A 1,153,433-nucleotide genomic window follows, 5' to 3' on the forward strand; every position below is an offset into this window, starting at 1 on the left:
ATGGTGAGAGGTGATATGGTTTGATAATTCTGTTTTCTGTGTGCTTCCCTTAATCTTGTGCTGTTGACTGGTGTGGAAGGCAGGTAACTGGAAAGAATGAGACATGGGGTCTGATGGAGGATATACATTCTTATAATAAGAGACAGAACTTCACTGTGTGTAAGCAAAGGAACAAAATTTAAAGCTGTTAAAACAAGAGTTAATTCCAGTATCAGTAAAGTGGCAGTGAGGGGATGTTTTCTTACTGAGTATGACCTGGAAGAAATTAAGATTCACAAACAAAGTAGCCTATAACAAGAGCAGTAAGTCTAATAGAGGTGGTCTTGCATATTCTGGTAATGTTTAAGATGGACCACAGCTCAATCTGGATGTGCTGAATAGCTAGACTGAGTAAAGGATTCAACAGGTTGGATAGGAGGTGCTGTAGAAGATATAAAATTGTATTTTATTGGCTGGGTTTTATGATGAAAATAAAAGGAGTCTCCTTCTCTGGAGATATTCAAGACCCACTTGGATGCCTACCTGTGCGACCTGGTGTAGGGAACCTGCTTTGGCAGGGGGTTTGGACTTGATTATCTCTGGAGGTCCCTTCCAACCCCTATGATTTTGTGATTCACCTGGGTACCTGAAATAAGCTTTAGTGCTTTACCTGTGGAATGCTTATGGTACACACTTGTGTCTACTTTGCAGTACCTAGATTTTAGGGTGCCAGTTAGTTAATATGTGCCTGGTCTTCTTACATTAGCACCAGGCTGGCACATCTCCCTTTTGTACCAGAGTACAATAACTGCCAGTGCAGAAAGGGAAAGAATAATCATGTGCTGAATGGGAGGACTCACATGGTCCATAAGATAGTCCTATAGCCCAGTTCCTTGGCAGTATTTATATATGCATAAACTAACACACACACCTGTCTCCATGCCCTTATATGCTACTCATATGTGTATTTTTTAAACCATGTAAGAAGTCTTTTAAATAACTGACACTCTATCTGTCCTGCTTTGTATTTAATTCCCTTCCTAATGCTCACATCAGGCATTCTGTTCCTCCGTTTAAAAGACTGTATTTGAAAACAACTATCAACTTCCTTGCCTTTAAACCAGCAGCTGCATTTGGGATCCTACTTGGTCTCATATGAGACTGTGATACTGTGAGCACGCACCCTGTAGCACTAATTGCTCTTTTAGCACTCTTTGTCTTTTAGTGCAGCAAGAGCAGAATACAGAAGGTGGGCCATGGTGAGTAAAGGAAGAGGGAGCTGATGTTGAATGTTTTTGTGTATGGAATTGTGTTTTATGAAGGCAAGGCTAGAGACTACAAAGCTGAGGTCTTTGGTAGTTGCTATGATTAAATGAATTGCATTGAAATGGAGATTTCTACCATTTGGAAATAATTAACATTTACTAAATAATATGGGAATTAAGAGTATGACTTCAGGAGGGCACTAGTTCATCAACATTATGCGGTCTGGCTTCTCCGTGGAGTTTGTAATAGCAATTACTACAGTAGTTCACTGCCCTTTGTAATATAATCTTTCTGTTGCTCTGTGGGGATTACAGCAGCTAGGAGTGCAGAAGTATCCCAGTCACAGATGCTGTGAACTCTTTTGGTTGCTTTTACGAGCTTACAATAGCAAAGTTTATAGGAATAGCTTCTTCCTGACCACTACCAACTAGTTTCATCACTTTTCTGATCACGTGTGTCTGATTACATACCTTTTCATTGGAGTTCTGGGAATTGCAAGATTGCCAAACAAGATAACTGTCCAGGTACCTGAGTGAGGTCTTCAGAATTAAGCTGGGATGGTCTAAGAAGAGAGAGAGTTAAAATCCTCTGTGACAGGAAAGTTGTGAGGTTTCAGTTTGCTGCATGTCAGATTAAGCCCCTCTCCCTCACCAGTAGCCTTCCATTCTATTTGCATACTCATTAGTTACGTGTGGAAGCCATTGCTTAGCAGCACAAGCAGTCAGCCCAGGCATTTGAAGTATGTTCCATGGAGTCACTTGCTCTCTCTAAATTATAATTTCAAAGCTTCATCCTATTACTTGTTGTCGGAGCTTGTTAAATTTAAGAACTAGGGTTGACTAATATTTCATCTGACAAAATTTCTGTAGTTTGTCTTTTTTGGTATAAAATGCAGATTTTGATCTAAGGACCAGCCTGCTATGGTTCTACCTGTTATTTATTGAACAAGGACTACTGGGAACCATCTGCTGTGCAGAGGCGGGTTTCTGGGTCACAGATGGTATTTAAAATGTTTTCAAAGAGTCTCCAAATATTGCTTTGGCACCTTTCAGAAATACATGTGTAACTTTTGCCAGTACTTGGGGATTGATTTTTCTTTTTCTTTTTCCTCCCCAAGAGAGGGTCACTTATTCTTGGACGGGATTCCATCTCCCAGACGTGTATGGAAGGCATATTTAAACATTTGGGTTTGGGCTGTGGATCATGTCTTTGTTGTTCCCCGTTGTGCTAGGATAACGCTCCATGCAGCTAGAATGGTGGAAACTTTATATGTGAATTTTGCCCTTGTTGGTGAGAGTCAGATTATCAAGTTCCAAAGGATGAAAGTTATTTTCCTTGGCCCTACACCAAGTTAGTTAGTTTGCTGATTTTCTTGAGACTGTGACCTATCACAGAACTACACTGACCAATTGTTAAATCACCAGCCTGGTAAAAAAATCCCTCCACTTTCATTTTCCATCTCGTTTTCATTAATAATATGATATATGAACTTTTTTTCATGGTAGGAAAAGGAAGAAGTAGTAAGTCTTTTCCCAATCACTGGAGCCTTTTAGTTGTAACATCTAAAATAAATTTAGTGTAGACAAGGAATGTACTTTGAATTAAACTTTCTGATGAAGAAACATGACTTTTTGGTAATCAGGTACCTGTACCTGATATCATGCATGACTATTTAAATAAGAGAGCTTTAAGTCCTGTTTTGAACCCGTGTTGACTCTCTCTTGCTCCCTGAGAGCTTTGTTGTAATAAATGGCAATCCAGTACTGTTGCAGTTCATTGAGAAGTGGGTAAATTTACGTAACTTTGACTGTTCCACTAGGACCCTTGGGCCCAGAGCTTAATAGTTAATAAAATAATAACTGTTAATAGCTTAAGAGTTAATAGTGGCATTGAAACTTAATGAACAGTATTCAGTGAAATTGGTTTCACATTTTCTCCTGTTTTTACCTATATTTGCTGATAGGATAAAAACAAAACAAAAAATCTGTGCAAGAGCAGATAATCTGTGTTTTGAAGACCATTCCATCCCCTGATAACTCTCATAAACAATACTTTATGTGGATGGCACTGTCTCTTGTGCTCAGTGATCTGTTCTACATACTACTGTGAAGCATAATAGAAAACGTTATTAACCAACTGCTGGAGATAATGCTTGCTAAAAGAAGGCACGTTTCTTCATTCACTGGACTTTCTTTTCACTGATTTGCATTGGCATCAAAAACTAAACCAGAACCATGCTACGCTCATAAGCGTATGCTATTTAGCCACTTTTAAGTGGATTGCTGCTTAAAGAAAGTATAACATGGCTGGTAAGTGGTCTCTATATTATACTTCCTTCGGATGATCTTAATGGTATTTATATAGAGTAACTTAGAAATTTGAAGTGCTGCCTACTGGAATGGCAAACAGCTGAATAACAGAAGGCACCGCAGTTCAAGCTGCAGGAGATAATTGTTCTCATGTTTCCTTTGAAGGTTATCAATATTTTCAGCAATGTGCAAAATGCTTACTCTGCTGGAATAATATTTTAAAGTTAAAATTAAGGCTCAAATACTGTCTGGCTTTAGTGGAGGTGAAGAGCAATGTGATACCTCATACTAAACACTGAAGCAATCTGATCTTTCTTTTATTGATATATTAAGTCAAGTGATACTGTTACTCTGGTGTAAGGGGGAACATAAGCCCTAAATCTGAGTTCATCTCAAAAATTTCCAGTGAAAATAAATTACTTTAACCTTTCATTTATGAGAGAAGGTTCAAAATCTGATTCAATTACTTTTTGCTGGAAAAAAAACAAACAGCAATATAACAAAAGAACTGTTAAGAATCTAAGCATGACTGCAATGCTTTTTTAAATGTACTATTTATCCTTATGTGAATCATGGGAAATATTTCAAATTATTTTCCTAGCTATAGTTCAGAAATAAATTTCTAGATTTCTACTGTTGAGCATTTAAGATACATGAAGTCTATGCCTTCTCACTTTCTCACTGAGTAACTCTTGTTAAACGTGAGTGAATCTTTTGAACATTTGCTGGTTTGCTTCACCAAGCACTCTGACAGGTTGCTTGACTTCATGGTAGACACTTGGCTGATGCTGGTGTCAGCACATAATCAAATTAGTTTTTCACATTGCAGTTATCTGAGTGGTCTTTTTCAATAGAGAAAAATCCATGCAATATTTCACTTGTATTAAATTTCCTCCCGGCGGTATCCATCAGCTGACTCGTCCCACTTTGCTGAAGCAAGGCATGTGCTATCAGATCCAGAACACTTGACAAGTGATGAGATAAAAGAATGGATTGGCGCATTCAGAATGCAAGGTCTTGGTGAAATGAGGCTGTGACACAGGGCTAGAAACTGCCCAGCTTTCCTCCTCAGCAGAGTCTGGAACTGATGCAGGGAAGCATTTGATTTAAATAATAGGGTTTTGATGCAGCTATTTAGACAGACTCTCTTTTCCAGAGATGGATGTTTTTACAGATAGCAGATTGAATACCTGTGTGAGTAAATGTGTATTTTCTTTTTCAAGTTTACTTTTGTGGGTGAGATATTTGAGATGACTTTCTTGTTCAGTGACATCCTGAATAGAAAATGACATAGGACTGGAAGAAAATATGGGGATTGTACTTGACAGAGAAAACAGGTTTTTGGGTGCTTTTTTATTTTCTTTGTGATCAACACAGACTAGATGCTTAAACTTTAGTAATAGCATTTAGCAAGAAGCCTGAGCAGCAGGTCTTTCCTCCTCTAGAAATGTCTGTCCAAACAATATCAGAGCTGCTAGTTTTACCTGCCAAGTGCTGTGCTGCACAGTTGCCAGGCATTTGCCACTTCTGTTCCAGCTCATGCAAAGATGGCCCAGAATGAAATGACAGTGAAGTTCTCTTTCTCTATTCCCCGTGGAATGAGGCTCTAACAAGAAATAAGGTCTTTTATCAGCAGTGGTAACAATGGTAATGTGTCAGTGTGCTCTATAATATAGAAGAACGTACACAGAAAATGAGAGGCCTTTGTCATCGATTGATCACGTGAAAATATTTACTAAAGATGATGAGGTTACCCAGGGGAAGCTGACAAAATTTTGGTCATGAAATGCATTGCTCAGGAGATCCCAGTCTGTCACATGCTGGCAACCTGAAAGCTTCAGTCACATTGCTTGAGAGAATTCTTTTTGTTTTCAGTTTCACTCAGTCTTCAGAAGGCTCCCTCTGACCTTGACTGCTTCTAACCAGGCTCAGCTGCTGGCTGACATTTGTAATTTAATTGCCAGTGGATGCACAAATACTGAGCAGTACATCTTAATTTATTAAAATTATTGTGAGTGTGGGATTCTGCCGCCAAACTTGATCTCTCTTCACACTTTGAGGGATGGTTTATTTCTCCTTTTTAGTTTCTGTCAGGAGAGCTAATGTGTAATTGATTTTGAACATGGATTAGGAAACTTCTGACTGTGTGTCTTCACATCTATATGCTGGATTGTTATGTTCATTTTTCTTGTGATAACCTCAAGTTCAGCAGGTGATGTAGAACTTTGGTTAGGCAGATAACTCTCAGTAATCAAATCATACGTTTTTTTCTGTGAAGTAAGAGCTTGTTTTCTCCTGGGGCTAATGAATATATAAATGCTCAGAGGGTTATGTTCCAGAATTTGCTTAGCATGATTTATTTCCATTGATACATAGACTAGACCTGTCTGCAATGGACAGACATAAATAAATAAATAAATAAATAAGCAATCACTTTAATTTGACCCTTCTCCAAAAAACTCTTTTAGAAGACATATTCAGCTGTGAAGCTCTCCAGTATTTACAGCATGTAAGACGATATATAAAAGTTACATAGCACTTCAGACCTTTGATTTGCATCTCAAGCCTCTCAAAATTAGAAGTTAGCATAAACCTGAGGCCTTGATTAGGACCCACTGCTTTAGCACACGCATACATTGGGAAGCTTATTTATGTCATAAGTTTAATCAAATGGAGTTGGACAAGCACCTGTTGGAGGATAAAAACATCACCATCTAGCAGTTCATATGACTGCCCTTAGAGGGATATCCCTTTGTCTTATGCAGCTTCCACACCACTGCTGTTATTCTGCTGTCACTACTGCTGTTTCCCTGCCTTCCCCTTTATGCACACTGCAAATTGGCGAATGGGCATCAGCATGACAAAAACATCCTCCCCTTCCCGCTAGATAAAGTTACATGAAGAGCTCTAAGTAATGTTTTCAACTCCAGTTTTGCCACCCAACCCCACCAAAAAAAAAAAAACAAAAAAACAAAAAACACTATGTGGGTAGATATTTCATGGCTGTTTTGTCATTGAAAAGGGAAAATAATTACCAGAAAAATAATATTTTCAGTGACAGTACAGGGTAATTAGTTTCCCAGGGAGAAGATGTTGGTAGCAAGGGGCTTTACACAGGGAGCCTTTGTCATTTTATGGATGCTCATCCATCAGCTGTCAAGTTGTTTCAAAGGGATGCTGGTCGTAATGTTTTCCTCCTGCATGTTTCCCATCATGGTGGCCCAAATTTGCCTGAATAACCATTAGTCTTCCTGTTTGCCTAGTCTGGGCATTGACAATGGGTTGGGAGTAGCAGTACTGCTGTTGGTGCAAACTCTGGGGGTTTCTGGGGAGAGTATCCAGTGTGTGATCACTGCTCAGATGCAGAGGATGGACGAGATGGACAATGTCACTGTTTCAGGCAAGGTAGGCTTAACAAATGGCATAGGGCTTCCCTAGATGGAACAAATAGGGGGAGGCTTGAACTTTATTCTCATAGTGGCAGAATTTCTTCCTTGTTTGGAATCCGATCATAAAAGAGGTACCATGCTCATGCCAGTCTTTCCCACATTATGTGTTGGGGCAATTTCCTTGGGAGGCAGATATTCCTTACCTCCAGGTTGGGATTGGATGTCAAGAAACGTTGAACTTCCAGTTAAGGATGCCTGAAAAGACTGAGGATACTGACATGCAGAAATGTTTCTTGTGTTTTGTAGGCATTATCTTCAATATGTGCAGTGACCCTACTAAGAGAGAAATACATACATTTTTGCTCACATATGTCAAAGTTTGAATACGTGGCAGTGACTTTGCGTTACTTTCCTGCTTTCAGTCCTGCTGTAAGCTCCTCTGCTTACTCTGCTGTGGCTACCCTGGTCCCAGGGCAGCTGTTGTGATTCAGGAAAGCAACGTGTGATGACATGCAATGAGACATGATGACAGACAGCACCCATTGACATGTGATGTCATGCAACGCATTGACATGTGACAACCGAGACTGATGCATGATGACATGCAAAACATGACATGTTGGTATGCAGTAATGCAATATGCATCAATCCCTTGAGATGTAACAAGTCAACATGCATCAGTGTGACAATATGCAATATATAAGCATGCAACATGTGACAACATGACCATACATGACCACAGTCATGTCCCAGCACACATGAATGCACCACACACATTAGCATAGTTCAACCTGCTCAACCTGTTCAATCATGAACACACCACACACACTGGCACACCATATGCATCAATATACCACATGCAAGCATGTGACATACCTCAACACGTGCGTGCATGTCATGTGAAGTCTTCAGCTGTGTCAACACGCATGTGAACATGAATGAAAACTTGTAAGCACACAACACATGTGAACATACACAAACGGGTGTTAAGACCTCATGTGTGAACACACTCTGCTTCAACTCTCCAAACACACACATGCTTGAGCATACCTGAACACTAGTGAACAGACATTACACACGGTTATGTGAGTTTCTCTTTAGCCCTTCCTGTGCCTTTATGTGGATCAGTGCATAGGTGCTCCTCTCACAGGCTGAGCTGCAGACAGCAGCAGGTGAACTTTTTCTGGGATATATTAAGTGCTAACTCTTGGTCTTAAGTGAATTGTGATCTCATATCTTGCTCCTACATACCCAACAGTGTAACACTGTCTGTCAAAAGCTTATGCTTGCTCTTCTTTGGATTTTCCCTTTTGTTTTTGATACTTAGAAATCAGGAAAGTTTGACAGTTTAGGAGAAAAAAGATCAATTTATGGCAAATAAATAACTAAATCAATTGAAAGCATATTTCAGGATGCTGTAGAATATTCTTTCTATTGCAGTAAAATGCTATAGAATTTCAATCTGTTTTGTTGCAGAGGGTTTTGTTTGGTAGTTGGCTTCATACTGAAGCAGCGTAAAGGGACTGGAGGTATACTCACTGTGCAGAATATGTTTTTGCACAGTGTTCATTTGTAGCTAAAAGCAGTGCTGGGCTTCAGAGTCTCTCTGCTTTGGGTTTTATTTTAGCAACTTGTAGAAAGCAAAATTACAATAATCTTAACTGTTGTAAAGCTTTCTTAATTTCTCCTATTTTTGAGTTAAGTGAACTGCTGTGGTTCACATTTAGACCACTTCAGTGATTATTTATTTATTTATTTTCCTAGTATAAGATGTTTTGAGGCTCAGTAGCGCTTACACTACAAGAAGAAAAGTACTGGCACTGGGTGACTGTTGAACTTGTGTAATATTAAGAGATATCTGAGGAGGTGCATTTTGGACGTACGTTTTAGAAAAGCTGAGAAGTAGTGCCCACAAGTGAAGTTACTCTTCTGAGCATCTCCAAAGTGAAGATCTACAGAGTGTTTTGCTAAATCTGCAAGGAATACCTGTGCACGGTCAGCTTTTATTGAAGCTCACAGATGCTAAGGTGTTAGTCTCAGTAAAGGAACACAGTGGTCTTTATTTTAATTACTTTTTTTAAAAGAGGGACTGATAGGATGGGTTCAGTTCAGTTGATAGCTGTCACACCATGTCTTAAAATATTTGGATTATTTTAAGGTTTCATTAGTGAAGCAATAATGCAAAATATCCATTGTAAATGTCTGACGGTGTGGATAATTGAGGGTTTGAAAGCAATTAAAAGCACACTTATAAACAGGAAAGCTGCTTCCCTCAGCAAAGTTTGGAGAACCACCAGTATCCTCAATCAGACTGTGTTCACTGTGCAGGTTTATCTTCTAACATAATCCAAGAATTAAATAACAACAAAAGACCCACAACTGACAGTGACCTCTTGACAGTTATGTAAGAAGAAAGTAAGAACGGGACACAACTGTGGTGACAAAGTGATAGCTCCTTCAGAATGACCAACCAGCTGTCAGCATTTCTGCATTTTCAGGGCAGCTGAGGTGTAGATGGTACCTTGCTCTGTGATGGTGGATTTAGGGTCTGTTGTTCAGAGGGATATTTCTTATTTCAACTAAGTAGCAAGGTTAGTGCAGCCCCACAGGAAATCTTATTAGTATTTTGTGTGGCAGGCATTTAATTTCTTCTGTTTTGATCAAATGAATGTCTCCCAAAAATACTGTGCTCACATGTATAATAGAACTTTTCCAGCCAATTTTAGTCAGTACTGCAAAGCATTCAAAATACAGCTCACTTCTCATCCATTTCAGGGAGTCATTTTTGATATTTGCGTTCTCACTGAAGATCAAGGTTAGCAATATAAATATAGCAAAGGATGTATATGTAAAACACCTTTCTACTCTGATTTCTGCCTTTTTTGAATGTAAAATTAATCTTATTTTTCTGTGGGAAGTTTCATATTTATATTTGCATTTTGTCACAACAGACTTGGAATTTAAATGTATTTTTATTCTAGAAAATGATGTTATTTCTTGGTGTTCTTGAGCTGTTTTCTTCATGATTCTGAACTCAGTAAGTGACATAATTATAATAGCATATTGCCCACTACAGCATAGTGAAACGTATTTTTTTCTCTTGTTTAATTTCCTGTTCAGTTATCATGGCAATAGTTTTAAGTGAAAATAAAAAAAAAACAAAACAAAAAAAAAACCCAAAACAACTGATGTGACTGAATATTCACACCCACAAACTCTGTAGGCTTTTCACTGCTAAGTAAAAAGAAGGAATACTTATCATTCTTTCCATCTTTATAGTTTACATGTATGCTATCTATTAAGTTTGGGTAATATCAATATCATATTATGGGATAGATGTTTCCCAATGTTCTGAAGAATGTGTTTCTGATCATAATGCTTGATAAAAGACTTGATTCCTTTTCCTAAACAACAGTCCAGCATTGCACTTACTTTCTTCCAAGTTGCTATCCATTTATAATCAACCACATTGTGTGTTCTCTGCTGTTGACATCAGTGTTGTTGGAGGTTGGACACAATAGTTGGGATTTTTTTGGCAGTGCTTCCAGTGAAGATGCTCTGAAATGCTTTAAAAGCAGTGAGTGTCAAGATGTGTGTTAGCTCATAAGACTAGAGGGCTATGTTCTGGAAAAATAGAGCAGATTAAGGAGTATTTGAGTATTATGTCTTTCACTAATTAATATTAGTTTGGTAAAAACCTAGCCTGGAGCTAAAAAATTTCAGAAGATGGCATGAATGTCTGTTCCCCACTTTCTAGTTTTCTTGCTGGTCTGATGCGCCTCTTCCAACTCTTTGGACTTTAAGTCTCATCTTGTGTTTCCTGGGGCTGAGACCCTGAAGGATTCATGGTTATATCATGAAAGAAATGTATTTCTATCCACTCTTAAGGAACAATAGCTATCTTTTATCCTACTGATGCACGTCTTGGCTCTTGGAGACTCAGAAAGGAGCATTCACCTTCAAGGTGGCTCTTGATGAACTTACTCACTTTAGACCAGACTTCATCTTGAGGAGCACAAGAAGGGGTCTGTGGCCTTCTTACTTCTGAAAGCCTTTTAAAGATAACATGTTTAGAAGCAGCCTTTGCCTGTGCTGGTCAGTCAGATGGGCCCTACTGTTGGCTCTGTAGGAGCCTCTGATATTTTCCCTCCTGCATATCTCATCCGGAAGGACAGAGACTGCTGTAATTGATGACACAACTGCTTCCTGCCCTTTTTTTCTGACACTGGCAGCCATTTGGTACTTTTGCCTGAATAGGCCAAGGTTTCCGAGAAAACTAAAATATATTGCTGCCTAAGTTTGATCTTTCTTTTCTGCCCCCAAGGCCTTTTCCTTTAGCATCTGAAGCAAGAAGTTGGACTTTTCAGTAGGAGAATTTTTGCTAGCACTGATGTTGTTTCCCTGGTAAAGACTCTTTTCCTCTTTTTTCTTTGTAAGTCTTTGTGGCTGTAATTTCAGCAGCACTGATGAGCACTGTGTAAAGCTGCTTCATAGCAATGGGCAGGCATGACAGTGTGTGTGTGTAAAAGGGGTACTTACAAAGAGCAGTGGTCAACACTGGAATAGAGGGGGGCTGGGAGCAATAATGCAAACTGAAAAACTCGATATTTATATTGTAACAGAAGGAATGATTGTTAAAATTTAACAAATGAAGATTGTTTGTGCTACCTGTGGCATTCGTTGCTGCAGGGGGTCATACAGTTAAGCTGCTCAGAATCTTTTTAAATAAACTGGCTGCCATTCTAGGCACTGACTTCTATGATTTACCTGTTTGTCTTCTGCCCTTGTAGAGGAAATAAATATTTAAGCTCTCAAGGCTGTGCTCTGACTCTCCAGGCTGGTTTTGACCCTAAATCTTGCATATACTTTCCAAATAGAAGTGATAAAATCATTATGTGAATTTGTATAAATGAAGATTTATTTAGGTTTACCAAGCCAAGAAAAGGAAGAAAAACAGTGGGAAAGAAAACTGTGCATAACAAGCTCTGTTAAAGATTTAATACTAGGATGACTACTTATACAGTTAGAAAGGAAAACATATAAATATCAGCTTGGATGTAGATAGCAGGTCAGCTGGAGGTAGATCAGGTAGAGTTAATGTATACAATAGAATATGTTTGCTAATACCTTTAAGTTTACTTCAGACTGCTAATGTTAGAACAGTAGGCAGTGTAATGCAAGGCAACTTGCTTATAGGCATGTGTATGAACAAGATGATAAAGGAAACGTTGATATGCATTTAGTACTTGAGGTCATACTTGATGTTAAAAGGCATATCATGTACTTGCAAGGCTTAACAGACACAGAGCTTGTTATATACCACCACTTATACACACCCTTTCTTGGTTTCTTTTTAGGGCAACTCAGCTGGGCTCACCCTATTTTAATAGGGAACCTGCATTCCAAATTTCAAGCATGGTTTCTTTGAGAATTCACAGACAGCTGCAACACAAAGGTGAAAACGTGACTTGAAAATCTATATGGAGATAAAAACTCAACCAGAATAATTTGTCTTAAACAGCAATAAGGTTATTGGCATTCCGTAGTGAGGCAAGTGGTTTTATAGTTTGGATTGCTTGTGTGCGCAGCTTCTAAATAACTTTCAGTTCAGTAAACGAATTGGCTGTTCAGAGATCTCAAAATGACAAATGTGAAATCCTGTGGCTTCTACTGAATATCACTAAATAAATGTAAAAAATGAAGGCCAGAAACCTCCAGGTCTTTTGAATTTCCACTTGTGTCGCTCAGAGACACTTAAGAGTAGCTGCAAATGCTCCCTTGATGGAGTCGGATTGCTTCTTTATTAATTCCATTCATAAATACACAATGGGTGTCCAGTGGAGCACTTAAGACCCCGATAATCAAAAGCTTATTGTGTGTTTGAGAAACTTGAAAAGGAAACTCAAGTAAATACCAAGGGAGAATAGAGTAAAGTTAGAGTTTTTCTTTCTAAACCAGCAGGAGTTCATCTAAAGTATAACGTTATGCGCAAGTTTGACCACTGAGGTTGTGCTGGGTGGTGCGGCTGTGCACAATTACAGTAGTAAAATCAGTGTGTTTTACAAATTGATCCAGCACTCCACAGATGGCAGAATTGCATATGGACTTCTACCTGAGTGGGGGGTATGCCAAAAGCCTCGGGATGAGTGCTATGTTTTGCTGATATCCTCCTGTGTCCTCTTGTATCTGAGACCTGGCAAAAAAAGAGGCAGCTAGGCTAAGCGCTGAGGTGGTATGCACTGGGGTAAAGCCTAACTGATGAATTTGTGGTAATGGGTGCATCTGGTGAAGAAGATCAATAGGGCATTGAGCCCCTCCTGTTATTTTATGGAACCTTTTCCATGACGGCATGGCAGCAGAAGATCTCACATGAGGAGCTATGAGAAGTACAGAGAACTGGAAATAAATACTCCTCTGAGATAAACAATAACATTGATCTTGGCTGAGCATAACACAGAATTTCTCCCAAGACCCCCCTGTCAGGTCCTTTGAAACTTCAACTCCTATCAGGTCCCACACTGGACACAATTGCCTAGCTGCTCTTGTTTGGAGAAATGCAAAACTACTTAGCATTTCTCCTGTCATTTACTGATGGGTGTGAATGATGGCAACATGAGTGCTCTTTGTAGTCTACTGTCATTTTTTTTTGAAACACGGAAACAGAAACAATGGAAGCTCCCAGACTGCTGAAAAAGTAATGGTAAAACTGAATTTTCAGCAGGATTGCATGGAGGAATAAAGTAAGGAGGGTGCTGCTGCAACCCTATCTGAAAATACCACAGACATAACAGAAGTGAACTTGTTTTTTTTTAGTAGAGAGGAGATGATAGGATAACAAATTCAGTGGTTCAACTGCAACATCTTACTCCAAGTAATGCTGGAGTGATGGTGTGGGACCCTTCTGGTTTTTGGATTGCACAGCTTGCGAAAGAGAGGTGATCTCACCCCATGGCACACAGAAAAATGGCACTTGGTGCTTCCTCATGGTCAAGAGGAAGAAAAGCGATCACAACTGCTGTGTCCACATGCACAAAAAAAGTGTTTCCATCAGTGTTTACTGCAGTGCAGAGTTGGAACATTTATCACTTTGAAAATTGCACTGTTTCCCATATCTTCTCCCAGATAAATTTTGCCACCAAGTACGAAAAAAGCTTTTAGACTTCTGCTGGTAGAATGGAAACAAAGCTTGTTCTCTAAATGTGAGGAGGGGCCAGCAAAATAGAAGGTAGGAGCAACCAATAGGAGTTCAGAGCAAGAGACCAAGCTAAAGAGAGGCCTCAATAGTCTGTTTCTACCTAGTGCTTCTGTTCCCAAGGTGAACACTTGCTGCTATAAGTTCTGCCTTGCTGTGAACCTCAGCTTCTGCCACTGGTCCCAACAAGGGCTGCCTGGACTGCAGAGCGACCTCTCTTCACAGCAGAGATGAGAGATGATACTGGGCCATGGCTGAGGCAGCACAGTGGGAAGATGCCCCCAGGCAGACTGATAGCTTGTGCTGCAGGCTTCCCTCCTGCTAGTTGTCCTCTTTCAGTGTCCAGTGTAGTGTTGTTGTTGCTGTTTTGTACATTTATATAGTTTTTCAACAATCTTCCACATTTTACATCATTTACAAGCAAGTGCATAGCAGTTGAATTGTTTGTCAGTCTAGGATTCCTCTTCTCATTGCACGGTGTTTTCATGAGATATGAGTTTTTAAATAGAAAGCAAGGAGAGCCAGCAAATCATTTGTGTTGAGACAATGAAAGGAAAAAAATCCCACCTAAACAATAGATACTTAAGTAGAAAGTGTTCCAGCTCCTTCTGACAAAGAGCCTCCAGAGGATTACAATGCAGTCAATGTTGCTTTAATTAAATTTAATGCTGTGTGAAATGCACTCTGAGAAACTTTGATGAATGACTGGGGCAATTCATGCGGCTCACTAAAGGGCATCCAGCCCTTGCAGGGGTGTCAAGCCACGATGAATTGGTTAGTACAGGCATGTTTATAGACTGCCTAAGGAACCTTGTATCTGTGTGGTAATGTCAGAGATAATGTTATGATTCTCTGGACCTTGGGGGGCTTTGGTGACATGGTTAATGAGATAGCCCAGGGAGTGTCCCAGTAGGTTACTTGCAGACCTCCCACATCAAAAGGAGCAGCTTTGCCCCTTCTGAGCCTGCCGTCCTCTAGATCTCTCTGCTGGCCCTCGCTTTCCATAGGGCCACTTCTTGCCTTACTCCTCCCCCTTCTTTTGGGTTCTTAGTCAACATTAACTTCGGCTGCCAAAATTCAAAAGTTGTTAGTTTTTAATTTGGTTTCTCTTTGACCTACCTACACAATGGCTTTCGAGGATTTTATAGAAACACAAGGCAACACCATTACCCTCCTCCCAGAGCCTCAAAACAAAGAGAAAGAACAAGGAAAAAAAAAGAAGCTTAGGCAGAGGAGGGAGAAACGAGGAAACAAAACTTAACTCTCCCTCTTTCTCTGTTCCCTCTCTCTGCACCACAAAAAAGAGAGGAATGTTTCTCTCATGCAGAGTTTGGTTACAAAGCAGTGGGCTCTGCTGGTACAACTGGGTCTTTTATCTGCTGCACCCAAAGAAGTGGAGGGGGGGGGGGAAACAGTGGATCAATTGATAAATGAAAGTCTGTTATTCAAGTGTGATTTAAAGGGTTGATTATAGGTCTGTGGAAAAGGTTGTTTAACAGTTTCTCTTTGTAGGGGGGAAAAACTCACTGTAGGTTTGGTTTAAAATGAGGTTAGGTGGCAAGTAAACATTCTTGTAATAATACAGCTATCTTTGCAAAACGGTCAGGAAATGGATATTTGGGATTACATCATTAAAGTGAGGCATACATCAAAGTAAATGCAAGACCATCTCAAATGATCCTTTCAAAATAGAAAAATCCTGAAGTTGTTTAATTGTACTTTTGAAATTCTGTAGCAAAGAGAAGGGGAGAGCTGGTAAGGAATTGCTTTTGATACATTTCAGATCTCTCAGATGTAGTGATGGAGGTAAGTGTGCCCTCACTTCTGTCTGGTTTAAGGCTTGTGGTCTTGGACAGGGAAATAAATACTGACATGAAATCAAGATGAGACGTTCTGAAAAGGCAAAAATTGCATGCTAACTGATCTTACCTGGGACCTTTATGAACCCCCTCCTCTCAGAAACCTTTAAGATGGGGTTCATGCATTTCAAGCATTCCTCTCATTCAGTTCTAATATAGCAAATTTCAATTATCTGTCAATTTCAAACAGTACTGAAGCAATAGTGTGTGCATGTATATAAACAGTCTAGTTTATACGTGTCTATTTACATTGGGTCAGATATTTTTGGTCCCATTACTGTTTCTTTCAAATCCTTTCATAAAGTTTGTCTGCTCCTCAATGCTCCAAAACCCCAACCCAAAGCCACAGTCCAGGCTAGTTCAGTCATCACAGTGGAATGACCAAAAAGTCACCACCATTCTGCAAATGGTATTTGGATTAAGTAGTTCAACCTGGGGCAGATTCCCCTGGCTGGGAGTGGTGGGGAGGTGGTGGTAGGTATCTGCCTAGCAAATGATCACCTGAGCAGGTGCTGGGTTTACAGTGTCCTTGGGATCAATGAAGGTCCTTCTGCTTGTTGACGAAATCTTGAGTTATTCTGTGTGTGGTATTGGAAGCACGTCAACTGCCCTTCCCCAAAAGCCCACAGTATTGTGGTTTTGGTCAGTCTTGCTCTCAAGTGCCTGAGGTGGAACATCTACTTGAAAATTATTTTTCTTTCTATTGGTTGGCAGCAATACCTATTCTCCTCCCTGGAGGGAAGAGCAGCACAGCCGGCCTTTGCCAGTTCAACAGGTGCACAGCGAATTGCTTCCTGGGACAAGTCACCAGCCTTTCTGGTGACACACTGTAAATGTTGAACTGTCTATACTGAGCCTTGGGGACTGCTTCCAACTTTGTGAAAGAAATTCTGAGATAATTGGAGGGTTTGGAGGTGTTTGTCTTTAGAGAATAGAATAAGCCTACCAAGATGCAACTTGCAGGAGTGTTGGCTACAGCTGTTGAAATGCACAGGACCAAAATTGTGAAATTAAAATGAACATTTTTACCGGTCTTGTAAATTGCTGAGGAGGCCTTGCAGGGGCTGTCTCAGTTCTTATTGCACGCTGAGAGCTGATGTTCACCCTTTCCTGGTGAGCTGTCATGGGCTGCTCAGCAAGGAAAGGCAGAAAGTGGGCAGAGTCAGGCAGCCCCCCCCCCTTTACCCTGTTCTCTGTTATCTGAAACAGCTATCCAGGTAGAAGCACTTAAATGTCATTTATTTAATAAGTTACTTTCTGCTGGCCAATATTGCTGTAATGAGGTTGTAACTAGATCAGGGAGGAAACAAATGCCAGATTTTGTTTGGTAACTTGTCTTGCAGGGAAGAGGGAAAAAGGCAGAATAAGCTGAGTGGTTTCCAAGACCCGAATCTATTTTTAAATAGGTCTCTCTCAAACTGTAGTCACAACAACAATCTTTGCTGTAGTTAATGGGCTGTCAGTGTATCCTTCATTTGAATGACTGTTTTCTGAATCAGAAGTTAAAGACACGGTGGTGTTGTCACTGGGTCAGTGGCAGTGAGTTTAACAAAGGACCATGAAACCACAGTGAGGAGCAGTCTCTGATGACTTGAAAGTAATTGCAAGGTCAAGAGAACAACAAACAGTGTCACTGGTGCGGCTAAAGAGCATGTTTATGGCAGCCAAGTCTTGAACTTCCCTTTCCCAGTGCATCATACTCAATCTACAGCATTTTTTTCCAATTGTTTATTGCCTTTAAATTATAAAGCAACAGAAAAAAAATCTGTTTATGCTTTCTAATGAAATAGGTTCATGATATGATGTTCAGGAAAGCTGTTGTGCTGAGCCATAAAGCTGGCATGGAGCTTGGAATCCACTCTTGGATTCTATATGTTGTGGCCTTTTGCAGTGTTCCTTGCAAAGAGGTGAAGTTTTTACTTCTTGGGATGTGAAGCTTAGGTGAGAGCTAACTGGGTGAAATGAGTTTTAACTGGGTGATGCTCAGCTGGTAAGTGTATGTGCAGCAACAGAGATATGTAGCTAGAAAGAGAAATTAAAGTATAGGAAGTGATGAATGCGTAGTAGGCAAAACGTATGCTTCAAATTACAAGCATTATAAGTTACAAGAACAGAGTGTCTGTTTTTCTAGAGTCAATACTGCCTCAGCTGTAGCAACTAACTTGTTTGTGCTGAGTCTGCAGATCATCCCCTACCAAGAGATGGCTTAGCTTAACCATGTGGGTTGCAGTGGGTGGGCCCAACAAGGTGAACTGGAACTGAAGCACTGTCCTTCAGTTGGAGCCTCCATTCTTTGGCATATTATAATCTTACATTTAACATGATCTTAACACAGGTTTTTTGTACTCGGTCTTTTTGCATGGTTTCAAATTCATTTCCAGGCTGTGATCTAATGGCAGTAATTACCTCAGAAGTGTGTATGGTATGGGGTATGTTTATTTTTGTTACAGCCAAGGCAAATGATTACAGGCCTTGGCTTCACTTCAGGGCTCGGCTCTGTTGAGAGAGCCAAAAACAACATCTACCTTTGCAATCTGGCAAGCAGGTCCTAAATACCTTGTGTGAATGTTTGATTTAATGATTCAAAAGGTGGTGAGAGCATGAGAGCAAAGCCCTCTGATGTTGTAGTAGGTGACTGGAGTGCAAATTGTTTACTAACTGATGTGGAGTAACCCAACTTTGTCAATATACAATATAATAACTACCATGCTCTACTTCCAAATGGCAGTTTGCTTTCTAATTCTCCTGAGTTTATGCAGTGCTTTGTGGGCAATTTTGCTAACTTTGGCAGTATCAGGAAAGTTTTGAGTAGCAGTGTACCTGTAAGGTTTGTCTGCATGTAGATTTCAGAAACTGCAGGAATAACAGCCCGGTACTACACAAAAATGCATAACTGCATGTTGGAGCTCAGGTCATGTTTGCAAACTTAGCTATTCCTGCTTGAAGCATTTCTTGGCAGAAGTCTCTGATTAGAGAGTAGCAGATGAACTGGGAAGCAATCTACTTTATTCCCCTGTGTACTCTTCACACATGATAAATTCAGAATCAAAGAGTCATAGAATGGCTTGGGTTGAAAAGGGCCACAATGATTGTCCAGTTTCAACCCCCTGCAGGGTCACCAACCACCAGACCAGGCTGCCCAGAGCCACATCCAGCCTGGCCTTGAATGCCTCCAGGGATGGGGCATCCACAACCTCATTGAGAAACCTGTTCCAGTGCGTCACCACTGTGAACAGGGTGAAAAACTTCCTCCTCATATCTAGCCTCAACCTCCCCTGTCTCAGTTTAAAACCATTCCCCCTTGTCCTATCACTGTCCACCCTCATAAGCAGCCATTCCCCTCCTGTTTATATGCTCCCTTCAAGTATTGAAAGGCCACAATGAGGTCTCCCTAGAGCCTTCTCTGCTCCAAGCTAAACAAGCCCACTTCCCTCAGCCTTTCACGGGAGAGGTGCTCCAGCCCTCTAATCATCTTAGTGGCCCTCCTGTACCCGCTCTAATTGCTCCATGTCCTTCCTATACTGGGGGCCCCAGGCCTGGATGCAGTACTCCAGATGGCGCCTCACAAGAGCTGAGAAGGGGGGGACAATCACCTCCCTCTCCCTGCTGGCCACCCTTTTTTTTTTATGCAGCCCAGAACACATTTGGTCTTCTGGGCTGCAAGCACACACTGCTGGTTCATGTCCAGCTTCTTGTCCACCAGGACAGCCAAGAGCAGAGCTGCTCTCAAGGAGATCTTTCCTCAGTTTGTATAAATACTTGGGATTGCCCTGACCCAAGTGCAGCACCTTGCACTTGGCCTTGTTGAACCTCACTAGCTTTTCATAGGCCCACTTCTCTAGCCTGTCCAGGTCCCTCTGGATGGCTTCCCTTCCTTCCATTGTATCCACTGCACCACTCAGCTTGGTGTCATCCGTGAACTTGCTGAGGGTGCACTCAATGCCATCATCTATGTCACTGATGATGTTGAAGAGCACTGGTCCCAAGACCAGCCCCTGAGGGACACAGCTAGTGACCAACCTTCACCCTGACACAGAACCACTGATCACATAAGTTTAGGCTTCACAAAGACCATGTTCCTTTGCTGCTTTTTCAAGGTCAGAAAGACTCTAAATAAGGAAATGAAATTGCAAGTTCTTAACCATATCTGAAAAGAACTCCCCAACAAGTGCCTGAATGCAGAAGCTAAGTCATGATTACCCTGCAGCTACCAAAAGTTACTGTAGGAACTGGGAGTGCTTAGTACATCTTAAGTATATGAAAGGAATTTTTAGCCTACTTTAAACATCATTTTCATGTTATTCGTGACTTGTGATATTCTGTCTGGATGCAAGAGACTTTCCAATCCACACAACCACAGAAAAAGAGATACTGGTGCTTAAATATTTTGCCTTCTCTTGCTTTCTAGCAAGAATAATCATGTTACCCTCATTTTTACATATTTAAACCTCTGCAGCTTAGGTAGAAGTTGATCTGAGATTTTACTGGGAAAGGGATCAAACTCTGTCTCCTTGAATAGAAAATGCTACTTTAATATTTTTATGTTTTCTGGCTTTCTCACTCGACTTCACAATCTAATTGCTCTGCTGCCAGAGATCCTCTTAGTCACATCTGCTTTAAAAATTTAGAGGCAATATCTATTTACGTGTAAAACAATATGTTTCAGTGTGTGTTCATATGTGTATGTTTGAGGAGGGCATATACATAGTCTTACCAATGAGGGGTAAGATAAATGGTGGTGATAAATGAGAAGATAAATTATTTTTTCAGCAATTGTGAATCTTTACACAAAGGATGAAATTTTAAGCAACTGTCTTAGCATATACAGAATTACTGACAATGATGTGAAGAGCATATTTTTATTATTTGAAATACAGTTTGTGTAGCCCTTTGGGAGTCTCCTACTCTTTATTGTTCTTCATGTCAGATGAAAGTTACTATGGCTGAGAACGTCTAGCTTTACTTTCACAGTGAGGAGTGTCATAACTGTTTATTTAGACCCCTGGAAAAGACTGATGTGCTAAGGGACAGCACATAGCCTGTGTAAAGCAGTAAAATAGAAGCATGAAACTAAATTTCATCATGATAGAAATACTGTTATCCTTTGGACTGAGAATTTATAGGGATGGAATAATGGAAATGTGGTTGGTTCATGTCCCAAACCTTGAGATATTTGGTATTTCTGTGGTGATGCTCATATTGCTTCGACTCCATCAAACAATTGAGCACTTCCTAAGAATATAAAAGTTGCAATAATTTTCACTGCCTTCATTTTTCTCCTCCTAGCCAACCTGAGTAGTAGATATTTACTAAAGTCTTTGTATTTCTGTGTAATTTATTAAAGCTTTTCACAGTCTAGGAAGAGTTTTGCATTTATTATTGAAGGTGGTGCAGACTGGCAGTATTTTGAAGGCAACAAGAAAGAAATTCGATTCTCACAAAAATGAGATCTTTCTGTTCACATCCAAGGTGCTGACAACACTCATGTTTCTGCATCACAGTGTCTGCTTGGTGAGACAGGGTCATGTGTACTGTGGAGTGGGAGAACAAACTTTACAACAGAGTCTGTATTTAGTTGGGAAGCCACTGCAAAGAATAGAGCTTCTGGCTGTTGCATTTGTCCCAGTTTCAATTACTGTTATGTAAATTCTATGTCTTCCAGGCTTTCCAGATTGTGTTGTTGGAGTCCTAGGTATAATTCATTTCAGTTTGTGCTAGTTGTAGTTATATTTATTCTGGATGCTTGTGGGAAGTGGTCAGAAACCAAATGAAGTTCTTCTTGTAGACATGAATGACAACTTGGACATTATAAAAAATAAAACTCAGCTTCACTCATGAGATCAAAAGCAATATCTTCAAAGTTGTAATTTAGCCTGTTAAACTGTGGGCTGCTTGTAAAGCCTTCAGCTGTATTGTAGGCTTGTGCATCTGGGGAGCAGTGGAAGACCCGACATATTCTGAAAGACAGAGCCTGGTGGGACGGAGCTGGAGCTTGTTACCATCCATTGACACTGTGAGGTTCACAGCTTGCACCTGTTTCTCCCAAATATTTTGAAGCTGCTGTGGTGAGATATAAGTAATTATTTTATCCCTATATTATATGTGATGCAAAAATGAAAAGCAAGGTTTTTAAGCATGATTTTTTTCTGCAAAATCATAATGAACTGAAAAAATAAGACATATGATCATGTAGGCAAGAAGCATTTTTCTTCCTTAGTTCAACTGACTTCCATGTGATATAGAGACCCTCTCAGTGCTGCTCTCAATCAAACCCTGATCCCAAAGTTTAGTCTATTGCAGCTTCTGGTAGTAGTAATAAACCCTCAAATTTAGCTAGGTCTTGCATTTTACTAGTGGCCTACTCATTTAAAAAATGACTCGTTTGAAGTCTCAAAACCAATACTTAACAGAAGTTAACTTGGAAAAGTTTTCTGCAAGGCAAAATTTTCTGAGGCATCCTGAGAGTGATAGTAGTCTGTCTTGAAATGAATACAGAGAGGAGACAGCTAAGTGGGGGAAAATAGAACAAGACAAACCAAAGCTGGTTAGCATTGATGCAGAAGTGGTTACCTTTCTTAGATGCAAGTTTTCCTTCTTTTCATTTAATCCAGACAAGCTTTTGAAGGTTAACACGCTCCTTCTGCATGAAACTGAAATAGCACATTTAAATGGGAGCAGAATAGATGCTTGCAACATAACGGAATTACATTGATAAATGGGATGATTTAAAGTGAGAGGAGATGTGTGCAGAAAAGGTCAGAATCTGGGAAGAACTCAGGCCAGCTTAATGTGCTCATTTCCCAACTATCGTTTCCCAACAGATTCCACAGAGATCATTAAAGTTGGTGAGTGCTGAGTTATTCAAAACATTATGGACATCTGTAAACTTATTTATCCGGAAAAAAATTATATCTTTTTCCTTAACGTTCACCAGTAGCTGAGCCAAGCTTGTTTCAAGTGAGGAGGACTTGTGATATCAAAGATTTACTTAATTTTCATTGCTGCACATAAAACATCTGACAGTATTTGCCAAGAAAACTAAAATGCCTCTCTTTGTTTGCACAAGCCAAAGGAAAAGTACAGTGTATCCGTCTGCAAACGAACATCAAAGCGCTTTTGCAAAATCAAGGATGGTGACATATATTTGGAGAAACAGTATGAGAGCTGCTTGTCAGAGAGTGATGGGGGTCTCTGCACTTACCAAGCATAATCCCGATTGGAGCCACATCTTTTCTTTCTTCTCTTTATTATCACTTCGTGGTTAACATTTGTTGACGAGTAGGATTAACAGCACATTTTCAATGACATTTAGCTCTTTTAACAAGCTCTCTGCTGTCAAAGGTGGCTGGCCTGAAAAAAAAGAGAAAAGTCATTAAGCAAACAAATCTTTGCCAGGAGTTGATGCTAAACATACCATCACCCTGTGTGAGTTATTCACTGTATATGAAATTTATTCCACAAGACTGTGACCTTGGTGTTGATTAACCAGAGATCCCTTCTTTTTCTGTCATTACTAACAGCTTTTGGTGCCATGTGGCCCATCTTTCTTGCTTTCAGTTGTTCCTTTTTAAGCATCCATTAAGGATGACTTAGTTTCGTATCAGTTATTTTGTAGTTCTGATCCTGGTGTAACCTTATGAGGCACAGTGGCTAGTTTTCATGGGGCTGCCAGGAGAACAGTGGGCAGGTAATGGCCAGTTACAGAATCTAGAAGCATTAAGGTTGGAAAAGACCACTAAGACCATCCAGTCCAACCCCCAACCCCCTCCCACCATGCCCCCTGACCATGTCCCTCAGTACTACATCTTCACTTGTTCACTTCTTGAACACCCACAGGGACGGTGACTCCAGCACCTCTCTGGGCAGACTATACCAGTGCACCACTGCTTTTTCTGATAAGTTTTTCCTAATACCCAACCTGAGCCTCCCCTGGTGCAACCTAAGACTGTTACATCTCATGCCAACAGGAGCAGAAATACTGCTTCTAGACAAGAGAAGAGCCCCTGCTTGCGGCAGTTTCTTCACTGCTTGTAAGGGGAAACGGAATGCATGGTGGCTCTTCTCCATTTGCTTAAATTCAGACGGGCCTCTCTGTAGTTGTAGGAGATGGAGTATCAGTGTGTTGCCCTTAGGTCACTTGGTTTTGTGTGGATCCCAAATATGGAAAACGGTTTAAATCCACCTCCAGCTCCTTGTAAACATAGGATCAGAGAGAGAACTGAACCTTTCTGGTGCCTGCTGCTAAGCGTGAAAGCATTTATGGAACAGGAACACTGCAAGTATTCACTTAGGCCCACAATTTCTGAAAGAAAGTGAAGAGAAATCCACCAAAATAAAAGCTGGGTGTGTTTCATCAGATTCTTTTTGGGTGAAGTCACTCAGTGATAAATGGAATAGACTGGGGGAATTATAAAATGAACTTTCTGTAAAGCCTAACATGATTAGGTTGCGTTACAGAGCATAGCTGGCACCTCATCCTATGAAGAAAGCCTGGCTGCCCAAGTCTTTGTAGTGACTGGCAAAGATTCTTTCAACACTTTGCAGTTTCAGTGTTAAACTTCCATTTTTGGCAGCCTGTTGGCATTCTCCCTTAGAGTGGGACATCAATTTCATAGCTGCTAATCAGAAGGTCTTTCAGGATCAGTGCCCCGGGGCATGGCTGTAAGGCAATGTAGGTGCAGTAATTAGGTGTTTCTCATGCAGTCACCAAGCTTATGTGTTTTGTAGTAAGGCAAGGTGTGGGTACCATGGAGTGGTGGTTAACCTTGAGCCCTAGGACCCAGCTCCCTGCTAAATATACTGGAAAGACCAACATGGAGCTACTAATTCCTTGTGGGCATTACTGGGATGCTGTTGGCAGAGTTATCTCCATGATACATGTAACACTTTTAGAGATGGGAAGTTAGTCTCAGCATACGAATGCATTGCTAGAGGGTTAATGCTTGGATCAGGGTGGTGAGGAGGAAGACGTGAATGGATGCAGGGGAAAATCAGTTTCTCATTTACATAGCAAAAGTAAACATCTAATATTTCAGCAAGAGTACATAGAACAGCATACCTTGCAGGGAATGCTAACAGCCTTTTACAGTTGTAATCACAGTAGAACTCAGCAAGTCAAATGCAAAATTGTGAGATCACATGAAAAGTGTGCAGAAAAACTCCGTAACTGGAATGACATTGTAGACCTAGAAAATTAATGCTCTAAAAGCATTTTCCTTTTGTCACAGTAGATCTGTCTATCAGACGCTTTGATTTTGACCAAGGTACAATCTTTTTTCCTACAAATGCCTTAGTGACAAATTCCTGAGTGGGTTTGACCCAGATCTAGTTAGTTAGTTTGAATAAATAGCATGTATTCTAATTTCTTATGTTTTCAGGTTACTTCACTAGCAGAATTTTTTTACTTTGAACACTGACTGGTTTGGGGCTTTATTCTCCATTGATTTATGCAAAAGCTAGTTATATACAGTCTGTTACTATATATATATTTGTATGTATATATTAGCTTTGAGCAGCTCAATTTATTTGATTTTCCTATTATATTCTCTGTTGCATGTGATGTCCTTCTGTTAATTGTGGTGTCATAGCCTACAGTTATCATCCTCATGAAACAGGAATTATTGGAAGTTGGAAAAGATGTTGTTTCACTGGAAAATATACTGCAGCATCTTCAGCTAAGACCAAACTGGCCACCTCTATTGTCTCTTGCTTTCCATTGGCAAAGGGGGCTGGGACTTTGCTGCTAGTGCTTTTGCCTGCAGGTCAGACCTAAAAACAACTGTTGTTTTTCTCTGTAGTGTTCTGGGAATCACAGATAACCACCTGCTACTCCATTAAGAAACCTGCAAAACCCAGCAACATGTTCAGGAAGTGGTTATTTGGAATCCCAGAATGGTTGAGGTGGGAAGGGACCTCTGGGTCCATCTGACCCAACCCCTGCTCAAGCAAAGACACCCAGAGGAGAGTGGCCAGGACTGTGCCCAGGTGGTTCTTGAGTAAACTCTTTATAGATGTTAACTGAATAGGGAGGATGTCAATCTTTTTTCTTACATATCTTTTTCACCATCTGCTTTCCCCAGCCACTTGGAGTAGCTAGTTGTTAATTGCATGGTACCACACTAATGCTGAGGTTCCCTTTGGGACACTGCTGTACGGCAGATGCAGCCATTAACATCTCTTCCTGGTGACCTGGACCCTGTCACTTCACTTCTTATAACACTTGTGACTCTGCTGGCAATGGGACATCACAGTGTACTAAGTGGTTGATTTGGTTTGGGTACTGTCTGTTGTCCTGACAAGAGGCATTCCCTCTCAACCTTTCTTTTTCAGTAGATGAGTGGTGGTAAGGATGGAAGAAACAGAATCATTAAGGTTGAAAAAGACCTGTAAGTTCATCCAGTCCAACCATCAAATCCATCCCCACCATGCCCAATAAACCATGTTCATGAGTGCCACATCTATCCTTTTCTACACCTCCAGGGATGGTGGATTCATCACCTCTCTGGATACAAAGGCAGATTTCAGATCTCAAATGCATTTAGTGTTAGAGCTTTTAGACATACATTACTATTGATGGAAATTCTCTGTTGGGACTCCTTCAGTGCTTTCATAAAGCAGGAGGAAATCAAGGAATTATAGTTGGAATTCCAGAGTTGGAAAAGACCTTTAAGATCATCCATTCCAAGTGTCCACCTACTACCTTGCCTTGATTTAACAAGCAAGAGTCTCCACACTGGAAAAAAAATTAAAAAAATAAAATAAAATAAAATAAAATAAAATAAAATAAAATAAAATAAAATAAAATAAAATAGAAAAGGAAAAATAGAGAAACTACTGTATTTAAGCCATTCTTAGCTTCCAACATGCATTAAACTGGGCACACTTGGTAGAAATACATATGGGCTGCAAACTTATGTGACAGTACTGGAGGATGTACTAATCTATTCAGTGATTAGAGAACTAGATCTCACTTTAAGTCTGTGAATGATCTCATTGGACAAATGGCTTGGGCTGTGTCTGTACTGTTGGGCCAAGGTGGAGTTTCATGTGGGAAGGGACCTTAGGTACCTGGTTTCTGCAGAAGGAAAACTTGATGTGTGACCTAGAAGAGACCTGGGCCATGATCTTGTGTGTCTCTCAGTCAGTCTCTTTTGGGAGATGAGGTGAACGCATAGCACCTGAATATTTCCCTAGCATGTTTTTTTGTTTGTTTGTTTGTTTAGTAGAAAATATCTTTAAAATCTTCCTTGGAAGTTTTGGAGGAAATAATTTTGCTGTTTAGTTCTGGCTCAAACAGCAGTAATGAGTTATTATCCTTCTGAGAGAAGGATAACAGCAGTCCAGAGTTCAGTCCTGAATTCCTGCTGGCAGCATTGGGTTTGCATAAATGCATCTAAGGCAAGTATTGATGAGAATATTACTAGGAAAGATGTGGTGATTTTTTAGGCTTTCTTTCCACAAGATAGAAGAGAATAAGCTGAACTGTATCTGTATTAGCTATATCTGCTATATCAGAATTAGCGTTACTGTTAATACACTTAATGTTTTTAACACCTGTTACAGCCTGGTGTAATTGGCTTCCTTCTGGTGTGTGTGAGTGAGGAAACTTGTAACCTACATAGAACACAGCCTGTGTGACATCGGCTCCCCTGTTGATTTAGTTTCATTTCCTGTTTATCTGGCTTGCTCAACTGCCTGTAACAGCACTGAAGTGTTCTTCTGATCTTTGTCTCCATGTGTTCACAAAAAGCACTTTTTGAAAGCCTTCATTGCCAAAGGGACATTCTGACTGAGAGGCAGCTCTTTGATTTGTTTCAGAAGCCACTGGCGAGTTACAAACTTCAGTGAGCCTTCTTTATACTAACCCTCTAGTGACAGAGCTATAGCATTTGGATTGGATTAGATTAGATCAGATTAAGCAGAAAAACAAATTAAAGTTCCCAGAAATTATTTACTTGTGGTATTGAAATTCTATCTTGAAGCAGGAGGTAATGGAAGTTTCATGAGAAATTCTGCCATCCTGGGAAGTCTGGTTAGATATACCTCCTTTCCAACATCTGCGCTACATTAAAAAATCTTTAATCTGGTGGTTGGAAGCATGGTGTATGATAAATTCATAACTTGGTGTAAAGAACAGTCCACAGAATCTGTTAACACTCCTAATACCTTCACTCAACCTTAGGGATCCTGGACAGCTTTCCCCTGTTCATCCATACTGCACCGCCTAATATGCTAGCAGCATGCTGCATGTGTTGAGTGTTGCTTTATCAGATACCCGGGGAACTGTGAATCCACTTACATGCTGCTGCTCAGCAATTTCATTGTCACATCGTCCCCTGCCATTTGCCAAAACTTTTTTGCCAAAATTGACTTCCTTTCCAATAGCTCAAGATAGCTTTTTTCTGTTTGAATCCATCTCTTTGGTTAGTGAGTCTTAACAAAGCCATATTAACTTGCCATATTCTTCCAAGAATCATCTTAGTGCTTCAACTGCTTTCACTTAGTTCTTCATCTTATTTCCTTGCCATTATTGCTTCTACCTGTTTCCAGTCTCTATGCCTGTTCATGTGGATCTAGCTGAATAGTGATTGGTGCTACTGCTGTCCAGCTACATCATAAGCATACAAGTTTCAGTTTTTAAAAGATAGGAAGACTTGCAGTGGAGTTTGGAGGAGAGATGTCAAGACCATTTGCTAAGACCACTGCTTCTGAAAAGCTCATGTAGCCTGCTGTTTTATCTAATAGCTCAAACTATTTTTTTGGCTCCTGTGTACATCTTGCCTGGTTTTGTCCCAAGTAGTTAAGATTATGTGCATCCAGTTCACTGGCTTTATCTTTTTCTCCTAATCTTGAACAGGATAATTTTAAGATATCTTGTCTGTAGAGTGTTGATGGTAAGAGTTCTGCATGTGAAGAAGAGTGGAATGTTACTGTCTGATGATGGAGGTGGTGGTTGCAAACTCTTGAGAGTGAGTGATGATTCTTTCAAACCTGCAAATGAGTGGAGAAGTAGATAGGCTGATCTGGAATAAGATGCCAAGACCTGAAGAACTTTATTGTTCTACTGGTGTGCACCTGAAGAAGACAGAACTCACCCAAATAAGAGGATGGTACTTTGTTGCTAAGAAACATCAGTGCTAATGAAAAACAGCAGAAGCCTATATTTGCTCTGCAGGAGAGCCAACAAATTGCAATGGTGAAGTCTGCTGAGAGATGACTTTGGGAGCAAGCGATCTTGGGGGAGAATAAATCCACTGAATTGTGGTTGCACATATTAACTCTGTCCTCTGCAGTCCTCTGGATGTGGCAACTATTACTTAATTCAAGCTACAAGTTTAACTGTGGGCTTTTCAAGCTTCTGGGCACTTAGGTTTGAATGCCATTTTCTGAATGACATTGTCTTTGACTCTCAAAGCTTATCTGGTGACCAGCTTTCTGGGGGCTTATTTGAGATGATCTTTTCCTTCTGAAAAAGTTTGTGAAGGTTTTAAGGACATAAATTTCTATTGAGCCATTCATTTATCTACAGAAAAGACATGATGTATGCCAACCACTGATGACAAGGTGGAGATACAAAGGGTTGACCTTTTCTGTGTCAATAAAAACAAATTGTGTTTAAGAGAAGCACTTTAAGCAAGAAATGCATTTGGCAGTATCATATACAGAGCACTGTTGGAAAAAATAAAACAACAAAAAAACAACACCTGAAGATGAACTGCATCTTTTGCAGGCAGAATTTAATCACAGGATTGACAAGCATGATGTACCGTCATGCAAAATTATGAGGTTAAGGCTTCAGGCTTTCCATATTTTGCTGTCATCATCTTCTCTGTAAGGAAGAAGCATTGTATAGACTAAAACTCCAGACTCTTTTGCAGGAGTTGGAGGGACTACATGAACTTTTGCTCTAATCCAGACAGCAATTTGGTCATTTGAGCTCCTTGAACTTGGTTTAAGGCTTTGCTAGAAAGCTGTTACTTAGCATGCTGAGAGTGATTGGTTTGTGTTGGAGAAGAACTGGCAGATAACAGGTTTTCCAGAGGATTTCTCAATCCCTTTTCCATTTTTTCTTGTCTCCTTTCCCTGTATTATAGATTTCTTTGAATACAAATATGGCGTAACATGCACTGAACAGTGTGTATGGTAGATACTGACACTTCTAGTCAGCCTGAAAGTGGATGGAGCTTTGTGTATCAAGGAAATTCATTTTATGCTGTTAACAACATATAGGAATCCTTTCAAATCGCCTCAGGTTTCCAGAGGAAGAGAACCGGGAAGGGCAATTCCACATCTGTCATCACCGTTTGCCTCACAGTTCCTCTGGTTTGACAGCATTGTGGGGAAAAAATGGTCTGAATTTGCAATGCAAGTTGTGAAATGTTTGCAAAAGTCATCTTGCTTTATCCTGTGTCCACTGAATATTCACATTGGAAATGTTTTTACTTTTTATTCAGGGAAATTTTCTAAGAAGGAATCTGTCTAATTGTAATGTACTGACTACTGGGGAGCTGTTAATCTCCTGGAAGTTCAGTACCATGCTGAATTACTGGACTTTGTTTTTCACATCAACTCTATCAAGGCTGTGTCTTTTCTGTTATTTGTGTATTGTTGATAGATAGTGCTGTGCCTCTGAAAACACCTCATGTCTTTCAGAGCCAGTAGTATACTCCCTGCCTGTTTAGCAGTTTTTGCAGTGCTTGGACCAAATTCTTTTAAATCAATTGTGTTGTGCCATGGTGCAGAATTTCAGCCACTCCATTTAGCAGGCATATAGTTACTTGATCTTAGTTCTTTTAGTGGCAGTGAATCTCCCACTTTCTTCATAAATTGAATTCAATTATCACTTCCTTACCCTGCCTTCACAAGCATGTTTAGACAGCTCGCTTTACATCCGGAATTTTAAAAAGAAGAAACAATAGTAGTGATCACTTCTGCAATTTATGGTCTAGGAGATGGCCTAATGAATTAATAACATTTGCAGCTGCAAAGGAATTCCAGATAGGTTTTTCCAGTGCCCTTTTGCAAAGTACTCTTAAGCTCCATGAGATTCCCTAAATTCAGCCTAGTGGTTTTTGACGTAAATACTGACAAATGGAGTACGTGATGTCTTGTAGACCTGTTGAAAGTTACACAACTGAATGTTAGGAAAAGGATATCAATATACTTGATTCAGACACCCTCATGCAACTGCCAAAGCACATTGCTCCTGCACTGTGTGTTTCAGCCATGAATGGTTAAGCAAAGAAAAAGGTTAATTCAAGGGGAGATTCTACAAGATTCTACAGCTAATAAAAAAATATTTAAGTGTGTGCTCTTTTTACTGTGACTTAAATGAAAACTTCCTTCCTTCCATCCAAGAAATTGGAATAGTCTGAGCCTATAAATTATTCTACCTTCATGGAAGCATAGCTGTCTGAAGATTGCACAAACTGCTGTTACAATGGCAACATAAACTGCTGCATTCACTTCATCAAGCCAAGGTGTTAACTACTTCCCATTAATTCAGGTGTTTCCAGGATCAGGATTAAGAGATCCTGCTTAAGCAAAGCATCTGCTTCACCTTTTCAAAAGTTAATATTTTGTACAGCGTGCTTCTGAGAGGCTGAAAAGGGAGATCATTGGTGGTTCTCCATTTCTTCCACTGTTTAGGGTTAAAAAAACTATAACTCCCATAAGGATTGTTGTCATCATAGGGTTATTGTATCATTAAGGTTGGAAAAGAGCACTGAGATTGTCTAATCCAGCCATCAACCCATCACAACCATGTCCACTAGTTATGAACTCGAATTCTTTAAAAACTGGGAGAAAGGGAGACTTGCAGTCTACTCGGTGTTAAGATGGGAATTTGGAAGCCTTAGGTCCTTGACCCTAGCATCTGAGTCCAACAGGTGCAAAACAGAGATGAACCAGATGTTGACCTTATCCTGAGGAGCAATGCTAATTCAGCGTAGGTGATACAGCATTTCTAAAGTCTGTCTCACAGGATATATGAGAGGAAAAAAGTAAATCTGATAACCTGAGTCTGAGAGAAGGGTTAAATGGAAGTACACACAGAGACGGCTTTAGTTAAAAATGCAAATTACCTGTGTGTAGTGAGTTCCTATTTGACTGACCTCAGGATGCTTAAATCAGGGGAATGATTGAGTTGCTGCAAGCCTATTGCGTTCAACTCATAAGAACTGTCTTCTGATCTAGAAACTGAATGATCTATGGCTTTCTTTGTGTGACTCTGCTACAAGATTGCCCTCCATTTCTGCATGTTATCTCATATGTCATGTGCCAGAGAGAAGCTCAACCTGGAAAGCCATATGCTATAAGCAGCAGTTACGCAGGAGGAGTTAAGGTAAATGAAAGGGTCATGAATAAATGTATTAGCTTCCTGTAATTGTCCCACTTATTGCTCAGTTCAGGGATTCCTTGCCTTGTTTGTCTACATACTTTTAAATAGGTCTTAACTGCCTACCTGGTATCATATGTAGAATTTTGCATTCATGTTGTCCTTTGTCTAGGACAACACAATGGAGTGGGATTTGATCCTCTCATACAGTGTAATCTGGCTGCACTGTGCAGTTCTGTCCTTCCACAAAACCAAAGCTGCAGTGCGATGGAGTTGCTTTTTCCTTCTTTTTGAGCATTCCTAGCACTGCAGTTCCCTTCTTATGTCAGCTGGTGGCTTCTGAGCCCTTCTCCAGCCCAAAACACTGCCGCCTTCTTGGTGCCTTAGGGTGCTCAGCAGCATCCCTCATTCCTGGGGATGTGTACTAAGGATGGGATGCTCCATTTTTCAATATATAGATCACTATTTTTTGTTTGGTTGGTTGTTTCTAGTTATGTAAGCTGATAAAATATTTCTATGGGTAGAACACCCAGTGACTTCTATGGCAAAGGAGAAAGAACAAATATAAAAACTGAATTTTGAGTTATCTCCTGCTGTTTGTATATGGTTTGTCTTTATAATTTCAAGTGCAGGTCAGGTCGATGTGAAAACTTTGCTTGCTATTAACATCCTCCTCTTTGCAGTGGCATCTATAAGCAAGCTGACTGTGCTCATGACCAACAAGGTAACTACTTCTAGCATTGTTCATCATGATCTTCATCCCAAAGCAGGGAGATTTCAAATTAAAATCTAAAACGGGGCAAAAAAAGAGTGTCAGCAATTGCTTAGATTTCTTTCAAGATGCCAAGTGGAATCGTTCTCCCATATCCATAAGTGATGGAGCCGTTTTCTCTGTGTGACAAAGACAGATTTTTGTTTGGATGTGTAGGTCAAATATCCTGGAAAAGTGAGTAGTTTTTTCCATTAATCGTGGATGTTTCAGGATAGTTTGTGATTTGTTGCATATATGTTTTTTTGGTTGGTTGTTTTTTTCTCATTCCAGTAAATAATTCTGTGGGCTCCTTATTTCCTATGTAATCAGCTGGTTTATTAAATGAGGGTTCTGCAGTGATACATCTTGTTGAATGAGAACAGGTGGTTTTCACCTTCATCTGTCGTCAGCTGGCTTACTGCTTGGTTTATAATGAGAAGTGTGAAAGAGGCACACTTTTCCCACAGGGCAAACACATGTTTGGGTGAATGCTTGGGTTTAAAGGGCAGATAACTAATTAGCTGTAAAGAGCTCATTTCTCTAAACACAGCAAGGTGGTGATTTTTACTTGAACAAGTGTTAACAGGAGAACTTTTCTTTCAAAGAAAAAAAAAAAACCACTGCTTAGGAATTTAAGGCCTTCAGTCCATTTCAGAGCTGGTGGGATTCTGGAGAGGTATTGGAACAGGCTACCCAGGGAGCTGGTAGAGCTGTTGTTACTGTTCAAGAGCTGTGAAGGTGTAACACTGAGGGATATGGTTAGTGGGCATAGTGGGGATGGGTCTGTGGTTAGACTGGATGATCTTAGTGGTGGTTCTTTTGTAGGTACTTTCACTGTGTATCTTTGGAGGGATGTCTGAGCTGTGTGAGCCAGGAGGAGGAGTACAGGGGTAGCGAGAAGACATTGCCTGTGTGATCACTCAGTTGCTTCTCAAGAAGCCCAGCAAAGCTGTGGCTGGCTTAAGAACCTGAGACCAAAGAACCTAGGAGCTAGGACGGAGAACATGATCTTGTCGCCTGTGACTTTTGGCCTCCAGCTGCAGAAACTCCCCAGAACAAGAGGATATTGAGGATGGATGGGCTGCTTCTTTTGAAGAACCTCTCCTTTCTGTGTGCTGTTCAAAAGCCTGCTAGATATTTGCCTGAGGTTTTGCAGTACTGGGAAGAGGGGAGGAAAAAGAGTGAAGCCTGATTGGAGATGTGCATTTGGGAGGGAGGCAGAACTGGGGCAGTGAGTGCTCCTGGAGCCCTGCATTGAGCAGCAGCAGCCTGTGTGGCACTAAAACATTTTAAACTCATGACAGGGGAGCTCTCTGTGGATTGAACACTTCAAAAGGAGAGCCTGCCAGCTCTTTAAATAACATGGTGCAACAAGAAAAAGCCTGAGTCGCACGCCCACAGGAAAGAAAGCAGGCCTCTCTCGGCCTGGGTGTAAAGCAGTATAATCCCATTGGCTTCAGGGAGCTTGCAATAGCTGACGCCATGGAAGAATTTAGTCTAGTGTGTCTAACAGTCTTATGTAGCCTGAATAATTCTTTTGTTATATCTATGCATCGTGATTGTAGCAATAAGTATTAGAATATGTGTTGGTTTTGGTTCCAGTGAGGCAAGTTTTACTGTGCTGGTCTGAGGGACCCTTGTTAAAATTGCACTTCTGAACTGGAGGGAAAGTTTCTTCAGCTGTCCAAAACGTTCTGTCTTTGGGTAGACCACAAGGTTGGAGAATGTCAGTCTGAGGGGTAAATCTTATGGAAAATTACAAGCAGAGGGTAAGGAGCTATAATAGAAATCCTTTACCAGGGTTGAAAGTAACCACTAGTAGACTGATAGCTGTATTAAAAAGTTTAAAGGAAATACTTTTTAGAAAAACTGTAAAATATGCTTTGCAATTCATCAAAGAATCTCAGTGCTCCAGAATACCAGGAAAAAGCTCTGCCTGGTGAAATATACTTTAGTTAAATCTGCACTATCTATAGAACCTGGGAAGAATACAGGGATGCTGTCTGGACTTGCAGACATGGGATCAGGAAAGCCAAGGTGCAGGCAGAACTGAACTTGGCGAGGGATGTGAAAAACAATTCAGAGACATTCTACAGGTACATTGGCCAGAAGAGACAGGCCAAAGCAAGTGTACCTCCTTTGGTAAATGTAAAAGGAGAACTGGCTTCAACAGATGAAGAGAAGGCTGAGGTACTGAATGAGTTCTTTGCCTCAGTCTTCACTGGCAGCCAGGATTCTAATATTTCTCATGTCCCTGAACATCCCTCAAAGGTGGGGACTGGGGCAGTAAATTCCCCCCCACTGTAAGGGCAGAGCAAGTCTGAGACCACCTCATGAGACTGAATGTGTACAAGTCTATGGGGCTGGATGACATGCATCCCAGGATCCTGAAGGAACTGGCTGATGTGGTTGCCAAGCCACTCTTCATCATATTTGAAAAGTTGTGGCTGTCAGATGAAGTCCCAAATGACTGGAGGAAGGGTCATGTCACTCCTATTTACAAGAAAGAGAGCAAGGAGGACCCAGGGAACTACAGACCAGTGAATCTCATCTCTGTACCTGGAACGATCACGGAACAGATCCTCCTGGATGACATGCTTGATTACATGAGGAATGAGCGTGTGATCTGAGACAGCCAGCACAGCTTCACCAGGGGAAGGTCATACCTAACCAATCTGGTGGATTTCTATAATGGCCATTATGGCATCAGTGGACAAAGGGAAGGCAACCATTGCCATTTACCTGGATTTGCACAAGGCGTTTGGCATGGTCCTTCACCACACCCTTATCTCCAAATTGGAGGGATGTGGATTTGATAGGTGAACCACCCAATGGATAAGGAATTGGTTGAAAGTCCACAGATAGAGGGTGGTGACTATTGGTTCTGTGGTTGGAGCTTCATGATCCTTGAGGTCCCTTCCAATCCTGGCCGTTCTGTGAACCTCTGTTTGTATGGCTATGAATGTCTGCTGGTTTTAGAAGGAATTTTTAACATTCAGGTTTGTTGCTAGTGGAGACCTGGCCATGTGCAACAGAATTTGACGTGTGAGGGGAAAGTGGTGGAGATGTGAACTACAGTGCTTTGGAGGGGCCAGATGCCTCACAAGGAGCAATCTACTTCTTTGGAGCACTTTGGGCCCTACTCATCTTCACAACACATTTACAGTTTGTTACTTGGACTCCATATTGGTACCTTTGCTGTTGTTCCTCTGGTCTGTGCTCCTGTGGAGTCTATGGTGTGAATCTGCTTTTCCAAAAAAGCAAACAAGCCACTTTCCACCATCTATCAGCAATCCTTGTAAGCCAGAGGGGTCCTGGAGAATTGGAGGCTTGCACACCATCTGTAAGAATAGTTGTTAGGAGGATCCAGGGTTCTACAGGTCCTTCAACTTGAGTTCAGTGCCAGGGAAGGTTATGGAACAGATCGTGTTGAGTGCAATCGCATAACATGTGCAGGACAACTGGGGAATCAGGCCCAGCCAGCATGAAGGCAGGTCCTGCTTGACCAACCTGATTTTCTTCTGTGACCAGATGACATGACTGGTAGATGAAGGAAAGGCTGTGGATGTAGTCTACCTAGACCTTAGGATAGCCTTCAACACTGTCTCCCATAATGCTTCCTGGAGCATGTCCAGAGAAGGGCAGAGAAGCTGATAAGAAGACTGAAGCAGAAGTCTTATGGGAAGCAGCTGAGAGAACTGGGATTGTTCAGTCCAGAAAAAGAGGAGGCTCGGGGCAGAACTTATTGCTCTCTACAACTGCTTGAAAGGAGGTTGTAGCAAGATAGGGCTAGGCATCTTCTCCCAGGTAGCAGTGATAGGACAAGAGGTAATGGTCTCAAGCTGAGCCAAGGGAGGTTCAGGTTGGATACTGGAACAGCTTCTTCTCAGGAAGAGTGGTGAGACTGACACACGTCTGACCAGGGAGGTGGTGGTCATCATCCTTCGAGGTGTTCAAGAACCATGGAGATGTGACACTGAGAGACATGGATAGTGAGCATGATGGGGGTGGGTTGAGTTTGTATTTGGTGACTTTAGAGATCTTTTCCAGCCTTACTGATTCTATGATTCCATGAAAATATGTTCCATTAACCTATGATGTGAGATGGATATTGTGAAAAATACACAAGCAGCTCATGCGTTGTTTGAATTTTCACCTTTAATTTATGTTTATAACCTGAAAAATCTCCATCATACTACAATGCTTAGTTCTTGACAAGTGTGATAGGCAGGTAGGCAGAAGAAGAAATCTGAATATACTTGAAAAGGAAGACAAAATAGATCTTAATGGCAAAGCTGTCCAGCATATTTTTGGTTTCTTTCTGTAGTTTAGGTGGAAAGGATTGTTCTTTTGCCAGTGTAAATATATAAATTTTAAAAGAGATGTCAAGGGCTGCTTAACATAGAGACCAAAAAAAAAATCACACATATTCCCTTATAATGGCCCTGTTTTTGCATTCTACTTATTTATGCATTCACATTTGGTTTATTTATGAGATCTTTGCCCAGAAACATTCCCCGATTAGCTTTATATGGCTCTATATGGTAATTAATATATCACTGTGATATTCCATCTGTTATTATTTCTCCAGCATTTGTACCTATGAGCCCTAGCTAAGATCAGAGGCTCATTTGGATCAGAAGATCAAAGTCTCTTTTGTAGTAGGGGCTTCATATATGCATAGAGAGTAACTGAGGCTTTCAGTCTAAACACAAAAAACAGGCAAGTATAAGTAAATGGAAGGGTGCTGTCCTCGTGTTGCGCTGACCAACCCACAAGCATCAGAGAGGAAATGTCACAGTCAGGAGTCCGGCTTGGACCACCTGCAGTCTCCTTTTCTCTCCTGCTTGTCCTCAGGGCAGGGGTACCTCTGTGGTATTTCCTTTCCATATGAAAAACGCACAGGACAGTTATGAGTTGGGCAGTACAAATCATCCGCCTGTGGCCATGGAAATAGTGCATGTTATGGATGCAAGAATCACCCGAACCCATCCCCACCATGCTCACTGGCCATGTCCCTCAGTGCCACATCTCCGCATTTCCTAAGCATCACCAGGGACAGTGACTCCACCATCTTCCTGGGCAGCCTGCGCCAATTCCTCACTGCTTTCTGAGAAGCTGTTTTTCCTAATATCCAGCACTGGCAAGTGCCTGCTGGGAGCAATGAGAGTTCCCAACTCCCTTTTGCAGGCTGGTGGACTTGGGAGGTGGTTATTCCCCTGCCCTAGGGCTGTGGTAGCACAGAAAATGCTTGAAGGCCAGTAGCAACTTGGGTGGAAAGCCAGCAGTGTGAGGTTGGTGAATATGTAATGAGAAGGGAGGAATGGTAGAGATAGTCCTGGGTATCACTGTAGCTTCTGAACCCAAAGCTCAATTAAAAATAAATAACCTGCAAAGCGTATGGGAATAGGAAGAATGTTTTAATTTAGCATTGCAGATTGTGAGCAAGTGATTCTGGCAGGCTAAGGTAATGGTTTAACTATTATGATGGGTGTTATTGCTGTGTACTGTGAGAGTACGGCATAGACTACCTTTTATTGGAATGTTAATGTGTTAATTATTATAAATTATGTTGCTCCAAACTGCTACCAAACGAATGCAGGCCTCATAAGCAGTGTGGTGTTCATGCTGACAGGCACTCATTATTTCTGTTCAGTGGCAGGAAGTCACCAGCTCAACTGTAAATACTGAAGTGAGCTGAAAGATATTCTACTTAAAGAAACAAACCCATAAGCACAAATGCTTGAGAACTCACCTTTACAGTTTAGTGACTGTAGAAATGGAGATGGTTTTATTTATGACATTTCGAAAACACAACAGGAAGTATTTAAAATAACACATCTACCCTTCATAGCAGTGCATTTAAGTGTTCTACCTTAAATTGTAAAATATTTTCCTTCCCATCTTCCTCTGTGGTGAAGGAGACTTCCATAGTAGGGAAAAAAGAAACCACTGTCTGCAATTAAAAAACAAAACAAAACCAAAATAACCATGTTTATTATTCTGAAATGTCACAGTGGTGACTGTACCAGGGAGTTCCTCATGTCTGCACTCTGCCATCCTTCTGCAGGAGGGAGTGATGGGAAGATGTGCATTGCAGCATTGTTTGAATGATGCACTGGTTGCAAAGGACCTGTTAAGGAGGTGCATTTATCTGGGGGATGCTGTGATGACAAAGCTCCCTGAAAACAGGAGAAGAGAGCCTCTGAGAAAATCAAAAACCAAAATCCACAGCTGGCTTCAAACAGTTTCTATAGAAGCCATTAATCTGTGCAGTTTAGCCCCAAAGAGCTGAAACATACTTTAGTTCCAGAAACAAAATTCATACTTACCTTCTGTAGACATGGGAAAGGAGGATGTAGTCTAGTGCCCAGACATCCTACTGGCATGGCAGTCTGAAGGCCTGACACAGGCGTAATGTGTCAGTTCTGGGAGCAATTTTGGTTTGAAGTTACTACAGCTATATTCAGTGTGCAGCTCTTAATTTAGAGGTCTTTTGTACAAACAACAATTTCATGAACCGTCAGACATAATTTTGATTTTCTGGTGCAATAAAGAGTTTTAAAAGGATCATTATCAAAATAGTAAAAAGGCACTTTTATCGACGGAAATATCTTGTTTTATTTTTAAGTTTACTGGTATCTATAAACGCTTGGAGTAATTCCTCAGATTCCTAGCTGTGTGTTTTTTTATGCTCATATGTAAACAAACCGCAAAGCCACAAATAAGCATTTGCTACTTTGAATGGTTTTTTGAAAGCTCACTGCGAGAGTACAGTGAAAGTTCAGATAGATGTTTATAGGCAGTGTCCTACAAGCCAGAATTTGCAGCCCTCTGAGGTACAGAGAGTTAACCTCCAAAGGACTGGGTAAAGCACGACTGTGACTTTAGTCAGTGTTACTATAATGGACTCTTATTCTGATGTTTTAAACACTTCGCTTTATTACTGCCTGCATCTTGCAGTTTGAGGATTAAAATTTTCAAAGATCGCAGAACTTAAGTATACGACAAATAACAAGAAATCTTCTACTTCACAATTCATTCAGCCTTCACTATTCACTCAGAGTCATCTCTGGTGCTTGTCATTACTCAGTCAAGTGCTAGATGAAAGAGACCATTTTCAATGGTCATTTTACCCTCAGCATCTCCATATTTATTGGGGTAATGGATGCAAGTAGTACGAATGTGATTCTGTTATAGAAATGTGGAAAGCTGAGGTTAATAAAGGATCAACAGAGCTTTGTTGTTTCTACAATTAGAGTAATCATAAAACTGCCAAAGCTGCATGAGGTCAGCTTGATATCATGCTGTTCATCCTCATATTTCATCTTTCAGCCAGCCAGCTGATTTAAATAACATCATTTCATTGCTTACTGAGGTTAGCTACCTGACAGAATATCTGTGCTTACTGCTTTCCAGAAAAGCTTCGTGTCTATGCAGTGATGAATCCAATTCCAATCCTGCTGGAAACGTGGAGTAAATCCAGAGTGCTGTCACTGACTCTGGTGTGGTTACAGTGATGTAAAACCATCAGCCAGAGTTGAAGGTTCCTAGAGGTTTACACTGTGCTCAGTGATGGGCATTAGGACCGTACTGTTCCAATCCTGGTCCCCTTTCTTACCACTCCAAGGAGATAAATGCTTTTACCAGTCAGGCAGGCTTCACGCTGCAGGATATGAAAATGTGATCATGTGCTTGGGGGGAAGATCTATCCTGGCTGTCTGTGTCCGGTGGAGGGAGAGAGAAGATGGCAGGATCTTTATGAGAGACAGTAGTTTGTTTTATGTGAAGTTGAAGATATAATATCCAGTAATGGTCTAGGATGTATGTTTCAATCAGCCAAAGCCTTATGGGCATTGCTCCAAAAAGGCTATACAGCTATGAGTGCACTTGCATTTTTCTTTATGGTAAAGGGCACATGAGAGAGAAAGCAAATTTACTTGCACCAAAATGGTTTATCTCATGCAAGAGGAATCTGGAACTAAGTCTTAAATGCTCTGTGAGTACTTGGGGTAAATATTCTGCTTAAACCTCTCTGGCTGTTCCACCAGTCAAGATAATGACTGCATTACTACTTAAAATCATCTTTCCATCTAGATGTAACTCCATTTTCATCCCTGCAATGAAGTATGTTTTGCAAAACTTTATTTTATTGCAGCTTCCCAGAAATGCATGTTTCAGTGTACCAGACAAGCATAAGCAATTAATTCATACGGAGAAAAGTGCCTTTAGTGCATATGCCAATGTGTGCTTGGCATGAGTTTAGTATGTAGGCAGCACATTCTACCAAGAAATTAAAGCATACAGAAAAAAAAAAAATGGGTAGCAATGGAAAGAATCTAACATCTTTCAGTGTAGACAGGCTTGACAGAGGAGGCAAGTGGGAAATAAGAGCTTTCATTATGCTCTTTATCGTTGTTTGATATGACAAACTTGCCAACAACTCTAATTACAAAAAGGCATTTTGAAGCTCACTGATCATTAGTTAGCTGCTCCACCTAACACAAGAAATGAAAGCATAAAAGCTATAGATTTCTGTAACTCAGCAAACAGAAAAAGCAAAGCCTGTGTATTTGCTAGTGTAGGTCTAACTGACCAACTGTGCAGATAATACGATGGCCTTCTGTGGCCCTCTTCTCCAGCAGCTTGATGTCAGAGGTGCTTAGGTACAGGCAGCCTGATGGTTTTCCAAACTGTCAGCAGTCAGTAGGCAGTCTCCCTTGAAGCTGAAAGCCAAACTGTCTTACTTTTGAAATCAGCAGCAATGAAGTTGGGACTGTTAGAAGCTCTGGTGTGTCTGTTATGCTGTCTACAGACACCAAAACGTAGGGCTTCAGACCTCTCGTATTTAAGGACGTGGACTACTGGCTCAGTTGCTTTTGTTAATATTGTTTAAGTATTTCATTTTTGGACTTGTTGGCATCCTTTTGAGCTTGGATACATCAAGCCCTTTTCTCCAGGGCAACCAATGGCAGATGAAACTGAACTTTGTTTCTGCCCTCTTCAGGGAACAAAGCTTGGCCCCAGCCAAAGAAATTCAGATCAGGAAAGCTGAATGCCACTAGCACCGAAACCCAACAAGCAGCAGGAGGTTCTTATAACTGCATAACTCCCTTCTCAGGGTCATCTTGAATACCTTGTTTAATCCAACCTGAAACATCCAAGAATCATTCAGCCCCTCGGCTGGGCCACCTCTCTGAGCAGCTGCAGAAAAACTCTGCTGCAGGGTGGTGAGCTGGCAGAGTTCAGCTGCCTGCACCTCACCCTCTCAATTAAAGGCAAGCATTTGCTCACATTCTCTAAATTACCTGGGATCATCTACAGTTGTGAAAATACGCTGCTACTAAAGCACTGTTGTTCACCTTTAGGGATGAAAATGTTCTGCTCTGACAATGTTATCTGGAGAGAACAGCAGCTCCAATCATCTCAAACATGCTTGCAATATAACATGGCTTCAGGCGAAGCCTGCTGACACCAGTGCTGCAAAAGAAAGGGTTGAAAATGAAGTGACCATTACAATGAGAAATGCGAAGCAGATGACAGACAATTTTGCTTGAACAATTGCATTTAAATAACAGAAAAGCATACTGCTTGCCCTTTTCCTTTTCTAGCTCTCTGGAGGGTGGCCTTTCCATAGCAGTGAATTATTCCTGGCCTTCAGCATAAAGCAGCCTGTATCCCCAAAATCTGTAGAGCCGCCCGTTCAGGGGAAAAATCTTCAGAAACACTGCCGTCTGGTGGCAGCCTCTCTGCAGCACTGCAGCCACTGCAGCATCTCCAGCCTCGCAGAGGGCACAGGCAGATGTCAGTGGTATTTACTTAGCAGGAGGCCCGCTGCCCAGCAGAAACTTCTTCACAGATGAAGATAGAGACTTAGTTTAGTGCAAAAAATAAATAAATACAAAGGAATCGGATGAGACAGGTGCCCAGTCAGATGACGACAAAGTAAGTGAACTGCTGCCAAGTGAAAGGCAGCCCTGGATTCCCTTGATGGGTTTCTGCGCTTTCATGAGCCTCATAGCAGCCCTGAATTCAGTCACCTTGCTGGAGCAGTTCAGCATCTACATCGACAGACAGTCAGGAAGGTTTACAGCTCAGGAAGGCAGATGACCTGGGATGGCTTTCTCAGAAAGGGAGCTCTCGTTTCCCAAGCCAGATTTGCTGTACAGCCTGCAGCACATCCTGTTACATAGACTCAGTACACAGTGTGACAGTAATTTTGCAGTAAATACCAGATGAAGGTATCAGAAATAATGTGAATAATTTTTCCTTTTCTGACTCCAACCAGCATTAAATCAGGAGAGTTCTGCCATGACTCGCTTTAGTACTCATCGCTTAATTATAAAGCATAAATTCTAAGTTTTGTTCAGAGTATTTCAGCATTTATTCTACGGTGCACTCTTAAAGGCTGATCAGCATCAGTCTTAATTTTTGATGTATGAATTATTTGCTAGGCTTGCCATTAGATGAATGGGAATGAGCCTTCCCAGTCTGTGGTTGTTAAACACAATGGGTTTCTTTTTTTGGAATTATTATCTTGTGCAGGGTGAGAGACCTGCTCAGAAACAAGTGTTGCCTGCGTGCATCTGGCAGTCTGTACAGAGCCTTAGCCAGAGCCAATTAAAATCACTAGGTGGATTTCCTCTTACCTGTGATGAAGAATGTTTTTATCCTATGCCAAATGTGTTGATGTCCTGCTCTACAGTATGTGTTTAGTTTGTATGAATTTTTACATTGTGGCCTGGAATGATATTAGAAAAAGTCTTGTCAGATTGCAGTGTTTAACACCTCAAATATTGTCTGTTTTTTAACAAAGTTTAAGGAGTTCTTCTTCTGCCTGACCCAACTCTTTGCAGCTCCCTGAAAGGAGTTTGTAGCGAGGTGGGATTTGGCCTCTTCTCCCAGGTAGCAGTGATAGGATGAGAGGGAATGGCCTCAGGTTGCACCAGAGGAGGTTCAGATTGGATAATAGGAAACATTTCTTCTCAGAAAGAGCAGTGCTGCAGTGGCACAGACTGCCCAGGGAGGTGGTGGAGTTACTGTCCCTGGAGGTGTTCAAGAACCATTGGGGATGTGACACTGAGAGATGTGGTCAGTGGGCAGGGTGGGGACATGTTGGGGTTTGACTGGATGATCTTAGTGGTCTTTTCAAGCCTTAATCCTTCATGATTCTATTTTTCCACACAACATAAGTTTTAATGAGTAAACCTGTTTGCTTTAAATCCCATAATTTTTAATTGAAACAGGGTCAGATCGGGGGGATTTGCCAGCTGGATTTCAGGATACATCAATAGGTAGATTTCCTGAAGACCTCACACATCTTTCACCAGTGGGTGCCTGAGCATAGGCATCACTCCTTTTAAAAGGAAAGCTTCTCAGCAGCCAAAAGCAGTTACCACTGAAGCAGCAGTTGAGGCGTTTTTGGAGCCCTGCTTCCTCATTTACAGCTCTTTTAATTTGCAGGTGCCCTGGTCTGGCCTATGTCTCAAACGTGCATTTAATGTGGTGCATGTAGGTAGTGTCTGCACCTGTTGTGCCTGTGGTGGTTGTATAGGAGATAGAAAATGATATGTGTGCAGTAGGTGTGCTCATTGATTATACAGGCATGGAGAAGAATCCAGGCTGGACAGAGCCTGGATTGCCTTGCAAACACTGCTCATATAAGAGGGAGACATTCATGTGCCTCATTAAAGGCCGACTTCTCTGCTTCAGTCCTAATGAGACTGGAATTTTGGTGCCTGGTGAGGCCAAGCTTCATGGTGCAAAAGACCACTTGTGTGTATTTAGTTTTAGTCCCCTTAGCAGTAACACTGATAGCATTTGGGCAGTCCCACCAACCTACAGGAAAAATCCTGAAGAGACAAAAAGCACTGAATGCAAACACAGCTGTGATAATACCACTTTTGGAACAGAGTGGTACAGCTACTGGCACCAGGACAGATTTGCAAGGCTAGATGGTGTTGTAATTTGATGCCTTTCTTGCCTTATTCACTCACATGTATATAATTTTATTTTATGTACCCACACCTTATAACCCTTGGCTTCATGTGTCTGCTGCTGTAAAACATAAGTCTGTCACTTTCTCGGAGCTTTTCAACCTTCTCCTGATCTGTTCATAATTGATGTTTTTTCCCTCTCTTAAATGCACAGATTGCCTTACAGACATAGAAGAGTTACAAGGATGTTTCACAGAATCATAGAATGGTTGGGTTGGGAAGGAACCCTAAAGCACACCCAGCCCCAACCCCTTGCTGTGGGGGCACCAGCTCAGGCTGCTCAGGGCCCCATCCAACCTGGCCTTGAGTGCCTCCAGGGTTGGGTCATCCAGCACCTCTCCGGCAAACTGTGTCAGGGTTTCTCCCCGAGTAACGAATTTCCACCTAACATCTAACCTAATTTTTCCCCTTTTTAGTTTAAAGCCATTCCCCTTTGTCCTAACACTATCAGATAGTGCAAAAAGTCAGTTCCCCTCCTGTTTGTAAGCTCCCTTCAAATACTGGAAGGCTGCAATGAGGTCTCCCTGGAGCCTTCTCTTCTCCAGGCTGAACAAGCCCGGTTACCTCAACCTTTCTTCATAGGGGAGGTGTTCCAGCCCTCTGAGCATCTTTGCAGCCCTCTTCTGGGCCCACTCCAACAGCTCTGTATCCTTTTTGTGCTGGGGGTCCAAGGCCTGGACACAGAACGCATTATTGTACAGGGTGCTGTCATGTCTCTGCCGTGGACTATAGAGCATACATCCCCAGCTGCACTGTGTGAAGCTGCAGCTCTATCAGTGAGGTGCTCTGAACCTCCACCAATAAATTAGCTTGTGTTACAGCACGGTGATATGAAGCGCTTTCAAGACTGATTATAACAAGACCCAGATCTTGTCCATTTATGGCTGCTCAAGATTGTCTAATATTTTTACAAGTGGAGATACTAACTCTGGCTCAGTATCCTGATCAGATTAAAAAAACTTAATTTATTCAGAGGGCTGAAATAGCAGAAGCAGTTTCTTCTGGTTACACCATTTTGTCTCTGAGTGATCTTCCAGGACACTTAAAATACTATCAGAAGTCACCCTTGTAACTGCCTACATATGAACTGCTTGGAAGGAAAAGAGTGTCAGTGTTGTTTCAGTACTGAAGGGTGCTGTAATTCCTAAGGGTTCTGACCTCTATTCATATTCACTTGGGTGTACACATATATGCCTTGCAGAGCCATCCCTCTCCCTCACAGAGCACACAGTCTTGAGTAGGATTCTACTGATTTTTCCTTTTATCAATTAAGCACGTCATAGAGGGAGAAATGGAAAACCAAAGTAATGCAGTGCTGACAGCCCTACCTTACAGTTGGCTTTTAATATCTTGAATACAATAAGAAGCCACCTGTGTTTCTGCCTAATTTTAAGCCTACCTTTGACCCCTCTTACGAAAACAAAAGCTTTGCCCTGGTCTCAGTGGCAGCTGATATAGTTCATATAGTGCAGCCCACATGGCACCACGATCCCCAGTTTAAGAACTTCATCAAGAGAATCAAGCACTGTATGTCACAGAGCCAGCAGCAGGTGAAGGAGTCCCTGAGGGATGTGCAAGGCCCTTCCTTGCTCCTCAGCTCTCCAGGCAGCAGAGCTTGGAAGAACAGAGGCCTCTGGGGAGGCTGCTGGGAGGGGAACACACGGCTGCTGTGGTATGCAGCAGAGCTTAGGATCAATGAGCCTCTAAAGAGATCCTGAGGCTGATGGGGAAGTGCATTGTTAATGCTATTAAATGTTACTTAGGCCAACAGCAAGCTGCATGTTCAACAGTTTAAACGGTAATTGCTAACTGAAGCAGAAATTCAACTGAATATATGTAAATCCTGTTGAAAACTAATATAATTTTAGCATCTCAGCTGGATTAGCAGCCTCTGCAATTAGCAGTATGTGGAGCTGGTGATCTTAGAGGAGAATCTGCCAGACAGGGCTGTAGGGTGCATGCAAATTTGTGTTCAATAGAAGTGCCTCTTTTCCCAGTTGAGGGGATATTGCCAGATAATGCAGAGCCAGTGTTGTGTCCCAGTGGAGGGAGGAGGCCAGGAGCTGCAGGAATGGGACCTACCTCCTGTCACCTTGAGGCTTTCTTCCTTTTCTCATTAGGTCCATGGCCTATGGTTCCATGGTTTCATCAGCTTGGTCTTTTCCACAGCTTGGCACACCCTGCTTCTAGCACCTAAGAATATGTGGCAGTCACATCACCCTTATCTGTACATCTCATACTACAGCAGTGGAGGCCTCCTGTTCCCAAAATTTCTCCTCCAAAGTTTTGAGAGAAATGCATTGATAATGACTTTCCCATAAAACATGAAAACTTCTAAGAAACCAATTCCTGGTGGGACTCAATATGGGTAAATTTTCTACAAATCTGTGAGTATCTCAGACTTTGTGTTTACATGCAAAAGGGTCAGTTATAACATGGCTGTTTTTAGGCTAAGCTGTCCCTGCAAGAGAGTGATGGGTGGAGAGATGACTTGATTCAGGATGCCTGAGGTATCATGGGGAGCACAGTGCTGCTCTGTACCCTTTTCTTCAGATAACTCCTTTATTGCAGTAAACACTTTTTTGTTGGTGCTCTGTTGTATTCGTTCTCTGTCATTTAAATAATTTACATAAGAGAAGGGTGAGCCTCTAATAGCTGTAGTGTTTGTATGTTTTCTGAGGCCGCACCACAACACCTTATGCTCTGCTTCTTACCGCTTGACTTCTTTTCAAAATTCAAGCAACACGTTGGTGTAAACACACTGGTAAATATCTACTGCTTCGGAAATCCCAGAGAATGTTCAAATCTGCTTGCATCACTGCCTGCACAGTTTGCAGAATTAACTCTGAGAACAGGACTGTGCTATCAGCTCCATAAGGGAAAACAGCAGCTTGGCTGTGTGTGGCCCCCTCCACAAACCGGGCAAACAGTGGGATGAACAATCAGACTCTGAAGATGCATCTGAGGAAAGGAGAGTTTCTATTCTTCCCTGGAGGAAAGAAAATGTTAGACTTTCTGTGGGAGGATATTGCTTCCCCATCGTTTTAACAGTCTTTAAAGGACTTCTTTCATTTACACGCTCCCTTCAGAAATGTTAATCTCACCATTGTTCCCCCTTATTTGGGGAAAGTGGGAAGGCTCTGCTCACTGCGTGTATAAAGCCTGCCGCTATGGGGCGCAGCGCTGTGTGAGGTGTGAGCAGGTGGGTGATCTGCTCCGTGTTGTGGAGCTAAAGGAGGAGGGGGAGAGATTAATTACAAGTGAGTGTGAGTAGGAGACAGACTGGTGGAGTAACTGTGCTGAATGTGTGAGAAAGGCAAAGGGGTGATACACCCCAAACAGTGGTGGACTCCTTACCCTGCCATCACTGTGCAGAGGGAGGCAATTTAAGGGAGGAGAAGGTGTGGAAACAGGTCCCAGCTCAGCATCACAGGCAACCCCCATCCCAACCTACCTCAGTTCCCCAGGTGCCCCTATGTAATAGGTTTGAGGCTCTGGAACTTGAAGGAGAGGTGAGTGAGGATGTGGTGGGAGGTCCACCCATGAGGTTGTCTAGCGTGAGGTGTTAAAGGCCTAGGAGTGGCCTGTTCCCCCCTGTGCTGCAAGATGAGCCAGTGGGGAAGAAGACCAGTGTGGATGAACAGAGAGCTTTTCTGAGGCTCCAGGAGAAAAAGAGAATCTACCTCCTGTGGAAGAAGGGATGGGCAACTCAAGGAGAGTACAAAGAAGTTGTTAGGATGTGCAGGGAGAAAATTAGAAAGGCAAAAGCCCAGCTTGAACTCAACTTGGCCACTGGGGTAAAAGAGAACAAAAAGCTTTTTTACAAATATATTAACAGTAAGAGGAGGACTAAGGAGAATCTCCATCCTTTACTGGATGTGAAGGGGAACGTGGCCACTGAAGGTAAGGAAGAGTCTGAGGTTCTCAAGCTTTCTTTATGTCTGTTTTTAAAAGTCAGACCAGTAATCCTTGGGGTTCTCTACTCTATGGCCTGAAGTCTTGGGTGGGGAGCAGAATAAACCCCCCATGATTCAGGTGGAAACAGAGACCTACTATTCCACCTGGAATGCAACAAATCCACGGGGCCAGATGGGATCCACCTGGGGGTGGAGAGTCAGATTGGATGTTAGGAAATAATTCATGTCAAGCACTGAAATGGGCTTCCCAGGGAGGTGGTGGAGTCATCATCCCTGCAGGTGTTCAGGAAATGTTTAGATGTTGTACTGAGGGATGTGGTTTAGTGGGGAATATTGGTGTAGGGTGGTTGGTTGGACTGGGTGATCTTAGAGGCCTCTTCCAACCTTGGTCATTTTATGATTCTGTATGTGTGAAATCCTGGGGTGTTTTCTTCAGGTTTCTTGTTCAAGCAGCATTAGGAGGAAAAAAAGGAAACATATTCCAGTGCATCTCAGAGAGACATAAATTAATTTCCCCAAACTGTGATGAGAGACAGAGGATCAGATTCACAGTGGAAAGCTAAGACACAAACTCATTATGTGTACAAACCCAGCCTGTTTCCAGGTTGGATGGGGTCCCAGGCAGCCTGTTCTAGTGGGTTGTAACCCTGCCCACAGCAGAGGTTGGGACTGGGTTGGTTTTAAGATCCCTTCCAACCTAAGCCTTTCTGTGACTCTGTGGTTCTGTCCAGGAGCTCACAGCAGGTCCTGGGTCCTGCTGTATGCAAGCTCTGTGCTGTATGTATCTAAGTGAACAGAGATAGGAAAGCATCTGTTTCAGTAAACAGTATACCAGGGTATGCAGAGAAAGAAGAGCAGGATCAACAAAACATATTGGAAATTTTCTTTTTACCTTAGCCTGCCAAAATACAGGCAGCTCACTGGATGGCAACTACCATGTATTAGGAGGGTGTATGCATTCAACACAGAGGCAGCTGAGGAGCAGAAATCGGCAGTGATGCGATGGTGTCTCTTAAGCTTTTTGATTAATTCCTTTGCAGTTGACATGGATGGTGAAGTGTCCTGGTTGTTTTAGGTGTTGTAGGTGATGATGATGGTGATCTTTTAATGAGCTGATTGGTTCATTACTCACTGATCTGGCCTGTGATCTGTTGCTTTTGTTCATTCAGAAGCTAGAAGTTTTTCAGGAGAGCCTGGCAAACATACCTTAGCCAGGGATCCAAGGGCATCATTGTGTCTCAGCTGCACAGCTTCTCATTAATATTTGAAAAGATTTAGTGTAAAATTTAGGGTTGGAGTGTAGTATTTTATATGGTTATTTCTAAATTCATAGATTCCTAGATTCTTCAGGCCAGAAGGGACTATTATGTGCATCTTCTCTGACCCCTGCATAATGTAGGCCACATTTGTTTAAAGTTTCAATTTGCTTTCCTGAGCAAACTTGTATATGTTATCTATAGTTTGGTACAGAGTAGTAGCTAGCAAAAAGGTTGAAACCCATAAATATTATATTAGACCACCTGGTGCTCTGAAGCATGCTTCTGAATGATGGCTGCTCAACATGAAAAGCAGCTTAGAAGACAGGGAGATGCAATGATGTGGCTGTTGCAAAGAGCAAATGAATGGGTCCATGTTAGGGAGAAGTTGTTTCCAGAAGCATTGTTTCTGTTCAAGTTTTATCTTTTTCTTTTGACAAATGCTCATTCACACGCAACCTTTATTTTAGAAGCAGGGAAGCAAGAAACAGAGATAAAGGTTTCAGTAGGAGAGCACAATAGATGTGAATAACTCATTAATGATGAGCCTTCTCAAACTGACAAGAGAATGCCACTCACCAAAGGGCTACATTTACAGTTAGAGGTACAGCACACAAAAAAAACAGGCCAATAGCTACATAACTATATTTGCTATAGTACAGAATAATGATTAATTTGAATAGTAAGAAAATCCCTTTGGTATTTAATGACATCCCATTGTGTGATTGAAGATGTGTTGAATGGCCCAAGAGATGTTTCTGTCTTTGCATCTCTGTTTTAAACAAAGATAAAAAAGGAATAGGCTGAGCAGCCACCTCTGTGACAGCAGCCCAGGCTTTGGTGGTCTTGCTTTCACTCAGCCTATTGCTCACACAAGAGCCTGCAGAAGTGTTTTACAGCTGAGCGCAGACCCACCACATAACAACCACAGGTTCTGTCCTGATGATTAACGTTGGCTGTTTGAAATAATCCAAATGCTGCTCTCTGATCTGATAAAAGAATAAATACATTGGGTGTGAGTGATGGGAGCTAGGGGGAAGAACAGGGAGGGGACAAGGACAGGTTTTTGTCAGGCTCAGTTTTCTGAAAATGGAACAGCTTTTGAGGAAAAAAAACAACTTTTTTTTTTTTTTTTTTTTTTTTTTTCCCTACAGATGTTATGTGCCAGAAGATTGCCTCAATCTGCCAGTCATGTTTTACCAGCGTGCTCCACAGTCTATCTGGTATGGGAGAGCAGGAGGGATCTTCCCAGCAAACAGCAAACTCGGATTGCCCTGGAGTTCTACTGACAGTGCTTCCAAATGTGAGTCAGCAAGGGGAAGTACTTGGGTCCCCACAGACACCAAATTCAGCAGTAGATCTGTACAAATCACTGTGTATTAATGCCAGCTTTTTGCAGTTGTTGCCCTGCTCATGTAGCCGTCTGCGTGTCTTGCTAGGCATGACCCATTTTCCACCTATCTGATATCTGAAGGTGTGTCAGTAGTGTAAATACATACCTTCTTACATGCTTCTATAGAAGAAAATTGGCCCCCAGAAAATGAACCATTCTGCATCAGAAATGTGTTGAATAAATACAGCAAGGTATAAAAAGGCATGGTGTGTACTAAAAAAAGTGAAACAAATTCTTCTGAGTAATGTGTAAAGGCATTCTCATTTACATAGCTAGAAATTCTAAATTGATTCATCATTTTACTGTTTCATTTTATGGTGTTGTAGCTTGGTTTTCATCAGCACATGTCTTTTGCTTTAAACACTCATCATTAGGAGAAGTTATAATCATTTTGTAATCATACATAATCAGGTTCTGATTGTTATCTCTTACTGCACCAACAACTTCCTTCTGGCTCTAAGGTCACAGTGTTTCTCTTCAGGCCTTTGTTTATATCATTACCTCAGTATGATGCAATAACAATATATAGATCTTTTACAGTATTTGTTGTTTTTAATTAAGTGTTTGCCCTGGAGTTTCAGATCAGATGTGTTGGCTGCAGGTGGGACAAAGTACTGTGCTCCTTTTTGTCATTATAGGGATGTGTGTGCAAAAGATAAGCTCTTTGGAGGGAACGGTACTGTGTGACTATATGAACTGACAGATTTCTGATACTTGCTGCACAGATACTTGCACCTGAAGTGCTGGTTGAGCCACATTAGTTTGTGTATGGAAGGTATTTGCTCTCTACTGATCTGAAAGGAAGTTGTAGCAAGGTGAGGGTCAGCCTCTTCTCCCAGACAGCAGTGAAATAATGAGAGGGAATGGCTTCAAGTTGTACTAGGGGAGGGTCAGGTTGAATATTAGGAAAAAATTCTCCTCAGAAAGAGTGGTGAGACACTGACACAGTCTTCCCAGGGAGGTGGTAGAGTCACTGTCCCTGGAGGTGTTCAAGAACCATGGGGATGTGGCACTGAGAGACAAGGGTTAGCAGGCATGGTGAAGATGGGTTGATGCTGTACTGGATGATCTCCGTGGTCCAACCTTTTCCAACCTTTATGATTCTAGGCTTTCTTGAGGTAAATCTCATTGGACTTATTTCAGATAACCTATTTTGTGATGAAATAAACATGCTTCTTTTAAATTTTTTGTGCTAAAAAGAAAGGCAACCTACAGTGATGTGCTCTCATTAGAACACCTACCAGTAATAATTTTAAATTTGAACAAGAGAATCCTACTTCTGTCACTGTAGGACTCCAGTTTCTTACAGAACTGCTAGGTGCTGAACAGATACGTATGATACTAATTAAATCTCTGAATTTGAAGTAACAAATTCATACTTGTGTTGTTTATCATGAAGGATCTTACTTTGTATCCAGCATACAAAAAATTTGTATGTTGAGTTCTGACATACCAATATTAGTTTGTAGCAGTAATGCAACTCAGAGTAGTAAGTGAAGGAGAAGGAAGCACTAAGAATGAACAAAGTGGTTGGGTGTCAACCATGAGCAAGGAACTGCATCTGCTGTTTCCTCTTAAAACAGCACCTTGTCCTCCAAGCACCCATGACCAAGGAGGATCTTTGCTTTGTCAGGTACAAGGTGTGACCCAAGTCTCCGGTCTCTGGACCATCTCAGTCCTTTTTGGACTTTATAATATAGTATTCTATTATTTTTTGTGGATTTTCAATTTTATTTTATTCTTCCCACCTTGACAGTTAGAACTGATATAAGCACTCAGCAAATCCAAGCTGTCCCCTTACTGATTTAGGGGGTGAGTAGAGTCCACCCCTGCATCTCAGCCAGCAATGAAAATAACTTCCGGGTGTAAACTTTCAGATTGGTGATGTGAGACTGAGTAACAGACTGTTGTCAGCCATCTAGTAGCTCATAGTTCCTCTCTCCAACATTTCTGCTTATGCACTGAAGAGTAACTTACAGAGAGTGAAAACATCCTGTGGTCACATTTAGGAACCTGACAGGGAAACGTAGCCTGTTTGACTCATATTATGAAACTATTGGGAAATTCAATGATAATTCTCATTATTGTTCATTATATTACATCAAATATTTGGGCATATGACTTATCTCTCTATATTGACATGCTTCCCAACCTGGAAATAACAACGCAGGAGAGAACAGCGCCTAGCTAAATTGTATTTCTATAAATTTATCAAGCTGTTACTAATGTATCCAGAACTACATCCCCAGATGTTGGGACAAATCTCTCAGTGCTTCACCCTAGCCACAGCTGTGCGGTGCTTTCTGTAAAGCACATAAAGACACTGAAGAGCACGTGCACAAACACCAGTGAAGGAGTTTGAGATTCTCTCCCAGGCCTATTCAGTTCTGTGGTGTGGATGCTTCCAAAGCAGAACTGTTGGAGAAGTCTTCCACGACTGTGGACCAAGCACTTTCATAGAGGTAAACATGGACAGGTAGATAAGGCAGAAGCTTTTGGTAGACACAGTTTCACCATTGGTGAAATAAATAGGGAAATATGCAATAAGAGCAGCTTCTCCAAGCACTCCTGTTAAACTCTGGGTTGACCTTAACAGAAAAGCACTGCATGTTGGATTCACTTGCCTCCTTGGCCTGCAGTCATCTTGTCTGCACTGAGTGCACAAGTGATGCCCAGGGAGCCCTTCTCAGGGATCTGGGTTTATTCTTTGCCTTCTGTTTCAAGTCATTGTAGCTCAGAGTCTGTCTTTATTTCCTGGTCTTTTCTCCCTCCTGACTTAAGCCACTGGTCTATCTATTAATTTGTTTTCCTGATGGAGTAGCATACAATGATAATTTGTTACTGTGGAGCCCATAATGACTTTTAATTGTGGCTCCTAATGTCACACACTGTCATTTAAATCTCAATGGCTGTCACTTTCTCGTTCTCTCCCAGAGAAAATACGGCTTTTTCCCCCTTCAAACATCTGCATTAGTGCACAGTTTATGCCTGCCTCGCTTGGGCTAAGTGAGTCGCAGAATGCCAGCTCCTCGAATTATTAGCTTCTCTGACTTAGCCATAGTGGAAAAATAAGCATCATCTATTTGTTACTTTCAGTGGACTCTCAGGATATAAAAGAAATATGGCAGATTTAAACAAACATCTTGCAGATGCACTTGTGGTTTTGTTTGTCTGAAGATCCCAGCCTTGTGGCTCTTGCTGTCTTCCTTAAAATGAGGCAGAATAATCTGAGCAATTACTTTTATGTCTCTTTTCCTGAGCAGACTGCTGAACTAAAGTCACTGATGTTGTTCCTTTTCATTGTAGTGGCACTGAGTTTCATTCCCAGAAATTCCAGCTAAGCAGTGTTTTCCCCTTGGTATACTTAGTAGTAGTAGGATGAAGTTGCTGGGTAAATACCAGCAACAGTGTAATATATAATTGCAGCAAAGTTCTCACCCAAGTAATATGTTGTGTTGGAAACTGCTCAGTCAGATAGTTGATATCTTGCATTTAGTGTGGGAAGCCTGAACGTGAAAGAACATCCAGTCCTTATGTCCTCAGCGTCTGGCTCAGTTCTCCCAGCTATGGGACCCCAGTGCACCTATTGCTTATTACTGTTCCACCATTTAACCAGGAGGTAGTTCCTGACCCTGCCATAGCTGCTATTAATAGTGCCAATTTGGCTCACCATTGAACACTGTAAGGTTGGTTGTGCCTGGGGAATAACTCTGGGACTTTTGGATTTGGGAACTTCAATCTCCAGGCTGGAGCTGCCCTATGGCTTCTCTTAGCTTGTCAGCAATGCCCCTGAAGGAACACAATGAGGAAACTATACATTTATACGGTATCCTGTGCTGAAAAGAGACGATATCACTCTCTGTTTGGTCTAGTATATTTTTCTAAAATTTAAACCAGATTAACTGTGGTCAAACAGAACAAGAATCCAGCACATGCCCAGATGGAAGCTGAGATTTTCTGAGGAGCATAATGAAGCTGAGCACGCAGCTTTCAGCAGAAGAGAACTGTAGTCAGGTCCACTTATTTTCCAGGTCTGACTCCATGTGGTTTCTTTAATGAGCCCATTCTCACTGTGCAGTGGAGATAACGTCTACTTGAAAGTTAAGATCTGCGGGAATCTCTACTGATATTTTTTGTTGTTGTTTTCATTTGTTTCTGCATTCTGGTTCATTTCATCCTTCTTGCTCAAGTTGTATAATCATATATTATCATTAGCTGGTGTTGTCAGCCAAAGAGCAGTGTTAAGCCTGCGCTTTGTAGAAGCTGCTGTCAGCTGTCAGATTTCTCTTATTTCTTCAGTGCAAAAGAATGAATCTTTTTTGTTCACTAGGCTATAAAAATACAGTTTCAAATGGAGCAAAGTGACAGGCATGCTTACAATCACAGAATCATTAAAGTAGGGAAAGATCTCTGAGATCACCAAGTTGAATCTCAGCCCATCCCACCATACCCACTGACCACGTCCCTCAGTGCCACATCTCCAAGTTTCCTGAGTACCTCTGGGGACAGTAGCTCTACCACCTCCCTGGGCAGCCCGTGCCAATGCACCACCACTGTATCAGAGAAGAAATGTTTCCTAATACCCAACGTGAGCCTTTCCTGGCGCAACTTAAAGCCGTTCTTTTTATATCATAGTTTAAAAAGGTGTTTAATGTGGGAGGACCTCATCAGGCTGTATCCTCATTGCATTCCCTGCACAAGCGCACTGTTTCTTCCTGATGGGAAGTGTTGGCACTCACTTTCAATAGGCTTCTGTACTTGCGCTTTGGTTTGATTGAAAATGTATTTGCTTTTATTAATAGGAATGCACATAGGGCATGGCTGCCCTATATTTTTTGATGTTCTTTTTTTTTTTTTTTTTTGAGGGGAGGAGGAGACACTTAAATTGGCAGCTGGAAAGGATGCCATAAGTTAGTTTCTGTGATCTGAGAAGCCCCAGCAGAGATCAGTGCAACATCTGCTTTGCTTGCCTCGTGCATACCTACATATTCATGTACAGCCTTCTGAGCTCTCAGGAGACATTTGCATGTTTAGGAAGAAGAGTTCCAGTGAGCTGTAAACCTCCTGCTAGAGCTGATGGGAGTTGAAACATTTTTTGTCTGCTATACTTTCATCTGCAAAGAATTTTTCAGGCTAATAGGAAAAGGCAGGTCTTTTGGTAAGTGCTTGTTGTCTCACCTGGCTCCTGATGAATGCAAAGAGCAAATGAGAAATGACCAAAAAAAATAAGTGCGTGCTAAGAAATGGTCTATTTGAGGAATCGTGTGTTTTTGTGAAGGTCTCTTGAGCCAGAGTTGTGTGAGCGAACCAAGCATGAGGGTGTGATGTTCCACCCTGGCAGGAGGCAGGCGACCCCACACTGAAGAAAGGTTCCCAACACATCCAGCCAAGAGTGTGGAATGTGCCTCTCACTGCAGCCAGGCCACACTCCTCAAAGCAAACTGAATGCAGGGAGATGGATGAACCGCATGTGAGAACTGTTGCAGAAGCACCTGAGAAAGGGGAATTTTTTTCCTTTCTTTTCATTTTCTCCCTTCCTTCTTTCCAACAGGCAGCTTAAAGTCATTATGTGTATTTGTCATCTCATTCATTATTTGGTCACTGATTTCTGTCCCACCAGCACTGTTGATACGATGAGCACACGCTGTTCCTAGCTGATCCTTGACTCTCTTACTTCTAATGTTAACTGTGGATGAAGCAGTATAGAGCCAGAGCACATCAGGAAGATGCTTGGACATATGACAATACCAGCTGGAAATGTCATATGATTGTAGAACCATTAAGGTTGAAGAAGACCTCTAAGATAACCAAATTCAACCACTAACCCATCCTACTATGCCCACTGACCACAGTGCCACATCTTTTGGAACACCTCCAGGGGCTGTAACTCCACAACCTCCCTGGGCAGCCCATGCCAATGCCTCACCACTCTTTCTGAGAAGAAACATTTCCTAATATCCAACCTGAACCTCTCAAGGCAAATTTGATCCCTTCTCTCTGCCTCCCTGCTCCTCTAAAGAAGAGCCGGTATGTGTTTTCAAACCAATACAGAGCTCACTGCTCTCTCAGCTCTGAAATGTCCTGGGCACAGCAGTCACACTAAGTTTTGGCATTTGTATCCTAATAAATGCATATCAAGTGCAGGGAGGATAAAACTGCCAGAAAAGGCTGCACTTGGAGTAGTCTAAAAATTGTAAACAGGTAGAAACAGATAAAAGAGTGTATTTGCTAACTGATTTATTTATTTATTTTAATTCCTTTGTTTGGATCAAAATTTCTTTTTAATTTGTTCAGAGCAACTGAAAAAGTCATTTTGTTTTGTTTTGTTTTTTGGACGCTTCAATGGGTCTGATACCAGTGGAGCATTTTCATGGAAGTTAGAATGTGTTGACTGGAGATTTCAGGCTAGATCTTTCCACTGCATTGCCATCTGTGCTTAGTAAGGTCAACTTTACTTAAGCTTGTTTGCGTTTTAGTGCTTTGTGTAATGTGTTCAATGCTGGAGCAGCACAGAAAATTGACTTTTTTTTCCCAACAGTCTCTTCTGAGTTCAGCAATCATAACTTCTTAAATGAACAGATTCACAGTAGCATTTTAACATGAATTTTCACCCATTGCTTCTCAGGGAAAAGCACATCCCAGTCAGGTCAGCAGGAAAACTCTTGGTTGCAGGAACACTGGAGACACTGAGCAGGGAGCATCTAAGCCTGTAGTAGAAATCTTGGTAACACACAGGACTCTGGGTCAGTTTTGTTGACCTGTTTGTAATCCAATGTGTTGTTTTTTTTATTGTTTCCATTAACTTGTCTATTTGTGGTCATCTCAGTCTCCATCTAATCTCTTCTCAGTTTCTGCCTGTTCTTCACTGCCTAAGAAATGGGGACTTTAATACTAACAAGGAGGTAGATGTGTGCTGTGTAGAGAGTGCTATGGGGGAAAATAGGGATTTGCTTGTCTGCACTGAGAACAGCTCAATTTCATAAGGAGGAAGGGGTGCTATTGGGAACCTGCTCAGCCAGGACAGCAGGACCCACTGTGTCCTGGGTGATGCCAGACCTGCATCTCTGCCTTCTTTTACCCTTCACCCTGTGTAAATTCTACTCCAAGGGAGAGCTTTTCAAAAACACGGTGCTTGTTTTATCACTAAATTAAGGCCTTGATCCATTTCCAGTTGAAATCAAAGGCACAGCTCAGATTGGTTTTGGGAGTGCTGGATAGGAGCCTGAAGAAGTCAACACTTCTGGGGTCTGCCCCACTTTCAAACTCTGGTAACAAATATATGGGCACTGCAGAGATGCAAACATGGAGGGCTGTGTTTGCATGGACTAATATGTAACACTAGGAAAATAAATACTTTTAAAAATGTCTTATACAAATGATTGTAGCCATAAAGCTGGAATGGCGCAGGGCTTCATGCATCTTAGAAATGTTTTGACATAAGAGCCTGGAGTAGGATTTAGTAAGATTCTTGTGCTCTAAAAAGTACTCATAATTTTTGCTTAATTTCTTCATGTTTTCTCGCACTTTAATAGTAGTGCAACAAAGTAGAGAGACTAATCTCAGTTAAAAGTAGAAATGCCAAGATTAAAGTGCACTTCTGTTTATTTTTAAGGGCAGTAGGTTAATATGAGAGCTCTATTGTTGATGTCAGCATCACAAGCCAAAGATAAACACCACTTTTCTGCACTTAGATCACATTTTCAGGACATTATTCTTCATTAATGAGTATTTTTTTCTGCTAGAAAAAAGAATGACTTAGTCATATGCTTATTGGCTACCAATATTAGTCATTTCACAGCTGTTCTGTAAAATATTTACTCTACTCTGTGATGATCTTTTATTTTACCATCTTTTTTAAAATTTTCATTTTCATAAGTAGTATCTCTTTTACAATGGGATTATTTCCTTCTTAACTAAACAATTTGATTCTTTCAACTCTAAAATTCTTTAAATGCTTTTATCTTCTGTTATTGTACCTTTATTATTATTTCCTCCAGTAAGATAATAGAAATGTGATGCTATTGCTATCAGAAAAGCTCATAATTCCTTGTAGGGAAGAGATGAGAATGTCTGTTTACAGGACTGTTCTGTTTTCTGTCTCTGTTTTAATTTATTGTTGGACAACCAAGTTGTTATAAGAAAGGAGTCCGTGTAGTGGTGTGTTTTAGAAAGAAAGGGTACTATTATCTACCTAGCTAGTTAGAAGGCAACCAACCATTAGGGTTTTTCTTGTCCTTCTTTTAAAACACCTCTTCAATAAATCTGTCACCTGTATCCAGGTACTCGGGGTCTTCATTTCACTATGTGATCAGTGAATAGCTTGATTATCTAAAACAGTGACAGAGACCTTTCAAAGTCATTGGGAGACATCTTTTGTTCTTTATTTGAAAGGCATTCCTGTGGACCACCAACAAGCACATCTCACAGCTGCCAGCAGTTGCACGCTTCTGTTGCTGGTGTCTAGAAACATAAAGCTCTGTGATGTGAAGTAAAATGCAAAACTTGTAACTTAAAATAATTTCTTGCTAGCAAATTATTTTGACACTTAATTATTTCAGGATGGTCTCTGAAATTTAATTTTATCTATTTGTCTATCTAATATTTATTGCATTATAAATTAGTATTTAATATGTCTGCACCATGCAATCATTGCTAATTCAGTTATTGTGATAGATACTTCATGAGCTGTAAAAATGACTGAGATAAAGCATTATTTTTATTATTAGTGACCACAAAATGTTGGTGTTCAAGATCCTTAGGGTGTCAAAGAGTGCATGCAACAAGCTTGCTCTTCTGGACTTCAGGAGAGCAGACTTTGAAATCTTCAGGGAACTGCTTGGCAGGGTGATGTGGGATAAAGTCCTGGAGGGAAGAGGGGCCCAAGAAAGCTGGTCAGTATTCAAGGACCATCTCCTCCATGCCCAGAAGTAGTGCATCCTGGGAAAATGGAAGGCAGGAAAGAATGCCAAGAGGCCTCCAAAGATCAAAAAGGAGCTCCTGGACTTACTTAAGAGCAAAAAGAAAGTCTGTAGGGAGTGGAAGCAGGAATGGGTGACTTGGAAGAAATAGCAAGAAGTTGTCCGAGCAGCCAAAGATCAGGTTAGGAAAGCTAAAACCCAGGCAGAACTAAATCTAGCTGGGGACAGAAAGGGGAACAAGAAGAAATTCTACAGGTATGTCAGTGATAAAAGGAAGGTTAGGGAAGATGTGGACCCTCTCTGGAAGGAAACTGGAGATCTGATCATGTGGGATACAGAGGAAGCTGAGGTAGTCAATGACTTCTTTGCCTCAGTCTTCACCAGCAAGTGCTCTAGCCACACTGCCCAAGCTGCAGAAAGCAAAGGTAAGAACTTGGAGAAGGAAGATCTACCTGCTGTAAGTGAAGATCACATTCAAGACCATCTAAAGAACCTGAAGGTGTACAAGTCCATAGGACGTAACAAAGCTCATCCACAGGTTCTGAGGGAACTGGCAGATGAAGCTGCCAAGCTGCTATCCATCATATTTGAAAGGTCATGGCAGTCTGGTGAAGTTCCCACTGACTGGAAAAGGGGAAACATAACACCCCATTTTCAAAAAGAAAAAAAAAGAAGATCTGAGGAATTATAAGCCGGTCAGTCTCACCTCTGTGCCTGGCAGGATCATGGAGCAGATACTCCTGAAGGCACTCTACTAAGGCACATAGAAAATAAAGAAGAGGTGATTGGCGGTAACCAACATGGCTTCACCAAGGGCAAGTCATGCCTGACAGACTTGGTGGCCTTGGAGTTTCAGCCTCAGTGGATAAAGGAAGAGCAACTTACGTCATTTACCTGGATTTGTGTAAGGCATCTGACACTATCCTTCATGACATCCTGGTTGACAAGTTGGAGAAAAATAGATTTGATGGATGGATCACTTGTTGGATAAGGAATTGGCTGGGTGGTCGCACTCAGAGAATTACGGTCAACAGCTCAGTGTACAAGTGGAGACCTGAGATGAGTGGCATTCCTCAGCAACTAGCACTGGGACTGGCATTACTTAACATCTGTGTAGGTGACAGGCAGTGGGATTGAGTTCACCCTCAGCAGATTTGCAGATGACACCAAGGACAGGCTCAAAAGCCAACTTCATGAGGTTCAACAATGCCAAGTGCAAGGTCCTGTACCTGTGTTGGGGCAATTGCAAACAGAGATGCAAGTTTTGCAGAGAATGGCTTGAGAGCAGGTGTGGGAAGAAGGATTTGGGAGTGTCAATTGATGAGAGCATCAGTGTGAACCAGTAATGTGCTCTTGCAGCCCAGAAAGCCAACCGTATCCTGGGTTGCATCAAGAGAAGCATGACCAGCAGATCGAGAAGGTGATTCTGTAGCCATTCTCTGCTCTTGTGAGACCCCACCTGGAGTACTGCGTCCAGTTCTGGGTTTCCCAACACAAGAACAACATGAAGCTGTTGCAGCAGGTCCAGAGGAGGGCTACAAAGGTGTTTAGAGGGCTGGAGCACCTTCCCTGTGAGGACAGGCTGAGAGAGCTTTTCAGACTAGAGAACGGAAGGCTCTGAGGGGACCTTGTAGCAGCCTTCTACTACCTGAAGGAGGCCTACAGGAAAGCTGGATAAGGGCTATTTATCAGGGCAGGTAGGGACAGGATGAGGGGAAATGATTTTAAGCTGGAAGAGGATGGACTTAGACTAGATGTTAGGAAGAAATTTACTGTACAGGTGGTGAGACACTGGAACAGTTTGCTCAGTGTGGTTGTGAATGCCCCCTCCCTGGAAACATACAAGACCAGGCTGTGTGGGGCTCTGAGCAAACCTGGTCTGGAGAGAGGTGTCCCTGCCTGTAGCTGTGGGTTGGAAATAGATTGTAAAGGTCCCTTCCAACCCAAACTATTCTATGATTCTAAGATTGAAATTGAAGTAAATGCAGGGGAAGAAAAGTTGACTCCATAGCAGGGCATTCCTGCATGACTGGAGGGAATTTGGACTCACCAACTAGACTATGCAATGCAGCAGGTGACAGTGTGCACTGCTGGGACCACTGGCTCCTGCTAATGGAGTGAAAGGACTGCCAAAGCACTTCGCATTAGCTTCAGGCATTCCAGTTTTTCAGAGTGAGATACAGGAGCTGGTTGTGCAAATCTGGCTGTACTTCCAGCATGGCATTTATTAAGCACTGGTGTTAATGTGGAAGCTGAAGCACTCTGTGTCTTTGCCCATGTCTGTGAAGAAGGTGCGTCAGTCCTCCTTCATCAGGCCAGAGTGGTTTGAGTATAGATAATTGTTAAGAAATATAAGCAATTTTGATCTGTCATACATAAATTGTAATTAAAATTACCCTATGTGGAAATTGAGAAATGCTTTAATATTTTCTCCAATTTTTTCAAATTCTTGAAATCCTCTTAAAGCATCTTCCTTCCTATAATAAGTGGCTTTGACTCTCAAAGTAACTTGGCTGAAAGAGCTACAGTGGTTCAGAAGGATGAGAAACAAGATAAAGTGGTTCAAAGGGCCAACTACATTTAACCAATGCTGCTCACATTCCACATTGTGGTCAGGGATGTTCAGTAAATAATTTCATGAATTCATTTTGAACAATTAGAAACACTCATCATACACTCAAATAAAAGAAAAATAAAAAATAATAATAATAAAAAAAGACATGGTTAGAACAGATTATTTTGAAAGAGGAGTTGACATTTTGGTACCATCTAATGTATTCCTCCTGACACAATTGTGGTCATTGTGGAAGAAGCTGAAGACAGCTGACTGCTGTTCTGAGACTGTTAAATGATAGGGTAGCCCACTGAAGCAAGCACTAAGTTGTTCCTGACTGGTGGGATAACAGATATTAAAATAATAATATACAGTCCTAAGGAATTTTTCTCTGACTGCATTTTAAATGATTACCCATTTATGCTGCATTTCTGTAGATACTATATGGGAAATAAAAACATTAGAATGAGCTTACTAGAATTAGGTGTGCTACCTAGAACCTCCCCTTTGGTTACCAGGGTGTCACCTTCTTTGCAGCCATCCCAGTCAACAGAGGAATCCAAAGCCTGAAGTTACTTTATTTTGGCATCAACAACAATGGATGTTAGGAAAAAACATTTACAACTTTGTCAAGATAAGAGAAAGATGTGTCAGCTGAAAACAGGCCATGTCACTGGGCATCTGAACAAATTAAAGGGAGTTTTCATTTGTTTCATTTATCTTAAGTCAGAAAGCTGATGCAGTAGATAGATGTTCTAGACTAATCAGATTACAGTATAATTCAACTGAGTAGCTCATCTTCAGTATCAGTCTCACATCTGTAAAGAGCAAAGCTTTAATTTGAGTCATACTGCTTTTCTCTGGAATAATTTGCAATTATTCAAATAGCTATACTGCATATAATGAATTCAGAGTTAATCAAATTGTTGTACCAATGAGCCTGGTAGTTCATCTTCAGTATCAAGTTCATAAGATCATTTATGACCAGCTGCTTAAAAAAGAAAACCACTTCATCAAAGCTGTAGTCTAGTTAGTTTTTGTGATTTCTGTCAAGATTAAATTTAGGAAAAAAGCACCACAGAAATTTACTTGTGAATGCTGGAATTCCTGCTCTGTGAAGACACGAACCCTTCTGAATGACTCTGTGAGCTTTCTGGTGGCTTTAGGAAACACTTAATGCATTTGTGCAATAGGATTTTACTGTTGTTCTTTCCAGACTTGATGTATGTCTATTATTTGTTTCACCAGCAGATCATAGAGATAATGTGAGCAGTTGGATTTTTTGGGTGTGAATGTGTAGCGTATGGTATGAAATCATGTGGCCAACTGGCAGAGAAAAGAAAAAAAACTCATATCTTTGAGTGTAATTGCAAAATTGCAATCTTTGCTTAAGCTTGGAAGGTTTTCTTTTTGTATGCATGAAAGAAGCTTGCTAATTACCACTAAGATCTTTGTTCCCAATTCCTTCCTGCAGATATTTTAAGTATTTACTTCCCATCAAGGTGACTATGTGCTGTGAAAGATTTGCCCTGAAGCCCCCACAGTGAAATTCTAGCCAGTAAAAAGTTTATGCAGAGTTGTGTAGGACATGAAAAGCAGGTTGGTTGACAGACTCAATCCAATTAGCTTGCGATCTGATAGGCCCCAGCACTTGGTCTCCTCCCCAGTGCAACACCAGAGGCAGGATCCTTTCTCCAGCTTCTGTTGGTGTTAAGATTTTCTTCTGCCTTGATGGTCACAGGATCAGCCTCAGCTGTGAAGTCCATGAGAAATAGCAGCATTTGTAGTGTGCACAGACAGTCAGTGAAAGTACTGGGTGCTATGCCAGGGGTACAGATGTAGAGGCTGAAACAGAAAATGTTTTTTTGTAATCGGCTTGTCTAGGGCCTGAGTAAGAGCTTGTGCCCACTTCATCAGATCCTTTGCTGGAGTGGGAAAGGAGGTTAGAAAATTGACCTAGGTGATGGATCTACAGACTGCTGGTGTGTGTGCTCATGTGCTGTAAGCATCTGAGTGTTAACACATGGTCTCCCTACCAAAGGTCTGTATATGAAACTCAGCTGCTGGAATGACAGAAGATTTTGTGTTGTTAGCGCACACTTCATTAAAATACCAGCTGAAATCCAAGTCTGAAATCCCACAGTTTGTGTTAGTTGATAAAACTCGATTGCCTCTAATTACTGTTAGTATGGCTTTAAAATAATATTTTGTTGTAGAAAAGGTCCCTTTGTGATGAGGAATAGCTGGTATTCAGAAGTGGAAACTTGGGAAAGAGTGAAAATATGTGGTGGGGCGGGGAATATCATCAAGACTGCTTTTACCACTGTACTCTAAATCTTCCAGCAGCAGCACAGTGAAAAACAAATCAGGGATGCAATACTGAACATGGGAAAGATTTAATGTTTCTGCATCTAATAATTAAATGAACCTGCCATTAAATAAACCAAACAACTGCAAGTCCTCTTTGAATCCAAGAGGCACTTTCACAATCTGGAGAGGACAACCTGTCACTGCTTTATATCATCTGAATGGACCTTAATCCTGCAATGCTGAAGCTATGATCACTCTAATCCCTAGGTCTCACTCATGTGCCTAATGTTCAGATTATGCTTGAGAGTTTTGCAGGAGCAAGACCTTGCTAGCTGTACTGAAGCATCTGCTCTTTGATCCTACTGTTGATGCTTCTCTAGCATGTGATCCCATAGTGATGCAGATAGAATGAGATCACTGCCTCAAAACACAGTCCTGATGGAGGCAAGGGCACAACTGCTATTTTCATGGAAACAGAACTGTCAAAAGACAGCTTTGTGCCTGGGGTAAAAACGACACTTATTGCCCTTCAGTTTTTATGGCAGGATACATCAGGATGCTGGCTTCGTATGCAGAAAATGCAGTCTTGGTTTTATATGACAGAAAGATGAAATGTGAACACGTTCTCCAAACTTTGTATTTCTGAGCTGCATAGTAGTATTGTTAAAAGTATTCCTATAAGGTGTTCACAAAAATTCACATCAATGCATTTGTCTATTGGTTTAGTTACAGGCTTCCATTCATGACAAACCATTTTAAAAACATCATTGGATACCCTATGAAAGTTTAATAAGACTTTTTATTGACACAGTAGGAAATCCTTTTAGAAGATTTTGTTTAAAATCAAAACTCTTTGGACTTCTTGCTGAGAAGCTCAATTGACCCATGGTCCTAGCTGATCCCCACTAGTTGTGAAGGCAATTGCAGGGGGAAAAAATAAATAAATAAATAAAAATCACTGATGGACAAAAATCTATTTGAATCAAAGAAGGCAAAGAAACAATTGATGAGTACTTAGGTATTCGTCTTTTTATTATTATTATTCTCTTGATTCTGATCGGAGCTTTTATCTTCAACAGAGCCAAGACTTCATGCTGGAGCCTGAAAGTGCCAGCAACCACCACTAATATTCCTTCCTAAATAATGGTTCGATTAATGAGTAGGCTTTGTTCAGGAAGGGCTTGGAACCATCCTGTGCCTTTTGGTACCCACAGTCCTCCTCAAGGCACCTTCTTTTTGGCCATGATGCCTAGGCAGGGGGATGAACCTGAGAATGGATTCCATAAAGAACAGTAGACTGAGCTGTCCAGGTGGAGGTGCTGAGGAGTGTGCTGCCTTTGTGCCCTCCAGGTTTCTGGGGGTGGCTCTGAGCTGGAAAAGAAGCCTTCTTGGGTTTCCTTTTTTTGCTACACACTTAATTCAAATGACAGAAGAAATGGAGTTCTGGCTTGCTCCATATTCTCTCCACCTCATACTAGTAGAAACCTTTTTGGTGTTTGCAGTGAGCTAGTAGCAAGAATGCTTAGGTCAGCTGTGAGAATCTGGAGCTGATTTATATTTTCATATGACTTAATACAGAGACCTGAACCACGGGAACTGATGAGAATAGTAAATGCTCTCTGTGTCGGATACACCACACTTTCTAAATAATTCCAGGTGTTGACGAGTGCATTAGAAATGCATCCCAGCATTTTGTGATTTTCTTGTGGAGCTAGAAACACTATGAGTGTAGTCTTTATTCAGTGTTTGTACGTTTCCCCCTATTGAATCCAGACATACACAGCAACAAAAAAAAAAACAAACAGAAGGAACTTTTCACACCTCAAGATAGATTTAGTTTGGGTTCAGGGTTTGGGGCAAAGGTTTGTGATCTTTCTCATTTTAATCAAAGAAGTTGGCTCATGCCATCAAAACTTTCATTGTCAGAAAGATCAGCAGAATTCATTTGCAGGTCCATTTAGCAAACAAAACCACATTCCCTGTTGCTGCCCAGTTCATGCTTTGGCAATTTTTAGAAGCTCTTTTTGAAAATAACTTCCTCAGAGTTCTAGACCAACTATTATTTCTACCTGAGTGGTTATATGTGTTGGTATAAACATACATTGGAACAGAGTGAAGTCCATACATCCATATTTTATCACCACAGTCATTTTTCTTAAAACAAAAAGAGATAGAAGTGCATTTTGATATCCTTTAAATCAGTATTGAAACCCTTCCAGAACATGAAAGTTATTCTGGCACCTTGCTGAAGGTTAACTTTAGCATTCTGGAAGGATTTCAATAGTAATGAAAAGAACAGTAAAGTGAGTAAAGCTATTTCAGAAACACTTCTGAAGGATAATGCTAGCCTGCTAGGGAGACCTCAACAGTAGGCTAGAGGGCAGCAAAATTATTTCTGAGGTATTCCTGAAGGAGAACTTTAATAATCTAGTAGTATTTAAAATAGTTCTGCTGTGGTGGTAAAACTATATGGCAAACATCCCTGACAGGTAATTTCATTCTTTGAAATAACAAGGCAAAACATCAGAAGCTTGAAGCCCACTGCTAAAAAAACATGTCTGTACGAAAGGTAGAGGAGAAGCAATTGCTCCAGAGGACGCTATGCCATTCCTGACTGAGTTCTCGGGATGAAGGTGACATTCATGGAATCATAGAATCATTAATGCTGGAAAAGACTTCAAAGATCATTGTCCATCAGCCCATCCCTTCCATGCCCACTAACCATATCCCTCAGTGCCACATCTCCAGGTTTCCTGAACACCTCCAGGGACAGTGACTCCAACCTGAACCTCCCCTGGCACAGCTTAAGGCCGTTCCCTCTTGTCCTATTGCTGTTACCTGGGAGAAAAGGCTGACCCCCACTTTGTTACAACCTCCTGTAAGGGAGCTGCAGAGAGTGATAAGGTCTTCCCTGAGCCTTCTCTTCTTCAGACTGAACTATCCCAGTTCCCACCATTGCTCTCCATAAGACTTGTGCTCCAGACTTCACCAGCTTCTCTGCCTTTCTTTGGGCATGCTAGCAGCCCCTGGCAGGATCCTCTCTGCACCTTTCTCCTGCAAAAGTGAACATGAAACATGGGCTCACCACTGCTGTCTCCCTTTGGCACAGACTTCAGGCTCAGGATTTGAAGTGTCAGCTTTTTTCACCAACGGGTTTGCAAATGTGAACCTTCTCAGTCTGGAAAGCAAGTGGGAAGTCTCACCCAGTGGATTTTCCTGAAGGTCTGGATGCTACCTACTTTTGACTCAGCTAAGAATACCACAAGAGTGAGTTTTCTTAAAATGTCTCACGTCTTAGTCCAGCTGACTCAGAGAAATACACAGCCATGTGCAAATTAAATACAGACATAATTTAGCTGACCAAATATGCAAACCAGTGTTAAATTTGTTTGGTTTGGAACCGTTCTTGCCTGGTAGTTCTAGCTCCTTCTTAGATATCACATGCTGACTGGAATGCTGCTTTAAGCTGCATTACACATTAGAGGGAACCATGACCGAGTCAACTAGGAGCAATTAGGTTGTTCCTTCATCTCTTCCAGCACTCCCCTTGTTTTTGTTGGGAGAAAGGGATTTTGTTTTCTGTCTGTGTAAGGGTAATTCCCATCTGCAGGCAAGGTGTGATTTGCAGTGGGAGGAGGATTTTTTTGTCCCTCATCTGTCTAACATGAAGTAATCTTCTTGTCCTTGCAATAACAGATATCAAATACAGAGAGACTACCTGCATAAAACCTTGGTGTTTGCTGGTGTCACCAGAAACATTTCCCACTTCTTCATCTTGAAGATGACACCCTGAAAATTCCAGCCATATGGCTATGTGCTAATGCTGCATCAGCCAATCTGAATTGTGCCGCAATTCATTCTCCAAAGGAGTTTTGTACTGTTGTTCAGTATAGAAGCTTTTTTAAACTTATTTTTTATTTTTTAAATACAGATTATTGACACATCCAGTGAAGTTTCTAAGTCTCTTCCAGCAGATTTTCACATTTATGAAGTAGGTGTTTTCAGGTTCTAACAGTCATCATTTGCATAGCCTGATGGAGAGATGAGATTTATTAGCATTTTCCTTAAGCTGATGTCCTTCAAGGACAGCCCCCAGAAAGCAGAGGTCACTGCAGTAAAGGGAGCTGCATTAATCATCTTAACCATTTGAAATAAGGGAGACTAAATAAATAAATGACCGTGCTTCAGAGGGTTACCCTAGGAAGGACTGATGTTACAAATGTTTCTGTTAATCTGGTTTCACCAATGGAGCAGTAGAGCCATGGATTAAGTTATATAAAAATGTTATCAATAATAACAGCATTTGTGTTGTGCCAGTGCAGTGAGCTGCTCCTGTATGCAAACCTTCCTGCACCAATAAGCTTTGGTTTTGAGAGAGTAACGGAGCACGTTGAGCGGTGACATCCATGGGTCATCCCTCTCATCTTTGGGCTGTTGACATTGGGTGAAAGAAGTACTGATGTGAATACAAGAGGTGTATATCAGCAAGGGAAATATTCTGAATGGGAAGTATCAGTTCTCCAAATACTTGAGACAAGAAAGCTGCCTCATACTAAGGAATAGAAGATGGTGGAGTGTTGGGCTGGGGAAGAGAGAGAACGGTGCATGAAGAGGTGCTGGAGCATGGTGTGAATGAACTGGCATCCCAAGAGGCAACTGAGTTCTGAGGGCCATGCTCACCACACAATCCAGCCATTTTTAAATCATAGCCTTGGATTAGCTGAGGTGCTTTGGTTTTGTGTGTGCATGTATGTTACTCTGGCTAAGATCCTTTTGTACACTCAAATTTAGCAGTTTCAGTACTTTGGATTTGTTCGGTACTATTCCTTGTGGAAAAAAATATAGACAACAATTTTTCATAAATCTGTTCAAGTGTATAACTGTGCACACCAGAGTAGCTTCAATTTAATAGGACTGAAAGTGTGGATACACATATATTGCCTGAGTAGAAGCATACGGTGATTTGTTATAGTGACTGAAAATTATTATGCCTTAAATATTCAGGAGAGTGTCAATATCTTTCAAATGAAATAGTACTTGGTAATTATTGAGAAAAGGCTTTTTAATCATATTAATCAAAATCCTTATCAAGATAATTCAGTTCACTGAAATTCTGTAGTGGGAAATCAGCCTCTAATGAACAAAAACATTCAGAAAAAGATGAAAAATATCACAGAAATTATCTGAATTCAAAATAGGAGTCAGTTTCTGTCCGTACATAGAATAACTTTGCACAACAACGCTGTCCTGGAGATGATTCCCAATTTTGTCTTTATTCTGATACCTACTGATAAGAAATAGTAAGCGCTTCTCAAATCTTATCATACAGACATTTTAAATATTTCTCACTATCAAAATATACTGAAGGGTTTCTGCTACCAACATCTCTTTGTTCTTTTCAATATCTTTTTAAATCATCAGAATTTTAAAAAGCAATTTAACTTCATAAAAAGCTAATTTGATTTATTGGGGTTACTTTTATTTATTAACCAATTTGCTTCTGGGTTGATTTTCTTAAGTGCTAAGTTTCATAATGGAAATGCTGACACAACCTTAAGTATAGAAGCAAATGCTATTCTAATAATTCAGCTGAATAAATACCAGCCAGCATTTAGTTATTTTCCCAGGAACTGGATAAACAGCCACTTCCTTTATAGTGTCTCTTTGTGAAGGAAAAATTCCCTAGCCTGCTAATCATCACTAGGAAATTTTCTACTAAAGAAAAACCCCCTAACATTTCTTTTGTTTATTCTGCAAGATCTTTGTGGTTCCATATTAGTCATGTTAAAACACAAACAGACAAACAACAACAACAACAACAAAAACAAAAAACAACCCACAACAGAAACACACAAATGATCAAGAAAACCCAGAACCCTCAAAACAAATACCCTGACTTGGCAACGAACCACATTTTGACCTCTTTCAAGAGGTAACTCTTCTGAGGTACTGGCTTCTGTAGTGAAGACAAAAGAATGAGCTCAGCCAAATAATTTAGATGATGATCTGCATTTCAAAAGCTTAGAATTATTCTGCTATGGAGATTTACTTTTGGTTGCTGTTTTGGATCAGCTGCTTGGAATTTGCAGTTAAGTTTACAATTTACATTGAAGCAGCCACTACCCTTGGTATGTATGAAGGCAGAACTTTGCTATTCTCCAGAATATTAGCTGATACTTACACGTTGGTATGTTATCACAAGCTTGTCATAGTCCCAGATCTGGTTTGTGTTTGATTTTTATACCAGACAGTCCGGTGGAGTAAATGAGTGCGACACTCAGACTACATTAATATAACACCGTCTAGTTAATGAGCTGAAATTCTCCACAGCTATTAGATAACCTATTGTGGCACAACAATCATAGAATCATTAAGGTTGGAAGAGACCTCTAGGATCACCAAGTGCCACCCCAGTCCGTCCTCATCGTGCTCACTAACCAGGTCCCTCAATGCCACATCACCACCATCATTCTGAGAAGAATTTTTTCCTAATACCCAATCAGAGGAAAAAAGTTCTTCCATGCAATTTAATCTGCCACTTTCAGCTGTCCCCATGGTGTAGTTAACACACTAGATCACAACAGGGCAGGGTCACAGAAAGGGTTTTATTCCATGAGTCCCCATTAGACTAGTGAAAAGCGAAAAGTAATTTTGCACTGAAAAGAAACAGGAACAATTTGAACGTGGGGATTTTTTTTTTGCAAGCTAAAAGGGAGTTGCTTTCCCCAGCAGTTTTACCAATGAAAATGCAGTTTCTTACTGAAATCTCCTAGACAGGCAATGGCTGTTTCTCAGATAAGCACCAGCACTCCTGGCTAGGTGTATACCAGCAGATTATTGGTAGATGCTTTCATCTTAATTTTTGTCTGCAAAGTGAGCACTGATACAAGCCTTAACACTCCAAATACATCACTTATCCACCTAGTGTTTGGGCCAGCCACTCTGTGTTGCCTGGCTGGTAGCTGCTAAAGGTGTGCTGTGGTGCAGCACTTCTGGAGTGGTGGGCACAGGAGAGAGGAGCAGGCTCCCTTACCAATTGGATATCTATCAGGCTGCTTACAAAAGTGAAATTATTCAGCTCACACAGCCTCTGATTTGCATTCTAGGCCTTCCCTCTTTCATTTCGTTAATAGCCACCCCACTGGGTGCACGGCCTGACAGCTTTGGAGTTTATACATGCTTAAACCATACTAATTACTGACTTTTAAGTAACTAGGATTTTTTTATTGCATCTTCATTGAGGTAACTAGGAGTTTTTACGGTATCTTCATTAAGGTAACAGTAGGTGGGTGGAGATACATGTCAATCATGTGGACTGGTAGATGAATCACACCTGGTGTTTTGGTTAATTTGTCTTGTTAATTTGCTTGCAATGTTTGCAGCTGTTGGAAATGACAGCTTCTTTTGCAGTGGTGAAACAAGCTCAGCAACGCTCCGTTTCCTCCTGTCAACAGAGAAATGAACCCTGAGTGTGTGCATGAGAAGGAGAAATGCTGTGGAGAAGAATCAGCTGATGAGAGGTAGAAATTTAGTAGAATGCCCTTGTTCTCACTATTTTCATAGCCAAGACACCAGTATTTTAAAATCAAAGATCATGTAGAGCTTGCAGGTGTGTGTAACAGCATCTTAATATGTGCTGAGGAGATAATGTTGTGAGAAGGACATGCTGCAAAGGGGCAGCAGCTGATTGACTTTGTCAGAGGTGTCTGATCTGATCCTGTTGTGGATGCTAGCAATTTAAGCAGCAATTACAGCCTCCTTCTAAAGAGTTGTGATGTTCATTGGTAGTCTCTGAGTTGGGATAAAGGGAGATCGTGTGAAGGAGTCCAGTCATGTTTTGGTGTGCAAACTTGAAAACTTCATTAAAGAAATAGAAATAAAAATTCAAAAATGGGGGAGAAGACATGCATCCATAGCAGCTGGATGTATTTTCCTGCCTTTCTCTCTTTCTGAGAAGTAGGAAAGCAGGGCAGTCCCTGGGAAACGCTGGGACAGGATGTTCAGAGCTCCCTCTGCCCTGCTGTAGGGAGAAGCTGGGAAAGCACTGCAGCGAGATGGGAAGAAGTGATCTCTGGGTGTGGATATGTGGATACGAACCCAAGATAAAAATAGTGAACTGAAACAACTTATTTGTTCAGCTGAGCCATGGCCAAGTTAGTTAAGGAAGGAAAGCTGTGTTCTGAGGAGCTGCACATGTAAAGCAATGAGTGTCAGCCAGGTGATGGAGCAAAGGCATTGGGAAGCATCTAGTTGGGTTAGAGGTTTTGCTGGATGCAATGTGTATTTCTGTGGATATTCCTGCCCACTGGCATGCTGTGTTGCCTCTGAGAGATTCTGTGTTACTGAGATTCAGTGTCATAGCTATGTCAGTTGTGAGCGTGAGTTCTATTTCTAACAGACCTGTGAGATCAGCAAGATACGTACACAGAGCACACAGCTACTTATGACCCTTTTCAGCTTTCCAGTGTGAAGATCATGTTGATAACAGTGGAAAAAAATTAAAAGGAATACTCATTCCTGTTGGTATTTTATCCCAGTATCAGCGATGTTACATAATCAATGAAAACTTTCAGTTTACATGGCTTTGTTTTTTGCCTTTTTAACAGTGAATGCAATGAGATGGAGAAAGGCTTTTCTGTTAAACAGCTTTACCCATACCATGTTTAATGTTCAAAACCACTTCAGCTTCCAAAACGGGATCATAGAAAAATTGATGTTTGTTTTCTTTGTCCTAACAACAACAAAAAAGCGCCCACAAACAAAAAGAAATTGTGGTAGGATCCTTTAATGCTTGCTCCAAGTGGTCATTACCTCCCACCAAATTTATTGTAAAAGCTGAGGTTCTGTATTTTGAGAAGCCAGAAGCAAGAACCATCTGTTTCTGCACAGAAAGACTGTGTCCATTCCTAAATGTAGAGGTCAGGGAGCCCAAGGAACAAAATCCTGTCACTGACTTGGAGCACGGACACTGTCTGACCTCCAGTGCTTAGTAGACCACGGCTGCTCTGGTGCACAGCATCTGTTTGCCAGTGCAGGGGGATGCTTTGTGAAACAAAGGGAAACAACGTCTTCCCGTTCTGTATAGGAGCCAGGGAAATGTAGGTAGGTTAGAGGCAATTTTCCAAATCGCTTTTGAGGTGAAAAGCAACCATCTTCATTTTTAATTTAAAAACTAATCTCTTTAAAGCAGAAGGGAGAAAACCCACAGTGTAAGCACAATTCCACTTCAGCTTTGTATTGCAGTCTGCTCTGTGCTCTGGTTACTGCTTTGATATTATAATGGTGTTATTTCTTGTAACATGGGGCTACTATGGGACTCATTAGTCATAAACCTTACCCCTGGAAAATGTAAAAGTCAACATCAACAGTCACTAATAATGTATTTCACCTACTGTTATTCTAAGTATGTGAACACAGTCAGAATCTGCTTGTGTTGTCCTTTGGAAATATCCTTTTGCAAAGTCTTTTTTCTGTAAAGATCAGAGTCCGTTGAATGTATTTATTTCACATTTTAAAGTATTTTCCTACTTTAAAAGTGAAGCAATTGATCTAGGGCTTTGCTGCAAGGCTTTTCCTTAGGAGGAAGTAAAGCTCGGGTGTGGACCTTAGTGGAAATAACTGCTCCATATTTCATCTCAGCCAACCCTGCCAATCCTTTTTGTGAACTTTTAAAAAAATCAAAGAACCAAATTGTTAAGGTTGGAAGGACCTCCAAGGTCATCAGCTGCTACCGTCAACCCACTGACCGCATCCCTCAGTGCCATATCTACCCTTCTTAGAAAACCTCTGGGGATGGGGACTCCACCACCTCCCTGTGCAGCCTGTTCCAATAATCGTTGTATTTTGTTGCATAGGATCTGTTCAACAGAGCGCATCAGAGTTTTGTATTTTTATGGGATTAGTTTTTTATGGGAAGTGCCCTGGTGAGGACATATCTGGAATACTGTGTGCAGTTCTGGGGCTCCACAGTTAAAAAAATACAAGGATCTCCTTGAGAGAGTCCAGCAGAGGGCGACAAGCATGATGGGGGCCTGGAGCATCTCCCGCGTGGGGAAAGGCTGAGAGCACTGGGGCTGTTCAGCCTGGAGAACAGAAGGCTGAGAGCGGATCTGATCAGTGCTTATCAGTACCTAAAGGGTGAGAATCAAGTGTGTGTGGCCAGGCTCTTTTCTATGGTGTGCAGCAATGGGGGCAGCGGGCTGCAATACAGGAATTCCATATGAACAGGAGGAAGAACTTTCCTGCTGCCCAGTGTGGTCATGGAGTCTCCTTCTCTGGAGGTACTCAGGACCCACCTGGACACTTCTGTGTGACCTGCAGTAGGAAGCTGCTCTAGGAGGAGGTTGGGCTGGGGGATCTCCTGAGGTGCCTTTCAACCCCTATTACTCTGCGGCTTCAACCCCACTCAAGTGCTGTTGATCACGTGTAGCATGCCAGCTATTCAGAAACACACAGCTTTCTCTGTCACCAGTGGTCTCATTGATCTGTAGCTGATGCCTTCTCTTCCCTTTCTCCCACCTGTGAGCCAGCTCTTTAAAACCAGTTAAGGTGTGACACTGAATGACAAGGCAAAGCACTGAGAGCCCATTGCTTCTGCACAGGTGACTTCTTGACTTTCAAGAGTTGTAAGGGAAGAATAAAAGAATATTTTGTTACACCTGTAATCAGGCCCAGTCACCGCTGTGGCTAGGGTTGGCCTAACATTTTCACCATGTTGGTTTAATTAGGTAATACAAAACCCATCAGCCAGCAAGTTGCTGTGTTAAATCCAATGAGTATGAAAATATTCTACAGCTCCTTTGTGCAGCATCACATTACGAGAGAAATCATTTTCCAATCGCATGTCCCTACGTTACTAATCATTCAACTTCAGGTATTTATGTATAGATACATATTTTTAAATCTTCTAGATTGAAATAGTTGTGGATAGATTGATTGTGAACTGATTTATGATCCGTATTGCACCAGAGAAGTAATTTTATGCATATAACTTCTTTTACAATTACCTCCACAATGATTTCAAAGGATTTCACTGCTTGTGGGAGGCCGTCAATAAGTGGCACTTGCATATTCATCCATTTCAATCTGAGATTTTTAAAGACCTGAGGGAATAGAACAGAACCACTGGAAATTAATTTTTTTCAGCAAGTTTTCTTTTTCTTTTTTTTTTTCTTTTCCTTTTTTTTTTTTTTTAGGGGATAGCCATTCCTCACTGAAAGCTCTTTGAAAATTGAAGTGTTCCTAAATTCAGAGATACTGAAAGCTGAACATTTCCACTGAAATGTAGCAATTCTTTTCAGTATTCCTTTTCATTCAGTCGAATGTAAATCTTGCATGTGGGCTTTGGTAGGTATTTCTTTCCTATTAAATATGCACTATTCCCAAGTGAATGAAACTACTCAGAAATGAGTTTGTTCTTTGACTAGAAAATCAGCTTTCCCAATTTCTTGGATTATTTATTTAACAGAGCTATGCTTTTAAAATTGCCAGTTTAAAGCTCTTGCTCCTGCAGCAACAGAGTGTAGGAGGGTCATTCTCCCACCATCTTATTTCTCTCCTTTATACTTAAAAGGCCTAATTCTGCTCTTACAACACACAAGCAAAGAAACAAACCTGCTGTCGTTGTTGAACTGAGTGATAACTCCCAGTGCCTGCTGCCAGACTGGCAGGTCATATGGAATAAACAGATTTCTGACAAACAGGTATAGGAAAGAAATGTCCTGGGAGCATCCCATGAGCTATAGCTGTGTCACACGGTGATGTGTGCTGCTGAACTCTCCAAGTAGTTTGGTACATCACCATATGGAGTTACTTGCTCAGGTCTCATTAGCAGTGCAATTGCATTAATGTTCATGATGCTCAGGCTAATTCCTGCCTTTTCAACAACTGTATTATCTTGAGTGTTGCACGTGTTTTGTATGCAGCTTCCAGGTCTGCAGTTGCTTTGGACAGTGGTAAATGAGGTCTGTTCTCCACAATGCATTGCCTGATGGTGCAAGGGGACCCAGCTAGGATGAAAACCCATTTTTTTGAGTTGTGCAAGTGGGTCCTGCTGACTTCTTTCTTGCCTGCACCTACTCTTCCCTGAAACATGGCAAATGCTTTCCAGACATCAATTATTTGTAATGCTTCGTTCAACGTGAGAACAAGTCTGTCATTGAGAAGCCATGATATCTGCTGCTACAGGCAGACACCAATAGCCCAGCCCTTAGGGTTAATCATTAGAAGTGGAGAAAGATTTTTGGGGGGAACCTTTGTTCGAATATTGACTGCATGTCGCCACACTTCTGCAGTCTCAAGCTGTATGTAGACACTAGAATGATCTGAAAAATATGTACTTCCAAAATTCCTTTTTAATTTGTAATAAATCCATTTTGGAATTTACTAAGGGCAGCGCCAGATGGCCTGGAGCATGTTCTCATTCATATTTCAAAACAGAAAAACCCTTCCCAGAATCTGCAAGCTATGTCTTTTTCATGGGGATGATTTCTGTTGAGCAAGGAAAACTCAGGTTAATTAGGCCAAATAAGCTGATGCAGTCAGAGGCAGAGACGCAGAGGTTGCAAGATTGAAATCCATCAAGACACTGTCGACAGATGCCCTCTTGTTTGTTATTTGCTAGGGAGGGTGGCCACTTAAATGTATAGAAATATATTTAATTTTTTGTTACAATGAGTGCACCAGTGTAAGAGGTCTTAATTCAGTAGAGATGCAAGGCACAGTCAAGTGAAATTGTGCCTTGTTAAGACTGTAGGAAATTTAATGTAAGGTGATAGGGATGTTGAAAAGCTCCATCTCAATATTCTGGAAGCATATTAATATGTATTCATGGATACAAAAATGAACATTGCAAGTGGAGTGACCTTGAATCACCACGAGGGGCAGGGACCAAAGAGGCACCTTGGATGGACTGAAAATGGATGTCAGTCTGGTAGTCATCTCTTTCAAGGTAGTATAAGGATGTTTTCAAAATAGTTTCCCAGAACTGCAGGTATATGTGATTTGGTCTTTTCTTAAAGGATCAAATCCTTCCTTTCTTGTCTCTTTCTTCTCTTCCTGGCACCCTTTTGAGCTTTTAACTTCATTGACCCAAAGAAGAGACAAATTCTGGTAGCTGCAGAGGAGAAGATCGAGTCCTAAGCTCTCCAGGTTAGTGGGATCCAGATGCCTGGGGCGTCTGGTGCTTCTTCTTACTGCATTCATGTCACAGAATCACAGAATCGTAGGTGTTGGAAGGGACCTCCAGAGATCATCAAGTCCAACCCCTGAGTCCAGGAGCCTTCAGCTCCACAGACGTCTTCCTCAATCCCTGGGTGTTTTATAACTTCTGAAAGTAAATGGAGAGGTAGACAGCTGGAAAGATTTACAGCTGCTTAAAATCAGACCAGCAATTCATCTATTATCTATTCCAGCTTTTGGGGTGTCCAGTACTGGATATTTTTAAGAATGCAGCAAGACTTGCAGCAAGCCATAGGGTTTTTGCCCTGCTGTTTACAACTTCTGGGAAGGGCCACTCACACAATCCGGTCTATCAGCAAGGCCAACTGCAAACACTCAGCTTCCAGGAAACAGCACTGCACCAGTGCTATACAACAAGAACTGAGATTACATGTTTGTATGAACTAGCAGTCATGTCCTCCAGCAAGCAGTGATGCTGCTTTGCTAGGAAGCAGGTTTATACCTGTTTCATTTTTAGACTATCCTAGTGTGTTTGAATAGTAAGTATTTTGGAGTTGTAGTAGAAATGCCTTTGAATCCTTCAGTGTTTCAGAGGGATTATGGCCAGGAGACAAATGAAGTATGCTCCTCTACAGCAGACTTGGAGTTTCTTTTGAGGACGTGCTTCCTGTAATGAGGCAGAAAGAATAGATTGGGGAGGAACTGATTTTTGTTTGCTTTTCTTTGGCAATTTTGTGGTGAGCCTTGCGGTTGGTGTAGACTGAGATGTTACAGGGTGTGAGAAGTTCAAGTATGTCACTGTGCTCAGCAGTCAGCTCTGTTGTTCATGCAGGAGACAGAGCAAGCATTTTTCCCATGGTGCTGGGGAGGGCAGAAGATGTTCCAATTGTCTGTATGGATCTAGGAGGCAGGGAATTGTTTTTGGGAATGGGGAATGGTCTTTGGGGAGCAGAAAGAGAAAAGAAAACCAGAGAGAGCTCCTCATTACATTGATATAACTAAGGTAACAGTGAAGTGTTAATCTGCAAGAAAGAGGTAAAACATTTATTTGTAATTAAGGTTCAGGATGCAGTAAGAAGGAAGGCATAGAATAAAGCAAGGACTCATAAATGATGGTATTTAAAAGAAAATGCCTGTGAGTTTGGTGTTGGTTTGCTCATGTTGGCCTGCTTGGAGAGTATGGTCCTCCAGGCATGGGATCCTCTTTCCAGGAAGTCTGTTATATTTTGGAAAAAGCACACAAACTTTCAGGCACAAAAGTTGTTCTTCCATTTATCTTTAGATCATTTGTGAGTAAAGGCCTCTTTCTGTGGTGTTTGTTTTGTTTCCCACAACTACATCTGGCTGGAATCATACAAGCTTTGCCTTATGTATATTCAAGCAAGACAGAAACGTTTGCCTTAGCGAGTCTTAGAACTCCACAAGAATTTACTGAGTGATCTTACATAGGGGAAGACATTGTCTCTCCACAGATGATTTTGTGTTTAAAGAATTTGGTACAGACAACATGTTTTAAATTTTGGCTATGAAAAATGTGGTTGTGAAGCGTGGAGTTTCCAGTAGCGAGTATCACCTCAGTTACATTCATGGTTTTGAAAATGACCGCAAAATCACATCTAGTTTCTAAATATGAAGCTGGCTTTCAAGTGGGCTGAATCCTTGAAATGCCAACAAACTGTTATTTAGATGGAGGTAAAGTAAATGGGGATGCTTATCTTTAAAGGCCTGAACCTGCTTGGTGTCTAGCTTTAGTTATTTGTGTTAGAAAAGGCTGGCTCAAGGTTTCATTTATGCTCAGGCTTCTCTGTTTCACAGGGGAGAAATGAAAATAAATTGGATGGGGTCAAAACTCTCTTCTCATGTGTGCCTGTGTAAATGTGATATAATTTCACAGTGTTTCAGTTCAGCTGAGGTGAATCCAGGATCACACTGGTGAAGTTAGCAGGCTGTGTTCATCCTGCTGGGACAGGGTGCTGAGAGACCCTGGTGCTCAGGGCTACAGAAAAAGCTTCGGGTTGATTTATTTTTTAAAATTTTTTTTTTTTTTTTAATTATTATTTTTTAATTTTGCAAAACTAAAAGCAGTCAGCATCTCTCATCAGTTTCAGTGTGCATCTCTAGAAACAGAGGGAGAGAGGAGAAGCAACACTTCCAGATGGGAAGATGTATTGGAAATGTGGAGTGTTTATCTGAAAAGAGACACCTGGGTAAGTGAAGATACCAATAAATAAGCATCCTGGGCTTTGAGCCTTGTGAGTGCTTGTACAGGAACAGTTGGAAAGCCTTAAGTGAGGGTGTCTTTCTTGTGCACAGCTGACCAAGTGTGTTGCTTACAGTTACCATGTGTCAAGATGTTTCTTGCTCATTAGTTTTACACTGATGGAAAGCAACTTTAAATCACTCTTTAGAGGAATCCACCGTGAGGCATGCCAGCTGTGTGCCAGATGAAGGAGCTGTAAAGTCATGTCGGACAGGCAAGAATATACCAGAGAGAGAGATTTAAAGTCATGAGAAAGATAATTACTTTGCACTCAGAGATTAGCCATAGGAAAGGAAAGGGAAGAATCATACTCTGCATTTGTTAGAAGCTTTCCTGCTGTGCCTCTGTCCCACTCACACATGCACACACATGCACATTGCTGAATTTACTATCGCAGTGTCAGGTTGGCCAGGACTGCCCACATGGGAGAAGTCCTTACGGGAAGATTTCTCTGTAAGCTTGGACTTGCTCCTTTCTTTCTCGCTGTATTTGCTTTTACACTACACATTGTGGAACAATTGCCCCAGACAGAAAGCGTTTAGGTGTTTTACTGGACATAGGGATTTGGGAGCATTCCTCCTCTCCCATGGCTCTTTGTGAAATGAAAGGCGGGTGCTGAGGCTGGCAGTAGACAGCGTGTCTCTGGAGGCAGTGAGGAAAGTAGTGGTGCAGGGACCTGCTTGGGCCAGAAACCTGAGGCCAGCAGGGTGAGCAACTAAGGATGGGCTGGTCTCCAGTGGAGGTTCCAGTTAGGTATTAGGAAAAACTTCTCAGGAAGAGTGATGAGGTACTGGCACAGACTGCCCAGGGAGGTGGTGGAGGTGGGCCCCTGGGGGAGTTCAAGAGCTATGTGGATGCAGCACTGAGAGATGTGGTTTATGGGCATGGTGGGTTTGCGCTGGTGACTGGACTTGGCGATCTTAGAGGTCTTTTCTAACCCTAGTGATTCTGTGATTCTATAATCACAGCAAGGGCAAGTTCAGTGCATACATGACCTTCTGCATTGCTACCCCAGCCCGTCTGACTTCGCTATCTGTGTCTTCCTATTTTTCAGAGACTTCTTGACATGTCTTATGGATAATGTCCCAAATCCCATGGCTTCTTCAAACCAGAACTGGTTTTCTCTTCCTTTGTGGTCCTTCCAGATTCTCTGGGTTCTTGTTACTGCCTCATCTCAGTGCAGTTGTCTTTTCTTTCAGACCAAACAGTTAGTCCTGTTAGGCATGGTGCCTGTAGACATTTTTTTATTTCTAACAAAGGCCTTGGAAAACCCTTCTAAAAGGCCACTGGCACATGGCCTGACATTGACACCCTGCCATTAGAGAGGCAGCAGATGAGATTTAGGGCTTGTGCTGCACATAATCACTGCTGATGTGATGAAACTCTTCTTTTTGTCATTTATTTGGGTTCAGTTTTTGTTAAAACAAAAATGTTCCATCCAACAGAAAATTCCTCCAATTTGTCAGAGCTTTAAACCCTGCAGCTGCAAATGCTGCTGCTGCTGCCTTCAGATAGGAATTACAGCCCTATGGAGTCTCTAAGATGACCCTATTACCTGCCCCTTGCCTCCTCCCCTTTATCTGGCTTTGTGCATGGATGGACCTTTTGGAAAGTTATAATTTGGATGTGAAATGATTATCCTAAAACAGTTAGCTAGAGCAGAGCAGACGCACAGATTTATCTTCCCTCTCTCTTTTTGGTGAGCAACATCTATCTTCCATGACCTCTTGATTACTGAAGCCTTCAAAATATATTCTTTGGTCTGTGACACTGCGCTTGGTACAGGGCTGAGCATTAAATATCACCCTCTGTGATTAATTGGAAGTTAATTAAATCTATCACTGAAACAATGAGAAGGCAATGATCTATGTAATCATTGAAATAGTAAATGAAATGATGTAAGGGTCCTCCGTTTCACTTAGTGACAGTGATGGAGGGGTGCCTGAGCCCTGCTGCTCAGCTGTGTTTTCTGCCTGACCACCCAGGCCTGCTCAGGCAGGCACGAATGTTGCAGTGAGCTAAGTGCAGAGAAGAGCTGATGGTGACCTGCTAGATGCTGCCTTTCCTGAGTCTCTAACTCTTCAGGTGCTGCTCAAACAACCTCTGGGGAATCTCTGGTGTTTTGAGTGTGCAGTGCAAGCAATGCTCCCGATGCAGCATTGCAAGGGACAAAGCCTCTCAGTGCTGCTTGAGGTGACGTTGTTATTCTGAGCTGAAATGAGTATGTTGTTGCTCTGATCCTTGGGTAAGTGGTAAGGTAACACTTATTTAAATTCTAAAGGTAGTCCTTTCATGGATCTGTGGTTTTTTGATAGTTCTGAAACTGGTGCTATTTGTTCCATCCTCATGAGGAATGTTGAGTTTACAGTGATTTTCTTCTCACTGACTACTAAAACAATCTCAGCAGAAAGGAAAAAAAAACAAACAAACCCCTAGAATACAAGAAAATAAAAGTGAAAACTACAATGCTGTAGACAGTATGCAGACAGTTTCTATAGGTGTATTTTATATGTTATATATGTATGTATGTATATGTATATATAATACTTTATATATATATAATATATATATATATATATAATATATATATATATATATATATATATATATATATATATATATATATATATATATATATATATATATATATATTATATATATTATATATATATATATATAAGTTAATCACATCCCTCGAAATGGCATTGTGATAGATTTTCCTTTTGGAAACTATTCCAGATTGTGATAATAGGACTTAGTTGAGAAATGCTTTGTGGTGTACATTTTTCATTTCAGATGCCTGATGATAACACTAGATAAAGCTAGAGCTCACTTGGGAAACAAAAGAACAGCATCCCTGAGGCAAAAGGTCAGGAACTTGTGTTCCCTGGCTTGTTTATCCCTGAAGTGATCCCTTGGCACATGTGCCCTGCTAGGACACAGGTCTGTGCTTTCCCCTCGGACGGGATTGGCTCAGCTCTTTCCTTGGCTGGAAACTCAAAAGGCTTGTAGAGGAGGGCAATGGAGCTGTGGAGGGCCTGGAGCACAAGTCTTACAGGGAATGACTGAGGGAACTGGGATAGTTTAGTCTGTACAAAAGGAGGCTCAAGGGAGACCTTGTTGCTCTCTGCAACTGCCTGAAAGGAGGTTGTGGTGAGGTGGGGTTTGGCTTCTGCTTCTGTGTAACTAGCGATAGAATGTGAAGAAGTAGCCTTAAGTTGCACCAGGGGAAGTTCAGGTTGGATATTAGGAAACATCTCCTCTCAGAAAGGGTGTTCAGGCAGTGAACAGGCTGTCCAGGGAGATGATGGAGTCACCATCCATTCAAGGAAAGGCCAGATGTAGTACTTAGGGACATGATTTAGGGGCAATATTGGTGGTAGGTAGATGGTTGAATGTAATGAACTTAGTGGTCTTTTCCAACTTGAATGATTCTGTGATTCAAGGGATTTTCTTCTTGTCCCTGTTGATACAATTGCAATGCCCTTTTTAATCGGGAGACAGACTTGATGTAATACATACCTGTGCACCTATGCTTTCTTCTCTATTCTGGATCTCTAATTCCACACCTGCAGTAGTGGACACAGTTCTCTCATCTGGCCAGTTCTGTTGTCAGTGCAGTAAGACATAGCAGCCTATGTGATGAGGGATGAAAAGACTTTTCCAAAGACCCATGACTCCTTTGGGAAGGAAAATATATCATAATTTACCTCCTCTCCCTCATGACTCTGCATCTGCCAGTTTCTGTGGTCTTTCCTTACCAGAAACCAGAGACTGTGTCCGATTTGTTTAATTAAATGAAAACTAAACCTGCCACTAAGCACTAGTTCCTGACTAAGCAGGGAAGGAACTGCTATTTATCATGAGAGCTGCAAGGAAGCCCTTTCAATGTGGCCTCTTCACTGCCAGCAATAAATTAGTAACCTTGTGATATCCTGTTCTCCAAATGAGGTTCCAGGTACTGACTGTAACCACTGTGGCCAGCAGACGGTTCTTGTGTGTTTTATCACTGTCTTCCTTCAACTAATGCAGGAATTAGTTCTGAGATGATCAAGGGGAAATAGTATTCTCAAGATGATTTGAAATACATGGTTTCCTGCCTGAGTGAGCTCACACAAGACTTCTGCCACATAGATAGGAGAGAGGAGCTCTGTGGATGAGGTTGGCAGCAGTGAGCTGCCTGTGTTGGCATCCCCTGCCAGCCACTAGAGTGGGCAGTGCCATCCCTCTTCTTTTGTCAGCATGGGAAACAGCTGTGACTCAGAATCAGACCCAGCCCTTAAAGAACATAAGGGTAGCTTCTCTGTTCCATCACAGCTGCCCACACTAGAGCTGATGGGGGGAAAAGGATCCTGAAATCCCAGGCAAGGAATCGTTCAGAACACGTTTAATATTCAAGGTCAAGTTCCTACCATTTATTATTTATTGAGCTCTGTGAGCTTGCTCAGCAGTGCACAATACATAAAGACACAGACTCTATCATAATGGATTTGCAATCTAAATTTCACAGGGTAAGATAGATACTGGTATGTATTATACCTGGTGGCTGGGTCACAGTCCGGGCTCAGAACAATGCAGAGGTTTTTTAAAAAGCTTCTTCCATTAGTAGTCCATTAGAGTGGCATAAACTTTTTAGATTTGAACAATTAATCCCCCTAAAAATATTCAAATGGATACAGTGAATATTTTAAATACATTTAATACATGTGGAAAGTGCTGACCTGACATAACCGTGTATCTATGTCCCCCCAACCCTGCAGATCTGGTTATCTCCATGGAAAATCACAGGAGTACAGCAAGAGGATCTGTATGGTACTCAGTGCCCAAACAGCGTGTCAAATCACAGTTGACAACCTTGATGTCTTCTCACTCTCTGCACTTTTTTGGGTAGCACATCACTTTGTAATTTACCCCCAGATCTTCTGCTTGCCTAGTTCCGTCAGTGCTGTTTCAGGAAGTCAGTGAATTAGTGCCATTGCTCTTAGGCTGCCTGAATGGACACATGTGGAAAAATAAGAGCTGAAGGTGTCACTGCTACTCTGCAAGGAGTTTGGACATAATTTCTTAGTGCTGGACTTTTTCCAAGAGCTTCGTTTCCTAATAGCTTTATAGTGGAACATTGAGTACGTACCCTTCGTGCTTACTTTGAATTGAAGAATGGGTTTGGTAATGAGTTTGCACAGAGCCCTCTCCTCCACCCTGAGCACTGCACAGCTACCCTCCTGATGCCTGGCAAAGGCTGAGAGGAAGGTTTCAGTGGGTCATAGTTTCATGATTTACAAACCATAAGTCCTAGAGGCTTCCATGGGGATGAGATTTAATAAATCCTCAGAACATCCCTTGAGATACTACTGCCATATCCCATGGAAGATTGGACTCTTCTAGGTAGACCTGGGGGAGAGCTGGTCCTTCAGCATAGAAATAGACAAAGGCAGTTATAATGCATGCAATAAATAGGCTACAAGATGGAAATCTCTCTCCACATTTGGGACCCTGGGCAGCCTGGTTGGCAGTGGTTACATGCTGGCAAGCCTGCCCATGGCAAGGTGGTTGGATCTAGATGGTTAAGAGATGGTTAAGGTGGATGGTCTAGATGGTTAAGATTTCCTCCAGCCTAAGCAATTCTGTGACTTGGTGGTACTTCTGTTTGAAGACATGAATCTTCAGCTCATCTTCTCAGTTATTGACAACATAAGGAAAAGACATCTTATTCTGTAGGATCTTCTATCTGTTTGAAGGGCTTTTTGTGTAGAGAGCCACACAGCGGGGATGTTACTCACTCATAGTGGGAGGCAGGACAACTGGTAAGGAACAGCTCAGTAGCAGCACTGTTCCCTTGACAACAAAACACGACGGTGGGAGTTTACTGTAATTAAGCTGCTTTGGTAAAAGAAACATGAAACGTTTATGGAAGAGATGAGAAAGGAGGGCATCATTTTCCCTTTTGTGCCTTCCCTGCTGCCTGGCAATGTGTCGCCAATATTTTGGAAGACAGATCCATCACCAGCCTACGGATCTGCTGAATGCTTTTGCGGGCTTAAAAAAAAAGAGATCTCACGATTCCCATAGGCCCTCCAACCCTTTCTTGTTTCTAATTTCAAAGGCCCTTTTGAGTGGGAAACAAAAGGTTAATTTTCTCCAGCTTGCCCAGGCTGACTTAATGTAACAGAAGGCAGCAAATTGTATTGATTTAGTGACATGCAACTGTCCAGAAAGAGCTATTTATACATTATTCAGGACAAACACTGTCATAATGGACAAACAGCAGCAGCATCTGGGATGTTAATGTCTACAAATAAGATTATTCTTTGAAAGGATTAGGACGAAGCATTTTGTGTAATTAGATTTCTCGGTTTCAGGAATGAATTGCCTTTTAGCAGTGAAAGCTGTCACTGAGGGAGCCATTAGCTCCTCATAACTGAATTAAATGCATAATTAGTGACATGATCGCATTAGGATTTGTTTCATTTTTAACTAATCCGGGGTGCGGGAGGTGCTCTTTCCAGGTCGCCGCAGCCCACCTCGGCAGGCCCAGCCTCAGCTGGCGGGCCGAAGCTGGTGAAAGTCAGGCGCGTGTGAACGGGAGCTGGGCCCGCCACGGCGCTTGCGGGGCTATTCATCACCGGGTGCCGCCTGACAGTGACTGATGGGCTCGGCCCGAGCCTGGCACTTCACCAGTGCAAGAATCATACGAGCCAGGGAGCAGAATGACAGCTGGAGCGCAGTGTCAAGTGGTGTAGAGACCAGAGCTATTAATAATCTCTGCCACATGATCTGCGCCGCCAGAAAACAATGATTTAGACATTGGTTGGAATAAAGATTTCACATTTAGTATGGAGGGACCAGCTTTGCACTGGAGGAATAAATCGCTATTCAATCAGCATGTATGAAAATAAGGCAATGAATACATTAGGGGTTAGCAAAAAGGAGGTGTGCGTACACCCGGCCTGAGGTGAATGCTGGTATTCGAGCTTTATTGAGGTCTGCGAGTGATGGCATTAAGTAGTATTGGAGGAGCTGCTGTGAAAGCTCTGCATCCTGTTCAAGGTGGAGACTGCAAGGAAACCAGGTCTCAACACTTGGCACTCTATCCTGCCAGTCCTTATAAGTTCTCACAGTTGCACCTGCCTTATCTCACCAAGTAGAGCAGCCAGGTTCTGCCAAAGCCCTTCTTGCAGCCAAATTACCTTCCTGCTGCAACTGCAGCTTCTCCAACCCCTACTGTGCCAAAGGACAAAAAAAAAAAACCAGAAACATAGAATCACAGAACCGTTAAGGTTAGAGAAGACCACTAGGATCCCCAAATCCAACCACCAACCCATCTCCACCATGCCCACTGACCGCATCCCTCAGTGCCACATCTCTGTAGTTCATGAATACCTCCAGGGATGGTGATTCCACCGCCTCCCTGGGCAGGCGTTCCAATGCCTCACCACTCTTCCTGTGAATAGATGTTTCCTAATAACCAACCTGAACCTTCTCTCATGCAACTTAAATTACCTGTCATCCTATTGCTGTTACGTGGGATAAGAGGCCAACACTCGCCTTGCCACAGTCTCCTCTCAGGGAGTCATAGAGAGCCATACGGTCTCCCTGAGCCTCCTCTTCTTCAGAGTGAACAATTGCAGTTCCTTCAGACACTCCCCATAAGACCCTTATGTGCTTGGGGCCCTGCACAGCTTTGTTTCCTTCTCTGGACTTACTCCAGGGCCTTGATGTCTTTCTTGTACACAGCACTTGAGATATGACCACACCAGAGCTGTGTCCAGAGGGGCAATCACCTCCCTGCTTCTGCTGGTTGCAGTATTTCTGACTCAAGCCAGGATGCCATTGGCCTTTTTTGCCACCTGGGCACACTGCTGGCTCACGTTCAGTCAGATGTCAACTAACACCAGATCCTTTTCCAGGCACTCTGCCCCCAGATAATAACACACTGTACCAGCACAAGCCAGCTCCAGTGACCACGGGTAGCTGGGAAGGGTTGTGGTTTGCTTTCCTGAAAAGATGCAGAAGACATGGACATGGGGAGGCTTAGCAGATGTGCTGCCCCCAGAATCTGGGTTCTTTAGTTCAGTCTCAGTGGTCGCTGTTGATCTCTGTAATTTCTTTAACTGTGGTATATGGCAGAATTTTGGAAGGCTGTTTCTGGTGGTTTTGTCCTCAGGTCTGGTTCTCATGTGTCTCTCAAATACTGGCAGTGAGGACTCTACATTTGAAGGAAGAAAGAACAGGATTATAATGTGCTTTTCAATATTTACACACTTTTTCCAAAGCCAAGGTTTTGCAAGGGTAATTTAGATATTCCCCATTACCGATGGTTCCATTAGACATGGCTTGACAAAGCAGGGATTAGAGCTCTACCTTCTTGAGTCCTGGTACAGCTGGTAGCTGCAGTACTACCCTACCTTCAGAAGCATGTGTTTTCATCATTAACCTTTACTTTTTATGTGTAGTCCTTTTCGATTTGGCTCAGATAATCATCACCTGAATCCCCTTTCACATTGTGATTGTGAGTTTTGTCAGCAGTGGTGTATACAGAGGACCAGATCTCTGCTGTTTCAGGTGCTGGGCACTGAAGAATGATCTTCCCTGTTACTGAGAAAAAAGTCTTGCTCTCTTATATATTTCTTCAGGTGCTAGAGAATGTAATTTTAAGGGCAGAATGCACAAACTGAAGTCCAAGTTGCCCATTGATTCTTGGTGTGAGATGAGGAACGGCTGCAAGCCTGATCACCCTGCACTACAGTCAGAACTAGGAGCTTTCAGTGTCTTAATTACTAGTGACAATATGAAAGGTAAGAAGCAGTTAAGGAGAATGCTGGCATCCTATAGTTTGCGCAGTGGCAGGGCCCTGGGCTGTGCAGCTGGCAGTGCTGTCCAGAAGGACCTTTTGGTGTCCTACATTGGCTCCTCCTGCTGTTCTTTCTTTCTCTTTTCTTTTTTTCTCCTCTTGTGGCTGCTTTCACCAGCCGTGAATCAAATGCTTAAGTGAGAGACAATAACTCATCCTCTGTGGTGTAGTTTTTTGCTGGGTTTTTGCTTGTTTGTTTTTTGTTTTTAACAATTATAAATTGTATAATCTGAGCTCTCACAGCCAGAGCTTAATATATTTGACTTTATTGCTTTTCATTTTATGGAAATAAATTACTGCTTACATTCTGACATTTAAATTAAAGGATCTGCACTAAATCTCATGCACAACAATAAGAAATTAAGAGAGCATTCCTTGCTAAACAAGCAGCATTGGATGCCCCAATCTATCAAGCACTCTGCCCTCCCAAACCTGTTTACAAAATGGCCAACATGCATTCAGGACATTCTGAGTCCTGCAAGGCAGAGGCCAAAGCAATGCAAAGCCTGCAGGAAACTCACAGCTGTTGGAGAGGACTCCTGGAAACAGCAGAGCAGTGGCATGCACTCAGAACATGCTTTCCTTCTACAACCCAGCTATTCACATCTGCCCCAGGGCTGCTCTTCTGGGTCAGATGCCCGAATACTGTGTGAAGTACCAACACAAGCAGATTGGAAATTTCAAATTGGAAAGATACTGAAGCCCTGGAGGGTGTACAGAGAAAGGCAACAGAACCATGCAGAGTCCACAGCACATAAGGTTCTTATGATGTGTGACTGAAGGAACTGCAATTCACTCTGAAGAAGACGAGGCTCAGGGGAGACCTTATCACCCCCTACAACTGCCTGAGAGTAGACTGTGGCAAGGTGGGTGTCAGCCTCTTCTCCCAAGTAGCAGCAAATAGGATGACAGGTAGTAGCTTTAAGTTGTGCCAGGAAAGGTTCTGGATATTAGGAAAAACTTCTTCCCAGGAAGAGTGGTGGTGAATTGGAACAGGCTCCACAGGGAAGGTGTCAGGTGTTCAAGAACCATGGAGATGGACACTGAGGGACGTGGTTAGTGGGCAAGGTGGGGATGGGTTGGTGGTTGGCTGTGGTGATTCTGGTGGTCTTTTCCAACCTTTATGATTCTAATGGAAAGATGAATTACAAGTATCTTTCAGAAGAAATGCTTCAGGTAGCACTGCCATACAGTGATTTCAACAGCTGAAGTCAATAGGGAGCTACTCTCAATGTACACAGGGCTAAAGATGAACTATTTCAATACTTGGAAAAAGCAAGCAGAGGTATTTCAAACTGATGCAAACGAAAAGAGAAAGTGTTCTTCATTGTCCTTTCTCAGGAATATCGGATTTTGCATCCCCCACTTGTGTGTGCATGATGTAATGAACTGTGCTGCAGCTTGCTGCAAGACATTTACATTCCAGTAGGGCAGTGTTCTCCAAGTTTGGTGCCAAACAACAGCTGTAATTTTAGACTCCCAAGGGAGAGTGAGTCTCTGGGTTGTACAGGAGGACACAATTAAGCATGCCCAAGAGTGCAGGAGCCAGTGGTGTAGAACAGCTTGCGGCTTTGCTTGCAAATCCCCTTCATTTGCAGGGCAGGGCACTGTACACGCATCGCTTGTTGGGGGTGAGTCCTCGCCCTCTGGAAATGGGCTTTTTTCAGGGAGGTGCCAGTCTGCGTGGGCTGCTCCCTGCTCCTGCTGCAGCACAGCAAAGCTGGCTATAGGGCTGCCTTGGCCGCTGGAGGGCATCCAAAGAAGCTCGGCACTAGTGCCGGTGGCTGTATGGCTGTGGCCCAGAGGCACGCAGGGCTTGTGGGGTGGAGATGAGAGGGCCAGGCTCCGAGCCCCGGCAGTCCGAGGGAGCAGCAAAGGGTTTACTCGTACCCTGCTTAACTCTATTACTATGACTTGGAGGATTACATATTCCAAATCAAATTCACAACATAACTGGATTTGGAGAAGGTAGTTCTCTTGTTTCCGAACAGAAAATACAGGAAAAAGTGATGAACATTTGAGCTGACTTTCAGATGTTAATATACTTAACAGCAATAGCATTCCAAATCTGAGTTACAAAGCGGAAAACGGAGTCAAAGATGCAGCATGGCTCCTCTCGAACCGTGCACTGAATATGCTGCAGGACAGCCAGAAAATGCTTCTGCACAAGTTTCTCTCAGCCACATGTGTGGGTCTGAGCACATTTCTGTGCCCATGGAACGCAGGCGAGGAGCACACTGCTCCCCGGTGAGCGCAGCCGGGCAAAGCCGCATCGCTGCCTGCCCTCAGCTGCAGCCGCTGTGCTGAGAACCCTGCGGAGGGAGGAGGGGGGGAAGCCAGGGTACGTTATTTTTCCTTTTTGCAGGACTGAAGCAGATTAATGCTGATGTTTTTTGGGGGTGGAATACAAACTTTTGTCATAGTAATTGATTCTGTGTTGAAAAGAAAAGAAAGTTGAGGCTCGTTACAACTTTTCTTCAGAGCAAGTGATCTAGATCTAATCCTCTCTGTTTCATTTGAAAAAACCCACTTACGTGTCTGAGTATACGAGTAAATTAGCATGTGCCTATGAATACTAATGCCGCATAAACTCCACTCTAAGCCTCTAAAATGAATAGTACAAAGATAACTAAATGGGAAGAGGGAAATTCAGAAAGAGCATTAGCAATGTTCTTAGATGCTTTGAAGAAAAATGCTTCACTTTGTATCAAAAATATTCAAATCAGAGTTTTTACAGGTTGGAAATTATTTAGGAAGACCTTTGTGTCTAAACTGCTAGTTGAAGATGCTGGTTTTGTTGCCAGAAAATAGGCAGCAAAAATCGAATTGCATATGTAACAATGTTAGTATTTTATAACGTTTAAGCCAATTCAGCCAGAGAGAGGATTGTTTTTGTTTTTTAAGTAGAAAGGAGGAAATGAAGCTTTTGATACACTGAGCGTTGCTTTAAAATGGTTTTGCAGGTTTCTTACAAGTGGGCTTGGTAGCCATTCAGCAACACAATCCATATACGAACTAAGCTTTCCTTTCCCTCTTTCAAAACAGACCTGGAGGTGTACAAGAAAGGGCCCTGGGGCCAAAAGGCACTGGTTGAATAATGCAACCACAGTGCTACCTCCAGCCCCTAAAATTAATGATAATGTTTATTCTCCAGAGGGCTGCTCTAATAAAGTAAGAGCAACATTCTTATTCCCACTGTGAACCACGATAATGGAGAAGCTTTAGGGCAAGTAAGGCAGCAAGACAACACAGGAATTGGTAAAAGAGGAACTAGAAATGTCTGTACTAGGATGACAGTCTTACTGGGCATGTGGAATCCATGCTATTACCAAGACCATCCCCATGTGGATTGGACTTAGCTTCATTTGGTGGTGTCCCTTCGCCCTCTCCTTTGGTTGTTTGGAATGATGGAGCTCCCAGGGAAGCAAGGGAATCACCATCCCTGGAAATGTGCAAGAACCCTGGAGATGTGGCACTGAGGGATATAGTGGGTTGATGGTTGGACTAGATGGTCTTTGTGGTCTTTTCCAACCTTACAAATTCTATAATTTTATGAAATTGAGATTTACAGGGATTGTTGTGGTTCAGTGCAAGCGGAGGTGACATCCTCATTGGCACTCAGGCATAATGCTGACTATTTTTCTTTCCTACCTTAGTCCCCTTGCTTCATATTCCTGGCACAGGCTATTCTGTTATTACTTGGTCATTCTGGGTAGGATCTTGCAAGAAAACTCTCACACCGTGGGTGCTAGGGAGTGTATCAGCAAACACTTGGAGGCTGGACAAAGAGCAGAGGGCCAGACTGTGCTACCAGTTCCATCTCTCACCATGCAAAGGAAATGTTGGTGGGACCCTCTGCTCTTTTAGTGAGATGTCAGCCATAATCAACCAGAATGGCAACATCTCTCTTACTGCAGAGGATAATTCCCCATTGCTGAGGTCGGGAGCTGTGTGAGAGGAATTTCAAGGACCTCTGGTAAACACAGAAATAGATAGAGTAGCCCATTCAGAAAGCAGCACTGTTAACAGCTGGATTTTCAAATGTATTGTAGGAGAAGGGGGAAAGGATCGAACACCCGCAGGAGCAGAGTTGTGACATTGCAAGCTGTGATGTTTTGTGCCCTGTCAGTATCTGTGAAATGAAACAGCCTCACCAGCAGGGTTTATTGCTAGGGCCTGATTGCCACAGCACAAGAAAATCTGTCCTTAAAAGAAAAGGAAAAAAGAGGTTGCTTTTTTCCTCTCCATCCCCAGGGCTTCACACACAAGTCTAACAAGATCAGTGCCCTGCCAGTGAAACCAGTCCTCCTCCATACGCCGGCGTTCCTGTGTTAAACGCCTCTGAGGCACTTAACCTGCTGGATCGCCTTTCTGCAGACACCTGCCCGAGCTGCAGACTAAACAAACAGGGATTCTCAACCGCACACAACTTGGCCCCTTTCAGCAGGGCTCCCATCTGTTAAAAAGCCATTGTCTGAGAAAGTGTTCAGCTAGCTGGGGAGGTAGAGCTATTGCGCATTGAGCTGCCCCTCTCCCCATAAAAGTCCTCTTTAGCATTTTCTTTTCTCCCCTGTTTCCATCGCCTGATTTATTCATTGGTTTCACCTCCTCTCCCCTCCCCCTGTGGTTCATAAGGAGGGCCTCGTTGTCTTCTGTACCTCGGGGGTCATGTCTTTTCAGTCACCAGGACAATACCCGCTGCTGGCATCTGCTTCCAGATCCAATCAGCCATACTGTGATCACATCCTGCCAGAGAATTGTTCCTTCTTTTGCTCGGCATTGTTGCCAATTTCATGCCATGTATTGCTCCATGTTTTGTGCTTCATGAAGCTGTCACTGGCATAAAAGTGGCCTGACCAGGGTCGTAGTAAAAGGGGTGGGAATGAAACATCCACCAAAATGTTGAGCGGGCCACCCACCGGCCTCATGCACCCCCATGCACAAGGGAGGGCATGCCGACCATTGGAGTCACATTGAGCTCCGTGGCTCACTCAGAGGGGTGGGATTGCATTCACCTTGCTGCAGGCTGGGCACCATGCACAAACCCAAACCTCTAAGCAGAGTAAGCTGGGCTATTAGGGCCCAGAATCCCTTGTAGCGTTGCTTTTGCTTCCTTTGCAAAATTACATGAAGTCAGCAGAAGGTATTTGTTTCAACAGAAGGAAATGGGGACCCTATCCTTCTCTGTTTTGTACCTTAGTTGGATTTTCTTTCTGCATGTTCCATTTGTTGCAGGTGATTTCTGTGGTGGGACAGATCCACCCCATCCTATGTGCCTCAGTTGGCTGTGTGTATGCAGGGTTCACAGGATTTGTTCCCTGCCCATCAGGGCAGCCAGCAAACCTTGGGGCCAGGGCTCGTCCATCCCAGAACACAAAGCAAGTCCAGTCAGGGTCAGGGGGCTTCTCCCCTCTCTTTCCGGGGGGAGCCAATTCACTATTCTCTTTCTTTTGCCTCGCTGCTGTCACTTCCATTCACATTCGGTACCACCTTCCCATGCTAATAACCCAATTGCAATCAATAGAGCTGTTCATGGAAGGCAAAGAAAGGAGAGGGATATGCTACCCCCCCTCCCCCCCCCGCCCACTTGGTGCCATGGGGCTTGACAAGCAGGTCGGAGAAAACCAGGCTTCCCACGAGGTGACACCAGCACCAGCAGCTTCCCACGCATGGCCAGTGGACAAACATGCTGCTTCTGGCATTTTCCTGGGCCCCTCTGGCAGGATGTCACCGTGAAGTTGGCTGGGGTTGTCCTCAGGGCAGGAGCACACGTGGAAGTTAGGAGACCCTGTGGACCTCTCTGCCACAGAGATCAATGTAGAGTGAGGTGTAAAGTTAGTTAGGCCCTATGGATCTCTCCCATGGAGGTGGTGCTCCCCGAGTACAACTTTGCAGGTTCTGAGAAGTCCAGGAGAACTTTACAACCCTGGGCCCTCAGCCCTGAGTTTCCTGACCAGAGGGAGAGCTTAGGGAGCTGCTGCTTGTGGCCACTTTGGGAGCACACAGGGATTGCAGGGGGGTGCTCACAATTTCTTCTGCAGTAACTGGGTTTTATTTCTATTTAGTTGCGACATTGACCTCGCAGTGAGAGAGAGGGGCTGGAGACAGAGCTGTGTGTGTGGGGTATGCATGCGTGCGTGTGTTAAACAATTTCATGGACATCTGTCATGCACAGTTAACTTTGCATTGCTGCATTTTAAGTTGCAGGCCCAGGCTTGGCCGTCAGTGATAAAGTAGCTGGCAGTTTTCAAAAAGCCACTGGATAACAGAGCATGAATCATAAAACACACTACTGTGTAGCAATATCCAAGTTCATTCAGAGCAATGAAACCATGCAGAGGACCTTTATTCCCGGCTAATTATGTGGAAACGCCTAAGACAATAAAGCATCTGGTGGTCTTTCTTCCCCATTTCAATTTTTCTCAATATTGTGACAGGGGAAGGCATTGTGCCTTTCCCAGGGTAGTTGCTGTGAAGAGGAGTAAAAGCAAGGGTCAGGGAAGAGCAAATAGATGAATTTATAACTTTCTTTTTATTTATTCCTTTCCCATTGTTTCTCTGGAGACTCTTCCTTTAGGGTTGTATTTCCAAACCACTATTCTCACTACGCTCTGCCTGAATACTCTTTTTTTTTTTAATACCACCCAAACTGCCAACTGTGTTGGCCTTTTTTTTTTCTCTTTCCTTCTCTAGACGCTTCCAAGATTTGAAACCCAAGGCTGTGATCTCCACTGAAGTCTAGGTATTAAAAGAAAAATAAGAGAGATTTTGGAAGCACAAAAGTAAGCTGTGTTTGGCTGAGCAAGGACAGAAAGCGTTTGGTTTGGGGTGTTTCTGGTTAGTTTGGGATGCATATGCCTTGGAGCACCTCCACAACTACATCGGGCTCATTTCTGTGTACAGGATGTGGATAAATTTGCCAGTTTGATAGGGAAGACTTAGCAAACTTAAAATAATCTCATAGCAAGTTGTTTCTAGGCTGTGGACTGACCCATTAAACTATTCCTACCTCACTCTCAGGCTACGTAAGGTTCTCATAGGTGGGCACTCAGAATACTTCTCCTCCTTTTTTATTTCAGAATGAAGCACTCTAGCTTGATTCTCAGCCTCCTCCATCAGACTACAGAGCAATTTTTCCTTTCTAGACTTATGGCCGTGAGGACAAAAGGAACAAATGTGCTGTGTTCAGATTATTCTAAGCAGCAGAAGCAGAGGGCATGTTGATTTTGGGAGCATAAGGATTTCCCATGTTGCTAATGAGGTGTCTGTTTAAATATAACACCTTATAAGCATTAAAATAGGTTTTGCTTGATTTGAATGCTGCTAATTACTGTCCTCCTGTGATGAAAGCTGCAGAAAGGGTCTGATTGGGCTCTTTGCTAAAATTTCACCTGCTTTGGTGAGATGTGGCAGAGCAGAGTGCTCATGGCACATCTCATCTGAAATGGCTGGTAAATGGGAACAAGCAGGTGCTCTGGAGGCTGCTCATCTTGGGCCAGCACCAGCCTTGCACATAGGCAGGGAGGTGATGAAGCCTGAAAATTCAGCTTATGCTCACCTGTTTATTTTATTTTATTTTATTTTATTTTATTTTATTTTATTTTATTTTATTTTATTTTATTTTATTTTATTTTATTTTATTTTATTTTCCCAGTTCTACAGCACTGGTGAAGAAACTGCATCCAGGTGTTAGACAGTCCTAAAGGACAGAAGAAAGAAAACCAGAAAGAGAGAAAGGTAAATCACTTAGAGTGTGGAATTATCCCTCATATAGGTTTAGGCTGTATCCTCTCTTTGGGGGCTCTCAGCTGATGCAGTGATATTGGAGGACTTTGCAGCAATTTAGCCTCAAAGCACTCACAAAAGTGTTTTTCATCCTTTAAGTAATTGCAGTTTGCACAGCACGGTTCAGCTTGACTGTGACAAAATCAGCCCTAGGGAAGGGGTTGTGTAGCAGAGACCAAATGTACTGGGAGAAGCAGACATGGAAACATTAGGATAAGCGAGAGTTATGTGTAGTATGGATCCAGAGAATGTAGAGATGGAAGTTTTGGGATGAACTCTGGAAAGAGTACGTGTAAAGTGATATGTAAGCTGGAGGAAGCAGGGTGACTAAGAGAGAGTGCATCTGACTGGTGCATCTCAAGACTGAATTTTACCCACCACGACAGCGAAGAAAAGTTCCCATAGTGGGAGTTCATTCTTAACACCTGAAAAGAACCTACTACATCAAAACTGACATCTCTGGGACACATGTTAAGCAGTATTTAAATTTTAAATAGGAGCCTTAGTTCAGATGGCAGCTGCAGCATAGCTACAATTACTAATTCACTGAGCATCACACTCCAATTTCTACCCCTGCATTAAGTGTAGGTCAAATCACTCTGTCCTTTACTACTTTTTAGGTTTCTAGTCAACAAAACAATAATTACAGACTCAGCTTTGAGATCTAATAGTGAATGTTATCATTAATTTGCTTCTAATATTTCAGTTGTTTTGCTCAACGAACAAGCGTGTGCACGACACGTATGCAGTCCTGTTACTGGGCTGGCTTTACATCACACATAGCACCCACGTGATACAAGACCTGAAACATGAAGTAGAGAGAAGCAAAAAACAAAAGTAGGGAGTAGGAGGAAATAAGCAGAAATAATCGTTTGAACTGCAGCTTTGCAGCCAAATGAGGTTTCTTGTCTTCAGCTCAGGAATCCAGGTGAATATCAGCCATTTCATTTGCTCCACTCTGCTCTTCTGAGTTCCATCAATGGACGTTCAGTAAGGTTAATTGGCACCTGAAGGTATGGTGAATGTTTGATGGCTTTGGATGCATGGAAAACTATACAAACCATGGGCTAGAAATGTCTGGGAGCGGACAGATAGAAAAAGCAAGAAGAATTTATTGAAAGTAGAGCATATGCTGGCTATCGTGAACAAGAAGGCAGTGGAAATAGCTACGTACCCAAATATTCAGTTTCACATTGCTATGGTGCTACTGTGGGATAGCCAGAATTTCTCAGTGGGGTGCAGCACATGGCGGAGTGCCTATATCTGAAAAGGTCACGTTTTCCATTCATGCTTTGGAAAAGCTTCAGAAATGCTCACTTTAGAGGAATACAAACATTTTGGGAGTGTGCAACAGATGCCTGCTCAGAAATGCACAGTATTTGCAGAAATGTTGCCCCAATGTGCTAGAACTGGGAACAGCGTAGCAGGAGGCTGTGATTGCACAAGGCAACTGTGCACTGAAAAGCACCATGGCACCTGGTTTTGTGTGTTGAGTGGGAGTGTGTCTCTGCTAACAAACCCTCCCTGGAGAACTGAATCCTAAATGTGTTTCTGTGCTTATCCTCCCACTGCCTCTCTGAACAGTTACAGGTTTCAATTCGTTCATCCTCTCCTTTTGTCTCCTGATCCACATCCATCCCAGTGAGCTGTTGCCATTCGTTACTACATAATTCTGTGTCACAGAGGCTGATAGTAATTACAGTCCCTGCCTGGGAGATTCGGGTGTAAGAGCCGGTTTGTTTGCTGGGGTGATCCTCAGGTGATTGTTTTGGTGTGATGAATTTATCAGCTCCAAAAAGCTGCACTGAAGGGAAATGAAAACTCCACAAACCCAAGCCAAATGGCATTACCTTCCTTCAGTGGGCCGAGGAAAGCAGGTTTATCTTAATTATTTATGATGGAGTGTATGGAATACTTCTCTGGTGATGATACATGTCTCATTTGCACAGGCAGCATCACGTGTGGTCTCATTAACAGCCACACAGTGCTGTGTTTGCTTACATCATGTCAGCTTTAAATGCTCACTGGTTTTCAGGTAGCTTTCTGTGAGGGTGATTTCAGATAACCTGAATATTTACTGCTTTTACATGTTTGTCAAAAGGAAGCTAAGCCATATGGAATGCCTTATATGTGGCCCTTTGGTAAATAAATATGCTGTGTTTATTAAAAAAAAAAATTTAAAAATGGTAAAACAAAAACAAAATGGATAAAACATTTGAGACAGTGCACTTAAAACTATAAGAGGGTGCCCAGAGGGGCTGTTGATGCCCCATCCCTGGAGGCATTCAAGACCAGGCTGGATGGGGCCCTGGGCAGCCTGAGCTGGTGGGGGCAACCAGCCCACAGCAGAGGGTTGGGGCTGGGTGGGCTTTAGGGTCCTCTCCAACCCAACCATTCTGTGCGTCTGTGATTCTTAAACTATTAGAACCTTCCCTGATGTGCTGGAAAGGTGCTGCCATGTCAGCATAATGTCCAAAAACTGTATAAACACACAAAGGAAAATATCCCCATGAAATTATTAGGTGTTGGAAGTTACTTGATAGAGGTTTCTGTTGACTTTTTTTTAGGACCACAAAACCGTGGTAATTCTTCTCCCTTTGGGGAGACTTGTGCTGAGGTTCCTGTGCAAAACCAGCACAGCTGTAGGAATTTTGAAAGCCTCTTGCTATCATCTCAGCAGACAGACTCCTGGCATGGATGAATTAGCACAGCTGCCATCTAAGATGTGATCTAGTTCACACAGGCGTCAAAAAAGAACAGCTTCAGTTTGTTAACACTTTCTATGAACAAGTGACTAAAAAGAAATAGTGTTGTTTAAACAGTTTAGTTTTGACATTTATAAACCAATTCACTATTTTTATTATTGTTCTCCTATTCTTGCTCCGTGTTAATTTGATTCCACCTTAATGATTTGTTTGTTTTATCTAGTCTTCAACAACTCTGCTGGATGCTTCTTTTCTGTTTAGAAATGGGATTCCATACTGCATCAACCCTGTGATCCTGCTGCTTGTGTGCTACTTGTGAGCAGGGATATAAACATGCTTTCAGTCCAACATTTTATTTACAAGGAAACTGGGCCAAATTCCTCCTTTGTGAACTGAAAAAAATCTCTTTAGATCATATTTGTCCAACCCATCAGTTTTATGTTTTTTGTTGCCCTCTTTTTTATACTTTAATAAAAAGTATATTTAAAAACAAGTACATACATTATATACATTAGCAACATTATGTATTTTATATGTGGCCCAAGATGATTTTTCTTCACACAGTGTGACCCTGGCAAGCTAAAAGGTTGGACACTCAGGCTGTGAACTATTTAGGAGGGTGGAAGCATGAAAAGAGGTTCCACATTTTTTAACATTACTGTGGGGTTTTTTTCCACAGTTTTGGAAAAAATTATCCAGGTGCCATGAAACCAAACCAAGGGGAAAAAAGCAACTTTCAACATCCAGTAGTGAGAAATCCCTGTCCTCAACTGGGCTTATAATAAACTCTTGGAAAGGAGAACTCATTCTTCCTTTCTAATTTCAAAGCAATACTAGATGTCTGTGAACCAAATCCAGATCTACTGGCCAAGCTGTAGATCATAAGGTGTTGCAGTGGTATAGACCTGTGCTGCCCAAGCAGGCTTGAGTCTGGCTTGTTCTCTTGGGCACTTTGCCATCCCCACCTTGAGCTCACTCTTCTAAAAAAAGCTCCAGTGTGAGTTGCAGGTGACATCTGGAAAACTAAAAGTGGGCCAGATACCCACCAGCTCAGGGCTGTGGTCTCTCTTTGGCACTGATCCATGAGGTGAACCACAGGTGTGCCCTAGTGGGGTGGGGGGCTGGCCCTGTTCTACCCTTGCTACAGCTGTGGGCTATTGCTGCCTAACCAGCTCCTGGTGAGAACCTGTCTGCTCTTGGTGGTTGTTTCACTAGTGCTCCAAGCAAGAACAGAGTTTTGGTCTTAAGGTGTAAATCTTTGGATACGAGGGCTCGTATATCCCTATGACCCCTCCCCCCTGAAGAAGACTGCTGAGGGGCAAGGGGCTGTTTTGTGCCTGTCAGAGAATGTCATGGCTCCAGGTGATGTGAGGCTTCCTAGAGAGAGCTGGCAGTGCCCAGGTTTCTTTCTTCTCCCAGCAAGACAACTAACTGTAAGTCAGCAAACTGGGGATGTGGGTTTCTGCGTAACAAGGGAGGAGAAGTTGCTGTGTGCTGCTGCATTGGTATTGCTCTTAACATTTAGTTCCCTGAAGTACCTCAGCTGACATAACAGGCTTTGTGTAATCGCAGCGCATTGCTCTCGCATTTCTCTCATGTCTTCATTCTCTGCTGCTTAACCTCTTCACCCTCGCCCCCATCTTTGCCTTCTTAAGGTTCGTCGCCTGCTGCGCTGCTGCTAGAAATCACTCTGCTCTCACTGTCAGCTACTTACTTACTTCTAAATCACTTCTTTTATTTCCCTTCTCAAATTCCTTGTAAAGGAACATAGCTGCCTGTGTGTGTTCTTGTACATTTTCCTTCCTGCTGTTTGCCTGACAATATTTCTGTCAGAAGCTGGAGGATTATTTTATGGTACGCTCTGCATTATCTCCTATGACAGATTGTGGATGTTGCTTTTGTGTTGTGTGAGCGCTTCTGTTGCTCCTTTTCTCCATAGTCGCATTTTGTGCTTTTGATAAATGGTACAAGTAAGACCCCTTGGCTTGAAGGAAGCCTTCACAAGAGCCCTCTCTATGGAAGTTACAGGCATAAGGTACACCTGCATCAAGCTTGCTCTGCGTTTCTTCCTTTTTATTAAGGTTTCAGTGGAGAGCTCCCAGAAGGATGCACGGGTTCAAAGAGTAATAGCACTGTTTGAGTTGAGAGGGACCCTTAAAGACCACATAGTCTAACACCCCTGCAATGACCAGGGACACCATCAGGTGCTCAGAGCCCTGTCCAGCCTGACCTTGAGTGTGTCTAGGGACAGGGCTTCCACCACCTCTCTGGGCAATCTGTGCCAGTGCCTCATGGACCTTAGTGTAAAATGCTTCTTCCTTATGTACAGTCTACATCTTCCCTGCTTTAGTTTGGAACCACTTCTATCAGAACAGGCTCTGTTATGGTCCCCTTCTTTCTGTTGCCCCCCCTTTAGATACTGAAAGGCCGCTATCTGGTCTCCCCAGGGCTGAAGAGACCCAGCTTTCAGCCTGTCCTTGCAGTGAGGTGTTCCATCTCCACTGCTCAATGCTATAGTATGACCAGAGTCTCAGAGCACAAAATTGCAAAGCTGTGTGTGCTGAGTTGGTCCGTGTGATACCACAACCTGCCTTCTGCTGTCTTTTATGAACGCAGCCCCGTGCAGAGGTACGAGGTTTTCTGGGTACAGATCTCGTGTCCTTCCGCGTGTGTGCAGGGTCAGGTCCGAGAGTTCACATCCCCCCGTGCTCCCCGCTGTCCCCATCCTGGAAGGGGTTCTGAGGATGGGCGATGCAGCCGGGCAGGACGGCTTCAGGAGAGTCTTTTATCAGGTGCATCTCCGTTTTTCGAGTGCCTATCGTATCGCGCAAACTGCTCTTGAAGAGCCCTCCATTTACCCTCTCCCCTAATTAAATGTGCACTTCATTAATGTAAATTGGGGGTTTAATGCTCTTGTTGAAATTCTGAAGAAAGTGCTATGGCCTCGCGAAATGCTTAAGCATCATTGCAAATTAGATTAGGGACCAAGAAAGGCAGTAAAATTAGAATGATAATGGTTGATGTGGCTTCCTGACAGGCGTGACTATTCAGGGATCAATGGGATGGAGAACAGTTTTCCCCCAGCCGAAAGCGAAAGGCAGGGACAGACGTCAGCCTACAGATGTGGCTTTTGGAAGCTCTTTCAATTAGTTTAATTTGGTAAATGGTGGGGATTTAGAGGCTCTTAGCCAGTCACACAAGACAAGAATACATTGAAATGTTTCTCGGCTTTTTAACATAAAATAGGATCGGCTGCATTTGCATTTCTTAACGTCGCTGGAGGTGGGGGAGGAGGGCTGTGCGTGGAGGTGGCGAACAGCCTCGGGGCCGGGGCGGGGCCGGCGGGAGGAGAGGGAGCTCCGCGGAGCCCGAGCCGTGCGACTGCTCTTTCAATTTCATTAGCACTAAATTCACCTTTAGAGAAATGTAATTTTTAAAAACTGCTCGACTTGGCAAGGGCACCGGCTGAAAGATCAAGTTACTGTTTGTAAATGCCAGACGGGAATTAGTTTTGCAGCGTGCTTGTCCTGACTTTATGAAAAACCGTCCCAAATATTGACGTTTTTCCCCCCTATCTCTTTATTTTATTTCCATAAAACCTCTTTTCCTTTTTGCGGCCTCTACCCGATGCCCGTAGCTGCTATTTTGAGCCTGTCTGAGGTTGTCCGAGTGCACTGCTGGGATGTGCTGGTGCTGTTAGGGCTTTGCTGCCTCCTGTAGAGCTTGGTGAGCTCATTGAGCAGCTGTTCTGGGGAGCTTTGATAGAAAGGTAAGAACAGGGTTTGGCTTCCGTTTACCCCATAACTTTTTGCTGTGGAAGAGAGGAATGGGCAGTTGTGCAGTGCTATATTCGAATGGAGAGAAAAAAGAAGTTTAAGTATTACGTCTTGTTTAAAAGAGGAAAGGCAGAGGGGCTGCCTGTTGGTGCAAGCTGGGTGACTTGTCCTGGGCATCCCCTGCACAGTCAGCAAATGGTGTGCTGCAGTCCCGTCTCCCCATGCCCGATGGAAGCGGCAGCATTCAGTCTGCACAGGGACAGTGAGGTGTGGCCCTGTGCATCCTTCTCACTTATTCAGCTGTTAAAGCAGCTTAAACCCTTATAAGAACATTAACATTTGGGTGCCAATACCAGCTTGACCTTTATTCATAAAGTGCAAAGAGTTGGAAGTAGAACAGATTGGTTGCCAGCGATTGCCTTTTATGTGCAGTTTAGAGGCTTTGATTTCTCTCCCCTTTCTTCCTTTAATCTGACATCACTGCCTTGAATATGTTTGTGCTCTAAGTAAACAGGGCCAGCACAGGCCTCCCTTTTTAGAAGAGCTCAGTGTGTGTGAGAGAGAGAGGGAGGTGGGGGCTGAGGTGCCTCATAAAACAGTTTGCCTTTCGAATCAAGCAGCTTAAGAATAGACAGGGGATACGAAGCCTGAATGGAGCTGTGCACATATCTCCAAACTGGGTTTCACGTGAGCTTTGGCCGGCCCCACTATTAATGCCCAGTGCCCTGTGTACGTAGAGAATGAGAATGCAAGGATTTGCATCAGCTCTACTGAACTTTTTGCCCTATGTCATCCTCAGAAGAGAAACTGAGAGCACTACAAAAACTAGGTATCTGAAATAGCTTCACAATCCCTTGTCCCTGGCTGCTTGGGAACTCTAGCACTCAGGTAAAAGAGATTCCTGTGGCTAGGCATAGTTTTGCTACTTTTGGTGGCATTTTTACGCTTGTGATTGAAGAGTTTTCCTTTTTTTACCCATCCTGTGTAAGCAGTAGTCAAGTTGTGGCCAACCCCTTTTTGGGAAACCAGCCCATTTGCAGGCACACAGGGAGGAGCCTGAGAGGAGGTGGGTAATTGCGGAACAGATGGAACATGTCATCTGGTGTCTCACCACAAACAACTGATGGCATTGTTGCCTGACCTTGTCAAAGCCATCATGAAATTGAGGCTCCCTGTCCTTCGTTCTCAGAGCTGTCAGCCTCCCCATAGCTTGTGCAAAGTTAGACCACAGCACCCTCAAGTTTCAGTGTTATTTGGGTTTTTGACTCTGTCCTTGAAGCTCCTTACAACTTTTACTAAATAGCTTTTTCATGGTTTTGTTCGTAGGGTGCCTCTCTTCCACAAGTCCTTCAAACTCCTGTCCAAGTATACTTGGTTAAGATAGCAGATTTCCATCCATTCTGTGTATGTGTAACAAATGGTAGAGCCTGCTTAGCTGCATCAAAAGTACTTCAAATGAAACTGTCCATTACGTGTCATCCAACACCTTCCATGATGAGCCTGATAACTTGCCTTTGATGGGAGCATCTTCTAAATCCAGCTTGTCTTTCATTCTGTCTTGGTCTGAAATGACTGAGAGCTGGAGACTTCCTTGGCTTGTTGCTTGGGTTGTCACAGCAGTTCTTCCCCCTGCAGTGGGATTTGTCTTTGTTCTTGTCATAGACTGGGAGTTCTGCCTCATCTCATACATCAGCCTGCCCCATGTCTTCTGGCCCTGTGCAGAATCTCAACCAAGCCTTGACACAAAACATTCATTTCACTAAAAGCGTGTTTTTGTGCTGACAAAATATAGCTCTATAGCAGAGGGAAGGCTTGAATGAACATTTCGAGTCTTACCCGTCACAAGCCATTAGCTGAATTGCTTAAAGAAATCCCCTGACAAGTGTAATTGCTGGTTTTGTGTTACTGAGCTTCATGATATTGCCCACAAGAAGAAATTCTTCTACAAAAGCCCCTTCTGTTTAATAAAGTAATTTGTTCCAGTAACAGTGATAATAAAATTGCTGAAATGAGACAGGATTGTTCAATGAGGACCTGAATCCAATTTGCTGTGCTAGTACGATTACACTTTTATCTGTGTGTTTACTCATTTGTAGAATTGCTACCAGACTTTTTATATGTAATTAATAGGATTAATGGTTCCTCTGACGGGGAAGGCAGCACCCAGGAGTACAGCACCTTATTTTGCATGCCAGTGACATGTCACCCTGAAGTAAAGGGTCGCCTTATGGTGCATTGCACCCTAACAGGCTGATTTCCTAACAACTTCTGGTTTTTTTTGGGGGGGGCAACAGGTTGGTATCTCTTGTGAAATTTGGCTTCTTAGCCTAAAGCACGGTTAAACTGTACTTCTATACTGTTGTAAGGTCTGAAGGGTTGCTCCTGATTTGCAGCTAAGAACAAATTTATTTCTTGTAGGGGAAAACATAAATAAAATCTGTCCTAGTAGTTGAAAAGAGCTATGGTGATTAACACCATTTTCTGCTCTTTGCACATTTGGAAATCACACCAAACTTAGAAGCCATAGGAAAGTGTTATCACAGCCTTGTGGAGACTTCAGCATCTGGGTGACAGTAGAGACACACCTATGCCAGGCTTCTTCTGTTAAGGAGATCTGTGGAGGGAGAGGTTCAGGAGAAGCACCCAGTGTGCTGATCTGACCCAGGTCTCACTGCAGAACTGAGGTTAAAGGCAGCATGCATCATCTTCAATCCCAGCTAAGCAACATTGTTCAGTTTGACACGTGTAAGCTAGTTTCACTGCTCACAAGGCAACTTGCCAGCTTCTGTTCCTCAGTTTCCTGACACTCTTAACTGCTTCAAAAACTACAAGACTTATGGTTGGGCCTCTAAAAGTGACAATATTTTGGGGCTTTGGTAGCAAAAGTGACCAATTGTATGGAAAATGAGCAGAGAAACTAGTTGATCTTGCCTCAAGATTATGTTAAATGTGGGGCTTGAATGCTACATCCATCGTGTCACTTGTAGCACAAACAACTTGAGCTCCTTCTGAGGCAATGCAGACCTGCTCTGCAGTTATTAATACTTACTTGCATCCCATTGGCACCAGTGCTGCTTTCACCACTGCCCACACACATAGGCAGAACAAGAGCTGGCTGGCAGTGCAGACATGCAGTCAGGGGATTTTCGATCTGGAGACAAACTAAAAGTCCCTCTGACATACTATTAACCCAAGGATATAAGCATGTTTCGCTTAAAGCTTGACAGATTAACCTGTTAGGTGTGATTAAATGCCTAGATTTGCTGAACTTAGTCTCTATTTAGGCTCTCACATGGGACCAGACCTTTTGAGAGCTGTGTTCAGTGCTCCCTGCTGACAGCAGTGAGCGTGCAGGCCGTGCACATCGGGCTACTCAGCCAACCTAAATCTCTCCTCTTAACTTCTTTGTAGGTACTGCCTTCTCTGATGTTGCCTTCTTGCTTGCTGGCTACAAGTTGTTTGGTTAGCCCTGTTGATAGAAACAGGCTTTTACCATTTGATCAAACAGTGAAATGTAAATATTCTAGCTAAGAAGGAAAAAAGATGCCCTGGGGTGGTCAACATGGTATGCTGCAAAAGCCAAAAAGCAATGTGTGCCTGTAAGCAAAGCAATGTGTGTAAGATGTGATCTCATTATTAGTAAGAAAAATAATTTCGTCCATACACTTTGCCTTTTGAGTATAAGTGGTGGAAACACAAAGGCTTGTGAAGAGGTGTATATCCCAGTTGCTAACTGTGATTCTGTGTGGGATCAGATCAGATCACTTTTCAGTGAGTGCATCACGTGTGTTTGCTGGGATGAAATGAGGCATCTCAGTATGGAGTTTTGGGTGGCAGGAGAATTTGATGTGTTGCTGCTTAGAGCAGGGTCTTTTACCTGGAGCAAAGACCCTGTCCTTGTTCATATTATTGCTTTGGGTCTTGGGTGTTACTGGGGGCTGTGGCCAGTGGTGGGCTGCTCCTCTCCCATTGGCCCCTGGGGCTTTCCAGCTTCCCAAGAGTTATCCTTTCTGATCTGTACCTGAGAGCTCTTTGTCTCACCAGAAGTCCTTATCATCTTGCAAAGAGCTTCAGGAAGTGATTAAGCAAGCAGATTGTAGGATAAATAATGAATGCTTGGCCAGTGCTCAGCTGTGAGCTGTCTTGACAGACTTTGTTGGACTGCAGTCAACCTAAAAAACCCTTGAGAAATAGATTATTCACCATAAACTGTAACGTCTCTGCACCATGACACTTGGTAAGGAGTCTTACAGAGCCCATCTCAATCACTGTCAGCATCCTGATCGGAGAAGATTTCTGACTTATTGGAGCTAACTGCCAATATTTTTTCCTTCAGTAGTATAGCACTGTCAGCCTTGAGAGTTGATACAATACTGCTCCGCTTGCCACTGTGTTCATACATCATGCGGCTTGCTAAAATTGAAATAAGGTGGACTTAGTGGGAAGAAAACAGATTAATTTTACGTAGGGCCTAATGCAGATCTCACCAGGGCTGTGAAGGGAAGGAGGGAGCACTGTCCCTTAGCACTGTTTAGGCCTCCTGGCACAGCAGCCAAACTTAGGGCAGGGCATCACAGGACAAACCCTGCTTCTTGCCCTCCATGGGAGGATCCCAGCCCTCTGCCCACACCGGCAGGAATGGATGAGCCGCACGCAGGGGGATCAATTGTAAAAAGTGGAATTAGTCATTCTAAATCATGCAGCTGTGGTCGAAGGGAGCTCTCCTAAAAATCATTAAACAATCATGTATTCCTATTGATTTATTCAAAATACCTTGAGGGAAAGCAGATTAAACACAAGGTAAAAGTAAACTAATGCAGATTAAATGGATGAAGGATGGGCCGATAGTTCCCTAGGTAGTTTTTGTACTAATGAGAGGAAAATTATATGTACACTATTACCAGGATAAAAGGGTCTATTAGAGGTCTTTTGCCTGACATATTTATGTATTTCAAATACTAAGTAGCACAGTGAATTAGGTTTACCCTGGACATTTGTTATTTTTATTGCATCTCCAAGTGATAAACAGGGTTTTCTGTTGAGGGCAGCACGCTGCTTTGCTCAGAAGACACAACCCTATCTGCATTGCAAAATGCTGAGATGACTGTCGCGTTTCAGATGCCATTTATTATCAATATGACCACAGCTTTGCACCCACCTTTGAGAACTGTGGATAGTATTCAAAAAACAGGAGTGCAGGTCTATGCCAGTATTTAGAACCCCCATCACCCCACCTTTCTTACACTTTGTCTTCCCATACTGCTCATCCCAAGTGACATTTATCCAAAAGCCACGTGACAGACAGGGTGATGTGCTCCCCCTGTCACTTCTCTCCTGTCATGCGCTTGTGGCACCGTGCTAAGCAGTGACATTGTTAAAACGCAATGGGACTGTCATCTCCTATGTGCTTCTGTGCAAGAGAGGCAAGTTCAGACCTCGGGGACAGCCGTATCAAACACAATTGGAAACGGAGCTTGAAGCAATCATATTTGATGCAATCCAATTCCAGCTTTCATTTGGCCAACTATCTTCACTTTGGTTTATAGAAGTGCCTGAACACAATGGAGTCAACCGCATTGCTCGTTGCCAAGGACATTAAATGTTGAGAGTCACTTTATAGTTTTGCAGGAGCTGTGGGTTAGCAGCAATAAAGCTGCTTCCTTCCTTGGGGAAGGGCAGCCTTGCTTGACTGGCAGGCTGTTTCTTGTTCTTCTGCATAGGCTCTGATGAGTACTGCTGCAACAGTTTTAAGAAGAGGTATCTCAAAGGAAATGAATACTGCGTAGGAAATAATGTCAGCGTTGGAAGATTGATCTGCAAAGCTAAATCAACATAACAAAAAACTGAAGTATCATTCTAACTTATGTACATATTCCTTAAATGATGGGTGGTGGTATGATCTTTTCAGCCAGCCCAACACAGGTTCAGAAGGAAAAGGACAATAGAAGAAGCCCTAAAGACAGGGCAGACAAGTCAACCAAGGGAAAGAAAATTTTTTAAGTAAGGGTTTCCTTGGCTGATAATAGTTTGTCAGTTTCTACAGGTGTACAAGAGCTTAGCACTGACATGCAGCCACGTGGGCAAGCAGGCCTCCCATCTGCCAGTGTTTGAGAGAGAGGTGTTGCTCTGTGCTCCAGCCCTATGGAGTGGGTGTGGGGGACTTGGGACAGGCGAGCTGATTACAGCTGGAGCTGCACCAGGACTACCGAAAAACAGGAAAATTCTTGTGGTTTGAATATAAATTTGCAACATTGCCTCCAGGATTCCCTTCTGTTTTTAAAAGAGATTATATTGTGCAAATTAGACTTCAAGGCAAATATTTATTGGTTTCCATGTAAAAAGTCTTCTTTATAGTGAAAGTCTGCACTGTAACGGGAAGAGTAATAAAATCCAGAACAGCTTTGGCAGAAAGACACGATTATTTGCTGCCAAGACTTATAGTGTGCATGTTACTTTCTGAAGAGATACAATGGATATTCTTTGCCTAGATCAGATACAGATAGAAGAGAAGAGCCTTGCCCAGGGGCTGGTGAGTTGGTGCTTTCCTGCAAAGAATCAATTTCTCTGAGCATTCAGGAGCTGGTGTTGTACAGGGTGAGGCTTCCCATCAGAGGGATGGCACAACACCCGTGTCAGTCAGCAGTAGGGCAGGTGGAAGGGTGCATCTATTTTTCTTGTCATTTATTTGTAACGTTGAAAATATATTGTTAAAGTCATGTATTGGCCATAAAGATATCTTTTCTTTACCTTGGTACCAGCAGGGAGGTTTATTTCAATTAGTTTTTATGTACAGATTGTAGCTAGTAGCAGTACTTAGAAGCACACTAAAAAATAGTATTTGTGTATGCAGATGTTTAGGATTTCTGAACACTTAATGGACTGCAGAATACAACAGGTCTCTCTTTCCTTGTGCTGTGAGTCCCTGCAGCAGAACTTGGTACAGGATGGAAGCAGTGGCGACTGCATGGATGCAATGCCAAATACCTCATGGTCTAAAGTGAGCGTTCAGATAGCTACAGGTACTGCCAGCAGACAGAAACAGGAGGGTAGCAGCGGCACTACACAAACTGCAAGCAGGAAGCTGGCCAAGAGCCTCTGGGTCCACCCTGTCTTGGGAAAAACACTCGGCTCCGTGCCGCTGCGTAGGTCCGTCCAGGCTTCAGCCGTTAGAGAATCAGCTCCATTCACCACTGTTCCCCTTCAGAGCCCTACTGTTCAACTTCTCCTGGAAGATCGCAGGGTTGCAGAATAAAGTCTTTCAAAATTGTTTTCCTCAAGAGTTAGTCCAACACTACCCTGTCTTTCTAGGACACTGTGTTCAGAACTTCAGAACTAATCTTGAAACATCTTCAGTTTTTGCCAGCAGTCCCTTTCTACCAGTACCTCTCAGCTAGATCTTGGTGTCTTAGACTCCACAGATACCACTTGTTGCATTAATTTATATTTTTGAAGAACTTTGCACAGGGGAATTAAGATATTGGAGTGCAGAAATGTGCTCAGCCAGGGTGAAAGAGTGGCTGCAAGGAGATGTAATTGTGTGAGTCAGGACAGGCACTGGTAAGAACAGGCATCACAGCCATCTCTAATGGAGCTTCTGAGCCTGGAAAACAGCTTTCCCAGAGAGCTAGGCACTCCGTGCCTTGTTGTGTCTCCAGAAAAGCAGCTCTTCCCTGGCTGCTTGGGAATACCTATTTAAGGGTGGGAGCCAAGTCTCAAAACCTGGCTTCAAAACTAACTTTGGATGGTATAAGCTAAGTGAGGAATCCAGGAGTAGATGCCTGTGAGAGCTTGCCAAGTAAGCTCTCACAGAAAAGCTCTCAAGAAAAAATTGAAAACAAATACAGTTTGAGGGAGAGAAGGCAAAAAAGCTTTTACAGTCAGAGCTTTATATCTTGTACAGTGATCAGCCTCGGATTGTTTCTGCGTGGGTAGTGTATAGATAGGATGGAATATAATCTGCCACCACCTCTGACCCACCAGCTACCTTGCATTCTCCCATCCATTTGGGGGTGAAGAAGACTCCCATTTTTCTCTTACCCTATGTACATGGTGCAGTGTTTCTGTTCTTTGTTGGCATTGTGTTAATACACTCTGTAAACGAGGCCATCCATCAGTCTGTGACGAGATGGAAATCCCATCAGCGAGCAAGGCTGTTACACAGAGGTTGCCAACGTGCCTGTATAGGGGGCAGAGAGAAGCTTGGAGAACTGAAACCAGAACAAATGTTTCCATAGCTAACTTCACCACTGAGGAAGACACAGAGTAGGAGGATAAGTGTGTATATATATATGTGTGTGTGTATGTATGTATAAATGATTTTGTAGTAAGATGCATGAGTTCATGTGATCTGCATGCTTTCACAGTAAACCAACAAAAAGCTGAATCCAGCAAATACCACCAGTATGGTGGGCAGCTGTCACTAACTTTCCGCTTGCAACCTGTTTACTGAGTGTCTTCAGCATCAGAGTTGCTCAGAGCCCTGAGGTATATCTCCTGCATTATAACAACACGCCATGCCATGCAGAGCTGTACTGAAGATCTCAGATGCTGGCCTATGAGTAGAAAAATAGTAGGTAGAGTTTGTCAGAGATCAGCTGTCCAAACACCATTTCAAACTGTTCTCTGCTTGCTTGCAAGGACTGCTGCAAGTCATGTTCTCTGCAACTGCTATCTGCCTAAGAGAGAAAATAAACATTTAATATGATTGCTATCAGATGTGTTGTTATGCCAAGCACTTTCCAGCGCTGGTGCTGGCTTCTCTAGCTCAGTGTACAGTCATTGGAAGAGACGTTGCTACATGGTGAGTTATTAGGGTACCTGAAAAGTGAGACTTGATTTGTGAGGGCTTATGTTATTCAACATTAGGCAAGCAATAATTCTGCATGCCCATAAGCTGTCAGCCCCAGTCCTTTGCTGGAGAAGTGTCAGGCAAAGCTCAGATTCATGTTTTGATGACACAAAGTGTTTTGTGCCTTCTTGCTTGAGGCTCGATGTTTGTCACAGCCTAGACAGCAGTGACAACAAACATGAGCCATGAGCTTTTTGTAAAGAGTAACAGTATTTGTCATTCCCTTGGATCCAGGAGATTTTTAATGGGCTTATCCTTGCCCAGTTGTTGTGCCAGAGCAGGTTCTTTAGATGCTTTTAAATTATTAAACATAGATGAATAATTGCAAATATATTACTGCAAAATATGTTAGGTTTGTGTGACCAAGTCAGGAAACTTGATACTAACCTAAGAAGCTTAAGTCATGGTTTTCGCCCATTGGCAAAAAGCTAGAATTATTGCCTCTTTAAATTTAATTATGACAAAGCCATTATTTTTTTCCTTATTTTTCCTTTATTACTATGGCAAACAATCAACCATTCATAAAATAACTGCTGTCAATTGGCAATATCATCTGGTAATAGTAAACATGCTCAATGGATTAAAACTGAAAGGCTGTCACCATCCATGTGACTGTGACAAGGTCTCCCATCCTTGTCTTAGTTGCTCTTGATATGCAAGAAGCTCCAGTCCTACTGCCGGGTCTCTTCCTCCAGCTGTCCAAAACAGCAATCCTGAAGTGCTTGGTTTGGCAGATGCTGTTTGGCACACAAAAGAAAGGAGCAGGGAGGAAAGAGAAGGGGGGGGGGGATGAAACATTATGTAAGATCTGTTTAACCACAGAGTTTATAAAAATAAGTCATTTGCACAAGTCAGGATCCCAAACCCTTGAATGTACAGGGACGTTTTCAACTGATTCCAGCGAGTTACGAAGAATGCCATCATTGGCTGATTTTATGGACAGTGTTGCCAACAAACACGATTATGGTGTTGATGTAAGTTTTTTCCCTCCCACACAACCTCTTACCAATCTGCTCTATGATGCTTTACTGTTTCAGTATTGACTTCTGAGGTTCCCGTTCGTTTTATAGTTAGTGATGCCAGATGCATGCATTTAAGTCTCACTTAACTTGTAAGTCACAAAATAACAACTGGTCTGTGTGAGAAACAAAACTCGTATTCAATCACAAGCACCTTCAACAATGACAAAAGGAAATACTGAAAAATTACTGATGAGGCAAATTGCTTCTTGGATGAAGTACTCTTATTGAGAATTTTTCCTGGTTCACGAGTCCTCCAAATTCATCTTGTGCCTGATGTCTGATGCAAGGATGAGCATAGAAGGGGTCTTTCTGCATGACCGAGACAATTCTTGATGCTCACCTTTGGTTTTTATCATTTAATTTCCTGCCTTTCATGTTTCTCCAGCTGTCAGAATTTATCCTATTATTACAACATAAACCACTGACGTGAAAAGGCAGCTTGTTGCTACCACTGAGGGCTCTGTGACAGTGAGTGGGCAGAGTGAGGGACACTAGGGAAGGGCAGAGGGCACTGTGGTGTTGGCTGGGGGAAGCAGGTGGTATGGGATGAATTCACCACATAGATACAGAAAGCTGCAGGAGGTTTCGTACATGATAAAGGATATTTTGGTGGTCTTATAACACCTTTTTGTAGTAGGACTTCTGGAAGTAATAAGAGCTTCTGTCCACCTGACCTGCATCAAAATTTCCAGTGGCCAGTAATAGTGCGTTAGTGCAGCTGCTGGGTCTCCAACCTAAGTGCATGAGCTGAAAGTCGCTTAGGCCTGGTCTTTTTGTCAACGTGGACAGAGAAATCTCATGTGCCGGCCCAGTTCTAGCAGGCAGCATGTTTGGTCAACAGATTGTTCAAAGAAATGCTGGTGGTCGTGGCATTTTCTGCTGAAAGCCCAAATATATGCTTTGCCTGATGCTTTGAAGGGTAGCACCTGGGCAGAGATGCTTTGAGAATTTGTGCTTTACCTGATTTCTGTCATCTTTGACTGGAAAATAACATGGTAGGCTTGCTAGAGATCAAGGTCTGCTTGCCATGTCTTCTCTGCCCACCTGCAGGTTGTTTGAGCGCAAAGACAACGGGTATCTGTCAGTCATTCAAAGAAACTGAGGGGCACCTCAGATCCCTTTAGTCTGTTTGTGGGGTTTTTTTGCTGGCCAAATCTTCCCTGTAAGTCAAGACAAGTAATTGCTCATCACCTGCACTGTATTCAAACTGGGGTACAGCTTTCATCATTTTTCCAGCAAAGGATGTTTCCAAATGATTAAAAAATGAGATAAGAGGGAATGCTGAGGCTGATAGCCAACTCAAGAAATCTCAGCTCTGTGTGAGCCAGGCTATATATTTTTATATTCATTAAGTTTTAACACCTCTCAGTCTCACCTCAGCAGATTTCATTTTCTCAGAATAAATTGTTAGCATTTATACAACTTTGACACGATTATTTTGGAGGCTTTTTAAAGGAGGTTTTGCTTCACAGCTCAAACAACAGTCTTTGAGTGAATTTTTGGCTCCAAACATGGATGTTGTTTTCATTGAATGTGCCTGTCGAGACCTCTGGCTTCCTATACAAAAACAAAATGATGAGACAGCCTACCTCTCCAAAATTGCGGTACCCTCATAGCCATCCAAACCAGTGCTCCTAAAATGTAGCATCTGATCATCACACTTTTACAGGGAAGAAAATAATCTGAAGAAGAATAGTAAGTAGACAAAGCTCAGATGGTTCTTCAGTAGCAAAAATGCATTGGTAGTATTTTTCCTGGTTCCTGCCCTTACCAACCCTGTTGTGTTGGTTGGTCTGGATGTTAGGCTGAGTGCTTGAGTCCTTTCACAAGTTCCATAGAGAAACTGTTTGGCTTTGGGAAGTACCATACTCTGCATCAGTCAGCACTTTTCAAAGCAAGATCCATTGTTGTTTGGCCAGTGAAACAATTTGGAAGACAGAGGATGCAGAACAGGTATAATTATTTTGCTTTGCAAGAGAAAGCGAAGCCATGACCTTTGCTTCCTGGAAGTTCTGTTGCTTGATTCACTGGGGCGTAAAAAAATGTCTCTTGCTTTGAATCTGTGCAGTAGTTCATAAAAATGTATGGCTCTGTGAAACAATACTTTTTTAATTGGAAAGAGGCCAACACAAACAGGGGTTCTCCTGGGTGATGATAGTACAGGATTCCAGGATAAGAAGAAGGCAGTGAAACTCACTCCGTGTTGATACCTATGTCTTGTTCACCCAAGAAAGAGCCAAGAGGCAAGGTGGTATAAACAAACTATCGCATCTGTGGTACGTGGTGATTAAATCAAAATAGTGAAAAGGATTTAATCAAAGGAAAAATGCAGCAGTACCACTAATACCCTGCAAGTGCCTCTGGAATTAAACTGTTCTGAAACTGCTCATTGAGCAGCACTGCTTGGAGCCAGTGTGATATGGAATGCTTTAGATACTCTGCACCTTTGAGGGCTTTGTGGCTGTGTTCATTTCCCGTTTCTTTGCTCTCTGATTTCTCAGTTGTGCTTTTCCTTATTCCAGTAACAGTGCATCCAGCCTCCCTCCTCTAAGAAATGCTATCAGGCCTCTCATGTGGCCACCAGTTAGGAATAGCATGCTCTCTCCATCCAACACATAAGCTGTTGCATAATCTTCTCAGCAAGCAATAACTGCTGGAAAGCAAGGACAATAGGCTATTTCTGCAAGCAAGAACCATCCAAGTTAAAAGCTTGGTGAATTTCAAACAGTGCATCTGCCATGATCATGCCTTTCCTTGCCTTTCATTTCTCCCTGTGTTGTATGTGCAAGTGAAAAGGTAGTTAGCTCTTTGTTGTGAGGCTTGTGAACAATACCTAATAATTATGTAATAGTTGTACTGAGGAACAGAATACAGTGCTGGCATCCCTCAGCTACACAGCAGGAATGTTGATGGATAGCAGTTACTTCAGTGGTTTCACTTGGGTTTGTGGTTCCTGATGCTAGCAGATGAAAAATCATTGAAGGACATGATGGTGTTTTTTTCCTAGTGTTATTATTTTCATTATACAGCACTGGACCAGTCCCTTGGAGTTACAGATACGTAGCCAAAATAGAGCCATGCTCTCGGTTCAATCAAGAGTTGTCCAGCACTTACAGCAAAGTCACGTTTCAGTGAGTCACTTGCAGGAGGGATGTGAGACATTTAAAGTGGGAAAGCCTCAGTGGTAGGTCAAAGCTGGACTTCCCCTGGTAAACTGGTGTCCTGAACCTGGTGTGTGTGTGTGTGTGTTTGTTGCTGTTTAATCACCGCAAGTTTAATTGCAGCGAGTACTTTGTGTTGCCTCCCTTTCTTAAAAGAATTTTCTTATGGATAAGTTGTAAATATTGTGTAACTCTGTGGTACTTGCAAATGTGACTGCATTTTGGGGTGCAAGGAGCTTTGACATGCTACAAAACTCCTGCTCATGCATTCAGTGCAGTTCTGGTCAGAGCGCACACACATCTGCGGGCAGAAAAGATGTGATACGTCAGAGAAGCTCTCGCTGTTTGCCAGAGGTCTTAAGGGGATCTTCTATTTCATTCGGTAGTAATGCCCTTTTTGTTGACAAAAGTAAATTGATGACAGGCAGGAGGGAAGCATTTGGTGGAAAAATTCTGTTGACCCTTCTCAGATTGAATTTGACCACAGAACAGGATACCAGCAGTTGCAGAAATGATAGATTATTGTAATGACCGGCAGAATGGCCTTTTGGCATGTTTAAATGGCAATAAATTTCACTAGGAAGAGGGCAATTTAACTACTTTAGGGCAGTGAGGATACTCTTTGTTTGAGGTGTAAATAAATTGCGGTTCATTAACAGTGCACATATTACATTCACTGTGCAACTCTAAAGCACGGGATGTTAATATTTAATTTAATTTAAGCAGATACGTTTTGCCTGTTTGGGTTTTGGGTTTTTTTTTTTCTCACTCCAGGCTTCCTTAACTTCCAGTGGCAGTTTTGAGGGCAGTTTTAACCTCCTCAGGCCTCTCCTATCCCAAATAAACTGGTGTGCAAACAAAAAGTAATGCTTAGGCTCATGTTTCCAGCCAGCATTAGCAGCTGGAACTGTTGGTACTGCTTTGTGCCAGCAAAGCCTGTAGCGTTCAGTGTGTGGTTTTATGTACAATGGTGTAGTCAGGAAAACTACATGAAGCCAAAGCCTTGTCGGCTGCACCCAAGCAAAACCAAAGGGAAGGCTCTGAGTGAAGCAGATGGCAGCAGACCCGCAGCAGTATCGCTGCTGTGAGAATGTATTTCTCATCTTTTACCTTGACTCCAAAATTCCCTCTGTCCCTTGCTCATTATTTTGGCACGATTCCTTGCTGAACTCTGCCGTTACAGAGGAGAAGGAGGGCGGGGAGGAGATGTACCCAATGAAGTTTGACATTTCCTCAAAAAGATTGTATTAAAATCCACTTACATTTAGAGCATGCACTCATTTTGGAATGCTAATAAGGCATCGTTTCATCAAGGTAAAGGGAGCAAAATCTAATCAAGCCCAAGACCAGCTCGCCTTGCTGTTGACTGTGTTCCTGAAACATCACTTTAAAAGGTTGCTTTTAGATGTAGCTGAAAGTGACAGACTTAACAAAAGCTTATAAATAGCTGTATCACTTGGCTACTTACCTCTGCCTGTGATACAAGGTCCTTATTTCTTTATTAAGGATTTTGGGGCAGGCTGTGAGCTCATATCCATGCGCTGTTTCCATCAGTGGGACAACGTTCCCCCAGCATCCCATTCAAGTGCCAGGAAGGGTGAAATGCTTCTCCACTTCTTGGCTGTTATGTTCAGTAGTGAGAACTTGGTCAGGGCTGCTCCTCTAGCTTGGAAAAAACAAAGATCCACAGAGGAGTCATTTACATGTGACATGTTTTGTTCTAAAGCCAAACAAATCAACAGAAAGCGGGCCCTAAAAAACATAATCTCAGTGTAAGGTTGTAAAGAAATGACTAAGAATTTGTTTATGGGAAAAAAGTTAAAAGGAAAAAAAAAATTGCAGATGCTGAGAGCAATCCTTTTAACAACATGTCTAATAACTGCGTTTCTAAAGGTGACTAATAACGATCATACTGCACTTGGTTTGAGGCAGCTGGTTGAAGTGCTGGTTCCCAGGCAGGGTGGTTCTCATGGAGGGTCACTTGTGCCCTGATGGATTGCCTTTGATCGTCTGCTTCAGGCCAGGCATCTCCCTGAGAAAGTCTCCACCTGCACCACAGCCTCTCAGCAACCCTGTACAGTCAGCGAATGTGTGTGGGAGCAGGATGGGGGCAGAAGAATGACCAAGATAGCAAATGGCTCAAAGGCTCAGATGTCACGATGTAAGGTATGCCACTGGGTGTGACACAGAAGGTCACCTAGATAAGATAAATCCAGAGGGCATCATGGAAACAGCAAGCGAAAGTGACATCCTTGATGTACTCTGTGTTTTCCTAGCTGTGTGCACCTGCACAGGGTTTCACATCAATCACTTCAGCTTTCCCACTTTCCAGGATATCCTTTGGGTAGCTTTTTAGTGCATCCAGCCAGTAGTGGGCATTGGCTTAAAAAGGGGGCACCTCCAAAAAGTTTTGAAGGATTGCATTTGTTTCTGAGCCATATTACTGAGAAGGTCGTTAAATCAGTCTCATAAAGATGCAGCTGTGAAGCTCAATTTCAGCACTGTGGTCCAGTATTTCTGCTATACATAACACCTCTGCTGGGTTTGGCTGTCTTCTGCAATGCTAAATCGTTTCTCATTAGCACCTGCAAAGAGAAAAGAAGGCATCGGGAATTTTTTTCTACTGTTCTACTGCTTGTAAAAGAAACATGAGAATTTCAGTAACTTGTTCCTTCTCTCATATAAGATGAGTAGCAGACCCAGAGGGGCATCAGCGCCTCTCATCTCCCCATCCAGTGCAGGCTCTTGGCTTTTATCTTTTCGTTTTATTAATTCGTTTCCTTTTTTGAAGATCTCTCACCTCTCTTGGCATTTGCTGTTTTATCTCTAAAACCAGTAAAATTAGCCTTTTTTTTTCTTCCAACGATTAAAGTCTGAGATTGAAGATTGCATTGAAGCAAACTGCAATTACAGATGGCTCACTGAGATGCCTTCATTTTATTTCCAGTGAAGAAAATAACATTATTGGCAATACAGCCTTCTGATTTCTTCTCTTTGTGCCCATTGCCCATTTAAGTTTTTGTACCCTCTAAAAGGTCAAGATAGTTATTTTTTATTACAATAGCATATTGTGCAAATGCTATTAATGCATGTTGAAAGAGAAAGAAGCACAGTGCATTGCATTGTTCTGCTTTAGAGAGGAGAATAATTCTGTCAGCTCTGAATGCTTTCTGAGACTGGGGAGTAGAGGGGAAGGCCATTCAGTAGTTGATGCTTGCCCTGATTCGATCACTTCTCCCTCTCAAGCCTATTTTTATTATTTATTATTTGTAGTGATTATTTATATTCACTATCATTTATACTTCTTGTTTATTTATGGTTATAACACACTCATCATACAATATTAACCAACCTATAACGCTGTCATTGATGGCTGTTTTTCATTATCCTTCATGAATATTTCAGTGCAGTCCGCCCGATTCTTCTATTTTAGAAAAGCATTCAGAAGTGCAGTGTTGTGAAGTCCTATGAATACTAAGCTACCCATCCAAATGCCATTCATTACCTCTCCTCAGGCTTATTTAGGGGTGTTACAGCAAACACATTACGTGTAGATGTCTGCTGACGGAAAGAATCAGCTGTACACATATAGCCTCCTCGTTATTGGGTAGCCTATGATTTAATTAACTCCTACTTGAGACATTAGCATCTGAGGGTCTAAGTTTGCCCAATTTTTGGTTGGCTTGTTTGTTTATTTGTTAGTAGGAAGGAGGCTTTGATTTAGAGAAGTGCTTCAGAAATCCCGTCCTTTTCTCAAATAATCTGGTGTTCACTACTGCTTCTGTTCCTGAAGATGAAGAACGCTTTGTTGGACCGAATTTGCTGGGTGTAGTATCTTGATGATTCAAGAGGACAGAAGAAAAACGATGCTGTGATCAGCTTAGAGGCTTGCTTAGAAGCAAGGTATTGCCTGAGATAGGTTTTCTCACTTCCAGAATTACACAACCATTGCCCAGCATTGGTGTAGGGTAACTCCTGTTGTTGTATGCTAGAACTATGAGACAGCTGTAGTGGGTTGCAGTTTAAGTAGGCATTCAGCTGCAGTGGGGTTTTATCAAGTTGTATGTTATCAAAATGGCTCACTTATTAGCCTAGTCAATAATTGACACGCAATTTTCTTTTGTGTCAAGGAAAGTTGTTAAAGGATCTCTTTTCTCACTCTGAAAGTGTTCCCTTGTATGCTGAAACGTCAGGTATCCTGACCAGAAATCCTCTGCTGCTCTCATACAGAGCCATCACCCCAAGCTGGCTTTGTGGGAGGAGCACGGCCCCGCTTTGCAGGCCCTTTGAAATCCTGCCACGGTCAAAGCGTGCCAGCCGGACCGGCACTATAGACCAGATGTGTGCTTTGCAAATTAATGAAATGCCTTTTGAAATGCTTTTAAGTAAATGAGAGTTAAATTCACCCTAATTGCATTAGCCTCCACGGAGAGCGGTGTCTGTTCAGGGTCACTTCAGCCTGGTTTTCGGCCACGTTTGGCGCATGTAAACTGGGCCCCTTTGGCCCGAGTGGAGGCTGCCTCCCGAACCCCATCTGGGTCTAGATGTGGCATGGGGCTGGTCATCCTCCAGACCCTGTGAGGAGTGAGGGGGAGAAGGGAAGAGACTGAACGCAGTGCGAGACAGTCTCTCCTTCACCGGGGCTGCCTTCTTCATCTTTGTCGTGGTGTACTTTCTTTTTTCAGATGGCACTTTGACAGAAGATTAATTCAAGTCAGCTGCTGAAAATAATTATTGCATTATGGGAGCAGTAATCATTATTTAGAACATGATTAAATATGTCTGCGTCTATTGACTCTGCCTATGATTTATGTATTTGTTTAGTCAATAGTCTAATGTAAATGATGTAATTAATTATAGATGGTGGTGTCAGGTCATTGGTAAAAACAATCTGATGAGAACAAGGCCCCTGTTTTTTCCTGACAGATGCGGAGGGAGGGCGGGAGGGACGGGCAGAGTTGAGGGAATTCCAGGGGAACTTTTTCATGTGTGAATGGCGGCTGGGATCTCAATTTGCATGTTGTCTTTCTCTTGTTCAGCATTCGTTTAGAAATTGAAATAACTTGTTAAGCAAAGGGGAAGGGAACACATGATTGCAAAGAGGACACCTGGGAGTAGTGACGGCGAGCAGCTAAAGAGCCAGCTGCTCCCTAACACGAGAGAGCGTGCCACTATCATTTACCGCTTCATAAAATTAAATGTTTTCCAAATTAAATCAGTAGGCAGCATGCAGGAAGACCTACTATCTCTAATAACAATTTTTCAATCAATATCGCAGGCCCTGCCGATCTGAAATCAGAGCGGAGGAGCCTGGGATTGGCTGGGGGGGAGCAGAGGGGGAAGGAGGAGGTGGGGGAGCTTTGAGCGGCACAGCTTTCAATCAGAGCAAAAGTTAAAAAATATATATATGCATGGTGGATTCTCCATCACTGTGAGTCTATTCCCCATAGATTTTTCTCTTAACTGATAATTCGGTCAGTCACATTCCTCAGAGGGAGGTCACGGGTCATCCCAGCCCCTGTCAGGCCTCAGAGAAACCATTTCCATTTTAATGCCACAGCTATAATCTATCAAAGATGTGATGTACAAGATACAATGAATTTAAGTGGTCTTCATATATCACTGAGCTTTCATGCCTTCACCTGGGTAATAGTCTGAATTACTCTCCCTACCTCACAATCTGTCACCCCCAGTAAAATAACTGCCACGCGGGTGTTAATGGCAGGTTTGTCCAAATTGGGGCCGTGGTAGCCGGAGGCATTATACATCATAAACTTTAGCATTCAGTGCTTACCCCGCCGGTGTCAACAATTGAAAATTATTCCGTAAATACTTCTGCAGGGCTGTTCTGCTCATGTTTTTATTTATGGGAGTGGAAATGAGCGTAGCTGGACCAGCGCAGGAGCCATCTGCTTGTGCAATTGCACAGCTAATGCCTATATTTAGATGGGATGCATCCACTTCCCTATCCTTACGGAAATGCGTGGTATGTAATTTGTGACCCACAAGTGCAGGAGGGTGTGCAGAGCTGGTATAGCTGTGCCTATAGGAATGTGTATCTCCTGCCTTGCCTTCAACCAGCTCCTGCGCTGGCATGTGTCGCCACTAGCCTTCAGCTCCAGCAGCTAGGTTGTTTATTTAGAATGTGGTTAAATAAAGTCCCATGCCCTGGAGGTGGCAGGTATAGGGCTTTGTTCTTGATGTTCTTGATTTCGGTTTCTATTTTTTTTTTTTTTTTTTTATTCAAGAGTTCAAAGTTAATTTGGAGGTGTTTTAAATTTTCAAAGGAAGAATGGAGTTGGAATTCAGTAGCAAAGGCTGGATATTAGGAAAAACTTCTTCTCAGAAGGAGCAGTACTGCAGTGGCTCAGGCTGTCTGGGGATGTGGTGCAGTCACCATCCCTGAAGGTGCTCAAGAACCATGGGGATGTGGCACTGAGGGACATGGTCAGTGGGCAGTATTGGCAGTAGGTGGATGGTTGGACTAGATGATCTCAGAGGTCTTTTCCAACCTTAATGATTCTATGAAGGCTCCTTGGGAGTGCAGAGTCTGCTCTGCTCTCACACCAACAAATGCATGGGTGGACAGAGATACAATGCACAGTGTGAAACTTCCTGGCAATTTTTTCCTGTGTGAAAACCACCCTTACCTTGTAAGACATAGCACAGTAGCTGCAGTTCTTCTGTTACGCTGGTGTTTGCTCACTTCAGAAGTCACAAACTTCTTCTCAGTCTCTCAGGGCCACTTCAGCCAGCAAAAATCAAACTGCATGTTGTGCTTTCAGCCCTGTATCTTTTGTGTATTGCGGGCCTACTGACCTGTTTGTTACTTTCCTGATGTTAATGCATCACAGGGAATGTTTGCTAAGTTGCTTTTTTTCCTAGTTATTCCTAGGAGATTTCCATAGATATTTCCCAGTTATTTCCATATTTACAATGGGGAGAACCTCCCACACTGTCTCTGTTCACATTGTGTGCATAGCAGTCATTGCAACACCAAAGAAGCAGCTAACTAAAATACGTTTTTTGTAATCTTTTTAATGGAAGAAAGCGATTAAATCCTTTCGCTCCACCAGCACTTAAGTGTGTGCTTAGTTTCAAGCACATCATTGAGTACTTTCCTAAATCAGGATCTCAATTTCCAACATAGTGTTTTTTTAAGCTGGATATCGTTTACAATATGTTGAACTGTTTTCTCCTCTGACATATTATGTTGATCTATGAGTTGGCCTTCATTTTGTCCTGTTAAGTAGAAACCCACTTCATCGTGAAATATGTTCTTCATACTTTCTCTTACCCAGGGAGAGAAAAACATTGATAAACATCATATGGCAGCCATTTCTCAAAAGCTTCCAACAGATCTCAGGAAAGGAAAAGGAAAATAAATATGAAACAACCGCTGCTTGTTGAGGTAGATGCTGACTCTGTGAAGGAGTGAGTGGGACTCGAGGTTAGAGGAGCGGGCTGCAGCAAATCCTGCCTCTGCCCTTCTTCTATCCAGCATGTAGAAGGCTGCAAGGAAAGCCATTTGACCCCCAGTTCAGGTGGAGATGGAGCAAAGTGACACATCTAAATATGCTGTGCTGTTTAAAGTGTGGGGCCTCCAGTGGAATGCTACAAGTGGTGGTGACCTTTCCCAAGGACTCCTACTGAGCATAAGCAGTGGACTTTTTAGAGCAGTTTATTATTCTGCTAACATTGGATTTAAAAAATTCCCTCAGAATTTCAGGTTTGCTTGGAGGATTTTTTTTAAGGCAGCATCTGCTAACATGTGCCAGCGGTCAGAATAGTGCTGTGCACCAGGTCTGTGTTTGTGTAACCTCTGGGTCTGTTGCAGGTCACCCCTAATTCTTATGTGTCCAAAATATTGCTGGTTTCAGAGAAACTGAAATCTTCTGCCCATCGCACAACAGAAGAGAGCTGTTTTATCTAAAGGACAATATTGGCACAGAAACAAATGGCTTTGAACTGACTGTGAATAAATTTGAGCAATTACATTATTTCTAAACAGCAGAGGAATGAGAGACTGGAAGAGCCTTCTAATATGAAAAGAAGGAACTGGAGCCCTGGGCAGCTTTAAGATGAAGCTTGATCGGTTTATGAAGGCATTATATGGCACAGTCCTCTGTAGCACTCTCAAAAGCCACAAGCTGGATTCACAGGCCCCCTGGCCTCTCCCAGCCCCAAGCCTGCAGACAGCAAAGGTCCATTTCTTCAGGTCTTCACCCCAGCCTTTTTGTCGAGCAAGCAGAGAGTACGTGAGCTTTCAGAAAGAGCAGAGCCACAATGGAAGCACTGTGCAGGTGCTACCATTCCTTAGGGCCCATTGCCCATAGAAAAATTCCCCTCTTCCTTTCTACTAGTCAGCTCTGCCGAGTTGCACGTGAGCACCACGGGGGAAACTGGGAGAGGTCATACATGATGAGCCAGCAAAAAGTCTGGAAAAATCACCTCGAGCTACTGATAAACAAGTTCTGTTTTCCCCAAGTCAAAGACATTTTTATTAGGAGTTTAATACTTCACTATGGTGCAGATACGCAGCATATTTGCTATTTCCCAGAATTTCACCCTTATTTCAGATTAAAGTTTGCCCGTAAAGCTCCAGCGATGTTTTTCTTTTAGTAGTGACACTTAACAAAATAATTAGGCAATTAATTGCCTAACTCCACAAGGAGCAGCAATTATTTTTTTACTTTAAAACATGTAAAAAGCTGTGTCATTTATTGATAGAGAGTCGCATAATATTCCACGGCAGTACAGCCCTCTGGAGACATTACTCTATATGCTGTGAATGCATTTTGAGAATAATAAACAAAACTCAGCTAAATCTTAAACGAGCTAATTCCTGTATTTAAAAAATACTGCCATTCATTACAGTTATTTATTGTTTATCAGTGTGCAGATGACCACGGCTCAATGAGAACTGCCCAGCCTGTACCCCCAGGAATTTACTGTCTCGGCTCCATTCTGGTACAATATCTTAGCAGCTGTGCTCATGCAAGCTCCCATTCAGCAGGGGATGTAAGCATGTGCCTGGCTTTCAGAAGGCTGTGGAACCAAGGCTTGTAGCAGGCATGCATTTTAAAAGTTTGTTCATCAAAGCATGGGGTACTGCTTCAGGTCCACTGGAGGCTGGAACTCCTGCCCAGTTCAGATAGTCAAAGGTGCATACCTACTGTAACATGCTCAGAGCTTTGGTTCAAGTACTACTGTTCTTTTTGAGATTAAGATACGATAACGGCTATTGAGGTCCCTGTACCATTGCTATGCTGTGTTCAGGTAATACACCTGGCTGCTGGGCAGTTTCACTGAACCACTGTTTAGTGGAAAAAGACCTTTATGATCATCAAGTCCGCCAGCCCACTCCCAACGTTGTCCTCTCACCGCGTCCCTCAGTGCCGCATCTCCACAGCTCTTCAGCACCTCCAAGGATGGTGACTCCACCACCTCCCTGGGCAGCCTGTGCCACTGCATCAACACTCTTTCTGAGAAGAAATGTTTCCTAATACCCAACCTGAACTTCCCCTGGCACAGCTTGAGGCCATTCCTTTTCATCCCATTGCTTTTACCTGAGAGAAGAGGCTGACCTTGTCCTCACTACCCCCTCATTTTAGCCTGTTGTAGAGCATGTGGGGCTTCCTCTGTACCACTGATACAGAGTGGTATCAACAACAAAACTCAGTTTTGTTGTTGCAACTATGTGGGCATAAATTCTTTGGATGCGACTTATGCCATTTATATGACTTGATCTTATGTTTCAGTGGTACATTCTCTGATTTTTGCTGCTTAATTGATCCTGTAAAATCTTTTTCCTAGCAGTCACTGACCACTGAATTTATTGGGTTAGGATAGTTCTGCCATCACTACATGCAGGGTGCTGTATTGTTTGTGCACAGAGTTGTCTGGGATGAAACACAGCCTATGCTGTGGGAGAGACCAGAGCTTCCCCCAGCTGGTGGCAGTCTGAGAACTGGTGTCAGGTGAAGCTCCTGAGCTGAGTGGTGAGGACTCCGGTACCTCATTTAATTGCCAACTGACTTTTGTAAGAACACCACCCCAAAAGTCCAGCATCACCGTAATGTTCCACAGTGGTGCTCTTGGTGTGATGCATTTTCCTATTACGTTTTGAAATGGAACTATGCACGTTTCTTCTTTGAACCTCCCTTTGTAACAGGGCACCAAGTGTTTAAAGCGTAACGTTACTCAGCATGCAGGGCTGAACGTCAGTTTGTCAGAGACGAAACATTTTTATTAGATCATCCTTAAATTATTTCTGAGCTTTATTTTGCAGAGAGTTTGGCATTGCTTCTTCCTACGTGAAGCAAAACTAGATATTGAAACCTAGAGCCTCTGCAAACCGTACATCTGTCACCAGGCAGCTCCTATGGATATTCTTTTTTCTATTCTCCCCAGATAAAGAGGAATTTTATTTTAAATCTGGGCTTTTAAATGCCTGAGAAAATAGGGCGGTCACAGAGCCATGGCTTTAAACAAACTTTATTTGGGCGCTTGACTGACTGGCAATTGCGGGCAATCATTTTAGCTGTCACAAGGCCCGGAGAAATGTGTGAGAGCTCTTCCATGAAATGTTTATATTTCATAAACAAAATGATGTGCTTAACAGTCAGAGTGATGGGAGGGTTCCGGCTAATGCATTTTCCAATGTGTGAGGCAGATTATTAATGCGCTCCAGTAGCTGTTAATTTCAGTTTGCCGGAATGATTTATGGGGAGGTAAAGGAGAGAGACATAATCTAATTGAGATCAGAATCGCTGTTCTAGGAGAGGAGCACCACCACGGGCCCCAGCCGCGGCGGAATGATTAATATCTAATAAGCAAATAATCCGTTAAATTATTATAAACATTACTTCTGACAACTCTTTTGTTGCCGGTGGGGAGAGCAAAACAAGCAAACAATATTAACAAAACCCTGTGTAAATTTCCTGGGCATTTCTATTCTGTTACGTGGAGATAAACGTCGGACGGTGAAGAGAAGGAGAGCATCCTGTTAGGGATCGCGTGGGCCCTGATCGATCGGACATAAGTGTGGAAACATTGTGCTGGAATAGGAACAGCCATTGAGAGGGAATTGATCTTGAAAAGGAGGAGAGCGTCAGGAAAAAGCATGACAAAATATAACAGAAAGCTTTGGGCAAAACCTTTCTCATCTCAGTTTCCCTCCCAGCAGGAAGTGTAGGTAAACCACATGTGCCTCCACCTTGCCCCATAGAGTATTAAAATTACATTTGGGGTTACGCAGAAACAGCTTTGAAAAGTCAGGTACTCAGTTGAGTGCCTTCTGTGGAATCATCTAAAGTCCTTGTGCGGCTCTGTTGGCTGCATCCAGATGAAATCATGTAGGGCTTTCCGTGAGGGCTGGCAAGCCCAAAATAGAAGCAAGTGCTGCTTGTGCCTAATGCAGTCAGGAAAGCTATTTAAGAACAGTTTGTCTGCTGGAAGTATGATCCTTGCAGAGCTGCCAGGATCAGGGAGTGCTAGGAGGGGATCAGACATCTGCCTGAGCGACAGCCATAGAAATTGTAATTCAGTTTATGTGGGTGCAGTTTATCTATTGGGAATGAGTAACCTGAGGGAGCAGGGTGTACGAGTTCTCCTTGGTACAGGTGAGGGGCGAGTAGAGCTCTCCTGCCTTATACCTTGATGTTGCACACCAGGTAGGCTTCCAGTGGTGAGCACACCATCATCAAAATTGTCATTGCTTCTCCACAGAACAGTGATGTTGAAACCATGTCAGTACGTACCCATTGTGGGCACACAGTTTACCCAAGGGTGGAATCTGAGAAGAAGCAGTCTTAAGTCACATGTTGTTTGTTTTTCTTAATCATTCAGAAGCCCCAAGGCCTCTAATTTAGGCCTGGAATAAGACCAGTGAAGAACCTAGAACACTCAGCAAAAGAGAAAGTAGCGTGGTTCCAGCTAAAAAAAAAAATTAAAAAATGAACGGATAGATACCTAATCCCCAAATACAGGATAACAAGATAAGCAGCAAAACTTCGGCTTTGGGCTCATACTTTTCTAAACAAATGACCATTAACAGGACGAATACACCCAAAGAACCAGCCACAAGTTGTAACATGGGATCCCCTGTTCTGAGTTGATGCTATTAATCTCAGTGGCAAGGAACTTCATCACCTTTGCTAATCCCCCCATTCTTGTTTTTAATTCTAAAATCATCATTATGGTAATAAAACCCATGATAAAGGGTCTCAGCCCACTTGGAAAGAGGAAAAATGCAGCATCTCATTTTCTTGCTCAAAGGGATGCTTCTCTGGGATTGTTCAGTCTGAGAAGGGGAGGCTCAGGTGAGACCTTATGGCTCTCTACAGCTGCCTGAGAGGAGGCTCTAGCAAGGTGGGGGTTAGCCTCCTCTCCCAGTAACACAGGTAATGGCCTTATGTTGTTCTAGTGGAGGTTTAGGTTGGATATTGGGAAATGTTTCTTCTCAGAAAGAGTGGTGAGGCACTGTCATGGGCTGCCCAGGGAGGTGATGGAGTCACCATCCCTGGGGATGTTCAGGAAACCTGGAGATGTTTCACTGAGGGACGTGGTTTGTAGGTATGGTGGGGGTGGGTTGACTTTGAACTGAATGGTCTTTTCCAGCCTTAATGATTTCGTGATTCTCTGAGATGAACCTGCAAATAGAGCTCAGTTCAGCTTTTGAAGATGCAGTAGGAGCATCTCCTGATGGTGCAGCACCTCTGCTGTCTCTTCCCTGTGCCCCAAATCAAGCTTCTCTACCTTCTGAGGCACAGAAAGCTTAAAAAGTGTGTCATTCTATGCTTGTTTTTCCTTTGCCCAGCTTCCTCTTCTGCTATCCTTTTCTTAAGTTGTCTGTAATGAAATACAATGTAAGCATCTTACCAGAACCCTTTTATGGAGGTGGAATATTGAGTTCTGACAGTGTGATGAGCGGAGCCCTCCTTATAGGGGTACCTACCTGCAGCCTTTGTTTGTGACCTTCAGTTCCTCACCTTGGAAGTACCCACTGAGACTTTATTCCCTTGTCTGCTGAATTCAAATTCCTTGCATCCCCACTGCCCAAGGAAGGGAGACCAATCACTTCTTTAAGGTCAGTGAGGAAAATAATTGATGCTTAAACTCTTAAATGAGCAACACTGTAAAGCATGCAAAAATAACGATGTGTACAGCAAGAATGTACATACTTTCCCCTGGATTATAGGAGCACTCAGCAGTAGTCAGGCACTGGAAAAGTTATTTAAAATCATACCCCATTCTTTCTGGGTTAATTCAGCCTGTGACCCAGTGTGCTGCTCATCCTAATATTAACTCTGAGAAACTTTTCTTGTAATCGTGTGGAATTTCTGTTTATTATTCTGGCTGTTGTGCTTGGCCCTGTTCCCTGCAGCGCGCCATGGCAGGATACTAGCAGTAAGCTATGGAGAGCACCCGTGCAAACATGCAGGCGCCCGCTCTCCAGCTCCAGGCAGGCTTTGCAGGGTTTGTTCTGTTTTAGTCCAAGATGTACTGCAGGCTAATCCTGATGTGCAAACCAATGGCGCTGATGAATGCCCTCATCATGTCACTGCAATCTGGACAGAGCCAAATGAACTGCTTAGGAATGCCTTGCTTGGTGAGCCATCAAGTGCAGATGCTTCTTCGGAGCTCCTACAAGATGTCCCATGCCTTTGAATCTACCTCATAAGGCCAGAAATGTTCAGCTCTCAGGTGCTCTGCAATGTTCCCTGGCAGGACTTCATCTTCCTTCCCATCCACATCCAGAAATAGCCACGCAACAGCAGAACTTGTTTAAATAACTGACGGCTTCAGAAGGCCCTGGAGCTCGGTCTGGATAAGGGCATTTTGTCTTCCACATTAAGCTCCTGGAATGAGAAACTAGGCAGGCACAGGCTCATGTTTTATGGAACTCGATGTTTAGATTTTCTTTGCCACGTTCCTGTAGCCACCAAAACCATGCCAGGTCTCTTTTCCCAGGTGTGGTTGCCAGAGTGGGGAACTGGCCTTCAATCCCATGAAAGGTGCATTCCTCTCTTATCTCCTAAATATTTCCTGCAGCGCTGGTGACAGCAGAGCAAAGACTATGAGAAGTAATGGCCACCTTTAGGTTATCAGACCATCTTTATTTACTGCGCATAGCATTTAACTTCCTAGTCCTATTTACAGAAGTTGAGAATGGTGTGTTGAAAACACACAGAGTCCTCATGTGTGAGCCTCTAGTATTAGTTCCCAATAGGGTGACACAGGAAAATCATATCTTAGCTTCAAGGGCATCAACAAATGAAATGCTGTTTAAAATTTGACCTGGTGTATCGAGGAAGGCTCTGTCAATAAATTCATCTGTCAGCTGCAGTGCTAGGCTGTGTTGCAGGGATTTATTTCGTCACATACACAAAGACAATATATAACCAGGATCAATACAAAGTGTGCATTGTCTTAGTAGTCCAGAAAGGGACAACTCAGCACAGCTTGGTTTAATAACTGGAAAATGAGAGCTTGTTTGCCTTGTGCAGGCAGCAGAGGAATAGCCAGTGCTTCCAGCAAGGCCTCAGAGCTGCCATCTCCTCAAAACTGGATTTGAGGACGGGTGCTGCAGATCAAATGTCCACATACGCATATCAGGAAGTGCTATTTTCCCTCTCCTTTCATCTAAAGTGTCTCTCTATAGCAAAACATAATGGCATCATCTCCACTGGCATTTTGGCAGTTCAGAGTTGACATTTGCAAAGCACCTCAGAGCCTGAGTTGGACCTCATATTGCTGAAATCAGGCACACAGAGCTGCCTTGGGGTCAGCACAGGGCGTTTCTGCCTGGTGCTTCTTCTGCTCTTGCTCATCTTTCCCAGGTTTTGTTTGGGGAAACTCCCTGTTTTTATGCAAAGTCCCATGCAAGTTACTCTTGCCATAAAAGGTGAAACTCACAGCTGCATATCGGGATGCAGCATTGTTTTCAGTCAATCAGAATCCAACCAACCCTAATGGAAGTTGAGTTTGACCTTTAAAATACAGAAATATAGTTTCTACTAGTATAATTCTTCTTATTCTTAAATTGTTACCATTGTAAATTATGGGGCTAACAGCTGGCTTGCAATGAAGTCAGCTATTAATTGTACGTTCACTACCCTGCCTTGTGTAAATCAATATGAGAAACGAGCAGTCTCCTACTATCCAGCGCAGATACAGATACTCTGCACTGGGAGGTAATTTAAGGGTGGATGTCAGATCACTCGGGAAGTCTTCTTTCCTTTACAGAAAACAAGGGAGTGAAAAAAAGCCTCAGCCCATAGAAGCCCTCCTTAGTCCCTCTGGGATTCAGTAGGAAAATCGTACAGCTCCTGCAGCAACACAGAACTGGTGCAGTTGTTCTTGCACAAGATAAGTTGTTTTCCAAATCTGCCCACTCTGCTACTGGGGATGACATTAGAGGTGATGTGCTATATGTCTACGATATAGATGGATGGATGGATAGATAGATAGATAGATAGATAGATAGATAGATAGATAGATAGATAGATAGATAGACAGACAGATAGATAGAGTGTATATATATATATATATATATATATATATATATATATACACACACAATATCACGGTTGTGAATTCTTGAGGATTTTCCCTTCTGGGTTTTGTTCTTCATTTGGACTTTACTGTGTACATCACCCAAGTGAAGGTAGTTTTCAATCAGCGTGCCTCAAATTGAGATAAAAACACACTTCGTTCATGTTCAAGTATGTGTTAGGAAACAGACATTTGTGTCGGTTGTCTGGTAGGGCTTCTGAGTCCAACTGGTGCTCCCCGGTCATTTCTCACCTGCCTTGCAGGTAATTGAATAGCAAAACGAATGTTTCAGGGTTTTTATTTCCAGGATGAGTGAAATGCAGATAATCCCATTCTGGTTTTGTTCTTCGGTGGGAGTTTAGCCTGGGGCAAGGCGCTGGTCCTGCCCTGCTCCCGGGCACAGCACTGCTCCGTGCTGCTCTGTCCTGGGGCATCCTCGGGGGTTTTCTGAAGTTTCATTCAGGACCCCGACATAACACCTTAGAGAAGTATCTCGGTTCAAGGAGAAAGAAAATACAAGAAAGCTATTGAATTTAAAGGAACCGTTGTGAAGTAGTGCAACTTTACAAACCTTGTTTTGGGGAGCAGATTGGATTGTCTGTATATTGTACCGTAAATGGGTTAAGCACACAAGCAGGAGATGCACGGTTCTTTTTTTGTTGGTTTTTGTTTTTGTTTTTTCTTTATCTTTCTTTCTTTGCCTTTTTATTTTGTGGGATTCATGTGTCAGGTACTCTGTGACAAACATTATTTCCATCCTTAAATTGAGCAATGAATTGAAACTGGCAAAGGGAAAGGAGAAGAGAATATATTCCGTGGCTGTGTCTTTTAAATTGCTTTATCTATTGATAGGTTTGTCTCATGCTAAACACAATTTCAACAATATAGAAAGCGCAGGCTGAAAAACTGAGCTCTAATTAAATCAGTAACGTTTCATTATTTCACGGGAACAATGCAAGTCTAAAGCGATCTTTCTGCAGAAAAATTAAATCAGGCTCCACATGAAAGCCTGCCGTGCGGGTTGCGCTTCACATCCAGCCTTCGGAACGGGTCTGCAGCCCCGATCCCTGCTTCTCTTTTAAGCGGTGCCGGCCGAGGGGAGAAAGCATGATGGAAGGCAGAGAGGTACATAAACAAACTTCGGTGCTCGGGTCCCAAAGTCACCCCGGCACGCTCGCCTTGCTAATCCTCAATTTGCCATTCCGAAGAAAAAGACGACGAGGAAGAAGGGGGAGTTCACAATTCACAAACCAATTTGTGTTGTTTCTGCAACACTGCAAAAGTGCGACTCATGAATATGCTGATGAAATTGCAGTGCGAGTTTTGGCACCATTTCATCACCTCGGCTAGATTAGGGAGCAATAACACTATAGGTTTACATGTCTTCGGGAACTGCTGCGGCAGGGAAGGGGAAGGGGAGGGGTGGGGGGGAAGGAATAGGGCTGCAATATTTATAATTGGACAAAAATTGCATTGCTTCTCCCATAAAATAGGACTATTGCCCACTCTGCTTGGAAGCAGTTGGTGAATCAGGCAAAGGGCTCATCACTCGGGCTGGGAGAGAAGCAGCAGCAGGGCAGGTGGGCAGGGTGAGTGTAAGGAAGACAACCACCTCTGTCAGCAGTATGTGTGGAAGAGCACAACTGGGTGATGCGTTCGTACAAAAACCGTGAGAGAAATAGGGCTCCAACACTTGGGTATTGTGCGCTGGGGAAGTTGGGTTGTGATTTTAGATCCTCGTTCATCTGTCACCGTGATATGAACATGTGCCTATATTTATTCCAAATGAGGAGTTTGTCCCCAAAACCTCCGCAGTGACATTCAGAAGCGAGTGCGGATTTAAAAGAAACTTCAGAGCAGTGCATTTAGTGCTGGCAGTTACCTATAGCACCTATAGCACAGCCTATAGCACCATAAAAGCAAACGCTGCTGAACTGAGTGAGTTTATGTCATATGGGAGAAAAGAAGTGCCCGGCACTGGGATAGAGGACAATGCAGAAGGGTGCAAAGGAGCGGAGTTCACTCTGAGAGTTATTTACTGGTGTGGCACCATGTGGGTATCTGGGACATCGAACGGCATCCCCCTTGCTGGTTTATTTACTAACCATCGTAGTTATTCTTTTCATTACCTCCACGGCGTAATGGTTATTTTATGAAAGCTCATTAAATTTAATGAGACACCACCAGATTTTATTGCCTTCTAATAAAATGGGTAGGGGGAGCTGTTTTCCTTCTGATTCACGCAGCTCCAGAGCACCTTAACCAGCCCAGGTATTCCGTTGGGTCCCAGTGGGGCCCTGGCAGTCTTTCTGGTGGCCTCCTTGGGGACCTCAGGCAATTAACAGCTGTTCTAATAAAGACGTGTGCAGGGATGCGCTCAGACATGTAAGGGTTGGTTTTAGATATGTTTTAGGTATACGTTTATCCTATGTAAGCGTGTCTTAGACCGGAGGATTTTTCTAACCATGGAAGACACAACTGGCAGAATGAGGAAGATGTGATGTGGTCATGGAAAGGAGACGCTGCCCAGATGCTCAGGGGGTGACACCGTGGGGCAAGGAGGGGTTCTGCAAACAGGGCTTTGTGTTATTGGCTATTGCACACAGCCCGTCCCGTGTTTCAGACATATGGGATTCAGTGAGATTCTGCGTTCCAGAAGTACTTCTGTGTGGCCTGGGCAGGAGGGTCCTGTGAGCTCTTCTTCCCCGTTGCCCATGAACCGAATCCTGCTAAAAATAGGGTCGAGGCAGCTTCTCTGGCTTCCTAACGAATGAAGCCCTCCACACAAAGCTGGCGGAATTAAAGAAGTAAATCGTGCAACAAACGCAGCATTTCCCAGTTGTAAAAGGCTGACAAACCTGATCCTGCTTCCATAGAACCACAGAACAGCCCGAGTTGGAAGGGACTCGTGGGGATCACCGGGTCCAACTCACAGCAACAGCGCTGGGTATCGGGACGGACCCAAGGAAGGGGCTGCTCTCAGAGAGTTCCCGCTGTCGTTGTCTCGCTGTGTACCACGGTGCTGTTGTTGCTTCCTGCTGTTACTACAGAAATCTCGTTAGTGACCGGGGAGGTTTCTGCAGTTCTGCCCCGCACATGGGCTGCAGAGCTCCTGTTCTGTGTTTTCTGCCCGCCGATCCCTGGCTGTGCCGGTGCATCGCCCCGCTTCCTAAGAGATCCGCTCGTTCTCTTGTGGAAAAGCAGAGGGGGGGAACGGCTAGATTTAAAACTCTTTGGCAATCGTTGTGGAGGGCTGGCGTTGTTGGAAATGTAACTCAGAGCGTTATTCCTGCTTGTGGGTGATGCACCCAGCGCCCTCAATGTGACAATCGATACGAGCCCCGATTCCCAGCCCGGCTGTAGGGCACGCTGTGAAGTGCAGATGTGAAACCGATTAGGAATTTTCCTTTCAAAAGAAACGTTTGCCGGGACCGTGTCTCTGTCAGAGAGAAGCTTTGCCCCATAGGCAAAAGAGGCTGAAGGTCTCGCCTAGGGAGGTTGCTCGGGAGGGATTACACGCACGATGCGGGCTAAGAGCCTGCGGCCGGGTTCACGTTTCCCGGAGCTGAAGGCACTGAGGCTGCCGCCTCCCCGACGCGCAGCGGAACAGCTCCATCCAGAGAGAAGTCGGCCCCAGAGCAGGGGAAGGCGGCTCCGGGCTTCAGCGCTCCGAGCCGGCGGCTCTGCTCCTTTTTCCTCTCCCCTCGTTTTGCTCACTAAAGCTGCCCCTCTGTGAGCAGAGCTCGGTGATATTTACCGGCCCGGGAGCTCCTTTCCCGGCCGGGATAATTCGTAATTGTGGGCTCCGAGGGCTCGCACCCGTTGAACTGCGGAACTCCGCACCCGTGGGGACGCGGTGGCCGCCGCTCCCCGGCCTGGGAAACGGCGGCCGTGAGCGTGGGGCGGGGATGGAGCGGGGGAACGTGGGGTGCGCGGCCCCAAAAGTGGAGAGGAGGAGACACGGCCCGAAGGCCGCGTTGGGCCGGAGCAGCGCTCTGCCGTGATTTGAGGAACTGACGGCAGGATTTCGTTGCTGATACGCATCCTATGTCCTTCTCATAAAGGGAGCAACGAGGAAGTATATCTGTATACGTATATAGAAAAAAAACCTGCCTGTCGTCGTTAGGGGATAGTAGGGGATAGTCTATTTTTGCTTTAATGCAGTGATCTAATTAACCCCCGGGCGGAATTAAAACGACCTTAGACTGGCCTGGTGACCCCTCCGCGTACCGCCGTTAACTTTCCGCGAGCGTTTCGGGGCGGGAGGGAGCGGCAGCATCAGCTCGGCTTTCCCGTCCCATTCCCCGCTCCCTTCCGTTCCCGTCCCCGCAGCCGCGGAGCTCCAGGCGGTTCCGCCGCCCCGTCCCGCACCGGTGCCGGGTCCGCCGCAATCCGAGCGCCGCCGCCGAGCGTCGGTTTCTGTTTACGGCGTGATGCATTTGAGCCCGAACGCATTAGGTGCATTATTCATTGGGTACATTTGTCAGAACATGCGTGTGTATAAAGAACTAATGATCCATATTAAATTAATGACGCTATAAAAAAGAAAAATACCCCGTCCGTGCGGCTTATGACGGCGGCCCCGGACTTTGACAAACCGAAGGGAAGAGCGAATCGGGGGAAGCGCCTCCGAAATGGCATTTCTCGAAACGCGCCCGTACACAATGTTGGTTTTATTAAAACAAATTAATTCAGTCATTAAGGAATCATACGGCGAGTGTCTCATAAGTCAGGACCTCCAGTGGAACAAATTGATTAAATGACTGTGTAATAGTCTCTTTAAACAAATCTAGTGTAACAAGTTAATAGATCTGCTCAATTACCGGGCGGCGGTGGAGTGTGGGGGGGGGTGGGGTGGGTATGGGGGAGGTTGGGATGGCCCTCATTACGTGCGGGATTTGGGGTGTGGGGTGCGGGATGGCCGATGAGCGCCCATTTGGCCGAGCCTTTGCTCCCCGCCGTGACCCCGCCGCTTTCTTCCTAAGTTTTTATTCGGTGAGAGCGCGGCGCCCATGCGTTACTCTAACAGCCGCTGTATTTCTTGAGCAACGGGGCTCGAGTTTTACCGCGGCGAATTAAAAAGAATGCACTTTCATCATGATTTAAATAAATAAAGAAATGAATCCCCGAGCAAATACCCAAATAGGGCGGATTACAGCCCGACGCGATGGGCCGGCGGGACGCTGCCCCGGGGCCGTGGCCGCTCTCCATCCCGTTTCACTCCCACAGCGCTGGCTGGGCGGCTTTTCCTCCCCGGCAGCTCTCCGCGCTCGGCCCCGCATTTGTGCTTTTGTGCTCCCCTTCGCCCCCTCCCTCCCCCCTCCCCGCCCCGTTCCTATTTGCTCCGTACCCCCGATGAAGGCAGCAGACGGCGGGAGAAGGGTTTAATTGGTTTTATCGTTGTTTTGTTTGCGAACAGAAAGTGCATTACATCGAACGGGGCTTGCAAAGGGCTTTTCCTTCTCTTTACAAACCGAATTGGTTTTAATATAAATTAATAAAGGTTAAGACGCTATGTCACGATAGATCATCGTTATTAGCTTAAAAAAAAATAAAAGAAGAAGAAGAAGAAGAAAACAATTTACATTCTATAGTATTCTGTATGATACAAAAGGAAAACACACCTTAAATTCAATGACAGCAACTAAATGGATTTTTATATTCCGCCCGAAAGTGGCTGCGCCAATTCCCACCAGCGTGAGTTCGGCTCCGTTGGGGTTTCTTTCCGTCTCCTCCTTTTATCGGCACGGCCTCGGGCACCTCCGCCCCACCGCCATAAGAGCGGTCTCCCCCCCCAGTCCGCGGGGCCCGGCGGCCGTACAAAAAAACAACGAAGGTATCGTACACGGGCGCTATTCACAGCCGGGGACCCGCGGGGTATTTACAAAGAGCCTTCAACAGGTGGCCCCGCCGCCGGCGACCCCACCATAAGGACGCCGCGGTCCGGCCCGGCTCGGCCGCGTCCGGCGACCTTAGGAGAACGCGAGCCCGCAGTCCGGCTCCGGCCGCTCGGAGCGTAGAAAAATACATCTGTACATGTGCGCGGGGCTACGCGGAGGCCTCGCCCTCGGCGGGGTGCGGCAGCAGCCCCCCGGCGCCCGGTTTGTGTTTCTTGAGCAGCTGCGCGATCTTCTCGTCGTCCGAGTTGGGGTCGAGGGGTTTGTTGTAGTCGTCGTCGTCGTCCTCGTTGTCCGAGGCGCCCTTCAGCCGCTCCGTCTCCGAGTCCTGCTTCTTCTTGGCCGTCGCCATCTCGGCCGCGTGTTTCTTCCGCCACTTGGTCCGCCGGTTCTGGAACCACACCTGCGGCCCCGAGCCGTCACCGCGCGGCCCCGCCGCCGCCCCCGGGCCGCCCCCCCCGGGCCGCCCAGCTCACCTTCACCTGGCTCTCAGTCATGCCCAGCGAATAGGCGAGCCGTGCCCGCTCTGGCCCTGCCAGGTACTTGGTCTGCTCAAATGTCTTCTCCAGAGCGAAAATCTGCTGCCCCGAGAAGGTCGGACGCGTGTGCTTCTTCTTGCCGTCCTTGTCCAGCAGGATCGAGCCTTGATCTGCCGGAGGGGGAAACACACGCGCGCGTTACGCTCCGCTCCGCTCAGCTCCGCTCGGGACGCGCGGCCCCGGGGATGCCCGGCCGGTTACTCACGCGGCGCGCAGCCGATGCGGGCGTCCCTCCAGGGCGGCCCCTGCACCACGCCGGGCCAGAAGATGGGCGCCCGGCCCGGCAGCTCGGCCAGCGGCTTCGCGTAGCGCCCGGCGGCGGCCACGGCGGCGGCGGCTCCGAAGTAGAGCGCGGGCGGCGGCGGCGGAGGCGGCGGGGGGCTGAGGCTGCCGAAGCGCGGCAGCGCGGCCAGCAGCGCGGCGGGGCCGGCGGGAGGCGGCGGAGCGGCGGCGGGCGGCGGAGCGGAGGGCCGCCCCAGGATGTCGTTGATGCCGTGCGGGGTGGCGGCCGAGAGCGGCGCCGAGAGCCCGGAGGCGGCCTTGGGGCCGGGGGAGCCGAGCGGCGGCGAGGGCGAGGCGGAGGCGGGCGAAGAGGAGGCGGAGGAGGGCCCGGCGGGGTACGCGGGGTACGGCGGCGCCTTCATCTCGGCCATGCTGTGCAGCGCGGCCAGCGGCGTGCTGCCCAGCACGAACGCGCTCTGCCGGGGCGCGCCGTCCGTCTGCCCCAGCGCCAGCATCGCCCCGCCGCCCGCCGGCCGACGACGCCGCCGCCGAGCCGCCCCGGGCGGGCCCTATTGCCGCGGGGCCCCGCCGCCCGACCCCCGCATCCAGCGCGGCTCTCAGCGGGGAGCTGCGCGCCCGAGCGGCGGCCCCGCCGCCCCGCCGGGCATCGGGGCTGCGCCGCGGCGGCCGCCCCGCGAGCGCTGTGCGGCGGCCGAAGGGGGAGGGAGGGCTGCGACGCGCGGACGGCCCCGCGGGAGGAACGCTCGGGCCGCTCTCCGGGATCACAGCGGCGCGGGGGCCCCGCGAGCCGCCCCTTCGTCCTCCTCGGGGCTCCGCATCCCGGCCGCGGCCCGACGCCTCCGCCGCCTTCGCCGCCTTCGCCGCCTCCGCCTCCCGCTCCGCCTCCCGTCGCCGGCTGCGGGCTCGGGGCTCAGCTCGGGGCGCAGCTCCGGGCGCACTGCCGCGCCGCCCCGCTCCTGCCTCCTTTAGCGGGGGGCGCCCGTCGGCGGGCGCGGCGGCGGCGGCGGCGGGCGGGGGCGGAGCGGCGGGCGGGGCCGAGCGCACGGGCCGGGCCGGGCCGGGCCCAGATGAGATGAGATGAGATGGGGCGGGGGGGCCGCGCTCCGCCCCGGCAGCCAACTTCTGTCTTCGGCCCGTCGCCGCTGGCTTTTCTTTTTTTCTTTTCTTTTCTTTTCTTTTCTTTTTTTTCTTTTCTTTTCTTTTCTTTTCTTTTCTTTTCTTTTCTTTTCTTTTCTTTTCTTCCTCTTCTCTCTTCTCTCTTCTCTCTTCTCTCTTCTCTCTTCTCTCTTCTCTCTTCTCTTCTCTCTATTCTTTTACTTCTCTCCCCCCTCTCCTTTCCTCTCTTTTCTCCTCTCCCATTTTTGGCTCTGTTCTCTCCCTTTCTCTCAGGCTTCTTCTATCTTGTCTTTTTTTTCTCTTTCTCTTTTCCCCCTTTTCCTTCTCACCCATTTCCCTTTCTTTGTTCTTTACGTTCTTTTTCTTCTTTTTCTTCCCTTTCCCCTTTTCCTCCTCCTTTTATTTCTTTCTCTTTTTTTTCTATTTCTCTTTCCCACTTTCTCTTTCCCCCGTTTTTCCTATTTTCATTTATCTTTTTCTTTCCTTCCCCCCCCCCCTTTTTTTTTCTTTAAATTTCTTTCTATTTTTGTTTTTGTTTTTAATTTTACGATTTTGCTTTTTCCGATTTTTCTTTTTCTGTCTTTTTTTATTTGTTGCCTTTTTTTTTCTCTCTTTCTCCCTTTTACAATCCCTGTTCCCCGTCCATCCCCGCTCTCGTTTCTCCTCCTGCCGTCCCAACCTCTCCCCACTCCGACCTTCAGAGCGGAGCCGCTGCTGTGCCCCGGGCCCGGCCCTTCCCGCTGCCGCCGTCCCCGGTCAGCCCCGGCCCGAAGGGAAAAGCCTCGGCCCGGCCCGACCCGTTCGGGTCTGCGGGGCCGAGAGTCGAAGGGAAAGGCGGGCGAGAGCGGCGCGGCCGGGAGCGACCCGCGGGGCTTTGCTGCTGCGTTTGACACTCAGCACGGGGACATGGGAAGAAAAGGAACAGAGCGGCACCCCCGTGCCACGGGCCGTTGGAACGGGGCTCCCGGGCGCCGCCCGCGGTTCGGTTCGTTTTGTGGTCGGTTTATGAGCGCACACCGAGCGCAGCTCTTCGGGAACCGCCTCGACTGCCGGGAGCGGAGAGCGCGGGGCCCGGGGGACCTCGGCGGCGCGGCCGCTTTGTTCGGCGCATACAGCGCTCCGCCGGCACCTTGTGCTCCTCGCCAGCCGCCCCCTGAGAGTGCCGGGCGGCATTCGGGCACTGTGCGGGCACCCAATGCTTCGTGGTCCTCCCTGTGCTGGGAAAAGGACCGAGCCGGGAACTGCCGGCGCTCTGTTGTGTGCTGATTCCAACTCGTCTTCAAGGTCTGATTACCGAAAAGGAACACAGAGCATACAAATGCCGTCAAGATTTTAATTTTTTTGTCACTCTCGCCCATAATTCATGTTGCAAATGTGCCCTTTGCGACTAAATGGTGATGATGCTGCAGGGCTGCCTGCAGCGGGGCCAGCGCTGAGGGATCGTGCGTGGCACCGCGGCCCTCTCCCGCTCCTTCTGCTTCCTCCCAAACGCGGAGCGGCCGAGGAGCAGAGCGAGCTCATTAAAAATAGTTAATAGGTTAATCGCACCCGGTCTTATATTTCTCTAATGCAGAACGCCGCCGCTTCAGTGATGTGGCTGTGAGGCGTTACAGGGAGCCAAGAGAATGAATCAGACATTTAATGGAGATGTGGAAGCGGAAATCTCTGCTAGGGCTACAAAAATGAGAGCCAACAATACACTAAAATATAATAAAGTTAGCATTAACATTCCGCACACGAAGTACCAACGTGTCCCTACTCTCGCTAGGCACAAATCGAGGCAAAGCACCAACGAATGCCCGGAGCCGGGATTTCGGCTGCGGTCCCCCCGCTCTGTGTCCCCATCCCCGGGCTCTGGGGGCTCCTCTGGTACAGTGCCCTACGCGGGGCTTTGGGGAGCCCCTTCCTTAGAGTCTCTCTTCCCCCCCCCCCGGCCCGGCCGGCGCTCGGGTGCTGCAGCAGAAATCCTTTCCCTTCTGTTGGTCCGGACTGACCCCTACTGGGGGAGAGCCGCGGAGCAGAGCGGGGCGGCCCCACATTGCGAGGGGAGCAAAGACTTTCTATAGGTTTTGTACGTTTATTGTGAGAAACTGTTACGGACTAACAGCAACAACAACAGCAGTAAAAGCATAAAATCGGAAACAAGCAAACAAATAAATAGACAAAGCAGCGTGGCTCCACGTGAACAGTAAAAATGGGTGGGAATGGGACTGGCAGTGCTGGAGCTCTTCTAGACTCCCTTTGGTTTGATGGAAAAAATGTACTCACAGTGGGGGCACCATAAAAATGGGGCCACAGAGCTTTGCTTAGAAGCCGATGGCACCCGGTGGTCCCATGTCGGGGAATCGGAGATCGTTATATGCGTGTTTTTACGGCTTTTAGAAAACCACATTTCAGCATTTTCTATCACATCCGAGGCTGACAGGGCTGCATTGATCAGGACGTGCGATTCAGGTCATAAAGACAATTCACTCGGAGCGGCACAGTCCGTAAGGCCACGCTTTTTAAAGACATCTCGCTCCCGTCGCTGCGGCGCGGAACGCAGTACGGAGCCCTCCGCTCCCTGCTCGTCCCCGACGCCGAGCGCGCCCGGTGCCGCCAGGGGCTGCTGTGCCGCCGGGCAGAGCGCAGCGCTCCGCGGGTACCGGTCCCCCCGCGGCACTGGGAGGCAGCCACGGCTCTTGTCCCCGCACCGGGGACACCGCCCGGTCCCAGGAGCCCAGCGCCTCACGGGGCGGCCCTCCGGAGCGCGGCTGTAGCTTTTGCTTTCTGTCCTTCCTGCCGGCTGTTCGCCACTTACAGCGCGTTACCCGAGGGAAGCTCTATCTTTACTTCTCGGAAAGGGTAGTCAGGCATTGGAATGCACTGCCCAGGGATGTGGTGGAGTCACTGACCATGGGAGTGTTCAAGAAACGTCTGGATGTTGTGTTGATGAATATGATTTAGCCGGGAAGTATTGGGAATGGTTGGACTAGATGATCTTCTAGGTCTTTTCCAACCCTGATAATTCTGTGATTCTGTGATTCTGTGATTCTGTCCATCCCGTGAGATGATTGCGGGATGACAGAACTGAGTGATATTTCAGAAACGGCCAAAAAGCAGGCTGCGCATAGCCTGGATGGAAAGGCATAGCCTGTCACCCAGTGTTCTGTGCAGATGTTTGCAGTAAAACACTGGCTCTGCTTGGTTATACAGCCCGCAGTGCCTGGGAGTGTACGCAGGAAGGGTGTGTTGCAGATGAGTGGCGTGTTCAGGCAGCTGCAACAAGTTCCAGAATGAATTTTGGAGGCAAACAGCATTGGTTTGCCAAGCAGCCACCGCGTCTCAAGCATCTTTGGGGAGAAAGAAATGGCATCCTGGGAATGATGGCACAGAAGGAAGATGTGTGTGCTGTTCCACCACCTGGACCAAGGGGCAGCAGGTGGGACACGGCTTCCTGCAGCCACATCTTACTAGTGGTCACCTGGAGATGTTCCTCATTGGTTGGTGCTTTGTTTGGAGGCGGCACGACCACTTTGCTTCCCCGGATTTCTGACTGTTGTTTTCTGTGTGGTTTGGCATACAGCTGTTCCTACTTCATAAAGTTTGAGCGTGCAGGCTCCAAGCACATCATTCTCAGGCACAAATAGCATGGCCTGTGACGTTTCCCTGCCAGACTAGCGCATGCAAACTGCTTACTTGGCACGTTAGCTCAGCACAGGACAATTCAGTGCTGTCAGTGGATTTAAATTAGTAAAATATGGATGCTTATATTCCATTCAGGATGCCTTGGCAAAGCACCGTTGTCTGTCAGCACATGTTAACACTAACAAGACAAGTGTTAGAGTTCATATTCTATTCATTCAGAAGGAGAAAAGAGACTCCGTTCTGTTTTGTTTTGTGTTGTTTCAGAGGAGGACCCACCTGGGAGCACTCAGGTTGTGCAACAGTGAGCTCCTGGCCTGGAATCCGACTGTATGCCCTCCCCAGTCCCAGTGCTGTGTGGTGCAGTCCCTGTGGTGTGGGAGCACCTGTGCTAAGGGCTCGCCATACACTATGCAGCTCAAACTCTGGGGCTGTTGTGTGGCTGTTCTCTGCTTTCCTCTCTATAATGCTCCGGAAATAGGAAAAGATTGCAAATTGATTACATGCGACATCTTACAGTGCTGTTCATAATGACTATAACCTGTGGGACAGCGTGCTGTTGCTGACGTTGTGTGACATTACCATCAATGCTGAGCAGTGGGTATTGATATTTTCCACATCTCCACTGTTCTATGCACAAGTAGGAATCAAATTCAACAAGACAAAAGCTACAAACACTTTCCGGTTCCAAGAGTGCCGGCATTTGGTCTCCCCTCTGTGAAGGAGGTGTAAATCTTAAAGCAGCGTTCTGGGCCATTAAAGCAGCGTTCTGTTCCTTGGCCTTACAGCTGCCAGAGGCTGGTTCCTTCAGTCTGCTCTGCTGAAGTGGGCTGATCTGCTCTAGTGTGGTTTGCGGAAGGGTCTCGGTGATGGCAGAGGCTGCAGCAGCTCCCCTCGGACTGCCTTCCCAGCAGGGCTCTGCGCGCAGCTCACGCACGGATTTTCACACAGGGATTATGTAACTCTCGCAGTGTAGGGACTTCATTGCGCATCTGCCTGCAAGGCGCTCCCCCTTCTGTGCGCACAGCGTAGTGACAGCGCGGAGCCGCTGGCTGCTCGAGGCAGCTTGGCCGCGGTGTGCTCTGCACCTTACCCGATACAAAGGCTGAGAGTGCGGACACTCACCGAGTGCCACTGTTGCAGAAAGCACTGGGCCCAAGCACCCAGCTTTGGTTTGCTCTCCAGCTGCTTTTGGCCGCTGAATGGATGTGGGAGGCAGAGGTGCAGCAGCAGGAACCTGAGGCCTCTCGTTTGAGGATACTTCCCTTGTACGTGAGATCCACGATAACAGTGGCCTAATCGAAGGCGCTAGCTTTGCAGGCATGCCCGATGCTCTCCATGCGTGGAGAATGTGGAGGTTCCTACCACACGCTGTGAAAACACAAAAACACTCCAGAGAAGTAATGTTACATTCCAAGCAAAGCAGCTCATTGCCCCACAAGATCCTGAGCAGCAGGGAGGAGGATTCCTACCCGACCAGTTCAACCAGCTGTGACTCAGGCACTGCAAGCTGTGGGTGCATACTGGGCTTCCAGGAGCAGCCAGATGGTTCTGCTGCATCACAGAATCACAAAATCACAGAGATCACAGAAATTGTAGGGTTGGAAGGGACCTTAGAGATCATCGAGTCCAACCCCCCTGCCAAAGCAGGCTCCCTACACCATGTCACACAGAAAGGCATCCAGGCGGGTCTTGAATATCTCCAGAGAAGGAGACTCCACCACCTCCCTGGGCAGCCTGTTCCAGTGCTCCGTCACCCTCACTGTAAAGAAGTTCTTCCACACATTCATGCAGAACTTCCAATGCTGTACTTACAGTCCCGACCATACTACCACCAGCCCCACTGCTCTGCCTGCAGCCCTGGCCCTTGCTCATCTGGTGTCATCTCTGTGCCTTGCTATCACAGCTCAGAGAGAAGGAAAAAGGGAGACCAGGCTCGTGTGCCCATCCTGTCCTTTTGGCACCTGGCTCTTGTTTTTAATTCTCTCTCCTCATGGCCCTGCCCATAGGATTGCTCACTCTGTCACCCCACTGTCACCAGTTGCTCAGGTGCTTCCTCTCTTCCTTATCCCCAAATGCAGTGACTCATGCTCTTGCACTCATTTGCTCTCCATTCATTAATAACTTTGCCTTTCTGTCTCTGCTGGTTAGCCTTTGCTGTTATCATTACATTAGTCCATTTGCTGAAGAAATATTTTCTTCTCTGAGTTTTTCTGGGTGAATCTTTTCCCTTTCACATTTTAAGAGGTGGCTGTTCATCCCTGGATGGGATGTAAGCATTTGCTTTATGGGTCTGGTTTTGTTGAACATCTCTTCATCAGTGACCTGGATGGAGGGATAAAGTGCACCCTCAGCAAGTCTGCTAATGATGCAAAGCTGGAAGGAGTGGCTGAAACACCAGAAGGATGTGTTGCCATTCAGAGACCTGGACAGGCTGGAGAGTTGGGCAGAGAGGAACCTGATGAGGTTCAACAAGAGCAAGTCCTGCACCTGGGGAGGAATAACTGCACACATCAGTACTGGCTGGGGGCTGAGCTGCTGCAGAAGAGCTGTGTGGAGAAGGACCTGGGCGTTCTGGGGGACAGCAGGGTGGCCACGAGCCAGCAGTGTGCCCTTGTGGCCTAGAGGGGCAGAGGGATCCCGGGGTGTGCTGTAGAGAGCGCGGCCAGCTGCGTGAGGGAGGTGATCATTCGCCTCTACTCTGCCCTGGGGAGGCCACATCTGCAGCACCGTGCCCAGCTCTGGGCTCCACAGCTCAAGGACGGGGAACTTCTAGTGTCCAGCAGAGGGCAACAAAAATGATGGGGGCCTGGAGCACCTGCATGGGGAAAGGCTGAGAGCGGATCTGATCAGTGCTTATCACTACCTAAAGGGTGGGAATCAAGTGTGTGGGGCCAGGCTCTTTTCTGTGGTGTGCAGCGATGGGGGCAGCGGGCACAGACTGCAACACAGGAATTGCATAGGAACAGGAGGAAGAACTTTCCTGTGAGGGTGACAAGGCACAGAACAGCTGCCCACTGTGCTCATGGAGTCTCCTATGGAGGAGCTCAGGACCCGCATGGACACTTTCCCGTGTGAGCTGCTGCAGGGAGCTGCTCTAGCAGAGGGCTGGGGATCTCCCGAGGTCCCTTCCAACCCCTGTGATGCTGTGTCTGCCTAACGTGGGAAGATCCTTTTTCGTGGCTTTACTGCTAGGCCGGCGTTGCCGATGCTGTGTGCAGCAGGGCTGTGCCGGCAGGGCAGCGGGCAGAGGCTGCTCCGTGCTTCCGTGTGCGCCTCGAGACGGCGAGTCCCAGCACGGCGGGGTCCACACGCTGGAGACAGGAGCACTGATGGAGAAACACTTTTACAGCCGTGTTTATGAGGCGTCGGCAACCAGGCAACCTTTGTCCGAGGGCGGGAGCCACACCTCAGCGCGCTGCCTGCCCTGTGCTCGGGGCTGGCCTCCCGCAGGAGCGGCCCTTCTCTGAGGCAACAGAGCCATTACCGAGCGACGCCCTCGCGTCGGCCCGACCCCAAGGCCGGGAGCGCGGCTCTACGGGCAGCGCAGGTGCCGCGGGGGCGGGCAGCGCCGGCCCCGCTCCGCCCAGCGACAGAGGGGAGGGGAGGGAGGGCCGGCCCGGCGGCGGGCGCACCTGGACACCGCGGCGGCGGGGACGCGGCCGGCTCCGCGCCCCCTGACGGGGCTGCCAGCGCCGCGACCGGCCACAGCGCGCTCCCGCCGCCATGTCGGCCCGGCGGCGGCGACGAGCGGACGCTGATGATGAGGAGGAGGAGGAGGAGGGAAAGAAGAAGGAGGAGGAGGAAGAGGAGGAGGAGGACGGCAGCGACAGAGTGAGGAGCGGAGGGGCCGTGGGGCTGGGCAGGCCGCGGGCGGGCGGGAGACTGGAGGCAGCGGGGGGCGGTGAGTCGGCTCCGGTCACCGCGGGGAAAGGAGAACGGCCGCGGAGGGCTGTGGGCGGAGGGCCGCCGGGAGCTGCCGAGCTGTGCCCAATGGGAAAGTGAAAGTCGGCCGGCAGCCCTCGTCCTGCACTTTGGTTGGGAGGGCACGGAGCCACCGGGCTCGGGAGTGAGCCGGAGCGGGCTGCGGTCAGGGCCCCGCTCGGTACGGCAGCGTTTAGGCCACGGCTGCGTGTTTCTCCCTACACGAGAACTTGTTTTAACTGTGACTTCTCATAGCAGTCAGCTCAAAGTACTGCGTTCCTACAGAAGTGTTGGGTTTTGCTCAGTTCTGGAGGTGGCGACCTGCCCCCCAGTCCCCCTGTCCCACCTCAGCTCCCCCCGCCACAAAAGGGCTTGTCAGGCTGCCGGCAAGGCAAGCTAAGGGTCTAGTGAACTTTAGATCAGCCACAGTTGGGCCCTGGTTTAGTGATGGGCGCAGTGGTTATGTGAGTCATAGGGAGGATTTGATGGCGAGTATCAGGCCATTGGGATTCACAGATGCCACCCTAGATGGGGACGTGTGTTCTCTGCCTCTTGACTCGCCTTTGCAATACGTGAATGGCATGTTCTCCTTCAGATGTTTGCACATTGCCTGCCCTGCGTGGGGGCTGAACGTTTGGAAACTTGTTCCCTCCTCCATGACTGCTCTGGTTGGCTGTGAAGCAATGGGTTTCTGCTGCTCCCCGCTGCACAGCTGGGAAACATCACCCTCTAACACACTTAAAATGATAATGTGGATGTCTCCTTCTGTATGGAAACTGCTGGGTGCTGATGCAACTGCTGCTGACCCAATTCTTTCAGTTTCCAGATGGGTAAAAGGGACACGCTTTAAAGCACCATGCTTGTCAATGTAGAGGAATGCTCTGTTTGCTCAAGAACTCTTGAGTTTGTGAAGGATTTTATCTGTTAGACATCCAGTAGCATTTGCAGTATGTTTGCTGATACTCTTCTTAACTGCTTGCTAAGTCCAGATATACTCGTTTCGAAATGAATTTAAGTAAAGCTGGTTGGTTGGTTGGTTGGTTTGGGATTTTTCCCTCCTTTTCTTCTCCTCTTCTTAGTAATATGCAGAAACAATCAGTATCTGCTTCTACTTCCTTGTGTTCAGATAGAAGGTAACTCTGGTTTAGTACAAACGCAGTGTGCCCTTTGTGTAGCTCATTCACTGCATGGCTTAGTGTCCCCAGCTGCCTGCAACCTCATTGAGCTGATGACTGCAGAATTCCTGTCAGCCTGCCTTTGCCCCATGGGCCCCTCTGTGACTTCATGAGCTTTTTCTTTCCTTGTGTTGTCCTGTGATGCACAGGAGTTACCTTAGGGAACCTACTCACAGGAGGGGAGTAAACTCTTTGAAAGGGCTGACAATAGCAGGACACGGGGAAATGGATCCAAGTTGAAGGAGGAAGATTTAGGTTGGATGTTAGGGGGAAGTTCTTCACTAGGAGAGTGGTTAGGCCCTGGAACAGGCTGCTCAGGGAGGTTGTGGATGCCCCGTCCTTGGAGGTGCTCAAGGCCAGGTTGGACGGGGCCCTGGGCAACCTGATCTAGTAAATGTGTATGTTTGGTGGCCCTGCCAGGCAGGGGGGTTGGAACTACATGATCCTTGAGGTCCCTTCCAACCCGGGTCATTCTGTGATACCTTCAGGTCCTGTCTATTGCTTTGCGCCTTGTGTGCTTTTCCTATAAACGTCTTGTATGTTTCCACGAATACTCTACTGCCCTCCAGAGCAAAGGGAATGATTTAGTGTTAAAATACTCCGGATGAAAAAGTCAGTTACAGTTTTGCAGGTTGCTGTTGAGTGCGTTCACACTACCCTTGACATTCCAATTGCTGCATTCATTACCATGAAGGTTGTGATGCTGCTTTCGAATGCTTGGAAGACATCGGTGTGTCCTGAAGGTAATGAGACGGTTACTCCTCATGGTGTCACACAGAGTTCAGGAAGTGGTGTTGTGTTGCCGTGCTAGCCACCAAACGAGTGACTGTGTGCCCAGGCTAAGTGTTAATTATTTGTAAGTAAAACAAACCTGGAATCACTGACCGCTGTTTCTTCAGTAACAGCACAAAAGGTGTTTCTGTTCAATGAAACAGCCCTCTTGGGAGTCAGCTGCTGGAGAAATGACTTGGACGCAGGCTCTCACTTGTGAGGCTGGCTCCAAATTTTGCCCATTCGTGGTGTGTGCCCTGTGCCCAGAGACATTGGAGGTCAGGCTGGATGGGGCTCAGAGCAACTTGGTGTAGCTGTAGGTGTCCTTGTTCATTGCAGGGAACTTGGAGTAGATGACCTTGAAAAAAAAGAAAGGTTTTACTATTCAAGATCTTCTGATGCTTTGATAGCTTGGCTTCAGAGGAAGGTATCAAAGTACATGAATTTAAATATGCCACAAGGCGTTCTCACTGAACTATTAACTTCAGCGTAACACCTGTGGGAGAGGCTGCAGAAAGATCAATGCTGGAGAAGGAAACTGAACGCTTAGACTGGTAAAATGGCAATAGATTGCTTTGTATGTGTGTATATATATGTGAAAATAGAAGTGCATATATATACATGTAAGTTGGAAATTGTCTGTCTTCGTTTTCTCTTAACACAGGTGATGCTGCGTTCTCTGAGGAAAACATGTTTACTGTCTACCTGAGAGTCTGTTACCATGTTCTGGAAATAGTCCAGTACTAACAGAACATTGCAGGTGCCTTAGTAACAACAGTAATTCCTGTGCATAGTTCGCTCGGCATGTGTTAATTGTAACACAGAACATATTATATGGGATGGCAATTAAGATGCATATGGCCTTTTAGAGGATGCGGGGTTGACAGGTGTGTTTTTATTTTTATGCATGACACATGGATGTCATTTGGAGGCTACTGGAAAGCAGAAACAAGCAGAATTCCACATGGAGGCTTGGTTTTTGTTCAGATGTTGCAATACCTCCTGCTAGGCAGGCACTGTGCCCTTCCTTGAGTTCCTCCTATGGAGCAGTGGTTGTAATAATGCTCAGACAATTCAGCTAAAGGATGGAAGTCTTGTCACATTTTAGGAAAGCCAACGTTAGAACAAGCCAAACCCCCACAACTACATCCACCTTTCTCTTGGGTTAGCTGACAAACACAGAAAACTGATGAGCGTTGTCGTTTCAGATAGAGACATCTGATGGGTGCTGAGCTCGTAGTCGCAACTGAGTAACTACATTTAACTTAGAGCTGGGGTTAAAAGACGTCTTAGTCATTTTAGACACTACAACTTCTGGTGTTTTCACTTTACCTTAGAAAAACTTGTCAATCAGTGCCAACAACTTCAGATCCCAAACCAGGAGAATGGGAGAAGGAAGAGCTGCTGGGTTTTATGTTCACTCCAAAACTGATCTGCGAAGTCAAACTGAAAAAGCAAGATTAGATCTTTTTTTGAGGGCTTCTGTAGTGATCGCATCATTGGTTACTGCAGCGATGACTGTTTTTCCTAGCTATTAACTGGAATGATTATAGTCAATTGTATAACTAAGAAAAAGAATTAACAAGAAAAGCTTGTCCCCAAGTGATTATGTTCTTAAAGCATTTCATGCTGTAGATGACAATTAACTGGCTGTTAGCAAACAACTTCCTCTTTGGCTTCGGACTTGGCAAGTTAAATACTTTACTCAGAAAATGTTTCGTGGCCACTATAGCATGAAATGGAAGATGAAGTAAGTGCTCACGGTCATTGTTGAGGGAAGGTTCAAAGGGAAATAGAAGATAGTTCATGGTTTATTCCCCACGAGTTGTTCTGGCAGTTTAAAGCTAGAAAATGGCAGCTTGAAGTTTGCACCAGCCCAGCAAACATCAACTGAGTGTGGAACCACTTTGGGCAGCACTGAAAGCCCAGAACTGCAACAAAAATCTTGGAGATATTTTTAGTTCTCAGTACATAAAGGAGAGAACATCTCTACTGTGCACAAATAAGGATTAATATTAAATACTCTAAGTCATGGTCTTAGGGCCAGGATTACTGCCTTTCGTCTGCAGTGCAGTGGTATCTTCTAGGACTGTACAAACAGCTTTTTGTACGTGGATGCAGGCTGTAATAGGTGGAACATGAGTTTGGAGAAAGGCTTGTGATTATTTTTTATTAATTTTTATCTTTTTTCTTGTGCATTATAATGCCTATAGTTGATTTCCTAACCTGTAGTTAGGAGTATCTCTGAATAACAGGACCGCGTGCCCATTTATTTCTGTTTGCTTGCTTGCTTTTCAGACCTTCAACAAATTTCCTGAGATCTAGATCACACTTCAAATATTTACTCTTCTAATGCCTATTAATTGTAGTCCATGTCTGCCTGATAATTACTCAGCCATGGGCTCAGAGGGGAGGGCCCAGCCTCCCTGCCCACCTCCTGCAGGCCAGCACTGTGACCCTAAACGGCCCCAAACCAGACCCCCAAGCTCCCCCATTTCAGCCCAGTCTGGCTTCTGAATGTGGGCTCCATCGGCAGCGTCAGGCAGTGAGTTTTGGCACGCCTTACCTTTTCCACTTGTGTTGTTGACACAGGTTGTTGATTATTGAGGCTGAGATTACGATTGTTGAGGCTTTGATTATGTTCAAGCACAGCTTCCCATAGGCCAGCAGGTTGCAAGGAAAAGGCTATGGACTGTCAAGGAAGCGTGCAATGGCTGGGATTGTTGACCTTTCGAGCTCTGCAGTGTTTTTTTGGAGGCAAGGGATATGGGTAAGACGAAAGATTGGTCTAACTAGTATCTTCTGTGTGGTTGATGGTGAATGATGAAGATCCAGGTGCGTTGCTGGGGTTGTACCAAGAGATTATTCTAAACAATACTGTCACTGGTCCCTTCATAATTTGTTCTTAGGTCATTTGTTTTCAAGCAAGAGGGTTCAAGTCCCCTCATTGCTGTGTGTGAGACTGTGAAGCAACCTCTCACTGTGGAGCTGGACTGGTTGCTCAAGTGTTCCATTCCTTTCTCCTTTGTGCAGAAGACCCTTTGCTGCCTTAGATTAGCTTGAAGTTAAGGTGAGGAAGTGTGCTTATGTGGGTGGGTAGAGAGGGCACCTTGTGTGTAGCAGGTCATGTCACAACACCGGAGTGCTGCCCTTCTCATAAACATTTATTGATGCACACTTGCTTTCCTCAGCATCTACTACTTGACTAGCACATCATTGCTGTCTTGATGTAAGGAACTGATAATTCCTACATCACTTTCTGAGACATGTATGTGACTGAATACTGTGTTGTGGCATAATTAATATTCTTGAGGTGATTGAGCTATATATATTTTTTTTACCTCTGGTCATAGGAAGTGGATTTGGATGAAGGACTCGTTGATTTGGATCTCAGAAATGATTCAGATACTCCTGATGTTCCACCGCCAACAGACAGCACTCCAGAAATCCTCAAAAGGGCTTTGTCCGGCTTGTCTGCCAGGTATTGTAAACCAAACGAGCTCTCTAACTGGAGAGCTGCCGACAAAAATTATTGCAGGCGATACTGTAGTTTTAATTTTCATTTGATACAATACAAAAATTCAATGATTTTTTTTTGGTTGTCACAATTGATGTATTTATGCCTTAGAAGCCCACTTGGTGTAGTGTTTTTTTCACAGGACCTGGAGATTGCCCACAGTTCACTGAAACTTTTGCAGTTGTTCTGTCTTAGCTTTGCAGTAAAATGTGAGAGAACAGTATTTCGGTTTCATCTCTGGAGTCAGAATTTCTAGGGGTTATAAACACTCGTTTCCTGCATCCAAGCTTAGTGAGGGGGCAGTTTGTGTTTAAGTGAAAGTGTTGATTCTCTGGGTGAACTTTTGTAAGTTTTTTGGGCAGCATTTCCACTTGAGATAAGTAAGCCATTAGGGACAAGCTGCTTCTGTGTAGCTCATACTGAAGGGGAACTTAAAGCCTTATTGTAATGAAGTCCACTCCAACTTTGTTCTGACAATTATGGCACTTCCACTTAGTGGCTTTAGCTGGCAGAGGAATACTAAATGAATGTAGTTCAGCTCTCCATCAAATGCAAAACATGAAACAAAACTGTCTCTTGAAGCAAGTGTATCTACTGGGGCAGCAGTGACACATAAAACTGGCATTAAAGGAAAATGCTGTGAAGACCTTTATTTTAAGATCTGGTAGCCTTTCTTTTGTGCTTAGCCGTAAATTGAGGTTTCTTGGTTGACTGTACATTTTATAGGCCAGAGTTTTGAAGGGAGCAAGGCAGAGGAAAAGAACTAGCTGAAAAGAAAGTGCAGTACACACTATTAATAATTGAAAACATTTTCATGGCAGAGAGGAGCATGCAGAAGTCTATTCCCATATTTATTTATTTACTTATTTCTGTGTCAGTCTTCAGAGACCTGTATGCTGCTTTCCTGGCAGCCTTTCTTTTACATATAAGCCTGTGTAAGGCTGATTTCCCTATGCCTCCTTCTGTGAAATGCTTCGGGAGGGTCCTGATGTATTTTCACAGCCCCTTCAATGAGGGGCTGATCCATAATGTCTGAAATAAGAGGGAGGGGAGGCTATGGGGGAAGAGGGAAGATGAGTACCTTTGCTTTCTTTTAACATATGTTCTGTTGATCTGGCTAGTAAACTAGATTCCATTTCTTGCTGTATATTCCATTAAACAAGATGTATCTGGGCTTTGCGTAGTGAAAGGGTTGCCTTTATTTTCATTAATAGCTGGTTGCTTTCTATGCTGTTTTCCTTTACAGATGGAAAAACTGGTGGATTCGTGGAATTCTATCACTAGCTATGATTTCCATGTTTTTTCTGATCATCTACATGGGATCTTTCATGCTGATGCTTCTGGTGAGTTTGTTTAAATATTCTGTATTGTGCAAGAGTTTCTTAATCTCTTCGTCATGCATAAGAAATAGCTGGAAGCAAAGTGCAGACATTACAGAAAGCAGTTTGTCTCTTCTGTAAATGTAGATATTGTTGAACTACTGGAAAGATTCTCAATTGGGTACTTTTGGATGAAGATGTACTCAATATCTTTATTTGGGAAGGAATTAAACAAGTCAAACAGATTTTTGCCTTGAAGCTCATGAAATTACTGTAATCTATTTGCTTGTCTGATTCCCATTACCTTCTCATACCCTCCTTTGGTTTTGTTTGAAATATATGAAGGGAGAGTTTCATTTTTCAGGCTGAGAAAAGCAGGCAGTTCTTGTCAGCTGGCAATGCCTGGCACTGGAGGACTTTCCTCAGTCACGCTCCATTAATTCCCTGCTTCTCTTCAGGGCTGCATTGGCACCCTGGGTTCATCCACTGAGTGGAGCTTGGTGCCTGTCCATGATACAGAAACAAAATGCATTTCTAGGTCACCAAGCGAACAATCATGGTGGATTAGTATATACTGCATGCTGACGATTTTATTGAGTGTATGTAGAAACAACAAAAAGCTCTGTGAAGTTGTAGCTTGTTGGAGAATCATTTCTTACTATGTCAGTAGTCTATAACGCTTTCAGAATAACTGGAGCAAAAAGAAACTGCTCAGTTTGCAGTGTTATTTGCCATATTCATGATATGCTACAAGGTTTCAGTCATGGCAAAGCTAACAGGATATGAACTAAAAAGCAGTTGAAGTTAGTACAGAATTAATAGAGAATTCTTCCTCTGTACTATAAAGCAAAAAGACAGTTGCCTAATACAGTCAACTGTGTCTGCATATGATATTTATTACAATGTACAAGAAGTGAAGCAATAGAACGTTTTGTTTGTGGATGATTTAGTTTCACTGGAGTCACATAGCTTCAATTTTCTCAAGACTTGTCATGATGAACCAAATCTTTGTAGTGGGATGGAGGATGCCTGGAGGGCTGAAGGGTAACCCAGATAAGTTTGGAGGACAGGTCTGCAAACTGCTCCCAAAAACTGGGGGACGTATTTTACATTTGTTGGCTATTGAGACAGAAACTTCCACACTTTCACCCCCAAACGTCCTTTTCCTCTGTAAGGAACAGCCCTGAAATACTATGGGTAGCATCGACATTAGAGTTTATAATGAAGGCAAAGCAGAACTGAGAGCATGAGGTAGGCAGATGTCAGAATTAACTCGCTGAGTAAATATTGTTCAAAGTGGGTTGAACGAGGTGAAATGTATTCATGAGTGCAGGTGCTGGGAGAAATCCTGCAAAGCCTGCTGTGAGGACATGCACTGTCAGTGTGGGTAGGTTCCTCCTCCAGCCTCTGCACAAGATTACTTCTTAGCAGTGTTTGGAAGCACTGGATATTGGGGCAAGATATCCTAGCTTAGCAGCTAGAAGTTAAGCAAAACTGTCTGAGTAGCTCAGGGCCTGTGGCCCACAGGGTGCACTGCCAGACATGCATGGGCAAGCACAGCCATGGTGAGATGTGAAACAGCACCAAGGCTATGCGGGGTGTGATACTTATACCTGCACTAGGTAACCTGTGCTTCTAATCAGCACTGATAACTATCAGTGTAGACTTACCTGTAATGAAGTACTTGCAAATGGAAGACTTGGTTCAGTTGTGTTGCATGACTCTTCTTTTTTTTTTTTCTTTGTCTTTTTTTTCCCTTTGGACCTTGAGTGTATCTCTTAAATTTGAATAAAACGTAACCAAAAGAGCTTTCTCTTTATGGAAATGATTTTGACTTGCTGCCATCCAAGTATTTGAATGGGGAATAGTCAGGAATTCTCTCTTATTTCTTGAGGGGATTCTTGCAGCTAGCCCAGAGTGCCTTTTTTTGACAAGCTCAGTGTGTCATTTTTTGACAAACCCAATGGCTGTGAGTTAAGGGGGCAGGGATGGTGAAGCAGAGCTGGACTTTCTCCCTGTTCTTGTTTGGAGGCTGTCTCCTTTCTGCATGGAATTTGAGAGTAATTTTTTTTTCCCCCTTAATGCAGGCTGCAGTACTCCACACAACCTGTAAGAAACAAACTGCTGTCTATGTACATTGTTCCTTCTTTTTTCTTAATTTTAGGTCTTGGGCATCCAAGTGAAATGTTTCCACGAAATCATTACTATTGGTTACAGAGTGTATCACTCGTATGATTTACCATGGTTCAGATCCCTCAGCTGGTAAGTAGCAAGCAAGATGGTCAATAAGTAGAGATGGGAAACTTAAGTCTTAGCGTTGTTTGTATCCTGTCATGATGGAAGCGTAGCTTTGTAACTCATGTGCAGATGTAAAAGCTGACATCCATCTCTACTAAACGAGACTGTAATTGCCTTCCTTTTATGAACTTGAACAAATAAGTTGGCTTTTTACTACTTCTCTTTTTCCTGTTATAAATATGTATACATGTGCACATTTGTGTGCAAGCATATATGCTTGAAGTCAGAATTAAACATCTGAAAGCTATCTGAAAATGTGCACAGCCAAATAATCGCCTGACCTGTATTATCTGAACGGCTTCAACTTTTGCAGGTAATTCTGTGTTGTTTTAATGTTCTTTTCACAAACAAGTAGCTGAAATCGTAATGTACAAGTTCTAAATCCTTTCACATTTTGAGTTTAGTCACAGGACTGTGTAGATAGAAGTGATGGGAGATATTTTGAAAGCCACAAGACAGGTATTCTTTGTGTCATTGTCCAGCCTTTGTAGGGCTAGATAGAGGTGGGAAAATGAATCCTCCTTCTGAGTTTTGGGAGAAGAGGCAAAGGATTTTGATTAGAGGGAGTATTATGGGAAAGTATTCCCTTTGCCCAGTCCTGAATTATCAATAGGACTGGTCACTTATCTGTACTGTTCTATGGCTTCTGGATCTACAGCTGGACCAGAATCAGACACACCAGGACTCTGGTCCTGCTCGACTTCTTAGAGGATGTACAATGTACCACTTGGTCTACTTTGGCAGTTAACTACGTTAACTATTCATGCTAAGCTTAAAATCAACATTTCAGCTCCACCCAAAGTCTTGTTGCTGAGACTACATATTGAGATATTTCAGCTGGGTGGGAGGGTGCTGCTATTGATTGGAATGTGAGCTGTGAGGCATAGTTTGAGAGGCAAAGCCTTGCAAAGTGAGCATTAAGATTGGCTTGGAGGAGAAGACAAGTGCTGATCTCCATAAACATCCAGAGATCCAGCCCATCTTGAATTATGAGTTTTCTAGCTTTTCTGACTTCAGTAATAGACGGTAGAACATGCTGCTCGAGAGAGGTGCATCTCTTACTGGTTTTATGTTTGGTATTTTTTCCTTCTTTCTTTCTTTTCTTTTTATTTATTTGCACATTAGCTGCTTTCCTGACATTAAGCTTTTTTTTTTTTTTCCTTTCTTTTGAAAAATCTTTCAAACAGAGATATGTGGAGGTGACATCATGCTTCATTCAGACTTTATGTTTGGATGTACTTCCAATTTATTTTGGAAGCAGTTGTGGTAGGAGCTGTGTCACTGATTTGTTGATTGACTTTAACCCTGTAAGATTATTGTTTGGTGAAGGAAGCTAAAAGTGAAGGGCACAGAGAAGATGCAGCTGTAACTTTTTCATGCAAGAATCTTCAGTCCAGATGGCAAAAATAAAGTTCTGATCAGATCCTCAAACACATTCACAGATGGAAACTGTCACTTAAACTCAGAGGTTTTGTTCTGCAGATATCATGAATTGTTCTTATTAGAATTCAGGACAAGAATGTACCCAATTGCATTACTGAGTAGAGAAGGTGTCTGATACTTATTCTGTACTCTGAGAATATCTAAAAAGGGCTTTCATAGGTATGAAGCATTCAGTATGGTACGTGGAATGGTTTTTGTGACGTTTATTTTTCCAGTCTACTTTCATTATAAGAAATAAATTACAAAATGTGCTTGTTGGAGAAGGCTTCAAACCAGAGGTGTAGTGAAAAGCTGGATTTATTCTTGCATTTGTATTCCATCACAAGCTCTTCCCACTTATTTGGTTTTCCTTTTGTGTATGTTTGTGAGTGATGTTAACCGAATGACACAACTCTGTATTGCCTTGTTAAAATAATAGCAACCTTTTATATGTTTCAGGTATTTCTTGCTGTGTGTCAATTACTTTTTTTATGGGGAGACTGTGGCTGACTACTTCGGTACTTTTGTTCAGAGAAGAGAACAGCTTCAGTTCTTAATTCGTTACCACAGGTTCATCTCTTTTGCACTCTACTTGGCAGGTAAGTGTGGGGAATGATAGAAATTAAAGTGGTGGTTGTTATTGTTCTTTTTTGTTCTCATTCCTTTTTTATTAAAAAAAAAAAGAAAAAAAAAAAAAGAAAGCTTCCTGCTGTTATTCACTCTATTAATTTTTCTGGTGCTGTTTGAGGAAATTCCCAGTTCTGTTCTCATTGTGAAAGTGAGTGTAATTTTTTCCATTCACTGAGAAACACAGAGTAACCGAAGAAAAAGCCTTGGGAAAGCTGAGCTAATGGTGCTCATTACGGATCAACAGTGGACTGATTTTTTGATGATTGATGAACCTTAAAGTATGCAGTCTGTGAAATAGCTTATATTCGCCATTACTGTGGTGGGTTAATGCTTTATTGTACAAGTGTTCTGCCAGGTCAGCAGCCAGGAGCTTGGTATTATGTTTTCAAGCTATTCTTCCAAAGACCTGAGAGTTTTTTTTGTCTGCAAGATACATTTTTGCTTGCCTCACGGATAAATTTTCCTCCTGGTCCAGCCTTGTAGGTTATAACTTTGTAAACAGCTAATACCTCTCTGCTTTCAGGAACACAACATTGATATTACTTCAGCTTAGAAAGTAATGAATTGAAGACTCAGCTTGTTCTAAGGAGCAGGAGACTGCCATGCTGAAGTATTCATAATACAGATGAAGAAACCTGATGATAAGAAAGAGCTTTGTCTACTGTTACTGTTTTTTAAGCCAGATGAAAGTTCTGCTCCATGCTTAGGTGTCCATGATGGGACCTTGGAAGAAACAAAACAGTTGCTTCTTACTAAGGTTAACTAAATCTTCTGCTCTAATGAGGATAATTCTGTGTCTGTAGTTACTGAGCAGAACCAAATATTCTGACCAGAAGAACTGGGAGGTGCTTCAAGGAAAGAGAATTACTGGCATATCATGGTTCAGTGTCATTGCATATACAGTGGTACAAACTACACTTACTTTGTTTTTTCTTACAGGCTTCTGCATGTTTGTTCTGAGTTTAGTGAAGAAACATTATCGCCTGCAGTTTTACATGGTGTGTATTACCCACTTTGCTGTGGTCAGTCATGGTACGAATGCCACAAGAAAGAGTCATGTCATTATGTTCATAAAATAGCTTGGGAGTGCTTCAGCTGGCAGCTGTGTGATACAGAGTAATGGCAGTCTGTTGACTATGCTGTGGAGCTGCTTCTGTCAGGAAGCAGAGTGTCTCAGTGAATCCAAGCTGTGATTAATAAGGCCCCGTGCATACCCAGTGTGATGTGTCTCATAGTGATAGATGGGTAAAGGAGAGGCTCCTGGTGAGTGGCACCTGCCTTTCGTGCAGGCTGAAAACCAGACACATACAGCACGAGGCTGGACATGGCTCTGGTGACCAGAGGCCCCACTGCAATGCTAGGAGGGAGCCTGACCTGAACACATATGTGGGGAATTGGTTTTGCACCCACTTAGCAGCACTTCTTCTGTTGTATGAACCTTGTGTTCGTATCTCTTGTATTTGGTCTTCTGGTAAAGAGTGTGGTGGATAGTCAAGAGCATTAACATACAGTTTTCTCATGTAATTTTTTTAATGTGCCTTTTTTATCACTAAACTGAAGGTGTAATGTCACATGTATTAAAAAAGAAAGTAGGAATGGCCAGAAAGCAGTAAAGCAGTAAGGCAGCGCAGCCTTTTTATTAAAGAAACAAAACAGTTTTTGAGTGTACTGTGCAACCTGAAGATTTCTTAAGGCCTTTCTGCCGTTAACTCCTGTTCCTGCAGGTGCCTTAGGTGGCACTTCAGTATTGTAGACCTCTCATTTTGGATTAAGACTTGACTGAGTGCTGTAAGGTATTTGAAATAGATAAATAAAGGGTTTACCCTGTTTGTGGGATAAGTTGCTTGATTAAGGGGGAAATGCGGCTTTTCTGGGAGAGGCGGTAATTAGCAAAGCGTGAGTCTTTGATTTGGCACAAGGTAAATATATTGCTTTTCCTTCTGGAAAAAGGAAGGGCAAAGGAATGTGGTCAGTCATTAGACGTTGTGATTATCCAGAAAGTACTAAGGTGTGGTAGAACAGAAGGAGCAGTTTGTCCTCTGTATGGGGGAACACTTTGGATAGACAAGAGCAGCTGTTTGTTTTGAGTTGGTGTTACGACACCTCTGTATGAATAACTGAAGGTTTGCTGCAGAGGTGCTTTCATTAATCAGAAAATAATATTTTCAGAAAGTTTGGGTCAGTTCTTCCATCCCCTTTTAACCTTCTTCAGTTTTCTTAACTATAAGTAGGTGTGGACTGCTGTAGGAGAATACATGTGTTAAGGAAATGTAAGGAAGCACCACACTGTAAATGTCAGATAGTCCAGATGTGGAGTGCTTAAGTCCAGAGTACCATAGAAAAATGGCCACATCTTGATCTAAGAGTTTTTGGAAAGTGAGATGTAGAATCATGACTTGTAGACTGCTTGGCAGCCACTTGATAGGTAGAGTAGTATTGGTCAACTTGACAATTTAAATGTCCACGCCCATAAAAATTAACACGTTGTTTTCTCTCATCCTGAGAAATCTCATGTTTCCGAAGGGGATTAGTGTTTTGTCATGATATCTACGTCTGTGTGACATGACTCTTTCATGAGTTCTTCATTGCCATTTTATTGTTACAGTTCTAACTTGTCTGTTATGTGTATATACACAGAATATCACATTGCTTACCTTTCTTTGCTGCTTTCGTGCTGAAAGTTATACGTACGTCTCACTAAATTGGATGTTTGGCTGCACATTAAAAATTCCAGGTGATGGAAGAGGATGAGGAGAGCTTTTAAAGTTTTAGTCCTTCAGAAAGCCAGCTAACTTGTGATATACTGTATGCATGCACCTCTGCATTATCGCTACAGCTGGTGTACGTGAGAGCCCCTAAGGGCTATTCTAGCTGACATGCCAGTATTGATGGATATGTACTGATCCGTGTTCTCACTAACTGTTGTGTTGTTGCATTGTTAACAGTTCGCATGGACTCATGTCACTTTGCTGATCACTGTAACTCAATCTCATCTAGTCATCCAAAATCTCTTTGAAGGCATGATCTGGTAAGGGGACAGTAATAAACTAATTTGTAACTCTATTGCATTGAAAGGTTGACTCTGATATGTAGCGGATGTGGTTAGGGAATAACTACAGAACAGTGGAAGCAGCACAAAATAAGAGCACCCGTGCTTAGTTGGACAGGGAGTTGGAGGAAGAGGGAACAATGAGATGAAAGTACAGGACAGTTACCTCTCCAACCAGGTGGTAGCCACAGGGATGCTGGTTTCAAGTAACTGCTTCATTTGCCTGCCAGGTTTGGGATTAATTGCAAATGTTGTGAATATGGCATTTTGCTGAGTGCAGGAGCACACAGCAGATCTGTTTCAGCTGCTCGGGAGCTTTAGGTACCTCAGTGCTACTGAAGTTGGGCCACTTAATTTGGAAGACCAAACCTGGCCTTAGAGTCCCACATGGGAGCTTTCCAAAAGGTTTCAAGGACATAAAATCCTCAGAGATCAGAAACAACACTGTGAGGATTTTTACAAGGTAACTAAAAATGTTCCCACCTATTTTAAGCAAGCAAAACCTAATAGTTCTGGCAAGTGATGTAGCATGGATCAGTAGTCTTAAACCACATCTTACCTGTGTGGATGTTCAGGTGAAGCAACAGCAAAGATTCCCTTTACTTGCTGATGGTAGTCTCCAAGAGCAAGGTGTCTGTTAGAAGAAAAACGCTTCTCCCTTTCTGTGTTCAGTTTGTATGTTAAGGTTCAAACCAATTAATTTGAAATTCTCTAAGAGTTTAAATCTTGGCTGTTGTCTGGTCGTGGCAAGCCTCACATGTTCAATTCTGATGATGCAGTTAAACATGATGACTTCAAAACTTGTCCCTCAAAGAGAAGTAACACTTTCCCACCCCACACCTCTGCAGGGTGAGTGTAAATTACAAGTTGAGAAAGAAAGAAGCAGCACGTGGAAAACAGTGTGTTCTTCCAACAACTTAATACTGCGTGTTCTCCTTTTCTTTTCCTCATAGAGGGACAACAGGAGACTATTACAGAGAGGGCGTGTTCACAGAAAGAAAAAACAAAACTTTGACAGAGTTTGTTTAATTGAATTCTTTTCATAGTGATTTAGTTCGTGTGAAAAGCTGAACCAAGTTTCCTTGCCAGCTGCCTACTATTTAATTCCTTTGGTGCACTGAAGAATTTGGCAAATAATGGCAACCTCCAGCTTCTAGTTTATTAATGCATCCCTGCCTTGAAATGGGGGGAAATGCAGGTTAACAGGATTGAGTAGCAAATTCAGATGCTGTCTGCATGCAGAGAACACTTCAAAAAGAGAACACAGGCTGCTGCAAACTGATGAGTGGAAGGAAAAGAAAGGGTGGCATTCTTTTTTAAAAATTAAAGTATCATTGAACTTCTAAGGAATTTGCTTGCTTTGATGTTAACAGTAATATTAACATGTTTCCTTCTGTTGATTTCTTAACAGTGGTACCAGTCAGCAGGTCTGACAGACAGTCCCAGCCTGTTGTCATTTTAAGCTCACACGTGCTAAAATTAAGTTTTAACTTGAATTAGCATGGATCTCTAACAGTCTTGATTAGCTGAGCATTAACATCAGTATGGCTAACTGTGTTGCTTAGGGGGGAACAAGATGAAGATGTTTTGAAGCATAACGGTTTCTAACTATTACAGAACATTTCCCAGCCAAAATGCTGCAGTGTGAATCATAAATTACTTGTACTGAAGTTCAGGCAATTTTCCCCTTTCCCTGCCTGAATCTTTCGGTCCATCTTTCTGTAGGTTTCTGGTGCCAATTTCGAGTGTTATCTGCAATGACATTGCTGCTTACATTTTTGGATTCTTTTTTGGCAGAACTCCATTAATTAAGGTACGTATGTAAGTATTCCTTGAGTTTTTACAGTTTACAGCATTTTTGTTGGTACTTGCTCCAAAATAATGTTTGTAGAATAAGCACTTTCACCTGTACTGCAGGTTCCCTAGTTGCTGAAAGCCACATTGTTTATCTGATTTCTGGAGATCTGTAAGTGGAAACTGAGTTATGGTGAACATGGTATTAACATCACAGTATAATAAAGTAGCAGCCTATTTCATCATTAGGCTATTTCTTCCTCTTTTCTTGAATTTCCCATGCAGGTTAAACTGCATGCTTTGTTCACAGTGTTTAGTGACCGACTTACCTGGTGGCATTCAGTATTTCATGTGTACATATGTTCACAAGTAGGAGCTCTTATTTGCAAATGAGGTACAGAAATAGAGGTGGGAGCAAAAAAGAAGTTCAGCAATGCAATGTTGCAGCTAACTTTGTCTTGTACTCAGCTGTCACCCAAGAAGACCTGGGAAGGGTTCATTGGAGGTGGCGTCTCCACAGTTCTATTTGGATTTGTTGTAAGTAACCACAGGACTTTCCTTCTATAGAAATGTCTTTAATGTCGGTCTTTAATGTTCTGTTTTCAATGGAAATAAAATGGCAGACAAATTAGGTCATCTCAAACTGCAGGAAGTCTAAGAGTTGGGGATTGTTGGTTCATTGCTTAATCATAACTGCTTTTAAAAGTTAAGCACAAGGTTTTTACTTCATCTGAAATACTTAGTTGACTGTTTTGCCATTACTGTTAGAGACTATATCTGGGGTTCTTTTATCTCTAATAAGTTGCATCTCTATTTTAACATTTGAGTTTATTGAAAGCATTGCTTTTGCTTTGCGTTGTTTACTTCATGTTGTCTTTTTTCCTGACTGAGATGCCTCTGGGTTTAGATGGATACTTCATTCTGATGGTACGTCCAGGATAAAGAGCAACATACTATAATTGATTTTACACGTGATTTATCACCAAGTTTAGAACTTGTAGGTGCCAGACTTTGTAGTAGTTCAAGTTTTAATAGAGAAGTAAACTGAAAATAAATAATGAGTTGTTAATGTTTGGGGGATATTATGATGCAGAAATATGCTACAGATATAAACCTGAGAGACAGAAAATCTGATTGGGGAATTATCATGAAGGGCATTGAAATTCCACATCTGCCTGCCTTGATGAGACATTCTCCACACTAAAACGAGGGCTCCATTGTGGTCTCTTTATTATCAAAAATGTTCATATCCTGAGCTTGGGGTAACAAAACCATTTATTAGAGTATGGTTTTTGACTGTAACAACTAATGCATATTTCAAGAATTCTTGTTCTGCTTTCCAGTTTTCCTATTTCTTGGCTCAATATCAATACTTTGTCTGCCCAGTGGAATATAACAGTGAAACCAACAGATTTGTGACAGAGTGTGAACCTTCAGAGCTCTTCCAGCTGAAGAAATACTCTGTGCCACTGTTGCTTCAGGCAGTGTTGGGATGGGTAAGGAAAAAACAAGACTTTAATTAAAATAGGAATCATAAACCTCAGCTTTAAAAATTTTTGATACCTTTTAGAAAGGTGTGTGTGTGTGTGTATATATGTGTGTATATATATATATATATATTAAAAAAAAATAAAAATTCTGTGTAAATACATGAATAAACTGCATGTGCACACACACCCCTATGGCCACCCCTGCATGGACAGAGATGTGTATGCACATGTGTATACAGATCAGATGCATACCCACATGCATGTGTGTGTGCACGTGAGTACATCTGCATCCCCCAACATCTCTACTCACCCACATCACATACGTATGCAGATCCACATCGCACATGTATATACACATACACCCATGCATATGCTTATGTGTCCCCTTGCTTATATACATTTGTAGACATGCATTACTTGTGCACAAAATATATGCTGAGAGAGACCTAACCCCAACACATCTCTACTTCTTCATATGTACACATACAATTGCACATATACATAACACAGCCACTCCTCACACAGGGATATATGTATACACATACATACACTGTACATGTCCATGCACATACATGTGTACATGCATACATTTATATGTGCTTGTGTGCACTCTTTGATGTGTACATAAGTTCACTTATACATACATGTACAATCATGCAGACACACTTATCTGCATGTAGACACATACTATGTATACATGCTCACAGACATAAATATGTGTATGTGCATGAATATGTATACACATGGGTACCAACATCCATATGCATACATACTCATGTGCGGATGTGCATTCTTACATGCATTCGTGCACACACGTATGTATATGTGTGCATGCACATACATACAGGCACATATACACACACAGACTTATGTGTATATGCACTTAGGCACATATAGATATACACACACCCCACACGCACACGCACACACCCTAATTTTCCCTCTAAGACACAGAGGAGGTGCCTGTGACAAACACAGGACACGAGTTGGTTCTGTATCACCTTCTGCCCTATTCATTGCCTCAACATTGAGAACAAGCAGACAGTGCGAAGAAAAATGGTGTGTTTTAAGTGCTTTCACATGACTGTAGAATTTAATGAGGAAAGGCTCATGATTGTAACAAGTAGGCTAAGCTGGAAATCGTTGCTGATGCTCGCAAAAACTGAGGAGATTGCTAATAATAGCTGCAGCTGGTACTTAAAAATGAAACAAAAAGAAGACTGCATCTAGGAGCAGCTCCAGTATTTTCATCCTGAATGAACACACCATTGCTTCAGAGGCTGTGGAGTTGACAGCTGATGTAAAATGTATTTTGATGTTGCCAAAGGTGGTGTTATATGGTCAAATGTAAATAAAATATTAATGGAGTAAACCTTCCATATCCCATTACTGCACTGTGTATGTATAGGGGACAATATGGCAGACTTGTGCAGAAATTCCTGTTCTTTTCATGAGAGCACTTCAGAGGAGCAACCATGACAGTGAACTGCATGACAGCAGGCAGTTGCTGGGGACGCTGAGTCACCTAATAACCTTCAGAAATCCCTTTGGCTCTGTGGAAAGCTCCATTCTCTACAGGATACAGAGCTGGAAAAGCAGGGCTAGGGAGCCTTTATTTCCGCTGTTTGGCTGAAAAGTTTTGCCTTCTATTGGGAAAATTGAAGCTTTGTGGAAATTTACCCGATTTAAAACTATTTAAGCTGAAACATGCCTAGAATCAAAGGTACTGAAATATCCTGATAATTATTTTTCTTGTAGGAAACAGTAAATATGTACCCGTTCCAGATGCACAGCATTGCACTGTCAACATTTGCCTCGCTAATTGGGCCATTTGGAGGATTCTTTGCCAGTGGATTTAAACGAGCTTTCAAAATCAAGGTGTGTCATCGTTCCCACATGCCGTCTTTGTTCTGATTGTCTCTTTGTATGAGATTGGTTGCCTCGAGGTTTTTCTTTTCTATGTGTGGATTCAGTTCCCTAATTTTTCTCAGACGATGCTTAAGTTGTGCTTTAGGTAGCAGTGCTTTGTTTTATTGGATATACGTGCATATTGTTCCTAAATTATGACTACTATCTTTTCACGTTTTGGTTGATGCTATTCCTAGCCATGCTCCTAAGCTGAGCTAGATGCAAGATAATTATATTCCACACCACTCAGTAGATACCTACCAATCTGCAGATACCTAACCACTGTGGCTTTTAGTTATTCTACTCGCAAGCCAGTGATAGAACTGGTAGGTGAATGAGCCATATGACTTGTTAAGTCACTGGGAGACAGTGGAAAGGGATTTCAGTTCTCACTGCATAAGTGCATCAGTGGCAGCTAGCAGTAGATGCTAAGGCAAGAAAAGCGCTGAAGAGGAGGTTGAGATCCTGCGGGGGCAAGAAACTGCAGCCATTGGTTCAAGAAGCTTTCTACGGAATGCAATGAAGTACATGCATACACAAAGATGTACTCGGTTGTGGCAGGTATGCGCTCAACCTGCAGCTGTCTTCTAATATGTGATTGTGGGGAAGTTGCTATGTCTTTCTTTTTTTTTTCCCCTTACCTCTTGCTTCATCTTTGTGGTTAGAAATTCCTGTAGCAAATAGGCTGTTGGTAACTTTTGTCTCAGTGCATTGAAGCCATAGCTTAATAGCATAAAACATTGCTGTTGGGTAACCCTTGATTGGTGTGTTTCATCTGAATCACTTACTGTGATGCTTTTTCCTCCTGTCCTTTGCACCATGAAGGATTTTGCAGACACGATCCCTGGGCACGGTGGCATAATGGATCGCTTTGATTGTCAGTACTTGATGGCTACTTTTGTTCATGTCTACATCACCAGTTTCATAAGGTACGGGTTTTTTGAAATTCAAGCTACACACAAGTAGGAGCTGTACCACAGTGTTTTGGTCTGAGCTGTGCTCTGTGCCATTAGCACAGTGGAGGATGTTTGTTGTATATTTGTTGTATTCAGTGACTTCAAATGCAGAGTCATTGAGTGCATAGACTGCATAGGGTTTGTGCAACACTGAAGCTATGCCCAGGGTATCAGCAGTAACCCTTGTAACCTCAAATACAAGTTCTTCTGTTGGAGCCTCATAGAAGGCTTCACAAAGAGCCTTCTTGTTGAGACTGCAGTTCTTCCCATGAGTTTAAGTATTCCCAATGGCAGGACCTGAGGCTTTCTGTTGGAGAGTAGAACACCACCATTAAAGGGAGTAGAGGACTTCTTAAAAATACAGCTTGTCATCCCACACCAACTTTCAAGGTGAAATCCTGGGAATGACGGTGCTATTACAGTCAATCATTTTAGTTCCCAGGGTGGGGGGAATTGAGGTAAAGGACTGGAGGTGGCCAAATGGATACATGCTCTTTGTTTTGTAAATGAGTGCTTGCCCAGTGGTGCTTGCCCATGCACCCCATGGCAGCGGTGAGACTGGGAGAAGCCCATACTTCGGTGTTGCCAGAAAAAGGGAAGGCTCTGTTTGTGCAGCAGAGCAGGGTGGGAATGGAAGGCTGTCTGAAAGCTCCTTTAGAGCTGCTGTTCATCAAAAAACCTTATTTCATTGGCAGGGGCCCAAATCCCAGCAAAGTACTGAAGCAGCTGTTGGTCCTTCAGCCCGAACAACAACTCAATGTGTACAGAACCCTCAAATCTCATCTTGTTGAAAAAGGGATCCTGCAGCCATCTCTGCGAGGATAGTTTGTCCAAACAGAGGGATGGTGAGAAAAAGACATTCAGACGTCGTCTGTGGAAAAGCACTGTAAGTGTGCACAGAGGTAATGGCTGAAGGAAGAATACGTCATGATCTGGAGGAGGTGAATGTTTCTTTCCTTAAAGGAATGCAAATGCTGTGACTTTCCAGTAGGATACAGGAGAACAGTTATTCTTAAAATAATTAAAATGCTTACAGAGTAACAGTACATGTGCTATGTATTTTATTTCCCGCACTGAATGGTAGCAGGCCTTCTTCAGCACCTGGCCTGACAATATTTGTGTTTTAACAAGTCCTTTGTAAGATGTCCTGGATTAGAACAGCAGGACTGAACTTACCATGAGCTGTACATCCAGCCAACGTCAATGAAATTTCTCACCTTGCTGGTGGCTTTTAATGAGTTCTCCATTACTGTACGTCATAGCAATACTTTTTTGGTGTAAATTGGTTACTGAAGTAAAACTACAGCAGAGGCAGATGGTTGCTCATATAACCAGCTGGGTGTTGAAGACTAAGTTTGCCTGGTCAAAGCAGTGCCGATAGACTGCTCTGTCAGACCTCCCGTATTTACTGAGTCACTGTGAAGGTGAAACTTGCCCTGCTTTTAAGTAATCAGCTTTCTTATGAAACTACTTCATCCTTTCAAGAGGGAGATATCCGTACTGGAGCACACTGAGCTGATCAGACTGTGGAGCTGCTGGTTTTTAAGATCAATGTTATGGACTGTAAAGAAGCGCATACGTCCAGGAGCAGTAATTACCAGAAGGTGGGATTCTCCAACCCTATAACTGGATGGAAAAGAATTTGGAGCTGAATATGTTGGTTTCCACAGGATGATCGGTGTCTGAAGACATTATTACTAGCCTTATTCCTTGTGCCTATTTACTACTGTGTAGAAGGGGATTTTTTCTCCCTTTTAAATGCACTTTGAGGTGATGTTTTATTCGTGTCTTACTGAGTAAAGGCAGAAACTTTTATCTCATGAATGTGCACCGTGCAAGACGATGCATGGCTCTGCTGTTGCATGGTACTATTGACTAAGAGGATCTTCAAGGAAGCCTGGGCAACAACATAGGGATTCAAATGAATTTCTGAAGGAGGCAGCTACTGAGTAGGATTAGTGGGAGACACAAGAAAAGCTGATGCTCTGTGTTTCTCAGTCCTGGCCATTTTCTAACAGCTTAATGCAAATGCCAGTTCTAACTTGATTCGATGTAGTTTTTCCAACCAATTGTGAATAAGTTTCTCCTGCAGTGAACACATCAATGCATGTGTGTGTGTAAGGTAAAAGTTTTTAAAAGGTGCTACTTGAGAAACCAAACATGGCAAAGACCCTAGCATGGATGATGGGCTACGTCCATAGCATTGAGGCAGGTTCTTTTGGATACGGTGCAGCTGTTTTTGCTTTGTTTTACACTCAGGCCCACAACACCTTGTGTGCTGTGAGACTGGGGAAGTGTCATTATGTGTGGCTGTGAGATGAAAATCCGGCCCTAAAGTAATCCCTGTTGATGCCAGGTAGCTGGCAGAACTAAATTCTTTATGGCACTCCCTACAGGTGGAGGCTGCAGGGCTTTGTGGCGTAGCTGGAGGTTGAAAGGTGTCATGGCCTGGGAATGTATGACTTAGGGAAAGGAGCTTGAGTGAGAAGGAAAGTGAAATAGGGGTGTGTGCATCAGAGAGGATGACCCCAGTAGCATACCTCGAAAATGAACTTGTCAGTGAGGCTTGGGTTGTGTTCAGGACTTTTGGATTTGCTTATGGAAAAATGCAGCTTTCCTGGAGCTGGCGTATCTTCATCCTGTGTTTAAAAATTAAAAATATATATATATATGGAATACATATGGAAAGGTAATTGTTGCTTCTGAAACTTGAACTTTCTAGTGTAATTTTACAGTATGTATAATAAGGAAGTTGAGCTTATTTTAGCACTTAGTACAACAGAGCATTTGAAATCTGTTGTAATCTGTTTGCACAGTAGAAGCTCTGACGCTGCAGTTCTGCTGTTCAAAGTTAAAATGAAGAAGGGATCGCTTCTGAACTCATTATTCGCTCTTTCTAGAAAGAATAAAGGCATTCTGCTGGCTTAGGCTTTGTAAATACAGCTTGGCAGGGCCTGTCACTGTCAAGTGACAATGACGTTTGCTCACTATGAAACGCGTTTATCCCAGTTGTTACTTCAGCTCGTTCAAGCACTACAATGTGATCAACAGGACAGGGTAACTTTTGCACCAGTGATTCTTTTCACTCACACTTTTGTTAAAAGTTGCTGTAATTACTTATTGAGCAAAAAAAAGTTATCTGTAAATACTGTAAATGTTTTGAGCATATAATGTCTGTTATAGTTTGTTCAATCTTTCATTGGAGCAGGCATTGTAAAAATAAAAATGGGATGTAAATCCTCTCGTGTTTTATGTTTAACTTCATTTTATTATGACCAATGTATGAACATTGCTTAATGAAAACAGATTCTTCTTCCTTAAAGTTGCATTCTCAAGAGAGACAACAGCAATTAACTTCCAGTCTTTCTGCCTTCAAGACTCCGGACTGTTCAAGATGGTAACCACAGGCTCCTGGTGATGGCTGAGCTGCTCAGTACAGGATTTGGAATACCCTGTGTATACCTTGAGGATCACTTGTCCAGCTGCTGGAACAGAGGGACTGAATTCTCATCTCCTGCCTGAGGCGCTGTGTACGTTCTACCAAAGCACTTGTGGTGTGTTCTGCATCTCTGGTACAAAGGCCACGTTGCTGGGTGGGCACTCAAGGTTGTGCTTTGCTAAGGCAAAGAGAAGTGCTTGCAGGGATTGTGACATAGCAGTAAAGCAGCCAGACAGCACAAACTGTCCTTTTTTTGTGTGTGAACAGAAGAATTTAGGACTTTGACAAGCACCAACACACCCCTCACGAGGATGCATGACAAGGCAACGTATTCTCCCAGGGAGGTAAAGCTATAAAACTACTGTTAGGACTCTGCTCTTTGATCACAGGAAGTTAAACACTTGGGATATCTGGCAAGAGTTGTGCACACCTTCAAAGAAAACACAGTGAGAGGTTCAACTGTTCAATCATGGCTGTTATAGACTCCCTGCCTGCCAGTCTTTAGGTTATGTGCACTTGAAGGGTGTGTGTGACCCGTGCACTTCTACCTTGTTTCTGCTGTAACAAACTCTCTTACCCAGCAGATATTGAACAGCCTGAGTCAGAAGGGAACCATAAGGATCTCTAAGTCTAAAATGGATGAGAGCACGGCATCCTGAGAAGCAATGGCTGTCATATACTGTGCTGTCCGGCCTCACAGAAACATGTTTCAGGGCCATATCATAAAGTCAGAAGTAAACTCTCTAAACAACCCACTTCATTGTGCTTCCCAATGTGTATTCAATATCCTCCCTTCAGAAGCAGTGTGTTATCTATCACCTTGCTGCTGGTTTCAGCTGATGCTGTTACTTTCTTTCCCAGAACTGATACAGAACATTTGCAGCATAGCAAAGTGAGCCCAAGGCAGATTTCTTTTTTTAACATTCCAAGTCTTGAACCCAGATGCCTGAGCATCAGTAGATGGAAAAGGAGTCCAAATCTGGAGTGGGGTATGTGCTTTTTTGTCACTGAGTCTTCTCTCCTGTAAACAGTGTGTGCAGTTTTCCCCTAACCTCTTTTTTTTCCCTTCCCCTCACCCAGGAGCACCTGGCAGATGCTCAGCAATCACACTCAGGAAATCAGAGCAGATAAGAAGGGTCTGCTCAGGGTTACCTGCCTCGGCAGCTCTGCAGGCAGCGGGGCCTGCTCTCAGCATGGATGTAGTGATAGGCAGAGAGAAGCTTCTGCATGGTCGAAGTGCCCCTCCTCAGTGGGCTTTAAGTTTCATCAAGGAAAGTCCCTTCCTTGCAAAAGTGCTGAATATTCAGGTGTCTTCAGGGACCTCGAGATCACCTCGCTATCAGGTATTCTTGGAAATATAGGGGAGAATTGGGTGCCTGGAGAAGCAGGCTTTCCTTCAGCCTGCATCCATCCTGACCTCTTCTAAAGCCAAGTGTACCCTAAAAGACAGGTAGTAAGTCTGACCTCTCCCTGCTCTGCTGTAAACTAAGAAATGACAGTCATTATGCAGCTGATGCAACTTGAAGTTACGAAAACACCTCCTTCTGAACACTTTCTATCCCAATACAAACAGAACTCTTTAAGAGAAGCTGGGAATCTGAAGTGTGAGCTCTCGAGCCCCAGGATGGAGCTGTCTGGAATGTGTGCCTCTGCTTCTCTCATACCATTTCTGGTCTCATAGGTCATGGCAGATACCTCCTCTTCTGCTGGAGTGGCACAGGCAGTGTTGTGCTGTTTGTGCATATTTAACTCCACTTTATGCTGGGGACAGTGCCCTCCTTTGGCTAGGAATGAACGTGTTATTGGGCTTTTATGTTCTTTTAAATAACTGGTGTGTGTCCAATCACCTGATTAGAATGGATGTAATGGCACTTTCAAGCAGAGATAGACAAAAAAAGCGTGTATAGTGCTGTGCTGCCTGTGGGTGTTGTTCTGCTGAGAGTAAGTACAGCTGCCCTGCAGAGCTGATGCTGATAGAATTGCCTCCAGCAGCTGGACTGAAAACAGTAAATCTCCAGGATAAAGCTGCAAACGCTTTTGTATTAACAATCTGTACAAACTCTCGTGATGCAGAAGTTCAGAGCAGAGCATTTGTGTACCTCACGGTTGCCTTTGGATTAGTATAGAGAAGTGGCACGTCTTTAACACAGGTGTGATGTACTCACAATGTCACAATGATGCTGGCTGGAGATGAATGCTCGTGGTCCATACTGGCTTGGTTTTGGAGCTGGAGCGCCCGTATATTCCTGGTGTGTGGAAAAAGTCCCAGCTGCTGCTAATTTGAATGCTCCTTGGCTGCAAACTTCGAAAACTTGCATGTAACAGAGATTTAACTGAGAATGATTTTGCTTGTTCTTAACCACCTCTGTCCTCTCCAGATCTGAAAGGCTCACTTACAAGCTAACAATAACAGCTTAGAAATGCAAGGGTTTTCCCTACTTGCCTTGCTAAAGGCAAGTATCTGTCTGGAATGATGCTGTAGCCAGAAGTTACTTCACATCTGTACACTTACTCCTGCGTCTGAAAACTTCCCCAGGTGGGAGATGATGCTCTGCTGTGGTTTAATGCCCTGCTATGATTTAATGCTCTGCTATGGCTGCTTGCTGCAGACCTACTCTGCACTGGTTTCTATTGAGACTGAAGAAAGCAGGCTGCCCCCTCTTGCTGATGTTGCACCATGTTGGAAGACTTGTGGTCACTGAGGATGAGAGTGTAAGAAACCACAGACAGCTGAAGTGATTTGGTTTTCCTTCCTTTGCCAGGAAAAGGTGTGTCTGGAGTGTGAGAACACCTGAGGCCTTCCTGGAGAAAGCTCTAAGGAGCAGAAGCACTGTGACTGAGTGATATTTCTTCAACCATCTGCTCCTTCCGCACTAACACAAGTGCAGGCCGGCTCCATGTGAGTGCAGTGATAGTTGAGCCTTGCAGGAAGCTGCGGAAAGTTCTTAATTTTCTCTTCTTTGGTGTCAGACAATGATCTTCACATCAGTACACCAAAGGAAAGAACTTAAACATAATTAACCTGAGCTAACGCTGAAACTCCTGGGAGCAGCGTGGTGGTAACTGTTCAGAGATTTTTAACTTGCTTTTCATCAGGAATAAGATAATACTGTGTTTGAATTAAGACTTCTTAATTAAATGTGACCTGGGTGGCACTGTGTTCTTAATTAAACGTGACCTAGGTGACTGTACGGTTATTAACACCGTGTTCACTTACACTGTGGCTCTGATACACTCTTAGAGAGGGGACTCCTCAACCACTGTTTCACTGGGGACTGACACAGCAGCTTATATTTATAAATGCTGTGCAGCTTTTCTATTGCTTGTTTCTTTCTTTTTTCCCTAATGCCTAATCAAACTTAGCAACAGTGACGTTTGTTCTGGATCTAACAACTAGCAGCGGTTTTTATTCTTTAGTACTTTTTTAAGATAGATTTTCTTAGAGTTGTTTTCACATTTCTAGACACTCACTGGATGCTGTCCATACTTTAACTTCTATTTTTCCACTTTCCTTGATATGCAAACTCCTTAAGAGCGTTCCAGGAGGGATGTGGATGCTGTACATTTGATTTAGGCCTTCTGACAAGCCTTGGATGCTCCCCCCTTGCCTCTCACATGGATTCCTCACAGGCTGCACGTAGTCACCCAGCAATCTACAGTATAAAATGATCACCGTCTACTTCTCTAATAGCCAGAGGCCCAGGTAATATGGATACTTCGGCCTACTCACCCAAAGTGCTGTCTTTTTTTATCCTACTTGGAAACCGAGGGTGTGTAGAAAACGATGTTCTGTTTGAAAGGGAGTGCTCCTTCAATACTGCAACTTGAAGGGAGATTGACAACATGGCTTGCGGTTAACAAGGCTGCCACAGGCACTGACAAGATTTGTCACTGTTTCTGAATGCTACCCTTATCTGACATGGCTAATAATATTAGAAAAGCTTCAAGTTATGTCATTTGTTCATGGGCGGGGGACTGTCAAAGAAATTACATCTTCTCCATGGGAAGCTGTGCATGCATCTAAAAGCCATAGACTTTCACTTTGTATCCACAAGCAGTTCTGGTGAAGAGAAAGCAACTCCAAGTTCTTGCAGCGCAACACCAGTAATAGAAGGATTGAGTTCCACAAGAACTTAGTTTTGTAAGATCAAATGTATGTAGCGTGGCAGTAAATAAACTAAGGCTAGGAATTAAGTGGAGGTAGGGTCTTAGTGTGTAAAGCATGTGCTTTTAGAACAGTTTTTAGTAGTGACATAACCTTCTCAGAACTCCTGAAGTTATTATTATTATTTTTTAATATTTATGAAGAATTTAGATAATTAATCTGCCCCAAATGATAGATAGGAGTGTGTACATGCCTGGCCAGTGGGTTTCAGTGGTGGTCTGCAGTTATGCATAACAAAATCTGTGATGGCAAAATATCTGTTTGCTTGTATCAATAGCTCCCGTGAGGAGAAGGTGAGTTCTGAGGTTGTGCCCTGATCGATCACGTGCTGTAGATGAAGTGGGAGAGTTCATATTATGGCAGGCATGGTAAGAAAGGCCCTTTAGTTACCGCTTCAGAAATCCCTTTTCTTAGATCATAAACGTGTTCCTTTGCCTGGATTCTGTGCAGAAGTGCACAAGAAATGTTTTGGAAGAGTTTGGTGTGCTGTAGGTGACTTGGTGAACTTGAAGGCATTCTATGAGTAGAGTATCTTCCTGGGAAATAGAGGGTGGTGTGGGAGCTTGTTTTTTGGGAGGAGCGGGTGGCAGCCCTGTGGTTTTGTAACTGCTGTGTTCCCAAAATGCTGCTTCTATAAATAAATAACTGAACCTGTTTCACATGGTTTTCTTCCAGCGGGAAGCTGCCCTGCGGACCTTGAGATTCTCCTGTTCCTAGTGAAGAGGGAAACAAATGTAAGTTCACAGAAAGAACATCTTTATTTCTGCCGTGTCTAGAATTTGTGTGTATATATATATGTGTATATATATTTTATTTGATCAGTCACTTCATCCTCCCTAAGCTGCCATCATGGCTTTCTGTGAAAGCCTGTGAAAATAAAAATATCACAGACAAAAATAACGCTCCCTCGTTCTAAGTCTGGAGTGTCTCAGAGCGTATTTGGCACATCCTCTGAGGCTGAATCAACAACAAGCAGAAACAAGCCGCTGTAAAGAGCGAATCAGAGAGAGAAATAGCCCTTGGTTTCTTCTGACATGAATCATAGAATCGCTAAGGTTGGAAGAGACCACTAAGATCATTTAGTCCAACCACCAGCCAGCCCATCCCCACCAGGACCATAAACTGTCCCTCAGCCGCAAACCTGCTCTTTTCTGAGATATATTCCAGGGGCTCAGAAGTTACAACAGTTTCTCTACTGAGCAGACCAGCACACGGCACACCTTTCAGGCTGTGTATTTGGTATGTGGTGTGTGCCCTCACAAGAGCCTTCCATAAGCTGTGTGGAGGAACGACGCCTTTAACCAACACAAAGACATCCCGAGCTCTGTGGGGTGGAACCAGCAGCGTTGAGATGGCTGTAAGTGATGCACACCACGACAAACGTTTCTTTCCCTGAGGCACCAGATGGCAGCATTTTTCCTCTCTCCAAGTGTGATCTCTTCCTCTCAGATTCACTTTCTGGGACCACCGCACAGGGCCGTGTGGCTGTGGAGGCCACAAAGGCCTCAGCTGAACTGGACCTTCTCAGTCGTCACCTGCTTTGTGGGAACCCTTTGGTCACACAGCCCTAAGCCCTACTTTTCCCCCTCACCCTCGTGTCCTTGCTCATAAACACAGTGCTGCTTTACCATTGCTTTTTGCCACAGAAACAAAAATAAGAAGTCATCCACGTCAGCTGCAGCAAGCTCTGTTCCTAAGTCACTCACCTTTGGCCTGCAGCACTGTGGGACAAATGTGTTTTTGTTGTATGACTTACAGCTTCGGTGGATAGCAGAAGAAAGGCTGTTTATCCACAAAAGGGATGGGTTGGTCCCAGGGGCTGAGGGAGGAGCAGCTCTGGCTGCTCTTCTTTCTTTCTTTTTATTCCTGTCTGTGTTACTGTCTGGGGCTGTGGCTGTATCTGCTGTGGTTACTTGCTCTGTCACTGCTTTACAGATGCTATGAGCTCACCGGTGGACAATCTGTGGGCTCTTTAACTTCTGACCAGCAGCCAGTTGTTTTGCTAAAGAACTCGTGACAAGGGATTTTCTAATTGTTCAGCTTCCAGCCCAATCCAGTGGGAGTGCCCCAGGATGGGGAAGCGGTGGTGGACCCTTCTCAACCCCACCCTTCTTACTGAATACCATAAATTCATCTATAAACAGGCGAGAGGGAGGGCAGAGTGTTCCTCAAAGTGAGCCTTAAGAATCCTGTACAATGAAAGCACTGCCCATTGGTTTCAGCTAATTCATGCAAACAGGACGGACTCAGCTTTACTGCCCAGGACAGGCAAAATAGAAATATACTGGAAATTCACCTGAAAGCTGAGTAGAATTTCATCACTTCATGTCAGTCATACAGGTATTATCTTCCTTTTAAATGAAGAAGAAAAATGCTTTTCAATGTATCTCCACGGCTTAGCGCGATCAGCGCTAAGATCAGCGCGATTCCTTATGTGCGCTTGCTTTACAAAGTAGGAAACAAACACCATTTTGTTGGTCTAATTATAGCTCTGTAGTGACTAACCAACACCTTCTCTGAGAAACGGTTGCCTGTGATGAGCTTTGCAAAGAGAGAGATGTTGAGATGGTTTAATTAGAAAAGCACCTGATATCTATCGGTATGGATTATTACAGCTTGGCACTGTTTGTTTTGGAGCTGTGATAACTGACCAAAACATAGGGACTATGAGTAGGAATGCAAGGAGTGATGAAGCGCACAAGAGAGAGGGGGAAAAGAAAGAATTAAAGCGTTATAATTTGTCATGCAGCAAATGTTAGATGTGGTGTACAGCTGTCTGTGCAATTCCCACTGCTCTCACAGAGGATTTCTGTGATTTCCCACTAAGGTATCTCTGCTGGTAGAGACTTGGGAACAGCTCCATCTCTGTAAGCCTTGATTCTTAGTACAGCTGGTAAGATAGATGTGTTAATCCTTTACATATGAAAGATGCAAGTTTCCTCCTACACATACATTACAGAGAGAAGATTTGTTTGTTTTATGATGGGTAACTGCTGTGTGCTGTTCGCTGTCTCTATCTTGCATAGTAAGTGAAATTACTGTTGAAACAAGCTGATTAAATCTGAGATTCCCCTTGCTGCAGTCCAGAATGAAAATATACCCAAAGGGGATAAATTCTGCCTGGTAGTACATGGAGCTTTTTGGCTTCTAGATTGCCATGACATACTGATAATGGAGAAGGTACTCTCAAAAACACCTGGCTTGCAGGGAAACACGCATATACACTTCCTATGGAATGAGATGTAGTTCTTGGTGGTTTCGTAGCACCAACAGCTGCTCTACCAACTTTCATCTTGGCCTTCCCTCAAGGGGGGAGAATTGGTTCAGCGTGGTACAGACACAAGGATGCTTGGGATGAGACACTTGGGGTGAGGAGGCTGAGAGAAATGGTTGTGCAGAGAGAAACTGGTTGAGGAAGAGGTTAAAAAGCCCCAAAAGTGGGTGAAAGTAGGCAAAAAATAGACAGGATGTTCTACATGCGACATAAAGTCCCCTTTTTTTGCAGGTACAGAGTGCTGAGTGTTTAAGAGCTGGTACTGATTGTACTACAGTTGTTGTACGAGGGCTGTAACTGGTATTCCAGGCATAATTTCTCTCATGGTGCTTATTGTTCATTGGTTATCCTGCACAGAAACAATGCAGGCACTGTAACAGACCCGCAGGCTGTATTCCAACACGAGTCATTAGCTCAGGCAGGTCTCCTGAATTGGTCTAAATTTTGCTCCTGTTGATGCAGTGAGTGTAGGGATATACTTCTAGTGAGTAAAGGTGGGATTACGTTGTGTAGATAAGAATGTTATTAGCTTGTCCTTCCTTTTACTTTTTAGTCACATGGAGTAGTTTTCTTTTTATTTCTTTGTTTGGGTCATATTTTCACCTTCGGTGAGCACATACTTTGTCTCCTTAGGAATCACAGAGTAGGATCGTAAAACCATAGAATGGCTTAGGTTGGAGGAGACCTTAAAGCCCACCTGCCCCAACCCCCTGCCGTGGTCTGGCTGCCCCCCACATCAGGCTGCCCAGGGCCCCATCCAACCTGACCTCCACCTCCAGGGATGGATGGGGTATCCACAGCTTCTCTGGGCAGCCTGTGCCAGGACCTCACTGTCCTCAGGAGCCGAGGGCTCATCTCACACATCCATAAGTCTTAAACAGAGATCTCTTCTACATAAATAAGAATGAGGTGAAAAGTTGTATAGCAGTGAGTACGAATCGTAGATTCATAGCATCAGTAAAGTTGGAGCAGAGCTCTGAGGTCATCTTGTCCAGCCGTTGACCCACGGCATTGTTAAAATACTAGATAGAATGGCATTTTTGATATTAATGTCCAGCTTTGGAAGATGGGGTAAATGGCATAGACTCCCTTTGTCCTCAGGTGCCCAGCTTCACTTAATAAGATGTGATACCATAGGCAAGAGGCAAGTTTATTGTGCTCATTTACCCGTGAAACACACAGGCCCTTCATGCTCTGCATGTTAGTTCTCGTTGCATTTACCCCTGCAGCCATTCTCCAAACTGCTCAGTCCCTTCAGTGAGGGCTTTGGAAAGAGATTTTGTAAATGAAAAAGCAAAGTGCTGGAAGGCGAACTGTTGTTAATAGCTGATGTCTTGAAGGAAACGAGTTTGCAGTTGATGGAAGAAGGCAGAAGGGCTAATGGACACAGGCGTGGGTGTACCTTTGTACCCTTCCCATGAGGTGTGGGTGGGTGAACATTACTCCATGGTGGAATCTGTAAGGAATATATTAGGAAAAAAGTAACTATCTCTGCATTCCAGCATCAGAACTGTAGGGATGACAGCATAAATCATGGGATCATTAAGGCTGGAAAAGACCTCTGAGATCATCAAATCCAACCACAGCCCACAGTGCCACATCTCCGAGTTTCCTGAACACCCCCAGGGATGGTGACCTCACCACCTCCCTGGGCAGCCTGTGCCAATGTATCACCAGTGTATCAGAGAAGAAATGTTTCCTAATACCCGACCCGAACCTTCCCTGCTGCAACTTGATGCCATTCCGTGATGTACCGTCCTTTTGTGCCCCGCAGCAGGGACACCCGGTGGGCTTCCTTCCCCTCAGTGACCAAAGGCCTCACGAAGGGTCCCATCCTCCTGTCCCGTGTCGGCAGCGCTCCGTTCTCCTCAGGGCACGGCGCGGTGGGTGCCTGCCGGGGGGATCTTTGTCTGAGGAAATGGAAGGCAAAGAGCCTTCCGCGGGACTCCAAGGGAAACCCAAACTACTAAAACCCAGCATAATTGTTAATAATAATAATAATTTTTTAATAAACCACCACGGACGGAGCAGAGGTGAGCTCGCAGTGCCTGCGCTCCCTGAGGGGTCGCTCCCTCCTCCCGCCATTCCCCACCCGGTCTCCTCAGGTGGCCGGGCCGGGCCGCCAGAGCCAGCCGGGAGGAGGAGGAGGAGCGGAGGGAGGAGGCAGCAGCCTGGCGGGGAGGGGGCACTCTGCGCCGCGGAGGAGGAGGAGGACTAAGATGGCCACCAGCCGCCGCGGGGAGCGGCCCCGCTCCCCCCGCCCCGCCTCGCGCGGCCCTCCCGGTTCTGCCCGGCCTTGATGGGGCCGGAACGACCCCGCGGTCAGGACGCTGCAGCGGCGGCGGCGCCTCCCGCCGGAGCCCTCCCGGGCCTCAGCGGGGGAGCCGCCCTCCCGGCCCGGCCCGCACCGCCCCGCCGCGGCCACCCGCTCGCCTGACCCCCGCGCCGCGCCCGCGGAGCGAAAGAAGCGAAGAGCAAAGAGGGGCCGCCCGCCCGCCGCCTTCTCCCCCGCCCCGGCGGGCCGGGCCGGCAGCAGCGGCCCCGCCAGAGCTCATCGCCTCCCGGTGAGTGAGTGCCCACCGCCCTACACCGGGCCCCGCCGCTTTGTCGCTCCGCCGCAGGCCCCGCCGTGCTGCGGGGGTGCCGTGCGGGCTTGGGGGGGATGGCCCGGCAGGTGCCTTTGGCCGTCGCGTTCTGTATTTTGTACGGATTTCTTTCCAGCGGCCCTTCTCACCGCGCGGGCCCCGCCGGAGCCCGGCCTGGAGGAGCCCTGAGGGAGCCCGGCGGCCTTTGTTGTTCCCGGGGAGGCGAGGGCCGGGCCGGGCGGCCTTCCCGCAGGCACCTGCTGGGGGGGGCGGCCGGGTTTCGTCGTTGTCTTCGTCACAACGTAGTTTGTTTATTTCGCCCGTGGTCTCCGACCGAACGGCGGTACTCACCTTGAGGGATGAGGGCCGTGGCTCCCAGCTGGGGCTGGGGATGTCGGCGTGAAGAGAGAGATGGAGGCGGGCGGCAGTGCAGGAGGATAAATGTGCTTATTTTCAGCTGTGGTTTCGTGAGTGGCCTACCTGCTTTTTTGTGTGTTTAACAAGAGTAACTCCCAGAAGGATTCCTCTGTGGACCAGTGAGACCTGGGCTTATTTTTCTGGCTGGGTTTTGGTTAGTTGGCAGTTGTAGTTGTGTGTATACTGGGGCATTATATTTCACCATGGAATATGCTAGGTTTCCTGTTAGGAAAGGTAGATGTTACATGTTGCGTTAGTAGGCACAATTGGCTAGTGCATGAGCTCAGCCTGTGAGCCATGTGGCTGCTCTGTGCCTATGTGTGCCTTGGGTACAGTTGTGTGACACCTCCCCAGGGACCATCCACTCAGAGGTGGCCTCAGAGGGCTCCAGTCGTGTTGGGTTTCAGCATCTCATCCCCCCAAGCTGGGCTGGTTGTGCAGGGAGCTGTCCTGATGGCATCGGGACACGTTTTGTGCATCTGTGACGTGTTTTGGTGCCAAGGCAGGTGTATCTCAAGCAGCAGCACTGTGGGGGTGGCTGTGTGCACAGTGTGCATGGACTGGCGTTTGTGTGGTATCTCATGTGTCCTACAGTGTGTGGATACACTTGTAGCATTCACAAACATGGAGTGTGTTCATCGCGTCATGAGTTGGTCAGTCTCAATGAGACAATCGCCTCCTTCCCTTTGCTGTTAGGCTACAGACAGGCGTGTTGATAAAGCAGGATACTTTGTAGAGATCCCAGCCTTGGTGCTAGAAACATGAAGCCCCGTTAATGTTGCATCTGCACAGTGATACTGGTAACGAAGTGTTGGCAATCCAGCTCCAGGTACAAGTTTGGATCACAAAGCGTATTTCTGTGCTGTTTGCTGTGGATCTGTGTAGTTCAGCTGGAGGCAGCTCTGCAAAACTGAATGCTGGGGACAGCAGAATATTTGGAGTAGAAGAATGCCTGGAATATCTGTGGTGCTAGAACAGACTCTCAGCGAGTGTTGTTCTTCACTTTGGTATGTATTTGCTGGGCAGTGGACCTGTTTGTTTCTCCAATTTGCCCAACAGTTTTAGGCTGCCGAGCTGAGAGTAACACTGTAGTGTGGCTGGGGTTGTATGGCAGTTCTTAGCCAGCTGATCATCTGTTCAGTTGAGTGAAGCTAGTTAGTCACAGTGCTGCTGTGATACTTAATAGCTTCAGCACTCTTATAGAAATGCATTGCAGCGTTTCCATCTCAAGGCTTCTATGCTTTAGCCCTTCTGGTAAATTGGTTCCTCATTTGCACTTCTGTGCCCTGAGATCAGCTGCCTCATGGCGATGCGTTGCATCACTGCAAGGGCAAATTTGCCTTCAGAACAGTAATGGGAAGATGTTAAGTAAAAGAGAAAACTATGCTCAGTTGTATTTCTTAGCATGTGGAAGACTGCTGGGCTGAGCACTGTGTGGAGGTGATGGTGAGTGTGGATGGATGTTGGTTTCCTGTTGGAAGATACTCAAGGCTGTCATGAGGTTGTTTAGAAACAGCAGAGTTGGAGCCCAGCGTTGTGCCTCCCAATTGCTGCTGGCAGATGTTTTGTGCTGTCGGGTCGTGGGGGTTCGCCTCAGTTTCTGTAAGTCTGCTGAGCAGAACTGTGTGAAGGAAAGCAAATGGTTGGTCCCTCATTGCTGAAGTGCTGCAGGTTAATTGTGCGGATGCCGACTGGCTGTTCTGTTCATGTTTATGAGGGATTTAAAGTTCCTATTGCAAAATACTGGAAATATTGGCTCAGCAGTGGCCTCTGACTTGCAGGACTTCCTGCTCTAAGGAAGTCTTATATCATCCGCCCAAAATAAACAGATTTTGGGGGGGAGGAGCTGGACTGCGATACAATTTAATGTGAGAAACCACATATCTCGCTTGTAATTCACCCCCCAGTGCTCACCTTTCTGATAGATTTTGCAAATGTTGCTGTAATAAAACCTGCATTTGAAATGGTAAACTCAATGCCATCGGGCCATAATACATGCATGCACATGGGGAAATAAAACAGTTGATTTTTGCATGGTTTTGTCTTAAAGCTTTTAGTTCACCGTGGTTTTTTGTCGTCGTTGTTAGTAGGTGGTAGTTGAAACGTCCAGCTCATGACAAATGCTTGCGTTGTTTCTTGCTTTGAATTGTTGGCAATGCTGTTTTACTTTCAGAAAATACTCGCTTTGTTACATAGGCACCCTGAAGAAACTGCTGCAGGATGTCTCGTTAACTCAGTGCTCATCTTGGGATAAGCAAGTCTCACTCATGGATCTGCTGTTGACTTCTGCTGGAAGCTCCACCTCCTGATGCCGGACCTCTTGCACCTGGGCTGTGTAGCAGAGGCAGGGGGTTGTTATGAGGCTCCTGTGCACCCTGGGGTTGGTTGGCTGTCCCACGGGCAGTGCTGCTGCTTCCTCTATTCCTGTCTCCCTCTCATGTTTTCTCATTTCTCTTCTGAGCAGGAACACGTGATTGATGTGACTCTTAAAGCGATGCTGGTGTTTTGGGAGTCTTGAATAATGGCAGGGGACTCTCTTGTATGTGGGTATATGCTTTTTTCACCCTTCTCACTGAGCAAAATTGAGGCCGCGGCAGTAGGACTGACCATGTTGGAACTGGGAGAAATAGTGTTTGCCACTTAGGTGGAATTAGATAGCTCCAGTGAGAACCAGACACCACCCCTTGGATCCTTTTCTTTTAAGGGAAAATGGTGTTGGTTGCTTTGTTCTTTCTGGTGCTTCATCCACGTCCCATACAGGATTCAGCCTCTCTTAAGCATGTAAGAGGAGGCTGAGGGGAGACCTTATCGCCCTCTTCCAGTACCTGAAAGGTTCTACAGTGAGAGCGGGGCAGGTCTCTTCTCACTAGTGACAAGTGACAGGATAAGGGGAAGTGGCCTCAAGTTGCTCCAGGGTAAGTTTAGGTTGGATATTAGGAAGAACTTCTTTACAGAAAGGGTAGTTGGGTACTGGAATAGGCTCCCCAGGGAGGTGGTTGAATCGCCATCCCTGGTTGTGTTTAAGAGCCGTTTGGATGTGGTGCTCAGGGATATGATTTAGTGGAGGGTTTTTAGAGTTAGGTACTGGTTAGGCTGCGGTTGGACTTGATGATCTTCAAGGTCTTTTCCAATTTGAGTAATTCTATGATTCTATGTAACTGCTGATGCCCTTGTTGTATCACTGAATAGTAACAGATTTGCAGCATTGGCTGTACCACATCTAATAAATATCTTCCAAACTTGCAAAAGCAATAGAGCAGTATTGTGCTGGGGAAGAGCGAGCTACATGAAGTGAACAGCAAGGTCACACTGAGCGCTGTGAAAGCACATGGCTTTACGTTTTTGGGTGGCCATTAAGGAATAAAAGAGGTGATGTGGATGCATCTTAATTATAACAATGAAACGTGCATTAAGAGAATGCTTCATCTCTGACTTGTGCAAACTCTGTTGTTATTTGCATGTGATGCATTGTGTTACAATGTGTTTATTACAAGGAAGGAGCATTGAGCAGGTTGGCCAAGTCGCTGTGTAGGCCATAATAAATCTGAAAAGAATTCAAAGAAGTGGATTTTCTTATTCCTGAGTAGCTCAACCTGCATTGTCTCGCTGTTACTTTCCTTCTGTGTCACTGTGCCAGGCAGAGTGTGCTTTATGTTCTTACATTTCCAGGTGTGTTTGCTACTTTTAAATGAAGATATATTAAAATCTCACAGTGGCTGGAAGCAGTGCCATGTTCTTTGTGAAGCAGCAGCTGACGGTGTGTTTCTTCAGCAAGCAGACTGAGCTTCAGTGCTGTTTGGAGCAGGTGTCACCTGCTGCCCCCAGCTCTGTCTGAGAACCAGAACTTAAACTGAACTACAATAGGAAGGGAGGCAGTGCGTGCACTGTGAGCTTTCTGAAGTTTGATTTTGGCTACGTGGCACTGTGAGTATATCCCTTACTTGTAGAATTTGATACTGTGGGAATAGAGAGAGAGAAATTGCAGGGCTAAGAAACCCCTTCGGGTGCCCAGAAAGCACATAGTATTTAAAAGGGAAAAAATGCTTACCAGGAGACTGCTTGTGCTTTTCAGTGAAAAAGATGACAAAATATCACCTTTGCTTGCAAAGAGAACTTCTAAACATGTGATTTCTAGTGCTCAGATGATGGAAAATCCCCAAAGGAAGAGGAACGGGTACCTGAGGGAGAATAAAGGTAGTCAAGAAGGTGAATCAGATGGAAGTGCGCTTGTCATGGTCAGTGCCAGCCCCTGTCTGAGATGCATCATGCTGTGTGCTGTTGTGTGGTTTGCAGTGGGCCTGTTGCTGGTGGGCGCTCCATTGACCTTAGACTTCACGTCACAGAGGCTTCTGAGGCAATGGGAGTGTTTGCTGCTCCCGGACCCACTGTGCAGGGAGCTGGGAAGGGCAGATGTTGTGTGGAATTACTGTGTCGTGCTCAGAAATTATCTGCCTTCCCCCACCATGTCGGTTTGTTTTAATGCCAGAAGCTTTTGGAGCTTTGTGGGGTGGCAGAGGGCGAGCTTTAGTGGTCTGATCCGGGAACAGGAAAGAACGCTTTCATCGCAGGCTGACAATAATATAACAGCTGTCTGCTGCTCTTGTGCCAAGCCTCACCTCCATACCATTCCGAATGCCATTTGTGGTCCTCGGCCTCCTCTCTGCAATTGCTCTCTTGCCCAGATAGTCTAACTACTAATGGCATTTTATGGAGGTCCTATATCTTCACTTGAGAGCCAGGGCTGAGATGGAGGCCTAGCTTTCTATTTGCATGAGTGCTCGCAGAACAGAATGTACCGCATGGAAGAATGACAAACAAAGCGAATGGAGTGTGTTTCTTAATGTAAAATCTGGGTGTTCTTGGGGTTGCTAGCCTAAGAGTTCTAATGTCAGCATGCCGACCTGCAGTTGTGGTGGTTTGAAAGCTATTGCATAAATATATTTTACAGATGTGGAATAAATTAGTTTGCTTTTAGGCTTCTGAGCCTTGAGCATGCAGCGCGTGCTTGGTAATACATGCAAACTGTGTGTTTTCAACTGAGACCTGAAACAGGTTTGAAATATTCATGTGGCAGAATGCTGGGAGTTGGGTGTCACAACTGTTAGGAGATTGAGAAGGATATGATCAGAGCTGGCAATAGCCTTGTTGTTGATTTCCTCTCTGACAAAGTAAGTTCATTGTATTTGTGAGTTTTGTTAGGTTTGCAGAAGTAAGGAAGCATCTCTGACCAGCCAGAAGTAAGCAGTCCTTATAAACAGGATATGAAATGGTAGGTACCATACCACCATTGAGATGCTGATGCTCGAGTCTGGGGCCACATGGCAGTGAGGTACAACAGAATAAAAACAAAATCTCCATGGATACAATTGAAAAGGATGCCCATTTCCTTGTTAATTAGGTTTGCAAAAGTTTCACTGTTCTGAACATTTAGGATGAGCTGTTAGGACAGTGAGGGAAGTTGAATTCAGATTTTGAGTGGGTCCTGAGATGATGAGGGAGTTCCTCCTTCAACTTCACAGAATCACAGAATTATCAAGGTTGGAAAAGACCTAGAAGATCATCTAGTCCAACTATTACCAATACTTCCAGGCTAAATCATATTCCTCAACACAACATCCAGACGTTTCTTGAACACTCCCATGGTTGGTGACGCCACCACCTCCGTGGGCAGTGCATTCCAATGTCTCACTACCCTTTCCGAGAAGTAATACTTCCTAAGTAAAACTTCTCAGTGTGCTGGAGTTGGAAGGTGCAGCAGCAACACCTCTGGCTGATCACAGCAGTTTTTGGAGCCAGAAGTGCTTCACTTTGATTCTTATGGGAACATGACCATAGATCCAGGGGAAAAAAGTGGATTCCTTGCTGCCTGCTAGAAGTTCTTTGCCATTCCTCTGGTTGGCATAGCCCAGTGACCTGTTACATATGTAAGGCTGTTGTTACATATATAAAGCTATGGTCTGGTTTTATTTCAGTAAAACACGTACATATGTGCTTCAGATGCGCACACAGATCTGAACAATCGATGCTTATTTAAATAAAGGAAGTGTCTATTTACAAATAGTGTCCTTGGAAGAATGTTTTCCACCAAACTATGTGTGTCTTTAAATATATATTTATATATAGAGATATATACCTATATATATGTTTTTAATGAGATATGGAATGCATTCCTTCCATATAGTTGCTGTTTCTCTGAAACACAGAATGTAGCAAGGTGAGGCCTGAGCTTCCTCTGGCACAGGCAGAATCCATTTGGAAGACAGACTTCCCCCGTCCTTCCTGCTCGTGCTCTTTGACATCATTGTTTAGAAAAGAGGAGGAGCGGGGCTGTTCTCACAGCCTGTTTGTAGAGGCTGCCTGCAGAAACTTTAACTGGAAAGATAATAGGAGCACAATGTGCAAGACTGAGCTTATCTCAATTGCTTTTAAGAATGAAGTGATAATATTGTTAGTAGCTGCTCCCCTTGTGCAGAGTTGGGTTCAGGCCTGTGCTGTAGCATTATACTGAGGGTTGTGGTGAAGCAGCAGAGACCCTGCTGAGCTGTGCTTGTGTTCTGGTGGTTGTCCTTCTCTGAACTCTGCTTTGGAGTGGGAAGGTGGGGAGGTTTTTGTGCCACTGGAATACACCTTTTGGTTTTGGTTCACTTCCCAGTAGCTCCACAGTAACGATAATGAAGACAGTAAGATCCTTTGTTATGTGCTGGATGATGGAAATAGTGGGTATTATAACGTTGCTGTGTGTCACAGTGGGATCTGTACCTGATCTGAAGCTCTCTTTTGTGTGTTGGCAATGAGCGGCTTTGGGCTGCCTCTGTTCCTTCCCAGCAGACGCACATAGAAGCTCCCTGAAAGTCAGCACATTTGAAGGGCTCCTCCTTTGTCCAGGGGATGGTCTGTTGCTTTTGTGAACTTAAGCAAATTGGCTATAAACAGTATATGTCCTTTGACCCTTCTACTTTGCTTGTGGTATATGTTCAAGGGGACGAGCTCATAGTTAATCAGTAAGGAGCGATGGGGAAAGGAGCTCTGTTGGAAATACTCCAACCTGACTGGAAGTTGGGTATTAACTTGAAAAATAGAACCAAGAACATTGGCTTTGCAAGGCATTCCTTAGTGTCTGCATTTTAAGAAGTCTCTGAGTAATCTGGGCTTGTAGCAGAACTGACTTGCTCGGGATTTATGGATGGTTTTGGTGGTTCAGAAGGGAAAATAAAAAGCATGGTGTGCTCACATGTTAACATTCATGTTAATGTATGGAAATACTTCAGCAAGACAAATAGCTTTGTGCACATGAATGAAAAACAGAGGCTCGATTAAAAACCTTAATTCTTTCTGTTATCTTCTCAGTACTACACGTATTGCTGCCGTTTACATACATTGGACAGAAGGGATTTGTCTGCAGATACCCTGAAGAATCTTGTAACAGCGTTTTGCCAAGAGTCTTGTCCTTTTTCCTTTCGCTCTTGTGTCAGTGGTTGTTTACTTGGCCGTGGCCAGTTAACGAGCAAAATCCAGCAATAAGAAGTAAAACAAGCAGAATAAATCTCTCCCCTCCTCCCAGTTTCTTTGCTAATGACCATTAGGTATTTCTGTAGGAGCCGAGCAGAAAAAGCAGTCTGGCAAACATGTTCTAGGACTTTATTCTTTTGAAGTCCATCAGTTGACTGTAACACGGAGTGCTGGGTTAAAAAGTAAGTGGACTGTTCCCCTCCAGCTCTGTCATCAGCTGCTGTTAGAATAAAGCTTACACACACTGAACTGTGTCCAGGAGAAAGAAGAGTGGTGTTTGCTTTCTTCAGTGCTCACAAATACTCGTTTCCAGGCTTTGTGCACTGAGGAAAAATACAGCATTGGCTACCAATGGTCTGACTGCGGCCACCAGTGAGAGGTTTGAAGGGTGGAGGAAGAAGAGCTTTTGTGGCTGCTGTGTGCAATTGCTTGTCCATAGGGAAGGCTGCTGCCTAAGCAACCCGTCTCCCCAGTGCATGAGGATTTATAGCCGTGCTTTTAAAGCTGTTGTTTGGAGGTATGGCAGCATTCATTGCATCCAGTGGAAGAATAACTCTTTCCCTTAATTACGGCAAACTCTGTGAGAGCGGTAGTGAGTTTTGTTATGTGTTTCTTCTAATTTATCTTTCCCGCTTTCCATTTTCACTGTCTCCTTCTGCTATTTATAAACTGAAGGTCAGAAGCATGATAGATCTGTGCGTGATTTTGGTGTACCGTCTTTATGCCATTTCTTTCTTCTTCAGAGATATCCTGGTTGTCTCCTCTTCCCTTCCTTCTTTTTATTTTTATGCTTAAGTATTTTGCCATCAGTGAGCTTTTCACTCTCTTCTATCCTGCTTTATAATGAGTGTTGTTGTGATGGGATTCCAAGAACGTAAGCGTGTTTTGAACAGGGTTGGGAAGAACTGCTACAGCCACACAGTGGGCTGGATGCTTGTGCTGGAAATGCAATGCCATCTCCAGTCGTGTTCCTCTTGGTAATTTACTCTTTCTGCTATTTGTTGTGCAGAGTCTCAGTCTGTATCTTGAAGTGTTTGGTGTATATCTTGATGAGTAATTAACCTGGTGTTAGTTACAGCCTTTTCAATAAAAGGTGTGGAAAAGGGGCGAAACAAAGGACCAAGAGCATCTAAGATTCAGGAATGGATCTGCAAATATGTGACACCTTGTCACTCTCTGCAGTGTCCCTTCCTAGCTGAAAGCAACTGCCTTATGAAGGATCTGGCACTTGGATGATCGTAATAGATCCTACAGAAACAGAAGCGGCTGTTTTTCCACATAAACGCTACATTATCACTGCGCTGCTCCTGGCAGCTTTTAGTGGAGTGGAAATGTTTTCTGCTGTGTGAGTGCCTCTGTGCTGGGAGAGCCCCCCATGGTTGGTTATCTGTCCCATTGGCTCATTGTCGCTCTCCAGAGTCTAATTGCCAGAGTGAAAGAGAGTTTGTTTCCCTTCCTGGGCACGGTGCGATACTGTTGTGTGCTCATTTCCAGAGCCCTGTGCTGTACAGATAACCATTTGCATACAGAGAAGGTAACCTAACCCACTTACTTTTGAACTTTCTGTTGCCCTTCAGTAATAATCTTACCTCTCAGTGTTAAAAACAAAAGAAAAAAACAATGAAAAGAAACCAAGACCACTCATTAAAGTGACTGATAGTCATCACTTGTATTCAAAGTGCCTTCTTCAGCTTTACATCCTGCAAGAACGTCAGTGCTGTATGCGGAGTAACATTTCTTGTCTGCTTTGGCCCTCCCCCTTTGGCTGCTAGGGTCTGTGCTCTTTGCAGCCTGGCTGCCTTCTTCCCACTCATGCAGCTGTACATTTGGCTGGACTGCAGTGGATGATGTTAGAAGGTGCCTTGTTCCTGAAGAGATCCATAGAGCTTGCTCCATTAGCAGCCAGGTGTTGTTATCTATCTGGTATATTCAACCAGGTAGGCTAGTGAGGCTCGTGAATGGCTGGCTTCTGTTGGTTATTGTTTGTATTGGCTCACTGACCTGGTGTGCTTTTAATATGATTAAAGGAAAGTTGCTGAGCTGATGATATCAGTGTAATGATGCTGAGCAGGATGCGCTTGCTTGGGTAGGCAATGGCTGTACCTGTGTTCGGAGGCTGTGTTCATCTCAAGCCAAACAATTTAATGAAGTGGATGAGATACTAAATAGAAATGTCTTTTAGAAAGGAGTCTGTAAAATCCGAACTACAGTTGCTTGTCTTAGCAGTAATGTCGCAGAGCTTGGTCTTGAATTTCTCTTTGATTTCCACTCTGCTGGCTGTATTATCAATGGGGCAGAGTGTGCTGGAGGGAAGCACTGTGTGCTCAAGCAGCTTTCGGAAGCCTGATTCCCTTCTGATCCTCTGACAGAACCTGTGCTGGCAGACTTGCAAGCTGAGGAAAATGGTCACAGAATCACAGAATTGTAGGGGTTGGAAGGGATCTCTAGAGATCATCGAGTCCAACCTCCCTGCCAAAGCAGGTTCCCTACAGTAGGTCACACAGGTAGGCGTCCAGGCGGGTCTTAAATATCTCCAGAGAAGGAGCTGCGGTTCTGTGAGATTCAGTTTCTCTCACCATCTTTCAGTCAGACAAATAGCCGTAGCTGGCCTGTTTGGGCTTGCACTGAGCTTTTGGCCCCTCCTCTCTCATCAGAGGAAAATGTTTTGGAATTTGGGAAAGGAATATTTGCTTTCTGCCTTTGATGCTATTTGGTCTTCCGCCATCTGGAGCTGTTATTCCTACTCCCATTTCCTTCATCTCAGAGGTCACTGATGTCCTGCCCCTTGTTTGCAGCCCCTCTTGGGCACATCTGGCCACACTGTTGAGTAATTGCACTCGACAGAGGAGGAGGTTCTGTTTGAACATACACCCTACTTATAGCAACATGATTAGAAGCTTTTCAGCTGCTTCCACGTGGTATGTGGATGTGTCTGGACAGGCAGGGTGAAGGGTTCTGCCAGCTTGCTACTAGTAAGGGAATCCCATCTCTGCTCCACAGTTGGTGTTTCTCTTGTAGCGCCAGCTCCTTACATCTGCTGTGTGCTCCTGGGAGCATTTTAAATGGAACAAATGTATTATTTTGCCTTGCTTTTGTTTTGTTTTAGTCTGCTGTTCTGCTCTTGCAAACAGCTTTGCTTGTGACAAAGCAAGCAAGCTAAGGAGAGAGTTTGTGTGCTGGGATGCTGTTCTACCAGAGTGTTCGTTTGTCCTTTATGCTGTTGTTTTGGTCATAACCTCATTTCTCTTCCCTTCAAAGAAAACTCCTTTAAAAACTTCAGTGGGTTTTCAAGAGATCCGTTTGTGATACAGTCTATTGGTCTTCAGTTTTAAAACATACACTCTGGACCGAGGCCAAAATACCTCTTTGAGAAAGGTTGCTACAGAGAATTCCTTCAGTGCCTTCCTAGAAATGCTGTGGGACAGGCAAGGAGCTCTGGAGAGCAGCACAGGGATGGTGGGCTGAGGCCCTGCCCAACACTCTTCTTCCCCTCCTGCCCTTCACCCTTTATTTTAATGTTTAAATACAGAAATCTTATTCATTATCCCTAAACGTCAAAGGGAAAATACAGCAAGCAATTAGATGTTGGTTGGTTGTTTTCTGAATTGCTTCAGATGATTTGAGCTTATTTAACTCTGGGATTGTATTGACATCTCACATTGCTTGAGTTTATCTGTTTTCTCAGTTCCTTTTCTTCTCTTCTGGTCTGCTCCTTTCTTTCCCATCTTCCTTTGCAGAAGGAGAGACTTTTAATTTACCTGGGAAGATTTCTTGGGACACAGACTCTTCTGGCTTGGAGCACTTGGCTGGCTGTATTTGGAAGAGACATTTAGGATACCCACACAGCCTTGAAAAGAAGTGATTGCCTTCCAAACATCCTTGATTCCCATTTCCTTAGACTCTGGTTTCATGGTCATACTTGTAGAAAGCTGTTTAATCGGAAAATATCAGCTATGGAGCAACCCTTGGCACCTAACTAGTGATCCATTAAGACTGATGATCTTTCAGATGTGTAAGCTTATCAGCGCGTTGCATCTTATGCAAACCACTTTCCTGTGGGTTAGGAAGTGGGTATCGTGGCAGCATAGTAAACTTAGTGGTGAGATTTCTGACTTGCTTGTGCTTTAATGTTTGGGTATCTGTCCTTTAACTAAATTTACATACAGTGCCAGCTTTGGAATGCTGGAGTCCTGGAGCACGGCAGCTCCTGGCTTACTAGGGATAGCATTGCACTGTTATAGGTGTGGGCTGGAGTTGCTTTTCTCTTTGAATGAGTGAAGCAGGAGTCCTTGAAAGTGTGAAATGTTATCGTTGTTTGCCAAAGAGCTGTGAAGGGAGTGAGGGGACTGCTAATCAGTTGGTGCAGGGTCTTTATCCAAAAGGCTGAGTTGCTGTGGAAGCATTAGAAAAGGTAAGTGGCTTATTTAATTCTGAGCTGAGACATTAGTTACAAAGCTGTGCTGCTTTGTAGTGTGTTTGCAATAAGGGATTTTAAGGGTTGGGTTACTGCTCTCTGCAGCAATCCATTATACCAGGGAAAGCAAAGTTTTAAATGAGCTGCAGCTGGTTGTGGAGGTTGCTGATGAATTACCACTGACGTGGTCACTGCCTCTGGAGTTGTAGCTGGCTAAGACATGGCTGTAGTGACCGCAATAGACTGTTGTGGCATAGAGGTGGTATGTTTTGCTGTGATGTCCATTGTATGCAGGTGGGAGATGTTCTGGGATCAGAGTTTGAAGAAATAGAATGATTTAGGTAGTCACACTTGTCTTTGACTTGCAAGCTGTTGGGTTTCCGAAGGAGCTGCTGAGCTACCTCCTGGAAGGGGCAGAGACTGTATTTTCCAGTTCGTGTTTTGGGGTGCTGCAGAAAGTCAGTTGTGGGGTGTGAGAGCATCGCAGAGAACTCGTGTGGCTGGGAAGGAGCCCCTTCTGCTGTGAGCTGTGCGTGGGCTGCAGGGAGAGGGAAGGGAGCCCTTCCCTGAGCACTGAGCTGAAGCAAAATGAGGGCAGTTGAGCCAAACATACTGTCATAGTAGAGAACTGTGACTCACCTCAAGTGAACAATTTGAAGTTGACACGTGTTTGGAACTGCAGGAGAGGAAGATTTACAGGCATGACTTGTAGGAGGCAGCTGAAATGATGAGGTGGAAGTAGTGGGGAGGTGGAGAAAGTGTGGCTGGAAGTGGGCTGTTCTCAGTGTGGTCTCAGTGCAGTGGGTATTTCAGCAGCCCTTTTTTCTTTCATGTCAGTTGTACTGCGTTCATGATTCCCCTTGTAAGATGAACTCGAGTAGCATCTGTGTCATTTGCCTGAGGCCCCTTTGGAATTCAGGAGCTGAGTGGAGAAAAGCAGGTCTTCATGTATTTTCCCATCTCTGAATATCTTGCGTGTACAAAGGCATTGGGGTTAGAAACTTCTCTGTCTCCCTTTGCTAGAGATGGGTCTGTTCTCACCAGTTTACTTATTCAGAAACTGACAGTCCAAAGTGGCTTGTGGGCGATGTGTTGAGCATCTCACTTTATTGTGAAGTTCATCTCTGCTGCCACTGGAACTCAGATGGTGGTATTCCCACCCCAAGGGGAACCACCAGTTTCTGTCTCTGCTGCTGGTAGTCGTCCTTGCTGAGCAAAGGCTGCTTCTTGAGGTTGAGGCAATGAGCAGGCAAGCAAATGATTGTGCTGTATTTGCACCGTCAGAGAGGTCTGCAATATTCAGAGCACTAACAGGACTTAAAATAGCCAGGACAACCATCTTGGCGTCACTGCTGTGGGTTTTCATTTTTTTTCTGAAGTGCCTTGGGGTCTCTGGATGGCTTTCAGCGTTTGGCAGCAATGACATCTATTTTCATATCCAAAGAGATCCAAGAGTATTGCTGCATCATGTCTTTGCTGACTCTGCAATGCAGCAGCGTTGGGCCATGAGCCCAAATCACAGTGGGAAGATTTAAACCTCCTGACCTAGAGGTAGGAAGAACCAAAGGGATGAGGGTGAGAGCAGAGGAGTATAACTGGAGAAATGCAGGTTTTTGGAAGAGGAGGTAAAGCTTCTGTTCTTGTGGTCCAAGACCTGAATGAGAGGACTGTAATTAGGTTAGAGTTATCTGTATTGATTCAGTGCCAACAAGCTGCAAATCAGCTGCCCTTTAATCAGCATGCAGTGTGATTGAGGTCTGTCACACCTGAGTCAAAGCTCCCTTTCCTTCTATGTGCCATGGCACAGCACACAGGTCCGTGCAAGGCACAGCCACTCGGGGAAAACCTCCTTTGCCCATCTTAAGCAATGTGAACTTCCATGGTTCTTTCATCTCCATTTCTGTTAGAAATATGTTGCCACTCCTGCAGTAGGTGTCTGCAAAATATCCAACTGCAGGTCTTAGTACTTGGGGTCTCTTGGTCTCCAGGGTTCCAAAAGCCACAGAACTTGTAAAGTTCCACGGTGACAGCAGAGCTCTTGATTCCTGCAGCTTGGCCTTAATTGCAGCTTCCAACAGCACGGATGTGTCTTGCAAGAGCAGGGCTGGAAAGGCCAGGTGGTGGATTCTTGTGGCTTGGCAGTGGTAAGAGGACATGTTTTTAGGGAAAATAAGATGGTTTTTAGTGAGGAGTAACGTAGGAATGAATGTTTTATGTTGAAGTAAGCTAAAAAGTAGCATTTGAAACTAGAAGCTCTTGCCTGTAGTAACATTTAACATGTGGCAGTTCGCTTACTTTCCCTGTGGGCTGAGAGGATGTTTTTTTGTTGCTGATTTGTTTCCCTGATGAGGATAGGGGCGGACATTGTATAAGCTGTCAGGCAGCAGTGATTATGCAACTGACGCTGTTGTTGTGGAGCCCGAGTCCTTCCCAGTCCCTGGGCACCAGCTGCTGCTGTGCTGTTTGCTACTTGGTTTTATTTTAAATCATCATCATCTCTCCCTTTCTCCCAACCCCTGCAGCCTGGTTCTTTTTGCAAACTTCTTTTCTTTCCCGTGCCGTTGTTTCCTACTCCCCCCAATGTCTGTCAGGCAGCATCTCGTTTGTTTTGCTTTTACTCTTCAGTTCAGTGTGCTGCAAAATAAAGCTGCCCTTGTGTAACGTTCAAAGTGAGAAATGGAGAAAGGTTAGTTTTTAATGAGAATTGCTTAATGCTTTATGGATGTCATTAGAAAGAAAACAAAACCCAAACATTTGCTTAGATACAAGTGAAATTTTGCTATAAATGGTCTTTGCCTGCTAAGGTCAAAAGTTATGATTTCCTGTTCTCACAATATTAGAATAAAGGAAATATCTGGTGGTTTTTTCATCCTTCAGAGGATGGGCCTGGGATACATTTCTTTCCATTCACCTCCATGCACACATACGCTTTGGATCCCCAAATAACATACAGTTCTCCCATGTAGAAGGCAAGTCAGTTGTAAGTCTTCTCTAGACGAGTGATCCCACTGCAGTAATAAAAGCAACAGAATAATTACATGTAATTATACAATGGGTGCTTTGTAAGACTACTGTAAATCTTGCTTTATTTGCATTTCATTTCCAGGTGGCACTTTGTCATGCTCTCTCTGTCTGAGGTTGTGTGTAGTTTCAGTGGCCCCAGGTAAGTCATTGTGATCTGTTTAAGCCTTCAGATATCTGTGTGTGCTGCTCAGGACTACGGGGTGGGAACCCTTGGAAACCTGTCCTGCAGGATTTTGCTTACAGATAAACCGAGTATACTCTGTGTGGTCCCAATACATGAGAAAAGATGGTTGGTCTGTGATAGTGTGTTGGTTGCTGAATTTCTTGGGTTTCCATAGCGAATGTGGTGTATGCCAGTCATAAATGCCACGAAGCAATTTGGGCATTAAGCATTTAAAATCTGTATTGAGTCGGTAAGTGTTATGCTAAAGAAGTAGTGCAAAAGATGCATTTTCTTGCTTAGTGTCTTCACTGGGGACTGAATGTTTGGGTAGAGATCTGTACAAGTACAGTACAGCAAACTGTCCTCTTAGTGTGAGCTGGTTTTGTTGGAGTTGCTTTTGTGGAAGCATGCTTCAGTCTGCTTTACAGATACTGTACATACAGGTGTTCTTTTTTGCAGTTGAAAGAGTGATGTGTCACATATATTCAAGGCTCTTCTGTTCGTACCTCTACTCCCCAGACTTTTCATGGGAGGAACATTTCTTTCTGGTTTCTATATTATATTTCTCAAGTACAGCTTCACTCTGCTGCATATTCAATCCATTTCTGGTGGTCACAGTTGTCACTGGGTTATTGCATTGATGCTGTAGCTGGGGAGGGCCATTGGAGCTCAGACCTCAGCCCTACAGTTCTGGCAGCACAAGTGCAGTTGCATTATTTATTTCATTAATGCAGCAATGGAAGGGATTTGGAAATCAATCTCTAACTGGCTGTTTTGAGATGTGTGTCAGATCCACCTTTATCTCTAAATTTGCTTAGTTCAGGAACTTGCCTCAGAGCTTTGCCAAAATCCAAACTGATGGCTATTCTTTAAGAACATGAAGTTGAGTGTCTTGCTAGGAGTCTCTCTTTGCCTTCTTCACTGCAAGAGAGAAGATAATTGTTTGAATCAGGATGTTCCTAAGGGGTTTTTGTTTCGCCTCCTGATGCCTGCCTTGACATGTGGTCCTTGGGGTTGGTTTGTTTGATAGTGGGAGGTAGTATTCTCCCCCCCCCCCCCAAAGGGTTTTAATCACTTTCTAGCAGTTTTGATAATTAAAGCAAAGTATACATAGTGTATATCTATTTATCTATATACGAAGTGCCCACTCCTCCTGGAGTGCAACTCTTTGGTTGTGATAGCACATTAATTGGGATCTAATAAAGAATAATAACTTTGAAGGCCTTTTTTCATTAGTAGGTTCTGAAGTAGTCAGCAGCTGAGCTAGAAATCTCAGAAATTGAGCAATTTAGGAGGAAGTGGTTTCTTGGCTGCTTTAGAGAGTGGTTGGTTTTTTTTTCTTTCTTTAAATCTGGTGGTTTCTTTTCCAAGCTGCTGCTGTCTACATTTCAGTTTCCCTTCTTGACTCAGTGCACCATTGAGTTGGTTACTGGAGGTTTTATTTTCTGTCATAGACAATGGGAAGGGGCATTTCTATGTGAGTTTCAAGTTGCAGTTAGATGTCAGCACCAGTGTGTGGTGGTGTGAGGGTGATGCTGGATATGAGGAGCAGGTGACTTTACAGTCAGTACAGCTCTTGGAGGCATCACAGACTGAGATGTGAATTCTCCTCTGTGGATTGCTGCTGGAATTTCATATACAACCAGCTACAAAGAACGTATCCATAAAATGCCCATTTTCTTAAAACTATTTCAGTCTCCTGCCCATTGCAACTTCACTCTGCAGGAATAAATCTAACCTGCATCGCCAGTTAAGTAGACATGAAACATTTCTATCAGAGTGGTATTTGTTCACACTGTTTAAAACTGCTTTCCATTTCATATTTGATCAGGAACAAAACCCAAGTGGCCACATTTCATTGCAAAAACAGCAACATCTTATTGTTGAAATTGATATCTTCAGAGGAAGCAATTTCACCTTAACTGACGCTTGTGTTGCAAGATGAGTGTCTGAAAGCTCTTGAAAATTACACAGGCCCAGTGTCAGTCAGGCTTAAAAGCAGTACAAGATCTAGTGATAGTCTAATACCAGGGCAAACTGGGAAGGTGCTGACATCAATAATCATGGAATCATAGAATGGCCTGGATTGAAAAGGACCACAATGCCCATCTAGTTTCAACCCCCTGCTATGTGCAGTGTTGCCATCCACCAGAGCAGGCTGCCCAGAGCCACATCCAGCCTGGCCTTGAATGTCTGCAGGGATGGGGCATCCACAACCTCTTTGGGCAACCTGTTCACTCTGGGAGGAAAACTTCCTTATATATAAGAGCTCAATTACTTCTGTGGTATTTCTTGAGTTCTGATGAAATCCATCTCATTTTGCAAATGTGGTTCTTCTGTTAATTTGTGGTGTTCAGCTGTTTGTCTCCATATCGTGAGCTGAAAGAGTTATGACGGTGCTCTGAAAAACCCAATTCCTTCAAAATAACACCACCCAGGGTTGGCTTTATGAACACTGATTTTAATGGTGCGGGCAGCGGGCCAAGTGTGCCATTTCTGTGTAGCATCTGTTGGAGGCTGCAGTCATCACACTGTGATTAGCCCGTGTCTGAATGACAGTCAAACCCAGTGCTCCTGCTGCTGGCGTTTGCGCAGTGACATTCTGTTTCTGTTTTAGTTGTTTTTCCCCTTAAAAACAAATCAGACCACAAATAAGCAAGAGTTTAAATAGCTTTAACAGACAGGATTTATGTCTTGACAGTTTTCATCTTTTTTTTTTCCATGTTCAGTTATTTTTTAGGCAGTACGGCTGTCTGATGAAATGTTCAGATATTAGGTCCCGCTTTTCCCTTTATGGATATTTTTTGGTATTGATTTGTTTTTGCCAAAAATCACTTCAGACAGAAATAGGAATTTTATTTTATTTTTTTATTAATTTTAATTTTAATTAATTAAATAATTTATTTTTATTTTTATTTTTGAGCTTTAACTTTACGATAGGTGAAATGACTGTGAGCAACTTGGATCCCATTTAGTGGACTTGTAGGGCTGTTTTATCGTTATGTATCAGAGGAGCGGCAGAGAATGAAACTGTAGAAGAGCAGCGCTGAGGTTCTTGTAAAGGAGGAACAGATCCTTCAAAATACATTTTGAGGAAGTTGAGCAAGAGCTGAGGGGAAGGAGGGTTCATGCTGTACCGTGGGTCAGCTGCTGCATCCCCCTCCCTGTGAGTCACCCCCCCACCTTCCATCAGCAAATGGAATAAATAAATAAATAAGTCAAAAAGGCAGAGGGGATTCCCCTGTGCCTCCCCACAGCAACCACAGCACAGCTGCAGATCCACGCTTGGAATCTGCACATTTGCAAAGCCATTAACTCCCGACTCTTGGAAATGATTAGTGAGTGAGGTGTGATCATGTGCCTGTGGTGATACGGAGAACTGGATGACTGTGGAAAGTAAGTTAAACTTTTCATCTGTTGGTGTTTCTCTCTCAACATTTCTCTTTGTGACTGAGCGTGTGGACCACTCTAGGAGTAAGGTTGCTGCATGTATGTTTGAACCAGGGCAAGTTTAGGTTGGGTATTAGGAAGAACTTCTTTGCAGAAAAGGTAGCTAGGTACTGGAATAGGCTCCTCAGGGAAGTGGTTGAATCGCCATCCCTGGTTGTGCTTAAGAGCCGTTTGGATGTGGTACTCAGGGATATGATTTAGTGGAGGGTTGTTAGAGTTAGGGTACTGGTTAGGCTGTGGTTGGACTTGATGATCTTCAAGGTCTTTTCCAACCTGGGTAATTCTATGATTCTATGTGTGAAGAGACATCACAGTTCCACATTGGAAAATGATGTTTCCTTGCTTTAGATCATTCCATCTCTTTTTTTCCCCCCATGTCTGTGTCCATTCTGCAATGATTTGGGTCTGGAGCTTAACTTCCTGCTGAATCTTTGTCACAGCCTTGCGCTTTGAGGCCAAAGTTCTCATTCACCCATGTTCTTTACGCAGTGCGTGTCTGAGCTCTTGGCAGAATAGGTTTCCTTGGTGTGGGATACGTGCTTTGACAGAAATGGAACTTTGGGAACTAAATGTTAACTGCAACCTTCTCATTTGTGCTTTTTAGGACTTCAAGGCAATGTAGGCAGCTACACAGTGAAGTAGGCAGGAAAAACGGGTGTTATTTTCTGAACTGAATGTGATCCACGCTAATTATGGTCAGAAATGTGCATAGTGAGATGACTTTGGCCAGGATCCTCTCTCATCTGCTATCTCAGAGGAGAGGAGGAAGCAGTGAATGAAATAACGAACAGAGGAGTTGTCAGGGGAGACATGGAGGAAAGTTGGGTTGAATTTTGAATATGAATTTAACAGCATGAGGTCTGCTGTGTGGAGGCTCTTTTAGAGAAGCACGAAGTTAACGTTTAGTTACAGTGCGTGAGCAAATGGAAGCCCATCATGTGAGCATTCCTTTGAGCCGATCTTGTTGTAAAGTGAAGCCTTTCTCAGAAGCTCGGGCTGCTGAGTTAAAACTGCTGAGAGCTACTTTGAGACAAATGAGGAAGGAGCAGACCAACAGAAATGCTGTGCATAACTTTTGGAGTGACTGTGTGCAAACCCTTCTTTTAGTTGTTTTTAGAGCTGGATCAGTGCTCCTTCATGTTCTCTTTGATTAAAAGAGAAATAAATTTCCTCAGTCTGAGTGCCGGTGCTGAGCAGTGTAGGCTGTGGGATTCCTCTTTTCAAGTTTGAGGTCTCTGAATGGGACAATGGTCTTTGACTTTAAATGCTCCTCTCTGATTTTGCACTGCAGGCCCACATGGTTATTATTGGGATATTTAGTTCATAGGTGGTTGTTGGAAAACTGAAACATCTAGTAGCTGCACCGTTGAAGATTTCTGATGAAGCCTATGATGAAACAAAGAAGCGAGGCTTTATTTTTAGGATTTATATATCACCCTCAACTTGCTCGGTTGCTACCATTTCCACACTGAGTTGTGAAGCAGTGTTGACTGGTATGCAGCAAAAAAGAGTTACAGCCTTCCCTGAACAGTGACATTTTATTTAGAGGGGAAGCCATTTCTTGCAATACATGCCCTTAAAGCCTAGCCCTGCTGACCAGGAAGGCTGTTGTTCAGACCAGCTGGCAGCCCGGAAATCAAAGCTGTCCTGCAAGCAATTCCTTCCCAGCCCGAGAACATGTGGATGAGAGCTGCTGAGCCCAGAGCAGGAGCACTGCTGGGAACAGTGTATGGACTGGCTGGCTCCTCATCCACACTGCTGTTTCCTCAGCACTAATTCCTTGGATGACTGTCCTCAGGAAGAACGTTATTCCTTTACAAGAGGTTTTAGCCTCTGTTGTTTCATGTTTTACCTGTTTTGCCATTTTCCCACTGTGCATTGGTCATTGTGAAGAGCCTGGCTTCAACTTTGCTCTGCCGATAGCCTGTGGCTTTTTAATACAGGTCAACCTTCAGTCCCTGTTAGGAGACTGTAATTTTGTGATTAATTAAAGAGTAAATAACAACTAGTATGAGCTTCAAATTAGCACAGTGATGTATTGATTCTGTTATGTAATATAGCGCCACTGAGTTGGGCCGCATTGAGCAAACTGGCACGTTGACACTAATTAAGAGAGAAAAATCTTTACTTACTTTGGTGTGTATTATTTGGAACAATTTAACCACTTACTGAAACAAAGAAATAGCATCCTGCTGTGCACCCAAGACGTTGTAAAATAGCACCTAAAATTGTGCTGCAGCTCTTCAAAATACAGTCATAGCTGCCAGAGCTTCTGAAATTTAGGTAATCAGGATTTGTCTCTGTATCCAAAGGGTTTAGATATGTATTTATTCCCGTGGAGAGCTAAAGGATTAGCAAGGCATTAACTTTCTGAAATGAATAGAATCCCTCTCTATTGTACTGGATTATGATTTGATGAAGCAGAATGTTATGTTCATTCAGGAAGATTTTTTATTATTATTATTTTTCTTTCATACACAAAATTGAAGGTTGTTTAAGTAGTATAGAGTTGTTTGAATGTATATTTGGTTGATCTAATTTGTCTTCTCTGTGGGTATTTGATCAACTTCAAGTATGTACATCAGTGCTAACCCTGATTTCAGAAGGGTTGACCACTGTAGAAAGCTTGTCTGTCTGACCTCTTGGCTGTACCTCTTGCACAGGGATGAGAGGCACTTGACAAGCTAAATAACACCTACAACAAAAATTTCCACCTACACTGTGATAAGCAGCCAAGCACCAGAGCCCATCTCTTGGAGAGGAAGTGCAATTCCCATCCTTGGGGATGCTTGGAGTTCAATGTGGCTCCAAGCAACCTGATCTAAGCTGACCCTGCGCCAAGCCAAGGCTGAAGCATGTCACCTTCATGGATGTCTTCCAACCCGTGTTGGTCTGTACTTAAATGCAAAGAATAGCCAGCATTTCCATGATAGGAGTCAGTGCTGTAATAAGACCTAATGACTGAATTTGAAAACCGCTGCTTAAAAGCATAATGCTCCGTTTCAAGCAGTGTGATTAATTTCAGTTTAATGCTGCAAGTGATGCGAGAGTCAGTTTAATGTATCTATATAGAGAGCATCTTGAGGTGAATTTCTTAATCCTGACAGATTCTGATTTCTCTCTTCAAGAAGCACATGTTTTGCTCTTAAGAGCAGAAGACGGTCTGAGTGATAGTGGATTCATGTCTCCTTGGCAGGGAGTTTTGTAAATTAGGGATTGAATGCAGTACATGAGAATACTCTGAAGACAACTTGAAATGAGTTCTCCTAATTTATTTATACGTACAAGTTTTTGATGGTTCATTTTGAGAAGGAATTAGCATTTATTTCCATTTGGAACTTCAGCTTATAGAAGTGTAGATATTATCAAAGCTTGCAAATTTAATTAGGAAGTAATTAAAGAGCAAAATAATCGAGCGTATGCTAGAATTTTCTTATTCCTCTTCTCAGTGTAATTTTGGCCTTGGCTTAATGTAAATGCTCAACTGATGGAGCATTTCTTCTTCCTTCCAGTGGAAGGACAGAGATCAGGGGTTGCATTACATCTTTGTGACTCTTTAAGTGACGGCATCAACACTGAGGCAAGACCATGCCAGTCCCATGGAACCTGCCTAAACTGAATGAGACCTGCTTCGTTTCCTTGACTTTCGTGTTCCTTACTAAAAGTCTGAGTTGATAGTGTTTAACTTTAATTGTGAACTCAAAGCGTGTAAGTTTTGTGTTGTTCTGCCTGTGCATATGGGCTGCTTCTGGAGGAGATGTTAATGCAGCTCTATAAGGTTATGGCTTCTTCTGTTTTACCTCGTAAACACCTTGCGTTTATCTTCTCTGTGCTTTGCGGTGCTGACATGAATCTGGCTGAAGTAAAGCCAATACAGGATTGGGGTTTTTTTGGAATATGTGAGAATTGCTTGAAAGGCATGGGAGGACACAGGGCCTATCTGGTGATTGAGGTATCGTTTGTGGAGAGTTTGGCTGTTTTGTGGGGGCTTTTTTTCATCACTCATGTGAGTTCAGTGGCAGGGAGCAATGCTTAGCAGTTGTATCTGGGAAGCTGGCTATAATCCTTGGTCATTATGACCCCTTTTGTTGTCATCCTTCTGGAGTCGAATTTGGAAGTACCTGTTTTGAGGGTTGCTGCTGGGTTTGGAATAGCTTGTTTCCCACCTCCATACCCCCCTTTCCCAAATACTGTTAGTTGTAGGGAATACCGGCTGAGGCATTTTCATTATCTTTAGTCCAGTTGTAACTGGCATCAAGCAGTATATCTGCCACTGTGTGTGAAAAGCAGAGGCTTGACATGGTTACAGTGCTTATCAATGCTTATGTATAAATTTGGAGCTTGGAGAGAGCACAGAATTGTGCATTAGAGCAGAATGTTGTGCCCTGATCATGCTTTGTCACACAGTCATATGGCAAAGAAATCTGTGATTGAGACCACAGCATGCAAGATCCCCTCCTCTGTGCTGGTAATGTATTTCAGGTGGTGGTGGTGGTGGTTGGCTGTGGGGTGTGTGGGATGTTCCCTGCTTCAGCTGGTACAATCCTCCTTGTATTCCCTGCTTTCTGCTCTGTGTTACTCCTGCTCTTGGGAAGAGAGACAACACTGAGTTACGGACTGCAGAGTCCTGTGCTAAGCTGGAGATGGATGAAGTAACACCCAGAGCCGCGTTTTCATACCTGCTTACACAAAGAAATCAATGAATGCTCAGCCAAAGTCTACATCACCCCACACCTCCTGCATCACCCCACACTGTCATGGTGCTGATACCCACAGGCCACCAAGTGGAAGCATTTGGAAGCCAAATCCAACCGTGCACTGGGGCACTGTAAGCAGTGCTCCATGGAGCTTTGATCAGGAGAACAAACTGAGCCCATCCAGTGCATACTTTCCTGTGCAGCTCCATTCACAGATGCTGCACAGAGCAGCAGAGATGATTGATGCTGCACGTCCACAAAACACTTGAACTCAATTTGCAGAGGTGAAGGTAACCTGAAGGGGTGCAAGATTTGCAGTGGGCACAGGTCAGCAAACGTTGCATTCTGGCCACCAACCCTGGGAATTCACTGTGTGAGGATGTAAGGACAGGGAGATCACTCCAGCACTTCCCGTCAGCTCCTTCCAATTAGTTACATGTATGTAACAACGTGAAAAGGCTCCTGAGGTCCGAATAGGTTTCTCTTGGTGCCTGTGGTATGTAACAAAACATTTTTTATAATATTTTTTAGGGCTCTCATTTTTTATATGGTGATGGCAACATCACGTCGTAACTTGATAAATCTCCCTTGTCTGCTGAGTGATGAAGTCAGGGGAATATAGTTGAACTGGATAGTGCTTGTGTTTCTTTTATGGATTTCAGAAGCGAGAGGGGGAAAATGAGTGGATTTTATGGTGGTTCTAGCTCTGTTTCTTTCCAAGAATAGAGTGATTTGAGATCCAGTGCTTTTTGTGGGATGTCTGCTGAGGGAAGCAGCAAGTTGTGTTGAGTTTTGGAGTTTCATAAATGAGTGTCTAGAAAGTACAGAGATATTTATCCTCTGTGAAATTAGGGATAGAACTGAAACCGGTGCCTGGGAGGTCACTGCAGTGCTGCCAGTGTTCTGTGTCAGAGCCAGCAAAGTACTGAAATGGACAGGGAGAAAGAAGCTGTGACAGCTCATAGGCATTATCCAAGCCAGAAATCACTTCTGCATCACTGGAAGTGAATTTATACTCATCACTACCAGTTCTGAAGAAAAAATGTTTGGAAATGCTGCAGTCAAGGTTCAATTGGCCTCTGTTATTTTTAATTTGTTTTTAAAGTAACCAAAGGTGCTTTGAGTTTAATACATGCTGACCAATGCACTGCATGGCTCAAATAACACCAGAAGAAGAAAATTATTCATCTGCTGGAAGAACATTTTTGATAGGAGAAGGAATAACTGTGAATAATAATTCCAACTATGTGAGTGAGCTCTTCAAGGAGTGCCTGTCAACCCGAACTCTTCTGAAAATCACTGCAAAGCGTCAGTTAGGGTTTTATCAGTCCAGTTCAAGCTGAACACCCCAGTACTACTGTGGGGTGTCTGAGGTTGCCAAGAAGAGAGCTATCAGCAGCGAGTGAGGTGCCGTGTCTCTGCCTGGTACACTGTGGCTGAGGCAGCCACAGAAGGTCCATGTGTAGAATGGCTGCAGAGTCCCATGGGTGCCCTCTGTGAGACCAGGGAAGCTCTATTGTGCTCACAAGGGGCAGGAGTAGATGGATAGGGCTGTTTGCTGTGTGCCCAAGTGGTTCTTTAAGATAGATGAATATGAGTCTGGATTGTTGGGAGAGCACAGGTCCTTGCCTCAACAGTGAAGCGGAAGGGTTTTGTTTTCTGCACCACTGCATTTCCCAGAGGTGTTGATTTTTTGGGTGGAACCAAGGAAGCAGGCCAGGCCAGGCCATGCTGTGGAGACTGGCCAGAAATGGTTCTGCTCTTGGAATGTGTGGAAATGTTTTTGTCCATGTCTGCCATGGTGGGAAGACAGTGCTGCTGTCTGTCCCTGCTCTCTGTGTGCTTGGATATGTGTGGGCCTGCCACCTCACTTCCCTGGAGGGGGGACATGAAGAGGCCGATAGAACCTGTGCTGTGCCGGCTGCTCACAGGGCATTGCTGTTGTGACCAGGATGCTGAAAACTGAGCTGTAGTGTTGCTTGATTTAGTTACACTTCTGATGATGTCAGACTTCTGGCATACTCAAAATTCACATTTTTCTGAGCCACCGTCTTCCTTTTCTTTGCTTGTTGTTGTGGAATAAATAGGGCGTGTCATTGGCTTTGCAGTCACTGTTGGTGATTCTGCTGATGACAACAGAGAGAATTTGAGTTTGGCTGGTCCTAAAGATTAGTTGACATAATTAAAGTGGGAGTGGTTTATTTTTGGCACTGAGGGAGCTTTTCAGCTCCTGTGAGCTATGTTTACACAGCCCCTCCTGTACCCTGTGCCTTTTGGTTCTGGGACTGTGGATCAGAGCTGTCCCATTCTGTGACCAGGTATTTCTTAAGTCAGTGTGGCCCTGATGTACTTCTAATATTGAAGCAGGGCAATGTAGGGGATCAAGACTTAAGGAGACAAGGTGCACCATGCTGTGAAAAGTGTTCGTAGAACGGGTGGCTTGATGCATGCTGACCCTGATCAGTGCTCCCACAGGATTTCTCCCTATTTCTTATTTCACACTGAGTAAGCAGTGTCTGTGGAAGGGGTGTCAGAAGCAGTCTCTGTGGTTTCACTTCCTAATAGTGATGATTTGTTGTTTTTTTTCCTTCTGATGGAAGCCACAGGAACTGCTGATGCTGCACTCTGATTTCTGCTCAAGCAAGCTGACAGTGTTGGGGTACTTGCAGCACAACAACTGGTCAGTTGAGCTTTTGCAATATAGGCAGTGCTAATTAAGTCTGGCCTAAATGCAGTTTGATCTGATTTGCGGCTCATACGTGAGATTTCCATTGTCTGTATTAAAAAAACCCAAACAAATAGTTCCTAACCAAAGAACTTGTTCATGATATACAAAGGTGAGGCTGTTACTGCTGAGTTCACGGACCTGCCAACATGTTGATTTCTATTTTCAGTGCTTGAAGTGAGGTTGGATCAAAACACTGTATAGTCATTAAGCACCACATCCCTCTAAGCCAGGAGTTGTGTGAATGCCACCTCTCTGGCAAAGCCTTCTGAAGGCACACTGATCATATGCTGCTGCTTTTCACTCCTGTTTTTTTTGTTGTTATTTTTACTGTAGAAAATAAGATTCACAAAATGTATATTTGTGTTGCTACAAGGTGTTCCTTGTTGATGTGGAGTATGTCTCTACTATAGCAAAGGTATCCACACTGATGGTGCTGAAGATAGTGGGTTAAGAATCAGAGCTGAATTCAGTGCTTTTACACATATCCTAGGAGAAATTGCTCTTTGCAGCATAGCAAAGCTCTGCTTTTATTGGCATGTTTGTATTCTAACCTCTGTTCTTTTCTTACCTTCTCCAGTGAATGGACAGCATTGCTCTTGAAGAGGAACCTCAGATAGGAATGGGCTCTGTTTTCCTGAGGCTGTTGGCCCCGATCCCAGGAATGCTATAGAGGTCAGTGCTGCGAGTACCAGAGAACATCTGTAGAAACAACCTTTTGGCTTTTAACTACCATGTTCCTCCCCAGGTCCTGTGTGAGGCATTTTGTGTGCTGTCTTAGAAACAGGGTTAGCATGGGCACCACTTGAACGCTGTCAATTTAAAACTGCTCTACTCAAACTAAATTTAGGTTTTTGTGTATTGATGTAAAGGCAAATGGAAATGCATCTGCAAAATACATGCGTGCACTAATTTCTGACAGAAATACAGTGGGACTCATTTAAGGCATAATTCCAAGAGTGGTATGTACAGCACACACCTTTAAGTTGGACTTCTTGGGCAATGTTAGAATGGCCAATTCTTGAAGTACAGCTGTGTGGCTGAAGCACTGCGAACTGCCATTCTCAGAGTGTGCTCAGGCTAAATGAAGTCACGGGATATTGCTGATTTAATAGAAGAACTGGCAGAACTAGCAAAAGTCAACAGCAGCAGTGGGTGGGATGACAGAGTGTTTTGTATATTATAAATGGAGTTGCCAGCATTCTGTGAGTCACTAAAAGAAATTTCAAGTATCATCTATGAAAGAGTTTAATAACAGTAAAATACAGCTTCCCCCTTCCCCCACTGCTCACGCAGCAAGGTTTTGGCTCAGGTGCAGCATTCCATATTTTATTTAGATCAATTATCCTGCTGTCATAGCGGGAGAACTACTCACAGTCTGAACAGTTTGGGTAAAGGTTTGGGATTCCTCAAAGAACTGCTTTTACATAGAATCATGCACATTGGAAAAGATCATTAAGATGGTTAAATCCAACCCCAACCCATCCCCACTATGCCCTCTGACCATGTCCCTCAGTGCCACATCTCCATGACTTTGTCTCCGGGTTTAATGATTCCTCAGTAACTGCTATTTCCTTCTATTATTCCAGTTGCAGTACCTTTAGTATAATCGCTTCTCCTTTTCATAATTGACCCTTCACAGTAACCTTTTTTTTGGTAATTTAAATAGATCAACTTCTTGACATTTCTTGCTGTAAGGCATTTTCTATCCTTGAATAATTTTTACCACTCTTACTGACCTTCTTCAGCTTTTCAACAGTCTTTAAGCAGTGAGAAGTGGACACTGTGTAAATTCATGCATAGAAATAATGTTCTGTTCCCCTTCACTCCTTCCCAAACCTGAAGGTAAGCATGACAATGGTCCCTTTTGCAGTAGTGTCCAGCAGGCTACTTCTGAATGATTGATCTACTCTGAGCCACTCTGTTCTCTTCTGAGATCCTTGTTTGCAGACTTCAGTCTCAGGTACAGAGGAGTAGCTCACGTTGCAGGATGGTGTTGTGATGGGATGGCACCTGACTTTCTTGCACTCAGCGGTTTGTGTTTGTTTCGGCACAGGACGCAGGGGAGCTCCGGAAGCCAGTCAGGATGAATATGGTGAAGAGGATCATGGGCCGGCCCCGGCAGGAGGAGTGCAGCCCCCAGGACAATGCGCTGGGGCTGATGCACCTGCGGCGCCTCTTCACAGAGCTCTGCCACCCGCCCCGGCACATGACCCAGAAAGAACAGGAGGAAAAACTATACATGATGCTGCCGGTATTTAACAGGGTAAGGCAGAGAGTCTGTGAGAGCCTTTTCCTTTTTGAAACCAACTGCTCTTATTGCGTTTCCCCAGGATCTCTGGTTCTAGCAGAATTGAACTTGCTCTTTTGTTGGCATCCTGTATTTTTTTCCATCTTTTCCTTGTGTGTTGTGTATGTGGATGAACCCATCACTGGAGATTTTCTTCTGTCAGGATTGTTTCTGAGATGCAGCCCATGGCGGGATGTAGCTTCAGACAGCTTTCCTGCACAGCTTACTGTTTTTATAGGCACTTTTATCTTCTGAGAGACAGAGTACCCTATGACATGTTTTCCAGGGTGAAGATGCCAGCTGCTGCAGTCTCTATTCTCCTCTTTTAGAGGTGATTTCTAGCTTAAGCTCAGTTGTGTGCAAGTTTGTACCCATTTGTTTCTGTGCCATCACTTTTCTTGAGCCTAAATCACACTTCTCCCTTCTTGACATTTACTGTAGTGATGCATTTTTAGAGATAACCATCATACTCTCTCTTGTCAGATTTGGTTTTGCAAGGCTGTGCAAGCTGAACATTTTTTATCTTCTCTTGTGTGATAAATTCTCTATTCCTATTGCCCTCACAGCCTTTTCCCTGTGTGAATCTGTTTTACTCTTGGGCAAGGGGAGATTTCAGCAAGGATCCAGTAGCTGCATGTGCAGTGACATTCCTATTTTACTGCCCCCTGTGCTCAGGCACGGAGATAGCTTGGAGCAGGGCTGTGACTGCTGCCACTGGCATTGAAAGGAGCTAAATCCTCTCCATGCCTTGTATCACTTTTGCTTCCTTTGCCGCTTCATTGAGCCTAATAACTTCAGTGGTGGCTTTAGGCTTTGGGATTGTGCAGTATATACAGAGATCTGCATTTATCTTTTTCCTGCTGTGACCCAAGCTCTTATTACTGAATCTCCTTTTGAATGATGGATTTCTGGTTGTGTGTGCTACTGTGGAGAAGCGGAATCATTGATTAAGCTACAAAAGGGAAAAACATGATTAGAAATCCAGTTCTTTTTCTAGATTGATGTTTTGTTGGGCATACAACTTTTGATGGTGTTGTTTGACTGCTTGCATGTTGTGTAGAAAAAGATATAGTGCCAATAGGATTTTCAGGCTACTCTAGAGCATGCTTCAGTAGATAACCCCCCCCCCCAAATGTAATTCTGTTGCCTTCGGGTCTTATTCCTATTGCTGCAGGTAACCTGTTGTGTGAGTCCAGGAGAAAAAAAACTCAGCTCACCCACTTCCTCCTTAATTTATCTGCCTGGATTTTATGGCCTCAAGCCGTGAACTTTCTTAATTTTTTTTTTTTTTTTTTTTTTTTCCTTTTAACAAACATGCACAGTGGAGTCTTAATCTTGGCTTGAGCCTGTGAATAGTATTTTCTTGCAATTACACCTGGAATTCTCCCTCTGGTGGTTTCAGGTGGCTGATGCTTCTGAGGGGGGAGGATGCTCACTGTACTCACTTCAGCTCTGCATTGTAATCTGTGGGCAGAGAAACTGTTCCTGGGCTGTGGTAATGTTTACTTATAGCACTGTAGGTATGGAACCCCAGTTGGTGATACAGCTGAGTTTGCAGGAGTATGGTGCAGCAGTCGGTGTCCTACTTGTATAGGGCGCTGTTTCCTTAGACCTTGATTATATTTAAGATAAAAAGGAAGTTTTAACTTTCTTTATTACTCCTCTGTCTTCCACCTCCTCTGTCTTTACCCCTCATAATTCTTTGTCCCTTCTTAATCCTGTTAAATCGTAATTTTAATTGTTCCATGTCTTTACATCATTTATTCTCACTCACTGTTTCTTGTTCAGCTTATGTTCTTAAAAAGAAACAAACCCAAACCCACTAACTGTTTCTTTCTACTCACAATCAGCTCTTGCCTACCTGTTCTCAGACACCAAATCGAAAGATTTCGAAATGGTCTGCATGTCTTCTGCTGTTTCTGTTTATAGGGAGGGCATTTTGGCTAATCTTTTCTCTTAGATGCACTTTTTCCCTGTTTTTTTCAGGTTTTCCTTCCCTAAGTTATGCGTCTCTCTCCTCCACTACGTGTCACCAGACTTTGTTGTTAGGCTCTTAGTTCTCTAAACCCCGAAGAGCCTTTTGGTTCCTTTCCTTGGTGAGCTTTGAACTGAAGTTGTCCTTCTTTCCTCAAATGGAGGACTTTGACAGTTGAGATCCTTTTGTTTTCCAATCTCTGTAAATTCAGAGCCTTTGTCTGGTGCAATGGTGAAAGCACATATTATTTGTGCTCTTTTACTTCCTTATTGCTCGGTCACTGATAACCATTATGAGTTGTCAACAGACTGTAAGTGTAGCACAAACAAAACTGATTTCACTCTAACCTATTGCAGGTTTTTTTCCCCTTGCCTTTTGCACAAATTCGTTCTTGCTTTCTTGTGTGCAAGAAGTTGAAGAGTTGCAATGTCATCTATTTATTTTGACTTCTGTAGTTTCTCTTTTTGGGGTTGCTGCTTAATGCTTCCACCTTCTTTTGAGTATTATGCCTAAGGTCTGCAGGTGGCTTTCTTGGCTTATCTAGCCTTGTGGTTTTTGGAGTGTCAGTTATGTTGGGAAAATCCCACTAGCTTAGCAAGACAGAATAAGGCCAAGTCAGAAATTGATTGGAGTAAAAGAACATAGAAGGGGTGAAATGTTTCTTTTCATTCCAAGTCTTACATTGCATGTTCAGTGGAAGAACTGGTGGATGTTGTTTCTGAGATGGCTTGATGCACACTAGATTTGGAGGTGGTTTTCCTGTGGGACCTATTTCTGTTGAAAGGAAACATCAAAACATTGCCAGACATTCCTTTTTTTTTTAAAAAAAAAAATCTTGTTTCTCAAAGATAATAGGTGCAAACATTTCATGGTATCAGTGAATAACTTGGTTTGAATTGGATCCTGAATCATTCGGTTACTTTGTGTAAGGTAGACTGTGTACTTCTGGTGCTGCTGCCTTAAGCTGAGCACACAATGGTGGTTTTTATTGGATGCAGAGACCTGGGGTGAGGCATTAACTTGTTTCCCATGGACGTCCACGTGGCCAGCATCAAGCAGCTCATGAATCAGGTGCTTTTTTGCTTAACCACCTAAGACTGATTGATTTGGCAGATAGCTGAAGTGTTGTGTGGAATGAGGTTCTGTCTGATTATTTTGAGGATTATTAATCAGTAGATCCAGAGGAGCTAGAGCAGCCTTCTGTTTATAAATGTGGGATGTCTGAAGCTTGCTGCAGCCTGAACTTTTTTACTATTTTGCTAATAAATGGGTGTTTGGAACATTTGTTTCCTGATTGTTCAGGGAGACTTGTGAAATATTGAATCATGAAGTAATAAAAAGCTATGTTGGTACATGTCTGTCCTCTGGAAAAGTTTTCAAAAGCCTCCTTTCAGAGATATGCGTCCATATGAGCTCTGTTCTCAGAAGCACTGTCACAATGCCCTGCCTAGTGCGACTGGTGCTGTACCAAGGCCCCTGAGGTAGATGAAAGAAGTGAATGGATGGATGGATGGAGAGGCTATTTTGAATAAGCAATGTTTGAATATGGTAAATTGCTTATATTTTCTTGGAAGAACCACGCCTTTTGCTATTAAAAAAAGACAACTCGCTGTTAAAATGCCTCATATCCTATTCCATTTATATTACTGCCTTTAGTCAAGGAGTATGCCAGCATACTTATTTTAGTGCAATCTCGGTTATGGGGCAGAACGTTCAAAACCAGATTTCCTCATTCAGCCTTTCATTGCAGCTGTGCACGCTCTGCCTTTCCTATCATGTGCTGACAATTAGCCATCTTAAAACAGACAGAATGCCAATCCATTTTCCTCTTTCCTTGGTCTGAGCTTTAGGCAGTAAGCAATAGTGAGGTACTCTGCCAATGTGTGTTCTAGTCTGACTGGTCTTGAGTAGATCATAGCAGGGAACATGAATGCAATGGGGCTCTCCTCACCTTTTGTAGCCTATCAGTTTTGTGAATGATTCAGGAATGCTCCCTTCTTTGCAGTCCCAGTTTGCAGGTGTTAGTTGACCTCAGTCATCTGCCTCCAGCGTCTGGGCTTCTGGCTGCTTTTTTCATTGGTAATGGCAGCTGAAATTTCCAATGCGAGGAACAGCTAAGTTTCTGGTGAAAACTATTTTTATAGTGCAGAAATAGAGTGTTTAATTTTGTATTTCTGGCTCTGTTTCAGCATGTCTTTGAAATGCAAGTAGGCAGGAGAAATATTTTTGGCTGTTCTCTAACATGCCAGAGTTATTGACACTGAGTGAAGGAGTAAGAAGTAAAACCTTACACACAATTGAACCACAGAATTTCAGGAGTAGAAAGAGAGAGATCATGGAGTCCAGCCCCCTGCTAAAAGGTTTGGTTGTTTTTTCAGTAAATTGTCATTTGCAAAGCTACTCAGTGCCACAATTGCCTTGCATCCCTGTTCACTGTGATGTTGTGGATGTCACTGGAGGTGCCCAGACTTCTGAGTGACCTCAGAAGGTATGTCAACAGCTCACCTGCAACAGTAGCACTGATAAAGGCAAAAAGGAGAAGAGGCTAAAGTAGCGTTTGAGTCCAAATCTGCTGTTGAAGATTTCATTCCTTTGCTGAGAAGTGAATATGACGTGTTGATCTAAAATGTTACTTAAAAAATATAAAAACAACAAATAATAATAAAAAGAAAATGTTATCCAAGTACCCTGGCTTGTTGGCAATGCTCTTACAGGATATGCTATTACCCATGAGAGGGGGAAAAAAAAAGTCGAGTCAGAGAAGTATTGAGATACTCAGATATTCGGGAGGCTATTGTATTTTTTCAGCGCTGACACAAGCAATGGTACCAGAATGTGGATGGCATACTTCTTTCAGTAATTAATATCTGACCTCTTGCCTTTCCTGGGACCTTTTTTGAGAGAGGAAAGAGGAGTACCTCAGATAAGCAGACAGGGACTCCTTGTGTGTAGTCTTTTATGACAAGTGAATTACCTAAGCAACTTTGAATCTTTTCCAAGATAATTTAATGTTCTATAACTGTGCAGTTCTATAGAGTTAAATATCTCCCTGTTAACTGTGATTCAGAGGATGATTTTATCATCAAATCAGTACTTAATCATGAAGGGTAAGTTAGTGGAATTAAGCAAAAATTAATTAAAAAAAATGTTAATGACTACTGCTGTCATGTTAAGGAGGATCTCAAGAAAGGAGAATGAAGCCTTGGGATGTGTGGGACCTATGGGGCTTCCTGGGATAGTCGCTTTTGGGTAGTGTCTTCTGGAATATTTCATGCTTATCATTCTGTACTTGGAGTTCACCCCATGGGATATGTTGGTCCAGTAAACAGTTGCTTTTAAAACAGAAGTCCTGTGGGATCGCTTACTGTGTGGTGTGGTCTTTCCCACACTGTGAGTTCTTCATTGGCAAGAGAATTCATGGTTCTCTTTTCCCCTTGTATTTGTCGGGTCTTTCCTCTCCATATGATGGCATAATTTCATGTATATCTTATAATGCGCACAGTGGAAAAAACAGTGCAAGGAGGAATAATGCAGTAGAAAACAAATGATCTCAATGGTGATACCCTCTGTTTGCAAGGAGGAAGTGGTACCATGTAAATAGGGCAATTTTTAAAATTTATCTATTTTTCTCTTGTTTTAGGTGTTTGGAAATGCTCCTCCAAGTACAATGACAGAAAAATTTTCTGATCTCCTGCAATTCACTACTCAAGTGTCACGATTGATGGTGACTGAGATTCGGCGGAGAGCATCGAATAAATCCACAGGTACTGCATGGAGGACAAAAGTTGACCATGATGAAGTGTGGACACTAAAGTCTTAACAGAGAAAATGTGTTCTGTTCCTTTGGGTGCAGAGAATGAGGCAGGTTGGGTCCTCCTGCATAGGGTATAAGACAAGTTCCACAGACTTGGTGATGTGTTGAAGATCGGAGTACACTGAATTGCCTCAACTGGTAGGACACAAAAGATCATGGAGATGGCTGCTGCAGCTTGCTCTATGTGTCTGTTGGTGTTGTGCTGTCCCTCAGATATGTCTGTGATTAAATCATACCTTTAAATTAGCTGTTGGTCTAGTAGCTAATAGGAAGATGTGGAATTATGGTGAGCAGCACATTAGCACCAGCATCCCCAGCACTGAAAAGATGCATCTTGGCCCCTCTTAAAGGTCTGTTTATTGAATGCCAGAGGGAGACTTAGTTCTATACTGAACCATTGGTGCATCAAACCCTGACTGCTTCACTGGAAGCTGCATATTGGAGGATGATGTGCTGGGAAGGTGTGTTGCCGTAACCTTCCTCTTTGACTTCCTTATCTGAGCATTGTTTCCTGGCAAGGGTTTTTCTGAGCAATATGAACCTTCCAGATAATTTTAAGTTCTCTTCTGGCTTTTCAGTTCGGATTTGGTGGCAAATGAGGAAATAGCAAGTTAGAAAAGGCTCTGCAGAGTATTACACATGATGTCAGGAGTTACAAATTGTGCTAATTGTAATTTGATTCCATTTTAAGTAGAGTGAATAACAGGAAAGTATTCTGGATGGCCAAACAGCTACAGCAGATAGAACCTGTGGGAAATGGGGAAAACAGGAGCACAGTGTCCATGTGTATGTAAGAGACATGAATGTCCAGCCAGCAGAAGGGTGGTGTTGGCTTGAATGTTCTTTTTCTTGAGGAGCACCTGTCACACGTCTCTACTGGAACTTGCTAAGGATAGCCATTTATTTCTTTAGTTCTTCATCTGTTATCTCTGCCCAGCTGCTGGCCCACTGTTCATCCTTGCAGCCCCCAGAAGTTAGACTAGATTTTTTTGTTGAGATTTGGGCCTTTTTGTTCTTTTCTTTGCTAGGGAACTTGACCACCGTGACTCAAAAATACAAGTTAGTACTCTTGTAAGCTTTAATATGATGAGTTTTATTAGGAGGGAAACAATAATGTATTTTTTTATATAGTTAAGACTGCCATCACTACTGTTGATACAACTTTTTTAGATTGAGTGTGGGAAGCCCTTGTATGTAGCTCCATGCAGTTGCTTTGTGACTCTTGGCCAGGCCACAGTGTTGCATTTTGCTTTGTCAATGCCCAGTTAACAAACTGTTAAAATTCACGGATTTTGTGCTGCTGTGCTGAACTGTTTAGAGCTGGGTGAATGTTCCCTGCAACACTGAAAAGACAAACTTCCAGGCTTTCTGAAAGTACTTTTTCTTTCAGAGACAAAATAATTACACTTAAATATTGTAAATGTCCTTTGAACAAAACAATACAGTGTATCCTAATAGCTATTAGTAGGTAATTGTATCTTCCTGGATGCTTTTAGAGTAACAGTTCTATGTGGGAAATATCTCTGAGAGTATCCAAATGTAAGTTTTCATGGCACGAAGTGCTCAGTTTTAAATGAGCAAAATTGCTGAGCTTGTTTTTAGATACAAGATTTCCCCACAAATGTTATTAAAAGTGAACTTCCCTTTTAGTTAACAGTAGGGAAGGAATTCTCAAAGAACTTGCTTTTTCTCTTTAAAGATGTAAATGTAGTTGGCAGTGTTTTCTAGTTGGGAACTTGGTATGATAAATGTTACCTGTTTTTCTTCTTCCTTATGATGGAGCACAGCGCAGTTTTTCCACAGGATCTTTAAATATTAAAGTAGCAGCTATGTGAATAATGCCTGCCATCACAGACACATCTCACTTACTCTTGGCAAATTGCAATTGTTTTCTCGGAACAGCATTTCATGATGCAGTAGTAACTGTGCCAGCATTCTATCTTACGTAGTCTCTTAGCACTGCCATTGGAGTGCTGAACTACAGTTTCAGCTGTGCTGCTTCCCCAGTATGAATATAACCAAGGAGCAATGAAGATGGGGACATCAGAACTGTTAGATTGTCTTCCACACTGAACTCTGTCCTGTGGAGAAGTGGTTTGCAGGTGACTGCAGTCACCATCTCTATGAGGACTGATGCATGGTTTTTGTCACCTCAACTTACTTTGTTTGGGAAGGTGGTGGGGTTACAGCTAAGATAGCTATCTCTGTATTCTTGAGGGTTTTAGCTGTCACATTTTCAACAAATGCATCCCATTTCATGCCTGAATTAACTGAAAGATCACGGTGATGCTATGCTAAGATGGATGTCTAATCTCCGTTTCTTGCATAGTCTGTTCTGAAATAAACCTTTTGGCTCTGAGTTGGAAAAGATGGATCACTGAGACAGGGTGCAGAGACTGCTGGAATGTTGGTAGAATGAATGTGGTTGCTAACGGCCACTTTGGCTACAGATGACAGGGAGCAAGCAGCACTTCATCTTCTGCATTTTGCAAAACACATACCTTGGAGGCAAGCTCTTCCTGTTTTATCACCGCTGCTGCAAGATAAAATGAATATATAGCCTGGGTATTTCAACAACGTGCTCTCGTAGCTTTGGCCTATTGTTGTAATTTGTGCCTGGGGCAAAAATGGCAGCAAAAATGAGTTCAGGCATCAGAAGTTGTATGTATGTTGAAGGCGTGCAGCTGTGTTGGTGCAGGGTGGGGTGGTCCCCCCAGGCCCTCTCTGCAGAGCTGGCTGCTGTGCAGTCTCTCTCTGTTAATATGTCACAGCGTTTACAAGTTTATACTAAATTCACTTAATTTACCATGACTCAAGACTGTTAAACTAATCCCTTCTTCCCTTCAGAAATGGCTTCTTTATTATTTACACTTTATTTTTTTTTCCTCCTTTTCCCTTTTTTAATCGAACCGTTTGACCAGTAAAAAAAATATATATATTTATATATTTTCACTTATGCATTTCTCTAATGTACAAGGTTAAAGGCAACCATTATCTTATGTCAAAACCATGTCAGGAGTCCAAATTGGTAACATTCCTTGTCACAATGCTTAGATATAGCAGAAAACCACATCAGTGGTTTTTATTCAGCCTCTGACAGGGTCTGCCTTTATTTTTCCCTTTTGAATTCTATTGATCTGCAAACCCTGCCTGTATTTTGCTTTTTTTTTGCTGCAGTTGGTGTCTGTCACTATCAGCAGAACTGAGTGTTTATTTTAAATCAGTAAGAGTTAAATGATTTTTTGTTTTGTCCAAGTGCATCTTGTTTTTGTTAGATGTTGTAGATGGCAGTTTACAAATACATATCTTCTACAAGTGGCCTTTCAGGCTCCTTCCGTGTTGAGGTCTGAAGTTTTTTGATAGCGTTATTTGTAGCGTCTCCTTCTCTTGGAAGCACTGGGGCTGTTTCTTGCTAACAGACGAGCCAGGGGGCTTCATAGAGATACGCAAGTTGGCTGTTTGTCTGCTGAGCAGAGAGTAGTAGGCTGAAGGTGATCTGACCTGCTGTGACTACATCATCATGTTTTCTTCCTTTCACTTTTCCCCTTGACTCGTAGGTGACTTAGCTTTACATGGTGATTGCATTTTGAATTTACAGAAGTGGCTCCAAAGGGGAAGCAGAGCCCTATCTATTAGCCACGAGGAATCAGTCCTGGACAATGACTGCTGCATCTTATTTCTTTCTGTTAACCTTTTAACTAATCTTAGATGCTATTTATCTAATCTTACATGAAGTGAAGTGTGATAGAGTGCCTTTCTAGGACAGCCTGGAAAGCTCATTCTTTTATCAGTTGGGTTAGTGAAGCTAAATGCTGGCACCGTTGTTTATCTTTTGCTGAGCAGCCCTCCTGTTCTTTTACACAGCAAAAGGATCAGCCCCTTTATATCTCCTGTTTGTGATAGCACTGCGCTGTTCCTGATGGAACAAAGGTTTCTTGCCTCTTTAGTTTAAGTTGATGCTTCTCTTACTTATTGGTCCACAGAAACTATATGCTTCCTTGGGCATCTGAGTGTATTTCCAGGTATTCTCCTTGTAGAGAAGTGCAGTGGAGTCCATGAAAAGCCCCATTGCCAACACACGTTCTTGTGTGCATATGAATGTTTTCCTTACTTACCCACCTAGGCTTTTGCCACTAATACTATACTAAAGATAACAATACAGTACAAAATAGTACAGTGATACTGTTCTGCTTGCTAGAATATCTATGTAAATGTTGAAATAATCCTTACTGCTGTTGCTACAGGCAGGAATGATTTTCTGCTTTTGTTAGCGATCTGAATAGAGCTTATCCTGTATCTGCTGCTTTTCTGAAGTTCAAGACACAAAGCATCCCTGCTGCCTCTTCTGTATGAAATTTCTTTGATCACTGTATCCTACCAAGCCTCTTTCCTGTATTTACCAGCTCAGTGTTGAAAAATCTGACTACCATACTCACTGTGGTCATAACTGTGGTCACAGTTATCCACCATGCCTGTAGAATTGTCAAGATATTTATGTGTAGGTGTTACCTTCTAGTTGTTTATCTCTTTGCTCCCTTGCTGTTGTTCTTAGCTATCACATCCAAATCCTTGCTTCTGCGGTTTCTTATGCAGAAGTTAAAGGACTAAGGACATTGGGTCAGGCACAGAATGCTGTACCAGAAGGATTTCTGAACACTGCAAAACAAGGAAAAATTACAAAATAAAGTAAGGTTAGTGCTGACGACAGAAGCGAATCCTGAATAGTAGTGCTGTCACATTTACTCAGAGCAGATGACAAAAGAATGTATTCCTGCACTTAAAATGCTGTCTGTGTTTTAGGTACTGCTCAATTAAGACTGACAGTTTTGAAGTGACTATTTATAGTGCTTGACTGCTCTGCTGTTTAGAATGCCAGCAGCGTGGCAGATTTTCAGAAGCACATACCTAACCTCTCAGTCTCTCCCTTTCAAAGATACCAAGAGAGCCTGTGTTCACAGGTGGCTTTTGAAAGCTGTGTCCGAGGAGGCTATTGGTACCATGTTTGTTCTTACCAGTCTTTCCTGTTTATGGCCAATTTTTAGGACCATTTGAGAAAACAAACTACCTGCCTGGCGTGGTAGGTTGGATTGGTGGCTGTTTGCTGCATGTATACAGTTTAGAACCTGTAATACCAAAGTGAAGGCAAGTCCTGTCTGATTTAATTTGGTCAGTCCCATCTGGGGATTTGGTGAATGCCTCCCTTTACTTTAGTCCCAGACTTGGAAAACTGGTGGTTTGTATAGACAAAATAAGGCTGCTAAAACAAAATCTTTCAAACACAGCCTTTACATAACCGAAACAAGTATTAATTTTTACCTACAATCTGTCTGTGTATTTTTCTCTCGGATTATGACTTTAAAAGTTTTGTTTTGATTTTCCTGGACGTAAGTGAAAACCACATTTTCTTTGCAAGGCCTCTTAGGCCTTGAAAACCTCCAAGGCTGGAGCCAGCACAATCTCACGGGGCCCGTCACAGTGTCTGGCCGCCCACAGCGGGGGGAAGGTCTCCTGTCATGGGTCTCTGTGAAAAGCCGAGCTCCAGCTCTTCGTAGCATCCCTGCTGTCAGCACTGGGGCTGCTCTCTGTGGGCATGAGAGCCTTCTCTCCTTGTGCTGAGTGGATTGTGGTTCTTCAACCTCTTCTCACAGGACAGTGCTCTGGTGTCTTGGTGGTCTTCTGTTGAGTTCCTTTTCATCATCATCTTTCCTGTACTGGGGTGGGACCAAAACTGGACATAATGCTCAAGATGTTCTCCAACAAGTTTCAAGTAGGGGGATGCATTTACTTTAGAAGATGCTCATGCGCAGGTATATTGTGGGGAATCTGACAGAAGACAGAACAGACAAAACAAGATTAAAGTTGGATTCAGCTTCAGACTTTTCTTGTTTTGTAATTTCATTGTAATTCCTCTTTTCAGCAATATTACTTCTTTTTCTGTTTTGGCTGACACTGAAAGTGTTGAAGATGATTGATGTGCAGTATTAATGTAAAACGGTTCTAGATTTTCCTTAAGTATTATGGGCTCTCCCCATTCCTGGCATTATAGATGTCTTAACACACATGTATGTAGACAGCTATGAATTAGAACTTCATTTTCAGTTCATTTATATTCTTGTTCATATTGTATTTTTCACATGTTTATTGAGGATGATAACTTATTTCCCAGGCTGAATATTTAACTTATGCTCTCATTGGTATAGAATCACTTCTCATTCCAAAAGTGGTCCCTTATTCATGCTGAGTAACCATAAGTTCTTAGCATTTTCATCTTGCAGAAATCCAGTAGGATGGTGCTGAGGAAGTTGTTCTTTTTTACCTTTATTTTCCTCTTCTTATTCCTTTTGTCTTTTTGCATCTCTCTTTCCCTTCAGTCCTGTCCAGTTATTCTCCATACTGTTGTTTCAGTGCAGTTCTTCCCCACCCCAGACCACAAATATCAGCTTTTCCCACTGAAACTCCTAAGTGATAGTGAATTAATACACCTGAAAAAGAGTAAGTTGTATTTGGTAAAGCCAAAATACTTAATGAAAAGTTGCTGCATGCAACTGCACAACCTGACTACTGGTTGAAAACATGATACTTAAAATGTACTTTTTACAGCCTTGATTAGCATCAAAGCCAAGTGCACGTGGAAGACAAGATGGTGTGTTGGGAGAGAATAGGCCTGAACCTTGTCCTTTTCTTTCCTTTTTTTTGGATTATTATTATGTTTTTTTCCAGCAAGCGTTGCTGCTGAGCTGAATTCATGCTTAGTTTACAGACTGTTGAAAGTTTTCCATGCTGCAGACTATCATACTGAATTTTTGTTTCTTTTCCTTTCTTTTAACCTTGTCCCCGTTACAGAGGCTGCAAGTCGTGCCATCGTCCAGTTTCTGGAGATCAATCAAAGTGAAGAAGCAAGTAGAGGTTGGATGCTGCTCACTACAATTAATTTACTAGCTTCATCAGGACAGGTTAGTCTTAAGCAGCAGTGCTTAATGGAAGTTGTGGTCTTGGAGACACACAAGAAACACAATAATGAACTGTGAGAACACACACTAAATGATGTTCTAGACTGCTTTCTGTGTTAAGGTCTTTTTTCTGCTTTGGTGCCACAGAGTTTCCACTTCAGTTCTTTGTGGTTTCAATTGCCTAAAAATCATTCTTTTGGAACGTGAAGTTGGAATTATTGCAAGCAATTGTTATTGTTCCCCAATGGCTTCTTGAATGTGCTCTTGCTTAGCTTCCAAAGAGATCTGTGTCACGTGCACTACCTAAATCACTCAGTCTCAATACGTGCCTGCCCCATAATTTATGTAGCATGAATTACTAGAAGGGGAAGCCAAAGCCATGACGAGCAAATGGTATCACAAACATTACTAATTCTGCCTTTGGTTCCACTCCTTGCCCACATTAGAGAACCAATCTGTGGCAACATACAAGCTGCTGTGTGGTTTGTCCTTTCTGCTCTAATTTGCCATTATAACTCAGCATGTCATCTGCCATACATTTAGTATGTCATCAGCCTCTGCCCAATTTGGCTTTCCTTATTGGTGATGCTTTCTAATTTTCTTCTGCTTTGCTCCATATTCCTCCTTCTACCTTCTTGCCATCCAGATGCATGAATTGACTAATTGTGTGCCCAGCACCATTTCTACTGTTAAATAGCCAGTTTGTGAGGGCTTGGCTGAACCTGTTGTAATCAACTTGCAAGCTCCTATTGGCAGAGGCTGTTGGTTTTAGTATCTGTAGTGCAGGGACTGCTTTTGACTGTGGCTGTTAGGTGCTGTTGTTGTGTAAAAAAAAAATAAATAAAATTAGGGTCTTATTTTTAAGGTTACTATTTAGGTAGGCATTTGCAAATAGTTGGTCAATCTGTACTGCCACCTGGACAGCTCAGATGTTTTAGAAGGAAAAAACAGTGTTTGAGTCAACTGTATTACAGGAGTATAACATTTGGGATATAATAATCTGCTCAGCTGTGGTTTTGCTCTGTTTTCTTTCTCTCCAGAAAACCGTGGACTGCATGACTACAATGTCAGTGCCTTCCACACTCGTTAAATGTCTGTATCTGTTTTTTGACCTTCCACATGTGCCTGAGGTAGTTGGAGGAGCACAGAATGAGCTACCTCTCGCAGAGCGCCGAGCGCTGCTACAGAAAGTCTTTGTGCAGGTAAGAAAGGTAAAATAGGTCATAGATCTTGCAAAAAAGAGGGGAAATGCTTCATGAGAAATCTCCAGAAACTGCTCTCACTTGATGCTTTGCAAACTGCTTAGAGTTTCTGGAAGCACAGATGAGGTTAAAGTCCTGTCCTGTTTGTCCTGTGATTTCTGTCCTCAGCAAGTGTTTCTTCAAAAGAAATTATTGTTTCTCTTCCACACAGCTGCCTAAAGGGAGCAAAGCATTTGCTATTGCTCTGCTTTAATCTGATGTTTGTCATCTTTGGCCATTGTTGATTGAAATAGACATAGTAAGAAGTATTAGTATTGTTAATAATCTGTGAGTTAATTTAACATATCCTGATTTCCTTTTGCTTAAATAAGTAAACCATGCGTTAGGAAGTAAGTAATTTAAATATGAGGGTAAACGTCATTGCATTGTTGTGTTTCAGTCAGCAGAGTTAAAAACATGGTAGAAGTTACCTAAATGCTGTTCCCCTAATACGCTACTTCTCTGCTTATTTCTGTCCCTCATCAAGGGCCATCAAGTAGTACTCTGCAATGAGTTAGCTGAAGTGGGTGAGGCTTCAGATAGCCCCCATGCTCTCCTTTTGTTTTAACTTCTGTGCCTCCTCGGGTTGCTGGTAGCTTTACAAAATCTTATGTTTTCTGAGGGAGAACCTCAGCTTCCTGCGGAAGACAGAAAGTGGACAACAGATGTCCTTAGAAAATATCCTTAGAAAAGAAGAGAGCACGCAGTGTACTGACAGGCTGCACTGCTGCATGCTGTCTTGTTTAAGGTAATCTGACAATTCAGATCCAGGCTGCGGGTTTTCAGGAAAGGCTACTGCAACACTGTAGCCCTATTAAATTTTCTGGGCAGAGAAGGTACAGATGCTGCTTTGCCAGTAGCTTTTCAGTGAACTTCCTTGCATTATGAAGGAATGTTATGGTTTGCCTCTCAGAGCCTTTGGCCCACAGAAGGACTTAAAACCTGTGGATCAGTGAATGACTGTATTATAGAAGGAAGGAAGAAAGTGGTTCCCAAAACAAACATGCTGTTTCACCTGAGAGATTTATTTAGGTTCTGCTGCTAATGTTTTGCTAGTAATCTTCAACTGAATTGAGACCTGAAGTAGCCATGTGTTGAATAACCTTGTCTTTGTTTTCCTATTTTAAATTAATAAGCAAAGGGAGAGCAGCACATTGCTTCTTTAACATACACGCTATGTGGAAGGAAGTTTTAACTTTTCCTAAGTCTAGAAAGAAATGGCAATACCAGTAGCAAGATAATAATGCTGACTTATTTACTGACTTACTGTTTCAGATCTTAGTAAAACTGTGCAGTTTTGTGTCCCCTGCGGAAGAACTGGCTCAAAAGGATGATCTGCAGCTTTTATTCAGTGCAATAACGTCATGGTGCCCTCCCTATAATCTGCCTTGGAGGAAGAGTGCAGGGGAAGTACTGATGACCATATCGCGTCACGGCCTTAGTGTCAATGTAGTGAAATACATTCATGGTATGTGTCTTTCTCCAATATTAGTTATTTATTTATCTTTGATTGCTTTGCTAATAGTGAAATAGGCATGAAAACTGTTGATCAAGGGAAACTCACAGGACTTTTTTTTTCTTTTTCTTTTTTTTTTTTTTTTTTTTTTGATATAAGGCTTGAAGTACGTGTAACATTTAAGAGCGTTTTTATTTTCAGTTTGTTTTTCTTCATACGTGTCAATCTAAAGATAAACAGCAGTGTTTTCCTATTGCTCTGCTGCAAAGTTTCCGATAACCAGGAAGACAGATTCTGTCTCCTTGTTGCTACTGTTTGAGCAACTTCAGTAACTGCTTCTACTGAAAAATGCTCATTGTGCAGATGAATAGATTTGTTGTTTTGCTGCTTGCATTAATTCTTAAGGGAATTTTGTTCCTTTCTGCCTGATGTTTGCATTAACAGCAGCAGTCCCTTGCAGAGGCAAGGCAAGCTAGCAATGCCTCATGTACAGCCGCTTTGCCTAGGTGCTGCTCTAGCTGGCAACCTAAGTGTAGTAATACCTGTGGAAGCTGCAGGAAAATGAACCAGCTCAGAGTGTTCTGCTGATGCATTTTGAGCTATTAGAAACCCAGAAAAGCATCTGCCCTGTAGTAAATACTGGCACATTTGAAAATCAGGGAGAGCTAATTTGGATATGCTGAGAGTATGTTCTTTGTCTGACTTTTCACTTCTGCAGGAAGTACTGGGTCAGACTGATATAGCCACCAGTAATTTGCTGTTTACACTGTTATCCAGGACATGAAGAGGCTGTTATTCCCTGTACTCAGTGAAACCTGGATAATAAAGAGACATTAGGAAATGCTTGAGGGAGCTTGGTGTGAGTGTGGAACCCCCAAGTGCTTACTGATGGTGTGTTGGAACAGCTAACTTGCATCTAGCCGGACCTGCCTGTTTCCCAAGCCCATAAACATTGTCCCTAGCACCTACCCCAGGGCTCTCCCACCTTTGCTTGGCTGTCACCCACAGGTGACACAGGTGACAACAGGGCACTGTTTTCAGTTCCTGTGCCACTGGTGTGACAGCCACCGATAGAATGAAGCAGCCAGAATCATTCAGTTCTATCTCTTGGTCTTATTTGAGGGAAATAGTGTCCTGTTTTTGTTAGGGAAACTAGCATACGGGGAGAGATGGTGAGAAATTTTGAAATCTAACCTACCAAATACTTTACCTCTGATGGATCTTTACAAGGAATTGCTCAGTGTTTGCCTCAGAAGGGCTGCTGTCACATTGGTTAGTGGCAAAGGACTTGTGAGAGCAAAGTGAAATGACAGCTGGTGTCAAGAGAGGACAGTATACATGGGAAGAGCTTTGAGAAGAAATACCTGAATGAAAATAATTGTGTTGCATTACTTTGAAATTGGATGAGTGTTGAGATATTTAGGTTTTGGGATATGAAATTTAGTAAAACATGTTTCTTGCATTGTATTTAGGGCTTTCAAACAGTAGCACCATCTAAATGCATATAAATATTTTTCAATTGGAACACTTGTTTCAATGAGCCAACATTCTTACCACAAATTATAGTAGTCTGTGATTACTGGGGAAAAAGTCACTGTTTCCCCACACCCTGACAAGCAAATGTTTACAAGGTGCTGCAAAACCTTTTTGGCAGTTTATGAAAGATGTCACCCTGTCTTTGCATACTTCACAGTAAATGTTAATCTCTGTTTTTTCTTGCACTAGCAGCAGTTTTTCAATTCCAGTGAGAAAGAAGTGAATGTACAGCATCTCTTAGAAGCACAAATTAGACATCGGTTAAGTGTTTTCAAATTGGATTTTAAAGCTGATAATTATTTTACATAAAACTGTAGCAAACTTCTTCTGGATTTATGATGGGACATTAAACTAAACCTGACTTAAAAGATAATAACGTGTCAGGACACTCATGTTAAAGTTAAGGCTTTTCTTCACACGCAAAGAAACATCTGCTCACTGCACATTGTATTTTGATATGAACTTCTGGGAAGTTTTCTAATCAACCTAGCTAGAAATACTTGCACTTCTCTATGTTCTGAAAAGTTTGAATAGGAAGTCACTGAAGAGGAATATATTTTGAAACCTGAAGGCCAAGTAAAGATTTGGGAAAGGTTTTTAGAATGTACCAATGGAACACGAGAGATATGGAGAATGCGACAGTCTGCTTTGCCTCAGGATTCTTTCAGCCTGTATGTAATGCCAGCCACGTTATTACTGAACAGGCGAACCATGCAGTGAATGTTCTGTGTAGAACTGTACTTAACACCAGCCTTAACACCAGCAGTATAGTAGAGTTCAGGAGCTTTCTATAGCTGTTTTTAAATGCAGAAAAGGATCTTTTAGAATTGTTAAAACATTGTTTTCTCATTTGACTGATTTTCTCAGGTGAACTTTTCAAATAAAAGTTGATATTTGTCTTCTCAGTCATTTCTTGAGGTGGTAAAGATTATCCAAGGGAGGACAGGGCTGGCAGAAAAAGGATAGGAATCGGATCTGAAGCAACTGGAGAATCTTACTTATGTCTAGGCATTCTGTCATGTTACATGTTGCATGCTAAGAGATAATTAAGTAACTATTACATTTTTGCTACATTTAATTTAGAAACTGTTCTCATTTAATTGATAAACACCATTAAAATAATAAATTTCTTACAATTCTTTCCAGAAAAAGAATGTTTGTCCACGTGTGTTCAGAACATGCAGCAGTCTGATGACCTTTCTCCCCTTGAAATAGTTGAGATGTTTGCTGGGCTTTCTTGTTTTCTCAAAGATTCCAGTGATGTATCACAAACACTACTGGATGATTTTAGGATATGGCAAGGATACAACTTCCTCTGCGATCTCCTCCTCAGGTATGTAAAAAGAATGCAGAAAGATGCCTGTGCGCTCTTTTAAAAAAGATTTCCTATTCAAGAATAGTTCAGTGGATGTCAATGGAAAATAATGGTTGTGGGTTGCTATGAAATGATGACATTAGGACCAAAACATCAAGTTACATGCTTCTCTCCTGCTATGAATCGACACTGTTTAGGTTATTATTTCTTGGTGCTGTTTTTTCACTAAATCATCTTGCATGATAGAAGAAAGCACGTACTCTACCATTGGTGTTGGCATTTGTTAGCATTAAACACAAGATACTAATGCAGAAATGGAATCTGAATGTACACCTTATCACGTACATGGGAGTCAAAGATGGTTAGAAACAGTGCTGTAATAGCCATTAATGAGAAGTGTTAATGGTAAGAGATAACTCTGTTTTTTGTTTTGGATTCGAAGTTGTTAGTTTTTTGTACCCAAATATTAGAACTTAATTTTCTGTTATGTGCTGTGTTTTATGTTTGTTTGTTAGTTTGTGAAGAATACCAGGCTTTATCGTGGCATATGAAATCCTCAGTGACAGTTAGAATCATGCATAAATTACCATCTGTGCTGAAATCACTACAATACATGTTATGTTATTGTTCTTTTAGTATAAATTGTGGTTCTGAGTATGAGTTAAATTATTTGAATGGATGCTTTGTTATGTATCAAAAACTGGTTGTTTTCTCAAGACTGTCAGCCGGAGGTTAAGCAGAATTTTAGGAATGTGCTGTCATTTGCAGTTTCATTTTCAAGCACAAAAGTGATCCTCTGTGCATCAAGTGTTTTAAACTGATTTTCTTCTGAGCTTGCTCATTTTTTCAGCCAAAAGAGTGGAGTTTCCCTGGCAGGTGTAGAAGATGTAGAGGAGTGTGTCTGTATGTCTGAAAAAGGAGAGCACAGTCACACAGCACACCAGTTGGTCATTTGACATGACAGAGTTAAAGCACAGAAATGTGTTATCCTTACTTCTTATGTGAGCTGTCTCCAGAAAAATTGCTAAAAGCTTTGCAAAAAATGCTTGGAAGAAGGTCTTCTAGTTTGCTAGGAGGATGACTATCATGTAGGAGTATGAAATGTGGGCAATGGGGGTCCAGTCTCAAAGAAGGGGAAGGCTTTGGAGCTGGCATATGAAGACAGTGACTTAAGAAGACATTGCCAGAGACCGGTGAAGAACAAGGTAGAGAGTGTATACTTTCACCTCAATGATATGAAAGGGCAGGGTGTTTGGAGGATTCCATATGATAGTAATGGATGGGCTGAGTCCTTCTGTAATGGTGGTGTGAGGTGCAACCATGGGTCTCAATGCGAAGAAGATGCAGGATGCAGAAAGAACTCATCAGTATGAAGAAAAATATTGCTTACACTGCATAAGCAAGTAAGAGATTGTGGTCCCTGGCTTTCTTCCCAGGTCTGTAGACACTCAGTATGCAATGAAACTTTTGGTGACTTTCAAGTGCCTTCCCAGGCAGGAGACGATTGGATAACAATTGAGTATTTGGTTCAGTTGGTTTCCTGCTGAGCTGTGCAGACAGATGTGCTGCTTGTTCCAACTACCCCTTTGCTGCCTTTCTCTGCCCTGTTACCACAGCCCCAGGATGTAACCTATGGTCCCTGGCTGGGCAATTTGCATGGGACTAAGAGAAAGCTGTTTGCTCATGCTGTCTTCCTTAGCCTTGTCCTCCTGAAGCAGTAATACACAGATAAAAAGATATGAATGTGTAAGCAGTTGATTGGAACTGAGGAGAATAATCTGGGTTTAGATGTGAGCAGTTTCTACCCTCTAGGAGTTCTATATAAGAGTCTGTAGTTCTAAAAAAGATAATTGGCTGTGCACTTCTAGGTTTTCTGTTACTAGTAAGACTATTTCATTAACTCAAATTATCAGCTATGAATGTGCCACAGTGGATTACGTGCGGTTTTATCTACTGACAGACTAGGTATTTGCCTATCAGCTTCCTATTTGTAAGAGGATTTGTCACAGAATGGTTTTGGTTAGAGTGGACCTTAAACCCTCTCTTGATCCAGTGTACCTGCTGTAGACTGCTTGCAATCCACCAGCTCCCTTCAAGTACTGGAAGGCCACAATGAGGTGTCTCCCCAGAGCATTTTCTTCTCCATGCTGAACAAGCCCAGCTCCCTCAACCTGTCTCTGTAGGAGAGGAGCTCCAGACCTCTGATCATTTTTGTGACCCTCCTCTGGACCCTTTCTAACAGCTCTGCATCCTTCCCGTGCTGGGGTCTCTAGGCTTGAATATGATTTTCCAGATGGAGCCTTACTAGAGCAGAGCAGGGAGAGAAAATCACCTCCTGTGCCCTCCTGCCACTCCTCTTTTGATGCAGGATACAACTGGCCTTCTGGGTGATTTAAAATTAATTTTTAATATCTGTGAAGCTTTCTAGTAGGCTGTTGAGTTCATGGTGAGATTTATGAAGTGAATTTCTATAGGAAATAAATGTATTCTGTCATAAATCCATTAATATTTTGACAGACTGAATGGTTAGAAATGTGAATGGAGAATGTGTGAAATAGCGTACAGAGTACTTGAGGTGTATTCTCTAAGTTAACAGAGAAAAATGAAAGAAATCATTGATGACAGTGACTTGAGTTGTAATGGACTTGTGCTAACATGGTCTTCTGTTGGTTTTTACATTCTTTAGATTAGAACAGGCAAAGGAGGCTGAATCAAAGGATGCTTTGAAGGACCTGGTTAATTTGATTACTTCCTTAACAACATATGGTGTAAATGAATTGAAACCAGCTGGTGTTACCACCGGGGTACCTTTCCTATTACCTGGATTTGCAGTGCCGCAGCCTGCAGGCAAAGGTGAGTGGATTTTTCCCTCCTTCACTGCATGTTTTAAAATACTGTCGGTGGTTCATCACCGATGAGCATTCAGAGTGGTGAAACCTGTGATGTGCATGCAGCCACAGTGAATTATGATACAGATCTAAGGTTGAAAAAGTTTGCAGGGGAAAGATACTGATAAGAACAGAATTTTGATTCAACACACTTAAAAATGCAGTTTTATTTGGTATGTGAGGAAAGGACTGTGGAGCTTAGCAGGTGACTGTGGAACTATCTTGCTTCTTGGGCTTCTCTCTAGTTTTAGTAACACTGGAGATATTTGCAGAAGTTCTGTGATAGGGTTATCTTTGTAGATTGGCATTCTGATGGATTTACTTTGACCATCTCTCTTGTATGTCTAAGCACTTTGGACAACCACTTTTCTAGTGCTGAGAAAGTTCATTATTTATGGAATCTGTTTTCCCTTTGCACTAAACAGGGAAAGATAAGTAGAGTTTAGTTTGCTCATGTTCTGGTAATAACACTGATTTTTGCCTAAGCTAATCAGCATTGATATGATAGTAACGTAAGAACCACTGTCTCTTACATTCTCAAAACCTCATATTTCATATTAACATGTTTGTCATGACATCTCTCTGTTCCTTTTATTTCTCAGTTCTGATGATGAGTTGTCTGTGGAGAACGTATTAACACATTTCCTTAATTGCTTTTATTTAAATCTTTTTAGGTTTTGAACTCTGTAGAGCTGGTGAAGATTTGGTTTCTTCAGGGGTCCTTGTAACAATCAAAGATAATGCGTTAATCTGCTTGATTGCCTGAAACAACTGTTTATACTTAATTAGACCATAACCAGTTGTGTCTGTCACTGCCTATGTTCCTTTCATGTTTATTGAACTCCATTCACTTTTCAGCATTTTTCATTTCAAAGAAAGCATGCAAAGCACCTTCTTTTAGAAATGAATGAATATAACTTGCAATTTACTGTGAATATTCTTCCAGTCAGCGAAACTGTTGCATGTAACTTTTCAAGGAAGTTTCTGCTTCCTTTCTGGAGGAATCCAGCAGGGCAAGTAGCGAGGCTAGACACTGAGATAATTTAATTTTCTTTTAAATCGGACAGCTGAGTTTGTAAAAGATGGAGACAGTAGTATTCCACAGAGCATACACAACAAGTCAAGATTCTTCTTTTACAAAAGGTTTGGAAATTATGTTAATGGTTTACTTTTAGCTTGTTTGAAGGTAAGGTTTTATTGTTAGAACACCCTGATATTCTTTTATACATATATATTTTTTTCCAAAGGAAATTTGTCATGAGGTGATTCTTTCACAGTGGGATTGGGCTGCTATGAGTTGTACTAGCCTTGTAAAAGTTACAATATTCAGCTTTGAGGTGACTTTCTAGTAGGGTAATATCTGCACTGCCCACTGAAAATTGTGGGGGCCACAGGAACACACATAAGCAAGGCAGTGTTTGTCTAAATGAATGAGATCTGATTGAAATGTATGGTAATTAAAAGAAGTTTGACCTAGCTTTTAGAGATGGGAAGTCTTTGTGTAAAGCATGCTGTAGCAGTAATATTAGCACAAATTCTTCCATTTGTTTTAATTTCCTAATTATTGATAGTACTGGACCTTGCCAAAGCTTTCTTATTCCCAGGCTGATTCCCAAAAGCCACCCCAGTACCATCATCTGATTTGTATGGTATGATTATTCGTGTAAAATTCTAAAGCAGAACTGAGCAAGAGCATTCTCTCTGTTGAAGGCAGGCCTTCTGCAGCCCTTTAGAGTTTCTCTGCACTTATCTCTCTTTTATCGCACAGAACTTCCAAAGACTGAATAGAACAATATAACTCAGAGGCCATGCATGCTGTTTAGCTTTGAACTCAACTGATAAAGCTTTTTCATTGCTTATTACTCTATTAAGTGAAGGTGGTCAGATGCATGTTCTTCTGAACTTAGCCTGCCTAAAACCTGTGAAGGATGCAGTGGTCTTCTGTACTATGGAATGCAGAACATTTTACTGTTTTTGCAGTGTGTTTTCTCACACACCAGATAGGTGACATGCAGGCTTTATTTATTTCTCCTGAGCTGTATCCCCTTGCAAATTTTAAATACAGTCACCTTACTTCCTTATTTGAAAGAAGCTATCATTCATTTAGCTGCATGTGTGAACACTTGTTTTCAAAGACAAAGACGTCACCTTAAACAATAGTAAGTCATAGGATTTGCAATATAATTGGTTATGCAAAGGCTTCTTTGAAGAGCCCATTTTAATTAAAAAAAAACACAAAACGTTACTGTTATTTTAACCACTCTTACTAGGATGCATGGAATGTTATTAGTAAGTGTACTCATTGAGACAATCAAGAACTTTCACTTTTTTTCTTCCCATCCCACTTTGTTTCCTAATTTAGGTCACAGCGTGAGGAATATTCAAGCGTTTTCCGTCCTTCAGAATGCATTTTTGAAAGCAAAAACTAGCTATCTAGCACAAATTATCCTTGATGCCATCACGAATATTTATATGGCGGACAATGCCAATTACTTCATTTTGGAATCACAGCACACATTGTCTCAGTTTGCAGAGAAAATTTCTAAACTTCCAGAAGTGCAGACCAAATACTTTGAGATGCTGGAATTTGTTGTCTTCAGCTTGAATTACATACCCTGTAAAGAACTGATCAGTGTGAGCATCCTTTTAAAATCCAGCACTTCTTATCACTGTAGCATCATTGCCATGAAGACGCTCCTGAAATTCACCCGTCACGACTACATCTTTAAGGATGTCTTCAGGGAGGTGGGGCTTTTGGAGGTGATGGTAAATCTTCTTCATAAATATGCAGCCCTTCTGAAAGATCCCACTCAGGCTTTGAATGAACAAGGTAGCGTGTGGTCTTCCATTTTACTAATGCATGTATTTTTGGCTGGGAATGTTGGAGGATAATGGATGTGAGGAAAATGAAGACAGTTGGGATGTGTATCTTAAGGGCGGAGTTCTGGCAGGTACTCCTGTGCCATCATGTAAACACACTGGGGTTCCCTCTTCCTTTCTGTCCTTCACAAGGCAATTTCAGAAAATCAAAGTAAGAGTCCATAATTTACTTGTTTTCAAAGGCTTTCAATATATTGTTTTCAATGTTAAAGTTCTTGTACATCAAAAGAAAGAGTGAAGAAGTAGTAGTACATAGCCTGCCCATTTCTCGCCTGCTTCACCCTAGTTGTCTTGCCTGGCCCCCTGGGGGTGCTATAAAGCTCTTCATGGGGTTATGTATTTAAGTTTACTACCGTTTTTTGTTTTTTAAAGACATTAGGTCTATATTCTATTAAGAACATTCCAAATATATATATGTCTGTCTCAGTGTTTTTGTGTTCAAAATTGGAAATCTCAGAGTTAAGCCGCCAGTTGCTTGGCAAGTGCAAACCATATTTGCATGCTTTTTAATGTATTTTTTACTCAAACGTAAATAGATGTTAGCATGTGTTGGTGACGCTTCTATATATTATAGTTGGCTGCTTTACCTGGATTTATAGTATGAAGCTTTGCTGCTGAGTCAGTTGATTATATGTAAAAACCAACATTGCCAGTAACTGTTCTCGGAAATTATGTAATTTCTCAAGTGCTTCTCACTAAATGGATGAAGGTGACATCTGGTTAGAGTGCTGCCTGGTTGGATGTTGCTCTCATTTGCCACATTGCAGTTTATTAATCATTCTCTTTTCTGGGTTGTTATGCTGTGCTTAAAATGCCATATGCAGTGTAGTTTCATCTGTTACACCTGTCAAATCATCAACACATTGAAATTACTTAGGTGTAGATGTAGTTTTATGCTTCTGTGGGAAATTTCTCTTAGCAAGTACTTAGAGAACAAAGCAGTTCCTGTTGGTCTTCATCGATGATTGTGTGGCATTGTGACTTGAAGAAGCAATATTTGGAGATATGAAACAACACATACAGCTGCACTGTCAGCCACTGAGCTCACAGAACTCTAAAGCTTCTGTTTTTTGGTTTTATAAATGGTGTTTGCAAGCATTTCATAATTAAGCTTTCCTGTGGATGCTCATGCAGACTAAATTGTACTTGCTTTGATATTTGATTAGTTTGTTTTCTCTGGGGGAATAAAAGAATTGAAAGCATTGGTGCAAAAAATCAAGAAGTATCTTAGCAGAGTGAGGGTTTTTTTTTTTATTATTATTATTATTTTTAAAACTATGTCTCTACTTCTGCAATTATTTTAGGGGATTCAAGAAACAGTTCATTTGAGGACCAAAAGCAGTTGGCTTTGTTGGTTATGGAGACCCTGACGGTTCTACTACAAGGCTCAAACACAAATGCAGGTAAGTAGAAAGCCCATCGGCAAAGCACTTATAAAAATGTAATTGAGAAATTTGCCTAAAGACAAAGCAGTCCTGATTTTTCTATCTTCAGACAATTAATCACAGTGAAATGTCCTTTTTCTTTCTTGCCAAGTTTTCTGCTGTAAGAAAAATCAGCATAACCTGGAGTACATAAAACAAAGGAATTCAAGATAGTTTTTCTTCTTCTTCTTCTTCTTTAGCTTTTTTTTTTTTTAAATTTGATATTCTTGGCCATTTTCTTCTTAAAAAGAACCACACACATCCATTTCTCCTTAAACATTACTGCAGTCATCTGTAGGAGGGCTTGTATCACTGGTTTTCTTACAACAAATTTAAGTGCATAATTAGACATTTAATTTTCTGTTGACGATGTTATGTCTACTGAAATTTGATTTAGAAATGTGTGCCATATGTAGTGTAAGATGGGTTTCCTTTCTTTAAAGGTTCATTCCTAGTCAGTACCTGCAAGTAGGTCTCAGTTACGAGCCTCTTTTTCTGAATGATGCAGATTATGCTGTGCATTATTTCATTACCTGACGCAGAGCAACATCAAAAAGAAAATATTCGTTTCATGTTAGTACAGATTGTCTCTGAGAACTTAAAATAAAGGAATGGAAAAAGCGATAGTTGTTCTTCAAACCTTCTGCTTTGCTTTATGGGTGGAAGAAGATGAGGGGAGGAAAAGGACACCACCTTGGAGAAACAGTTTCTAGCCACATAGGCCTTTTTCTCCCATTTCTTCTTGATTTTTCTCTATTCTGAGTGCTGCTTGCTCCCTTCAGGTTTTGTTCCTGTTTTCAGTTCAATATGAGAGTTTAGAATCCATGATAAGTGTCTAAGAATGGAATCCTACAACTGTCTGGTTCAACTGACTGCTCACTGTTTAAACATAGCTCTTGGCTGAATGGCAGAAAGCTTCTAACTTTCTATTTTCTGTTGCTGATTAAGCAAAATGTTTTCTCCATATACAGATTCAGTGTTCAGTAACTTTTGGACAAATTGGAGTACTATGCTGAACAAACTTCTGTTAAAATAATAATAATAATAATAATAATAGTTTTTCTGTTTTTAAACACTTCTCCTGCAGTGGTCTTCATTATATAGATGAGCTCATTCATACTTCTGTGTAGTCTTTCTGGATATAAGCAAATTGGAAAGCAGTACAGTAGGACCTAAAAGAGAATTGATGTGTGTGTATCTGTTCCAGGGGTAAAGTGACTTGCTTCTAAACGAAATATAAATGAAAAAAGGAAGAGGGAATCAACAGGGAGTGAGTCTGACTGTGGAGTACATCTTCAAGTTTATTCCTTTCGCATTTTATGAGCTTGTACTACCTCAAGCTTTCTAAAATAATTCTGTCCTTCTGCCTTTGGCAATTAATGTGCTTTCAGTCTGCCCCTCTGCTTTATTTCTTAGATTCAACAAGATGGGCATGGAATGCTGAGTGGCTTGCTGAAAAAATTTCCATTGATTTGTTAGCTGTATCTTTATTAACTGAAGGGAATATTGGATCAGAAGGTGCTCTTAAGTGCATCAGAGCTGGTGTAAAATGATAGCTTTCTGCCTGTAATCCACAGATGGGTGTAATTTTAAGGGAGATTAACAAGAGATGTCAGAGAGATGAGGCTATTGCCACTAGGTATGAAGTCGCTAAAGGATTCTGCAGCTCTAGTTAGGAGTTCAGAGTTTTCCTCCAGGTTAAGAAGGTATATACTGGGGAGATGTGTTCTCTTTCAAGAAAAAAAAATAAGGGAAAATTGACTCTTATTTCTTCTCCTTTCCTATAAAAATCTGGAGAAGGTACTTGATCTTATTTGAAACCCATGCTCTTTTCCGGCAATAGAACAAAAAAGCAAGTTCACGTGCTTATAGCATGCAAAAACAAATCACAGCTTTACTTGGAAAACAGATTTCTTTGCATCGCTTGCAAGCTATGCTGGAGGCTGAATCAGAACATAGAGGCCGTTATTTGTGACTTACAGGAAAAAAGAAGTTTCACCACTTACTTATTTTTTCCCCTCCGTTCTTTTATGTTTTCCTGTTTTGTGGGAGTGTACATGTTCATTGAAAAGCTCTTTCCTTGAGCTTTTGACTAATGCGATTCTGGTAAATAATGGTAGGTTTTTTTTTTGTTTGTTTGTTTTTTTTTTTTTTTTTTTTCCTCATGTATAAAAATGCTTTAACACATTAATTCTGTGTTGTCATTCAAATCCTTTAAAGGAAGATTTGTAAATCTTGCTTGAGTAGAGCAAGAATGTCTGTTATCAGTGAAAGCAAGTGGAAGACAACTCCTCTTTCTGCTGGAGGCCAAGAACTGGGCACCGACATGTCTCATTTCACTAGCAGCAAGGAATTGCACTGCTGGTTCTGAAGGACTCTACCAAAAGTTGTAGTTGGGAGTAACAGCTGAGATTCAGGGTAGGGAAGTAACTGCATCTTAGTGAACTCTAGAGGAAAGAAAGATACTACCTAGGTATTTTCTGAATAAGTCAAAGCTGAACAAACGTAGTGATACTTCTTTAGAATGAGGTATGAGGTTATATAGTCTGCCTACGTGTGCTGAACCTATATGTAGGTCATTCAGAGTAGATGTTTTGCGTAGCTACTGAAAAACCTGCCAGGTTTCTGTGTAGCTTTCCTCTCTCTATGGTCTTAATGTCTTACTTCTGTAGTACCTCATATACATTGTGTTCTCTGTTGCAAGTTAAGCTGAAGTCATTTTGCCATTTGTCCCATTGCCAGCACTCTTGGAAGTTCAGCAGCAGATTGCTATTGTGTTTAAAACAACTGTATGTGTGCTGGATGACTTCTATCTTTGTCTTGTGTCTCAGGTGCTATATGCATCCTTGTTCATGTCCATTTCCCATATTAATTTGTCGTTTTTTTTTCCCTTGTGTGCTATTTCTAATCCTCTGAAACCTCCACTGTTGTCTAACACACTTTATCACTCTGCTTTTTTCCTTTGTTTTTTTTTTTTTTTTTAAAAAGCTGATTCTTTTTTGTCCATAACACTAGATTTTTACATCTGCCAACTCAACTTTATCCACATACTTGCTAAATATGCTCATTCTTATATCAGTAAAGGCATTATTCACAGCACTCAAGCTGAGTGGCGTGTCCTTTTTCAAATCAGAAGGGCAAAGTCAAGAAGCAGACATTACTGAAAATTGGAGCTTCAGTTAATTCTGTAGTTAGTCTGTCATGATTGCATTTAGACTGTTGTGTCAGGCTGCTTGTGATCATGCTGTGGGTAACACTGCCAGAAACTTTACTGAAACTAAGGATACATAACATGTGCTGTTGCCCTTGTACCCATCCAGCTAGTTATTCTGTCAAGGGAGAGTCAAAAAAACCATTGTTGGACTCTTCTGAATAGTGATTGAAAAATGGACCAAGTAGGCTGAAATAAGAAGGTGTCAGAGAGAAATTAGTGTAGGTTACAGGTAAATCATATTAATCCATTATACACTTGAACAATTAACATTTATTGCTCAGCTTGGGTTTTCTCGTTAGACAGAATTAAGACAGGTCAGAGCTGTGGCGTGGAACCACAGAGGTTTTTTGTAAGGACTGCAGTTGAAGGCTGTGTTTTGGTCAGTAGCTCCAAGCTAAAATGTGTGACAGCTGTCCAGGAGGAGGGAAGAAACCAACTCCCAGAGAAGTTGTAGTCCCTTTTTGTGCAGCAGGACGGGGATGTGAGCACAGTGGCCTTGTTTCCAGAGATCAAAGGTTTTAGGACAATTTTCAATTAATACTGTGCATGTTCTGTATATACAATAAGCTTGAGAACAGTTTTTTAAGCTCTGTTGCTGCAGAGATGAATCTTGGTGAAAGAAAGCTTGTATATTACATTGTGGACAGAGCAGATCAGTGCTCATAGCTGGCTGCTCTTGTCCAGCAGCTCAGTTATTTGGTTTGTTGCCAAAAACATTGCTCCAGAGTAATAAATGCAATCCTTAATGAAAATAGCTGATGCAAATGCTAGTAAAAGTCATTATACATCCAGCTAAAACTCTGTCGTTCAACCTTTAGAAGTGAATTGAAATGTCTTTTGTGTTTTCTTTATTGTTTTCTACTGATTTATACGTATATTTTTTTTTATTATTTGCTACCCTTGAAACCCTTCCATCTCTCCCTCCAACTTGCATAGGTATTTTCAGGGAGTTTGGTGGCGCAAGATGTGTGCACAACATTGTGAAGTATCCACAGTGCCGACAGCACGCGCTGATGATCATCCAGCAGTTGGTGTTGTCGCCTAGCGGGGAAGATGACATGGGCACTTTGCTGGGACTAATGCACTCCGCTCCACCTACAGAACTACAGCTGAAAACGGACATCTTAAGGGTAAATGAAATACTGCTTAGGACTCCCTCCTAAGACATTCATCTATAGTTTTTTAAGGAATACTCCGAGAAAGAGATTTCATATATATTGTCTATGGAGTTGAAATTCGTGTATTTGATGCTTTCTTTTTTTCTTCTGTCCATCCATGACAGCTTTCAGAATCACAGAGGTGAAAACTAGTGACCTAATTTGTTTTTAGAACCATCAACCTTAGGGAATGAGATTATACAGCTATGATAATCTTCCCTGCAGAGTATTATTCAGTTAAATGTTTTGAGAATACACAGGGAAAAAATCAAGCGTGTAACACACAAGTTTATTTTTAGCACTGGCTTGTGTTGACTTGGGACATGCTTGCTTTAATATAACACAGTGTGTTAGTTCTAAAAGTTGAATGTGTCACTGTAAATGTAAATGTTAGTATCCACAGAATAGAAGTCTATGTGAGGGTAAAAGGGAAACAAACAAACCCAAACAAACAAACAAACTCTACAAAATAAAATTGGCTTTCTTAAGCAAAACTGGAAATACTGCAAAGGAAGCCTGGCAGTGGAAGAAGAAGACTGTCAACTTTTATTTCTTACAAGCTTTTTGGCTGCTAATCTAAACCCACAATTTCTTTTTGGAATAGCTAATGTTATTTTGAAAATAGACAAAATGCTGTTATGTTAGGCTAGAAAAGCTAGGCAAGTAGTATTGGGTAAACATGAGTATTGCTCGAGAGAATTGGCAGACATTTAGGTTCATCCTTGTTAGAAGGAGCTGTAGCGTTCCTCTGGCAGATGAGCAGCCATATGTTATTCTAAAAGAGAAAGAGGAAAGCTAATAACAAAATGATAATTTTAATGTATTTTGTCTGTCAGCATCTTCTAATTTTTAAGCATATCTAATTCATGACATTCAGAGGCAGAGAAAAGTTAGAACAGTTCACAATGGATTTAAGGCAGTAAGTCAAGGTTCCTGTCCTCTTTATCTGACCTGTTATATTTGCCTCCATTTGTGCTGTTTTGGTGGTTGAATTGAAAATGGAGACTGTTGCAGTGATACATCCCATGAGTTTGATCCAGGTTTGGCAGGAGATGAGATATTGCCCTTGAAAGAGTAAAACAGCTTGTTTCACTGTCCATCCTCTGAGTGCATCAAAACGGTGTGATTCCAAAGAAAAGAGCACTCAGTGATGGAAGGTTTACTTAATCTTTGCGCTCTATTTTTTTCTGGAACAGTGACAGTTTTCTGCTTCCTATGACATTAGATACAGAGATATTTTTTTCCCCTCTATTTTGTTTATTCACAAGTGGGTCAAACTTCCTGTGACAGCTGCTTTTTTTAGGTAGTGTAGGAGTGTTTTCCCCCACCATCTTCACTGAGTCGCCCATTTCACAGAAGTTTGGATGTTATTCTGTGATACTGATATCCACGTTGTTTTGTTGTTTATTTCCTTCGACCGGTAGTGTTTTCTGCATAATTGTTTCTCACTTAGGTTTGTTTTTGGGCAACTCTTTCAGTCAGCTCAAATATTTATGGGTTTCTATAAAGAGAAAGATTAAACCTAATATGTATGTGGACTTTTAAAATACAGAAGTCTTTGGAGACTTGATGCGCTACCCAGTTCAGACAAAAGACAATAGTTTTGCTTGAATATCAAACAGAAATGCTCCTATCTTTTGTTTCCCCAAGGAATTAGTAATGCTGTTCTATTTTCTTCTTCATTTGGATTATTTGTTTTGTCGGTAGGCCCTCCTGTCAGTGCTAAGAGAAAGCCATCGCACCAGAACTGTTTTTAGAAAAGTTGGTGGATTTGTGTATGTCACATCTTTGCTCGTTGCTATGGAAAGATCTTTGTGCTCACCGCCGAAGAATGGCTGGGAGAAAGTAAACCAGAATCAAGTGTTTGAACTGCTTCACACGGTGTTCTGCACACTGACTGCAGCAATGCGCTATGAGCCAGCCAACTCTCATTTCTTCAAAACAGAGATCCAGTATGAAAAACTGGCAGATGCTGTTCGATTGCTTGGCTGCTTCTCAGACTCAAGAAAAATAAGTCCATTGAATGTCTTTCCTTCAAATACACAATTGTTTCAAAGACTGTTGGAGGATGACCTAATCGCTCTGGATTCTGTGTCACCTACGCTAAGACATTGCAGCAAACTTTTTATTTACCTCTACAAGGTAGCGACAGATTCTTTTGACAGGTATGAACTCCATTCTTTTTTCCCTGGTGCTCCTCAAAGTGATTTCCTTCAAGCATATTCATGGCAAGCTTTTGTATATCCATTGAAATCAATTTCTTTGTTCCTTTATTCCAGTGAGAGAAGATGTCTCTTTCTCACCAAATATTGACTTAGCTCGCTGGTGCTCTCAAGAGTATGGGACACTCCCTCTGATGTTGAATGTTCTTGTCACAGTACTAATTAAAACTGAGATATTGCTTGTGATTATATTTGATGAGTTTAAACAGCCTGTTGGTTGATGGACAGACCACCTGATTGCTTTATCATACAGAATGACCAGAACTTTGTGTTTATTAAGTTAAATGAGAAATTAGCTTTTCAACAGTATACCTTCTTTCCTTTGAAACATGGGGTTTTAAAATAAGTCAGTGGAGAATATGACAAATTTACTTTGTTTTAGACAGATAGAATTTGAAGAACGTGCCTAGCCTGTCAGTGATAATAATTAACTGGAAGACATTCTCAGAGTTAAACAGGTAGAATTTAAGTGACACCTGCTATGAGGGATGAACAGTAACGTGTGTGTTTTGAGATTGTTCACAATGACAGTAAAACATTTTGAGGTGTGTCTTTAGGATTTGCTTTACGAGAATGTACTTCTCATGTAAGGTCCAAGAAAATAAGGTACAGACTTTGCTTGGCAGATGGGGTCTTGAAGCTTCTGTACCCCAGGTGTTTAATGCATATATTCCTGTTATTCAAAGATGGGCCATCTGATTTACAGTCAGAGTAAGGGTCTGATTTTTCCAAGTCTTGCAGGTGTGATCGTATATGTCGAGATATTAATAGGGTTGGAGGTTGGTCAGGTTTTTGAAGTAGGTGACTGATGAGGGACCAGGCTTCATGGTTTGTGAAAGATTTTCCTCCAAAGTGGCTAATAATTTCTTCTGGGTTTTTAAAACAGCAAACAGACAAAAACCTTACAAACCAAGTACAGATATTAAATTCTTAATCTTTTAAAATAAGATTAACTTGTGTTGAGAAAGTGCTGTGAGTGGTTTAGAAAGTTACGACAGTAACTAGCAGTAGAGCATGAGGAATCAGTGGGGTAAGTAAATTCCTTAATGCTGCAGCATAAGCTACCTCACGTTTCTTTTTTTTTGTTGTCATTTTCAGCGACTGCTTTTTCCTTTCTTGAATTTTCTTATCATCAGTCCTTGTGAAGTTTATGTTGAGTTTGTCTTAACTAATTTGATCACATTTAATTTGCTCAGACTTTACTTTCCCTTCTCGATTTCTGCTAATATTGAAAGATGCTCTGTTTTGCCAGTGTGATCATATTGATAAACTCTACCAGGTAATGAATGAGCACTGTAGAGCTGTGCCATAAGACAGGGACATGCTGTGCTTGTTCATGCATCTACCTCATGAGTGCCGCTCAGCAACGTTCTTTGTCATCTGTCGATTCTGAAGAATGAGTCCAAGTAAAGACTTCATTGGTGGTGGCTGTGTAAAACTAACAAGCTTTTTGACCTCTGGTTTCTTCTCTAACCTTTCTATCCTACCCCTGTCTGTTTTGTCTGTAGTCGTGCAGAACAGATCCCTCCTTGCCTGACAAATGAGACCTCTCTCCCCTCTCCCTGGGGTACGCCAGCTTTGTCGAGGAAAAGGTACCGATCCTTTTAAGAGAAGTTCATCTTGCTTCTGGTTTCTCACTGTTGTTTCTTCAATCTCATTTTTCTCTCAAGCTGCTATTATTTGTGAGGTGTCTGTTTTTGTTTGTATGCTTACTGGATGAAATAAATATCAGGGTGTATTTCATAATGAGTTGCATGCGGTTCTGCTAATATATGAGAGTAAAATTTATCCAGGGTCTCAAATTACTTTGAGTTACGTTAATGGTTAAAAATCAAAAAGTCTAGAGTAGAATGTGATCTAAGAAATGCAAAAAAAATCAGGAGCAGTTCAGAGCAATTCAGACTCTGCTAACCTGTGATGTAATGTAGCAAGAATTGTTTTTCCCCAATTGTTTTACCGAATTAATTTTTCAAGAAGAGGTACTTTTAGTCAGAAGGTCAATGACTTGTTAGAGTGCTCATTCGTAATAGTTAGACTTGGTCAGAGTGGCTTATTACATTGCCTGCTTCTTCCTTTCCCTCCTTAGGGGAATAATGTGAATTATGTATAAGCATGAGTAAATTAATTTTTTGCAGAGTGTGCACTCACTTGCTGATGGATAATATTTGATCGATAGTTTGGCAGGATTTTGTAAGACTTATGGTCTTTTCCCTGCCCAAGGAAAGTGTTTTTTGAACTGACTCTTTGTTGCTTTTATGGAAGTACTTCCGTATGGGAAACTGCATAGGGAAGTTAGGGTGTTTTCAAGTGGAGTGCGGAGCACCACTTACTAATGTTTGCTTTTAGGTTATAACTTTTTGCTATGTTGTTTTCAGAAAAGCCAACTGCCTGCTCTCCACTGTTTGCCCTGATCAGTTTGTTGCATGCAATGTCAAAGGGCAGACAGATTGAGGCAAGGGCCATCTGCTTTGTTCAACATTCTGAGTATTGACTGGGAGTTTAATTAGGCTTTTCCTGTACTACTGTGTTACAGCTTCAAAGTTGACTTAATAAGGTGGACGTGATAGTGCTGATTAGATCACTTAGAAATAAAATTTATGCTTAAAATTGGATAGAAATTTTCTCCTAGAGTGCTTTGAAGAGAGGAATTTCATTAGACTGAACAGCGTTGCTAAATACGATCAGATTTCTAACTTGTGTCCTCTAAAACTTATGTGGAGGTTATCAGGGTTATCTTGCAAAGAGGTGGCAGTCTTCCTCTTCAGGTGTTGGAGGAAGACTTTTGCAAGAAAAAAATGCATATATTTAAATTTCTGCCTTAAGAAAGAGAAAAGGTTAAGAAAAGGTTAAGAGACTTTCTCTATATGACATATTTCAAGTTGTTCTGCTATCCTTAATTATATTTAATTTTCAGAGAAACAAACAAGATTGTTTCTTTCTACCAAGCATTTCAAGCATTAAGTCTGCTGGAGGAGTGTGTTTGGAAATTTGGTGGTTTAAAGAGTTGGTGAAAATCTTTGGGAAAATAGATTTGGGCAGATTATTTTTTTTCTTAGTTTCATGGCACTATTCTGTTTGTAATCGATGTATTTAGCTACTGGAGTTAAGCATCAGGAATCACAGAATCACAGAATTGTAGGGGTTGGAAGGGACCTCTAGAGATCATCGAGTCCAACCCCCCTGCCAAAGCAGGTTCCCTACACCACGTCACACAGGTAGGCGTCCAGGCGGGTCTTGAATATCTCCAGAGAAGGAGACTCCACCACCTCCCTGGGCAGCCTGTTCCAGTGCTCCGTCACCCTCACTGTAAAGAAGTTCTTCCACACATTCATGCAGAACTTCCTATGCTGTAATTTCATCCCATTACCCCTAGTCCTACCCCCACGCATGAATTTCATCTTTTTGAAAAAAAATGTTGTTTGTAAAAAGTGCTCCGGGGTTCTTTCAGATACCAAATTTCCACTGAGCTGTCTCTCATCTTTGTGATGGGCATACTTTTGTTGAAACTCACTTTATACAGCCTATTTTCTGTCCTGTACAGGAAGATAGTGCTGTATTTTATAACGTCCTGTCTTTGACTAAAATAAGTAGTGCCTCCAGCTTTCACCACAAATAATCTTGCCTTTTGTTGCCGGTTTGTGTGTTCAAGATGCAACCGCTGAAATATTTAGGACAGAACTGTACTCGCAGCCATTGTCACCTCCCTGTGTGTCCTGTTTCAGCAGGGAAAAAAGGTTTCCTGATGAAAAGTGTCGAATGGCTGAGACTGCGAGAGTCTGTGAGCGTTATTTCTGTTGAAGGCAAATCTTCCTCACTGGGGGCAGGAGGGACAAAATGATTGTCTTGACTGATGGGGCAGAAGGGGAGACCCTTTTTTTAGCTGTCACTTTTAGTAAAATGGCAAGCAGTACTTGATTCTCAATAAAACTCTTAGATAAGAGAATGTTTTCTTCTTTTCGCGAGTAGGCGTATACCTTAAATACTTTGTATGTATGTACATATGTACACTAAAGAAGATTCGTGTAAAACGAGATTGCTTCAACAGTCACTGTAAGATTGAGAACATATGGGCTGCTGGCAGGGGTGTGCACCAAGACAAACATTGTTCCTGCTGGCTGGTTAGAAATTGCCCACAGTTGTTTGATAGCAAATTGCATAAGTATTTGTTAAAGAAATAGGGGAAAAATGGGTTTGCTGGAACTAATACAGCTTTCAACAGGAATATCAGCTGCCTGTGCATGCTGCTGCTGCAACTAGGATGAGAACAGGGATGAGAAAGGCAACTTTTGTCATCTTTAAGTTGTGCATCTGGGGAACAGATTCCTACAATGTTAAAATGCCCTCAAGAAATTTAGACTCTTCTGGGTTGTCGGAAATGCATCGACTGGTTTGAGAAGATAAAAGTGCTTGGTTTGTTGACCTGAGGGGAGAGAAAGGAGTACTGCTAACATCCATGTACTGGTTAGACAACACAACAGCTGTTAAAAAAAAAACAACTACACCAAAACAAAAACAAACAAACAAAAACCCAAATAAACAAGAAACCCCTCCAAAACTTAACAAAGATTGTAACAGCTGGGGGTTGTAATGGTGTGCTGTTTATTTTTTTCCCTGCAGGCATGCATATCATTCTGTTTCAACACCTCCTGTTTGCCCTCAGAAAAACATACCTGATGTGAAACTGCAAATGGGATCTACATCCATGCAAAGTTCTGACGCGGTTGTTATTCACCCTGGTGCTATGCTTGCGATGCTGGATCTTCTGGCCTCTGTTGGATCATCTACACACCCAGAGGTGGGCAGAACATCCCTGCTGTCTACTGCTTTGGGAGTGACTGGATAGAAGAATGGCTACAGGATATAAGTAGGAGACGGTGTACTCTTACTTCCTGCCAGGAAACTCATTAACTTCACAGAACTATCAAATAGTTATGTAGGAAAGGTCTGGCAGAAATCATTTTGTGTTAGCTTGACTTCATTTGTTTCTCTCGAACTCCCATCTTCTATTTTCAAAAAAGAAGGTGGTGCAGGTGTTCATTGTCCCTTCCAAGAGGCACACACAACTTAGTGCAGGACATTTTAGGTACTGATTGCAAGTGTGGTTTACCTTTGATTATTATGCGTAAGGATTTTCTGAGTTTGTCTCTTCTGAAGTTGTACATTGTTTTTCTTTCACTTCAGCATGCGCTGGACCTTCAGCTGGCAGTGGCCAACATCCTGCAGTCCCTTGTGCATACGGAGAGGAACCAGCAAGTCATGTGTGAAGCTGGGCTCCATGCACGCCTTCTCCAGAGATGCAGCTCTGCTCTGGCTGATGAGGACCATTCGCTGCATCCCCCACTCCAGAGGATGTTTGAAAGGCTGGCCTCCCAGGCACTACAGCCCATGGTGCTCAGGTCAGAACGACACCATTGAGTCTTGCAGAGCCAGGCCCTTCTGTCTGGGCTGAGGCTGGCTGACTGTAAATAGCCTGGATTGTTAGAGAGCATAAACAGCCTTGTTTGACAGTGGATGGCACAGAATCCTGCTTTATTTCTCCTTAAATAGCCTGTCTTGCTTCTGCTAATCAGCATGTAGCCCTGGAGATGTGGGGAATCAGGGGGAAGGAGTATGATGGAAGGAAATGTGTTTTTGTTTCCACAGAGATTGCGCTGAAGTTGCATACTTCCTCTCTTCCTGTAAATACTGAGAGGTTATCCATAGTGCAGTCCCTGGCTAGGCTGACAGCAAGAGGAAACTCAAAGATTGTGAAAACGATGGTGCTACTGAAGGGAGTCAATTGCTAGATGTTTCTGTGTAGCTTTAAATACCCCAGACTGGAAAAGTTTCAGGGCAGCTGTTTGATTTGTCCCTTCAGTGCATGTGAAGGAAACACTGGGATGTGTTGGAAGAAATGTCTGGAGAAATCAAGCCTCTATAGCAAGAGTGGGGCTGATTACCCTCTTCAACTTTTATAGCACTGCCTGGCAATGTTCTGGACCTGTTCTGCTGCAACACATTCTGAGAGCAGATAGAAAGGATAAATAAAGGAAGTGGCTTTATGTTGAGAATTTACTTAAATTGTTGTGATACCTAACTTCAAAAAGTTGAGCTTCCTGTATGTTAGTGCATGAATGTCTCCACATATTTCTGTGCTGATGCTAGAAAAGGAGGTTGAAAAGTTTATTGTGTGCATATTTAGAACTGTTTGTTGATACCCACATGGCTATGTAATGCTTTTGAGTTTCTTGCTGGCTCTCACCTAGCGTGAGGAAGTTGATATTATAATCCTCTGTGGTTAGATCAGTAGCTGAGATACAATCAGGACAGTTGCTCCCCTTTGGTAGCATCTGGAATTACTGGTAATCACTGCAGTGTGTACACTTATCATCACAAGGACTTGAGCATCCCCAAGCCATAGATGTTGATAGCATAGCTGTAGCTACAGATACAAAAGGTATCTATAAGCACAGATGCTGGTAACTCTGAAGCTGTCCTCCTACTGTAACTGAACAGATGGATGAAACAATGCAGAGATGACTTTCTCATGCGAGCTTGTGGTTTCTAGGTGAGTTCAGCTTTCTGAGTATGCAGCAGGGATACCAATTCTCTCCCTGAAGAATGTAGTAGCCTTATTGCCAAGAAGTTGTCTGCTTTATTAAAGCCTCTTTGATAAGTTGAAATAACATCAACTTTGGATAGCATGTCTTCAAAGCTTGAAGCTTCAAATCAATCATGTGGGTTTCTTGCAATTATTCTGTATTTTGTTTAGTTTCTTAGTTAAAAATGTGCTTATTATTGTTGCCCTTCTCTGGAGCTGCTCCAGTACCTCCATGTCTTTTTTGTACTGAGGTGCCCAAAACTGAACACAGTACTCGAGGTGAGACCTCACCAATGCTGAGTACAGGGGCAGGATGACTTCCCTAGTCCTGCTCACCACACCGTTCTTAATGTAAGCCAGGATGCCATTGGCCTTCTTGGCCACCTGGGCACATTGCTGGCTCATATTCAGCCGACTGTCCATCAGCACACCAAGGTCCCTTTCCATCAGGCAGCTTTCCAGCCACACCTCCCCAAGCCTGTAGGGTTGTTGTGACCAAAATGCAGGACCTGACACTTGGCCCTGCTGAAACTCGTGCCATTAACCTTGGCCCATCAATCCAATTGAAACAGATTATCATTGTGGTCCTTTTCAACCCAAGCTGTTCTACGATTACATGAAGTAGTTAACTTTTTAAAAAATGGTATTGTATTTTGTGTCATTCTGGGATAGAAACCTGTGAATATGTTCCTCAAATCCTTTTTTATCCTCTTTCCTAGGGAATTTTTACGCTTAGGAAATCCTCTGAATTGTGGAGCATGGGACAAAAAGCTGTTGAAGCAGTACCGTGTGCACAAACCCAGCTCACTTAGTTTTGAACCAGAAATGAGAAGTAAGTGCTGAGGTACCAGAAGTTTGTGTAAAAATCATATACTGATATCCTTCAACTGCATATTTATGTAAATATTTGTACATAAGCATGCAGAAAGACATAATGTTGCCCCAACATTGTATGAATGTGGAATCATCAGGACAAAATAATTGGAAAAAAGAGGGAACATTGTAGTCAATTACATTACTAGATGTGTATGAAATAAACATTTCTAAAATGACATATAGTAGCAACTGAATTCAAAACGTCTTTATTGTGTAAGTGATGGAGCACTGGCAGGGGCTGCTCAGAGTGGTTGTGGAGTCTCTTAAAAGTTTTGAAAATCCACATGGACATCAGCCTGTGTACCCTGCTATGAGTGTCCCTTGTTAGAGCAGGTGACATTCAAAGGACTATTTCAACCTTAACCATTCTGTAATTCTTTGAGACTAGTTCACTTTCATGTTTTTAATGGATACTAAGGTTGTAGCTGATTAAAAGTAAAAGGAAAAATATTTTCAGATATGAGGGCTGCTCTGAAAGTAATATCTTTTATTTTATGATGTTAGCCCATAATGCCAGAGGCAGACGCCGGTGGAATGGCAGTAAAGGTTGAACCTTCCTGCCAATATTATTACATTTTATTGCCATGGTATAGATGGCAGCAGCAGAGGGGTAGTCTGATCAAATGGCATCTGGCATGGAAGGACATATAAAGCAAAGGAGTGGAACTGAATTCCTCCGTACAGAAGAAATTGTATCTACTGACATTCATCTATGCTTGTGGAACATTTGTGGATATTAACACAGTGGAATTTGGACTGTGTGGGCATTGTTTTTCTAGCAACAATGCCGCCATAGCAGCTGTGAAATGGTTACATCTGTGTAGTCACTCCCGTAGATTCAGGAAGGTGGCAAATTAAATTGCTATACTTACTTGATATTAGATATGTATTCTGTGAAAACATTCATTATTTCTTTGTGTTCTGTCTGCCTGATAGAATACTTCATAGAGCAATGGCTCATCAGCTGTAATTCTCACACTAAAACACTTGCATGTGTTTTCCAGCTATTTAATAAATCAGCCCGGTGAACTGTGCTGAATGTCTGTAGCAGGTTGTTTGAATTTAATATCAGCGGATTTCTCTAGCTGAACTGAACCACTCTTTCATATGTGCCCCTCCTATTATTCATCAGTTGTAGAGCCTGGGAACAGCCATTCACGTAGTATAGGGAAGTCTCAGTGGGTGGTAGTATAAACATGTTGTTGGTGAGTTTCCAAAGCATGTGATTTTTATTTCTGGATGTTGATTGGGTCATCAAACAGTGCGTTGTAAAGCATTGTTCATGTATTAATGCTTGAGTTATTTGAAAAGAACCTAAAAGTATCCTGGATGGTGTTAAGTTACAAGCATTAAATACCTTCTCTCCAATGTCTACAAAACTCTTGGGTTTCTTTTTAATTTTAGAGACACAAGATTAAGTAATTGCATTTTATTCTACTTGTGTTATGTCATTAGGTCATGTGCACTGGAAAAGAGAGAAGGGAAAGAGTAAACTTTTCTCTTGGCTGGCACTGAATTCTTTTATTTATTTATGTTTAATAGGGTGTTACTAAAGGATGGGGGAAAAATAAACAGTGAAAATTGAAAATATGAATTTGAAAAATTACTAAATAAGAAAGAGAAGCAGAACTATGTTCATAGGTATGCTGCAGGTTACTACGTTCAGTCACAAAGCAAATCTGAGCTTCTCTGCTTATTTTGAGCTCTGAAGCTTTTAGGTTAGAGCTACTGCATCTGTATAAGATGAAGCAGTTTCTTTCCTTTCTACTAATCTGTATTATAGGAATGTGTCTGAGTTATGCGAAAGGAGCATTTTCTCTGGTGTGAGGTAATGAGCTGGGTTGTTCACTCAGTTTCTGATACCACAGCCAAATCTGTGTGCCATCTTGCAAAGATATTAATCGATTTGCCTCAGCTGAACACTTATGTAATTTGGTTGGATGTTAGGAAACAGCAGTGAGGCACTGGAACAGTCAGCCCAGGGATGTGCTGGAGTCACTGTTTCTGGAGGTGTTCAAGCACCATGGAGATATGTCACTGAGGGACATGGTTAGTGGGGATGGGTTTGGAATTGGGCTGGATGATCTTAGGGGTCTTTTCCAACCCTAATGATTCTATGATTCTATTGAGAGCAGTGCTTTCCAACTCTTCATCTTCTAGTGGAGAGGCTGAATTTGTGGGCAGTCCTTGATCATTCAGCTGTTGCTCTGGAAAGACCCAATAAAAAGCCTGAAAATGCTTTCTTTTTGCAATACTGTATTGTGCATTGATGTCTTACTGCAGATAGCATGGTTACCTCAATGGAAGGTCTGGGTTCAGACAGCGTCTTCAGTTTGCATGAAGATAGCCACTACCGGATCAGTAGGAGCCTGCTCAAACCAGCTGAAGGAAGCACAGTCCCCCTGACGCGAGTGAAGTGCTTGGTGTCCATGACAACACCCCATGATATCAGGCTTCATGGCTCATCAGTCACTCCTGCCTTCATTGAATTTGACACATCTCTTGAAGGGTTCGGGTAAGGTACCATAGTGCTCTCAAAAAGCACAGAGCACAATGCAGTGTTACTTTCTTCTTTCAAAGGAATGACTGAAATTTTTAATGGACTATTTGCAGTCTGGCAACAAATGAATCCTTTGAAGGAAAGAAAGTAATGCTTCATGCCACAGACATCCATTCTATTGTTGTTGAAGCTAATGCTTGCTGGGTAAAAAAGTGCAAGTCCACATGTATCACAGTGTTTATAGTACACTGTTGGATTTGTATTTCATGGGCCTTCTATAACAAAGGGATACTGTCATACCCCTGCAGAAAAACAGCTGTTTCTAGAATTTCCATGTGTCTTTCGCACCGCCCAAATGCTCTGAAACCTTCTTAAAGTTGCTGAAGAACTTAAAAATGAGGAAATAGGCAAAGAAGAAACATAAGTAAAGCAGAAAACTATGTGGAGTCCAAGTAACTGGAAAAAAGATGATAATTAATAGGAGATGGAGCAATTAACTCCTTCAGTGTTTTAGAACATAATGCCATTATCTCTCGCTTTTTTTCTTAATTGATTTTAACACCTGCTAAGTAAAGATCATCTACTGTGATAGTGTGGCTGTTTACAGGACTAAAACGTGACACCCTTCTCAGCATGTATTTAATACCAATGTTTGACACAATGGAATAGAAAAAAAATGAAAATACTTATTTTGTCCTGTATTAAGGGTTAAATATCTAAAATTGCTGTTGTAATTCAGGCCAGGAGTGTAAGAAAGGTGTTCCTTAACTGCATGTAGACCATTCTTTAGGCAGACTGAAAATGGGCTGAGATGTTCAAAGACCACAGTGTTGGGAGGTACACTTAAATCAATTGATTGTAAGGGAAGCCTTAACTGATAAGTGGTACATGCATTAATAGAGAGCGATGATGTACTCTTGGTGTATTTTTCTAGGTTATAAGTACTGTGTATTGAGCTTTGATTATCCTGGCTTTTGTATACTCTAGTGTAATGCTGATTTTCTGTTTAACAGCTGTCTGTTCTTGCCAAGTTTGGCTCCCCACAATGCACCCACCAATAATGCTGTCACAACAGGACTTATTGATGGCGCGGTTGTCAGTGGAATTGGAACTGGTAAGTACCTGGCTATTACGGTTTACAGTGTTTTTTACCTGATGATGTTCAGGTATGAAGTGATGTTATGGTGTTAGATATTGCACACTCACAATTGAGAGCTTTGCATTTCTTGATTTTTATGTTGCTGTTACTTTTGCTCCTAAGACAATAAAAAGCTGCACAAAATGCAAATGTGCGATTGCTTCAAAGTACAAGACTCTCAGGAGAACATAAAGTTGAGAACAAATGTAGGTACCAGTGTTAACTGGACAGAGCATAGGAACTGTGGGGTGGATTTTAAGGCCATTCTTGTTGCTTACCTCTGCTGAATTGTTCCCTGGATGTATTACTGATGTAGTTACAAACATAATCATAAAAGTCCCATCTAAATTGCTTCCCATCCCGTACATGTAGGCTTCCCATCCCTTACTGCAGGCTATTCAGCTTACAGTGACCTGGTATGTTGTGGGGCTAACTGAAACTGAACGTGATCAAAATAAATCTTAAGTATTATTATTAAAAAAAAAAAAAAAAAAAAAAAAAAAAAAAAAAAAAAAAAAAAAAAAGCACAAGTTTTTTTGCAGTAAGATGGGTTAGACAGCAATTGAACTCTGTGAACTCCTTGTTGTTCTGTGGGAGAACCTGTAGAAACTAAAAAGGGTTGAGTGTATCTGGCAGAGATCTTTGGCAAGGAAGACTGGATGGATCTGACTCAGTCACACCTATGGAAAATGTATACTATAGTGATATTAACCCTCTGTTGGATCCCCTCTTTTGTTTAGGGAACTGAAGCTTGGCTGTTCTAAACAAGCACATCTTTGAAGTTAATTTTTTTCTTTAGGGTAAGAATAGTGTGCAGCTGTTGCTTTGCCTGGTTTTGAAAGAAGTCCCTCTGAGCTCGCTTGGTGAGACTTTTCTGCAGGCTTCTGTCAGAAGTGAAAACAGCACCAAAGTTCACAAAGGAAAAACATGAGAAGGCATAAACTAATTTCAGCTGAGGAACTGAGCAGTTGGGAAAGAAATGGGATAGGAACATGTAGGTGTACTAAGTTGTGGATATTCCAACTATATAATGAGTTTTTCTTTTTGTTCTTAGGTGAACGATTTTTCCCACCACCATCCGGTTTAAGCTACTCAACTTGGTTTTGCATTGAACATTTTAGTACTCCTCCTAATAATCATCCTGTCAGACTTCTTACTGTAGTGCGGCGTGCAAACTCCTCAGAGCAGCACTATGTGTGCCTTGCCATTGTCCTCTCAGCAAAAGACCGGTCACTAATTGTTTCAACTAAAGAAGAATTACTTCAAAATTATGGTAAGAGTTGTTATGTTGTCTGATAATCCTGGCAAAGTTATGGTTGTCTAGATCTAGTCTAGATAAATGTTTTGTACTTAGGAATTGTGCGTGACTAAACTTGGTGCTTCATCAGCTTTGCTGGCTGGCTAGTTGAAGGCAGCCCATCATTTCCTTTGTGTTTTAATAACGCGATCAGTTTGCAGAAAGAGTTTGTAAGTGCATTTGGCATCTGAGATCAAGAAAGGAATTACATTAAGTATTATAAAAAGCAAAGTGAAGCTGATGAGGTTGCTGAATTTGCTTGTGAGAGCTGTCACTGTGGCCAGAGGCCTCAGGTTCAGCCATTTCCTGTCTCCTGCTTTATCCTTCTTTAGAGCTTCCAAGCCAAACGTTCAGTTCAGGCACACCAATGACTGAAGATGAGCAGAGGGTAGAGGAGCAGCTTTCTGTGCATTTCAGTCTTAGTACTTTACCAAACCAGCACAGTCTTAGTCTTCTAATCTTTCATTTTGAATAATAAGCACTAATAAGTTTTTTTCTTCACAATTGTAATTATTTCCAAAAACCAAAGCAGGCTGTTATAGAACATTCTTTACCTTCATGGTAAATAGACATTCACATAATTTCATATTATTTTCTCTAAGTAGAAACTCAAAGAAAAAGTTTTTCAGAACCTGAAACTTGAGAGCTGGAGACTCACTGTACAAGGGTAGAACTAAAACTCTGGAATTAGAAAGATAGTGACAGCCTTTTCTTTCTTGTAAAGCTGAATTCTTATAGTCAAAGAATGGCTCTGGTTGGAAGGGACCTTAAAGCCCATCTGTTTCCAACCCCCTACTGCTGGCAGAGCTGCAGCCCACCAGATCAGGCTGCTCAGGACCCATCCATTCTGGCCTTGTACACTTCCAGGGTTAAGGCATCCACAGCTTCTGTGAGCAGCCTCTTTTGGCACCTCTAAGTAAAGAACTGCCTACTAGTATTTGATCTAAATCTCCCTTCTTTGAGCTTAAAACAGTTCCCGGTTATCCTGTCACTATCTGTCCATGTAAAAAGTCTATCTCGCTCTTGTTTTTAATCTCCCTTTTAATTACTGGAAGGCCTGGAGCCTCCCTGGAGCCTTCTCTAGACTGAATATGCCCAATTTTATGTTCCTAGTAGTTGCTTTAGCCTGCATTGGAGCAGTAAAGTATGTATTTTTAGTTTGTAAGTTCATATCTAACTCTTCAAAACATACTGGGGTTTGAAAAGACTTTGGCAGAGAGGATTTGAACTGCCTGCAAAGATTCCTTTTTAAGTGAATGGAATACTTTGCTTTGGTGGACTGCTGCCTTATGATGGCTTATAGTAGTTGATGGTGTGCAGTCAAGTCCTGAGCAGGTTGTTACCTGAAGAACAGAGATAGCTGGCTTGCCAGTGTGTGGGACTGATAGTGCTGACAATCTATTGTGAGAATAAACTTAGTGCTTTAGTAGGGATTCTTTTTGTGACTGAGAGCTGCACTTGGAGGTGTTTGGCTGGAGTGAAAGAAGTTGAGGAAAGATAAAGATTATTTGTATATTTGGAAGTTAGTTCTAAGAACTCTTCTTTTCTCCTTTTCATTGTGCTATTTCTAAAGATGGTAGGGTTCTCTCTGTTTACATTGTTATTGAAGTAAGAGGATTAGTTTCTTTTCCTGCAACATGAAAGACTGAAGAGGGATCTGAAGAACTGCTGCTTTCTGTTAAAATGTTCTCCAGTGTAGAATTTTGTCTTTTTTTCCTTTCTGGGCTTTCAAGTAGAGAGTGGGAGATTTTGGTGATTCTGATGGAGAAAATATTGGACCTGAGTGCTGCAAATTGATCATACTTTCTGGTGTGAAATCAAAGGATGTATTTTAGGAGAAAGTAATAATAATAATAAACTATTTATTGAGAATTGAAGGCAGAAATATACAGATACATAAGAAGGGGAAAAAGCTTGCATGGAGTGAAGAGGAAGGAAAAATGGTTGTGAGAAACAGCCCCTTGGGCCCTAAGATTGGAGCAGGAGGAGAGAGGTGCTCCAGGCATCAGAGTATAGGTTCCCCTATGTCCTCTTTGAAGGACCATGCTGCAGCACAGTCACACTGGAGCCCATAGAGAAGAGAAATGTGTCAGGAGGACATATGAGAGGTATGGATATCTTCTCAAGGTGTATGTTAGATTAAAAAGTTCTAGAGAGAAACCTGAGGAAGTTAGTAATAAGAAGGGAAAATCAGAGAAGTAAAATGTAATTTTCAAGTTTAAAATTATCCTGAGAATTTTCTTAAGGAATTTTTAGGGCCAGAAGAACAGATAGACATTATTGAAAGCAACAAAACGATGCAGGTACTCATAGAAGTTCAGTCCTTTCAATTGTGATAACATATTTTGAGTAATTCTTCACAAATTAAATCTTTCAGTTCTTGTGCTTGGGTTTTTAAAGGAAATATTAAAAACATTCTGATCTGGTTAGCTGTATTACTTTATTTGTATAATGTTAGTTGTTTTTTTGGTTATTTTATCTGTGTTTTCTGACATTCTGGCTTTAATGTATCACTGTAGATTTTTGCATCTTCTGATGGCCGAAAAGCCAAACTAATAACATTTTTCTTGTTGCCCTCTAACTTTCCTTTTAGTTGATGATTTCAGTGAAGAGTCATCATTTTATGAAATTCTTCCTTGTTGTGCTCGTTTTCGCTGTGGCGAGCTCATTGCAGAAGGCCAGTGGCATCACCTGGTTCTGGTCATGAGTAAAGGCATGCTGAAGAATAGTACAGCAGCACTGTACCTTGATGGACAGCTTGTTAACACTGTTAAGGTAAAATAAATCTTGAAATAATCACGTTTATTGGTTGGAGTGATCTCTTTCTCTCTGTGCTTGCAAAATAAGAGGAACCTAACAAAAAGAGATCTTTGCTCAGCTTCCAGCCTCAAATCTGTTAAGTAGTAGATAATGAGTTTTCTTATGGATAAGCAATAGCAGTTCTGCAAGGAGGCAGGCATGGTGCATGTTTTCTTAACAGTTGGAACAAACTAGAAGGCCAACTCCTAGAGACCATGGAATAACATTTGGAACCCTGTCCTTACCTGTAACTGATATTGAAAGAGTGTTTGGTGCCCGGCAGGCATGGGTGTTAAAGAGGGAGTAAGCTAATAGTACTGTGGGGTGTAAATCAGTACTGCTATAAGTAGAAGGATATTTTAGCTTTTAAATTTTGTGTTTATTACTGCTTCTGCAAAGAGCATTACATTAACTTTTCTTATTACGTTGGTTGCCTTGATGTGCTAATTATATTTGACCATACATGACTACATTCAATAGCTGGTCATAGAATTTTTACACTGCAGGAGGAAAATGCCTGCAAGATCGTTACTACTGTTATATATGTATCAGCATGTTATCCATGCACTTGTTTACTGCTGTCTGACAAACTTACCAATTTGAGTTGATTATGCATCCACTTCAGCATAAAATGGTGTAATAAATTAAAGAAGGAGAGGGAAAGGACACAAGGTTATGAGGTAGTTGTACTGATTCTGAAAAAAAAAACCAAAAAACAAGCAAAACAATGACAGTCATGATGCACCATGTTTTTAGAAGCAAGATACAATTTCTCTCCTGCATTTTAACTACAGAACTCAATGTGTTTTCACTGTTTCTCTGCACACCCTGGTCATTTGAAAAATGCTAGACTTTGATCTTTGCATTTATGTTGTGGATAATGCTTTTCATTTTTACCATATAGTGTTAGAATACCGTATGTTACATATCAATCTATTGCTATGTCCCTTGGTTTGCAGAATGCTTCCCTAAATTTGTAAGCTATCTACTTTCTTTTCATGGTACCTGGATGTTCTCAGTAACTTTGCTATAATTTTTTCCCTTACAGCTTCACTATATTCATAGCAGTCCCAGTGGCTCTGGTTCTGCCAATCCTCCTGTAGTCAGCACTGTCTATGCCTATATTGGCACACCACCTGCGCAGCGCCAGCTCTCATCCTTGGTGTGGCGCTTGGGCCCTACGCATTTCCTGGAGGAAGTTCTGCCTGCCCCAGGGGTTAGCACCATTTATGAGCTGGGACCAAATTACGTTGGAAGCTTTCAAGCAGTATATGTACCATGTAAGTAATTCAAATAGTAGTCAATAGAATGGTCTGAGTTATTTGAATCTAGTGGCAGAAAAGGTGTGAAAAACAGAATAGGCAGTAGCAGAGAAGGAAAAGCTGTTCGTAGGAACATCCTTCTTGAAAGGCACTGTAAACACAACAGGTGGCAGCTGTTTACAGTGCTTTAAACATAGCTATTTTGAAATGGAATTGTTATAAACATTAATAGATCAACCAAGGGGGCAGCAGGGGGAAGTCAGATGGGAGGGACTGTGATGCAGCAGATAGTCTGAAAGCATGTATTGGGAAAAAAATCTGAGAAATTTTACTACAATTTTTAAGTATTCTTGTTTGAGACTGGAAGGAGATAGACTGTAAAAAAGGTAAAAATAACCTTTTTAGAAATGTGTTTCTGTAGCCCTGTCTTTACTAATTTGGGCAGTGGATTTGACAGTAGCTCTGGTAAGATGAGCTGTCACCAGTGAGATCTTTCTATTCTATAAAGCTCCCTGTCTTTCTGTGCAGTTAAGTTCCCTATTCACTCATGTTAGTATGCTGTTGGAAGATGATAATTCCTTTATGTGGCTATCATAGGGCTTTAAAATGGTTTAACTAAAATCAGGAAACATCAAATTATCTTATCCTTGTGTTGGGTTTCTCCACGGGCACCACAATACTTTCCAGCTCTTCCAATGAGAAACCATCACCATCTTCAAGGAAAGGAGTAGCATGAAGAGAGTGATATGGAATTAAAGGATATACAGAAAATGCATGGTTTTGGCTTTCATGGTAAATGTTTTCAGTGGAGTGGCAAGAGGGAAAAAAAAAGAAAAACCACAACAAAACAAGGGTGGAAAACCAATGCTTTTTTCTTTTTTCATTGTGTTTTTAGGCAAAGATTCCAAGTGCGAAGGGAACAACCCATGTCCAGTATCATTAGTACCAGAAGAGAAGGTCTCCTTCGGTCTCTATGCACTCTCAGTTTCTTCTTTTACAGTGGCTAAAATAAGGAAGGTTTACAACAAATTGGATAGTAAAGCAATTGCCAAGCAGGTACATTGGAAGATGAGTTTATTTGTATGACTTTTCAAGACAGTTTGCTCACAAGAACTAGGAACAGTAATAGACATCAGAAGAGTAGCCTGTACTTACTTCAACATTTAAAAAAAATATAGGAGGGGGGAAGGGAAGACTGAAGATTTTATTCCTGTTCTTGAAATTACCAATAGCTATGTAGCTTGGCTTCTTTATGGGGGTATTTTTGCTTTTTAATGTGGATAGTAGTTGTAATCCTGTAGAAAAACAGTTAAGCTGATATAGTTGAGAAATACTTATGCCATTTCAGATGAAGAAATCTGATAACATAGTTATCTGACTGTGCATTTGGACATCTGAATATTGGTTTACATTTTTACATTAAGTAAATTATTTATACAGAGGACCATATATTGGGATTTTGCTTTTAACTTAGATTAATCCTCCCTGAGCTCTGGATACTACAGTAAAGAATATCCTAATGACAATGGTGTAGTTTAATTTTGTTCTGTATTACTCTATCACAGGAGAAAAATACACAGGTTATGTTCAGACTCTTGTAGAAAAGTTTAAACCCTTCTGATCCTCTTTATTTCTTTTTCTTCATTTTCTAAAGCTTGCAATTTCTTCTCATGAAAATGCCACACCTGTGAAGCTGCTACATAACTCAGCAGGGCACTTGAATGGGCCCGCACGCTCCATTGGTGCAGCTTTGATAGGATACTTGGGTGAGTTGAGTAATTAAGAATTAAGAAGTTTAAACATTGTTAATGGATTGTTGATAAGAACTTAGTGCCAGAAGATCCGAAGATGAATCACGTGTCGATCAATGTGGTGTTTATGGTGCATCATTAAATTTATTTTACGCTTTTATATTGTAATGGCATCTTTTTTTTTTTTGTTTTAGTGGCATGGAATGTTTTTTCCCCCCACTTCATATGAGTATGTTCACATGGAAATACTTGCTTTTAGTTCATTAACTATTTTCCAGTGCAAAATTTCTATCACCTCCTCTTGTGAGGTGTCAAAAATTCACCTAGTGATATTCTTTTATTAAATCAAGCAGTGCTAAAGTGCAAATTACTTACATGATTTCCCAGTGATTTCCTCTAAGACTTGATTTTAATTATTTTTACCACCTTTGCTCAGGAGTAAGAACATTTGTCCCCAAGCCTGTTGCCACTACTCTGCAGTACATTGGTGGAGCTGCTGCTATTCTGGGACTTGTGGCCATGGCATCAGATGTAGAGGGACTATATGCAGCTGTGAAGGCTTTAGTCTGTGTGGTAAAGAGCAATCCACTAGCCAGCAAGGAAATGGAAAGAATCAGAGGTTATCAGGTATGTAAGAATTACATTAAAACAGACTGGATTTGTTGAATTTCAGTGTCTCTGCTGGCAGTTCCCATGGGGATTCCTTGTTAGGTTGCAGTGACCTTAATTTGTGCCCTTGGGTTTACCAAGCTCTTGGCTGTAACAGAGACTAGTTAGTTGGATAGCTTCTGAAGAGCGAGGTGGAAAATTTTTCTAAGCGGATTTGCCAGTTTAATTGTTCTGCTGAAACACTCTTCCTTAATACAGCAAGGAAGACCACAACTTACGTCACTTAACTCTGTCATAATGTGAGCCTGTTGCTACGAACATAAATGGTACTTAGTACTGTTAACATGAGCCTGTTGCTACAAGGATAGAAGCTGCTTTATCAGTGGTCTGCCAGCAAGAGAGGACTTGCACACATGAGGGGAACCAAACAAGCAGGCTCCTAGAATTATTATTTTGAGATGATTGCGTAGACCACAATATTATTAGTGATACTGGTCATTTTCAAGCTTCTTAATTCTCCGCTGAGCATAATCACTTATGCAAAAGAATCATATGACTTTAAATACACACACTCACACACACACACACATACACACACACACACACACACACATATATGCATCTTCAGGTGACCAATGAATTTTCCGATTCTGATGATTTTATTGAAACTGAAAATGAGCCTGCAATTTGGGCTGCAAATTTACAACCCTTTTAATGCTAGAGATCAGTAGTTATGTTGAAACATTTGATTCCATTTAGCCTGATGTAGACTGTGTCGTACTACCTTCTACCATGGAGAACAGAAGCTGTTTCACAAGCTGGACGGTGTGCTGGGTACATTCTCGGGTTTTTTTGTTTGTTTTTTTCTTTCTGTTTTTGTTTTTAACCAGCATTAATGCCATTTTCAAGCTTTTTCATCAAAACTATCAAGTACTAGAGGTACTTTATGCACCTTCTTAAAAGGGATACAGCCATTTCACCCATGCTTTGTTATTCTTAGAAAATATGCCTGCGTTGTCATAGGGTTCCTTATCTGTTTGCTCATTTTAGTTGCTGGCGATGCTGTTAAAGAAGAAACGATCTCTTCTGAACAGTCACATACTCCATCTGACTTTTTCCTTGGTGGGAACTGTTGACAGCGGGCATGAGACCTCCATTATTCCAAATTCCACTGCCTTCCAGGATCTGCTCTGTGATTTTGAGGTATGTGAAGCTACATAAAAAGTGACGATGCTGCTGGTTAATGAGTAGCTCAGCAAACCAATAGTGCACTTTTAATACTGAACAACAGCAGATTAGGTTAGTCTCCTCCAGAAATACTGTTTAACACATTGTGTGGTATAATAGCTCAGGTGTAGAATTATTGGTAACTTTTTGTGCTTAAACTGCTCTTGAAACAATTCGTAGGTACTGAGGGTGTTTATGCTTTTTGTTGTTCTAGAAGATCACAATTATAGAATCACAGAATATCCCAAGCTTGGAAGGGACCCATAAGGATCATTGAGTCCAACTCCTGGATGTTTTGTATTTTTCTCTTCCACAGTAATTTTATTTTAATCTGTGTTCTACTTCAGTAAATATATTCAGGCATGAAAGATGCAGTGAAAGTAACAGTAGGAGGTAAATTTTCAACACAGTGCATTGGAATCACTTCATCATGTGTCTTCTACAAAGTTAATAGTAAAGTATTTAAAATTCTGCTTGCACAACGTATGAAGTATTCAAGTTTTCTTGTTTTAAAGTGAGGATGGTAGACAAGCTCAGAATGAAATGCTAATGCAATAGATGTGATTTGTGATAGAGGCTGATTGACAGTGTTAGACATTGCATAGAACTCTTTGTTTGTCATTTGTTCCTTTTGTATTATCTGCATCCGATGCAGACTAAGAGAAGCTGTTGTGATTCTCATCCACTTCAAAAAAATAAAATAAAAACCATGGAATTACTCATTTGACTGGTTTAGATATGCATTTCAGCATTTAAGTGCAGTCCTGGAATCTTTATTTAAGGGTCCTGTCTAGGAAAAATCTCCTGTTGCCTTCATGTTAACAGAACTGGACTTCAGTGCAAGTAAAAAATACTCTTGCCAAGATCAGTAATACGCTGTAATTACCAAATGGAAACAAGAAGTGAAGATCCCTGAAAGTTTTTTGCTTTGTTTTTGGGTTTTTTTGGACAAGGATATTAGCACTAGAAATAGGTTTATGCTGTATAAACAATAATTCTTTTTGTATTTTTTTTTTAACAAACCATTTGAATTACAACAATGTTCCCTTTGTGCTCACAAAATTAAATATAAGCCTAATAGAGTTTACTGTATCTACCTCTGATAATATTTGTGGTAGTCTCTTAAGCTGGATGGACTGGTTATATGCTTATTATTTCATGAAAATCTGATCAGTTTAGTGTTCTTATAGTTGCACTAAGCAGAGTAAGGAAAAGACTGTTCTGATCATTTTAGATAAGATATGAAGACAGTTTTTCATTGCAGCTTGATTTGCACACATTGTGTTATTTTCAGTAGGAGATCAGAAGCTGTAATGTTGAACTTTCTGGTTCTATGTATATTTACTTAGTTTTGATAGATAAGAGGTCAATTTTTCTAACAGGAAATCTTTACTTTAGTCAAATAAACACAGCAGTACCATCCAGCATTTCACATCAGCATTGTAAACCACAAATAACTTTTGGGTCAGTTTACTGTCTGTTTAAGGAGAAAATTGCAGGTAACATTTAATTCTTTTTTGTCTGTTACTCTGAATTTCAAGCATGGTACATTTACAGAGACCATCTTTAGTGCCAATGTGCTTTTTTTTTTGTTTAGTTGGCACTAGAATATTTAACAGTCGACTGAATTTTGAGGAAAAATAATAATTGAGAGCCTTGCAGTCAGCTTATGAGTGCAGTAGCCAGGTAAAAGTTTTAATCTCTTCAAGACTTTCATAACCTTTAGTAAATTAAGCTTGATTGCCAGCTTAGAGTCTTCAACTTGATGCGAGTACAAACCTTAACCATTGTTTATTCTGTATTTCAGGTCTGGCTTCATGCACCCTATGAACTTCATCTGTCATTATTTGAGCACTTCATTGAACTTCTCACAGAGTCCAGGTATGAGCTGGTGCTAGCCTACTAATGAGGCTCGCAAGATTAGATAATATGTAGAGGATGCTCCAGTTTTAAATTGACGCCTCCTTTCCTTCCTTTTCAGTGAAGCTGCAAAGAATGCGAAGTTAATGAGGGAGTTCCAACTTATCCCAAGGCTGCTCTTGACTCTTCGAGATATGTCTCTCTCCCAGCCTACTATTGCTGCAATTAGCAATGTGCTGAGCTTCTTGCTTCAAGGCTTCCCCAGCAGTTATGACTTACTCAGGTAGCTCATGCCCATGTTCAGTCTGGCTTAGGTGTTTCATTATGCTGCTGACATTGATCAAAATACAGTTAAACCATTGTGGAGTAAGAAATGTAGAAAGTTCCTGCACTGAATTTTGTCCTACAAGAAGTGACTGAGGACATAAGCATAACCATTTTTTTAAACTTGATTTAAATATTAAGTTCAGTTTATACCTAAAGAGGGGAGACTGAATGATAGAACCTGCTCAGTGTTTTGCAGGGAAATAACAGTGGTGCCCTATTCTTGCTTCATTTTTCATGTGAAATGCTGAGCGCTTTTAAATTCAATTGACTGTTTCTCAAGGTTGAGCATGAGGATGCTTCTGGTTAAAATCCAGCTTTGATGACTCTCTCACGAAAGGTTAATTTCAAGATTTTTTTCTAATTCATCACTACAGAAAAATATTTAAGGTTGTTAGATATAATGATAGTAATTATGTATAATTGTATTATTTTGCATAATTAAGATTGGTGAAAGTTGCATTAATGGCTGCAACCCATCCATTCAAGACTACGTGAAATGTTTTGAAATATGTTGAAATCCTTAACTGTTTTTTTTTCGTCTCCTGTTTGGTTCTTATGGAAATGGATAGAATATTACCAGACTTGGATGGTTTTTTTCTTCTGAGTAGTTTTTTTTTCAGCTTCTTATGTTGAGTACAGTCAAAGCTATCAGAAACATCAGAAAGCAATTCAAGAACAGACAGCATAGGTGTAATTCTTAAATTCCTGTGGAATTCCAATGCAAATTTGAGCATTCTAACATGATCTTTTCTGTTTCCTGGAAATAAAGATAAATGTATTGGACAGCTTAGAATAAGTACCTATGGATCTTTTCAGGTTAATTCCAGGCGAAAGAGGAATGTGTTCTATCTCCTTTGTAGAGCAGCTAGTTGTCATCTTGTTCTTGAAAACTATGAGCTTGTGTTGTATCATCTCACGCTGTAGACATAAATGTTATACCATGTGAACAGTTTTGTTAATGTAATTCTAGCTCAGCTGTAATAGTTGGTGAATGTTTTGTTCTCTTTCCTTTAACTTGCAAAATTCCTTTTACCAGGACTTAAAAAACTCAAGAAAAAGTATGAAGATACCTCTAAGGCCCATAACTGCAAACTTGTCTGCCAAGATTTCAGATAATAATGTACATTATTTTGTTTTTTGGCTAGCAACTTTAGATTTAGGCTGTTTTTATCAACCTCTAAATATAAGAAAGTTTTTCTATGTTGCCCTTTTACTGGTGTTCTGATATTACAGTAGGTGTAAATTATTGATAGGTGAAGATTCATCTGTCATATCGATGCGTCATGTTCTTTGTGTGTTTATCAAGGTTTGGACAGTTCATCTCTTCCACTTTACCTACATTTGCGGTCTGTGAGAAGTTTGTAGTCATGGAAATAAATAATGAAGAAAAGCTTGAGAGTGGTAAGTTATTGCATGACTTTGGAAACATTAGAAGAGTAAAAGTTTCTCTTTTCCACTTACATGCTTAAAATGTACAGCAGTATCATTTTGTTGTAGTATGGCTGACAGCTGTGAAACTTCATTTCTTAGTATTGCATGTGAAGCACTGCAAAAACCACAAACTCTTGTTTTGTTTTTCTTAACACTGCACTTTGTCCTTCTGTTTCTCCAAAATGCTAAAGGTGTGTATCTCTGCTTTATTATGTGAATGAGATAGGGAAGTGCAATGTGCATCTGGGAGCCCAAAGATGCTGTTTCTGTATCCCTTGGGAATATAGTGGTAGGCAGGAACAAGTAACAGAGATGGATTTCTACTTCCCAGTGAGCTTTATTTGTTTTTCCTAAAGATCAAGGTTAGGCAGTCTGCACATTTGTCACTGCATGTCATGTCTCTCCTTTCTGAATGTTTTCTCTCTTTGCAGTCTCAAAGATGAAGATGTTTCAGCTTTAATCAGTAAAAAACAATGACTTGGGTATAGGAGAGAGATCCCTATTTGTATTTCCCCTGTGGGCCGGCCCAGGTTATCCAGAGCTTTTACTGCTTTTTCCTTGTCTAGGGCAGTGAAGAGCCCTAGGGTAGAATGGCTCTGGGACAGCAGTGGAGAAGGAAGTGTGAGGTGGAGGGCATTGGATTTCATATTTTTAGGTTACTGATCTTCAACATTCATTAATTTTTGCCTGTCAGATACGAATTGGCTTAGCTAATGCACAACACCACAGTTCAGATAATTGTCAGAGTAGATGCAGTATCCTTCTATCTATCCTTTAATGCTCAGGAAATGCTTTGTGAAAAGATAATGGAAGCACCAAGCGTTTCTCAGCAGTGTGTACCAGATCAAGTGTAGCAGGCTGTCTGTGCTTTAGAACAGCTTTCTCTTGATCTCAGTAGGAACAGATTGAGTTTACTTGTGTACGGAGATTATGAGTATTCTTTAAAATATCCGTGTTCCAGAAGTCTAATTTTGCTTAATTCTGTTTGTACTTACTGTCTAGGAACTGAGGATGATTTTGGAGGACTTGTTTCAGCTAATCTTATCCTACTGCGGAACAGGCTTTTAGATATCCTTCTGAAACTTCTATATACTTCCAAAGAAAAGACAGCTGTTAATTTGCAGTAAGTACCAAGAACTTGAGAGAGAGAGCAAGGATAATATTTTCTGATTTAAGAAAGAGAATTATGCAGACCTCCACTCCATTCATTGCTTAAATTGTATAATTTTATAGGGACTGTTGAATGATTTACGCAGCTGTTGCTGAATAAGCAGTGGGTGTGCTGGAAGAAATAGAGTTCATGATTCTTGAGTTTTATGTTCTGTTGTGCTGTAATAATAATAGTAGTGAGCAGATAGAACTTACATGACAGTATTTTCTTAAAATATTCCCAAACAATTCTTTTCTTAGTAAAACAAGTAGATAAAATATTATTTTTTAAAACCAAAACAGTTTATTAAAAGATATACCTGTGAAAATTTCATATCTATGTATGGCACAGCTAGTTGTAATTAGAAAGAACAGTTGGTTGACAAATATTTTCAGGTCAGCATTCTATGTTTCATGCCAGAAACATCAACTGGAGAGATGTTATCCAAGTCGGAATAGTCTGAGTTAGCTATATTCAGTCTTGCCCTTTACTTAAACAAAAACTGACATTGCTCTCTGGGTGAGAGTAGCAGACTAACATTCCTTGTTCAGAGATAGGCTAATTTAAGCATGCAGAAAATGCTTGGGTAGATCTGAATTTTCTTCAGTCTTGAAGTTTGCTCTGTAGTGGAGGGCACTGACTTATGCTGTCTAGTAGAACAATAAATGTTTGATTTGTGACCTTTTTCTCTTTTGTTAGGGCTTGTGAAGAACTGGTCAAGACTCTGGGGTTTGATTGGATTATGATGTTCATGGAAGAACATCTGCATTCTACCACGGTCACAGCTGCCATGCGAATTCTTGTGGTCCTGCTGAGTAATCAGTCCATCCTTATTAAATTCAAGGAAGGTCTCAGTGGTGGAGGCTGGCTTGATCAAACGGATTCCGTCTTGACCAATAAGATTGGTACTGTGCTAGGTATGGTATGAAAACTCTCTTATGGGTGCATCCTTCCTGTTACTGTTGTCTCTGCTCTGGTCAGATGCTGTTGCCCTTCACTGTTCTGAGGTATAATAGGTTTCCTAAGGGAAAGGGAGCAGTTCTACACAGTTGACATTACACAGATGTTGTTATAGTTCAGTGTTGCATTTTCTTCTGCATGAAGCCTGTACCACAATCAGTTTTTTGTTGCTGTGGAGGTATGGTTAATTAGGTCCCATGGGCAAGCATATCTGAGCTAAATGCAAAGATGCTACAGTCAAGCAAATGAAGATTCAAAAAAAAAAACAACAAACTAGTTGCATTAGTTTATGACATCATGCAGTGTTAAACCTGTGCTGCTTTGTTTAGTGAGTTCTATGCAAATTAGAGTTATCAGTTTGGATTTGTGCTACCTGGGAAATTTCTGTGTGCACAGCTTCATTTCAGCCCTTCTTTTCTTCTGCTTAGCTTGCTGTCATACCTTCTTTGGGCACATGTCTGCCCCCTGGCTGCTACTAAAGGTTATTCTGAGGGTTCTTAAAGCCTTTTTTTTTTTACCCAGACTTAACAGAGTTTTCCGTTACCCGGCGGGACCTAGAATGGATGGTATAAGGTGTTAGTGCTATATTCTGAGCTATCTCTAAGCTGTTTGAAATGAGGGTGTTACTTTTTGGTAAACGGGCAGTGGAGGTATCATTCTTTTGCCCTTCTGATTCCCTGAAATTTATTACAGTGTTTGTAGTTGGTAGCCCCAGCTCTACTGGCAGAAGTCTGTACGGACTGTTCTAACGGGGTGCAACATGAGACAGGAGGGCTCCCAGAGCTTATGTCTGTGAGGACGTGATTTTTTTTTTTTCTTCATTTGACACCAGCAAAGAGGGAAAAATACAAGCATAGGATGCGTCCCTGCTTGCTGAAGGCATTTAGTTATTTGCCATGAAGTTTAATTATTATAGAGATTCTAGTTTGAATCTTTACAGAAAGTGCAACCTGTCATAAATGCCCACTTGCCACAGCAGTACAGGATCACCAAGAAAGCAGTATTTCCATGTTGGTGTTTTGGGGTGGTTTTTTGTTTGTTTGTTTCTTTTTTTGCTTGTTTATTTGTTTTTCAAAGTTCCTTTTCTTCTTCATCCCTTAACTACTGGATCTTAAGTAGCTACGCATTCACTATGGAGTTTCTCAAGAAAAAAAGACATGGTAAATGATATTAAAGTCAGTATTATTTTAGGGGCTTGGTAACTTGTCACAAAGAACAACTTTGCCCCTCTTCTGTTACCACCATGACAAAGGCTGTCTTTGGAGAGAAGTAATGTATTTGTTATGCAAGTTTGTGCAAGCTTTTAACTTTATTCCCTCTGTTATGTTATCTCCAGGCATTTTATTTGGTAAACTTGATCAGGATATTGCCTATTTTCAGTGCAGGGCAGTTGTAATTACTGCTAATACGGCTTACTTGTCACTTCTAAGGTGACTGTGCAAGTAACGACTACTCTGTGTTAAAGCAAAAAGTGATCTGTTTCTTCACTAAAGACTTTTCCAAACTGGTTTATTATATGAAAATAAATGTTAAAATTTGAACTGTTCTTAATTTTGAAGGAGGATTTTCCTAAAATGTGTACTTTACTGCACTTCAGTGAAATATGAAGTCTAGATTGTTGTGCTTTTTCTCTTCGAATTCTGAGTACCTTGTGCAGCCTTATTCTTCACATAGAATCATCTGTCTGGGAATTCAGTCTCTTCACGGTGGCTTCCCATAACGCATCTCTCATGGTATTAAGATCATTCTTTGCATCAGCAATGAACTAGGAAAGCTTTGGCAAATGGTCTTTAAAAAACCATATCACATATGCAAAGATTTGTTGTAAACATGCTGTAGCATCTGTTGTTTGGCTGACTCAGATCTGCACTTTGTGTAATAATTTCTTCACATTTGTGTGTACCAGCATTAAAATTTGAAACCTGTTGACAGTTTAGGCCGTGGACTGTTTCTTACTCAGGGTTTTCTTTAAATGTCCAGTAATTTCTGCAGTCACATAATCTTTCTAAAATAGATGTGCATTTACAGTCATATTGGAAGAGCATATGTGGAGTTGTCCTTTTTTCTTCATAATTTGGCATGTGTCATTTGAACTGATGCCAAGCTACACTGTAGCCAAAAAGGTATTTTAAAAATTGCTTCTCCTCAAACAACAATGACCGATACAACTGTCTTAATTTTTCATACTCTCCATTTTTTTAAATACATCTCAGAATATTGACTCCAAGATTTCTGCTGCAACCAGCTGAGATTGATTTTTTGTTTAATCTTGCTGACAGAATTTATGCAGGTCTGTGGCAAGGGTTTAATTAGTTGGATTCCTCATTTGTATATTTATGGATCTGAGTGCGTATGTATGTGTTCAGGCATTTGTTTTTATAGCGTGAATTTCCTGAGTTCAACACTTCAGTATGGGTGAGCTTCACAGGCATTTTCCTATTATCACTGATGACTTTTGTGTTTTCCTCTCTTTCAGGGTTCAATGTTGGCAGGAGTGCTGGTGGAAGATCGACAGTCCGGGAGATTAACCGTGATGCATGTCACTTCCCAGGCTTCCCTGTCCTTCAGTCCCTTCTCCCCAAGCACACAAATGTACCCGCGCTCTATTTCCTCCTCATGGCCCTTTTCCTGCAGCAGCCTGTCACTGAGCTGCCTGAAAACCTTCAGGTCAGTGCGCCCATCGCCAGCAGCCGATGTAAGCAGGGCTCACAGGTAGGGATTACCTAGTACGATGTAAGTGTTATTCTGTCTGTCGTCAAAGAAAATAATGAATTAACACCCCCAGTCCCCTGCAGCTGACACGAAAGTCAGTGTATCCTGTTTTGTGCTGTGTTGGGAGTGGGAGGATGAGATGCAGTGGGAGTGTGTGGAAGGCAGCTTGCTGTGGTAGAGCAGCAGCTGGTTTCTGTCTTGGATGTTCTGGGGTTGAGTTGACATGGAATGCAGTATGACTTTTTTGGAAGAGTGAGAGTTATTGTGGTAAGGAGAGATCATGAGGTTACAGACAAAGCAAGGCAGTTAGTTTAAAAAACCCCTGTATTTTCAGGGAAACATCGTAGTTCTTAAAGGAAAAATATATTATCATTCTCAGCAGGTTGATTTTTAACCTGTTTTAATTGCATGTAAATAAATAGGAAGCCTTAGTGTAGTCTTTTATGGAGAAAAGCCTGCTCCAGGTTGACCCACTTAGAACAGATACCAGGGCTGCCAACATCCACTTCTCAATGGGAAATTGAAGGTAAAAATTACAGATCAGAAGGTATTCTCTCACGTTTTCTCAAGAGGAATACTCGACGGCACATGTAGCACAGTGCTGTTGTGGAGTTGTGAAGCTCATCTTCTGCTTACAGTGTTGAGATACAGTGATGTTAAACTGAAATGAAATGCATCTATCTGAAATGTCTGGTGGTAGAGCTCTTAATGCTAGAGTTTGGTCAGTTTGTCTCTCTTCTATTTATTTTTAAATGCTTTTTTAAAATTTATTACTGGAAAATACAGCTTGGTGTATTTGTTTTGTTCTTTTCTTTTTTCTTTTTTCTTTTTTTTTTTTTTTTTTCCTGTGGGACACTTAGTGAGTTTGGTTGCTAGATATACTGAAGTAAAATGAGTTGATTGTGCAGCACTTGTACTGGCACATCTCACTTCAGAAGATGTAAATGCCTGGAGGAGGAAGCTGCAGTTATGTTGCTCTGTGGCTGGAAGGAATTTTCTTCAGTGCCTTGTGACACATGATCTGCCTATGAATTTCTGGGAGATTTATCTTTTTACATTCTGTAAACTTTATTATTTAGATACTGTCAAGTGAATGTCGTAGATACAAGGAAAAAGTAGTATCAAATTGCACCTCAGAAAGGGTTTATTTTGTGTCTTTCTCTTCTTTTACCTCTTATAGTTTGATTTAGATTCTATTTGGACGTTCATATTTGGAGTTCCTGCCTCTTGTGGCACTGTTACCTCTTCAGTACATAGTGTTTGCACAGAAGCTGCCTTCTTGCTGTTGGGAATGCTGAGGAGCATGCTGAATTCAGTAAGCATAAGTATTCTGTGTTTGTTTGAACATATGAAATTGTTCAAGTCCACCATATGGTCAAAAGCCAAATTGAAAAGGTTAAGTTTTAGTGTCATGACAAACCCAGATGGCCTTTAGTTTCATAATACCTGCTTAAAAGCCATTGTTGTCATTGGGTTATTCTCTTTGTTTCTTGTTACCTGTAGCAATATTAGTGGCCATAAAATTAGCATTGCTTTTTCACAAAAAGGCTGCGAGTAAAGCAAAACCAGCAAGCAGAAGGATAAAATGCCCTTGGCAGAGAGAACAGATTTTTTTTTTTTTTTTTTCCTGCTTAACATCATGGCAGTATGTTTCAGACTCTCCAGTCCATCTGCTCAGGGCTCTGATAGTTACTGATTTTGTGCATGAAGCTTCCATATGCAGAGAAGTCGCGTGACTATTAATAGCCACATACTAGATGAAATGAACTTACTGCCAGAAAAATTTATGTTCTTTTCATTTTTGAATCTAATGTCAATAGTAGTGAAAGTTGGTTTCTTAGTGGGAAACTTTTGTATTAACTGGGACCGAAAGCGTTTGCTTGCTGAAAAGGATCTTGTAAAGTATTTGTAAAGCAGCACCTGTTCAGATGTAATGACCAAGCAGGTAACATGTTTGTAATATGCACTGGGAATTGTTGGCTGCATGTTTTACGTGTGTTGACTTATCCAGGTGTGACCAGAACACACATATCCAGAAAATATGGCTTGGTGACCTGCTGGGGTACACGTTCGTTATGAGTTGGTTCATCAGACTGGTGTGTTCATATGCTTGGTCACATGTTGGGGTCAGGTGTTCATCATCATGTGTCCTGCTAAGCAGCCAAGCATTTTGTCACATGTGGTGCCCCATTCCTCACAAGCTAGTGAGGTTCTCAGACACGTGTTTTGTCTCATGTTTGATCAGACATTAGTTCGTGTGTCTGGGCACCGTGTATTTAGTCACATCCTTCTGATGCCTGTTTGATCATCTGTTCTGACATGTGCTCCAACACATTGACTGACGTGGTCTAGATCTGTTTTCTGACACTGTGTCGTGTTTGGTCACACGGTTCTGCTCTATTTGAAAAAGTCCTTGATTAGTTTTGATGCTTTTAACCCCATCTCTGGCCATACTATTCCTCCTTCCACAGCTCTTCTCTGATAGGGGTGTTCTTCAAATAGCTCCATCAACGCTAACATGCTGTTTGTTTTCCAATCCAGCCCTGGCAGTCTGAGGAGGAAGGCTCTTGGCTTCGAGAATATCCCGTCACCTTGATGCAATTCTTTCGCTATTTGTATCACAATGTGCCAGACCTTGTTTCCTTGTGGATGAGCCCAGAGTTCCTGTGTGCGCTGGCAGCAACCGTATTTCCTTTCAACATACGACCTTACTCTGAGATGGTAGGAAATTCAGTGAGTTGGATTTTCTGTTCTTTTTCCCACAAATGCATTTTTTGAGGTTTTATCAGTTATGAGTCTTAACGAAGATGAAGCTCTACTTGCCATGCAGAAATTGATGGTGTTAAAGACTGGACTGGAAAATTTGTATCTACATTTTGAAACTGAGAGGGGTGTATGCTCAACCAAAAGGCAGGTACTGCACAGTGACATCTGAAACTTCATTTCTGGGGTAATGTACGCTAATTATTCATTTTCTAGTCGGCTAATTCTCTCACATACAAGAATTGAGTTAACTCAGATTTACAATAGGAAAAAGACTGACTCAGCGTCTCTTTCTCCTTTGCATTCTGGAGGATGTGATAGAATCTTAAACTGCTTCTTCCCCCCACTTTTTCTGTGGCTTAACCACAAAACAGTATTCTTGCCTTACCTGGAGCTTCTGGACTCTGGCTAGGATAGTATGTGAATCCAGCTTTCATTGCATAGCTGCCTGAAGCAGAGAATATTACAAGGTGTTAATTTATGTATTCGTTGACCTAATTGTTATTTATAAATTGTGTTGTTTCTAGAGCTTGAAAAGAAACAAACAGTTACTGTTAGCTGGTATGTAAAAGTAATTACACTAAAAGCGTGGAAGGATAATTAGGTTACAGGTTGGCAAATGCTATAACTAGGATAAGATATGATAAAATACTTACAGCTATATGTTGCTGAGTCTAATAAATACATACAGATTATTAATTTTTCTTCTAACTTGAAGAAGATACTAGGAATTCTGGTAATGCTGACTTGGCATTCACCTGTATATAAGAGCCTTATATCTCCACGTCATTTCTTAGTACTTTTGGGTTTTCGTTTTTCGGTGTTTTTTTTTTGTTTGTTTGTTTTTTGGTGTGTTTTTCAATGAGAATATGCATTTTTTTTCAAAATCAAAGCTACCCAAGGAATTCTTGTTCATAGATATCTTTCATATGAAATGTGGCCTCTAACTGGGGTAATTGATGGCAGCCTTTGCTGGATTTTTTTCCATGGCAACCAGAAACTAGAATTTGGATGGAAGATTAGTTAGGAAATTAGATATGAAGTGTGTAGTCTTGAAATGACAAGTGAAGGATAGAGGAGCAGAATGACTTCTATTAATTTGGTCAGCACTGGAGCTTTGACATGCTGTTTTTCATAGGTCACTGATCTTGATGATGAGGTCGGATCCCCAGCTGAAGAGTTCAAAGCCTTTGCTGCAGATTCTGGCATGAACAGGAGCCAGTCAGAATACTGCAATGTCGGCACCAAGACATACCTAACGAATCATCCTGCCAAGAAGTTTGTGTTTGACTTCATGCGTGTGCTCATAATTGATAACTTGTGTCTCACACCAGCCAGCAAACAGACTCCGCTGGTGGATCTTCTGCTAGAGGTAAAGTTAATTTTGACTTGAGCTTACTGTGATGTTTTTTTCTCCTCAGTTTTTCTCCTTTACCTTTGTATGGCATTCGGTAGAATCTTGGAAATTGTCATTAAAGAAGAGATGCAGGAAAAGAATATTGTTGTCTCAGAAATTGCTTAATGCTTTGGAAAACCCGAGAAAGCAAAAATTAGAGAATTTTTTTCAGCCTCTCTTTTTGAATGCCTTCTGGGTTTTATTTCCTTGCCCTAGTATTTGCATATGTCAGCAACACCCTTAAATTCCTGAGCAAAAAATCCTCATGCTATTTATGGGATTTTTTTTTTGCTATATTAACTTCTCCACTACTATCAGTTTTGTCTGTGGGCTCCTTAGCTTTAATTTGGTCGGTCAAATGACACTGTTAGCTTCCACGTGTGTAACTGAGCGCACTGTGTCAAGATTTGGTTCCGATTTTGTACTCTCCTTTGACATCATTTTGGCATCTGAGCCAGTAACTCCTTTTATCTGGTGATGCAGGAAGTGACTTGCAGCAGTAGATACTTTGCCAGTGTAGCATGAATTGCACAGCTTTCCATAAATTCTATTCTTGCAGAGTATGATTAATTTGTTACACATTCATTACCCTATGACAACTGTATTGGTATTGCTCAAGATATAAAATCCTTACAAATCCCTCAAGAAACATTAAGTATTATGTTTTATTCATATTAGATAAAGGAAAAAAAAAAAAAAGTGGCAGGACATCTGGTGCCATATGCTGTAAGAATTCAGAGTAAGTGTATTATCTTGTTGTAAAATTCTCCATTCAGGTTTGTGACAGCTGTGCAAAGCAGCCTTCTATTAATGGTTAGGCAGGCAATGAGGAGTTTAACTGCTCTGATGTATCCACATCATCTTCACACAGTGTATTTTGAAACATTTAGTTCGCATTGATTAACGTTTCAGTCCCTAACTACTTGTTACATCATCCCTGTTCAGCTGTGTCCCTGATTGCTTCAGCAGTTGCTGGAATTTTGGATTGTGCTTATACGATCCCCTACACGTTTCCTGAAGTAGATGGACATCTCTTTGCTGTTGCAAAGCAAAAAATAAGTTGTCAAGTGGTGCAGCTTTACATAAATATCAGGAAGAGTGTTTGAGGCCATGTCAATCTGTTCTGATTACTTTACTGCTGTTTTAATCTGTTACGACTTGTCGGTGTTTGTTACTGGTCCCTCATAAAGAGAGTGCTGGATATGCGCACACTGCCAAGCTTCTAGAGTGCAAAATGAAGCAGGCTCAATTAAATAGCCCTAAAAAACACTGGAATTCTGAGTGGAGCGTTTAGTAGATATGAGAATATGTTTTGGAACACCAAGATGTGGTGGTATTTTTTCCATAGAATCATAGAATGGCCTAGGTTGAAAAGAATCACAGAATTACAGAATCACAGAATTATCAAGGTTCGAAAAGACCTAGAAGATCATCTAGTCCAATCATTACCAATACTTCCCAGCTAAATCATATTCCTCAACACAACATCCAAACGTTTCTTGAACACTCCCATGGTCGGTGACTCCACCACCTCCCTGGGCAGTGCATTCCAATGCCTGACTACCCTTTCCGAGAAGTAAAGGAGCACAGTGATCATCTGTTTCAACCCCCCTGCTGTGTGCAGGGTCTCCAACTGCTCGACCAGGCTGCCCAGAGCCACATCCAGCCTGGCCTTGAATGCCTCCAGGGATGAGGCATCCACACCCTCCTTGGGCAACCTGCTCCAGTGTGTCACCACCTTCTGTGTAAAAAACTTCCTTCTAATATCGAACCTAAACCTCCCCGTCTCAGTTTAAAACCATTCTCCCCTGTCCTATCACTACCCACCCTTGTGAACACCTGTTCCCGCTCCTGTTTATATGCTTCCTTCAAGTATTGGAAGGCCACAGTGAGGTCTCCCCAAAACCTTCTCTTTTCCAAGCTAAACAATCCCAGTTCTGTCAGCCTTTCCTCATAGGAGAGGTGCTCTGGCCCTCTGATCATCTTGGTGACCCTCCTCTGGACCTGCTCCAAGAGTTCCATGAAGTGCAAAGGAAATAAAGATTTGGTGCATCCATTTATTATGTGACTATATCAAGGCTGATGTTGTGGTACACAAAAGCCCTCATAGAAGTGATGGTGAATTTAGATGTTTGATCTGTGTTTTCAGAATGGAGTCATTATGTGAACTGAGGAGATCACAGCTGAACCATATGTTCAGTTAAAAATTGGTACATGTTTTAGGAGTGTGTTCCTTTCCATTTCCTATTATGGAAGAAATAGAAGATGCATTGGCATATTGGCGGAAGATGCACTTAATGCATTTAAATCGGAGTACTGCTCACTCCATAAAACTGCATACAGCTGTTGTGTATTTGATGTCCATTCCTAAGTTTTTAGATAACACTTGTGAGATAGGGAAAACAAAAATTCACCTAGAACTCCCTTTCTCCTTTTCAATTCTCTCCGAGATATTCATTGTGTTTTCATTGCATTTCTTGAATCAGGCTTCCCCTGAAAGATCGACACGAACGCAGCAGAAAGAGTTTCAGACCTATGTTTTGGATAGCGTGATGGACCACTTACTCGCAGCTGATGTTTTATTGGGTAATATAACTATGTTTAATTCTCAAGCTGTCTCAGTTAAGGGAAAGTGTATGATTTTTTAAAAATTGCTGTAAAACCTGTATTCTCTGAAAGGTTTTTTGGTTTTTGTTTTTAATAAGTGTGATGGTCTTGATGTTTACGTAAAGTATACAACTTGCCAGAAGGATTCACATCTTGTTAGTTGTTCAGATACAGTTCGTTATGTCTTTCTTTTTTTTTGCGCCAGTGTGGTATGTGAGCTTAATTTATTTGCTGGAATGTATCAGGTAGCTCAGGGTCATTGCACCATTTGTCCTGTGGAACTGGAATGCACTGGAGTAGAGTTTAAATGGCATCCATTTGTGTAAGCAGCAATCCAAGTGATGATTCTCACATTGGAAATGGAGCGTACCCACATATGAAGTGCAGTTGCTCTGGTTTTATTGGTATTCCATGTCATGACTTCATGCAGCATCTGTTGCTGGCGATAGAACTAAACTGATGCAGGCTATCTTGAACAGAGTCTCAGGTGATGCTTTAGTCTACTGTCAGACATTTAATACAGGAAGGAAACAGGGAGTGGAGTGTTACTGGTTAGTATCTCACTCCCACCTGTAAGAATGGACCACCAGCATCATCCATAGTGATTTTTGTTTGTTTTTTTGTTTGTTTGTTTTTTGTTTCATTTTGTTTTTCACAGTCTGGTCCATTCCAGTAAGCATTCTGGGTTGTAATTCCACATCAGTTCTTTTCATTTTAGATAGCTGTGGTAGGCTAGGAAAGAGTAATGCTGGACGATAGATTTTCCAGGATTGCTTTGGGAGTTTATTGTGTGCCCTGCCCCTCTCATTTTGGCCACGTCAGTGTTGATTTCAAACAATCACTTGCACATTCCATGTAGGTTAACCACTAGCTTTTGGCTTTTGTTTGAATATCTTAGTCTTTGCTTCTCTTTTACAGAAGCTCAGTAAGCACAAACACAAACTTAATATCGATGTATCTATTCATATTTATTCTTTTTTAATGAAGAAAGCTTTATTGTGCTGTTACCTAGGCGAAGATGCATCTCTGCCCATAACAAGTGGAGGAAGCTACCAAGTTCTGGTGAACAACGTGTTCTATTTTACACAGCGTGTGGTAGATAAGCTTTGGCAGGGCATGTTCAACAAAGAATCCAAACTTCTTGTGGAATTCATAATCCAGCTAATTGCACAGGTAATAGTGTTCTCTTATTAGCCTACTTGAAAAGCCATTTTCACAGTTGAAATTAAAATCTGCAGAGTGACTATTCTGCACAGCTTGCATACTATTTGGATGAGGTCTCTTGCAGGGTAATTGTGCAGCCTAGATAGATAAGACTCAAAGAAGGTTTTAATTGTTTCAATGCTACTGGCCTGTCTCCGGTCAGTGCAGAAGTGTGTTCTTTTCTTTCATTTTTTACTGAGCTTTTCTAGCACATTTTGTTAGTGTGCAGTACTTTATTATGAGGCAATAGAGTTAAAACTGCTTTCAGATGAAATTGTGTTTTTGAAATCCCCAGAAAGCTTCCTAAATTTACCTTGGGAGATATTTTGAAAACCTCCTCCTGTTCTGTTCTTGGAAACTGTTGACGACTTCTGCTTTTGGAAATCAGAGAAAATAACAGTAGACTGATATTTGTAGGTGTTGAAATCTTAAATGTATTATCTTGTATTGATATCATTTTGGCTCTAGAGATCACTGGAACTGATGCTACTGATACTGAAGAAGCAGCATGAGTCAGCATGTGGGAAGATTACCTACCTGTAAATTGACTTAAGCGCTGCCATCTGATGATGTGTTTTTTGTTTTATTTCTTACTTTACCATCAGTCAAAAAGAAGATCTCAGGGACTATCGCTGGATGCTATTTATCACTGCCTGAACAGAACTATCTTATATCAGTTCTCAAGAGCACACAAAACTGTTCCTCAGCAAGTGGCTCTTCTTGATTCCTTGAGGGTCCTCACTGTGAACAGAAACTTAATTTTGGGACCTGGAAATCATGATCAAGAGTTCATCAGCTGTCTTGCTCACTGCTTGATTAATCTGCATGTGGGGAGGTAAGCATCTCAGATAGAAGTTTATTTGCCCTGTGACAAGTAGGCAAAATGTTGATGACAATTTGAAACCTTAAAGCCATTGAAATGCAGAGAAAATGAAGTGATTCATTTAAATGAAATTATATTTGAAGAGCTCAGGTTTAAGGAACAGTCTTACTTTTTCTCACAGATCTATTTTAAAATAATAGATATCTAACCATTTTGTTATTACACTTTGACACTGTTATGTCTTTTCAAGGTAGAAAGAAATGCAGGTGCTAAGTAATTGTCAGAGGGATCTGTCACTAGATTTGCTGTCTGTAGAGTCATTTAGTATGTATTTTTATTCTTACTAATTTGGATGTTTAAATAAGTCTAGTCAGGATTAAAACTAGGTAATAACACCCATTTACTCCAAATGCCTGACTAGCGTTTCCATTTTTCTTTCCAAGAAGTTGTGTGACTTGAGTTTTTATCCAAAGTCATTTGGGAAGTATCATCAGCATAAACCCTAATGTTCTCTGTTGATGGCCACAGTGTTTCTTCAAGAATTACTGCTTCCTCTAGTAACATACATCTGTGTTCATATCGTATCCTCTTTCAAAAGCATTCAGTTCACCTTGTGACTGTATGTCATCAGAACTCAGGTGGACTCAATGTGTTCCTGTAGCAGCACACGTCTTTGTGCTTCAATCATTGGGAATCAAAGGTTTTAGTTGGTATTTATTTCTGGATGTTAATTCTTTGTGTATTTGTAGCAATGTTGATGGGTTTGGATTGGAAGCAGAAGCCAGGATGACAACTTGGCACATTATGATCCCTTCTGATATAGAACCAGATGGAGTCTACAATCAAGATGTCAGTGAAGGTAATCTTAAGTGATCAAGTCACAGATGTCTGCTAATGCTGCTTCTTTATTGACATCAGTAGTCTTTTACTCCCATTATATTTTGAACAGGAGTGTATGTGCAAGAACGGCAAACAAAGAAAAACCTTCAAAATACCCTATACACCAAGACAAACATAATCAGAGTGAGAACTGTTTGGTAAAAATAGCAGGCAGTCCTCGTTTTTTACTGGATGTGCACTAGAATCAGAGATACCACTTTATATGCACTGAATGAATGCAGTGTAAATGGCTCATCTTAAGTGTGCACTGTGCTTCTCTATCAGCTGAATCTTATAAGAGCATAGTTAAGGCTTAACTGATATAAGATGTAAAACATCATTAGGATCTTTCTCTCATAAGGTATTTATGAATTGTCTGTGGGGAAAAAGATTGTGTTTTTGATCTTTTTATATCTTAGCATTTATGCATGTGTGTATTAATACACTCAGAGAGGAAAAAAAAGTAATTTGTATATATATATATGAAATGTTGTGTAATCTGTAAGCTTGTTTTTAATCTCATTTAGTTAATCTATGCATGAGTGTGGGAGAGGAATCACAAATAATTGGAGCTGATGTTTCAGATTCACAGAGGAAAGATGTCAAAATGGATCTCCAGAGTCTGTCTAACAGTATATGATTGACAAAAAAAGTCTAGTTAAAGGCATTTCAGAAATTAAGAAAAAAGGGGAAAGCCTTGAGTGTAATTGTTTATTTTATTTGATCTGCTGTAAAAGTACCAGTTCAGTAAGCATTGTAGAGAACTTGCTGTTTGTGGTCTTGTACCTCTGCAGGTCGCCAGCTTCTTTTAAAAGCCATAAACAGAGTGTGGACAGAGCTGATTCACAGTAAAAAACAGGTTTTAGAAGAAGTTTTTAAAGTGACGCTCCCTGTCAATGACCGTGGCCAAGTGGATATAACTGTTGCAAGACCTTTAATTGAAGAAGCAAGTTTAAAGTGTTGGCAAAATCATTTGGGTAAGTGCAGCTCAAGATCTGTTCTGAGTGGTTTCTTTCCCCAAAGTGAGCCACATGCATTGGATGTTTTGATATGGGCATACCTTTTGTATGTTGGTAAATACTTATTATTATTATTAAAGTTTAATATCTCTGATTCAGAAACAGCTCTGGGTATAGGAAAAACATATACAAGGTCCATATCTGGGACCTTTATTCAGTGCTTTTGCAGATCCTAGTGGCTTCTTGTGTTTCTGTACAAGCATACACCAAAGAGTGCCTTATGGATTGCAGTGGTGATTGGCTGGTTCACTTATTTGCCTTTCCATAGACATTCCTTGTGATGACTTGTTGGGCCTTCCTCAGAACTGGATTTCTACAGATACTGTCTCCCTGCTTTGGAATACCCACTTTTTCTTTAGGAGGCGAAGTTCAGAAAAACTGAAAGTAGTTGTAGTTTGGAGGGGAGTAGGTGACAACTTCGAGCTCATTGACTTTGATTTTGATAATTGATGAAAGGAGTCACAGATCTGTTATTCAAGTTAATCTGTTAATCCTTTTAAAGTTCAAAAAGTACCAAGATTTCCCTTGGGAATTTCTCCTTTTAAAAACAGCAGCAATGGAACAACAACAACATTAAAAAAAACCAAAAAACACAACAACTCCTTCCTTAAAAAAAACCCAACACACAACTCAGAAAAGCACAGGAAGTTTTTGAGAGCAATAGAAATTGTTACTCTATTTAGTGAAACGCCAGTGACAACAACAAAAAAGCCCCAACATGTAAAATCTTTGTTTTTCAGCCCATGAGAAGAAGTGCATCAGTAGAGGAGAGGCCTTGGTTCCAAGCACACAGTCCAAGCTCTCACGAGTGAGCAGTGGGTTTGGCCTCTCTAAACTAACAGGTTCCAGGAGAAACCGGAAGGAGAGTGGACTCAACAAACACAATCTCTCGACGCAGGTAATTTTGCTTCATAAAATACAGTCTCAAATCCAGCATTATATGTTTGGAGTATATGGTAAATACTGCAATATAAAGTGTCTCTCAAGGTATAAGGTGATAATTTGTGCTCAATTTTCCCCTTGCTGAATATTGAATATCTTGCTGAAGATAGAACTTTATTGCTTTTGTGTGGCCTAATCCAACAGGTGTATCTGCCTTTCTGGAATAGTAAGTCAAGAGTGTAAACTCTCTGGGTTTGGAAAGACTGCTTGACTTCTCTCGTTAACTGGGTCGTAAATTCAGTTTACCACAGGAGTTTGTAATAGATGTCAAGGTAGTTGTTTGTCTAAGAAGTGAAGACTGGTGGAGAAAAACTGGACGTGACCTGATGGGGCATTGTAAAAAAAAAACCAAACAACTTCATATAAAGTATTTGGGACATAGAAAACAAACGAAAGAGGGATCTGGAAGTTTTTGAGGATTGAATTCTTATTATAATAAGTATATGAAATAGTGAGGAGACTCATGGAAGGCAGATATGTTCCTGCCATAAGGAAATATGTAGCTTCTATTGATTCCATCCGGAGTTGTGCTTTGTGTAAGTGGAAAAGAAGCTCACCAGTTCACTTGCTCATCTGGGAGTTATGCACTGGCTTTGATTTAATAAAGAATTCTCGGTGTTCTCAGTCCTTTTCCTGGTGAACAGGCACACACACTAAAGTGAAAAGGAAGGAATCCCCAAGCTCTGCAGAGAGCATCTGTTACCAGACATGCCATTACAGGGAGCAAAGTATGAAAGCAGGTGTTTTTCCATACAGTATGATGGATGCTATTATGGTTTCTATCAAATTTGGTCAGCATCTACCAAGTATTACTAGAAAATGGAGAGCAGTAGTAATATTTCTCAGCTATTGCTTCTTTTAGCTATTTGGGATTGTTTTGTACCATCATTCTTAACAAATGTTTGCCCATTTCTCTTGCATGGTATCCCCTGTACATGAATTTGCTGCTGTAAAACAAAACCATGAAAACACCCATATAAAGCAAAACTATAAAACAACCTTGAAAATACAGTTGCATGCTGTATTTTGAAATTAGTCCAAATCGTTTTTTAAGAAGATAGTTTTTGTGACCAAGTAATTGTTAATCATTTGTAGGTTTTCCATAACTTGTTTCTATGAAGTCTGATTCTGTCTGTCTCCTTATCTTTCTATTAGGAAATTTCCCAGTGGATGTTTACTCACATCGCAGTGGTTCGAGATCTTGTTGATATGCAGTATAAAGAATATCAGGAGGTATGGTTCAGAGAATCACTTGAAACTGGTATTTTTGATGTTAGGTTGTACAGATCCTGTTTCTCAGTATGTGGCTTATGAAGTATTAGAAAGTTGATAGTGGCGCGCTTCATTGTACAGATACAGCTATTTTAAGGATGTTTTCTTAATTCAGTCAAATAAATGAGGAAAATTAATCTTGATTTTGTTGTAACAGAGCTGCCTAAGTTAAATCTTAAAGGTTTTGTACACTGTTTTAGAAAGCCAACATGTTTCTATCCCATTCCTTTACTCAAAATACTACTTAAGATTCTTGGGAAAAAAAAGAAGACAGAGGAACACTGTATGCCAAGATAACTTTTATAGTAGCACTAAAACAATTTTGTAGTTCCTTTTTCTACTCATGTGGTCATAGATAGTAGCTGTTCTGTGCCTCCTAGGAGCAAATCATTGTACCCTGCATTTTGTTCCAAGCATCCCCAAAGTCCTTTGGTTCAGTGTAGCTGCTGAGTGTTTCTGCAGGAATAAGTTACTGAAAGCTACCAGTAAAAATCCATCAAACAGGCTTTGCTTTAATTTCTCTGTTCTATTTAAGTGTTAGCAAGAAAATCATCAAAAATTCCTAAAATCCCTTTTCAAAATCAGTGTATTAATCTCGCATATGCTCATATTTGCCATTTACAAATACATTCAGTTACAGATTAAAACCAAAAGCAGTTTGTTTATCCTCTTTTTCCTCTTCTGCTTAGTGGATTACAGTATGAACCTTGATTCGGCAGTAGCTGAGACTGGAAATCTCATTAGTGTGTATTACTATAATGAGTATTTCTTTAATGCTATTAGAAATTTTAATTACAAGACATTTTGTAGTGTGAGGAAAATGTCTGCTCGTATTGGATACGGGCTTAAAGACATAGCTTTTAATGCTTTATGTAAACACATTTATATCCAGCGCCAGCAGAATGCATTAAAATATGTGACAGAAGAGTGGTCTCAAATTGAATATGAGTTACTACGAGAGCGAGGTTTGTGGGGTCCTCCCATTGGTTCCCATCTTGACAAGTGGATGTTGGAGATGACTGAGGGGCCCTGCCGAATGAGGAAGAAGATGGTGCGCAATGACATGTTTTACACTCAGTATCCCTACATGCCTGAAGCTGAGCAGGAAACAAACTTGCTGGTAAGTAATTCCAGATTTTGTTGTGAGAAATTTTATGACCTGTTGTAAAATAAACTTTTTTTTTTCCTTATTTTTTCCCCCAAAGTGGCTCTTAAGATGCATATTTTATTCTGTTGGCTTACCAGCATAGCTGTAAGCCCTAGATGATTGGTAAGGTCTGGTTGTACTTCACAGTATGTTTAGGGAATGGACTAGACCTCTCACAACTCAGTATGGAGGGAGATTGAGGCATCTGCCTGTTGCAAGATATGATGTAGCGTGCTTCTTTTGCTGGTGAGCAGCAGTGGCATCATCACTAGCAAAAAGAAGCCACAAAATGTCGTACTTACGGATGGGAGATTTGTTTCAATTTCTAGTTCTAAAGAGCATTTAAAACATATCTGAAGAAAAATGCAAAAACCAAGCAGGCCTCTGGGCATTGGTTTGGGTGTGCTTTCACTGAAAATCTGTGACTATGAACATGGGCCACTTAGGCAGAAATGCACATAATCTTTGACAGCCTGGCAATTAGTTTCTGTTTGCTTTTAAGGAAGGGAACATGCAAGATATTTTTTTTTTTCTCTAATCAAGAATGAGTGCTAAGGTACTTAAGATGTGTGAACAAAAAACATTATATAGCCAACATTACACTATTAGGTATATTTGTCTACTTGCAATGTGACTCAGAATAGCTTTAGTGACTGACAGTGCACACAATGGAGAACATCATGCCTTCTTATCGAAAGTGTTCTTTTTCTGATGCATATACTTAATGCCCTGTTTTCAGTCTGACCTCTCAAGTAAACTTCCTGAGACAGCTGATGATACCATTCCTCAAAAGGTAAAGAAACAAATACACTGACTGAAAGAATGTCAAATAAATACAACTTTTTTTTTGTTTCTCCTGCATGTTGGGCAATCTTAACAAGGCTTCTACATTTGGCTTTCAACTTGCTCTTTCAGTGTGTATTTCCAGGCCTAAAGATGTTGTTTTCAGTATTCACATTAGAGGATTTCACTGTGCTCTCCTCAGCCTTCACCTAAATACAACTTTCTGTAGCTCTTCCCTTCTTTGCTGCTCACTAACAGGCTGTGTTGGGCTGTGCTGTCACTGTTCTCACTGTGTACAGAGTTGTGGCTTGGGGTCTAAACTAATCGTCGATGGAAAATGTTTAGTAATGGGCAACATGATTTGTGGGAGAACTGCTAGGAAAATGAATGTTTAAAAGGGTCTGCTGAGCAGGTTTTTCTTTCTCCTTTTTGACCGTGGGCTGAAAGATCTATTTTTGTTAGCACTAAGGTCAGTCTTCTTACCTTCAAGTCTTAGTTTTTATTAATGATATTTATCCTTTGTTTCAAAATATGAATTCTAGCTTAAAAATAACAGAATTGTTTAAAATCGGCTGCTCTGCGGACGTTTCCATGTTACACTGCTTCTCTTTTAAATAACATTCACAGTCTTGCCCATCACTAAGTATAGCGCGTGATATACGTACTCACTCCTTTTTAAATACATTCAACAATAAGCTAATACAAATAAATGAAAGCAATTATTATGTAGAATATGAAATATAAATTGTATCTGTTTCCCTTTCCTTATATTAATAGGGACAGTCTGGATTTTTCATTCTGGAGTACACGTCAGTTGTTACCACTGAAGTGTTAAAGGAGCAAAGGCTCAGTTGAGCATAAGTCTGCAGATTAAATCACAGTACCTTACATCTTTGAGTTCTGAGGCAGCCAATTTGACCCGAAGTAATGAATCTCCATGTTGCCCATCTTAATCACTTAGTCATTCCAAGTATCTACTTGTAATAGAGCTAACTTTAAGGGTCCTTTAGTTTCCCACTGCATAGTTGTACAGATAAACAACAAGAAAAAAAATAATCCAAAAATTGCAGTTTATGTATTTCCAGTTATTACTACAGAAGTGAACAAGTTACATACATAATTGAAATGGCAGTTGATATTCTGCCATAGCTCATAATTTCAAGCACTGGACTGTGATTATCCCAATATAATTTCAAAAATAATGGGAAATTATGCTACAAAATAAAAACTTTTATTTATGAAGAGCTGAATGTATTCACAGACTGAGCTTTCTAGAGGTGTTGGGTTAAGCAGTTCTTGTAGAAGAAAACTTTTGACCGAAGTATAAATTCAGTGTGTTTTCTTCCACTCAGGTGCAGCAGTTTGTTTTAATTTGAGAGCAGGCTCTGTAATAGCTCTTATCCCTGCTTACCTCCACAATGATGTTTCTGGCAATGTCCTCATTTAGCTGCTACTTTGATTTCTAGTATTACCTTTGTAATTAAATGAAGAACCTAAGAATTAACATGCTAAACAAAAAATCAGCACTGTGCCACCATTGTAGTGAAATGCAGTGTTATCCATTGTGGTTACAGATGATTCTTGATGAATTCTAAATTGATCCTTTTATGCGTTTCATGACGACCTTCAAAATATGTATTAATGAAAGAAAAAACTGAAGTTGTTAATTTTTGAGCCTTAAATTCAGGTCCCCATCTCTTTCACTTTCATCAGTTTTACTTATTTCTTTTGTTGAGTTTATTCACACCACTGTCTAGTTTTGCAGCTGGCTGTCTTAGTGAATGAGCTGCACATGCTGCAGGGAGTACTGAGAGGGTAGAAAATATCCATTTGATTCATCAAGCTTCAGCAAAAGTATCCCACCTGTCTTTTGTGACGGCTGTTGTTTGTTACCTAATAGCCATGCTCAGTACTCCCCGTGTGTAGATTTAGCAGCAGGCATTTCCACAAACCTGCTGTTAATTCAGTGGCTGAATAGCTCCCCTGTAAATCAGGTTGGATCCAGGGTGGAGTCCCTGTTTTCATATGTTTTGGTGTACCACTGCACATGCACAGAGCACATAGTAGGCATGCTCTATGCTACACACTGTGTCCCTGAAATGTGTGAGAAGAGTTGAATGACTAAGTGACTGTGTTCAATTATTTCTAAGAAACCTGCTCGCTACCGAAGGGCTATAAGTTATGACAGTAAGGAGTACTACATGCGCCTGGCATCTGGAAACCCAACCATCTTCCAGGACACCATAGAGGAAAACACAGTGGGTGAAACCACTCAGCAGGAGCCAGAACATGGGGAGGACACAATTGCGAGAGTCAAAGGTTAGATCGCTTCTTCTGTCCTGACCCATTTTCTTTAAATTTGTTTGCCTTTATACTTGCCATTGCATTTGCACTGAGATAAACATGTTGGACTCTGTTTTCTGCCTTAGCATTGGATCAGCAATTTTAAACTTGGTTTTTCATGGTGATCTTTTAATTCTCATTTTTTAAATTTTATCTTAATTCTTCTTTTCTAGGCCTAGTGAAGCCTCCCCTGAAACGGTCTCGCTCTGCTCCTGATGGAGGAGATGATGAGAACCAGGAACAGTCACAAGATCAAATTGTTGAGGGCAGTTCGATTGATGAAGAGGAGAAAACTGACAATACAACTTTGCTTCGACTTCTTGAAGAAGGAGAGAAGGTATTGTGTACTGCAAACAAACAGTGTTTACTATATTGGAATTTCTGCATTGAATGTTTCAAGCAGAAATAAACATCCTAAATGCCTTTCCTGATCTACAGCTACATCTGTTTCATATTCCATCAGCTTCTTCTTGTAGCACCTTTGATAAGAAATGTGTGCTTCAATTCAAATGCTGTACTGGAAACTTTTTTTTTTTTTTAACTACCTGCCTGCTAAGGAAAATCAAACCTGTCTAGAATTGAGTCATAGAATCATAGAATCACCAAGGTTTGAAAAGATCTCCAACATCATCCAGTCCAACTGTCCACTGACACCTCCCCACTTAACCATGTCCTTCAGTATAATATCCAAACATTTCTTGAACACCTCCCTGGGTAGCTCATTTCAGCACCTGATTACCCTTTCAGAGAGAAATTTTTCCTGACCTCCAACCTGAATCTCCCCTGTTGCAACTTGAGGCCATTCCCTCTATTCTTATTGCTAGTAATGTGGGGAGAAGAGGCTGACTCCCACCTCACCACAGCCTCTTTTCGGGAAGTAGTAGAGGGCTGTAATGTCTCGACTGCTCGACTGAGCTTCCTCTTCTCCAGATGAAACAGTCCCTGTTACCTTAGCTGCTCATCATAAGACTTCTCTTACAGCTATCTTCTGCTTACCTGATTGGCACAGTGAGCTGAGAGAGGAAGTGAAAATATAAATACTCTACAAACTGATCAGTTGTCCTCATCAATAGAATGAAAATTCTGGACATTGAATATTTTATCCCCAAGAATAGCGTTAAAAGGCTGCTCTGGTTATTTCATAGTTCCATCATGTCTGAAGTATGTCAGTAAATCTGCCATCAGTCAAGTTGATTACAGCTTGTAGAAGATGCCCGTTATACAATATGTGTATAAGTTAGTAAACTTACCGATCTATATCATACAGTGGAAACTTCCTTTAAACTACCTTCCCAATTGTGGATTGCTAAGGTTATGTTTTTCTCAAATGAGCAGGCAAAATAGCAAATTTTTTACTTTATCTGTGCATAACAAAGCAGTGTCTAGGACTGGTTCTAACAGTGCAATGATCTGCATCTCAGCTTGATGACCTACTTTTGCTAAATGCCTGTTTTTCATTCCAGATTCAGCATATGTACCGCTGTGCTCGGGTTCAGGGCCTTGACACTAGTGAAGGGCTGCTCCTCTTTGGCAAAGAGCATTTCTATGTAATTGATGGATTTACCATGACAGCCACCAGAGAAATACGGGACATTGAGACGTTGCCTCCAAAGTGAGTGAATGAATAAAGAGTTTCATCAGTCTTTAGTAGGCAAACAGCAGATATTTAATGAGATTTTTTGAGAGGTTGACTACAAAATAATGTCAAAATTGCTGAAGATCTCAGGAGCAGTTGCTTCTGTGTTCTCAAAATACTGAGTGTGATGTGGTTTATTGTGAAACAAGTTCTTCCTATGCCTGAACTCTCATATGAATGAAAAGAATGATTCTTAAAACACGTCTCTTTTAATCACTTTCCTGTTTATGTTCATTTACAGGATGCATGAGCCAATCATACCAAGGGGGGCAAGGCAGGGGCCAAGTCAACTCAAAAGAACGTGCAGCATTTTTGCATATGAAGATATTAAGGAAGTACATAAAAGGAGATACCTTTTGCAGGTAACTTGGGCACAGATCCTTATTTGGCAAGTGAGAGCTATTCATTGTGTTGAAATAGAAATCTAATTACTTGATCTGTTTGGTCTGCTGTGACTTAGTTAATTGGGTGAATTAATGGATTTTGGTGTTCTGAAAATACATCAGCTGTCCACACTAAGCAAAGTGTGCGCTGCAATGATTTTGTGTCATGTATAGCTCAACACAGCCAAACTGGCTTGCTTCAAACCTTTGTAGGTGACAAGCAGATTTGCTAGCAGTGACCTGTTTGTCTCATTTGCTTTCAGCCAATTGCAATTGAAGTTTTCTCAGGAGATGGACGAAACTATCTTCTAGCTTTCCAAAAAGGAGTCCGAAATAAAGTTTATCAGAGGTATTGTAAAGTAACTTAAGTTGGAATATTTAATGCGACTATTTGCAAGTATCTGTCTTGAGTCATATTTGAGCCTGCAACGTTCTGCTAACAAGATTGCAAGTGATTGGTGTGAGACAGTTCATAATTCTGTGGCAAACAAAGTGTGTCATCAAAGAGCCACTAGGAAGCGCTAATGCCTGTATGCTAAACTTGCAGCATGTGGTCAGTATGAGAGCTGTGGCAGCAAGTGTGGGCGTAGGGAAAGAAGGGATGTTCTGGTTTTGTTGAAGATGTTACGCAGCTGCTCAGAACAAAATAATTGTACCAGATATGTTCATTTCTAAGAAGAGATGCCTTCATCAGGCACATTAATGGTAATCTCTTTTTAACTGCTGGTGCAGGTTTTTGGCTGTGGTGCCATCTCTAACTGACAGTTCGGAGTCAGTGTCTGGACAGAGGCCAAACACCAGTGTAGAACAAGGGTAAGCATTGCCATTCCTCATAAGCTCTTTATCTCCTTGGTTTCAAATCAGTGATGCTTACCTTAAGGTCCAGATGGACCTAGGTGTACCTGCATAAACTTCTGTTTGTAACTGGGCAACGCCAAATAAATACTGATTTTATACTTCACTTCCTTTAAATGTTCTTTTATCACTGACACCTTTGGTATGTATTCCTACAAATAAATACATATTTTCAAAATTAATGTTATTGATACATTCAGAAAGAACTGAAGTTCCAAAACTGTTTGGCTTCTCTGGGTTGTTAGATATTTTCCTCAGTAGTGGGCTGTCAGGTACGTTTGAATGTGCGCTGAATTGCATGCATGATGTGCATTGTTTTAACAATCTGTGCTCAGAAATAAAATGTGCACTGCTAAAGCAAAAAGGAATGAAATCCATTCTGCCTAATTGTAGAAATTTGTAAGTTTTGGTCTCGACATTTTGAGTCATCTTGTGAAGATGCAACTCAAATTCTATTGGTAAATCAAAAAATGTACTTTCTTTTTCTAACTAGGTCTGGCTTGCTTAGCACTTTAGTGGGAGAAAAATCTGTTACTCAAAGATGGGAAGTAAGTGTCATATTTTTTTATATTACATATTTTGTAGTGATATATACTTAGTACACCTGCATCTTATGAACAGGTGGAATATACTGCTTCAGAAAAAGTATCTCGGTACTTTAACTGTTTATATTTCATGCTCAAATTATATTTCATTTTGGGTATATTTCATCATCGAGTACTAAATGATTCTCTCATTAAAAATAATATAAATAGAGTTTGGACACTGTAATACTGAATTAAGTTTCCTATGTTTGGAGAGATATAATGTAAGCACCTGAGAAGTCTGACAGCTCAGTAAATTGTGAGCTGAGGTCTTTAAAGCTCTGTTATGTCTTCCTTCAGAGAGGAGAAATCAGTAACTTCCAGTACCTGATGCACTTAAACACCCTGGCGGGCCGATCCTACAATGATCTCATGCAGTACCCTGTCTTTCCCTGGGTCCTTGCAGACTACGATTCAGAGGTAAATAAAATTTCCTATCAGTCTAATAGTAATTCGATTCAGAAGTAAATAAAATATCCTATCAGTCTAATAGTAATTTTTTTTATGTGTTTGAGTCTTGTGAGTATTACAGTTGGGTTGCCCTACCTTCTTAAATCCAAGGTGTATCCTTATTGCCTTTTTTCATTTTCATTTGTATTGTAATGTTTAGCCTGTGTAGCCAGTGGGTAGGATACTAGAGGGGCTCAGCAGCCCCATGCAGGAAGGCCCTTACCTGTGCTGATTATGGGTGCTAATTGTCAGGTGAATAGCTGCATGTTCAGTTTGTTCTAAGGCAGTTGCATCTCCTTTGTGTATCAGCATGCAAGCGTGCAGCAGTAAGTTTTTGCATTAGCTTTCTGAAGTATTTCTTGAAGGATGTTGTGTCCAAAATGAAAGCATGTGTTTTTAAAATTGATTTGATGTTTGTTTTATTTTTAAAGGAGTTGGATCTTACAAATCCCAAGACATTCAGAAACCTGGCAAAGCCCATGGGAGCTCAAACAGAGGACAGGTTGGCCCAGTACAAGAAACGATACAAAGACTGGGAAGATCCCAATGGTAAGAAATGATACATGCTGCAGGAAGAGGAGAGAGGCTCGAGCCTGCCACAGTTCAGTACAATGTTGTGGATTTTAATTACATGACCCAAGACTTCCAGTGGTGCATGTGCTGAGCCCTACCACGGGTCTTTTAGGGACCTATGAAGCAATATTAAATTAGAAGCAAAGGAATATTGTTATATTTGTTGATTTTTAAATCTGACCAGCATGTGTCTATATATAAAAATAATAAAACACTTCAACCATGTCTGAAGGCTAGAAATGGGCAAGTACAGAGGAAACACACATCCAGTTGTCTCTTGTTAACTAGTATAGTTTGAGTGCTACTGAAAGGCAGTAAGTTGTACAGAGGAATGGGCATACCTCTGCAGTAGCAGCAGTTCAGCTTTTTCATTTCTGAGTTTAATGTATGTTTTCCTGCTCAGGAAGTAGCAGTTTTCTTTCTACTATCCAAAAAAAATACCAAGTGTTATTTTATCTGTACAAAATCTGTAGCCAGAAATTCTGAGAACTGTTTCTCCCCAAGCCTTATTTCCAGAGTAATCAAAAAGAATGGAAGTAAACAAATGTTCCATCAGCAGAAATCACCATAGCTGTGTTGGAATGCTTCAAGCATTTTAAACTTAAATAAATAAATAAACCATGTGGTTTGCTGGGCTCAAGAGTGAAAGTTACAAGTGCCAATTTTAAATCTGTCCACAATCACAGAGTAAATACAAGGCAGCAGTAGTTAGTACACTCACCAGTAATTGCTTTACCTAACTGCCTTATTTCTTCTGTGTGCATGATGTTTAATTTTCTGCAGGTGAAACTCCAGCGTATCATTACGGGACCCACTATTCATCTGCCATGATAGTGGCTTCCTATCTTGTCCGGATGGAGCCTTTTACACAGATTTTCTTACGACTACAGGTAAAAAGTATAAGGTCTCACTTCCTATATTGCTTTCCTGCTGTACATTTGAGATCTACATGAGAAAATGAGATCGGTCTGCTTTGTTCTCATAAAACATGTTAAAAAAAAAAATTATCAGTGGAGGGATTGCAGATTGGATTGGTCCAAAAATCTTTGAGGTTACTTAATAGAAGATGCAATGGAACTCTCATTTCTTCATGGAGTGCTTTGAAAAAATGTATGAACAAAATAGTACCAGGTAGAAACCAAAGATGAGTTTGCTGTGAACAAAATTACATTCTTCATCAAGCTTTGTTAGTCCGCTGTTGAAAGAGTTGTATGCCAGTTCCTTTACACCTTCACACAAAATTAATGCTTCTATTGCAGGAGTTTGTTACTGGGTGTTAAAATAACCAAACTTTGCAGAGCCTGGATTTTTTGGCAGATTGAGAGAGAGCTGGGGTCATAATAGTACGTTTCCATTATTGTCCTAGATGGAAGTGATCAAGCAAAGAAAAATGTGTTTCCTTTGGGTTGATGTTTCCTCAGACTAAAATATGAAGTAGGATTGAGTGTGTTTCTTAACATTCTAAAGATTTCTATTTTGATGCCTCATGTATGTGTGCTGTGTGTTCTGGTTCTCCTTCTCTCAGCCAAGGTACTCTGGTGGTCTGATCTGATGGTTCTCCCTTTGTCCTTCAGGGCGGTCACTTTGACCTGGCAGACCGAATGTTTCACAGCGTGCGAGAGGCCTGGTACTCAGCATCAAAGCACAACATGGCAGATGTGAAGGAGCTCATCCCAGAATTTTTCTACCTCCCTGAGTTTTTGCTCAATTCCAACAATTTTGATCTCGGTAAGCAAAAACAGCTGATAGCATTGCTACCACTGTGAGCATGCTGCCAGGTAGTCTGACATAAGACAAGCTCATCAGGTAGGAAGAATATGATGCACTTGACTGCATAAGGAAAGGATAAATGGCTCCATGTTTGTATAATATTTTTTAAAGTTTGAATGATACAGAGCTCGCTGGTCATCAGTAAGAATATAGCAGGAGTTACTATTTATTTTGGGATGCCTTGTTCATCTTATGAAGCTGATGAAGAATCATTGCTAAGGAAGACATCTAACTACCCAAAAAGTTCTTTGCTTGCATTAGGATGGGTTGGTTGGTTTGATGATTTTTAAGTTTTAATGATTTTTAGTTAAACCATTTTGAAACACTCAAATAATCAAGTTTTACCTGGAGTTCTCTGGTTTCCTTTGTTCTCTATGTGATACGTTACTCCATTGTGTTATATATCATCTTCCTTAGTGTTTTCAGGCTTTGCACATCTTTTTGACAGTTTTCACTTTTAGGACTTCATCTTTAACTGTTTCTACAGGTTTTGTTGAAATGTGGCTCTTAGTTTGTGCAACAGTAATTACTTAACAAGAGTCTAATTTCATATACATCGACCATAGGAGATGACTATTCTCTGTAATGTATGTTGCGTTTAACTGTGTTTTGGAGTTATTTCATACTTTTTGTTTTCCCTTTCTATTTCCTTGCTATGTAAGAAATGTAGGACACTACTTGTACTGCTTGTACACTTCTGTAAACTTGGAAGCTTGCTGGTGTTACTCTGAGCTAGTAGAAAGTGTGGATTGTCTCTCAGCAACAGATGACAACACAGGAATGTAACTGAGAAGTCTCAACAAATAGGTTTTTAGTAGTCTAAACACACCAGCATTAAATATTCAGAATGAGAAGTGAGCTCTGAAACCCAGATGACTGTGTGTGACCAGACTGTGCCCAGGACATTGAACACTGTCCTTGGGTGTGAAGCTTTTGGCACACAGCTGTTAGTTCATTAGTGTCAGTACTTGAATAGTTAGCTTGTACTTTTGTGTAGCTATTCTCATGCATAAAACAACATTACAGTTGTTTCACACAGACTGTTTCTGTTTTAAAGAAAACAGATCTGTAGCCCAAAAGCTGTTTCACCAAGGCTTGTCAGTGCAGTTTGCTGATAAGCCATCAAGTACCGGGATTTATTTTCCTTCAAAATACACCCAGCTGACATGTCTGCTGCTATATACACGCTAAACAGAAATTTTTTCCTCTCTAAAATTCAAGCTGTTGCATTTACTCGGTTTTATGTCAAGAGTAAGTACTAGCACAGAAGTTGAGAAAGGATGAGAAACGTGCCTCAGTGCAACGATGGCTCTAGCTGCCAGCTCCACATCTTCTTGGGTATCAGCTGTTTCAGTGCAAGCTGTGTCAGCAGAACTCTGAAAACAGTATTGTCATCTTCAAAAACCTTAGTGAGGAATGTTTGAGTGATTCCTATTTTTCTGTTCCTGCAAGATATCATATATGAACAGCTAAGCTGGAAATCTTAAGGTTTTATTGCTTGACCTTTAAAGATCAGGCAATATTTAAATGAAAAGTCTGAAAGATGTTTCCTTGTAAGAGAAAGATGTTGGATTTTGTTGTTGTTGATTTTAAAAAGCAGTGCTGTTGCTATGTGATTTCAATGCTTATCTCCAAATTCTTTAATTTGTTTTATAGGTTGCAAACAAAATGGCACTAAACTTGGAGATGTAATACTCCCTCCGTGGGCAAAAGGAGACCCTCGTGAGTTTATCAGAGTTCACCGGGAGGTAATCTGAGTTTTAATGGCAATAGAAAATGTCAGTTGTGCCTTTATGCTGCAAATTAAACGTGACTTGATTCATGCAGTCACTGCTGCTATCTGGTCCATGAGTTCTGAGCTGATGGCTATTTGTTACGAATAGCTGCAGACTTGGCATTTCCTTCTCTTCCTTTTTGGCTGGAGAGTAAATTGAGGCAGGAGACAATGAGAAAGCTTTAAATGAGAAAGCTTTATCAAAACATATTAAGAATATGTCAATGTATCCTGCTTTTTTCTTTATGGCACATGTAGTAGACTCTACTGGTGACTGACAAGGCTGATTTCAATGCATGTTCTTTGGATTTCAGGCTCTGGAATGTGACTTTGTGAGTGCACATCTGCATGAGTGGATTGACTTGATCTTTGGCTATAAACAACAAGGTCCTGCTGCAGTAGAAGCTGTAAATGTCTTTCACCATCTCTTCTATGAGGGGCAAGTGGATATATATAACATCAACGATCCATTGAAAGAGACAGCTACTATAGGATTCATTAATAACTTTGGACAGATACCAAAGCAGGTACACTATTTACAGGATTTCTATTTGCCAGATGACATGAGGGCTGAAACATATTGAAACGGAAGGGGAAAATGTTTGAGGAGTTAAACTTCTTGAGAATGTTTATATTTGTCCAGTGATGTGCAATAATCCATTTCTGCAACCAAAAAAGAATTTGGGCTTTGCTCACAAGAAGGGAAATGTCTTTTTTTTTCTTCTGTTTTGCACTCATAAAATAAAGGTTAAAAGAATTATGACATCACTGCTCAACTTAAAAAAGAAAAACAGTATTGAAAAAAATGCGTATGTTGCTGCTGAAAATGTAACACTTGATGTGTTAGAGGGGATCAGTGAAAGTGCCATTTTCCTGTGATAAGATGATTTCTATAATAACTCTTAAAAAAAAAAAGTAAAATAAAATGATGTGCTCTCTCTCACACTATTAGACCAGCCGTGTGGGGGTGTGGTGTGGTGCAGGAAGGGCTGAGGCAAGCAGTCCTGCTGTTACCCTTCATACCCATTGCTGTGGTGTGGGCAATAGAAACATTTGTGCATCCTCACAGCCCAACTACCACAGATTTATGTATGTATGTTCCCTGTACTTTGAATACGCTAGTAGGTAAAGAAAATAACTATCAGCCTTGGAATTGCAGCCCTTCTTTTAGTATTTCTATAACTTCATTGTCAAAGAAGGTGAAATTTTACAAGATATGGGCAAAGATTTATATTTGTAAGTTAGGTAGTGTAAATACGTAGCACTTGCCATCAAAATGTTCATAATGAATTTACCATCTGACAAACCTCTGTGTAGAAGCTGTGAAAAATTGTTTGCTTACGTATCACTGCTGGATTCTGTATTATTTGCTGAAGTCTTACCAAAATGTTTGCAGCAAACTGTTAGCGGATGCCAAGCAGCGAATCTGTGAATGCAGTTGACAGTTAAGTAGTGTTCGCTGACTGCTGATCTATAGAATTTTTAGAATGTGAATGAAACACTGCTGATTTTTTTCAGCTTGTGCTCCTGTAAACATGTAATTTCTTGATGAATTTCAGCTCTTCAAAAAGCCACACCCTCCGAAGCGCGTTCGAAGTCGATTGAATGGGGAGGCTGCAGGAACCTCAGTGCCCCCTGGTTCCAATAGTGACAAGATTTTTTTCCATCATTTGGACAACCTGCGGCCATCTCTTGCACCAGTGAAAGGTAAAACCACAATATTTGGAGCATTTTTTCCATCTTTTATTTAGCTTTTTTGCCTGATATTCATAATGTTTGTACTTTGGAGAGAGACAAATTAAGGATAGTCTGGTGCTGTAAGGTTGTTTTTACTTTCCTTAAGGTATATTTTGGAAAGTGGCAAATCTGTGCCAATTTAGATTTTTTTAAATTTTTTTTTAAAGAGAGGGATGGAATTGAGTTCAAGCATTTCTTGAAATTTGGACAAGAAGTGTTTGAAGGAAATTCCAGAAATATTGAAAGATACTCAGAAGTCTGTTTCCAAGCCCACAAAGAACTTCCTTTTTGCCATTTGCTGTCAAAGAGGGATTATTACAATTTACTTTTTTTCTCAATGCAAAAAATGCTGCGAATGTTGGCAGGAAGGGATATTGGTAGCTGTGCTGAGGCCAGAGGAGTAAGTTAGGAGTTAATCTCTGACACTGGGGTGAATAAAAGTTAACTGTCAGCAAAGCAGGTAAATGCTATACAGTATTTTCTTTCTTAATAGATTAAATGAATTGGTGCGTATCATGGAGAGAAAAGGATGTACCGTTCCACAGAACATAGCAGGGCTATACTCTAGGATAGGAAACAAAAAGGCGTTGATCAGTATTTGCAAAAGTTGATTAAAAAACAACAAATAAATCACTGGTCAGGAATGCAACCTGTGGAAACGTGGCCAAGACGTTGGCATTAATACAAAAAATATACTTCCAATTGTGCTGAAAATTGCACAATGACTTTTAATGCCCAGAAGCATCAAAGGGATTGCATCTGTGCCTTGTTTGGCTTGAAAGACCTCTCCTGCAGCACTGCAAGTGGGACCAGAGCAATAGTTTAAGCAATGCAAATTTTTTTTTTTTTTTTGTGGAGCACCAGGTATTTAATTGGATTGCACAGTATCAGTCTTTTTTCATCAGTAAAAGATAACTGTATCTTCCTTTTTAGAACTCAAGGAGCCTGTGGGGCAGATTGTGTGTACCGATAAAGGCATTCTGGCAGTTGAGCAGAATAAGGTTCTCATCCCACCTACATGGAATAAAACTTTTGCCTGGGGCTATGCAGACCTCAGCTGTAGACTGGGTACCTACGAGTCAGACAAGGTTTGTTACCTGAAATTCATTTCAGTGCTCAATGTGCCAAAAGAAATAACTATTTAATACTGGAAGTAATCTAAAGATGGAAACATAGTTTGCATATGAATTGGTAATATTTTTTGTGCTGTAAGTCTTATTTCTCCCTTTTCAGTTTTCTTCACCAGAATGTGAGCAGAATAACATAAGCCAATTCATAGTAACTTTGAACAAGACTGCATAAAAGAAAACCCAACATAAATGAATTAAATCATGTAATTAAATTTCATCTCTTGTGTGAACACATCTTATGGCAGAGGCATCTTATGGCAGAGGGTGGGATTATTTATATTTGAGAAAAACACATTAAAAAACAGGGCAGCAGCAAAATCTGCTGATTGGTTCTGTTTGAAGGATGACACTTGAGCTTTGATATTTTTTCATACCTAACTCTAATCCTGAAACTAATCCATTTCTGTTTTCTTTATTTCCAGGCAGTAATTGTTTATGAATGTTTGTCAGAGTGGGGTCAGATACTGTGTGCCATTTGTCCCAACCCCAAGCTGGTTATCACTGGGGGAACAAGCACAGCGGTGTGTGTGTGGGAAATGGGCATCTCCAAAGAAAAAGCTAAAGCCCTCACATTGAAACAGGTAAAATACAACAAAGATGTCAATTAGGGAAATGATGTTCCAAGATCAAAGAAAGTTTGTAAGCTTTGAAACTGAGTTAAGTAGACCTGGAAATCTGAATAGTCCCAGTAATGATCTATGCTGAAAACAGGCAAAATGTATCATAAAAATTAAATCATTTTGAGGATTGTTGACCATGTGGAGCTTGTTGTGGAGATGGGAAATAGTATAGCATGTGCTCTCTCTCTCTCAACTGCAGCATGTTTCTTCTGTCTTTTGTTTTGCAGGCATTACTGGGTCATACTGACACCGTCACATGCTTAACAGCATCACTAGCTTATCACATAATTGTGAGTGGCTCACGGGATCGCACCTGCATCATCTGGGATTTGAATAAGCTCTCATTTCTTACACAGCTTCGAGGTCACAGGGCTCCAGTTTCTGCACTCTGTATAAATGAATTAACGGTAAGAAGCAAACATCCAAGTGTAGTTGGAGTGTTAGCAAGAATCTGGAATTGTTAAACTGAAGAAAAACAAATTAGGCTCTTGCATTGGTTTGGGGAAACTCGTGTAATTCACACTGAAACTTATTACCTGGTTTAGGGAATAAGATGTAATGAGAAGAGGAGGGTAGTAAGAGACACAGTTTGTTAGCTGCTCATCCAGTTGTTGTAATGTTGCTGGTGTTTTAAACCATAGCTACTGCTGCCCCTCTGCACTAGATGAAAGGACTGTCTCTTACCCTTTTCCCAATAAGAAAGGAATCATATGAACATTAATGTAGCATGTGTCAGTGAAAAAGATTGGAGGTTTGAGCTGAGTAATAAATCTGGGAATGGAAGGTACTTAAAATATGCTGTAGGATTGGTGAAAAATGAAGGAATTGAGCTACTTATTAAAGGCTATAAATTCAGCAGACAGGTTGTTACTAAGTCTGCTTTTCTGTGTACAGTCTTAAAAAAAAGTATATCATCCTACAGTTTTATTTAGATCTCAAACTCAACCTGAACAGGAGTTACTGCAAAATCCCTGCTGCACTCATAAGAATGGTTCGGGTTGGAAGGGACCTTTAAGATCATCTAGTTCCAGCCCTCCTGCTGTAGGCAGGGACACCTCCCTCTAGACCAGGTTGCTTGGAGCCCCATCTAGCCTGGTCTTGAATGCTTCTATTGAGGGGGGGCCCTCACAGCCTTGGTGGGCAACCTGTTCCAGTGTCTCACAACTCTCACATAAATAATTTCTTCCTAATATCTAGTCTAAATTTACCATCTTCCAGTTTAAAAACATTTCACCTCATCCTCTTGCTACTGCCTTTATAAACAGTACCTCCCCAGCTTTCCTGTAGGCCTTCTTCAGATAGTAGAGGGCTACTGCAACGTCCCCTCAGGGCTTTCTGTTCTCTAGGCTGAAGAAGCCCCAGCTCTCTCAGCCTGTCCTCATAGGGAGGGTGCTTCAGCCCTCTGATCACCTTCATCAGCCTCCTCGGGACCTGCTCCAATAGCTCCATGTCCTCCTTGTGTGTGGGAGCCTAAAACTGGATGCAGTAATCCGGGTGCAATCTCATGAGAGTAGAGAGGCAGAATCACCTCTGTCAACCTGCTGGTCATGCTTCTCTTTTAGCAGCCCAGGAAATGGTTGGCCTTCTGGTCTGCCAAGTACACATAGCCAGCTCATGTTGAATCCTTCATTAATTGATGCTCCCAAATCCTTCTTCTCAGGGCTGCTCTCAAATCTGTATCTGTGCTTGGGATAACAGACCTATGCAAATAAACCTGTCTTATGTTTTTGCTGAAACAGAACATGAAATTTGTTTTCACATATGGAGTTGTTACTTGTATTTTCAGGGGGATATTGTATCGTGTGCTGGCACTTACATTCATGTATGGAGTATCAATGGCAGCCCCACTGCAAGCGTGAACACTTTCACTGGTCGAAGCCAGCAAATCATGTGTTGTTTTGTGTCTGAGATGAATGAGTGGGATACCCAGAATGTCATTGTGACAGGACATTCAGATGGAGTTGTACGGGTACGTACTTAAAACCACTGCTTAGAAAAATAAGTTTATGCCTTTGTAATAGATAAGTAAATTCTGTCTAACGCAGCATCCTAGCTGGTACTGAAAGCAGTACTGCTGTTCTGGGGTGCTTCATTATATATAGTACTTCAACCATTTCTTGCTCACTGGCTTCTATGCCTGGAATTTGTACCTTTTGTTCTCTGCATTTGTTCTGCGCACTTCCAGGCAAATCATTTTGCTGCCTGGAAAGAAAAAGAGAAAAAAGAAGGAAAAAGAAAAAAGAGCATCTCTGTTCACTGCCAGTCCAACCTGGCTTTCATTATTTTGCCATGTGCGTGCCTGCATCTGTCTTAACCAGAGTCTGCTGGTCAGATTGCAGTATGGAGTGGATTTTTTATTTGAACAGCTGAAGCGTTCAATAATAACAAACAAGGCTTGTTCAGCTGTCATTCAGGCATGTATGTAGTTGACCTCCTATGCCCCTTGGAAGAAAAAAAGAAAAGTGACCTACCTGTTGTGCTGCTGGTGTGATTGTACAGTTCTAATAATGCTTCTTAACTCTAGCAGTAGCTAGGAAGAAAGCTAAGAGTTCCATATATGCCAATTTGCTTGTCCCCTGTCCCTCCAGTTCTGGCGGATGGAGTTTTTGCAAGTACCAGAAACACCGGCTCCAGAGCCTGCAGAGGTGCTGGAAATGCAAGAGGATTGCCAGGAAGCACAAATAGGTACATATCCTACCCACAGTTTGGTATTTGCCTTTTATCTGATTTCCTGTTTACATAGGTAAAGTTCTGTGGTTCTGCAGTGCAGAAAATGATATTAGCGTTTTCTCTCAGTGGAGAGTAGTCATCGGTTGGACATAATGAAGTGCCTGAGTTCTCATTTACCACTTACTTCACTTAGCGTTATTTCATACTGCTGTGAGTGAGGAAAACCATGGCCATCCTTGCTTTTGTTCTGTGAGGAGTAGATTCCTTCCTGTGGTTGCTTCTGCTGTCAGTGAACCTAATGGATACTAGCATTGTCCAAAAGCTATGTGTTTCTCTATTTTGAAATAAAATGATAGCCTAACAGCAGAGTTAACAACCTGATGTTCTACCAGTGGAATTTTACTCAAGCAGTGCTGGCCAGACCATAGTGTTTTCTGTGGTCTGAGGAATTTGGTCTGTGGTTGATGGGCATTTGCTTTACTCATCTCATTTTCCTTTTTTCATCTTCATGTTGAAGATATGATCTAAATTTAGATGTGGATACTATGATAGTCATAAGATGCTTTTAATTGCACAGCTCGGCTTTTCTCTAAGAAATTATAAATGTATTGAACTGTAGTGTTTTCCCATCATGTTAAGCCTGTTGATAACATCTGCCGCATGTGTTTTAGTTGTCCCAAGACTCAGCATTGCTGACTGTTCACCGCTTCCCTGAGTGACAGGAGGAATTCTTAAGTTTTTTTATTTCTCATTAACTTGAACATTTTTGAAAGCTGTACTCACTGTGCCTTTCCCATCCTACCTCAGAACAACTATTATAGGAACTACCTCCATTGCAGAAGTGATGAAAAATGTGATGATTCCTGCTGGTGTTTACTGTGGTGAGAGTTGGATCTCTGCAAAGGTTCTGAGATTCCCACATATAATTTCCCTTTAGACTTGCCATGGTGGCACCTGTTGGGTTGTAGGCAGTGTAGCAGCAGGAAAGGTAGAAAGCTCTGCCCATAAGCCGTCCTGCTTAGGATGTTCTCTTTTCTGTTGCGTGAATCCAGGACGGGAAGCCCATGAAGAAGACAGCAGTGACTCTGATGCAGATGATCCATGCATTGGCCAAGATACAAAACTGCAGGAGAGCCAAAGTCAACCAGGCAGCACCAGCCACAGACCGAGGTCAGCCTCAAACAGAGTGGCAGCGGCATGGTCAGCAGACAGTGGCTCAGATGACTCCAGGCGTTGGTCAGACCAGCTCAGCTTGGATGAGAAAGATGGCTTTATCTTTGTGAATTATTCTGAAGGACAAGCAAAAATACACCCCCATGCTCAGGTTAACCACCTGCACCCCAGCTATGCTGAAGCACGGCACTACAGCAAGCTTAAACCAGGTAAAAGAAGTTGAGTACGCTTCCTTGGCTGGATAAATTTGCTGTTAGCACTGACCCAGAAGGCATTATCTCTGCAGCTTTGAGGAGTGATGGCTGATAAATTCAAAAGCCATTGGTGAGAAGCTTCTGTGTTGAGGTGTTGCACATTGTTTGAGTTTTTCCTGAGAAATGATGATGGGTTTACCCTGCTGGCAGCTAATCTGCTCGCTCACTGTTGCTGCAATGGGATGGGAGGAGAGAATAGGAAGAGCAAAAGGACAAAAGCACAAAAACTCAAAGGTCGAGCTAAGGGTAGTCTACTAAGCAAACTAAAGAGGAAGATAAAAGCTAAAAACAAGTGATGCAAAGGCTCTCACCACCTCCTGCCAGCAGACTGTTGTGCAGCCAGTTTTGGAGTGAACAGCTTCCTTAATCAGAAAGTGCCCTTCCTTCAGTTTGGTTGCTGAGTATGATGCTGTATATGACATGGAATGTACTTTGGTCAGTTGAGGTCAGCTGTCCAGATTGTGTTACTTCTGAGTTTCTTGCACACCTTCAGCCTACTTACTGGTGGGTGAGGAAGAGAATACCTGCTGATATTCAGTGCCAACTCCACTCTGTTTGTCAGTGTTCTCTGCATGTCAGATGCATTTGGTGAAATGCAGGACTCTCTGCTTTGCATTGCATTTTTTCCTTCATTGGATGCGTTGGAGAGCAGTTGAGAGTGTATTTTCCCTGAATGGGAAGTGAGTCTCTGAGAGTTATCAGCATCTGGAGAGATTAAGATGTTTCCTTTCAACAAATGGATGCACATGGGTATTTTGGGGAGGGAGGAGGATTTAGAAATGAGAATGAGCAGATTTGTTTTTTCCCTTCTCTCCTTCCTGTGCTCTTCTAGGATACCGATGGGAGCGTCAGTTGGTGTTTAGGAGCAAACTAACTATGCACACAGCATTTGATCGCAAAGATAACGCACATCCAGCAGAAATCACCGCACTCGGCATCTCCAAGTGAGTAGCTCACAGGTGATCACACAGTGCATTTTTTCAGTGTTGTCAAAGGATGCAGACACAGTTCTTCGCATAATGCTGTTTTGTGTTCGCTTTTTTTGTTTAGAGAACAGGCTGGTATCTTGGTCATAAAAACATTATTAAATATTCTGACATCTAAAATCAGCCATTGCTGTCTCTGCCTTACTGGGCCAGAATTGTCAGGAGAATGCTTTTACTTTTTTCCTACAGGGATCACAGCAGAATTCTCATTGGGGATGGCCGTGGCCGAGTGTTCAGCTGGTCTGTGAGTGATCAGCCGGGCCGGTCAGCAGCCGACCACTGGGTGAAGGACGAGGGAGGAGACAGCTGCTCAGGTTGTGCAGTCCGATTCTCGCTCACAGAGAGGCGTCACCACTGCAGGAACTGTGGGCAGCTCTTCTGTCAGAAGTAAGCTAGCACCAGCCTCCTTTACGTTCTTTCCCATAGAGAAATTCAGGCTATTGCATACCACTGATCCCTACAAACAGACTGAGATTTCCTCTCCCTTATCAAAACAGAACTGATTAAAAAAACAAAAAAAACCAACCAAACAAAAAGAAACCAAACCATCAGTGCTGTAAAAATTTCCAGGGGAGAGTTGGAAAAAGCAGACACGCTCCTTTATATAAACAGTGAAGCTGTCAGCTTAACATAGGTGTCAACTGAGGTTGAAATCAAGAAATGAATTATAGACAAATTAACATAGCAAAGGAGAATATATTTATTTTTCAGCAAGTAGTTTATCTTATCAGTCTACAAACATAACACGGTCTGTCAAAATTTGTTTGGATGGTGTTGAAGTGTTTGAAGTCACAATGATAATTTCCACATCTGGGAAGAAAATAGTGAGGCTGTGGGAGGACAAGTGTTCACGGTGGTGTTTTCCTCTTTAGGTGCAGTCGGTTTCAGTCTGAAATCAAACGTCTGAAGATTTCGTCACCGGTCAGAGTCTGCCAGAACTGTTTCTACAACTTGCAGCATGAGCGGGGCTTAGAGGAAGGGCCCAGGAATTGACAAGATGGTGGTAAATGGAGACCCTGTACAGTCCTGCTGTCACCCTGAGAACTAATGTGAGCATTGTGCTGCGATCAGAAGGGAGTAGAATACTGTCTGTTTACACTTAAGTTTATACTGCATTTTAAGCACTGAAAGAATAAGGGATCATTGAATTGATTTGTGTTGATGGAAGGTGTGTGATGAGATGAGCGGCACATTGAAGTGAAGAGCAAGGCCCAGGAAGACATGGTTAATAACTACAGATACAGTAGAACTGTCAACCCCTATCTCGCTGTTGACATGGCTATGAAGAAAACCCTCACTTATCCTAAACACCAGTTCTTGTCTTGTTTTTGTAGAGCTAGTCATCTGTACTGGGGTGGGGGGGTGGGAGGGAAGGGAAGGCTTTTTAGAAGATAGTTGTAAATCTGCCTTCTTCGCAAGCAACTGTGTATATTGTAAATAGGTATAATGGCCTTTTTATCTAAATATGAACCTAACTGCCTGTTACATGGGACTTCAGATTAACGACTATACTTTGTGTGGCATCTTTCTCATCTATCAACTTAAATATGAATGTTTAAATAACAACAACAACAAAAACCAACAGAAAACTCAAAGGCATTATGTGTATTTCTGTTAAAAATCCAGTCTGTGCACGTTCATTCTTTCAGTTGCCCACAGTATCTTAATTTAAATAAGGCTATTCATGGAATTACATGGATTTTTTTCAAAAGAAAACTTTTTTTGAGAATAGGACTTGGAGTATTTTATTCTAGCTGTAAGATAACCAGGAACTAAATTGTAAACTTTGGTTGCATTTTATACCAAAACTATTTACCGCCTCAGTGTTGTTCATATTTAACAAGGCCTGTTTTATACATATGTCAGAGCTGCAGTTTTGTTAATTACTTAGTGTTCATTAGCAGCTGATTCATGCAGTGCAAGAACCAGCTTTTACCTTCTTTAAGTCAATAGCAATTGGCTTGCATACAGGTACAGAATGAATTTCCTGTGCATAGAATTTTACCACTGTTGTCCTGTAGCTTGTTTGCAAAAAAGAAAAAAAGAAAAAAGAAAAAAAAAAAGAAAAAAAAAAAAAAAAAGGAAACAAACCCCAAACATTTGGAACAATGTAGTTGCTCTGGAACGGGTTAGTGCTTGTTCTGCCAGAGATGCTTGTAAGAGCTGTCTCCTTGTGTCAGCAAACAGCATGACCCTGGGGACAGTGCTAGGTTTTCATTACAGTTTTTATGTTTTAAAATGAATTGCAGTATTTTTTTACTACTCTGTCACTTCTTTTGCACTACATGTGGGATGAAGTAGAGACATGGACATCCATCCGCTGGGATTGGAACACACACACCACACAGGCCCGTGGACTACTTTCCGAAGGAGGTTTTGACAGTGGGTTTGTTTGTTTGTTTTAAATATGTGTGTATATATTTTGTAAATGTGTGACAAACTGGTCTAGATCTAGGTATGTTCACATTGGGTTCTTCAAAACAACAGAAGATAGGCAGCCCCACCTTTGCTCTGCAGAACATCAGTGTGTGTGTTTGGCTGCAGATGGGGAGGTTGCCTTGCACTAGCTTTGGCTTTGGGCAGACTCTGTCCCCAGGAAGAAGATGGTTGAAGCTGTTGTTGGAATTGCAGTGTGGGAAATGCTGGCCCCTCTGTGGCAGTGGGTCCCTGTACCTTGGAGGCACACTCGTCTTCTCTTGGTTGGACCTTCTAGATCCATTTGTTAATCCTAACCACTTACTCTCTACCCTGGTATCACATGTTTATGCACTGAAGGTTAAATATGTATTTTGACACGTTTGTTTATTAAGTATGTGCTGGTCTGTAAAATGAGAAATTCCTGTTCTGGTATGTATACTAGATCCCCAAATGAGCAGAAAGGCTTTTCTAGAGCCCTTGCACACTGTTGAGTAAATGCAGGTTTGTTTAGGTTAGCTGACCCAAATAGATCCCTTTGGATCCAAACTGTGATAAGTAGCTGCGTTGCATGGCTCCCTTGGCAGATTTATTATTGAAAATAGAAGGGGGGGGGAAGCCCTCAGTAAATGTGCATGGAGTGCTGGAATATCTATATTCAGATGTTCTCTAAGGTTGCCTTGACCCTTCCCAAAATGATGCGAAGCCAGCATAGTTCAGGTGATATGCTGGTGGCCTACATGTTTCCCGTTTGAAGAGAAGGCTCTTTTAACAACCATTAAATGCTTTTAAGTCCTCAGAGATTCTCCCCTCTTGCCTCCAGCTTTCAAAACGAAACCGGATTTAGGGAATAGTTCTGTTCCATGAATGGATTCCAATTAAACCCTAATCAAAACAGGGCTTCTGTCAGTAACTTTGGTATAACCTGAACATTAAAAGTGAGATCTGGCATGTATTACTAACGTGGGCTCATGAAGACTGTGCGCCGTCAGTGATGATGTAGTTGGCCATTGTTTGGCTATGCAGGCACATGGCACCAGTGTCCATCTGTGCTTTTTACCTTTGGCAGCCTACTAAAATCAGGATCGCTATTCCTTACCAAGTCTAGTGTAGAGGCCCACATTTGCATTTTGCAAACCAATAACCACAGCCTTCTGACTTAATCCCTCAGTTGCACTATTCCAAAACCACATTTGTGCTGGTAGGAGGTGGAGGGGAAAGAACCCCGCCTGCTCGTATTTCCTCTGGCAGCTGGTGCTGTGGGCAACTGCTTCGTTCACTTGGGAGTGGTTTTTTCATTCAAGCTTCTAATGCAAAGACTTGCTTTGTTTTCCATGTAAAAATGGGTTGCGCAAAAATATGCTCATGTACACTAACATCGGTAGACTGTATTCTCTGCAAGTACCTCACATGTCTTCTCCTGCCTTGTTCTTTGTAGTATACTTACTCATGTACTCTTAACATTCGTATGTAGTGTGCAACTGTAATGTCATGCTTATGAGAGGGGGCTGGCTGCCTCCAGCCCACAGTCATCAGTTCAATAGCAGAACACTTTAGATAAGTTATTTTGCACTTTCTTATGTATAAAATTGGTAGATACTTATATTTGCTTTGTATCATTTAAAGATTCCTTTTGTTTCGGTAAATGAACTGTGTATAAAATATTTATGCAGTCGAAACTGTTTTTAGACAGTATTTTTAATTTCAGCAAGTTTGGTTACTTGTTGCATGACTATTAACACAGCTGACTTTTTGTGTCAGTGCAATGTATATTTTTTTTGTCCTGTTATTAACTTGTAAGCCCTAGTTAAATGGCCATTTATTTGTACAGCATCGGGAGTAAATTGAAGATAACTGGCTAAGACTGGAGTGTGGAATTTTGTACTATATTGCAGAATCCAATATCTGTTTTTTGGTGGTTACGTAAAAGGCCTGACGATTTACTATCTAGTGTGCAATCTGTGATATCTGAATGTTCATTGTATATTTGTCTCCAATGCAAAAAGTTAGAGTAACACAGTTACAATACATGATTAAATGCAATAGTTCAGGTACTTAAGTATTTTTTTCATTTCAAATAAATACCTGCTATTTACCACCAAAAAGCTGTTTTGCATTTGTTGGAGATAAGCAACATTTGCAGCGGAATAAACGTTTTTAAAATGGGAGTGGTAGCTGATGAGTACCATGTTTCTTTATCCTTCAGACAAGTAAACTTATTGCTTGATATCATTTTGCTTTCTGAACCCAGGTACAGTCATCTGCAGCGATGCAATGTGAAATTGTCCATCTTTAATTATTACTTTTTTTTTTTTCTTTCTGTTTTGCTTTAAGAGTGTCACTGTAGAGAGTGGGAAGCCAGCAGTGTTGACAGTGTTTAGAAGAATAAGCTGTACTGATGCAGAGAAGGCAGACAGTAAAGAATAACCTAAGTCACGTTCCGTAAGGACATTTCAAGAGGAGGAAGTATTGAAAACTTAAATCACCTTTTCCAAGGAGAGAGGACAGCTGCTAGAGCAGGATTTGACCTTATCTGGTGAGACACAGCTTAAGATCCCCAAACGATGAAATATTTCACTAATGCTTGGAATCATGAAATTATTACAGTTGGAGAATACCTCTAAGAGATAATCATGTCCAACCTCCAACCCCTCACCACCATGCCTGCTTCAGCAACTTTGTATAATTTTTTCTAACTTGGTTTTGCTGAAGAAGGTGGGATTTCATTGTGATGGTTACTTGCATGGCAATGCTGGTTTCTAACAGTTTTTCTCCAGTTAAAAAACAGGCTTTGTTGCAGCTGGACCTGCCATGTTCCTTGGCTGATTAACACCAGAACTCACACTGCATTCTTAATGCTTGTCAGTAAGTGATTTCTTTAGCTGTAAGATAAAAGTACCTTCAAGCGATGTTATTAACCATCTGTACTTACTGCATTCAGAACAAACTGATTTCACAAAAACTTTGTGGGGTGGGAAAGGGATGTTTAGAGTGTATTTAAGTGTGCTTTGGGGTTGTAGTTAGCCCAGCTACTCTGGTGCCACAAAGCAGGTCACAAAAGAGCTTCAACAGAGAGCACCTTGAGCCAGTAGAGCACTCTGGAGTCAGGGTGCTGGGTCTGGGGTTGTCAAGCAAAAATGCCCTCTTACCTGCAGCTCCAGGCTGGTCTGTGCAGCAGAACCATTTGCTGTATGGGTAATTCAGCATTTTCTTCTCACTGGCAAAAATGCACTAGCCTTCTTCATAGATCCTTACCACGTTAAGTTAGCAAACTTGTGCTCAGTTTCATGTAGTGTACTGGATGATATGAAGAACCTCTAGTTTTAGTGCCATTAGTAATTTTCATAACTTTTTTTCCATCTCTCCGATACATGTTCCCACTGATTCAGTTTTTATAGCCAGTGACCATGCCTTGTTTCAGGAGCAGCCTCCATTTTGTTTCTTGTTGTAGGAGATTCATTCTTTTGAAACTTTGCCAATGGCAGTGTGATAACTTGGTCAAACCTGCTCATAGGTAAAGCTTTGCAGCTGAAAGACTTTGGCTTGGAGACGTCTGCCTACGTGTTTCTTCCCGCTTCTCTCAGTAATGCAACAGAACAAACAGTGATGGAGTGGACAGGTAACACACTGAAGAGTGTGTATGTATTTCCTACATAGCCACAAAGCTATCTGAGTTGTAGTCTCCTTTGTGTGAATATCACCATTTGCATTAACTCTACAGAAGGTGAAAGCAGATGGGCTAACACCTGCTCTGGGAGGTCCTTGGTGTTGCAGTAAGGCTTTATGGCTGGTGTGGTCAGCACTCCCTTGTGATATGCCTGCAGTCAGCTGGAAGCAGTTTCTCTAAGTGTTGCTAGTTCAGTTCCACACTGAATTTGTTTCATTTCCTTTGGAGCTGCAGCTCTTTGTGGCGAACAGGCTGCTGACTTGTAGGGGACTAGCCCAGGTTGTGCCATACCAGAGGGATGCAGATGGGTGTTACTGCTAGGGGCAGAGGCATATTAGTGTGTGGCTGTGCATTGCTGGGCAGCCTGTAGAACTCTCAAGAGGATGACTGTTGGTCTGGTCCATCAGCAGGGACTCTTCATTGCTGCCCAGCTTCACATAGGATGTGGCATTAATGGCAGGAAAGCATGTGGTTCTGCATGACAGGCTTCTCAGCTTTTTCAAGGAAGAAGGAAGTGAAAGATGTTCAAAGGGACAGAGGCTCGCCATGGACAACGTTTGCTGTTCTGAGAGCTGAAAACTCTTTGCTTTCCTGTGGTAAAACACCAAGGATCCCAGTCTGAAGTGAGGGAAAGCAGATTGCATGTAAATTCACCTCCCCCTCAGCTTTGGTAGAGCTGCTGTGGGGTCCCTCTGTTCTGATTGCAGCATCTCCTTTCTTTTACCCAGCGGGTGCCAGGCCCTGTGCAGCACCTCAGAAATGTGTAGCTGGAAGGCAGGACCTTGAAGCGTTTGGCTCCTGTAGCATGAAGTTCACCAGCAGGTTAGTCTGCAAATGCAATAGGCTTTCCATATATTGTTTGCTGAATACATATTGGGGTTGCTCTTTTTAGCTAACGGGCACAGAAAAGGCTGCACGTGGAAAAAGCAAACCTGGTTTCAGCATGAGCCAGGTTGTGGCCACGCAGCTGCTCCTTAAACCAGCTTTCTGGGGCTACGCAGACCTGTCAGAAACCGCGTGCAGTCAGCTTTTAATAAATTCTGGATCAGCTGCTGCCTTACAGATTCTGGGAACCGGAGACTTTGACAGATTTTATTTCCTGAAGAAAAGCCCAAAGGCTTAGTGCAGATTCTCTGCATGATGCAGTCATGGGGTCTGCCGAGTTAAAGTGATTTACTCTTAATGTTCAAGGCGGAGAGATGTCTTTGATCTTCCCTAACTGGAGCTGGCTGACATCTGCAAGCAACACAGGTCTGCATCTTTACTAGTAGCTCATACTGGCATTTGTTTGTACAAATAAGCAGGAAAGGGCTAGAGTCATAGAAATATTAGGAGCAGGAGCAGAGAGCAATTCTGTAGAGGAAGTGGTCTTAGTAGAGATTTGTATTGGTGCTGAATTGCAAAGAGCTATTAAATATATTTACGGATAACATGTGGGGTGTATGAGTTTAAAAAAAGAAACAACATCCAGCACTGGGGAGTCTCTGTTGGATGCTCAGTTTAGGGGAGGGCTGCAGATGGCTTACAGCTTCTCCAAGTGCCCCATGCCAGAGCAAGCATTGCTTTCTATAATGCCTGGCTGCTCTCCTCTGCTTATAAGGCAGGGAACAGCCACGCTGCTGCCCGCATGCAGCCTCTCCCCTCCTGTCGGTGTGAATTAACCAGCAGGTCACAGGGACACTCATTACGGGACAAATGTTCTGATTACAGAGTAACCCAGTAGCTACTTCCCAGCTGCTGCTAAATGGGGAGGAAAGGGCAGCTTAAAGCTGTCCAGCAGGTTTCTTCATATGCTGGCTGAGCTCCAGAAATTCACCTAAAGAAGCAGCAGTTGCAGGACCCTTAGTGCTGTGTGGTTGATATGTGCAGGTATCTTAAAGTGGATAAGGTCCTAAATGAGATGAGAAATGAAATGGCAACAAAGGATAACAAAAAAGGACTTGCATTAGTCCTGAGTGGAAGGAAGGGAGTTCAGCCACAGTGAAGTGTAAGGACTTTCTTCAAGTCTTCTTCAAAAAAGTGAAGGTAGATTTGAGTTCAGCTCAAGAATGGTAAATATTAAGTTGTCATGTTTGCCACAATGTTGCTTCTGCAGCACAACTAAAACTCTTGGCCAGTCTTTGCTTCCCACACCCCTTCCTTTTTCTTTAGAGTAACTGAACAGTCGTGAATTAATAGAATCAATGAGGCTGGAAAAGATTACTAAGATCAAGTCCAACCATCAACCCATCCCCACCATGACTGAATTGATATAGAAGTGAAAACATCTTGTGTTGAGGAGGGTCCAACTTGTTTCCTTTCACTGTGTCACAGAGTGAAATCGCTCTCCTTGTCAGCTACTTCAGGCGCTTTCCTGGTTCACAAAATATTTTAAGGCAAAGTTGTATTTAGAGAGATGGCGTTTTGATTTCCTGGTATTGTAATATATCAAAATATATGAGACTGAAATATCAAGTTAGAACATATGGCCCTGATAAAGCAGAGCTGTAGTGAAGGTTGGCAGAGCACAGAGATGGCTACCTTGCACCACTTGTTGCTGGTAAATGCCTTTGTATCGTATCATATCATAGAACTATAGAATGGTTGTATTGGAAGGGATCTTAAAACCCACTCAGCCCCAACCCCCTGCCATGTGTTGGTTGCCCCATCAACTTAGGCTGCCCAGCCCCCATCCAATCTGGCCTTGAGAGCCTCCAGGGATGGGGCATCCACAGCTGCTCTGGGCAGCCTGTGCCTCAGCACCCTCTCACTGAAAGGCAGAGCCTTGGTGAATGTGTTTATAGCAGGGGCGAGGGCCTGGGGCTCACAGGACAGCCATGGCAGAGCCTGAGAAACAAAGTTCTGGTGGTTGGCAGCATGGTTGGCAAAGAAAAAATACATTCATAGTGAGAAGCCAATACTTTATTTAGAGGTCTTTATTTAAGCATTCCAGTATAGCCTTATCTGTCCCACTGTAGATTTAAGTCACAAATTTGAAGACAAACAAATGTTTAAAAAGAAAAACAAAGACACTTCAGTAAAATGAAGTAGTAGATTAATTATGGTCACTGATTACATCAAAAATAAACATTAAACGTCAGGATTTATGGACTCTCCTAAGGCAAAGTATGCAACGAATGTACACAATTGCACTTCAGCCTGTAAAAGTTATGACACACACCGCTGCCCAAGCACTTAACATGCCAGGCAAAGGGGAATCCCCATTGATACCTCTGCATTAAGAGCAGGAGAACGGCAGCTTCAGAACCAGGAAACTGCAGGGGAGTGCTATACCATATGCTCAGCTTGTTGGGTAAGTGACTAATGGACCTAGAAGTGCCCACATGATTCTATTCCACAGAAATTAATGTTAAACCAATGAAACTTGTGTCTGTTTTGTGCTACTGCTTTAGGCAGAAACCTCTGTGCCTTTGCAAACAGCACATTGCGTGTTGAGAGAGAAATGCTGATCCAGGACCTGATTCCTCCACCAGCAGAAATCCTGCAGTGAGCCCTACAGCTTCAGAATTTGCATTTCCCCAAGTTGATAATAGGTGGTAACACTGCTAATTTCTCACCCCATCCTTATTCTCAACCACAAACTGCGCTCCACAATTCTTCACCATCCCTGCGCTTTTCAAACCAGAAAGGATTGACTGTTCAGAGGATGCTGTATTAAAGCTGTTCCAGCTCCTTCCTCCTGCAGCAGCTTTACCATGAGGAAAAAGTACTGGTCCAGGAGGAGTGTCCAGGCAAGGAAATACTTTTTGTTAAGCTGTTTCCATTTCCATTGGCATGGCTTTATTCCTTCAACTAGATACTTCACACAAGGGAATCCCAGTGCCATATGCCCACGCTCATGGCTCACTCTGCCAATATCAGTGCCAAAACAGCCCTGTGACTAACATGCAGTTCCTGTGACTTGTCCTAGTGCTTCTTCATTAAGTATCAAATGACAGAAAACCCAGCACCGTGCAGGTCCTTCCTGATGACTCGAAAAAAGCAAGGCTTGGTGCAGATAAATCTAAAGGGAGATGACTGTCTTTGCAAGAAAATGCAGGGCTGTTGTTTGGGAAGAGAAAGATCCTGGTAATGGAGGGTCTGCATCAAATGGTGTTTCTGACATACTCGAAGTCTGGCAGTGCGCAGCATGAAGGCAGAAATTCACACAAACCAGTGTGAAAGCAACTTTGTTAGCAATGGAAAGAGGAATGGGCAGATTACTGGGCCGCTTGGCAAAGCAATCTGCCTTCAGTAGCTTGTTGACTTCAGAGTGAGATGCAGAAAACTGCAGGGAACAGTCAGGGAATAAGAAATGTATCTTTGTGATCTCCTGTCTTATTGCTTTTTAGATGAACCAGCTCGTGTCTTTTAGATGAATGTTCTAATTTATTTGTGACATTCATTAGTAGCCAAAGTACCTGCAGGTTTGCACATACTGTTAAGCTTTCAGCTTCAGTGTGTTCTGGTGGTTCCACAGGCAGACTGCTGTCATGCCAAACTCTTCCCACCCCATTTCAGTCTCTATAGAGCAGTGTCAGTAGATGTGCACCCCTTTGCTGCATCACTTAATTCTGAATTGAGCCCTGCTTTGAGCAGTGGGCTGGATGGGATGACGTATCTTTACCTAACTGCCTTCTAGTTTGTAAAGCTTTGTCTTATACCTTTATTTCTAAAATGTATGTGCAGCTATGGATGGATCCTTCCTCTGAGAGAACAATCAGTCTGCGGGAGGAAACAGAAGGACCCAACCGCTTCCATTCTGAAATGAGGCTCTACTTAATGAAGGTAGAATCATAGAATGGCTCAGGTTGGAAGGGACCTTGAGGATTAGCAAGTTCTAACCTCCCTGCCACAGTCAGAGTTGCCAAGTGTGAGATCAAGTTGCCCAGGGCCCCATCCAACTTAGCCTTGAACCAGATAGGGATCAAACAAAAAATGCTCCTGTACTCCCTCAAGTATAAAAATTACTTCTTACATACTGGTCAGTGCTCAGAAGCTACTCCATCAGCCCAGGCCATTCCTCAAAACACCTGCAGTGCTATTCATTACCACCCTACATTTGATTCTGTGTATTCAGGTTGGCAAGTACCCAGCACAGCTAAAAAAAAATCAATGTGTATTTGTTACAAGCACCCGGGGGGGGCTGATATCTTCTGGCTAGCTGGAAGGATGGCCAAACAGGAATGAGCAGCATTTGGCACCAAGCAGCGCTGATGATGCATGTCCAAATCCTGACTCTGCTGCTCATGCCTGTCTGACACTTGAAACCAAAGCTGACTATAGCCCAGAGTAAGACTGCGGAGTGGTTAACCCTTAGCTAGGACCACGTGCTATTTCAGCAGGAGTCAGCTGTGCAGTGCAAACGGGTCATAACTGCATTGCTGGAGCAGCTCACTGAACATCTGTCAGGTGCTGCCTCTCTGCAAGTGCTCAGGAGAGGATGTGTGCTGCTGCTTTTGCTACAAACAGGTTGTGCAGGGTGAGAATTGCAGGTTCTCAATTAAAAGTGCCCTTTTGCCTCAAGTAAGCAAGGCAGAGACCAGGACTGAACATTTTGATCTCATGTGAAGACAGAATTGGGTAAGTCTGGGGAAGGGAGAAGGTATTGTAAGTGTAAACCAATGATGTGCTCATTAAACACTCCTGCCTGGGCAACAGTGCCAGACATGATAGAGACTTACAAATATTGAGTCACAAGCTGTTTATACTCATAAACCGAATATACGCATTATGTACACCACATAAACACACCAAATGATGGGACACAACCAATGTACTGTCTGTATGTAGAGTATTAATGCTGTCAGTACAATGTTGTGTCCTGCAGGGTGTTCCCAAGCCTGCTGCCAGAAGAACACATGGAATGACTGCGCTGTAACCATGGGCCTGGAAGGGGCTAAAAAAAGATGCAGATACCTATTTCATACTGGAAAATGAGAATCAGACCAGGCATCGCAGAAATATTTTTCCATGCTGTAAGGAGATCTCGTATCAGACCATTTCTTTCATGTTTTGTTCTTGTCAGTTGGTTTGCTTGCTTTTTTTACAGCTGTGCTGTCAGAAACAAGGAACAAAATCGAACGTTGTATACATGGGAAAAGCCCCACTTTTCTCTGCCCGTATTTTCTCACAATAAGGCAATTTGGAGGCTACAGGAGATGCACGACTGATTTTGGGTGAGGGAGAACTGGGGCTGAAGGAGGCATGTGGAACAGCTTGATCTGCTGTTGACCAGTTACCAGAAACTTGTATCACAGCAACACCGAACTGGCTCAGTTCTGGCCTTTTGTGCCTCACTGGACAAAGACTCTCACCAGAAAGAGAAATGAAATCTTTTCTTTAAGGTATAAAGCTACGTTTTGGTGACCAAATATCTGATGCCTGGTAGAAACAACTCCCAAAACTTAACAAAAATTGCCATATATTGTTAAAATATTCTCTTTCTCCAGCTTTCTTGCTTTGGGCATTTTACAGCTGTCTTTGTGCTACCAGGAGACTACAATTAACTGAAAAAAAAATCTCTGGCAATGGGCAGGAATATCTTCACATATGAAGAAATGAGCTCTCCTGTTTCACACCTCCAAAGAATCCTGAACTGAAAGCTCTTTGAAACAATTCCCTTTTCTTAGGAATAAGAAGAAAAAAAGACATTCATATAGTCTCTGAAATTCAAAAATGGGCTGCTTTTTGTACCCCTTTTACATGCTCTTGTTGGGCACCAATACATTGAAAGCAACGTGGTGCCAGAGGCTGCTGCGTGGTCCACCGAGACTGTAGGGGCTTTGGGCCCAATGGGTTCTCATCTGTCCAACAGCACGTGGCTCCTGTTTGCAATCTGGAGCTGAAGGATCACAAATAATAGCAGAGAGAGCCTGAAGCCCAGCAAAGCAGTGCTGTATTGGGATGCCATTCAGCTACATGGAATGCCCCTGGCATCAGAACATAACCACAGGCTAATTGCTTCTGGCATTTCCCCCTTTTATTTCACCTGTTTCTCCTGAAACATGGGGGAGCTTTGGGTGGCTGCACGGTACAGGAAAACAACAAACTCCCTTTTTGTCTTGCTAAGAACACTGCATTTGTTCCCCTGTGTTCAGTCTCGGACTTTCACAGCTGCCGGGTAACTAAGTACTGGGTAACAAGAGTTGGGATGAAACCAATATGTCATAGCTCAAGCCCAGAGACTTGTCTGTGCAAATGAAATGGTGTGCGGAGCTGCTGGAACTAGAAACCCAGTGCTGATCTGAATAAATAAACACAGTAAAATGTGATCAGCTCTAAGCAGCAATTACGCACCACAGGAGCAGTTGCATCTTCCATAGCTGGCAACAGAAGAGATGGATAAGACACCAAGTCAACCTATGAACAGATGGATGTGTTCTCTTACAGCACGTTGTATCCAGGTTATTGCAGGAAATGATAGCGGTGTCAGGTCTTCACGCCCACCTCCCACTGGAGGCAAAGCTGCGGCTGAAGGAGAAGTTGATCTCGCCATTTTTATACTTTCCCCACGCTCCAAATGGCACTATGACAACCGTGCTGTTATCTTCAGTGCCGTACTGTATTGCCTGGAGGAAGAAATAAATTGTCAGCATCAAAATCCTGCTCAGAAAGGGGAACAACTGTCTGACTCCACATAGGACAGCATGCTCTGAGACTTCCTTGCTTCTTCCCAGCTCCAGCACTGCAGGTTCATGCATGCTTCAGAGCTTTTCATGGGATATATCACTGTCCAAAACCTCCAATAAGAAACTGCTGTTTTTTGCCTATGTTGATGACATTCTCAGCAGTTCTGTGGACAAAGAACTAAGCACATTAATTAAAATGATGGCCCTGTGTCCCTGCAAGGATGTGGCACTTTGATGCTTCAAGAAACCCTAGCATTACCTGCTCAGTAACAACATGGGCAGCTTCAGCAGGATCGTGGCATTGGTTGATGAAGTCACAGATCTCCTGACTGTTCACCATGAAGTTAATACCATCTGTAGTAAGGACCAGGAAGCCGTCATCTGCATGATGCAACTGCAATAAAGGTACGAAGTGTGCACAACAGTGAGGAGAGTGCTGCGAGGTAAAACTGCTGCTTTGATTTCTATTCTTTACCTTTTGTTGCAAAGTACTCTTTTCTGTGAGTGCTGCCTGTTCCCCTGCCTTCTGTATGAGGACTAATAGTTCTAGGAAACAGCCCTCTGGATACAGTGAGGCCAAAAGACCAGAGCCATTCATTACCCGTGAGGATTTCAATGAAGACATGTTAGCACTGCAGTCACCTCCTGAGCCCTTCAGGCCTTGTGGACAGTGATTTCTGTTCAACTGAGAAATCCACTGGGGGAAAATGTCAAACAGTATGAGCTGAGAGGAGGGACTTTGTTTCCTCTTTACAAAAACATGAACGTGGTTGTGCTGAGTACCTTATGGGTGGTTGATCTGTTTCCTGGACAACTGCAAAGCTATGGTAAGATGCATGCAACTGTCCTTTCCTTCTCCCTTCCTCCCAGATATGTAACCCATTACAAACTCTACTGTCCTCAGTGACGTAGCTCTTACAAATCCCACCTACTTCTCAGTGGCGGCTTTGTACCAATATTAACCTTGAAAGTAGGTGTCTTACCACAAGCCCCAAACAGAATGACACCTTTGTATTTCAGTAATGGATATCACATGCAGTCTTTCTTCTGTTATCCTATGTTATACTGTGATAACAGGGATTCAGAAGTTGACTGTCTTGACTTTACTGTCAGGACCAGATTCTCTTCTACCTTGTTAGTGTTAATCTGAGATAACTTACGTAGAGCTGATTGTGGGTTATTTCACTACAAATGAAAACCAAAGCCTGGTCAGGTTCCACCTGACCAAACTGTGGCTACCACCACCTGCTTCAGATAGCTTTGTTGCCCCTTAGTCCAATTGCTGTCCCCATGAACCAGGCTTTCTTTTACCTGAACCCTTTTTGTTTCTGGCTGGGCTATCACACCACTGTTTTTAAGATCCAAATCTCCTATGCTCCGCGTCATTGCAAGTCTACCATTCACATGAGGTTGTCCCAAACTGTTCCAGGCAACGAAGCCACCGCACTTCCTAATCCTGTCCAGAGGCACAAGAGAGAAAGCAAAGATGAGTTACAGATTCAGACCATTCCCCCTGTCTGTAGCTGCAGTTTCTGCCACTATGCCGATGTGAGATGGGGTACCAAAAACCTGAGCTGAGAGGCCCTGTTTGAAGGGTTCCATAGAAGGGATAGGATTTAGAGGGCTGAGTACTGCCCTGGGAACTACAGTATATTTCTTCACATCTTGGATATCTCTTGGAACTCTTGGATGTGTCTTTGAATCACATGGACACAGCTTAGTACCCAGTCCTAGCTCTGTTCATGTAGGGCTTCATAAACCCCCAATTCTTGAAATGGAAATGGATGACTTGACTGGGGCTGTGCCACTTTTTCCATCTTGGACTGCTATGTTCAGCTCTAACCTTTTTCCTAGAACCAATCTGATGGCAGCACAGCCCATCAGAGGCCATTCCCCAGAAAGCCACAACACATACCTTTCCTTCTCCTCCTTCCTTTCTAGTGTATGGTCAATGGTGAGTTTCATGGCCTTTCCTTTTCGACACAACAGGGCACGGCTGTCACCCACGCTTGCCACTACCAGCTCAATACCATCCCGCAGCAGGGCCACCGTTGCAGTGGTCCCAGAGTTCATCAGTGTTGCTACAAATGTCATATCAGAGAGAGAGGTTTTATCACTGCCTCAAAGCACAGGAACATTTATAACAGAGCAACAGTGTCAAACAGTTAAAACAAGGACGACTTGTGCTCTGCATTACCAGAAACTGTAAGTTTAAACTAAAGCTATAGATATGTAAAAAAATAGCAAACAAACATGCAAATAGGGCTTGGGATGGGGTGAGAGAGGGAGGAAAAGTGGAGAGTGTCAGTGCTTCTGTGCAACAGCAGGGCTCCATGCAAGAGGGCGAGTAGAGTTAAAGCAGGATGAGATACAGTGGCTTCTTTTCACTTTGTAACAAATAGCTTTTTGGTCCCACTAGTTCCTCCCAAGGTACGAGGTTCTCGTCTTTATCCCTGTGCACGGTGAGCACATCGGTATCCCATCAGAAGGATGGTTCTCTCCTCCTGTGAGGCAGCAAAGTGGGTGGCTGAGTAATTGCAAATGGAGCTGCATGTAGTTCAGAAGAAAAAAACCTCCAGATCGCTTCCTGGCCACAGTCTGCGGGGTTCTCCAGTTGCTGTTGTTATTAATAATCTCCCTCTCATTCCCCTTGGCTTGTCAAGAGACAAAGGGCTCTGCCAGCAAGTGCTGTGTTTCTAAGGAGGGGACTCTGTTCTCTTACAGCCCTGCAGATTTGTTGGAGGTTGCAGCAGTAAGGCACAGCAGGATTACTGCTCACCTTGCATTACAATGCAAACGAGTGCAAGTCACCTAGCAGCCATGCATGCCTCTGGGCAATCTGCCCTTGTACGCCGGTGGGATCATTTGACATTTGCTGCCTAGAGGGCAAGCTGGAGTCCTAGCTGCTGGCCTCCTCCTTTTACAGGGCGGGGTGGGGGGGGAGGGAAGGGTGAAAGAGTGATCTAATCTGACTGTTTTAGGGACCTGTTTGCAGTGGCTACTGCAAGCAAACTTGCTCAGTGGAAAAAAAAACCAACCTGTGCTTAAAAAGGGGAAAAACAAGTCTGTCTGCCTGTTTCAGAAAAGGTGTGAAGATTTATCCCAAGTGAGGGAAATGCCAGAAGAGCTGCACAGCCCTCGTTTTTTGCTCGCTTTTTTCTTTTTTTTTTTTTAAAAAAAAAAAGGAAGACCCTACTTTTGTAGATAGCATCTTCTCCTCCTGCAAAGCGTGCTGTACTGGTTAGGGAGAGCTGCCTAGAAAGCACTGGCTCCTGCTTTCTTGAGCTTTTACAGTAAAAAGCCCAGCTGGGAACAACTGCCCAGAACTCACACCCCGTGCAAGAGCCTCTGAAAGGCCCTCTGGGGGCCTCTTGCACACTGAGGTGTTCCAGTAACAGGATTTAAAAGCTAGCTTCCAGATAGAGGTCTGGGGCTCACTTAGCAATGAGAATCCCTAGCTACATTCCTATTTTCACTTGAGTAGTGATTGAAGATCTTCCCACCACCACTTCTGCAGAGCTCTGCACTACTCTGAGCTCCTGCCTTTGGCTCTGTGGCTCTGACCTGGGATGGTGGAAGGGCCTGGGGTGGGCAGCACAACGCCCTGATGGGTGCATGGAGCCTTGCTGTCAGGTGAAAGCAGTGAGTTCATGAAACGAAACAAAAAAACACCCCACAAAGCCATATAAACTAAGCTTGTGTTATTAATTAAAACAGGTATTATTACCGCTGTGGTGACTTGGTTAACTGACTTAACCAACAAGTGCACAGTGAATATCCACCACGGTGACACAGGATGCACCTTGGACTATGTTCCAGCTGTGATACAGACTACAAGATTCAAAACCACATAGATGCCAGTTGCCTCTTGAGCATTCAGGTAAGCACTGACATCTTGTTTCTACTTCAAAGCAAGGACTATGCAAGTGCAGGCTCATTTTTGAGGTATATTATAAAATAAGATAATAACAAGTAGTAGTGTGATTAGAAATTTTTAGTAAAGCCAGTAAAATACCTGTTTTAGCCAACAGCTAAAAGAAGTAAAATGAAGAACCTACTTAAAACTGCCCTTTTTACTTTGCAGAAAATCTATTTTATTTAGACATTAAATTTAATGCTACTAGCTTCCCATCTCATCACTTGTTTTGGAACTATGCTGACAAACACATGTGGTTTCAGAATAGGTTGGTCTGCAGTCTGTAATACACGACCGACCGCACACATTTGGTCATTCAGTTGAGTGTTCATCTTTATGTTGCCAACTCTTAAAGCCAACAGACCCACTATCAGGAAGCAGAGGATGGTACGGAAGACCCCTCAAAGGTGCAACAGCACAGAGCTGTGCTAATGGCCTTATCAACTTGTGTCTGATAAACTTCTGTTTGTTAAGTTGCACTCTGAGGAAAACAAATGCCACTCATGCTTTCTTCTCTGAAACTGAATCACCATCAGGCAGGGGTGGAAGAACGTGGATCTGGTCAGGCTGAAGGGATTGTGTGACCTCTCACACAGTTCCAAAACACAGTGGTGACGATGGGATAACATTTCTAATGCTTTAATATGACCGCTGACAGGTTATTTAATAACACAAAATATTGCATCAGCACGGGTACTCATTTTTAAAATTAAAAAGAGTTTATCTTGTTTACCTAACAACATCACTATAAAACTAAGATCTTTCAATAGGTTCTTAACACTCACTGGACACTTTTTACTGCAAGTCATCTCAACTAATGTGACAAAGAGGATGTGGGAACCTTCCAGTAGTCCAGGCTAGGAACCGCCGGACTCCTTCACCTGGGACAAAATTAAGCAGATCTCTCTTTCCACTGAAGCCCAGCATATAGTGTCCAGGGCCTCCAGTTCTAGAGCTGCTGACCAGGTACAGTGTCTGCCACAAATAACACGTACACAGAGGCAAATAGGAAATTGACCCAGGGACTTTGTTCAAACAAAATAAACCTGCAACACTGGAGATGAAAGGACAAGGGCTGCAAAACAGGGCACATAGTCATTTCGGGTTCACCCACAGTGTCTTCTACAGAGGAAGGGCCCAGATGAGCTGCATAATGTTCTATTGGGCCATAATAGAGACTGCATCTTTGGCCACAGATAGATTTTTTTTTGCAGGGCTGATGGTAAGTGTCCAATTAAAAAGTCAACCAAACAAACGTACAATGCCAGATATGACTGTCTCATATGAGAGCGGCCACCTTACAGAAAATATTCAATATATATATATATATATAAAATATAAATTGAGAGTTCAAACCTGCGTCAACTACTTTAGTTGGGGGCCATTTTAATGAAGACACTGAATGACTCCTTCTGATCCACGGGCAAACATGCAAAATAAACACCCCCATCATACTGTAATTACTATTGTCTAACTTGATTTGGTAATTATTGAAACCTCTAGATAAAAAAGGGGTCTTTGTGATGATGGCATTATGAAATATGTAAGTAACCATTTCTGCAGCTCTCCCTTTTCCTCAGTGTTGCAGGTTAACATATTCAAAGAAAAAAATAATCATATATTCAAACAATAACTTAAAAAACTCTAAATACTACTTTGTAAATATAATTACTTTAAAAATACTTTTGATGTTTGCTCAGCACATTAATTTTCCAGGAAGTCCTTTCAAATGTAGACACATCAGGTAATACCTGGCTATGTTTTAACAAGATGGCTATTCCAGAAGCGCGTGGTCAATGTGATTAGAGCTAGATCCACTGCGCATGGAGGGTGATGGAAACACTGCCTGCCTGTTATTTTCCCTGAGTGGTGGTTGGTGCCTGCAGTGAACAGAAGCAGCAGCATTTACCTTGCAGGACCACACTAGGCTAAGGCAGGGTTTGTTTTCCATTTCTCTAGAGCAGTGCCCTAATTTCCTTGAGCATGTCCAATGTAACAGAAAACTGTCCATCTCTATTAGCGTTTGTTCCCTGGATAGTGTTGTATTGGTTGATTGTGAACTTCCTTTACTGTGTCCTGTACATTAATTTAGCAGTGATTTAATGGTATACCTGAATGTGTGGAAGTGAATGAAAATGAGTTTCTGAAGAGGTATCGAACACCATGCTTCAAGACTCAGGCATATCTCTGACCTCTTAATGATTATAAGTTATTTATGTGGTGGATGGCTTCCGAAAGAAAGTTTCTTATGCTTTTGAATGAAACTGTCAGAGGGGATACAGGAACAGCCTGCAGGTCAGTACAGCAGTCCAACAGCACTAGCGAACCCACACACTAAGCATGGTAGCAGTATTGGAACACAAGCATGGACCTTTATTTTTATTGAGAACTTAAATAAGGTATTATTCTACTTGTTTTTCAACTCTAATTTCAACACCCTGCCTTTTACAGAATACAGTGAAAGGAGTCCTGGCAGGGCTGTCTATGGGAACAAGAGTAAGTAAGCTATTTTTCTGCACTTCGTCAGCTGTGGCAAGGATTTGAAAGGGGGTTGAGCATCCAGCATATGCCAGACAACCTGTGTTACACCACTGACCACCATCTCTGAGAAACTTTGACCATCGCATCTAGAACAGCCACCATTATTCAGATTTTTTTGCTGGCAAACGGAATCAGTTTGGAATTAGTCTTCTAACGAAGATACATGCAAAACACTGAATTTTACATAACTTTCAAAAGAGCAGCAATGACAAAAACATCCACACCAAACAGTCAAACGAGCATTAAACTTTTTTCTTTTTTTTAAATCAACAGATATACAAAGTTTGCTTTGTTCAGATAACTGCATGTGTCTGTGCACCCCGTTTCTCCACTCTTTGCCTTTTAGCTTTATTTTCTGCTGGGCAACAAGTCAAGAGCACTGGGCACTTTTAGATCCCACTGGCTCCTGTGGGAAGAGCATGCAGGCATTCAGCCTCTCTAAGAAACACTGAGTACTTTGTAGGACATGGACCCATGGATGTTAAGTGATTGCTTTTCCCTTCTATTTTGTTGGTCATCAAGCTTTTTTAATGCAGAAGGTTTGTTTAGAATCTCGATGACTGTTACATAAATTTGCTGGCATTTGCATTATGTTTGAGTGAGCAGCCCCGATTAGTCAGTTAAATGGTATGATAAAATCCTATGAGGAATTCCAAAATGCCCAGCTTGTTGTACAGCTTGTTTGTTAAATATCTTTCTCACTCAGTTCATTATGTCTCAAGTACAGAATGCTATAATTGGAAACCAAGTTCAGATTAGCAGAGCAGTATACCCAGCATCGTTCCCAAACATCCTTCTTAAGGAAATGCTCTGAAACTTGAGCATGAGCAAAATAAAGAGCTGTCTTAATAACAAATGGACTGGGTAGGGTGCAAATAGAACAAATCACAGAAAGCTAAAGGTCGTGATCCAGGGAAGCACATAAGCCTGTAGGTGTTTGTTTGTTTTTTTTTTTAATCTGGGCTTGCAGGGAGAGTCTTGGATCCAAAGCTCATCTGCTCTACTGATATCCCTATCATTAGCTCAGTTAAAGCTGAGTTCACAGGTCAAAAATGACTTTGGATTTTTTTACCCTGTTATTATCCCTTTTAAACAACAGGGCTGGTTTTCAGTATTTGGAAATAAAATAGGTTATAATGGAAAAACAAGCTTTACGGATTAAATTCCTCCTTTTTAAGGGCTGCAATTCAGAACCTGAGAAACATTATCTTTTCTGGTATGTTAGCTCTTACCAGGTAAGAGGAAAGCTGTACATCCCTCACAGTGCTGCAACAGTCAGGCAACTTGTCCAATCAGGAAATACTTAAGCCTAGGTAGGTTTGGTTAGCGCTTTAAGAGCAGGAAACCACTCTGTTATTAGACTGTTTTCACCAAGTGCTTAAAGGAAGTAGAAGTAGCCCCAAGGACACAGTGTAACTTCATTCCCTAAAGGTCCTGTTGTATCGCCAGTATCTGCAGCAGCACTGGGACTGGTTGTTTGGGTTTGGTTTTCTTTTTGTTTATTTAAACACTTGGTGAACAAACTCCTTTATCTCCTTCCCAAATTACTCCCTATAAGCTCCAACTGCTGTGAGTGGAATTGCAGATGTGCATAGTCTCTATATGTATATACAAGAACTTGGTAAACAGCCAAAACTAAGGAAATCTAAAGGGGCTGGTGCCAGCTTTACCACAGAGAATCTTGTTTTCCCCTTGACTGTTGTTTCCCCTTTCGTACTCAGCTGCTCTGGTGATTCTCTCTGTGCAGAAGCAGTACTGTTTGTGTTACTTCTGGCTTATGTTCCTCCTAAGCTGCAGCAGCCAAGTGAGAAAGGGGAACTTTGGATAGTGCTCCTTTCTGCTCAAAGGAACAGCAACTTTTCAGAAAGAAAACAAACAAACAAAACCACCCAAAGAAGACAGTTTCTCACACAGGAAGATTATGCTCCTTGCCAATTTAAATCTCTCCTTGATAACTTGACAAACACCCCTCTTGACAGAATGATGTTAAGATAAATTCAGTGTGGATTATACTAAAGCTCAGATTAATAACTCTCACAGTAAATTTGACCTAGACTTTGTAATAGCTTTTTCATTTTCAGGGAAGTAAAGCACAACTGTTTAGTTCATGGTAAGTGATTCAAGCAACAACCTATCTCAAGTAAAACAGTTTTCAGGCTGCTTTCTGAGTCTTAGTACAAAACTACCAAGCAAGTAACCAACCCCTTTTTCCCCACGCCCATAAGAGTAGAATATTTTTTTGCCTACCATCAGCAGCCAGCTGAGCATGCCTTTCGTATGCTTTGTTTATTTCTAGAAAAGCATCGTTCAGAACTTTTTCTAAGTTCTCCTCCTGAGAAGCAAATTCCCTGGGAACAAAGAATGGGAAAAAATTAGACTTCTTACCAAGAAGTGTTCACCTTCATCAGTCTCTTTCATAGACTTATTTCCTCCCCGTGTGTGTTGAATAATGCTCGATTACAGTAAAAATGTAGTACTGCTTTATTAGTGACTTGCACTGAAAGCTCGACCCTCTAATTTTGCAAACAGGTAAAGTGCCTCTTCCAACACTCAGGTACACACCAGAGAGCTATGGAGGGGTGTCAGCAAACTCCCGAGTCTGTGATCACATAAGCCCCATCCGACAACAGGCAATTCACACGCTCTATTCCCTGCTCTCTCCTGGTAGGTACAACCACATTTTCTTTTCTTGTCTTTCCAGGCTCACACTCTGGACAGGGAACACACAGAGAAGTAGATCACGCTACATCTGTTATAATGGGAATTACTGGAATTACTCCTTTTCTATGTTCCTGCTGTCCCTGTAGGGATAGATGGCTATACAACCTGGAACGATTAGCAGCAACATATGGTGCACAGATTCCCTTTTGGTTGTAAGGAGGGAGGCTCTACAGCAAGTCATAAGCCACACGTTCACTCGATACACACTTACTTGATATATCTTTCCATGTTCTTAGCACAGAAGTCTGCTGCTGCTGCCCCGCCATGTCCATCGTATACTGCAAAGTACAGGACATCCTCAGTCAGCTGAGCATAATCAAAGCGGTCTTCATTTTCCTTCCGCTTCCCAATATGGCTGGCACAGCCCACTTTGCTCAGGCTGACTTTTGGAATCGGCTTTCCATACTTTATGCTAGGTGGGAGGAGAATAGGCTCATCAATGCGATTGTCCCAGATGCCAAAGGTGTCCCACGTGGCGGGCCGCCCACTTCCGTCTGGATCGAAGCGGGATGACCGGCGTTCGGAGGTGGAAATGCAGCACTCGACTGTCGTACGCTTCTCGTCTTGCAAGAGGCGGGAAGTCAGCAGGGCTCTCCTTCGTACTTGATAACCTCCGTTTCTTACCAAATGGATTAAAGCAGCTGTTGACATAACTCGTCTTCACAGAGATTCGTAGGGATACAAGAGATGCAGCAGCTGGAATGTCTTCAAGAACAAAGAGAAAACTGATCAAGAATCAGAGCAGGAAGGGGGACTATCAGTTACATCATTCAGGAAACGATTTCACAGTCAGAGTCCGCTAATCGTGCATAGCACAGCACTGCCTAGAAGAGGCTACAGATCCTCTGCATGACTCATCGAGAAACAATCCTGCACAGACCAGCCCACAGTTACAGTTCTGATGTGGAGTGCTGCAGATAAACTGAGACAAGGCAGCTCCACCGTCATATCCCATATTTTCAGAGGTAGCAGGGGTTGCGATGGAGCTAACGAAGGTGGTAGTGACTCTGTTCCATCTCATTAAAAGCAGGAAATATGAGGTAAGGTTGTAGAATGAGTTTATCATGCATACAGCTCAAGTAATTGATAAAACATATGTGCTGTGAATTGCGGGGGGTGGGAAAAAATATCCATGCTTTGATTTTATTGTGCACAAGAGGCACAATATTCAGTTCCGACCCATTTCATTAGGACTTGAGTAATACTTCTCAAAACAGAACTGGAAAGGGAATTATGATTATCTCTTTTTTTGTAAGGCAAAGAGCAGCCACTAAATCTATCTGTAGATATGCACAACTGCTCACTTTAACTTCACAAACACTGTCCCTGCAGCTTCTAGCTGTTCTGCCTGGTGTTCTTCACTACCCAACCCTGAAATCCCCGAGCTATCACAGGAAACAAGATCTTCCACTTTTCAGATGTCTCTTCTGGCTTGGATGTATCAGACACACCAGCTGGCTCAACACAGATAAAATTCATTGACACTGATCCAACTAGCAAGCTGAAAAAAGCAATTTGCTTAGTTATTTGCAGAGTAACAGGCCCAAATGATGAAACTCAAAAGAGCTACAGTGCATTTGGTATTAAGCCCATGTTGTTGCACCAGATAGATTTGACCTAGACCTTCAGATCGCTGTAACTAACCATGCTAAGAGTTAAGTGAGGGATCACTCTTATTATTGCTAAATGTTTGCTTGTACTGGAGAGTTGCCAAGAGCAAAGCTAGGAAAAGCATTCCATACCATGATAAAGAGATTAAAAATACATAAGATGGCAGAAGCGTATAACGTAATCCAGCAGCAAAGAGTGAGCAATATGCATACCCTTGAGATACATAACTGTGGACTGAAGTGCCTTGCCATTGTGGTTTCTAGATTCAAATCATAATTGCATCTTGCATTCTGACATATGGTTTTACACTGGTTTCTTTAAATTACAGACAAAAACTGGGTGCTTGCAAAAACAATCGTAAAGGTAACGTGGTGAGCAGTTGCTTAATTAGAAAATGGCTGTAACATAAACATTCTGGAGGCATGCAGTAAGCTTACACAGCTCAAAGCAAGTTGCTTTGGTTGCTCGTGGTTTATCTTTAATGTAGTATCTTAGGTGAGGAAAGATGTGTTTATTTAGCATTTACAGAGGAACAGTCAACTCTATCAATGCCAAACACGCTGGGAATCAATATTGTTGCACTGGATGAATTTGGCCTAGACACCATGTGAATCAACTGGCCCATTTCCACCATGAGTGATTTTCCATTTTACTCCTGGACATCTGCAACATCTCACCCTTATTGCGCTATGCTCGCAGGTAGTTAATAACTGATTTTCTTCCTTGATATTTTCTTTCTGTTTCCTGTTGCCCTTGACTCGCAGCAACAGCACGTTCACTTCCTCCTGCCAAGCACAGCTCAACTAAACTGAAAGCCTGCCAATGTGCAAAACCCGCACTTCTGTCAGCTGGAGAGGTGAGCAAGAGACAGTAGCTATATTTAGAGCTCCCAGAGCCCACAGCGTGAATCAGAAGATACATCCAGGGCTAATTAATGGGTTTGTTTCCATCAGTTTCACCTCCTAAAAGCCCTTTTCCACCAGGAAGGTTTGGTGGTCATGGTAGGGATGGGCTGACGATTGGACTAGGTGTTCTTAATAGTAATTTCCAGCCATAACGATTCTATGATTCTTGCACCCCAACGCTGGTTGTGCTCTTCAGCTGTCTCTGCAAGCAAGGAACACGAAACCATGCTGTGGCTGCTGCAATGTAAATAGTTGTGCTTTCGGCTGGGGACAGCTTGTTCTTTCCTAAGCAATACACCTGCAGACACTGAGAAAAGCCAGTGTGGGAGAAACAGGCTGGGGGTGCGGGGGGAAATCTGCTGCGAGGGGCTCCGCCTGATCCTGTCAGCCTCCGAGTATTTAACCTAAAGGAGCGCTTTGTATACACAGACGAGGAAACGCAGCGTTTGGCGTTCGGACAAAGCCGTACACCAAGCGGTGCGGTGACCCTCCCTGCAGCGAGGCTGCCTCACGGCACATGGAGACGTTCCATCCCGAGAGGAGGAAACCGCAAAAGCCCACCCGTGCCCCGGGGGACGCGCATCCAGCGCAGCGCTATGGCCGCAGGGGGGAATACCGCGTCAGCCCCGCCCGCCGCACCCGTTAGGGTCGCACCCAGCGGAGGGGAGGCGACGGCCGAACCCGACTCCCTCCTCCCGCCGCGCCGCGGAGAGGCCCTACCTTCTCCTCCGTGTCCTCCTGCCGTACCCGAGAAGCCGGCGGCGAGCGGCGGCACCTCCCCAGATCTCTCCGGCCTCAGCTCCCGCCCGACCCGCCTCTCTTCTCCGCGGGGCCTCCGGACCAATGCAGCGATGGGGGCGGTCCCGGCGCGGCCCGGCCCCGCGAGGGCCCCAATGGCGGCGGGGATGGCGGCCGAGCCCCCCCAACCGCCCTCACCCCGCCCTGAGGGGGGCGGCCGGGGCGCGGGGCGGGGAGGGGAGCGGCTGCGGGATGGAGCCGTGCTGGTACCGTTGGATCCTCCCCGTGGTCGGATCGGGTGTCGAATCACGGCATTCCGGAACGCCGGGTGGGTTCCATTTCCCCACCTGTCTAGCTTAAGCTGTCGGGTTCTTGAACATTGAAAGGCCCCTTAAGCACATTCGTGGAGCTTCTTAATCTTTTAGTAAATATTTAGTCATAGAATCATCGAATCAAAGGATGGTTGGGCAGAAAGGACCTTAAAGCCAGCCCCAAACCCTGCCATGGGCTACTTAGCCCTGCCAGGTCAGGCTGCGCAGATGCTCATCCCGAAACTATAAACGGCTTCTAGATCATTCAAGCAGTTTATTTGTAAACAGATTTTTGCTGTTCTTTCTGTGCTCCGAGTGAAGGATCTTAAACACAGAACAAAGCCAGCGAGGACAGAACGTTCCCAGCGGCTCCCGCTGTGCTGTTAGCGCTCTCCATTTATAGCTCGTGAGTGACGCAATGTGAATTTGCCCTTGAACAGTGAAGCGCTGCACATTACAAGCGGCAATACATAAACATTCAGCTGTGCAGCATGAAGCACATGAGTGGAAATAAAGCTCGGTGCCCACAGGCAGCAGTGAGGAGCTGCTGCCAGGCGTTGTGTGCTGACACACCTCCTGCTCCTGGCAGAGCATAGGAGCGCTGATGGGCGGAGGAGCTGGCACCGCTCAGTGCTGGCTGAGTGCTCTGCACAGCTGGGAGCTGCAGGGCTTCCCCTTTCTTGGACACCCACACGCTCCAGCCCAAAGGGGGAGGAAATGTTTGTGCCTTGGGATTGCTTTGTAGAGTGAGCAAGCACAGCTCTTAACTGAGCACAGCACTTACTCCTCTCTTGTCCTTTTTTATTGGGTATCCCCTCCTATTGGATGCTTAGGGTCAGCTGTAATATAGTGCCATCAACAGTGTTACGGCTGGAAAATCATTCGCATATTCATTAACGTAAAGAAGCAGCACTTCAGCACTCTTCCAAAGCTTTACAGCTATTTACTTACTCTGCCTTGGATTCCTTTTCCTGTTTGCTATGTGGGATTTAAGGCTCAGCACAGAACTGCCCTTTGCTCTGCCTTGGCTTACCAGATGTCTGTTCTGCATGTGGTGCGCAGTGCCAGGTCCTACCAGTGAGTGACTAAACAGAATGAAATCAAGGTGTTGCTTTCAGAGCCTGGCAGCTTCCTTGTGCCTGATCCATGCTACAGCCGACGAGTTTAAAGTGTTTAAAGCCCACGCCATTCATCCGCTTCCCTGTGTTATGACACGGAAGCGGAAGGAAAGGCGCACAGTGCAGGGCAGTGCTGGGGGTGGTAGTCCTGAGCAACCCCAGTGCCGTCGGCCATGTTGGGCGGCAGGGAAGTGTAATTTTCCAGAGTACATCTGTCACTTTTAGGGCCAGGTGGCGAAACGCAGTCTTTCCTACAGTCTTTCCTACTGTGGCAGAGCCGGAACGAGCCGATTTATGTATATTTTTAGCTGTTCTCCGAGGGGCCGTCCGGTCGGAGCGCTGAGGGCGCGCTCCTGCCGCCCGTTGACTGGAAGGAGGTACTGCAGCAGCTGCTGCACGACTGATGGGGCCCCCAGGCGTCGGCATGAAGCACTGCACTTGGGCTGCCATCTCTACAGCTTGCTCCTGTGTAGAGCTTCACTTCCATGCCAAGGCAGAACTAGGCAGGGGGGTTGGAACTACATGATCCTTGAGGTCCCTTCCAACCCGGGTCATTCTGTGATTCTGTGAAAGGCTTGTTTTGTCGCTACAGCAGGCGAGAGAAATGGGGCTAAACTGCATGTTTAGGCTGTAGGATTTCCACCATTGGAGGGCTATTCAGATTTGTGTCACAGACAGCTGAGACAGGTCTTTCTCTTCCCAACAGGCTCTTTGAGATGTGCTCTTTGCGATATCTATCTTTGAGTGTGGTGAGGTTCTCCATACCATCATAGCTGCAGATCTCGCTGCTGCAGAAGCCTGCAGGTAAATGAGAACTAAAGAAGGAGATGAAAAATGTGACTAATGCAAGATTGTATTGCAAAGCCTATTTATAAATGTATAATAGTTGGGTAAATTCATTTCTGGGTGTTTTGTATAGGGAAAAAAATTCCTACCAGATGCACACCATTTGTGTGATGGGAAGATTTAGGAACTGTGTAAAGCAGAGTAAAGTCAATGTAAAGTGGATGTAAACCCAGTGAGATATGGGTGGATAGTCTTTAGTTAGCAGACTTTGCAATGACTTGTGCTAGCAAGAAAGGATGCTTCATGGAGAAGTGTTTGGGCAAAATGAAATATGAGTTATATCCTGAGGTCATGGAGAGCTCACAGAGTTCCCAGAGTTCTCCAGCTCCTTCTAGAGCTTCAGGGCTTGAGCTCTGCGTCAGTCCAATGTTTCTCTTCTACGCTCTGTACCGAGGACATTCCCAGCACTATCAGTCTTACAGAGGGCAAAACAAACTCTTATTCCCCAGCTCTTTCTCTTCCTCCTACCTGTTCAGTGTTGCTCCATCCACACATAAAATACAATTGAGCTACTCTGACAGAAAATAGATTTCTAATTCTTTTATTTATTTATTTATTTATTTATTTATTTATTTATTTATTTTTATTTTTTAAATGACCCAGAGGTTCTGTTCAGGTCTTGCTTACAGCTTTGTCAAGGGCTTTACTAAGAGGTTATAGCTAAGAGGTGGTGACTTCTCTGTAAGTTGCGTTTACCTGATTTTCAAAAGTCAGCAGTTTCAACTTTTTTGAGCCAGTTTTCAGAGCCACCCTTGACTATGGAGTTATGAATGAGCTTGAAATGTGGGTGACGAGAGGCAAAGACAAATAACTTTCCCCTTGAACACAAGACAGAGAACCAAATTGTATTGTCTGGAAAATACCATGTTCTTCTAGATGGCCCACTGGGTGCCTATAAAAATTGCTTGTTCAGACCTTCTCTTTGGTAGGAACAGTAATGACGGGGTCTAAGTTTTTCTGGAGGTGTGTTTTACTTTCTTACCTACTGGGTCCAGCTGCATATTTCAAGCAGTATAAACTTGACATTTTCTGGCTCAATTTCTGGCACAAGTGAAATGCCGTTATTAAACAAGCTTTTGCCCTACAGTGCTGGTGTTATGTGTGTTCACTAGATGCTGATTAATTTAGAACCCATGTCCCTCTGAAAAACAATTCTCCTAAAATGGCTTTCTGTTTTTTTAAAGTCTTCCCTCTAATTCATATTCATGAGATAGAGCCCTTTGGGTCGTGTGTTAATATTCATATGATGAACCTCATAGCTAAAGAAGATTAAATTTGGATCTGTTAATAAAGAAGTATAAAGACTAAAGTAAAATCTCCAAAGATGCCGTTATCTTCCCTAAAAGTGCGTGTTGCTGTACATACGTTGATGCTGAGCAAGAGAACAATATGAAATGAGTAAATGCTGCCATTTAGACCATCATATCCACAGGAGAGATTTGAGCATGTGCCCAGAGATTCTCCTTTTGGGAAGATATCTGGTTTACTGGGCACTTTGGGTGCTTTGTGGTATTGTCAAAGAAATAAGGATTTGGCTAAAAGTACCATCAAGTAAACGTGTGTGGATGAGATTATGCTACTGGATAAAACACCGAGCATTCAACAGCTGGAGGCTATTTAAATTAATTGATCAAATGGTTACCTGTTAGCTACTTTTGCATTTCTTTTGCCATGTAGTACTTTCTTTGGGTCAAATCAGATATCCAGAAACAAATAGTAGGTGCTTCCATCCCCTTAATTACTTATATTATGAAAATTCTTTATAATAAGATGATACGATATTTTGCATGGCAGATCTGCTCTCAGTCAGGGAACATGATTTTGCACCAATTTTATCTTCATTAAATTAGTGACTTCAGGCTTTACAGCCAAGATGCATTTAGATTGCTGACACCCGCTGAGGTTTAAAGCTCTCCAGCAGCTTTTTATATTATATAAAACAATGATAGTCCCCACAGCAGCCCTGATTTGAAGAGGACTCTGCTGCTACTGTCCTAGTACAGGGCTGTGATCAGGTGATATGAGGCAGGAATGTGGGCTTGGTGCTGGAGCAGGGTGGGGGCACTCACACTCATTCCTGGTGCTGCAGTGGCAAGGGGTCTGACACAGACAGTAACATTGCTGTGTACTTCTAGCTAGATCCAAAATAAGCTGTTTGTCCTTCTGAACATTTGTGCATTGCTATAATTGATGTTTTTATTGTCACTACAAGAATTTCTTTGTTTTCTTTACAGAATACATATTCTATAGTACTCAGTAGTAGAGTAACAGTACTACTATATAGTACCACACATGCTATAGGGAGTTTGAGCTTGGATGATGGCAGTGTATGGAGACTTAGGGGAGAGAGAGAGAGAGACTCTATGTTTTAAGTGCTCTTTCACTCTGTAGTGCTGTGGTACTGAGTCTTCTCAGTACTTAGTATGACAGTAACCAATCTTAGAGATGGCTAAACTCCTCCTGAGAAAACTTTTCCATAAAAATCATGGGGAAGCAGGCAACAAAGCAGGCTAAATTCAGCATTACAACACGGCAAAGTTGTGAGCTTATCAGTTTGGGATGATAAGTCAGAAAACTGAGGCAATCTTTGCAGGCTTTTGCGCTACTCCTGGGGGAACACCGAAGTCATACAAGAAATTATTACTGCATTAAAATATCCTCCAAAAGACCAAAGTGACATTTAAAGTAACTCGAGTTGCTCTTTGATTTTGTCTTTCTGCGATTTCCCTTGACTCGTTAACAAATGATTTAATTAATGAAAGGTCTTGATTGTAATTTCTGTTTCCATATGTGGATATGGAATCTTTGGCTTACCCATAAAGCAGCTACTAAGTGCTGCTATCATTAACAGCAGAGAATATATCTATATACAGAGGCCACATTCAATCAGTTGCCCCCTTTAATCCATCATTGCCTTCCCACTGCCTTGGCCGTATGCCTGCTGCTCACTCCTCTCATTCTCAAGCTCCCAGATCCAAAAGTGTTCATCATAGACATGCTTGGACTTCATGTCACAATCCAAGCATTTTTCTCCATTCCTCCTCCATGCAATTGTGTCTGCCTCTGAGAGGAAACACTGATGTGCTAGTAGCTTCATTGATACTTTGTAGCTTTTAGTAGCTAATTCATATGTGTTCGATGTCTTTCAATTACTGTTGCTGCTTTCTACTCACTTGTTGGTCCTGCATCAATGTACAGGGCCTCTATGAAAGGCTACGCAGTGACCTGTCTCAGTGGCTTGAATTAATCTCATGGATTTCCATATTTCTGTAGGAAATATCTTTTGTCCCATTTTCAAGGGAATAGATGACATTTTATATTGCCCTAATAAATTAAACCTTCTTAAGCTTTTCCATCACACCATCCATCACAGTTTGCTTGTTTGCTGGTCTCTAGATAGATTTTCATCTGATACACCAAAGGCAGATATGGGAAGACATAGTTTAGTAATGTCAACATAGATATCCTTCTATCTCTTCTATTTCTTTGCTCCTCTTCCCCTTTTGCCTGTGTGGAATATGGTGACCTGGAAATGCCTTCTCAATACCTTATACCTTGCAACAGAATGAGGTTTATGAAGTTGTTTAGCTTTGCAAAGGGATGGAGAGCCATAGCTCCGCTACCATCAGCATCATATGTTCTCTTTGCTTTGTGATGTGAGCTCTTCTGTCAAGGGTGCTTTCCTCAAGTAAAATGAGGAACGCTATCAAATTCAGAATTGCCAAAGGAATGAGGGATGAACGCAGCTGTAAAGGACGCCGTTCATCCTCAGAACGCCACTAGGTGGCAGCTTGGCTTGCTGCTCTTGTTTTTTTGCTGGGTAACAGCCTGTTTGTACAATATGCAAACTGGATACTCTCAGAAACTGGGAAGTTGATTTAAAAAATGCATGCACCTAGAGCAATAACACAGCAAATCTCTATGTGAGTACCTGTATCCAAAAGCAAACCTCTTTTATTCTGTGGTGGTGTGAAGCTCATGCTTATTTATCTGGAGAACAGAACAGATTATACTAGCTAGATAATGTCCTATGTATTGCCACACCAAGATTTGAGTTATTCTGTGCCTGTTGCTCAAAATTTCTCCTGGCTATGTTTTCCCAAGTGAGTGTACACAAGCTCTGTACTTCATGGAGACAATATCTGCTAAATAAGATGTCTACAAGGGCAGTAGGGAGTTCAGAAGAATTGATAAAGGAACAGTCAGAAACCCAGGTCTGCGTGGAAGAGGCTTTTCTGAACAGTTTGTGCTTTCAGTATTAGTAGTCCCTCATTCAGCTTCTGATGTTAGCAGAGCAATGCAAGAGAGTTATTTAAATGTTCTACCTAGAAATAAAAATGAGGATACCTGATATGGAGTCATCTAAAGGTACAGAGGCAGTTGTGTTGCCTTATTATAAGGTACATTATTGCTCAAACAGAAAGAATGCCGTTGGTGGGTTTTCTTGTGTTACCTTTGTAAAGGTGGAGTTCATGTCCCTTGAAGGATGGGCTGAAGAACCAAAATTACCCCTAGAAACAAAAGCTAGATCATAAGAGGCAGTTACCTACACCTAGAGGAGGTCTTATATGGAACTGAGAAGACAAAGTTTAACTTCATTTGTAAACAAGGAATGTTCAAGAAAAACATCTAATCCTATTAGAAAAAAAATATTTTTCTTTTTTTATTTTGGTCAAAGCCATTCACTTTGCCCTCTTTGGTTTGCATTTGCATGTAGCAGATTCTCAGGTTGTTGCCGCTCTTTACTGTAAATGGAGTGCATAAAGCTTAATTTCTTAAGCACAAGTTGTCTTTGTTTAGCTCCAGCCCACTCCTCCACTTTGCCAACTCCTAAGGATACTTATCAATTTTCAGAGCCTCCGGACAGGAAACTTAATCAGGCTTGATATTTTGATTCTTCTGTCTTCCCCTCCCTTCTCTCTCTTTCTCTCTCATGCTCATCAGCAGCAGATCTCTGCTGTGTGGGAACAGTGGGCTGACTTCCCAATGGTCTGATGTAAGTTGTTTGGCAGGCACTGGTGTTCCCAGGCTCCTTTAGCTTTGATAGTTCTCTGTGGTAGCTCCACAGGTTTCTTTTGCACTGAACGTTATCCACCTTCCCTGCACTTGTCAGGGGTCTCTCCAAAGTCTCACTCACTTCCTATGGCAGTGAGCAGTTCTAACAGATCACTGACTCTATCATGAGGAACACCAGTGCTCTGAGATCTTCCCCTGCCTTTGTATTTCAGTGGGCAAGTTAGGCCACAGTAGCTAAGAGTACTGTCTGAAATTTTTGATTCAGACACTCCAATGAGTGAAGCAGAGCTTTCCTTCATTTGGCTGTGGAGACAATTACCCCATGTAGTACTTACTGTTAACACCTCTCTGCCCTTTGCTACCCCAGGTGAAATTGCTCTCTGAATAATCTCTCCTTCTGGCTTTCTAGTTATTTCTCTTCAAACAAATCAGCTCTCTGATGCTGCTTTTCTTTGACTTTCATCAGGCAGTTGGCTGAAGAAACACTCTGAGAAACGAGGAGAGAAAGGATGTGTTTTTTGCTAATCACCTGTTCAGTCAAAAACCTTCAGTCTGCTAAGCGTCATGTATTTCAGTGAGACATGTAGAAAGTACATTTTAAATTGGATTAGTTTTTGTTTTTTCAACAAAGTGATTGGCATCTTCTTGTGACTTCACAGGGTGCTTTGCTTATTGTGGGTTTCTAATTCCACACCCCGCCTCCCCACCAATTCACAACTGCTCATGCACGCATAAAGCAGCCTATTAATTTTAGTATTGACATTCACACTGATGTTGTTAGGATTCTGCCAGACTTGGTTATAAACCCACACCTGCCTCCTACTGCTGTAGACAAGTTTGGCAGCAAAGATTGCAAAATGAGCACATTCTTTTTCGCAAGCATGTGTGTGCACAACTGTTTTCAGGTAATGGAAAAAGGATCGTGAAAAATGGGAAAAGTTGCTTTGGTAATCCCATAATTCAGCAATGGCTTGTACTAAAGATGAGGCATTATTTATATCTGGATTAGAAAGTCATGGGGTGTTTGGCATTCAGAGAATTAGCTAGACACCTCCTAATTGTGATTTAGAAATAGTTATTTATGAACAGTCACCTAGTTTAATAAGCTGCAAGCAGAGCACTCTGCATTGCCATTTCTTACTGAATTGACACGGGTTTCAGTGGCCACTCAGTGCTCTTGGCTCAGCTGCTCTAAAAACGTGGTTGCTGAATGCAGGGACATATGTTCTGCATAGCTTGGGGCTTCACCATTACTCTGTCTTTGTGGGGCATCTTGAACTCTTTCTGTTTTTAGCAAAAAACTGATTTTTGACAAGTCCGTATGAGAACAGCTGTTTTGTGCTGAAAATGACCTTGTAGTTGTCATCATTTACCCTCCCAGGGTGACATGCTCCTTCACTTGCCACCCTTTCTCTGTTGTTCTAAGTTCTCTGCACTTTACATCAGAGTCACAATGGCCTCTTGGAGGAAAGGATGTGGAGAAAACACTGTTGTTTTTCTTGGCTTTGTATTTGGAAAGGGCTGAGTGACATCAGCCTAAATGAGTCACCTTCCTCCCCCGAATCAGCAGTCTCAGAAAGATCCTGAAAAATATCCTGCCAAATACTTCAGATTTGGTAAAGACATAAATACTTTAAGATGGGTTTGTAACAGGAAGTTTCAGACATATTGTTCTGTAATAAGTGCTGTATTTACAATAGTAGCATCACACAGATCTTTACAGAGGAGACTGCATTGATGCTTGGAAGGGTGCGTTACCTTCCTGTTCATGAGGAACATCTTGCTTGAGGGCAATAACTGCTTTTGGTGGAACATGAAGCACAGTGTCTTTCCTCAAGATGTGGGGCATAGTTTTATGAACCACGACTTTATCTGCTGGGCTGATTTTCTTAAACCATTCATAGCATTTCCTACTTGGATTAAAAAATGATGTGTTGGATGGAGCGAGAAGAAGAGATCAGGATCAGGAAAAGCCAAAGTTCACACACCAAAAGGAGCAGAAGAAATGCTGGCGGATGGGAAAGTAGCAGATCTGAACATTTATTTTTCTTCCCAATTCTGTGGGCATTTTGGTGTGAGTTTTCAGTCTGCGATTTAACCGCAGAAGACCAAGGCTGTTTGTGCCTTGCCTACAGCCCTCTAACCAACATCCACACATTGAAATCTTTAATTCCTTGTAGCTTTGATTAGCCAGAGCAATTTATCAAAGAAAGCAGCTTTTTAGAGAATGTATTTCAAAAATATAGATTAGATGTTCTTTTCCAGGATATTTCTTCTGTTAAAGCTGAGGAATGCCACTCTGCGTGCTACTGACTTTGTTTAGTACAGTTATTGTGCAGAGAGGGCTGGATGAAGACATAGAAAATACTAAAAAAAAACCCCAACCATCAGATAAACAATGTTGACAACCAATTAGAATAATGCCATATTGCCAGTTCTTGCATTTTGATCGTTACCTTTGGAATTTGATTGGAAACTTTGAGGTGGTGGCTACTCTTCTTAAAGTCTTGGTTACTGATTTGAGTTAGTTACTTGTCTTAGTTACTTATTTGAGGAGGGTCTCAGAAGGTAGATATTGGGCTTTTTCATATAGACACCTGTAACCATTAGGACTGCAGGAAGGTATCATAGTATCATATTCTCATCATAGTCTCGTGCGAGTTGGAAGGGACCTTAGAGATCATCGAGTCCATAGAGTATGATTTGCAAAGTGATGGTCATTACTTTGGAGGAGAATGGTACATTTCTTTTTGATTTCTGTCATTAGCAATGCAGGCATACATTCAAAACGGATTTGTCTTTGAAGAGGTACTGAGGTCTTTAAAGAGGTACTTTGTCTTTAAATGGTACTGAGGCTCACTTCGTAAGGAGATACTCACAAATATTTAGTGGCACCTAGTAGAGAAAACATCTCAAATCCCTAGGTTCCTAATTCTTTTAGCTGCTGGAAACTTTCAGCCTTTAGATGTTGAATTCAAGGTAACTATGAATAAGGTAGCTTGGAAGTAGGACTTTTATGTGGTGTGAGTCTTGCTTCTGCTTAGTGAATTTTACTTTGAAGACAGCCTTTTTATACTTACCTTGGTAACTAAGGTGATCAAGGTATGCTTCTCTCTGTATATGGAGCCAGGAGTTGAATGGCTCACCAAAATTCATATTTTGCTTCAAAGGCTCACATTATTTATCCACTTTTCCAAGTAAACTGCATGGAAAAATGTAAATGAAGCATAAAGCTCTTATGAACTGAGCCCTAAGCATTTTTCTTTTTAGCATATAAACTACTAGTCAGGATGTGATAGGAATGCATTCAACACTTTTTCAAACTGTAATTATGTTTCCCCAGTGAAACTCAAATACTCAATACAGTCCTGCTGCAGCTATACTAGACAGGTAATAATTGGAAAATGTAACTCAGAAGTTTTATCTCTTACATAGTAAAAGGTAAGGTTACATGCTGCATACAGAAGAGATTATGTTAAGTACGAAAAACTGTGCTATGTTAATTTTACATTTGTAGACCTGCTCCAGAGCTGTATTTTAAGCTGCTGTTCTGCTTCTTTTCTTTGAAACTGTGCATGGTTTGGGTCCCTGCAGCCGCTGAGGAGAGAACGTGGGGACAGAGACGCTGCCCAAATGTTCCCTATGAGGAACATAGTTCATAAAGCTACTGCCTCTGACTGTACTGGCGTTGTTTTGCACTTGGTGCCATGATGTTCCCTAACAGTTATGACGCTGAGACTCAGCTCATTCATTTTGTGCTATAACCAGGAGAAACTGTAAGCTCTCTCTTTCTTCTAAACTCCAGGAGCCAAACTAAACAGGAAGAGGCCTTTTCTCTTCTTGTTGTTGCTGGTAAAACGAGGCTTCTAAACAATGCACCGACTCATAAACTTGGGACCTAACAGGCAACCAGAAAAAAATAAAAGTTTTGAAGGAGAAATTAACTTACCAACAAGCTAATCCACCCCAGCATTTATGTCTTTCTGTTAAACATACTGCTGATCTAGTAGAGCTGGATATTGTGAGTGACCTTACACATTTAGGTTATTTTTTCTTGTTGATCCCTGTATCTTCTGGATTACTTGAGAGAACAGGAGGAAGAAATTGACTCTACCACCAGCCCTAAGCATAGACCTTATCTAAACTGTCCTGTTGCAGGAAAAATGTAACCTGTCTGGGATTTCCTGTTCTGCTTTATGTGCCTGTGACTTCCCAGGCATTATATAGTGTTCTGAAGTTATAAATGCTGTGGGTATTGCAGGACAATCCATCCCATATCCTGTTATAACTCCCCTAAGTGTTTCAGTTGGTCCTATATCTGCCTCACTTTTCTCTCAAGTCCTACTGCTCTGTTCTTTGGGTGGAATGTTCATGATATACCAGAGACACAGCAGGATGAATTTATCTCTCTCCTTCATCTCTGGGAGTTTCACCCTTCATTGACATCCATCCCTCTCTAGATTTTTAATTGTCTCTCTTGATCTGCACCATGTTCTCTTTCTGAATTTTTATTATTGTAGCACAACACACACCTGAGAGGGACTTCTGGCTCTGCAGTTTGCCTATTAACACTCAGATTCTTTATGGCGCTCTCTGGATGTCTTCCTGGCAGCACCTCTCTGTTTTATCCTAACTTGCTCTTTTGTCACGCTCCTTGGAGCACATTAGCAAAGAGGGGATGATTGCTGCATACCTATCCCATTTGCCTGACCTGTAACATTGGCCATCATATATAAACCGGCCCTGCAGCACATCCCAAAGCCTGGGGACCTTTTACTAATCTGCAGACAGATTTCATCCCAGTGCCTATGTGCTTGTAATTGTTGACACATTTGCAGGCTGGGCTGAAGCTTATTCCTACAAACGTGCTTATGCCATTACAGTAGTCAAGAAACTTCAAAAGAGACTTGGTATGCTGATTTGGCATTCCTGTTACAATGGTAGTGCGTGAGGCACTCATTTAACAAGACAAGTGATTAAAGATATTTGCAAAACTTTAAGTGTTAAGCAGCACCTGCATTATGCCTACCATCCTCAATCCAGCAGTGCACTAGAAAGAATAAAGTCTGGCCTGACAAGGAATTGTGCTAAGATGTGAAGAAACAGGACTGAAATGGCCAGATGCAGTGCTGCTAGCATTGTATGTACATAGCACAGCGGATGGGAAACATCAGCTTTCTCTTCATTAGATCCCCATGAGGTGGCCTATGCTGTATATTTTCCTCACTCACCACCAAAAGCACTGCATAAATGTGATTTTTTTATTTAAAAAAGTAGTCATGTCAGATTTTCCTGCCTACTGTATTTAATTTCAGACTCACTGTTGTAGTCTGATTTCCTATCATCATTTAAGAAAATACCAGATATTGGTGCACAAAATATGTTGTAAACTCTTCTCAGCTGTTGAGGATGCTTGATGCTCTGTAAAGGAGAAAGAGCAAGGAGCCATAGGTGATGTCTGGCAGAGCAGGCGTCTCACCAGCCAGGGATCAGCCTACAGCGACCAAGCAAGGTGAGCAGGCCTACGTCATAGAATCATAGAACTGTAGAATGGCTTGGGCTGGGAGGGACCTCTTGGATCACAAAGCTCCAACCCCTGTGCCACAGGCAGGGCCACCAACCTCCACTAGACCAGGCTGCCCAGGGCCCCATCCAACCTGGCCTTGAACACCTCTGGGGACAGGACATCCATGACCTCTGTGGGCAGCCTGTTCCAGGAGCTCAACACTTGTGGTAAATACTTCCCCCTGATATCTAACCTACATCTTCCCTCCTTCAACTTACAACCATTTCCCCTTGTCCTGCTGTTATCTACCATGCTATTATCATCTGGGCATCTGGACTGTCATACAACTCTGAGGTGATAAGCAGGTTGGAATGCAAGTCTGTGAGTTATGACTGGGGCCAGTGGTAGTAACTCAGGTCAGATAGGGTCCAGTGAACTTTAGGCAAGCCTGCAGTGATGGGTCAAGTCCAGAAGTGTACCTGTTGTTCAGAGGCCAGACCAGTGGCGTCCATGTCTCCTCTGGGCTCAGCTGCAACATGTCTGGAAATGTGTTCTCCTACAGCATTGCTCAAAGAATGAGTGAAAGTTCAGGCCTGTGGGACTCATAGGATTCTGGGCAGGAGGTAGATGGTGGCCCAGGAGGCTGATCAAGGCCTTCAGTGTCCCCCTCCCAGGTCCTGACATCAGATTGCCCATTAGGGCTCCTGCTGCCATCACCTCTTTGCAATTGCAGCTGTGCCTTTCTGATGTCTGGGATACCTGACTTCATATGTTGGTGTTTAGCACCAGAATAAAGTCAGTATCCATGAGTGAACCAAATGGGGATTTGTTAACAGTCTTCACTAGTAGCCTTCCCCTTCTCTGCTTGTCCTTTCATGGCCCCATGCAATAAGTTAACATAGCCAAAACCTCAAATGTGGGTGAGGAAATCAATATGTCTTAAGAAATGTTGCAAAGTTTATATTTTCTTTAAAGTAGAATGAATTCCCTGATCTGATGCCCTTTACGACAGCTGAAGTGCTGTAGCCCTGGGAATAAACTATATAATGCAGAAACGTACAGTCACACCTCAATACATATTGCTCATGAATTCTGTAAGTGAAACTTTACAAGGCCAGACACTAAAGCTTCTATGTTGAAATGTGCACACTCTTGTGGAAGCAGAATAATGGCAGTACAGTCTTCCTAGAGTATAAAGGCATTAAGTGTCTTTGAGACTTGAATTTTCAAACTTAACCAAACTGATAATGTTATTATATTTGTTTAATTATTTTTCTGGCTCTGGACTTCTTCCTTCCCTGGAGTGGGAGGAGGACTGAGAAATTGTAGTTTGACATTTGAAAGGTCTAGGTGAAATCCACACTGAAAATATGGCTAGAGGGGAGCCAGAAGACTGCTAAGTACTCAACGTAATTTGGCTTTGCCAATTTAATCAATCTGAGGCAAAAGCAGATGTAAAAATGGCAATAAAAATAGCAGCCTGCCTCCTCGACTGTAATATGACTAGGAATTATGTTGATTTTGCTGCACGGTGTACCTGGCAGGTCTGGTCTTTCTCCAGAGCTGCTCCAGAGGGCACCCTTTACCTTAAATTCACTTGCTGTCCAAGAAAAGCACAGAGCTTTAGTAATGCAGACTTAAAGTCTGTTTTCCACTGAAGTGCAAATGTCATTTTATCACTTCACTGGTCACAAAACCCTCTCTGGCCTTTCTAAGAAACAATATATTCCAGTGTTCCTTCTTTTCAGCATATGCTGCAGAAGGAGCCAGACGTTAATTATGTTTAGTAAGGTTGGTTGGAAGATTGAGAGTGCTGTAGACAAAATATTTCAGAGAAAGAATTAGGTTGTATTGTAGCTGGAGAATTGTGATATATAATTGTGATATGATTGTATGTCATAGAGAGGTTTTCTTGCTTATTTGTTTCCCTACCATTCAGGGCTGAGTGCTTAAGCCAGCCTTCATTCTGGCTGCACCCAGCTCTGTCCTATTAATAGGTAATGCCAGGAAGGGAGGACAAGCCACAGATAAGTTGCCTGGTGCAATGAGCTTTTTTGTCTGTTCTAAAGGTACTGTGGGATATAGCAGTGTTCAGTTTCCAAGATAGAAAAGAGAGATGAGTGTCCATAGGATGGCACTAAAACACAGTGTGTTTCCTAAATGTATGTGTTGAGCATAAAAACGGATCATGTGGCTGTGACACACAAGCCTGCATTCAGCTCCTGGACTGTGTGTAAGCCCACAAATAAATTCTTTATCCTGTCAGGGCTTTGCTTTTTTGTCTGTGATGTGTATGTGTGTGTGCATGCACAGGAAGGACATCTCACTGATCATTCAGGAGTCAGTGAGGATAAATGTAGCTGGCAGAGTGCAGTGGCTGGGTCTGTATCAGGGGAGGATGTACCCTGCAGCACAAGGTGCATCCAAACCATTTTTGCCCTCATAAGAAGTCTAACTAAACCTGTTTCCCACTGGGAGAATTGTAAGGGTTTTTATCTCTAAGGCAATAGCAAAGGGCCTGGCAATTTCCTACTGTCAGCTTTTGACTTTGAGAAGAGTGAAGAAGCACTGTAATAAACTTGCCAAAAGGCTGGGAGGAGCAGACAGAGGTGTCAGGGGGCGTGTGGGTCATCAAGGGGACACTTAAGGGCTTGAGAGCATTACCTTCCATTCTGACCTCCCTGAAACTAGGCTCTGTCTCCCACAGTCTTTTTTCCACCACCAGTGCTGGGTGAGCCTCCTATCCTAACAGCTAGGAAGGCCTTGTGGGCCAGTTGTGTACAGAGCAGTGAGCAGTCCTTGCCCCTGCCTCAGCTGCATGGAGAACACTGCCTAAATGAGAGAAGACATAGGAAGAGCCATGCAAAACAAACACAGAAGTGGAATTCCAGTAACATTTGTGGTAGAAAACGTGAGACAAATGGAACAGTGGGACAAAGAGGGAGAAGGATTGATGTTCTTTGGGAAATGAGAAGTTTGATGTTTAGGATCCACTGCCACATTTGGAACAGCCCTGAAATAGTGCTTTTGTGCTGGGTCTTGTTCAAGACCCCAGAATTTAGGTAGGGTTGCCTATCAGGAAAAGGAAGCAATTGGATCAATATGGTTTTCAGGGACATCAACATGCCATCAAAGTGAGGCTTTTGTGCTCATGCAGGTATTGGGAAAGTTATATTGTCTCATCTGGCAGCCCTACCTTTGCCCAAGGACTGTCCCAGTGAGCTGCCCCTGAATTCATCCTAAACCTAGGAGATTCACCAGGGGAAGCTGAATATCTGTGTGAGACTTTGCATCATGGCAAAACATCTAGCTATTTTCAAAGACATTAAGAGGTGATTTTACAACTAAGCTGGTTGTTCATGAGCTGTTTGCTTTGATTATGGGCTATTCATAGGGTGTTTCCTAACTCATTTTATCTACTGCCTGGTTTGATAATAACATTTCAGAATAAGAAAATTAATGACTAGTGGCTAATACACACTCAAAGGATGACTTCTCTGGAAAGTATGTTATGAAAGAATCTACAGACTTTGTTGTTTTGCTATTACTGCCTTGCATTTTGCCTATGTCATGCATCTGTGCTTCCCACATAAAGATTTTTGGAGACAACAAAGTCATGAATTCCTTGTTATTGCTTGAAGACAAGAGATATACTAGGAAAGATGGACCTTTGGTTGCAGGAAGTTGCAGAATCTGCAGAGAATGTTGATGACAGATAGGACACAGCTGACTTAGCGTGGCAAGAGTGTGCTGAACAGCAAGCTGTCTGGACTGATTGGCAGGGCTTTGAACTAAATTAGACAGGGGAAGGGAATGTACTTCTGAGTGACAGAAAAGGAGCCAGTGAGGGCTGACGTTTTAGGAAATAGCAGAGAAAAACCTCTGATTTGTCCCAAAGGAGTTAGGGAGTATCCTCTAGCAGGGCAACATGACTGATAGCCCAGCTGAGGTGCCTTTACACCAATGCACACAGCATGGGTGATAAGTAGGACGAGTTGGAAACCATGATGCAATTAGAAAACTTTGACTTTGTTGTTATCATGGAAATGTGTTGGAACACATCAAACAACAGGAACACTGCAATTGAGGGCTACAGGCTTTTTTGAACAGAGAACCTCCAGGAAAATCTCACTGTGGGCTTCCAATACTTCAAGGGGACTCATAGAAAATGTGCAGACCAACTTTTTACAAAGTCTGATAGTGATAGGACAAGGAGCTTGGCTTGTGTTATCCTTTTGTATTCATGAATGTAGGACCTGGTGGTATGTTGCTGAATAGTCAGATCTTTGTTGCCAGTGTTTGGTACCTGTTAGCGGCAGTTCAGCTCATGAAAGGAGTGAATGCATCAGTGATTGGCCAGGTTTCCCTCTCTATACCTATTACCCCCCAAGAATTTGATTCTGTGAAACATTCTTTATATATGGAGAAACTGTCCTGACTTGAAAATGCTTAACAAATACCATTAGACAATGTACACACAACTTTACTGACTGCCAAAGACAGGCCTCCAATCAATTGATGGTTTGACTCTTGATATTACAAAATAGGATTTGGGGAATGAAGCTCAGAGAGATGTTTGAATTAATTGAATAATTCATTTTAGCATTAACATGATGAAAGAATAGATCTCCTGTTGGGAATTAATGTATAATGCATACATGGAACTTTCTGTATGCCTTTTATCATCCAGAGCAACTGTAGGCAAGATGGTAATGTGGAAACAATTAAAATTTAAACAAAGGAAATTTTTGTAAAGATTTTTTTTTTGAAGGAGAAGTAAAATTGCAAATATTTCATAGGATTTACAAGAGAGAGGGTTGGTTTTTTCTTTCAAAGCAGAATTCAGAACATATACGTAACCCATCTGTCTTTCCATAGAAGAATGAGAGACTTCTTAAACATAAGAGAATAAAATTCCAACCAGCAAGTGAAGAAGACCTATTTAAATACTAGGTTTTCTAATTTATGTAAGTTACATTACTTATAAAAGTCCTCTAGTATAACTTGACATAGGTATAACATTGGTTTACATTGAGTGGAAAGGTGAGAATGAATAGCTTGCTGTAAGCCCGCTTTGTGTTATCACCTTCCTCCAATTCTTGACCTTGGGTCTCCAGGTAGAAATGTGCCCACTCCTTAAGAGCTGACTTCTGGAAAGCAGTAATAGAATCCCATGCAAGCTCTTTAGCCTGACTTAGGCCATGTTTTCTGAGGGTGGTGACTTGTCAGCATTGGTACCGTGGCATCTGCCACTCTGTGGTTGGAAGTTTTCTTATGTAAAAACCAAGGGAAAATGCCAGCAGTGAGTCTAGGTGCCAGAACTTGGCTTTCCCTGTTCCTTGCATGAAGCATGAGGATGAGATTCTGCTGGTCTTAGAAAGGAAATCCAAAAACAGATCTTAGATCTGTGAGTTGTTCTTGTTAATAGAAAAGGACCAGTGCAATTTTTCCTTCTAGAGGAATCTTACAAAGAGTCCACAGGGCACATATGTGTGAGATTGGTTCTGTTACAGAAAAATGACTGCAGTGTGAATTCAGTTAGTTAATAATGAGATATTTTGATGGTGGTTTTAGTGTTTTCTGACATTCCTTGTTTGTGATTGGAACTGAGGAAGAGAGAGACTTTCCAGTCCATAAAAATGTCTTTCCTGAATATATAGCGCATGCAAATAATGCAGAAAAATTGAGATGTAATGATTTATGTTCTTTCACTCCCTGCTCCTACCCACAAAACAGCCCTAAAACCTCTCTGTATGGGAATAGTGATGCATTTTGATGCTTTTTAACAAAATATTTCTAACCTTCTGTGCAGAATTATTTAAAGTGATTTTCATGAACCAAGAGAACTCCATTAAAAGTCCCGAGATCAGTCTAATTATTAATGAAAGGAGAGCTCCAAGTGCACAAATAGAGACCTGGGGCAGCATCTGCAAAATACTTAGTTTTGAAAAGCAGGCGAGTAAATTTTAGCCTGCCCTCCTATGGTCGCAACATTCTGGGTGTGAATTTGGCACTGACTGGTTCCAGCTTGTGAATCCCCTTAACTGTTGTGATTGTTGTAAGCTCAAGAATTGTTGTTAGATTGGACAGCAGTTCTGTGTACCTAAAACAAGCAGTGACCAGAGCTCTTGGGATATAGTCTTGCTGCAAAATGTTTGAAGCACCTGCCTCTTAAAAATGTGAAAAACCCTTGTAGGCTTGCTTCCGCAAATGTTTCTTAATGCCAGTTTTAATTTATGCTCCAAAGTCCCACATTGTTCAGTGTTCAGAGAAAGAAAGCCCTCTGCAATGAAATATTAGACATGCTTCCAGACTGCAGCTCCAGGAGCTGTAGTTGCATGCTGGAGAACAGATGTTCTCCTTACTCAATCTTTGGACAATTTGCATTGTGGCGTTTGTAATTCATGGTCTAATGATGTAATGTATTTTGAAATTCTGCTATGAAAAGAGGCCTTCCCCACACAGGATTCAGCACCAAGCCAGGGGATGTGGTAGCACAACTTTATTATCCAAAGCTAATTCCTGGTACTTGCTTTTGTATAGCCCCTGACTTGGGACTTAAACAGTATTTTTCACATGGAGAAATATATCATGCACAAATATATTATGAATATCCACACTAAAAACACATATGTATGTCCAGCTTGTAATACTGGCATCTATTACTCTATTTCTTGATGCTAAAGTAATCACTGTTAAATTAGATAATATACCCATCTGAGGCTTGAAGTTTATTGAGAGAAAGGTGATCTCATTGTGAAAGGCTGAACTTCTGTGTTCTGAATTCAGGGCCTTTTGGAACACAGGTCAGAGCAACTTATTATGCTTCTTTTTGAATGCTCCTCTGGCTTGGACTAGGTGCTTAATCTCAGCAGCTGCTGATTTTTTTTCCACAAGAATATAAAGGCAACGGAACGCTGTAAATTCCCCATGAAGCTGTCTAATTCTCTTAAATTCCTCTGTTACTATTTGCTAGGGAAGGCAGTATTTCTCTGTGCTGAAGGACAGTTGTAATTTAGGTATCATTATAAAGGAGGTTCCTGAAATGAAATGAAGTGAAATAAAAGCAGCAGCAAGAGCTCAAATCACTATTCTGTTTCACTCTGTCTCTCTGGATTAGACTTTGCAAGTAGCTGAGTAATAAACCTACTGGGCTGTATCTTGATCATGGTGGATGTTTATTATGATGATATTTGCTCCAACAAAACGTGAAAAATGAAGTTCAGATATGCTTTGGTGCTGTGCTGTACATATATATGGTCAGCTGATCTGGTAAAAGGAAATGCAAATCTCCAAACTCCATGGTTTCTACAGAAAGTGTTGCAGCATTATATTCTTGCAAGGGCTTAGAAAATGCTAGATAGATTGAATGAAGAGTTTTGCATATGGAGGTATGCAGAAATATACAGTGAGTTCAGTGTCTCTGCCATAGACCATTATAACTGCTTCTTTGCTCAGGCTGTAATAAGAAGCTAAAGAACAAGCTGCCTGTCGAGGAGGAGATTATACACTTCAAACATAAGAGAGAAACATCAACTTAATATTGCTATTAAGTTGTGATTTAACAAAGCTTACATGACTTAACAAAATTTGTGATGGCAATCACCTGACTATTTTCTGAATAGAGAACAGAGTCAGACAAAACTCTTAGGGAGATCCTCCCATTGAGTCATGATGTTCAGAATAAACCCTTTGTCCGATGGTATATATCTAAAGGATTGTACATGCAATCAATCCTTTATATCACTCTGTACTAGGTAGCAAGTTATCAAGCTGTTTGCAGATATAAAGTCTCTCAGTCTTGCAAGAAGTAAAATTTCAAGAAGTTAGCTATTAGTCCCATACCAGTTATCTGTAGCAGGTTAAGGAATCTCTATCTCAGGGAATACTGTAGAGAGGATAACCTTGCTCAGAGGACAGATCACGGCCTGCAGCCTACTGCAATGCACGCTCCACAGACTCTGGGCTGTCCCCTGCCTGTGGAGTAAGATGATTGACTACTGATCATATGTGCTGATCATATACTAGTCATATTGGGTTGGTGCACACTATCTCCTCTGAGCCTGGTTCAGTTATCACAACCAGACCTGAGCATCACAGCTGCCACTGGTGGCACCCTAGCAGGGTTAGAGGTGAAATGTTAGTTTTGGGGTGGGCTAGAATGAGTACACTGCCATGCTGCTGTTTCAGTTTGTAGCATACTATAGAGAGCAACTAGAATCATTGAGTCATAGAATTACAGAGCCATTTGGGTTGGAAAGGATCTGTAAAGAGCATCTAGTTTAAAACCCACTGCCATTGTCAAAGGCATCTTCTACTAGATCAGGTTTATCAAAGCCCAGTCAACATACTCTTGAACGCTTGAACATGTAGAAGAAATGGAAGTTTACAGGTCTGCCTCACAAGCTCATTCTCCTTGCAGAGAAGGCAGGGAGAGCCGTCCTTTTAGCAACAGTTTCTAGAATCTGGGGAAATTCAGAAGGACTGTTTTTTGTTTTTTTTTTCCAAAATCAGCCACACCATGTTGGCATGGTGACATTTCCTCACTAGCCTGAAGCACGCAATGTTAGAAATCAGTGAACTATCTGTATCTGTTTGTTCTATCTGTCTAATCTTACTTGGATAGATCGATTTGCTATATCATATTTTTTGAGGTACTAAACTCTGTGCTAAAACTTCAATAGGTAATTATCACCATATCAAGCCCGCTGTTTTACTGGAATGTTTTTGTAAACATTGTGGCCACTGCATTATAGTAAAATAGATTTTATTGAGTTACCTATAATGGCAAGTTGCTGAGACAGTGCGCCTGTCACTTCTGGACATTTTGTGATGTGACTTTAGAACCAGTGTTTCAAAGAGAGTGCGAGATGTCTCTGATTGACTTCTCTGAACAAGCCGGGAATTACTTCACTGCCTCAGACACCTTGGAAATATTTCTCTTATCACTCTGGAGCTCTGAACAGAAGCCATGTGGTCAACAGGAAGGGAACTCAATACCCAGGAATTAACCGGGTCGGCAAAACTTGTGCAAGATTTAAATGCTAAAAGAAGGAAGTCGTATTTTTATCACTGAGCAGAACAGAAAGCAGTGGTGATGGAGTTAGTTTTTATTGAGTCTTTCTGATGAAAAATCTTAATAATGCCGGGTAAAATTACAGTATTAACTACTGCACCATAGCCTTTGAAACACTAAGGTGAGCTTTACTTTCCAACTAGTTTCTTCTAGTTGGCCTCTTGTTACCACTGCTTAGTTGCTTCAAATGTGTTTCAAACTACATTTGAAAGAAGATAGAATTAGAAAAAAAAGGGAAAAATTAGCAAAAAACCAGTGTCTGGTTGACATTTTCATGTGTGAAGTCTTGCACAGGTGTCAGGGTTGTTTCCCCAGAAAGGACAGGACAGTTGCTTCCTCGTAATTAGATTTCATTTGAAGAGTTTGAAAGAAGGAGAAAAAAAAAGAATCCCTTAGTCAAGTTGTCCTTTCTGTTAACCTGTTGGCTTCAATAGAGTTTGATATGATTAAGCAGAGACGTGCCAGCTTCCTTCCTTCTATGCTTCACACTGCTCAGTGTGTTTGCCAGGAGCTTGATTCATAGTGTAGCCTTTGTATAGGCACAGATGGAAATGAGCAGGTATTTTTCCCCCCCACTGATTTCAAGTTCCAGTCATTCAGCAAAGTCTTTGGGACTCAGCTGCGTTTTGTTTAAGGTAGAACCACACAGACGTGTTAAACATGCTTAAAGGTGTGTTACTGTACAGCTCATGGTGGGTGCAGTAGGCTAGTATGCTAGCTGTATTGGGAACACCCCAGTTACAGAGTCTCTTGATGGTCAAAAGACATATAGTTGTATGACATCAGAAAAACCTATGTAACAGAGGCAACACAGGTAAACAGGTGGTGGGAACAGATCACAGTGAATCATACTGAGGTTTCACTTCAGGGTATGTTTTAACATCATGGTGAGGATCTGGGTCAGTTACTTGGCCAGGTCTAAGCATGGCTATGGCCAAACTGGAATCAGATAAACCTATTACATACCTTTACTAGGAACTGAACCTAGTTAACGGTTTAGGCATTAAAACTGGTTTAATTGAGCCTCTAGGTCTATGAGCAGGTGTGTGGGTGGAGGCACAGATGAGGATGATTAGGACCATTAAGGGCACCTGTTAGTGCCCTAAGATTCAGCTTCAGTTAACATGCAAACTGTGAACTGCAAGTAGATAAAAGATGGCTTCTGTTTTGACTGTTTCTTATGTAATTGCAGATATTTTCATCATTTCTTCTGCTTTCTTCACTTAACTTGAATGGTGAAAACTTCTGAAATCAGTTCTGCAGGAATTAAGGTAGGTGAAAATATTTATTATTTGAATTTATCTGAACTGCTAAGGAGAAGCTTTTGTCTGTGTGGGTGGAATGGTCAGATCCTCACAGATGAGAAAGAGATTAGTGCCTGAGGACGAGTCATGTGTAGCAGGCAATGTAAAATTTTCACATGCAAACTCTTCATGCATCTGATCCGCAAGTAAAATATTTTACCTTCTCCTAATGGGTTCTAGGTTTCATCATGTGTAGAAATGGCATTTTGGAGCATTGAATCCTTTTTCTTAACATCTAAAGGCTGAATTAAATAATGCAACAGATTGCTGTTTTGAAAAAGTTTAGAAGCTCCTTGCATGCTGTATCACAGTGACCTTGTGCTATTGGTCTTGCAAGGGCAATCTGAAGCTGCTTCTTCCTCGTGCGCCTACCTCCCGTGGATATTGAAAGCTAAGAAATGTGAGCTTCCCTATTCTGGAAGCTGAGCTAGAAATACTGTGGCATGAGGGTTTCTTGAGAGGTTTCCAGCATGTCTTGTTTTGGATAAGCTGGACATATGGTAGGAACAGACTTTCGTGTTGTGTTTGACTAGTGTTTTTCCACTGATATTCACTGATAAATGCAGCAAGGGCAGAGGGATGTGAAAATAATTAAGGCAACAAATAAATATAATCTGCTTTTTCAGGGCTCAGGAGTTTGCTCTTGTCTCAGCAGAAGTTTTGAAGAAAGTTTCAAACTAGAATTACTGCTTTAGCTGGTGGTGTAGAGGTTGTTTTTTTGTGTTTTTTTTTTTTTTTTAACGGTACTGAGCGTGGGTTTCTGTCTGTCTCTGGTATTATTGCTAACCTTTGTGAATAGCTGCTTGTTGAGTGACTAGTGGAAGAGGACCTCATGATGCTGGGGAAGTTGGTTTTGGAGTCTGAAGAGAGTGGTATTGTCCAGAGAGGGGAATTAGAACATAGTGAGAAGATAGAGCCACTCAAGCCTTTGATCTTCTGAACATATAAGCATATTTAGCTTATCCATTACTTCTGTTTTGAGGGCCTGTGTCCTGCTTCCCGCTTTCATTTGGCACTGGGTCCTTTTTGTCTACTCAGTAGTAAAGCGTGTGCACAATGCTGATTTCATAACAGTCTGGGCCAGTGTTTCTGGTTAGGGACATTTGTTACCACCATCCTGGCTTGGAGCCATTTACACCAGATGAAGGCACTGCAGACTGAAATCCTAATCTTGCAAGCCTTTCTATGTGTTATGTGCTGAACAACTTAAGTTTAAAATGAATTAGCTCACTCCTCAATAGAAAGTTTTTCATCCCTATTACCTTCAGCCCTTCCTACCCTAGAGTCACTAGCAGTAACCAGCTTTTCATGGGCTACTGTAATCAGAGAACTGCAGAATGTCTCTGATAACAGCTTTCCACATGAGTAGTGGCAGAATTAATCACTTAGTAAGTTTTACTATTAAAATTCATTTATCAACTGCCTTTTGAGGATCCTACATTAGATGCCAAGAACTTGTGAGAATCTGGGTCATGTGAGGAGTTCCAGGTGCTTAGAAGAGGCGTAAAAGAAAGTAGCCAAACTTCACAGCTGGGCTGTCCTTACCAACTTAAAGGCTTGTTTGAATGTACCAAAAATTGCTTTAAAAAAGCCCAAACAAACATGTTTTCAAAAGAAGCAATCATATACTCCAGTCCCTTCTGTAGAAGAAAAAAAATTATTCACTCTCTGGGTTTCTGTTTGTTTTCCTTAGCAAACCTTGAAGCTGTATTAACTTTAAACAAGTAAGTGCTGCTCCCCTTCACAATTCTCTCCTTTGAAGCTATCTGAATTAATGTTTGTTGGGGGACCTGAGGAGGAAAGAGACAGAGCTGGGTCGTAGACATTCTCTTCACATCAGAAAGGTATACACTTTTATACCTGTGTTCCAGGGAGAAAACTACATATTGCTGTTCTATATAGCCTGGATCTCTCATTTATTCACAGAGGCATACCTATAAACTTAGCTTTAGTTCTCTGGGGAGGTTTTGGTGTACTGATTATGCATTTGATTCCCTGCATTAATCTTTGGAGCAGGTGAAACTATCACCCACGGAGGGCTTTTTGTATTCATTCAGTGTTTGGGAGCTGGAATGCTTTTCTTCCAGGACAGCCTGTATAGTTGGAGAACAGGGAAGAAGGGTGCAGTGGATAAGAAAGGATGGGATATTTCTTGCTGGGGGAATTTGACACATCTCTGTGAGAAAGATGCCAGATTAGATGAACCTTACAAGTTATCTTCAACTGTTTTTATTTGTTCTTAATTATTAATTGATAATTATAGCTAAGCCTTGTCCAAGTATGTAGATGAGAAACCAGGAACCTAGTGGGAAGTTCTGTTAGTCTTATTTTTAATAATACAGAAGCTAGTTGGGGCTAACTGGCCCAAAAGCTGTGTCTGGCTTAAGTAGACAAATGGGAGCTGGGTGCAGCCCAGTGGTGGTTGAGGAAACCCATTCCTTGTATGTGGATTTAAGTCCTCCCTCTTGCAAGAGCAGCTTTCAAGCCTGAGTATCCTGGCTGGATGGGAGGTGTTCAACAGTGAAGGGGCAATACACCTGGCTTTCAGCTCCTGCAACACAGCTTGGGACACAGCTAGGACTTCTGTACTGTTACTTCAGATCAGGCATGATTCCAGTGAAATCGAAGTCTAAGCAAGGCCAGACCAGACTTATTTTTGTGCACGGTATCTGCAAAGCATTCTGAGCTTTGAATCTGGACTTTCAGATCATGACAGCATCCTTGCTTGCAGTCTTGCATAGAGGAAAAGGATGCTTAAGGCAATACAGTGACCTACCTGATATTCAGAGGAATTTTTTAACTGTAGTCAGGGAGGGGATCGTCCAAGTTTCAACTGCTTGTTCCAAGTGTTACATGACTTTTTTTCTTCTTCTGGGCAGGTACTTTATATGTCACGCTTTGCCTTATAGCATAGGTTGTTTTCTACATGAGCATGCAGTTAGGAGACACTGAGGAGATGTCATGCATATCTGCTTTCACCATTGCTTGGAGAACTCTGCTCTCTAAGAGCCTGTGGTGAAACAGAACTTGGAGGGTTTGTTGCCTCCTTCTGCCTTCTCTTGGCTGCAAAGTTAAGCTTGTAAAGTGATCTCTCAGCCTGAGGGGATTCTCTCTGCCATACTTCTGAGTCCCTTGCACTTGGTGTGCCCAGGTGGAAGAGGAAGGGCGTAGCTTAGGAACTCTGCTCTAGAAGAATTCTGATGCTTCAAGCATCAGACATCTGTATATTTCCGTTTGCCTTACGTTAAGCTAAATATTGCATCCATTGGTTCATTAGGAACCTTTCTGTAGATCTTGCTATACATTAGATCAATTGATGATTTCTGGGTGAAGAAATACTTTAAGCGCTTGCTTGGCACTTGAGTCATTTTCTCAGGATGAATGCACTTGGAAAGAGCCTTTTTAGGAAGGGTTTTTAGCATTTGGGAACGCTGTTTGCTGGCTGAGATGTGGGGCCTTAGCTGTATTGCTCCTTGTGAATGAAAAAGGTCATTTAGATCTGCCCCTGAGGATCCTATCCAGCCTGCTATTGCCATCTGTTTTAATAGAAGCTGGGAATTTAAATATCTATGTGGATCAGTTTGTAATTCCTTTGTGCATCAATATCCATCTGTTTATCTGTAGCGTCAATGACCATTTTCTAACCCTTCTAGGCTAATAAACATTGAGTGAACATTGCAGACATTTGAGAGATGGAGGAGAGAGTGATGTACAGAAGATAACTACTTGAATTCATGTTTTATTTTGATCCCTATAGTAATCATAATGTTGACTAATCATCATAGATTGTGCGTCTACTTACTATTTACTGATGTGTAGTATGAAATAATAGGGGGATTTTTGCTGCTGCAGTGCTCCTTTTCCTTCATTTTTGCTAAGGTAGTATCATTTTTGGGGCATGGACTGTCTCTACCTTATGTGTCTGATTCACAGTAATAGGTCACTAAGTTCCAGTTCAGAGAAGCAACGTAACAGAACTGAAACCAGCCATGTGAGTCAGAGTATATTATTAACACTTTTCTGGTTTGAGGGGCTGTGCAGCGAATGCATTAGGCACTGGAGAGAGATAATAGGAAATGCACTGGCATTTTCAAAACAATGCAGTAAGCACTTAGAACTTGCCGAAACCATTAGAGGACTGTGGTTGATTTTAAGTGAAACTTTTCCAAATGTCTGTTACGCATATAAGGAAATTTAAAGTTGTTATATTCTGTTGTACTCATAATGGCACTTCAGACACAGAGCTTGGATTTCCACAGGTATGTAGGTGTTTAAAAATGTAAAGAAGCATCGTGAGACAACTTCAGAACTGCTGAAAATCCTGCTGGGAATATCTTACTCATAGGAGTAGACACATGTTTGAAAGGGTAGTGCTGATGAGTTGCATGCTAACAGTATTGCTGTTTCTCCTGTGCTCTTAGTCCATACCCTCTCTCTGGGGTATGAGTATTTTGCAATATCAGGCAAGAGAGAAGCAATGTTTAAGTGAGGAAATATTACCAGTGAAATTGCTGTCATTGTGAGGGAGATTGAAAAGCAGCAGAGGTAAAACAAAGCACTGGTGAGTGAGATAAGAGAAGCCTCTTAATAATTTGTGATTCTTATTGCTTGAAGCTGCAGGTCTTTAGGAGATTGTTTCCAAACCAGAGGTCATCCAGTAGGGCTGAAAGGGGATTTTTTTTTTAACTCTCACTTTTGGATCTGAATGGGGAACTGTGTGTCACCATGGGAAGTTCATATGAATTTGCTCTACAGGAGCTGTGGCTTAAAGAGTGGTTGAGGAGTATATTGTATTCATCTGTTATGCTTTCCTTACCCTGACATCAGACGCTATAAACAAGATTTGTTTAGGGCAGCATCTCTCAGTCTTGTTGAACTGAAAAGCAATACAAGCTCTCTGAAAAAGATCCTGTGTGCTCTTAAAACACCAGTTTTTCTTTACAAGCAATTATATATTGGGCCACATCTTGGGTGTGTGCTTACTCCTTTCATTTCCATACTTTTTATTTGCTCATGTGCACTTCTAAAACTTTTGGCTGTTGTTTCGTGTGCTGTTTTACAACAAGCTGTTTTAGTGTGTGAGATTTAGGGCTGGGTTTAACCATGCAGTTGATTTCCAGAGAGCTCTGAGTGATTCAAGCTGGCTTCTGTGTACAACTACTGACCATTATGGGTGTCCTTATCTACTATGAAGTTCTGTAAAAAGGAACTTAAGCCTTAACTGCACTCTTTTCCTGAAGGTCAGCCATAGCAACTAAGGAGCTAAGAGAATAGTTGATGAGACTTCTTGAGTTGAGCACTAATGTATCTGGTGCAGGCAGTGAACTAGGTACTTCTCATCGGGGCTGTACAGAGATGCCCTGCATTGGGGTGAGGAAGCTACAGTTTAGGTTTCATAAAAACTGATTTTCTTTTGCTGTCACACAGGAACATTGTGTCAGTTCTTACTGTCCAAATTGGCTGGTTTTGTGGTTGCTGTTTTTTCTCCTCCCATGGATACTGTCACTCTTTCACTTACGCTTCAATATCACTTCAGATTTTGAAACCTGAAAGAGTCATTTTATATTAACTTCTGACAAGAAATGACAGGTTTCCTGTTGACTTCAAGCACTGGGATTTTGTCCATTTATTTTTTAATGTACACTAGAAGAGCCAGAATTTAATAGCATGTTCTAGAGTAAACCAAAGCAAAATATTTGTGCCAGATTTTATTGAGAGGGAGGCTCAAGAAGCTGGTTACTTAGTTGAGAGTAATCCAGCAATGAGGCTGATGTTTGGATGCAGGTTCTGCAAGCTATAAGCTTTCTCTTGTCTGAAAGGCCTCTCTGTCTTGCTCTGCCTAAGTGCAGATCTTTTCTTGTCTCAGGCTGAAGAGGAGTTAAGATAAAGGTATTTTGCGTAGGGATGAGCATGGGACAAGGGGAGTAGTGCTTGATGCCTTGGGAAGGTGGGAGTTCATTGCAGAGACTCACTGGAGACTTTAATTTTACCTTGAATCTGATGCTTGTTCTTGTAATAAGGGCAGGCAACATCCACTATTTAGAAGTGTGTGAAGCGAGGAATGCTTTCCAAATCACTGTGCTTAGTTCAGTTTCAGGTACAGTTGGAAGGTTATGCTGGCAACATTACTAAAATTACAAAGATGGCTCTAATGATAATATGTAGCTAAATAGCAGCTAAAATGTGCCTAGCTTATTTAACAGAGCTGTGATTTGGTACATTAAGGGTTTAGATTTTTCTTTTAAAATGAAGTTATTTTGTTTCTGGAATTAAATCAGAGAAAAAAGGCAGTGAAAAGAGTAGCTCTGGGGTTCATAGAAATTTGATAATAACCTGAAAACATTGTTTGCAGGCAGGTATGTCTACCCCCTGACTAACCAGCTCAAGATGGAATAAGTCCCTCTGGCTGGTGATGCTTATCTTTCTGATCCAGCCCTATCAGCAGAAGGGAGACTCTGGATTTTTAAAGTTGCTCTTTGAATAACATGATTAGATGCCTGTTCCACCATCAACTTTCTTGGCCAAAACTACATCACTGAAAAGACTGTACTCTGAGTTGAAAAGAATCCCAACTGCCATTAGAGCTGACTAGCTATTCTGCTGTTGTTTCCAGTGTTAGAGGGAATGTTCGCATTGAAATAATGAAGTTACCCTCTCTGGTAGGTGTCATTTTATGTGGAAGTTCTTGCATGTTAAAACACATGTGATCTGGAAAATCAAAAGGCGTTCTTGTGCTGAAAATATGTAAAGGTGAAATGTGGAGCAGTATATTCAATTAGGAATTTTAAAAGAAAGTTCCTTAGAATTTTTAAGTAATTAACTTTTGATTCTTGTAGCTATTCTGCAGCTCAACACATTTAAAATCATTTATTAAGCAAATGTGAGTAACATAATCAGGAAAAGAAGATAAACAAGCGCCTTTAGGGATTTTATAATTTAAGTGGGAAGTTGAAAAGCAAGATGAGTTTCAATTTAAAAGAAATTAATATTGTCTAAGTAAATGTAATAGTAATGGACAAATCTGTTTGAGATTTAATCTTAAAGGACAGATTAATGATGAAAAATCCTTAATTGATGATATGGAACTGAGTAGAAAATTACTGATGTGTCCTTTCATTAGTCTCTAATGCTTGATTTATTATTACTTTACATATAAAAATATAATCAGAAGACTGTAAATAAGCTAGATTGCAACCTTTTGAATTCATGTGAAATTTGTATAGCTGCAGGTTAGCGCAGCACTAATCTCTGATGCAGAGGGATCTGTACTGACCTCCAAAGGTTAATTTATTCAGCAGGTTGTGCATTGGATGCGCTGAAGTCAGAATGGCACCTATCTGGCTATGGCCTGCTTCTGACTCTGAATTACAGTGGCAATGTGGCCCCTGTCTGCCTGCACTATCAATGCTGTGCCCACAAGATCTGAACGTTGCCTGAGGCTGTCATGTGCCCATGCCAGAAGCTGTAGGGCAAGCACTGAGGCTGCTGCTGTTATAACCATGATGGGTGACAACATTGTCTTAGATCAAGCTATTTCTTCTTGGCCCTGAATGGGAATATAATTATGCCAGAGTGATGGTTTTCAGACTGCTATTCTTGCCTAGATAAATGTTGTCTAACAGCTGGACAGAGAAAGAACAGAGTAACTAATGCTTAGGGGATGAAGACATCTCTAGCAAAGGCAGTCCTGAGTGGTATGTGCTTTCCAGAAAATGCAGTGTGGGTGAGGCTTTGTGTTAGTATCAGCACTTTGGTTAGTGCTAGGAAGGTGTAATGTAGGTAAGACATTTAATCTACATGAGAGAGATAGGGATGTAGGAAGGTCTGCTTTGGGCCTCTCAGGGTCAGGTTTGGATTTGAACCAATGTGTGCAATAATATTACACAAAGTCTCTGAGTATTTGTGGAGTAGTGATTTTAAGTGGTTGGCAATAGTCTGGAGAACAACAGATGCTAACAGTGGTAGGACACAAATAATACTATTTGTGACAGGTAGTCGATTTCTTTGTCAAATCCTCAATAAAAGGATGAGAAATGAAGCTATCTCAGTAGCATTTGGGAAGGGAGTGAAGCTTTCATTTTTTTTTTTAAAGCAAAAGAAAGAAAAAGCTCTTGATCAGAAGAAATAAATAACCTTTAAAAGTGTAATCGTGGGTTAATCCAGCTTTATTTAGAAGGAAGGAAAAGTGCGATGAGGCCAAAGCTTGGAAGCAAGATACAATTTGTGTCCTGGTGAAAGGGAGAACAGTTCAGGGAAGAACATCACTGACCGTCTTGAAACGTACAAGGAATAAGCAAGCACTGAGGTTACAGACTAATTGGTGAGTTCACAGATGAAACATCAGGGAGTACAGGGGACTGCCAAGAGTCATTCTGGGTTAGACCTTGAGGAAAGATTGATGCCGGTAGTCTAAGCTTCACCCTTTTCTAAATAAAAGGAGAACAAAGATAGTGATGCTATTGAGGCAGGAGATAAATTTCAGGTTGCCTGATATTCTGCCTCATTATTTTTAATAATGATGTTGAACTAAAGCAAATATTTTAGATGATAATGAATCGGCACAAAGTAAATGCCCGTGCTGGAGGAGGAAATCAGACTATGGGATTTTTACATACACTGACTGAAGGTAAAGGGTGAGCTGATTAGCTCTGTAAAAACCCTGAACATCTGGCTCATGAAACTGCCAACACAGAATCAGATTTTTATTTTTAACAAATTTCTCTATTTGCCTAGAGAATAGCTGAAAAGATATTGAAATTTAAGCAGAAGGAGGCTGAAGAGTTCTCTGGAGAGCCACAGACCTCTGAGTGTGACCTTAGTGGCAGTTAAGATTTCAGAGCATATTTTGGAGGAAAATGTAATTAGAGACCTGAAAATGCAAGTTAGGGAAATAAAAACAAGGATAACTAGAATCCATGGTGAGCGAAGATCCATTATAACGTTGCAGTGGGTGACACTAGATGGAAGTCAGGCAGAATTGAGTTTGGACTTAGGCCCGGAGGACATCTTGCTGTATGTGCAGACACTGCATTTAAAGTTTGGGATGGCAGATTTCAGGAATAAATGCTCAGTTCTGACCACAGTGTATGCAAACAGATTTAGTGGCTCTCTGGCACCTGCAGTGCTTCTGCAGGATGAGACTTCACAGCTGCTGTTAAAGAGGAGGAAAGAGCAGGGCTGGTTGAAAGCCAGAATTTCTCTTGTGCGAGGAAATCCAAAGCCCTAACAGACTTCATTCCCTTTCAAAGCAAACTGAAGGTTTTTTGGTTTTTTTTGTTTGGTTGGCCTCACTTCCCTCTGTAGCAATCCTCTAGAATCCCAAATTCCATCAGAAATTCATAAGACAGCAGTTTTTTCTTAAAAAACAAAACAACTTGGTTTTTTAAAAAAAGACTTGGGTTTTTATATAGTTAGTCATGAGACAGGCTTTGGCTTCAGCTCTATCCCCACTAGGCATTGCTTGTAGTTTCTGCAGGTAGTTCTGGGGGTCAAACCACTAGGGTTTCTGTGAATTGGATGAGCTAGTTCTGCTGAAAGACACAAGGATTTGTAAGATTTTCTACGAGCAACCCCTAAATGTATCTAACTCCTTGTATATCTCTGGCAAGGCTAGGCTAGTCATACATAAACTTTGGCTGGAAGCTGAAAGGAAGTTCTTGAACTTCTGAGGACCAGGAACAGATGTCAGTTTTCCTGTGGGGGATATTAAGTCTTAGTCATTCAAGCAATGACATGATTTCCTTTTGCTACATCCTAGTCATCTTATGGTGTCATTCAACTCCTGGTATTTTTCCCAAGGAGTAGATAACCACATGGTTGATGGGGTTCTACTGGAATCACAGTAGTGGAATCACTATTTTTCTCACATCCTTCAGAAAGCAGTATTAGAAAGTACAGTCCCTGAGAAGACCAAGTGCATCCCACGTGGTACACAATGGCTGCATTATGAATTTGGATATACCCTCAGCAGGTTGGGGCCTACTCTGGAGACCCATCACTTCCTTCAGAAAGAGTGGGAATGTTTCTTCAGAAACTTCTTGATATGGATCCAAACCAGTGCCCTTGACAAAAGAAGAAATTACAGACTGTCTTCCCATAATAGTGTGTACCACCATGTCGTTGATTGCTTCTCCATTACCTCTAGCAGCTTCCCCTGATTAGAAGTTAATTGTTTCTTTCTTGTCAAAATCCTTGATTATCCATGCTGATTTAGTTAATGAAGAAGAACAAAAGCTGAGTTTCTTGTTGGTTCCTCTGATTCCTGAAACTAAGTTAGGTGTACATCTGTCTTCCTCATGTCTACTCTGTAATAATAAAAGTTAGATAGGTGTCTTTCATCCAACTACAGGTGGGTGATACAAGCTCTGACTACAGATTCAACTCTCATTTATGGAACCTGCCATGTCTTGGTGCTGAGCCAACAAAATCAAATGTGAGAATGAGATTCAACTTTGATACAGCAATTCTCATTTGAAACTAAAATTGTATACTGGCAATCACTTTTGATTAGAATGATTATTGTAGCACTGGGAAATGATCTGTGCAGATGCCAGGTAGCATGACTATAATCTTGATGTTCCTCCTGCTCTCCTACGTGTCTCTGCTGCACGTGGTTTCTGAGAGCCTTGAATGCAGCCTGGCTCACCAATAGAAAAGCAGCTGTCAGGTGGTTCAGAGCAGTGTATTTGCAGCATATGGTCTGGAGTGGCACCTTTTAGATCTTGCTCAGCAGTCCCGAATGGTAGAGCAAACAAGTCACACAGAGTCAGCAGTCTGGACTAGGGATGTTTAAGGTCACTGCACAGCATTACAGATGGACACCATTAAAAAGTCAATTGGAGCCTTGCTTTGCTGCCAATGTTGCAGTCAGGGTGGGAGTTTTCTACTCTTGACAGCATCACTGTCCTTGCCAGATGAGGGGTGTGATCTTTCATGGCTGCTTGTGGTGCTTGCTTGGGGCAATTCTGGAGCAGCTGACTGGTCTCTAGAGCAGCTCTGGCCAGAGATTCAAGGAAGAGAAAGATCTGAAATGGGGAAAAGAGTAAGGTTTCTTGTGAGCTGCATCTTGTTCAAGCGTTGCTGTGTGTGCTTCAACTGAGATTTATACATTCTGACAGTGTTTCAAATGTGAGTTTTCAGAGCCAGAGGTAGGACTACTTTTTTTTTCCTCCTCTCTCCTTTTTCTTCCTCTTTTCTTAATAGACATATTTTGCTGCTCTCAGACTGTGATGATGTTTTAATCTATGGCCCTTTCCCAGTTGATTGCTGAAATTCCTGGTTGACATTTAAAATGCAGAGTTGGTGTTCTTTTGACAAGCACAGTTTGAAATCTCTGTATAATAAAAGCCCAGCTCAAAGTTCTGCAGATAAATGCAAATCTGTATGAAAAAGGGACTTAGGACTATTTGATTTGTATTATCTGTATTGTCTCTTTAACTTAAAAGAACACTGTGGAGATGGTATTCAAAACAACTTTTGCTCTCTGTAAAATGTGTGGACTTATTTTCTTCTGCATCAGGAGTTCACTGTTGGGTGAGAAAAGGCACTGTATGCATTCACTGAGCATGGAGTAAATTAATAATGGCAATTAGTATTAATGCTTCTGCTGAGAAAATGAAGCAGCTCACACCATGGTGTCTGGACTCAGCGGTTGCAAAGAGAAGCTATGTCTGCCCAATTGAATGCAACATTTTTATGGAGTGTGGTGTCACAGGGCTCTGTGAGCACTGGCCCATGTCTGAAGTGCAAACTCTCAGTAAGATTTCCTTCTTCAGTTGGGGCTCTCCTATTCTTGCTGTAAATTCTTTTACATCTAATATTAATGCTGAACTCGTGGTTGCCTTAGAGTTAAGCATTCATTTAGATTTTAGTCTTCTTCAGCTGCCTATTGACGTGGTTTAAAAGGAGCTCCATTTCTTGGAACTTCAACTCTACCGTTAAATTTGCTTGAAAAGGAGGCATGAAATCTGGAGTGTCAGGCAGACTGCTTCAAAACAGGATCTGCTCTGAAAATTAGAGTAAGGAATAAAGAAGCACACACGCTTCTTAAAAATGTCACAGTAAAATATGTGTGAGGTAACCTTTGGGGGTTTCTAGTTTAATCAGTCTATGCCAAACCAACAAAGGTTGCTGAAGTCCTTTCCAGTGAAGTGCTGCAAAACTCCAAGGATGGAGTTGGCACCACTTTCCTGGGTGCCCGTTCCAAGGCTGCACTGCTCTTTGTATCAATTTTTTTTTTTCCTTCTATCCAACTTGCTTCCCTTCTCCCCCAGAGTATATCCTAGTGTCTTCACCTTTTCTTTATTCCCCTGCTTCCCTTGCCTCTTATGTGGCCCTGCTCAGTACTGTCACACATCCTTTGATTTTTGGGCTGAGACCAGAGGCCCTTTGTGAATGACAGAAAGCTGCACATGCTGGCTGGTTGAGTGGCAGCTACCTGCTAACCAGCCAACCGCATGCTGCTGCTTTGAGTGGGAAGAGGTTGAATCTAGTCTGCTTTTCCATTAGTACATTTTAACCTCTCTCTATCACCCAGATACTGCTTTTATTTTTGACTAGCTGTAGAGTGTCTGTCACTGCCAAACCTCTGTCAATGCTAAAAGGTCAGAGTGGGAAAGAACTGAGAGTCTGATGGGCGAAAGGACAGCTGGACTGACATGCACAATGGAAATCAAGCTGAAAGTTAGGTCAGATTGTTCTACTACTTCTGGCATCATAGTTTTTGCTAGCGATGAAAGGGCAGGTGGTTGGTTCTCTCACTGGCATCTGGGAAGGTGCACACATTTGATGAGATTGTGGTCTTGACCCTTCATGTCAGCACTGTGCAGGGAGTCAGGGATCCCAGCAAATGAGTGTGACACACTTTGTGTATTAGGAAAGGAAGCCTAGCAACTGAGAGCACTGTACTGGCTTTGATCATCAACACCAGTTCCTCCTGGTGAGTTCCTCAGCAGAACTGTCTGACAGGAGGCCACCAGCCAAGGCTGGTTGTCATGGGAGTGCTCCAACTGACAGCTGGAGTCATTCTGCTCTGCTAATTGTGATTTTAAACTGCACTGATAAGCCTGACAGATGGTATCTGGCTCCAGAAGGCCCCAATCCATCGCTGGCTTAGATCAAATTCAAAGGAGATCTGGTGTTTGATGATGCCAAGAATGGCAGAAGCTTAGTTCTCCAGGGGTAATCTAGGTTGGTGGTTTCTTTTTTTTTTTTTTTTTTTTTTTTTCTTTTTTTTGGAGGCCAGAAAGACTAGCAGCTGGCACCATGTGTTACCAGAAGATACTGTTGGCTTGCATGCCTAGACACAGCTTGCTTACATCATGCTGTGCTGGGGCTTGGTACCCTCTAATGTGCCTTTGACAAGCTGCAGATGTGAAAATGGGCAGCCAGTAATGATTAGGTGACTAATTTGACTTCCTGGCCACTAGGCCAAGCTGTCTTGGGCTGAACAAGCATCTTATGGTTTCCAGGGTAGCTTTATTATCTAGTCTTTATAATGAAGTTCACTGCCTTCTCTGTGTTCAGTCTGCTGTGGTTGGCCTGTTTCAGAGTTATGTTAGTAGATGAAAGGGTTGGTTGTGGTTTATTTTTTCTTTTTTAATGGAACTGTAGCATTTCTGGGGGGATAAATGGAGTCTGGCTTGGAACATTGCTTCTGTAGCGTGCCTGGTACAACCGTCATGCTCCTATCACTTCTGGGGGAAGAATTCATGCTTTTCACCTCTGTTTATTCTACACTCCAGTCACTATCTACTGATTGTTGCTGTGGACCTGAGCATGGCACTCTTCTGTGCTTTGGGAAAGATGGGCAGCTGTCTGATGAGGCACATCACTCTGCATACTCGTTTACTAATGCAAAGGGACATCCTACCAGAGTGGAGCCATCTGCCTCCCTTCTGCAGCAGCTATCTCAGCTGGAGACCTGTCTAAGAGCATGACACTGGTTTGAGTATTATCTAAATGTTGCCCAGATTGCTGCTGGTGGCTGCACATCTCTGCAGTCTACCCTCCCCTGGTTAGAAAGCCTTGGTAAGAAGAAGCCAAATTGGACAAAGCTCCTGTGCCATTGCATGCAATTCCTGTTTGCACAGCTTAACCCCTATTAGAGTTCTTCATAGGGCTATGTTCTTAGCAAGGTTTCTGCACCTTATGATACTAGTTGAGGTGGCTCTAAGCATGCTACTGCTAGTGGCCTCCTACCAGCACACTTTTAACATAACTGAACATACCAGATTGTGACTGTGTGGATCTTTGATGCAGTGAGAATTTAGCTGCTTTTTGGCTCTTGTTTTGTTAGCTTTCAATGTAGTTATTGCTTTATAGATAATTTTGTGCTAAGCTTTTACTGTCTGTAGACCCTACATAGAGGAGTCTGAAGAGTTTCTGGCCTTTATTTACTGAGCTTAGACCAACAACCTGATCAGATGTGGTAGACTAAGAGTGTCTTGTAATGCAGGAATAAAATTAAATGCTTACTCATGAAAAATACAAAGCTGTGTTCCAGTATCACTTTCCTTCCTGTACAAATGAAGTCATCTCTGTTTTATCCAAAAGTGTGCATGGATCAGAGTCCTACTGTGACCTCTGTCACTTCTGAGAGGCTGGTGTACGAAAATGTTTACAACAGGGTACAACATTGCCACCCTCCCCCTCTCCCAGTGGGTTTTCCACTCTTCCCGGGTGTGATGCTTCCTGAAAAAATTTTGGGATCATTTTCCAGGAACTTTTCTTGTCAGAAACACAGAGATGTGCTAGAATTATCTGATCTCTCTGCTTACCAGTCCAACATGCAGTCACCTAGCTCCATGTGCCATTAGCAGTGGACCAATAAAGACCCTTCTCAAGGTCATTTAGAGCCCAGCCCACTGGGAAGAATCTGACAAGAGCAGAATGTTATGGTAACCTATTCAGTAAATGGTTATGTTCTGCTCTTTGTCATCTGCAGTTGATACCACACACTGCTTTATGAAACATGGTTGTGCTGCGGTAGATACTTAACAAAGCTGAAACTAACAAATACCATAAAACTGTATGGGAGAGGAAGCATTGTCTTAGGAGGTCTTGCATTTTTTTAAGGAATAAATTTTATGTGTAAGTGTAGCCCACCAAAACAGCTTTTCTGCAGGAAACTAGAAACCTGGCAGATGTGCTAATGGTATCTGATGGATGCAACATTGATTGTAACAGATCAAGGTAAGAGGGGGGCTTAGAATTAGAACTGAAGCAGCGATGGCTAGAATGTGCCAAGCAATTTTGTGCTTGCCAGTGATGTTTTTCCTTTCCTTATTGTTCAGATGCATACTGAAACTGGCTATTTAGTTTAATGTTCTGTGTTGAATATGATGTTTCTCATCTTGCATGATATTTCAGTAATGGTGTGTAAACTAATAGCACCTAGAATCCCAGCCAGAACAGTAATCTTATCCAAACAGTCCCTGCCCTGAACCAGTGCTCATCTAGTTAGGCAGGGCTGGAGCAGCAAATGACAGTAGAGCTATTAGCACATCTGAAGTGTCAGAAACAGTAAAGGAATTCTACACAGGTTACTTATGCTTTTAACAAGAAAAGGTGCAAGATCAAGCTTACCTCTGGTAACATGTTGGTACAATGGATTCATTTGGCCCTTGTAGCACCAAGATGCCCTTGTGGAAAATGAAGAGGAGAAAATCATCAACAGGCATTTGACAGTGTGTTGCAATGTCATCAAGCTCTTAAAATTCTTCCACTGAGAAAATTCCTGAACTGGCCCTGAAACACCAGGGAGTTGGAGAGCTCTCAATCGTTACGCTTTGCAACCTTCCCCTTTGAAACCTCTTTCTCTTTTTGGAATGAAAGAGAAAATTCTCAAGCTTTGCTCTGGGGGCTGATACCCACACAAACTCTACAGGGGGATTAATGTCTCCAGCTTCAGCTGATTTGAGGCATCCTGTGTAGATCCTCTTCCCCAGGAGGGGGACAGATGCTGTTTTTTCCAGAGTGCAATTAATTCCCCTAATTTATTCCCCTAATTTACATGCTGCTTCTAATATGGGACAAATGATCCTCTGAACTGCCCTCTTTCTCAAGATTATTTCTGCACTCAGTGGGACAAATGTTTCCTGCACGCAGTTCATCTCACTGGTATGAGACAGTCAGGTGAGAACAGGATAAGCTCTTCCAAAACATCCTGTCATGAAAATTATGACAACAGAAATGAAATTGAGGGAATTAGCAAATCTAAGGCTCTGTACTTGAGAACTGCCCTCTTGTAAAACTTCTCATTTTTGAAAGTAAAGTTTACTGGACTACAGGTCTTTCATAATTGATTTATAGCAGTTTTTTTCTATTACTTCAAATAACAGTATCTCCAAGGTTTTGGATAAAGAAACTACTGCTGTTAAATCTAGCTATTTTTTTCCAATGAAAAGATGCTCTTGGCTTTCTATGATGCAATTCTGCAAAGACAAACACACCTCCTTAATTTCATTTTTGAGTACAGTCTCATTAAAATCTCATTACTAGTGGGCCTCAGAGTTTAGAGAATCAGGCCATTAAAGGTGCTTGCATGTTGCTAATTAGTAGTAGCAGCTAATAATACCTTTTTATTTTAATCTAAAGCCTTGTCAGGGCTTACAGCAAAATGAAAAATCAATTATATGAAAACCATGTATAACTAATGAAGAAGTCCTTGTTCTTTCTTGTGTAAATATCACTCAGTCTGGAGGGACTACTTACAGTGCTGTCTGTTGCTTAATTCATCAGCATTAAAACTAAGAAAAGATTTTCTGTTATATACTGCATTCTGCTCTCAGCCAGGCACATTTTGCAGGCACAGCTTGCTCCTCTAACAGGGAATCAAGTAGTTGTATGTTCTTAAAGCAGCAGTGGAATTCCCTTGAGTTTTCTCTCTATATCTTTGGGTTTTCTTTACTCACACTTCAGATATTGCCAGAAAAAATAGTGGCAATGCAATTACTGTCTTCCTTAAGTGCCCTTCATCTTCTTGTTATTGATGCATCCCTGTGTGTTGGCACTGCCTGCCCCTTTAGAACCAGGTTGGATGGGAACACCAGCTGCCTTCCTGTGTTCCACTGAGAAGACAGTGAGCAGGGTTTGTCAGCAGGGAGTAAGAACAGACACAATTTAAAGCTTTGCAGCAGACCAGGCAAGAATCAGCACTTTTACAGTGACTGTTGGAGGGTTTCCTTCTTGTCCTTGTTCACACATCTCCCAGGGATGCAAAAGACATGACGATGCTCCTGGCTTTCTTCCGTGGTAGAGCAGGGCTGTACCTATCATACACTAATTCAGGTTGGAAGAGACTTCCAAAATCACCAAGTCATCAACCTGACTCACGGAGTCCCGTTACCAAACCATGGCCCTCAGTGCCGTGTAAGTGCATCTCTTAAATATAACTACACAGATGCAGATTCCACTGCTGACCTGGGCAGCCTGTTCCAGTGCTTGACTGCCTTTTCTGTGACTAAATTCTTCCAGCCATCCAATCTGAACCTCACTTGGCCCAACCTGGGATTTTCCCTTCCTAGGAACTTCCTAGTCACTTAGTACTGGAGGAAAAGAGGCTGACACTTTTTTTTTGTTGGAAGAAGGCTGTGATTAACTTCTGGGACAGCTGACCTCATTTCCTCATGCACAGAGAAGCTGTATGATGCTTGAGTGCTTATATCTGCACAAATCAAACCCTTCATCGCTATTTGTCAATGATGCAGCTATTGTCCACGGTGTTTTCCTGTGGAGACCATGCAAACAGTGCTTCCAGTTGATCTCTCTAACAACAATCCCAGGTCTAGACTGTCCATTTCTAGATTGTGAGTCCAGCCTCCTGGACCTCAGAGCAAACAGCTTTCAGACTTCCCTCCAGCATATGTCACACAGTGCATTGGCTTGACCTAGTAAGTCATTTGTATGTTTAAAGTTCCCTACTCTTACTGTCTGTCTTCCTCCTTATCGTTGAGGATTTGTACTATGAATTTTTACAGTCTCTCCTGCCTCCCCTGGCAAACGGAGAAAAGCATTTCAACTAACCTAAGATGGTTTTGTCCCTCTCTGATGCAGTGACAGCCCTGCCACGGAAGTTGTGAGTTGTAAGAAGTTGTTACAAGGAGACAGGAACGCTAAGGATTGTCAAGACCAACTCTGGCAAAAGCCATTAATTCATTACATGTTGGTTACGTGTCACTCAAATTCTATGGAGACAGGCAGGTTCTTCTAGGGCCCTGTGGCATAATGCAGACTGGCCATAGGGCTATGCTATAATTAGAGCTCTGAAGTAATCTGTATGTAATAAGAATTGGTGTCATTTGTTTTCTACAATTTCTAGCAGTTAGCATAACTTATTGTTACATAGCTTTTCTACTCTTTACTATAGCTTTCTTATTTTCTGGAATTCTTAGTTACTTAGCCTTCCAGTATTTAAAAGGGGATTATAAAAAGGAGGGGAATTAACTTTTTACTTGGGTAGATAGTGACAGGACAAGGGGGAATGGTTTTAAGCTCAAGGAGGGAAAGTTTAGATTGGATGTTAGGGGAAAGTTCTTCTCAAATTGAGTGGTAAGGTGCTGGAACAGGCTGCCCAGAGGTGCTGTGAATGCCCCGTCCCTGGAGGTGTTCAAGGCCAGGCTGGGTAGGACCCTGGGCAACTTGGTCTAGATCCAGATCTGGAGGTTGGGCTTGGAACTTGATGATCCTTAGATTTCCTTCCAACCCAAGCCATCCTGTGAGGATTCCAGCATATTGGGTCAAATTCTTAATAAATTTTAAATAATCAGCGTGTGATAGAATGATTAGCTAAACTGACTGTACAGAAAATTGCGTAGGTCATTCAGTTCTCAGAGGAAGAAATTGCAGTGGAGGTGTCTGTGATCACAGAGAGATCATGAAAGTTATCATCCAGCAACAGTGCTAATTTAAGTCCCAGAACCTGCTGCTGCTTGATTTTTATAGACAACACTTTATGTGCTGTTACGCTTCCTTGCACCATAACAGGTGCCACTGTATCCTGGCAACCTAGCACCTGAGCTCTGATAATGCTGATAGGCTTAATCACAAAGCCAGTTGGAATCATGCCTGTTAATGGTTGTCCCTGCACCCTGGTGCTGGAAAGAGAAGCATCAGCCTGCTTACACGTTATGGCTCCTTGCCTTCTAATATATAGTGTTGGTTATGCTAACAACGTTACTGGGGGTTGGGAGTAGGGGATAGTAGACACACCTTGACATGTCACAGAGAGGTGGGAGCAGCAGTGTGTGGGCCATCCTATCTGTTAGAGCTGTGGAAGCTCACATTGCCATCTGCTGCTGCAGGATGCCAAAAGAATGTGGTGTGAAGGGGTTAAAACTGAGAAAATAGGCAGCCTCCAAAAAAACGAAAGCAGCGTGTCAGCAGCTCTCACAAGGAGAAACGTTTTGGGAAATAAACAAAAAGCAATTAAGAAAAGCAAATTGACATATTCGGCTAGATTCACAGAAAGGAAGGGAGAGATGTTGCTGTGCGTCTGGGCACTTTATGCAACAGCTCATCTGTTCCCCGTTTTTGTTTTTCTTTTTTTAAAGCAGAACAGCAGTGGTGTTATCTGTTGGTCAGTATTTAGGGGAAAGAGCCACAGGGAAAAAAAGCAATCATTGGAGATTGTCCCTGTAAACAATAAATATTTTTGTATTTATGCCATGTTTTAAGGCTCCTGCTTAATGTTTTACAGCCCAGGGAGATGATGTGTCCCCATCTAGCTTCCTGTCCTTTGCACACACTTTAGGGGCAGCCTAAAAACAGAATACAAAAGTATACTACAGCTAGTTACCTAACCTCACCCTCTATATCCCAGTTGTGCATCACTGTTAATCGGATACTGCCTCCATAGAGAAACTCTCAAGTTGCTTGTAAAGGTTTTCTGCTTCCTCTCCTCTGGATAGAATATGTTATATTGAGTTTCATGTCGCTTTTTCAGCTCTTGTCAGATGGCTTAATACTCATTAAATCACACTTAACTCAGCAAGTTCGGGGAAAATGAGATGGGGCTTTACTGGATGGAAATGATCAGCAGAAAACAATGTGTGGGGACAGTTAGATGATGTTCAAACCAAGTTGTGGTTTGATTAGTGGAGTGGCATTCAACATACAAGGATGAACAAGAGGCCTGGGCACATTAGACTAACTAGCATCTTAGCTCATCTCTGCAGTAATGCAGAGGGATTGCTCCGTGTTGAAGGTCATTGAATACTAAGTACTGTGAGGCTGGAGGTGGTGCTCTAGGTTTAGTTCTAGAACACAAACAAGATGATTAACACACAAGCCAACTCAAGCAGCTATAATCTGCATATGCAAGTATACTATGCCTTACTTTTCAGGGTCTTACCTATTATGTATGCTGTAGCCCTTGATCTTTAAATTTTTGATGGCAGTGGAAAAGTAGAACTGATTAACAACCTCATTATTTATTTCTGTTAGGAGTTTATGTAGTGGAAATATTTTAGCCTTGATTTCATAGCCTAATTTTGCTCTTAGTGTTTAAGCTGTTGTCTTTTTAGTACACTGAAGTGGAATGGGTTGCTTAGGGAGAAGTGATGGAGTCCCTGTCAGTGGAGGTAATTAGAAGATGTGAACTAACAGATGTGGCTTCACGACAGGACTTGGTAGGTCAGGTTGATTTTTAGACTTGGTGAACTTAAAGGCTTTTACCAAGCTAAATGATTCCATGATTCTATGACAAACATCTATTTCCAGGAAGTAAATGTGGACAGTGCGAGCGTACTCAGCATGTTGTGGCTGACCAAGTTAACTGTTGAGATTACTGAAAGAAAAGGCCTGGGCACCTACCATTTTTAATATCTGTGGAGATGTTGCACCCAGAGAAGGATTTCTTTCAAGTTTAGATGCTGTGTCCAGTCATAAATCTCACTCAGCCATAATGTCACTGAATTTAGTATCAAACCAGGTTGTGGTATTAAACTAAGTACCCAGACAGAAGAGACAAGATGGTGCCATCCTTTTCATTGTGCACAATGCTAATCTGGATCCACATAAGCATGTGTCATAAGTACCATCTTGACAACGCAGTTTGGGTTTCTGTGTAGTGTGATAATGAGCACAATTTGGAAGAGCTGCTTTATGAGGTGCAACTGTGTGCTGAAAACCACGGAGAAGAAACAGATGGATAATTTTTTTTTTTGTGCGTGTGTGAAACTGTCTTAGTGATGCCTTACCCACCTCATTCTTTGTTTGACTTTGTTTCAAATTACATTTACAACTGATAAGACTTTTCTGAAGTGATTGTCTGTATTTGCATGAATTCTGGGACTTTTAAACAGGCAAAAACAGATGTTTGAAGGGACAAGTGTCTGAAGACTTGTACCTCGGAGGGCTACAATGAGGGCAGGACAAGGAGATATTGTGTATACCATATGTATTATGTAATTTCTATATGACCCAAGACAATTTCTTCTCAGTCAGTGGGGCTTGAGCAAGTCAAGAGGTTGGAAGCCCATGTTACATACCATAGAGACAATGGACTGCTGGAAAGGCTAAATGTTTGTGTGTCTGTACAATACCATGTCCATAAAAACAAGCAGGCAAGAAAGATCATCAGTTTAGATAACAATATCCCCTTCTTGCCTGTGTGCAAGCCTGCTCCTGTTTAACTGACAGCCTCAGCATTTATTAACTGAAGTTGGTGTCACCTTTTTAGGCATACTGGGTTCAAAGTGACCTGCTGCCCAAAGTGCTTATTAAAAGTTTCTGTCCTGTCTTCCCTTTAGGCAGAGCTCACAAAGATCCTTTCCTATGTAGCTACTGTGGGCAATGCATGCTTTGAAAACAATAGCATGAAACATTCTCCCTGAAGCTGGAGAAGATAGTTACCCCTGGCAGGCTGACAAACAGAGTTCTGACACTTCTCCCAGCATTTCTTGATGTGGGAGCAAAGTCATTTTCCCTGACATGTCTCTGCTTGCTCCCATTGCTGGTCTCAGCATCTCAGTTAAGCACATGTCTAAACAGCCAAAATTTGCCATTCAGCAAAAGCATTTGACCTCTTGCTGATAGCTGTGTATGGGACAACATATATGACAGTCAAATTCCTGACTTTTTCCATTGCTGTTCCTTTTATTTTTTTTTTTTTCATCTCAGTGTACTACTTATTTATTGGTGTAGATCTATGACAAGTGCATTTTCCCACTATACCTCAGACCACATCAAAGGCAATCTAGGGTCTAGGTCCCACAAGTGTTAACTTGTATAGAAGTTGGTAACAGGAGACTTGATCAGCAAATGCTCCAATTACTTTAAGTACTTATTTAGGTTTCTAGCATATGCTTAATCTAATAGGAAGGTATTTTGGCACTGAAGTTACCCTTCAGTAGCTTCACATACCCAGTGGGGCTAATTGCAGAGGATGATACTATTCAAAACCATTGAGGCGGATGGGCCAGGTCTACAAAGGTGCTTGGTTGTGAGGACAGAAGCAGGTTCCTTGCTGTGGTAATTATAGATCCTGTTGCAGTTTGAGGTTGGCGCATTCTCCTTTGCTGATGTCTGTGCTGCTTTGTGGGGCTGTCCAGATTCGTGTGGTCTCTAGGTTTTATCTGACATTGCATTACAGAAAGTGGGATATTTAGAAAAGTCCTGCAGCCTAAAGGATTACAAGGGCAAATGGGCTACAAGTGAGCCCTCTGGAGAATAAAATAATAAAAATAGCAGGAGACAGCAAAACCTCGGCAGGCTGAAGAGTAGGTGAGTGTCTCTGACAAACCCTTGAGACCTTCCTCCACAGAGGCTCATGCTGGCTGTCCTTTCTAGTCAAGTAGACAGCTGGCAGCCCTAGTCCTCTCTGTCTCTTGTTTCTCTTCCTTTCTCATTTCCTCTTTTAATCTGGTGCAGAGAGCTAAGATGGTGCTAGCTGGGGCTTTTTAGCAGCCTGTGCATGCATGACAGTACCTTTTTCCCTAGGAATCAGTGTCGCAATGGTTAGTGAGAAATCAACTGTGTGGTACCTAACCTATCAATCAGCAGGAAACTGTTCTGGTCTTGCCCAAGTATATGTAAGAAATAAGTAGCTGAGCAGCAGTTGAAAAATGTTGGGTCTTCTTAGGTTTTGATACTCAAGTCCTACCTTCGTAATTTAAAAAAGCAAAACCAAACAAAAATAAACCAAGAACAAAAACCCCACCAAGTCGGATGGTTTGGAAGCCTTTTTGGAAGTGTTATCTTTTTGTTCCCCTTCAGCAGTAACCCTGTCACAAGCTCAGATGGGCAGAGAAGGCTATTGGTGGCAGGGAGCAGTGTTCCTTTGTGTTGGACTGGGCTGTAACCCCAACTGGAGGCAGCACTGGGAGAGCAGCGCTCCTGTTTTCTGATGTTTTCCTTCTGCTGTAACTTCAACCTCTGCTTGTTCAGAGATGTTGAAAGTCTGACCTGAACCTGAGAGGAGCAACCATAGAAAACAGAGATAGCAGTTTTTTGTGGATTCTTTTCTGGGTTAAAATATTTTTGGAGCAGTTTTACTGACTTCCTTTCCGAACAGTTCAGGATCACTTTATGAATCAGCTCTCAATAAGGGCTGACATCACCATAAAGTAATGAATTTAGATTATTTCTGTTTTTAATCTAATTCATTGATGCGTGTAGAGGTGACAGTGCAACAGCAAGCCCAATTAAACATGTAATGATCAATTGAAATCTTGTAGTAGCGTGGACAAATGGCGTGTTACGTGCTAACATCACTTGTTGAGTGGCTGTTGGCAGCAGGTGTGAGCTGGATGCTAAAATGTGGAGGATCCTGAGGGAGATGCATGCTTGTATGCTTGTGCAGCACATGCCCTCCTCTGGACACTTTAACTGTGAAGCGAGGGTGTTATTCCTAAATACAAATAAGGTCTAGATAATAGAAAAGTTATAAATCACCCAGATTTATAGATGCAAAGTACAGTGTTCATTAAGTACATTTCTTCATATTCTTTAAATATTAGTTTTCTGACATAAAGCCTATTAGCAGCTCCCTAGTAGTTTTAACGTGAGCTATCAAAACTGGTTAATTAAATAGTAACCATTTATTATTGTAATCACACAAATTTATAGTGAAGTGTTAATCTTTATCATATTGTAGGAAACATTTTAACAAGACATCACTTGAAGACTACAAGTATTTTAGCTAGTTTGATTTTACTTCTGCTTTACTGAAACAGAATGATGAAGGCATTGGAGCCGACAATGAATGTGACACACAAAATATTAAAACTACTGTCAGAAAGCAGAAAGGCCAGGTTGACTACTCTATATGACAAGCTCGTTACTGAGGATGGCCGCATTATGGGTGAACATGGCACAGTCCAACAGTTCCACAGCTCCTGAGCTAGTTCAGTACAGCAGGACTGTGCAAGCAATCAGTTCTCTCAGCAGTGATCAAAAGAATTTAGGTCTAAGATCATGGCAAGAAAGCCTCAAATAATAGCTTAGAATCAGACAAGGAATGAGAACACCTACAACACATTTTAGAAATATGCCCAGCTTTAAGCTGAAATGGGCCTTAAGGAACCCCTGGGCAGCAGTGTAGGTAGAGGCCCCAGCTGAGCAGTTTAAGGCAACAAGTTTGTTACTGCCCTAACATCCACCACATGAAGCTAGAAAACAATATTTTTTTTACAGGAATTTGACATGCAACTTCTCTAGTTTCTTCTGTATTTATTTATTTTTTTGTATATGCTTTTCTGAGTGTTCAGTTGTTTTTTATGCTTTATATGGAGCATAAACCAACTGCAAATTGCAAAGGTGCTCTAAGTACTGGTTTGTAAGTCCTTAGATCTAATGTCAAGCAGTCATCTGCAATGTCTCACATGAGGGCAGCTGTCTCCTGGACAATGTAATGATTAGACTGAGATATTCTAGTATTAAGCTTTTTTCCCATAAAGTTTTCAAAACTGTCTGACTTTGGATATTATGGAGAAGCTGCATAACAGCAAAAGATAACAAGTTTCCTTAATTCATGCTTCCCCTAAAGAAGGTGGTGTTTTTTTTTCTCTTAATCTCTTTAAGACTAACATTTAATCTGTGTTTGTCTTAGATATTTTTGCCTTAGTGTAAGACTTTCTAGAATAACTGCCTTAAATATTTATGTATGAACAGTGTGTTCTCTCTACATAAAAACACAGCAAATTGTTTTAGTTGTTTTACTACTCCACATTTATATTAATGCTAATCAGCGTATTAATCTGGCCACTGTTATGCATCTCCACAGCAAACTCAAAAAAGACAAGAAGAATGACTTCTTGTTATGTTATAAGCAAAACAGTGCATTCTCTTTAAAGACCACTTTAAATCTAAACATTTTTAATAAGCATTAAAGTCTGAAGAATGTTTTGAGAGTGGTATGGCTTTCAAATGAAACTAAAGAAGAAATTTCAGCTTCCAGAGGAAATATAAATGAGCACAGAATGAAAATCCGAGATTCCCACCATCAATTCATGTGTTGTGGTTTTGCAGTGTCTCTGTCAGTAGAACATAAAATCATAGAGTCCTTGGAGTTGGAAGGGATCTTAAGGAAGGTCATCTAGTTCAACTCCCCTTTGTGAACTGGGACATGCATGACTGCATCAGGTTGCCCAGGGCTTGATCCAGCCTCGCCTTGAAAGACTCCAGAGATGAGGCATCAGCCACATCTCTGGGCTACATGTTCCAGTGCCTCACCACCCTCACTATAATTACATATAGAGAAACTGAAGGTGCCATAGAGTTATCTGTGGAAGGGTGGAGTTATGAAAGATAAATCTAGCTTCAATAGTATTCCTTAACTTTCTTTCAATAAATTAAGGTATTCTTACATGTCAAATTATTTTTCAAAGTTCACTTATTACTGACTGAACAGTCTGGATAATAAAAGGTAAATGGGAAAAAAAACCACCTTGAATCGTTCTGTGGAATGATTCAAACCTGAAGCAGTGTATGATGTGATCTCCTGGGGGCACAGATGTTGCATGACTTGGTTGTGCAGGCATGGCTGGAGGATTTAACAGGAGAGGTATCACATTCTGGTGATGTTTTTCTTCAGCAGTCTACAGCTGTGAAGTCTGGCCCTTTGCTGCAGGGCTGCGTGTTAGTACAGGGTGAACAGAGCCAATGCTCAGCAGACCCCAAGGGATTATTTGTTTGCTATATGAATGGGTGCATCTTCCAAGTTCTTCAAGCCCACATATTCTTGGAATCCCTATTGCCCTGCACTTGTCACGTTTCTAAGCAAACAGCATGTGGTAGTCAGGCCCACTGCCCTTTGTCTAGTGAATCACAGTGCTCGTTTCACTGTGATCTGGAAGAGGGCAAATGAGGCTGGCCCAGAAAAAATATGTTAAATGGTCAGCCCAAAGGTCAGGCTGTTTTATCTGTTGTTGGTACAACTCCTGCTCCCAAACTGGTTGCTTGTCATTTCTAATTAGGAATGAGCTGGTAGGCATATTCTAAGATCCGTATGTTCACAGGCCAATTATCAAAGTGCATCATGAACATTTTGGCAAGTGATGTGTCCCAGTGAAACTGAGGTTGACAGCTGCATTGGTTAATGCAGCTGAAGTGCAGAAACTTTGTGAGTATTCATGTGACTTTGCAGTCTCCAGCTGTAGTCAGCAGTGAAATATTTACCTCACTCCTGCAAGAAATGTCAAAAGGTACCTTTGAGTCTAGACTATCTTTCCTTGATTTTCCCAGAACCTGTCAATTTTTTTTTCCCCAGTTATTATTTATTTTTTCCTCAATCCTTATATGATCACAATGTGCAGCTTTTGGATGTAAATTGGACCTTAAATGTTAAAGACCAAACCTAGAAGACAAACTTCAAAAACAAGACATGAGTCCCCCAGTAAACCAGCTCTGCCTGTGTACCCTGGTACATTTTCAGTTTTCTCAAGATTTTTGAAAGCTTAAATTTTCATGAGATCATAAAGCTCTTCCAGGAGAGGCTTGAAAATGGTAGAAAAACTTTAGGTGCTGGTATAATAGATGGTGGTTTTGCTCCCTGTTATCTTTATTCCCTTTGACACTTCCTTTGCTGCTGTGTATGTCCTTCTGTGATGTGATGGAGAGGAATGGGGTCTTCTTCTGGACTGGGTCTCTGCCTTCTTCCAGCAGAATTCGGTCATTTAAAGGGCAAGCAATTCACTTAGCTCAGGGCGGTTTTACCTTTTTTGTTGCCAGCCTCAGCCTGGTCCCCCTTCTGATTTAGGCCCTGATATACTCTCAGTGAGTCACCTCATAGACAGATGATGGATATAGCTGCAAAACCCTTTCCTTTCCACTCTATAAATCATGCTGTATTGTGTACACTTTCAGAATAGCAGCACACCAAACCAACAGCAGCCAAGCTGTTTGGAGCATCAGATGTGTCAGCCTTGCATGCTGAGCTGATCTGCAGGGCTTTGCAAAGCTGCTTTAAACTGAAGCCAAACAACCTGCTGATGGTGCAAAGGGTCTGAATGCAGTACTTTTGTGTATTAGAAGTGCTCTCTGTCCTCCAAAAATGAAAACCTCTTTTCTATCCCAGTCCAAGAAAGCCCAGTTTCTCCACCCTCTGGTCCACCTTCCATGCCTAAAATGTCAATAACAATTCCTGTACGGTGCATTTCTAAGAAAAGACAGAGTTTACAGCCACAAGCACGGCTGAAGGCCAGTGGTTCTTTGCAGGCAACTTTAATCCTTAAGAGATGATCTGTACCTAAACCATTAGTGCTTAAATAATTATTTTTCTCCTGGCCTTGTTTGAAGTGTGGCAGCAAGATGTGAAGTCAGGCTTCTCCTAAGAAGAATTTTTGTACATATAATTGTGTCTGTGTATATATATTTGTTTTATTCATCACCCACCTGCAATTCTATCCATGCTGCTGAAATAGCTCAGTTTTCTTAGTGATGATAAGACCAGAGAGTAGATTTCATTGTTTTCTTCTTTTCAATATCTGGGGCAGGTTTGGGACAGCAGCTGTTATGATAACTACCTCTTGTCTTTGTATTGTTCAAAAGTTTCTGTGCTTCAGATGCTGTCCTAATCTCCACTGGTCTGATTTTTGTGTGTTCCAGTGCTAGTTAGGAGTTGGACTCAATGATCCTTTGAGTCTCATTTAACTTGGGATATACTACGATCTACTCCTTTCTCTACATCTTACTTTTCCATTCCTGAAGACTGTTTGACTAAAATAGTATCTAACAGTGACAGCAGATAGGTAGAGGAGATTTAACAAATGTATTTAAATCAAGAAGCATGCTGTTAAAATTGCTTTCTCATATTATAAGAGAACAAATGTGTCACTGAATGAAGTTAATGGCCGATACGTTTAAAACAAATTAGAGGAGGTACTTCGCCATGTGGTGTGAAGTCAGCCAATAGAATTCATTATCACGGAAAGTCAGGAAGTCAAACATTGCCACCAGATTGAAAAATGTGCTGGATAATTTTATGGCCAATAATAACATTTGTAGCTATGGCTGTGGGACTAGTGAGTGACAGAGTTCTCATTATGCACTGATGGCAGCAAGTGCAAGGGTAGAACTCTGCTGGAGTCCCAAACCAGCTGCTGGTAAGGACAATGCAAGAAATACTACAGTGGTCAGATATGTTCCCCCTGGCAGGGTTTCTTACTGTTCATTGCTGAAAGTAAACAAGCTCCTTTTCCATTTTCTAAAGGGCAAATATAATGTTCTCTAGAGGCATCTAGGACCATACCAGTACATTATTGCCTGCATAACAGACATGTCAAGTGGAGAGGAGATGGAAGATTTACTTGTATACTCTTTTCCTGTGTTTGGATTTTGTTGGTTTTTTTTTTCCAGTTTCTCTTTGACCCACATTGTTTTGCTCTTAGGCTTGCGCTCTGTGTGTAAAGCAAGTGACAAGTTTAGGAGAAGGAAAACAAAAATGCTGCTGTTGTTCAGCAAGAGAACCCAATCTCAATGTGCAAAAATAGCTTGATAACCACTGGGTTTTGTGGACTCGGTTCAGCCCTCCACAGCTTTTCATCACAGATATCAAGGGAATTTAATAATGTATCTGCCAACCTGAGTGGGTTTGCTTTTTGTTTTCTGTATCTGTGGGGCTATAAAGAGACTTATCTTACCTAAAGTACAGCCACAATGACAGCTAGTTATCAAAGCTGAAATTGAGAGCAGTGTGACTCTCAATCTGAGGTAAAGTGCCCAGATGGAGCCCAGAAGCTGAGAATCCATAATGTAGTCAAAACAACTGAAGTAATTGGAAGATATTTTAAATATTTGAATATCTCAAATGCATGGGGATTGAAATGTCTCTCAAATCACAGTTGCAAGCCAAGGTGTCTTGGTTTTCAATGCTCCTGGAGGTCATGATTTTCTTTCTTTTATGCTTTCTTAATAAGTATATTAGAGCACTGAAGCTCTTTAACAGTTTGACAGGATGAACTCTGCCGGACCTATGGAGTCAGGCAAATATTTTAACTCAATCAGATTTCTGAAAGATTAGAAAATACTTTTAATCTCTGGAATCACAAAGCTTGCGCAAATACATATACAACATCTTCTATTGAACCATTCAGTGGGAAAGGGTGAAATATCAATACATCAGGGCAAACCAGCTGCTTCTGTCATGGGAAATCAGGGATTTGTAGAAAACTTGTTAGGGCAACTTTGTTACAAGGCTAATATCTGCTCTATCACATAATGATTTCTATGCCATTGTATGTGGAATCAGCTTGCATCTGTATGATACAGTCAAAGTATGGCACAGCAACTTCATCAAAATATCTCCATGTTCTTATGAGTACCTAGAATCCAAAGAAATGTTCCTGTGATCTCGGATCTATATTTTCTCTGAAAGAGTCATAGAATCATAGAATTACCCAAGTTGGAAAAGACCTTGAAGATCATCAAGTCCAACCGCAACCTAACCAGTACCCTAACTCTAAAAACCCTACACTAAATCATATCCCTGAGTACCACATCCAAACGGCTCTTAAATACAACCAGGGATGGCAATTCAACCACCTCCCTGGGGAGCCTATTCCAGTACTTAACTACCCTTTCTGTAAAGAAGTTCTTCCTAATATCCAACCTAAACCTGCCCTGGTGCAACTTGAGGCCATTTCCCCTTGTCCTGAAGTCCTACTCAATACCTTCAGATAGAATTCAGTCTCCTTGTTTACTTACATGTGACCCAGATGCACTGAAAGTAATTCCTCAGCTCAGTTTACCCACTTGCTCCTCCAATGCTTGGCAATCTATTCCCTATCCTTCCAAATCCTTTGTGGAGTTACTGTTGGGTGAAAGATAAGCTGGGATCTCAGTGTTACTATCCTGCATGGCCTTTCTTGGTAATAGATAAGGACATCATGCTGATCCATAGGATCAGACCACACAAAGACTCCCCTGACATTTTTTGAAGCTTTGAAGTGTAGTAACAACTACCTGGGCATAACAGTAATGAGGCGGAACTGTTGTCCCAAATGGAATAAAGGCAATTAGTGAAAGATGTCCTGCAGTATTAACAATTGTTTTTTAGGTCAGAGCTGAATACGCTAAGCTTCATCAAGTCAAACAGAAAATTCAGAGTGTGGAAACCAACAGAAAACAGATGTAGTTTGCAAAGGAATGTGCTACAGAGCAGAAGGTGTGACCTGTGGGGCCACATCCACTCCCAGCATTTAGCATCACTGCTTCAGGGAAGGAGTATGGTGACCTTTACCTCTCCCATGCCCTATTCTTTGAACAGTCAATACTGTGAACTTCAAAACATTACCATTTGCAAACTTAATATTTTTGCATTATATGGTTTTGTTTTGTTTTTCATCTTCCTTATTTACTTCTTACTTGTTCGTGTCTTTTTTCTTTTTTCCCTTGGAGTTGCTGGGCTGTTATTAGTCCAAACTGCCCACCCTGGGAACGCTCGAGACAGATGCTGTTTTGTTTTGTTTTTCTGCAATGTAAGCTGTTTTCACTGTGTTAAATGCATAATAACTCCAATCACTTCAATCACCCATTCCTTGGCATAATTTGTATGAGTTCATTTTGTAAGCAGTGAGTTAGAGAGCTCTAATGCTTGCATTGCTATTAGTTGTACCATCAACAAACACTCCTGTATTTTAATGGTCCCTGTATCCATCTTGCTCTCATAGTAGTGCTTACAAAGTGTCTTGAAACGTTAAAATTGAGGAACCAAATCAGAGTTAAGTTCCACAAAATCTATATAACAGGTGAGAAACATATAAGAATCTCCTGTGGTAATCCGGCTTCCAAATTGTTTATTTATAACTAGAAATTAGGTCTAAGTATGACAATCTCGCTTTCACAGTTTCTCTTACTCTGAACAATAATTCTGAAGGTTCTTAGCAGTAACATGAATTTCGTAATCCTCAAGGCTCTTGGTTTGAAGGATTTTTTCAATTAATTCTATTGACTGCTTATACTTTGGATCAGAAAACATTTCCATTTCTAAATTCTGAGTTCTGTTTATTGAAGCGCTCAGCCACTGTTCAAGTTCCTCACTTTGTCAACTTTTTCCTGTTTCAGCAAGTTTGTACCTCTCCTTGCTAATGGGCTTTATTTAAGTTCATGTAAATTGCTACTTAAGATTAACCTTTAAGAAATCCTAAGTGTAATAACTGGCAATGACATTAGTAAGTCTTCAAAGAAGTTACAAAAATCCTCACTTTCTTTTACAGTTGTTATTTGCATTATTCCCTGAAGCACATATAATAAGGTATTAGAAGTTCGTAAGGTTGTCAACCAAGATTCACTCATCTGACATTTTTGTCACCTCAAATTACTTTGTTGTTTGTGCTCTAGCACAAATTTCAACACGTTGCTGGTTAATTTCCAAGTTGCTCTGATTGCATCATAATGGATGCATCAACATTTTAAATGGCGCGGTGTCATGACATCAGAAAGGAGTTACAGCTATGCTCACATTTGATTGTTTTTATTAAAAGCGACATGCAAACGCAAAGATGCAATTTCAAACTTTTTCCCCCATTCCACAGTGAAGGCATAAATAAAACTCTATTACAGGCACACGGAGAATGTAGGCACTTGAAAACATTGTAATGTTTATTATGTACAGGAGGCTCATAAAATCAAGGATAAATCAGGCAAAATGAAAGACCTGCGGAGTGAAATGTTTCAGTAATACACACCAGCTCATTCAAGAACCATTAGGTTTGCAAACCTGAAATGCTTTGGGAATAAAAGGGGAGAAATGGAGGCCTGGAAAGATGTTGTGTAACCAGAGTCTGTGCCATGTTATTTGTAGATACAAGGGTACAAAAGTGTGTAAAAACTTGATCTTGTTGCTAAATCTTATAACTGAAGAAGTGATCCACTAACAAAGCCAGAAGAAAGCAACTAATTGCTGTCAGTGAAGCCAAGTTATGGTGAAGGTCTTTGTAACATGATGTAGTTTTCAGTGCAGCTTAAACAGCATTGTGAATCCTCACCCATTCATGGTTATACATATATATGCCTGGCAGAGTTATTTCTGTAGTGGTTCAAAATATTAATGTCTCTGGAGAGTGGCTGTCTTTGTTATTCAAGGCAGGTTTGAGAGTGTTTTCATCTGTTTGCTATCAGAGAGAAGCAGCATTTGAATGGACAGAATTCTGAGAAACAAGGTCATGGCTACTGTACATGTGAAGTTTTGGTCACTGATTTGGTGGGTTTTTATTTTTTACTTTGTTCTTCAGTGATTCCCAGTATGCAAACATGCGCTATGTTCTATAAATCCAAAATTTGCCTTCCTGTGACTTTATCAATGACTGTAGCAAGAGAGTTAACAGTTTGTCTCCACATTGCCAAATGACCATCCCATTACAGAAAACAGTACTCTTTTGTGATTCTTGACAACTTGCAACCACCCATAGGCCATCCTGAAGCATCAACTCAGGCACACCACATGAGCATTCAACAGATCCAGTGGATAGAAAACAGTCTTCTCAGTTTTAACCTACTCTTACAAGGGAGACATACTATTCTGTGAAACAGTATGTTTTGGGTACTCTCATTTGTTCGTGGTTCATGATCTGTCATTGCTGGGGTCACACTCCCAACTAATAACTATGTGTTCAGGATGAATAAGTTACTGCTAAATCTTTCATATAAATGCATGTGTGTGTATATGTGTATTTAGGCACAGGAAACTTTTCTGTTTGTATCTGTTAAGATGGTTGCTGGGATAATGAGTTCTCCAGTCTCAATATGCAAATACCAGTTTCAACTCAGAACTTTTTTGGTGAATTTCATGGTGGTTAGTTTTCTGAAACAAAGATTTCATTTTGTTTTTGGCTACTGAAAGTGCTTTATGACTTTCAGTCTGTGAGGATAAGGAAAAATATCTTTGTTCTTTGAGGATTTTTACTGACTCTTTGGGTCCCTGTTGCTTTTGGGACCAAATCTAGTTTTTAAAAGCTTCTATTGTTAGGAAAGTTCACATCTTGTGTGGTTGTTTATATTGCACCACAGTAAGGTTACAGTTTTGGCACTCATTATCAGTGCCAAAACCTGTCTCCAGCATGAAGGAGTTGTTCCTCTGCAGAGGACAGAAAGAAGGTTATCACAGTACATCCCATTGAGATGGCCGGGAGTAGCATAGGCTCAAGATTCCATAGAGACAATGACACTTAATGCTAGAGACCTATGAGGGCAAATCTACTGTAATGGTTATGCTTGAGCGAAACCTAGCCCATGGCCCATTCTATGGAATTTTCTGGTCCAGACAAGGGAGAGGGAGGAGGGTTGCTGTATGCTTAGGAGGAGCTACTGATCAGTGGATTTTATGAGCACATATATCACATTCTTTATTTCTTCCCTTGACCCATTCTAACAGCTGCAATATTTATGGGCATCTCAAAATACACAAGAAATGAGACTAGTGGACCACGTAGATTTGTTTCCGAGTGAGTAGCAGAGGGATGGAAGAAGGAAGGTGTGGTGTGAGTGAATTATTAAGTCGAATGAAAAATCAATGACATCTTTTATCAGATGCCATTAGTGTGTACCTCGAAGTGTCAGGAAAAAGGCATCTAAAACACTTGTTGTATTCTGCGGAATGGTAAAATATGCTTTTTCTGGAAATGCTGAGACTAAGGAATCACTAGTGAAGTAAAATCAAGCATGAGGCATAGACTAGATGTTGGGAAAAAAATTCTTTCCTGTGAGGGTGGTGAGACACTGGAACAGGTTGCCCAGAGAGGCTGTGGATGCCCCTTCCCTGGAAGCTTTCAAGGCCGGACTGGATGGGGCTTTGTGCAATCTGGCCTAGAGGGAGGTGTCCCTGCTTAGAGCAGGGTTGGAACTAGGTGATACAGATGCAGCTGTTCAAACAGTTATTACATGCCAGCTTGGTTGTAGTGCAGTTGTGCATGCATATAGGCAAATATAAAGTAAAGCTAAGTGTATGTTAAGATAAACTTAGATTTGCTGGTGATTAAAGAGGATTACTTTAAATTGTTTCATGTGATGGGAGCTGAGTGTGCACACGAACAGTTGTGCTCAGGTAGTACTAGGTAGCTCCTAACCATGCTAATGTAATATGAGTCCTTGCTTGTGATACCTGAATAAAAGTACATCACTAGAATTAAAATCTCTCAAATTGATGCTTGATAAGAGAAAACATTTCCCAAGACAAGAAAATGAACTCAATGGATTTCCTGCTGCAATTTATCTTTGTAGTAATAAGAAGCTTAGTGGGATCCAACAAAGGATTAGACGTTTATTTGAATAGTAAGACAGTCTGAAGTTATTCTAATGTCAAACAAAGTGCTAAGTGAGATAATATTTTTTTAAACATGCAAAAGCTAGAAAGGACGCTTTAGCAGAATAGTTCCCTGCAGGTAATCTCCTATTTTGGAAGATTTCTGCCTGTCAGAAACTGGCATTAGTCAACGCTCAAACATCTCATGGTAACTCCCATGGACTGGTGTGTGTCCCACTCCAAACAGGGCATCTGAGTCATGCACAGTTTGTGTCTTTACTCCTGTAATTTTCTTTTAAATATTAAAGTAACTTCTGAAGTACTTAAATATTCACCAGGGCTGATAGGCACATGTCTATGCAGGGACTATTTTGTCACTGGAAATAATCCTGTCTAGGAAGTCTTTTTCTTGGCTTTTATTGGTTCTGTATTGGAAAGGTAAAGACTCATGTAAAGGGAGGTGTGTTGCTGGGCAGGACACCCTGTGTGGGTACCTCTTCCTCCTTCAAGCCTGTTCTTGGTGCTCGCGCTTAGCTACTAGGCATCTAGGCCCAAATGCTACCAGGATCTGTCACAGAATGTCCTCTGCAGCCCTTGAAAGAGGCCCCCTCAGCCAGTCTGCGGGGATGGCACGTGCTGCCTGTGCCTCAGAGAGGACAGCTGCAGTGACGGGAGTATTTTCAAGGCAGAGGGAATCTTGTGAGGATTTGGTTAATTCCCAGATGTTAGTGAACATGTACAAATTGAGGTTTTGTCCAAAGCAAGGGAAAAAAAATTGCTTACACAGACAGACATCCTCATTCCTTTTTAAAAACTGGCCTCAGTTGCTTAGAAATGGATGCTGTTCTCACCTTCCCTTATACGCTGGGAGGCACTTGGTGTGAAAAACACATCTGTGGGATATAACATCTAGATGCAAAGGAAAATATGCGTCTGAAACAGAGGGACATCTGAACAACTGCATTTCATATCTTGCAGTCTGTTGTGCTCTAGTCAGCACATTCACAAGTGTTTCACATTAACAAGTAAAATGGGTCTAGCTCTACAGGGGCTGCTAAAGCTGAGAGCTAAGTTTGCTCACAACTGGAAGATTTCTTCTCTCACGTTGGCAGCATTTGGTAGCTGAACCTTAACTTCAGCAATACTTCCACATTACGTAAAAGTATTTGCCCTCTTTATGTGGGGACATCAATTAAGACACTAGATTTTGCTGCCAAACATTGTTGGGGATAGTAGAGTCATTCTATCTAGCATACACTGGTCACAATCCCAAGTTCCTTGTCAAGTCTGAGCAGATTATCAGTTGCAGTGTGAATGCTCTCTTTCTTAATTGCCTGGTGTATTCACTGAATCCAAAGCAGCAAAGCAAAGACAAATCTTAAAGCAAGATTATTCGTAATGTATTGTGGACTTGCAGGCAAGGGCTCCTGGGGAATTGTTGCTTCGCCACTCAAGAATGTAGCAGTAATTAAATGCTTATTAGGGGTAGTTAGTCTTCTAAGAGTCTAAATTATTTTAATTCAGAAATCCAAGGAATCTTTTGCTTTCTGGTATTTAATTATATTTTTATTCTGTAACCAAAAAAAAAAAAAAAAAGATTGAGTTACCAACTAAGCCAGAAATATGTACAGTATTGGAAATTGATTTTAGTAAACAAAGCTTTGAATTTAACAGACAGACATCAACCAGTTACCTTTAATTGTAGCTAAGACATGGATGAGTTTAGCTTTCCTTGTAGTGAGGGTCTGTGACCAAAAGTCAATGAAATCTGTTGACAGGTTGAATCGTTAATTTTCTTGGAATGAAGTCATCGTCTTGGAGAACACAATAAAAAAGCTGTTCTCAGTTAAATGATATGGAACAAATGCAAAGAGATATGTGTGATTTCTGAAGGAGAAAATTTGATGTGAAAAGTCTCATAACTTTACAAAATGTGAGTCCTAGACAGCCATTTCAGATGACACTGTCATATTCTCCTCTTGCTGAAAAATGACTAGCATTGCAATGTTTGCTGTTCCCCGGAGTGATGAAAATGGTTCAGGAATCGCTCTCTCTCTCTCATACACACACACACTTCTGTCCAATTAAATGTCATAACACACATGGCGATGCAGAAAGTTCTATTTGATAAAAAATTCTGTTTTCATGTGGCTACAAATTGTTAAAAAGAAACAATACAACCAAAATCCTAAACAAATTGTTTCCAAAATGCTACCTTTGCTTTTTTTTTTTCCACATCAATTTTCCTGTCTTTCCAGCTAATTTCCCCTCTTTTTATTTATTTATTCATTCATTTATTTATTTATTTATTTATTTATTTATTTATTTATTTTTCAGTGAGCGTCAATAAAGGTTGCTCAGTGCTGCCCAGTTTTTAGTTAACACCTTTATCCAAAGCCAGAGGTTGACCAAAATGATAAAGCTCCTTTAGCAACAGACCATCTTCTCAGCGGATGAGCTTTATGTGTAGAATGTAACTCACCCTTTGGCTTCTAGAAACTTTTCTACCTTTTTCCAGCGTTCAACAGCTTTTGGCTTAATAGTCTGAACATAAAGAGTTTGTAAACCTGAGATTTTTTTTTCTCTATTTTTCTCTCCAATTTAATCCACTATGGTTATTTTACAACATATAAATGTGTATCTGGCCATGCTTGTAAAAGACAAAATAGGTGTTAATTTATGGGAAGATTCCATTGTGTGTGTTCTCTGAAAAAACAGGAAGTATTTGGACCTTGCCTATAAGTTGTTCAAACAGGGGTTTAACTCAAACTGTGAGCATATCAATGTGAAGTAAGAGACCAAGGGAACCTGGCAATAGGAGAAAGAGAGAAGGTGAATGTGTGAGGGACTGATTAAAATAAATAAATAAATAAAAACCACAGGAGGATAAAAATTACAAAGGAAAGGACGGTGAAGAGAAAGTTGGGAAATAAAGTTGGGAAGGATGTGGTGAAATACTGGAATTTCTAGGTGAAAAAAGAGTCCTAATAAACTGAGACAGAAGAAGGTAGCGATATAGAAGAGACGTGTCAGCACAGCAAAAGATCTAGGAGCTCAATTTATAATAATATTCAACTACACAAGCCAAAGAACAGGAAACTCTGTATTGGAAAATAAAAACATGTCAGCCAAATCTGAAATCATATGTTTTCCTATTGAAAAAGAAAAATAACAAGTGTTTGTCAAAGAAGTAGCATTGTAAAGAAATTCAATGACCTACTTAAAAGAACCCATTTTTCCTTGCTCAGACAAGGAAGTTCAAAAGCGTAGTTTGTGAGACCATACATTTCAGAGTCCCAGTTACAGCGTGTGAAATAGAGACTTATGTACATAGCCAGAATAGCAGAAGTAAGACAGACAGACTGAGGAAGGATGGAGTGGGGGAGGATGCCTGCATGAAGTGGTGCATGGACAAGGGTCTGAATGGGACATACATCACTGTGCAGTAGCCTCTTGCTTTTTCCCACATGTTTGCAATGAGCCATCTGGACTGAAGCAGGTTTCTTGCTCTCTTGCTGGGAAATGGTTTTTCTTGGCTTCTAGAAGACGCTTGTAAGATCTGTCTTGCTCATACTGGTTTGTAAGGCTTTTGTGTTGCTATTCTTAAAGGCTGGCCAGAGCTATTGCTTTCCCTCTTCACATTATATCATTAGATTTTCTGGATTATACTAGTAAACTCCTGGTACCAGGCTGCTCTACTTGCTTCTAGGATGTCCTTGCTTTTGAAAACACAGTGGCACAGCTTTACATTATAGAAGAAGAAATACTTATAACTTAATGCTCTTTTTCAGATGGATAAGATTCATAGTGCTGGGTGCTTTGCCAGGGATTTATACATAGTATATAAACCATGACAAGAAACTTAGACCAGGCTGTGGTATTGTTGAGGCAGTGCAACCCTTATCTATATGTGAGCAACTCAACTGAGTGATAACAGTAGACATGGAGAGAGTTGAATAGTGATCTCCAGGGCTCCCTTCCCACCTGAATCTGTCCAATCTGTGCTTGCATGGCTTTATTTTTTTGTCCATCTTTTTGACTTTTTTAATTGCTGCTTTCTCTTTCTGACAACGTGCCTGAGATTTTTCAGATGGAAGACAGTCAGCCTTTTGCATATAGAAATCTCTCCACCTCATCCTCAGTAAGAGTTTTAACTTGGCTTTTTACTCACCTCTGCACAAGGGAGGGCGACATTTATTGCTGTCCTAGTCCAGTCTTTTCCTGCCATCTCAGCTGGAAAATTCAGCTGAAAATGAGCAAGAAGCACAAGATTATCTTCCATGTATCAAGACTTTCAGTTATTTTTCAGTGATGATATTTGTAAGCAACAAAGATGTAGATACCTAGGCTGTACTGGTGACTCTACTAATGGCTGAGAAAACTCATGCCAAAGCAGAATTTTCTGTTGACTTCCTGGAGGGATGAGAGGCCTTATGGAGGGATCTAGATAGATTAGAGCACTGAGCAATTACTAACAACATGAAATTCAACAAAGGAAAATTCCAGATTGTGCCAGACATAAGGGGATAGACTTGGTGACAAGTGGCTGGAGAGCAGCCCTGAAGGGAGGGACACTTTGTGTTCAGCCCATAGCAGAGGAGGCTGAAAGGAAGCACCATGGCAGCCTACAGCTCCATGCATGGTTCTGTCACTGTCACCAGAGAGCAGGGGATCTGAGGGAACAGCATACTGTGTCAGGGTGGGTGTTATTAAAAGGTTCTTCACTAGAGAGTGGTGGGCATGGAACAGGCTCCCCAGTACTATGACCATGCTGGAGTTCAAGGAGCCTTTGGACTAAGCTCTCAGAGTTTGGATTTTGGGTGGTCCTTTGTGTAGCCAGGAGTTGGACTTAATGATCTTTGGGAGTCCCTTCCAATTCAGGATATTCTATGTTCATATAATTCTGTGAAGATTAGCGTAATCCTTCTCTACCTGAAAATAAACCACCAACCCTGACTTTTGAGAAGTGTTTTCTCCCAATGGACTTTGTTATTCCCCGTGTGGTTGGCAATACTGCTATTGAATTTCATTGTGTCCAAGAGCACTTTGTTTATGACAATTAGCTTCTGAATGCTGCAGAAAATGTACTGCCAGAAAACTTTGCAGATTTCTTTCCAAAAGGTGACATTCACACAAGGGATATTATTCACCTCAACAGCATCAAGATTTATAAACCTCTCCAGAGCTGTGTTCTGTAGTGCTACAAATTACAATAAAATGCATGGCAAACAATCAAGAAAGCAGACAGTCACAGCAGTATCAGCTGCACTTATGATCACGCACATATTTTTAAATGGCCACTTCAGAGCGTGATAGGATATTATTCAGTTGTTCGGCTATTTTCTAGGAAGAGCTAAAGGAAGTATGGAGATTTATCACTAAGCCAGTGAGCCATCTGTCCCACTCTTTAAGCCAGAAAAGAAATTGTACAATATTTGGATCCCTTCAATGTGTGATACCTCTAGGATCTCTATAAGGAGATCTTTATTTTGATCCCTTTAATCATTTAATCTATCTTGGATCTCAGAGGTCAGGCTGATTCCTGCGGTGGTTCTGCTCATCCTATGAAATGAGATGTTTAAGAAATAGTTTGTTGGTCTTAAGTCTTTTAATATCTAATGGCCTGTCCGCTGAGCCATGATATGAGAGATGAAGACTAAGGTCAAACAAGAACAAGTAAATTTTCTTTCTGGTATGCTATTCTAGTGCTGCTCTGCTTCAGCGTATTGGGTTGTATATTTAGGAGCCTAGATACAGTTAATAACCCCAAGTATAGGTTTTCACTTTTTAGAACAGCCTTAAATATGTTGTTGACATGCCACAGAGTAATTTCTCCAGCAGGTGTTGGAGCAGATGTCCCTGCTAGTGTAGAGGCTTCAATACAGACTGTGCATCATATGGCAGATAGTCCAAATTGTGGACTGCAGGAATGCCTTGGGTCTCTTTCTGATGCCAGGAGAGGTGGCCCTTTATCCTGCAGCATATATGTTGTTTTGGAGGAGCTGTGCCAACAGCTGTAGGAATTATGGGGGACAGAGATCAAGCTGTGGTGTATTACAGAAGATGAAAGGGACAGGATCTTCTCTGAGACACAACAGCTTAAAGACTTTGAAACTCCAAACACAAGAGAGAATAGTGGGAGTAGACACTGCTCCTTATGGCAAACACAGTCTGTAGAGAAGGAGAAGGGTGGAAGCAGGCACCAAGCAGAAGGACTCTTCTTAGGCATTAATTTTAAGGTATTTACCTCCATTGCTATTCCTTGCTGCTGAGACAGAACAATCGCTCAGAATTAGGTGCTAAATTTTGAAGATCAAAAGTGATTATTATTTTTTTTTTTTTAATGCCTTCCTAAGTGGAACTTGAAGGAGGGCTTTGAATTTTGAAAGTGTTTATTTGCCTGATAGGCCTTCACACCTTTAAGCTATAGCTCCTCCACTTTTGCATCTTAGGCCATACATTAAAGCATCTAAATATAGTTACTAACTGCAGGTGTAAGTTACACTTTTTAACAGTTTGGGCCACTGTCTACAGAATTTCCAGCTTTCTTTCTGCTAAAGGTCTTGCTCAAGTCCTCTTAAGGATTATAATGAGTCAGAATGTGGAAGGTAAATTCATCTTTCCATTAGTAAGGATCAGCACAGAAAACTGAGCACCTTATATCTGCCCAATTCATGAATTTTAACAGCTTGAAAACCTTTTTCCCAGCTGAATTCTATTGCCTAATGTCCTTTTTTCAGAGTAAACAAAGCAATCAAATTCCCTGACATGTACATTTTTCTCCCACCTTAAATAAATAACAATGGTTACGTTTTTATTGTGGTGTCTCTATTTATATGACTTTCCTAATGGATGGAAAGTGAGCACCTGCTTGTGGCATGAAACATTTTCTGCTAAGATCCCTTAGTGAAATGATTGTGATAAATCACCTTTGTCAGTGATTTCTGAATGAGACAAATCCCAAACTAATCTGCTATCTGCAATCCAAATGTAATGGACTCATGGATCATAAACCTTCTGCGGGGAAATATGCCTCCATTCTGTATTAGTCAATAAACAGAAATGTTATTCATACTTCCTTGTACAAGGGCTGTGATGGAAGCTATAATTAGAAGGTGAATGAGAAAATGGGGAAGAATATGAAAGAAACTGTGTATATTTGGATTCAAATTGATTTTGGGAACGTAACTGTTATTTACATGTGACAGAAATCATTATGCGTGTTGTAGGCACTGTGCAAGTTCTTCACAACAGTGTATCTTGTTTGGAGTGTATTGAGGAAATGACCAGAGGTAAAAATACCAGTCCAAGCAAACCATGAGGTTTGCTTTACCAAGGCCTATGTAAACCTTAACTAGAAATACTGTCAAAACTTACTGATGTCAGGATGAGTGAAGAATTTTACCAGTCAGAGACCAGATAAACTGTACTTCATCACTCTTCAGATAGCCTCTGAACTGCAAATAAACTGTGTGTATCTGCTCTTAAGCTCTAAGTTGTAAACATCAGTTGGACACATCAAATGTGTGCAGCGCTCCATGGGGGAAAGAGCTGTGGCTGTTTTCTCTGAGAGATGGTTTTGTTCCACATTTTTCTATTCAAACATAAATAAACTAAAAACAGCCCCAGGGGGGTTGTGGAGTCTCCTCCTCTGGAGATATTCAAGACCCACCTGGATACCATTCAGTGATCATATTTTAGGGAATTGTTCATAATAGCAATTTTGGTTCAGTTCATAACACCTTGGTTTTAGAAATTAGATCTCCAAACCTTTCCCTCTACAACTGAAATAAAATTAAGTTTGGAAGGATTTTCTTAAAACAGTTGTTAATCAGCATATTTCATCAGTCCTTCCACGTCTATTTTCACAAGAAAAATATTTTCCTTTACAACAGCTGAAATGGAGATAGACAGCTCCATAAGCATATGAAAAAGAAGATGGAAAGTTATATGCTCACAGAAATAATCTATTTAACCTTCCATGGCATTTTGGCTTTTGAACAAAGCTCCCAATTTCCTTAGAAAATTTAATTAGAAGAAGCAATTCAGTCATTAAAGTGACTGTTAACTGAATCAAAATATGAAAGCAGGTGTTTGACCCCAGTGCGTGTCATGAAATGAACCCTATTTTTATTTCTGAGTTTCCCATTGCATACATTTAGATGTGTTAGGGACAGAACAACATAATTTGTCCTGAATTCTTTGTTGTAATTTCTCTCTCATGGAAAGACCCTGTGAGCCAAAGTATTAATAGTGACTCTTCTCCTGTGTGCTTTTTTTTTCTTAAAGGTAATGAAATTCAAAGTTGCATTTGGTCAGTACTTTGCTGAAGTCCTAAAATTTCTAATACCAAGTAAAGAAAAAGAAGTGTGATCCAGGAATCAAATTTGAATCAAGTATTCTTGCTTGTATTTTCTATAAATTCACAGACTATCAGAAGGCAATGCTAGTGTTATAATCAGCAGTGTAAATTATGGAATTCTATGGCTGTGTAATTCTAAAATATGTGAATATTCTTCAAAGTAGTTTTATTACTATCCTGAAAATAATCAAGTAGGGAATAGCTGCTTCCCCTTTTAATTGTATTATCATCCAACTTCAGGGACATCTAGATAATTCCAGAATTTGCTGTGTCACTAACTATGGACTATAGCTGTATCAGGTCAAGTTTTAGGAACAATTTCTTCTCAGAAGGAGCAGTGAGGCATTGGCACAGGCTCCCCAGGGAGGTAGTGGTATCACTGTCCCTGGAGGTAGTCAGGAAAAGTGGAGATGTGGTACTGAGGGACGTGGTTATAGGGCATAGTGGGGATGGGTTGGTGATTGTTTCCAACCTTAATGATTCTATGGTTCTATGATTCCATACACAGTTTTCATCCATACTCCTACTACTTTTCAGATATGGGCAGTGCACATGCTTGCTGTCCTGCTACTGTATAATTTTAGCCTCCGCTGGATCTTGGATAATTGTATTAATCCAATATTACATGAATTATATGTAATATTAATGTGCAGTTTATGCGGCTGTCACCTTAGTACTGCAACACAGCAAAAAAAAGCTGTGAAGCTGTTACAATTTTTGTGGTGTTATCGTTGCTTTCTCTTTTAGCAGTCGGGGTGGTCTTTTTGTGCCTCTTTAACATTGTTTGGCTGTGTACCATGAAAAGCGTGACTGTGAAATATTAATCTTCTATGTAAGCTGCAATAATATTTACAGGAATATCTGCTAGTCGTATTCATTTATGTAAATTAATTCCTTCACTAATTCTAAAAGTGTGAAGTACATTTTGGAAGACGTACCTGGACTCGGTGATGGGTTTGTTTCTGCAGCACTGTCTGCTTTAATTGTGACAGTTCTGACGGATTTGTAACTCAATCAACTGACTACGTACAGTGAATACTCTGATGTCAGGTCACTTGCAGAGGAGTCTGTGGGTAAACAGGAAGAGCTTTTATACTTCACTCATATTGGGGCTGCAGCAATGAATGCTATTCATATATATGCTTCAAAGGAGCTGGAGACAGCTAACAAGTTACCCCCACCTTATTGCATATAGTGGATGGTCACGTACAAGGAGGCAGAGAGCCTGAAAATTATGAAAAATGCACAGCAATATTACTTCTGTATTATGGTACCAGCCCAGCAAGATCAGTACCTTCTGCCTAATTAAATCAGTGTTCTCTAGTATATAGGGGAATAAATCTTGAGTGTGACCTGCTCAAAATGGAACTGAAATCTCTGTGCTGTGGAATTATTTTAATCTATCTTTATGCCCTTAAATTGATAAGAAAAGGCAGGGAGTCTATCAGGTGCTCTTTCCACTTTAATGACCACAAGGTATTTAAGCAGGGAAACATGAAATAGGAATCTTTATCAGCTGTTATTACAGGTGTTCTAGTCATTATGTAGAAAGAGTGGAATTAGATATATTTTAATTATGGTGTGAAGGATCAGACCAAGCAGGAGAGCTCATTTCTGACACAGAGAAGAGCATCTACAGCCACCATCTGAAGTCTAAAGCAGCTGGACTGGGACAGCCTAAAGATCAGGGCTGAGTAGACACTGCTAAAGACAAGATGGTACAGGTAGTTCTTTCCTGCTGCTAACAGTGAGGCACTTAAGGACTTCTTAAGACAGGGAGGGATTCCCTTAGATGTTAAATGTGCCAACAGAGAAGGAAGCAGAGGCAGACTTAGTAAAACAGAATGCTGATTGCCTCATTCATTGTTCATTACTCATCCTCAGTGGCAAGTCAGAAATAGGTGGGGACAGCCTGTCAGTGCTTTTAGCTCTGTTCTTTCCCACAGCCAAGCTGTCATGTCACTTGAGAGCATCAGTACTACCAGCAGCCTTATGAGGATTTCCCAGCATACAGCTGCATCCTGTCTCTCTATGAGATAATGACTATGTGCTGAACAGCAAGCCAACTTCATTAACAGGGGTTTAAAACTGTTAAGCTTCTTAGAAGGACTGCTTTCTTATGTGATAACAGTGACTTGGTTCATTGCAAAAATGATGAGGAAAAAGATTGAGATACTTTTCTGATTATGCTCTCCTAATATGGTTTAGACTTCATATGAAACATTTAAGTTTCACTATCTTTCATCTGTCAGCTATTTAGACTGTCATTTGTGTCTCTCTTAGACTAGTCCTCTAAGAAACTGTAAATTATTATAGTCAGATTATTAATGGGAACCTATCCAAAAGCAATGATTTAGAAGTAATCAACCTTCAAAATATACACACCGGGACCAGGCTTAATGGAGCCCCTGTGCACGTGGATGGAGTCTCTAGGTGCAACTGGCCATGAACATTCAGGGACATCAGTGCAGTCTGAGCTCAGACACTTGTGGTTGTGCTGCCCAGAGAACACTTCAGAGAATTCATTCATATTCAAGGACAAAAATGTATTTTAGTGAAACTTAAATCCATAAGCAAAACCCATTAGTGCTATATTGTCATCTATAACCTGTAGGTAACACATAATCAATGCATGCTATTCTAATATGTTACATCAGAATGTAAGCATTGCTATATGTTAGTTCTATTTTCTGTAAGTGCTTTTATCAAGGTTGTATTTACAAAGAGGTAAGGCAAATTCTCAAATGCTATGCAAGACAATCATTTCTGCAGTCTACCTCTCCCAGTTCCATTAATGATCCTTCTTAAAATAAACGTGTCATTGCATCAGTGGTTTTCCCTATGAGTGAAACAATTACTGGCAATTAATATCATCTAATTTACAGTGAGTTTTCATGAAGCCATACAGCCTTCTTTGTACTAATTGTGTTTCAGTGAGGGTGTGGGTTTAGTTGTTGGTCTGCTTTTTCTTTTTTTCTTTGGTGGCAGTTGGTATAGAACATAGAGTGGAGTTAACTACTGCAGTGGTATATAATGGGAAAGTTTGCAGGGTTTGAAGGCTGTTTCCATGGCTTAAAGAAAATAAAGAGTTCTTTATGTTCTGACTAATATTGTCTGACAGATGGTGAAATTATGCCAACATTATGTTTTCAGGTGACTAAAGCCACTGGAAACATTGATTAATGTCCCTTGACTGCCCAAGTAAGTCAGCAGTGGTAACAGCCAAGGATGAGCAGAGCCCAAAATGTCAGCCCCAAATAATTGCTGTTAGTTGAAATCCTGACATATTTTGTGAGATGCAGTAAGCCCTCCTCAGAGGGCCAAGCAGAAGGGCAAAATGAAAGGTTGGCAGAAGCCTGGTCCACCAACTTCATGTTGTTACTCCCCTGTTGGCCAGGACAAACCCCTTATCCAGCTGGGAAATGTTGCACTGATGAACAGAGTTATAGCAGGCTATTACAAAGTGCTTAACAAGGCCACTGTCTGCTTGTTCTGTGCACGGCTTTCTGAAAATCCATCTGGCATATGATGCTCTTGGTAATGTAATGCAACATGCCTCCAAGGTCTGATAACGTGAATTAATTAGATAATCCAATTTTAGATAATCTTAAATTTATCTTGATAATAAGTGGGGTTGTGCCACAACATGCACATATCAATTAAGCTGGTTAGGTTCATCCTAATTTGCTGTAAGGCATCTCAGCACTTCAGGTACACTGATGATCATGCTGTTATGTAAAAGAACTTGCCTAAAAGACTTGCTCAGCGTGGTGGGAGTTTGATGGGAGAGGCAGGCATCCTGGAGACTTTGGGATTCCTTTCTCTCCCTTCCTTTGTCCCTCCTTGTCTTCTGACAAAGCAGAGTTGTTCAGGTTGACTTCACTAGCTGGGCCACAGACCATGTCCATATGGGAGAGTGCTCACTGCCATGTGTTAAAGGACTGCCAGACCTAATGACTGAGCAGTAGGAGAAATTTCAGAGCATTTCTGGTCACAGCAGCACTTGCTAAGAAAGTAATTAGATAGAAGAAAAGCAGTTTCTGAAGGTGCTATGGTAATAACTAGCGCCGTCTCTGGGCAGGAAAGGGCTCCTTCTTTCTAGATTGTGCTCTTGGAGGGTTTGTGTAAAGCTAAGATGTGAATGAATGAATACAGGAATCAAAGGCTTAGAGTTATATGGCACCAGGGCAGGTTCATTGGACATGACAGTGGAATGGGTTTTGTCTGAAAAGCAAAATACAGCTTTTAAAGAAGCAAAAGCACAAATGGGTGGCATGCAATCTTCTCTTTGCCAGTACTTTATGAAAAGCTAATGCTAATGCATTATTAATTGCCATTTTACAGTGTGTGATGGGCAGATGTGAGATATATTGTTAACTCTGGTTTTTAGCACAGTGGCAGATGGTGCTAGGAATGGCTATAGGCCATAGTCATACTTAGCCAAGTGAGCTATAGATGCTAAATAATTGATTAACCTTCTATTAAAAGATCTATTAATTACTTACTAACCCTTTCTAAGTGGTGTGTAGAATAGCCTCAATTTCAGAGGGGTAAGTGCCATTTAACTGGGACATCCTCTTGTCACTAGAGAAATTCAGTGAAGGCAGGAAGTGGGAATAAAGTAAGGAAAGTGGTATGCCACTTCTATCAGGAAGTGCATAAGAGCAGCCTTGTGTTCAGGTCTCTCGAAATTAAGGTAGCTTGAATATCTTATTTTGAATGTTGGGCTCCAAGATCAAGAAACTCCAGTGTTAATAACTACATAAGAGTATGAATGGGATGCAGCAGGGAGGAATTCTAGGAGTGTATAAATGCATTGGGGTGTACATACATCTGCCAGAGTGGTCAGTCCCTATAAGAGAAGCAATGCTAGCCCCTACCAAACTTGGTGTTGTCAAAGCCTCTCTGCTGATTTGCAAAGAGCAAAAGAAATTCTAACACTTGCATTGTTTTATCTCCCTGGCAAGCGCCCAGACAAAGTGCACCTCCCTCCTCCCTGCTGTGTTTTCATTCATTGCATTGGCCTTGATAGCATCCCTTGGGAAAATTAATTCCCACTTCCTAGACACACATACTCCTTTCGTGTGAATGCATTTCTTTCACTTACAGAGGTGAATGGTTTGCCTCTTTTCATAACACAAGGTCTAGAATATGAATTAAGTCCAGGGAATGACAGAGCAGAGAGCTGCTGACTTCTCATACTATTGAGCTTCTCACATGTTCAGCAAGTAGCTGTTTTTTTTTGTTTGTTTGTTTTTGGTTTTTTTTTGACTGGTTCTCTTAAAATGCCTTCATTGGGTAGAGACCAACATTATTCACAGCTGATTACACATCTGACTGATAGCCAAAAGCCAATGCACTGGATTAAATTTCCATCCCAGTCTGACATGAAATCCACTTTTCTGGACTGATGCGAGCCAGGGAGTAACCATGGGAACTCAAATATTTTCTGTCCCATGGATTCATCTCTGGGCTTTGTTAAACTGCCTTTGCTGGCTGTGGAGGTCCCTCTAAAGTACCTTCACCTTGTGGTATGGTATCTTGGAGTGCTGTATCTAGTAAATATGTGTATTTCATAGGCAGGCATGATTTTAGAAGTTATAGTATTACCTTTCACTTCCCTTTCTGGAGCTCTGCAACACTCAAAAAGCCAGAAAGATCTGGTTCTGGGCATTGCTGTCTTGCAGTGCTTCATGGGAGCTTATCCAAGCACAGTGGAGTTGCAGATTTAATATATTCTGTACTTTGAAAATTTATTTCAAATCTTATCTTGTAGGAAACATTTGGAATCTTTGTAGATTATTAGTAAAGTAGCCAAGTGGCTATATTTGAACATATAGAGCTCCCATTCAGGTGTCTAAGTACCTAGCTCCCATTGAATAGCACTGAGATTTAGGAATTAGAATACCATTATTTTTTATAGGAAAGTTATCTGTATTTTTCTAATTAATTATTCTTGCTGTGAACAAGTTCGAAATACAACCCCGAATGGAAACTACTTAAGCAAAAAACCTGTGTACAAGGATTGCAATTTACTGGAGTGTGACAATATATAATACTAAATTTTGGATCTGAAAATCTTTATCTCCTCTACATCAATATTAGATCTACAATTTTAAGGCCCTTTGCCTTCTGGGAGGCATCCCTTGTACTGTGCATGTTTGCTTCACAAACAGCAATTCTAACTTCAGATTTCTGAATTTCTCTGTGGTAATGGTATTGAATTACAGAATTGTTCAAATTCATTCAGTATTTAAGCAAAGAAGAAAAAAAAGAAAAAAGCAAGTTTTACACTGTCATTGTCTTGATGAAGTTCATCATCAATAAATGCTGCTTATACCGGAGTAGTATCTGCCAGCATCTTCCAGTCAGTAGCACTATAGTCAAACCTGTGAAATTTTAATTGTGATCTGAACATTCTTAGTCAAATTCTTAATAAATAGTTTTCATCTTTATGAAAAAATCTTTGTCAGAAATGTCCTGTTTTTCAATCAACACTACTGAGAATAATGCTTAGAAATAAGCAAGAATATTCTTGCTCCAGAAAACATCCAATACTGTCTGACGTGACTTATGTTTCTTAATACTAAGTTGCTCCTACAAGTTTTAATCAACAATTTTGGAGACTGAGCATAAGTAGCAACAGTGGAAAGCAGGGCTTTTTATGTGGGATGATTTGAGTTCTGTGTTCTCTCCACCACATACTTTGTTTCAACCATAGTTACCTTTTTGAAGTCTTTCAGGTTCCTTTTCTTAGTTGTTCTTCTTTGGTGTATCAAAATAATGTAAATTCAAAAAATTTCTGCATGGGTTGTTAAGACAGCTTCTAAGAATGGAGGACCTGCTGTGGTGCAATGCTGCAAGGACTCTATTCCCATATTTTAAGGAGGATAAGCTGTATTTGCTGTGTCTTTGTCAATCAGATAGTGAGCTGAATTAAACACTCTCAAAGCAAGAGAAAAAGATATGGAGAGAGAACAGAACCAGCAGGAATTCTCTTAAATAATTTATAGCAAGAAAGAGAAATGTTTTTTATAGAAAGGGACTCTAGTTATTTGATGATAGATTCGGTTTTCTTTTTTTTTTTTTTTTTTGTATAATGGCCTTCAAAGTGAAGTGTCTTTGAAGTGGGTCTTTGCTGTGACATGAAAACACGAGTTGGCATAAGCCAATGAGCTTGTTGAGGTGAGTGTACTTAGATGCAGGTGGAAACCAGGGGACTTCAAGCATAATGAAGGGTTAGGAAATAAGACCTGCTGCTATATCCATGACTGTTATTTTCTACTGAGATAAGTACACTGATCCTATATCTCCTGAATTGTTCATTCTTTAGCATTTCAATGGGGGTGTTTCCATGGTGTGAAGAGCAGCAGATAGTCAAGAAGGGGAAGGATTTAAATTTAAGAGTACAGCTCTAGGTTGGAGACAGTTGATAATAAGGATCAAAATTCTCCTTCTGGCACCCATGGGCAGGACAGGATTTGCTGAAAGTTAATTGTGGGTACAGTCTGATGCAGTGGAATCATGTGACTGCCTTTATTTAAAAAGAAAATAATGCTTTCTGGGAAGCTGCAAACTCAATCATATTTACAGCAAACCGTTTGCAAGAGCAAATATTTATGAAGTAAGAGCTTATGCATGTATTCACACAGATAAGTGTTTGATGATAGTGCTAGACAGATTTCTTTTGTAGATAGTAAGCAAACTCTTTTTGGAGTAACTTCATTTTTTTCTCACTTAATTCCTATCTTGAGATCCTTCTTAAGGTTTGAGAATGGGCTGATCGCTGCTGAAAGAACACTTACATGTTTAAACCAAATAATGAGCTTGGTTTATTATCTGGAGCATGCTGTCAGCTTTCATGGCATTGCAAGTTTGACAGCTTGATTTTGTGACTGCTTTTATAGAAACTTCAGCTCCCCCAGGGAAAGCTGCAAGATCAAAGATTGGTTCCTGCTGTCACATAGCTTACTAAATCCTGGGAAGGTTTTTCAGTGTAAAAATAGGGTAAATTAGATCAGAGACAGGCCTCAAGTGTTTCCTTAGACTCACAGTAGTTAAGATGAATTAGGAGAATGCAGCTTGATTATTCTTCAGGAAGGAAGCAAGCTTTCAGTTAATATTAGTGGAGGTAAGAGTCAGGTCCATTTGCCAGGTGATGATCTAGTCCAGAATCAATCTTCTGTTCCCTTTCTTGGTCACACTGAAGCAGACTTAAAAATCTAGACTTAAAAACACATGTGCACTTGGTCTACATGGGTAATAGTTCCCAAGGTCCTATTGCAATATGCAAGTCCCAAGGTTAGGTGAACATGCAGACAGTATCCGTAGCAGCACATATGCTCTAGGGAACATTTTTCTTTCTTCAACCTTTTCAAGTGACTAACTCTTGAAACTCATAATCTGTTAATCTCATAATCTGTTGAATCTCATAATCTGGGGACAAGTTATTGTTGTCAATACAGCAGATGCATGTAGAAATGATCTGTCAGCACACATATCTGGATGCAATAGTCCAGGGCATTAACTTATAAACAGGGTAAAGCCAAAGACTTCAGAAGAGAAAACAAATTATCAACTTCCCATCCCTCCACAGTAGTTTCAAAAAATCTGAGACTGTTTAAAATCTGGCAGTTTTAAAGATCTTATGGGACCTTGTGTGATACATTATTTAAAGAAGTTCCACTTGAGGAAGTAACTCTTAAAACTTTACTTACCATGAAGTAATTACTTAAATACATATCATCTTTTTGCTTGGCATGTAATTATAGCTAATAATCAGGGAGAGAATGGCTGACAATGTACCCACTGTTCGTCCTTCCTCTCCTTCCTTCCCTTTCTTTCCTACCTTTCCATCTTTCTATGTTTCTTTTAAGAATGTTACCACCAGGAAAGACAATTATTTTTCTTTTAAGAAAAGATTTGGTAACAATGGAATAAATATCACCTACTGCCTTCCACCTACCTTTTGTATGTTAGACAAGTATCAATGATTTCTTCTGTCTTTTAATCGACACTCTTTTCCCTTCATCTCAACTTGGAATAATTATCTTTAGTCAGGTATATTCCTCTGTGAACACAGGGATAGAGAAGATGATATGCAAAACGTGTATTAGGGTTAATCAATAAATCTCTTGCTTGTGTAGCAAAAGTGCAGTCTCCTTTCTAACTCATGGAGAAGGGCACAAACATGTACCTTTACAGTACAATTAGCAATAATAAAAATAAATAATGAGGTCCTGGAAGAAAAACAGTCTAACTATATGGTCTTACCATTCAGAGCTTGTCCAAAGACTTGAAGCCAATTGACTGTAGTTGCAGTGTTGGTTTTTAATTAGTGTTTTTTTTGTACCCTCCAGAAGGGCACTGTATGAACTTAAAGCACCAAGCCATCCCTTGTCTCTCCAAAAATCCACTTAGCATGAACCTACATTTGTCATCTCCTGCCTTGTCAGTGCAATCTGAAAATATTCTGAACATCTCCTCTTACTCAGGCTTCTGTCTTGACTGATCGACTCTGCTTACCCTCTGTAAAGGTAAATGTAGATTAAGGGAATAGCTGGAATCCAATCTTTGCCTTCTTCAATATTTCAAGTAGATTTACTATCTTCCAACCCATTCATTTGTCACTTTAATAAGTACCTGAAAAGTTAATTCATTAACAGGAATAGCCTGAAAATTTCAGCCTCTTCATTTATTAGCCAGAGAGCAATTGTAATTCAGGTAGCAATAAATGGTTGGTGAAGAAAGAGTAAATGCTTGAATGGCACAGTAAATGTTATTGAATTCATTTCATCTACGGGTTTTAAAATAATTAATCTTGCATTGTTAATAGTTGGAGATGAACTGATCAAGTTGTGTGTTCTTTTGACATTTCAGCATGAGACTATTTATGGCTCCTCAGTGTGGAAGGGCAACACAAGGTTAGAATAAGAAAAGATTGTGAAAGAAACTAAAATAAATAGATCATTTTTGGTGTATTGAAAAAAAATATTACTTTTCTTGTTTCTATCTGTTTCTTATTTTGTTGTTGTTCTTTTTAAGGGAAAAAGTGTAATTTGAGTGGGAGTAAGAATCTCCTCTCTTCTTTGCTTAGAAAAAGCACACAGAGGAAACGGAAAACTGATGTTTACTTCTTCTATGTTCCAAGCTGCAAAAATTAAAGGCATGTTGAATTGTATCACATGGAAAGGCATGGGAAGGGAAGAGAGGAAGAAAAAATAAACATTTCTGGAGGAATACTTTGACTTAAAAAAGTTGTGTTCTCTCTCCTGAAACTTGGACTGAATGCTCCTTCCTGAATCCTTGGTAGCTGAAATCTAGAGCTTCGTAAGTGTAAGTGCTGGGTCCTGTGCACAGATCACAATGACCCTATGCAGTGCTACAGGCTTAGGGCAGAGTGGCAGGAAAAGTTGTCTAGCAGAAAAGTACCTGAGGTGTTTATTTACAGCAGGCTGAACAAGAACCAGCAGTGTGTCCAGGTAGCTAAGAAAGCCAATAGGTCTTGTCTTGTATCAGAAATAGTGTGGCAGGCAGAACTAGGGAATTGACTGTTACCCTATTCTCAGGATTGGTGAGGCTGCACCTCAAGTACTGTGTTCAGTTCTGGGCCCCTCTCTATGAGAAGGATGTTGGTCTTAAGTTATTCAAGTGTGTCCAGAGAAAGAAAACTAGTGAAGGGACCAGATTTCATAACCCAGGCAAGCATCTGACTTTCACCAAGGACTTCTTGGTGTCAGTTTTGATGTAGGTATTTTCTGCTCACAGCATTTTTATGCCTCTATCCTTGCTGCTACTGAAGTGGCAACACATTCTGTGTCTGGAGGTAATTAACCTCTGTCTTCTTCAGTTTCCTCACCCACAAAACAAGGGAGAGTGTGTTCTGCCAAGGATGGTTTCAAACTTTGTCCAGCCTGCCATACCACCAATAAAATGTTGTGTATGGGATGCTATATACACCCAATGATAGTGTAATTTGCTGACAATGAAATGAGAAACGAGGCTGTTTTCTCTAGTCCTCTGCACTTTTTTTCACAGCAGTTGCGGACTAAAATTAGTGCTTGGAATTGCTTCCTATTTATTTTATTCAAGGAGTCCATTATACTGAGCACGAGGAAATGCTAATGTTGGAGTTATGGGAGGATTTGCTCATTAAAAATAATCCTCCTCAATGAGTGAAATATCTGTGCATTAGCAATTTCTTTTTTAGATGCCAAATACAACTAAAAAAAGCACTGTTGAGAAACACTGATTGTATAGGGAAGAAAGTAAATGCCATCTTATTTATCAAGAGACCAGTAATGATATCAACTGTATGAGAACCAACTAATAATTGCATTTTGTGCACAGATAAAATACATATTTAGTTTGACTGAGCCTTAATTATCATTATTGTAGATGAATATGCCATTGAAAAAGGCATTAGACTTTGAACTAGAATTTGGCAGTAAGAACAGGATTTTTTTTAAAAAATTGCTTTTTTTTTTGCTTTTTTTTTTTTTTTCTTCCCCCCCCTTCCCCCCCCTCCCCGCTGTAGTCCCAGAGTTATTTCTATTTTATACCTCTAATTTATATCATGTCTCAAGAATTTCACCGATTCCTACTTTGGCATTACTTTTAATAAGAAGCCCTGGTTTCACAGTGCCTAGATGAAGTACAGAAATTAACATCCTAAAAATACTGAGTAAATTTTCAGTGATGTCCTCAGCTAAACAAAATCAGAAACTCCAGGTAAAGCACATTTTTGCTCCTTCCCCCCACCCCCCCCATTTGTGATTACACACACAAGCACAAGACATGTACACACAAGAAAGGGATCCAAAGGGGCATATGCTACTTCTCTGTTTCCTACTCTCTTAAGGTATCAGGTAGTAGACAGGAACAGCAGGCAAGCATTGATGAGAAGGCCACTGATCCCTCATGGAATGCACAAATTTCATTGTTATGTTAAATTAATAGTTTACTTGATAATAGGGGAACAATGAGATGGTCAGTAAGGATTTTGAATTGAATAATTGATTGGTTTTCCAATATTTAGCTAGAGAAACTTGAAGTAGTTGTAAGTAACAGAAAGTTCTGTGAAGTAATTACAATCTGTTATAGATACTTCAGGAAAAAAATGAAATGTATTTTGGATAATACAGTCGATATACAATGTTAAATAGTCAGTACTGTGTAAAAATTTACATTTCAGTGCCATTACCATACTGTACATTGAATCAATAGCTTCTTATATAAATACTGGGATAGCTCATTGCTAAAATATGCTATCTCTAATGCTTATTAGACTGTCAGAGCCAGGCTTAATAACATGTGAAGGCTAGTTAAACATTCTATGTACTGTAAAATTCTCAGAGATTTAGTTTATGTGAGTTATCGGCGGGAATACAGTATCAGCAGAGTGCTGTCTCCTAGAGAAATGACAAGCAGGACAGGGGTGGGTTTACCTTTCTCAGCTGAGTAGCTGCTTCTGGCACAGAGATGGTGCTCACTGAGGTCAAAGTGAGACATGTCAGTCTTAGATGGATTCATTTTCCTGTAGAAATTGAGGGAAATAATAAAGACCTGAGGATGTTATAGCAGTTGTGATCTCTTAACGATTCTATGGTAATTATTATTTTCATTGCCTCCTTGTTGTGTTAGTATTGGTTGGAAATGAATGGTATAAGGCACTTTTTTATTGCAAAAGCATATTTATATTTTGGAAGGCAAAGTGTCAGGCACGAAAGGGTAAATAATAGCTATATGCTGAATTTTGAAAATCCATTTATTTTGAAACATTTGTTTCCCTACCTCCCTTTCTTCATTTCCTGCTTGATATTTTCTACTCCGTTTGCATTAAAAGGCTATAGGGCTCATCTGCTTCAGCTACTTATGCCTGTAACTGAAGTCACGATACTGTATTTTTGACATCATAATTATTTCTACTGCAACCAACTGCAATTTTGTAAATTGACTTCAAGTAGCGATGTAAGCAGCAGGAGCAGATGAGTCCTTAAGAAACTATGATTCTGTCCTTGAAAATGTGTAATGAGGATGAACTGCAGAACAATTTGTTCCGGAATTATTGGGAAGAAAAAGTTTCCTCTTTCTTTTCTGTACTGATAAGCATCCAGACTACCTCTCTGTGAGTCACAAATGGACTTTTGGTTCTTGTCTAGTAGGACTGATCAAGATGCAGACCCCATAATTCAGCATTCATCCTCCCCCAAAACCTATAATAATGAATAGTGACAACCTTTCTTTCTGTCAGACTTGACAGTCTGAGATGTGCCTGGGCTGCACCTGTCCTTAAGTCACTGAAAAGCTTCCAACAACCAGTTGTTAATGGCACTGCCAGATGCCTGAGGGGGCTGCTTCAGCATTTTACTGGAGTATACATCGCAGCAATGAGATGTGTAAGGAAGGCAGGCTTTTCCATGATAACTTGCCTTGGGTTGTGATATAAAAAAACCAAGGCTGAGTGACTTTAATAACCTTGGAAATATAATATGCACTTAGAGATATTCTGTCTAGGTTGTGGAATTGCTATTAGGAAATGCAACTTACAAATAAAAACAGAGAGAGGGTTTACTTAGCATTTCACAATTTAGATTGGTAAAAATGCACTCTCCTTCAGCTTATGACACAGTGGAACTGGGTTAATCAGTAGGAAAGCCAATGATAGTGGTTTTTATATTGGTGTTACAGTAAGTTGAGAATCTGTCCTCAATTAAAGTAGAGACAAAAACCAGCTAAATACTATTCTTTTGTGCATCGTGAACTGCTTAGTTTGCTTAATAATAAAACAATCAAAATACATCTGAAAAGCAAGCATTTCAAGTTTTTCAGGCTGGTTAGCAGTTGGCAAATGAACAATGGCTAGATGTAAAATCTAGTACATGAATATGACACACTTGCAAAGAACAGATGCTCTGAGCACCAGACCAAGGCATTTCCATCCCATAACTTGTGAGATAGTTTAAGTAAAAGTTGCCTATCTTCCAGTTTTTATCTACAGCTTCCATGAGACATGAAAATTTGACAGAAATCACTTGTGAGCCTACCCAGGAAGAATTAAACTCAGTCAATGTGGCAGGCTGCAGTGAGCTCTAAATGCAGTGCATCATCAGCAACTAAGCCCAGGTGCACTTGACCTAGGGAGCTGCATACAACCTGTGCCTGGACACATGCATATGTGTTACATTTCCTGTGCTGAACCTTCCTATTAGATTCAGATCATACTTAGACCATGAGCATGAAGATATGCAAAGTAGGTATTTCTGTGTCCCAGAGCCCAACAGAAAGGGTGAACATATAAAATCCCTTAACACCAATTGGAAAGGGTCCTCTTCTTTGCAATAAAGTCCATTAGAAAATTCACAGGCAGAAAAAAAGTCTCTCTTACTTCCAGATACTATGGTCATATGTTTCCATGGAAACCTCCTTCTTCTCTCCTGATATCTTCAATGACAGCTACACATGGAAAGCATCACTGGCAAAAAAACATGCACACAGCCTGGTCTGGGTTCTTTATGGAAGACGGCTTGAGGGTTTTTTCTGTGGTTAGTGTGTGTTTAGCAGGGGTAAAGAACAGGTTTGCAGCCTGACATGTCTTGGGTTGCTAACTACTTTCTATACTGTTTCCACAGAGCATTATAATTTCAGTCTTGGTTCTTAGCCCACTTGAAACAAAATGTAGTGGATGACAATGATAAGGGAACAGTGAATGTGTAAATAAAATGATCTTCTGCCCAAGGTACAGTTTGAGAATTATTTTTCTACCATCTGATATTTTTATTACCTTTGAAAAGACCTTTTCTTTCCCTTCTCACTCCCTGAATTCATCAGTTGGGTTTTGGGTCATTATTGACCTTCCAGAACAGAAAAAGAAATTCAGAGGAGAGAAACCTGTCACACATAAGAAATGAGAAGGCATTTTACTATGCTTTGACCCTGGAAAAATCAAGCATAATCAACAGAGTTGGGAAATGAAGTTTGAAATGCAGATGAATCAACTAAGACCAAAACAAACTGCCCTCTATTATTTGCAAAATTCACCCAGTAATAATACTCAGTAATAAATACATAACCTCTAGGTAAATACCAACAAATTTGGCTGCACCTGAATAAGTACAAAAGAGAAATAAGTTGCTGAAGTGAGATCTAACACTCATACAGTTCACACTGCTTTTGCTGCATGCAGAATTCAGGTGGAATAGATTCCTTCCAAGGTCATTGACAATGGAAGAAAGACAATTGCTGATTTATTCCACTCTCTAGTTTCCAAACAAGTGGACTAAATCATGCCTGAGATTTGTTTCAGATCACCTTTGGCTTAACAGTTCTTCACAGTCACAACTTCATTTTCTACATCTTACTTGCTAAAGGAGAGATGCTATTGTCCAGGCTGTCAAGCCTATATTTCTTTAGGTTTTCATTTAACATCACAAATTATCAGCATAATTTTCCTGGGTACGGTGAAAAGTTAATCTGACAGGAATTTTCTTTCTTTGTATTATTTTACCCTGAGCTCGCTTTCTGAATGTGTATCTGTGAGGGTGGCGAAAACAGCCACAAACAGAGATACAGGAAACACACTTTGAATATTGAGGATTAAAGCTTTTATACAGGCCTTCTGTATAAGAAAAAGATCCATATTTTGGGTATGATTATAGGAGGCTGTATTTTGAGTTTGTAATTTTGCTCAGAATACTAATTACACACATCAAAATAAGCATAAATTTAGCCATAACATTTTAATTTCATTATAGCCAGTAAGTATTCCAACTCAGCAAAGTACTGAGATGTGTTTACTTAAGGCAAAAGACCTGTAGTGTGAAAGTGGTCAGCTTTGCCCTTCATGAAATGATGTGGCTGAATTACATAGTAATGAACAACAGCAAGTGGTAAAATCTGGTGTCTTGGCTCGGTGTCTTCCCTCCCTCCCTCCATGCAAGCTGTTACAGAAGATGGAAAATAGGATTAACTTGTGTGGCTAGAGAAGATGTCTACTAAGTTAAGGTTGTATCAGTCAAAATTCCTGTACTTTTCTCGTATTCTGTTGATCTCAGATGCTTTGGTTTCTTCAGATGTGCAATATCCAAAGACTTTTCTATAATGAAATACGCCCCAAAACTGCTTGAAATGAGTGAAGGGCCTTATGCTGGTGCCAGGGAGCAGAGTGAGGAGATGCTGAATGAACTATTGTAAGTAATAGGCTTTAGCCATTTATTGAAGTTTGGAGTTTTAGTAATGAGTTCTGTTACTTTTCTTGCATGGGTGCATATTTTCTTCAAAAGAAGCATTTGTTGTAAAGATGTGCTAGAACTCATGGATCTGTGAGCCAAATGCTGTAATGTCTTAATGGGCTCCAGAGCAAGTTGCTGACTAAGGAAAGGTTCTTATTTCCATCCAGCTGCTTATTTCTATCCTCACTGATGAAGTTCGGAGCTCTTTTGATATCAGGGACAACCATTCTAATTCAGACTTATTTGCATCACCGTGGGGCATGTTGCTCTATATATTCAAACTTTTCCTTTTAAACTTTGTGTTCAGGAGTGACAAAAGGCTGTACTTCTTACCTACCATGTGATTATTTTTTTCATGTGAATTTCAGTTTAACATAATTGATGCACTGACCACTGGAGTATTTCTGATGACTGTGGTGTTCAAGATCAAGGAAATAACAGTTCTCATCCTCTCAAATACTGTGCTTATTCTAAAATTAGAGAGGAAAACAAGCTGTCCTGTACTTATGAAATCTCAACCAGTTTCTTATCACAGAATGAATTAATCATCAGCCTAGCCTATTTGAATAAGCTTCTGTGTGAAGCTGCTTACAAAGTTGTTATGGTACTTCAGCAAACTTTTGTTCCTGTGTTTAGTAGGAGTTATTTAATGATTTGACTGTAAAGCTTATGTCAGCAAATATGTGTATCACAGCTTTAAACATTATTTTGGGGAAAGAAGACTTTCTGTTCATAAAAAATGGTCATTCTTTTCCCTGTAGCTACCTAAAAACTTTTTTGAGGCAATAGTTCTTTTTCTACTGCTTTCACATGGGATATTTCCTCTGCCCATCCCCTGTGGACAGTTGTTTGATGAGCTGTATTAGCACTGTAGGATCTAATGCAACTGAGGTCCCCTCCTTACATAGTTGAGGAAAATACGAGTTCTCCTAGCCTGAATGCAACACAAAGACAACACAACATCCATTATCTAGGAATATCAAGACACAGAGTATGTAAACCCTGGAGAGAGTTCAGTAAGACACATGAGATGAGTGTGTTTGCAAAAGGAGCAATGGAGGGTTGTCGTCTCTGGCATTAGAAACAAATACCTTTTGGTAGGGAGGAATGGTTCTCTGGCCTGCGAGGGTCAGGTTTACTTGCCCTTTCCAGCACAGTAAAAATGTGTGCTAAAGGCAGTGTTCCTGGTCATACCAGTATAGCACAGGTGAATGACAGCATGCATGAAAGATAATGACAACATATCCATTGAAATATTACTGTGACAGCCTTCAGGAAATGCAACAGGGAGACAATTTGTACATTAATGTTACTGGTTACTTGTTTCTTCCCTCAGAGGAAAGTGAGTCATATAGCAAGGAAAACATAATCCATTTAATGAAGAAAGCCGATGCACATATCCCTAGGCAGCACAGGCTTTTCTGAGCGCAGAAATCCATAATGGTGGGCTCAGCAGTAGTGAGATGAAAGATCCATTGCCAATTCCCTGGTGCCCTTTCATATTTCTTATTTCTTGTACCACTCATCTACAGCCCTGTTCTGGATGCAATTTAATTGTGTTTACTTTATTGAATGGCTTTGAAAAGCTAAACAGATAATGTCACCTTTGCAGCTCAGTGAGGAGTTCTGCACAGAAAGTAAAACTTGAAATCTGCCTTGTCACTTGTATTGCAGTGTTTATTCCAGCCCTGCTACTCCTGTCTTTCATGCCATGGATTTGCTTGATTTTGTTGTGAGTGGAAAAACCTTCAAAAGCTCATGAAAAGCAAATGGTCTTTGCTTGATGACCTGATTGCAAAGTGCAGCGCTCTCCACAAAGCTCTTGCTTTCTGTTGGAGGGCATTGGGCAGGGTTCAACAGAGCAAAAAAAGAAAAATAGAAAATCCAAAGTGTAAGACAAATCTTAAACCTACCTCATCTTAAGCATTTATTCTGTAGACTTCTTAAAGGCCAGTGTTATTCAGTTCAGAAGTAGGGTTCACAAAGACAATTCTGTTCACTCTGTTCTAATACATAATGTCAGAAGAATTTATTTGTGATTTCTAAAATACTTTTTCAGCTCTCTGTCAATCTTTGCTCGGTGAAGGAATCAGTATGTTACAAAATCTGGACAGTGGGTTAAATTAAATCAATTCTCATCTGAAAATTAATGCTTAAAGACTTCCGTGATTTGTCTTCCAGTTTCAGATAAACAGAAATTCTTGGCTTGATAAGTCAAACTGGTGTTCGCTAAATACTCTGTCCATGGCCAGGGATTAGAAATGTTTCAGCACCATCAATAAATACAACTGAAATATCTCGACAGATATTTTTTCAGATCTCCCACAGAAGGTATGTGGCTGTAAGGAACAGCCAAGAAACAATGAGGAAAAACTCTTTTTCTTCTGCCTCTGCTGTACTTGTGACAGCTGACAAGCTCTGGATCAAAAGAAAGAAAAAAACCCACAATTTTCCTTCTGCTTTTCATATTGAAATTGGAAGCTGCTGGACTCCACAGAGCTTTTTAGGTTATTGCCAGAGTAACTTATTGTACTGTCTTAACAGTGTGAAGGACTTGCACCTATATGTTCTGTCATCTCATTACTTCATACATACATATCTACTTTATACTCACTGTGTTGCTGGTGCTTTAGACCATGAGTTAGTTGCAGCCCTGATGTGGCAGAGATTAAGGGAGAGTTACACTGTTAGGACTTCCTCTTCATTGATCAGAGGGCTGGAGCGCTTCTCCTATGAAGAGAGGTTTAACGAGCTGGAATTATCCTGGAGAAGGCTAATACTTCTAATACTTGGAAGGGGCCTGCAGGAAGGCTGGAGAGGCACTCTTTCGTGTGCTGTGCTCGGACAAGGGGGAATGACTTTAAAAGAGGAAAGATTTATGTTCAATGTTAAGAGGAGATTCTTTACTCAGAGGGTGGTGAGGCACTGGCACAGGTCCCCAAGAGAGGCTGTGGATGCCCCATCTCTGCAGGAGCTTGAGGCCAGGTTGGATGGGTCCTGGGTAGCCTGAGCTGATGGCAGTGAACTGGGTCTGGGTGAGTTTTAAGGTCCTTTTCATCCTAAGCCATTCTGTTACTCTGTGACTCTACATGCTGAATTTCACCGTGCATCCCATGCAGTCTCGGCTCATGCCTGTATGTCCTAGGTTTCAAACATCCCTGCTATACACTGAGCTGCTAGATATTTGATAAGTCCAGGTCGGTGCACTACAAAGATTGTAGGAGGATTAATATTAAAGCTGTGTAGTCTTCCATGGTAAATCTTTACTGTGCATTGTGCTTTGGTAGAGTCTGGAAGTGGCAACATTCATGCTTTGCACGCTTCTCTGTTGCACAAATAAATCCATCAGACACCTGGGGAGTCTGACTCTTTCTTTGTTTATTCACTCATGGGGAAATTGACAAGCAGATCAAACAAAGGGCTGCATGAACTTGTTCTGCTAATGCCAAGACAAGGTACTCAACTAACAATTGTGTTATGCCTTTCTCTCACTCTTTTTTTTTTTTTTAAGTATTTGGGAAAGAAGAAGAAAAACAAGTTTGCCTACTCTGTGAAAAGTCAGAGTTGCTGACAGATACAGGGACAGGCAAAACTGCAAGGGTAACTTTAATTTTGGCAAAAAAAAAATAGAAGGGCTTGTCTGGGAGAAGAAAAGGTGATTTATTTTTTTCACCCAGTAAGATACAAATTTCTTGAAACAAAATAAGTGCTTGAGAATTTGAAAAAATTAAAATAGAATTAAAAAAAATATATATTACTCAAGTCACTTTTTTTTTAAAGTACATTCTTCAATGTTTGGCACTTATTTCTGAGTTCTTTAATTCATGTAGCTATTATCATTTTACAAATTATTAAATGTTACACGGCTTCAGACAATCGAGTAAACCTTTGCAACTGTATGTCAGGAAGGCACAGTACTATTGGTCTGACAGAAGAAAGGGAAGGAAATGAACATGACTGTACGCTCCTCCAGTGCTGCCAGATTTGTGTATAGATGTACTGTTTGGCTGCTGCTGTTTGAGCATGCTGAGCCCTGCTTTTGTATACCCAGAATAGTCCTGATCTCCAGGTTGAAAATTGTGTAAAATATAGAGCCTGTTTGCATTCAAAGAAACCAAGTCCTTAGTTTCCCAGGGTCTTTTGAAACTGGAACTTAAGTCATCTACAGCCATCAAGCTTAGTCTATATCATCCCAGTAGGATTGCAACAGAGCTTTCTGTGCAATTCCTCCCTACCCCACATACAGAGTTCTTCTGTGTGTGGCTGGCTTGGAGATGGTTTATTTAGCATTTTCCATATTGACTGAAGACCTGTTATGTTCTGCAAGAGCAGAAGCTTTTAAACATGCATAACTTCTTTATCAAAGAGGACCCCTTCTGCAGAAGCTCTACATTAAGCACTCATTTTGCCTGGAATTGTATTGGTGCTCTGCCATTTGATCCAAGCTACATAGGAGATAAATACTTGCTAGTTCCATTTTAATGAAACAGAATTGAGAACTAAATGTGTCAGGCCATTATTCCTGTAAGAATTTAGTGTTTTTAAAAGACAGTTCATTGCAGTTAATATCATTCTAACAGGTGGAAAGCAGGACTTTTATTTGCCAAGTTTTTCCACAGTGGATGTCTGGTGTTGCTCACTGTGACTCAGTGAAACTCTGCATTCTTTTTGTGCATACTTTGAGGGGAGAGCTATGTGAAACTGCCAGCTTTGCTGAATCCTATCCCACTGTTGTGTGAGCTTTGGTGATATGATTTGCCTGAAAAGTTAGACATATTTTTGGTGGACTACATCAAAGCCATGGAGGGACGAAGGCTCTGTGCTGTTGGACCAGGTGGCTCTTGGGTAAACAGCACTTTTGCAAATCACTTTTATCATCGTATAGTGAAATAGTACCCTCGGTTCTTCATTTACAGCATGTTTCTCTCTCTCCTTTGCTTGCAGCTCCACTTCAGAGCTGTTTGAGCCTGACAGCTGGTTTTGTTTTGTTTTGTTTTATTTCACTTTTTTTTTTTCTCCCTGTGAAATTCCAACATACTAGTTTCAAAGAAAGGCATCTGTTACCTTTAGCGTGGAGCTGGAGTGAAATGAAGTGACTGCTATTCTGTGCCTTTGGAATAGTTTTTCTTTAGTTTATCTGCCACTTTTATGAGTCTGGATAAAGGCTTTCCACATCGCAGCTGCTCATGAGCTTTCTATTGCTTCTGCTGGGAGATTAATTGAAATAAAATAAACTTAAAATCTCAGCCTGTCTGCAGAATAATATATACCACAGAATTATGAGCTGCAGTGTCATGCAAAGCCTGATGTCTTGCAATATCATGTCTCATTGTGAAGACACTTAACTGGGAAGACTCTGAAATGTTGTCAGGGCTGCACAAAGTAAGGTCATTAAAATGTTTTTGTTTTATAAAAGAAGTTAACCTACCACCAATGGCAAGATTTTCTTTCTTTAAGCTGCAAGGGGGAAAGAAGGTGAAGAAAGAAATACGAAAAAGGCAATGATTCATATTTTGGTTGGGTTTTTCTTAAGTATCAAAGTTTTCTCATGTTGAAATTTAAACCATCAGTTTACTGCTCAGTTTTCCACATAGAAACTTTTTATTTGAAATATTTTTTGCTTAGATACAGAGAACTGGCAGTTGTTCTCCTACGTTCAACTAACTGATAACCTGTTGGGGCTTATGGCTCTGAAAGTAGATTATTTTGTGTCAAAAAATATTGTTTGTACAGCACCTTGCAAATAGAGACTGTTCTCTATGCCTGGAATTCCTGAATGTGACGGTAAATTAAGAGTATAAGTGTTAAGGTTGTTCATAGGAAACATGTGGAGTGTAAAACCTATATTCCCAGAGGCATTCAAGGCCAGGTTGGAGGGGATCCTCGGCAGCCTGATGTAGTGGCTGGCAACCCTGCTAATGGCAGGAGGTTGGAACTGGATGACCTTCAAGATCCCCTTCAACCTAAGCCATTCTATGATTATTCCATTCTGTCTCTGCTCTGTTCAGTCTTTCTATTGTTTTTCAACCCCATCTCCTACAGCCCCCATCCTGACCCTAGTACAGGATTTACTATTTTTCTTCATCCTCTTTCCCCTTTATTTCAGGTACTGTATGAACTTCTGCCCCCTCCTCTGCTGCCCAGGGAAAGCCTTCAAAGAAAGTCAATGCTTCCACGGCATGGCTGAGGGTCTCAGTTTACAGCATGTTTCTGTCTTTGACTCATTAAATCTCCCAAATTCTAGCCTGTGTATAGTGGAGTGGGACATCTTTATGAGTTAGTCTGATCTCATGCAGTTCACATCTAAGTGATTAAAGTGGAGCATCACAATTTTAATTTAGCACTGTGAGCAAACACCAGAACAGAGAGGAGCAATCTGTATTTTTCAACTGTTTGTTTTTTTTGTTTTTTTTTTTGTGGTAAATGGAGAAGGAAGTACTGCTTTGTCCTGCTATAAATGTCTTCCCATAGGTCTAAATCCTCTTCAGTCTTCTATTTACATCCAGGAAACCTTTTTGTTCTCCTTAGCTGATCCTTGGCCCTATTCACATTGGTAATTCTGCCCTCCAACAAAAAATATCTAGAAAAAAGTATCTATCAAACGTCATTTTATCTTTTTGTTGCTAAATTCCTTCTTTTTGGAAGATCCTAGTTTTTGAGGCTAGAGGGAGCTTAGAAACAGTATGAAATCACATCTGGATTGGTGGGTAAAAATCTAAACAGGCAGAGCACACCTTTTGAATTTTAGGTAGGAGAACTGTTCCTTTCTGCTGTGAAGTTAAAAGTAGTTCTAGATTTCCAGGGAAGGAGTCAATTTTTTGTTTTGTTTTTACATTTGAATTTTCAACTCCTGTTGGATAGAGAAGGAAATTAGTTTAACCTTGTTTTTCTAGTGATTAATTTTCTTCCGTATTGAAATGATTTACTCCAAGATATTGTTATTTTCAGGTCAAATGTTTCGATCTAGGGTTCTGGACTATTTAATTGTCAAGTTCTAATCTGTTGTGACTAGTACAGACAGCCTTGAACTTACCATCAAGGTATAAATAAGCAAACATTTCATTAAAGATGAGACAGTTTATGACAATACCTATTCTCCCCTAATGGAACCACCTGAGCTTTTCTAATAGCTGGTGACATCCATTAGCAGTTCTCTCTGAAATTGAAAACATTTTCCATCTGTTCATACACACTCATTACAAAGAATTTAAGAGCCTATGGGATCACGAAGGCACATATTTGCAAATTACTAAATATCAAAATGAGTTATTGAAAAAGCAGGAATGACTTTGTAATAAGTAGCTAAACCTTCAACTTTTTCTTCAGTCACCGAGGACATCCGATTAGTTGAAATCTGTCTGGCCTGTGCCTCTCCAGATTGTGATGTTTTGTACCTGATGCTCTGCATCCTCAAGGAAGGCCAGAGCATGCTCTGCAAGCCTGCTGGGTCATGCTTCTCTAACACCGAGCAGAGATCAGCCTCACTCTTCGGCAGAAGACATCACTGAGGCTAAGCGATCAAGAGAACTTCAGTGATGGAGGAACATTTATAAATTTAATGAGATCAGCAAGTTACATGTTAATAAGAATTTTAAAACTCCCTAAATTTCATGAATGATGGGCTCAGCCACTTCTGTTCTTGAAGTGATCTCTAACTGGGAAGGCTGCTTTGGCTCTTCCTACAGAAAAGCACACTGGGTATGGACGTTTCTCACAGTTTCTTCCTGTCCCCTCCTGCTAGGTGATGGAAGGTTGATGAAAACCTGCCAAGGCTTCTAATTGCTTATAAATTCATCTCTTTCAATTTGAAAGAGTCTCACAGCATTAACAAACCATCAAGCTGGTGCTTGATCTGTAGCCTGGCAAACCTGCTTGCAGCAGAGAGGCTGGAACGAGAAGATCTTTTAGGTCTCTTCCAACCTAAGCCATTCTGTGATTCTACGATTATGGTCTGGATAAGTATTTCCATAAAGCCTTGAATTTCTATTTTTTTATATAATGTGCATCTACCAAGCTGTTTACCCATCATCTGCTTCTCAGTGATCTGTGAGATGAAGAATGGCTGATATATAGCAGTTCTGGGAACAGAACAGGAAAACCTGACCCCCTAAATGTAGCATGTAGCTGGGTTATCAGGAGCCCAGGCTTTCTTTCATTTCTTTCTCAAAATTCTTCTTTGTTTCAAGAGTATTGACAGATATCCCACATATGTTCTTTTTGGACCAAGCAATAGATCTACATCTTTACTCACTTCAGTTTCCCACATCTATTTCCCCCCTTTATTTCAGTGAGAAAGAGAAAAAAATATATAAAACGTTAATGGGAATTGTTTGGCCTTCTGCTGCTTCTTCCCAGCTGAAACAGCAGATAAGTCACTAAGCTATTAGGTGCCACACAGTCTCAGTTCGAAAAGATTAATTAGCAAGTTGCTTATTCCTCCTGGTTCACTGTTTGTTTCTCTGAAGCCTTGAAGCAAATTTTCTTAGAAGTTTCTGTTGCAAATCTGTGTTCACAAACTATCTATCCATGGAAAAAGCAGGGACAGTGTGAGTCGTAGCACAGAGCAGGTGCCATGCAGCAGCACTGACTGATCAGAAAGTCACTACAGCTTTCTTCCACATCCTATTTTATACATCCTTTCATCATCCTCTTTCATTCTTTGTGTACATTTTCCCTTGTTCCTCTTGCTGTTAAGAAGGCGTCCTGGTTTTGGCTGGGATGGAGTTAATTGTTCTAGTAGCTGATATCATAGAATCATAATCATGTTTTGGATTTAGGATGAGAATGTTGATAAGGCATTGGTGTTTCAGCTTGTGCAGAACAATGCTTATGCTATGTCAATGATCTTTGCAAGAATGAGATTCTCCAGCATCTGGGCAAGACAAGGAAGATTTTATTTTGTATGAGAAAATGGGAAATTAGCCTGGAGGTACTGTATTTGCTGGGGGTTATTTGGGGAGAGAATAAGTTTAACATGAAGAGACTATAACAGTTTCTCTATTTAGGGGCTAATTATGTCAGAGAGTTAAAGTAACAGGAACGATAAGAGAAGACAATGGCTATTTGAATTTAAAAGAAAGATGGCCACTGAGGGACAGTAAGAGAAGGTATAATCCTTCTGCTTTACCTTATGACTCTTGTTTTAAGCTATTTCCCTCAAGCTTTTTTCCTTCAAAAGAGTCATTGGCAAAATGTAGATTGGACTGCTTACATTTATCCAGCTGCTGGAAACTGATTTTAAAGGGGCTTCTTGTCCCTACTAATGAGTTCAGAGACTGATTTTCATTCTGAAAGGATGTGCTAACAACATGAAAACTGGGCTCTTCCTGAAAGATCTGTGGGTGTTGATTAGTTTTCAGGCACCCTTAAAATCAGAAATACTGTTGCAAAGCAGCAGGGTGTTTGGTGTAGCTATTTATCATCTTATAAACAGACACCATGCTGCAGTTTGTTGAGGGGGAAGAGATAACTATTCTGTAGTGTCTGAGGCAGCCTTGAGAGAGAGGAAGACAAAGCTGTGCACTGTGCTGATTTTGCAAGAACTCGCATTATGGTGATGCTAACAAATGGGTTGCTCACGCTCAAAGTGCCTACTCAAGCACCTTTCCTGTTGTTCCCATCAGGCACGTAGCAGCAGGGACGATGGTATAAGGCACCTCACCTTTCTCATCCTACACAGTCGGTGCTGCTGAGCAGGGCACCTCCATATTTCAAATGCTCCTGGAGGAGAGCGGCAGCCTCTGCCTTGACCTACACTTATACCGAGTAATACACATCCCTTGCAGAACTTGTGCGTAACTCTTGGATCACATTCCTTTCCACTGATCCAACCTCAGAAATCTCAGTGTGATTGGCCAGTTTTACTGACAGAAGGGATGGTGTAGCTGTGCTGTTGATGGAAAATGTGTCATTATTTCTGTCCAGCCCAGAGACAGAGTTTGGATTCATTCTCATACTTTCCTGTTCTGGGCCTCCAGGCCCTTTGTTTTTGTCTCCCACTCTGGTCCTCTCCTTGTCTTCCACTGTGGCTTGTCTGAACTTATATTTGCTTGACCAGCGATGGGGTAATAGCAGTACTTTTCCAGAGGCTGGGGTCTTTCTTCCTTGGTGCAAATCTCAAATTCAAGAGAGATTCAACTCACTTGACTTTTTGCTTAAAGAACTTCCTCTATCCCAAACAACATAGTTTGATCCTCCTCAAAAGTGATATGTTACACGAATATCAGATAAAGAAAGAGCCAAAAGAATCTTTGTGAGATCCTAGCCTATTTTTCTATGTGGAAAGGTGGAAAATAGTTTGATACAAATGCTGGCAAGCTTCCCCTAGTCCATATGACTAGGTAGACCTCCTGTATTTAAAGAAAGACAGTAAAGATCACATCACAGAGTTTTCTTAATCTTTAGCAGGGGTGGGAAGAAGCAATGCTTACAACTGCTTCTTTCAGCAAATCACTCCTGGCAGCTCTACACGAAATGTATGATTGGCTATGAAATAAGCAACCATTTACTCATGCGTACAACTGATATAACTGAAACTGAGCCTTCAAGTACAGATCAATCATATCTACTGTCACCACAGCCAGAAAACTTTCTCTTTGCCAGCATCACAGATGAGGTATAAAACTGATGCTGACAAAGGAGAAAAAAATAATCACATTACCTGCCAGATAATCACTGCCTTCAACAGCTTGATTCATTTCACAGTAGGACAAGCCTATCCTTTCTGTAGCCTGGCTGAATAAGGAGTTCTTTTTGTTGCTGAAAACCTCAGTAACTCAGAGCATTCACTACAAGGTCATTGTTGGATCATACGTGATGTCATAAAACCATGGAAAAATTCAGTTCAGAAGGGACTTGCGTGAGTAGCATCAGCTGTACTTCAGCCTCCCAGGTCATTATGGGCTGCATGCAGTTAAAAGTCTGGACCGAATGTTATGGTGGAACTTTGGCCCGAAGATTCAGGCAAGTCAACTCAAATTTTGATTGCAACTTTTAGGTTTTGCTGTGCTTTTTTCACTTTCTAATCCTGTCTTACACCATCCATTACATCTTTTTTTTTTTTTTTTCTGGGCTACTTGGTTCACAAACTGAGTGGGAAATGTGTTTGAAGTGTGAACTCTGGGTATGTGAGATCAAGGTGCTATTTTTTGTAAAGACCCATCAAGTCCCGGTGATGTTAACAACATTGCTACCTGCTGTTGTGCCAGGAAAACAGAGAGGCCATGTGCTGCGTGTAGGTCCTGGGAATGATCAGGGGGAATGGAGAGTTTGCAAATATCCCATATGGATATTTCTAACTGATCCTGCCTTTGCTGAGGCCAAAGCCTCAGTTTTTACAGCTGTTTGCCACTGTTGACATTTCTTCTTTAAAAGCTTCCACAGTTTGTAATCCAAACCTGGGCAGATCTGGTTTCCCAGAACTTTCAGGGGAACTCTTTATTTTACAAGATTTTGTATTTAAAGGGAAAAAAAGAAAAAAAATGTCAGCTACTTGTGGGCGAATCATGTTTTGAATTTGGTGTAACCACCCAAATCAAGTTGATTTCGGGATCCTATTTTGCTCTGCAATTATCATATTTCAAGTAAATGTCATCTCTATCTGCATGTTTAATAAGGCCTTAACCTTTTTAGCAGGTTTGCCTTTGAATTGTTTCCTTGCATAAAAATATTGGAACTGTGTGTTACTTTTCCTTAGAAATACCTCTGCAGTTTTCTTGTGATTCCTACCAGCTGTAAAAATAGGTAACAACTCCTGAGCTGTCTGTTATATAAGTGAAAACTGTTTATCTGTGATGAAGCAAAATGTTATGCTGCATGAGGAACAGGCCTCCTCTTACCTAAAATAGATTTGTCTTACAGGCAATGGAAAAAGCCTTGACAGAATCAGAAAGATTTGGGTGGGAAGAAATCAGTGGAGGGCTGTATTTCATGGAGCTCAACTGGGCTTTGTCCCAGGAAATGCTGAAGATATCAAAGTCTTTGAATTTCGTTGTCAGGTGGTATTCATTATGTGATTACCATCCTACAGCTGAATCACAAACAAGCAAATGCACAGCAGGGCAACAATTAATTGAAAGTGAAAGCAGAGTCTGAATGAACCCTATTTTGCTCCAAATGAAGTCAAAGCTTTGAAATGCTACTCACAGTTCACCAAAGCTTTTGCTACTTCCTTTGTGACCAGTATTGAAACTGTCCCTTCATTAGGGGATCCCTTTATTTCATGTCTCTTCATGAAAGTAAAAGCACAGGGAGGACATGTAAAGCGAGGAAGAGGAATCTTAATCTAATACTAGAGAAAACCTCACTGATCCTGCCAAATTTATTGGATAGCCATGAGACAAACTTCAGAGCTGGAAAACTGCTTTGCAGTAAAGGATATAAGGTGTTATATCTTAACTTATATTTTTAAAATGAGTTTGGATGATTATTTAGGAGTCCCTTGGTCATATAATGTTACACTCCTAAACAGGAACTACAGTTGAGTTGTGACAGCATGGTGCTAGGATACAAAACACACAAGAGGGCATTTTCAGGCTCATAGAAAACACTGAAGTATTCCATTTTGCTTGACTTTAAGTCCTTGTTTTCTCTCCTGCGTTCTTAAGCCATGCTTCTCAAACCTTAGCACCCAGCAACACCTACTGCAGAAAGGGAACCAGCAGTCACGAATCCCACACACATAATATGCAGAGGATTTTGATATGTGTGAAGACAAAACACTGTCCAAGTCATATAATTCATTTCTGCTACTGTGTTTCTAAAATCCTAAGATTAGCTGATCAGTTTTACATGTTATATTAAAATAAAAGCAGAAAGTTGGCTGAGCTTATATAGATTTGTAATAATGTATTTACTAGGAAATGTCTGTTAAAGATGTACATTTTCTCCTTCCAAATGTCAGTTTCTCTTGAGCAATAAATTCTGCTGCTGTAATGGTGTATTTAAAAACAAACAAACAAACAAAAAAACACCTGTAAAATGCTAAGCAAGTCCAAGAATTTAGTTGATTGCATGTGTTTCTTTATCTAGCATTTGTCTTTGCCCTGCGAACTTGGCTTCTGCCTAAGAGACCAAATGAACTGCAAATGCATAACTGATTAAAATGAGCCTAACATAACCTTAAAAATCAAGATATGAACTCTTTATTTGAATTGTCAAGGAAATCGGACTTTTCAAAGTCTAAAGTCAGCCTGGGTCCTAAAATTAGTCTTTGTTCAATGTATGCTGAAGCTATAAGGCTTAAATATTTTCTGCATATGCTTAAAATTCACTGCATTAGGTTGTTTTTGGTGAATTAATATTGCATAGTTATCTTTAGCTGTCCAGTGAGTAAGGCTTTTCCTCATTTCCTACTTAAGGCACCTGAATTCATTCCCTGTCTAATGCTTTTTCAGTACAAAGCAAGGAACTGATTGAGTTATGTTGCCACCCCATATATTTTGTGTCATTATTACTCTTACGAAACACGACAATTCATATACTGAAGAAAAAAGAAAAGACCTTATGTCATTCTGTAGATTTGGGGCCCATTTCTTAATTGCTCTTCCTATTACACAATCAAAGCTCATTTACCACAATTGCAAAGTAATTTCATTGACTAACAGTGTCTACCAATTCCTTTTTTCCCATAGTACTACCAATAACACAGTTTATTTTGTCTGCTTAAGTTTAAGCTACAATTTTTATTGAGATATATATGAAATTATTACTGATTTTAGATTGTTACTTGCACCATACAATGAAACTTGTTGCCAAGAGCCATATTAAATCCACTGAGTTAATAAAGTCAAGCAATAGTTCACTTTTTAGCTTACAGATTAGGAGGGCTGAAAATGAAAGCTCATAGTCGTAATGATTTCATAATCATTTCTAATTCAACTGTTCAACTAACAGGGAAAGTGAAGAGTAGAATGAATTTGGTTTGTAGCTGGAAATCAGCCAGTGGCAGAAAGAGATTAATTCATTGCTTTACATGCAGAAAATTGTTATGTAAGACCAGTATATGAAAAAATCTGTAATGAGTCTTGCTTAAGTGTTGAGGTTTAATTTAGGGGGAAATGGTTGGTGATGGTAAGAAGAAGGAAACTGGTTGAAGGGGTTCAATTTGGACTTTGCCTTCTCAGTCCCAACACTTTTCTTCTCAGACAGGTCTCAGTCCACCGTTTCTTTCCCTTCTAGTGCCAGTCCATTTTCCCAACCATTCTCAATACAATTCTCCTTAAGTTTCTCACCAGTCACTTGTCCCAGAGTCATTCAAAGTGCAGGAGAGGTGGTGTACCAAGTTCAAGCCCTAGGATACTGCCTTGTGTTCACTAAAGCCTGATGCCATGCCTAATTGGAGCCTTAGAATGCACTGTTGGGAGACAGGACTTTGTATTTCTCTTGCTTCCCTCCTTGGACCTGCTTTTGGCTACTAGTGGAAAGATAGTATGGAAGATAGACTTTGAGGATATGTCTATGTTTCTGTTCTTATGTCTTGCGCCTGCCCACGCTTTCCTAGATCAGTAAGTAACAGCCATCCCAGTGAATGTCCTGCTTTGTCCCAGGGACTTTGTTTTTTTCCACTAAAAAACACTGAATATGTGCAGAGAAACTCAGGTACCATTGTGGTGTTCAGCACATGTGTGAGATATTGATGACTGGAGGCTTTTGACTACAGAATGAAATGGCAACAGGAGCAGTCCTACTGATCTCCACATTAGCACCAAGAATAGCAGGGGCACAAACAATGGGATTCATGCAGTGTTACTAAAAGCAATTCAGTGTATGAATAGCTTAACCCTAAGTATTACTTTTTTAAAAATTGCCAGGAGCAGAGTAACATTCATAAGACACATTCAATTAGCAACTGTGATTCTGATTAAAAAGTTGTATTTTGAGGTGAGGGAGAAGCGTTCTGATGTATCTGGAGCCTGCTGTGGCTATCTCCATCTGAAAGTGATGGAAAATAAATTACAAATAATTCATTTTAGATAGACAAGCACTATAAAACCATAGGTGAACACTGCAGTTCTTGCAAAGCCATTTGCTCAGAAGACTGTGTGGCCATACTGGCAAACGCAGGGCTGCACTTATGCAAGACAAGCTCCAGCCTAGATAAATAGGGGGTGCTTATGTCCTAAGAAATAGAATGGTTATCAAATAGGAGTTCCCACTTCTGCTACCAGCAAGCCAACAGACATGCTGTACCGGAGAGGCAGTTACCTGTTCTTTTGTGTCTCAACATGTGCTATGATACTGGGACATAACATTGTCATCTCCTATAGAACAGAAGCAGTGGGACTTATTTTTAATACCACTGTGAAGTAGCTCACGGCATGTACCATCATTCTGCCTAGGTGGTTGGAGGCAGAGAATGAACTTGTCCTTCTGCGTCAGTAGTGGTTTGGTTACTCAGGCCATGGGTCAGCTGTTGCATTCTAGCCCAGCCTGGACAAGACTAGCACAGTTTGGAGTGTGGTGTTTTAAGCTATTCCACAGTTATCTCATCTTTCAGAATTGCTTGTGTTGCCTTTTTATAGCCAGTTGCAATTAAAGTTTTCGATAGCAAAATTTTGCCACATTCAGAAAAAAATGCCTTTGATAATGAGCTGTGTTGAGCGCAGTACATTAGGTGATAGTGTTGAGGAGAAGAAGGAAGTAAACAAGCTATTTATACTTCTAACAAAGTTGTAGTCCTTGTAATTTATGGACTTTGCTGACCTTCTGAAAACAGTTAAAATCAGTGTTTGTGTCATGCTGAGAATCTGCAGCCAATATATGTTTTTAACAGCATTATGAACAGTGAAGAACTGTTTAAATGATGTTGTATTTGATTTAGGCTAACATATAGTGGTTAGTAACTGACTCGGGAATAATGAAATGAGGCATGTTTCAAGTATTTCACTAAAACTAACACAAGGGAATAAAAGATATGCAATAAGCAGAAGAGAGGTGAACCTACAGATAGTAATAAATAAATGTTTTATCCTTTTACAAAGGTGAAACTATGAATTAAAAAAGACATTTTAATGTTGAAGCAAAGGTTTCATTTCTGAAAAAAAAGGAAGAAAAAAATATATTGATTTCAGTGGTGGGATTTTACCTATGGTTTCCATTCTATTGTCACCATCCTGACTAGAACTTGCTAAAATCCTTGTCTGGTTTTCCAGTCTTGGTTAACATAGGTTAATTCAAATGACATCTCACATTCAAATCACATTTTCCAAACAAACTGCAAAGCAAATTCCTGTGATTGCAGTCTCTTTATTCCCCGCTCCGTGAACCTTCAGGAACTTCTAATTATGGACAACTTAATTTTCTTCATGCTGGCTTTGACTCTCTTAGGATTGGAAATGCCACTGACTGAAACATTCTGAACAAAATGCTGTAGAACTCAGTGCTGAGGGACACATGTACACAAACAGCAGACTGAACTCAGTATGTTGTGGATGCCAAATTTGCAAATGAAGTGAGGAGAACAGTTGAACAAATGCTTCAAAGAAATCTGTTGGAGTTATTTGAGATACTGCTGCACATTTGGAATTCCCTGAGCTGCACATCACTAGCAGCTGGGAATTTGTGACTAAAGAAGTACTACTACGTAATTTGCCATAGTATTTTTCCACCAAGCGTTTATATCAGTACTCTATTGGAGACATAATCAGGACCTAGGTGATTGTGTGGTCACATAAATGGAATCCAGTCAGCTATGGGGTTGAGATGCACATTCTATGAGTACACAGAATGGGTAGCTGTGTTATTTATATTATTTTTCTGCTTGCATGTCAAAGCCAAGCAGACTTATTCTAATGGGTTCTAACAAAACATTCACCCAAAATAGATCCCAAATTCAGCAAGTCTGGAACAGGTGGAATTGAAGCCAGGGCAGTAATTCAACCTTGACTGTATTCTTTGCTCTGTCTACCACCATACTAATTCCCAAGCCTTGTACATCAGCCCTAGACCAACTGGAATGTAAGAACTCCAACTGGGCCCACGAGGATTGCCTGGATGAACAGTGATGTGTTAAAATGCATTGCTTCCAGCATCTGCAATAGAATAAGAAACAAGTTTCTGTACTAAGCACTGATGTTATTAAAATCACATTTGTAATGAAAAATAAGAATGGGAAAAGGGGAGACAGGGCAAAAAGATTAGCACGAGATAAATAGATCTATTTTTAAGTCACCTTTATCTATAATTTTAGATCTTTTGCTTTTTAAAAAATATCTCCCTTGCCTTGAATGAGGAGAAGATTAAATAACATAGATGGGAGAACCAACATCATGCTCTCTTCTAGTACCAGGAGCTAATTGTCATACTTGTGCTAGGGTGTGCTGCAGGGACAGCTGAAAACAGATCAGAGCAGATAATGTCTGTTGCATTGTTTGGATATAACTCCTAGCAGACTCCTTCCACTCCACATGCCATGTTTATCTGTTTGAAAATAGTTTCCATGGGGATGAGCTGATATTAGCAGTGAATCAATCTTTTTTGTGTGGAGTCAATTTTTTGACAGGCAGCTTGTGGCATGGAGATGAATTAAAAAAGGGAAACTGATGTTTCTGAAAATTTCCAGCTGCTTGAATTGCTTATGAGAAAAGCCAGGCTCTGTCCACACAGTATCTTCTACTTCTCTCTGATGATTAGGAAACTTGGGTTAAATCGGGTATTTTCATATTTGACCAATTGGCTGGTTTGTATACGCCCATCTCAGCAATGTTCTTAAACAGGACTGAAGCGAAGGAAAGGCAGGAGATACTCTGTGTATTTGTAACACAGCAGCCTTCACACTGCTCTGAATTAAGCGAAATTTTGAAGAGGATAAACAACATCCCCTCCCACCAGTGTGGGTAGGAATTACTAGATGTTTTTCTGAGTCAGGTTAGTTTGCTAGGTACTTTAACATAGCTTCAGGATCCTGGTTTTAAGTGAAGCTGTAATTTTCTTGAAATTAAAAGCTCATGTGAGGATGAGCTTTTTGAGAATAATGACATTTTTAGGAAAAGGTGCATGTTTTAAATGATGTCAAAATCAGATTCTTTTGAGTATGCATGGATATGTAGAAATTGAGTTCCTGCATCTGAAGTAGTTCCCTTCAGCTCATTTTTTAGTCAGTGGAGTGCAAGTCAATACAACCAGTGGAGCCAAGGTGTGGTTTCCTCCCTTCTCATGAGAAAAGCTGTTCAGAGAAGTCACAATTTATTCCTTGCTCCCTTGAAAACTAGCTTAGATATAAAAGCCCATGCTGGACTCCTGGAGTGGAGAGACAGTTCCTGTTACAGCTGTCTGTGTTTGCATGCTTCAGTGTTTTTTGTGTCAGTAGAGCATCCTGAACCAAAGCCTCTGATGCTGTTATTATTTATATTCAGAAAGCACGGCCACCAGAGATCACTGCAAAACCAAACTCCCCAATTTATTTCTCTTCTTTTATGCAGTTCACCAAGGGGAAATTGAAGAAGAAAAGGATTTGATCTGTTTTGTTCACAATTGAGGACATAAGTTCAGAGGGAGGGAAAATGTGACTTATTTGCTTATTTTAAATTGCTTAAAGGGGTCATTGTTTCCTCTAGATGGAATACATTCTTCAGCAACGTGTTTCTTCTGTGAATGGTCTCTTTTTTTTTCTAAAACTGTACTGGGCTTCTTCTGCATCTCTCTTGCTCTTCCATAAAGTGATAATATAGTTGCATAAACAGTATAATGAGCCCTCTTTACGTACTTCATGGAAGGTAGCCACTTGGTAGGTAAGCTTATCTGCTTCAAAAGGCTTACGTCTGTATTGCTGTTGCCCTCTGCCACCTGGGCTGCCACAGCCATTACATCTGTATTAAACGTACTGTGTATTAATAATGCATTTTGTGACTGTTACCTGCCACTTTACATTCCCTTCTTCAGCTTAGGAACAGAAATACCTCTACTAACAGTTACAAATCAATCTGTTGGTCTTGTTCTGCCCTTTAATATTAGTGTCTTGACCTTTCTACATCTTCTAAAATCATTTCCATCTACTCCTCTCTTCCTATCACTTAGATATGTCTATTTAGCCTGTGGTGCATCTCTTCTTTTATGAGTCATAAATCTTTCTCTTCGAGTCTGAAGTGGAAGGTATCTTGGTGTTCCATCTTACAAAGCATAGCTATGACACTGCTGTTAAAGAATGGACTGTAGTAAATTTTCTGCTTGAGTGTTTTGGGTGGAAAATATATCTATTTTTCCTATATCCATCCAAATATCCATTGTTAGAAAGGGACAGCATATAAATATTTGATTTATAGCCAATCCTTCTGTAGCACTGAAGTTGAAATTCTGCTCCTGGAGTACTTTATGTCATAGAGGATATAACTCATTTGAATTCTATACTGCAGTGTAGAAAAGCGTGGTGAGACAAAAACAAGCTGTTCAGAACTTTCAATTGTAATTTCATCTGAATGCATGTTCACCTATCTTCCTATTAATGCTAATTGTTCTGTTGCATGCGTATATCAGACAGTAAAGTCGTGTCCTTATGGCTTTTGATGTGAGGGTAGCCTTGGCTTGAGTCAAGCCTTTAAAGTACAAGGGAAAACTGAAAATATTTTAAAAGGGATCTAAGACTGCTGGTGTATTCGGCCTATGTGCTGTCTCACCATTTTAGGTCTGACCTGCCTTCTACCCCATTGCCACCTCTTTGCTTATCTCTTCCTTTCTTAAGAGTATCCAGGACACTGAAACTAAAGCTTCATTATTCCTGGCTTAAGGACAAGTTGATGTGAAATATACACTCTTCTTTGTAAGAAATTTTGAATGTACAAAGTTAGTATCATACATCTTGGCATAAACTAAGCTGAGTGTTACCTAGAGATCTACAATCTGATTAATACCTACTAATGTTGTAAAAAAAAGTTAGCAGGGCTTCTGCCAGATTTTGTAGTTACTCTGTGGTAAATTCTGTCATTTATTATTGTGGAATAAGAACTTCCAGTATATTGTGGTTTTATTTATTTATTTATTTATTTTTCCTATGTGATGTGACCAATACAGTGAAAATCTAGCTATGCCTTGTGTATGAGTGACACTTGTTCCTACACAATCACTGGTCATAATGTCTATGATGAAAACATTGATGGAAATAACAAAACAAATATCTGAATACCAGTGCCATCACAAAACATGAATGGGTGTTTGGGGACAAAGTTGTAACTGCTGACCTCTCTTACAGTTATATCTGTGTTCAGGCTTATCCAAAGCAGAATGAAGTCATGGAATAAACTCCCTTGGGTTGAAGTGGTTTTCAAGCAGTGCTGTTAATATCCATGTTCAATAATGTCAAGGTTTAAAACTATCAGAATAACAAGACAAAGCATGCACATAGAGTTTCTATAATATTCTTCCTCTGTGGGTTGCTATGCATGTGATGATATTAATTTTCAGCATCTTGCTGGAAAAATTACTATTATCCCCATCTCTCCAGCGTGGAATAAGCCTAAGTTTGTCTTGGGACAGCCAAAGTCCCACCATGGAATGGGGTAAAACTGAAGCATGGGAAAAAAAGATGTACAAGTGTTCAGGGGATGCAAAGCTGTCACTGGTAGTTTATTGTGCATTGAACTTAAATGCTGGAGAGATGAACAACTGATAAAAATACAACCTTGTCCTTCATTTTGACAAAGGAGAACAGCATAGAAGAGTAGTTCAGCAATAAGGGAATGTGTCCTCAAATATTTGTATAATCAATCCACTTACCTAATCCAGGATTAATTGGAAGGAAACAACTATTAAATGAATAACAGCTATGCATGACCTTTCCAATCAGCTTTGTTCTGTTGTTTGGACAACAGTTTGTCAGCTGGGCCTGTACAGTATTCCTAACAAGTCCTATTTTATAGTGAGCAGAGAGTATAATTTAGTCTGATATTGTGCTGCTCATATATCTACCATTACTTTTTTATTATTATTATTATTTTTTAATTTCCTGTAATATTCATAAGGACAACCTAAAATCGGGCTCCTAAATACACACTGTCTCTTTAGTAAGTGACCTGATCAAACTTCTTTCTAATGATAGAGATATCCCCTGCTACTGATGAATTATCTTTGTAGGAAATTGGGGTATACTGATTGTGGTGGAGGAAGGAGCAGCTGCAGAAGGGAGACCAAAGAACTAGAATTAGAAATGTGGCTGTTTAATGGGTTTGTTTTATCATGGCAATGCAAGAGCCTTTTGAAATTTAAAGCTGTGTTTTAGTTTCTGTTGGAAGTCCAACATTCTTTTTGGTTTTTACTGGATAAAGTGTTGATAACATCAAGAATTAGATTTTAATCAAGAAAATCTTACTCCTGGGCACTAAATCTTGACTAATGTACCAATTCAAGTAAACATCGAAGCATGTAATTTTATCACTGCTTGACAGTGTACATAAAGTCATGCTTACTTTAAAGCATATGAAAAGTTCCATTGGCTGTTTAATTAAGCATGTATATAGGTGCTCTGCACATATAGATGATGTGGAAGAATCCAGTATATGTATTCTGTAGTAAATAAAATGAAGCCAAGTATGAAAAATGGTAAAATTATCAGTTATTCATTCCCATTCCCAGTGGCAAAAGTGGCGTGTAGTTCTGCATGCATGGTATGATTTATCCAGGAGGAGCCCATTTTGTATTGACTCTTGTGTCCAAGATGCTGTACAAGAACCAAGCAAGAATAATCTTGCCCAAAGCTGTTTGCTTTGCGTTTCTCTTTGATGGTGCAGTGCCTACCACCATGCTTGTCTCAAGGCAACTCTATATTCAAATGAGATGCTCATGTGCTAGGAGCAGTCAGGGTCCTGACTCTCTAGTGAAGTTGAGAGTGTTCATGCAGCTCATTTTAAGCAGTCCTACATTGTTCTGATGTAAAGAGAAGGCTTTGATATACATAGTCCTTGCAGGCAGCTGTTTGCAAAATGGGGATATGTTGCTAATACACTGAGAGCTTCATTTTAATCCCGATGAAATCAATGAGGGTGTTTCTTTGACACCTTGGATTCATTTTTTAAAGCTTTGTTGGCCAGAGGTAGCAGTGGAGCTAAAATCACGGTGCTTATCCTAAATGCTTTTCAATATACTGCTGCATGCATGTTTGCTGGTTGAAAGAAATGGCTTTTTAATATAACAAGCAGAGAAGTATTATCCAAAAAAGCAGTGCTAGGGATAAAAAAGAGTACTGTCTGTGTTAATTAGCATACGAGAGAAAGTGTCTGAGAGGCTTGTCTTTGTTGCACTTCAGTATTTTCCTTAACGATACATGGTTTTGCAACAAAAGCTGAATTTAAATGCCAGGCTGTGTTCTATTGCTAAAAACCCAAACATGAAGCTGAACTCACATAGAGTGTCTTACAAAGTTGATTAAAAAAATTAACGTGAAATTGCTAAGTACTGCCCAAATTAACACAAATCAGGGTTCATTACATGGCATTAGGAACCAATTTATTGCAATCATTTTGCCTGCTGTTAAAGAGAACCATATGCCAACTTCAGAAATAACAAGCATTCTAAATCAGGGTCATCGCTGTCATATTTGCATATGAAATACATTAATTGATCTCCTGTGCATATTGAAATTAAATCCACACGTTTTTTGCTGTTGAATATTCACTCAGAAATTTTTTGTGTGAAGGGCAGTACTGGCTAGAGAGAGATGTGATGCCTTAGAAAAATATTTATTCCAAACTGTGCTAAATTACTAAGTAATTTCACTTGCTCTGCTTGACTAACTGAGGCCTTACCCATCTTTTGGTTCATAAAGGAGGAAGGTATGTAGTCATGCATGACAGAGAGGTCAAAAACTATGTTATTAGCCACGTCTTCTTGTTCTGTTGGTCTTCCAAGAGACATACTATGAAGGAGACTGCAGCTGTGAGACCTAATGTGCAATCAGGACAGTGCTTAGAAAAGTTGGCCCTTCCCTCCTCCATGGGAAAAAAGAAAATAAGTGTTATTATTCCGATACATAGAGAAAGAGTGGCAGCACCATGCCCTTCACCTGCAGCTCCCAGGAGCTCCAGTGCAAATTTAAGCAGTTTGGTAATCAGTAGTAATTATTTTGATATTTCTTTCTTTCTTTTTTTTTTTTTTTTTTTTTTTCCTAGAACTCCAGTATTTTCTATGGATAAATTAAAGGTGGAAAGAAAGTCCTTGTTACATTTAAGAAGAAATTTTTATGGGATAAAAACAGTAATGCCATTTCTGGTCCCCAAGTGATTTAATTGATTCTGGACAAAGGCAGTGGGAAACCTGGTGTGAGAGCAGCAGTTCCTTCTCCGCTGTGGCAAGGCTATGAGAGAGAATAAGGATGTGAACAAACGTAGTATAAATGTTAGATCATAGGGCTGGTGTTAGCTGACTTTCTGGCTCAGAGCCTGTCAGTGTATAGGGGGAAGAGATGAAAGTCATTGAGAAGAGCAGGGAAATAATGAAAGTTGCCAAGTTCAACACTGGAATTGGATGCTAGGGGAAACCTGGTATGGGCAGAGAGGGTGAAGAAGTTCCTGAAAGAACCACAGAATGTGTGAATAGAGGGTGAAAGTGAATGGAGAGGACCTGAGAGGGATAAAGGAGGGCAGCTGCCCTGCATTGTTTTCGGCAAAAGCCAAAAATACTGGAGGTGTGGGACATTCTGAGAGCAAATGTGATGGCACGTCGGGTGTGCAAAGAGTTCAAAACCAAGGGCTGGTGCACAGGATGCACATACTTTCCGCTTCTGGGAAAACAGTCTGATGTTCCTTCAGAAGTCCAGAGAATTGACATAACAGTGACCAGATGGGCTCAGACCATAGGTCTGGTGTAGTCTTACCTCCAGTATCAGTCATAAGTAGATGCCTGAGGGGAGGGTGAGGAATGGGGAATGTTGATCTTCTCTTTCTTTCAGGGAATTTGGAGAAAAATGAGTAATTCCAGAGCATTTATATCGCCATTAATACTTTGGAAAACTGTTTGGCGTCATGTTCCTGACATGATCTGGAAAAATCCCTCACAGTCCTTCAAAATTCTGAACCTATCATCTGAATAATTTGCAGTTTCTCTCCATTTAATATCTTCTGAAAACACAAGTACTGTTATCTCTGTCCCATTAATGATGAAAACAATAAATAAAGCCCAGGGGTAGAGCCTTCCGATGTCTATCCAATCCAAGAGCAAAGGACTGAAAAACTTGCACCCTGAAAGTGATTTCAATTTCAAAGTGATTTTTCAATGACTTCTACACCTGCCTGACAATATTTTTATGTAGAGCATATTTCTTTAGCTTGCTTATGAGAATGTCATATGGGACAGAACTAAGAGCTGTATAGAAGTCTAAATAATTCATCTCTTCTACCTTCCTCCTTATTCATGAAGCTGGTTACCTTGTCAAAGAAGAAATTTACACCATTTTAAAGGCAAAGAAGCAGCAATACCAAGTAAAATCTCTTGTTATCCTCTTTATAAATTTAGAATATGCATACAGCTAGATAGATTTGCATCCTATCAACCATATTCAGTTCCCTGATGCTTTTAAACACATATCAAGGAATGGGTGTTCTTTATAAAACACAAATTTCTGTCTCAAGTTTTGCTTGATGTTTTGACTTCTAAAACAATATTTGTAGTTATTTCAGCAAGTGCAGAGAGCCTTTTTAATGATTTCAGAGATCTATTCTGCTTGCACAGTGCCTGTCAAACATTTTCTGTGGCTGCACAAAGTGTGTCTTATAAAATTGCGTTCTTTGAACAAATAATATTAATCTAGGGTTGGAACTTACCCTAAGGTGAGGAATAAAATGAAACCATTGCTGTTTAACACAGCATACAGCGCAAAGCCCTTCACCAAATTAATACTAAATCAATCTTTGATGTCTTCTTATGCTGTTTGGAGTACTAAAAAGACATGTTTACTTTTAACTGAGAAACAGCTTCTGCAGTTCAATATTTAATGCAATGTGTGATTCTGGAATGCACACAAAAATGATTTCTTTATTCTTTAAGCAGTAAATATATATTATATATATCTGGAAATCACTTTGGGGCACAAGTGGTTACATACCAACAAGGGAATGAAAGCAATTTTTTTGATTTGTGCAGCTCCTTAGTCTTTGTAGAACAAGGCCAAAATTTGATCAATTTTTTAAATGCTTTGAAAGATAGCGTACTGAGCAAGACAGCTATTATGTTTTATGGCTTATTCCACTGGCAAGCGTTTTAGGAGGGGGCTGAAATGAGTCAGGGCACAGCTTACCAGCTCTGCATGGGTCCTTGGGGACATAATGGAGATATGAACTTTCAGCAGGTATGTTTACTACTCTGTGATTGACCATGGTTGTCCATTTTATAGAAACTCCAACAAGTGGAGTGAGAATCACACACACACAGAATCACAGAATTACCTGGGTTGGAAGGGACCTCAAGGATCATGTAGTTCCAACCCCCCTGCCTAGCAGGGCCACCAAACATACGCCTTTACTAGATCAGAACACTTCTCCAACTCTTAGCAGTAGCATCTGCCTTCAAAACAGTTTTGCCTAAGTGTTGTTTGCCACGCCTTCAAGCATGAATAGAGTCTGAAGCTGAATGAGATCATGGTTCAAAGTCCTGAAGACTTCCATTCAATATCTAGGTACCTCTTTCTTCTTCAATGACAAGTGCCTTTGTGTGTAAATAACTCTTGAGTCTTGATACAGCATGTATAGATCATGGAGACAGTAAGAAAAACACTGTAGTAAAGGGCAAGAATAAACTGTCAGTTTCTTGCTAAGTCAGACTTCTTTAGAGATCCAGGGAAAAGCTATTTTATATATGCTTGTAATGCGTTCATTATGTGGGGTGAGTAAGCAGATTGCTTTTCACTAGGAGATGAGGAGGCTGACTCCCTAGGGCTATCATTCTACCAGTGATGGAGACCTTGTACTGAGTAATGACTGAAAGGAAGAAATGGCATCTTTTCCTCGGACTTTAAAGTGTCTAGTTTACACAGTGTGTTATAAGAACTGACTGTATCTCTGTCAGTTATGCTTTAAAGCTAGAGTATAAAGTTTCACCTAATATCTGTACACATATAACAACAAGAAGCAGGGTGTTGTATGAAGAACACTGATAGATTTATTGTGGAGTGCGTTTTGCTTAAAGTTGTTCAGGATATTCCAAATACGATGTACGGTATTATGTTGCATCTTTGAAGTGAGTGGGAAATAGCATTGCCCATTTGCCAATATTTTACAAAGCTTTGAAAAAAAACAAGCCAACAATGTATCTTAAAAAACAAAGAAGCATTTAATAACAAAGAATTATGCTATGATATGTTGAGAGAAAAACACACATGCATAATATTACATTAAGGGTTTTTTGTGGTGCTGCATATTCAGGACAATCACAAAGTGCCTTATGTATGGGATGAGTGTTAGCTTTGCTTGGAAGTCTTGTGAATTACTGGGTTTATTTTTGAGTCCTCCTAGAAAATAGTTTTGATATTTGCAGTTAATGCTGTTTAGCCTGTACGCTGCCAACTTTACCTCCCAGAAGTGACAAGTCACCCATAAAATGATCAACTGGAAAATGCCAAGGCAGGCTGTGATGAGGTTAGAATAAGCATTTTAATAGAGTAGAGCAGAAACAAATGGAAAGCCTGCCTAGTGGAACTGTTCACTCCGTTGTTAAAATGTTTACAAAACTGCCATCAGAACACATTATTCTGATAATTTGATTAGTAATAGAGCACCTGAATTACACAGATTTTTCTGTGCTGTCAAGGCAGGTAGAGATGGTAGCAGAGCTGAGCCAGCCTAAGGAGCTCTTGGTTAAGATTTAGTGCAGATTGTGTCTTCTTATAGTTGAGATCACACCATGGCTCATAGGGTGTGTTGATGTCCCTCTGTATGACAACATGGCTCTGTGGTGTTGGGAGTTTACTGTGCTACAAAACAACCCACTACAGTGCTGCACCTATACCCTGATTGTGCTTGCAAGCCCTTCAGACCTGAAGCAGAGAGGGATTATGTCCTCCCAACAGAAAGCTATTTTCCATCTGCTATGCTGCTTAGAAGACAAGGCACCTGAGCCTTCCGGAATGAGATACAGCAAGTGATAGCTTTCAGTTGTGAGTGATTAATTTGATCTGATCTTCCGACTGTGAAATAGAAAGGAATGGATGAAATTACTGGGAGGCACATAGTTCAATTTCAGGTCATTATATCCTAATATACTGTCTGCGACATGTGTGAACTTCAGCCTTGTTTTACCTTGCTTCCCTCCTGTGTGACTGCCATCTTACGACACAACCCTCACTCTAAGAGTCTTGGGAATTATTGGTGAGATATGGCTGTTCCTAAAATATGGAATATATGATGAAAAGCTACAAGGGAGGCTAATCTCAAGCATCTGTCTTGGCAAGGAAAAAATGTTTTGGAGTAGGTAAGCAGTGAGTATTTGTAGAAATCACAATTACAGTCATTTGACACCTGTCCTGCAGTAGTAGAACATGGGACTTGATGCTTCATGTATGGGCAGACAGGGCCAGATACAGTCAGAAGGTCATGCTGCAGGTCCTCCTGGAAGAGATGTTAAAGCACATGGGAGACAAGGATGTGATCCATTACAACTAGTTTGGCTTTACCAATGGCAGATCATGCCTGTCCAGTCTAGAGGCCTTCCAGGGATGAGTGACGGCATGGGTGGACAGAGTGAGGGCAACTGATACAATCTTCCTGGACTTCTGCAAGGCACCTACACATGGCACTGGTTATTTTACTTTTCTGTGAATACAGCATGTATTGACCTTCACAGACCTGTACAGTCATGATGAATGTCTCTAAAGCATTACACTTCTATTTAAGGATGTTAATTGAATGTTTTATATTATATTTGAAAATAAAATTATAATTTATTTTATTCTTGCCTGTGTAGGTTATAAGCATTTCAGGGACAGAGCTGCATCTTTCTGCACACATCAGTATAAGGAAGTTCCAGGTTCAGTTAAGAGTTATTCAAGGGTCCTCATCTTGCTGCTTAAGTAAACCTCTAAATCTTTGTAAGGCTAGTTTTTTTAATTGCTAATAGTGTTTTGGTCTTTTTTTTAAAATTTTTTTTTTTTTTTTTTTTTTTTTTTTTAATCCATGTATGTAAAAAAAATTTAAAAATCATTCACATAAATGAATGGAAGTTGAGTAGAGAAGGAGAGATTTGCATGATTGATGGAAAAAATGAATTTCTTCTAGCTGCCCAGCAGTATAGTAATTGGTATATGAGATATAGCTGTAAGAGTCACACCATAGCTGTCAGTGTTGTGTGTAGGCAGATGGTCTCAATGTTTTGGAGTGGAAATAACACTAAATTTTAACAAGTGACAAAAGGATTGGCATGGTGTGAACAGAGCACCACAATGCTTGGCTGGCAACCAGAGCAGCACTGTCGTGCTGTCCTAACTACAAGATCTCCATGACTGTTTCCTGCATCTGGAAAGATGCTGATGCCTCTTGAAAAGAAAACTGAGAGATGAAACCAGTAGCAGAGAGATCTATGAAATACACGCAACTTTCTGCCATAGTCTTTCATCCGCCTGGAGTTGTTGGGTTTTTGTTGTTGTTGTTGTTTTGTTTGTATATTTGCTTGTTTGTTAGTTTTTCTTTTTTCTTTTTGTTTTAATATTGTAGAGCCACCTTGGAGAAAAAGATTTTGTTTTGAAGAGTGATGGTGCTTTGTAGAGTTTTCTCAAGGTATCAAAAGAAGAATAATAGATCTTATAAATTAATTCACTAGCTCCTATAGGACCTTGGAGTTGGATATTAGGAAGAATTTATTCTCAGAAAGAATAGTGAGAAGCAGCCTGCCCAGGGAAGTGGTGGAGTCACAGTCCCTGGAGGTATTTAAGGAAGGGTCAGATGTAGTAATTAGGGATGTTGTTTAGCGGTAGGTGGATGGTTGAACATGTTGATCTTTTCCAGCCTTAACGTTTCAATGATTCTATATAGCTACCTCAAAAAGTGCTGCTCTTTGCCTTCAGCTGGAAGAGCAGTCCAGCAGTATGACTGGGTTTACTGCATCCACACTGTTTCTTTTCAGATCCTGCCCCCTACTGTTACCTTCCTTCAAGAGAGATGTTTTGGAAGAAGTGTGGAAGTTCTCTCAGTAAATAGTGTGTTAGCTAATGACAGCTTTCTGTCTACATGCTGCTGGAGCTTAGTCACTGCTGTGTTGCACTCTAATACCTATTGCTACTAGAGGTACTGCATACTCCGCATGTTTTCTTTCTGAGCAAGAGGATGAAAAAGCTTCAAGCCATCAGTCCCCGTGGCTTGAGATCTGAACTCATTCCCCTTCAGTATGTGGCAGTCACTGGAAGAACCTATTTGAGAAGCCTTCAAGTCCATGTGTTATATGGAGTGGAGTCCTTTTTAGCAGTAACTGGGAAGTCCAGTGTACAAGTAGAAAAGCGCCACTGAGGCATTCTTGTGCTGTACTGTATAAATGGTTCAGGTCTGTGTCTTTACAGCCAGTAGTGTAAGTCTGCCGCAGCTACTGAGACTGCTTGTGCTTTGCCTCACTGTGTATGAGAATGTAGAATAGCTGCCAGCTTTTTAAGGTCTAGTGGCTATTGAAATAAATGAAGTGGCAGGAGGGGTAGGTATTTTTTAAGAGGAGGTGCTCAAAAGTGAAACTAAGAGGAGACAAATTTCCCTCTGGAGGCAGGTAGTAATGGGAATCATGGAATCACTTCTGATCCTGATTGAGATTCTTTACCTCTAATTTAGAGACCCCACATAGTTACATCAGCAGGGAAGCTCAATCTCTTGTAGAGATAAAACTTGTTCCAATGATAATATTCCTTTTGGCCTGGGTGAAAATCTTTGTTCCATCCCACATGCTTCCACGAGTGGAAAAAGACAAGACAAAAGGAGAAGAGTAGAATGAATAAAATGTTGCTGCTCTTGTGTGAATAGATCCAAGCTCTGATTGTGTCCTTAAGTGAATGATTCAGGAAAAGAATTAGATTCAGACTACCTCAGACAGCTTGGTTAGATGTGCCTCTCAGTCACAAGTGATTGCTCCCTTCAGTCTTGCTCCCAAAGCTGTTTATTTAGCTATTTAGCTTTCATCTGGTATTGATCTTGTCCTTAATCCAGGTTGTGAGCTCCTCAGAAGGAGCAGTCTATCCTTGTTTCTCACACCTATGAGTGTGAGAAGACACACTTAAATGCTTAGATCTTGCTTTTCCCTTGATGAGATCATGAAACCTTTCTTGCAGACCTGCACAGTTTAGGGATGTATTTTATTGCAGTTTTTGGCAGCCTACCAAACAATGTGGTGATTCTTCGGTTGGGATGCCATTTCATGATACAGAGGTTAGATTAAACCAGAGCTTTCTGTTACTTTTATCTTAATTCCTTCTGCCCAATTCCTATTTTAAGCTTTGAGGGTCACCCTAGTTTGTTAAGACCTGACCAAACATTATGTACAAAACAAAATTGCATGTCTGGATGCCTTTATCCTTAGATAAATTTGTTTGCTTGTAATACCAAATATTTATTTAACACTTATTTAGGGTTAATAGTTTTTTTGTTTTTGTTTTTTAATAGATAGTAATTTACAACATAAATGAAGTAGAAATAATAAGGATGCTTTAAATAATAAAGTAGATCTGTGGAATTGCTTTGTTAACATTCCTACAACACAAATAAACAAAACTGATATGAATAATTTGGAGTCAAGAGTGGGTCTGCATTCATGGAATCCTAATTACTTAAGATGCTGATTTGTATTAGGGTTTCCTATTGCCAAAACAGTTTTGAATGAATGGATTCTGATTACCATCCATTTTTCCAGGGCTGAAGTAGGCAGCAGTGAAAGGCTATAACTTGTGTCCAGTTTCACTGTGCCTTCCACATGGGTTGTACGTATGTTTGAACTGAGTTAGCAGTGGTAGGTTTTCTGCTTCCAAACCTCCAGCGCATAATGCAAAGTTACAATAGGACTCATGTCAGTCTCAGGCTAAAATGAAGGATATGCTGTGCAGGCTTTTATATGCTTTGCTTCACAGAGCTGCAGAGCAGTCTCTGTGGCTCTTTAGCTCATTCAGGGCAGGTGCACTTCTAGTGCTTACTCATGTCATTAAGCATTAAGATAACTACTGATTGGCAAAAAAAGCTCGAGAGAGTTAGCATGGTGGTATTGTGCTGACCATGAAGACCAAAGAATGTGAGCAAGATAAAGTTTGATGCAGAGGCAGCATTCTCCACAGAAGCAGACAGAAGCATCAAATTTATAAGCCAAATAAAAACAGAGAATTGTTAAACTCAGGTTAGTATGTGAGAGAAGACCAAAGAAGTGGTGGTAGCAATACCACAATTAATCAACGTTCTCCAACATATCCCTGACAGCACCTTCTTAAAGAATGAATTTGGGTGCTGCCACCACTTAGTGCGCATTGCTAGGTAGCCAACTTGTGTCTGTACTGCATAAAAGTAGAACATGACTAATGATTTTAGTTGGCATAGAAAAGGAAGCTGAGAGGTTGATTGTCACAGCTCCCAGACGAGAGAAATCTTTCCATCCTTCCAAACATGAGTCTTGGTTATCTTTGTTTAACTTGAAGCAAATTTTATTGAGAGACAAAAGCTGTGCAAAGTACACATCAGCAGATAATTTAACATCTCATTTGTACATTTTTCATACCTCACTTGTTAAAGTGACAGGGACTTGGCACATCCATGATCTAACATTTCAAAGTACGGAAACCGCTCAGTGGTTTGACTAGTAAGTGATATTAGAGGAACATTGTAAAACACATCAATTAAACTAAATTACATTTCACAAAGTCTGTTTCAGTACTTCCAATTTGATTCTGAATTAGAATCTGTTTTTCCATTAGAAACAACTGGAAAAAAAATGGCAAATAGATTGTTCACTAGGTACATTTTGTATAAAATTTAATTAAAGATGACAGCACCCAAATAATACTAGCTCATGATTCACAATATTAATGAATAATCAGCTTGTGTTCTGCCTTTGTTCTGTTTGTCTTCTATAACAAAAATGCTGTTATTTCCCTTCCATGCAAGAGTGCTGTGGCTGTAATCTGATAAAATATGCTCTTCTGCACCCTTTTGAAAATGTCAGAAGGAGGAGCTCACAGTAGGACAAGGGAGGCCATTTATTCTGAAATTCATTCCTTCTTTTCTATCCAAATGTTGGCATTTGAAATTTGAAATTTGAATGACTGAAAGCAGCTTGACAGAATCAGAGCAGACTCCCTTCTAGCCTCGCATCCAGCCTGTGACTGTGGCCAAGAAAATCCTTGTTTATCCCTGTCTTTTTACAAGGGAGCATGTGCGCAGTGCCAGACTGAATGGGTATTTAAAGAAACATAGAAAATCTTTCCAGCTAAACAGTGACATACTTTTGTATGTCTACTTGAGGCTGAGGATCAGGTGATTAAAGACGAAGTTTCTTTATAGATCATTTGGAGGATCTCACTGATGAGTAGTGGTTGGCTAGTTTTGCTTGCATCATTTCCAGAAGCATATTTTGTCACTAGAAGAAGAATTTAGGATAACCAGGTATGGTTTCAGAGATCCTGATGGCACTGGTTTAGTGCATACAATTTAGTGCCTGGAGCTGTGTTGGTGGAATTTGCTTTTGTTACATTGGTCTGGTTTAGCCATACTTGTTCTATGAGAATGTTTCTTTTAGGGAGGACTTTGGTAATATTAGGGATAATTGAAAGTTAACAGGAAAAATTCTGAAGAAATTTTTTTCAAGCTAGTATTTTCTTTTGACACATACTGTGATCATTTAACGTCTTTCTCTGAAATTTCCATTACTGGCAAGTTACATCTATGCCATACAATGTTAACTGATTTCTTTCTGCTTTGTAAAAGCTGTATTCATGAGAATCTTTTAACAACACAGACTCTTCCTCTGAAGCACTGTTCTTGAGGTGCTTGTGATTATATTTAAGTTGATGAGTTGGATGTCAAGATGGATTTCCTCAGGGCAGATACAATAGTATCAAAGAGTTTGGCTATAGAATCATAGAATGATGTAGGTTGGAGGGTATATTTAAAGATCATCTAGTCAAACCCCACTTTCACTAGATCGCTTTGCCCAAAGCCCTTGAGCAACCCGGCCTTGAACACCTCCAACAACGGGGCATCCACATTCTCTAGGCAGCCTATGCCAGTGCCTCCCCACCCTCTGAGTAAAGAGTATATTTATGTCTAACCTAAATCTACTGTCTTTCACTTTAGAGTTATTACCCCTTGGCCTATCACTACCTGCTCTTGTAAAAAGTGTCTCTCCGTGTTTCTTATAAGTGCCCTTTAAGTACTGAAAGGATGCAGTGAGGTCTCCCCAGAATCTACTCTTCTCCAGGCCACACAGCTCTCAGCCTTTTTAATATATTAAATTAATATAATATAAATTAATATATTGAGGCTTTCATGAATGCAAAGTTGGTTGCTGGTCTTATAGAAGAAATTCTGTTACCATGCAGGTTTTCTGTGTATAATAATTTATAGATACGCTATTGTGTTAATTCAGTCATAGAGTGCTGAACATAGATAACTAGTTTTACAGTATTCCATAGACAGCCTGAGGAGATTTTTGTTTTTATTATATTTGTAGTACAAATAAGTGAAGTAGAAATTATGTTCCTGCTCAAGTACTATTTAGTGGTATATCCTAGTCAAAGTGCTCCTGACTCCGCAGCAGTTCTCATCATGCTGCAATAATACCGTGAGCCCTTTTTGTGATCTTTGTGCCCCCTTGATGTTTTGGAGGTTACTGTAGATAAGAAGTTGTCTAGAAATACCTTAATGTTACTGAAAGTATTTGAGGCAGTCCGTGAAATTTTAGTCATTACATTATCATAAAGCTTTTTATGAGAACCAAGTTTAGGCTTTTAGAGAGGTCAGATTAGTGCCAAACCAGAGCTCTAGCTGATTGTGGATGCCCTATCTATGGAAGTATTCAAGGCTGGATTGGATGGGACCCTGGGAAGCCTGATCTACTGGGTGACAACCAGCCCCATGGCCAGCAGTTGGAACTAGATGATCTTTAATGTCCCTCTCAACCTAAGTCATTATGTGATACCATGATACATAAACTCAAATACAGAGTTGTTGAGTGGTATCCTTGTGATATGCATTACTATCAAGGAGACATGAAACATGAAAATTTAGTATTTTCATGCTTGAAGAGTCTCTGTTCGTCCATTGCTGTTCTTCTCAAGTATCATTTATTTGAGTTTCGTATGGGTGTGGGGTTTTGTTTTGTTTTGTTTTGTTTGTACAGTGCTTAGTTATATTCTCCTTTTATTTTATTGTAGTTGTTGGAAAATGAGATCAGTTCTGTGCTGAGTTAGTCTCTTTTGTAGGAGGGTAAGTGAAGTAAACAAATCCTCATGTTTTCCACCATCTTCCTGCATAGCATAATTGAATGTCTATGATGGCCACAGGACAAAGTGAAAGATTACTGATGTTTCTCATGACAAAGCATAGGACACAGATATTTTGTACCTCCTGCACCAGTTTTACTTTCTGCCAGTCCATGTGCTAATGTCTGAAGTGGGTTAAAGACCATTGCTTTGGAATTCCACTTTTCAGAGAACAACGCTAATGCTCTTTAGTGTAGTTTTGTAGTGGTTTTATGCACTTATATCTGAGTGTTACCCTCTGCCTCTTACCCATGATCATGCTTGACCCCTTTTTTTTCATGAACTTCTCCAAAAGTAGTCAGATCTCTGTGTCTCCTCTTCCCACTCTTTTCTGTACCCAGGCAATTCCTCCCAGACCTTCATTCAGATATGCCCTAATTTTATGTAGTGCTAGCTTAACTTTTCAGCATGAAAACATTGCTAAATATCACATCACAGCCCCGATGACCTTCCCAGGTGTGCTGTTTGAGACAGATCCAGCGGGACTAACTTTCCCATCCCTTCTCACTTTTTTCTGCCTTTTGGCTTCATGCCAGCTATACAGAAGGATCTGGACAGATGTGTGGACTTTCTCAAGAGAGGTTTCTCTGAGAAAATCGACATCAGTGAAAGTCTGCCTTCTGGAGAATGGAATTATGCTGTTTGTTCTTTATTGCTCTAGGTTGCCGTGCTGGTCTTAAATAGAAAGCCACAATCTGAAATTAGTAATCTAACTCAAATGTACAGTTAATACAACTTCCCTCTGGGCTTGTTTATTTTAATCAATATGAGCAGTAGTTCTCTCTTGGTGTCTGCTTAGAAAGCCATCTTGCAGTTATTACTTTCTCTGCAGAGACCTGACCCTGTGGATTGCCTAAATGGGACAGATGGAGCTTGTCTCGGGCTGTATTTCATCAGCCTTGTCCTTGGCAGGCCTCCCATAGACATCAGAGCAGATAGTCTGATGCTCTGTGTTTTTATAAAAGAAAAAAAATGAAGGAATATTGAATTTCATGAAAATGGCATTGACATGTTTACACATGGAAAATTGGCTGTCAGATTTAGTAATAAGGAGGTGTCTCTGATGTAAGAAACCTTTTGCCTGCCAGGCTCTGAGAGGCATCAGAAGCTTACAGGATGGAAACACATCTTAAAGTGGTAAGGCTTGCATGGAAGGAAGGGGAAATGTGAAATAATCACTAGCTCTGACTGGGAGAGTCAGATCCAGATCTTTAGTTTTAGACTTAGCACATGTCTGATGCAGAACTGTGATCTCCAACACAGGTATTAACATGGAGGTCTACAAATATATAGGGGGTCCTCCACTGTGATTGATCTCTGTTTTCCAGCTGGAAACAGCTTCCACAGTTGTGGAAGCAGCAGTAACATGTAGTCAGACAGTGATGCAAGAAACCCACAAAGGTGCAAATGACCTATCTTCATACATCAGAAGACAAGACGTAAAACTCCCAAGCCCCTCTGTTATCCAGTCTGTCAGTTTGGTTGTGCCCTTCAGAAGAGAGAATGTACATAGGTCTCTCTGAAAGTAATGCCTCCTATTTATTTATGTAGAAACTACAACTGATATGAAGAGTACAACAGCACTGTTTGATAAATTCTCAGCTACAGAATGCTTTTTCTCAACAGAGTTACCACTATTAGCTATGCGTTTTTGCCAGCGATGAACAAGAGAAGAGCCTGCATACCATGCTTGTAACAATTTGACAAAGGGAAAACTCAGTATATTAAATGAAATGGTATGTCTGGTAGAGCTGATCTCAAACCTGTTCCAGTGTCATTAACTATGGGGACCATTTTTAAGGATTGTGACATGTCTTGTATCATCAGAAGTGCTTGCAGTTATTAGCTTAGATGATTCTTTGCTTTGAATAAGACAGTTTTTTTTCCAAAGCAAAGTGGATTCAGTGCAACCTTTGAGCTTTGGTAACTTAGGAGATCAGACTAGAGAGTGGACCCTCCTGGCTGATTTCTGAATTCATGACTATTGGAAAGCATCCTTAGTTCAAGTGTTGCTGTACAAGGAGGGAGGCTGTTAATGGCTACCTAATTTACCTGGAAACTTATTTCCCTTGTGCAGCATATACACATGGCAGTAGTATTGGTAAAAGTTTTCCTATTTTGCTGTTCCTGACAATGTAATAAATACAACTATTGCCATGATCAAGACAGTGGACTTGCTATTGTAAGGACAATTAGATAAAAGAGAAAGAAAGGATGAATTCTATCAGTAAAAGCACCTTATCATGTCCCTACTTTTTATTGCCAAATCGAAGGCCAAAGGAAAGCTGGGTGGAGGTAAAGAACATGACATTTAGAGGCAAATTTAAGATAGCTGCTTATTTTTTGGAGATACAGGGTGAAATGCACATAGATGTGCTTCAGAAGTAGAGAGCCTTCTTGAGAAAGGTTAGAACTGCACTGCATGCTTGTACAACTACAAAGAACCCTCACTTTTTGGCTGGTAAAGAACTCAGTTCTTAAACTTGCTTCCTTATGGCATCAGAAAGTCATACCCACCTCTAAAACACTAAGAACAAGTTTTTTTAATTTATAATGTCTACAACTTAAAGAATTCTGTCTTATACCTTGGTACCTTCTACAACAATCTGACCAGTATTTTGTTTGTCTTCCTGTGCCTAAAGAATGTCAAGGAGCAACATTCCAAGGGATTTTGTTTCTCAGACTTGTTTTTTCATTCTTCTTTTCCTTTCTAGGACACATCTTTCAAGTCCTCACATGCCAGGCTTCATTCCTTGATTCATACAGTTCTCTTTTTCCTTTCATTTAAGATACTTTCTCTTTTTTTCCTTTTTTTTTTAATTTTTTTTTAAGCACCCCTTTTATGCCGCCACCTCTAGCACAGAAAAGCTTATGCTTCCAGCTTCACCTATAATTACCTTTTTCTTTACAAAAGAGAAGCAATCATGCATACAACAATATTTAGTAGTGACTGTACAATAATCATACACATGTAGTAAAGGGGAGGGAATCCTTTCACGAGGCTCTCATTTATTAGGGACAAAATCTTTACTGTATTTAAATATGTGCCTGTCTTGGGAATTATGGAGTGTTTTCCATTTGAGTACACATCTCCCTATCTCATTTTTAAACAGATATTCTAAGTTTTTCCATCTATGCGATCACTTTTTTTTTTTTTTTTTTGGATCTTTGTATCCTAGTATGACATCCAAAACCAGGTTTGTCTCTCAGGTGTAGAATTGACTTACTCAGTGACATCAGAGATCAGAAAAGGGACAATCTGAATTTCTTGCTATTTATAGTGTTTGTCCTTTTTTCAGACGTTCTACCAATGAGTAAAATGTAGACTATTCCTTTCCAAGTGAAAATCATGTAATGAATCATGGAATGGTTTGAGTTGGAAGAAAGTTTGAAGATCATCCAGTTCCAACCCCCTTGCTACGGGTAGGATTGCAGCCACTAGAGTAGATAACTTCTTCCTTACACCTGAAATATATCTATTTTCTTTCCATTTAAAGCAATCACCCTTTGTCCTACCACTACCTGCCCTTGTAAAACTCTTTCCATGTTTCTTATAAGCTCCCTCTAAGTATAGGAAGGCTGCTATGAGGTCTCTCCAGATCGTTCAGATCACTTCAGGCTAAACAGTCCCAATTCTCAGCCCCTCTTTGTAAGGAGAGGTGTTCCAGCCCACCGAGCATCTTAGTGACCTGCTTCTGGATTCCCTTCAACAGGTACATGTCCTTCTTGTCGTAGGGGTCCAAGAGCTAAAGTACTAGTAAAGTACTGGAGGAGTACTGGTAGATGGCAAGTTGGGCATGAGCCAGCAGTGTGCCTTCACAGCCCAGAAAGCCAATTGCATCCTGGACTGCATCAAGAGAAGTGTGGTCAGCAAGGCGAGGGAGGTGATTCTGCCCCCCTCTATTCTATGCTGATGAGGCCTTACCTGGAGTAGTGTGTTTAGATATGAAGTCCTCACTACAGAAGAAACATGGACCTATTAGAGAACAACAAGAGGAGGGCCACAAAAATGATCCAAGGGATGAAACACCTCTCCTACACATACAGACTGAGAGAGCTGGGGCTGTTCAGCCTAGAGATGTGAAGGCTTCCAGGGAGACCTGATAGTGGTCCTTCAGTATCTGAAGGGAGAGCTATGAGAAGGAAGAACAGAGTCTTTAGCAGAGTCTGTTAAAGTTGGACAAAGGATTTCAAACTGAAAGAGCGAAGATTTAGACTGGATATAAGGAAAACATTTTTTACATTAAGGGTGATGAGGCACTGGCATAGGTTGCCCAGAGAGGTGGTGGAGGACATTCAAGGTCAGGCTGGTTGAGGCGCTGAGCAACCTAATTGAGCTGTAGGTGTCCCTGTTCACTGCAGGGGAGTTGGACTGAATGCTCTAAAGGTCCCTTCCAACTCAAAAGATTCTATGGTTTTATATTGAATTTAGAGAAAAGTCTATCATGTCGGACAGAGTCAAATGCTTTGTACGAGTCCTTTCAGAAACATAATAAAATGACAAGCAGTACTACTTTAGATCATATGGATTTTGAAAATGCTTTTCAAATTAGTAGCTTTGTTCTTCCAGGCTGAAGTTGTGCATTAGCCGGCTTTAGCAAGGAACTGGGAACTTAAAAATTCCCATTAAGTACCTAAATGGCTCCTAAAGCATATCCCTGCTCATCCATGAATTTCTGTAATGTGTATGATATGTGAGAGTAGTTACAATGACGCTAATGATAAAATCTGAATATCTTTACTTTCAAATATCTCTGTGAGACTGTGGCTTTTATGTTTGCATTATTAAAAGAATGCTGGGAAATAATCAGAAAAGATTAAATTATTAATTATGTTTTTATTAGGAAACATCAAGTTGAATTGTAAGACCTGGATCTTTTGCTAGGGTGCTGCAGACTGTGGGAAATGTTGCCAATTGAGCCTTGAGAATGATGCGTGTGAATATAGATACCAAGTCAGTACAAACTAGTATATGCACTTACATTACAGTGAGGAAGTATTCATATAAATTTACCTGAGGAATGGACAGTTTAGTATCCTTTTTCTCCTTTAGAAACAAAATCTCAAAAGTTGTCTGAAGGAACTGCAGGTTCATTGCTTGCCTCTTCTCTGCAGAGAAATCCATTGGTTTAATTGGACCCAAGGAACTAGGAGGTAGAGTTGACTCCTCTATAGTACTCATCTATCATTCTATGAATTTGGTAGTTGCGTACTATATTCTGTACATAGTTATTTAATTTTGAAAATTTCACCAGTTTTTGGTTTGTTTGTTTTGTCCTAGTACACCACACCTTTCTATGGAGCACCAGTTACCCTTTCCAGTTAGAATTTGAATCACTTTCTGAACCAAAAGGTGCACTGGGATCAATCAGCGTAATGATGATGAGTGGACTAGTCCTTTATCAGTTTATCTTCACCTACTTTCAGATGCATTTATTTTTCTCACTTTCCCTGCATCTTGTGACAATGAATCCAGCAGATTGATGGTAGATAAGGCAGGAAATTGACTTCCTTAATCTTTATTATTACATTTTATGTTGGGTGCTTTCTAGACTTTAAGCTTTGCTTCTAAACAAAACATAACGATGCTGACACAAGCATCCGGAAACTTAAGAAACTCGCCTTTCATACCTAACCCTCCTTGTTCCATACAAATCTATAGCCTGGTTTCTAAACAGTACCCTCAGTTGCCAAGATAAGTTGACTGTTCCTTCTACTGTTCCCTTATCTCTTTCTTTTTTTCCCCTTCCATCTCCAAACAATACAATTTCTTTATAGGCCTGAAGAAAATGCTAGAGATATGTTCACATTCTCTTTCTGTATAAGGAGATGAAAAATAATGTGCTTTCTGGAACAAAACTGTCAAGAGCATGCTTAGAGAGTGACTTCTTCCTGCTATCTAGCAGTGTTCTTCCAGACTTCATCTTTGTTTTTCCTAAAAACCATCCTCACAACACGCCTCCGGTGATACAGTTACAAATAATCTTAAACGGAGAAGGATTATAAATTCTGTGTTATTATACGTATATAATCTTTTCTATTTCCTTAAACCAATTTTCTGCCAGTGAAAGTCAGAAAAGCTACACAAATACACTTTCTATATAATTTTAAAGCATATAAGCAAAGCATGAACCTGAAAGTCAAAGTAATTTTATTACCACATGAAAGAAAACTGAAATAAAGAGACAAGGCTTTTACTTTATTTTCATAAATAAAATTAAGTAACATACAATTATTCCTGCAATATCTCACTGCCCTGAATATCTAGTTGTTTTTTTTTTTTTTTATCTGTATGATAAAATAAAAGCAAAGATGGCACTGTTTTTGCAATGACTTTAAGCCATGGCTATCAGAAATTAAAAATACCAAAAGTCTGAAAATCTTCTATTGTGCTAAGAAGTGATTCATATGAAAACCCCATTGTTCTTTGTTATCCAAGACCAATCCATTTTCTGAAGTTAGCACTCTGTGTGTCTGTGAAGGAGATTCAGTCAATGCCATTATGAAGTTATCCAAGTCCATGACTCATTCTATAATTCTTCTCTCAATACACAAAGGATATTTCATACTTTTAAAAAAATAATAGCAGAGAAGCAAACATGACAAGATTTACTGTATTTCCCCGTGATCTGCTATTGTATGCCCTTTCCTCACCTCAGAACCCATTGCTCTGGAGAACAACCTGGAAGAACTTAATAAATATTATTATTACTATTAATATAACAAATACTATATACTCCTGGCTACTATTAATGCTAATTCAGAGCAAAATGGACAGCCTTTTCATTTGTCAGGTTTATATTCCCTTATTGTAATCATCTGGAAAGGTAAGTTCTTAGGTCCAAAAGTTAAGCAAGTCCTTTTTCTAGCTAAGTATGTCATACAGCTTTCCTTCCTCCAACCCCTTCTGAGCAAAACCAAAGTCAAGTAGAACAGTCCTAACAAAAATGATGTGAACTGGGAAATGTGATTGAGAGCCTCTTCAGTTTTGAGTTTGCTATAGCATCCCTGTCATAATACAAACAAATCAAGCGGGACTAGGACTATCTAATTTAAATTCCGGAGGCTCCACCATCTTAAGGCCGGGATAACAAGTTTCCTTCTAACAATAATGGAGCAGTCTCTGTTCACAACAATTGGCAATAATAGAACTATTTGCTACACTTTAACATAATGCAGGTCTTTCAACACAGTGTGGCCTCTACCGCTCTATTAACACAATTTAAAAAACAAAACAAACAAACAAAAAAAAAACAACACCAAAAAAAACCCACCAAAAAACCAACAAAAAAACCATTTTGATTTTAGTAATAACAAGATACAGGTTTAGTCTTTTGAGTGCTACTTGAAGTACCTGGCAACTTTGTTTCAAAATGCTATACTTGCTGGTAATAAATGAATCTGGCAAACGTAACAAGACTTAATTGAATGCTCTGTAATCCCCCAGTGATCAGCAAACTCTTTGGTTCTAAGTCTTTCCTCAAATACATTTATATCCTATTCAGCACTGTAGCGGAACATAATAAACTCACCCCTGTCCCCATTAGAAGGCACTAGAACTTAGAAAAACCTTCAGGATCAATTGTGAAATACCAGGTATATTTAAATGATATCCACTTCTTAGTGCTATGAAGACTTGGAAGCCTTGCTGCAGATTTGCTCATTCTGCCCTTCCCAGTACTCCTGGTGCACAACAAAAAGAAAACATCCATTTCATAGTTGGTGGTGTTATATTAAATGTCAGAATGAGTGATTAATCCTGGCACGTGACATGCATCATTAAATAATTATATGTGCCCTGTTAGAGGCGTAAGCACTTTTTTGACAAAACCTGCAAAATAATGATGATGGAAATTGCTTTAGGTCTTGGAAAGATTAGCTTTTTTTCAAGCATCCAGAGCCTCTTCTCTGCAGACCTGCTGAGAGGAGATTAAGCAGTGGCTGTATAACATCAAGTTTATGTAAAATACAACTTCAGATAAAACCTTTCTCCTGTAGAAACTGCAAGAGTGGTATTAATTTGCTGATACACCACCCTTATTATCAAAACTCACATTTCTCCAAAGAGACCTTCCTGTGAGCTTGCTGGTACCATTATTCTTTGAAGCAATCCTCAGAGCATTTTGCTGCTCTCTGGGCACCGTGAGTGATGGATTGAGCCTCACACAAAGGGCAGAGATTATTAGTCTGGCACTGCAAATGAAAATTTGGCAGGGAAAGCTGTGTTGGTATAGTTACAGTGTAGAAGAGGGACCTTATCTGAGATCAGGGAGTGCAAGAGGTTCTTTCAAGACTAATTATCAAGGACCAAAAGAAGTTCTGGGTAAAAAGAGTCTTACCTTTTCCATCTTTCATAATCTGATTGCGAGTCAGACACTTTATTCCGTAAATATGACAGCCTGAGTGAACTTCTTTTGAGCTCTCCTTGCTAAGTAATTGGTTTCACAGTGGTGATCTCCCCTTGAGCTGGGATGTCTCTCAAAGATACTCCAGATGCTGAGGCACTCCTTACCAACTACAGAGCTTTGGTAAGTGACTTAAATCACACAAATCACACATAAACTGCCCACAATATCTTGGAAAGCCCTAAACTGCTCATGAATTTCAGACCACAGGGATACAATCTCTGTGGGAAGTAGATCTCAGTCTCCTGTTCCGCCTGCGTTTGCAGGACACTTTAACAAAGCTATCCTCTATCTATGCATGCATGGTGCAAGTAGTATCACTAGAGCCAGTTGATCTGAAGGTAAAGCCTCTGTGAAAGAAACTGCCATTATGAAATCATGGAGTGATTCCCTTGGCACAAGTTGTGAGCTGGCTAGAGTTGCCCACACTAGGCCATTGAAGGTCATTTCCTTTACATCCGTAAGCTGGCCCTGATGTAGGACTTCAGTAAGCTTTTCCACAGTACCTTGGATCACACTTTTCAGGCTAGAACATTAGATGAATACGTGCTTGCACTTACTCACTGCTTTATTTTTATTTGCTTTGTAAAGGACATCCTATAGAGCACATTTAAGGTCAGCAGTATGAGATGGAGAAAGGAAACTTGACATTTATAGATGTGAGCATTAGACACTAGGGGTGAAGTCAGTGATAGCATGGTACCAATTAGGATTCATTTCAGTTTGCTAAAACAAAGAGTTTATGAGTAAAGAGTCACCTGCTGCCTCCCAAGTCATGTTGAGAGGCTGGAGAAAGGAAAACTTACTCTAAATGTATTTCCTATGATGTCTTTTATCTCAGAAATGGAGGTGAAAAATAACCTCACTCTTTGTGCTATTGAAGCTGGTTATTTCATCTACTGGAGTTCCCTTGGCAGGGTTGGAAAGCTGTCCTGTAGTGGCTGATGAAAGCAATCCCATGGGGTGAAAATATCCAGATGCCACTTTGATCTGCAACACAGGTTTCAGTGTGCTTCCCAACAACAAATAAGCATTCAATTAAAGGCTGAAGCAAAGTGCACCACCTCTGCTGTCTTTTTACAGCTTTATAGTGTTTATCTAAGCAATGAACAACTCCAGCCTAACAGCAGAAGTGCTCTGCAAGTGGTGTATCAATTTCACTCAACAAGCACAAAAAGTATTTCTGCATAGAGGTGCAAAGCCATGATCTGGCTACAGGAGGCAAATACATGCTTGAGGATTTTTATTTTCCTGACTTTTCTGAAGTAAGTCATCCTTTTTCACTGACTGTTTCCTAACCTGGAAGATGGATTTGTTGCAACCAGATCTTGTAACCTGTCCCCAAGGGTTCAAACCAGCAGAGTAGCACAAGGGTGATGGATACATATAATACTTCAGTCATCAGATACAGAACCTACCTGCTTTCAGTGTAAACTCTTAACAGTTTTATGGACATCTGGCTCAATTCAGGTTGTCAGTCTTCTGTTCATTTCACCCCCCTCCCTGCCCCACCAAAAGAACTACTTGGGAAATTTTTTTTCCTCATAAAAATTCTGAGGAAACATATATTACAGATTTATGCTAATGTTAAATAAGTGACGAAGCATCAGATTTTCTTTACTTACTCAAGTTTATTCCTTGAAAGGCTGCAAAGAGATTAACTTCTAACTAGGAAATTATCGTGTCTTGGAAAAAGGAAGTTCTCTGTCAAAGAATACTTTGTAATCTTCTGAGACTTGGGATTCTCCCTCAGGTACCACTTTTGTCCACTGGCACTGAAGTACAGCTTTCAGTAAGCTGGTCATTATGATATAGTGGTGGCAGGGAGAAAAGCTATTCTCTAGTTAATGCCTGATGCTAGGATTTAAATACGGTGCTGTCTCTTGTGTGCCTGTCTGTGACCTGTTTAGACAAGAGAAAAGAAGGTAGGCAATGCCAGTGAAATCAAGGTCCACAGTCTCTTGGTTATACAGATATATGTTGGATATTCATATGTTCAAAAGTATGCAGTATTAAAGAACTGCAGAAGAGCCAGTGCTCCAATGCTAAGTATGGCCATGAAGAGGCCTTCCTGAAATCTTCACCTCTCAGCTAATTTTTGTCCTAGTTGAACTAAAATATTATGGGAGTTATCACTTAACTAAAGTAGTAAAGTACCCTCCCCATTGATGGATGTAGAGTTATCCCAGTGCCAAGCTGCATTAAATTTTCTTCCGTGATATCAGCTTGTATCTTCAACATGTGGGAAGTGAAAAGTGCTCAGTGATGTTTAATTAATTAGCTTTAATAAAAAAAAAGTAATAAAATTGCTTCAGAGGGGAGGTATTTGAGAACAGTAACCTACCAAGCATTGCTCAGAGAGAGCCTGGTGAGACCTGCCCATAGACTGATGTTTTTGGCATGGTGCCTAATGCTTGGGTTTAGTCCAAATGTTCATTTCCTCACTGCTGAAATCAAGACTGAAGTGTTTTGGGTTTTTTTTGTTTGTTTTTTTTTAAAAGTAGAGTACATTCATTCTCAACCTAGACGGTTTGGAGACAGGCCTCTGTGTGGGGCTCCCCTTCTGTGGCCTGTACAGCAATCTGTCATTGGAGAGGCATACAGATAGAAGATTTCCAGATAAAGAATAGCAGCTCATGCAGGAATTTGCAGCTTCAGTAGGGTTAGTGGCCTTTTGAGATACCTAGCTCTTTATACTGGGTATCAATTAATTCCAGCAGTTATGATAACAGGATCCAAATCAGGCTGTATAAGGTGGCTGAAACGAGTTACTGGCAGATAGCGACTCCTCTCTTTCTATCTCCACAGATTTGGCAGTGGTACATTTTTTTCCCATGATTTACTCAATTTGGAGTTGAGGGTGATCTACCTCTGTGTGGTCAGAAAACTGTAATTCAGGAAAACAGTGCAAAACTGTAAAGCCTGTTCTTCATCAGGTGGATTGAAAGAGAGAGGGGAATGCAGAGCTGGATCCTCTCCAGAACCAGATATTTCTCAGACTGCTTAGTACATCTGTAAGTTGTATCGTATGCATATGTCTGTTTAGTTTAATTTTCCAGGGAAGGAAAAAAATTCAATCCTTAGAAGCTAAAATGATATTTTCCATCTACAATAAACAACCTCTTCACAACAGCAACTTTTTAATAGTAGTTAAATGATGTAAAAGAACAGAAATATTTGAAAGTCACTTTTCATCAAGAAGTTCAAATTCAGAAAACACCTAGTCAAATATGAAAATCCACTTCAACAGCACACTGCAATGTATCTTCAAGCTTATGCTTAACTAGAAATAAAGCCTTAGATTTCTGTAAGGCACGTGAGTTATTTTTACTGAAATTAGGCCTTATTTTTTCTACCTTAATTACTCTTCTTGTAGTTAAGCCTCAACAGTTAATGGGCAGTAGGCTAGATGCATCCCAATTTACTTACTAGACTAAATAAATGCAGCATAATGAAGAGGTGACATATCAAGTTTACATAAAGTAGTAAGACTGGGAGGCAATCTGAGCAAAAGATGTAAGTGGGAAGCCGACTGTATTGCAGTCATACCCCTTGTTTTGTGTTCTTCAGGTTTGTTAAGATTTAGCCCACTGGTACTAGTGCATGTGGCTAACATCTGATATCTGTGGGCTGAGGAGTCACACGGGAATTGCTTTCTTCTCACTGCTTTGTAGGTACATTGCAGAGTCAATTCCTTCTCTGAAGCCTTAAGGTTCAGATAGATGGAAGAGGAAACTGATGAGAGGTATCACCAAGGGAGGTACTGACTTTATAAGCTTACAGAAGACCCTGCTCTTCTCAGTACTCCTGCAGTGTGATGTCTGAACCTTGTACATGAACACTGCATTTGAAGCCAATAGGATTGTTTTCCTTAAGAAAGAGAGGCTGCATCCAGGCTGTAAGCAGCCAGTTTGTATGTAGAACGTACTTCCAATCAGTTCCTTCTCTAGAGGAGATGAAGACAGAGCAGTTCTGCAGGAGAAAACGTTTACTGCTAAAAGAGGTAGGTAGATTTCATGTCTTGGGCATGTGTAAGGGTCTAAGCGTTGCTTGGCTGGCATATCTTTTGTAAAATAGTTTTTTCAGACTAGAGAGGAAGCATTACTTGGACTCCCTGTTAATAAATAGTCCAAATGCTGGTGAGGTTCTTTGGAGTCAATGGACTTTCTGTCATGATGGAAGCAGTCTGTAGCACTGTCTGTGTCTAACTTAGGCATAACATGCAGGATTGGAGCCTGCCAAGGCTTGAATGCTCTCTGTTTTCTCAGATTATGACTCAAGATTGTGGCTTGTTAGAATGGCTTCTGCAGCTAAGTTATAGCTTTTGTTTATTCCGTCATTGAGTCTTCATTTGATTTTCCCGTGCTTCTAGAGGTATGTTCATTACATTTTAGATTAAAACATAATAATAAAAGTTAATTGTTATAGCCTTAGTTACACATTTGCAATCTTAGCCATGGAAAATATTTAAGAGAAAACTATGCTTTTTAAAAACATTTTCATATGTTAGAAGAAAAAAATTAAAAAGAAATCTGTCTCAATATAGCTGACCTTAAACACTTATGATTATCTCATCACTGTCCTTTTTCAGTCCTGTAATTGTGCAAGTCAACGGAGATGTTTGCTAGCACAGCAGTTTTGATGAGGGGGAAGGAAAATCAGTAGATCTCACCAAGCATTGAGGACCCGAGTGTGTCTTGGGCTACACATAAATGTTGACTGAAACGTTTTTAAAGTGGCAATGACTAACAGCAGTCCTATATGTTCTCTTCAACATTACCAAAGACAACAACTAAGTTGCTTCTAACTATCTCTCAAGTCTTAGGCCTTCTGTATTGCTTTTAACTCACAAAAAATGAGGCACCTGTACAGATCTCATGTCTATACTGTCTGTAGAGGCACTTGAAAGAAATTACGTTAGGCATCAGTTTTGAAAGGGAAATCCAACTTTCTATTCAGTCCAGGACAGACAAACTACCTTCAGTCTGAGCTATGCATGGGAATGAAGCTGTAAGCATCTTTGTGAAAATGTGCTTGTCAGCATCCATATTGATGATTTCTCTCATCTCTCATTCTTTCTTTCCCCTTTTTACTGCCCTTTCTCCTGCCCTTCATTAAAACAAAATTGTAGCCATGCAGTTTAATTTTCCATTAGAGGAGAAATAAGACCCAATGTCTGGTTGTACTGTGAATTATTTATACCACAGGTTGTTTTACTGAGCATCTGACCAAACCCAGCCCACATACCAATGCTCATTTCTCCATGAAGGACTCTGTCCTTTATTAGATACAGGCAGGAGAGATTAAGGGATGTGTTTCTATAGACAGTGAGATTTCCATCACGTTTCATTTGAAGATTAGTTTTTTTCCTGACAGGCAACTTACTGTCACCTCCTGCAGAGACCTCCTTTTCATATTTTTTCAAAGGCCACTTCCTTCCTTTCTTCATTTATGTGCAAAGCAATTTCTTCTTACCTGCATGTTGCCTCACTTCCCCTCTATTAAGCAGATATCAAATTAGTTGATTTATGGATTGTTTCTCCTATCTTGGATAGCAAAATGGTGAAACCACAAATTGTTAAGTAGTCCTGCTTAAAATTCTGTTTTCTGAGGAACTCACAGACTTCACTGTCAGATGCAACTGTACTTTGTGCAGACACTATTTTACTAATAATACATCCACACCTGTAATTACTAATGACAGCACTAACATATTATTGATCAAGTCATGGTCATCTGAAGTATTAATTAAAACTCATCTGAAGAGTCTGACATAGGACAATAAACAGCCTGTTTTACATGCTATAAGATTGTAGAGGCATATTTTTCTAAATCAAAATTGCAAACATGTTTGCAAGAATTCCACATGTTTGTGGAATTGAAGAGCAAATGTGATGCGTATGGATTCTCTCTCAGGCAAGAAGTCAGGCAATAACTTCTCATGGAACTGTTCTGCAAACCTTGAAAGCCAATGTATGATTTATCTGAGCACCAGAGATTGGCAACACTACCCATTTCAAAGGTTTTGATCTCCAGAGACTTCTTTTTAGGTACATAATGTGCTTCTTTAGCAAGATGACCTATTTTCAGTACAGTTAGTCATGTAGTCCTGGCATAGTGTACCTGTTTAACAGAAACTCTGTGATATTTGATGTTTTCCTATTATTTCTGCATTCTGGAATCTAATGATAAAACAAGGATATTTGTTTCTCATCAGAGGAAAGATACAAATTCTAGAGAAAAAGATGTTGCAAAGTGCCACCTCCTGTTCTGGAAGGAACTTGAAGTAATATGGAAAGAACCATAGCATTAAAGATGGTTTATATGGTTCTACATCAATTAACCAGGGCAATAGCATCTCATTTCTCAGGTGGTGTTTAGTAAAGAGCTAAATATGGGGACAGACAAAAGCAACCTGACTAAGACTTGATGCAAACAACGTTGTGATGACAAAGATCAAGTAAACCAAGAAAAAAGCTCAAGAGGCTAGAAAAAAACAAAACAAAACCACAAACATATGTAAAAATTGCTTCCTTATTGTAAGGTGGAATGATACAAAGATGGTAACCAATATTCAAAAGGTTATTTAAAAGGAAAAACTCACCAATGTGGATGCCTTCACTGGGAAACGCTGAGGCAACCTTCACCAGGGCACAATCTCCAAGAGATGCTGCCTTAGTGGTGGTCAGCCCTTAAATGAGGTCTAGAGGAGGTGGGTCAAGCTCCACCCCTTCTGGGAGCACAGCTAAATTACTCTCACCTGTGCTCCCACAGCTGACCCAACACTTGCCTCAGCTGATTAATCAGAGGGTCAGGCTGTGATTACCAATTTCCCATACACTTATCTAATACCACTGTGATGCTGCCATGCTTTCACAGGACATCTTGACAGTTTACACTGGGAGGTGAGAAACGTCAAGAGGGAGCAGTGAGAATTAACACCAATAAAGTGATTCTGAGGAACAGGGTCCAGAGGATCCAGAAGGTGGCATGTGAAAAGCTCTTATTATTATTTATGTTTTTATAAAAGTCAAACAGACAAACAAACTGCTCCCCATACCCATTCATACATGTCCCCACACGCATGCATGTTAAACTGGCACAGTGTAATCAGTGTTACTGAGAAATGAAGTCTGGAGGTCAAAGAAAGTGTATGTGTGTGTGCAGGTAAAATGGGGCAGTGTGCCCAGGCAAGAGTGTTGGCACAGCTTCGAGATAAAATGATGCTAATTCTAGTAGGCTGTAGGTAATGGTTTCTTTCTGAAATTAAATTAGCTCTGGAATTCTTGATTTTTGAATTCCATCTGAAGTCTCTTAGGAGCACTGTGAGGGAAGGTGCTTCAAGCACCAGCTCTAGTCCTCAGGCTACGTCCTCCGCCAGCATTCATTTCCCATATTGCAGACCATAAATCCTGGTAGAATGATGCAGGATGAATCAAGTCCCCAAATACTGGAATTTACTGATGGATTTTCATTTACCTATGTGTGTAAGCAATTTGTAATAAATCATGTGTGTATTAAATCAGCTACTGATGACACATCTGTGAGAAGAAACACATCACCTTTGAGTTACAAATAACTGCTTTTCTTGGCCTGTGGTTTAGGTTATGATTTTGGACAGTATTGTTCGATATTCAGATATGCAAAGCATATTTGGCTTTGATTACCCAAATTTATGGTACAATGTGGTGATGTTGCTTTGGAATATGCGGTTAAAACATAGGTCCCTATAATGCAGTTTTATCTGCATACTAGGGTTTGTGGAGATTTTGTGTGGCTTTCAAGAGTGCAAAGTGAAGAGGACAGTGTGCTTTTTTCCCCACAGAATGTTTTTCTTTTAGCTACTGCCCACTGCTTACGCAGAGAACTAGAGTTTTATTCCTGGCTGTGCCAAAATTAGGTTTAATTGGGGAACTATGAAAAGCCTTAAGAAATATACCTTTGTTTTATGAGAGTTCAAGTCACAAACATTGAGGGAAAGGTGAAAGGAATTTAAAAGTAATTTTATCCCCTTAGAATTTGCAATATATGATCTAAATCTTTTCCTATTCTAAATACATTAGATTATCTTGTCTCCACTGGAAAATGAAGGATCTATTATATGCCCTTGCTGTATTGCCTAAGTAGCTGAGCTTCCTAAATCACACAGTATAATCTGTTTTATGCTGTGTTGACATGCAGTGGCACTGACATATTAGACCTATACTGCCCTGGCTTCTGTGTCTGGAGAGAAGATTGATGTCAGACAGAGCTTCAGAAAAGCTACAGGTCTTTCAGTACAAGATCCCAAATGCGCCCCAGGGTATGGACCAAATACTACTCCACCACACTGATAGGCAAGGAAACATAGCTTCCTATCTGCTGGGCAGCTGAATTCTCTGCTGACTTCCAAGATACAAGAGAGAAAAATTGCATTACTCCTCTTCTAGTTCTCATTATGCATGGTAACAATCATCAGGTCTATTTCACAAAATGTTCTGGCTCCCTGTAGAAAATGCAGGGAACTCTGCTTCTTAACAAGAAATCAAATGACCAGAAGTATCATCAGCAATTTTATAGTAAAAATGTAGATTATATCAGCTTGGAAGTGGCACTGGCATTCATCATACACGTGCCTTATGCATAACTATCCTGTATGCCAGACTCTTCCACAATGCATCTTTTCCTCTTACCAAGAGTTTATGTTATGACGTCATGGGAGACAAAATCTGGCCTTTGGAACATAAGTTCCTCTTTAGCTCATTGCAGCACTTCAGAAAAAATCTGTAGGGAAATCAGCTGAAACCATCAGTGTTTTCAGCATTGGGGTTGTCTGGGTGACATCCCTCAGCAGTGTGAAGGATGGGGAATAAGGTCTGTAGTGAGTTTCAGCCATCCAGCTCTCTGAGAGGTATTCTGAAGTACCCAAATTCTGGACAACAGTCAGAACTGATGTGGCCAGAGAAAAGAGCACATCACTTCCTAAAAATGATATCCTCCTGTCACTGTCATAATTGCCTGTGTCATTGAAACTGACATGGCTCTATTTAATCTCAATAGGTATTCCCACTCTTCATTCCTAAACTGCTATGTCTGCCTTTTACATTAGAGCTAAAGGCATTCTGAACCCTGCACTTTGCACAGGAGTTATGAGACATTTTAAATTAGGGTGTATTGAGGGATACTTTACCTCTGGCTCTCACATATTTGATCTGAGATTTGTTCTGTAAGCAGCAAAAGAATGAGAAATTTGCAACTTAAAAGGATCGAGTTATATTTATGTTCTGATGTATCCTCAACTGTAATAGACTGAGAAACATTTTATCTCTAGCATTTGCACTTTGCTCTAAGACTCGCACCCTTTAAAGAGGACTGAAATTGCTCTTTTCTCTCAGTGATAAATAGCTTGAGTTTCTGAGATCCTAATTGAGTGCCACAGTGATGAAACCTTAAAAATAAATAGTATGGGACTCTCTAAAGACTGAATAAGATGTTGACCTGTTTTCGTTCAAAATGCTCCAGCAGAAAGAATCATTTGGAAAGGGAAATGCAAAACAACCATTATTGTCAGCAGTCTCCATCTTTCCAAAATCTATAGCTTGTTCATGCTGCCATAGTTGTTTTTGATAGGACAACGAATAGTATTAAATCAAAACCAACTGAATGTCGTGATAATACTACTATAATAAATCAAGATGTGCTGGTCAATATTTTAGGAGCTGTATGTCTCAGATTAGGCTGTAAATATGCACAGAAGAAATGAAAACATGGACCACAGAATGTGATAAATGACCCCCATAAAATGTTGATGTAATTCTAACGCAGCAGTGAAAGGCTATAGAAAATGGTGAGGATTTTCTTCATGCTGAGGCTGCATTTGGTAGTGAATGTTTCTTATTCTTTTTTTTGCGCAGGTAAAACAATCAATGCTTAGAGAAGACAACAGAGTATTGAATGGGTGATGTAACTGAAGATATATCATGTAAGTCAGATGCCTGCATGCACCTTGAAACTCTGATAATGCAGTTCTCTAGTAAATCATTAGGACCCCAGATACCCTACATTTTGGTCTTAGGTATGGAAATGCCTACAGAATATTTGTTTGAAGTGATATCAATGGTCTGGATCAGCAAAGAACAAGCTGCTCTATGGAACAAATGGTAAGTATGAGAAGCAGTGTCTGGGGTTAAAGCAGTAAAGCTGAAATCCATCCTATCTAATCTGCTCTTTCATTACATGCAAACACTGTTGAGCCTTGTCTGGCATTTCCAGATTGCTGGAGGGTTCTGATAACTCAGTTCCCATTGGAAATCAGTCGGATCTGGTTGATAGATCAGAGTGTGGGTCTAGGTTACAAGAAACTCTGTAAGGTAGAATGAAACATGCACCAAAATAGCTTGAGACCAAGAAAAATAAAGTAGGGAAGACAAATGGGCAACTTGCAGGAAATTAGAGATATACATACATAAGATATCAGTAATAAAGGAGCAGGAGAATCTTTCTGCAGGGGGTTCTGTGGAGATGAAATGGCAAAGAAACAACATGTAGACAACAGAGAGTCTTCTGTGCTGGGGAGGAAAATTCAGTATGAGTCTTTCAGACCAAAGACTAGCTTGGACTTTTTGAGGACATTACATAAACAGTGACAGCTGTGAGATCTTGGAGGGTGCTGGAGGAGACTTCTGGTTTTGGTGGACAGAAATTACCAAGTGTTATGGCTGCTTCAGACTTGATTCTAATTAACAGAGAAGAACGTAATGTGGATTTTAAAAGGATAGGCAACTAGGATGAAAGTAATTATGGAGGATTAAATTTACCACCTTAAGGAGAAGAAAATGCAAGATAATTAAAGTCAAGATCAAGGAATTGGTAAGAATCAGTTTATTCTGAAGAAAAGCAAACTGTTTAGAATGGAGAAGTGGGTTTAGAGATGAGTGTGGCTGCAAGAAGAGGTCTTTCGTGGCCTGAAAATGAGCACAGAATTGAGCAGGGAGTAGTGGCAAAAAAACAGTTGCAAAAAAATAGTTTCTATTAGCAAGAAAAGAGAAAAAAAATGAGAGAAAGCTCCAACCAGGAACAGGAAAATGTTTTCAAGAACTGCTCATTGTCAGGGATGGACAGAGAATCTTTCATTTTGCCTCAAAGAAGGGTCAGACTTGGAAGATCCTTCTAAGTCCCCTTGCAGCTCACCTTTCCCTGATTTATGTGGCAAGGCAAATCAGAATTTTTGCTACTGAATGACAAAGCAGCAGTAATTATACCACCATTCTTTTTACAAACGAATATAATTTCACCTTTGTCTATAAAGACATTTTAAAAGGTCACAGACATTGTATTTGATTCTGAAGATAGCAGCTTCTTGACTAAATAGCACATTTCTGAAAGCATAAATCAGTGTGCTCAGTAAAAGACTGAAATTATTGAGGGAGGGCAGGACTCAGGGTTTTGAACAAAAAACACTGATCAAATTAGACATGGATGTGAATTAATGCCTGTTGCTGCTTGCCAGCAGATGTATGACAACTGAGTGCCATTCCCTCACCTTCCAAATGTGCTTCAAAACACATGGGATGAATGGTGCCCCACTTAAATTCGCAGGGAGGGAAATGGTCTACCCCAAATCTTGAGTTTCACCTACTGATGTCACTGGGTTATGTTACTCTGCCTCTGCACATTACTCTGCTCCTGCATGCATTGCTGCAACACCTAATCCTTTCCCAGGGAAAGGATCTGTCCTTTAAAAACTAAGTTTTCTCAGTTAGGAAACAAATTGCCTCTGGGTGGCATTTTACATGTTTTCATAGTGAACTGTATCTGTATCAGTCCTCCTCTGTTTGCCTTTTCTCTTTGTGGAAATATCCAGGACTTCTTGAATGCATTTGGGTCTAAATGCCAAAACATTTGTGTCTTATCCCATTATATAATAAACAGTATTTATTCACTATTTAGTCATTAAAATAGAATTAATTAAGGGAATTTAGGCTTGATTTGGATCTTTTCCTCCCATTTTCATTAGTGCCTGATGTAGCCTCCAGTTCATGATTTCATTTTGCAGTCTCAAGTTTAATAAGTAATTCTCTAGCATTAATCCTGGTCTACATAATATCCCTTTTACAAACACTGGACAATCCATGATATTCTACAAGTGGTGCCTAGAAGTGCATGGAAGCCCTGATTCTGATGCAAACCCACCTGCCATCTTTGCCTTAGTTTCTACTCACCCATCCAATTTCCTACAATGAGCCCTGCAGCAGCAAGTTTGCTCCATTATAGCTTTGTTGTCAAGTTGGAATCGTTTTTCTTTTTTTCTTTGTTTTGTATCCCGCAGAGGTAATGCACTCTTTCCTCACATATTTTCCTGACAGGGAAGTTTATTCTTAATCCAATAGGAGGATATTATCTTCTTTATCTGTCATAGGAGGAAATAAAATTGTTATTCTTGCCTTAGTAATTTGATCCCCTTCCTTGATAAGGTCACTTTTTTGGTGAATGAAGGGAAGGCAAAAGGACATAATCTTTTTGGATTCTAGTAATGCCTTTGATACTATCCTTCATGGCATCCTTCTGGACAAACTGTCCAACTGTGAGATAAACAGGTTCATGCTATGCTGGGTGATGAACTGGCTTGATGGTAGAGCTCAAAGGGTTGTAGTGAATGAGGCTGGTGGGTGGTCAGTAACAGGGTTCCTCAGAGCTCAATTCTGGGGATTATCCTATCCTAATAGTTTAGGAAGGAATCTCACCCAAGATGTGAGAGAAAAGGGTCACATTTTGTCTTTTTTTTTTTTTTTTTCCTAAGAGGATCAATTATTGTATCCCTTGCTCAGAATCTTTTATCCTTGGAATATTTTCCAATCTCTCCAAAAATACTCAGTGAACGTGTTGGGTCCGTAAATCAGGAAGAGCTGATCTTGGGTCTACAGCATCGAGGAGAAGCAAGAAAATATCTTACAGCATTGTGCTTGCACAGACTGAAGACTGAATGTGAATTTGAGGGAGGCAGCCATACAGGTTAGCTGAAGTGCCTTTCAGACAATAAAACCTTGACTTGCAGGGATGGATGGTCTTGGAGGTTCCTTTATATACAGACTCCAATTGCCTACTTACCAAGGCACTGAAAGTTGAATTTTGAATTAGGTAGTCAGGAACTTAATATAAATCACATTTAAAACTAGTCTTAGTACCTCAAGGGCCACTAGAGAAATATGGCCCATCAGTGCAAAGTCTTCCAAGTATTTCAGTTTGGGAGCTGAAGTGCTTTGGATGTGTGAAGTCATTCTGCAGCAGTAAAAAAACAACAACTGTGAGAGCAACCCAGCCAAATGTGCTGAGGCTGTGGGCTGATATACATAAAGAATCAGCCTAAAATAGCTACGATCGTTGTATTTGCTTAATTATCTGAGATATGTAGTTATTTAAATGTTCATGTGCATGTTCACATGCACAGATGTATCACACACAAATACATTCATATTTTACTCAGTCTTCTAGAAGATATTTACAGATACTGGGAATTAAATGGGATGGCATATAAATGTGTTACACATCAAGGGTGGTAATTAGTTGCATAATCTTTGATACCACAGTGGGGCAATCTAAGAATGTCCTGAGCTCTTGAGCAGGTTTATCCTCACTGAATCAAAATTGTTCTTTTCATTACAACAGACTTTTCTCCCATATCCTATCTATTGAGTTTCATTGAATTTTTAAAGTATGAAAGGATTAAAGTGTGTTTTACTGTTAAGGTAATTTGAATAAAAATAAAGGCAAAGAGTACCTTAAATTAAGAGTATTTTAACTTAGAGTCTGATTAGTCGATTTACAAGGAAATTCTCAAAAAACTGAGTCTGTCCCCAGAGTGTAAGTTCTGTAGAGCTGAAGGAGTAGCATGTACCAACACTTTCTGTTATATATCCAAGTGCTATTCTACCTAGAATTATTGCTACAATAGCTTCACCAAAATAGTATCCTAGAACTCTGATGCTAATATTTGTCAAAAATAGGCATTGAATATCACCCTTTTTGCTGCTGTCTGTTGTATAATAAAAGGCATCATTTGAGTTTGGCCTTTGAAGTAAACTGTGTCTACAAAACCGTATCCATATTATTTTTCCCTGCAGAAGCTTTGCAAATAGACATATTATAACTAACAAATGCTTTTGGCCAGGCAGCTATAAGAGTCAAGACATTTGGTCTGCTGCCTTTTCAGTGTGGATTACTGCTGGTTGATGCATTTGAAATCTGATCAGACTTCACCAGTTATCCATCCTATTTTTTACCATTTTCCATGACGCTGGAGGGTCCAGTTAACCCATGGCAACACAACTGTTTATCTCAGCTTCTGCTGAGCTGTTTTAACTGTGTTTATTGATCTCTCATGGGCTAATGGAGCCTCTAGTTGTGCTCTCAGAAACAGAATTCACTCAAAACAGTCTCATCCAGCCTGTTCCACCAGGAATGTGATACTTGTTCTTCACTGCTAATTGAGTGGAGTTCATTTTACTGTATCCGTGCTTTCACTCAAAGGTTATAATACTGAAAAGGACCTATTGATTATAGCTTTCATTGAGCTTTTGACCCAGAGTTCTACATTTTTGTCACACATTTACAACTTATATCACAACTAGCATTTATACGACCTCTTCCCAATGGGTTCTAGAATTGCATAGGCAACAAACAAGAGCCAGAGGAGAAGGCAAAAAGAGACAGCGTGACTTTTTTTGAGTTGCAAACAACAGCTGCCAGTCATGGTGACAGGCAGCTGCAATCATAAAACATTTTATGGTAGTTACATGTGTCAGTCTCTTCCAGCTCATTATGGATTTTAATGTTTAATTAGTTTAGCAATTAATTATTCATTAGAGATGAATGAAATTCTGAATTTCGGTCCTTTGAGAAATTCCAATAATTCAACATGGATTTGTTTGCCAAATTGAGGTGAATCATATCACTAAATTTCAGATGTCTCGAGTTGGAGAACCATACTAGTATGTCTAAATCTATGTCTAATACTTGAATACAGGGTAGACTCACTCTGGATATTGTACTAATTTGTCTTGAAAGCTTGGGATTTTGTAATGCTAATGTGACTAATGGATGCCACCTTGGTGATCCAGTACCTGGTTCTCAATAATGCTAATGGCCCTGTCACTGTGGGTATCCCCAAACCCTGTTGCAAGAGAGGGGGGAGAGAGAGAAGGGGACAGAGGGACACACTAACAGCCTGCTTAATTTTTGTGGATTTCACCTTCTTTCTGGTTACACTAACCATAACACCAGGGATCAGGAGGGTACCAGTCACACCTGCTAAGTCCCATTAAGGCACAAATCCAAATACCTGTCCATGTGTAACTCCAAGTACACTCAACTGAGAAAAAGCTGCAAATATTTGCAGGAGTTGTGGACCCAGCGACACCTGTCTTACTGCATATTGGTGTCTTAAGTATGGCCTATCTGATTTTTTTGCTGCTGATACATGGTTGAGTTCACACTATTCTTTCTGGAGAATTTGTTTTCCTCTGTCTTGTCACCTGTTTTCTGAAGAAATCAGTAGAAACTTAATATTCTACTTCTTCATTAAATCTGGTCAAGGTTACAAGGGAATGGAAACTGACAGAAAATGTAGTTGTGGAAACCCTATATCCTAGGGGAAAAAAAGAAAGATACATGGAAAACCAGTTAAAATAAGCCATCTTGGTAGCTGTTGACTCTTGCTATGCTCTCATTAATAAAAAAGTGAGGAAATGTAATAAAAGCTACCTACACTGTTATGCTGTCATGTAACAGTCAGGCCCACATGCAGTGCCACATGAGTTTGACATGATCAGTAATTAGAAACTGCAGTATTGAGATTAAGCAACCAAAATATACTTGGATTTCAACTGGCTACAAACGTCCAGGATCTTACTTATGTACACAAATGTAACTTAAAGTGAATTGTTGGATTAATTTCTTAGCGAGAATCTTTTCTGTTTGCATTGGGGTAGTAATGAGGAATGTTTGTTCTACAATGACTGAGTTGAAATAGGGTTTTTTGCATATTAACAGGTATATATTTGGGATTTTGTGATCAGCTTAATTAAGTGATGTACCGTATCAGGATATTGTATAAAGATTTACTTGGAAATTATAACATCTTGATCCTGGCTATTTGGGGTTTTGAATGTTATTGGCCCCTGTGCATTGCCCCTTGGTCTTCAGAACAGTGATCCCATGGCTGAGATATTCAGTGCTTGCGGCTCCAAATGGATCCATCCCACCATAGCAGGCACTGCTTTGGAAAGTCAGCTATTTTCAAAAAAAACACACATCCTTTCCTACCCCATTCCTAGTGCTACACTTCAGCAGACCTTTTCACATTCATTAAAGTTCATTTGAGTAAATAAACCTCAAAAGCATGACAAATCCAGAAAAATTTCAGCTACTGTTGACAGTCTGCCAAGGCCCACAGTCTTTAAAACTAAATGTAACACTGCTCAGAAGTGAAAGTTCTAAGATACCAAGGAAAGGAAAAACAAGTGGGTCAAAGAGCAAGCTTATGTGAATTATCTGTTGCTTCACAGCTGCTAGCAGCCTCCTACTAAGGCCAGCAAATCCTCTGTGTCTGGCTGAAGTATGTAGCTGCAGGAACACAGGTGTTCTCCTAGCAAACAGTCAGCATTGCCTTTGAATTTCCACTGAAATTCACTTTTTTCCTCTTCAGATGCTCCCTTTTGCCTCTGAGTAGATTTAGTACTTTTTGAGAGGGGTGGAAATTAAATTACCTTAAAAAATAAGACCAATGGACTGTAGGGGTGGAAGAAAAAAGAAGACTGAAATTTTTAGCAGTTCTCTAGGGTGATTAAATTCTACTTGCAGGAAGTGCCTCGTGTTAAACCTGCAAGCTGTACTAGGATGGGTCTGTAAGCTACAAAAGGACCACTTGTAGTTGTAGCGTGTGTATTTATTGCTTGAGGCAATCCTGTATTGAGTGGGTACAATTGAATAACAGTAAGGGCTGACAGTGTAAAGATTCCTGCTTTCTCTCCTTATTCCAAAGCAATAGGAGATACCCCTGAGGTATATGATGAACTGTTTCATTACAGTACTGAAAAAAGAGTTAGCTGTTTTTCATCTAGTAGTACTCATTTCAGTTATGGAAGTAATGTCCTTAATTATCTGTACTGTGTAGGACATCTGTCCATGGAGCTGGTTTGGGGCTGTCTTTTCTGGGCTAAAACCTTCTGGAGTCAGATCTTAGTATGAGTTTGCCGGCAGTGAAACCTGCTCAGCCTTACCTAGCAAAGTTAATGTGCTAGACTTTCAAATTAAGGCTACTTGGAGTAGTGGTAAGTCATTTTTTTAGTGCCTCAAAGCCTTGGATTCATAGATTCATGGAACAGCTTGGTTTGGAAGTGTCTTCAAAGATCATGAAGTTCCAATCCTCCTGCCACAGGCATGGTTGCAAAACCCTTGATCAAGTAGTAGGTCAGATTGCTCAGGGCCCCATCCAACCTGGCTCAAAACACCTCTAGGGAAAGGGCAGAACAATGGCAGGCTGTAGAGCTAAACAGAGTTATCCCCTGCTTAAACCTTGCTCAGAGAAAGACAGGTTGAGGTTCACCAGTTGCATGAGGAACAGTGTCAGAGCAACATTCTGAACTGAAAATCTCAACCGGCTTTAATGTTCGGGTTGATCAGAGCACAGAATGTCCAGTATGGTCACACTTTGCTCCAGAATGGTAAGGACAGACACAGGAACATACAAGGAAACAAATACTTCTACATCTATTTTCTTGTAGATACAAACCCTTTTGTCGCAGGTGCATGCTTAATTTTGCAAAAGGACCAAACTGAGAAGGGCCGTACTATGCTAGGTGCTGCCTGGTGTGATGCTCTACGCTGAGGATCCTAGACCCTAACATTAGGAGCAAAAAAAAATTAGAACAGGAGCAAAAATGGGTTTAGCAGGTCAGGCAGGCAGTTTAGCAGTAGAACAAGAAGCATGCTACAGATCTCCTACTTCACAACTCCATTCCTTCCCACCTGTACCATTCCATCATCCCCCATTGCTGAACCATGAAGTCAGGAGAAAGCGAAGACCTGAACCTTGTGAAAGTTTCCCATTTTAAGTTGGGTTTGTTCCTTGAGAATGACTGAGGAGAAAATGTGCAAAATTGGTTCTTAGAAAACAAACGCTCCCACAAACACTGCTGAAGGATGAGATGGCCAGGATGGTGCATGAGATCAACTTCCTTTGCCCCTTTGGTTGATACCTACAACAAGCCAGCTGAGCAGAATTAAATCAGCTGACTCACTTGCAGTTCACATTGAATAAGTGGAGTAACTGAACCAGTGAGGCTCCAACACTCCTGATGTTCTGGAAGACCAAAGTCTGCTGATCCCCTTTTTCTGCTGGAGAAGCATTTAGATAACTGTTCAGTCTACAACATATTTGGTAAACAAGCTTGATGGATTGGGTGGCAGATTTAATTTAAGTAGAGGCATAGAGAGGTGTGCAATTATTAGTCAATTACACATCCATTAATAGGCTACTGCACTGAACTATTAATCATTTGTGAACTTAATTTTTCCCTCTTTTTCTTTAAAGGGCAGATACAGCTTTTAAAGAAAGAAATGCTTCAGGATAGACCTGTTGTCATTAGGGGTAAGTTTTGAACTCCCATATATAGATGTATTTGTCACATTTATCCTCTAACCTTTTAGTCTTGCTGGAACTATGGGGTGGCCATTGGTAGTACTGTTTTCTGTTATAGTTTATATACTTCTGATAATTACTGTCAGATGGCTCACAGGCTGCTTGGGATTGTATGTTCTTTATGACCTCTGCATCCTGAAGTTCCTGGAAAATGGAATAAGGTTAGTAACTTCGCTTGCTTTGTAGCCATATTATTTTCTTATTTCTATTATTATTCCTTTATTTCATGTTGTTTTCTCTTTCCCACTTCCCCCACCTCAGAAATGTAAACATAATTTAGAAGGTTAAAAACAAACAAAAAAGCTATGAGAGAAAATTTCATTTGAGGACTTCTGTGAGTAATATGTATATATGGCTCAATTATTTGTCTTATCTTCTTACCACCAGTAAGTCTTAATGTTAAAAAATCTCAAGTAAAAAATTACAAGGTCTAGATGCAGTGATGGGGAAGGGACAGTTAGATGACTGCCAGCAATTCCTCAAGCTCCTGCTGCCGGTGAAATCTTTTTCAAGAGCCTTTCAGGCTTTTCTTGCCCCTTTACATATCACACACAGTGACTGATCTCAGTATGGAGTGTATTAGCAGTGTCAAGGGGAAATGGAGACCTGTCACTCATGTTTTTCTGTGGGTTGAATTGCAAGATTTTGGGGTTTCATATCTCAAAGAGACTTCCCTGGCAGCTCATGTGAAAGGAAACATAGGCTGAATAAGCTGTATTTGGCAATCTGTGATGAACAGCATTCCGAGGAGCAGAGGGCATGTTTTGGCTCTGCTCTCCATTGCGTGCTATGTCTTCACAAGATCAGGCCCGGAAGAGGTCATTGTTTTGAGTCCAGTCACCTGTTCTCATCTGCTAGCCAAACTGGTAGACTTAAATATGAATCACATCCCCTGAGCTGCAGACCCCAATGAAAAAATGCATAGTGATAAGTACATAAACATTATATTTCAAAAACAAAAGGAGAATATTGCTAGGAGTTGTATACTGATAATTATTTTTAAAGCATGGGCTGAAGTAGATGTTCATAGGAAAAGTTAAAGGCATATCTTATTAAATGGCAAGCTATATAGCATCCTTAAAAGGTCAAGGCCTTTACATTAAGCAACATGTCCTATGTTTAAAATAGGCACCTAAGTACTGCTTCTGCTTGGGCAAATGTGAGCTATTGATGCTGACAACTGCTAACAGAAATTAAGGTCAGAGCTTTGAAACATGTCTGTGAAAAATCAGTGACCCTAATCCATAGTGACTCTGGTATCTCATCCAGATCCAATTAATAAGCTAAAAAAGTCAGAACTGGAAATTAACAAACTGCTGATTTGCATTCAACTTGCCATCAGCCAGAACCCCCGGATACCTTTCTACAGCTCTTCAGCCTCTCCTTCCTCAGCCTTACATACAGCCAGGGTTGCCCTCTCCCAGGTGCAGAATCCAGCACTTGTTAAACTTCATGCAGTTGGTGATTGCCCAGCCCTCTAATTTGTCAAGATCTCTCTGCAAGGCCTCTCTACCCTCAAGGGAGTCAACAGCTCCTCCTAATTTAGTATCATCTGCAAATTTACTTAGTATACATTCAAGTCCTGCATCCAGATCATTTATAAAAACATTGAAGAGAACTGGCCCTAAAAATACCTTGTCGCAGTCTGTTAGGCACATCCCCTGAGCATATGATCCTTCGCTCCCAGGTAACACAGGTTGTCTGTGATACAAAAGTTATTGTCTTCTTGTGAGGGAAAGTGAGAGGGCATGAGATACAATTAATTATGATATATTTGGTACTTGAAGATTCTTTGAGTGCAATTGCCAAAGAAGGGCAGAGTGTTTTTATTAGTTATGGTTGTGGTGCCCTTTGGCTCACTGACTAATTGTTTCTCGAACTTCCTATTCTCATCTATTTGTCAGCCAGGATTTCTAGAAATGGCCTTTTAGGACAGTGAATCATAGGAAGGCTGACAGGTGGTGAGAGCTGGTACTTCCTGCACACATAGTTATTCAAAGGATCAATCCATAGTCCATACATAGAAAAAGCAGAAGCATTTGCTTTTTGTGGGATAAAATACTGCTCTGAGTAACCTATTAGAAGATATACAAGGGAGATCATTTGGACTAAGGAACTCTTGACATCAGATTTTGATATTATTCTGTCCTCGTGCTAGGTGTAATTGATGGAAGCATACAGTTACAATAAAACATGCCAGAAAAGAGAATTAAATCAAAATGAACAGACAAGAAAGTGATGGAGTATTTGAAGATGACTAGGAGAGGAGGGATTCTGTGTGTTCAAGCTGTCTGCTGTTGCACTGCCACTGCAAGAAGTGTTGAAAGCAGTGAGAGTTCTATCCAGTCTCTTCCCTTTCCATTTACATCCCCATTTGTACTGGGTGCTAGTCTGCCTTCACATGTCACAGGTACTTCTGAGAGGGTAGGTTAATGAAGGTGAACTGGAACATGTTAGAACTCTTTAATTCAAAACTATCAAAATCTGGGAGACATCTGGATTCATTTATTTATTTATTTTTAATTATTCTTTTCAACAAAGCCCAGAAATCATGCAGACAGGAGATTCCTTGTGATGTATTTCAGAAAAAATCTGATAATGTGTGTGCCTGTGCTCACCATTAACCAAACACCAGATGAGGTTTGGTGTTAATTTTGCTCCATCCCAGATTGGCAAGAGCTATTGTGAGTACTGTTAGTTAAAAAGCTCTTTTTTTTTTTTTTTTTAACCTGCCTTCCTCTATATTCTGTCGTGTGATGCATTTTGCCATGGAGATGTAGCCTATTAAACCTTATCTACAGATCCCTTTGTGTCTCTGTAGCTTTCCCCTAATAATGCCTAGTGGTTTCTAAGACTTTGGATAGAAAGAAGTGTGTGACAGGCTGCATGAAGAATAGTTTAAAGCAACAGAGGAAAGAGGAAGGGTTGTGGTGGATGACCAGAACCATTCAGTGCCCACTGTTCAGTTGCTGTTATCCCTCTTCAGCAGCTCTTGAATAGTTTTTGCAGAAAAACTGGAAAAACAAACAAACAAAACCAAAACTTGGTTCTGGTAAGTGGCAAATCTGTTGGCAGAGGAAACATCTGTGTCTAGAGGAATTTCACATTTATTTGCACTGGGCCTGAACTCTGCGTGAGGACTGCAGTCTCACAGCCTAGTTGTTCTTGAGGTGGGACTGTAGCAATTCTGCTCTTCAGAATCTCTTCTCCATCCCTATGATACTTAGTTGGTGATTAAACTTGAAATGGCATTTGGTTCCAGTGTGATTTGTTATCCTGTCATGCTGTTATCTCTAATAACTTCCAACAGTTACATCCTGCACTCAGGAAGGCTAAGAGCTAGGAGTCATTACGTGTGGGATGGCCAACAGCTTCTTGTTTGTACTGAAACTTCTGTATGGATCTTGATCAGCTAAACTAAGTTCTGCAGGCTCCTTTTTTCTCTGAAGAAAGTAGCTTGTAAGCTTAGATCAACATCTTTGGTATTACATGCTGTGTCAGAAAAGAGATGGCTTCTGCTCTAGCCTTTAAGATATGCTGATAAGTTATAATTTTCTAGCTATGAATGTTAGGAATGCACAAGCATCCCATCTCATTTGCCAGGATAGCATTAATTTGAATTGTCATTTCACGTTAGCTACATAACTACACACCCCCCAGAGTGGGTGCAGTGCCTTGCTTCATAGTTATTCAGGTAAGAAATACCTTGCAATCTTACCCACTGTGTGTTGCAGTCAATTTTATCAGACAAGTATGTTTCCCGACAGGTGCTCTTAAATAGAACGCAGTTCCCTCACCCTGCTTGCCTCCCATCCCTTTGTTTCTGTCATTAATTTCTTTAAGCAATTTCATGGTTTTACTGGAACAAGAAAACTGGAGACCAGGACAGATTTATGTTTAGACATGTAAGTGAATACCTTCCTGTTTCATCCCACTAAGTAAGTTTCGAAGGAGGTCAATCTTTTCCTCTCTCCTGAGTCGTTCCTCCCCTAGCCATTAGAGGTTGCTACCATAATGGTGTCATCCAAGATTCAGAGGAATAAAACACATCGATTTATATATGACTCCGTCCCAGTTATCAGTGTTCTAGAAAGGGTAATATAAGACAAGACCATCATGAATGGTTGTCCTTGTGATAAATGCCCAACATAGTGTAGTATCTCTATTGATGCCGAGCCTGCTTCCTCATCTCTATAGGCTCTTCATTTGTTTCTCAGCTTCAGGACTGTGATTTTTAGCTGCTTCTGCCATCTTTGTTTAACATGTCTCATACCAAGAGTGACAGCTTCATTTTGGAGATGAGGCAGCAGGTGGTCAGGTTACCTGTGGTACCATTGAAACATTAATGAATCTTTAGTATTCTGAAGACCATCAAAAGCACACTGAACTAAGAGAACTTTTTACTACCATCAGTTTGACAGGTAAAGAAACTCAAGTTTTTGAGCTATTCTACAGGCAGTTAGGAGAAATCTCTGAATTAGTTGCCCTTATCCTTAAGGGAGATTTCAACTTCCAGGACATAAATAGAATATACTGCTGCAAATCCAGGACATGTTGAAGATAACTTTATATCACAAGAACTCAGTGTGCCAACTGGGAAAGGCGACCTTCTGGCTCTGTTGCTTGAGAGTAGAGAAGGCCTTGCTGGAGGGATGACACTAGATCATAGCCACAGTGGATAAGACATTGTTATTTTCAAAATTCTTGCTGTAATGAGGAAGAAAAGGTCATCAGAATTGCTACCCTGTGTTTTAACAGAGTAAACATTAATCTACTTAGGGAGCTGGTTAGCAGTGTCCCCTGAGAATCTGCTCTAGAGGATTTAGTGGGGCTATGAGAACTGGTCACTTCAGGCCTTCCCCCACCCTCCCTTTTTAAAAGCCCAGGAGCAGGCAATCCCACTGTGTCACAAGTCAAAGTGGGGCAGAAGGCCAGCATGTCTGAACAGGGAGGTCCTGAAATATGGGCAGGAAGAAGAAATACAGTATCTAGAAATGTTGTCAGACTTCACAGATTACAGAGCTGCAGTTCACATTTTTATGGAGAATGCAAGGAAAACCAAAGCTCAGTTTGAATTGACATTGCCCAGAGTGGAGCTAGACAACAAAAGAAAGCTATTTTAAGCATGTCAACAGCAAGAGCAGGTTAGCGGATTTTACAGCAGGACTCTTCTCAATGATATACCAAAGGTCTTGGGAGTCTGGGGAGGTCCCCGCCGGCTAGAAAGCCGACAGTGTTTTCCCCATTTACCCGAAGGGCACAAGAGAATACACCAGAATTACAGACCTGTTAGCCTGGGAATCATTTTTAAAGCTGAGTTTCATCCTTGCTTGTGTTCAGTGTGTTCAAACACTGATTACCCCATTAAAAGCAAGAGATACTTATGTTTCCTTCAGTGCAAAGACTTCTGGAGTGGTTGCTTCCTCCAGAGAGAAACCATCTACACAGGAAAATGAGTCTGCTCTTTTATTCCATCACAGAATGCATAATCAGTGCTGAAATTCATTTAGCTGCTGCAGAATACATAGACACAGACCTGAACAATATGATCATACTGAGACAGTATTTGAGGTTTTTATCTTCCATCAGTGCTTAATTTCCTTTGATTATGACCTGTCATTTTTCCTCAAGTGATTAAATTACTCGCTCTTCTTTTTATAGATCTTTTCATACTTGTGAATCTAAAAGAGTTCTCTGAACTGTAAAGCAGATATCTGCTCTACATGAGCCCTGGCAGGGAGATGCTTTGCTGCCAATTTGCACTCTGCTTGGTTAGAACTTTGCATCCCTCCTTTAGCAGGTTTGGTTTTAAAACAAAGAATAAACAAAAAGATGCATTTGCTCCAACTGCAGAAAACAACACATCTCTTTCAGCAGAAGGACCCCCTGGGAACTGCAAAAAACATAACATGTGCTTTGCATCGTGTGACAGCAGAATCCCAGTATTTGGCTGCAAACAGAGGAACATATGGCAGAAGAAGTGAAGGCAGTTGCTGAATGTCCCGTTCTCAGGTCACTGTTTGTGGGCATTTACAGGAGGAAAGCAGTGATTAAGAGATGGATGAGTATCTATTCAGGAGCACTTTTAAAAACTCAGTGATAATAGGTCATTGTTTATAATGGAGTACAGAGCCAGAACTGCTCCCCAGTGCAGCTAGAAGCCAGGATCTCATGCTAATACAGAAAGCAGAAAGGAAAGAGGGAATGGAAGGAAGTGGATGAACAAAAAATGTGGATGTTTCTAACGTCTCTTTTTTTAGTTGTTGTTTTGTGAGTTTTTGTTTGTTTTGTTTTGTTTTGTTTTTCCCCAATGGGTTATGTGATAGAATTAATCTCTTTCCAGAGGAGCACTCCAACTGCTGAGCAGGGAGATAGAAACTGCAGCTCCAGAGAGTAGCTATGCTAACCTATTTCCCAGAGCAGAGGTGCTGGCAGGGCATGACTCAAACTCAGCAACCAAGAATTAGCCAGTGTTAATTAATAGAAAATCTGAAAGGGGTCTTTGAATGAGTGAATTTGGCAATATGAGACAGGGCCAGATCTCAGCTGCAAGTCACATACTGAGTTGAAAGCAAGCAAACAGACTTGCTGAAATGTGAGCCTGTGGGAAGGAGTGGAGGAGGTGTTTGGTGAGATGCTGAGCAACAGTTGCCTAAATTATTTGTATTTATTTTACTTGTTCTTTTCTGTCATCTTTATTTTTATTTCCCTGCTTGAAATAATCCACAGTCTGGTAAAATACCCTAGGGCCCATTTAACAACTGTAACACCATTTGTAGGATGGGTTGGCTCCTTTATTTTTTTATTTTTTATTATTTTTAACAGCTTCTTGTCATTCTTGGCTCTAGAAATAAGTCATGCTGAATTCAGGCTGAGTCAGGGAATTACTTAATCGCCTCTCTTCAACAAAATGGTGCTTAGGGAACCTTACATCCCTCACTGTTGCTGCTTCTCCTGAAGGGCTGCCTTCACTGCTGATCTGTCTGCTCTGCATGGAAATGAGGGGAGATGATTTGCAGAGTCAAGGCTGTTATTATAAAAATAAGATTGGATTCATCTGCATTGCATTTCATTGGAAATTGTATATAAGCTGCTGCAAATTTTAATGAGGGGGCTCTCTCCCTCTCATTTCCCAAATAGATGAGGGTTCTCATGGTCATGACTAATCTCAAATATCTTCCCTGGTCCTGTTTTTATCTCCAAGTCACTTATGTGACACTACCTAACCAGCCATGCCCATGATAAACATATCTGGACAATTCAGACATTTTAAAATACAGAATGTAACTTTTAATTAAGTATTAACATTTGTCCCATGTTTCTTTCACCTATTTTCCTCCTCTTTCTCTTTTCTATTTCTTGCTTATGGAAAGCAGTCAATAACGGGTCTAACACAGATATTTACAGGCTTCGGGTCCAATGAGAAATCAAACTTCTGTGAGGATATTTCTATTCTTAGCCTGACACATTTGAGGTATTAATGTTCATAGTTACAGTTTTAGACTGGTTGCTCACTTTTGTAAGTTAAGATTTGCCAATTTATCACACCTTGCGTGTTGAAATATGTAGAAATTTTTGTGACTTGTACCAGCTCTTCCTAGTTCACTAAAATCTGAGTAATTAACTCCCCTGAGTTTCTCAGAAGCACATTTAAAGCTTGTGGGGGTGAACACGCATCTTTAAGTGCAAGTGCTATAATGTAGATTCCTAACTAAGATTTGTAAGTTAGTATTAATGCTTTTTGTTTGGAAAATCTGTACTAATAGAGACGTGTCAGTGTATTGTGTATCTATAATGAGATTTTAATTTCTATAATGTCTGAATGGTATATGAGCTTTTAAGCCTGAAAATTTCAGTCTTTGTTAAATTAAGATGAGGGGAGGCCACCCCTCCAGTCACACCAGCCCATTATATCCCTGCACAGCCACTGGTGCCCAGGGACTGGGAACTCTGCCCCAGCTGATGAACACAGTTGCCACTTTCCCCTTTGCACCAGTAGTGAAGTTGAACGTGTGTCCCAGACACACACAGTGGGCGCTAACATGGTTGGTCACACAGCCACAATGCTGTTATCAGCATCACCTATCATGTCCTGCTGTGTGATTCTGCATGGGCTTGTTGGAAAAGATTCTTGCAGTGTCATCATATGATGTTCCAGAATGCAGTTCTATCTCCAGGTTTGTGAAGTCTGAATGGTTTGAATACCATTTTTCTTCACGCCATTACATTATTATTCATATCTGTTATAGTGAGCTGCCACATAGAAAAAGGGCTACTTACCATCAAAGGCAGACTTGATGTAATGACGAGTCTTAAAGGAGAGATTTAATTTTCTCTGCCTCAGTGGTTTTTTGGTCTTTCTTGCAGTATCATTATCTTATAGAAATTTCTTTCTAATTAAAGACAGTGGACCCTTTCTTTGGTATATTTCATATAACTTTTGCCTTGGGAAATGTGAGCTGAAGAAAGCTTTATCCTTTACTACAGGGAACTTCAAAATAGAGAAAATCACAATTGCTATCTTAATTACTAGTACAGCTTACATTTGAATAGTCATCTTATGCAGATACAAGGCATGATTATTTCCTCACAATGTCTCATCTCTGTGTAGTAATGCACAGCAGGCTGTTTTGCATCTCAGTGTAGCATTTGGGAGCTTTTATTTTTCTCCTTTTTTTTCCTTCTAAAATAGCTGAGCTTTTTCTTTGAAAATAGTTTCCATTTCAAGGAGTGTGGACAGGGAAAAAGTCCATCTGCAATGAGGATCTGGATCTGAGATAGGAACTGCTGTGCAAATTCATTTGTCTTTAGAGTAATTCAAATTACTGCACAAAAGACACATTCACTTTTGGAGAGAGAAGGTGGATCACCAATTCTGAGAACACCTGGTATACATTAATGTCTACTTACATTAATGTCCCCAACAGCAGGGCAGAAGTCACAGGGGTTGGGGGATGAAATAGAGCCAAAGCCTCCTGTGGGCACTTCAGGGACTAGAATCACCTTGTCCATTCTCTTGATCTTACCATTATTTTGTGTAGGTTGATTAGAGCTTGTTTTACAGAACAAACCCATCCCAGCAATGGGAGGGAGGGAGGAAGGAAGGAAGGAAGGAAGGAAGGATAGAAGGATGGAAAGAAGGAAGGAGTTTGTTTTATAAGTCTGCCTTTTTATTATTCACAACCTCAAAAGGGTGTGTATGACATTTAGCAGGTGCATCTCTGCTGTTTGATTGAGACCTGGGAAACATCCCTATACACTGAAGTGATCTGGAAGTGTTTTCATCTCAGTACTAAGCATCTGTGGAAGTACCAGTTAATTGGTTTGGGTTTTAGTTTGATGGCCTTTCAGCATATTCCTCAGAAACAAAAGGGGCAATGTCAGATCTTTAGCCATAATGAGTTTCTAGAGAGTGTTTTTACCTTCCTACCTTTTTTTTTTTTTTTTTTTTTTGCTGTTGTGATCCTTTTCTCTTGATTTCTCAAGATATTTGTGGGCTGAACTTTTAGGGCAGGCTACCTGTTTGTCTTTCTCAATCCCCTGTTTTTTTTTTTGCTTTATTTTGTTGTTGCTGTTGTTAGTTTATTTTCTGGAATGCTTTCTTCTATATCAGGCTTAACTGCAGCTCTTTTTTAGTTTTTAGACAATTTTTTGTGAGCACTGAAGTATGTTTTCTTCTCGTTTCTACTGTAAGAATTTCTCTACATTCATTGTCACTGAACAGCAGCTGTTTGTTCTTCATTTCAAAAATTCTTTTCTGAATATTGATTTTTACATTGTCTTCAGGAATGACCATCCTACAGGCTGCTTTCCATACAGAATTAGATTCAGTTGTTCTCTTGAATAAGCACAGCATAAAAGTCTCGGGTAGCCTTTGTAATTAAACTGAATAGATTTATGATAATTAGGACTGATTCAAAGCTGCTTGTGAAACCAGTCATGTTTTGACCACAGTCCAGTATTCAGCAACTTTCAGTTTACACATTCTAGTGACAGTGCTGCAGTCTTTCTCTCTTCCTTGTATGCAAACGGAGATTTTATACATCTTTGCTGCAGCCTGTGGTGTCACTTTTTTCACTGCAACTTGGCCATGCCTATGTGATCAAGTATTATGACACTTCTAGGTTCCCCAAGCACCTGTGTGATACAGTAGCTCTGTTTAGGTTCTAGGACCATCCCTCTGGTGTGAAGGTAGTCTACTTCTGCCTGTTGTCTGTACCCCAGAAAGAAATGGTCTTCAGCATTTAATTAAGGGAGGTTATAGTTATGGAGCACTTTATGCACTTTATGTTTTTTTAGAATTGGCTTCATATAATGTCAAATACTTGTCTTGAAGAGGCTGAATTCAACAAATTCTTCAGTAACTAAAGTGTCTGCATTCAGCTCTGGGTGATGAGTGAAGAATTATAGGAAATTCAGAATTAATTGTTATTCTGAAGTGCCACGCAAGAATGATTTCCAACTCTTCTAGGAATAAGGCTAAAAAAATCAGAGGTCATGCAAATAAGTTCTGATTCCTAACATAACCATAACAGTGATAAGATGAGAGATAATGGCCTCAAGTTGCGCCAGGGGAGGTTCTGGGTAGATATTAGGAAGAATTTCTTCTCAGAAAGATCAGTGAGGTATTAGCAGAGAATTTTTGTTTTTTGTTCCCCACCCCTTTTTTGGTCATAGTCCTTAAGATGTACTATATGGGAAATGCGGAGGTTTGCAGCCCTGCCTGTTGGTGGTGGTGGTGGGGTGTTTATGATCCTTGAGTTCCTTTCCAACCCAAGCCATTCTGTGATTCTAAGAAATGGGAACAGGAACACACCTTGTTACTTTCCATTGTATTGTTTCATTGCCTAGTTAAAGAATCATTTGAAAACGGAAAGGTTAAGTGGCTAAGTTTGTCTGAATTGCTTAGGGAGAGCAACAGCTGATTGATAAAACAGATGAAGACCAATTTTAAATGCTGGTCTATCAGACGCGAGATCCCTTGTATTTAATACCTACGCGGTTGCTTTGGTACAGAGCAATAAATCCCAAAGCCAAGCTAGAGGGGGAATTTTTGAGAGAACAACTATGCCTGGGAAGGGTGTCTCTGTGTAATATCCCAAGGTTAATCAGAGCAGCTTTTATTTATTCATGGCTGTTAGCACCTCCTTGTCTTCTAGTGTTACTGAACACTTGTATTCTTATTTTCCCCTTAACTCTATCTATAGTGTCCGTTCACAATATTTAGACTGTTAATTTTCAGATTTATTCTAAAAAGAAAAATATATAGAGATAAACATCTGTCATGGTTCTGTATTTCCATGACATGCTTTCAGTTGGGTCAGCTGCAAGGGAGAGAATGAGTTACCATCTAGCAAAAAAAACCCCACAACAGCACTGTAATAGGCACATTCCTTGGCAACCCTAGGAATAAGAGCATCTTGTTAGTCTCCCTAGTACATTGTGTACAAACTGGTACAGTTCCAGGGGAAGTTCAGTATTTCCACTGAGGTTTTAGCAGCTCTAATTTTTTGACTTAGAATCACCTTGGCACAGTCCCTGGTGTATCTGATGCAAAATAAGCATTTTATTGAAGTGTTCCATCTCTAAGCAAGGGATTTCTGAATCCTATTCTGTATCTGTGCCATTTTTATTTAGGATTAAAGTTCAGCTTTAAAGTAGCTTAAATGTTCGTATAATGATCTCCTGGATGGATCCCCATTTCTACACTGTCTTGAGCTTCATAATGAAATGAGAATCATGGGGTAGATTGTAGATTGCAAAGGGTTCAGCTTCTACTTTAAGTAGCCAACAAGATACTTCATTTTGTTAACCATGAAGATAATGGTCCTGATGAAGCTATCTATCTGAAGGTTTAGCATGGTGTAAAAGTGAAACAAGACGTTAACAAGTATCACTTGTCGGGAAAGATTCTAATAATGGAAAGGGGGAAAAAGGCAACAACTACATCTGTAAAAAGAAACATTTCTTTAAATAATTAATTGATCTTCTGGGAAACACTAAATTTCAAAAACTCAATAATTGTAAAGTTCTTAGATCAATACTAAATGAAACATAGTAATGCTCTCATTTGAATTATTGACGTGTGAGAAATTTCAAATCTAAATTGGCTTTTAATGAAAGGAAAAACAGTGAAATATCCCACACAACTCCCTAAGACTACAGCTGAAGCTGAAAATAGACGTCTGTGTAGTTGGAAGTAGGTTTGCAGTAGGCTATCTTTCCTGTCAAATGTTTCTTTTGTATGAGACAGAGTGCTTTTTCTTGAGTTAAATTTGTTGGCTTTGAAAATATTAATTCTTCTCACTTTCAAGAACAAAAGCTGTCAGAATACGGATTGAGGGGGAGCCCTACAAATGCAATGATTCCAGTCTTCTCCATGGTAGAAGAAATATGACTAAATAAGAAATCAACAGCTTGATTCCAAACCCTTAATATGAAATGCTATGACTTGCATACATAGAAAGATGGACATGAAGGGTCCTTTTAGTTCTTAAAAATCTATGTACCCCTACTTTAATTCACCCATAGCCTGGTAGTTATGGAATCTCTATAGAACAGTGTGTACTGGCTTACGTTTGGGCCTATGCTCCTAGAAAACTCAGCATTCTTTTGCAATTTGTGGGATGAGATTATTTCTTGTGCCCAACAGAGAGCAGCCAGCCAAAATTTCTGAACAACACCTGCAAGTTCTTAATGTTTCTCTCAAATATATATATTCAACTTGCCTGCTTTTCAGGATTCCACCAGTCCATCCATGCGAGTGAGCTGGCTCATTTCAATGGTAGAGGAATGTTCCAATAACAATCCTGTAAAGAAACCTTGAGCGTGGGCACCAGCTGTAATACTTCATACTTTGTCCCTTGCTCCCTCTCCACTTGACCCAACCCAATCTGTGAGGATTGGTTGTTAATGGTGTAACATACCTGAAGTGTTTTTGCTGTCCATCTTCCCTGCTAATGACTTCAGCAAAGGAATCACTTCAAAGCTGGGAAGGACCTCCTTTGTAATCTTGGAAAGCAAAGCCATGCAGCCTAGCTGGTTTCTTCCTCTTCAAAGTGATTACTAAGGTGTCCAGCAGAGGACACTGAGGAGTACAATCTACAGCTTCAGCTGTGAAATCTGAAATGTAAAAACAGTCAGAAACCTTCCAGTCAAAACTCTATTATAAAGAAGGAAAACTTTCCACAAGTTCAGAGGCTGAGATGTAAGCAGACTAAAAGGCAATGGTTATAGCATTGTCTCTATAATGACATCTTGGGAAGGAATGTATTTCTTCCCATTGCAAGCACCAAAGGAATCTCTTCTTGAATCTTGGAAGTGTAAATAGGTTTAGAAATGCCACTTGTTTCAATACAATATGGTTTTCTCTTCAGTTCAGGGGAGTAGCATGAGAAAGAGAAGTACGCCTAGGAATTTCCTTCTTATAGTCATGGTCTAGATAGAAAAAAAAAAAAAGAAAACACAAAGCCCAAACACCTGTAATTCCTGAACTGTTAGTTAAAGTACCAAAAGTTAATAGATTTGGCATTGGCAACTCAGCGAATGCCCAGACTAATCCTTAATATTTGTGAAAAGGAATCTCATGAGCTGTGGGAAATCAGAATAAATTATATCGGCACTGCTAATGGGCTGATAGATTCATCTTCCTCAATGCAAATGGTTTTAGTTGGTAACTCTTAGAGTTAACAACTAGAAGAGTGACTATGTCAAATAACCATCAAACTGACTGGTGTAATCCATTTTCCTTCTTGAAAAAGATTGCAAGCTACGATGTAATGTACCTCCTGTTTAGGAGGCACTTCATGGGCTATTGATTTTAGTTCTAAAAAGAGTCTGACTGGATGCTGTTTCCATTTGTCACTTTTGGATATCACCAGTGCCAAAAAGGTAAATTACTCCAACCATTTAGATCCATAATACTATTGAAAGAGCAAAGATGGCTTCTACAAAATAAATTCTTAAGCTTTGCTAATGCTTTTTCTTCCCACTGTGAAGGGCCTTCCTTTTATCACAGACCACATTGTTAAAGCACCATCAGTTCTCATTTTCAAAGACTGGCTGTCTACATGGCCTGGAACAAAGGAATATATTAAAACTATGTGCAACTGCAAATAAAACTACCACACAGTCACTAATTGAGTGAAAGATCATTACCTGCTATGGCAAATATGGACACATCTGTGGCATAAAAGATCTGATTTTTATTTAATTTCTCCAGGTCAAAATACCATTTCATATGAGATTTCATTTTTCATTCTCTCTGGATACAAAGAAAGAGGGTCAGAGAAAGAACAGCAGCCCACAATCCATTCTTTCTTGTTGGAGCATTTCAAAGGCAGAATTAGATGAGCTGTACCTAGTGGGAGTATTGTAACAAACCACATGCACAACCATTGCACTTGAGCATCGGGTAAATGGTTTCCTGATTTATAGTTTTGCTTTTCTTCTTAGTCATACATTATTAGTCTGAAAGAAGGTACGACAAAAGATGTTTGATTGTTCTCCAATTAATTAATGCACATTCTTCAGCAAACGTTCAGTTAATCTTCCTGCTTGAAAGGCAGAGAAGGGAGAGAGAATATTTCTGTTACTGCTTGCTGGTCTGTGCCTCCTGTCCTGCAAAGAATAACACCTTGAGGTAGAACATTTTTTCAGCTACTGAATTTGTATTTAACGGCTAGATTACAACAGCACTTCTCTGTTTGAATGAACAGCTAGAACACTTTAATTTCTTTTCCAGAGGCAGACCAATTTTCAGCATATCCCACTTCTTTAATCAGTTCACTAGACTATATCAAAGGATATAACCAGGCAGGTCAGGACATAGCTTGAAATTCAACCTATGCTCTTCTCTGTTTAACTCACTTCTACCACCTCCCCCAAGTTTCAGATCCTTCTTTCCTGCAGCTTCCATGAATGCAAAAAAGCAGAAGAAGGAAAAAACAAGGGACAAGGCTGTTCCTCAGCCAAAGTCAGGTATTGCTTCACTTCTCTTTTCTTCCAGTGCTTTGTTCTGTTATTTCTGATGTAACAGGTTTTGAAACCTTGATAATCATATCCTTATCACAGCAGAAGACAAGATCACAGCAAAAGATAAGGATGCTTGGGTCAAAGCACAAGGTGCAAGGCAAAGCTGTAGGCAAACTAAAGAAGCAAGTTAAGTGCTTGTAAATTACCTGCAGTGTGCTGTGCTTCATTAATTTTTGCTCTTTACATGCCTCTTCTCATGTCTGGCTTTGAAGTACTGGTGGAAAGTCACAATGCTGTAATGAATAGCACAGTGTTCCACTTCATACACTGTGCACGTCTCTCTCACGGAAGGGGGAGTCCTGTAATCCCAGCAATGAAGAAACATTACTGTGTTGGGATCCCTTGTGAAACAAGTAACAGCACTGACCTCTCCCCCACCCCTCCAAAAAAAGGTGATTCTTTTTCTATTGCTTAAATTTTTTGGCATGTTCCCAGACTCAGACTAAAATCACACTTTCTTTTGATTTCTAAAGCAAAGCTGGTGTTCACCTGCCTTTCATCTCTGTTCAGCTAATACTGCTTTGCCACTTATGATGTATTGGTGAGGACCACTGATTTCTGGGATTTTGCCTGGAAGTCTGAAGTTTGTGGAGCCTACTGTTTTAGGTGCATATGTAATAGCCACTGCTGAAGTACTTACTTATAATAGTAAATCCTATGGTATTGACACATGACAATTAATTCAGAGTTGTCTACAATTAATTTAGAGTCTTCAACACATTGATATTCTGCCTAGGGAAGGCTGTTTTTTCTAGATAAACAGGACATCTGGAACCAAAAAGCAGTCTCAGCATTCCACAAGCTGTGTACCCTGATAGAGCTGATAAAATAGGCACCATAACAAACTTGTGATAATTAGAAGCTTTGTGAGCTGCTAATTTTTTCTGTAAACAATTCCTTCACCACACATGGGACCTGACCTACTTTGCATGACCTTCTGGCAGGACAGCACCTTCCAGTGGAACCACACAGCCACCAAAGAACCTTAGCAAGAACCTCATATTAACACAGTGCATATGCAGCATGAGATTTTAGTATGAATAGCAATTCTGAGAATAGGCAGGCACTAAAACATTGACTCATCAGTTCTTGTATATACATGAATGTTCTGTCCACTTCTAGGTAGAGATATGTTAAGGAAGTTATAAGAACAAATTACACATGTAGACAAAAAATTCAAGCACATATCCCTGAGGATGAAGCCATAGAGGCCCAGGTCTCTGTGTTACAGGAATCATCTCCTGAATCTGAAATACCCAAGAAAGTAGACAACACGGTAATGCTATTATTATGAGCTGGAGGAACCTCAGAATGATCAAGGTGGACCAAGTGTGTGACTGTGTAGCTGAGCTCCAGACTGGTCAGAAAAGAAAACATCTGAACTGTTTGTGCATGAAAGGCTGCACAGTACCCTGAGAGACCTGGCACAGAGACTGAGATTATTGAGAGCACTGGAACTATTAAAAGAAAAAGAGAATCAACATATGGACAGATTCAAAGTATGCTTTTAGTGTGGTACATGCCCATGGAGCAATATGGAAGGAGAGAGGAAAGAGGCAATGACCAACAGCTTTAAGTGTGACATGACACCAAGCTTTAAGTGTGCAAACAGCAGAAATCGTGACGTGGTATGTCACCGTATGTGCACCATTACCTTGGGATGGACCTGTATACCAGTACCACCCTGGAGACAGGGTGCACCTGAAGACACAATCAGACAAGAAGTGGAGAGGACCCTTCCAGATCTTTCTCACCACCCATGCAGCAGTCAGACTCAAGGGAGTCAGCCTATGGATTCATTACAATAGAGTTGAGCTATCTGTGACATCAGGACAGACTGTCAAGCAAAGACCGTGGCATTTACAATCAACTCAGGATTTATATATCCCTATTCCTGAAATAGCAGGAATAGCTGTCAAATATGATATAGTTTCTCCCTTTGAATGCTCCTCCTCACACCATTCTTGGTACAGTTTAGGGTACCAGTAGAAGAAATGAAGACAAACAGACATCAAAGATACTGCACAAGTCATTCAGAACCAAGAAGTGCCATCCATCTTTCTATATTTGATGCAAAGGGACACAGCTTTTGTTTTTAAAAACTCTATTGGAATTTGAAGAGGTTTTAAAACATTGGTACATGATTTGAATAACTGTGCTTATATCCAGGGTATGGTCCAAGGCATGTATGCCACCCAAAGGAACTGGTCTGTCCCAGAGAAATAGCACAGCACCTCTGAAACAGGGAAGAAAAGTCTGACTTCCATTGACTTCAGTCTTCTTTTGCAAGTGAGACATCCCACTGAGAATCTAAATATGCATCAGATGTCTAAAAACAGTAAATCATTTAAAGGTTTTAACTGGGAAAAGTAGTTCAGCAACCCTTATGAATTATTACTTTTTCACATTATTGCCATTAAAAATCCTCATCTTCTCAGTGTTTGCATAAGCAAAGTGGTTTGCTTTGGGTGAATGCAGCTTGGTTGAAGGATGTGATACCTACTCAGTGTTGGTGCTGTCTGTTCCAAGGGGTGCAACTCTGCCAATACTGCAGAAATTTGAGGATGCTTTTCCCTAGGCAGTAGTGTTTAGAATTTCACCCTGTCCATTAGATTACTCCAGAATTAGCCTTGTAAGTACATCCGAGTTCTGTGGCATCGTGTTGCAGTAAAAGCCAGTCTCTGAGATGAGGGACTCTGGCAGTTTATTTATAGTTCAGAAGGTCAAACAGTTGCCTTAATTGGAAAACACTGCTCACCAGTCTCTGAGCATACTGATGTACTCTGCATTCAATGCCATTAGTTACTTGTGCGAGTTTCTGATATCGCCTTTGTTAATAAGATACATTCTCCATAATGGGCTGTTTGCTGGTTCCAAGAGCCATTTATATGCTAAGTTTGACAAGTTAGATGATGCTAAACCCATGCTGAAAGCAATAGCTGTCAGAAGTGTACCTGGGTGCCAGGCAGTAATCTGTGACCTTCAAACCATTTTGGGATGGGATGTGCTAAATCCAAGCTGCATGGTATGTGACCAGGCAGCAAAGGTATTTCTTCAAACAGGTTCTGAATTCCTGCCCGAAAAGTTGTATATAAACATTACAGCAGAAGTTTGGTGGACTTGATTTGTAGTAGAAAGAAAGTGAAATAAAGTCACAGACTCACAGAATTGCAGGGGTTGGAAGGGACCTCAAGAGATCAATGAGTCCAACCCCTTACCAAAGCAGCTGCCCTATAACAGGTCACACAGTTTGGTGTCCAGGTCTTAAGTATCACCAGAGAAGGAGAAGGAAAGGTGCTCCCAACATGTCTGAATTAAAGCATCCAATAGCAAACACTGAGCGATTTCCGATCTCACCCATAGAGCTGCAGATTAGAAAAAAAATAAAATCCTCAACGCAAAGGAAACTACCTTAAAGAAGTCTAAACATCCCCTCTTGGCTTTACTTCTGCTGTTCCCACACTCTCCCTTGCCTACTGCTGTTGCTGAAGAAGGCCATATCAAGTTTTACAAGTAGTACGGCCCAGTAGACACACAATCTTAACCACAGGAGGAAGGCAGAATGTTAATGTTCATTGTTTGGATTTACATAGGAAGGGAACAAGGAAAAGGATTAATATGGAGGTGGCTAATGCTAGGACTCCTCCAAGTCTGCCTGGAATTGAGCTCAGGATGGCATATACAAATAAGGAATCACACCTCTGGTTTGATGTGAGGGGGTGTGACGAGTGAGGTTGATGATCCAAAGTTTTCTGGATCCCTTAAGATGTTAGCAGCAAATAAGACTAACATTAGGAAGGGGTTGAGATGTGAAGGAAAGCTAGCTGTGAGAGATCAAGTCCAATGGTGACTATTAAGCTTCACTGGCTGGAGGTGAACCTGAGGATGTCTTTTAAGGAGAAGCAGGGATAGAAGAGATGGGGTGGAGAGGTGAATAGAGTTGCTGACTATTTTTAGGAGAGGGTGGGATTTTCAGATGTTAGGGGCCATTATTTTATTATCTATGGGCTGATAGAATAATAATTATGATTGATAGGGTGAAGGATCCTTAGTAGATTCTGATTAAGCCTGTGGAATGTAGTTGTGATTTTTTGTTTGCTGTCAGGTGGAGTTTAGCAAAGCCTTCAGGGCCTATTTTCTTGGGTCAGGATATATCGATTAGGTGAGAGGCAATTATTTCTTCCTGTATTTAGTAGGCTTGTAGAGCTTGGTCAGTGTACTAGGGAGGTAAAGTAGCCTAAGGAGGAAAAGTTTTTAAGGGTACTTACTTTGTTTCAGGGGGAAGTAAAGGTGTGTGTTATATTTGAAGTTCTAAGGCTAGAATAATTCTGAGAATTGTGATTGTAATCACAGTGGGGTTTTTTTGTAATAATAAATACAGTTATCAAAGGTGTTTTTGCTGGTAGGATGAAGGATATAAGAAGTACACCTGCTATGACACTGCCAAGGGTAATTTGGATAATGAGACAGATGGCTGATGGGTCATTTTCATTAAATGGAGTAATTGCAGGGTGCAGTCTTGCTTGGACTAAAAGGGTTATTCTTAGGCTGTAAGCTGCTGTGAAGGTAATGTGAGTAGGAATGCTCAGGTGTTAAGGCAGGAGGTGTTTAGGTCATCAATGATTAGGTCTTTTGAATTAAATCCTGATAGGAAAGGTGTTCCTACGAGGGCTAAGTTACCGATGGCTACGCAAGAGGTAGCTGCTGGGGGATACTTTGCAGGGAACCTATTTTGAGAATGTCTTGTTTGCTAGTTTGGCTGTGATTGATTAACACTCAGCATAGAAATAGTACAGCTTTGAAAAAAGTGTGGGTTGAGATGTGAAGAAAAGCTAGTTGAGAGAGATCAAGTCCAGTGGTGACTATTATTGAACCTAGGTGGCAGGAGGTGGAGAGAGCAATGATTTTTTGGATGTTTTGAGTGAGGGCATGTGGCAGAGGGCTGAGAGTGCACCTAAACACAGGCATATGGTCAGGGCTGTTTTGTTAGTGATTGGAAGGGGCTGAGTATGAGTAAGCAAGAAGATTCTGGCTACTACTATTGCAGTAGGGCAGAAACTAGGGTTGACTCTTCTGTTGCTGTGAGGACTCAAGGGTGAAGGAGAAATTGGGCTGACATTCCTGTAGCAACTAGAATTAAGCCCAGGAGGGGAAAAGCATGTGTTAGGTGGGGGATAGATGGTTTGTTGAATTTCTCAAGCATTTTGTGATGAGACTAGTGATGCCATGCTCAGGATTAAACAAATATCTCACATGAATCTACTTCCTCCATACCATTTTGCCTAGCCAAAACAAATTATAAATGAACACATGGCCATATCTTTCGTCTTTACATGAGGCCTACAACCCGTTCAGCCACTGACAGCCACATGGTGACTACCAGCCACTTGACAAACACATCACTGCCCTCAACAACAAACCTAAAAGAGGAACTAAACATTGTAATTGTGCTGTTTAACTGATTTGCCCTCACAATTGTTCTGGAATTTCAGCCCCGCTGACTACCACTTATGCTTTATAATACGTATATGAAATGTAATTTATTATATTATGTAACTAATAACCCAGTGAGGCATCCTATCAGCCCACCCACATCCATTTAAAATTCCATCGTTTGTCATAAACTTCTTAGTCCTCCCTACCTTAAAAAAAAACAACAAACAAACAACAAACAACTATTTTTATCAATTGCATAATTTGCAACTTGATCTGTCTTGGAATTTGTAACATGATACATAGCCTCAGACCCATTCATCACGAAATTCTTTACCCACCTCCTCACCTTCCTCATCGCCATACTAACACTCACAATTGCAAACAACATATTCCTTCTGTTGTAGGCTGAGAAGAATTACATCACTCTTATTAATTGGATGATAACAGCGATAAACCAAAGCTGACACGGCAACATTACAAACTCTAATCCATCACCAGATTGGAAACATATAAGGCAATGTAATGTAACAAAAAACAAAGGTAAGCATGTGAGTTTTTAACATTTCAATTCAGTACTGTGCAGTACAGAATATAAAGGATCTAAGTAGAGTAAATCAATTTAAGAAAGTAAGCAGTTTTAGTTAGTTTAAAATGGCAGGCTGGAGTATTTATTTGATAAAAAGTCATTTGAAGTATTTGACAGAAAGTCATAGAAATGAGAAAGCTCGACATAACTGTTCTTAAAACAGCGTAACAACATAAAATGGGAAGAAGGGAGACTGATATTGTACTGTTAACGTTTTCACGAAAAATCAAACCACCAGAATTAAACAAGCAAACTCCAGTGGAGAAAACAGAAACCCTATTTTCTGAAGTCTGTGCAGTGAGACATAATGGATGTATAACTTCTAAAAGTTGATAGTTTAGTGGTGCAGGCTCAGAATAAAAGAATTCAATAGCAAAATGAGTCAACACTTAAAACTAAATTGTAATTTATAAGGGACTCTCTTCTCACGCAAATCAAATTTGGAAGTAGAATAATGTCTTCTGATAGCGAGGCAGCATTTGCTGAATGTGCTGTGTGGCAGTTTGCAATACACAGTCATTTGAAATTACATTTATAAAATAAATGTTCAATTCAAAACAATTTTTAGCCTATTTACTGACACGTAATACAAAATTGTTGCTACACTATATATTTCTTTATATGAGGCATTGCAACACACAGACTGTAATGAAAAATGGAGGCAACAGAAAGTTCCTACAAATGAAAGCAAGAATGTAACTCTTTTCCTCCTGCTTCCCACCAGGGAATGGTGGCTTCCGAAACACTGGAAAATAAGGCAGTTGGTACAAAAGACTCAGAATTGACTCTATGTATTAAAAAACAAAACAAAAAACAAAAAAACCCAAACAACAGCACGAGCTGTTACTCCCTTTCACATGTACCCTGCCTCATACTTCAGGGAGAACAGAGTCACATGGGTCTACACATCTTTGTCTCTCTCCTTTACTCTGCATCTGCTGGGACAAATGCAATAAGGATGCTGGTACATACTGAAGCCCTGCTCTTCCAGTGGATCTCAGTAGAACGCATGCTGAAATTTCTCATAGCAAACACACTCTCCTCACTGCTTAGGAGCCCCACTCACAGAGTCACATAACAGTCTGGACTGAAAGAGACCATAAAGCCCATTCAGGCCCAACCCCCTGCCATAGCCTGGCTGCCCAGGGCCCCATTCAACCTGGCACTGAGCATCTCCAGGGATGGGGTACCCACAGCAGCTCTAGACAACAGCACCAGGGCCTCACTGACCTAAGTAAGAAATTTCCTCTTAGCATCTAACCTGAATCACCAGTCTTTCAGTTCAAAACTATCACTGGTTGTCCCTCCTCCTGGAGGGGAGGGGTCTGTTACTTCTTGTACTTCTTATTACTTTTCTCCACCTGGACATCAAGCCATTGACTGCAATGTTTTGAGTGTGGCCATCTAGCTGATCTGTTCTACCGCTGCTAGTATTGTTTGTGTATCCCCAGTAAGTTTATGATCCATACAAAGACATACAGATTTAGAGTAAGTGTTGCAGTGCAAACCTAGGACAACATTAGATAAACTGAATTTGCACATGAAATTAAATAGCTCTAGGGACATTGTTCTGAGTTATTAATTTTCATTTTTCATTTAATTAAGAACTTTTACTTTCAAAGCTACCACATAACCTCCAGTAGTATGCACCACAGTGCTGAAGGAGCTATGAACCATTCAGCTAAACTTCAGAATAGCATAAGCATAGCATAGTCCAGTTGGAAGAAACTTTCAGACATCATCTAATCCAACTGTCTGACCTCATCAGGGCTAAACAAGAGTTAAACTAATGAAAGCATTATCCAAATGCCTCTTGAACAGTGACACATGTGAGATATCAACCACCTCTCTAAGAAGCCTGTTCCAATGTCTGATCACACTCACAGCAAAAACATATTTCCTGATGTCCAGCCTAACCCTCCCATGGCACATCTTGTGCTGTTCTCATCCAGCTCCTAGGAGCACAGCCAGGTAACCCTCTTTCCATTCCTCAGGGAGTTGCAGAGAGCAATGAGATCACATCTTGGCCTCCTCTTCTCCAGACTAGACAACCCAAGTGTCCTCAGCCTCTCCTCACAGGACATGCCTTCCAGCCCTGTTACCAGCTTTGTTGCTCTCCTCTGGATGCTTTCAAGGACCTTAACATCTTTTTTGCATTGTGGAGACCAGAACTGCACACAATGCTCAGGGTGAGGCCACACCATTGCTAGAGATACAGTGGGATAATCAACTCTTTTGGCCAGCTGGCCATGCTGTGTTTATTGCACCTCCAAAGGTGGTTTGCCCAGTTGGCTGCCAGGGTGCACTGCTGGCTCATGCTGAGCCTGCTGTCACCAGCAACCCCAGGAGCCTTCCTGCTGAGCTGCTCTCCAGCCACTCCTTTCCCATCTGTGCTTGTGTCTGACATTGCTCTGTCCCAGGAGTAAAACTCAGCAATTTCTTTCATTGAACTTCACACTATTGATAAATGCCCAATCTATCTAGATCCCTCTGCAAAACTCTCGCTCCTCGAGGGATTCAACAGCACCTCCCAGTTTAGCATCATCAGTAAACTTGCTGAGGATGCACTCCACTCCTGCATGCAGACCACTGACAAAAACAGGGAGCAAAACTGGTACTAGACTTGCACCCTGGGGAATATCACTAGTGATCATCTGTCAGATAGATGTAGACACATTCACTGTAAATCTCTGAACCTCACTATTGATTGAGTTTACTCCCTAGCAGAGCACAAATCTGTTTGTTTCACCACTGGACAGTGTAATTCAGTGTGACTGTAATGCTATTATGTGTTGGAAAGTACAGCAATAATAGTAGAGCGGCACGAATCCCAGGCTGCAGCTAATGAGAACAAGCCTAAATGCAGCAGCTGTGGACACAAAAACAAAGGAAAGAAAACTGCTTACCTTCAGAAGGCCTCTGGTAGGCAGGGATCTCCAGCATGATCCTCTTGCCTCTAGTGCCAACCCCTGAATAAGGTCTGGAAAGGGATGGATCCTGGCTCCACCCCTTCCAGTCACTCAGCTACACTGTGTGCACCTTAGTTCCCCTGGGTTGGCCCTGCCTTCCCACCAGGTGCTCAATCACTGGTTCAGGCCATGGCTCAGCATTTCTGCTAGGCACAGTCTGTCCAGAAGGATGCCATGAAGGACAGTAGCAAAGGCCTTACTAACATCCAGAAAGATTATGTCTGCTTCCCTTCATCTGCAAAGCAGGTGACCTTATCATAGAAGGAGATCAAATTACTAAGGCAGGACTTTCTCTTCATGAACCCATGTTGACTATGCCTGATAACAGCTCTGCTCTTCAAATGTCTTTCAATACCCCCAGCACAATCTTTGTACTTTTTCTGAAGACTGAGGTTAGACTAACAGGTCTGTGGTTTCCTGGGTCTTCTCTTATGCCCCTTTTGTAGTTGTTTATAACTCTGGCTAGCTTCCAGTCAGCAGGGATGTCTCCTGACTACCAAAACCTTTGGTAATTTGTTGAGATGGGTCCAGCTATAACATCCATTAATTCCTTGACTCTGGAATTAATATCATCAAGCCTTATGGACTTAAGAACATTAAGCTGTTACAGGCGGTCCCTTATGATTTGGTGACCACAAATATGTAGGCTGCTCCCCTTGGATGGATTCTAGCAAAATGATTCACCAGATTTATCTCAAAAGTGAACGTTTCATGTTACCTTGTCCTCCAGTGGGCACTGCCTTCACTGTGACCTTTTAGTGGTGCCTTCCCCTCTAAATTCTTCTTACTTTTGGGATGAGCTAAGCTGGGCCTTGAGTTAGGGCCATACTTTTCGGAAGCCACTATGGGAGGAAAGGTAAGACAGACACCTAAGTGTTCTGGATTTTCCCAGACTCTGAAGTTTGTTTCTGACCATTTCAAACAAGAATGAAGTATGCGGAAGCTTCAGGAAATAGCTCCTGAAGTCGAGAGCTACTTCATCAGGCCTTACATGAAGATTAAATGAGTCAGTCAGTGGCAAACTGCTGAGACTACAGCTCAGGTTTCTTAACTCTTTCAAGTGCTTCATCCATCTGTTTTTACCGCCTGCCATGGTTAATTTTTAACATCTGTAAAGCTGTAATGGAGCCATTTACATGCTTACAACAGAATGTACTGTTTGCTGGATTCTGCTTAAATTTTACTTCTACAGCTAAACTGCGGAAAAAAGTATCTCAGGTGCTATAGAGAACAGGTGACACTTGATAGCCACAGTTACCATATTTGGATTCTTTTTTGTATTGAGAACAACACTTCAAGGACAGATGGATTATTACCTTTCCACAAAAGTACTCACATTTCTGCTGAGTAACCTTCTTATCATCTCCTTTTATTACTAAATCTTAATGAGATAGTAATATAAAACATAATTAATTTTATCATCATTTTAAAATTAATGTGATAATCAAAGCAGAATTCCATCTGCAGAGCCCATTTTGGATCTTCGGACTTGTAAAAATTCCCCAGAGTGCCCACCCCACTACCAAGGCTGATGATAAATTTGGGGATTACATTTCTGGAGAGCAGAGTGAGAATGATACTCTTGTCAATAGGATGCCAAGCAGTTATCAGGCACTAAAAACTATCCAAGCCCTTATAATCAACAGTAGAGAGTGATAGCTTTGCATTTAATGGACTGGATAGGAAATCTAAGATCACAACTCAGTTTGTCTCTTAAGTGTACTCAGCATCTACACAACAAGTACATCCCTTACAGTACACGCCTGTGATCACACACAGAAAAAGCAATGGCTTATGAAAGTGATGGTAGCTAATGAATTACACTTAACAACTCAGGGGCACATGTGTGCTGCTACTCACTCCTAGTGTTGAGCAGTGCTTTATTAAAATCCCATGACTTGATCCCATGCAGCCCACATGCTCATGCCCTGTTCCTGAGTTCAGTAACCTTGGGGAACTGGGTCTGCAGCCCCGAAATCAGAAATTATTTGATAACTGCTCAGAACTTAGCTGTCAAGCAGGCTGCACTTGCACACCGGAAGGAAGTGACTTTGTAAACCCCTATCAATGATGGCCTGAAGTGGTCTTTACCTTTGTTTCCCAGCTATAGAATACAATCAGGAGCACAGATTGCTGTAGGCTTTGAAGCCCTTTATCTGTTTCATCTTTTGAGGCTCCAGTCCTGCAGTACACACACAACTTTATCACTGTGAGTGGAGCTGTGCTAGGAATGAGGTTGGCAAGTTCATGCTTACAGGGTCTTGGACTAATAAATACTTGGGATGAGATTTATTCATTTGGGCCCAGTTAAGGGCCCAAAGAGCACATAGAAAGTAGATCCTTTCTTTTCTCCAGTAAGAAAGCATGCAATACTAATAATGAAGTGAAAAGTTCTATCCTTTGTCATTTCACAGCACTGTCATGTTTCACATCTGGTACCATGTTTGGCTTTTCTGATTGGCCCTGCTAATTTATGATATATGCATAAGAATGCAGACTTGGAAGACAAATTGGCCATTTCTAATAAATATTATACAATTACACAATCTTACACAATTTCTAACCAAGAGAAAGGAAAGGAGACCTGCTTTGCAAAGCTTTGAATTTCTAACATGCAATTGGCCCAATGGAACACAGAGGTTTCAATCAGTGGCACGCCTATTTACATGGACTGATGTAATTCAGACAGGCAGAAAGAAGCATGAAAGACTAAGTAGCTAAGGACTGCTGCCCTGTTTTTATTTCAGTTCCTTTCCACAAGGCTGCACAGCACTATTATCAGGTGAGAGGCGCTGAGCGGCATTTCATGTATTATTTAAGAGAAACCACAGCTGTTTTAGATGGTAAAAGGATGCAATGTCAAGTGAGTATTATCTGTTATTTTCACTTGAGCTGAGAAATGTTTTAGCACTGTTTCCTCTCTACAGGGAAACCTGGCTAGTGGGTCACTTCTCACTCCTATCGCTGAGGCCTTGAGAGCTGCTTTAATGAGTGCTAGCTCCCTGCTGATTATTGATTCCATCTGGCTCAATGAACGGGAATAAGTAGTTCCTAATTCGTTGTGGCATTGCATAGATGTGTTTATTTATTAAAGGAGAGAGCTGTGGCAGCATGAATCCCATTCAGCACCAGTACCATGAGCTTGGTATTGTCAGGAGAGAAGCAGATCCCTGCCGCTGAGTGGCAGGCCATGCCAGGTAGCCAGCACGGTGAGATGCTCACAGTTATTGCCTCTCTGCAATTGTCAGTCTCTAGTCCTCTAGTCTTCCTCTCCCACATCTGATTACATCTGTCACCAAAGTCATTTTCCATGTCAAACCCTTTCGTCCCACTCACGGAGGTCCTCATCCCTGGCACTATAGCTGCATTTGCGTGATTCAGTACCCAGGAACACTCTGATGCTGCTATGATCACATCATCTGACATCTCAGACTAATTCAGGTATAGCCATACAGCCCTCCACTGTGCAAGGAGACGATGTGGTCGCTTTTAGGGCCTAAAAGTCATTATTATGTCAGTACTTTGACATCTTAACATGGAGGGTTTGAAATTAGAAAAACAAGAATGGTCTGAAACCAGTTCAAGGTTACAAGGGGTAGTTTCCCCCAGATTATCAGATCTGTGTTCAGGAAATCTGTGTTCCACCTTAATGTGTATTACCTGTGGGAGGAAACTCCATACTACAGCTAACCTACTGATAAAACGAGGTCTAAATTGTTCCTTTTTCCTTGTATCTGCCTGCTTTATCCATGAATGTTCAACTGTCCAGGCCAGGGAAAGTCTCTCACTCCTTGTTCAAGCCAAAACTTTTTACAGTGACAACATCATCTGCACTGGGGCCTTTAGGCATCTCTGTTACAGAAATAACAACAAATTTTATCCAGAGGAAAAAGGCAAGGAATTATGTATGGTTTCCCTGAAAGCACTATGGTATGCTGCAAAGACATTTCTTGCCCTCCTGTAATGAAACAAAAAATGGTACAACACTGAATCCCAAATGTGCTCTTCTTTCAGTAATGTAATATTACAGAACTCGAGAGAGGCAACTGATGTTTCTTTCCTTTCATTTATTTTCTCTAAAGATAGTTTCTCAGCTCTGTGAGTTGGAACTGGATGTTCTATACTGCTGATTAAATAATCCAATTAGTCCTGGGTTTTAATCACAAAATATTCTTGTTGGAGTACATTTGGAATACATTCTTATAATTCTATTGGCAATTTCGCAGACGATGAAGAGAAGTAAGTTGGAGAAGAAGGTTTGCCTTCTGCCTGTACCCAACAGTATTGCATTTTCTGACAGCTGTAGGCTCTTCATTCCCAGAAATTACTCTACTTTGTCATCCTTACTCCAGGGAGGGAGAAATTGTGTCAGAAATGGAAGCATGAAATAGGGAACTTCAATAGATGGAGCAATTCCAGGAGGGAATTCTGTACTGAATGAGTCATCACCAGACCTCTATATCACCACTTGTATATGTGTATAAACAAGTGCAGACTACAGGAAAAAAGATGCTTCTTATACCTCTCTAAGAGCATGCATATTAAGGTCCTGATCAGACCCTCTGCTCTCACACATGGGAGGAACCTACTCTCAGCTGCCTTGTTCAGAACATCTTGTGAACAGAGGTTTGTTAGTGATATTCTTGGCATCATTTACAACAGTACCTGGTGGTACCAACTCTGTTAGCCTAACTTTAACTGAATGCAAAATATACTACATAAACAAAGAAGCACCCAGAAGTGCTGGGAGTCAGACGCACACTTGTCCTCTTTGCCCATTACCAATCAATGCCCTTGCCATGTTATTTGGGTCAGGAAGGGCAAGCTCGCTCCTCTTCTTTCCCTCATCCCCACCTATGGGATCTAAGAGAAGAAAGGAGAGCAGCAAAACTTCATAGCAGTGTCTGATGCTTATCTCTGGCCACCTCTGAGGGAGGTTTTCTCCCAGTCACCTAGGCCTGATGCTGTGACCCATCACACACACTGTTTGAGCTGTTACTCCAGTTCATGGGAGCTAGTGCATGAATGCAGCTCCTGAGCTGCAGATGAATTTGTGCAAGTACTCAGTGAAGCAATGCAATCTTATTTGTACATCTGGTACAGGCCAGAGAAAAATAATTCAGTCAAAGCTAAATCAACAGGGGGTTACAATCATTCCTTGATTAAAATTTGTGATTTTTAAACAGACAGATCCGGTGCACTGAGAACAAAAGGTAACACACATTCATTAACTCACATACAGAATCTCAAAGTAATGTCTTTCAACTCAGTAATAAATCAGAACTGACATTTAATAAAGTCAGCCTCCCAGCGTTACTCATTTGATTATGGTCACAGCGCTTCAGGAAAGCTGCTAGTTGTTTCTCGGTCACTTGTGTGTTCAGATACCAGTGACTGTATTTTCTCTTTTTTTAACTGCAGTCTTGTCTCTCTCTTGTTACTTTCCTCCAATGGCTACATTTGACTGGAAGAAAGGAACTGTCATCCAAGATATAGAGATTTCAGAATTTTTTAAGTTGGGGTGAGAGTAAGACATCCTAGAACCACTTGTAAAAAGAACACTGAGAAATATTTTCTTCATACATTTTCTTTCCTCCTTCATTTCAGTAAAGTTGGAGCTGGTGATCTGTGCTTACATTTTGTTATTAGTCAAAATAGGAAATAGATGCATGAATCTTTCTGAAAATAAACATTGCACCTTTCTCTTAGAAAGACTTTATAATTACCCACCGAGAAAATGACCAGGTACAACATAACAGAAGCAGTGGAACACAGAATAAACTGTTTATATGAAAATGTGGTGTCCTATCTATAAGAATGCTAACAACTCATGGGGCTATCGATAGATAACACAAGAAGTGTATAATAAGCTTTTTGTCCAGAAACTTGCTTGCCTATGATTTGGTGTGTGATACATAATGCTGTGGGCAGATGTCTAGAGGATTTGCTTTTTAGAGTGTTAAGGACACAAATGAATGGTAATTGTGGCTTCTCTGTTGTAATACAATTGAACAAAATTGTCTAGTATTTGGGAGAGCACTTCTCAGATGTCTTTGGTACTTGCACAGAAACCATTTGATTTCCTGTTTATGGATATATGTATACATACTTATACATATGCATATACATAAATATCTATAGCATACATATACATAAATATCTATGGCTCCTGGTGATTTTCTTGTTGAGGCTGAATCACAACAGACTACCTTTCTCTGTAACTACAGCACTTGTTGTCTCATCTGAAACCTTATATTAAGTACAGAAAGATAGTAAGAGAGATTCCAATGAACTGATTTCCATTAAATCACCGTCTAGGAGCAGGAATACTGTCAGCTGCACAGACTCTGCTTCAGCACTGGGGATGGATGTGGAAGGGATCTGCTTTCCTTCCTCTTCCCAGCCAAGAAACAGGAGGGGAAGAGAAGATGCATGGGGCCACAGGGTCCCCAGAGAGACTCTTAAAAGTTTCATGATTTTCCTTCTTCCCTGCCCCCTTGTCAGAATTTCCTCTATTGCTCCCTGCCCCCTTGTCAGAATTTCCCCTATTACCACTACGCTTAGTGGCATTAGGATGTTTGAGCTATTTAGCTGTTTATAGCCTTGTTGTGAAAGATTCAAGTAATGTTGCCAGTGTCACCTTTACAGCTCTGCCCCCAAGGTCCCTCAGTGCCCTGACACAGGAATACTGAAGCAGAGACTCACAAAATAGTTGAACCCAAATTCTGAGGTTATCTCCACTAACTTCAGGGTACAATCCTACACTTACAGGCTAAGTAAGTTCCTCTGCAATTCCTATGCTGCAAATTGGAGCATTAACATTATTATTATTTATTATAACAGTGAAAAATGAATAGAAATTGTGAAAATTCTTTTTTCTTTTTTTTTTTTTTTTTTTTTTTTTTTTTTCCTGGAAAAGGAAGCACTGCAAGGAGATGTACATATAAATCTAAATACAGGGAATAATGTATTAAAATGTCAGTACGATTTTTCCTAACATTAAATGTGTATCAGGAATCTTTTCAAGGGTACTCACTTCAAAGGGCTGCACGAGTTTGACTCACACTGTTTTTCTAATTTTATGCCATTCATATCAAAATACACTAAAAATGCAATAAAACTTTGCAGCTAAAGAAGTATAAACACATCCAAGGAGCATATGATGCTCTCATGCCTCTCTCTTCCCATATGTATATATTTATATTAATGGCTTGCTTATATAGTGCCACTTTTATTCAGGATCAACATATTCTCCCTCTTTTTTTTTTTTTTTTTTTTCATCCCAAAAATGCATTTTATATTGCTCTTCACTCAGCCCTTGCTGAAGAGAGGCATCCCTGACCAAAGCACTCATGGCCACAGATAGATAAGGGCCTATTCTTTTCTGGAGTACTCACTCATTTGTCACAATGCTTATCTCACAGCTGTCAGCTCACGTGCAACATCCGTGCTCCACATAAAGGATAAATGAGCACTAAGAGTCCAGCAGTTTGCTAGACAACAATGGGAGAGGGGAAATTGGGAATGCATGGTTATCAGATGGTTAGCATTGCTGATGTTTGAAACAGGGATGCTTCCCTACCAGAACTGCAGACCATCTAGGAGGTGGTATTGCGATACAAACCCTGTTTCCCTCCCACTAATATGTAACATGGTGGGAGATCAAAGTTCACAACGTACAACCACTGGGCAGCTAAACATGGCTGCCTGCCCTTCTGCACTCTGAGCAGGACTATATTCCATAAAAGCTTCTCTCAACTTATGTCAAAATCCCTGGGCTGCAAGAATTAGGGATAGAAAAATCTGACCTCTAGTCATTTCTCTATCATTGTGTAGAAGTTTTCATATCATGTCTGTTTGAGCAGGCTCCTCTGTATTACATGCTTGCAAGATTATACATAAATACTGTTCATACACTTCTTCTCTTTTTTTTCTTCTTTCATCCCTGCACAGTTGTTTCTTGACCATCTTTCTTTACTATCTCTGCACAACTGTGGACACAATGGCTCCTGCTTGTGTGATAATGCAAGCATTAAACAGTAGGAACAATGATAATAATGACATCAGCATTGCTAGTTATTTAACATTACTGCAGTTTTCCAGATTTCAGACCTGTAAATGAACCTGCCTGCATACATGGATGTGCCATGCTTTTGACCATAACTCAGTTGTGCTTGTGTCTTGCATTGCTTAATCTTAACTAGCTGTTTTCAAGGACAGGGTTGCAATTACCTACATCTTCAATGAACTCGTCTTAAAAATAATGCTGACCAAATAAGCTAGTGATAAGGTCAATTAGTTCTCAACTTGATTAGGTCAGACCACAGGCTGTAGTGCTTCCAACTATATCACCACATACATGCTTGGTGAAAGTGCACTTAAGAGCTATAACTCCAGCTTTATGTCTCCTAGGGGCTTCCTTTGCAAACCCCAACATCATCTCAAGATCACGGAAATGCAGTTCTGTTTTTTAGGAATCTTCACCAGGAAGATCAAAGGACTTACTTACAACCTAAAGATAAAGGGGTCAGAAAAGGGAACACAGGACAAACTTGAGAAAACCAGTCCAAGAGAAAGCAACACTGAAAGCTCCACAAGAGCCTCAATGCCTGAGCTGATAGCATCTTCCTGTAGTAACCTTTCTTACGGTCCAGTGTTGGAAGAGTCAAATCAGGGAGGTTATTCCCTTGACATAGTGCTTCAGGCTGTTGGAGTGATCTTATTTTCTCCCCTAAGAAGGTAAGTTCTGCTTTTGCCTTACACTTCTGAAAGTCCTTTTTTGAATGACAGTACCCTGTTGAAACATGTTTCACTTTTTGTCTTGCCTGGAGATGTGACACCCACCCTTATGGTACTTTTGTTAGGTTAGGGCAGTTCTTCATATTCAGCATTCTCTCCAATACAGCATACCTGCCAGCTAATTGTTCAGTGGGCATTACAGACACATAACGTTCTTCCATGTTTTGTCTTCCTTTAATACATACTTAATACATGTTTGTGTTTAGGGCCAACAGAACATTGGTAACTGGTGTTTTTATAGTTGTGTCAAAGCAATCTCCTGAATATCATGCAGACTAAAACCTAAAGGTCACTGAGCACATGCCTAGAAAAAATGCTGCCCCAAATGCATAAAAGATACTTGAAATGAGACCTTGTTTAGGATAAAGTTACTTTCCAGAAGCCAAAAAAAAAAATTAAAAAAAAGTTCTGTGCAACTCAAGGCTGTTCCCTCTTGTTCTGTAGCTGTTACCCAAGAGAAGAGGACGACATCCACCTCACGATAGCCTCCTTTCAGGTAGCTGAAGAGAGACATAAGATCTCCCATGAGCTTCCTGTTCTTGATGCTATAAGATCAGTACAAGCAACCTGTCACACATATGGAGAAAAATTATGCCACAGTGGCATCACATCATCACATATGAGGTTTTTGTTTTCTCTTTCATGTGGACACAATGGGAACAGCCTTACAACTTTTAAGGAACTTCATTTTCACTTTTCCTGTGTTCAGGAGAGCAGGGAAAGTACATATTAGGAAGGACATTGCTCTGCCTCTGAACTCAGGAGCCACAGGGAAATTTGCTTTCATGGATTGTCTTTCATCACAATCATGAAATGAGAAGACAATATGCTCCATGCTTTCTACTCAGTCACGGTGATGACATCATCCTGAATAGCTTTAAAGGTGACTGAAAAAAAGAGGGAAAGAGTACTGCCTGTCAAAAACTTCCTTTGTTCCTGCTACAAATACAAGTAGAGTTGCAAAGAGCATCTGCAAAGAGCATCTACAAAAAGCATGAGCAGCACCAGGACAATGCTGGAATTTGTTCTCTTTGGAAAAAAATATTTGATGATATATCAACAAATGACTAGTACTCATTAGGCTTAATTTTTCCCCATGCACCTTCCACTGCCTGTCAGCACAACTGAGTTAGACTACACAATATTCCTGACTCTGGGGGCCAAAGTATTGCTTCAAAATCTGATGCAGAAGGAGTCTTGCCACAAGGGACTTCCTTAATCTCTTAATTAAATCAATCTATTCTTGATATCCAACTTTGTCACAATCTGGCTTTACTGCAGAAAAACCAAAGGAAGCTATTTCTTACCTCTCAGAACTAGCTTTTCCTCCACTCCAGAGACATCAACTCATAAGTTAGAGTTGTGAGTATGTTTGAATTTTATGGTCACATCACATGCCCTCATTTTGCTGACCAATTCAGCAGTAGGCCCTGAATATAGATGGACTGCATTAAAAACATGCACCTTCTTTTCTCAAAATTAAATCCATCACTTGCCAATATCTGGAATGAGGATTCGATAACTCATGTTATAGTTCTCAGCTCTTCAGACTATTGTGTCAGCAGTGTGGAGCCAGTGCCTTCTGCAGAACTGAGTATGTACAGCAAAGGCTTTCCATCACTGAAGGAATAACTTCTCATTTGCTGGATCTTTGTTCCCAGCTCTCAGCACTCACAGTGACTGAACATTGGGCTCGTAAGTGCACACAAGACCTATTCCTGTCATACCAAAAGTTAACTACTCTGGAAGCAGGTTTTCACAGACCTGATGTCTTTGGTTTGTTCCTTTTGGCAGTCTCCTGTGAAGAGGCAGAAATCCAGCTGCTCAACTCTGTTCTCACACCTGCAAGCCTCAAGCAATGTACAACAGGTCTACTCAAATCAGTCACTCACCCTATGCTCTGCCTGTGTCCTTTGCAAAACAAAACCAAACAACAAAAAAACAAAAACAAGAACAGTCCTTCATGACCATGAAATTTCAAATATATATATACAATTAAATGGCCAACAATTTTTTATTGTAGTCCTGTGCAAACCATAGCAGTAGTAACTATTTGGAGTCTTGAGAGAAAGCAGAAAGCCCAGAGAGCAAAAGCTAACCTTAATTTCACATCGTCTTCTATTACCCTGTAAACTATATCTTCATTTTTTTCGTGAATTTCATGTTTGGGCCCTGATGAAATAAACTTAATGAAACATGCCTGGTCCCAGTAGTTCCTCTGAGACTATTCATGGTCAAAGCTACACATGGATACAGGACTTTCCACCACCTTTTCTTTTAGCATTATTTATCAAGTTAACCCAGAAGATACTAAATTTCCGGAAAGAGTCATTATATAAACATCTACTTAGATATTTCACCAAACAAGTATGAGTCTCTGGGACCGTGAAACACTGTAGATCACAGAGCTGAAATAAACAGACTTTACACTTTCTAAATAACAAGAAAAGTGAAGAAAATGCAGCTGGAATAAAACAACAGAAGCCAAACCCTATATTCAAACAGTACTGAGCAGCTACTGAAATCAGTCGTTTTTTGTTTTATGAGTCTAACAAGGCCAAATTCACCTTGGAGAGCAGACAACGTGTTTACTATGCTGTCTAGACACTGCAGAAAACATAGTACCATAACCACTAACCAGAAAATGACTGTTTCCTGCAATAAATATGCCGCAAAGAAAAAAATATAAAAAAATCCTCTCTTGTATACTTGTATATTGCAGCACACATCAAAGGTTGAAATGCAGGTCCTTTAATCATCCTGTGCACCTTCAGGAGCTGCCTGCAGCTTGTTTGCTTGTTTTAACTTCGTTTTCATGTTCCATTAGATGCATGGCTTCTTTTGTTTGGTTGGTTCAAATAAAAAAGATTTTGGAAAGAAGGGAAGATTGATGTCAGTGTGGTAGGATGACAGTAGGCCAATAAACAGACAGCAGATGAGCACCAGTTGATTTCTGAGCTTCAGAGAACTTGTCTAATGAGTTTTCAACTGATACAAACTCAGGAAGTCTATTATATAAGTTATTTCCCTTCAGAAATATTTCTCTCAACAGATGATTCCCAGAACAGACATCGAGCTCACAGCTCTCACATGTGAAGCTCCAGTTGCATCTGCATGATTGGGACCTCCTGTATTTTTTGCCCCAAAATTAGTACTGAGAATAGTGATGAATTTGGGCAGAACTCACTGAGCTGTTCCAGCACATAAAGAGCAGCAGGAAAAGAGTCAGCAATTGAAACAAACATCAAAAGATGTTATTTGGACATATTCACTCTGAAAACATGAACTTTGGAAATGCCAAAAACATTCTTCACATGATGTTTGCTGAAGGAACAGTTTGTGTGGTCATTTTTTTCTGTACTTTAAAATTTAACAAACTCAGATGGAGAAAAGGCTAAACAAAAGGGATTTGGGAACTCTAAAGGATCGCTTCAAAGGACCATGAGCTGAGTGAAAAATGCTGGTTGCTTCCAGCTGAGAGATCAAGGATTTGGGGGGCATGAAGAAAGAACATGAGACAGAGGGAGTGTTCACATGATGTTAAAAACACTATAAACTTTTAGAAATCCTGTATGATAGAACAGTCCCTTTCCTCTTCTCCTGCAACCAGTTTTCTGTAGCCAGTAGGAAAGCCACAAACAACATATGTATCTCTGTAAGCTAATAGTATGTTCCTTCAGGAAGAGTGCCCTTTTCAGGGTCCCTTGAGGAATGAGAGCACCAGCTTCGCCACACCTGTTTCTTACAAATGCTATTCAGACTCTGCTTGGCCTCAGTTTTGCACTGGGGCAGCCTTGAGCACGTGCCTTTCTGCACACAAATGTCTCATTGCATAGAGCCTGAGTAGTGGAGTTATAAAAACAGTGTCAGTCTCTTGACCTCTGCTGAGGTTTCTGTGGTCAAAATCAGCTTGTGAAATCCCTGTGATATAGGCCCGTGAATAAATTGTTATATAAAGAAATATATGTGCATTTGTTTTTCATAGTTACATTCATGCATTTATTTGTCCAAGTGCAAAAGGTATTAGAGAAACAGCATTGCTAGATACAGGTAAGCAAAACTGGATTGATGGTGTTTGTTTTAATCATGATGGTGAGCAATTAGAAAAAAACAGGATGGGATGCAAGACAGTGTGAAGCTTGTCCAAAGGAACAAACTAGAATGTACTGGACAGGACCACTGTGTGGTATCTCCAAGCTCCACAGAGCTCTGCCACCCTCAGGCAATAATGCACGGAGGTTGGTGATATCTTCCCGGGCTTCTTCAGGTAGAGGCAGAAAGTCTCTGTCTGAAACTACTGCAAACTCCCCTGACTTCAGTGAATCCCTGAGAAAGGCATATATATGGATTTGTTTTTTTCCCTTGGTGGTGTCTTGGCTTCCTTGCAGCCCTAGACATCAATGTTGGAGGAAAGCCATACAGATGAGTAGCCTAAGTCTACTTTCTCTGTCAGGAAGTAAAGTAAAAAAGGATCTCTTTATGACAGCGTTGATCTCCTCAGTGACCTTTTACTGAGCACCTGTCCTTTCCTGAGACAGAGAATTAGTTTCCCTTCTATTCTTGGTTTGAAGTGATAAGCTTGTTCCTTTGCCCTGGGACTGGACAATGGACAAAATCAATTCTCATTTAAGAAGCTACAGCCGTTTGCCTTTTCCTTTTCCTGCTGCCTTTATTGATCCCCTGAGCTCTCAGAAACACTATCAATTCTGCTGAAGCCTAGCTTTATTTGAAAAGGAACTTTGATGATGGCTACAGTTCCTGAGAAAAGTGTCCTCTGTAGATTCTTTGCTCTTCTGAGAGCCAAACGAAGGCCATTTATCCCATCTGTGATGGCCTGCAGAGAGACTCTTGAGTTTGGAGCCCTGTGCCATGATTCTAGTGAGTTCTTGTCACTGTGACTCTCACCACTCTGAATCAACAAAAGAAAAGGGAAACGTACTCTGGAGAAGAAAGAGAAACATGACAGCTTTTTCCCCGGATGGCATTTTTCAGCCTCTGATTCCATGACTGTCAATTGCTTTGAGATAGTCAGCATGTCTGTAGCAACCTTTTCAGACTGCCTGTACATCCTCCCTGTCTCATAACACATTCTGGATTAACATAAGAGATTGGAGCATTAGCTACCTCATACTAAAACCCCCAGTGCAAATGATATCTAAAACATTTTTCAGTCTTTACATTAACGTAAAGGACTATACAGGGTGGGAGAAAGCAGAACATTAAGCCCTCATGATCGCACATATTCCTGCTCTTATGCATCACTGTATACTTATTTCCCATTCTATTGTCTCGGGCCGCTTAGATCTTAACAGATATAGCAGGATTTTTGTTGTTGTTATTCTTTACCTGGTAACTTACTGTTCCTGCAGAAACAATTGTAGTCCATTAATAGACTTGTAGATTAGATGTTGTGTCTAAATTAAACTGGGACTGGAATCAGAATGATATGGTTGAGCTCTTTCCAGCATAGATTAATCTAGTGTGAATAGACTGGAAGAAAAAAGTGCCTACATAGATGATATCAGTCATTCTGGAAGAAGTGCCTGCCTGCTCAGCAGAATGATACCTCTGTGGTCAGTAATTATGGGAGTCTGCAGCTCCACATTGCCCAAGCACTCCATGTGACCATGCAGAGGGGTAGAAGAAAAACTGCATCATTTAGGGTTGTAATGCAAACATTGCCAGGACAGGTTTCTTGTGCCAGAGGATACTCTACTATTTAGCTCCAAGCATGCTATATATATATACTTAGAAATAAAGCACCAAGTGAAAGTACCATATAGCCTCCATCTTCCTGCCACAGCCATATCTACATGTGTCCCCTACACAAAGGAAAAGATGATGGATCAACTGAGCTGCCTGCAATTGTGCTAGCTCTGCTGTTGTATCTACCTGAAAAAACTTAGAATCACAGAACCAAAGAATCATTAAGGTTGAAACAGACCTCTCAGATCATCCAGTCCAACCATCAACTCATCCCCAGCATGTCCACTAACCGTGCTCCTTAGTGCTCCATCCACATGTTTCCTGAACACCTCCATAGACGGTGATTCCACCACCTCCATGAGCAGCAGTTTCAGTGTATCACCACTCCTTCCGAATACCCAGACAGACAAGATGCACTTCTCTGGTGCATCTTGAAGCCAATCCCTCTTGTACTGTTGCTGTTACCTGGGAGAAGAGGCCAACCTCCACCTCACTACAGCCTCCTTTCAGGGAGTTGCAGAAAGTGATAAGGTCTCCCCTGAGCCTCCTCTTCTCCAGATCAACCAGTCCCAGTTCCCTCAGCTGTTCCTCATAAGACCTATGCTCAAAAAAAACCACCACCACCAACAAAAAAACCAAAAACACAAAAAACCAACCAACCAAACAAACAAAAAAACCACCAACCAAAACCAAAAAGAAAAAACACCCAAAACTTCTTGTATGTCCTTCTTGTGTCCACTGTTATCTGTACTCATGGGTCTTTCCTTCTACTTGCATTTACTGCATGCCACTGGGGATATTTCAGGAGGAAGTGTTAGAACTTTCAGCCTCAGCTGATGAAAGATATGAGTCATATCAAGATGCAGCTGTGGATACACAGTTCATCCAGATGGGTCCAGACTCTCAATACTGAACTCCTGTCCTGTTTTTAAATCTGACAATTTTCCTCCATCTGATCTGCATTAAGGATCATCTTAAAGCCAGTTTCTTTATACAAACAAAATAAGCCATAGCCTTTGTTTTTCCCAGGTGATGTTGTCCCAGGAAACAAAAACCAACAACAACAACAACAACAACAACAAAAAACTGGGAAATTATATCACATGCCTGAAGCTCACGCCATCATTCTGAATTTATTTATAAACAAATCTACAGAATATAGTCCATTGCATAAATCTCCAGACATGCTTCTAGCCTTAAAAACAGGGCCATGACTCTTTGCAGTGCGAATTCGTTGCAGATTTTCTCCAGGCTTCATGGATAAAAACTCTGAAACTGGCAGGGAACATTAAACTAATATCAAAAGCTCAACAAATTCCTGCAAGTGAAAGAAGAAATACTGTGTATAGATTATCACCTTGAAGGAGCTCTCTGCCCCCCCTGTAGTTTCTCTCCAGACATCCTAGTCTGGCTTTCTCAGACCTTACTTGCAAAAGCCCATGTTCTGCTTTTGCTAGGTTGTGATGGCTGTTTCCAGTTGTAACTGTGACTGTATGAGCTCATTGAAATTGTTTTGGATCAAGAAAAAACAAAAGAGCTGGTAGCAGTTCAAAGCTACTATAAAATACAGACTTCTGGTGCTAAATGCAAGCCAGTCCTAAAACTGTAGAAGCTGTCACTGACTGAATGAGGTTTATCTTCCAGACTGTTCATAACAGCACAATAGCTTCTTGTTTGAAAGTGGGCACTAAGCTTTTATAAAATAATCATCAGTACTTCTAGAATTAGAAAATACAAATGATGACCTTGATTCCCTGCCCAAGTGTACAAGGTTCACTAAGCGGATATTGGTAATTAGCTCTGATTTTTACTACAGCTGAAACACATTAATTATTTAATAAGTTTTGAAGTGCCTGAATGCGCTTCCTTCTCAATGAAAAATTTATGCTAAGGGACAATCAACAGTCTTCTCTGTCCAGTCAATAAGAAGGTATTTATATACATATGAAAACAATGTTAAGCCATGGGGAAGCATTAGGGATAGTAGTGTGCATGAGAGGAGGTCTCTCATTTTCTCTTATTTGAAATGTGCAAAGCAAGTGCTGAGTTGAAGAAATTAGCAATGAAATCTAAGGAATGAGCTAAGAAACTTGGGAACATATTGGGAAAGATTTTTCGAAGATTTCCATTTTGTGTTTAGATCCAGTGCATATGTAGAATCACATAGAAATAAGCTTAAAGGTGCTAGGAGCTAACAGTGTTAAAGGAAGTAATTGGCTCAGCAATTAGCAAATAGAGAGAGGTTTTCTGCTAATTAAAAATAAAACGTCCTTGCACTTCCTTCTCCCTAACATAATTCAAACAAACTCTGCAGCTAAACATAAATGTTTTTTGGCAGCAAGAAGCTTAAGCTTCTCATTTGCCTATCAAGGTCTGTGTAGTTTTATGCTCCAGCTGCAGCGTTTTAGGAAGTGATTAGCTATTCATATTCTTTACACTCAGGAGAATGCCCTGGCACCGGCTTAGGGCAGCTGAAACAGACAGAGGGAAATGCTGTGTTCTACTTGGGAGTGCACTCCAGGTCATGTAGGCCTTCAGGGATCCACAGAGCTTGAGTGCCACAGCCATAGTAGATAAACCACTCAATGCCCCTCCTGGTTGAGCCCCGATAACTCCTGCAAATTGAGGTGTATGCAGCCTGTGCTGTGTCAGGTAGCTCACAGTGTGGGTGTGCTGGATCTCTACGCTGGTTTTAGAGTAAATGGACAAGTAAAGGGTAATGGAATCCTTTGACACTATGAAATAGAAAACTACTTGGCTTAGAAGTCCTTTGGCAGGAAGAGCATACCCAGGAAATTCTATTATATAATCTGTGGGTTTTTTTTTGGTTTTTTTTTTTTTTTTCCATACATACTTGCTCGGATATCTGCTCTTAGTGATAGTTATAGACAGCATGATGAGGACAAAAGAGCAAACCCAGTATGGCCATTACCGCATTCTAACTTTTTGCTGAAAAGAGCCTACACATGCAAAAGTAAATTCAAATCAAGGCACTACCAAAAAATTATATCCTGATTACAAAATATTGAAGACTTCAAGAAATGAATGGATGGGTCATACTCCTAAAGCCACATTAAGCAAACCTCAAGCTTAGTTAACTATCCTAAAGTTTCTCCATGGAAGAAGTGCCTTTCCTGAAAGTTCCCATTTCTACAGACAATGTAGTGAATGTACATTTTGTCTAATTTCGACACATCCACACACAGTTTTTGTTATACAGCTCTGATTCTGGAACTTCATGTTTCCATCCATACTGTAAGCAATGAACAAGTTCTGAGTTAATTTTTACACCGAGTTTCATTAACATGCAACTACTACCAGCAAAAACCTGATCAATAAAAATTAAAACACAAATAGAGGGCTCACTTGCTTGAAGCTAAGATTGTTTCTCTTGAAATGTTCAATATTAGTTCCTTCAGTAACTGGGGCAAACGGCTGCCTTAACAAGGCAAGCTATTTTGAAAAGACCTTTATGAAAAGATTCCCAAATTTAAAATACATAAAAACAGCGCTAAACATAACAGGTGAAGAAGGGATTCCAACTTCACATTTGGTAAAGAGAGAAGCAATCTGTGGAAAACCCTCTGCCTAGAACTGCCATGCCAATGTGTGAGTAAGCAAGATGAAGAAAGAGGTATTTTGTATCCATCACTGTGGTTGCACGAATAAAAGAGAATAAACGATGTTTTTGTTTACCTGTGTTTAGAAACAGGATGTGTGCTCTCTCCATTGGGAGAAAACAAACCAGTCACTTGGGCTTCAGATTAACTCTGGAAATCTTGGCCACAGGAACAGCAAATTTTCCCTGCTTTCTACCACTGCCAGCCAGCTTTCCAGCAGTACTGTCAACGTGATGTGAAATGGGACTTCACTTCTAAAAAACATACGTAATTTACCCAAGAAAAGTAGAGCTGTAAAAATTTCTTATTTTGCAAAGCTCATCTTCTAACAATTTAATTTAATTAGGTCAGGAGAGAATAGGCAGCAGCAGCAAAGCAGATCTAGCGAGATCTTTCCTAACCAAACAGCAACCCCTAGGAGAATTGAAATATCATCAGCAAATGTTACATCCCTAATTATAATATAAGGTTACTATAAAAATCAACAGTGTTGTAATTATGCTTTCAGTAGAGCAGTAAGTATGTTCTGGTGGAAAAACGTACTGCTTTGTTATGTGATAAATTCATTTTTGGGTAGTGAAAGGTTTGCCTACTATAAAATACAACTTAGTTCTGAAAATGTTAATTTCATTAAATTTTAGTGAATTGAAGTGAGACCCCATGAGGAATTATTGCAAACTTCCTGTTGATTGTTTGACTGGAGCCCAGGCAGGAAACAGAAGTGAAGTAATTAGTGCTGACTTCAATGTCACTGAAAGATATTATTTAATGCATTTTGAAGAGCTTTCCTTAATATATATATGTACATATATATATATATTCCCCAAATCTGCATTGTTTACCAAGTAGATGTCTTTCCCAGAAAAGCATTAAAAAGGTAATTTTTTTTTAAAGTTCCCATTTTTCAATTCTGTGTCCATCACTTGGAAAATGGCAAACAACACGTGAGGTCATTTGGGGGCAATCACTGCTTTCTATGAACTAGGATAAAAGAACAGCACCACATGGAAAGTTGTGATCTGTTAGAAAGAATAAGCAGCAAACTGAGTCCAGTGTTTCCTGTTCAAAGATTTCTGTGTATAGCTCCCTCTGCAAAGTTAAATACAAAATACAGAACAACCTTTAAGTCATGGGTGACATAAACAGATGAATGGCACCCCTCAGTCCATTTAGCTGCATTACAGCAGAACTGGCACAACCGTTACCATTTTTTTATTTATCCATTCAGTGGAGCCAGTGCCTAAACTCAGTTCCCTGAGATCATGTCCACCTTGTCAAAAAGACTTTTGACTGGCTGCTTTTCTATGCAGAAATATTTTTAACCAGTTATCATTCCAGAATTGCTTCTCATGAAGGATGGTGTGTGCAGGATCTTTGAGCTCCTGTATGACTGTCTGGCAACAGGGCTGCCTGTCCACTAGGAATATGATTAAAGTAAGACTCATCAGTTTAAGCAGTCAAATTCCCCAGTTGCCCATTCTAGAGACAAAAAAGGATCCAATTTAATTAATCACAGCCTGAAGGAGCATAATTAATTATAAGTTTTACCAATATCAACTTCCTGACCACAAGAGAGCTTGGAGCACAGATGTCTAACCAAGAAAACAGCTCTGTGAATCTGATTGTTTCCCATGTTCTTTAAGTGATGGTAAGAGGAGGAAGGAAAAAGAAAGCTAAACTAGTGTATTTGATCAGTGTAGTGGGCAAATCTGCCAAAAACAAACAAACAAACAAACAAATAAACAAGAACATCAGTAGAGAATGTTCTTTGAAATTGCTTCTGGCTTCATATGTAAAGGCACCTTTCCTTCTAACCTGATTTTGTTATGCAATTTACAGCAATGACACCAGATAGAAGAACAGTGACACCAGTCAGAGAAATGAAGAGCTGCAAAGGACTTGAAGAGATCACCTAGACTGCCCTCTTCAATCTAGGACAGAATTAATTCCATCTGGATGCACAGACATATTTTGTGCAAGTCAGAATTCACATGCCTATGACTTGTTTGGCTTTCAAGTAAATTCAAATAAAGGCTTTTTTTAACCAATTCTTTGGTGGGTTCCAGTCAATAGCTTGCCTAATATTTTGCTTGTCCACAAGGACAGTCACTGTGGTTGATCGTTTCTCTTAAAAGAGAAGCCCTTCTGTTATATGCAGTATAAATGTGTTAAAATATTACACAAAGATCATTTCAGAATAAAACTTCCATTAAACAGTACTGAAGTTCTGTTACCAACATCACTACATGATGAAATAGTTTTAAGATAAATTTAAACACGTGAAACTGGTAGAGTGGAGATCGTTGGGGCATCAGAGATCTGTCAATAATCCTCTCAGAACTATAGGTATTGCATTCTTTGCTGAGCTACTTGAATTAAACATTGGTGGGGACCAGAAGTGGAGTAGGTGGGAAAGCAGATCTGTTTCCTTCCTTTGAACTGTGAGCCAAACACTCTTTGCTTGTTATGGGTATGCCTATTATTGCGCATAGTGGAGCATTATAGTGAGAGAAGGGCACAGCCTTTCTCCAGGAATACGTATAGGCATCGTGAGAAACATCCACAAACTAGGAAAAGGAAAACTAAACTTTCTTTTTATTCAGCGTAACCAACTGTTGAAAACATTTTGCATTGTATGAACACATAAAAATACTTATATTTAGGCTTTGTTTTCCATGATAAAGCTGGAAGTCATGTGCAGCAGGATGCAATAGACCTCAGAGCTTACAGACCTAAACCTTGGGTGGGACTTTCACAACACACGACCAAGTTGTGCTTGTTGCTTATTTCTACCAAATAGGACACTTGATACAGAGGGAAACAGAAATAATGCTCTGCTGACATTGCTACTGCTTGGTGAGGCTGCATCTCTGAATCCTGATCCAAGGCTGACTTACTATCTCTAGAATTGCAGCATCTCACTGGAGCAACAGTGATGGATGGAGTAACCAGAGTAGTATCTCCAGTAACTGAAGAAACCAGATGGCTTCTTCTGTTCAAATTACAGATTTTCTCAAAGCCATTAAATGAAATACAGATTCCAGCATGACAGCTTCTTGGTTCAATAACGCACAACAGTAACAGTTTCTGACAAATCAAGCACCCAAATTTCCACTGACTTCTAGTGAAATCTCCCTCTGTAAAGCACTGCATCCTTCTACAACACACCACTGTTGGTTGAGATGAGACACAGCATCTCCACAATCACTTTACAAGAAGATGAAATTACCCCTTATGATAAAATTCAGAGAGAATTTTGACTACATCACACAGTCCATAAGCTGTTGTATATTGGCTGGTAGTAGTACAAGTGAACATACAATAACAAGTGTTAATCTATAAGAAGTGTCAGTATCCTTCCTAGCTAACAAAGATTGTTATCCTCATCTCCATTGAAGGATGCTGTTATAGTAAAAAATAAAACAAAACAAATCCACCAGCCAGGGCTTTTAAAACTCTTTGACCAAATCTCAGCATCCTCTTAAGATTTCCAGTGTTCAAGTGCCTTTAATTACATTCAGTTTTCAATGGGAATTTGTATTTTTCCTGTGCTAGTGGTAATACGTGTGCTCACTGGGACTTACCTTTTAGTATTAGTTTAAAAAAAAAAGGGGGGGGGGGGGGGGGGGGGGTAGTTAATCCGTGTCCTGTTCTTTGCAGTAACTCAAAGAGATGTCTGCTTTCTGGTAGCCAGAGCCGCCCTTGGGGAAGGGGGGGGGGGGAGGATGGGGGAACAGCAGCCCAACTCAATATATACTTGGAGAGAGCTTCTGAAACAGCTAAGAAGCAGTTAAGCACCCAACTTCACTCATTTCCAGTGGCATAACCCATCAAATTCTCAAAAGTGCCTTAAAAACCTTTGGCTGGTTTTAATCTATGACTCTTAGTCTCTTAACCTAAGAGATTACTCAAAACAGCCAGAAAAAATGTTGCTTGACCTGAGTTCTTTCTTTGCTCCCGACAAATTTCTTTTCCTTTCTTGGAGTTCAAACCATGTGTGATGATTTAGGCTATACTAAGTCCATCTGTACACTCATTTTTCACTTGTGTTAAGGGGCTCATTTCTCCTTCCAGGGAAATACTAAATTATGTGTGAAATGAAATACCAAACTATTGTATGTATGAAGAAAACGAGTCCCTCCTGGCCTTGTGTTCCCTTCTTGCATTATATCCACTGTAATGTTTACTGAGCACATACATAACTTCCAGAGCTAGACAATTTCACGCCCTATTTAGAATTCCCCCTATTAAATAAAATGATTGGGAATTTACCTTCCTTGCACAGAAATCTTTTACCGAGCTGATATATTACTTATATTACATCTACGGAAAAAAAAAAGAGGTCAGGAAAATGATAAAATTTTCCTTTTCACTTCAATTCTAATTTTGATCTATTTTTTTAGTCCCAGTTTTGTTTTTACTCTAACGGGGGACATAATTTTCATTTTACCTGCCTGAATTCTGTCTGCTCATGCACTGCTATCAGAATGGACAACATCTGACATTTTCTTAAGGATGAGGGTCACCGAGTCCCAACATCGTGTGTCCTTTCTCTTAAGAGAAATCAGTTCCTGACCTATTATCTCACAAGATGCGTTTTAACTTAAACACAGCTGTTTATCTTAAGAAATTGGTCACTCAGTCATGAAACTCAGAAACATTCTTAAACTCAAGTGCAAATGAATGTGCTCATAAATTCATGTCTGAATATATGTATTTATATATACATATGTATAAATTATGTCAACGTTGGAATTTTTAAAGTGTTTGTGGCATGTATACAAAGTACATATATACATGTATACAAACAGCTTTCTAAGCCTCTAGGGTAACAAAACGTGTGTTTATAGACTGAAAGCTGAAAGACCAATGATTTTTAATTAGGAAAACGAAACAAGGCAAAAAAACAGTAGCAAAACCTGCAAAACAAAGGAGCTGTAGTAACTTATTCTTGGACTTCACAACTCAAAACAACTTTACAAGTAGGAAATGGATTTTGATAGTGTTGTAATGACTTCTAAGTTCTGAAATATCACCTGACTTAAAGTATTAAGAGCGGAAGCCATACAGGTGTTTAGGAATGCTAACTTTTCAAGATGCTAACAAATTTCAAGACAAATTTGTCTTGAAAAGGCTGGACAATTCATACATGTTTTCCCAATGGAGAACAGTCACCCATTCAAGATACCATGTCACTAGCTAAACTGAAAGGTAGAAGAGCATCACATTGATTTCTTTGGGGGATAAATATCCATTGATTATAGAAGAGTGCTTGTTTAAAGTATTTTCTCCACTCACAAAATAAATAAATAAATATTAGAAGTCCATTTATTTATACGTAACCTAAGAATTTTAATGGTTGGACTTTCAGGACTTTAAACTGCTTAACTTTTTGATCCTCTAGCTTCACAGCTGAATTGTCTTCAGTAGATTTACATTGAAAGAAATAATTCTAATATTCTGTGACCTCACTGGTAATGTTAATTTACTAAACATTGTAAATGCTGCTCATTCCTCTTCTCTACATATGTAACTTTACATGAAAACAGCCCTGTGAAAGACAGGGAACAACCAGCAATTAGCTTGTAAAAATGAATCACAGAATATCCCAAGTAGGAAGAGACCTATAAGGATCATCAAGTCTAACCCCTGGCTCCACACAATAGAGTTTTTAATTTCTTATTCAAACACTGTCAATCATGAAACAGAAGAATATTCTGTAACCCACAGTTCTTTCCCTTCAGCTTTTTCATTTGATGTATTGTTTTCCTGCATCTTTTTTATATGCCTATAATGTTAATTATAACAAACACACACTATTCCAATCATTTGTCCTTAAGCCGTTTCACACCTAATTTAGCGAATATGAGATACATTACTCAATCTAAGTGTGTCTGTATGCTTCCAAACATTCTGAGTACTGTAAGAGAAAAGTATTTATACCACTACAGTGGAGAAAATTAACAGCCTTCTGATATCCTGTACTGAATAAGATATGCTAAGCTGATATAACCCATTAATCCAAAGCTCTGTCAATCACATGTTTCCATGTTTTTCCTGAATACTAAGATTAGCGACTTGTTTGCCTCCTCTAGCACAGTCTAGTGAGGTGGCTTTGAGCAACCATCCAGATCCTTCCCCTAATTCCCATATATCAAGATTCCACACCCTGCTGCAAGAATTGCCAACAAACTGATGTTCTAGCATTTATTTTTCCATGCTAAGAGTGGGAGCAAACCACCCCATATCCAATTCTACAATTGCAGCTTCTGATGGTAAAATACAGTTTTGTCTGTCAGGTACTGAGCCATTATACATTTCTGTTTTCTGTGCCAAAAGTTCCCTGCAAATATAAAAAAATACCTCCTGTTGATAAAGCACTGCTGCACTATGAATGCTGCGCCTGCAGTGAACACATAGGGAGCCAGTGCAATTACCTCAGGGTTAGAGCACTAAAAGTGAGATGTATAAAGCTCAGTGAAGTGAATCTTACCTTATCTTTCTAAATCAATATCTGGCCAATTTTCTACCAGGGCAGCACTGTACATGTAGTTACTGAACATATGGGGCAATTTTTATTTTCAACCTTAAGTACATTCACTGGTGTGACACGTTTCACTTAAAGAGAGAAAAGAAGTCAGAACATCCATTGATAAACATTATTTTCAAAGTAAAAGAAGAAATTCAGACTTAAAAAAAAGGGGGGTTGGAAGGGATCCTAAAAGGTCCATGATCCATTCTCTTGACCAAACGCTAGAACAGCCCGATGTAATTCAGACCTGGCAAACATTCATTTCTCTTGTTCATAACAATCCACTCCTTCCACATGCAAATTTGTTTCTCCATCAGCTCTCAAGTCCTTCTCTTGTGTTTGCTGTTCTTTTACAGCAGGGGAGATTCTTTGAGCGGTACCCACCAAAGCTTTTCCATGGCTACTTTTATTGAGATTCAAATGCACTGTGTGAAATGAGTGTACCTTACATTAATAGAGAAAAATGGAGTGTGGCTGACATAGTTAGGAAGGGCAAAACAATTCAAATCAATCATGCAGCTAAATTCTGCAACACCATTAAAGCTGATGAGTACCTTACAAGCACTGCTGATAGAAAACTGTAAAGCACTCTACAGGTAGGAAGTAAAATCAGAGGGAGACTGAGAATAACATCCACCTTATCTAAGCCAGAAGAGAGGTGATTCATCCTATGTTAATTCAGGTGCTTATTACAGTTCAGGCGAATCATTTTCAGGAGATTATTGTCTGAATAGGGTGTCTGAACACTTAACTGAAGTTTTCTGAACCAGTGTAAAACGAGACACTAAACCTTTCCCTGATTAAAGAAGTGAAGAACCCCTTCTTCTGTAACTTCCCAAAAGATCACACAAGAAGTCTGAGATGGAGAGCAAGATTAAGCACAACTCTCCTGTTTCCTACATGAGCTCTGTGAAAACCAGGTCATCCTATCTTCCTAAATCAGGTGAGTAACTGGAAGTCCTGACATCTAACTCCCATGCTCCAGCAGATAGAGATAGAATGTGTCACTTGTCCATCAGCGGATCCAGCATTTCTGGAAGCACTCCAAGCAGAGCTCTCCCTGGGGCAGTACTGGAGAGTGAACCGGCACCTGAATTTTACAACTCCTGGCAAGCAGCAGGAGTAGCTCTCCTTGAGAATGCAGAGGAAGATGACAGTGTGTCAGTCAAGATTCTCTACAGTCTCCAGTAGATAAGCTGCAGAAATAACAACTGAAATGAAGGGAACATGCAGGGTTTTTTTTTAACTTTGAATGTATTTTTGCCCCAAACCTCTCCCACTCCTCTTTGGAAAGGAAAAGGAAATATAACTTTTTTTCTATCACATCTATCACATCACATCTTTGCCCACAGATTTTGGCAGCAGATTACTATTTATGAGGTCACCTTGCCTATATCATCTATTGGCTCACTGTGTGGATTTTTTGGAGATTTGGAAAGCAAATCATTTTACTAGTCAGCATTAGGCAGGTAGACATCCCTACCTAACAGAATGATAGTCATTGTGAATACACAGATCATCTCCATAGTGTGTACACCATGAGAACAATGTATCTGCATAGGACTACATACATGCTCTGAGATTGCATGGCAGCAGAGAACCAGATGCATTAAGCTCCTGGCTTTTGTATTTGATCTGAAGTCCAGAGCAGCTTCCTCAGGACTAACACAAAGCTAAACATGGGGCTGATGAATGTGCTTGTGGGAAACATTTTTCCACAAAAGGACATTTGTCTTTTTGATCTCCCTATATTAAAAGCCTAAAGCTGAAGCTGTTACACCTGGGAAATCTCTTCCAAAGTTGTACAGACTGAATAGGTAACTCATCTGAGTTCTGATTAGCCAGCTGCCCTGTAAATACAAGAGGTGGCTGTTGTGTGAATGCAAAGAACTTTTGATTCACTGAATAGCCCTGAATGATAGATACGCTGCTGGAAAGCAGAAAAGGAGGCCTAGCACCATGTCTGGTTCTCTTTTTCATGCCTGCTGCTGGCTGACTGCAGTCAAAAGCAGGGTCTCAGTATTGCTGTGTAACTGCAGTCTGCAGCAATTCGCTTTCAGTACTGTTTGCCAGGACAGGAATCCTGATCATGGTAATTGGGATCCTCTTAGCACTAGTAATTAATCTACACAATCTACAACAAAAGAAACACTTTAGGTAGTTTTATCAACTATTCTATGTTAAATTATTTCAAGTCTCTCATTTTTTTATTTTTATTTTTTTAATTACATAAACGACCACGTGGTGTGCTGGGTATATTTGATGTGAACTGCACACTTAAGTACAAGCAGTAATTCGTGACTCTATTTGCCCTGCTAATAGTGGGCAATGTGTAAGCAACTAAGTGCTTGTAACCTTTCACTTCTTTGTCACTTCACTGGCTGAAATCTTTACCATGTGCAGGAGAAATAAAAGTGAAGAACGTGTACTGACTGATACGCAACAGCTCACTGGGACTAATGGGCAACTTGGCTGAAATTAATGTGCTCAACAGCCTAATGCTGCATCTTTGCTAGTCAGCCAAACAGAGAAGGACCGACCTTTGGTGCTTCACAGAATGGGCTGTCATTGCTCGGTTTCTGTCTTCCATTTCTCTGCTGGAAGGAGAGAAAGCTTGACGAATATCTACCATCCCCAGCCATTGTTCCCTGCACAAGCAGCAGAGAAGCAGCCATCTGATGGACCTTCCTGTTAACTTCTGAAGCCTTCCAGATAGTCTGCCAATGCTATGGTTTAGCAAGCACACACTATGGTTTAAAACACAGACAGCATCCAGTGCAGCTGGGGATACAAACCCCAGTATTTTCAGCCTCCACTTCAATAACTTGACAGTCAAATTTCCATTAGGTTCAGAGGGGTGAAAGAAAATAGAGTGAATAATATCTAACTGTTGGATGTAGTCAAGGGACATCTATTAACAAACCTTGAACATACAAATACTAAATACTCTTTATTCCATTGTACAGAAACGTGTTACCTTCTTGGATCTGGTGACTGAATCACGTTGTTTTTGAAGAAAAGATGAAACTATCCAGTCATTATTCAAGTAAAACAATCCATTCAATATGTGCTTAAATGATACTGAAACCATGTTCTTGAGCACTGAGCTACCTAAGAAGACTTCAGGGCGTATTTCCTTGCAGTAAGAACTTTTTGTCTCTTTTATAAATTCTCCATAAAGACAAAAAACATGCTTTTTCCTGAAGAAGAAATAATAGTGTAAGCGAAGCGGGAGAAGACTTTTAAAAACAATCTATTACCTAAGTGACCTTGAATGCATCTACTACAAGCGTTAATGTGGAAAAAACAATTACAGAAGAGTTAGAGGATAAAAGAAAAAGATAATTCTTAGAGAGAAATGTGAATTCCTCAGTAATTTTTGTAAGGATTTGCTAAGAAACATGGCACTGCTGACCCATACAGAATCTACCACCTCTCTGAAATATTTCAGGTGAATTTTTGGTTATTTGCCATGCATTCAGCAAACAGACATGAGCTGACAGCTACTGTGGTGGAAAATGAAAGAGATAGAAGGAGTGCAAAGACCTTGTAAGAATAGTATCAGCCATCCTCATACAACTTACAAAGGCTTGCTATCTAACTGTGATATTTTCTTCCTTATGAACAAGCTATCCTTGAAATCATTTCAATATACTAACTATTGATGCATCTACACCATCATTTCAAAATGAGCAATCAGTCATTTTTCTGAGCCTTTCTGAAATTAACTATTTTTCTATCAATGATTTGAGTATGTGAGGAAAACTACATTGAGGGGAGGTAGGGTTATTTGTTCGGCTTCTATGGCAAAGAAATCTAAAAAACGAAAGAACAATGGAAGTAACATCATATGTTGAGCTCTTCTATAATCAGCCAAAGGACTTTTACTGTTATATATAAACAAGGAGATTGCTGAATCAGTCCTTCCTTGGAAGACAAGAGATTAATCTGAAAATGACCACCACAGTCACTAGAATTAGCTTTTATGATCTAACTGGTTTTGGTTATTTTTCCTTTCTAAAAGAGAGAAAAACATATAAAGAGTGACTATAAATGCTGAGGGCTCAGCCCAGACACAGGAGTCAACTTTTGATCATTGACCTGTCAGTGACATTTGAGTTGCCTTGAGCAGGTTTCAAAGCTGAGGAACATGAAAGAGACAGAGTTGGAGATAACCCCCAAACATTCTGCATTCATCGGAGAGCACAGATGATGATAGGCTGTCCACTAGTGGCTAATTCTCAGCATAACTTGAAGCACTCAACATAACCTGAACTTGAATTTGTATGTATAGATAATAACATTTCTAGTAAGGGAAAGATGACTCTTGTTCAAGAGATACAGGAACAAACATGACCAGAAAAGTGCTGGGGCAAGTAGGTCCTTCCAAAATTTGAGACTGTTATACATACATTGCTCTTAAGTGCACTCTGCTTTTCTTGACTGCACGCCCTCTTTAGACTATCAGCACAGTTTGATTTAATGCATTTGCCATATTCCTGCTGCTCTATATCAAATGATCATGTATTAACACACTCCTTTATGGATTTTTAGAAATCAAAATGATGAGACACATTAAAAAATACAAATGCTGTTTTAAAAAGATTACGTAATTAGTAATGTCCGAGAAACTACACCACCATCTCATACCAATCTGCCTTTTTTGAGTGCAAATGTATTCTAGAAGACCGTGTGATTTATCGTACTTCAAAGGGAGGAAAAATAACCAGGAGATTCATCTCAAGGCACAGTTGAAAAGTCATCGTAACTGTTCATAATTCTCTGGTAGTAAAGGACATGTACCATGTGGATCTTTATTCTAACTACTGGCCTTCAAAAAAGTGATACAGTCTTCTTGAACGAAGAAACTTGTATAATGGTTTCCACAGCAAACCTTGGAGTAGGACATTTCTTGAGTACCTATCAAGAAGTTGCTGTACGTGTGACAAAAGTAAGAAGTAGCAATTCACTTATCTACTTAGCACTAAAAGCTCTTCCCTAGTGCGAGCAGTGAGCATATCTTGTTCTTATTTTAGCATATTTTAGTCAGCCTGCTCTCATTAGATGAAAACTTGGACCAAGGAAGAATTTGAGTACAGTTGCCTAGTGACTCTAACTGTGCAGGAACTAGTGTTCCTTTTGTGATGGAGTGTCACCATTCCTGGATTCTAAACTAAAAAAAAATTATATGCAACTGCTTTGACATTCACTTTAATGTTCATCTCATTCCTAATTTTCAGCCATCAAATATGGACTCAGCCCAAATCTTACAGGAAGGTTGTGGCTGGGATTGGCACATTGCTCTTCAAAGAACAGAAAAGGAAATGAGATAAAGCCAAGTGTCTTATTTTTACATGCTTGTTTCATTGATTACTCTGCACTGGGTTAAGCTGAGATCACACCACCTAGTAACACCATCTTCTGAATTCAGCTAACATAAAAGTATTTCCACCACAATACAGTTCTGGACTGGAAGCTTCAATGGCTTGACCATATCCAACAACTTTAATGGTGGGGTTCTCATGAGAGCAGAGCAGAGAGGGATGATTACGCCCCTTGCCCTGCTGGCCACCCTTCTTTTGATGCAGGCCTGGATATAGTTGGCTTTCTGGGCTGCTAGCTAGAACACATTGCTGACTCATGTTTAACTTTTCATCAGCCAACACTCCCATGTCCTTCTCTTCAAGGCTTCTCTCAGTGCATTTTCCACCCAGCTTGTATTTATGCTTGGGATTGCCCTGACCCTTGTGCAGGACCTTGCACTTGGCCTTGTTGAACTTCATGAGGTTCACATGGACCCTCAAGCCTGTCAAGGTCCCTCTGGATTGGCATCCCTTGTCCCCAGCGTATAAACCACACCACTCAGCTTGGTGTCACCCTCAAACTTGCTGAGGATGCACTCAGACCCACTGCCTATGCCAAAAATAAACCAAGAAGAAATCAGTCTGCTTAACTATAAACCCCAAATGCCAATTTACATACATATACAGAAATTCCTTTTCATCATTCTGCTGGAGCTCTGCAGTTCTCTGTGTGGTTGCTTATCAGGAGAAAAACATCCAGCTAAACTCATAAACAAATAAATGACAGTGCCAGGATCAAATATGGACTCAGCACCTATGAGGATCCTAACATTATTTAATAAGTACAAGATTTTTTGAACACTGCAATTCTTTCAAAATCAGTCTCCCCTAAATCTACTTAGAATCCAGGCTCTGGGCATACTCATGGACTTTGCACCACAACAGGTTTGGGTTTTTTGGTTTCCCAATTAAACTGTTGATTATCTAAAAACCAAACTGTATGGGAAATTGGTAATCACAGCCTGAACCTCTGATTAATCAGCTGAGACATGTGTTGGGTCAGTTGTGGGAGCACAGGTGAGAGTAATTTAGCTTTGCTCCTGGAAGGGGTGAAGCTTGACTCCATCTCCTCTAGACCTCATTTAACGGCTGACCACTAAGGCAGCATCTCTTGGAGATTGTTCCTTGGTGGATATTGTCTCAGTGGTTCCCAGCAGACTGAAGGCTTCCATATGGGTGAGTTTGTTCTGTAAATAACCTTTTGGGTATTTACCACCATCTTTTTGTTATTGTCACTGTACACAAACCAAACAAAACTGAAGGCCTTCAGACACTGTCTCAAGATTTCTGCATCTACAGCTGTGTAAAGAACAGCACTTAAGACTGCTAATAATGAACTTCTAAAGGTTCATTTCAACTTGGACAGATGCCTTCAGGCAAAATTAGGCTGATTTGTGCATAATTTAGCATACTAAGTTGCTTTATAAAGTATGCATGTTGTAATTTGTGAAAGGAGATTCTCAAAGTGCTGTAAAAAGAAAGAAAAAAAATACTTTAATGCTGGATCAGAAAGAAAACAGGCTGCAATAGGAACTTATCAAGGCATCTGCCACTAAAAAAATATATCACAGTTAAATACAGAGGGCAGGCAAACATCAAGGAGGGAAGACCAGTGTTGTAAAAATCTGTTTACTCTAGCAGCATCTGCAGAAGCTGTGGCATGAATGGTTTGCTGCCACTAAGGCTTTGACAAAGGCTCAGATGAAGAAAGGAAAATATTTTTTTGGCCTGAGAAGTAAAAATTGCTTCAAATTGCAAGCTCATGCCAGGGAAGAAGTACTGACTCAGCCCACAGTTGGACAGTTTAATTACTATTAAGAGAAGTCCCTGAGCTGCATGTCTCATGGGTAGTTTCTTGTGCAATTCCTGCATAGCTTGCTCTGATATTTGTGATAATGTGTGCAGTACCTGGAATTCAACTCCGTGACCGAATGGCCTCATCTTGTGTGTATCAGCAAGGTTCTTCTGCAATTGCTGCAGATATGCTGACTACACTAACCTTCTCTTCTGTAATTCAAGGCTTGCCTGTACTCACTGAAATGCTTTTGCATTTTCTTCTGCAATGGTTTGTACTACGCAACAGGAAAATACTCTGACATACATCTATATACAAAGGCTCACACAACTGTAGCACTTTTGCAATTTTCATAATATAGTTTAAAATAATTTCATCTCTCATTTGAGCTTCTTAACCTTTGCTTAAGCCTACAGAGTATTTTAAGCAGTGGCTGTATCAGATTCTGTTTTATTTAACCTCCCTGATCTTTTCTCTGTCAATTAGATCAACACGTTCTGTTTAGTGTTTCGGGGAGGGAGTCTCTTTCTCCAACTCATTGTCACTTGCTCTTAGGAGGTAGATAGTCCATATGGCTCCAATTGAGCCAAATAACCAGAAGGCTTCTTTATTTTAGAGTCATGAACAGCTTGTTGTCTGACTTTAGCAAGGACATGTTTTTGATCATTTGTGCTGTTAACAACAGGTAACTCAGTAGAAAAGAGGAGGGCATGAAAGACAGAAAGCAGAATGCACAGCCAGAGGGAAGATCAGATTCTGCCCTCTGTAACAGTAAAATCAAAGAATATCTAGCAATAGTGCACAAAGAATGACATTTAATCAAAATATAGCAAACAGAATGCAACCAGCAATAACAACAAACCCCAGTCTCTCTCAGGTCCTCCCTATGCCTGATTTTTTTTCCTGTTTTTTGCCTCCTACATTACATACTCCTTAGAATATGGACTGTTTTCAGTACACATGTCTTCTGTAATGGTGAATCAATTAATAACTGGCTAATTGCAATTATGCTGGTTGACAGTTATGGAAACTCAGCAGTGTGTTTTTATCAAGGCAATCCTTCAGCTGTTTTATCACCCAGTTATTACAGAGAGAGCTGACAATAGCAGAGATGCTAAAGGAGACCAAGTACCCCTAACAAAGAGCCATGGATAACTAATCAAACTTATTGAGAAGAGCAATTTCAGTGATATTTTCAAGACTTTAGTAAGTCTAAAAAACACAATTGTTGCTTTCTAAACAGGAGCTGTTAGAGAACAAACTATTTTTAAAGTTCTGAGTATAAAAAAATAAAATCAAAATCCACATAAGCAGACCCATTTTCATCACAGTATTTCCAGCATGTACCTAGGTTTAAACCAGAGCATTCCCTTTGTAAACTTTACTAAGACTGTTCACTTCTTTGAAGCTGAACAATCTGCTGTTCTAAGTGTGTTTCAGGAGAGGAGAATAATTTCCCCAGCATTTTCTCTACAAGAAATGTCTGCATAAAAGACAAAGCAAAGAGGAATATTCAGTATTTGTGCGATATGTAGAAATATCTTTGCACTTATGGTACACTGAAGTGACAAAAGTCATGAGACTTGCTTTTATATTATTTAGCTGGTAAAGAAGGTGGATAATTTAATGAAATCCATAGTTGACCAATCAAAAGCAAGAATAAACCATGTTGTTGACAAGAAAAGAGTTGCTTCCTGAAAGATGTATGATTCAGAAGAACACTTAACCTTGTGCTTAAATTTAAGCACAACCCTAGAGTTAAGCATTTATGCAAATTCTCTGCTGAATCAGGGGCTGTATATGTAATTCATGGATATATTTATGAAGTACAGCGATGCCCGGGCAGAAGAAACAAAGCCTCATTTTCTTGATGTAGGTCTTTTAGAGAGATCCTGCTAGCCTCACACAATAACTTTTGTTTGTTTGTTTTTTGCATGGGCATGCAGGATGTTCTACATCATGATGACATTAGGATTTCTACAGAGCTTAAATATCCTGTGTTATTGGTAGGCAGTAGGGCAATAGCCTTTTCACAAATAATCTTGCAAAACTTCAGTTTCAAAACTGGCAGTCAGTGTTTCTCCTACCTGGCACAAAAGGTTGAAATGATGTATTTGAAGTTCTACAATATGCTTAACCCAGTCTCCCCCTCAGTTTTGTGAGATGATACATGCAAAGGATGTGGAAAATCACAGAGTAGAGACATTTACCGTCTGTTCGGATGCTGGATGTCAGGTTAATTCTAATTGTGAATTTACCTAATTGCTTGGAGCTGAGACTCTAAAGTCAGTGAAGGGAAAAGAAGGGGAAAGGAGAAAGAGAGAACAGAAAAGGTGAAAAGAGGCAGTAGGATTTTTATTCCTGAATCTCAGTAAACAATTTTTTCAAGCACTTAAAAAAACCCAATCACAGAAAAAAATATTTCCACCATTTTCTGATTCTGAAAAATGCTGAAAGGATAACAAAATCAACAGCTCTAGCAAACTCTTGTGTCACAGGAACTACAAACCATTATAATTCCTAACTAGTGTCAATAGCATAAATGTGGATTGTATATTTTTTTTCCACTCAGACCTAATGACAATTTTCTGGTCTAAAAATTTGAGCTGTTTTTCATTGAGGAGTATAAACCAATCACCATTTTATTTATTTCTATGATTTTGATTTTGTGTGTAAGAAATAATGCACCTCCCACTTCCCAAGCAGAGTTAAAAAAGCTCTGATAGAAGAGCCTCTGTTTCATCTTATTTTGTTTTTCTCTGCATGTGAGAAGGATGTTTTCCTTTCTCTCTGAGAAATACTGCAGAAGAAAAACTGCCTAACTAAAGAGATGCATCTATTATAGAAGTAAACTTCTTTCACCTCACTTGTAGGTGAGTGCCAATTTAAGACTGAAATAAATGTCACAGATCAGCTTATAAATCTGAAACATATTTCCGTAACTATCCCCAAAAGCAGGTTTTCCTTCTTTATCATGCAGAAAAGGCATTCACTATACAATTTCTCACAGCATGGGCACCAGGATAATATTACGCTCTTACAGAAGAAGGAAAATGGGCTGGAAGGTTCATATGGTCTCATACCATTCTCCCAAGTTTGCTGAAGGCAACAACAATCTGTTATGAACTCTGGGCTAGCCATGACCTATATGGGATGGCTTCCAGCGCTTAAAACCCCAGTGGTGGGTTTGCTGTATGGGTTGATGCAGGAATAGTTTGGGTGTACAATGAAGTCATTCAGGTGAAACAGATCTCAGTGGATTCAGGTCTTCATGCTCTGTAGATATATATTTTTTTCTCTCTGAACTGAAAATAAACAAAGAGGATGTGACTAGTCTGATTACAAACCAAGCTCTGGAAGTTTTTCCTTTAGCACACTTTCATAGCAATACCATGACTCTGCAAAAGCTTCAAAGGAAATGATCAGGAACATTTGCTGTTCTTGAGTCCTACAATATCCAAGGCCAAGACATTCAAGAAAGACTGTCAAAAAATGCTCTGAGCCAGCCCAAGATTTCCTTTATCATTTCTCCTAGAAGTCAGTAATTATTTTTTTTTTTCTGTAATTTTGTTTTGTTGAAAAGAGATTATCACTCATACATTAGCAGAGCTTGTAGGAAAGTACAATGAGCATTGGGTGCTTGCTGATTTCAGCCTTATCTAAAAACTCCAATGGGAATGCACTAGACAACTAGAGTAGTAGAAAACATTTTTGGTACTGGAATAGGCTGCAATATTCAGACTCGTTTGAGGCATAGTTTAATTTTAATTGTTTTTCTATAGGTTCTTTTCAGTTGCTGGAAGAGCTGGCTGAATGTTATTCACTGAATTACTCGAGTGTCATTTTTGAAACACAACGTGCTTTTCCTATTAGATATGCAACTAATAGAACTGACCTAGTAATTCACAGATTGATTAAATTATCTCACAAACTTTCACTAAAGGTTTTGAATAAAATATTCACAATCTAGCAAGGTAAGTTCCATCCCCAGTTGTCTCCACTGTGCAAACACAAAGTGAGGAAGGTAGAGCTGTGGGTACCCACTATTCCCTTCCTTTAGCATTGGGATGATTCCAGACCCAAGTTTCCAGAGATTTCAGAGATCTTGCTCTGTGGTAGTTGACCTGAAAGTAGTTGAAGTTATTTTCCAAATGTGAAGCAGTGAGCTGTCCTCACTGTTTCACCCTCAGAGAGATGGGTTGCTTCTCTGGGCTTACTAATACTGAAGTCAAATAAATGACTTCACTTCTGGGAACACTGGCTCTAAATTCATTTTGCCCGAATATGATGAAAAAAACATGTCTCATTAAAGTGGCAGAAGTTTTGGGAGAGCAGACTTGTCTCTGTCACCCTTATCCTTGCTGGTTCCTTAGTCACAGCATAGCCATGGAAGGGATGCTGCTTGAAAGAGCAAGGGCTCTACCACTCATTCTGGCTCTGCTGCAGTCAGACAACAGTAGCACTAAATTTTTAAGGCTGCTCAGAATTTCAACAGCAGTGCCTGACAAGCTGTTCAATTACTTGCTCTGAAGTACTGCAGGGGAGCAATGTGCTACTAAGACAAGCTACTTCCCTCTTCCTATCGACAAGGCAACAAATCCCCATATTTATGATGAAACATTGATCTTCTGGTGGTTTAGAAATTTTCCTGCAACTCCAATGCAAAGAAAGGGAAGAGGCCCTTGTTGTAATTAATTTAGTTACAACCTAAGGCTCTGCTGTGAGAGTTTAAAGGAGCTGGGCAGATGTTGGCACAGGTTCATAGAATCCTAGAATCGTTTAGGAGAGACCCTTAAAGGCCATCTAGTTCAACTACCCTGCAGTAAACAAGGCCACCTACAGCTTGTTCAGATTGCTCAAAACCCCGTCCAGCCTGACCTTGAGAGTATCCAGGGATGGGGCATACAGCATTTCTGTGGGCAATCTGTGCCAGTGCCTCACCACTCTTATTGTTAAAAACATTTTCCTTATATCCAATCTAAATCTCTCCTCTTTTAGTTTGAAATCATTTCTCCTTGTTCTGTCACCACAGACCCTGCTAAAGGCTCTGTCCCCTTCCTTCTTACAGCCCCCTTTAGATACTGAAAGGCTGCTCTCAGGTCTCCCTGGAGCCTTCTCCAGGCTGAACAGCCCCAGCTCTCTCAGCCTGTCCTCACAGGGGAGGTGTTCCATCCCTGGGGTCGTTTCCGTGGCCCTCAACCCATCCAGGCAAAACAGCAGATGAAAGTCTACGGTTGTTTTACCTAACATGATGCAGCTGAATCCGTGAGTAGTTTTGCATTGACTTTACAGCATAAAGTCTCTGATCCTTGCTCAATGAAAATTGTTCATTTTTCCTATAATTTTTATTTATTTCTTTTTCATACACTCCATTAAGATTTCTACAAGCTTTTTCCCAAAAGTAACAATTTACTAACATTCATGGTCATGCTCTCTTGTAACTGTAGTGAACAACATGCAGTGATAGAAAATAAGTGTTGTAAGAGATCAAGGGGTAAGGACATTTACCATTAAGACTTGTGAGGGAGATTAACAGGAGAAAAAAAAAAACTGATTAAAACAAGAACACTTTTTTCTTGACTAAGAGATGTCAGAGGTGAGGGCTTCTCAAAAGATACAAGTTAAAAATAAGGTAGCACCTGATAGGATTAACAAGAAAGGAAATATGTTTACGCACTATTGATCTGTAAGAGGCATCAATGAAGAGGTTTCTGCAGAATGCAGAACACAACCAAGAAGACAATTTGAGTTACATTTTGTAAGAAAAATATTGGTGTGACATTTAGAAATACCTTTGAAGAATTTTTAAATCTAATTTGGAGCTTAACATTTCTTTATGCTTTTGCTATTTGTCATGGAATGCAAAACAAACTCCAGTTTTTCTCCTGTGACTCTGACTTGAGGGTTTTTATCACAAAGGTACTGCTTTTCATCTACCATTTGCCTCAGTACTCAGAAGAATCTTGAGAAAAAGAGTTTTGTTTAATTATAACCACTTCAGTGTCAGTGAAATGCAGAAGGTCAGAATCATTACTGTAAAAGAATTTGACCCATTCTTGCTACAGTGCCTTTTAATTACAGACCATACAAATACAATCAGCCTGAATTAGCTAAAGCTACGTTTTTACAGCCAAAACCTAGTATTCTGTATTTTGCTTTCTCCACAGTTACTTCGGTCTTCCTTATATATGTTTTCTGCCCAGATTTCCCCTTTCTCTTTTGTGCTCAGCCACCAGCTGGATAGCTTCAAAGGTAGAAGAAAAATGACTCTGCTTATTCTTAATTCTCTCTGCTAAGAAGAGAAGAAAGCAGTTCATACACCCTTGCCTTATAAAGAGGCAACTGCAACATCTACAGCAATACATAAATCCCACACTGAAGAGTTAAAATATGATAGACAGTCAAATGAATAGGAGGAACCAAATGACTGCCACTGAGGCAGACACAGTGATTATGTCACACATTAAAATTAATTCAGGAACAAAGCTACAAACAGAGTCCAAAGTGACCAGAGACACACGTCCTTGCTCTGTTATTCTCTCTTCTTTAATAATCAAAGAGGAACAAATCTTATCTGCAGAAATCAGTCTCGCTAATCTCCTTTCTTTTTCTTTTCTTTTTTTTTTTTTTAATACATTTTTGCTTATTTCCTTTTAAATGATTCCTTGACTTCCTTTTGATTTCAAATGTTTCTTGTATTACTTATCCTGCACCAACTTTATCCTGTTCTCATTAAGTGGATAAGTTTTATGGGTATTTCACCTTTTATCAAGTGATTCAGGGAAGTGGCAATAAACATTTGATTCAGAATGGAAGAGAAGCTGCATTTCCTTGGGCTGTCCCTTCTCATTTGCCAAATGAAGAGCTAAAAGAAGCTAGTCTAGGTGTTTCTTACTATATTTGAGAAAAACTTTCCATAACTTTGCATTCTGACAAATCCTGTATCTGGTTCTGAATGGACATTTTTGCCCCTCATAATGAGTCTTCAAATTTGAAAGGAAAAAGTATTCAGACTGAGCAGCTGGGACATTCTGTGTTCCACATATCACAACAAGGGTTTTGAAGAGAAAAGCTATGCTCTCAAAGATAAAGTGGAAGACATTCCGTTTGACTCTTAATGAAGAACTTGTGCAGTTTCAGAACTACATAATATAAATAAGTGAAGTGCTAAGCTTATATTAGAACATTTAAGGTTAAATATGCAGTTTGAAACTTCATTTGAAACACTCATCTTTGAAAACAGCGTCTCTGTATTTCCTGAACTAAAGCTAACTGACCAGCCTCATGGGTCTCATCACAACTATCAGCATGCAACAAACAGCTAATTTTGGTACTGGCCCTGCTCTCATTCTGCTATGTTAAGCACTGTGGAAAAGGACAGGAAACAATATAGCGCTCACAGTGCGCAAACTCAAAGTGATACTTAATAGAGTTTCTGTGCTATTTGTGTTGCTATCGTGCCATTTATTTTTCTAAAGCCTCACGATGCATTTTCCCATGAGTAAATATTTTCGCTTAGAAACCTTTCTGTTTCATCACTGACTTGCCTCTTCTGCCTTTATAGCTGTATTGAGCCTGTATAAATATTTGTGGGAACTAAGAGCTTACTTTCCTCAAATGTCTCTCAGAAATGTGGTATTTGATGAGGGATTAGTGAAAAATCTTTTGCATAAATCACTTCTGATTTTCTAAAGGCCTTCACATTGTGCTGCAGTGAGCTACTGAAGTTGTGCAACTCTCTGATAAGAAAAAGACTTCAGCTTAAAAAATAGCCTTGAAGGCATGAATTCTAGAGGATGTTTGTATTTCCACAAGACAAAATCATCTCGGGCTTTAATAATAAATAAACAGTACCTTAAAGTCACTGAGCTGAAGTTGCACACCACAGAATTAATGGCCTAAGACTAAGATGACAATAATAAAACCCATTTGAAATACAAACATTATGCAGAAGACCTCAAAGAGCTCAGGAGCTGGATATCCTTAAAAATAAGCAAAGCTACAAAAAGGAGTGAAATAAGGACTGTGTTCCCAATCTCTAGACAAATAAGGGCATACTGGTTTTGGAGGATAAAAGTGTTTTTAGTATTGTGGAGTTGGGTGAAACCGAGGATTGTAAAGATCCTTCAATGAAGATGAATTTGGAATTATTTCCTCTGATTCAGAAATACAGTTACAAGGGTAATAACTGAAATAGCATACTTGAGTTGGTTGGAAGCAGATCCAGGAGTAGACCTGCGGGATGGGAACTATCCAGCTCCAGCTGTCTGGAAATTAGCATCTTGTACAAACATCGCTTCTGTTTCCAAAACAAAGATCAGTAACTCACAACATGATTTATCCCGCCTTTCTTAGATTCATGTATGAGGACAGGCAGAATCGCTATGTGAGGTACATTTCCACCCTTCATTGACTAGTGCCACTTACTGTGCCACCACTGTAAATTAGATTGTATATCTACAGACATTCAGAGCAAGAAAGCAAATTCTTCTGTTGCTCACTACACCCTCATCAAAGCTGCATTTGTTTGATGAGCTTATATTAATATGAGAATGGAGAAACAATTAAGAGAGCAAATCTTTACCGAGGAACTGTCTTGGTAGAAGACACAGAAAACACAATTGACAGGATAGAGTCCCTTGGAACTCATATCTTTTCCACTGCCCTGAGAATAAACATCTGCATCCACGAATAAGTTAATAAACACCCCTTAAAGGCTGCAGCCATAAAACACCTGTCCTCCTGTGCTTACTTACTCTTGGGCACTAACTTGTGCAAACTACAGCACTCCTCCGTTCTCCTGACTGACAACAAAGACATCAGGAAGGAGGGCAGTGGCTCTTCCAGTTTCATATTCCTTGATGTTTGTGTAACAATAGCATTTAGAATTTATAAAATTCCATATATACCTTATTTCCAAAGCGTAAAAGAGATTTTCCCCTATAAACATTTCTGCTGGCAGTTTGTTCACTCTCTTATTGGTGAGATCGATGGTATATGTATTTCACATCTTAAAATGTTTACATGGAAGGTTAGGACAAATTTACTCTGGACTTGAATTCATGAGAATTTGCATACTTTTCTTTTGTCCAAATGCAGTTGCCAACAGCAACGTTTAGATGGTTACAAATGGTTTCTAAAAATTGCAGAAGCCTTAGGCACAGTCTATGGGCAGTATATTTTTGCTCTGGAGAAACTTCAGACAAAAGATATGATAAACTGCATTTTTTTTTTTTTTTTTTTTGCTGGCAGGATCCCCTCCAGATAGTCTCAAACTAACAAACCAGCATTTATAAAAACATGATATTGACTCAGCTTTGTTCCACTAAAAACAGGTATCTGTGGGCAAACACTATGAACCACTTGGAATGACTGTCTCCACTTCAGGTCAGAACTCAGTTGGATTCACATGCTGAACTAAGTTTTTGAGATCTATGGTTAGTGCTGCTCACAACTGACAATCATAAAGCACAGTCCTACCCCCTGAACCTGTTTGCTACAAGACTGGTAAGATCAACAAAGATTCCTTCTGTGATGAGCCTGCATCAGTCCCCATCTCTCATGTTGTGATCTGATGATGCTGATGTTGTTTTTACACAATGGTAAACTTCCAAACCATTGTGGCTGACACCACATGCTGCTTTGACAAGTTTCCTCTTAGAATATTAAATTAGCTTGAGCACTGTAGTGCTCTGAAAGCCGGTTATTCAAAATCTGGCAGCAGATAAGGAGAATCAAGTGATTTTCCTAATGTATTTGAAATTAAAGTCATAAAGAAAAATCTCTTTTATTAAGTGCTTGAAGGGTGCTTTTTTTCCCCCAGTGCCAGTTCCTTTAAAAATGTACATGCTGACTGTATAGCAATATATTTTCCTAAGAAAGACCTGTCATATGCTATTAGGTAAATTTGTTTTTGTAGCTGAGGAACAGAGGTGGTCACATTATTTGCTTGAAGTAAATTATGTAATGAATCTTTTTTTTTTTTTTTGATGACTGCTTTATTTCTGACTGGGACCTGTCATTATTTGACTACTTCTGCAGAAGGCAAATATTTTCCAGTGAATCATTTTTCTCCATGTTGCCCTCCCCATTCCTTCTTCATCAGCTGTCAAGCAAATTAGCTGGCATATTGTATGAAGCTATTTATTTCTCTTAAGTAACTTTAAGAAATTCATCAGTTGAAAGGAAAGGTGCTCAGAAATTCCCGGAAATACTTCTACTTTCCAAACCAATTATTTTTTGGGTAGAGTTTTCTGCCTGGTTGTAGCAAAGATCCCGTAGATTTTTAATGGAAGTCATGCTCAGATAGACATTAGGACACAAAGTTAGGCTGGAGAAAGGTTCTGGACAATTAAGGATGGCTTTCACTCCCCAGTGATGGCAGCACTTTAGTAATTAGGCAGTGTGACTAAGCCAGTCATACGGGCTTCCTTTGTAGCAGCCCCACCCACAACAACACCTCCAAGCAAAGTTAGTTAACCTCAGATGTTTCTCTCTCAACTGTGAATAAACTCTGTTCCAGCCAAAACAAGAGCATGTGACAAGGGATATCATTTCCAGTCTTGAACTTCTGGATTGACTGCATCCACAGAAACACATGCATGTCTTACAGTTAAGGGAGATGCAACAAGTGGATGGAATATCTGTGTCAAGCAACTTCACTCTACAGAACACTTTATGCTGCTGCTGACCAGTCCCTAACTCTTAGAACAACTTAATATGGAGGCAATGTCCAGTTTGTCTAGGAGTCATGTGTTCACAGGGATCTAATATAGTTAGACCATGTATTTCAATATCCTAGTATTAAGAATCCCTTCACTTTATTTTGAGCCTCATCAGAGAGCCCAAGAACTTGCACTGAATTATGCTACATACAAAACAGTCTCCTAAGTGCTTCTGGTTTTGCTTTGATACCTCAAGCTTCAGAGCCCCTCTTTCTTCCTAGTTTCTTTCTTATGAAACTTATATATTGCAGTCAAACACCACTCCCCTTTCTCCTTCCCCTAAAACTTCTTTAGCATAACAAAGTGATTTGGAATCTTAAATGTCCAAAGATATATTTGGTAGTAGAGGATCAGGGAGCACATAATAAAAAGTAGAGTAACTATGTGTATTAATCTTAAACTGTTGTCTACTGAAGATAACAGGATTATTTCATTCCTGGCTGCACTGGTCCTTCAGCTTATGTTTCTCAAATTGCTAGCACTGAAAACTACACAGATGCAGCTGGGTCTTACACATTACTGACATGTGTCAAAGGAATAGCCTAGAGCAAGCCTAGTAGCCAAGAACAAACAGTGACCAGAAGGTCTTCTTGGCCTGTAGCAGTTAGCACATGCATTCATTTGCAGTTCTGCCTACTGAGCTATAAATTATCCTACCAAAAAACCAAATGGATCTTAATTTTATATCATGTCTACACAGCTGTATGTTAGAGACACCTGAGCTAGCTTAAGCACAATAACTGTGTACCGACATGCTGAAATACCTGCTACAGTTCCACGAGGGAGCTCTGCAAGCATGCAAGGCCACAGAGGTAGGTTTCAGCAGAGTCTGTCACTACTTACGCTGCTCCTGCTTCCTGATCTGGTGAGTTCAGAATTCACCCCACAATTGTTGCATCACATTATTCTGCATGACGTCAGCACTGAACTTTTATCCCTCTCTGTGTCAGGTAAAGTACCACAGCTGCATTTTCTACCATTAATAAGCATCTTCTACCTAATAAGTGTCCCAACTTTGGAAAGTGGAACAGTGCCTGCTGCACCCTCCACCCTCCCCGAATTACTCCTGTTACAGGAAAAGCAAAACTATCAGACAGCAACACAGCTCTGCCCACCAAGGAAACAGTCCCTCAGCTAGAGGACCTCTCCACGTCCCTTCTTACTTGCAGTTCCAGCAACAACATTGGCACAAATACTTCATTTCTTCTTATTATCCTACAGACCACAGCCAAGCACTCCTCCACATCCTTAAAGAGCAATTTGTACTGACACACCCCAGATTTACTTGTTCGCTTCACCTACTTTTTTTCCTGCTTACTCTTTCCTAGATTAGAGTTAGATCAGAATGGATGACCACAACAGTCTTTTTTGGCACTAGAATCATGTATAGAAGGACAAGAAAATTTACAAGTTTTCTATGCAAGGGATGCTCATTCTTGGGAGCTTATCTCTTTCTGTTCTGTGCTCTTGTGCTCCAGGTGCCTGCCGGATACAAGCTTTCTGTCCAAAAAGGGACAAGGGAGCATTCTGTAATTTGCAGCTACTGGCCATAACCATACTTCTGTCCCTTACTGCTGTTCTATTGTGTTTCTTTGCTGAGAAATCTCGCATCTTTGAATTGTAGGGAGACACAGTTCTGCTCCCCCTTTCTGAGCAGTGCCATCTCACTGACTGTATGCCAACAAGCATCCTAGCAGCTTTGTAGGTTAGCCAAAGCATCAAGAAACTACCCTGACCATTTTTATTTTTGCTTACAGAGTCCAAATGATTTTTTAAAATTAACTTCCCTTTCTACTAGAGATCTTCATTAACTCCTGTCTTGAGGGTACTGGTTCTTGCTTGAGATAGGCGTTACTAAACAAGTAGTGCCTTTAAAATGAATGTTGCACAAAAGACCAAAGACATAGTTTTTCAAAAGAGCCAAGAAATCACTGTTTTCCAGGCTTGCCCTATTGCTGCTGTTTCTCCAGCCTGTTTGCCAAGAGAATATTGTTCTAATTTGCACTTCCTTTGTGAAAAGTGATCATATCAGCCAGGATATTTTTTTAAACTCATCCTCTCCTAAAGTGCAACAGTATTCAACGCTGCTTATATTCTTATCTTGATCTCTGATGTTCCCAAGTGTAGGAATATAAATTACTGTACAAGAGGATATCTGACAGGAGAAAGCCCTTTAATTTAGCAGATGAAAGTCTAACAAGAATCAGTGGGTGGATGCTGAAGCTAAAAACTAGCCAATATGAAAATTAAAGCCACAGGTTACTGCCTTTTTAATTTTTTTAAGAGGAAAATTAACCATTTTAATATCTCTTGGTGGTGGTGAACTCAAACTTAGGCAAAAAAAGAAGCAAGGGTGGGTATAGAGGGCATGGATCTCAAACCACTTTTATGCGTGTAATCCAAGAGCCTAAATGAAGTGATCTAGCTCTCTAGGTCCTTCGAAAGGCAGTGGGTAGATTGGTTCAAGACAAAGGAAATTCAAAGCTGAAGCCTTTTGCTGAACAAAAATCAGCCTGCTTTTTTTGCATACAGCCACTCTCCTTGTCCATCCCCATTGTCACAGTACTGTCTCATGGCTGATGGTGAGCCAAAGCTTGTCCTCCAGTGACAAACCCACTGTTTCCATGAGCATAAAAAGGATAGTTAGCAGGAGAGAGGTGAATAGATATTTCTTGTTATTGGTTTTGTTTTAGAGTATGACATTAGAAGCAAGATTGAATTTTCAAAGTTATAAATAAATAATGCTTGAAAAATACTTTACTGAAGACTGAGAAAAGGTCAAATCACAATCTAAATTTCTTGTGTCCCCATGTGAGAGATTAGACGTGGGGGAGGAACTTAACTAATATAAAATAATTTTGATCTCTTGCTCAAAATGAGCTCTGCTGTTACAGCACAGTTGAAGATGGGCTGAGAATTTTCGTGGTATGTTTTTGATTCATCTGGAAGTTTTATGTTACAGTGTGCATTTCTGCTCTCTGTGTCTTAACATCACACCGCTTATCTCTGGAAGAAATGAATCTTAAACAAAATCACATTGCTGCGGACTGCGTGAGCCAAACTGCCAAGTCGTGGTGGATTGGGCAAAGGCTTACGAAGCAAGCCACAATTCCAAGCTTTGTGCACACATCCTATCTCTATCTGTCATAGGTGAGGAGTCTGACTTCTCTGGTTCTCCTGCCTGACCTCTGAAGGCCCAGGAACTGCTCCAGCAATGATATTGTACACAACAGACCCATGCTCTGCCTGGAGTAACTTGTTCTTGGCTGACTGGAGGCAAGTAAGAATACAACCTCCTTCTTTGGAAACACACATAAACAAACAAACAAACACCCAACAATAAAACAAAACAAAAAAACCCATACAAATAAATTTAAAAAAACACATGAAAAATAAAAGCGAGGAGAGAGAGAAGAGGAGGACCACATGGACAAGTATTCTGATAACAGAGGGAGGATGAGGCTGGCAGACAAACTTAGTGGCAGTGAAACAACAGATGGGCTATAATTTTAGTGACTTGTCCCACAGATGGTTCAGCAGATGGATTCTGCTGGGTTCATACAACTTAGGTGGAGATCTCAGCTGCTAATCATGACAGGCAGTGCAGCTTCAGCAGAGATAGTACCCTTACTTTGCTTTGCTTCATACATGTACTGTTTTGATACAAACTGGCAGTGCAAGGACAAGACAAGTGCCACTCTAATAGGCAGCTTTTGCACTCTTTACATGCCACTTAGATTCAGATTTGCATTGTCTATTTCAGGAAAGGTTTGCTACAAATGGATTTGCCTTCTTATTTCTTCCAGTTAATCAGATTGTTAAGGGTTCATGCAGTGTACTGTAGGTTTTGGGCAATGATATAAGTCTTCAATGTTATTAAGTGTGAAACATTACCAGGAGTGTGGCACTATGGAAGGAATATCAGATATAAACTGAAGAAAAAATGCTGTTAATGAGGTAAGACCCAGATATGCCTGGAAACAGCTGACTGACGACTGACTTTGTCATTGCACATTCTCCAAAGCGGCAGAAGATAGATTTTGTTTTATTAAAAAAAAAATTAAAGCCACTGCAGAAGCACAGGTCGAAGAAGATAACCTTGAATCTAGTGATCATGAGTTGATTTTCTTTAAACAGAAGGATAAACAACAATAGTCCCTAGATGACAGTTTGCAATTTCAAGAGGGCAAGTTTTGATAAAGGGAGAGGCCTGACCTCAATGGCACAAACTTCAGAACAAATATTAGCAGAAGGAAACATTAACTACATAGAGATAAATGGAAAATGCATTGAAATGTAACACAAGATTTTCAAAGAGGAATTGTATCAAAGAAACCTGATCTACCTCATGAATATCATTCTCTTTGCACAAAAAAAAAAAAAAAAAAAAAAAAAATAATTGATTGAAGCTTCTGTGAAGCATTTGATAGGTGCCATGCGAGAGAATCTTAGTTAAGCTGAAATAGACGGGGATTAATATATGAGAAGTAAGGTAAGACAGTGTAAAACACAGTACAGTTATATACTGCATTCAAAGAAGAACTGGGCTGAAGGGAAGTTCCTAATAAGGATCTTCAGGGACACATTTTAGGACCAATTTCCATTAATGACTGCCTTAAAAAGTAATGAAATTTTAGTTACCAAGCTCACAGGCTTTGTAAGTGTAGAGGAAATGTGAGATAACAAGACAGATGGACTGGATAACCTTGAGAACAAACAGTAGAAAAGGAATCAAATTAAATAGTGCAAGAGAACTGACACAGAAATAGCACGGTCATATGCCAAACATTCGCATTTTTGAATGACAGACAAACAGCCAAAAGATGCTGCTGAGAAAAAGGGAAATGTGACCCTAAGATGTATTTTTGGTTGAGGATCCAAAAGAGACATGCCACTGGAATACTGCATGATTCACTTCTGTTCATGGAATTTACTGTGAGATAAGAATGAGATCTCTACACTGCCCAAAGAAAAGCAAAGCTTTCCATGTGAGAGAGGATGAAAAGAACTGTTTAGTTCAGAAAGACAAAGGATGCGAGGAGATATGACTGCTGTCCTTCAGGGTAAGGAATAACTACCAGAGAAGGAAAAGGGCTGGTTGTACTAAGGCCAACATAGGCAGGAGAAAAGCTAGTGCAAGGTGACTGTGAAAGTGAAGAAGTTAGAAGGGCTCACCTTTTGATCAGAGAGTGAGAATTCTGGGTCAGCTTTGAGAATGAGAAACACAAGAGCAAGTGCTCAACTGAGTAGTAATAAAGAGAAAGGTATAAGAACTACCTTGAGTGATGTGGTCTACAATAACAAGTGGGCTTGTTAAGTGGCATCACTTAAGTTTATTTTTTTCTTCGATGATTTCCTTTCTCCTTAAACCAGTAAATGCATGCTCTTTCATCTTCTTGGATTCTTTCCCCTGTTCCGCTGTGGGAGAGCAAGAGAACAGCTGTGTGGTACTTAGCTGCCTGCCAGGTGAAACCAGAACCTGGAGTTATTCAAAAAGAACCCAAAACAAAGCAGGGAAAGTTCTGAAAGTGACTTTCTAGTTAAAGGACATGCTGATACCATTTTCCCAGAGGGAGAGGAGTGCTGCCACAGAGGTAGTGAATGAAAGCCAAATAGAGCATCTTCTCAAGAGTGAAAGAAGTGACAGTCCAGGGAACATATACACCTTCATCAAAACATAACCTAAAAAACTCCACAATCTTGAGCCCATAAAGCAGATCTCTTTCTATTCTATAGCTCAGATGCTTCTTTTTGATTCATTCAAGAGCTGATATGTCACTTATTACCTTCAATCTCTCTCCAAACCACTGCTATTCTGGGGGCAGAATAGCAATAGTTCCCACATACATGCATCTCATCAACAAGTCGCATTTATTTCAGTGATACTATGCATCTCCCTGAAACCAGTGTGGAGCATGCATTACTTCCTACTTCCTAACACAACCTTCAGGCCAGCACTGAATCAAAACACTATGTTATATACTGCACAAGCTACACAGTGGCCTAAGGCTACAGGATCTCTAGGCACCCATAGCCCTTGAAAGCAATCAATAAAGGGAAAGAGTTTTTCATGAAAATGCAAAAAGGCCCTGCTTTAAGAGATGTACTGTGAAATGTTCATGCAAATGCTTGTAGAGTGACTGCAGTAAATCAGAACAAAATAAAATATTAAATGCTTTATGAATCATCAAACACAAAAATAAGATCCTTATGTCATGATAGGACATAAAATCTACACAGGTATTCCTTTTTTCTGTTTGCTTAGATCTCATTTTCAATTAACACTGATCTTTCCATAGTGGTTCTTACCCAACAAGAGTTTATATTACAGTTTTGTTAACGTTTGAGTAAATTAGACTTACTACTATGCTGTATTTCTATTTCAGGATGGGCTATTTTTAGCTTCTAATTGCTATTATAGCGAGAAAATAATAGGAATTTAGGAGTTACCTGATTTTTCCCCAAAATTGCAACAGCTATCATCATCAATGTTATACTAATACTGCATTTATTGTCTATGAAAACGACACACAAGTATCAGAGGGTACATGAATAACAAATATTTTAATACTTCTGTATTATATGAAAGCAGCGGAAATGTTAGGTGCCATAACATGTCCTCAGCCACTACAGCCTGCATCTGATTATTTGTACAAATTATTTGCCAAAATGATGAGTACTGTCATGGACTTTAGAGGTTTTAAATCTCTTTTCACTCCCTAACGTTTATTGGAGTTGGAGAAATCATGCTATGTTAAGGAGGCCATGGTTACAGGATACATTCTTCTTTAGCAGGCTACTTTAAGGAGACAGAAAAGAGCTGTGTTGTGTTTAGGCACTCAGAGCTAGGAATTTAAGGCTAACCTAAGCATGCAGACTGGATCCTAATGGAGATTTTAGAGTGTGCTGTGAATCAAAACGTCACTGAAGAACTGCATCTCTGAAAATCTCATTAGGTTTTTATCTACATCTTTAGGCACTCAAATACCTCTAAAATTTCAGCCCTCACCCTCTGCCCCCCCTAAAAGAAAAGCTCCACTGTCCCACAGAAGGATACCACTATAGATTAAATGGCTGTTTTTTGAGGGCTTTATTATTATTATAACTGTGCTTTCCCTGTTCTTCTCCTCAGTACACATGAAGCAGTAATCAAAAATTGCATAGCAGAACCTCGATCAATTTGGAAAGGACTGGGAAAGCATTAAGGATCATCTGCTTTAACTTGTGTGCTTAAACTTTCTGTCCTTCTTTAGAAACTCCTGCAAACAGAGACAATATTTAACCACTTTTCTGTTTGGGGGATGCAGTTAATTAGAATATTTCAGCTAATTTCTACCAAGAGAAAAATGGTAACTGAATCACTTACCATACTGACTTCTTTAATGAATACGAACCACTGTCTATTACTCCCACCTTGAGAAAGCAGAAAGGTTTTACGACTCCAGTTTCCTGAAAAGTAGCCCTGTTAGGTTTCTTAAGTGTTCACTGTGTATTGTGGCTGCCAAAAAATGTTGCTTTGTCAACTACTGAAGCTTCCTGGTTTCCTGAAGAACATACAGGGAGGATAGGTTTGTAAAAATACCTGAAATAAGCAGATCCCACAGGCAATCAAAAACATTCCCCCACACCTTCTTTATGTTTTTCAGCATCTCTCCCAGGAATAGCAAAATGCATCTTCATCTTCACTCTTTTGAGAGTGTAAAATGTCATCTGTGGCTGAAGATGCTCTTCAAATGCTTCTCTGGTTATCAGGAAGAAATAGTTTTTGGTGGATCTACCTGACTTGTGATAATACATCCTTGGCTTAGATTTGATCCAAAAAAAATAATAAAAAAAAAAAATTGCTAACAGTTTTGCTAATTCTGTACAGGACATTTTGAGGTTAAATAGGAGGGAAAAAAAAACAGTTTTAAATGCTTCTGAAACAATGTAGAATTTAAAGTAAACTACAAAAAACAGTAGAAGTTATCCTGTGGCTGTATTGGCGTATTTGTGTTCATGGAGGGTGTACAACCCGCAATGTCTTGCAGGCATTTGGCACACAGCCTGCCTGGGACAGACGACCGACAGAAAAGCCAGGCTGCAAGAGTCAGTCCCTGAAGTCCTCGTGCATCCCGGTACTTAGTCACCCACTCACGTTACCAATGTCTGAGGCACATCTGAGAAAAGGAACCACATCCTGTTCTCTCTTCTTTTTTTTAAACCGAGACCTTTTCTGAAGGAGATGAAAAAGACTCTGAAAGTGACACCCAGGTATCAAGTCTTTCAGCACAAAAGCCCCTTCACATTGCATAGCATATCCTCCAGCCATGGCTCCTCATGACTCCCGAGTGTCAAAAACCATCTTTTTTCCTCCTAGTTTTAACAAGGACACTTCAGCTTGTTTTCTGAGAGCTCAGTTCCTCACTCTGCGATTAGCAATGTTTTCTTTCTGTAGTCCCGTACATTTCCCCCAAGTAGATATTAACTTCAAGGCTGAGCCTGCTTCACTTTTATGCAACAGGGTATTGAATGCCTTACAACATTGTATCGTAGAGTTGATATTCCATTAAAAAGATGTTCTAAAGTACAGTTCAACACTTAAAAGTTCAGATATTCCTGAATTAACAGCTATCTTTCATACATTCGTTTGCCTAGTTTTATGCCAATATTTAAGGGTATAATAGCGTAACGTTTGGCTCCCCTTAAATCTCTGTTTCACTCTGTTCTTAATTATTTCATTGTTTCTTTTCATTTCAGGTGTGGCCTGATTTACTGCACACCAGTTCTTATTTACTGCACCCTCCAAATCCTCCTTGTGGTTTTCAGTAGATATTTATTCAGGGTGACCAAACGGATAGATGAAAGAAGGAGAAAAAAGGAGAATAGTGGCTGAAGAATGATGAAGCTTAAAAATCTGAGCAGAGGAGGTTACGGGCAGAAGACCTGGTAAAATGCAAATTTCATATACAAAGAATTGGTAACTATAGTCTCTCAGGAAAGAAAGAAAAAAAACACAGGTGAGCAAGCTACTGTATTAAAAGGCTCAAAGACAAGGTCCTCGGCACATAGGAAAGAGAAATGTTAATGAACAACTACTATGACCACAATGTAAATCTTAAATGTCTTGAAAGTTACAGAGGAAGGATATGGAAAGCAGAGATGGTACACATCTAAGGGTGGTATAAAGGAATGACAAGATCACAGATAAAACCAGTACCATGCAGAATAAGCTTACAGTACCCTTAAGCATGTAGATCAGCAGGATATTTGTTCTCTGACTGCAACTAACATATCTAGAGGGCAAAGACCTGTTATTTGGTGGTAAGACTCAAAGGAGCAGGCCTGCCTAGATGGTATTTCAGCAGTGCTGAAATTTCAGCCCCTCAGCAAGACTTGCTGCCACAGCAAATATATGGTCAAAATAGTCACACTCCTTCCAGATTCAAGGCTCTGTAGGATGGTAGTACCACAAAATGCAAACTTATAAGTAAATGATACGTATTGCTCAGCTTTACGGTATTTTGGACTATGGTCAGGAAACAGGATATTGGATCAGACCCACAACAGAAAAGGAACAGGACACACTTGAGTGAGGTGTGCATACCCACTCCCAGGACAGAGAGAAATTAAGCCTTCAGAGGTTCCTTCTATCCTACTACCTATTTATGCTGTTTGTTCTTTCTCTTTTTCTTCTCCCCATGTGGCAAAACAGTACAAGCAATATTTTCTTCTGTTTTATGTTACCTGGGCTACATGATTCATTATTGATAATGCAAAGTTTACCTTACATGACCTGAAATTCATTGCTGTGGGTTTTTTTAGTTGTTGTTCGGTTCTGAATTTTGATCTCTTGGTTCTCTCAAAGCTACTTTATCCCAGTACAGCACAACACAACCATGTCTTTCCCACAAGCTGTCTGCAGCACTACCCTCAGCTAAGAAAGCTGAGTTAGAAAAAGGAATCCACTGTGCAAGCTACCAGATGCAGATTTGATGTAGTTTCCAGCTGAAAACAGTCACAGATCAGGTTACAGGTGTTCCAGAAACTTGCCTAAACTACATAGAAGTTATCCAGATATAGCAGTCTCTTCTCCCCTTGTTATCACAGAATCACAAAATGGTCAGGTTGGAAGGGACCTTAAAGCCCAACCACCCCAACTCCCTACTGTGGGCTGATTGCCCTCCACTGAGCTCAGGCTCCCCAGGGCCCCATACAACCTGGCCTTGAGTGCCTTCAGGGATGGATTATCCACAGCCACTCCAGACAGTCTGTGCCAGTGCCTCACCATTCTCTGAATGAAGAATTTCATACAAACATTTTATGAAAATCTCTCATCTTTTGGTTTAAAACTGTTTCCCTTTGTGCAAGCCTAAGCATGAGTTTTCAAAGGGCCCATGATGGCTGTGCCTAGATTATGCAGAAAAGTAACCAGTGAGAACATAAATTGAGGTGTCTGGGATGAGGCAGGTTTGAAGACAAATTTGCTAATTTTCAAACAAGGCCACATTGGCTACTACTGTCAATAACTATATTGCCATAAATAGTTCAGCTAATTGTCACATGCACTCAAAACAATGCCGATGTCTGACATTAGTGCACATCTCTCCATAATGACAGACTATGCCTGACTGACATGGAAACTGAAGCAAGCACTGAAGGAAGCAAGCAGTAAGTGCCAAGATCTCTGGCCTACAAAATGTCTGCTAGAAGAGACAGATTATGTCCTGATGACACCATGCTTCTTTGCAGAATGCAGCTCTGGAGCAGTGACACATACTGCTGGGTTAACTCAGTGCATGGATATGTTAAACATAAATGTATGGTATCAACCACTAAAGGCTTCCTATGCTTGCTTTGTATTTACAATTTACATTTATTCAGAATAGCTCTGCAACCATCCTGCAGTCCTGTAATATACTAAATTGGTCACAACAGCACAAAATCTAAAGTTTCACATTCACAGTGAGCTTTAAGCATATCCTGAAGGCTTTTAATGGGTGAAGCCCTACTAAGATCTTCACATAGGTGCTCAAGAGACACACCCAGGCCTTGATGGCAACTTCTGTTTTTGAAGAGCTTAAATATCCCTGGAGAAATATATTACATATTTATCACAGCAATTCTAACTTGCATTTCAGTATGGTGTTATGCTGAGGCCATCTTTTGGCTCTATAAGCTCCTGGGGAGGTCATGCATGGTATAAAGAACATTCTGCAGCCCATTGGGCTTTTCCTTCCGGAGATCACGACAGCCTGGCTGCACATTCAACACAAGTACACAGTTTTCATTTTGTCAGTTGCAGACATTTGCTTTAATTCATTATTTTTGCATTGTTTTTCTGTTCATACTGTTTTGCAGAGACCCTCCATGTCGGTTTTGAGCAGTGGATGAGGTTAACTTGACTACTGTAACTTTTGTTAACATTCCCTGATTAGAGGCTATAACTGTGCTGTGTTGAGCAATACACTCTAGTCTTTCACACTTATTTCTATTTAGAGGTTTTGGCTTGATTTCCCATCATGCTGTCAAATGTCCAGCTGTGTAGTGATGGCTGGCTGGATCATTTATGTCTAATAGCAATTGTCTCTGCTCCAATTCTACTAATGTTACAGCTAGGAATTTAGGATCTCTTGACTTTATGGACAGATATATTCATGCCATTTTAAAGCTAGTTTTTGTTCCTGTTATGGAGCAGCAGAGCACCTTCTTATCTCTCTAAAAATGATGTTATGTGCGCTGTTTGCAATTTTGATTGCTTCAGGATGACTAATGAAAGGGAAAAAAACAGGCTTGAGACTTCTTGCTTTTGTTCTTCTCTGCTCATGATAGATAAAGAAGTAATGAAAGCTGTTTTCACTTTTTCAGATTTTTCTAGCAATTTATGCTATATGTACTCTATACCATATTTATATATATACCATAGGATTACTAGTGCAATGACATATCATCAGTAGGGTAAAACTATTCTGTCTCACAACGGTCTAATGTACATCTGGGATGTACATGAAATGACAACCTCAGAATAACTTTATAAGCAGCAGCAAGGCTTATTTCAGTTCCATTTGTCAACATTTTTTTCCTTAATCATCTAGATAGTATTTTGGACAAAGGCTCTGTATGCTGAAGGCTAAAGGCATTTGACCTTTTCAGACGAAAGTTTATGCTAATTGTTTTGAGGGTCTTCTTTCAACTTAATTCAGAAACGCTGCAGAACATACACATTTTCTTTAGTGATAAAAGAACAGCTAAATTGAGAGGAATTACTCATAAAACATCATCATTATTAATCATCATCAAAACAGGAGTAAAAGAATCAGACTGTTTTCCTTAATTGTGCAAAACTGCAGATAAGGTCCACTGAAGCCATCCTGCCATTCACACTCGCATGACTTTTGGAAAACACTGGTGATGTACTCAAGTTTACATGATCAATGAAAAGTAATAACACCTTCATACTTCTGAAATTAAAAAAAGCAATGGATTAATCAAGTACATCTAATTTCCCAAACAACTTTCTATTCATTTCTGATCCTGGAAATGTAATACACCAAATCAACTTCTCCCACCCACATCACAAGATCCCAGCCTATTAGGACTGGACAGGACCTCAGAAAGAACACCAGGTAGAAGCAGCTGAGCCAAAACCTTTCTTTCTTACCAATACTGAACTTCATTATGAACAGCAGCACTGAGATGATATCAAACTCTCCAGTGATCTCGATTTAAGGGACAATAGCAATAGTCCTATTAGATGCTAAGGTAATATATCAATACCACATCAGTTTTGGTTTTGTATGCACTATTTTTGAGGACTGTGTTCACTTTTTCCCTCTTGTTAAACTGATTTACCTAAACAACTAACAGCCCTTTTTTAGAGCCACCACTCTGAGACAGTGCCTTATCTTCTCCAGTTTTTCAGGATGCCCATTAGAAAGAGCTACAAGTGGACCTTAATTCCAACATGACGGAGTTCATGAATATAGGCTCCCCTCAACAGAGCACTAAGGTCAGCTTAAAGACTGCTACATCTAACCATTCACCAATGAACAAAATGCTTTAACCTGTCTACATGCCATAGGCTCTTACGTCATCTCCACAAAGAAACTGGAGACACTCTAGTACTTTTGAAATGTCATCACCACTTAACTAATGCATACAAATATACTCCCATGGATATAAACTACAAAAACACATTCTCCTTCAGGTTAAGCCAGAGCAAGGTCATTCCCATATCTCCCAAAATGTTGATCAAAAGGAGAAAAAATACAGGCTACAGCTGTGATATTGGTTCACACTATCTAAGCGAACACTTTTTGCATTTGAACCCAGTAATCTGGAGTTAGAGTTGTTGAATGCATCAGGAAAAACAAAACAAAATGAAACAAAACAAAAAAAATGAAAACATATTATTTTCTGCAAATATTAACTGCAAATAAGCTCAGTGAAATTAATTCCCATCTCCATGTGTTTCAAATGCCCTCTGCCCCCCTACAAATTGGCTCGCAGACTACTGTCTCTGCAGAGATGAAAAAATACTTGTAGCAAATGACTTTACTCGTGGCACCATGAAGCTATTTTTGAGTTAGTCTCCATTTTTTAATGGCAATGAGTAGATGTTGTTGACTTTAGGCATTGAACTAAATAATTTAACCATAATAGCACCACTAAACTTAGAATAATTATGTCATGTTAAAAATGCAGGGTAATAGTCTGCTGTCAGTATATCGTAATTCAGGCTGTAATGACTCCCCTGCCCTGCACATAGGAAAAGCAAAATAAAAATAAACCAGAATTAATTTATAAACTCTTTATAGCACCAAGGGCGCGTCACAAACAGCTCTGACTCTATTTCTTCTCAAAATGAGATTTTAAATGAGGACCTGCTACAGCACTAGAAACATTGCTACTGCAGCAAAGCAACAGTGAAGAGCACGGATGTTAGGTGAGCACAGGCATCCTCAGATATCCCATGCCAAGAAACAACTTGTTTAGTATCTTTCGCTGTGCCTCCAAGGTTCAGTGTCCTTTACCTGATTCATAAAAATGAAATTCAGGGACTCACCAGTCTCTGACTGAGAGCCCAGTGACATGCAAAACATTAGCTGGGTAAGCACATGAAGCTATGCATTCTAAACACCTTCTTCTCCTCCTCTCATCCCTGAATATCTGTAGTCCAACTGTTTAGGAAAACAAGCACCTTCCTGATGCCCACAGGTTAACATCAGTGACATTGGTCAGTGAGAGCTAGAACTGCTTTCTGCGTTCAACCAAAGCCTTGCCATTCCCCACTGCAGCAGGACAGCAGCTGTCTTATCTCGAACACCTTGAACACTTTTTAACATATTATTTGATTATAACTAATACAAAGACAGACACAGAAGTGAAATTCTAATACATCTCCTGCACATTTTTATTCTTTTGCTTTGTAAATTCACTATTATGTACCTATATTTTTACAAAATACTGTAAATGCTACTGCATGGCTCTAAATTGGAAACAAACTGAAATGACAATGTCTACAAACTTCTGTATAACCACTATTCTGTACAGTGGTTATACAGAATTTGTGATGCTGACAGTCTTTCCACTGGGCAACATTCATATCTTGATCTACTCTAAAGAACGCAGTATTTGTTTGAGGATCCTGAAAACTTTACAGATCTGGAAGAAGGCAACCCCAACAAACCTGTGAGGGACTTTGCTAGGAGACTCTTAGCACCTGGTAGATTCAAGCTTCTAGTGAAGAAAACACTACTGAAAACTGACAGATGGAGATCAGGAATCAATAAAAAGTTTTAGAGATTTGTAGATACTCAGCTGAAGCGGTGTCTCATGAACAAAGAAAGATACATTTCTCATGGCTTCAAGGCAGCATGTTCCTTGAAACCAATGATCTGCATGAGACTCTGAGTGATTTAGGTAAGAAGCGAGTACCCTGCCAGTGATCATTGTCTTGCAGCATTAAGAATAAATGTTCCATGGCCTCTGGATCCAGATGAGATGATTGTGAAAAAGCAGAAGGAATACAGATGGGCTCCACTGAGAGACTCTTTTCCCCTTCCCAGCTACCCCACTGATATGCAGCAGAGGGCTGTTCTTTCTGTGTTCTAGGGTATCTATCCTGGAAAGTAATTTGGGAATCACAGGGAATTTTGAAGGGGCAAGAAAATGGATCAGAAGCAGTGAAATACACATTTGCTGTTCAGTGTTTCTGCCTGGAAGTTTTTTCTCTGCTTCAGATATGCCCCAGCAAGCAAGATACTTTTCACATACTTGTCCAGTATTGAATGGAATTGAAGTCCTGGCTTTTGTCCCTTGCATTGCTCACAGGCTGAAAAGATCACTGACTCACACAGGCTATGTGACTCTTCTTAGTGTAAGTAATATTGTTCCATGATGTTATATAACATCAGGGCAACCTCAATAAAACGTCTTGATGGATACCAGTAGGTTTGCTCTGTAATTCCTTTTGTGTTGTGGCTTGTTAGGGCTTTTTACATAGGCATCAGGCAGACAGTACGAGATGCCACAACTGACCAAAACATATCTGGCATCACAACAATGCCTAACACTGACAGATATTATCAAGCAGACAGCATGTTTCCTCAGATTAAATCATATACTTTCCCTCCCCTTTAAATGAAGCATAATCCAGAAGGCATAATTGCAGTAGATGCGGAGTAAACTTGAAGCTAAGCGGGTCATAAATCAATAAATAACTCAGCCTGCAGCCTCATGGTTTATTGATTCACAAGCTGTTTATCCCCCACCTCCCACCATACACTCTACATCAAATGAAATTACTGCTTAATTATCCTTTTTGTGCATGTACAAAGACTTAAATACTTCATCAGACCAAGCAGACACCAGTTGTGAAACTACAATAATAACAGGAGAACTTTGCTGCCTTTTATTCACTTTGAAAGAATATTAAATTCATTTGAGCCTTATTCAACCCTTGTGCAACATACTTGCACAGTGATTACTCTCACACAGCTATTGTCATTGCTCTGAATATTTAGGACATGATAACTGACCTGGGCATAACAGATTGTGCTCAACATTAGGCATCTTCTCACTGGGGAAACAAAACTGCTCTGAGCAAACTGCAGGATGAAACAAAACTGATCATGCCTCTAAAGTCAGCCCGGGTACAGTTTTCAGAAGGAGATCTCAGTAAAGGAAATGCACTGTGTGCTACACATGGGTACCAAGAGTTTAGAGCCATTTAGGCAAGTAAAAAGGACATTATTTGATATCTGCCTTGGATTTATGATCTCAAACCTCAAGAACTTTTGGTGTCTGAGGAGCTGAATATCTCTACATAATGAGAGAAGATGCATTCATAAAAACATGCTGACTGAGCTCTACCAATTGTGAATACAAGCTGTTTTTACATTCTGTTATAGGAAATTGATTTATGAACAAAGTTGTCCAGAACAAAGCCCATTTTAACTGCAAAATTTGTGGTGCTATTCTCTTTTGTTCTAATTAATACATTGTAAAGACTCATTTTATGACTAACATGGCTCCATATAATTGACAAGCAGTAAAACATTTTTTCATCTTTTCCTGTGGAAAAGATAAAGAAATCATTACTCATCAAAAGAAATGCTTTCATTTGACAGCAATTACAGAAACTTGCACTCCATTGTGTCAGAAATGCAGGTGCTGTGAACATGCTTGTAGTTTCCAGGTCAGACTGTTTTCTAGAAAGGTGTTCTCAGTTGGATTTGACAAATAAATGAGCATAACTTTAATTTCAGTGTGCAAGTTCACCTTAGACTCAAAAACAAAACATGCTGTGCAGTATGAGCTACCTGCTTTCATGTTGCTGTGCTTCCAGTAGGGTGGCACCTCTCAGAGTCAAAGGAATTACATATTTAAAACATTTGAGTAATTTAACAGCCTAAATTTTATGGATTCTGTCTGAAATACTTTATTTATGCAAATCTATTATATAAAAGAGCAACACAAACACCAAAAGAGAAAAACAACCAATGAAAGCAACACTAAGAAAGAGCTGGGAAACAAGCACACTTCATGTATGTTTACTGTCAATGGGTGATATTTTCAAGTGCTCCAAGAAAGATTTCCAAAGAGAGTTCACTTCCAAAATACTCAAAAACTTTCCAAACTTTTGAGAGGAAGCATTTCAAATAGCATACAACCTCCAAGAAAGAAAGAAAGTCATTGAAGGGCTATGAGGGGGGGGGGGCGGGGGAGGGAGGGCGAAGGAGGTTCCTTAGGCACTTGGAGATTTCCAGCTGTCCCTGCGCCTAAATTTAACAGTCACAGAGATCAACAAGTTTATAAAAGAGAGATTTGAAAACTGCTGCTGGTTAAGCCAAAAGTGCATTGGAGGGTGCCTTAATCTACACACTCAAACTGTTTTCTTCTTTATAATGCTTTTCATATAACTTTACAGAGGGCAGAAGATGTAACAAACTTGCTATGCAATGATAAAATTACTCATAAAAAGAAGTAAAATATTTCTCTTGCTTCCAGACCACCCTTGAAATCTTATTTCAAAGACCTCTGTATTTGCAATCAAACCAGAAATTTTTGAGGAAAAAGATCAGTCCTGTCAATAAGTAGCTTTATAAGGCAAAAAAATAAAAAGAATAGTAATTTTTTAAAAAGCATGTGACAGTATATAATTCCCTATTTACTCCTGCTTCCTGCAAACTGAGCTGGTTGGAAAAAATCCAGCCTTCACCATTATTGCTGGAAACAGAGGACTGCCCTTAGAACTGGCTTTACGTTCTTTCATTAAAATAAATCTCTTTTTTCCCTCCTCAGATTTGGTAATTATCTCCCCTGTTTTTTGATCAATTTGTGAAGAAAAAAAATTGACCTGCTCTCCATCCAAAAAGCCCATTTGCAATATAGTATAAGCAGCAATAAAATCCCCTGCTCTAATGCACCTTTGATTTAAACATATACATATTTATTCCCTCTGAAGAGCTCTTAATGCCTCAATCCTCAATCACTGCAGTAATTACAATGATTTAGGTGCCAGAATAAAATTAACTGAGGTTGTGAAGAGCTACCGTATGCTACATGCATACACTGACCAATGAAAACAAACACAGCTATAACCAAACTCAGCTTTGAGAAGCATTTCATGCTACGGATACATAAAGGGTTTATTTGTAAGATAGCCTGGAGCTTTAGATCCCATCTTGTAGTTCATCACAAGTGGAGCACAAGTAGGGATGGCAATTCATCAGCACCTCTGAAAATGATGCTACTTCCTTAAGTGTCTACACAGTAACCACCACAACAGGTCATGCTGTAACCTCTGTGAGACAGTTTGTCAAATACTGTATATTGTTGTGACTCTGTTAACTATAGCAATTTCCACCGTGCAAGGATCAACTCCGGAGTGTCTGAGGTGATCCATGAATAATCTCAACAACTGTGTGAAGTAAATGCTTCCTGCCATATGGCAGCAAGAAGCTGGGAGAAAGGGCCAGTTACTCAGCACACAGAGTAGTTTCCTTTCAAATTCTCAGTGATTTTTTGCAGGAACTAAGTATCTAATTTAAGCCTAATATTCTTAATATAATTAGAGATCATTAGTTGAAAAGCAATAGCCTGGAGCAAAGCACAAATTAATGCATCCACCATGCCTGTAGAATGTATGCTGAAATGTATTATTTAAATGCACCTTAGATCTTGACTTCTCAGATTTGCACTAGTGTTTAAAAAGTTACCTGACAGTTGTTCCAGTGATACTTTGACAGCTGAAGCCATTTGCAAAGCAAAGCTGCGTAGAAAAGCACATGACAAATCCCAGTGTAACCATGCCTTTGTATGTAGTCACAGTCTCCTGTCACACCATATCTGCATAGATTTATGTATAGGGGTATACAATAAAGACAGAATTTTTCATTACTTTGAGACTAGAAACATTAGGGCTCAATATGCTTTTTAAGAACAAAATGCAGAGGCAAAGAGACAGGTGATAACTAATCACTTCTCTGGGCTGGGGAGGAGCTATGCATCATTTTCCTAGCAATGACATTATTTCTATGCATGGTATTACTTCCATGGCCCACTGACTTTTATAATTCATTGTGGATGCATCAAGTCCACATTAACTGTTTTCAGATGTGTCAGCACAGATCTCAGGAATGACATGATACAGCAAAGCTGATCCTAATTATTTTGGTTCCTTTCTCATAGCTAAAAAATCTCTCACTTAGAGAAGGTCCTAAAGGCTGAGAAAAACATGTGGGTGAAGGATAATGGTGTCAATGGCTTTCCATCCATGGATAAGAACCAATGACTGGCAATTCTCTGAGATTACCCAAACACCAAAACTTCCATGTACAAATACAATGCATATAGAAACTCAATCCCAACTTACAGCATTAGCAGGTATAGAAATGGCTCCTGATACCCAAATAATTCCACAGGCCTCTTCAAGTCATTTATGGAGCATCTTCAGGGCTTGTCAGGGTATGTTCTTATACATACAAGGCTCTTTGCATTGTTGCTAGAGGTTTCCCTCTGACACTGTAATTCACAACAGCACAAGGCTGATTGAGATCCTCTTAGAAAGGACATATGCTGGGAGGTGTCACAGTTTCTTCACCTGAGCACTACAGCAGTTACTGAAACATCAGCAATGGAAATGAGAAAGTCTAACTAATGCCATTAACGTGTATCCTCTCACCTCTCCTGTGCGCTACAAAAAGCCCCAAGGGCAGCCAGCCCACACCTATTCCACCCAGGGCTTAGAGGAAACAGTAGCTCTCTCATTCAAGCTTTCAGTAAGATTTCTGGCATTCTTAATTCATTTATCATGAAAATTAACCTAAAATTGTTTTTATGTTTGTAATTGAATCATAGAGAGACACTGCCACATATTGGTATAAGACACTGCTGTCACTCAGTGTACCACATCTGGATCTCCCAGATACAGAACTGCTAAAGAAGAGGTGGGAGCTGCTACTTCAACAAAAGGAAAAGGTACCAAAAAAGTAGTGATTTCCCATCATGCTAAAAAGTAGTTCTTGTCTTGCAAAAACTAAGTGGCAGATTTGTCACTGAACTGAGACAAACCTTTGCAGAAAATGCACTGGAGCATGTGATGAGGCCTGTCTCTAATTGCTTGGAACTGTGAAAAACTTAGCCTATTATTCATCCTTCAATCTTTAGCAAGGAGTTTCAGGATTCAAAGTTCAGACTAGAAAAAATATCTCAGGTCAAACATTGGTTGAGGAACACTGAAAGTTCTAAGGTAGGTGTTTTTATAAGTTCATCTCATCATGACGTGAGCTCTTTTTTGATACTTTGCCATCTATATGAAATATGCCTTGCTCCAAGCCTCTGTATCATGCTCTGGGAAACATATGTGCAGCCAATAGAGAATCTGTGCTTTTGCAGTTCAAGGCAACAGCATAAAGTTACTGAGAGAAGGCCAGAAGGAACTTGTTGGAAGGAAAAGAAAACACAACTATTGTTTCATCCCTTCTCCAAACCACAACACATGCATCTCTGCACTCTTGCAAACCTACCTACAAAAAACATATTGCATTCTGTATTGCAGAAAAGATACCATAATCTAAAATATGCTTAAGCCCAAGAACTGACATCAGATCAAATACTGAGAGCTCTCCCAGATTTAACCGTATAAACATGAACTTTCTGTTAGTATTTGAATGGAATCCATAATGAGGATTAACAGATCTGCAGACAAAAGCATGTGATAGATATTCTAACTTCTAGTTTGTCATCTTGACAATGTATGGCAATGAGAGCAGCTGTTGTAGTATAATGCATTGCCTGCCATATCTCATTTAATTATAAACCATGCACAAATGGCTATGCTTTTACTGTTACAAACATTCCCATTTATGAAATTTGTATGACAGCCCACGGCAGTGGGCTGAGCCCAAGAAGCAGCAGGTTCTATACCTGTTGTGAGTTCTTTTGATGGATTTGAGATCTAAGAGAATGAAAGAACAGTTTGCAGAAGAGTCTGTATTGCTTGCTTTTCCAGGTAACAGAAGCAACTCAGGCATGAGGGCAGAACATTCACAATAAGGTGTAAAATGTTTATAACAGAGGCAGCATAATCAGTTGCCCAAGGGTGGGTGCAATACAGCTGGTCACCCTTTGTTTGCTCAGAGCACAGAATAGAAGTGTAAAAATTGTTTTATGGAAAGGGAAATGGGAAGAAAAAAAAAGAAAAGAAAAAGAAAAAAGGAGAAACAAGCTCAAGGACACAGCTACAAAAGAAATCAGGTCAAGCGTCACCTTGTGAAGTAAAGCTGATGATCACGCAGCATAATTTTAAGAGAGCTGCCACTCACCTTCCTGAATCACAGGTATGGAAGATGACATGCTATAGGCTCTCTGTGCAAGGGCCAGGCAGATGCTGAGCATGGCTGCCCAGGAGATAAGCACAGCACTGCACAAGTGTGTGACCCAGCAGGGCAGCAGCTGCACATCACGAAGAACTGCTACAAAAGCAGAAAATCAATAACTTGAATACGTCATGTGAAATCCATACTGAGGTCAATGAATTTTAATAAAAAAACTGGTTAAGCTCACTACTTTCTCAGTTAATTTCTATGCACTTTAAACCTTGTTTTATATTTCTTTTTTCTTATCGGGTAATACCACATGCAACCAGATTACAACCTTTCAGGCAGACCTGCAATATCAACCTATTTCATAAATTCTTCGGGCCACAAGAATTGATTGTTATGCTACATTCAAAGTATCGACTTTATATATTCATCGCCAACCATACTCTGAAATAGTCTAACACTTAAACATTATTGCTAGAACCATGGCATGTTCCTCCAAGCTCAAACATGAACATTTGTTAGTAGTCAGAGCCTGTTTCTGCATAAAGAGTCAGAGCATTAGAAGAAATGCTCAGTGGGATTGTTCAGCAAAACCTTTATCTCCCCAGTGTAGGAGATGGAAGCAAAGGGCACATAATGAATGAAATAGGAACCAGTTTCTACAATGAACATCCAATAACAATTCCACAATACTCAACAACGCTCTTTTGAAACAGAGAGAGGTCTACATACAACTTTGATTCACAGGGTCAAAAATTTTCTATCCAGTTGAACACAATTATTATTATTCTCAGCATCTAGAAAACTTGCTTCCAAAACCACCAGCTGAAAAAGATCAGCAGCCATAAGATAAAGGTCAGTCTGGGAATCATGGTACTTCTTTTCCCCCCAAAATTAAAAAAAAATAAAAATAAAAATAAAAAAATTAATTAATTAAAAAAATAAAAAAATTTTTAAAAGTTACTGCACTGAAATTAATAGGAAAGAATTATTAATACTTTTGAAATCTTCATTTCAGGACTAGGTTCCCTTTTGGGAAGATGTTTCACCAAGTCACAGGATTTCAATCAGAAGCAGTTTGGTCAGGTCCTCAGAACCTAACTCAGTCTTTCCTACACCAGCTTCTCCTGCTGAAGGAAAATACCATTCTGCCTTTCCACATTGTTCAGTGCAAGCTTCAGAGCTCCAAATGCTTTTAAACACTACATCAAGCTTACAAACACCATGTGAAGCTTATTAGATCCACCTTCCAGCTGTGCTATGCTGATCCACAGAGAGGGCAGAGAAGAACAGCAGACCAAAACAAAACAGCATCTAGGCTTTTAATTTTCTCCCCATGATGAATCGAGATGGCCTCCTATAGAGAAGTTGCTATTGATAAAAGCTGTTCTAGCCTTATGGGGTCAACAAGGCCAGCAGAGATGACACCATTATTCTTTCCTGGAAGGGAAAATCTCCTCTTTGGAGGCTGTTCTCTTTGGGATGGATTGGAAGAAAAGTTCTCTGAGAGGGCTGTATTTATTCTCTCCAAAATGTCTGTGCTAATATAAAAGCTGGAAAAGAAAAAAAGGTGCTGGACTGATGGAAAAAGACAAAGTTCAAAGCCTTCATTTTACAGAACCATCAGTAGAAGGTTACCCATTTTTCCCCTCTGAGGCAACTCCTGTTGGCTGAATTGTCAAGCTGTTTTTTCCCTCTTCAGCCATTCAGATGACAAAACTGCATGCCGTTTACTACCTCTTGTCTATGATGGCAATTTGGAAGAGTCATTTTTCTCCTGTAAGATTTTAGGAAAAATCTCAAGAAGTTACTAACTGACTACTGGTTTTAGGTATACAGACCAAAGTATAATAACAGAACCCAGACTGAAGAATAGAAGCCCTTATCACTTTCTTGACATCATATAACTTTCAGGTAGGTAAATACAAGCTGCCAGAAAAAAAACTAAAAATTGAAGATCTGATTTAATCAAACTGTAAATCCTCCTGTAACCAGTAGATTCAACATCTACAGAAGATCCTGTGGACTTTATTTGGAGCCAGCTGATTCTGGAAGAATTCTATGCATGTAGTAGCATCTGTATCAATATGCTGGTACAGATTACCATACAGACGAGACAAGGGACAAACACGTTAACGATGGAGATTGGTTTGGCTTTTTTACTAGCTGTGTCATTTTGAGTTATTGAAAGAATTTAAATAAAAATTGCAGATATGAATCACAATCAAGCTAAATTTCCTATAAAGGAAAACAGCTCTATGCGCCATAATAATATATGGGTAAGATAATTACTTAAAAACCAGAGAAAGAGTAATCTGTAAAACTATACAGCTAGAGAAATGCAGAGATTGAATACCACTTCATATGCTTTAGCAAACGATCACTCAATGTCTGGCACGCATCACACCATTAAAACAAGATAAAAGTGCTTCAGAGAGTTTGTGGGTGCCACTCAAACAGTGCTGCATGTGTTACATGATAAGTTATCTTAAGTTATTCCACTGACAGCACCCTAGGAACATTTGAAGACACCCACAACAATCCAGCATTTCCAAGTCCCATTAAGCATCCCCTCCAAAAACCCATTTTACTCCTGCCTCCAACATTTACATTTCTAGTAACTCCATAAATACATGAAGAGGCCAAGATGCCCAAATCTGTGCTTTAGAGCCAAAAATGTTATTAACAGCAAAGACACCGTTAAAATACCACGCGGTGCCTTTTCCCTGATACAAAGTCCCAATTCCATGTAGCAACTTCACTGACAACACTTGAAGTTAGCAAGGGAAAATTAAATAAATTAGTAAATAAAAGAGAAGAAGCAGATGAGTTAAGCTGTGAAACTCCTTGCCAAAGGGGAGTTTAGAAGTTAAAATAGTATGTGGCTTCAAGGAACAACTAGACAGACGCAGGGAAAGAAAGACCATAAGAACCATTAAACGCAAAGAAACTGTCCCCTTCAGAATGTGTCTAAGACACCAACAAGAAGACAAGGAAAGCGTTCTGGGGACATATGAATTTACACACCATTACCCTTTAATTCCATCAGCTTCTGCTACTGGCTGCTAGTTAGCAGCTTCCAGTCTGATTGACTATTCTTTCAACTTCAATAAACAAACCATTATTTCCTTGTTTCTACCTTAAGTCACTCGTGATTTAAGTCTCATGCTGCTTCAACATATGTTTTGCACTAGTAACCTACATTTATATAATGCTGGTACCTTAGAAGACCCTGGAAGTATCTGTGCTGCAGTGCTTGTTGCTGCCAGGGAGAAGACATGCAAAAGTCCTTTTGATATGGCAGATCCCCAGAGCTCATAGCCATGGGGCAGCTGGGATCTCGTGGCAGTCAGAGACCAGTCTGCTTCTGGACAGCAGATACTCCATATGTGCAGTTGCAGCACAAGTGCTCCACAAGTGGAGGGAGCTGTGGGTTATGGACCTCCTATAACCAGAGTCTTAGAATCATGTAATTATTTGAGTTGGAAGGAACCATTAAAAGTCCGACTTCCCTGCAACAAACAGGGATACCTTTGGCTAAATCAGGTGCTCAGAGTCCTGTCTAGCCCAATCTTGAATGTCTCCAGGGTGGGGGCATCCACCACATCTCTGAATAACTTCTTATAGTGCTTTTCTAATGCTAGGGTAACATCTGTCCCTACAGCACTAATGGCGGACTCAAATTTTTATTTGCATGAATTCAGGGACCTACCAAAGTTCAAAATCCTCCCTCAAAAATCACTAGTACTATACAATGTTGCTTTATTCAAATTCCATCAAGATCAATGGATGCAGTCCCTGTTAATGTGAGGGCTGTGCAATAAGGCAGTCAAGACAGATTTATTAGGTTTGAAAGCACATTACCCAAGCAAGAGGAAGAGGAGTACGAGTGAGAGGTCTTATAGTTACCTGGTAATTCCTTGTCCTTCTCTGGGCCACAAAGCATCAAACTTAATAATAAAATGATGAAACTACCACTGACAGCTTCTACCATAGACCTTTCAACAACAAATAAAGCCAGATACTCCCCTCTCCCATGCATTAACAAGGACTACACTCAGTTGATTACTTCTAACAAGATGTAGATAGAACTGATGATGCAGCATGGCCTCAGGTTAAGCATATATACAGGACTTCACAGCACTTCTTTAAGGGGAAGTCTAAAAGCAAAATTTAAAGGAAGAGTTTCTGGAAACAGCCATACATAATACTTCACAAGAATCTCCTTCAACAAAACATAGAACACCACCAGAAGGGAATATGAAGTCCCCAGTTCCCCAATAAAATTCTAAGGGAACCTATGACAGACTGAGTTCCTGAATCTACAGTTTGAGACCTGATCTTGCTTATGTGCAAGACCTTCCTTCTTTGAATATTGTCCTCTTCCCCACAGAAGCTGGAAAAGAGGACAAACTGTAGAAAATACCATGTTTGAATTTTGATAGCTGTTGAAAGAAACATCTCTGTCATAAAGAAAGGGAAAGTATCTCATAATCGTCTGCTTAACCTCAGCACTGGATGGGTGGCAGCAGTGTTAGTGGAAACTTATCACACTTTTATTAGCAAATTGAAAATCAGCAATCACCATAATCAGCATTTTCACAAAGCCTTAGAAATTGTAATAAGCCTTTAGAAAGCAACTGGCTTCACATCCATATCCTTAAAGACTGTTTAACTTACCCACCCAAAAGCCAGAATACTTAGTTACTGAACTTGTAATGTGGAGTTTGACTAGAGGTAACCAGGCCTTCCAAAGCAGACACTCATTCAGAGGGATGCCCTTACATTCCTTCCATGTAACCCTGTGGTCAGCTCTGTCCCTGGGAAAAGGCATGCATTGTTATGCCCCAATCTTGTTATTTATTTGTTTCTAAGTACCATGTTGTAGCTGGAAATCCTGGTACCTCGCCCCAAAGAACAGCATTCTTGACTTCCCATTTATTTCTATATTTTATATTTATATTATTAATTATATTTATATGCTGGACCTATAAAGCACTGGTAGCTTATTTAAGCTACTTCACTTCTGATACACTGCAATTTTCTTCCACAATCAATAGCTAAGAGGATGTAAACAACATTCTTTTCTTATTTAACTGCTCATTGTTTAACTTCAGGGAAGAATAGAGTGGAGTTTGCTGGTTAGCGTAGCCTGATTTTGACAGTGGTGGTTTTGTTGTTGTTCATTTATTTCAGGTTTTGTCTGTGAAACAGTAACACTGCCCTAGATTTTCCTCGGAAAAAGGATCAGTGTCATTCCCGAGCTGACACCAGCAGGTGGAGCCCCGTCTGCTTTCTATGCAGCAGAAATATTTCTTCTGAGCAGCTTTTGAAGCAGATCAGGCGCTTATGTCACGCACATATTTTTCATCAGGACAAAAAAAAAAAAAAGAAAAAAACCACCTGGCTTTTCCTGCAGAATCTTCAACCATATCTCACCATTATCACTGCGACTGTATTTAGCCATGGCAGAAAGATATTTCTGCAGGAAATAAGCTAGATATTTCACAGCAACAAATCTGTCAAAAGCCTCAGCAAGAGCTCTCCTAAGGACTTGGTGCTAGCCTGAAATACCTGGCCTACTGATATGTATATGGCCCCAGATATGCAGAAGATTTAAAAGTGACAGATAGGTGAGGTTTTCTGCACACTGCTGCTTCATACCACCACATGCTAGCACCCTGTTCTATACTAACTCACACAAGAACCATGGGAAACTGGATCTCTCTCTTTTGACATAATGAGGCCAGGAACATAAAGACTTCTGACACTGGTGAAAGAAGGCAATGGTGGATTCTTAGTGCCCACAATTCAGTAGGAATCACAAGTCACATTCTGGACCTGGACTTTTGGGCTTTGTACAGGGACACAAGCAAAGGTTAGGGATGGGGGAACCTGAGCTTTGTGGTAGTAACATCTCAGCCAGCTTTAAGAGCCTATAGGGCTGATTCTACTTTGGGGACCCAAATAGAAAGATGATTGCCTCAACTCTTCATCCTGAGGGAGAGGAGATCTGATGGTCATGGTGAGATGGTCTGCCACGGGGTGATGCTGTGCTCAAGGGAACCCAATTTCAAGTCTTTGATACTAACCAGTTTGGAAGACAACAGAAAACTGAGATTTAAGGCATGAGCTCTATTCCCTGGTGGCAACATAAAATGAGCCCTTTGAAAAGGTGGGAGGGGTTTCTTCAAATAACTTCTCAAGTGGAAAAACATTACCCTTTGCTTATCCTGGATAGAAGTCAAGGCCCACAAGAGACACCATCCTAGCTTCCAGTTCCTACAGCCCACAGTCTGATCACAGATGTCTAGGTGTGTGGATGCAACAGAAAAACCAAGACATTTTTCCTGAAGTTGATCACAAAACTCCTGTTCATTGCAGTGAAATCTGTCAAGTCCTACAAGGATTTTGTAGCACTAGATAAAAATCCCACAGATTAAACATCAAAGCTGTGAGCCATCCAGCCTCTGTAGCAGGGAGCTTATTAACTTGATGGCATGCTGGATCCCAATGCCTAGAAAACGTGCTTACTTTTCTATTCCTCAGCCACATGGTAATTTAATACTTTGGACAATACATCAGTACTAAATCAAATACTTTCCCCTGACTGTGTCACAGGGCACGTTGCTGTCTGACAAGAAGAAAGATAAATACACCTTTCCATTCCTACCAGTAACCTGCTAGCTTTTATACGTGCATGATTAAGACGGGAATAAGAAACAGCTGATTTTTCTAGTTTATGTCAAAATATAGCAGGCCAAACTTCACTGTTGGGCACTTTTGATTTCAAGGTCCAATCTTAGAAAATATAAGATAGGAATAACAAAAATAGTTAAATTTGAGTGAAAATAGCACTCAAATATCTGGCTCTGGATCAGGGTAGGGAGAATCTGTTCATTATAACAGGTTACTCCTTGGAAAAACATGGGAAAATATCAGGTCCCCAGAAATAACTGCATTTTCAGCAGTGTTTGAGTGGCCAGCCATGCTGCACATACTTCTCAGTATGTTTGCTTTGTTTGGTTAAAGCATATGAGGAGAATTTGAGATGGGGTGTGCTGTATAATATTAGTTGCTCCTATTTTCCTAGTTTGAACAAACCAGCATGGTTTAATTAAATTAATTTCACTCCAATTGTTCAACTTAAGCTTTGCAATAATTTCAGCTGCTAAAGATCTAACTTCACTCAGAAATCACCTACTACTCTTCTTGACTTTGAAAGTACCTAAGTCAGGACTACACTGAGAAGGTGGAAGTCACCCAGACACCAAGTTTCCACTCTGATTCCAAATACACACTCTCAGGCTGCTCACAGCTTAACCAGTACTCTAAATTACTAGCAACACCCCCACCTCGCTTCATTAACAGTTGAGACTTGTTTCTGTGCTGGAGATTTATACAATGCTTTCTCCTCCAAGATTCATCTTCCCTGAGAGACCAGCTGATCAGTTCAGTTGCTTTCAGTTCGTTAAATGAACTGGAAAGGAAGCTGAAGTGCTCAAAAAGGGATGCATGGTGCTGTTTATCTCAATGAATGCCTGAGCTTTCCAGCATTTTCAGGATTAAATGAATCAGAGGATGATTTCAGTAATTTCCTTGTGCTCCATGTGAATTATAAAATAAAAAAATAAGGACTGAAGCACCATGTGGACTGTAGGTTATCTGCATCTATCATGTGCTGACCTCCAACATGTAAAGAATAGAGGAATGCTGCTGCACCATTGTTTGTCTGAGTGCTAATTTACCCTTCCACATGTGAGAGACCACACCTGGGAGCAACCCAGAAAAATGGCAGATAAGAACCAGAAAGATGGAGCATTTAATCATTAGCTAATCATTTCTTCATCCTCCAACTTTCGGAAAGGAATGCTACTTCACTTAAAGTGTCACAGCTCTGGATTTCCAACATACTTGGTACACGCCTGATGCTTACCAGGAAAGTTTAACCTCATGCATTTAGTATCCTTAGAATGTAAATCAAGGTTTCAAGATGTATATCCATTCATAAACACAATCCAGTATGGTGCCTATGACATGAAGATTTCAGTATGTAAATTAGGATAGTTCTATAAAATACTTCTTGGTGTAGCTTACTTTGGTACTACCAACAAAACCATGTCAGTTCCAAATCTACATTACCCCTAGTAGTAACACTCTAATGTGATGGAAAGTATAGCAGTAGGAGAGAGGTAGCACAATCCTAGGCCACAGCAAATAAGAACAAGCCCAAATGCAGCAGCTGTGGACACAGAAACAAAAGAAAGAAAACTGCTTACCTTTGGAAGATCTCAGTTAAGTAGGGATCTCCAGAAAAATACCTTCACCTCCACTGCCAGCCCTTAAGTGAGGTCTGGGAAAGGGTGAATCCTGGATCTACCCCTCCTCATCACTCATCTGCACTTCATGCACCTGAGCTCCCCTGAACTGGCCCTGCCTTCCCACCAGGTGCTCAGTCACTGGTTCAGGCTGTGACTCAGCATTTCTGCTACACTAATGAAAGCACAATGCCTGTTCTGAAGCTAAAACTTTTGCTTTTTCCAGTTTCCACTGTCCTGTATTTCCCTAAACCTACATACCACTGCATACTTGGATTGATCAATAGTACACATAAAAGCACACAGTTAGTAATTTTTTTCCTGTAATAGACAAATCATTGTGTTATCTTTAGGCATGTAAAATTCACTGTCACACTGTTATTTGACCTCATATAAGACAAAGACCTGTTATATACTCAATTTGATATCATGGCTGATATCATTTGATAACATTCTGCTTCATTACAAAGGTCAACCTTTCAAATCCATCGCTTCTCCAGATCTGCTCTCTGTGGCATTCTCATTAAGTAAACACAAAGCCTTTTCTCCTAGTTCTCATTAATGATAATAAAAATGAAGGGCATTCCCATTAGATTTAACTCCAGAGACAGCACTGGACATGACCCTGAAGGAACGTGATCAAACTCTTACCAGCATCTCCAATTCAGGCAGCTAGGTGGGGCGATGGCGGAGAATAACTATTCTTTGGGACACTAGAGTACAATCCAACAGAAACTATTGCTGGGTGACAAGTCTGTGTTATACATATTGTAAGAAGGCCTCAGATAAAAATAATACATTAATGATGGCAGAACTGTTTATCTACCTCATTAAGCACCAACTCATCCTGCTATCCAGCCCTTTCCACTTGATGATACTACTATATAAGATAGAAAGACCAAAGCACAGCACTTCCTAAGAGGCTTACTTTGCCCAATTTTTTTTTTTATTCCTATTATAGCATCTGTTCACTTCTCATTTGCATTTATGGAACACAACAGATACCATTATTAGTACTTTTAAAGAAGTATTATCGTAAGCAATAGGAATATAGGTAGACCAAAAAATGCCATTTAGAAAAACAGCTTAATCAAAGCATATAAGATAGCGTTGTTCCAGACAGCTAGAAGAGAGTATTTTATGCTATGTATTTCATCACAGAATCCAATATTGACATCTAACAGATGGAGAAATCTTAAAGCACAGACAATTATTAAAGAAGTCATTTCAGCATAATAGATGGACAGAGATTTATTAACCTCTAGTCATAAGTTACACACTAAATAAAAGCAGCAAAAAAGAAAAGAGTGTTAATTACCAGCTGAGAGGAATGGAGTTAACGTAATGCACTCTTGAAAGCATATATGAGAAATAGTAATAAGCAACTGCTTTTCCAACTATCTGCATTTTGGACAAATCTAAATAAAGTATGAATACACATATTTGCATGCATAAAATATTTTATCTTAATGAGGTTGCTGAAGAAAACCCGGTATTATTTTCAAGCTTTGCTTCTTTTCTGTATTAGGGGCTTTGATTTCTGGAGGGTTTACTCAGAACAATTTCAATTGTTCTTCACTGTGCAGATTCAGGACAGACAGATTTTTAATGCAAAGGTTAAGTGTATGGTGGCTGTGTGGCAAGACTATTGATGTTTTTGTGCTGTCTTATAATAATATTGAGCACCTTATTAATCTCAAAGACTATGAGGGAGATTGATGTTATTCCACCTATTTTCAGACAAGGAAACTGAGAAACGGAAATAGGAAAAGACTTCTATAAGTTTTCCTCTCTGCTTGTACTGAGGTGGCTACAGAAGCCTGGCAGGTCCCCTAACTCATAATCATACCAGGCCTTGGTTGCCTCCCAAATCCCCAGAGGGGCCTATTTGTGGAGCTGTAGCTCTGCAGCTGGAACAAAAGCAGGTACTGGCAAGGACTGGCCTTGATGACAGTCAGAGAAAATTGTCATGCCTTGCACACACACAGCACCTATTTGAACTTGATGGCTTTTGTGCTGACAGGAGCAGATGCACTCACTCCCCTGATTTGATAATGAGATCTGTAAGTTTGTAGCATGCTTTTTCAGAACTAAGAAAATCCAGTCTGAGTTTGTTGTTTCACCTGGGACAGACTTCCCCCTCTATTTCCCACATCCACCTCTACTTCTTTGTTCTCTCCCTTCTTGAAGACTTGCAGGACATTCAGGTCTAATTAGTGCTAATAAAAGTGCTCCTCTCCAAGGATACGATAATGGAATGGACAGAAGAATATAAAAGAATGACACATACAGATCTGGCATGTAAACAAGTGGACCCTCCTTCACTCTGTTCCTGTTCTCTTCCCTGACCCAATTTGTGTCCATGTAGGGCAGCAGATGGAAAAGAAGGATAATTGCTTTGCTTGGAGGTTACAGTCTACTAGATGCAGCTACTCTCTTAAATAATTAGTGTATCCTTTTCATCTGGCTTCTGAATGTATTTTTCCTCAGGTTCTGGAGGCTACTGCACAGCCACAAAAATAAAGTCTGTGTATCCTTGATTTCTTGCTTTGAGATTGCAAAATATTTAGTTTACATCAGCTTTTACTTTCATCCTTTTTTTTTCAGAAACAGACACATCAACAGGCATCCTCTACCTTTGTATGAAGACACTGAACTGCTACTCTTGCCAGCTGCAGAGTAATGTTCACACAGGATAAGGTGCTTTCCCCCTACCCAGTGTGACAGCAAACAAAGTTCTCATACCTCAGCAGAGGAACAAGAGGAGAGTATAAAATCCAGCACAGGATATTTACTGGGCTTGTGTTAAAAAGTCACTAAGCTGTGCAACCTATAGTCTCCAAGAAGCCAAGTATTCACCACCCAGCCATGTGCCTGGTCTCCCTGCATAGCAGGCCTGACAAATCTGGGATGGGAGCTGTCTGCATCTTGGCTATTTTAAAAAGATGTCGGACTTCTTCCCGGACTTCAGGAAACCATAAAGTAGCAAACATTAAAATTACTGTACCCTGGGGCAGTGAGTAGGGAAGGATGAAGAGCTCTCTTGGTTTTTCAGTCAAAGAATTGAGATATAACACTCTGATCCTTCCTTGTACAAATTTTTCTCCTGCTTCTTTGTAAGAGAAGCACATTATGCTAACAGATTCATACTAGGCAAAATGAGATCTAATATTCTTGGGAGAGTAAAAGCGTCTAGCCAGAAATTAGTGTGGGCTGTTTGGGAATGAAACACTAAGATCTGTACTACAGATCTAAGACAGGGGCCAATTGTCTTCCTTAGTTTAACTAAGACTCAGATTTTCTTATTTTCTTTCTAACCCTAAGGAGACTGAGATTTCCCCCTCTGTGGCTAAAATTTAATGCAAAGAGGGTGTTATCACTTTGCTGCAGTGAAAAGCCTTGCTGCAAATCTAGTCTGCACCTGCCAGCCTGGGGATACAATGCCAGCTGAAAAGCTTCTGCCGATAGACTTTGTGTAGGCTTGTCTCTGCCCTTTGAAACAATGGAAACAAATTATGTTTTGTACAAACAGAGACAACCATCTATTAACATTTTGCTATTCTTTGATCTCCAGAGTGCTCCAATATTTCTGACAAACTTGTATTTGGCAACAAAGCCTCTCAAGATACAGAGCTTATTGAACACTATTCATTACAGACAAGCAAGCTGAACAACTTTCCAAGCTATTACTTGTAATGATGATGATTCAGACAAAACAAAAAGAAATCACTGTTACAAAATTCCCTTTCAATTTCTGTCAATATCTATCATAGGAACGCTGTGTTAAATAGCCCTTAAAGAGGTCTTTTACAACTTGAGTTGGAAACACAAAGTAAAACACAGCAGGAGGCAATTTCAATGCTTTACTGCTAATCAGAGAGAAAAGGCAAAATGGAAGAATCAGTCATTTGTAACACAGAGAGGGGATTCATCTAGGAGGAGCCCATGGCTAGGGGCATCACATGCATGTTCAGGCCTTCCTTGGCTTTGTCCCAGCCTTACCTCCTCTCTGGACAGGTGTTACAAAGAGATCCCACTAGGAGTGGTATTGGGACACTGGAGAAGCAGATGACTGAAACATCTTCCAGTCTTATTTTCAGCACACACACACACACACACACACACACAAACAGCCCTGTAGTGGATTTAGCCCTTTTGTTAGGAACTGTTGTGAAGATAGCAGTAGTTAGTTCCATCCCAAAGAACATTCAGCTTAAGAGGAGGAAAAAAAAAACCCACAAGATTAGACAGGCACATAAGAAAAACGAGTGCATAAATGTGGAAGAAGAGGAGGAAACTTGGGAAAAATATGAAATAGGTCTGGAGGGTGTCGTCTTGTAAATTGGTTGGAAAAAAATGTTACTACTTCGAATAATTTTGCTCGGCACTGAGCACAAGGTGTTCTGGAGTCATCCTAACTGAAATGTCCCAGCACTGTTAATAAAATTGTTATAAATAGAGGCTCTAAAAATAGAAGACTTGAGAAGCCCCAGCTGGATTACATGCTAATTTTCACATTTTGGCTGCAGTACTGGCCAAGGATTCATCCAGTATTACAGGCCACTGTCTTCTTCTTATATCTTGCCTGAAACTGCTTATGTTCAGAAGAATCCAGAGAAGTTACCTTGCAGTCTTTAAAAAATGTGGAGCTTTTTGGTGGAGTTTTGGTGATGCTTTCCAGGAAGTGGCTGATACGTGTGAGAGGAGGAGTGAAACACAATGGAAATATAATTCCTGGTCAGGACAGGAATTATATATAATTAATACATAATTATATGAAATATATAATTAATGAAGCATAATACTGTTTAAAATGACTCATACTAGCTCCCAAAAGGCAGGTGAGAAACATGCTCTAAAAATGTTTGCCTATAAGGTGAACCTTCTTCCTCGATCCTTGTTACTTAGAGGTGACTCACACTCTTACATGTAAATAAATAAATCTACCTGTTATTCTTGTATCCTCTCTGACATCAGTGTAAATGCATCAACATCTTCAAAATATTTAATACTAATATAGTATTGATTTAATAATGTCTTGTTCCTTTCTAATACTCAAGGCATTTAATTAGATCTAAGTGGGTGACCATGCAGTATTCATACCAATTTTTCTCACTGAATAAACAAGGAAAAGTTTAAGTCTGTAATCCTCTTTTTAAAGATGGTACTTACAAACTGCTCGTAAATCTCTTTGGGTTCATCTCCGATAGAAATGACTTAATTCCCACTTGTTTTCAAGTACTTTTTTCATGTCGGTGCTTTTCAAGGGAGAGATGGGCTGAAAATAGGAGGAGGCAAGTAAATGTCAAGAGAAAGCTCAGGTGTAAAATTCTCACAATGTTGCTCTCACGTATATGTAACCTGAGCTGTTACTGTGAGGAAGGACATTTTTGTTTCCGCTTTGTCTCCTTAAGATACTAGATGGCCACTAAATTATAGTAGGTTGTTCTTGCCATTCTGTTCAGATGGTTTAGGAGTATGTGTATTGTTGCTTTCCAGTCTGGTCTGTGTAAACTGCCTCCACACAGTTTTGAATTAAATCAGTTTTAGCTGTGGGCAATCATTGACTTACATATCTATAGATAGATGAAAACTCCTTTGTAAAGTTGACAATCACTCTGCAAGCTTTTAATATGAGCCCTTCCCTGAAGCCAATTTAGATTGAGCTGATTCTGCCGATAGGCTGTGGCATGAACAACATGACCTTCCAGCTCTGAGGGGTGAAATCTTAACTCTGCTGAAATTGGAGTCAGATGAAAGCATGAGCTCATCCATTGAGCTCAGCTCCTTTCCTCCTTCCCCTTACACTCAGACTTTCATCCTGCCTCTACTTCCATTACTTCTCATAAATACTAACCTTTATATTTCCATAAAGAATGGTGTTTGTTTCAGTGTTTGGAAAACTGATCTTCTCCCAGATTACAACCGAACACTGATCTTGAGCAACTTACCATCATCATGTGACCTCTATGGCCAGGACAAATTCACCTACAAAACCCCCAAACATTTCTGTACAGAAAATAACATTTTCCAGCTGAGCTATTTTAAGTTCTGAGAAAATGAAACACAGACATCAAAAGGGGTTCATTTAACATAACACGAGAGAAGAAGAGTAGATTAAATTACTGAGAAGCTGGACTGAAAAACCTCTTGCTTTCTTCCTGTGCTGGGATCCTTCAGCCAGAACGTATTTTTCAGAATGAACACTTATCCAAGTCTTGACAAATGGGGAAAGGGGTCTCTGACTGTTACTGGAGACCCAGCATACAACTGCAAAGATCAGCACATCATTGTGATTTCAGGCCATACAGAGGGTTCACCATATTTTGTAAAATTCCCTTAAAGTGCAGATCTTATGCAAATCTCATGGACCTGGCTTTGGAGACAGTTGGGCTCACGGAAAGAATCAGCTCCATATTCTTTTCTAGATTTTGTCCATTGTAACAGTAATTAATGACTCTGTACCAACACTGCCTGAGTCTGCCTCAGGTGGAAGAGGAAGAACATCTGCAATGGAAGAAACTTGAATAGAATGGTCCAGTTGGAAGAAACCTTCAGATTTCACAGAGTTCAACTTCCTCATCTCTTCAGTGCTAATCAGAAGTTAAAAAATAAAAAATAAAAATAACTGCATTCCACTCCTGCATGCAGATCATTGCTAAAAATATGGAGCAGAACTAGCCCTAAGGAACAGCTCTAGTGACCATCCACCAGCCGTTTGTAGCTCCATTCACTACAAGTAACTACAAACGTAAAACTACTTTCTGCGCCAATCTGGCAAAGATGAAATCTGTTGTTATGGGAGATCTTCCAAAAGCAATTCCTTTTCAGAAAGATATGTAGGAAACAGCTATTTGAAAGAGTAATACATAGCTCAGCGTGGTTAGCATCACTGTGTATTGTAAAAGCATAAAAAGTAAAAGCCAAGAGACAAAAACTGTTATTTTAATGCTTTTAAAAAATCACATGCACGATTCTGCAATTTCTCTTCTTGTATTCTCAGGATACACTCTTACTCAGACAGCAGCTAACCTATTTTGATGGGGGCAGTTAGAATGCTAGTTCCTGTATGAATGCTCATACATTAAACTGTTATTAAAAGTGAAGAAGAAAGAAATCCAAATTTCATCAACTAATTGAATAGATTTATTCAAGGAGAAGGAAAGAACCTTGATCTGAGAAATACTTAAGCACATGCAAGTTACATTCTTAACCCTGCTGAGCATTCTACTTAAGAAAGCAGTTCAGAGTACTTCTCTATTGATTATCAAACAATACAATGAAATTTAATGGCCTTGTCAGCAAAACACATTCAGTCATCTCAGATGTCACTGACATAACTACTGAACAAAGAGATGCTTGCAAAGGAAACAGACCAAAATATTCCGTTTACCAAGGAAATGCTAGTATCGCCCATTTCCCTCTGTTTATCTTTGCTAAACTGGCAGCAACTGGTTGCACTAAAGCTCCAAATCATTGTTTTAGTATCATTATCTTTTCAGGAAAAGAAAAAAAAAAGAAAAAAAAAAAGAAAAAAAAAAAGATTTAAATTACCATGTAGTTTCACTTAAGGCCAGGTGAAATAACTAAGCCTTCTTGCAAAGAATTGGATTCCCTCCTGCTTTACACCCCAGTTCTACACGGCTGTAATTCACATCAAAGAATATCAGTGGGATAATAGGAATAGAAAACCAAAGCATCACAATGACTGATGTTACTGGAATCTGAGAAAACACTTCTCGACTGTGATCAAATGCTCCGATCTTAGGGATTTGGCACAGAAAAGAAGGATCCAGGATAATCCAATATTATCTATGGAAGGCAGTGGAAGGCAGTACTGTCTTTCTAAAATTCATTGCCTTATACTGATATCTTATTACTTTAAATATGCTGGGAAAAAATGCAGATATTAATCAAGCAGCCATGCTGTATTGAGCATAGCATGAAATTCCCTGTTCCCCCTTCTGAAATCTGCATTTCCAGCTTTGGATAAAAATATCTTTTGATTAATCTGTCTCATGAACAGTGTTTAAGAGGGTGATTAATGACAATGACATACACTATATTGGAATTATGACTTTGACCATTTCACCAAAAACATCCTCTCCTGGGTAGTTTCTCTGGCTGTGATATCACAGTCCTTGGGGATCAGTGGCACTTTGCATATGGAATCCCTCTCGTTATCACATATTCCACTGTTCTCACAATGACATATATACTCTTTTTTGATAGTCCATTTTCTCAGTAACATTGAAATTATTTCCAAATATTAACTAAGCATTCAAAGAATAGGCAGGAAAAGACCACATATACCAATTTAGAGAGACACAATATTAAAAGTACTGCCCAACAACAGAGTAAGTCTGTCACAGAATCATCCATACAGTACAGGTCTCTTGTAGCTCTTCTTAACCAAGCTACTATTTCCTTCTACAAATATAATGATTAGCATACACAGAGGCTAGAGAATTTGCCAGCTCTGTAATACTCTGTTTTAGACAGAAGAGAATTAATTTGCAGAAGTACTAGATGAAAGAAGGAGCTTCCTCAATCTGGAAATCTGTACCACAGTATTACATGAAAGCCTCAGAGACCAGTAAATAAGCACTCAGGCAAATACAGAAAGTACACATTGTCAGGGATAGTGACGGAAAGGCAAATGTCAGTCTTTCTTACACTATTAGAATTTCATTGCCTGATATAACTTCTTTTGAATCTGAAATCCAGTAAAAAGTAACCACACATCGCTGCAGCTGCCTTTGTAACAAAATAAAAAGAGTGCCTTTGTATGATACTTTTGGATATCAGTAGATTACAAGAAATCAAAAGCTTTGAAACTGGTTATCTCAGGGTTAAATGCAAAATGCAAGAAAACAACAAACACCTGCATAATTCTGTAAGAAATCCTTCCCATTTGTACTAGAGAAGATCCATTGGAGCAAAAGGGCTAAAGTTAACCATCAGTCAAGGTGGAGTAAAAGAAAGCATCTGTCATTCTGCATGTGCCTGGCTCTTTCATGTCTCCTTCCTTTCCATGTTAGTAGAATTCTGATTATTTCCTTTTTTCAAATACGCAGTCACTTTATCTCAACTTGAACAGGTACTTCTATTTCTCCTTTAGCAATGTCTTCCATTATATCAAAGGGGGAAAGTGAGAAAGAATCTAGGCGCCTGATCCCTGAATATAAATGCCTTATATGTCACCTGTGAGTTTCTAGTACATCAGAAAAGAAGATGCTCATAAGTTATAATGAAAAGATCTCTTTATAGGCAAATTAACTAAACAGTATAAGAGACCTAAACAACCCAGAAAGTTTGGCAGAGTCTATCCATCTCCATGAGGTCTATCCATAACTATGGGGTTTGTAAATCATTTACTAAACAGAGATATAGAATTGGATGAAACTCAGACTCCAGACAAATCAGAAATAAAGGTCTCACTGAATTCAGCAAGGCAAAGGATTTCTTTTTCAGACACGCCAGGAAGATGAACTGATTCTTGTTTGAGAAGTGCTGTGTTTGCGCTAAGTAGTTCTGGAATGATTGTAGCTTCTGTTTTAGTCTAAGTAACTGTTTCCCTATTGAGATTTCCACTCATTGGAAACTGTTTCTTCAATGCAATAAGTGGCCATCTGAATTTGAAGGAAGTGAGGGCTGTAAAGTTTGGAGATAACCCAGGCAGGCAGCCTAATGGCGCAGTTAGATGACTCATATCTGAAAATCCCTGGAAAACAAAACAAAACAAAACAAAACAGACAGACATTTCCGTGGAGATGTGACTGTGTTTGTTTGCTCTTTTCAGGGCCCTAAGGAACTTGTAAAGGTCAGCCCATCCCTCTCTGAGCAGGCTGAACTATACCTAAATCATCTCTGAATGATGTGTGCCACTGGAGGTCTGTAGGGAAAGAATACCCTGTCTCCCAAGGTTATCTACTTCAGTTCCTTCCTTTCCTCATGTGCTTACCCTTTGCTTTTTGACATGAGCCTATCAGCCCTCGATTAGAGCAAAAATGCATCCAGGCTGTTATTTTGTCTCTGATTCCAGCAGTGGCCAGCAGCAGCGGCCAAAGATCCAGTAGATTTTCAGTTGAGCTGATATATCTTGACAGAGTGAGAATGTCTGTGTGCTCTGATGATCTAGTTTAATTAAGTTATTTTGGAATGAGGCAGCTGTCCCCACCCTGCTCCTTGTGCACCCCCAGCCTCTTCATTGGTGGGGCAGCATGAGAAGCTGAAAAATCCTTGACTTAGTACAAGCACTGCTCAGCAACAACTAAAACATCAGTGTGTTATCAAATCTATTTTCCTCCTAAATCCAAAACCATATCAGTCACTCTGAAGAAAATTAACTCTATCCCAGCCAAAAATAGGGCAATGACTACTGCAAAACTTTCTACATGAAAATAGTTAGACATCACACCCTGCATATTATTTGTACAGTGGATTTTATATCTTCGTACAGTTTGTAACAAGTAAAGCAGATTTCCATTGGTTGTCCTTACTTTGACACAGAAGAAAAATGAAATCCTCATATAATCAATGGTATACAGCAAAAGCCATGCAAGTTCTCTCCTTTCTCCTGACATCAGATCTCAAAATCCCACATACAAAATATAAGTTTAGATCACATGCTACACAGGTCCAAACCAGTGTGTGAGGTTCCATTGCAGCAAGGTGGTAGCTTCCCCTGCTAGTACAGGGTTTCTTCAATCAAGTTTCAAGAATTGATCTTCTGGCTTCTCCTTCCCACCTCCTGCTAAACAGCTAAGCTTCTGCTGTGAATCCTTTCTCATCATGCAGGGGTCCCAAGCCAACAGATTTGCTACAGTGCACGTAGAAGAGCAATTAAACACAAGCCAATATTTGGCTCTGAGAGCAGCTGCACTGGCAGAAGATCCCCAGCAACACCACTAACAAGGGCAGAGTAAAACAGCTACAGCCGTGAGAGAACAAGAGTGAAGATGAAGAGACTAAGAGAGTGTTGGAAAGAGAGTCAAGTATCACTTTAATCAATAGCCACGCAGAGGAGCTGACAGACAGTCTAGAAAGAGGAAAACAAGAGAGCTGAATCAGTTGAAGCACCAAATGTATTGAGCTGAATGTCTCTGTCCCTATGCCATGACTGACTGATCCCAAGGTAGAAAGGGAGCAGTTGGCTAAGAGCTGCCCAAGCAGAAGAATGAAACTAAAGTACAGAGTGCCTGTGCACACAACAAAGACTCCTTCCTTGTACTTCTTCAGTGCACTGGCAAAATAAACCATTTGAGAGAGAGAAAGGAATATTAAATACAAGCTGATAAGATGTTTGTTGCTCCCTGGGTTTTACTGGTGTACGGCTCTTTGCCTACTGTTTTGAGGAAAATATACTGCAGAACTGAGGGAAAATACAAGCTTTTGCTTGTAGAAACTCCTGGGTTTTGTGGGTTTTCTGATTCACTCTTTTTGATGTTATGCTCAGGAGAAGTGCTTAGCCCTCATATAGCACATCATGAAAGAGACCTTATCTTTAATTGATGAAGTTCAGTATCTTTGTCTGAAAGCTGAAATGCATCATCTTCAGAGGAAAAAAAAAGAAAAAAAAAAGAAAAAAAAAAAAAAAGAAATAGGAAAAAAAAAAAAAAGCTGTATATTTTAATGCCAAAGCCAACATTTCACAATACATGCCAAACAACAGTGCTGGGAAGTGAAACTTGTACACAATTGGCCAACTCTCTGCTAGCTCAGCTCCTGAGCAGTCTCCCTCAGAAGAGTTCACTCACAGCAGATGCAAGCCCTCAGCAAGACCCCATTCCTGTGTGCCATCCAAATCAGACCCTTCCTAGGAGCCTTACTGAAGGTTTTGGCACTTCTGACAAACAATGAGGAAAAGCAGTGAGTTTGTGAAACCATTTGATTGATCTAAGTGGCAATTTATTTGCTCAGTGCCAGCTTCAGTGCCTGGATCTACAAAAGACATAAAGTGAAACTCTAATGAAAAATGTTAATGGGATGAATAACAAAATAACATGCAGCTTTATCTTTGCTTACTCTAATTTAATGAGACATCTCCAAAGAACCAATCTAAGATGTTCTACACAGACTGACTCAATGCTGAAAATGTGACAGGGTGTTCTTTTGTATTTGCCTGTCCTTCAGCAATTCCCATGTCCCACTGAGCATTTAAGCCTTAATTTCTGCCAGGGAAAGGACATTAAGTGTGGATATTCACTGGTCACTGCCCTTCTGCTGCATCCAAGTGAGAGTCCTCACTCTGCTTAAGTCACATAGATTTCTGCATCCCTTGCCTCCTTTCCGTGCTTCAGCAAAGAAAGAAGCAGTTAACACTGTTGACATCTGAAGTGTCATCATTGGCATTTGAGTTAATATGTGAAGCTGAAAGGGGCTATTTATTCACACAGCTAGTGCTTCAGGCTTTCGGCATATTCAAGCATGTATAATTGCACTGGCTACCTTCAGGTCATATTTTCAAGGATTTCTTTACAATTACAGCAACAAGAAAGACCTCATTTCAAACAAACAAACAAACCAGCAACAAAACATTTAGAAAACCAAGAAATTGATTCTGCCAGTATACACATTCTTCATGCATATACCTTTACAAGCCATAAAAAGACATTACACTAAGCTCAAATAGCAGTACCAGAAGCAAAGGCTCTTGACATAGCCTCCAAACCATTAGTGTGGAGTAACTCTGGCAACACATACAGCTGAAGAGTCACTGTAAAGTTCAGTCTGGATTCACAGTGCATAAATTGCCTTATGCAATCTCCTGTAATTGTCGGATGATACTGAGCTTGGTTGTTTCACTCTTGCTGGCATGTCTTGGTCTTGAAATCATTAGTTTGATGTCATTTGGGCAAGAGAATATTTACATTATTTCCACCTTTTTTTTTTTTCTTTTTTTTTCTTTTTTTTTTTTTTCCCTCTTTTCCTAATGAGATACAATCTTTTAGCTGTAATTTATTAGCATTTACCTCTCATCTCTTTGAGAATGTGAAGATTCTGATCTCAGATTGGGGAACTCATTTCATTTAAACCAGACCAAGATTCTTAAGCACAGAGTCCAAGCATAACAATGGTAAAGCATATGAGACTCAAAGCATTGCTAACATTTCAGAAAAGGAAAGTGAACTGTTTAACCTAAAAGCACTTAGTGATTTTGTAAGTGATGAATAATATCCAAAGAGCTTCTTTTAATAAACGTTACTTGACAAGAAGAGAAAAAAATCAAGGTGATAGCACAACAGCTAAGTCAAGGTTTATGTTTTGTCTATCAGTCTGTTTCTAAATCAATAGACTGCATACTTTCTTTTCAGTGTATAGGTTCTGACTTCAAAGTCAATTATATATATAAAAAAAGACTCGATATGAATTGAGGTATAAAAAAGATATTGCTTTTTTTTATTACATTCATCACATTTTGAAATACACACTACATAAAAATGTGGCAAATAGATCTAGAATAAAAGCGTCTCTCATTTTCCAGTAAGAGGTTCTTTTTCATGTTTATAAACATGAAATGCCTCCTCCCTACCACTAGCTTCACAAAGAATCCCAAATAACAGTACAAATCCTTGCCATTTCTTGACTTGCCCAGAGAGTCACAGACTTGAAGGGAGCACTGTGGCAACCACATCGTTATTTCTCTGTGCCATACCATTTAGGAACTCAAATGAGCACCCTAATTTTCAGCTGAGCTTTATGCACTGTAGTGGATACACTGTAAAATCCTAGACAAGTCATTCCCACCTTCAGTTTGCAGCCTGAGTAATGTTTCAGTTACATCGCATATTGCCCATGCATTACAACACTGTTCCAAGTAGGATGTTTCTCCTTTCCACCATGTTCTCTCTACTGGAAATACAGCCTTCCTTTAGGAAGATATGTTTTCCAAATAGACTTTCACTGCCTCTTCTGGCACAAAGAGCACCAATATATTCATACCAGCCTTTCACACAGAAACTGAGCTTCTCCCACTCAAAGCGTGACCTGCCCTTAGAGATGTGGTAGTCAGACACTTATAAGAAGTAAACATGGTAATAAATGTTTCAGACAGGGAAAAGAACCAAGGGCAATCCATTGTCTTATTCTCCAGTGATAAAAATATCTGGCTGCAGAATCACAGATTACAATGGCCAGCTTGCCCCCAGTATTTGCATATTAGTACCATAAAGGGTAGCCAGATAAGTATTTGTAGGTTTATTTGCAGCATTAATACCTATGCCTGACAGCATTATTCGTACTGTTTATGTGACCATAAAATAGCTTTACAGTGATACAATTAGTAATGCTGAGCTTAGATAGTATAAATGGTAGTAGTGATTGTACCGCTATAAACTTAACTTTACAGTGACATAAACGAGCAATATTTGTGTCATCATGTTTTATGACATTGTGTAATCTCAGGACTAAGAGTGTAACACAAGGGTCCTGCATGCTTTAATTTTGCAGCTAAAATACAATGAAAAAGAACATCCTAATTCATACTTATGATACTCATCCCTGTACTAACTTTCTTTCACCTTAAGCTGCAGAGGCATCTTTACTTCTCTGGCTATAAAATAACTGCATGCATTCCATTTCCAGCACTGTCTTCCTACTGTACTGGTGGATAAGGATAACAGTTCTCCCTCCATTAGAGCCACCAGGTGAGAGGTGAGAGCTGGCATGAGCCAAGAGAGACACTGTTCTTGGACTTCTTTAATCATCTCTTTCCTTTCCACACCTTTTATCCCAAAGGGAAGATAACAAATAGAAGACTGATTAGCTCCAACAGAAGTTTCAATTCATTAAGCAGTTTTGGCTCATTCACTTCATAGCAGACATGAAGGACTTTGAAAGACTGTTTGCCTGCCATTCCCATAGCAGCACTTGCTAGCAGAAGACAAGAAAAAGATCCCTGATATTACACTGTGTTCTTTGAAAAAATGATTCTATGACTACCAATTAATGGAGTAGAGAAGTAGAGAAGTCCCAGCTTTTATGTTTTATGCACATTGGTTAACTATGCAGTATAAATGTTCCCTTTTGGGCTTTTTATATGAATTACATTACTACTTGCAATACATCTTGGTCCACAGGATGCACGGCAACACGTTCTGTCCTATTCCTTCTTCATTTGGCTGTGGAAAAATACATTCTTAGGACTTCCAGCTACTTTCCTACTTCTCCACGGTATCACTTCTCCCAGATGCTGCGTTTTTGCCCACGTACAAGTGCCATTAAATCCAAGGCAGAACATCCTGTTGGTTCAGGTAACAATGAATCAAACCTCATACAGCCAATGATCTTCATACAAGAGAGCACACTTAACTAAGTAGGCAGCACCCTATACCAGCCAGAAGCTCACTACAGTCTGAAAGTTTAGTAGTTACATATATTTTTAATTTTCAACTGCCATTTGAGTCCAGCCAACTGCCCACATTTTTGTCTGTCAAGTGGTTCCACTGTGGTAAGATGATGACAAATACACAAGAACAAACTGTAAGGAGCCCTGAAGAAATTTACTTATCCGTCTGTAAGCCTGGAGATGTAATTTGTTTAAACAGCACTGATGTTATGCATACCCAGCATAGTGCAGAATGTTTAAGTACACACAGTAAGTTCTCACACTTGCTCCTGCGTCAGCACTATGTAGACAAGGACATATACCTACCATTAGGAAACTGGGAGCAAATTTCACATCACATGTACATAAAATAAAGTTCTGTTCTGCTCTCCTCAGAAACAGGGAAAGGTGCTGACAGTTCAGAAATGGTGCCACAGGGTCACTCCAAATTCAGCTGCAAACATCCTGATTCCCTTAGGGGGTGCCCAAATCTATTTTACTCCATTTTGCAGTTACCTTTATGGTCATTTTGTATGACAACATGAACTACCAATGGAAATGTCAGTGCTTCGGAAAGATTTAAGATTTTTGATCTTAGAAGGAAATCAGAAATGAGTGCTAGAATCACTATCTCAGTTGACATACCAAAACACCAAAAGACCTGCCTAAACTTTATTCAATTTATCCATCTCATCTATGGCATATATTTCATGTACCCTTAGCAAACTGAGCACATTTATGTTCCCTTTCCTGCATTGTCCCCTTGCTCCCCAGCAAGTTTCATGAACAGAATCTGGGGATCAAACAGGGGAGTTCTCCATAGAAAACATTAGAAAAAAGATGGAAAGGGTAGCAGATGAATAGCAGAGCAGCTGGAGGAGGAGAAGCTGACTGAGGCAATATAGCGTCCTTACTGGTCCAGTTTCTACATTCTATTCTGCTGGGCACCACAGTCAGCTTCCAATCCCAGCTCTCAGCCTTTCCCACTAGCAGAGCTGCCCTAGGCTTTATGTCAACTTGTTGGACTCCACTGGATTCTCTCCAGTATGTCCAGGTCTTTTGTGTGGTGGGAACACAGAGCTGGACTCAGTGCTCCAGATGTGATCTCACCAACACTGAGCAGAGTGGAAACATCACCTCCCTTGACCTGCCAGCAATGCTTTGCCTACTGCAGCCAAGAATATTATCAGCCTTATTGATGACAAGGGGGTCAAAGATTCCCATGAACTGTCCAACCAGCGGAGTTCTTCCTCATTTTCACACAGACTAATGCAGTCAAACAATTCTACCTCCTTTGTATAACAGCTTCTCAGCCTCCTCTTCAATCTTTTTCTCTTCATGCTTCTTTTAAGAAAGAAGAACCAGAAAGGTCACATAAGGTTGCCTGACATTATCACCTATCTGTCTCCGCACACAACTCACAAAACCTGAGGCAAGTTCTTTCTGCATCTTATTACTAGGAAAATTCATAAAGCCTGAAGAAAATGTAGCTTTTAAAGATACATTATCTTTAGCTTAAGGAGAAACAGAAACAGCACAATGAAAGACTGAGTTAATCCCAGCCTAAGTAGAAAAAAAACAAAATCAAAGATCCTATCAGCATTAGCCATTGGACACACTCATCACGTCATGTAAGCAAACTTTAAATAACCTCTTAGATAAACCCTTTGTGTGCCCCGGTGGTGCAGTGGTAGGAATGCCGCATTGCAACACCTGGGCCCGAGTGTTCGAATCCCCCTGTGGCGCAAATGGTCGAAGTGCCGCTCTGCAGCACAGAGGCTTGAATCCTGGGGGTTGGACTCGATGATCTCTGAGGTCCCTTCCAACCCGCATGAGACTATTACTATTACTATTACTTTCTACATCTATCTGTGAGGTTTCTTGACATTTTTGTTTTGTGGAAAGCGGCTTCATCTTGCAATCAGTGGCATCTCCTACTGCATACATGATGAGCTGCATGAAAAGGAAGCTATCTCCAGTTGTCGTCAATGTTATCTGACAATACAGAACTCTGAAAACTCTTCTGGTAGGAGTACTTGGTCACTAGCTCACTGCTTTCAGGGTGGCCTCTAATTTTATTCTTTTTTTATGAGAGCAATTAAAAGCTTTTAGCATTTTCTGGCTTCCTGGAGGGTAATGAATTATCTGTGCTTCCAAACTAATCAAGGATAATAGTCTTTCCAGAACACTTAAGCAGACCATTTGGGGGTAACTGGGGAAATCCAGACGGTTACTGCCATACTAACATGTACTTCAACCAATAATGGCTAGCTAGGTTTGCAGAGCTTCTCAATATTTTCTCATTACATTCATAAACTTCTGTTACTGAAATAATAGTGAGAATTAATTGCCTCTAATTGAGTTTGGTGGTTCTAAATTAAATTAGTATCCACAGCATAATATAAACAATGTCAACAGCATTGACTCCATTACAGAAACTGAATAAACTCTAAACACAAGTGCTCAAAATCACATCCTTTAGGGATCTCTACTACATTAATTCTGACCATTAAAGAAGAATGAGCTTTTGTAAGAAAATCCCTCAGGAGTCTCACCTTCTCCCATGCATAGCATGAGCTAAACCCAGTCAAGCCAAATTCTGAGGAGTCAAGGAGGGTGAAAGAATTAGTCTGCATAATTCATGTTGCAGAAGATGCCTAGAAATATGAATGACCTCAAGAGCTTCTGTCCTTCTTGCCTCCTCTAGGTAAAGCTTTTATGATACATTAAGAACATGATGAAGATGTGCAATGACATCTGTAAAACTGTGAAGTCCTGATAAATCAGTTAATTTCATGCCCCATTATCACTGCTACTAATAAACAGGTCCCTCATTAGAGTGAAACTTACAATCTGGAATGACCACTGGCCCTAGTGGTTCACTCAGCAACCCATTGGATTGCTCATTTTGAATCTATTCTAAGACAAGAGTTGTAGCTGTCAAAAGTGTAGAAACCACAATTACTTCTTTTATTTAGGGTAATACTGATCATATCCAAGAAACAGTTCAACCTGAAGTGAGAGTTCATATTAAGAAACAAATGGACTTTTTGCAACATTCTGGGAATCTGCACTAAGGGGTTCTGGGGACCATGAAAAATAGTCACTTTTTGAGAATCACCTTTTAAATCCCAGAATCAGGCAACTCCACCCTATCCCAAGTCAAGCAAGCGAGCCAGAAGATCACCTTGGATGAACAGGGAAGACCTCCTGGAAGAAGGGTAGTAACAGAATGTATATATATACACTCTGGAAAGACAGTCCAGCTTTGCAAGGAGAGCACAGAGCTCAGTTTGCATCCTTAGGAAGAAAACAAGGAAATCCAAAGACCAAGGATGAGAAAAATGCAGAGGAATTAAATGGCTTTTTTTTTTTTTTTTGTCTTGGTTTTCAATATTTGATATAGTTCTCGGACCCGGTCCACTGAGTACTGTGATCATGGGAGCAGTTATTTTCCATTTGTGTTTAAGCGTATTTTAAGGGACCATTTCTATCAGCTGAATGCTTGTAAGTCCATGGGGCCTGATAGGATCCATAATAGAATAATGAAGGAATTAGTGAATATTATTGCTAGATCCTTCTCAACAATTTACCAAAGGTCATGGGAGTCTGGGGAGGTCCCTGCTGACTGGAAGCTAGCCAACAAATACAAAAAGGGCATGAGAGAAGAAACAGAAAATTACAGACCTGTTAGTCTAATCTTAGATTCTGAAATAGTAATGGAGAAGACTGTCCTGAGGGATAGTGAAAGGCATTTAAAGAACAAAGCTATTATCAGGCATAGTCAACATGGGTTCATCAAGGGAAAGTCCTGCCTTAGTAATTTGTTTTCCTGCTGTGATAAGGTCACCTGCCTTGTGGATGAAGGGAAGGCAGAGGACATAATCTTTCTGGATTTAGTAATCTTTCTGGCCTTTGATGCTACCCTTCTTGGCATCCCTGTTGGCAAACTTTCCATAGGTGAGACAAGCTCATGCTCTACTGGATGGTGAACTGGCAGAATGGTAGGGCACAGACAGTAATCCTCTGCAGTGAAGGGGTCTACATCTATCTGACAGATGATCGCTGGTGATATTTCCCAGAGTGCAAGTCTAGGGTCGGGTCTGCTCAACATTTTTATCAGTGATCTGGATGCAGGAGTTGAATGCATCCTTAGCAAGTTTGCTGATGACACTAAACTGCTGAATCCCTCGAATTGGTGCCACTGAATCCCTTGAGGGGCAAGAGACCTTGCAGAGGGATCTAGATAGATTGGAGCACTGGGCAATCATCAATGGCATGAAGTTTAGTGAAAGAAATTGCTGGGTTTTACTCCTGGGACAGAGCAATGTCAGACACAAGCACAGATGGGAAAGGAGTGGCTGGAGAGCAGCTCAGCAGGAAGGCTCCCAGGGGTGCTGGTGACAGCAGGCTCAGCATGAGCCAGCAGTGTGCCCTGGCAGCCAACTGGGCAAACCGCCTTTGGAGGTGCAATAAACACAGCATGGCCAGCTGGCCAAAAGAGTTGATTATCCCACTGTATCTCTAGCAATGGTGTGGCTTCATGGTGAGTGTTGTGTGTAGTTCTGGTTTCCACAATACAGAAAAGATGGTAAGGGCCTTGAAAGTATCATGAGGAGAGCAACAAAGCGGGTAACAGAGCTGGAAGGCATGTGCTCTGAGGAGAGGCTGAGGACACGGGTTTTCTACTCTGGAAAACAGGAGGCCAAGATGTGATCTCACTGCTCTTTGCAGCTCTCTGGGGAGGGGACTGGAGAGAGAGTTGCCCAGTTCTGTTCCTGAAAGCAGAATGGGAACAGCATAAAGGTGTGCCATGGGAGGGTCAGACTGGACACAAAAGAAAACATTCTTATTGGGACAGGCTTCTTAGAGGGGTAGCTGATTATCACTACCTGTCACTGTTCAAGAGGCTTTTGGACAATGCCCTCAGTAATATCCTTTAACCTTTGTTCAGATAGGTCAGGAATTTGGACTCATTGACTGTTGAAGATCCCTTCTAACTGAACTATTCTATTCTATGCTATTCTATATTTTCAATTGGATGCATCCATTTATTTCCATGGTTTTGTCTCTTCTTCTAAGTTGCAAGAACATTATGGTACTGCTGTGGTTAATTATTTTCATGGCCCTTCATTAGCACATTCCATAATAAGCTGCTCAGACAGGATTAAAGTGATGTAGATGTTTGTCTTTTAGGTAAAAAAAAATAAAATAGAGAAAGCAGGCTCAAAAATTAGTAGATAAAGTTGATAAATACAAGGAAATTTTTTCTTTTTTTAAGGGAGTAAAATTCATTTATCTAAACTTCCATCCTCAGCTGAAACAAAATTATCTGGAGAAATAGTGGTAAACAGCTTGACAGGATCAGTGCCATTACCTATGGGAAGATGTCAAATATTTACCCCAATTCCAGAGAATTTTCACTAAGTCTGCCAAATGTTATTTCTGTCCTGAGGAAATCCTCCAGGCATTCTGAGGAACTAAATATTGAAAAAACCAACCTGCCCTTTTGCAAAAATTTATTTGCTGGTGCTGAGCAATGGAAGCTGAATACTACTAAGGGCTTAGTCCTGACCAAATGCAAGGCATTTCAAGTCATTGAATGCACCCAAAGATCTTTAACAATGCAGAGAGGTTAAAAAAAAAAGGAAGAAGGACTTAATTTTACTTCTGAATTTTCAGGCAATGAAACCACAAGAAATAAAGGGCTGGGCAGGCTGTCTAGGCTGTCTTTTTTACCCAAGGCTGCCTCAATCTTTATTAAAGGACACCTTTCTCACACTATTTTTAAACCCTTCAATTGCAGAAGTCAGAAAGCATCACACACTGAATAGGCGATCTGTTTCAGAGCTGAAAATGCTTTCCCAATGCCCACTCTCTTCTTGTACGGTAACTTGAGCTACCTACTCCTTGTACTCTGCAGAATGAACATTGATTAAGATTAAATTTGTTTGCTTTCCTAAGCAATTTTTAACCTAAGGGCCAATATCCACTTCCATTTTTCTCTCTGGTCTAGATCAGACAACACCAATATCTCCAAGTTCCCCTTTTGGGCCATTTTTTCTAGATCACCATTCTCATTTTTGCTCTCATAGCAACCAGTCCAAACCTTTCTCCAGCTGCGATGACTGTAAACATACAAAGCTCTAGTCAAGTTCCTCCATGTTGTCAGCATCGTTATTCTAATCCTACCTCCCCGCATGGCATTTGCAATTTCCTCCATCTCATCCAAAAGCAAGACACCATTGATTTGTATTCATCTTGTGACCCACTGAAATCCCATATCCTTCCCAAAAGGTAGGAATACATCTCCTGTATTCCATCCTGTATTTCAGTGTTGGTAATTATGACAGTGGAAGATATATATACAAAATACAGTCAAGTACAACCTAATTCTGTTATTGAATGTGAAAACATAATGGAGATTGGTTCTCTAATGTCAAATAACATAAACATATCCTACCAATTAAAATGTCATTGAAGACTGCATAAAATTTTACAACTGGATATGAGGAATTTTATAAGCAATGACATAAACAATGGTTTCATAGATATATTTTGTCTATGTTCCAGGTATTGTAATAACTATTTTAAAGAGACTGGTAGGTACAAATCCACAGAGCAGGTACATAGATCAGATTGCCAAATGCATGGTACATCCATCCATTTCCTCCCAGGCAAAACTGCCTGAGGAAGGACAATGTAGGGTACCAGCAGGCTTTGATTTCAGAACTCGATGCTTTGTGTTCCAAGGTGCCACAAACTGCCTGCACCAGCAAAGTCAGTAATTTCTCCTTAAAATAAACAAACAATTTCCCAAATAAGCAGTATGACCATATATAATCTCCCAAGAGATCTTTGACCATTTCCCTTTCTTTAGCTTCATTTTAGCACCTTCCTCTTTGGTTTGTTAATTCTGATCTGGGCTTGCACATTCTTACTTTCTAGAAGTCAAGGTTATGTTAGAACTTGAAATGAAATTAGATACAACTGCTGTGAGTTCTCCCATGCCTGAAATACTTCCTAGAAATTCAACAGTTTGGAAATGCTCTGAGTGTGGAAAGACATTTACCCTTGATTTCCCTGCAGTGACTTACAATGTTTTTATACGTGCAAAATATTGACATCTTAAAATATTTATGTGTTAAGTAGACAAAGATGTTTCACATTGAGCTGCTTGGAAATGTCCTGGAGATTGTCTTTAAATATTAATGTTTCCCAATGCAGCCCTTAGAAAAGTGCATTCACAGTGACAAGACATTTCAGCTTGTTATAACTTAGCTGTAATTATGCTCTTCCATTTTTCTTTTTTTTCCCCGAGATATTTTATGTAGATAGATAATGACATTTTGCTGGGGGAGGTGTATAACTATTGCTGTTTCTGCTCCTTCTATAAACAGAGACAATACAAAGCTACTTATCATATTTTAAGCAACTTATGTTCTGTTCATATTTATTCAATGCACACATTTAATAGCCAGGGGAAAAATCACTGAAAAATCCCAAGTATGACAGTAATACTTCAAACAGATATTGTCAGATAACTTATAATAGAGAACACACTAATCAAGGTGAGAAGTGTTGGAGAAAGCAATCCATGCTCTGATGCACCCAAGGATGAAATTTTCCAAATGTCTTTGAGTAATTTAGGAACACAAGTTCTTCTTCCATAATGAGTTTGGCATTTATATATTCATACCTTTCTCAAAATCAGTGTGACTTCAGATTCATCATATTTCAAGAACTGCTAAAAACTTCATACGTTTATACAGGCCCCTTCATTATGGAAACAGAATTTGAAGGACTGGCAAACCTCTGCAGGCACTGAGACCTTTTGAAGATATTCAAGACAGGTTTTTCCAGCCTTTTAAGGAGTAAACTGTATGAAATATATTGAGTATTACATGCCAGAAACAGTTGTCCAGAATCTTCACTCTTCCTGAATAGCCAGTCAAATCAGCATTTAGGTAAACAATGTAGGGTGTGGGTCTGATGGCATAAATGCCTCCCCCCCCCCAGCCAAAATCACACCATCTGTTCCCATTTCTGAGCTTGTTTTTATGAACCTCTTTGCCATGCAATGAGGCAGCGCCCCCCTTTTTTTTTGTATTTGACTATGCTGCTTATCTGTGCAAACAGCACATAGAGTACATATGTCAAGCACTTCACTAATTTTCTTTTTTTCTTTTTTTCTTTTTTTTTTTTTGAGTTGTGGATGATTGTAAAGCTGCATTGAAATGACTTCCTCTTGCTCCTTAGCACAAAAGAAAGAAATTGTTTCCTTTCATGCTTTCATGCACACCTACATCAGTGGAATGCCTGACAGATCTTCGTTCCATCACAAACCTTACTGAACGATGTCTCCTCTAGTGTTAACATGTACCTCCTTATCAAGCATTAGGCAGTTATCACACCTGAATTAGGGTTATCTATGGGATACAACAGAAGAGTACTATCACAGAGCAGTGGGCTGTCAAGCTTTTTGTGATGAGTTAAAAATAAATAGCAAGATAAAATGTCTTGCATGCTAAAATGACCTCCTACCTTTTATCCCTATGTGGATGTGACTTGTATTCAGTGCAATAACCATTTTAAAACACTGGGTACAGACCAATCTAACCCCAGGAATTGCCTGGCTTTATTTTTACAATTGGACTGTACATACATCACATATTTTGATGGCATTTGATAAATATGAGGTGTTAATGTTGGATTTGAAGTTTGCACTATCCATAACCCCTGCACAGCAGCAGACTTCAGGATAGCAGACAGTGGCTTTATGATTTTGCCAACAAATGCCTTTTCTTCTCCTTAAAAACCCTAAGTTTGCCAGAGAGCCCACGTGCACTCCCAATAATCACATTATCCAGAATCATCTTGGAAGTGCAAGAATCATAGAATGGTTTGGGTTGGAAGGGACCTTGAAGATGATCTAGTTCCAACACCTGTGCTATAGGGAGGGGCACCTTGCAGTAGGCCAGGTTGCTCAAATCCCTGTCCAGCCTGGTCTTGAAGACCCAAGGACAAAAACAAACAAGGAAGGAAGGAGAGAAGGAAAGAAAGAAGGAAGGAAGAAATGTTTGAAGCACATTAAGAATTGCTAGATGGTGGCTTTTAAAGGCCCTTTCTATGGTAAATTAATTCAGAAGCCCCTAAATTACAAGGCGTAACAGAAAAGAATGTTGATTCCTCAGGTCAAAACCAGATTGCTGATTTTAAGTCAGCCAGCCATTTCATCAATGATAGAAAATGGAGTGGCACATTTCTCAATGATTCATAACAATAGACTTCTTTTTACTGAAAGTGTTACTGATTTAATAACCCTTCATTTACAGGATAGGCTCATATCAAAATTAAATCCTTTTGTTAGAAGGGAGGAGAGAGTCCAACCCTACTGCAAGAGTGTTAATCAGTATTTTATCCCATAATGATGAAAAAATGATTATTGTATTTAGACAAAAGACTTTGCAATATGGTAAAATAAACTATAACTAAGGAAAACATGACTAATACTGTTGTTTCTATAAAATATAAAGCTTTCGGCAGGTCTTCAGAACTGTTATAAGCCTTAGAATAGAATGTCTGTACTTTCAGTTCTTTTCTGATTAATCTTCTGAACTGAAAGCTTTCAGTAAATACTCAAAGAATACTAAATACTGAAGAGATAACTGAAGGTATAGACAGTCAGTAAAATGACTGGAAGAAAAAAAAAAACTGTTCCGAATTACCATGAACTTAAAACAAGACATCAAACTGCAGACAGACTCCTGGGCAAATCCCCAGTTTTGCATTGATCACTCTTCTTATTCTAATATCGTCTATTAGAAATCACACATGTAGGAGTTGGTAAGTGATTCTAAGGACTAGTGGCTATGAACGATACTGGGGGTTTACACTGAGCAAGTAAAGTTGCTTGGGTTCTGTGCACCCCTAATCCTACTGCTTTCAGCTACTAAAATCAATTTGTATTCCAGCAGGATTATATCCAGAAAGGATAGTCAAACTGTAGAGAGCCTGGAGACTATGCAAATATAACACTGGGTCAGTCTAGCTCTACTGGCAGCCAACAGCAACATTCAGCAATAAAATGTGATAACCAATCATTCCTGCAGCTATCTCCATATATGCAGCAGTGACAGCAATGAAAGAGCTGCAGTAAGAAGGTATGAGATAAAGCAGTGATGACAGGGTGAGGAAGTATGAGGGGCTGATAAGGAACTTTTGCGATGGATAACAGGTCAGCAGGTAGAGAAGGAAAAGAGAAGGAAAGGCCTGAGGGGAAAGAAAAGAAATAGGCTGTTATGGCTGCAACAAAGGGTCAGAAACAAAACTGAAGTGTCTGAAGTATTCAAATGGATAGTTTTGACCTCAGAAAGATGCACACTAACTAAAAGCTCTGTTGGCATATACCTTAATCTGTAAATGTATCTGTTAAAGGTAAGACCTTTAAACATTTCTGTCTAAATTGGGTGGGGTAGCCTAGATCTAAACAAGAGAGTAAGTGTTCAAAGCACTCAAAGACAATGAAAAGTAGAGATAAGGGATATTAAAAAGATAATCAAATGACTACAAAACTCATCACAGCAAAGCAAATCCAGCTAAGCAGATGGATAAGGAATACTGCCTCTTCCCAGCTAAAGCATCTTGACTGGTGATGCACTGTTTTCTTTCTTCTGGATGTTTCAAGTATATAATCCAAATCCTCCTAGGAAATACGAAAATAATTCTCACATCCCCATGGGCATCTAGTACTACTCAGAAGGATTTTCAAATTCAGAGGGAAAGGGAAAATACTCACAAGAGTTGACTAAGATCACCCCTTAATCATTCCTAAAGAAGTTCTTTCATGCTCAGAAGGAAAGCTTGCTGAGAACTGTTGAGCACTGAACTGTTGATTAATTAGAAATTGTAGTAAAAACTGTTTAGATTAGGCTGGAATTCAAAAACAGTGTTGAAATTTCAGATACAAAAAACTATTTCTTTGCCTTTTTTGTCAAACTATTTCCTTCTGCATGTGTTGGGCTTTTCAGCCTCTGTTCTCCCCCCCCATCTTAGAGTTTAAGTGGTATTTCAACTGAACAGAACTGTGTGCTTAGAGAATGATAATATCTATCCATAAATGGATTTTCAGCAGTCTTGGAAGAATGACTTTGAATGACTATTGAACCATTTCCCTATTATGCAATATTCTAGACTATAATAATGTGGGATTATTTTTGTTTTGTTTGTTATTTGGGGATTAGTTTCTGTTTGCTTGTTGTGTTTTGGTTGTTTTTTGTTGTTGTTTGTTTGTTCTTTTCTCTTGCTGTAGTTACAACACTGAAGATTCAGGTGGGTTCATCATTCCCTGGTGTAGCACACCTCCATTCACCTCAAAAGCTTCAATGTAAATTGATGCAGTTCTGCTTTCAGCCACATCACAGAAATCTTCCTGACAGAGCTTCTTCTGTCATAAAAAGTCAAAGGAAAATTAGGATTTCAAGGTCTAAATATCTAATTGAAAAGCAACAAACCTTACTACGTTCTTTGTCTATGTGATTTGATGAGTGCTTTTGCAAATCATTAAACTACAGGATTAATATCACGAATTGTAAAAAGCGATAAAGCAATTAGGCAAGAACAAACTCCAATCTAAGAGAATGCATTTTATGCATGTAGTACCTAAAAAGCAGTACCCGTGTGTAGGTTAATCAGTAATTAAAGTTAAGAAGACTACGAGGCCTTAAAATACACTGTCCTTACAAAAAATACAAATAATATAACTCCCTATTAGAAAGACAGGTGCAAGTGCAGAGCGATTATTTGGTATGATTAGTTTCACCTGATAGTCTACAACAGAATGGAAAGGACTTTTGCCCAATTCTTACGGCTTCAGGAAATATGTAAGGATACAGCTTTAATCACATGGAGAGAACAGCCAGTTGGAATATACACTTGTGAAGCCATGAGACTAAGAAGTTTCATGATTCATGAACTACTTTAAACATTTATCTTCAAAGTTGGCAAGACAAAACAAAAGCCTCTTCTTTGGATTTAGAGCATGGATAAATTCTTTCGTGTAAGAAGTTTAATAATTATAAATTAAGTAGTTTTACACAATTTGCAATTATCAAGCCTAAGGGAGAGATCTGCAAATAATGCATTTTAACAAGTATTATAGGAGAAAAAAAGTATCCAAATAAGAAATGGAAACAATTATTTTCAAATGCATCAATAGATGCTCACTAATATATTCCTAGCTTTGCATGAAAGTAATCAGTAGTTTCATCTCATTCAGGTACGGGGGTTTTTTGGTGTTTTTTTGCACATGGATCAATGTTCTTTTATATATTAATACACATTTCTCTTCTAATTTCTGCTCACATTTGCTGAGCATAAATGGTTTCTAATGGTTTCTTTCTGCTCTGTGCTTGAACAATGACTTTAGTAATCAAGTAGAAAATTAATGACAAGCAAAAGCTTATTTATAATTACATTCAGATCAAATTGTTATTTAAAGTACGAACAATGTGCAAACCACTATTCTGCAAATCTCCTCTAATTCCTCACAGACACTAATTAGAGTTTGTCATACCCATACCCCAGAATTACTTGCTTTCCCAAACTAATTCTAAAATTATCTTCTTCTTTGTAATGTACTTGTCAACTAGAAAACATACTTTTCCATTTTTGATCAAATTAAGATCATTATTACCATGATGAAAACTTTGCATGTATTCAAGTACACAAAGGGTACACTAACTCCACCAGTACCTACTGGTTTGGGCAAGACTTCAAGGGATTACGACAGCCACTATCAGCATACCACTTCAGATAAAAGTGGGAACTCTACTACAGCACTTGGCCACTTCATACCTATGATCAAGCTGGTAACACAGTGTGCCCAGGCAGTGAAGATTAACAGGAACGCCTCTCTAATGGACAAAGGGTTCGCTTCAGAGGTAAAATTTCCTTTGAAATCATATATTTAGGGCTATTTTTCGGATGAAATAGCTTAGTTGTTGGATTCACTTACTCAAACTGGTACTCCTGCATATGCTTCTATGTTCCTGCCATTTGCTTTCTCCATCTTAAGAGTGCTTACAGATGATAAATTCCAGATGCCACTTTCCTTCCTGGGTGATTTAAGGGCTGATTTATTGAAACAAAAGTACTGCTCTGCCATTATTGTGAGGTAGTGCTGCTCTACTATTGAAGGTATCCAATGATATGCACCATGTACTTAGGGATGAAGTAAAGCTGTTACTTTGAAATGCTTGTAAATTATTGGTCAATTCAGGGTCTAGACTAAATAGAAAAAGAGAGAGAAATACAACCCTGGAAGAGTCAGACCAGTAATCAAGAACTGTCAGAGACCAAAGCCCTCTATAAAGAAAATAGTAATTATACTTTGGGGCCACACCAGTCCAATAATCCACAGAATTACAAGTATTATACAGACATTATCTTGCACAACGTAGTAATATAGTTGTTCAGGTAGAGCTTCACCAGCATGTCTTGATGGCAGCAAACACTGAGAGATTCAAAACACTTAAGTGTCCTTCTAGGGAAAATGGAAAAGAATAACTCAAAGTCATATTCAGAAATGATTTCAGCTCTGAGAAAGATAAAATAAGTCTTTGTCAACCCTCTACAGGTATTTCTTCCCTGGTTGCAAAGCCACAAGAGTCCAAGATAAGAAAAGTTTAAAAAAAAAAAAAAAAAAAAGAAGAAGGAAAAAAAAGAAAATGAAGAAAAAGAAACTGAAATCACCGTACCAATAGCATGTGAAATTTCCGAAGTACAAGAATAAGGACAATACCAAGTATGAATATCATATTAAGTTCACTAATGTAATGATTATAAAAATTTTGTTCTAATACTTTCTGGAGTTAGATCTGCCTTTTTCTCAACACTTTGAGCCTTCTGTTGGGTACCGAAAGGACTGCTGTGGTTTAACCCACCATGCCACACACAGCCATTGGTAGTGAGATGGGGGAGAATATTAAAAAGTGCAAGAACAACTGGGTTGAGATAAGGACAGTTAAATCAGAAAGAAAAAAAAAAGGAAAAAGAAAAAAAGAAAAAGAAAAAAAAAAAAAGGAAAAAAGAAAAGCAAAGATCAGGAAGAAAAAAAGAATGCACAAAACAAGCAATGCAAAATGCAGCGGCTCACCACTTGACAATTGACACCCAACCAGTTTTCGAGTAGTTGCAGTCCCCACAGTCAACTGCTCTAGTTTTATTGCTGAGCAGAATACCATGTGGTGCTGGATGTCCTTTTGGCCAGTCTGGGTCAGCTTTCCTGGTCCCATCCCTTGCCAGCTCCATGTGCACCATCAGCTCCTTGCAAGCAGGGTAGCGTGAGAAACTGAAATGTCCTTGAGGTGGTGTGAGCACTGCTCACCAGTAGGTAAAACATCTGTGTATTATCAATGTTATTCTAATCCTAAATCCAAAATACAGCATCATATTGTTTACTAGGAAGAAAATTAACTCTATCCTAAACCAGGATGCCCATGCTGAAGTTTGAAGCCTCATAAATGAGGCATGCTTACACACCCTGGTGCTAATGGATATCATATAAATTTCAGCCCATCACAGGTAATATCTCTACCTAAATTTGCATGGGCTATTAGTGACAGAGTTTGCTTATAAAGCTTGTTTTTGTACAAATCTAGGTCACCATGTTCAAATCGTCTTCAAATAAAATGGCTGTAGGCCACCCCCTAACTAAATTTTTTTGCTTTGGTTATTACCACTTAATAAATAAAGAATGAAAACATTTCTTACAATACTTACATGCAAAATTACTGCTTCTAAGGAGTTTCAATTTGCATTTTTTTATATTTTTCTGCTTGTTTACTAATGTAAATGCAATTTTAATTATTAATAATATTGACATGACCATGTATAATTCAGAAAAAAACTTTGCTTTCTTTCCCATGTACCCAAACATTCTGCTAGGGACCTGGAGAACTGGGATGTAACACATTCTCACGCATATGAGCTAAGGGGTAAAAAGCTTGAGTAAGAGTGCCTTTTAACAGTCTGTCCTACTTAGAATGTAATTGGACTTAATGATGCTTAAAGATCTTTTGCAGGTCTCATTTCTCTACACAGCAGAGAGGGGGCATGGGCCATGGTGACACACTTATAGCTCAGCAGGTTAATTATGCCTTTTCAGGGCTGACCTTCATTTCAAATAGCTGGCTTCAGCCAGCACCCATTGTTCAAATGGATGTCAGTAAACTGTGCTCAAGATCTTCTGTAATAAATGCAGGTGATTCAAAATATCTACATGACATCTCTCCTGTGGGTATGCATTAGCCCAGAGAAAATCTCAGCAATACTCTACAATAGCACCAGTCAAAACATTGACAGTGAATTAGCTGCGTTATCAAGCTTAGCATGGAAGCCAGTCACTTTCTATTAATCAAGCTAAACATCTATCCTCCACGCAAATTATTTAGGAGTGAATCAGAACTTGCATGGGTTTCTACATTATTCTGAGCTGCCTGATAAACACTGGCCTTCATACAGCTTGCAAACAGTCCCCTTTGGCAAGGTGCTCGCTCAGCAGCTGCAGCCTGCTCATGTGATGTGAAATCATGCTGTGTTGGTCCCTCTCCTGACAGATGACTCAAGTCTTTTACAAAAGGTGTCACAGAAACAATTTGGACATAGATGACTTTGAGAGGGGAGAGAGGTACTTGAGGAATGAAAAATAGTTGGGGCTTATATAGCACAGTCAAAATATTTTGGGAGTGACTAAACATGGGAATATGACTTATTTTTGTCATCTTTTTGGTCATCAAGATGTCTTCACAAGGCAGCAGTTATGATCAAAACCTCAGAGAGAACTACAGACTCTGAAAGGATTGCTGGGTGCCATGAAGGGTCCTCTAGAGAATCCAAAATGGGAGATGTCTGAGCTTACACAGCTGAATGGTTTCAACTCTGTGCTCACAAAACACAGCACAAATTCTGCCTGGTAACTGGAGATGAAACTCTCAGCTATAGAAGAAATAATCTGTAGTTTTACAAGCTTATTCTCTTAATACAAACTATCTATCTACATTTCCAACAAGGCTCACTCCTATTGCCATCATTAGCATTACTTTTAATGATAGCCTCAGAGAAAAGTAAGGTTTTGAGCATATCCCTGAGCTCAGTGTTTTGAAGCAGACAGACAGGTGCCATGCTGTGCTCACTACAGCTCACATCTTACCCTGAGGCATCTGGTCCTGCCCCAGCGCTGTTAGATGGAGGCCAGAACCCAGAGTTGGGACTGCATGTGCCCAGCATCCAGAGCCTACAATACACCACATTTTTCTTTGATTTTATTTATAATCAAAGGCAACTGTTTGTGATCACTCAAGAAGTAAACTCAGCTCATATGCAATAAATATCCATAATCTAATGATGATCTTGCTGCTTAAGCTGATAGCATTTGCATCCATGTATTATTCCACCTGTAAGAGCAGTAGCCCGCCTATCCATCTAACAACAGGTTCTGTTCACAGATAATTTTCTGCTAACAGAAGGGGAGAAAACTGAGAAGTCTGCAAAAGGTCCATTTCTTCACACTGGTGTGTCAGTCCAAAGGTAATACAAGATTAGAAAAAGGGACCATATTACTGTCACTAGTGTAACAAACAGAGATGATACAGTAAGTGATTCAGTTCTGGAGCTGTGTTAATATACAGTTCCAATCTCAATGACAATTTCTCTGTAGAATCAAAGGAGAGACAAGAGGATCCTAGAAGATGTAAATGGCTACTTTAGATTAGAGACTTAGGAGTGTAACTTATAAATAGCAAAAACAAACTGGAGTACAGGAGATCCTGCAGCAGGAAACATAACAGGGTTATAAAGCACTGGCACAGGTTGTCCAGAGAGGTTGTGGAGCCTTGCACTTTAGAAGCTGTCTGGGCCTTGTCCTGGGCAATCTGCACATGGCTTCCCTGCTTGAGCAGGAGGAGTTGATCAGATGATCTCCAGAGGCCCCTTCCAATCTCAAATTTTCTGTGATGCTATGATTCAAATGCACCATTTGATCAAAAAACTCTAAGTACATTTATTAAGATGTCCCTCTGGTAATATGGCTTATGTGCAAAGCTCAATGGAGAGAGTATTAGACTATCATCCTTAGTTTACAGAACAAAAAGCAACAGAGACATCAAGGTCACTTAGAAATTCATGGATTTTATAGCAAAGTTTTCACTAGCAATGAACTCAGAAAACCAGAAGTTCATGTTTTGTAAAAATGGCAGTTAATGAAGAATAATAAACATGAGCTAGACCTTGGTTGCAGATTGAAAAATAAAAGTTTCAAGCCCAATAAATAAGCATCTCAATCCATTTTCCCTCCTCTTTATGTCTATCAAACTGGCTCCTCTTTATGCCTTGGACATGAGCCTTTTGCCTTTCCTTTTACCTCAAATTCTTTTAATCTTCAGGTCTTTCATCTACTGTGTGTTTCAGCTTCTTGTCTATCCCTTCTTTCCACAGAATTTGTACTTAGTAAGTCCTTATGCACCAGACTCAAGAAGATCATGCAGGTGTCTAGTCAGATTGGTCTGACTGTGCAGAGATGTCCCAGTGGAAAAGATAAGTTCACACTTGTGTTAAATTTGTATTTTTGCTATTTAAAAGTCAGCACCAACAAATTATTTCCCCAAATAACTCCTAATTGCTTAATAAAAGATAGAAACACAGTAAAGCATAGACCCATTTTGTCCATGTTCATTCACACTGAGCTGTGACTTTATTTGGCAGAGTCTCACTGATCACATAGAGGCTATTAGTAGAATAAAATGCTCTTCGGCATGAGTAAGAATGGTAGAATTGGCCCAGGGAGATACTGAAGTCATTTAAAAGTTAGCTCCTCAAACATCCCTGCAATCACTTAGAGGATTGTAGCATGCTGTTTTATGATCTCCTTTTGGTTAATCCTAGACTTAATAGTCAATTATTGAGTCTTCAAAGCTTTATTTGCAATCAAGCATGTTTTTGTGCCTGTCTCAACAAATTATACTAAAGCACACTGATGTGATCAGAAAGATCAATTCTTGTGTTAAGGGCATTAAAAATACATGTAGCCATATGTAATACTCCGTTACTCATACATGGAGGCATCAAGGACTGAAGAGCTGCTGACATTTTATTTTGAGACCTTTTATATAGATCCTCTGAGTCTTTAATCTTCATTCCTTTTTAACTGCAGCATCATGATTCTGTGATTTGCATTTTATCAGGATTCCTATTACTTGGAGTTCATTTGCTACTCCTGCAGCAATCTCATATTCACAAGTGGTTAAGAAAATCCTGCTTTGTACCTCCCGTATGGCGCTGTACACTTAACATTAACATAAGGTTTCCTGTTCTAGGTGGAAGCAGGTAAACTGGGACCAATATATTTATTGGACAGTAATGCTGTATTTGCTCTGATATCTTCTAAGAAAAACAAGAAAGAGAATGAAAATAACAGCTATATGCTGAACACTACAAATAAAAGTTTCTTAATAGTTTATCATAAAACACCAGCCAACTTCAGAGGTTGTAGTGATAATACTTTATATCTTGGCAGCTTAATAATGAGAGATAAAATGATACCACAATTCATGCTTCACTATACCCAGAAGTCGGGGTTGCAAGGCTAAACTTCTCACCATAATGTAATTTACTTTCCATCACACCGTATTAAATGCTTACTTGTGAAATAGAATTGCCAAAGTTATGTGATTTGATAAAACATATGTCTCACCTCTACACAACGTGGTTATATCATAAAACCAGAAAACATTTTTTTACTATATTCCTGATATTGATATGTAATGACGACTTATGTTCACAGTGAATGTAAGAGCCTGTTCTATTGTACCATGCAAAATCTCATATTCTGTACAACAGAAAGTGCAAATTGCCACTCAGGTGTGTATGCTCTTTGACTTCCATAGGATATAGGGTTCAGTGCACTAAATTGGAAAATTTAATAAGAATTAATAAGGAAATGTTCAGAATTTTGAACAACTTTCAAGATATCAAGGGGATGGAAATTTCAGACATATTTCTACAAGGTCAAGTAGCAGAACATTTCAGCAGATAGTTAGAGATCTGAGAGGAAAAGATTATTAAGTGGAGAAAATAAAAAAAAAAAAAAAATCAGTAAAACTCTCAAGAAAGAGTAGAGGCCATTTTGCTTTTACTGCAGATGACCTCATAATAATAATAATAATAATAATAATAATGTAAGTCAATAATCTGAATTCCTCAGCCTGTAATGAGCCTCTTTACAGCTCATCTTCAGAAATTATTCTCCTATTATTTAAGCTTTGCTGTTGAAAGACAGCAGTTCCAATGAACGTAATTCTCGTGCCCTGTGGCCACTTGAGAAGGTAACAAACCCCCCTCCTGTGACAGCAGCCATGGGAGTGCTGCTCCAAACTGCCCCTCTACTTGCCAGCACCTCTGATCCTTTGTCACCTTCAACAATCTGGGATTCTGACAGTCAGTACCTAAACTCTGAAGGTAGGGAAAGGATTCAGTTTCCAGCACTTCACAACAGTGGCTGGAGAATATGCATTTTGGAAAGGCAGCCTCCAACAGGCTACATAGGCAGAAGTTAAATTCATTCTGTAGGTAGGTAGGAGTGCTTTTGCCAACAGACTCTTGAAGAGCACAGATTTTACTGGCAGGCCAATGTCCATGGCTGCAGAATGATCAGAATAGGCAGCACTCTAATACCACTTACCATAAGAGACATGATACAACGATTTTTTAGAACAAATTTATTAAGGAAGTCCTTCCTCTGATTCTTTGCACTCCAGTGTAATACCATCAATCTCCTGCAGCTACACAAATCTGACTATTTTAATTCTCCTTATTATTCCAAGTGTTAATAAAAATAACTACCTGTGAAGGAAGTCAATATATCTAAGTCAAGCTGCAGAACTATGGCTTCTTAATACACAAAACAACAAACAGTCACTGCTGTAGCTTTTGTGCAGCTATAGTTATTCCAGAAGTAGAAGTAAAACATCATTCTTTTTTCACATATTATTTTGTTCCATAGTACTACTCTGTTGAACAGCTCTTCATTCCTGCAACCAAATCCAAATGACTTGTTCAACTACAGGTATACAAAGAAAATCTTCTCAAGTATTCTAAGTGACCATTCCGCACTCACTTTCTTCCTCTGCCTGAATGCCTGGCAGCATTGTCTGTCACTGTTCTTGCTAGCATAAACTTCATGTTCCAAATGAAACAAGAGGAGAATTCACAAGAGCCAGAGAAAGATCAGGAGGGGAAACTAAAAGATGTACAGATGTCCCACCAGGATCTAGGACTGTAGGGTCTAAACAGCAGCTTCATCATCCATCAGATGAACAATCATCCACTACCTGGAACTTTAGAGAATCTTGTCTTCACAATAAAAAGATGTCAGTTTTGCCAGTGTGGAGATGTCCAGAAACAAGTTTGCACATTAGCAAATGGGAGATCACAAACACTTCTGGAGGAGAGGTCCCTCAATGGTTATGAAGAGATTTCATTAGAAGCACTTTAAAAAAAAGCCTTGTAAATAATTCAGCTGTTAAAAAATGTAGCAAAATGGAGAAAGAGATAGCATGCAAGTTCTTGATTATCACACAAGAATTGACAGTTCTAAGCTAAGGAAGAATAAATATCAACCCATATATCAGGTGTTCAATTCCTCAGTAAGGGTCTCCAACTTTACTTTCTGATTCCAGGTGAAACAACCAAGAAGAAAGGATTTTATCCAGTAGCTATATAGAATTTTTCATATCACATCAAAGACATTTTTTTTCAACTTTTTATTATGTTTACATATTGACTTAATTTGGAAAGCACTTGCAGTCCATAATTTAAACAGATCACATTCTGTTTCTGTATTTCTAGCTTATGCAGCTTATGTTCTTTTCATGAGCCTTTTGCTTTGTTTGTAATTCAAATCTGTTACAAAGTCTGCAATCCAAAAGGGGAAAATTAGCACTGTGCAAGGATGTAGGCACAATTATTGGGCCATAGTGAGAGTGGTCTCTGAAGGCATGAATGCTTACACAGCACTGGCTCTTTACGCTTGAGATTAAAGATATCTGAAATGTTTTCCAAAGATTACATTGAAATTCTGCTTGACCATTGACCATAAATAGGGTAAAATCTGCATTCAAGATGGGAACAAGTAGTTATAGACCAACATTAATGTCTTTTATATAGACTCATCACCAGTTCATGACACAGACCAAGCTGAATTAGCTTGATTTATATACCTTATTCAAAATTTCATTATAAGAGATCAACTATAAGAAGTCTCAGTTATAATACAGCCTTTTATTTATATTTAAAGAAAAAAAAAGTCCAAATGAAATTTCCTGAGTGGTAAGGTAAAACTATTTCACATGAAGTGTGTGGCATTGCTCCAGATTTCAAGCAATCATTTTGAGCAGATCTATAGAGGTGAGAGAACATTTCTACTGCACTTGCCAAAATGATTCTTCAGTGGGTAAATATGAGGATTGCCAGGAGAGAAAGTGCCAAACAGTCAATTTGAGAATCAAACAATGTTTCAGCATATGCTTACATTGTACTGATTTTTAAAGTCTTCATCATAGTTGTGGGCATTAGATTCACGATAACATCACTTACAAGACATTTAAAGAAAGAGAAGATCTATCAATCTAACACTGGAGGTCAAATTCAGCATTATACTTGTGAGTACTAAACAGCAGCCTTTCCTGAATTTTATTGAATGTCTCTAGAAAACTCCTTTAAAATTCATTCACAGAAAATGCTTATGCAAGTTTATCCTTTCTACACTTCTCAGTTTTTGTTTTGCTTGCTTCTTTAATTTTTATGAAGACACCATCAGTTGAGCAGTTCATCTAGCCCCTCCAGAAAACAAAATGTTATGTTCTTCATCATCACATCAACTGCTCCACACTGGAACATCATGAAGCAAATATAACTATTTCAGAAGGAAAATAAAGACTGATGCTTAAGCAGATAAGTCTCATGAGGGAAGGAGAGCTTTATTCACACACTGTTCTGGTTGCCATGAACAGTTAAGTCACACAATGAAAATCTGTGAGCTGAATGATTTTGGAGGAAGAGACTTTCAGAATGGAAAGAGCTGACTGATTTAAACAGCAACGTAGTCCATGCTTTGAGAATGGCTAAGTTCACCTGAAAGGGGATGTTTCTAAGCTTGTTTGCATGCCGAAGGACCTTCTTTCCTGGTGAATTACTTACCCTCCCTTCCACTGGCTCTCAGCAGACAACAGAATCTATCCCAAAAGAGGCTCCTCTGACATCTAACAGAAGTGGAATTGTAGAAGCCTGCCCTGACAAGCTCCCAGCTCAGGGAGAGATCAAGGATTCCAACCTATTGCAGCCCTTTGAGAACTCAAGTGGCATTTTGCTTATGACCCTCATGTATAACACATAGATGGCAAGTCTACAAGAGGCTTATGCAACTTACATTGATTGCCTACTCTGTGGTATAATCACTGCTAATGAATGATCTGGGCACAATGACCCACACAGCGTTTGCACCTGTGGTGTGGAAATGTATAGGAAGAAAATACCATGCAATGAGTAGCTAAAGGCCTTTCAGCTACTGAATGGGCTGCAAATTGATTGTCCTGTTAAGAACTGCCTTCAGTTTCTCAATCAGTTGTTGCACAATTATGCCAGAGATTATAAATATTATTTGAAAGCTGTTTTTATATTAAGCCTATTTCCTGCTGTCTTTTGTTATACAGGTATGGAAAAGGGGATTTTGTGCTTATTTTTGATATTTCTTATCCATAGTGACACAGATGTAACAAAAACAGTCACAGTAAGAGTAGTGGTGATAGCAGAAAAAAATATATAAACATTTGTAGGCCTTTATGAAGAAGACTACATACCCTAAATTCCTCCTAATTTTGCATGAGGGAGAAGCCTCAGTCATTACAATTAACATACTAATGTCAGAAAAGTTGAGATGATTTCTGAAGAAAGCGCAAGCCTGTAGGACAACCACTAAGCATCAATAACAGAAAATTTACTTAGCCAGCCAAGACTGACTTTATAGCAGGGATGTGTTATTAGAACACATTGTGGGAAACAACTGAATACAAATTAAAAATAAAAAGAAAAGAGAAGGGAAAAAAAAAGGGGAAAAAAAAGGAAGGAACCAGGGAAAAATCCAGTAATTAGAAACCAATAATTAGAACAACTTCAAGTTTAATGTCTTAATTAAAGCTGCCTGACACCATTGTAAATAAGCCAACAAAGCATTCAAAGATGAAGTACTGAGCCAGAAAAGAAGGGGGTTTAATTGTATGTACATTTCTGGGTGCAATTCCAGTTCTTTGGATAACTAAGACTGCCTGGACATTTGTTCCTTTCTATGCGAACCATTTGGATGCTCTCCTTCTTCCTATCAGAAAGAAAAGAAACATCCTCTCATCTCTTCCACTTCAAGACCACTGCACCTAGCTGTGGACTGACAGAAAGCCAAGATATTCACAGGTGAGTCCTTTCAGCTTGATGCTATGCTTTGTAAATATCATCTTTGATGCAGGCACTGCAGGGGAAAAGTGCACATCTCCTGTCCATCATAGCAAGTGATTCTCTGGCAGAAATCTTTGGATCAGTTATGTTAACACAGAAAATGCAAGCTCCCAAATAAAATGTAATTGCTGGGAAGAACTGCCCATTTATCTCTGCTAGTTTAAATCTGCCATGCATAAAACAACCCTCTTTGTAGGGGAGCAAAGGTTTTAAACACTAAGGAAAATAGAGAATTTATGAGAAAGAAAGCTAGGAAAACAAACTGCTGTTGCCTCTCCCTGAAATCAATATGAAAACAAAGGGAGGAAGTCATAGTTTGATTTTCTGCCACACCGTTTTTATACATCTACTTGAACTATTCAGGTTCTTTGATTTTTCACTTAACTTATTATGCTTGCTTTTATTTAAATAAAGATGCTTATAGGGTTTAGCCATTCAAGGCAAGATATTTAGCAAAGCCTTCCAGTAGAAGTCTTCTGTTAACAAAATGACTATTGATGCCAGAATGCAACTAACTAGCAGATGCAAGCCTAGGATATCATCACTTCTGGACATACTGTTAACTGCTTGTGTCAAACACACTGGTAACAAATTGGAACCAGTAAAACAAAGTGTAACTATCAGCCTGACCACCCAACACCAGCGCAATTAATTAAATGTGAGAGTCACTCTCTGTCTAGAGCTTTTCTTTCATTTATGGCTATGAACTGTTGACACTGATAATTGTTGAAGTAGAAAACCATCAAGAGGTGAGTTAGCCATCACAGAAGCTGGTAAATCCAGCCTATAAACAGATTCAATTTTAAAGAAGCTGAAAGGATGCCAGAGATTAAGTCTTGACTACATAGATAAGATTTGATAATGAAGAACAGTCTCTCCCAGCATTAAATCATCTAAAGCAATGAATTAGGTATTTGGATCAGCTGCAGTCAAACTGTTCCACAGCAAATCTTACCTTTTGATGACTTTATGGAACTTTCCCATAAAGGTAACTCTAGTCACGATTTTGCTATAGGAATTGAGCAGGCGAAGTCTGAGACAGAGTTGGGTGGGAAGGTAGAAAGATACTGTTGGTTTTCTTTTTTTTTTTTCCTGTGTTTGTTTTTTCCCCCCTTCCCTCATCCACAATAAAAAGCCTCTGTGAAACAATTTATGTACTTGGTAGTAATTTCCACCAAAACCAAGCAAACTTTCACCCCTTTATGAATTTGATGGTGCTTCTACTTCCTCTTGCATTGGTCTAAGCAGCTACACAGAAACCATAACAAAGCATATGAATATGGCCAGATGCCAGTACAGTAAAACTCCTAAAAGCGTAAGTTTTATTTCCCTGTAACAGCCCTTAAAAGCAATCTCCTTCCCTCTCTCACTCCTCCACTGGTGAGTTGTGTACAGAGCTTTTCTATATGAACGCTGCATATTTATAATTGAAATCTTATACTAAAAGTATTTTTGCTCACATTGCTTTTTTCAAGGAATGTCTCAGCACATTAAATAAACTAGGAAAAGCTAAAAAGTAACAAAGTTAACTGAAGAGTGCTTGCATCCTATACTATCACTTATAGAATTCAATAATAATTTAAGAAGTCCAGGCAGAATTGTCAAAATAGTAAGAACTGAACAAAGAAATCTAAAAAATACGATAATGTACGCTGGAAAAATAGCTTAGAAAGATTTCAACTATGTCAGCTCTTCTATTTGTTGCACTTTGTCAATTTATTGGAATGTATCATTTTCAGAGCTGTCCTCTATCTAGGATTGCAGTGGATCACACTTCCCTTTTCTTAAAAAGAAGTCTGATAGAGGGAAACGTTGGCACCACTCCTGATTTCTCTGTTCACACAAAGCCTTCAGTGCGAGTTTTGTCAGGTTAGCTCTCATGAGCTTCTTCTAAAGAGAACAGCATATGATGGCAGTAGCACGAGAAATACTAGCAGAGAAAATAGTAAATGGTGAGATAACACATTTTTCTGCTACTGTATGATGACAGATTAACAAGCACTACTATTATTTTGCTATGACTTTGAACACTGTAACAAGAAATGCTGGTGTCCAAGCAGGTACCCGCATGCCTCTGTGCAGCCAAAGAGAAGAGCAGCCAGCACCATACTTCCCGCTATAGCAAACATTACTTGCAAATGTGATGGAAGGTAGGCTTACGTAACTCCACAGCTAACCAGCAAGTGTTCATCAATCTCTGCTTTGGAGTTTTTCATTAATTCTTTAAACTATATCACTAATATCTGCATCTACAGCTGTCTGACCTTCCAGTGTTTCATCCAGCAACATATATATATATGACATATATATATATATATATATATGTCAAAACAGGGATGCGAACACACAGATACCACAGTGACTAACTCATATATTCAGAGTACTGATACTGCAAACATCTGAAGGCAACTAACTTCAAAGCAGTGAATTGAGAATTCAAATTTATTTCAGGAAATCATTCTGGAAAACAAACAAACAAACAAACAAACAAACATTGAGGCCAAGAAATAAAAGCCAAGTTTTGAGAAGCTATGGGTAAGGAAGGCTCACATTGAGGTCTGTATAATTAGATAAATCAGTGTAAATGCAGCAGTACATCGCACAACACGACCTACATTAGAGTGGAATCATGTATGTTTCTGAGACCTTCATAACTTTTTTCTTATTTTTAAATTATCCATGAACTGTCAAACTTTGACTCTAATGTTAATATTGTTTTTGCAAAAATCTGTGTAGACTAGATACTTTCTCTGCTTAAAGCCTGAAGGCACAAGATAGTGCAGAGTTTTCTGCAACTTGTGACAGCAAGAGCCTTCATTAGAATTGCATGAGATACCTTGGCACACACTGAAGCAGTATTATAGCATGAAAATTAGCCTTTATTTATATCAAACTCCATGAGACTGTTCCTGAATTTCAACAGACCTTTGGCTTCTTTTCTATTTTCTGAAATACTAAGTGGGTAAACAATGGAATTGTCTAGCTCCACAAGGATATAATATTCTTTAATTTGTCAGTGAAGTTTGAAAAAGGATGTTGCAGTTTTTAATTAAGTTATGAATATGCTTCATGGTCAGCAAGAGAAAAAAGACAATGAAAACAACATTGTGGGGAGAAAGCATGAAGACAGCCTGTCGTACTTTGTTGGCAGCAGCACCAACCAACACTGTGTCTAATTGGTGAGGAACCATATCACGCAGAAGGAGGCCATGGTAGTTTTAGTGCAGGTGTTCAGGAGGTAACAAGCCTGCAGGAGTCAGGGTTCATTTGTCTTCCTGGCTCCTTCAGCAATTTATGATTTTAATCTGTAATTTTAATTTTGGGATTTGTAGTTACAGTGGAATTGAGTGTATGGAGAAGCACAGCTGAGCAAAATTGTTTGGATTTGCCCTGGCAGAGCTGCATTTCTCCAGCCCTGAAAACTCTCTAATGTGTTAAGAATATCTCACAGTGATACTCTTCAGTTTTGAGTGAATTTAGAAGGCTCTGTAGGACTATAGCTAGGAGTAGGGATCTGCCTCATCTTCTAAAAGGCCCATCTCCAGCCTGGTACTCTCCCATCATATTGGAGAGGTTGTAAGTGACACATCCTTTCTGAGAGGAGCAGAGGCAGTGCACAGGCAGACTGTGCACAGGAGAAAAAAGACAGAAAGAGCAAGAGATGGGCATACAGACAGTATAGTAATTAGTGCCTCCAACTGTTACTATCCTATGGTTTTGCATTACTTTCTAAGCATGTCATGCCCTCCTTATATATTGTATCATATTTCCATGTATCATAATAACAGCATCATGCCATGCTGTCATTGAGTGTGAAAAGAATAATAAATGTATTGCAGGGTCCTACCTTTCCAGCAGGAGAAATTGTAATAATTCTTAGTTTCTCTATCTGAATAAATGAGCTATAAATATGATGTGATACTAGTTAAACCGTTATAGGGATTGGCAGGGACTGTTTCTCTGCCATGAAGCTCATTGTTTTCCAGTAGCATGACAAAATGTAACTGATGGCACATAAATTAATTTGTAAATCAAATAATCTTGTTGGTATTTGTATAAAATTATTATTATTATTATTATTTAATTAATTATAAGCAATTAATAATTATATTAGTTGTTTGGAATTAAAATATTACTTCAAGCACCATTAATATTACAGAAGGGGTTTCAGAGATTAGATTTTTAAATATCTTCAGAAATTGCCACTAGACAGTATTTTTTATGAAATATGGCTTGTTCTTAACACTGCCTGTGCTACCAGCCTGCAAATTCTATTGCTCACACTCTTCACACTGCCCTGATGTCTCTGCAGAGTAGGGCTGCCTCTGAATTCGTCTAGGAGGGGCTGTAGTGGCACAGCTTACTGCTGTCTCTTGCACACCTAGTGCTAACAGAAAAGGTGATGAATGGAAAAAAGAAGACACTGCACGTCTTTTGCTCCCAGGATGCATTTCATGTCTTGCTCTACTGTCACCAAGGAAGGCACTGGGAAGAGATATTTTCAGTTCAGCAGAAAAGCAGCAGATGACAGAGGCAAATGGCCCAGGCTTGCTGTGCTCCTGTAGCTCACGGGCAAGCCAATGGGAGGTGGGGTCTCACACAACTACTCCACATTTGGTTCTCCCTAACCAGAACTTGGGGAAAAAGATGAGTATTTTATACTCAGTATTGCTGCCTATTATTTAGACTATTTACTTATTGCTGCTAGCTGTTTTTCAGAAATGCTGTATGAAATCAGGCACATGGTAGGCTAATCAAAATTGCCAGAGTTGGCCCCTAGGCAGCTGTTGCTAATATTGAAAGTTAGTAATAATCATAATAATCATTATAATTTCACTTTTTCAAGACAGAGTGCTAAAGCATTTTTATATGAATATAACCATATAGGTACAAGGCACAGATGCATGTACAATGTTAGCACTTCCTAAAGTTATTAACTACCTAGTTAGAATGAACAGCCTGTGGTATACTACCACTACAATTATAGACTCAATAGTACAACGTACAATTTAAGTAGTTACAGAAGTCAAACCTAACTAATGAAAATCAGTCTGTGAGATCCTTTAAGATCTTCAGAGTAATTAGATCTGTCATGTAATGTTTTCCTTTACTGTCTTGTTCAAGCAGAAAAGGAAGACAGAGCAGGAATGACTTGTAAATAATAGCTGTAACATTACTGCCCAGTTATGCCATGCTTCTGCAGCCTGACACACTTCCTTTTGATACTCAGGATGAAGATAGATTAACATTTTCCTAACACACACTCTTCCATTAGAAACTGTTTATTTGGCAAGATCAATACCTTCCACTGAAACCTCTAAATTTAGTAGCCCATTTTGACAGCAAGAACTATAAGAATGCCAAATAAAGGCAAGAGTTTCCCTTATTTGAACCTTACAGAGATAATAATAACAGAGTGGAACTTATTGTTTTACCTGTATTTTCTTCGTGATACGTTTTCCTTGTCTTACTCATATTAGATATACGATATGTGATAATAATATAATAATATGTGATATTATTAAGCATCTATTCTGAGTGAATTGCAAAAGTTCAAATGACATTGAAGCTTGAAAAAAAAAAATTTAAAGGATGTTTAACAAAGATAAACAACCAAACACAATAAAAAAACAAACAATAAGCACCAACATTTTTATCTTTTTTTTTTTTTTTCTTTTTTCTTTTTTCCCCTCTATTCTTATTGGATTTTATCTCTGAAGAACAGTTCCTATTTATAAGGACTCGCTTGTAGGCAGACTTCATTACAGAAAAGGAATCTGGATTTGAATCCTTTGAATGGCTGAATTCCGTGAACTGAGGTCAGAACTCTGATGTTCTAAAGATGAGAGGAATTACTTGAAAGAGAAGGTGAAACCCTGGTGGAGTTATCTCAATGAGACAGAATTTTATCGAAAGTAACTCTTCAGAAATAAGACACAGATCACCTTTCTTTGCTTCCAAAATCTGAACACAGCCAGGATATGCAATGAGGTGTGAGCCTTCAGAAAGAAGTCAAAAAGAAGGGCTGGAACATGCATCCCCATGATGGTTCCGCCAGCCAGGAAGAGGCCATAGTACAATCCCTATTCTATATGCTCCTGCACTCACTATTTCAACGCAGTTGGGGGACATAATTCTTTCCAGCCTCTGTGAAGGACAATGAAAATGTCTTTTCTCCACAATGTTCACTCATGCAGGGTTTGACACGAGTATGGCTCACTGTGCATTATTACCATTAAGCTACTTTATTTATAACAGCAGTGATAACCAGAGAATATGTAATTGAACTCTGCTTAGTGCTCCTAAACACTTTTCATTTCCACTGATGAGTTCTGTCTTCTCATTTAAATCTTCTACCACTATTCAGTACTACTATTTCCCTGTTAGCTTGCCACCTGAACACAGGGCACTTGCAGCAGCAAGAAGCTGTCAGCTCCCTCAGAGAGCCACTCAGAGGCCCTTGCAGAGTCATAGGGCACAGCTAATTGTCATCTCAGTTGTTGTCCTGTTCCTAGCCCTGTCTGACACCAGCTCCCTAGCTGATTCACTGCTACACAGCAAGATACTTGCATCAATGAAATAAGAATTCCCCTTAATAAGGTTGTTTTAGTTTATCTTTGTGTTACAGTCAGTCTCCTGAGTAGCATCCTATTCACAAAGCAATTGGGACTGGTTTGTATTGATTATGCAAATTTATACGTATTGCATTCCTAAATGAGACAGTAACATGATGGTCCTGTTAAATCAGACTGTGTCTACACTAACAAGTAAGGAGGCCCAGAATAGTTAGATCAGTATATGGATAGCATTGACGCTGGAGCCCAACTGGGACCCACAATGTAGGCAATTCATTAAGTCTTGCCTTAGACTGGATCTAGTGCCATCGCTCTGATTAAGCTCTCCCCTGTAAATGAGGTTCAATGCTGCTCAGTGGAAAGCTACCATAAAACAGTCTGCCATCTGCACTGCAGGTCTCTTAGCAGGCCAAATACCATGACGTCAATTCAACTCACAGATGACAGCAGCACATTGCAACCATCACCCCCAATGTCCAGGTAAGGGCTCCACACAACCGTGAGTCTTATTAGGCCTTGTGATCTGGTAATGCAATGAAGCAGCACTACCTGAAAAAACAGTTGTGGGTTCAGGTCTTTCAGATACATGGCACAGCCATAGCAGAGGTCCTTTTGCCACAGAACTGTGCTACAGCTTTACCATCTCCAAACAACACTTCAGGAGCTCGTATTTGTCTTCAAATATGCCCTGCATCAAGCATATTCAAACCTTATTCCACTTTGATATATTTTCCCTTCTTCCTAACAGAAACTAAGGCATGACCTGCTCTGAAGGACACCCCTCACTTTCTAGAAGTTTAGGAAAATCTCTTCCTTTTGTATGTTTGTTCCTTAAAACCATGATAATCTCTATCATCCTTTAATGTCATGGTTATAAATCAGTTTATTATTTCACAAAACTGCAAGGATGTCCCCTAACATCATCAAAAGTAACGACTGTCAATAATTTGCCAAACGTGTATTAAATTAAAAGTATTTAAAGCCACAGCAAGGTTTCATTGTTAGGATGATTATTTTGATCCTCATTACAGAATAATTGCTTTTCAGTATGAGTAGAACAAGGGTAATCCTTTCTTCTTGTCACTGGAAATGTAAAACCATTTGATTTGATTTCCCCTTGGTAGTATATTGCTTCATTTGGCACTCAGACTTGCAAACCTACTGCAATTCCTAAAAGCAGAACTGGGTCTGCATATTATATAATAATCAGGACATATACAGGACCCACTATCCACGTAATAGGCAAACCAATAAACCAGAGTATGGTACTCCCATTAGAATGAAATAAAATCTAGTAAACTAAACAATTAGAGCCCATCAGCTTTATTTAGTTATTAGAAGTGAGGAGTTTCATAATCAAAAGTGACCAGAATAAAGAGGAGGCTCAGTGGACGTCAGTGAACCATAGCCATCTTGTAGTCTGCATGAGAAAGCATCTGAAAATAGAAGTATTTGTTTTAATTTTTCAGAGCAGCATGCATGGAAATTTATGTAGTCAAGGGAAACAAGGAAAAATTGTGATATTCCATTATGAGATACATTTTCTACAAGACAATTTCACATCATTTTCTACCTACTTTGAAAAGGAGGCAGACACGATAGATTTGGGTAACAGTAAACATGGAATTTTAACAAACTTGGTGGAAAAGTTTGCCCAGATTAGAAACACTTTTCAGATTAGGAAATGTTTTCTATCCTCAGAATGAAAAGGGAGAACCAAGTTGTTTGTTTGTTTGTTATAAACTAAGTGAAACACTTAAGTTGCACCTTCACTCTTTCAAAACATTTAATAACTTTAAGACACTTCATTTTGATTTTGAACTTCATTATTTTTTGAAACAAAAATGACCGAGTACCAGTGGAGGAAAATCAGTAGAAACTTCCAAGATTTCTGTCTTTATTTAGAAAATTCCAATAAAAGATGCTTGATCAATCTCTAAATGCTTCTCAATCTTTCTAAAACTTAGAATTTTGCTAAAAGTGACCCATTTCCATGAAATATATCATCACTTTTCAATTGAAAAAATAAAAACTATTATCAAGAAATTCCAGTCAGCAGAGGAATTTGAAACAGGAAACAAGAAATGAGTATGAAATCTCTATTTAAGTCTTAGTGTAATACTAAGGAATGAATCAATTAAGATCAGATCCTTGTTAGTAAAGTTTTGTTCTATAAGTGAATTAATCCTATTCTAATCATCCATGTTTTACAAATATTACATATACAAGAACTGAGGCATTCGGAGGTAAAGTTCAGACTCTGAAGAAAGAGCTATTAAACTAAGTGATACAGGTTGATTACAGAACCCCAAGTTTGCATAGTGGTGCCCAATAATGATGCTTGCATTAATGACACCAACATATCTGCATGGTCAGAGTGCCCATCAGATTAGCTCTGAGTATGTCTAAGGAGTCAAGGCCTCTGAATTTTAGCTATGGATTTGCAGGCTTTTTGGCTTGGTATATTAGGATCAGATAAAAAAAATAAATGCTTAGAGGTAGCTAAGCACACAGTACAGAGGAGATATCTTTGTAGACAGGAACACATAGGCAATGAAACAGTGGCTGACATGGGTGCAGGGAAAAAAATGTGTGAAAAGCAACTATACTTCTTATTAAGAACAGGCTTTAGACAAGAATGTAAGGATTCCTCCTGATTCAAATGTTCAATGCAGCACCAAACAGACATGGGATCTCAAGACTTAGAGAAAACCTGGGGTTGGGTATGTAATAAACACTAAGTACAGATTTGCTTCCCCATTACACTCCCATTTCTACCTGCCACCTGGAAGCAAGCACACAAACATATGCAGACTGATCTGTAAACAAGAAACACAATTTGAAATTCCTATACAGACTTAGAGACGATTCTATTGAAATTTTCACTGATGTTGCTTCTTATTTTATTCATATCCTCCAAAACGTCTCCTTTTGGTTTGATGTATAAAGATATCAACAAGAAGGGATTTATTAAAAAAGCATGATGCTAGACATACGAAAATAAGATGCATTTGCATGACAGAATCAAGATTTGAAATAAAACACATCTACATTCCTCTGTAAAATTCTAGTCCTGGTAGATAGATACTATCTCCATCACAATGCAGGTCTTTTCAAGTACAATATAACAGGGGCTAAAATAATTTCATTTTTGTTTGTAGACAGAGTAACAAAACCAAACAAGCCAGTATTTCAGAAGCCCTCATTATCATACGTAGGCACTTGCATTTTATGCTAGAAAAAGAAATAGAGAGAAAGAAAGGCAGACACTGTAAGCTACATTTTTAGACTTGAGGTAATGTTTGTGATTGATTTGCTAACTTTGGTGCTGTAAAGCAGTTCCTCTCTGCAGGAGAGGAAGAAACTGAATTCCAAATGAACACAACACTGACCCAGAGTATCTGTGACCTCACTCAGTCTCCCAGAATGAAGAGCAAGGAAATCCCTTATGTAGATAGCCTCCAGTTCTAGTGATGGAGAAGCTGTTTGAAAAGCAAACATATAACACAATAAAACAAAGCCCTGGCAGTTCCAAGATATTCATTCATTCTGATCATTTGTGCATGGAAAAGGCATAAGCCCTTTTCAAACCCTTCTGGAGTGAGTGACGACATTCCAGAGTGTCTTCCATCACTGTGGCACACAAACTAAACCGCATCTGCTTTTGCAATATGAGGAAGGAATGCAGTACATAGCTGACATTTGAGTAAGCTAGTATTTTAACTGCATCTGTTTCTAAAATGATTGAAACAGCTCTCTGGTACTTGCCCTAAACAGGTCAGAAATACAAGGAGAAGATAGGGTTTTCCTTAGTTAAAGAATGGAATAAAATACTGGATGGCTTTTGCACAGAGCTGACAATTTGTCTCTTCACCTCAGAAGAATAAAAAACAAAACCTTCCACCATGGGTCTACCTACAGCACAGATATTTACAGTGTCATTCAAGTTAAGTCTGCAGTGACCAAGACAGCCTCACCACCACTGTGCTCAGACCAGACATGTGAGTCTTGTAATGCTAGTAGTGAGTGAGAGTCAGTTCCAGCTATGAAACCTAGCACTGAAGGTCACATCAAGATTTCTGTGAAACTGATGCCAAGCCTGGTGTGGAATTAACTGATAACATAAGAAGGATACAAGAGCAATTAGAGAGCATTCAAAAGGAGGGCTCTGAAGCTGGGAAAGGGTTGGGAGAACAAGACATGTGAGGAGTGGCTCATGTCCCTTAAAGATCTCATCAAGTCCAGCTGCAACCAAACCATACTAGCCTAACTCTAACAGCCCTCCACTACACTTTGTCACTGAGCACCCCATCCAAATGATTTTAAGCACATTCAGGGATAGTGACTCAACCACCTCCTTGGGGAGCCTATTCCAGTGCTTAACAACCCTTTCTGTAAAGAAGTTTTTCCTTCATACTCAACCTAAATCTCCCTTAGTGCAATTTGAGGCCTTTTCCTCTCATTCTGTCACCAGTGAGAAGAGACCAACCCCACTCTCGCTGTAAGAACTTTTGAGGTATTTGATGAAAGCAGTAAGGTCTTCCCTCAGCCTCCCCTTCCCCAGACTACACAGCCCCAGCTCCTCATAGGGCATATTATCCAGACCCTTCACAAGCCTTGTTGCCCTTCCTTGGACCTGCTCCAGCACCTTGGGGTCCTTTCTGTATTGCGATGACCAAAACTGGACACAGTATTTGAGGTGAAGCCTCACCAGTGAGGATTTCGGGGGGGATTACTTCCCTAGTCCTGCCCACCACACCATTCCTGATCCAAGCCAGGATGATCCTTATGGGTCCCTTCCCACACATGATAATCTATGATTCTATAATTATGCAATAATAACCCATCTGTCGCAGTATGTGCAAACTCCAGCATTTCAGCAATATATTCCTCAGCTGATGAAGACAGCACTGGCCAAGAGAATCACTGCAAAATGCTACCCCTTTTTCAGTCTCCATTAATCAACTTGACAAAGTCAGATGTATATCACTGCTACTTCCTAATCTATTACAACAAAGCTGTTAGAGCAAGGACAGACACAGTGAACATTGTTTAAAAATGCTGATAAAAGCACAAGATGAGATGCAAAATTGTTTAAGAAAAATAGTATCAATTTTTGATGTGAGCACTTGTACACAACCCTGTTTACCTGGAGTGATATGCTAGCTAGCCAAAGCCTATCATTTATATGTGTAATCTGTTTCATTTGCTGTACTGACAGTTATACGGTAATAAATGGTGCATATAGATTTGATAATGGCATGAAGCGTACATTTTGTACACACCCCTTCAACAGCTGTGTGCTGAAAAAAAATAATAGCAGAGACATATCTTATGGAGACTGACTGAAAATCTCCCTTTGCCTTTCTCCTTCTGTCCTCCAAATTCCAAAGGCTGCTTGAATACAACAGCCTCTGCTTCTTCAAGCCAGATTCTGATGCACCACTGTAAGCTTAGCACAAAAGCTTCAGAGAAAACAGTAAATACACTGGTAATCTTTTATTGGCATGATGGCAAAACACATTCTGGTCCAGACCTGTGCTTCTTTGTGCTGTCTGCTGTATATACTACAAGACTATAAAACAGCAGTACACAAATGAGATGGAAGGTGAAACCAACAGAATGCAGGCAGATAAGGGTCACATAAAGGAGAACACTAGATAACATGCACAAACCCTGTATATTCTCAGCCTCATTACCATAAGAAAATTTAAAATAAATGAACAGAATTCATTAACTAATTCCCAGACAACATGTCCTATCACCAGCAACTTGCCAATATTAGTTCAGTGGTGGGTAAGAGCTTGTCATACAGTTGGTTTTGATGAGGACTGACAAAAAAAGCACCATGGTGATGTGGGAAGAAACAAATATGCAACTCAGGAAGAGGAATGGAGAGGGGCAAAGAAAAATAACACAGATAAACTGCAGTGGGAAAGTTGCTTTCCACTGGAAATTTGCAGAATTTCACGAAAAATCAGTGACCATGAATTTTGAGATCTAAAGTAACTTTAGGCAATATTTATGAGAGCTTTCTTTATGATAACACAAGTCATAATCTGAATTAATTTACATAGGCTATTGAAAGCAGATAATACTCTAGTTAGCACAAAAAACAAAGAGGTTCAAAACAACAAGGACCATGTGGACAAAAATTGCATTTTGTACCTCAAAAATGAAGTTGTTCTGCTGAAATTACTGAAATTACCCTACAGCCCAAAACATTTCATGAGAATTCAATTTTCCAGAAACCATTCACATGATTCACAGTCTCAGAGAGGGAACCAGCCTCTAACATGAAACGATGCCTGGAACAACACATATATCCTGTACTGTTGTACTCACCTACAAAATTAAAGTATTTCCTCTCTCTGCATAACTTGTATTTATGGTGAATGTTTTCAGAGGAGAGAAAATGAGAGAATGAGTGAATGAGAATTAGAATGTCAGAAAACGAATGAGTGAATGGATTTATAAAGTTGTAGGCAGGGTAATTACATTGCCTGAAAGAAGGAGATTCTGCATTCCATTGTTCCCTCTGAAAACTTTAGTGCAACCTGTGGCTCTCCATTGAATGGTACAGAAAACTAAGTATGGGCTGTTTTGGCATGGGAGTTTACGTGATTTTACCCTTAAATCTGCTTCATATTTTCTGGATCAGTCCCTAACTAATGATTTATTACAACAGAAGTAAAAACTCTTTAAGAATAGAAATATTTTAATTTGTGCTAAGCTACAGAAATGAAAAGCATTGTAAATAAAAAGGCCAAATATTTTTTTTAACATTCTTAAATAATCTGAAATCTTTGGAAAATGTCATTGAGGCTCTTTATATTTCTGTTCTCTTCAACTCCATGTGCTAGTGATTTGGTGAGTGTACAAGCAGCAAAAGGCCTCCCTAGCACTATGACTCCTACTCAAGAGAAATCAAGGAAAGCAAACTGAACAGAAAAGGCAGATATTTTGCTACAGATTTCTGGGAGGTATGAACATTTATATCTATATAAATATGCTATTTTCTTTACTGTACACAGAAGAGGGAGCTCATCCATGTTTCCCAATTCCATTTTAAGGCTAATAATGAGGCAGTGACATTTTTGTTTCTTTCTCATTTGTCTTACAAATTGAGTTCCGAGACAATATCCTTTCCCCACAGGATTTGTCTTTTCTTTATGAAGTATGTAGCAACTTTACAAGAAAAGCTGGAAAATAAGGCTCCAGGGCTCATATCGGTACTAGGGCAAGATTAGGAAGCAGAGTAAAACACTTTCCCACATACCAGCAGCTTCACTCTGTTAACATGACAGTGTCAGATTTCAACAGTAGAGCAAATGTAAGAAATGAAGAAAGGAAATCAGAATCCTGTAAACCAGACCTCTAAAAAAATAGAGGTAAAAATATTACCAGTACTAGAAAGCTTCAAACTGAACATGTATCTGTATCTTATTCATATTTGGTGAGGCCAGAAGGCTGACAGCAGACTGACATCATCCTAAGAATGGTGGATGGTGTCATGTCCTTACCTACACACATGTTCCTAAATGCATACTATAAAATTACACTTTACTCCTAAGTTCCAACAGCACCTTAACAGCAGAAATAACATTCCTCTAATGGATAGCTTGCTTGTTCAAGTAGAGAAAGTAAGTTAGACAGTTACTGTCTCTTTTCACTATAACACACCATGTAATGTCCTACAAGAATGAAGGCTTGCTCCTTAGCTTATCCCAAATCCACCAGCTATCCTATTTACAAACCTAACTTCTCACCAAGTCAGCATGAATTAGACAATTAAAATTTCTAGAGATTTGAACTTAAGAACCTTATTCAGGCCTCTGATTTTATGCATTCTTACTCCACTTAAGTTTATTTTCCAATGTTTTACTAAGCAATAATTAGTTTAGATTTGTTCTCAAACTGGCTGAAAAGTTAAAGACTACCTGGCAGAGCATGTAGTAACAGGAGTAACAGCAGACTCTACATCATGTATTGAATTTTTTTGCCGCATTATATATGGCCTTACAGGGACTGATGGATTTGTTGGGTTCTCTAGAACTTTAACAAGAACAGACAATAGCCCCCTTGTAAATTATAGTCCACTGTGCAAACCTCTTTCTACACACAAACTTTGCAGAAGGACTTGCTACTGGGCTGTTTTTATTTCCATTTATGACAAAGTTTAGGAATTCCATATGCTGATGCTAACATCATTGCTCTACTTATTATACAAACCAAAAATGTTATTTCTTAAAATAAAGCAAGGTTATAACCTCTCATCAGGAATTCCAGCCATTCCAAACTGTGATCCAAGAAATTCTCTGTACTACATGCACTTCAGACTTGTCCCAGTGCAGTCCTAGAATAGTGACTCCAAGTAAATTTGTCATGAAGTAGATTAAATCATTATCTATTCTTCCCTTCCTGATATTACCCACCCACATTCCTATGAGGCATAAAATGTTCCAAGATTTTGTTAGTTGGGAAATCAACTGACAGCATACCATCTTTGATGTCTCCCTGGTACTAATAAAGCTCAAGTCATTGCCAAGAATTTCCACATTAAAAAAAACCAAACAAGCAAAAAACCAACTCCTCTGGAAATAAATATGCAATTAACAAATTAGGAAATAAATTTCCTAGCAGTTATAAAGCACTTCATATTTTTCAAAGCACTCTAGACACATTAAATACATTACCTAATTAATTTATCCAGAAGGAAGTCTAGTAAACTTTGCTGCATGCTGTGCACTGAAGAACCATTGCTTGACATAAGATCTATGTTTATGACCCTTCATAACTTGTGTTTCCCTCTCCCCCCAGTAAAAGCCATTCTTCAACATCTTTTAATTTTTCATGGCTACTTGTTTACTTAATAAATATTTAAATAAGCCACCTTAAAGCCAGTTAAACTAGTGCAACCTTACTGAGACACTGTCTGCAGGGTTTAAGTAATAAGCCACCCTGCAGTTCAATTAAACAGGCTATTTACAGTGGTTACCCATTCAGGATATCCTCTCACCTGGTCAGTGCTATCAAAGCATTGAAAAGGACACAGCATCTTCTATCTTTCAAAATACTAAGCACATATCCCTGACAGTTCATCTGTTAGATGTACCCAAAATATCTGCAGCTGGGGTTTTACAACTTAAAATGTTTAAAAGAAACAAAGATTTGACTGCAAAAGTGTCAGGGTGAAAGTACTTTTGCTGCAGAATCTTCAGCACTTTGAGTAAGAGACTAAAAGATGTCTAACAAACACTACCAGCTATGTCTGACCCCATCATTACTAAAGCTTCTCCTGTAATTCTGAATAGATACACAAGAGTGTATACAGACACACATATATAGATATATATATATACACACATATATACTCCAAAACAATTTTTGTTTGTTTTCCCAGCAATATAGTATTTGACAGAATCAATCTGTACTGAGTCTCATAGGCACTTCCTATGTCATCAGATGGGATTCTAGGAGTGGAGAAATTATAAGAGTAAAATTTAGAGTCACTGAGTAGGGAATAGTGTTCTTTTCGCGTTCAGCATTTCTTTAAAAAAAAATAACACAAAACGTGGACCAAGGACATGAAATAAAATGTAAATTTGAACACTGTTTTATTTGTATTAAAAAGTACTTAGGTGCAACTAAAAGACAGAGTGCTTAATGTCTTCTCAATTCATTCCGCTCACAAAAAACAATTTGCTTTAGAGAAATTATAGAGGAATAAATGATTTGGTTTCATTATTCTTAGAATAGAATACCTTTCTTCTCTAACCCCTAAAAGTACAAACACTACAGAACAGTAGCTCATTTCACAAAATGCCTTTTTTCTTTCTTCCCCCAAGCAGGAACCTTTCCAAAAAAGAACTAACCAACAAACTAAAAGAAAAAAAGAAAAAAAAAATCCACCAAAACACAACACAAACCCAGCCTGAGGTTTGTATAGGTAATACACTGCCAGTTGATCTGTGACCCCAGCCCTTTGCTATTGCAGAGTCCTTCAGACCTCTGTATGTAAAACCATGATGTCCCTCATGGTAGACCTAAGAGATTTCCTGAGGCGCTGAAAGCTGTCAGCATCTAAGTTAACCAGTATGTGGTCCAGTCACTCTATTAAGCTGAGTTTTCAAAGACAGAAAGACATTCAAGGCAAGTGGATCCAAGGACAACATATGATATCATCCTCATGTGCTGAATTTTTACAGCCAAAGAAGCACTTACTCATGACCTGTGGGACAGTTATGTCTGCTAAGGGCTTCCTCAGCAGGTAAGAGTTTCATTCAGATCACACATCTTATTTTTGGCATTAACATTTTTTTTTTTTGTAATCAGAAAGTATCAAGTTTCACCCCAGTGTTTATTCCAGGTACTGTGAACTCCTTAAATGTACATTCATTAGAGCATTCCATTACAAAGATATATTAAAAAAAAAAAAGAGAATTCTATAAATATCAAAGTCTATTGCTACCTAAATTACACTCGTGTTCATGAGAAAGACAACAATATAGCAGTAGAAGAATAAATCTGACAAGGAATGAGAACTTTGGGGGTGAAAATGCTTTATTTCAAGTCACTCAGACTCTGACATTGACTCTAGAGTAGTAAAACTGGCATGAAAATTTAATTAAAATTGAATACCAAAAGATAAAATTAGGATAATATTGATATAGAAAGACAGACTTTGAAGTTATATTACTGGAAATGAAATGGTAGTGGGGGATTCTTTTTTAAAAAAAATAAGATTCACTTCAAACTGTGAATTTCAAACCTGCTAGCTGAAAATCTTGCTAGTTGAGTTTCTGAGAGGCTTTACTTCACAAATTTGAAACAGTTCTGAAGACAATATACCACAGTACTGACACAGATCAGTGTAAAATCTTACTTTCAAACTGAAATCAGTATTAACTAAATACATACAACCATTCTTTTGCCTACTCCTTCTTTTCAGGACAGCAATGTTGTGTCTCCATAGAACAGTACTAGGAACACAGGTTAAAAAATGCAGTGACCCTTTATGTCAATTACCAGTATGACAGGAGAGCCACGAATTCACACTCTTTTGAAGACTAATTTTTTTTTGCGTGACAACTCAGAAACAACACAAACTCAGAATGAAATAGGACAGGAATCAAAAGATAAAACTCATTCATTCATTTTGGATGCAGTACATAAGCAAGAACAGTAAGAGAGAACAAGGATTTTCTTCCTGGGGTATGAGGACCATTTAATATCTTAATCTGTGGGCCTCCATCTACCCACAAAGCTTACAGAAGAACATATTTGTGCTTGAATCACAAACAGCAGAGAACACAAACACAACAGACTCACCTGACTTGTTAGAACAGTTTGTTCAATATACCTAAGGCAACTTAAATGCTCACTCTTACCTCCTCCTCCTCCTGTATTTATGCTATATCAGATTGCTTCTAGCACTAGAATTCACCAGAGCCAAAAGCAACTCAGGTAGTAATGTGGGAGGCTTTTCTGGTTATTTGCTACGGTTTTTATGCTCATTAGCTTTTTTTCTCTGTACTTCTGGTTTTGCTCTTTTTTAAAAATTATTTTTATTTTTATTTAGTATTTTGTTCTGATGTCTTTCCAATATGTTACTTCTAGCCTCTCCAACTTCCTTACTGGGCAAGCTCAGCCAATAATTAGCTCCTTCAAATTGTTTCCTTAAAGCCATCTGCTTATTCTCTCCTATCTCTTGCTGCCTTCAGGCCTTGCAAGACTAGCAGCTGTTAGCTTATTAAAATCACAGGTACTGCATCTATTCATTTCCAGGACCAGTAGATCTCAAGGACTTGGCAAAAAAATAGACCTGAACAGTATCATCTTTTTGCTTTCTCCAACAAGCTGTTCCTTTTAATCAAGGCAACCCCATCACTTAATCAATGAACAATTCATAGACCATAAATTCTTTAATAAAGACTGAGATATAAACCATGTTATCCTTTACCTTTCAGAGACTCCTGGAATCTTGCCACTGATACAGTATCTTTCACATCCACATTCGATAAAAATCTTTTTTATAGACTTCCTGCAGGGAAAAAAAAAAAAAAACCTAATGAAATAAATATAGGTTGCCACAGACCTCACTCTGTTGTTCAAAAGTAGAAAGCTTCTTTTAGCCTCAACCTTACTTCTGTTTCTACTGTAATTCCAGTGCTACAGAAGGCACAGCATGAGCAACATAACTGACAACTTATAATTAAGCGGACATGGGAAGACCACAGAATTACAGATGTTGGAAGGGACCTCAAGTGATCATCGAGTTCAACAACCCTGCTAAAGCGTGTTCACTACAATAGGTCACACAGGTGGGCATCCAGACGGACCTTAAATATCTCCACAAAAGGAGACTCCACACCTCTCTGGGTAATCTGTTCCTGTGCTCCCTCACCACTACGGTAAATAAGTTTTTCCACGTGTTTGTATGGAACTTCATACATTCAAGATTTAGACCATTGTTCCTTCTCCTATCACTACATACCACTGAGAAGAGCCTGGCCTCATCTATGTCTCCCACCTCCCTTTAGATATTTATAGACATTTATCAGATCCCCCCTCAGTATTCTGTTCCCCAGACTTGAACAGACTCAGGTTACTCAGCCTTTCCTTGTATGGGAGATGTTCCATGCCCTTTATTATCTCCATGGCCCTCCACGGGACTCCTAGGAGATCTCTGTCTCTTATGAACAAGGGGGCCCAGTACTAGACATAGTTTTCTAAGTGTGGACTTATCAAGACAGAGTAGAGGTGGAAGGAGGTGATCCTGCTGCTGACCTCTCTTTTTTTAATACACCCCAGGATACCACTGCCCTTCTTGGCCACAAGGGCGCGCTGCTGGCTCATGACCTATCAGTTGTCCACCAGAACACCCAGGTCATTCACTGCAGAGCTCATCTCCAGCAGGTCAACCCCTAACCTGTATAGATGCATGTTATTCTTCCCCAGGTGCCCTTGTTAAACCTCATCAGGTTCCTCTCTCTGTCCAATTCTTAGTCTCTCCAGATCTTGCTGAATGGCAACGCAGCCTTCCAGTGTGTCAATCATTCCTTCCAGCTTAGTATCATCAGCAAGCTTGCTGAGAGTGGTCACTATACCTTCATTCAGGTCATTGATGACCAGACCAGCACCAACCTCTGGGGAATACTGCTAGTCACAGGCCTCCAACTAGACTCCATGCCACTGATGACAACACTCTGAGCTCTGCCAATCAGCCAGAGTGAATGAATCCCCACTTCTCTGTAATGGATGTATAAACTTTTACCACTGTGCACAGTTAGGGCAAATGTAACATCCATTCTGAAGGCGCTCTGTGATCATCTCAGTAATCATGACCCTTTTAGCTGCCTCCAATAAGAGACAGAAATACTGTCAAATTTGCTAGTGTGTTAGGTACTTCCCTTCGGCCATGCCAACATTTTTGGATGTATCGCCACCTAATGTGAAAAAAGATCTTGACACATCTGTGTTCCTTCACTCATGCATCTCTTTAGGAAAAATATTAAATCCAAACACAACCCAGAAAGATGCCTCTGCAAGCTTGGCAGTGTGTGAAATGGCCATACCAGAGGCCACTGAAAATCTACAGGAATTTATCAAAACATTAACACAGAAATGAAAAGCACAAAAGATGAGTCCCAATCTATCCATCTCTTACACAGTGTGGTTGATCTGTCCAAGGCTATCTGAGTAGAGACTGTAGTTTCATAACCTATATGGCAGTTCACAATGACTTCTCCAGTATTATCATCACTCTTTCACATTTTTTTCCAGCTATACCAATCATTTGAGGAAAAGGGGGAAGAACTTCACACATATTAACAACATTACTATGCCAGTTGTAAATGGCATAGTGTTTCATTTCTAGTAAGTCCTAGCATTGCATATACTTTCTTCCATTGCTTCTTTGCTCCTGAAATAATCTATATTAACAGAAGTGTTTCCTCAGCATCTTCTCATCGCATAGGAATAGTGTCCCATGGTGCTAACCCCTCTAATTTGTGTTCATGTCTAAAATCTTCTGATAAATTCTGGCCAAAGAGACAATAAGCTTGACATTGCGAGATATCCAGAAGCTGGTGCACTTTAATTAAGACCACTAGACAAACTATTAGTTTAACTAATAGGAATTAAATATGAAAGGACAAAATGCACCTACACTGGGATTTGTACTGGCCTAAACAACTTGACTTTTAAATCAGTTTAATTAAATCAGCATACCTTCCTTATAAATTCCAGTACAGGTAGCTACTTCCAATTGGTTAAACCATAAAAGCAAGCTCAACAGGACAGAGTGAACTATTTTATGTGCACAATGCACAGCCTTTTTAATTAGCAGTAAAGGCCTCATTCTGGAGCAGTCTTCTCTTATTAATATACACAGAGAAGAATTAACACAGAAGACAGAAAGCAATATCTGGAGATGTTATTGCACTGTGTAATACATGGATTCAATGACTGAGAGACGGTGAATGCACACTGTCAAGAGACTGACTACTTCTGAAACAAGAGAAGTCATTCAGGAAGTATCACCTACCATTACAATGGCCATCAGATTTACAAAGCAGTCAAGACCAATTACAGACGAATGATAAGAAAAAAAGCCTCAAGGCCACACATCATTATTTTAGTATATTGAATTTTGGTATGTCAGGAATGTACATTGCTCTTCACATTCTGTTGCAAGAATGTAGCTCATCCTTTTATGACTCTTGCCTCTTTGGTCATATGTAAGTGTACACAACCATAAACCTAAATAGCAGTTCAGTATTCATGTTATACATATACACGCAGCCAATCTATATGAACCCAAATATCTATTCATAGATGTGTATGTGCAGTGAAATGTGAAAAAACAGTAAGGTGAAATGAAGGATTCAAATCCAGACGCCAGAGAGCACGGTGTACACTGACTCTGTGTGCACACTTTGTTCTCAAAAAAAGTAACAGTATTTTATTTACCCTTTAGTATAATATCTTCTATTTGCAGTCTGGGAACACATATGTGACTAGTTATGAAGCTTAGTCAAATAACCTTGGTCAACTTTTTAAGTCACAGTGGTTGAACTGTATCTGAACCCAATGGCTATGAGGCTAAGTGAAGAAAAATACAAATAATAAAGAATATTCCTAGTTATCCCAGGAAATTTCACATTCCTGCTGATGATGAGCAGCTGACAAAATAAGTGGCACTGTGTGCAGCTACATTCTATGAGGAACATACACGGATAATTACGCAGAAAACTTTGCATCCATGCCAAGTCCTGCCAAGGAATAAAGATCACAGAATCATACAATAATTTAGGTTGGAAAAAATCTTTAATGTTGCTAACTCAAACCATCCACCTGACACTACATGTTCACTGCTAAATCATGGCCTAAGCACCACATCCTATCTCTAGGGCTGGAAACTCTGTATTCTCCTGGGTTGCCTGTTCCAATGCCTAAACAATTATTATTATTATTATTATTATTATTATTATTATTATTATTATTATTATTCCTAATATCTAATCTAAACCTCTCCTAAGGCAACCTGGGGCCAAGTGCCTCATGTCCTTCACCTTGCCACCTGGGAAAAGAAACCAAAGTCCTCCTTGCAGCAACCTGCTTTCAGGCAGTTACAGGGAGTGATCAGGTCTCCCCTCAGCCTAGTTTTCTCTGAACTGAACAGCCCAAGTTCCCTCAGTCACTCATCATATATGTTGTTTTCTAGTCCCTTCACTGACTTTGTTATTCTTGGCATGTACTTGAACAACTCAATATCCTTCTTATAGTAAAGTGGACAAAAACAAAGCACAGCACTTAAGGTGTGGCCTCAACAGCACAAGGGGACAAGCCCTTCCCTAGCACTGCTGCCTGCAAATTTCTGATGTAGAGTGGGAACCATTGGCCTCTTTGGCCACGTGGGCTCACTGCTGGCTCACATTCAGCTGGCTGCTGATCAGCATCACATCCCCCATGTCTTTGTCTTCCCCAGCCTGCAGCATAGAGTTTTTGAGACCAAAGTGCAGGACCCAGCCTTCAGTCTTTCTGAATTCCCTGTAACTGGATGAGGCCCATTGATCTAGTCTAGCCAGATACTGCTACAATGGTCCTTCGTCTCCTGTGTTGGTTACAGCAGTGCAGGTGATAGCAGCCTGCAGAGTTGCCAGTGATGGCCGTTATTTTCTTCACAAAGGCACAGAGTAAGAATGAAGATAAAAACAGCCACACTTCAAACTGACAGTTGTCTAGGTAAAGAACAGACAGGGGCAAAGAATGACGCCGTGAATCACCTCTCAGACAACAGGAGAAAACCTCTGCAAGAGTCTTCTCACAAAGATTCCTTTGCAAGAGTACCCTCCTGTGGCTTCTGACATAACAGGGAACAATGAAGTTGAGAGCACCTTGCTGTCCTTGAGACAGACTACACATTGGTTTACATTCGTAACCTTGGCCAGAAAAAAACAAGACTTGACCCTGAGAGAGAGCAGACATGCAAGCTAACTGCCTGATGAGATGCCACACCAGTCAACACACATGGGATCAAACAAGTACTTTCTGGTTTGAAAACATAAGCTGCTGTAGACCAAGCAGAAGAATCAGGGCTGTAGCTTACTCCAGAGAGGAAGGGGGCAGGAGAGAGAGCTCCTAGTCAATAGTATAGCCAATAGCCAATTTTTTAAGTTCTGACAACCAGATAAAGTAGATGGAAAATACTACATCAAACTCAGAAAGCAGGCATAAAATATGCTTAAAATCACAGCAAAATAAAATAACCAGAAGGGCACATGAAGCCATATGAACACTTCAGTCCATGTTTAGAATGGAGATATTACTGAATAACTCAGAGATGTGACTTTCATGCAATTATACTTGCCCTCTTTTAGTCAATCCTTTATCTAATCAAATATTCTATCAAAATTCAGGCTGCCTGCCCAACAGTTACGTCAACCAAGATCAGTCCATCAATCCCCTGAACAGCACATTCTGTCAAACTGCATTATTTTGTCAGGCATCAAATCACATTATGGGATGTCATCCTCCTTTGGCAGACAAATTAATGTTGAAGATAACACAGCTTCATGTTATTTTTAGGATTTGCAAGTTAAAAAAAACACACACACACACACAAAATAAAAACCAACCAACCAACAAACACCAAAACACTTTTAACTTTCAGTGTTAAGATATTCACGAATCTTCTAAGTGAACAGGGTGATATATAGGAAAGACAGTAGGACAGTTTTAAAATTACTATTATCTAATTAGCGTTCATTAAATACATTTCATTGCATTCATTCTACTTGATGTTCTACAAACCAGACACTAAATGGGGAAAAAGCGCACAGGAATGTTTTAGCTTAGGGGAGAGCAATATTCATTTAAATGTTCCACAGATAATACCCTGTAGGTCATCACAGGGACGACAGATACTGTACTCTTCAATAGAAAGCCACAGCCCACTAAGGGAAAAGGCTAAATTCATGCATTGCAAAGTCTTGAGTCAGGAGGAGGAGGAGTCTCATCAGGATTGTTATGATCCATGTTGTGACCCAGAAAAAAAACGGCATTTCCAAACCAGTTCTGCTGAAACTCAAACTACTGTTGGAGGAAAGTAACACAATCCTGGATACCTTTTCGAGTGATGAGGTAGTCTCACTGCTAATAAACATGTCAGTTCTATGCTGAATTTAAGTTTTAATACTTTCACCTACCAGGCTATCTGTAACCTTTATTTTGATAAATGCTTGACTTATCTCACTTTCTGGTTGGCTTTTTAAAGCTCATAGCTCCTCTGAAAGACCCATAATTTTTACCTGCTGTACCAAAGTTCTTTACCCAGTGCAGGCTGGTTGACATAAGGATAGCAGAGGCTGTCAGCTTGTTTTTGGGATGCATACAGAGCCGCCTCCTGATGGCAGCTGCCCCTTACTCCTCTTCTTCCTTTTTCTCTCTTCTTTGACAATTGCAATCCACTCACAGATTTCCCTAATCCTCAGGGTTAGTGGCAACCTTCCACTTGGCCCACTGCAAACGTTTTACTGCAGTCTGCGTATTTTTTGCTATTGAGAATATACACATTTTGAAGACCAAAGGTACCCAAAGCAACATATCTTTTCCACATGGTGATACATTGCTCTACTGCTCTCTGATCTACATGGAAGAAGTACAACCTGTTTTGTTTTGTTTTGTTTTGTTTTTAAACCAATCCTATATGCCAGATCTGACTTCAGATACATAAAGCCAATGGCAAATAAATACATAGTAGATGTACCACTACTTTCAACATGAATAATTAATAGATTAGGAAGGAAAGGATATATGAGGCACTGCTTGACCACGGTTTTCTGAGGGGTAAACTATACTAGTATCTCCAGTTTTTGCAGCCTTGCTGTTGGCCACCAAGATTATCAACTGTATTACTATGTTTTAACATAATTGTTGGCTTAGTGTGAATTCACTTATTTCTTGCAGTGAGAACACATTTACTATGCAACAGGACCTTTATTTATTTAGTTTCAACCAATGTAAAGAGCTTAAATGAAAGGTGGCCACTAACAGAATTGTTCTTACTGATGCACTGCTATATAATCAGTCCTAGAGTAAAAGCATATTAATTCATGCTATTAAATTATAGATTAAAAAAGAAGAAGAAGAAGAAAAAGAAGAAGAAAGGTCCTAGCTACATTTCAAATGGATACAATAAAGATAAGTCAGAAAAGTGTGTGTGAGACACAAAGGGCAACACACAGCAAAACAAAGCATTTAACCTTCACTTGATATTATCAGGCATTCTGCTATGCTACAATAGATACATTTTCATAAGCCTCGCACTGAGTATTTCACCCACTCTGATGGCTCATTCATAGTTTGAAAATGTTTTCTTTGACAAGTTTTGGATCCCTTCAAGAGATTAGAGTGATTTAAGTTAAAAGAGACCAGTGCTTTTCTTCCCTTCAGATAGAAGGATGCAAACGCAAAAGGCCTTTAAAGGTCTTTGTCCAAATCAGCTTTTTTCCCTTCCTGTTCTAGGCGAATCAGTCATGTCTCTGCAAATCCCACTTCCATTAACCTTTCAAGTACTGCTGACATTCTCGTACTGTAAGTCTCTTGCACCATATGTCAAGAAACAGCTGACATATCCTTTAAAGTCTCTCTTGCTTTATATCTTGATTATTCTGGTTAGTTTGCAGGTCAGATGACTGGGAATATTAAACTGAAGATTAATTTACCATTTCAAAATTAATTCCCAGGCTCAAATGATTGCTTTCCATCTCTAACTCTGTTCACTTCTCAAAAGTTAAAGAGTAGAGGCAATTCTTGCAAAAGCAATAATAATGTAGTAGTGATACAAGACCCAGAAAATTGCCTGCTTAAGTATGAAAATGGGAAGGAGGTTTATCTTTGAGCACTGCAATTTTTTAGACTATTTAAATGGTTGCTTTAACCCGGCAGAAGTCCACACTGTTGCTGAACTGGGCCTAAGTGCCTCCTGCTTCCCTACCACAGCTGCTCCTCCTCGCCCCTAGGCTTACATCAGGGCTATAAAAGTTGGTCTAGCCACATGCTAACCATCATCAGTGCTGGTGCAGGGAGCTGCGAGGAATGCCCAGGGCAGAGAGGCAGGCGAAGCTGCTGCTTTCAGCACTGTGCATGCTTAATAGTAGTATCTACACATAGAAGCTGCCTGAACTCTGACATGTTCACTTCTATCGAAAAAGATTTACTGAATCAATATCAAAGCCAGGAGCAGGATTTTCAAAGCTCTCAATTACCTAAGAAAGTGGACATTCACAAAGGTCATAGAAACACGTGCCCTAGACACCTTAAGAACCAGACTTGGAAGAGATGCCTCTGCACATTTGCAGTCTTTCAATCTGTAAATAGATATTTAAATTTAGTACATTTTAAAACTTTTTTTCTAAGACTTTTTTGTTTTGTTTTGTTTTATTGTCTCAACATAAATTCATTGCTAAGGTGAAATGTTAAAAACAGCATTTACAGCAAATAATAGAAAAAGAAGCACATTTGGGGGCTTTCTCAAGTGAACCCTTCCAATGACAATGAGCAGGATTGCTGCTTCATGGAAAGAAAATAAAAGATGCCTTACTATGAAAACAGCCGGTACACAGTCTTGTTTTACAGTCTCTGCTTTGGCTCAAGGGATGAGTAATCCAAAATGGAATAATCCAAAATGAAGTCATTACTGTTAATAAAATGATAAGATGGATGTTTGCTGTACTTATTTTGGTATTTATATGTGGTTTAGGAAGTATGTTACCTAACATTTCTTCTCAAAATGATGCTTTTTGAGATGATGTAGCAATGTAAGGAATTGAGTTTAAATTCCTTGTTCTTTGCAAAGCCTTACAGTGAGCTAAGACCATCAGCTTTGCTATCAACAGAGTAGAAACGTAACAGAGTAATATGCTTACAGTTGTTTTTTGTCAGTTATAAATATCAGTATTTCTTATATTCTACTGCTGGCTGACTCACAGGAGAGATGCTGATCTCCTGTTCTCTGATAGGCATAATCTGATTTTTCACATTTCTGTAAATATGATAAAAATAAAACCCAATATATCTCATGTGACAATTCCCTGTTGCTATAAGACTCCTGCTGGCCATCATAGCTAAGAATTAAAGGAAAAAAAACAAAATACAAACAACAAGAAGAAGGTCCCTTTCAGCAGATACCAGGAGAAAACCTGAAGCGAACCTGGTCAAATAAGTCAACAGCAGGAAAGTAAAACTGTATAACACACCAAAGAGTAAAAGGGCAAAATCATGGCAGCAAATTAGACAAAACTTACTAGAAATGTTAATCTTGTTTTCTTCCTTCACTGTGAAAAACTAACACAAGTGAAGACTGTATGTGCTGCGTTACGACTAATCAGTTACCCTGATCTAACAAATCCTTGTTAGAGCTTTGATTTCTCCTTGTTTAAAACATCTTCTAACAGCAAACATGACAGTGTTAAGTATTGAAAGAAAGAGACATGCAGAAGGATTATTTAAGATCACGCTACTGAGATTTCAACATCATTCTAGTCATATGCTCAGGAGCAGGAGACAGATGGTTGGAGTTAATATCAAATAAGACCAACCAGAAAATATATATATTTAATTCCCATATATTAGCATTTAAACTCTCCAGCAATGCACCTATTAACTAAGTCTTAGTGGGATCAATTTGTCTTTTAGACATAATTTAGTATAGCAATTATATAGGACTGCCAGTAAGCCTTTTGTAGTACTATTTTGGGAGTAGTTAAAATTTAGGATGTTGCATCCTAAACATAAAGGGATAGAAATTCCTCCCCCCACCTCTTTGCCATGTATGATATTTGACTACCTTGTTTCCATTGATTTTAAACGATTTTACACCTGAAGAGATTATATCTATTTTCATTTTACTTAATACATGAGCTCCTATTGCAGGAAGGCAGCCATCACATAACTAATCCCACTGAAGCAATAGGTATTAAATCCTTCATAGCAATGAGTTATAAATGAGAAAGGATTATTTTCTGATATCTATCTGATACTGGTTGAGTGTGTGTATTAAGAAGAGATCAGGCTCCAGCTTTTTATTACTTTGTATGACTTTTATGATTGCCCAGGCTTAGTAGTGTTCTACAACCAAACAAAAATAATACCAGTGAAGAAAGCAAGCAGTTAATTAAGTTCTTACTCAACAAAAGCAAATAAACTCCATGGCACACTGCACAGGCTAAAGCAGGCTTCCACTACCATACATCCAGTTGATGTGCTGATATATTAAAACTAATCCTTCATTCAGGAAGATTTTGGCATCTGCATCAGAGAAGCACTGTAAGAGATGCTTGACATACATTTTTAAAACACTTCTGCATCTTTCCTTGTTGTTGTTGTTAGGCTTTCTAACCTGAGGTCTCTATTCCTGAGACTCTAAGCCTGTATGTCTGAGTTAATTGCAAGTATACATCTTTATTTAAAGGAAAACAAAAAAGCAATACCAATTTCTAAGTTATCTCCAAAAGCTAAGGAGAATGTGCAAACAGAAACCTCCAGGAGAAGAACTCAGGAACATGTTATGGATAATAGAGGCTAAATTGCCTAATATTTTCAGAGAAGCCTCAGAGTGAATCAAACCCACTGAACTGGGGTCACATAAACAAGAACAGAATAAAATAATAACAGTGTCCTGCTGGATGTACTGGTTATGATCATGCACAGGAGCTTCACACGCTGCTCCTATAGGAGGGTGCTTCAGTGTGGAAGTGCCTGAATCAAAAGTACTAACTTTTTGAAAAAATAGTAATAACAGACAAACCTGAAATAAAATAATAACAATAACAACAATAATATTAATACTAATAAAAAGGAACACGATCCAATCTGGTATTGTAAATCTTCCATGTGAAAAAAGAAATCTACAAAACCATGACACCATGAAGTCAGCATCTTCCTTCTCTCATCAGACTGATAAGTTCCTGGATTGATTGCCATAGAACTCACTGGGTATTGAGGTGCGACACTGGTGGGCACCTCAACACCACAAAGCTGCTACCTCACTCCCCTCAACCAAAGCTAGACAGGAGAAGGAGAATCTTTGGGGTAAAAAGTTAGGAAACTTACGGGTTGAGATAAAGGCAGTTTAATAAGAAAAGGGAAAAGAAAAAATAGAAAAGAAAAAAAAAGACTTAACGCACAATGCAATTGCTCACCAGCAATCATTTTAACAGTGCTGACATTGTTTTCTCTTACTTTCTGGCTAGGCTGTTATGAAGTGTCCGATACTCGCGGTCATCAGAATGTTGAGGAGAGAGAAACTCCCTTCCAGCCAGAGTAGGGAGCAGAGGGTGAAGGAGACGTATTAAAACTGCCCTCAGAGAATGCAGAAATGTTAACAGCTTTCAAACATGACCTTCTATGGCAATTTTCCAGGTAATCAATTTTTTTTCAGAGACCACGTATTTATGTAGTATGTGTTTCATTATCTCTCTAGAAGCCTGTCTAAGTAGCTGCACTGCTGTTAACTCCACTTTTTGCAGTACTTGCTCTGGCATTCAAACCTGACTGAGATGGTTTAACCTTTGGTGATTCATTCTGGCACTGAAGTCAAATGAATTCATAGTGTTCCTTCTTGACCAGACCTCAGCATAACAGCACAAAGCTTTGGTCAGGTTCCCTCTGCCAAATGTGAAATGCCTGTTATGCGTATCTATACCTGAAATAGCTTATCTACACCTCCCTCTCACAGAGAAACGAGTGCTTTCAGGGTGACGTACATTTAACTCATAATACGTATCTGAAAGAAATCATCAGATCAACAGGGTTCAAATACTGTTTCTCTCTACCAGCTACAAAAGCAGTCAGTATGAATGCCTCTGATGTCAGTATCTGTAAACAGTGAGCTCCATCTCTTGTCCTGCAGTCCCAAGGGTTATGAGATGCTAGCTTTTATGCTCAGCTCAGCCAGAAAGTCAGAATAACCTGGAGGCAGCAAGAGATGTAATATTCCAAGGGGAGCATGAGGATGATACAATGGTAGAATCAGCCGCAAAGTACTTAAGAATCTTTAATAAAGTGATCCTCTGTTCTCTGTTACATCACTGATCTTGACGGGCTCTGTATGAAGAATATGAAGTGCTGCAGAAGCTAACATCACAGCTTTATGAAAAAATACACAAGTTCATTTTTAGTGAAGTATTATCCTGCATATGCAGACTCTAGCACAAACTGATCATTTACTGAAACTTTACTGAAAGAGATTCACAGCTAATGCTCATTCATTAGGGACAGTGAAACAGTAAGAACCGCAAGCACACTACCTGTCTGACCTTGACCACTGAAGTTGTCGCGCTACGCCCCAAGGCTGTCCCCAGAGGAGGTTTGTAGGGAGCAGTAAACATACTGTAAATTCACTGAAATCCTTGCACAGTAGCTTCCTGGACAGAAAAGCTCTAAATGAAGACAAATCTGCTTCAGGATTTTACAAGGGTACTCACAAAGTTATGATCTGCAAGGTTTTGTTCTATTTTCAATTAAATGAAAGGCAAAGTATTGATTCCTTCTTCCTCAGGAATTACTATTTGCCCTGTTCAAGGAACTGCATCTATTCAGTGAGTTTAAACTGCTGAGGAAAGTAGATAAACCATTAATAACATGAATGTAAGAGTAATCTAATGGATTCATTGTAATCTACATACGCACATAAAAATACATTACAACCCACTAATTCTCAACCTAAAGCATGTGTTTTGGTTTATAGAACCTCATTCAATTTAATTGTAAACTCATAAAGCAATCTTTTTTCTCCCTGCCGCTGTACAGAATGAAAAGGTGATACCTACACACCCATCCTTTTGTTTCAGGTAGTCAACTTTCCTGAATGCCAATTAGGGTCTCCTTCAAAATAGAAAAGAAAGGAATACTAAAGGAGCATCATAAATTATTCATGCCTGTACCCCACCTAGGATGCTGGGGCCTTAAGGAAGACTAACTGTAAAACAAATCACGCTCACAACAAAACATGGATAGTAAAGAATTATCTTCTATTATTTCCTCAACCTGGATTTACCACACACATAGACATTACGATCAAGTGGATTATCTAAGTTGATGACTTGCCTAATACTAACTAAAAACTAAATTGCCCTTTATTTTCATCAGATTTTCACCTGAATTGAAGCAGATTTTGACACTGAATCCTGACCCACCCAGATCTAGCCAGCCATCTCTGCAACGAGCAGTGTTTAAAAAGCACTATACTGCTAGTAATAATGTATTTCTAAGCAGAAATACATTATACGCAGGATTGCACTCTAAGACATAGAATTCGTAGAAGGATTCCAGAGCAGTTAAAGCTCCACGGGTCATAAAGACTTATATTTTGCAGGAATCAGGGGCTTATACAGATTGTAGGTTAGGAGGAAAGCAATATATCATACACAAAATAAAGACTAAAGGAAGAAAATGAAACCCTACTGCAGGGACTAAGAAGTCTTCCTACCCATCCTGTTACTATTACTACATATTAGTTTGCTGAACTGCAAACATGTACTGTAGCACTTCTTTTGATTCAATCTTATTACTAGCTATGAAAATCTTCTTCTACATAATTACCTGAAATTTAAAAGAATGGCACAGAAAATCACAGAGAAGAGCCGAGAAAATAAAAGGCCTTCCTTGCTAGTACCTGTTAGAAAACACAACCTCATCCAAATACCCACTACTTTATTTCTATATATACCAAATTTGTTTGTCATTTCAGTATCTTAGTCAGCCATCTGCTGAACTGCTTTTTTACAATTCCATTGTCAGGGACTTAGTTCCACATTCTTGATTTTATTTTTTAAACAATGACCACTAATCTAAACCAGCAGGTGCATATTTGAGTTTTAAAAAAGCTAAATGGACAAGACTATTTCCATGATTTATATTGGTAAAGTAACCTTGTTTCTCTGATGACCTCAGAAGAGCAAACACTAGTTCTGAATATGCAAAAACACAACTGCTCCCCGTGTGCCAGCATAACCCCATTTAAAGTCCTTCATCTGACAGTACGCAAACTGTATTCCACATTGCAGCTCATTCAGAAAATGACCCCACATGTATTTTGCACTTGCCATTTAAAATTTGGAAAGAAATTTGTTACAAAGCCCAGTGCAGCAAAAGGAAGCACTCGCATGTAACCAGAAGAGTATATAATAATATGAAAAGTTCTGTAACATTGTAGTTTGAACTCCCAGATTAAATCTGAAGGGAGAAACTCCCATTGAAAAAAATCACCTAATGGTCCTCTAACACAAATCAAAACTGCTGGAGATCACAGAATCATAAGGGTTGGAAGGGAGATCATTGAGACCAACCCCCCTGCTAGAGCAGGTTTCCTATACTAGGTCACACAGGTAGGTGTCCAGGCAGGTCTTGAATATCTCCAGAGAAGTAGACCCCACCACCTCCCTGGGCAGCCTGTTCCAGTGCTCACTCAACCTCACTGTAAAGAAGTTCTTGAGCACATTCATGCAAAACTTCCTATGCTCCAGTTTCTGGCTGTTTCCCCCTGTCCTGTCTCCAAACACTGCTGAAAAGAGTCTGGCCTCGCCAATTTGCCCCCCTTATAGACCTGGATGACAGGGGTTCAGAGCATCTTCTCCAATCCCTACTCAAGCAGGGACTCTCGAAGCTAGACCACATTCAGAGGCTTTTGAAGATCTCAGAGAATTGAGTCTTCTTCCATGTCCAAACACAGTTGTTTTAGGTTTTGCTTCAATAATGGAGAAGAATGCAAAGTAGATACTCAACAAGAACCTGTGGGTGTTCCCATCCCTGGAGCTGCTCAAGGCCAGGCTAGATGGGGTCCTGGGCACCCTGATCTGGTGGGGGACAACCAGCCCATGGCAGGGGTTTGGGGCTGCTTGGCTTTAAGGTTTCTTATAATCCAACCATTCTGTGATTCTATGATTGTATGAGTCTAAAATATCTATGACAAAAAATGCTAGAAATAATTAGAATCATAGAACAATTTCTAGTCAAAAATCAGACAAGTAGCTCAATTTTCCTTCTTTATGATTACTACCTCTCTGATAAAAAACATGACTGGAGAACAGCCCATTACTGTGTGTTCATGCTCCCATGTTGTAAGTACCAAGACTGCTCAGGTAGGCAAGACATCAGCTAGAAGCTTGCTGCTACTAATGCAAAGCAGGATGGATGTAATAACTTCTTGGATTGTCTATAAAAATGGAAATTTATCAGAAGGCATTTTGTAAACACACCTTGGCCCATGCATTATTTAGCAGTTGGCTAACCCTGCTCAGCGGTACCTCTCTGGCAATATTCAGTGCAGATGGGTAACTTTACCTGGCACTTAAAAGAACCATCTCAATTTCATAAATAAATCAGGTACATTCTAAAAGGCTGGCATTTGCTTTTTGCACTCTACAGTGGCTTAATATCTAGAAGCAATCTCACAGTTTAAATTAAAATGTTACTACCACAGGGTTTCTTTGAGAAATGATCCAGTTTTGTTACTGTGAAGTCCCACATTTGAAGGGATACATATTATAGAGATGCATATATAATGCCTTTAATTGCTAAAACTAAACAGAACATCCTGATTTGGTACAGATACCCAAGTTCCATTAAGGAAGATCCTGGTTCCACACAGCACCACCCAAAATTCAAACCCTGTGCCTGAGAGCATTGTCCGAATTCTTCTTGAATTTGGCAGACTTGGGGCTGAGACCATTGTCCTGGGGAGCCTGCTCCAGTGCATGACCGCCTAGGAAGAAGCTTCTCCTAATCCCCAGCCTGCCCTTCATCTTACCTGAAAAAAATTTTCTTTGTATCCCTATAAATGATACTATCCAACACATTGGCCGTGAAGACCCTATAATCAGAACCAGACCAATTTGCAGCAAGTACAGCATTAAAACTCCCATCTCCCACATTCTGTGCTAAGCTGCTTCGTGTCCACCCAAGCAAAGATTTTTCACAGTAGTTTATTGATCTCTAAGTATAAGCAGCTCACGTCTTATGCTGTAACCGAGCAGCCCCCTGTCCACTTTGTGAAACATCAGCTGTCAGTTTAAATGGTTTGTTTTGATCAAACTAATGTAAAATAGAAGCTTTCATTAATGGATCCGTCAGCTTCCCCACTGTTGCAGTGATTAGATATTGAGTTTTCAGAGTATTATTAGAATGCACTTTTCTTTCAAAGCATTAGACAGTTAATTTGGGGTTTGCAATTTTTGCAAAGACACTGAGTAGAGCTTTTTCCAACAGTAACTTTTTTTTCCCAACACATACGAAACATCAGTAAGAGGAAGCAACATTAAAAGCAGACTTTCTTTCCTACAACCCTGGTTCAGGGAATACTCAGAAAGCATACTGAAGATATGAATGGGTTGAGGACACATTCTTTTGCTGTTGTTGTTTTTTAAGAGCATTCACAAATTCAAACACAACAACAACAAACACAGCTCTGGGAATAAGAATGTTTTAAGTTCAGATCCATTCGTTTTTGCAGGCTCTATCTTCCTGGTACCTATACAGAAAAGAATATATATATATATACAGAAAGCAAAGAGGAAGGACTGAAAAAGCCTTTCACCCATGTTTACTATCAATCTGTGGAAAAGCACACATGGAAAAATCAGTCGCTATTTTCTCCTTTTCCACGAGTAAAAAGACATCTCTCCTGTCAGCACCACCTGATAACTGAGTAGAAATGATTTCTAACCTTGCCAAGTATCAAACATATCAGACAGTAAAGAAAGGGATGCATGGTACAAGAGAGACAGGGAGACTGAGCTCCTCACCTGTACGATACCTTCCTGTAATCTACACCTACTAGTATGAACTATAACAAAACACTCTTTGAAATACTTTGGTTTGCAATGATCCAATCAAAAAGGAAACATTTCACTACGATCCGCTGTCTGCAAGAGGCTGTTCAGAATTGTCTGTACCTTAAAGCACTATAATTTAGTGCTGGTATAAATCAGTGCAGACCACAGAGGTGGAGACTTCCACGTCAGTTGGGCTATTTTGATTTCAAACAGTTATAAATCTCACCATGAGCAAATTTAAGCACACAAACAGAATTTTATAAGGAAACACTGTAGTTGTACATATGTAAAACCAAGCATACGCTACTTCCTGGCACAGTTATGTAATGGAGGAGGAAATCTCTCATAGCAATCCTGAAGGCATGTAGCTCTTTCTTTACTAAACATTTTTATGTCTATGTAAGCAGACACAAGGCTGTTTCCTTAGCTCAGTCATACAACTCCTATTGATCTTAAGGAGCTTTAGTACTAGCCCAGAGTTGATGTTTAGTGATCTCCCAAAGCAGGTAAGTTACTATGGCTGACTGAACTACTGTCTATGAGCTCAGATGGAAGACTGAAAAAATACATACGTATGTATTTTAGACCATCCCAAATAGACAGGGCCTTCTTTTGCAGTTTGCAGTAGGGGGCCTGATTTGCAGTGGGGTTAGACTAGATCTCTAGTGGGACCTTCCAACCCCTGCAATTCTGTGATTTTGCCCTTACTGAACCTGTTTTAGTTCCAAATTACAAAAGACTAAAAGCTAGCATAACAAAATGTTATGTGTGTGCCCCGGTGGCGCAGTGGTAGGAATGCTGCTTTGCAACACCGGAGGGCCAGGGTTCGAATCCCCCTGTGGCGCAAGTGGTAGAAGTGCCACTCTGCTACACAGAGGCTCGAATCCCAGGGGTTGGACTCGATGATCTCTAAGGTCCCTTCCAACCTGCATGATACTATTACCTATTACCTATTACTATCTGATGGGAGTTATTATGCTACAGTAACATCTTCATTTCAGATCATATATCAGATTATCGAGTGCATATCATTCTTTTAAGTGGTTACATAAACTTCATTACAGCCCCCAAATACACTAATTGTCCAGAAGAAACATTTTTGCAAGTTAATTTGTTCTGAGAAACACTTAGAACAAAATATTTATTTCCATATAACACAGAGACTATTCCTGGGGAGAAAGGGAATACAGTGTGCAAAGGGAAGACTCCTGGGGCTTGCAAGTAAGGGCTCAGGTGCTTCTTCCCCTCAATCTCTGTAAGACTGGTGTAGGGCAGAATAAACTTTCCTAGGGAAACATGCTGAGGCAGCAAGCTATCCTTTGAGTTGGAGGAGCCAGTCCCACTACAATGGCTCTGCAGAAGCTGATGCATGCAATACTCGTGATTACTCGTACCAAGCTGTGGACAGATGTCTGAGGATAGTTTCTGATAAATATAAGAAATTCAGAAACAGTAGGAATTCACAGGAGAATAAGAACCGCTGAAACATCGTCACGCCAGATGGGTTATCATTTCAATATTCCCTGCGCTATTATTTTAAGATAAACACCTATTTGAATAACTGACTCACACACTGTATTAGGAGACCAAATGAAATATTTATAGAACATGATCTCTCTTTTAGGTTGACAGAAACCTTATTTTATTATTTCAGCTTCTCAATCTCATATAATTCTTCGGAAAAAGAAAAAAAAAACAAACAAAAACACAGCAGGTTTCCAAAGATCTTATTCATCTGTGGTTTTCTATTAAATCTCTTCAACCTGGAGAGAGGAAAAGCAATCTTACATTGAAAAGCAAATAGAGAATACTGCAGAACACACAGGGTCAAACCAAGATGAGATCATAAGATGAGGAATTAACAATTTTCTCAGGCACATGCACCCCCAAACAACTACCTTAAAGACAAATGAAATGTACCAATCAATTTCATTAAGCTTTGCCTTAGGTTCCTGTGTTCTAAGCATGATGTTCAAGAAGCAAAAGGGAAAAACCCTTCCTGCAATGTGTTTATAATTAAAATCGCCTTCATAATACATTTCTGTTATTTAAAACTAGCTCCAACCATAGAAAATAAAAACACCGGAGTGAAGTTTGCTGCTTAGTTCTTGCAGGTTGTTATATTACACTGCTGATTAGAAAACAGGACACTGTGTTCCTTGTAGTAAACAGATCTTTACAACAAAGAACTCCATAAGACAAGATAAAAACCACATATACAGTTAGTACAAATATTTCATGCTTGTTTATTTTCTTGCAATTTGAAATAGGCAGGTGCTTTCTTAAGATCTGAACTTGTTACAAGGTTGTTTTTGCATTGTTTTTTGTTTTCCCCTCCACTGAGACTCAATGTTCACTGCTTAATTAGTGGAACTTATGTTTTTAAAAATAGCAAGCTGATAAAACACTCACATCATGTATACTAAACATCTGGTATTCTATCTAATCAAAGCAGGGAGTGTCCTGATGCTGCTACTTTGAGCAGGTTGGTTGCATTAAGTTTTTAGAAGAAAAACAATCCATTCTTTGAACTTACTAATTTGATAACCAATTCAATTATGAAAGGCTCTTAGTGTAGGGAAATGTTTTTATTTATCACAAGGCTATTTTTTCTTTCTTTTATACTGGTACATTTAATAGAGGTCCTATCCTCCCTTCTTTCTTTTCTCCTCTTCCCCCCAGCACATTCTAGGATCTTTCCTACAGTGGAAATGCTGTGCTGGTTACAACCTCCCACTTTATAGGGGGGGGCATACCGCAGAAGAAACTCAGTATTCATCCTAGTACAATATTTCAACAGGTGGCCTTTTGCTCCCATCAGTGCCTCAAAACAAATATTTCTGATCACAGATTGGTATGCGCCTCAAAACTCTATGTGTAAATATATATTACCTTCAATTACTACTATTTTCAAACCATTTTTTTTTATGTTTCAATTCAGCTGAGCAAACTGCTAAACATGAAATCATATGTTGTCTTCAAATGCATTTAAAAAAAAAGCAACAACTATAGGTAGATGTAAGACAAGCGTCTTTCGAGTCTTCAATAAAAAAGGACTACAGTGAAATAAAGCAGTTGACAAATATTCTTATCTTTCTCTGTTCCCCTTGCATGGTACTGATAGAAAAAAGTACAAGGTCTAGAAAGGTATGTTGGACAGTATTCAATACAACAGGGGAAGAACATGCTTTTTAAACAAAATGCAACAATGTCTTTCTGTTCTGTCGGAACTGAAGTAGCTCCCAGAGCAAAGTGAAAAACCATCTTTGATGGCACTGAAACTACTATCAAAGAGGTATTTCAGAGTCTGAGATAAGGGCACAATCACAGTTATCTTTAATACTGTGAATGACATCAAGGATAGACTTAGAAGGTTTCATAAGGAAGCTTGAAAATATTATCTCAACAATGTACAACTGACCTGCTCTTTTTATATACTTGCTACTTTGTGTACCACAGGAGATAATACTGGCTAATTCTTCTAGATGTTAACTTCTGCTTTTTGTAGTATCTGCCTTAACTGATCTAGTATAAGAGAAGCTGTAAAAGGAACTTTCCCCATGTTAAATAATTATTCCATTAAAAATTACTTTGGAAGTTGAATAGAGTACAGTAACATGCTGCAGGCAAATTAGCCAGCTGTTCAGGGATTCTTTCTGAAAAAGATACTGGTAAGATGCATTTTCTCTGCTAACAAAAGAACATTGGTTTTAGACAGGATTAAGTTGATACATCATTCTTTATGCTCAAAGACAACTGGCCTTTGTGAAGGCAACCAGATCCAGCGACCAGTGGGGATTATCTGGGTACTCAGCAGCCACCAAAAAAGTAACTACAGTACACAATTAATGTTTTTTAGAAGATACTCATTTGATTCTTAACCTATTATTCTCAGGCCAATTATATGCAAGACTTCCCCCCCCACCAAAATAATAATAATAAATAATAATAATAATAATAATAATAATAATAATAATAATAATAATAATAATAATAATTCCATTTTATATTAAGGTATTCATACAGAAGATCACAGATGCTGTCTTCCAGTGGTAAATAAAGCCACAAAGTCAAATTTATGTGGGGATTAAAAAGGTACAGAAACCAAGAAGTAGTTAGCAACCATTCATACTCTGCAGAGTCCTTTGGTCACAGGTATAAGTTAGCCCTCATACTACTCCTGAGAGAAGAAACATTTCTGTGTGCTCCCCTTCCAAGTCCTTCTCACCTATCTCAGCTTTTTCAAGATACCTCCTAGTTTTTTCCTGAGTGTAAACAAATCCTAACAAATGAACTCAAATGAGAAGGCTATCATCAGAGAGGAAACTGTAATATTTTAACATCTCACTGCTAGCATCTAACGCACAAGCAGCATCAGGAAATACACACTAATTACTTTTTATATAAAGATCCAGGCCTAACTCACAGGAAGAAAAAAAAAAAAATAGTAGAGTCACACGTACATTGATGCTAAAGCCAAAACTCCAGTAGACTTACAAGGGCCAGATTTTCAACCTTGGAATACAAGAAGGCTGTAAAAGAGAGAATTACAGAGATGGATGAAGACAAGAAAGGATTAAGATATAACCACAATAATCACAAAAGCAAAGTAAATCCAAAGAGAAATCCTTAAAAAATTCTCAGCCATAAACAGATGTAAAGATAAAGGGAGGAAAGGAAAATTCAAGATTGTGTTGGCGGTAAAATTTCCAAGACTTCTGTTGGTGTTGTGATTTTATGGTTTTTGGTTTTCAGTATTCCACAAAGTGAACACACTGATCACTGACAGACTCAGCAGCTCTCCAGATTGCTTGTTATCTATCATGCCATGGATAAGAAGCAAAAGCTGACTGTGGTCCAGGAGTTTTTGTTAAGATACCACCATGGATTGAAGCATTAACTCTTTAACTCCCAGTGCACTACATGACGTTATGATGTGGGATATTAATAACCAAAAAAACCCATGACAGTTGGGAAGAGAGCTGAGATTTACAGACAACTCCTAAAAACAAGCAACTCTTCTACTAACCATGTTTCTGAACCACAATGTGATTTTGAGCAAAATGCTTATTCCACTCCTATCCTAGCCCTGAAATAAGGCATACATTGCTTGACTATATTTATTTTACTTGTTACAATACTTTCTACCAGCTTCCAGAATGCATCGCACTGCCATCTCAAGTGATTAAGAAAAAAGAACTAATTTCTTTTCTAGGTCCACCTGCAAATTATTATTTTAAATATATATATTGTGCTCCAATGATTTTCAAATATTTGTTCAAAACATCTTACTGATGGAAAAATCAATTGGATAATAATAATAAATAAATTTCAGACTACTTAGAACTGCCTGAAATTTCTCCCAAGAGAATAATTTTCTGTTAGAAAACACTGGCTCAATCTAATCAACGCGTTTTACAAGAAATATTTCATTTTGATTGGACAAAATGATTTCACTTCATTTTCCCCCCCTTTTTGACATGATCTGCATTATATTGTAAAGTCAGCATAACTTTGCTCTCAACTTTTGCTTGTACTTTGCTGGTATCTGAGAGTGCACTTAATCCCACTGTGTGTATACTGCCAGCAAAGTTGTTAAGCAACACTGGTCCTAATACAGAACCCAGTATTATGATAATCCTATTACAATGCCAAATACTAAACTCTGTATTTTATCTCATCATTTATCTTAACTTCTACAAATAAAGAAAATCCCCCTGTAATCTCCTGCAGCACTCCTTCACATTAACACTTCAGAATAATTCTTCACTTTCCAGTCTTCCACACCCTTTACATTATTGATTTGCTTCTCATGATAAAGTTTATATACAAGGTCTCATATTTTATATACATATAATATTTTTTATTGTTTTAAAGCGAACAGCTTTCTTCCACTCTCTTCCCCCGCTCTCTCCCCCCCCTAATGAAGTTTTGGCTCTGTTACAGTGTAAACTGTCCTAGAATCAATTACACCAGCCTATGAAAACTTTGAAAGTATATTCTGCTTCTAAAAGTTCGATTTCTCTGGTGAGACAAATCCCAGCACATTAGATGACATATAATTTTTGCAAGTGGAAAGTAGGAATCTAATTAAGAAGTAAATCTCCGACAGTTTTCTTTGCTGGCATTCAGAAGTGGAACATTAATCAAGAATTTACCATACCATAATGAAGTCAGAGTAAACAGTTCTTGCTGAAAGAAAAAACAAAGCAATCATATGCCCTCTTCTTATGGTAGAGGTGTAAAATCCTTAATATTGCACTATTCCTACAACACATTACTTTATCCCTTTCCAATATCAGAATTTGATTTACCAAGTAACTGTTATGTTTTATTCTAGTGTTTATCCTGGCTCTGAGTTTAGTGCCAGAAAAAAATATCAACTTCCATACACCTCCTGTTGGAATTATTAAAGACATTAAATAATTAATGTTATGATTTTATAATATATTAACCAATGCTCCACTGCAGTTAAGGTATCTTTTCAGGAAACAACTGTGAAGATACATATGTTCCTTGCAGGTTGCTATGTCTACCTGCAACATGCCACATTACTGTCCTTGTCCAGAAGGGAAAACAGCTGTTGATGGCTGACTCTAGTTACGTCTGCCTTCCTCTAGTATTTACTGCAGGTCGTGTCAACATGCCTCCTGTGACTTTTTTCCCCAATATCCTCCTGCCAATATTTTTCTACCCAGCAGTATTTCCTTAATTGTCACATATCTTTGCCAACTGCTTTGAGCTTGTGGTAGAAAGCAGCAGGATTATGGTAAATCTCTATTAGTCATTCACAGCCTTCTCCGGAGTTGGATTTCTTAAGCCAATCTGGTAGTAAACTGTACAGTTCCCCAGCAGGCTATGGAAACTCCATAGTGGGCTACTGAAGCCTGGTTGAGGAGTTTTCTCTAGATCCCCTACTGTCTATGCATAACGAAGAAGAATTGTAATACTCTAAGAAAGGCTGTGTGATAGGCCCAGTAATCTACCAAACTGATTTTCACTTCAAATACTTGGACTACACACAAGCTCATAGTGGAATATTAGTTATTCACTTAAAAAGCAAAAATAGCTTTGTGGGTTCTTTCATTTCAGACCACTCTAAGGTTTCATTAGGTGGACTGTACTCAAAGGACACTGATTTTCTTACTGTCTGTAAATATGCATTCTCAAGTTCTTCCTTTTTAATAAAGATTATCATATCTATATAAAATATCCAGATATTGTATCATATCTAGAGAAAGGAGGAATTCAGATACCTTTCAACTACAAATCAGTCACAGTAGAAATCCTGTAAAGACATCACTTTTCCAATATTATATTAGACCTTATTTTCAATATATTTAAAAAAAAAAAAAAACAAAAAACAAAAGCCCTGAAATTTTAAGAGAGAGAGAAAGATCCACATTATGCTAAGAATACACTGTGCAGGTATTGAAAGACATTCGCCTTCAGGGCCTTACCATACAAATTTTTGAGCTGACCAACCAGGCCACTGAATAAAGCAAAGATCCCTGTATGTTTCTACTGGTAATATAGAACCAATAGCTCAAAAGTGTCTTCCACATCATTTTCTGCCTGTTGTACACAAAATTCATATGAAAAAAAATCCTCTTTATTATGAAGATAAAATGTGTCCCACTGTAAAACTTAGATATCTTCAGCTAACATTGTTACCACTAGCGTGGTCTGCAAATACTTCTGGAATATCTTCATAGAAGATGGAAGAGATCTGTTCCTCCATGAACACACACAAAGGTTTCTACCTCTATGTGGGACTAAACTCACTGATCTGAAGCTGAGCATGAGGATTTTCAGGAATGTCGAAACTACATCCCATATAAGATTAGCAAATAGCAGTTGAGCTCCGTATTTTTCTTGTCAGTATAACAAAACATTAACTTCAATAATAATAATTTTTGAACACCTCTCCCTCAATTATTCTTGTTTCCTCCAATGTGTGTGTTGCTCAAAACGCATTAGGTGCTATGAGGCTTTCATGACATATACCATGTGCTCAATTTTCTGTTTAGTTTAGCTCCTGAAAGACTACTTGCCTCCTCTTCTATCTGATGCTTTACCAGAAGAATAGTTTATCTTGAATGGATTAAATACAAGTTTGGAGTTTTACTGTCACATTCACTCTGTGTAAGTCTTCAGTTGAAGCTTCAAGAAATTTAATGCGTGCAACACATCAGATTTCAATAGTTCATCATGCTGTTTTGATTAATTCATTTCTAATTTGGCTAAGAAGAAAAAATTCCGTGAGTAAATGTCTTCATCACATTGAGATTTCTTTTTAGGGCAGGTGTTTCTGTCTCTTTCAGTTTTCCATCATTGTTGCACGTGCTAATCTAACATGTGAAAAGCGCCACCAAACCAATCTAGAAAGCTAAACACACATAATGGTTACTGGGATCAAAAAACCTTAACCATCAGCTATCTTTCATGCATTTTAAATTTTGTCCTGTATTGTGCTGCTGTCTTGCTTTCATTAAGCTTTGTATCAAATCTTAATGTCAGATTTTATACTTGTTGCAAAAGCATCTCTTAATCTGTCATTTGCAGTCATCTTACAGTAATCAATGCTTGTTTTGAAGGGCTTTCTCTCTACTGAAGGATATTTTCACCATTTGATAAACCATTCTTCTATCTTTTATACCTGTTCTATTTGTCACTGTATTCCTCCCCCTGCTACCTGAAACATGTCATATTTTATGCCTGTTCAGATGATACTTCTTAATTTAATAATAGATCTGTCTTTGTACTAAGGGTGGTTGAGCACTCATAGCAAACTGGCAGTGAAACTCTGTAGTTTACTGAAAAACCTAAAGCCTCAGATAACCACCGTCTATCTAATGAAGTTAAAGCCTGTGTTGGAAATAAAGCACAAGACAAAATGAGCATTCAGAAGATCTCTGTTAGTAGCAGAAACTTCAAAACTTGAATGGACTTCACTTGTAAAATGATCAGAGCATCTGTTTTCAAAATAAAGCTTTTTTCCCCCTTTTCGGAGGAGTAGTTGTACTTTTCCATAAAATAATCAGAAACATACTTCTTTTAAATATGAATATAAGTTATCATCCCTTCTCCCAGCAATTTGCAAGTTATAGGGAATTCTATGCCTAAAGCACAGCTCCTCTAAAAATCACTGCATCCTAATGTCAAGATTTCTAAAGATAAAAGGAAAGGCTTTAATAGCTGCTGAGAGACAGAGACCCTCAAGGCAGTGGAATAGTTCAGGAACTGCAGCAGTGAAGCCAGCTGAAACAGTTCCCTTCCACTCATTCCAAGCTGTTTTCCGCTCCCAGCTACAGAATAGTGTATCTCCTCCAGACCGCTGACACAATCATTTCCCAAGACCATACTGTGAACTATAGCTATGAATTTATCCAGGTTAAATACAATGCTTCTCTTTGCAGAGGCCCAGGCAAGGTATGGGGAAAAAAACCTATGTGGTAATGCCAGTAGAGAAAAATTTAGCCATTGTTTTTTGGTTTGTTTTTAAAACAAGTTCTTCACACCAGTGCATCTAAATCACCTTCTGTACAGTTATCAGGGAGAAGGAATAACAGGGAGAACCTGGATCTGCTTCTTTCCCTTTGGGAGGCTTATGAACTGTGTGAAAGAGATCGAAATTATTTCCAAGTTACTCAGGCCTTAAACTAGGAATCTAAGCTTAAGACTAAAGCTCTAGGATAGCATGAATGAACAGAAGTTAAAAATAATAATAGTACTGTTGTCTGTCTCAGAATACAGCTAAGCTTAAATCCAGACTTACTAAACTTTTCTTTATGATGACCTTCCAGGCAGTTTCAGAGGACATCCACTTGGCAAATAGAAACTCTAGTCTAATGATGTCTTTTTGCGCAGGGATTATTTCCTCCTTCTTCCACATCTACAGAACAAACTTAGCTCCTGTGCACACAGCAAATTCAAGCCAGCACAACCCAAATATAGTGCAAAGTGAGACCTAGGATCTGCTTATCCTTACAAATAATTATTACAGAATATAACATTTATTTTAAAAGATGCTAGAGATTTTAAGTCTATTATAAGACCTGACAGCCTGTAGGCTGTTATTTCAGGCTAAGTTTACTTACATAATATGAAGAAAACACTTAATGTAGGGAGAGCTCTACAGAACAGTCCCATATTACCTAAATCCCTTCATTCACAGTAGAGGTCCCCTTAAAACACCTGGGAGTGTTTCAGGACAGTCCAAAAATTTGCAGAGGTCCAAGTAAAGTACATCTGGGGAATCTGTTACACAACACATCAACCTCCCCAGCAACCTTTTTTGGCATTAACTCACATTGAATCCTCAGCAGATAATCCAGGGACACAGAGTTACAGACTGTAACAGGGCAAGGCAGGAAAGAAAGTGTTATGGAATAAGTGACATATGGGAGAAAGCATGTTACAACTCCATCAGCTCCTTACAGTCTAGATCTAAAAATAACTCTGAAATGAAGAGGGATCATTTCAGAGCTAGAGGCACCAAAGGGAATGTCACCAGACTGCGCTAGAGGTGGTTACAGGAAGATAAGAGTTTATAGTCTTTGAGGCATGGCTTGAAACTCAGAAGGATGCCCTCAGGCTCCACACAGAACAAAGCAGGAACAGCAGAAATTCAATGACAGTTATTAGATACTACTCCAACCATAAACGCTGTATCTGTAAAGTTGAACATAATCTTGATTATTTGTGCATTTTCACTGCTTGTGTTCTTGTGCTAAGTGATGAATATGATCTAAATAAGAAAGCACCTGAAAATCCTCAGATTGGAAGGAATGAGACAAAGCAAGTGTGATGAGTGGCTAAAAAGAGAAATGCAGTTGTAGCTATTCATTCAGTAAAACAAGCATGATCAAGAGGCCAGTAACAAGCAAGTAAACAAATCAATTCAGCACTCAGTTCTTGGCCATATCATCACTACACTGCATCCCCCACCCAGATGCGGCCCTCTGTTAGTGCCTGAGATGGAAATCCAGGAAAGTAAGCAGGTTGAGTGAGTTGCATTAGGCAAGAAGAAACAGCACATCAAGGTATACTGCAGGGATATCCTTTAGAAAAGTTCCTGTATGTTCTAAAAACATTTCCAATATAAAAAGAAGAAACTAAAACATAAATTTTTTACAATGGTGGCAGACAGAGAAATATATAGCTTCATCTCTTTCTATCTTCCACCTACCTGTCCAAAACCAAGATCATTTCAGACTGTCCTGAGTACAGAAGCTGAATTGTTCATTTCTTGTTTCACTATTATTAAATTCAACATGCACTGCAAAACTTTTAAAGTCTCAGAATTGAGTTAGAGCCTACTGAAGATTAGGACATCTGCAATGTAATGTCAGTTTAAATCAAGCTTCTCTGTTGCCCGGAATAGGCTGTAACATTAATAACTTGGGCTCATGGGATCAGACTGTGAGCATACACAGGTTACACTCCTACCACACAACAGTCACTCCCATCACTGTAACTTTAAATGGAAGCTGCTTAATTTTGGTTACACTGTAAATCTGTCAACACTTTCAGGTATCTCAATGGGAACTGACTTCTTTACAAAACCTCAGTCACCATATTAATAAATGGAAATGAAAAGGATGCAAGGAAAAAGAAAAAACATCGGAAGACCATGATCAGGCCATGGGAACATTTATATGTGGCTGTAGGTCACCTTTTCCTTTCATTGGCAAAAAGCTCCTCAGGATACTTCTTTCTCATTTCCACAGGCTTTGTTAACAAACACTTGTTGCTTGTTTCTCCCAAAGGCAAATATGAGGCTAAACTTTGGTGCCCACTGAAAGTATAGTCCAGGAATACTTTCAAATACAGGTAGTCTTCAGTACATTGAGTAGAGAAAAAAAATAAATCTAACAGAGTGGAGAATAACAATACACATACAATGATAATCAAAGGAACGCTGTTGTCTTTTTTTTTTAAAATGAGATACTCAAATCAACCAGATTTTAGAAGAAAAGATGGGCTTCAGATAAATTGTTTCATGACTGCAACAAGGAGTGCTGTTTCTTATCAGCACAAGGCATAAAGATATACTCTTGACAATACACCTAATTTTAGATGGCAGTAACATATTAAGATGTCAGCATTTGTTTCTTGATAGGGAGAAAGAGAAGGGAATAATTCCTGGCACATAATGGTCAGCATAAGTAGTGGGGTTTTATGAGGATGAGGACACGAGACTGCGTGCAACAGTGAAACAAGACTGCAATGCATCTGGGCAAGGGCAAAAGAAATTAAGATCTTACGAATGAGTGTCCAGATGGAAAAGAAATATCTGTCTGATTATATAAAGATGACCGCGTGCTGCTGGTAACAGCAACACCAAAGCAATAATTCCAAGAAAGTCAGTCATAGTTTGTCTTTTTTTTTTTTTTTTTTTCCCCCCCCCCCCCCCCCCAATATTTGGAAAACAAATATAAAAAAACATGTTATCCCAATTGCAGATTAATGATCACAAATTGCAGTGGGACATTTTAGAGACATGCAGTGAGCAACCAATGAGATTCTTACACAAGACTAAGTGCTCCAGTAAGGGCAACAGCCGAGATCTTTCCATATTCACCAAAGTGCAAGTGATTCACAGAATCATTTAATATTACTTTATTGTGAGAAACCAAGTTTGCTTTTCTACAGCGCACATGCACTTTATTGGTTTTTCTGGTTGTTTTTGTTTTGTTTTGTTTTTGGTAGAGACACATATTGAGCTGAATAATTTAACAAATATTAAAGTTCACTCTTCTTTGAATCTATTTTTTTTCCTCCGAGCAACACATTACTCACCGTAGGTCATTCATACTGATCAGCAGAACAACCTGATTCCGCCACCAAGCTGTCCACTACGACCACAGCACACAGGAAATAACTTGTTGTGGCACAGCGACTACTCAAAGACTCGCTGAAAGATCAGGTCAGTGCCTTTAAACTTATTTTTAATCATACCATCTTTGTATTCATGAACAGCAGTGACAGAACTACCTGAAAGCTTGTTCATTTATTTCTAAGCAGCATTGCAAAATGGCAGCAGAGTCTCCAGAGAACATTGCTACTCTTCATCTGTTAATGTGGAGGCTTTGGACCAAAATCTTGCTGATGAAAAAGAAGAGCAATCCCCTTCCCCAACTGATTAGATCCAGTTATTATGTGGTAAGGATTTTTTCCTGTTTATTACTTTGTTGCTTTCCATCTCCTTTTCCATTTTCCCCCAAGTACCATTTCCTCTGCATTCTGCTTCTGTTTTACATTTTACACAGTTTCAATGTAATTCAGCACAAGCAGTTTTTCTGCTGGGGAAACCTACAAAGCATGACAGCTAAGTTCTTGATATCATGCTCTGAAGCCTGACACATTGCTGCAGCACTGAAGATTACAACTCCAAGTTCATTTAAAACACTGGAATGAGTACAACAGGGTCAGAGGTGTTCTGGATTATATTCAGTAAAAATCTAGTTGCTTCAATGTTTTAATTTCAGAAAACTTTGATTCTTCATCTTTATTTTTCTGAAAGCCTTGCAGTTTGAAATTCAGTGGTCTTTTGATTCATTTATATTGGTACAAAAGAACCCTTTTCCCTACGTATGTGGAGAATGGGACATGCTAAGGTCCCATGGTCTCTGCTATGTTCCCCTACTTGAATTCCTTATTCTGAATATTTTTCCCCCCAATTGAAAATTACTTTATAAAAATCAAAACTCTTTTTTGAAGGACTACTTCATAAAAATTAAAAGTTTTTGGCCTAGATGAAAGCCACGCAGAACAGGTCATTCTTTCAACAACAATCTCCACCGCCTTGCTATGTTGAGCTAGCACAACATGTCTCTCACTATGTCTTGAGTCTAGAACTTGATAGTTAATACATCAGGATTGTTAACCAAAATCAGAGGATTTCTTCCTGACTTCAGCTGGAAAGGAAATGAATTAAAATATTTTCAGGTTTCTATGCTTCAACGACCATTCTCGAGCTACAGCCCAAAGCAAAGCATGTTTTTCCCCATTTCGAGGTAAGGAAAATATTTGATTCAGTATTAACGTCTTTTTGACAAAGAACCTTGGATAGACCCCAAGCATGGAGGTTTTACAGAGTTTGTGCAGTTGGGCACATGTGTCCGGGACAATTCAAACAGCAACCTGTATTTCTACCTCAGTGTGAAGAGGCAGAGCAACAGAGACAGAGGCAGATCAAAAAGGATAACACACACAACCCTTCTACTTGCAGCTTTTCATAATGAATGTAAAAGAAATACGACATCTTTGTTACATTGTTTCTAGAAGGATAACTCCCACTAAAGTGTGACTCCCCTAGGTGATAATATTTAAACCAGTATAAAGAAAATAATGCAGTTACAGATACACACATATACATAAAACACTGTTCTGAACTGATATGCTCACTTCAGCACTACATATATTGGCAGATTTTGCCAAGGTGTGTAAAACTAAACAGCAGCTGAGAAGGTGCTGTTTTGGTAAATATTCATGGGGAAAAAAAAAGAGGACATAAATGCACTGCAAAATGTGTGACTTCAGTGCATGTATCTCCCCTTCGCTAACTTTTTCTGCCTTCCTGTTTTTGATCCATCCTGTGTTCTTCAGGTTGAAGGCTTTTTCTGATGTTTGTCTGGGGGTTTTGTACATTGGAGCCCCATTCCTGACCAACAAATCTTTAGGTGAAAATGCAGGAACCAGATGCTGGAAATCTGATTATAAGATCATAAAAGTGACAAGTTGGTTTTGCACCTATAAACACATGAAATATTAAACAATAACAGAAGGAATGAGGACAGGAATGGAGAACATCCCTGGCATCATTACAATGATGAATAAGGCTCGTTTCCCCACCCAGTGCAAGTCAGTGATTTAGACACCAAATTTGCAGAGTAATTCAAATCTATGCCAAGCCGGCAGCCAGAGCATTTTATATCAGTGCTCTGTAGTGTGAATATTTAACACTGCCAAGAGTTCGACTTAGTGCCCGATTAGGACATTCCTGGATAGTGAAATTTAGTCCAAAGTTGGAAGCACCAAATAACGTATTTTATAGGTTTTGTAAATCAGTTCTTCCACACAGCTGCAGACAAAGTAATTTCTCATGATCCAAATCCCTGATGAGGCCAGTTCCAGACCTCTGGCCACAAGAATGCTACAGAGAAAGCAGTAAAATGCTTTACACAAGAAAAATCATGGATAGACAAAAGTTTGTAAGGGAAAAGAGCACATGAAAATAAACCAAACTTCACTTTCACCACACATTCAGCATTGCCATTTGCAAGCTCCCTATTATTGTCAAACCAGAAGAATAAGCAGTAACATATGTTTTTGTAAAGCACATCTTCACTCCCATCACTCTATCAGCAGTGTGTCAGAGATGACAAGCAGCATGTCATAGATACCACCTCCAGCCTGAAGTATCATTTTCTCCCTGCTTCCACTTCCTGAAGACTGTTGTATGATTTTGCCCAGGCACAACAGTCCAAATGCACTTTCCACATAAGAAAAAAAGCAGATCTCTTATGAACTGATGGCCAGTTTGTATTTAATATAACCAGCAGTTTTGGATTTGCCACTTTCAATAAATAGTTGCAATTCCTGGTTCTCTCCATTTTTTTCTTATTTTTAATTTCTTCCCAATTTACAAGTTTATTTGAGAGCATTTATTCAGTTGTCACTTTTCTGCTCTTCCAGGCAACAAAAAAATGTTGTCTGTTTCCAGTGCTATTGATTGACAACTTTTCCCAAACTCAATGACTTTTTGACATGCCTTGGCAAACACATCAAATATTCCTTAGGATATCATGCTCCTTGAGACTGGGGAACAGGTCTATAATTTGAGCTGTATATACCTTCTAGCTAATAGAAAATCTATAAACTTTTTCTGTCACAAATAAAAATACCTGGAATCAAAACTTCTTAGGGAAATGCTGAAGAAGTATATAGTCCTTACCTCATTTACCCACTTGTGCCTCCCCATTTAACAATTCATGTTCACTTTCTTAACAAAGAAATGATCACAGTCTTCTCCCTGTCTTAGGACAAGCTCAATAATCACATTAACAAATTGAGGGGAAAAGTATGAGTATTTCACACCACAGTTCTGAGATGTTACAGGTTGACTGGGATACTGGGATTTATACTACTGGCCTCTGAAATTTTCAATTCCTATCTGTAAGAGGCCTCTGCTTCTCTTCTGAAGCTGGCACCTATCTATAACAAGGTTTCTACAAGTAACCTTTTCATATCGTGCATGCAGAAAGCACTCTTCACAATCGCAGAAGACACAGCTGAGGTTCAGTATAGCAAATACATCATTTTAATGACAATGCAAATCTTGCAGATATTTTCTTACTCTTATATGGTATCTTTTGTATGAAGAAACATGGAAGTGATAATTAAGAAGGTAACCAGAACCTATTCCAGAAATCGAAATGAAGAAAAGTACATTGCTAAGCATTTTCATGGGATTCTCACAGGTGGAAAATTTCCCAAGTCTAAGTCTGAGAAACGTCACTGATCTATTTAATTAGTTTTCAGCTACATGTACTCCAATGAGAAAGCTCCTAGGAAGTGGAATTTACACATTAAATGCTTATCTGCAGTGCTCTCTTTTAAATAACTATGCTTACTTCCTAAAATAATGTGTTTTCTTTTAAATCAGGAAATTCACTGAAAACAGCACTTACAACATCCAGCACACCCCAGACAGAAAGAACAAAACTTGCCTTTTTAAACATGAAACTTTTATTGCTAATCCCAAGAGTGAGGAAGATAATACTTGAATATCTCGTCTCTTACTAGGATTTCATAATTAAGCAGAACTACTGGCCAGCTACCAGACAGGGTCTGTGCATTAGTACCCCTTACAAATGGGTAGATACCATCAGGATCCATCATTAATGCACTTCTAACTTAATATGTGCACTTATAACCAGACCTGAACTAAAAACTGCTTACAGAAGAACTGTAGTTTACTTCATTAATAATAGTTTTAGAGACCACAAAAAATTGATGCTTTCCAATCTACTTCCACTGCAGTCAAAAGAACGTCTTACCATTTTAACAATCCTACAGTGCAGTGGTACTATGTGCACTCAGGTACTCTATACACCCCTTTAAACATTCTTCCCACCTACCTCTTCTCATATCAAACAATAGTAATATCTTGTTCCAGCCTCTTCTTGCTGTCTTGGTATGGAAAGTTATTTTCAGAAGAGCCATGGTGAAAATAGCCCAATGGAATTAGAGTGCTCCTGAACAAACAAACCATTAAATTGCATGGAAATCCACTGCCTTCAAAGACAAAATCTAATTAAGGTTTAAACTGCAATGTTAATTGCACGGTACTGTACTGAAATTCACCATGCATTATAGGTTTATTATCAACTTTCTAACTTGAATAATTTCAGAGGGGCAAATGCAACTTCTGGGACCCATACGATGACACAAATGATCTAATTACTCACAGGAAAATATTTGCTTTGTAGTTTAAGGCAAAATATCTGTAGAGATCTTCCTAAGAACTTGGGAACATAGAGTATCATGTAAATTGATATGTAGTATTAAGATTATACTCAGAACTGTTCACATATTGCATTTCAGTTTTAATCACCTTAGCATATTTGAGAGAGAACTGAATCTGCTGCTAACACTGCTGTAGATAACCAGATTCTAAGAAAAAAGAACAAACAAAACAATTAAACCCAATAATCATTCATGTATTTCTATAAAACAAAGAAACTGTTCAGTGTCAGCATCATTCAATCCTCAGAAAAGACGGCATTTCAAAACAGTTCTTTTCCTAAACCTCTTTTTCTACATGACAACTTTAAAACAAGAAATATTTCCCCCTTTACGCGCTTCTTTTTTTTGCTCTCAGCTCATCTATTGTACTATATAAGCTTCTAGATGAGGCTTAAAATTTAGGAATCTCAATCTCTTCTGCTTTTATAGAGACTTATGTTAACTAAGGCTCAGTGCTCTAAACATATTATGTATTTACAGCTGAATTCAGTTCCAAAATATCTTTGATGTCTTAAGTGCTGAGTGTCTTGTGTTACTTCTAGCAATAAGGTTTTGGCCCCCAGATTGGCACCTCTTCCCATTCCTTTGTTCTACTCCTATATTCATGAGTTAACAATGAAATGCCAACTCACTTGCATGAGCGCACACTTAGACAAAGCTTTTTCAAAAGCATATTTCACAGTTCCTCTTTTAGAGCAATTTCTACTTGACAAATTACTTCTTGCTAGACATAAGTGAAAAATGAATGCTGCATATTCATTCAAAATTACACATACATAGCAAATTGAGACTAGCCCTTAGAAAATTTATGCTAGTCCTGCATGAAGGAATCATGCAAAGATCTGGATAAAATAACCCATAGGCTTGTATTTCTCATTCACAGAATGAATCAGGTCATATAATGAATCATTTGCGAATAGGAAATAGAAATAAATAAATACATAGCTAATATTCCTTACAGTAAATTATTCAACTATGTCTACATTTTGCCTGCTTAGGTGTTCTCCAAAAATTTTCAGTCTGCAAAACTAAGCTGTAAATATTTACAGTATTTCAAGAGAGCGTGGACTGAGAAGTCTACTTCCTATACTTTTTAAGGCACTCTAAACTCAGGGATTTAAGTTTCTTTAAGGAATTGTCTCCAGATGCCAGACATTGTCAATGAGAACTATGTGCCTTACAGCCTTTAAGGGATTAGATACTAAATCAATAATGCAGGCATCCTAGAATTGCATTCTCACTTATTAAATAAGTGGTATTTTCCCTGAAATAGATACACATCTAAGCTGAAAAACTGTGGGAATTAGTGGACATTTTGGTTGTTTGGCACCTAAGAAAAAATAAAAATAAAGGTAATATTCAGGCAGCTTTAAGATTATTTTTTTTCCCCTGCAGCAAAGAATTAGAGCATCCTAATTGGAGCTGCTCTTGGCACTCGGCAGACATGAAGAGCTCCTACAGCTGCTGAGAAACAAGAACAAATCAGGTGTAGGAGGAGTGGGGTGGAAGCTTAAACTCTTAAAAAAAAAATAAAACCACAGCTTTGTCTTATTTTTTATATCAGCAGTGGATAACCACATGCTAACATTTTCATGTACGTGCCTTGATTAACCACGCAACAGACAGGTGCCATGCATCATTTTCTAGATGCCCTGAACTGCATACAGCATGGAAGCCCAGTAATGCATTACCTTCATAGACTTTTTTGCATTTAACAGATGTGTTACTTTTGATTTATAGAATGGAATCATTAGGGTTAGAAAAGACATCCAACATCACCTAGTCCAACTATCAGCCTGTCACTACCACACCCACTAAACCATGTGCCCAAGCGCCACACCTGCCAGATCCTCAAGTGACAGCTGCCTCTCCTGTCCAATACTGCTGCCTAAAACCAGAACGTTCCATTGCCTTATGAGCTGTCATCTCTTCCTATCCACGTTTGTGATGTCACCTACTGACCAACCCATTGGTGAGGTGCTCAACTTCAGGGTGTTCTGCAACTGAAGGGAAGATTGTGGTGTGCAGAAAGGGTTTCCTGCACTAAGGAGACCCCCTGAGACACGTCAAATAGGTAGGCAGTACTTGTTGTATGGAGACTTCTCTGTCCATCCTTCACCTGACTGAGCACAGAGACCTAAAGGCTGAGGGGAAACAACAACAATTTCCTGATCTGCACAGTAGGTGAGTCTCCCCAGGCATGACCCCCACCTTCCCAGTGTCCTTACATAGGACATATGAGGACTTTACCAGCCTAAATCACAGACTGCCATGGATTAGAAGGGACCTTGAAAGATCACCTAGTCGAACATCCCCCCGGAGCAGGAAAACCCATATTAAGTCACACATGAATGCATCTGGGCAGGTTTCATGATCTGTCATCTTTAGATCCATCTAATAAGAATCAGTTTTTCTTTCTGGAAAAAAGACTCCAGAATACTTAGAATTGTTTAAGGCTTTAGATTGAAATTGAATTCCAGGAATTTCCAACAAACTGCACTGTATGAACTAAGAGACTGGAAGTGACTGGCATCCATTGCTGCTTATGTACGGAAGATATGGCAAGGCAGAGATGTGGAGATATTCAGCAATGAATTAATAACACATTCAGGCCATTCCTGACCCCAGGGCCTGGAATAATATTCTTGCCTCACAAATGTTCACTGATTTCAGATTATAGCATCTGTATAACAAAGGCTAGAACTTCTGACCTAGCAAGATTTTGCACATAGCACAGAATGCTAGCCTGAGTTGAAGCAGCACTGTCAAAAGCACAACAAATGTAAGGTTCTGCAAGGGACATTTGAATATCCTTGGCATTCCTCCTTAAATGCAGTCCTGCCTGTGTTACTCAAACCACACGTTTCTGGTGGGGATCTAATTGCTTTGCCTGTAAAGCCTTTATTTATTTATTTTTTCCTACCTGCCTCTTCTTCAGCAGCTTTCACACTGTCCCAGATAAAAGGACTATAAACACATTTTTGTAGTGTTCTAAAAAGCAGTAAGTTCTCTGTTTGATTAATGTAGCAGCATTAAGGCAGCACACAGCCATCACATGCTGACAAGGACTCCCTGCAGAGTGTCAGATGTGATAGCAAAAGCAAGTATGCTCAGAAGATGCCAGCTGCCAGAGGCGACTAACTAACAAGCTCTTAAAAAATGCCAATTTTAACTTCAACTGACAAAAGAGAAATTCGTAGTCCCTGCAAAAGCAGGAGGTGCATCCCAGCACACAAAGAAAACTCTCTAGACCACTGTGCTGAAAAAAAGTGGGTGCAACTGCAAGTGAGTCCTTTTCTAAATTAAAACATTCAAATAGAAAGAACAACTCAAACATTTTTATTTCAGACTAATTTAGGCCAAGATATTAAAAAACTACAAGAAAGAAGAGTCAAATATTTAGTTGCGTTTCTGAACAAATTCATAATATCAATTACCCAGGGAGATGACCTCTCTGAGAACGATTTCAAACAATATATAAAGGAATCTCTTGATAATCCTTTTTCTAGACTGAACATGACTGGAGTGGGAGGTATGTGTAAGTTTTTGACATTCATAGCAGGTAAACCAAAACAACAAAAGAAGAAACCTTTCATCATATCAGGACACTCCTATAAACCAAAGCTTATTTTCTGATTACACCTTTGGCAAAAGATCTTCAGAGGAAAGTCGCACAACATTAATAAAATTCTTTTGGAACAATGCTTTACCATTAGAGGATGACATACCAATTTTAGATGAGCATCTCAAGATAACACAATTTTATTTTATTTTTTTAAATCTGCACTAGCTTTCACACAATAAATAAAGATGTAGCAAAAAATAAATAAATAATTAAAAAGGTGTCTTATATTCCATACAGTGTATGGGATGCATCTCCTTGTTCCAGGGTTTTATTGTTTTCCAGTCACAGCTTGTGACAAATCACAATTATATTCCTGGATACCCGTTGGGCTTTCTTCAATAATAATTAATCACCCTTCTGTTGCCTTTACTTATGTCCTCTGTTCTTAGTCTATTATTATCCGCATGCCCAGGAAGATGTTATTATGTTCCTTCTGTAACTCTTGCTACAAACAAAATCTTCCTTCTATTTTCCAGAGAAGTTATTTTTACTTTATAGATCTGATAAAGTAATCAATAGTCTGGGCAAAACGTTTTTTCTTTCATTAGAACTATGCCTACCTGCAAGTTTATTTTTGATGTCAGATATATATGGGACACAACATTTCGAGCTTGAGGCAGCTGTTTTTGGAAGAACCTTGATTTATCGTTACCTTATTTGAATTACAGTATAGAGGTTCCATCATTCCAAGTCCATTGTTATTTTATTTTTATATATGTATACCCAGTTAATAGGGAGTTTCTACCAAAGAGAAGGACAGATATTTTTGCACCTTCAACCATTCTGTGAAAGCTGCAATAATTGACAAGGTAATTTTGGACTTCCAGCTGTGTGGTTCGGTTTTTCTGCTCTGGACTTGTTCAAGTCACAGGAACTGACATCTCAACCTTTTATCCTGATTTAAGATTTGATTTTATTGTTAATCCCAAATCTTTTCAGAGAATGGAAAAAAAATCTCCTGACAGTATCTACTTGGAAGTTAAAATGCACACCCTCAACTAAGAGCAAGAAATAAAACAGATATAATGGGCTGCCCAAAGAAATGACAGGACAGGAAATGAAGGATCAAGGGAGTGAAGCTAACTCTAAACTCTGGAATGGCTAATGAGAAAGAAATGAATTCATCAAATTTGTAACAGTTTTTCCACCGACTGTATGGTACTGAGAAGAGTAATTAACCCAGTACACAAGAAGATTATTTGCTCAGTGAGCCTAGTCACAGCTAAAAGGAGACTAGAATAGGGCTGAAAAAAAAGCCAGTGGTACCAGAGAGTACAGAACCAGGCAGTGACCTCATTAGTAAGAGCTACATAAAGGCTTAATTAAAGCAATACACACCATTAAAGTTTTTGCTTTTCTTTTTGTTCTGTTGCACACTGAACACTAAGTCCAGCCTTACAACTTGTCAGCTTAGCACATGGAGAAACAAATGCATCATATGCTTGAGTAAAATAGGTTTTATGGTGCTTGCAAGATTATGCCAGGCTTTGTTGCTTGAGGAAAGCAGAACATCCACTTGCCTTTGCGGGGGATTTGCATTACAAATACTCCAGCTTATATTACAAAAACAGAAGTGGAACCCTGAGCCGAACAGTTGAATTTCAGGCTCCCTAGAAGTATACCATATTTCTTCCCCAAGGAGTACTTTTTTTCTGCTTTCATTCAGTCTTTCTTTCAGAAGCTACAGATTTCAGGGAGTTAAATGTGTGTTGTCCTGAAACCAACTAATATGCCATTATTATTATAGTTTGGGAGACAGCAGCCACCTGTGAGAAGCACCATTGCTACAAGCACTTCAGTGACATCTCCCCAAATCCTAGTTAAAACTAAGGACCAGCCCAGGATACACGTAAAGAGAGCTTACATGGGAAAGAATCACTCCACTACACGAAGGCTAAGCATTAGAGCATTGGATCTGGAGCAATTCTGATGCTAATTGAGAGCAACTTAACCAGAAGGACAAATAATACCATTCTCCACCCTGCAAGCACCAATTGATACTGCATACTGTTGATATGTTTGTTTGTCATGTAGTCATATAGTTATGTAACAAACATATTTAACAAATATGTTTATGGAGGTTACTTTAGTAGGTATTTCCATAAACTCATTTCAGACATAAAATTTCCAGAACTACACTATTTCTCATTTATTGGCAGAGCCATCTTCCCTCAAGTTTTTTCCTGTCATTGTTGTAAGAACAGTTTTATGTCCCTTTTTAGCTGTGGTTGTCATTTACTGCTCACCACCTCCTTTTTAATTTATCTTTTCTGGGTCAGATTCCTCTGGCCCAGGGCAATTTTGGCTCCCTCAAAGTGGGACACTCACACTAAAGTCAGGACTAGTCAACAGTGCTTCTATTAAGAAAAATAAACAGTTGAGTGACGCACACACAAAATAATTTCCATGTTAATTGTGCTTGAGCGACTTGAGCAACATACACAAAATATTCTATGAGTTTTGACTTCATTTCCCCATCACTTAGAAATTCCCTTTCGCTAACTTTTGTCTCTCATTCCCATTCTTTACTAGGTGAGGGAGAGAGCAGAAGAGACAAAAGGGTGAAACAACATCAAACGAAAAAAAGAAAAGCACGTGTAGGAAGGTGTTATGCCTCTCTATAAAGACAAAACTTTAAAAAAAGTTACTAAAAAGAACACCCTAAATTTTAGTCAGATGTAGATTGAGGACCTTTCACATAACAGAGTATAAAAATAACTTGGTTACTAGCAAATTTTCTATTTCCAATCACCTCAGCAGCCCCTGAGTTGCTGTAGGCTGCAGTCAAGCTGCTGGTTTATAACTCTGCAGACTTCATCTTAACAGAATATGTTAAGTGTAGGGGCTGAGATTTTCTGTTTAGAATAACAACAAAAATACAACTTCACACTTTACCCACCTACTCAGAGCTGGTTTAAATAAAAACCATGTCAGCAACTGTTTGAAGATCTGATATTACTCAGTCCACACAAAAACAATGCAGTTCTGCACCACTTGGAAAATTCCCAGTTTTGTAGCAAAAATTTAATGTTATAAAATATTACTCCAGTCCCTTACAGTTAGTCCTGTCATCCTCTTGAGCTCTTTCAAGCACATCTTCAGCTTCTATGTCCTCTAAGCTTCTAACTTTAAAAAAATATTAATGACTGTAGCAGTACATCTTCAGAATATCTCATTTATTGTGTTTCAGTCACTGTGTGACCACAGGAAAGAAGGTGTCTTTCTCACTCCCAAAATGCATTCCAACCTCCTCGGCCAAACTTTTCTCCACTTTTTACCTAATGAGGCTCAGACCACTCCTGCTTCCACTTAGGAATATTTGAGTGTGGTCTCTTCACGTGCACTTGTAGAAATCATTACTTCAAACCCATCCCAGCTCCAGAGTAACTTGAACTTCCTGACTTTCACAGGAATGCAGGCACAAGCTTTTCCTTAGCTGTGAAGCTGTGTGCTCATGACCTAGACGCCCTGCACACAAAATCTAAGCAAAACCAAAGTTTTAGGAAAGGGATGGAAGGAAAAGAAATACTGTGTTTATTGCCCAGAGCAAAAGCTAAGGGTGGCCCAGACTTACAAAAGGTTTTCAAAGTTCAGATATCTGCATTCTCTAATCAAATCTTTTACCACAGAATTCCGTTTTAACTGTACATGCTGCACATGATAGTCTATTTAGTTGTATATGAATCTCCTTGAAAGTATTATGTTATTTAGGTATGCAAAAATATATCAAAAGTCGGATACTATTGAGCAAACATTTTGTTTTATTTGTTGTAATCAACACCTTGAATAAGCCAGTCAGAGAAATACAAAGTGCAGCAGTGTTCTTGGAAAAGGTTTTTTCACCAGCACCTGTAACACTGGCCTGCCACAGCTCCTGTTGACATCAGGACTAAACAAAATCCGAATCACTGTTTAAATACCAACACACTGTTTTCAGCAGTTGAATTCACAAACATTTCATTCCTTCATCTTGAACTTGTACGTGTGGCTTACTTTGCTAAGCTCTTGTTTTTGGCTACCCCCAGCTACTTCTAAGTCATATGCTATATATATTCAGCAGTATTTTTTTCTGTTTCAGTCACCTCATCTTTTTATATCTACCATAATTAATATTTGTTTGCCTAACTCTTAGTTGCAAAGAAAAAAAATTACAATCTAATATGTGGAGTGTTTCCTCTCTGAACAGGAATTTAATAGGCAGGACACTGCACTTAAGAAAGCAATTGAAAAGAAATGTAACAGTGGTACCTAAAATTACAGTCCACGTGAGGAAGATAAACTGGGGACAACTATTAGGTATTTGAATGGAAAGCAATTGAAATTTGCAGGGAATATAGTTTCATACAACATATGGTTAAAACAAGAAACTGTCTGTCACAGGATGTTGATGAGACTCAATACAAAGAAGAATTCAATAAAATTTTCTGGAAAGATGTTAATAATAACTAATAAAAACCACATGTTGGAAGTAATATTTATTAAATGAGTTTCCCAAGCCACAAACTGTGGGAAGATGCAGGATGTGAATAGAAAAGCATCACCTGTGTCATGTTCCTAAACATTCAGTCACGTCAAAGAGAGGCAGTGAGATAGTCTGACACTACAGCCATTCCTCTTTTTGTGGGTGTTGCAAAATTCAAAGTCCCCAAAACTGATTCTTTGCATCATTTTACAACAAAGGATGCTTTCATATTTGAAATACAATGAACACATTGCACTTGTGATGTATCAAAAAAGCAATAAACTGCCCTCAGGTGACTGTTACATGGTGAACTTAGTATGCTGGGAGATGTGAAGAGTTAAAAGACATGACTGAATACAAGTGAAATACTAAATATAAGATTTTGTAAAATTAGAGGAAAATGGAATGCAAAGCTTTCAGTCAACTAAAAAGCTTTCTTGCTTTGCAGGTAGGTCAGTGAATATGGTTACAAGGCAGTGGGACTGCAAATAAAGAAAGGGGAGGAAGAAAACTCCAGATTAAAACAGTCAAGATATTTTCCTCATCTAAAGGTCTTGTCTCTAGCAGAGACACCTCTTAAGTTTTGGATGACATCTCTCAAATAGAGCAGTTCCCCTGTGATTTTATTTGCTTCTCTGCTCTGTTGATATGACCATAGTTATTTCAAGTCTCAAAAAGGTTAAAAACACTGGTAAAGCAAAGCTTTTGTCCCTGAAATAGAAACTGTTCTGTGAGGGAAAACAATTAACTTCAGTTGTTCTGAACCCTTACATTGACCAGAAAATACGTGTCAGAAGAAAACATGACTGCCCAATTGGCAATGGGTCAGATAGCCAGAATGCACACAAGTAGACGTGGCTATGGGCTTAGCAAGGAGCAGAAATGTAAATGACAATGAGAGCCTGGGTTACAGTTTATGAAAATAAGTCTAAACATAAATATACATACATATATTTTATGCTTCTAATATGTACTTCTATTTGCCTAATTCCTAGCTTTTCAGATAAACATTAAAAAGATATAATTTTTCCCCCCAGATTGTCTGATAAATGATGATAGCCTGGCTCTCTAAATTCAGTTCATGACAGCCACAGGCTGACTACTGTCTTGGCCAGTCTGCTACTGTCTCTGGCTTTTGGTTTGTCAGACTCGGGTTACAAGTACTTCCCAGATCTGCACTCCTTGTTCCATCATTAAATCACCTGGAGGAGATCTCACATTCTCCATAACAGTACACACAGCCCAGGGACATTCAGCATTCTTAAACAGTGAGAAATTATGTTCTATGTACATAATTAATAATATAATATGTAATAATTATGTACATAAATAATAGATTGTTAGCCAATTTATAACATCCTTCTCAGTGTACTATGCAGTACAGGTTGTGGCTCAATACCTAACCAATATTCTAACAGGGAAGGAAATCCCATCAGTTGTCTCTGCAGTTCTGTCTCCAGATCACAAGACTATATGTTTGTATATCAGATAATTTCTATATTTAAGAAGTGGGGTTACAAGACTTACATAACCCATAAGAATAGTAGGAAGAAGCTGTCTAACCTTCTTTGCCCAACACACAATTGGATGGAAATTAATGAAAGGCTGGAAATTGTTTAGCACTCAGCAGGTCTAATTAAATTATCTCTTTATCTAAATAGTAGGAACTGTGCTAATTACTATGCTATATTTGGTTTCTCTGTGACACTACTGTCACCAAAACCAAATTGCTTCATTGATCAGAACCCTGAGCAGCAACAGTGGCAGAAGAGATGCTACTAAAAAAGGTCAGAATTCTTGATTTGCATCTGAAGAAATAGCTAAACAATTGAAAACATACTACTGTCAAACACTGAAATCTACTTCTAGTTGGGAACAACAAAAGTTTAATTTAGACTATTTTGGTTTGTTTTTAAAATGCAAAATGTTTCACCTAACTTTGCACTTGATTTGGTTTTATTGCTTTGGTTACTTTAGGTTTGAATTCATATTCAAATATGAAACAGAATCCATGAAAAGTAACATGAAAATAAATGTTTGCACTACATTAGAAATGGAATTACTTGGAATGATAATGTTTAAGCTGCTTACCTTATCTAAATGACTCACGCTTCTCATACAAAACCAGTAGCTTGGTATTAGTGAATGGAAGCAGGAACATCAGAAAAAAATTGAGATTCTGCAAATTCTTCCTTCTTATGCCTCTCTTTGACTAAGAAGGTAGTAAATTGATTAAATGATGCTCTGGGATTCCCTAAGCCCGTGATAATTCCCATTTTTTCTCTGTTGAACTATACAGAGTCCAGTGCAGTTGCAGAAGAGCACTATTTGGAAGGGCATAAATTCTAAACAGCCTTGTAAAGCATGTACGGAGAAAGATTTTCTCACTCCAAGTCTTCTACAACCTCAGTTATGACAGGGAAAAAGCAACTATCTTTCTGTCTGGTAGATTGCCATAAGTCGGCATGATTGAGCTCGCTATGAGAAAGATCTGTGTTGCTGGAAAATAGCTAGCTTCAGATTTCCTGCTGACTTTTGATCATTCAAACAGGCAGAGGAACTCCAGAAAAGACTGATGAAGACAATATAAAATACATACACTATATCAGAGTGCGAGACTAAAACGACTACCATATTTTTTTCCCTGTAACCAAGAATTCTGCTACCTTAACAAGTAAAAAAATCCAAAATCAGTTCCCTACATGCTAACTCTAAAATTAAACAAAAATCCTGGAGAAGCCCAATTCAGAATATCACAAAAAATTAATAATAATTCATAGAGTTCAGGTAATATCAACAGAGGCAGGAACAATTTGATTCATCCTACTTTTCAAAAGATAAACAATAAAAGCAAGAGGCCCATGGTGGGCTAGGGAGAAACCCGGGAGCAAAATGCTCATCTAGAGCTCCATCCACTGAAAGAGACTGCTGATGGACAATGCTAAAATTGGGAACGTATCGAATAATTACATATAGCATTAAATCAGCAGTTAAAGATATCTACAGTAAAACTTTGTGAAGCCATGTCTTTGCTGAAGGTTAAAGAACAAACTAGTGAATTTTATGAGGTCTTGCAAAAGTAGAGTTCATCTGAAGACCTGAATAACATGCACACCTAATACTTGCACTGTCTTTCAATAGGGAGAAATATCTTTTAGTTTTACTTACTTGAAAGATAGGCTTTCAATGTACTTTTCTTTCTTTTCATTGACTAAAAATTAAAAATCTCAAATAGTTCATCAGAAATAGACATCTGCTCTGCTATCATTTGAGATCAGATGACAAACTCAAAGTTAGAGGTTTCTAAAGACTTGTTTGTGGGTGTCGCTGCAGTCAGTTCAGAAGATGGTCAAGAACAAAAAGTAGAATGCAACAAGTGTTATATATGACAACATGCTGCATAAGTAGCTGCTCTGAACTAGATCATCCAAATAGCTCAAATCCCACAAACCATCTTATCAGAAATCAAACACAGTTAATGTGTTTGAGAGTCATATATGAGAACAAACTCAGAGAAATCCAAATGGTTTTGCCACTCCTTGATACAGTTTGGAGCAGCATGTTCACCCACTCACACTGGATAGCTGCACTGCTAATTCCCTCCTCCCTTCCCCACTCATAGCTGCATTTAGCCCTTCATAACACAGTCAAATTCACAGTAAAATTCCTTTTAGATACATCCATATTCCTATCAGCCTTATGTATCTTAGGGCATATCAGTGCAGAAGAGATTAAAAAAAATAAAGCAGTATGGCAAGTTACTTATGCAATTGATTCTGGTTGTACCTATGCATGTGGCTCAGGTGGCGGAAAGAACCATACTGACTTTGCCATTAAGGAATCAGTCCTAGACTCCTCAGATACTGATTGCTGGTTTTGAAACACAGCCAAGTGGTTAGCACTCACAAAATATTTTGCAATTGAGAAATGCCTTGGTAAGAGCAACATATTGTTGTTGTGATTATTATGGAAGTACTTCTGTATGCTGGTCTTACAGCTAGAGGCCATTTTAGTATCTGCACAACTCTAATGACAGCTTGTGCTCTTATCTGCTGCCTTCCATAATGTTGAAATAAATAAACAAGCAAAAGTTTCTGTAGACAGAAGGGCTCTCAATTATTAGAAATTTCACTATGCTATCCAGGAAATAACTATTTGCAGACTGTCCAAATTGCTTCATGATAATTTGGCAGATTTCTAATTCAGAGGAGAGGAACAATTCTCTAAAATTTACAGCAGGAACATGCAAAGCTGTATTTCTTAACAACAGCGCTGACTCACATTTATTCATTACTTACTCCGTATGGTAGGTTGTTACTAGAATTCAACCCCATATGGTAGGTTAAGTTGCAGAGAATCGCTCTGTATTTACAATACTGATGAGACACGCAAAAGTAAAATGGTTTTATTAGGAAAGCAGGCTATTCCTTAGACTTGCATATTCAAAAGTATAACTTCCAGCATTCCCATGGCACACAACTGCCTTCTGCCACATCATCGGGAGTAAAGGCTTGGCTTACTCCATTTTTGGAGTAATATGAATAGAGAGGGCAAAGAAGAGGTGTGGGGGGGCAGGGGGAAACACAGCAAAATATTTAGGTTATTTAAAAAAAAAAAACAAAAACAATATCTAGCTGATTACGACACAAAGTACATCAGAGCCAGGAAATTCATTTGGCCCTAGATCCACAAAAATCAATTAAATACTGCTTTACATATGACCTGTTCTTAGCTGTATAACAGCTTTCTGGCTTTAAATAAAAAGGCACAATTCACAAGTATTCAATGCTCAGAATTATAATAGAAAGTAAAGGTGACTTGCTTAAGGCCCAGAGTCCAAATCACACTGGTTGCTAAAAAATGCCTGGATAACTTCATTCCCCAGGGACAGGACAATTTACAACAGAGGATGTTGCATCTGACTACACAATTCTGAAGGGAGAAACCATCATCCTACAGGTTCCCCCACCAATTACCAAGATCCCTTTGAGCCTTACCACATCATGGCACATAGATACATAAGACCTTTCTGTTGGTAACCTCCTTTAATGGAACAGACGCTTGCAGACAGTACCAGCTACACAGGGAGCAGAACAGATGAGGTAGCTAATGCAGTGGCCACCAATCCAGATACACAGCATGGAAACTCTCAGCCCACAGCCAAGCAATCTGTTGCTAGAAACACAGTTCAGTTCTCCACAGCTCTAAGTTCCCACTTACATATCAGTCTTGCTGTGCCAGAACTCCTTCTCCCTGCCACCACAAAACCAGAGTCAGTTTGAGCCAGAACACAGTCTCTGCTTAGCAAACCACATCCAAAAAACAGTGGTGCTGAGAAGCTGGTCCTTCCTTTATCTTTGCACACAAAGCAACCCAGGGAGAGAACTAAGCAAGGATGTTACATTCAGTAGTAAATGATTGAGCCTGAATCCCTTTGGGAGAAGGAGGGAAGAGAATGATCCAGGGAACTTGCCAAGACAGGGCAGTACAAGAAGCTAGTAGAGAACTTCCTCTGCAGCTGTCCAAAACAAGAGTTTTGGCACTATTTTCAAACTGGGCTCTTCAGAGTCCAGGAAAAGATGAAAATTTACTTTTAAACTATGAAGGCTATTAACCCCACTTATACAATGGCTCAGTTTTACTGTTAACTCCCCTCTCTGCAAGCAGCATTTCCAATAGAGTCTTTACACCAGCCAGCCTCATGCATTGTAATACGCAATGCTTTACTGCTACAGGAGCAATGACTGTCAGTTTGCATTACGTCCCAAATTTCCAGGATAAAGTTTATATCTATTTCAAATTGTTTTACACTCCAGAAAACACTGCTCGGGAATCTCAATCAGATCAGTATCCCGATTCAGATTTAGAAGGCATAAATGTAAGTAAAGATGGATCAATTTATGTCTACTTGCAGAAACACAGGGCGCCACATGAGATGCATTCATTTTCTACCTACATATACAGTTCATACTGAAGCAGAATAACAAAAATAGCATTTCTTATGAGATTATTAGGTTTATTCAGGGTGGCTACTTTCAGAAAGACCATTCTGACTTCCCAAAATAATCAAACATACTAAGGAAAAGGCATTACCATTCCTTAGGAATTAGGACTGATGAAATGGAAGACACTGAGTTCCAGAGGCATACCCTCTACAGTTTCCTCTCTGGTTTTCCAAGTTCCTCTGCCCACAGTATTAAAAACTTTAAACACTGGAAACAGCTTACAGTTTTGCACAACATTAACATTCTTTTTTGCTTCTTCTTTTGAAGAGCACCTATTTATCGTCAGGCTCTAATTATAAAAACAGAATTTCAGGTACTTATTAACTATTTCAGAACAAAATCAAACAATTAGAAGGTCTATCAGTCTGAGACCATGAAAATTCAGGCTGTTTTTATCTGTGCTAGGCTTTATTCTAAATGAATATTTTCATCTTACATTAATTAGCTTCATGAGCTCCACCTATAGAAGAGTAAACTGTCTCATGTACTTCCAGTACTTTGAACAATAGTCTATAAATAACTATTCAAGTGATTAATCTGTTGTATAAATATATATTTATGTGTATATACATATATATTTTGCTTGTGAGGTTACTTCATATGAAGAAATACTTTTATGTAGTTACTGAACATACACAGACAGGGTCTGGATTACCATCAATAAAACTTTCAGCAGATTAAGCAAAACTTTCTGATGTATCTTTATCAGTTTGTCTTCACCCCTATCTCTGTTAACACACAGAAGAAGGGATGAAAGTCCAGGAATTCCCCCAGCTGGGCTGATAAGCATCCAAAACTCTGTCCTAGTTCTCTACTCACCACCATTGCCCATAACTAAGAAGTAGGAAAAAAAAAACAAAACAAAACATGTTTGGGCATAACCCTCCTTTTATAGGTATCGCAAGTATAAAATGTATTCATCTGATTCTATCCATTCAACTTACATATGCTCTGATATACACACGATAAAGTTCTCATACAGTTTGGGGAAGACAGAAATATACCTAAAACATTTGTCACAATCTTCAACACCTGCTCATTCAACATCTGTGCATTTTTTGATATATTCTCCCCATCTAGAACATCCAGTACAATATCCTTCCACACAACACTTACACAGAGAAATACAATTTGAGGAAACATGGTCAGATTCCACCAATTGTAGATCTCAACAATTCCCAGACCATCAGTTTGTATGTACAAGAACTTAATGAACCACACAGTGATCTGAATCACACAGAGACTGGAACCAGAGCTGGCAAAACAGAAAGGAAGGAAATATGACTGTTATTTAGCCATAATGAATGAAGAGTGAGCACAGAGAAACTGCAGAGACAGTGCTGCATTTCCCCTGCTGGACTAGCTGTTTGTTCAGGATAAAGGTTACTGTCATTCATATGAACAAAAAGGGCATTTTATATATCTTAACTGTCGGGCAAGATGCAGCTGAACAGCGCTTTTGTTGAGCATGATAAAAGGCATGAGAAATATAGGAAAAGGGAGGGCTATTTGGTGTAAACTAGGAAACCTCTTGAAATATTTCATTCTCTTAGTATAGTATGAGTTTACTTATAGAAAAAGCTTGGTATTCTGACCTAAAAAATCCTGCTGTGAAGACAATCCAAACTTATTTCCTTCTAATTAAAAAAGTACATGCCATGGACTGCCATATAAAAGTATTCTAGTTTGTCTGTGAGGGCATCAGTGTACTTCATAGAGACTGATTTTCTGAGTACATCCTGCTCTGGAATCTGATTCATTCTTGCTCTAGATGCAGCACACCTATGCTCAAATTCTTAAACTATACATCATGGTAAGCTGCATGGAAACAGTGGAGTCTCTTCCTAATTATTAAATCCCAGCAAATAAAAAGACTGCTGTTTTGTGATTCAGACTCTTCACAATGACTTAACGCAAACAGACAGAAAAGTTTTTGAAGATGAAAACCCAAATAGAGTTTCACTATTTTACTTTTCAGTTTTGCACTACACATTCTGAACTGCATACCCATAGCAAACTGCTTTCTTCAGTGTTACACAGAAGTATTATTTTCTAAGTCATAATTTGTTTTTAAGATACTGTGGCCAAGTAACTTCACAAACTTAAAACAACAAAATAAAGTAATTCAGTGAGTTTCACTCCAGGTCCCTCATGCAGTTGTAGTCACATGATTTTTTATTGCGTGCTCCTGTATAACATGAGAGTTATATGAATAAATACCATGGGAAGAACTCATGAAAATATATTACTGCAAACAATTTTCCCTAACCTACAGTTCCTCAGTGACAAGCCTGTACACTTGCTTGAATGATTCTTATGCATATATTTTGCCTCAACATATTCCCAGTATTCAAATCATTCAAGCTTTGGGCAAATAACCAGCAAGGGAAATTTTAGACCAAAGAGTTACTTGTTATTTTCCAAGTTTGAGCGAGTGAAAACAGGCTTTCAAAATTAAAAATTTCAGGTAATCTTAGCAAGGGAAGATACTGAAAGTAATTACTGAAAGTAATGTCTTTAGCAAGATTTCTAATGCTGTATGTATTTGCAAACAAATTAGTTTGGAGTTTAAACTGATACCCTCCTGAATATTGGCAATATTTCTTAGCAAAGTGCTTTAGGAAAGAAGACAAACCACAGTTGATTTTTTCTTTCTGTATACTGGATAACCTCAAGGTAGAGCAATATTCTCACCATTCTGAGAACTCTTCACCACCACTTAGTGTCTAAAATTGAAGAAATATGAATTAAAAGCACTGCTTTTGTGTTATACTGCAGACCGAGGCTAGAGACTCCAGAACTTTTTCGTATTCTACACAGTAGGAACACATACATATCGCATGTGCTGGGACTGCTGTTCCCTGTGTTAAGAAACATAAATAATGATAAAACATAGCTCCCTGACAGCCTGCTTGTAAACAAGCAGAGCTTACTCATATCACTGGATTAGATCAACATTAACCTGTGAGTACCCGCTTTTCCCTCAGGCTGGGAAGGGAAAAATCAAAGAAGTCCTACGTTGTTTCTTAAGTTAAGCAATATCACTGCTGTGCTTACCCTCATCTTCCCTGAGAACCCCAGAGAGATTGGAAGTGGCAGGACTGATTGCAAACCTGGAAAAACAATTTCTCAAATTTATTTTCAAACACCACAATTGCCACTGCAAACCACCAAGTCATCAATGAACTTTGCTTCCCAGCTCTTAAATCAGCCTTCACTCTATAAATGAGCCTTTCCTTCACCTCTGTGGCAGTGCTGTTTCTTAAAAAAAAAGCTTTTGTCTGGAAACTTGTGAAAGGCTTTTTGAAAATCCAAATACACAACATCCACATACTTTACTAGGATCCTCACTGCAACCCATTCTGCGTGTTGCAAATAGCTCCCATGGAATAAAAGATATGCCAGGATATTTGGATCCACCCAGGAATGGAGGCTTTCATATCAGGAGACAAACTTGGCAGTCCTGAGACAAAGCAACATGATGTAGAAGTACCTTAATTTTCAGAGCATTGTCAGCTATAAAATGTTATACTCCCACAGTAGCCATGATGCATCAAAGCACTATTTTTGTACTTTCTAATCATATAATTAAGCTTTTAGAATAAAAGGAGGACTAGGTTGAGAAATGACAGAGCTCTTATTTGCTCAGGATCTTGTCACTATTAGTTGACAATCTGTTGCTAGGAACAGTATATGAAAGGACATTAACTGTGTAGACCCAGGGGACGCTGCTCACCTGATCTATTAGAAGCTTTAAGATTGATTTCTATAAGTCCATGGTGGAAACCTCAATTGGTCTTTTCTGCTTCTTACACCAAAAACACTGAATTCAACTATTTCATGATCACCGTGGCCAAGACAGTCATTAACCATTACCTTTCCCAAAAGGCCACCCCCTTTCTCAAAGAATAGATCCAGGAGGGCACCTTTCCCAGGTGGTTCACTTACTACTTGTGACTGGAAGTTGTCTTCAAAATCCTTTAGAAACTTCTTGGACTTCCTTGTTGCAGCACTATGATATTCCCAGTATCTGTCTGGAAAACTTAAGTCTCCCAGAAGGACAAGGTGAACCAATCCCAAGATTTCTCACATCTATGGAACAGCTCATCTGTGTCCAAAGCCATAACATTTGAAAAAGAAATTAGCTCTGGTTTCTGAGATGTCATTTAAATCCAGGATTTTCAGAGAGGTCTCAAAGATCTACTCACTAATTCTCACTACAAATTAGGAATAAGCAAATTATAAATTTATCAACACTTCTATGGAAATCCATGCCCAATTCCTGGGACTATTAGTACAGCATGAGCGCTTCTCACCTATGGCTGAAGCCTCTTCAGATCAGTAGGATGGTTTTCTTTCTCAGTTAGCAAAAGAACTGAAATTGCACCTCAAAACATAAAGTCATTAAAAAAGATCAAAATGTCTTAATATGTGATATTTAAGCAAAGAATGAACTGAAGAAAATGATCAGAAACCTGAATATTTGCTTAGCATTACCAGTGCCAGAACAAAAATAAATGTCTGTGAAAGAGTTTTGATGCAACATTAAACATGACCTTTTAAGGCACTGATTGAAAACAGAATCTTTAAAATAAATACAAGAACGGGGGAAAAACATATAAAATACCACATTCAGAATTACCAGCTTTATTCAGAGTAAAAATTTCTGCTTTCTGCAGAATATTATCTTTTTTAGGAAATAATAATAAAAAAAATGCACTGTGTCTAAAATAATAGTCAGAAACTAATTCTCCCCCAGCAACATTTACAGAGGCTACTTAATAGCACTTACGTTTTTCAAGGCATGTCAAATCAAAATCACCTAATACTTAGTAGTCCAAATAGAGTTGCAAGAAGTGATCAGGCTGGAATTCTCTAAGGAAAAACAAGAGAAGACAGCCATTCGCTCACTCCCCCACAAGTGGGGAGTGATGTCTCTGACAGATCAGTGTGAAAAGCCAAAAAGTCCTTGACATTGTGTTAGCATTGCTCAACTACTCAAACACTGAATTGTTATCAAAATTATTTTTCTCCTAAATCTGTAACATTGTACCGTACCAGGAACTATGAAGAAAATTAACTCTATCCCAGTTGATATCAGAACATAAAGAAGTGACAAGTCTCCTGTTCTCCCACTTAGCAACTGGCAGTCCTACAGGATGAATCTCTTCTTTTCCCCAGAACTACACATGCCAGATACACATTCAGTATATCCCTGCTCAGCAGTGTTTATTAACACTCCCACTAAAAAACAATTCTCTACAAAACAGCAGATTTAAGGGCTAGAGCCCCTGAAGTTAAAAATTACATTTCCAGAAAGCACCTTTGAGATTTAGAGGACTGGGTTTTATCACCTGTGAACTGCATCCCTCAATCTGAGCTTTTAAAAGCTAGCCAATAAAAATACAGGTTAAAAATCCCACTGAAGGATTGAGTTTAAAACACTTCACTTGATGTGCAGCACATCAGTCCACTGAATTTGGCAGTCTGTCTTGGAAGCAAGACTTTACTGATATATTTATGCATTCCTGTATTCCTAGAGTGGCCTGTTTGATAGCATTTCCACAAAATCAACACCTAGGATGCATGCACCTGCCCCTAAGCAATTGCCAGATGTTAGTAGAGTTTATGATCTTGAGAGACATGGGCCTTCTGGTCCCACGAGTGGATGGCACCCCCTGGGACACTGTCCTAAGGGTTAAAGGAACTGATCAGAGCTGATAGCTCTTTAAGACCTCTTTGCATAGAAGAGCTCTTAATTCTCATATGTAAAAAAAGTCAGGCAATTCAATCACTGCGAGTGTTCAAGGCCAGATTAGCCAAGGCTTTAGGCAACCAGACCAAATGAAAGATGTCCCTGCCCATGGTAGGGGAGTTGGACCAGATAAGTTTCAAAGTCACTTTGAACCCAAACCATTCTATGATAACATAAAATTTCGTGGAAATCAATTCAGATTACACTATTTCATTCTTTGTACTGATCACTCCAGAAGTGGTAAGTGTATTCGAAAGAATAACTAGGTATATAAACAGGAAGTGTAAATATATATCTTATTTATAGTTTTTCACCCAACATTTGTGTCTTTAATTCAGAATAACTCTGACCTGTTCCTAGAAGTTTCACAGAAAAGACTTTGAATAGTATGTAAACTTATTTTCTAGAGCCATATAACTCCATTTCAGCCACATAAAAGAAAGCTGACATGGTCTCAGAAGGTGATGAATGCATTCAGTTGTAAAGCCAGGAGCAGAGGACAAGAGCACTTCGCTTCTACAAAGCAGAAAAAACGCTTAGAATAAGATTTGAACAAAAAACAATGTGGTAGCCTATTGATTGACTAAGTTAGACCCTTATTGAAAACAAATCAAATTTTGATCTATGCAGTCACTATTTGACCTTTATAAATCAAAGAACTAACTGTAGTGAAATGTGCCAAAGCATATTCACACTTTAAAATACCACTCAGCAGTTACTGCTCCAGTCCTGTGTCAATGCTTCAGCAACTCCATGTAATGAATGCAGATTGAGCAGATGCCTTGGTCATTAAAAAAGAAAAAAGGGGAGTAACGCACCATAGCAGGCAAATAATCTTATGTAGCTGCCTATGGACACAAAACCAACCAGGTAATGTGCATCTTCACACATATTATGGAAGTTTTGGGTGATTTAAAATATGATGTGATTCCAAAATCCATTTTGGATAAAATGATTAATGTCCTCTTTACAACAAAAGAACTTGACACAACATAAACACTTAGCACAACATACAGAGGACATTACGATGGAGTGAGCATATCAAATGATTCAATATGGTGAAGATTTCAGAAACGAATAAAAAAAGATAAGCTTTTAAAATATAGCTTCTGGAAATCTCTTGTTAGTAAAAAGAAATTCCATAATCTGTCAGGATGGAAAGGCCTGGGAGAAACAGCTGGTCACTAAGTGAGGTTTCACTGAGCAGAGCAAGCTGTTGTCCTTGAGCATGTGTGATGTCCTTCTTCCCCCCAAGTGAAGAAGCACAGAAGTAAACATATGAACCACAGACATAAAACAGTTCACATCCTCAAGAAAAGGCTTGAGTAAAGCACCAGTTTAGATGCACGCATGCCACATGCATATAATTATAAACACTGAAGTTGAAAGTTATCTGGTAAGAGCTATATAAGCAACAGATAGCAGTGCTCACTTCTTTTCACATAACTAATATATATTTCCTTCTTTTCAGAGAAATGCATGCAATTAAAGTCCATCTCACATGAAAAACTGTTTTCCTCTGGCCTTTAATTTCCTTCCATTAGCGTTTTAAATTGATTCATGGGTTGTTCCGTTGTTGTTTTCATATATATGAAAACTGCTCTCAAGTTTAAAATCACGACCTGATTGCAGTTATTATGAAATGAACTTCTCTTACTCAGGATTCCTCTCATACTCATTTTTAAGATGCAAGGAGAAGGGGAAAAGGGACTAAGAAGTCAGAAAATACCATTTATGAATGAGCCTGCTAGAAGAGCAAATGGTCTATTTTACAAACTGAGAAGGTATTCAATTCTGAACTGAATAAATACATATCATAAACATAACACTTTTCTTGAAGTCACTCCAGCAAGTCCCTCTGTGGCTTTTATTACTGAGAAATAAAACCAAGATTGTGGATCATTTTAGAGCAGGGCTATCTGGAGATAACCACAAAGATCTTAAGCTTAAGATGATCTCAAAACAAATTTGATCCTTAACTGCACAAAATTTAAATCCTGTTTTGAGAATACATAGAGAATGCTGGAACATATGAATGAAATGAAGTAGGTCAAATCTGAAGTAGTTCTGCTTTGGAAAGGACTGGTGTGGCAATAGAAGGAAAGCAAACTGCTCCTGCTGCTACTACTGTGTTTGTTATTCTTTAGTAATCTACAGCTGGGAATCTTTTACTCAGATCCAAAACATAAGGAACGCAAGAAGGAAAACAAGGATTTCCTTTTAAAAAGATCAAGAATGAAAATCAGGTCTTATGATTTTGATAGTATCACCTGGTAATAAAGGCACTCTTACCCAAAAACATTTTTTGCTTTCTTCTTCCAATATTAGCTACATGAAAAATCTTTCTCCTAGAAGCTATCATTTAAAAAAACGCCAAGGTAAAAATCTTCACATGCACAAAAATATTTATTACAATCTCAAAAGAGCTACACCAGAGGGAAAGCTCCAAGCATAAATAAGTGCCAACACTTACTTGAATAGCTTCAGCTTTTCAGTATTATCAGTTGTGTGCTCACCAGGGAATCATCTGACCACTGGGATTTCGCACATCTGTTAGCAAACTTGGAGATCCAAATACAGATTGAGCAGTGCAGGGAGGCTATGTATGCTCCTGACTCCCAGTAGGAGCTAAGGGTCACAAACTAGCACACAGATTAGAATAAAATACACATATCAAGATTTCAAGGCACAAAGAAGGCAATTTCTGAAGTACAGTTTCATGCTTCATATCACTCCCTTTTCTCCAGATAAGTGCTCTGATATTTCGTTAAGATGAGCAGGTCTACTTCACATTATCATGTAGAGAATTCCACAGAGCAATTAATTTAAAAGGCAGAGCAGCTAAGGAGACATAAATAAAGGACTGATTCTGTTAAACCATAGCATAAGAGAGAGTATAACAAAACAGAGAGGCTTCTTTTCTAAAAACACACTTAACTGATGCTGCATTGCAACACAGCTTATTTTGTCAGGTATAATGACAAAGAGAGTCATTATACTAGAGACGCAGACAAACAGGTTTAACTAGGTAGCTCTTGACCTTTGGCTTCCTCTGAGCTTGAAGGGCAGGAGTAACAACAGCCTTGCTGCAAGCTGGACTTGAAGCAACAAGATGAATTCTCTGAAGCTGATTTGATTTGCAAGTTTGGGCAATATTTTCTGGTTTCCCCACTAGTTACCAATTACAGTTTTGATAATGAGGTTGCGAATACCAAGAAATACTGTAAAAGACTGCTCAACCATTCTGCCTTCCTAGAGATGGTTTAGCTGTACCAACCTCAATCCTATTTCTGCTAGTACTCTCCAGAATTGCCCCTCTCCTTGCATTAAAAGAAGCCTGAAAATCAACTCTAAAAATAATACAAATCTAGAGCTAAGACTTTGCTGTTCTTATGCAGACCTCACTTGTTTACTATTTAAATTACTCCAATTTAATTACTTTAGCTAATATAATGATTAAATCAGAAAGAAATGTAAAGCCAAAAAACTAAGACAACTGTTGTGAACAAATGAAATATCAAAAACACAATGAAGTGATTGATTAAAATGTTCCCTTCAGCAAACGGTAAATAAATGACAGCATGAACTCCCATTTGGCTCAGGAACCAAAGCCAGCACTGCTCACCTCAGTAGCTGCCAGTAGGATCATTGATTACAAGAGTTCAAACTCTTTGCTAGCTCACTAATATCAAAGCAGGGAGATTAATCACAAGCTGCAATTCAGAGGAAACTGTCACAGGACCCATCACTGCTTCTGATCTATGAGGGCTTGATTTACCTTCAGCAGCTTCCATTGATGAGTCTGGCAGAACAGCTTGTGCTCAGATGAATATGCCCACTGTAGTTATACTAAATCCCTCTAAGAATCTTACTCACTCCATAAAACTTTTTAAAGTCTTTTTGAAAACACAAAGTGCTTTTTAATCTTTATTTAGCCTAATTCAGTTGTTATGAGAAGCAGTCAATCCGCTAAAATACAATCAGATCAGACCTGTAATTATAGATTAGGCATGGGGCTACTGAAATGACTTGAAAATAGCATTACGTTCCATGCTATAAAGCAAAATGAAAAGAAACAGCTGATTATTACTATCTCTTACTTTACTGTAGCATCGAGCTAACCTTCGAGATTTCTGCCAGAGTAACATCATAGATGGATCCCCAAAAGATCATGCATTTTAAACAAAGGTTCATAATTATATTATCATTTTTACAATAAACTTCTTCAGAAGTGTCCTGAAAAGCTTACTGATTAAATTCTGTTTCAGAGAGTTCACACAAAGATTTTCAAGTGGGAAAGATGGTTATGATCCTCAGCAGTAAAGAACCATCTCTGGCTCCAAAGTCCCCTAATCAACAAAATTACAAATGATGAATTTTGGGTGCCCTATTTTAATTACTGATACATTTTTTACACTTAATTTGAGGCTTCCATTCACACGAGTCATCATATAATAATATTATCATATCATTTTTTGGCCTGACCAGCTCAAGACTTTTCTTACATCAGCAACTTCCACTGTTAGGCTTTGTTATTTTTGTTATTTCCCTGGTAGAAGGAGAAATGACTTCCTCGGAAATGTTGCCACTCTTCAGCAAGAAATAAAAGAAACAGCATAATTAGTGCTGCTGGTGACATGAGCTTGTGAGTTCTGTTGCTCCTCCTGACATATCACCTTCTGCAAAACTACAGAAAAATTCTGGAAGCTCTACACAATCATATTAAGCAACAAAAGCCTGTTATTTTTCCCAAAGAGAGGAATAAATATTATTAGCAGTCATCCCATGTTTCAGTACTCATTTTTTGAAGCCCGGGTGACACTTTTTCTAAACCAGAACTCTTTACTTGACCACAGCAACTTCTCTGCATTCAGAATACTGTAGATGACTCTATTCTATATAAAAGTATTTTTTCCACAAAAAAGAATAATGAATTCGCTCTTCTTAATCATTTAGTTTCCCATGCCGAAATGTTTCAAAAACTAAAACACTCCCAAAAAAGTGAAATAAAATGCTCTTCAGGTTCTGAAGTTATTTGATATCTCTGTCTCCAATTCATAGCAAGTCAATTTAACTGCATTCCCAAGAAGGACAAAGGTTTACACTCCATTCTAAGTGCTTCGGGTTAATTTCCAACCCTTTCCCCCAGCCAAAAAAAAAATAAAATAATAACAACACAAAAAACAAAAAACTAAGAAGCTATTGAAATTTCCCTCTGCTCCATATTTCAGGAGCATTATTTTCAAGCTAGCTCAAAGAAAATCACAAATATAATAAGGTTAAATACTTTGCTATCAGTAGTGGTCATCCAAGTCAAAGTAAGCCAAGAGATTTGGTATCTTTTTTTTCTTTTAAACCGAAATCTTAAGCACATCGCCAGCAATAAGCTTCTGTTTTCAATTGGAATGGCATTTTTTAAATAAGTTGCCATTTACAGTAAATATCTTAGTATTGAGCATACAAGCTCAGCTTGATTAGCCCCTGCAATGAAAACAGAGACGAATATTTACCAAGGTCACACACACCCTTAACAGCTTTCCAGGATTCTACCTAAATCCTCTTGGGCATTTCAATGACAAGCCTTTAAAAAACTCTAGAGAAATTATTTTGGTGGGTGTTCCCATACAAAGTAGAGAATATAGCTTCTCAACAGCAGATTGACTCTGATTGCACATCTCACACTAGACAATCTTAACTCTCAGCAGGATTTTCTAAGAGAATATTGACTTACTGTCCCTGAGTCTCAAACCAACAACCTGTAAATCATATGACAGAGTACGAGGGACATTTATTTCTGAGGCCGGACTGGGAGATAAAGAATAAAGATGCCTCTAAAAAAAGATTGAAACTCAAATCATTGATTTCTTGAGACAAAATTAATAAAGTTTTCTCATCCTCCACAGTTAAATCTTAGATTTCTTTGCTGCCAAAAACTTTCCTGCAGGTTAAAAATTAAACATAATACCAAGAAATCCTTAAGGAAGTTTCTATTCTTAAAAGTTAAACTCATATCCAACTTTTTGTGGATTTTTGCTTTTAAATTCTTTTCTGTAGGATGCATTGTTAAGAATTGTTTCAAAAACCAGAAATAAAACTATGCTTAACAGAAATTCAACTTTAAGACTGAAGTTCTCAATACTTCTTTAGTCTATAACAAATTTAAAGCCTTCTAGAACACAGTATTATAACCCTTGTTCCAGCATTGGCTGCCTTGAGCTGTAACCTACAATTTATGACCAACCTATATATTTTTCCCTTGACAGATTGATAACTTGGACCTTTCTCCTTTCCAGATGCAGATATGAATCAAGATAAGGAAGAAACAAAAGACAATGGATGGAGAGGAATCTCTGGAGTAATTAATGGCATGGTCTTGTAAGGTAGAAGTACCTGCTCTTAGAACCACTGAAAACATGTTTAAGTTGAAAGAAGTGCCACAAAGACAAACGGAAGGTGGGAAATGCCATACCATTAATTCCATGCCTAGAATGTAAACGGCATGAGTCACCCCAGAGGATGCACTGCTCCGAACTGCTCAGTGGTGGCATCATTCAGCTTCCAGCCAGTAGCACTATCATCATTACCTTCCATATCCTCAAAAACTAGATTTAACCAATGACAGATTGGAATTCCCATTCTAAAAGGCCATAACCCTCAGTGACATATTCATAATAACCTTGCTAGTGACCTACTATTGCCTCAAAACAATTTTAGAAAGGCTTAAATATTCTGTTACAGATCTCTAAGGATCCACTATTCATATATATGCAGATAATAGCTCCATATTCTCAGAGATGTTATTCCTCTCCATCAAAATATGATTTATTTGATGGAAGAATTCTATCTTAAAGTCATGAGGCTTGTATATCCTCAACACTCCAGAGAGGCACATGAGGAAAGAAGTCTTTCTGAACATGAGCCAAAATAATTATTGAACTGATGTGCAAGTCTAGAAGACTCCTTGTGTTCTATAGAAATAAGACATTTTTCATTAAATTCACTTGGCTGTTACGGAGTTACTGAAACTATTCTAGTTAAAATGCGTGGAAGTACGTTTTGTTTCTCCAAAGCACAATTTAAAAATGAGGAAGTAGAATCTAACAAGTGCTTTAAAGCAAATTATCTTGAGATCAAATGTTTTTGTTCATTTATTTTAAATGAAGGACATGGATCTTCAAGATCTCTAAACACACCGAAAAATAAAGTTTGGTCCTCCTCCACTCCCCAGCCTGTCAAAGTAAAGATTTCTTGTGATAGATTTAAGACAAAAGGCATATTGAAAACAACATTTTTGAAGTTTTTTTTTGTTTGTTTGTTTCAAGTAGGAATTTGAAATGCCAATTCCAAATGGAAAAAAAAAAAGTCACTGTTTTTCCAACCAATTCTTTTAATTTAAAAAAATGAAATAAAAGCATTTACGCATCAACACATTAGTTAGTATGTCTACAAAAGCAACAGGGCTCTGCAGTTTCTTTAATGTTTTGTGGTTTAATTATTGTTAAAGCTAGCTGAAAAAAACAATCACTAAGTAGCTTTACAAATGATTGAAGCATTTGCTGACTAACACATTTATTGGAGGAACGCTACACATGTTCTGCTATGTAGACTAATATATCTTGGGAGTGGGGTGGCTTGGCACATTGTGGAGAATGACCATATCTTTACAGAGTAATATCACTGTAAAACACAAATCAGCTCCTGATCTCATAGGACAGCAATTGTAAGGGTACTTCTGATCCACTGTTTTGAATACATTGACTATTATTCATTGATTGCATTTCATTCACTAACAGTAACCCTGGTTGTTAGAAACGTTTCAGATCAGAAACTTTCCAGCTCATCAGGTCATTAGTTATGTTATACATAAGTTGCCTAATACAGATGTGCATGATTTTCTGACTGCACAGCAGTGTATAGGAGTAACATTAGTTTAAAATGCTTTCTTATTCATAATTGTGTAGTGTCATGCTTGACAGCCACATTACAACAACGAGGCTAATCCAAAATATTAATAATTATTTCATCTCAGACAACTTGATACACCAGTGCTTTTAAAGTACTTTCAAATTCATGATCATTTTTACCTGCAATATTTTTTTTCCCCTCAATTCAAGATGAGAGTTATAAATTTGATATTACCTTGCACCATACACAGTTTCATCTACTCTAGCAAGAACAAAAAGGAACTGAAGTTAAAGCAAAACGACATTTTGCACCTGCTCAGCACCTGATTTGAGGATAATTTCTAGGGATACATAGCACTTGACAAGCATCTGTAGGCCAAAACGCATGTTTCACTGAGCAAAGTTTAAGGCAGCAGAGATGATTCTCTGTTGATAGTAGTGATTGGCTACCTACAAACCTAATTATTGACTGTGCTGTGCCTGGAAGATGCTCCAAGGCAGGTGAAAAGATCACAGGACAAATGGTAATCCTGACATTAAAACCACAGTCTATACATTTATTTCAGTTAAATAGCTCGTATCCAACTCATTTTGCCAAAGTTAGACCTAACTTAAAAGTCATGTTCGAACTGTATGTTGACAAAACGGTCTTCTGAAAATTCTACGTCCAGACAGCACTAGTAGATAGATGTACAGATACTCACTGCATTAGTCTAAAAAGAACCAATTTTAACAAAGTAGCTAATAGAAGACCTGCTGCGTCCCCACTTCTAATACGAATGAATTAAATAAACACAAATTCAAAAGAAATCTACTTATTCAGACAGAACTGAATATCAAATCTTTCTATTATAACATTTCCCTTTAACTTCAAGTAACAAAGCATGCAACAGTATACAAAGTAGGGAAAAAAATAGGCTTATAATACTATGGAGGAAAATCCCTGTCTAGACAAAACACACTGATGCTGCAAGTCTTTTCAGTAACAGAAGTCTCTTATTGACACTTGGACAGCACTGAAATCATTTGTTGCTTCTACACAAGTGCTGCTAGCACTGATAATGAAAGTACTACACCTTTTTCTATATTCTACTGCATATCAGATACTTCAGCGATAGCATATTTACCAAACAGAACTACAAATTAGCTGTTTTAAAAATAAGACTAAACAATTCATTCACTTCAATAACATTAATCCCCATATGAAAAAAGAGACAGGAATTTACTTCTATCTGTGCTGAAGTATTCAGAGCATGATTCCTGTGACAATCGTTCATTTCCTAGCACTACTCTACCAATACAAAAACTCCAGAGAGAAGCATGAGGCTGCCTATACAACGTTAAGACTTAGGTGAGTCATTAAAGCAAGGACAGTTTCTGACAGAACTTCCTTCCAAGAAGCAAAAGACCACTGTTTGTCTTCTGCTTTAAGACACAAAGTAATTACTGGCATTTTGGTAGCTAATTAGCTTTGCTATGCATAAGCACACAGCACAAACAATAAGTTTATAGAAACAGCATATTTCATAGGTTTGAATTAATCATACTGCGTATTTCACATTTTTCCATCTTCTGAGCACAGTATGTCAGACTTTTCTCAAAAACTAGCAAGAGTTCATTCAGATTTCTTTGGCACCAGAAAACACTTGAAAACTGGTTATCGTTATTTCTATCATGGGTTTGTTTGGCATTTTACTTAAAGCGCTATTTTCTCATGGTAATTGGTTACAGTGAGGACCCAACATTCACCTAAAAAAATCCTTTTCTCATCCTCAAATCAGCAGATTTCTTTCAAAAGGATAACAAAAGTGCACTCTAACAACTCAAAAGCTACACTGTAAAAATGTAATAGCAATTTTTGATCACTTTTTCTTCCATTAAATATTAATAGCAAATGACAAATATTTTCCAATGATTTTTCCACAAGGTTCTTTCCAGAACTGAAGGACGACACTTTTTCAATATTCAGAAATACAATAGACAAAGTTGTTGTTTCAATTCTATTTCTGACCTACAGTTTTTGAAGTATTCTTCTGCCAGATTACATATTTAATAAGATATTGACAATACCTCAGAAGACTGTATGTCAAAGGAATGAATTCACCTTGCCTACCTTCATTCACACATCTTGTAGTTCCACTTGAGCCAGAGAGTTAAGCCCCCTTTGGACCTAGAGAAAAATCAAAAGACTTACATTAACTCATTATTACTGCCCACCCAATATATCAAACACCAAGTACTAAATTATACCTGCAGTTGCAAGAGGTTATAGTTGTGTTTAATTGTGATGCCACATATACCAACATGACAGCATGAGCAGTCAGTCAGGTCATATGTTGCTAACCACCCTAAAAATAATTCCGCATGTAAATCACTAATAAAGAAAACTGTTACACTGCATGCTTAGCCAAAATACTCAAATTATGCTTTTCAAGGGTAAGTGACTTGTTTCTCAATATGAGGAATTTGTTTATATTGTAAAACCGCAATTTTGAAATCAGATTATGACAGACTGGCATTACTATGTGCCCCACACTCATGTTTGGGTGACTGGAGAATCTGGATCAGATCATATCACATCTGATTTAGTAAATATACTTTGAGACAAAAAAAAAAAAAAGACATTTGTGCACCCATAACAATCCTTTATCACCTGGGTCTGGCTGAGCAAAACATGTTTTAAGATTGTCAAAAAGAGATATGTGAAGAAGGCAGAATCAGTCTTTATTCTCCTTTTATCTCCTACTTATCTATCTTTATCTATTGCTTCCTTCTCTTGTTTTCTTTATCTGTTAATATTTATATCTCTTTCCCTTAGCAGTACATCATTTACACTATATTTTGTTTTCCACCTCAAATCTGCTCCAGTTTCTGCTAGTCTGTATTCTGTATTGAAAGACTATTTCTTCAAAGGTCTGTAACAAAGAGAAGCCTCAGAGAAGTGGATCGTGAACAGGTTATCTTTACCAGAGCAGTTTTTCAAGGCTTTACTCATTAATTTAGATCACAGTGAATGAAATCATGTAATCACAGACGTTAGTATTTGGAAAACAACAACAACAACAATAAATCAGTAGAATGCAAGCACATTCAAATGCTTTTTCTCATTCAGAATCACTGTAGGCCAGCACAGCATTCTGTAGCATTATCACTTAATAATTTGTCTATTGTTTTAAATTGCATGTACAATTGATCTACAGTGATCAATGACATAGAATGGTATACTGCTATCATTTATGATAAGATGTTATGTTTTTTTAATAGTAAATGTTTTCACTACTTCATACAATGTCAAAGGAGTCCAGTGGGACACCCAAGATAAATATCACAGGCATCCAAACAGCGAGGCTGTTCGATTTACTTATTTGTCTAAATATTTTTTATTTTCCCACAAATTTAAATAAGATCCAATCAAAACATAAGAGTTTCACAAAGATCAAACCGCAACAAAAATCAACTTTGAAATAGCACTGTCTCGAAACAGTGAGATCTTACGAGCTTAACAGACAAGAATTGATCTATCACATCCTCTTTAGAAGTGGGTACTGCAGAGATGCAAAGCAGTATACAAAAGGCCATTGCATTGAACAAAGCACAGGTCTGGCTTTGTGCTCCTAAATCTAATGGAGATCATGTCTACTAGAAGACCAAGCAGGTTACAAAGCCAAAAACAGAAGTGTTTAAAAGTAATAGAAATAAAAGCATATACAGAATCTTAATTGGCAAAACAGAGTAGAGAAACTATTTCAGCTCTAAAAAGGTGTGGTTCAACAGCCAACACCTGGTCCAGCATAAATCCTTTTAGTTAAACCACAGTGACAGCAACATGCGTTTTATACAGCCAGAGGGCGCAAGCAAGCCCGATCAGCAGCTGTGACTGAATTGATTCTCCATCTGGAAGAAAAAGAAAAAAAAAAAAAAAGAAGAAGAAGAAGAAGAAGAAGAGAAGGAGAGATGGGATTTTCCCAGAAATTTGTTTAGATGCACGGAAGAGGAAAATTTCAAGAGAATTCTGGTTATGTGCAGTAAGCTCTTAAGATCACAATATCATTCTTCACCTTCTGGGAGAAAGCAACCCTGGTCAGTCTGTGACATACTTTCAGGCTCTTAAGGGAAATGTTCTTATATGAATAGAAAGCCACTAAAATTTTCCAGAAAAAACAGAAGAATACTGCTTCACACATCATTAAAAAGCAGTTTCATACGTAGGAGCTTAAAACCAGTGAAGTCAGATAAGCTCTTTCTAGTCCCTATCCTGTCCTAAAGGACTAGAGCTTGGAGCTTGCTTGCTCTAACTCCCATGAAGAGATTTTTTTTCTTTTGGGGTTTTGTTTTCTTTTGTTGTTTTAAAACAACCTTTAGCACAGGTTGTTCAAATGTTTGGTCCTCTCTATTGAAAAGCACTGTTTAAAGCGAGGACCTTCACATTTGTTTAAGCTTTTAACATTTATTCTTTTGTAACTTTTTCATTCAAAGTAGTCCAACTGAAGCCACTCTGATTCTATTGTCACTGTATTTTACCACTGTCATTAGACATCTCTTAAAAAAAAAACAAAAAAACAAAAAAAAAAAAAAAAAAAAAAAAACAAATTGAGAGATCTATTAGAAAAATCTGCATAGCAGTTTGAACACTGCTAGTTTTAATAGAAAAATGTAACCAAGCCAGTGCAGGCCTTCAGCCCAATTCCCTCTCAGGGTCCATAGCTCTGGTCTCAGTTTAGCAGCTGACCTAAACTTTCATTTATTTATATACGTATTTACTTTGGATTTTATGCAGAATTATGGTTTAGTAATATTGTCCCAAAGTATAAATACTGGCATAATTCTGTGTTTTGATCTGATGCCTAATGTTTTGGCTTGTGAATACATTTACTTGCTTTTGTTATTTTATTTTTTATGCAAACAGGATACTAGAACAAGAATTATTTTTAAGAGATTATTTTAAATGTAGACAGGCCACATTATCAAAGATTGCATTACTCTCTGAGTTCTCCAAGGGGCAGTGTGGGAATACATTCGGTGAGCTTAAATGTGCTCTTCATTGTTCTTTTGATTATTTCAGTTATATTGGGTCAGGATTTTATACTTCCCATAGGCCACAGCTTTGTTTTAAAGTCAATAATGCACCCAGCTACATCAAAGAGTCCTACTTGCAGCGTTTTAATAAGAACCCTTAAGATGAATTGCAACATCGTTACTGTTTGTATTTTGGATTGTCCTTGGCACAGCTACATCGTCCTTGTTATTCAAAGGAAAAGGCAGCCCAAGTCATAAAAGCCACACTGCCCAGCCTAGAAGGATTCTTCCAGGCTGCAGAATTAATCTTCTGATCTTTGACCTCACATCTGATTCAATCTTACAATAAATAAATAAAGAATAATGGCTGTCATTTTAAAAGCACTTAAACTCTTCTCACAATGTATCAGATACTTGCCAAAACTGAAATTAGTGCGTTAGATATGAAAGCTGTGACTAGCCAACACTAAATGCTGCCATTTCAAGCACTTGTTCAGAAACAGCATCCTAGGTTTAGCTCGCTCTAGACCCAACGCCTGAAAAAAGATTATTCTACAGTGATACAGGCCTTGGTCTTACTATGTGTGAAGAATGTCCAAAGAATCTAACTACACATCAGCAAACTGCACCAAATTAGGATGGAAGAGACAGGCAGAACACAATCAAATCTCTTACTTTAAAGACAGGAATGAGTAAGGACATGATATACACATGAAAATACAGATATACAGAGGATGCACATCTAAACAACTCAAAAAAGAAAAAGACTGAAAACTTCTTATGAAACACGAGCCTAACAAAAGCAGAGAAGAAAAAATTTTTTTTTGCACCATGTTAGTAGAGGATAAAATTTTGCTACAGAAAAGTCCTTGAAGGTAAGAGGTTTTCACATTGGGATGTTTTTATGGATAGCAAAAATGTCCAGATTTACTATTACTGTTAGAATTCTTACAGCAGGTAGAGCACTAGAGGCTGACAGCCCTAACAAGCAGAGAAAGGTGAGACCTACTCTGTGGGAATATGATAGTTACTATCTCTTGGACTTCACCACTCCACCAGGCACTTGGGTCAGGCCACAGGAAAATGAGGCAAAGAGACGATTCTCAAGCCTGATCCAACCTGGTAGTTTGAGTCTCTCTAAATTTCATACAGTAACTGTTCCCATTAAGCATGGCCCTAGCAAATACTTCCTAGTGCTTACGTTAATGGTCAGTAACATTCATTCACAAACCCTTCAAAAAATGCTAAACAATAAATCAAACTAAATTATTACCCAATCCGAAGGGCTATAGAATATCAGCAATGCAAAAAATCTATTACTTCTCCCACAGTTGCCATCCACAGAGAAAGTACTGAGGAATTACAATAAGACTCACAGCACCATAAATGGAGAAGGGAGATCTCTTACATAACAGAGCAACTTCTTGAGCTGAAGCAGTAGAAGTTAGAAAAGGGTCAAACATGGCCCCAGTCTGAAGCAAAGAGCACTGTCACAGAGATCCAAACCTGCCCAACTGGATAGGTTGTTGACACAAAATATTTTGAGAAGGGCAACCAGAAACAAAGGAATGCTTAAAACAGTAATGGAATGCTTAGTATAACATTATATTTTTAGGCTATAAAGGTACATCAGTTTGGCTTCAAATTTATCAGCTCAGACATCGGTGCCTTCCATAAACTTTTCATCCAGGTCCGACAATTGAGTACTCAGCACACACACTATCACTTACTTAAAGCATCTTCACTTTCTTCTTTCAATAATTATTTTGAGAAACAGAGGATTTGCCCAAATCTGTAGTAAGGTAAAAAGTTTGTGATTTTCCTTATTTTCATTAACTGGCTCACTTCAAGCAAGAGAACAATTCTTAGTCAGGTAGATGTCTCTCTGGAGATAAATTCACCTAATATAAAGCAACAAGAATTTCCTAAAGGAACAGGGGGTAGGAATTAGTTCTTACAGAGATGAAAGTTTAGAAGTTTATCCTTAAAAAAATAAATAAAAAAGAAGCTCAGCAGTTTCCCATACATAAATTTTACAAGGGAACCAGGACCAGTCACTACCACACGTGGGTGCGAAGCAATGTTTCCTGTAATGCTAATTATTATTTAATAGGTATGAATCAAAGAAAGTCATTATTCCTTGATTTGATTGCAAAAGAATTATGCTATCTTTCAACAGTGCTTGAAGGAACAAGTGCAACTTGTAACTTTCTACACCCTTTCCAGCCTCATTCCATCTCACATGCTTCCCCCAGACAAACAGATTTCAATAGTAGAAAAAGCTTCACAAACACCAAGAGTCTGAGTACTTTGTAATAGAAACAGACAGATGCATTTTGCTTGTGATTATTATATTACAGTAATTATTGTCAGCCCCAAGAGAAAAATCTGGAAAGCTGTATGAGCAGATACACAGAAATTAAAAAACAGACTTGAATCTGAGCCCTTTATTCCATATTCATTTATTCTTTCTCCTGTTCTCATCTGGAGATGCCAGATGCAAGTTCACTTACAACTCGAGTTACCTCATATTTCTGCATTTCGTTCATTTTCCCTGAGTGGATGCTGCCTTCCATTTAAATGGAGATGCACATGGAGATGCACTGTGTCAGAATAGTCTTCAAAGCCTCATCCATTGATTAAGAACAAATCTAGGTTTCTTACAATAAGACTCACTGAAAAAGTGTCCATCTCCACACTACTTGATGAGAAGACCAACACTTATCTACTAAGCACAGACTAAACCTTGCTCTTATAGAAGAATTAATAACGCCCTCCAGGATTCTTTCCTGCTGTCATCACTGTAATATTTGCAAAGTTATCAGATGTTAACTATTTTTCTCTTTGTGAGACTTCTTAGAATTTTGCAAATGTCAGAGTTCTCTCTAGAGCTCACTCCGTGACAGCGGGAACAAACCCGGGGAGAGAAGGAACAAAGTACCTCCCCTCTCTAACAGCACGGTGCGGCGCGGCCACGTGCGCTCCGGGAGAGGGGAAGGGAAGGGAGATTGCGAATGGGTCTAGGAGGGAAAAAATGAAGAAAAAAAAGAATGATCTGAGAACGAACGGCAGTTTAATAAACCCAATGACACTAAACAACAACGAGAGAGTTTCAACAAGGAGAAAACCAAGTCCAAATCTCACCGGTGGGCGGTGGGAAGTTCCAACCACGCTGTCTCCTGCAGGGAACCGGGTTAAACCTTGACACCTTCCTGACCTTCCCTCCAGTGCTACTTCCTTCCCCCCATGCCCATTTAAGGCAGTCCACAGAAAAAGAAAAGAAAGAAAAACTTGTCTTCTTAACTCCCATTATCCCACATGATGTTCTGATGTGGAATAGCAACACCAACCACATTACAAAACTACAACAGCAAGTGGTATTTCCTAGCTTAGCATGGCATAATGCAGATAGAGTTTAGTTCAAAAGGATGTAAAATTAGTAGATTCCTAAATTACCACGTGATTTTAATGACATTTAACAAAGCAGAGATCCATGTAATTAGTGAGCAGTAAGCATTCAAAGTCTCTGAAAAGCAGAGCCCATGCTTACTAACTGGAAGCATGAAGAAAAGGAGGAACTTGTGGGTCCCATTCATGAAAGTTTGTGTAATGACAAAAAACCTTCTGGGAAAAGAAGCAGAAGAGCCCCCAAATGCTCCATGGCATTCTTCACCCATGTTTCTGCTTTTGTCACTCTGCACTGGCTTGCCCTAATTAGAGACAGGCAATTTCTGATAGAAACAACCAGCTGTGCTTCAGCCCCCTCAATTAAGAGCTCTCTTTGCAATAGAGAAGTCAGAGGCCTATAAGAAAACAAATATCGCTTTCTAAATATTTATCATTCTTTTATGCTTCTGATCACAGTGCTTCATAACATACAAATCTCAGGGAGCTAAGTGATGCTGTACATATAAACTAAATCATAGCACATCCTAAGCCTCTCTATTTCTGTCATTTCTATACTTAATTTAGGCATTATTATGCATTCATACATTAGACCAAAAAACACTCTCATTTATGAGGAGAATTAATAAGTGAGAAAATAATTATTTTTTTAACTCTAGGTTCTTTGACACAGAAGTCATGACTCTTCGAAAGGTCATTTACTGTACAGAGTTCTATTTCTAATCCACAGCACAAAACAAGAAATAATCTCTAGCCTTAATCTAAAGGGGACCTGAGCAGTTCCTCATCTGTCACATGATTTGCTTCTCGTGGGCACAGCAAAGAACAAGGATCCATGACCTATGGATGGAAAAGTAAAGCTCAGCCTGGCTTCTTCAGCTCCCCAGACATTACCCTAGGAAGTTGCAGCCCAGCTGGCTGCACAGAAGGCTGGTACTCCATCCATATGTCTCTCCTGGTTACAGACCTTATCAGCTGCTGAATGGTTTCTTCTCACCTACTCATATTTAGCAGTTACAGTCTCATTACAGTTCTGCAACAACCACATCAACATCTTGACTTCAAAGACAAGCTAGATCCTTACTGTATAACATAAAGTCTCTTTTCAGTGAGGAAAGGAGTGAGAAAAATCACATTTTGCCCTATCTTTCAAACCACTATTTTTCTCTTTTCAAATAAGAACACAACAAAACAAGTTAATGAACAGCCATCACATTGACTGTGGTCTCCCTCACAAAACACAGGCAACCTTTGTAAGGCAGCAGGCATGCCACAAACCTTAAGTATATGAAGGTTTCTGCCATTTATTGCTAGGAAAAGAAACATAATGTTGTTTCAGCCTTGCCCTTACACAATACATTAACTGAGCATCCATAAGACTAAGGCTTTTTGTTTTGTCCTAACAAACAATAAGGAGCACCTGGGTGACAAAGCAAATCAAGCACCAGCTCAGTGTAAAATTCGCCAGTCCCAGAAAAGTTAGTTAATATTCATCAGTTTAATAGAAAGCTACTCACAGCACCAGTAGCAGCCAGTAGAGCATCCACCAAGTCCTCTACCAGCAACAGCTGACTAGTAAAAAGACCCCACCCCCTTAGTGCAAGGGCCATATATACTAATTTACATTAACAAGGTGCAGCTGTGGAGCAGCTCCCCACAGACAAGTTACAGCTGTGTGTAAGAACTGTGACTCCTCCTTATTATATGCTAGTCACAAATTCAGGCAGAGATCTGTATTTTTCCAGGTTGCGCTCTTCCAGAAAAGAATTTCCTGGGGAAAAAAAAAATAAAAATGATTAAGGAACAAAATCTCTCAGTTTTCATCAACCAGTGCAATTTGCTTGGGCCTACTGAAGAGAAAAGATTAAGCATTAATTACCCTTTCCCATGTCCTTAGATGTTTACACAGTGCATCCAGACAAACCTTAGTTTAGTATCATAATAAAGTTAATGGAGCATGCACAATGAGGTGGGGTTGTTTTTTTGTTTTAGGGTTTGTTTGTTTTTTTTTTGCCTTAATAGATACTATACCTTATTGCAATAAAACAGATCAGCATGCAATCAAAACTAGCAAGAGTTTTTTTTTGGTTTTTTTGTTAAGACCATGACATTAAAAGTTCCCAGGTCAGGCACAGGGCAATTGTAGCTACAGATTGCATTATAGGCTAGAGGAAGTCCTCAAAATTCAAACAAGTTCTAAGGCAACTTAGAAAAGCAAACAGTTCTCTAGAAGTTGATCTCCTACACTCAAAAATTGCTCTGGGTGCACCTGGAAATTCACCCTCCACCTGTGTTGCTAAACGAGAACAAGTTTGTTTCATTACTGCTACAAATAATGCATCTATAATTCTTTTTCCACCACAGTATATCAGTATAGATGTAAAGTAAATCTGAGTTCAGTGAGCTCAGTATCATGAGCTTAACACCCAAGATCTTTACATCAAATCAAAACCCTTTATCTGGGCTTATATTTAATGGGCACATGAAGTTAAAATTGTTCCGGTTACACTACAACATGCAGAAAGTCATGTGCATGGCCATATCAGTTTTACTTTCTAAAGCAACTCAGATCCTTGCTCACCTCAAGTTCCGGCTACAAACTGGTGTATGTTCAAAGATGAAATTTTACCGATTTCCAACGCGGTAGAGAAAAAGAAGAATGATTCCTCTTGCTAAAAGTCAACACTATTTCTTATGTGCAGATGGTTTTATTAGTACTGGAAAGAAACAGTACTTTACAATCTCCATGTGTAGCATAGCATGGTGAAAGAAAGACCAGTGAAGCTTTGTACTTCCTGTCATACACGAAAGTTTATAAATTAGACTGAATAAAATGACATCCTCTCCCACCACCACCAAGATGCAAGGATAAAGCAGTTAGGCATATCTGGTAGCTGCACTGGCTGTGGCTTTTTGCATTAGGCTGCAGTTCATACAGACACTGCTTCAGAACAATCAGAAAGCAGCTCTGATCTGCCAGACCGTAATAGGGACCTGCAGTACAGGGGAATGAGGGAAATATCACTGATAAGCTGCTACAGTTATTACCTAGAAAAAATCAATTATCTGCTCTGAGGTAACAACAGTCTCCTGGATAGATGGAAGAGAAATAGCAGCAAAAGAGGATTAATGGAGCAGTTAGTATGGTATTGATTAGGCCTCTGGCTTGTGGGGCTCAGTCTGGATCAGACTAAGAAGCAGCAAAACTCAACTCTACCCAAATAACTGAATAGATGTTTTCATAGATAATAGAAGCAGATCCGGCATGCAAAAAAAATGTTCCAGTGAGTGTGATGTCTTATGTTTCATGTCACTCACAGTTTCCACAACATTAGCAATACATAAAAGTAGTCATAGAATGGTAGAATAGAATCATGGAATCATTAAGGTTGGAAAAGGCTTGTAAGATCATCCTGTCCAACACCCAACCCATTTCCACCAACCACATCCATCAGTGCCACATCTCTGCAATTCTTTGAATACCTCCAGGGATGGTGACTCCACCACCTCCCTGGGCAGCCTGTGCCACTGCATCAAAACACTTAATGAGAACAAATGTTTCCTAATACTCAACCTGAACCTCCCTGGTGCAACTTAAAGGCATTACCTCTTGTCCTATTAGTCATGTAACTGCATAAAATTTTCCATACCATTCTCCCTACTTCCCTCCAACATTAACACAAACCACACAGGAGGTGAAAATCTTGTCCATGAGGCAAAAGTTAAGAGTAGAAACTACCAGAATATTGATTCTGAGTGGAAGGTATATTGACAGTATTTCCCCAGAAGGAACACCTGAGGATTTGGGATTTTGCTTTCAGAGAAAACTGTATTATTGTTTAGACTTTCTAAGAGCACAAACGATACCCAACCCTTATCATTGGCTTCTTTACCAGTTCACAAAATTTAGGAACTGATGACTTCATGTTTGTTACACCAAAGTGCATATGTCCCAATAATTCGTTCTGGTATCAACAAAATTGTTCTCTATCCTGTTTCTGACACAGCTATATCTGTTCTTAGGGTAAAAAGGCACACATAATCAAACACCTTATTAATTGGTACATAACAGAGTAAAAATCATCTTCATCCACTTCGCCTCATCCAGCCAGACATCCTTCAGAGAAAAGAACATAGAAGCAGCACAACTTAAATACATGTAAATCCACTGTCATTTCCAAAAGAATGTGGGAAGATATAGACTACTGAAGATCATAATCGTCTACCACTGCTACTTGTCAAAAAAAGCAACTGTTTGTAGGAACTCATTCACTGAAGAGAAAAATATAATACAGTGCCTTAAGGTATTTTGTCTCTATTAGTCAACTGAGAACAAATTATTTTTTTCAGGTGTAATATTGTTATCAGTGACTGGAGAGATTGTTCTACAGCCACTTACTCCAAATTAAAGAGCAGGCTATATATATTAAAAAAAAAAAAAAAAAAAAAAAAAGACTACTACTCATCTTTGTGACCTCAGCTACATGCACTTATTTGTCCACAGCATAAACTGCCAGGAATGGATTCCCAGTTAGATCTATCCTTGGGATCACTACAGAGATGCACAAGTCTAATAAAAAAGACAAGAAAGGAAACCAGAGGGCAGGCAGTAAGGCACATGGCCTGCATCTCCGTAAATTAAGATGAACACAAAACTGCAGATTCAGCTTTCTAAATAGCTCTTCTCTTATTCCAGTCAGCCTCACTTCTGAGCTGGTTTTTACAAATAAGTGCAATTCAATATTTATATTCAACTCCAACTTTATAAAATCAAAATAGTTTCCAACATTTTTTCTACTCTCTTCATAAACCATTGCTGGTGCCCACCAACACCCCAAGTGCCAGCATCAGATGTATTAATTCAATCACTGTCAGCAGCTCTTTGGAATTAGAGCTCTTGATTGTTTTGAAAATGCACATGGGTAACTAATGTGTAGGAGAGCTTCATGCAGAAGCACATCTCAGGAAGGCGTTCTGCCCAGCAGTGATCCACAGAGCAGGAACAGCACAATAAAGAGAACAGGTCTTAGGAAAAAGCTGTTCAGTACTATGAGCACTGTACAACTATAAACACTACCTCTTTAGCAAATGTAAATAATTAAGAGACTTTACACTGCTTATTAGAAACAAATCTCTAGTTCTTCAGGGTAAATGAAATAAGAGCAATGGGTGACTTCTAACATTTAATTTCACTTGGACGTGAGGAAAATGGGATTTCTAATGTTTGCTGAACTCTTCCACTTGCTAGCGTGCACATTAAAAGCAAGCAACTAGTACCAGTACAACATGCAATTAACTGCAACCAGAGGATCAGCAGCATAATGTTACAATCAGCACTGGTAAGCCTATCAGTTACACAGATGTTGACAGAAATTTCAAAGCAACTACAGGCACCAACTCGCACATTGCATCTCAGTGACATTTGACACTTTTGTATTTCTTTTGGAAAAAGTGTTCTCAGAAAAAATGTAAAAGCCAATACAGATGGGAGTTAGCTTTGGAACATTGGTTCCCAATGGGACAATGCCACCTAAATCTCTAAACCACTTTCCTAAAGATACACTGCAAAGCTCAGTTTTCCATTGGCTAGAATGCTACTCAGCAGAGTCTCCTTTGCCTTACTCCTTCAGTGTATCAACACATTTTCAGCAATTATCTCTCGGTGTGTTACTTATCAATTTATATGTTGCTGACATTCTTAAGCATGATGCATGTAGGAAAAGGTTATGCAGGAAAAGAAAATCTGTAAAGTCATCTCTCAAAAAAATAATTCAGTGTGAATCTCAACACAAAATGATTTCTAAGCATCAATTTCCCATTTGCACGACACGGGTATAATTAAAAAAAGAACAACAAAGCAGAGGAAGAATACGAAAGAAGACAACATCAGTGCTGAAAACCTCAGGCCAGGAAACTACTCAGAAATACATTCAACTGGAGCACTTACAATGCAGCAAAAGGGTTGTACTGCAACAAATAAAATGCTGTTATGCCTGAATAAAGCATAAAAGTATGTATTACACTATATCCAGATCAAAATATATCAGAAGCATTAAGCATACAGCAAATTATCTTTGGTCATAGTTTGTGTTCAAAATGCAGACAATTTTCCGAAATATCAGAACTACAGCGGGTATTAGCATTCAAAACAGTATTATACACTCTTCTGACATACTGAAATTAATTTGGAAATCAGTCCCTTTTATATTATTTCCCTATCCACTACCTATTTGTAGCAATGACACTTAAAACACTTAAATATATTATTCATCAGAGTCTAGAAGCACAGACTCAGAAGTGACTCCTTTATACACTCCATGGAAGTACTCAGTAGCAAAAGCCTGGGAACAAGGCTCAAACACTGTCTTTCATGCTGTGTGTTGTTTTATTTAAGTGAAGCGCTGTCCCAGCCATTCATAAATTACTGATGCCTTGTATTCTCCAGTCCATCTGTTCCTGCAGGGCTGAAAGGGAGAAGGTGTTCACTGATTCATAGCACTTCCAATGTTTCCAGAACTCATCTTGTATATTTATCAGCTGCCCTCACTATAAAGATGAGGTGTTCCCAAGGAGGAAAATGTGGATATGGATTTGCAAAATGGAGTGCAGGCCTTCAATTTGACAATTGTTAATCTTTCAGAACAATATTACTATGGAATCCATATAGTAACTACAATGATCCAGAGACCCAAATGCTAAAGCAAGATGTGTTACTCATGTTCTGACTCTCAAAGATAATCCCCAGGGTCCAGGTAAGAAATACCATAGAGCTAATCATACAACGCAGATCAAGGGGTGTGAAGAAGGAGATAAGAGCTCACTGCTCAAAACAACCTCATTAAATATCTTTCTATGGAAGAAATGGAAAGAGACAGAACTAGATATAAGCAAGCACAAGTTATGTGAAACAAAGAGAATTTCCCAAGTCACCCTGACTGACAATGGAAGTTTCCATTACAGAGTGAGAGACTGTGAATCAGGCAAGACTCCTCCTCAGTGCAGACTAAATTAAGTTTTGCTGGCTATGTTCTTATCATGAATGAGGAGACAAGAAAAGCAACTGCTTCTTACCAAAGGACACGAGACACTCCTGCTTACCACCACGCTACACCAGCCTCCTGCTGCAACTCACCCTGGGCTCCAGCACAAGCAAACTACATACCTAACTGCCTGACATAATAAAGCATTTGGAGTATGTGGGGAAAAAAAGCACAGACCTTGAGTACAGACTGAAGATTTCAACAAAGCATCCAAAATGTCAGGAATTCATCCCATACAAACTGGCTTAACTGTTAAGAAGAAAACAAGACCATGTCTCAAGCTTCACCCTTCCCTCTTATGAAAAATACAGGTTTCAGATTCAATCAGTGTTATATCCACAGCAGCTGATTAGAGACAATACAGAGTCAAACACCTCCAGAATTATGAGAATGGCCAGTAAACAACATTTAAGAAATTACAGCAGCATGCTCTTAACTCCTAGATTTCACTCACAAGTCTTCCTCTATTTTAAAGAAAACAAAGGCTTCCTACATCTTCAGCTGCAAGTGTCTTGCCACTCTTTTCAACTACATCTTGCTCAGTTCACATTCAAACCTGACCCATGAAGACAATTTGCTTTGTTTTCTGGTGCAACACCCCTATTCCTGCCCAGTGGGAGGCTGGGGATGAGGGGACATGGCTGGCAATAAGATCATAGCTACACTTCTTACAGCAACAGAATAGCTTTAAGGAAACAAGCTGCTTTTTTCACAAAAGATTTTTTCACACCTGGCAATACCACTAACCAAAGGGCATACAGGCAAGTAATCTAAGAATAGTTATCTACTTCTTCTACACTAGCTGTGATTGGTAGCCAGGCATATCATTACCTCATACTGAATCAACATCAACTTGTTTCTAATGACAGACTTCCCACAAGTAGTTATTAGATTAGACTGTTTTGAAATCAATCATTTTTCTTCCATGTAACGTTTTTGTAAGACAATGCCCTGAAGACCAAATCTATAATCTGGTGTGGAGAAAGAAGAAAAAAGTAAATAAAAATCTGAAGTCAGAGTTTCTCAAAACTTAGTGAAGTGGATAAACCACTGAACTCCTGCTTCATCTTACCTTCATCCCCAAATCCTACCCTGAAGTCATGAATCAGGGAAAGGATTATCACTACTGGCATATTTCTCAGAGTTACGCTTTTGTCTAAATCTTCATAGTCTTTAGGTTGGCTTTTTCTTTTCTTTTTTTCTTTTTTTTTTTTTTTTTCTTGAGAAAGTAACAACATACTTCGATAATGTGTCTATACAGCACTTTGAAACCAAAAGAGAGCTTTCCCTGTCTGAAATCCAAGCTGGTTTAGTAGTTGGTAATTCCAGTCCAGAAGCCATGCAGACAGCTGGTGCAGGCACCATGTTTTACTTAGTCAACCAATCAAATTTCTGACAAAAGGCTTGGCCACCTCAAGGTTGTAACTGTGGGCAGAGAAAGTGTGTGCCTGTCTGTACAAAAATGCAGTCATGGGGACAGTCACTCCAATAGAAGGCCAACTTCCTACCAATATATGAAACAATTGCTCCTATGTCTTGACCACTAAGTCTCTATTTTACCCAATATAACAGATCAGAGAAATACAGTGTCAGAATTGACACACAAGCTGACAATAAAAATATTAAAAAAAAAATATCATAGACATCCAACCTTATTTCAGCAAGTCAGAGTTAGGATTATTTATGACAAACACTGCCATCTCACTATACTCAATTTGCCATCATGATTTACTTTTGCTGAAAGAAGATTTTTTTTACTTCCTTTAAATTGCATGATGTTTTCAAAAGTTGATGTTATCAGAAGATACAGAAAGAACTGCAAAATTTACAAAGACTACTCAGGTGAACTAAAAAAAAATTAGAAAGCAATAGTGAAAGAGAGGTCAGCTGAGTTGGAAATCTTAAATGAGTTGAGTATTTTAAAGGCCATCCAGTTCTAACATCCCACCACAGGCAGTGCCAACCACCAGATCAGGCAGCCCGGGACCTCTTCCAACCTGGCACTGAGCATCTCCAGAGATGGGGCATCCACAGCTTCTTTGGGCAGCCTATTCCAGTGCCTCACTGCCCACATATGTATGCATTTCTTCATTACATCTAGTCTAAATATATTCTCTTTTAGTTTAAAGGCATTATCCCTTGTTATCTCACTTCATTCCTTGGTAGAAAGTCTCTTCTCAGTAAAATGCCACAGCTTCCCAAAACCTGTTGCGGAGAATTGTCAGGCTTAAGCAGAAACTTCAGAGACTTTTTGTTACTAAAAGCAATTGGATTAGAAACAAGTGCAATAAATATAGCAAGATAACAGGCAGCAAACACTTGCTCAAGGCCATGCCAGGATGTGAGCAGTACAATCACAACTTTAGAACGAGATACTGCCTCCACAGCACAGAGCTAAACTACATTTCTGCACATGCTAACAGGAGCACAGGCTTCTCCTCCATTACCTAACTTGTTCAGAATCAGTGCTTACTTGGCTGGTAACAGAAACTGGATAGAAGGATTAAGTGCATGCTCAAAGAAACATCCTTTATCAAAGACATAAACAAGTAATACCAAAAATGAGCCCTGCAAGAGATGACAGATTTCACCCATATAATGTTCCAAAGGTGAATGAGGAAGAATGCTTCAGCTCCTTCAAATAACTTTCATCTGTTTATGCAGACTCCATTTTAAAACATACCAGTTCTCTGCTCACATTACACAAGTATACATTTCCAGTGTCCACACATCACAACATCAGACATAGAATGACCTACATTTGATGCATTCCTTCTGCCAACCTTGCTACATAGCTGATCTCAAAGAGCCAAATTCATCCAAAATAGTTATTGACTTTAAGCCTGAATCTACAATTAACAGTTCTCCTCAAAACTGAGTACAAACAGATGCATAGTGGGTTTCCTTTTATTACCTACGAAGTTTTTCTAGTTTTCTTCTTTAGAGAGCTTCTTCTAATCACATAACAGCATTAACCACAGCAGAAAATAAGGCAACATATTCAATACTTGCAGATAAATCCTAATAAAAGCTCAAATAACTATCAGAAAGCAACCTGAAAAAATCCTAATTAAAAGTTAAAGTAATCCGATAGTGAAGAATTCTTTTGTTTGTTTGTTTTGCTTTCATTTCAAAAGATGCTCAATTCATGAGAGATCTAGAAGTCAAACAAGAAAAGAAATAATAAAAATTCTGACTCGTCCCATTTCCTCACACTGTTCATTGTATTTTCATAATTAGAAGAAAACTCCTCAAAGGCAGTGTAACAGCAGTAACAAAGGAAGAGGTAGAATTCAAGATCAGGTATGTGATTTTTAAATTCATTCAAAAAAGTAGCAATAGAGTGAAAAATAATAAAAGCCTGTACCAATAAATGAAAATACTGTACAGAGATATTCATAAATCAGTAAACTACAGCAGCATATTCTACCTCCAGGGTAAAATAGGCTGTTTGCATTAAAAAGATGTAGATGTAAAATGTGATAAAAACAACAACAAATAAATCAATAATGATACATTTTAATTCAACCAGTCATCACAGCATTGCCACAGCAACCAGTCATATTTACCTGGGTCCTGTATATAATAATCCCCTTGATCCCTATGTAATTGCCAGCTTCACCTCTTGAATTATCAACAGCCCTCATGGCTTATTGCTTCGTATTTTCTTAATAAGTGCCTGCAATCAATAATCTTGCCACTGAGTAAGCAGCAACCAGCCAGCCAAACACAGGGTGTAAATGTTTCAGAAGCAATCATTACAGGGATACAAATGACAAAGTGACTGTGCTAATGGGACAGGCATGGAGTAAAGATATAATTCTGGAAATCTGCTAACTAGAACATGTAGAGTCTATGGCATGGCAAAAGTCATTTTTCCACAAAGGTGAATGCTTATCCTCAAAAAAGAAACCTCAAATCCTCCCAAAATACATTTTTTTTTTCCCCCTCTGAGATAGCGATCAACGCTGTATCTCAACATCAGCACAAAGCATTCAGTGTGCCTGCAGCCTGCTTATTTGATCTGGAAATGCAGTCGCTCACTCCTGTAAGGATGGATAACATGGATTTACATGCAAATTTGAGAATTAGTGTCACTTTGATGAAAATGGTTTAAATACTGATGTGTACTGCAGAGTCCTCCCATCTGTTACTCCTTCATTAAACAGCAACAAAACAAAAAAATAAATACATCCACCTATGTCTGAGAATTCTATTTTAAGTTTGATGAACAAAAGAAAAAAAAACTAGTCTGATTTCCCACAAATTGAATACAGCTTTCAACAGAACCAAGTTCTTCTCCAAAGGGTTTAAAACTCACATTAGGTAGACTTCCAAAGGAGCTCAACTCATCCAACAAAACAAAGGTGACAGGCTTTCAAAAAGCTCTGCTAAAATAAATGGCCATTTCTCTCTAATTCTCCACTGGGGATGCAAGCACTAGGCTCTTTAAAAGATCTGCTCTCCTATTTAGGCAGATGGAAATACTACCAGGAAATACTTGGCACTTTTGGGAATTTACCTGCTCATTCAGATGTTTAAATGGATAGTAGACTTTTTCCTTGTTTTGTTTTCCTACATGAAGGCCTCATAGGGAATTGTGTGACTTGTTCAGAGTCAAGGTGGTAAAATGCATTTCATTATGAATGTAACATCAGAAGTAATACCTCACTAAACTTCATCATTCTTAGCAGATACTTAAACCTACTGTTCTTTGGAGATTACAATGACTAGCAAGATAAAAATTCTGTCACCTACCTCCAACAAGAGACTTCAAGAAAAATAATTTATCCATGTTTATGATCCTACTTCCAGTCTCACAAAGGAAAAAAAAACCTAAAACACATTGCAAAACCAGTGTTTGACCAACTGGAATACATAGCAGAAATTAATTTGGAGAGAACTATTAAAATAGAAACAATGTCTCACTTTTATTGTATGTTAACTGTCAGATAACATTTTAGTTACTGGGTGTTGCATTTGAGTATCATATATTCATCAAGTTTTGTTAAGTGTTACTGATACTTCATCTTGGCCCCCAAGATATTTTCCAATAGATCTGTTATGCATACTTACTCCAGTATGAAAACAAAACAGAACAGTATGTAAGAAAATGTAAAGAAACACACACCCATAAGGGTCTGCTCTTCAACAAACCCTTCAGAGACGAAGTCCAAATGATCACTTATTTCTTGTCAATTCTACCTGCAGATAAATCAGGTTGCTGGGTGTATTTACTGTTTTGATTTGTACATTTATTTCTTCGTGAGTTGTAATCCCAGAAAGGCCACCTATTCATAGTTTAAGTTTATTCCATAAGTGATTTTGATTCATGGGTGAGCTGAAAGAAGGTGCAGAAATGATAATAAAAAACAACAAAAACAGAAGTCCTACAAGGAACTCAGCCTCCTAATTAGCTACATATATTCATCACTGGCATTTCAACAAGCACATAATCACACTACCCAATAAAAAGAGCTTAAGGCAAGATTGCTGGCAAGCCATAAGATGAGATGATAATGATAGGAAGCTGATGATTAAACAATGAACTCTTAAGGGACCACTTCTGCCACTTTTAATTATCTTGCGCGTCTGTCTTAGAGCTTTATTTTATTACCCAACCCAGCAACACCATTTATGCATCACATTACCTCAGTAATCCTAAAGTCAGTGCATTACCTGGCACTTCCCATTTTTCAGGGAGAAATGATTTAAAAGATTATTTTGTGCACTATTTTCCATTGATTTGCCTCTGTTCATTGCAGAATTAGATACAGGAGATAAAAAAATGTATTTATATAATTTCAGTGGATTTCTCTGAGTCTGAATTTTCACAGTGTGTGTAAAAGGATGTGAGAACATAGCCTGCAAGCATGCCCTGTTAGCAAAGAACAACAATGGGGCTCTGTTCTGGAGACACTTATGCCTTGGTGCAAAGCTTATAGATATCACAGGGAGCCTTTCCACATCCTGTGAGAGACTTTGCACATTTCTTATGCCACACATGAATGGGAAAGCTCCCGTCAATGACAAGGGGCCACAACAGATCCAACAACCAGAAACTGGCTGAAAATGGATCTTAAAGCAAATAACAATGAAAGAACTCCCTAACAAGAAGAGCATCACCTCAAAATAGGACCTTTTATGACTTCTGCTACAAACTGTGTTAGCAGTTCTGCCTTACGATGCTTGTAAGTGTGACAAGTGCCCTATGTTAGCAGCAACGCCCAATGTAACTGCATATACAACCTTTTCACTGCTTGAGGATCTTCATATAACCAGGCCACAGTTGGCTTTTTGATGTGGATTTTGCCTCCAGCATGCAGACAAACCGAACAGGCATTCCAAAGCCTGCAATGAGTAATTTAAATAAATTTGAGTAGTGAGATTGAAAATAAATAATAAAAGTGCTATCCAGTTAGCAATCCATAGCCACCAACTCATCAATTAATACGAAAGAAATTAACTGCTAACTTTGAAATGACCTCAGCTATTTTCTACAGAGACTGACAACTTCACAACTGATGTATTAAAATAAGAGTAATTACTTATTGTAAACAAATTTCAGTTTACCTGCCCCCACAGCTCTTTAATTTCAAAAAGGATGATGCATCTTTTTGTGCGTCTGCTGGACAACCTTCAGCTCTGCATTAGCTAATTAAGTCACAGGAGGGAAAATGTCTTTTATACAGAATCATCAATATAACATATTATTTATATTTACCCATAAATAAGACAGGAAGGAGATCTTTGAGTTCCTTGGGATGCTCACTCTAGTTTTAACCTTATATTGATGCTTAGAGGATGTGAAAGCAATAATATGTGGTACCATCAGTAAAAGGAGCAACTGTACAGCAGAAGTACGCATATAAAATACGGTTTCAGAAACAGAACAATGGAAAGAACATGTGAAATCATGAGCTGACTCAGTGGATCCTTCTGGGTTCCTTCTAGCTCAGGATATTCTACCATGCACATGACATAAGAAATGGAAAGACTGTCTAAAACATCATAAAGAGGATGCAAGACAAAAGGTTGAAGTTCTAACTTAAGGCGATGAGACTCTGTATTGTCAAGGAATAGGAAAAAATATCAATGAAGATTTGAAAGAAGAGGAAGCTGTGACAGGTAAATACAACCACTGAAAGAGCAACAGTTGCCGACTTGTAGAAGGACATATTTTCTTCAGTCTGAGGTGAGTGCTCTTCTTACTTTAGAAGAACTGTTGATACATTTGAAAAGATGACTTCAACAGATTTACTCTAACAGTATACCACATGGCTCTGCAAACAAGCAAAACCAAGACAGAAAGGTCAAATAGCAGAAAGAGGAAAAAGGAAAAAGAGAGTGGCCTAGTGTTGAAAGCTACCCTCTGCTCACATTGTGATGTTATTTTTCCAGGTTGCTACAACATATGGATAGCAGACAATGTCATTTCTAAGGAAGTAAGAATACAGCAGCTTGAAGCACAATGCAGTGGTTCAATGAAAACCAGCATTGATGCTAAAATGAAGTTCACATTTCAATCACTACAAAGCTTTAAATGCCTACCTTTAACCTTTCAAATGTGTGCTTGCACAAGTTGCTGAATGTCACGTGAAACTCCAGATACATTTCAACTGTATCTCAACTATATTCCAACAAATGCATGACTGTGTTTTAAACTGATAAGAACCTAAGTGGACAATAAGGCCTGAAAACTTTCTCTCTTCAAAAGTTCTAGGGATGACTACTTGTTCATTGCTCTGTTGATTTTTGTTTCTTTAATTATTATTTTTGAAGTCAAGATGGGATTTTTAAACAATAGTAATGTTTTCATAGTAAAAAACAAAAATATGAAATTAAAAATTTCCATTGCTATTAAAAAAAAAATAAAAAATCTGGTCTTTATATAGATCCAAAACTGCCAGTATTCAATGTTGGGAACTGGAAGAAAAAAAAATACAAATACTCACCTCTCACAAATACTTTCCTGTCAAACAAGAAGCAGAGTATGTTTGACCAGAACAATCAACCTACCTAATATGTATAAAAACATACGTTTTACATCATTTAGACTTATGGACATTCAATTTACATTAGATTAATAGAATTTAAAGAGCAATTTATGTTAAGCATGTTTGAATGAACATCTGAAAACTCTCAATCATGTATTGTGTGTACCTAATTTCAAGCACGTAATTAGACTTTACCAATGCCATTCTAGTGAACTCCCCATACCATTTCATAACACAGAGCTTAAAGTTTCCCATACAACAGACACCTGCTTTACAAATAAGTTGAAATACCTTATGGTAAAATCAAAGTTCTACGACTCCTAATGCGTGGCTTCTAGCTTACAGTAGGATTTGCTTCTCTTTGAAAATCATTCCCGAAAACAAACATATGTAAAAAGTAGCACCATGAAAACAACTCAACATTTTTTTCCAAACCCCAAGCAACTATTTTTACATATCAAGTCTAGTAATCACAGATGCATCTACTGGAATCCGCCTGCAGTGGGTTATAAAAATAAAGATCAAATAACTGCTATTAAACTGCAGTACTGTTGACAGTTTCCCTGTCTTTCAGTAAGCAGTTTTAAATAATATTTTAAAATGTGTTTAGTATTTTGTCAGTTGGAAATGCTACCCTTTACAAACTCATCCTAGCTTCCAGACTACATCTATAAAGGAAGCTCAGTTACGAGGCTAGCAGCATCAGCTTTCAAATACACTCCAGTGAGGGTTTCTTGCTCCTTGCGAAGCTCTGCTGCCCTAAAAGTAGATTCATTTGATTTCTAAGGGAGTACTAATTCAAGCACAGTTTAGGTTGGATGGGACTTTTTTAGACCATTCAGTTCTAACCCCTTGCCATGGGCAGACACACTGCCAGACCAGGCTGCCCAGGTCCCCATCCAACCTGGCCTTCAGAATCTCCAGGTATGGCACATCCACAGCTTCACTGAGTAGCCTTTACCAGGGCCTCACCACCCTCACAGTAAAGATTTTCTTCCTAATATATAATCTAAACCCACATTTTTTTTTGTACTATGGTCACTACCACTTGTTCTATCACTATACACCTCAACAAAGAATTCCTCTCTAGCTTTCCCATAGGCTTACTTTAAATATCAAAAGGCTGCAATGAGGTCTTCCTGGAGCCTTCTCTTCTCCAACTGAACAATCCCAACTCTTCCAGCCTGCATCCGTATATGTGCTTCATCCCTCTGATAACCCTCATGATCTCTTCTCGATGCCCTTCAACAGGTTTGTGCCATTCTTTCTGAACTGGAGGTTCTGCTTAGAAGTTGCAACTTGCGGAACATTGAGGAGTGGAAGCAAGTTGTTACAAGGAGAGAGAAGCAAAGCCTATCTGCCAACTCAACTTCAGTAACTGAATAAGTACAAAGCACTGAGTATGGCAGTTGAGGGATGTGAAATAAGGGAAGAAGCATTTGTACAAGTTCTCCCTCCAAAATTTTATCAAACAAGGCCTCACAGCAAGCATAACATCAAGATCAAGTAATGGCAGTGAGTTGACATAGGTGACTCCCTGCAAAGGAAATTCAGGCTCTTATCTACAGACCAGACCCTCTACACAGAAAATTTAGCTGTTTTCCTGGAATAGAATCAGGGACATCAGTAAGCTTTTGCACATAGTACAGGCTTGGGACTATTACTTGCCTTTCATCTTTGAAGTGTGTAGCAATGATGTTGCTACAGGAAGCCTAAAGCCTCTCAGAAGATCTTTAAGGCCCTGAAACACCTCATGCACACAGATATTTTCCTCAGATGTCCTAGCAGTAGGAAGAGATGGTGAAAGGAACAGCCAAACACAGGTCAGCAATAGCTAGCTCCAGAATTTCAGTACAGTAACGGAAGGGTGTTCAAGACAAGAGGTCTGCTGAAGCCTGACAGGACTCATCTGTGGAAATGAAGAACATGAGGAAAATGTTTCTTGGCTTGTAACCTCGTGAGACTAATTGAGAGAGCTTCAAACTAGGGTCAGTGGGAGAGGAGGTTATCTTTAAGAATGTAGACTGCATGTAGGATAGCCGTGTCAGCAGGGAGAAAACAAGAAAAGCCAAATCCCAGGTGGAGTGGATACTGGCCACTTTGGTGTCAGACAGCAACAGATTTTTCAATCATGTCAACACCAAAAAGAGGTCCAAGGAAAACACAGGACCAATACTTGATTTAGATGATCCCTTAACAAGGAAGGACAGGAAAATGGCTGAGACTTTAGCGACTGCATTTAACAGAACTGAGAGATCTGTGGCTGCTCAATCCTGAGTTGGAGAGCCATGACTTGGAAAACAGTAAGTTTTCTTTTGTGGTCTTCACAATTGTAAAGGACCAACTGTGTCACTTAAACATTCAAAAGTCCATAGGGACAGATGAGATTGAACCCAGAGTGCTGAAGAAGTTAGCAGATGTTACAGCTGGACCTTTCTCAAGAATTTACCAAAGGTCTTGGGTGTCTGAAGAAGTCCCTACTAACAGTTTTATAAACATCTGCAAAAAGGTCATAAGACATATGCAACTACAGATCTGCTAGTTTAACCTCAGATAGTGAAGGAGTTATAGAGAACATTAACCTGGGGGATAGTCAGTTAAAGAACATAGATGATATAGTCAATTAAGGGTTCATCAAGACAGGATACTCTGAAGTAGCACAAATCTACACTAGAAAAGATTCAGACTGGACATTTGGAAAAATGCCTTTATCATGAGGATGTTCAAACAGTGGAACAGACTTCCAAGCAAGTGCATTGATGATCCATAGTTGCTAGTGCTGAGGCTCTTGGACAACAACTTCCACAATAAGCTTTAACTTTTGGTTAGCCCTAAAATGGTCAGACAGTTGCAACCAATTTTCTTTGAAGATCCCTTCCAATTGAACTACTCTGTTCCTCTATCACTGGATATTCTCAGAAAAAACACATGAAAGTTCATTAAATATTCAGATTCTGTCATAATGAAAGTCAAGAAATAGTTCTACTGACATTACTTGCTTTCTACTGTGTAACCAAAAGCAATTATATATTATTTTTCAGTTAGCTATTGATGTAATCCAATAAATAAATAAATACAACTCCTGACTGTAAATTTTCTGATTTCATGTGGCTTGTTTAATTAAATTAGCAAGATCATTTGCATTTATTAGATACCGTGGTTTCCAAGCTGCTGCCAAAAGGAAAAATATGAGGCTGAACCTCTCACAGTAGTGACAACAAATATTTTTTCCTCCACACTCAGTAAAGCTGAAATCAGAGCAAGTCTTTTCCAACAAAGCTTGCCAATAAAGTTTTAGAGGTCAGAAAACAATAGCAGTTGCAAATTCCACCAGAATTTTCTGTCCAGGGCTAATATACTCTTCTTTCATTTGCTTCCTACAAAATATTCCCTGAAAACAATAGAAAGGCTTCCCTTTCCCAAAACTTACATTTCTAGTCACCTGACATCTACTCACAAGAGGTAACATATCTTTTATGAATTTCCTTAAAAACCACCCCTGATGGAAAACTTCTTTGTTCTGAAACTTTTAAAGTGCTTACTGCATAACAAGGAAACAAAAGCTGCAAGTATTTCCATATAATTACAGTGCTCCTACACTAGTTATCTTAAAACATATTGTCATGGAATTACCTAGATCAATCTATGTCCCAAGAAATAAAAGATTTCAGAAAACCCATACTATGCATACCTTTAAGGTACTAACAAGAAAAAGTCTTGTGTACTGACAGAGCCCTGGGTAGTTTAGGTACAGTAGTTTAGGTACTTCTCCACAGCTACCACACAAGAGTGATGGTTTCAAAGTTAGTAAATGTCAGTATCACCTGTAGTAGCTAGTTCTACTACAAGTATCAAGTAAAAACCATTTAAGCAAAACTTGATTTTGTGCTAAACGTAACTTACTATTAGCTGTACACTCAAATCTGAGGGTAATATGAGAACAGAATTTCAAATAGTCTGACCAGCACACTATTTCCTTTACTTAAGATTTCTTTTATAGATTTGCTGCGAAAATTATTACTTCTCCCACTATTTTTATGGCTCTCCTGGCCAATTCATCTGAATACTCTGTATTTACCCTCACAGCACCCCTGAGGGCAGTAGAACACAATTATCCCAATTTCACTGTTAGGAAAGTGCAGCATAAAATAGATTAAGCTGCTCACACAAGGATCAGGAGTTCTTTGTTCTACTTATTGTTGCATGTCATCTTGTAGATAGCTTTCCACTTGGCTCAAATCCCAACAGAAAGCTGATGACCACATCCAGCTGATAACTTTCTGCTTCAAGCAATCAGCAAGACACCCCAAGACATAATAAAATTCTCATCAACTAGTAGTTCCTGTTTTTGACTACAAAGGTGTAAGTAGACTATGACTACAATCCCCTCTGCCATACATAGTGACAGTGCAGCTCTGCATCTTAGCCCACATAACACTCCTGGCAATAAAGGAATTTCACACTACTGTTTATTCACTACTTCAAGGAATAGCTATGTAGTCCATGATTAGATCTCTTCTTCCCCCATCATGATGTTGAAATGTTTTGTTGGTTACCCCCTGTCCCCCCTCTTCTTCTTCATAACAGTATAGAAGTCAGTTCTCCATTATCACCTGGTAGAGAACAGGGATGCAGAGGGGGAGAGGCTGCCCAAAAGTTCTCTCACTATGATTGTAGTCAATTAAGGTATCTAAATTGTACTGGTGTCACAACATACTTGGAGTCTGTTAGATTCCTCCAACACTATTTTAATGTTGAGGGAACAGCTTACTATTTAATATAAGTCCACCAGGCCTCTGTTCTTTATTTTTAAAGCAGTGTTGCCCCAACACTTCCATTCAGAGCTTGGAGTTCTATGTGTAAAAACATTTATTAAACCCCAACACTGACAACAAATAACTAAATTCTAAACTGGAAACTTCTATTTCAGGGGTAGCAACTCTTTCTGATCACTTTTAAGCCAGGCTCTTCTTTTCAGGCTATGTTTCATACCTCCCTCCTGCTTTAAGAAAAAAAGTGCTTTACTGATTGCATTCAGAAATGAGTTCCAAGCGAACATGATAACTTGGCCCTTACTCTTCTCATTCACACAGTCTTAACAGATTCTTCATTATCTTCAAGAACATCTATACAGCGGACATCTACAGAAGACAGCCTCCTTCCTCTCTTTGGATTGCAGAGTTAAGCTAGAAGATAAGAGACCCCAATTCTGATGTCCTTGGACAAGAAGTTTTCTTGCACTCTGAACACTTTCTTTGGGCATTTGTCTATTGAGAGAGCCAATTCTGAAACAAGAATTACAGCTTTAATGTGATCACCTACAACTTCCACCTGAGCTCAGGCACACGTAAAATGTAATATTGTTGACAAACGCAAATGAAAGGGCAACCTGTATGCTACTCATACTTGTGGCTGCAAACTCAATTGTTTGAGTAATGCTGTTTAAAGAAACAAACTGGTTTACAAAATCATGTAAACTTTGTTAGTGTTCCATTCTAGAAGAGGAAATCCTTACAGTTTACAGAGTTGGAACAATATTGCTATTAACCCAAGTGACTGAAGACATGAGGGTAGTAGAGAAATCACTAGCAATCTGTTTCCTTCATTTCTCTTTCAGCTGAAACAGCAAAACTTCTCAATAATTAAGGACTATCACGGTCTTCACCCAACTCCTCAGATGGTAAGAGAAAAGCAGATAACTGGAAATAAGATGGTATTCAAAATACACACACAAAAAAAGACCAAATGAGATGAATGAAGGAGGAAAAGTCTGCGTCATATTCATCATCATATCCAAAGTGAACATGTACAGAAGACCACTGGATTGAACTAGAAGTTTCTGAAAGTACTTAAACACAGAATAAACAGTGATTCAGAAGACATGGCAAAACATGATCTACAACAGGATTTTCCTTGATACATTCTCTTATGTTTCCCTGTGCTAGCTATTTTCCCTTTATGCATACCTCTCTCTCATCAGATGAAGATCTGAGCAATTTCTGAAATCTTTCTATAACATGCTCCTCCAAATAATGGTGTTCAAAGGCATACCAAGTGTTATGTAGCAGTAAATCAAGAATGAATTCCTCCTTTTTAAGTGACAATTGAAATTTGAGCCTTAATAAACCAGAAGTGAATCCACTGGTGTATAAGGTTTGTTGTTTCTTCTCAGTGTAAGAAAATTACATTAAACTTAGCACATGAAAATGCTAAGTCTCATGCTGTCAGCTTCCTTACATTTCTTAAACATAAACCCCATCACTACCAATAGTAATGAAAAGTGGCAGCCTGAGTTGAATATCTCCCATTTGCCCTTGGAAATGGTACAATGCAGATAACAAGTTGAAATCAGATCAGAGGTGAAACCACAATAAAGACAGCATCATCACATCCTTACTCTGTTGGCCCCAGCTTCAGGAAAACACTCTTCTGATGTTAGTAATGGAATTAGCTTGTTTCAAGCTGTGTGTGAAAAGCAGTGTCTTGGTTATCATACACACAAACACATGTGAAGCAGAAAACATCACACAGTTGCTTTTTATTCTGTCAGAACTTTGACATTTATGTATTTGGAAGATACACTAAACCTCATATTAGGAAGCTAAATCCATCATACACTTGAACAACTATTATTCAGTGTAGTATGATATACACATTCCACTCACAGAATCTAATACTTCCCTCTAAACTTTTCGGTATGTGCCTTTGACAACTTCGATATTTCTTCTGCTTATGACTCACTTTTTGATCTCAACTCTGTATAACAGCACCAGAAAGACCTCCACAGACCAGCAACTTAGAATTCTGCTCCTAAAGCGCTTCAATAAAACTTCTGCAAACATCCATTTCATTGCCAAATAAGTTAGCTCTTGCTCGCCACTGCTTCCCATGGAAAGACTGCTTTTTCTTCCATTCCTATCACTTGAAAAGAATTGCCAAAGCTTCAAAGGGACTATCTGGTGGTGGGGAGGAGGTAAGAAAAAAAAAAAAAACAAACAAGTTTCTTTTTGTAATGATAATCATAGAAAGGATCTCACTAAAGGCAGAACATCACCAACCCATTTTTAGCAAAGATTTACCTGCCTTCAATTTGCTATTTCTCACACTGCGTTTAGAAAATAGTCAGCAGTATTAAAAAGTTGATTTGATCAATTGGTCCCAAATAACGTCATAAAAACTTTATTTAAGAACAAGGGTTATAAAATAGCTTTAGAGAAATCCTTAAAAGGGAAAAGTAGATCTTGTGCCAAAGAGAAAAGGCTATCACTGTAATTCTCCAGTGACAACTGTGCTAAATGCCACTTCAAATAACGAAAAGTCATGAATCATACTAAAAATTTCAGGGATTGATTCATTAGAGAAATGGTGTAAAGCCCAGGATGTCCCACAAAATGCATTATTACACTCACTAGTATAACCTACTACCAAGGTCTGCACAAAAATAACAGCTTTAATACTTCTGTCAAAGAGGTAGTGATTGATTCAAAGTCTCCAAGCAATAAAGCTGCTTTTTTTCCCCCTACTTTAAAGTTAAAATTGCACCTTGTATCAGACATCAAATCATCAACAAGCAAGTAAGACTTCACCAGGATTTTTTTTTGTTTTTTTTGTTTTTTTTTTTAAACTACTTTAGAAACCAGGACAGCCTGGTAGTGTCCAATGCTTTCAGAAATGTTATTCTTTCAACATATTCCAAAGTACTTCTGCTTAAGATATTGAAATCTCATCTGACAATGTTGCTATTGATAATAAGCAAAACCAACAAGTTTGAAAATTAATAGGCAGATTGTTTTTAACCCATTAAAACTATCTCAGCAGAAACTATCCCATAAAAGCAAAAAAAGCTATTACCAAATTGCAAAGATGGGCAGACCCTTCCTGTCCACAACACGTTAGCTGTCAAATATAATGGATAATGGTTGAAGAGGTGTTTATCGTTATTCAGCCAATGAGCTCTACATTGCACAGCTGCTGGTGCTTCACAGTGCCTACAGAGAAGTCTGAAATATTTGCATTTGGCAAGCAGATCTTCATGATTTGTGAACACATTGTATACTTTTTTGCTTATTAGATCACCATGGAAATATATCTGGACACTCGGAAATTTTCACAAAGTATACATTAAAATATGCCCTATTCAGAGCAAACAATACACAACAACACCTAGTTTGAGTCTATGAAAATGCCCTGAGGAATACAAATTCCATAACTCATAAAATTGACACTGAAAAGGTTAGGTTTTGTTGATTTTTGTCCTCTTTCACATTTATCTTGGGAAAGGGAAGAAAAAGATGTTTCAGTTGAAAGATTAAAGTAAAAAGAATTCGAACAAATGCAAATCTGAATCTACTAATGTCTAAGAAATTACATTTGGAATATTTGTTCGGAAGACTTGATTCATTCCTAATGAATGAAATAAGCTCAGATGATGATTTGCACAGTCACTCCAGCTGTTGACAATGCAATGTCTGATTTTAAATTCTCAAGCAAAAATATCTGTTGTAGAAAACCAGGAACAAAGAGCCTTAAGCATGATTGGATCATTCTTTATCAACCACAACCCCACGTTTGAAACCCACGTGAGCACACCGGCATACTGTACAACTGCCATACTTTCCGATATTGTTTTAATAATGTAGTTACACTCCAGCAGCTAGGACTGCCTAGACTTTTTTCAAACAAGTAACAATGAAAGCTCAATTAATGATACAATACCACCAGTCCAAATAGTTTAAAACTCATTACATCTTTCCTGGAAGAATATCCCTGACTCCACTACCTATGCAATTTGGTTTTGTGCTTTAGTTTGAAATCCTTCCCTGCCTGCCTTCTTGAACATCAGCATTGAGAAGCCTTGTGCCCTAAGAAAAATGACTGGAACCATCGCTCAGCCCTTGCTTTTCCAGGAGATTCCATGCACTAGTATCACAAACAGCTGAAAGTTCAGTTCACCTTTCTGTAGTTTAGGGACTTGTTTCTGATTTTTACCCATCCTATGACCTTCAAGGTGAAGACTTCTATGAGGTCACAATCACCGCAGCCCAGGCTACTTTTCATCTTCACCTCTCAGTTCTTTTGCATTGGTTAACTACAGGTCCAGTAATGCCTCTCCTCTGTTTGGGCTCAGTCGCCAGCACTAGGAAGATAACTTAAACACACTCCAGCAGTTTTCTGGATTGCTTGCAGTTCCCTGCACCAAATTTCCAGCAGATGTCTGCATGGTTGAAGTCACATAGCAGAATCAAGGCACGTGAGTATGACGATGTGAACAAATTCCTGAATAATTTTTCCTCCTTGATTGTGTGTTGTGGAGCAGACCCCATTGATGTTTGGCTTTTTGGACTGTTCAGATTCATGTAACTGATATTCCCAAGTTTCTGCCTCTAGATATGAGGGACACGAATCACAAAGGATTACTGTATCTAAACCATCTACAATGGCTGTATCATCCCTTATCAAAGACTACCATGTTGCACATACTTTTTTTTTTTTTTTTTTGCCTCTTTCTCCCCAAGAAGATTGTTTTAAACCAGAAGATTTTGTTTTAAAATAAAACTATGATTATCTAAATAATATCTCTGATAATGATCTGTCTCTAAGAACTTGATATTTAACAATATCAAGCATTTTGACTGCAAGTATTTACAGCCCACAGATTCACTCTCTTTTCCTTTCATTCACCTTTAATCCTAGCTTCTTCCTTGAGGAAAGTTTCATGTCTCGTGGTAATCTTATTTAATAACCTGTTACAGATATGAATATGTGTGGTTTTGCTAGAATGAGATTGCCTCATAAAATATTTGCCATTGCATCAAGAAACAGCAGTTTTATATTCAAGTTTTAAGATTAAAGTTCATACTTTGCTAAATTGGACATACTTAAGTGCTCAACTGCTTTACAAGCTCAGGATCAAAGGCAGGAGACACAGGCACGCCTACTAGATTCAGAAAAAACTTACGCAAAATCTGCCTCTTCCTTTTGGCTATTTTCAAATCCCTGCAATTGAAAGTAAAAAGCTGACTCTTCTGTCTTTAGGAAATGCATGGACCAATACTCGCTTCACAAGTTTCTTGGCATCAGGCTAACAGCAGGTGTATTCTAGTTAACCGCACCCAAACACAATTAGATTTCACACAAATGTTACTCTTTTTCAGGTCAGTGATCAAATATGATAAAATTACTTGAAAGGCAGCACATTGTAGTCTTCAAACAATGTTATTTTTAACTAAAAACCGGTATTTCTGTCCTTGCCCTGCTATCAACTCAGAGCAAACAAATATTTTCATTAGCCATTAATATAGCTACAATATCCATAGCAATGAACTGGAGAGTGGAAGAAAGGCTTAAAAAACAGCTATTCTGAAAGAAGGGCTCCTTCATTTCTTTACATGTAACATTGTCAGCTTCCACTGCTCTTCCTACTCATAATGAGAAAAAATATAATACATGTATTTGTCTCCCAGCACAACACACACTTATTTGCTTCCTAAGAGACACTTTTATGATTAAATTATGACCTTGGCCATGTCTTTTGTGTTATGTATCATCTGAGAGAAAATATTTGTGTGGGAGAACGTACATGTAGTTAAGTGAAGAGCAATCATGTCCAACTCCACCCCTCCCCTTTTACAAAACAAAAAACAAACAAAAAAAACCCACAACACAGAACTTCTAATACAACAAAAGCAACTACTAGGAAACTAAACTCTGATCTTTAGTACTTGTGCCCTTTAACCAATGAATCCCTATAGCTACTATATCAACAGATATCACAATCACAAAAACACACGGGTCAGAAGGGACCTCTAGAGATCCCCCAGCCCAAACTCCTGCCAAAGCAGGCCACATAGGAAAGTGTCCAGGCAGGTCCTGTATATCTCCAGAGAAGGAGACTCCATGACTGCACTGGGCAGCTGTTCAAGCACTCTGTCACCTGCACAGTAGATACTCATGTTCTCATATTTATTAATTGTAAATGTAGAACTCTGTTTGTAATCATTAGAGTTGAAGCTAATTTAAATCTCAGCTTCTCTAATAGTTCAAAGTGCTGTAGGAAAAACAGGTGCACATGCAAAGTCATGATACATATTAAGAAAATTAAGTATTAAGTACAACACTGAAGGTACAGACACTACCAACTTTTAAGCCATAAGCTGAACAGGAGACCTTGACTGAAAACTATGAAGTGAGAAAAGTCATTGTTTAAGTAGTCATGTATGCAATTTATTTCCTCCACATGTCAGGTCTAAAAAACATACCAGCTGTGTACAATAGGCCTTCACCTATAATTCAGTCACTCAAACACAAAACGCATTGCAGATACAATGCTGTTCTTAAAAGTTTGCAAAACTCAATCACTCAAAACAGTTAACATTGGAAAGGGGTCTGAGCAAAAACAATCAATTGTTATTGCAAAGGAAAAATTGCGAGTTAGACATTTCAGTGGAAGGTGCATTTTAATTCCAGTAATTATATAAATTGACATGTCACTTAAATAACCAATTCCTAGCTTGGGTTGAATTCTCACAAATTACTGTCTGAACTATTTGATTCTGCCTAGGAAGAGGCAAATAAAGAGGGCAAACAACATCCAAATAAGCAAAGCGTAACTATTTTTTTGTTACAGGTTCTGCAAGAATAAATATATTCAAAGCTAGATGTATACAAATCTAAATTAAAGCAGCAAATTTAAGCTGTAAATAGAGGAACTCAACCAATTAAATACAGTTCATACTTGCCAAGGAAGAGACCATTTAACCAGAAACATTCAAACCAAAGAATAACACCTCATACGTAAGAAATGAAGCTTTCCAAACAGTAATGCGCTACCTGGCTTACAGATTCTCTGAGCATTGCTGCAAAGTGCACAGCTGGTGCACAGCATAGAATAGACAAACTCCCATCACTAAAAGTGACAGTGTACATTGAAAAAGACATCCATATTTAAGAAGCTGAGGCCTGAAGTTTAATCAAAGCGAAATCTACTTAAAACACTACCCCAAAAATCAAAGCACTTCTATACTTATGACACATGAAAGGCATAAAATCTAAGTTGAAACAAAAATGTCTTTAGGTTTTCCTTTCTTAATTTATTATTAGGGATATCTAACATCTGGCAAGTTAAGGTTTCAGGAATCCCTTCTATTAAGTAGTAGAAGCAACATTGTTTTCTGCATCACTGCATTAAATACCAATTTACATACAAATTTAGTTTGAAACAATGAATAAAAACATATTTGCCTAATAAACACAAATGAACTTATTTTCCGTTTCTTAACATAATAGGAAAATATAAAAACTAGGAATCAGAATAAATGCGCATTAAAGAAACAGTTCTAGAGTTATTGTTCACTTACATTCTCCAGATTAGGAAGGAGCAATGCCAAAACTACCATATAAACATTATTGTTAGCAACAAATAACCAGATACAATTGTGTTCTGATTTACAGCTAACTCAATGGCTGACAGTGTTGCAAGAGTACATGTCTGAGGGCAGGATGCACCAAACAACTCAGCATTTAACAAAGGAAGATACACTGTCATAAAGTTTATAAATAGAAGCACTGTTAATACTACTAAACACTTGTTCCAGCAGATTAAGGAACCTGTTTTGTAATTAGTGACCTGGGGCTGAATTACTAGTGCCGGTACTTAAACTGAAAAAAACAAACCAAAACCAAAACAACCTTGATACATACAGCAACTCAGCTGGTTTAAGTCAATAGTTAAACAAGTGATGTAAACACGACTTCATCGCAATACAGAGAGTCCTGTATTTTAAATACGTTGTCAGATTTTGAAGTAGATAGGCTGACTTGCATCCAAGAAAGAAAAGAATACCCATGCAAAGCTTTATTTTGCAGCAAAGCATATAAGCAACACCAAAAGACTAAAGAATTCATTTAACATTAGGTTAGATAACAAAACATTTTCAAAGACTCCTTAATTGTACTGACACTCCTTCCTATTTCTGAAGGTGAAATGGCTTCTAAACCCACTAAACAATCAGAACCATAAACAATTTATTCACAATTCTTCACGCTACATCCATCCAAAAAAAGAGCTGCTACAGTGGTCAATAAAACTCTTAAGTCACATGGCTACACAAGGGGGTTTTCTAACAGTGGTCAGTGCCTTCATTTCTAAAGGGAATCACTACATACAAGAACTTCCTTGAAGCTTTCCAACATTGTATAACAGTTTTAAAAGTATAATCCAAACTCACTTGAAAGTTTACCTCTCCCACAAGGAGAAGCTGAGAAATCTGGGCCTGACTGGACAAGGGAAAAGGCAGCTCAGGGGCATTTCAGTATCTGTAAAGAACTGAAATTGGTTGGACCACATAGCCCCCCAGAGGTCCGTTCCATCATTAACCATTCTGCAATAGCTGAAAACATCTCATGCATTTCAAGCACTTTATTCCTTTTACTAATAGCACCCACCTACTACTTGACAAGTAATAACACTTAGATTTTGATTGATTACAGTCCAGATAATCCAGACTCTAAGTTTAGCTGTTTGTGCAGTCTTCATTGTTTTATGAGATGTCTAGCTGCTTCTCTCAAAGATCTTGCAAGGAGCAGCTCAAGAAAGGGAGTGAGTTCAACTGGAATCAACTCTGCTGTCTGCTCACGCTCCTAGAAAATACTTTGCTAGTATTGCCAACTTAACTATTTAATAAAAAGTAGAATGTAAAATATTCATTTGTTCCTTTTCTCTTCACTCTGCAATTATGAGGCCAAGTATCTTGATTTATCTACTGCTGATTTCCAAGGCCCAAATCCCCCTAGCACCAAAGTGAAAACAATTTCCCACAGACCTATTAGTAGTATTACCACGATGAGGACTGAAATGATGATGATTTATCTGGGATGTTAGAACACAACATTCTGTTTCATTATGCAGTTTACGCTTTGGCAGATAACAAAAGTGTAGATTAAGTGCATGCAAGAAATATACAAATCACATTAGGCTGATGAGATTTTAAATGATGATCAGTAAAAATATTTATATATATATTTTTTGTAAGTGTGTGTATATATATATATATATATATATATATATTCCATTAGCACTAATTGAAGCTCAAAACATGAAAGAACTAGAAATACAAACTTCAGAGAATATTTAAAGTTCAAGGACACCTTTGCCACAGAAGCTTTCTTTCAAAGACAACCTGCATCATTAACCATACTGCTACTGATGGAAGTTTTGTGGAAGTTCAGGAAAAAACTAGCTAATGATCTCCTGACCAGCAATTACTTTTTGTGGTTTTAACCACATCCCAGCCTACCACCTGCCTGCAGGAAGGCTCCTTAGCTGTATTACTTCTATTGGATTGAGGCTGACCTAACCGTGTTTACTCTTCTGTCATTGCACTTCTGAGAATCATATAATCTGAAAACAGCCTGGCTTCAGCAATCCTGCAATTCCTTGTCCTGGAGTTCCCACAGACCTCCCAACTTCCTGCCCAAATGCATAAGAAAAATAGGCTTAGAAATATAAACTGCCTTAAACAGTTTAAATTTAAAAGTTAAAACTAAGTAGGTTTTTGTTGTATGTTTGGTGGCCTTGCTAGGCAGGGGGGTTGGAACTACATGATCCTTGAGGTCCCTTCCACCTGGGTCATTCTGTGATTCTGTAGGTGGTTACCATTGCATTCGGTTTAAACTACAAGTACAGAAATGGAAGAACAATTCACGTAGCAGGTTGGCTGAGGGCATTTTCTTAACAGCACAAGAAGTAACACTTCAGCACAAAAGAAGGTGCAAAACAACTAATTTCAGCTGGAGTCCTTTACAGACAAGTAGCATCAAAATGCATATAATAAACATTCAGAAACTTAAAGGCTTTGTTGCAGTGAGAGGGGATCAGGAGTGAAAGAACCCCAACACAAATAGAACTTAGACTTGCAGCTCCAAGATCTGACAACAGGTGTCACATCTATGCTTATATTGTGAGAGTCCAAAATAATCACAGCCATGGAACCATGTCAGCTGTAAACCAATTTATATATATATTTAAGAAAGGGGCATATGATGATGTGGTAGCTGTGGAGGTTTGTTGGACTGCTGGCCCTGGCATCTCAATCTTATTTTTTGCATGCCATACAAATGCTCATTTGCTCTCTACCCAGCATTATCACTTAAGCCAGACAACTTTTTCTTTTTTTGTTTCTTTCTTTTTTAAATAATCTATTATATATGTCTGACAGTGGCCTTAGCTCAGACATAACATTTTCACCCCAGTACAATGCAAAATACACATTCAGAGCTTCCAATGTTTAAGTGATGATAAAGACTTAAAAATTCATCACATCTCTTGCTCACTGTGATTGTGAACTGCAGTAGGTGAATAAATTATTACATTTCATTCATAATTTAATCCATCCCTTTCTATCTTCTCTCTCATCTCCATTGAACTAAGATTGTGTTTTGCTGTTGGATACACAAGCTTATTAGAAGATGAGGCCACAAAGCTTCAACTCCACATACAGTTAGTTTGCTGGTTCTTCTTTTCATACAGCACAGTTTATATGAAAATAAAATTTTGGCTTTACTGTTTTAATTCAAATTAAAAGAAGCATTATGTAAGGTAATAAAGTACTTATTAATACAGTTTCTCCTTTTTTTGACATTGTTCTGCATATCTAAAAAAAGAAAAACTTTGAACATTCTGCTTGTTTCAAAGTAGAGTATCAAGATTTCTTTTCAGTTTCTTTAGCACACACCCACTTGAATAGCTTTCTCCAGTGTTTAAAAAGGTGCTTTAAGTATTGATAAACAGTAGAGGGTTACATTACTCTATGAATAGATATGTTTTTTTAATTTTCAGCCTTTCAGTGTCCAACAACTATGACAGGCTGCATTAGAAATGTATACATATATATACACAAAAGATCGTGAAGCTTTTATATGTTGGAGCACTAAGGTAAGTTTCAGGCTTACCACTGAGAATAGTAAGCAACACATCTGCCAGTTGTTTGGCCTTGGTAAATCAGCATGCTTCTCTACTTGAGAGACATGAATCTGTTGGAGTGCATCCAAAGAAGGGTCACAAAACAATCCACAGAATGGAACACCTCTCCTATGAGGACAAGCTGTGACTCTTCAGCCTAAAAAAGAGAAGACTCTAGGGTGGCCTGATAGTGGCCTTCCAGTATCTACAGGTAAGTTACAGAAAAGAAAGGGACAGACTCTGTAGCAGAGTCCATGGTGACAAAACAAAGGGAAATAGCTCAAAAAGCTCAAAGACAGTAGATTATGTTAGATATATTGAAAACAGTCTTTTATAGTGTGGGCGGTTGAGGTAATGGAACAGCTTGCCTAGTAATGTGGTTGATACCCCATACCAGAAGAATTTCAAGGCAAGGTCAGATCAGGCCCTGGGCAGCCTGATCTGGCTGTGGTGTCCCTGTTCACCTGCAGTGGAGTTGGACTAGACGGCCCTCAGAGGTCCCTCCCAGCTCTAAGGATTCTATGATTCCAGGATTCCTCCCCTCCTATGCTTGTTCTGCAACTTAAAGACGCTGGCCACAGTAGAGCTTTCTACCTGCTATAGCAATGCTTAAACATCAGCATTTCCAGCAGCAGTTCTAAGAAGACCCTTATAGAAAATATATATATATATATGATGTACACTGAGCAAACATTAAGGCTGAAAACTATGTGAGAGACAACCCCCACCCCTAAGCGCTACTCTACTCATGGGAGAAAAGTAAGAGAGGGTTCTATTCGAAGACAAATTCTAATAACTTAAAGTCTGATTTAGTTTTCTTACTGGTTTTTGAGCATCAAAAATCCACCCACGTTTTAAATTTTTATTAGATGTGGCAGCTTGCAATCCCTGAAATTACATTTGTGCATCCATTTTTATAACTTACAGTCACTTACTACTGCATTCATACTGTGAAGACATACTCCTATAATCTCCTTTGTCGGTACTCTCATGTTTAGTTTCCACTACATTCAAACTTGTTCAAAAAAAAAAAATAAAATTGGTAGATAACACATGATTTCATAAGATTGCTCCATAGAATTTATCTCCATTGATTGTGACACTGCATTATTTGTGGAAATACAAAGTAGTTCCTTGAATGACCACAGGGAAATTGAACTAAATGAAATCATGCATTCAGTGGAATTAATAACTTGCTTTGTTCACACCAAGTCTCTACTCTGAATATTTCTATTTGATTTTAAGCTTGAAGCACATTTCTCAAGACTTAGAATAGCACTGGTTTCAACTGACGCTCTCAAACTATTTTCAGTCAAAGAAGCAGCAAACAACCACATAAAGACAGCCACAGCTTTCCCATTACGTACAATTACAGAACCGTATCTCTAAATAACACTTTGTATCATCAACATAAGGGAAGTAAGTATTTCTCTAGCTACCTATCTCATTGTTCCTTCGATGCTGACCTCTATTATCCTCCTGAGCTTGGTTCATACATTCCATTCCACTCAATTATTTACACAAATTTGGAAGCAGAAAACAAGAGGTCCTAACTGTGTTGTAACAGACCAAAGCTTTAATTTCTCCCGCAGTGCAAATGTTTAGGAAAAGCTCTATGAATTCTAAGCATGTAGAAGTGTACAGAAATCAAAGGACAGTTCACAAAAAGCAACATCTCCATACTAAGACTATTTGTCCAAAGACAAAAGAGGTTCACATGGGCCACAATATGTCCTTAAATGACAAACAGATGTACAACGCATAGCAAAATCCATTACAAAGGAAGAGCATACATTACCTTTCACTCAAACATATTCCTTGAGGAACTATCAGGTGTGAACACTTGTCAGCCTAACCAGTTGAGCAGATAAAACTACGAAAAACTAAGCAAAAAAAAGAATATTTCAGTCCATTATACTGAGACTTGTCAGTTCACTGGAATCTTTTTTCTTTGCACATAAGCGCATGCAGATAGCTTTACTGAATTATTTCAGATTTTAGAATACTGCAGGCCTTCCTTGTTATTCAGTTTCCAATAAAGTCTATCTTCTTAAATACATGCATTTACTACTTTTCAAAACACTGAGTTAAGTGTCTTCAGTTCACTTCAACTCAAGAAGTGACAGTGGCTCTAAATCAAAAGCATCGGATATAATCTCTTCCCAGACTTAGAGAGGATATTCTCCCCTTCTTTCAACGATAAAAAGGATTAAATGGAGAGAGAGAACACACACCCGAAATCAGAAGCGATTCATTTTAAAAGTTCTGGATTGTTCATAAAAAGTTCCAGTCTACCCCAAATATGCTAAAAATATTCAATTTATTCTGTAATTATATGAGGGCTGATCCTACAGTGAAGCTGAAGTCAAACTCGCTACACAAGACAATGAAATAACGGTTCCCATGAAATACCCCTTATACTGCAAATCATAGACAAACTGTTAAAAAAATACATCATTGGTTTTTATTCATTACCTCTCTTAGCATAACAGAATACTCTGTTGGAATACTTCAAAATGAAAGACTGAATCTAAATCAAACGTTTTTAGTGTAATTTATCTACAGGCTCCAGAAGAAAAGCAAGGAGAGAACTGCAGTCTTAACTTGGTTTCCATGTTAAAGAAAGAATTCTGCAGACTTCCCAGTGCCATAAACACACTGAAGTTGAAATAACAGATGATACCTTCAAAAGGTATTATTTCACATGGAAAAATAGAGTTTATATTTTAGTATTTAAGCACATCGTCTAACAGACTACTTCAATTTGAGAAAACTCTGTTGCCTTGGTAACTGGACAGGAACTACTGAAAACAATTCAGACAATGCTATAGATTTTTAATTAGTGGGGGCAACATTCAAAAGGTAATTATCTTGTGTTAAAGCAACTGATACTGCAGCCAAAACCAGACAAATTATTGTTCATCCATAATTTATACTAAAAGCAGAACAACTCTGTTTAAGTACAGGTTAAGGATTACAGCTGTTAATGTAATCTAATTATGAAAAAAAAACTGTACTGCTAAAGAGGAAGGTAGTAGTTGATCTCTGACAGAGAAGATGAGCTGTTAGCTCCTGAGTAAAAGACAGAAGAGGACATGACAAGTGCCATTCTCTACTCAGGCCACAATTCTGAGTGTCTTAGTTAAGAATATATGTTCTAAGATTGCCTTTTCGAAGTGTTTTCTATGATCTCATTCAACAAGTTTTACTCATATCCCTTAGTCTACCAGACTAAACTTGAAAATTTTTCTCTGTGTACGTGGTAATCCTAAAATTTGGAAATAATGCTTGGAAGATAAGTTTTTGATAATATTTTTGTTGACATTACTCGGGTATTTGAAAACAAAAGGGAAAAGTAAGTAAAAAACACAGTTGAGTTAAGTACAAAAATTTAATGTTACTTAAAATAAATGAACTAAAGTATCAGTTGGAGAGATACAGGGTCAAGATCTTGATCCTTCTAGTGTTAAGTGGTTTAAACATGTACAACTCAAGGGTGTTGCATATGCTTATCCCACAGCTGAATGCATCCATCTTCAAGACAAGCAAGGAGCAGAGTTCCACAAAGGCATAATTCAGCATTTCTTAAAAAGAAGTTTTCAATACAATAATAAACGACCTGGGAAAATTATTTCAAGCATACAAATCAGTGTAGATGCCAAAAACATCTTAAGCTTAATGTAAATATATTTTAAAACAAGATCAGGAAACACAATTTTCTTCATAGCAATCATTCTATGAAGTTAAATCAGAATTTAATGTTTACAAATAAGGTCTGTATCTCAGGTCAGATGGAGAAGCTAATTTAACAGCTCACAAAACACCGTGCTTTACTGGGTGACTGTTGCAGATGCATTTATTTTATGTTGATGGAGCAAACATTCAGTTTACTGGTGAAATGAAAACAGTGATGATCAGGACTGACAGCAAGAACACAGCAGTAAGTGAGGGGAAAGCAGGGTTCCCACTTTAGGAGAAGTGTCATTCCCTAGCCTGTAACTCTGCCCTTAAAGAAAAAACACCACAACATGAAGAACAAAGTAGTATTGATTTACAGTTTCACATACAGCTCTCTATAATGATGGCTTGGAAACTAAATGCTAAGAAAAACCATAGCTTTTGCACGCTCCAGAGTTTGCTTATTTTCTTGTCAATTATATCAGATACCGCTTGACCAACAAAACTTCACCTTGCTTATAGTCCTACATCACGAAAACTTCATGCATTCCTAAACTTTTATTTTCCAAATCAAAAAAATGTCAAATTAGTGTAGCTTTTTCCCACAACCATATATTTAGCAAATACGAATAGTGGTACACATATGCCTTAATGGCTGTATGGTTATTATGTATTTTGGGCCTACGTTTCATAGAAGCAAAGACTAGCAAATAAATCATGATTTTAATTTATATAGCACGAGAGCTGTAAGGAGAGCTAGACACTGGGAAGGAATACCCCTTAATAGAGAATCAGAGAAATTAAGTTTATCATTCATTCCTATCCCGGTTCAGTATGTTTGTAAATTAACATTTAAGCATCAGATGTTCTTACATGACCCTGTTCAAGCCTAATTACAATTTTCAGGTATTTTGCAAAGAAGTTTGTATTTAACCACTTTAATGATGGCAACATATTACCTTAGGCAGGTACCTGCACACCTAGGACACTAGTGTGCAACAAACGGAAATATACTTTAGGGATCAAAAGAAACTGTATTTCCAGGATGACATCTGAATAGTCACTCCACTTTTTGTCCAACTCCAAGTTAAACACTTTCATATGGATTATAAAAGGAACTCTAAGTCTGTCTAGTAAAGCTACAAGCTAATATTTGAAACACGGTCTAGAAAGACAATGGAACAAAGAACCAGTATCTTGAAGCAACATGCTAAGAGTGCCTAAAATACCCATGAAGGTCACAAAGTATTATCAAGGCTGACTTGCTTACATAACTTCAAAATTCTGTAGCCATATCCAGCACACAAATGGGAAGAATTGTAACTTATGCTTTAAATATCTTTTGTTAAGGCAGCAAGAAGGGGGGATGGATATTCCTACTCTTGCTGCGTATTCAAGGAAAAAGTTCTTTCAATTCAAAAAATCCAACAATTACTTTTTGTGAATATGAAGTCCAATCTGCTCATTAAATTGATATAGAAAGATGCTTAATTGATTAAAAAAATATTTAGGAAACTACATTCATTTTTTACTTTTTTAATCTTTATGAAAACACTTAAGAGGGAAAAAAATAAATAAATCAAAACAGATTAAACAAAGTAGATACCTTCTGTCCTGAAAACAAAAATGCATCATGCTCAGAAAAGCAGTTTTACATCTCAACACATATGCATACACATTCACATGAGTACACAAAGGCAATAACGAAACGAAAGTCTTCCCTCCCACCCCCCTCACACACACACACAGTGGCACAATCACTGCTCTGGGGTCAGACTGTATTCCTAAACTGAGGTACCAGGCTAGTTCCCTGTCCTAATCTGCTCTCCTCTCATGCTAGCCTCATTTAATTGGTCAAGCTTACAGCCAACATAACTTTCCCGTTACACTGCGTGAGCTTTTTCCAGACTGCTTGTGACAAGCTCCAATTCAGAAATCAAGTAAACTTGAACTTCAAAGCATCACAAGCACTGTCAAACATTTTTCTCTTTATCCTCCAGCCCTCAACCGAGACAAACTTGAGCTGCAACAAACATCTTTCTGCTACCTTGTCAACTAAGATTTTAACTTCCTGAGATGCAGTGAGTTATGTGCAATCCTGTCTGCATATCTGCCTCCTGAGCAGATAGTTGAGTTCACCTATGATACCTAGATACTGGTGAGTAGCATACAGAAAATAGCACAGTCTATGATCCAAACCAGAGGGAACTCATGCTGAGTTAGATCATGGATTGTCAAATTATTTCTTAAACTCCTTGGTTAAAGATGTTCACAATGGATTTATTTACGACACATGTATACGTATATACACACACACTAAAACATGACATAGGATATATCACCCCAAAATACTTAAATGTAGAAAAGCAAGGAAATGTACAAGCAGCAATTCAAACTGACTCTATCCACCTCTATCCCCTTACTAAATGAATACAAAAAGGTTATGAAAACATGGAATCACTAGACATCAGCAATCAATTTACCACACAAAATGACAGAGCAGCAAAGAACATTCACATTTCAACTACTGCACTGCGAGCTCTGAAATAGTTCTATATGAATTCCAAGATCCTTAGTTTTTGCATCAACATAAATTGTACTGGTCTAACTACATCAGCAGAACTCTGTAGCCCATGCAGAGATGCTTGTAGTGGAAGTAACATAAGCCACAAAAGGGTAAGGGATATCTGCAGTAATGCAGACTAGCAAGACTGTACTATGAAAAATACGCATATCACCTCCATAATTAAGAGTATTATTTTCACCAGCAGCTTCTAAGGTAACAGGTACTCTTATAAAGCACAAGGTAAAGATTCAAAGAAACAAAGCAAGTGGATTCTCCAGTAGAAACAGTAGCTTGTGGAAGATGAGAAAAGAGACAGGGGATGCAGTCATTGTATAAAACTTGATTATTGACCAAAAATTACTGTATTTAAGCTACGCTATTTCACAGCTGTACTTGTCAGCTCATTGGCAGAGCAGGAACATAGCAAAACATAGACTTACCCTTACAGGATGATTATTAAAAAAAAAAAAGAAACATGAAACATTTTCCTTAGTGGCAGACAGTTTGATTATATATTGGAAGAAACAAAACCAGAAGACCAACATACAGTCAGTGTGAGACTGATTGTTTACAGCACAATAGCACAATTAATGCAGAGCAGCTGGAATTTGTGGCCAATTGAATATTCAGTTCATGAAGATTCTAAATCATTGTGTTGAAATTCAAGGTAGTCTTGGCTTGCTTTCTCTTTATTTTTTATTCTCTTTGCATTTTCACACATATTCATACTTCTCACTTACCTGTTGCCTAAAAACAGAGTGATAATGCATCTAATTTTGGCTCACCCTAATTAAAAATCATGCTTAAATAGTTTCCTATTGACTAAAAGGAAGTGTGGATGTAAATGTTGATAAGGGAATAAATGAGCATTATTTTCATAAAGTCTCAATATAGAAAGAAGTGAGGAGCTTGCTTATTATCTGTAGAATACCTATTGAGAAATACACAGATCAAGATGTATACAAAAGTTTTACTACTTTCATATATTCAGATCACACTGAAGAAGGAATAGAGACCACAAAACCACTATTACTGTGCTGTAGCACCAACAATATACCATTACAATAAAACCTATGCAATAGGACTGAATAAAATAAAACAATATGTACATAAATATTATTGTGCTCTTGATACCCAATTTACCAACACTTTGTGTCAGCATAACTGATGTACAGTTTATGCCTTTTTATTTACTCATCCTCAAACAAATCCTTTCACGGCAGATCTAAATCACACAAAACACATCCCTCTGCACTCCCAATAGTGCCAAAAAATATTTAAGAAAAAAAGTAATGTTTATTGCCACCAAGTGACCTGCAAGCAAATTCATTCTGGGACAAATTCTATATTCAGTGCAGCTCACTAGTTATAAACAAAAATTGATTATTCCATAGTAATTATTTCAGTGGAATTTCTAAATCAACTTTTTACCTTTTTAACCTATGGGTGTGTTATCCCATGGGAAACACAGGGATAATGTCTTAATTGGAGGTACACTGGAAACCTCCAATTAATCTACTGAATTCAGCCTTTTTCCCTGACATTACTGTCCTCAAGGGCTGCCATTTCTACACTGTCAGCAGAAGACACAGTAATGCAGTAGGTATGTTTCATACATGCTCAAATAGAACAAAAGTAGTAACATTGCAAGTTGGAAACTCCTTCTTGTAAAACTGCCCCTGGAAATATTGTCAAGGCACCTATTCTCACTCCAGTGCTTCAATTAAATCAGCCAGAATCCACCTGACAAACATGAAAACAGCCACGCACAGGAGGGAGCCAACACCATGTACTTCCAGTGATTGACACTGTAAAAGAACTGCTTCCTGCATTACTTTTCAGGAAAAAGAAATTGCTACAAAAATAATGACACTCCTGATTTGCAGCGAGTCATATGAAAGCAAGGAAAGGTTACTTTTTTCTTATTCTCCTAATGTTTGTTGTGTTCAAATCTAAGGAAATAGGCATGTGCATTTCAAGAAGAGCTACTGCTTAGAAAAATTATCTCAATACTACCTTCAGGGCATATTCATCCCTAGCTGGTTCACAGAGCAGCAGGAGCAAAGGCTGATGGAAACACCTCTGGAAGAAAACACATAGAAAAATATATCTTTTTATGGTAACCAAGGTACTGTCAACATTAGCACTAATACATTCAGTTTTCTATCCTGAAATGAACTCTCTAATTACACACTGACATTAAGCTGAGATAAATGAAGCATAAGACCACAGATCAGTATTCTTACTCTACTTACTACATAACTTCATATACATCCAAAAAAATCTCTTATTGTCTAAATATCAATATTTCATTTTACAGAAGGGGAGATTGAGATGCTGAGCAGTGTGGTTTGCTGTGTTTGAACAGCAAGCAGAACAGTAAGACAGGTTTTACACTTAACCAGGGCTTCATTCAGATGGTATTAGCCTTTCAAAGTTCTTGTGGCAGGACTGCACAAATAACTTCACCACTAGAAGAGGAGAAATTGCAAGATGTCAAGATCATGAACACTTGCATGTTTTTATTTGTCTGACAAATCCTCCCCAGCTGCAAGTTATCAAAACAGAGTTCTAAATTGCAGTCATAACTAGCAAAATAACGGTGAAATGTTCTTTCAGAGTTTGAACCTAATACAAAAGGGTTGGATGTGTCTGTTCTGCTTAAAGGTGTTAGGCAGGTGATTGTTTTCTTTTCCATTCTGTTCAGCACTCAATGATATTCTACACCCATGTGTACAGCAATGTCATCTAAGTAACTCCATGGCTGATGGGAAAAATAATCAGCATTTTCACTAATGTTTAAATCTTCTGCTTATTTAGCTTTGGTATTTTCAGTGGCACTCAGGCAACTTATTCATTTGATCTACAAGCTTTGAAGCAACCCCTTCAGCATAATGTGTAATATTCAGTAGGATAGAAAATTTAAGAATTGAATTCAGTCAGGAAACAGGTGTAAAAATACATTTTAGTCAGCTACGTAACTATAAAACCTGATGAACCAAATGTCTAAAACACATTATGAATTGTAGGTAATCTAAAAATCTAAACATACTTAAAATGCAGTGAAGATGCACAACTGCACAATAGCAGTTTACCAAGGATACTCCAAAAAACATGCAAAAGAACAACAGATCATACAACAAGATGACTGCAACCAGTAACCAGAGACCATCACATCAGAGATGCTATAGTCATCATTCAGCTCAGACATTTTATTTACATTTCAGTACAACCATATCATGAGGAAGGACAAAGCACTTAAATTACTCCAATTTTAATTTCCTTGCAGCCAAGTCAAAGTCTTTAATATTAATACAGCTTAAACAACACTCTTGACTAAGGGAAGGAAAAAAGTCAATAAATTGATAATAATAATATATATATTTTATATTTTATATATTATATATATACTTATATATATAATACATAAAGGATAAATTGAGTTGATGCTTATCTTCAAATTAGTTTACCATTTTTTGTCTACATTTCTAACAGTATTACCAAAAGCAAGCTGAGTCAAAGCACACCACCTCAAAGTCTCTTATAGCACTGGTTATTTTTTCTTTGCCAGGCTGTCCCAAAATACCTCACCAAACATACAGGGCATCATTCCCCATATTTCTCAAAACTACATTTCACTGTAGCCCAATAGTATAGATGTATGAAATGCTTGAATCAATATGCCTATAAGTTGCTTTAAGACCTTTATAGCATCCACACACCTTGAAATAGTTTTGAATGAGTTCTCTAAAAACATTTGTATTATCCAAAAATATCAAATGATGATATTTATAGAACACTTCAAGCTGTATGTTACACAAACCAGCAAAAACCTGCAGAAAAGGAAACCGATCTGAAGAAAAGAACATGTTAATTAATATAAACTAGAATGTGAATCAAATGGTCTCTAGAAAGCTAGAAACATGAATCAATGTACAACTTTCCACTCCTTTTTTTCCCCACAAAAAAATCACAAAGCCTTGTGTCCTGACCTGTTTGACTACAGCCAGTGCAACATATGGCAGTGCATTGCTCTAACAGGGAGCTTTGCCTTACTGGTACACAATCTAGCAACGGCTTAGAAACTGAAGCTATATGTGGAAATAAAGGTTCTGCATATTCATCTGCTGAAACATGAAGGTTTTTCAGCTCCAGGTACAATATGTTTGGTAAAAGTAGCACACTGTTTGACACCACAGATGACTTTAAGAGGGTCCAAACAACCTACTTGCAAGAAGGTTTAATCATCACCTAAGAAAGGAAAAGAAAAACTTCTGCTGATCTCCTCCACCCTAAATATATTAGACTTCATTCTTAAGATGAAATTCTAAGAAGTCAAAAAAGCAATACCATATTTTGTTTCAAAAATGCAAAGAAGTCAAAACATCCCTACTAATTCAAAGCATTCTGAACTGTTTTGCAAAGCCACAACCCTAAGCAGAGACAGAACAGCTAAATTCAACCATTTAGATATAACTTAAAAATTTTGCCAGTTTTAACCATTTTATTAAGTGGGATAAGTTTGATTTATCCTGTACTCAGATCTCCATGTGAGACAACAACAAAACACTAGTTTTCATGTTACAAACAACAACAACTACTCTTCAAGCATATTTCATCAGAAATTATATCTTGTTGATATGCCGAGCCTTATAGTGCTGCTACTGGAAAGAACGAGGGGTTGTATCCTCAGTCACTGTAAATCACTGTAAAGGAACCAAACCAATGCTCATCAACTACAGATCTAATATACTGTTTATTACTGAATGTACATAGGTGGAAAAGCTTTGAAAATGTACTGAATATAATGGCCTTATCATTCATTTTAGGATTACATTTTCATGATAACTATTGAAAGCTGCCTTTTCCTTTGCATTTTCTCTCCTTTATTGGTAGCAATTATGGGTGATTTTATGTCTGTTTATAGAAGATTCTAATTGAGATAGAAAACATACTTAATTGATGTAGATATTTGTTGTGCTAGGGATTTGATTGCTGACTCTGAAGTTGATTGAGAATACCCTTCCTAACGACTGGTTTTAGAGATCATACATTTGGAACAACAGCAGAAAGTCTTTTTACCAACAATTGCTTAGGAAAAAAAGAGCCAGAATATAAACATAACAGTGGATCAAAGCATGTGGCATCAGCACTGTTAGTCCTACTCCTCATTACTGCCCTACTTGCAATACCCCCAAGTCCAGAATACCTGCAGGTTTTTTTAGACAGAATAAAATAGCACCCTACATATGCTCCAATAAATAGCATGATATGTGAAGGTAGACAACATGAATGGAGGATTATAGCCAGAGGGCTAATGATAGAAAGAACACCCATACAAGAGTGTTCCTTATATATTTTTCCAATATTCATCCAGTGGCCACATTAACAATTATCATTTTCTTTTCTTTCCCTTCATCAAATACCAAGCAAATTGTCATGTGGAAAAATTCAAGTTTCAACTTAAGCACTGTTATTTAGAGCAATGGAAGACATGAATGAACCCGATGTCAATGACTTGTAAAAAGTTACTACAGACAGCATCAGTCAGATGCTACCACGAAGCAGTTTTCATGGACACTACATTTTCCCTTTCTATTAAAGAAACACAGTACATATCTCCAAACATTCTGATGTCATGCTAAAATCCTAGAGCTCGGGAGGATGCAACATCAGGATAGTACTCAAAGGGTAGCACTGCTGTGTGATTTCTTATCTTGCCTCAGCCACCAAAGGCTGTAATGGCTTCAACATAGAAAATACTTGAGTGACAACAGTACAGCCACCTTTCACAACTAAAGCATTCTTTTATTCAGACTACCTATGTACTGCAACCCTTTTTTTGCCTCACAGGTATAGACTAGGAACTCCTTTGATGTTATTTTCACTCCTGTATTGCATTTGTCACTTAGTCATAACAATGCTATGTCATGCAAACTCATCTTCTGGACAACAGACCCTATGAGAATATATTTCAGCTTCCACTTTAATGTTTTATGTTTAATCAGTACAAATTTTGTTGTTTTCTATGAGGGCATAACACATAACAGCTGAAACAGACCTTCTGAATGTTACTTAAATATCCAAGGTGTTCCAACAACATCTTAATAGGAACCAGCACCTCAGGAAGGCCTTGTTATAAAGATGCACCATTACAGATGTCACTCCCTGACTTCTGGTCATCATATCTTTCCTCTTGAAACTATACCAAAGACAACCCTCTAAGAAAAATAACACCTTCAAAGTAATTAGCAGAATTCAAACTTTTGGGTTTGGCCCAACAAGATGAGGACATGAACACCACAGGACCCATCAGACATCATTTCAAGCCCTCTGAAGGTCTCAGCCTTTAATACTAGTTAGTACCTATTTCCTGGTATATTTCTATTTAGCTTCAAGTCTCAAGTAGAAGAATCAACAGCATCAATCATCACTCTCACAAGACTTCATAAACCTGTAAAACATATACCCAGGAAGCTTCTCCAGAGACAGTAAAGACCTTACACTCTTTTAGAAGTGAACATACTTCTGAAATGAGAATAGAAGTAACACACAACATCCTTAAATATTTTGAAGTAAAAAGTAGCATTTCCAGTGGATGAAGGGATCCGGAGATGGTAAAAAAAAAAAAAAAAAAAAAAAAGACTACAGTCTTCATTGGAAAGTACTTAATTCTAAGACAGACACACCATAGCAGTAAAATTCAAACCACAGAGTATTTCATTTTTCTCTTAACTACTTGCTCCATCTCCCTTGAAAGACTTAACTAATTCACAAATTTAAAGTTCTTTCATCTTCTGTAGAAATCTTCTGTAGAAATATGAGAACATTTTTTTAATGATTCAACTTGTTTTGGAAAAATGACTTCTCCTTAGAATAGAAACTGAAATCAATATTTAACACAATTTCTTTTAGGGATAATAAAAAAAATTAGAAATCTTTTGAGTAGAAGACACAGTGAAATAGTGATGATATGGTGATATACTCTGTGTTTGTGCAATGCTGTAACATGATGGAAAGTGCAGCAATGACAGCAGAGTAGCAAAGTCCTAGACTGCAGCAAGTGAGGATTTGCTCAATTGTGGCAGCAGCACGCACAGAAACATAGAAAATTATCTACTTATCGTAGGAAGGTCTTCAGTGGGCAGGGATCTCCAGCAAGATCCCCTTGCCTCCACTGCCAACTCTTAAATGAGACAAACTCTACACAGAAGCAAAACAGTTTGTAACTTCTAAGTAGAATAATTATTACATCCTTACAGTGGAGGTGACTTGATTTGATTCAAGTGGACTGACACACATCCACCCTGTATTTTTGTTGCTTCCATCCTACAGGACAGCACAGACTGTCAGTCTGTTAAATTGTGCTTGCCTGCAATGCAAAGACACACCTACAAGCCATTCTCTAGTTTAGCACGGTCATCAAGACCTTTTGTCAAACTTTCAGATATGTTAATTTATATTTAACAAAAGATAAAAGATTACAAAGTGAAGGAGAAGATCCACTTACACAGAACGACTACTTCAGCAATATATATTACCAAAACTCTCCAAATGCACAGGTAAAAACCAAACAATAACCTCCAGACGGTCAACATACATTTTACAGTCTCATCAAGTGCCAGAGGAAAGCTTTCTATTACACTGTTACTGCAGGCTCTAGCTCCACTTCCTTCAGTCAAGCCACTCGCATGCTCCTCAGATTCAATCTTCCTTAATTTACAAACCTTACTTACATCAGTTAAACTGCCCTTTTGAGTACGGCACGTTCAACTCTGATAGCTAACTGAAATCAAGTTATCTAGAAAATCCATGAAAAGTAAGGAAACCCTAGGAGAAAACGATATTTTTCATTAGGAGTAATTAACTTTAAATTGCAAGGATTCAAAGGAAAGATTTACGCTCTTATCAGCTAAATGCTAAGAAAGTCCTAGAAATTAAAAAAAAAAAAAGAGTTTGTGTTAAACAATGAGATTTGTGCAACCTGCCTACACACAAAGAAACGAATTCTTCAGTCAGCTAAAAGAGAGGCTGGAGAGCTATGTTTTACAAAACAAATAAGCAGATCCCATGCAGTTAACAAGAAATACATACAGAACTCAAAAGGACCTATAGCAAAATACAAGGCCAATACCCCAAATATAGCAAGGATCACTGAACTGCATCAAGATCCTAAACTTAAGTGAAACACCCCCAAAGGATCAGTCACTCTTAAACCATAGCAGCAGCAGCAGCTCAGTCTTGCAGAAACAGAAGAACACACTGCAACTTCCAGGCTAGCAGTACTAACAGCTGTTATTGAAATCAGCAGTAAATTTCTTAAGTAAAATCAAGTTCATAAATGCTAGACGTAACACATGAAGTTAAGAAACAGAAATGTTAGATAACTCCCAACACGTAAGTAAAACTGTGATAAAAACAGCCTTAATGTGGGTATCACAGTGACAATGAAATAGTAGCATCTTCCCACCTAGTAAGCCTAGGACAACCCTAAATTGGAAGAAAAACTAGAGAAAAAGCTATCCAACTGCGTGAAATGAGCAGAAATAAAGCCCTGTCAACATTAACCCAATTCTGAAGTACTTTTATCCCAAACAATTCTGATCCAAACATATCAATGACACCCATGCCAAAAGAAGCTCACTTACAGCAGCCTGCAACAATTTAAACTAGTCTGAAGAGCGCTGTTTATGCAAAGTAATCACACCTCACAAAAGCTTAACAACACACTCTTAGAGGAGAACCTAGCACACTCTGTGAGATCTATACGTGTATGTGATCTTATGTTTCAAAAATAATCCGTACATGCTAAATATCTGAGTAATAGTTCTAAGCAATTCACTAGTGAAACAATGTTTTACTTCGGAGACTACAGGAAGAAAATAAAATAATGGGCAGTGAAACTTCTGAGAAGAAAGATAGCTGACTGAGCACCAGACAACACTGTTTGAAGAGGAAAAGGTCACACTTCACTACTGCCTTCACATTTTTAAGAGTATTACAGTTGAGACAGGTAAGTCAAATAAAATGAGCATAAAAAATAATAAACAAGACCTGGAGAGTTTGACTTCAAAGCCTAACAAAAAATGAGCAGTTATAGTACAATGGAAAGTTGTTCTGTGTGGGCTTTTTTTGCCCGTTAGTTTTGCTTTGCTTTTTCCAATGGAAATTAACCTATGGATCTGAAACAAAATAAATTATTAGTAACACCTGATCAAGTGAGTCACAAGACCATGCACAGCTGGGGGGCTGGAACTAGATGATTGTTAAGGTCCCTTTCAACACAAGCCATTCTACAATTCTATGAACACAATTCAAAACCAGAGAGTTATTAAGAACAGAAAGTAAAGGTTCCTGGTCCCAGTCTTTTATCATTTAGATTGTGCAAAATTACTCCTAGCTGTGATTTACATCCAAGAAACTGCAAGAGAATAAATGAATGTATCCTTTTCAAGGCAAACACTGTTATCCTCATTCTGACAAAAGACAAAGCATTGCACAGAATGATAAAGTACTATTCATAAGCACGCACTATTTACATAATATGTGATCATTATGTGTTTTATCATATTTCAGTGAGTACCTAGTTTATATAATCGAACTTAACTGAAAATACAGTGCTACTGTATGGAAACTGTTGCATCATGGCCTGCACCACTGACTGGGAAAAGGACAGAATCATCCCTGGGAGCACAGGTGAAGGCAATTTACCTGTGTGACCAGAAGGGGTGGAGCCTGACTGCACCTCTCTTAGCTTCCATTTCAGGGCTAACTGCCACTCTGGAAGGATCTCTGGTTGGAGATCTCTCTCTTGTGGAGTTTTTCTTGTGAGCCTGGATCTTTGAAGGCAGGTGAACATTCCTTTCCTTTCTGTCCATTTTACTATTCCAGTATTGCCTTTCCACCACGCTAATCTTTCTGACTGTAAGAACTAATTTTTCCACTTCCTATTCTTATTGCTTTGCTTCACACTGACCTAATTGAAAATAACATAGACCTAAGTTTTCAGAGACAAAAATCACCGAGGCCTGAATTAAAAACATCTCAGCCTAGGTTCTCAAACCTGAGGAAATTGAGATGCTACCATCTACTTCCTGGTGAAGAAGAGGCTCTCAAGTACTCAACCTGCTGTAAATATAATCACTATCAAACAATCCAATACTCTTGTTTGTCAGCTTGGGCTTAATGAAAGAAAAATGATGCAGAATTGGACAATTGGTCATCTCAGACAGCAGCGCACATGCACACAGAGTAGCTGCCAACTTATCAGAAATGTAATTAAAGTACCAGAGAGGACAAACATAAGTTATCCTCCTCATTAACAAACAAAAAGATATTGCAATTCTAACAATTACCTCTTAGAAAAAACTGTATTTATGAAACACAGAACTTAAAAATTAAATCAAGTGTTCCAACTCTCATGCCAATTATATATCATGCCATATTTACAAGCAGGCAGAAGAAACATGCTGTGAAAAACTACCATCGTCCCAAACCTTCAATAGATATCACAAAAAATTAGATACAGAATATCACTTAATACGCTGACTTAAATCACTAGGAGAAATGAAAATGTAGTAAAGGTCAGCAGGAGTATATATTGCCAGACAAAAATATTAAGAATCTATTTTTAATGATAGGAACATTTATCTGCAAAGATTCATCTGGTTGTACACTAAGCTTTCCTTAATATGTAATAAAAGGTTAGGTACCTATACATGAGATAGAGATACATGTTACAATGATGCATCTAAGTACAGATCCACAATAAAAAGGTCACAGGATTCATTATCAGTCACAACAGTAAAGATTAAATTATTCTGGAGAAGAGAACTGGGCTTCTTCACATCCTCCATCCAAGATCAAATACACTTTTCCCTCAAGCTGCCAGAAACATTGCACACTCCCATAGCGCAGCAGTAGACTCCAAATACAATCACCTCACTGCTATACAATTGAGAAGAAAACATACATATCAAGAGCACCTTACTTTTAGTGCTTTTGACTGAATCCTCTGCAGTCAAAAACCAAGAACAAGAACAACCACTGAGGGAGTAGGAAACTTAAAGTCACTGAAATCTGCAGCAGCTACAGAAACTGAAAATAAGTGAAGGGGCCACTATAACAAATCAATTCTAAAATCATCTCATGATAGAACTGCAAACCCCACCTACCAGTAATTCTGTTTCACAGAGTTAGTAATTCAGGGGAAGACAACATCAGAAGCATATGTTCTCTTGAGCAGACTTACTTGGAAGCAGTCACCTCGCACAGTGAATCTCTGGCAAGCAGCTCAGACACAGCTCATATAGCCTTATTCTTGTCTACTATACAGTTGCTGTCTACTTTGACTAAATAGCAACCCCAGTAAACTTTCACAGGACAGCTTTTTCAATCTCATGTTATGTGTATGTTTACAAACTTAAGCTCTGATATTTCTTTCAATGTACTTTTACTTGTGTGGGAAAGAATCAACAACAGAATTCTCTTGTCTGACTTTGTATTTCAAGAAGAGTTGGTTCAGATGCCTATCTATACAAATAAACAGGTGTCTAGCCAACCTTACCCTGAGTATTGTTGATCAGTTTCACTCTGTTAGTCAGAATGCAGAGATCAACACACATTTGCAAAGTACATAATTAATAGAATTTAAACTTTTGCTTTAAGTGTCACATTGGCTGAGTATACTGAAAATTAACACCAGATTTCTGCAGTTGATGCCCGCATTTGCATTTGACATGATTTGATCTCTTGTAGAAAATTTGGGAAATGGCATGTACTTGCAGAGTTCAGAATTTCTTATCCCCCCGCTCCACATTCCAGACTTGTCAAGTTGTTGGAGGCCCACACAGTGTTTTCTTTTTGGACTTCTTATTTAAATTCCCTAGATACAGTTAAATTTACTTTGCAAATACTTATTATTGTTTCACTTGCCCTGAAAGGGAAACCTCAGGCAACTGAAAGCTGCTTATTTCCACAGACTCACCTGCAAGTATTTCTGCAGACTCTGCTGAAATGCTAATTTGTATCTTGGACTGCAGTATTTCTTTATGTATTATAGCTAATATTTCCCCCCCCCCTCCCCCACTGTTAAATCAGGTTAAGGAAAAAGCAACATCACTCTTTTCCCAGACTGATTTCAGAGTGTATTCACTTTAAAGAAAGTAGAAAGAAATGATAAAAAGTAAATAGCTTCTCTAGCATATGCTATTTACATAATAGAGATGTGTATAATCTCATAACATTTAAGGCATTTTAGATTCGCTTGGACATGGATTCGAAAACTGTCAACAACTTGGAACCAAGAATTAAGTCAGTGTATAACTGCTGAGTCATGGCCTGAACCACTGATTGAGCACCTGGGAAAAGGAATTGGTGAAGGCAATTTACCTGTGTGACCAGAAGGGGTGGAGCCTGGCTGCACCTCTTAAGACCTGATTTAAAGCCTGACCACCCCAGGGGAAGGATCTCTGGTTGGAGATACCTTCCTTGTGGAGTCCTTCCTGTGAGCCTAGATCTGCAGAGACACATGAGCACCTTTCCTTTTCCTATGAAATACCATTCTCCTTGCCTTAGTCCCTTTGCTCTTACACTCCTGTTTTGCCCTTCCGCTGCAGTAATCTTTCCAATTGTAACAGCCAATCTAACTTGAGTTCAGTTCTTTGGATAATAAGGTTCTCATGGCATCAAAACTTTTCAGTGTTACTCAAAAGATAAACTCTTTCAAGTTTAAAATACAACCTTAAACCAAAACCTTGCTGCATTGTCCATATCTATGTCATTCACAAACTTCCTAATGGGAAAAATCTAACAAGAAATTCAAAATAGTCATGTTTCCTCCAGTGCACCGTTCAAGCGTTTGAGTAACTAAACACAGCATTCAAATTCTATTTCTCAAGCTGTGTACTTAAAATTATAGGTACTATAGTGTGTGTGTGTGGAGGATGGGGGGAGGAGGTGGAGAGGGGGGGCAGGGGATGTCATGATTTTCAACCCCATGACAATCTTCACAGTTACACAATCCATTTGTAACGTTCAAGAAGTCAAAACTGGCTGCTTGGATCAATGACAAACAAAGATTAAGAGTGAGGGTTTCCATGTAGCAGACCAATCTTCTAACAAGTTATTGAACATTAGCTAAGTAAATACCCCCCTCAACCTGATTTTTCATCTCAGAGCTGAAAAGTCTTTGTACAACATTCATTTAAACCAGTAAAACCTTTTCAACCAAGTTGTTCAAAAGATTTGACACTTTCTACTAAAGACAATATAGTTTTCTGATCTTGATCTATAATCCAGCTTGAATAACCAAAAGCAGATCACATCCCAAGTCTTCTAAACATATTCATTTTAGCATCTTCCTTCTATTTCCTTTATTGGTGACTTCACCCACTTAAGCATTTTTCTGGCCTTTCCCAGCCTAGATGAAGCTGTTCTAGGCTAAAGAGCCTTCAAAGATCATTGTGGCTACATGTCTTGCAGTATTCTCAGCCTCAACTTCTTGTTCAGATTTCATGGAGTGGCTGTTGTGGTTTGTATCTGTTACTTTCTCTTCATTTGGGTAGGTAATTGACAGAGATTAACTGAAAGTCATATGAAATGCGAAGGCAACTGAAATTGAGCATCTAACTTCATTTGCAATACAAATATTTTCTAAAAACTGTAGAAACACTCTTGAATGCATTGCAAAAAGTATCAGATAACATTCTTTAAATATGCATGAAACACAGTGGCCTAAAAGCTGCATATGCTATATACCCAGGTACAGTTGACACGTAAACAGAGGTTAAACAAGATGTTTCATATGAAAAATCACGATAGAAAGATAATCAATGATAAACAGAAAATGCTCAACAATGTTGGAAGCTCACAGTAAGCTCCACAAAGGAGCAATCAACAGAGAAAGAGATCCTGTCCTAGTGGTAGTCAGCCCTTAAATGAGATCTGGGAGCCAAGCTCCACCCCTTCCAGTAGCACAGCTGAATTACCTTCACCTGTGCTCCCACAGCTGACTCATTGCTTGCCTCAGGTGGTTAATCAGAGGCTCAGGCTGTGATCAACAGTTTCCCATACAACCCACTATATCAAATTTCTACTTATTCCTATGCATAAACAACTGAAAGTACTATTACCAATCCAGTTATCTAACACAGAAATTACTGGTTTAGTCTCTTTAAACTAAAACCAAGTAACTACTCATGTTTCACTCAAGGAAAGAGAGCAAAGAGAGACATCTACACATCTGGACAGACTGCATAGGAAAATGTCTGCTGGACTGACTGAGGCAAAAACAAACAAAAAACCATATATTCAAATAACAGGTGGCTGTATCACTGTGATTGAAGCATCAGTTTATCCACTCTGCATAGGAAACACTGTGTGGTGACCAGAATGGAGTACTGGTTTATAAGTAAAGTAACATTCTAGTAGCACATTTTAATTCTTTCAGATAAAAGTGATTGCTACCTGAAAGCAAACAAAACACCAGGCTGTGGTCATGTTTCACCTATTGCAAGTACTTTTCTCAAGCACTAAAACTTTCTATTGAATGAGCTTCCTTTTTACTACTAGTTTTTCCTACCTTCAAGCAGGCAGTATGTACAAAAACTGCTTTCTTTCCCCTTCCCTCCCATGCTTCCCCCATCAATAAGATCAGTCACAGAGGTACAGTTACCCATGTGTTCAAGGCACAGAGAGCAGAGAAATGATCCTGTAACATATTTGATGTGGGTAAATTGCTGTACAGCCTTTCAAAGATGACAGACCTTCATGTACATGTAGCACTACCAGATTTGAGTTCATCATTCTCCCTTAGATTACTGCTACAGGTAATCTATAATGTTGCATAAGTCATGCTGGATCTGAATCTGGCTCAGTGTGTTCTGAAGTTTAACATTATGTGTCTATAGGCATACAAATAAAATTATTTCCTTTACATATTTGTACATATGGCAAATGAATAATCCTATTTTATAATGAGTAGCTTGGCTCAACAGTTATGCTGCACTTTTTTTTTTTTTTTTGCATTAAGTTACTTACTAAGAAACACACAAAGTTTCATTTAATGTGTCTTACTTTGAAGCCTACCCACAGTACAAGAAATTGAGCTGGTAATTTCCTTTGAAAAACATTCTCTTAAATGATCTTTCCCAAGAAGCATGAAGTATTAAAAAATACATGTTTATGTCCAGCAATTTGCTACATCTTATATGAAATTGTTGATTAAAAAAGCTCTAATTCATCAAGTCTGTGTAAGAATACATTTGTACTCCAAGTTTAAAACACACCTTTAAAGAGAACTAATTCAATTTATTAAACAGCCTTATCAAATGATTCATCTCTTGGTTTTTTTTTTCTTAATTACAAATGTCTATTATTCCTACTACTACAGTAGATGAATTATTTATGCACCTAGTTTTTAATGGCTTAGAGGCTTGACAAATTGCTCCTTCAAAAAGACTAACTAATCTATCACTTTTTTAAGCATAAAGAGGGTAAAGTGTAAAAGAATCCTAATGAATTTACTAAATACTGTCTGTGTACAGAGCAAAATTAAACAAATGAAATTAAAATTTGGGTTGCACACATGACTAAGCAGAATAATGTCACAAGGGTACCAGAGGTTAATCATAAATCACAGTGAATTCAATAAGTAATTGTTTCTTGCTTCTAGAAACATCTGTGTTTGAAACTAACTTTGAATGCAAGTTCAAGGCAAAGTATGTTTGCTTTGCCTAGTTGGGGGACACTTTTCAATCAAAGCAGCACAAATAACAGAAATTACTCCACCCTGGTCTTCACACATTCTCTACACAGTATTGCCAAGCCTCTGGTCAGCCTAATTGAAAGCAAAGTACACTTTGGTAGGTATACCTCTATAGCCTATCTAAGAAGTGACCAGTAAGTGCCTTCAGGGAGAAGAAGTAAAGGCAGTACTTCTACAGTGAAATCTCTCCAATAAGTGCTTTTGTTCCAGCTGTATGGGAACAACCTGAGGGACTATTTTCAGATCAACACAAAACCACTGGGTCTCACTCCCTCATCTTTCCAAAGAAAGCATTATATATCATTTATAAAGACAGAGGCAGTTCAAGATCATGCCCTTAATCCATACCAATTAAAAAAGACAGTATGCTACCTTATACATAAGGGTGAAATGTTTTCAGAAACAATAACAGAAAGAGCTAGATGACCTAGGTTGAAGTTATTTTGACATCCAAGCACTACAATAGACTCCACCAAGGACAGTTTCTCAAGAAGAGTAGCTAGAAAGGGCAGCACAGGCTATTATAATGAGATGTCAGCTGCCATCATGGCAGTAGTGATGACCTTGAAAAGTAAACACCAGGACATCAAAAGCAGACTACAATCACATTATGCTTTTTCTTTCAGATTACAGAGCTTTCTATTATCAGAAATCTCCATCATATTGCCTCGTTTAGGCCAATAAACGAGTTACCTCTTATCTTTCTCCTGGACAGGCAAGCAACTCAATTTATTTAGTTTTTATACTAGGCATGTTCTCCAAACAACAACTTGGTTTTACAGTTCTTCAGAGAAAAGCAATACATCTTTTTGAAAGGTGACAATTAGATTGGGACAAGTATCAGTAGCTTTGCTATCCATATTCTTACTTGATATTTCCTTGCTGAGTCAGTTCAAACTGGAGTAGCAGCACACCAAATAAAACTGCACAGGTAATTCCTCCCCCCAAAAGGCCCTGGGTCTAGAGAAGACCCTCCAGCCACTGAGGTCAGGGCCCACACCCTAGGACTCCTGCTGATAAATGAATTTTTGGGTTTGGTTTTACAAATTAGTACAGATTTAAGCAAGCATTAAAATCAATCATTTGCATATATATTGAGATGATATCCTTTGTTATCTATTCTGCTCAGAAAGAAGCAAAATCACTTCAAGTTCTTGGTGTTACCACACAAATTATTCACAGGTAGACCAACAGCCATGTACAAAAAGTAAAAAGGAACTCACCCTACTGTTGAAGGGAAATCTCTGACCATACAGCACACCTTCACAGAAAGAAATCCAGGTCCAACATTTGTCCTCCCTTTGATTGCTGGCCCTTAAATGAGCCCAGAGTGGCCCTAGCCTGAGTCCTCTCCTTCTGGTCACATGAAGGAACACAGGTGCAATTTGCCTTGCTCCCTATGCCATCCACACCCTTTCACCAGGTGCTCCATCACTGGTTCAAGCCCTAATTGTTCCCCTGCAACACGTCATCCTAACTTGCCACAATTTATTGGGGCAGAAGCAAAAATGCATTCAGGTGGCAGAGAAACTTCTTCTTTCCAACTAAAATTTGTATAAGAGGAAAAAAGAAAGAAGATGGTAGAAAGAAAACTCTTACAATAAACAAGAGAGACAGGTATCTTAAGAGTACAAAAGACTATTCAGGTAATTTCCTACCTTTGCCACAAAGTCTCTTCTTATGACCAGGAGGAAATCAGTTAAGCTCAGATTCAGAAGCAACAGCTCTATTTATACCAGTGGTACTCCTGAGGCATTACTAGTGTCTCCTACCAAGCAAGACTGAAAGTGTTTAAACTATGACTGCTCTTAAACTTCCAAACAACACTGTAACTGCAACACATAGGCCAGGATTTCTCCCAAACAGAGAACCAAATCCCATCTGATCTGTAGTTTTAAACATCTCCTAATATGTGGGACACACAAAACATAGCAAACTAAAGGCAACTTCTACCTTGCTACCCATTTCCCAGGAGACAGAAAGCTGGCAGTCCATATTACAGATCCTTTCTCAACCTGCTGGGATTTGAATGTGAAGTTCTTAATTTCCAAGTGAATGACGTGGCTGCTATCACTTTCAAAATTGTTGATGAGGTCTCTAAGGAACTTACTGTACTGTACAGCATGTTTAATCAGTCATCAACTCCCAGAGTCTAGGGCACAAAGCACTCACCAGGGAGATCTACATCCCAATCCCTACTGAAATCACTAATTAATATTTGAAAGAGAATTCAAATTAGAGTGACTGAGAAAAGCCCATCTCACAATGCTCCACAGCATTAAAAGATTGAACCTGTCAGAGAATGAGCACAAGCTGAAAACTCGCAAGGGAACCTCTGATTACCGACTTATTGGAAAACTAGGAGATAGAATGAGAGGTTGAAAAAAGGATAAGGAGGGAAATGTGAATTCTGAAACGTCACTTACATATCCAGTGATTTCCAAACAGATGCAAACCTGCTTCTAGGATCTGCTTCTTTCTGGCTGTTTCAAGTAGGCCGTGCCTTAGCCTTCCTGGCTATACATGCACACTATATATCTGCTGTATACATACATATCAGTAGTACCTTTAAAGGCATTTGCTATATGAGGGGAAAATTAGAACAGCAAAGGAATTGGCACAGGCTGAAATGTAGATCTATGATCTGCCTCTACAAGGCTCAAACATAAGCACAACAACATCCTGAACTGGTGAGTACGTAAATCCTGCGCTTGTCTTCCTCAGTCAGTAAATAGCTCTAACATAGAACTTCACATGACAAAATCATTCTGTAAGCAGAGACACCAGATTGCAGCCAGATGGACCATTTTTATCCCCCTCCAATCCTGGTAAAAGATGAGTTCTGATATTAACTCATGAGACTTGGTTAACAACTTTATAAGTCGCTCGGTGGGGACCAATGAAAAAAAAAAAAAGTTTAAACTTTTGTATTTTGAGGAGGAGGAAGGGAAGGCTGTAAACGGAGTACAACAACAACAAAAAAGCAAAACTAAGATGATTTATATGATCAGTTCAAAAGGAGTCCTAAAAAGAAACATTATTACAGAAGTGCTGCAGTAAAAAGATATCTGGGAGAATATTACTAATCCTCACAATCAAAGAACTACATAGTTGCCCAGAATTCTGTCAGAGGCATCATTTTACTGATATGAGCTAGTCACACAATAAAAGGTCATTTAACATGCATGTTTCTAATGTCTAGTGCTCTCTATATAAGCCATTTGTTTTATTTACAAGAAAAACCACCGTAACAAAAACACTGCACATCTGTCAATTTACATAAATAGGATGAAAACACAGTAAATCATTATCCTTGCAGAGCTGGTAGATGTTTCCTGCTTGTCACTGAATGTAGACTGGCATTTTGCAAGCTTACAAAACAAGAATTTTTATGTCAATTTATCACCAGTGCTGTTGCACAAGAACAGGCAAACAGTAACACCGGGTTATGTACATGTGAACAACAGGGAACTAAAACAAACGTGAAGCAGCTACAGAGAGTTGCAGAGTTAATATTCAACAGTACTTGGCATCCCACACACATACATATATTATATTGTTACAATATATATGCATATATTCTTCTACAAAAATATATTTTTCTAAAGAAACAGCTAAGATCCTCTTACTGTCATGTTTTCTTAAACAAAATTACGTAAACTTCTTTTTACTACACTTTTCTATTTCTGATGCAGTTTTCTGCTGGAGAAGATTTCATCCACAACAAGGTAAAGCACCACTGCTGAAAACTGTATGAAGTGCACACTGGAACTAATGACTTAAAAACCAATTAGGCAAATGTCAGAAGAAAAAAAAAAATAAATGATGTATCACTGCATGAAGTGCTGACTTTAGAAAACATTTACCTCTGATTAGCCACCCTGCCTTCACCCATCCACATCTGGGGCACAATTATATGTAGTTCTATATATTTTCCATAGCAAGCAGCAAGCACTCTGGTGTCATTATACAACATTACTCATGCTGTTAACTCTTACGTAGCACCTTACTTAAACTGCTTTTAAATCCTTATGCTATGTTTGCCAAAATTTTATTTAACACTTCCAGATACCACTTTCTGATATTAGGCAGCACAAAAAGTTTAGGAGATGTTTCTTACAAGGAGATCAGAGATCTCTTAAGGAAAGTCCAGAGTAAACTTAAGTATATTATTCATCCTAGTCATTAATGCAGTGGTGCTTCCAGAAATTTAGATGTATGCATCCCCATTTGTTTAAAAATGGATTCAGGGCAAAGAAATGAAAAGCAGACATCTTCATAAGCCTTGAGTTCCTACTGTTGTGTAAATTCTTACAACTCTCAACCAATGAGGATTCTCTCTTATTTTTCTAACACAAATCCAAAGAAGAATAAACAATTTGACACCCCAGCAGTAAGCCTCAAAATCTGTAACACAAGATGGTACTGAGCCTATTTAATATTTACCCTGTCCTGAAGATACCAGCAAGGTAAGATGCACATTATCATCATAGTATTGGCTTAGCTCTTCCCTAAATCTCTGTGGATTACAGTTTAGGTGGGCCAACTCATTGCTTGATGCAGCAGGATAGCTGTGCCAAGTTTGGATACTGAACTTTTCGGTTGGGCAATGGTGAATTCTTCAGGACTGCTACTTTAAACTGAAGAGCTCACAAGACATACCATTTTAAGAGAGGATGAAGTGCTTTGTATTCTGCAAGATTAAAAGCCTTCACATACATGGTAACATTTCTATACAAGTACCTCTTCAGAAAAATGCTAACTCCCACTTTCAGAAGGTCTGCCTTTATTTGTAATCCCAATAAACCAATGGGGAGAAAAAAAAAAAAGCTTCTAGCCCACTGACCTCCAAAATGGCATCTTATTCGGGGAGGGACTACTGAACAGGGAGGCAGGATAATCTGAACACAGAAGGGGAGCAGCAGATTTAAAGCTAAGGTTGCATTTGATCAAAGCAATTTTGATAAAAGGAACTGAAAATCAGACATCTGCTGGAATTTGTCTTAAGAAAAAGATAGCAGAAAAAAAGGTTTTCAGTTCTGCACCAAAAGCATAGGCACTGACACAATGCTTATTCAGGTTCTTCAGGAAACTATCACACTTCCAGCAGGTAGATAATTAAGTTGTTTTCCCAAAAACTCCCAACTAGCATTCAATAGAGGTGCCTCTGAGGTAAAACAAATCCCTCTCTCCTGCAGTACTTGAATTCTGTTTGGAAATGAAAGGGGAAGCAAGGACTCGGTTGACAGCATCATGCAGGCACGTAGTCCTTCTCAAGAGATACTATGAATAAGCACAACACTCAGTCTGTTTTTACTTTTTGCAGCAACACTATTATTTCCATACACCAGAAGTAAAGCAGGCTTACGCATAGCTATTCAGTAGCATAGAGGCAACATAAAGAATGCTTATGATTACCTAAGCAGTTCTTTCACTCATTCCTCTCTGATTGAATTTGGTTCAGAAAAGCAGCACTATGGCACCTAGGAAGAATTTTTCAACAGTTTCAGCTACACTCATGCACATTTTCATTCCTTTTTTTTTCCTACTGACCCTTTCTATAAGGCTAATAAAACAAACTGAGCACTATACCAAAATAGAAAGCAAGCCAAAAGACATACGTGGTTTTCTTATTGAAATATTCCACAACCCTGTAAACCTACTCCTGTTGGGAGAAAAGATACTACTTAAGAACAGATCTTGTGAAAGACAACATCAAAATTAAATGCACCCCTGGATGATTAACCTGGATTTCTTTCTAGAGTATATCACAAGAAACTAACTCAGAAATTAGTTTAGAAACCTCTGGATTGCTCTCACTTACAAGCCCTACTACTGAAAGAATCAAAAGACTGCACGCAAAAAGTCACTGTACCTTAAGGTAGAGACCATCCTTACAGCAAGTCTAAAGAGAAACTCATCAGGAATGATCTGAGTGAACATCTGGGAGAGACTGGGATTAAAGGCATGATATTTTCTTAAGTGGGATACTTATGTCTTCGTCTGGCTCTGGAAAAATAACAAAAGACTGTTCCACTTCCAATATCCCTAGATATCCAATATCATTAGTCTAAATCCAATCACTAAATAAACATGCACCAATGTTTTTTGGGTTTTTTTTGTTTTTTTTTTTCCTCCTCACCAGTTATTCGCATAATAAATCCAGTGCTAGTAACATACACTTTTGCACCCTGGTTATGATTTACATGTCTTTTTATCTTCCAAATTAACTTGGAGATGGTTCCAGGATTCTACTTTCACTATGGTATTCTCTTTTTCAGGAAGTTTTACACAACAAAACTAGAGGTTAAAGAAGATTAATACTTTTACCAGCTGTGTTTAGTATCTACTGTACAAAAACAAATCTAAACATACAGCTGGCCCCAAAGATCTGTTACACCTAAATGCATGTTAGGCTCTAATCTGATCACTGCAAACAAATAATTCTGTTGTTTGGACATTTAGTGACATTCCAAAAAAGCACAGCTCTACTTTCTTGTCCAGGTAGATAGCTGAATGGTATGTATTTCAGCCATAAAAGTGAGAGTTCTGGAAACTTGGGCTAATTATATAAAAAAGCCATCATGTTTTAAGACAATAGAGGAAAAATTCTGGAACACATGAACACTACAGTAAGAAATAGGGTGCACTGGAGGTTCACCATTTATGTTTTTCAGACACAGAGACTTCGTCATTCCTTCAGAGGTATCCTAAATCCAGAGAATTGCAGTGCCAGTCAAAAAGGGAAATTTCATTTGAAGTCTTTCCATGTCCCTGCAATTACACATAAGGCAGAGGAAGAGAAGTTTGTTCTCTGCCTGTTTTTACCCTTTGTTTATCTACTAATATAACTAATATTAATATGAATAAAAATATATTGCAAACAAACAACCAGTCATGGGTCATGCTTAATTGCAGACTTCTATGCAGGCTACCATTACGCTCTGTAAGATCTGAGGCATAACAAAGCAAAGCAACCTGACAGATTCTGGCTGTTGCTGGTATGTTATGAGAGGACCACAGATGAATAAATCAAAAGCTATAAATAAGTGGTTTATGTGCAAAATAGCCCTCTAAGCAAGGTTTAGCACCTGCTGCTGCAATTGATACAACTTTCCTACTTCTGCTCACCTTCAAGGTTTAGTGACTATGCAGGAAGATCAAATAAATCACTGTCTCACTTTCACAAGAATCCAGCAGAAAGATCTTTTTAAAGCCTTAATATGGTGGAGAAGTCAGGCTGCAAATGATAGCAGTTACGAGGTGTTGGCTTCACTACCTCACCCCACATCCCTCTTCCACACAGTAGAATGAATCAGTCCCATGACACAAAAAGGATTTCCATACTGTCTTACACATCAGTGCAGAGAGTATATTTAACTAGCGCTTTCATAGTCAGCCATTTTTTTTCCTCATTTAGGTATTCTACAGGTACTTAAATACAGCTCAGTCCTCAGACTATGCATCTTTTGCCCTTGCTGTGAGCCAGTCATGCAGTTTCTAGGCTAACACCTGATTCTGGGCAAATAACAGTAGTCTTCACATCTTCTACACCATCAGGATTTTATTACATGTTTTAAAAACACTGCACTATTCATTTCCAACTCAGGGTCATAGCAAAATAATTGTGTAATACTTGTGTGATCCCCAACACAGAACACTCCGTAGCCCTAGCAATTACTCAGGGTACTGAGCAACTATCAGACTTCTATTAGTAAGCTACTATGCAGAAAATAAGCTCTATCTCTGCGTACTGTTGTACTGTTTTTAGCTAATATTTTGTACAGATAGTAGATCCAGTGAGTCATTGTCACATCTACTTTACTCTCATTCTTTTGAAATGGACCCATGTAGATCAGCACAAAGTCTTCTGACATCAGCTGGACAGAAACATGACAACTCCTCTCCCAGAAGTATTCTTGCAAGAAAACTTCATTAAGAAATGCACATTAAAGAGGAAGTATTATGACAGTGTCACCATACAGTTACTCCAGAGCTGGTTACTCTAAAGCTATCCATTTTCAAACCACAATTATTAGAAGCCATCTACACCAAACTTCAGCTGTCATGATATTCCTTGTTCAAGAAGAAGCTGTGCAGGTAAGTGACTTTTCTGGTTAATAACTATTTTGAAATAGAAAGCTTTTGCAAGAACATGTGACATATCCTCATGGACATTTTAAAGGCAAACAAGACCTCGGTGAGAGTCCCCACACATTGCTACCACGTCTAAAAAAGCTGGAGAAACCAAACTTTTCTGAACCATCTAACTTACTTTGTCACAGTAACTTTATATGTTTCAGCTCCATTGACTGCAAACAAGAAAATAAGAAGCAGTATAATAACCAAAACCTCTTTCTTAGAAGAAGGAAGGTATTTTGCCAAAACATTGCAAATTGAAGACAGGCAGAAAAGATGCTGCTATCCAGAGCTTTTCTTTAATCTTTCTGATGTTTCTACTTATAGGTAAATCAAGACAAAATCTGAGATTTATGTGTAAATTTGAGCTCAATTTTAAGATCATAAGTTTCTTTTAAAAGATCCAATTATCTACCAAAACTGAATGCTTTCTACTATTTTGACTGCATCTCAACCTACTGGGAAATAGGCTTCTTTCAGGTTTCAATATGAATATAGCAAAAGAACTAGATAAATAATGTATGCACATTTTCTTCAAATACATATAAAATCTTACAATTATTAAAATAAACTGTTATATAAGCATAGCAAAATGTAAGGAACATTCGGTATAATTCTGATTCTATAACAGGTTCTCAACTATCATATATATAATATATCATATATCATAATAATAATAATAATAATAATAATAATAAAAGTTAAAATATTGACTTCCTCAATGCTCATGTTACAGTTGTCTCTGGTCAAAACTCCAAATAAAATGTTCTGAAGAGCAAAAGCATTAAGTTATCAAAACCGGTAGAACTGTAGTCAGAGAGATACCACAGTTTGTCGCTACAACTTCAATATTTGAATGTCATTTGATTAAAGCCCTGCTTTGAACAGATAGGTCTGATTGATCTCCAGAAGGTCTCTCATTCAACCTAAATACCTTGACTAAGAACACTCAAGTTACACTTCAAGTTTGCTGGCAAGCTTGCTGTGTACTCATCCTTAACCAGTCCTAAATTTGAACTTCGTATGCTCACAGCTAGGCAAAATAGTATCTTCTTTGCTTATTAAAGCGTAACAATATAAGCATTAAGGAAAACCTAGGTGTTTTTATTTCCAAATTTCTCTCACTCAGTACACTTCACCTACAGATATAAGAAAACGGGATACCTTATCCACTGTTAATTTCTGTTTGCCCAAGTCCATCTCAGTTTAGACTGAGTATGCCACATTTCCTTTTGAATCCAAGATGAGAGAATTGTTTCACAGAATGGCACAGGCAAAAACGATGAGGAACGCTCAGATACCTGGGAGCCATTGCAAAGCTGAGTAACACGGCACCAGCCTGCACTACAAGAGTGCTTTGAGGCTTCTAAGTCAATTTACCTCTCAGTGGAAATTAAGTACTACCACCGCAAAATTAACTCACTTCAGTATCGTCTGCTGTAGGTGCTTGGGGGAGGTAGTTATCCTTTCAGAAGCTGATCACATACCTGACAGACCTTAGGTCAGACGCAGCCCAGACAGTAGACCTTGCTGGGGGCCTAAACCCTTGCACTGCACTAAGGGCACATGCAAAACTTCCCTGATACTTTGCTCCACGCTTTCTGAGAGGCTTCCGTACTAGTTTCTCCGCAGCTCCTCTCCACCTCATGAGATCCACGTGCTGCTAACTAAGCTCTAGAGCCTAGTTTTCAAGGGCTCTGACTGTGTACCCACCTAAATAAATGCGTTGTCTGCGGGGGGTCAGCGATTCCTAACTGACGAGCGGTCTCAAAAGCAGCATCAGCCACTGCCGCTCCCAGTACCGGAGTCACAAAACGGTAATTATTAGGTGTTAACAGCTGCGTTCTGTGGAAGCTCCATGGGGGGTGGGGAGGTGGCTCCTCCCCGGCAGGTGTAGCAGGCCGGCAGCACGAGGCGTTTACTTGCAGAAGCACCACGAGGAGGCCCGTGGGCGAGACCTTCGTTTAAGGTAGGACCGTTGCTCTTGTTTTTGAAATGTCTGCCGCTTTATTGAACTTCTGTGGAAGAACAAATAGGAGGAAAAAAAGTTTTGGGCCTGCTACAAATCGTAACTAGTATTAGCTTTTTAGCCTGCGGAGCTTCTTGTGGTTGTTCCACGGGGAGCCCTTTGGAAAAGTATCAAATACATGAGACAGTTGCACAGCAGACAAAGCTTTCACTCCACTAAATTTCACCTGAAAGCTCAAGTTGCTAAGCTCAAGTTGCTATTTTCAACAAGGTGTGTGTGTGTACCTGCATATGCAAACCCATTTTTTTTTCCTACAAAGGAAGTATGAAACCAATGTTTTACCACAGATTCTTCTTAAAGCATATCATACTACCCAAGGTTACAAAAAGGGTCATAAAACAAAAATCTGGTACGTGAATGCATGTATGCTGAGTTGTGGTCAGGCAGGAAGAATTGCTAGGATTGTTTTTCAACAGCAAAGAATAGCCCCCAAAAAGTATCTTTTTGGTACAGTACTGTGGCTGGTTTCTAACAGACCTGCAATGCTAAAACAGGTGGAATTCTTCCGTTACACAGAGCTGAAGAAGTTCAGTCCTAGAGAAAATGGAATTGACTCTTAGTTAACAAAAGTCCTGAAGATCAGCTAAAACTCGATTCTCTTAATGATTGTCTGAAACATATAAGGAATTTAGCTAAGTTTTAAGCTTTGTGTGAGATCTAAGTACTACGCTAATATTGCATTCTGGTATTAGATGAATTGCTTAGCAAATTAGCAAATGTTTCGAGTCTTTTCTTGCTCATTAACACTTTCTTTGCTGTAAAAAATCTCCTTCTCTGGAGATATTCAAGACCTGCCTGGACGCCTAACTGTGCAACATGGTGTAGGGAGCCTGCTTTGGCAGGGGAGACTTGATGATCTCTAGAGGTCCCTTCCAACCCCTACAGTTCTGTGATTCTGTAAAGCCTTCTTAATCTAAGCCTCGGAGAATGTCAGCAGTTCAGTAAGCACAAAACACATAAGCTCTGAGCCTCAGATCCTAGGCTAAGGGGAGAAAGGTCCAATTCTCAGATGTACTCAGAATGTGTAATAGTTTGCCCGGTATTTGGTATAAATGGATATAGTTCTGTTGATAATAGCCGCTCTGAAATGCAGCTGTTATTACTGGAGTTTACAGGATTTCTGAGCATCCAGGCGACTGCGTCAGAATGGTTCTCTGCTTCATTGACTCACAGCTATCATTTGGCCAAGCATATGAATGCAATTCTGACATCCACTCCTGAAAACCCATTATCTCTTTGCAATAGCATACAAAGCACTGAAACACACAAAGGGGAGGGGAAAAAAATATATCAGTGCAATCCTCTAATATTATTCCAGGCATCTGTATTAAGTCTGCATGTGTCCTTTTCCATTACTGATTTGCCGCTACCTATCAGCGGCCTACTGGATACTACAGAGAGTAGAATGATAAATACACACAATGTCTTGGTGAGTGGGCAATGCTGTGGACATACTGCTGGAATAATACTTGGATCAGTAGTCTTGTGCTTCATGCTTTCTGAAGCTTTGCTTATACGTTTGAAACACAAGAACTGATGCAAAAAGTGCTTCATACAGGTATGTAACATATTAAGAGGCATAAGCACCTGCTGAAAGGCTCAGTTGTTACTAAGGGCTATTTAGTTTAGAGTGTTTCTAGCTACAGGACAGCAAAAATCCTCTTTTTTCTCCACCATATTCTGAGAGTTGAGCAGTGCCACTCAGATGCTGCAGCTTCTGCATACACTCTTTAGTCTTATGTCAGGAATCCTGGGCAATAGATATCTGTCTTTATCAGAAGCATTTAATCTGGTTTATTATCTGCACGCCTTAAAGCTGTCTCAGCTATTGAAGGTTCTCTGTTTAGAGGCCATGATCTTTTAGACCAGTATTTCCCCTCTCACCGCTAACAGCTGAGCCTGTTCTCATGCATTTCCTTTATCATTCTGCCATTCCTCAAACCGCAGTTTAAACTTCTCTACTTAGCAGTTCTCACCTTCCCTCTGTGCTTTTCACAATCTTTTTCTTCTAAAGATTAGTGACAGAAAGTACAGTTCTCTTGTTGGTAAATGCTTTTGTCTATAGCTCATCCTTATTCCCCTTCATTTTTTCCCCCTTCCTTTCATTCCTAGATACAAGCTTTTGGAGCACGTGGATATGTCCTTTCACCCTATTCTTACTGTTCTGTGGCTCCTGTGCTCACCCAGCTTTCTTGTAGGCTAAGAAGATGTATTTGTTTATATGACAGTATATTTTTCATACTTTAGACCACTGTGCAGCCCTGTGAAGTAGAAAAACCTAATCTCCAGTAGGCTGACAAGATGCTGGTAGTACAGGCAAACTTAGTGGCTACCTAAAGGTCAAGCAGCCCTGTGGCAGAGTAGGGATATTTACCTACTCTGTAGTACTAAAGTAGTAATAATATACTACTTTACATGAGAAAGGTACAAGAGGAAGCAGTTTTGAAGTACCCACACCACAACACCTAGTTGTGCAGTTATACAATTATACAGTTAATAGGCAAACAGAGGTTAAACAGATGTTTCATACAAAAGATTATTGTAATAGAAAGATAATCTACGATAAATGGAAAATGCTCACCAATATTAAAGGCTTGTCATAAGCTCCCCACAAAAGCAATCTCTAAAGAAAAAGATCCTGCCTTAGTGGTAGTCAGCCCTTAAATGAGATCTGGGATAGGTGGAGCCATTACCTTCACCTGTGCTCCTACAGCTGACTCATTGCTTGCCTCAGGTGGTCTATAAGAGATTCAGGCTGTGATCAACAGTTTCCCATACACTAGTGGTCAGGAATTTTGAAACGTGTAGGATCTCAATCAGTAATAAGCTCTCTCTTTCCAGGGCTCAGCAGCAAATGTCAGAACATACTATCTGAAATATAAAATGATTTGAAAAGCTTTGCATTTTTTTCCTAATGCAGCAATGTCTGCCTGATTAGGGGACTGGTGTAAGGGAACTGGTATTGCACAGCTTGAACTTGTGATTGAGTACCTGGTGAAAATCTGTGGCTGGCCTGTGAAACACATGAAAGTTGTTTGCACCTGTGCTCCCCATTATCTAGAAGGATGGACACAGAGTAAAGCCATCCTGGGCTTGTATAAGGGCCACCCACTCAAGAGAGCATCTTTTGGACTTAGGATGCTTTCTGAGGAGTGCTGTGTAGCCAGAGATTCCCCTTTGCCAGTTGGGTGAGTTCAGCTCTTCTTTATGTGTATGATTACTGGCCTATGTGTAAATTCTTTGCATGGCATTGCCAAATACAAACCTGTCAGAAGTGGTTTTGCTTATGCCATGTTGGGGAGGGCAAGTCCATGAGGCTATTTCATAATACACTACTTATCTATTCAAATATTAAATCGACATGTATCCACTATTTCAGAAAATCTTAGTACTGGGAAATCTTTGTCCTTTACTGTGAGTACTGGTTCATCATTACAGAGAGCTTAATGGTTATTGTCCAGTTAAATTCTTTAGAAATCTTGCTTAAACGTCCTGTGCTTCTTAATCCACAATAATCCAGCATAACTATTGCTGTTTCAGAACTGTAAAGAAGTGTGAAGATAACAATTCACTTCTGATTTTTATTTACTTATTTTTTCCCCCATTCTTGTGTGTATTTATTTCTCTTCCCTGTACTGTCCTCCAGAAAGTCTTTCCCAAGTGGATAGGGAAAAGCTGTGCTGTACAATTAAAAGATGCATGAAAAGGACACTACTACTAATGAACTATTTGATTTTTGAAACATAAATACAAATATCTCCTGAAATGTCATGATGACCTTTGTAGAGGTGAGCTGACATAGACAGAACCAGCTAAGAATTAAATTACCTGCCATAATAGCGAACTTTCTGATGGATGCCCTGCTTACAGCAATTCTGAGCAAGCAAAACAAAAAATAAACATTTTTCTTGTTCTGCAGAAAATTTCTTTCACTCCTCTAAAGCTCAGTTGCTTGTGGAGTTGTGTGATGTGTAGAGCATCCCTGAGTTCCATTAGGTCTTAAAGGGAACAAGGGAACTCACTGACATCTCAGAAATGAGTGCATCCTTTTTAGGCAGGGGCTTGCAAATGGGCAGAACATCATATTGCTTGCTATTCCCTGTAATAGTCAACTGCATAAAACCTTTTTTTTATCAAATTTTCATTAAACTGTTGAGCTGGCAGTTCAGAGCATGGGCATAAAACAATATTTTACAAGCACTTATTAAAAATAGTATTCCACAGGGGTATATTTTATTGTAAATATGGTCTCCATCAGACTTTGCTTTTTTGTAAATTCTTCACAGTTTCATCGGCCGTTTCCTTAATGTAGAGCGTGTGGTGCTTGCACCACTTTGAGTGCTTGTCTCTTGCCAAGACCTGCTTTTGGACTCCTGTATTTTGTGGTAGTTTCAGTTTAATTCAGACCATCAAAGCAACATTCTAGTGTTCAGTGTTGTGAATAAACCTTTGGGAGAAAGAAGCCAACCAGCTGCTTCTGAACAGTTCAGAGGGGCTAATATCCAGAAGAAACAAAGATTACTCTTAAAATAATTTGTGTAAAATGTTATGATAATCAAATGGATTGAGTAATTTTGTGGTTAGGAAATGCTGTTGCAGCACAAATGCTGGTGGAATAATGCCTAGTGGGAAATGACTTATGGACATGGTGTTTCTCCTTCCCCATCTGAAGGAAACTGGACAAAAATACATGCCACTTTTTGAACTGACGCTAACTTATACTGTATTTTCAAAGGCATTTAAAAATCCTTTACAAACCTTTTTATTAATTTTTAAATTATTTGTGCTTAAATAACAGATGACTCAGTAACTTTGGATATGAATATACGACTTGGCTAACTACTACTTATTTTGTCATGGAGTTGCAGTATGGAGCTTTTTGAATATACGGTTACTTACAACAAGCAAATTGGAGTAAGGCATGAATCAAGTTCTCACTTAGAAAAGTATAATGAAGCTGGAGTACTTAGATATTGTAAGAGTAGGGTGCAACACCTTTCTGCCCTGTCCTCTGTCTTAGTGCTAGTACGAATAAAAAACATGGTGCGACTTAAATTATTTAACAGAAAAAAACAGATAGCTCTTGTGAAGGAAGCAAAGGAAGTGGCTCCTGCTCCTTGACAAGTCAGCTTTATGATGGCATCTAAGCTATTTGGGCAGTGTTGATTGGCTACTCCTGTCATGGTGCTGTTAGCACTTCATGAATGTATTTGGACACAAAGATCATGATGAGGGAGAAGAATGCAATCGCCTTGTACAAATATGGTTGCCCAAGGGAGATGTGCTGCTTGCATATCTGTGGAAGCATTGCTGACCATTTCTTAACAGTCATGCCTTAAAAGAAAAAAAAAATAAATGTTGTCAGGGTCTTCTTTCTGCCTCATCTTTTTATCTGTAGGACTAAACAAGGAGCATTTAACCTGAGAAGTTGTCTAGTTTCATTTAAGTATATCAGACATTTAGTGCTGCTTTCAGTAAGTAGGTCAGAAAATTCCCCTGGGCATTGAATGTGCACTTCGTGTAAACATGAGTTGGTAGGCAAATGAACCAAAAAATGGACGTAGCATATCTAGCATTTATACATCATGATCTTTTCTTGGAATAAGAAAGGAATGAGAGAAGCTACAGGAGTCTTGCTGCTGTCTAGTTGAAGTATTTCTCCTCCATTCTTTCTAAGTTTAGGTGTGATACCTATGTACATATCTTAAAGCTGAGGTTATATTGCACTTCATCACACTAGTGTAGGCTTGGAGTGTGAGCAACCCATGAGAATGAGGTCTTGGCTTTGCATGAACTTTAGTGTTATTCTGTCTCAGTAATCCAGCTCTCCTTAAACTCGAGGGAGTATAATTAAGCCTGTTGTTTTCACCAGGGAGAAGGGCTTCTGTGATCAAGTGTTGACAGAGCTGAGCTCGAGTCCTGCTTCTTGTTGAGCTCACTGTACGGTATCCTTCACAGCCTGCCTCCCACTGAACTGGGTTTTGAACCCAGTAGAATTCAATGCATTTGCTATTTTTCTCATTATTTGATATTTTACTAAGAAATTTACTCAACTATCATGTTATCTGTCAGTATTCTGGTTTTCATGTTCAGATTTTTATTTGATTGTGCTGTGCAGTGCCATCTGAGACTTGGTTGCAAGTTTATTATACTAATTAGAGACTTATTTTCTTGGAAACAGCTACTTTAATGTGAATTTCTGAGTAATAGAAGTGGATGATATTCCCTGCATGTTGTATCTTGATCTGTTGAAGGAGCAAAGTTCACCTTCAAAATGCCCTAGTTTAGCATATCTGGAGGAAAATTCCTTTCTCCCCTCAACCCCATCATTCAGTTTTGTATGTGTTTATTTTACCGGATCTTTAACAGCTGAGAGGATTCACAAGAGTGAATGCAGTTAAAAGGAGGGCCTCTTCCTGTTCAGAATAGTGCACGTAATGTTGGGCTTAATTTTAAACAACTTCTCTAGCCCTGTTGAGTTCTGCTGGGTATGGGTAGATGGTGAATTAAACATGTTTTGTTTCTGTCTTGGACTTGAGCATGAGTATGACTTGTTGGCTGGAAAGGAGATTGACCAGTGTGCAAGTAAGTCAGTTATCAGATATTCAGGAGAGAAGATTGCTTATGTATTTCAAGATGGTGCAATCCTGGGTGCTCAGTGTTTTCCCACAGATCAAGCACCTATGCTTGAAACTAGCTGTACTATATTTATATACGAAAGTTAGGGATTTTTCCAGTCTTTCTCCTCATGATGATTGGTTAGCAATTTTCATAAAATTATGAGGATTCATAGACCTTTTTTTTGGTAAGTTGGTAATGCCCCTGAAGTATCCTGAATGATTTGTCCTTCAAGGCCTGTTGGCTCAGGGAAATTGTTGGTTAAGGAGGCTAATGAATTGTTCTTGTGATATCTAATGTGGCTAATGTAGATCAGTTTGTTTAGAATTAGCCTTCAGTGGTCTGACTAGATATCTAAACAATAGCTCTTAAATAGGGAATTCTACATGACTGTGGGATAGGGAGACACCTGGGTCCAGCAGTTGCCACTCAGCTTGTGTGAGAGTGGAGTCTGCGCTTACTCCAGGAGTATTGAATGTTGGCCTTGCTGAGCCTTTCTTAGATGTAGCTTAATTTTGTGAGCTGACCTGTGACCTCCCAGCCAGCTGCATTTACTGGGATGTGTCACAAAGCAACAGAAAGGCTGTGCTGATGAGCAGCAGTGGGAAGTGCACATACGGCAGCTTTATTTTGTTTCTGAGCTCACAGTACTTTCACTCCAGTACAGAAGGAGCTAAGATAACACATTTCTATGTTAATGTCAGAGTTTAGTTAACATTTCTATCACAACTTAGATTGCAATTTCTGCTTTTTGCTTGCAATAAAAGATGTAATTCAAAATGGAAACTTCCTGATTCAATGAAGCAAGATATGGAACTAATTTTTATGTACTTGATGATGTTTGGTATAAAGCAAAAGTGTGTCTAGACAGTCAGAATGAGCTTTTTAATAATCATAGAAATGTGGTAGAACTTTTTAACCAAAATACTGTGTAATAGTTCCACATCTGCATCACTTAGGACTTTGCAGGTATTCTCTATCAGAGGGAACAGGTCATGTTAATCTGTTCCTTCTCTGATGTGCTTTGGTTTATTTACCAAAAATTTATGGAGTCCACTTTTATTAAATAGGCAGAAGAGAACATTCCTTGACAATGGCAGGTATTTATTGCCTAAAAGGATGCTTCTCTTCCAGAGCATCTTAGAGGTGAACTACAAACCTTTTCCATGCCTGGGTACAGTACTTTCCTTCATTTTTTTTGTCCTTGTCCTTTCATAAACAGAAGAATTTGCATAATAGTTCGGTATTGTTTCTGTCTGCATTTGGCTGTTGAAATATGCATGTTATTTGGTTGAGAATATGATTTTTCAGCTTTCTGGCTTTATTGAAAACACAACCAAGCAATGAAGCCAAACACATGTACTCCAGAGCAATTGGAGAGTGCTCTTGACGTAGGTTTTCAGTGCAATTACTTCCTTTAATGACTTCTCTGCATGTTTACCTGACATCAGTGGCCATGGATGTTAACCATTCACTAGCCTTGTTCCTTAACTTCTGGCCATCTATGATGATGCATACATACAACTTCTGATGTACTCCAGGATTTTTAGGCGGCCACAGTTCCTTCTGCACCATTACTTAGGTTCTATGAGAATCAAAATAGTATTTACATGTAATTGCCTATACCTTATTGCTAGCAACAGACGATTTGAGTGAAGGATTTCAGATTAATCATTTTAAACTAAAGCCCCATATGGAACTTAGTCTCATCAAAGCTGCAGAGAACTGTTGCTCTCATAAATGCCATCAATTGAACTGAAGCTCAGTGCTCTAGCATGGGACCCACTCTTCATCCTTATAATAGGTAGGGCTGTAGTGACATCCATTAGCTCTATTTGCGATGACCCGTTAATTGGACCCTTTGCTTAGTGGGAACAAACTAGTAGCTAACCCATAAAGCACTAAAAGTTCAGAAAGACAAGAGGGGAAAATACATTTAGTCTCTGTAGCAGAACCATAACTGGGCACATTATAATTGCATATCTATTCATAATAATTGCATGTAATTACAAGCAGGCTGGGAAGTACACCAACATTCTTTTTCTAGCCAAGTCTAATTAGCCAAATATTTTCAGTGATGTGCACAAAGAACTGAAAGCCATTTTGTATGTATTTCCATGTACTCAGGGCATTGCTGTTCCTTTCTGGATTCTTTTATGGTTCCTTCAGGACTGCAGATCCTCACAGAGGACATCAGGCAACCTCACTTCTAGTCTGCTGTCCGTGCTGTGTTTGTTGTTCCTCTCCTCAAGCTATTGTCAATAATCGCTCTATGCATCTGTTAACCTCAGGCTAGTTTGACAGAAGGGTCAAGTGTGCAAAGATATTAAGGCCTTTCAAGTCTGTGAAGTACTTGAGTGCAAAGCATCTCCTATAATAGCATGTACAAAATATAGCATAGACCAGTGTCAGACTGAAATGGAATACAAATCAATTATTTCTTACTAAAAACTTCCGATGCTTTCTCTGGTGCTTCACAGAAAGTCTCTTCTGGGCCCACCAGCAATAGCAACTAAAACTCTGCAGTCCTTTCCATTTACTGGATGTTTCTTTTTTGGTAGTGACATCTGCAATACTAGCATTCCTTTTCACAGTCCAGTATACTTGCTTTAAAGGCAGTGAAATTGGGTGTGCAGTAATATCCCAGAATGCGAAATGAAAGACGAGAAGCATGGAAGGCATTTTCCTCTTAATGTTCTCCTTTTCAGGATTTTCAGGCAGATAATAATTCCTTTAGGAAATTATTCAAATGACTGCCAGCTCAAACACCTTTGGGTTTAAGAAGGAAAAAATTAGTATCAAAGACCAAAGCTTATATCCTGATGTTCACTGACATTAAATTTGCTTTTCTGCAAATTAGTTTGGTAAGCAGCTTGTTTATTGGTAGCCAGTATTCATGCAAATGCCACATAGCCCAACAAGAGAGGGATAGCAGGATTCAGCCAAAAGTGTTTTCTTGACCACTTTTTTTGTATGGCTATTTTACCATTAAGGCAACATTGGCCATTCAAGTCTTATTACAGATGACCATCCCCCTGGCATTTCCTGGCTCTTGAGCCAATACCTTTTAAGTTTTTCTGTTTTGTCTACCTTTCATATTTGCCCCCAAATGGGTAATTTGCCCCTTCTGGGTATTGGCCTTCTCTCTGCTGTAGGAAGTACGTTTCCCTTTCCTATGGTAGAGATTACCTATTATAGACACATAGCTATCTGATCAGCAAGGGTTGTTGTGAGTCCTAGCTACTGTTTGTAATGTGCCTTTGAGACACTTGGATGAAAGCCAGTTTACAAACACTCAGTATTATTAATTGTTTTCTTTGTTATCATAGCATTTTCCCTTCCCTTCAAAAGGCAATCACATTTCCCCTCTGAAACAAGAGTTTCCGTATTTATCTATTCTATCTTTTAAAAAGCTTGAACATCCCAGGAGGAAAAGAATAGAAATGTCATAGCATAAAATATAATCTCTTCTTTGTGGAAATTTCTGTCACATTTTATCTACGTACCAAATCTGCATGTGAATGGACATGCATTCATGGTGAAGCCATTAAGCCTTCACATTGTGAAAAGAAATAGAGGTAGTTTGAGAAATGAATACAAAAATACAAAGGATGTGTTTTTCCGGCATGATGTATGGTATTTTCTGCTCTGCATTAGTTCAAAATGTGAGCGCATTAGGGGCTGAAAGAAATGGAAGGGCTCAAAAATATTCTGATTGGAACCAGAACTAGATCAGAAAGATGAGCAGGCTTTGATCTACTGTACCTTGACTCCAGCCAAACTCAATGAGCCCTTTGTGCGATCATATAAAATGCATGTGTGAATCCTTGCTTGCCTGAGGCAGTCCCAAGTAGCCAGAACTGCAGATTCCCTATCTGCTTATCTCATCCAGGCCAATTCTTTAGTCCTCTTTCACAGAAAAAATATTATTTTTCTTATTCCCTGATCTTCACAGTATGATTTATTAAGGCTGTAGCCTTGTTGCCGTACCATAGTTATTTTGCAGAAGTGGTTGTATTGACGTATCAGTAGTGTAGATTATCTAGCAGGATGACATCAGTCTCATCTTGTTTTTAACCTTTAATAAAACCCCAAACTGTCAAACCTGCCAAAAAATGTAGGTCAGCTCTCCTGTTGCAAAGCCTTTTTAAAGTATTTATAGTGGTGGGAAGGTGTAGGGAGTTCAGGTGGAAATGAGTCCCACCTTTTATTTGCTGTTATATTTGTGTTCATTGCTCAGATCAAATGTTTGCAGTCCCACTGTTCTGAAATGACTAAGAAGCAATTTACCGTAGTGGTTTTATGTCACATATTTGAATATGAACACACGGGAAGCAATCTACCACCTACTTGCAAGAAATTGTTTAGAGACAATCATCCTCAACATCTGCTGAAAGTAAGAAATGTGCAGGTTATCCTCTAAAATGTACTGCTAGGTCCATAGAGATGTGATTCACTGTGGCCTTTTCACAGCTAAAGGTTTGAACTACCCATACTAATATGCCATGTGTTATTACAAATCAAGACATGCAAGTTATTAGTAGTGCTCATGTTAAGATTTTCTGATTATTAAATACTTAGTGGTGAATTTTTTCAAGGTATGTTTGAAATCTGAATTTGGAATTAACTTGACTTTCAGTCTAAACTGTTGAGCTGACTGTTCTGGATCCTTCTGCTATGAAAATATTCTACAGTTTCTCTACTCTTGCCCCATGCATGTTGCTTTCCCACGAGAGGTACTACTCGTATGTTTACTATTTAAACTTTTCCAATAGGAAGCAGTGCATCTAAGGAACAACTCAAAGCCATTGGGATTTTGTTCATCACAGCCCTGTAGCGCCAAAAAAATAGGAAACCAGTACTAGTGATGCCGATTGTCTGATTTTGAGAGTTCTGTAGGAATCTGGACATCGTGCACTCAGAACTTGCTGATAATTTAGATCGCTTACAACAGCTAAAACCTGATCTGAAGAATTATAGAAAACAATAGTTATGTTTTAAAATTAGCATTGTTTATCTATTTTTTCCTGTTTCCTTGAAGATGGAAGAAGTTGAATACCAGGAAGTCGACTCCTTTGTGTGCAGCTGCCTCTCATTTGGCACCCACTCTTGAGCTATGTTCACATTTGGTCTCATTCTTGCTTCTACTCTCAGACTTATTTCCCAGAGTCATGCATCTCTTACCTCAGTAACTGGGCTTTGGGTAGAGCTTTCTGCTGTTTTGAGCAAGTGGTTGCCCAGAGCTCATGAATAGAGCTGCTTTTTATTTATATTTTGTGGTGGAAAATAGCTCTTATGCTTCCCAGCTCTGCGAGGTCTGTCTCATCACACAGAGATGATAGACTGAAAATATGGCTAGTGAAAGTACAGCTTCTTATTGCAGCTTGTAGAAAGTATGACAATTCGCTGCATCTGCCTGTGAATCATCTCATTGCTTTTGCTATTCCAAGTGTGCATAGAAAGCACTTCTTAGATTTTTTTTTGTCAGTGGTGGCTTTACTCATAAGCCACTATGCCCTCATTTCTCACCTTGTACATGCAAGATAACTTCCGTAGTTCCATTTCTTTGCTTCTGTCTCACAAGTAAAACACAAGAGCAGGATTGACAAGTAGTAAAGAAGCCGACTGTTTCTCCGTATGGGCTGTCAAGAAGGGAAGATTTCTAGGGAGCTAGAAAAGTAGTTGTGCCTTGATGGAGAAAAACTTCAGCTGTAACTTGGGAAGCCATACCCTTGATTTGCAGCTTATTTAGCATATCTTAGTAGCAGGATCTACTTCATGCACTCTGTTTAAAAATTGGGAAATCCAGGAGTTCACCATTTTATGACATTAAAGGACATATGTTGATGACTGTTCTGCCACCTTTATGGTTTTTCAGTTGTTGTGAAGTTAGGAGTGTTCAGTAAAGCTGTTCTTTTGCCTTTTTTTTCTGTTTTCTTGTGGTTTAAGTTTTGAACTGGCAAGGCAGTTTTAAAAGGGTTGTACTGACTGGTGTGTCCTTTTAGCTGCAAGAAGGGTCACTGTATGGTGTAAAAGAACTTTATGGAGCTTTGTGACTTGGTTTGAAAACAGATGAGGGAGGGACGTAAGGTAATGTAAGTAAAATCATAAAATGAATTTTATGTATCATTAATTCTGATAACTGATTTTATTACTTTAGAAAATTATTATGGCAGTCTGCTACAATATACTTCAACTAATTTAAATTTCAGAACACATTTTTTTGGCAATTCGTTGGAAGCACTATTTTTAATCAATGAAGTGAAGCTAATTTAGATTTCAAATGCTTAAAAAATGATGAGCTTGCTTAGATAAGGTTTATTTTTTTATTTTCCTGCTGCTATATTTTTACTGTCATTACTGAGAGGAGGACATGGAGTGACAATATAGTTGTCATCGTTTATGCAGAGAGAGAAAAAAAAGCAACTCAAAACCACAACAACTAGAAATAAGAAGAACAGCAAAACACAAGTAAAACTCAACCCTGAACACAACTTACAATGATGTCTTTACAAAAAATGTTATTTGTATTTATGTGATGGTGGTGACTGAAGTTCTAGAGCTGAAGTTACCGTGTTGTCAGTAGATTAAGATCATTTAATTTCTATCTCCTTTTACCCATCAGGACTGGCTTGTGTCCCGAACTAGAAAAAAAGTATAGAAAATGCTATTTCTTCTCTGGAAAATACTTCCTCATTCTGTACATGTTTTCTCTCATCTCCTCACAGGATTGTTTCAGCCAGAATAAAACAGCAGTAGGGGTGACTCTGGGTCTCGCGTCTTACTTCTGCATTAATGTCCCAGTAACAAAAGAACCCCAAAAAATCATGATACAAACTGCTAAGGCTACTTCTCTTAAACACATCACATCACCTGTATGTTGCCATTTAACTTGAGGCTACATTATATCATGCTACATGTGTTTGAACAATATTCTTGATTGCTTATAAGGATGGATCTGAAATTAGTCTGTCCAGTCATACAATTGCACTGGGCTCTAGTCAAACTGCTGAAAGAACATTAGGCATATATTTACACCTCTCTTTGCCTCTGAGACACCTCATTCTGTCTAGTGTGGTTTTTTTGGGGTTTTGTTAGTTTTTGAGCAAGGGGTTGCATTTCAGGCCAAGGCTGAACTTGGCTGTGCCCTGTTACAACTGATGTAAAGCATCTCTGTCTTTCTGATGATTTACAGGAGTGGAGGGGACATAAAACTATTCAAGGATGAAAAATCCCATGCAAATTATTGTTGTCTTTCTATCTGCTGTTTCATTGCTGAAAACACTCCTAGGGCTGCTTGTTCACTTCTGCATCTCAAGTTACTCCATGTTTCAGTCTCAACGCAAAGCAATATGCTGAAACCATTTGAGGTCTCTAGTCCCTGGCAGCCTATCTTTGGAAAGATGTAAGTGCCTAAACATATTCATCCTTCAGGTAATGTGAGCAGCCCAGAATACTTCAGTTCCCTCCATGATTTTTTCCATGCCTGTCTATATTCCTCCCTCTGGCTTTGTTTCCTGTCTCAGTGTCACTCTAAATATATTTCCTCCCATTAAATCAGTTATCTTTGCGATTGGGATGTGCTGTCATTCTTCTTTGTCTCTGATGCTCATAGTCTTTACTTAACTTCATTTGCCATCTATCCTGGCTTTTACAAATGAGCTCTCCTGCCATGATATGCAATAATATTTGTGCAGGTGTGAGTGCATGTAGCTGCTGAAATATCACTTATTCACTACTGTAAAGCCTGGAGGTTTGGGGAGATTCTCAAGGTTTACTGATTTCAGCACAGTTCTTATAGCTTAAAACAGATGAAGAACTGACCCAGAGTTGTTCTTCCTGCCTCTCCTGCAAATCTCTGGAAAGTGTGTGTGCATATGATGAAAAAGCACCTTGTTCTGTCACCTCCTTCTACTGATGGTTAGCACAGACAAATGATACTGTGGAAGCAAAAAGGAAGTGTCTAATTCTCACTCCTAAAATAAGGCAACAGGAATAATTGTGTGTGAGATGACTGAATGAGAACATTAAAAGTAAATTTTAACTTGCTCTGAACCAGGAACTTTTAAAGTTGCAGACCAGACTTTACTAAAAGGTAGTGAAATTATGGCTCTCAACAGTGGGTTTCCAAAGGCACATGAGAATTAAGCTTGAGTTCTGTTTTCTCTCAATATTACTTGGGCTTCTACTGCACTGGTCCTCCATGTGGATAAAGTGGTAATTCCTCTTAAAAACAATAGAAGTTGGATTTTACAAATACTGCTGTTAATTTCAGTCAGAGTACTTATGCTTTGATGCAACTATTTAAATCATTCATAGGTGCTAAGAGTGTGGCCCAATTGCCTTGAAAACCTGAAGCTGTGTCCAGTAAGGCAGATTTTCTTTTAAAATAAGAAACATGGCGAATACAATCATGAAGTGAACATAGCTGCATGACTGTATATCTTTGTTATGAAAATCAGCTTTTAAAGTGGCCTACTTCAATCAAATTTGCAAGAATGGAGGAGTCAAAAATGTGCTTGACTGGCTTCATTAAAAAGCCTAAGTAGTCAAGAAAGAACCTTGTAAAGCCTTCATGAGAGAAAGACAGCCAGATGTTTTCTCACAGCATCTACCAGGGACATGAACAGCCATGAAACCAGACTTCAGCGTTTCTGCACTCAGAAATCTCCTGGTAAATTTAGGCTTTTAACTATTCAGGCACAGGCCTCTACAGACCTTTTGGAGGCCATTTGCATATGCTGGAGCCAGTTCTGATATATATATATATATATATATATATATATATATATATATATATATCCTTGTCAGGTCTTCCAGGAAAATTGAATGCAAGCACTTGAGGATTTACTCTATGAAAGGAGATTAATTAATTTTCTGTGATGTTTTCCATTGGATGTAATTGACTATAATGATCTATCAGAACAGTTACTGTAGTGATGTAAATACAACTTGAAAAAATGCAGTGTCAGCTGATGTTAATGTCATTCCCTGCACTGTGCTGGAGATTGACTGAGAGTGCTATCTGTTGTGATCCCCAGTAGCACCACAGTTCATCTGTGGAAACAGAGGTGCTTACTAACCAGCAACTGGCTGTGTGAGATATCTGATGAAGCTGACTCTATAACATCTCTGAAGCTTGGCAGTGGCCCTTAAAGGCTGAATGTGAGAGGGCACAGTAGTATGGAGTATAAGAGGTTTTTTGTTGTTGTTTTTCTCCTTCACTCATTACAGCAATTGGAAAACCATTGCCTGCTCATGTCTCCTCTGTAGATAAAGTATGAGGTCCTCCATAGGGTTCCACAGGTGACAAACGAGGCAGTAAGGGAGAAGATGGCAAGTCCATCCCTCAGTGTTACGAAGTGTGTCATTATAGATCTCTAATGTAGATTTTAGCTCACTTATGTATTGCAGTGAACTGACCTAAATTGCAACACTTGATTTAGTTCTGTCTATGCTTAAATGTGTACATTTAGATGGCTCTTACCATACATACACAGTTTTATTTGTCCTCAGGGTCATTCTTTGGTTTTACTTTGATTTCATCTTTTACTTATTGGCAAACTCCATTGTTTTGTTTCTTCAACACCCCATTGCTTTTTTTTTCCAGGAAATAACTTCACCTTCAGCCTTTTTTTTTTTTTAAATGTTGAAACATAACTGGCTTTCTTGATAATGCGTTTGAGTTTCAGCTCCCAACGTTTTCTGAGGGTTTTTGAATTTGGAATGGTGATCTGCAATGGCAAACTGGAAAGCATAAGTATGACAAGATAATAGAATGTCCTTACATAGTTTTCTTTACTGATACAACTTGGGCAGGCAGGCACCAGACGTTAGCCAATTTGGGCTTTGCAAGTCTTCAATCTTCTGAGATTCTGTTTCTTTTGTACTTGGTTCAAGTGCAGCGTTTCTAGAGTGGGTTTCTAGAGGGTGGACTGCAGACCAACAGGCTAAAGATTGTGTGACTGCTCTGAATGGAGGCAGCCAGCAGTGGAGTCCAGTTGTCTTCCACTGCCTGACTCTCTCTCGAGGATGTGATGACAGAAGCAAGCCAGTTATCTGGGATTGTTTACTTATTGTATGCCATGACAATATTTCCCTTTTCTCTAAGCAATGTCTTCTAAATGGATCTGAAAATAATCCAAAGGGACATCTTTATTGCTTTTAGAAAGTACAAAAATACATAGCCTTAAAACATAGTACTCATGAGGTGGTTTGAATAATGCACCTCTTAGTTTACAAATAGTTTTCAGATAATGTACCACAAGGGAAACTTTTTATGCCCTTCAAGGCATTTTCCTTGCATACTGCATATCAGCCCTGAGATGCATGTAATTTTCTAACCATACGCCTTATGTCTAACATTTATTCTGTGTACGTACAATTTCCTTATTGCTTGCTTCAGTGGGCACTGCATCAGTGTGCCCATTACATCGATTAATGTTTACTTTCTCAATGTCTTTCATTTAGAATACAGGCTTATAAATCATAGAATCACAGAATGGCTTGGGTTGGAAGGGACCTAAGGATCATCAAGTTCTAACACCCCTTCCACAGGCAGGGTCACCAACCTCCAGGTTTGGTATTAGATTAGGTTGCCCAGGACCCCATCCAACCTTTCCTTGAAGACCTCCAGGGATGGAGCATCCACAGTTCTGCTCTGGGCAGCCTGTTCCAGCACCTCTGTGGCCTTCCTCTGGACCCTCTTCAACAGCTTCACATCTTTCCTGGGGGGAGTGGTCCAGTGCAGTGGGTGCATTACTCCAGCTGGGTTGTCATGAGGACAGAATAGAGAGATATGATCACCTCCCTGTCCTTGTTGGCCACCTCTCTTCTGATAGTAACCAGGATACCATTGGCCTTTCAAGCTGCAAGAGCACACTGCTGGATAGTGCATCATTTTCTCTCCACTGTTGTACTATTTTGTGCTGCTATTTGGTCTGTGGTTTTTTTTCTACTTTCAGTGATATATTCTTTTTCAGCATGTTTTTCTTCTCTAAGCCAGTTCTTGTGAGAGTTAGCTGAAAGGATAAGTGAGAATATAACTGAATGGAAGTTGGGATGAAACAATAAAATAGCAGTACTATTATACTACACTAGAAATAATTTGTGGGATGTTAAGCTCAGAAATACTTGCTACCCAAGTGTACAGGAACTGAAAATGTGATTTGCAGTACATTCTCTCTCTGTTCTTAGACTCAGGATCTCCATCACCAGTCCTGCTATCCATGTATTAGTAGCATATATATTTGGTCAGCTGACAGACTGAGTGGTGACACTGAACTGGGGAAATAAATCATTTATATCTGGCTGCTTCTTGTGACATGAGAAAGGAAGCTGAATTACTTCACTGCTGTTGGGACTCTATCCCAAGACAACTTGCAAGGTGGACTGTAGTCTGTTACATCTTGGAAAAGAATGTCTGAATAGCTTGTGCAATATTTCCCAGGCCTTTACAGTTAAGCTACACTGCACATTTGCTTCTAAGTCTTTAGGATCTGAATTGCTATTGTGAGAGTGGTGTTGGTTCAGGGTGTGCTGAAGATACAGTTCTTTGATGGTGAATCTTGTCCAGATCCCACAGTCTTATCAATTGCTTCAGTTAACAAGGAAAGGCAGCGTACATTGTGATATTTATACTAGTGGAAATAGAAAAAGTTGTTGGTTTCTAAACACTACTGTTCTGGTGGCAAAGCTTTAGTAGTCTAAGTTACGTTGTCATTTCTTCCTGTATATAGAGGAGAGACATCAAGACCTTAATGCTTCCCTTTAGTTCTGCAGTAAGACTGACATTTTAGAACACTGCCATTATTGTAGCAAGGTGGTTTTTTTTTCAAGGATAAGTTTTCCATTGGAAAACATTATGATCAGTTCTGCTGCCTACCAGCCATAACTTCTTCAGGTATCGCTTGAAAAGCGATTGAGAGTTTTCTCCCAGATGGGAAGCTGTAAAAATCTTGTCATTCTCAGCTGGTTTGGGATTCTTAGACTCTGAGTAGTTCATCAGCCAGCAACCTTTAAAAATAATCTCTCAGTTGGAGTTCACAGCTTAATCTGTAATTTACATAGCAATTGGGCAGTGAAGTTATGCAGCGAGGAAGTCAATTCAGTAATCAACCTGGATGCATCTGGTACTAAGAGAATTCTTCTGTGCTGACTTAAAATATTCCCACTGATTTTTTTTTCCACATGGTGGATTTCAGGAAAATCTTTGTATTAAAAAAATAATACTGTGGTTATTAGTGATCATTCCTTAAGTAGGATGATAAGTGTAACTTCACAACTGAAAAACACCAGGATTATAGAAAAATTAGGCATTCCAGTTCTGTATCAGAAGAGAAAATCTGGATTACAGGCATCAATATGAAATGAAATCATAAAGAATAGAGATGCTTATATTAAAAAAAAAAAAAAAAAAAAAAAAAAGTTGGACTTCAAAACAGTATTTTGTAATGTTTACATAAAGTGGGGTTTTATGCTTTGGGGCTCTTTAATGGAGAATAAAAAACACACCATTTTTTCTATGACATGTAGAAAACTATACATATATATTTATATGAAATGTCGCAGATAGACTTAGGTCTGAATTTATCCCCTAAACTTATGCACCTAATTGAGACACTGAAGCCAGAAGACTAGTGGTTCAGAGCTACTTCAATCAGTGGAATGAGATAAGCACAGGCAGACCATGAGATTTTTGTTTGTTTGCTTTTTGCCTATGCTAGACTCTCTTAAGTGAATTTATAGGGAGCTGAGAACAAGCTTGTTTAATGAGCTGCAGAAGGTTACATGAGGGAAGTCTGTACCTTAGGTACTTAGACTTTTTGGTCTTGGATTAAGTTTTTCAAGAGACCCTTGACATGAGTATCCAGTTCCTGTTGCTCACATCTGTTCTCAATCTCAGGGTTTTTTTCTTTGTTTTTTTCCTTGGGCAGAATTTTGGTAAACAAGTGAAATAATGCCTTATTTCAGCTTGAGTCAAGAGTGGTTTTAATAATTGGCATCTTCCTAATAGACCCCCATCTAGTTGCTGGACTGAAGAGTCTTGAGAATAGAATAAAGTAATCCCTCTATATCTTAGGACTGCCATTAAATTGTGGCTCCCACTGTTTAAGGATTTTCCAAATAGCCTTAAAGTACAAGCTGATGGTCAGTCCAGTGCAGGAAGTCTCCTGGCTAAGAAAGGAGAGCTGTGTCCCTCAGTCATGTTTTCATGCTCCTTGCCTTTGAGTGAAGCTTTGAGTAGAAGCTTGACCACTAACTTCTCTGCAGATTGCTTGCATTCCTAGTGGCACTAAAGTTCAACTGGTACCTTCTGTGTGAGCAGGGTCTCAAACACCCATCTGCTGTTCAGCTATTTTATTTAATAACAGTTGATGCCAAGCTCTAGAGCAGCTCTCTGGCATATAGCTGCCTTTGAGTAGGAGGGATTTCAGATAAAAAACAGAACTGAAACTGAGATTGGCTGATAAAAGCAGATATAATGAATCAACAGCTTCCTCATACAGTAAGCAAAAGGCAAACCACAATTTGTTGCAGACTGCAGGTGGGCTAGAATCCAGTGATCTGTACCAATTGATAACAGGGGTAATTTGGAACCAGTTTGTGGTTTTCTGTGTTTTTTTCTTTTAAAGATTATTTTTAAGATTCACTGAATGCTTTGTTGAGTCTGAAAAATGCTCCATGAGAATGTAATTCAGCTAAAATATCTCTTGGTAATTAATGACTCTTATGTTTTTTTCCTCTTAAATGGGCGCATTTGCATGCAGACAGTATCTCACTTTATGCGAGCCCTTCTGTTCCCACTGATCTCTCAGCTGAAGTCATAAGCCTTTGTTTGTGACATCAGCATGGGTTGCTGTGTAGGTGATTATAATGTTAAGGAGAGCACATTATGACTTCAGGTGAGGAATGAACAGCAGGAGCAGACAAATTAGTAAGTTGCAGACATGCTGCTTGCATGCAAATGCCTCCATTGTCAAAGCACAAATGTTTGAGAGAAAGATTTGCAGAACGTGGAACAGGCAGGCAGAAAATAATGGTAATCCGATTGGCTCCTTGAATTTCTTCAGTAACCGCTGGATAGTTGGAGGGGAATGTACATGACTTCTTTGTGGGTTTTTGAGGTTTTCTAGTTGGCTTTTGTCTTCCTTGAGGAAAAAGAGCATCTGCCCAATTTCTACAATTTCCACTTCCTGTTTGTGCATTTCAGTCAGCAGGCAGCTCTGCTCAGACACAACCTTGCTGCTCAATGTGTCTGTTATACAGCAGAGTTCTTCCTCTCAAATGAAACTTCTGAAGGCCAACCAGACCTGAAGCAGATACACATCAGTGCATTGGGGCATTCGTGTGCACAGAAGGTATAGGAAATGTATAAGGTTGTCAGTGGTGATTTCAAATACGTGCATATAAATTGTGTGTTTCCCACATGGCCAGTTGAAGGCTGCTCTAATAATACTGAATAAAATTTGGTGCTACATTTTGCCATGCATGTGGTGGGCTCTGGAAGCACTTTGTAAATGGATGATTTAATTACGCAGTGACTGTGGAAAAATGCCACAGTGATTCTGTCCAGTAACAGCTCACCCTTCTGGGTTTGCTCTGTTCTCAGAAGATAACTACTAACTGTAGATTAATTTCTTAAAATGCATCACAGTGTGTCTTATCTTTGATTAATTTGATGTACCAGTTAACTGTCACAAGTAATGTTGATAATCGAGTAATACAAATGTACTTCACATACTCACTTTACTTAGCTTGTGTGCATTTGCATTTTTTCCTGGCCATTTTTTTACTAGGAGTAACAATTAAAATTAACTGTGACTAGAAGCATTGGGGCTCTGCTTCACTAGATATGAGCAAGAGAATAAATTATTCATTACCTTAAATAGTTTAGGATTCTGAAGATACCAAAATAGTGTTTTATTGAAAATTATTGAAAAATTTCTAGAGAAATATCACACACTGAGGTTTTAATCATGCCTTTTCTACTGTCTTAAATGAGAGTTGTACTAAAATCCTATTGAATAAACTGAAAATAGTGTTTGAAGGTAAATTAAATGTCTTCAGCATATGCACCATGCCTGCTTTTGTATGGGAGCTGCCTATTGATTGTATTTCTTATTCCTTGTATTGATTCCGTACTATTTCCTCCTTTGTTTGCTGGTGTTTTCTAGCAGACATACCTGATTTTGTTTCAATGAAAACAGCTCTCAAAGTGAAAAGAAACTTGAAAGGCTGCAGAAGCAGAATTCTTAGTTGATTAGAGACTGGTGGAATTCAAATACTGTTCTTACTCCCCTTGTTAATTGATAGGAAAGCATGTAACACACCTGGAAATCCCCTCACTAAGGAGTGTTAACATAACTGAACCTATGTTATGCACAGTTGTGCTGGTAAGACTACTCTTTCTGCACAGGTGAGGCAACCCTGATATATCCTATCAGCCAGTTGGGAAGTGGAGCCTTATAAGAAATGAGGTGCTATCTGTGTGGGGTTCAGGTTGTTGGATGGAGTAGGAGGGATTTTGGCAGTATTTTAGGATCAGCTGAGGTACAGTTTTGTACAAGAACATATGTTTGCATTGAGGTGTGTTTGGGGTTGTACAGAAAATGATCATTGTTCAGTCAGTGGCTTTCTAGAATCTATTTTCAAAAGTATTACTAAAGCCTGATTTGCAAACGATCTCTTACTAGAATTGGATATAGGGGAAAAAATATATTCAGAGGTGCTTAGTGAAAGGGTGTGTATGAGGAGCATGCCAGCTACTCTGGGGTACCTGGTCAAGGGCCCTTTTCCAAGACGAGAAAGGGAGGCAGTGGATGGGCCTTGAGTCTGTTCACTCATCCTAATTAATGGGGTGATGTGGGGATATTGTTTCCAGTGGGGTTATTTGACGGGATGGACTCTTAAGCTGGGAAACAATCACTAGAAAGAAACACTGTAGGGCACAAGCCACTGGTACTGCTTTGAGGAAGCATGATTCTTGCACCTGATGAGATTGTGAACCAATGGACCCCGAACTTGGAGGGAGTAGAAGAGCAGAAATCTGCAAACCCGTGAAGATTAACCACACTTAGCAGTTGGCTTGTGCTTTGTTTAGCCATGTAGCATTCTCTGCTTGTTTCAAGTTACACAAATGCTAGATATAGCTTACCGCTGCCTTGAACGTTAAGTATACCTCCTTGTAGGTGAGTTTGGGCTAGTGTTTGAGCTGACTGTTATTTACCTTCCCTGTTTTAAAAAAGGATTGTGGGCGGAGGAATGTATGTGGTTACAACAACATGCATTATTTTTCAGTTGGAAAGCAAAGGAAATAGACTCCAAAGACAGAGGAAAACTTCATCCAGCTCGACTGAGCTGGAAATACTAAGGCCACAATGGAGACAGTACCTGTTTAATGAATAGCAGTGTTCTTTCTAATTAAATGGCCTGATTCACTCTTTGGCTCTAGATTTCAATAGCTCCACTAGTTTCAGATTCCATTTGAGTTGTACAATAAAGAAAAGAATGAGTAACTTTCAACTTAAACAAAGAACTGCCAATCAGCTGTGTTTTGGCTGCTATTATATACCTACTGAGTCACACTTAAGGGGTGAAAAACCTTGCAAAGATTTCCTGGGAGAATCCTGCACTTCATGTTCTCTATTGGAGAGAATACATTATTGTTCTAAAAGAAAATAAGCTATCCACAGGCTAAGTGAGAGTCCTATAGGACTCAAACAAAGCCAAGACTTACCCCTAGAGCTTCTAGAGGATCAACAGTTTTTTTTTATGAGATCAGTTATTTCGGTGTTTAAACAGATATTTGAAGCATACCTCTCAGCTTTTTCTTTGGCCTCCTATGGCTAAGCAGACAGACAAGCCTGACTAAACAGAGCTGTGGGATAGTTGGAGAGCTTTAATAGGTATTCTCAAGAAATCTGGATATAACACAATCTGCAACACTGATATGCATAGATACCTTTTTGGGCTGTTGTAAAAATGATGAGATCAGTCTTAACTTTATATCCCAATTTTAGTCTGAGATGGTCAGGTCTAGAAATGTGGTCATTGCAGAAACTGGGAGATGAGGGTATGGTATACCATGCAGTTGTTATTAATAGGCTGAGCTAATAGTGATGAGATTTCTTCCTCAGATGACAGATTGAGCCTTCTAGAAAAGAGTGGGGCAGGAGGAGAAGTTGAGCAGATCTGCTTTGTGCCAGTCTCCATGGAACTCAGATGCAGGAGGTGTTAGCAGCAGTTAATACAATCTAATTGTAACTGTTAAGTGGAAGGTGGGACCCAGGTTGCACCTGAGGCCATGCAGCTTTTGCCTCACATTGCTCAGATGTTATCAGGGAACACTGGTGCATGCTGAACAAAGAAAAATCAAGAAAGTTATTGTTTTTACAGTGAAAATATGAAAATGGGTTTTCATACCTCGCAATTAGTTCTGTGTTAAGAGGCTCTGGCTGAAGAAGGTAGCTGAAGCAGAGGAATGTTGATGCTTTGGTTTGAGCCAGATACTTGCATTCCGCAGGCATATGAAATAAAGGCTAAACAGCTTTAGAAAAGAAGTGAGTCAAAAATAGACAAAATGTTCTTCCATCATCTGAACAAAGATGGTTGAGCTGTTCTGTTGATACCAATATATTCAGTTCCTTCTAGCCTTTCTTGTTGTTGTGAACAAACTGTGTTTTGTATTTTGTTTGTGACTGCCTGATGGCCATTTTATCAGAAACACATTTGAGGCTGCCAAATCATGAGCTGGATTCTTAGAAATTCACAAAACAAAGAGGCCTTTTTTTCTGGAATTGCTCAGTGTTCTCAAGCTATTGCTGAGAAAGAGATCCTTATAAAAAGAGATCCTGATTCTATTAAAACTGCCATGTCGTCAGGCCCTAGCACTGGTCAGAAGAGTGCTATGTTAGACTTAGCAAATTGGCCTGCATTTCTTTTTCCTTCTTGTAGTACGTTTCGGTGTAGAAAAGGTAGGTATGGGAAATGCCTGTTGAGGAAGCAAAGTATATTTTCTCATAATTCAAGCCAGTTCCACAATCAGTGTGAAAATGGGTCCTGTAGTGAATTGACTACAAGAGGGTTTGGATGTGCTGAGAGAGATGATAGGTCTTCTGAAAGAGTACATGAAGAAATCCAGCTGACATTTCAGGATTGAGATTCAAAGATGTGTAATAGAATTGTGTAATAAAACCAGTAATCAGAGTAATTACCATGCTGTAGCCTTTCTCAGTCACAAGTAACATTAAGAATTATTAAATAATAATAATAAAATCTTCCTCCACCTCACTTAAATGAATGAAGAAATAATTAGACCTAGATCATTGATTTTAATACTTAATAACTCCCAGGAACTAGGAAATGCCTGTGCATTATATTATATGTTCAGTACTCAACAAGTAACAGGGACGTGTGGAGCAGCCATTCTAATTACTTAAATCTGTCTGCCCTGGGAAGGGTCTTTCTGTCACTCATTAGGATTCTTAGCCACAGCTGTAGCCTGAGGAGAACAAAGATGCAAGATGAAGGGGACAGCGAAAGGAAAGCAGGTTTATTATTTTGCTGAAGGAAAGGAGGATAATGACATAGCCAGAAGCCACAGAGGTCCAGGTGAAAGTTCTCTTCTATCCTTTCTGTATTGCTGCTGCTGTGTGTTGCATGCTGTGCAGCTTCTTTGCTGAAAGCCTTGCATAATATTTTCTAATGACACTTGTTCTACAGCTGGGCCTCGCAGGGTTGTCAAATTAGAAAACTGCCTGTTGTTCAGGGACAGTCTTTGACCAGTGTACCTTATATCTGCACATAGATAAATCTGTAGCAGTTCTTGTCCCTTCCTCTGAAATTTAACATCCCTTTCCAGGTACTGTCCAAGCTGTTCTTACTCTTCCTCTTGATGAAGACTGAATACTGGGCCCTTGTTTCAACTGATGTCTGTATCTGGCTGCACCTGATTGTAGAACTGTTGTAGGAAGGAAAACCTGTGACTTGAAAACAAGGGCCTGTAGGAGGACAGACGTTCATCTTATTGATTTCACTCTTTCTAAAATGAGGTATCAAGGGCACTGCTTAGATATAGGCAAAAGTAGGTCTTAGATGATACAGAGCAGGAAAATAGTGAAGTGAGATAAAATTAAGGAACAACATGTTGGTCTGACCAGTTTACTACAAACATGCAAAAGAACAGACATTTGGGGCCCAAAGCTGACCAGAATGTGCACCTTTTTGTTAGGGAGTGCATGAAGAACTTCCTATAGATGCTTAGTTAGAATAAAAAAAATTCAGATGTGCAGTGTGAGATAAACTTGCCTCCTGCCCATATTCCTGGTGGTAGGAAGGCTTTCCTTCACAGTCCAGCACAGCAGCTTGCTGAGAAGAACAAATTCCACCAGTATATCTGGAGATCTCCCATCCCACCTCTTTGCTAAGGCACTTCCCTGCAGCAGGTCACTCAGGGAAGCATCCAGGTGTGTCTTAATATGTCTGGAGGAGGAGATTTCACAGCCTCTCTGGGCAGATGTTCCAAAGCTCTGTCACCAAGGAAAGCTCTTTCTCATGTTTGTGTGGAATTCCTGTGCTTTGGTTTGTGCCCCTGGCCCCTTGTTCTGTTACATGCCGCTGGGAAGTCTGGCCCCTTCCATGCTTTAGATGCTTATAAATACTGATGAGATCAGAACTTCCAGCAATTTCCTTCCAGGAATATATGAAAGGAAGGCTCCTGTAGAATGAGCAAGACTGTGGACCTGATGGAGACAGGTATGAATGCTGCAAAGCACATAGAAAGGTTGAGAATTATGTTTCTGCCACTGAGGGAGCTGTATAGGCCATTCAGATGGCGCTGTGTAAAACAACCACTTACCGGGTCTACAAGTTGTTCTGCAAAGCCTGCGTGCACTATATATTAACAGCTATTACATGTTAGTAAATAAATCTGCTCTTGTTCAGCATTTGCAAGCAGATGGAAGTCTATGTGAAGTTGCATTTAAATCATGGCCTGCTGCCATGGCTCTCCGCTGGTGCATGTGGCTTTTGCTAAGGATGTTTGAGAGCAGGCCCTCATCCCAGAAGAGGCTCAGGTAGTGATGGTAGAGCAGCTGCACTTGTGCACAGGTGAGGAAGTCTCATAAATGCATGTGTTTTAAGTTGATGACTATAAGGCAGAGTTTGCAGATGTGGGAGACTGACTGCAGGCATGCTACTTGTTCCCTCCACCAATGCATATAGTATCGAGAATAGTTCATTTACTTGAGATTCCAGAAGATGAAATTATTTTCTGAGGACAGGGCTTAGTATATCTTCCTGGAGTCATCTTCCTCAGCAAATCTCAGTGCTTGTGTATTTGGGACTAAGCTTTAGAACTTCTCATCTTTACAGTGCAGTTGTGAGAGTTCACGCTCCCATCTTACTGTTACTTGGTTGACTTGCTAACTTGCTCATGTGATGAGGGTATGAAAAACAGGTGATGTTCCAGACCAGAAAACCTGGGAATAGAGCTGAGCTATCAGGATCAAATTTTACAATCAATTTAGAAATAGGGAAGTAAAGAATTAGAGCCCAGACTCTGGCACAAATATCAACAGTAGAGGGATTCTGGGTTATCTTCTTAGTATGGGAGATGGAGAGCGAGACACTGGAAAAGGGTGAAGAGACATTTCAAAGGAAGGGATAAGAACTGACACAAGTTTATCTGTGCATGTATAGGGTATATTGATCAAAGATCATAGCTGAACAACAGGCAATCAAAAAAAAAAAACAAACTTCAGCTGGAGAGAGGATGAGGGGAAATGGTTTTAAACTAGAAAAGGGTAGATTTAGACTAAGTATCAGGAAGAAATTCTTTACTTTTTACCCAGTGAGGCTGTGGATGCCCCCCTTCCAGGAAGCATTCAAGGCTGGATGGGGATTTGAGCAACCTGGTCTAGAGGGAGGTGTCCCTACCTGTAGCAGGAGATTGGAATTAGATGACCTTTAACAATCCCTTCCAACCCAAACCATTCTATGAAACCCAGGAAATATTAAGATGAAATTTCACCTGCTATTCGAGAGGGTTGTGATTTGATGTCTCCTACTTATGGGATATGGCTGATGTTAAAGCTTAGTGTTCCTGGACTGTCAAGAGTTGTCTCATTTGTGCTGTCTGTGAGTCTTCATTGATCTGAAGAAAAGAACAATAACTTTTGAAGAGATTTTGACAAGTGAGTCATTTCCCAGAATTAAACCTGTGTTTTTCACATGTTGGAGGTAGGATTTTCTTTTCCTAGTTAACTCTTCAACAAATATAACATTAAACAGCAGGAAAGCTGGCTTCCCACTACGGACAGCAATAATATGTAGTTCGATATATTTGCAACTTTATTGCTATTCTACAATGACAGCACTTTACTATACATGCTACTTCCTTTTAAGTAAATTAGATTCGCTTCCTACTTTATTCTGTATATTAAGGTCTGAATAATATGCCTATTATTTACTAATGTTAAAGTTAATTTTAACAACTGGTGCTGGAGAATGGGATGCTACCTTATTTTTTACTCAACTTAATAGGTGCATTGATCAAATAGCTGAGGATAACAGGGACTGACCTCTCTGAGGCAACACAGTGATGTATAATAGTTTGATAACAGGAAATTTCTTGATGTGTGTGCATCTGCATGTATTTGACAGATGTAATATAGGTGGCCTTACTATGTTTTCTGATCTATGGCAGGACTAGATCTCATTAAACACTGCTTATAAAGCAGAGCAGAGCTGTGTATCAAAGTGGAAGTGTTGTGGCAAATATCATGTTAACTGTTTGGGATTTTCTTAATGTCTGATTTCCTTTGACAGTTCTGACACTAGGCAAGGGATGCTGGTTTCCTTCCCACCTGATTCTACAAAACTTCTATAGGAAGCAGGTCTGTGGGCCTGCTTATGAACATGCACCTGCTTCAACTTGAATCCTAGCATGCTCTAAGGAGTTCCACTTGGGGATGTGGATTCCTTTTCTGAACTCTTGTGTGTCAAAATGGTTGCTGAGCTGCAGTTGGTGAGCACTAATGCAACACAGGGAATTCTAGCAATTTGATTTTCACAACTGTATTGTGTTGTTTAGATCCATTGGAAAGTCTCCTAATGGAGCATCTGGAACATGATTGATGTTCTTGGTGATTGTTCTTGCTGTACAGCTCCCACTGACAGGACTGTTCTGCTGACCTTCAAGAGCTACATAGCACTTACCCACATCACTGAGATGACAAAAGGTGCCTGGCTACATTCAGTAGCAGAGTATTCAGAGTAAAATGCACAAGACCTCCCCACAGGAAGCTGTGTGGTATCAGGTAGTTAATGGAATACTTTTGAGATTTGTGCTTTTAGAAAATCCCACTTCAGAGCCACAAAGTTAGTAGTCTCATGCACCTGTCTTCACTGTCATTTTTGTAAGAACATGTGAAGAATGTGATAAACACGTATTTTCAATACATTGTCCATCTCTGAATAGTGAAGTTTGTAGCTGGTTCCTCACTAGATCTGCTTTTCTGGCAACAATGCTCAAGTGAAGTTCTGTCTGCAATATATGTTTAATAGAATCTGTGGCACTGATATTTTTGAAGTTCATTCAGATGGTTAAAATCTCATATTAATACTATGGAAATATCTCAAGACTGTGACCTTATTCCTCTTCCCGAGACTCCAAAATGCATATGTATTATAACATGCTTGAATTTCTTAGTTTTCTCTCTTTCTGGGTTTTCTACTTTGGCTCGTCAGTGTTCAGCAGCATGGTCAAGCTGCTCTCTGCAGCCTGAACAAGAGGGCAGATTGCCTCTGGCAACCCTCAGGCAAAGGCTTATGGAAACTTACTGAAATGAAAATTACTCCTGTTAGAGACTTGGAAAGTCTCAGCATCCAACATCTCCTATTAAGAGTAAGTGGCACATCTGATGCTGCCATTTGGCTGCTTCATTTTCATTTGCTGCATGGGAGTTGTGCCCTTTGGAAATCTGGTCCCTGCTGCGTTGAAAGGTAGGCATAAGAAAAAACAAGTCTGTGTAATAAGGCAAGGAAGGGCACAAAGCAGCACAGGCTAACTGGTTTTTGCTGGCTGTTAACAGCTCCCATTAAGACCTTTTTAATCTTGTCTTAAAGACATGAAAGTAAGGGTATTAACACAATAGGAATACCAAATATATATATTTTGGTTTTTATTATTATTATTATTTTTATTTTTACTTTACTTTTTACATAAAAAGGAACTTTTTATGAAAGAAAGGAAGAAATGATGGCCTGGAAGTGTTCTGATGCCTGTCGTTAAATTCTTGGTGGCAAAATAAAAGATGGGAGGACAAATAAATGCAGCAGAATCATCAAACATTATAGGGTAGAATTTTTGTTTTCCTTGCAGATTTGCTTTGGGTGGAAAGGTTTGCAGGAGGTCTTCCTGTTCACCCTGTGATCTGAGCTCCAGGTAGCACTAGCTGTTAGGGCATGTCTCCAGATAAACTCATGTGCTATAAAAGATATGTATACAGTGTAACCAGTTAAGGTATCATTGGACATTAGAAGAGAAGAGATAGATAAGAGGTGAGGATGGAGGAGCGTTATAAAGAGAATAAAGAGGATGCATGAAGCACAATAAGAATTCAGTTTACCTGTGATCATGACACAGTGGTCTTAGTTGTGAGCTTGGCTCAAAAACTCTGCTCTCATGAAACTGGTTCTTTTGCTGGCATATTCTGCTAATATATTTTGTTCTGATCTGTTTCTTGTGCTCTTTCCCTAATCTCTTTTAGCTGAGTTAGCTTTCTTTCCTCCCTTTACTTTGGCCACTTGTTTCTTGGTGTTAGCTTTGAAGCCTTTTGGCTGTGTATGTGCTTCTCCATCCCTAAAAGGCATCTAAACTAAGTATTGGATGGTTCCACAAGTGCCTCTGTGGAATTAGTGTTTAACAGCGTGTCCTGGGAGTGAGTTCTGAATATGTTCACCTGGAAATTATTGCCCAGCTGCCCCATCGGTGAGTCTGTAAGTAGAAAAGCTGAATACAAGGCATCACTTTAAAAAGGAATTTAAAGAAAATAGTGTAAGGAATGAACTTTTTTCAAGAACCAAATTAATTTAAACAAAAACAATTAAAAGTTGTCTTTGTTCATTCTTGCCTCTTGGATTTTATCGCTTCATTTATACTGATGATGCAGAATGTAATGGAAATATATATGATCAGAACATTACAGAAGGGTAATTTGGCAACAGTGTGCAACAAGTAGCAAATTACTTGCTCTTCATTGATTGTACAAACATTAATCATGGTGAATTCTTTTGGTATTATTCATTTAGACGCAGGATGTAACAGTCTAATTGTCAGCCCTGAATAATTTTAAAGGTAGATCAAAGCCATCTGATATCATCCTGATTGTGCCTCAGTACTCCATATTAAAAATGCAAATATGTAACAAGGAAGGAAGAATGAGCTTTAATTTATTAGTGTTTAACAGAAGTTCAGTGAATGATTTTTCTGATGATTCAGGTGAATCAGTTGAGCTGTTCATCTCCTTTGTTAACATACAGTTCTTTATTTCTTTCTCAGAGTTTTTCTGTTGATCTAGTGGGTTGCATTTTGCTGTAAAGGACAGGAGAGGTGTTAGGATGTTACAATGACTGTATACTGTTCTTGCTTCCAGTCAGCTAAATGGCTGATAGGTGCACTGTTTGCTGGGTGAAGAACTGGCTAGAGGGCCAGGCCCAGAGTGTGGTGATGAATGGAGTTAAATCCAGTTGGTTATGGGCCATGAGTGGTGTTCTTGACGGGTTAGTACTGTTGTATATAATACATTCATTGATGTATTATGACAAGGGGATTGAGTGCACGCTCAGTAGGTTTGCGGTTGACTGCAAAGTGGGAGGAAGTGTTGATCTGCCTAGGGATAAAAAGGCCCTACAGAGGGCTCTTGAAGTAGACTGACATCATCCTGGCTTGTATCAGAAATAGTGCATCCAGCAGGAGCAGGGAGGTGATCCCTCTGTATTCAGCTCTGGTGAAGCTGCACCTTGGGTACTTTGCTCAGTTTGGGGCCCCTCGCTATGAGGAAGACATCATGATTATGTTCCTCTGGTGAGTTAAGAGGTGAGGTATTTTCCCTTGGACTAAGGATTACCTCTCTGGAAAGCATGGTCTTGTGGGGGATAGTACGTAGACAGAGGTTTTGTGTGTGCTTGCCTGTTGGAAATCAAATTCCTGACTGGCTTGCTTTTAAATCTCATGCTGGTTCGTGTTTGGCTAGGATTGCCAGATGCTCTCTGGTTTTCCCTGTGTCCTGCTGCTAGTTGATACAGTACGTACAGATCTTGTTTTAATGAGCAAGGAATAAAGCAGTGCTGCTGGGGGAAAAAATGAAGATTCTACAGAAATGTGAGCTTAGAATATCTATTCTTTGAATAGCTGGGATGTGCCAGGTGACAAACTGGGACTTCTGTAGGCTGCAGAGCTAGAAGATCAGTTTCTTTCCTATTCTTTCACTCCTGTGTTGCTACTGCTTTTGTCCGTATCATGTCACAATGAAGTAGTGGTCCTGCTGTGCTTACCAGAAGTGTAAGGTGAGACCAGGTTTAATGTAGAGCTGAGAATTCTTGAGAAACTGGTGTAGGACATCCCATGGGAAGATGTTCGTATCAGCAGCTGAGGCCCTTCTGGCAGTAGGCATCTAAAGAGGGGTGGATGGAAAATCTGCATCTGTAATCATGAGAATGAATCTCTCTAGGATTTTTCTTAGGCTATTTTGTTATTTCTATGTTATATTTTTCTCCTTGTGTTCTCAGTCATAAAGCAATTCTCAGACTTAATCACTGATGCTGTTAGGCACATTTAATTAACAAATGTTGTCCGGAGAACCTATTTATTAGCAGTCTGACTCTAGTAAACTCAGCAGCTAATTCATTTAGTATATAACTTTGACACTGGCAATTTACACTCTTTTTGTTTAAATGGATAAGTGACACCATTCAGGTAGGACATACAATTAATTTGTACACGTCAATGACTGGAAACATTGTGACGCCACTAATTTAGATAATTTTTTCCTGTTGCAGTCCTTTAGGCATGGCAATATAATTATGGCAAGTATCTTCTTCTTGTGGCTGATATAACGGACTGACAGCATGATTTATACCAGTGGTACTGAAACAGACCAAGGATTTTAAGTTCTGCCTAGCATGTGAAACTTGACCCAGTTTAACTCTGGCATTGCTACTGGAACAAATGACTGTATACCCAAAGTACTACAATCATAAAACTGATTAATGTTAACCCTTTTTTAGCCACTCTTTTATCTGACGAATGAAGATTTGCAGTAAGCATCCTCACATGGGGTGGAAAGGACATGTTATTTTCTCTCCTTCTTTTCAAGACATTTCCCCAATTCCCTAGCAAATGTGATATCTACTGGATTGCCAGCTTTTTCAAGATTTGTAAGAGAGCAAAGAGTGGCTAAGAACAAGCACGTGGTCTTGTTTGCTTTTCAGGGGAGGCGTCATCTGGATTTTCTTATGCTTCTAAAAGGGGTAATTGGAGTTGCTTGGAAAATCCAGCAGGTAGCTGGGAAAGTGGCAGTGTATGGAGCTGCTCTCTGCTACCTTGTGTGCTTCAGTCATTCTAGCATAGGGGAGAGTTCTGATCTCTTCAGCATGCTCTTGCTGGTTTAGTTTTCCAGACATCTAAAGAGAGATGCTATCTCAAAAGCATCTCACTTGAGAAACTGAAATGAGAAAGAATGTTTGATCTGCATGTTCCCAGACATATTAATCTTGAGGGATGTTCAGAGTGAACTCCTGACATTTGGTACTGAAAAGAGTCTACAGGAAATATCTTGCACTGTGTTTTTTAGTGCACTGGAGAATAAATGGCACAATGTTAAATTAAATGAAAGATGATTGAATATAGAACCTGTAATTCTAAGTGGTACCCTCTTTATCTGGAACAGTGGGACAAGGTGCTAAATTGATTTTAGGATTGACCCCACCAGTCTTTCTCTTGCCTTTGTTCTCTTATAGTCTATTCAAATACAGCATCTGGTTTACTTTTCTGAATTTTTAATGTGAATTTTCTTTGATCTTCTATATTTTTTTAAATGACAAAATACTAAAAATGGTGGAGTAGATAAAATTACAAAACAAGTCTACAGTTCACTAGTAGGAAGCAAGTGTACTCAGAAACGCAATCAGAACTCAAGCAACTTTCTTGTTTGTTCTGTGATTTTTAGAGTATGATATCACAGCAGAGACTATTGCATGTTGGATGTCTGTATGTCATGGAAAAGCAGAGCTGGACCTGTATAGTTTGTGATTTCACCAATCTGCGGCTGCTTGTGTTGTAAACTAACATTTTTTCCTATGTTTTTTTGTTAGATGTGAATATGTGGTCAGTGTGTAGCAGGATAAGAGTCAAGTTAGCAAGCATAGGTAGACATTAGGGTTTAGGGTGTAAAACACCAGGCAATTGCAGTAAGTGATGGTACCTGCTCTGCATACGGTAGGTACAGATGACTGCACTGAGCAGTTTTTGTGGAGATATATAGGAGGGAAACAGAGATATGAGTCTATCAGTTAAAGATGTATCTTGTGTTATCAACACCTTTTACTGTGAGTGCTTCTTTCAAGAGGAACCAGACTGAAGCTGCAGTTAAGCAAGCATAAATAGCTACTGTGTGCTCTGGAGCCATTCATTCCCTACCAGGAACAGCACAGAGCAATGCTGGCCTTTCTTTGTGCATTGCTTCGTGAATTCTGGCAGTTGAAGACTGGGGAAGGACCTCCTCTTTCCACTGTGTGCATTTAGAAGTATCTCCAGTTTACAGGAGGAAGGTTCATAATGTTATATGATTTTTGTGGGTTGAATCTGGCCACTGAGCTACTGTGTGGGATCCACTGATTCAAAGTCAATGTAAGGGCTGTTTGCTCTTTGACACTGCCTTTGCAGCTGGTATCCAGCTGGCAACCTGGCTGAAGTCAGGCTTCTGTGGAAGCAGGGGCCAGTTCAAGCTGAAAACCAGGATATGCATGGATATGCATGACAAGAAAGTCATGGTGCTGAATGAGAACATCTGTCTTTGGACCTAAACTTGTACATAAAGTTACCTCTTTTTCCAGAAGATGACATTGCTATCTAAGCTCACAGTTTATGGGATAGATGTTTTAGAGATCTTCCTTCCAGGCAAAACTTGCCTCTGTGTTTTTAGTTTAAGTACTGCTCACAACTAATTTTCTATATATCCTCCTCTGTCTCAAGTTCCAACATTTTATTAATTATTAAGAAATATGTTTTATTCAGTTTCATTGTCACAGAAGAAACATCGATTGGGGGATTCAGGTTTTAAGAACCTCGTAATATGGCAAATGGGATCAGGCTTTTGCATATTTTTTAGGTTATGCGGAGTCTTCAAATCCTAATTAGGGGAGAAACCTCTGACATGTTGAAGCCTAGAGGTTTCAAGGAGCTTTACATTGATGTATTGTAGAGGACTGAATTGTAGAGAAAATGGGATTTGGCGTATTTTTTATTGATGATTCAGTAAAAGAAACTCAAAGTAAAAACTACAAAGGGAAAACTGATGGGTACATGATTAATAATGTTCACTGACTTCAATGTTCAGTTCATCCCAAACTTCTGCAGCTGAAGTATAGAAACTTTGTTTTATATTAGTTGTGGATCACATACAGATTAGTTCTGTCTACAAATAAGTGAATAAAAACAAACCTGGCTTTGAATTGGTTGCTGATTGGACGGCATGGAATGTTTAGTGCCAGTAAAGCTACTGCTCTGTGAGGATGTAGGAGCAGCAGAGATGAAGAGCTGTAAACTGACCACAAGCCCAGCTCCCCATATCCCTGTGCTACTTGCTATGGATGTGAGATGGAAGAATTGAGAATGAATTAGAATCTGTGAAGAATTGGCATGAGGGTAATGGGCCTTAAGTTGGCTTTAAGTATTCACTGCTTTATTCCATTATTAACTGGCAATAAATCAAATTAATTATCTCCAAACTGAATCTGTTTTGCCCATGGTGGTAATTGGCAAATTATCTCCCTGTCATTCCATCAGCCTGTGAGATTTTCTTTTTCCATTTTATTTTCTTCTCTCCTTGTACTGAGGAGTGGGAATAAGCAAGTAGCCTGGAGGGTCAGCCAATTCAGTCCAATGCAGATAGGTATTTTTGTGCTATGACAGTCCCCTTTGTATTATGGGGTAGACAATAACTAATTTGAAACCATCCCACCCAAGAAAGCTTGGCCAATGAAGTAGAGCTTTAAATGAATGATGTGTTACTCTATTCAGTGTTTCACATCTGGGAGAGTAAAATAAGCAATCTACATGAATTTGTTGTTGGATTAGGCTGCACCTTGAGTATTGTGCTTGGTTATGGGCCCCACGCAACAAGAAAGACATTGAGGCCCTGGAACATGTCCAGAAAAGGGCAACGAAACTGGTGAGGGGTCTGGAGCACAAATCTTATGAGTGGCTGAAAGAGCTGTGATTGTTTAGTCTGGAGAAGAGGAGGCTCAGGGGAGACCTCATTGCACTCTGCAACTTCATGAAGGGAGGCTGTGATGAGGTTTGGCCTCTTCTCCCAGGCAACAAACAGGTCCCAAGGAAATGGCCACAAGTTGTACCAGGGGAGGCTTAGATTAGGCATAAGGAAAAGCTTTTTCTCTCAGAGGGTGGTCAGGCTCTTGAATGGCTGCCCAGGGAGGTGGTGGAGTCACTGTCCCTGGTAGTGTTTGAGAGGTGGCATCTGGATGAGGAGCTACAAGATATGGCTTTAGTGGCTTTAGATGATCTGGTAGGTCTTTTCCAACCTTGTGTGTGATTTTATAAACTGAGAGGAGCTGAGCAAAACAGAATGGTTTTTGCTGAAGGTCAAACAGAAGGAAGAGAGGAAGGATCTTTTTACTGAAGACTGCCTGGATGGGTGTTTCAGGCTACAGTCTTGCTCTTGTCCTGAGAGAGGGACACCTCCTGCTAGTGCTTAAAAATATTGCATTGTGGATGGACAGGAGCACTTTGGGATGGATGCGTAAGAAAAACAAGAAACTTATTAGCACAAAACCATTTTAGGGCCTGATTAATCTAGAAAGATTGAAGTAAGGGGAGGATGGTGAAGGGATTAATAAATTTCAGTGAATAAAAATGCAAGACAATATTGCTGAAGTTGATAAAGATGGGTCTATATTTAAAGGGATCAGGATTCGGAACACGTTTTGTGACTTATTATGCAGAGAAAATTATTACTACCCATTAAAGAATTAGCTTTCACATAAAATGGAGAAGTTGATTAGTGCACCTCAGAGTGGCTAGCTTCTAAAATTATAAAATTAATGAATGTATGAAACATTTAATTTCACACATAAATATCTGTGAATAGAAATTAATTACTACATGCGATAAAGGCATTTATTGCACATATAGGATCAAATATTAAACATGTGCTGAATTAAAAATGCAAGCATTTTGATAGCATGTGTGTAATTGATTTGGATTTCTGTTGAAGTTTTTTATAACTGTATAAAGAACCATAGGTCAACTCTGTAGTGCGATAAAAAGAAGGTGAACTCAATGTTTATTTTCAGTATTGATGGGAAGTTAATAATGGAAATCTTCAATCCTGAGAAGGATCACCTGCAAATGGAACTGACCTCAGATATCACTGGGGCCACAAGAAACTAATGAAATAACACCCACCTAAGTATTTCCAGGACTGGAGCCTCTGCTCCTATTGTAACATAATTTCATGTTATCGGACTGTGAGAATAAATACAGCCTCTGTAGTATTTCCATCTCTTCCAGTCCAACATCTCTCATTTTGATTTTGATGCATCAATCTGCTCATCTGGCAAATGCGTACTCAATATGCAATGGCTTAAGTTATATGAACAGTTTCAACAAAATCCCGTTACTTGTACTCTGTTTGCTACTCTTGTGCATCTCTTCAAGTTGTTCATCTACTTAGTGAGAACTGCACAGTTTTCATGCTCTGTATGTAGTTTGTCCTGCTTATGCCAGTATTGTCTGTTAGCTATTTTGCCAGTTGCCGTATGTAGGAGTAAGGTAGTATTCTTATAGCTGTATTCTTATAGCTTAATCCTGGTAGTGCTGTTTACTGTATCATATGAAATGAGAGAACATCTTTATACATTTAATTAACATTTGAGTCATCTGCTTGAGTGTTGTTCTTTTGTACTGTTTATGAAAACAATGGAGGTTGAAAAAAGATATGGTCATCTTGAGAGCAGGGAACTGCTGTCTGTAAATCCTTGGAGAATATGCCTTACGAGGAGAGGTTGACGGAGCTGGGGCTGTCTAGTTTGGGGAAAAGGAAGCTGAGGGGAGACCCTATTGCTCTTTTCAAATACCTGAAAGGTGCTTAGAGCAGGGTTGGTATAGCTACAAGCAGTTTTGCTATTTAAGAAAACTTCCTGGCATCCTGATCACAAGTGTTGTGTTTTGTGGTTTTTAGTTGTTGTTTTTTCTCTTTCTTCCCTTTAGGGTGATCAGTTATCATCCTAATGCCAGCAAATAAGCTGCCACAATAGAGAGTGTTTATTTTGTGTTGATTTCTCTGGCTTTTATTGAGGCTAAGAAACTCGGAATACTTTGGCAGACTTTCCTATGGGAGGTGGCTTGCAGTGTTTCTTGTGCAGAGGAAAGCAGTCAATGTGGAGTGAATGCTCAAACTGAAAGTTTTACAGACTAACAGATTTTTATTTTATTTTTATTTTTTTGCCTCCTCAGAACACTGCTGGGCTTCCAACAGTAAAAAAGTTCTGAGAATAGTTTTCAAGGAAAAGTTTCATCACTGTCTCTGAGAAATTATGAATGTATTCGGGCTACAGTTTATGAATTGCTGGTCTGAATCCTCCATGCAGTGAAAAGAGAACTGGAATTGATTGCTGCCTTTTCCCAGGGATGGGGGAGATTTTTGGGCACACGTGGTGATAGTAACAAATTAGAATGCCAGCTAACAAGAAAATAGATGGTCTAGTGGGAGGTATGTTTGTGGGGCTGGAGGCAGAAGCAGCTGATTTATTTTTCTTGAAGGTAATTAGGAACTTGTTAACCCACAGCTACTGTGGGTTAGTCAGAGTTGTCAACAAATGTTCTGTGGTTAAAGATACTCTCTTGTTTTACAAGGAACAGGCAGGTACCCCATGGCAGCAAAAGTTAAATGGGCTCCTTTGAAGCATTTAAAAAACATATGTTTTAATTTCAGTGACTGCTTGCTCTAAATATCCCAAAGTATTGTCCTGGAATTCAGCTAACTCATTACAGACAACAGTAGCGTAAGACCTCTTTTCCTGAACTGATAAAGTAGAAGTGAAATTCAGTTCCTACCCACAGAAACACCAGTGTCTCCTAAAAGAAATGCTATCAAGCATCAGTTAAATCCACCTTACAAATGGTGGAGTGGTACTTCTAGACAATTAAGAAATGTATGCTGTGATATTGGCCAAAATAGCTTACAAGTTGATTCAAGCTTCTTATTGGGCTACCTCAATTTAATGTAAGCAGTGATATGGTATATTATTTAAGGTTCTGAAGAATATATTTTGCTGAACTGCTGTGGGAAGGGTCTTTACTTGCAGAATAATGTGAGAAAAAGGACTTGATTAAACCTGGAGTTGAGGTGAGATAAGTTAGAATTTATTTATTTTTTCCCCTCATGTGTCTGTCTCTGGAGGAGGGAACCAGCCACTGCCAAAAAGCAGACACATCTCTCTGCAGTGCCAGAAACCCAGAGATTAATGTGGTTCCCTGCCTGCCTTGCTGAAGGATGTATGTCGAATCTCTGGCTGCTCAGACAAATCAGGCACTTCTGAACCCTCTGTTTTGTGATGCATTTCTCTAACCCTGCCTATCTTGCAGGTCGTATTTACCCTTTGTTAATTTATTTTTACACTAGGCTCTTCAATCTGAAGATTTATCGCAGTGGTAGAGTTTTATGGTCGCTTTTCAGTGGTGTGCATTTTTTCATTAAAAAGCTAATTTCTCATTAATTTTGATGACTTTGTCAAGAGGAGAAAGACCAAAGGAAGCTTTGAAATTCAAGTTTTTCCTTGTTCATTTTTCTTCTCAATTTCTTATTCACTTTTCTGAGGGATAAAAAGCAACCTCTTCCTCTTCCTTTGCATCCATTGATGGCCATGTCCTATAATGACTGTTACTCTCTAAGTGAATTGACAAATCTGGGGGTGAATTCCTTCTAAACTGTAGTTATTAAAGAATTACCATCAGCAATCAGAATTTAGATCCTGTTTGTTAAATTTTCACAAAATTGTATTACGTGAGGGAGAGAGGATGTATAATAAAAATACACTCTGAAGAGTTAAACAGTTGAGCTTTCTAAAGTATTATACAATTTGCTTATTTTCATAGGAAGATATACCTTATGTACTGCTTAGAGTTGGGCCGGATCCTGAATTTTTGTGGCAGTAGTTTGTCAGATTGTCCTTCCAAATGACAGGGTCCTGATGAATCTGAGTCTTAACAGTCAGAGAAACAGCATAGGTTCATAGAGTCATCTAGGTTGGAAATAGAATCATTTGAGTGTGAAACAGTTTTCAGAGGTCATCTAGTCCAACTTCCCTGCCATGAAAAGGGACACAAGCAGCTCAGTCAAGTTGCTCAGAGCCCCATCCAGCCTGACCCTGAGTGCCTTCAGGGATGGTACCTCCAGCACCTCTCTGGGCAGCAGTGCCAGTGCTTTATTGTATTTAAAAAAACAAAACGAAGAAACCAACAATCTTCCTTTCTTCTCTCCAATTAAAATCTCTCCTCTTTTTGTTTGAAAGCATTTCCCCTTGTCCTCTTGCAACAGATCCTGCTTAACAGTCTGTGTGCTCTAGAAGTATCTATATCCTATTCTTTTCTCTGAATCTGGAAATAATGATCTTTGTCATATCTTGTTAGAGTATACGAAATTACATTTGCAAGCACTTAAGCACAGTATAATTTTGCTCTGTTGGTCATACGTGATGCAATGTAAGTTCTCCTTTAGATCTTCCCTTTATTCTTGTGGTAAAATGGTGTCATCAAATGTTCTGGAGTAAATGGTATCTCATCCCTTATTTCATTTGACCTCATTGTGTGTTTCTGCAGCTTGGAAAGTAACAGCCATGCATGATCTAATTAACTTCCTAACAATGCTATCCAACAGCGGCTTTCTTCAGTGTTCATGCTTAATCAAATGTAAAGTGTAAAGTAAAAGTCAGCAATGGGTGGTTAAACTCATCTTTCTTTCAACCTGTTGTCCTGCAGTGTCCAGCACATCTCAAGCATGAGAACATCAGCACCCCCAAAATAGAATTATTGTGTAAAGTCTTGGAATGGTTTCCACGCTGGTGTTGCAAATTGTTCTAGTCAGTTCAGGCTGCTATGTGTGGAGTCTAGTATCTGATATTTTCAATTGTATTTTGGGAAATTGGCAAGGAATTAGAGTGCCTAAAAACAATCCAACTGTACTTTGTTGCTTGTGCTTATTATTGCTTTGATCAGCTGGTGAACAAGGAGCTCTACCTGGGACTGCAGTACGGAACCAAAGTGAGTAATGGTGTGTTCATTGACAAGTGAGGAGTGTGTTCGAAATTTCATAGGTTCAGTGACAGAACTGACCATGACTGCACCTTCACGTGAGGTGTAAGGTGTTGGTTACAGTCTAATGTAAAACTCTAGGGTTGCCTGTTCTCTTAGGCCTTGCCTCTGCAGTAGTGAGAAAGATGAAACATTGTGGAGTCTCCTTTGCATCCTCCTGTGGCTTCCCAAATGAACACAGACTATATAGGTATCTTTGTTGTTTCTTTTCATCCTACAGTTTATCTCTTCTGAAACTCAGAAGTTTGGTCTGAGAGATTTGAATGGGACTATCCTTTTTCATCAGGCCTGAAAAATACTTGTAGGAGGGGTTAAATGAGGGGCTACGGCTTTACTTCACAATGGTAAAATGGTAAGTAATCTGTAACCTGTCATCTCAGACATATCTGAAAAAAGCTTCTGTGGTGTTCTAATTAAACCTTACATTTAAAATAATATGAGTACGTAAATACAGTACTAATTGACGGGACTTAAAGTGACAGGCTAGACATACAAAGTGATTCTTGAGACGGGAAAGCAATTAGTACAATCTACTCTGACCTCAATGGACAGTGTTAATTTATTTTCATCCAACCTTCTGCACTGAAATGATTATTTCAGGTGTGTACAGTATTGTCTCTGAAGGCAGCTCCGCATCTCTGTTTTGTCAGTGACGTGAGGTATATACAACTGAAGAGCTAGAAGGCAGAATTACAGGTTAATTGGCTGAGAGTTCACTCTGTGGTCGCGCTGAAAGTATGGAGTAATCTAAGCTGCAGTTGAGCTTTTATTATTTGAGCATGTTTTTATTTAATCAAAGTAGCCTTTTCTTTTTATAATTGCATACCAGAGTGAGTGTGTTGGGATTCACTTTCTTCTATGGGAATGTTCATTACAGGCTTTGGAGACATACTAGGTACTCAGGCCACAAGTGCTGAATCATTTGTACTGCAGAGAAGTAATAACGTGTGTTGAATAACATTGTGTGTACTGTGTGTAATGATTACATTCATGAGCTTGTCCGTGAGAGATGTGCGTGTGTGATACAACTGTAGTTTAGAGACAAGGTTTGCTCTTTATCCCTCCTCATTTAAGAGACAAATGCTTTCATAAAGGTTGATCAACATTTTGAAGTAGGATTTTGTATTTTTGAATTTGTTGCATTTCTGTAAATCAAGGAATAATGCGGGGGGAAAAATTGTAGCAAAATAATATAAAGTGTTTCAGAAGATGCTTTGTCAATTTTATCAGAAATTTTCAATTCCTATTCTGCTAGTCAAACACTGACTCCAAAGTTAGTAAATAACGCTTCTCAGAATTCTCTGAACTCATTGACATTTTGACTGTCTAAGTTGTTCAGTAGTTTGTTGTTCAATATTTAGGTTCCTTGCTTTGTTTTTGCTACTTTTTGCCAAGAGTGAAGTTTTAAAGCATCATCTTTCTTCAAAGATAAATACTTTGAGGCAACAACTGAAGGCATGGATACCAGAGTCCTTTGCTCAACTGTTAAATATGTAGTAAAATTAATAAAAGATGAAGTATTTGCTTGCCTGATCCTCACATAGTTACTGGCTGTGTTTCTTCCCCTTATGACAGCTCCTTAGAGGATTAAAATTTGTTTTTATTAGAAATTGTGACATTATCTATCAATTATAGTAAATGTCAGAGTCTCAAGTTAGAGTTCAGGCTTTGGATAGAATTGCAGTGCAATTTCAGTGTATTACTCACATCTGAGATTTTTGTTGGCTGTCACGTGGCATATGAGTAATGTTAAGCAGTGAAGCCAATGCGAACACTGGAGCTTTCCTTAGCCTGGTTTGTTATGTCACCTAGATCTGTTGCAGAGCAAGGAGTCTTTTTTTTTTTTTTTTTTTTTTTTTTTTCTTACGGATGGCTTGTTGTGAGTTGTGAAGATATACAAGCATTTTCTTTTGGACTGTCTCAACTCCACATTTCTAAAGGAAACTTGAAAAATAACATGCATTTGCTGGTGTAAATCAAGGACGTGTGGTGTTAAAACAGGTGAAATAAAACATTGGCCTCTGGCATGGTATAAAATGTCTAATAAGAAAGATGTAATGTGCAAGTCATTACAAACAATGTCCTTCAAAGAATGATCTGACCTTTTTCCTGGGAAATACTTATGCACTGTATCATGTAAAAAGTAAGCTATAACTACAGGTAAACTGTTCAGAGCTTTTAATTTGGTTCAATGTCTAGTTGACACTAATAAATCTAGCTGACATCATGAGACCCTGATGATAGTCTGTGTTGATCATTTGCAACAGAGAGGTTCATGAGCTTTGTGAGTAGTGTCATTTAACAAATACAGCTATGTAAACCACTTTCTGTTCTGCTTTAGGTAGCTGCATGTGTGCTGCTCACTAAAAAGCCTATTCACTGCAAAGGGAAAGAATACACAGTTCAGATTTTGTTTTGCAAACTGGTGTTGATTATAGTAGAACTGTCCATATGTGTGTATGAAGCATCTGAATGAGTCTGACTCAGTCTTTAATAGTAAGAGTTGTTAACTTCTGGGAACACGGCACCCTGCCCTGGTGGATAGGGACAGGGAACAGAACAGGTCCCTGTTTTGGACCTGCTCCAAAAGCTGGATGCTCACAAGTCCATAGGGCCGATGGGTTGCACTGTAGAGTGCTGAGGGAGTTGGCAGATGTGGTTGCCAAGCCACTTTCCATCATTCTTTGACAGTGCTGGCTAACTGGGGATGACCTGGCAGACTGGAGACTGGTATATGTGACACCGATCTTCAAAAGTGGCTGGAAAGATGACCCTGGTAGCTACAGACCTATGTCTCACCTCAGTGCCCAAGAAGGTTATGGAATGGATAATTTCAGGTGCATCCAGTCACGAGTGGTGTCCCCCAGGGCTTGGTATTGGAGCCGATTCAATTTAACATCTTTATTAACAATCTTGATTGGTGGATTGAGTGCACACTCAGTAAGTTTTCGGATGACACCAAGTTGGGAGGGAGTGTTGACCTGCCTGAGGGCAGAAGAGCACTACAGAGAGACCTGGATAGTCTGAATCAATGGGCCAAGGCAAACTGCCTGAGTTTCAGTAGGGCCAAGTGTTGGGTCCTGCATTTTGGTCACAACAACCCCAAGTAACCCCACAGGCTTTGATAAGAGTGGCTGGAAAGCTGCCTGATTGAAAGGAACCTTGGTGTGCTGGTGGACAGTCAGCAGAATATAAGCCAGCAGTGTGCTCAGGTGGCCAAGAAGACTGATGACATCCTGGCTTGTATCAGGAATGGTGTGGTGAGCAGGACTAGGGAAGTCATCCTGCCCCTGTGCTCAGCATTGGTGAGACCCCACCTCGAGTACTGTGTTCAGTTTTGGGCACCTCAGTACAGAAAGAAAGTTGAGGTACTGGAGCAGGTCCAAAGAAAAGGCCAACAGGGCTTGTGAAGGACTTGGAGAATATGTCCTACAAGGAGTGACTGAAGGAACTGTGGCTGTTTATTCTGAGGAAGCGGAGGCTGAGGGGAGACCTTATTGCTGTCTTCCAAGATCTGAAAGGTGCTTACAGTGAAGGCAGGGTTGCTAAGTATTGTAATAGGCTCCCCAGGGAGGTGATGGAATCATCATCCCTGGATGTGTTTAAAAACTGTTTGTATGTGATGCTCAGGGACATGATTTAGTGGAGGGTTGTTAGAGTAGTATCGTTAGGCTGTAGTTGGACTTGTTGATTGTGAATGAAGGTCTTTTCCAACCTGAGCAATTCTATGACTCCTTCCATTAGAAAGGAAAGTAACTGAGTTTTGGCGGTATAACTTGTGCAGGCTAATGTGCAGTTGATGTCAAGACAGCATTTCCTGTTGGGGAACTGTGAGGGACTGCTAATTCAGGTGCCTGGGAATGGACGAAGGACCAAAATTGCAGGGGCAATGGTTAAGGAAAGACTGTGCATTACTCCATCTCGTAAGTCTAGTTTGCTTAGTCTTCACAGAGGAGTCTATATCTAGCTCGTCTTTGTTGCAACTATTCACATTCCTGTGCAATTAAGATGTGGTAACTGTAGTAAAACTTGTATTTCAATGTAACTTTTGTACTTTCAGGGCCTCTTATTTCCTTGAGAGCAGATATAGAATGCTTGATTGACACAATATAGCAGCTGCAAATGTTGTCTAGTCTCTTTGCATTTGTTAGATTTACTCTGATGGAAGTGAAGGTACTTGAGAGTAAAAATAAAACCATGGCTCTGCCATAACCTGCAGGCTTCTCAGTTCACTTCAGTGAGACAGAGTGTGAAGCTTTGAGTTGAAGGAGGTCAGACCAGATCCCATCCTGTTACTCTGCATGGCTTTTGGAGTGGCACAGTGGCATGGCACATTGCCACAGTGCTTGGTCTGATGTGTCATAAGCTATTCCCTTATTAAAAGAATCTTCTGTGTCCACCTCTGTACATTTGTTGTTGTTGTTGTTTGGAAACATTACCTCCTTCAACAGGTCATAAACTTAGGCAAAAAATCTGATCAGATTGAGTCTGAGAGATCAATGCTACTGTTGTTGGGCTACTGTACTCTATGCTGGATTGCTCTGTCCCGTAAGCATTGTAGTCAGGAGTAGTTCTGCTGAAGACTCAGGTTTGATGCACGTGTAAAAAGAAACCAAGTGATTTCCTATTTTTACTTCCAAGCGTGAATTCCTCTGATAAGCTTTGAAATTAATGGAGCTCTCTTGCCAGTGGATTATTCTGTCCTTAGCTGAGGCCCAAATAGTTCTGTTATAGAATGAAAGAAAAGGTCCTGAAAATTAAGTGGAGAAAGCTTTTATAGTTTGGCATGGTTGACTGATGTCTTTAGATGAACTGGAGTTGTCAGGAGTCACATAGGTACTGCTGTTGCTGGATTTGGGTGCCCAGCGTCTGGTGCCTTCTCCTCAGGCCCTGAACAGTACCTTGAGACTTCTGGGTTTAGGAACAGTGAAACATGTCAAGGTGATCTGCATCTTCCGACCTTTACAGAAACTGGAATCTCAGCACTTCCACTGAACTTGACGGTGCCAGTTCTTCATCTAAGTGGGACACCTTTTTAATCAACCTATTTTTCTTAGTGAGAAGCGTTCCCAATTAAGTTTACAAGATGACAAGAAAACTGATTTATTACCAACCTTAATACTATAATTTCTGTGGAGTAAAAGCACTATATTTAATGCTGTGATGAGGTATCACTAATAGCATTACTAATTATAACTGCTGCAAATTTATAAATAGCAATAGAGTGTCATTAAGTATGTGAATCATGAAAAGCTAGCTTAATTGTGTCTTGTCTTCATAACAGCCACATCAAAATGAGACTTATATTTGCAGTGGTTGGTAGGCATCTTGATCTTCCTGATTTTTGAGTTTTCCATAAGGCCTTACAATCTTAAAAGGAATAGACTTCTTTTTCTTTCGTCACATCAGCTTTGCAAATTCTTCTATGGAAACTTCACAGCTTCAAGTGTATAACGGAAGTTGTAATAAAGACCTGTTACCATCCCCATAGCCCCTCCTTTGGACACTCTCTAACCGTTTTATGTACTTGCACTGAGGTGCCCAAAACTACACACAGTGCTCAAGGTGAGGCTATGCCAGCTCACAGCAAAGTGGAACTGTGCTGCAGCAGATGCATCCCAAGGCAATGTTTGCTCTTAGTGCTGCTGTGCCTGCTTCTGACACATGTTCAACTTGCTGTCAACCAGAACCTCCCCAGTTCCTTTTCACAGGGCCGCTCTTCAGCCTCTTGTGCCCCAATTTCTACAAAGATCAAGGATTTTCCCTGCCAAACTGTGCAATTCAGTACTTGATCTTATTAGTCTTCACGTGGTTGGTGACTGCCAAGCCATCTAAGTTTATTGTCTTAGATGTAAAATTCGTAATCCATCAAATATATCAGAATTCCATTATTTTGCACAAATATTTCAGTACTGTTGCAGGACAGATATTTTTATTCCCTTCTCTCCTGACTTCTCTTTGCTAATCAGAGGCTCTTTTTTACATGCTGGTGTCAACATCAGTTTCTCTTGTGCATGCATCTCTGCCAGTCTTCCATGTCTCAGCTCTGAACAGTATCCTTTGTCTTATGTTTTTTTCATCTATATGAGAGGCTGTGCATGTGGATTGAAAGTACACTTACAAATTCTGTTTCTGTTTCAGAAGGATTTCCCAAAGAGACATAGATATGACTTTAATAACAGGACTATAATTTGCCAGCCCATGTTTAGAGGCTTCTTTAAATTTTGCTGATGGGCCTTGGGATTTGTTTAGTGTCACTACGTCACTACGTAGCTGTATTGTTTGTAAGCTCCTTAGAACTAGAAAAGTAGGTTCCATGGTCACTTACACTGCAAACATGAAAGGACAAGTAAAACCCTTTCTAAACACAGCAGGAGCTAGCTGCTGATATGGATGGTCCAACAGAGTTTTGTTTGAGATCTGTTTAATCTCTTTTTTATATTTAAGTCTCCACTGTCTTTAAATGCATGTAGCCCAGGCCTACAGTCCTTTAAGAAATTTATATGAGGCTCTTCTGGATGCTTTGTCTAAGACCTTATACCTATTTTGAGAAGAGGAGATGCCCTCATTGGTAGGGGGAAAAAAAACAAGAAATAACAGTGGAGGGCTGGCAGGGGCTGCAGTTGCTTACTCTGACATTACCATGCATGTCATTTGACAGAATTAATTTCTTTAAACACTTTTGTCTTAGAGTTACAAAGAAAAGGCATTAACTCAAAAACATCAATTAAATTCAGTCACAGCCTAGAATCTTGGCCAAGATAATTTGGAGTTAAGAAGAAACTGCTCTGAAGTGTTTGGGCTGTCTCAAAGGGCTCAAGCAGCCTCTTTAGGTGATGCCATTAAGTGAACTGGCTTATTTCATCTAACCCCAGGAAAAGGAATGTGAAAGTTTCTGTTGATTTAAATGAAGGGCATGTAAAGCCTCTACTATGAATCAGCCTTGCAGCTTCCAGTTTTCCAAAATGGAAATGAGTTATTAGAAATTAATAAGTAGGAACTTAAATGAATCTGTTGTTGTCAAACCAACTACATAGAGATAATCTCTTCAAATATTTAAGTTATTCTAGAAGCCTGAAGACACTACATACTTTATGAGGATGCTGAGTTAGAGTTGAGGATACACAGTACCTGTTAAGCTTGGCTAAATGAATTCTCCTCAGCCACAGAAGAAGGCCAGGACTTTCCTCAAGTCACATCATGTTGCATTTGGTTGGTATTGTACTGCAGAGAAGCAAGCAAACGAGACATTCAAATGTAGCAGGATGTATATAATAATATCTGTTAGATATGAAAGAGGTTGGGATTGTTGACTGATAAGGAAGAAGTTGCCTCAGTATATCCTTCTGGGAAAGAAAGAAGAGAAGCAGCAATGTGGCTTTACTTCTTTTAGCTTTTTATTTTCTTGAGGGATGAGAAGAGCTGGATGCTGTCTTCTCAAGGTATGGTATTTTAGATATTGAATTGCATTGTCTCCTTACATACATATACTGCTGATCTAATCAAAAGCTTGCAATGACGTGTAGAGGAGAAACTCCCTTCAGGCAAGAAGGGCCTTTCATAAGGAGGTATATGCTTTGGATATTGAACTCATCTGCCTTTGTCTGCTGAATTCTAGGTTTAATAAGTTTATTTCTATCTTTCAGGGTCAGAATTGTTAGTTGAAGTGCCGTTTACCTTGACAAGTTGACAGAGCAATATCTGCTGCTCTTCTGACTGAATTGACCAGTGAGGACAGATCATGATTTTGAGTTTGTGTCAAAGAGCCAGAGCCTTGTCTGTTCAGAAGTGACCCTGTCTGTTTACCTGTGTATTCTGTACTTGGAACAGATGGGCTGAAGCTAGTAGACTACATGTCAGGATTTGACATTTTTATATGTCCTTGGATTAGATAAGTTTTCCAAATAATTTTTATGGCATTTTGGTAAGTCTGACTTAGTTCCAACTCCATCTCTGGAGAATGCTCTGTAGTATCCTTGAGCAACAGCTGCACTGAGGGTGATCCCAGCCAGAACTATTGCTGTGCACTGGTAGTACTTTCTTCTCTAGTCAATTTTTGCCAAAGCAGGATGTGTCAAGGAAAGATGATCTGAATGTGTAAAAGCAGGTATTTCAATGTAAATGAACACTGAAGAAGCAAAGTGGGAAAAAAAAACAACCACAAAAGCAGCCCATAGCAATTGCTTCAAGACACATGTACAGTAGCAGTATTGACCAGTAAAGTATAATCCTGCACAAGAAAAATCCCATAATTTCTGAGAGAAGTCTGGCACAAGCTATGTATACAGCTATTAAAGGAATTCAACTTTATGATAGCCTTTGATAAGGCTAGTCAGCAGAGTTGTGGACTGGAGAAATCAGCACTGTATCACTTTATTAAATGGGTAGAGTTGGAGGAATACCAATTGCCATCCATACTTCCTGGTGGTTCTGTGGAGATTTAATGAAGCTCTACATACCCACTTTATGCAGTCATTGACATTCACGTCAATTACTTAGCAACTTGTTGAACCATGTGTAAAGAGTTCGTATAAGTTTCTTCCAAGCTTTATCATTATCACATCCCTAGCTATGCAAATTAGTGCAAGCTGACTTCACTCCCTGAATGAAAAGTTAAAGACAGTCTAATGATTGATGGGTGTAGTTGGTTTTAATTTCTTCAACTTCAGGCCTATCTAGATGTGAAGTGATTTTGGCCATTTATTAATGGTGGCACTTTCCAAGATGTAGTTATTTGATTTTAAAAAAACAATCAAAAAACCCAACCCAAACCAAACCAACCAACCAAACAACAACAACAAAAAACAACAAAAAACCAAAAAACAACTTCAAAAGAGATTATTTTCCTTTTTATAGTTCTCAGTCCAAGCATAGAGACCTTCAGATAAAACGTGGCTTGCGGTCTGGGAAGGGCAAAAGGTTGTATACAGTTAAACATGGTTTAAATGCATTTGTGAAGTATAACTAATGAGTGCAAAACTACAGAAACTGGAACCAATTGTAGAGCAACAGGCTCTAGATACATAATCCTTCAGTTTTCCTCTCCAGTATGCTGACAAGTAATAGCATGCATGTTGTGCTATTCCACAGGCAGAGGAAATTCCTTTAAATTCTTGGCAGATATACATGCTTGTTTCACTCACAAGATTTAAGCACTTATATGTAGAATTATTGTTTGTTCTTAATTAAGAAAATACGCTATTTAATTTGTTAATGTACTTTACATCACTAGACATTGGAAGACACCATTTGTGTACGTAAGTGTTAGATTATTGTATATGATGCTGAAAAACAGAATTGGGCTATAGTGTACTTCCACCTTTTGAGATGCATTGAAATTTACTGATAACAAAATAATGAAGGAATAGACTCTGTGATACTTTTACTGCCTAAAAGAAACCAGTATCAAATAAGCTTCATGGTTATGCATTGGTGAAGAGAAATTGGAGAGTTTTCAATAAACTAAGAACAATTTCACTCTTTGTTTGACTTCTGTCACTTACAGATACTGGCTTCTTTACACTAAACTATATGAACAACACAGCAGTACGTTATGAAAACAAAATTACTTCCTTATCTCAGTATTTTCTGAAGCAGAATCAAAATGTAACAGTCTGCACCAAATGAACAATTAATGGTTTCTTTCAAAGTCTGAAATCTGAAATCCATCTATCGTTTTCAAGAAATGAGAATAAATATGCACTGAATTATTTGTGCTATGGGGAAAAAGAAGAGAAATATGGCAAACTTTGTTATCAATATGTAATCTGAGCAAAGTCTTGGTTTATAACCTGAAAATGCTGCTGCTGCTTTGCAGAGTTTTCTGTACTTGCAGCCTCAGTAGCTGAACTTCCCTTCCTGCCTTTCTCTCCTAAGCCTCATTGTTTTTGATGCAGGCACAGAAGAATGTGGTCTGAGGAAACCTAAGCCCCATGAAAACAGTACACTTGAACACGTCACTACTCTTACCATCCCATCTTGCACGCTCATACCCTTCTCTAGGATGTCTCACATTGCTGCTAATCACAGCATTTCATGCCAAGCGCTGTAATGCTGCTGTGAATGAGTGGCTCAGTGAGACAGAAAAGATATTAGGGACTTAACAGTCTTCTGATTGTCTAGTCTGTAACTGTTTTGAGCAAACAATTGTGCTTACAAGTCATGCTTGGTCTTTGCTGTCACTGCTCTTTGAAAGCATTAAAAAAAAATTAAAAAAATCCAATATCCTATCAAGACAATTATACATAGTTAAAGCATGAGGCTTCAAAAGCATTGTGTGTGTGCTGCAGTAAATGTAACTTGTTTACTGTAAGCATTATTATTGGATATACAGCAGAGTAAAGAGCCATGATGCTTAGACATGCATGAAGTTGTTTTTTCAAATGACTTCTGAAGAAAAGTTGGAAACCTGATTTGCACACTCATCTTACTAGTGTGAGTATTCAGTTTAAAAATATAATTATATTTAGACTGCTTACGATCTGATCCAGAATATAGAGTTTAAACCTCAGAGTGTTCCATCTTCAAAGAGCCTCAGGATCCAAAATTTCCACATTCTACCTCTGAGACAAGCTTTTACTATTCTCAGACTTGCAAAGGTTTAAACAACTATCTCTATTCTTCTTTCATGTATACTTCTCTCTGATGGTAAAGAAGAACTGATAGGCTTCTTAAAAGGCAGCATGTGGAGGATGGTGTATATTTATTTTTTCCAGGCTGAAGAAGCTCACTCTTAATCTATTCCTTTTGCTGAGGCTTTTGGTCATCTTGACACCACCTTCTGCCCCTTCTTGCAGTTCTTATATGTCATATCTGAGAGCTCTATTCAGCACTGATAATGCAGATGCTGCATTGACTTAATGCCATAATGTACCATTTATTACTTTCCAAATAATTCTGATCTTTTGCTTTGTTCTTTTCTTTGACTGCTCCTGAATAATGAACTGAGATTTCTGTGCAGTTCTGTTGCTATCCTGCAGCTCTTTCCTAAACAGTAACTGTCAGTTCAGAAGCTGAATTTGTATGCTTATGGTGGGACTGTTTCTTCTTGTTTCACTTTATAAGGAATGTTACCTGCAATTTTCTTGCCCAGATATTGGTATCCTTACCCCATTTCTCAGCGTGTAAGTAGATTTGCAGGCTATCGGCTGTACTAATCAGCCTCCCACAGAAATGTATGTTGATTACAGCTTGCTCTCTTTAGATAAAAACTGTGCACCAGTAGATAAAGACTTTTCCTCTGGGTCAGGTTGACAAGTGCAGATGAACCGTTTCCTTCTCATCAGTATTGGATGTGATTGACTACTTAGGAGCATCTGGATAGTTTCAGTCCTGCACTGAGGAAGAGACCTGTGTGTGGGTTTTTGTGATTTTTTTTGTGTTAGCTTGTGGGTTGATGTGTTGTTACTTTTTTTTTTAGTGCCTTCTATTTTTCTTGCTCACCTTCTGCAACACAACATCATTTCTGAGCATCGTGTTTATGAGGAATGTGAGCTAAGTTTAGCAAAGGCAGAATAGGTGATCTAGCCTACCCATCTGGGCCTTGTGCTTGGATACAGCTTGCTGAGGATTTGAGCTCTGGAGGAGAATTTAATTTTTAGGTCTCATGTTCCTTAATGGTCTGCCGTAAACCCACCAATTCCCAGCTCATTCCGTCATCTTGTGTCTTCTGCTTCTTGCATTCTTGAAATACTGTTGTTGCTGCAACTTGCACAAACTGGTCTGTGGTGCATTGTTGCTAGTTTGGCCCACATCTGTTACAGGTTGATTTGATCCATTAAGCTCAAAGATCACCATATCATCCTGATAGCTCTTTGTATGGTGTTGCTGTGCACAGAATGGTTTATGCTTTCCATTTAAAGCCTGTAGTAAGGGGGATTTGCATAACATTTTGCTTCCCCCGTCCCCCCTTGTAAATATTAGCGTTACATTGAGGCAAACCTCAAAGGAGTAAATGCTGCTCATTAGAGGGGCTGATTTTATGCCAGCTGATGTGGAAAGGGAGAGACTTCTCTGTACTGTCTCTTGGTGATGGAGAAAAGGACTCACCATGAGGTAGATGAGGTCTGACTTAAGAAAATGTAGCATTGTAAAAATCTGTTGGGGATGAGGATATTTTAAATTACAGTTCTGTACTCAGAACAGCTCAAATGAAAATGCTGTAATTAATGTCTTACGAGAACACGTTCTGGCAATGAAGCTTCCTTGGTTTATAGAAGCACATGTTATACAGGCAAACTTTTCTCTTACTGGCGTAAGTTGCACTGGTGATAAGAGGACTTGCTGGTGTCATTAATTCTTCCTAGATCAAAGCGGGCCTAAGAAAAAACTGTGGTTAATCTTACTGAGAGCAAAATAACTGTTAACTGCCATGTGGAAAATAATACACAAAAGTTTCTAGAAAGTGGGAGGAATGCACTAAAAAAGCAACATACAGGGCTGATTCTTGCAAAGGGTAGAGCTCCTGGGGTGCTTGCTTTTTGATCTGTTCTCTGCTTTTCTTCTTCAGTGGATGTATTTTGGCATCTTCAAACCCTATCCTTGGCTGCATGAAGAGCAAGGAGCCACACTTCCCTCTAGAGGCCTTCACCAACTTGCTGGGGCGTACAGCCCAGCCAGTAACACTCATCGCAGATGCCAAATGCACAGTAAAAAAACAGACATGCATCACCTGGCATGTCACCTATTCTTCTGATGCACAAATCACCTAAGAGCTGTAATTCCTGATATCCTTACCTCAGCTCATGAAGAACTACTTAATTTGCAGCAGGAGGCAGTAGGATGATTTTCATTCCTGCTTTGGATTTGCTCTTAAGCTTTCTTATTTCCTACATTAGCCTACAGCCATTTCCTTTTGCTGGCAAGCAGCTAAGGAAGAGGCAGAGCTGGAGAAAGTTTTTGCAGTGAGCGACTTTTCTGCAGCTTGCTCCCTGACTCAAGAACAGTCTTCTTCCCTAAGGACCCTTCCAGCTGCTGGCTCCTGCTTGCCCTAGCACTGGTGACACACAGAATTCTCTACTGACTAACAATTGCAGCCGGAGAACCATGGGCAGCCTTCATGCCCTGTACTAGTTACAGACTTTACAACAGAGGAACTAGGAGGAGACATCAGACTGAGATGCTGCTTGCTGAAGAAAAAGTATGAAATGATGATGATATGAAGTGGTTTTTTGCTGTTCTGATAACCACACTGACATCTGTGAGCTTTTCCAGAGAGGCTTGAAGGTCTCTTCAGATCTCCACGTTCATTTTAGACCAGAGGTTCACCTCTGCGTTACACAAAAGACTTTTGCACGCAGCTGGGCTGTGGGAAAATGTTGGGAATTTAGAAAGCGTCAGAGGGTTTACCTCAGTGACAGCAATGCAAAACACTGCTGACAGAATGCTGCTGAGAGAAAAAGAAACAAGTGTTTATGAACTTTAATATCTCTGGGGGTTTTGTTTTTGAGTATTTTATGTATCTTGGTGACGAGCCAGTGAAAGTTTCCATGCTTACCATGCAGTCTTACTTGGCTGCGGCACGTTTTCTAGAACAGAAATGGTTTGAATTAGTGTAAAGGTGCAGATGAGGTTAATGGCATTAAGAGGAGGAAAAAAAGAAGCAAGTTGTCTTTGGCAGTTGTGTTGTATGCAAGCAAATATCTCAATAGCAAGAGTGTGAAAAGTAAGGAGAAATGAAATTGTTAATGAACTGGCCCTTTGGAACTGAAAATCAAGAAGTGTTGTGGGAATGCTTCATTGCTTTTGGAGAAGTGATGAAGCTGCTGCTTTGTGCGAGCTGCCTGTCTATAGTGCCTTGACACCTAGGCCTTAGGGCAGGCTTGTGAACGGGCACAGCACCATCTCAGCAGATAGACAATGAGTGTGAGCTCCTGTCGATGCATGAGTTAGGGATAAGATCAGGGTTGGCAGGAAGGAAATGTAATTGGGCTTCTTAGTCTGGAGTTCAAGAAGCAGTTGTGAGAGAAGGTGTAGGGTGCTGAGAATCTTTAAGCCAGCTTTTTTGCTTTGGAGGAACAAATGAGTAGTTGCTGTGCTTGTCAGTGAAGCACTGAGGGACTATTGCATTTCTAGGTTTTGAGAAAATGTTAAAGGCAGTGAAATCTTGGTGGCTTTGACTTCATCTGTATCACAGAAGAGCAACAGAGTATATTTGTGTGGGCATACAAATTTATTAATTTATTTAAACATTTATAATTTTTTAATTTATTATTTATCAATAATAATATTAATAATTATCATTATTTATTAATACATTTTAATGGTTGTTCAGTTCTACATATTAAATCTTTGGTCTAGTTTTGTTTTTTGCATTGTTTCCTCTAGATAAGCATATCACAGTATGTCATCCCAGTGCTGAAATTGGGCTGTGACACTGGCCAGCTGCAGGAGAAAAGGAACGTTCCAACTGAACTGGAGAGCTGCTGAGGCTCAGACTGAAGGAAGCAGGGCACTTAAGTTTGTGAAGGTGGCAGCAGGGTGGTGTGATCAGCCAGGGAAGAAGTCGGCCCCATGGAAACTGAGTGGGGAAGAGAACGAAAAACTGACAAGTCAGCATTGATTTTAAAATATTGAATGCTGACTACAAAGGAGAGTTAGTTTTCTACATTGTCACCTGCAGGTTAGTGTTTTGAGTGTTTCTTTTGTGTGATTTTTCTTTCCTGCAATCAATAGGACTAAAAATGTGTTTAAAGTTCTTTTAAATGCCAGAAGTGAGCAGTAGTGCGGAATGTACATGTGAGTGGGCAGGGGATTTGCATGAGGTTTGACAGACAGCATTTCAAAAGATGATGTGTGCATGTGCATCTCCTATTAATTGCAATGGGAAATACAAATTTATATCAGGAGACTACACGCCTACAAATTTAAAACAAACGCCTGATGCTATAATGCATATGAGGAGTCTGATTCATTATATCAGGAAAAGAGCAGCTAGACAAAATTGTGGAAGATTAAACAAATGCATTATGTAAGCTGGTGAATAATCAAGAGCATAAAGTTTGTTTATGTGCCTGTAGCTCTGGTTGGTACCCAAATATTATGCAAATTTATCTCCTAACACTGTGCCTAGAATAATAATGTATTTTTATTTCAGTGTTTTGCTGCTTTATATACGGCTTTTGCAGTTCGTGCTATCACACAATGGTTCTTCTGATTGCAGCATGCACTATAATTTGAGCCTTGATTAAAAAATAGGCTTTCTAATGGGTCTTTAATGGAGTTTGTCTTTAATGAGGAGAGTAGAAGAGATAACTGATATTGAATACGTGAAGGTCTGATCCTTACTTACACTGAGCAATTTTACACTCCTTCAGCATTGTAGGGGTTCCTTAGAGCATGACAAACCTTTCTAGCCACACTAACATGTGCCTGTACTATCAGAGTAGGAAGAGAGGCTTGGGTATATAAAAGAGTCTCAGACTTTATTTTCGGACTTATTTCACATGGAAATGTTGAAGCAGTACCACTTTGGCATTAGTAGTGCATGAAAGGAAAGTAACAAAATGAGAGACCGGTTTTGCCTCCTAGGGGATCTGTTCAGGATTGCACAAATACATGGAAGGGGGCTCTGACAAACAGATAAATTCTTGAGCTCATGAGGAAGTGATTTTGTTGTTGTTGTTGTAACTAAAAGTTTCATACAACATTGCTTTTTTTTAATGCCATCAGCTTCCCCTGCCAAACTGTGTTTTGAGATCAATTTTTAAAACGTCTGTTTACTTAAAATATATATTTCAAGTTGTAGAAGAAAGTTACAGAGCAAAATGTTAATCAACTGTTGCTTGTTGATCCAGCATGTGGTAGCCCAGACATGGGGCCATACTGTGAGGCACTCCTTCTCTGCTCACCCTTGCACCTCCTGCCTGGCTGTTCAGACGTTGTGGACAGATTTCCCAGCAGTTTCTTGCTTTGAGGTGCTGTCTGGTCTAAGTCAAAGCATTGCTCACTGCTCAGAGCAGTGCTAGTGAAGGTGGGGATCTATCTCTTTTTCCTTATAGAGGACTTTGACAAAAAAAAAAAAAAATGTATTAAGCCGAAAACATTGCTGTAACGAGGAATAGCACTGTCAATTTTCCGGCGCTGGAAAATTGATCCCATCTCTTGTTTCTTTCTGCATTTCCTTCTCATGTTTCTTGCCTTAAAGACACCTATCATTGGAATGTTTCTGCAGCTGAGCTAAATACATCAGTTCAAGAATACAGTAGTGCATAAGCACTGCTGTCACTTTGTGCCTTAGGTCTGTAGCAAGCAAGCCAAAAGATTAAAATTGCAGATGCAAAGTATGCCTGTGCTTCCTAAGCAGGAATATCCTAAGGCTGTTTCAGGGTAAGCACATCCTATCTGTCTTTGTTTTACCCCAGACTTGGTATGCTTTGGTGGCATTTAAGGATGCATTTTTTTTTCACAATTACTTCAAAAATCTGAGTTTATGATAATTATATATTATCATTGATTTGATAGTATGTATGCTTACCCACATAGAAAAATATTTCAAAGCATGTTTCCCTTGTTAATCCTTCCTGTATTGGGACATACTTTGCTTTAGGATAGCTTTGAGTCTTCTTCTTGTGTTCTTTGTTTGGACAGCTCTCATGCAATGAACAAACCTGAATTTTTTCTAGTGCCAAGTCCTGTGGTCTCACTCACTGTTCCTTATTGTTTTTGTCTGTCTTTTAGTTGTCATACTGTGAACCAGTCAGCCTACCACCTTATCCCTTTTCTTTCCTGCTGAACAATAGTGGGAGTTTTTGCGTGACGTCTCATAATGTGCTGAGTTCTTCAGGGACTATACTCTTTGTAGCTGCTTTGAGCAGCAGTGCCTGGATACAATTAACACAGTTATTTTTGTCTGTACCATGGACATCCTTAGAAGATGAAGAGTGAATAGGTTTATTTATTGATGTCATTACAACCCTTCCTATTTATGCAGAAAACAAACAAACCAAAAGTTCAGATTCATCTGCAGTTTTCTTTGTTTGCATCTGGGCACTTATTCCCCAGCCCTGCTTGTCTAAACACAGAAAAGTTATCTATCTGAACACATCCTCTTTCATAACTGAGACCTTCAGTAACGTGCAAACATCCCTGCTTGAATTCAAGACCTATGCTCCAGGCAGCAGACCTAACCTGGGCAAATGAGTGATACCTAACAAAGTAAATGATTGGGAGGCCATTCTGATCTCTGAGACAAGGTCTGAACATAATGTAAAAGGTTGAGTAGCATACCTTAACTATCACAAGTGTTTGCTTTGTTATAATTTGAGCCATCAGTAAAGAAAAATAATAAAGAAGTAATGTGCTCAGCTGGTGAAAACCAACTTTTTAGCATTGTCTCGTGAAGGACCTGGCTTTTATATTTTCCTCCCCACTTCTATACTGTATAGGGGATGTGTGGTTACACTGCAACTTTAAGTAGGTTAATGGAGACCATGTTAAACATTAATGACCTGTGAGAAACCTAGGCAAATAATCCTGTGTGGCTGCATTGAATCCTACTGATTTTATAAAAGGGTTAATGCACAGAAAGCCTCAGGACTTGATTTTGCCATTTTTATGTCAACTTGAGCCAAACCTCTTAATCTGAGGGACGCAGTCTTGCAGACATGAGGTGGATAACGAGGAGTCATTCTACAGAGGTTTTTTTCACTAAAAACTTTTTATCTTGATTTTACCATTATGACTGTGTGCCCTTTTAAAAAATATTTTCCCTTGGTTGTAAGTCTTAAAAAATATTTGTGGGTACATAATTGTATGTATGTATATATATATAGATAGATGGATAGATAGATAGATATAGATATATAAAAGGGAACACAGGAAGAGTGGTGAAGCACGTGAAGTTTCATTTGGTATTTTTCTCTTTATTGCTCTGCTTTTTCCCCCTATCTAGCACCCCATTTTACAGAGCTGCTTTCACATTTCATTTGTGATGTGAGCGCACCTGGTGAAATGAGGTCCCTGGCATTTCATCCAGTTTGTTAATGATCTGGAAGTGCTGTATACTTCCTCTGTAAAGAAGAATTTTATATACATATTCATCTATGTTAATGTTAAATGTGGTTTTAAATCACCTCAGCCTGGGATTATGTTATACGGAATCTTACTTGCAAAGACAATCTTATATACATCCTTCAAACAACCTTGTCAGCAGTGCTAAGTGGATTTTGCAAGTTCTGAAATTATTTTACCATACTTGTGGCTTATGTTTACTTTCTCTTTGCTATTAATGACTGACTCCTAGAGGTAGCATATTTACAGGAGAATTAGTAAATGCATTTATCGTGAAACTGTAGACAAATGAATTTATAAATCAGTAACAATGTGTTAATGGATACAGATGCAGCCACCTAATGGGGATGGAGTTTGTTAGTGGGATTTAAATACCCCCATCTTATTTTATAAACCTCTGAGAAAAAGAAAGTCTGAGGCATGTTAGATTATTTCTGTTGTGATGGATGATTTTTTTATGACGATTCCCTTTTGTAGTCCTATTGGATGAGTGGTTCTCTACATGGTGGCCTTAAATAGAAACTAGAAGAGTGGCATTGGAAAAATCATTAGAGCAAATAGTGAACTTCAACCTTCTGGCATCACATTGGTTTTGCCTTGGAGAACATCTGGAGCAGTTTCAGTTTGTGGACATTACTTTAAGCCACTAGCAGCCATGAAAACTTTCCCGAACAACACCCAATAGGTTAAATCTGGGAAACAGGCAATCTCACTGGTTTTGTGACACTGCTATTGACGCTGTGCTTTGTGTGATGATACCCTGCTTAACAGATTACAAAAAGCCACCAGGAGCATTCCATGCAGTTGGTGAACTTCTCAGAGGTGTTTGGTAGCTCTCCTTTGTATGGCTGAGTACTTCTGCTATGTGGTCAACCAGACTCTTGGCTGCCTCTCCTTCCCTACTGGTTAGTTAGCAGAGCATCTTAGCGTCAAGGAAGGTGTTTTCCAGAGATAGTATTCAATTTCTTTGGCAGCAACACTTCCTCCTTTTCTTTCTTTCTCCAAAGGGTATTTCTTTTTTGCTGCTCCAAATCCTTAAATAACATCTCTGTGCATGTTGAAATCTCAGTAATTGCACTCAGATTTATCCAGATTTTTTTTTTTTCCCTCTTCTACTGTTGTATTTAAAGTTGATTGTATTTTAGAGGTAGAAAAAATAAGGACGTTCCCTCCACATGCATGACTGATTATTTTTATTTATATTTTTTAAATGACAGAATATTGCCAAGCTATTAGGAGCTAATTAGAGCCAGGTAGGCTTTGGTCAAACCAAGTGACATGGTGGAGGAAGGGGGAATTCAAAAAAAAGAAAGAAAAGAAAAGAAAACCAATGCAAATAAATTGGCTTGAACTTTCTTGAGAGCTTTATTTTTGTTGTCTATAGGATGGAAGGTTATTCTTAACTCATGCATGGAAGTCAAGATTTAATAGAAGTGGGGAGTCTAGAATCTCCGCAGGGCAATTGTGATGAATGCACAAGTAGATTCACTGTCATAACTGTATGAGACTCCCTTAGGGAAACTGCAGTGGCAATGAAGTTGGGAAGGATGTATTCATAAGCCTTCAATATGAAGGAAGTGACTAAGAGCATAATGAAAGGCAGGTGAACACAGAAAAGGCAAGATGGCAGTAAACTTGAAGAGCATCCTAATGTAGCAAACATTAAAACAGTTGTGTTTCTGTGGCTTCCAAAAAAATAAATTTAAAAGATGTTTTATTTCATACAAGAGAAGCCAACCTTTTATAAGGGAAAATCGTGCCCTGTACAAGACAGCTAAATTTTACTTTACGTGGTCAGTAGACTGAATTAGTCTTCAGTATTTGTTATATGGAACATCATGTTGCTTCAGATGCTTATATCAGCCCAAATAATTCAAGGGATGCCTAGGTAAAAACCTGGCACATAGGCAGCATGCTATACTCATCAATTGTACACCACCCAGTGTGAGTAGATGCTGCTTATTCCAAGGCAGCCTTACCACACAGTGCAGATGGCAGAAGAATAGCAAGCAGCCAGCCATCATTTGGCATCCCAGCCCCAGCACCCGCTGTATCAGAGGAGTGAACAAGGCCAGTTGCTAGTGTACCCTTACTGCCTCCCTGATGCCAGGGGCTAATGCTTGCCAAACCATTGAGTACAGGAACAGCACAGAGCTCATCCCTCTTCCTTTTCCTGCCTGTGGAGATGGCACAAATAGGCCGTCAGGTTCATCCTGCAATGTTGGGACTCCTGTAGTTCTGCAGGTATTTCAGAGAAACTCAACTTTGCAACAGTGCTACCTAAGTTTGGAAATCAAAGACAAGAAGAGCATCAATAGAATTTGTTCTCTGAGGCTGGAGTGGACAGCAGAATGGGGTTTTTTGACCTCTCAGAATTCCTTAGAAAAACAGACCAAGTAGTCACCAGTCAGCAAATAAGTACAATAAATATTTATGATCTGGTAAATAAGGTCTTCCCAGTTCACTAGCAGACCAGAAAAAAACCCCACAAGTTTCTTAAGAGTGATCCACAGAGAAAATGCAAATTAACTGTAGATATTGCAATCAGAGAAAAAGTGTTGCATAGCAACTTGGAGAGCTTATTAATTACCTGAAAGAGAAACCTACATGAATTTAGAGAAGTTAATGGAGTTTGAGAATGATGCAAACTTGCTTCAGAATCCCCTTTGGTCCATGCTTGTCTATACTTGGGAAGCTTGCAGTCTGCTCTAGAGACTAGTGTCTGTACGTATTCTCTAGGCTTTGGTTATCAAACTGCTCAGCTAATGAATGCTTTTGACCTCTTAAATCTGAGACAAAAGGTGTGGAAGGCACTGTATTCTCATGCAAGGCTTCATTCACCCATCCTTACTCAGCTGCATCTCTGGGCAGTCTGTGCCAGGGACTCACCCCCCTCTGAGTGAAAAATTTTCTCCTAACTTCCAATCTGAATTACTCTCTTTTATTTTAAAACTGTTACCTCTTGTCACTGCACATCATAGTAAAGAGCCCCTCTCTGTCTTTCTCATATGCCCTTAATCTGGAATCAGTAGTAACTTGTCCCTGTAGCCTTCTTCAGATTCTACAGTAGCATTAAAAACAAGCTACACTTTATGGTTGCAAAGTTTGTTTCATGCCTCTGAGATGATAGTTTAAGACTCTTCAGAATTCAGACAAGAATATCTCAGCATATATTTGAGCTGTGTTTTTAAGATCACCACTATAAACAGAAAAGCATGTAGTAGGGCTTTAGTTTGTGCTTGGTAGTTGTTTTTCTCTAATAACAGCTAAAATTCTACACTGTTTTGCATGTTTGAGCTTTGCATGATGATATAATTGGCAAATGCTAAACTAAGATTAAAGATGTTAGTCTGATCTTCTGATAATAATACGATCTATGGTCTTTCAGAGCCATTTCTATCTCTCTTAAGAAATGTCATACCAGTTAAGTCCTCACTATTGTGAATGGGTGGTATTTCACAAAGGCTTTTTGAAGGTATGTGTTTGTGACAGAATATGACTGCTGCATCTAGTTTTATTCTATTCCTATTAAGTAACATGTGGCTCTTATTGCAGCAAAAATGTCAGGAGAAGAAGGAATGTAGTTGGAGGAAAGACAGCAATAAGGACATTGAAAAGTTTCAGGAAATAATATGCTTAGAAAGCAAAGTAAAAGGTAGCCAGACAGAAATTGTCTAAACTTGAGTATGCAGTGAAATCTCACTTGCTTTTCATCTTGCCACACAATGAAAAGAAGCATAGGCAAATTAAGAAGGGAAGACAAGGAGAGTACAAGTCCTTTTTTCAGTCAAGCCCGTGCCATCCATAACTGCTGAGAGCTGGTAATATATGTTATAAAATTTAATAAGAACGAGCCCAATTTCCACCACTGGTAGTAAACTGGGACATAGTATGTTAGATGTTTTAAAGTCTGACTACCTTTTCTGAGGATGCTTATTGGGTACCAGTCTATACACGAGATTTAGCAGGGCGAACAATTGCCCTTCAGAGAAGGGCTAGGGCAGGAAGGGACCTTAAAGCTCATATTGTTCCAGTGCTCCTGCTGTGGGCAGGGTTGCCACCTCCATCAGTGTGGTCCATTTGAATCTAATACTATTCGGTAAATGGCTTGTGATTGTGCTGAATGTTATTCTTGTTTACTTGTGAAATTAAGTACTTTCTCCTAACCTTTTCTAAGCCAAGGCTCAGAAACAAAGTGTCCTCAAACCTTGGCTTATTCACCTTATTGTCTGGATTTTACATTTTGTGTGAAAAGCATACTCATCTCACCTGTAAAAGGACAACCTGCAATTGTACTGACCAGAGAAGGCTGAGAGCTCCCTGCAAGTGACACTTCTCTCTTAGAATCACCGAATATTCCAATTTGTAGGGGACCCACAGGGAACCACTGAATCCAACCACTGGCCCCATGCAGGTCTACTCAAAAATCAAACCCCAGGTCTGAGAGCATTGTCCAAATGCTCCTTGAACTCCAGCAGCTCAGTGATGTGACCACTGTCTTAGGGATCCCGTGCTGTGCCCACAACCCTCTGGTGAAGACTCTTTTCTTAATCCCACCCCTCAGCTCTCCCCTGACGCAGCTCTGTACTGTTCCTCTCGGACCTTTTGTTGTTACCAGAGAGCTGAGCTCAGCAATTTCCCTCTGCTCCTTGTGAGGAGCAGTAGGCCTCCATGAAGCCCCTCACCCTCCTCTGCTCTGGGCTGAACAAACCAAGGGAACTCAGCCACCGCTCTTACCTTTTTACTTTCCAGATCCTTCACCATCTTTGTAGCCCCACTTTGGATGTTCTGCAATGGTTTTATGCCAGGATACAGTTGGCCTCTTTGCCCTTTCCAGAATATAGAAGTAATTATCTGTTCAATTTTTTTCCTTTGTATGGAGGAAAGCCAGGTAGGAGCATTTCTTTTAAGCTTGAACGACAGCATTTTAAAGAGCACCTAACTTTTTAATGGGATTTCAGTATCTAATTCCCTTAGGTGTCTTTCACTGTTCCACCCAAATACATCTCTTACTCATGGTAAATGAAGTTGCAAAATCTACTAATCTTTTAGTTACAGAAGGTGGATTTCCTGGCATTATATATTATATTTAGACATTTGCCAGCATGACTGTTCCTGTCTCATTTTTTTCTTTGGATTTTCTGACCTTTATTACACTTCACCTGAGAGTCCCTATTACTCCAAAACAGAAAAGCAAAGTCCTCAAGTGATTACCAAGGCACGAGTGATTCATTGCTGTCTTCCACCTTACATCTACACAAATAATAAATAACAGCCAAGTGATTACAATCATAGGAAAGTAAGAGCATTTTAGCTAAGAGAAATACATAATGCCAGGAAAGACTTTTCTGTGACAAGATGAAGTGCATTATTAATTTCAATTTTCAAACCTCTTTATTTTAATGATTATGTGGTCCATTGAGGATAGCTCACCTAGAAATCCTATACAGAAATAGATTGCTGTCCCTTATTTGGCTTGTTAAAATGCTGATGTTTGCATTTTTAAGTATTCCTGATTTATATAGAGAGTACAGACTCCATACTGCTATAGAATTATTGATACTGAAAGTAAACAAGCAATTACAGAAGGGGAAAAAACATGTTCAGAATCAAATATAATTAAATAGTTGAAGAGTTGACTCTACAGTCTTCTTCACACTACTTGAAAAAAAGCCTGTGTTCACTTAACTCTTCCTTCTGCAGTACAGAATGCAGTGAGCTACAGTTAGTCAGAGCCTCCTTGTCTTTCATAGCACGATGCTCACCACAAATGAAGAGAACACCTTGCTCGCTTAAGTCCACAGGTTAAGTGAGATAGATTTAAGTGTGCTACCAAAGCTTAGATATAAGTATGCACTGGGAAAGCAGGGCATCTACAAAACTCAGCTAAGGCAGTAATGAATTATGGCAGTGACTGTGTATCTGCTGTGAAGCCAGATTTACTAGTTTGTGAGTGTGGAAGTTTTCCTCACTGGCATTTCCTAATGCTTCCCTAATGCTGCTACTTGAGCAAGCTAGTTTCATATAGGTTTGATGCAAGAAGATGCATTCTCAGAGGGTGGTGAGGCCCTGGCACAGGCTGCCCAGAGAAGTTGTGGGTGCCCCATCCCTGGAGGTGTTTAGGGCCATGTTGGAAGGGGCCCATGGCAACCTGAGCTGGTGGGTGGCATCTGGAAAAGAATGCGCATTTCCTACCTTCCTCCTGGTACTTAAGGAGAACAATTTAAGGAGAAAAAAAAAAACAACAAAAAAAAAAACCAGAACAACTTAAAGCATAATTTTAGGTAGAAGGTATTTTTTTAACAATATGCATCTTTGAGAAGAGTAAGGTGTATTTTTTCAGTCACCTGATTAGAACCATAAAATCGATTTTGTGGAAATAATGAGAATTTCTTACGAGATTGATTTTAAAGCTTTGAAACTTGGGTTGAGGGTTTGAAATTCACAGCGTAGTTCAAGGGACAGTGTATAATACCTGAGTTCAGATGCAAGTGAATTTGACTCCATAAGATCATACTCTTGTATGGACCCAATATGTACTTCATTTCCCTATGGTTTTTACTCTGTTTACATACTTGCTCATGTTTTCCAGGCCACTCTCTCATGTGCAGTTGACGAGAGTGGCTGGATTTGATTTCTGACGCAGAACTTGACATGCTGTATGCGTCTTGTCAAGAGAAAATGAGGGCACATGTTACCTGACTGCTTGTATGTAGCATTACCATTTATAAATATGAAGGCTTTGCAGTTCGCTGGAGATGGAAAGGCATTAAGGTAGCAGATAGATGCCCTGGAACTTGATATTTAGCAATTACCATTCATTTAAATGTGCTTGTTCCTGAGCTTTTTAGACAGGTTTTCAGTTTTGTTCTCCAGCCAGGCAGAATGCTCCTCTGGCTGAGAATGCCTTGGATGTTTCCTTGCTTTGTTTGGAAAATGACTGCCTCACCTGAGCAGCTACTGTGAAATAAGACATCGCTTTAACACATATCACTAAGCAGTGGGGAGCTCAACCTGATATCCCAGTTAAGTTGCCCTCCTGTTATGTTTGAGCAAAAGGCTTCTAGGACAGCAGGCTCATCCCAGTATCCCTTCCCACTAGAGAGGCTTACATGGCGAGACCTTTCTCTATAGCAGGATTCCAGATAGTGCTGAATTGAATGTATTATTCTGGTTTATAGGCTGTTTTTTGTGATTGCAACTGGAATAGTTTGTCTTCACTGTGGCCCTTGGGCAACCTCCATGTCATGAATAGTATTTATCTCAGAAAGCCTAACATTATCATAAAGGAGCTAGAGTGAGAAAACTAAATGCTGTACCCATCATTAAATGGCTGCAGAATTTTGGGATGTATTTGTCCAACAGATCACACAAGTTCTGGGGTGGAAATGGAACGTGAATTCACACTTCCTGAGCCAGTAGATCTGAGACTTTTGCATGGTGCTAGAAGTCTTTTCACTGTTATAGGGTTGCTCCTTATTTTGTTTCTTTCCATTATTATTGAAATTCTTCAATACAAGGTTTAGTTACAGTAATGATAATTTGTCAGTCTTACCCCTGCAAAAGAATGGCTTTGAGATACAAGCTTCTAAGCCTTTTGTAAATAGATGTTTTCAAAACCACATCCTTCCATGAACCTTTTTCCCAGGACAGCAATGGGCAGGCAGTATGTTAGCAATGCTGGGAATACCAGAAAAGCATCCTATGAACTGTCAACATTTTGTGTGATCATGGGGTGTGGATGTGTTATAATTAAATATCCCAAATCCCCAGGGCTTTGGCACCCAAGCGTATGAATAAAACATAACTCTTAGCAAAGCAGTGCTTTTGTGGAGAGAATATAAAGATAAATTGTAGTCCCAGGCCAATTACTTCATTCACATTATTTCACTCAATTGTGAAACCTACTGTGTATTCCAGATTAATTGAATATTTGCATCCTTAATTAGAGCAGCTATTAGGGAGATTAAATGGCTATGTTTATCACAAAACACAACAACATTATAAAACCTGCCTTTCAAACCACCTCTTACTCTTAACCTTGGGGGGAAAAGATGAACACACAGACCATTCACATGCTACTGCTGATGTAGAGCATGCAGTAGACAGGGTGATATGGTAAATGAATTGAGGGTAAAGTGAAGTGTGAAAATGCAGACAAGCTGGGTGAATAATGGCCTTTTTGTTGTTGTTGTTCAATGTCAGAATAATAACTATTAAAAACAAACAAGCTAACAAGAAAAATCAAAAACTGGGAGGGAGGAGTTTTAGTAGAAGTGAAGCAGCCATTCTTGGGGGACTTAGAATGAAGTGAAAGAATGATGACAAAATTATATATTGATCTGGAAAGTTTTATTTGATCTGAACAAAAAGATTTGCAGCACCTCAATAAAATAAAGAAAGAAAATGCTCTACAGTGGAGAAAGGCTTTTTGAAACCAAAATCTCAAAAACAGAGGTTAGTGCCAGAAAAAAAAACAAGCCCTAATATCTTGCATTATCTCCTGAGTTAAGCCCTGGCAGTTGATAGAAACTTCTGCACAAGTGCAAAAGTTTAGAACAGTCCTGTCCTGCACATGATGACCAAGGGGCTTCTGTACCAGTTTCTGTGTTGTTTTAATCCAAACTCAATTGCTTCAGAGAACCCAGGGACAGATCAGTGTGTAGCATCCATCTCAAGAATCGCATGCTGGAGATGCTTTGTGTACTCTGCCATTATATTTGCTGTGGTTGTGAACAGGCTCTTGCATATGATAAAAACACCCTTTCTTCTGACCTAATGATGCCTGAGTAGTTTTCATAATTTGCATGTATGTTATGCTGAAAAGTTATTTCTCCCCACCACACAAACACAAAGTCCAGAAATAGGGTAGGATGATTTCTTGCAAATGGCATTTATTTTTATTTGATTTTTTAAATCAAGCAATATTTTAATTTTGTTCCGGAGAGAAAGCTTTTAAAGCTTCATGTAAGTGCTTCCTCAAGGCACAGAATCCTGAAAGCAGTGATAAAGGAAAGCCTTATTTAAAAACCCAATTTGCAGGGTCAAATGGATGATGTCTAAATTTTGGTTTTTGGAGGACGTACTGATGATGGGAAGTCAGGAGGTGGAGATTAAGGGTTGCTGATGGGTTTTTTTTTCTCTTTCCATGTTGTAATGAAAATGCAGAAATAGATGGGAGCATTTCAGAGTTGCTCTTAGGATCTTTTTTCTAGACCTGTTTTAATGATCTTTACTAACCGCTATTTCAGATACAAATTTAATTCATGCAAACTGCTGTGAAGTGATCATTAGTAAAGTCAAGCTACAGCTGTCATCACTTCACTGTTAACACTAGGACTGAGACCTAATTCAAACTCCTAGATAAGCTAAGTCTGAAATAAGGTTTCTTTGCTTGAAAATATTTTCTTCTTTTTCATTGAGCATGTCAGATAATAAATCCATTTTTCATCAAACAGCATTAGTTCAGGACAAAGGGAGAAAAGAGACCAACATGCAGATGGTCAAAAGCACATGATACCTTGTGGTACGGTTCAGTTCATTGCACAGCTGTAAAACAAAGGCAACCCTTGTAGAAGCACCTGTTTCTGCAGTCTACGGCCATGGATTGAGTTAGAGAAGCAGGGTTTCAACTTAGGCTTCTGCATTTGCTATATTGGTGGAGGAATAAAGCATCATTTCAGATGTTGTACAATCCATTGATTAAAGTGAAGCTTTGAGGTTAGAACTAAATGTATGAAAACTTACTAGAATGACTTGAGATGGAGAAGAAAGTTGTGACTGGGGTGTATATGCAAAGAGCATAGTTTGAAGCACTGTTACTGGTAGAGAGGAAGGGTCACAAACTTCATTGCTGTGTGGAAGTGCTGTGACTAAATTGTTGTGTCCTGGATTTGAAAACTGGTCAGTACAAAAAGTGAGCAAGTCTTGTTTCTGTCAATTGTCTGTTGAGCCAGAAATGGTAGTTCTGAAACACCAATGAGTTTGAGACTGTTATCACTGTTTGCTTGTGTAATGACAGGATGGAAGTGCATTCCCCCATGTTACCACAAGTTATGCCATTTTGATGACTGAAGCTGTTGGCAAGTGTGCATTAAACCAGCTGAGCTAAATGTACTCACTTTCTGCTGCTCTCTCTTTTTGTTTTTGCTAGTGAAGTTGGACAACAATCATGCAGATGCCAGCAAATAAATGTCTGCCAGTTTCTCAACTGGCATCAGCCAGCTTCATTCCAGTGAAGCCAGCAGCGCAGTGTAGATTTATATGAGCTTAGTTGCTGGCTTGCAGATGTTTTTTGTGATTAAGCAAATATCTTGGAAACAAGCTGTGTTTCAATGACTCAAAGTTATTTTTAATGAATAATGTCCTTCTTTTTCAACACGGAGAGTGGGGGGAACTGTTTGATTAAAATGTTCTGATTTTTGTTGGAAAGAGCAGCAGCTGTCCTCCAATTGTTAAAAGCCAGACAAAAAAAAAAATCTTCTGTTCTTAAATGTAAATTTAAGAAGTTTTGATGGAAACAGAACCTTCCTTTTAATCTAACTTGGGCTAAAAACAGTACTGTATTTTCCTTCCCCTCTACTATATATTCTTTATTCAGCACTGGTGAGTACCCATCTCTATTACTGTGTCCAGTTCTGGGTCACTCAGTACATAGGAGACATAAACTAGAGAGAGCCCAGCAAAGGACTGTTAAAACGTGTGAGGAACTAGAGGATCTCTGCTATATGGGAAGGCGGGAGAGCTGGTACTCCTATATAGGAGTGTTTTCTACAGTGTTCACCTGGAACACTGCAAGCAGAGAGGTTTCTTGAAATGCTTGATGACTAGTTTTTCCTGCTCTTAAGGGTACAAAACATTCATTAAGATCTCACTGTTAAGTTTATTGACTGAATTATATGTAAAGTCATTGCTGCCTTCTGAGGATTAGTGGGTTAAGGAAAAAAAAGTTTTGAGTAGCATTTAAGTGCCTGTAATATTTACTAGAGGGGCCTAGTAGAAGATGCTCTTAATTTTTCCCTTTCAGAACATAATCACGGTATAGACTATCAAGGGCAGAAGGGACATCCTCTTTCTACCTCGAGATGAGATTTGAGAGGTACATGGCCCCTGAACTGCAGAGTACAGAAATATCTGGCTGCACTGCCATAACCTCTTTATTCTAAGACAAATAGGAAGTCAGTGTGCAACAAAAACACTGATGAACTGCACACACAGAAAAGAATTATGCTAAGTCCTTCAAATTCTGGGACTGTAACTAATTTTCCCTAGAACTGCGTTGGCATGCTGATACTTCATCCTTTAGCAGTGATGGGTTCTATTTGTTTTTCATGTCAGTCACTTTCCAATGGAATAAAGAAAAAAATAAGGCAAGGAAATACTGGGAAAGCTGGACAAGGCTACCATGGGTGACAGCCTGTGAAATATGAGACATTTGGGGAAGATCAACAGTGTGAAAGAAAATGAAGGAAACAACAACACAAAATAACTGAATTTTTTAGCCCAGCACACATCAGTTTTCACTGCAAGAGCAGTAAAATGGGATCTGGAAAATACTCTGAAGCTCTTTTTCTTCTGTTGTGCTTCTAGGCTGTTTATCCAGCAGACAATTGACTCAATCCCAGAGTTAAGATCAGGCTTTTAAATCCAGCCCTTGCAGTCTCACCTTATTTCTAATGAGCAGTTGGAAAGAAAGTGATCACTTGTCTCCTTAAGCAGCAAATTGAGAGCACATAACTGGCTAAATTAGAGGCTCCCTTAGTTCTCTCTTTCCTCTTTTCTTTCACACAACAAAACTCAACACTGTCTTTGAAGAAGTGCACCTAAGAGTTTTCTTGTTTGTAGGCAGTGCGTGCGTGCACAAAGATGCTTTATGACAACATGATCTGCTTCTGATTGGCAGAATGCTGTTTTACAGGTCTGTCAATCCTACACGAATCGCTAACTGGAAATTAGCTAAAATGATCTCTCTACAGGCAGAGGTCCATAAAGGTGAAAAAAAGATGATTGCTAATAGGGGTGTGATACAATGATAATAAACAGCAGGGTTGGAATAGCTTGATGTTCCTAGAATGGTGAAACCTGGCTTTCTGTGCTATGAACAGAAACTGCGGTTATGGAGATCAATCTTGTTCCTATTTATCGCAACAGCCGCTGGCTTCACTCGGACCAGAATTTCATTCTGTTTCTTTTCCTCATGGTAATTTCATTTTAATAATTGATTTAAAAAATGCAGCTCTTATTCTTTCTTAAAAATAAATTGGACCAAGAGGACTCCTTATGCAGGCTGTCGGCTGCCTTCGTGGCTAAATGCACTTGTCATTATCTTTTCTTTAGAGGGGAAAGCTTTATCCTAAATAATAGGCTGTGGTTATGAATTATGAACACTGTTGTCCAGGCCTCTGCTACTGACTCCTGTGATAATATGGGCTCTCAGCTGCCTGCTCTGGAGCATCAGCAGTTACAGCTGTAATTCTTCATCAGATAATTAGGCAGTGCTGAATTTTTATCAGAATTCCTGTTTAATTGGAGATATTTGGCATTATTCTGCCTGTGAATTTTGCATTTAAAGTAAGATAAACTCTCAGAGATAATGGAATTGAATTAGGTCTCAGCACATCACAAGATGTCCTTTGAAAAAATACATCAATATTTTCAAGAAATCAGCTGCTTTGTCTTTGATGTCCCACCAGCATATTTACTTCTGGGAGGCTTGTGCCAAAGTCTGCCACTTCTTTGCTGGGGAAGCATCAGCAGAATCTTTGAGTGAAGGAAAACACTTACCTTGCTGCCAGCCTTATTGGGCCTTTCATTCTGACTGTGTATGTCCTACCTGGGTCTAGTGCAAGGGTCTACCTTTAGAGACATGAGCATGTTGCAGAGTTCACTGGTGTCTAGTTGATGCTGGCTCAGGTAATTAAATCTCATAAAAGTTTCCTTTTCACAATATTATGTAATTATTGAATTACCTAAGAGATTAAATAGAAAAGAATAGGAGAGTAGGGGTTAGAAAGGCAAGTAGTGAGAAAAGGAAAAATTAAAAAGAAGAAGGGGGAAAAATAAGAGAAAGAACAAAGAAGAAAACGAGCAGAGACTAGGAAGAGGAAAAATGGGTAGATATCCTTAAAAGCTTAAAAGTAGGAGCCACTCCTCTCCCACGTTTTTTCCTGGTTTACTGATGGTTTCAAATTGATTTAACAAAAAAAAAAAAAAAAAAAAAAAAAGTGCATTGGATTGCAGTGAAATTGTCGTGAAGCCCAGATATATGGATACAAGAAGCATAGTGGTTAATGGAGTTAAGTCCAGCTGGTGAACCATTGCAAGTGGTGTCCCCCAGGGAACCAATGAGGCCAATCTTGTTTAATATCATCATTGATGACCTAGATGGGGGGATTGAGTGCACCCTTAGTAAGTTTGCAGATGACACCAATTTGGGAGGTGATGTTGATCTGCCTAAGAGTAGGAAGGCCCTTCACTGGGATGTGGATAGGCTGGAGTGCTGGGCTGAGGTTAATGGGCTGAGGTTCATCAAGGCCAAGTGCTGGGTCCTGCACTTTGGCCACAATAACCCCATGCAACACTATAGGCTTGGGGTTGAGTGGCTGGATGACTGTAAAGAGGAAAGGGACCTGGGGGTGTTGGTTGACACCTGGCTGAACAAGAGCTGACAGTGTGCTCAGGTGTCCAAACAGGACCCAAGGAAATGGCTACAAGTTGTACCAGAAGAGGTTTAGACTAGACATACGAAAACTTTCTCTCTGAGAGTGGTCAGGCACCTGTATGGCTTCCTGGGGAGGTGGTGGAGTCACCACCCCTGGCAGTGTTCAAGAGGTATCTAGATGAAGATCTATGAGATATGGGTTAGTGGTTTGTTGTAGCTATGGTAATGGGAGTTTGGTTGGACTAGATGGTCTTGTAGGTCCTTTCAAACCTTGTGATTCTATTATTCCATGATAAATCCCTGTGCATTTCCCTCATAGTTCAGAAATTCAGGGAATTCCTACCTTTCCAACGTAGGTATCAAGTTGACACATGGTAACATTTCCTCTTAAACAGAAGTATCAATTGTGTTCTGTATTCCAAAGTCTGGACCTTTCTTTCTGCACTTGTTGATTTCCTTAGAATTATTCTTCTTTAGAAATTAATCTGTGTTGCACTTTAAAATATAAATGGATTATCATTCCAAATTTGAAAACAGTATTAATTCTGCATTATCGAAGTTCTGAATTCGCATCCTCAAAGGCAGTAGAGGAGGTTGCTCTTTCTCAATACTTGTTTTCAATACATCCATATATAAGACAAGTTTTCATGCCCCACATTGTTAGTCTTTTTTCAAAACTTTGTTTCTCCGGTTTTGTCATCCTTCACAGTGTAATTAACTGCTTCTCAAATATGACTTGAGCTCAAACATCTAAAACCTAGGATTGAGCTGCAGAGCTTTACAAACACTATGTTAGTGTTTCACATAAGCTTTTGTATCCTGGCTAATCAGTAATTCCTTCTTAAGGGCAGGGTGCTTGGTTTACTTAGTTTTTTTCCTAGATCTCTAACTAAAATAGTAATCAGATGTTCTCTGTACCTTTGTATGTAGTTTTTTTAAGTCTATCAACCTGTATGCCAAATTTTGGCATAGGCAGTATTTTATTTCATGGACCTGAGAGAAGTTTACTCGTTTTCAACTTTTCATGGTATGTTTTGCTTGAGGAACAATTGTTTTTCAAAACTTAGGGTAAGATGAACATTTTATAAAATCCTAACTGTATGCTTCAGCATGTAAGCACTTGTTGGAGTTATATTAATGTTTGAAAGGATGTACAATGAGCTTGCTGTGTGGTGGCATGCTTCTAAGCTAAGAGAATGATAGCACACTTCATGAAATATTGCTGCTATGTCTTTTACCTTTTCATAAAGGCTGCATGGGAGGCCCTGTCTTTATCCGTTTCATGATTTGGAAATGCCTTTTTTTTCTGGAAATCCTTTATTAACACAGCTGCTCTTCAAGTACTGCATTAAGGTTGAAAAGCCAGTATATTGCAATTCATTTGGGGAAGCTTTTCCTTGAATTAATTTATAAAGATTAAGCAAAGAAAATCCTGTGATTTCAAAATAGAGGATTAAAATGTTTTGTTCCATAAAGATCACAATGAAATGTCATTACCTACTGTATGGTGACAAATAATAAAAAAAACGATAGTTGTAAATATCCAAAAGGTTATTGACAGGAAAAACTCACCCATATGGAAGCCTCCAGTCTGCTGGGAACCAAAGAGCAATCTCCAAGAGATGATGCCTTAGTGGTGGTCAGCCCTTAAATGAGGTCTAGAGGAGATGGAGTCAAGCTCCACCCCTTCCAGGAGCACAGCTAAATTACTCTCACCTGTGCTCCCACAGCTGACCTGACACTTGTCTCAGCTGATTAATCAAAGGTTCAGGCTGTGATTACCAATTTCCCATAAACCTACTTTAAACTTTTTTTTTCAATTTTTGTTTCAAAAATAATTTTCACAAAACACTTTTTATTTGATGGATTGTCATTTTTTGATAGGAAATACAGCACAGGAAAGGAAGAAAGCATCTGGCTACATGTGAATAATGGAATAAAGGAATAGAATTTTCACTGTTGTCAATCTCAAGACCTGTACAGTTAAAGGTCAAAAGAACTGACAATGAAATCTAAGAAGGGAAATGTGTGAAAGTGGAATTACATATCTCAGCAAACACATGGATGGAGAGATATACAGGCTTGATTACAGGAGGTAGAAAGCGGCAGTAAGCATTAAGGGAGGAATAAAAGGCCTCTTGATACCTTTTTTTTTTTTTTTTTTTNATCTAAGAAGGGAAATGTGTGAAAGTGGAATTACATATCTCAGCAAACACATGGATGGAGAGATATACAGGCTTGATTACAGGAGGTAGAAAGCGTTATACAATGTTAAGAAATTAAAAGAAATTGTTTCAAATACTTTCTTTTTTTTTTTTTTTTTTTTTTTTCCTCTCTCTCATGTTATCTGACATACATTGTGCTTTTAGAGGAGACCCTCCTGTAGTAACTAGGTGTCAAGCACCTTTCTTGATTTCTTGTCATACAAAGAACATGGAAACAAACTGTAATGCAATATACAATACAAATACAGAATGTGATCATGCTCTTGTAGCTGCAGTGCTACTGATTTCAGTTCTCAGGTCCTGGAATTCTGCTATGCCATGACCTTGTTGCACCACCACACCAGTGCCTGTCATAAGCAGAAAATGATTTCTTCGTGTAAGAAACGTGTTTTTTGTTTAGACATGGCATGAGACTCCTGGCATAAGATTACTGTGCTTCGCTGGTTGTTAAAATAGATTTGTTTCATTTTGTAAGTAGAAGCAAGAAAGTCCATGAAAATCATTTGGAAGACACTATTCACCTTGATTCTTTTAGACAGACTGACCCCTCTTTCAAGCCTTGCTAGCGTGGCTCTCCCTTTTTGAGACCCTTCTCATTCTCATTGCAGTATCATAGGCAGATTGTAAAGGTTTAATTTAATTAAATAATTAAAGATTAATTTTGGCAAGAAAACAGTTGAGCTAACTGCAGTTAATTCACAAACAAAGCTTAATTCTGAGTTTTTATTTAATTTATTATTATTATTATTATTGTTACTGCTGGATATAGAACCTATTAAATGGTTCAGTCTGGGGGGAAGGTAGGAAGATCTGGCTTGAGATCCAAGCTCTGTTCTGGGCAGGTAAATGAACTTTTGCAAATCACTATATTATTCCTGGTCTCAAACTCCCCATCTGTAATGTAGGATATGTTGGCAGCACTGCCTTCTGCTTGCACACCTCTGGATGAACTAACAGTTTGCCTCCTCAAATGAAAGCACATCTACTTCTATATATTTTTATTAGAGGTGACAGCTTGTCACTCCAGTGCATCCTTCTGTTACGGCACATTACAGGGTGCAACAAGGTAGCATGATTAAATGAAATGTCAGCCCTGCATCACAATATTTAGAGATAAATGTGCCTGTGTCCAGCAGGGGAAAAACACTGTTACCTTACAAAGCTATTTTGCTAGGTAAAGTGAAGATGCGTATTGTCATGAATCATTTATTTGCTAAGCACACTTAGTTTCATTGTATTAGGAGGCTCATTGATGTCACTTATAGTTTCAGAATCATGAAAAGAACATGGAACGAATGTGAGATTATTTGATAATTTATCATTATTTTGTAATTTGCAAAAAGAATAGTCATATTCCAGGGCCATGTTTCAGAGTTCCATAAAAAGGGTATGAATTTAGCCAGGTAGCAGGATTTCAGTGTTCACAGCATTTTTAATAAGGAGCTGTATGAAGTTGAAATGACGTTTTCATTGATAAATTACCATATTGATGTTGCTGGTTAGATTTCAGTCATGGGAACATAACCACGTGTGAGTCTATTGGTTAGATGAAAATATTTGGTTTGTCTCTACCAGTTTTATCTGTCTGGAAGTTTTGTTAGAAAGAACTGTTAGTCTCTTGCTGTCAGAGTGGCAGTAACTCCTTTATTTACAAAGGGCAGGTAAAATGTAAATGTACACAGCCTTGTTTTAAAGCTGATTGGGGGGGTTGACCTAGACATTAAAGTGTCAGAGTGTGTGTGCAAGATCTAAAGCCCAGTCCTGAAAGTATCAGATACATTCTTTTCAGTGCTGGGAGGAGAGGTAGTGATTTATAACCCTGCTTCGGTGCCTCATTTCACTGTCTCTTCTGGGGAGACTTTTAAAAGGAGAAACTGCTGGACCACAAACAACACCTGTGAGGGAAGCAACTGGACCTAAGGAGATATGAGCAGTTGTGAGAGCATATGGGAAAAAAACTACAAACCTCAGCTGTGAAAGTCTGAGAAATATAGAGCAGGCAATTTCATAAGATGGCTAGGCTTTAAATGTTGAAGCTATGCACTGCATAGGTACTTGAAAAAGCCTAGACGTACTTAAAGAAGTAAACAAAGCTTTTAGGTGTTTGGATCAAGTCACGCTTGTTGTCTCTAGGACTTTTGCTGAGCCACTTAAGTGCTAGATGGGCACCTTCAGAAATCCAAGTTGTTCAAATGCCAGAAAGGTGATGATGATCCGATATCTGACTCAGTCTGTCTTCAGACTTGCCTTGAGAGTCCCAGGAGCTCTGGAAACCATTCAGTAACCTCAATTAACTAGAAAGGAGAATTTTTTACTAGGCTAACAGTAAGAGAAGTCTTATTCAACATGCTATGTTAAATGTAATCTAATATTTTTATTATGGACTGCAGCATTTTGATTTTCAGTATGTAGTGTGATGTATATTCAGAAAGCATAACGTTGCTGTTTAATATATAAAGAAATATATAGAGAAAAATCCTAGAGTTCATGGCGCTCTGGAGGATGATATGCATTTTGCTGGGTTTTGTTACTGAACAGTGCTGCACAGATTCTTATGCTACCCTGCCAGCAAGTACTTGTGGAGAGAGAGATGCTAAAAGCTGGGAGGGGACAGAACCAGGACAGATGACTTAGACTGCTGAAGGGATACCCCATATAACATGGCAGCTTGTTGAGCAATGAAAACTGGGAGCTGTTAGGAGCGATGCATTCATCTTTCCAAGAAACCAGTACATGTAATGAGAGCGTTGCTTTCCTGGAAGGGGCTGAACATCTGCCTGCTGGTGTAAAGCTGCAAATGAACTCTTCGTTTTGCTTTGCTTACATGTGCAAATTTTGCTTTACCAAATACAGTGTTCTTACATCAGTTCATGATTTCTTGTGCTCTCACTTCTCTGATTCTCTCCCCGTCTCACCTGGGGAGGACGGATGAGCAAATGGGTGTTGATGAGCCGCCTGCTGGGGTTAAACTGCAGCAATGTGGAGCAAGTCATAACTCCTTGTGTTTTTACAGGTTGTCTGAAATTTATGAAAACAAGACACCAACACAATATACAGATGTTTTTAATACCAGATATAAAAAGGAGTTATGTTTAGATTTTCTTTCCTTGCAAATGAGCAAATGCAGCACTGTTTTCCCTAAGGTTTTCTAGAGAAATTTGAAAGCTTGCAAAAAAATCAATGTTTTAAACAATTTAATTCAGCGCAGTTGCAGTGTGGTTGGCTTTCATCCAATTGTTTCCTATGAGGTGGAGTCCAGGCTGGCATTATACTTCAGGCTACTCTCCCCTGAATTGTAGGATTAAATTTTTAGAGAAGTAAAGCACCGTTCTGTGGAGCAGTGCCAGCTGATAAAAACTTATCTCCATCACTCTGAAGATCTTCTAAAATTGTTTTATAATTAAGTTCATTTCATTCTTTTTTCTCCTTTGTCTTTACAGTGTCAACTGTGGTGTTTAGTTTTCACTTTTCAGGAGAGAAAAACAAAGTTGCATATGTTATATCTTATCCTTAAGCTGAGGGTGCAGGAATGGATTCACACTGTCTGTGAATTCATTTGTGCACTGTTGCCAATACAGAAACGCGTTTGTGCCTGTTCTGTAGCTTCTATCCTCATTTTTTCCCTAATGATATTGCAGAGGACAACCTTATCTTTAAGAGAATGATCATCAAAGTGGAGTTCAACTGCCCAGTTACCCTTGCAGTCTGTAACACATTCTTCACAGCTAGAGAAAAGAGAGGTGCTCAAGCTAAGTGCAGAGTCAAAGCATAGGGGCTGCAAATGGCCTCTCAGAACCACATAGAGCATCTAGGTAGTCATCTTTGTACTTGACGTGCCATACCAAGAAACCTGGATGTTTCATCTCTACTAGGCACTTATTGCACTTTCTTTTCTTTGGATAGTATGGTAGAGAGAAATAAATAAGGTTGTCTTGTTGCATTTTTCTCTTCTAATTTCAAGAAAGAAACAAAACCAAACAATGGTAACTAACTTTAAAATACAAATATTTTACATTTCAAACTATTTTCCTTAGGATGTCTCTGATCACCTTGTATATGTCGTCCAGCATCTTAAACAAACATACTTATATGTGGGTTCTATCCTGAACTGAATTGAATGTTTTGAAATAGGACAATAAGCTGATCTGGTGTTAGTTTTAACAACATGTGATCATGGTTCAGGCTTTTCTCTGTCACCCGTAGGGGTAGCAGTTCTTGAACTTCTGAGTTTTGATGGAAGCTGAGAATCATACGTGGCATCTTCTTGATAGTTACAGTGCCCATGAAACGACGTCATGACTAAAAAAAACAAACCAAAACAAAAACAACAACAACAACAACAAAAACCGCCAGCTTTTAACATAGGACTGAGGAACTTACTATGTAAGACATAAAAAAGTGACTCACTGGTTCTTCACTTCTTACAAATGCACACCATTTATCTTTTCATCATCTCTTTGAGAGGGAGCATATATATGACAACATTTGATTTTCAGCCACTTCTGCAGTGTTATTCGAACTGAGAAGCAGGAGATGTCATTTACTAGCAGGTACATTTGCTCACAGATGTTTAATTAAAATCTAAAGTGAAGTCTTTTAGATGATCATGCTCTGTAGATGTACGAGAGGGGAATTTTGCTGACATAATTACAGTATTGGTAAATATCAAATATTAAGGTTGCTATGCTTAAATATTCTCCAAAAAGCGTTTACTTTGAAGTTGACTTTGTTAAATTTCCACTTGTGTCATGCTGATTGCATGGCAATCAGCCACACATTAAAAGAACTGCATATGAAACAACTAGCAAAAGTGAGTAACCAATTGAATAACTGATTATTTGCACAAGCTGTTTGGGCATCCCAAATCCAAAAATATTCAGATAGGCTTGCATCTGTTAGGGTGAGAAAACTCATTTCGTCTTTTAGCAATTAATAGAGAGAGAGGGGGGAAAAAAAAAAAGAAATTTATGCAAAATTGTATTTGTTGCTGTTTTTCCTTTTTTTCTCTGTCCCCTGAATTCAAATAGAGTCTATGAACTGAGCTGCTCTGGAGTCAGAATAGAAATGTAGCAAATACATTCCTATTTCTTCATTCTGCTCCCATGTTCCTTTCAGAAAAAAATGTTTCTCCTCCAAAATTTTCAAAGTAATTCCAATGAGTCCTTTTAGGTCTCAGAGTATGCAGTGTACAGATATTAAGTTCTCAGTGTTTGGAGGCTGCCAGGTCTGTAATTTTCCATTAAAAAGAAACAGAAATTGTTTTAGAAAGTGCATGTCATCCTGACTGCCACTGCACAGCTCATAAATCTGGACCTTGTTTTAATTTAATGTGTCAGAAAATGACTCATTTGTTCGTAACTACATTAATTCATTCACAGCAGCACTTTATAAAGGAGGCCCAGCTACTGTAAAACTAATAATTTCAGACCATCCACTCTCTTGAAAAACAAGTATACTTCTCATGCTTGGCGGAAACATCCTGGGCTAGGAAAGGAGTTGTGCTTTAAACTGTGCTGGATATAGTAATCTCAGTGATAGGTATTCTTAGAAAGTATGAGCTTTCCTTACCCAAATTAATTAGGTTAGTTTAAAACAGTCCTACTGAAGTATTAACATATTTTCACTGTTGTAAGAATATTTTTAAATCTGTTCTTGGGTTTATAAGTGTTTGGGTTTTTTTTTTTTAATGATCTACAATCATGGATTGAGCTTCTCTCTGTCACTCTTAGGGTGCCTGTCACCTTAGGGGTGAATTTCTGCATTTTGATGGACATTGAGGATCTTATGTAGCACTTTCTTGATAGTTACAGTGCATGTAAAATAAGTGCCTTGAAAACTATAGTGATGTCACAAGAAGTAGTAAAATGGTGGTGAAGTTACTTCAGTTTGAAGTTTGATGTCAGTGCTGCATGTATTACAGGCAGGGGAGGCTGATTGCATTCATATAACTTGTCTTTCATTATCATTTCCTGTGCTATGTACCGCATATCAAATCATATAAGGAAGTTAGTCTTGTTAGCATTAGTTTTGCCTCCCTAACATATATTTATAGATAAAGATTTGGCAGTAAAATACTCCTTCCTTGACTGATACAGATTAATCTTGAAATAATCTTATTATCTTAATTATCTTTCACTCTCATTCTTACCAGAATTTCAGTGTGTTCTGTGTGTATTTCATTGTGTTTTGGGAGTAACGCACTAAAGTTCATGAAGCTGTGGCAAGTTCTTCTAAACATTTTTGTTTTAAATCCAGAAAATAACAATTGACTTTGGAGTTTGAAGTTCTGACTTTCTCCAGCTCACTGGAGAGCATAGATTGCCTTTTGCTGTTTTGTCTGACTACAGTAATGTCTTGCTCTACATCATCCCAACTAGCAGACTCTCAGAACAACATTTTATGCTAGGATTTCAAAAAGCAAATCTCATTGTACCTGTCAAGCAGCTATAGATCTTCTCAGCTGTCAGTTCTTCCTTCAAAAGTATTACTGTTCTTTTGTGAACACCACATCCTCCATAGGAGGAGTTCTTGCAGAGTAAGTGTATGTGTGGTTTCTGTCTTTTGCTGCTGCTTACTTGCAGCTCAGAGAAATTATAGTCCTTCTGCTCTACCACAGAGAATCCAAATCAGTCTGCATGGATTCCAGTAATAGAAATGGGTGATTCAGGATGCAGAAAATGCCTTCAACTGACCTTTGTGTTCCTTGCAGTCACATAAAGCACTTTGGTTATCTCCTCCATGGTTCAGCTGACTCGTTAATTCCAGAAAGAGACATGGGTTTAGAGTGTCAGATTTACCCTGCTGCTGTAATTTGGAAAGGCGCAACTGATGGATGTTCTTTGAGAATGATTGGGACAGTTTGGTATTTTAGCTGGTGCTCATGGCTAAGATAGAAAGCTTGAAGTAAGGAGTGGGAAATTGATTTTAGAAAAAAATGGTTGTCAGTGGAAGTGTCCTTGCTATATGTAGTGTTTTTAAATTTACTGCATCTTCTTCTGGCATATACAGCATGAGGTATAAACTTTGTAATCTTGAGGGTATCTGCCTTTAAAAGTCTCTCTCACATAGTTTTAAGAGAGTCACAAAACCATCGCTTGGTGATTTTCCTGTTTTCAGCAAAAAGCTATTTTCACTTTGGTGTTGCTGTTGGGTTTATTTTCCTCTCCTTTTTTTTTTTTTTTTTTTTTCCCAAAAGGAACAAACCTGTTTATTTTTCCAGGCACTGCGTGGAGAATAATCTTTGTAAAAGTGTAGACCCTTTGCTTGGATCTGCCTGAGACAAGCCTGTAGTTATGCAGGGTGTGAACCTGTGCGTGATTTCTTCTGATCTAGGCAGCCTAGATGATTTGTTCTGGTACTGTCTGATCTTGACCTTGAGTTACAGGCCCCAAAATGTTTTTGTAAGAAAAAAAAAAAAAAAAAAAAAGCTTATTTTGTAAACCAGAATGCTACAGAGTCACTGAGTATTGAGATGATAACATCTCCATAATGTATGTAAATAAGGGAATCTTTCAATTTAATTGCTAATACAAATGTTAATATATCAGTCTGACATTTTCACACTTGTTTACAGAGCAGTACTTGTTAAGGAAGCAGGGAAGAGCATTGCCATGCAAATCACATATCACTTTTAAACAATCCGGAACCATTTGCTCATTGACAGCATCTGGGGAAACTAATGTGATGTTCTGTAGCCAAAAGAGCTGAAAGAGCTGACAGTGTGATCCATGTATTGATGCTGTTTGGATGCAGCCTGCTTGTTCCCCTTCATGTGTTACATGGAGGAAGGTATTTCATTTTAGAGAGGTGGGAGTTAGGAGGCAAAGATGGCTACTTTACAGAAGGAGTACTATGCAGTACCTCTCCAGTTAGACTACCTGGAACACACAGTAAAGGCTGGTAGACAGCAACTACGGCATGGTAACTGTCCTTTTCAATATGATATGTTATGACCTATTGTAGAGATCTGTACGTAACCAAAAGGACAGTCCCAGCTTCCAGAGTGCAAAATGGACACTGTACAGAAATACGCAAACTATTAAGTTAGGGATTATATTTTGCATTTGTAGCTGCCTTTGGTGTTGTTCATATGTGCTTGTTTATCTTAAAATAACACCCAGAAATCTTGGTTGACATTAGAGCCTCTCAGTGCTACAGAGAGAACACATTTTAAGGCAGGCAAAAAAAATACAGCCAAAAGAAAAACCAGGCCACCATCTCTATGGCCATATTCTTCTGCTACTACTGACACCAAATGTGAAACAAGCCATTAACACTTTGAGAGACCAGAGTGTATACATGGTTCTCCCTGGAGAACTCTGAAACCAATCTGAGAGTCTGCCAGGCCATTCCAGCTTGTGCTCAAGACTTTTTTCTTTTCTGGTGGATGAAGAGAGGTTCTAAATATACTCTGCTTAAGGGTTGTGAGTAGGTTATTCCATTGTCCTTGCTGATGCAACATGTGTATTCTTAATTTCTTAATGTGCCTGGAAAGTTGCAATAGATAGTCTGCTGGGTGAGGTTATCATATGCTTAATTTTTGCTTTAAATTAATCACCTTAAAGAGTATGACCATCTTTTCTTTCCTTCTCCTCCTCCTGCACTGTTTCTCTCTATGTAGAGCACCATTCTTGATCTCGTGAACTGAAATACTTAAAAGCTACGAGGCTTGAAACAAAGACTAAGAACCTGCAACAGTTAGGTTGAAGAAATGGGTTTTGTCACTCAACACTCAAAAGTCACTATCAAATTAGACAGATCAACTGACCTGTAGCTCAGATGCTGGCAGAGTATCCTTAGGTGTGTTCTTGTTAAAGGGAGATGATTTTCAGCTGAGTTTCTGTACTAACAATCCAAAGACTCCTTTTCTCCCTTGATTTGAATTCATCCCCAGCACGGATTGCAGTTTACATTGACAGAAGCTGTAATTAAGAGTAGGCATGGTGGTTTATTTTCTTTTGTGGGAATTTTCAGCGTTTCGTTTTCAGAGCAGTAAGGATGGTAACCTGCAGAGATTGAAAAGAGAGGAAACTCATTAAAAAAATTTCAGCTTTTCTGAGACTGTTCTGACTTCGATGTTTGAAACTTTTTTTTTTTTCCCCATCTATTTTAAGTTGATAATTTGTGTCCTTGTGCTCTTTGAAATGTAGTTCCCAAGACTGCTTGTTTTCATGGAGGCCAGTAATTTTTCTTCTCTATCAGACTAATGTTTTTCTAAGCAGAGAGAGATCTAAAGTTAAACTCCGGATTCAGATACTTCCTTAGTGCTGTGGATATTCAGTATTTGAATATTTCTGTAAATAGACTTTTTGTTTTTCAGTGTATTGAATACACTGACCTCTAAAGGTATTTTCAGTGAAAGGACGTAAATACACCAGCTGGCTGAAATGTGTTCTTCAGAGAATTACCTTTAGATAGTAAATGACTTAGTGTAATTTGTCAGCATGATGCTCATTCTGCAGCAGTCCTGTTCCTTATGAAGTCACGGGAATATTGGATTTGCAAAGAAGGGCAATTTTTTTGTTTTCTTGGCTGATGGATACAAGAATTCAAATTCCAACAATACTAGATTGGCAATAATCAAAAGTGTGTTTTCATGTTAAAAGAACTGTACTCTGTAGATGTTGGAAACAGCAAAAGACAGTTTTTCATTATCCATTTCTACAGATAAATTTATCATATGTATTCACTAGAGTTTGTTTATATTGATTTTTCATTTTATAAATCACTTTACTATTGCACTTTACCTTGACAAGTGTACATATTAAAGCACACTTTATTAATGTATACTTGCTGTAAATCTGCTTGCCTCCTAAAAGCCACACACAAACTTCCCTTATTGTTAATGTTATACAAGCATGAATGAAAAGTGGTAGAAAAAAGGTGATCTTTGCAATGGGGGGATGCATCTGATTTATAGCCCTTTAATAGGAAATGATTATAATAGTAATAATGTTCTTCCACATACGCTATGACATGAAGTGAGCAGCTTGGATAGCAGGGACCAGTTTTCTGAAATGAAAGAAGTCTTCCCCAAAAAGCAATTAAAAGAACTTGAAAAAGTTTCTTTAGGATGTGAGTGAAGGAGTAGGAGAGCTGTCCAGGGAGTGTAGTGTTGTGGGCACCCATGGGCAGGGAAGGGAAAGGTCTTATTCCCCAAGAATTTGTTAGATGTAAGTCGTGTCAAAATCTAGAAGGATTTCTTCCTGGAAATTGTACTTCACATCTTTGCTGTTTCAGAGAGAAACTCATGACAGCTTTTTATGTTGTGCAATATTTTAAAGGTGGGGTTTGTTTTGGTGGGCTGTTGGGATTTTTTGTCTGTTGGCTTTGCACTGGCATTGCAGAAATCATAGCTGGAGACTCACCCTTCTTGGGGTGTAGGGGGCCACATCTACTCTCTCTTATTTAGGGGCAGAAAGAGGTGCTCATTTTGCTTACTCCTTGTTATGAGAATTTGGTCAGCAGAACCTAAGAATGGCTGTAGAACCTACCAAAAGTTTAAGACATATGCTCAGTCTTTCCCTCAGTCATCACACACATATTTCAACATTATATATAGGGATTTATAGTTTATTTGGGGTCTGTGTTAATGCTTCTACAGATAAATATTCTGTTCTCTGTGGTTAGAATAACGTATGTTTTAGAGGCATGTGGGAGTTTGTCATTCTCGAGTATTGAAGTTATTCAGTATCTTGTAACTGGTAATCTCTACAATCTTTTCTAACATATTCAGTACTTTCCTTGCTTTGGTTTATTTTGTATAGATGAATGGAAGTGTAGCTTTTGTGAAGTACTATAAATAGTATTACAACTGAGAAAATCATACGCCAATAAGAAATGGTGATGCCTGTGTTCAGGATTTGCTAGGGACCTTCTGGAATATCTGGCTGTCAACACAGTCTGCTGTTGACTGTCTCACTGTAGTAAGGACTGTGTGAGCCCATTGCTAGAAGGGGCTAAAGCAGCTGAGCAGAGCACAGCTGAAACTTGAGGCAGTCAGGACTGCCTTCTGAAGTTAGCTGAGATAAGCCATGCCCAAAACTTAGCTGGCTGAAGTGCTGCACTTCTTAGTCTGCCTTTGTAGTTGATGAATGAGTAAAAGTTTCTTCCAGAGTGCAATTCCTCCTGAGTGTGTCAAGTAACATGCTTTTCTAGGGAGCACAGGAATGTTCAGTGACAGGAGGCTTGTGCCGCTAATTGGAAATTGTTCTTGTGAAGTGGGAGACTTTGTTTGAAAAATACGTTCAGACGCAGTGCTTCTTATTTAAGAAGTCCTTTCTCATCCATAAAGCTACAAACACTTCACAAAAATGTATGAATGTTGTTTCCTGTTTTTCTTCCAGCCTGTGTGTAAACAGAGAGTGGAAGCAATAGGTACAAAAGCTGAGTTATAGACAAAAAGATTTATCTATTAATTTGGAGATCAAGCTCTTAATAAGTTAATGAGCAGTTCTGTCACAAGCTTTTTGGCATCACCTTTCATAGAAAGTTTGGAGCCGCACTCCCAGAAAGTGTACTTTCTCACAAGGCACTTGAATGAAGTGAGCTGGGGTTCCTGTTTGTTCCCTGCATCCAGTAAGGATTTATTTAGAAATCTGCTCACGTTATTCAGTGTCCTAAGAAGTAATACAGTGCTTCCTGACCTTACTGCTTTTCAGCTCTTCTGCTATAGTTCTGCTGGAGGAAAGCAACATCTCTTTAGGATGGGACAGTGAGTTTTCAGGCTCTTTTTCCTTCAGGAGAAACAGGATGTTCTAGATTTAATTGTCTACCTATAAATAAAACACACCTGCTCTTGGTTCTCTTATTCAGTAAATAACTGGATTTTTTTAAGTGCTCAGTTTACAAGAGTTTTACTTTGAGTGCAGTCAGTACTTGTTATCATTCCTGGATATTAGAGATGCTTTGGATTGTGTCACAAATGTTGATCCAGTGTTTTTTCATAATGAGAAGGAGACTCCACAGTCTGGCTACAAAGTCACCATTGCCTTTATAATCTGTAGTTACCTGTTTGATCACTAGAGGTTGTTGTGTACATGCAGGCTCACAAGCTGTCTGCTCTGCAGAGATGCCACGACCAGCTCTGGAGGAGGTGTGAGCAATCAAGGGTCTGGGGAACAAGCAGAAAAGGATTTAGTTCACATAGACTGGGGAGGCCTAGTCTTTAGGTGAGTGGTCAGTAATACACTTTGAGTTTTGTGGTCCTATCCCCTAAGACTGAAAATCCTGACATCCTGCATCCTCTGTAGATACAGGACTATACCAGAGCATACAGGGAGAAATAAAACAATCAAAATGGGTGTCTTATGCTCTAAAAGTCATGAGATTTTTTTAGTAACTTTGTGGGTTTGGAGAATGCTTACTCTGAACCTTGAAATGTAGTGTTTCTTCTCAGAAGACTGAAAACATTCAGAAGTCAAAATTTTTGGTGTTTGTTGTCTTTGGTCTCCTGTGTGCTCTTCCAGCTCAAGAACAGAACACAGAATGGAATATTGTCATTTCTCACAAAAGTGAATGTTACCAACATATTGATTTGTAAATGTCATGGTTTGTGTTTTTGTCTTTTTCTTTTTGAAGTATTAGACTGCATTCTCTTCTCTTCTTCCACCATTTACTACTCCCAGGCAGAATCTGGGTCTGTTAAGTGTCATTCTGTAGTGGAAATCTGAAGGTCAAAAGTAAACAGGGGAGAGGTTTTTATCCATTAATGCAGAGCTAAGACAGGTTTTGCTATTACGAATCAGCAAAGATGTGGGGCTTTTTCTTTTTTCTTCTTAATTTTGTACTTTGCTCACATCTACCACAGGTACTGATGCTCTCCTGCCTATGGGATTGGTTAGGCAGAAATAAATGGGCCAAGGGCATCCCTGATTTCTTAGCTCTTTCAGTGTAAACCGAGCAGAAAATTGCACTTTATTGTCTTCAAAATAATAGTATTTTCTTATTGTTCTGGCAGTTTTGCTATAATGTTACTTGCATGTAGGATGCTAAAGACTTGTTACAAATCTGACTACAGTGTTGACATGGCCTGCTTTTGTATATTCTACGGCCTGTGACTTTCATTTTCTTTGAATCTGTTGTCATCTTGCGCTTTGGCTTGCTTGAATCTGACTATGCCAAAATGAAGGGAAATATATAACCTAACACAAGCCTAATCTTCCTGCTTCTTACTCTGCTATATTTGAGAAGTTCTGTCATGGTTTTGTAATTTTTCTATTGGTATTCCACATCATAACATCATGTGGAGCACAGAGAAGAACTACTACACATCCCAGAGGACCTCACAGTCAGAGAGGGAAACATGTCACGGAAGTGACGCTGGCTCTCTCTGTCACTGCCTTCAGTCCCTTTTATGGTAATACTGCAGAAGTAATTTATCTTGTGTGAATAAAGCTGGTTTCATATGTGCCCGTCTAGCTGCTGGGGAGGCATTTTGGAATGATCTTGCTGAAGACATCACACAGCTGCTCTGAGCACAAAAATATGATGTTGGGGAATTATTATTGCATAGCCTGAGGTAAATTAAGCACATGTTTATTCTTAAAAACAAAGACATTTAATGAATAATTCATTGAACAGAGTCCTATCAGTATTAGTGGTTCTGTAAGGAGTCTGCCAAGGTGTTTCACATGCTGATTCCTTATAAACACACTACAACTGACCACTGAGTATCAGCCACCTTAGCCCAGTGTTTTGTCTCCTCCTGATACAAGACAGAAGAAGATTTAAGTTTCGGAGTTGCATACGTCTTTGTAGCCTGTTTTTGAGTTACGTGAGATGACAAGGAAATATGTTAAAGGTGAGTGACATCCAAAGTCATCTTTCCCATACTAAAACAACAGGTATTAGGCAATATTAGGGAATCTGGAGTAAACCTGATGAAAATGTTGGCTGAAGAATGCCCTAAAATAAATTTAGGAGTAAAACAGTCAGGAACAGATTTCTTATCCCTCTGCTTGCTCTTAGTGAAGTTACAAAGTGTTACTAAAGGCCAAGGTAAAATATGGGGGACTTCACTCAGCATATCAGTTTAACCAGTGCTTTGCTTTTTATTAGAGTGCTAGGTCAGAAAGTGAACAAGGGCACTGAGTTCTTGAGCTTGCTGTATGTCCTTCTGTTATTTCAGCCATAGAGTGGTCAGTGGGAAGGGATCTTTGTGTAACAGACGGCATTTTAAAACCATTTGCAAACACTGTAGTTCACAAACTTTCCATCAGATTGTTTTTTACTTTTCTTTTTACCAACTTAAATGGAAATCCGTGTCACAGAGAGATGTGTTGTCTGCTGATCCAAGGAGCACAGCACATTTCAAAATCAAAGTAAAATTATAGTGAACCTAACATGATGTAAATGCAGTTTGCATTTTATTTTGCATTCATTTTTATTAATGCTCTGAATAATAAATCCTTCTTTTTAATCTTTATGCCGCTAGCTTCTACTTGTTTACCATTTACAGCTCACAGACTTTTTTTTGCAAGGTTTGTTTCTTTAACTGAGAAGTAGTCAGTTTTATGTAATTACAAAGTCCTACGTTTCCTTAGAAAACTAGGACACAGATTTCCCGGGAGGAATTAGCAAATAATTAAAGTCTTGAGGAAAAGAAAACAACAATGAAGCATCAGCCAACAGGGTTACATGTCTCTGATATCTGATAGTTTTTGTTTGATTTGTTCTTAAGCGCTTCAAGTAAGGGATGCTCTTGGCATGAGTCTGTGCTGCTGCACTGGGGTTCAGGAAGAGAAATGTAGGAAGATTTGGGCTTAGTGTGTGAGTGCTGCTCTGCTTCTTCACAGAGTGCTATATGCCCATCTGCCTCACAGTTTGTCATCCCTGTCTTTACTCCAAGCTGTTCATTCCCTTGTCCTCCCTTTTACTTCAGTTTAGGTGATCAGTATTCATGCCACTGTTTGATACCTCTTGTGCCTCTGCCGGAGGCAGAATGACAGATTCGCATTGCCCTTCCTCGTACTAGCTTATGTGTCTATACCACAAAATGTTCTTGGTTTAGATGCTTTGTGCCATTTCTCTGGAGCACTCTCAGCTCTGAGATCATCCTACATCTCTCACTGTGGTCTTTCTTTTTAGAAGCATCTGCAAAGAGAGAACATACAGTGTAAGAAGGCTGGACATACGTAGCCTCTAAGCTGCAGTGTCCATAAGCACAGGATAAACTGGTGTCTAAAACCATAGCATAAACTGAATATTGGTATCTTAACATTTCAGGTCTCCTGTAAACCGTCTTATGTTTTTTCTACTTCTTCCTTCCTCTCTCGTTTTTATTTTTATGTGGTTAGGAAGCACATTTATTTTAACTTTTCTTCATGTTGTGTTATGCTGTCTACTTGATAGTTTCCATTTTTGTGTAACAATGAGCACAATAAAGATCAATAATATAAGACACTTCGCTGGAAAATTCTCATTGACTGCCTTCTCATCTTATTACCTGGCTAATCCCATTTGGAAATGGCGAGGGAATGTGTGTCCACATTTCCCAAGTGGCTGCTAATTACAGGTTCAACCGTCTCACAGTCAAACCCGTGCGCACCTGTAATATGTAGTCTGAACAACAGTTAAAACTAAGAGGTCTGTGTGCATACCTGTGCATTAGTATGTATATGTCTACACCTTACTTACGTTAGTGGAAGGTTCAGATATGACTAAGTAGCTGTTTATTTTTTAGTGGGTGGAATTGTTGCTTCCATCATGGAGAGAGTGCCCTCACATATAGCACTGAGGTAAGAATGTAGGTTTTCTAATTCAATTATGAAAGCTTCTACCTGAAGCTGAATTAAGTTGTCATGCTAATGAGACTACCCTAATTGAAAGGTTTTTCAGATACCTTAGGTAACTGTTGGTGCTAGGAGGTTGAAATAGGTATTTCCTGTATTCTGACAATCTTAGAGATTTCTTTCCATTAAGTAAAATCCAACTCATTTTGCTTCTACCCTGGATTGCTAATCATGTCGGTGAAAGGAGAAGTGGCTCCAGCTCACATAGAAAATTTTGGTATGCTGTGAGCAGAGTGGGGGGAAATCTGCTCCAGGGACCTGATGAAATGAATGCTGATTCACTGTTAGCTTTGATCTCTAGCTGGAAAGGCTGGCTTGTTCATTACAAATATTCTTTTTCATCTCCTTTACAACTACTTTCATGAAAATATGAGTATGACTTCTCAATGGAACATAATACAGTTATGGTCACTTAGAAAGTGTCTGCTTACTGGTTGTACCTTGGTAACCAACTGTGTGATTATTCTGTCCTTGCCATAATTGTAAAGTAAAAATTGTTAGCGACACCACTGCTTTTTGAGACAAATGTAGACTGAATGTAGATTGCGATTTCCTTCCTCTTTGGAGTACATCTGTATACTGAGGGCATTTTTACGTGACACTAATAGAGCGACTGTGCATGCTTGGTTGTAAAGGGACCTGCTGAGCTGCATATGTAAAAGCACTGCTGATGATACTTGATACAGAGTCACAGAAAGGGTTTCCAATCACTTACTGCCTCTGCTAGGGACTGTATTTGCTGCAAGATCCTCAGCAGGACCAGACTCTAAAAACATTACTAAGAACATGAATATTCTTCTTATGTTTTCTTTATCATTACCCAAGGAGATCTGAACAAGCTGAATAATTAAAAAGTTCTCTGAAACATTTACTTTGTTTGTTTGCCTGATCTACTAAAGAGGAGATTGAAGAGAATGAATAACATATCCCATCCTTTCACTTAGCAGCGGTCTGCGCAGGGAGTTTGTTCTTGTATACCCTGAAGGATAGGTGTTTCAAGGGTTGGATGCATGGGATTTATAAATCACACACACAGTCAGTGATTATCTTCTGTACCAAAGTGAATCTTGTACAATCTAAAATAAATATCTATGAAGATGGAAACTTTTTGGGAATCTGAAATTGCAGTAGAACATTGCTAGTCTAGTATCCTGCATGGATTCTCCACATTTTTATTACACAAAATATAAAGCATTCCTCACACATTTAACTTGACCTCTGCTTTCCCAGTGGACCTGAGGAGTGAAATGTGCCCCGTAATTCTGTGCAAGAAAGTAAAACTAACCAAATACCAAAAAATGCCATTCAGTCACTGGTGACCTAGGTGCATTTGCCACCTCCCAGTGCATTATTCAGGCCCAGTTAACAGTGGTAAGATGTTTTTGTTCAGGTATGGATGTTGCTCTGCTTTTAGTGTTGTCATGTCTGTTCTACAAGACCCTCACAAGCCTCATGGAGAATGTGGTTCTGGAAAAACTACAGAAGCTGTATGCAATTAAGAACTATCAGAATAACTGATTGAACTAAATTAATATCATCCCCCATAGAAAAGTATAAAAAGGGGGGGGAAACAAACAAACAAACAAATCAAACTCTTAAAAAAATTGCAGTCTTGGAACAAAATGTCAGATGTGTAGTATTTGCTCTTGAAATTAAATACTAATGTCTTGTGGAACTACTGGAGAAATAATTTTAATAGAAAACTTGCGGCCCAACAAATATGGCAGCACTTAATGGATGTTGATGGGATGTTGCATGGCTGATGATCCACTATTCGTGGATGTCAGTGTTGAAAGGTTTCCATGCAGTCATGGGAATGTAGACCCTATGACAGCCTACTAATTGTACCTTCCTGAGTAAGATTTTAAATGCCAGTCAGAGATGGGAATAGTTTTCTTTATTAAAAATACTTTTAGTAATGGAAGAAGGAAATTAAATTGTTGTTAGAGCATCTTCAGTGTTCTCAAAGGAGTCATGAGAACTCCCATTTGGTTGAAGTGGATAGAGATATTTTTCAGGAAATAGAATTAAATTTTTGTTAGGAAATGCACTAGTTGAGACAACAGCAAGACCCGAAATAAGAATTTCTTGTATCTGGAAAGGTGAGCTTCTCGAAGTACCATGCAGAGGAGTGTTCCTTTGAGTGCACTGCAGCCCACAGGGTGGCTGTGAAACACGCAATGCCCCTGGGCTGCAACATTCAGAAGAGAAAATCTTTGAAGAAGGCAAGATAAATCTCACCTTGCTGATCCCCTTGCTCCTCAGCAGTTAGGTTAGTGTTCAGACTGCTTTAGTTGTGTTTGGTGTAGGAAGCAGAAATGTGAAAAAGGTGATATTAAGAGAATAAAAAAACCTGTGGCATGAGAAGTGGAGCTTTAAAAAAGAAAAGGGAAAAAAAAAAAAAAAAGAGGAAAAAATATGTGAGAAGGAAAAAATCCATCAGCTAGGTTCTCTGCAGAAATATCTGATATTTTCTTTAACGAGCAATATTTTATCTTCTTGTTCTTATTTCATCCTGTGGTGAAGATCTCACAGTTTTTTCTAATGCAATAATACTTCAGAATGGAAGCAGAAAGGGCAAAGAGAAATATGAGGAACAAGTCACCAAATTATATTAAACTTTCTTAAATGCATTAGGAACAGGAACATTACGGTCAGGAGATTTTTATGTTACTGACAGACAGTTGGATGGGCAGGTGCAGAAGGGGATTAGTGGTTGTTCTCAGCACCCATTGAACTGAAGATCCAGTGGCTTGCCTTGAAGAAAGGATTGTTTCCAACTTTTCCTATGTTGTCTTCAGTTCTATCCTGAATAGCTTCTTTACCTTTTCTGTTTATTTCAACTAAGAGTCTTATGACCAGTTTAAATAAAGTGGTTTTGTAAAAGTTGGCATACTGACAGTCTTCTGTTGCAGCTGTGTGAGGTTTCAGTATACTGGCATTTTCTAAGGTTGAGCTTCATACTAGGGTTTCCACTTGATCTTAAGAAGGAATCTTGGGTCTCAGAGCCATTCTGAATCCATTTAGAAAGAAGTGAAAGCAGGATCTGCCAGAGCCTGATACGGATCCGGTGGTGTAGAAAATCACATCAAGGTATTTCTGCTACGACAAGCACTGTATGGAAAAAGTGTGCCCAGTCTGAAGTGATGTTCACTACCTGCAGAAATAATTTAGAGTTGCCAATTCTTGTGTTTAAGCTTGCCCCTTATTGTGGTAGATCAGAAGTATCTTGGCATCCTAAAAGAAAGGATTCTTCCTTTAGATGCCACTAATGCTCTGGAAGTAAGGTGTCAGCACTTGGTATAGGAATGTCTGCCTTGGATTTGTCTTCTCCCTTCTTCCCTTTAGGTAAATGAATGCCATCATGATCATCATGATGATGCAAAGCCAATGAGCTTCCTTATTTCTCTGCCAGAACTAAGAAGGCAGGAGACTGTAATACAAATTGGCTGTTTTGTTTCAGATTCTGTGCACAGTCTTTTACCAACCTTGCTATCCAAGGTGTATCCTTCCAGCAGGTGCAGAATTACAGTCTCTTAGAGACTGAAATCACTGCAAACCCACTCTTTGATGTGTAATTTCGAGTTCAAAAACCATGGGTACATTTGCATTCAGATATTGTGTTCCTTATGTTCTAAGGCTGTCTTCTGACCTACTGTTTTCTGCTACCATGATCTCCTTGTTTTCTGCTACTGTGATCTCCTTGTCTTCTTCCCACTTTCACTCCAGTTGTGTTTCATTTTGACCTTTAGTGGGTTTTTTTTCTCCAAAAATATACAGCTGTCTACTCACCTTTGCCATTAAATTCCTGTTTTACCTTAAGGCAGATACTCATATGCATATTTAATGCATTCCAGGGCTGAAGTTCCTACATGGTTTATACTCACAGCTCAATAGCATTACAGGGTGCAGACAACTTTATGAGTTCATTTTAGTTTGTATTCCAAAGCAGTTTCTTAAACTCTGAATTTGCCTTGTTTGCTTACAAATAAGCAATTTATATTGTAAATGAACCTTTTTTTGGCACTTACTGCTACTCCCTTAGTATGCAGTGCTTAATGTCTGTCATGGGAGTTCTTCTAGCTAACAGGAAATATCCTGAGAAAAACACTACTTCCTTAAAAGTAAAGAGTGTGAGATTACTCTTTCCCACAATTTATTATAGCCACAACCTTGCAGGCACACATCTGCACATCTCTCCTTACACATTAAGGAAGATAATCTGGGAGTCCATGTGGTATTTCAGGTATTAAACTTGTGAAAAGTTGATTGTTTGGGGTTCTTCTAAAGCATAACAAAGGGCAGCGAGTGCTCCGACAAACAGCTGAGGGAACTGGGATTGTTCATTCTGGAGGAGGCTCAGGGGAAACATAGCTCTCTACAACTGCCTGAAGGTTGTAGTGAGGTGAGGGTCTTCCAGATAACAGCAATAGAATGAGAGGCAGTGGATTCAAGTTACCTCCAGGGAGGTCCAAGGAAGAATTTCATCTCAGAAAGAGTGGTGAGGCAATGGCACAGGCTGCCCAATGGAGAAGTCACTGTCCCTGGAGGTATTCAAGAAAAGGGTGCATGAGACACAGAGGGTTGTGGTGAGGTGGGCATGGTGTGGATGGGCTGGAGTTGGACTTAATGATCTTAGTGCTCTTTTCCAACTTCAATGTTTATGTGATGACAAGCTTCAAGAAATTTTGTTTTCCTGGCAATGTGGATTAAAATCTTTAAATTTATTGATATGTTTGCCTTCTATTCAGAAACTTCTGAAAGAGTGCTTTTCTTGCATCAAGACATTATGCTTGGAATAAGCGTTAGTAAATACTATGTTTGCTTTTCTGTCTGCTCTTTAGTTCCTTATCACTGTTATGGATGGAGATGTGGGGAAAAGGCCCTTGATGAGATTACTATGATGAGTAAAATTGGGATCATGTTGAATCTAAGCTAAATCTCCCTGAATTCTGTAGAAAGCTCCCATTGCTGACCTCTGATAAACTTGCTGCTTTCAAAATGGTAAAAGGTTAATTTGGTATTGCTACATTTGATCAGATGCACTACCGATTTTCCACATTCTGTGTTCTGAACTGAATTATATCTTTCAGCTAGTTTAAGCTTAGCATTACACTTTGAATAGTGTTTTATCTAGTTACTGTCACACTTGTGTTGGTTATGTCAGATCTAAATCAAATGCATATCTGGCAATGCATCTCTTGAATATTAACAATCACGAAAGGACAGCCTGGGAATGGAAAGACTAAAACTGTTGGCAATACCAGTCCTTTCTTGAATCAAATAAACTAATGATGAAATGACTCAGAAATGTCTGATGATAGGTTCAGGTCAGGTCCTAGCGGAGTGACTAAATGCACACTTTTAAAGTCCTTGAATTATTCCCATTCTGTCAACGGAGTGCCAGAGGGTGGATGAATCAGTTTTGTTTCATAATATTTTTGGAGCAGTAAGCTCCTGGAACATGCTGACCTGCAAGTATGTGAAGGAAATCAGAATATAAATTTTGACAGTTACCTGTGCACACCTATTGTGTGTTGCACAGAACAAACCAGGATATTTTGCTCTTGCCTAGCATCCACATGATTTCACACTTCGTCCTGCATTTCTCAGTTATACTAGCATGACTGTTTGTGTACCTGTGTGAAAAGTGAGACCTGTGGAATGGCTTTAGCTGCGCAGGGGTGAGCAGAGCATGTGGGTGGATGATAGCAGGTTTTTTTTTGTTGTTGTTGTTGTTTTAGTACAGTCTGCTTTGAATAATTTAAGCAGAACTCTTACAGAACGTGTAGACCAGAGCTTTTTCAGCTGAGAGAATGAGAAACTGTGGAGTCCTGAATGCATTTTGACCAACTGTAACCTGAAGATTGCATGCATTTTCTCAGCTACAAACACTGATTACTTGAGCTCTGCATAGAAGGACCTTGGTGTCCTGGTGGACAGCAGATTGTCCATGATCAAACAGTGTGTTCTTGTGGCCAAGAAGGGCAGTGGTTTCCTGGGTTGTGTTAAAAAGAATGTGTCCAGCAGGTCAAGGAAGGTGATTCTACCCCTCTACCCTGCTCTGGCAAAGATACATTTAGAATACAGTGTCCAGTTCTGGGTACCCCATTTCAAAAAAGAGAGGGATCTCCTAGAAGGTGTTCAGCAGAGGATGACAGATTATAAAGGACTTAGAGCATCTCCTGTATGAGGAAATGCTGAGTAAACTGGGTCTGTTCAGCCTGGGGAGGAGGAGACTGAGGGAGGATCTGATAAATGTTTATAAATATTTAAAGGAAGGTGGAAGGCAAATGGATGAGGCCAGGCTCTTCTCAGTGGTGTGTAGCGATAGGACAAGAAACAATAGCCTAAAACTTGAACAGAGGAAATTCCATACAAACATGTGGAAAAAGCTTTTTACAGTAAGGGTGATGGAGCACTGGAGCAGGTTCCCCAGAGAGGCTGTGGAGACTCCTTCTATTGAGATAGTGAGAACCCATCTGGACATCTGCCTGTGTGACCTGTTCTAGGGAACCTACTTCAGCAGGGGTGTTGACTTGACGATCTGTAGAGGTTCCTTTCAACCCCTGCAACTGTGTGAAATGAACAGCAAGAATTAATGAGTATTATTAGTTTTAAATAAGTGAGCAATCGAGTTTAATAACAGTAAGCAATAGGAAGGTGCTGCACTCTCGAAAGAAGCCAAATACTGCAAGTGTATTGGCAGTTCTTTTTAACTTCCTTCTGTCCCTCTATCAAGTCATCATAATTTGCACAGTGTTTATATAAAGAAAAGGATGATGTGATCCAATCTGGGTAACCTGGAAATACCACCAGCGCTACAATTAGACTCTTTAACTTTCTCGCTACTGTTAAGAGCTCGGCTTTGACTTGAGGGAGGAGAAGTAATTTCAGAGGCCAGTTCAGTTTGATTTATTTGTTAAAGAAGAGAACTCAGATACAAAAGCATATATGTCATTTAATCGGTGCTTCAGGGTTTGCCAAGTACCCTGGGACTTTTAGTGAATCTGCAGGGAGGAGCCTTCTTTACTTATGCATATACTTTAAATTAAAAGAACATCAGATAGCAGAATGTTGAAGGCTGAGTGCACAACAGGGGGAAAGAGTAAATAGAGCTGATCTCCACAGTGGAGGACGTTTTTCATCCTTGGAAAGGTGTTCCTTTACGGAGATGGTGAACAGATAATGTTTTTCACTGTGCTGCTCCTTGTCTGTTTCTCTGGATGCCAGAGTTAAAAGCTTGCTTTATTGTTTCTCTGTTTTGATATATGCTGAGTACTAGAGACAGCACCTTAGGCAATGTGTGCCTGGCTGCCAATGCAATGGGAAGCAGAAGGAACTTCAAAAAAGTTGAAAGAAATAAAATTCAGCTGTGTAGATTTCTTCCATATAGTAATGTTTTTCTTCTCTGTTAGGATAAAAATGAACTTTTATTGATCAACATCTAAACATAGCAATTTAAAAAATAGTCCTGAGTAAAAGAATGAGCTCAATCCTACTAGCAAAAAACACAAAAAGAAGAGCACGGGCCTGGTGTGCAAAAGTGCAAAATCTGACCAGTTTTCTTTGGTAGCAATAAGCATAAAAACTTCTTCCCTCCAGTCTGAAAACATTCATGTTTCTGCCTTAATCATTTTACAAGAATGTAGATAAGTGCCTCATGCATCTGGTTACAATATCCCAAAGCAGTGCCACTCATTGCCTGCTTACCTGCATGTGCTTTTTATTCTGGTGAACTCTTCCTTAGATTGATCTCTGAATACTTTTGCAGAGGCACTACGTCGCTACTGTATTGTGCAGTCAGTTTGTATGTCACTTTAATATGCTGGGTTCCACAACAACAACAACCACAACAATGAAGTTGTATTTAGGGACTTTTTTGCCTTCATTGAGCTGCTAGCAACATTTATGCTACTTCAGGATTCCAAGAATCTGGGCTGAGCGAGCACTGGGAGGTGTCCAGGCAGTAAGACCTAAGGAATTAATTCTGTTGTTGTTCCATAAAGTGTTTCTTGCCCCTGCATGTACTAGAGAATGGTACACAGCCAGGTCCTGGCCTATCGGTGATTTGCAGGTCACTTTCAGTACCACCAAGAACAATTCCTGCTGGGGATGTTGATGTTTCTGCAAGACTATAACATTTCCGATAAGTGATGTTTGATTTCTTTGAAGCTTAATTCACCCTTGCAGAAAACAAGGATTCACCATTAAATGTTCCAGCCTCTACTTGAGAGCTGAACTGCTCGTCTGTAGTTCTGTTTCCCATTGATACAGTTTATCATCATCTAGGGCTGCTAATTGTGCTTCATAAGTGCACATTGTAACTAAATTACCAAAACCGAAGGTTTCCTTTAGTTTTTTCCACTAGGGATTTACATTCCCACAATTGTACTGAATTTCAAATCTTTTTTTTTTTTCTTTTTTTTTCTTTTTTTTTTTCCTTTTTTTTTCCTTTTTCTTTTCTTTTCTCTTTTTTTTCTTTTCTTTTTTTTTTTTTTTTTTTTTTTTTTTTTCCCCCAACAGCAAATAAGGGGACAGAAACTTTCAATATGGAACTCTAAACTTCTAAAGAGATTAGTGAATAAATAAGCAAGTAATCTTTGACAACCACTAGCCAGTTACTGTTCTTCAACGGTATTAAAGAACAATTAGATAGTTGTGACCTTGTTTTCACCTTTATAGCTTGGTATTCACTGCAGAGTAAAATAACTTTATATGACTTCTCAAACAATTTGTCTTACATTGTCTTGGCAGTAAATGCACGTAGTAATCTAATATTGTGCTTATGTGCATTTTTCAACCACACCATGCCAACACTGACTAATGTACTGGGCTGGCATGAGGTCCACATTTAAATAAGTGTTAATACAAAATAATTGATTGTTCTAATACATGTTTATAGAACAACCAGTGCACGATTCTGCATCACTGGCAACTTGTCTTCAGTACATAAACTGAGTTTTGAAAACCAGGCCAATTCTTATTACAAGTTAGGCTGTTTGATGGGATTTGGAGTACAGAGATCTGCTGTTTCCTGTGCTGAGGATGAGCAGAGCTGTATCACCGCCGGTCAGAATGGCAAGTTGCACAGCAGCAACTATGCTACATAGAAACTCATCCCCACCAAACTCTGCATTTGTGGAACCTCTAGTTACAGGGACGCCAAAGGTGCTCTCTTCAGTTTTTCTTCTGCATTTTGGAGTTCATTAGTAGTTTTTAGTTGTCTGATCTCTTTCTTAGTGGTGGTTTTCAGCCTGGTGCTAGACTTGCTTATTGACTGCACAGTGTCAATCAATGGGATAAGCCTCTATCACTCAGTCACACATTTCCCCAGGCCTGCTTTTTCCTCCCTAATTTAGACAGCTGGAATACTAACAAGCACAATGAGGAGCTCATACTGTTGTAAGCTCATCTGGTCAACAAATATTTTATACCACTTTTGGATCTTTCTTTAATCTTCCCTGAATTATACATGCATGACTGATGAATGCTCATGATAGAGATCTCCAACAGACCACAGGAAGTATTGAGGGCTTTTATGCCTATTTGTCACACAGATCTCTTTTACCAATTTATATCTTCTGAATAGTTTCGTTACATCTCAGCTCAGTTGTACTTACCTGTCTTCTTCATGGATTCTCTGTTTTGTCCTATTTATTTCCTCACCTACCATAGAATTCTCTTTCTATCAGGAATTTTTCAATATTTATGTCTCTAGTTGCTAAGTTTATGCAGCAAGAAAAAAACATTTAAGTGACTTGGGAACTACCCAGCCTCTCTTGTTGCTTTTTTCACTAATTGCCTGGATAATAAGCATATATACACAGCTTGGGCAACTTTAGTGATAAAATGTTGTGCACAGCTATCAGTTGACACATAGGAAGACATAGACTTTGCCTGTAGTACACACCTATATGGAATAAAGCTGCACTTTCTGGAGAAATAGTATTTATAGGTATGTCTTAAATGAGTGACATCAGCCAAGTATGCCAGTGGTCTGCATTTGAGTCCCTTCCTGTCTTGCAGGGGTGCCAAATAATTTTTGCAAGGGTCCATAAGTTTTTAGTGTAATTAAATCTTACAGTGATGGGCCTGACAGCTACTCCATTGAGAATAAAAGTACCTTGTATTTGAAATCTTCATCTAACAGAAAACTGTTCTCAAAATAATTGTACAGGGCAATGATCGTGACTTTTTATGAAAGAATATGCTCAGATCCTCTGTAACTGGACATACTGAATTTTCATACTGGTTTGGGTGAAAAATATTTGCCAGTGCCTTCAGTTCAGCCACTGTTTATCAGTTAGGTCAAAGATTTTATATAGTTATGTGGTAGAATTTGTTTGACTGTCAGGCTGCCTGAAATACTTTTGAAATACTATTTCTTCCTTATGACAAATGTAGTTTCTGGTACTAAGTGGGGGTAAACTGCATGTTTGTTGCAGATAGGTTATAGAATTTCAGGCATGTCTTCAAACATACAAGACAGTGATTGTGTACTGAGGATCGTTATCCTATCACTTGGGAGAAAACAAATGACTTCAAAATACCTGCTTGCCTAACTGAAGGTAAAAGAACGCGACTTCAGAAATCCAAAAGCAAAAAGCTTCTGGAAGGATTCAAAGACTGTTTAGCTAAAGATAGTGAACTAGAGCTAGCTAGTTCTTGTAATCCAGGCTGGATTGGCAGTTGAGCCTAACTCAACAAAGCGGGTAGGAGGCAGGCAATATAAACACTCTATAACAGTTCTGAGTGGTGGAAGAGACGTTTTCTCTTGAAAACACTTATAATAAAGGACTTATTTGAGAGAAGCTTATGTTAGAAAGAAGATAATGGATAGCTAGGACAATGATACTTTTTGACAGTAGCAGGAGTGAGTTCATGTTTTAGAGAATCTTTCTCCAGGATAAAAAAGGTACAGTTTGAAGGAATCAAATATATATGGCATTAAAGCAAGCAATAACATTTTCTGCTGTAACTCTAAAAATAGATGGGAAATCCTGGAGGAGAGAAGCAAAAAGAAGAACTAGATGAGAGCTGCAGACAGGGAGTACTCTGAGTATTTTCTTACATTATTTTAACTTTCGTTGTCTATATTAATGAAATTTTCACTGCAAAGAGTAGCTCAGGCAAGCTACCTGTTTAGAAACAGGCAGAGGCTGAAGGACCTTCATATATCCCTAATCTAATTCATATAAGTAATGACCATGCTATATCCAAGTCCTGGCTATACATTTTATGCAGTCACATATATCTTGATGCACCCCTCTTAAGGGAATAATTGTAACCGTAATCTGTTGGAGCTATGGATCAAGCATGTTGCCGGATGCTTTATTCATTCCATATCACTCACAATAACTAATTTTTCTGCTACAGAGTAGACTTTTCCCCAACTATCTTTTCAAACCAGTTCTCCTTACATGAAGCCATTTCTGGAGCAGAGCCAAGCATGTCAATCCCTGGCAGACAGGATTATCCATCTGGAGACAGGCACTCCATAAACTGACTTTGGAATGTGGTTTTTAACTTCCCCTTCTAAGGAAATCTCTCATGGGAGTTCTGAGGCCAAGAGATGTCTGGAAATAGGGAAAAAAAGGACCTGTGTCTTCCTGTACATGTCATGAGTTGTCACAGTTAACAACAAAGTGATCTGGAAGGGCTTACAACCCTGGAGCTTAAGTGGGTTTCTGATTATTAGAAATCACCAAGCAGATGAATGGGACTTTAAAGTCCTTTCACAGAGGAATCTGATTCTGATTCCAGTAGGAAATTATACGTGGAAAAGCTTAAGCCAGGCATGTACTTAAAATTGAGTAACTCCTAAGTTCTGTTCTTGATTTAGAGGTGAGTCATCCTCTTTTTGCGGCACGTTGTGTTGTGCTTAATTGAGAGGAAGCCAGATTGATGGACCTGCCTGTTTGTTTTCTGGAAATTGTCTTAAAAATTGTGGAATGTCACAAATATTTCCAAAATGCAGATATTAGGTGCAATCAGGAGTCAGATTCAAGGCTTTATCCGGCAGACTTGTGTCTGTTTTTTTATCCTAAGAACTAAAAGCATAGCATTTGCATGGTCAGTTAAGAAGCTAGGAGAATCGGGAAAGGAGAGCAGAGGAAGGAAAAAGGACAAGATCTGAGGGCAAAATGATTTGGTCACTTTAACCCAAAATGAGTTTCTAAACATTACTGCTGTTTTCCCCTGCACTTTGTAGTATTTGTTTGTATTTACATGGTCGTGAAGGTACAATAGTAGGTTTTTTGGGGGTCTTTTTGTCCCTTATATGCCAAAGTCTCTTCATTTTAGATATAAAGTTGCTGCAATAGTTCTACTTCTTGTACCTAATTTGCAGAAATCCTTTCTTGTTGGACTGTGGTGTTCTGAATGCAGATGCTAGGTGATTGCTTCTGTCTCTGATCAGCTGATGGTTTCATTCCTGTCCATATAGGCTGGTTTTAGTATTTGACAATTCATACATTGTGCTTTTGTTATACTTTTGAAGATTAAAATTTCTTTGGGCAAACAGATCAGTATTAACAGTGATAATCGCATCCACCTTCTTGTAGTCACTGTTTTCAAATTCTAATAAACTATTGATGAAGAGTGTGCAACCTTTGAAGTGCAGAGAAGGGCAATATTTGTTTTGCTCAAAGGATACACAGAAAAGGATACATCTTGGTCTTCCACAGTACAAAGCAAGTCCCCAGTGTAACTATTTTCTCTTTTCCTTGCAAGAAATAGTATTACAAAGAATGTATTGAATAACATTGTGCTTGGGATGAACCACAGTGTATGTACCATGAAAACACAGATTATTCTGAATCCCATCTCCCACTCGAGAAAATACATGAAAAAAAAAAAAAAAGAAAAAAGAAAAAAAAAAAAGAACAGAAAAAGTTCTTCACTAACATATAAACTTCACAGATATTCTCCATTGAGTTTCTAGTACATCCCTGTATGAGCCAGAATTCGGGTAGTTTTCAAACAGCTCTGTTAACGTGAATAATCAGTGCCTTCGCAGTGACAGATTTTTGGACAGTGGTGTGTCTTCCTTTATGAAAGGTACATCCTCCTGTCCTGCAGAGCACCCCAGGTACTGATCGAACTAGACCTCGTTTGATGACTTGTTCAGTGAGCATGTGCTGCACTCCAGGCTTATAGAATTCCTGATGATGGTGTACTTGACAGCCAGATACCTTCTTTCTATTTGCTGTTAGCACAATATTTATGATTTTAATTAACTCAGAACAAATTTGTTGCTTGTCTATCCTGTAAAAGCACAGTTAGTTAAGGTGGTGCTGATGGGCACACAGGCAAGGCTGTGGATTTATCAGAAGACAGTGGAGCCAATGCTGAAATTTGTAGGAGCTGTGCTTTTAGCCTAGCTGTCTTTCAAGAATATGTAATGTTTATTTGTGTGTTTATGTATCAGTCTGTGGTTTTGATCAACATCCTGGGGTTCTTATGTAGTTTTACTGGCAAAATGCCAAATCTATGTCCATGCTGGATACCTTACTGTGAACAGATCTGTGATACTCTAATTCAAGCTGGAATTTTTACTGTCCATGTGCACCTGTGTATGCATTAACTTTTTTTTACCTACTTTTTTTTTTGTCCTGCAAACTACATACCCACTCAGTTTCCACACATTATAGTTCCTCTGATTAACTGTTTTAATTAACTGGTTTCCATGGATAGTCAGCACAAGTGGGATGGGTTATGGACTGAATGAGAAGCACTAAATTACCACAAACTGCCCTAGAGGTACAGTGCAGTGTTCTTTGAAATCTGTCTGTATTTAATAAGAAACTAGGTCTCACTCAGGAACTGGGAATATACAAGAGGCAGCAGTAGCAGCTTCCTAAAATGTCGCCCAGCTCCAGTTTAACATTTTTTATTTTTCCTGGATCACAAAAGGACAGCTTTGAGCTAATAAATAAATTTTAAAAACTCCCAAATATTCTAGAATCCAGGATTTGTTTAGATGGGAAAGATCTTCAAGCTATATAACAGGCCTACCAAGTCCCATCACTAAACCATCTCCCTTAGTGTCACATCCATGTGCCTCTTAAATAGCTTGAGGTGTAGGGTCATCATTGGCAGAGCACAGAGGGTAATCACTGGTGGTGCGGAGTCTGGTTGGAGACCTGTAACTAGCTGTGTTCCCCAGGGGTCGGTGCTGGGTCCGGCCTTGTTCATCGTCTTCATCAATGACCTTGATGAGGGGATGGTGGCCACCCTCAGCAAGTTTGCTGATGATATGAAGCTGGAAAGACTGGCTGATTCTCCTGAAGTCTGTGCTGCCATTCAGTGAGACTTGGACAGGCTGGAGAGCTGGGTGGTAAGAAACCAGATGAGGTTCAACAAAAGCAAGTGTAGAGTCTTGCATCTATGGAGGAATAACTGCATGCACCAGTACAGGTTAGGGGGTGACAAGTGCTGGAGAGAGGGACCTGGGCATTCTGGTGGATGGCAGGTTGGCCATGAGCCAGCAGTGTGCCCTCATGGCCAAAAAGGCCAATGGCATACTGGGGTGTATTAAAAAAAACACAACATGTACAGCAGGTTGAGAGAGGTGATCCTCCCCCTCTATTCTGCCCTGGTAAGGCTTCATCCGGAATACTGTGTCCAGTTCTGGGCTCCCCAGTACAAAAAAGACAGGAATCTCTTGGAAAGAGTCCAGTGGGGGGCCATGAAGATGGTGAAGGGCCTGGAGCATCTCTCCTGTGATGAAAGGCTAAGTGAACTGGGTCTGTTTAACCTTGAGAGAAGAAGACTGAGAGGGGATCTGATCCAGGTTTATAAATATCTGAGGTGTGGGAGCCATGGTGGTGAGGCCAGGCTCTTTTCAGCAGTGTGTGGAAACAGGACAAGGGGAAATGGCCAGAAACTACAGCATAGGAAGTTTCACACAAATGTACGCAAGAACTTCTTTATAGTGAGGGTGACGGGGCACTGGAACAGGCTGCCCAGGGGGGTTGTTGAGTCTCCTTCCATGGAGATAGTCAAGACCCATCTGGACACCTACCTGTGTGACGTGGTGTAGAGAACCTGCTTTGGCAGGGGAGTTGGACTCGATGATCTCTGGAGGTCCCTTCCAACCCCTGAGACTGTGTGATTCTTTGACTCCACCACTGCCCAATATCCAGTCTAAACCTCAGTTGATAGAACTTGAAGCCATTTCTTTGCACGTATCACTTACAGGCAGAGGAAAGAGACCAGTATCCTTATTGTTGCAACCTCCCTTCAGGCATTTGTAAAGAGCAACAAGGTCTTCCCCCAGCCTCCTTTTCCCTAGACTAAACAACCCCTGTTTACCCAAACAGAATATAATTTTTGTACCACAGTGGTTGAATAAGTGAAAATGGATAATGTATATTTGAGTAGGTTCTTAATACTGTTGTCTGCCTACCAAGCCTTATGGATTAGTTGCCAGAAGATGCTGCCACTTGAAGCCTTGTCTGACTTCATTAAAGTGTGCAGCGGTTTAGTAGACTTCAGTAGGAGCTGTACCTGTGTATACCCTCGGAATAAATTTGTCTCTCAGTCTATTAAAATCCATTCCATCCTCTGCCCTCTCTTCAAACCGCAATGAATAAATGCATTGGGGATAGTATATATAATACTATAATACAAGAAGGAAAACTGAATCCATAGCCTTGTATTCCCTTGCTAAGAATTAGCTTCAGAAAGAGATTAGAATTAATTTCCTTAAATATATTTGCAAAGAAATATGAGTATTTCATACTTTTCATACTTTTTTTTTTTTTTTTCCCCCTGCAGTTTCATGTGCCATCACTAACTAGCACAAAAATTCTGTTCTAGATTAGTTGGATAACTGTGTTAAAGGCACTTCAGCAGGGTCTGTGCTATGAAGTTGGATTTTCTCCCAGCAGCATCATTTTAACTTCACCTAAATCACAAGGCTGCTCCCTTGGACATACTGCAAGCAACCATTGCTACTGTTTTGTCAGTTAGAAAGGAAAAAAAGAAAAAAGACTGGTGTTACATTTTGGTTTAATCTTCTAGAATTATTCCTTTGCTTCTATGAAAGCCTGCTCACCAGGAAATCTGCTTTACTGCAGGCACCTCCAGCCCATTGGTCATCCATCTGTAATCAAAACAATGCAGATTGTAACCTTCTCCTCCTCCAAATTTTTAATGTCGATGAATGACAGCTCCCCATTTTATTGTGAATTGTTTTGAAATGAGACAACGCAATTTTGTACCATGGTTCTCCAAACACCTTCTGCCACACATACCCCCTGTTGACTTGATTCTTTCTTGATTGTGTGTGGTAGTTTTTGCCATATGTTTGAGCCTGAAGCTGCCAAGCATTTTCTCTGCCTACTAAAGTGGGCTACAAGAACTGCTCATGCCCTCACTGCTGGTGTGTTCACCATGTGCTGCTGCTGCTGGAACTGTGTGTTAAATAATATCAACTGAAAGTATTCCTTAAAGGAAGGTGTTCTAGGGTTTCTGTTGGGTCATTCCTTACCTGTCTTGTTGCAAGTCTACTTTAATACAGGCTGGGTAGTAGAGCAGTAGCTTTTCTGAATGTGCTTTATGAACCATTAACAACTATTTTTAACCCTTACATCAGTCTTTCCCTTTCTGTGCTTACAAGCATGACTTCAAGCTAAATTTGATCAATCTGAAATATGTAACAATGTTAAGTTAGGAATGGCTGGGAAGAACCAGGGCTTTCAGGATTTATGGGTCTGTGCAGCAATGCAAAATTAAATATTTGCTTTTGCCATACTACGGTGAAGCTGTTTTCCTAGTCACTGTAAGAAGCTTAAACCCAGCTTATTGGGGCTCTTGCCTATGCAAATTGAATGAATTAGTTTTAATGGGAGAAGCTGGAAGATAGCTGTGAAAAAGAAACTGGAAGTTAAAAAGACAGATGGAAGTATTGAGCAAGCTGGAAAAATAAGATTCATTTACCTTGTGAAATAAATGCTTGAATGGGTCTGTATGACCTTTGAGAGAGAAAGGAAGAGCTGTATGGGTGGGTGGAAAGCTGTAGATGATGATGATGCTGAATAGCTGGGGTGTCTGAAATGTAATAACTATATAGAGCAAAGAAGGAAGAACAGACTGTGCTCCAGTCCCTGTAGGTAAGGGTGACTTGTGAATGATGTTATATAAAGCTATAATCATCACTACTGCATTTGTCTTGATGTGTGGGTAAGGCTTTCATTATGTTTTACACGGTGACTTGAAAGTGATTTTTTTTTTTTTTTTTTTTTTTAGTGATGTTAATGTACTTTCTTTAGGATTTTTGGAAATAGTTTGAGTTGGAAAGTTGGAAGGGACTCTTAAAGGTCATCTAGTCCAACTCCCTGTAAGAAACAGGGACACTTAAAGATATATCAGGATGTTCCAAGCCCCGTCCAGCCTGACCTTGAATGTCTCCAGGTATGGGGCATCCATCACTTCTCTGGGCAACCTGTGCCAGTGCCTCACCCTCCCTTACTGTAAATAATAATAATAATAATAATAATAGTAATAATAATAATTCCTTATATTTGATCTGTATCTCCCCTGCTTTAGCTTAAAACCATTTGCCCTTGTCCTATCATAACAGACCACAATAAAGACTCTGTTCCCTTCTTACTTACAGCCCCCATTTAGATATTCAAAAGCTGCTGTCAGGTCTCTGTGGAGCCTTCTCTTTTTTAGGCTTAACAGCCCCAGTTCTCTTAGCCTGTCTTCACAGGAGAGGTGTTCCATTGTTTGGATCATTTTTGTGTTTGGATTTTATTATGGTGAAGGTGAGCATTCAGAAAGCTGAACTATGAATATGAATGCAATTTAAATGCATTTGGAGTTTGTATAACATATACACTGAAGTAAATGCTGGGAGTTGTCCCAGCCATTGAGGATGCATCCTGTTTTCTAAATAAGACCTTATTACAGTCTGTGGATTTAAGCACCATTCAGTTGTGTTACATGGGTTGGAATGCATGCTTAGCAGATATTGCCCTTTGGATTCTAGATGTTAAAACATAAGCTGACTTACACATGCAGAAGCAAATCTACTTCCTGTGGGTCACTAATGGAAAACAACTGATACTATTTAGAAGCAATGTCCGGGGGTAGGTAAGCCTTTTGTGTTATCATTAAATTACTCAAAGTAAGGGATACCTTTGTAATCATGACAAAACCGCCATGCTCAGTGAATTTAGACTTGGCACTTCATCACAGACTGCAGCGAGGCATGGTGAACTTAGCATTATTCAGCCCGTTTCTAACTCCATTAACTTTTTAGTGACATATTTATTCAGGAGTGCAACTTCTAAGACCTACACTGAGGTCAGATGTTGTAAGATTTTTCATTTAGGAGAGAAGTGATATCCCAAAGTGGGGTCTGCCTCACAGGAAATACCCATCAGTCAGCCCTTGCTCCTATAAGGCAGAGGACTGTTAATTTTAATGCATCAGCAACTGCTAATTGCTGTGGTGCAGCAGGGGGTGGAGAGAGTTGGTCCCCAGAGCACTGTTTTCAGATAAATAATAATGCTAATAGTGGTTTGTGAAGTAGCTAGGTGTCAAATCTCCATTAGGACTTACTTGCTCTATAGGTGTTAAGAAGATGGTGCTTCTCAGTAGGTTTTTGCTAGTGTTTCTGGCATTAACTGGCATTAAAATATTTAAGTTCCTTTTTTCTTTTTTTTTTTCTTTTTAAAAAAACAAAAACAAAACAAAACAGGAGTTTCTCAGAGTATCTACATTTTATGTAACTGGAAAGTGATGTTTGTAGAAAGCCTTCTTGAGTTTACTGTTGTCTAAGAGAAAAACTATATGGCTGATTGTTGTATCATAGTCAGAGCTCGTTTCTGTGATCATTATTAATTTAATGAGGTCAAGTCCTTTAACAGCTTGCAGTTTTAAGTGATGCTGGACTGATTTTTTTGTGCAAAATTGTGTTGTTCTCTCAGAACTACAGCCGTATATACTGTTGAAGGGGTTTAGAATGACAACAATTTTTTGAGACTTGATATTAAGTAAGGAATTGGGGTTTTGTTAAAATAAATGATAAAAATGTATCATTGCCTTAAAATCTGTACAGAAAATAAAACGAGAATGATATACTAGTGCTACTAGAGCTGTTTGGGAAATCCTTCCCCCCCCCCCCCCCTTTTTTTTTCCCATGGACAAGAATTTTATGAAAGTGAAAGAGGAAGGATTGCTGGAAGACAACTTGGTGAACTTTCCATGAACATGTTTGGGTGACCTGAGAAGTTACTTTTGATGAAAAACTTTTGATCCAGTTCTACTATATACAGATTTAGAAGCTTAATATCTCTCTGCTACGTTTTATAATCTTTACTTATATTGTTTCTGAACTGTCCGGATATCAGAAGAGAAATATTTTTCATTGTTGAATGCAAGCATAGCCCAGAAGGATTTGCTTTGTCTTCGGGTTGTTTTTAGAACTCTTGCCTACTGAATTGTCTGTCTTATAAGCTTAGATTGATATCATTTAATGCTGTCTTGTTTGAATGGCTTGGAGTGAGAGTGAAAACATGCAATAAATTATAGATTTACTCTGTTTATTGCTTTGCTACTCTATTGTGCCTGAATGAGTCTTGGAGATCAGACCGTTGGGTTTGGCAAGTTGCTTCTCAAACAACATCTTGAATAAAATAATTCAAGGCATATCTGAATCAAAATGAACTTGTGAAAATTTGCTCAGTCGGCTAGATAATGTCACCTCACACTGTTCACTGGAGGAATTAGGTAAAGAAGTTAGGTTCCTTTTCAAATCACACAGGCATTAAAAACTGCTTTACTAGTTCCCTTTCCTTCATTAGAAACCACTACTTGAGATCTGTAGCTCTATCTCTGATTTCTCCCTATTTTTAAGGCAATAATCTTAGCAGTGCTTGTCTGTATTGAAAGAGCCATGTAGTCTAGGAAACTTTTGGGTTTAAATCCCATGCTTTCTCAGTTCATAGCTGCTTTAAGGGATCAATTAAGCACAGGATTTAATTTATAATAGAAAAAAATTGTATCATAGAAAGGCTTCAGTTAGAAGTAACCTGAAAGCTCAACGAGTTACAATCCACTGCTATTGGCTGGTTGTCCCCCACCAGATCAGGCTGCCTGGTTGCCCTATCCAGCCTGGCCTTGAGCACCTCCAAGGATGGCATCTTGACTCTGTCCCTTAGATATGCATGCCTTTTGATATCATTTGACAGATACAGGTTGTTCCTAAACTAGCATGTAAGAGATCTGAGTATGAAGTAATGTGGATTTCTATAGTTTCCAAATTTGTCTTCCTCAATAATTAGCACTCCCGTGGACAAACTCACATAGAACTTTAAAGAAAACCAGAAAAAGACTCAGAATGTATAACTGCTAGAGAAGCTGCATCATGCCAGTTAATGAGGATTTTACTGCCCTCCTGCCCACTCCCTATCCTTTTAATTGGCTTGTGAATAACAATTTTAGAAGTGGACTTGCACTGAAGTATATCTTGCCAAAAGTAAGCCCACTTAGTGTACATGAAATGCTGCCTGTTTGGAAGATCACATCTGGATATGTGTTCTTTGAAAGTGTAGCAATTACACATTCAACAATCAGTTGCAGTTATCTGGCTGTAATACTGTTAAACGCTTACTTTGATGCTGTCTCTTTACGCTGCCTGCCTACTTCACAGCATGTTGTTTTAAAGCAGCAGAGGACTCACTGATGTGAAAATATTGTGGAGTCTTTGATGCTCAACTGGCACACAGAAAATGACCATAAATCTGTCATCAAAACAGGACCTTTTGCATTATTAGTTTGTGGGATTTTTTTTTTTCTTTCTTCCCAAAAGCTAACTGTAGTTTAAATGAATTCATTAGGTTTTGATGTACCTTTTTTCTTTATGGAACAGCTACCCATCACCACCTGTATTATTCAAAGCACTTTTCTGACAAAAAAATCTGTAGTGGGATGCTAGCCATAAGAAGGCAGGTGAGCTGAAAGCCAACCAAGTGCACTAAAATAACTTCTGGCTGATGCAGGAAGGAAAAAGCAGTGTGTTTCATCAGCTGTGCCTTATAAGGTGGGCACAAAATGTGCACTCAGATGTCTCCTTCCTCTTCATTGTTATACATCCTTTTCATGTTAAAGTGCCTCCATCCCTTCAGCTATGGCTATCTGCTACTAAGAGTCCATTTGCTTAAATAGATCTACAAATGTGAAATGTGAAGAAGATGCCACACTCTTCCACAGTAGCACAGAAGAGGCCTTGAGAGAACCAATCGCATCACTATCCTGCTGGGGGAGCCTGGTGCATCTGCTACTGCAGGTATAGCTGATGAGCATGAGATGCCAAACACGCTACGACTTCTGGCTGTGCCTCCCATGCATAGCTGCTCTGCAGTAGCAATGGCCTGTCATGTTTCCACATTGCTTCCTTCAGTCAGCTCTTGCAAAATGAACTTAGTGGCTTCAGTACTGATGGAGAAGTCTGGGAATACAGCCTAACTTTCTACCCTTGATGCAGACTTCCTTCGTGGCTGCAGGCTAGTCTCTGAGATTCAACTACTGTAGGTATTTTGGGACTTGGGAGAATCTGAGCTCACTCTTGCTCAAGGGGAAAAACAGCTATTGTCTTCCTTTGCCTCTCTGGTATACATTTGGTAATGCTTCCTGTCACAGGGGGAATCAGCTGAAAGTGATTCCCACTTTTCACTGAGAGAAACTTGCAACGTTTGACATTCTCTGCTGCTGGCCAGCAGACAGTAACTAATGCTACTGGAGACTGCCTTTTCCTGTTCCCTTTCATATCTACCCTGCCTGCACTCCTGCAGCCTCCCCGAGGAGGACAACACACAAATGTGTGTTGACTTAGGTTTGACTGTTGTATGACAGATTCAAGTGTTCAGACTACTTGACTAGTTCCAGATGCAGTGGCTGCCTCCCATTAAATATGTAATCCGCAGATGATCACTGTGGTATGGGATTGTGTGGCTTGCCTTGCTGAGCTTCTATGAGATAGGAAAAACACGTATACAGCAAAAAAATTTAAAGTTGCTTTGGGATTCTGTATTGTTGCTCTTGCTATAAGCTGCTCCTCCCTGAGCTTGACTCATCTCTCACAGGTGGCTGCACAGACTATGACCTTCTATTTCCCTACACAGATTTCAGTAGACAACTGCTCTTTTGTTACGTGGGGCTTAAAAGACATTGTGTGACATTCCTGTTTGTGTTTTGGTCCTAAGGATTCAATCACAGTAAAACCTTCACAGTGTTCCCAGTATAGAAAACAGAAATGATTCTGTGCTCAGAAGAATCTTCTGCTAGGATGAGCACACAGTTGATTTTGGCAAAAGCTCTTTAAATGTTTGTAACTTTACATGATGATGAAGAATCTAGTTCTGCACAACCTATTTACCAACAGTGCTTTCTGGGAGCAGACTTGCCCTCTTTTTCCCTTTCTGCACACTGCACTTTTATGTAAGAGCATTATCCATATAGTGCTATAGATCTCTCTGCTCTCCTACTTTACATTTACATCAGACTGGGAGCTGAGTATCAAGTGATACTGTTCATCCATAGGATAGTTAAGATATCTTGCTTTTTTGCTTCCATAAAGGACACATTATTTGAAAATGGTTGCTTGATTTTTTGTTGTCATTTGCTTAGATCCATGAGAGAACATTTAGCATTGCAGTAAATGCCCTCCTTAGTGTTCTGAGATAGGGAATGCTTTTAATTCTTATGTCAGCAGCCCTGCTAAATAGCTTTCAGCACAACCAGAGCAGTTGTTTAAGCAAACTGGAAAGTCTGCACTCCTGGCAGCACATGAGAAGCAGAACAGTTGCAACCCAGATACCCTACAGAAGGTATGTAGGTGTTCAGAATGGCCAGGTGCTCCTTCAGAGTGATAGACAGGGGACTTATTTAGAAATTATTCAGCTGAGAATAGGTCTATTTTGAAGTACAAGTATAGTTTTATTCAATTCTAATCTTCCTAAAAGAAAATGACAAATTTGGATTGTGTGCTAAAGCTGCAGTATAATTAGACTTATATGCTTGAAATAACCAGATTGTGGTGGATAGTGAACTAAATAAATAAATAAGTGGAAAACATGATGATTTTTTTGGTGGATTTTTAAATTTCTAATGACTTTTTAAAAAGGATTTATTTTGTGTGGTGGGTGGTTATAGCCAATCAGCTTGATTTGTTGGACCCATGGATGTACATAGTCACATTGCTGTGCATCAAACCACAAAGTGGCAACAAGCAAAAAGACATAATAGATCACTGGGAGTCCTAATAGTGTTTCTGTTTGATATCTGCATTGCTGTTTCAGTCGCCTTGGCTGATGACACAGTTCTGCTAATTTAATGACTGCTACATAGATGTAAAGTGGGAATTAAACAATAATGAATTAGAACTATTATTGTAGATGACAAATTTGGGCTTTATGTTGAATTTTTTAAATTAATATATATATTTTTAAAGGAGCTGGAGAAATGAGCTTTTCTGTTTATTCAGGGAACAAACAAAAGACATCACACCAGCCCGTCCTTTGTAATCTCTTTGAAGAGAGTAAATGGTCACAAGTAAATTCGTACTCCTGCTAAGACAGCTGTACTAGGTTAGAAAGAGATGTCACTGAAGAGGTCAGTGTAGGTGGTCTGAACTCAGTTCTGAGCATCAGCTTGTGATTTTTAGTGCTGGAGGAAATGTTTTCAAAGTGAATCCTACAGTAGCAGGAGTGTCAGACCCCTCAAAGGGACTGCCCTTATTTTCTGTAGCACAGCAGAGAACAGACAGTGGCTCTTTAGCCAATCAGTTTTGAAAATACAGTGTCTTGACTTGTAGGTTCTTCAGGAAAGCCTGGCCTGGAGCTGAGTCCCTGGCTCAACCAGGTTTAGGCTCCTTGTCTTCACTCCATGAAGTTCCCTGCCTGCACACATGCATGGAGGGGTAAAAGAAGGTTTAATTCGCTGTCACTGCTTGGCTTCTTAACTAGATCTTAAGCTGGCATAAGCTAATATTAATTTCTGTTAAAACAATGTGGCTATCTTCCATCTCCTGTGTTGCTTTGACAGTGAGGTAATTAGGACAGATTGTGACTGAATAGACAACTACTCACTGGGAGTGTGAATAGAGTTACCAGCCCACTCCACTCCTAGCACATTTCCCAAAAATCAATTGGTTGCTAATGACTTCTCTTCCCTAATAGCCCTAACCAAATTTCAACCAGGAACCAAGAGATGAATGGCTTCACTGTCTATTAAAATTCACCAACTTACCTCAATCACACATTTAATTTCACTTTACTGCTTTTACTGCCTGACAAAATATGATGTTTCCATATTTTTTCAAAGAAAATTTAATTGGAATGAAAAAATGCATACAGTTGTACAGTCCAGTGTAATAACATTGAAAGTGTGCTAGAATTGAGAATCCTTCTGTTGTGCTCCAGAAATTATCCCTGTTTTTGTTGCTGTTTGGTTGTTTTTAGGTAGGGTCAAGTAAAGCAACTTCTTCTAATGCCCCTTGAACTGCATTAGGTTTTGTATCCTAGTTTCAAGTCCATAATCTTGATGTTGCACTTTACATAGTTTATGCATCATTTCTTGCATTAGTGTGTTTCCTTGCATATTCATAGGCATTTATGTATTTGGAGGAGGCAGGGATTTTTATGTAATTAATGGTAACAGTGCTGTCCCAGGAGAAGAAATAATTACTGATCTGAGGTGGTTCTGCAATATCACCAGTACTGGTAAATAATTAAAATTACTTTCTTCTGTACCTAGCCCTTTCTTCTATGCATAAGTAGTTTAAAGGCGACTTCATTTACTTTCTTTCAGTGGTTTCATCCTGTACTGTTCTTACCCTGCATTATTCATGCACAACCTTGCAAATTGCTTCTACTTCTAACAGTACTCATATAAATCATAGGGTCTTTCTCTCTGGAGGACTTCAGCCTTAAGCTCCCCAGCTTGTTTTCAAATGAAAACCGTGTTCAATTAAGATGATTTGTTTGCTGCACAAGAATTTAAGTATCTCATACTGTCATTTACAGTGAAGGAAAACTGAGATAATACAATCACAGCATGAGAATTTCATAGGTTTTTTGCCTTTACCTCTACCTATCTCTTTTCCAGACATTTCCAACTGAGACACAGTCTGCTGGAAGAGGACTCTGATAACAGTGCTACCAACAGCATAGACTGAAAAGCAATCTGCATTAGTAAATGACTGAATAATATCACTATTTTGAATGGCTTGTCTTATTCTATCCATAGAACTGAAGACTAAGTTACATCTCACACATAGTGACTTATAGTTGTGCTCCTGAATAACGATCTTGCTTTTAAAACTGCTTGTTAGACCCTAATCACAACAGGTGGACTTAGAAGCAGGGGGAAAAATGTCCTTCTCTAATACTTTTGATCTAGAAGGGGAAAATTAAAATAGAACAGAATATCCCTGACATGGCCCTTGCTGCATGGGAGACTTTTCAACTAGTACTATTCATGTTACCAGAAAGAAATCTAAAGATGGTTTTCACGCAGGCTTTTAGAATTTTATCCACTTATCTCCTGGCTCCACGCATGCATGCCTCTTGCTTCCCATGCTGTGGTTGACTTTAATATGTTGTCCTTATCTTTGCTCCATTTATACTAAGGCAAATGGTTGCTCTGTATCTGGAAACAGAGTCCATTCAGAGCATCTTCTTGGATTGATCTTCTACAAGCATGATTTCAGGTCCACTTCCTCATAATGATGAAGGGCAATTAATGAGTCCTTATTTTTTTTATACTTAGGAACGTTCAGATCTTGCTAGAGATAATCACTGATTGCTGTTCTCTTTTTATTGAACTCCTGTTTTCAGACTTTCTTTACCATTCACTGAGGTTTTTGTTTTGTTTTTTTCTTCATTTCTTTATTATATTCCAGTATTTGCCATGAAAAATCATGATTGAGGGGAATTCACAGAATGAGAGAGCTTCTGTTATGTCCCAATGGAAGAGGAAGAAAAATACTCGTTTTAAATCAAGCCCTTCCAAGCAAGTGTCGTTAGAAATGATTTCAAATTAGATTACTTTTTCTCAGAGAGCAATTATATGCAATAATGTGTGAAACACTGACTTGAGTTAATCATATATGATACTAATTTTGAAAATAGAGTAGGCTTTGACTTTTGTTATTCAAATTAATTGAAACATGTTTCCTGTGACTCAGTTAAATTTTAATTGCTGTGCAACAGATATCCTCTGCTTAATGCCACGGTGGTGTTTTATGGGAGGGTGAAAGCACTAAATATATCTGTATCTGTTGAATACTGTCAGTTTTCTTACAAGGCAATAGCATTACCAGAGCTATTCTGATTTTCTATTTTATTTCTGGTTAAATAAAAAACGCAAATAGATGAACAGGAATCCTTTGGCTTTGAATATCTTGCTGGATTGGCAAACAACTTCTACAATATGAGATAAGCAAAAGTCTTGTCTTCATACAGTCAGTAAGATGTGCTTTGTCCTGCATGGAAGTAGACCTGGCATCAAGGCTTTGAATAAGAGCTGCTACAGTTGCTTCTTTGAAGTTTACATACCTGATTTGCCATTGACTTGGAATTTAATACTCCCAGTATCTGAGCCTGGGAATGGCCCTAAGTATCATAAAATCATTAAGGTTGGAAAAGACCTCGAAGATCATCCAATCTATCCCCCCACCTACCACTAATATTGCCCACTAAATCACCTCAGTACCATACCTACGTGTTTCTTGAACACCCTCAGGGATGGTGACTCTACTACTCCCCAGGCAGTATGTTCCAGTGCATCTCTACTGTTTATGAGAAGAGACTGTATTTAACATGAGCCCCTCCTAGTGCAACTTGAGGTTTTGCTCCCTCACTCTATTGCTGTTGCTTGGGAGGTGAGGCCAACTCCCACCTTGCTACAGACTTCTTTTAGGAGGTTGTAGAGAGTGATAGTGGTGATAAGTAAGTGAACATATCACTTATATATTAAATTAAAACAGTGATGCTTTTTGAAAAGGAACAAGAAAAGCAGTACTGCACACAGCTCTGTGGCTGTAGAGCTGTTCAAGTATGTGGCAGCCTGAGTTGCTTGAAGACTTTTAAGGAAGACCTCAGCTAATCTGTAGAAATAGTGGCTATTGTGTCTAATAGAAAGGAAATAAAGATCCTGTAATTAAACTTAAATTTGTACTAAACAAATGAAATTGCTGTTCCATCTTTCTGTAATGGTATGTATGATAACAGCTTAATCTGCATGTTTCTGTGAAATTTCCCTCTTTAGATGAGTGGCTGTGTTTATGTATGTCTGTATGTGTGTGTTAGCTCTGTGTGTTGACAGTCACTTTGTATTAATGTGACCACAGCTGACAAGCTCCAACCATAAAGTGGAGGAAAATCTGTAGGGTGCTAGCAGGCGTTTGTAGCAAGATGAAGGTAGTTGCCATACAGCTAATTGGTACTATAAATTTGTGTAGGAAATAAGAAGACAGTGGTGATTACTATTGAATGCATGAAAGTGTGTTTTATTACTAAAAAAAAATGTTGGAGGAAGGCTGAGGGTGAGAATATTATTTTCCCCTAAACTTCTTTTTCATGGAAGTCTTAAAATTGATGGTTAAATTAAAATTTTTAGGTTGACTCTGTCCAGCATCCACAGAGACCCTAATTTGGTACACTGTCCCATGGGATAGAGATAAAACAGGAGAGCAAGAGGACTTGTGGATCAATATAAGGGCAGTTTAACAGGGAAAACAAAAAGTACATGTAAAGGCAAAGTAAAATTAGGAATTTATTCTATTGGCAGATTGTGCCAAAATTTTGGTAGCGGAATATTTCTTGCTGCCTTATTCTGTTATTAATTGGCAATAAATTAAATTAATTTTCCCAAAGATGAGTCTGTTTCACCCATGATGGTTGTTGGCAAGCTGTCTTCCTGCCCTTTTCTTGACCCATGGTGAGCAGTGTTACCAGCATTCAGAGTCACTACAGTATTTACTGAGGACAGTTTTTGACCTAGCTCAACACAACAATATTTACTTGCAAATAAGATTTGTCTCTGAAGCTTTGTCTGTTAATAGCAACCATGATACTAAATAGTAGTACTTCTAAATTAGTGTGTACTCTCCTATCAAAAGGCATTGATGTCTTTGACTTTCAGCAGTTACCTCTAAAATGTATGAGCAGGCCCTTCTAAATGAAAGAAAACCAACTATTTACCTTCAAGTTTTGTATGTGATTTTGCTTATTCATACTGAGTGAATTACATTTTCTTTTTCTAAATCCATAAATACAAGTTTTTACTGAACAATTAAGCTATCTGATTTGTTCTCAGTGCAGCATGATTCCTGCATGCTTTCAAAGCATGGTTATAAAGATTTGGACTCAACCTTGCTTTATGGAAAACATACCTGGCCTATCTCTAGAGAATGCTGGATGTATTGGTTAACATTTCACAGCTACAGTTTTGAGCTGGATTTCTAGAGGATTTTAAGGTGCAGAAGAAGGGTTTCCAAAATGGGCCAAGGGTATCCCTTAGAAATTTTGGTGAAGCTTTGAGGTGTTTGACTTCCCTGTGAATGTTTTTGTTCTTGCCTCATAAGATGCCTGGGCTTCCTTAATGAGACTGTCCCAAGAAAAAGCAGGCTGTGTGATCGGGGGTTGTCTGCTAACAAATGAACAGCACACTCTCTCTCCTAGAGTTTTCTAGGTACTCTAGATATGGACTCTGCAGCATTTATTGCCCTTGCATAGAAAAGCTGCCCCCTGTGGGTCTTGGCGAGTTTCTCAGCACAGTTCCTGTTGTACTAGTGTGACTGGCCCTCAAGAAGCTAACACACAAGATTGTGTTGTAAGCATATCCATCTATTTAAAGCTATCATGTTCTTGTACGGGGTAATGGGCACTGTCAGGAACTGCAGTATCCCCTTACTATCTGCTGTCTTCTAAATGACAGCTCTTGTCAGCTATTCTGTAGCAGGTGTCAAAGCATTCACTGGCATTCCTAGGAAAAATGAAATCAAGCCTAAACATGAGCCCATGCTCATGACAAATGCTTCCAAAATGTCTATTGTTATTATGCAGTGTGAGCATTTAAAGGAAGAAAAGACCAGTCTAAAAGCCACCAGAGAACTAACATTTCTGCATTCTTTGTGCAGTGGTAATCAAGGGGGTACCAGAAGGGCCTGAAAAGCAATGATACCATTTGATGTCAAGTCCCATCGTTACATATCGCTACAGATTATCACACACTCTGTTTCCAAGGCTGCTTTAATTGAGAGAGGGATATTAAGATTTGGTTAATATCTAAAACACAGATGGCTTAATGTCCTGTGAGTTCTTTTGTCATCAGATTTTTATTTTTTTTCTCCTAAAGGACGGCACTGGGCAAGTGCACTCAACTCATAAACACTTGTGAGAAGGTGCCTTAAGTTTTCTTGTGGTGACTTCTTTTCCCTTGAGATTCTACTTGGAAAGCGTGCTTGTGTGAGTAAGTGTTTACATGATGGCTGCCTAAGGATATTGTTGTACTTGTAGACCTCACTGCAGACTGAATGGTTATGCCAAAACTATGAAAACCAATAATCTTCCTTTTATTATAATTATAAAACAAACTGAACTAAACACATATTTCCTTTAAAATAAAAGTTACTGTTCTTTATTGCTTTTTCCTAGTAAAACCAACTTCCTTAGTTTTATTGCAGCATTTTCACTCATTAAAATTTAATAACATTTGTTGATAAAGCAAAGGAAGCTAACCGAATTTTTAAATAATTCAGTGCTAACCTACTAACTCTAATATATGAAGAACACTTTGAGCTGAATTTCTAAAGGCCCTTCAAGATTTTAGTTGATTCCTTTGAATTCATTTAATCGCCAGGTTTTATCCTTCATTTGAGGCTCACTTTCTGGCTGGAAGAGTCTGTAGAGGGAAAAAAAAAAACAGAAAACAGGCAGAAACGGGCAGGTCTGATATTTCCGAACCACTTCTCATTTCCTGCAGAATGTAAAATGAGTTAAGGTTTGGAAAGAAATGATGTTCTGACCCAGCTGGACCATTTGATATTATTTTTGACTTTTCTAATCTTCACAGCTTAATGCAGACCTTTATAGGCAGTTAGAACAGTACATGTTCTCAAGTGCCAAAGGAAACTTGTCATTGGAAGGATTTTGTTGCGAAAGGGAGGGCTCTTTGACACCAAATCATTAATACTAATCGGGATCTCTTTGTAGAAGTAATATTCTAACCTTGCAGAGCATTCATGGAAAGGCCATGGGGTGGACTTCAAGAAGACTTCAATAATTTCAAGGATGGCTTTTGGCTGCTAACAGTGCAATTGTGAAAACGAGAGCTTAGGTTTTACAGCATGCCTGTCAGAGTATTGCTAGCAGACAGATGAATATTGCTGTCGTTTGTGGGAAGTGCTAGTTTGGTCTGGCAAATCAAAAACTGAGGAAGTATCATTGATGTAAACATCTTAGATCAGCACCAGGGCATGAGAAAAACTGCTGAAGCCAAAGGGCCAATCTGTTACAAAAATAAATAAACAGGAATGTTTCTTTATATTTTTGAAGCAGAGAAATTAGGAGGAGGTTCCTGTCATCTCAGTGGCAAGTTTCAAGAACCCAGTGCCAAGGGCAAAGAAACTGGCTAATTCTAGGGGGAGCTTTTAGAGGCTTGTGAAAGGAATCCTTTCAAGCAGAGCTAACGGTGGAAATGTGTTGCCCTTCAAAGGGAAGTCTCTTTCAGATTCATACTCTCTTCAGTCATGACTCTTTTGGCTCAAAAACTGGCATGTCTATGACATGTACAAGATAATATTCTTCATGGTGCAGTCTTACTATAGAGACACAGCGTGGTCTAGTATAGCTGTATTTCTATCATAGCTTTACTGCTGTTAGCAACTTTCTTACTGCTTTGCCTCTCTGTTGCGCAGTCTCCAAAAGTCGTATTGTACTTTCAGATTACTAATTGACTGGTACCATTATGACACTCCCATAATTATGGTCCTCTGTGGTACATAATAGTTTTTGAAGCAGTATCATAGCTTAATGATTCAGTGAAACTCACAAGGATTTTATAGATACCTGGGGTTACAGATGTGTATGTAGCAGGTGCTTCTATTCCAGCTCATTGCACTTTGCAGCAGTCTCACAGAGTCTACACCAAAAATGTTGTTTGTTTGAACTGGTTTGCTCAGCTGAACCAATGTTTTCACTAAGAAAACATGTCACAAAGACATTTATTTGAAATAGACCCCGAACGTTCATAGATTCGGGAAGGTTAATAACATTGAGACTTATGGAAAATGAGCAAGAATGGCTTTCATTTTCTTTCTTAGCTGTCAAATGATGCAAACGTGTCCTAGAATTTTCAAATGATTTTAAATTAGATAGGTTGTCTACATATCAATTTCTTAAATGCAAAATTAGCTCAAGTGCAAGTTTACTCTCTTCTTCACCTTCTTCACTGCAATTGGTTATTTCTGCTGATTTTTACTGGTGGTTTTTTTGTTTTTTTTTTTTGGTTTTTTTTTAGGATTAAAATGGATTCTGTTAAATGAAACAGTCTCGTTTGTCATCTAAGTCAGAACAGGGAAAAGATCTACTAAAGGGTCCTGTCTTCCTTTTCCTAGGGTTGAACAAGGCAGTTAGCAGGAGAGAGGTTCTTGCATGACATAAACTTGGTCTTTGTCAAGAGCTGTCATCCATACTTTTCTTGATGGACTTTTTTCTGTGTTTTCCAGTTTCAGTTTAGACTGAATACCTTTTCTTCTGAAGACCAAGGTTTCTGAAATAAGTGCAGCAATGCCCCTGTCTGCTTATCTAGAAAACCAGTTTTATCTGAGAATCACAGCACTTTCAAAGCTAGTGTTCAGTGGAGGTAATCTTAACAGGGGGAAGCACACAGCTTCTAATTGGTTGGATGCCAGTTTAGAACTGATAAACCTAAAACTTTCTAGCTTTGGTCGCTCCTTCATACATTCATACGGTTTGCCTGTGTGTGTTGTTAGCTGCACTTTAATTAGCTTTACTGTTTGTATGCAAAACCTGGGTTCCAGCAATACCTGTTCAGTGATGAGCAACATTTTCACATCATACAAAGCCAATAAGGAGTAGAATTGCATATATATGTTTCTGATTATTAAAGATGATGCTGTGAGAGCTCATCACATTTGTTATGTTGTTCAAAGATTAGCTCTATTTTAGCTCACTTTTGAGTAAGATGGTAACAACATGAGGCTGTTATATGTATAGCCAAAATGGAGTCTATCTGCTGGGGCCTGAAGTCAGTTCCTTGAAGTCTGACTAATGCTTATAAATTAAAGAAAATGAAATAATAAGATTGTAAGAATTCAGGGACTCAAAGACATTCTGCCCACATTATTTTAAGCTGATGGCAAATTAACTACCTTTTGGTGTGTGGGATGTACTAAGTCGTTCTATGTACTGTGTTCTTCAGTATAACCAACTCATTAGTAAGTAGCTTAGTAAGTAGTAGTTTTTGCAAGTAGCTGCTTGATTTTCATGCATACAGTTTTTGGTGTTCAGTGCTTTTGAGCATGCTCTATAATCTGTCCGTTTAGTTCAAATCAAAAGTTTGTACTTCAGAGCTCTGGCTATCTTATGGAGGATTGAAGTAGTGTTTTCATTTCTGTGAATACAAAGAGTCCATAGAAGGCACCTAGTTCCTGCCTAGAAGGATCCTCCACAATGTCTTCAATGAAACATAAAGTGTTAACACAGTTGTGATACTGGAATGGCTGTGAAACTGTAATAACTGAAGAATTCAGTCATTAACTCCATGGTTCTCACCTCAGGCTATTCATTTTCATTATGAGAAGACCCCTTGAATTAAAATAGTTTGAAATGAACCTCTTCTGTGTAAGGAAGATGATATCATCTGGAACTAATGACTACTAGTCAACTGGATATTGTTACTGACAAACCTTTTGTACTCATCTCTCTTCAGAGTGTATTTTACAGCTGACCGTTAATGAAATCATTGCTCTGCTTATGGTTCAGATCCAGTACTTTTGACTGAAATGTCCTAACAACATCATAAAGTTTCAGCAGTAATATTAATTTGATGGTGATTCTTCCAAGCACAGCAGAAAATTCATATATTGGATTGGTAATACAGAAAGACTTTATTCAGAATTACTAAAGAGAACAGCTTTGGTTTTTCTTTTTAGTTAAGAAAACAATCTTTATGCTTTTGAGTTGGTAATTAAAGGTCTCATGCAAAGACTTATGCCTCTCCATAATGCCAGTAGCCTGGCATAACAAAAGCAGCCTTTCTTATGCCTGGGTACAAAACAGATTGGAAATGGATTTCCTTTTCAGGGACCATAGGCACTGATTGCTGCTGGAAGCATGGAGCAATTGAGGATGGTTAAAGACATTTAACATCTGTCCTATGAAGATGTCCTATCTTGGAAAGATAGGTTTTATTCTTGTGTTTGGCTTTGAGTAAGTCTGCATTGCTTGGTGATGTGCTTTCTACCTACAAAGCCAAAGCTGGATGAGGGAAGTGACATTTCATTTCCTAGGGATGTTAGGGAGGCACCTAACTTGCTGTTGATCACCTGGTGTGGCATTTCTCTGAGGTGACTGTTTCAGTTTTCAAACTATGATTTCAAATTGTCACTAGAACAAAGGAAATCTCTGTCCTGAACATAAAGAAATGATGATTATTTTTGTTCTAAGTAGTTTTAGTGGCAAGGGCACTATGCAAGTCATTTTGACTATCATGACTAACTTTTGGGGAGTCTTTTACCTTACTGTAGGATCTTTGATTTTCTTCTTCTTCTCTCTCTCTCTCCCTCTCTCTCTCTGCTCATCTTTCTTTCTTTCTTTCTTTCTTTCTTTCTTTCTTTCTTTCTTTCTTTCTTTCTTTCTTTCTTTCTTTCTTTCTTTCTTTCTTTCCCTTCTTTTCTTTTTCTATTTCTTTCTTTCTTTTCTTCCTTCCTCCGATCTTCTTCCTTTCCTTCCTCCCTGCCTCTCTTCCTTCCCCTATCCCTTCCTTCCCCGTTCCTTCTTCTCTTCTTCCCTTCCTTCTTCCTTCCTTCCTTCACTTCCTCCTTCCCCCCTTCCCTTTTCCTTCCCTTACCCTTCTCCTATCCGCCTTCCGCTTGTCCTGCTTCTTCCTTCCTCCTTCCTTCCCTTCCTCCCTTCCCTTCTCCTTCCTTCCTTTCCTTCCTTCCTCCTTCCGTCCTTCCTTCCTTTTCCCTCCTTCCTTGCTTCCCTTCTATCCTCTTCCCTCCTCCTTCCTTCCCTTCCTTGCCTTCCTTCCCTTTCCTTCCTTCCTTCCTTCCTTCCTTCCTTCCTTCCTTCCTTCTCTCTTCCTTCCTTCCTTCCTTTTTCCTTCCTTCCTTCCTTCCTTCCTTCTTCCTTCCCTTCTCCTTCCTTCCTCCTTCCGTTCCTTCCTTCCTTCCTTCCTTCCTTCCTTCCTTCCTTCTTCCTTCCTTCCTTCCTTCCTTCCGTCCTTCCTTCCTTCCTTCCTTCCTTCCTTCCTTCCTTTCCTTCCTTCCTTCTCTTCCTTCTTCCTTCCTTCCTTCCTTCCTCCTTCTTCTTCACTTCCTTCCCCTCTCCTTCCTTTCTTCCCCCCTTTCCTCCCTTCCCTCTTCCTCCTTCCTTCATCTTCCTATCCTTCCCTTCCCTACCTTCCTTCCTTCCTTCCTTCCGTTCCTTCCTTCCTTCCTTCCTTCCTTCCTTCCTTCCTTCCTTCTCCTCCTTCCTTCCTTCCTCCTTCCTTCCCCTTCCTTCCTTCCTTCCTTCCTTCCTTCCTTCCCCTTCCTTCCTTCCTTCCTTCCCCTCTATTCTTTTCAGAAATGCTCCAGAAGAGTCCTGGCTGTCTGGTTGGGCCAGACTTGTTTCCAAGGGAAAGAGTCAGCAGGCATTTTCCGAAAGATACTTTTCTTCTGAGAATGTAACCTTTAACACAGACTCATCATTAAAAGCAGTCATTTAACATGAAATGCCTTCACCAAGGTGATTTTTCCCAGTTACCATGGCAACATCATAGGGTATCAGATGGTGTCAATAAACAAAAAAATAACCGAAACATTATAATTTTTGAGATGCTGCTATTAATACAGTTTGGTTGTCTAGAATCAGGTGACTGATGACTTCCATGTGTATTTTTGTTCCTTCACGCCACATATGGCTTGTTTGTGTATGTGTGGTCCATGGTGTATTTCACTTTGCCTACATCCCTCCCAAAGGACTGCTGTACTAAAATGAGTTTGTAAAAACTCATGTATCCCCCATCCTTCCATCTGTCTGCGATGTATTGTGTTCCTCTGCCATATAATAGGGATCACTGCTATGAGTGGGAGGGGGCTTTTTCCTACAAGTTTTGGTTTCATCTCTATCGCATGATATCTTGTAACTTTTCTTTTAGCCTGTCTGGGAAGTAGCTGTTTTGCCCTGTGCCCTAGTCCTGTCTCATCAGGATTAGGGGGCCTTTGCCCTTATCTTGCTTGAGGTCCTCAGGTGTTTACTGTGTTGCAAGCTGACCAAACTCTTTTTCTTCTGGTGCATGGGAGAATGGCGATGGATATGAAAACATCTGTATAGTTCGTAGTGTTTTTCACCTCCTCACTCCCAATGAACTGACATTTTGAAGTGAACACGACAGGGCTATACCTTATTTCTTGTAAGACCCGAGGAAAAAGACCTCTGTAGTGTAAGCCATCTGATAACATTGTTTCCTATATTGGAAAAGCTGTGCAAACATTTACAGAAGTGACCTCACTTGTTTTATGAATATTGTCCTTGCCCATTAGCCACATCTCAAGATACTTAGGGTCCCATGGAAACAGAACTAATTAAAGCAACACTTACGAAAGCCAGAGTAAATGGCACATTTCAATGCAAACATCCAGTATCTGGATACAAAACCTCATGCAGAATATAGATTAATAGTAATTAAAAAAATAAAAATATATTTAAAAAAAAAAAACACACACACAAAAAGAAAAAACCAAAACCAACCCACAGAGTGATTTCAGTTGAATTTTCTGATATATATGACACTTTGGAAAAAACATCACAGAACATCTAAAAATTACTTTAGAATTCCTTATTAACTCTAGATGTTATTTAGGACAAAGCATTTTCCACCCACTGTTAGAATGAAATACCAATACTCAGAAAATCTAATTAGTGATGGACTAAACTCTGTCCTCCTACTCTCAAATATACAATAATTCAGTTACAAAACTGAAGCTGAGATCATTTCTACAGTTTTTCCAACAAAGCTTTATAATAACTTACTACAGTTATATGTTGATTTCTATTCTTCTATCATTTTCCCACCTGATGTCCTTCATTATCTGTATTCTGGATGTCCAGTTTACAGCTCATGTGAAATGTATAGCTTCTTTTTCTTTAGGTGTGTTCTTATGCATCAAATGATATGTGCGTATGAACTTCTTCATGGTAAGGGTGATGGAGCACTGGAACAGGGGCTGTCCAGAGAGGTTATGGAGTCTCCCTCTCTGGAGGTGTTCGAGACTCATCTGGACTTCTACCTGTGCAACCTGCTGTAGGGTGCATGCTTTGCACGGGTGTTGGACTCGATGATCTCTGGAGGGCCCTTCCAAACCCTGCAATTCTGTGGGTCTGTGATCTTGCAGCTGTCCTTAGGGACAAAGGAATAGCATAGGACTGGCAGTTCTCTAAGGATACCCTTCTTAGAGTGCAAGAGCTCTCCATATCCAAATGGAAGAAATCAAGCAGAGGATGTTGAAAACTGGCATAGCTGAGCAAGGGCCTGCAGGTCAAACTGAGGGACAATAAGGAAATGAACAGTCAGTGGAAGCATGTTGTGTGTCCTGGGAAGAATACAGAGATGTTGTCAAGTGTAGAGATGGAATCAGGGGGGCTAAGACACAGATGGAACTGAACTTGGAAAGGAATGCTAAAAATAACAAGAAGGAAGTCAACAGGTACATTGGTCAGAACTGAAAGGCCAAGGAGTGTGTACCTCCCATCATAAATGAGAAGGAAGAACTGGCTTCCTCAGACATGGAGAAGGCTAAGGTACTCTGTTCCTTGCCTCAGTGTTCAGTGGAAGGAGTCCTCAAACCCCTAAGCAAAATCTGTCCCACTGTAATTAAAGAACAGATTCAAGACCACCTGATGAAACTAAACATGTATGAATGAGTGTATAGGACCCAATGACGTGCATCCCAGGGTCTCTGTCATGAGGTGCAACTGGACTGTCATCTAGGTCTCCAACTCAAACCATTACATGATTCTGTGATCTTGAACATACTCACTACGACATTTGATACACATTTTATTATCCAGGATGCATTTCTAACTGCCAGAAATCTCAGCTTAAGATTTTTAAGAAGCTTGCTGAAGCATGACCTAAAGAAAAAGATCTGTCCCTTCTGAAAAATGAAATAATTCAATTTTATATGCTAGAAGTTGTTAGCATTGTGAAACTGATATGAACAGGGAATGGCTTAAAATGTTCTCTGTATTAAAGCATGGAACAGGACACAACAACTGGAAAGAAATTCTTATTCAGTTGGAAAGAAATCCTACTTGCCATTGCTATTAGGACCTCAGATTAGAAATTTTAAAAAAAAAAAAAAAAAAAGGAAAAGACTATTTTCCAGGTTATCCTCTGGATTCCTTGCATACACTTCTTGAATGTAGATATATAAACAAGCTTCAACCACAAGCAAATTAGCATACTGATAAGGTGATGTCAAAACACTTTGTTACTGTATAATTTAATCCAGATAAACATTTTGAATTCAATTCAAGTGGTCACAAGTTGTTTGTGTTTCTACAGAGGGTTGCAATATTATGAGTTCTGAAAGTCTCCCTGATGAAAGGCAGCAGAAAGGCTGAATAAATTTGTAGTCAGAGCTCAATTCAGATAAAATATTGAACAAATTATTCTTTTTACAGACAACATGGAGTTCCTATCCTGATGTAGTATATGCAAAATTGCAATAGTGACCTCTCTCTTTCTTTTTCTCTCCCTGTGCATCTATTTAAGAAAAGAAAAAGGAAGTTTCACTTAGAATTTTGGACATGCTGTGCAGGACTGAAAACAGCTTTAATTGTAGTTGACTGAACTATCATTTATTGAACAAAATGATTAGGAATCAGTGACCTGTGTGAAAAATGCTTGGAGAAGAGGTTTGTACCATCCTTACAGAGATGGAATGTCTTTTTTGATTGGTTAGTTTATCCAAGAGCTGTTTGTTATGCAGCTCATTCCTGTGGAGAAGCAGATTTCCCGTCTATTTCTCTTCCCTTGAAGGAACTGAGGCTGTAGCCTCCTCTGATTGAGTGAACAAGCCCAGGGATCTCAACCACTTCTCACATTTTTGCCTCCAGACCTTTCATCACCTTTGGATCCACTCTGGTAGTTTTATGTCCATCTTATACTGAGGTGCCCAAACTTGCATACAGTGCTCTAGGCAAGGCAGCACAGAGCAGGACAGTCCCTCCTTTCCATCACACACTGAAAGTGCTGGGCCTGGTGCACCCTGGGATGCTGTTGGCCCTTTGGCTGCCATGGTACACTCCTCACACATATTTAACTGGCCATCAACCAGAACCCCCAATCTCTTTCTGCAGAGCTACTGTCCACCCTCTTATTCCCCAGACTGTACATAGTTTGAGAATTTTCCCTTGGAAGGGATTGTTGATAAACATTGTGTGGTTGATTTCCCAGATCTCTTGTTTGTCAAGTTTTCTCTACAAAGCCTCTCTGCCCTCAAGGTTGTCATCAGCTTTTCCTAACTCGATATCATCTGCAAACTTATTTAATATGCATTTCTGAATCAAGTTCATTTATAAAAACATTGGTAAAAACTGGCTCTAAAATGGAGCCCCAAGGAACTTGCTAGTGACCCACCACCAGCTTGTTACAGCCCTTTTTACTGTAGTAATTTTGTGAGTTTGAGTGTTAGATTTTGAGAAATACACCACAAAATACTCAGGAATGTTATTTGTTTAATGATTTATTTCTATTTATTTCTTTTAAATCCTGCCACTTCTTTATTGCATTGCATTTGTTACATACTTACTACATTTCTGGTTCACTGAATATCAAATATCTCCATGTTGTTAAACTAAGAGGATAATTCACCTTCTCAGAAATATTCTAGGGCAGTCACTAATTTCCACACTTTCCAACATCTTCGCTTGTTGGTTTATTTCTTCTGTGCAGCAGCCCATGTCTTGATGGGCCTCAGGCTCTTTCAATTCCCCTGCTCAGAATCTCTTCCATCTCCCTCTTTTTAGTTTCCTTCCAACAGATAACCAGAATTGAACAGGATTCCCTCCGAGAATACAACGTTGATACTATCTTCCTGCATTTAAATGGTTTCAGTGCAATTTTCAGTACTTCCTTTTTTTCTTCTTTTTTTCTTTTCTTTTTCCTATAGCCTTAAAACAGTGTGTGAGACTATCTGGGCTCTTTTGAGCAGTGTATTGTCAATGTGTACATTCCTTCAGGTGACTTCTCCCTTCAACAGTCCTTCATTGAACTGCTCCACCAGTTCATCCCACATGAGCTGACTTTTGCCGGCTGTGTCTAAAATTTATCACAGCTTCTGCTGGTAATGTGAACATACTGATACCATCCATTTGTATGATATGAAATGAGCATGATAAGCAACGTCCTTCCTAAACAGATCTTTGGAGAGCCTTGGTGTTAATTATCCTGTTGAAAGAAGTGATTTAATGCTAATGTATAATATGTTGGCTGCCACAGAGAATGAGGATGAGAAGTTGGTCACTCATTTTAGTAATGAAGGAACTAAGACACCTAATACTAAGGAAACTCCACAGTACAATAACTTATAGATGAATGAAAGGATGCAGTTTTTACTGCAGTACAGATATCTAACCTGTGGAGCTCCATGAAGGGCAGCTCAAGAATAAATAAGTTCAGAGTAATGTTGGGCACATCCAGTATGCATGCACACGATGATCTGAAGTTCTGTTTCAGGATAATAACAGAAGTTGATTTTCAAGAGCTGGGATTTCACTGGTAAGAAAGAACTGTGCTCTTTGCCTTAAAGACCCTTTACTGCATTGGAATGGTCTTTTATCTGAAGCACTATGATCACTATTATGTTTTCCCTTACATAACATGGACTTTTCTATTATTTTTCTGTACCTTGGTTGCTGTCTTTTAAAATGGAGGAATGATGTTCATGGAAGTTTTGTTAAAATCTCTAGGCTGAAACATGAGCACAAAGTGTAGACAACTACTCAGTGCTGTTTGAAAACAAACCAAACATTGAAAATTGGATGTATTTTTTTATTTCCTATTTTGTATATAATGCTGTAGAAATCCCCTTGAATCATAAAATATCAGGCCACTAAATTTCTGGCCTCCTGCATAGTTAACTAAGTTAAACTTTCATCAGATCTGTAAGCATGATGCTGAGTGTATAGGAACTTTGTAGTAACATGAAGACAACAATTTTATTTTGTTTTTGACAACATGTGACTTTTTCAAGTTATTATAAAGGTTTGTACATTAAAATGTGAATGGCAAATGACCAATTAAAAGAAATGCAGCTTACAGTTTTCCTACAAAAAATGCTCTCATTTAGCTTGTTAGACTATAGACAGTATCAAAACATGCTGCATTCACTTAATGCCAGAGAAGGTATTAGCATACACACATCTCTTTCTGTCTTCTTTCTCTGAAGAAATCACTTTAGATTAATGCTGAAAAGAATAATTTCTAGGGGAAAATCACTGTAACTGCTAGAATATAATCTAAGCAGACCTATAATTTAATCCTTACTATGACAGTGAAGCTAGTTACATTATTTAATGCAAACTAATAGTTTATGGTAGCCATAGGGACAGAACAGGATAACAGTGAATATCTATAAGTAACTCGTATAGGCTGTGTGCCTAAATCAATGTAATTAATTCTTAGCATGGCGAAATGTATTGAATTACAAATTAGCAGAGAGAATTTAGGGATTTTCAGGTGCAAAAGGTGAGAAAAAGCACCATGAGTGTCCTATAGCCAATAAATGTAATCAAGAAAGAATAGAATGAATATATTACATTATCTTTAGTAGATATTCTATTGTCAGTAAAGTTAACAGAAGAGGGTTCTGGCACTCAGACTGTTTCCCATCTGCTTTTATCAAAGTGTTCCTGAAACTTAGCTATGCAGTTTAAATAGCTGAGGTGGGATTTCTGCTTTAAACTCTTTCCTCTGCTACTGTTCCTTGATGTCATACCTAGTCTCAATTGGTTGTTTGTTTGTTTTTTTAATTCTGAGTGGACACGACCATCATGGCCAGCAGTGTGCCCAGGTGGCCAAGAAGGTCAATGGCATCCTGGCTTGTATCAGGAATGGTGCAGTGAGTAGGACTAGGGAAATCATCCTGCCCCTGTGTTCAGCAGTGGTTAGGCCCCACCTCCAGTACTGTGTTCAGTTTTGGGCAGATATTTGTCCAAAAGAGAGCAGTAATGTAGAGTTCCCCACCTTTTGTTCCCAGTTAATGTTAATCCAATAGACCAATAAAATGTGCAGAATGGACCTGAATCATGTTTGAAAAAATACAGGACCAGATAAATAAAGGCATGTAAGTGACATGAGAGGAATTACAAAATAATTTGTTAGTCACGGATTAACAGTAGGAGGCTGCAAGACACTGAGTTAAACACCTGGCTTTTCCATTCATCCATTTGCAGTTCTGATGCTAATTTGAAGCAGTAATAGCAAATTAAATATAAATAAATAAATAAATAAAATCAACCTGAAAAAAATAGAGAAAACCTCAGCTGACAAAGCATCAGCGTTGTCCTAAGAAATAACTTGGCCCTTTGATTTTATTCCTGAGCAGGGAGTAATAACAAGGGAAAGAGGTGATTGCATGGATTAATACACAGAGAAAAAGGAATGCTTACATCTCTCACCTGCGATGTCAAAACTGACAGGAGAATTCAGTCATAGAATCACAGAGATCCTGAGCTGGAAAGGACCCACAAGGATCATTGAGTCCAGTTCCTGGCTCCACATATTTGTACTCAGCATACCATTCCCCCTGTACCTATAGGTCCTTCTATGCAATATTTCCCAACCTTGAATTCTATGTGTTTACCACCTGCCAATTTTATCAGTAATGATTCCATAAGTAATAATTCTTCTGGCATGCTTTCAATTCATAATCAGGATGTGCAGATCATTAATAGAAAAATATCGACGTGACAGTGCCTTGATTACATGCTAAGTACTTAGTAGGATTTTTATTAATTTCTTCATATTGTATTTATTTTGTAATTCTTGCTGATTACTACAGACATTTTATTAAGTCAGATGATTCTTAAAAAAAGAAGGCCAGGTAAAATATTAAATCAACTTTAAATATTAAATTAATCAGTTCAGTGTGGAGCTTCAACAAAGTCTATTCTGCAGAAAGCTTTAGGACTTCCAATAGAACTACTCTTCCATTTCAATACTTAGATCTAGATGCCAACTTCAGTACCACAACTGAGACTGCAAACATCAAGTTGTATGTGGCTGTCCTTTCAGTGAATGAGGACAGAGTGCAAAAAATGTACTGGGGATGTTGATGGAAAGATGAGAAATCTGCTAATTTCTCTGCTGAGCAGTCTTGTTGAGTGGATGGAGAGGGGCCTTTCACTACAAGGAATGCATTGAGTTGCTGGAATACATTCAGAGAAGAGCCACAAAGCTGGTGAAGAGACTAGAAAAGGGAGCAGGGTCTGTCTAGTCTAGAAAAAAGCAGGCTGAAGGGAGACCTCATTGGTCTCTGCAATAACCTGACAAAAGATTGTTATGAGGTGGATGTTAGTTTTCTCTCGTGTGACTGTATTCGGTATATACGGCAAGGTTTGGGTCGCAGGGAGGCTTCAGGGTTAGTCTCTCTGAGAAAAGTCCAGAAGCTACCCCGTATAAGGTAAGAACCAGTCCAATACAGCTCCAGTAATTGGTGAGCAATCTCTCTGTCTTTAATTTCAACTCTTGAGCCTCTTTCTTTGGGGCTGGGAGAATGGTGTGGTGGGGTTCATTTGTCCCTCACTGTGAACCTTCACAGTGACAAGGGATAGAATGTTAGGAAATGGCTTCAGTTTGCACCAGGGGAGGTTTAAATTGGATATCAGAAAGAATTTATTCACAGAAAGAGCGATTAGGCATTGGAACAGACTGTCCGGGGTAGTGGGAGTGTCTCCATCCCCAGAGGTCTTTAAGAGATGCGGGCATAGTTTAGTGATAGACTTGGTAATGCTAGGTTGTTGTTTGGACTTGATAATCTTTAGGGTCTTTTCCAACCTAAAGTATTGTATGTTTCCTTTCCTTACCTGGGTAGGGTTACATATTTTATGCATTATTATATCTACAAGGTTTTAGTCAAGAGTGATGTATTTTCTTTCTTCTGGGTTTGGCTCACTGCGGCTGTGTTTGGCCAGAAGACTTGTAAGAATATTTGTGTTTTGGCAGCTGATGAAAAAGCTGAATAAATTCTTGTGTGGTATTAAAATCTAAGTATCCACAAATTTAATATTTTTCTTGCTGTTACCAAAATGCAGGTCAACTTATTGGAAACTTGGTGTGATAAGTGTGTTATACTAGTAGATTAGTATTGCTGTATTGCTAATCGTTTTCTTTCCCTTTAGATTTTGATGTTCTTCCAGAAAAATAGTATTGTATGAACTTTTATTAAGATGAAATGTTACTGAGAAGAGATTAACAAGAGAAAAAGACAAATGGAAAAGAAACAATTGAAAAACCGTCCCTATATTGGTGTTGGTGATTGTGCTCTGAAGTTATGTTTCCCAGCTTTTAAAAGTATTTGTACTTTACTGTGAGTTCTAAAAGAAAAATAAGGAAAGATCGGTTATGACAGAGGGAGAAAGCAAGATAAACATAAAATGATACAAGTGAGTCTCTTCTAGTACAATTTCTTTAAAGTAGACTGCTGATTTAGATTATTTGCAGACATCTGGGCATTGAGGCTATCAACACAAATATCTTAATTACTTTCCCACAGCTTTTATAAACCAGTGCTTGTACAATGTTTTTTTCCTATCTATTTTTTTCTTGATGTCTTGTTGAACCTTTCCTGACCAATTTAATTTCTAACAGTTTGGAATTCTCAGTTCTGAAAGAACACCCATTTCCTGTAATTGCTTTGCATTGGTCTAGTGAGCTTTTTGTTCTTGCTTCAGTTGTTACTGTATGAGCAGTGCACATCTGTGTGGTCCATTCGTCAACCTAAATAAATTAGGAGTTTTCTACAGGTGATATGCTTGCAATTGCTCCTTTTCTCTGCCTGAATTAGCAAACAAATCACAGAATCAACAACCTTATTTCTCATCAAATAGAGCACTGCATGAAAAAGATTCTGGTAGTTGTAACAAAGTGCCATAAGAGCGAAATAACACTGTAGTGAAAAAGAGAAGTGTATTAATGAATGTATTCATGTGTCTGACACCAGTTCTGTTTGCTTAAGTGCTTTTTGGCTTTTGGACCTCGGCTGTTGTGCACTGAGTTTATCTGAAAAATCTAGCTCTATTACTGATATGAATTAAGAAGGACAGATTTCAAGGGGTCTTGAAACAGGTTCATTTCAAGAAAATGTTAATAATCGGTTAGTATTACATGCATGTGTAAAATGCATGTTCTATGCTTGGGAAAAAAGATGTCTAACAAAATCCTTTCTTTTCTTGAACTTCTCTCTTTCGTGCATTCATTAAGAGAAAAACCAAGAATGTGAATGTTAGGTAACAAATGTCGATTCTTCCTCAAAACCAGAAGGAATGAACCAACCTTGTTAGTGGAAATGTTGTTCCCAGTCTCTACTTCAACCTAAGCATTTGTTAAGATTAAACCTTCCTTCCATTCTCCTACATGATTGAAAAAATACAGCTAAATCACTGAGATACGCCACAGCTTTACTGTGTGTGAGTTACTAAAGGTGAGGAAACACAAGAAAGTTTGAAAGGGTTCTTGCTGATAAATGATGAACCAGGAAATGCACGTCTTTCCAACAGACTCTTCATAGAAGGAAGAGGCTGGCTGAAAAAAACAGGATTTCTGTTATGCGATCTAGCATCTCAGTGCTTGTTTTCATCCTAATCAGTAGAGAAAGAACGTGGCAGATGTGCTGAAATGTTGAAAATGCTGTTATATACTTCTGAACAAAAGTAATGTTTTGGAAATATCAGTGCTGGGTTTCATGTTGGTTGGTGTTAAACTAGGACAATTTTGCTTCAGTATTTCATGAGAGCTGACACTTCTGCTCTGTTTTCTTCTATGGACAAGGACCACATTCTCTCATGGAAATTCTCCCATGTCCAGTCTTCCCTCATGAAAGTGAAGGAAAAATAATTTTTGCTGAGATGTCAGGTTTCTTTTCAGTACTTTCTGCTTTTAGAATTATAGGCTACTCCTCCTTGGCATCTTTTTGCTTATTCCTATCTTTTATTTTATGTTGTGAAATGCCACAACCAGCTGATGTACACTCACAGAAGTAGGGTCTGACTAGGGAATATCTACCTGTGAATGGTTTTGTGGGGCACTCAGCATTACTGAGGTGGATGGAGCAAAATTCACACCTCTAATTCACCGGGAATCAGGATCCTGGGCAGTAATCCATATTGTATGAGGAAAGTGCCAGAAAATAAGATTTCTGCTAGTGTCGGTTGTTGCCTAAATTACTTGATAGTAATCTTGCAGACTTGCAATGTTTTTTATCTCCAAAGTGCTTCACCCATCTTTCTTCTAGATGGAATGATTGTTGTTTTCAAACAGCCCACAGTTAGATCAAAAGGTTGCTTAAATGTTTCCAAGCATTAACAGTATTGCGTTCAAAAATTTCTGAGCAGTTTCATAGTGAAGTGAACTTCCTTTCAGTCCTGTACTGTCACAGAGGCCATTTGTGTTCCCTGTAGAAATATATTTGCCAAAAACAAATGAACAAACCCTTTACAATCCAACAGATTCCAGCTTTGAAAGACACCCTGTTCACTTGTTTCCTTTAAAAGAAAGCATGTGGTTCCTGGGTAGGTCCCAGCACTGTTGTATCACTCTGTACTCACACATCCAGCTCTGCAAAATAGTTTTCCTGCTGCTACTTTCAAACCACTTAAAGGAGGAGTAAGCTCTTCTTTGAATGCACTCAGTTCGTGCACCATTAGCCACTGGTATATGATTACTGTAGATCAGAAATGCTTTCAGATTATTATATCTTATAATATTTGCCAAGGCTTTTGCAGATTCTATTTGTGTCTCTCAAGATGCTTTTCAAAGAGAATGAAGAATGCTTTTTTACAAATGAGAATGCTTGTGTCTCAGAGAGCAAAAGTGACCCCCTGGTCCTAAAGAACCTCTTTTTCTGCAGAGCTGTGAGCAACATAGGATGTCTGTATTTGTCATGCTCAGCATAGTATTTCTTGTTCACCTCTGTCAGTGGAAGATTTTTTCTCAAACCTAATTTGTGAAATTGAACTGACTCTGCAGTTGGATGTGTCCCACAAAGCTAAAAGGGAAGACTATAGTTTTTATCTAGGTGGACTAAAGTCCAAAAAGTGACCCTTAATGCAGGTACTAGATTGTGAAAGGAGGAAAAAACTCTACTTCATCTTCCTGTCATCACCATTTTAATATCATAACTATGTTTCTACTTGGTAGCTTTACGCAACACTTGTGATTCTGGCATCAGTGATAGGAAACTGAATTGATGCAGCAACGCTATGTAAAACAGCTGAAATGGCCACAAGAGACTGCCTGGCTCCAGCAGTCTGTGGAGATGGGAGGAGATCCTCAACAGCTTGTCCACAGTAGCTGATGATGTGGTCCCTTATGTTCATGTTTTGCCAAAGTGTAAAGCTGTAGGCAAACATAATCTTTCTGCTTCAGCTGCACCATGTGAGCTGAGTAATTCCTTCAGCTGCTCATATCTGAATGGAAGTTCCAGCAAGGGAGTGGAGGATAGGTGCATTTGTTCCATTAGTTTGCCTCAGTACTGCATGTGTAATGTCAGATCAGGTCCCTGCAGCCGTGGGGAGAAGCATGGTGCTTTGTTGTGACCCAGCGTGATCCTATCCTGAGGCTTATAACAGGGATAATATAAGGCTGTGATTATAAATATACTGCTTGTTGCATGCTTCAGACATTTTTGTTTTTGTTGTTGTTTTTTTTTTTTTTAATGTAAAGTATGATCAGAAATCACTGTATTCCATCTTTTCATGCCTTTTGTGGTTCTTGCTATTCATCTTGTTTGGTTGTTTTCAAAACCTGCTTCTTTGTGGTCAGCTGGAAAATGTTTCAGTTCAGATTTATCCATTCCATTTTTTCTAAAGCCAACTGGGAGCAATTTTGTCCAGCCATGAAACTTCTGTTTTAGTTCAGCTACTCGTTGTTACCTCCTTATCATTACCAAGCTGTAGGTCTTAAGAGCATTGCCCTGTGAGCCACTAAATGGGAAAGGTGAGCCTCTTGCATACAGTAGAAAGCTCAAGGTCAATTTCCAGATAAAAAAATTGCTAACACTTTCCCATTAATAAGTGTTTTCACCACAAGAGTCTTGCATGTATTTCCTATAACTCTGTGGTCAGGCGAAAGCTGCAGTGTTAAGCACTCACTCAGAGTGACTGTCTCTTTGGTGCACCGCATAGATGAGTAAATTTTGCAGTAAGGGAAAGTTCACATGCCAGCATTATACTCTCATTTATGAGAGTGTATGTAATGTACTTCTTAAGCAATTGCTGTTCAGTTGGAGTTGACGAGCTCAAGATAAATTATAGCCTTCTGATTCTTATCATTTTCCTCTTAATTTTCTTTCAACTAAGTATAAGAAGTTTAAACTGGTTGGGTCTTTTCAGCATCCTGCCCCAATTTCTATTGCCCTGCATGCTAGTCAGGTATTTTAATAAAGCCTATAATCTAGAAAATAGAAATGCTATGCACATACAGCCTCTTATATTATCACTTCTTTATAGGTAATAAATGCTTTCAAGACCTACAGGCTGTTAGATCCTAACTGTTCCTACACACTATCTTCATTTTCATGCCTCTTATATTCTGCTGGGGCTGCCTGCATACCCTTCCCTGACAGAAGATGTGCTCTCTGTTCTGGCATGGTGTTACTCACACACAGAAAGTTTTCCCTGATGTTGCTTATTATTGCATTTACAAGATACAGTACCTATATCTGCAGTATCTATACAATATTTTCCTCGCAGGGAGAACATGTTTAATATTATTGGGTATTTTGCCACAAAATCCAATAGGCCTTAAGTGTGTTTTTTTTTTTTCTTTGAGTTTATTCCACTTATGTGTTAGTTTGATTTATAGAATGATCATTCTCACAGATGTGCAGTTGTTTTCAGTCCAGGCCTCTGCTGTTGTAAAACTGAGCATGGTCCTGACATCTGTGCAGCTTTGTGTTGACCAGGATATAGGCAGAGGAAAGAGACTGTGTTTTGCACTGTGTGCTGGAGGTTGGCTTTGTCCCAAAGCTGGGAATGTGGGCTGATAATTTTTCACAGAATATATATAAATATGGTGGCGTCATTTCAGTTTTGATTTTATAGCAACTTCATGTCTAACAAAAAGAAATTGAAATGAGAAACAGCTTCAGACTGAAAAATCAATGTTACGATCAACAGTTTTTCAAAATGTTTTTTATTTTCTCTCCGAGAAGAACAAGAGAATATTCTTTCCGTCATTTCAGAAATGGGATGCCCACATCATCCTTGTCTTACACCCGTGCTTGAACTTCTGGATAAAAAGGAAATTCCGCTCTTTCAGAAGTTGTAACCTTTAACTGTGGTGAGAAAGAACTTGACAACTTGAACATCTAAACCAAGAAATAAAGCAAGATCCTATTTTTTCTTTTTTTCCATCATAAGTAGCCTGAATTTTCAGCAATCTCAGGACTTGTGATAGCCTAATTTTTGATTCTTTTCCCCACCATTTAGCCATTTTCTTCATGCCATTGTTATTCTTGTGTGGAGAACTACTCCTTTAATATATGATGAACGTGCAGTCTTCTGTACTAATCTCTGAGCTTTGAACAGTTTCTTTACAGATCATTCCTATTCTCTCTCTGCGCAATGAACCTGTGCAGCCAGTTTTTCATTCCCCCTCGCTGAAGCAGAAAGACAGCAATTTATGGGAGGAGAAGACATAAAAATTGTTTGAAATACAGTTAAATGCATTTAAACTGTCTTTTTTTATATGTATGTTTTTTTCTCCCAGTTCATTCATTCTTCAAAATTCTAGCCCCAGGTGGTTTCATTTGGAGCAAAACTTGGAGCAGCTTCTAGGTTGGTTCCTTACACAGGGGTTGTGGTGAACACATGCTCAGCCCTCCCTGTCTTAGGAGAGAGAAATGATGTTGCTTCAGCCCCAGAGCTCTCTGGATCATCTGGCAGCAGTGAATGAAATTCTGGTTGTGTTATTTAAATTAAATCACCATGTGGTTCCTCTCTCCTCTGGGCATGCTTTGTCCACTGTCCTGAGAGTGCTTACCTCCATACTGCATTTCTTACCTAATTGCTTCCACTCTGTAGTAGGATAGGGTAAAGTGATGAGTTTCTGCAGTGTGAGGCACCATAGTATATCTGTAATCAAAGTAATCAAAGTGGCCATCATGGAGGCATATTTATCTGTGTCTGTCAGAATTGTTTTTTTCTAGTCATATTTGCAGCACCTGGTATCAGTTGTTCCCAAAGAGAAGTGACTGAGCTAGATGGATGCAGCCTGGCAGGTCTTGTGTTCCCAGCCCATGCTGTTTGCTAATGAACAAAGCAGGATCTGTTTGTTGTTCACTTTTCACAATGCTGTATTATTTAGGGATGTGTTTTTCATAGAGAAAAAATTACTGAATGCACCTGAGGCAATTAGACAGGCTCAGAACTCCAAAGAAACGTTTTTGCTTGGATGCTCTACTGGCTGAATCAAATAGAATGATAGAGATAATAGATGTTAATTTATGCCACAGTGTGTCCATAGCAGGTTGCCTCCAGGTATTTGAGGATAAAAAACTGCACTTAGCTAAATCCCATCCCACTCTGTAGCCTCCATTGGTAGAGGTAATTCATATACCAGAATCCCACAGGTACTGAATGAAAAGAAAAAGGAATCACTTAATCAGAATTAAAGAAGACATCCTTTGCTGCGTACGTCTAGTACGCTTCACGGTGTTGTGATGTGAATACTGGAAGTCTTTAGAAAGAATATTAACCCTTTCCTGACTTCCTGTGAGTCTTTAGAACAGTTTTCAGTGTCTTCTGAGTCAGATATCTACCATATGGACTCAGTTTGTGCTTATACTGTTGCTCACACCAGTCATATTCTGCAAAGAGAGAGGCAATGCCTGTTCTTAAGTATATGCTGATGCCAGGACACGCTGGCCATGTGTTCTGCAGAAGGATGACTATTTTAATAGCAATCCTGCGCTAACTCTTCTGGTATCCCTCTATTCTACTTCACTACAACTTGTCCTGATTCATCCTTCTTCCTGAGTCAGGAATGCAAAGGAGCAAAATGGAAGTTTCTTATGTATCCAAAATCAATGAAATTCCAAGGATTTAAGAGTTTAGTGCAGAGTCTAGTGGGTTTGTTTGCAAACTGCTGGATATGTACCCATCTGAATCCTCTACCTATAGTTAGGGTGCAGAGCATCCTCTAGTTTTGTTGTTTTAAGAGGATTTGGGAACTGCGAACTGTTTTTGTAGCACAGCCCAGTTTGTGATACTTTACTGCGTGTTTGCTGGGAAGGTTAGATTTTCCGACAGGTATTTAAGAAGAAGATATGTGTATATATGTGTATTATTTGTAAAATCATCTGTGCTTTCTCTTTAGGTCCTGGCTCCATACTGTTAACTGCTTAAAGCAGTGGTAGATTGCCTTCAGTTCTTCATGATGTGACTGTCAGGCAAGGAGTGCTTGTCTGACTGCTGCTCCCATTTACTCAAAAGGAAGATCTGGTATCAACACTAAGCACTAGCTTTGGGAGTCCTGCAGTCTTGGATCAGGATGGGGAGATAAGATTGTGTCTTTCAGGAGGTAAGTGCTTCTGTACTATACTTGGAAGTATAAGTATATAGTAGAAGTATAAGTAGATGTATATAGCCCTTGGAGGGGCTCCAAGCATACAAATCATAGAACAGAATGTGCTCATGCTGGGTCTGGTAAAACACGTATCTAGATGGGTTGGGCTGGCTGGTCTGTGTTGGAGTTGTTTTGGGTGCAAAGTGGAAAGACGGATGAAAAAATAGAAGACCATCTTGGGAACTGCATGTGTTCTCTGGAGAAATGTTTGCTTTCTTCTCTCTCTCTCTTTTTTTTTTTTTATATCGGAAGATTTTATGGTTGCGTGCTGTTTTTCTAATTGCCTGTTAAGCATGTATATGTTTTTCACCAATGTCAGCACTTCTGTACAACGAAGCAAAGATTTTTTTACTGCATGAAATGAATTCCAGCAGTAGGACACTGGAGATGCAGAGATAAGCAGTAATGTGTGCTGAAAATGATTGCATGAGAGAAAGAGGGGGCAAGAACACTGAGGAGCAAAATTTTTGGACTGATTTTTTTTTCTGTTAAAAACTAGGGATTCAGCAGTGTTAGGTATGTGTAGATAGCAATCCTGCCAGCTTGTCTTGGATACAAAAGGATGCAAAAAGTGAAAATATTTTAAGTCAACTATGTTTTAAGTGCAACTTTTTTTGCTTCGTAATGGAGTTTCAATCTGATGATTCAGTAAGAACAGTAGCCAAATCTGTTAAACTAGTGGTACATAATCTGTCACATGAAAATGGAAACCTAAGCACTGATTTTCCTTAACCACGACTCTTCCTTTGTGAATTTGGGAAGCGAGCCCAGGAAGACTAAGCTCCAGAAAGAGATGTGAATGGAGGACTATACCACGGGGCAAAACTATGCCATATTTTGAAAGCATTTGCAAAGCATTTTTGACTTGCTAGAGATATAATAAAGTGTAAAGGAAAAGGACTGTGTGATCCTAGACATAATACAGGAGAAACTGTCAACCTACCATTTTCACAAAGCACTGTCTTCCTCCTTCCCTACTTGGTTCATTTTAGTTTGCTAGTTGGTAGATAAAATACATCTATACATAAGAACATTTCCATCTTCTCTGAATAAGAGAAGCCTTGAAGCCCTGGAAAAAGGAATTTAATGCATTTTTAAAATGCATTTGGATTTTCTTCCACAGGATCCAAAGTATTCTTTAACTTGTCAGTACTTTCAGAAGAAGAAAACCTACAGCTTTAATTTGGGTTTCCTCAAGATGACTGTCTTGTAGTTATTGAAAGCTCCCAGCAGGATAAGAACCAAAAAGATTCTTACCTCCAGTACATTTCAGGGGTGTTTGCTCATATATCATGACATCAAAAGCTCAAGGCATCGTGAAGGGATGAATAGGGATGGTAGAGGGAGGGTTAGGAACAGTGGTTGATTGGACATGACAATGACAGAGGAAGGTTTAACTGACATGGGCTCTTCACTGATGTAAAAGCTTGTAGGGCTAGCTTCAACTGAGTGGCACATAACAGCTGTCACTCTGTGTGGCTAGATGACTTGTTTCCTTCAGACTAAATTAAACAGCCTCTGTCTTGTGTTTCTCTTTCTATGCACAAAGAAAATTTACCTATTAACCTTCAGATTTATTTTCTGCAACAGGGACCATCTCAGTGCAGTCTCTATTCTCAGGCACTGCTTTCCATCCCACCCGCAGCTCCTGTACCAGACAATCTGCCATGATCCCATGGGCTCCTCGTACTTAAGATTGTACTAAGGCTGGGAAAAATGTGAGTCTTTCCAACCTTGCCAGCTGTGGGATACACTTAGTATGCTCAATCTTAGTAAGCTGCATGTACATTCCAACAGCTGTTTTTCCCCTGGTGTCTAAATAAGAATTTAAGGCAGGTGAACTGCAGGTGACAGCATAGATAAAAGACACTTATATGTGTGTTTTTCAGGAATGTCTTCTGTACAATCTTGTTTGATAGTCTGATAGGCTGGCTTTTATTACTGCAAATTGTTTTTGCAGTGTTTTGTTTCAGCTGTTCAGTCTCACCTAGAGGTACTCTCACCTGGCTCAGGAGAGATGGGAACTCTGTGTGAAACAATCTGTGAGAAACATGAAAACACTCTGATCCAAACTTGGATGTGGATTTTCATTATTCCAAAAAGCAAATCTACTTTCAACCTGGTGCTTTTGCTCTGTCCTTGAAAGAGATGGGAGCAGCTAGATGCAGAATGCAGATCGGTAGGAAGGTTTTCAATATCCTGCTGTGTGATGGCCTATACCTTAAATTTCATTTCAGGTCACTTTCTATCATTGAGTATTTCATTTCTCATCTGTCCTATGAGTCCTACTTTGCTGTACAATTGTTCAATGCCTCTGAAAGCTCCTGCCAACCATTTGCCATCTGTTTAAAACTAAAACCATTTAGTTTCTCTTGATGTGAGACAAAGCCATCTGATATGCAAATACTAACAGTAGGCGGTCAGCTTATCTCTATTTAATGTAAATGAAAGCTCACAAACAGTATGCTGGGGCTTCAGTACTGTTCTCCATCCATAGGACCCTTCCAGAGAGTTTCATTTAAAGTTAAGTACAGTCAGCTTCTAGATGTGTGGGATTACATCTTCTCTCCATCTCAAGAGACTTTTCTTTCATCATCACACTTGTTCACTGAAAGTATGTGAGAAGCTGCGTGAAACCCTCGTTGCCATTTCAGGGAAAAGCAGCACTGTTTATTATGGGAGAACATGCTGAACTGATGTGTTGTATGTGATTGCATTCCAACTTTCACAATCTTGTAGAGCACATTGTTGATGGGGGAGAAAGATGATTTTGCAGCTTAAGTGTTAGACTGCTTTTGCTGGCAATTGCTAGGAATTCCTTGCTTTCTTTTTTTATGTGACCAGTGAAAAATCCCTCAAACCCAAGAACTTTTTGCCAGTGAAATAGTTTGAATACAGTGGTTCAGCAATTCTTTCCTAGTTTCCTTAATTTGTATCTTGAAAATATTTGTCTTCATTCTCTTGAAAGAGATTAAGTGAATGGAGAGGGAAATGACTGCTCATTGTCTTGATTAAAGAGGAATAAAGTCTGTCAGATGAAACTAGCAGGAAGTAGAATGATAGCAAACAAATACAGGCAATTCTTCAGGGACATGCACCAGGCAAAGCTGCATTGGATGCAAGAAGTTTAGCAGGTTCAGGTTAAGACAGGAGAAGCTATTGAAGCAAAGTATACTGTAAAGGTCTCTAAGGCATAACAACAGCGTCCAGCTGAGGAAACCAGAGGTTGGAGAATATACGAGAGAAACAACATTGTAAGTTTGACTTGTTCTTATGTTCCTCCGCAAGTGCAGGTTAGCAGGCTAAAATGGGGGCTGAGGCATCAAATTGACCGTACTTGTCAGTAGGCTCTGAACATCTCTGTTGGATACAGCATGAAGAGAAGGTGTTGACCCTGCTGCTGCAGGGCTTTGCTGTAGCTGTGATACTATCTGGAGAGAGAAAATTTTCCATCTGATAAACTGATATTGACTGCCACATGACAAAACTCTTCTCCAAATCTTCTTTGGCTGTTAGTGGCCTTAGCTTTCAAAAGTTCCTTTTATTACTACAGGTCATTTTCTCAAATTAAAGATCTGAAATGGAGGCAACAGAGAATTACTTTATATCAAAAATACACATTTCAGTAGAGGTGAATCAACGTGAAGCAACAGAGAAATCAATAATAATGCATCATAAAAGCTAGAATCCATAGGAACACTGTTTCCTGGTGGTGTTGGATTTTAGCTGAAACAGTGACTCACAATTTGAAGCACTGAAGGGAGAGACCTCTACAGCAGGTCCTAAATTAATAAATTTTGCTTGGCCTGTTAGGCTGGGGTCCCTGCTGGCATGACTGGAACAAGAGGCAGGAGTAAAGAGGAAGCTGAGGAAAGTTCATAAGAAACACTGTGGAAGGCGGAGGGCAAGTTGGGAAGCAGCGGGATGGTAGGTAAGGAAGCAAGGGGAGACATGAGGCTTAGGCTAAAAAGGCTTGAAACAACAGCTTTACCAGTTTACAGAGAAACAGAAGAGTCTCCAGAAACTTTGCCAGTAAAGATGGAGATGTCTTGGAAAACTATATGTACAAGGTAGGAGGCAGATCAGTTTGTAGCACATTGCAGTGTGATGACATAAGCAGGCCACAGAGTCAGCAAGCTCTGATCTCTTGGTAATCAAGTCAGATTCATGCCTTTCCAAAATACTGCCCACTGTGTTTCTTCTGTATTTTTAAAAGTGATTTAATTATGTAGGGAAATATTTTTCACAAGGTATCATTAGGGCATATAGGATAATGCATCTCAGTTCTTCTCAGTGACTTGTCTTTTTAAGTGCTCTCAAGATCTACCTAGTTATCATTATCTATAATCCAACCCAATTGCAATAGTTACATTTTAATTTTCCTCTTTCATTCATGAAATACTAGTGATTATTTTAGTTGATTGGAAGATAAACGGCACTGGTACAAATTGTATTTCTCCCATGGTGCATTTGGAATATTAGATCCTAGCCTTCAGCTTTTATCATTCCTGGTTTGTGAAATGTAAAGTGGTGACAGAGAGAAGGTGGGAGATACAAAGGGATATCAAAGCCTTGTTTGACAGATATTGGAGCATATATCAATTCCAAATCAAATGCTTCTGGGGGCTTCCAAAAAAAGGGTTCAAAACAAAAAAGATTTTAAAGAGAGTTACATTTCCACTGCATTCTAAATAATCATTAACAGTAATTAGCAGAGGGGATTCTTAGGTGAGCATGCATCTTTAAAGGACAAAGTAATGGCATTGTATTTTGTGAATGATTTCATGAATTCATGCCTTGGTAACTGGACTTCAGAGGAGGCACTAAGACATTGGTGTAAAATGCTTTTATTTTTAAAAGTGGATTCTATGCAGAAGTGTACACACATTTCAAGAACAAGATTTTTCTCCCTGACACTTTCAGGTGACTTCAGGCAGAGGCATACTTGGTGCATTCCTTGCATAGAGATCATGCATTAACCTAATGTCAGTATCAAGTTATTCAATTCAACTAAAAATACACTGGAGGAAAATGAAAGTGTGTGTGCAGAGTAGTGAGACCCTCCACTTTTAATATGGAACGTGCCTTATTTCATTAGAGGTGGAACTGTCACTCATGAAAACTGAGAATGAATGAGGGCTGATTAAGAAGTAGTGGCTGCATCTCTTGTTTTATATTTCCAGATCAGGATATGGACTCTAAAATAAGGTACAAGAGCTTGCCAAAGGAAACTGGGTAGCTTTAGATCTTCATTTTAAAAATGGTTTAACTTTAAATTTTGGGTATCACTTAGCTCTGTTTAAAAAAAAAAAAAAAAAAGGGAACTTGTAACTGTGTGGGGCTCTGAAGTTCTTAAAGCATTTCAATAAATGGTGTTTTAGTCAAACTACTGGTTTTCCTTTTGGGAAAAGGACATAGGACATATATCTCTTTACTTCTAACTAGAAAAGAGCAGACTTTAGGTTGTCTGCAAATAGTTTCGTCTGTTGTCTGTTCACTTGGTTCATTCCAGATGAAGATCATGTCTAGTGATGGTTTTATTTATGAACAGCAGCAAACTTGGAGGTCAGTCTATCTGTTTTCATTTTGGAGAGCAGGGAGTGAGGTAGTGTTTGTGAACTAGTTTTCTATTTACTATGTTAGATAGCTACCAAGTCAGCTGTTGTAACATTACACTGTCCCCAGGCTTCATGCTGTTCAGAACTGTGGATCAAACTGAAGTGCTCAACGATACACATATAAAAAATGAAAGCCCAAAAAGTGGTATTGACATGACTGCATTTGATATCCATATCAAAGCATGAAAGGAGTGTAATCTTATTCTCCTTTATTTTCTTCATGCTGGTTGTATGATTTCCCTTTCCCTTCAATTAAAATTTCTTATTCCATTTAATTTTTTTTTCTCCCAGACAGATGAATCAACAGCTCATTATCAGGGACTCTTTCAATACACCAAGTCCTAAAAATCGCTTAAAGTTCCTACTGTGCCCATCAAAAGATTTGTTGCTCTTTAATGTTGCACATTACCTCATGAACTGGACATATTCTCACCTTCTACTTGTATTTCCGATATTGTTCCTTTTTGTGTCCAACTTGTCGTAAACAATACAAAATAAGATTTTGTTTCAGGTATTGGCTTATATTCTAAAAACTTTATATGCTTCTGAAGTGCACTGTGAAGTTTACTGATTTCATGTGCTGAAGGCATTTGATGCAGGCTTTGTTATCGGACTCATACTTCCCTCACCAGTGTTAAGATTGTACCGAGGGCTACATGGTTTCAAGCATGAGCAAAAGAAAAAAGGTATGAAATGTAAGGCTGTGAGCCTTAGCTGTGCTTTCTTCTTCACGTTCATTCAGGACATAAGCCGTATTTTTCAGAAACAGAGAAGCACTGAGGGTGGTGTTGGATATTTTACCCTTAGCAAAATCAGATCACTTCTTAAAGATTCCCTTTTGATACCTATGAGCAGAATTGCAAGTAGCCTTTCAAATTATCAGCAAAAAAAATTGAAATGTAGAAGACTTCTCCTGGTTAGGATAAAAACCCACCTTAGTCATGATGGATGTTTATTTTTATGCATATGATTATGTTTAATCATATTTTTACTGTGAAAAGTGAACCTACAAACAGTTCTGGGTGAATTATGATCTCATTAAGAAAGAAAAGCTCTCCTTGTGATAAACATAGTATAAAAAAGAAATTGTGTGTTTAGATTTGCAGCTCTAGGAAAAAGTGCTACTATATTATTAGTATAATTTATTGAATGTTAAAAATAACATGTGCCAAGTTATTAATTTACAAAATGTCTATGAAAGCGTCAGAGTGATGATACGGTCAGTAAGGGGTAGCTATTCTGATTAGATGAAGACTCAGCTTTCCGATCACACCACATTTTAACTAACTGATTTCTCTACACTTATACAGTTGATAAGCTGTTATTCAAAGTAGTTATCTGGCATCTGAGCCAGATGCTGGGGTTTTTTTTTGTTTGTTTCTTTTGTTTTTTTCTCTACATGCCCTTATAATTTCAGTGTAGCTTTAAAATTCACTTGTTCTCCTTGAAATAAGAAAACTACAGCAGTTGCTGGCATTGGTGTGAGAACTGCTGGTGATTCTGGAAACTAACCTGCAGTGCGAATGTCAACAGGCCTGGCTGTTTCAGGAGAGATACTCAGGAGAACAGAGGGTAATTAATTTTTGTAACAACCTAGTCTGGATCACTACAGAGAATATGTTCTTTCTTCTCTGAGTTTCTTAAGTATCTACTTCTAGAATTTGGATCAAGAAGTCCCTCTGCATATGGATGCATTTTGAATGCATTTGAACATATTTGAGACTCGTTATTCATGTAGGCAACAGTCTTCCGAATCATCTTGGCTTTCCAGTACATTTTTCCAGCAAAAAATATTCATTGTGGAAACAATCTATCCCATCATTTGCTACACTAACATAGCTATGTTAGGTTGGATGATTTTTCTTTTCCTAAAAGTTTGGTTTTATTTTTTATTTTTATTTTTTTTCCTTTTTACACATTATTCCCGAAAAAATATGTCTGTGGAAAATCTGAGCTTGCAACTGTATCGCCTTCTCTATCATTTGTTGTCTTCCTTGACGTTACTCAAAAGCCAACTTCTTTAATCTGAGGGACAAGATCTTTTGGACCTACACTGTAAGCTGACCAGTTCTGCCCTCTGTATCTCTATTAAGGATTTGAGGCTTTAGAGAATATAAGATTTTTCAGGAAGTCTTGTTTTAGTTGCTGTCTCATGCATTATGATATTTAGAATGTAGATTCAGACAGAGAATGTGGACACCTTAAGTTGTCTATGTTTGCTGGAGCCTAGTTTACTGTCAGGCTACTGTACTGCTAAAGCAGTATGTAACTTACTTTATAATAAAGAACTAGAACTTACAGTACAGAAACTAATTTTACTTCGCAGCTTGCTGACTTCATTTCCCTAAGATGAATTCTGATCATACACAACTAGAAGTGGCCTTCAGGATGAGTCCAGAGCAAATATCTGACTACACTGCAGGACTCTCAGACCTATTTCATGGTATGATTCTGAAGTGCTTTAAACAATGGCCAAAATCTGTTTGAACTCATGTAGGTTTTACAGATAGCTTTAGGAGGCTGAGCAGTGGTAGGAAATTATTTAAGGGATCCCACCCAAAAAAGTTTTACTTTGGGATCAACTATTACTGATAGATTAAAGAAGAAAATAATTAGGCATATATTCAGATCTTGAGAAATGCAATTTTTCTTTCACCTTGTTCACATGCCTTTTGATCTACTTCTCAGTTGTAGATAAAATCAATACAGTTGTCCATGAAAAGCAGAGTTTTAAATAAATGTGTTTGGCTTGGTAACTGTCCCAACATGAGGATAATTAATCATTATTTCATCATCCAGTTGGGGAAACAAAATCTGGGCTGTGTTACTGTGGTAACTGCCCTCACTGACTACACATTTGGGAATATCATATTTTGAAAAAGACTTTTTACATCATTTGTGGCACAACAGTGCTCTTCTTTCCTGTTTAAAAAAGGAAAGCCCTGAATTTTAGTGTAAATAAACCAACAGAAAAGCCAGTATTACTCTTCTAAAGTGTATTCTACATCACATCTGGTAGTATTGGATGTAATTAATTACAAGTGGAATGTAAAGGAATGGCATGCCAAAAGCCTTAATGTGATTCCGAATCATGCCTTATGCCAATGTCACTCCCTGCCAGTGTGAACTGACATATCCTGTAGATAGGGTTTGATGTACTCTGGCACCTAGAAGAAACTGTCAGTAGATTTTGAAGATTAAAATGGGAGAACAGGTGCACAGCTCCTAATGGAATTTACCAACTTCAAGATAACACTTGTTAAGGGTTGTTTGACAACAAAAATAAGTGTGTGTTCCAGGAGAGAATGGTAGCAATAGCTGGTAAGGAGACCAAAAATATAAATCCCAGACATCTCCCAGGACTTATTTATCTGTGATCAACCCTCTTCCTTTTTTTTCCTTTTTCTCATAACAGTCCATCCCTCTAAACACTTGTTCTGATTTTCCCTGACCTTAACACAGCAGTGATGGGAAGGATCATGTTGAAGACTGTAGAAATCTTCCTGATTTTGAGAAGAGACAAGTTCTTTACCAAGCCTGTATATCTAGTAGCTGTAGTTGTGATCTCAGCCATGCATTTATACTACTGAGCCTGTTAATCTGCTCATTTTAGTGAACAGGCCAGGTAGCAGAGAGTACTGGAGCTACTTAAAGTTAGGCTTAGAGATGAGACTCCCCTGGACCCCTAATTCAGTTAGGGAGGCAGTTCAGGCTCCATTTTCCAACATCCTTCCTTAAAATGGAATTGATATAACTGGAGGGGTCAGGAAGTGAGTAGTCAGGAAGACCCTTGTCTCCACTCTTTTTATTTATTTATTTTTTGTTTGTTTGTATTGGAGCTCTGTGCTTAGTCTGACAACACTTTGGTGATAAAATAGCTTGAGAGCCTAGAAGGACCCTAGCATTACCTGCTGCAAGGGCAAGCTGAGCCTGAACTGTGCTTAGAATGCATACAGGTATAATATAGACACAAGGAATGCTTGCCTTCCAGGCCAACAACTCTTTTCCAGATTAGCCAGAATCAGTTCCTAGTTCCCATCAAATTTTTGAGATGTGTCAGCTCCTGAGGAACTGGAAGGATAGTCCTCTGAATGGAGGAGGCTCTAGAGAAGTAGTGCATTGCCCTGTGTTCTTATCACTGTCACAAGTGGTAAGCCAGTACTGATGAAAATATCCACCTATGTCTGTTAGGCTCCAGTAGAAGTCCAGTTTTCCCTAATGCTACCTTTTGTCTTCTCTGTTTTAGGCTCCAGATCAGAAAGCTTTCTCTAGTCAAAAAAGCATGTGTTTTTCATGTCTCAGTTACATGGAAACAGGCCTTTTATATTTCATCTCAGACCAAGTTGTTGGAAGAAAGCATCAGCTGGCATGAACTCTTCTGAAGGCAACTTTTTCTTCAGTTTTATGTTTCATCCCTAGTATATGGATAGGTACATAAGACCTTAAGTTTGGATATTTGTGAGGCCTGTGCTTTTGGCAGCTGTCAAATCTTAGACAGCTCATTTCACCTCACAGCTTTGAACATGACCTATGGAGGGCAAGGATTTTCTTTCCTTATGTGTTTTTTTAGTGCCTTAGGGAATGCAGCCTTGACCTCAGGTGAGTTTTTACTTCCACATCTAGACAGTGTGTAACTGCTGTTCTAATAGGATTGGGTGTCTGGTGTCTTATAAAATCAGACAGACTTTCTCAATCTAGTCCAGCACCTGTATTAGTTTCTCTTGAAACAACATGAGTTTCTGAGTACAGAACAATATCTGTTCCACTGATTTCAGCATGATGGTCAGCTATTTGGAGTGCTATTTTTTAAAAGAAATGGGATAAGAGCTTTAATACCTGAATTCAAGCATCTAATTTGACAACACTCATCACTTTGTGTTACCACTGTTGTGAATGTGAAAGAGCATGAGCTGTGCATTAATTACTATTTCATTTCTGCTTTGTGGTACATATGCCTTTGACTTAAATTGTTGAGCAGTTTCTACAGTGGGATGTGATTCTGCCTTAAATCTGTAAGTCCTTCAGAAAATGATATACAGTGGCTTTATAGGGAAGTTGGATACTCTAAAGGCAGTAAAGTCTTGATTTACGTTAGAACTGCATAAATAATGTTGCCTCGATAGGTTGCTGAAGAACAGCTAATAAAAACAATAAATTGTACTTCTAATTCTGTTCAAAATACTAGTCCTGTCATATATCCCTAATCCAACTACTTTAACAACAGTTAGGTGCTGTATAAGGAATTTATGAGAGGAGCTTGTGGTAAAAGCTGACAGAGGAGTATGGGTGCTGTTTTTTGTCTCCATTGCCTTGCTGCAAGGAACACTGCTGCCTTCTGTGTTCTCCCCAGACTTAATGACTACTATTTTGAGTCTTTTGGTACAGCCATCCCCAGCCTGACTCTTTGCAAAGGGAAGGTTTATGGAGGTCATGTATTCCAACAGTTATGGTGTCTGGTTCCATACTGAGCTCCAGTATTAGTCTTTTCTGTGTGACCTTCAGGAAACCACCTGACCTTCATGGAGTCGTAGAATGGCTTAGGTTGGAAGGGACCTTAAAGCCTACCCAACCCCAACCTCTGCCATGGGAAAATTGACCATCACCAGCTCTGGTTGCCCATTGCCCCGTAAAACCTGGCCTTTAGTGCCTCTGGGAATGGGACGTCCACAGCTGCTGTAAGTAGCCTGTGCCAGGGCCTCATGGCTCTATGAATAAAGAGTTCCTTCCTAATATCTAACCTAAATTTCCTCTCTTTTGATTCAGAGCATCTTTTAGTTTAAAGTTTTTTGTCTCCAGTCCAGCAGAGCAAGTACACATGAAATCTGGGCATGGTTTTTCAACTGAGGGTTATTTTCATTTGAGAAGTGCCATTTGACAATACTGAAAAGTTTACAAAATATGTCCCAAGTCTGAGGAATTGTTTAGGTAAAAAATAAAGCAGAATCAGTTTTAAAACTGTTGTCTATTTTGGCATTTTTATGGATAATGTGTTTATTCCTCTATCTTAAAAATCTATTTAAGATGAAAACTAAAAAAGCCTAATAGAAAGTACCAGGAGGTAGATGTACTTCAGAGAAAGAAGGAGGCTAGCATGACTGACTCCAATACTGCCTTGAGATGACATTTTTGGAGATATTTTTTTCTGCAGCAATATATATCATAAATATATGAATGGATCTACTTCAGCATCTGAACAGTGTGTTCAAAAATGTATGAAAAAAAATATTTTTTTTCAGAAGCAGTTCCCTCTAAGCACAATTATTAATTTCTGGCCATTTTCTGAAGTACGTGGAAATGCATTCTTTTGAAAATGTCTTCTTTAGTCCTAAAAGAATGAACCACTCAGCCAGTAACAGAGCTACCCACACAACAAACAACGCTAAATTAACCATTTGGTAATTTGAAGCAATGAGTGACAGAGCATACCATGGCTTCTCAGGTTTGATGAATAATTTGTTTTCAATTTAAATTGCATATTGCTTATGATGTCCTTTCTCCGCCCACACTGCACAACTGATACTTTGCCTGCTGAGGTAAATCCGTCTATCCCTGGTGCTGCTCATTACCATCTGCATTTACCATGCTCTCAGTGGAACAGTGCTGAATACCCTGAACATAAGCAATGTGTCTGCATTCCTGTGTGTTGATAAATTTCTCTGTTCTGCTGATGATGTGTTATCTTCCTAGCCGCTGTGGCAAGGCATGTGATTTTGTATGCTTTGTCTATAATACCAGCCTGTTCCCACAAGAATCAGTGACAGCCAGAAGCAGGGAATGTGTTTGCATTAAATCAGAGCATGCTGGAGTTAAAGTCTGACACTTCATGTGGCTCTGGCTCTTGGTGTTCCCTACTTGAATGTCTCTTTGAAAAATGATTGCTTTGGCATGCAGTAATGCAGGAGATGTTGCACCATGATACTTCAAAGAAGGGATTCAAGTTCTGCCCATTTATAGCTTATGGCAGCTTCCTGCAGGCCATAAAAAGTACTTTGCAATGACGTACATTGTCCTCAAAACACATATTGTCTGCGCTGTTTGCATTGCAGTGTTAATTTTAGAGGAATATTTGTCCTACACAGATATCTTTTTGGAAACTAGAGGGGCAGAGATCAAACAAGTAGGGACACACAAGGAAAGGAGGAGGTCTAGCTTGAGCCCTTGCTCCAGAAACAGTGTTTACACTTTGAGTGAATGTCTCTGGATCAAATGCAAAAGCAGGAACAGGAGCCTTTAGTTTGATGACTAAAAGCCTCCAGACTTCGAATGTGGCTCTGGGGCCTGTCCAGATCATTGGGTCTGGAGCAGCAGTGCCATGTGGAAAGCTTCACTCCTGCATATGGGCCAAACCCACGAGGATTCAGACACCAAGGGGATCAGGTGATAGCTATGTGAAGATTTGGTGTCTACTATTGTACAATGTTCCATTTTTAGTTTTTTGACATAGGTATGACTCTTGATTCTTAGGCATTTTTTGTTAAACTTTGGAAAGTTTGCTCTGTGTTGTTTCAGCCAGTTAGGCTGCTTTATAGGCTGATGTCTTACATGCTCTGATGTGATTAGTTGTATTGCTGAGCCTGAGGTTTGTAGGCTCTTTATCAGATTGCCTATGATATAGTACTGGAAAGTGATATGTTATATTGCAGTAGGCTGTGAAATCTAAAATGAGTGTGAGAACTACCACAGTGGCTGAAAACTTGCAAAACACAAAATATGACTTCAAGTTTAAGCAATTTCTGTATTATTTCAAAAGAAATTATATGCTAGAAGTGGATCAGATTTGTGATATTTGATTAATTTTTGTTGACGTCAGCCATGGGACAATGTGCTCCCCTCGTCTCAATCCTCATTGTTTTCTTTGCTTCTCTCAGACCTGTAGTAGTGCACTGAGACAAATGCATTCAGTTGGCTGCTTCCAATCGGAGCATGAGCATGTTTATCTCTACATTAACACAGAGCATCACGTCAATCTTCAAGTAGTTTTTCCTCAGATAGTGATAGCTTCAAATCAGATTATTGTATAAGAATGTACTGCTTTGAAATGCTTCTTCAGATGCTTTATGTTAATTCCATTATAATAGGCCGCAATCAGGCAATTGTGACGGTAGTAATTTTCACTGCTTTTATAGAAATTGAGGATAGCTTGGATTGTGCCCAAAAAATGCTTCTTCAAACACAAACAGCCATCAGCTCTTATATTCTTGGTAACTGTAAATGTTCTACAACCTTCTAAAAAGTGTAACAGAACAAAATTACTATAGATTTGGGGGTGGGGAGGGATGCTTTTTAACATATGCAATGTTTCTTAATGATATATTGAATGCAAGATTGCTTTAGTAGGGTTCTAAAGGGAACATGTTCAGTTATGCTGATAGAGCATTATAAAACTGAAATAACTCATAAGGTATCTGCTAAGACTGAAATCATGTCAATGGGTTGTAAAAAGCCTTCAATAAGATGTAAGCAGGGGAGATAATTCAACACATTGCATTGGTACAGAACACTTCAATGAGACAATGAATACATTTTGCAGAAAATAACAGTGTAGAGAGTAGTACCATCAGCCCAGGCTCTGAAATTTCCTCTGTTGAAATTCCCACTGATTTAATACCAGTTAGCATCTTCAGCTGCAGCTCCTACAGGAGTAGAAATGGGAAAGCACATTTGTGCTGACGTCACTTTACATCCAGGGCTTGTATGTCTAGCTACTGCATCCATCTGGCTGCCCAACTGCATAACCACTTGCAGAACATCTGCCTTGTTTCAAAGCCAACAGAGATGTAGGCATCTTTGCAGTGGTCACATGCAGTGACATCCTCCAGTGAGGATGCTGACCTAACCTGCAGGCAATGTATCAGAGCTTTGGAAGCAGTGGTGAAGTTGTATGAGTTTCATAGTTGCAGGTGGTCTACTGCTTCACTGATGGTACTGCTCATTAGAACAGCATTTGAGAAGGTAGCTAAATTGCTTCCAGACCCAAGGCCACTCATAACTGGCTGACTTGGATGCCTTCACTTTGTTCTCCCTCAGCATTCTGGCCTAAGCCTGACTCTCAGTTCATTGATAACTAATTTATTTAGATGGTCATACTACTGATATATCCATGACAACTACTCTTGTGTCCCACAGTAGAAGTGGTATGAACTAGCACTGACTTGCTGTACCTTAAGATGCCTAAAGGTGGGGAGCTCTGAGCATAGCGTCCCTGTTTTTGGTACAGGGAGGAAGATGGAAGGAGATGGAACAGAAACAAAGTGTCGTTATTAGAAACTCCTATTAGCAAGGAGTTTGGACAAGCAAGGACAATGTACAGTAGCACCCTACTCCCAGTGAGGGGATGCTGTAACCTCCCTCAGATGATCTGTATTCTTCTCTGTTACTGAACAGAGAAGTACAGAGCCACAGAGTTACTGGTGATGATGGAGTAGCTGCAGGTCTGGAATTGGAGGAGACAATTGTGATTTGGTTCAGATGATATGACATATATATTGTTCTCTAGGCCAATGAACATCATTTTTCCAGGCTAGTATATTAACGGAGAAATGGAGAGATGGAGAGATGAAATAATGAAAGGGAAAAAAAAAAAAAAAAAAAAAAAAAAAGAATAAATTGTTTCATTGTACTGTAATTTCATGGTCTTCTGCCTGAAACCTGGGCTTTGTTGCTGCAGTCAGGAACATCAGGTTATATAGACAATTTCCATCACTTACTGGTGGCATCCATGACAAAATAGGATTGTGTGTTCAAGACCTTTTCTTGGTATTCTTTATTCTCATGATCAGAGAAGAACACTTGGCCACTCTTTTTGATCGGGCAGATTAGGAACGCTTTCAGCATCCTGCAGATAAAAATAGCCATTGTCATACTCACTTCTAGCTTTCATACCTGCAATCTGTAAGCATTTTTGTCTCTAACCCCAGTAGTATAAGGAAATGCAAACAGAATGTGAAAATGCTGATGGGTTGGTGCTTAGGGATGCGGACAAAACAGTGGAGCTGTTATTTAACATCACCTTACAAAACAGAAAGAACCAGGGACTGCTTTCTCTCTTCTGCTGGTCTGAACACATGGGAGAGAGAAACCTGTACTTTCTTGCTCTCTGAAAACGAGCTTTATGTGAAACTTTCAGGCAGTGGAAAGACCAGGCTTTGAGAAAAAGAGGGTGACAAATCAATGACACGAGACTACAGGGGGTTAAAGAGGTAGTTTGCACTGCTGGAACAGACAGACCCAGGCCAGGAACAGAGACAGACTCTTTAAGGGATGAGACCCACACATCACGCCCTTCTTCCTGCAGTTGCCTTTAGTTGTACTTTTTTCCCAGTACTCTTAAAGAAGAGTTACTGTGAGCTGACAAACTGATGCTTGTCCTGCTCAATCCCTCTTTCCACAGGAGTGAAAATTCTCACTAGTGTAAGTGAACAAAGTCCTCTTTTTCAATTGTCTGATGCAATATACAGGTAGAGTGACTAAAAATGAATAAATAAAAAGTCATCATAGAAAATGTGTTTAAACCTGATTACATTTTTAAAGCTATAATCCTTTGAAGCATTTTTTCACAGGCAGCTTTAGAGCCCATTGGAAATCTGCAGAATCTCATTGCTTGATACAATGCAAATAGTATTATATGTAGCATCAGTAATACAGTGTTTTTCTAAGCACATTGAGAAATTGCGCTTAAATAAAACTAAACTCTGCAGATACTGAAATATCAGATGGGATTCAGCCTAGCGGAGGGCTAGTAGTTTTGAGAAGTTCTTTTCTATACTGCTGTGGCACTTGCATATGTGTAACTATTACTGACTGTTTGCATTTTAAAGATTACCTATACACAAGCAAAGACTATGTATACACAGAACAGCATAACATAAAAGGGCTTTATGGAATAAAGAAACATACTTATTGTCTTGTTCTCTTTATGAATTATTGTTAACACTAGATCCAACAGCACAACAGGTAGCAAGAACCAAGGCTGTAAGAAAAAGTAGAAATGTATAGTTCAGTAATTGTGTCACTTTCAAAGCCTTAAGGATGATTCTCCTCAAATAATCACAGAAGATCCAACATTTCCTCCAGTTGTCTTAAGTGCAGGGTAACGCTTTAATTTTTTCTTTTTAATTTCTCTTATTCTTAAATGGATGCAAAACTGACATTGAAAAACATGAAGAAGAAAATGTTCTTCTCTGTAATAGCACCGTCCTTGTTCCTATAATGTGGTGATGAAAATTTAGGAACTTCAAGAATTCTAATGAGCCAATTTGTGAATCTTTTATATGTAATTATGTCTTCTCAGAATTCATCTCTAAATTTCCTCTCAAATTAGAGTGAAAATTCTATTTTTCCTGTGAAGCAATCTGAAAAGTGTTGTTTTAGTTCTTTATTTTTTTCTCTTCTGAAAGTTTAAACACTTCATAAGTGTAAAATGTGTAAGGTTTTTTTTCCTTGCCATTATCTGAAGAAATATCCCTTAAAAGTTATACCAGCAGCTCTACTTGTAATATTGAACGACTATTCGTATATAAAGTATCAATGGGTTTTTAATATAACTATCTTAGCTTAGATGTGGTTAACAACCTGTCCCTTTGCAAAACAATTTCTTTTTTCTCACTCTTCCTCTCCATTTAGTTCTTCCACTGTCTGAAGCTGGTATATAAGGGCTCTGAATTTTAAAAAGAGATGAGGTCTGACCTCCCGTGGTTCAAGGAGAGCACCCACCGCCACCAAACCAGACTCCTAGAACCAGATTCTAACTATGCTCTGCTCTTTGAATACTCTCTATGAAAGCAGGAGAAGGAGTTATTGAGGCAGAATCTGACTCCAAACAGAAGAAGAGCAACTCAACCAATTTGGACACGAAGAAATGCCTTCTTACATTTCTTAGAGGTCCTCTAGATGTCACAGCAGATTCAATTGTAATGTATGTTCCCATAGCAACTCCCGTGGTTCTTGGTCAGTTTTGTTTCTGCAGACATTTATTAACTTTTTAAGCTTAAACTCAATGATGATGAAATATATAGCGTACTTTAAACCCAGGAAAAGGAGAGGGTAAAAAAAATAATAAAAGCAAGTTGAAAAAGGGGAAAGAACACAAACCAAGCAGTTTTAGGGATGTGCAGCTGAGATAAAAAGAGTCAGAGAGAGTTACTGTAACAGTATGTCATAAAACCCTGTGGGCCTCCCTCCAAGTATTTGTTTCATGCTTAAAATTACCAGAGGTTATCCCAGGAGTATGATAAGTCACTGATTATGGGAGTGTTGTTGGCTTTTGTTAAGTCTCCATTTTGTATAGAAACAGTAGTTTATAAACAACAACTTTGCTTTTGGACTTGGTAGATCCAATAAGATTGTTTAAAACTGTTCTGCAAATAGCTTCCCATGCACAGCCTTTCTACACAGCTCCCAGCTATGCTTATGCTTGACAACCAGAGCAATTACATGGGGAGCTGAAGATGACACCAGCTTCCGTCAGAGACACAGCTCTGCGTCTCTGCTTAAAAGTCCTCTCTGCCCCTGGGTTGCAGAAAAAACTGTGATGTGTCCCATGGTTTCCTATTTTTAAGACAGTTCTTCCTGTAAAAGTAGGAATATGAGGGAGGGAGGCTTTTTCTGGCTGTTGACAATTGTAGCATAAGAAATATACATCCTATGGCTGACACTGCATTATTGTAGCACACGGTGCAGTTAATGCAGCTTAATGAGACACATGGGAGGCAAAGATAACCACGTTCTTACAGTCATTCCTAGCTGTAAGTTAAAATCACCTGTGAAAGTTTAATGAGGATTATCATTGTATGCAGCATTTCATGCTCATTGTGCGCTGAGGGAAGTTTTCCCCAGCCAGTAAAGTCCCACCAGGAAGAACTTGCTATATCCTAACAGCATGTCGCTGTCTAAAGTATGGATTTTCCCTAGTATATTTCATCTCTCCAGCTGAAACCAGCACTTCTGTGGGAAGCTCCAGCATTATCACATTACTTACAGGAGATTGGGCCAGTTTCCTTGTTGGTATGAGCCTGCTTTTGCAGATGATGTGTAGAAGACTTGAACAGCTTTGTTTAATGGTTCATCACCACTGTGAACTTTCGATTGAAGGAGAATGGTTGTTTGAATGTCATACTGTATTTGGGCTCAGGCACTTTCTAGAGCTAAGCTGCCTGGTTAACACTGGCAGCATCCTCTAGTTCTCTCTGTTTTCCCTCCATGTTCTTACGGTGGGTATCTCTTAACTGTACACTTACATGTATGTGAGCAAGAGCAAGGTCAATGGTAAAGTTTCTTGCACTTGGAAGTAAAAATACTAAGAGTTTTGTGGATATGAAAACTTAACATTTTTATTTGTTTAATAATATTCTGTTTTTCTTTAAATACTTGTCACTGTCCATCCACTTGCAGGGGAACAGAATGTTGTAGCTACACCAGAATGTTTTACTGAAGTGTAAAAAACAAAGAAGTAAGTTATTGATACCTATGAAATGGTACCCCATGTCCCAAAGCTAGCAAGCAATATGAACTTCATTAAAATTGAATGTAGAAAATAAATAAACCCTTACATGAAAGCAGCAGCCATGGGCTCCTTCAGGGCAGCTCTAATACCTGCTGCCTTCTGCTGAGACCACCTACCTACTTAAACTGTTCTCAGTTCCTCATAATTGTGGTTTTCAGGGGATAATGTATCAAACGTGGAAATACATTAAATATTCACCTATGGACTACACAGGGTAGCAGAAGCATAACCTGATCTACTGATAATGTATTACAAATGACTTCTCTGTGAGGCTTTCTACTAAAATAGATTGGTGATCATTCTATCAGCTTGTGTTTTGTTTTTCAGTAGTATTCAAAAGGAGAAGGAGTCTTCTGCTGAGACTTAAGTTAAATAATAACTGGAAGTTAGAAAAATTGTGAGTGGGATTCTAAATCTTTGGGTTCCACAATACTTGTATGTGTGTTTATATATATGTTACACATATTTATATATAGAGAGAGGTATATATATGGGATTGCTGAGTCCTCCTGTGTTTAGCAGTGTCACAGAGGAAATTACTGCTGCAGAAAGTTGTAATATAAAGTAACGTGGAAACATATATAAAGATGTGAATATATTTCAAGGGAAAAAATAATGCTTGAAACAATTTCATTTGTATTTAAGGTTTAAGAATAAGAGCTGATAAACTTTTATTCCCCCCTAAGGTTTCCAGACATCACATCTAGATTTACTGAAGCTCAGACTTTTATTCTCACTGTGTTTCAATCTCTATTAGAGACATTCAGGGAAGTGGTATTGCCACATTGCTCAGACTACTAAAAAGCAGTCATTTTGTTTCAGTGGTTTTGTTCTAAACAAGCATCAATTTCAAGATAAGAAACAAATAAGCTACCTCCACAACCTGGTGCACAGTTCCTTGGATTATACATAGATAAGTGCATATGACCTCCAGATTTTTTCTGAAGCTTACATCAGGCTCTGAGCATCCTATGAGTTGAAAGGTGCTTTAGAAAATCACTTCCCACCTCTTGGGACTGACATTGAATCAAAAGGCCAGAGAGCTGGCACACAGCTTGAAAGGTATTAGACAGGATGCACTATAGAGCAGAAAGTCATAGTGAAAAATTTGCTTCCCTCTGATGGGAAAGCTCCCTAGAAACTCATCCACTTCTGTACTCTTTGGGGCACTTATTTATTACCAGGTAAACCACCAAACCAATTCAGGGTACCTGGATCTAGCCACAGCTGCCTTTTTGCTCCAGGTCTTCGATCATCTTCATGACCCTCCTTTGGATCCCTTCAAAAATCTCCACATCTTTCCAATCTGCAAGTACACACTGCTGGATCTGGTTAAGGGCTCCTAAGTCCTTCTCAGCAGGGCTGCTCTCAAGTTCTTCTCCCAGTTTGTGTGCATATCTGGAATTATGTCAACCCAAGCATAAAACCATTCACTTTGCTTTGTTGAGCCTCATTCAGTCACAAGGGCCCACCTTTTGAGTTTATCAAGGTCCCTCTGGATGGCATCTCTTCCTTCTGTTGTAAAAGCCTCACTTTTCAGCTTGGTGTCATCAGCAAACTTGCTGAGAGTGCACTCAATTTTATGATCTATGTCACTGATAGGGATGTTAAAGAGTACCAGACCTATGATAGACCCTGGGTGACGCTGCTCATTACTGACCTCCACCTGGACACGGAGCTATTGATTTCAACCCTCTGACTGTGACCTTCCAACCAATTCCTTGTCTACTGAACAGTCTATCTGTCAAATCCATATCTCTCTAATTTAGAAATAAGGATGTGGTGGGGGACCATGTCAAAGACCTTACAGAAGTCCACGTAAATGATATCAGTTTGCTCCTCTAATTTCCACTTAAAGGTGCAGGGATTTGAGTTTCAGAGATATGAGACTCCTGACCATCTCTGCTGTGGCTGCCTTTTGCTACTGAGTGTGAGTCCATTGCTAACTTTTTAAGCTGAGTCCAGGTTGTCTCAAATTACTGCTTCGGTAGTAAGACAGTGTTGACCATCATTTTGGAAATGTCTTAAATATGTCTTCTTTACAGTCTCCTTTCTACTTTTATCCTCTTGCTTTTTCCACTCCTCATAACTTCCCTCCAATACAAGCCAAGGCATCTCAGTCATCATGCTCTTGGCCTGTTCTGCTCAGCAGTCACTCTTGCGCTTTAGTAAACATTCACTACCAGAAATTTATTTCTAGACCAAAGGTGGGTATTCTGTAATTAGAATCTTTCTGTCAATGAGGGATATATCCTCTAATGAGTAGGTAGGATACATGCACTGCTGTGTTCCTTGCATAAATATGAGTATTCCTATCCTACCATAAAGTAGGCCAATTAGTTTTGCAGGTTGATGGTTTTGTGTGTATGTGTGTGTCTGTTTTAACAATGAAGCTTCCCTCCATTCAGTCCTTCATTTTTTCTGTTGATTTTATTTATTGCAAGCATCTTTCTTGTAATTTGGACGTAAAATGCTCAAAACTTCATCCTTTATTCTGATATGGATGCATTGTTCTTATATAATCCGACGGTGCCTTCCAGAACCATACATTGTTGCTTCAGCAAGTGACCAGTGCTTTGTGCCACAGTGGTGCAGGTGACAGCACCACAGGTGGTTTGCAGTAGGGCTGTACAACTCAGGCTGGGATTTTCTGCTTGCAAGACTAGTAAATGCCTGTGCTTTATGACACATACCTCGTCCTTGGCAACAATAGCAGAGCAGTGAACTATAAGCTACCCTGGTTACTTTTCTTTGTAGAGTCAGCAGGTAGAGTGTAGGGGACAGAGCAATATGACAGAATGACATCATTTCAACTATTGCTGTCCCTGCACAGCCTCTAAAAGCCACTGGGGGGGTAGGATTCAGTCTGCTAATGAAATAGATGCTTCTAACACTAGATATTTTTCACTTAAAGTGTCATTTTCAAGATGTTGAGTTTGTTGTGAAGAAGGTCTTCGCGGGCTAAATGTATACCAGCTTTGCAAGGCTGAAAAAATAAAAAGTGATTTTAATACTTTTGAGAAATCTTGTGCAGACTAATTCCAAACACTGCATCCAGACTGCAAGAATTTCATGCAAATGTCCTTGGGTATTAGGTCTTAAAGCTATTATATTTCTTGTATGCATCTACAGAATATTTACTAAAAGCTATTTCAGTTGTTCAGATGGCATCTGTATTGTTGGATTTAGTTTTCAGTTCACATATCTTTGCTGTGGAAGTATGTTTGAGGATTTTTTGCCATGCCTGTCAGCTGTTAATGTTTCTGATTTAATGTTTTAGACTGAATATGGATAGGTCTCAGGCATTTTTTGTATGAAAACCTGGTTGAAAACACATTGTTTCCAGCAGGTAGGAAATTCCATCCTTCCTTTCCGAAGCACATTGTGATATCACAGTATCACAGTCTTATGCGGGAAGGGACCTTAGAGATCATCGAGTCCAATCCCCGGGATTCGAGCCTCCTGTGCAGCAGAGCTGCACTTCTACCACAGGGGGATTCGAACCCAGGCCCCAGTGTTGCAACGCGGCATTCCTACCACTTCGCCACCAGGGCACACGGTGATTAAAATGTCTTATTTACAGTGCCTTGGAGGTCCCAGCCATGGCAGCTGAGTCAAACAGATGACTACTGGATATGCTTAAGCAACTTCACAATGCCATGTAGGCAATGGAAATGAGTAGGGACACTCCTGGACATCTAGTCCTGAGATAGGCAGAGCTTGGAGGTTAGATCATGCAGCAAAACACTTTGTACTTGGCATTAATTCCTCAGCACTCAGTGATTTCATTTGTCTCTTCTAAGATTTAGGTGTGAAAGGCATTAAGCTTCTCAAAACAGATGACGGCTGCAAAGCAAAATGCCCTTCTGAAACCTGCAGGAACCTGACCAACCTGCTCAGTCCATTTTGCTGAGGTACAGGAGCTTGCACAAGGGCTTTAGTTAAAGACAGAAATTTTACCTTAAGTTGAACAATAGTATATAGCACAGCTGGAATGTCATTTTCAGGTGGATAGTGGTGGAGTTAGAGCAGAGGTGAACTGTTTGTCAGGGAGTTATTTTTTTATCTTTATGGTGGCCAGAAATATGCCACCTGAGATCTGTGTCTGGTTATTAGCCATAGCAGTTCTGCCCTCCCAAGAGTGTCCAGTCTAAATAACCTAAATAGAGTCGCCAGAGCATAGATGTTGGGACATGAATTCAAAGGCCCAAAGCCAATGCTAGGAGAAGAAGGGAGAGTGCAGAGCCAACCAGTAGACTGGTAAAGGTTCTTACGTGTGTCTAGCTCTAATTGATTTACCCAGAGGCTTGCCAAAAGTGTCCTTAATAGTAAGTGATCTCAACAGTCTGTTGCCTTAATTATACAACCACCTCTGTAGTAAAGTACAAATATTGCAATGGAGGAGAGATCAAACAGCACTGCACACAAGCTTTTCCTGCCCCTCCAGAAGAAGGCTGTGACTGAAGATCACTAAATAATTTATAGTTAGTTTCTTTGATAAATTTTGGCTGTTTTCCATTAGTGAAGTGTTCAAAACACCACAGTTTTCTCAGAGGTACTCAGAATTACTGACTGAATAGTTCTGTAAATAATTCTTAGTCTTTAGCTTATTGAACCATTTCTTGCTGATCATAAATGTCAGAAAAGAGAACAACTTAGACTGGGCACATATCATGGAGTATGTTCCTGTGTTCCTTAAAAAAGCTATTCCTATGCAGATTTCCAGCTTCATCTTTGTATTGTAAGTATTCTGCTATATTCACTATTATGAAACAAGGAATCCTTTAGATAAACTAATTTGCAAGTTGGAATAAATGTTCCATTGGAAGGCCCACTTGTTTTGATGTCTTCCAGATTTCAGCTCATTCCCCTCTGTCCCTACTAGCCGCATTGAGGTTGGAGATAGTCAGTAGATATCATGCTGCTCAAAATAACAAGGCAAGAGTCACAAGAAGCCACTGACTTCATCACTTTTGCATAAGCCATAACCTCTGTAGATGTCACACAAACTTAAATACAGCTGAAAATGTAGAGCTACTTCATCTGTTCCATGTGGTTTTACTCTCTTTTCCTTGTTAATCCCCTCTCACTCAGTTTTGTGCTACTCAGCATGTCCATACTCTCTGGTTTTATTGGTTACATTTTGTACTACAGCAGGTGACTTATACACTGCACAAGCTGTGTACTCCTTACACTTAGTGCACAGTTATGAGCCTCTGGACTCTAATACTTGCCTCAGAGAACTGGAAGGGGAAGCTGAAGGAATACTTAAGAGATGGATGATGCCAGATGACTGCTGTTGTAAGGTAGATCTGGAGTGATATATTTTCTGTAGCATCTGTCATTTGACCTGCTTCAGACATCCACCTTAGGCAAGCTAGATCCTGTGGGAGGAAAGAGGCAGTGCCATCTCTCTCTTGCTCCAATTTCATCATTCATCTGTTTTTAAGCTGTTCCTGAAACTGAAACTGTCCTTCTGAAGTGCCCAGAAATTGTGCGATACATGAGGAATATTTTTGAACATTATACTGTCTTTAAGCATCAGAATAATGAATTTAGGGTTATATCAGCGTTCTTATCTTTAGCACTGTTCTTCTTTCCCCTGAAATTTTTAAGGCATTTGCCCCACACTGGAGTGATCTGGCCAGCTATTAAGGTGTGTGGGTTCCTTCAATCCTTTAGTTAAAATAGTTAACTGGGAGAAGGACAACTATGCTGGCTGTGTTTTGAGAGGGAAGAGAGCTGTGCTTATGTACAACTGTAATCATTTGAAGTGGAAAATTATGGTTGCTCTTTTGGCTTTAAGGGTCTCTTGTTTACAAGGCAAAAGTGTTTTGGCTTCTTGTTGTGACGAAGAACAGAGAATGCTCTGTTGCAAAACTCTGCCTGTTCCTTTCACTCAGCACAGAGCTCTGTTGTGATGCTTCCTTTGCTGACCTAATTATCTGTTTGTTTTGAACCACATCTAGCTTTGTGAAGCACAACAAGCAAAAAAATGTGGTTAACACCACAGGAAAAGGAACTAAGAGATCCCCAGAACAGGGCACACCAAATCTGTAGCATCCTTTAATCTTACTCATTCGTGTTCATGCTTTACGGTTTCTGTGTGGCTCTTTCCAAACTTCCATGGACTTATGGAACTTTCCTACCACATTCTCTCTGAGAATAATTCTGGCTCTTTGCAAGATTTATAGTTCTGTTTTACTTACCCAGTGCTTCTCTGCTAATCTGTGCTCTTTCTGAGTAGCTTAACTAAACTAAATTTAAAAGTTAAATCACTAATGTGACTTAATTAAATTGTTAGGAATGATGCTTCAGTTCTGCATGCAGTCATATCAAAATCTGATGTAGCCAGCGAGAAGTCTGAGGTTCTTAATAATGAAACTAAATACTTTGCAGTCTGGTGTGGCTGTTGCCAGGGAATCATGTACACTGTTCATTTAGGTCATGCTAAAAATCAAGCTCATGTGTAGAATGTATCCATTTTACTCTACAGCTAGGGCAAGCCACTGATCCTGAAATAAAGTTGAAAACTATAATAGTAGAGCAGTCTGTGTTGCTTATTTGTATGGGAATTTTGATCAAAAATATGCCATTAGCAGTGTTACTTCTTTCAGCTACTTTTTGCAAAAGAACTACAGTTTCTTTGAACGCTCTTTGTTTGCAACAACATTCATAATAACATCATTTCACCAACCATCTTCTTTGCAGTTTCTGAATGTTTTTGCTTCAAAATAAATGGGAATTGCTCATTTTATCTCAGCCTTTTATTCTCTTGCCTTTTTTTCTGGAGAGAGGCAGTTAAAAAACAAGAAGTAGGTCGTACCCATCAAAACAAAGTGAACCATATTTAAAAGAACTCTTTATAAATTAAAGCAATCTGTGAAAAGCTTCCAGCATTGGAAGTCATCTTTGAACTGTTAATTTTCTCTATAAAACTTAATTGTCCTTTTTGACTAGCCTTTTCTTGCAGTCAAGTGTGCACACACAAGTATCTCTAAATAAGATAAACTGATGTTCTTAGTATTTACCTGACGTAGAAATAGATCTTAAGCGATACTGCCCTACAGATTTCAATGTGCATTGTCACAGTATGAAATCTTTCCGGGATTGCAGGCCTGGAGTTGCTAAATGAAACATTTCATCAGTCTTTTTTGCCTTTGACTTTATATGGTATCTAAGAAATAGAAAAGAATTCCAGGAGAGACTTTTCCTGCATGTCACTGTAAATTACTGGTAGTGAACAGTATCTAATCCTGAAACCTCTGTTTCTGGAACCAGTGGTATAACTAGACATCTATTAACTCTGTTGGGCAGTCTTGTATGTCCTGTGATCCTGCATCAGTCACGTTTCTCAGCAAATATCCTCCAACAGGTTCAACCAGGAAAATGGATAAGCTTAGACTGACAAGACTAACAGGTCAAACTGAGCTCTACTCATGTACTATGTATACCCTAAAAAAAAAACAAAAACAAAAACAAAAACAAAAACAAAAACAAAAACAAAAAACCCTTGAAAAACACCTCAGATGTATTTATTCACTTTCTTACTTATTTACTGCATATCTCTCTCTTCATGTGAATGCTTTCTGCATGTTTCATGTGTGTTTTCTCCTCCACCATCAAATCCCTAAGTGCACGTTTGCAAGTGATTAGTATCTCCAGTGGGTGTGAATAAGCAGAGCTTCTGAGACTGCCTTAAGAGGTAAATTGTGTCTCCCTCCTGTGCAGACCAGCAAAACTGCAGTGAAGTGAAAGCTTGCCATTTCCTCTCTTTCCTAAGAGGGAGAGGCAAAATGCTGATTCTTTTTGTAACAATCTGTAAACACTGAAACATTCATTTTTAATATATAAGTGCCCCTTTAATGGCTGCCTGTAGAAGGAGCCGAAGCAGCCAATTCAGTGTCTTCCCAGCAATTTGCTTTGTGAAGAGAGAGTTGGTAAGGACTTTCAATAAAATAGAAAAGATTGCCTTTCAGAAGACCACTGTCTTCCTCTTCCAATTTTCAGGTCAAACATTTTCTGCTGATGAATGTTGATGAGGGTATCATAACCCTCCAGCAGGATTAGTTCTTCATCTATCTGTGTTCCTTGCTGAGTGATCATGAAAGAAAGAAGTCCCACTTCCACCCAGTTATGGCCTTCCACTGGATTTAAAATGGCACCTCCAGAGTGGTGTAACCACAGGTTCAGGAGGATGCGCCTCTGTACTTCCGTACCTCTGCACTTTTCTGGGCAGGAACTGCAATCATCTCATAACATGAAACAAGTTTAGTCCCCCGCTTGCTTAGCTGAGGATGCAAAACCACTGTCCTGTTTCCTGGGAGTCTGCGGTTTGTCAGTGCTAATTGCAAAGATGGCAATGCTTGATTCATTGAGAGATAAAAGAAGCAGATGGCATGTTCTTTTATTAAAAGCCAACCCACTCCTTCTATTTGCTGTACCTCTTTGTGCCTTTGTTAGGATTTACATTTTAAATGATCAGGGATCTAATAAGCCAGCATGGCACCTCATTATTAAGGAGATATCTTCAGGTCTTTACCTAAACAGAGAACCTTGGGTGTTTTTCCACTTCGTATCCCTCTATTTAAGAGCATGATCTCTTGCTTTATCTCTGCATGCTTCACAATTTCCATTTGTGTGAACATAGCCTTCAACTTGGCAAAATGCAAACTCAAAACTTTTAGCTGACTCTAAACAATGTGTGGCTAGGAAGATGTGGATTTACAGAGCTCTGTCTCGCTCATTGGAAGTGTTTAATTAGCTGTTAATCAAATATCTCCTTTTGATGCATGGGACTAGGAAGGAGGGGGGAAGGCAAACAAAGCTTTGTAGACTTACAGCTTATTCTGGAAATCAGTGAAAACACATTTAGTTCTGAGCTTAAACAGGTGTAATAGTGTTAGTTATAGCTCAGATGTGAGTCGCTGAGAGCAGCAGGGAAGGCTAAGAATATAGATCTTCTCTGCAAAGATCAGTTTCAGGGCAATAATTAAGGTATAATCAGAGCATCTTCCTTCTGCTTTATTAATCACCATTCAGCCGGTAATGGCTTTATAGATTAAATGGCAAGTTGGAACTAAGTTAGGTAGCTGCAACATAAAAACAATAGTGATGTTTAAAGAAATGAAGTAAACTCAGTCAACGAAGCATAACATCTCATTCATATTAATTTCCAGCAGAGATCTGGTTGTTCCAGCCTCTGATTCAGTCATTTGTTTACCTAAGTATTTTTGTTCCCTCAGTGCATTCCCAGTTACACCATTCTCTTGAGCATTTACCTCCATCTTTGCAGGCATTCGCAAGTCTAACCTTTTTTCCCTGTTCTTCATATTAGCTTCTGGGAAGAAAAGGTGTCAAGAAAGGAAAAGAAAAAAAAGCAGTGGAGAGAAAATTGTAAGAGAATATACATATAAAGACATATGTGTGTATATATATACACACGCATTTATATTCAAAAATAACTGTGAGTTACCACTGATGTCTAGTATTTCTATGTGACAATGCTATATCCACTGATACACCTTCACATTTGGTTCTGTAGGGTGATGGGGAGCAAGTAAGAGTGAAAGGGAAGTCTGAATTTCGTTCCCAGGTGTCATTTCTGTGTACAGACCTTTAGCTAAATGCTGCCTACATCCTACAGTGCAATAATTGGCAGCTACCAAAGTTGGGTTGATGATCGATTTGTTCTCTTCTTTCTCCTGTAAATGTCTTTGCCTGTGTCTGTATTGTTTTGAGTAAATGCAGTCAGGAGCTTTGGGCAGGATGTTTCCTTGCTATCAGACTGGGAGCAATACCACAAGCCTTTTAAAAGGATCACATTCCTTTGAGCAACTAGCAGGGAACGACCTGCTTGATATGGTTCTTAAGGCTCAGTTCCAAGGAAGCTCTTGCGAAGGAGCATTTCACTGTTAGTCAGTTTGCACTGCTAACAAGGTTCTGTAATTGCAGCTCCATGCCTTGACAGATCAGTGTAAGCATTATCTGGTGCTAACTGTGAACCCTTTCCTCTGCTGCCTGAGATAATTGGTGCGTGTCTTTGAACTGCTGGCTGTAGGAGGGCACTAACTGCAGACACAGGATTAGGAAGATTAGTAGTGCTGGGAACCAATCCTACCGGGATGAGAGTGGTTAGAGAAAAATCAGGAATTCCAAGAGAACTTCTTCTCTTCCTGCCATTCTCCTTTTCAACTGAGTATCAGCCTTCTTGTGTATTACTTTCTCTAGGAGGAAAGAAATTACACATGAGAAGAAGAAAGAATGGCATTAATTTAGCAAAAATATATTAGTTATGGGAAACTGCAAAGCAAGGAGGAAAATCAACTGTGAGGAAACAGAATTAGAAAAGAACTTCTTAGCCTCATCAGATGCTTTGTGGGAGAAAGCCTTCAATCAGAAATGTGCTGATACTAAATTATCCCTGGATCCGATCTAGCTCTAATAATTGAAAACTCTCACTTCTGGCACTGAACCAGTTTACTGAATGACCACTAATTTCTCAGACAGGATACTAAGTAGACAAAGCTGTTGCATATATCTAGTCAGACTTACGTTCTTATTTCTTGGCACGCTTTATCCTAAGCAGTGTGCTATGATTTAACATTATCACAGCATGCTCTGTAACATTCACAGTTGAAATGTGCATTTTCTTTACCACTGAAGCATTTTCTGTTTTCACAGCTGTGATTATAAGTAATGGCAGTAGATTTTCAGAAAGAAAGAAGATGTATCCAGGTAAAGCCATTTGCTTATTGTTTAATATCATAGGAACACTCTTACCTGCAGATTTTGTATTTTTGTGTTTGTCATGGTGTTCGGAACAATACTTCGCGTAGAATTTGCCTGTGAAGAGAAATGATCTTTACTCTTTTTCTCCCACTTTTATTTGTGTGTGACTCTTTTCCTCTGAAAAAGATTGCACTCTGGAAGCTGTGCTCTCAAACCATCTGAACTATCTTTGCCTCTTTCTCCCGTAGGAGAAAGATGCTCAGATTGAAAGACAGCCTGGATTTTTGTTCAGTTGTTGGTCGTTTGGTTTTCTTTGCTTGCTTGGCTGAGGTTTATGGCTTGCGAAATAGTATATATGAAATAATATATATAGGGATAAAGAGCATGAAAATATTATACAGGAAAAAGGTTGGATTTAATCTTTATGACTTAACGCATGGCAATGTATGCCTCACCTTGAGTACTGTGTTTAGTTTTGGGCACCTCAGTACAAAAAGGACATAGAGGTACTGGAGCAGGTCCAGAGAAGGGCATCGAGGCTTGAGAAGGACTTGGAAAATCAGCCCTATGAGGAGAGGCTGAGGGAGCTGGGGTTGTTTAGTCTGGGGAAAAGGAGGCTGAGGGGAAACCTTTTCACTCTTTTCTGGTATCTGAAAAGTGCTTACAGTGAGAATGGGGCAAGTCTCTTCTCACTGGTGACAAGTGACAGGACGAGGGGAAATGGCCTCAAGTTGCACCAAGGTAAGTGTAGGTTGTACGTTAGGAAACACTTCTTTACAGAAAGGGTAGTTAAACACTGGAATAGGCTCCCCGGGGAGCTGGTTGAGTTGCTGTCTCTGGATGTGTTCAACAGCCGTTTGGATGTGGTGCTCAGAGATATAATTTAGCAGAGGGTTGTTAAAGTTAGGGTACAGTGGTTAGGCTGTGGTTGGACTTGATGATCTTCGAAGCCTTTTCCAATCTGTGCAATTCTATGATTTTATGACAACTTGTTGGATTAGGATTTATGGGGTTTAGATGTAGTGACTTTCTCTGTTCAACCAAATGTTAATCTCTGCTGGAAAGCAGCCAGATAAAGGTGGTGCCAAGAGTTACTGCTCATCTTGTCTGTGTGTGTGTCCAGCGTGGCCTTCAGGCTGTGCCATGCTGTGCAGATCCTGTGGCCACAGAATGACATCGACAGCTCCTCATAACAGAGGTGCTTGAGGGGAGCTCCTGCTGGGTAGCATCCATTACACCATCTGTGTGGCCTGGCCTCTATCTAACAGTGTAGCAAGGAGCTCTCATGAATAGCCTTTAGAAATAGAGCTGTTTTATTATAAAAAATTGCATACAGTATCTTAAAAGAGTGAAGAAAAGGAATGTTTCTCTGTTCGTAAGCAGGATCTGCTCTGTGAAGCATGTTGAGGGAAAATCCATACACAATCCATTCATTGCTTCAGGAAAGCAGAGGTCTCTGCACCTGAAGAGTCATAAGATTTACTTGCTATCTGTATGCATCTTTTTATTCTATTTTTTTGAAACAACTATTTTGTTACACCAATTGTTTTCAGACCTCTCTGATTTAGATCCAGAAAGACTCCTGCACTGTTTCTCCCTCACTTCACCTTGTGCAGAACAGTAATCCAAAAGGAAGTCATACTCCTCTGTACTTTTTGGCACTCATCAGAGCCAAAAAAAAAGTCACTGGTCAAATATACCTAAAAGATAAACTGATAGTTGCAAGTAGACACTTATTCCAACCTTGATAAACACGACTTTCAATATGCTCTCGAAATAATTATTTATGACTCAATAGAAGGCATTCTGAGCTGGTGTTTTTCAACCTATGTTGTCAAGAAGATAGGCTAAAGTAAAAAACAGGTTCTATTTAATGTTGAGAGAGCAGCAAAAATGAATTAGGGGAAAGTTCAGAGAAGAGAGCTTTGTGGGCATCTTTTTGGCACATAGCTGTTGCTGTAGAGACTGTCTGTAATGCGTGTCTGTAGAGTGAATGATGGGTACCGGAAGCTCTGTCCACTTGGTGTGCACACAGCATCCTGCACACAGCAGCCCTTCTGGGCATGACTAATTTCCAAATCAGTTACCAAAGGCAAAATATGTTTCCAAGGGCACCTTCCATCTTCAGCCTTAGGATCACAGTTTGCACAAAGAATAATCTGGTCTAAGTTGCTTAAAACTGTCCTCTGCATGTAGTGTTGTTGTGCTGGAATATCAGCAGTTTATGCAACTGGAAGCCTTTCCTACTGGATGGTGGTGCATGAAGAAAGCAAAGCACAAAAGACAGTGTATTAACCATCTTGTATAGATCTGGTTTGCTATATTTATTTTTCTCCTCTCTCTAAGGTCTATGCAGAACCACTGCTACTTGCTTTTCACAAGACCTCTGTCTTAGTACTTCTTTTGGGCAGCACCTCTGCCAAATAGGGCAATGAGGGGCATGGTTTAGTGGTATGGTGGCGATGGACTGATGGTTGGACTAGATTATCTCAGAAATATTTTCCAACCTTAATGATTCTATGATTCTATGATTCTTTGTTCTTAAACTGTAGAGGAAAACGTGGTGGGGATTGTGAACCTGAGACTAAAGCATATAGTGTTAAAGCTATGTATTTATTGTGATCCTAAGTACTGTGGGGTTTGTATTAACAAGGGTGAGCACTTGTGAAATTGTGTAATGAGCCCTAGGCTGTGCCCCACATCAGCTGTTGAGGTTTACAGTAACACTGCAGTGTATTTGACCCAGGTCAGCTGGCAGGATGGCAGTAGCACAGAGGATTTGCTTCCATATTCTTGGATCTTATGTTACCTGCTAATGACATTAGAGAAGGGTAAGGGAGGAAAGGCCTCATGTTCCTTAGCTCTAGGCTGGCAACTGCACCAGTAAGGGCTTATTTTGTAGGGAAAAAAAGAGCCACATTTATGGTGGGATACTGAGCTTTGAAATGAACTTAGAATGAGGAAAAGCAGTGGGGTACCACATAGAAGTGAGCTGTTAGATTTTATCTCTTTCCCTGTTCTGCTCAATCAACTAAATTCTCTCCATTTTTAATTCTTCAGTGGACTCATTTCTAGATGATATGCAGACAGTTATCTCTGCTATGAAAGTAACTTGGCCCTTTTAATCTATACCTTTGGGGGTGATGTTGGGGTAAGGAATGGGGCTGTGTAATGAGCTTCTCCTGTGGTGCCAGGGGAAAAGAAGAATTGAGAGCTTGAGATGTTCCTGGATGGCTGAGGATAAGAACAGATGCATGCCTGCAGGGTTGCCAAGCTGGAAACTCTCCTCCCCCTTTATCATGGTTCAATCTTCCCCATATGTAACATGCCAAGGCTACTCAGTTTAACATTTGCCAGTTGAGAGAGGTGAGGCCACAATTCTCTTTCATCCTGTGAAGCTTGATCCATTGTGTTTTACTTTGACAGACAAGATGCTAATAGAGCAATTTACCAAGAAAAAAAGCCATCGGTGTTTGGTCCATCACAAATGTTTGTTTTGTTGGGCTGCTTTTTGTTGTTCGTTTGTTTCTTGTAATTCTGAACAACCGGTGTCATGTGTTGTGCACTGTTATGTGCATAATTTCAACGGGCCAGATAGAAATATTTGATCAAACTTGGCTGTTGTAAAGGTATTCAAAACAAGGGAAACTCCAAAACTTGTGAAATGGGTCAATCTGGGCTCCAGGTTTGGAAGTGTGCTTAACTCCTATTGTTGTGCTATGTCATAGCATTCACATGGCCACTGCATCAGCTTTGCGCCGTTCTGTATGATCGATGAGGAAATCCAGAGAGAAAAGTGGTGAGTGAATATATGCATAACATTAGCTTTATAAAAGCAATCCACTTAGGTCTTATTCTGGTTAATTCATGCTGAAGTAATGGAGATCGTGGAGATCCGTGATATTGCATGGTCTGCCTGTACTGGCTGAGCTGCAGAGCAAGTGTAGCAAAGTTCTTGTCATTTTCATGTTTACAACATACTATATCATATCTCAGGATCTATTGGCCCTGAAGAAGACCGGAAGAACATAATGTCAAGTCTTGTGGAACGATAATGTGGCAAACTGAAGGTTTTTTTCTATTGGGACACGGACTCATATTTCTGTATTTTTCCTTTACAACATATGAACTATATTTTTGTAGTTTTAGAAAATTACTTCCAGTGACAAAGGGGAAAAGAGAATAAACAGAACGTACAACGTATCTGTTGTAAAATTTTCAATTTGAAATCTAGGCTAAACATGATATTAGCAAGACAAACATGACAGTCATGCTTTGCTTGCAAAGCAAGGGAGCTATTTCTGTGAGTTCTATTAGAAGTCAGAACAAAAGATTGCACTGCTCTGTACGTGCTTTTCTGGTTGCATAAGAATTGCCCTGCAACAGTTTACCACTGCTGAGTATTATCACCGTATCTTTAAATGCACTTAAACCCAAGTTTATTCTACATGAGGAAGAAAAACAACTTTCTGTGAACACGAGGTGACGTCAGCTGACCTTTTCTTAAGATTAGACATGCCTCCCCCTTCATTGTGTCAACACAGAATGAGTCTGAGGAAGAGGCCTGGGGAGGAACAGCATTTAAAAGCCAGGTACACTTGCTGACAAGCAGTACAGATTCTTCAGTACTTGCTTTGAGTAAAGTAGCCAGGGATCTCCTTATGCACATTTTAAGGGTAAACTTGAGTGACCTGCATCTGAATGCTAACATTGCTTAGTGTCTGAAAGTTGACTTTGTAGCCATAGACAACGAAGTAGCAGAGGCTCCGACCCTGAGATAATGTGCGTAGAAACCCAGAGGAGTATTCTTGATGTTCAGTTAAGCTGGAGTAGCCAGTCTCAGCAAATATTTTTTTCAAATAAGATTTGTCTCATTCAAGAAGAATCCAAACTGAACATGTATTTTCTGTATGTATTTTTGAAATTTGCTCAGACAAGTGCCAGAGCTTCCCAACAGAACTGTGAGATCTAAACTAGTAGAGTATTGGGATGCTCATTTGTTCCTTATCAGATGTGTTCTAGCATTTTTCCCTTGCAAGAACAATTTCCGAGATAAAGATGAATACTGTAATCACCATCATAATTAGCAAAAGTCATTTGCTTTGAAAATAACAAATATGTTATCATAATGACTTATATGATGGTTCAGCAATTTAGGAATACTTCTTATCATGCTGGCAGTAAGTTGTGGGCTTCATTCAAAGCCCAGAAATCTCAAGAAGGTTTGCATTGGTCTTAGGAGGTCTTGGATTAGGTCTTCCATTAAGATAGAGAAAGAAGATGGCCATTGCTCTAGAGCTGAAGCAGCACGCATAAATAAAGTTTAAGTGCTAAAGGTAGTGATTCCTGGACATTATGTGAAGTATAATAAAACATGAAACAGCACGTCAATGAAGGACAGAATTATTATTCCAGCTACTAGCAATTGGGATTCACAGACATCCCTACTGCCATGGGATGTGCATTTTGCTTTCTGGCAGCATTTTAAAACTCATTAAATAGAATATTTAACTAATCATGATGAATGATAAGCCAGATTTCATTACATTCTGTTTAATTGCAAAATCATATCTACCTAGCATGATGAAAAGCAAATTAGTTGAAATACAAAGTGTCTTCAATGAACAGACATGTAATAGCCAAAGCAAGAAAGAGGCCAGTAGATAGATCACCTGTTCACACTTCTTCCTCTGTTCAATATTAAAAATGCCCCTCCTCAAATATTGTGTGAATGCACAGCTCAGTACCATTTAAAAGTTTAGAATGAACAATTGTTTTTATGACTGTATCTTAATCTAAGCAATTCCTGCATGGCTGCTCTTTTGATTTATGGCTGGAATGCTATTTATTTAGCGAAAAGGCATCCCATTAGGAAATGATTGTGTCCTATTTGTAAGGAAACAGCAAACAAATCATACAAAACTTTTTTTGCAATTACTGTGTAACACTAATTAGTGAAACTAAAATTCAGGAGAAAAGGTTTTGATAACTGCTGAAGCAGCGGTTCACATTTCCAGATGGTCTGCATGGAAATGACACTGCACACCCGTTGCAGTAATATGATGCATTGGGAAGTGATTGTGGGCAATGTTTCTCATTTAATTAATACAGGACTGCACACCATTCATCCTTCACATCCGAGGAATCAGCTACTTAGTATAAGGGACTAACTTTGAGAAACACGACCTACTGGGTGCTACTATGGTTCTACCTCAATTCCATGGTTTTCAGCAGAGGGTGCAGGGGATTTCTCCATGCTTTGCCTGAGAAGGAGAAGTAGCAGTGACAGATACTTCTACCTCTTAAAGCACAGCAGAGAAGGATGGATCTCATTTTTATTTATTTATTTTAACAGCTGAGGCATTGGACCATGCATACAGCTGGGGAAAATGAGTTATAAGAAAAATTATTGTGCTTTGAAAAAGTTTATCTCCATAGCCAATAAATTTCAGGACAGTTAGAGTAAGGGCATTCCTGATTGCTATCCCAGACCACTTACAGAAGCAACTTTGTATTTTGCTACTCCATTAAGACACACTTCGAGTGGTTAGCAAGCTGCCCATTGGCGGTACTCCTAATGACTGAAGCAGTCACACCAACAACTGAGAGGAAAGCAGAAAAGGTGATAAATAATTCTGCAATAAGAAAACATGATGAATTAATTGTAATGAGAGCAATGCATATATTACTAGATAACCTGTGTGTGTGTACATCTTCCATCTTAGCTTTATCTACTGTACATTCTTCACCTGTCCACACCTTTCTGTTTAATATCTATATCAGTCTTCTCTTTATTCTTTTCCTGGCTCCCCTACGTCACTTGCCTTTACTGCAGAATTTCCATTTATTCAGTTTATGCACTGGAATTTTCGAAGTGGCTTAAGGCTATTGACTTCTGCTAGGATTTGGGTAGCTAATTGCCTTTCCCCTTGTACTTTATAAATTCCATCCATAGCTCTTCTGTGAGTTCATTGTGGTCTTTTATGACTGAATTTCCTGAAAAGTTATATTCCTCTGGAAAGGAAGAAAAACAAACAAAAACAAAGAAAGAACAAACCAACAAACACATGTATATATCCAAATAAATTCAAGAAGACCTTCTTTCTTTCTTTTGAAGAAAGGCTATCTTCAAGTCATTTTGATGAGAGTATATTTGATTTCTGCATTTCCGGCCTAATTAACCCAGTCACTATTAGCTCCAATCAAAAGAAAAAAAAAAGAAGAAAAAAAAAAAGTCTTTCCTGTAACTTCTTTCAGTGGTTGTGCTGAAGAAATAATGTGCTGAAAACATAATGTAGTCTTTGGGCTGCCCATCTAGTTCTGAAAATGTACTTCTGACTAGAACTTATCTTTAACCCTTTCACAGCCAACCTATGTAATCTATTGCTACCTGACAGTTTTGAGAAGAGGCTTTGACCTCAGTTCATCCAGAATATTCTGTCTTTTGTTTCACTACCAGTTTGCTATGAATTAAACTGTGCTTACTGCTTATTCCAGAAAGCAGAATGCAAGAGATGGTTAGTCAGAGACAGAGGTAAATCATTTCCTGATTTTGGATGACAATTTGACAGAGCAGATATTTCTCCGACCATAAAAGTTAAAAGAAAATGTATTTTGTGGTGGTAGCAGAAGTCTTCCAAAGGCATTCAGAAAAGCAGAACAAGGGACAGATAGTTTGTAAAAGAATGAAACTGCAGTGTAAGCTTTTGTGAACTGCTACCTCAGCGAGAGTGAAGCAGTCAAATGCACAACTGAGAGAATCACATGTATAAAAGAAAATAGGAGAAACCAGAGGTTGTAGGTAATGGATTAAATGCAGAGGGAGGAGGAATGTAAAGGGAAAGGGAAAAAGGAAAGAGAAAGGGAAGAGGAAAGAGAAGAAATTAAAATATTCCGTAGCAGCTCATTTTTTCACAATAGATTTATGATTCTCAGATAAAACAATAGGACAAAAGCTCATATGTTAGAATAAAATTTAAGTTTCTCCAAGGAGGTGCTAAATGTAGTTAGTAGTTTTTAAGGTCACGCTGGTTTTTGGAGGACTACATTTATCTAATAAAAGACGACTGCTATTCATCTTGTGTCAGCATTAAGTGTCAGTTTTACAGTTCTCATTGATTTATCTTCAAAGCCATCTCCAAACACAGGCAGCTTCAAAAAAGTTTGTGTACCTGAACCTGTGTCACTTGAAGGCTGCTACCTCTCCTATAACCTGGATGCAGTGACAGTAGTACAAAGTGATGGATATAGACTGTCTATAGGTATTGATGCCAATACGGGCTCCATTCTCTGCTAGTATTCTCTCAGTAATGTGTCATACATAGTCTTATCCAGCGTAAAATTTGGAGTCATGGTTGTTGCTTCTCAGCTTCCCTGGACAAAAAATGTGACCCTTGCTGAGGGAGTGATCAGAAGAACTGTTTAGAGTGTTTTCAAACCATTGTAGCTCAGACTCCGGAAGTCACCCTTATTCAGCAAAGCCATGCAACCCTTTCTGACCAAGTACTTCTTTTCCTACAAATGTTTGAAGAGGTGCATCTCCAGCAGAACTCCGCAGCTTGACCTAAAGATCCAGCCATTGTTGGCTGGATTATCAAAGGTTTGCAACTTCTGTCTATTAAACTGAGAGTACAAGTTAAGTATAACCTGAACAGCATTTTACAGACTATAATCCCTCAGGGCAGCTCATCTAGGAAAATACTGCCACTTTGGAAAAACAAACACACACATGATATGCCCCACTAAAAAAAAACCACACAAACAAGCACAACCACCAAGGCAATTAAAAAGCCTCTTATCTGACCTCTACTGTTTGGGTCTTAATTTAAGGTTGACCATGACACCTTCAAGGCCAGGCTGTATTCATTTCCAAAGCTTACACTAAATAGTCCCATTGTCCAGCTAACTTGGGAATCACATAACATGAAACATTGGTAACTGCCAGACAAACCCTATTCTTGAATCAGGGCTTGTTTAATAAGGAAGGACCTGTCATTTCTGCTAAGTAAACTGCAGACAAATTAATTCTAAAAAGATCAAAATCAGATACATGGTGTGTGGCAGACTCAACCTGATAATATCATCCATATTGGGAAGAAACAGCTTGAGACAAGAGAAACAGTGGCAAAATAATTTTCTACAAGTGGAGATCCTCAGGTTATAAAGATCACCTTGTTCAAAATGACACAATTTAATTACATTAGTAAGGAATTTCTGTTAAGTCATTGTGTAATTAGGCAAATTTGAGTAGATATGCCAGCAATTATCAGCACAACTGCATTCACAAGTCACAACTTAATTGTTTTATTCAGTATCAGTGCTCTGTATGTGGGAGAGGCTATTGCATTCCAAGTAATCACAATGTACCAATGTGACAAAAAGTAATAACACATGTAAGCCTGTGTAATAACACATATAAAGAAGTCCTTGTTTTTCTGAATAAGCTGTGAGACCAGATGTAGCTGATCAGCATTTATTAATTTATGATTTGCCTTCGCAACCCCACACTCACCCCTCTCACCCCATACTTTTGCTTCCTGTCCACTTACATTTTACTTTCTCAGGTCAACTTTTGCATTTATGTCAAGTTCTCTCCGCTAAATGCAGAAAAATTATTTATCTCTATCACTGACTAATAAGCACATTGTACCTGGCTTAACCATATATAAAAATGTATAGATTGACAAATATTCCTAATAGGACTCCAAACCTAAAGAAAACTCTTGTCTTCCCCTTTCTCCCCAAAAACCCTAAGGAGTTGTAAAAGGAAGGAATTAGCTCTGTATTAGCAATTATATTTGATTCTGTGTGCACTATAATTTCTTTTATCACCTTGATGCAAAAACAGCATTTCTACTTACTAACAATAAGAGGAAACAAACTACACTTCCTCGTCCATGTTTTAGTTTTGGAGCTTTAGTTTTTAAATGTGTTTTACCACGTAATACTTATATCATATGTACATATCTGACACTACCCAAACATTTCTGGTCTTTATATGCCTGTTTATTTGTTTGTTCGTTTGTTTTATCCAGAAGCACACGTTGTCTTTATGTGAAAGAGCATTTTTATTAAAAATCTGGAGCCTCTAGTACATACATGACGCCTTTGTGTTTATGGGCTGAAATCAAAGTTATTTAAGATGAGTGAATAATATGACTATAGATTTTGCAAGCTGGTAAGAGGCATAAATTAGAATAATTGTAAATCAATGTAAATCCGTGTAGTAACCAGTTACCAATGAAGTACAAACTCTTTTTAGTACTTTGGTCTGCAGAGCAGTATCAGTGACTGAGGAAGAATTTATGCTCTAGAGAAGGACTATTGGGAAAGATAATTGGAGATAGGACAATAATGAGAATACAAAACCCTTTACCATTAGGATCTTTGTACCAAATTAGTTCAGGGTCAGCTGCTCCTGAAAGATATCAAGCTACTATTGTTAATGGACTTTGTTGTGTCAGGTTGAGTTCCTAGAGATCATTTATTTACATCACCTGCTTTGGAAATCTCAAGAAAGAAGCAGAGGGATGCAACTACATATCAGCTAGAGATTTCCAGACTAGTCCAAATAGGCCCAAATAATAAAGATGCTAAAGAAATACTTTGAAAGAAAAAACACTTACTGTTCTAAGTCTATCAAACCAGTTTCATTTGACAGACTATATCATTATCACTTTCAGATGAGAGCTTGATATTTGCAGTTGTCTATTGAAGAACTACAGAACCTGGGCAAAAAGAATGGCCTGAAAATTGTGCTTTGTTATGCAGCACCCTGTAAACCACTCTCTTTTGTCCTGTTGTATTTATAATTACATTTTGCATGAATCTGAAACTTCTTCTGAGGATGAAGCTTCAGATGTAACAGTTCTCTGAGTAACAGTAAACATGGTGCCAGACATCTGATGTTGTTTGCTTAGCGGATGAGTGTATTTGCCTAGCAAATGAAGTGAAAATCATAGTGATTTTCAGAGTTACTTAAATTATGAGAATCCCCTTGATGATCTGCTGGCTACTGATTTAAACTCCATCAAAAGATACATTTCTTTCTCTTCTCAGATACTTTTCTTGCATAATTTTCCATAGGCCATGATAATACTCCTTGACTTAGTTTTTCTGCCAGGAGGAGTATTTCCAAATGTGAGTTTAACATGCATTCAGCAGGTACGCTAACAAGTTCTCTGTGTTAATCACGTTAAAATTAGTTTTTCCCTTTTTCAGAGATTTGGTCTGTCTCTCCATTTCTCAACAAAAAATACCCCAAACATTTATCATTTGTAGCTATGCCCTTTCATGTATTTTTGAGTATATGAGTCTACACACTGCATGTTCAAAAATTAGTTAAATGGAAAAGAATGCATTTGTAATGCATTATTTTCACTTAGATCCAATATTATGTCAGTAATTCCAGTACTGTAGAAGTTGTTATAAGAGGAACATAATGCTAAACTGTAGAGTTGATTTTTTGTTTTTTGTTTTGTTCTGTGTGTGTTTACAATTCATTGAATGCATTTCTGTGTGTAGCTGAATTAAATTAAGAACAAAAGCCTTTGAGATCTACAATTGATTGGTAATTTCTCTTTTAATCGTTACTCAGTTCTAATCTTATTACTGTAAAATTGACTCTTTCAACATGAAAATGAAAAGAATGACAACAACAAAACAAACCCACTGCATATCCCACCTAAAACAGCTAGGTGGTCTACAGATGATATCAGGGAAATGAAAACAATAGAAAAGCAAATAATGTTTGCTGTAGATTGATGTGAACAGTCTTAGCCTCACACAGAAAACAATGGCTCTGATCTGACACCAGGCAGAAACAAGACCTTGAATTTGTAAGGTAGATAATTCCATGAAAATATCAGTCTGATATTTCATTATTTCATGAGCAGAAGCAGTAAAAAAAGCAAGAGTTGAAATTTTCTAGGAAAGTGGCAAAACAGAAACAAATACTATGCCAACATACTTATCCATGGTTCTTACACCCCTTTGATAGTGTGCACAACTTGTGTCCCTCATCAGAGAAAGTATTTACTAGAAATGGAATGAAGTCTGAGAATGGCAGGAAAAAATGTTTAATTTCTGACACAGCTTCTGAATAAGAATGAGTGACTGAGGCAACTGAAGATGGATGTGTTAGCTGTTACAAAATCATGAATGAATGACAGAGGATAGAGAGGGATTATTTTCCAGTACAAGACTCAGGAGTCATCAAATAATGATTGCAGAAGCCTATTGCAGCACAAACTGAAGATAGTTCTTCATGCAACAAGATGTAAAAGTCCGTGTTCAACATCTATCTAAATGACTTGTGGATGAAAGAGCTTTATGTGGATTCAAGAAGAGTTCGGATGAAGGACTTGGAAGAAAGAGCTATGAAAGTATTTCTAAACAAATGGTGTCAGGAAATGTCCTGCTCTGTGAGTGATTCAGGTACTGGCAATAATGTTTCCCAGATTTCAAATTAAGCTTTTTTGCCTATGTTCTTGCCTATGTCTCTGAGAAACTATTGCAACAATGAGTTTCCGTATGTTCGGAGATCTGAGCAGCTCAAATCCCTTATTTCCTCTAAAGAATAAATACATTATTAGTCATTACAATGTTGATCCCTTAGCCACTTTGTTCTTGGGGAACTTCTCCTTTCCCCTGCCAAAGAGAGGGGAAAAGATTCTATTTGAGGGGATATAAGGCAATCAAATCTTTTTTCTTACTAGAGAACTACATAGGAGTTTTTGAAATGCATAGATAAAGAAAGCTAACATTGGTATAAGCAAGTGAGCTTCAAATTTTCCACAAACACTTCAGTGCCTCACTTCTAATGCATTTTGCAAGTATAACTAAACACAGTAGACCTTTCCATAGTATGGCATTTCCAGATCTAAAAGCTTTGATTGCTGCAAGGAGTATTAAGAGAGAAGCTGTTGGTGTAAACTGAAGGGAAACTCAGATACCATTAGCTCCTAAATTTCAGTGTTCTTTCAGAACGTGTCCAGCTTTCAGTTATTAATAAGATATACAGTACTGGTGTCTAAATACTGTATCAAGTGGGCAACCAGGTGTGTAAGGTGTGTTGTCATGGAATATTATCCTTGGGCTAACGACGTTCAGTGGGGTTTTGGTGAAAGGCTTCTTCATGTCTTTTGATCATGACACTGATAAAATTTCTTTTCCAATCAAGTGGTCAGGTTAGGCACTGGAACAGGTTGCCCGAGATGGTGATTGAGTCACTGTCCATGGTGGTGTTCAAGAACTGTTTAGGTGTGGTACTAAGAGATATGATTTAGTGGGATTATATAGGTGGTAGGTGGATGGTTGAACTCGGTGATCTTGGAGGTCTTTTCCAACCTTGATGATTCTATGATAGCTTATCCAGGTTTGATCTGCACTAAAGGCTAATTTAATTCTAGGCATTATGAAGAATAAAAGGAGTTCAAAACAGTACTAGTGCCAGTAGTGTTGGACATAGTTCCCTTTCTCAACACTGAGTGGGTGAGGTCAAAGAAGACTGATAGGAAAAGAAATAGACAGAAAGGGCTCTGAGTCACAACAAGGTTAAAAATAATAATAATAATAATTTAAAAAAAAAAAAAGAAAAAAAGGGTACATCAGAAAAGATCTGAAAGTTGGTTGTGAGGAATCATACTATCTAAAAACAAATTTTCTACAGGAAATCCAGGACTCACATCCACTTTTATAAAACCTAATCCCCATCTGTTATGCATAAACCTTAGCAGGACATAGAGGGGGTTCTTCTAGTTCAAATGCTGTTAGAGATTAAAACTGAGCATTCCAGACAGTCTGGATTGTCTCAGGATACTTGCCTGAGAGCAGAACAGCCACCATGGATTAAAAAGCTTGCCAAGAATTTTCTGTTCCTTGAAGTCTGCCTCAACTTGTACAACAGAATGCATTGCTACCATTTTTGTTGTTCACCTTGACAGGGTGTGTAAGGTAGTTTCATGAGCATGTCATAATTGAAAGTCACCATCATTATGACTGTATTGGAGGAAGAGCTTGAGCTTCACTGACAGATTGGTTCTGACTCAGACTGTGGACAGTGGTGAGACTGTATGTGTAGCAAAGAAATCACACACAAAGCACAGGAGAGGCACGAGGTTTTCATTGTCATAGATGTGATTAAACAGCGGTATGAAACAGATCTGTGCTGACATGAAGGTTAATGGTGTCAAATAGTGTGGAATCTTTTAATACACTGCTTTATGATTTTCTTTGTTACTTGTATTTAGCTATCTCTCACAATCTCAGAACTGATTACAGGGGACAGTTAACAACCATGATAACATGATTTTGTCAAGGTATTTAACCTCGTCTTCCCACCTTGGCTCCTGGATTTAGGCAATTAATTGAATATCTTACATTTTACCGGTAGAGTTTGTATCGCATGTTGGTGACAGGACAGAAAAACAATCACCCTGCTATCACAGTCCCTTCCCCCTTCTTTGAAAAATGCAAAGACTGTAGAGGCCCTGACCACTACTATTCATAAAGCTGTCAGGAATCACAGCAGTCAAGTTTTGTAAAATCTCCCACAGATTTGTATGTTCCTACAATCTGAAGGACTTACGCTCTTGTCTTCTGAGCAGTTGATGTTGATAAATTTGCACTTTAGTACTTTACAGAAACTATTACAGAATCAATTTCTGATATCTAAGCGTGGCATTTTGCAGTGAGGATAATTCTCCTTGGAAATGAATTCTGAATGAGGACAATGTGCCACCAGTTGTTACAGTGCCAGGATTTGACAACAAAAGCTTATGTTTCATAGCATCACCTTCAAGCCAAAGTTTTTATAGAGATGGAATAGTCTTCGATCAGGAAACGTGATGAATGGATTCCACATTGATACATGGGGAGAGAGTGAAAGGAGCACACTAGCCATTACTGAAATGAGATTGTGGATTTGGAGGAGATGAGGTGGAAGGAAAAGTAATGAAATCAGAAAATTTAAAAGCAGAGGAAGAAGTGGAAGAAGGAAGGACAGACTTTAGCTTAACAACCCCCCCCCCCCCCCCCTCCCCCAACCTAACAACCAAGCAACAACAACAAAAACCCACCAAACCAAAAAACAAACAAACAAAAAACCCTGTAACAGTCCAGAGGAAAACAAAATAAAACAAGACTAAAAAAACCATAAGGAATAAGGAGGAAATAAAAAGATAGAAGAGGAATTTACATGAGACAAGTATTGTTCTTTCATTAACAATCAGAGTTGACTGAAATTATTGGTTACTTACTGAGGGAAATTGGGGGATTTGATGCCATGGGGAAGATGTTTACTTCATATAAAAGCTAAATGCACATGCAAAAGGAGAATGCTGGAAAATACTTAGATTAAAGCTTTTCAGACTTGTGTCAGACTTCAGGTTTTCCTTGTTTATTTCCTTCTTTTTTTGGGTGGAGGTTTTCTGTTTTTTGTTGTTGTTGTTGTTGTTTGTTTTGTTTTGTTTTGGTTTGGTTTGGTTTGGTTTGGTTTGGTTTTTTTTCCTGGGGGAGTAATAGAAGACATGGGAGAATTTTCTAAAATTAGAGTACATAATTTACATCAAAATAACTATTTTACTTAGAAATTCCTGTTTGTCACCAGGCAAAAAGGTAAAGTTATATCACCTCTTGTGAATTACAAACACTTAAGTCAATTCCAAGACAAATCCACTTGTGAGTGTGTAGTAGGATTTTAAATCAAGTCTATATCCTCTCTGCTATTTCTATCATTCAAATAGCAGCATGACTCTGATGTTTCAGATTGTACCATGCAAAATGGAACTCAGTTACACGTTGATAAATGTGAGTTCAGTTACCCATTTGGCAAAGCAGCATCAGAATAATAAATTCTGAAATAAAATATGTATTTTTTGATCATTCAAAATAGCTATGCAAGCTTACTCTGTCTCTTTATGGACTGCTTATGGAAATAAAGAAGACAAAAGAGGAGATCTGTGTGACAAAATTTGAACAGAATAGGGATGAAATGCAGAAGTAAAGCAGTCTGCTTTGTGTACTGGAGTAGGAAATGAAAAATTGCTTCTGTGTCCATAACTTAATTTAGTTAAAATATGAAGCAAATCACTTCTATTAATTCCTACCATCTTTTGGTGCCATTTTTGTCCTTTCTCTGGCAACGTGAATGCTGGCTTACGAGGTGTGATGCCACTGCTGAGTGTGGCTGGTTAATTTCACCAGCTTCCTCAGTCCAGTGGCCACAGAAATGAACAGACCTCCAGGGAGTGATGGCATGCTTCCCCAGGGGAAATCAATGTCCATATATCTGAGTTGAGATATACCAGGGAACTGGCATCCTAAACACTTTCAGGGGAAATTCAAAACGTGTGATTTCCAGTGAGGCATTTAGAGTGCAGTAGGATTTGTGAAGTACATGGGCTTGACTCCCAGAAGAGCATGAACACTAATAGTAAGAGTCATAAGGCACAGAAAATTGTATTACAATCTAAGCTGAGATAATTTCTCTACAGAACTTAGAATAAAAGTCAAGTATTCTCTTGAAACACGCGCAAAACAACTAAGCAGGCATTTGTATCTGTTATCATTGCTGTTATGTTACTAAAAGTAAGAAGGCTATAAAAGGAGAAAAAACAGCTTCCACATAGAAAAGTTGAAAAAACCTTACCCAAGAAATAGTTTATTATGGAAAATTCATTCAGTAAGTGAACTTAAAGCACATTTGCTTTAAAACATACGTATAATTTACTCCTTATTCATCAGAAAGCTTAAGCCTGTTACAGTGTAGCCAATAGAACCGAAGTACACATGCAAGGTTAAACATGGGTTCAGATACTTTGCTGAAACTGGGCACAGGCTATTTGTCAAGAAACTGTGAATCTGCTCTTAACAGATTTGGTAGTGGTATGCAGGTTGCTTCCCTTCTATGCCTTTCAGTTATCATCTGTGGGAGTAACGTACTGCAGCTCTGACATACAAAGAACTAATGAATACTTCATGAGACTCTCAGTTATTATTTAATCACAGCTCCTTTATGAGTTGATGGAATTTGTGTTGGCTTGATACAAAGGAAAAATAGCACAGCCTTTTCTGAAATGTAATAGCAAAAACAAAGCTAAAAATAAATTAATATTAAAAATAAGAGAAGTACAGAAGAGAAATAAGATGTGGTTTAAAACTAAATACAAACGTTTGGATGTCTTTACCAAAAAGATCAGTGCAACAGCATAAGACAAAAGTGTTCATTTCTATGCTATGACATATCTTTTCATATTTGTACTGAGGATCGGCTCCTTCCAAGAATGTCCTGTGAAACTACTGACTAAAATGTGTCGGTGCTAAAATGAATTGCAAGTAGAATAAATAAAGCAATAAAACAATCAGGTGTAAACTAATCAAGATTTTTAACAAACCTTTTTGTACTCTGAGAATCTTAGCTGCAGTATGGATACTATAGCTATTCAAAAATGAAACCTTCTCTTTGCCTATTAAACTCCTACCATCAAAGTTAACAGCCCAATCAAGGTTATTAACTCTAAGGTCAACAAGTTTAACAATTTGATTATTTAAATTAATTGGATGCAAGGTTTGTTCTTCCAGACCATTGTTATTATGGCCAATCTAATGTAGAGCTTCTCAGTACTTCAGATTTTGTAACATCCATGTGGCAAACCTCAGTTCGCTGTGCACATACTGCGTTATTTAAAATGTTGTAATAGGGCCTGATCTAAAGCTCTTTGAAGTCAAAGAAAAGACTCCCACTAACTTCAAAGAATTTTACATCAGGCCCTGGGTAATTTTTTTTGCAAGGCTTTAGTATTTAATAATATCTAGTACAGTAGGGAAAGCGAGAGTGAAATTGTTGGCAGGCTTAGGAGGTCTTCCATAAAGAAGTTCTATGTGTATCTGGTTATTTCAGGTCAGATAGTGGCTAACCCAAAGCTGCATTTAATTTTATAGGCCTTGCAAAAAGAGGAGCCTAGAAATGAAAATACAGCTTTTTTGACAAAGTTAAAAAAAAACAAAAACAATAAAACCCCACCTTTTTTGGGATAACAGTCTTAGTTTGGCCCTCCCAAAGTGGTATTTTTTTTACACATATCATTTGAATAATATTTTACAATTAAAAATATGTCTGTTTTCATTTCAGGAGTGTCAAGTTAAAATATTTTGGAAATGAAAAAGAATTATCTTGAAAGGACTAAAACACATTGGATTTTCAATGTGATACTTCAGCATGGTATTTGCCTACATGTCCTAAAGATTTTACTTTGATTTGTAAACAAATTTGTTCTCCCCCAGACTATATTTGTGTTAGTGAGTTTGCTGAGCATCAAATGTCATGGTCAGCAACAAAAATCCAACTAATGGCTCTTTCTTTTCACAGAGAGTCCACCTTTCAGTGAGACCTTTGCAATGCATCTGGTTTTAGCTCTCCCTCTCTTCATTCTCTCTTTCCAAGCTTATGTGCAGGATCCACATACAGCATATGTTGAAGTATTTAGAAGGCCCTGAGTAAACTGATCCAAAAGTAATGCCTCCTAGTTATCTCCATGGAAAGTACAGTGGATACAAAGACCACAATAGCACTGTTTGATAGAGGAAATTCTCAGCTACAAAACACTATTTTTCAATGTAGTCAGCACCATTAGCTTATTATTGTTAGCAGTTTTTAGATCAGCAACTTCTTTCCATAGTTATGAATCTGGATGTATTGTTTTCTTTATATTCTCAAGATAAATGTCCGAGTATGTCCCTTGTGTTTAGAGTATTGTGCTACAGTTTAGGGGGTGTGATCCAAGTTTACTAAAATCAATAGAAATCTTTCAATTGGTTACAGCAGGCTTTGGATTTGAACATGACATATAGAACAAAGTAATCTCATTTTACAGCAATCTGATGTTATACATTAAGTTCTCTGATGGGGAAACTGTGAGCTAACACAGTTTTAAAAAGGCTTATATATAATTTATAATGAAAATATGAGTACAAGGCATTTCAAACAGGAAAACCCATAGGAATGCAACTAAAGAAAGAGATGTTAAGTACTTCCTACACCTAGAAAAACAATTTGAACGTGCTCATGTTTCATAGGCTGTAGATTCCTCTTCAGTAGTAGACAATGTCATGCAGATCAAATGGGTCAGTAACCCCAGTTTATAAACCCTTCTACAGTAGAAATCAGTGTCAGATAAAAGACAGCATGCACAGCACTTGTGAAATAATGCTGTGACCGCTCAATTACTTAAACAGTGCAAAGCAGTGAGATAGGAAATCTAGTTATTCAGAGAGCAAACGTGTTGTAGTTCCGTTCTGGGATTAACTAACTCCCACCTTGATCAAACACTGTGCAGTGAGTGTGCTGGCTTTCAGGTAGTGTAGTAGCCCCTCAATTTGATCACTTAGTACAAGAAAATTCAATTTCCAGACTGTTCCTGTAGCACCAGCTGATGCTGACTTCCCACTGGAAGCCATCTCTGATAAACAGGTATGCCATTTTGGGCTCATTTGCCCCTAGTTGATTTCACTACCTGAAAATGAAAAATGTTATACCCCTTTCAGGTATTGATGTTATTCTCTGTTCTAAAGGCTGTCAGCTAGAGAATAATTATCACAAGCAGGCAATTTGGAATTATATTTCATTCTGTGGAGTCTGATACTTGTGCCTGCTGAGCACTAGATCAGTGCACACTGATCCATGGAAGAGGAAAATGTCATTATTCACTGGGAGCTTCTTCCTCACATTCATATGCATTTGTCATTCATTCTTCACTTTCAGTCATTGTTACTGAGAGAGCTTAGGATGTGGCCAGCATCTACAGCCTTTTTACAGTTTCTGATTTACCAAACACAAAATATTTCCTCCTGCAATTAAATCACCCATTTCACATCAAATATTCCAGGGCCTCAAAAGATTGTGTCACAATTACAGCAACAGAGGAATTTATGAGCACAAAGGGTTTGAAAAATCACCAGAGTAAGTATAATCATCTCTCGTAGCTGGATGACCACAAAAATCTAATACATGAAAATATGAAGTCCTTGAGAGGAGGCCTTAGAGATAAGCATCATCTTAATAACTTTATCAGAATCTGGACAAACCAGTCCAGAAAAACAAAGCTGAACCATGAAGTACTCTTTGCACAATGTATCTCTAATCCCATACCTCCCAACAGATATATTTAATATCAGCTTAAAATCCTTCACCTCCTACTTTTTGTTGCCTATTCCATGTGTCACCATCCCCCAAACTATTTTTTTATCAGTAACATTCCAGTGGAATTTTCCTTACTGCAGCTTGCAGTACAGTATTATTTCATCCAGAGTGAACATAGAGTTGTATATTTATTTTCTTGTTCCTTTCTGTAGTCTTTTATATATTTCAAAGACAATAATCATGTCTCCCATCTGTATAGAATTTAAACATCACTTACAATTCTTTGAGGCTGCTAGAAAGTTTTAGAAGATCTTTTGTCATTTTGTGTGCTTATCCCAAGAGAGGCGTGCTATTTTTGAAGATCAGAGCCCAAAACTAGAATAGCATTTAAGCTAGGACCACGTTGATACCAGGAAGAATGGAAGATTTTCTGAGTATGTTTTTCATATTATATCTTTTCCTGGAAGTGTCAGATGCTTCCTGCCAACAGAAGAACAAAGATGGAGAGCTCTCAAGTAGAATGAATAATCTACTGCACTGACTCATGAAGTAGCTATGATATCAGTGTGCATCCATACTTCCATACATCTATGAGATGAGGAGAATGTCAGTTTTCTGAAAATGCATGAGGAGTTGAGTAGAAGCTGCTTCTGAGGCAGCATGAATCATTTCTTTTTAAGGCGAGACATCGTTCAGAAGATTGTAATGAGACTCATGTCAATTCATAAATACAGATCACCATCATGGACATCTTCAGCCCTTCTAAAGGAAGAAATACACTCACTATAACGCTCTAGATAGGGTAGACAAATCAGCAGCAGGGTGCCCAGAAACACGAATCGTGTCCCAGTTTATTTCTATTGTTGTCATAGAGACTACAAGGCTCCAAGTAAGTAAAAAAATAATTGTGGGTTAAAATAGATAAGAGCATGAGTGGGAGCTTGCTTGTTTGGGTGGCTGTTCTCAAAGTTTTGATTCTAAGTAGCTTCTGCTTTATTTAGTGGTATATAGTTCAACTTGGTCACTGCCTAGAAGATGGTATACTACAGACTTAATAGTACATTGTGCTAGAGCAGAAGTGGTATTAAGCAATGTCTCACAAAAGCTTCTGATACTAAGGAGTCCAAAAGATCCCTTATCATGTAACCAGTTAGCTAATACAGTGTCATAGAACAGCAGCAATACATTACTGATTATATAACATCATAGACCATACCCATTCTTCAAGCCCAGATATTAAATCACCACTTATCTGTTAGTGCTGTTTAGAGGAGCATTCTGGGAATGCGGCAACATTTTCTATATCCAATTGAAAATAGTTTCACCTTTCTCATCTCATCCCACAACTTTGCTTCCTTTGGTCTTTTCAGCACCATCACGATTGTGTCTTTATCTCAGCACATGGCAGTTTTTACATTATTGTTTTGTGATGTGGAGAGGATGTTCTGCATTTACGTGTTATGGGAAAGGAGGGAGACTGCAGTGAGTGGCAGAATAAAACACTGATTTTCCAAATAAGACTGTTTTTCCTTTTCGCCCTGGTTGTGAGGATGATGCACAGATTGACTCATAGACTTGATGTATAGGTTTGAACAAGCTCATGTTTTATTTTCTCACCTTCTTGAAATCTCCTGTATTCTGCTTCATCCAGATATGATCTCAACGACAGGATTCTTAATTAGAAGAATAAAAGTGATAGTTTTGTGTTTGTACCAACCATCTTTCTCCACAGTGAAGTTGGGGATAGTATTTAAATTTTTTTTCTGCTCCAATAATTTTGATTCCCACAGAAGAAAATTAATTTATCTCTTCTCTGCTAAAAAGAATTCAGTGTGCTTTACTGGATCCCATCTGGAATATCAGCAGAGTAGAAGGAGGCAACAGCACACCAAGCTAAAGAAATGGAATACAGAGCTGTTCCAAAAGACAATTGTATTTTTAACAGATCCTGATGGCGAATATGTCTAGTATGTTGTGCTAAACACAATATAAGCAAAATCTGGAAGATAAAGAAATGAAAAATTAGCAATTAAATGAAAAAGTAGCAATTAAAATAACTAACAATCATTTCCATGAAGTACAACACAGTGCAAAACTATACATCCAGAGTGGATTAAACTCTGACAGCAGTGTAACATTTCACCAGATCCTAATAAGAATCTCTCCTTTCCTTTCTCATACTCTTATATAAATATCTGCTGCTGATAAGCAGCACCCAGGGTGAAAAAGAGGTTACTGACTAGATAGGTAAGCTGCAACTGTATGTTAATAAGCCTTTGTTTCCATTTGGGTGCAGAGCCATAGCTATACAGTACTCTGCTTTCAGAGGCAGTGTGAGCACGATAAGCATGAGATCAGCTGTGTTCACATCTTCCGTCTGCCATATCTCCTCAATATAAATACCTATCAGCCCAACTTTTGTAAGGAACCAGACAAAACATCTGAGTAATCAAACAACATAAACAAAAGCAAACCCACAACTATACTGGCTAAATTTGCATTTAAATCTTTCTACCTGAGTGCAGAATCTCAGGTTCAGTGTAGAACCTGTCCTTTCAAATACCTGTACTGTACTTACAGAAGGTAGACAGAAGGGTACACTCCTTCATATTTCTCTTTCAAAGCTGGGTACACAGCCAAAAGTGCTAATACTGGTGGCATAAAATTCAGTCCTGGAGTCGCCTGATCACTTCCATTTAACCACGTCCTGTTCACAGTTGATCTTCATATTGGTTTATGATGGAACATTGTGGCAAAAAGCACTAGCAGTTTATAGAGCTGATGACAACAGCAAAGATTGCACTGGGAAAGGAGAAAATCAAGTGAAAATACTTCAGTGTTGTTCATTCTGAAATAACAGTGCTACTTTAAAGATAAACAATTCCCATCACATCTATTCATGTATGTGATTATTTGGAAAGTGGAGTCAGAGTTTAAAGCAGTGACTGAGAAACTTTCTGTCAAAATGAAGCATGTTGAGGTACTGAGTAAGGAAAACATTTAATTCCAAACATATTCAGAAGGTGGAAAGTCTTCAGCTTAGCACACAGTAAGAGGCCTTCTGGCTGTAAGATATACCACAGCCTCAAGGTACCCAAAGAGACAGGAAAAATGCCCAGCCCAAGGGAATAGAAATATTAGTGCATGTATCAGAGTGAAGTCCACCATTTTGTTTGGTAATCTCAGCTATTCTCACTGCCCTTGCTTGCTTGAATATGTATCTATAATTGAATACATTTGTTTGAAACCATCTGTTTGAGAGCAGGGCCTAATGAAAAATACAAAAGGCCCTGGAACAATTAATGGAATTTTTGTGCCATTGAATGGGAAAGAACTGAGGAGCCAGATGGCAAGTGTCAACTCTGACTTACAGCTACAGAAAGTTGCCTGGCTTTCCCCTCAGAGAGAAGCAATTAACTATGGTGAAGCTAGATTGTCAACTGTCCTCTCATAGCCTGTGTGTGTCAGAGGGATTGGAGAAGATAGGTATAGTTCTCCTTGGATCTAAGGATTGTTTTGTACTTTCAGAGAACAGCAGTGATTCTTAGACTAATCTCCATGGGGGTGAGGAGCAGCATCCTCAGCAGATCATGCAACATCTGGGAGGAATGAAAGCATCATCACACTGGTCATATTTATTCTATACTTTCCTTAAGATAAAGGGCATTGAGGAGTTGTACAATAATCCACTGCTCTAGCTCTGTACAAGCTGAAGTTGGCAATGCAATTTTTATACTGAGTCAAATCCTGTCCTACTTTACCTTCTGTGTATGACAGTTAAAGTCTTTTTGAGTATTTGGGTTGTTTGCATGCAAGGCATGAATACTTGCACTTTATCAACCCTTTTGGCAAAGGAATTCCAGAACTACAGTGAAAAATCCCGTCATACAAAATATTACGTTTTCTTTAAGTAAGGTCTTTTTTCCAATATTCTTTTCATTTTTACCATTCCCAGGATCAAATTCAAGGAAAATAAAGCCGTAACAGAGATAGGCAAAAAAACAAAATTTGGCTCTCAGAAAAGATATTAAAGTATTATAACTCCAAATTGTTGCTTCTACACGCTCAAAAAATTCCAGTTTGCCCATGTTTTAATAGGAACATTTATTATTTCACGTGTACGGTTTTGCATGAATCTTAATTGCTATTTATCATATTCTGCCAGCTCAGTTTCTGAAAAGCAAAGTGCAGTCCACAGATCAAACGGATCTTTTGGGACAGATTTTTAACTATATAAAATATTTTATATAAATCTATAAGAAAATATGTATGTGTAATATGAAGTTAAGAACTCAATAAAATAAATTCAAGCAGTTACTTGGCAAGTACAGTCTAAGCCATTAATGTTTCACAGAATATTTAAGAAATAAGCCAAGATTACTGTGATAGGACTTTGAATTTTACATTCTTATGTTCTTAGGTTTTAAATTGATATCAGAATCATCTTGTTAGTCTGTGACAAAATTTACGATTGAGTTTCAAACTGCTCTATTTCTAGAATGAAAAACACAATATTAAAATAGGCCATGAAAACAGGTATAAGGGACAAAAGAAGAAATACAGCTTTTTATTTTCTGCAGTGAAAGAAGGACAAGAGAAATGTTGACTTTTTCCCAGTAAAGCAAACATTAATATTACAAAAATGACAAAAAAGTAGCCAGGAGCAAAGGGTGCTTTTCCAAAAGTAAGAAAGAAACAGGATCATGAGAAGAATCCCAGAAGAAACATAAATGAATGAACAGTTCCAGTGTATGGAAAAGAAGCTAGTAGGATATTTAAAGAAGTATGTCTTCATAGGGGGAGGAATCCATTTTTTTTTCCAAGCTTGGCTATGTCATTGAAATATCATCAGACCACACAGCTAAAAATAGGGGAAGTAATTGTGCCAGAAGTTACTCTGAGTTATTCGTTCTGTTAGGTTTTGAGTCATTTTTCTTGTACTCTCTGTGCTTATAGGGCCATGGTAACTACCATAGCATGCTCTGTGTGTCATTATCCCATGAACAGAACACTTGTGATTTGAAACATGATTATTGATCACATGCATTTTCTCTCTGCCATTGGGCAGTGACTATCCTCGCCTGTAGCTGAGCATATAAACTTGAATCTTTCAGCCTCCGACAGTGGCACCCATATCCTTGGTAGGGTTGCTACAGTAACTAGGAGTATTGAACACAGCTTATTTCTCCTCCACGTGTAAGTGATGCTTATCCTGAAAAAGCAAGTCTTACGTCTTTCAGTAGTGTGTTGTGTATGTGATCATCAATAGAAGTAATTGAAACCACCCACTGCAGTTCCTGGAGAAAAAATGCCTTGGATCAGCAGGACCTGATCAAATTATTCCAACAAAATGGAATACTGGTTTTCCTGTAGAAGCTGAACCCTTCTAATCACGTTCTGTAATAGTTCCATCAACAGGACTTCTAACAGTCTCTGCTGCAAACTTGCCACCTAACAAACAGTCTCTCCTCAGTTCAGCTGTCCCAATCCTAGGAGCCTAATTAGAAACAAACACATAATTACTGGTTGCTGCAGGAGAGAAATTAAGCTGCAACTTTCTTAGCAGTAGTGACAGCAGTGGAAGTCGTTGATTGCTGAGAAGAGTGCAAGGATTGTTCCCTACAAGGTGCAAGTCGTAAGGAGTCCCTATGAGGTTTCTCCAGGTTTCTGATCCTCCGTGCTTTCATGTGTGGAGAGCCTACCCAGCAGGTGACAGGCCCTGGAAGCTATGCTGGCTGCCCTTGCTGTCATCTCAAACCACAGGAAGCAACAAGCAGACCTGGAGGTAGTCTTTGCACCCACCTACATCCCAGGTTGCAGGTCTCAGGGGTGGAAAGGGAAAATTTTTCTTCACCTGTAGGTTATTAAGGCTGAGAGGACTTCAAACTGGGATTGAAGGATGCAGGTAAAACAAATGATGGGATTGTTACTAGAAGTATTTATGATGGTTTAAAGAGCACCAAAGGCATTGGAGCCCCTTGCTGGTTACTGAGGGCAAAAAGTGCAAGTATGGCTTAAAGCTGAACTAGGGGGTGTTTATGATAGGCTTTAGGAGAAAATGCCTTACTAAAAGAGTAGTTCTAGACTGGACCAGGCTTTCTGGAGAGGTGATTAGTACCTTATGTCTGTCAGTGTTTAAGAGGCATTGAGACAATAGTCTTAATGATATATGTGAACTTTGGGTTGGTTTTGGGTTACTTTCACACTTGGACTCATTGGTTGTTGTAAGTCCCTTCTAACTGAAGTTATGATTATGTTGTAATGTTTCTTTTGTTCTGGCTGTATTCTGAGGAACACAGGGAGCGTGGGTGAGAGTAACTCGACGTAACCCTTACGTTACTCTGTTCCTGATAGTGTCTCAAGATCAGGTATAGTTTTCTCTCCTTGCATTATGAACAAATGCAGTGGCTTTGGAGACTCTCATAGATAGTCTACTCCCTATCTATTTTTTAATTCCTTTCTTCAGGCTCTGGTTTGCATTAACTTCCTTAGTCCCTCCAAAAAAACTACCTTAATGTTTCATAGTTTCATAGTCTCATGCGGGTTGGAAGGGACCTTAGAGATCATTGAGTCCAGCCCCCGGGATTCGAGCCTCTGTGTAGCAGAGCGGCACTTCTACCACTTGCGCCACAGGAGGGATTCGAACTCCGGGCCCCAGTGTTGCAACATGGCGTCTTTAACCACTGCGCCACCGGGGCACACAAATGTTTATTTTTGTCTCCTTTGTCCAGATTCTGTGTTGTCTGTCTCCATTTTATCCAAGTTTGCATTTGTGTATTCTCTTCTGGACTCTTATCACAGCAGGAACTCCTGTTGTCCCTCTGCTATTAAAACCTTGCCACATAAGCTTAATACAAAAGGGTATTTGCATAGGAAATTAGGTGGTGAATTGAATGTGCTGTAGCTCAGGTTTATTTCATAAGCAATAACAGAAGTTTAGGTGATTGGAAAAGTACATAACAATGGTAGGAAAGGGTGGAGGTTGTATAAGGGAAGAAGTAAAGCTGACTTTGGTGGTAGTTATTTAAGATTTCAGAATGGATGGGATCAAAAAACTGCATATGATAAGGTCAGTACTACCTAAACCAAGAATACTTGAAAATTCACTTTGACTCAAAGAACTGAGTCTTCTGGGAATGCTTTGTTCCAGGAAAGAAAAGAAAATACGTTAACTGTATGTGCACAGGTTTCTGCATATGCACACAAGTCTGAGGTTCTGTTTTCTGATATGCTTTGTATTGGATTTTTTAGGCCAGCTAGTTTTCACTGTGTATAATTAAGTGCACTTATTTGGATGGGAGACTTTTGGGTGTGAGTGATGCAGAAGTTTTCAGATGAAGATGTTGCAAGAAACATCTATTGATTCTTATTCCTAGTATGGTGTCAAAATTCTATTCATCAACAGATTGGTTATACTGCAAGCATTTTCAAGTGTAGGCAAAACTTTTGGAAAGGAAGGATGACACTATCAGTGGTTTTTCTTCCTTTTATTTTCTTGGAGCTATAATTACTTAATAATAGGCGTTGAATTCTTCATTAGAAGCAGCTGTTGGCCCAGAGCTGAAGTTACTGGAGAAAAAAAGATTATCCTACATGCCGTTCTCCTTCCTTAATTATTAGTGTGACTTGGAATGTACTTTAGAGTACAATTAGGAAAAGCAGAGATTCTGTCTCTAGTTGGGAAGTCAGCATGCAAGATGTTAGTACTCTGATATCTTCCTAAATGCGTACCCTACCACCTTCAGGTGCTGACAGGCTTACCTACTCTCAAAAAGTATAGTAGGTATTTGACAAATCTTGTCAGGATCTCCTGATTCTGTACTAAAATGTGTAAGGGGACTTTGCCATATACAGTTAGCCCACAGAATAAGCTGAAAAGGTGGATAAATTATTGAATTTTTGTCTTGGTCTATCTTCAATTCAGATATGTTTGAAATGTTTATTGCTGGAAATAGAGAAGTAGAAAGGTGATCAGATACAAATAATCCCAATGATATCTGGGGATACAGCTCCACTCCCTGATAGAATTCTGTGTCAATCATAGATCTCTACTAGTGCTACTAAGCTGTGGTTAATATCTTTGTGAATATAGACCTGGTATGAACCTATGTGTATTACTACGATTCTTTCATAGAGATATTTAAATCCAGTTCAAAGGTAAAAATACAGTCTAGATTGTCTGGCATGGGCAAAGCTTAACTTTTTTTTTCAAGTGATAGCAAATTTATGAACAATTCCACGTTAAAATGTGTTTTAAAACAATTACATTTTATCAGAGAAAACAGTGGTATCTTTTATCAGTGGTAACTTTTGACCATACATGTTTTTATTAGAAAAATACAGAAATCACAAATTTCTCATCAGCTAGTTTAAGGCATGAGAATATTTAAGGACAACTGTATCTTGAGATCTACTTTTATGATGTCTCAGTGTGACATCAAAACAACTTAATTGAATGAATTAGAAAAGTTCTCTGTTCACTCCTACTCCCTTTCTTAGCCATGCATAGCGCACTGTGCACACTTTCTCTTAGGCTTGTTGTTACAAAGGTTTCTACTACCAAATTGAATTCCCTTGGCTCAGCAGAATGCTTACCAGGTGTTTTAGAATAGTTTGGTATCTATGATGAGACACTTCCACATCTGAGTTTCTGGGTGTATATTCCCTGTAGTATTAGGAGACATTTCCTGAAAGTACTTTGAAGCAGCTAAATTGACTAACTAAAACTCAGCCAGTGTGAATCTTCTTCCTTGTCTTTTGACTTCCAGTGTTTATGGTATAAATTCTGCAAATATATATGGTGCAGTACAACCACCAGTGGAGTATCTCTCACAGCAGTGAGAAGCAGGCTAGGAGAGTACACAGATGCATATCTGAAGGCTGGAATGTCTTCAGAAATCAAAGACCTTGCCTGTGAGAGTGAATGTATTTGTGAACACATCAGTAGTAACCAGGGGCACGTGTTCTCTTTAAATAGCATCTCACCTGCCCACTGCACTAGAGGTCTGTTGCCTAGGCCAGTGGGATGATTTCCTTTTTTAAAAGGAATCCCGTAAGTGAGAATTTGGTACTTAACACCTAAGAGGACAGTAAAATAAGAAAAGTAACTTGAAAATGTTTTACTGCAGAAATTCAGAAATTCTGCAGAGTCATTTTCCTCTGATATGTGTTAAAATGTATTTGAAGCTGTATGAAAAATATAAAAAAGGTAATTTTTGAAGTATTTTATTAGAAACAATTTATTATTTTGCAGCCACTGGAATTAAAAATTTAGCAAATGCATATTAACATGTAAAGAAAGTTTAGGGAAACATCCATTAACTTTAAATAAAATATTAATAAAATGTTCATAAACATCACCAGAGTATTACCACTGTCCTCACACATACAGTACAGATAAAAATGTCTTTCTCTGCATCAGGATTTTGGGGGGACTGCTCAGATCCCTGCTCCGTAATTTCTTTAACAAGCATCACTGAATTATTCCTAGGGATTCCCTGTCTTTGCAACATACAACCCTCGGCACTTGCACAAAACATTTATATATGCCAGATTTCTTTTAATTTGGAGGCTTTTGTTGACTTTTCTCTGTCATTATTTATTTTGTTTGCTGCTTTCTGTTAGCCTAGAACTTATTTCTTGAGAAAGTGTCCTTGTGTTAAGTTTGACTATCTGGTTTCTATTGAAACAACAATTTTTTATTTATTATGTTTGCCTTTCAAGCCATGTGTGAGAAGAAGGTATAAATCTTCTTTAAAGCTCTAGGCTCAGATACTGTAGGAGAAACTTGTATTTTCATACAAAACATCATACATTGGGTTTCCAGTAGTGATTTTTACCATCACATTGTTCAGATACTTGGTGAACATGATCATGTTGCCATCTAAGACTTGAAATTCTGTAGAAATAATAATAGTTCTCATTGATATAAACATTGATCATACAGTCTTCACAAACTCCACTTACATCAATGAATATGAATTCCCTGTCCTAATGTCAACATAGTATCATCACGGCACCAATACAGGTGGACAATTACACACACCACTCCTCCCTGTTCTTTTGCTACGTTACAGTGTTAACTCTTTCTTATTACACTCTCTGGGTTAATGAAACAGTTAAATTACTTGATCGTGGCTATTGAGAACAAAGAGCATAGAAACCCAGGAATGCACGAAATCCCTTTCAGAACCTGTAATGAATCAAGCTGAGGAATAAGTTGCCACTTTGTCCTTAACTCCAGATAAATATACCAGGCAATAGAAAGAGTCTCTCTCTTGCTGCCTAGATTATTATTAATTACTTATAAAAGTAGGGCACAGCTGGAACAAGGAAACATAACAAAATCATCCCAGAGTACTGAGCAGCCCAGCAGTTCAGTGCTCACTGGGAGGTTTCTGCCCTGGATAATTTCGCCTGGCTCTGACGTTCCCTCCCTCACCTTACTGCACAGCCTCTCACATCCTCATGTGGAACATCTGTTTAGGCAGAGAATTCCTCTAGGACTTGTTTGATATTACTTAATGTGGTTGAAATAAATGAAATAAAATAGAAACTAATAAGTTTAAGTATCAGGACATGAAATATAGAATTTTTTAAAGGCATGTCTATCTGGCTTACTCAATGGAATCTGAAGCTTACCGTGCGCTGTTAAAGAGAAAATGTGGGTGTGAACTGCTTGGAGGCAGAATCCCAAAAGCATGTGTGTAGGTTCTGCTGCTAAGGTTTTCTCTTCCTCTGAATGCTGTTACTAGTTTCAGGTTCACTGGAAAAATGCTGGTTGTAAACTGGGTATTTCCAGAAGTAGATTTCGGACTATTATTGTAGAAACCTATCTATGCTAGAATTAATCTACTGAATGCTGTTGGAATATGGATTTGCTAAATCCTTAGAGTATCAGTGGAGATGAACTGGGGTCTGAATCATTGCCCTTTGGTCAACAGAATCTTCTATGAAAAAATGATGGACAGCCTAAGGTATAAGATTAAAATTCATTAAAAGTGTGATGCTAAGAAATTAGAGCAGTATAACATATATAATTCTATGAAACTCCAGGTTCTATGCCATTCTTTGAAGGCATCATGATGACTTAATCCCAAGATAAAATTTCTGGTGTAGGATCACTGATTGGTCTAGGAGATTGTACAAATTGGAGATGGAAAGGGCTGCATTAGCAAGCCAAAAGGTTACTGGATACCACGGTCTCTTTCTAGACTCTATCTTCCTTTTCTTCTCCTTCCAAATACAGATGTTAAATAGGAATTCAGTGCAAAAATTTCTTGTGGGAAGCTAAGCATCTCAGCCTTAGCAAGTCACATATTGGTCACTGCAAGTGGAAGTTACAAAGATGTGACTTTGAGAACATCAATGTACTATTTTATTTTTTTTTTTAAACCTAGGCAGCAACCATGGAAAATGTTTTTCTGATTTCTGTTAAGTTTCTTCTTCACTGAATTGTTCCCATCTCAATATTTTCCATATTTATTCAATCAAGTGTTACTTTGTCTGAATTTATGGTAGGCAAACTGTTTGTACTGAACAGGACATGATTCTTTGCTCGTGGTTTAAAGCCTTGCTGATTTTTATCACTCACTCTATATAAAAGAATCAACTTTCTATTGTGAATGTACTAAATTACTGAGTTCTAGTTGTTTCCACTTTTCTTTTGCAGTTTAGGATGCAGTTCCTCAAAATGGATGACATTTAATCTGTCATCTTCCCTTTTAACTTACTTTTCCGCTTAGCGGCACCTATTGGAACAAAAATTTGAAACAGAATAGCAAGAAAATGAAGCACCAAATCTTAATAACTTCCCTGCTACTTCACCTTGTAGGTTCCTCTCTAATTCAAAAGACAGATCTTCTGCTCCACTGCCATTAGTTAATGTTTTGCGAAAAATAGATTTATCAGGTCTGAATCTTGTTCCATAAAGAATGCATTCCTTTTTATAGTGTTGTTTTGTTTTGTTTTGTTTTGTTTTGTTTTTTTAAAGACGTCTATTAAAAGCACTGAAATATTTGCTGTTCTGTGAGACAGCCTGACGCGTCACTGTTACGAAAAGAAACCTGATGTCTGTTCCAAAACTAATTATGTAGTGAAAAAGCAACTTCTTCATAAAGTCTCTTCACCTGAAAGAGGGTTGGATTAGATGGTAATATACATAGCCAGAAGCAGTGCAAGAGTTGGTAGATATGAGAGAACTAGAAAGAAGACTGTTATTTTGCTTTGCCTGCACCTTTGCTTGGATGTCTCTACTCAAAATATTTTCTACTTGAAATAAGGTGTGGTGCCTTTCTTATGTGTCTGCAGGAATATGCGAAAAAATCTGATGAAAGCAAACTTCTCATTACTATTAATTTAATCTCCCTAGTTGTTAAGGATGAGGATTACATTTCTTCTGGTATTTATGTGCATTTTCAGTTCCAAGTTAAATTTCGCTTCACTTTTTTCATTGTAGAATTGTGGCTGTCATGGACAAAGTTGGTTTCAGAGGAAAAAATGGAAACAGGAAGGCTGCAACCCTGAACCTTGATTTGCTTTTCTGTAGACAGACTGATGGAAAGCTGGTCTATGCATGCTCTGTCTTCCTGGCTTGTAGTTTCCATCAGAAGAGAGAACAAGGTGCATGTAGGAGTTGGAAAATCAAGATTTAGCCTCCTATAACTTGCCCCTGGATTCTTATTGCTTGTTTGGAATTGAAGGACCAGTAATTTAAAAACTGATGTCTTGATTCTTCCTTTTTTTTTCTTCTTTTTTTTTTTTTTTTTTTCCTAGTGAAAATGTGTATGTTTCTTATGCAGATTTGGATTACATTTTATGATGCAGTTTTGCCCAGAAGCAATTTTTGCTTTCTGAGTTCCTCAAATACTATAATGATAACACAGCCCTAATGCTTTTCTCTTTGTTAGTCAACAGAACTATCTGCATCTGTAATGTAGATTATCAGATGCATTTAGTTGAGTGGGAAGAATTTTACCCTGGTGCAATGCCATTACCCACCTGGAGTTTCTATAATACTGAATCTGGCCTCTAGGAATTTGTTATTCAGGCTGGCTAAGCAATGCCATCATGCTGTTGTTCAGTGTACATAGTTCAGCCAGTAGTAGCTCGAGGATAAGTACGGGTTATGGAATATGGTTTGGATAGATTACTGCAATTTATGAATGACACCATTACTGTGGTCTAGTGAGAATGATCTATATAGTTTACCAGGCAAGCTCCCATTAGGCCTAAAAGAATGGAAAGCTAGACAAGTCACTACAAACTGAGAGTAATTACAGTATCAAAATAACATAAGGTTGCATTATTCATTGCATTCAACCCAAACTGTGTGTGTGTGCTTGAGGATAGATGCTTCAGTCACTGCAGAGAGAAAACAGTTCTACTAGCTTTTCCTCTGATCGCTTCAAAATATTTGCTCTCAACTGTACTAACCCAGGAGGACATAAAATGCAAAAACATTCCCTTTTTGTTTCCCATTGTATCCCAGCTTCTCCAGGTTTAGAAGTTTATGGAAGTTCTTTCCATTTGCTTCTTCACTCTGGACTGTTTTGTAAAACTTGAATATGTGGCAGGCTGACCTTAGAGTCGATTCAAATGTGCTGCTAGATGGCTAGTGCAAATGGATAGGAATCTATAAAGAGAGTCATCTAGCTCGCTTGAGGTAAAGTAAATGAATTTTTGATTGGGTGGTTTCCTGTGAATCACAAACTGTACTGATTTTTCTATTTTGAAGTATCCATCTCTTATCTTTTTGAACTTGAGTGAGGAGTGGAGGAGTTTCTCCTTCAATTATAAGGCACTTTTCTTAAATTTTAATCTAGTTATGGGGAGAAATATTTTGGTGGCATTTTTACAGTCCTGATGTTCATGCACACACTGAGCTTTTTTTTTTTTTTTTTTTTTTTTTTTTATAAATAGCTGCAAAACAGAAAGGCACTGGGATAGGTTTCTCTTAAAAGACAAGTTATACAACCTCACTCTCCACTGCCCTGTACCCCCCCTTTTTTGAAAGCACTTTCTATAACTAGCAATATATATATAGCAACTTCCATAACTATACAGCTTTCACAGCAGTGTGTATGTATCTGAAAGAAAGAAAACTTGAAACAGAAACTATATACTTTAGTTTATTATTATTTTCTGAGGAAGTATTTATGCTAAGGTCACTATATGCTTCACCCTTCTTTTAGTATTTCCTGTGAAGAACAGCTTCTTTCAGTTTTGCTGTCTATCCAGTGGGTAAAGTAAGAGCAAAATGTCTATTAAAAATGTATTTCCTGAGAAAAACAGTTTCTTAATGAAACAAGGGCTTTAAACTTCCCTATTTTCCCTTTCAAAAATGCTGTGCACATCAAAAATACCTGTGACTTCAACCAAACCCTGTTTAAACATCAAAGAAAATGGAAAGTGAGAACAGAATGGGTCAGTTAATTGCCAGTTCCTCATGGCAATAACATATTCCTTCAGTAACCCCCATCACAGTGCTTCAGTTCTATCTTCACTCCCCACTCACAGTCATAGAGACCCATAGTCTTTTTCATTTTGCTAAAAGCTCCCAGAATGTTTTATCATAGGCATCATTGCCATTGAACAGATGGGTAAGCCAAAACAGAGCCATGTGGAGTGACTTGCCAAGAACTGGTAAGTGTTAGAAGAGAAATCTAGGTTTCCAGCCTGATTGTGTTTCTTCCATTCAGGAAAGGAGATCTGCAAGTCCTTCACAGGACGAGCAGTGGGAGGGATATGCATGACAAATGACTTAATTCTATCACTTAATCCCGTATCTCAATTCTTTATTCCTTAACAATTCTCACCATTCCTAGAAAATACAAAGAACACACCTTTGCCTATCAGAAATAGAAAGGATTCATTCTAGCCACGTTATCTTCAAAGTTTTGTGAAGACAATACTTGATTCTTCATATTTTATTGACTGCACATTCCAAAGTTATGAGATAACCTATATTGATTTCTGTGGAAATGCTTGTAGTGAACCTGAGGGGGTGGAGGGAGGGACAAAAACAAACTCCTCATTGCAACAAAAGCAAATATAGTGCAAATGATCTAAAGTCAGTACCAGTAATGTGTCATTTCTAGCTGTGGCTGATAAGATCCTGTAAAAAAGGCAAATGATCTTTTTTAAATATCTTCCCTTTCCTCCTTTCCCCCCAGAAAAAGACTTACTGTGAAAAGTATTCAATCTAGCATAGCGTCAAAGCTTATTATTCTCCTACCAGCCTTGCCAGCCTGCATTCCCACTTTCTGGGACAGCAGATGTTGCTTATTATCAGGATTTCAAACAACTTGGTAATCTCTCTGTCCTCATCCAAAGATCAACAAAGGATATGGAACACTCTCCTTGTTGGAACTTTAGATCATCTTTTTCAAAGACAGTTTCACACTTACAGAACACTGAGGGGAGGGAAGGGGACGTGGAGTGTTCATGCTGCTGCACTAATCTTAAAATCTGTTATCTCCATGAAAACCGTGTGCTACTGGAAACTGCTGAGCTCTTCTGAAGGGATCACATTTTCCTGGAGACTTGAAGTAGTTCTGAAGATCTAGTTCAAGTCTTTAATTATTGTGAACAGGTGTACCGCAGTGTCTCCTTTCAAGAAAATACATCAATCTGCCGTAACGGAATCCTTATCAGTAGTATACTGTAGGTTTTGATATGGGTCATACAGCATCTTCTTACAGGTTCGTGTAAGAACAGGTTCTCTCAACTCCCCAGCTCTTAGCCTACAAAGTTAGATGCTTCTTTCTATCTGTAATTATATCTGTGGACTTCTTCCAGAAGAAATGTGAAGGACAGGTCTATGAGAAATCAGGAAAATGTTCTTCCATGTAACCTTTCTCCATAATTCTGTAAAATCTAACAAGTCTTCTCATGTTGATCATTTTCCTCATACCCTTTTACATTTCCTAAAGGTGTATCACTGAAAACATTTTATTTCCTCTTGTGATTGTATTTTATATTATGAACCTGAAAAAGAATGTCAGACAGGTGTAAAAATAACATTGTTTGATTCTGTTGAGCAAGTGGGATGTTGAGCAGTCAGGTTTTTGAAGAAGGTCAGACCCTGAAAATATGTCTCCTGGTTTTGCTAGCTCACTTTCTGGTTGATAAACTGAGGGTTCTCTGATTGTCTTGGACTCCATTTGGACAGTTGCCCAATTTGCAGAAAGCTTTGTTAACGTGTCAGAATGAACCATAAGCTCAGAGGGCTGAGAGCAATGCGGACCTATTTTATGATGCTGGCTTGCAATGTCAGAGGCAGATGTTGATGGTACGGCTGCAGGGGTTGAACCTGCCCACCAGTATTCCATTACAAGTTGTTGCCATGCAACAGATGGTGGCAGAGGGGCAGTCTGACAGAGTGGCATCTGATGTGTAGAAAAAATGACTCTCACTGGCATTCAGTGATGTTTGCTGAGCATTTCTGGAAGCTGACCAATGGATGTGAGCACAGTGAGGCAGTAGGTGATGTGTTTCAGCAGTGGTAATGACAGTGGGTTGCCTTTACCGGTGCATATTGTTATGAGTGTGACCTGCAGGTTCTTGTTGGCTGCTGGTAAAATATATTGTTAATGATGGTGACGTTCAAAAAACAGTGTTTTGTAGCTGAGAATTTGCTCAATCATACAGTATTCCTGTGCTTTTTGTTTCTGTTGTAGTTTCTATGAAAAGTAAACAGGAGGCATTACTTTTGGAGTGACCTACATGTACATTATCACTCACTGTACATATCGCTGTTTCACCCACAATGATGCATGAGCTGCAAGACAGGAATAATGGGTTCTAGCCTCTTCTGTCTTGGTTATGTAAACCTGGAACCCATTCCCAAATAAAAAAGTACTGTTTTAGTCTTCATTTTACTGTCTGTTCAAGGGCCTCTCCAATATTGCTTCTGAGTTGCTGCAGTACGCCTCCCACCCTAATGGTGGCAGAAAAGCCCTACACTTCACTCCATTAACTGCAACTACAGCAGACTACATCAGGTGAAAAATAACAGGGCATGTCCTGCCACAGAGGTTCAAAACAACCAGAAAACTATCAACAAATTGAGAGATGCTGAATAGATCATTGCCAGGGAGAAGGCTGCAGCACTTAATGTAGGCAGAGCTATAAATGGTGAAATCATAAGGCATTATTGCTTGTATGCCCCAAAATGGAAGTAATGAAAAAGAATTATCAAGTATGTTTTACATACATAAAGGGTGACGGGAGGTTTGTTCGTTTTAAGTGCAGTTCTTTACTAACATTAGAATTCAGTGTTAGGAGACATGGTGTTTATAATAACACCTAACAACAAAGCAGAGTGCGCATCTTTGTGGATGTCTCTGTCAAAATTACAGTAGATGGATAATGAAATGAATGTGTTCACAGAACTGAGTTGCAGATAAGAGATGGATTCTATAAACAATTGTTTGCTTAAGATCTGAGTAAGGATTTAGGCAATATTTCTAAAAATTCCTTTTCTTCCAGTAGTAAGTTATAAAATTCCCCAAGCATGGTCAGCTTCTGAGTCAGCCCATGTTAGTCATACATCTCCTGTATTCAGCCTGTGGTTACATCATGCAATCTGACAAGTAAAACAGAATTGGAATCAAATCAGTCACCTGATTCTAGCACAGAATATTGTTTTCCTTTTTACTTATTTTTTAAACAAAATACTGTTTTTGGTTACAAGTAGCAGCCACAAACATAAGGCCCTGCTACAATAAATCAAGAGCATCATGCAACCTATCATCATGGGGACAGAAGAAAAGAAGCATCATGGGGGGGGGGGGGGGGAGGAAAGAAGCATAAATTACTCGGGTATCCTTTGCTGTCTGTCAGGTCAGTAGATCTTTTGCAGCAGTGCAGGAGCAGTACTGAATTTTCATTGCATTTTCATCAAATTTTCAGTGCTGCTGAATTTTCAGCATACCTCTTGGTGAGGTAAGCTGAGTGCTTGTAACTTTGCAAATTTGATACTGATCCTGGGTTCATTAAACATACTGATAGAATTTATTCTTAAATGCTGAAAAGAAGGTAAGGGAAAATCTGTGTTAAACTGGAGCTTATTCACATCAGTTGCGGTAGTATTATGTTGTTGTAATTCCTGGGAAGGCTCACAAAATTCATTATAAAGTTCAATTGAAGAGAAACCAAAATGTGTTAAACTGGGAGAAATGTAAAGACACTATATTACCCCCAAATAAATAAATAAATAGTTCCTTGACCTCTTGACCAGGTAGCAACTACACTGTCTTAATCCCTACGCAATAGCTACATGATGTACTGAAACACATATTTATCTGATAAGATCTTTGGAAGGTACTTTGGTTCGAATGTCAGATAAAGAAACCTCCCAAAGCAGACAATTTCCAAGTTAAATCATGTACTTGCACTGTGTTAGGCAGTATCTGAGGGAAAGGCCCTAGAAAGAAACCCCAGGTCACAACTTTATAAAGATAAGAGTCATACTTTTTCCTCATTACAGCTCCTTTTCCTCTGGATAATGTCTTTTTATAAGATTGTCTTTTCCCTTTTTTGTTCCTCTATTCTGGTTTTGACTGAGGCCATTTTTTTTCCATCTCCCTTTTCATAGCTGACCCTTTAAAGGCAATGAGAAAGCAAACAACTGCTTGAACGTGTTATGATTAACAATCACCTGTGTGAAATCAGAGGCAAGGAGAAGAAAAGAAAATGGTTGCCATATAGAGGAACAGAGTAAGGAACAGAAGCCAAAAAGGAGGAAAATACTTCTAAAATAAGCTCACTAGAAAGTACCTGCCACCATAGATTTTCTTGGGATCACTGGAGAGGAGATAGGTGTTTGTTTCCAACCATGGCCATATGCAGTAGGTGTCATGGTGTAATGGCAAGAGCCAAGAGTCTGGGAAGGTGACATCAAAGAATGGCAAAGGTGCAGTCATGGGTTGGTTCTGTTGCTGGTGATGATTCTATGCACATGTGCAATTTAAAAGACAGATGAAAGCCTGTGTACTTCGGCTTTAACAGGGCTCTTTTTGGGAATGTTTCTGTATTGCTATTCAAAAAGGAATGACAACAATTAACCCTGTGAAGACAGAGTTACAGAAGAGGACAGGGAAGCAAATAACATTTAAAAGCAATATTTGAATGTGATTGTGGGGAGAGGGCAAGGAACAAGGAGGGGAAGGAAAACATAAAAATAGGGAAAGTAATGGGAACAAACACTGCTTCATTGCTATGACTAAACAAAAATCAAGGGTTCAATGACTTCTTTTCCTTTCTTAATGAACAGATAAAACATCTTGAAGAATTTAAGCTACATTTGAAATAAACAAATGTACCTGTGCACATTCATCAAGTTAATGGCAATAATTTCAGAAAAATCAGACCCTAGAAGAGCTTTCCTCTGCCAAGCTGTAGAAACAAAAGAGTTGACTGGCAGATCTAAAACACCCTATTTAGCCTTCTACTTGTGGGAAAAGGGCTGCCTTTAGGATTTTGATTCCTATCTTATTGAATCAACAAATCTTCATGTCTATGAAAACACAGAGCTGCAGTTACAATTCAAAACTTACAAGTGGCTGTTACATAGAAGATGCTGAATTCATCAAGGTCTGACTGTTTGGAAGAGTCCCAAAGCCTTTACCATTTGATGATTTTAAAGAATCACTGTTGTAACAGTGTCTTCACTTTCTTAATGAATTAGCCAGTCTTTTTCCTATAGCTGATAATGCTGCTGGCCTTCAAGCTTCTGATGATAGTGAGAAGCATTACCTAATTGTGCCTATTGAGCAGAAACATTTGGAAGGAGCAGTTGACTTTCTTGTGGCTGGAGAGGCTTTGCAGAAGTCTTGACAAATTAGAGGTCTAGGCAGTTGTCAACCACATGAATTTTAACAGCAGTAAGTGCTGGATTCTGCACTTGGGATGGAGCAACCACAGAATCACGGAATCACAGAATTGTAGTGGCTGGAAGGGACCTCTAGAGATCATCAAGTCCAAACCCCCTGCCAAAGCAGGTTCCCTACAGCTGATCACAGAGGTAGGCATCCAGGTGGGTCTTGAATAACTCAAGAGAAGGAGACTCCACCATCTCCCTGGGCAGCCTATTCCAGTGCTCCGTCACCCTCACTGTAAAGAAGTTCTTGAGCACATTCGTGCGAAACTTTTTATGCTGTAGTTTCTGTCCATTTCCAGAAATATTGTAGATGCTGTAATCTATGATTCAGTGATTTCATCAGAAGGCTTAAACTTGCTGCTGTTTAGTGCTACTAGTTCTCGCTTGTGAAGCAGTGGCAGATTCACTATCACAGTTTTTAGTTTGCACCTTTTTTATTTTGTCACCTTCAGTCGGTTTGCTCATTGATGTTATTTTACTAAGATCAACGGTGATTCCAGCATTACTTTGAGCTGAAGCAGTCACACACCTAATCTCTAAGCCTCAATTAATGCAGCCTCCCTTTTTACAAGCATTTTTTCCATGTCCCTATTCATTCTTCTTGAACCTCAATTAATTTTTCATTATCCTTTTTGAGATCAAGTACTCACAACTGAACATAGCTTTTGAAGTAAGAGTGAACTTGTAATGTAAAGAATAATATTTATAATTGTTTCCATATTATTCTTTATCCTCAGGCATCGTCCTGTTTTGTTCTCTTCTCTTACCATATCTGCAGATCAAGCAGAAGTCTGTATTGACCTGCCAGAAGAATCTTCTGTTAAATTGTTTAAGGATATCGTTCTTCTAATTTCAGCTGCTAGCCTAAGGCAAAATCTTTATGATTATAAATTCTTAAAAGCCCCCCAGACAACAGCCATATGAAATATTGTAGCAACATTCATTTAAAATGTGGTCAATGGGGTTGTACAAGCCAGCCACAACATTTTGAAATACCATCCCTTGCTCCATATGACTGCTGTAGAGGCTGCCAAAGGAGAAGAGAGTGTAGGAGGAGGCTCTTCAAAAGCTGTTAGCTTTGGATTGAAATCCATAAAATCTGGTGGGAAGCTCTTGCAACCAGAATGTTCTCCATGCTTAAAGCAGGCTTCCAAAATAGTTGCCAAACTAACGTGCTGCTGGAAAAGGAGGATTTCAATCCTTGCATTCCTTTCTCCTTGAGGATGGGGCTGTGCTAAGGTCAGGTAATTTTAAAAATTTAAGCATAGCTTTCTCTCTCTCTCCAGGAAGCATTCACAAAAATATAAGCACAATACTGCATTCTTTTCAGAAGATGAGTAAGACTTCTTTGCCAAGAACTCAAAAGATATGACTGTGCTGTGCCTGCATTTCAACACATTGGCCTTTTCTAAAGGCCGTTTAGGAAAGTGACAACTATGGTGAATGGTCTGTAAGAGGGGATGTATGAATAGCAGCTGAGATCCCTCAGTTTGTTCAGTTCAGAGCAGAGGAGGTTGAGGGGAGTCCTCATGGTGGCCTATAATTTGTCTTGAGGGGAGCAGGAGGGCAATGCTGATCTCTGCTTTCTGCATCGGGGGTGCATCACATTGGGTGTTAGGAAAAGGTTCATCACCAGAGGGAGGTGGGCACAGCCCCAAGCTGCTCGAGTTCAAGGATCGTTTGGAGAATGCTCTCAGGCACAGGGTTTGGATTTTGAGTGGTCCTGTGTGGAGCCTTTAATGATCATTATGGGTGCCTTCCAACTCAGGATACTCTGTGGCCTTATTATTGTATGATTCTCCAATCTTTCAATTTTCCATGAGTGTAATGACTTGTCTCATGACCCTAGAGTACTTAAAAGTACAGGGAGGGAAATGGGCAGTCTGAGTATTCCATTTCCTAGTTCTGTCAAGGGAAAGGAATTCCTTAGGTGAAAATAATGTATTTCTGTAGGTCATGTTTGACATGAATAAAGCACAGTGATGTACACATTTTCACAACCAGGGCTGGTTCTAGAGAAGCCCAGTTCTATCCTGCACACTGCTAAGATTTGTTTTCTTATACACACTTGATTTTCCATTATGTTTGAATTTCCTTTTGTCTGATATCAACTATGTGATTGTGACAAACCCACCCAGTCCAGCATGAGGTTGGAAACTCTTGCTATCATACTGCCAAGAGATAATTAACTCAGTAATGTTATCATGCACGCTTGGCATTCAGCTATCACATAGGGTGGGATCAGAATGCAGCAAGATCTGCACCATAACTATCTATTGACCCCACTGTCTGCTCTGTCCCAGCTGCCCACGCATCCACTTCAGATACCAGAGAGCAAAGATGGAAAACTTAAGTGGCATGAAACACTATGAGAAACTGTTCTTGTTTCTCTTTCAAGACCCCTTCCTATTTCCCCATCTAGACATCAACCATCTCCCCATTGTTTGGCTTTCTCTATGTTGACCAACAGAACTCTGTGGGCTGGTTTCCTGTTTCCTATGAAGAGCAAATTTCAAAACGATGCACATGCTGTGGGGGGAAAAAGAAAAAAAGGTAAAAGCTGACTGAATTGCCCTGCAGGTTTAGTAATCAGATGTCTGTGGTTCAAAGCTCTGTTGTCAGGCTGAATGTTCAGTTTTTCATGCTTGGTGTATTTGGCCAAGGAAGACTGACATGAGTTATCTAAAAGGGAAGACAGTTTTGCCCTTGGGAAGGGCTCTAAAGTGATTCATAAGTGTTTTATTATTGACAGTCTGAAGTACTTTGTACCTCAGAAGTGACTGAAATCTACCTGTTTGGAATAAAACTTGACTTGTTTTGAGTCAATGCTCATCTGGTTTAGGGCTTCTGTCCACAGATCTTCTCTTAAAAGCAGATCCTTCTAGCCCTTGGTCGTGATACTAAAAATCCCAAGAGGCCTGTTGCTTTAATTGTCATTAATTACTATTTCCTCTCTCTACCACCTCTTGCCCTACAAAAATAGTTGCTGTTTACTTGTTGAAAATTTCAAATGAGAATGCACATGACTACACAGCCTGTATGATATAATCATTGCCTGAATTAATTATTTATGAGCAATTCCACCCATTTGAGAATGTTTTATAAAGTAGAGAGAAAGCAAATAATTCCTCAAAGAAAGAAACAAAACATCCCAACCTTTTTTTTTAAAAAAAAAAAAAAAATAAGGATGGCCCAGTGTATGTCCCCAAGTTAAAAATCTTTCATGTGTTTACTATTGAGACGGTACTAGGTTTGGTTAATGCCTGTGAGGACTTAATATTCTGTAAGTAGTCATTACTGTTAGATGATAAATTTTCTGACATATCTCAGTTAAAGAGTCTCCCAAGGATTCCCTTGTAAGGCATTCATTCTGCCTTACAGGAAAATAGAACCAGTAAACCAGATTGGAAGTCAAATTATGAATGTCAGAAGTAATAATATTGTTTGGGAAGGGCCCAAAGTGCAGTTTTCCTGGCTTGTGAGCAACAGCAAAACAAGTGTGTAACTGTCTATGGGAGAAAAGTGTTAATGTAATGCATCCAAAAAACCCATGTGAAAAGGGTGTGGACTCAGCAGTGAGTCCTTTAGGAAAGCCAGTGGTGAGTCTTGATTTTTGGAAGTTGCATTCATCTGCAGTTCTTATCTGCTTCAGTTTAGGTGAAGAAAAGATGACCATTTTCATAGGTGCAGGGTAAGAACTGAAACAAAGACAACAGGCACAGCTGAAGGTCTGATGATATTGTAAGCTAGGATCTGAGCATATCAGAGCAAAACTTAAAGAGATTTCTAATAGCCAGTTGTTTGCAAGAATTAATTTGTACATTTAAAGCTAATATTTGATCTGAGAAGTATATTCTTTGCCACAGAAACAATTATAGCTAGTAAACTAATTGTAATCATTATTTTTGGAACAAAGTGATCAGAATTGTGAGAAATTCTTAAGATTACAATGAAACTTACCCAATCCAATGCATGTGTTTTTCGTCCTGGCTATTAAGTTCTGACAGAAGGAAGAGGGAATTTCAAAGTGAAAAGGAAAGAGTCAAAATGCAGAAATGGAATTCACTTTTGACACTCATGATAAGAAACATGTTCATTACATGTCAAAGGGGTCAGGATAGTTAGCAGCATTAGTATGTACAAAAAAATCTGGAACAACAATAAATCTGTCACAGTGCCACTACCTAAAGGGCTAAGGCAATAGAGAAGTGGAAAAACAAATCTCAATTACTAAATCTACTACTATTTTCTTTGCAGTTTCATACATTCCATGCAGATACGATCAAACTCCATATTACTTTTTTCTTTAGCAATATTTATTTTGGAGTAGGATTAACAGTATTTCCCATTTATATTAATAGTTTACAGAAAACCATCTAAGTGACAGAGTACTGAACCCTGCCATTTCAGCATAAAACCCATCAACATGCCAAGTAACAATTCTTACCCTTAAAGCAGCACTGCATTGTGTAGGATATGCTTCATTTTCAAGTAGCTCTTTAGAGTAGTGGACAGTACTTGGGATAACTCCTGACTATCAGAGACTGCGGTGTAAGCAGAAATTAAGGAAAACAATCAGCTAAAATAATTTTCTTAATGTAATCCTGAGAAAGAGTCCTTTGAAAAGTGCCAGAGTGAATTCTGTCCATCCTGGTCATTTTGAATGATACTTTGTGCCATCAAGTGTATCCATTGAAAAGAAACTAAGAATCTCAGTCTGAGAGGAATAAATGCGAGAAGAAAGAGTGAAAATGTATGAGAAAATGAAAATGAGAAGAATTAAATGAAATGTTATAAACTTTAGGAAGAAGAAGAAAAAAAAAAACACACAAAACCAACCAACTACAATGAAAGAGCACGCAAAGTTCTTACTCTTGTTTTTCCTTCCTCCACTTTCTGCATTAACAGTGGAGGGCTGTTTTTCACTCAGAAATGTTTCTTTTCAATAAGGTATGTGTAAGTCTTCAGTCTTGATTAGATGCACATTTTTCCCAACATCATTTGGCTTTGCTTAGATTGCTATGGTATTGAGGTTTAACCCAGCAGGAAGCTAAGCACGACAGAGCCATTTGCTCACAACTTGCACAGTGGGATCGGGGAGAGACAGTAAAACTCATGGGCTGAGATAAATATAGTTTAATAAGACAGAAAATGAAAGGAAAATAGTTTTATTGACATACGTGTCATATAGAATGTGATATTAAATATTGAAATATTCACTTGGAACTACGCAAAATATTGAAACATTTAAGTATTTATTGAATGTGACAGCAGAATGCACTGAGTTCAAAACAAGTATTAAAGATCCTTGACTTGGGGCCCTATACAGTGCAGACAAAACACAACGTCAGACACCCTAGGATTATAACAAGCAACAAGTAGTGGAATAGGCAAAGTAAAAAGTAAATGAAAAGAAAAATGTGTGGAAGAATAATTAGAAACCTGTGTGCTATGGATCTGACTCTTACCATCTAACAGTGTGCTATCAAAGTAACATAGAGATAGAAAGGAAGGTTTGTAGTAGGTTTGTGGCCTTTGTGAATCTGCTCCACAAATACCAGCTAAATGAGAGGAACTCATCAGAGAACAGGATAATCTGCTATCTTTGGCTGTACAGAAGCAGAGATTGCAGTTAGTGGCAGACTAACCTATAGTAGGAATGAAAGAAAGCAGAAATAGTACATCAAGTGTTTATTTGTTTTTTCCTTGAAAAATTAATCTCTGGTACTTCCAAGCAGGAGTTGTTTCACCCTGCGTAGGCCTAGGTATCCATCAGGACAACACAGAATCAATCAGTGAAGAGGTTGGTGGTGGAACTGTATGGTATAGTTGAATTTTTTAAAAAGCCAAATGGAAATCTAAAGGAAGATTGGATCTTGTTTTAGCTTCTCTGGGAAGCTCAGACAGGAGCCCTGGATTATATTCTACAAATTCCAGAGACAATACAATCAAAACTATAGTAAGAAACACAGTTAAGCATAAGACAAGTTAGAACAGAATGGGAATAACAGAAGAGCAATACCAACACTGTCAATTTTGAAAGGAAAAATAAACCAATATACCACAGTCATCCATAGTACTTAAGAAAGTGAGAAAAAAATCTGTGGGAGACTAGATTTCACAGAAGTAACAAAAGACAGGAGTCAGAATGAGAGAACAGAAGCACAAAGAAAGAAAGAAACTCTTTTTAAAGAGTGTTTAGGATTGGCATCTAGATGGCATTCCTCAAGGCTGTGTTACTAACCAAGGACAAAGGCAAGGATCTTTTTGAAAGAAAAAAAAATAAAAAAATTATTTGGAGCAGGTTGCAATTGGCATTAAAAAGACAAGATTATATAATTACCTTCTTTTCAACTATATTATTTCTGCCCTCAACCCTGGTGAGGCCACACCTGTAGTACTGTGTCCTTAATACCAAGCACAACTACCTCCTCCTATCAGTAACCAAAAGAGTATAGATATATTCAGTTAAAAAAGAAACATTCAGCAGTTTTGAGGATTGCATGCTACATCTGTTACCGATTGATTCAGAAAACCTGAAGATATTAGAGCATCAGAAGGTACAGGATTTCCAGAATAGCCTTCAGGATACAGACAGTCCCATTACAGGATCTAAACTTAGAAATTAAAACTACATCTCTCCATCAAATACTCAGAGAGCCAGGTCTTGAATACCAAGTAAATGCTCAAATAATCATATTGGAGAGCTACATAGGTACCTAAATCCTTTAACTTCTTTTAGTCTCATGTGTGCACATTTATTTATTTTTTTTCTGGAAATGTAAGCAAATTTTTCATAGATACGCTTCAACTCTTGCTCTCAAGTTAGGAATGAATTCAGCTTTCCCACGTGCTGTCAGTAGGGAACTTTCATGGTGGGGTTACTGCACTTTTTCACAGCTCCTGCAATAGCAATAAGCATACCTCCTAATGTTACCTTTTTGAATTATTCTAGTTTGCAGATCGGTCTAAAATTTAATTTTTATCTGACATTTTAAACAATATTATTCATCTCAGGAGCTACGTACTGTAGGGATTTTCATAATTTACCTGTAGGATGAGCATTGCAAAAATTCAAGATTTATTTTCATATGCTCTTCTTAGTTTACATGAAAGATTTAAAAGAAGTCTTTCAAACCAGAAAGGTGAATGCCTAAACTGAAACTCTTTTCTCTTCTTGCTTTTCCAGATCTGGTAATGTTACGCTTCCAGTGCATTACTAAAACAAAATACAAGATCCTTGAAAATTGAAATATGGTCAAGAAGAACAACTGTCCATTAACTTAAGTGCAAAAGGAAAATGTTGTGGTAAGTCTTTCTCAAATATATTCTACTTTTTAAAGAATGTGTGTTAACTTGGGAAGACAGTACTAAGGACTGCTAGGATTCTACAGATCATTAAGGGAGATTATACTGAGATGGAAGTTTATATTTTTCCCAGCTAATATTAATAGGATGAGAGATAGTGGCTTTAAGTTGCACCAGAGGAGGTTCAGATTGCATACTAGAAAAAAAATTGTTCTCAAAAGGAGTGATGAGGTATGGAGGTTGCCCAGGGAGGTGGTGGAGCCACCATCCCTGGAGGTGTTCAAGAGCCCTGAAGATGTGGCATTGAGGGACGTGGTTAGTTGTTGTGGCAGGGATAGGTTAGCAGTTGGACTAGTTCATCTTAGTGGTCTTTTCCAACCTTAATGATTCAGTAATTCTAATGATACTTTGTTGTATTTGAAAATATTAATAAAATGGAGAAGTGTTTGACTTTTCCCTTAGTTGAGCACGTATCTATCTTATCATCAGCTTTGGAAACAGTAGCTGATACAGTACCCATACAGTATTCAGTGACTGATAGTGAAAGAATGCAGAAGTTCTTGAAGTTGGATTAATGTAGTACAAGGTTTAAGAGGAAATGAGTTTGAATGTATGCAGTTTAAACCTACAATAGCTCTGTTTTTATTTCTCTCAGAACTTGACAGTTAGAATGTGTTAATATTGTTGTCTGACCTTTGGTTTATGTCCAGAGAAAGGGTGGCAGCCCTGCACCAGCCCACCAGAGCTCAACACTTTAGTTTGGTGTTAGGTATCTTTCCACTTCCATACTCCTGTTTCAAGGGAAAGTCCAAGAGTAACCAGAAATTTCTGATAAAACAGAACAGATCATAGTTTTCACTGAAGAGGTTAAAAACAAGGAGTCATAAAGATGATAAGGTGAAAGAGTGAATGAATGATGAAATTGAAGGGTAGAAGTGAGTGGAAAGTGCTTTTATAGTAAGTGAAATGATAACCACGTAGTTTTATGTTAATATATTATTATCGCAAGCTTGCTGCCTTTCTTGACCAAGCAACAGTTCTTCTAGTCTAGTACGTGAAAGGAAAACAGTGGGGACCTTTTCATTGTGTATTTATTAGGGTATATCACCCAGGGTAAGTACTTTGCACAATGTTGACTTATGAGAAAAGATAAAACAAACAAACAAATAAAATAAAATCAAGCCCTCCTTTTCAACAGCTGATTTTTCTCCCCAGCAGTAAACAAAACCCCACTACCAAAGCCAGAGCGTACTCCTTTCTTTTTCTACCTCACAGCAGGCTGATCTATACCAACTGGACCACCTAACGCTCACTTGAAAACTAGATGACTCCTCCAACTTATTGCATAATCACTGAAAGAAAATGTGGCAGATTTTTTTTCAAGAATAAGCTTTTTATTGCTTGCAGTTACTTCATTTTTCACAAATAGCTATGATGTTACTGCTCTGTATGTTAATGAATGCTGTATAAAGCCACCATAATATTTTTCTAGTTATTTATGAAGTTACCTATGTAGGGAGACACACAGATGCATAAATACATACATATATATAAATACACTGGGAGAATATGCAATTAAGGAGTATAATTCAAAACCTGAAATTCATCTGCTGTTCTTAAGAAGCAGATATGAGCAAAGTGCCAGTAACATTCCAAACACACGTGCACAAATTCCTTATTTCTCACATTCATGATTATGATGTGTTTGTATGCCATCTGCCTACGTTTTGTCTATTCTAGAGAATTTCAAGAAATAATGGTTATTATGTGCTCTTCTACCTCATCAGCAAGTACCTTCTGGTACAATGAATTCAGATACTTTACTGCAGGCAGAGAAAAATATGCACCAAATATGTTTTTGACATTTCCTGTCTTTGTCTTGCTAATAGGTAATGATCTAAGCATACCAAAAAGTTCCATCTTTGATACTGACAGGACCTAAATCACAGGCAATGGGCTGTTATGTTGTATACATTTCCATTATCAATCCGAAATTCCTGCATCTAGGATTTTAGCTTTTTGCTCTGTCACCAGGCAAGGAACGGATTTTGCTTGTCCCAGGCCTCAGACAGTTCTGTGTGAGAGAAAGAGAAATTGCATCAATTAGAAAGGAGCTACAACAAAAGCTACTGGGTAGGGGACTGTCTGGGCAGAATTTAGTGAGGAGGCCAATGAGAGAAATGTGAGCTGCAATACTGAACCTGGCCTTGCAGCTCATCACTGGAGCTGCAAGGCCAGGTTCAGTACTGCAGCTCACTAGGTCATTTTTGTGCTCAGAGACACAAAAATGCTCTAAACCACAAATGTAAAACTATGTCATGTCATTCTTGAAGTTCAGCATAATGAGCTTTATTCTGACTAGTTAGAAATACTAACACAATTTTGCAATGCAGAGCATTAGTTTAGAGATGTCAGAATTCCCCAGGATTCATTTTACCCACAGGCAGTGTGGTCCAGTACTTAGAACATGGCAACAGCTTTCTGCTAAAACGTCCTTCTGGCTCATAGGCCTAGATCAGAAGCTCTGAAATTAAATATATATATATTTGGAAATACATTGCTTCACAAGAGGTTAATAGGTCACTAAATCTGTCTACAGTCCTCTTTGTGCTAAGCCATTGAAATTATTTGTGTGTCTCCCATTTATTTCTCCCTACAATCAAATCAGAAAAGATGGAATAAAATCTTTCTGGTTACCATATCCATTATTGCCGATTGTCCACGAAATCTTTGTTCAGCCCTGCTGAGGTGCCTTTTCTAGGTCGCTTGGAGAGGAACATCAGGTTGAGACAAAATGTTGTAGGAAGTGTTGGCTGAAAGAACTTAATTTTGGCGAAGTGGAATGTTGTTGATTATAGCCTGCTAGAGGTGAAACAGTTAGATAAACTGACCGTCTGGTGTACCTGCTGGGTCATGCATTGTGATATGCTGTGCATTAATTGCATTTTAAATAACTGTCTACTTTGTGCTGTCACCCACAGCAGTCCTTTCATAGCTGAATGCCTCACAGGTAGACCCCATTTTAGTAAGAGCTCTGCGATGACCACACGGGAATCTGCAGCCATTCCAATCCTGAATTGTACAACTGCCATGTAGCAAAATATAAAAAATATTAAATGAAAGCCTGATGAGAAGAATACAGAGAGTGATAATGCTGCTTGGATGAGCAGTTTAGCAATCTGCAAACACAGGCGTTCCCACTGGAGTAGTGATCTGATGCCACAAAATGCATCTTTCATGGATAAAAGTTAATTCGGGAGTTCCTACCTTTGCTATTTAGAAGCAACACACAGTATGGCAGCTGCTCTGAGACAGCTGACAGCAGTGCTGGCGACAACCATGTTGCATACCCTGTTTTGCACCAGACCTCTGCCAGCACTTAACAAGAGCTCTGAAGTGACAACAGGGTTAGAAGTGAAGTAATTTAAGAAAACAACTAAACAAACATCTCAGAGATATTGTAATTATGTGTGACTTATACATCATAAGTCCAAGAGATTCAGAAATAAGGTTTGGGATAAGTAAGATTAGATGTGGTAAAGCCCTACGAGAACAACATAGAAACTGAAAGCTTTTAATGAAGCTATGCAATAATAATATAATGTTGATTAATGTATAATAGATATCATAACTTAAGATACATATTTGCTTTAAAATGATACATTAGCTAAATATATATATATATATATATATATACATATAATTTTTCCCCATTTTGACACTAGAGCTTTCAATGAGTTTGAATGCATAGAACATCGGAACAAACTGCCTAACAATATTTTTTTCCTGGCTGAAAAACATACTGATGGTACATATTATAAGCAAATCCAATTATGAGTGGTTTCATCTCGTAAATATTTTAATATATTTACTTAGAATTTCACATAGAATTCATTCATTGCCAAGTCAGAGCTACAATTCTAAAGGAGCAAGAAAAGATCTTCATACATAGTGAAGAGACCAAATCACTGTTTAACATGCAAAACTCATCACACCTTAATGAAGAATCAGGACTTTTGTAAAATTTGAAAAACAGATTGAACAGTCACATGAAAAGAGAGGAGTTCGCCCTCCTCTGTCTAAATCAGACCTTATCAGCAGTTCCACTGTTTCTAAGAGATGTAAGTAAACTATGAGAGTGGGAAATGCAGTGGCAGGTGAAAGTTAATGCTGACAAAGTAATCTTTGCACTAGGAATACTTTATATTTCTGGTAAGTTCGCTAAGTTATTTCAACACCTCTCCTCCCATCATCTCTTACCCTCCCCCCCCTCCCCCTTTCCCAAAAAAAAGGCTTGACTATTTTTCCTGCTAAAGTGAATCACAGCTGCAAAATGAATTTAAGATACAAAGGAAGACTGTTCTGAAAATTCTACATCAGTTGTGATTCTTCATCAAAGATGCCACAGTACACAAAACAGTCCATATGAAAGCCAGAAACTAACCCTGGGAGTTAACAAAGTGTAAAGATATGTCTCTTTAAGGACAGACAAAAAATAAATAAATAAATGTGCTGTTAATTTTAGTAAACAAAAATGCAAGATATACCATGGTAAAGGTACCCACAGTACCAAAAATGCTGTAGAGGGAAGTGACTCTTCTTCACAAGCAGAAAATGAAGTCTAAAGATGGCAAATTGGAAGCTGATTTCAGGGAAAATGTTTCCAGCACGCATCATTCCATTGTGAAATTCACTGCCACGAAGTGTCATAAAAAGGAACTTACGAGCATTGCAGTTAATATATAGATGATGAAGCTGTTCAGGGTTTTATACTTAACAACAAAGTGTTTGAGAAAGAATATATGTAGTTCACTCTGAAAATAATGCCTCCCATTTATTTCCAAGGAAACTACACAGAAACAAAGAACACAGTAACACTACTTGATAGGGCAAATTCTCAGCTACAGCAAAACTCCTTTTTAACATATTGACCACCATTGGCTGTGCCTATTTACCATTGATGACCAAGTGCCAGCACGCTGTGCTCATAAAAATCTGCGTGACTGGCTAGAATGTGGCTGAAATGCACAGCTCACCACCTCACTGCGCTCACATCCACTGGTTGGTTTCTATGAATGTTCAAGAAGTGACTTCCCCTTTGCTGTCGTCTGTCACACAGCAACAACATGGATTTAAATATTGTCAGGAACATTCAGTCTCTACTACCGTACCACTAACATCGGTCTCTGATGTTGTGGCTCAACATAATGAAATAGGAGACGTTACTTTCACAGCAGCCCTCATAGAGCTAATTACCTAGTCATTAGTTTTGTTTCCCCCTGAATATCCATGAGGGAAAATACACAATTGTATGGACTAATTGTTTAATTAAGCACCACAAGCTGTGCCAATCCTGCTCATACAACCACTGCTTCTACAGTGCATGCATTGGTATAGCCCCCAGTTGCTTTTCTTTAAGATCTTTTCTTTGAAGCATTATAAACTTCTCTCTACATGCATATCCAAACACAGTTCACATCTGAGACTAGTTTCTCATGTTGATATGTTGGATTTTAGTCTTGAAGGAAACCAGTCTTCATTTACTACTTTTCATCTGAACCATGGGATAATGATAATAACCATAATGGGATGATGCTATTTTTCCTTTTAAGTGTGTCCTATTCAAAAATCATTTTATTTCCTGGAACAGACTGTAAGATGCCATATTATTACCTAAATTCTAGAACAAGTAGCATCATGAGGAACCTGTTTTGTAGTCCAGTTGTCGTTTTACATTTCACTGGTTGAGAGAACTCATTTATATCCTCACACAAGAATTGGCATCTTTGGATATTGTGTTAGTAACAAGCATATTTGGACAGTTCCTTTTTCTTTAATGTTTGTGTACCAAGGCTATTTGACTACACAAAATGTGCCTACATTTGGAGATTATCTGTTGTGAGGAATTTAGAAGAGTTTTCAGTGGTAAATATGAAAGGAATTTAAATGCCTGTACATCATAAGGGAACTGGTCTATAGATGTGGAAACCTACTTTCAGTTTCATGCTTTAAATGATGTATTTCTTAGCTTGAGCTTAAAGTTGATGCTAATATGTTTACTGAATGCTACAAAGAAGTCTGCCTACAAGCGTGTATTCTAATATTTTAAGACAAACTCCAAGATAAATCCCCAGCCCCTCTCCGATGGCTTTTCTACCAGGGTATTTGCTAGATGCTAATATCTGCACAAAACCACTGAGCTGCCATTAACGTGGGACTCCTGGGAGAAGACAAGACAAGAAACACAACAGTGCACAATAGTGTCTTGAAGGAAGTTGACATTGTGGGTGGCTTTTCATAGCCTTGTTGACACAGTACCTTCCTCTGAATGTGTGCTGGTGACCCAGGGTTAGAATGAATTGCACTGTGTAGCATCAACACCATGGCTCTTCTCATTAGTGAACACCTGTTGATAATTTAATAGCCTGAAGAACAGCTGAAAAATTGAAACTAGGTGCAGGCAGACAGCATATTTATTCAGCAGTAAATCTTTCCTCTTCAGTGGATATTCGGTGCACTTGCTGCTACATTCTTTTATATAATGGTTTAGTCTTGCTGATATTTGCATATGAAAACAGAAGAAAAGGAGGCAATGTGTTGGCATCTTAAGTAAAAGTAGGCTGCCTACCTCCATGACATGTCAAAACTAGTATTAGTTGTACATACAAGATTACAACAACAACAACAAACATTAGCAAAAAATTTCTTCTATAAGAAAAATTCTCCTAAAAGTATTTTACCTGGAGGGATAGCACTGAGAAGCAAAAACAGACACCAAAAGAAACACCGAGGGGCTGATCTAATAATCCAGTCCTTGATGAGAAGGAAGTGAGCATGTCTTTACTGGGGATTTTTGACAAAAAATTAAATGAAATAAATTAAAAAAAAAAAATAAAATAAAAATTGAAAGGTCTCAATTCTGATACAGGATGAATATATGAAATCATCTTCAATTCCTTAGTGACATGGTCTTCCTGTTTACAACTTTTTTATCCCTATCCCTATTTTTATCCCTATCAAGTGTAGACAGGTTTTCCTGAAGTTCCTGATATCACTGCAGCTTTGGATTGCCTCATTGCCTGTTCCTTCTAGGGATGAACAAGAAGCTTTCAGAAGCTTTCGAAGTTACCACAAAATAAAATAAATAAATAAAATCTTATTCTCTGGTCAGCTCTAATTGCAAAAGAAAATCAAAACCTGATCTTATGATTAAAGAAAGAACAGAATTTTGCCCAAAAGTACTGATAGCGTTCACAGATTTGAATTTGCATGTCTAAGGACAATTGCACCTTTGTTTGTAAGGGCACAGTTTTCAAGCATAGGAGCTTTGAGTTGGTTCTCTGAATATTCATTTTATGGAATGTTTTATTTATGGAAGAAAAGGACCAAATAGCTTACACTGAAATGCGAAACGCAAGTTTCACAGAAAGGCTAAAGTTATACAAGAAATTTAGTTGTGTAGGCTCTATAGAAAAAACAGTGTAAGGAGGAGGAGTTCCTTCCTGAACACACAGTTGCTTGTGGTTGCAAGGGGTCTGTTGGATAGCAAGCATAAGCTGTTAGTATTTCAACATAATCATTAGAGTGATGTGCTAAAAGACTCAAAGAACTTCCTTCATAGCTTTGGAGATTAAAAACTAATAATAATAAAAATGATTTTTAGAATGATAAAAAACAAGAAAGAGAGAGGAAGGGAGAGAGATAGTTAAATGTTCAGATATTAAAATGTACAGATTCCCTGGTTGACATTTATAATGCCATTTTGAAACCCATCCCAGAGAAGTATTTCTACTCTGGAGCAAGATTCAGCATGGATAAATTTAGGAATTTTATTTTGAATGTTTTACTGTGTCACATATTTTTTTATTTTTTAATTAATTCATTTCTCATATGGCTGATTTTGGAGGAGGTTTAGTGAGTTTTTTCTTTTTACCTTATTTTATGTTTTGTCACTGAAAATTCTCACTGGATGTCTTTCACTAAGTAATGCAGAGCTGAATTAAAATGGATTAGTCATGTTGAAAATGCTGTTGAAGTCCAAGAAGAGGATGAATCTGTAAGACTCAAATTGTAACATACTTATGAATATTTTAAAAGAGAAATATTCTAGAAGTACATTATAAGCAGGTGACCATCCACAGTTTGTCACTGTGGATAAGTCTTCTCCCTGCTCATTTAAATAAGTTCTGGAATCATTGCTAGCAGAAGTATATCTTTTTAGGAACTTAGGAAATGAACTGCGACCCATTTGAATTGAATGGAGAAGGGCCAGTTTTAATAAGCGGATTTTGTTCCCATCTTTCATTTCCATGAAGACCATGAAAAATTGGACCAAAATACTTGGCTGCTTCTTTTAGCTGTATTTCTATCCATGTAATGGGTAAATAACACTTATGCCCGGTACCAAATAATGGCCTGAAGCTACAAAATGAACTGCTGCTTTTATTGAAGGCCAAAAATCAAAAATAAAAATCAATGACCTCAATGGATTGAGCTGCTTGGAAATAGAGCATAGAATTGGCCTGGACCATCTTTGTCCAGATTACAGCGAGCATGCTTTTCACAACTATTTTAAATAAAAGTGAAGAAGAGAGTTTTAAAGGCAACCAAGAGCTTTTTCAAAGACCTCACTAGGTTTAGAATAATACATAATATGGCTGAAGGCTCTTTTCTTATAAATCCAGATTTTTATAAACACTGTCGAGTAATTGCTCTGTTTACTTTACGAAAGTAGATAATACCATCTAAAAATAACAGCTGAAAAAGTACTTTGGAAGATTCTTAATGCTTTTTATGTTACTTTAGAGTAGGGTTCATCTTGTCAGAGTTTTGTCATCTGAAAACAAGTATTTTGTCTCAGCTAGGGATTCTTTGGACATTTGGTGAAGGAATTCTGAAAATCACAGAGGAAATTCAGGCTACTGATGATTTTGCATTTGGGTATTTTTTTTTTCATCAACAGACCATAAAGAGCATCAACAAAAGATAGTTTGCATAAGATACCTAACATTTTATACTAATAGTGTTAAGCAGGAAGAACATAGGTGTCCCTGCAGATAAGAAGAGCCTCTTTAAGGCAACAAATAGTTACAACTGTAGGGCTGTCATACAGCTTTCATATTATACAGCCTGGGTGTTCACCTTTTGGCTTGCCTTGGCCTCATTGAATGAATGGGAATTTTCTAGGGCTACATCCATGAAGGTTGCTCTGAAAGTAATGCTCCTTAATTTTTTCCAGGGAAAATACAATCAATACAATGAGCACAGTAACACTATTTAATAGAGCAAGTTCTCAGCTACAAAACATTATTTTTTGGCAGTCGCCATCATTAACTCTGCATTTTTGCAGCAATGAACGAGGACCTGCATGATGCGTTCATAACCGTTTCTACCAGTGAGAGTGATCCACTGTCACCACTGCTGAAACACACCACTCACTCCTCACTGTGCTTGCATCCACTGGTTTAAACATTCAGCAAGCATTGATGAATGTCAGTGGGTGCCATTTTTTCCACATGGAGGAATTCGGTGATACATCTTTGTTTCGTTTACACTGTCATGTCAGACTGCCCCTCTGCTGCCATCAGTCACATGGCAGCAAAATGGAATGGAACATTGGTAGGCAGGTTTAACCTCTGCTGCCGTTCTGCCCACATCCACCTCTGACGTTGCAGACTAACATCTTAAAATAGGAGGCATTACTTTCAGAGAAAGTGTTTCCTGTAGTAATTTCTAGTCTTTTAGTAATGTATAATTTAGAGATTGCCTTGAGTCATCAGAAACACACCTTAAAAAATCACTAGTGGGAGACTGAATTGAAGGTTATACACTTGGGTGAAATTGTTTTCTTCTGATCTCATTAGGTAATCATCTTCAATTTTGAGACTACTGCTGTTTGAGGATACAAATGCAAAAGTGTTTCTTGGGAAGTAAGATGGATTTTAACACATGTAGAGTGCTGGTAGGGATAAACATCTTCATCCATACCAGTGAAAAGATTTGAATTCCCCAGCTGTTTGTCTCTGCTCTGCGCTGGAAGTCCCCCTTTGCCATTCTGATGACAGAGTAGGAACATCCCTAGCTAAATGTTTCTTCAACGATGTCAGTGCCAGTGATGAATAAACCCTATCTGTTTTGCTTGAAGTGGATGAGGGGGCACTCGCATAGATTATTTTCTTAGGAAATCAGGAAAGACAGTAACATCTGGAAATGAAATAGGTGGCTGCTAGCAAGACATACTAACCTCTTCAACCCTCATCCTATGCTAAAGGAGGGTGAAGGGAATTTGTGGGTTGCATGCAGTAGAAAATCAAGGCTTTGTGTTCATTAGAACAGATCATATGATTATGACTTTCCTAAATGTGACTTGCCAGCTTATGCAAGCAGTTGCTGATGAGAGAGAGGAATTATGTCACAACACTCGGTGTAGTTGATATTACCCACCCACATTTATTTTCTTATTAATTTTTCATAATATTTAGTTGTGTTTCTGAGGGAGGATTCTCTGGCAAGATGAAGGAATAGCAGTCATCATGTCAAGGGAGAAAAAAATGCTAATTACTCACTTTAAAGTCCCAATGAATAACATCAAAGTTAACATTATTTAAAGTTTCCATAGCTTCATGAATGATTTAATGGTGGTTGTAATGTAGCAAATTGTATTAGGAAATCTTACCGCGTACAGTGTGCTTCTATTTGAGTTCTGATATGGTTTATATCTTCTACTAACTTCTATCAGGGAAATATTCATTGATAGTGTGAATTCTGCAGTGGAATATAAATATTTTTATTTGGAAAAAGAGTGCATGAGTTTTAGACAAAAATAGATGAAACATGTAACAAGAGTTGTAATGAACCCAAGTCCCTGGAAAAAAGGAGGATAAGAATTTGTATAATCCCCTCCTTCAGATGAGCAGTTCTTTAATACATTACCATCACCAGACTAAAAAAATGTAATAAAGAAAACCCTGAAAAGGAAGAACACAGGAAACTGGGAATGCCAAGGCAATCCTATCACCATCCCAGAAAGGCAGCAGCCTTCCCAGAATTATAAACTGAGATTTCACTGTTGCATTCAAATTAGTAATGTGAATTGACATTCAGTAGGGCCCACGGTTCAATGTTTGTAAGGAACTTTCAGACTGCAAATCTTCCTGACCTCACTGGTGGGGGTGGGATGTTCTAGCCAGATTAAATTGCATTAAACACCTTGTGTATGTTTAGTTAGGCAACCCAGAAATGCTTTTTAATTGATGAACAGGGCAGCTATCTCAAGGGATTCTGTACATCCACAATTCATGTACAGAAAATTTGCAGTTGTAGCTACTGCAGGTAAGACAGAAAATGATTCCATTATAGTTATGGTGGTGTAAAATCTGCATCAGAGAATGCCATTCTAGAGAAAAAGTTGCACTGTTCTGCAGTAACAATACTTTATCTCATGAGAGTGAAGAGAGACCAGTGTCTGACTTACTCAAGCTAGAAAGTGAAAGGAAGGAATTTTCTTGTAGTTTGCTCATTTTATTGGGTGGGGGGAAGGAAAGGGAGGAAAAGGGAAAAAAAGCTAAATAAAAATTCTTCTGCAAGTTTCACCAGAGGGAATAAAAGAAGAAAGAAGGGGAAAATCAATTTTCTCTGTGTTCTTACCCTCTCACCCACATACTAAATAAAGGAGTACTGAGGAAAGACAGGTCTAAATCACAGGGGAAAAACATCAAAGCCAGAATAAAATCTTCTGATTGAGTTGAAGTGTTGCCATTTCCCATTCCCTTTCTGAAACACTTGGGAATCAAAATGTTTCATTCACTTTTCTTACTTTTCTAGGGAATAAAAATTGCGGTAATCTGGGGTAAATACAGTGGCCGCAGGCTGACAAGAGCCATGGGGGACCCACAGGTAGAAAGGAGGGAGGGAGCTGTGCCCTCAGCTTAGCATGTGCCACTATGTATTAATAGGATCTGTGGTTATAAGCAGTCTTAGGCGCAGTGAATAAGGAGGGATAAGATGAGGAAGAGTGTGAAAGTCCATCTGATGCCTGTTGACCAGCCTGTGCTAGCTACTCAACTGCTATGCTAGCAGTCTGATAGACATAACTTATGAACAAACTGTGTGAAGCAAATGCAGACACTGGAGTAACAAAGTTAAAGGTGTTCCTTTTATAAGGGAGTCTGTTTAAGGATGTAAGTCTCTCTGAGACACTGAAGTATGATGGGAACCTGGAAGAGCATTAAGCTACTGTTAGGATCATCTCAGCCAGAAATAGGTAAGTGTGGGTTGAAATAGATCTGTTGTAATGACACAAAACTGGAACTTATTGGTGATTCATACCGAACATATGTACGCTAATCAAAAGTCCTGTGGGCTAGTGTCCCTGGACTCTTCAAAACCCTCTCACAGAAGATAAGTCATAGAAGTCTTCCAGTACAAAGAAAGTTGTTACAGTAAGACGGAAAACAACTTGTACATGATCTGAATGGTGGAAAGGGTTCTTGAATAATTCTGATGCTGGCAATGGTATTGTTCCCATGGTATAAGCTTATGAATTTGACTTGCTTGTTAAAAATGTGCTTTCCCATGCAAAATGAATTTTGAATAATGAAATTGAATTATGAGGACTTGTAACATATCTTCCATCAACCTATACAAGAGCAAAGAGAAGATGGGTGTCCCACCCTGCTATTCTGCATTTCCTACTCCCCTACTGCCTCAGATGCATACAAACAGTACACGTGGTCAGACAGGAAGAATCCATGTGAAGCCGAGCTGGGAGATGCTCTTAGACCTGACAACATTATGGTGGTGCAGTACAAAAGAGGACCAGTAGTTTTAATGTACTCATAATCCGTACATTTTCCTTTGCAGCATGGGACCCTGATAATTCTCAGTGCTTGCTAAGCTTTCTCATTTGGCCATAGAGCACGTGAGGTTTATGTGAATCACTGTCAAAGGGCAAGTATAAATTGTGATAAGTAGCCTATATGTAAAAGCAGTATTTCTGCATCAAGTAATAATGTTGTGTTTCCTGGGAAATGAATGATTGAAATCCATCCCTTGTCACACAGTAACACAAACAACAAATGTAATTTTGAATCCATTATAATGCTGCCAAATACATTAAACAAAAATATACAGAGGATTTATCCACCACAAGATTTACAGATTTCCTGAGTGGTACATCATTATCGGAACTGTCAATTTGAAAATAAAAATTGTCAAACCATCACTGGAACATAATAAAAGCTGTGACAGTAATACACAATAGCTACTAAGTTTTTTAAAAGTAAAACCTTCAGAAAACCCACTCCACACACAATTATCACCTCTGCAGACTGCCAAGGAGGCAGTAAAGTACTGAAGGATACCAAAAAGAGAAATGCAGTAACCAGCACAGTTAACGTCAGGACTGCAACATGCATTACATGTTAGCACCATTGAAAAGCAAACTTTTATGCCTTTAATGATGGAATCCAAAGGGGCTAGCATCCAAAAGAGAAAGAATCCCAGTCAAAAGGTGCTCAGTTGTTCTCATATTGTTTTGTCTAGGTTTTGCTTCCCCTGCTGGGCTCTTGGCTGGTCAGCACTAGCTTCACTGATTAAACTGAGAGAAGGGCAAAAGGTAGCTTTATCACAGTGTGCAAGTCATTGTAAAATAAGAATGAGTAATTATAAAACTGGGAGTATCTATCACACTGCTTTGAATGGGCTTTCCTTACCCGAAATCTTTCCAGACTGATGCATTTGAATCCAGAAAGTCAGTTCCATGCATTCCTTTTATCTGAGAATGATACAGCGCCATCTTTCCCTTCCACATTCTTTATGATATCTCCAGCTCATAATTTCCTAGCAGATATAAGATTATATCATGACACTGTCCAACAACTCTTGGGCAATTGCTTCGGGATTATCTAGTAACGCTTTCTCATCTCCCGAATCATGCAGGCTTTTCAGATTTATGAATTGACCTAAGGTGAATACATCTGGTAATTAATAGCAAACAGATACAGAGCCCACACCAGTGATTCTATACATGACTGCTCTAAAATGTGATGGTATAAGATATGAACTGTCCAGTTGCATTTCCCCTACTCATATTTTTCACCATGTCTGGTCAGCCTTTGAAGATAGGTGGGGACTTCTGGAGGTATCTAGAATTATTTGTTTTGATATGCTCTCATCTTTGTGTCGTACAATCTCTCTTTCTCAAGGCTCACATCCTAGTTTGTAAACTAGCTGAGTCAGGTCCACTTGCAACAAAAGTGTGTCTGTCCCTTCTTCCCAGAAAACCAATGTCCCTTACAGCTTCTTTTATTTTTATTTTTAAGATGTTTCAACAACAGCTTTTTACAGGAAAATTCTGGTGCTGTAGATCCACTCCCTTGCAGGAATCATAGTAAACTCCTATGGGTGATAAGTGAAGCAAGACTATCTCAGACTGAAAGGAACCTTTTATTCATGCAGGGAAGACAGTTAGCCATTGAAATGACTTGTGAGGGATATGGTATCTATGCCACTTGGTATCTTCGTAATAATCTCACAAGCACTGAAAGATCTGATATTACTTAGAGAAGTTGATGCAGTGTGTGGGTACTCTCCTCAGATTTGTAGTCTGAAATGAGCTGGACTGTTTTTCAGAATATTTGCTGACCTAAAGAACAGCAGCTTTACTTTCTTGATAGGGTGACGGTTTCACTGCACACCTAATCCAGAGGAACTTACTACTTGAAGAAGATCAGCAATAAAATACAGAGAACTGTGGACAGCTTTTTTGTTAAGTGACTGACGAGCCTGAAAGAAAACGAGGAGATTTGTGTTGGTTTTTCAGCATTTTCTCAAGAGTTTGGAGATCTGGATGTGTAAGTCTTCACTCTGAAGTGTGATAAAGATATGTGGTAATGTCCCTACTGAATGTGGGGTCTGGAGTTTTGAAGTCAGTGACTAAGTCCACATTAACTTAAATGAAACCCATTGAAAATTTAAAGGGCTGGATCACAGCATAGAGATAAGTTACTGCAGTGCAGCAATTTCACTGTTCTTTAGATTAATGCACTTTAGATAGCATTTGCTGGTGACAAAGGATGCTGCTGTAGCCAGTTCCTGTAGGTCAGCTGATGCACGATACGTCATTAAGCTGTGGTGATTCATTTGGGCATCATCATGCTAAGCTTTTCCCGGCTGTTGGTGTATTCTAGATTATGATCAACTTCATATTATTAGACTGTAACACCGGACCTTCTGTTTGGTTGTAACTTCATTCAGCTTTGTAAAAGTCTATTTCGATTCTTAATACCATGTCTTGTTAATGCCATCCTTAAACTGTGGGGCTCTATAGACTGATTTGAACTGATGCCCAGAATGTCCTTAGCTGACCTGATTATTTACTGCTGCTGAATCTGTATCCCAGACACACGATCCAGTGCATTTCACACTGTTACCTTTACAATACTGTTATTTATTAACCTCGGTTTACAGATGGTAAATTGAAGTGATGAAGTGATAGTGCGTGGAACTTTCAAGAACCCAGCATAGTTACTGTTGCTTCAAAAAGGAAAACAACCATAGCTCTAGTAATTGAATTAAACTCTTTCAAGGACAAACATTACAAAAGCCGTAATAACGCCCTTGCTTATGTCATTTTATCCTTTTGCATGGGAAAACCCAAAAGCTGAAGCACTTTTTGCAGTATCAGCATAATTTAGCTTTATTTGTACATTGTTGTCCTATCACTTTTGAAATCCTGGCAGACAGGATAGGCATCCTGCTTTGGCTGTGGACATCTGGTCACCCTCAAATGGAGCCAGCAATGCTAATTAATTCTAGCAGTACACAACGCCTTGCTCTGTACTGTCATAATTCACTGAAGGCAGTGAAAGCTATACCCCTTTCTGCGAGGTTTTGTGCAGGCACGTGATTGGAATACTACTTCATATGTATTTCCCATTCTTCTTTAGCCCCACTTTACCGTCAAGAAAAGTTCAATTGCTCACATTTAGGATAAAGAGCAGATGAATTTAGTCAGCTGAATAAACCTCTAACCACAAGGAAAGCTTACTATTTACTTACAGAAAATGCCATGAATTTTGTCTGTTACATTTTAACTACAAAACAGTTTTTAAAAAACAACAACTGTTTTATATTCACTCTCTTCACCCCCCTGCGCCAAAATCCCACAAATCAACAAACAAAATTCAGAGCTACATACCTTTCAGTTCTAGTGAGGTTTAACTGCCTTAAGTGCCTTTGAATATAACCAGTTTACTGGCAACAGTATTTTAGTAAGAGTGGTAGCAAATGCTTCTTAACAGCAGATAAAAGATAGTAATTTAAGAATTCCAGTTGCTCTATTTAAAAAAAATAAAATAAAATAAAATGGGTAAAGTGACATGTTCATTGCAAATGTCAATTATTTTTGTGTTAAACTTCTTCCATCTCTGGATTCATTTCTATTTGAGATTGTAGCATGCTTTTAAAAGAAAAGTGCATCCAGTGGAACCCAGAGCTGGATGGCAAGACATTGCTAAGTGAAAATATTATTTCAGTGACAAAAGTGATTTGCCAGAATATTTGGGAGAAGAGGGGCAAATTTCGTGGGGACTGGGTAAACACACCCACAGACTTAATTTGTGTGCACACCAGATCGTATTATTAAAGTCAATTAACTGGCTTTTTAAATTATCCTGTTGAGTATCACCAAATATTGTGGTGGCAGCAGCAGGAGAAGGGTGAGTAATAACTCAACAGTAATTTCCCTAGTGCCTGTAAATAATAAACATTGTTAGCAAATGAGTGATGGAGGTCAATGGGCCATACAGTCATTAGATGGTTTAATGATATGCTACAGGTTATCTCAGGGCACAGTGCACTAATGACATTCTCAGCCTTCCCTGCAGCAAATAACCTCTGCAACCTGAGATAAGCAGTCACATTGCACACTACAATACAATAGAAAATGACCCCAACAAGAAAATTTCTCTTGCGTTTGACATTTAATGTGCTAGTATCCATCAAAATCTGTCCTGAAAAGAGTGCTGTCCTTAAATCTGTTTTTGCTAAGAGAGAAGCTATTAGAGGGCAGAAAGAAAATACTCTCCGACTTGTGGTGTACAGGTAAAGAGGTGATCAAGTCAGTTGGAGAAAAATACCCAGCATGTAACATTTTGTTTTTTCTTTCATGGCTGGTCCTTTGTCACTGCAAAAGTGTAATCCAAGAAAAGGAAGTATAAAGGGTATGGCCTGTTTACTGCTGGAGGCTGTACCAAATGATTGTAGCAGATACCCTGTAACCTTGAAGTCTCTGAATTTATGAAATCATAGAGCAGTGTCTCTTCTCAATGACACATGAATGACCCTGTGGCAAAAAAAAAAAAAAAAAAAAAAAAGGAGCAGGGTGTCCCAAACTTGAAGGAGGGATATTAAAAATGATACAAAAAATACATTCACTTGATTTCCTTGGTGAGAAGGTCATTTAAGAGTAGGCAGCATAGCTACTATTTAATTAAAATAAGTTCAATATTTAAATATTTCATAAGGTTGTATTTGTTCAGTGTTAACAATATTGTAATTTAAAAGCAAAAATTGCAATAGAAAAGAAATGAGAACTGAAGGCTGAAAAGACAGCAAAAGTGACAGGAGTCTTCTTTCTCCAGTAATGGGAAGGCCAGCCGGCAAGGTCATGAGCTGGAATCAACTTACTTCAGACAATTTGTATTGCCTGTTACTCTATTCTTTTTTAATCTGGTGATCAGTTAATATATGACTATAGTGGTTTGGCTTTTTGTCACTGCCTGACAACCTGGATGTAGTAGACATATATAGTAAGGACAATTAATAAGCTGTAATTAGTGTAACCACCCTGAATTTCCAGCATCTTAACATGAGACTAAAACAGTAAACTCGGTATTACAATCATACTGATGCCTTGAAAATGAAAAATGCCATAATGAAATACCATTTCATTTCCTGTTCAGAGCATATATATATAGTTAAAAATTCCTTACTGCCAAGAATTCCTTAGTTTAGATTACAGGAAAAGCCAAGCAGATTTTAAATTAGAAAGGGAAACAAGTTAGAAGTATTTTTTTTCTCACATGTCTGTATTTTGTACACAGTCTTTTCACTTCCTCGTGCATCCCAACCTTCTAGTGGGTAATGCCAACATCTACCAATAGTAGACCAATTTGTAGTGTACATCATCATTCATTTTTTGTAAGTGTTATGCTAGAACAATGCTGGGAAAGCCCATGTGCAGTTTGTCTGACTTTCTGAGAGGAGAAATGGAGAAAGGAATGTGGATTCCCAATAATCTGCACACACGGTGGGGCAAATATAAGGAGGACAAAAACTAAAGTGAAATTTGACATATGCAATGGATCAGATTTGTACATCTTCTTGAGCAAAATTGCCATCGGGCTCAACACTGAGATATTTCCATTCAGTATACATTGTCTAAAACAATTAAGTTCTTGAAGATCTTACTTGACCTTAACTTTTCAAGTTTCTTGATGACCATAAGGCAAACTTTGCATCCTGTTCCTAATGATACAGCAGACTGTCCAATCTGAGTGCCACCATATTGCATATTTTTCCTGAAGGTCTTCCATTGACTGGGCAAAAGCAGTGGCCAACTCAGTAACTAAATGATACATCCTCTTGGTGATAACTAAATTGATTTTATTAGCTTAATTTTAAAGAAACCAGCATGGAAGTCCCAGGTTCTTGGTCTTAAAGGATTAATCCAATTACTTGAAAAACACCTGTGAGCAGATGAGAATGTGACTTCCAGAATAAAACATTCATCATATTTATGGATGCACATTGTCTCTTGCAAGTGAGATTAATTTCTTCACACTGCTAATTCTCACTAAAAATAACAGCTAAAAAGGTGTCCCCAGTGCAAGGGAGTTCCAGCACATAAAGCAAAGGCTTAGCACCAGATAGCCAGCAAGGATCAGAATATCTAGGCTTTTGAACTGGTGCAGGTGTACACCACAGAAAACTGGAGTAAGCCCTTTGAATGCAAATGAATACTTCTTGTTTTAAATACACTGAATGCAGCCCTAGTAGTACGGGTTAGCCTTAGTTTTTATGAAACCCAAATTCTGGACCTCACCTTGGTATTCAGCTCCTACTACTGAAACAGTGAAAAAAACCTTAGATAGAGGCTCTACAAAATCCCGTAAGCTTTTCCCTGCTATGTTTTCTACCTAAGAAGATAAGATCTGTGTTATCTACAGGCTCTCAGTTCATTTCATTTTATTATTATTGCTATGTACCTGTTTTTAAGTGACATAAGTCTCATCTTTGTTCCACCCCTCTTTCCGATTAGCTAGGTGAGGCACTGAATGAAGGGCTTGTACCGGAAAGGCAGATTCACATGATATTTCCTGGTTTTTTTTCACACATTATGGGACATACAGAGAAACCTATTAAAACAGCTGTGGCTTAACAAGAACAGATGCAAGAGGTTTTTGTTTCCTGAATACTATTACATCTGTCACTGTGAATGTAGAAGAGGTAAACATGATATGGATGACACATGTATGAGACAGTAAACAAGGTAATGCTCATTGCAGATGTTATTTCTAATTTGGGCAGGACTTGCTACAGTAATTTAACGTCCTGCTCTGGAACACATTCAGAATTTCTATCAAAGCTTACTTAGCTGCAGGATTTAATTATATTGGATTTTATATTTTGGAGGAGGAGTATGAGAAATGGCCTTAAATAGGAGTCATTCTCTTTTAAAACCCCTCTTACTCTACAGCAATCGATCACATAATTACATATAATACATCCTGGTGCAATTCAACCTTTGGCCTGTGCTACACGGGGGAAATTAACCAGTACAGCCATTCCGTAATAACTTCCGTTATAGTTGTTTTGGTATAATTTAACTGCTCTGGAATAACTCCCTTGTGCAGACATTCAGTTCCAGAATAAAAGCAATTTTATTCCAGAATAATTACTCTACTTCCAAGGGGGAATAATCACTCCAGAATAAAATCATTTTTATTTCAGAATCATATATACAGGGAGTTGCTAGAGTATGGCTCCCCCACAGTTATTCAAGTGCCAATTAATTTTCTCTTGTACTCAGAACCTTAGTTAGTCTTCAGCAGCACTCTGTCTTATTATACTTAGCTGTGTTTACATGCTAATCTTCATAAAATTAAGCACAGAAATTTACACAGGATGTGTTAAGCTGTGTGAATTTTTTACCTTGTCTCACACATCGCAAGTTCAAGATTGCCTAACAAACACAAAATCTGATCTGAGGGAAAAAAAATCTGCTTGAATACTTGCCTTTGCATAAATTGTATGATATAATCTGTCAAAGCAATCCGAGGTTTATTTCCTACAGTCTGCAAAATGTAGTCCGGCAGACAAACATACATGCACACACAAAAATATTTTGGATTCGAGAACTGATTTGCTAACAAATAAAATGGCTGCAAAGGCAATTTAGAAGTAATTATGTTCCAGTCACTGCAAAGTAGAAGCCCAAACAAACTAAAAATCCTAAAGCACAAACTTAGAGACATCATTAATTCGCCGATTTTCGTAAGCGTTAAGTAAGGCATAATAATAACTTGGATTTCATGGCTGGAAAAATGTTTCAGCAGTATTCACTAGCATTTGAGAGCATTTTAACCAGGGCTATAGCTGAAGTTGGAGAGACATTGTACCCAGTTAGGGAGAGACTTAGTCTGAACCAGCCTCATGTTAGAAGAAATATTCCCATTGCATCTCATTCGAATCATGAGTCTGGGCCAAAGTGCAGCTGAATTAGAATTTCATGAGAATTTTTCAGTTTCTCCAGTTGCAGTGATGGGAAACTGGAAACAAAAGCAAACACAAATAAATGTACCTTAACCTTAAGCATATTTCTCTTATAAATTTAAATTAACATAAAGAAAGTCGTCTTATGAGCAAAAAGTTCTGTTATTTCTCTTCCTTTCAGATTAGAAAGTGCAGTTGGAAAATAGTAGCTTTTTGAGATTAGAAATGTTCTTTCGCAGTCATTCTGTTCTGTGAAAATCATATATTTTGAACAGGATTCTGACAGCTTCTGAGCTTCTTCTGTCAGGCACTCAGCACCTGTCAGAAGCAAACCCTCAGGTATTTCTCCTTAATACACAATTTTATATGTACTCTGTGTTAAGAGAGTTGGCAGACAGACAGATTGGTGTGTGTTTTGAAGAAATAGTAAATTGTTCTTCTACGGAGCAGCTATAGACTTCTTTCATGGTAATTAAATCCTATTTTAAATTTATTCAATCATTTCTTTTTATTTCTATTGAAATTTGCCCCAGTCATATTGAAAGTGAAAGAGGACATTTCTGCAAAGTTTGAAGAGGGATATTTAGGATTATTCAGATATTGTTATTGTATGCTTTACCTGAATTTTAATCCATAGCTTTCTGTACGTAATACAAATCTATCATTTACCTACTGCAGATTTCAGTGCTATCTCCTTTGGATGATATAGCTATATTCAGAATGTAGTTTACATTTGAATTAATTAAAAGGTTGAATTTGATTGCTTTGAGGGAGTTGGTTGTGGCATTGAGGGACATGGTTAGCGGATGTGGCAGTGATGAGATGATAATTGGACATTATGATTTTGGTGGTCTTCTCCAACCTTAATGATTTTGTAATTCCATGATTTTAGAGGCAAAATCTGAAGTTATATGTATGATGCCTGAGTTATTTTTAAGTTTATCAGGAGTCAGAGTACACTATTGTCACAGAACTAAGTTGATTTAAAGTCCACTCTGGTCTTGGTCTGAAGAGGTAATCTGAAGTATGCTGTCTGCATATCTCCCCATTCTATAATTTACTATATGAATTCAAAACCCATCTCAAAATGTCTCACATGAGAGCCATGAGGTATTTAGGAAATGGAAAAAAAAAAAAAGAAAAAAAAAGAAAAGAAAAAAGTACAAGGCAAGGAGTTTTTCTCCAGATAATTGTTGCAGTTACAAAAGTATACAAGCATTTATTTATATGGGTATTTAAAACAATTTGCATTGCTACCCATTTCATTCAGAGATGTTTTCATTTAACAGATGGAGACAGTTTTGCAAACAGTTTTTGCACCTGCAATGTGAAGTAGCTATGTATTTTAGTGACAATAGACCTATAAAGCAATCTATGAGGAGCTACCTTGTTTTTCAGTGTTGTTATCAAATTATCTGGAAAGCTGATGAAAAAGCCTAATAAGTTGCATGATGAGCCACTCCCTTGCCAAGTTGTATTTTCTGTTTTATACGGTGATGCCTGAAACTGGCTCATTTGTTCCAGCCTAAGCTGTATCATTCAAAAATACTTATTTTGCCTTTTAATCATTTTTATTTTGCCTGAGAATTTTTTATGACCAATTTCAAACAAAAATGACATTTTTTAGCGAAGTTTTAAGTGCCAACTTGATGAAATAAGATTACGGTTGTAACAGGTTTACACTAAACTAGAATTTACATTGGCTACATTTCATAAATTTTTATTTTTACAAAGCTTGATACATCTTGACCGACACGATTTAGTGGGCAAGGTGGTGGTGGATTGATGGTTGGCTAAATCAGAGATCTTTACCAAACTTAATGATTCTACGCTTCTGTATCAGTGAGAAAGGTAATGGAATTGTATATATCAAGTATATGCTATTCGCAAAGAGAGTGGAGAAAGTTTTTGGGCACCGTGAGTAATCTAAGTCCAGTTAAGAGAATTAGAGCTCTTTTCAAATGTTACTGCACATTTATTTCTGCAAATAAACAGTATTAAAATAGGAATGTTTTGGAGGGTCGGATCAAGCAGAACCAGATCTGTTCAACTGGGCTTTTTTTTGCCAGTAGAGATGTTCACACATAGAAAATAAAATCAGATCTTGGGAAAGTCTGAGTTCAAAAAGCACTGTGTTTTTTGAAGGCCCCATTAGGACTGCTGAACTTGCTTACTAAAAGGAATAATCTGATGAGTTTAAAAGGTGGAGACTCAGACAAGAAGCTACTCTGCAGTGGAATGGGACAGTTTTCTGAACAGTGACTAAAAAACCCTGGAACTAGATGTGAAGAATAGATCCATGCACTTCTGCAGCTGTTCACTGAGTGAAGGTGTCCCACCGCCTTCAGCGATCAATAAAGGTCATTTGGGAGATTAAAAATCAAAACACTATTCATCAACTTACCTGATGAAAGAAAGAAAAGAAATGAAAAAGGAAAAGGAAAGAGAAAGGAAAAAGGAAAGGAAAAAAAAAGAGAGAGAGAGAGAGAAAGAGAGAAAAAGAAACTTACCCTGTGACCAGAAAGGTGAAGCAATTCTGTTTCAATTCTTGTAACATTGTTACCTTTCATTTCCATCACACATAGATTGCAAGCTTAACCTATTTAGTTACAGTGTATGGTTGCATGATCACAGCGCCAGTGAATGCCTGTGCCCAATTTGTGAAGCTAGAAGCATTACGGAACTAAATACCTGGCTGATTTCTTCAAACATTCCCCCGCAACCCTGGCAATGCATAGGGGATGATATATCCAAATGTTCTGTCTCGCAGGGGCAGCATTGCTCTAGCTCCAACAACTGCTTGGGGCATACCTGACATGACTTATCTTCTTGGGTCTCACCTCCAGAGCCCTTCTGGATGCAAAGAAGTGTGAAAGATGGAAAAGACCTGGCAGATTTGTACAGTGTTTTCTGTGTTTTTATTTGTTTGTTTGTTTTCTTGTGTACTTTGAAAGGGATTTACAAGAAGTGAATTGAGTGGCTGGCTGAAGCTACAGCTGAAATATTAGGGAAATTTGGTGAATATCATCAGATTTTGTAAGCTAATGTCAGGCTTCCTGAACCACTGCATTATTTGTGCCCCGTGGGAATACAGCCAATATTGTCTCAGTATCACTTGAGCAACTCACAGGACAAAACTTGCTGATGAGTTCCTGTTTCATGCTCCTTATCTGCCACACTGTTGCCAGTGATTTCATGGAATAGATGTCACAGCCTATTCAGATCTACTGAGCACCTGATTTACTTCATTACAAGGCACTGATCTACTTGCTTTGTTCCTGTATGCATGCATGGGAAAAGAAGTTAAATTTTCAAAGACATTAAGCAAGTGTTTCTGACTCTGGTCTCTATCTAGAGTGGCTGCTTATTGTGGTGAATTTGGCTCCTACAGACTTCCAGTAGACTTCATTAAGCACCCCAAAACTACTGAGTCCTGACTGTAAAGAATGATCCTTTTAGAGATTCTGATCCTTTACAATTGAAAAGCAGATGTCTCAACAACCACCCTCAAATTACTCCCCTTTTCTGTCTACTGTAAGTGCACTACTCTACTACATCTCACAAACAGTGCACCTTTCCCTCCTTGTATCCCAGCAACTTTGATGATATTCAAAAATATTTTTTTATACTTCCTCTTGATGTGTGTCCCCCTGTGACACTGTGTCACACCAGCTAAGGAAGCAGCCTGTGTAACAGAGTGACACAGAGTAACACATCATGTCAGATATATTAAACATTTTTAGGCATTACAGATCTGGAATATTTGAGGTGAAAGAAACAATTGTGTAATCCCAGAAAAGAACATATAAAAATGGAGGTAAATATTTGTACCTGAGTTTTAATGATTCCTCTGGTTTCTGTTTAATGTGGGGGTATGTGCACACTTACAGCTGTAATGCTGAGACTATAACTGTCACCAGCTTTTTAAAGGTGTTGTCTTGAAAGGCTAAGATAAATTTTGTGTGCTAGGGGGATTTTTTTACTCTTTTTTTCCCCTATGAACATTGATGATAGCAGCCAGATTGGGCAGAAGATGCCAGGATCTTCTGGTAATTGACTGTCCTCCAGGTGAGAGAGAACTAGGGTTTTCTTTGGTTTTCACATTGGTTTAGCTTCTAGGCTTCTGTGATTTTGTGTTTTGCAATGCTATGTGGCAGCTGGATACACTTGGTGCTGAAGGCTTGCCTACAGATGGGCTCTGGAAAGCTACAGTGAGCTATCAAGAGATTTCAACCTAAATGCATGTGGAGGAATGAAGGTCAAAGACCATGTGATGTGCTGTTATGTTACAACTAACCTCCCACAACATCTGTATTTTTGCCAGAAAGTGTATTGCCAGAAGGCACTAACAACAGCAGTACCATAGGAAACAAATCCACATTCTTATCCCTTTTCTTATTTTCATGTATATAGTCTGATGAATAATACCTTTTATTATGTGTTGAAACAAGCTCATCATGACAAAAGACCACTATGTAATGATAAGGCATAGAACCACTGGGGAGAAGTAGTGAGGATGACCTCAGGACAGCCACAGAAATCCAAGAGCTGTTTAAGCAAAGTTAACTGAAGTGTGAGAGAAAGAAATGTGAACAAAGAGGATTTTTTAATTTAACATTATCAAGACAATGCCATTAGAACTGTTTAACAGACACATTACAAAGAAGAACAAAGTGAGTTTCTGGGGGATTTCTGAGGAGTGGTATAGAGACGACAATTAGAAGATCATGGCCGAGTCTTAGAAAAAAACTGTGAAATGCTGTCGGTCTGTAGAATTGGTCTCCACATGTTAGAGAGAACGCTCAGTGCTCAGTGAACTAAATCCAAATCACAAATCACATGGAGTCAAGTTGAAACTGAGAGAGCATAAGGAGGCTTAAAATTTCCATCAATAGTGAGCCAGAGTAAGGAGAGAAAATGCTTTCTTCTCATGTTGAACACAAACAAAAGTAGCATCCAACCTTGAGAAAGAGCTAAAAATAAATCTTGGAAAAAAGCAAAGGTTTTTGTAGAGAATAGATGGACACTGAAAATGTATCCAAAACCAGTTTTATAGAGAAAAAAACTGTACAGAAACAGGAGTCCGCATTCAAAAAGTTAGATAAAGGAAAACTAAAATAAATCTGGAAATAATAAAGAAAAAGGCAGTTTTCCAGAACATATGGAAATTCCACAGGGAAAGATCCTAAAACAAATGTTTTCAGTGTAATTTTAAAAAGTTTGATAGCAGAGAAAATGTATGGTACAGAAGACAGTAGGATTCTGTACATGTAATTACTCTCAAGAGAACTTGGGTTCCATGACCCAGCATTGCCAGAGATTTGTATGCGCGACTTGAAAGGTTGCATAAGACTCCTGCAGTGTTACCCCAGCTATTCAGAAACCACAGTGTCAGGGTTCTGGTGCATAACACTGATATTTGCTAGATAATGCATACCAATTATATTAATGCCAGCTGAAGGGTTACAGTCTGTCTGTTCTGAATCTAAGTGTTTTGCAAAGATTATGATTTGAATACAACATATCAAGTGAAAGATAGCTACAAAGTAACTATCTGTTTGGAAAATGATGTCTGAATTGTTAGAGGATGCTTTTCCTAAAAGGCTGGAAAACAAAGTTCCAGTCCAGTTATCCCTCTAGTTAATCCTATCAAGTCGCCCTAGAGATACATCTTGTCCTAAATTGTTGCTAGACTGTTGAGATCTCAGCTGCCAGGTATTATGATCACTCATGTGACCACAAAGACTATGATAAAGCTTTATAAACACAAAGCAGAAAGATCAAGTTGAAAACGCTTTTTGATGAGCTCAGTGTGTGAGACTGCCTTTGTGTCAGCAGCTGGAATGAAGCATAAATGTGAAATACAGGCATCTCTCCTATAGTTCTTCTGCCTCGCCTCCATGAATGACAAACACCTTTAACTTCTTCTGCTACAGTATAAAATGGGAGATTGCTGGAAATGGTGGGTTTCATTTAGCCCAGTCTTTGCCAGCTCAGGTATAGGCACATAGCCTGAAATATGGAGGATTTGTCCACAGTCAACACAAAGGATAGGATTAATCTCCCACGAGAGACAACTAACAAACCTCGACAGTAAAGGGAGCCTCGCCTTGGAAGACAATTCAGACTGTATGCCTAATGTGAAGATAGGTAAAATTATCTGGGACAGATTGCATCCAGAGTTTTGAACATAGAAACAAGCACAGACTATAGAGGGAACCAGAGGATCAAATGACATCAGCAAACAATGCTGAGCAGAGCACTACAGAACTAAATCCTACAAAGAAGCCTCAGTTATCTATCAGATTGAAGAAATCTACAGAGATGTACCCATGAGTTCTTACTGCATGAACAGAATACTGCCTATCCTATTGTTTTCACTGCAAGTGGTAGGTGTAAAATGATTTCTCCATCAAGAGTGTGAAAGATTTTGATGTGAGCCAGTAGCTGTTAGAGATCCAACTCATCTTACCAGCTCTAGATGAGGAAAGAAAACATATAATCATGCTTAGTGTGAATGACGAACATTGCCAAATCCAGCAAATTCTGTGTTAAAAGTGAAAAAGCTCAAATATGCTAAGACTGAGAAGTGCATACTTCTGGCACTAATGAAATTTTAACTTCTCCCATTGGTATATGTGATACTAATTGATTCCAACAAAAGCACTTGAATACGTTTGACCTACATGAAATGAAACTGATTTGTTTACAGGTACCATGGTTTCTTCTCTTGCCTTCCACTGGCATCAGCAATGAGAAATAGTCTTACATATCTGCTCACACCAGGCATACTCACACCTTAATGTTTCACCTGCGTTCAGTTGAAATCGTTGGTACTTGAAAACAAATAATTTACTGGGAACGCCTTGGCAAATTCATACTGATCACAGAGAAATAAGTGTTGTCAGCCCGCAGAGGGTACACTGATCTCATAACCCCAGGCCTTTGTTAAGAGCAAGAGTCAGCTTAACAGTGCTGTGAGCAAGGGCTTCCAAAGTCTGAAGTAAGGCTTCCATGGCCAGAGTCCACTGTAATGCCCCTCCTTAAGCATAAGCTGAAAGAGTTTCTTTTCTCAGAAGCATTTTACTGCTATTGACTGCCTGTGCCATATGTCTTCATTTAGTGGCTGTGGCTTCTGTTAAGTTTATTTACTTGCCCCTGCAGCTTTGATTGAAGGACTGCTCGAATTTAATTACTTTCTAATGCAGCTTGAATAGCAAATGTGACTTTGCTAATTGATAACTCCTTCTCAATGAGGCTTCGTATCTCACCCTTGCACATCCCCTCGAGTGCTCTGGGTAACCTAATTGTTAGGATCACTGATTCAAATGGAAGTGGATACAGGAAATTCAGATTCAATACTGTACAGTGAATCCTGGCAAATGCAATCCAATTCTAACATTCTGAGGGGAGCAAGGAGTTGAGCTGAGGACAGGAGTCTGTGGATTGCACGGCTTGGTTGTTGTCACCTACCCATCTCTCACAAATTAACTCCAGCTTAAAATAGATGCAGGTGAATTAATGAGGACTTAAGCAGACACAGTCACAAGTGCAGTGTTCCAAAAGCATTGTTAAGGGAGAACTAGCCAGTAAAAGGTATCAGTATGAAGTCTGCCACTAAGCTGAGCAGCAAGAAGTCCAAGAAGTGAGATTAGGTGTGTTTTCTGTCTTTTGAAAATTCTCAGCTAAACATTGCCTTATTTGATCTATTAGGATAAAACCAAACATAATGCAGAGAGTAAGAGGATTTTGTCTAGCTGGGAAGCAAGTTCCATGGAGTCTCCTACTCTTGTCTGGGATGGACAAATTTGAAGTCTAAGGCTCTGAATCAGCTCTTCACTGACTTGTGTCCTGCTTTGTCTGACAGTGCTGTAGTATGAGCTGTTCAGGAGCAGGCAAGCATTTTGCCAGCAGCTCTGGAGTGTGAATTAACTTAGGACCCACAGAGATAAGAAGGTTTTAGTGAAATGAGCTTGCCAAAACAAAAGTAATCATCATGTGTTGTTTAAATGGGGTCTCAATGAAGGTAAAGTCTTCTCTGCAAAGATTGGTCAGGTGGAAGCATTGGCTGCCGGTTGATGCTGCAGGATATGAGTCATTAACCACAGACTGGATGAAACTTTGTCTGTGAAGTACTAAAGAGACACTCTATGCAGTAGCACAGACTACTTAGGATATCATTGACCTCTAAAGCACTCAACAGTTTTTCCATTTGAAAAAAGATGAGGCATGTAAAAGTTCCTGTGTATGTCACACTTACAGAAACGCAACCGTACAAAGATTATTCTTGTACTCTCAAGTTTTGCCACTGAATGCTTGATAGGAACACTCCAGGAAAATCAGAAGTGCATATATAAACTTTATAACTATTTCCAGATGGCTGGAGCTATCATTTCACTTAGAAAGCCTATTATGAGTTCTTTGTGTTATTATTCCAACAGATGTAAAATCAGCATCATGCTAGGCACTACACTAGGGAGTATTCAAAGGCAATTGTCCAAAGTTACTTGGGGTTTGGGCACAAATTGTGCTCTCAAAGAAAAGGGAAAAGCTTTTTCTTTGCATCACAATGTAAGGAATAGTCTGGAAATTATGTCCTTATGCTGTGATCCAAAACTATGGCAGCGCATTTATGTGGTTTTGGATATCTGCTTCTTTGTATTCTTCAGTATATAATGGAGGTATGTAGACACCTCAAACAACCTTGCTTGTACTGAGTTTAACATACAGTGTGTTGAGTGTAACATGCAGTGCTATATTTAATATTTGTTTATTTTGGTTTGTTGGAACAACTGATAAACAGCAATGCATTTCCATTTGTATTGCAGGATTTTAAGTCCTTTGTGCTCATGTACAGAATATTATTACTGTACGAGGATTCAACTAGACAAAATTTTCTGACAAAAAAAAAAGTGGCCAGACATTCTTACCAGAGATGGAGATTGGCCAGAAACACGTTGATGATTTGTTACCAGTCTTTCCAAACTATCTGCAAGTCAAATGAACTGTCAGGCAGGATTTTCAAAAAAAGCTGTGTTTTTTACATAAATTCATTTCAAACTCTTTCACATTGCTTGTGGTTTCGGTGGAAACAAAACAACGGTGCACGTGTATGTTTCTGAACATGCTTCTGTGCTTTCCTAATTACTTCATTTATTCGTTTTATTCTTCCATCTGTTTACTTTGTGTATCTGTTCTTTTTCTTCCTTGTCTTCTCTAGTTGAAGCTACTAGGGTGTCAGAAGCCACTACAATGAAACTTCATGTATTTCCTTTTTTTTTTTTTTTTTTTTTGAGATAACTTTCTTCCTTCAGCACTTTCTTTCAGTGGTAATTCCTGGGCTGCCCTGTCCAAAGCATTGCAAAGTTCCAGACATCTGTTTCAAGACAGCAAAGTACAAAAGCCAGCCAGACTGAGGTGCGATTCATTTCATGGCCTTTTTTACCTCTTTCTTAGTCCACTTTATGCCAGCCATGACTGGACTACCAGGTTAAGTTTTGCTGTAACTTTTGTTTTGCATGTCTTATTTTCTTGTTCATTTTAGTAGCTTTATTTTTATCATCACTGTTTTAAAACCCTCAACATTCCAGTAACTACTGGGCTCAAACGAACTCTTCCTGCCTTCTTGTCTCATCCTTTTCAAACAGCCCCAGCATATTTTCTTGTCCATTGCTGTTCCTCAATATTTCTTTCTATTTCAGGTTCAAATTCTTTGACTTCTTTGCTCCCATCATCACTTTTATGATCCTTTTTTTAAATCCCATCATAAAAACCTTTCCTCTGTTTTCTTTTTTATGTCTTTATCTCTACTTCCATTCTTGTAAAAACACTGACTGTTCTCTCTGGGAGTTATTAGATGTTATTTATTGCTTTAATGCTCTATCACCTTGTTTCCCTTACATTGTTGTCTTGGTTAACAGAGCATATATAAAAATACGTATAGTTTCAAAATAATTAAATGCAATGCAAACAAAATTACTAGACAAAAATAGACTGTAGTGAGCTATAGGGAAAAAAAAAAAAGGAAACAAAAAAAAAAAGGAAAGAAAGAAAGAAAAGAAAAAGAATGTGGTTAGTTTATTTTCATAGTGAACCCTACTGAGATCCCACTTTGTTGTATACAGCAACCCTGATAATAAACATCTGTGGCAGTGTTCTTGCACCCTTGTGTGTACACCTCCTTCCGAGTCTAGGAGTGGAGCAGAATGAGAAACAAGCAATTATTTATATCAACTTTCACTTCTTTCTATAACACTTTCCTTAAAAATATGAAGTGAAAATCCAGATCTGGTTATGTAGACAGGAAGATTTGCAATATCCAGCCCTTAAAGTTTAGGTCTTTATATACCTTGTTGATAGCCTTTCTCCTCTGCTCCAAAATCCTCTCAAGCCTGTGATTTTCAGTCTCTATTTTCTGGACTGCCATCACCAGCCTTTCATTCTGGAGTGAATACATTAATAGGGGATTTCAGACATCAGCACATCACAATCACACTAAGTCTCAGGCGTAATCTGGTTGATCAGAAAACACCTGCCATGTCTAAATTTGTACCTAATAGCAGCAAATACTGTGATGCATCATTAGCAGCAGAACGTAACATCTTTACCAGAAACTGAAGTTCTAAGAATCCAACATTTTTTTCTTTCCTTCTTAACAATCAGGTGTGGATAAATGTTATAGAATATTTCAGGTGAATATTCAGTTTTTACAAGGCTATCTTCTGATTTTTTTCTGCCATGAATTTACCACCACCGATTTTATCACTAACAATAGCTGATCAGATTGGAGGGATGGCTAAGATTAAATACACATTACAGTAGGTGGGTTTTTTTAATGTGAATCTTTATTCTCATGCACTAGGTAAATTTCAAGAGGGTTTGGAGCTCAAACTTGCTTGCTCTGCAGCAAGACCCTACTCCTCTAGTGGGTCCAATGGAATAATTGCAGTTAATTCAATACCACAGTCCTAAGGTTGGAATTCAGCCCCATATGAAGCATACGCTCAAAGCTAAGTGCCACTGCCTGCAGAGTAAATATTAAGTAAGACTTCAAAAGCATTAATTCATTAACATTATCCAGAACCTAACTGAATTCCTTCTACTAACTAACAGATTAAACATTACATTTTACAAATTGCTTTTCTACCCGAATGAGTCATTAGATAAAATCATGCATGGCAGCATTCTTCACAAGCTCTTACACTTCAAGTTCCACAGCTTTATCCAGTGACTGTTTCATGTTAAGATAAATAAATACATAGATAGATAAATGGATAAAACAAACAAACAAATAAACAAAAAACAAACATAAGAGAAAATCTTAACCAGGAAACCTGAGTTTTTTCCCTAGCTGCTGAATAGCACTTAACATTAACTATTCAGGATGACTGCCCAAACCATTAGGAAAGGCCACATCTGCTTTCACTCTCTTTTTCTGGTCAAATGAATCCTATAGTGCCCTCTGCATAAAGCAAACAGGAGGAGCAGAAAATATCCTTTTACACAGACACCTCTGAAAAGTAGGCAGCCTGAGAGCTATGCTGCTCTGTAGGGCAATAAAAGATGTGGAGCTGAACCCCTGAATATTAAAGTAGGTTTGCCTCTTCAGCAAACTGCAAATGACTGCTTCCATATAAAAAGGAAGGTACTGTTCTTCCAGCAGTACCTTGAGCAGAAATATGGGGGGGGAAAATATGGGCATTTGGCAGACATCTGATCCTGTTGTATGTTAAGGGGCTTCTTAGTAGATGTCTTCATGTAGTTGCTTGTGGTACATATGCAGAGAAGCACCTGATTTCTGGGTGAAGCTTAATTATGAGAAGGTGTTTAATTCAAACAAATCCATTTTTACCTTCCATTTACTAGTCTTCTCTTGATGGAGTCTTCAATCAGCTCTCCTGAGTCCTGGGCTTCTTTTTTTCTTTCCGTGATGATTGATCTCTTCTGGTAGGAGAAATTCAATTGTTGTATTTTCCACTATCCCGAATCAGCTTTCAGAGCTAAATGTTCACTCTATATACTTTGGAAAGGAGTTGTTTATTTCAGTAGAGCTGTACAGCTTTGCACTGACCAAGGACCTGACCTACCTGTAAGAACTGTAAGATGACGGCAGGTATCCTGAAGGTGCACTGTTTTCAAAAAAATAAAACAGTTTGTGACCTACCTGTACACTAATGCTTGCTTTCATTTTTACAACCAAAACATGTGAATTCAACACACAGAGATGACTTGGGCCGTGATACTAAAAGGCTCCAACTAGTCTCTTCGCATGAATCCTTGCAGGCACAAAACCTTGACAGATACAACTGATGTACAAGTGTTGGTTTATAAATTCTGTTTATTATGCCTTTGCTCTTCTTTTTTTCCTCTTCTATACTGTCCTCTTCATGCAGAAAAGGATGTTTGTGCATACTTTTGTCCACTTTTGCTATGGCAACAGAAATACCATAATGAGTTTGGTAGCAGTACATTTTTGAGTTTCATCTTTAATGTGACAACCAGCGCATTTCTAACGAATAATCAAGTGAGCAGATATGAATTATTAAGAGATTTTCTTATTATTTTTAGAACATGCTAATTCTGGCTGGATACTGGCATATAGAACAAAAGAATGCTTCATAAAATCCCATGTTGGATTATAGAAGTGTTACTGGTATTTGTTTCTCACTTGAATTTCAGATTCTTTTTCACTCTTCAAGTATAACACAACAAACCCAACATACCATAGAATATTTTCAATTAATGATTAATTAACTATTCAGCTTCAATTTAAAGCTGAATTCATCCTCTCTCCCTTCCCACCCCCCAAATTTTTTAAAAAAATACAAAATATATCAAAAATCTCCTGGTTGATTTTTTCCTTTGAAAGTCGGTGGGGTGGTGGTTGTGGTGGTATTTAATTAAACACCATAGATTTTGCTTTCCAGATCCTTGACAGTATTTTGGATATAATCTTACTGTGGTAACTGGCAAGCAATCCTGCTACAATAAATCAAAAACGTACAGCAGAGTGCCAAAAGAAAACACTTCCAAAGCAGCTCTCCTGTGTAGCTGCATGATTTGACCTCTTATTGACAAGCAGTACATTACATCTTAGGTGAGAAAATGTAGTTGTTATTAAATCATACCAAAATGAAAAACAAATGAGAGTATTTTTCAAAAAGGAAAAAATATATATACATATTTTATAGCTCCCAAAGCTTGAGGGAGGTGACTGTTTTTCTGCCTTAGCATTCTAATAATAACTTAAAGAAAGGCATTCCCGTTTTCTGCCAAGAGCAGAGGACACGGTGTTTAACAATGCTGGGCTCTAATTCTGATCAACAGTTGTGCCTTCCTTTTCGAACCACTGCGGGGCTTTCATTCACGAGTGCTTTGCACCCTTTGGCAACAATGAGATCGCTGAATATATGACATCATTGTTGCTAACACCAGAAAACAAAAGAAGTCTATTTGCATGAAAAAGGCGGCTTTTGGGTAGCAATGAAGAGAGGGAGGGTCACAGGTTCATTCCTCTGTTTGTAAGCGGTGGGTAGTGCAATAAGCTGACCATGGCTTATTGTGTGGGGCTCGCAGTCAGCAAATACAGCGCTGAATAAATCGCTGACTATAAAAAGACCATTATCCCCTGATAAAAGTTGTGCTGGCTCTGACTTCTGCGTGGCGCTAGGAGTTCATTCAGTGTTCAATGCGTCTCTGAGAGAAGCACAAACCATTCTATTGCTCCTTTGTATGGATTTGTTGAGTGAGGGGAAGAGATAGAGCCGGATCCTGTTCCCTACCCCCAGCTTCCTTCTTTGATCTGCCCGGTACAGTCAAGGCCTTACTCAGGCAGACAACAGCACAGGATTGAAATAAGCAAGGTCTAAAACAGTTAACAACCACAATAATATCTCAAACTGGATGGTGAAAGAACTGATAACAGGCACCTAGTTCAACAGGTGTCAACTGAGCAATGCTAAATACTATGGCTATAAGTAATCTTCTTACCCCATATATAGTGAGCAGCCAAAGGGCTTCTGGAGCTTTTTTGTGTGGTTGTAGGGGCATTTTCTGGGGCTTTGTTAGCACAGATATCCCTCACACCTTGATCTTAGGAGATACCTTGCTGATGTAGGTCCTTGGTAAGTAACTAATGATTCATTTTGAGCTTTATTAGCTTTGCTAAAATTTTATCTTTGATTGGGCACATGTAATCTTTTAGGCATAAACTGTTGTCTAAATTTTGGACAATAGAATGGACGTATCGGAACGGAATGGAATAAGTATCTCTGTGGTTCTTGGTTATTGTAGTTTCAATGAAATCTTTGATTTCTTTTAGTAGCCACCTTGTATATTGAATGAGGAAGAAGGAGATACACTTAGAGGAAGTACTTGGCAAAGAATCCCTTTAGAGATACTGCTTCTGTTTTCAGTCTCTGATTTTGTCTTTCTTCATCATAGGGACTATGTGAATAGCATAATATTGAAGCAGCCATTGTATTAGCTCTTCTTCAATATTATATACAGGATGAGATACTGATCTAAAACTAGTTGGACCCATTTATGAAAGCAAATGCCACATACTGCTGTGTGGGTATGAATAGGTGAGGCTTTGAGTCACAGGAGTTTCTTGAGATGCTGCCAGCACCTCAAATACCATTCAACATACTGCTTCCTACAGTTAAATAGCTCTGTATTACCTATGGTCTTGCATTGGGCAGAGAATATTTTGGCAATTAAAATGTTTCAGAAATTTTGTGTTTCTTTTGTCTGTATTTCTTCTAATAGAGATGTCTTTGCATATACCAGCTTAAAAAAATAAACAAACACACTAGGAATTTGCTTTTCTTTTGTGAAGAGAAACCATGGCTTGAGATAAAACCATTGAACTTTAGAATCACAAGGTTGGAAAGGACCTACAAGATCATCTATTCCAACCATCCTCCCATGAAGTTTTCGATGTGCGATAATGTTTTTTGAGTGCTTGCACAACGCAAAGTTATTTGCTTCAGGAAGAAAACATTGCTGTTACTTGTTATGATATGAGTGATGAGGAGTGAGTAGAGGACTTCTAGGGAGGCCCTGCAGGCTCAGGGAGAATCACAGAATCATGGGGGTTGCAAGGGACCTCCAGAGGTCATCAAGTCAAACCCTGAAGTATCTTCTCTGGCTGTGGAAATAGGCAGAATCTTTGTCAACCCTTTCAGCAATATAAATGTGAAACACTGCTGTATGCAAGGTGTAGCATAAGGACTAGGTGAAATTGCAAGGAGGTATATCTTGGTTATTTCTGTATAGTGACGTAGTTAATCAGGAAGACTGTAGTTCCTCTCTTCAGTGCTATCTCTTTAAATACATTGGACTCTTTAAAGTTCAAGTATCTCTAAGTAATCTAAAGACTTGTGTCAGTTTCTTCTTGTTTACTCTTACAAGCTGGAAATCTATATCAGTTCTTTGCAGGGGGGAAAAAAAAGTCAAAGAAAGTCAAAGGCTTTCTATAGCATTATTATGTATTATTATTATTACCTAGATGTCCAGATACTGCTGCAGGAGTAAGGCACTCTAGAAAGAACACTGACATCTTAAAACAATGAAGGTTACATCTAAATTAAGAGTCTTGGTAATAATGTACTCTAGTGTCTTGATGAAATAAGTTCAGCAGTTCCTCCCTGTGCATGAAAAATCCCAAATGGGCCACAAAAACCACTTGATTTACCACTGTGCGTGAGCAGACCCTGCCACAACAAACCAACACATATTGTTGTTGCTGTAATCATAAGCACAAGACACGGAATGCTTTACAAAGCAGGATATTTATATAGCCACTACATTCAACCAGCTGTTCAACAGTGCAGATGAGCGAAGCATTAGAAAAATACTAGGTGTGTTTGTATTGTATGCCTATGTATGTATCCAACCTCAAAATGTTCTTTCTCCTTAACTCATGCAGTTTCCTTTATTTATTTATCTACCTATGTATCTAATTTAGTGGCAATACAGCATCCCTGCTTGTGCTGAGGAAATTAAGCCTCTTGCTTCATCATTTCAGCTATTTCCCTGCCATATGGTTGCTCTGATTCATCCCAGCCATCAGCTGGTGCAGTGCACAGTTCAGGGATGTTTTAAGTTTCACCATATTTAGGGGCAGGAGGCTTTCTATGTTGCTCATCTTTTCTGATGTTGTGGACTTGGATGTGCCAACTAACACCGCTCATTTCTGGCTAAATCATTACTATTTTTTTTCCTCTTAGGAAAGTATTTTGTACAAGAGGTGGGCAGGAGAAAATGGGCAAGCACTTACACTTAGGTTGCTTTTACAGGAGTGTTTCAGTTCCAATTCTCCTATGCCCAAGGCTGTGATACCTGTAAATGTAATGTAGTATACTCTCTCTGTTGCAAATTTAACTTAATTCCTTCACAGCAAGTGCAGCTGCATAAAGGAAAAAATAGTCTGTGGTGTGTACAAGTGATTTAAACTGCATTGCTGGTGTTCAGTGTTATAGTCACTCCCCCCTAAGTTTATCCAAATGTGTTTTGAAAGGTAGAAAATAGATGATATTAGACAGCATTGTATGCTGTCCTGCTCTGTAAGAACCAGCCAGTGGTTCACATAAATAACATAAATAGATCTACAGGGGAATATGTTGGCAGGAAGAGTGCCTGCATTCTTTACAGGAGTCTCTTGCAGGGCTGAACAGCCTAGGAAGGGTGGATAAATGTGGTGGATAAAGCTTCCACAGACGGTGTTGGTTTTTGTTGATGTTGTTGTTGTTTGTTTGTTTTTTAAACGAAGGCACAACTCCCTAGAGACTAGACAATGCTTCCTTGCCAAGCCCAGAACAAGTGCTTACTACCAAGACTAGCACCATTATCCCCTGGGTAGATAGTTGTAGATATGTAGGTAGCTCTGCTTCAGACAAATTTTGTGAGTGCATCTGTCTACCTCTGTAATCATTGAAAATCGAAATATAGGCTACCTAATTCATTACAACAGCATCAAGTTGATCATACCAGAGTTTTAAGCAGTAAGTTTAATACAACAACAAAACAAACAAACAAAAAACTAAGAATAAATTGGATGGAAAGCAAATACATAAATACAATGACTACAAAAGAAGTTTTCATTCTGTTTAAAAGTATAAGTCATGGTTCTTTATCCCATTTAACAAATTGTTTTCACAATCAAACCACTTGCCCAGTGAGGCTGTGGGTGCCCAGTCCCTGGAGGCGCTCGAGGCAGGGTTGGATGGGGACTCAGGCAGCCTGAGCTGGTGGATGGCGACCTTACCATGGCAGAGAATTGGGGTCAGGTAGGCTTTAGGGTCCCCTCCAATCTAAGCCATTCTACAATTCAGAGATATTTATAAAGGGAAGAAAGTAATTTTTCTGATGAATGGAAACTGTTAATGTTTTTGAGATATGAATGCTTAAACTGATTATTGTGTGATTTCTACGCAGTGCTTTTTGCATGCATTTGAGCAGTTAAAAGAACTGTGTATGGCAAATTACTTCATTCAAATGTGCCCCAGCATGGCTTATAAAATGTGTAAGACAGCAGGAGGCAATTTTCTGAGAAGTTTATCTCCTTTAGCCTTTTGCTGAACAGTATTTCTAAAATCAGTTTTCTGTTTATCTTTGCACTGTTCTAATTCCTGTGGTAAGATATGGTTCTGGATGTCCTTACTTCAAAGGATGAAACAAATGATTTTTCTTTCTCAGCATATCCGAGTAGAATAAAATTATTCAGTCTTCTACCATATGAGATTTAATTATATAATTGATCGATTACCTAAAATCCACAGGTATGCTTCCTAAATTAGGCAAAATTTGGAGGAGAGGGGAAATGCTTTTCCTTTTCTGTTTGTTTTTGCATTTGATTACTTAGATTCGTTTGCTTTTTTTGTTTGTTATAGTTGCAGATAGAGGCAAAACAGACAAGCTTTCCAGCATGCAAGTAATTCTTCAGGCTTGAAAGAGAAGCAGAGATGTTTGGAGTTAAACCTGAACTAAGAACACTTTGAATTTGTTAATCAGTTATATCATTTGAGAGAAAAGGCAGCAGGTACCTCTGGAACAGAGGAATGACACTTGCAAAAGAAGAGATGATTTGATAGCTATCTCTTGTGGGAAAGAGACTGGCAATTTATCATCAACTGAACTTGTGGGAATTACTGGGTGTGGGCAAAAAAAGGCATAATTTACCATAGGACTAGTATCTCTCTGCTCAGTCTGTGATTTCTGGTATCCGGTAGTGTTATGAATTTTAGTTCCCAGAGACTTATTTTGAAGGTTTCAGTTTCTCAAGTTTCCCTTGAGAACAAGGACTGAAAAGGCAAAAATGAAATTACTGTTTTGTGAGAAATATTCTCTCTCGGATCCTGGAGTATATCTGTTTTTCATCAGTTATTCACTCAGTCTGATGCTTAGTGGCTGTTTTGGTTTCACCCATGTAATTTCCTTGAGGTCATTTAATATACTTGCTGAAGTACATCATGTGGGATGTGTACTTGAGGACAGGTAACTTAGAAGAAATATGGAGATGCTGTTGAAGTAGTTAGGGACTGAGTTAAGAAAGCTAAGGCCCAGATAGAAATAAGTTTGGCTGAAGACGTTGAGGTCAACAAGAAAGGCTTCCAGAAGTATCTTGGTGACAAAGGGAAGACTAGGGAAAATGTGGGCCTTTTCCTGAAGGAAACAGGAGACCTGGTTATCCAGGAAGTAAAACCACTGAAGTGCTTACTGCTTCTTTGTCTCAGTCTTTACCATCAAGGCAGCTCATCAGGAATCTCAGGTCTCAGAGACAAGAATGAATAGCTGCATTAAGAATGATACCTTTGTGTTTCGTTACTGTACTCCTCCAAGGTCAAAGTGGTCAATGTTTCACAAGGGAGGGCAATCCCTCCATAGATTATATATATATATATATGGTAAAGACTGAGACAAAGAAGCATATATATATATATATATGTATATCCTAACAATCTTCAACAGGAAAGTGCACTGAAGAAGAACCTGCTCTTAAATTTCAGGAGTAAATATTGTAGGTGCAGTTGTTCCTGTGGATCTGGGAGAGTAAATGCTTCCAGTGGAGCTTCTTGCTGGGTTGGGCAAGACTAACCACAAATATTTATTTAAGGACTGTGAAATAACACTGGTGTTTGGTAGTCAGTCCCTGTCCAGATGGTCTTGCTTCATTCACTGGAGCATGACTGAATTTCTCTTAATTTGCAGCAGCTAGGAATTGGGCTATGGCAACATAAGTTTCCTGTAGTAAGTTCCTACTCTTACATCCAAGCTATTAATCACTGATCTTGTAATCTTTGGTCAACTATTCCTATTTTATTTTTTTTTTTCTTTTCTTTTAGAAGCTTTTTCTCATCTGAGATCATCTTCTGATGGTCTCTCCAGGCTGAATGAAATCCATTTGTAATGTGGGAGGAAGGGAATGGGTGTCTAAGCACAAACAGCTCAGTCACTGTCCTGTTCTTTGTGTCAGACTGCAGCATTTTAATGTCTATACAACACTACAGCATATGCTGTTGTCTACCTTTGCCCTGTTATCTTGTTTGTACAGTTTGACTGACAGAAACATCATCCAGTGGCCTTTTTTTGGCCATCATTTCAGGCTCTCTGTAGATTTGGACAGTATCTGATAAGCTAAACTACATTCCTTTTAAAGACTTTTTGTCTGACCTTCTCAGTGCCCTATAGCCAGCTTTAATCCATCTCTGCACGGTGCATCTGTTTTTATGAGTTTATAATCAACAATCACAATTACTTTAAAAACCTGAGAGAGTCTGACAGCAAAATGTCAAATTCCTCTACTAGTCTCTTCCATATTTACTAGATATCATTAATTTCTAAAGCAGAAAAACTCTGTTGTACAGTTCCACATCTGTGGTCATTTCTAACTGGTAGGCAACTAAGCTCAACCACAGCTCATCGCTCTCTCACTCTCACTGCTCCAGTAGGGGTCCCTCACAAGTGTCACTGAGATCTAGGTGGGAGAAGAACCAAGACAGCTGTCCCAGACTGGCCAAAGGAGTATTCTGTATGTATGTCCCTGCTGTGCAATAGAAGCTGGGTTAAAGAAGCAGGAAGGGCCAGGATGTTTGCAGTGATGTCATTTGTCTTCCCAAGAGCTTCCTACATATGGTGAGCCCTCCTTGCCTAGGAGTGGCTGAACATCTGCCTGCTGATGTAAAGCAGAAAATGAATTCCTTGTTTTGCTTTGTTACTATGTAAGGTTTTTGTTTTACCAAGTAAGCTGTCTTTATCTCAACCCATGAATTCTTGTGCTTTCAACTTCCTGATTTCTCAATCTCATGCTGGAGAGTGAGAGAGTGGCTGGGTTATGCTGAACTGCCTGCCAGGGTTAAATCTAACAATTAGAAAAGCAGTGAGTCACTTGTAGTTAATTGAAAAGATAACATGGTGGTAGCTGATGAGCTATCATTGTCGACTGTCGTGGTATTCTTGTTAATCGAACAAAGATCTATATGATGGTGAAAATGAAAGGTAATCAAGCTGCCAACCACAAACAGATTTTGCCAGTTTCACTCATTATCAGTGATCAAGCTGCTAATATGACGCTTTAGTTCATTAGCAGTGAATACCACATTAATGAGTGTGGCAGGCAATTAAAACAAGTGCTGTATTGTATTAGTTTACTTGCAGTCGGCACTTAGAGCAACTTGGGAAGTGTGTGTTTGATGCAGTCTGTGCAGGAGTGCTTTGACCCCAGAGTGAAAAGGTTCTGCTTTTGCTGCTGCTTATTTTGTTGGCTACAGTATTTTATCAGGTTTATGCAAGAACCTCCTGAACATTGGAAGAAAATGGTGGGTGGGTGTTAATAAGAACATCTTGAATGTTGATTAATCTAAAATCTAAATATTCTTTTTTATTTTATTGAAGAATCCGGAAGTATTCTCAAAGCTGGCACCAGCTGCAGGTGTTGATATGCCATAATTGTTTAGGTACTATGGTAACAGACACTGCAGAAAACAGAGACAGGTAGTTTTACATTTCCTTTGGTCATTACGTGCAGTTTTGATTTATATACTTTAGAATTCAAGCCTCGCTGAATTCAAATCTGAAATACATAGTTAGAAATACTGAATTTCACCCAGTTAATACAAAAATGCAGCATATGATGCAAAACCGTGCTTTAGGTCTCACTAGTCACCATTCTTTGGACCTCTAATCCGAACAAAAAATTGTACAGATTCAGTGGATTATTGTGAAAAGCATTGATAATCAAATCTGAAAGAAAACATAAATCCAAAGTTTAACAGATGAGTCTGAGAGACCTAAGAACTGTCCTGTCACTGTCTGTTAGCAAAAACAAAACAAGTTTTTCCTTATATACTCTGATGGCAACAAATACCTTACATCTTACACATACATGTTTTGTCTTCTATATGAGGTGAATTACAGGCCAAGCAGTCCTAGCACCCTATTGTCTAGGCCCTGAAACCAACCCCGTTATCACTTCAGCTTCATTGTGTCTCTAGGGAGTGAGGAAAAGTAATGTTAATTCAGAGTTAACAAAATGAGATTAATGTGGCTAGCTTATAGTTGAGCTCAGACAGGACTGAACAAACCTGTCAGCAGCGCAGTTAGGTTTAGATAAATGTGAAGTGATGTGAAGTGGGAGGAAGAGCCTAAGTATTTTTCACATGCTGCTGGGATCTAAATTACCTAGAGGATTTTGGGAATGGGATCTAGCATTCATTGTTAGTTGGCTGGCGTACTGATGGGAATTTAGAATAAAGAAATGATTCTATGAAAATAATAAAAAATGGCATGGATTGCTAAAGAAAATACTGCAGCAGAATTAGGATTTTATAATTTGGTGGTACGCTCTTTCTCTCATTGTATTCACTGTAGTCTCTCTCCAATGTGCCACAAGCAGTAAAGCTTTACTTGGGCAGGAGAAAAAAGTGGAGGTCTCAGAAATTTCACCAAAAATAATGGATGTTTATGGGGAAAGAGATTTGGTATTCTTCTTCCACATCCAGTCCCAGCCCCGTAACACAAAGATGAGGGGCAAGCTGATGAAATTGGCAGGCAGAAAAGGTGAAGTGAGCAGAAGGGAAAGCACATTATTAGCCTATGGAACTCAATGCCACAGGAAATATTTCAGAGAGAAAAGTTTAAAAGGATTTCAAAAGAGCGGAGTTACTTAAAACGAATGCAACTTTTGAGACTGCATGAAGAAGTTAAATAAAAAATGTTCTATGACTTCCTTGGCAAACTACTTCTTGGCTTTTGTAACTTGGTTTATTTTTGCAAGATCCGCTCCATTTAATGTTCCACCTAGTCTATCAGGTTTCCAGAAGTTAAATGTAATATGTTTGCACAGATTTTAAAACGCATTTGCAAGGTGAATGCTAATCAGTTTCAGATCACTGAGGTGATAAACTCAGTGAATCAATACAAGCTCAGTTGTCCGTGCGGCTTTCCTTTATAGAAGCACAACAGTATCTCCATAATCATAAGCCTGTACCTGAGTTTGAAAAATAGAAGGAAAAATAAATAGTGTGGGCGGCAACGTGCTACTCTTCTATTGAAATTGTTCTCAAATTGCTGGAATGGAGAAGTATTGTCTCATCTTGTCACATTATTTATATCGCACCCCATATGTAGTCTGTTTTAATGTGGTTTTATTCAGGGTAATATTGTTTAGCTTTTGCAAATCAGCAGTTATGAAAGAAAGAAAAGCAAAGTATTGTGTGCTGTCTTGCATCCCATTAATCCCACTGAAGCAATGGTGAACAGATACACAGCATGTTATTATGTAAGTCATATGATACTTTGAAAGCATTTGCAAAGGAACAACATTATTGCTGCTATTAGGAATGTGGGACATTTAAATGATGTATCTTTAAAAAGCAGCTGAAACTAAACATAGTGTGAAGTTTAGAATCCTAAGCAATCTGGCATGCACCATTAGCTGCCTAAATACCTTTGCACTGTGTTGTTCTGGTTCTCAGGAGTTATTTAAATGTCTAATTCCCAGTGACATTGCTAGGACCAAGGTGCTTACTTGCATGTGAAAGTTCAGGTTTTAATCCTTTAGCACAAAGAGGATATTTTCAAGCCTAAGAGTTATATTTATTGCATATTAACATGTAAAAACCTCTGTACCTGTTGCACTTCACAATGATTTGTAGTTCCCATATGTGCTTTATGCTTAGGTGTGGATTTATCTCCCACTGAAATCAGGAAGAGCTAAACTCAGACCTGAGGCTGAAGACATGGTAGTATATTCTGAATGAGATAAGGGTATTTCACCATGACATCACAGAGCAATAACTATGTGACACTGACGTTATGTTTTAGTTTGGATTTGTTATTTGCTTGATGCATTGACAAAATGTCCCTTCCAAGTGCTCTGGAGAAGCATATTTCCCTCCTCATTGGGAGAATGCTGTCATTAGTTCCTACAGAGTCCCTTTAAGTACATCAGTGCTTCATTTTAATACATTTGACACAATAATGCTCTGCAGCTGCACACAGAAGCCACAGATAAGTAGAGCACCGTATTAATGGGCCTCTTAAAACTTCCCAACTCTATAATTCTTGACAAAGCTTCTCATTTACAAAAAAAAAAAAGTCTTAAAAATCTGTTAGTACTTTTAGTGCTGTAGCATGCATTTATCATACAGATCAAAATGGGTTATTTTTTTCCTCAATCATCTTGTCTTTTTCAAGGGCATTTTATTGCTACCTTACCCTTTTGATACACTCCTAGAGGCACAATTACCAAGATCTGGGATATCTGTAAATATCAGGGAACAATCACATTAATGTTATCTTCATACCTACTTGCCAGCTACTCAGATACAGGAGAAGGATTTTTGGTGTGTTAAGCAATGCAACATAGAATCCACTTTCTGTCGAGATATGAACCTTTGCCAAGGTTAAGGTTCCAACTTAAGTAAGATTTCTTTATTTAAATATCCAGTTTTACTCACTTGAAAGATTATACAACCAACCTAAACTCATCCACTGCCTTTTATGTACTGCTGAAATATTTCCTGAGCTGTTCCTAGTAATGCTTACTTTCTAAGTCTAAGGTCTTTGGGGGTGACAAGTGCTGTGTGTTATAATGAGAAACTCATTATTATTCAATTTGGTTTAAAAAAAAAAAAAAAAAAAGTGTCAAGAACTTATTTTTCCTCTGGGAAGAAGGAGCTTTTCTGTAAAGTGGAAACCTGCACCAATTACATTTTTAATCAAAATACAACAGGTTTATGGTAAAAACCTCACATTTTGAATGCAATTGGCAGTGAAAACAAAGTAAATTGTGTTCAGTTAAGGCTTACGTAGAGGAACAAACATTTCTTCCAAGCTAGTTCTAAGTTTGCTCCTGATCTAATAAGAAAAATACAAAAGAAATAAAAGCCAGCAGAATGCAAAATTTATCCATTAATAATGTGCACACAATTGGCCCTCTGGAAGGAGAAATAACATGAGAGAGAGTCAGATTGCTTTTATGCACAAACCTCCAGATATCACAGTATTGGGTGTAATGTACAAGCACAAGAAACCTCACCACCCTTACAGACAGCTGTGGCACTTTAATGCAATGTGCTAAATGAAATTTTATGCCCAGAAGATTCAGTTGACTTCTAAGCAGTGTAGTCTCAGCAATATTTAAAACTCACTCTGAAAGTCTCCAGCTGGCAGCTATTTTCCTCCCAACAAATATATTCATCTTTTCAATGTTTTAAGTCAGTTTTCACTTGCCCCTCTACTGCAGTAGGTCTTATTATGTGAATCTTTTCCTCCTACATGCCCTCCAACTTTAGATGACCACCTGCAGCTATCTGCTGTCAACCTTTTCTGCCTTTCCTCTGCAGGTACCTGTTGCTTTGGCAGTTCCTCCCCCCCAAGTGTTACTCGAGTTCAGGAGCCTATGGAATGCGCTCTAAAACAAATACAGGGTGTGCAATGCCTGTGGCATAAAAAGTGGAAGCATGAAGCATCATGTTTTTACATGGTTAATGCTACACTGGTTACATCTGTAATATATAGTTTTGTTCGTATCTACTTTGCTCATCAATTATCACATTTGTTGGCTGTACTCTTCTGCTACAGAATAGGAGGTTATGAGGGCAGGATGATAACTGTTCTCCTTATTTCCGTGAATACAAAATTGTGATTTTCTTCAGCTGTTCAGAGAGGAAGCTTCATGCCCTTCCAGGTCAGAGAGTGAATGCCTATCAAAGTCTATAATCCACGACTGTGCATGCTGGCAGGGTCAATTCATGCCTTTATTCTACAAAAGTAGGTAAGCAGTAGTTGGACGTTAGCCAGACAGGAGTCGAAAAGGTGACATCCTCGCCTTGTTGCGTGGATATTAAACTTCCTATGGGATAATAGCTAAGAATAAGGGTTTGTCTTAATGTTCTTGCTCAAAAGCTCAGTGGTAGCAACCATTCTACCAAGCAGAACAATCCACTAATGCACTCACTGTTCATTGGGATATAAGACACACCACAGATGGTTTGAGCATATTCTCCTTAGGCTGGAAGATGTTAGGTAAATGCACATTATTTGTGGTGACATTAGCATTTCACCATTAATATTCTTCTTCAGTATCTCATTTTTAAAGGGAATGAATCCATTCAAATAAATGGATGGTAAGGTTGGGTTTTTCAGAAACACTCAGCAATTGACCTGTTTCAACTCTCTGAACTCCAGAGGGAGCCTTCTGTCATTACCAGTGCCAGCAGAGCTACAATTGTGATGAGTGCTTTGGAAGAGCCCACATACCTAATTTTATTTGCATTTATTCTGCAAGGTTCAATTAAGGATGCTATGTAACAAAAGTACCCAGCACTTACAACTGGGAGTAACTTGTTTACAAAATACTGCCAGTTCTTGACTACAGAAATAAGTTGTCTTTAATAATCAATACTAATATTGGAGAACCTACTGACACCAAGTCTTGCTAAAGACCATATAAATCCCCTAACTTCTTAGGTGGTTCAGAATTAGGTCCAAAGAAAGAGAGAGCCTGATTCAAAAAGCTTATCTAAATGAGACAGACAGAGCCTGGCTGAAAACAAATCTGTCAAACTTGCAAAGACTTCTAGCACCTGGTAGATTCTGTTCACTGAGCCAAACTAAAACAGGGCTCTGATATGACTACCTGAGTAACTGAATAAAGACATAATCACATGGTATTGTATTTGTATGGATCCTTGGTTGCTGGTTTTGTGTGCACAGATGCAGAAATACTGTGTGCTGTTGTGTGGGTATAGCGATAAGATTTGGTATCCAATGTAATCCATTAGAAATGGGTATCAAAATGGATATTCTCAGGATATCATTGGCAACTTTTAGTAGAATTATTTCATGTCTTATTTAATATTTTTATTTCAGTCTTAGACCATCAAATCTGCTTCATCAAATACTACATACAGAACATTCCACCTATAAATGATAGTAGCCTGACTGATAAAAACACATCAGGACAACGAAGCAGACAAAACAACTGCAGATTCTCCTCTATATACATAGAGGTATTTTCAAGCACAGCTATGTAGTCTCTCTCCCATTTTCCCCCTAACCTTCTGTTTAAACAACAGTGAAAACAAAATCTAAGTATGGGAAGATATTAAAATAAAAATTAGAATGTGAACTTAATAAATAATAAAAAAGGCAAATTGGTACTAGGGAATTTCTCAACAGAGAGCTTTGCTAAGAAAATACAAAACACAGAGATACCAACCCCTGGCAATTTTCCCCACCTAAAGGGTAACGTACTTGCATTTTCTTATTCCCTGTTGGGCTCAGGTGGAATCATTTTAACTCTGGTCCGACTCCAGAAATGTGTTTGACTTTTCTGTCAAAACAAGTTTAGAAGTAGAGAGCTGATGGACGCTGCCTACCAGCAGGTGCTCTAGTCTCTTCACTAGAGTAACCAGATGAGATGCTGAGGGGGGGGGGGAATCTTGCTCTAGGTGGGTCCCTTCTGTGACCCCTTAGTCCAGCTTTCGTATGTCCAGTATCCTGACTTCTTACTGGGTGTTTCTGTGGGATGTCCTGCCTTAGCAATGGAATCCAACCTGTGCAAGTTACTGCAACATGAGGAAAGCAGCAGATAGATGCTGGAATTGCACTGTTTCTAGTCCTGTATAGTGGCTCCTACATTGTACCATATGAAATCAACCTCTCTTTTGAGACTTTTGAGAGAAACCGTCCATATTAATCTGATGACATGCACACACAAAAGTTCTGGATTCCTAAACAACTCCCCCAGTTCCTCCCCCGTAAGCTGAATAATGACCATCTGGTGGAGCAATTTAAAAGAAAGTACAGATATGCCAGAATTTTCTTGGCAGGGATTTGATCAAATGGGAGGAGGCAAACCCACAAACAACATTCTCCTTCACTCCGCAGGCCTGATTCATCTGCAGACACCATTCCTCTTATGCTATGGATGATGCAGGTGTCCTATGGGAAAATAAACAGTCTGTAATTGTTTCCTAAGAAAGCATATTTACTGGGGAGCGGAATAAATTCCATAGGCACTCATACTTCTTTCATTTATCAGCTCCTAATTCACAATTCTGCATACTTCTTTTTATACCTTTTTATTCCTCTGATGTAACTGTAATTGCCAAAGACTTCCTAGGTTTTGCTTTGATTTTGTTTTTCTATTAGAGCGCATGCATTTTGAATACAAACTCAAGCCATGTGCCTTGTTATTTTGTTTTCCTTTATATCCTGTGAGTTTCTAGGTGAATATCACTTATTCAAATTTGGAATAGCAGTGTTTACGTACACAGTATTTCCTTGGTGGAGTTTCTTTCAGAGTCTCATTTAAAAAAAGAATCATTCATGCAGTTTGGGTCAGGCTGTAGCAGCTGGAAAAGGTGTAGTAACTATGAGAACTGTATGCTAACGTCAAGCCTTATGATTTAAAAGTTACTTTTAAACAGCTAAAGTAGACTATTCTGACTTCTCTTCTGTGACTAAGCCTTTTATGGGGAGCATTACAGAGTCACAGTTGCAAAGATGCTCATATGCTCCCAGACCAACTTTGAGAGAGGTAATTATTGTATCCTCTGGAGCTCCTAAGACATCCAGAGCTGCTCCTTTGCTTACACAGGCTTACACAGGATTTATTTTTTTTTTTCTTTCTGTTATTGCTTGTTGTTAAGTTGGAAATGGAAGTGCTGTGTGGACATGGTCAATTTTCTTAATGCTGTTTCAGAGCTTTTGAGGTTCCTGCCTCAGAACTGGAGCTGCTCTCTGCTTGGGCAAATGTGCAAGGGTTTCTCCACGCTACAAGAATCATCCTTTAGCATAGAGAGGGAGTTATAGCAATCATCCATCTTCAGCTCCCTGCCCAGGTACTATTTACGCTGCTGCTGCTGCTGAAAGCAGCAAGTAGTCTTCAGTAATTGGCAGCATTCAACAAATAGGGGTGTTAGATACAATGTTGTGTGAGGCTGAAAGGTCAGGCCCTCCCTATCTTTTTAACTTGATGATCAATTTGCCAGAGTTTGCATTTTTGGGTTTTTAGTCTCTTCCTTACACACGGAAAACAAGGAAAACAATATTTCATTTTTAAGATAGAGGCCTTTCTTCAACAACCCCTCTCTACACCTCCCACCCACGGCAGGGTTTTGATTTCAGTATCACATGTCAGAATTAATCAATCTGGTTTTATTTCAAGGTTAGCTAAAGGAATTTCATTCCATTTGAGTCGAGAATTAATGTTACAGAGCAGAAATAGCATATCCACTCAAAGCAAAAATGCCTTGGCCTCTGGAGTTAATGGAGAGCCCTCAGCAACCCATGAGAGATCATGCTAATTTTTTTCCTAAATTTAAAAGAATGTCAAAATTATTTGATGTCTGAGTCAGGAAATAGGGTTGTCTCCTTTTCCCTGTTTTACTCTGTTTTGGGAGATGTCTCCTCTCAGCAGCTGGATTCATGCCCTATCTTAACGTTGAAATTAAATTATATTTTAAAATCTGAGTAATTAAAATGTTTAAAGTCCAGTGAGTTGGCTGCACATCTCATTTCCCTTGTATACACATAGCTTAAGGAATCTCTGTTTGTACAGCCAGGAACATAACTCATTGAATTTGTATCCCAACTGAATTTCTACACAAACCTCCTATACTTTGTTCCCACTTAACTACTGTGACTGTATTCATTATAGTCAAAGGAGAAAAGCTTTCATTTCAAAGATTTATTTGGGGCCTAGAGAAGAAAACTACCCCCATTTTGTATTTTCTAAGTGCCCCTGCTTCTAAATTCTGACTCTGTGACCACATTGGCATGATGTTGGATAGGAAGACTTTTTCCAGTAATGTACCATCTGACAGAGATATCAGGAAAGTTTAAGTACATTGTTAACGTTTTCTACCAGAAAAGCCTTGACAGTGTCTGTGCTCAATCATCATTTTCCTTCACTCTACACCCAATTTATCATTCTCTCTCTACTGGGATGCTAGTTCCTGATAAAGAATAGGAAAAATCTGGGTTGCTTTAGGAGTATGTCTTAAATCTGTTTTTTAAAGGAATGAAGGAAAGTTTTGTTTGAGGAGTTAAAAAGTTGGGGATCATTTCAGGTATCCTGAAAGTCACCAGGCTTTTTTTCACTGGGAGCAGCCCAGTTAAATCAAGAAAGATAGCACCTGTCATTTAGCATAAACATCCCTGTCAGATTGATATCCATATTTTTACAAATGTCTAAAGTGATGGAGATATTCAGTAGATTTACTGGGACTGATCCCTTACTTATCCCAGTAGCCACGTCTGAAGTTCACTGTCTGAATTGTGCTGTGAAATATTGAGGTGAAAAGTGGTTGAAAACATTTCCCTTCTTGAATTGTTATCATTCTCCCTCTCACATTCATATTATTTATTCTATGGACTGAAAAGAACTTGTGCCCCAGAAAAAGATGAAAGAGTTGTGCGCATGCTGTAATATTATTCATGCTTCTAATATTATAATAACATTTGAAGAAACTCCCATAACAGTGGATTACTTCTACATGACTATGTTATCTTTCTCAGTAAGAGCTTTTCATAAACCATTGTTCAGCCATTAACTAAAACTGAGTATCTGTTCACCCCATGAATCTGGTCTGCTACAAAATGTAAGCTCTCATTGACTTACGGGATATGTGGTTTAAAAATGTAATGCTTTGCCATGAGAAAACATTATTCTTTGAGTTGAAGCAGGAAATTCTATGGTAGTTCTCCGTAGTTTTGATTTTAGCATTGCACTTTGTAGAACAGGCTTTGAGGGAAGTTTTGGAAAAGGAACTTTCAAACACTGCTTCAGGAAGTGGCTGATCCATCAAGCTTCATTAACAATGTAATTGGTCTCAGGTTTGGATGGGAGAATTGCAAGTATTCTATGCCACATGGTAGAGATGACGTTTAAATTGGGTTTTTTAAATATGCACACTTAGTGTACTCAATTGACTGTAAAATAATTATTCTATGCTGTGTAATTATATTGTGGCAGGGAGCAAGGCTTCTAAACATCTCAAAGGCAAATGATAACAGCCCCAGTATTAAGACATTATTCTCTCCTAAAATATACAGTAAAATAACAAAAGTGTTTTATCTCCATAGTGAGGTCTTTGCATGAGTCTTGAGGCTGTATTTAAGAAGATCCTCTTAATGCTTTCTTCCCATCATTTTCTACCCTTTTCTCACGCTATTTCAATTTATAGATAGAGAAGGAATTGCACATCAAACCACAGGCAAGAATGAGGATTAAAATCCCCACATGGTTTTGGCTACATCAGAATACCTACTCATGTAAAAATTTCAGCTGATCAAAGAAGCAACGAAGTAGTCATCTCTTGAGAGTAATCTGGGAATTGGTCGTTGAGGGTGGATCATGGGACAATGCGCCTTTCTATACTGATCTGCAAGCTGACCATAGTTCAAGATCACTAGCAAAGTAGGTAGAAGAGGAATCTGTTCTTCACTTCTTCAAGAAATAAGTTGTGATTTTATTGTAACCCTAAGTTGGGAAATGGAGAGTAGGAGAAGGAGAAAAGATTAGACAAATTTTCTCTTTCCAGGAAACTCTCACGGAAGGGGCTTGCACATGGCTTATGAGGAGTGTGGGACTAAGAGGGGAAGTGGCTTGTCCTCCTACTTGGGCAAAAGCACCATTAGCCCTTCTGATATGGTAGATGTGCTATGGACTGAGAGAGGGTAAACAAAGAGATGTTGGGCTTTTTTTTTGTTTTGGTTTGATTTGTTTGTTTGGGGTTTATTTGTATCTACTTTTTGTTGAGTTTGGACAGCCATGGTGTCTTTAATCAAACTGCAGTTCCTTTTGAAGAGCTGGACACTAAGGATCTAAAGAAACACAGTGAGAATCAGATAATAAGTTTGTCAGAGACTTCTTCTTTCTTGCTTTCATCCCCTGTACCTCCTCCCCAAACTGTAAAAAATTATACTTTTATTTGGAATGATTTATCTCTCTCCTTGAGGGAGAAAAGCCAACCAGGAGCGCCAAGCACAGATGTATTTATTAAAAAATGTAATGGATGGGAAGTCTTAATTCCCACAAGCCTCTTCCTTATCTAAAACAGTCAGCTGATTTGTGAAATTATCGTCAACCCAAAGAAGTGATTCTTCACGCAAGTGGTGTCATGTTGATCTCTATGAAAGGTACATCAAGTCTTTTATCCTCTAACTGGATCCTGATGAAGGAGCAAAGAATGAAGACAAATGTATATATTTTTTTCAACTTACTTTCCAGGAATAAGAGGCTCTCTACGTCTATCCAGCTGGAAATCTTTGGCTGCCTCTTGTGGCATTTCCTAGCATCATGTTCTATGCACCACATCATTCTTATTCCTGAAGGATTTTTGATGTTCTTTGACTTCCTTTCACAGAAACTGCAATAATAACCCACCCCCATTATCCAGCCACTTGCAGCTACTTGTCATGCCTGCCAGGGAATTGTGAAGTGGGAATTGGTGGAATTAGGTGTATTCTAGGTAATTCTTGTCATGATGTTCTAGTACCTCTTTATTTCCACTCCTGAAAGGCTCAGCGAACAGAAGTGTTTGTTTGGTTTTTTTTCTTTCTTTTTTTTTTTTTTTTTGAAGCTGTGTTTCCCATGGTTACACTGCAGGACAGTGCATTAAGCTAGACATGATGGGGCTAGCCATCATTTTTTGTTACAAAATGCAGCTGAGGAAGGATCTTTAACATTGGAATTAACAGTTTTTTGAAGTCTTTTCTCTGACCTACACTAAGCTGCGTCATTGCATTTCTAGATGCCTCATAACCAAACAAAAAAGACATGGTTTACCCAGCCTGAAGGATTTTTGGTGGCAATTATGATTTTTATTTTTATTTTGGAACACAAGTATGCTCCCAGAAAAATGCAGCGTTTATACTGAAGCCAAGTATTCTGTTATTATCACACACTTTTCAGTCCAAAAACAGAGAGAAACAAAAAATAAAGATGCCCCTTTTGTCGAGTTCTAGACATTGAATTGGTGAAAATGTTTTAAAGCCCCTCAGGAAACAGAAGCTTCACTAGCAATGAGATGTGAGAAATTGAATATTATCAACCCATTTAAATGGACAAGGCCTGCCAAAGAGGAAGAAAACCTGATTTATTCTTTCGATTAATAATAAATCATGTTGCCCTTTCAGCAGACGCCTTTAATGCTTAATATTTGTCACATATTTTAGATAGTAGAATACCCCAAATAGAGCCCATTAGCTTTAAGTACTGGAGGACATTAGTGGAGCAGTCTTTTGTATTTGAAGAAAAAATGGTAGACAGATTTGATAAATTATTGGTCATGGAGAATTTGAACGGCCAATCTCTGCCATTCTCCAAATGCAATAAATTTTATAAGATCAGAGTGTAAGTCAAATGGAGTTCATAAAGTGGAAAATGACACTATTTACTTTCATCAAACAAAATGCTGCCAAAATTTATGGCTCTGCACCTCCAAAATCTGTCAGAATGCTACTGCTATTTTGTGTAACACTTAAGAAACCCAAACTAATGGGGCTATAAACCAACTTACGCTAGCAGAAGGTCTGAAAAATAAAAATCCTAAACTCATAACTTGAAGTAACACTCGAAGTTTTTTTCTGTTCAGATAAGGGGAACTTGTAAAAATTTTTATAATTAGCAGAGATGGGAATTATTTTGTAATATAAGCAGAAGAACCTGACCCAAATTGGATCCTGACCCACTGATTACTGATGACACCACTGCTGTAACATTGAGTTCAAATGCAACTCTGTACTCTTGAATTACAGTATTCTCTTGAGCTGTGATGCCTTCATCTAATGCTGCACATCTCAAGAATGTAAACCTGAGGTACCTATTCAGCAGCAGCCCTTCTATGAGAAACAGTACACCAAAGCAGATCAAAGGAATGCCCTTTGCAATTTGTTGTTTTTTTCATCAGAGGTAGACAAAGCCAGAAGTTTCCTCTATGGTTCAGAAAGATGACCATTTTGCATCTTGTAATGAGATCTGGACTTAAAATGTTTTAATATGCAGACACTCATGTGTAATAGCAGTAAAATGGTCCTGTTTCAGTTTTGCTGATGTGATATTTAACTGCACTTTAGCAGATTAATCTCTTTAATATTTGTCCAGAAGTCAGTAGAACAGTAATGTGTGTTGTATTTGTGTTCCTGCTGCACTCCTTCAGATCAGATCTGCTAAATGCCCATGTCATCTTTCTGACCAAAATCACCTTCGATATTACAGTAACAGAGTGATCTCTGTATACTTGAGAAAGTATCCAGGTTTGCCTGATCCTGTCTCTTAAGTAATCACTGGTCTTTAAAGTAGGATTTAGAGAATGCTGTTGGATAGCACTGATGGAAAATAGCAGCATTTACAAGTAGTGATTACTGTACTCTAACTGCTGCCTTTTAAGGGTGCCACACACTTTATTCTCCTCTATCAGAAGTCTGGAAATGGATGTGTCTACTACAGATGTGCTTTGGAGTGAAGCTGGTTAGCCTCTCAGAAAAGCCTTGATGCTTTTTGGTAAAAACAAGCTGTAAAATAATTTCTTTACAACTGGACTGATGCACAATGGCTCTGTCTTCCACATCTGTTTGCACATCCCCTTGCTGTAAATCAAATCATTGGAATAATCAAGCTTGTATTTAGGTTTGTCCAGTTAACAATCCAAGTGAAAAAATGAATGATGTTGTAGGTAATCTTATTTAACATGACGTAGCATCCTGGTCAAACATTAGCAGAAGTCCCAGTCAGAAATCTGTACTGTGTATCAGAGGGATAACTTAAGTACATAGTCATCTGTATTTGTGAGCTACAAAGAAAATCAAGGCTCTTTTATGATTCTTTCTAGAATAATGTGCATTGAGTGGCTGGAAAACTTTACAAGGCTAATCAGTGAAACAGCTGTTGTTCTTACTATCTGACTTAGTGACTGTATGTCCCATTGCCCTCATCTAGTCCATAGTTACAGCATCCGCCTGCTCTGTGAGCAAAAACCAGCAAGCTGTGCTCTGTGACCTCACTTTCTCTCCAGCAAAGTGTATTGACTTATTATAAGCCCAGAAATCAACCATCACATGGTCAAGAGGTAACTGAAGGAAGACAGCAAACTGTACAAATGCAATAACTTTCAGTACAGAGCCTCCAGCAGCAATAGCTCCCCTTGATGTTAAACAAAACCCAAGCTAGGAACGATTTTTTTTCCTTCCTCTTAAAACAGTTTGGATTGAGGCTCCTTTTCTTCTAGGTAGGAATTCTCAGGGCTCTTACTAGAGGAAACACAGTACCTGTTCTTCCTACTGCCAAAGGCTCTGGGCACAGATGAGCCACCAAGACCACCTACACACAGATTCACGAATCCATCTTTAAACTCCTTGTCTAATTTGACTGGTAATCAGCGTGGGTAGATACTGTCTGATAATTATATGGCACTGAAATGCTGTTAGCCAGATCTATCCTGTTTTGAGATACATTATAGAGTTACATGATGACAGGAGAAGGACTGCCACCAATCGTGGGCCAGAAACTGCAAAGCATGTACTCTAAAATGAGTCCAAAACTTACCCGCAATGCAACAGGACACAGAATTTCAACTGTGAGGTTTTGTCCAGAAATGATGTGTCTATTGATCAAACAGCTTACACATTTCACCAAACAGAATGTTTCCATTAATAGTTATGCAATGAAACTTGAGACCCAGGGAAGGACAGCAACTGTATTAATAATCAGTGAGAATTGCTATTTCATGGAGTTGTTAAGTTGGAAAAGATTACTAAGCTCATCTAGTCTTGTGGAGCTATTTACGGATCCACAGAAGAAAAGGAAATGAAATATCTTTTTCCCATACATGATCTTTTACAGTAAATAATTCTACCTAAGAATGCATATTGTACAGGGCTTTGTAAACTTATATTGCATGCAGCAAAGTTGTGGTGTTGTTTGTTTGTTGTTTTGTTTTTTTGTTTGTTTGTTTGTTTTTAACTTTGTAATGGAAATAGTTTGTTGGGTTTTTACAGTGGAATTTCTTAGCAGCACTAGAAACTGAGATGGGAAAAGACTCAAAGATTAGCATACTGGATCATAAGCATGAGAAGAAATTGAGAAAGCATGGAGTTTTGATTCTTTTATGAATCTGCTGCAATGTTTTCCATACCCTTCCTTTACTCTCTTGTTTAATGTTTGTTTGGGTTTCCCAAAAACCTAAGCTGTCTAAAGTGCACTGATATCAGCCTGTCTCTCACCATGCAAAAGCACCAGTACAGTGCAGGGCAGAGAAGTACTGTCTTGGGATCAAATATTTCCTTTACTTTGCAAGTACAGTGTTTCCATCCATTCTCTACACACTGTAGAACTCCACCTATTCATATTACTAATATACTTGCAGGAAATGACTTCCACAATTATCAAATGCCTCACATTCACTCTGACATTTAATCAACTACAAACACAGCTTATCACTTGATGCATTCAAGTGCCATGAACATTATCCCTTAAATAGCACACATTGTTTTGTGGCTTAATTAGCTACTTTTAAAAGGCATTCTCTTACTGTATTCATGCTTGTCTAGATTTTGTATTTGCTGTAATTAAGAGATAAAGTGCAGGTACAGAGTATTAGCAGAAATTAAGAGCATATAATTTCATACATTCTAACAATTTAAAAATAAAGACATTCTTCTGGGGTATTGAAAGAATAAGAACAGGTTCTGAAACAATTAGCAGAGTCTGACGTTACCTTTGAGCACAGAGGTGGAGCTGCAGCAAAAAGCAATTATATTTTCTAAAAACACAGCAGAAGCAGAATGCATCAGAACCCACATTTTTCTAATTCCTAAGGCAGAACTTGTGCAATAGGGAGGCACTCAGCTCTTATTTCATTAGTGAGATCCTCTTTAAAGTATCTAAACCTACTCCAGCCAATTCCAGGAGAGACATCATCCTTCAAAACAGTCTTGTGCATTGAGGTTTGTTAACCCCGTGTTTACTGCTACCTCTGCAATCTATAGAACTTGCAAGATCACACTCACTGTGCATAGTGAAACTGTGAAAACAAATACTGATCTTCCCTGTTTTATGCTAAAGGTGGTATGATATATGTTGGAAAAGACAGAGTAGGGCTCCACTCTAATAGTTTCTCCATGATGTACTTAAATATAAATGAAAGCCCAGCCAGCTGAAGTACAGACTTCTTGTTCCACCAAGCTCAGCAGTCCTCTGTACTGAGTCTTTGGAAAGTGTATGGAGTATTTGTAAGCCTTGTAAAAGGCAGTTAAAGCCAATTTCCAGTAAACTGAATTCAATCAACAGTGATCCAAATCTCAATTGGAACATCTAGAGGTGTGCAGATCAGGGATGTATGAATAGTACGTGTTTAATTTTATTGTGGTCTTCCTCTAGAATTACTGACCCTGGAAATAATCATTACAACAACAACAAAAACAAAAGAAGAAGAAAAAAGGAAAAAGGAAAAAAGAAAAGAAAATGCTTTCTGCATTAAAGCAGTGTTGAAGATGTCTGAAAATTGCTGCCAGCACAGTGCTGTAGTAATATTCAAGACATCAATTCAGTAAACATGCGCTGAGACTTGAAGGATGTGCGCTTTATCACTGATGTCTGAAAATACAGCTGGGCAAATTTTTTTCGTAAGATAGCAAGCTCAAAAATGTGGTTTCATGAATTTCTGGGCTCAAGTTGACAAATTGTTTTGAGGAAAAAGTGTAGGCTGTAATATTGAAGCATTTCAGTATTTTATAAAGGAGAGGTTTCAGCTTTTTAGTTGGAAGTGCTGTTCCTAATCCAAGATGGGGAAAAAGAAAACGAAACAAAACAATAGTCTGAAACTGTAGGAGCCCTTATTTACTTTGATGCTGGCCAGTATGTTACAAATATACTCCACTGATCATCTGTTGGATGGTTGGTTTTAAAAAGTTTAGTTTCTATCTGTCTAAACCAACACTTTATTTTTTATTCTCCATCTGCACTTTTATTTGTTTGTTTATTTATTTATTTATTTATTTATTTATTTATTTATTCTACTCCCTGTTCTTTTCTGACCATTCATTTCCCCTGTCTTCATGTTGCAAACAGGATATAAAAGAGTTTCAAAGCCCATCAAGTCACGAATGGAAGTCAAATATCCTAATACTAATGCAAATCATTTTAAGATGTTTGCAGTCAGGATTACCATGCAGCAATTCCTTAGACTAAGGATGAAAGGCTGATCAATTCCCACAGTCAAGCTTGTTCACAACCAGCTCTTTTGTAGAAGCAGTTTGGTCTCACAGGCTGGAGGCATTCCTTGCACTGATTTCCTCTCTGTTCCTTACCCCCTTCCTTCCTCCCAGCTCAAATCACAGCTGGCTGCAGTACCTGCGTTCTCATAGCTCATATCTATCACTCCCTGCATACCTTTTGCTGTTGCTTCTGTGGTTGCATTCCATTATTCATTATAAGCATCTAGAGAAGCACAACTCATCGTTGTTCTAAGAATTCACCAGGGAATACCATCTGTAAATGGATCTTCCAGAAAAATGCATACACGGAAATACCTTGGAAGGTATTTCTCATATACGTTTTTCTCTCCCACAGGCATGCTCTTGACCTCTGAGCTCCAGATTATTTATCTCATTTCAGGCTAGTTCTGCATGCTATTTATTTTTCTGCGTAGGAGAATGCAATATGACCCATCCTTGTAGCTCTGAAGTAGAACATGTCCTCTCTTCCTCCTTCCAAAAAGAGAAAAAGTCAGATGGGTTTTCTTTTGATAGTTTAATGAAATACATTAAAATAATCTTTAAATATATACATTTTAAGACTGCCAAAAAAATGAAGATTCACTAGGGAATACATGAAGTGGAATATTCTAATTTCAAACTGATGAATTTTGCAGATGTTGGCAATCTGTGTTGTAACATAATTAGTCAATTTATCAACCACATTATAAAATCAAGAATCACAAGGTTAAGAGAATGAATCCCTTGCAGTCTCTGTTGAATTTCAGATAATATTCATTTATACATATATATATATATATACATACATATATATTTAATTTGATGGCTTCAATATTCAAAGCGTATTACTTCTTGCTAAGTAAACTGCATATGGATAAAGGAGATATATACTGGATTGATATTATAAAAACCTCATGCTCAGTTTTTCTGAACGTATTAATGTATCTTCCCTGGTCTTTCAACTGTCGGTCTTAATTTGAGTTTTAAAGCCATGAAATAAGCGTCATCAGGATTCCATATGGAAAGCATGCCATGGTTAGTGCTCATGTCCCTGTTGCAAATGCAGCTCTTGGATTGTTTTTACATTTTTTTTTCCCCTTTAATTAACTCATATTTATGTTGTGCAACTTATCTACTGGCATATGTTGGTATTTTCCACTCTTTCATTACCAAGCATAGTTAGGATTTTAGGAGGATCTGTTGGAGCAGGACATCCACTGCAGAGGAGATCTTCCTGAAAGAGTAAATGATCCTGAAAACTGCCAGCCCAAAAAATTGGCTGCAACTTGTCTTGACCAGGTTTCTCCTGTCATGCATATCATTATGGCAGACAGATTTATAAGCATAAGGTTGTTTCTGCAGATATTTAAAGAAATCAGCTATCAAAAGATGGTAGCAGCACTACAGCCAGTGTAAGTTTGAGAACATGAATGCATAGGGAAGATCCTTCTGCCTTCTTGCATTAATTCTCCTTAGACACTTTATAGAGTAGATATCATCAGTATCCTGAGAAAGCCCCAATGGCAAAGCCACAGGCTGCAAAACACAAAACCTTCTAGACTAGTGTCATTTACACAAATTCACCAAAGCCTTTCTCTTCTGATTAACTAGTTTGTCACTTAAACCAGACATTTAATAGTCCACAAAAGTCTGCGAAAAAATGCTTCATATGTGCTCTGCTTGCAATTATTGTAATTAGGCATATCTGTCATTTTAAATCTGATTCAGCATGCATCTCCAGAGATTTAATCATTGAAGGTAGATCACCAAGTAGCTGGTTGAGTTAATTATTTGAATAATCTACAGTTCAGACACTTAATATTTTACCTAAGTATTCCCATGCGGGCCTTCATTTTCTGCTTGTGTCTACAGAAGTTTGGCAAGGCTACAAAGAAGCCCTGGCATCAGATGTAACGGTATGAGATAAAGGCACTGTTAACTCGCCATTGCTGTGGCTTTTGTCTGCTGGTAAAGTGGGGGATTGGCATAGAGACTGTGGATGTGGGCAGTCCAGTCAAGGCAGGCAATCACAAAGGAGAAGCTGAGTCCACGTGAAGTTGAAGGGTTGGTGAAACCTGAATTGCTGGTTTTAGTATTGAAAATTAGGGATTCCTGTAATTTTGTTGTGTCTTCTATCAAGAAACATGTCTTATTCAGATTTCAAGATGAAGTGTTTCACTCTAGAGATAGAATTCAGAATTAAAATGTCTACGAAAGCAGCTCCCCTAAGTCACTGTAACTTGTTCAGTGGTGTTATGTCTAATAGCCTAAACCAGTTAACCTAATATTCATACAAATCACTCACTCCAATACAGCTAAGAAACCCAAAAGTCCACATTTTTATTTATTTATTTATTTTTAATTATTGTTATTTCTTTTAAACATGAATGGGACAATGGCACGTAGAGGTGAGGAGATTTTTGTAGATTACAAATGAGTGACATCTGGGAGCCTGCAAAGCAGCTGATGTAGGTAGTAGTTCTGTATGCTGTATCTGGCTGTAGTTGCTGTGCTGTGGCATAGGCACTTCTTGACCTGGCCACTGATAGAGGTGGGCAATGCCAAAACACTGTAGGAGCTGTTGGCTCTTGCATCTGCAGCATTTCAGTGCCTTTTCTTCTTTCACCTGTAGGTGATGCAGCCCATCCCTCTAGATATAGACGGTAGAAATCAGGTAAAGTATCTCCTTACATTTACTGAGAGGCTTTGAGTAGGCGACTTCAGACTGGAGTCAAAGAATAAAGTAATCTGTAATATACGAGGTTGCTACATATAGTTAATCTTCACTTCCACAGGGAAGAATTTTGTCTTTCAAAGTAAGATGTGAAGAGATGTTTCAGTATCTAATTTCTCCCATGTAATAAGGGCAGTAAGAAACTAGGTTTGTAAACCTCATTTTGCCTTATGGAGAAGGATGGAAGCATTTCTATTACAGGCTTTCCCACTCCTCTACTTTACAATGAATCAAGTGCTGATGTAATTCAAACACAGAAGACACTTCATAATAGGATAAAGCATTTGCTTAGCCCACAGTGCTTGCAGACTACGCTGGTCTGACAGAGGTATTGCTATTTACAGAGAGGTGAGTGGTGCTCTCCACTGCTGAAGATTTTATCAAAGGCTCAGTATTTAGAACAGTGTGAGACTTGATCCCTCAGCTGTACATCTTAGGGTTGATGGCAAAGAACACGTCTGCTGTGGCCTGGTGTGTTCTATTCCTGATTTGCTCCAACAGAGAGGGCAGGGGTTGATTTGTGAATCTTCAGAAGGTCATCACATCCTTGGCTTGTTAATGTGTTGTCCTTTACAATTGTAGCTGATCCTCGAGCAAGCAGGTTTCCCAAATAAACCCGTCCTTCCTTTCTACAGGGCAAATAGGCCATCTTTTCAGTTTTCACATGTGAAATTGCATTTTTTAACAAGTTTTTAGTGTTCAGTTTTTCTAAGTGGTGCTGTGAAGCAGACAGTTTATTAAGATCTGTATTAATCTAATTGAGTGTTTTCCACTTACAGTTGAATTAAGATATAATTTGGCCAAAAGCCAGGTGTGAACTTCCAAAGTGATATACTCATAATGTTCAGCACATCCTAAATCCTGCAATACACCTACACAACTATGAATTGTAAGGCTAACACAAGCTTGGGAGGCAGACTCTAATCAAACAGTTATGATCTTCATCTTCACTGCCTTCCTGTGCACTCCCAAGTCTTTAGGCTCATGACTCTAGTCAAAGATAGTTTTTGCTATGGCAGTTTTTTTGCCAATGTAGATTAGAATAATGAGAAGTTATATCCTTATCTGCAACTCCTTCTGAAACTGGCTGTTAAACCAGTTGCACGCAGGTGTGAATACATACGTCTCCAAAGAGAAATAGGGTAGACACCTTGTTTAACACTACTTGAAGGTAAAAAGAATCAGTTTTAATATTTACAGATGTCACCTAAATGATAGTACGGAGGAGTTCTTTGAGCCTGAAATTTAGACAGCAATTTAAGTATAAAACCTGACCTTTGGAAGGTACATTCTTTGTAGCTACCAAATGTCTATGAAAACCTTCTGCTTTCTGTAGTAAGTGTGACTGGCTTCTTGTTGCACCTTTTCAATTTCTTTCCCATAGAAAAAGCAAACAGAGATTCCCAGACTGAGATTTTGAACAGGCAGATTGTGTCTAAGTCAAATCCCACTGAAGTCGATAGAAGTCTTACCCCTGATTTATGGAAGCAAGCAGAGTTGTATTTGGGAACTGATAGATGGTCAAGCTCATAAAGTCAAATGCTCATTTGCACGTGACCTTCTGCAGCTAAATCCTGTCAAGGTAGCTTTGCAGGTCCTTACAAAGGAGACTGACTCGGTCTCTTACTTCCAGCAAAGGCGACTTTCCGATGGAGCCAAGTGCATTTGTATTTTCCATGAGGGATGTTCTCAAATTGACAGCCTAATGTCTTTGGGAAAATGGATCTAGCATTTTTTCGTTTTCACAGCACTCACTGAGGCACTTCTATTCACCCTGTAAAATATATAGTATGCAATAACATTTACTACTTCCAAGTAAATTTTGAGATACAGCAAAACTCCTAAGGGATGTAAGCCTCTCCTTTGCTTCTGATCAAGGACAGAATGTCTATTTTGAATGCCCACTTTCTGAAAGTGTCAGGCTATTGCTTGGCCCTAGCTTTGCCCCCCCTCCCCCCTTTCGCCTCCACCTCCAGAATATAGATGCAATTCTGAAGTAAGGCAAGAGAAAACTGTTGTCTCAAAAGGAATCAACAAACAGCAAGGAAAGCATGTCAGCCTTAGTAGGAGTAACTAGTTTAATGGGAAGAGGTACTGGCTTTGTTTCTCAAAAATTCCTAAGGGAAATCAGTGGCACAGTTAAAAGAATACTGTGGGTGAACTACCCATTTTTGAAACATTTGTCTCTTAATCATCTTCCACCAAAAGTAAGGGAATGAAATGAAACAAAGTAAATGGAGTCACCATCCCTGCAAATGTTCAAGAAATGTTTAGGCATCGTACTGAGGGACACTGTTTAGTGGGAAATACTGGTGATAGGTGGACAGTTGGACTACTGGTTGATCTTAGATGTCTTTTCCAACCTTGGTGGTTCTACAATTCTAAATAAAATAAAGTGAAATAGCAGTCTATTTTAAGTATCCCTTGGGCAGTTAAATACTTCAGCCTTCTCGAATGATTAATGTGATCATCTGAAGCATTTGTGTTGCTAAGAAACTTACTGATACTAAAGCCAGGACAAAGTATTGTCAGCCTTATGCTTTTGTTATGCCATTCTCCCATTGTCCCATGCCTTCTGCGCTCTTGGGAATTGTCTGAAAACTGAAGTTAATAAGCTGGATCCATGCTCTGAAGTGACTGGCAAACAAAAAACCATCCATTTCAGCTCATTGCAGTCTCTAAAGATCAGGACTGACTGGGTCACTGAAGTAATGCTTTGACTCCTTATAATAGGGAGTTTCACCTAGAGTGAACAGAATTGAAAGATACAAGGTAGTTATTTCAGCAATCTTACAAAAAACAGTCCTGCAGAACACGTGTTCAACTATCCTCTGTAACTGGACAGAGCTACATAGAGCTTATTCACTCAGCTAATTTAATAGTGAATAAAACTTTTAAACTACAGTACTGAATGCCAAAAATATTGAAAAGAAGCTGCACAGCATGGGGTGTATAAAAGGGTTCCTTAAAGTTAATATGATTTTCCCATATAGTACTGATTACTGTGTCAGAGGTTCAAGGAGTTAAATGATGCATACTCAAAGAATTGGCAGCTGAATTTTCTAGGGAATAAGTAGTATCCAAGGTTTTTAACACTGAAGAGTTCTTTGGGACAAGTCTATCAATGTTGAAAAGCACCAGGGGTTAATAACCTGAACACAGCATTAGTTATAAGGAGTACTTGATAATGTGTTTTCCCTGAACACCTTGGCTCAAAGTTTTGCATTTTCTTCCCTTAATTGAGTGTGAGGGATAATCAAAGCATTGCTAGCAAAACCGCACTGATGATAACACATCAGTCCATGCAAAGTCTTGCATGAGATCAGAGATGCTCTGGTAATGGCTGAAATTTGGGCCCATTGCCAATTATTCCCTGCTCATAAAGGCTTTGTGTTTCTTTGTGTATTCTCAGACTGGTCCGGGCTGACCTGTGCTCTTGTCTCCACATGTGATGTCCTTTTTCCAGAGAAACTCAATAGCAACAGAGCTCCTTGTGATTGATCTCCTTTGAATGTTAACAAGCAAAGAACATGCCATTAATAAAATCCAAAGTATGAAAATCTATCTGTCATCGGTATGATGAATCTAGGCCATAATTCCTCAAATCAAATCCCTCTGTGAAAGCAATGGCTGTTCACAGATCAATTTGTCTGTGGTTCAGAGTAAATCAAAAATGAACTGCCCAGAAGCTAAACTTTGAGTCCATCTAATTGAAAAAATATTCCAGTTGCTAGGTCAGATTATTCACACAACGTGTAAAGCTTGCTTATGCCTACAGCTATAGACTGAAGTCACTGTTTTTAAACACTCTTTCCAAAGTGGGTGCTTGGCATGACTGCAGAAATAATCCATCGTGCAGTGAGTTTGGCACTAATGCTTCCCATACTTTCTACTCTTATTTTGCAGTGTGCCCACTGCAGCTTTCTCTTCAGAGGTTTCCATATAGTCGGGGTGTTTTGCTCCCAAGTTAGGAAGGGGGTGCCTGCTGGTGGTGAGGACAGGCAAGGAGTCAGTGGGTTTGAGTGAGTCTATGTTGGAAAGTTGAAATAAAATGACCTGCTGAAGTTTACATACTTGTTATGAGCCACATAGCGGAAGTTTCCCTCTTTCTAAAGAGCCAAAGAGCTTAAACTTAGCAGTGAGCCACTAATGGGACGTGGTTTACAATTAACAAGCCTTTAATTAGGGGATTTAGGATCAGCAGGCCTCTTGGGTTATAATTTATTATGGCTGATTTTCTTGTTGTCAGTTTACTTTTTTCAGCCAAAAAGAAGACATTAGGAATATTGCTTTTCTTTAATGGGCTGTGAAAAGGACAGTCTGCAATTAAGAGCTGTTTAACCCCTAAGGTAACTACAAGTATTAAACAATGTTTTTCACTGTTGCCATTCAATTGCTTCCTTTACCTGTCAGCATTCACTGTGAAATACAAGAGATAAACAAGTGAACTTGTTTTCTGCTGGCTTTCTCCCTCCACTCCATGAAAATCTGGTGATTTCACCAGCTGTGCCTTTGCTGTTAAGCATTAGCTATTAGGAAACAGGCCGTTATTTGAGTATTGAAAAATTGAAACTATTTTTGTGTTCTGTACTCCTCCAAGATCACCTCTCTCTACACCCTAAGTGAGGAAAGCTGTATAACTTCTCACTGTATTGTGGCCTGTACAAAGCTACAGAGATGAGTATGGATGAGCATCCAATGCAATAAATAAATAAATAAATAAATAAAAATCACACAGAAATAATCTTTTACTAGGAGTAGTAATCAACAAACTGGTAATCACAGATATTCACAGAGGAAAGAAGAGAGGTGTATGAAGATACTAACCTTGTAGATGAAACACTAACCTTGTGTTGATTGAGGAATAAAATAAATGGCCTTAGAAAACCAGCAGTGAGAATGAAACTGGATCTGCTGATCTGTGAAGATGAGCAAAAGACTTTTCCCCGTGTAAAGTAGTAATCTTGCTGGGAGAACACTGTTGGCTTTGAAAGACAAGATGTGCATATGGGACTAGGAATCTCAATGACTTTTTGCATCTGGGAGAGTGGAGGAAACAAGAATAATTTCCATGCAGGCAAGGAAGGAGAAGTACAGCAAGCGAGGAAAGTGCTGGAAGAATCAGGAAAAAAAAAAAAAAGAAAAAAAAAAAAAGATCAGGCAGCTCCAGAACTTGAGAGAAGAGGAACTCAGATGGAATTAGAAGGAACCCACTTGTAGACAGTTGTGATATTTTCATTGATGCTGGATAAAATGTCTAAGGTCTACAGAGAAACTAATCTGACACCCAGTATTTAAGACAGGAATGAGGAATTAGCCATAAAAATACATCTCTTTGCTAAAACGTTAACAAATGTTTTCCAGTGAAATTATTAGCTGTTTTTGCAGTCTGCTAAGTGGGAAACTGGCAGAGTGCTTGATTAATGAAATGCGGATTGAACTCCTTACTTTTGTTCCTGAAAAAAAAAATTTGCACCACAACAAACATAGGAAAGAACAGAAGTTCTAGGTCATTCATTCTTTTTCTTTTTTTCTCCTCCCTGTTCTCCCCCCCAAATAATAAATGTTTTCAGGCCCACCCTGTTCTCTAGTAGACTCAGCACTGAAGTCACAAATCTATGATGATAACATGAAATTGTTGGTATGAAAGCAATGTCCCTGTAACAGATTCAATTCAGCTTTTTGCCAAGATGCAGAAGAGAGAAAGAGAGAAAGAAAGGCTGTGAAAATGCCAAATCCTACTTGAAATCATGTCATTTGTAAACAAGTAGATGAAACAATAGTAGAAAGATAACACTGTCACTGTTAGTTGAAGACACTTAGGTATTTTTAAGCTTGGTGCCCTCACTCAAATACAATAACTGCCTATGAAACGTGACAGAGCTCTCATTTGTCTCTCCTGGGGAACATGAATACCATCAAGCCTGTGCTTGAGTGCTACAAGGAGAATGTATTTTGCACATCAGAACCAAGATCAGATATTGCCTCTGACACATTGCTGCCAGTTTTTTTGGGCTTACATTACAATATGTGAGATTTTACTTTACAATGCAGTTCCTGGCAACACATGGTTTTATATTAAGATTGTAGTTTTTGCTTAAAATACATCCATGAGGATAAATTTGAAAATGTGAGCCAAGAGTGCCCAGAAGGAAAACAAGTAGAGACCCAAACATTACATTTTTTCTCTTATTTTCTTCAGGGCTGGACTTTGACCTTTTCCTATGCTTGCTGTTAGCTAACCTGCCTGTATGAATTCATACAAAATAGAACTTACACATTGCAAATAACATACTTGCTCTGCTTACTTTCAGTCACCAAGGGTGGAAGCTGACACTTTTCAGTATAATTGCTCTAATAGCTGTGCACAATTTCGTTATGTGGTTCTGTGCCATTGTGTGACTGTTTTCCTTTGGTGGGTTCACAGATGATATATGTAAAAATAGATGAAAAAAGATGAAAAACAAAGCAAAACAAAACAACACATGTTCACAGACCAGTGAGTAATAAGCAGTGACTTGGGACCTCAGTATATTAAAAGCATCTATGCGGGCCTAATGCAGAACATAGACAAGAAATATGTCGCAGAGCTCACCAATGGGTGGGAGTGATGCCATTTGAAAGCTGTTTACATCTTCAAAGTTTTGGGGAATTATAGAGAAGTTGGGAAAAGCCAGTGCAATTTCTATAGCCCTAGGGCTATTTCTGGTGCATAATAGCTTCCTTGGGTTGCTCTTTAAGATGCAATATGATGCAAAATCTCTGTAGCACTGCAAGAAGGTATCAACTCTCTTCTGCAGTGTTTGTTCTGATGGAACTGTCTGCAGTCAGAAAACAGGCTACATCCCATCTTATCAACATTTCTACCCAGAACGTAGTGCAGCTTGTGATGCTTTCTCTGGAAAGCTTTAGGATGTCTTGGAATTGAAAGCATTGCTATTTCATGATGGAATATTCGTGGAGCTAGAAACATCCTCTGAATGTCCACTTTTGGGGTTTTAATGATAGAGTCATAAAGGTTGGAAAAGACCTCTGAGATCATCTAGTCCAACTATCAACCCATGGCCACCATGCACACTGAGCTGTGTCCCTCCGTGTCACTAATGTTCCTGTCTGTCTCAACAAACCCTTTCCCTCCTCCATAATGACTGAAGAGTGTACAGATACTAATTAAACCTTCAGAAACACTATGTGTTGCCAAAAAGGAGCTTACTGAGGAAAACAGCTAGTGGGTTCTACATACTGGTGCTCCTACTTCAACATTTGAAACTTTTTAGGAGTTTCAATAAAAATCTGAAGATTTTTATTGAACTGCAACTACTGCAACTACATCACGCAGTATCCTTCCTCTCTGCAGTACTTTTCTACTCAGGGTTCCAAGGACTTCGGCAATAAAAAACACTGGGTTTCAACAGGCTGGTCATACCACTGCCAGGCTTTGATTGCTTTGTTGCTCTTCTCCTCTTCCATGCCAGCAGTGCTGATACCACTGTGCTGCCAGATACTATTGGCCAGTAAGATTCAAAGCTTTTCATACCAGTCTAATCAGGATGGCAGGTGGCAGTGTGATCTCCAAGCATACCCTAGTGTGTCCATAACAAAATATTTTTTGAACTGACTCCACCTTGTACCATATATAAGGATTCTAATCAAAGCAGGGTATGATTTACAATAACAAGCTGTTATAAAATGCCAGTCTAATTAAGCTGAGGCAGAAAGATATTTGCTAAACTTATTAGACGTGTTTATCAGTGTAAGTATGGGTGAAAAACAGCCATGAAAAACAACAAACTTATTCTAAAGACATCTTCTGTGGTTGCCAGTTCTGCCAGCCATGCCATTGGCGAGTGTGCCAGGAATGTAGTCCAGCATTCCATCATTTTAATAAAAAGATTACCCGGAATGCAAATGCTTTGGGAAACTATTCCACAAGCTGGGAACGTGATGGAGTTGAGGCTGGTGTCTGGCTTTCCTCGGAGTTTACTTAAAAATGAATTGTTTTTTCTTTCACAAAATTTCTTAGTAGCCTTCAAATCTATCAACTATTGGCTCGGCCAGTAGCTCAGATTTGCTGAATTGAAATCTTTATTCACTAAAGCAAAAGTGTATTAGTTTCAAAACATCCCTGGCTCCACGTGAACAGTAACAGAAAATCCTTGCTTTCTTTTCCTCATGATAAGAGTAAGCATCTTCATAGGGTTTGGAGGAGGTGCAGAAATGTTTGTGCTCATCTATCAGAAAATCTAGTCCGCCCATCCAGCAGTGTCAAAGCAGCCAGGCTGTGCATCCTGGAGAGTGTTGATGTCTGCCACAGCTGTGCTGGAAAATCACACCAGAGTGAGCCTCCGATCTGTGGGAGAAGCACACACAAGCAGTAGATGTATAGAGAGAACACAACAAACTGAAATATGGTGAAAGATTGTAACTATTAAATAGAAGGCATGTGCAGTTTATTTTAAAACTCAATTTGTAAGAGGACTATTCAGCTGTACTAATTTCCTTCAAAGCTTTGCATTTAAGAGTATGTGCTTAACGTTAAGTTAGATTTTCCAGTGCCAAAAGCAAAAAGTGACATCGTTTCCAGATGTAGATTCTAGTAGATCATGTCTAATTAAGGGCTGTCAGATCTGAGCAGGCTTGTAAGTGAAACTACATCGAACACAATTTATTGTCAAACAATGAGAGACCTTCAGTGAAAATCAGAAATCATGTATCTTTAATATAGGGCTTTTATTCTGGGAGTAAGCTTGGAGGTATGGACTGAAACCATCACATTTTCCTTCCAAATGGAAAAGTTAAACAAAGAGCAGTACTCAGGAGCATTCTTTCTATGTGCAGCATTATTTGTCTCCCTGTATTCCCATGTTTGCTTGTTATTTTCTGTTGGAAAATGTGCACAAATTACACACTTTCCCTAACCTACTCTACTTAGCCAGAGGAGACAGACTGTTTGACTCCAGACCTGAACATCAGCTGTTTGTATTCAGCTCAGTACTGCTCAAAATAGTTTATAGCTGAGTATAAACTGAACCATCAGAAATAGGATCTCAATCCTTTGAAATGTCAGCAGATCAAGTTCACTGCACACGCAGGAGCTGAATTTTCAATCCAGAAGGCTGCATCATTGTCAAAAGCTCAAGATTATTTAGGTGAACTGATTTACTAACATGGCAACTAACAAGATTTGTGCTCCAAAGTTTGATTTATACTTTGGATGCATCTTGTCAGGACAACTGTAAATAATAACTGCTGAGAGCAACATTTTGAATGGTCCATTTTTAGTTTGCTGGGATTGCTCACAAGCCTGTGATAGGGTTACAAAGCACTGTAAACACTGTGCCTGAATTCTGTTTTGTTCTTGGATACCATGCAAAGCAACTGGGCAGGTTCAGGATGGAGGGACAGGGAAAGGACTGGTCTCCTTCTCTCCTATTTACAGAACCCTAGGAGAAGGAGAATCTGAAGCTATGATATCATGACTTCATTGAAGGCAAAGGCAAAATGGTCTTTAACTTCAGTAGATGTTTGTTTTTACCCTATGGCAGATTTAAATGTGTACACCTTTCTCTTTGTCTTCTCTACAAAATGATGTGACTTGAGCAGCATCTGCTTTGCTCAGTGCTGGTGCCAAATCAGAGCAGTGAGAGGGAAGAAAGAGAGCTTTTACTTTCTAAATCCTACCAAACATCTTCACAAACTTGTTCTTTCATATGTTCATGCCTTTTCTCTTTCATTGCTGACCAAATCTTAATATCACAGTGAAAATAATAATGTTCTGAAATAAAATTCATCTTTTACTTTTTGCTGTCATATTCTAACTAAAAGTTATGACTAATGTTAATGAATTAATAAATTAGAAACACACTGTAGATAGAAGGCAGTGCATTTTCAGTAAGGTTTGGAAGTGCAAGTTACAGTTCAGGTACATAAAATGAACTGCAAGTAATGATCTGCAGACAGCTTCCCACAGGGAAATCAGTGCTATATATAACAAAGCCAGTTTGCTACATATTTTTCTGTCTTCGGCATGCTTGAATAGGAAGAAGTTCATCAGAGCACAAATAGAAAACATAGCAAGGGCAAGCTAAGCCCTGCAAATTGCCACATTGAAAGGCTGTGTTGCAGGACCATGTGTCCTGCATCCTCTTGGATCTAATGGCCAACTGGGCTAAGAACAAGATGTTTCTACACTGCATTTTTGCACCTGGGCTGGACTTGACCTACAACTCTTAGAACCCTGTGTCTCAAAACCAGTTGTGATTTTTGGCTAACTGCTTGATCTACTGCCATCTTCTGCTTCAGCCACCCACCCTGGTGAGCCAGCAGACCTTGTTCCTTTGGAAACCAAGATGTGGCCAGGGATGTTTGTGGCTGTTCCAGGTCAGAGTGAACACAGCATACAGGTGGGTTCTTTAGAGTGTGGCCAGCATGAAAACATAAGGGACTGGTCTTTCAGGAATCTGGGAGAGCATTAGGGGTCCAAACTACTCCTGTCAGGTGTTAGGTTTCTACAGGTGAATCTCTGAGTGACTTAAGCAACTGAAGTGTCATTCCAGGTCTTTTTTCTTTAATGTTGCTTCCTTCCCTTCTGACAGATCATGAAAGAAACCTTCTATGTCATTAAAATTCCAGCACCACTTGTAGCGTGACATCTGCTAAACCCATTTTCTCAAGCCAGTGCCCATTATGCAGAAAAAAAAATACATCAAAACTACAAGGAACTACAAAAAAGCTAACAACTTATTAATGACTTGGACAAGAGGCAAAAGATTTAAATTACTAGCATTCAGTAACTTAACATTTCTTCCCCATGATAGCTAACTGAATTTGTCAGAAAATTTAGGCTGCTAGGACATGCTAGAGTATGCTGAAAACTCCTTGGAGATACTGTTATTGCCTTGTTGTTCAAGTGAAGCTGTGGGCTGGTGTTTTAACATTCCAGTCCCAGCCAAAGCCTGTTGAAGCATAACGGGAGATCATACTTTTGCCCAGAACATTCTTTGTAGAGATGCTGTGTTTAATCCCATGCAAGTTGTTTTTTTTGTCAGCAGCAGGCAAACATGGGTCCTCCTCACAGCAACCTGAGCAGGAGATGTGTGGTCTATGAGGCCCATTCCCATGTAATCAGAGCAGAACAGAGACCCAGCATCCCCACATCCATTCCACTGCTTCTGCACACCCCTATTCTGCCCCCCAAGCAAAATCCTTAATGCAAAGGAGCCATTGAAAAGCAAGCCATTTCAATCTGCGGGATAGAAAGGTTCTGCAGCTTAGCCGACAATTCCTGCTTTTTAGTATCGATTGGATGATCATTCGTTATAGTGATGCCTAAAGCAGTCAAGCAGGTGCTCCAAAAACCACAGCTTTGATTTATGAATGTGGGGACATCTTTGTTCACATATTAAAAAAGTTTGCAAAGCCTCACCACCTTTGCTTCCCAAACGGGGAGGTGGATAGGTATCTGTGTGTGTTGTGAAATTGGAATATTTGCAGGCTGATGATGTTTTGTGAAGGCTGATGTTGTGGGGCCAATCATCTGCACCAGATCTCTACCTGCAGTGTTAAGATGATGATGACTCCATTCTCTGTAACCTGTGATAACTCAGCAGGCTTGCTAATTTCCCATGTCAATGAGGAAAGTTTATCCTACACATGCAGGACCAGTTTTACCTCAAGCACTTTGACACAGAAGACCTGATAAATTCACACCAACTCTGCTCTCAGCAAAACATTTCCACTTTTACTCTCAGGATTCTCAGGTGTGGCTGAAGAAATCTCTACCAGTTACAACTGGAGACAGGGCCATGAAGTCTGCATTAAAGAATCTAGCTGTGTTATTCATGGTCATTTATCTGCATCAAATACCAAAGGCCTACTCGTCGTATGATGTAAAGAGTGTCCAGTTCACTGACAAAGTGAGTTTGGCTGTAACATGAAGAAAGTCTGCCTAATAATAATACATAATAGTAATAATAATGATAAAGTGTTAGGAGTACAAACACAAGTGAATTAGCATGATATTGCTCAGAACAGCTTCAAAATAGGCCAAGAAAGAAGTAAAGACCTGTGCAGCATAAGGAAGGTAAAAGCACCCTTTTTCAGTGCCAAACTGAGAAAATTACCCCCAGAATTGAATGTACTGCTCTAATTGATGCAATTGAGAGACAGTGAAGATAATCTGAGTACATAATGACTGTGGTGGGAGCATCTCAATGTAATTGCAATGTACTCTTTTTGCCACGATGTATCATTACACCACCTCTGTTTCCCTGGAACAAATACATTCATTTGGGTTAAAGCATGTGGTTCACAAATCCCTTCTTTTCACACCTGAACCTGCATGCCATCTCCTGTCATTGTGTCAGGGAGCTATACGTGTAGATAGCTGTACCTGTGTCACAATGTTAGATTTTGGCTCCATTTCACATCTGTGACTCCCAGAGTAGGAATTTGCTCTTAGTTCATGAGGGGAAGTCCTGCAAGGATGCACAGTATTTCTCTGCATGTACAACAAAACTACCTTAACTGAGATGCCTGAAGCCAAATGTCCTCGAGTGAAGGGAGAAGCATTATGTTCCCTTTCATCATTTAAATGCTTCTATCTATCATTTTCATCCTGTATAAAATGAAGACAATGCTTGTCTTCTTTCCACAGGCATCATTAGACCCAGCCCACTAGTTTCTTCTAAAAGGTTCTGCAGATTAAAGAAGAAATGCAGAAATGCACTACTACTATTTTACCACTACTGAGGAATTTCCTACAGCGATAAGACACAGACTGAAGACGTAAGGGAGAGGCAATATCTTTTTTTTTTTTTACTGTGACATATGTTCTATATCTAGTCATATCTCTGCTAGACACATAGCAGTATGCCTGCCACTACTGTCCTGCGATATGTTATATCGCTGGAGAGGAGACTGAGTAGAAAATACCATGTTTCTCAATGTATTTTCCAATGCAAATTTTGCCTCTTTCTGATAGCAGCTTTCCAGGGATGTTTGGTTTTGTGTTTTTTTTCTTTTTCTGCTGGGTGAAATAATGAAAAAGGAAAAGCAGAAAGCTGACATCCTTCACTTTTAATTTTGGAAAGGAGAAAAGGTTTGCTTTGGGGTGACATTTGAGACTCCTGAAATGTTCATGCAAGAGCACTTTTTTTGTTTTTGTTTTTGTTTTTTTTTTTTTCCTGTGAATTTGTAAGTTTTCTCTTAGAAAGAATTTTAATGGATTTTTTTTTCTTTTTCCATTTTTTTTTAAAGCAGGTGAAGATTAACTTCCTCTGCTACCCACTTGTGTTCTTCTACTAAAGTCAGCAGTACGTGTTTGTATCACTGCTTGATGTTTTTCATTAATTATATACATGCATGGCGATGTAAACTGTGTAAACTTTTTGTCTGTAAAATTAAGGGGAAAGCTAAATTGAGAGGTAAGGGACCAGGAAAGTTCAGGATGTCTACTTCAGGCATTCCCAGATAGAAACAACTGTAGAATTAGGATTTTAAGCAGAATACAGGCTTGAATAAACAGAAACAACTTATTTCCATGGAAACAACTCATCTAAAACCTGAACAAAGGAAGCACATGAGTTCCTACCTGACTGTATGTCAGTTTTAACATGAAATCAGTAGGGTGAGATGTCTACTAATGGTGCTGAGTTTGCCCTTAAGTTCTTCCCTTGTGATTTGGGACAGGGCTGAGTGCTGGGAGGATGTATTAATTGCTACAGTTCAGCTGGGTGTTCTGCCTTAAGGATTTTATGCAATGGATAGAGAAAGATGCAACTATATTTATTGCAGCTGAAATGTTAACAGCACCAGGAGAGCATGTCACGAGGGCATTTGAGCTATGTATTTCCTGCATTAGCACTTTCGCTATTTCCCTCAGTGCTCCACTTCCTTGTAAGCCAGAGCAAACAGAGTGCAGGTGTTACTGTAAATATGAATGAATGCTAATTCTGAAGGAGAAAGAATATATTTCTCCTGATCCTTAAAATAATCTTAAATTTTAAGCAGTTTTACTGTTTCCTATTTTACAAGCAGTTCACAAGTGCTAGTTATAGGCAGATCCCTCTTGGCAAGGGAAACAGGCCACATTGAAAAAGCCTTTTGAGTGGCCTGATGAAAATGAGCTCAGATTTGGCCAAATTATGCATTTTGCATACATGTGGAATGAAGGGTTTTTTTTGTTTTTGTTTTCTGTTTTTTAATAATGAAACCATTTGGAGTGAATATAAGCTGCTCTCTGCACGCATGAGATCCTAACTGACAGGCACACTGAATGTTCGTGTCTTCTTAGGTACGTGTTGAATGAGACATATTCTTCCTATATTCACTGCTTAATAAAAAGCACATAAAGAGCCATATTGCTCCACTTGGACAGTGACTCAAAAATGAGGTTAAGCAAGCGTGAGGGGAGCACTGTGATGATTTAGAGCTTGTCACAGACCAGGAATTCTCAGAAGAACCCACTGTTTTTTCTGCAGATCTGCCAAACACAAAACTGCGCTCACCCCATACTAAGGCAGCGGGAGGTGAGAATTCTCCTACTCTTGAAAAGCAGCAAATACCAGCAGTGCCCCAAACCTGGCCTTGAGATCATGGACTGTAGGATTTGGGCATGAACAAAGCCACCCTTTGGATTCTACTCATGCAATGCAGAGATTGTCAAGTTTGGAGGGCTGCAGGAGATTTGCGTTTGTACTGAGAATTTGTTTTTCCAGTTCTGTGCTGGTTGCACTAGAATATGACTTAATCTGTGTGAGATTAATTCTGGATTGCTGTTCTCTTGATTACGTAATTCATGAAGATGTAGTGTTTGAGGAAATGCAAGTGCTCAGTACAGCTTCTCACACTGAAGAATTCAGCAGCCAAATTCCCAATACACACTAATTCAGTCAAGATTTAAAAAAAAAGCCATACTTCTGCTTTCATATCCAGTTTGGAGTGGACAGTTGGTAATGCCTTGGCTGCAGAGAACATCACATGTGGGAACAGGAGGGAGCCCCATTGTGGCTGGACTGGCTGCTCTCTTTTGCATACCACCACCTAATGCTGATGGGATTTTGAAGTTTCCAATGGCTTCTTGAGCACCCTTATCCATGACTGGATGTATTTTAATTTTGTTAGTACTGAATCCTTTCTTGTTGGAGAGAAGTCCAAAAATGCATATGAATTGATCCTGTCTTCCTTCCAACAAATGACAAGGGAAAAAGGACCTGGCAGTGGTAGAACTCAGAAGAGGGTTTGGCCTCCAGAGCAGATGGAGAATCTACTTGGAGGCTGTCTTCTCATCTTACACCAGGCTTTCACTCGCATTCTTACCAAGAAAGCTGCAATGTAAATCATATGCTAAAAGAGAGCGTGATTTCTGTACTTTATGACCATATCTTTCCAAGAACTTTCTGTAGGTGGCTAAGCATTATCTCCTTTTGATTGAGAATGTGGCTCAGGGGCACTTGGAGACTAAGTGGGCAATTTAAAGCATTAGTGGTTATTATTACTATTTGTTTTCATAATGTACCATCATCACTGGAGACCTGCTCCTGGTTCAGTTCACCAGTCACTGTGCAGATGCAAAGCTAAATGACAGTTTTTGCACAAATGAGCTCATAACCCAAGAAACAACATGTTTGAACAGCAAATGTATTCAGAAAAGTCTTCTGTCTTCCCTGTTTAGCCAGGAAATGAGCCTTCTTTCCCTCTGTCAAAGTCCTGGCAGGTGTCATCCTTCATTTGGACATATCCGTAACAAACAGCTCTCCCTGAGACTGACCACAGAGTGTGCAGCCAAAAGAAGAACCTGGCTGCTGTGTTGAAACCTGTTTTGGAGTACAGGGAAGTAGAAGAACAACATCAGCCTTCTATGTTGTTCTGCCACTTCCTCACCACAGAATTTAGCTGAGGATGCTGCAGATCACCTTTTGAGCTCTGAACATGGAGAAACCTTCTTGCTTTCACCTGTTCAGCCATGATCAGGACAGGACTACCAAAGTAAAAGCCAAAGCAAAGATACTTACTGTGCCTGTAAGCAGCATTATATTGCCTTTTGTAAGTTAATGGCAAAACTTGTAATATAACTTAGTACAGAAATAAGCTCAGGAAGAGTGATAGTATAAGTCTGTATTGTGCCAAGAAGAGAAACAAAAAAGAAATCCCATGTGGCCTTGAAATTACAGAGTGTGTGTTGATGGGAGCATTAAAATTCCTGTGTAAAATACTTGACATCCTGAACAAAATCATGTTTAAAAATAGACTCATATACGATATGTGATGGCACTACGCTATGTGAGTTCATGTGCATTTGACAAATGTGAGAATCACCAAGAAAACTGCAGGTTTCATGCAAGATGCTCACAGTCATTTAGTTTCTGTGACTGATCCAAGTTCAATTCCTGCTCTGGAAGAGAAAACATTGAAAGATCCCAGAGCAAAGCAATTGTTTCAATATAGTAAATTGAATCCAAACATAAAAATAAGATGGAAGACCTATTTTCCAGGCCTCCTCTTGATGCAATTTGCTCAGAGAGAATTAAGTCCAAAGTACTGAAGTTTAAATGCTTTTAAAACAAAAATAGTCTTTTTGTGATGACCTGCTTACTTTTGACTAGCGTCCTGCTCACATTTATCCTGGCATTTTTTTGTTCACCATCTCCATTCTTGCAGCAGTAACATTTGAATACATGGGCTGTTTTCACCCAAGCGTGGCAAAAGTGCAAAAGGCATGTGAAGATATCTGTTTCGTTTTTTTGAAGGCCAGCAAACAAAAGAGCAACCCCTTTGGAACCCTCTGCTGAGGACAGCAGTATGAATTAAGTTTTATGTTTAGACAACACAGGAATCAGGGCTTTGCATTTTGCTGAACACAAAATGACTTACATGTTACTCTGGATAACTTCAGAGGGCTTCCATGGGAGAGGTATCTGTGAGATCTGTTTTGGAAGATTTCTTCCTCTTACTTTCACAGGCCCCTAGATAGGCAGTAAAGACAAGGAACCATTAACAGACAAGACAATGTTGATAATGTTTCAAGGCAAAGGTTGTAACAGAGAATGAAGGTGGTAATAGAGAAGGAGCAGCCTGAAATCAACCTGAAATACAAGTCTGACCGGAAAAACATGAGATAAACACTGATGTCTTCTGACAAGAAGCTAGCACACAAAGTGGATGGAGTGTTGCCATACAAATAATTAAGAAGAAAGATATTTGCAATGGAAGGAAAAGTAAGAAGATGGAACTTTAGTCCATTTTAGAACCAAAATAAGGGATGACCTAAATAAAAAGAGAGAAAGAAAAAAAAGGTAAATTAAGCTGCAGCCAAAGTCTAAGGCAGAAATGCTGACACTGATCTATAATTAATAGACTAATACCTTTTAAAGCCAGAAGGGAACATATAATCATCTAATGTGATGTCCTGCATTAAAGCTGTGAGGAGGGCAGGATTTTGAGTTTTTTGACATTCAGCTTTTCCAGTTAAGAGCTAAATCTGACTGTATGAAAATTCTCCATGAGGGAAAAGGCTGAAAACTTTTATCTGAACTCAAAGGAATGGATGAAGAAGAAATAAAGTCATAACATTATAACATATTGGTGACAGGTGACAGGATGAGGGGAAATGGCCTCAAGTTGCACCGGGGTAAGTTTAGGTTGGATGTTAGGAAACACTTCTTTACAGAAAGGATAGTTAAACCCTGGAATAGGCTCCCCAAGGGGGTGGTTGAGTCACCATCCCTGGATGTGTTTAAGAGTCGTTTGGATGTGGTGCTCAGAGATATGATTTAGCAGAGGGTTGTTAGAGTTAGCGTAGTATGGTTAGGCTGTGGTTGGACTTGATAATCTTTGAGGTCTTTTCCAACCTAAGTAATTCTATGATTCTATGATAACATAGTGGAAATTCATAATTTCTTTGGGAACAAATTCTGATATTTGGCTTTGATAACATCAGTACAAGAAATGAAGGATTATGGGCATTTATTTTCCTCTCAGAGGTCATGTGTGAAATGTGCTTATTAGAAGAATACTTTGATTCTTGTAAGAAATAAACTTTCCCATGAAACAAGGTGCTACTCTAACTCTAGGCCCACCTTTATTCTTATAGGTCAGACTAGACAATCCTGTCTGAACCTCACATATTCTGTCTGTTCAAATGGAGATGTTTTAAAAAGACTTCTGGCCAGGGTAGAAAGCAACAAGGAAGAAAGAATTCACTGTGTTTCCAACATGACAGCAACCATTTAGGTAACACTCCAGGGGGCCACATGGATCAAAGAGGACAAACAAGTGACAGAATTGTATCCAGCTTCTTGCAGGTTTATTTTAAGGGAAAGATAAAGACCTGGAAGAAGTCTCATGCAGAAGGTAGTCAGGTCTTGCTGCAAGGACATCATGCAACATGGCTCCTCACCCAAATGGCTGATGAGATGATTGACTAAAGTGTGGACTTCCAATGGAAATGGCTGTGCTGGTGACCAAAATGCATGCTGCATTGTTTCCAATGTTATGTCATGACAAGTCTGGGAACATGGCCTCAGAGTAGTGCGGAATTCTTAGAAGAGATGAGATTTTTTTCCCCTCTGTCAAAGACTGGCAGCAATAACCCATCTACAAAGCTGTGATGGGTTGTCTGATGGATGTCAGTGCCATTAAAGCTCTGGTGAAAAGTGAGGCAGCACGAGGTTGCAAGTAGTCAGGAATCACAGCAATGAATACCAGGTCATGAGAACCTGTCGTGTGAATGAGACACCTTAGGAAGAGGCCCTCACAGCAGAAAAGCTAAAAAAACTAACTTGTTTTACTTTGGGGGTTGACAGATGAGGAGTGCCCACCCTGGTGCTCACTGCACTACAATGGAGAGTTAAGTGAGGAAGTTTTAATTTCTGATTCTCTTGAGTGAGAATGTGGTTACACGCCCAGCTCTGCTTCCCACCAGGTATTCTGGGTATTCTGTTGAGCTGGGATGAATGTATCTCTTGTAAAAGTGTTTTTTGCACTCATCCACTCATCCAAGTTGCTAAATAGAATATTAGAGTAACTGAAACAAAAGCAAAGCAACCAGGAAAACCCCCCTGAGAACACCTGGAAAATGGGGGGAAAAAATGAGGGGGGAGAGGGGAGAAAGACATTTTCACACTGGATATTTCAGAGAAGTGAGTTGATTTGTTCCCTAGAATTCCTCTGGTTTTGACCCATTCTATAAATAACTGTGGTATGAAATGTGTTCCAAAATAATTGCAATCAAGTTGGAAAATGTCAGTTGCTCACCTGTGCATCCTAAAGAAGTATTTGAGTTGTACTGCTAAAGCTACCTGGAAAAGAAATGAAAGAACTACAGTTAGAAGCTTTTGCAATTCAAAGTATTTAGCCGAATGACAAGAAAACTAATCCTTGGTTTATTATTAGACATGATAAAAGATTTCTGAAGATCCTGGATGTTCATATTTTTCTTCTGCTCTTTTAATGCAGTGCTACTCTGAAAAATGACTTTGTCAAAAAGCTAGCTGAAGCATTTAAAAGTGAGAAGTGGTGGTGGAGAAGCATCACAAAATGCCTTGAAGAGATCTCATGTTTGAAGACGTGCACTCTGCTCTTTCTGGTTACCACATCCCAGAGTGCATCAAGTCTGATGCCCAAAAACTGAGGTGTCGAGAACCATTAGTCCCCCCGAAAAGCTGAGTCAGCTTCTCCTTGCTTGGTATCTCTGTCCTTGGTGCATAATCAGCTAAAATGAGATGCTTATTTCAGAACAGGAAAGTTTTACAGCTCCCATTAACTCCTGAACATCAGCAGAGCAGTGGGAGAGTGGAACGTATGCCCTGGCTTTTTGTGTATGATGTGTTGTCTGCTAAGACACTGTGAAATAAACTATCTAGTTAGGCTTCTGATCGCGAAGGCTACTGGTCCTGTCATTAGCATCAACCAGGATACCAGCTACTGCACATCACTGGCAGAATTGCTAAACTCTTGGCTGTTACATCAGCAAAAATTAACTGACGGTGACATTAGTTTGCCTCAGGACCTAAAGCATAGGACCAGCAGCTCCCACCTCTGGAGAGATGTGGGCAGCAACAACATCCCTTCCTAGCTCTGTATTTCAGGGCAGGAAAGATAAAAAGTGTGGTTGTCTAAGAACGTAGGGTGCGTCCCTGAGCTTAGGTGGAGGAAAGCTGTCCTAGGACATGCCACCAGTCACATTTACAAAGCAATTAAAGGCGGATAGCAAGATATGCTGGAATTTCATTACTCATGATGGCGCATGAAAAAGAACAGACAAATGATTCAGTGGGAACAGACTGTTAGCAAGGCAAAGCAGCTAAAGAAAAGGAACTCTTTTGCTTGGAAGTGGAGCACATTTGATGCAGGATTAGAATGATACAATAAACATAGCATCCCAGAACATTATTTGACAGAAGCAATTTTTGGTACCAAATCGCATGCTAAGTGGCATGCTGAAGCAAATGCTGGGTGAAATCACATTACAGTCAGATTAAGATGATGCTTCAAAATTATTTTAGTGGTTCTTATTGATTAGAAATGTAATTTTGTGTGACAATATTATGTATAATTAAAATGCAGTCATAGAGAAAAGAGTCCGGATATTACAGAGGAGTGATCTTTTCTCTTTGCTGTAGTTAGCAAAAAAGACAAGAGTAAAACCAAGCATCTTGTCTCAAATTTGTGTTACTGCTTTCCCTTCATTTTAATTTACCAAATTAAAGAGGATTTAATCAGTCCACTGAGAGGTGTACGCCTCTTTCCTCCTCCTCTTATATGTCTGTTGATGTAACTGTGGAATTTCTTGCTACTATCTTTTTTTTTTTTTTTTTTTCTGACCTCATCTTAGTACAGAGGTGTTAAATTCTACTCTCTCACATCTTGTACTGAACAGTCACACGATGAATGTATTTGGCTTTGTTTTACTAATTTTGAATAGCCAACACCCTAAATCTTATGATTTCCCAGGTTACAAATCTGGCTAATAAATTCCTCAGTGAAGAAGGCAGCTCTGATTTGTAGGTTACACAATGGGAATAGGAGCTTCTATGATGAATCCTTGCACAACCCCATCTAGTGCTTGTGTACTTAGAACCTGAGCTGGCATCTCATATATAATATTTACTCAATAAAGAGGAGAAGGTCTGATCTCTCTGCCGGGGGGATCCTAGGAGTCAACCCACTATTGGGAAAGTAAATGGAGAAATGCTGCCCAAGCAAAGCCTCTAGCTAGCAGTGGCTTGTTCCAGCTCCCTAATGGTTTGATTTAGATCATCACCTGCCTACCCATTGCATTGAATCGTAGAATCATAGAATGGCTTAGATTGGAAGGGACCTTGAAGATCATCAAACTCCAACCCCCTGTCATGAGCAGGGTTGCCAGCCATGAGATAAAGCTCCTGGAGCCAAATTCAACCAGGCCTTTTTGGGGCAAGAATATGATGATATGGTTTCTTGAAAGAGTGTAATACATTCTGTTGATGCATTACAATGGCTGTTGGTAATAGTGATAATACAAATAGCGCCCACAAGTGGAAGACCTGGTGATGGCTGCAAGCTGAGCAATGGAAAAGAGAAAGAACTGGTAGCTTTTGGAGGCTGTCAATGAAAGAAAGGTCACAGTGGGAATAAGACAGTAAAACTGAATTCTGAACTTTCAGAAACTGTTAATCTAGATGGCTTCTAGTCTGTTCAATCAAGTAGTATGAAAACATCTCATTCAGTAAGATAAAATGATCATTTTGATAATAGCTGAATTATGTCATTTATTATCAAAATTATATGCTAGATACAAGTAATAAAGGAGGTGTGTAAGTTCAATATTACCATACAGATTTTATTGTACCATGCAAGCTGAAATGAACAGAACTGGGAAAGCAGAAACAAAACACATTCACATTATTGAAATGAAACATTCATGCCCTATCAAAACAAAACAAGAAAATAGAAATGGTTCATTTAAACATTTTTTCTGTCAAAAAATAATCTGAAATTGACATACTCCCATGAAATGTTTTGATTTTGATGCTGGGAAAAAAATGTTCTGAAAAGTGGTGTCTGCCTGCTCTCATTGCCAGATTCATGGAGTGATTTCTAAAATGGAGATGATTCTTGATGGTTATGACTTCTTCAGTGCTTCTGTACTCCCAATAGGGAGATCCAGACCAATGTGTTAACAGTGTACTTGTGAGGATGGTTCATCTGAACTGGTTAGGATGTGTACCTAGATTAATCCAGAGAAGTAAAGTCGATGGAATAAAAATAAATCAGAATGCATCTGACAGCTTTTTGTATGAGCTCCATAAATTAGCTTATTTCACATTGCTTAGCGCACTTTAGGAAGGGGAAAGACAAATGTGTTTTCCTATTCCTCCAAGGGGGCTTGTAGCTATAATTAAGCGGGTATTATAGCTGAAGTCTAATTACATTCTTCAAAGCATGCCAGTAAGAGCACCCGAAGAACTGTTCTAAAACTTGATTTCACCACTGGCTCTTTCATCCACATTGAAACCAGCCAACAACAAAGTCTGGTGAAAGCAGATCTCACATGAGTGTTTTTAGTGCTCTTCACAGCAGGAAATGCCACAACAGGAAGGAACAGGCTAGAAGTAGGGAGAATTCAGATATATTTTTGTGCAAGCAAAGTTTCTCTTTTTCTTTTTTCTTTTTTTATTTTTATTTTTATTTATTTAGTTAGTTAGTTAGTTAGTTAGTTATTTTCAGTTAAAGAAGCCTTTTCATTTTAGTAACAACATTTCTCTGGCACTCTTGGCAGAGAATATCTGGGTTCATTGCTTGCAAATGTAAAGCATGCTTATGTGATAACGATCATCAAAATCTTCTTTGGTCCACCTCTTATGTCCACTGGTGTGATTAGGTTGTGAGCATCCTGGTGCCAGGGCAGCAGCTACTTTGATGCCTTAGAGCCCGTGGCTTATGCAGACTTTACCTTCTCACTGAGATTTCCAGACACTATCAGAGTACAACAAGCAATTTGCATAGCATTTGCAACCCAGATGGATGGTATTCTGCATGTTCATTTGCTTCAACACTAATTTCTTGCATGCATTTTTTCTCAGACATACCCAGGGAATGTGCTGCAGTTTACCTTCTCTTTTTTTTTCTCCCTCTCTCTCTTTTTTTTTTTCCTAATGAAATGTTTCCTTGACCTTTAAACACTAATGAAGGCAGATGACAATGTGCACAAAATGTTTGTCTTAATTGTTTTGGGTGATGTGGCTTCACGGCGAAACTTCTTTCAGAAGCTTAATTACTCCCAGTGCTGCATTTACAACGAAGTGAAGGTATCAGATGAGACAATGGAGTTCAGTAGTTTTGATCTTATTTTCTGAAATCAGGTGATCTCAGTCTCTCACCGTTTATTAATACAGATCATTTCCTCCCATTTCTCACAATTGAATTGAGTCGCTGTTTGCATGCTGATGGGGCAAGCAAGTGGGGAGCTGCATTCGTGGCTACCTGATAATGGATGGGAGCCGTTAGTTAGAGGCAGGCGGTTCCTCTGGAGGCCCTGTGATTTGCCAGAATATATTACATTTTTCCAAGATTATTGCATAGCATAAGATTAATATTGTATGCTCAAATGGCCTTTTCAAGGACTGTGTGGGGGGTGGGGGTGACAAAGGGAGAGCCTCAGAAGACTAATTTCCTATCTGCATGTTATGATAGAAATGCTTAATTGCAAGCAGTGTTTTGTAACTTGCTGGTATAAAAAAGGGAAGCCACTGAGCAATGTGGAGCCAGAGGAAATAGTCTTCAGCTGACACAGCCGGTGGAGGCTTGCTGAAGTCACTATGAATGGCTCCGCTGGATTTTATCAAAGAAGAATCTAGTCTAGAAAGTTGACTAGGGAATTAAAGCAAAGAACTCTATGGGTAGAGAAGTAATTTTAGAATGATGGTGAGAAGTATAGACCCTAAATCAAGGCCAGCTTGTGGTGTGGACTCTTCAGGAATATGCAACTAGAAAAAGGATACCCAGGAAAGCTTGGTACTATCTGCTGTACATTACCAAAGCAGTGTGTTGAGTCTGAATCCCAGTGGAAGTATGGAGGAAGGTCTTTGCCAAGGGCTGTATGAAATGGACAAAATGGTTTAGTTGGCTAAGCTTTGCTGGGTAATGTGTTACAGATGAACCTAAGATGACTACAATCGCTTTTCTAGTCTGCAAAGAGCTCTGCAAAACCACAGAGGGGATGTGATACTTTGTGGAAATGCTTCAGTAGAATTGATTGGTGTTGGTGTAAGAGAGGGCTGCATTGATCATTTCTTAGCTCTTGCATCTCCAGTGCTGCTAGGGCTGTGTTTTGGCTGTGCTGGAAAGCAAGGCTTGTATAAATGACCCCATGTGACTGAGATGGATGCAGATGGAGCACAAGTGAACTCTGTGCTCTCTATAGCTAGAGCAGCAACATTTTTGTGGTGCATCTTCTACATTTTGGGGATAAGAATCCAAAACAAATTCAGATGTGAGCCTCTATAACGTGAGAAAATGCCTAAAGCAACTCACCTCCCCCTTCTTTAGCCTTTCTAGGAGCTGTGCTCTGCGTACTTTTGGCTAGCTGTATATATCATGACTCAAAATCTGAGGAGCACATCCAAACTAGAATTGCTTCCACCTTCTTCCACTTGCGTGTGCTACCAGCTGTGCAAGCTGAAGACAGTTTGTGCTATGCCTGAAATGTACGGCTTTTTATGTCACCTTGTTTTGGCCACTGATTTATACATGTATTTGGATTTTATTTCTTCAATTCCCTTATATGTGCATACTGCTCCAATTGAGATTCCCTCTAGGATCATGCTGCCAACAATTCCCTAACTGTGAGAGGGAGTAAGGGCGTGTGTATGTGTGAGTGCTGTGTTGGTGGACGTTTGGCTTGGATATAAAGAAAGTCTGCATGCTGTATTGAGCATGCTTAAGAGATCTGCCAAAATCACACAATGCATACACGTAAATGAGTGTGTATTATTTCCTTATGAAATTCCCTCCAGTCCATGTAGAGTCTGGTAACAAAGGTAAAATATCAGGTCTTTTCCTGAGCACTCTGGAACTGATGTACTGCAGCTTGTACCATCTAAGCAGCAACATTTATGCTTCACCTGTGCCATTAACTGTGAGTTGGACAGAAGTCCAGAGGAAGTAGCTTGACTTGCACAGTTTTCAGCCCTAGTTTCTCAAGTATGAGCTGAAGAAAGGCTTATTTCATTCTTGGCTGTGCAAGTAAATTCCCATTGAAACTTTTGTTTATCTGGTTTTCTACCCCATGCATCCTAAATGCATATCTGCAAGGATCTGTGTAAAATGTGATTTATGCCCCCCCAGGCATCTTCAAAGTAGGTTGCCTACAGCTTAAAAAGACGCTCAGAGATGTTTGTCAAACAAATGTGGTAAGGTCACTATATCTGTGAGGAGACTTCCAGTGAGTTGTTATTTTGTTGTTTTTATTAATGATTTATTTATTTTTTTTCCTGTAGATCCAATTTTAACACAGAACTATTGGTCTGGAAATACATCTGTTTCATGTGATGCTGAGAGTACTTGTATGTTTATTATCCCAGAAAGGATTCTGCAAACTTCAAATGCTATTGGAAGTTGGAGGAAGAAACTGGTTGTAGCATTCAGTAGTGAAACATGAAAGGTTGTGTAGAAACTCATGTACCCCAGGACCCTTGGCTTCTTGATAGTGCTTCCGTATAGCTAAGTTTGAAAGAAAGTTTTTTTTTCAAGGCTTGAAATCCATGTGCATTGATCTATCTCTCTGAGACTGTTGTTTCGTACCTGGGATAGGCCTGTAATGCAGGAGCAGTGTTGTCTTACTTCCTTACCATCAATTATGTGGCAAATATTTGGGAACAGAGAACACTTGCAATAGATGTTAGATGAGTGAATGGAGGTGGAAAAGATCATGTTCAAGGTGATTTATTTGCACGGAATAATTCAGCTGCTTCTTAAAACCACTTCTGGGCTTGGCCCTTTGATTGCTGAGCTATTCACCTTTTTTCTAATGCAACAGAAGAAGAAACAAAATAAAGAACTTCTGCAGTAGAGCAGAAGGCAAATAATTTAAAATGAAAATGCCTCAGTGTCATGAGAGATGTACGGAGGCATTCTTTTATTCCTTTGCCCTCTCCATTATGGAAATGACTCTGGTCTTAATAGCAAATGGGTTACTTCAGTTCATAAGTTAGCTGTTTGGGAGCGGGGATGGCATTGTTGTATAGATGCCTCAAAACCAGGAATAAGTCAAAGAGGTCTAAAAATGGAAGGGAAGGGGGTCATAACACCTCATTCCTCTGTCGATCAGTTCTGTACAGATCAGTGTTGAGGCCTTATCAGTGTCTGATCACCAACAGTACTATATGGAGGGAAGAGAGCAAGTTCTTCTCCAGCTGGTGCTGGCAAACTGTGAACAGTACACATTCATTTGTACTATATTTACATAGCCTAATGGAGTTTTAAAAGGTCAAAATCCAAGTGGTAGACACTTCAGAGCTGCAAACTACATACAGTTGTGTTGCTGCATTCTTAATTATGTCTTCAAAGCAGCGGCCTTTTGTAGATTCTTTTTTTAAAAAAAGATAATGTATGGCTTTATTGATAACACTTTATACTCAACTAATCTTCTAACTGACTTAAGTTATGGCAGCTGGTCTGATAAGAAGATACAGCAGTGTAGAGGATCTGCTGTGCCTTTTATTCCCTTTCCTGTCATCTCCTACCCTCTGTGTTTCTCCCATTGTCAGAGCATAGGTTACACTTTTGTAGTTGGCGTTGGCCTTTCTCTGCTGAGGCATTTTTCAAGTGGAACTGAAAATCTGTATTTATTACCGATTTCTCATCACTTGTTCCTTGCTGTTACAGAATCAATTACCAGTGGGATTTCTGCTGTTTGTAATATCTGTTCACTTAGGTCACTGACAATTTAGTAGTTGACTTCAGCTGTGGGGCTTTGATCATGTGACTTTGATAACTTAGGGAATAAAGGGCTGCTTTGCCTTGCCTTAAGAAATAATGTCTGGCTTCTTGATTCAGCTTCTTGACAAGTTGTCTGTGATTTGTATGAAAGATCTTCTGTATCTCTTGTAACTTCCCAGTAGTTCTGATGCAGAAAATTGGTTCCTTCAAGTGCTTATCCACAGGGAGAAGCTGCTTGGGGAACAGTCACCAGAGAGTAAGCAACAAGACTCAAGTGTCTACATGGGAATACCCATCCTGCTCAATCTTATAGTGCCCTCAGAGGGTTATGTGTCTTTCCAGAAGATACTGTGCATTTGGCGTCTCAGGGCTTAATCTTGCAACCTGGATGATACAGCTTATCGAGATATTAAATGGTGCATTGTCTGTGCAATGCCCATGGATCCTGCCAAAAGCAAGATCACATGACTTCACTTAATTCTCTTTTTTTTTTTTGCAAGCTAATTGAAGTAGTTCTATTACATATATTATCAGCTACCAATACGCACGTGTGTTTTCCATTTTGTAGCTCTGCCCTTGCATAGTGCCATGTTAAAGGACAGTTGTGCAATCTTTAGATCAGATTCTCTCAAGTCTTTTTCAGGCATGTTCGCAACAGGCTTCACAAGGAGGACTGTTCTCTTTCAGAGTTAATGTGGTATATCTTAATTTCCTGCAGTGTTGGAAGAGGTTAATTAGTACTGGTTCAAGGTGTTTCTGGTTGATTTTGTGCTGTTCTATTGTAGAATAGAATAGAGCTATCAAATAATAATAATAATATAAATTTAAAAAATTAAAAATCCCAGATGAAGTGAGGAGAAAGTAATGGGATGTCAAAGGAAAATGATAAGAGGCAAACAGGCTGTGGACTCTGCTAACCCACCATTCAAACATTCCCTTCATCAACCAGTCACCTACTCCTGCTGGGTGCATCCTTCTAGTTCATTCTTTCCCAAGTCAGCGTGAAGCTCCTCATCAGTGTAGTGAGATACGAGTGATGCCACTGTCAAGAACTCTTCAATGCTTCACCTCTGCAGGTCACACCAGAGAACAAGGATGTCACTTCAAAAATGTGGGGTTTTTTTTCTGTTGTCAAGCTGCTGGAGCTTCAAAGCGACCGTCTGTGCTTTCATGCAGTTTGATGCTTGTGTTTGTAGGGTTTACACATTAAAGCTGGCTTCAGGCAGTCTGCAATAGCTAGTTAGCTCACTGCATGTAAGGCCAAAACCCTCTAAGAAACTGAAGACTCTTAGTTTCTCTGGCTTAATTTGGTCCAGAAGACCATCATGCAAGGTGACAGTAGACAGATCATTGGTTCTAGCTGATGACAGGAACTTATAGTAAGTAATTTGTTTAGCGACTCTGATATGGTCAGCACAAGAGATGCACTGAGTAGTCTGTAAGTAATGGCAAATTCTGACCTTATTTTTTTAAGTACAAAATAGAAAATATTTCTTTTCTGGTATTTCTGGAGATGACTTGCAGAAGTTCTGAATCAATGCTGTGAAGAATAGCAGAGTAGTGAAATACATGTCCTCAAATTCTCTTCAGACAACGTCTTGGAGTGCATAAGATATTGAAGCTCCGCAGTCTCTTAATGCTAACTTCAACTTCAAAACCACCACTATTTTGATACTTAAAATGTCAGTTCCTTGCCATCATCTTGCTGTGACTGCACTGTGCCATCTTGTCCAAGAGGAGACTGCACTTTTTCGTTTAAAGGCTGTGCTTAATCTAGTTATGGAAGGTATATTCTTTCATTCATTAAGCTGTGCTCTCATCAGAGCTCTTCAGAAGGAGTCTTTAAATTAATCAATGTTCATCCTCCAAGGACTTGGGGGAGTTTAAATAAGAGAATGATATACTTCACCTAGATGTCTCCATTCTGTTTCTTCTGAAACAAAAACAGTGGGTCTGAGTCATCCTTGCATTATTCCAGTTTTATGCTGAAATCCATTGGGATACACAAGATAAAACTGGAGTAATGCTGCAGTGAATCATCTCAGCAGAAACTCGGGGTTTGTAGCCTCCTCCTGTGCAATGCTTTATGGAACACACTGCTGAATGAACTATGGGAGCCTTTGCTGCCTTAAATTTGTTTTTCAGAACAACTTCCTCATGTTTTCTTTGGGATAGTAAGAATGTAGAAAAGCAAAGGTGCAGTTTGTCCTCGTCTATTTATAGTCTTTACTTTTTGTAGTTTATTATCTGAGACACTTATTTTTTCCCCGAGAGCAGACATTCATTGCAGTGTCTATTCAATATTTCCATTTATTCATTTAGGCTTAGAGATCTGAGCTTACAATATTAGATGCTAAAGTGAAGTTTTTGCAGTCTGTCAAATAGAAATTCCTCTTCTGTTAAAGGAGCACTGCTTTCTATGGAGAAAATGTTGGGAACATGTTAATGTCTTTGTTTTGTGAGCACCTTATTTTTTTTTTATCAATGCCTGTTGAAAACTGTATGATGGTTTCATATTCTGAATATTGGTTTTCCGGTCTACAAAGGTTGAGGGAGCGATCAAGAGTTATCACATTGCTAGAGGGTATTAGAAATATAAAGTGTGATGAGAAGGGCTCAGTGTAACTACTAGCAGCACATAAAAATGAAAAATGTGCAGATTAACAGTTTTGATGCTGTTTCCATTAGCCTTATCTATGAAAGCTACAGCAACTGCCTGCCCTGCCAGTTAGTCCTCTCATCTCCCCTGGCTCATTGATATTTGTCCTCCTGACTTGTCCAGGCTTCAGCATGAATCCCCAGCAAACGCTGACTTGCAGTGAAATGGGAGAGGGAAAAGACAGAGGAAAAGTGTAGGAAGACTGTTGGAGTTCACTGTCCAATGCTCCTGTCATGGAAAAAAATAAGATGGTTTAGGAACACTGTGTCTTATGTACAGCCTGTGATGTCATGGGTGCTCACACAATGTCCAGGAGGCAGGACCTGTCTGCCTCTTCCCGATGGAAAGGGTGGACACTTTAATTAGAAATGGTTGGCAAACACAGCCAAATACTGCTTGATGAATATTAAATATTATAATCTGATTGCAATGCACACATCTGATAAAATGGCTCACAGTAAGTAGCACAGAGAATGCTGTCCTTGTTGAGCCTGGGAGAGACAAAAGAAGGTTGCAGAGGTTAGAAACCAAGTCAAGCAATCAGCCAGGGATCTGGGAACAGCTACACTGTATGCTGTCAAATTAAAAGTAACCCACTAAAGACAGAGCGGGCAGTGCTCTTGCCCATTAGTTAAATGCCCCTGCTGATGATGAGTCACTACATAAACTCCTTATCAAACTGAATATATATTGCAAAATGAAAACAAATGTCGAACTCCTAATTAAGGCCAACTTCCAAATGAAGCTCAGGTATTATACTGAGAAATTACTGAGAAACCTTAGCTGAGAGAGCAAAGATATTTGGAGTGAAGATTTCCAGAACAACATACAAATAGCAACAGAGATGACAGTCACTTTCCCAAAGCTTCCACTTTACCTAAATATGTTTTGTTGCAGTAAGAGAATAATAAAGATGATCCCTCTTCCAGAATAAAGGGAACGACTGACTTCAAGCATGAGATTAATGTCCTGAGGGCTTTTGTGATCTTAACTTTGTAAGATCAACCTAGCTGGTTGGTTTTTTATATTTATATATAGATATGTATACACACAGTTGATGTTGACAGTACCCTGCAACTTAAAGAGAAATTGACCTGAAACAGTGAAGTATAGAGTAGTTTCATTTATGGTTCAACCAAGAGTCAAGCTTTAATTAGGCTGCATGATAGTAAACTCCATTTTAAAAAATGACTTTTTACTTTGAATAATGCATTTGTTGCTAACGTGTACAATGGGCTGTCATTTCAGTATGTAGATTTGACTCTTTTGACCTGGGAGTTCCTCTGAAGTGTTCAGTTTCAATTTGGCCGTCTCCATGTCTGTGCTGAGGAGGAGGCATAATGGTGAAAACAGGCTTTGCAAAACCTCTCAGCCTTGGTTCTCTGCCCAGTGATACACTAGAGGACTTGGCCATATGAATGTATATGTTCTTGAAACATCAGAGATGAAGAAAAATGGGAATCAGCAATACATTTAGAGCATGTTCTCTCTCCCTTCAAAAGCACTACTGTAACATGATCTCCATTGCTATTTGGTAAGTAAAAACTATGTCTACAGCCTTTGCCAAATGGCAGTTCCAAAGAAGGCCTCAAACATAGGAGCTACCAAGATTCAGTTCCTTGAGCGTTCAGGGAGCTGAATTTGATGGATAAGCAATCACTTCTACTTTTTCGTAGCAGTGTGGCCACCCTAGGAGCTAACATGGGGTCACTTGTCAGAGTTGATTGCGTAGAGGCTGCTGGGGCAGTGCTCTTGTACTTTGCTCTGTCTGAACAGGGGGTTTGGGAAACATTTTCATTCCCCACAGCAACTCTCCAACAGAAGATTTATTTTTCCAAGTTCCAGCAACATAATCATAAAGTGTTTGTTCTTTGTGTGTTTGTATGAGTGTGTGTGGACAGTAGAGGACAGTGGTTTTCAACTGTATGAGGGCTGGGCTTGTTTTCACTGAAGTCACTGGGAGGTTTGTGACTAACTTTAGCAGGGATGGAGAAGGTGAGCAATCCTTGCCAGCTGACATCAGTCAAGAAAATGAGTACCTCCATGCACTTGCTCATCTTTTGAGAATTCAAGGCTATTATTTTGATATCTTTAAATAAATCACATAAAAAGCGACTTGTAGACAAGCCTCTAAAAATTTCTCCTTTCAAAATATTTCCTCAGCCACGAGGTTTTTACTTTTTCACTTCTTTGCTCAGAAGAACTGTTCATGAATTTCTTGTCTGTTCTCCACTCATGCCCCAATCCTTCACACGTACGCCTATGATTAAGGTCTCTTGTCCTCAGTGCTCCAACTCTTTAAATCATAGAGGTGCTGAGTGGAAATGACATCGTGAGGTTATCCAGTCTAATCTCTCACTCAGTCTCTCATTAAACAATATTTGTGCAAGAATCTTACAAACATCAATCTTCTTTACCAACTGACAGTATCTGATGAAAAATTCAGGACATCTGCAGTGATGTGATCACTCCAGTTTAATTTCTGTTCCTCTTAGACATTCTTTCTACTTAATTGGAACTTTCTCTCTAGTTAATTGGAACTATGGTAGGTTGCTGAGTCTTTCAGCTGGCCCCTTCCATATTTTTATCTTCTTTCCCTCCACTGAGTTGTCCAACTTCTTGTTAGTGAATAAATTGCTTGTTATAGTGCTAGTTCTCAATGTAAGATCTTTTAAAAGACTTAACTTCTGTCTGTCTCCTATATGAATTAGTATTTTTCCCTTTTGGCCTTGTGAAGATCTGCACCCAAGATCATCATAGTATCATCATAATATCATAGTATCATAGTCTCGTGCGGGTTGGAAGGGACCTTAGAGATCATTGAGTCCAACCCCTGGGATTCGAGCCTCTGTAGCAGAGCGGCACTTCTACCACTTGCGCCACAGGGGGGATACAAACCCAGGGCCTCCGGTGTTGCAACGTGGCATTCCTACCACTTGCGCTACCGGGGCACACTAATTGAGCACACCTGAAACAGGAGGATAGCACTGCACTATGGATGTCATCCTGCATACAAGCTAGGAAGCAGGGCTTTGTTGGTATTTATGTTGGAGTCCTCTGCAATAAAAAACATCTCCTGAGTCGTGCAATACTTGTTTTTCCACTTCCCTCTCCAAGACAGCAACTCTACTGCCTAGTGATTAAGGTCATAAAAAATAGAATAAGAAAGCTTGTTCTTCCTGCCCATCAAAGACAACAGGGCAGCCATGTCATGAGTTTTCCTCTGCTTGAAATGGCTGTTTCTTCTCATGAGTGAGGAAGATAAAGAGAGAGATCATACAGGGGCAGATGAGAGGCAGAGAGCATGCTGGAATGCTGGGTGTGGGGAAGAGGACCAAAGGGAAAAGAACTGCAAGGTATTCTCTTCCAAGGAGCCATGGTGAGCTTCCAGACAGAGAGCTGAGACAGCAGCAGAAACATTCATTAGAATGACTGTTTTAGCTTATTGGACAATTAGCCTGATAATTGTGCCACTTACTTATTATAATGGTCCCAATATGTATTAATGAAGTTAATGGATGCTATACAAGAAAATTAATAACGAAATTATTTTAGAAATACCCTGAATATGCAATCTCTTTTAGTCATAATGCAGAACATCTCTGTAGGCTGTTTAAGTAAGCTGCAAATCACGGTGTTGCAGAATCAGGCACACTTGCTGCTGTCCAAAAGCCATCCTTGCTTCTCAGAAAGAAAAATATGCTCTGAGTGTAATACCTCTTGCCAATGTATCAGGAGCCTTAGGATGTTTGTACTACTGAAACGGAGGGATTCTTCAGCTCTGCAGTGAGGGATGCACATGGGTGAAGGCCTTGCAGTGCTTTGCTTCTACTGACACTGGGGCAATATGTTGCCTGTTTCAGCCTTGTCTTCCTTTGTGTCCTGCCTCTGTCAAATGTAGATGATGCCTTTGCCTACAGGCCATGGCATTTCTATTTACAGCCTGCTCAACATAGCGTCAGAGGAGGTTAAGAAACCTTCACCCAAGCAAACCACCTATTATTCTCTTGCTATAAAATGAAGGTCACTGAGGCTGCATGTACCTATTGAAACTGGAAGTTCAAGATGAGAGAAGTTAAAACCACCCAGGTGTGATTGCTGAGACAGGGATGGCCAGCAGGCCAAGGATCCTAGAGGAGTAATGCAGCCTTGAGAAAGTCATAAAGTCCTAAGGGAAAAGGAATCATTCTGATGACAATTAAGTAACATCAAGGATCAGACTGTTATCTTACAGCAGTGGAGGCAGCCCCTTTCTCACCTGCAGTGAGAGGGATGCAGCCAAGAGACGCAGGAGTTGCTCTGCTGGGATGGTGAATGTGCTAATTCCCAGTCTCCTGGTTTGTTAGTCTGTTAATACTGCACCTATTAGTCAGTAAGTAATTGACGTGCCCTAAGTATCCAGCTTGTGAAGTTTGTGTGCACACAGCTCCCACACCAGCCCAGAGGGAGGGCTGCATATCTATGAGATTAAGACTTGCTTATTCATTTTTAATGAGCCTGGGGCACCCTCTTTCTGTCAGGGCTGCTGCCCCTATGCTTGGCAGCCAACAAGTTTCATAGTTTCATGCGGGTTGGAAGGGACCTTAGAGATCATCGAGTCCAGCCAACATTGCTGCTTCAGCAACTGCTCCATCCCCTACCTGCTGCCCTGCCTGCACTGGGAATGTTTTGCAGTCAAATCAGTTCCTTTGACCAGCTCTGTGCTCATGCTGACACAGCAGACAAAAACAAGTGGTCTAGCAGTGGCTGCTTAATGCCATGGTGCTCTTTTTGGATCCCTACAGCCTGCAGTAAGAGCTGAAATGCCACACAAACCTGAAGTAGATTGACCAGCTGGGGTTACTCTCAGCAGAAATACAGCTTCAGTCTGCTGGTTGTAAAACCTCTGTGCCCCAGACAAGTCTGGGGCTGGGATCTATGAGTCCTGCCTCCAACAGCTATGCTAATGCTTCCAGCCAGACATGAATGATTTGCACTGATTTGTGAGGAGCAATGTGCCTCCTGGGCAGCTGTATGTCTAAAGATGCAATATTTAATACCTCCATTAACTATCTTTTCATCAAAGGGGCAGAATGCAGCACACCTCAGTGGATGCCTTGGCTTTATGATGGTATGCTCTGTTTTTAAAGGACAAGCTGTCCTGAATGATACAAAATAGCCCAGTACTTAAAATTAACTGTGGATGTTGCATAATAAAGGCTAAATTCTAATGGACTGAAAACTTTGTAAACCTGACAAATCCAATAAAATAAAGGTAATTATGCCTTGTGTTCCAGGCATTTTTAGCACATGAACAATGTGTGTTCAGGAAGAATAAAGCTTCATTGAAAATGCAGGAGAAATAATTACACCTGGTATTCATGGGGCTGTAACGAGATATTGTTTACAGATCTTCACTGGTTGTGAAATTGTCTATACTGAAGAAACTGGAAGTACTCTAAACTAAAAATTGAAGGAGCATAAAACATGTAATATTGTAGTTACAAGCCACATAAAATCTTATTGGATCTGTGATAAATATTTGTGCCTTAGCAATTTTACTATTTTAGAAACTACTTTCTCTGGGGGATGGTTAAGGAATACAAGGACACCTTATTTATGAGTTTTAAAGTGTAGCTGCTCCCAAGACCCATGATGAGAGTTTAATGTACGCGTTCGCTAAAGTATCCAATTAATTGTTTAGTGTTGTATTGAAAAGATTCTTTTTTGATTAAAGTTGCTATCAGTAGGCAGATGCATCATCTGTCAGTCTGCATAAATAAAAGCAGAATAGGTCCCCAAAGTGATGTCGTTTTGAAATTGAAACCATATATTAAAGAAAATTCCCCATGCAGAATGGGAGCCCACAGTGCAGTGTTTAATGAAAACACAGACACTGCATTCAGCTGCAGTACAGCACTTTTAGAAGTTGTCTGTGGGACTTGAGATAAGTAAGTTGTACCATACATCTAGAAAGTGTTTACCTCAAACTCCCAATGTATGCTTTGATGTTTGAGGATGGGGAGTGGGTGTGTTTGAAGACTGAGATAAGATCTCTGGAGAGGCAAGGAAACATTTTCTCTATTCATGTATTTTAAACTTCAGGAAGAGCTCATTTGGGCACGTAGTTTTTTTTCTTTGTTTTTTTTCTTTTTTTTTTTTTTTTTAAACAACAACAACAAAAGCATTTATTCAGCTGATTTCTTATCTTTGCTCTTCAATGATTGTTTCTTTTCCCCCCTTCAGTTAATTTGTATCCCAGCCTTTATTTGTGTGTGAAAGATATGTAAAATATTAAATTAGTCTTTCCTTTAGATTACTATCTCTTTTTCCTCTTACTGCTTTTTCTTAAAACTACAGACTTGCTCCTAGCTCAGGCCTCCAGAAGAACAGCATACCTTCACCTTTTTCTCACAGCCTCCCATCTGCTAACTTCCTTTTGTTCACTAACTAGTGAAAAGGATTATTCCTTGTGCAAGGGAACAAGTGTTTCAATTATTCCCTACAGAAATGCTTGCTAATTATCTTTCAGGTTGAACAGTCTCAGGATGTGGTCTGTATGTTAGCACTGAGTCATCTCTCTGGATCCAAAAGAATTCATTTGTAGAAGAAAGCAGAAGAAGCTGCCCTGAGCCACCACAAGCAATCTGCCACAATTACACTAGCAAGGATAAACACTTACTTAAGAGCCTGATACAAACCTCTGTGCTGCTGAATGCCTAGCTGATGGTATGCAAGAAAACAGGAGGGTGAGTTACAACCATGTCCTTCACCATGCAATGGTGGTGCAAATTTGGTGTGCGCCTTCTGTAGGGCTGGTGCTGCGTGATAATTATTTCTTTTACTAAAAGAAATCTTCTGTCCACCTTTTTTGGGGGACAGAGGTAGGGAAAGTAGGGAGGGATTAGTATAGAGAACAGATATATCCTTGTGGTTCCATGTTGGATGGTGACAAAAATGGCAACAGTTGATGGAAGGTGTTTCTGTTTCAAAGCAAAACTGGCTGGGAAGCTACCCAGCTGTTTGGTCACTTAGGCTTTTGTCAGGAGAACATTTAGACTCAAGACAATGGTCAACAGCCAAATACCTACTGAGGCAGGGAAAGTGGGGCTGCTGTGGATGCTCACAGTGCATGTGCATGTGTTTGTTTGGCCCGTACCTGGTGTTACTTACACCCGTGGAGTTGTTTTGGGGTTTGCAGCAGTATTACTTAGTTTTGTTGGAGTAAGTGCCTCCATACGTACATTCTGCACATCATAATACTGAAATTGAATGAAGTAGCAAGAGGATTATTAAAGTGACAGTCCTAGCCAAAGTGCCCAGGGGAACAAGGTTTTCTGTAATGATTCTCAGAGTCACTAGGGCAGTTTTGCCCATCTGGTGCAGTCAGTTAATTGGAAACTGGACATACCTGAAGAGTTAAATGCCAGGGCAGGAAGCGCCTTGCAGCTGTAAATAACTTCCCGGAATCCCATCCACTTAAGCACCCTTAACTGGCTGATCACTTTCTATTAGTTATTTGGTCAGGCCCATGATTAAATCAAAGCTTTGCAACCTGCAGGGAAAGCTCTCACAACCACAGGAGCTTACAGGCAATTTGGCCAGTGGGCCAACCAAGGCAGTTCACAAAGTCAGAGAATTGAATTTAATTACCAGCCCTCTCACCCATTATACCTTTGGAACAGTGGCATAGACAAAGGCATTCACAAGTACAGCTGAAGGTATGGTTTGAATGAACCAGTCTGCAGCACATCACATGGTTTTTAATGGTGTGTTGTATATTAATATTCTACAAGCCCAAGCTGGAAATTTATTATTTCTTCACTTGTGTTAGCATACAAGTGGGGAAAACTCTCACTTCTACCTGATCTCAATAGATATTTAACCTAGCTGTTATCTCTGTAACCTGGAAAAAGTAGCCAGAAGTATAAGCAGTGAAAGATAAATTGCATGCAACAGTTGTCATCGCTCTACCTTCTCTGGTTTACAGTAGCTTGAGGAAAAAACAAGTGTGTTTTGCAGTGTGTCTTGAGAGCCATCAGTTCATAGCAGCTAGCAAGCGATGTGAAATGCGTGCAGTCTATGCCCAGCAAGCAGCCAACATCCAGGCTGAACCCTCCAAAAAACCTATGGTTTGTGTAGGGTAGTACTTCCTTCCTATGTCTCAGTCATCAGGAGCAGACAGGAGGCTGGTCTCAGCTCTCCCAGTTTTAACTTGTGCCTGTATTTGTGTTTCGTTGTATGTCTGCATCTCTTTCGGAGAAAAGCATCAGGATCTGAATTGCTCCTATTGCAGCATTTATTAGCTTTGTTCAGTTTTTTAAAGGCAGTAAATGTTAATAAGTTGTAAGCTCAGAGGAAGGAGTCATTTTTCACTTGAAATCCATGCTTGCAGTCAAAATCAGAGGCACTTTGCTAGAACAGCAGCACAATAATACAAACCAAACACCTGTACCAAATGTACCAGACCACCCTAATATATATGATGCAGAATTTTCTGTGAATTGTCTTCGCAGAATAAGGCCATTCTTTGCAGGGTGCAAAACGGGTTTGCTTTTTCATCTACAGTGGTTAGACAGGCTGAAGTCAGTAATTTGAATCTGCCGAAATCATAATAGGAAGCTCCAGGTCAGACCCTTTTTATGTGCCAGATCACCAATGCAATCAGTAAAGGACTGCTGTTGGGGAGCTGAGGGGCCCATATCCTTTAAGCTCTGTAAAGGAGGACTTCACACCGGAGGACACACCGGGTGCGCCCTTTCTGGCTCCAGCTTCACACTGAGGTGGTCACAAAAACTAATTGGAGTTATTATTAGTTAGTAGTATGGAGTTATTAGTGCTTCCCATTTTAATACAGGAACTTGAGAATAAGTTTCAAGATTGAAAAAAATACTAATAATAAATTTTTTGGTTTATTTGTAAGCTCATTTTCAGTCAGCACAAGTACATTTGAAAATTTGTAACTTTCCAAACAGAATATATGGAGTTGCACGAATATGATCGTGTCTCTTTACCAGACCTCTGTAAGCCATCTCTTACTGAAGCAAAATATCCTTCACTCCACAGTCACACCTTATTCGTGTCATCGCTTTTTGGTCATAAGCACATTTGTCAATAACTATTTTGAGGGATGAAGTACATGAAGAGTAAAATTTCATCAAAAATCTGATGAATACCTTGAAAGTACACCAAGAATTGCAGCCACAGCCATCAAAGCATCCTGATGCATTAGTTTCACTAAAACAAGGTCACATATCCCACTACTTCAATGTTTTTATTGCTCTCTTTTTAAAATGTGCATCAACACAAAAACGTTAAAAATTAAATAAATGTAGTTACTTTATGCACATTAGCTGCAGCATTGATTTTACAAAGGCTGTTACAAAAGTAATACTTCCTATTTTATTCTGTTGACCCATGACATCAGAGGTGGAAGTTGGTGTTACCACATTAGATGCTGAATCTTTCCACTAGTATTCCCTTACGTGTTGTTGCCGTGTGTCAGATGGCAGTAGAGGGGTGGTCTGACAGAATGGCATCTGACATGGAAGTGTGGATGGAGCAAAGGTGTGTCACTGAATTCCTAAGTGTGGGAAAAAAAACCTGCAACCATTGACACTCATAGATGCTTGATGAATCTTTATGGAGAACAAACAGTAGATGTGAACACGGCAAAGTGGCAACAGTGGAACGCCTCTGCTGATGCTACTATTTGAGCTACTACAAGCACACCTCACCCAGCCAGGAGGACAGCTCTCACTCACTCAGCCACTCATCCCCATGTATAATCCCTGATACAGCTTGCTAAAATGCTACCACAGTGCACTACACACCAAGCTGCAATCATACACAGCACAAATGGATAGAAACCTCTGTCATGCACAAAGCATTTGCTCTGTAGCAAGGTCACAAGCCTCCTGCTATGCAGTGTGCCTGTAAGTCTTGCTTCGAGGCCCAGAGGAATTCTTGTCTTGAGCACTGTACTGAAGAAAATGGATGTATTTCCATCAGTAGTCATCGAGCAAAATATGAGTCTTCCTTAATGTCTTGCAAAATGTAAGAAGGGTGTTTTCATCTAGGTTACTGGTGAGAAAAAAAGGAAGAGTTGATCAGAGCCACCTACAACTGGCATGGTAGAAAGATAGAAAACCTGCCACAAACTCTCATGTAAGAGAGACAAGCCATGCTTAATCAAAGCTGACACAAAATCAAGACTTTTCAAGGCAATACCTGCAGTAGAAGATAAGTATTCAGACACTGTCAGTCTCTGCAAACATCTCTTGGTGCTACCAGGTAAAAAAAATTCCCCATCAGCAATATGTGATTTTTATTCCACTGTACATGTCACCAGATGAGCCTTTCTTGAAACTTTGCTGCAGAAATTTCTGAGGAAAAGTTAATTATCGAGTACTTTGGTTTCAAAATAGCATCTCCAAGGGAAGTAAAAAACACATGAGGTAAGGCAACCAGGGACAAATAAGGAAAGGAAGAGGAGCACAGAAAAAAACTGAGATGCCAAAGCACAATTTAGGAAGGCAGACAAGGTCAAACTCTACCTTTTTTTCTAAGCAGATGTTAATGCCAATAGGTTTCAGCAGGACTGCAAGAACATAACCTGTAAGAGAATGTCTGTAGTCCTGAATTGTTCTGGTGACAAAGGCAGGCCTTGGTGTCCAGCTGGGAAACAGGATATTTATTGAGCTGAACAAGGGAAGGCAGTTGATGTAATCCTTGAGGATTTCAGTAGAGCTTTTGATACTATTTCTCCAGCACCCTTCTCATACCTGGGCAAATTGTACAGAATGCAGCTAGACAAGTACATAATATGATGAGTGAACACTAGCTGATGGTTCAGGCTCAAAAAATTACAGTAAAATGTGTTTACATTAGATTGGTTTTCTGGGGCTCAAGGGAACATACACTAACATATAGGCACAATACTGCATTTCTTTCCAGGAGATAAGAAAGGATTCTTTGCCAGTGACTCCAAAGATATGACTGGAGGGTCAGTCTGTGTTTCAGGCAAAGGCTTTTCACCACAAGGTGGTGGGCATCACACAGATTCCCCAGAGCAGTGGGCATGGCTCCAAGCTGTCATAATTCAAGAAGCATTTAACAACACTAAGACATAGGGTTTGGTTTTTGAGTGGTGATCCTGTATGGCTCAGAGTTGGACTCTGTGATCCTCGTGGGTTCCTTCCAACTCAGAATATTCCATGAGTGCATGATGTGAAGTCACAACCACAGTTTCTAGTATTTCCAATCTGTTGAATATCACATGCCTTTCAGATTGTCAGTGTGAGCCCACTCTCTTCTCCTGAGTTTTTAGGGCAGATGTCTGTGTCCTGCTAAGCAGCACAATGTATTATCAGCATATCTGCTGTCTCTTCAAAAAGTGTCCTGGAACAACTTCAAGGACTGAGTTGTTGGGCTTTTCATCAGCAACCTGCTGCCTTTACTACCTGTAAGCTTTGTCCTGCTACCTCCCCCTCTGGTGTTCATTTGTGATGCTTTTCGCTCTTAATGTATCTTATTGTGGTGCTACTTTGTTCTTGTAATTGATCCTGTCTTGTCTTTCTCTAATGCTCCAAGATCCATTGCTATTCAGGAGCATTTCTCTAGGGTTTTGTCTGTCTTTCCCAATAGTTTTGTCTTTAATATTAGTCTTTCTTGCTCGCAAATAATTCCCTCATCACTAGAGTTCCAAAGCTATGTATGAGTGACAGACATCTCAGAAATGTAATGGAAGAAATTAGCTTCTGTTTCTTCTGCTTCTCAATTACTGGCTTCTTTCCTAGAGAAACTAACTGCTGTCTTCTCGTGTGTTGGGTCTCACAGGGAGGATTGGATTGTCCTACTGGGAGCACTTTGTGAGTCACTGCTACCAAAAGAGATGTTCAGATCTTTTCTAGTGTCTACTAGAAAAGTTCTCTGCTTTTTGTCTCTGCAGAGAAACTTGAAAATTAAGGATTTTCCCCTGCATTTATGTTCACACTTAACTGTGCAGAATTGGATGGTATGGTGATCATGTCAGACTCCAGCTGAATATCATCAGAAAGTAGGTTCGTGTTCTGGTTATTGGTCATATGTACTTAATAAGAGTGCTAATACCTCAGTCTCTGGGCTTTTCAGTTTTAGTAGCTCACTGACTGTAATCTTAAGGTGATCTTGCTTTTTGGCAAAAAGGTTGAGAAGTTTTAACTTTGGAAGCAGCATGTTAAAGCGCAAAGCACTTCATGCTCTTACATTCATTCTCCGTGACGCATTGCTTGCCTTTTTTTCAAAGTGTAGTGTTTATTTCTCAAAAGAAAATTAAAGCTTGTATAATATGTAGTTGATGTGATACGCAGACATTTGCATTTTCCAATTATCTCTGAAAAAGCCTGAGATCTGTGGGCAATCTGGGTAACAGTCAACTAGCTTCTCTGATTTTCTGTTGATATGTCTCTCACATTGTATGTTGCTTGGGGAAAAAGGTGTTTGTGAAGCCTCAGACTATGGTTTGAGGGAGAAAAAAAAAAAAAAAGAAAAAGAAAAAGAACTCTCTCCAGTTCACTAATTGGAATAAAAAATTTAGCAATTTCTTTTTGGTGCTTTTATTCCTTTGGAAAAAAATATATATATATTTCTATTGTTTTCTACCCCCAGGTCACGTGCATATGACTTCATGTTCTAAAACCAATTTATGATGAAATCAACATCAGAAGTGATGCTGAAGTGGATGAAATAGTGGCTTTTTAATATTGATTTCTAAATAACATTTAGAAACTGAATAAAACATTTGCTTTTATAAATAGCAATGCCATTGCTGGTGGGAGGTATTGCTGTATTACTTCTTTCCCAAGGGATCTGTAGTCCCACAAGCAAGGTCTGTTTGTGGGCTTGATGTTCTTACGAACTTACCAAACTTGCATATGTATCCCATGCTGCACGGAATAGCATGAACTTCCCTGCAGACTTGCAGCAAAATGCCATACGATTCTCCCTAGAGTCTCATAGGCTTCTTGTTACCTCTGTTTTATTAGTGTGCCTTTCAAAGGAGGGAGTGAGGGCTACGATCCACAATGTAACCCTCGTCTGGCTTCTAGACTCTCCCCCATCCACAGCAGAGAGCTTATTGAAGCCACGGGCTGTCAGACTCAATTATTTGCAATACATCTTAATAGAGCTTGTAGTTTTCCTAAAAACAACAGCAAAAAATATTGCCACTGGGGTCAATTGTCCTTTCTTGAAAATTGGTTTCATGGAATTCATCTCTCCCTGGGAGATTTGAGGCACTCCTGGAATTATTGCATAATCAACTCATGTCTTCTCTAGGGACTACACTACTATGAAATCAAATAATGTTGTAATCTCTATGTGAAAACCAACATCAGTCAGCACCTTTGATCTTAAAGGTTTGAGAGTATCACTGAAAGAATTACTTCAAGCTTGACAGTCTGCCTATCAAATTGTACCGAACATCAAATGTGATCTGTCGGAAACCTGGAACCCAAGCACGAAAGGGTCCTGGCAGGTCTTATTGAGATACCGCTAAAAACACTCGCACGATGTGTGAGAGGTGCTGGTGTTTTAGGAGCTATTGCTTTCCTCAGGGAATTTCCACAGTAGCTGCGCTGCAGTGTGGCTTAGTAACTGCAGGGCTAAGGGGATTACCCTTTCCTCTGTTGCCTGTTGCAATGATCCTGACCATTTGTGGCCTTATTTGGAAAAACTGACTGGTATCATTTCACCCAAAATGAGATTTTTGTATGCAAAATGGGCATTCATGGATCAGGTATAATTCTTGTTTCCTTAAATAAATTAATAAATAAATAAGCAGGAAAATGCACTTTCTTATTGCTTTGGTCAGTCATTTCTGATTCAGTTTCATTTTTCATCTGTAACAATGCAAACTGTTTCCTCTACTGTTTTTTAGGATGAAAAAATCCCATGAAAAATAATTGGTGGTTTTCAGCTGCCTACATACAAGTCTCCTATAAACTCTAATCCCGCAGCTGAGGCTATTAACCCATGTTTTTGCACCCCAGCAAAGCTGTGTTGAAATCAGTGGAGCAGAGCACATTTGACAGCAAGAATGATTATAAGATCAGTAGCCAATTAGGCAAAAAGACAGCTCAAGAGTGTTATGATATTGGGAGCTAAAGCACTGTCTTTTTAGGTAACAGAGATGAATCTCTGGAAAAGATCTACATGGCTCTGTAGAAAAGCACCAAATACTAGTTATAATGAATGTTAGTGGATCTAGGGGGAAAAAAAACTTTTTGATAATGTTTTGTGATGCTTTCTTAAATATATCTAGAGGATAGAAATACAGCACTGCTTTTTGTTCTCGAGTTGATATTGAGGTGAGAAAAATACTTGTTTTTCATCTGCACCAGTTATACTCTACGCTGTAATTGCATCTTGTGCTGTACCAGGGGATGTACTCAGCTTGCCCTGCCAACTAGCTTCTATTGAATCTACAGGAATTTTTATTTGGTTTCTGTGCTAGATATAGGATAACGTTTTCATATAATGCTTGTATGTGTTTTAGCCACTCCCTTTTCAGCGTTCATTCACAAGTGGTTAGTGATAATGAGGTCATTTTTTATTATTGTATTTTCAGGTGGAAAGCAAGGCAAGGCAATCATGCTGTTCATCTGTGTTCCCAAAACTCTGGACCTTTTTGACCTCTCTGAAGCAGAACTTACACAGGGCAGTTTTTCAAGCTTTTAATTTCCTACAGTGTGTAGAAGGAGGCAACCGGTTTGACTGGAAATGCCTCAAGAAAGGTGACTTCGGGAGGAGCCAGTGCTTCCTCAGTCACCAGGAGGGAGCCATTACAAGTAATCAAGCAACCAGAAAAGCTCCAGTGGCAGCTTGTGTTTTCTTGGGTATGAAAGCCAATCTGCTCTCCAAGTGCAGAAGTTTTAGACCAGGCTTGGGTAATTGCAGTGCTCACAGACCACAGTGAAATTCTGCTGTATGCAGTCCACAGGGAAATGTGTGGCACTGGGTTTTTGGGCTCCCGTAGTCTCCAGTTAGAAAAGCCAATATCTTCCAAGCACAGATTAATAAGAGGCCAAGTTGTGTAGCTTAGAAAGTGATTAGAAATTCATTAAAGGGAACCGTAAGTGTTAAGTCTAAAGAAGTCATGATCTACTTATCGATAGTCTGTGAATACAAAGAGATGAAATACATCAGATAGTTTATCTGTTGTACAGGATGTGCTTTGTTCTAGCTGCTATTTTTGCTATATAATTTATTTCTCCCTCATTGATTTTCCCTTTCATACTGTTTCCTTCTTTTTAAGATTATTTCACATTTGTCTGTATTTTTTTCCTTAGTGCATTACGGGCATACAAAAAAATTAATGAAAATACTGAGATGCTTAAACAGCTCATTAGAAGCTGCTTGTAATCCTCTGCCTGGGATAAACGCTGCTGCTGTGTTCAGCAGCTCAGAATGCTGCAGCTTTATCTATCTGCTGAAAGAACTTATAGATCACTACTGTGGGCTCCCTTCAGTTTCTTGTAAGTCAGATAGATCTTCAGCCAGATCTCTCAGTGCGATTGTCCAGGCACTTCAACTGTCTGTACGGCTTCTGTCTTCGTCTGCTCCATGCTCCGAAGCCTTTTCTCTGTGATCACCACTGTGCATGCAGCCCAGAGTTTCACTGAATTATTGGAATGGGAGAGAGAGGGTTTTGAAGACAGCATCTTCATGCTTATAAATTTTATTGGTGTCATCTTGTTCGTGAGATATATGCAGGTCTCCTACAATATCTGTGACATCCATATCCTGCCTTATAATCACACTGTGCCACAACCATCACAATGATTAAAGGGATTACTTTTTTTTTTTTTTTCTTTTTTTTATGTGGCGAGATTAGAGGAGTTCAGTTAAATAGAAGAAGGGTGATGAAGGACTACAGTTATATATAATGATCAGCCTCAGGAGGAGGCCTTTAAAGGAGCCCTTCCTGTGCCCCCGAGGTCTAGAGAAGCAGCATTTCCAAGGCATAATGATTGTGAGCATTCATCTCCCACCCTCTTCCTGGGGAGCCTAGCATGGGGTTCTGCTTTTGAAGCAGACTGTGCTCTGAAAAACACCCTGCAGAGGGATTGTGAAACACTGAGGACAGATGTAACATAACCAGGAGGTGGCGGTGGCAGGAGGTGGTTTGATGGGAACCCCACTGTGGGGTGGAGAATGAAGCCCCAGCCAGAGGTTTCACACCTCTCTTCATTCTTGCCATAGAACCAGAGAATGGTTTGGATTGGAAGAGACTTTAAAGTCCAGTCAGTTTCAACCCACTGCCGTGAGCAGAGATGCCAGTCACTAAATCAGGCTGCCCCTGTTGTACCCTTCTTGCTCCTCAGTTCCTCATACTGATGTGATGCTGCAGCTTTGCTGCTGAGATTCACACCATTTTCTTTGCTGCTTCCATTTCTATCCAACATCCTTCCCCTGTGTTATTCAGTATGTTCATTTGGCTTCAGAGGATAGTTTTAATTGCATCATTTGGTTTTAACAAGGCTTCATTGTTGTTGTAGTGGAGACAATAATAACCTTTGTGTATCTTCTACCCTGTAATTATTAAAATTGGATGTGAGGCTGACTGTACAAATAGAGCAGGATGGTGGCAAAGGGACGCAGCTACAGGCTGAACCCAGGACTCATGGCCATGGAAGTCCCAGAGGCCTCCAGTGAGGCCATGGTCCTGCTGTACTCCAGCCCTTCCAGCTGAAGCTAGAGCACACAGGTTGCTGCTTGCCTCCTGGTCCCCCAGGATCTGTTAGAGAAGCTAGGCTTGTGATTCAAAATCACTCAGACTAAGCTTTGTGTACTCCATATCTTATAATCCCCAAATGGATCTCTTAAATATTTGTGGCTTGCTTGAAGGGGGGAGGGTGGAAAGAGTGAATTCATGACAGTCTCTATCTAAATTAACAATTATCAGAGCACCAAATCATGTCCTGAAGCTCAAAAAGAAATTCTGAATTGGAAAAATCACTTTGCCCTCAATGTCTCTAGTTTGTGCCAGGCTCCTATAAGTCTCCCACTGGTGTAGGAATAGATGTGCTGCAGTGCTTGAGCAGGGAGGCAGGTCACAGGCTGCCTGCAAGGCTTGACTTTGACTTAACAGCATTGGCACTGGTTTAATTCTACCCCTTATCTGTCTGGTTTTAAAAGGCAGCAAGTCTTTGTAACACCACCACATCCTGAACAGCAGGCAGGGGGCTCCCATTGCTACCTGGCACTTTGTAGTTTTTTCCTAGCACTTAAAAAAAGCACTCAGAAATAAAGATGCAGTGAGTCATTGCCCAATTCTAGGAAAGTTTGCAGCAGATGGGGTTGGTTGAAATCACATCCACTTAAAATCCCTGCCTCAGTTTTTCATCCTGTAGCTTCATACTGGTGAGAGCTTCCTGCCTCTCAGGGATGCTGTGAAGATCAATTAGATGCTTTCCAGATTATGAGACAATTTGAAGTGTTATTTTATTCTAAGTACTGCTGTTCTACGACCTTAATGCCCCTAGGAGGCATTTAAGTGGCTTCATCACCATCTTAAACTCACGTTCACCCTCATCCCTAATGTTTACCAGGCAGTTTACAACTGGTTGTCAAAAGCAGCATTTTGGCTCTTGCTGCTGGCCACAGCAGAAGGAAGGAGCCCCTTCCAGCAGGCAGGCTTTCTGTTTAAACTCTGTTACATACCCTGTGCATGCAGAATGTGCGCCACGTTTTGTAACCTCCTGCTAATATGAACAGAAAAACTTTGTGTTCCCCCAGAGCTGCACGCATGCATCTGAGTAGCAGCTGTGCTTCAAGGCGATGTCTCACCAGACAGGTTTCTCTCTCATCACCAGCAATGTTTCAGAAATTTTCCTTTTGAAAATAAAAGGAAATACAGTGACCACGGGGCAGTTTTAAGGAGTGCTTTTATTGACTCCTTTGCAATGAGGCCAAGTTTGGACTCACTACTTTGGTTACTCATGGATGAGGGAATGCATTGCCCAGCAGAGGGAGCAGGGGGAGCACAGTCTGCCCGCTGCCTGTACAGAAGCCCCCAGAAGTTTTCCTCGGTCACAGAACCAAATGACAGAATAATCCAAGTTGGAAGAGACCCACAGGAACATGAGATCCAACTCTGGGCTCCACAAAATCTAAACCTTGTGTCTGAGAGCTATGTCCAAATGTTCCTTGTGCTGCAGCAGGTCATTACCATGACTGCTTGCCTGAGCAACCTGTTCTACCCTCTGGTGAAGAACCTTTTCCTAACATCCTCCCCTGACACAGCTATTTCCTCTAGTCCTCTTCTCTCTGGTGACAGTGACGGATAAGTGCTGCCCCTCTGCCCCCTGTAAGGAGCTTCATGCTGCCCTGACACCTCTCCTCAGTCTCCTCTGCTCTGGGCTAAACAATGGGACCTGTTCTTGATTTTGATCTTAAGGACATTATTCGCTGAGATATGTTTAGTTCTATGCATTGGCCAAGAGATTTGCTGTACCAAGGTGGCTGTTAATAGGGCTGGTAACTTAAAGGCATATGTGCTTGGAGGCTGGGCTTGCTCACTCAAGGGGGAATGGGCACCAACTGCCCAATGCTGTTCATGCCACAGTAGAAAACATAAGCTCAAGTGGAGCAAAAAACAAAAAAACAAAAAAACAAACCAGCAAAGCAAAACTGTCAGTGTCAAAAGATAACACATCTTTTTCTGGTTACAGTTAGCGCACACCTGCCTTTGATCAGCTTAATTATGACTGTGTAAACCCATCTAGGGGTTGTTTCTAATTAGTTTGCAAAAGGTTACAAAAGCCATTAGATGCATATTCAGAATGTTACTTCATGCATTTACTAAATAGGAAAATGGAACGTAGCGTCAGGTTTTCCTGTAAAGCAGGCTGGCCAGGCCAACATAAATCTCCTCCTGTTGCAGTAACGCCAAAATCATTAGTGTTATTGCATATAAGTAAATCTCCAAATTCAGCATGATTTGCTTTTTTTTTCTTTTCTTTTCTGAATTTTGAAACAATTGGCTAAATAAAGACAATAGTCATGCACAAAAGGTGTATGCCTCATTGAGCTGAAAATCCGTTGTGCATTTTATGCAGGGATATTGAATTAGGCAAACTGGTTTTACTCCTTTACCTCATTTTAACCTCATTGATTTAATGAAATAATTTTGGCAGAAATGAAAATCCACCCCAAGTTTTCAGGGTTCTGTTTATTTGAAAAAGAAGGAAACTACAGAACTGTTGTTTGAGCAGTCCCTTTTTCTCTGAAGGACAGGGAAAAAAAAGCAACAAAAAGCAACAATTAAAATCCCACCCAGAACAGATATGTAGCAAAAGTTTGAATGCCTCCCGTTGGGTTCAAGCATCTTTGGATTAGTCCTCGGGGGACAAGCTCTGTTCTGATTTGCTCCACTTTAATTCCAGAGTGGTTTGAGCAGGGGCTCCTTGTCCTCTACACACTTTAGTAAACAAGCTAATTACTCAATGAATTAAATGTGGGATTTTGTTACTAATTTGTTCTATTTTGGTGTTAATAAGTATACAGGTTGCAGAACACTGGACCAGAATAGTTGGTGGAAGAGCATATTAGCAAGATGGTCTGTGTTTCTATTCATGTTCAACAGCAAGAAGCTGGGAGCTTTTCATACCATAGGCATATTCATAAAGGAGTTACACAGGCTGAATCAGCTTTAGAAATCAATAGGAACAAAGTATGGGAAAAATTCACACTAATTCAACCCTGAGAATTACTGAAGAGTTAACCAGTCTCTGAAAAAAAAATAATGTTTTTTTTTTTTGACACATTTTCCAAAGCATATTCTGATTTCAACTAAGCTTTATCTTCTGACAAAGGAAGGCTTTAATGGAAATCTTCCAACTTACTCTCTGTGTTATTATTATTTTTCTTCTTCTTCCTTGCGTTTATAATGCGACCACTTTTTTTCTGTGCAACATGTGTGTAAGCAGCCTTGATTTCTTCTGCTGTGGTGTTTTACACGTTTAAATCTCCACATTTCTTTCTCTGTGGCATGAGAGATTTTCAGGGCACATGAAGTTGAGCCCTTTACAAGAGCTGGCAGCTTTTTCATGCTGCAGGAGGTTTGGTGCCTAGAACTTTGGGAGCGCCTGGTGCCATTGATGCAGCAGGTGAAAACCTGGCAGTTTTGGAACAGAAAGATTTGCTGCATGCAAAACATGAAGTAGGGAACTACTTAGGCATCACCAGGTTCCCCACTTGCTTCAGAAGGAGCAGGGCCTTTAGCTGAAATAAGCATGGTTCTTGTAAGTGTAATGGTACTCACTCTTTGTATAATTAGAGCACCCTTAGGGTGGTGAAAAAAGCTTCGTGAAGTTACAGTCACAGGCCCTGTTCTCTGTCATGCCAATGCTGAGTTGTTCCTACTGCAGGGGAAGTGCCCCCCCTCCTGGGGTGTGCCAGGGCCAAAGCTCAGGGCTTCTGTCTCTGAGCTGGTACATCCCCTTGTTTAGCACAGATGTATTGGAAGCCATCATGTCAAGCCTGGCAGAGATACTGTGAAAAAAGGTCAAGCAACTAGCTCATCCTGAAACATGCTCCTTTTACTCCTCCTCATCTAGTTCTAAATCTGTTTCACTTTTATAAGGGGGGATTAGATACCAAAATGAGGTGTGTGATGCCATGTGTCATGGACATCATGAATCCTTCGTTTCCCCCCTTCTCACTTCATCCGAGCTCCGTAAAAAGGCTGGGAAGTATTACTTTAACAGTGTGATGACAGTTTAATTAGATCAAGACTTCAGTGGATGGGGGAACGTTGGGGTGGGAGGCAGCTGTAGATTAGAGTCAGGATATTTGCTGTTTTGCCTTTTGTTTTAATGCACAGTCCTGTTTTTTTTTTCTTAACGTGCAGCTCATTTTTCCAGACTTTTCTGGCCAAAAAAACCTAGTTCTTCATCTTTAGGAGCACTCATCTTTGAACTCTAACAAACACGGCAAAAAGTATTGTATTATATTATAGGTGGTTGCTCTGGGGGCATTGAACTTCAGCCAGTTTTCCTTTGTCACCTCTCTGCCACTGCGAGTTCCCCAAATAAGCTTTATGGTAACTGAGCTAATGATAAATCTGCAACTCTGAAAGAACATCTTTCTATCTTTAGGCTTTAGCTATGCTTTTCTTTTGTGTGTATGGCCTATTTATGGAACTCCGCTGTTGAACTTGAATAAAAAATAGAAAAGCATCCTTGCTTGAGTTGTATATAAATAACTTCTGGAGGAGCTTAATGGGTTTCACTGTCCAGGTTGCTGTGAAGCCCTCAGAGTCCTGGTTTGCACAAATATTTGTTTACTCCCCTTTCAACATCTGTTTTCTGTCTTCAAAAAGTGACTTCCTGATATGTGCATCCCATCCCTATATTTGTGACTGCTGTTTTTATCTGACCTGAAGAACACTGCTGCTGTGTGACCTCTATGAGCTCTGAAAACAGTCATATACAGATGCGCACATGAAAACTACCTTCTTGGATACACCAAGGTGCAGTTGATCATACAGATTTTTAGAAAAGGAAAGCATTTCAGCTGGATTAATGTAGTAAATTACTAGACTGGATCAGGTTAACTTTTACCTGTCCCGTATTCCTGTCTCCAGAGGTGATCAGAAAAGGACACATGTGAGGATGATAGGAGAAAACCTCCAGCAGAAGTGTCAGAGGATACTTTGTAGCTGGAGAAACTTTGTTCTCTAGTCTCATTCATTACACATAGCCTTATGCCATCAGGCAGAAAGGCTGCAAGCATTTTTTGAATCCTGATCCTTGGGATCATTTAGGGTTACATTTTTTTGTTTGTTTGTTTGATGACCTATATAACAATCTCACCCTCTTCTTGTTGGGATATCACATGGCAACAGGCTGTATAGGCTGATCACTCAGCAGACTTTGCTTTTTAAGAGCTTTGGTTTTCCTGTTTTTCTGACTGTTTGAATAGCTTTGGAGCTTGAAATGAAGGTGAGAAGGAGTAGACAGGAGTACCTTTCCATTAATTAATTACTTTGACTTCCCAGTGCATCTTCCTCTATATCTTGAAGCAGGGAGAGACAAAGACAGTAACGAGACATTGTGCGTCATTCAATGCAAATTGTATCAGGCATAATAATTGCTCTTTCCCTGTTCTTGCAATTAGGTCATATGGTGTTAGTGAATGCACCCATACTCTGTGATGGAGCTGTGGCAGTGACTAGGCAGCCTCCAGCAACACTTGTATATGAGGAAAATGTTTTTTATGGTAAGTGTAGTGAGGCACTGGAACCCATTGCCCAGAGAGGTGGTGGATGCTTTGCCCCTGGAGACACCCAGGATCAGGCTGGATGGGGTCCTGAGCAACCTCATCTAGCTGTAGGTGTCCCTGTTCACTGTGGAGGAATTGGACCAGATGGCCTTGAAGAGTCCCTTCCAACTCAAATGATTCTATAGTTCTTTAAACACCAAGGCACAACGCAGCTGGTACAATTCTTCCACCTCTTCCTTGGACACCAGGACTGAAAGGGCTGCCCAGAGTGTCTGCCATTGCAGAGCAACCAAATCATAGGGCGTACCATGTCATCACCCCATGAGCAGACTAAATTGCAAACATGAATTTTGGAAAACACTCATGGAAATGAGAAATGGTATTGATGTCCATGCAAATGTATGTGCTTTTCCAGAGTTTATCAAAATGAATCTCTTTTCTGAAAAGTGGTGAAAAGTAAATTCTTAGTAGGCAAAAAGCAAAATAATTTTCCTTTAAAATTTAAGAGAGTTTTCAAGAGGAGAAAACTACAGCCTACAGAGAGCCTTGTCTGACACTGGAAATAAGAACACTGGCCATAGCTTTGTTAGCAGAAGGGTTGTATATTTAAATTTCCTTGGGTAACCAAACAGGAAATTTCTAAACGTAAGCAGAAGATTGCAAGCTGAGTATGTTGAATTAAAATATCAGCTAGTGGTGTTATCCACAGCTGATTTGCTGTTTTTATCTATTATAAATCATTTGAAATCCATAGAGTTAGTAAATAATAATAAACTCCTTTCTGCAGGAACTTATGACATTTTGGCATTTGCTCTCATTTTAGGGGGGTAACCTAAAATTAAGCAATTGTTTGCAATACAAACGTTAGGGCTACTTTATTTGAGATAAGGTATCGTATGAGACTGTTTTGGTGGCACCTGGAGCATTTGTATCAATTCTTACATTTGTGTTAACGTCTCTTATGTAAAATGATTTCCAGGGAAGGCTCCGTTTCACTGAGGTTGAAATGAAATAGGAATTTGTCAAAAAAAAAAAAAAAAAAAAAAAAAAAAAAAAAAAAAGAAAAGAAAGAAAGAAAGAAAAAAAAGAAAAGAAAAGAAAAAAAAGAACAGTTCTTGAAACGATGCAGCTCAAAGTCCCAGAAGTCACGATTCAGCTCCAGAAACCGAATGCTGGCTTTATTAAAAACAGTAGGGAGTGTGCAACCTACAAAACATTTCACCCAGTTTTAAAAGGACAAAAACGTCTACTTATGAAATTGTGCAAAAAGCTTAACAGGCTGCCGTCACCATCTGCTGGGTAGTATTACACTATGAGTCTGTCTGGATTCAGTTGGTTTTTTTCCTCATCCTAAACAGCTCAAGTCCTGCAAATCCCACATGCCACGTACATACTCTTATTTCTGTGACAATTAAGTATTTGCAGGGCTGGGGTCTGTAAGCAGCTGCTTGTGTTACCCCTCCAGGATGCCCAGCACAGGGAAATGCCAAATATACCTTGGGAAAAGATGACTGTAACAGTGGGGATTTTACTACACGTCACACATTGCCACACTGCATTTCATGGAACACTGACAAAGCCAGGTCAAGTTTCCTATGCCTTGTCACCAGAAGTAGTGTTTTCACTAGACAAATATTGCCTTACTTAATGTAGCAGGATTATACCAATATAAAGAATTTAAGTAGGCCCGCTAATAAATTCTAAGTGCAAACCAAAAGCATAGACTTTTGCATCATATTTAGGCAAAAAACCCAGAGTCCTCTGGCCAGCAGTGGAAGTTGGCTGAAGCTCTGTTAATCCTCCTACCACAAATGCCAGTTTCTGGAAAGAAAATAGAATATTGCCTTTCTTGTTCCTGTTCAGAACTCGGAGATCAGAGCACAGAGGAAATGGTAAAACTAAGCAGACATGAAAAGTCACCATAAAATAGAGGTACTCAGAATAGCATTACGTCTGGGTACTGTCAGAGCCTTAACTCTTCACTTGCTCTCTTGATGTGACTTAAGTCATCAGCAGAAGTCGGCCTGCTGTTTGCATTCAGGCACTGTGGCTGGTGCCCTCCAGCCCTAGCAGAGGTCACCTATTGAAATGCTTGGACAGACTTAGGTTATGGGCCCATGACCAAGGGAATAAAACTCCTGTCTGTAAATGTGTCTCAGACATCTCGTTACAACAGACTTGTTTGTTTGTTTGCCTGAGCTGCTGCTGTCTGAATGGGAGGGAGGACATAACCTTTCAGCAGAGGTGTGGAAAAGATGGCTTGGGAATGTTTCCTGGTGTTTTCAGGCAGGGTGGAAACCAGAACTCAGACGTTACCCCCAGCCCTATGCATCCATGTGTCCTCCTCCATCAAGTTTCTTACCTTTGGTCCAGGCTCTGTCATCAAAGAGAAGGGGACATCTCATTCTGCTCTCAGCATGCCGTGCTGAAGTGAAGTTGGCACCAGCGTGCAGATGTTATTTCAACTGCTTGGTTTCTGCAATTAAACACACACTTTAATGAGCGCAGTCTGAGCAGTTGGATTGATTTAACATCGCTGAGAGAACCTGTTCATGAATTATGTGCGTTTGAGTTCTGAACCTTAATACTGTACTAATGTAGTCATTTGCATTTAATGACACAGCTCAGCTGAATAGGCCTGCCACCTCCTAAACTCTTTAAAAGTTTTGGCTCTATCAAAACCTCTTGCTAAAGAGATGAATAACAGCTGATATGTTTCCTGCCTGAAATGCTGCAGGCTAAATGAAAAGGGATGAAACACAGCATCAAGATCTTACGAATCTTGTGACACCGTTTTATGACCATTTTCTTCATATGTTATGCTCCTTGCAGCTGGAGTCTAATAAAAATTAAATAAAAACAGATTATTTAAGATTCAGGTGGAAACATTACTACAGAAGGCGGCATGACAGGATCACCGAAGAGATGACAGGGTATTCATTACAGATTCTTTAAATGTTTTAAAAAATAAAGGAATTAATGAAATGATGCAGGCATCTGAAAGATGTCAGGAGCACTGAGAACAGCTTTGCTCTGACGAAACAGCACAGCTGAAAGTACCCCAGACTTTGAGTGGCAGACTCTCATCCCCTTCGTCTTGCTGTGAAGTGCAAGTTTTTATTGCTTCAAGCTTTGCTACATGCAAAGAGAAAGCTCATTAGGAGAAGGCTAATTGGGGGTTTTGAAGGCTTGTGACACCCCCGTGTTTACTCTCCTAAATAACCTCAGGGGATCATTCATGTCAGTGCTATAGAAACTGGGCTCTTGACATCAGGAGATGGTTGTCTCCTGGGCTTGATGCAGAGACTGCATTGAACTAGATGACTCCTGAGTGTGCTCTAGATTGCTCTTTGGAGAGGGATCTTCCCAGTAATTGCAGAAGAAATCAAGGAAGCCTTGTCTCCAGCAAGGCACAAGGTTGTCTTCCTGGTGTTGCTTGACACCAGCAACTTGTTGGAGGAGGCCACTTTCTCCAAGATGTTTTGGTAACCAACTCCCAGTGACTTCATCAGGAACACTGAAATGCACTTAAGGATATGCGGATAAGTTCCCATCACGTTAATGTGGGCACACAGGCAGACCTGTGTGGAGGCGTTGAAAAAGTGGAACAATTTTTATTACATAAAGTTTGTGTTGTAGCCAGTTTAAAAATATGACATCTACAGATTCAGAAATGTCTGAAGAGATTTGAAAATATTTATTAGGAGAAAAAATAGACATTTTTCTATTATATCTGTGTTTTTAGCAAGCTCTCACAGTAAGTTATCTTGTTACATGCAAAGATTAAGTTTTTTGAAGTTGATAACCTTCTGGAGCATCAATTTTTTTCCCAAGAAGGAGAGAAGTAAACATGTAAAATGGAAGATGCAAAATACAACTCTTGAAGGAATATCAAACCTTTCAGCTTGGGGCTTAAGTAGGAGCATTATAAAGAATCCAATTAAAACTGAAAACAAGGGTGTGCTAAATTGCCCGACTGCAATAAATTCATTATGCATGGATAACAGAAAACATAATAATTCATAATAAATGCACGTGCTTCTTAAGTACAATTGTTTGTAAAAAGAATTAAAGTTGATTCTGAATCCCAGAGAAGTGTTCTTGGTAGTCTAGTGGGTTGAGCAGTGCGGAGCTGCCAGACCTGCATGGGGAGATGAGAGACATGCAGCACCAATAACACAAAGCAGAACAACAGCCTTTCATTTAATGTATGCCTTCCATCTAAAAAACAGGAAATAAAGTAGGAACTGGATATTTCTCATTGTTAAACTTCAAAGACTGTACCTTGTGTTTCTGTGGTTTCAGAGATGGTTTAAATGCTAATTTGATGTTAGCTTTTAGCTCCCCTCTAGTACCAGCATGATGCAATAGTGGGTTAAATTTTTAAAAATATATAAGATTATTTCCCATTTCAGCATCAAAAACCAATCTCATTTTAAAGGTAGCTTAACCCTGTCTGGTTCTGCAGAGGCAAGGGGAGAAGGGAGAAGCCTTCTTGTGCCAGATGCTCTTAGAAAGCAGGTTTCCTTTTTGTGTTGGCTACAGAGTCCTACAACCAGTAAGAAAGCTTATCAACTAAAAGGTGTATTTCAGACTTGCCAGTGGAATGGCCCGTATTAATGTAGGTTAGTATTTTTAAGTATGAGATAAAGGCATTATTTGAGTGTTCATTTCACATTTTGTCTCTCTGCAGCTTCAGGAGTCAGTTCTCCCAAGATGGACCCACCCAGCACAAGAAAGAAGTGGCCCTGTTGGAGAGAATCTGGAGGAGACCATGAGAATGCTCAGAAAGCTTAAGCACCTCTCCTCTGAAGACCGGCTGAGGGAGATGAGCTTGTTCAGCTTGGAGAAGTCCCTGTGGAGACCTCATTCTGGCCTTTCGGTGCTTAAAGAGAGTTTACAAGAAAGATGGAGAGCAACTTTACATGGACATGCAGTGATAAGACAAGAGGTAATGTCTTTATACTAAAAGAGAGGTGATTTAGATTAATTATAAGGAAGGATTTTTTCACTTGGAGAGTGGTGAGGCCCTAGCACTGATGCCCTGAGAGGTAACGGATGCCCCATCCCTGGATGCACTCAGGACCAGGTTGGATGGGGCCCTGGGCAGCCTGAGCTGGTGGGGGGAAACCAGATGGTGGCAGAGGGTTGGAACTGAGTGGACTTTAAGGTCCATAGAGTTGTAAAACATACTGAATTGGAAGGGATCCACAGGGATCATTGAATCCAAGTCCAGGCTTCATACAGAAACACCAGAAATTCAAACCCTATATCTGAGGATGTTGTAGAAACTTCTTAAACTTTAGCAGGCTTTGTGTGTTGTGGTCCCTTCCAACCCAAACTATTCTGTGATTCTATGATAATACAGTTTTTGTCTGAGTACGAAGGTCTTGATATCAGAAAGATGAAGAAAAACAAAACAAAACAAAGCAAAGAACAGATCAGAGGCAAATAAAATAAAAACACAGAAGTAACCAAAACAGCAGTTACCTCATAGGCCAGTAGGGCTACTGAAAATGGCAACTACCTTCAGTCTTTTCACCAGAAGGCTTTGATTTGCTACGAGCAGCGAATGAGGTATTTGCATGCAGACAGTGTCAAAGGGCAGACTTGCACAGTGATTGAGATTGTGCAAATAAGATGATTCATCAACGTCTGGTAGATTTTTAAGGAGAAAATCTAGAACTGTGCCATTATTTCAGAGTACATCTCCCACTCACTGAGTTGAGATTCCCAGGAGTTATGAAAGGCAATCATGTGGCTCTCAAGTGGCTGGAAGAGTCATTATAATGTAAAATGAATAAAACTTAATCCTCATCACTTTTTTTCCCATAGCTTATTCCTGGTTGGAAAAATGTTCCTTGTCAACTTCTTGAAAAATATGTGGACCATAATGCAGGCTCACTGCTGTCACAGCTAACAAGCGGTGGTGTTCAATCTAGCATTTAAAGGTAAGGATGGGAACAGGCAAACTTTTACTCTAAATAAAATATAAGAAGCTTGCTGACCAGGCTGTGTGGAGATGTATTCTTAAAACTACCTCAAAGAAAATATTGTTGTGTAGGATTACCTTCAAGGATTATTGTATCCTTTGAAAGAGCTAATGCAAAGCATAGGACAAGCAAGGCTCTGAATTGCAGAGAAAGGACGTCCAAAATCCTTCACTGCTTATAGAAAGAATTGACTCAAGGAGTAAGGAAGAAATCTGGCTCCAGTTATGTTGCAAAGCACCTATAAACCTGGTTCTGTATCTCATGCAGATTTTTACCTTCTGGGTACAGCCACCTTCTCTAGGCTACCTAAGAAGTGGTACTTAGTTTGATGAAATGCATCTTTCTAGTTATTCTATAAAATTCTGCTTTTGTGCTCTGCTCTTCTGATTCTTGCAGAACACTCAGTCATGGGTTTTCTCAGCTCTCACTGAGGGCAGCCCAGCTTAACTCTAACTCTAGAAAAGGAAAGAGTTAAGTTAAAAACTACTGTGACACAGCTGCCCTGCACATAATTCTTACAAGTATGAGGGTATAGCGATCATCTCTCATTAATTTTCCTATTTATCTTTCTTACAGCCTGCTACCTGTTGGTCTGATTCCCAATACCAGGCAAGTGCTTGCTTCATTTTGAACAGAAAAAAATGGAATACCACACAACCCTGTCTTACTTATGTTTTTTTTGCTGCTCTGTCTGTTCTGCAACTCTCCAACGTTGGCTCATAGTTCATTGCAACACAAGTAAGTAGCCTTTTACACTCAGGGCTGGAAGTGATTATGTGCAGTGCATATTTTATCTGCAGTCAAAATCGTTGGTGGGCTGTGTCACATAACTTGGTATCCCTTTGATTCTTAAAGGGCAGGTATTGATATTTCAGAAAGCAACCTTACTTTACAGGGCTAATAATCAGCTTTCTCCTATGAAAGAGGAGCTTTCTCCCATGTGTCTCCTTCTAGGTGCTGTACTAGTCTTGGGTAGGTGCAGAGAGGTGGTAAAGTTTGCTGAATTACCTGAAGATAAAGAGTTAATTACGCTAGTGAAAGAAATATGTCATTCTGATAAGCAAAAGTGCTGTTGTATAAGACAAGCCAGACTGCCCTAAAATAAATATATATAATACTTCTAAGGGAAAAAGTATTAAAAAATACATAATTCCTTCTAGATATAATTCCTATACTAATCCATAATTGCTTTCCCTTGCCATCATAAGAGAGATGATTTCTCTCACCTAGAGTGAATCACTTCTACTACAAGTATGTGACAACAAGCATACCTCTCCAAGGGGGAAAAGGATTTGGAATAAACAAAAAGGATTTCTAAAAAGGCAATCTTTCCAACAGCAGAACACACTGAAATAAGAATTCCCAACTTTAGTCTCCCGCATGAATTAATCTTTTTCTGTTAGATTAACTCTTGGCATAATTTTCTTTATTTTTAGAAAGTCCTCAAATTGGAACAGTCTGAAGGGTTTTTTTGTTTAGGTTTAGCTTTTTTGTGTGTGTTTTGGTTTTTTGTCCATAAATAATTTATCCACAGAAAATGGTTACTTGTCCCAAGGTTACTTGTGAATCTGTGTAAATTCAGTGAACAGAGAAAGTTGAATGTAAAGTGGAAAATCTTTAGTGCAAGCTGGAAAAGAATAGAGGAAGCTGTTCATGCTATCCTTGTAGCCCATATTTCAGAGAATCTGATGTTTTGGTTGAGCACCATAGAAAATATATACCCAGTAAATAAGAATACAGGAAATAAATTTCAGAATGGCTGTAAGTTAAGAGAATCAGAAGGTAAGAAGCAGATCTGGTTATTCTTCCGGTGTACTCCTCAGTGAAATATGCATAGGACAAGTATTGATCCTGTCTCTGCCTGGTTTCATTTGATTAGCTTTCAGTCTAAAAGAGATGGTGCCCTGTTCCATTCTACATGCTTCCTAGTTATTTTGCGGTCTGGAACACGTATATTCCTAAATCATTTATATATACATATATACATATATTAATTGAATCTGTGCTGAAAGCACATAAAGGTACCCAAGTCTTGTCTACAGGATTTTCATTTTCCAGTATTATATTCATGAGAGCACCAAAGATGGCTAAATCCGAAAGTCCTTGGCACAGTAACCTAGTTTTTTTACTTTCAACTTTGTTAGTTGCCTGTGTCCAGTAGCTCCTTGGTGTGGCGATGGATGCTACTGCCTGGAGAGCACTTAAACATCTGTCCCCATTTACAAGGTAATTTTTAAAACCTGCTTTGCTGTGTACCCTGTGTTTTACATCTCTATCATGTGTTGGTTTCCTTCTTTGTGTCCCTACGTTAACAGACCAACCTAGGACTTTACTGCTTTTTCAGCAGATCAGGGATTGGAAGGGGTTTGATACAACCATTTGCAAAGGGTATTTGAGATTTAATGGCTTCTGGCAGGACACTAAAGCAAAATCCATATTGTACCATTGGTTTCAACCTAGCTCCGACAGTTTGCATGAGCCAAGGATCCAGTCCTAAATAAGGTGGCTTATTTTTCTAACATTTTTCTAACACTATTTGCCGAGTATTTGCTTAGTCCTACAAGAGCCTTAAAGCTGTAGTGAGGGAGCATCCCTATACCAGACCTCTGCTGGACACCAGGAGAAGCAGCTTTGATTTCACTTATAGTAAGCTCAAGTAGAAAACCACCTCCGTCAGTGAGAGTGGGAGATGAGGCAAGAGCTGGTAGCAAAGAACCAGCATCATCCAGCTTTTTTATTTCTTCTTTGTATTATGGAGTAGCAATGGCAAGATTAGTGTTTGAACAACACTGGGAACTTCAGTGTTTGGCAGTGTGCCGAAAACAAGCCCACCTAGTACAGGTGCCTACATCCCCACAGTGAGGTCCTGCAGTAGGCACCTGGTGTGCTCCCATGGATCTGGATGTGGAAGTGGTGATCCATGCTTGGCCCGTGGCTGTGATGCATCCCAGCAGGGCCTACTGCAGGGCCATGGGGAATCCATCCACCATCCCTGCACACATTTCCCTCCAAAAACAGCCCTGTAGGCCTCCACCATCTATTAGCATTACTATACAAATACTTTCTGTCGTGAACAATATGAGAAATCATTGCCCATTGTGTTTCAGCTCCTGTAGCTTTTTCTGGAAATAGGACATACGCTGAAGTAGTGTCGTGTTGAGCTTCCAGTCTGGGTTCGAGGGTTTGTTTTTCTCCCTTCTCTATTTTCATCCTCTTTCAGAGATCTGGTGGCAAAGCATCTCTCACTGTATAACAATCTTTTGCACCCACATTCTTAGGCACTTGAGCTAAGATGTCAACTTTTAAGCAGAATGCCAAGGTTTTGGCTACCAGACGATGTACAGCAATTTTTATACCTGCAAGGTGAGAAGCAGCTCTGTTCAGGGCACAGCACAGCCAATGGGTACTGCTTACCCATTTCTGCTAGGAGAATAAACCAACCCAACGCGCACATCTGTGTGCCAGCAAAACCACACTCCACAAAGTATGGAACCTCCCGGCTGTTGCATATGGGGAAGACTTTGTGCCCTGGCTCTGAGAGCGATTTTCCCACAGTTCCCCTCCTGTTTCTGCTAATCTTCTGCTGAGTGATATGAAAAAGCTCTGCACTGGTGAGATGTGCACACAATATATACTGAGGTATGTGTGTATGTATTTGCATATGGATGCGCACATAGATGCAGTCATAGAAACAAGTATATTGATATTAGAAAAATGCAGGTGTGTACAGATCACAGGGTTCAGGTAATCCCAAGGTAGTAAACTGATTTCCCTCCCTTCTCCCCACCCTGCTTATAAAAGAAGGGGAAAAAATGCATTGTAATTCTAGAAGCCTTCAAATACATGTTTCGTTTGATGAAGTAAAATCAGCTTTCTGACAAGGGTGAAGCTATTAATGACAGAACAGATATTTTCTCTCTCCCTAAATGTGGTAAATATCAATTTCTCAATAGGCAGCATTACAAAGAAAAAAAAAAATCAGCCTGATTTTCTACTAGAGCACAACAATTACTACTGGAAACTCATAAACAACCAGAGACCCATCAATATATTAGTGAAAGGTGAATATGGTATTGATTTTCCAAAGGAAAACAAAAGTAAGAGGTGGAAGTGCTTCATAGCGAAATAAATCCTTTAAAAAAATGAAAGAGCCAATATCAGCGGAGTTATCACTGAACACACAGAGGCAGAAAACATGTATCATTCCCGGCACATCTCATAAAAAATAAATCTCCATGGAGATACGTACATATATTTTATCAGGAAATATAAAAAATATGTAAAATACAAGTATATAACACAATATTTTATTTATTTGAGGCTTGTTGCTTTATATTTTAATATATTATATATTACAATAATATTATTAGTATTTATATATGTTTTGTTGATAAAAAATAGAATACTGAATCAGGGAATAAAAAGGGTTTGATAAAAGTGGTATCATTGATTTTATACCTTCATAAGATTTTTTTTTACCTGGAGCCATATTTTAGGAATATAAACCGATTTGCAGACTGAAGTAGATTTATGCATAATACAGAAGCCAGGTGTTTGTGATCACTCACCAGAAGAAAAATCAGCTCTGAAGCGCTGACAGTCTTCTATTTGCTCTCTGTAAATTTTGCTGCGAGATACTTCTTCTGGTAAAGCTGACTAACAGTCTCCTAAATGCCCCGTGTACGATTTTGTCATTTTATAGTTTCTTAATTGGGGTTCTTAAAATATTCACTTAGCTCACAAGGGAGGTGAAACACTGCTGTACCATTAACGTAACTGATCACACCGCAAAAAGAATCAGTCTAAGTAGTATTGAGGTAATTTGCCAGCAACCCGCCTATTAAAACACGTTTGCATTAAGTGTTCCTCAAACATTTTCAAGTAAGAAATCAGTAACAATCTGATTGTTTGTCCGTACTTCATGAATGAGAACAAGGCGAAAAGCCATTTATAAATGATTCCTCTGCTCTGCTCTCAGAGCTAGCTAAAAGTCTATGGGAAAGGTAATAACAGCGCATAAAATGGAGAGGCGTGATCTGGTGCATATAACATAGATATTACTGACAGGTCCTGACTTAGTCAACATCCTTGTTAATGACCTGTAAGTGGGAACAAACAAAAGCCTAATGAAACCTGCATCCAGCCAGCAGGAACTATCCATGCTGCTATGAAGGAAAGGGAAATAATACAAAAGAAACTGGGTGTGTGAGCATCAAATAAAATATCACTGCTTGCTAAAAGTCAAATGAAGAAAAATCTCCCATGCATACTTAGGAAGGGAACCACAGGTCTCAAATTACTTTTCCATCAATCGCCATGCACTGATTGTCTGGTCCACAGATAGTAATAGTCAGAGTAATTCCATAAGAGTCAGTGGAGCTAGCGGGAGTGACTGAAGGAAGGAACTGCCTAGGGAGGTGGTCAAGAAGAGGGTAGATGTGAATGTGGGTTGATGGTTGAATGAGATGATCTAATTGATCTATTTTAGTCTTAATGATTCTGAGAATGGATGTCTGCAAACTGATGGCAATCCCTTGATAAAGGATGTGGGGGAAACCAGGACTATGGCAAAGTACAAGAAAATGCTTTTCATGCTGTATGGTGTCATTTGTGTTTGGATACCACCTAAAGTTAATTTCCATTTTCTGTAAGGCAGCCATACATCTGTTGTTTATGCTATGAATACTTTCAAAAACCTGTGAAATCCCTGTTTTCCAAGTTTGTTGCAGGGATGAATAATACCAAAGATGTTTTCATACATCTGTAGACTTGAAATGATGCACCTAAAGGTGGTAAATTAGCAAATGACTTAGAGAGCATTACTAGCCCTGTCTCTCTGACTCCATACTGAGAAAAATGTTGCTGCCTAGACCTAGAAGTACCATTTTGCCTGCTGTTCTCATTACAAGCCATTCATGTGTTATTTAGGCAGCTTCAATCAGTGTATGTATTTATTTTTTTTTCAGTTAAACTCTACCAGTGTAATCGGCCTCATCTGCAAATCGTTCTGCATTGTCAGTAAGTGAATGCTTTCCAGTACTGTGAACTCTGTGTATTTAATTGCTCTTAGAGAAGAGGGAAATGTATCTTGGTAGCAAAGCAATTGTTTATGTGGCAGTGCAGTGGTGCCACATTTGTTTGGAATACAGTGGTTGGTTTTAGTATTCTTGTTGTTTCTTGGTATTTCTTCCGAGCTTTTTTGTCTGGTGCCCTGGAATTTGCCCTAATAGGGAAAACAAGGAGGGGAAAACACCTACTGTGATTCCCTAAAAATAGGTTAGGGACACATGTGAATGACAGGTCAATGCCACTAACTGACTCGGAGTGAGCCAGCAGAAACACTAGCTCAGGGCTCAAAAACAGTGAATAATAAGTTAGGATGGAAGGGATAGAGAACAAATATAAAGCACTGCTCAACCCCAACACAAGTTCTTAGTCGATCCCCATTTTTTCATGCAGTGTGCTTCCTTGGCCCCCTTACCTGTGAACAGAATGTGACAAGGCTGGAAACATCCAGAGCAGAGTGATAGAGGATGAGGACCAAGCTTGCTATGACTTGCTCTGATAAAGACTTGACCAAGAGGAGACTTGGTCTTCATGGGCTGCAGTGCCAGGAGGAGCAGACACAGAAGTAACGCATGGAGATGGTGGGCTGCAGCCTTTCTGAGGCTTTGCTGTGGGCTGCTCTTATGGCTGTTAGACATTTAAGTGGCTTCAAGGGAGAAGATGCATGAGTTTGTGGGAGAAATCCAGAGAGCATTATCAAGCGTGAAGAAGCCACATCTAACTGAGGAAGTCCCTGAGGAGAAAATGGGTGGGAAAGGACTTGGAAGAAAGTACCATGTGTGCTCATGCTGTTCTTGCACTCCAGCTGTACTCCTAAGCTCACATCTAGGGAGGAACATGTGGTGTGTGTGTAAGTTGTTTTCATCCAGAACATGAACCATCTGCTGCTTTTACAACTTCTGAAACTGAGCATCCTTTTCTTCCTGATAGGACCCTACATTTCAAATGATGATCAAATTTTGGGACTTCCTTCTGTGCTCGCTTCATGCTTTTGTAAACATGAACATGGCTCTTGGGAAGCATTTTGGATTGACAGCTTCAGCAACTGGAAAAAAGAAACAGACATGATAATCACTGTCAGAAGAAGACTGGAAAAAGAAACTGAGAGCTTAATTACAGCTGCTAAGGAATGGGCTTTTTGTACAGGTGATGATAAAAGAAAGATGGAGGGAAAGGAGGACAGTGCATAGGAATTTCAGTCAAGTTTTTGAGATTATAAGCTGTTCTGTTTATAATCATATAGGTGTGGCTAGGGATCAGTAAAAGGTGCAGCCTAAACGGCTGCAAGTTTGTGCACAATGCATTCTGCAATAACCACAGAATACAGTAGCTTGAAAATAAGGGGAGTGAGGTTTGTTTTGTTCGTTTGCTTTTTGCTGTTAATGGACATAAGGTATATGCTAACAGATCTAGCATGACAACCTTGAAAAGTAAGCAAGGAGACTACAGATTCATAGGCACTGCTCTTCTACTTCATGTGAATGTCAAACTGAAAATGTGGGAAAAGATGGAAGTGTATGATCCACAGTGATGTGGAAAGCATAAGTGCAATTACTGGAAAATTACACAGGAAAACCAGTACAGTGTATACTAGAAAATGAAATGAGATGGCTTTTGGAGTTACAAATAAGAAACTTGGGCTCAGGCAAAGGATAGAAGTGATGAGTTCAAACTCAGTGATGTGCTACAACTATGTGTTCCGTACACACTATTAGGCTACCCACAGTCTTGCTATCCAGTTTGGTACGAGCACAAAACTAATTGGGTACATCTATAGCCATACTTAGAAACATGCAGCATTGAAACTGCCCTTTTTGCAGTGTTACTATGCCTGTGTCTTTGCAGTGGGTTAATCAGCATTTCACATAGACTTCTGGTCAGCATCTAATGGCCATTCCTGTGTTTCAGTAATCTCTTCTGATTTGTTCTGCTGACATGTGTCAGTGTTTTGTTTGCTTTCTCTTTGGCCACCAACACACTGCACTGCCTATCTGAGGGTTAGATCTCTCATTTGTCTCGGATCGTTTTCTTCTGACCCTATCAGAGAGAGCATTAAAAGATTTATGAAACAAACGTGCAAAACAAGGATGTGCCAATCAAGTGTACAGAAGGGGGTAAAAACATAATTTCGGTGACCGCTGATACAAGTTGAAAGAAAATTGTGCTTAATAAAAAATCATTCCACTGATTTCTGAAATGGAGACCAGAAGGCAGAAAGATGATGGAGGAGGCCAAAAAGATCAACTGCATGTCTTTGCAAAGTAACCAATTTCTTAAAGCTGTGATTTTTGTTATAATCACTTTGGCTTTGTTTTGACCTAATGTTGTCTATCATTTTTGTTTGTTTTGTTTTGTTTTTCTCATTAAATTCTATGCACCAGGTGCCCACCTGGGACTTCACCTTATGAACATTTCACTGAAGGAGATTTCTCTACTGTTGGTTATAAACCAGTCTCATGGTTTCATTATTTGAAGTGTTCCAATCTTTTTCTTTTTTTCCTTTGCATTATTGATTTCTTTCTTTTTGTAGCCTGATTTAGCCTTCTTAAAAATTAGGATCATTTTACCCCTGCAGTCTAACCTCAAGTGAGAAAGTTAATTTCCTATTCAGTTTAGAGTTTCACCATTAATACCATGCATGCTAAACTCATATCACTGCGGTTGAAGTCCTTGGAGAGCCCCGTTAAAGCAGTGCCTTCTTAGTTGGGATCATTTCCTACTTGTGTTACACAAATGGCTTTAAGTACTTTCATGGTGTTGCAAGAAGAGCAGTGTTTGCTCTTGGTGCCTTCCCTCGATCCTGCTCTCCAGGAGCTAGGTGAGATAAGTGGTTACAGATGATAGGAGCATTGTAGGATCCATGGCTGTGAGCACTGCAGAAGTGCATGTGCCCAGCCATCCCGAAGGGGCAATGTAATATTCCTGCCAGTAGCTCAGATTTCTCTTGAACCCAGCAAGCAACGTGAGTGGGAACCCTATTCTTCCGGACATCAGCATAATTCATCCCGCATGCTTATGCTGCGATGGATGCCAGGCATGGATTTCCTCCTCTTCACAAGAGACTTTGGTTACTTGTAGTGTGGAAAGGCTTTGTGCTCCTGCTGATGGAGTCCCACTGAGGCACAGCATGCAGCTCCAAATGTCCTATAGTTTAAGGCTAGTACATTGGCTTCCTAAGGAATATGGGTGCCAGATACTACGTAGTGTCACACTGCTTATTTACAGCGTGTCCTACTTTATCGAACACCATAAGAATAAATTGACAGGCAGCCTAGAAATTGTTGCCCACCTCCTTTAAACCTCCTGAAGTCATTCTGCCTCTTCTTAGGTTAGATATTAGGAGGAAGTTTTTCACACAGAGGGTGGTGTCACACTGGAACATGCTGCCCAGATTGGTTGTGGATGCCCCATCCCTGGAAGCATTCAAAGTCGGGCTGGATGTGGCTCTGGGCAGCCTGGTCTGGTGGTTGGTGACCCTGCACATAGCAGGGGGTTGTAACTAGATGATCATTGTGGTCCTTTTCAAGCCAGGCCATTCTATGATTTTGTGATTCTCCTTTTTAATCTTAGCTGCTGCTTTGGCTGGTTGAGTTCCTCTTGATTTCCCTGAAGTTTCCTACTTTATACTAGCAGCTGCAACCAATCACCCCCTTGCCTCGTCTCCAGACCTGCTGCCTGTCCCAGGGAAACCTTTCTGGCTTCATGGCTTGTTTTTGCTGTTATTTCTGCTTCCTGTTGTTTCAATAATAGTTATATGGAGGAGCGTTTAAAAAGAAAGAGCAATTAAGCTCTTTCCATTTAGCCCGGATGAAGTGTACTTAGCACACTCATGCCCTTTAACGTGCCTTCTGGATCAAAGTCCATCTCTTACAGCAGTTCGTTACATCCTCCAGACTCACTTATCCACCCACAAGGAGAGGATTTTCCCTTCTTCTTGCAAAAAGCACAAGGCACTTCAAAAATACCGAGCCAGCTCTGTGAATTCACAAGTCAAACTGTTAATTTTGGAGTCCACATTCATTAAGGAAAAAGACAAGTTCTTTAAATACTGATTCTACAGACAGTTTCTATTTTCTCCCATGGTATTTAAATACTGGTACAACGTAGGTCGTACTTTTCAAACAGTTGAAGCCTTACAGGAAGGCCATGTTGTTAAGTTTCAATTAAGCTAAATTATCAATGACTTTTTTGTGTGTGTCTAATTGCATTATTACCTCCATGACAGCCAGATTTGGGTCAGCAGCTCAGATCATCCTTACACAGGGCTATTCTGTGATCCCACCAGCTTCTGCAATGCTTGTACAACCCTTCCACTTGTAATGGCTTAGTGTGAAGCATCGGGCTGACTCATAAAGAATGTAAGGAAATATGTCAGCAGCAACTTCGGGGCTGGGTGCTCCATGGCACTCTGTATCTTCTGTGCTGCTCTGCCAAGATATTAGAAACATGCTTTCACTGGTAACTTAAAAGGCTTTTTTTTTTTCGTGCTTTTTTTTTTTTTTACCTTATACATTTTCAAAATGATAGAAATAATTTATTTTTTTTAATGTAATATGTGTGGGTTGTGTGTTGGCTTTCTATTGTTTTTGGTTTTTTTTTGTGTGTGTGTGTGTTTTTATGAGCATGTCTGCAGTTATAAAATGGCATTCAAATAAGAAGGTGTGTATCGAGGAAGAGAATAAAGAAGAAAAAAATTGTACTAATTGTTTACAAATCAGTATACATCCACATTTCATTTGCTATAGAAATAAAACTAAATGCTAGTGCAAGAAGAGCTCCATTAAAGTGCTGAAAGAACCTTACCCTTGACCGGCATTTGATCCTTATGAAAGCAAAAAAATCCTGACAAAACTGGAAGATGTGTTTTAAAAACAGTTCAACTCAAACTGAATCTGCAAAGGGTAAAATGCTTTAATCAAATGATACAGGTATGGCGTGACATCTCTACACAACAACAAAAAAGCAAGATTATCATGAGTGTTTTGCACATGAAAAGCCACTGCACACTCAGTTTTTAATTCCACTTGCCTTGGCCTCCATGGCTTCATATACAACAGCAGAGTAATTCTAGTTAGGGAGTGATCTCAGAATGCTGTCCTGAACAGAGGAATTAGCAAGCGGGGTCTGTTGGGTTCTCACTCCTTGCTGTTGTACATCATCAGTTGTTACAGAGATTGACTCACCTGAAGGCTGTGCAGCCCTTCAGCAGAGCACTGACAGCAGGTCAAGGCAGCTTCTTTTCTCACTCTACTCTGCCCTGGTGAGGCCACATCTGGAGCACTGTGCCCGCTTCTGGATTTGTCGGATCAAGAATGAGACAAGAGTCCAGCAGAGGGTGACAAAGGTGGTCAGGGCCTGAAGCATCTCTTGTATGAGGAAAGGCTGAGAGACCTGGGGCTGTTCAGCCTGGAGAAGAGAAGGCTGAGAGGGGCTCTGATCAATGTTTTTCAATGTGTAATGGATGGGAGTCAGGTGGATGGGGCCAGACTCCTTTGGTGGCTTGCAGCGACAGAACAAGAGGCACTGGACAGAAACTGGAAAAGTGAAGATTCCGTAGTAACACCCCTGTGAGAGTGACAGAGCACTGAACAGCTACTCAGTGTGATCACAGAGTCTCCTTCTCTGGAGATAATCAGGACCCACCTGGACACTGTCCTGTGTGACCTGCTGCAGGGAACTGCTTTAGCAGGGTGTTGGGCTGGCAGATCTCCAGAGGTCCCTTCCAATCCCTGTGATTCTGTGACCCTGTGAGATTGATAAGCTCTGATTTGTTGTGATTTTATGAGGGGAACATGTGTAAAAAATGGGAATCTTGCTCAGAAGACAAGCTGAGTTTTGCAGGATCTGGTAGGAAGCCTGTGTTGTTTATTTGTATCACCCCATAGCATTTGTTTTTTACAGTTCTTATATTTTTGTCATAACAATACATCACATTGGAAACGCAAGTGAAAAACGAGCCACAGAATACTTGATTGTGAAGTAAAGAAAACATCAGTAAATGTATCTAGCAGTGGAAAACTGGCTTTAAAAAACAACAACAACAACAACAAAAAGCCTGAAAAGCATAAATGTGTACCAGTGAACTGGTCCAGATGACATGCACCTCTGAGAATAAGGTAATTCATTACAGAATGTAATGGCTCAGTGACAGTTGTTTATGGAAGTTCATGAAAATCTGAGAGAGAGCCAGAGAGTAAATGGGACACAGATTTTCAGAGAGAGAAAAAAAAGAGAATCGCAGGCAATTACAATCCACCAAACCTAACTTTAATCCACAGTAAAATAATGAAACCATTATTAAGGTTTCGCAACTACCTGGGGCTTACAGGAATAACGAGAGGTAAGCAGCCAGGCTGGGGCACCCTGCGTGGTCTTTGCTGTTTCTTCATGACAGTGATCTTTGTGGCTGGGGGGAGCTGCCACCCCAGCATAGGAGCAAAGCCTGTCTTGTGAAATGAGAGCTGGCTTTCGCGTTTAATTTAAATTGCTTTGGATACTCCTGCTGTCTGGCAGTGGGTTTTTATTCACTATCGGTGTTCTCACACCAAGATAGTTTCTGGTGAGGCACTACGGTGACAAATGCTCTATTTTGTGTCTTTATTCATGATCTTTCACGGGGAAGAGTAAAAGTTGTTGGCAAATTGTATTTGCCAAGAATATTACTTGAGTATTTTACAAATCCTCCTGAAGAAGAAAACAGATTAGAGACCCAAAATGTTGGAGGAGCTCATTCAAATAATGCATCTGGAGATCATGGCTTGGGATGGAGATTTCTTTTTCACGAGAGAAAGAATTCTGGAAACCTCAAAGGCTTCAATTTGGATCTGTCACAGGTTTCCTGATTTTGATGACTGAAGGTCCATCTTTCCATGCAAACAAAATGCCCAATATGCCAGGGTGATGGATATGGAAAAGGCATGGGGTATGTTACAGAGAGTCTTATGAACTGATAGAGCGGTGAAATAAATCAGTGCAGGTTGGGGCTGCTGTGTTCTTTAGTAGCAAAGAGTAATATCACATCATCACACCCGGGAGATGGCACTGAACTGTGATACCTTACTGCTTGTCTTTACAAAACATAAATTGAGGGAATTCTTGCTCAAAGAAGAAAAAAATATCAACTGTGTGGAGTGAGTGATACACAAAGAAAGATTGGGTAGCTTAAATAGATAGCTTATCTAATCAATAGTCAAGCAGAGAAGGGATAATTGTTTAAAAACTTGTGAGAGAAGGGTAAGCATTTGGGATGATGCATGGTCCCAATTCAGCACAGTACTTAAACACATGCGCATATCCATCAGGGCTGCACAACACTGACATGTGTAATTTCAATGGAGCTTAAGCACATACCTAAATTTAAGCACGCATTGAAGTACTGTGATTAATTGGGGCCATAACCACAAGTAATGGGATGAAATTAAGAAACGGAAAATGTAGGCTGAACAGCAGGAAAATCTTCCAAATGATGAGATATGTGAGAGTGGAGAGTAATCACTCAGGGGAACGGGGAGAAACCTGAACACCTTTCAGTTTTCACTGGACAAAGTGCTGGGAAAATGTCCTTCAGGGAATCAACTCACAGCTGCCAGTGGAGACTAAAACTGCACAACCCAACTGAACTTCTCCAAGGCCAGCAGCATGGGGCCCCAGGCAGCCTGAGCTGGTAGGGGGCAACCAGACCATGGCAGGGGGTTGGGATGGGTGGGCTTTAAGTTTCCTTCCAGCCCAAACATTTATGTTGTTCTATGAGAGAAAAATAAAATCCCACTGTAAGGCAAGTGGTACTTCATCTTTTTCCACTTGCGGACTAAACATTGATTTCATTCTCACCTCTGCATTAAAACAGAGCTTAAAGATATGTAGCAAATCTCGCTGCAGCTTGTATGGCTTTGTTTCACTCCCTGAGCAGAAGTGGTGAATGTCATTGGAGAGATAATCACATCTCAGAGAGTCTCACATCTCCAAGTATCCTGGTAGAGGCCGGAAAAAGAACTTTGAGGTTCTTTTTTTCCCCACTTTTTCTTTTTTCCCATGTGGCCCCTCGAAGAAGGGCTGTTGGAGGAGGAGTTTGCTGAGACTGAAGAGATGGATGCCCTGAGGCTCCCACTCAAGGAGAGAACAATTTTGGTAAGCCAAATGCAAGGCCAAAACACAATGGCTTTTTAATTGGTTTAAAACCCACTTTTACATAAGGTAAACATTTGCAGAAGGCTGTGTGCTGTTTGCTTGGACTTTCGGGGATAATTCTGTAGCCTGGTGGGAGAGGCCAGGTGTTCTGTAGCGTGACTTCACAGAGGTCTGCTGGAAGTAGAAACTCTTGGGGCAGATCTGTTATAACATATAGATCTGTTTTATTTTCTATTCTTTTTCTTTGTGTGTGTGTGTGTGTGACATCAACACTGAGTATATCCTCATCAAGTTTGTGCATGACACCAAGCCATGTGGTGCAGTTGAAATGCCTGGGGAACAGGATGCCATTCAGAGAGACATGGACAGGCTTGAGCAGTGGACCCAGGAAAATCTCATGAGGATCAACGAATCCATGTGCAAGGTCTAGCACCTGGGTTGTGCCAACCACTGCTATCAGTACAAGCTGAGGGATGAAAAGGATGGAGTACAGCCCTGGTGAAAAGGACCTGGGGTACTGGTGGGTGGTGAGCTGGACAAGAGCCAGTAGTGTGCCCTTGCAGCCCAAAAAGCCAGCTGTATCCTGGGCTGTATCCAATGAAGCACAGTCAGCAGGGAGAGGGAGGAGATTCTGCCCCTCTACTCTGCGTTGGTGAGGCTTCACCTGGAGCACTGCGTCCAGATGCGGAGCCCTCAGTACAGGAGAAACACAGACCTGCTGGAGCACATCCAGAGGAGGGCCACAAAAAACACTTCCACTACGGGGACAGGCTAAGAGCTGAGGCTGTTCAGATTGGAGAAAAGGCAGCTCTGGGGAGAACTGATAGCAGCCTTCCAGCATCCACCAGGGGGCTGTAAGAAGGAAGGGGACAGACGCTTTAGCAGAGTGCATTGTGTTAGGACAAGGGGAAATGGTTTCAGATTAAAAGGGGAGATTTAGATTGGATATAAGAAAGAAGTTCTTTACAGTGAGGTTGCCCAAAGAGGTGGTGGATGTCCTGTCCTTGCAGACATTCATTGCCAGGTTGGACGGGGCTCTGGGCACCCTGATGTAGCTGTAGGTGTTATTATTCATTGAAGTGGAGCTGGACCAGATGACCTTTAAGAATTCCTTCTAACTCAAATGATTCTGTGATTTAATTCAACACACCAGTGCCTCCAAAACAGCAGTTCTTAACCTAAAATGTGTGCTTCCATGCCTATGGAGTCATTTAAGTTGGAAAAGATCTTCACGATTATCAAGTCCAACCATCAACCTGACCTAGTAATGCAGCTAGGAATGTGTGAAGGCATTTCCTGACCTGTGGTCTGTGCGTGCAAATGGGATTAATTAATGCCTTCATCCCTGCAGAGAGTATCGTACAAGGTTGTAGGATCTGCCATTGGAGATCCTTAGGAGCCTGTTGAAGAACCTTAATCCTGAGTGGGCTGTGGGAAGGGGTTCTAAGCCCAGCATTCTGGCTGTGATTGGCTGCTGGGCTGGGGATCACGAGCAGGGCGGCCAATCTAGAGATGGGGAATCCAGCAAGGAATGCTCTGTTCCTGACCATTCAATGGGAAGGTGAGAAATCCAGCGGGTTCTGCGCTGGACTGCATGGTTATGATTGGCCGCTTCGCTGGCTACAATGAGCAGAGCATCCAATGGAGAGGTGGGGGAATCCAGCGGGGGATTCCTCGTTCGGTGGGCAGCCTGCCATTGGCCGCTGTGCTGGGGGCAGCGGGGGGGATCCTCTCGGCGGGTGTCGGAGAGCGGCGATGGGGACGGGTGCAGGTGGGCGCCGGAAAAAGGGGAAAGGAAAAGGGAAGGGGCCGGGGTCGGCGCGGCGCGGCGCCGGCTGCTAGGTGGAGCCCGCGTCCACGCAACCCAGATCCGGGCCCTCGGCGCTCCCCCGCCCCTCGGCTCGCCGCCCGCCCGGCTCCGTGCGGCCGCCGCCGGGCAGGGCAGCAGCGCCGCGCCGCCTGCCGCTGCCGGGCCGCCCCCTCCCCGTGTGTGAGCCGTGCCGTGCCGTGCCGTGCTGCCGGCGGCCGTGCCCCCTCTCCCCCCCCATCGCGCCCGCCCAGCCCACCCGAGCCGGGGCTGGCGGTGTCCGCAGCGGGAGGAGGAAGAGGAGGAGGAAGGCTCCGGGGGGCTCCGGGGAGCTGAGGGCCGGCCGCCCCCCTGAGAGCGGGAGCCTTTGTGTCCCCCAGCCCCGGCGGAGTGAGGGGCCGGGGGCAGGGAGCGGATGCGGAGAGCGGCTGGTGCTGCTGGAGGAGGAAGAGAAAAGGGGGATGGTGGAAGATTGCTCTCCTTTTTTTTCTTTTTTTCTTCCTTTTTTTTGGTGGTCTCTTCGGCAGCGGCTCCTTGTCCCCGGCGGCGGCAGCAGCGGCAGCAGCAGCAGCAGCAGCAGCAAGGCAGGCGATGACCGTGCCGCATCCGGATCGCCCGGGCGGAGGTGCGGGCTCCGCGGCCACCCCCCGGCCCTGAGGCTGCCCACCTGGAGGAGATAGAGCCGCGGGGCTGCGGCCGGGGGCTGGCGGCGGGGAGAGCGGGAGAGACCGCCTCCCCATCCCCACACACCCTCCGGTATCCAGCGTGTGCTGCGGGAGGAGAAGGCAGCGGAGGAGAGACTTTTTCTTCTTCCTTCCCCCTTCCCCCCCTCCCCCCCCTTTTTTTTTTCTCCATTTTTTATTTTTTTATATATATATTATTTTTTCTTACATTTTTCTTTCCTTGGGCGACGATCCCCTGCTCTTCGTGTGCCTCCTGGTACCGTGGCCAGCTCTGCTTTTTATGACTGGATTGTGGTAGCAGCAGCAGCAGCAGCAGCTCCCCCGCTGCAGGTTGTTGAGGAACCGATGGGGATTGGCATCTCGGCAGCCGGAGGTGACTAAAGGTAACGGAGCACCCTCCATCCGAGCGCCCTCCATCCGCCGGGCGCCTCATGAATCGGTGCCGGCCCCGCATCCAACCCGCACCGGGCTGAGGGCTGCCCGCTGCCATCAGATCCCATTGGTTCCTTATGGAGGGTGGTGGTCCTCAGGGGTGGGCTGCGTCCTGCAGGTAACGGGAGTTGCGTGCTGGGGATGAAGGGGACGGATGGCTGCGAGATGGAAGAGCCTCGGTGGGTTTTGTGTCTGCTCTTCCTTCTCCATGGAAGGCTTTGCTTCTGTTACCCGTAGAAATCCCCGAGTTTCCCTCGCTGCTCCATGCCTGTGTCCCTCGGAGGATGGATGTTCCTATCGCATTGCTGGAGGGGTGCCTGGAGAAGCCGCCGAGTTCCTGGATGGCAGCGGGAGGACGGGGCTGTGGGTGGGATGCTGCCGGACCGGGGTGCGTCGGGGGCTGCGTGTGCCCGGCCGCGGGGTGGGCAGGGATGTGCAGCTCCGTCCCTGCAGGCAGAGGGAAACGCGCAGCCCGGGTTGGTGCCTGGCTGGGGTGTTCGGTGTTTGCTGGCTGGCTGCAGGTCTGCATTCAGCAGGGACATTTTTTGAACGAGAGGGGCCAGTGTGCATGGGTGGAGGAAGAAAATGGTAAAAATTGCATTCCCCTTATTCTCCCCTTCTTTTTTTCTCCCTGTTTTTTTTTCTTTTTCTTTTTTTCTTTTTCTTTTTTTTTTAAACTCATTTATTTGCTTACTGAATTATTTGCTTTCCCCTTGCAACCGTCTTATGACTATTTAACTTGGAAATACACTCATGAGAGTGGTGGTAGCCGCCTGCCACAAACCAGGGAGCACTCCTCTGCCTTCCCAGTGTAGGAAGCCCAGTTTCAACCAGTGTCTGTATAGCTGGTGGAGCTGTAGCTGCGATGCCCAAAAATGAGTTGGTGGTTGGACTGGATGATCTTAGCGGTCTCTTCTGACCTTAATGGTTCTATGAAATGCTCCCTGGGCACCTCTACTTTAGGGTCTGCATCTCATCAGTGCCCAGAGCTGTCCACAGGAGCAATGAGCCCACCATGCATTCCTTTGGTTTTTCACCCTGTGGATGTGCAGCTGTTTGTTTGTTTGTTTGTTTTTTGAGGAGGGATTGCAAGGTAGGAAGGGAGCCTCTTTCCCTATCCTGATGGGCATTCTATTCTTTTCTGCTGTAGTTAAAACAACTCATATGTGGCCAAAAGAAATGTATTGTTGCATGCTTGTCACCGTAGCATTCCCAGCTTTGGCCACTACAACCGAGTCTGTTGTATTTATGCTCCTGTTTGGATTACTCATGAGGAGGTATTAACGTTTTCCCTCTCCCAGCCCTTGCTGCTTAGAAGGAAGCTGAGGTGCAAACATAAATGGATGAGAATGCCCTCTGTGCTTTGCTATGGGGCAGCAAGAGAGCCTGCAAGTCACTGTCCCTTTTTGATACTGCTTATTCCAGGGCACTGGATGGAGAATCTCAAAGCCAACCAAAAAAAAAAAAAAATCTTCTGTGGAGTTGAAATGAATGCATTTCTTTTTGTTATGGAATGCTGTCTCAGAGTGCAGCCAATGCTGCTTGCCTGGTATTGAGTAGCAGCGTGTGCCTCGTCAAGCTCATTTATCATAATTTCCAGGGGCTCGCAATATGAACAGGCTTCTACTGTGTATTCATTAGGAAAAATCCTTCTACCAAGTTTTATGGGGCAGGCCAGGTGCTGCAGGTTAAAGAGGCTGGTGTCGGCGAGCCTGCAGCCATCGCTTTGGGAGAGCAGAGCAGGAAGGGCGCAGAGCCGCCTGCCTGTGCTGCCGCTGGGTGACAAAGTTTAGAGCAGGGCTGAGAGCTTTTCTAAAGGTGAAACGGCTGCGCTCCGGTTTCAGGAGGGACACAATCCCCTTGTTGTGGTTGGGGCTCCTTAGCAGAGTTTTTTCCATACTGAGCGTGGTTTACTACAAAGTAGCCGTTGTGTTGTTACCTGCAAGGAGGCTGGCATGGATCTTTGTTGTGCCTTAAGGACCAGAGTTCATAAAGCTAGAGCTAGCACATGAGTTCTGTGTGATTCCATTATTTGTCCCCATCGGTGGCTGCATTGCTCTCATCCTGTGCTGGCTGTAGGGCTGGAGGAGCTCATCCCGGTGTGGCTGCTCCCACAGCACAACACGAACCCAGTGTCCTTCGCTAGCCATGTGGGGAAGGCAGGCAAGCTCAGAGGAGGAGGTGCTCACAGGGTGCTTGCTGGGTGTCTGCGCTGCCCAATGGAAGGTGTAAAATGGTGTGTGGACTGGATTACTGGAGAGCAGCTCGCCCGACCTTTCGCCTCGGTCAGCACGTCAGCTGGGGAGTGCGGTGCCGCTGGGAGGGCTTTCACATTCAGAGCATGAGCGCATGCATCATCAATGCCAGTAAATGAGATGCACACGGGAGAGGGAAGGCTTTGTAAATGGAGCAGTCCTGGGAGCTGCTGATTTATTATTGCAAATTTTGATACTAATAGCGTTGGGACTGGCGTAGATTGGCTGGGAAACTGTTTCTTGTGTGGCATGGCTTAAAGGAAGGGCTAGAGGCTGATGAGAGGTGTGGAATTCAGTGAGGAAGAATGAATCAGGGAAAAGCTATGATAGGAAGGCTGGGCACAAGGCGTAAAAATAAATAAGGGAAGAGAACTTATTTCGTTGTCTTACTAGCTGGTTGTAGAAACAGCTCAGTGTTCTGATGGGAGTGATTTTGGCAGAACTTTGTATTCTTTGGAGCTTTCCTTCTCATCGCAAGGGAGCACTGGAAATGCAGCTCCCAAATTCTTACATTGGAGGTGGTGCTGATACTGCCCTGAGAGTGGGGAGTGCTTAGGCAATGTGACGGCCCTGCAGAGCAAACTCGTGTTGTCTGTCCGCTTCTGATGGGAGGCTGCTTGTCAGGTGGGATGTACCTGGTGAGCATGGGAGCTCTGAAGAGATCTTACCGTGGTTCTTGAGGATTCCCAGCTCTTCCCTGCCAGCTCCTCTTTCTTCCAACAGATGCACTCCCACTGGGATGCAGTGTAATGCTTTCTTCATGCTTCCCACTAGAGAAATGTCTACAGTGCATTGTTCCTTGTGAATAGGTGCTCTTCTATGGAGGAATGAAGTAGGATGGAGACTGTGGTGTCTGCAGAAAACACCTATGGGATGGGAAAGGCTGGGACAAACTGATTGGTAAAAACAGTGGGCAAAGTGTGTAGGCTGCAAGTTTTCTTTCAGCAGCCTTTTCAAAGAGACTTCTGGTTTTGGCTGCGAGACAAATGTGTTTAGTTATAGACTCATGGAATGGGTTGAAAGGAAACTTACAGCCCACCCAGTTCCAATCCCTACCCATGGGCTGGTTGCCCCCCACCATATGAGGCTGCCCAGGGCTCCATCCAACCTGACCTTGAGCAACTCCAGGGAGGGGGCATCCTCAGCTTCTCCATTGTGTTCATCAGTCACCAATGCACCGTGCATCTGTGGCTATATCAAGTAAACCAGCCCCTTCAGGCAATAAGAATTTCATTTCAGTGGTATTGTGGACCATATTTTACTTACTAAGCTTGAGGTGCCAGGGAGGGTAAAGGAGGAGGCTGATGACCTCTGTGTATAAGCTTCATGTGTGCTCCAGGAACACTGTCACAGGGCACTGTGATGGAAGTGTGGCCTGCTCAGAACAGCACTGGAACCTGCAGGCATTGTATATTAGTGAAACCAACCCTCATTTATCTGTTCTGCAGGTCTTGGCTGTTGGTTTTGTTTTGTGGTTGTTCTTTGTTTGTTTTGTTTTGTTTTTTTTAATGTGAGATTTGATTAGTGGAGATGGGGACTTTTTTTTCCCGTTGCAGTTGAGAGAGGCTGATAGTCAAGAAGCAACGATGTGACGTCCTTTCAAACACAAACCTCACTTCAGCACTGTAGATTGTAATGCTTTTGATAGAGGTGGTACTTCAGATTGAATGAAGTTGCTTGATCTGCTACAAATTAGAAGACTGCCCACTTCTAATATCTGTCTATGAAAAGAGGTAAAAGTGAAGATGTTTTATTTTCAGACCTGATGTTTTTTGGTTTCAATGGCCACGAAGTAGATACCTTTCAGAAGGAAGCAGAGAAATATTTGGAAACAGTCATTAGAGCATTATTTAAACGGCTGATAGTTAAAAACTTCAACAGAGCAGCCATTAACATATGGCCCGAGACTAACAGGATATATTTTTTGATTCTGATACGTGCATTAGTCAACATATGAGTAATTCCATGGGAAGCATCTTGGTAGTTTTAAGACCGCTGTAGCAGTCCATAGCACAGCTCTGGTTTACTGCAAGGGATGCCTTACAGAGAGTATCTTTGGATTTTTTTGCACTACGTTTTGAATAGATTGGTTCATAGCTCTGCTACTATTAATTGGAGAAGCTTACTGACTTGATTGCAGTTGGATCCTTACCTGGCATAAATCAATTCAAATCATTGATTGCACTTCTCAGTGAAGCTATGCATTTCTTAAAGTTCTGATGAAACATCATAAATACAAAAGATCAGCATGAATGTTTTCTTGCAATAGTGCAAAGCTGAAATGAGGTGAAGATGAATACACGTGCTTTTGCAGGAGTGGTCCTTAAAATGTGATCAATGCGTGGTCCTACTCTGACGTCCCATGCAAAGGTGCCCATGTTTGCTGGCGCTCTTCTCCTTTGAACCTAACACCTTCAGCTAACACTTCGGAAATGCTCTAAGTGGTATGAAGCAAGGATGCGTAGTCTGCTTGTAACGCTCATCAGATACATGTCCCTTCACTATTAACACTGTTAACCTTTTCCATTCCACAGAAACAAAGTGTCTGGTTACAGACATAAGGAACCTTAATGAATGGACCTGGTTTCCAATGAGAGAGGTAGAAATATTCTGATTATTTCAGTCCTAGTGCATTCACTTCTCCTATGGGCACACGCAACCAAGCATTGTGATCTTTTGGGGAGCAGACAGAGGTCTGCTTGTTTTCTTGTTCAGACTTAATGAAGTGGAAAATAGGTATTTAAGAATTGCACCTATACTCCAAACATAAGCACAGACATATGTATGTAGGTATGTGTATTCACCAAAACAAAACAGATTTTTTTTGGGGTGTGCTGAGCCACTAAGTTTCTTAGGGGTGGGGTTTCTTAACCACTAAGGGGCTGGTCATTGATATTTGCTGTGGCAGCCCGTTTTGGATTTGATGTTACTGATCCCAGGACTGCCTTAATGAGAAGTTTTTCCACGAAGAGAGCAGAAGAGTCATTGCAGCATGGAAGTGTGGTCTGCAGCTTTCTTGAATATGTTAATGTAGGGGGCAGGGATGTGTCAGAGATGGGCATGGTAGCCAACTGAGAGCTCATCTAGCTTAGGTGGAGAATTTAGTGTAAGCTGCAAAGCCTGGCCAAGATGCTGAGCAGCCTGTGAAGCTCAGGTTTAGCTTAATACAGCAGAAGAAAAAGTTATGGAAATATAATGAATGTGCAATTGCCTGACTTTCTGCTGTTTTATATTTTCTTTCCTGTTATTTCCACAAAATGATGGGTGAACGCTAAGACTTGTGTTCCCATAGGCAGCCTGGAAAGAGCAGGAAGAAGAAGGGAGATAATGGGGAGTTCATTTAGGAGATGGCACATTAGTAAGCTTGAACTTTGCACGACGATATGAGACCACGAATCTCCAGTTGTGCAGATGTTTCAGTTCCTAGCAGTGCCAGCACAATCCGGCTTAAGCCCACACAGCCTCTTTGCTTGTGCAAAGCACGGTGACCCCCCGTCGCGTTCCATGGGCTGGTGCTGCTGTTTGCGAGCCCTGCAGAGGCAGTGTGCCTTGCTGTTCCGCATCGCGTCTCACACCCCGTGCTGGCCTGAGCCTGCGAGAATAGAGAGGGACCTCAGCCCAGTTTTTGATGTTCTGCATGGGTGGGTACCCTGAATACTAAAGTGCATTTCAGTGACAGCTGACCCTGTAAGGAGATTTTCAATGGCTTGCTTTTTTTCTTCCTTTTTTTCTCTTCTCTCCCTCAAAGCCATTCCAAAGACTGCTGAGGGAAAGGAGGAGGAAAAAAAAAATCACCCATCGAAGCCATCTCTTTGAATAGGTTTCACTGTTGGATAGAGCTGAGGAGGGTTTAGGAGATCATGTTAACTCCTTTTCTTTCACACCTCTTTAGCAACTGTGTGTGTGTGTTACTGACTGACACATCCCTTTGAGATTCCTGTCATTTGTTTCAAAGGAGACAGGTTTTTGTTTATTTATCTATTTTTTTTAGGTAAGGTGGATACTTAAGCAGTGTTTTTATGGTGATGTTTTTCTTTTTTCTTCCCATCTTCTGGGTACTGTTGCAATATTACCCCCACAGTAAACAAAAGCCTTTTGGATTCCATCCTGAAGGCCTATTTCTGTCAAGGTTTTCTGGAGGTACATAGAACTGGTCTACAATCAAATAGTCGATGGCTTATTAGGAGAAACATTTATATTTTTTAAACCTGCAGCATGCAACAAATTGCTCAAGTGGATGCTATGACTTTGCTTGAGTTTGTGCACTATCTAAACTGTTCTTCCTTCAGATTTAGCATGTTGTAAACATGGCCTTTAATCATTTGGAAATCCAGTGCGTATAAAACCCATTTCCAAGGGAGATTATGATGTGACTGCTACACTTTAAACCCACAGCAGACTTGAAGAGAATGTCAGTTTGGATTATCTTTAATGGATGCAGGTGTGTGAAGTGGTTGTATGGAAACTGTTTGGTCTCAGCTGGAACCAGTGATTGAGCACCTGGTGAAGGGGCAGGCCCAGCCCCAAGAACACAGGTGTGTGCAATCCACCTGCACAGCCACAAGTGGTGGACCCAGAGTCCATTCCTTCCTAACTTCATTTAAGTGCTGGCAGCCAAAGGGGAAGGGCCTCTATTTAGAGATGGCCTTGTTTTGAAGTTTCTGGAAAGTTCTTACCATCGGAAAGAGTAAGTTGTTTCTTCTTTATTACTGGATTGTGACTGCTGTCTTTCTTGTATGCTCTGAAACTGGTTAAAGGCATCCATGTCAACTGTTGCCGGTTCTTATCTGTGGCTTTTTTCCTCTCTTCTGTCTTACATCTCCTTTTCTTGTACTTTAAAAGAAGGACTGTGCTGTTACAAGCTTAGTTTAGTTAACTCCAAAAGTTGCATGTCTCTTTGTGTAAAATTTATCCTGAAAGGTGTTTAAAATATAGCAATTACACTGTTTAGGGTTATAACTTCTGACCTTCTGGCAAGTGATCCACAGTTAAAACTGTAATGTGCTATATAGATCTAAGTAGGTCACCAATTGGCAGTGAGTCTTTCTAAAGTCTGTGTAATGCATTTAGGTTGTGGGATGGGGAGTGCTTCTCCATGTAACATTGCTGATTTGGGAAGGAAGTCTGTAGCGCAACAAGAGAATTGTACTTGTGCAAATATACTTGATTTCATAAAAAACATGGTTGAGTATCACTGATCCTTTAGGATCAGTTGTTTGTCCAGGGAATGCTTGTTCCCATGAGCAGCTCCATGCATGCAGTGGGGATGAGATGTTGGCTTACTGGTGAGCACCAGTGGAAGGATGCTGTGTGTGGACCTCAGTAATTGTTTATGCCAGCTTAAAGTGAGAAGCTGTAATTTTTCCTTTTTGTGGGAAAAAATCTGGGTCTCTGCTGTGAACATTTTGATGTCTATGAAAAGGTGATTATGGGGATGTTTGCAGCAGGGGAGAAAAACTTTGGTGGGGGAATATGCCTAGAAGCTGCCTTTCTGTTTGTCTCCTTCAGCTTTGGGAGTAGCAGATGGGGGCTTGTCTGCCCTGATGTCTTCACGCTTGATCACTCGCTCGTCCCGTGTGAGCAGAGGGCAGACCAGCATAACCCATGGGCCCATGCAGGGGTGAGGATATAGGCTTTTGTCTGACCCCTTTCAAGCAGCATGCTTGATCACAGCTAGGGTCTGGGGTTCTTCCCAAGTTCATATAATGTGGGGCCAAGCAGTAATTGTGATAAAACTGGTAGCTTGATATGTAAATGAAATGATAGAAGTCAGTGACAAAGTACTAGGAGAATTAGTGATGAATATCGTGGAAATGTGATCAGTAGTAATACGGTCTTATTTTGTAGTTGTAATGACATAATGCTGCTTCTTGAGCTGTCTCTACTTCTTCCTACTGCATTAAAATAAATGACAAAACATACATTGATGTAGGGGCAGCAGGTCCACTCCTCATTCACAACTCCAGTGTGTCTGGGCTGCTCTGCAGTAGAAGCTGTAGTCAAACACTGAGCAGATAATCTTTTCTTTCCTTCCGTAAATCAGTTTTTCTTTTGTACCATAGACGTTTGCGTGGGTGGTTCCTCACTGACCACAAAAGATGTGGGTTTTGTTGTCTTTCACATACATCCTCTATTGAATTAACTGAGTTGTGTAGTTTTGTCTGTCACACTTGGATGGGATACTGTAATGATTTAATTTAAAATGAAAAAGAGATGTCTTCATTTTAGGGAAAACCGTGGTTAAGTGGTGAGAATAAGCAGGTCTAGCCTTTACCAGAGGCCCTAATTAGAAGAAATCCCATGTACGGTTGACCTTGACTATTGAGACAACCCTCAAAGAAGAAAGAGTACTAAAAATTAGTATGCTGCCAGAGTTGCACTTTTATTATTTGACGTTATTAAGCAAACTCGGTGTGTATTTCTTTTTTTTGAAGCGTTTGATTAAATGTGTGATCTTATCTTGGTGAAATGGCCCGCTGGGCTGCAGACAGTGGTGTTCAGAAATGAAATTTGTTTAGAGCCTCTGAACAGACATTTATTCAATGAGACCTTTCTTGAATAATAGATGACAGTGAGATAGCTTGCAACGTGTGCTTGGGCTTGGGCTTTTTTAAAAACGTGTGGGGAGTTGCAGTGTTGCAATGGGAGGAGAAGACAACACAAGTGCGCAGAAATGAGAATAGAGTGTATGTGTAGAGAAATTATCTTGGTGTCTCAGTAGAGATTTGAAATCTTACTTTTGATGTTGTCCATAGCAGAATTCAGCCTTAATTTTGCCAAGATTTTGCATGGTTTGGGCACTATGTGTTGATGTGTTCTTTGGCATATCAAGCGAAGTTCATGCATCTCTAATTCTGTATCAGTAACGTTGTCCTTTGGTTAGAGTTGTGAAGATGCTTCTTGTGGAAGTAAAAAACAAAAAAACCTTACCAAAGCTAAGAAATAAAACCCCAAACCACGAACCAAAGAGTTTGGCTGTTACTTCCTGGAGTCAGCTTTATCTGTTTCCCCTCCAAACAGTTAGCTTTGTTATCATTTACTATGCAGCTCACAGGGACAAGCTTTTGCTGAGCATGTGGGCTGCACAGAACTCCAAGCTATTAACAAGTGATTGTCTGCCTTACTTTTCCCAAGGTGAAGCTGAGCAGGAACATGGATACCTAGAAATGTACTTTTGTGTTCAGTTGTGGAACTGTAAGAGTATACCATGGTGATCTCTGAGGGCTAGAGATGTGCGCTTTCTGAGCAGCTCTGTCTCCCTCTGCAGAGGGGCCTTTTTTATATAGCAAGTTTGCTTTCGAATGAGAGGAGTCCTGGAGTGCCTGTGCTGTAGAAGTGCGTTTTGATCAACTCCCATCTGTCCTGGTGCTCCCCTGCCTTGTGCAGCAGCTGTCTTTATATCAGGTTATATGGTGATTAAGCAGTTTATCCTTCTAGAGGTAAAAACCAAGCTTTCAGTTACAAGAACTGGTTAAAAGATGTGAGCTTGATGCCTTGACAATATGCTGAGATGTGATCTTAGGAGTCCTCCAGCATTTGATGGTCCAGCTGCTTGTCTACCCTCCTCTCTGTGTGATGTGGTTATTCTTTGGAAAGGCTGCTTAGCTGTCAGGCCAGCTCAGTGGTGTTAATGTTATGTATTATCTTAAATGTTTTAAGATTCAATCTTTATGCAGGGAAAACTTGCCTGCTAAAGGGTAGCTTGCTAGAGAAAGTAATGGTCCTGCTCAAAGTCAGGAAAATCAAGACGGAAACTTCTCTAAGCTGAAGTCTGTTTGCCATCTCTCTTCTGTAGAAGTAATTTGGTTTAAGTAACTTCATATGCAGTGGGAAACGGGAAGTTTCAGAGCTGAACTCATGGTAATGTGTTTCTGAACTGGGAATGGTAAACCTAATATATATATATATATTTGTCTCTATACAAACACTGCAGAGCAGTATCTTTGGGGCTATAAGATGAGAAGAAAAATCATCACATGTGTCTATGGTGTCTGTATAAACAGTCACCTAAGGATAAGCCAGTTTTTTTTAAATTAAAAAATAAAGTTACTTACTGCACAAGCTGGGGGTGCTGGATGTGTGCTGTGAACACACTGCTGATGCTCTGTTCCTCTGAAAAATGGGTCCCAGGTAAGGATGCCCAGGAGCAGTGCTTATTCTGTAACATTTCAGGTTGGATATTAGGAAAAATGTCTTCTCTGAAAGAGTAGTGATGCAGTGGCACAGGATGCCCAGGGGGGTGGGTGGAGTCACTGTCCCTGTGGGCGTTCAGGAGACACAGAGATATGGCACTGATGGAAGTGGTTAGTGGGCATGTTGGGGATGGGTTGATGGTTGGACTAGATGGTCTTAGTGGTCTTTTCTGTCTTTTATGATTCTATGGTTTTTATGATCCCATTTCCAGCCATGGAAAATTGAGAACTTGTTCTTGGGAGGAACTTCAGGGATCTGGTTCCTGCTGCAGACCCCACATCTGCCAGTGCTGTTTTTACTCTTGGTGGCAAAAATTAGCACTGCATGAATCCCACAAGGAAGGGAATATTTTTCCTTAAAACATGACTGTAGAACTGGTGAGGTCCCAACCCTGTGCCAGGTGTTATAAAAACATACAAAAAGGGGCCACTGCCCACACTGAAGGCAGTCCACAGCTGCTGTGGCATATACTAATTGTTCTACCTTGTAACACTGCTTACTTTCTTTTCCTGTTGATTCTTTATTTTTTTTTTTTCTTATTACAACTAGGGTTATCTCAAGTGGAAATTAAATTATTCATCTCTTGTCATTTAGCAGCTACATCTTCTACTGGGTTTGGGTTTGTATCTGTTCTTGACAGGAAAGGATGTCTAACCTCTCTTTAGCTTACTGTTCCTCTGACATGTGTATTGTGTTATGGCTTAAACCGTGCGAGTCTCATGTGACTAATTCTTGGCATGTTGGGGAGCAAGGGACTAATCACAACCACTCAGTTCTACTTGTGTGTGTTTGCAGTAATAAGGTTCAAAGGTTTCAGGGTAATTATATTAAATTTCTAGCCTCCTTGCTAATTTTCTGCTGATTGAGGGGAGAAATGACTATCTCTTTTTGCCCTAAGGAGTGTCTTCCCTTTCAGCAAGGCAGGTGGTGGTGTCCAGCTATCCCAGCCTGCTGTTTTCTTGGTTGTACACCTACTCAATCTTCTGAGAGATTCTACTCCTTGATTTTCAGAATAATTGTGTCAGATATCCAGGGTATACAAAGATATAATGTGCATCCACTTGTACTAGTGTAACATAGATTAGTTATTTTAAATTAAGGAAGAGGATGCCTTTCATCAGTAGGGCAAGATTATAAAGTAGGAATGCTACTTTGTTTAATGCTGGTCTGTGGCTTTGCTGCTGAGACTCCAGCAGCTGACAAGATGCTCGATCATCTGGGAAGACCTGATGGGAGCCACAGATTAATCACATTGTGATATCTTGATGTTTCCTTGTGATATTTGCATTGAAGCGTTCAGCTATGGGTGCTGATGTTGCATCGCAGCAAGACAAATAAAAAGTCAGCATGTGCTGATGTGGGAGAATGAGCAGAGTCTCACTGCTGTCCCTGTTTTGTGGCTGCAATGAGCTAGGAAGTTATATATATATTTTTTTCCCCTTTATTTTTCTTTTTCCACCATTGCCCACTTTTCCCATTGGTTTTTGTTCTATTTGCAGTTTAGTATATCAGGCCAATGAAAAATCTATTCCCTTGTTTTCCATGTGTTGTGGTTTAAGCTGTCATGTCACTTAGCGCCATGCAGTTGTTGGCTTATCCCTTCCCAGAGGGTTGGAGGAAAGAACTGGAGGGGGGGAAAAAAAAGTAGTAGAACTTATGGGTTGAAATAAAACTATTTACTAAGACAAAGGGAAAGGATAATAGTTATGACTGTATGTATATATGAATATATTTAACAAGTAATGCAGAAGCAGTTGCTTACCACTCACCTGTCTCCCACCCCTTTCAAAACTCTCCTTCCTCATGATGTCATATGGTATGGAATATTTCTTTGGCCAGTTTAAGTCAGCTGCCCTAATTCTGTTCCCTCCCAACTCCCAGGGCTCTTTGCTGTGAATGGCCTTGGCTCTGTACAGCACTGCTTAGCAGCAACTATTAACATCAGTGTGTTATCAGTATTGTTTTTCTCCTAGAACCAAACAGCATCTTATCAAACACTCTGAAGAAAACAATTCCTACCCAGCTGAAACTAAGACACTGCGTTGGTGGGATTTTCTTGCTCTTGTTTCAATATTGCTTTTGTCAGATTAACATAAAGCAATGAGGCAGTTGTCCTTTCTAGGAGGAGGAGCAGCAGTTGTCCCTTTTGAGTCTGTTTTTAGCTTTAGTACTGAGAACTCTTCAGGATGATCTGAAAATGTCCCTTAATTCATCTGCTTGGATGGTGGCCAGCAGAGGTTTTCTTGTGTGGGCTTGTTTTGTTTGTTTTCCTCAAAAATTGTGTGCTCATTGAGGCCAGTTGCTGATAATCTTTGGGTAATACTGTTTGTAGCTCATTAAAAATAATCACTAATTGAGAGCGGAATGTTGTGAGCTTGAATTTTCCTGCACTTCATCTTGGATGAGTGTTTTTCTGGAAAAGCAAGAGAGAATCTGCTTCAAGATGCTTCCTTCAATTTGTAGACGGATAAAGATGCATTTGAAAACTAGCCTAGTGTTGACTCGTAACATTGGTAAAATATGTGAGAAATTGGACTTTCTTTAAGAAGTACAGCATCTTGTCACTTTTGTGTCTTTCAGAAATATATTTGTGTTTGCTGTAAGCAGGCATTATGCAGTACAGCTGGGTTTGCTGGTGGAGAGGCAAGGTTGGATCTCTTCATGGGGGCTCCTGAATGTGCTTTTGTTACTGAATTCCTGAGCGAGGCCACTGTCAGCATAATCTATGTAATACTGTCAGGGCAGATGATCAGAAGTTCCTTTCCCCTGTTTGCCAGATATTGCTTTCAGGTGTTATCCTGAAAAGTATCCTAGTACTGACTCATGAGATCAGTAAAATATGTGGGGAGTTGAATTTTCTTTAAAAAGTGCAGTTTTCATTCATATACAAGGTTGGCTTACCTGTGGCTCTCTATTCATGTCTCACTCTGTACTGGCCTCTGCTGATTGCCACGAAGGAGGTGTCTTTGCTTATCCCTCAGAACGTCCCAGTGACGTTTCAGCTTCAGCCCATTGCACAAGTGTGGTGCTGTCTCTTCTGGCATAATCCCTTTGTGCGCGTGATCGATCTGCTGCACTTGCTGCTGTTCCTGCTGACCTTTATGGCCTCTTGCCTTTTATTTTTAGACAGCTCTGTATGTGCCTCTAATTAAAAATAACGTTTCAATGCTTCAGCAAAAGAGGCATATGTACAGTGACTTCACCAAAAGTGTGATGTGCCAAGGCCTGTGAATTTTGGAGATGCCTTAATGGTTGCTGATCTGGAAATAACAGGTTGTAAGCTGGAAATGAAAGGAATATGAGAAAGATGCAAAACCTTCTCTGTTATTTTATGCAGAAACAGCGAATAACGCTTGGATGCTACTTCTGTGTATTTTTGTGTTGACAAATACTAAGGTTTCTCTTATGACTAATCATGACTCCAAATTGCTTGGTTGCTTTTTGACAGAGTGCAGTGTCCTTGCAAGTTAATGTTTTTCTCCTCCTGGAAATACTGAACAAGATTACTGGAGCCTGTAGGGTCTCCAAAAAAGCTTCCAGCCTGCAGCCTACCTGCTGTCCTCTGTGCAGAAGTATCTGTGTGTGAGCTCATCATTTAAGCCTGGCCTCCTAGCAAAGGGAAGAAAGAGGCATGTCTGTGGCATGATTTCCTTACCTTCCTGTTCATGCAGACGTTTCAAATAGGTCAGATGAATTCCACCCTGAAATTTCTCTCTGCGGACTCTAAGGGAAGCCTAAGGTGAAAACTCAGAGACGTTTACATTGCAGATACCTTATGTCAGAGGAGATGAATCCCACCTCAGGAAATTGCTGGCTTTGGCTCACGGTACATTTCCAGTTTAAATCTGGCTGTGTGATAAGCAGGTGCCCAGTGCAGCAGCAGTGCCAGCCCAGCAGGATGGCTGGTGATGCCATAGAGAAATAAAGGTGGCCCCAGATCCCCTCTCCTCTCCCTGCCCCCACCTTGCATCCAGGGGGAGTTTAAAGGTATTAAGGCACATACCTTAATGTAGGACTGCTAGAATGTGAGCGACCCCTCCTGTTTGTTGTAGTGGGATATGAAGTTTTTGTGCTCTGCATTGAGGGTAGGACTTTCACTGCATGCTTTTCTATCTCTACTGTTTTCTGTGTAGTATGGCAGGCTGTGAGCTGAGCTTCACCTTTGCTCTTCCCCTTTTTTCCCTAAAAACATTAATAAAGTGGATGTTGGGAGGCATGTCTGCCTCAACTCATTTGAAAGCCATCCTGGGGTAGGTTTTTTGTGCAGCCCAGATCTTTCTTTGACCCTGGGCAACTTGAGGATTGAGCTAATGAAGCGTGTCCTCTGAGTATGGAGTTGATAGATCCTACTGAAGTCTTTCTTCATAACATTTGGAAAAAAATGATTTCTTCCCTTCTTTCTTGAGTCACAGAGAGCTGCAGTCTAGACAGATGTTTCAGTGAAGGTTTTGGCTGCTCCTCTTGGGTCCCAAACCCAACTCTTGGTTTTGCCATCTGTTTCTGCGGCTGTATGGGGAGGAACCAGCCTGGGAAATGCATCTCTAATTTTAGAAGCTCCATTTGGTTTGTAGCTCTGGCTGGGATGTTTTCAATTGGGATTTGTTTCCTGGCAGGCTCACAGCTGATTTTTTTTCTGTAGCTGTGTGGTACCAGTACAAGCTATGGGACAGCGTGAGGAGTGCAGATCTGTTTAAAATGGCATCAGTGTTTTCATGGAAGTGCTTGTTGAGCTAAGATGCATATGTGTTACACGTCTCTTTTTTCCTTCCTCATGATTATTTCTCTAAAAATAGTAGAAAGCTGAAGGTGACCCTCACTCGAACCCCTTTGCTATGATGGAAGGGATGTTTGGTCTCTATTGGTGTTCATCAAACATCAACAAGTGTCAATGGTTGCAATTTTTTCTTCATGGAGGAGTTCAGTGACACACCTTTGCTTCATATGTGCTTCCATGTTGGGTGCTATTGTGTCAGACTGCTGCTATCTGTCAAGCAGCAACAACATATAATGGAATATTGGTGGGAAGGTTCAACCTCTGCTGCTTTATCACCAACATCCACCTCTAGCATCATGGGTCAGCAGAGTAGAATAGGAAGCATTACTTTTGGAGCAACTCTTGTTTATATACACATACAGGATATATATGTATACATAAGTGTGTGTGCATATTATACACAGTGTGTATATATCTCTGTAAGTATGTTAAAACTTAGTGTGTAAAGTGTATTCTGATCTTCCTACTGTTTTTGACTTCCTCAAGAAAAATATGCCAGAATTGAAGTTCAGCTTCTTACAGTCACGTTTTACAACTTGCACATAACTTTTGAGAGAAGTGGGAGCACAATGCATTTCCTGCATCTTAAACACAGTGCAATATATATGCACAACATGTGTCCAAATCTATCAGTATTGAAGATACGTAGTGTTAAATTCACTCACCCTGTTCCTAATTATTTGGTATTGGTTTCCTCTCTGCATTGTTGGCTTTTAATTTTTTAGGCAGGTGACTGGATCCTTGAGCAGCCTTCCACTTTGAATAGGATAGAGATGCAGATTTTAAGGCCTGTGCTACAGCAGTGATGCACAGCTAGCTGTGGCAGAATCTGTGCAAGCATGTGCAGAGACTGCTTTAATTTGGTCTCTGCAAACCTGTGAGGAGAGCATTTACTGGGATGCTATCGCTTGTGTCCTCCATGGTAGCATGTGTTTTAAGTTATGAGGTAGTGATCTTTGTACTTCTGGTTTCAGAGTGTGAGGTAGATAAACTGGTAAGCCGAGTCCTGCAGTGGAAAAACTGCATTTTAGCCTTAGTGAAAAGGGGGGGGGGGGGGGGAAGTGTACACAAATATCTGGTATAATTTGTGCAGTGCCATTGTTTGGAAAGCTTTGCCCTCATTAGAGGGCTAAGGCAATATTCCTTTGTTCCTCAGCCATAATATAAGGTAGCATATGTTGCTTTAGCTAAGTAGAAGGAGAGCTGATACCAGTATGTAAAAACAGTGTGCCAGCTAATGATGAGGAAAAATATTAAATTTCTGCTGTTTTGAATAAGTTTTAAATGAACGTTGAAAACAAAGCAGATGTTGCTGAGTCTTTACTTCAGTGTGGTTTAAAAATCCAATTTGTGCTTTACAGTTATAGTTGTCAGATCAAATTAAAAAATCAAAGGCAAGCCATGTGGGGTTGGATCCCATCAAGGACAAAACCAAATGACCTGCTGCCTCCAAAGAGAAAATAATAAGAGGGGATTGGAGACACACGTTTTCAGTGCACTGGCTAAAAATGCCATGTTCTGATACAGGTGATTTGGAGTATTTTCTTTGGGGTCACTTGTTAGCCGTTGGACTTGGTAGTTCTGTTTTCAGAGTGGTTGGCTAGAAAGGATATTCCTGCCTTCTGTACTCTTCCATAATGTGCTGTGTGTCACTGCAGTGATTTAGGACACTTCTGCAATTTTCAATGTGGCTGTGTTGACCTGCACCAAGTACTGTGGATTTATCTGTGCATCAAACACCTTTGCATACGTTCATCTTGGTGTTATCCTTGAACTGCTGTGGCTGTGTGATGTGCCCTTGCACAGATGTTTTCTTAACAATGTCTTTGGGTCACAAAGACATGTGTATTCTGCTTGAATAAAATTTATTTGCAGAAAAACAGTTGTGTGTGTTCAAAATCTGCCTGTTCTTCTCCAGGGCAGCACTTAGAAACAGAGCCAGGGCCCAAGGGTATTAAACATGATATTTTAATGATATCTTAGTTGAATCTTATTTTTTCATTTTCCTAATATTTGCCAATTTAAAACCTGAACGAATCCTCCTCTTATTGGAAATAAACTAGATTTCTGATTAGAGCTTATGATGCACTTGGGGCTCCTGTCAATACAGCTTTAGCATCTGCTTCTGTAAGAAAGCGCTGATTGAGCCGGAATGGCATTGAGGTGTTGCATTGAGATCAGCTTTCCTACCAGAGGATGCAGCTTTGTAGCTAAGACCAAGTATTGACTCATTTCTGTATATTTTTCTGTTTTTTTTCAAATCTACTCTCTTGCTGTGAGCATCTTAAATATTATTTTAATGTAGGCTTGTGTTCCCTCTTGCTTTAGAGCGGCTGTTAATGCAAACTGTTCCTACAATGGTGCAGACTTCCACAGTGTTGACTTTTCCAGGTTGTTTTCCTATTTTTGTTTTTAGAAAGCATGTGAATTTGGAGCTCCATTAGAAAAATTGGGGCATAGGGGCTAGATGGCATGCATATGTGAAAGGACAGCTGTGACAAAGAATTGGCTTGTCTGGAGACCTTGGAGCAATGAGAAGTTAGGGATGCACTTCAGTATGGTATCTTAGGAAGCATCAGTCTCATTTGAATAGATTGGATGTAGCATTAGCACTGGCATGGAATTGCCCTTCAGGGTTTCTTGTGTTGTTGTGGGCTTTTTTTTCAGATTTTTGCTAGCTTACCTTTCCAGGCTTTTAATGAGGTGTCAAGTGTCAAGACTTTGTTAATCCATATTAATGTGATCTCAGGCAGGAGAAGGCTTAATGGCACAAGCCCTTGTCTGTTCCCCTTCCAATTCTGAAGATAATTCACAGTGCCCCGCCTCAAGGGAGTGACCTGCAGGTATTTGCCTACAGCTTGGGCTGAAACCTAAAACCTTGGAGAGAATTCCAGTCGAGATCCTATGTCTGGTTTGCTGAGGATTGGCAATGATCTTGCAGTAAGGTGGTGTTTTGATAGCTTTTTACCAGGTAGCTTTTAAAGATGAATTTCTGGATATATGTAGACTCTTGCATTTGTAGTATTGGATTACATTGGCTTTTTCTTTAATATTTGGCATCAATAGCTTACCATATACCTGTATTTAATAGTATCAACTTGTTTAGCACTGTTCAGGAGTGGTGTCTGTTCTTTACTTACAGCAGTTTTTATTTCTTTTCATTCACTTGTTTAAAGGAAAAAAACAAATCTTGAGCACGTTAACTATGAGCTATTAACCTTCATTTGCTATTAGTTGTATTGAAAGCTGGCATAGCAAATGCTGTGAGCTTAAAGAAATGTTTTAATTGGGTCATTAGATCCTGTGTCATTGGGTGATTGCCTGAAAGCAATGATAACAGGAAGAGGTGTACATGGGCAGGGTCTTAATTCAATGAAGCACTTAAGCAGATACACTGCTAAGGTTGAAATCCTCCTTTGATTTGAGACACAAATGGATTCTTTCCAGGAGGACTCGGTGCTTTGGCATGTGTGGTTCACACAGAGGAGCTGGTGAACTTAGTTTGGTTTCCTGGGTGACATTTCGGTTAGCTGGAAGTGGTGCTGCACATTGGGAAAGTCTTCTGTGGTATTTTGCTTTGCTGTGTTTCTGCATTGGCAATGTTACTCACCTGTTTAAAAAAGAAAAACAAAAAAAGTAGTAAATTTTGTTTCAAAATGGAAAAGGGCATCTTGTTTTTAACTGAACTGCACTGAGTTCCAATGGGTGCTTTCACTGTTGTAACAGAAATGTGTATTTTCATCAATACAGTAGAGCAATTCTTTCTGTCTGAAGTGGGGAAGCTTCTGATAGGGCCCACTGGCTGCCCAGATTTTTTTGTGTCTTCCCAGTAGATGGTTTGCAGTCAGTCAGATTGCAGAAGTCAAAAACAACACAACAAAACCCTGACATTTTGAGGCAGGGATTTTTCTCTCTTGCTTTGCTAGGAACTGGGAAAAATTTCAACATACTCATTTGTAAGAGAAGCATGCTAGATGCAAAATGTCATGCTTTGTAATTGGATTGTAACTTCTTGTTACAACACAGCCAATGGAATAAGTATTTTTATCACAAATCATTCTGTTTCCCACCTTAAAAAGTATTCTGTAAAGCAGTAGGTTTATTTAACAGCTGTGTAGGTTGATGAACTTTGGTAGCTTCTGAACCTGTTGCTGAATTTCATTCCTGGTGGTCAAAGGCGGAGAGGTCTCTAATTCCTCCAAAGTCTGTGGAAGCTGGTACCCAGATAAAGCCCACCAGTGTCTCTTCACTGTAAGGAACTCATCAGGAGATCCATCCTAAAGGATGCTTCAAAGTACCTGCATCTTCCATAGCAAGTCACATATAAATTAGGATTTTCTGTTCCTGCTTAGTGGAGTCAATTGTTCTTGGAGAGGGTGCTATTACTGATAACATTACAAATGGGACTTTGTGTAACCTCAAGGTTTTCCTTAGGTTGTTTTTTTTCTTTTCTTTTTAATGAGCTTAGACTTGCAAGGCCTGATCCTCAATGATGTATTGTGACAGTGCTTCTAGCACCTTCAGCGGGGCTACAGTCTATTTATACCATCTGAGGTCTGGCTTTAATTGATGGATTTTTGTACCTTTTTAAGTGAACATAAATTAGAGTGCTTTACGGTCCAAAGTAATAAAAAATCTGAATTGTCACCATTTCTTCCTAATCGTATCACAAGACAGATTCCTGTGTGAAGTATGCACATAAACTTTTAGCCCATTGAAATATGCATATATAATTTAATTTGCATACATTAAATTCTTAGTTTCATTAATGATTTAAGATTCTTTTGCAGTTGGAAGGCTCTGTCACTTTTTTTTCCCCCTTGATTGAATTGCCTATTCTATTTAAATCAGACTGGGTAATGCTGCTTGTGTGTTACAGAACAATGCTGGTAATTTTGTTGCACCTTTTATCAACGTGAGTAATGTATAGCTGGCTACACTATATTATTAGCCTTTGATATATCAGAGTATGAGACTCCTCCAGAGAGGAAATTTTGAAGTGCGAGATGACAATTGCAGGGGATATGGCTGAGAAGGTGAAGGAGAGAAACCTTGGCACCGTATGTAAAAGAAGCATTTCAATATTAGCATTGTTCAAAAGGCAGTAAGCACATTTTGCAGTTTCCTGATTAATAAGTGGAATAACAAATACAAAGAGCTCTCCCCCTCCCCCCCCAATGTTATGCTACAGCAAAACAGTAAACATAGGGCATTTTAAAACAAATTTTTAAGCAACAGAATGCTAAACAAGCAAAAAGCTGAATTTTGCTGCTGACCCAGTGCTGGGTTTTAAGCTGCTGTTGCTGCTGGGCTTTTTCATTCTGCTGGGATGATTATGTTTTGGATTTTAGTTTTGGAGGCTGTGGGGCTGTTTCTCCACTAAAACAAGCTGAAGTCATCTTCTCAAAATTTCCAGTGATTATGTCCTCATTTCCTTCAGAACTGAAGACATCTTTCCAGAAATTGGAAATTTTAAGGCCTGAAAGGGTCCTTGCATATAAAGAGCTACTTCATGAGCATCTGTACCATGATTTTCCAGTGCTAAGGAAGCTGCTAGAAGAAGGAATGAGTTTCTTGGCTGAAATAGCTCTGAGTTACCTATTAGGCTGTTTGATGGTTTTGTTTATAGTATGAATATTTAACTTTCATGGTCTGTTTGCAGTTTCAGAAGAAAGGACCCCTCTCAGTTACAATGCAAAAAGTGGCTTTTGCGTTCTGCTTTTTCTTCCCTGTCTGTTGTATGTGCTAAATTTGGAAGCACATCAAGGCTGTCTTGTACAAAAAGTGACTGATGGAAAAGAATGGTGAGGTTGTAATTACTCAGGAGGGTCCTCATCCCATACATGCATGTGCTACTGTAGAGCAGAGTAATCCCACTGAGGGTAAGTGGGACATGCTAGCTGTTTAGAAGCAGGTTGTGTAGTTGAGTGTACTCTGAGCTGTTGGTTAGGGTTGAGTGTGGCTTGGATGTCAGGGGTGCTATGATTATAGGGAAATGAGGATTAAAGAAGGAGCAAGAGGGAAAGCAGACAATTACTGAGAATAGAGAAACCACCAAGAGGGAAAGCAGACAATTACTGAGAATAGAGAAACCACATAGTGTTTAAAAATTCCCTTTTAACTGAGGATCAGATATGCTTGGACAATGTACTGACACTTGCTCTTGAGTACTCCCAGTTTGCACTTTGATATTAATTGAACCAAGGACTAAAATTCCTGCTTTGTTGATTGATTTTTTTTCTTTAATTTTAAACTGCTTAATGTTTTCATTTGAATAGCACTGCTGACTCTGCAAAAGATGTGATCTTTTAATTAGCAGATGTCAGGATTAGCATTAGTGTTGAGTTGTAATTAGCATTTGTACGCATAGCAAAAGACCCAAGCTCAACTTGGCAGCAAGGGGAATGAAATTATAGGTAGTGTTGTAACTTGGCGCTTTACTGCATATCTGTAATGTTTTTATGGAAAAGCGAAACCCACAAGCATTATGATCAGTGCATGAAGTCTAGTGGATTAATTGCTGATAGACAAATTACATATAAATTATTGGTATGTGTTCTACTAGTTAAATCATAAGTTTTGTTGGCCTAACAGAATTTAATATATCTAATTGTCACACACTGATGCTCTTAAATTGAAATGGTAATAGTTTCTTGGCTAGGTTGTAGCAGCACGCACAAGTGAGTATGGATGTTTCTGGGAGTGGTGTGTTGTGAATAGGAGAGACCCAGCTTAAGCGTGGGACATTTGGGGTGCTTACAGACCCATTTCAGATAAAATTAAAGACCCAAAGAGCAATGACTTGATGCCTTTGCAGAAGTCAGGGTTCACCTGGACTGGGCTTGTATGGCTCTCTGGGTCCTCCTGATAGCTCTCAAATAGAGAAATACATAGGGAGAGTATAAAGATACAAGCGGAGAGGAACAGGGCAGTGCATTTATCACAGGTCAGATTTGCAGATGGACCCAGATACGTGAAGAAACAAAATAAGAATGTCTTTTGGAGGGATGCTTTACCTCTGATGCTGATGAAAAATCTGCATCGTTCAAGTAATTGGAGAGAAAGCATAATTGACTGATGTTGTATCTAAAAGTCAATGATTGGTTGTTGTGGTGAAACTCTATTTAGTAGCATTTTATCCATGTTAAGGAAAAATAGTCCTTTATGATGCTGCTAGGTAATTGAAGCCAATGGTTGTTTTGGTGACTATTAGTCAAACTCAACAGTTTGGCTTTTGGTAGACCAAAGAAAAAAAGCTACTTGACTACTGACAGTTCAGGAACTGAGATTTAGGGTTTGTGGTTCTGGTTCTTACAGGAAAAAAGAGAGCTTTTCAGTAAGCACATCTGTGGTAATGATCATAATGTTAATAATAGGGAAATGAGTTTGCAGTGCTTCTCACGGCTGGACAGGAGGGCAGCATCCTGTTCCCAGTGCACAGATTATGCTTTGGGTTTTGGTTTTCCTACTGTACCTATAGGAATAGGGTTAGCACTTCTGATTCCCTTTGCCCAGTACTCTGAAATTAATTACTGGCAAGTGTGTCTCAGGATGATTTACTAAGAGTTCCCACTCTATCTTAGTGGTTTTGGTCTTTTGAATATTATGGGAGGCAAACAGAAAAAAGGCAAAACTTCTGCATGTGAAGCTGATGTTTTAAGAATAAAAATATTTTCAGAGAACGCTGAGACTTAAAGTTTTAATACATGTGTTTGTTGTTTTTTCTTCTCATTTTAAAGCTGAATTTTAGGAAGACAACAGTCTGCTCCCCTCTTGTATTTCCGCTAGGGAGAAGTGATAAAGATGTAGATATCTTTTTGCATGAATAATTAATGCTTGTGTGTATAACCAACAACCCCAAAACACACCCACCCTTGCATCCAAAATCCCATCTGCAGAAGCAACCACTAGTAATTTTAGGCACAGTGACAACATGTGCTTAATATACACTGTTTGGGTGTGTGTTTTTATGTTACTTACATGCTTGCAAGGGGAGTGGATTGGGATTTAAATTAATCTCAAAGGTGATTCTCTTATAAATTCCAAATGTGGTTCTGTTTTTCCAGAAGCAGGGAGGGCTGGCTTGTCATCCCAGCACTGCTATGGGCCTCTGTGATAAGAGTAGAGGTGTGGCACAAACTGTGTGACATGTCAGCCAGAGCAAATTAATCTCTTTGCTCAAGATAATTTGGTTTAATTTCTCTATCAGGAGCTACCTATTCTTCTTTTTAAAATCTCATTTTGAACACTCCCCCACGCAGTACTTTATTTCTGAGAGGAAGAAGCAGCGATATCCAAGACTGAGACTGTTCAAGGTGTTGACCTTTCAAGGAAATGTGTATCCACGTATACAGTGGTATAAACCCTGAGTGATGGTTCAATAAAATTGCATTTAAAACTATGGTGAGTCTGATTCTTCAAATGAAGAAGCAGTACATCTCACCTTCCAGCTGAATAAATACAGCATGTAGTGGAGTGTAATACTATCATCATAACATAATTGAAATGATATTATTCCAATGTACAATTCAATAAAACTAACCACAGTAGTGTAGTTATCGATTTAAATTCAGTTAAAAGCAATTCACATATTCAGTTCAAAATATTTCTGATGAATATCAGCTCTGGTAATACGATTTCCTTCATTCAGTAGCAGAAAAGAAGTTTTTATCAGCCTAAAATATCAGATAAAACGTTTGGAAAGAATTTGATTTTGCTCTGTTGGCATGAACAGACTGAATCTGTAAGAGTTTTTTTCCAGTGTTTGTATTCTGGTGCAACTCCAGTTTTTACTGTGTTTGAAAAATAAAATAAATGGATTACTTAATGACATGCATCCGAAGGCAAGGAGTTCTTTCTGCTTGAAGCTGCCACAGCAAGTTGGAGGTGGGATTATTTGTCATGTAAATGCCTGACTCCAACCTCTTCTGAACCAGAAGAAAGAGGCTGTGGTAATTACTTGGGTTTTTCCTAGTGTAATTAGCAAGTAATCTGCTGTGACATCTAAGTACAACATATGTAGACAGTGTGCAAGTAAATATGTTTAGTGAATTGTAAGGCGATGTTGGCCTTTTTAAGTGGAAACTGCAGTATGGTAGAAGAGCCTTGTGCATACACTGGCTCTCAAGGCTGTTCCTTCCTGACGTGCTCTAAAAGGCCACTGAAACATGGGAAAGCAACTGCACAGTAGATCGTTTTGCTGAGGAGCAATGAAAATACATAGATTTGGCATTTGTTTCTTCCTTGTGGCAGGATCAATAACTGCAGGCTTAGGGCCAATGTTGCCCTCTTTTTTGCTTTCCCCTTTTCTTTTTGCATTCCTTTTCTCATCCCTCTTTTAAATCCATTTTTAAGCAGGCGGCACAGCCATTAATGCTCTGAGGATTTAGGTCTTGCCATAAGTACTACCTTGTTAGTTCTCTTTTGGCTTCAGCTGTCAGAATAGCTATCAGCTGACTGTACACCAGTTCTCTTTTAAGAGGAAAAGTGAGAGGCTTAGAAAAAGTCCATCCATCCAGGAAAAGTGAATTCAGTGTGCACTCTTCTTTCTCTTTTTCTGTTTTTTAAGAGTTGACTGAGGATGCAGACATTTTGGAAACAAGTTGCGAAGCTCACTTCAGGAAGAGAAGCCAGCCTGTTCATAGCTGCTGCTAGCTCTTTGCAGGTGTTCAGACCCTCTCCAGGTAGGGAAGATGTGCTCTGTGCTGGCTCTTTCCATTTGTACATAGCTTTTACAGTTGTTTTTTTTTTCACCTGTGCACACTTTTTGTGCATACTTGCTCATACTAGTATGCTTGTTCTATGTATTTGTAAGTCCTTCTGCTTTTCCATAATTCTGTCAAGTGTTATAAAACCTTTTTCAGTAGGAACAAGTGAGCCATATACAATGTGCTGAGCTGGCCAGAGATCTTTGCTCCATCTGCTGAGGTTACTTCCTCAGTCTGAACTTGAGCTTTAAGACATATTCAGTATTGCTGATTAAAAATAATGCCGAGGAACCAACTGGTTCCTGTAAGTGTATGACAGAAGCTTTACATCTGAAGGTAGATTCTTTGCATTCAACTAAACTTTTTTTTTTCCCTGTTTGCTTTATTCAGAGATTCAAACCATTTTTTGTCTATCAAAAGCATATATAATTGGTTTCAGAGCAAGGAAGGAAATAAAACTAGAGCTTGTAGTGAACATAAATTCTCATTGAAATGTTCTGAATGCTTGAGTTTTCATTCCATCTCAGTTATAAGGAAGGCTGTACCCTGAAACCCAAGACATGTTCAGTGGCTGCACCTTTGTGTGGAGAGACCCTGAAGTTGTTGTTGTGCTGGCTTGAAAGAGAAGAGGCTTTTGAGATGCTTTGGAGAAATAGCACTGGAAGTACCTCATATTTATTTTTTTTTCTCTGTACATCATGTAGCACTGTGAATGGCTTAGGGAAGGAGATACCTCAGCTGGAATGCTTCCAGCCTGGTGTCAACATTGTTAAGCTTGCCACAGATGTGAGTTATGTGAAGTTTGTCATATATCATTTGTTGTTAATGGTATCCATGATAAGGCTGTTTTGGAAAAGAACTTGCAATTTCCTGTGTGCTATCAGGGTTTAAAATTTATTTATTTATTTTTCTGAACTACAGAACTGTTCAGAAAATGCAACCCTTGCACAGTATTGAGCTGACCCACAATTCGTTTCATGGGGGAGACTGTGCTCTGTGCTGTAACATCAGCAAGCTTGCTTTGTTATACCAAGAAGGGAGTTGAAAATGTTGCAGCAAGCAGCCCTTCGTGGGCTGCTGCTTCCTGCCTCCTTGATCGTTGAAGTCAGTCTTTCTCAGCTAGGAGAAGAAATAAAAAATGAAGGAGGTTACTTTGCTCTTCTCCACTTTATGACCTCCCTTTGCTTCCTTCTGATTTAGGATTTGTTACAGACTCAGGAAGAAATGTTTGAGGCAGTTTCTACCAAGGCCACTGGTGGTACTTACTTGTGCAGCATCCCACTGGTAGAGCCATAATCTCCTGCGAAAGGTTTAGATGATTAAAAGTTGCGTTTGTGGCAGTGCTCAGCAGTTGCAGTTGTCTGAAATTCCAAGGCTGTAAGTTACTTGCTCTCACATTGTTCAGAATCTTTGAGGGGTTTTGTTTTATGAGCTTAAATTCTTAAAAAAGTGGAACTGATTAGTGCATTTCATTGACCCCAAGTTTTTGACAAAGAAGACTATGTAGGTATTTGACAGTTATTTACTTAGGAGGGGATCAACGTGCCAATGAATTAATTTTTCTGGTTGAGATAAGTTCAGTGCTCTGAATGCAGTGTGGGGGGGGGGGAATAAATAAAAAACCAAAAGTGGCACTAACACAAATTACATGTGTATAAACAACTATGGTTGGGCTGATTCACCTCCCAGGTTTCAGCTATTGGAGCAAGCGTTGGGAACATTCTCTGCTTGCATTGGGAGCGCAGAGGCAAATTTGTCAGTGGGTGAAAACATTCCCGCCCTGATAATTGTGGCTCGGCTATATGGGGAGGAATGCTGACCTTTCCTGTGTGTTGGCCAGGAGTTATCATAGGATGGGGTGCTGCTCGCCCTAGCAGTAAGGCTTGAGGGCTCTCGTCCTCTTCCTTCCGCCTCAATAACAGCACTTGTCATCTTGCTGCACGGGTGCGTTTTATGCAGCTCAGCATGCTTTTCAGCAGACACCAAAATATTAATTAGACTGCTGTAAAAATTAATTGAAACACAGCATAATCTCTGTTAAATAAGGTCACTGAAATTGTCTTAAAATAGACCCCTCAAGAAATAAGATGAAATCTCTTAACAGAAAAGCTTGGCAGATTTCCTGTGCCAGTCCTCTCGAGATGCTTCCTGTTGCTGTTAAAGCACATTCAGTGTTTCTGTTTTTCCTTACAACACCTGCCATTCAGAGCAGAGAACCAGTTTCCCAATCCTGCTTATCTCTGCTAATCCATTAATGGTATTTCAGCCTCCGTTGCCCAGATAGTTGGGATGGGAGCCAGGCATGAACCGATGGCATCTTCAGCTGAGCACAGACTCCTTGGGAGAGGACAGCAGATATGGACAGGGATCTGGGCTGGCAGTTCTTTGATTTCCATTGCAGATCTAATACCCAGCTGACTTGCCCCTCTGACTTTTTGCCAGAAATGTGCTTTTTGTGGCAGTCTGGCTGTCATGCCCATATTTGATGACAGCTGAGGACATTTCTAAAGACAGGGTGGAGAGGCAGGCTTGATCTGCAGCTGTGTTGCATGCCTGCAGTTGGCATGGCTGGACCTGAAGTTCTGCATGATTGTGGTACAAACACTGGAAGAAAAAAAAAAAGCACAGAATAACCCAATATTATTTGGGGTTCCCATTTTCCTTAGGCGTTTTCCCAGGAGCAGTTTGAGGCAGGTGAAGAGAGCAGCAGTCAACTTTAAACCTGAGGTAGATCAGTAATTTATGCCTTGCTCCGCAGACAAGGAGGATGTAGCACACATGCATGCTTCAGAGCCCAAGTAAAATGAGTCGAATGTCATCTGCCCATCTGTCTGTCTTGTATGTGAAGAGCAGCAGATGAGGATACAGCTTCAGTCCTTTCATATGTCTCCTCATTTAAAAATACTGGGATCTTGTACTCTGCTCTGCAGGTGGGGAGAAACAGATTTTGCTACGCCGCTCATTCAGTCCAGCCTGTTTGCTGAATTACTTGCTAAGATATTGCAAAGTTTTAGAGCACAGCTCAAACAAAAGATTTTGTCATGACTGCACATTAAGCACACACAAACCTGGTCTAGAGGAATAGGTGCAAAACAATGGGAAGGATGAAAACTAGTAGGTTTTCCAGTGGCTCAAGTCCTGATGTTTTCTTAGTTCTAGGAAACTGTGCCTTTTTCATCTTGTTTTCAGCTAACACCAAATCTGTTTAGATTTGGAAGCAGAATCTGTGTTTAAGCTAGAGGTTGTTCCTCTAAGCCTTTGCAGTGGAGTGGTAATTTCTGACAGTCAATGATTGTGTGTGACACCTGCAGCATCTTATTTTAAAGTGAAGTGCTATCTGGAAAGGTAAAATCACCTCCTGCAGGCAGAGAAATTCTCACTGGACCAAGCCTGTTTTGGTCTTTCTGATCATCATCAGCACAGGATGACAGTTGCTGGTTAGCTGTAACCTTTAGCTTGCTCTCATCTTTGCAACTTATTGACATTACTGTGATATCAAACTCTACTGATAGAACAAACTCTTAGTGTGCAACTTTTGTCTGCATATGTATTTTTATACTGTGATTGATGTAAAGCAAGAACAAGTGTCATACAGGATGGAAATGCACTTCTGCTTAAGGGGCAGCAGGTAGAGATAAGTGGTGGTGACCCAAAGAAGGTCTCTTCTGTCAAGTGGGAACTGCTTTTATACTCTGTACTTCTAGAAGGAGGTCAGTCACTTGGTCTGGGAAGAGATGGGATTTAGGGGCACTACTTGCAGCACTGCCAAGGGCTTGGTGGTATCTAAGATCTGCATAGTGAGAAGATCTCTCACTGGGGGAGTGGCATTGTAGGCTAAGACATCAGCTCTCTTGGACTGTGCTTTACTGTGTTGCAGAATGCCCTTTGTGTAGGCAGGACTCCAAAAGAAACACTCAGTTTTGCAGGACTGGGACTTTTGGAGCACTGGAAGGCTTGAAGCACGCTCTTAGATATCAGAAAGAATCACTGTAAACGTGACTTGATTTCCTTCTTCCACATCTCGGAGCACTATAAATAGGCAAGGCTTTAATCTGTGGAAAGTGCATCAGTGCCCTGTGGTGTGGGAATGTCCTGTAAATGCAAAGAATGGCAATTACTAGTAAATAGCAGCCTCTGTCGCACAGTGCTGGCATGTGTGTTTTAGTAGGAGGAAAAAACTTTTGTACCAACTGACTGCATTGCAGCACGTGTATTTCTAAGGTGAGGTTGAGAAATGGGAGGTAAAATACAAAGGGATTTTGATGGGGAAAGGCAGGAGCAATGGAGACACGCTCAGACCACGCTGGAGGCTACCTTTCTGCCGATGGTGGATGATTGCTAAATTTGAATGTCCTTTTCCTAATGACTTTCTCTGTTTAGTTAATAACTGTTATCAATGATAACTATTACTATTATTATTATTTTTAGTATTATTATTATAGGAAGCAAATTTCAGCTATGAATATGAAGGCCTGAAATCTTCCATGCTTTGCAACTTTCCAAAAGCATAGGTGGAATTAGCTTTTTATTATTATTATTTGTTTAAAAATAGTGTGGGTTTGAAAGGACTGTCCTTAAGGAGGGAGTGCTGTGGTGACTTTTGTGAATTTTTTACATACTCATGATGGAGTGGCACTTAATGTTTTTCCTTCATTTTGGTCAATATAAAGATAACCATGTAGTAAGAGATCTAGGCCACGATGATCCGTAGGCACAACTTTGTATTGTGATAATAAAGGGAGGATCCATCCTCATAATGATGAAAAATTTGACTTATCTCAGGCAGCTGCCATGTTCTAGATGGTCACTTGTTCTCCCTACCCTCATGGCAGCAGCCAACCCTTTAGAGAAGGAAAAGGTGAGCCAGAAAACCCATTTGTAGATGTATTCTTTCCATACTATTGGGTGTTGCAGTACTAAAAATAAATTAAAAGGCTCCATCCCAGGATATTATTACCAGCTTATGATGCAACTTAGCTGCTGATAGACAGTCTATTATAACAATTCTGTCTGCCTACTGACAGCTGACTAGGTGCTTGGAAATGTCAGCCACTGCCCCAGGATATATGGAGAGGTTATGGAATAATTTTCAGGTCTTCTGTGCTCTGGTAGCTTTCTGTGGGTGGGGAGGAGAAGGGAGGTGGACTGGTAGTGTTGCATCAAACTGGTATTTCTTAGTGTTTTCTTTAGTGTAACTTGTTGCTGTGTTTCTGCTCTGTCAGACTTGCGGATTTCAGTGCATTATGGTCTCCGGTGCTGGTAGTCACTTTTTTGGCATATGGAATCCATCTCAGTTTGTTCACTTGCTGCCACTCCTATTTTATTTTTTTTCTTAAGGAGGGACCTGTTCAGCCTTACTGGTATGTTTGGTAACAGTATAATTAGAAATCTAAAAATAATACACTGAAAGCAGTAGTTTCATAGGAGGTATCTCAGTTTGTCTCTAGCAACACTGGGCTCTGACTCACATTTGCTTAGCAAAGAAACAAGTTGGTTTAAGATAGTTTTGAGCTATTCCTTTTTACTTGCTGGAATTCCACCAGTGAGAAAGCATGGGGATGCTTTGCTGGGAAAGGCAGTGAGGTAATTGGCATCCCTGGTGGTTGCTAAGATGATGTTTGATGCAATTTTGTGCAGTAGAAAAGGCTGGCTGAAAGCAAGGGCAAGCAAGGCAGACAGGAGCAGTGATTTCCTGCATGGTCAAAGACAGGGCTGGCTGTTCATGCTTCTCATCTCATGTATAACCATCTTCATCTTTGACGTGGTACTAGATGTGGTTCTCATTTGGTGATGCACATGTCCAGTATGTGGTTATGTTATCTTCCAGGTTTACATGACTGAGGATACACTGCTATTTAGAAAGATAAGATGCCTTCTTTATAGATCGCTTCAAGGGACTTGAATTCCAGTCCAAAGAGAAGGAAAGATTTCCTGATATTTCCAGGAGGCTTGTATTGTTCCTAATTAATGTTACATTGGAAGTTTTGCTTTGTGTGGCCCCACAAGCAAACCACGTATTTTTGTGTTTTAAAGCACTGTCTTCAGTTTACATGGCAGTATTTATTTATTAGCCTGTATTTCAGATGACTCTTTACAGGAGTGGAAAGTGGTCATTGTGAGCAGCTGATGTTTGCCTACGCTTAGTGCCACATAGCAGAGAGAAATACCTGTTGAGTCCTAGTTCTGCTAACAATAATTTTAGATAAAGGTATTTTGCAATCTAGGTTCAATTAGGGTTTATTACAGTGCTTACCAAAACCCTGCCCAATGCTCTAAGTGCCTGAGTAGCAGTGATACAAATCAAAGAACAACTTCCACATCTTTGTCTGACAGCTGGCAGAGCTCAGCTCCATCAGTAATAATGCTTTTATCCTTAAAGACAGCACTGCCAGCATTATTCATTATATTTTATTATTATTATTTTGCTTCCTTGCATGCAGTATGACAGGCCATAAATTCCTCTTTTTTTTTTTTCTCGCACTAGCTTTTATGTATTTGTAGCATTATAGTTCTCAGAATCTGTACCACAATGAGGACCACAATATTTTACTGACCTACTGAAAGATGGGAGCTCTCTGTGTAAGCTACTGAAACTAGCCTTATTCTGAAGGGTTTCTTTCAAACTTTGTTTAGCCTCTTTGGTGAAATGGAGAGTGAATTTTCAGCTATGGTTTGTGAGCCATGTGTCTCTGAAATGATAATAAATCATTAAACATGCTGCTATTGGCTTCTGAAGGGAAAGCAAAGGCATCCCAGTATTGAACTTCCAGTAAATGGCAAATATCAGTAATAACTAAAAAGGTACAAGAAGCAGCTTTAAGCTGAAGACTTCTAACCTTTATTACAGGCTCTCTTTCGAATCTGAGACCTGCTTGTTTTATACATGTGTTATTTTTATAGTATTTCTATGTGGATCAGGTGGACCAACAAATGGAATATTTTGGTTAACAGTGTAAGAGTGGCAGAAGTGGACATGGAATAACCCTATACTGAACTTTTAGGTTAATGCCTCCGCTTTGTGTGTGTCTGTGGCTCAGCTGGGGTTCTCTTTCTGCTTGTAGCTTGGTTTATCTTCAGAGCAAACCTATGGGAGCACCAGTTTGAGGATAACCTAATGGTACAAGTGGAATCCTAGATCCTAAGTGTGGTCTTCCATGCATGCCTGGGTGTTGTTCCCAGGCAGTTTTTGACTGTGTTTTGGGTTTGCATTCCAGCGTGACATCTGTCCTGTCCCTGGGCTGGTCTGCAGCATTGCTGGCCTTGTTGATTGCTGCCTGTTGTGGGTGGGTTGTGGGCGTCACCACAGGCTTTAATAGTGCAGGCTCACCTAGTGATTTAGGGAAGGACAGGGCCCAGAACAGGGTGGGTCTAGCCCTACTATTGAGAATAAGCAATATGGAACAAGGATGGGAGACAAACAGCACAATGCCCGATACCTGGCAGCAAGTGTGGGTGTATTGGTGTGGCCTGCAGCTCCCTGAGGGGCGGCGCTGAGCTCGTGGCCAAGGCCCAGCTCTTAGAGCTACCCAGCAAAGCCACCACAGTTCAGCTGAGCTTTGGGAAGAAGAGGAGGACTGCTTTGTTATGTGGGGTGCCCTGTGTTTCTCACCCCACCATCTAAGCCCGAGTGGAAGGGTTGGGATCAAGGCAGAAATCTGAAAAACAGCATTGCGAGCCCTGAGGTGCTCCGCTGTTGGTATGAGGTAGGTGTTTGATCTATTCTGGTTGATTCTACGTAACTGCTTACAGAGAGGTGAAAGGGTATGTGGGAATGCTATGGGCCGCTTTGTCGTCACCTGAGCATAGTGTAGAGCTTTTATTTTATCAATAAAACCAAAAAGATAGAGAATTTATGAGGAAAAGCTGGGAACACTGACTTGGTATCAGAACACCTTTCACATCCATGTTGTGTGCACATAGGTACATCTTTGTCACATTTTGAAATCTGGATGCTTGATGCTGTAGGTTAAGTCTAGGATGATGGATGACATTTCAGTTAAATTTGTATTATAGTATTTTGAATCAGGAACCAGTGCTCAACTTTCAACACCAGTGAGTCAACTTCAATGGTCTTGATAAGTGACAGTAAGGATTATGATTTTTATTCTTTGCAGTGTAATTAACAGCATGAATATAAGGGAGTTAATTTTTAGGCAGTTAACTTTTGATGCTATTAACTGTGTAAGGAGTTCTCTTCAGAAAACTCTTAAGAAATAGAATGGGCAGAACAACTTGTTTGTCTTCAGGATCATTTTCACATTTGAGAGGAATTAAACATTCTGCTCACCAGGCTTTACGTGAAGTCTAGGAGTCGGTGAGATTTTGCAGTCTCTGCTCATTCCGTTCTTCCTCTGTAAGAAAGCTCAGAACAGAGGAAAACTCCAAGCGAAGGACTGTACTATACCAGAACTCTAATTAAATGACTGAAGCTTGTCCTTCCTACCATCTTTTCCAAATTAATTTGTAACTAATATTGGAACAGAACACGAACTCTGCAGGCCACCTGCAAGAAAGGGGATATTTCCATTTAATAATATTTTCTTGACAGAGAAACAAAAGAAATGTCCCACAGCGTTAGTCACAAATATCTGTTGAGAATAAACATGTGAAATGTTACGTCAACAATGTTACTATGTATGCGGTGCTCAGAGATCCACTGCTGTTAATAATACGTTCAGAAGGCATGGGTGTACAAAGGAATGAAGATGTTATATGCAGATACGTGTATTTATTTATATACATCCATCAACTGTATAACCTACACGTTAGACTTCACATAGCACTGTATCAGTTTCATCCTACTGCCTGTGATACCTCCCTGGGCTTAATTACATGCGAGAGGATCTTTGCAGCGTGAACTGGTAAATACATTATTAAAAGGAAGAGCTTGGCAGTGACACAAGCTACAATCAGGAGCGCTAACTATGAAGTGCTGGGTGACAACTCATGTTTGCCAAGCTTGCTTGCCTCATGTGCAGCTGGTTGTGCCATCCTGGCTGTGGGTGGAAATAGAGTTAGGTAGCTGGAGTGAGAATGGATGTGTAGCCACCTGAAGTTTATTTAGATAATAAAGAGCTCCTGTACAGAAAATCATCCTTAAAAGCTGAGTCCTGGGGATTTCTATAAAGAGAATCTGCAGTTGCTTTTGCCCCAAGGAGCAAACCAATTTGCTTGTGAGAGCTGGTGAGCGAGCTGCCTGCTGCTGGCTGTGAAGAAAGTAGTGTTGTGAATCACTGCAAAGAGCTGAACTCTGGAAAAAATCACATTTTTTCATGTCAGAGCTGGGTTACTTGGGTTACATTTGGCACCACAAAGCTGCTTTTACTCCCTGCCTCCCTTCGCCCCTGTTTTATTATGGATGACAAAATACCCCCTCACTGGAAGAGAGAAAAGCCACAGTAATGAAGGCACGCTTCTTGGTTCACACTTGTTTTGGTGTTGTTTTATTTTCCCATGCAGCTTTATAAATGTCCATGCAAGACCTCAGTTTTAGGTATACCCTGTATTGAGCTCCATTGTCTGCATTGCTTTGTGGATAGGTGCAGCTCCAGCAGTCTCACAGGGCTGCAGCTGTTCCTAAAATATTTGCAGGCTCTGTGATTTGGAGAGGAGTTACCTGTGTTTGACTCCACTGAAGGCTGGAAGATTTCATGATCCAGCAGCTCTTAATGTTTGCAGCCCTGCCAGTATGGAGAGTCAGATCCCAGTGTGAGACACTGCAACTGGTGCTTGGCTTTGAGACAGGAGGGAGGGAGAAAGCATCTGTATCATCCTGCTGCCTGCCCTGAACTCTACCCTGAACTCCAGGCTCGATGCATTTGCTATTATTCTTCAGTATTCATCGCAATGCAGTGCTTAGGGAACTGATAGGACCTGATGAGTGGCGGTGGGTGCCTCGGTGCCTGTACATGATGAAGAAAGCTTTGACATACTCTTGGCTTCAGCTCACAGTGACTCTTATCCCTGACCTACATCTGTAATGTGAGCCCTGGGTCTAGCCCTCTCAGTTTACGTAGTGCTGTCCTGCTCCAGGAACGTGCATTGCATGTGAGTGTTTGCAAAATCTGGGTGCGACTAAAACAGGCATGCCATTCTCTGTCCCAGATAATAACCCCAAATTTGCCTTTACCTGCTCTTAATCTGCCTCCTTGCAGGGAACGCTTGATGGAGTCTTGTTTGTTGAAAATCAGCGTTTAATTTTGATGGTCAGGTTTGGTATTCAGGTCTTATTGCTGATAACTTAAGGCAGTTTCACTTTGTGGTCAATTCTAAATGCTGATGGTGATCAGAAATTAGAAGTGACTGCTTGTGGGTGAACAACAGGCTGCCAAAATCAACATTTATCTATTAATGTTATCTGTTATCCCTCTTCGTTACTATAAAGACAAATTGTTCTGACCACAAGTTTTGTGTTGGGTTTCCTTTTATTTGCTAATTTATTTATTGTTAATTTATTTCTGTGTAGAAAACCATGCTAAGCTTGTGTGTGTGTATATATATATATATATTTTTTTTTTTTAAATATAATTTCCAATGAATAAATTCCACTTTGGGGGGAGGATGGTGAGCATGCTAGTATTCTTCTTTTTACCTGTTTCTGGTTTCTTGGTGCAGTCCAATAATCTGCTCCCTTTCATCAAGAAATAATAGCTTTTTCAGAGCAATCTGCCTGCACGAAATAACGAATCTACCAGCTTGACTGGATTCCTCTTCCTTGTAATCAGCGTGCATCTCTTACACCACCTTCCTCTTCCCTGGATCTCAGGCTACGGTGATTTTATTGGTTTGAAGGAGTACTTCACAGTTAATAACAGAAACGTTCATTTATTCATATTGCGTCTGACAGGTTTTACAGTTATTGCAGTTATTGTAACATTGCGTGCGCTTTGGATATTAGATGCCTTTGATTTTACAGGATGCTTTTTTGCCTAATTATTCAGTCCCTAATTAATTTGGGCTCTCTGTGATGTCAGGGTAGCTCTGAGCGCACGTGCTGTGGATTCCCAGGAAGGGATTTAAAGCTGTGGTGCATTCCTGGGCTTGCTGGGGCTCGTGGCGGGCTGGCAGAAATAGCTCTTTCTTGCCTCAAAGATAACCTGGCAGTGTCTCTGCTGCCCACACCTTGGCTCTTGCTCCCTCCGGGCTATTCCCTGCTTCATTGAGACAGCGGCCCTGGCTCTGCTGGCAAGGCAGTACTCCCAGTCTATCACTTCTGCCCATCTCTGTGCTCCTGCCCTCAGCTGGAGGACATCCTTTAAAAGATGCCGAGGGTTAAGGGGTGGAGAAATACTGTGAACAGACTGGAAAAAAAAATGGCCCTTCCCAGGGATTTGTAATGGCAATTGGTAGCTGTGTTGTATGGCTTTGACTGCTAGGTGGATATTTCTTGTTTAATGCCATGAAGTGTGGCAGAAGTCTTGAAGCGCCTGTTTTGGGGGTTTTCTTCTGTTCTTCATTTGAGACTACGCAGAGCAAAGGATTTATTTAGAAATACCAACAGAAATAAGTAG

The 1,153,433-nt window shown here is 40.0% G+C and overlaps 7 protein-coding genes and 4 long non-coding RNA genes across 36 annotated transcripts in view; 7 read left to right on the forward strand and 4 right to left on the reverse strand.

Annotated features, from left to right (window-relative positions):
- The first annotated feature begins 97,367 nt into the window (after positions 1 to 97,367).
- LOC107313367 lies at positions 97,368 to 98,519 on the forward strand. The gene is made up of 2 exons (XR_001554966.1): positions 97,368 to 97,452; positions 98,416 to 98,519. It is a non-coding gene; the product is annotated as an uncharacterized LOC107313367 (long non-coding RNA).
- A 39,428-nt stretch (positions 98,520 to 137,947) lies between these two features.
- Positions 137,948 to 139,758, reverse strand: NKX6-1 (NK6 homeobox 1). The gene is made up of 3 exons (XM_032444536.1): positions 139,212 to 139,758; positions 138,944 to 139,116; positions 137,948 to 138,870 (listed from the first exon to the last, which is right to left on the reverse strand). Exons 1-3 carry the CDS (start codon positions 139,741 to 139,743, stop codon positions 138,619 to 138,621), a joined length of 957 nt encoding a protein of 318 aa, XP_032300427.1. The 5' UTR covers positions 139,744 to 139,758; the 3' UTR covers positions 137,948 to 138,618.
- A 7,626-nt stretch (positions 139,759 to 147,384) lies between these two features.
- On the forward strand, positions 147,385 to 171,484 carry CDS1 (CDP-diacylglycerol synthase 1). The gene is made up of 13 exons (XM_015861790.2): positions 147,385 to 147,823; positions 153,213 to 153,340; positions 154,623 to 154,719; positions 156,860 to 156,957; positions 158,875 to 159,014; positions 159,985 to 160,043; positions 161,991 to 162,073; positions 163,820 to 163,907; positions 164,357 to 164,425; positions 165,232 to 165,384; positions 167,137 to 167,256; positions 168,112 to 168,215; positions 168,938 to 171,484. Exons 1-13 carry the CDS (start codon positions 147,716 to 147,718, stop codon positions 169,065 to 169,067), a joined length of 1,377 nt encoding a protein of 458 aa, XP_015717276.1. The 5' UTR covers positions 147,385 to 147,715; the 3' UTR covers positions 169,068 to 171,484.
- Positions 171,485 to 181,545: 10,061 nt separating this feature from the next.
- WDFY3 (WD repeat and FYVE domain containing 3) lies at positions 181,546 to 309,306 on the forward strand. Of its 8 annotated transcripts, none has more exons than XM_015861631.2 (67): positions 181,546 to 181,684; positions 208,685 to 208,779; positions 210,161 to 210,370; positions 216,010 to 216,133; positions 223,027 to 223,136; positions 224,174 to 224,335; positions 225,650 to 225,842; positions 228,513 to 228,699; positions 231,368 to 231,534; positions 233,932 to 234,399; positions 235,754 to 235,852; positions 240,024 to 240,217; positions 241,952 to 242,409; positions 243,975 to 244,058; positions 247,084 to 247,261; positions 247,648 to 247,862; positions 249,766 to 249,878; positions 252,206 to 252,437; positions 253,436 to 253,536; positions 254,615 to 254,833; positions 257,451 to 257,632; positions 258,705 to 258,936; positions 259,814 to 259,974; positions 260,573 to 260,684; positions 261,106 to 261,296; positions 262,329 to 262,481; positions 264,313 to 264,386; positions 264,487 to 264,648; positions 265,999 to 266,093; positions 267,126 to 267,246; positions 267,973 to 268,190; positions 270,710 to 270,900; positions 272,126 to 272,260; positions 273,487 to 273,678; positions 274,847 to 275,080; positions 277,591 to 277,690; positions 278,724 to 278,884; positions 279,520 to 279,749; positions 280,487 to 280,596; positions 281,411 to 281,593; positions 282,376 to 282,533; positions 283,733 to 283,810; positions 284,742 to 284,969; positions 285,736 to 285,789; positions 287,930 to 288,098; positions 288,296 to 288,459; positions 289,586 to 289,734; positions 290,000 to 290,120; positions 290,405 to 290,490; positions 290,874 to 290,954; positions 291,490 to 291,544; positions 291,881 to 292,000; positions 292,462 to 292,579; positions 293,387 to 293,493; positions 294,178 to 294,331; positions 296,030 to 296,121; positions 296,462 to 296,674; positions 297,707 to 297,854; positions 298,818 to 298,972; positions 299,437 to 299,595; positions 299,862 to 300,041; positions 301,421 to 301,603; positions 302,223 to 302,319; positions 303,357 to 303,686; positions 304,564 to 304,675; positions 304,907 to 305,104; positions 305,590 to 309,306. In XM_015861631.2, exons 3-67 carry the CDS (start codon positions 210,191 to 210,193, stop codon positions 305,708 to 305,710), a joined length of 10,551 nt encoding a protein of 3,516 aa, XP_015717117.1. In that variant the 5' UTR covers positions 181,546 to 181,684; positions 208,685 to 208,779; positions 210,161 to 210,190; the 3' UTR covers positions 305,711 to 309,306. The 8 variants fall into 8 exon arrangements, with proteins under 8 accessions (XP_015717117.1, XP_015717114.1, XP_015717118.1 ...); XM_015861628.2 differs by having other exon boundaries at positions 270,710 to 270,945; positions 305,590 to 305,710; XM_032444429.1 differs by lacking the exon at positions 181,546 to 181,684 and adding an exon at positions 200,514 to 200,628 and having other exon boundaries at positions 270,710 to 270,945; positions 305,590 to 305,710.
- Positions 309,307 to 313,682: 4,376 nt separating this feature from the next.
- On the reverse strand, positions 313,683 to 330,956 carry PPM1K (protein phosphatase, Mg2+/Mn2+ dependent 1K). Its single transcript, XM_015861727.2, has 7 exons — positions 330,824 to 330,956; positions 327,799 to 328,292; positions 327,114 to 327,214; positions 320,325 to 320,490; positions 319,721 to 319,865; positions 318,669 to 318,803; positions 313,683 to 318,349 (listed from the first exon to the last, which is right to left on the reverse strand). Exons 2-7 carry the CDS (start codon positions 328,236 to 328,238, stop codon positions 318,218 to 318,220), a joined length of 1,119 nt encoding a protein of 372 aa, XP_015717213.1. The 5' UTR covers positions 328,239 to 328,292; positions 330,824 to 330,956; the 3' UTR covers positions 313,683 to 318,217.
- Positions 330,957 to 332,865: 1,909 nt separating this feature from the next.
- LOC107313496 lies at positions 332,866 to 518,964 on the forward strand. 3 transcript variants are annotated; one of them, XM_015861819.2, is made up of 6 exons: positions 332,866 to 333,074; positions 353,907 to 353,985; positions 465,985 to 466,052; positions 474,660 to 474,716; positions 507,266 to 507,530; positions 518,756 to 518,964. In XM_015861819.2, the coding sequence occupies exons 3-6, from the start codon at positions 466,025 to 466,027 to the stop codon at positions 518,769 to 518,771; spliced, it is 366 nt and encodes a 121-aa protein (XP_015717305.1). In that variant the 5' UTR covers positions 332,866 to 333,074; positions 353,907 to 353,985; positions 465,985 to 466,024; the 3' UTR covers positions 518,772 to 518,964. The 3 variants fall into 3 exon arrangements, with proteins under 3 accessions (XP_015717305.1, XP_015717303.1, XP_015717304.1); XM_015861817.2 differs by lacking the exons at positions 332,866 to 333,074; positions 353,907 to 353,985; positions 518,756 to 518,964 and adding exons at positions 417,704 to 418,129; positions 508,035 to 513,821; XM_015861818.2 differs by lacking the exons at positions 332,866 to 333,074; positions 353,907 to 353,985; positions 518,756 to 518,964 and adding exons at positions 417,704 to 418,118; positions 508,035 to 513,821.
- Positions 487,432 to 764,257, reverse strand: LOC107313497. Its single transcript, XR_001555014.2, has 8 exons — positions 764,217 to 764,257; positions 761,320 to 761,624; positions 737,718 to 737,783; positions 692,155 to 692,211; positions 628,381 to 628,461; positions 489,947 to 490,099; positions 487,694 to 487,889; positions 487,432 to 487,576 (listed from the first exon to the last, which is right to left on the reverse strand). It is a non-coding gene; the product is annotated as an uncharacterized LOC107313497 (long non-coding RNA).
- Positions 542,226 to 552,144, forward strand: LOC107313498. The gene is made up of 3 exons (XR_001555015.2): positions 542,226 to 542,280; positions 550,070 to 550,329; positions 551,930 to 552,144. It is a non-coding gene; the product is annotated as an uncharacterized LOC107313498 (long non-coding RNA).
- Positions 764,258 to 903,406: 139,149 nt separating the features above from the next.
- Positions 903,407 to 1,100,763, forward strand: LOC107313366. The gene is made up of 6 exons (XR_001554965.2): positions 903,407 to 903,604; positions 980,708 to 980,826; positions 1,078,153 to 1,078,369; positions 1,098,580 to 1,098,837; positions 1,099,722 to 1,099,837; positions 1,100,456 to 1,100,763. It is a non-coding gene; the product is annotated as an uncharacterized LOC107313366 (long non-coding RNA).
- A 14,929-nt stretch (positions 1,100,764 to 1,115,692) lies between these two features.
- Positions 1,115,693 to 1,119,284, reverse strand: LOC107313342 (transcription initiation factor TFIID subunit 4-like). Its single transcript, XM_015861472.2, has 2 exons — positions 1,116,771 to 1,119,284; positions 1,115,693 to 1,116,649 (listed from the first exon to the last, which is right to left on the reverse strand). Exons 1-2 carry the CDS (start codon positions 1,117,050 to 1,117,052, stop codon positions 1,115,693 to 1,115,695), a joined length of 1,239 nt encoding a protein of 412 aa, XP_015716958.1. The 5' UTR covers positions 1,117,053 to 1,119,284.
- The window catches only part of ADGRL3 (adhesion G protein-coupled receptor L3), a 478,165-nt gene continuing 441,572 nt past the window's right edge, over positions 1,116,841 to 1,153,433 (forward strand). For 14 of the 17 annotated variants that reach the window (XM_032444013.1, XM_032444015.1, XM_015861715.1 and 11 more), the window contains exon 1: positions 1,116,846 to 1,116,945. The gene's annotated coding sequence lies outside the window, so the exon portion shown is untranslated. Of the gene's footprint in view, positions 1,116,946 to 1,123,883; positions 1,123,937 to 1,141,784; positions 1,141,900 to 1,153,433 lie in introns of those variants that run through there. The other 3 variants (XM_015861714.1, XM_032444002.1, XM_032444003.1) reach the window with 3 other exon arrangements.

Source organism: Coturnix japonica, chromosome 4, assembly GCF_001577835.2.
Source record: "Coturnix japonica isolate 7356 chromosome 4, Coturnix japonica 2.1, whole genome shotgun sequence".
NCBI classification, from domain to species: Eukaryota; Metazoa; Chordata; class Aves; order Galliformes; family Phasianidae; genus Coturnix; species Coturnix japonica.

Bases quoted from the DNA above. Each gene is read 5' to 3' on its own strand.
- NKX6-1 (XM_032444536.1), bottom strand. From the start codon at position 139,743: ATGCTGGCGCTGGGGCAGACGGACGGCGCGCCCCGGCAGAGCGCGTTC. The intron at 139,117-139,211 runs GTGAGTAACCGG...CCCCTCCGGCAG, and splicing joins CCGCATCGGCTGCGCGCCGC to ATCAAGGCTCGATCCTGCTG. The intron at 138,871-138,943 runs GTGAGCTGGGCG...TCGGGGCCGCAG, and splicing joins TGACTGAGAGCCAGGTGAAG to GTGTGGTTCCAGAACCGGCG.
- CDS1 (XM_015861790.2), top strand. From the start codon at position 147,716: ATGTCGGCCCGGCGGCGGCGACGAGCGGACGCTGATGATGAGGAGGAG. The intron at 159,015-159,984 runs GTAAGTGTGGGG...TTTTTCTTACAG, and splicing joins TTTTGCACTCTACTTGGCAG to GCTTCTGCATGTTTGTTCTG. The intron at 162,074-163,819 runs GTAAGGGGACAG...ATCTTTCTGTAG, and splicing joins CTCTTTGAAGGCATGATCTG to GTTTCTGGTGCCAATTTCGA.
- WDFY3 (XM_015861628.2), top strand. From the start codon at position 210,191: ATGAATATGGTGAAGAGGATCATGGGCCGGCCCCGGCAGGAGGAGTGC. The intron at 231,535-233,931 runs GTGAGTGGATTT...TTCCTAATTTAG, and splicing joins GCCGCAGCCTGCAGGCAAAG to GTCACAGCGTGAGGAATATT. The intron at 281,594-282,375 runs GTAAGTGCAGCT...TTTGTTTTTCAG, and splicing joins GTGTTGGCAAAATCATTTGG to CCCATGAGAAGAAGTGCATC.
- PPM1K (XM_015861727.2), bottom strand. From the start codon at position 328,238: ATGTCAACAGCTGCTTTAATCCATTTGGTAAGAAACGGAGGTTATCAA. The intron at 327,215-327,798 runs GTAAGTGTGTAT...CTTTGTTCCCAG, and splicing joins AACATGGAAAGATATATCAA to GGAATTTGCTTCTCAGGAGG. The intron at 318,804-319,720 runs GTAAAAGAAAGC...CCTTTATTGCAG, and splicing joins CAGAAACAAAAAGGGTTCAG to TTGCATCATGCAGATGACGG.
- LOC107313496 (XM_015861817.2), top strand. From the start codon at position 466,025: ATGGGTGATGTAACTGAAGATATATCAT. The intron at 474,717-507,265 runs GTAAGTTTTGAA...TCTGTTTTTTAG, and splicing joins TAGACCTGTTGTCATTAGGG to GAATCTTCACCAGGAAGATC. The intron at 507,531-508,034 runs GTAAGTTCTGCT...CTTGTTCTGTAG, and splicing joins TTATTTTCTCCCCTAAGAAG to CTGTTACCCAAGAGAAGAGG.
- LOC107313342 (XM_015861472.2), bottom strand. From the start codon at position 1,117,052: ATGGCAGCGGGCAGCCCTCAGCCCGGTGCGGGTTGGATGCGGGGCCGG. The intron at 1,116,650-1,116,770 runs GTAAGAAAAAAT...CTCCTCCCGCAG, and splicing joins TCGCCCAAGGAAAGAAAAAT to CACACGCTGGATACCGGAGG.